The sequence below is a fragment of the Dromiciops gliroides genome, chromosome 2 (genome assembly GCF_019393635.1).
Source record: "Dromiciops gliroides isolate mDroGli1 chromosome 2, mDroGli1.pri, whole genome shotgun sequence".
Taxonomy (NCBI): domain Eukaryota; kingdom Metazoa; phylum Chordata; class Mammalia; order Microbiotheria; family Microbiotheriidae; genus Dromiciops; species Dromiciops gliroides.
The window spans coordinates 56,231,980-57,251,979 of NC_057862.1; the positions used below are offsets into that span (position 1 = coordinate 56,231,980).

At 39.3% G+C, this 1,020,000-nt stretch overlaps 3 protein-coding genes across 25 annotated transcripts in view; 1 reads left to right on the forward strand and 2 right to left on the reverse strand.

Moving 5' to 3' along the window:
* The first annotated feature begins 102,535 nt into the window (after window positions 1–102,535).
* Window positions 102,536–675,436, forward strand: LRMDA (leucine rich melanocyte differentiation associated). Its single transcript, XM_043987518.1, has 4 exons — window positions 102,536–102,804; window positions 120,511–120,628; window positions 443,624–443,708; window positions 673,344–675,436. The coding sequence occupies exons 1-4, from the start codon at window positions 102,743–102,745 to the stop codon at window positions 673,421–673,423; spliced, it is 345 nt and encodes a 114-aa protein (XP_043843453.1). The 5' UTR covers window positions 102,536–102,742; the 3' UTR covers window positions 673,424–675,436.
* A 286,062-nt stretch (window positions 675,437–961,498) lies between these two features.
* The window catches only part of KCNMA1 (potassium calcium-activated channel subfamily M alpha 1), a 929,290-nt gene continuing 870,788 nt past the window's right edge, over window positions 961,499–1,020,000 (reverse strand). For 7 of the 23 annotated variants that reach the window (XM_043983942.1, XM_043983943.1, XM_043983949.1 and 4 more), the window contains 8 exons: window positions 1,005,606–1,005,719; window positions 1,004,800–1,004,883; window positions 1,000,189–1,000,319; window positions 982,442–982,636; window positions 980,602–980,720; window positions 978,816–979,040; window positions 976,417–976,445; window positions 961,499–967,646 (listed from right to left, as the gene is read on the reverse strand). In XM_043983942.1, coding sequence (XP_043839877.1) covers window positions 967,492–967,646; window positions 976,417–976,445; window positions 978,816–979,040; window positions 980,602–980,720; window positions 982,442–982,636; window positions 1,000,189–1,000,319; window positions 1,004,800–1,004,883; window positions 1,005,606–1,005,719 — 1,052 coding nt within the window. In that variant the 3' untranslated portion in view covers window positions 961,499–967,491. Of the gene's footprint in view, window positions 967,647–976,416; window positions 979,041–980,601; window positions 980,721–982,441; window positions 982,637–1,000,188; window positions 1,000,320–1,004,799; window positions 1,004,884–1,005,605; window positions 1,005,720–1,020,000 lie in introns of those variants that run through there. The other 16 variants (XM_043983962.1, XM_043983959.1, XM_043983963.1 and 13 more) reach the window with 5 other exon arrangements.
* On the reverse strand, window positions 1,001,994–1,002,491 carry LOC122740985 (60S ribosomal protein L12-like). The gene has a single exon (XM_043983969.1). It carries the CDS (start codon window positions 1,002,489–1,002,491, stop codon window positions 1,001,994–1,001,996), a length of 498 nt encoding a protein of 165 aa, XP_043839904.1.

Sequence of the window (1,020,000 nt, forward strand, 5' to 3'; positions counted from 1 at the left end):
TGATATGCCAGGCACACAGTAAGTATGTTTCAGAGGTGAGATTTGAATCCAGGATTTTCTGAATCTAAGCCCAGCACTCTATCCACTATACCATGCTTCCCCTTTCCGGAGAGATAGAAAGACTAAATAAGGAATAGTTCTTAACACCAAATGGCTCATGCCCTCCCTGGATCTTGACTGTCTCTATAGTAACTGAAGATCTCATCATCTCTTCTTCCCTGCTCCTTCACCCCCATCGTTCTGAGACTTTTATGTGAAGAGATGGACTGTGGTTCAGCCCTGATTCATGGTATTGATGCAATAAGACAAGCAGGCATTTATCAAGCCCATCCCATGTGCCAAGGACTGTTTTAGACACTGGGAATACAAAGGGATACATGAAGATAATATCTGCCTTCAAGGAGCCCCCATTTTATTGGCAATTGGGGAAGCCTGTCCTTTCTCTACCTCTGGTGCTTATGCAGGTGATTTGCTGTCTGAAGCAGCTCAGCTATTCAAAGTGGACCTTATGTGGTTTTAAGCAACATCAGACTATAGATGTTCCCAAGCTTATGCTTACAGCACACAGATTTGCCATGTTTATTTTGCATTCTCGAAAGGAACTTTAAATCAACTCCAGAATCTTCAGGAATCTTCAGCATCTTCAGAAACATGCTCCAATTTCTTTAAATATTTCAATCTAAAGGGTAGCAAGAAGATCCATGTCATTCCATCTACAATTTAACTACATAAAGGGTTAGAAAGACTTTAGAGGGCTAATGAAGGAATTTACCTAACCACCAAGTAAGAGCATTGTTTCCACTGAAGAGTCTTTTATTGGATACTAAACAACCTATAAAAAACAGCTTTGTAAATTGAGGGCTTCCAACCTCTTCTTTAAGAGCCAACTCAAATGAAGTCTTCCCTGATACTTTTTATTGGCAATTACGTTTCTTCATATAATACTTTGCTAGTACCTTTTAATGCATGTATTACTTCGTATTTTTTAACCTATAAACTCCCAGTGGGCAGGGAGCACGTCCTGTCTAAACTTTGTGTCTTCCTCAGTTCCTAGCATTCTGAATGCAGTAGGTGTTTAATGAAAGTTGATTGAATAGAATTGTTTAATTGCAAATTACAATGCTACTGTTGTGCTGTTTGTTATAGTCAGGGGTATGATGGTAAACAACTAACTCTCCAAAACATACACTCCTTCTGCCAGAGATCTTTCCTGACCCAGACCTCCCAAAGTTAGTGAGATTCCCTCCCTTCTACTCTACATATCTGGTATTTATACGTTTTGGCATGTTGTCTCCCCAATGAGAATTTGATCTCCCTAAGGGTAGGGACTATACTTTTTCCCTTTCTTTGGCTCCCGGACACTTAACACAGTACCTAGAACACAGAAAGCATTTCATAAATGCTTGTTGATAGACTGAAAAGAGATTCAACTTGTTCTGTGTGACCCCGGAGGGGTCGCAGAAACCCATGGTTAGAGGGGAGGGGAGGGTGTCACTCTAGCTCTAGAGAATAGCGGTCCACATAAAAACAAAAACAAAAACTTCCTAACCCCTTTGGCCATCCCAAAGTTTGCCCCAGACTTCCCATTTCTGCAATTCTTTAAAAAGAAGCAGCTGGATGATCACTTCTTGAAAATGTCATAAAAGAAACCCCTGCTTTGGGTATGTTGAATTAGATGAAACTTTACTTTATCCTTGGCACCTAGGTCATGTAGTAGATAGAAATGTCTGGGCCTGGAGTCAGCAAGACTCATCTTCCTGAGTTCAAATCTAGCCTTAGACCCTGAGCAAGTCACTTACCCGTGTTTGCCCCAGTTTCCTCAGCTGCAAATAGAGCTCTAGAAGGAAATGGCAAACCGCTCCAGGAGCTTTGCTAAGAAAACTTCAAATGTAAGTCATGAAGAGCCAGACATGACTGAAATGACTGAACAACACTACTTTATCCTTAGGAAGTGAGGGCTGTAAATAGAATGGGAATCAATATCCCGGTGAAGAGAGGGGTTATAGACATATGAAGAAAGGTGTGTGAAGAAATAACAGGAAACAAGAATAATGGTACAGGTTGCTGCCCTTGGCCAACGTAGCTGCCTAGTTATAATCCTCCAGTCCCAAATCAGAGAGAGCAAGTATCCTTCCAGCCACTTCTGAGCTCATAGAATCATGGAAGTAAGGGGACTCAGTGGATAAAGCACTGGCCCTGGATTCAGGAGGACCTGAGTTCAAAGCTAGCCTCAGACACTTGACTTGTCACCCTGGGCAAGTCACTTAACCCTCATTGCGCTGAAAAAAAAAAAGAATCATGGAAGTACTTGTAAATAACAATATTGTAAATTAATATGATCTTTCATGGATTTTAAAGAGCTTTCATATATCATCTTTTTTTTTGAGCCATACAACTCTGTAAGATTAATATAATCCCTGTTTTATAGATGAAGAAATTAAGACCCAGGGAGGTTCAATTCCTTTCCCAAGGTCATAAGCCTCAAGGATTAGAACCTTCGTCACCCAACTCCCCGTTCTGTATTCTTTCCATTCACTATGTTGCTGTGAGTGATCTATTAACAATCTCTACAATTAGTTCTCCTAGATCTGGTATCCCCTTGGGTTTGGATAAAACCCTAAGAAGAATAGATTCATTTCTTTCTTTCTTTAATGGTAGGGAACAGCAATTGCCCACTTTTTTCAAATCATGGCAGTGAGTCAGTTTGGGGGTACTGTTTTTTTTCATGTAGCTTTGGATAACCAATCCCTCTGAAGCTTTCCTTTCGGTCCCATTTCCCCCCTGGAAGGTCCAGGCTGATTATTTTGCCTTCTCTTAGTTGAGGTGTTAAGGGTTTATTCAGTACTTGTGGATGGATGGCTAATGGACTCAGTTGGGCTGTTTCAATGAAAGTTTCCCACAATCTGATACTAAAGTGGAGGCCTTGAGTGAAGCTTTTATCACTCCTTCACTGGGCTCATCAAGAACTCCCTTTTCCTTTCTGGAAATTGTATTTCATGCAGTGGATTTCTAATCCAAGTGTTACATCAATCAGCAATCTAGTGGAGGCTTGTGGTTTTTCCAGAGCATTTTACAAGCTCGGATGGGGTTTCCTAGTCTGGTCTGGTTCAGTCCTAGACGACTTTGGAAAAATACTCAAACAGCAATTTCCTTGAAATCTCTTAGGCTCTGCTCTTTTATTTGCTATTAGAATTATTGGTTTTCCGAGGCATTATCTTCATAAAGGCATTCTTCTCTGGCTTGTGCTTGACCTGTGGGTGAGATTTGAAATCTGTTTTTTCTCTGGTGTATTATAAAGTTAGGGATCGCAGCATCGAAATGGGAACCTTTGAAATGTGATCTTGTTTGCTAACAATCTCTCTGTTGTTTAAAGAGGTGCTGATTTAGAGGCACACTCTGCATTTAACTTGGGAAAGTGGTTTGCTTCACAAATAGCAAGATTGTCGTGGTTGGTGTGGCAGAGAAAGAAACATGATGTTGGAAAGGACCAAAGGGAGATGGAAGTCAGATGCTAAGGCAGGGGTGGGGGTGGGGGGCGGGAAGCAAGTCAGATCTGTGGCTGGCCTCATCTTCTAGCATATTTCCTGAACTTTGGAAAAGCATGGGACTTTGACATACTGGAATCACAGAAACCCAGGACTAGAGGGTAGGGGAGGGTGTCACTGTAACTAATAGGATATAATAGCTCAGGTCCTTAGCCCCTTTAAAAACATAGGTCTTGTTTTCAAGGTGTGGCCTTCTTTCTGCATCTTTATCTCCACTTCTGCCTGTTATTCTATCTGTTTCTTTTAGTTGAAACCAGTGATTTCATCAATGTGGAGAACTCTGGGTGTGGAAACCCCTTCTTCCCTTTCAAATCAGCAAGTGGTGGGCCAGCTAGGTGGTGCAGTGGATAAAGCACCAGCCCTGAATTCAGAAGAACCTGAGTTCAAATGTGACCTCAGACACTTGACATTTACTAGCTTTGTGATCTTGGGCAAGTCACTTAACCCTCATTGCCCTGCCCCAAATCAGCAAGTAGTCTACCATTTAGAATCTTAGAGAATTGTTTCAGGCACTAAGAAAGATGTCATAGGGGCAAGACTTGAACCCAGATCATCCTTGACTGAAAGGAATGTCCTTTCTTATACCAAGATGCCATCTATGGTCCTCTATTAATGGAAAATAAATGAATTTGAATTCTAGTTTGAGGTTGTCCATCCCTTCCTCCATCTCTCCCCTGACCTCTGTACAAGATTTAGCCATGTTTCTGTTTGTAGGATCAGAAGGAAGAAATTCATCCAAAGATAGAGAATTCACCCAAACAGCAACAACCAAACAATACTCCCCCGACCCCTTCCCTTCTTATAATTATATTATTATCTTAAGTGCTCAGAACTGAAATTAGGGGCAACATCCCTCTCCACACACACTGTAAAATGTTACCTTATAAGTTTTAAGAAGCCCCTCCTCGTTGCAATGACAAAACCATCATAGCTCTCTGTGTATTTTCTTCTTTCTCTTCTTCCTTCTGCCCCCCCTCCCCTGTTATCTCTCTTTTCTTTAAGAAGAGAGTCATTTTGGAGGCAGCCCTGACAGCTCTGTCATTTCACTCACACCTCTAAATTTTTCTTTCTGTTGTCAGTCAGCAGACAGCAGTCTCGGGATTCTGATGGGTCTGAGTGATGTCCAAATAGATGAGAGATTGGAGAGAGGCCTGGAGCATTGCGTCAAAAACAGCCTTGTTCTGTATTTTTTCTTAGAGGAATTGTCAGTAGTTAAGAAAGTTCCTCTACCCCACAATTCCCGAGTCCCCATTTTTACAATTGCAGCCAGAGCAGCTGGGCACACGTGCATTTCCATTGGTCCTTCTCTTTGTCCCTGCAGATCTGGTTCTGCGATCAGAGAAGGAGAAGAAGAATAAAATGAGAATATTTGAAAAAAAAACAACACCAAAAAACAAAAACACTTTGGAAACCTTAAAGTGCTATATAAATGCTAGCTAACAACAATAAGGACAATGATGGTAACAATAAGCCTCCAGCTGGAATGGCATCCTAAGGAAGCTGACCATACCTGGTGGAGGATGGTCCTTTGTTTCAAAGATTCATCCCCCTATTTTCAATTAATTGATTTTTTCCCCTTTCCTTCCATTGTTCTTGAGACTGTGAAGGCGAGACTGGGACTTGGGTCTGTTGAGGAATTGAAAGACTTAGTTTATGAAGAGAAGTGATGGCTATTTATGGCTGGAAGACAGAATATGATAGTGATGTTGTACCCATCCTAGAACAAAAGAGAGATGGGAGAAAAGTTTTGTGCTTTCTATAGAAAGAATGCCCTAAATAGAAAACCTCCAAGTTTCAGGACTATCATGGACTTCAGAGGTCACCTTCTCTCCTCTATGACATCTTTGAGAGCAGGGACTGTCTTTTCCCTTTCTTTGTATCTCCAGAACTTTGAACAGCACCTCACATATAGCAGGCACCTAAAAATGCTTATTGACTGACAACAACTTAAGACAACATCTAGAGTCTCGATAACTATTAACTCTTTCTTGACACTATGTTCTGAAACTAGACACACCTGAAGCTGTTTCTCAGCACTTCTAAACAAAATCAAACTTAGCAAGTGTCCCAGAGAGTTGTCCAAATCTCACAGAGGTAGTGACTTGTCTGTGGTTCTATAGCTATGGTAAAAATCAGGATTTGAATTCAGGTCTTCTTGAACCAACACTATATTCACCATGCCATACTACTCCTCTTCCAATGACACACACACACACATATATTTATGCATATATACATATGTTAAAACACACATACACATATGTATATGTGTATATACCCACATATTTATTTATTTATATGTAAACTCTCAGCGTGGAAACTCCTTGCCCTACGGTAGATGACTCTGGAGATATAAGACCTGGGTTCAAACACTCTTAAACACTCATGTTTACTATCTATGTCCCATTGGGAAACTCATCTAATATCACTGTGTCTCTTTTTCTTCATTTCTAAAATGAGAGAGTTGGTCTAGCTCAAAGGTGTCAACCTTGTGACCTATGGGCCTGGGATCCAGTTCTCTACTTGTGTTTGACATTCTAGGTCTTGACCTCTGAGGTTCCTTCCAGCTCTGGATCTTTGATCTTATGATCCTACGATTTCAGCGACCTAACTTTGACTTAGTAAATTAGTGTTCAAGTACCAAGAAGTTAAATGACATGCCCAAGATCATGCAGCTCATAAGTGTCATATGTGACATTTGACCCCAGGTCATCCTGACTAGAAGCCTAGCAGCACCCATCAGAGGATCATAGCTGAGGGTTGCCTTAAAGGTCATCTCTTTCTGTTCCTACCCCCTCATTTTGTAAATGAAGAAAAATCGACCAACTCAGACCCACCCCATGGCAGGGCTGGAAATGGAATCTAATCCTCTGAGTCCAAATCCAGAGAATTCTTATGTTGTACTGTGTTTCCCCCTTCTCTCTTCCTCCAACCATCACATTATTCTGCCTTTTTGCCATGATAGACATTCATTAAGTATGTGTTTGTTCATTTGGGGAGGTGGGGTTTCAAAGGAATGTCAAGTTTATCTTTAACATGTGGCTTTTTAAAAGGGTCAACAGAACTGTCTTAATGCATGTAGAACTTTCCCTGGACTGAACTTAAGTTGATTTTGTGCTTTTTGGAATGGAACCCAAAGAAAGGAGGAAACAAGGACATAGTAGAAAGAAGAGTGAGCTTGAAGTTTGAAGACCTGAATTCAAGTCTCAACCTTCCCACTTACTAACTCTGTGACCTTGGGCAAGCTGTTTAACTTTGCTAGGGGCAGAATGATGCCTCTGTCAAATGAGGGGGTTGGGCTGGCTGATTGCTTAGGTCCCTTTTGGCCCTAACAATCTGGGATTCTGGAATGCCTGCATACATAGGAACTACCCAGGGATCTGAAATGATTCTCATTCAGTGCCACAGTTACTATTTATATTTGATATTGGAGCCGTCTGGCTCGATGATCCTTTTTTTGAAGAGAGAATTGTGGGAAATATTTTGTTTTCCCTGGGAGCAGGGCTATGTATTTACTTCAAGTTTTATTAAATGAGTTATAAATTTTCCCAGCAATTTACTCATAGCTCAAGAGGTTTAATTTGCATGTGTTGCCTTTTACAATATGCTTTTCGTAATGTTGCAGATGCTTCTTCCCTAGCTTCAGTAAACAACAGGCAGTTGGCCAGGTTTTTGACTGAACATGTGCCAGCCCTTGGAAATATTAGTTAACTCTCTAATGGCTATTGGGAGCCATGTACCCTCTTCCATCCAGAGGCTCCGGAGCTGCTGAACTGGATTTCATGGCAGTAAAAAATTGACTGCAAGCACCAATGTTTGACATGACTCAGTTGCATCTCCATTTTTTTCTTGTTCTTTCTTATGTTCCGTCCCAATTTTGCCTTTTTCTTTCTCTATTTGTCTTCCTCCTTCTCTCCCTCTCTTTCTTTTTTGTTTCCTTCCTTGTCTTTCTTTTTCTTCTCTTAATCTTCTTACTTTTTTCTTTTTCTTCCTTTCTTTCTTTTCTTTTTCCTTCCTTCCTTTTTTCTTTCTTCCCTCCTTCCCTCCCTCCCTTCCTTTTCTTTCTTTCTTTCTTTCTTTCTTTCTTTCTTTCTTTCTTTCTTTCTTTCTTTCTTTCTTTCTTTCTTTCTTTCTTTCTTTCTTTCTTTCTTTCTTTCTTTCTCCTTCTTTCTGTCCTTCTTGTCTTCCTTCCATCTGACCTTCTTGTATTTCTCCTTCTTCCTGCCTTAGTATGGGGGTAGTGTGCAGACTCTTGCCTTGACATTGGCAGCAATGTTGTTTTTTGATATCTCTCATAAAGATTTGGGATGATATTCTGGCAATATTTTCCCCCTAGCCTTTGTACAGTTCTAAAGTCTCTTCTGGGATGAGATGCGGTGACCAAGCATCTATGACAGTATCTCATTTTGGCCATTAAAGATACCACAACCACTAAGAATCAGGTGACCTGGTTTTCATTTTATTGACTACAGAGGAAGTGATCATGTACTCAGGCCAACTCCTGGTGGAGCCAGTGGGACAAGGGGCTCTCTGAGATGAGGTTCTCTGGGTTGCCTTCTGTTAGTAGGATATATACCACTAAGAGAAAGGCTCATATCCTATCAACATTGTGTCAGTAGCAGTATCCTCATATTTTTCATTTACTAGGGAGTGGATTAGAGGACTAAGGTCACACTTGACCTGGGTCAGCTCCAAATAAGATCACATACAGTCAGCCAAAACTTTATTGCCTGCCTTATTTCCCTCTTGGTCGTTCTGCTCCTCTCTCTTGGCAGCCTCTCTCAGTGCTCAGAATTCTTACTCTGGTGGATGGCTCCTTCCTGGCCATCCTCTGTTCCCACCAACTAGGCCAAGGCCTCTTCCTCTATAGTTTTTTTTTTTAACTACATCTATCCCATCAACACTTATCTCTCTAGTGTCTTTTCCCTTCACGGCACAAATCTAACACAAATCTTGGATAATATAGATTAGTGAGTTAATATGTTGCCCCTACAATTTGGTATATTTTCATTTGAATGGGAGAGTTCTGGAGAGAGAACCTTAATTCAAAGAAGTGACTATTAATATTGAAGATTTCAGGCCATGGTTGGCCGGCAGAGAAGATGTGTTAGGGGGAAGAGAGCCTTTTGAATTCCCTTCAAATGGCACCATCTCAGACCTGGAAACTGACCAAAGGTATCGGGAGTTGGCTTTGGCTTTAAGGGTTTAGTAGAAGTGCAGTTATGGATCACCAAGTTCCCTTAAAGAGCAATAAAAACCTCCAACAAAAACCATGCAGCTTTTCCTGTGGTGTTTGTTGCTGCTTTCTTGTGATGCCATGATAGAAAGGGAGCCCAAGGCTGATGCTTTGGGGGGGAAAACCCACCCCAAGAAGTTACATGGTTGCTCAGTGAGTATTCCCAGCTGTTCAGCTTGTCTCTGCCTGACAATGCCATCTCTCAGTCATTTCCACGGTGCCCTCCTTGCACCTTGGAAGGACCTTTGTGGCTTAGAACAATGGATTGCTTCCCATTTTGGACTCAGTTTGGTTGGTTTCTTGGTCTTGTGGGAGTTTTTAAATTTTCATTTTTGTTTCAATGCCCTGTCCAATAGGAAAGCTTACTCTCTTTTATGGAAGCACCCTGCTAAGCACGGATTCAACAGAAGTCTCATCAATGCAGGGAGTCTGGGAAAAATTCATCTTGTACCATTTTCTATGTCTGCGGTGCTAGAGGCCAATGTGTTACTCTTGTGATGTCATAAAGCAACTGATGTCTTACTACATCCTGCGAGAATTATTTCCTCTTTTACTCTTCCTATAAATGGTACCTTATGATCCATTGAATTTCACTTTTCTTTTTTCCCAACATTTCTCATTTTCTGCTTTCTCCCCTTCCTCCCAGACCATTGGGGGACAGGAGAATTGTTGCTTAGCAACCAGTCTGAAACTAGTCAATACTGTTCCAAATATTAACCCTTTGCTAACAGATCTATTCAGTGTAACCCATGTGTCTAAAAATAAATAAAGACTAAGTTGGAGAAATCGATTTATCATGAAGTACTGCAAGTTGGCAGCTCAAGTTAATATTACAATTCCAAAAAGTAGAATACTTATGGACATTTTTGAATGTCAGAGAGTTCCAGAGTTTTCAAGTTCTTGTATTATCTATACATTTAAAAGGTACAAGCTAATTTTCTTTATTTAGAAACTTGCTGTGATTCTTTTATTATTACTCAATGAATAATTATCTAGTCTTAACATGATTTCTCCCACTTAAGTCTACTAGCTCTGACAATTTAAAAATCTTTCCTTTTCTTTTTCCTTCCTTTACTCCTTTTCTTTACTTCCTTTTTTCTTTCTACTCTCCCTCCCTCTCTCCTGCCCTCCCTTCTTTCTTTCTTTCTTTCATTTTTCTTCCTTCCTTCCTTCCTTCCTTCCTTCCTTCCTTCCTTCCTTCCTTCCTTCCTTCCTTCCTTCCTTCCTTCCTTCCTTTCTCCTCCCTCCCTCCATGACCTTTGGGAAATCACTTAAGTTCTAGGTTCATAAGTTTAGAACTAAAAGGGCTCTTACCGGTCATCTATTCCAATCCCCTCATTTTAGAGGAGAAAATTAAAACCCAGAGAATTTCCATGATTTGCCCAAAGTCCCATGTATACAAAATAGCAGAGTTGTGATTTGAGCTGTGGACCTCCCACTCTGGATTCAATACTCTTCTCATTGTGCCCGGCACCTCTGTGCATTTCAGCCTCCTTATCTGTGAGAGGAGGAGTTTGGGCCAGATGATCTCTAAGGGCTCATATAGTTGTAAGTTCTGTCATCCTCTTATTTAAACATAGGCAACATGAGACTGCACCAGAAATTATGAGTGTTACAGTACAAAAAAACATACCTGTTTCTGAGGTCATTGGAGAAGTGTTGGTTTCAGCTTTGTCCATTTAAGGTATCTCCCCAAAGTGTCAAAGGATGTTTGAGCTAGAAATGCATACATTGAACCCCCTTGGTTTATAGAGGAAGAAAATAAAGCCCAGAGAGGAGAAATGACTTGCTTTAGGCCACAATCAAGTAAGCGGAAGAGACCAGACTCAGATTAAAATCCTGATTCTAAGCACAGGATTCTTTCAACTATATCCCAATTCCTAATAACTTGGGATTTTCCCTTGTTGGGGTCCTCTGTTCACCAGGATGACTTCTCAAGTCTCTGACTTAGCAGTAATGCTCTATGTAATTCTTTGGGGTTTGGCTTTAGGAATAGAGATGTTGGGGATCAATGAGCTCTGTTACTGGCCAGCTTTTAATTCCCTTTCACCACTCCCCTCTTCTTGCCCCCACCTCCCCATGCTCACATATATATATGCACACATAGGGTGTAGGGCAGGACAGGGCCTCTGCAAAAAGGCAAAGATGGTAAAGTTTGCCTGACGTTGATGTGATTCTTTAAAATTTATAAAATAGTTTAAATGCACTATCTTATTTTAGCTTCACAACAATCTAGTGAGGAATGCATTACAAATAATATTAACCCAGCTTTATGTGTTAGGATTAGAAAATAAGCTCCATTTTACAGATTTGTGTTAGAATTAGAAAGGTTAGGTGAGTGAAATGAATTTGCCCATAGTTAGATAGTAAATGTCAAACATGGGATTTGAACCCAATCAATCAATCAATAAGCACTTTAGCCAATGTTTTCTCTAAGCCAGCCACTGCACTACATAGTAGAAATACAAAAACAAAAATGAAATTTGCCCTCCCCTCAAGGAGCTTGCATTTCCTCAGACAATGGAGCATCACATATATAAGCATCTATTAAAATATGCCCAACAAGCTCTGCATAATTGGGGAGGAAGGACATTAGCAGCTGGAAAGATCAGAAAGGCCTTATGTAGAAAGTGGTATTTGAGCTGAATTTTTATTTTATTTTATTTTTTAAGTGAGGCAATTGGGGTTAAGTGACTTGCCCAGGGTCACACAGCTAGTAAGTGTTAAGTATCTGAGGCCGGATTTGAACTCAGGTCCTCCTGACTCCAGGGCTGGTGCTCTATCCACTGCGCCACCTAGCTGCCCCTGAGCTGAATTTTTAAAGGAAGTGCTTAAGTCCAGCATTCTCTCCACTTGTTCTGTATATAATTACCTGCCTGCTAACTCTGACTGCGCTTGTGGTGCAATGCCTGACATCCATGGATCCACTTTTATTTTTATTATTTATTTATTTATTTTTGCTGGGCAATGAGGGTTAAGTGACTTGCCCAGGGTGACACAGCTAGTAAGTGTTAAATGCCTGAGGCCAGATTTGAACTCAGGTCCTCCTGGATCCAGGGCCAGTGTTTTATCCACTGCACCACCTAGCTGCCTCCATGGATCCACTTTTACCATGATGACTTTGGTAAGTCCTAGGGGGATCATCAAAAGGGAATTGATGAGCATTTATTAAGCATCTACAAGGTGCCAGACATGGTGTTAGGCTCTGGGGGATATAAAAATAATCCCTACTCTTAATCTTACATTACACTAAGTGATATAATGAATCTCTGTGGCCCATTCTATAATGGGTTGATTAATTGGTTGATATCTGAGGTTGTGTCCTCCTCCTTATACAAAGAGATGTTGTATAAGTTTTCAAAGTGGTTCCCTCTGCCTTTCCCCTTGGCTCTTTTTTTTTTTTTTGGTGGGGAAATGAGGGTTAAGTGACTTGCTCAGGGTCACACAGCTAGTAAATGTCAAGTGTCTGACGTCGGATTTGAACTCAGGTCCTCCTGAATCCAGGGATGGTGCTTTATCCACTGCACCACCTAGCTGCCCCCGCCCCCTGGCTCTTTTTTAATGGAAATATGTCTAGCAAACCCAACAAGAATGGCTGTTTAGGTTGGCATGTCTTCACACTCCAGGCTAGAAGATTTGAATGTTGCTGCTGCCAAAATCATCATTCAAATGCTTCATCACTCACATAGGTGTTTTGCTGTGTATCTCATGCTACAGATCCTGTCTGTTCAGGAGAGGAAGGCCCCATTTGGGGTATATTTGACCAAGGCACCAGGCCTTTGGGAGTTGGTCTAATTAGTTGACTTTTCTGTTGAGGTTTGTTTATGTGTTCCTTTCTTGCTGGATATCAGGAGCTCCAGGTCATCATATCAGGTTCCTTTAAGATGTTGAGATAGGTAGAAGTACTGTCCTTCTGCAACTTGCTACAGATGATCACTGGACAGTTTATCTGGATGGTGGTCTACTCTATCAGGCTTTCTCTGTAATCTTGAATGAGGCTATCAGGTTCAGTTCTTTTCATCCTCTTCCTCTTCCTCTTCTTCCCTCTCTTTTCCCTTTTCCTCCTGCTTCTCCTCCTTCTCCCCTTCTTCCTCCTCTTTCTTCTTTTCCTTCTCCTCTTTTTTATTCCTTTTCCTCATCTTCCTCTTCTTCTCTCACCTTAATCTTCTCCTTTCAATATTGGCTCACAGTTGGCTCAGCTTTCATTTGGCTTTGCTAATGTCTTTTAGAGCTGATGCTTCATTTCCCCCATACATGGTCATAACTCCTAGTAATAACAAATAGTGAACATGATTCCCCAGTTTTGCACTAATTGCTAGCATGGAATCCAAGGCCTGACTTTCCTGTCCTGGTGTGTGAAATTCCTCTCTCCACGTGGTGCTTTTTACCAGTCTCCCCAGTTTCCCACCTATGTCATGCTCCTTCCAAACTCTGTGGAAGTTCTTTGCTAATGTTATTCATTGATGAGAAACCCATGGCCTCCTAAGGGATTCTGTTTGGGACTTTACCTTTTTGCAACTTCCTCCTGATGTTCCTGTTTCTTCCCTTTGGGGTCAAGCAGAAGTCTGATCTCTCCTTTACATGAGAGTCCTATAGATACTTTAAGACAACTATCATATCCCCCACTAAGTCTAGTCTAGGCCAAAAAACTCCGCTTCTTTTAACTAACATACTTCTATTTGTCAATACCCTTCTTCAGTTGTGGTGCCCACAACTGAGCACAGAAGTCTAGATATGGTCCGATCAGGACATAATATAGCAGAGTAGCATCTCACTTGTTTTGAATACTTTGACTCTCTTATATTATAAGATTATATTATCTTTTCTGGTGGCCATGTCACACTGTTGATTCATGTTGAGCTTGCAGTCCATAAAAACCCTTGTATGCCTGTCATCCAACCTGTCTAGTCATGGCATTCTCATATTTTACTCTTGCAGTTGATTATTTGAATCCAGGTTGGACTTGACATTTATTCCTACTAATTTTCATCCTATTAGATATAATTGCAATTTTGAAGTGATCTTTTTGGATATTAATTTTTCCACCCATCGTATTTTCTATCCGTCCTCAACTCATGTTAATTTGTAAATTGGATAAACATCCCATATATACTTTCATTCTAGCCCTTGATAAAATAGGAATCAGTAGAGGATCTAGGCTTTCATTGCTATAGGAAAATGCCCAGAGAAGGACATTTCCTTTACTAAGGTAAGTTAACACCCTCTATCCAACTTACAGCCTTGGTGAGTTGTCTAGTACATGGATAGGCTAAGTGTCTTGCCTAGGGTGACACATATGTATCGATGGCAGGACTTGAACTCCATTCTTTTTGGCTCTGACATCAGCTGTGTATCCTATACTATGCTGTCAGTCATTGATAAAGATGTTAAACATGCAACTTTTACCAGATAAATGAGCATTTTGGAGCTATTGATTACCCTACTGCAGGTTGAGCAGCAGAGTGAATAGAAAGCTAATTTGACAGTTATGAAGACCTGGCTTTAAGTCTTGCATCTAATATACACTGACTGAGCAAGTGACTTAACCTCTCTGCCTCAGAGATCATTCTAAGACTATATATTCTAGAGTAGCTGCTGATCTGAATAGGAAAAGAGAGCTTTGTCACTGGAAATTACCTGTACTGATAAAATCAAGAGTTGTGGTTTTTTTAAACTTACATAAGAGAGACAATAAAATATATTTAAAGTATTTTTTAAACTCTATCTTGGACTGAATACTTTCACATATCCATTTATGGAAAACTTAGCCAATGAGCTTGAAGGCAGAATTGGTGGTCACTTGAGCAATTACTTAAGCTCATCACCATCCCACATGTTCAGAATTCTGTCAGATGGCCTAAAATCGTACCCATTCAAGTCACCCCTTTGAGTTAAGTCAATGTTTACAGGAAGCCCCTGTGAAAATTTGAATATGGAAGCTAATATTTTAAATATATCATTATCCATTAAAATGTATTCATAGACCCAATTGACTCTTATTGCCTAGCACACAATAGATCTGTGAGAGGTGGGGACATAGGACAGGTATGTTTTGACAGAATGGGAATGCTGGGTAGATAAGGGAAGTTGAGGTGTAATAGCAGAGTAGGACCCTGAGTAACTAGGAAGACAGAAGCAAGAGAGCACAGATGGTCAGGAAGGGGTTTTAATAAGGAAAACTGGGCTGTCCAAAGAGTAGGTGCCAGAGGATAGTACGTCTGGTTTCACAGTTTTTCCTAGTGTTAACCCCACTTATCATAATGACATTGAGAAGGAAGGAATATACAAAGCACCCTGTGTGTGACTGATACACTAATGTTCATGACTGGAGGTAAAGCTGCATGTTGTCCAATATGGAGAAGCATGGCCCTGGCCAGGGACTAGATCCAAATCAATGAGTTGGAAGAGGAGGAAGAAGAGAAGGAGGGGGAGGGAGCAGAAGGAGGAAGTGTCAACAGCCCAGGCTGGGCTGAGCTTGCCTGGCAGTGATGATGTCTCCTGCCGAGCAGAGAAGAAATGGTCAAGGATTGTAAAAGCTGGGACTTGCCATTCTTCACCAGGCCTGCCCCCATGCCAGTAGGATAGGCCTGATGGTCCTGCTGTTAGAACAAGCACTGTTGTTAGTCACTGTCCAAGGGTAGAGATTTTTACACGGGGGGACATGAGGAGGGAAGACATCAGTACATCCTTCATTCAGTGTGATTGAACACTCATGGTCCTTACTTGCCTTCCCTCATTGAGGAGGGAGGAAATATAAAATATAGCCATGTTCATTACCCCATGGATTGACCAAATGGCTCTCCCAGGCCAGTCATGGGGGTACATGGACTTCTAACCAATGGACCTTGTTTGTACAGGAAATTGAAGGTGAAATAAACCATTAGCCCACCTCCCTGGAAAGTTAACATGTTGGGAAATTGGCTGCTCCAGTGTTTTCCAAGCCTTATCTTTTTAATCACCATATTTGAGAGGAGGAAGAGAATGAGATGAGCGCATGGACTTTCTCATTCTTCCAGGCAGGTGTGGCCCATATCTATTGGCACAGTAAATAGAGCTTCCTACTTAGAGTCAGAAAGTCCTGAGTTCAGATTCAGCTGCAGACTCTCATTTGTCCAGAATAAATCATTCAATATCTCTGTGCCATGATTTCCTTGTATGTAAATAAGGATAATAGCTTCTACCTCCCAGCATTGTTGTGAGGACAGATTGAAATAATATTTATAAAGAACTTTGCAAACCTGAAAGTACAATTACATAATGTTAGTTGGTGTTGTTGTTGTTGTTGTTAACTGAGGTCTTTCTGCTGGATAGTCATTTTAGTCAAGACATTAGAAAGCCCTTTGTATTAAAAATGTGAAAAGGGTGAGTTGTTATCATTCCAGCATAACTCTCTATGAGACTGGACAGACATGGGGGATCTGGCCCCGTGGATATATGCCTTTATGATTCCCTCAGATGCATTTGGAAAATATTTTGGATAAGTCACTTGGGAGAGCATTGTGTTCCTGTAGGTGTGAAGTGAAAATATAGGCCTGTGGACTCGTCTGTGTTTTTCTGGTAGCAAGTGTTAAACTTGTAACATATAAGCAGGGGAGAAGGAAATATAAGACTAGTAATAATTGGCATTAATAGAGTGCATTAAGGTTTGCAAAGCACTTTACATAAATTCTCCATAGGCTTGCATGAATTGTACTGGCACATCTAGGGAGAGTATTCTCTTAGGCCCTTGCCCTCCCACTTAGGGCAGAGGCCTTGACTCTCTGCAAGCCAATGGTTACTTTGTTGGTCCATCCCATCAACTCTATGAGGTAGGTGCCGTTTTACATATAAGGAAACTGAGGTTCATGGAGGTTAAGTGACTTGCCCAGGATCACAAAACTAGTTCATGGCTGAGGTATTTGAACCCAGGTGCTCTGATTCTAATTCCAGAGCTTTTTACTAAAATGAGGAGATAAGGTGAGGTGATAAGACTGCCCAAGACCATAGAGGTGCCATGTTTGAAGGTCAGGATCTGAAGCCATGGCCTTCTCCCTTCATTGTTTGATCTAATTAGAATCCCAATTCTTTTTTTTTTTTTTTTTGGTGGGGCAATGAGGGTTAAGTGACTTGCTCAGGGTCACACAGCTAGTACATGTCAAGTGTCTGAGGCCAGATTTGAACTCAGGTTCTCCTGAATCTGGGGCCAGTGCTTCATCCACTACACCACCTAGCTGCCCCCTAGAATCCCAATTCTTGAGGGCAGGGACCATCCTGTTTTTCTTTTTATATCCCCAGAACTTGGCATAATGTTTAACACAAAGCAAGGACCTAATAAATGCTTTTTTCAGTCCCCCTTTTCCCCTTGACTCCAAATATATAGTGAAAAAAAGGTCATGAGAAAGAAAAGCAGAGGAGAGATAAGAGGAAGGTTAGAGAGAGGGACAGATGGAAGGTGGGCATAGGGAGGTAAGGAGTAGTAGTGAGGCTGCCACTAATAGCTTCTGGTGCAGCTCTGGTTCTCATCCTGAGGAGATACAATTATTTATGCTGTAACAGGTCCCATGACCTTTTGGACAAGAAAGTCCTGGAGCAGACTGGCTGAGCGACACAATGTTTCAGAACAACTGGGACACCTGTGACCAGCAGCATGATGCTTCTAGGGGAAGAGGCACATTTTAATTAGCAGGGAGGATGATGGGCAATCAATAGGTACATTGTTTCTCAGGGACCCTAAGGATGTTTCCTCTTGCATTAGCCAAATTGGCCTACCAGCTGTTCCCCAAACTCAACATGTCATTCCCACAGGCTATTCACTTCATGGCTGGAGCGAATTCCCTCCTCATTTCTGTCTTTCACATCCCTTATCTTTCTTCAAGGGTCACCTCAGATGTCATCACTTCTGTGTAACCTTTACCAGTCTCCCTAGTTGACAGGGTTCTCTCTGTCCTCAAATATCTCTGGAACATTTTGTCTGTTCATTTTGCTCCCATCTCTCCCTATGGTATTCTGTATCATGCTTATTCATAGGCATGGTATATTCTACCCCTTCCACCAGTTAAATCTAAACTTTTGGAAGCCAGAGACTGTGTGCATTTTTTCCTATGTACCCTGAGCACCTGACATATGTGCTAAGGGCTTCACAAATGCTTGTTGAGTTGAACTGTACAAGAAAAGATGGTAAAAATGGAGCCAGGGAGGGGAAATGTAGATGCAAAAAATGAAAGATTGAGATGAGAGCTTGCCATAAGAAGATAGATTAAATTCCTCTTTTTAAATTATTTTTTCTAATTAACAACCATTTCTGGGGGCATCTAGGTGGAGCAGGGGATAAAGCACCAGCCCTAGATTCAGGAGGACCTGAGTTCAAATCCAGCCTCAGACACTTGACACTTAATAGCTGTGTGACCCTGGGCAAGTCACTTAACCTCATTGTCCTGCAAAAACCAAACAAACAAACAAACAAAAACCAAACATTTCTTTTCCTTCTCTCTTATGTCCTCCCTGCCTTTCAATTGGGAAACAAAATCCTCATGACAAACATACCTAGTTAAGCAAAATGAATCCCTACATCAGCCAGGACTAAAAAAAATGTGCTCCTCATTCTGCATCTTGTCCCCATTCCCTCTATGTCAGCAGTTGGGTAGCAGGTTTTATCATCAGTCCTATGGAATCATGGCATTGATCATAGTTCCCAAGTTGTTCAAATTATTCATTTGCACAATGTTTTGTAATTATATGAATTATTCTCTTGGTTCTGTTCACTTTACTCTCCATCAGTTCACAGGAGGGTTCCTAAATTTCTCTGAAATCATCCCCTTCATTTCTTATGGCACAATAATATTCTATTGAATCTCTATACCATAACTTATTTAGTCATTCCCCAATTAATGGACATTGAATAAATCCCCTAAGACTTTTAGTATCATTTAGAGACTCTGGTATACAGTTGGTTGGTGCCACATTGGTTTACCATCAATCCTTCACGCTCTGGGTATCCTTGGAAGCTGATCAGCCTTGTAGTGGCACTTCAGAGTTATGCTTCTGCAGGGGAATGGCCAAGATGAAGAGAGCATCTGGGAATGATTTCACTGGAGAAATCATTGTAGGAAAAGATTACCTTCCAATGTAGTACGTTTAACCTTACTGGTTATACCCAAACATCACAGGAACATAGGAGCCTCATTTAGGGTCAGCTTCTCCATTTTACAGATCAAAAAGCTGAGGCCCAGAGAATATGAGCTGGACCTGTAAAGGAAATTCTAGGTGAGAGAATTCCCTTTATCAATGTAAATTAAAAACTTAGATGTAACTTATAGTTTTAGAGAGTTGCCAATTGCACTGAAAAATTAAAGTGTTTTTACCCCAGGTTCCCATAGATAGTATGCATCAGAGGCAGAACTTGAAGAAGAAGGGAAGGTATTTATTAAGTATTTATTAAGTGTCTACTGTGTGCTAAGTGCTTTACTTTATCTCATTTGTTTTGTTTTTTTTGTTTTGTTTTGTTTTGTTTTTGTTTTTGTTTTTTTTTTTGTGGGGCAGTGAGGGTTAAGTGACTTGCCTAGGGTCACACAGCTAGTAAGTGTCAAGTCTCTGAGGTCAGATTTGAACTCAGAGCCTCATAAATCTAAGGCCAATGATTTTATCCACTGCGCCACCTAGCTGCCTCCTATTTTATTTCATTTGATCCTCACAACAACCCTGCAAGGTGGATGCTATTAACATTCTTATTTTGCCACTGAGGAAACTGAGGCAAACAGAGGTCAAATGCCTTGCCCATGGTCACACAGTTAGCATCTGAGGATCAAATTTGAACTCGGGTCTTCTTGACTCCAGACCCAGTGCTCTATGCACTATGGCTCCCCCTATACCTCCTTCTACTTGAACTCAGATCTTCTTGACTCTAGGCCCAGTGCTCTATGCACTAAGGTGCCCCCTAGCTACTTCTACTTGAACTCAGGTCTTCCAGGCTTAGAGGCTAGCTCTATAAAAGTTGCCAGCCAGCCTCAGGTGAACTAAATTGTGCTAGACCACCTGGGGCAGTAAGTAGCAGAGGCTGGATTCAAACAATGGGAATGCCTGCTACAGGTATGCTCTCACCAGTGTGTTTGATCCATATTCTTTGCAAACCTGTGATTTCATTAGTTCTTCACAAAACTTCTGTAAGGCATGTGCAGCGATTATCATCCCCATTTCACAGATGAGGAGAGTGAAGCTGAGTGAAGCTAAATGACTCACCCATGCTGCCACAGGCATTCAATGGCAGAGCCAGGATTTGAACCCAAGTTCTTTGTCTCCAAATCCAGCTTTTTTTACTACTACTACTACTACAACATCATCATCTTAATCTTCATCATCACCACCACCATCATCATCGCTAATTATTTCCATTGTAATGGATGAAATACTAATTTAACAGGACTCAAGCAAGTTCAGAAGGCAGAAAGCTACCGAAGGACTATGAGTAAAGTGAACCTTAGAGATCCAGCATTTTATGACTGGAACAATGTAAAGTAACATTTAGTTCACTCATTTCAGTCCTGTCTGACTCTTTGTGACCCCATTTGGGGTTTTCTTGGCAAAGCTACTGGAGTGGTTTTCCATTTCCTTCTCCAGCTCATTTTATAGATTAGGAAACAGGGTTAAGTGACTCGTCCAAGGTCACAAAGCTAGTATGTGTCTAAAGGCCAGATTTTAATTCAGGGAGATGAATCTTTTAGACTCCAGGACCAGTGCTCCATTCTCTGTGCCACCCAGCTGCCCTGTTAGATGACATAGAGATGCTAAAAATGTTTTTAAGGGATTTACATATATTAAATTACAGTTTAATCCTTACACTAATCATAGGAGGTAATTACCAAAGGTATTATTCTATTTATTTTAAGGATGAGGATAATAAGGGTCATGAAATAAGATTTGAACCTAGGTCTTGTCTGACTTCAGATCCAGTGATCATCTTCTCCAAGCCCCTTCATACTTCAGAGCAGGAACCTAACACGATAAGAGAACCTCCCTGCTTTAGTGAGGAGCAAACAAATAAAGCCAGGATGGGAGAAACTGAGCTTTTTAGGAAGGCCAAAAGGATTACCTCCATATACTGAAAAGAAAGCATCAAGAAGGTTACAGGATTCTTGTCAAGTCTTAAGCCCCTATCAGGGAGAAAGGTAGAATATGGATCAGGGGCCACAAGGTGGAGGGAAGTGGGGAAACAAGACTGCATTAGTAGCTGATCTCTTCTACAACCTACTCCTGATCTCACTGGATACTTTATAAATGATCATGAATATTTGTGCCAATGATGGTGAGGGGGAGGAGTTATTATGTACCCATCTTACCCAGAGCCTTGGTGGAGGGACAAGGGCATACTTGAAGAGGAATTCTGACTGGTCAGAACCGCACTGTGATGGACACTTGGCCAAATGATGTCAGCTAAGGAATGCTGAGTGATAATTTCCTTCATTCATTCATTATATGATGCTCCTCAGATTTGAAAAAGAGCACAAGGAGGTACTCAATGGGCAGGGTTGAAGCCTTCATTCAGCATTAGCCCGGGTGAGAATTGCAGGATACTTTCATTAATTGGATTAGGGTTATATGTGTTTCATTTAAAAGCTGCTGTGATCACTAATGGAATGACCTCAGAGTCATTTTCTGTTCTGAAGCAAGAGGCAAAGCTGTTCTTCATCTGGATAAAATATCATCTCTATCCCCTGATGAAGCTTGCCTTTCTTGGAAAAAAAAATTCCCCTATTTTTTATTAATAATACCAGTAGTGACAAGAACTAGGTTGGGATAGCTGGGGTTTTGACTCAAAGATCTGACATCTGAGGGGGTATTCTTCCTTTTGAAACAGCCTTTATTGTCTATCATCCTTGCACCCTGCATTCCTCCACTGGCTCACTACTCTTTGGGTTTAGTGAGGGGAAGGGAGAAAGGAGAATAAACATTTATATCTTGCCTACCATGTTTCAGGCACCATACTAAGTATTTTACGGATATCTCCTTCGATCCTCATGACAATCTTAAGAGGTAGGTGCTGTCATTTCAACCCTTTTACAGATGGAGAAACTGAGGCAGACAGAGATGATATAACTTGCCAAGGCTCTCATAGCTATTAAGTGTTGGAGGCCCAGCTTCCTATCCACTTTGATACCTAGCTGTCTTTTTTTTTTCAGGGCAATGGGGGTTAAGTGACTTGCCCAGGGTCACACAGCTAGTAAGTGTCAAGTGACTGAGGCCGGATTTGAACTCAGGTACTCCTGAATCCAGGACCAGTGCTTTATCTACTGCACCACCTAGCTGCCCCAATACCTAGCTGTCTTAATGGGGGTGGGTGGGAAGCAAGCTTCAAGAGAGAACAAGAGACTGAGGTGATGAGTCTGGGAACCCCCTCTCAGTATGACTGCATCTAGAGTCTTCTGTGCATGCTAACACCCCCCAAAAAAATGACTTCAGAAACACACAGAAAATGGTTTTGCCCCAGGTAAGAAAGAAAAAATTCTATTCAGACTTCTAATATTAGTTGGTGTTTGTGTCATACTTTAAAGTTTGCAAATTACTTTATTATGTACATTATTTTATTTGAACCTCACAATTTGAGGCACTGTATGAGGGAAGTACTTTGTGTCTTATTATTCCCCTTTTATAGTTAAAGAAACTGAGTCTTAGGTTAAATACCTCACTCATCTTCATGTAGCTAGTAATTGTTAGAGGCCAGAATTTTAACTCATATATATTCTTGGCTCCAAGACTAGCACTTTATCACTATGTTGGGCTGCCTTTTTTTAATAAAGAGATGATCCCCAGGCATGTAAGCATGAGCCTTAGTATTAACTTCATTGACTTCTCTAAAGATGTAGAATTTGGCCAAAGATAATTTTATTCTGGAGAAGGAAATGGCAAACCACTCCAGTATCTTTGTCAAGGAAAACCCAGAAGGGGTCATGAAGAGTCGGACACAACTGAAAATGACTAAACAACAAAATTTTATATTCTACACTTCCTTTATCACCATACCTTCCAATATTCCAAACTATGTTATGCATAAAAAGTGACCAGGCCAGGGAGTTTGGGATTTCTTGAAGGGTTCAGCATTCATTCTTTGACTTCTTAAGAGGTCAGCCAGTCTGATCTCCCTGCCCACACACTTACCTCGGCTGCTACTTCCTAACCTTTTTTTTTGGGGGGGGGGATAAAAAGAGAAAGAACTAAGCTCTTCTCTTATCATGCTCCTCCTAGCCCAGTGTTTCCTCAAAGACTCTACATCTGATCATGCTAAAATTTTAGGATGTGAATTCAAGTATTGTACACCTTCTCCAAAGAATGGGAGGTGGAATGAGTGTTTCCTTGGAAAAGCTTTGTAGATTTGAAGGTGTGCAAATATTGGGGCACAGAGAGTGAAACCCCTATTTGTTCTCAGGCCTCCTCTACCTAGTAGAAAGGTAGGCCTATCTTTTTCGCCAGCACTTTGGTGTAATTAGTCAAGCAGCCTTTAGTTTTGATGTGGTGATGCTTGAGGAGGTATCAATTACCCACATTTGTCAAGACTGGAGAGACAAGATGAAATATTTTAGATGAATAATCTGGTCTACTTTAGAAAGGCTTCTGGGGGCTAGAATGGGTTTGGATTTATCAGGGAAAGGTGTCTGTCATCAGAGAGATCCATGGATGAACTTATTTATTATATGGAATCTCTTTTTAATTTCAGAGATTGTTTACCTAAACTGCCGTGTGTCAGATCCCAGGATGGATTTCTGCTTAGCATTTAATTTTAGATACTTGCCATGGCAGACAGTAAAAAATGGGTCCCCAGAATTTGTGGTTTCATTATGAATCTTACCTCTTGGCAGCCCCTGCTAGTAGTTTGTCTTTGAAAGATCCTTGGTACTTGTGAACCCTGCTCTACCATGAAAGAGCTATAGTTTATTTATTGGACTTTGCCCATTTGTGAAAAAGTACAGAAATTATTAATGGTTGAGTATCTATTAATGCATTACTTGGGTGGAGTTCAAATTCTAATATTTATGGTAAACCCCTTTATAGTGAAATGGGCAGAGAATCAGCCTTCCTGCTTCTTGAATTTGGAAGGCTCTGGATGCCACTGGAACAGCTGCCTGTGAAATATGATCTCTGCTTGCTTTATATTTACACCCATAAATAAGAAATAAGTACTTTGGGTTGGAGGAGAAATAATTAAGAATATTTGTGTAGATAATAAAGAGGAAATGGCCCAGGTTGGTGAACTATATGTTTGGGAAATGCCTGAGGATGCTGGGGGCTGCAAACAGTGGAGTTAGGCTATCATAGATGTATAGATCCTTCTTACAATTTAGTATACAGGATAGGAAGCTCTCTCGTATTTATCTTGGCTACATTATGCTGTTGTTGGGTACACTGGGAGGCTAATGAAAAGAAACTTGTGACTGTTTCAGGAAACGGAAATTCTAGTTCCAGCTCAGTGACTAAGGAGGAGGAGTGTTGTTTTAAGCACGTTTCCTGACTTCCCTGGGCTTCAGTTTACTAATCTGTAAAATGGAGATAATTCACAATGTAGTTGTAATATTGGAAGGTATACTGTGCGAAATATAAAATCCAATAGACTATAAACTCCTTACGGGCAGGAAGTGTATTTTTATAGGCTTAGTATTTAGTGCAGTGCCTGGCGCACAACTATCACCTTTTAACAATTGGTTAAGTGGATGAAAATGTGAAATATCATCTCTATACAGGAAGTTTAAAGAAGGGATTTATTTTGGGGAAAGAACTGGAACCACGATGGTCAGTGGAATAATTTTCTACCCAATAAATTGTTTGTTTTATCCCCACTTGTAGTGTTGATAAGGAAAAGAATGATGATCTCACAATGTGGCAGTTCCTAAGTGAAGGGATTCTCACTTTTTCTCAATCTTCACCCTTCTCGTCCTTTCTTCAGTATTTTTTGCAGTTGACCATGCCTCTTTTCTAAGGATTTTCTCCTCTTTTACCTTCCATGATACTACTCATTCTTAGTTCTCCTACCTGTCTGTTGGCTTGTCTGTCTCTTTCATTCGTGTATCACCCTCCTTGAGACTACTCCAAGTGGTTGTTTCTCAAGGCTCTTTTTGGGGTCCTCTCTCCTCCCTTCCATCCTCCTTGTCTGTCTAATATGTTTAAACATTTTTATAATGCTACGGTTTGCCAATACATGGGTGCATCTAGAATTTGAGGAGCCAGAGAGTGGCTCCACTAACAAGTGGAGTTTCAAGAAAGACTTTTGATTGGAGGCAGCATTGAAGGAAGCTAGGGAGAGGTGAAGAGATGACAAGGAAACCAAAGGACAGGCAGGCTTTGTGTCTGTAAAAGACACAGAGTTTGGCTATGAAATACCAAGTGAGCAAGTTTGGCTTAAGCGTAGAGTGGATGAAGATCAGTGATGTCAAATTAACGTTCAAGTGTAGAGCTGGATTTATCTCTCTGGCCATCTGTTGAATCTCTCTCTCTCTGGCCTTTGGCGTGATGATGGTATATGATAGAAAAAAAAAGGATAATGCTGTCATGTAGTACAGAAAAGGTTGGTGAGAGATATGGAAAATATATTTTAATCCCCTGGCAGAGATGAGGTGGGTGGATAGACATAAGAATAAGAGTCACTTGAAAGAGCGTTGGGGAAGGGAGGCACTTTGGAAAGAAAAGCAGGCAGCTGCTAGAAATATTGGGAAGTGGGAACAAATCCTGCTTAGCACATCGGTCTTTATTTGGGGTTCAGTTTTCATCTGGGAACATAAATCTGTGTATTTGATAGCATCCCGCTTTTCATCCCATCTGGATTAGTGTGTAACCTTCCAGGAGTCAAAAGTTCCTCGGGCAAACTCCAAATAACATCGTGCGCAACACTGTATGCGTGAGGTCACTAGGGAAATGTTGAATGATGATGAATAGCAATGTTGTTCATCACTGCAAAGAATTAGTGAGAGAGGTGTGTTATCAGCATAATAAAATGCTCTTGTGTTTAGAAGGCAGTTCCAGTCCCCAATCAGTTTTAAAAATCTGACTGCCTAGTGATTCTATTTCTCAAAAGCTTTCATATTGTCTTTTCCCATGCCACCCAGAAACTGGTAAAAAGGAAGCTGGACTGCCATCTTTAAGGAATTGAATATTTGGATACTAAAATTATTGTTTCTCTCTGATAACAAGACAGGAGTTAATCATTTCTTTAGGCCCAAGTGACATTTGGAAGGAGAATTGACCAATGATGGCAGTGTGATGCTGGACCACTATGGCCAGACTGTGTCTGCACTATTATTTTTTGGCTCTGGGTAGTTTGAAAGAAGATTGATAAGATGGAGAGTGACCAAGGAAGGGCAAGCTTTTTGTGATGGTGCCATATGAAGATGAGTTGAAAGAAATGTGGATTTTTAGCCTGGAGGAGGGAAACCTTTGGGGTGACAAGATAGCTTTCAATGATCAGAAAAGCTTTCATGTTGGAGAGCAGTTATGGAAGAACTAGTAAAAGTTGGTAGTTGCAGAGAAGCCAATTTTGTCTCAATGGAAGAGAAAAAACTTTCTAACAGTTGGAAATGTCTAAAAGTAGAATGGAAGGGCATCTAGGTGGCATAGTGGATAGAGTACCGGCCCTGGATTCAGGAGGACCTGAGTTCAAATCGAGCCTCAGACACTTAACACTTACTAGCTGTGTGACCCTGGGCAAGTTACTTAATCCCAATTGCCTCACTCAAAATAAATAGATAGATAGATAGATAGATAGATAGATAGATAGATAGATAGATAGATAGATAGATAGATAGATAGATAAAAATGAAAAAACAAAAGTAGAATGGGAGGCAGTTAAGGTCCTTTTCACTAGAGGTCTTCAGGTGAAAGCTTAATGTCCATTTGATGGAAATGTGGCAAGGCTTTGGGGTCAGATATGGGTTGGACTAAATTAGGGGTCTTCAAGCTTATTTTTCCTTCTATAAATTCCTTTTAATTAAAAAAATGCCATGAATCTCCAGGAAGATTTAATATACTACTCATAATATTTATTTAGATTTATTCATTCACTGCTTATACTAACTGCAATGATAAATTTTGCCCCCCAAAATGCCAAATTAAAATGTATTTCATAAAATTATGAAATATAAAATTTTATTCTACATATAATTATGAAAACTCTGAATAAAAAATTATAAAACTAATTATAAACTAATTCCAAATATTTTATGTGGGACATGCTATACAAATTAAATTAAACAATCCAGCAAAACCTCATATACTTAATATATTCTACAAGACTTCATATTGAATTTCTTTATTCTATAAATTTTGTTGAAAAATAAAAATAATATTTTAATGAAATAAGACATTTTAATGAAACTTTGAAGATATTTAACATAATATACTAATGATATATAAATTTAATTTTAGTGTTGGACTTTTTTGTTTGAACGAAGATTTGCAATGTTTGGCTCAACACCAGACAAACAGTTTTAAATTCAGTTCAACATTCAGTTTATTTTTGTATTTTGATTTAAAACAAAATAATGTAAAAATGATTGTTCACCCAAATATGTAATTAGAAAATAGTAGAAAAATTTTGCAAGTTTTCTTGCGGCAAGATGGAATTAAAAAAAAAATTTTTATCCACTAACCAGTGATGAAAATCAGTAGGTAGTTAAAATATATTTATTTTTCTTTTAAAAAATATTGTAGGGGACAGCTCAGTGGCGCAGTGGATAGAGCACCGGCCCTGGAGTCAGGATGACCTGACTTCAGATCCGGCCTCAGACACTTAACACTTACTAGCTGTGTGACCCTGGGCAAGTCACTTAAACCCAATTGCCTCAGTAAAAAAAAATAAAACAAAAAACAAACAAACAAAAAATATTGTAGGAGGCAGCTAGGTGGCACAGTGGATAAAGCACTGGCCCTGGATTCAGCAAGACATGAGTTCAAATTTGACCCCAGACACTTGACACTTACAAGCTGTGTGACCCTGGGCAAGTCACTTAAACCTCATTGCCCCCCCCAAAAAAAAAGGAAAAAAAAAAGAAATGACTGGTGAATTTTTTCTATATTTACTTTGAGAGAGCTGGACCATTTTCTTAAGATTTCTTGAAATAGGACATGTAGGCTCATTTTTTGGTCATGTTTAGATAGTCTAATGATTCTTGATTGCTTATAGATATTTTGGAGCAATTTTTGAACTTCTGTTTATGTCATGAACATCCTTGCCACCATAATAGCTCACTATGATATGGTTCTTTTTGTTTGTTTGCTTGCTTGTTTACTCATTCTTCCAACCTACTTCCTGGCTTTGGACCTGATGTTAGGTATGGGCTGTTACACTTCGGAAGAGAATGTCTAGGCTGGTCCTGTTGTTGCTTTCTTGTGTTATTGAGTGTTCTGTTATTCTGGGATCTAAGGGACATACTGGGAGCTTTTAAGCTTTCATTGCAAGCTTTACACTTATCTAGGGCAAAGTCTGATCTCCCCACACACCCATCCTTCAGGTTCTTGACTTGAGTTTGGGTCTATGCAAGCATAGATTACTACTAGACTTTACCCCTACAATCCACCTAGAAAGTTCTGTTGGTTCACAGTGGCAGAAATGTAGGATCTGGGTTTTCTGCTTTGGTTATTCCTCTATTGGTTGGTCTAAATGCTGGAAGTGAGTCCTTGCTTTGCACCTGAAGTCTGAGCCACACCACTCCTGCTTTTGGTTTTTGAATTTCCTCCTTTTTGGTTCTCTGACCACTGCACAATATTAATATGCTTCTCACTCCACTCTGGATTTGTGACCAGGTCCTGGGTTGTGGGCAACAAGGCTGACAATTTGCACCTGCCCCTTTTGCAGTACCCCAGTGTGGGCCAAATGGGTCTAGAACTGCCTTTTACAATGGTGTGCAGCCTCTCCTTAGGTATTGGAATACTCTGCTCGTAGTGTGCTTCTGACCCCATTCTGTTTCCAGAGTCAGTAGATCTCTTGGTCTCTCTCTATATACTTATTTGGGCCAAACAAAGGAAGCATTTTCACTTTTTCTGGATTTCTCCATCAGGATTTGGTCTGTTGCATTTTATAGACCTGTCCATGGAAGGGTGTTTACCTCTATTGCTTCTTTTTATTTCACCATTTGGGCTCCACCTACAATATATTTATTTTTTGAGCTTTATATTAAATGACAAGTGTACTTAAAGTTCAGTTGTATATATTGCTTTATTTAAAAATGTTTATGTGTAATTAATTTTTGTAAGGAAAGAATCTCAAAGAAAGATCTGGCTATAGAATCATAAGAACTCTATTGAACTTCTGACAAGTGTTGATAAACAGTTCATTTGAAAATCTACCAGATAGAAAAATAGTAACATAAGCCAAGGATAAATTTAAATAGGAAAAAATCCTAAATATTACAATGAGGGACAATAAAAGTTCAATTTCTGCAGAACATTTGTGATGATCCATAATGGTCTCAAGATGGCTTGTAAAGCACAACCCCAATGATAATAGTTTTCAGCACCCTAAAATTTCTACTTCAGGAACACAAATGTTCATAACATCTTGCTAACACAATTACAGAGCTGATGAGGCACTATGACAGGGTAACAGAGGGGAATGAGGGAAATAACTTTGGTGTGGTATGCAGAAACAAATAAGGATGTGCACATCTAACCAGTCATTGAGAATCAGTTTTTTTCTCAAATGTTGAACCCATGTGCTGGTTTGGAAACAATTTGATAACCAGTTGAGGAACTCCAAAAGTATGTTGCACTTAGTCAGAAGTGGTCAGAATGTGATATAGTGATTACACAAAGACCAAAATTATTGGGTACATGATCATGATGATTTCAAATATCTATAGAAAACCCCCCTATAATGCTTCAAGAATGTACATCCTTGTTATCACAGAGGAAAAATATTTGTATCATCATTGGATGATTATTTGCTACTTCAATTATTACTAAAGACTTTGTAGCAAGACGCCTTTGGACTGCCCTATAGTTTGTGAACTACTAAGTAGGAACTACTGAACTAAATTAACTCTGAGATCTTTCCTAATTTTGCTTTTCTCTGATTCTACATTTATGATTTTGCATATTATAACCATATGCTTGGGAGACTCAAGGTGATCAAATAAGAAGGAAATACGGATGAGAATTTCTGTCCATTTGTTTTTTGGGTTTTTTTTTGGTGAGATAGTTGGGGTTAAGGGACTTGCCCAGGGTCACACAGCTAATAGTGTCAAGTGTCTGAGGCTGGATTTGAACTCAAGTCCTCCTTAAGCTAGGGCCGGTGCTCTATCACTGCACCACCTACCTACGCCCCCCCCCCCCATTTGTTTTTAAAAAATGTTTTAAGTAGGTCATTTGGAGAAGGTACTGCTATGATGTATTTTATAGAATAGCAGGAGAAGCATTGGATTTAGAGTCTCTGTTTTGTTATTTGTAAACTGTGTGACCTTGCATGGATCTTTTGACATTTCTTGTCCTCTGATTGCCTCCTGTAAAATCTTGGGATGTGGTTTGGCAATAATTTCTAAGTATATTATTACCTGAATATGAAAAATCATGTTATAAAAAATTAGAACAGAATCCCACAAGCTGCCTTGCACATCTATAGATAGATGGTGAATTCCTAAATGTATTAGGTAAAAGAGTGATTACAAAAGACAAAATCAACGATTTTTATTACACGACATTAAAAAGTTTTTGCAAGAACAATGTAAAAGAAAGTTATCAACTAGAGAAATATTTGTATTGGATATCCATGATTTATAGGCAACTAACAGAACAATATGACCAGAAATTGTTCCATGGTAAATAAATGGTCAAAGAATATGAACAGACAATTCACAAAAGAAGAATTGCAAACTGTCAACCAAAATGTGAATGTGCTGAGTCATTAATGAAAGGAAACGTATATCAAATTGACTATGAGGTTTTACCTCACAGGTAGCAAATTAGCAAAGATGACAAAAGTTGGAAATAGTGAATGTTGGGGGAAATGTAGAAAGATGAGCATACTAACCTACTGTTGGCAAAATTGTGAATTATTCTATGTATTCTGGGAAGAAAGTTGGAATTATGGAGAAAAATGCCTAAAATTCCATACCCTTTGTCTCACAGACTCTGCTAAGCATATATTCCTAATGAACTAAATAATAGAGGCTCTATATACCCCCAAATATTTCAGCATGACTTTCTATATTATCACAGAACTGAGAATAGTAGGATCCTTTCAATTGGGGAAAAGCTAAATGATCTTGGTACATGAATGTAATAGAATGCTATAGTTCTATAACAAATTATGATTATGAAGAATACAGGGAAGTTTGGAAAGACAGAGTTGATGCAAAGTAAAGTAAGCAGAAGCAAACACAAACAGTAAACAATGTAGATAATGACTATGACAATGGAAATGGAAAAAATAATAATTGAAGCTGAATGCTGTGAAATTATAATGTCCAAGCTACCCTGAAATTAGAGATATGGTGAAGATACCTCCCTCCTTTCTTTGCATTGCAAAATGAAGGTGATATAAAAACAAAAGACTGATCAATAAAATTGATTTTAGAACTGGTGAGAGGGTTAGACTAGATATTTTTAAAGCCCCTTCTAAGTCTATATTCTATGATCCTCTAAGTCATGTTATATATGTGTGTGGAGATAGGGCTGGGGACTTGTGTTTTCTCTGATTAAGTTACTTTAGTCAAACCCTGAGATTTCCTATATAATAAGCATAAGAGGCATGGTCATGAAAGAAAGAAAATGGGAGAAAAAAATTCAATGGGAAAATAAAGGCAATAGGAAAGTAGATGAGGAAGGAAGTAGAAATAGAAAAAAGAGAAAGGCAAAAGGTTTATATAGTAGAAATTAGCAGAGAGAAGGCTCCCCAACATGGACTTAGGGGGAATTCTAGGCATCATACCTCAAATAAGATAATAAAGCTGGAAACGGCGAGATAAAGGAAACTCTAGTAGACAGAGGATGGGACACCCTCAAACCACTGGGATTTTTACTGAAAATGTGATGCTTGGGGTGGCAGGGACAAGATTGATTTCAATATTAGAATTACTTAGATAAAGTGAATGGAAATTTGTTTACTAAATTCTGAGATGCTAGGATGAAAGGAGTATCTTGTTTGTTTGTTTGTTTTTTTGCTTTTGCAGGGCAATGGGGGTTAAGTGACTTGCCCGGGGCCACACAGCCAGTACGTGTCAAATGTCCAAGGCTGGACCCGAACTCAGGTACTCCTGAATCTAGGGCCGGCGCTCCATCCACTGCGCCACCTAGCTGCCCCTGAAAGGAGTATCTTTTAAAACTTGAGTGAAGTAAGGGTAGAACAAATAAGAGGAGGTCCACCTCCATAGACTGGTAATAAACTTATGGAACTTATTACACCATGAAGTGATACTGGCAGGAAATATAAATGGATTTTAAGAGTGGTTGATAACATTCCTGAATGTCAAAGCCATAGTCATTTTACTGAGCCTCCAGTTCCTCACCTGTCAAATGGCTAAGATAATACTGTCACTACCTAGTTCAAAGGGTTGTTGTAAACATTACATAAATGAGAGTATTTGTACATATTGCTATTGACACTGTTACTGCTTCTGCTCAAGTACATGTTGGGCCAGACTACCTCCAAGGTTCTTTACAACTCTGAAACTGGGGGAGCCTTCATCTTCACCATGTTATGTTTTCTACTTTCTGGTAATTCCTGCTAAAGAGGATGATGCTTCAGGTTCTGAAGTTGTGTCTGTGGCAAAGCCTTTAAATATCTTTCATGTCCACATTATAACACTGTAATAACACTGATCTTGGGCATGAGAGATATCCTAATCCTGGTAGGGGAAACACTGAATGTTGGCATGTTGCTATTGGAAAGTGAAGATGTGGGGGCAGCTAGGTGGTGCAGTAGATAAAGCACCAGCCCTGGATTCAGGAAGACCTAAGTTCAAATCCAGCCTCAGACACTTGACACTTACTAGTTGTGTGACCCTGGGCAAGTCACTTGAGCCTCATTGCCTCACAAAAAAAGCAGAAAGTGAAGATGTTCTACTAAAACTCATCTCCTTAGATTTGACCTATTGTTATGATTCAACCAAGTGTTTGTGAATTCTTATCCTCCAGTGAAATGTTAGCTCTGTCTCTCAAATTCCCTTAATGAAATTCTGAAAAGAAAAAAAAAAGTAAAGTGAAGATTGCCTTTGAATTCTCAACAGCCCTAAAAGTGGAAGAAAGAGGGTGTGTATAGCGGAGGGGAGTGGGAGGGGAAACCAGTGTGTTTGAAACTTGTTCATTGCACAGGACATGTTACACACCCTCTTTCCATACAGGGCAGAAGTTCCTGCTGTGCTTTGCTCCAGTGTAAATAAAACATGACTTCAGGGTAGAGAGTTAGTGGGATGGATCAACCCCATGAGTGTTCATTTCTATATTTTTCAGAAAGTGATTAAATCCCAGTATGACTTATAAAATAGAAACAAGGATGCACAACAGACTGGCCCTAATGTTTTGATTCAGCTATAGTGAGATTTTTGTGTTCATCTGCCAAAGGGGAAATCAATCTTTTTATAATGCTGCTGTTGGGGGACAGGTTCATGGAGTTCTATTAGACTTTGGCTGTATTAGCCTTGCTGAGTTTCAAGGAACTCGAGCTGACATTTCTGCATGTAAGTTCATATAGTGCAATGCCGCATTAAAACAGTGATCTGCCATCATTTCCCATGTCTGCAGTTTTTATTGTTTTTAGGAATGCATAAAGCTAGACTCCCTCATTATTTCATGTGCCCAACAGTAACTAAATAGCAAGACTCTTGGAAGTCACCCTGGACTCCTCTCTCCACCAGCCTTACCCCATGGCTATATATCAGCTCTCACTAGTGAAGTTACACAGTATTATCTTAACATTTAAGTTAACTGTCAAATAAAAATAAAAATTAATAAGGTGGAAAAAAGATGAAGAGCAGGCAGACTCCACTTAAAATTCTTAACAGAGCTGGTAAAAGTGAAATATCTTAGAACAAGTAGTTAATTTGGGGACTATGGATTTGAATGTGAGGATAGATTTTGTTTGGGGAACCTAGCTGACTGAGGGTAAGTGTATAAGACTGGTCTAATTCTGTTCTTTCATGCCCCACACAAACATTTAAAAGTCTCCTTTGGGGGCAGCTAGATGGCGCAGTGGTTAAAGCACCGGCCCTGGATTCAGGAGTACCTGAGTTCAAATCCGGCCTCAGACACTTGACACTTACTAGCTGTGTGACCCTGGGCAAGTCACTTAACCCCAATTGCCTCACTAAAAAAAAAAAAAGTCTCCTTTGCCCTTGTTAAATGTATGTTCCTTGAGTCCAGGGATTATTTTTCTTTTTGTCTTTGGATGCCCAACACCCAGGACAGTGCCTGACACATATTAAACACTTAATAAATGATGTAGAATAGAATTGTCCCAGAAGAATTTTCATATTTCCCTTTAAATGATAGTATATAGGGACCTGCACTGGTATTTAGGGACAGAAGTGATAATTGTGCAGATAATCATGCAGATAATAGTACTTAGCCAAGTAACTTCATGTGAAGATCAAAATTAGAACAAACCTGCCCCACCACCTGGGAAATCCACCCCTTAAAAAAGGCACAAAAGATTGATGAGGGAAAGTTGAAAGTGGACCTGGGAACTAAAATTTATTTGATATCTGCCAAACAATTCTAAAATGCATTTCTTTGGAGTCAAAACCATACCCATATATTGATACTGTGATGGAGACCACTGCTCCCTCCACAGTCAAAGAGACATCCATAATGGTACTAATGTAGGCAGGATATCTGAATAGGAGAAACCTCAGCAAGTTGTGGGGGGAGGGAGGGGCGGGGATGTTGGTGGAAATATTCATATTGTATTTGGGAGTTTCACCCAGAATAGTTTGTACTAAAGAGCTGATGATTGCTTCAAAGAACTCAAGAATGTTTAATAGTGCCTCATAGGAAGACACTCATGAGACTTATTACTACTGACTGAGATTGGTGATTATGGGAATCTCAAAAATGCCTGCATAGTGATGAATGTAGAGTCTCAGGCCAAGTGCCATATCAGAAATATATATTAAGCTTCTTCTGAAAACTTTTCTCATCACAGACTCTATCTTTAGTTGAACAGTGACCTCTTGACAGGTGGGGATCACGTCAAATCTTGCCATAAGATATCAGACACCTGGGACAGGGAAACAAAGACGTACATGCTCTCTCCCAACAATCTCCCTTTCAGCGAGGAAGGGCCACATCAGGGAAGTTTTTCCTTGGAAAATCTATACAATGCTTTGTGTCTTCTCTTCTGCTCAGATACTCATGTGGGTCTTATTCTATATTTACAAACAATCTAAATTTCCTGGGGGCACAAAAATCAAGGAAGTTAATTATATATTTACCATCCTGATAACTGTCCTTCCTCCTTCTTAAAATATTCCTGGTAAAGACATGCATAGAATGCACCTGGTTGTAGGCTAGATACAACAACTCTTCCAAATATCACCTCCTTACTGAATCAGCCTACTACTCAGTTTCACTGCAATCACTGGCCATGGTGCTGACCACCACTCAGAACGTTCTCACTGAGATAGGGAGAAAAATGACCCCAGCTCCCCATGGTAGGTCGAACTAGTTGTGTCCTGCCATCATCTGTACTTAGACGGAGAACTCCATTCACTGTCGCTCTACCTATGAAGCAATCTCCTAAAGGCACTGTGTTTTTTATATAACATTTTGTCCCTTTAGAAATTATCGTGACGCATGTCAGGAGCTTTCACATTGAAAAAAAAAATATGTCACATTAGCTTCCAAGTTTCTGATTGTCTAAATAACGCAGTAACTCAACATACAGCTGTCTGGCATTTTGACAGTACAATAACCCATAATTCTTTCTGCCACTCAACACTTCAAGGTTAGCATTTTGTAGTTTGCTCTCAAGGAGTATTCATTTAAATTTGCAAGAGGCAAAGAGTTGAGTGCTGCCTCATACCTATTCTTTGATTTATTCTTTATTTATTTGCATGATCTATTTTACTTTCTATAACATTTCTCCATATATGTGTATGTATGTTGGAATCTTGCAACTTTGGGGAGCTGGAGTGTTGTGCCTTTTACCATGTTCCCTTCTCCGTGTAGTTTGGGATGAGGATATGAAATCTCTCTGAAGCTCCAGAGAGATCTTCCACCATGGGCAGGTTGAAGCCTGTCTATGATTCCTATTTGCAGCATAATGAAATGAGAAGTGTTCACATTACTAAATAATACACAACTTCTTCCAGAGCAATCACACTGTGTCCCATAGCTGCCTTCACAAAAGGCTTATTTATCTCAGGGGAGAGAACCACCTGCTCTCAGTACTGCCTCTTTGGCTCTACTCTCGAGAGTTCAGTGCTGCTGGGTTAGTCAGGGTTCTCTGCTCCTAGATGGAGTAGACACCTTCTGTGCTGTGGTCTAATTTAAATGGTTGATTCTCATTTGGAAAGGGTTATGAGTTTCAAAGTCTTGGTTTTGGCTTGATTTCTGACTAACCAATTTTTGGGGGAAAATAAACTTCTCAATTTCCTTATCCCTAAATTTGGGATGAACAAATGAATGAAAAAGTTTCAGGCACTTTGCCAAGTGCTGAGAATACAAATTTAACCTTATGAGTTCCTGTCTTCAAGGAGTTTGTATTCTAATAGGGGAATAGGAAAATCGGGCTAGGGAAGAGTATTTTTGATGGAGAAATCTTAGGGCAAGTGGCTGACTCACCCTTTCTCAAACTGGAGGTATAGATATGGTTATTGTTATCAAAGCTACAGTTGGAAGGAGGCATTGGGAGCAGAGATATAACTGCTACCCACTTCTTGGGGCTGCAATTGGGTTAAAATGAAACAATAGATTAGTAAACACATTGGATAGGGATGGAATAGGGAATGGACCTGTAGTTTCATTGGCATAAGAAACTCCAAAGTGAAGAAACTCCCCCTATCAATGCAGGTTGGTAACACCCTCAGAAAATATTGGAAATGAGCCCTAGGGGTTCTGAGAAGCTATATAAGTTACTCATCCCAGGGTCACATAGTATGGGTTAGAGGTGGGACTTGAATCTAGGACATTCTTCATTCAAGGCCAACTCTCAATTCACCATGCCATGGATGCCTTTCACTTTCTGTCTCATAATTAATTACCTTGAAAAATTTATAACGGTCTACACAAATACAGCCCATCATGTTGCCCCAAACAGATTGATTAATACCAAATCCCAACATAATAACCAAACCCCACAATAATGCCACATGATCAGTGGTAACTGTCCTCCATCATATTGTTTTACCAACTTTACTTTTTACAGAATTCATTAATAGCATGAAGTCAAACATGCCTGAATCAAGACATTATTACTTTTTCAACATCTGAGATATTTTATTCTTTTCCCCCCAAAGCTTTGACTTATTTCAGTGAATACCAGTTTGGTTCCATTGGCCATGGGGAGAATACCCTCAGTGGGCTGCAGTTCAAGGGATAGGTCTTTGTTTGGGGAGCCTCCAGAAAATCTCAGGGTTGGATAATATCATTTTAGCCATAAGCAGATCACCCTCAGTATCACCAGGTTATTGCTAGTCTACTTTAGTGACCCAAGGTTAGACTACCACATCATATTACAAAGCACCAGGGATTTCAGGAAGAAGATGTATACTGCACCATTGTAGGAAACATAGGGGGTATTTCAAGGTGAAGTGTATTTATAATAAAAGTGGCTACACAAATAAGTGATGGATCTTGTAATCATGGGAGTCCTCTGTGTGTAAACCCCCTCCATCAGTGCTGATCATGATTCATCTATAACTTAATAGGTAATTAGTAAGTGGCTGTCCAATTGCATAGATGTTAAATGTCTTGCCCGTAGTGTCTAATAAATTTCAGAGGTGTTCCTGAATTGAAGCCTAGGTATTCCTCATTCCAAATCCAGTATTCTATTTACTATACTAAGTCACCATTCAAATGAAAATAACTAGGCCAAACCTGTGATTTCTCTGGCACAGTGAACACTCATGGAAGATGATATCTGCCAATGCACATTGGACCTTCTCTGCAATTGATAGTCTTCACCATTTATTTGGATTATTGAGAGATTTAATGACTTGCCAGGATTATACAGCTAGGGATTGTCAGAGGTAGCATTTGAACCCAAGTCTTCCTGACTCCTGAGGACAGCTCCCTATTTACTGTGCTATTATATCTTCATAAAACAGATGCTTTTATTTTTAAAAAAATTTGAAAAACCCAGTGTGCTTTTCTAACCGACCTTGTACTCATAGGCAAAAAAAACCAACAACAACAAAAACGTTTTGTTTTTAAGCATTGAAGGAATGAGCAAAATCATTCTATCATTACTGAGCTTGAAGACTCCATGAATAATTTTTTTTTTTTTTTTGCGGGGGCATGGGGGTTAAGTGACTTGCCCAGGGTCACACAGCTAGTAAGTGTCAAGTGTCTGAGGCCAGATTTGAACTCAGATACTCTGAAATCCAGGGCTGGTGCTTTATCCATTGCACCACCTAGCTGCACCCGAATTATTATTATTATTATTATTTTTTTTTGTAAGGCAACTGGGGTTAAGTGACTTGCCCAGGGTCACACAGCTAGTAAGTGTTAAGTGTCTGAGGCCAGATTTGAACTCAGGTCCTCCTGAATCCAGGGCCAGTGCTCTATCCACCATGCCACCTAGATGCCCCCCTGAATTATTTTTTTTAAAGAAAAAAAATCTCTCACTTTAAAGGTACATTTAAGTTTTTTAACTGTGGTGCTTTTGATGTCCAACCTGAGGGAGAACTAGCATGACCTGGTTGTGGCCACTGACTATGGGAATCTGAAAAGGCTTTGGATTCTTGTTTATTCCACATGTAAACTATCTAAATAATTTAATTTCCTTGTAGGGAGAAATGAGTATAAAGTCCACAGAGAAGGATGACCTGTGTGTCACCTGCTTTTTCTGAGAATTCAGTTATTTGGCTTGCCAGGTAAATGACTCTCATACTAAGGCAGAGAGTTTGAGATGCTTATGGGTGGGAATCCCAAAGCTCTTCCTTCAAAGGACCCTTCAATTTGGGAAGGCCCAGACTGGGCATGGCTTCCTCTAATTCCAAGAAGGTCAAAGGGATGATGGCAATGATATTTATGATTTACCCCCTCACATGTGCTTTCTGCTGTTGAAAGTACTTTTTCCTGGTGTCCAGAAACTTCCTGGCGTCCGGAAGTCCAGCCTGTTAGTCATCTCAATCAGTGCTCCCAGCCAATTAGCTATTAGCTTGGAGCTGTGTGTGTGGATGGTCCTGCTTCCTTTTTCACAGAGGGCTTCTGGGAGAAGTGGCAGAGGATTGCTCTTTTCATCCGGAACTTTGGTGTGGTGGTGGAATTTCACATGGGCTGCTAATGCTATCCCACATAGATCTAAGGGAAGGTTTTCCATTCTATAAGGGATCTGTTCTCAACCTCTCTGTCTTCACTAACTTCTAATACACTTTAATAAATATTTAAAAGCCCAAACTCTTGCTGAATTTGTCAGTAATTTTAGTCAGCTTCCCCCCAAAACTGGGCAGGGCAGGTTAGGACCCACATTAGATTTTAAACATCACAACACACATATGTCTATAGAAGCATGCACAGTCATCTGATATTCATGGCAAGATAAAGAAATGTTTCCATATCTACTTTCCTCTCATCCATTAATAGCTACAGGTCTATCATCTATCTATTATCTATGGTGTTTCAAAGTAATTCAAGTTTAAAAACCACACTAAAGGGCAGCTAGGTGGTGCAGTGAATAAAGCATCAGCCCTGGATTCAGGAGGACTTGAGTTCAAATCTGACCTCAGACACTTGACACATACTAGTTGTGTGACCCTGGGCAAGTCACTTACTCCTCATTGCTCCGCAAAAGAAAAACAAAACAAAACAAAAAAACAAAAAAGAAAAACAAAACAAACCCAACCAAAAACAAAACAAAGCGAAAACAAAAACCACACTAAGACTTTTGGGACATGTTCTGTATTTGTGTGTTGGTGTGTACAGATCCTCATTATTGCCTTTTCAGATAGTTCTGTAAGCAAACGTTATTTGCTGTGGGTGAGACACCCAGTACTTCACAGCTTCCATGTGTAGATTCCCCAGAGGCTTTGGGGTTGCCCTCTGGACCGAACTTCTATTTAGGGAGTATGAGAATTAAAGTGATATATGAAGGTAGGTATTCCCAATCTGTATCCACAGCTGAGGAGATTTAATGCCCTCTCATCTTTGTGTCCAATTAGGGAGTGATTCTAGCATCTGGGGGCACGGGAGCTGGCAGTAATGATGAGTCCTGACTGCTAATGTACCTGAATGGTATCTCTGACACCCCTGTTCCCTCCCTCTCCCTCTGTAATCTCTGCATGAGCAAAGAACTTCATGTATCTCCCTTTCTCACTTATACTCCTCATACTCCCCCACAATGGGGGTTGAGGAACATGAAACAAGGGAACCAGAGCTGGGATAGTGAGTTCATGACCTTCACCTGCTCCTGGTCCCCCCTGATGTTTTTTCCCCCTTTAAGTGGAGGGCTCTCTTACCCAGTGGGTAATTAGGAAATCCAACCCTGTCCCCTTCTCTGTTCCAGAGATATCAGAAGCATCAAGCAAGACACATGCCCGCGTTGTCCAGGTCTAAAAATATACATCCCTTGCATCTTGAATCCACCACCTCTCTGTCAGGAAGATGTTAGCATAGTTTACTCTATTAAATAAGGAATTCATTCAAGATCATAAGAATAAGAACTCTACTATTTTTTATAATGGAGGCATATATTCAACTAATGGAAGGAGCTGTGATTACATGAACCTGGAAAATCCCCTGTGAGGAAACTCTCTCCACCAATACAGATTGAGATTCCTCTATGACTTAGTAAAACATTCTTTAAATAGTTACCTTAGGGGGGCAGCTAGGTGGCACAGTGGATAAAGCACTGGCCCTGGATTCAGGAGGACCTGAGTTCAAATCTGGCCTCAGACACTTGATACTTATAGCTGTGTGAACCTGGACAAGTCACTTGACTCTCATTGCCCCCCCCCAAAAAAATAGTTTCCTTAGTCCCAGAGAGGTTGAGTGACTTGCCCTTACTCACAAAGATAGTAAGTGGGATCACCTCCTGTGCAGTAGCATTGCTCCATTCTCTGAGGGTGACTACATCTATGGGTGCTCTTTTCCCATAAAACTTCTGGTGCTTCATCCTTTTCATCTGTGGTTGTTGATGACTTTGCCTGTACATCGTGTACATAGTGGGAACCCAGTAAGCCCTTGGAAGTTTGAATATTGAGAGAGAGAGGCTGGTCTACTATATAGAATATAAGACTGGGAGTCATGAGATCTGGCCTCCAGCTGTACCCCCAACCCCAGTTCTGCAGCTATATCACCTTTGGTAAGTTGCTTTATCTCTATGGGCCTTAGTTTCTTTGTCTCTTAAAATTAAAGGATTGAACTGTAAGGTTTATTAGTTATGATGTTGATTGGTTCTTTTAATATTCCATGTTCAAAGCTTTCATGGATTAAGCAGTCCATCTTTCTCCAATCATCCGAGTTTAACAGCCCTGGTGACCTGTCAGACTGATCCTCTTGAGAGGTTCCCTATCATTATAGCAGAATTTGGTATATTATATTAATGGCATTACTGATAGTGCATCAACAATCATTTATTAAGTGCTTACTATGTTCCAGGCACTACTGTAAAACAGTCCTGCTCAAAGTATCATTATGTAGGGTATACCTATACTTTGTAATGCCCTAAGGGGAGATCCTTGAGTTCAGGAGCAGTCTTTTGGTCTTCCTTTGTGTCCTAGCACTTAGCATAGTAACTGGTACATAGTAGGTCTTTAGCTGCCTGCCTGTTTATCATCTCCCCAATGAGACTTTATGCTCCTTGAGGGCAGATAATGGGCCCTTCGTATACTCTTTCATCGCAGTGCCTTGTAGGTAGTAGGTATTCAATCAACAAACATTTATTTGGTGCCTGCTTCATGCTAGGCACTGTGCTACGAGCTATGGCTACAAAGACAAAGGAATCTATTGTCCTTACTGTCAAAGAAGATATACCATATTAAAAAATATTAAGAGAATGAATGGAAAAGTAGTAGGTGGAGCTTCTTTCTGTGAAAATATTAAGATACTATTTTGTTGAGTTTAAAATCCATGGGGGGCAGCTAGGTGGTGCAGTGGATAGAGCACTGGCCTTGGACTCAGGAGGACCTGAGTTCAAATCCGGCCTCAGACACTTAACACTAGCTGTGTGACCCTGGGCAAGTCACTTAACCCCAATTGCCTCACAAAAAAAATTAAAATTAAAATGCATACAAAATTATATTCCCCAGTACTATAGCAAACCCATAGGACCACAGAATGTTAGAGGGACCAGCAGGACCATCTTGACAGATGTGGAAATGGAAGCTCAGTGATCCAATGGCTTAGCTATGGTTGCAATGCATCAGGAGCTGCTTGGAGTGAGGGAGGGAAGGTATTGTGACTATACTCTTGGCACTGGGTTCCCAAACCCAAGTCTTCTGCTGACCTCTGAGAGCCTGTAGTTTGGATGTGACTATGTACTCTTGCCCTATCTTTACCAGTCTTCTAAATGTCCATTGGGGCTCCAAAGGCATACCAAGATACTTTGTTTTGCCAGTCCTTCATCTGAATGTTGGGAATTCATATGACAAAGGTTTACTTCTGCATTGGTGTTTTTATTTCTGTTATACCCGGCTTAAAGAAATAAGCTTCTCAAAGATGGGGTTTGAGGGGTGGATGAGGAAAAGGGGTAGGATTTCAGATCGGGTGCTTCTCCAGTTTTTCCCCCTTTTTTCTTGCTTTCTGCAAGAAGTTGAGATATGTGGTACATAGAACCCTTTTGACTGACTTTTTTTTTAAAGAAGAAAGAACAGCTTATAAAAAAAGGTGAGGCTTCAAATACATCTCCGTGGTGAGATGCCAAGTCCCCCAATCCAGGGATTTCTTCTTGAGCTGGGTTCCAGCAGGAATAGGCTTTGCTTAGGTATTCATTTCAGTGGCATTGACAATACTGACAATATAATTGACCTAAAAAGTTCTGGATTTCCTGTTAATGCACTTTAGAAATGTACATCAACTACAAAAAAAAATCATTTCTATCTACATTTCACTTGATTTCCATTTTCAAGAGAGAGGCTTCATCATTATTATTCTATTTGAATAGCACTGATATCTTGAGAGATGGAAGGAGATTTCTATTGTACGCTAGAGTACTTTATTTCGATATTTTCTTTGTCTGATTATACATGATAAACACACATTAGTGACATTTCGTGCATGTTTGGAAGATAAATGGGATATCTCTTTAAACCATTCCTGACACTTGCTAACCTGTGAGCTTAATGGCATTCTCTCTTTGATTCAATAATTTGTCTGTCAAAAAAAAAGCTTGGCTGACATTCTCCTTGTTGTGGGACTGAAATGGAAAGAAATCTCTTTTCTTGAAGATAATTTTTGAAAATCGAGGGGAACATTTTAGGCTAAAAATGTTTTAGAAAATTATTTTGGTTGTGTGTGTGTGTGTGTGTGCATGCGTGTGTGTGTGTGTGTGTGTGTGTGTGTGTGTGTGTGTGTGTGCGCGCGCGCATGCTTGCTGGGGGAGAGAGGAGGGATGGAAGAATGTAGAGTTCCAACATTATAAGGAGCCCTTACATGTGGCAAGTGATAAAAGGGAGACTATTAGTTGAGACTGAAAGTCCTCTTGAAATAATCAGGGAATGTGTGAAATCTTGCGAACGAAGATCGCTTCTCTTCTGCTGTAGAAGGCTTGTCAGCCTTTGCCAGGCTGTTGTCGAGTTGGTGTTTGTGTGTTGGCCTCTGCGCCTGCGCGGATCTGTGCATCTTCTGCCTCTTCCTGCCTCTGCCTCAGTATGTCTTTCTTGCCACACAGCCTACCTGCTCATTCTATGTTGAGGGGAGGGGAGAGGAGATGCAGAAGGCTCCTACAATCTAGCTGGTGGACCCTTCATTCTATAATTTTGGAATGGAGGAAAAGAAACAAACCACAGAGCTTTCTAGGGGGGCAGGGGGAAGGCTTGATTTGGATGACTCTGAAGGCCACCCCATAGAACATCAGTGACAGAGTTGCTAGGAAGGTTTTTGCCCAGGGTAAGGACCACAAATCTCACCTGGACAAAGTGGGAATAAAACACACCATCAAGAACTCAGATCTGCTGGCTTCTCTCCCAAGTTGATTTCATTTCACTATTAGAATAAGTGGAAACCTAGGATAGTGATGTGAGGTCACTTCTGGGGAAGCTATCAGCCTCCCAAGGGAAATACCACTTTGGGAATATAGGAGAAGAATGCACCTCAGGCCTGATTAGGCATCCTGTTTTAGGTAAGCATTTGTGCTAACTAGGTGCTACATATCGTTTCTACACTACTGATGCATTGCAAATGTTTTTGTTTTCCTTTGCATTTAGTGTTTTGGATCAAAACCTGATCTCACCTTCCTAGTTCTGATTCTGTCCAGAGGGTTCATGTTGAAGGTGTTCCAACAGAATGTGTGAATGTCAGTGTCTTGTCTCACCCTCAGAAGCACTACTGTGTGACCCTAGACCTCGAAACCACTTCCTGCCTCCTGTATTCCAATTCTAGTGCCACCTTGGAACAGGCATCTTCTTCAGGGATGCTGTGATGTTTTAGTTAGATGAGAAGCTTTGCACTGAGATCCTATGAAGCAGGTATTGTTAGATCCGGGAGGGATGTTAGAGGTCATCTCATCCAAACCCTCCTCCAAGCCAGACTGAGGCCTAGAGAAGTGAATGACTTGACAATAGAGCTGAACCCCTCTCACAAGTCCACCTGACGCTGATGGAACTTCATGTGGCTTGTGATTCTCTGTCATGTGGTCATACTCTATCACTAAATGAAGTATGTCTCTGTAGTATAATCTGTGCCCCCTCCCACCTAGCACAGTGGTTGGCACATGGTAGGCACTTAAATGCTTATTTATTGATTGATCAAGAATATCAGAGCCAGGACTTGGTTCCCAGAGTTTTGGTGTTATTTCCAACATGGCACACTTCCCACCCCCACCCCCCCTCCCTTATGCAATATGGATGCTGCTGGTAGGGTCCATGACTCATTCTTTCTCTTCCTTTTTTCCTTTCTTCCTTTCTTCCTTTCTCTCTCTCTCTTTCTGTCTGTATTTCAGTCCTTCTTTCAGTCTGTCTTTCAAGCTATCTTTCAGTATTTCAGTATTTCTTTCAGTCTTTCAGTCTGTCTTCTGTCTTTCTTTCTTCCTTTCTTCCTTCCTCCCTTCCAACTTTTCTTTCCTCCCTCCTTCCTCTCCCCCCCCTCTCTTCTCCTCTCATTCTTTCATTCTTTTTCTCTCTTGTATTCATTTGCTTTTCCTTATTTATGCCAATGCTACTTGTAGGGAATTGAGAGGAGTACCAGCTCTGACCATTGGTCCTTGAGGCCCATTCCTGTTTGGAATGGGGGAAGGTTCAGGGTTCAGTGCCTTTCATATCAAAAACTACAATCCACTGAGTGACCCAAATATGTTTTCCTAGCCTTCCTTCAGGAGACCACCAAAGAAGTAAGATCATTGGTAGTTATCTTTGTTTCTCACAAATGGCCTGGCCTCCCCCTGGGTAAGGCTGCCTGATTGCAAGGCTACTCTGAAAAGTCCCAAGTCCCCTGCTGTCAATGGACTGCAGTTGTGGGGGGGTAGGTGACTTTCCTCATAACTTCCCTAAGACTTCTTAGGGAACCTCTTCTTTTTTTACCTGTCCAAGGCACTTAAGGACATTTTTAGCTGAATGAAAGGGGGAGTGGTGATTCTTTAAAGCACTGAGTTCTTGGTCTGAGGGGAGGGCTATTGAGAGGGACTGGGGGAGAAATGAGGAAGGGAATGGAAGGCTCTGAGTCAGGCTGATTGTCTCCTGGGAACCAACTACAGCAGTGGGCTTTTACCACCCATCATATGGCAGAAATTCTGTAGTGAGGAGGTCTTGGAGGTGGGAGGTCCTATGGGTCTCTGGGTAGTTAGCCACTGTATGGGGCTTAACTGTGATACATGAACAATTCACCTATTTGTTCTTATCCTTTATTTTCTCACTCTTGTTTCATCTATCAAATTAGGGAACACTGAAAGCAGATAATATTTAAGATTTTGATAGATCATAGGGTGGATCGCTGCTTACTATGCTGGATAAGCTCTTGGGAAAGAATGGGACTTTTCTCCTTCTTGTCCATTACCAGTCCCCCTTCTGCCATTCTCCTTTGAGAACCTTGGAACCAGGAGAGATTTAGGTCCAAATACTGCCTTTTATTAGCTGTGTGACCATTGGAGAATCATGTCACTTCACTGACCTTCAGATTCTTTATCTGTAAAATAGCACCACTTAATACTCATACCTATAACCTAGGGCTGTTTTGAGGATTAACTGGGATAATGCAAGGGAAATGCTTTCTAAAGGTTAAGCCCTTGTATAAATAATAGTTGTTATTTATCATTATCATCATCAATCATCTTCTGTGACCATACCATGAGAGTAAGATAGGACAACACTGGAATACAGTTCTTTGCAATCCCTAGGACTGCCCTAAGCCATGGGATAGAGGGGTCATACTAAAAATCTTCTGTTGTGTCCACTGGGTTGAGTTTAGCCCTGCAAGTATTTGAGATAGGAAAAGAGTCTCGCAAATACTGATGTGTAGGTTGAATTGTAATTGCAGAAGGTAAAAGAGAATAAACTAAAATTGTATCAGTAGAATATTTATATGCTAGGCACAAAGAGGGACAGCTAGGTGGCCAAGTAGATAAAGCACTGGCCATGGAGTCAAGAAGATTCATCTTCCTGAGTTTGAATCTGTACTCAGACACTTGCAAGCTGTGTGACCCCAGACAAGTCATTTCTCCCTGTTTTCCTCAGTTTCTTCATCTATAAAATGAGTTGGAGAAGCAAATGGCAGAGCATTCCAGTATCTCTGCCAAGAAAACCCCACATGGGGTCATGAAGAGTCAGACATGACTGACATGACTGACAAACAATAATACTTATCAATATAAGGAAGAAATTCATGTCAGGTTCTTGGTCCAGAAAAATCAGTGCTCAGGATGTTCAGAGGGGGTGAGATCATTGTGTGTTGGTATGGTGAGCAAAAACTTTGGGTCATAGAACTCCAGCGCTAGAAGGGTCCCTAATAGTTATTTAATCCACCCACCTGAACCATAAATACCCTCTTCGACTTTCTGGACAAGTAGTTATCTTTTTAAAAATATATATTTTATATATAGGGGAAGCTAGGTGGTGCAGTGGATAGAGCACCAGCCCTGGAGTCAGGAGTACCTGAGTTCAAATCTGGCCTCAGACACTTAACACTTACTAGCTGTGTGACCCTGGGCAAGTCACTTAACCCCAACTGCCTCACTAAATATATATACATATATAATTTTAAAAAAAACTCAATTTTTAAAAACTTTGTGTTCCAACTTCTTTTCCTCCCTCCCTTCCCACCCCCACCCCCAGGAACTCAAGCAATTCAATATAAGTTATACGTAAGTAGTCATGAAAAACATTCCCACATTAGCTAGGTTTTGAGGGAAAATAGTTAAAAAACAAAACTTCAAATTAAGGAATTGTCAAAGAAAAAAAATTGTTGAATGTGTTTCCATCTGTTTTCAGATACCGTCAGTTCTTTTTTCTCTGTAGATGGGTTGCAATTTTCATAAGTCCTTCAGGGTTATATTGTATTATTGCCTTGCTGAAAATAACCACATGCTTCCCAGCAGATCATCTTACACTATTGCTGTTCTTTTGTATACAGTGCATTTCACTCTGCTTCAGTTCATGTAGGTCTTTCCAGGCTTTTCTGATAGCATTTTGTTTCATCATAACTTTTATATAGTACCTTAAACTTGACAAAGGATTTTCTTCACAACAGCCCAGAAAAGTATGTACCATACATTTTGCCATTTTAGTCAATCATCATAACTATTTCCCTCCATCCTATTCCCTTCCCATGATATTTACTCTATTTTCTATCTTCTTTTACCCTATTCCTCCTCAAAAGTATTTTATTTCTGACTGTCCCCTCTCCTGCTCTGCCCTCCCTTCTTTCATCCTTCCCTCCTTATCCTCTTCCCCTCCTACTTTCCTGCAGGGTTAAATGGATTACTCCTCCCAATTGGTTGTGAATGTTATTCCCTCTTTGAGCCCACTCTGATGAGATTAAGGTTTTTGAGCTAATTCTGTGTTCTAATTTTTGTTTCTTCCTTCCCTCCTGAATCCTCCCTATGAAATCAAGCAATTCAGTATGTCATATGGACAAGTAGTTATCTTGACACTGCCCTAACATGCATAGCTGTGGAACTCTACCTCAGAAGGTTGCTCATTCTTATTGGTTAAAAATTCATGGAGGAGTTGGGATGGGCCTCGAAGGACAGTTTGGATTTTGAATACACTGAATGGTGGAGAACAAGGGAGAAGCCCCGTTCTCCTTAGGCACAGGAGTTGGGAGGCTGGGTTTAGAGTTTCAACTTAGTTCAAAGCTATGTGACCTTGGACAGGTGATGTCACCTGCCTGAGACTGTGTCTCCATTTATAAAATCAGGAGAGTGATACTTGGCCTTCCTGGAGCGTAGGGTAGTTTTGTAACTCAAAGGAAATAACACGTATAAAAGTGCTTGATAAACAATAAAGAGTTATCCAAATAGAAGTTGTTATTCTAGTCAGGGGGAACTCTTACAGTAAAACCTCTAAAAATATCCCTTCTAAGTGAGTGATGAGACCTTATCCTTGCTGATGTATTGTAGATGTCTGAGGCTGCTTCAAGAGCTAGAGGCTTCCTCAGGCCTACCCAGGTGGTGAAGAAGCCCAAATAAACTAACCATTTATTGGAACCACAAAAGGGAAGCTTCAGCAAGAACAGCAAAAAAGGCCTGCCCATAACAAAGCTGAGCTCGGGGGGACCCCTTTCACAGACACATAAATATTTAATAATCATCTGTCTATAACCAACCTGGGAGGGGAAAAAAAATCTTTAAATAGACTGCTAGAAAGGCCAAAACCTGAATTTTAATTGAACTCTGAATTACTTCTATTAGTCGGTGGCTATGACTTTTTCTTAGTGTGGGGTAAATTGTTTTTTTTTTTTTAAGAGGGGTGTGTGAATTATTAGCAGTCCTTTAAAAATAATAATGCTGTGTTTGCTGAAAAATAAGCTAAGATTCCTTTTATCAAAAACTAAATAAAAAGATGTGGCACTTTCAGAGCATGAACAGCACAGAAAAGACATTTCTTCCTTCCTTCCTTCCTTCCTTCCTTCCTTCCTTCCTTCCTTCCTTCCTTCCTTCCTTCCTTCCTTCCTTCCTTCCTTCCTTCCTTTGTTTGTTTATTCATTTATTTATTGTTGGGCAATGAAGATTAAGTGACTTGCCCAGGGTCATACAGCTAGCAAGTGTCAAGTGTCTGAGGCTGGATTTGAACTCAGGTCCTCCTGAATCCAGGGGCAGTGCTTTATCCACTGTGCCACCTAACTGCCCCAATATTTAATTTTAAAAGAGGTTCTTGGTACTCCTTGGTGTGTTGTCTTTCTTAGTTCTTCTGATGTTTGTGTGCTATGTATAAGAATGTTGGATGTTCTCATTCTCTCTGTGTAACGAGTGTCCCAAAAGTCTTAGTTCAGTTGTAAGCTATTAACCATATACATGTGCATACATGTACATACTTGTGCACACATAGATATAGATAGTTACATTCACTATACTGGAAGCACACACCTATGTACACATGAATACAATACATGCATATGAACATGAATACAATCCATATGCCCATGTATATGCATTCATGCATGTAGTGTCCCAGAAGTCTTAGTGCCCTGTAGATAAATTCTATCCATCGTGTATCGTGGTATATTTGATATATTGCATATCTGTGCATGTGCTTGCAATGTCCATGTATGTATACATCCCACACATATATTTATAGCATATTTTTTTTATCCCACTTGGATGCATTGTTTTATTCTGTTGGATGTACAGTTTGTATCTCACGCTCCCGGATCCCAACAGTTGAAGTGCTCAAATTGAACCATTTTGTTCTCTGTAAAATAAACTGAAGGCCATTATGCATGATTTTTCATTCACCAACCTCCAATCTCCCTCTCTCCCACCCCCCCCCTTCCCTCTTCTCTCCATTGCCTCCTCCCTCTGTGCTCTGTCTATGTCTTCCCTCTCTCCCTCCTTCCAGTATAGCCGCACAGGGAGAGCTGTGTCCTCCAGGAGAGCCGTGTTTTCAGTCCAGACATGTCAACTTCAATCTGTGGCAATTTGGTGTGAAATCTGTGGGATGGTGTAGGGTGGCGAGGTCAGTGCCCATCCCCCATAATTGATCTTGCTTATTCATCTGCTTCCCCGGGTAGGTTCCTCTCCCCAGGCTGGCCTTTGTTTGGGTAAATGGTTTGAAGATTTACTGTAGTTCTTCTAGCTGGAGAAGCTCACCCTGCTGCCCAGGCCTCTCTCATCTCAGCCAGGCGAGACATCACTAGGACAGCACACGGAGGCGCTCTGGACAGCAAGGTCTTTTTCTCCCAAATGGAAATCAAGAGGACATCTCCTTGTATAACAATTAAGGCCATTTTCAGACTAATTTACTACAGAACCACTCAGTACAGCCCCCTGGTACTCGAGGATGAAAAATGTTAATTGGTATTAAAGTCTGAAATCTGAAAGAATTTATAGACGTAAGCAAAAGGGACTACCAGGAGGCCCATTCATCTGAATGATGGGTTGCAGTCTTCATTGACACTTTTCAGATGATTTTTTAAAAAAAAAACCCTGATAATGATGAATCTGAATGTAGTAATTTATTCTATTTTGGGTCATTAACCCTTGTGCTGCTTACGGCAGCAAATGACTTCATCTTAAATGATTAGTGTTCTGGACGGTTTGGGTACTCGGAGGTCTCTCAGACTCTCATCTGAAAATCAATTTTTAGTAAGTGGCAAGGATGAGGCATTCCCTCTGGTTTGGAGTTTTCCAAGGGTACATCTGGGACAGCATCCTCCCCCTGAACCCCAACACCTTTTGGCACAATGTGAGTTTTCATAGATGGATCCCTATACAATCTTAAAAAGCAGAAAGAGTGTTTCATTCCTTCTACTTGCTTCAAATTGGTATGGAGCAGTGAGGGGGGTAGGCCTGGCCCGACCAAGGAAGCTCTTTTTGACAAAGCAAAGGAAACTTGTGTCAGAGAGCCTGTTCAGAAAAGAGCCCACTGTGGACTTTATAAAAGGGATTCTTTTTTTTAAAAAAAGGGATTCTTTTAAAACGGGAATGAGGACTGTAGTTTGAGGAAGAAAAAGAAAAGAAAAGAGAGAGCCTTCATCTACTAATCCTGTCCACAGACAGAATAAAATAGTTTGAAACCATTGTTTTCATTTCCATTGACTGAAGGCTGGAAGGGCTTTATTGGGTAAGCTGTTCAATCTGTAGCAATTGAAACACATTTTTTTTTTTTTGGCCTAGTGAACCCTTTCTCTAGTTGACCTTGAAACTGCATTATCTCATCTTTTGGAAGAAAATTCCTATTGCCTCACATTCCAAGGCTGAGGCTGCCTTCTGTCTTGGGGTGTTAGATAAATAAGGGTCATTGCCAGGCACCTCCAACCTAAAAAGAACGAGTGTGTATGCTCGTGGTGAACAGAGAGTGTGGATGTCAGCACTAGTTGGCCTCACCCAAAGAGGCCTGAGTGTGGTGCCTGGTCTGGGGTGCAGGGGAATCTTGCAGATTTCCTGTCATCTCACAAAGTTGTGCCTGCTATGTCCCCTGTACTATTTCTCTAGCTTCCTCATGGTGCCAGCATGTGGTGGTAGTGGTGGGGCCACTGGGGTTTCCAGATCTCTCTGTCCTTTTCCTCTTCAGAAACAACTGAATTAACAGGCCTCTGTGAGAACCTGTTGTCAACACTTACTGCAGAGGAAAACATCTGATACTCTATGGATGAGAATCACGCAATTGACTTCACAGAGCTTATTGTCCATCCCATCCAACCCCTGAATACCTGTCACTGGTTTTAATTACATTAAAGTGGATTCTTACCCCTTACCAAGCGCGTGCATGCACGCATGCACACAAACACAGAAATGTTTCCTCTTCCTAAAAATAAGTCTAAATTCTGAGCATTCTCTCTCTCTCTCCTTCCCCCCCTCCCTCCCTCCACCCTCCAGAGAGAGAGAGAGAGAGAGAGAGAGAGAGAGAGAGAGAGAGAGAGAGAGAGAGAATCCCTTAGCTCCCATTGGTCACATGGTCTGGAGCAGAGGGGACATTTTATTTTCAAGTAAAGAAAAGATGAGTTGACCTGGATTTGATGACATTTCCAAATGCTGGCTAGTTTTGATGGGTTGGCCAGAGTTTAGCTGACTTGGTGTGTTTGGAATGCCCCTATTCCCAACCTAGGTTAGGGGCTGTTAGTGTTTGATCTGGGTCAGTGACCATTAACATCCAATCTGAGTCTGGGACCTTGGATTCAGTAGCAATCAGGCTTTGGTGAATGATTGGCAAAATCATCACCATCCCAAACATGAGAGCAGCTGAGTGTTAACGTCTTGGTGGTCTGAGGCCCCTGGTCAGCTTTTCCATTTGTCTCTCTGTGGTCGTTCTGGCCAGACTGTCCGCCTTTGGATGCTCTTCCTTTTGAGCATCTCCCTGAACGGGCTCAGTAAATATTCCAGTCTGAATATTCAGCTGCAGAGTCATCAGTTCTGACAGACGGCTGCCTCTTCGCCTCCCCCCCCCCCCCTTCAGGCCCCCCTTCCTCACTTCATCTTCCCCCTGTCATAATGCACCCTTTGGCAGAATTTTTCCCGAGAGCTAAATGTGAGTCTCAAAGAGACGCCGTCAAGGTATTTTTCATAATTTTCAAAAGTAATTTCCTCAAACCGCCCCCCCCTCCCCTTTTGCTCTACCATCCACTCTTGGTTATAATTATGTCTTAGCAGCAGACGACCAAAATCAGCTACTCAGCCGATTCCCCTCCTCCACGACCTCTGGCTGTGTTTATGACTTTTACTGTAGGGCCAGGCTGAATGAGTTGGGTCTAATGGAGGGAGGTGGACTAGGGGGAGCCCCTCACTGCTTCTGATTATGTAGGGATCCCGTGAGAGAAATTCTTCTATTAAGAAAGAAAATGAATTAGATATTGGGTTCTGTGCCCCTTTTCTGTCAGTGAGCATTAGGATTTAGAGACTAGACTGTGTCTCTTTCAACTCCCTCATTTTACAGATGAGAAGCTGAGGCATGGAGAGGGAATGTGACCTTCCAAAAGTTATAGAACAACTACTTAGCAGAGCTAGGATTTGAATTCAGGTCTTCTGGCTCTTAAATCTTTTCACCATACTGTGCTGATCCTAAGAGGTTTCCCCTTTGGCACTTTAGATGGGATGAACCAAAATGGAAGTATATGAAGGGTTTTTTTTGTTTGTTTTTTTGTTTAAAGAAGCCAGCATTTATTTCCTCCTATTTCCTCTCTGAAAGTGAAAATTGATCCTGTATATTTAATTCCACCTTGCCATCTCTCCTTTTCTGTCTCTCTGTCTCTCTTTGTGTCTCTGGGTCTATCTCTGTCTGTCTGTCTGTCTCTGTTTCTGTCTCTCTCAGTCTCTCTGTCACTCTGTGTCCCTCTGTCTCTGTATCTGTCTCTCTCTCTTTTTTCTTCCTTCTTATTTCCCTCCCTTCCCGCCTTCTCTTCCTCTTTTTCTTCCCTGCCTTTCTTCTTCTTTCTCCAGAAAGAAAAATTCAGAAAGTTAGAAACGGAGATAAGAGGAGAATGAAGGTTGGCCAGCCTGGGTCCCTTCCCAAAATGGAATCTTTCAGTAAGAACTCACCAATGGGAGGAGGGAGTGGGGCAGGGCAGCAAGATACAGGTATGTTCCAGGGTGAGAAGGGCCCAGAATAGCTGGGGTGAGGGGTAATTAAGGGATGAAGAGTGCCAAGTCCAATTTATTATACCTTCCTTATTAGAATCCTCTTGGTGTGTAGACTAAAAATCTCTCTCCCTTATTTTTAAAAATAAATTTTTGATAGCTTTTATTTTTATATCACCCATATTTTCCAATGTATCTCTCTCCTTCCTCCTCATTCCACAAAGCTATCCCTTATAACTAAGAATTTTTAAAAGCTTGGAAAATAGCTTAGTAAAACTAAGCAATGTATAAAATAGCCTGATATTATATACAATATTCAACATCCATAGTCCTCCACTTCTACAAAGATGGCAGTGTAAGGGAAATTCCTTCTCAGATTTCTTCCTGGGTACTGAGCTTGTTTTTTATAATGTTTCAGCTATAAGTTTCACTTGTAATCTGGATGGTTCTCTCCAATTAATAAGGAATTCTGAATCCAGAGGATTCCATGGGAGAATTTCCCCAGAAACAGAGCCAGGAAAAGGGTCTGGCCACCCTGTCTGCTATCATAGTGGATATAAAGTGAGCAAGCAGAAGAACACTGTGTCTTCCCACTTGAGAGGCTGGCCCTGAAGCTTCTAAGGGGCATAGGTGTTAAGAACAGTATGGACATTTCACATCTTTCATACCTAGTTGGCAAAGGGACCAGACATAGAAAACACTAAAAGTAGGGCTCAGCAGACCTTTCTCATGCCATCTCTACTGCTAATTAGCTTTGAGAAGCCACATAGGTCATCTCATTTGAGCCTCAGTTCCCCTATCTGTCAAAAAGTGGCTAACAACACCTTGAGGCCAGTTAAATGAGATAATTTGTATACAAATATTCTGACAGGGCTTAGAAAATGACCATGTAGCCTTAAGCAATTGCTACTCTTTTTTGAAAATTTCATCTTTTTCCATATTTTCTTTTGCCAAAAGGCAAGGAGACAAGAGGGAAGAGTAAAAGTGAAGGGGCAGCTAGGTGGTGCAGTGGATAAAGCACCAGCCCTGGATTCAAGAAGACCTAAGTTCAAATCTAGCCTCAGACACTTGACACTTACTAGCTGTGTGACCCTGGGCAAGTCACTTAACCCTCATTGCCCTGCCCCACCCCACCCCCCCCAAAATTTAAAAAGAGTAAAAGTAAAAACATGGAGAGAAGGTGGTGAGACAGAAATGGACCTGAGGTGGATATAGACAGTTTGGAGTAGCTTTTACCCTTTCAGAAGGCTCTTGTTCCATTGTTTCAGTCATGTCTTACTCTTTCTGACCCCATGTTAGGATTTTCTTGGCAAATATACTGGAAAGTTTGCCATTTCCTTCTCCTGCTCATCTTACAGATGAGAAAACTGAGGTAAGCAGGGTTAAGAGATTTGCCCACAGTCACATACCTAGTAAGTATCTGAGGTCAGATTTAAATTCAGGAAGATGAGTCTTCTTGACTTCAGGCTGGGAGCTCTGTGCAATATGCTGATACCTAGCTTTTCTCAGAGGGTACAGGATGAAATGAAAACCTTCAAAAAAGGCAAAAAAGTTGGAATTTCAATCTACTTTGTACTACTCTACATCAAGCCTTTGTGGCTCTCTACCAAAAGAGATTCTCCTTTGGACTAGGTGGGGATTTAGCTAAGGAGGTGGTCTGAAACCACATTAACATATGACTGAAAGTCTTTCCTCTGAGAAGCATCTAGCCAATGTCCCTTCCACTTTCATTTCTCACACAGTTGGGATGGCAGAGATAGCTAGGTGTAAGTAAGGTAAAGGCAGCAAGGTGGAAATAAACAGTAGAGTATCTAGGGGGAAAAGTAGCCTTCTTTGGGAGGATCATACACTTAGGATTAGAATGAACCCTAAATACCATTGAGTTTTATCCTTCATTTTACAAATGAGGAAACTGAGTTATGGAGGCAATAAGTGCTTTACCCACTGTCACACAGGTAGAAAAGAGCTGATGTAGAATTCCAGACTCCAAGTATAGTACTCTAGCCACTACTCCACAATTCCTCAGAAGGATTGCTAACGGGTTAGAAGTAGTCTGTGACCTTTCCTGTTTCACTGATAGTTAATTCGTACAAAACATTAGGAGACTTTTACTTTGGAGGGGATATGAGATGAGTGTAGGCAAATGAACCATCTCTCTACTTCCATGTATATTTATGAATATTCTATTAGAAAAATAATTTTAAAATGAATGTCTTTTTTTGATACACCCACATTTCTCAATATGTCCCCCTTCTCCATTCCAAAGAGACATTCCTTAAAAAAGGAAAAGAAAAGAGAAAAAAAAAGTTCAGCAAAACTAAGGCATGCATCAATGAAGTTTGACTTGTTATGTACTCTTCAATACCCATAATTCTCCATGTCTACAAAGAAGGGAGAGAGGTTCCTTCTTATAATCTTTTATTTGGGGCCAACTTTAATATCATGATTATAGATTCAGAGCTTGAAGGGAACTTAGAAAGTATGTAGTTCAATCCATTCATTTTACAGATGAGGAAACTGAGGTACAGGAAGTTGAGTAACTTGGCCAAGGTGACACTATGCAACTTTTTTTTAATGAAGTAAGGAGTTCTACTCGAAGGAATTTTTGTTCTGAAGCTTATTGAACACTGAGTTATTGAAGTCAACTCTTTCTAATTCTGCATTGTCTAGATCATTCCATTGATGTGTTTTTTTCATTTTTCAAACGATATCTAAAAGTTTTAATGTTTATGGCTTTAAAGAATAATTTGAGGTCAGTAAGTGCTATTGCTCCTTGATTCTTACCTTTTGTTATTATTTTCTTTGAGATTCTATATCACCTGTTCTTGAAGTACTTACTATATAGTGCCTGGTATACAGTAGGCATCTTACAAATGCTATTTGGTTTGATTTGACTAAATTTTGTCCAACCAAAGGGATTTTGTTATTTTGTTTAGATCTATAAAGTTTTCCCTTGATAACTTGATTGGAATAGCATTAAATCTATAAATCAGCTTAGGTGGCACCATTGTTTTTATTAAATTGACATGGCCTACTCATGAGCATTAAATATTCCACCGGTTATATCAGTTCTTTATTTCTTTATGAAAATTTTGTAATTATGTCTATACATATCTTCAGCATACCTTGGTAGATTGACTCCCATATCTTTTATTAATTTTATAGTTATTTTAATAGGATTTCCATTCTATTATTTCCTTTGAGATTTTATTTTTACAAGATAGAAATACTCTTGATTTTGCAGTTTTATTTGGTATCCTTCTACTTTCCTGAAGCTATTAATTGCTTCAGTGGTTTTTTTTTTTTTTTTGCTTATTCTCCAGGATCTTCTAGGTAAATACTCCTGTCATTCGTAAATAGGACTAGGTTTGATTCCAATTACATGACTCTGTGCCTTTAATTTTTTATCTTATAATTGCTATTGCTAGAATTTATAGAATTATGTCAAATATCAGTGTGTAAAGAGGGCATCCTTGCTTTGCTCCTAAATATATTTGGAAAGCATCTAGTGTTTTCTAATTGCATATAGTGCTACATAAAGGGGATTTCCCCTTCTTGTTATTTAGCCATACTAGCTCTTTCTTGATGGAGCTTGTGAAGTCCAAGATGGAGATTCCCAGGAAATATGGTATAGAAAGAACACTTTTTTTTTCGTTAGAATCCCTGTGTTTAAATACTGTCATTGCTAACTTGAGAAAGTCAGATAATCTCTCATAGTCTCAGTTTCCTCAGCTGTAATATAATTGGGTTATATTAGATGATCTCCCTAAGGTCCCTTCCATCTCTAGTGACCTATAATCATGCTCTCAACCCCATTTGGTAGGGATCAATCAATTTACAAGCACTTACTAAGTTCTGTGGCCAAGTACCCTGCTAGGTGTTAGGGATACAAAACCAAAATGGAATAATCTCTGCTCTCAAAGAGTTTTACATTCTTTATGAGAAGACAACAACTGCTTAGCATGGTATCTAGTAAATAGGGAGCACTTAATAAATGTTTATTAATTGAATGATTTACTCTCATAAGGATATAATTAATATTTATGAGTAATTGACATACCAATGTATACAAAATAAATTCAAGGTAATTTGTAGGGATAGCTTGTAGCTAAGGGGATTACAGGAGGTGACTTTTGACTTGAGTTTTGAAGAAAACTAGAAATTCTTTTTTTTAAAAAAATTTTTTTAGGGCAATGAGGGTTAAGTGACTTACCCAGGGTCACACAGCTAGTAAGTGTCAAGTGTCTCAGGCTGGATTTGAACTCAGGCCCTTATGAATCCAGGGCTGATGCTTTATCCACTGCACTACCTAGCTGCCCCAAAACTAGGAATTCTTAATGGCAAAAGTAAGTAAAGTTCATCGGGTATTGATAACAACCTGGAGACCAGAGAAAGGCACAGAGATGAGAAATGCATGTTGTATGGGAGGAAGACCAGTTTGGCTGGCTTTTAGAATGTTTGGAGAGGAGGAATGCATGATAATCCTGAATAAGTAGGTAGAGATAAGAGACTCAGAGCTGGGAGTAGAGGTTAACCCTGCCTATTCCCCATAATCTAATTTTCTCTTGTTGTTTGGTCATTTTGGTGGTGTCAGAATCTTCATAACCCATTTGGGGTTTTCTTGGCCCAAGGCACTGGGAGTAGTTTGCCATTTCCTTCTCTGGCTCATTTTACAGATAAGGAAAATGAGGCAAATAGGGTTGAGTGAATTGCCCAATATCACACAGTAAATATCTGAGGCCAGATTTGAATTCAGGAAGATGTGTCTTTCTGACTCCAGGCCTGGTACTCCATCCACTGCATCACCTGTGTGCCCCTAACCCTTTTCTATTTCTACATAAATTAAAAAACCCATGGAGAGGGGGCAGCTAGATGGTGCAGTGGTTAAAGCGTTGGCCCTGGATGCAGGAGTACCTGGGTTCAAATCTGGCCTCGGACACTTAACACTTACTAGCTGTGTGACTGACCCTGGGCAAGTCACTTAACCCCCATTGCCCTGCAAAACAAAAACAAAAACAAACAAACAAACAAAAAAAACCCATGGAGAAGAAGAAAAAGTGTTGAAGGAAAATTCATTTTATTGTATTTGTGAAATTATCTTTGGTTTCCCATTTTTATTTCCACCCCTAAACTCACTTTCCTCAGTTAGATTAAAAAATGATTAGGAAAAACAGTTCTTCCCCTTTTCACCTTTTAAGTTATATTTTAGGTAACTCCTTCATTCCCTTCCCTCAATCCCTCATATCCTCCTACCTAAAGGGAAGGAGAAAAGCAAGATAAGTTGTTCAGAGAAGTACAACTTGTGGGCCTATGCAGCAAGGCAAGATGTGCTTGTTAGTTTGGAGGGGAATACTTCATCATTAAGTGGTCCCCTTTATTACAAGCCACACACCATTTCTTAGCACATAATTGGACTGTCTTACCATACAAGCTGAGGTGTTTGTTTCTGAATATAAGCACTGAACCCTCAACAGGTCAGGAGAGATAGTTTAAAACAAAACAAAAAACAAAAAAAACCAAAAACCCTGTTGTCTGGCTTTGTGTTTGGAATAAAGGAATCACTAATCTACTCAATCTGCCCAAGTCAGATAAAGTGAGGGATGCCTGTGTTTCAGGAATAGAAGGCACTTGTACAAGCAATTTCTTGGAGGAAGGTGGGGGACAGGGAAGAGGAGGAAAAAAAAAAACAGAGGAAAGACTGTTGGAAACCTTTTAATTAGTACTAATTACCTCAGCAGAAAATGTTGGAGGCTTGAAAGGATTTGTGTCAGCAAGTGAAAGATCAAAGATTGCCACTCTCGCATTTTAATCTGTTGGCTATAAAAACGAGCAAGGGGGTAGTGATGGGACCCACGAGAAAGCCTGCCCAGGTGGCTGAAGCCTTAATCCCTTCTTTACTACTGGAGCCTGAGGCCTAGTTCCAATTACATAATAAGATGATTTAATTTGGGGGGCACTTAATTTTAACCCTCCTCCATAAGGCCAAAGTACAGTTATCTCCTGAGGTGAAGGAGTGAAGGGTGGGTGGGCAGGCTGCGGATAAATATTCCTAGTCCCACATCACCCTGGTTCTTCCAAATATCTTTTTTCTCCACCAAGAAAATGAAATTCTAAACTAAATGATTATTGTTGTCCTTGTTATGGATATTATTGAAATGAATTCTCTCAGGGCCCAGTGAGTCCTTCTATCTGCTTGGGACAGGGTAACAAACTTAATGGAGTTCAGTGGGTTGGGTGGAGCTTAGTTGGGGCCATTGGGATAACAGAATCTGGGCTCCTATTTATTGGACCCTCTGACAGTGACTTAAAAGTAGAGTAAGCAGGGAACCAGCGTGGAGAAGGAGAGGAAGAAGGGAGAGCAGTTATATCCCTTTGACTACCAAGCAGCCAATGGTCTGAAAACAACTGCAGGGCAAAACGATTTTAGATTTCTGGTTCTTCATCCTCCCCTTTCTCCTCTTCAAGGCAAATCAAGTCAATTAACATTTTTATTAAAGGCTTACCCTGTGCCAGGCTCTATGCTAAGTGCTGAGAATACAAATAGTAACAAAAATAAACACATTACCAGCTCTCAAAAGACTTACATTCTTTTCCTCTTTCTGCTATTCCTCATTTTCCCTTTGTCAAACACAAACTTGTGTCTTGGGAGGGAAGAGTAGGTTCCTCTTAATACTGCCTTTATATCTGTCTTCTCTGCATAGGGGTGGGGCCACACTCTATAAAAATGTAATTGCCTCTGAGACAGGGATGGGATTGGCTAGTTGTATAGCAACACACAAATTGAAAAATTGGGAAATACTTAAGATTGAGTCACTGGCCTTATTTATTTATTTATTTTGCAGGGCAGTGAGGGTTAAGTGACTTACCCGTGATCACACAGCTAGTAAGTGTCAAGTGTCTGAGACTGGATTTGAACTCAGGTCCTCCTGAATCCAAAGCAAGTGCTTTATCCACTGCGCCACCAAGCTGGTCCCCTACTGCCCTTATTCTTAAGAAAGGGCATACAATTTCAAAAGAAATAAGGACATCATGGAGACAACAGCCTATAGGATAAGTCTACCTGAAACCAGACCCTAGAATGATCCTCTTGAGCTAATTCTTTCTCATCAGGCAGTGTCTAAGGGGCCATTTTTGGACCATTACTATGCCTTCCTTGGCACAGAAAAAGGCACACAAGGCTTTTTCTATGCTCAGTAGTCCTGGAACCTACTCCAGTGCCCTATGGGGACTGTAGAAGATTCAGTAACAACTTCTGCCAGTCTTCCCCACCCCCATTGTGTTTGGACCAAAATTCAAGCCTATCTGTTCTTATGATTGGACAAAGTGGTGGTAGTTGTGGTTGGCAGATTTGGGGTCAATTAGAAGTAGGATGCCACTGAGGTCTTGAGTAAGACCATCTAGCAGTGCCTTGTTTATATATGGGGCATCAATGAAAAACGTATTTTCCATATTATTGAATAGCATATGTTTAAGTATAGACATGCTATAATATATCAATGGCCTCATGAAGTGAGGATTCCCTGGATTAGTCTGGCTTCCCATGTGTTGTTCCCATGGGAAATTGTTGCTCATGTTTTGCCATGGATACTCCATGAAATTTTAAAAGCACAACAGCTTTTTTTTTTTTAATCAACCATTTTTGATGGAAATCTTTCTAAAATGCATCTTGTATTTCTGGTTTGCTTAAACAGTACGCACTGAACATCATTTAACATTTTAAAGTGATAGTAATGGGGGCTAGACCTGAGATTTCATTTATATAGGGAACTCCCAGGTAAGAAAATGCACTCCATGAATGCAGGTCAGCACCTTTTCTTCAAGGGTGTGCCAGAGGTGAAATTTGAACCCAGATCTCCCAACTCTGAAGCCATTGCTCTATCAATGACACTATACTTTCCCTCATTTTTTAAAGACCCAAATCATATCTCTTCTTCCTTCTCAGTGGTTCTTCTTCAGCCCAAAGTGATCTCACTTGCCCATGAATTCCTAGACCATTTATGGTGTTCCATAATTAATCCTGCCCTTCTTTGAGATATCTCTTATATTGACTTGAAGTACAATTTAAATCGTGCATTGTGATTGCACTTTTCACACATTTGTGTCCTGTTTCCCCAGCAAGATTACTCTTGAGATCAGGGTCACTTTTCTAATTCTTTGTCCCCTCTAGCATCTGGAAGAGTGACTTGTATGCAATAGGTACTCAATGACGTTTTGATTTTTAAAAAATAAGACTTTCTTTTAGACTCAGAGCCCTCTTTATGATCCATTTAAATGATGTTAATTTAATCCCTTTAGGGGCTCTTAAGTAAGGGGTTGTTTACTTCTACACTAAATGACTACATCCTTATATGCTTTGCTAGTTCTGTCTGCTTTTTAATTGTTTTTTTTTTCCTGTTCCCTTTCACCACCTTTATATCAAGCTATCAGCTGTCCCCTTTACCTGTTGTTTTTGTGCAGGCTTTTTGGCTCTTTTGATGTGGGCTGGAAGGTCAGATAACGTAGCTTGTTAGAACCACATTTTGATAAAAATTTAAGAAGGCCTCTGGTTTCCTCAATGGACCAGGATGCATGCATGGGCTTTGTAATAGTGCTTTTGTGAGGTAGGAGAATATTTTTACTTCTAGAATTCACAGTTGTATTTTAGAAAGGTATTCTAGGGGGGCAGCTAGGTGGTGCAATGGATAGAGCACCGGCCCTGAAGTCAGGAGTACCTGAGTTCAAATCCGGCCTCAGACACTTAACGCGTACTAGCTGTGTGACCCTGGGCAAGTCACTTAACCCCAATTGCCTCACTTTAAAAAAAAAAAAAAGAAAGGTATTCTAGGACTCTGTCTTCTGAATTAATGGGATGTTATGCTATTTTTACTTTAGGATTTTCTGATCGTTGATTGTTTTGCATGTGGAAAATACTCTGTGTCCAAAAAGTTGCCTTTTGCTCAACCTAGTTAGGAGGGAGCCTTGAAGCAACCTTATGGTTTAATGAGGGAGCACATGTGAAGATGTGCCTGACCACCAAATTCCCAGAAAACGTAGAATTTCTTTCTCAGTACCAACTGTACCAACAATAATCACTGTGGTACTTTTTTTTTTTTTTTTTTTTTGAGATATTTTATTTTTTCCGTTACATGTAAAGATAGTTCTCAACTTTTGTTTATACATGCTTTACAATTTCAGATTTTTCTCCCTCCCTCCCCTCCCTCCCCCCTCCCCTAGACAGCAGGTAATCTGATATAGGTTATATCTATATATATCTATACATGTACATATAGATATATATATATACACACACATATATATATACACATAATAACATTAATCCTATTCCTGCATTAATCCTGTTACAAGAGAAAGAATCAGAGCAGTGATGCAAAACCTCAAAATAGAAAAAAAAAACAACAGCACCCAAAACAAAAGAAATAATATGGTTCAATCAGCATCTATACTCCACAGTTCTTTCTTTCTTTTTTTTTTCTTGGATTTGGAGATCCTCTTCTATCATGAGTTCCCTGGAACTCTTCTGTACCATTGCATTGGTGAGAAGAATATAGTCCATCACAGTAGGTCAACACTCAATGTTGATGATACTGTGTACAATGTTCTTCTGGTTCTGCTCATCTCACTCATCATCAGCTCACGTAAGACCCTCCAGGTTTCTCTGAACTCTTCCTGCTCATCATTTCTTACAGCACAATAGTATTCCATTGTATTCATATACCACAACTTGTCCAGCCATTCCCCAATTGATGGGCACCCCCTCAACTTCCAATTCCTTGCTACCACGTAAAGAGCAGCTATAAATATTTTTGTACATGTGGGTCCCTTTCCCCCTTCCATGATTTCTTTGGGCAAAAGACCTAAAAGTGGGATTGCTGGGTCAAAGGGTATGCACAGCTTTATTGCCCTTTGGGCATAATTCCACATTGCTCTCCAGAATGGTTGGATCAGCTCACAGCTCCACCAACAATGCATTAGTGTTCCAATTTTCCCACAGCCTCTCCAACATTTATTATCTTCCTTTTTTGTCATTTTAGCCAATCTGATAGGTGTCAGGTGGTACCTCAGAGTTGTTTTAATTTGCATCTCTCTAATCATTAGAGATTTAGAGCATTTTTTCATATGGGAATAGATAGCTTTGGTTTCTTCATCAGAAAACTGCCTGTTCATATCCTTTGACCATTTCTCAATTGGGGAATGACTTGGATTCTTATAAATTTGATTTAATTCCCTATATATTTTAGAGATGAGGCCTTTATCAGAAGCACTGGCCTCAAAAATTGTTTCCCAGCTTTCTGCCTCCCTTCTAATTTTGGATGCATTGCTTCTGTTTGTACAAAAATTTTTTAATTTAATATAATCAAAATCATCCACTTTGCATTTTATAATATACTCTATCTCATGTTTGGTCAAAAACTGTTCTCCTTTCCAAAGATCTGATAGGTACACTATTCCTTTCTCTCCTAATTTACCTATGGTATCACCTCTTATGTCTAAATCATGTATCCATTTTGACCTTATTTTAGTATAAGGTGTAAGATGTTGGTCTAAGCCTAATTTCTGCCATACTATCTTCCAGTTTTCCCAGCAGTTTTTGTCAAATACTGAGTTCCTATCCCAGAAGCTGGAGTCATTGGGTTTATCAAACACTACATTACTAGTGTCATTTACTACTGCATTTCCTGAGCCTAGCCTATTCCATTGATCTACCACTCTATTTTTTAGCCAGTACCAGATAGTTTTGATGACTGCCGCTTTATAGTAAAGCTCCAGGTTTGGTACCGCTAACCCACCTTCCTGTGAATTTTTTTTCATTATTTCCCTGGATATTCTTGATTTTTTGTTTTTCCAGATGAATTTTGTTATTATTTTTTCTAGCTGTATAAAATAATTTTTAGGTAGCCTGATTGGTATGGCACTGAATAAGTAAATTAATTTAGGCAGTATTGTCATTTTTACTATATTAGCTCTGCCTATCCATGAGCAATTGATATCTTTCCAATTATTTAGATCTGATTTGATTTGTGTGAAGAGTGTTTGGTAGTTGTGTTCATAGAGTTCCTGGGTTTGTCTTGGCAAGTAGACTCCCAAGTATTTTATATTACCTACCGTTACTTTAAATGGAATTTCTCTTTCTATCTCTTGCTGCTGGACTTTGTTGGTCATGTATAGAAATGCTGATGATTTATGTGGATTTATTTTATATCCTGCTACTTTGCTAAAGTTGTTAATTGTTTCAAGTAATTTTTGACTTGATTCTCGAGGATTCCTTAAGTATACCATCATATCATCTGCAAAGAGTGATAGTTTTGTTTCCTCCTTGCCTATTCTAATTCCTTTAATTCCTTTCTCTTCTCTGATTGCTAAAGCTAACATTTCTAGGACAATATTAAATAATAGGGGTGATAATGGACATCCCTGTTTCACCCCTGATCTTATTGGGAAGGCCTCTAATTTATCTCCATTGCATATAATACTTGCTGATGGCTTTAGGTAGATACTGTTTATTATTCTAAGGAAAGCTCCCCCTATTCCTAAACTCTCTAGTGTTTTTATTAGGAATGGGTGCTGTACTTTGTCAAAAGCTTTCTCTGCATCTATTGAGATAATCATATGATTTTGGTTGGTTTTCTTATTGATGTGGTTGATTATGTTAATAGTTTTCCTAATGTTGAACCAGCCCTGCATTCCTGGTATAAATCCCACCTGGTCGTAGTGTATTATCCTGGTGATCACTTGCTGTAATCTCCTTGCTAATATCTTATTTAAGATTTTAGCATCAATATTCATTAGGGAGATTGGTCTATAATTTTCTTTCTCTGTTTTTGCTTTGCCTGGTTTTGGTATCACCACCATATTTGTGTCATAAAACGAATTTGGTAGAACTCCTTCTTCACCTATTTTTCCAAATAATTTGTATAATATTGGAATTAATTGTTCTTTAAATGTTTGGTAAAATTCACCCGTAAACCCATCTGGCCCTGGGGATTTTTTCTTAGGGAGTTCATTAATAGCTTGTTCAATTTCTTTTTCTAATATGGGTTTATTTAAGGATTTTATTTCCTCTTCAGTTAACCTGGGCAGTTTGTATTTTTGTAAATATTCATCCATTTCATTTAGATTGTCAAATTTATTGGCATACAGTTGGGCAAAATATTTCCTAATTATTGCTTTAATTTCCACTTCATTGGTGGTAACATCACCCTTTTCATTCTTGATACTGGTAATTTGGTTTTCTTCTTTCTTTTTTTTAATCAAATTAACCAGTATTTTATCTATTTTATTGGTTTTTTCATAAAACCAGCTCTTAGTTTTATTGATTAATTCTATAGTTTTTTTGCTTTCAATCTTATTGATTTCTCCTTTAATTTTCAGGATCTCTAATTTAGTGTCTAATTGGGGATTTCTAATTTGTTCTTTTTCTAGCTTTTTAAGTTGCATGCCCAATTCATTAATCTCCTCTTTCTCTTTCTTATTCATGTAAGCATTTAGAGCTATAAATTTTCCCCTAAGCACTGCTTTGGCTGCATCCCATAGATTTTGGTATGTTGTCTCACTATTGTCATTCTCTTGGATAAAGTTATTGATTGTTTCTATGATTTCTTGTTTGGCCCATTCATTCTTTAGAATGAAATTATTTAGTTTCCAATTGATTTTCATTCTACTTTTCCCTGGCTCTTTCTTACATGTAATTTTTATTGCATCATGATCTGAGAAGGATGCATTTACTATTTCTGCCTTTCTACATTTGACTATGATGTTTTTGTGCCCTAATACATGGTCAATTTTTGAAAATGTGCCATGTACTGCTGAGAAAAAGGTATATTCCTTTCTATCCCCATTCAATTTTCTCCAGACATCTATCATGTCTAACTTTTCTAGTAATCTATTCACCTCTTTCACTTCTTTCTTATTTATTTTTTGGCTAGATTTATCTAATTCTGAGAGGGGGAGATTCAGATCCCCCACTAGTATAGTATTACTATCTAATTCCTCTTGTAACTCATTTAACTTCTCCTCTAAGAACTTGGATGCTATACCACTTGGCGCATACATATTCAATATTGATATTACTTCATTATCTATAGTACCTTTAAGTAAGATGTAATTTCCTTCCTTATCTCTTTTAATGAGATCTATTTTTGCCTGCACTTTGTCTGAGATAAGGATTGCTACCCCTGCCTTTTTTACTTTAGCTGAGGCATAATATATTCTGCTCCAGCCTTTTACCTTTACTCTGTGTGTATCTCTCTGCTTCAAATGTGTTTCTTGTAAACAGCATATTGTAGGGTTCTGGTTTTTAATCCACTCTGCAATTCGCTTCCGTTTTATAGCAGAGTTCATCCCATTCACATTCACAGTTATTATTACTGACTGTCTATTCCCCTCCATTCTATTTACCCCCTTTGTACTTTTCCCCCCTTCTTTCACCCTATTCCTCCTCACCGACGTTTTACTTCTTACCCCTGCCTCCCCCGATCTGCCCTCCCTTTTTATCACCCCCCTCTCTTTTCTTTACCCTTTTCTCCCTTGCTTTTGTCCTCCCTTCTCAGTCCCCCCCTTTCCCTTCCCCTTTTGTTTCCCTAAAAGAGTGAGTTAAGTTTCTTTATCCCAATGAACGTATATGTTATTCCCTCTTTGAGTCAAATCTAATGAGAATAGGGTTGAAACCATGTTCCCCCCTCCTTTCTTTCCCTCTATTATAATAGGTTTTTTTCCACCTCTTCATATGATATATTTCATCCCATTCCACCTCCCCTTTCCTCTCCTCCCCATAGACTCCCTTTTTATCCCCTTAATTCTTTTGTATCATCACATCAAAGACAATTTATATTTATACCCTCTATATAAAGTCCTTCTCTCTGCCCAAATACATTTACAGTTCTTAAGAGTTATGAGTATTATCTTCCTGTGTAGGGATATAAACAGTTTAACCTAATAGGGTAACTTTTTTTTTCCCCCTCTGTTTACCTTTTTAAACTTCTCTTGAGTCTTGTATGTTGAGATCAAATTTTCTATTCAGTTCTGGTCTTTTCAACAGGAAAGATTGAAAGTCCCCAATGTCATTAAATGTCCATCTTTTCCCCTGAAAGAAAATACACATTTTTGCTGGGTAATAGATTCTCGGCTGCAATCCAATCTCCTTTGCCTTCCGGAATATCATATTCCAAGCCTTGCGGTCCTTTAATGTTGAAGCTGCCAGGTCCTGAGCAATCCTGACTGTGGCTCCATGATATTTAAATTGCTTCTTTCTGGCTGCTTGGAGTATTTTCTCCTTCACCTGATAATTCTGGAATTTGGCTACAATATTCCTTGGAGTTTTCCTTTTGGGGTCTCTTTCAGGAGGTGATCGATGGATTCTTTCAATGATGATTTTATCCTCTGATTCTATGATATCAGGGCAGTTCTCCTTAATAATTTCCTGGAATATGGTATCTAGATTCTTTTTCTGGTCATGGCTTTCAGGCAGTCCAATGATTCTCAAATTGTCTCTCCTCGATCTGTTTTCCAGATCAGTTGTCTTTCCAATGAGGTATTTCACATTTTCTTCTATTTTTTCATTTTTTTTATTCTGCTTGACTGATTCTTGTTGTCTCATGGATTCCTTTTCTTCCAACTGTCCCACTTTAATTTTTAAGGCATTGTTTTCTTCAGTGAGATTATGCACCTTTTTTTCCATTTGGCTAAGTGAATTTTTTAAGGTATTGTTTTCTTCAGTGAGATTATGTACCTTTTTTTCCGTTTGGCTAAGTGAATTTTTTAAGGTATTGTTTTCTTCAGTGAGATTATGCAGCTTTTTTTCCATTTGGCCAAATGAATTTTTTAAGGCTTTGTTTTCTTCAGCTTCCTTTTCTAAGCTGCTGATTCTTTTTTCATAGTTTTTTTGTTTTGCTTTCATTTCTCTCCCCATTTTTTCTTCTACCTCTTGCAATTGATTTTTAAAATCCTTTTTGAGCTCTTCCAGGAAGGCTTTTTGTTCTTGCGACCAATTCACCTTCCCTTGTGAGGCTTCAGATGTAGACAATTTGAGGCTATTGTCCTCATCTGAGTTTGTGTTGGCTTCTTCCCTATTGATACAGAAGCTCTCAATGGAGAGGGCTCTTTTTTGCTTCTTACTCATTATTGCAGCTTATTTATTTATTCTTTAAGTTGAGGTCTGCTCTGGGGGCACCAGGGTCCCTGTTTTGGGCTTCTTGTGCAGGTGTATAGGTGCTGTGTGACCGGGCTTTTACTCTGAGGCCTTTATGGTGTGTGGAGATCCCCCGTCCTGCACTTCCTGTCTGATTGTGCTCGGCCAGCCAGGCGCCAGACCCCGGCGTCTGATCCCGCCGTTCGTGGCCCTCTCGGCCGGTGCAGGTAAGTTTTTCCACTGTCCTTCTTGGCCACCAGATTTTTGAACCAGGTTCCGGGAGCCTCAGTTGTTCGGCTGTGGCCCGCAGCTCCTGCTGACTTGCCCCGACCCCCTCGGCGCTGGGTTGCTGCCCTGCGCTGGGCCTCCCTTTTGCCCGAGTCAGACCGACCTTTTCCTGAAGTCTTCTAAATTATCTCTGGTTGGAGGACTGTGTCTCTCTGTCTCTTTGCAGGTTCTGTAGTTTCAGAATCCGTCCAGAGGCTTGATTTAATGTTCGTTTTGAGGGAACAGAAGGAGAGCTCAGGCAGCTTGCTGCTTCCTCTCCGCCATCTTGGCTCCGCCCCCCGGTACTTATTTTTGTTACCAAAATAGTCCCAGTATTCCATCATAGAGCTTATCTATTGATTCATTTAGAAGGGCAAACTTCCACATTTGGTTTTCTGAGATTGATTCTTTATCCTTTCTTTTCTCTTTTTAAGTTTTCACATATGTTAGTCTTGCTTTCTGAACTAGATGGAAAGCTCATTGAAGGTAGAGAACCATGTCTTATACTTAAAATCAGGGTATATGAGAGTTAAGCTATCTTCTTTGAATCTCTTATTGTGTTTGTCCAGTAAATATTTGTTGTTTCAATGTTTGAATTGCTGGAAAGTGCCCAGAGAAAGCTACCAGAATAAGAGAGGAGGTCAATACCATGCCATCCAAGGATTAGTTAAAGGCACTGGAGAATTTTAATCTAGAGAAGAAAAGAGTGAGGGGAAGATGCAATCTATGTCTTCCAATATTTGAAGTGTTTTCACATGGAAGAATTGTGCTGCTTGGTCCTGGGAGGCAATACTAGGAACAATGGGGAGACACATATTTGGTTTAGTGTAAGGGGAAAAAAAAACGCCTTATTAGAGGCATAAAGGGAATGAGCTACTTGAGAAAGCAATGTATTCATTCCTCATCAATAGAGATAATTCTTATCATCTCAATCTTCTCATGTGTTATTAATAATAATAAAAATAAACCATAACATTTTTAGGCTTGTCAAGTCCTTCACTTATTATCATCTCATTTAGACCCACAACAACCCTATGGGGAAGATACTAGGGGTATTGTCAGCCCCATTTTACAGATAAATAAAGTGAGGCTCAGAAAGGTTAAATGGTTTTGCCCATTGCCATACAACTGCTAAATGTTGGAGATAGAAGCTGAACCAAGGTCTTCCTGACTTCCCATATGTGTTCTTCTCACTGTCCTTAGGTGGTATGTCTGTGGGTCGGGGCTCTTGTAGGAAGGATGTGTGCTTCAGCTATGATTCGGGCTAGGTGATCTTCTGGGTCTGTTCCAACTCTGAGATTCTGTGATTTCAAGTGTCTACCATTCTCACATTTATTCTAGCCTAGTTTAAGACATCCTGGATTGGCAGGCCTTGTGGTACAAGTCAGAAGTCTTGAGTTCAAATCCCCACTCTGACCCTTACCTGTGAGACCTTAAGCAAGTTTCTTAACATCTCTGGGTCTCATGAGCTAATTGGATTAGATGACCCCTGAGGCCCCTTCCAGCTCTGAATCTCTGATTCTATGACCTCATGACCATCCCCAGTCGCTCCTACTGTGATCATCTCTCACCTTCTGTGTCCACCATACTCCAACTCTACTCCCTATGCTGACTTCCTTTCCTCCTACTTGCCAGCTGTCTTCCCAGCCTGGAGATGCTTCTTTCCTGATTAATGAATCCCTAACCCAGACCCTGATTCCGTGAGATGCCCCAGCAATTCTCACTTCATTCCTATTTTAACTTTCTGGACTTCTTTTGACCTTATCACTTGCAGCCTTGCCCCTGAATGGGTATTGTCCTCTTACCCTTCCAATTTCCTTTTATCTATTATTTTTCCTCATTAGAATGTAAATTCCTTGAGGGAAGGTTTTTTTGCTTGCCTTTATTGTAATCCCAGAATTTAGAACATTCCCTGCATAGAGTAAATGCTTAAATATTCTATTTATCCTCTCTTTTCTTTCTATCCATCTAGGCATCCTCTTTCTTTTCTATCCCCTCTTTTTTCCTTCCTTCCTTCCTTCCTTCATCCCTCCCTCCCTTCTCTCTTTCTTCTCTTTTCCCTTCTTTTTCTTCCTTCCATCTTCCCTTCCTTCTTTCCCTCCCCCTTTTCTCCCTTTCTCCCTCCTTTCCTTCCTTCTTTCCTTCCATCTCTCTTTTCTTCCTTCCTTCCTTCCTTCCTTCCTTCCTTCCTTCCTTCCTTCCTTCCTTCCTTCCTTCCTTCCTTCCTTCCTTCCTTCCTTCCTTCCTTCCTTCCTTCCTTTCTTTCTTTCTTTCTTTCATCTCTCCTATCCTATTCTAGCTGTCTGTCTGTCTGTCTATCTTTCTGTAGCCTATTGTAACCCCTCTGTGTATTTCTCTTCCCTACCTACTCAGGTAAGGAGTGTTGTGGAGGTGGAGAAACAAGAGTACAGATATGTTCTCTGACCTAGTACAGGATTGTTCCCTGCGGGGCAGCTCCCCCTGTTCAGGCCGCTCTGGCTTTCAGTGCAAACAAGCCCCAGTGAGAGCAGAGCCCCAAAGCACTAACAAGAAGCCTACAGCTCACATTCTGCCTGATGTGTCTGCCGGCTGTCACTTTCTTTTCAAGTGACGTTGGAGACGGGCAAAGTCACACAGCCTGTCAATCTCGTCTGCTCCTGTGAAACCAGGAAACTTCCATTACTCTCTTCCTGGAGACTGACAGCCGTGCCTTCTCTCTCTGTCACTGTGAGGTGTTTTTCGAGATCACTATTTCGACCAGCCAGATTTAGCTATAAACTTCTAGAAGCTGAGGAAGAGATCAGACCAAGATGGTTGTGAGGGCAATAAGGTAGGAGAACTAATAATCACAACAAAAAAAGATCATCTCCACTTAACCTACTCTCATCTATAGGAAGAAAACATTAATTATAGGAGCTTGAGATAGTCTAGTAAATAGAATTCAAAGTAGATGGTGAAACCCGAGTATGTTTGAGACACTTAGAGATCATTTTGAGAACTCAGCAAGACTTTCAATTTAATACAATCAACATAAATTAAGCTGCCTTTATTAAGTCAAGGCAGATGCTAGGAGCTAGGAAAAGAAGGATAACAATGAAGCATTTTTTCCCCCTCAAGGATCTTACATTCTTTTGAGAGGATACATATTGTATAAAGGTTACTAAATATCACACACACACACACACACACACACAGTTATACAAAACAGTGTTGAGAGAAAGTACTAATAAATGGGAGATTAGGAAATATCTGGATTAGGAGATGACACCAGATCTTTCCTTTGGAGGAAACTCTGCATTCTAAGAGGCCAAGGTGAGGAAAAGAAGATAAGGTGATGGAAAGAGTAAGAGAAGAAAAAATGTTTTAAATACATAAGGAACCAGGAATTCCAGGGGCAGCTAGTTGGTGCAGTGGATAAAGCACTGGCCCTGGATTCAGGAGGACCTGAGTTCAAATCTGGCCTCAGACACTTGACACATACTAGCTGTGTGACCCTGGGCAAGTCACTTAACCCCCATTGCCCTTCCAAAAAAAAAAAAGAAACAGGAATTCCTTGAATAAACAACATTTCCAAGAGAACATTCCCAGGCCGGGATGGCTCTTACAGAGTTTCTGACCCAAGATTGCTTTACATTTTAGCTGTTTCACTGACCTGGACCTTGACTCTGAAGCCAGCTTAGTTGCTCAGCTTTAGAATAAGGGAGGGAAATATATGGCTATAGAACTTTGCATCTTATTCACTTGAAAGTCTTGGATGAATGTGTAGATATGGTCTTTCAAATATAGGTTGACAGAGGTGAGTGGCATCTTGTATGTAGTAGAAGGAACATTGGCCTGGCAGTCAAGAGACCTGACTTGGTAGGCTCTAGACTCAGGTTTCTTGACTGCTACTATTTGTCTGACTGTGGGAAGTTATTGCCCTTCTGGACTTCGGTTTCTTCACCTGTAAAATGGGAATAATATCATGCTACCCACCTTTCCATGTTGTTGGGATGATCCAATTAGATTTCATTAATTCATTTATGCATATACCATGCATACACACATCTATTTATACACACATGTATAAATATAACAGAATTACATGCATGAAAATATTATATAAGCACACATATTATATATGCATGTATGCTATATTATATATATTCATATAGGTATATCATAAAATGACTATATGTACATACACATATATATAAAACATTGCAATATACACACACAGATGATATGATAGGAGAATGTGAAATTCTCCTTGTGGATTCCTTTAGGAAATATCTCCTGACATATTTTAAAATAGTGCCAAAGGAGGGTTGCCGTCAAACAGCTGCCTAGTAATATCAAAGACAAAATTAAAATATTCTTCTGCCAACACAGGGGATACGGTGTAGATTCATTATTTCATTGGTGTAGGACACGCCCTCAAAATAGGGAACTCCTCATCCAGTACAGCTCTGTGATTTTCAGTCTTAGAGAGTAGACTGGGGTGCTGTGAGGTTGAGTGATTTTCTCAGGGTCACGCAGCCAGTACATGTCAGAGGTGGGTCTTGAACCTAGATATTCCTGGTTCTAATGTTGGTTCTCTAATCCACACCTCTATGCAGTTTCTCTCAATCTCTTTTATTCTCTGTATCTCTGTATCTCTGTTTCTCTGTCTCTCTCCCCCACTCCTCCCCACATCTATATATGTCTACACACATATATACACAGATATGTATGTGTATACATCTCTCTCTCTATTTCTCTGTCTGCCATGTCCCAAAAGTCTTAGTGTATTTTTTTTTGGTGGAGCAATGAGGGTTAAGTGACTTGCCCAAGGTCACACAGCCAGTAAGTGTCAAGTGTCTGAGGCTGGATTTGAACTCAGGTCCTCCTGAATCCAGTGGCCACTGTGCCACCTAGCTGCCCCTCTTAGTGTCCTTTTAAGCTAAAAAACCTTAAAGCTATTAACATTTCAATTGCACTGAGACATTTGGGGATACTTTGCATTTTTGATGGGTACATGGTTTCTTTCCTTTATCATTTGGCTTCATGGGAGACTCTTTTAGTTCTTTCATTCCTTTTGAATTTGGCATTTGAAGATAGATAGATAGATAGATAGATAGATAGATAGATAGATAAAAAGAAAGTTGTTATTTTTTTGACTGCTAAAAAAAAAAGCCTAAAGGGAATTTTGTTTAGGACTTTCTAGTTCCTCATTTCAAGTGCTCTCTTCTGATAGTAGCTTGTGGGTGTCTGGTCCCTGGGTGAGACTCAGGGGTGGGCTGGTTGTGGTGTGGATACAGTTTTTATTTAAAAAAAAATTTTTTTTTTAAGGGCAATGGGGGTTAAGTGACTTGCCCAGGGTCACATAGCTAGTTAAGTGTCAAGTGTCTGAGGCTGGATTTGAACTCAGGTCCTCCTGAATTCAAGGCCAATGCTTTATCCACTGCGCCACCTAGCTGCCCCCAGTGGATACAGTTTTGAAACAACACATCTGCTGGTCAGCACTTTTGATGGTAGCCCCATTGTGTCCTAGGATGCATCCTTAGACACCATGTGACAAAGAAATAGAAGACAAGGTTTTTGTCATCAATGGTCTTATAAGTTTAGTTGGGGAGACACATATACACATGAACCAATGAGAGAACAATAAGAAACGGCATCTCATCGATTCTATTTAGCAAGGATGTTTTTGAGTGCCTACTATGTTCAAGGTTCTATCATAGTAATTACTTAAAGACATTTATGAGGTGAATAGCACTTAGGATCATGGGATCACTGACTTATAGCATTGAAGGACCTTATAAGCCATCTGATCCAACCCTCTCATTAGATAAATGAGTAAGTTGAGGCTCAGGGAGAGGCATGACTTGGCCCAGATCACACAGGCACTGAGGGACAGAGATGAGACTCAAACCCATGACTTCTGTCTCTGGTCTGAGTGTTCTTTCCCTGTGTCATAAAAGTAACCTCTTTCTTTTTGTGTAAATTGAAAGAGTAGGGGATCTACAAGCAATTCTAAGATGTGCTCCCTGGCAGCTCCTATAAGTCTCTTCTAGGGGATACAGATATATAGTAAAGGATAGACTGTGTTGGATATTAAAAGAGAGGCACACAGTTCTAGATGATTTCATAGGACAAAGAGCTCACTGCAACAGAAACCAGCACATGGAGGAGATGCCATCTAAGTTGGTGCTTGAAAGTTCATTAGCATTTAAGTAAAGATGGTGAGGAAGGTATTTTATTTTCATGGAACAGTATAAGCAAAGGCACCAAAGGTAACATAGCATAGGATCCTTTTAAGGAACAGTGAATAGTGTGCTTTTTCTGAAGGACAATGTGTGTGAAGAAGAAAAGGTAGGGCATTTAAATTTGCACCAGAGCATGGAAAATATTGAATGCCAAGTTAGGACATTTCTAAGTTATTCAACAGGCCCATCAGGTGGCCAAATGGATGATTCTATGGGAGATCAATGAGGATCAGATAGCTTTGTGGAAGAGGTGAGATTTTACTTGAGCTTGAGAATGGATACGATTCCTAAAGATGGAAAAGGAAAGGGAACACCAAACCAAATGGGTCATCTGCCCAACCTGGACATTTGGTTGCAGGGTTAGAAATAAAATTTAGTGGCTGGATTTGGGGAGAGGCAGAAAGATGGGACAGAGAAAAGGAGCCTGGGTCAAAGCTGTTCAGAAAGTTAGCTTTGTCAAAAGCTTCAGTCACATTCTTACTTATACGCAACCCCTGGTGATCCCAAGTCATTAATCGAACTGGAGGGCCGTCCTGACCCCAGCTCTCTCCCTTTGAAGTGCGCCGTCCTCTGTAGCATGAGGAAATAATTTGCTGCCTGATTCAATGAGCCATCAGTAGAGCCAGCAGACCTAATGACATGTGAGAATATTAACCTCCTACCACGAAAAGCTGTGAATCTTGAGCGGCAGTCTATAATTCACCCTGTACTCCTGAGCCATACCTCTCTGGCTTCCTCTCTCACTCACTTTCTCACTTACAGAGAGAGAGAGAGAGAGAGAGAGAGAGAGAAGAGAGAGAAGAGAGAGAAGAGAGAGAAGAGAGAGAAGAGAGAGAAGAGAGAGAAGAGAGAGAAGAGAGAGAAGAGAGAGAAGAGAGAGAAGAGAGAGAAGAGAGAGAAGAGAGAGAAGAGAGAGAAGAGAGAGAAGAGAGAGAAGAGAGAAAGAGAGAAGGAAGAGAGGAGAGACTTGCTCATAAAACTTTATTTTCTTTAATAACTCTAGTCTTCCTGAGCTCTTTAGTAATGAGTTTTGTCCTTATTGAAAATTCAAACCCAAGGGGAAAAAAGATAGAAGCAGGAGGGGAAATCTCCATCTTTTATGTAATCATTTCTGTTGAAATAGGGAATAGACTCTGGGTGAAACACCAAGTGGTTGGTTATTTGAATACCTGGCCAATCAGGGCTCTTTTGTAGTTTCATATTTATCAAAGGAAAAAGGACATTTGGAACACTGATAACATGGTTCTTCAAGTCACAGCAAACTAGAGTTGGAAAGGTCTTTAGAGACCTTCTGGGCCATCCTTTTCATTTTATAGGTAACTGGAGCCAAGAAAGTTTCTTGTCCAAGGTCACATGACTTACTATTATTATAGGATTAGGTTTGGGCCTCTTCCTCTTCTCTTCTATGTTAAATAGCTGTTACTGGAAAGAAAACAAATGAGAACATGCCATCTTGTTGACTTGATTGGACTCAAGTGACATACTCTGAATGGTGTTGAGATCACAGAGGACAAGTGGGTTTAGCTGGTCAGGAAATGAGGGAGAGAAGAAAAAATTGAAGGCATATATGGCATGGAAGGTCTGGAGATAAGAATCTCTTGTGTTTTACTGACTAGGGGATCTGGAAGGACACTACTATATCAAGGACCTTCATTGGATTATTTTGTGATTAGTATAAGGGACTATAGCTGTTCATAATAATTTTCAGTCATATCAATACTATCGTCCCCTTTTGACCCTTGCCTTGGGGACACAAGCATTAGCCAGAGGCAAACTAGTGTTTGACCTCTTCTAATTTGAGTACCTTTATTCAACCATGAATGATAGCCCAGAAAAGAGTTTGTTCATTAGCCAGCCATCTTGACCTCTCCAAGGTGCTAGCCTCTCCTCCATCCCACCTTCATTCTTTTTAATATTAAGTTTATTAAAACTATTCACATTGAACTTTTTTCTGGCCAGGGCTTTGCAAGGCCCATTCATTATGACTCCTTATCTTGGCAGGCAATCTGAATGGTAAGTCTGCTGGGCCATTATGCACATATGAAGCCCATCACTTCTCCACCAATGGCTAATTCATCAAACATTTATCTTTTGCCCTCTGAGCAGCATGTCAATTTGCTTGTCACTCCCTAGCTTGGGTTGTTGTGAAAGATGAAAAGGAAGGAAAAAAATAATAAATGCCCCATGCCTTCATTCCCTCCTCCTTCTTCATCCTGTTGTCAAAATCATTAGCTTTCCTTATGCTGGCCTGTGCCTTTTCTTTTCTTGATAAAAAGTGGGGGTTGGGAGCTATGATCCCATCTGAGTTTTAGTCAAATGACAGAATGATTTGGGATCTGGTTAAAATTTGATTCAGTCCAGCAATGCCTTCTGATGAAATATTTCCATGTTCTCCCAAGATCTTAGAATGTTAGAGCTTAAAGGGACCTTAGAAATCAGCAGCTTCAAACCCCTCATTTTACAGATGAAGAAAGTGAGGATCCAACAGAAGAAACACTTTGCCCAAGATGACCTTATTGGTTAATGGCAGCTATAAGACCAAAACACAGTTCTCCTATCCCCTTGTCAAGATGATCCAAATTCTTAGCATTGGTAAACAATGCAAACTAAATGTAAGTTTCTCTTTGGGTTCTATATTTGTACTTCATAGTGTTTAACTGCTTGAAAATGAAATATGAAGGTTTTTATAAAAAGGAATCAATTAGGGGGACAGCTAGGTGGCATAATGGATAAAGCACTGGCCATGGATTCAGAAGGACCTGAGTTCAAATCCAGCCTCAGACACTTGATACTTACTAGCTGTGTGACCCTGGGCAAGTTACCTAACCCTCATTGCCCTGGGAAAAAAGAAAAAGGAATCAATTAGGCCAGCATTGGGCCACATGATGTTTCCATTTCAACAAGGTAGGATTCAGACAAGACACAGTGGGCTATGGAAGGCAGAACAGGGATGAAAAAAATTGTGGCTCTTGAGGTTTGGATAGCAGAGATTCAGGAATGGTTTGGGGAGCAGAAAAATGGTCAAAGAGCACCTCTGGCACCGATCCCATTTCTAAGGTCTTTTACTGTGGGAGATGTAAAACTACCTTGTAGTGTGAGGTACATGACATGTTTTTGTCTTCTTTGGTTGATTGGGGTCTTGAGGAATCAGCTAGCCAGCTCTGTCTATTGGCCTTCCTGGCCCCGGTTTCTCTTCCCAGGTAGCTTCTGGTCTCTTCTACAAGGACTAGCCCTGGGGCAAGGGCTTCATCCACTCACATCTAGACTGTGAGGCCTGGTCACATAAGTAGCTCCTTTTCTTGTAGGGCTATGGTGAATAGATACTGCCCCTTTGGGTTTTTAAAAATCCTTTTTGCATAGAGTGATGACGGGTCACTGTAGATGAGAGACTCTTTTCTTTCAGGTAAATAGTTCACATGGTGGAAAGTAGTGATTTTGGCCCAACATGTGTTTGTCCAGTGACTGCTCAGACTTTTATCTATCCTGCCCCTGCATTCCAACCCAATGATGCATTTGCATGCTCTATAGATGAACTTTTCATCTCCCCTGGGGAAAAACAACCTTTTATATAAAGAAAATCTTCTATCTCCCCTCAGGGGTAGGGGGACCCCATTTTGAATCCTGTACCAAGCAGCTGAATCTTTAGATTATTAAAACAACTACAATAACAACAAGATTCGGGGTAGTCATAAACACCACTCATCCATCCATATATGATATGTGTATATTAAAATGTTATGAATCAAAATAATTCAAAAACCTATTCAAAGCTAAGGTAGAGGATCCTGTCACCTGTTCTTTGTGCCCATATTCATTTGAGTTTTTTCTCCTATGTCTGGCTATGAAGATAGAGGGTAAGGTGACAGTAAGATCACATATGTAAAAGGCTTGACAAACTATAAAGAACTACAAACTATAAAAAATGAGTATGAAATGTCTATATCTGCTACAACTTTCATTCAGGAAAATGTAACCTTCTTGAGGACAGAGATTATTTTGTCTTATTCATATTCCCTATTGGAAAAGTCAAGAGTTGGTATTGAGAAATCGCTCATTGAATTGAATTGCCATGAGGGTACATGGCATGGCTGACATCAATAATAACGATAGGAAGGGATCTGGTTGTCAGTTGGGTAATTCAATTCTGAAAAACTTTATTAAACACCCAGTGTGTGTGAAGCACTGCTAGATGTTAGGGATACAAAGGTGATTGTGAAATAGTCTGCCTTCAAAGGGGCTGACATTTGACTAGATATAAGTTGTCATAAATGTGAACACACTATACTTACTCTGCTTGTGTTCATGTAGTTGTCCCCATGTAGAATTAGAATGCCCTTTCTTCTCAATTGTCTTTTACTAACTTCTTCAATTCTCCCTCTCTTCTGAATTCCTGAAATCCTTTACAATATATACCATACAAGCCCTGTCCTGTGCCCATTGCTGCTCCATTTATTTTTATTTACTTTCCCATTTAGATTATAAACTCATTAAGGGCAGGACTATGTTTATATTTCTCCTGAAGTCCAGGGCCTGTAGTTGGCACTGAAGAAATAATATCAATTGATTACTTTGAGAATTGGTACAGCTGGAATGCCTAGAATGTGCTCTCTTCCCACCTGTCTTCTAGGATATTTGGATCAAGGCTTAGCTGAGGTGTTACCTCCAATGGGAAACTTCTTCCTTGGTCCAGCTCTTAAAATTACTGTATATTTACTGATTTGTCTGTAAATTATTATTGCTTCCTTGAGGGTACAGATTTTTTTTTTTCATTTTGGCCTTGTGTCTTATAGCACCTAGCACAATTCTTTGTATATAGGTGTTTGATAAATGTGTTAATTACATGAAAATAGTGACAGCAGGCAGAAGCTTAAAGTCTGCCTTTTAGGGGGCAGCTAGGTTGCACAGTGGGTAGAGAACTGGCCCTGGATTCAGGAGGAGCTGAGTTCAAATCTGATCTCAGACACATGACACTTACTAGTTGTGTGATCCTGGGCAAGTCACTTAACACTCATTGCCCTGAAAAAAAAAAAAAGTATGCCTTTTTGGGGGGGAGGGGAAAGGTGATGCATAGCTTCTCAATTAGGATGAAAGTTGCTATAGGTCAGGGTCCATGTTTTTTACTTATGTTGACTGTAGTACATTGTGATAAATGCATAAGAGATGCATGGGGAAAACCACTAAGTGGACTGGTTCATCTTAGCATACCCCCATCATCAACACACAGATATAGAGAGACTCATACTCAATTAGTCAAATGTTGATCTCTTTATACTTGAATTATATAGACTGAGCCAGGGAGATCACAAAAAAACCCCCAGAAAGCCCAACTCTACTTTCTGCTGATGTCACTCCCCAGCTTACAAAACTCTAGTGGCTTCCAGTTACTGCTAGCATCCAATAGAAATGCCTCTGTTTGGCATTTAAAGCCCTTTGCAATCTGGCTGTGTTCTACTTTTCAGCCCTATTATATATAGTCTTGCCCTTTCCACATTTTCTGTTCCAACCAAGCTGGGCATCTTGCTGTCTCTCATCTATGGCATTCAAGTTCTTATCTGTGACTGGTGGAAGCCTACTACTATTGGTAGATTGCTTGATTGACTATTTTGAGGAGGAAAGGAAGGGTCAGGGAACAAGTATTCCTTTAGACCCTACTATGTTCTGGTCATTGTGCTAAGTGCTTTACTTCTCATTTACTATCTCATTTGAGGATACTACTGCAACATTGGCATGACCATTTGTTGGTTCTCACTCATACTATATAGCTGGCAAACATTCTTTATGCCACTTCTTGATCACACCTCAATTCAATAAACAAGGGCAAATCATTGTTGAGAATCTCCTCAAGTTTATTTTGACCACCACATGTCTTTCCACTGCCCTTTGTGTCCCTTGAAATTTTGATTCTTCTGAGATTGTGGTATCATATGATTTGGAGGCATAAAGTATGACTGAGAAAATGTTGTTGGCAAAAAGAGAGTTCTGTGGCAGCTCACATCTTAGAATCATTAAAAACATTATGGAATTTCTAAACTTTGATCTAGTTTGAGCTCTTCTTGTACAGTTCAGGCTTAGTTCTTTATCCAAGCAAAGGACTTGCCCAAGATATATATATATATATATATATATATATATATATATATATATATATATATATATATATATATATATATATATATATAGTAGGCCTCCACTAGTCGCAGATGACCATGGATCAGTGAGTCCATACAGGAGTCAACAAAGAATATCTCATGCCTTAATTTTACTTCATGCTCTCTTTTTGATAGCTATATGATCTTCAGACAAGTACCATAAATGTTATATAGCATAGTACATGCTATATAACATGCTATAAATGTTATGGACCTCAGTTTCCTCATGCATAAAATCAAGGGTTTGGACTAGATGGTCGTGTCTAAGATCTCTCCTTTGAAATCTAAGATTTTATCAGTCTCTGAGCATGGCAGTGATGCAGCATTGAGCATTGGATAGAGAACTGGCCTTGGACTTGACCTTCCAGTGTTTACTAGAAGTCAAATCAGTAGAGAATTTTCCACACTAAGTGAAAGTATAAGTCTGGACCGAGAGGAAAAGAAATGAATAAGCATGTAGATCTGATATTCAGTCTGTATAGGCTGAAAGATTTTGGAAAATCTAGGGTTACCATTTTCCATAGGCATAATCTGATCATTTGGAATTCACTCTTAGAATATGTTAACTAAGCCTTCATTAGAGTGGAGAAGCAAGGCTGTGGGAAGGAAAAGCGTTTGATGTGGGGCAGTCACTTCACAGGAATTCTCAGCCACAGCCCCCTTTGGAGTGTAAGAGTGAGAAGACTCTGAGATAAAGTGGAGGTGGCTGTGGTGTCTTTGAGAATTTCTAGAGGCACCTCGTATGAAGATAGGCCATGTCTATGTGAGAAATATGTGCCAGAAGAAGTTTTCAGATTCTGCAATTTCTAGAGGCCTCCCCAAGGGCTACTCTGTTCCCTTCCTGACCACTTTCCTCAGAGAGCCTTTCATATTCAAGGTACTGTGTTATGTGGATGTAGGGAGGGCTACAAAGAGGTATCAGACAAGGTCCTTGCCCTCAGGGAACTTAGCCTTTTACAGGGAAAAAAAAGCAATAGATGAAATAGCTTTAGAAAGTAATATGGGGGGGGCAGCTAGGTGGCGCAGTGGATCAAGCACTGGCCCTGTATTCAGGAGGACCTGAGTTCAAATCTGGACTCAGGCACTTGACACTTACTAGCTGTGTGACCTTGAGCAAGTTACTTAACCCTCGTTGCCCCTCAAAAAGTAAAAAAATAAAGACTATTCATTAAAATAACAAGTCAGGGGGTCAACCGATAAAAATGTACTGAATGCCTGTTGTGTGCAAAGTGCCAGTCCCAGGAAAAGAAAGAGAATATTCAAAGAGCTTGCTGAGGAGTTTACTAGGTATGTATAGTGGTGCCCCAGAGGTTAAATGATCCCGTGCTCTGGTTCTGCTTTATCACTTCCTAGTCATGTGGCCTTGGCCAATCATTTAATTTTTCTGACCTACAGGCATTTCATCTATAAAGTGGGAAGAAGAATGACCTCCCCAGTTGTTTGGCAACCTGGTCATGGTGGAATGAATTCAAATTGGCCTCAGATACTTCCTAGCTGTGTGAACCTGGGAAGGTCACTTAATCTCTGTTTTCCTGTTTCCTCAACCTTAAAATGGGATAACAATAGCACCTACCTCCCAAGGTTGTTGTGAAGATAAATGAGATAGTAACTATAAAATGCTAGGGACAGGGGGCAGCTAGGTGGCGCAGTGGATAGACCACCGGCCCTGGAGTCAGGAGGACCTGAGTTCAAATCTGGCCTCAGACACTTAACACTTACTAGCTGTGTGACCCTAGGCAAGTCACTTAACCCCAATTGCCTCACTAAAAAACAAACAAACAAAATGCTAGGGACAGCGTCTGGCACATACATAGTACATGCTATATAAATGTTAGCTATCATCATAATCACCATCTGTTAGACTTTGGGCAAGCCATTTTAGTCAGTCAACAAGCATTTATTAAACACTGGGGAGAGAAAGAAAGGGGGGGCCATTATCTCTGCCCTCAAGGATCTTAGATTCTAATGAGGGAAATTGGTAAATAACTATGAACCCTTATCAATATATACAGGGTAGAAGGAATGTGATCTCAGAAGTAAGGCATTAGGGCAAAGGGGAACAGGAAAGGCCGAAAAAAGGTGGAATTTTAGCCAGGGAAGCTAAGAGGGGAAGGTGAGGAGGAGCTGCATTCCAGGCATGGGGAATAGATTGAGTAAAGACACCAAGTGTCAGCATTCAGTTTCTTGTCTAGGAACAGCACATAGTCCAGCACAGCTGAATCCTGGAGGACAATTAAGTACCAGAAGCCTGGAACCAGAGGGAGTAGGTACAATGTGAAGGGCTTTAAATGGTAAACAGAGGACCCTATTTGATCATTGGGGTAATAGGAGTCAGTGACATTTATTGAATTAGGGGGTTGACATGCCTGGACCTGTGCTTTAGGAAGATCACTTTGGCAGATGAGGGGAAGATAGAGTGAGAAGTAGGGAGAGACTGAAGGCAGGGAGACCCACCCCCCAGAATTCTATTATTGCAGGAGTCCAAATGAGAGCTGATGGGGGCCTGCCTCAGGGTCGCGGTAGCTATGGAGAGTTCAGAATGGAATGCATACAAGGGAGATTGTTAATCAAGGTAGGAATGACAAGATTTGACAACCGATTGAATATACAGGTTGAGGGTGAGTGAGGAAATGAAGACTTAACCAAGGTGTGTGGGTGACTGGGATGGGCAAGTTAGGAAGATGAGTGGAGGTTGAGTTGAGTTTGAGATATGTATGGGAAATTTGTAGTATCTGTTTTCAAAAGATTTTTAATTCCTAATTTTTCTCCCTCCCTCCCTTCCATCCTCTCTCCCCAAGACAGAAAGGGATCCGATATAGGTTATATATGTACAATCCCATTAAAAATATTTCTGCATTAGTCATGTTGTGAAAGAAGAATCAGAACAATGGGGGAAAACCTGAAAAAAGAAAAAAAATGAGAACAAATATAGGAAAAGCGTGTTTCAATCTGCATCATTTGCAATATCTGAAAAGAAGTTGGTAGTATGGCACTGAAGCTCAAAAAACAAGCTCAGGTCTATATAATACAGTGTGTCCCCAAAGTCTTAGTGCAGTTTAAAGTTTTAATAGTTTTAATTCATTAAAAGAAGCCTTCATGGGGCAGCTAGGTGGCGCAGTGGATAGAGCACTGGCCCTGGAGTCAGGAGGACTTGAGTTCAAATGAGACCTCAGACGCTTGACACTTACTAGCTGTGTGACCCTGGGCAAGTCAGTTAACCCCAATTGCCTCACCAAAAAGAAGGAGGAGGAGGAGGAAGAAGAAGAAGAAGCCGCCTTCATTATAGTGGAGACCAAAGGTTACATGATCAGGATAAAGAACAGTGTTTGATACAGTTACCTTTTATAGGGTTTTAGGCTTTAATAGCTTAAAACTGCACGAAGATTTTTGAGACATACTATATGGATATGGGAATCATTTGTACAGAATTGATGATTGATTCCCAATGGGAATTGGTGAGATCACTGGATGAGATAGTATATCTGGAAAAGGGAAGAAGACCCAGGATGAAGTCTTGACATACATATGACAATTCAGTGAAGGAGACTGAGAAAGAGTGGTCAGACAGGTGGGAGGATAACTGGGAGAGAAACACAACATGAAAATCTTAGACGGAAGAGTATCAGAAAATCTAGAGGGAAGAGTATCAGAAAATCTAGACGGAAGAGTATCAGAAGGTGGTGATCAACAGTGTTCAAGGCTGTAGAGAGGTCAAGAAGGATAAGTACTGAAAAAAACAATTAGATTTGACAACTAAAAGGTAATTGGTAATTCTGGAAAGGACAATTTTAGTAGAATGATGTGCTTCATTTCCTCTATCCATAAAATGGGTATGATAATGCCTGCACTGTCTTCCTTAATGGGGTATTGTGAAAATCAGGGGCCAAATGTATGTAGAGTTAAAAAGCCTATAAACTGTAAAGCCTTAAATGAAAATTGTGAACTGATTTTTTTTATCAATCACATTATTTAAAAAACTCCTTTGTAAACACCATAAAGACATAATAATCATATTTAACTTTTTATAGTATCTACTATGTGCTTTGCACTGTGCTAAGTGCTTTACAATTATGAATTTATTTTCTAAAATTATTTATTTATAATATTCATTTAAAAAAATTTTGAGTTCCAAATTCTCTTCCTCCCTTTATCCCCTCTCCCACCCATTAAAAAGGCTAGAAATATATCAGTTATACATGTGAAATCATGCAAAACATATTCCTATATTGTCATGCTGCAAAAAATAAAAGCAAGAAAAATAAAGTGAAAAAATTATACTTCCATTTGCACTCAGAGTTCATCAATTTTATCTCTTCATTTTTCATCATGAATTCTTTGAAATTGTCTTGGATCAACAGTTATTATTTTATTTTATCCTCACCATGACCCTGGGATGTTGATGCTATCTTCATCTCCATTTTACAGAGGAGGAAACTGAAACAAATAGAGATTAAGGGACTTGCTCAGGTTCACACATCTAATAAGTGCCTGAGGCTAGATTTGAACTAAAATCTTACTGATTTTAGTCTGGTGCTCTATCCCGTGTGCCACCTAAATAAATATAAGATGGGCATTATCTTTAAAGTTTAGCTTGGGAAATAGAACTGACTCCTGTGAAGCGGTGAGGAATGATGAAAAGATGAGCTTTGTTGTTCAAGAAGAGTTTAGAAAGAAGAGTGTGGGCTCCTTCTCCTAATGTTTCTGTGGCCCCCTGGTTTTCTCAAGATTTTTAGTTAGTTTATATATATATATATATATATATATATATATATATACTATATATAAAAACAAAATTTAAAAAAGCTACATATGTATATATAGCTTGTTTTTGTTCTGTTTTGCTGTGTATTTGCTCTTATTTTTAGCAGCATGGATGGACTCATCTCCCTTTAACTTGTTGCTCCAGGTGTTTCAGGAGAGGCCCAAAGCATGTTTCCTTGCCATGCAGCCGCTAGCTGCCCCTTCTTCTTGCCTCCTCCCTGCATATGGCAAACAAACAGAAATGGCGCCAGTTTTTGTTGGCTGACCCTGGGCAAGAGGTCAAATTCTTCCCAGAAAAGACTTTTTAGGAGACAAATTTGTTGTTTCAGAACCAAGGAACCACAAGATCATTGAGTTTCAGCCACTTTTCCCCCCATTTCTCTCTCTCTCTCTCTCTCTCTCTCTCTCTCTCTCTCTCTCTCTCTCTCTCTCTCTCTCTCTCTCTCCCTCTCTCCCTCTCTCTCTCCCTCTCCCTCTCCCTTCCTTCCTTCCTTCCTTCCTTCCTTCCTTCCTTCCTTCCTTCCTTCCTTCCTTCCTTCCTTCCTTCCTTCCTTCCTTCCTTCCTTCCTTCCTTCCTTCCTTCCTTCCTTCCATTCCTAAGGCATCCCACCCTGGCTGGTCTGTTTCTCCAAAGCTCCATGATCCCAGTCAAAGTAGACTCAAGGGAAGGGGGTGGTGGGGTAGGGAGGGTTATAAGACAAGGCCAGCATCAGTTGCTCATCATCTTCCTTCAAACCCTTGCCAAAGGTAGTGCCCATCACAATCCATTCCCCTAGGTTCTCACATACTCTTTATTCTTGTGGAGTTGAAATTTAGAAGGAGAACCAAGTCAGCCCAGCTGATGAGTGGAGGGGGTTGGAGGCAGGCAGGAAAGGGTCCTCTCTCTGCCTCACACTGGAAATGGTCCCCCAGTGCCTGCTCCATGGCTGGCTTGTCTCCTCTCTGCAAGGAAGTCTGTTGTCTGTTTAGTGTCGCTGTTTTTGTAAGCTAATGAGGGCAAAGTGTGAGCCACAGGCAATGATGCTGTGATATTAGCTGTGACAGGGAGCTTGATCATAATTATCTTAACGAGGATAGGGTTAATTACAGTGGAAACTTAAAAGTTCTCTCCATTTGAATCAGCTGGAGCCGAATGCCTTGTGATGTTTTTGTCATTCTGATGTGACTTTAGAAATTGCGGTCGAAGTCTCCTGGCAGCAGTTGGGGCTCCTGTGGGAGCCAAGCTGGAGCTCTGGGACTAGGTAACTGAGATGGTACCTGTGGGTGAGATAATGGGCGGCTCTTGTGTCATTAGAACGCAGAAGAAAGCAACCTGCCAATGTATTTCAGCGGTGTTTATGAGATTTCCAGAGCCCTCTACCTGTCTGACGCTGGGCCTTTCCATTCTGACCAGCACACTTTTATTTCCTGAGGGTGGGAGGACCCCGCTATAGCTGGCCGGACCCCAGCCAGCCACAGTGATGAGTGTGTCTCCCCACCCCCATCCCAGTTGTAGAGTTAGATCTCTCCCCATCACCATTCCAGGAAAGTGGCAGATAGAGAGGTGCCTCCCTCCCCTCATCCTCCACTCCTTGTATTTCTTTCTCACTTTAGATCAAGTAAGAGTAAAATAAACATCAATATTCTCTTGAACCAGCAGGCCAGTTCTTAAATATCATCAATGGGTATATCTCATGTGCATTTTGACATTAAGAAGACTGAATGATAACTGAGAAAATTTGTATGTGTGTTTCTTTATCATCTGTCCCTTAGTTATCTTCAGAGAAATTATATATATGTATATATATATATACATATATACGCACATGTATATCATATAAAATTACATATATTATATGCATGTATATTATATAGAAATTATATATAATGCATACATATGTTTGTAGTGCTACATACACATACAAATATATTATTCCCTGTATACCTGTGTGTGACTATGGTATAACCTTGAAGCATTTTCTTTCCTACACTTCCATTCATTGTCATCCATCTCCATCCCCAAATATCTCATGAAGGGATATTAACCCAAAAGGCAAAAACAGACAAGGGGACCTCCAAGGCATCGTCCTTCCCCTTTCCCTCTTAGGACCCACAGGCTTAAATTTGTTAATTGCCTCTCTGTGCTCCATCCAGGCTGCAACAATCTCATCTTCCCCTCTCTGCCCCGCCATCCCCCTTTCCCCTGCCTGCCTCCTCCTGCCTCCCCTGCCCCCAGTCCCCAGGCTCAGAATTTAGCTGATTAAATCACTAAGCTCGAACTGCGCTGATGACATGAAAACAACAATTAATAAGCAACCCCCCGTGTAACACAGCTCCCTTTTAACTGAGCAGCTAATAACATTACATGGCAAAAAGGCTCCAAACCAGACAGGTGTAAAGGGATTTGAGTCCAATTTTCCCAACCCCTCTCTGAAAGCTCTCCCCACCATTGTGCTCCTCCTGCCTGGGCTCAGGGGAAAGAATGGCTGTTTCACCAGGCAGCTCCCTCTAGTGTTCCCAGGGCTTTGTCCCTCTCCATGCTTTGTCATCTTGCTTTATAGTTCTCTGCAGCACTTTGGGGTCCAGCTTTCATCTCCTGGCCAGTTGCCGATTCTCATGATAAGAGTATTATATTTGCATAACATAACTCAGGGACAATGTGTATTTTGCCGCTGACATTGACCAGAGCCCAACTGATGTTTCTGCACAAAGGACTTATTAGCGTCCCATAAGGCTCAGTGGTGCTGACAGGGAGGTGGCCTGAACTCCCCTTGGCCGGCAGAGGCCTAATGCTGAAAACTGAGCACCAGAGATTATCCCTTATTAACCACTGATGGGAAGAGCCTGCAGGACCTGAGGGAGCCCTGAGGTTGGGTTCACTGGAGGGAGATTGGCCCAGCCTGGTCTGGACTCGCCAGTTCTGATGGATTTGCTGGGCCCTTCCCTTTGGGTCGCTGTGCCAGGAGAAGGAGAGTTGAGGGCTGCAAAGATCTGAAGCCTCCTTGGCTAGCATTTCGGAAGTTTTGCTTTTCCTTTCCAGACCCTGAGAAGGAGTAGGATATGTGTGTAATAAAGCAAATGGGTCAAGCCTTCTTTCCCTCCCTCCTCCCCACCCCATATCCACAAGAAGCAATACAAACTCTGATTGTGGGGAACTTGGAATTAAATGACATAGGGACTGACTCTCGGGGACAGGCTCTGATAGAATTATAGATAATTAGAAGGGAGCTCCAGCATTATCTAGTCTAACACCCTCCTTCTGTGGATGAAGAAAATGAAACACAAAGGTCCCATAAGAAATAAAGTGGCCTTTGCTATTGGTCAAACCTTTCATTTTACAGATGAGGAAACAGGCCAACAGAGGCAGGATTTGAACCTAGGTCTGATAACTCTGAAGTCTGCTCTATTTCCTCATGAACAGTATCCATTTGCAGGCCATATTTGCAAGGCAGCATGGAAGCTGTAAACCCTGGGGACTTTGTGGGGAGTAATTACTACCTGACCACTTGTTTGAAATCTCAGATTCTGGGTTTTGGTAGTGCTTCCAGTCCAGGGTCCTCATCCATGCCTGGGAAAATCCTCTATGCAAAAAGGCACATGTGTGTTCATGTGGGAAAACCTCTTTAGTGTAAGTGGCCTCAGAAAATGAATAAATAGTACAGACTGCATCTGCCTTATTCATCACATTTTATAAAACAGCCAGGAGATACAATGATAATCTTCCCTCTGGTCGGCCTAGTGCATCAGCTGTCTGGCTGTGCAATCTCAGCATATCTCTAGGAGTCTGGTAGGTGAATGAGCTGTGAATATGGGTCTGTGTATAAGCTCCCTAGATCAGGCAGCCTTCTTTGATGAATGTGCAAGTGTGTGTGTGTGTGTGTGTGTGTGTGTGTGTGTGTGTGTGAACATGCAGCAGCATATGCTACCCCCCCATTTAAACCAGTGAAATTAAGAGTTAACTTTCAACTATAATGGATTTTCTGAACTGGTTGATTCATTGCCATAGATCTCTGTTTATTTACAGCATCGAGGCACCTTTTGGGGTTCTAAACTTTATTTTCTGAAAAAAAAGGAGAGATTGAGAGGGAGAGGGAGAGAGAGAGAGAGAGAGAGAGAGAGAGAGAGAGAGAGAGAGAGAGAGATCTGCTTTCTATTAATTGAAACTCCAGCTGACACCAGGAAAGGCCACTCACTTTAAAGAGTTTCACCCCTACCTCCCCTCTTCAATACCCCCCCACTTCCCATTCCCACCCCCAACATCTCAGGCTGGAGGGATTCTGCAATCCTGCAGAGGCCTGGCGTCTAAAGCGAGACACTGGGCCCAAGCAAATGAAGTGATGATTAAAATGAAAACACAACAGAAGGAGAGGCAAAAAGAGGGGAGGGGGATGGGGGTGGGATGGAGAGTGCAAAGAAAGCGAAGGGGAGCCCTCCCTACCATTTCCTATGATTGTACAGAGGGGAACTGCTCTGCAATGATAGCTGAAGTTGTATTTATTATTGTTAGAGGGGTATGATATTTCTGGGCAGGAATGATGGATGACAACTTAAATTTGTGTCCAGGGAATGAAGGTGAACTGTGACAGAGTTATTTATCTTGGGAATGGAGGTTAGGGTCAGGCGAGGCTGGGTGCCTGAAGGCACAAGACATTGACAAATTTATCCTGCAGGCCGTATCTGAAGGCCTTTGTTTGGGATTCTGGCTACTCACTAAGTGACCCTCATTCTTCATGCTGGCAATGCGTGAAGGATGTGGTGAGGTGCCAGAGGGGGCCCCCCCTGCTCCCCCACTCCCTCTACTAATTCTTGTCATTCACTCGCCTGACAGGCACCAAGCCCAAACTATTCCCAGTCCTGAAAGGGAAGGTTAAAATATTTATTTCGGCTCATAATGGCCTCTCTGATTTAGTGGCGGATCATTTTTCCTGGTGCCTTTGTCACTGCAGGTCACTGGAAGGACTGAGCGCATTCACGCGGCTGGAGGAGCTGATCTTGGACAACAACCTTCTTGGAAACGACCTTGCGTTGCCAGGGTTACCCAGGCTCCATACCTTAACGCTCAACAAGAACCAAATATCCTTTGCACTACTGTCTACCCCTCGTCCACCCCCCACCCCCAAAATGCCTTCGAAATGTCAGATGGGTTTTATGTGTCAGCTAAATTAAAGTATGTGAAATACGGGCCACGGGCAGACAAAGCGTTCTGTCTCGGCACTCGGGACACTTCAGAGTAATTTATTATAGGTCATTCATAAATGAAATGCACCATTATATCTTCCTGTTGCTCCATTTTAGTGTGGGGGATCTAAGTTATGGCTGTGGAGAAATCTTTTTAATAGATAAAAATAGAGAAAGAAAATAATGTCACACTGCACAGCTTGGAAGAAGCAGGGATGTTTGCTTAGGGATGTGTTGCAGGGCGACCTCTAGTGGCGCATGCTGGGTAGTGACGCAGAGCAAACTTTTTCATCCCTTTGACTCCTGGGGGCTTTCCCAGAATGAGGAAGGTGGTGGTGGGGGTGTGGGGGGTGGGGGAGGAGACTGGAGAGGTTCTTGACCAAGGAAAGGGACTTCAGAGGAGAAGGAGCCCTTGATGGTGGAGCTCTCCTGTCTCCCTGGGGGTGTCTGTGAGCAGAGATGGTTAAAGCTAACTTTGCTCCATGCCTCATGTTTTCCTGTGAAATGAACGCATTATACCTATTCTCCCAGCCTGGGATGTGGTCTGGAGACCTTAGAGTCTGAGCTCAGATGGAGAGACAGACAGGAAGGCTCAAAATCCACTGCTCCCATGGCCCTGCTTATTATTTATACCCAAAGATCACAGAATGCAGTGGTTTTGAGGTGGGAAAAAAATGAAACAAAATAAAACATAGGGAATATCTAGGCCAATCTCTTCATTTTACAAAGGAGGAAACTGAGGCAGGAGGAAGCCAAGTGGTTTGCCCCAAGGTCACCATGAGTCGCTAGTGGCTCCTAGTCTAATACTACCCCCCCCCCTGCTATTTTGTTTTTTTTTTTTTTTGGTGAGGCAATTGGGGTTAAGTCACTTGCCCAGGGTCACACAGCTAGTAAGTGTTAAGTGGCTGAGGACGGATTTGAACTCAGGTCCTCCTGAATCCAGGGCCAGTGTTCTATCCACTGCACCACCTAGCCCCTCCTGCTATTTTAAACACTTTTTTTAGCCTTTGTTTTTACTTCATTTTATATATATTTAATCTGTAGTTGAGATCATTGTCTACCCTTATACTTTTATCTCCTTAATATGGGTATTATTCCCTGCCCTGACCCAAATTGCAGCCTATCCATACTTTCTCATCCTTTGTATCACTTGCCCATGACCTACAAAAAATGTTCACAAAGGATCTGCCCAGTGTGCAGGAGAGCTGCTTCTAGGTCTTTTAATATTTCATAGATACAAATGCAACAATGTTTGTCTTGTTCCACACTTCCTCTTGGGATAATAGATTCAGAGTTGAAGGATCCTTAGAGTTGATCAAATTCAACTGACTCCTTTTATGAATCAGGAAGAGAGCCTTCAAAGTGGGTAAATGATTTGCCCAAGGCCATAGTGGATATGATGGATTTCAACTCTGGGCCTCTTATTCTGAATCTAGTACTTCTTCCCAAATACCCTTCTTTGATGAAGTTGTTTATGTTCCATTTTGCTTACAAGTCATCAGTGTTTTGTGTCTTCAGCACTTAGCACAATTCGTGGTATAGTAGGTGCTTAATAAATGTTTATTGAATTGAATTGTTGCAGCCATCTTACCATTGCCCTTAGGGTAACTGGAATTTTGATTCATCTGACAATGTGGTATTCCATAATGCACCGCAGGTAAGCTTTTGCCTATGTGGTAATTGAAAGTGCTACACAATCATTTCCCATTCTTCTATTCAAGTATGGAACTAGTTTATTCATTTGAAATGTGCCAGGGGGCTTTCTATTCAGTTGCATGTTATAATTTGGGAAATATTCATGATTCATCCATTTGTTTTTTCCTGTGTGGATTGTTAGACTTATCTCTTTTGTGAATGTCCATGGAACTTATTGAAGTGGTCCTGTAGCATTCCAGTCAGCCCTATCCCACCTGAACCAGGAACATCTCACCATCTCTAAGAAATGGCTCTTCTGTTTGGACTTTGTGTAGGCTATCCTCCATGACACAGGTGGTTACCAGTGATGAGCATATGGTTCCCTGCTTCATGCCTTGTTTGATCCTGAAAATCATAAAATTTTTTAAACAATACAATTGTGGTTGTAACATTTGAGGAATCTTTTATGACCACAGAAGCACACAGGGATACTAATATAGAGCTAGATTCAAGGGACAATTTAGTCCAACCCCTTGTTTTACAGATGAGGAAACTGAGGCTTGAGAAATTTAAAGGACTTACCCAACCTCACATTAGTCATATGAATCAGAGAAATTAGTGCTCCTGAGTTAGTTCACTTTCCTCTGTGCCTTGCTGATCTTACTTGCATGTATGATACTATAATTGGCTCCACCAAGTCAAGCACTTTTTAAGAATCCCATAAACAACAAACATAGTAGGATCTCTATTCTATTCACTCAGCTAAGTGACTAAGAATATATGTTCTTCTATATAGAACAAGAACCCACCTGCTTCCTTTTCATATATTCTTCAAGATTACCCTTCATATACATGTGGCCCTTTCTTATAATAGAAAGGAGAAAAATGTATATGTCTGCTCAGTTCCTTTTTTTGGGGGGGGTATAACATGGACTGTTATTTTCTATGTTTTCAGAATCTTCCCTTTTGTGAAATGTCTTGAACTTGGATCCCCAAGCACCTTTAAAATTGTGTCACCTCAAGCACATATTTCTGTCATGTGTATTTGGACTGACCCAACATATCATCTTGAATCTATTAAATATTGCTCATAATTACCATTTCCTCTTATAATGCATTGGGCATTGGACTATGATAATACATATATGATGGTTACACTGTCATTAATGATGAGAATAGATTGTCATAATAATGGTGACAAATTTAGTCCATATCACATCAATTTGTTATCTCTTCCAGTGTGACACTTTTTGGGAAATTAAGCTAGAAAATCCTTGCACTTGGATTAAAAAATCAAGTTCACAAATACAAGATAGAGGATTCATGGATCAATCAATCAGTAAACAATTCTTAAGTGCCTACTATGTTCTAGGCACTGTGCTAAATACTGCAGTTACAAAAAAGGCCAAAAAAATAGTATCTTCCCTCAAGGAGCTCACAATTTAATAGATGGGTAGATAGCAGTGTGACACAATAGGTAGAAGGCTCTTCTTGGAGTCAGAAATACCTTGGTTTAACACAACCAAGTCTTTGTCACAAAATAGCTGTGTGACTAAAGGTAAATCATATAAGCACACAGTGTCCAAATGGACTGTCCAGGTCTTCTAGTTACAACCGTGTAATTTAAGATTCTAAATGTGAGTTCTAATCTGTTCCCCCAGTTTTGGGGGAAACTGACTAAAGTCACTGATAAAACGAGTTTAGGTTTTTAAGGGTTTATTGAAAGATAGAAAGAGAAAGATTGAGAACAGAATTCCAACAGCCTGGCATTCCTATCTTTCCTCAAATTTCCTGTGAAGTCCTCTGCCACCACCACCACCACCATCAAGTCAGGAACCAAAAAGAGACAGAGCTCTCTACGCAGGCCCTCTTTCCTTCTTCCTGTCCCCTCCCAGAAAATAGGAGGCTCCTCAAGTTGATTGGGTGGTAGCCTTGATAGACAGCATCCATGAGCAAACGTCACTTCCTGACGCCAAGGAAAAGCCACATGGCCTTGCCCTCTGAAGCATTCTCTTCATGGTGTAGCTTTCCTATAGTAAGTCTCCAGTAGGTGGCATCATTCCAATCATTACACAGCCAAGGTATTGATCTGCATTATGGGAGGGTATTTTCATAGCGGGAGTTTCCCTACACCAACAAAATTATAAACTGATGTCAATATATATCCACATGTATATGTTAACATAGGTCTTCTTTAGTATGTCTCCCAGGGCTAACCCTCCAATTTGCACTTGAAGGTTGGATACCCCAGGAGCGATCTACCTAAGGTTCATGGGTACACACTCCTACAACCAAAACTTTTGTACTCACCTTTAATGGTCAGATAGTAGACACAATGAGTTTAATACAAAGGTTCTTACTATACTGGTAAACAAAGAGTAGATATAATACATTTCTCCCATAACGCTAAAACATACTCTACAATAGTTTCAGTGTGAAGAAGATTCATTTATATAGCTTATACTTATAGTAAGATACGAATAAGGAACATACGTCACTAAGGCAACTGATGCTTCTACTACTAAAGGGCCCTATATCCTTTCTCTTTTCATGGTGTCCTCATGGTGACCCACAATGAATTCAGTGCATATTTTGGGTAGGTCACTATGTTATGGGCCTCTGTAATTCTCTATCAAATCCATAGCTGGCTTTTTTTCTCTGATGCAATGAGTCACACCCTTTAAGGCTGTCCCTTGCCTCAACTCATTTCCACTGAGGTCTTTCTGGTATCTACTGTTTCTTTTTTTTCTTTTTTTTTTTTTTTAAAGTGAGGCAATTGGGGTTAAGTGACTTGCCCAGGGTCACACAGCTAGTGTTAAGTGTCTGACGCCGGATTTGAACTCAGGTACTCCTGACTTCAGGGCCGGTGCTCTATCCACTGCACCACCTAGCTGCCCCTGTCTACTGTCTCTTATTGAGTGGATAGCTCTGGCTACAAAGTACCACACCTGATATGGAGGGAAGATGAGGGAAAAGGCAAAAAGTGGTCTCCTCTTAAGAGTTCACGACTTTGCTCCCTTCTTTGCTGCCTTGGGTCACGCTCTTCAGAGTTCTACTCAGCTGACTCCAGAATTGGCAAGCTTGCTTTTCAAGGGTCAAGAGGGGAGTGAACAATATTTGGCCAACCAAAGGCAAGCTGCTATCCTATTCCATCAAGTTTACTCCAATAACTTTTTTACTCCTCCCAAAGGAGATAAAGAATTAAAACCCTTATTTATACTTCTTTACCTTAATACTTCTCTGTCAGTATTATCTATCATTTACTTTCTATGATTGGAGGGGAGGAGGAATCAATTGATCAGAAGGGTCTTGATGAGCTACCCACCCCCATTAATATTGAAGGGAGAGTGAAGGAATTAGAGGAGAAACAGGATGGAAAAAGGAGAGGGAGGGAAAAGAAGAAAGAGAAAGAAAAAAATCATAATAGACACAGAGATTAAACAATTAAAAAGAGATAAAAGAAGATAAAGGTATCCATAGTTGAAGGCAGAGAAAAATTACAAGCAAAAGAAGTTAAGAGGGGAAGAAAGGAGAGGGAAGTTTGAATTAGCCACTTAACTGAGAGGACAGAAAGAATATGGGTAAAGGAGGGGAAGAAATAGACATATAATCAGAAAAAGAAAATAAATCAATGCTTAAAATAAAGTCCCCAAACTAGAGAAAAGTTTGACAAATGGGTAAGAGGGAGGAAAGAAGAACGTGTGGAAATAGGGTTGCATAAAGTATATTAAAGCAAAATTATTATGGGGACAAAGTACTGAATTAAAAGAGAAAGGGGAAAAATAGTATATAAAAGCACTATTCAAGAAAGAAGTGGGAGTGGGGTTCAAACAGAAACCTAATGCTGATTATTTTAATTGTAAAGGGACAGAACAATCCAATAAAATAAAAGAGAGTGGCAGGCTGGATAAGAAAGCAAAACACTGATATCTTTTATTTACAAGAAATACATCTAAAAGAAACAAAATTACATATAATCAAAATTCCAGACTAGAAAAATATTATACTTCATGTAATTTTTTTAAAAAGCAGTAGTTTCAATCATGCTATCAAATAAAGCAAAAAAGTAAAGATTCACAATATCAGTAAAAAAAAAAAGAAATGACAATGAGCCAACATGCATGAAGTGACAGTTATTAAATTAATGAAAGGAAAAGGAAATTAATTATAAAAACATGGTAACACACAGATATTAGGAAATTTTAGTGGACTTCTCTCAGTATTGAACAGCTCTAAGAGAAAGATAAACAAAAGGGAAAAAATGGAGAAATTAGATCTAAAAGATTCATGATTCTTTTTGGATGGGACCGCTAAAGAATCTACATATAATTCAGCACCACATGTCATTTTTACAACAATAAACCACATATTAAGGCATAGAGAAGTTGTAAATATATCTACATGATCTTTCAAAGGTCATTAACAGTGGCTCAGAAATCACATATTAATTTAAGTTTTGTAATTTATTTTAGCGAGGTCACTTAAAATCAAGGAAAGCTAGTCATGTTTTTTTTATCTTATTTATCTTGGCTATCAATGCCCTATTATCCATTTTTTTCTTCCTTGCCTTCCAAAGAAAAATTTCAGAAAATTGTGACTTGAAAAGTATGGTTAATGAGATCACTGAGTTAGAGAAACTGTTTAATAATTTTAAACAGAAGTTCAAAATAAAATAGAAGCAAAATAATGGAATAGCTTTGTCCTCTCTCTTTCATTATATTCCACACACCCCAACAGTGGCTCTATCTTTTCTTCGATGTTTTCCTTTTCCTCAAAATAGCTAAAACAATCATTTTACTGTTCTTAATTTTCTTCATTAGTCTGTTTTCTGAACTTAGAATTTCTGACACTTCATAAAACACTTGTCATTAAAAAAAAAGAATATGCTTATCTGTCTTTGCTTCTATCTTCTGTACATGTCTTCTTAAAATTCCAGTTGTTTGGTGAGTTCTCTATATATTAGTATTGGTTTCTAGATGATCTCCCATTTTCCTTCTCATTGAAATTGTTTTTCTTTATGTCTTCAGAATTTCTTTGTCAATACCATCCATTTCTCCTGGGCTGACATTCTCTATAGAAACATAGTGAATGGGATCCGAAGTACCTTTCTGAATCTTTTAAAATCTACTCCCTTGAAATATAGTGTGCATTTTCCTATCTTCCTGGCATGGAGGAAATTATGAGGCTGAAGTAAAATATGCAATTTAATTTATTAATGGTCAATAGTCAAGTCAACGAGCATTCATCAAGTGCTTACAATGTGCCAGCTACTGTGCAAACTGCTAGGAATACAAAGTCCTACCCTAATGCCTACTGGAGCATGGCAGAAAGATTGGGTGCTCTAAAGCCTTGCCAGAGAGGACATGTTCAGGTTCAACCAACCAAAGGTATAAAAAGATTATGTCCTGTACTAGTGAAGGGAGTGTGTATACCTTATCTATCATAAATAGTATATCCTTCACATATATAAACATGTATAATGTTATTTGGATGTAAATTTCTAACATTTTTCCTCACCTGTCCCCAAGCTCAGTCATTATTTTTGTATGGAAACCTTTCAGTAATGTTATATAGCATAATTTAAACCAACATTTAGCCTTTGAAATTAAAGATTAGAGCTGTACTATCATAATTTTAACTTATCTTTTCGACTGAGGACATGATTGATTTTCTGGTTTTTTTCCCTATGTACTAACAGCCTCATATAAAATAAGTGCTGAAAAGGGACCTTGGAGTTAATTTAATTTCAACGAGTTACCTAGGAGCATTTAGTCTCATTATGTCACATTTCTAGTATCTATATAACAGATAACATAAATGCTTACTTCATTATACAATGTGATTTTAAAAATATTTTTCTGTGTTCTATTGGAAATTCCTCTAGAGTAAGATAGCATACATTTTAGGTTTGTGTTGTAGTAAATGTGACCTGCAATAGGAGACTGGAAAATTTCATTCCATTTGCCACTGTATGACTTATTTTGTGTGATCTTGGGCCAGTTATTTAATTTCTCTGGGCCTCAATTTCCACATTTGTAAAATGGTAATGAAACCCCTCTCCCAGAGGTTGATTTGGTCACAGGATATAATTACAGAAAATATGGCATATAGTGTTAACAAGGGATCAACACTCATCAACTTTCATTGATTGAGTCAAATCAAATAACACTATTGAAGGATCAAAAATTGGCTATGCCCTTCCAGGATTTAAATAGCAAGAACCTGGAGATACTTCAAGGCAGTTCTGGTAGGATCCAATAGTAAAAGAAGAACCTAATCCTTGAGAGCAAATCCCTGGGGATGGGGGGAAGCAAGAGAGAATTCCTTCCCCATTGGCTATGGCATGTAGCTGCAGATTTTCCTGCCCAGGATGAGACACTCTGTCTAACCATGGGAAAATCAGTTTGAGAGAGTTTAAGGCACACTTAAAGGTATAAAGACAACCATTCTCTAGGCACATATCCAGAGAAGTAGTCACTTGAACCTAGAAGCATCTTTGAAGAGAAGAGCCCCTGGCAGCATAGAAAAGAGCCATTCAAACCCTGAAGACAACCAGTCTTGGAAGTTGAGAAGTGAGCTGTGAAGAAGGGCAGATCCTGAGAGCCCAGGTGAAAGACTTGTCCAGGAGATATACCATGCCCAGAACTTTGAGAGGACTTCATGAAGAGAGAAAGGACTTTGAGGCCTGGTGTTAATAGAAGAGTGAATAGCCTTGACCACAGGTATTTGTTACTTTTAAAATAACAATGTGAATAGACACCATGAGTGGCAAGACAAAGAGCAAAGATTCAGGGCCCTTGTTTCATTCCAAGAAAAAAAAAGCAGACTACTTGTCATGTTTACTTCATTTGTTTTTTTTGTTTTGTTTTGTTTTTAGTGAGGCAATTGGGGTTAAGTGACTTGCCCAGGGTCACACAGCTAGTAAGTGTTAAGTGTCTGAGGCCGGATTTGAACTCAGGTACTCCTGACTCCAGGGCCGGTGCTCTATCCAACTTCATTTGTTAACAATGCTAATAGGATTCTTGAAGTAAGCTTGGTGTCTGAACTTCTGTTTAAAATTATTAAGCAGTTTCTCTAGCTCAGTGATCTCATTAACCATACTTTTCAAGTCACAACTTTCTGAAAGGCTACGCCCTAAATCTACATCTGTTCCTATTGACATCATCAATTAAATTTGGTCCAACAGGCATTTATTTATCCCTATTATATGTGAGGCTTTGGAGATAAAAAGACAAAAGTGAATTTAAAAAGTCCTCATTCTCGAGAAGCTAATATCCTACAAGGTAAAATAGCATGTAAACATATAATTGGGGCAGCTAGGTGGTGCAGTGAATAAAGCACCGGCCCTGGATTCAGGAAGACCTGAGTTCATATCTGGCCTCAGACACTTGACTCTTACTAGCTGTGTGACCCTGGGCAAGTCACTTAACCCCCATTGCCCTGCCCCCCCAAAATGAACAAACATATAATTAAATGTGGGGAAAATTGAGGAGAGAACACCAACCTAGAGGGTTCAAGAAAGACCTTCTATATGGCGCAGTGGATAGAACACCGGCCCTGGAGTCAGGAGTACCTGGGTTCAAATCCGGCCTCAGACACTTAACACTTACTAGCTGTGTGACCCTGGGCAAGTCACTTAACCCCAATTGCCTCACTAAAAAAAGAAAGAAAGAAAGAAAGAAAGAAAGAAAGAAAGAAAGAAAGAAAGACCTTCTATAGAGGGTACAGTCTCAGCTGAACCTTGAGCGAATTATGATGCTGGAATAAAATACAGAATTTAATTTATTACAGATTCTAAAATGTGGAAGCGAGGAAGGAGTGCATTCTAGGCATTATGAAGTATCCCATTCTCGGTAGAGAGAGAAGATGGAATACCGAAGTGAGAGAACAGCAAGTAGACCAGTGTATCTCAAATAGAGACCATGTAAAGGGGAGATACATGAGATAAATCTTGAAAAGTGAGCTGCAGTCAGATTGTACAGGGCCTTAAATTCCAAGATGAGCTAATTTTATTTTATCCTATAGGCATAGTGATGATGTTGTTGACTTGGGCTATAGGAATATTAGTTTTGCAGGTGGATGGATGAATCAGAGAAGAGAGAAACTGGAAACCCAGAGTTCATTTGGGAGCTTGCTGCATTGATTAAGGCAGGAAATGATGAAGGCTTGAGCTAGGGTAGTAATTGTGGGAGGTATGAATGGAGAAAAGGGGATGGAGAGAGAATGGATACACACACACACACACACACACACACACACACACACACACACAACCAATTGATCCCTGATTAGATGTTGTGGATAAGGAGATATGGACAGGTGATAAACTCACTGTCTTTCATTCCTTTCTGGCATTGCCTTGGCCATTCTTGCTCATGGGGATGTCAGCTTATGTAAAGTTCAATTTTGAGTTGTATTTTCCTTTTATCATAAAGGCTCTGGAAATAGGTGATGTTGGGAAAAGACAAGTGGATAGTGAAATACCCATTTGTTATTCAGTTGTTTCAGTCATGAGCCCATTGGGTATTGTCTTGGCCAAAGATTCTGGAATGGTTTGCCATTTCCTTCTCCAGATCATTTTACAGATGAGGAAACTGAAGTAAATAGAGATAAGTGACTTGTCCAGGGTCACACAGCTAGTAAGTGCCTGAGGCCAGATTTTAATTCAGATCTTCGTGACTCCTGGCTCTCTATCTACTCTGCCTCCTGGCTGCCCCTTGAAATATACAGCCTATCTCTGAAATAATTAGGGTTTTTTTTTTGACCTTCAGTATACTGTGAAACTTATCTCTGTGATGTACAATAGCAAGGGATGTCACTGAAGGGCCCATGTAGTCATTGTTGGTGGTAATTATTCACTCGCTCTCTTCTTTGCAGTTTTTCTATTTCCTCCCTCTCATTTCTTTCTCCTTTTCATATCTCATGATATTCTGTTCCTTACAGTGTTAGCCATATAAATGCAAATAACATTTATTAAGCTCTTACTATATACTAGGTATTGTGCTAAGTGCTTGGGATACAAAGAAAGTTCTCAATTGATCAAAGATGACTTGATCTCACTAACTCCCTTTTCCTCTCCCTGTTCCTTAACTCTTGTTTATCTTCTGCCTATGCCCTATACCTGCCAGAGGTATCCATGGGTATTTCTTAGGTCCTGTCGAGACCATCAGAACTAAAGAAGCAGCATTTCATTGCATATTCATAAGCCTAATAGAGAATTATTTTGCTTGTGGAAAAAAAAAAGTTTGTGCTGGGAGGTGGTAGTGTCAATGTGATAGAAAAAACAGTCCAACCATGAAAGTTATCATAAAAGAGACTGATCTTTACGTCTCTCTGAGAGTTGAAGAATGGAATACAGGCCTAGAAGAGGGGTGCAGTAGTGAGAGAAGACCCTGGAGGGTAGGGGTTGGGTGTTGTGCCATGTTTTGGTATAAGAAAGGAAGATATATGGCCACAACCAGAGGGAGAAATTATACTCCATAGATGATGGAACTCTGAAGCCAATCCCCACTCACCTTATTCTAGTTATAGCTCTGATATCTAGCTTCCTGGCATCTCCATGGTGAATTCTGGCACTTTCCTTCTGTATATGTTGGTTGAGGTTGGTACAGCAAATTGTGACTTTCTCCTGCCTGGGCTAGGATCCTTAATTCTTTGACACATCACAGATCTGGAGGGGCTGTTGGACCATCTGGCAGAAGTAACGCCTGCCCTGGAATATCTCAGCCTGTTAGGCAATATGGCTTGTCCCAATGAGCTGGTCAGCTTGGAAAAAGATGAAGATGACTATAAGAGATACAGGTAACGTTCTGGGGGCCCTGGGGGGAGTCTTTCTAGAGCTCCTATTGGCTGGTGGGCTATATATAAGATTTCATAATTGCTGTTAAATTGTTAATATTCCCAGTGGGTTTAAGGGCTACCATAGATGAGAACCAGTATCTCTACTTCCTCAAATTGAATTAAACTAAGAAAGATGGGAACCCATTGGAATTTCCTGATAATAAGCTCTTTTTGTATAGACACATGCTGTAGTAGTGTGTACTGTTTTGAGATCAGGAAGAGTAGGGTTCAAATCTCACCAATGATCTTCTCTAGTACTGTGAAATTGGACAAATCCCTTAATCTTCCTCAGCCATAAGCAGCTCCCTTGGACTTATTTACAAAGTCAAAGATGTGTGAACCTGCATTGGTAAGAGTTCCCTTACTCCCACAATAGATCTTTGCTTAGTTCCATCAAATCTTTCTCTGGTTCTATTTTTTAATGATTTTCTAGGCTTATGGTGAGGAAAAATGGTTTTAGGCGAGTTTCTCTGAACTCTAGTAGCAATTCTGGCCCTTACCAAAGAGTTTAGCACTTAATTTCATGTGCCTTTTATTATTCTTTGATTGCTTCATGTGTATTTTTCACAATTTCTCACATGGAATATAGGCCCCCTGAGGGCACTGGCTATGAATACTCCTACTTTTTCTTCCTCCTCTTCCTCTTTCTTCTCTTTATCCCTTCCTCTTCCTTCTGCTCTGTGCATCTGGAACAAAATATGTGATTGTTTGATTGAGTTGCCTTGAAGCCTCCTTCCTTTCCCAATCCGGTAGCTTATAGATAAAAGATAGATTCTCTGAAATTCACCAATTGGGTGACTAAAATACCTCCTTCCTGGTGTTTCTCCAATACAAAGTAACTTAAGGAGGCAGTGGGCGTGAGCTTGTAACCTTGATGGCTCAAAATAGGTAAAAGAGAGAAATAAAGTGAACTTCAAGAGATTCATAGAAACTTTGAGCTAGGAGTTTTAGGGATCATTTAGTCTAATCATCCTCTTTTATAACAGCTTACTTTTATTTTAAAATTTTTGGATACATTTGTTTTATTATTTTACATGACTGTCGTTCTTGGATACCAAAATCCTACCAGACTCCAATGGAATTGAACCTTCTCATATAATAAAGAAAAATGGTTAATAAAATCAAAGACCATGTCTAACAAGCAACATTTTGCTCAAGTAATTACCTGCTTCTCTTCCACTGATAATAATAATAATAATAATAGCTAGCACTTTTATGGTTCTTTAAGGTTTGCAAAGTGCTTTACATGTGTTAATGTTTGACCCTCAAAGCATTAGGTACTATTATTATATCCATTTTGCACATGGGGAAAATAAGGCAGATAGAAGTTAAGTGACTTGCTTAGGGTCACACAACTAATAAATGTCTAAGGGAGGATTTGATCTTCCTGACTGCAAGCCCTGTGCTCTATCTACAACTCTTTCTACCTAGCTGTCCCTAGGAGGAAAGTATCTGTCATGTTCCTTTTTTTCCCCCAGGATTATTATTGCTTTTTTAGTTATTCAGAGTTAGACTTCTTTTTAGTGATTTTTTTTCATTTACGTTGATGTAGTTATGATGTAAATTGTTCTGTTTCTGCTTATTCTATTTTGTGTCAATTTATAAAAGTTTTCTTATTTTTCCCTGAGTTTTTCATATTCATAATTTTACTACACAATATTCTATTATATTAATATGCAATATTTTGTTCAATCACTTCCCAAATGCTGTTGGTCGTTTTGTTTCTACTTCTTGTATCCACAAAAAGTGCTTCAATGGAATTTATATATGTATATATATAACCATATTTTGTTACTTTTGTTTCTACTTCTTATTTCCACAAAAAGTGCTTTGATGGAATATATATATATGTGTGTGTATATATGCATATACATGCATACACACATACACACATGTGTATATGTACACACACATATAATTATTATATTATACATTATATGTATGTATATACACCTAGATACGCATATACACACATACATATAATGTATGTATGCATATATATACATTGCACATGTGGATATATGTATATATACATATAATTTATGTCTCTATAATATATTTGTATTTATATGTGCATTCTTTTTTTTCATCTTTGATCTCCTTGAGATATATGTCAAGTAATGGAATCAGAGAGAAATATTTAGTCACTTTTCTTTTATAATTCCAAGTGATTTTCCTGAACAGTTGGACCAATTCACAGCTCCACCAGCATTGCTTTGGGGTACCTTCCTACAACCCTTCCAACACTATTTCCATTTTTTGTCATTGTTTTCACATTTGCAGAGTGTGAGGCAAAACATCAGAGTTGTTTTAACTTGAATTTCCCTAATTATCAGTAATTTGGATATTTTCCTATAGATGTTAATAATTTGTAATTAAAAACAACTACTCACATCTTTTATGTACTTATCTATTAGTGAATAGCTCTTGATATTAAATATTTGTCTGAATTTCCCAGATGTTGGATATCAAACTTTATGGATGGTATTTGATCCAAATACTTTTTGTCACTTGGCCATCTCTTTTTATTTTGTCTACATGACTTTAATTCATGCAAAAAAATTTTTGGCATCATGATTATATAATGAAAATTGTCAATCTTGCCTGTTATGACCATCCCTATCATTCTTTAATCAAGAATTAACCTATTAATCATAGCTGTGAAAGATACCTATTACCATTCTCTTCTATTATATTATCTTGTAACATTTTGTTTTCATATGATAAATCTGCTTGGAGTTTATTGTGGTATATGGTGTAAGAAGCTGGTATAAATCTAATTTATGCCAATTTGTTTCCCCAGCAGTTCTTGTCAAGTAGGGAATCTTTCCCCCAATAAGTTTATGTTCTTGGCTTTATCAAACACTTGAGGTTCCCTGACTAGGAACAGAATCAAGGACAGGATATCCTTTCTTTTATAAATAAGGAAAGTAAGGCACAGAAAAGTTAGATGACTTGCTTCAGGTCACATGGCTGGTTATTTAAAGAGGCAGCAAGGAGAGAATATTTGAGTCATTTGAATGGAAACTTCAGTATTTATTGTATAGCAATGGGTAAGTCACTTAAGTTTAATGAGTCTTTGTTTCCTTATCTACAAAGTCTTCTTAATAATAATAATCATAGCACCTATTTAATCGGGTGGTCTTTGAGACTCAAATAAAATGATCTATATCATGTGTTTTATAATAATTAGTAAGAAAAGCTATTATTATTACTGAATTACTATCATTACTATTACCACTGGTTGTAAATATAAGATGCAAACCTTTTCAAAAGGGGGGAATATGCATATTTAAGAGTGGCAAAAATCATGAGGAAATAGAACGAGTTATAAGAAGAATGAAGAGAATAAGGAGGATGTTACATTTCTCTTCAAACATTCTTCGGCTCACCTCAGGTCAGTTGACCCTCCACACTTCTCCTAAAGTGATTCACTTTCAGGGCAATTCTCACTCTCCTTCTCAATAAAGTGTTTAGCTTTTAAAATCCATAATAACCTTAGCCCAATCTATCTTTCCATGGCCATTATACATCATTCCCCTTCCCCCATTCTGTGATCCAGTCAAACAAACCTTTATCTATTCCTCATACACAACACTTTATTTCCATTCTTCATGCCTAGAATGCACTTCTTCCTTAATTCTGCCTCATGGAATGCCTCTTTTAAAATTTAAGACATCGGGGGCAGCTAGGTGGCGCAGTGGATAGAGCACCGGCCCTGGAGTCAGGAGTATCTGAGTTCAAATCCGGCCTCAGACACTTAATACTTACTAGCTGTGTGACCCTGGGCAAGTCACTTAACTCCAATTGCCTCACCAAAAAAAAAAAATTTAAGACATCGCTAAAGCATCACCATCTACATTAAGCCTTTCCTAATGCCTGCTGCTCTAGTTGCTAGTGCCCTCCATTTCCAACTAACTTGTGTTTAACTACTTTATATTTATTCTCTTTATATTATTCTGCATATGCTTATGTGCATATTCTGATATGCTTACATATCATTGCTGTTCCTTCCTTTTTCCCCATTTGAAACTCTTTGCAAATAAGGTTGTTTCATTCATTCTATTTTTTAATCCCTGGTGATTAGCACAGTCCATGGAACATAGCAGAAATTTAATAAATTTATCTAATTGATTGGAGCAAAGCACGGATGGGCGATGGGAAGTTCAGGAAGGCTGTGTGTTTACCCACTGATGACCTCTGAGTTACTAGCTCTAGAGTTGGCCTTTTCTTGTTTCTCTTTTCCTAATATCTGAGAAAATGTCAGTCTTTAGTTTGCTCCTATACAAGCTTCTAGCATATCATAATTTGACTTCTGAAACCTGCTTAGGCTTGGAATTTGGGATTTTGCTAGAGAAAAAGGCCTTAAGTTTCTGAAAAGTATTTTCTCAGCCCTTCTCCTACAAAGTGGGAAGTATGCCTGCCACCCAGATTTTACCCAGAGCCCAATTGAGACGCCTCTATGTAAATTTATGTGACATTTTCACTCGAGAATTGCTTAAAAAATGAATGATCTTTCTACAGTTTATTGTTTTTCACTTTAAGTACATTTTCTGACAATATGTCCCCTATTAATCATTTAAGCAATAGTAGAGGTTTTAAAGAAGCTTATTCAGAAGCAAGAGCCCATGGTTCATTTAGTGCTGTCTGAAAAAAAATTCTTATTGATTGACATCCTCTGTGGTTATGTGATGTAATATTTATAATATGTCACCCTGCCATACATCAAAACAAGTATGTCTGTTGTTTTGTTTCCATGGGAGATTTTGATTTCATAGAGGTCAAGCTAGTCTTAGGTCACATTGTGGCAGACCACTGGATTAGAAATGGGAAGTGACTGAATTTATGTCATCTATTGAAAACTGCGAGGAGAAGGCTTTTGGCTTCTCCCTCTCTCACCTTCACTCCCTCACCTTTCCCTCCCCCCTCTCTATCCCCCTCCATCATCATTGAATTTTTTTTTTTTTTGGCCTTGGTGACCTCTATAAGATAGGACAATTAGCGCACCTTTACCAATTGAATATACTTCTGGGCTGTTCAGTGGCAGTCTGCTGTGGGCAGAAGGAAAGACTTCTCATGACTTTCCTACAGGATTTAGTTCATTGTATTTCTTAGCTGGGTATGTGCCATATTATTTGCTGATACTGTTTCTGAGGGCAAGGAGCTATGTGCACACACTGGTGCTATTTTTAGTGTTACTATTAAATGAAAGTGAGTGATTAGGGAAAAAAAAAAAGGTCTGGTGACCTGATGAGAATAAGGCATAAGTGACGTGGAAAGATTAATCATCATGGATTCAGAGGGCCTGGGTTTAAAACCTCTCTTTAATGCTTACTACCTGTGTGATTTTGAATAAGTCACTTAAACTCCTTTGGCTTCTGTTGACTCATATGTAAAATGAGGGAGTTGAACTAGATAGCCTATGAGGCCCCATCCTAGCTTTAGATCTCTGGTCCTTGTCATAGGTAGGATATCAAAAGAAGTTGAGGAAGACACTCCCTTCCCAACCAAGCACATTATGTGGACCCGATTTAAATTTACCCAGCGTCAAATTTTGGGGAGAATGTAACAGAGTTACATAGGCTGGTCAGGTGTAGATGCATTGTGATCTTCCTCAAAATGTCAGAATGATTGAGTATTGCTGGTAAATGGAAGCACAAGTAGACTTAAAAATTTAGAGTTCACTTGGAGAATAGAGTGAAGTGTGGAATAATCAATCATTTAATTTAATAGATATACATAATTTTATTTTAAATTTTGGTTATTACTTTTTTATAGCATTCACTATTTGATATACCCTACTTACCAGCTATATTGGATCCTCCCTTGTAACAAAGAAAAGTAATCATAACCATTTTGACTGGAGCCACTAGGTGGTGCAGTGGATAAAGCACCGGCCCTGGATTCAGGAGGAACTGAGTTCAAATTCAACCTCAGACACTCGAGACCTTACTAGCTGTGTGACCCTGGGCAAGTCACTTAATCCTCATTGCCCTGCAAAAAACCCCAAAACAATCTGACCTGGTGTATATCACCTTGTTCACCTTTAATCTCCCACTTCTCTACAGAGTAGAGAGTTTAACTTTTATCAAATAGTCTCTTAGACCAAGATAGATCACTACAATTAATCAATGATTAAAAGTTGTTTTGGGGGCAGCTAGGTGGCACAGTGGATAGAGCACTGGCTCTGGATTCAGGAGGACCTGAGTTCAAATTTGACCTCAGACACTTAACACTTAGTAGCTGTGTGACCCTGGGCAAGTCACTTAACCCCAATTGCCTCACCAAAGGAGGGGTAAAAAGTTGTTTTGATTTCCAAGGTTGGAAGTATTATGTATATTGTTCTCCTTGTTGAGCTTATTGTCTCTGAATCAGTTCATACAATTTTTTTTTCCATTTTTCTTTGACTTCCCTCATATTTATCCTGTTTTGTGGGGCAATGAGGGTTAAGTGACTTGACCAGGGTCACACAGCTACTAAGTGTCAAGTGTCTGAGGTCAGATTTGAACTCAGGTCCTTCTGAATCCAGGGCCAATGTTTTATCCACTGTGCCACCTAGCTGTCCCCTTTATCTCTTCTTACAGTGAAATATTCCGCTCTATCTCATATCACAAGATGTTCAGGCTTTCCCCAGTTGAATAGCATCCAAAGTTTCTACTCTTTTGTCACCACAAAAAAGATTGCTAAGAATATTCTGATCTATTTGGGACTTTTCTGTCTTTGACCTTCTTCTGGTATATGCCTAGTAGTAGTGCCACTGGGTCAAAAGGAGGGAATAATTCATTACAAAGTCATTGTTTGAAAGGATACAATTAGCTTGAGCTAGATCTCTAATAAACTGGTTGGGGGCATACTCTTAAGTCTAAAACTAATTAATAAAGCTAGTATAGTGAATTTGTATGTCTAGGTGGGTGAGATTTTCTCTCTCCTCCCCTCTTCCTTGTATGTCTTCTATTTCAATTTAAATCAACAAATATTAAATAAATTAACTGTGTGTAAATTAAAGGACTCTGAGATTCAACCTCACCTCCATCAGATTAGCAAAGTTAATAAAAAAGGAAAATGACAAATATTGAAAGGACCATAAGAAAATACACACATTTACACATTTTTGGTCCAGCAATTCTGGAAAGCAATTTGGAATTGTGCCCTAAAAATGACTGAATAGTATATCACCTTTGTTCCAACAATACCACTGCCAGCCTGGTAACTCAAGGAGATCAAATAAAAAGGAAAAGTTCTTATAATACAAAAATATTTCTAGCAGCTTTTTTTGTGGTAGCCAAGAAACAAATGGGTACCCATCAGTTGGGGAATGGGAACAAATTATATTATGTGAATGCAAGGTTATGCTGTAAGAATTGAAGAAAGAGACAATTTCAGAAGTTAAAAAAAATCAGCCTGGAAAGACTTGTATGGATGGATGAAGATTAAAGTGAGAAAAACCAGGAGAACAATTTATATTATAACATCAGTGTTAGAAAAATGATCAAGTTTGAAAGACTTAAAAACTCTGAAAAATGCAATAATCAACCATGATTCCAGAGGACTTCTGATAAAGCATGCTACCTAGAATGAGGCCAACAGTTTTTTTGGACATGAATAATATGGGAATTGGTTTCACTTGACTATAAGTATGTTTATTATAATTTCCCCCTTCATACTCCCTATACCTGAGGAAGAGAGTAAGAGAAAATAATGGAATGCTTGATAATTGAAACAAGTAAAATTTTTAAATTATGTGTCTACTGTGTAAAGTATCCCAGATACCAGAGGTGATAATGAAGTGATATGATTACTGTTATCATGGAGGAAATTTACTTGAGAAATACATGAGAGTTCAAAGAAGGGAATATTGGAGGGAAAAGTTTTTCACTAGTGGAAGATCAGGAAAGGTTTCATGGAGAAGGTAACATTTGAACTGGGCTTTAAAGACTAGGTAGGAATTTAACATATACACATAACAAAATAGAGAGAAGTATGAAGGGATGGCTAAAGACATAAGAAACTGATTGAACAAAGACATGGAGGCTAGAAATGCAAAATGTTTATGGAGGATGGCAACTTTTGTGGGGAACAGAGTTTGTGGAAGGGAATAGTATAAGAAAATACGAGAAAGGGGCAGCTGGGTGGTGCAGTGGATAAAGCACTGGACCTGGAATCAGGAGGACCTGAGTTCAAATCCAACCTCAGACACTTGACACTTACTAGCTTGGGCAAGTCACTTAACCCTTACTGGCCTGGAAAAAACAAAATAAAATAAACTCAGGTTTTAGTAAAAATCAAAACACTTTTGAGGACAGATAAGGTGAAAGAAGATAGAAAATAGAGTAAATATAAAGGGGAGAGAATAGGATGGAGGGTAATACAGTTAGCAATAGTAACTGTGAAAGAAATGATGAGCAGGATGCTATCACAAGGTATTATGAAAAATGCAAATGATCAACAGAGGAAGAACTGATGGTATTTGAATACAGATTGAAGTATAATTTTATTTCGTACTTCTTTCTAAAGTTCTTTTTTCTTGACTAATGTGAAGATGTTTGGCATAACTGCACATTCATGTCTTATATTGAATTGCATGATTCCATAGGGAGAGGTGAGGAGGGAGGGAGGAAGAAAATTTAGAACACAAAGTTTTAAAAAATCAATGTGAAGAAACTATGAGCAGGCATACTTCAGAGAAACTTGGAAGGACTTACATGAACTGATGCTGAATTAGATGAGCAGAATCAGGAGAACATTGTACACAGTATCAACAACATTGTGTGTTGATCAGCTGTGAAAGACTTAACTCTTCTCAGCAATACAATGGTCTACGATGGTTCCAAAGGACTCATGATGGAAAATGCTCTCCAAATCCAGAAAAAAAGAACTGTGGAATCTAGATGCAGATTGAACCATACTATTTCTACTTTTTTTGTTTTCCTTTTTTGAGGTTTTTCCCTTTTGCTCCAATTCTTCTTTCACAGCTTGACTAATGCAGAAATATGTTTAATGTGATTGTACATATAAAACCTATGTCAGATTGTTCGCTGTCTTGGGAAGGGGGGAAGGAGGGGAGGGAGGGAGAAAAATTTGAAACTAGAAATCTTATAAAAACAAATGTTGAAAACTACCTCTACATGTAACTAGAAAATGATAAAATACTTTTATAAAATATTTTTTTAATTAAAAAAATACTGTAAAGCTACAGTGGGGCAAGATCATGCAAAGAGTGCCTTGGATAGCAGGCAGAAAGAAAATGAAAGGAAGGCAGTGGAGGGGAAGGAAGAGTCAAAGATAGATCCTTGGGCATTATCCATCTGATAGGCATGGGAAGGGGACCAAGTGAGAAAAGACAAGGAATGATTCTGGGGACAAGATTAGAGAGGAGTCGACAAATGAGAGAAGGGTAGTAATAGAAGCAATGAGAGTTAACACTGATGGGCTAGGAAATTGGCTAGGAAATGTGAGAGAATGCATCAAAAACCAAGAGAGAAGTGTCTATCAAGGAGAAGGATGAAAGGGAAAGAATGAGCAGTGAGGAAACAGAGCCGTTGAGTGTAGCCTACTTTTCAAGAGGTTTTGCGATGTGAGGAAGAGATAGAGAATCATTAAAGAGTCTAGAGAAATTTTGTTGTTCCATAGCACTGGAATGACAATTATGTTTGAAGGGAGGAAACTGTGGAGAGAGAGGGGAGACAGAGACAGAGACAGAGACGGAGAGAGAAAGGAGAGAAACAGAGACAGGCAGAATGTGTGTGTGTGTGTGTGTGTGTGTGTGTGTGTGTGTGTGTAGGTTTCTGAGAGAAGGGGAATAATAGCTGAAACAAGATCCTTGAGGAGAAAGGAAATGACATGAAGGAGGCAAGGAAGATTAACTAAGAAGAATGGAGAGATATCTTTCTCTGAGACAGGAAGAAAGAAAGGGAGAATGAATGCTGATATTGGAGGATTTTGAGGAGTGAAGGAGGGAGGTTTAGTTAGCTCTCCTGGGATAGCCTCAGTCTCTTCAGAGAAGTTAGAGCCTATATTGTCTGTTGAAGGAGTCAGAATTGCAGGTGTTTATGTGATGGTGGTGGTTGGGGGGGGGGCTTCTATTTACTTTCTTCACTGTGACTTCCAGTCAACTGTTGGCCTCAGTTTCCTCATCCTTCAGATGAGGGGGGTTAACCTACTCAAATCTTTTGCAGATTTAACAACCTATGAATTCTATGATTCTTATTTCCTTGTCTTTACTTCCTTCTTCTTTCTCTCCTCCTCCCTCCCTTTATCTCTCTCCACTTTCCCTTTTCCTTTACTCACTTTTCCTTCTTCTTCCTCTTTCATCCTTTCCCTCCCCTTTCCCTCTCTCATTTTTTCTTCATCCTCCTCTTTCTTCCCCTCCCTTCCTTTTTTTCTCTCTCCCTTCTTTCCTCTCTCTCTTTCTCCCTTCTCTCTCTCTCTTTCTTTCTCTGTCTCTGTCTCTGCTTTATCTCCCTGCCACCCAGTGTGATCCTTGGTTTTCCTTATAATAGTGTTATTTTAAACTCTCTGTCCTTTTGTTGATCGCCAACAGAGAGCAGATCAGGGCTCTGTCCAGTATCTGCAGCCACTCAATCAAAAAGGAATGGGAAAGAACACCCAGACTTCTGGGGTCTGTTTGGGGGCTACCCCCATTTCCCCACCCAGCCAGAGTAGTAAAAGTTGTGGCTTACAGAACCCAGTGTGCATTCTTCAGCTAATCTAAAATCTCAGCTTTGAAGATCAGAAGAAAGCAAAGGTCATGACCCAGAGATCAAAGTAACAGAAGCCAACCCCATAATTGCCAGTTCCTTCTCTTGTCCAGGCTCTGGGTCTGTCCTCTGGGTGTATTTTTTGCATGGAAGACTTCAAACAGTTGTTATGGAACTGCTAGGGAAATCATCTGGTCTTTGCCAGGCAATCATTCATGTAGTTGGTGAGCTCACCTATTCTCATTAAGGTGAGATAATTGTAATCTGTGTCTGCATCTGGAGCTATTCAGGTTGGAGCACTTGTTCATTATTCTTTGGCCCTCCTCTATTTTCTCAAATTCATTTATTTGGGCTGCAGAGGGAAATAGGCATGTGGAGCAACATGCATCCAACTGTATTCTAAACATGTATCATGGACCTGCAGAATCATGCAATTCTTCCCCTGAACAGGACCTCCTTGGAGAATAGCTTATCCAACTGAGTTCCAGAGAAGGGTCAGTCAGGTTATCTCAGTGGCAGAACCAACCTTGAATCCATGTCCTCACTCTCAGTCCTGTGTTCTTAAATCAGAAAGAGGCAGCCCTGGGGGGCAGGGTCAGAGAATCTAAAAACTGCAGAAAGAAGTCCCAGCAAAAATTTTTAACAAAAGCCCTTGTAAGTCAGTTCCCTATTCCCCCTGGGCTTGGAAAATCAGCATCATTGGCCACTTGCCTATGGAGCCCTGGGCCATTGCTGAGGAGAAATCCAAAGGCAGTAGGGGAAGGTTAATGAAACACATCTCATGCTCTCTGGTGTGTTCATCTTTTCCATGACTTTGAAGCATGATGATGTGTGGCCAGTTCCTCAGTGGGTGGGAGCAAAAAGCAACATCATTTCTCTCAGGTCTGTTTTGGAAAATGCTAGAGCATCAGGGCTGGGGCAGTGAAATTAGGATTTGGGGGGTAGGAAGGCCCTCAGTTTTCTCCTAGGTGTCTAATGAACTCCTTCCTATTTCCTTTATTCATCCCCCTCCCTTGCCCATCACTGTATCATGAAGGGAACATTCTAGAGAAACAGTAAAAAAAAGGAGAAAGAGAGAGGAAGGAGGGAGAGGGAGAGGGAGAGGGAGAGGGAGAAGGAGAGGGAGAGAGAGAGAGAGGGAGAGAGAGAGAGAGAGAGAGAGAGAGAGAGAGAGAGAGAGAGAGAGAGAGAGAGAGAGAGAGAGAATTAAAAGCACAAAGGAAAAAAGAAAAACAAAAAGAAATAAATCAGGAAAAGGCAATAGAGGAAAAAAGAAAAAGAGGGGAAAGAAAAGGGAGAGAGATAGAAGAGGGAAAGGAGAAAGAAGAAAAAGAGGAGAGGAGAGGAAAGAAAATGAATAGATTTGCCTCTATTTCCTTCTTTAAGAGGAGAGGAGCACCCAAGAAGCTAGATCCAGGGGCCTTTAAACTCTTTCCTAGAATTCCTGTTCCTCTGCCTCCTCCTCTCTACCCCGGCCAATGGCAGCCTTTTTTTCTGACAACAAAGACCAGGGTCTCCCAAATGTCTGTACCAGAGGACCTAGGGATAAGCTGAGCCTGGGGATAAGCTGAGCCTGCACCCGTCGAAACCCTAAACCCAATGAGAAGACCCTTTCCGGCTCAGATGTGGAAATGTAGATGGATCTCTTTTCATTAAGCCTACCCCAGCTTACCAAGCAGTTTTATAAATCTGGAGCTATCTCAGGGTGTCCCAGGATTTATAGATGGGGGCTCCTGCCATAAAGTGCTTTATGACGGCTGCCTTCTGTGTTATTAGTAGCTGTCTTTTCCTTCAACCACTGCTGTTTGATAATAGTCTTAAAACGCCCAGAATTACTTACCTGCAAGCCACATTCCCGATAGCCCCTGTTGACAGTCTGAATAAGTTTACTGCCCTTTTGTTGTACTTTACCTTCAAAACAAACTGATTGAACCATCAATAGCTCCTGGAAGCTGACAGAGGCATGTCATCTGGGCTCACCCCTGTGATAGCAGGTTATCTGGGAGAGTTAACCTTCGTGCATTGTTAACTGAAATGTTTTATGTACTATGCAACTTTGGGATGGTGCTGTGATAACCCCAGTAACTAAGTCATACATCACACTAAAGAGATTTTGGTGCCACAAATAACCCGGGATTAAATTTACAAGGGTTGAATTGAGATTGTAAAAGCCTTCATCCTGGGGCTTCAGTAATCCCTCCTTGTATTTTTATGGCAAACTGGTCTCACCGACAGGATTGAAGCTTTTGGCTTTTGACACCCTGACACAGCCCAGCACTAAGGAAAACAGATTTCCCAAAGCCAGAGTGGAGAAATTCACATGGGGGAAAGCTCCCTGGCTTGGAACTTGTCCTCAGTGTTGGCAAAGCAGGTTTCAGCCTGAAATGGGATGCTGGGATCTCATGGGAATGCAGGCTTCTCCCCGTCATTTCTATACGTTGTCACAGGTTCTCTTTAGCAGATGGCATCTTCCAACAGGGCCAACAGAATAAACAAAGTTTGCCATTGGCCCTGACTTTCTCCTAACCTCTCACATGTCCTTTTCCATTTTTAACCTCCTTTTCCCAAGGTGTAGAGCTTTTGGAATAGCATCTCCCTCCTCTCTGTACCCCTTTATCCTAGAGCTAGGGTTCTTGACCTGGCATCTGTGGATAAATTTCAGTGGGTGTGTGAACTTGAATAAGGGGGAAATAGCATCTTCATTTTCATTAACTTATAATTGGAATTTAGCATTCCCTTCAAATATTTTAAAATATTCTTCGAAAAAGAGTTCACAGGTTTTACTTGACTGCTTTGAAAAAAGCCTCAAGTCCCCTATTCTAGAAAGAAGTACAGACAGCCCAATAATTCATACTAAAAGTAATTGACTGCATTTGCCTCCTATGTAATTATAAAAGAACACATCTCGACAATGTCTCAAACCAAAGGAATAAATCTCTAATGATGTATGTTTAGGAACTTTGAGGAAGGGGACATTTGTGGATAGGTACCCTTCACATCACACCATCACAATGACTCCCTTCTTAACTGCTGCATATAGGCTTTGGAATTAAGATAATTAAGATTAGGACCTAGGTCTATAGGGACCCTGAGGGATACAGGCCTGGTTCTGTGACCTGAGCAGGGTGACTCACTCTTTCTGGACCTCAGTTCCTCATAAAGGTTTTGGGCTAGATCTTGAAAAATCCCTTCCAGCCTCACATTTCATGAGTGAATGCCAACTAGACATCAGCCATCTTAATTTTAAACTCCCTTAAAAGACATTAAGGAAACACATCCTCTCACCCTTTGTTGCCCTCCACCCCCCCCCTCCGCCCCAACCACCACTATTTTTTTTCTCTCCTTTGATTTCAGGGCTGGGATCCAAAGTCGGCTGATGTGACAATGCTCTCTCTGTCTGTTGTCACCTTGGCTCCTGCCAGCCTTGTGAAGGCATCTTTCATTCCATCATTAAACATTTGGTGATTTTCTAATACTGATGTTTTCTTCGCCTGAATATTCATCTTTTCCCACCCTACACTTAGTGGGTGTCTTTCCTCCCTTTGCCCGTCACTCCTGACATATTGTTTCTGTCTGTACATGTCTTCATTTGAAAGAGTCTGTTGTCATTGGGGCTTTGCTGCTGGTAACAGAAGATGGGACTTTTTTCCTGCCACTGACAGAGACCAGTGGGAGTCATGGGAGATGATGGAAAGGGTAGTTGGGAAATTCGGGCAACACCTCGGGGCTCTGCCTGAGTCTCACTAGGACTGGGCAGTGGGAAAAGGGAGGGGTTTGGAGGAAAAACAGGGAAAGGAGGAGACAGGAAAGGGAAAAGAAAGAGTTTGGAGCGGCATATTTGGCATACGAAGGATGAGGGACTATGCGATGTAGAGGGAATGGCAAAGGGATCGTCGATTTAGAGCAGGAAGGAACCTTAGAGATCTTTAGAGATCAAAAAACTGAGGCCTGGAAATTATATAGCTCACCTTAGGTCACACAGGTAGAAAGGAGCTGGTATTGAATGCAGCTCCTCTGACTCCTAGGCCAGAGCTCCTTCCACTGCATGGCACGAGAATCTTGCTAAGGAAAAGCAGAAAGCCCAAGGAATTTCTGTGCATTTTGACCTTAAAAATAGTTTTGCAGTGAAGGCAAAATACCATGCAAGTTATCTCTTTCAGTGAAAAGTAATCTCTTGCTTTGAGGTTATCTTTCCTTTGGCCTATAGCTCTGAGTCTTCAGTTCAACAAACATTTATTAAATGCCTAAAGCTCATTTCACTGCGTGAGACCACCTGGGCTAGTGAAATGGTTTTATCTTTTCTTTCTTTCTCATTCTTTTTTTCCCTTCCCTTCCCTTCCCTTCCTTTCCTGACAGTTTCTAGTGAGGAACCTCATTCTACCAATACAAATCACCACCTTCTCTGAAGTTCATAAGTTTGGGATTCTTTGGGGTCACTGAGGTTCAATGACTTGCCCAGGGGCTCACATCCAATGTATATCAGAGGGGAAGAATCTGAAACTAGACCTTCCTGGTCTCAAAACCCAGCCACCTCTTTTTAAGGTCTTTTCTAACTGGTTGGAAAGATGACTCCTATAAGTCAAATATACCTATGTGCAGGTACGCTTAGGCCCCCAAAGCAGCTACCATCCTTTTTTTCTTTCTTTTCTTTTTTTTTTTTTTTGCTTATCCTTACTACCTAGATGCAGATACAACTATAGGGGATGAATAGATGCAGTAATATACTGTTGGAGGAGCAATGAATTGGTCCAAACATTCTGGAAAGCAACTGGGAACTATGTGCCCCAAATTACTGACCTGTATGTATGTATGTATGTGTATACACACATACACATTACACACATGTGTGTATGTACACACATATGTTCTTTTCTTCTTTCATTGATTTCTTTTGGGGTACATACCTAATAGAAGTATTGCTAGCTCAAATCTATCACACAACGTGTTGGTAGCTGTTACTTAGCGGAAGACATTTGTACTCCCATCCCACTTGCCATGATGGATGCCAACTAACATCATCTAAGATGGAGAGAATATGGTGTTTTATGGAACAACACTGACTCATAGAACCCACCCTGGAGGTAACCTCCATTCTTTCTTCTCACAATGAGCCAGACCATCTATGCTAGAATCAACACAGGTAATGTATGTTAGCTAACATTCATCATTGTAGACATTCTCTTCACTGATGGAAATTACAGCTACCTTACTCAGCCTTACCGGATCATTTTTGTGGGTTGCTGTAGCCAGAGAATTTCCCCATCTGGTGATGGATATTTGGTGATGAGCCTAATCCAGCTTGTCAATAGACGACATGCATTACTATTGTTCTGTGCCTCTGCCTTTCCACCTTGGAGACATATTGTGTCAGAGAGAAAAGAGAACACTGGGCTTGACCTCAGGAAGCACTCGAGTTTGAACCCCACCTCTGATGATAGCTATGCAATCATCGATAAGTTCATCTCACTGAGTCTCACTTTCTTCATTTGTAAAATTCTTATTCATAATGCCTGCCATGCTGAGCTGTTGTTGAGTTCACATGTGATAATGTGTTTTGAAAATCTTAAAGAGTTACATAAATGTCAACTCTTATCATGATTGGTGTCTGTGGGACCCCTGGGGATAACCTTTGCTGGCCTAGTTTGGAAGAACCCATAACCACTGCTATAACATCCTGAGGTATCTGAGCAGACTTGAGGAGAGGGATTAGCTAAAAAGGACAGGAATAAAAGAGATGACTTATCAATTGAAGTTTGGTTCTTCTAGCATTTAGGTTGTTTTTGTTATTATCAACAAAAATAATAATGATATAGCACTTTGAAGTTTGCAAAGTGCTATCTCATCTGAGCCTCGCACGAACCCTGTGAGGTTGGTGTTTTTATAATCCCAATTTTACAGATGAAGAAATTGAGGCTGAGAGAGCTTGGAATATACGTGCTCTGCAACCTATCCCTGTCCACCCCTGCTTATTGTTCACAGTGTCCCGTTCTGATAGTCTGAATCTACCAGGGGAACTTAGGGCCCCAGGTAAAATGATAGGACTTGACTTTATTAACTTAGCACAAATGACAGCATAGATGAAAGGATAAGATATTGAGAGATGGAAAGGACTTTAGAGTCATGTGTTCCAACCCTCTCCTTTTATAGATATGGAGAAGGAGGACCAGAGAGCTTAAGTAACTTGTCTGGTGTCATATTATCTGGATTTGAACCCAGAACTTCATGTAGTATAGTGGGAAAGGATCACTGGAATTGGAATCAGGAAACCTTTGTTTAAATCCCGATTCTAACTGGCAGGAGTGGTGACAATGGAGAAATCAGTTTCCTTATCTATATAATGGGCATAGTGCTATTAGACTATCCACCTTATGTAGTTGTGGTCAGGGGAAAAAAAGCTTTGTAAATCTTACAGTGCTATATAAATATAAATAGCTACTCTTTCTGTAGCTGGAACCAAGTTGTTCTCTTGTAACAGGATTGATGAGGCCCTTGGAAATGACCATGGATGGAACAGGCTCTTTATCAATGTGTCATGGGGAAGGGTTCTTTTAGTGGGGGAGGAGAGAAGTGGGTTGAGTGGGAGAAGTCTGGGCTGATTTTCCAAAATGGGGTGAAAGCGATGGAAGACCATGTAATGCTTATCCCTCCATGAGGTGCTCAGCTCCCTGTGTGTATGTGTGCACACATATGGGTTTTGTAGTTGTATGTATGTAAAATATAGTTATCTGTGTGTGTGTAAACAGAAGAGTCACATGCCTGTGTGGAGGTAAATGACTACATTTACCCAGCATGTATGTATGAATATGGCCACTTTTCAAGGGAGGTTTCCCCACATGCTAATTGGGCATTTTGTTAACTTTTTTGTGGATGAGGGGAGCACACAAGGAGCAGCCTGGAGAATGGTGGGGCCTGGCCTGGAAATGTTGTCTCACCTGTCCTCCCTGTGTGACTGCTGGTCCTTCCATTCTAGGTGCTTTGTTCTGCACAAGCTGCCTAACCTGAAGTTTCTGGATGCAAAGAAAGTCACAAAATGGGAGCGTGAGGAGGCCCTGGTGAGAGGGAAATTCATGAAAGTAGTGAAGCCCAAGGTAAGTAGGCCCTAGGCCTTCATCTTTGCGGCAGCATTGGTCTCAGAATGGAGCGACTTCTGATTTACTCTGTGCACTGGGCCCTGCACCTTGTGCAGTTGTGGTCCGCAAGGGGTCCTAATCAGCTGGGAGAGAGGTACCCACACTGGGTCAAGAGGCCTACTCTCTTCTCTGACAACCTGGAAGGTGATAGTAGAATACAGGGGAATGTCATTGAAACATTCTTGGCTGTAACATGTCATTGGTAAGTCCATGTTGTACTCAGGCCTAAAAGGAACCCAGCTGACCTCATCCATGTGGCGATCTCAGTTGTAAGGTCCTGCAGGAGCCTGTATTTCTTTCTTCTTCTTTTAAAAAAAATTTTTTTTTAAATTTTTGGTTGGGCAATGAGGGTTAAGTGACTTGCTCAGGGTCACACAGCTAGTAAGTGTCAAGCGTCTGAGACCAGGTTTGAACTCAGGTCCTCCTGACTCCAGGGCCAGTGCTCTATCCACTGTGCCACCTAGCTGCCCCTAAGAGCCTGTATTTCAAACACAACATTGAGCACTCTAGTAGAGTTTCATGTGTTTTTGTCCAAGATGTGCTTTCTTTGGGAATTAGGGGATTTGGGCTCTGGTGAGAAGATTGGGGAGAGAGGTATTGGGCTTCTGCTCTCTCTGGGGTGGTTAGGATTTTACCGGTGCCTCGGGAATGGGACCCTTCTATTCCATTGCCATCAGAGGAGCCAAGAAAATGATTTCCCTCTGTCCAGAGGTTAAGGCGCAGTAGCTTCTCTCGGAGACAGCACGGGAAGAGAAGGCAATTTTTTCTGACAATTTGTCCCCTGGCTTGTATGTGCTACCCACATGTGGCTCTTCAGAGTGTACATGGATGGCATTTATTGACCTTTTCTCTACCAGCTGACTCTGAATGAGACAGAGAAATTTAATGTGGTGTCACTGTAATGACAATACAGATGAGACAGGGGAGAGTTGGCTTTATGTCGAGAATTCAGATATAGGAAGATTTTTAAAAGACAGGATAAATGATGGGGATCTGGCTGTGCTGTAAGTATAATATACTACAGAGTCAGGGGGATGGAGTTGATGACCCCAGTGAATACCATTTCTGCCCTGGTGCTCTGCAGGATGGGACCAGTTGCCTCTAGTTAAGTCTAAATATGTTGAAAGGTTTAGAGAGATAGTGTAAATGCTTGTATAATAATATATAATAATGATGCATAGTGTTAATAAATACTTGTTAATTGACTGATGGATTGAAAGAGCACTGGCCTTGTAGTCAGGAGGACCTGCCTCTGATACTTAGTAGGTATATGATCATGGGCAAGTCACTTAACCTGTCTGAACCTCAGTTTCTTCATCAGTAAAATGAGGAGCAATAAACATGGCTGTGGCCTCACAGGCTTGTTAATTGAGGGCTCGAATGAGATAATATTTGCAAAATGCTTTATAATCCTTGAAATGCTGTGTAAGTGTTATCCATTATCATTTTAGGAATCCAAGTAGTCCAGTTTGTGGTTAATTTTTTTATCCCCCTATTTAAAATTATAATCAAGGGCAGAAAACTTTTTCCTTCGGGTTGTATTTCCTCTTCAGATCAATCAGCCTCAACTTATTTGGGGTTTGGGGGTTTTTATTTCTGCTCAATAAAAACACTAACTGTAAAGGAAATGTACATTAGGGAGTGTGCATGCATGCATGACACTCCCAGATCAATGCGTTGTTATGTATACAATTTGAGTATACACTGTTCATTCAGATCAAATCACTTTATTAATATGAATTTATATTCATATGTATAAAAATATAAAAATGTTCATACTTGTTCTCACCATGACACAGGTTTGACATGTTGTTTACTGGTGCCTTCATTTATTTCAGCTTTTATAATTCCCACCAAATAAAATAATTTCATTCTTAGCCGTTTTTGTGTGTGAAAAGATTCTGGAGACAAGCTGACATCATGAACCTCAGCAAAGAAGTAGGTGAAATACATTGTGTTTCTCTGCCTTTGTAGTCATCCTGGTTTCTTTTTTTTTTTTTTCTTCCTCTCTCTTGCCTTCACTTACACACCCTTTAAAAAAAGGGTAAAGAGATCGATATTCCTCCGGCTCTGAGTTAATGCTGACATGTAAAGATCTTCATCTGGGCTACAAACTTGGGGGGAGCCTGGGAGAGAAGGGAACTGCTCTCTAAAGGATGGCAAGAACTGTGTTTTTTTCTTTTTTGTGGACAAAACAGCTTTTCTAGAAGCTCAAGGATCTCCTGTAAAACAGCTCTTCAGAGTTACCAATTAGCCTCTAATCAGTCACAGAGTTAGCCTGTCTGAATGAGGAGCCCTAACATCCCCCACTAACTGCATATGGCTTGAGCTGCTCATTAATTCTTTAAAGGGGGTGGGGGGCGGGGAGGGAGGAAGAACAACAACCTATAGAGCTGGAGCCTGTTAACCATCCAAGCCCGGACTAAAGATGAGTGTTTTGTAGTTCCTCAGAACTGAGAGTGACCTTAGAGATCATCTCATCTGACCCCACCTGCTTTAGCAGATGTAGAAACTGAAGTTCAGGTAGGAGAAGGGACTTTCTCAAGGCCACACACCTAGCGAGGGTGACAAATCTCACTTTTCCCTCCCTACATTATATGGGATTTTCCCCAGAGAGGTTTCCAAGCTTTTGATTACATATTAGACCTTTTGTTCTCACTTGACCCTACGTCACCTTTCGTTCCTTTAGGTGATGTGTGACATGAGGTGGTACTTTAATTTGGAACAGGAAAAGTCACCTGACGATGCAAACGAATTAGCAAATAGGTGTTCAAAGGAACTGTTGGGGATTGTTTTTGCCTCGTGTCCCTTAAGTACCAGTGTGTGACTGTTCCTGGCTATGAAATAACACATAGAGACATGGGCATTCCTAGAAAATATGCTGCTGGACAGGGCAGCATAGGGTGGGTATAGGGGATCTACCAACATACCCTGGGGCCACCCATTACTATTTGTCTTCTCTTCCTACCAGAGGAAGGAAGGGCTGGGATTGGAGGATTGTGAGCAGTGGCCTGGAGCATGGACAGAGAACTGGCTTCCAGAGAGTCAAGGAGAATTGGTTTCAAGTCTTTCCTTTGACATATACCAGCTGTATAGCCATGAACAAGTTATTTATCCTCAGTGCCTCAGATAACTCTCCAATCCTAGATTGTAACTGGAGATCTGCATCTATGGAGGGGCTTCCATGCTGGGAGTTCTCTACATAGGAGAAATCGTGTGTCTTGATCTCATTCTTCACATCTTCTCTCCCCTCCCTGCAAAGACAGCTGCAGATGGCACAGTGGATAGAGTGCTGGGCTTGGAACAGGAAGGTGTGAGTTCAAATCTAGCCTCAGAAACTGTATGATCCTGAGCAAGTCACTTAATTTCTATTTGCCTCAGTTTCCTCAATTGTTAAATGGTGACACTAATAGCTACTTCACGGGGTTGTTTTGAGGTTCAATGAGATAATATTTACCAAAAAAGTGACTATATAAATGCTTATTCCCTTTTCTTCCTCTTTGCCCCCTTCCCCAAAAAGCAGGTGTGACGTATAATTGTATGTTCACAGAGGTGTGTGTATTCTTGGAGTAGGTTTATAAAAAGAGAGCAATTTCCAGAGAATGTACTGAGCACTCTGGGTAAAGGCCTATTTTTCATAACAAAATCAGAATTTGCAGTTGGCTTCTGTCCCTTCTGAGGCAGAGGAGGTATGTTATGCTTATTCAGCAGAAAGTGCTGATGAATGATCAAAAAGGCTATGATTTGGGGAGCTGTTTTCATTTCATCTGTGACATAAAATATTTGGGAGAATGGAAAATACTTCTCTAATCACAGCCCTCAAACTGGAAGGCTGTGACTGATACTGGACTGCCTGAGCATCCTTGGTCAACTCAAATGCTCCCCCCACCAAAAAAAAAAACCAAAATCCAGGAATTGATCAATTCCCCTGGCTCATAAAGCCTTCATTTGGTATCAATCATGTCCTCATGTTCTTTCTGCTCTCTCTTCCTCTTCTCTTCTTTTGTTCTTAAGATGATGTATTTCTTGCCCACTTCTGATTTTTCTCTCTTTTTTTAAGTTTAAAGTGCCTGGTTCTTTCTGGGCTTTGATTTTCCTCTGGAAAGATTCACACCATTCCTGACAGACCAGGAGCTAATGAGACAATGGACTCTTCCTTTCCTCTGGTCTTAGAGCTAGACGATGGGACAACAGCCTGAAGCCAGCTTCTATCATTGTATTTTAAGGAAAATATTTTCCCTTGTCTAAATATTGCTCATTGTATTACATTCAGTGTTAAGGCAAAGTGGGCAGAGCTGACTGGGATGAGGACTCAGAGTTCTAGACAGACAGCTTCCTCTGTGATCAGATGGTGACCTCAGTCTACTGGTAGAAGAAGAGATCAAAGTGGAGTGGGCGTCCAGGACAGAGCATGCCACCCCTACTGATGGCCCTTCACGTCAGGCCGATGGCTTAAGAATACAACAGTCAGAAATGCTTAATTATGTCCTGGTTTTGTAATTATTCATCTCTGCTTGGGCAAAGAACACGCTTGTCATTTTGGGGGGATACAATTATTTAAACCTGAAAACCCCACTAGTTATGCCATGTATATGAAATTTCTCTACAACCTCTTGAATCTACAGACATTTATAGATGGGGGAGTATATAGCAGGGAGGCTGGGGAAGAATGGCAGGACATAGTGACTCATTCTACAGTAGAGAGTGTGCATGTTTGCCTGTGTGTGCAGACAGGCATATGTGTGTGTGTGTGTGTGTGCTTGAATATGTGTGCAGACTTGTATGTCCTCATGTCCATTGACATTATATCATAAGCAGTAGATTTGCGGAGAACAATTAACTACATTGTGGTGGGAAAGGACATGGCTTTTGGAGTTAGAAGAGATCTGGGTCTAAATGCTGGCTGTAATACATGGCAGTTGTGTGTATTTGGGAAACTCAGTTAATCTTCCTGAAATCTGCTTTCCTCATCTTTAAAATGAAAATGAGGATATTGGTATTACCTATCTTACCATGTTAAGGTGAGGAGAATTGCTTGGTAAATCTTTAAGTACTCTTGATGTGTGGGTTATAACGATTGTTGTTGTTCTGTCATTTCAGTGTTACCCAACTCTTCATGACCGGAATTGGGGTTTTCTTGACAAAGATACTGGAATGGTTTGTCATTTCCTTATCCAGCTCATTTTAAACATAAGGAAACTGAGGCAAACAGTATTAAGTAACTTGCTCAGGGTCACACAGCTAGATAATATCTACGGCTGGGTTGGGACTCATTTTCCTGACTGCGGGCCTATCTCCCTACCAGCCCCAATTTATTACCCAAAATTGCCCCATAATTATTAACCTAGAACTAGAAGAGACTGTGGATATCATCAAGTGTAGTGCCCTCCTTTTATAACTGAGGAAACTGAGTTTCAGAGAGCTGAAATAGGATTTGAACCCAGCTCCTTTGGGTTCTGGGTTCAAACTGGAACAAATTCCAAATTTAGGCTTCTTTCCATTCCACCATGTTCTCGTGTCCCCTCTTTCATATTACTGGACCAACTTTTCATGTACCCACTTAAAAATACAACAATAGGTACAAAATGCAGAACTGGCAGGATTATAGAGGCAGAGGGCTCCAAAAAAAAGAGAATACATGGTGCATAGAGGCCAGAATCTTTAGACTACTGCTACAACAGCAAGAAAACCAGCTGTAGTGAACTGGGAAAGTAAGGACAGAAATATAGGCTAGTATTGGGAACAGAGAGAGCAGAAGAAGTAGTATAAGACATCAAGATCATACAGCTGACAAAAAGACTAAGTTTTCTTCAATAGGTACTTAAGTGCTTTCCCTCAGCCACTCTTTCTATTTTCCAAGTATAGCCCCCGAGTCTTTTCAGAAATCCCTGTCCCCTCTCCAACTTCTTAGCTACCCTCAAAAGCTTGTCATTTTGGGGGGATATTTAAACGTACTGCTCATGAACTACCATCAATGTTTCTTTCCAAAACCAAACCAGATGAATACAAATTCAACACAGAGTAGCTGATGGAAAGCACTAAGTACTTATTGAAGAAAACTTAGTCTCTTTGTCAGCTGTATGATCTTGATCCTGATGTGCTTTGCCTGGACATTTAACAAACTCACACTTTAGCTATTCCTTGTCCTTTCCTTGTTGGATTCTTTGCACAGGCATTATACCCACTCAGTAGACTGCCAAAGAAACAGACTACTCTTTCTGTTTCTGTTTTACCAAGTTTACTGGTTATGATAAACTAGGAAAAATTGGGAATATGGTTATAGAAAAACAGTTGCATTTTATGCCAGATTTAATTTCATGTGGTAAGAATAATAAATCTTATTCATCCTTATGTCTCAACGTTCCATATCTCTTATACAGTACTCTGCACATAGTAGGTGCTTAATAATTTTTCAAATGCAAATAAGTTTATCTTTTTAAAGATCTCTGACAAAATTATGTATCACTCATTATCAGATGATCCTCACATGGCTTTTGAAAAATTCCAGGTGAATACACCTTCATTAAGTCAGCCTATTATATAAAAATCTAGATTTTCAGGGGGGAAAAAAGATTAATTAGGAGTTTATATGGACTCCTTTGACAGTATCTAGTGAAGCCTGTGGACCCCTTCTAGAATAATGTTTTTAAATGCTTAAAATACATAAGATTATGAAAGCAAACAATTATATTGAAATCATTCTCAAAGTATTTTCTCAAAAGTTCATAAGATTATGAAGTTAAGAACTGCTACTTTAAGAAATTAAGTTCTCCTATAAGTCAATTATACATCCTGAATTGGCTGATTAAAGACAATCAGCTGCCATCCTGCTACTCTCCCCAGTGCTACAGAATTTCCAAAAGGGTAGTTTCAGTGGCTAGAGTTGGCCTGAGTAAATAAAGCATGAGAGGAGAGGACAAAACATGATTAGAGGCTAACCCTGTTGAAAACAGTACCAATGATCAACTTGACACAGAAGACAGAAATTCAAATTCAGCCTCTTCCTATTCTGTTAACAAAGTTAAGTAGCCTACATTGGTACAAATCAGCTAGCCATACCCCACCTGTAAGAAGTGATTGACTATAGAAAGTACTTAACACTAAACCAGGAAAACTATAAGTATACACAAAATGGGCTAAAGACATTAATATTTGTATTATACATACTTACTACATCATAACAAAACTAGAAACACATCACATTATTTATAGGCAAGGGCTTCATATTTTTCTTTGTCTAGGGTACTTTTAGCTTCAGGTCACAAAATGACATATTGCTGACCAGTGGATTGGGCAATCATAAAAATAGCTTCAACTCTAACCAAGATTAGATTAAATACAAAATGAAATTGAAAAGGCATTAGCATGTGAAAAGGGAAAAGCTGAAGACCCTGAAGTCACTGAAAGTCTTCACTTAGTGAAAACTCCATAAATTATACCTAATAATGAAGCAGATGACAAAAGCATCGCTGATCTCAAATGATTATGAAAAAAAGATAGGCATGCTTAGATAGGAATTTTGGGGGAAAAAGCCTTCTTTAAGTTGGAAAACATGAATCAAAACTAACAGGCCAGTTACATCAAAACAGAGTAATTTAGAAAAGCTTTAACCAACTAAGAACTATAACCAGCATGTACTTGTAATATATTCTTTCACAATATTTGAAAGTATGATAATGTTCCAGAAGCCAAAATAGGAAAGAATATATACGACAGTTTTGGCCATAGTAAAAAATCATGGGAGGAAATGTGGAGATATCAAGGAATATCCCTAAGTACAGGCATCAAATGCCACTGTAGCAGAAGTGACATGAAAGAGATATTGAACATCTGTAAACACTTCTCATTCATGTGACCAACAAGATATAGGACTAGATATATTTTTCTACTCTTCATTAACTCTTAACTTCCAAAAGTGTAATCACAAGGCCCTCATGTAAAACCATTATATAATATCAATCAACAATCTGTTGAGAAAGAAATGTCAAAAAATGAAAGTTTTTTGTATCTTTGTTTGGGTTAGCAATTCAGGAAAAAAGTCATTACCACTGGAAATTACAGAACGGTTATTCTAAGGAGCTTGGAATGAGTGATTAATATAGAGCATCCAAAGAAATGGTAAAACTGTGCAAAACATCACAGGGGGTGGAAAAATTGAACCTTTCTAAAATACTTAGCTTGATGTGACCTAGTTGCTGAAACTGTACCTCAGATATTCCTTATCATTCACAGACTGACAAAGGACAGTTCACCATAACACAAACATGGGCCTAAAAATATTCTTAAGAATGCAACCACTACACTATGGTGGGTACAGAATATTATTTCAGTACAAACTATTTCCCCAAATCTTTTGGATATTACATTAATCAACAAACCAAAAAACAAACCTCCACCACCACCACCACCAAATAAATGAACTCAAAGACAACCTTTTCTTTAGTAGATGTTGCCGTGCCAGATATTCATGATCTCCAAGATATATGGACTGAAAATATTTCAAAATATAGAGACTGAATAGGATAATTCCAAACCAGGTAGGAACAGGGTAAGGTACTTGTCATCTCCTTTGTCTTGTATACTACTGTAGTTAAACCAAGGAATATTTCAGTGAACCTATGAAGCAAGAGTTGGAAAATTGTAATCCATGAGTCAAATCTGGTTCACCACTTGTTTTTGTATAGCCCATGAGCTAAGAATAACCTAGTTTATGAGCCATACAAAAACAGGTGGCAAACCAGTTTTGGCCTGTGGGCCATAGTTTGCTGACCCCTACTATTGAAGGTGAGCTTGCATTCTAATACTTTTATTCAACTAAAAAAAAATTATTCAACTGCAAATTTAACTACAAAGTGTTATTTTCTCTACCTGTGCAAGAAAAATCTTTTACATGTTAAATACATGTGTACTTGTATATAAATAGAAGGATAGAAAGCTGCCCCAGGATTTCAGTATGAACTTCATTAAATGATTTCATAATTTTGATAAAAGAAAGACAATTAGATAATACTTCATATGTAATATCTACTTTGACCCTCAGAATAACCAAGAGGTAGCATAAGATCCTCTGTTTGAAGCTGGGTAGGAGTGTTTGTGAGTCATTTTCACAATGAAATATGGAATATAAGTAGTGGTATCTTCATTTTATAGATGAAAAGACTAAAGCTTATAAAGAAATTGGCTAGATTCTCATGACTAGGAAATGGCATATCCTTGAATTGAGACCTGTTTTTTCTTACTTGAAGCCCAGCATTTATTTTATCATACCATGCTGGCTTCCATTTGTTTTTATAGCTTGTGAAATTAACAAGCAGGTTGTGAGGTTTCTGTTCAATGATATAGGCCATTCAGTTCATTCAATCGACATATCTTTAGCGCCTACTGTATGAAAGGTACCGTGATGAGATTTGTCCATGTTGATATATTATGAAAAGTCTTTATGAATCTAAAAATGCCAGTTAACTACCTGGATATATGATTTTGTGTAGCTCATGGAAATTGGTATTTTGCTTCATTTTTCAGTTGTTGTAGAGAACTTTGGAGTTGGGCCTATCTATCATGGAATGATGTGAATCATATTCAGAATTTATTCTCAGTCATTTTATGGCTGATATTGAAGGAGAAAGGAGATTTAGATTTCCTTTGACAAATAGAGATTATGTGAATAGTAATGATCCAGGAGGTGAAAAAAAAATCTATATTCCTTTTTCAGCCTCATTGTTGATGTTACATTTCCTTGCACACTTATAAGGGAACATCAATTATTGGGTTTTATTGGCTTTCCTTTTTAGTATCCTATCTAACTATTGCCAATAATACATAGAATTTCATGTTTTAGGAGAAATGCCATCAAAATGTAGCTACTTTTGCTTCCTTCTGTAGCATGTCTTTCTGCCTTGAGAATGGATCACCTAATCAAAATCCAAAATAGAATCAGGCTTTTTTTCTTGAGAGGTTGGGTTCAAGTTTCTCTTGGGGGGTATTAGGGATGTAATGGGATATCAATTCCCATTAGTTCTGTATCTGGGGTGTGCCTGGAGAATCAGCATTACAATTCATTGGAAAAAAATCATGAAGAAGAATGAGATAATATATCTAAAGTACTTTACTTTAAAATTTTCTTCAAATTCCATATAAATGTTAGCTGAACTAAGTAGACTCTATGGTCCCTTTCAGCTCTAAAATTGTTGCCCTACTTGATTTAGCACAATAAATTGTTTTGATAGCAAGGCAGCATGTCTTGTTGGATAGATCCTTGAACTTGAAGTCAAGAAAAGCTGGGTTCATATCCTGCCTCAGACACTTAGTAATTGCATGACCCTAAACAAATCATTGAAGCTCTCTATGCCTCAGTTTTCTCATTTATAAAATGAATAGGTTGGATTTTGATGTCCTCTAAAAGCCTTTCCAGTTTTACATTTATGAGTAAATGGCCCCTATACACATTGATATATTGTCTTGACTTTGTTTGGGCTTGATAAATATTTGTTGTTGATAATGGCAGTGAAGATGATGACGATGACCACAACAGCGATGACAATGATGATAGTGGCCCAAGGTTACCAAATGAAGTGGTAAATGTCCTTCATCTGCCCCAGTTCTGATTTTGTCTCCAAGATAGCAAGTAAACAAAGTAGCTCAGAAAATCCTCCAGGGGGTACTAACATGAGAAAATGGAGGCCCCAAGACTGAGAAGGGATAGGATCTAGTACGGAGGCCCCCAGCTGTCTAGGATATAATCAATGATAATAGCTTCAAAGGAGACATCATCATATCATCATATATCATAAGGAACCCTATTGAACAATTGGTCCCTCAATATATACTTATAGAGCAGATCATGAAGCCCTCTCATTTCAGTAATCTAGTTCTTGAAGAGTCCAGATTAAATAGATTTAATGGTCCTTAACTAGACCATGAAAAGTTTCAAAATAGGTATTCATGTGAGAGTAATGGCTATGATAGGCCCTAATGGCTTCTTGTGGTAGTAACCTTCATATTATCACCATTGGGTTTTCCTGGGTCACTGTAGCAGGGGGTTTGATGGGATTTTAATTTTGTAATTTAAAAAAAATCCTACTTATAGGAAAGGAGATGAACATAAAATCAGTTAGCTTAGGAAATGGAAAGAGAGGAAACCAAGCTGGGATGGTGGTGATATGTAGTTGTATTAAGCAGGGATGAATTTGATTTAAAGCTTTCATTGTGAGGAAATTCAAAACTGATAGAACAACAGGATCTCACACATATGGCTTAGTCTGGCTTCTGGCCATGGAGTGAACTCACTTCCCAGCTAGGGGAGCATTGATGAGTATCGGATGGCATGTAATTAAAAAACATTTACAATTTTTTTCCATCTTGTTGGAGTTTGAGCAAGGTAATTTTGCGTGAGTGACTAGATGGAAAGTATATATTAGAAATAGAAGGGCATCCCCAGCTGAGCCATCCGGGGAATGGAGCCAAAAGGCAAAATACTAACTCACATTTGAAGGGAGACTCATTGGTAGTAACCATATCTCTACCCCTTTAACTGACCTTATTCTATTTATTCATCTTCTGAACAATTTACTGCTTAGTAGGGGCTTTTCCAGAAGAGTAAGACTCATTTTAGAAGCAGTAAGATGGAATGAGTTGATATCAACTGTTCAGAGTCATTGGTTATTTTGGCCCCCTATAAGAGAGAGAAGGTTCAGAATAATGGAGAGTCTAGTGAAATAGCTGTTTCAATAGGTATTCACATGGATTCCACACTATTGGGAACAAATGGTGTGATTCATTGGTCTAATGCAAAATTAAATATTAACACACTAGCATTATTTTGCTATTCAGAAATCATCAGACTAAGGAAGACTAATGAAACGAGGAAGACATTTCTCTCTCTGGTATGTGTGCTTTTGTGGTCCCCTCCCCTAAAACTGAATTCTACTCACGGTATGAAGATAATTGACTTCAGGAAAAAGATAGAAAAAAATCTAAACTCCATAATGACATTTAGTGACATAAAGAGTATTTCTTGATCATTATCATATAGATGGTCTCTGTTGTTCCAAGTTCCCAACGACATGCGTTCAACTGAACTTTTGTTCTTCCTAATTGAGTAGATATGTAGATCTCAGTAAAGGCTGACTAAGGTAAAAATCTTACCCATTTGTCTTAATGCGTTTGGCATGAATATTTGTGCTGCTGGAGCATACATGTACCCAAGCCAAGTTGGGGACTGTTCATCATCTACTCACTGTGTTGGTAGGAGTTAACTTACAAGTTTTCCTAAGAATAAAGATAGGATTGATTGCTATGTGTATATTTATTTATGGTTAAAGTTTATGGATGTGAATATATACATACCTTGATTACATTTTTGGATACTGAGCACATGGTAGCATGTGGTGCTTCCCTTCATCTCAGTGCCAAGAGAAGCTTTACAATGTTTGTAGGATTTTAGTATATAAACACACCTATATTGGTCCAAACATAGAATGTGTCTCTAAAATGAGATCTCTTTAAAAGGAAAATACATATGACTCACAATTTCATATACACATGGCTCACAATATGAATGGGAGCATATGTCTATATTGAAAAATACTTGTTGGAACTCTGAGCTCATCAACATGGGTCTTCCCTCCATGGGAGCAGAATACAACCATCTGTGTCTTCTCAATCTAAGACTTCTGCTTAGCCTACCAGAAATCCTCTAGAAGGGGCCCACTCATTCAATCAATCAATCAGTTGTCAAGCAATTATTAAACACTTGCTGTGTTCCAGACACTAAAATAAGCTAGAGATAGAAAGGCAAAGCAGTCACTATTCTCATAGAGCTTCCATTGTTGTGGGAGATAAAGTATGTACATATATGTTTGTATACGCACACACATACACACATGCAAATGAATACAAACTAGTTTGAGGACTGGAATATACTAGCCACTGGAGGGAACAGGAAAGTATCCATGGAGAAAATGGTAATTGGGTTAGGTTTTGGGCAGTTTGGTGGCATAGTATTTAGAGGTCTGGACCTGGACCTGAATTCAAGTGGTACTTGGGAGAGGAGAGGAAAGAAAATGGAACAAGTATTTGTCAAGTACGTAAGATGTGGGAGGTACCATGCTAAGTAGTTTATAAATATTATCTCATTTGATCCTCAAAACTATTCTAGGAGGTAGGTACTATCTATATCCCCCATTTTAATGTGAAGAACTGAGCCAGGCAGGGGTTTAAGTGACCTACTCAGGATCACACAACTAGTATCTGAGGCTGTCTTTGAACCAGTCTTCCTTTTCCAGGCTCAATGCTCTATCCACTGGTCCAACCCTTAAAGTGCTATGTAAATGTTATTATGATTATGATTATCATTATTGGAAACCAGTCCAAGAAGCAGTGTGAAATCATGTTCTAAGCATGGGTGCCAGCCAGTACTAAGACATGGAAATGGAAGAGGATACATTGTGTATGTGGATCAGTGAGTAGTCCAGCATAGCTAGACTTTAGAGTGCAAGTCATATGTAAGAAGGACTGGAAAGGTAGGAAGGAGATAAATTGTGGAAAGGTTTAAATATCATGCAGAGTCAACTGGTCAGCAAGTATTGATTAAACATTGACTATGTGTAAGGCCTTGTGCTAAGCACTCGGGTTGAAAAGAAATGAATAAAAATATATGGTCCCTGCTATCAAGGAGGTCATGTTCCACTGGACCAGGCAACATACAGACAACCATGTATATCCAAGATGTATACGTTGTAAATGAGAGGTAATCTCAGAGAGGAAAACACCAGATGGAGGATGAGGGGTGGGACACTGGGAAAGGCCTTCTGTGGGCAGTGGGATTTGAACTACATGAAGGAAACCAGGGAATTTGGGAAGCAGAGAAGAGAGGGTTGAGCATCTCAGATTTTGGAGGCAGACGATGCATAGATAGGCATAGGATTGGGGCATGGCCAGTATCATTGAATTGTAGAGTGCATTCAGTGAAGTAAAGAGTAAGAATACTGGAAAAGTAGGAAGGGGCTATGTTATGAAGGATTTTCAGTGCCAAACAAAGGATTTTATATTTGATCCTGATGGTAAGAGGGAGCCTTTGAATTTTTTTTTCAGTAGGGGAATTATATGATCGTACTCAAGGCCTTCCCCTAGATATCAGAGGCAGCTAAGTGGTCTAGTGGATAGAATACTGTCCCTGAAGGAGGGAGGACCTGAGTTCAAATCTCACTTCAGACATTTACTAGCTGTGTGACCTTGGGCAAGTCTCTTAACCCCAGTTGCCTTAAACATCCAGGGTCATCTCCAGCTGTCCTGAGGTATATCTCACCACTGCACCCAGATGGCCCTGGAGGGGAGAATGAAGTTGTTGACCTTGCACAAACCTCCCTCACTTTAATCCAATTCATTGCAAGTCATATCACCCTGATGTCACAGTCCTCTTCAGTAACAAAGGACAAACAACAACAATACAGTTAGAATTGTAGCATGTAGACTTTCTTCTGTTATTATTCCCTCTAGTTCAAAGCTTCTTTATTTTTTTATTTTATTTTTGCAGGGCAATGAGGGTTAAGTGACTTGCCCAGGGTCACATAGCTAGTGTCAAGTGTTTGAAGCCTGATTTGAACTCAGGTCCTCTGGAATGCAGGGCCAGTGCTTTATCCACTGTGCCACCTAGCTTCCCCCTAGTTTAAAGCTTCTTAAACTGTGGGCCACAACCTCATATGGAGTTGTGAAAAATTTGTCACCAGTAAAAGCCTATGTGTACCTATTTTATATACCTATATGCTTAGGGTCACATAAAAAATTCTCTGGCAAAAATGGGTGGTGATTGGAAAAAGTTTAAGAAGCCCTGCTTCTAGTTTGAGTGACTAGCCCACCTCCTTTTATGGCCAGATATCTTATAATGTTATAATTTTATAATCTTGTTGTGTGGCACTGAATGAAGAATGCCTATTGTCCAGAAGAGAGGCTCTTGATAATTTTTTTTGTTCTGTGTATCTCTTTGGCAACCTGGCAAATCCCACGGGCCCCTTTTCAGAATAATGTTTTCAAAAACATAAAATAAGAGGCATTATTGAATATTGAATATTGATTGAATTAATATTGAAACAAAGTTATCAAAATAGATATTTTTAAAAGTGCATGGACTCAGGTTAAGCACCAGAGTATGGTGTTTTGTGCGGATAGCCCAGGAAACTGTTCCATCAACACAAAGCCTTTGGATAGTTGCACACTTCAGATGGACAGTCTGCTGGGCATTGAATAGTAGAAAGAGAACAGGATGGACTGAATTTGGGAAATGGTTTAGTGCTTTCAATGTCATTAATGCAAAAGCAATGCGGAAACACAATTACATCATTCTTTTATATCAAAATTATTCAGGCACTATTATGTGGCTGTGAATCTTTGGGACCATAACCATCAGAGAATCAAAAGTGGGGGTCACCTAGAGGGCATTGGAAAGATTCATGGTGGGTGTAACCAGGCTGCAGCCTATTACCAAGGATAAATATGGTGGAAGATAATCACACACATTAAAATATATTTACTGTAAAACAAAATCATTTGTTTCTCTCAATTAAAATTAGATTTCCTTTTTGTCATCTTCACTCTCTTTCTCTTTGTTTTTTTAGTGGCCCTCTTACCGAGGGTGATTGCAGACCACACACATGTTTTGTTAAGACCTATAGCTATGATGCTATTATAATTCTAAGTACACTCCATGTCTCCTAGAGAACCAGAATGAACTCTCTAGACATAAGGATAGGAAAGGTAAGAAAGAAATAAACTGAGTCAAGATGAATTAGAAAAATGCAGACAAATAACTAGAAATTACTCTTTGGACTAGAGAAGTTGCATTGAATCTTGAGTATATTTAATGATGAGAATCCTTCCTGTGTGGCAGTTACCCAATGCTTGTAGTGTTAATTCCTTCTTATATTGTCTCTTCCGTTTACCACTAATCTTCCCCTTATTGTATTAGCAGAAGGAAGAAAATCCCCATGATGGGAGGTGGAACAGATTCCTAATACCCTTTCCCATTTTTTTTTTCAGGGCAATGAGGGTTAAGTGACTTGCCCAGGGTCACGCAGCTAGTAAATGTCAAGTGTCTGAGTCTGGATTTGATCTCAGGTCCTCCTGAATCCAGGGCCAGTGCTTTATCCACTGTGCCACATAGCTGCCCTCACCCTCTTCTATCTTACTCCTTGCTGGTCTACCCAGAGGTATGGAACAAGCATGGTCTGCTGAGTATAGGCTAAATCTGTGGGATCTGGCTCTTGAGTGTTTACATCCCCTACTTGAGACTAGGTGAGAATTAGTTATCAATCATTTATTCAGTACCTTATATGTGCAAGGCACTGTGATAAGCAATGGAGTTACAAAAAAATGACAAAAATGTTGTCCCTCTTCTCATGAAGCTCTCATTCATTAGACTTTGAGATAGTCAACGTGCAAATAATTATGAACATAGAAAAAATATATAGTGCAAATGAAATGGAATCTCGGGAGATGGGAAAGGCCTTTGCATTTGAGCCAAGTCTTCAAGGAAGCCAGAGAAGGCAGGAGGTAAAGATGAGGAGGAGACCACTGGGGCATTCTAACATGGTGGGAAGCCAATGAAAATGAGATGAACCATCATGTACAAGGAACAGGAAGAAGTCTGGTATTGCTGTATAATAGAATTTGTGGAGTTAGTCAATTAGCATTTATTCAGCCCCTACTCTGCTAGGAACTGTGGAGGGGAATAAGTTATGAGTAGGAAAGATCCTGGTTGTGAAGGGTTTTGAAGGTCAAACAGGATTTTATATTTGATCCCGGAGGAGTAGGGAATCAGTGGGGCAACTCTGCCTGGCTTCCCCACATGTACATCATGTCTTACAATAATTTGTTTATGTCTCACTGACCATGCAAAAAGGGTGACCAGAGAGAGGATCAGGATATGCCAGAGTTAAGAATTTGTAGGCTTGCTCTTAGAACCCTGGAGAAACAATACTACCATTACCTTATTTGCTTTTCAGCTTTGTACGGTGGGGCGTCATACAGTAACAGACAGGGTGCCATCAATGAGGCGAAGATGCTCTGTAATTAGGGCTCCCTTTGATGCTAATTTAACTAAGTTCAATGCCTTTGTCACTGATTGCAATTACACGCAGCCTTTTTACTGAGGACATTTTTAAGACAATTTTATTTTTCATGTGCAGTTTTAAATATGGCAGTAAATTTTGAGCTACATTACCTGAATTAGAACTCATTATTCCTTTTCAGCTAAGGAAACTAATGCTCTCCATCTAGGAGTCAAGGCTATGGTTTTTTTTTCTTTTAAGTAGAGTTAAGCAGAGCTTTTCATTCTCATCTAAGTTGGCTTTTCATGACTGTTTTAGCTGGAGGTTGAAATTCAGAAATCAATCCCGTTATTGTTGATAATTATCATAAAATTTTTGAGGTCCAGAACCTCTCCTGGGCTTTGCTCTCTGTATTCATCTCTCCCAATAACACAAATGGTTCAGGCACAAATAAAATCCTAATGAGTATCTTTTATTTTTTTTCTTTCACTGGAAGATGACAGCCTCCAGTTATTGTTTTAGAACGCTTTATAATCTGAAAACCCCGAATGAGAGATTAGAGGTGTCGCAGTGTTCTAAGGGTCATAGAAGGCTATACCTAGAAGAGACTTTAGAGATCATCTAGTCAAATTCCATTTCACAGATAAGGAAATTGGGACCCACATTAGGGGAAGTGACTTGTCCAAGGTCGTAAAGATAGTCAGTGGCAGACAAGGATTGAAACCCAGATCCCTTGACTCCAAATCCAGTTGACTTTCTATGGTTCAAAGAGGACTGATTTAACCAGTTTTTGTTGTTTTAGGCATATTTGACCTTTTGTGAGGCATCTAAGTTTTGCTGTCAGTTCTGGCAGGCAGACGATAGTCTTGCCATCAGCCCTGGTCTTCTCATCTGAGGTATATTCTTCACAAGGGCTAGCAGAATTTTGATGACGTATGTACAGTACCTTCATGTGTCTGCAGAGACTGTTGTGTGGACAGTGGTCTTCAATTTAGTCCCTTTGTTTGGAATTGTCCTATTTTTTCTTTCTTGTCCAAGACCAGCAACCATCCACCGTTACCATCTACTAATTTTGTCTCTAGAAGAAGCCTGGAAAAACATGGGTCATTATGGTGAGGATTGAGTGCTGTTTCACCCATACTGTGAATCAGAAAAATATCTCACTAACTTTATGGACAAAGGGGAGTGTATGAGAATGGAACAGCCACTGGTGTGGCCAGGGGCATAAATTGAGAAATATATGTCCTTGACTTAGTGAATAAATGAGAGTGGAACAGCCTCAAGCATGGTGGGAACCTGTGGTTCTGATAGGTATTGGTGGGGAAGGTTTCAGAGCTATGATCAATTGGGATAAAGAAAATGTGAGTAGAAAGCTAGCCTATGAGCTCCTTCTTGAAGGTAAAAAATATTAATCTTTCTATAATTCTCCTGACAAACTCTGCCCTCTCCACGCAGGAAATCAAACCCAGAGTCTACTAGTTTCCTTGATTTGACCTTAGATTGAACATGACTTGTCTTGTAGTAAGTGGGGAAAAAAATGGGAATGAAGTTTGGGATTGGAGTTCAGAACTTTGCCCTAATGGAAAATTATCCCATCATCCAAAGGGACTCAGCCTAGAGAGGAAAGGCTGAAATGATTGGGTTGTTTGCAAATTTAAAACTAAACACCACATGCAAAAAATATCCCAAAGAACTAAATGCCACACTAAAGAAATAAGATTTTCTAAAAATCTGTTTCAGTTCAGCTTAATGTAAAAAAAAAAAAGTATAATTTCTGCAGTCATTCTAATTCAGTCATGGGCTGCTTTAGAAAGGATCAAATTACAAATTATGTCTCTTTCTTGTGCTCAGGAAGGACTAGTACCCACTTGCATCTTTCCTCCATGCCAAAAATCCATGCATCAATCTGACCCTTGTGAAATGCATTTACTTAGGTTAAAATAAATATGAGAGAAGTTTTGGATGGAAAAACAAGACATTCTCTGCTCCGCTCCCCATCCTCCCCTTTCCCACCCCATTCCTTTGCACATTATATGACTAAATGTGCAACTTTGTCCACATAACTGCTACAAACAGTTCACTGTGTAGGCCAAATGCTCTCTAATGCAGTAAAATTAAGAAATAATATGCTTTGAAAGTGATTTATGAGTGTGGTTAAACTGCCAGATTTACAAAGAAATAGTTCAGATCTTGGGAAGCCTCAGGAGTCACGTCAAAAATGAATTTGACCATGATTTAAACTGCTACTTTTCTTACATGACATTTAATATGTGTACTTTGGAGGCCCATATGTCTTTAATAAAATAGCATTAAGTTTTAAATATGATATGAATGCAGCCAGTTTCTAAATTCATAACCTTTTCCACAACTCCAAAATGCTAACCAATAAGGGAGTCACACATGCAATAAAATATAAACCTTAGAAAATAGCTTTTTATTAAAATGGTTAGACACTTGGCAGCGGGGTTGCAATGTAATAAATACTTTTAGCTAGCATGGGTTTATCAGTTGTTGTTTACTCTGCAAGCAACTGGGACCGGACAACTAATTATAACCCTGGCCCCAAAAGGCATCTGAATTCCACTCTCCTCAGCTATGTCCTCATTTGGTAGCTTGGGGAGGAAGGACAGGGGAGAGAGAAAACTCCAGAGTCAGGAGATCTGAGTTCTAATCCTACTTCTGCCAGTAACTAGCCTGGTAAACATGTATAAGTCATTTAACGTTTCCCAGGCCTCAGTTTCCTTATGTGTAAAGTGAGAGGGGCATAGATTACAATTTAGTTTCACGACTATGCTTGGGAAACTTGATTTTTAAAAAATCAGGAGATCTCTGTGGACTTTCCTGGCCCTAGTGAATGGACAGGCCCGCTTTTGCCTTGTTCATCTCTCTGGGCTCCTGGAAAGGAGCGAACATGTCAGAAACGATACGAAGACATATGCAGTACTGGTAGGATTTGAGTGGGATTGGTGGCCGACATCAGTTAACATTTCCCAGATATGGGAGTAGGACATGAGAAGCTGCTTTTTTACTGCCTTTTAGGGTGCCATTTTATAGCAAATGTGTGTTAGCCTTGTAAGGAGCACTGTATCACAATAAAAGGTCTTTTAGTGCCTTTTTAGAAAAAAAAGGATCTCTCTGTAGAGTGTTTTTGAAATAGAACTTACTGATCCCTCAGTTTCTCAATTCTTAGAGCCAAACTTTTTTCTTCAGGACCACAAATAAAACCCCTATAAACCCAAGTTGTCACTTGCTATCTCCCCAGACTTACTGACTACTGGACAATCCCACAAATTGGCATAAGAAAGAAATCCTCATTTTCACTGGGATAAATAGAGATTTCTGCTGTGCAGTGGCCTGGCCTGGGGGTATACATGTAAGAGAACTTTAGACCAAGGGGTCAGTTTACAAGAGGTCAGAAAATAGCAGTGGGCTCACAAAGTTGAGGGAAGATCTTGAGGGAGGGGTAGGTTAGAAGGAGAATGCAACATATAAATAATGGGGGCCTTTTCTCCAAAGGGTTTTCCAATACCTAATGGGTTGGCCCGGTTCTGAAAAGAAAGACTATGCATCTTGCTCACCATCTTACAAAGTGTGCATTGAGCTGCTAAATTGTAGTCCTCTGGAATTATGGGTTCCCCAGAGCATCTAGAAAATTATTAACAGCATGTAATCCCGCACAGTGTGAATGCGCCTTTAGTCTGTTAGCCAAATCTTTGCATAATACCAATCATTCTACCTATAAAAGCACAAATATGTTATTGTTCCCAATCAGCAATTTAATGCAGCTATGGGGAGGAGAACAAGAGAAAAGAAGATTACAAGCTAGCTGATCGTGCTTTTATTTCTCTTAAATCTATCCACACTTCTTGGGGGTTGTACTTGTTTAAAGAATGTGCGCAACAGTGAAGTCTGTGTGATTTGGAAAGCAAATCAAACTCAACGTGGATTTTCGGTGTGTGCTGTTTTTAAAGGATTTCATGCATTTATTTTAAATATACATTTCTTCCTGAGAAGGACCAAACCTATAATCTTTTTTCTTGTTTCATTACTTTTGGGGTGGGGGAAGGGGGTGACTTAATTTTGGTATGGAAGGTTCACATTAACATCTGCCACCCTCTCGTGAGGTATTATTCACAGCAGAGCTATTAAGGCTAATTATTTTCTGGTTTTATCAAAGGGGAATATTTGAGCTGACAAAAAATGCATTTATTGGGAAGAAAAATGGCCTGTTTAAATAAGAAAGGGCTCATTACTGGTACTTTTTACTCCCTGTTTTTAGCCTGTGCAGTGGGAGGGGTCTTGTGCCCCACAGAACTCTGTAATGGAGGAGAGATCTGCTCTGACAGAAATATCGGGCATATATGGAAAGAGCTGCCCATTCTCATGTACATGCACCTTTACCTTATGAGCACCTCCCCTTTTCAGTGGCCAAACTCTTGGGTTCATGGGTTCAGAACTGAAAGGAACCCTAGGAGTGATGAAGTCCAATCCCTTCATTTTACAGATGGGGAAACTCACACCTAGAGAAATTAAATGACTTGTCCGGGGTCATGGGCAGTAGAACTAAAATTTACACTCAGGAATTCTGACTTCAAATGCAGTGATCTCTCTACTTCTTAGTTTTGATAGATCTCCATGATTCCAGCCAGTTCAGATGGCCTCTGATTAAAATCTGCAGGAGGGGAAGACAACGTAAAAATTGCAAGCCCGTGGCATGGAAAGAATACTTGGGTAGTTATCAACACCAGATTTCTACTTCTAGCTCTGTCATTCAGTTGCTTAAGATAAATTTATTTTATTTTTTGTTTGTTTGGGTTTTTTGTGGGGCAAAGGGGGTTAAGTGACTTGCCCAGGGTCACACAGCTAGTAAGTGTCAAGTGTCTGAGGCTGGATTTGAACTCAGGTACTCCTGAATCCAGGGCCAGCGCTTTAACCACTGTACCATCTAGCTGCCCTATTTTATTTTTTAATATTTTAAAAATATATTTATATATTGTATATAATATTCAAGAGGCATTTATTAAAGGCTGATTCTGTGCGTAGTCATGCGTTAACTTCCAGGAAAATTAAGGAAGGCAAAAACACTCATTTGTGACTGAATCTCCTTTTCTTCATCTGTGAAATAAAGGAGCTGAACTCTGTGATCACTAAGGATTCTTCTTGCTCCAAAACAATGCTATTTTGACTAGATCTGTAAAGCTCCCTTTGACTCTGAGATTTCTGTGGGCTAATCTTTCTGATTCATTCCCTTGGGTTCACATAAAGTCACCAAGTAGTCTCAGCCTCTACCCTCCAAATCTGGGTCTCTTATTGAACCATCAGCAGTCTCGAGGACACTCTGGCAATATTAAATGAGACCCACGAGCTTATTAGCATGACTTCACCTGGAATTCATATTGGAATTTGTATAGATTTTTTTTTTTGTGGGGCAATGGGGGTTAAGTGACTTGCCCAGGGTCACACAGCTAGTAAGTATTAAGTGTCTGAAGTCGGATTTGAACTCAGGTACTCCTGAATCCAGGGCTGGTGCTCTATCCACTGCACCATCTAGCTGCCCCAGAATTTGTGTATATTTTTGACCTGAGGATTCACTGATTTTCCTTAGACTGATCCGTCCTTTTCTTGGTCCAGTACATCCTCTCCTGGTGCCCATCACAACCTCTCCCTTCTTTTCCAACCTCTGAAGGGTTAACTGTTTGCCACAAAAATAACAATAACTCTGAATTATGCTGCATTTTGTGCTTTTCAAACTGCTACAACTACTTTTATTTTTAGTGAGGCAATTGGGGTTAAGTGACTTGCCCAGGGTCACACAGCTAGTAAGTGTTAAGTGTCTGAGGCCGGATTTGAACTCAGGTACTCCTGACTCCAGGGCTGGTACTCTATCCACTGCACCACCTACAACTACTTTTGATCCTTATAAAACCACTTTAGGTAGATAGCAGAGTTATCCCCATCCATAGAAGAAGAAACTGATGCCATCCGAGGTAGATGCAATGATCTCCCACTATGGGTTAGTTAGTGGTAGAACCCAGGCTTCTTCTCCTTTCTACTTCTTCCCGCATTTAGAAGGAATATTTAGAAGGTCCTGACATTTGCTAAAGGAAACATAGGCTATCACTGGTCTAACCAATCACTAAAAGTAAGCTCGGGGGGCAGGTAGGTGGCGCAGTGGATAGAGCACCGGCCCTGGAGTCAGGAGTACCTGAGTTCAAATCCAGCCTCAGACACTTAACACTTACTAGCTGTGTGACCCTGGGCAAGTCACTTAACCCCAATTGCCTCACCAAAAAAAAAAAAAAGTAAGCTCTGTGGGGGCAAGGGGCTGCTTTGTTTTTTGTCACAGTGCCTGGCACATAGTAGTTGCTTAACGGTTGATTAATGGATCAATGATGGTTCCTACAGAAGAGGTTGCAATAAAGCCAAAGTTGTTCTATGCCTATCTGACTTTTATTCCCTTTGTCTGTATGAAGATCAGCATCATTCATGTGAACTATTTCACAATCAAATGCAGGAGGCCCATCTTACGTCCCCAGGAGTGGAAAGAAAAGCAAGGATGTTTAGTTAGTAGCCAAAGGGTCCCCAACCTGCTGTTTGAGCTCAGTGCTGACTTTACAATTTGAGGCTGAAATTTGTGCTTTCCTCTGAACTGTGTATGACCCCATAAACCTTTCCCCAGACTCCTCTTGGGTTGCGCTGGGAATGATGCTTGTTCTTGGGTCTTTAGTTTGCAGAAGCTCACACATGAAAACCATCAGTTTTGCGCTATGCAGGGCTGGCCCATGCTGCCTCCAAATCAGGCCCCTGGGGGCAAATTGGACCAATGGAGTTGTCAGAGGTGCACCACTGAGCCCTCGCACAATGAGATCCACAAGGATGGAAGTCCTTTCAAGGGAAACATCTTACTTCATTGCTATTCAAAACAAGGTCTCTATCAGGACAGAATTTTGAGATGAGCTGTAGATAGATAGAGACTGTCAAGCCACAAGGCAGAAGAAAACATATCCAGCCATTCTACAGCCCTTCTTTTATAGGACAGTGTTAGATGTCTCTCTTATGGCTAATCATTATTATTATTTTTTTTTTAGTGAGGTAATTGGGGTTGAGTGACTTGCCCAGGGTCACACAGCTAGTAAGTGTTAAGTGTCTGAGGCCAGATTTGAACTCAGGTACTCCACTGTGCCACCTAGCTGCCCCATGGCTAATCATTATTTATGGCATACCCTGGGAAGAAGGAAAAATTATATGTATATATGTATGCATACATATATACATGCCCTAGGAAATTCACTAACTAGCATGATGTGGCTGATGGGACTCTAACTAGTCTTTCTTAGTCTTCTCCAGTAGCTGCTTTTATGAGTGGTTCTGTCATTGTAGCTCCATTGTTTAGGTAGCATCCAGAAAGAGACTATGAACGAGAGGAAATTTGGATCCAGTTGGAATTATGGGGTATGTGACAAGAATTACTTGGGGTAATTTGGATCTCAGGAATTCCACTGTGCTGCAGCTTGCTGAAGTGAGGGTTGCATTGCCAACTCAGGAGTTCTATGGATGAGAGCGTGAAGCTTCAAGATGATGATAGCTGATGAAACACCGACAACAATCAACCCTCTAAAATCTACTAGACCTAGCCTGAACAAAAGTAGGACTGAAAGTACAGGTAAGGTCAGAAACTAGATGTCCTCCCAGCATATCAACCTCAGTTCATCCAAATAGGAGCTTGTGGTCTCCCCCCAAGTTCCTTCTTCGCCTAATTTATGCACGTCTATCAATGGCACTGATATCATGTCATTTTTCTCAGGATTATGGTTTTTGTCTTCCTCTTCTCTTTGCTTTGATCCTTAATTCAACCTGTGATGACTTGATTGTGAATTCCCTCCTCCATGACCACAGCCATTCTTAGGATCATGGGATTATCAACGTATGTAAAAGGAAAGGGACCTCAGAAGACCTCTAAAGTCCTCATCTTTCAGATGAAGAAATTGAGGCCCAGATATGTTAAGTGATTCTTCCAAAGTCCCACAGATGGCAAAGAACAGAGCCAGGATTCAAATCCAAGTCCCCTGACTCTAAATCCAATGCTCTTTCTCCTTTGTTTAGTTTCTAATGTCTATTCACCTAGACTATTTTCCTGGCCTCTTTACTGGTTATTCAGCTTCTAACTGGTCCCTGTCCCAATTCATCTTCCAAACCACTGCCTGAGTAATTTCCTTAACTCATTACTATAATTACATACCTTCCATGGTGAAAAATCTCCAATGGCTCCCCATTGTCTACTGAATAAAACATAACCTTTTTCTGACATTAAAACCTGCTATATTGGACTCCTCCCTACCTGGGCAACCTAGGCTCATTCTTCTCTTAATGCCCTCTCCATTCTACTCAGGCTAGGGACAGAAGTGTCCCCCCAAAACACGGCCTGGCTCAGCGTAAGGGAAATCCTTCCAGCTAGAGTTGCTCAAAAGTGAAATGGAATGCCTTGGAGATAGTGAGTTCCACATCACTGGAGTCTTTCATTTGCTTAGTGATCCCTCTTTGACAGTCTCATAGAGAGCATTCTTGTTCAGATATGGCTTGCACTTCATGATCTCCAGGCTCATAGGATTGTTCGGTTATTGGTTTATAGCTGGAAGAAATTTCAGACATTACCTAGTCCAGACCTCTTAAACACTTTTTTTTTCAATGAACAAAAATCTGTTATCCTTCTCCCACTTTTCTCTCCCCATTAAAAACAATGACAAAAGCAAGAAGCAAAACAAAACCCTTATAAGAAATCTGCCTAGTCAAGCAAAACAAATTCTTGCATTGTCCGTGTAGAAGAACGCACATCTCGTTCTCTACCCTGACTTTTTCACCTCTCTGTTAGCAGGAGGGTAGCTTCTTCATCAGCAGCACTCTGGAATTATGTTAGATCATTTCGTTAGACAGTTCTTAAGTCTTTTCAAAATTGTTTACAAAATATATTGTATTGTTCTTGTACAGATTGTTCTCTAGGTTCTGCTCATTTCACTCTGCATCAGTTCCTACACGTCTTCCCAGGTTTCTTGGAAACTATCCCTGTCATCATTTCATTAATATTATCCCATTACATTCATATACCATAACTTGTTCAGCCATTTCCCATTTGATGAGAACTCTCTTAATTTTGGACACTACAAAAAAAGATCAACTATAAATGTTTTGGTGTGCATGGGTCCATTTTCTCTTTCTTTGATTTCTTTGGCAGTATGGACCTAGTAGTTATGTCAAAGGAGATTCACAATTTAGTAACTTCAGGGGTCATAGTACCAAATTGCTTTCCAGTGCATAGTCCTTTGCTTAAAAGGAGCGATTGTAAACTCTTTGCAAGCAGGGACAGTTTCATTCTTTGTACTTGTGTCTTCACTAATTAGTATTCAGCAGGTAATGGATACTGATTAATTGAGGAAATCAGGAACTTGAGACTCAGAGAAATTGTATTGAGGATCATAGAATCACTATATCATACATAGGTCTTGATTTAGAAGGAGGAAAGAATTTTAGAGATCGTTGATTCCAATCTCCTCATTTTATTGATAAAGAAACTCATATCTCAAGGAGGAAAGTGATTACCCAGGGTCTAATGGCTGGTAGGGTTCAAACCCTGATCTTCCTGATTCCTAATCCAGAGCCCTATCTACTACACCAAAATTTGCCCCCACAGTCACATAGACAGTAAACAATAGAGCCAGGATTCTAACCCATATCCCTTGACTCAAAATCCAAAATAAATTCCCATTTAGACTTTGAGATTCTTCAATCCTCTAGTTCTCAGTTTCTGTGTCTGTAAAGTGAGAGAGTTGGAATAGTTTATAAGGTCTTTCAGGGCTAAATCCTATGATTCTATGAACCCATGACTCAGTTGGAAAGAAATTTTGCAATTTATTTTGAAGCTCAGGAGAGGTCATACCACAAGGCCAATGTCCACATATCAACTTTGTCCCCACATCCGACTCATGTTTTTCGTATAAATCATACTGAGTTTCCCATTATAAACACCTTGTAAAACTCAAAAGGCTTTATGAGTGTTATTAGCTACTGCAATAGTGATTTACTAGCTAATTCAAGCTGAAATGTGGATGAGTGTGCTGAGAGCTTGGTATATCCCATCTGCATAAATAAGAAGCACCAAGTTGGATGTGCACTTCAGAAGTAAATGGAATACCAATTCCCTTACATCTCCAAGCCCCCTATGGCATTTTAGCCTTTGCTCAGGACTTAAATTAGCCTGGTTAGTGACAACAATCACAAGCCCCGTGCCATCATTTTTTAGTCTCCCCACCCTTGAGCAAGGAGCCCTGTTCCAATTATCTGTCTGCTTTCAGCAGAGAAGCTGGAGAAGACTTCCTCATCAGGATTAAAAAGGAGAGGGGGGGGAAGGAAAAGAAGGAGGAGGGGGCACAGCTAGGTGGCTGTGTGACCCTGGGCAAGTCACTTAACCCCCATGGCCCTGCAAAAAAAAAATAAGGAGGAGGAAGAGGAACATAGAGACAGAGAGAGGAGAGACAGAGAGAGAAAAAGACAGAGAGACAGGGAAAGAGAGATTTAACATGAAAATTGTAAAGCCTTTATATACAGATTATTCTACATAAGGTTTTTGTATTAGTCCACAGTATAATATTAACACATACTTTTATATCTATATAAGGAGGGCTATTTTTGCTCATGAGAATGTCCAGCAGAATATAGATGTGGGAATGCGTGTATATACAATCTTAAACTTGTCCTTCATTTAGCAAGTATTTATTGAGTAGCCCACTATGGGCAAGGTCTTTGCTAGATGCATGGGGAGGCATGTAATACAAAGTAAATACATGTATATTTATGTAGTTATCTAGTTTTCTGTTTGGGAGTATTGCGGAATTAATTATAGGCTAATACCCTCTCTTTGCTTGAGTTCAGTAACTTCATTTCGTAGAATCCAGAAGCATAGGAATAATAGCTCTGAAAATCTCTAGCTCCCAATATTTTATCCCAGGAGAGAGACCCACATAAGGCCTCTCCCAGAACTATAACTAGATGTTTTGGTGCCTGGGGCATTCATTCGTTAATTCAAGAAGTATTATTTCCTGTCTACTATATGTGATATACCGTCTAATCAACTTTGTAATCCAGGATGTGAAAATAATACCAGAAATAATTAAGACAAATTCAATTGAGTAGGAGAGGCAATTAGTCACTATAATGGCATATAGATAAGCATTGTTAACAATGAATTTGATCTGGAATTTCCTATTTTAACTAATTTTTCTTATTAAGTGCTCAACTTCCAGTTAGTCACTGGGTACTTGCAATTGCTGAAAAATGCATTTATGCCCTGAAATTCCCTTGGGGCAAAGTTCCAATAGCCTTCTTCTAGTTATGTCTCTGATCTCCCTTCTGCCTCAGGTTAATCTGCATTTTTAGACTTTATGAGTCTTTTAGTTCTTGGCCTTAGCTGAAAATTAAAAATGATTGGTTAATACCCATTGCAAAGATTGGTTCATAGACCCCAAATCCTACAGAATTGAATTTGAATCTGTCTGTCTGTCTGTCTGTCTGTCTCTCTCTCTCTCTCACACACACACACACACACACACACACACACACACTGAATCCTAGAACTTTCCATTTGTGGTTTGTTTTTCATCTAATTTTGGCTCATTTCTCAACAATTTTTTTTACTAAATGCCTTATATAGACAAGGTGCTAGGAGATAAAGAGAAGTAGAAGGTCTCCTTTTCAAGAAGTCACCATCTCCACTTTTTGGGGATCCTAGAGGCAGACAGACAGACAGACACACACACACACACATGAAAGGCTAAGGAATAATATGAAAGTTTTGTGTGATAAATGTCAACTGAGTATCAGGGAGAGTAGGAGTCCAAAGGAGAAATCTCTGTACCCCAGAGTGGTCATGGTAGGCTTCATGGAAGAGATGTTGTTTGACTTATGCTGTACTTACTTCTTCTTAGAAAGAGGGGCTAACGTGAGTCAAGAAGAATGATTTGGGTGCTAGTGAGCCGTAGATAACAAGAATTTCTTAAGTTTAGCCAAATGTTATGAGTGTAATGACCTTAGTTATGTCTAGAAAGGTTTCTACAGCACTAGCTGCACTTAAATAACTAAATGTGCACATTTTCTTCAGTCATAACCTCTCTGGCCTGAATTATTTTGATTAAAGTCAAACCTCATCAGCTGTCTTCATTAAGAACTGGGAAGATGCCAACATTGGTACTGGTAAAGAAGGAAGACTCTGAGTAAGATTATGAGTAGAAGCTTGGTCCTGACCAATATTATTTGATTAATTCGTACTCAATTAACCCAATGATGCAATTGTGGAATTGGAATTTGAAATAAGATTAACTCCTTTTGGATAGGAGAAAAGGACATAGAACAGATATTTTTAAAAACCAGAAGGAATTTACAGATCATTTAGTTAAAGCTTTAAAAAAATACAATGGAAGAAACTCAGAGAGGTTCAGTGATTTGATTAACCTCTCTGAGGTTTAAGTATAAAATTTGATAGTTTAAAAATCAGTTACGCAGGGGGCGGATTCAGGAAGACCTGAGTTCAAATCTGGCCTCAGACACCTGACACTTACTAGCTGTGTGACCCTGGGCAAGTCACTTAATCCCCATTGCCCTGCAAAAAAATTCAATTATACAGCTATAGTATGGATAAAGGGAATAAACAACAATGCATACCAATTCTACCTCCTTAGTATCTCACATTCATTGACTATTTTCCATTTTCTGGTTCAGGCTGTCATTACTTTTTGCCCAGGTTATTGTAACTTAGAAAATAGGCTGTGAAACAGTTCCACCTTGTGTTTTTCCTCCTTCTCTGTCTTTTTCATGGAAGCAGAGGAGAAAATAGAGAAAATTATAATAATAGGAAAATATGGTATATCTCAATGCTGTGGTCCAAAGGTCATGGCAGACAGACAAGCATTGGGCCATTGGGGAAGGTGAAAGGAAGAGAGAAAGGTGGAAAGGAAGATGGCGGGTAATGGGTAGGTAGAGCGAGTTGGCAGATGGTTCAGAGTCATGAAGAAACTTTTCCTTCCCTAAGAGACACAGATCATCTGCCAAGAGAGGATGGTATTGATCTGAGTAGACATGCTAGTTATCTTTGCTGAAGTTTCCAACCCATTCCTCTGGCTGCATGGAGACTTTGCTTAAACAATGCAAATATAGAGAAGTAAATGCAAAGTCAATACAACATAATCTCTGGTGGGAGGGATCTAGCAGCTAGGGAAATCAGAGTGGGCTTAGGTCAAGGCATGGGGGAGAAGGGAGAATCTTGCAAAGACTCTGAAATGGGAGATGGAGTGGCCTGTAAGGGAAAGAGCAAAGAGGCCAGTTGGACCAAAGCAGAGGGCATGAGGTGGGGTAAGGGACAATGAACCTGGAAAAGGAAGTTGAATCAGATTGTGAAGTGCTTTAAATGCCAGAGAGATGAGTTTCTGTTTTATCTTAGAGGCAAGAAGGAGCTACTGGACTTGGTCATGAACAGGGGTGTGACATGGCCAGACTCCTATAGGACTTCTTCTTTGTCTGGCTCCCTTAGCACTCATTATATACCCCTGTGTGTGTGTGTGTGTGTGTGTGTGTGTGTGTGCGCGCGCGCGTGTGTGCATCTCATCTGCCCAACTGGATTATAGCTTCCATCTAAGTCTTAGTTCTCCCTTCTAGGGTGGAGCAGGACAGGTCTAATCACTCTTTAAAGGTAGCATAGGCTGTTAAAGTGGGGGGAATCCTTCCAGGTCATGTATATGTGCCCTTCATCTTAAGCTCAGGGAAGCCCAGCTTAAAGACTTGCTCAAGGTAGTATAGATAGAAATCCAGGGTTCTTTGTACAATATCACTTTGCCTGTTATTTCATTTTTAGATCACATCCCACTAGCCTAAACTGCTCCCTGGAGTAAACTTTTCTAGTACTTTCAGCCAGTCTTCCCATGGAATGGTTTGGAGTCCTCTCACAATCTTGGTTATCTTTCTCTGGTCATATATCAACTTACTAATGTCATTCCTAAAATGTGACCCCCAGACCAGTATACAATATTCCAGATATGGTATAATCAGAGCAGAGTAGCAACCCTTTGAGCATAGAGGCCCCCCCCCCGAGCCTTTCTACTTTCAAATCAACAAGCATTTATTAAATACCTATTATATACAAAATACTGTGCTAAGCATTGTGGATCAGTACAAAGATGAACCCAATTCCTAAGAATAAGGTATTTATAGTCTAATAGAAAAGTAAGCCATGGCCACAAATAACTATGAAAACAACAACAGCAATACCACCACCACCATCACCACCACCACCACCACCAACAACAACAACAGTTAACATTTATGTGGTACTTTAAGTTTTGCATAGTGCTTTACAAATATTGGATCCTCACAGCATCCCTGGGAGATGAGTACTATTATTATCCCAATTTTACAGATGAAAAAACTGAAGCAGGTGGAGGTTAAGTGACTTGTCCACAGTTTCACAACTAGCAAGTATCTGAGGCAAGTATCAGATCTTCTTGACATCTAGGTCCAGCACTCCATCCACTTACCACCTCACTAGAATTTTGAGTAGTTTTCAAGAAGAATGTTCAAGAGTCTTCAAGGTGCTTTCACAAATTTAAAAAGGAAGAGATCATTTTCGGTCAGAGAGGTCAAAGAAGGCTTCCTGGAGGAAGAGGTTCTTCATTTGAACTTTGGGAGAAAATGTATAAAATGATGAAAATGGGGAGAGTGGTCCTTTCTGGCTATTGGACATTTTCCCATATGAAATAATTTGTCCACATGAAAATAAGAGATGGCAAGATGAGACCAAATTGAATAGAATGCATGAAATATAGTAATAAAAGGTAGAGGCCTTTGGTGGAGGACCTTGTAGGTAGGCATAATGGGTCTGGGAAATGGGGAGTCACTGAAGGTTTTTCAGTAGAGTGGAATGATTAGGGGAAAGATTCGGAAGATTGCTTAGGCAGCTGTGGAAAGCATAGAATGGAGAAAGCAAAAATTAGATGCTGAAATTTTCAGGAAGCTATTACTGTAACTTGGGTATCATGCCCTCACCTCTGTCACGAGATTGGTTCCCTGCCATAAAGATTCTTTTTTTTCTTTTTGAATATTTTATTTTTTCCTCAATTACATGTTACAATTATTTTTAACCCATGAATATCCTTAATAAATGATGGTGTCTGATTCATTTTATCCAGACCTATATTTAAAAGCTCTGGGAAACTTCTCTCTTGAGCTCATTTCCAGTGTATTTAGTTTATTCATCTTCTTGAAAACCAAGATTCCCAATGGCATTGAAACATAAAAAAAATTTAATAATAACATATCTGAGCAAGTCAAACAGCAGATAGTCATCATAACCTACATTCCCAGAGAGTATGGTCTCATTTCTCTTTTCCATGGGGAGTTTGGGTCTTCCAGTGAATCACAGAAGCACAGGATCTGAGTTTGGAAGTGACCTCAATGGCTATTGTGACCAAACCCTCCTTAGATCAGAAAAAGTTCTTTCTACTAGAGTGAACCAAACAAGTAGTCTTCCATCCTCTGGTTTGAAAACCTCATTTCCTTCAAACATTCAGAGTTTCTTCTTAAATCTAAGATAAAATGGAAACTCCCCTCTTAGGTCTTTGCAATCTAAGGGTAGCCTACTTTTCCAGGATTATTGCTCATTATTTTTCTTCGTGTGCTCTGTGGCTCATCCAAACTGGCCTCCTTGCTCTTCCCCTTACAGAACAGTCTATCTTGCATTTAAATATCTTTGCAAGGTCCTTCCTACTCTGCACTCCAAGGCTCTATTCTTCTCCTTCACCTCATACAATCCCTAGCTTCCTTCAAAGCTCCTCTCAACTGCCACATGCTACCTAAGCCCATCTTGATTTCCCATGACTAGTTCCCACCCACCAGGAAAGATTTTGTATTGTCTTCTGTGCTAGTTTTGTTTCCCTCTGGTAGAATATAATCTCTTTGAGGACAGAAGCTGCTTTGTTTTTTGTCTTTGCATCTCCAGTGCCTGGGACTATGCCTATGTATTTTAGCCATCTTATAAAAGCTTATTAAATGAATGAATATTGGACCCAGAGGAATGAGAAACTACTGCACATTTCTGCTTAATGTAGGGATGAACTTCCTAAAAATAGTTATCCAGAAGTGGAATGATCTGCCAATTAAAGGCAGTGTCACTAATTCTCCTCCATTATAGGCTGATTGACTACTTGTTGGGTCTTTTCCACCTCTAGGACTTAGCAGTCTTAGTCTTTGCCTTTCTTTTTTCCTCATTGTTTAGCACAGCACCAGGACACAGAAAGTGCTTAATAAATGCTTGATTTATTGACAGGGTCATTGCTGAAATCCAGCTTGCTCAACTTCCAGTTGAGTGTCTTTTTTCCAGAGCATAATGCTAACAACCCCTTGGTGAATTAATGCCCATGTGAATTCACCTCATGGAGCATCAGTGAAACCAGGTACCTTTAACATGCTGAATGTATAGTTTCCAAATTGGGGTTTTTTTTGGGGGGGAAAGGCACATGATATGTTTCAGATGCCATGGGATGCCATGGGGACTAATGTCAATCGTGTTTCAGCATCTGTGTTAATAACCCGGAAAAGGTTGTAAATAGCATGCTAATTAAATCTGTATATTGCCCTAAATGGAGAGGTATTACAATCCTGGTTGATGACAAAGATGTGACATAATGGGACCTGGAGCTGCCAGGCATATGGACAGAAAATCACTAGATTAGATTCAGCCCGGGCAAGTGCATGCTAATACATCTGGGGAAAAATAATCAGAAACACAGCTATATGGGAGGAAGATATTTGGGAAACAGTAAATGCTGAAGGAGACCTAGGGGGATAGTGGACAACAAATTAGATATGGTTTTTCATTGTGTTACACCAACAGAAGAAGCAATTACAAGCTCCGGCTGGATTCCACCACCCTCCCTTTGAACCTCTTCATAACTAAGTATGTCTGTGCCCACAAGCCCTATTCAGTCTTGGGGACTGCCCTGCACATGTTTCATTGTGTCTGTATGTGTGGATTAAAATGTACTTGTGCCTTCCCAAGGTTGGCTGCTGCCTCCTTTTCCCCAAATATCCCTAGTGCCTATAGAGTCAGGGTCCATTTCCACCACTGTGTGAGGAAAATATAATTGCCCACTAGCCTGTGGGGTTCCTGCAGCTGTGTGCAGACCTGCCCTCAGGGTCCTTCTAGCCTGCAGGGGAATGTTTAGCTCCAGGTGTTTTCTTCTCTGGGTAAGCAATAAGCATCTGGTGTCCTTTCACGTTAGGGTCTGTCTCCCTTTCTGCCCCTCCTGTCACCTCACATCACCCCAAGGGCTTCACCTGAAGATAGCCTATAGGCACACAGATGTTTTAGAACAACACAAAACGTCTGTCCTAAGCCAAAATTTCCCCACACAGGGATCTCAAATCACTTAATGTATCAGTGACTTCACTCCCCGCACTGGGAGGGTGAGTTGCTAAACAGAAGGCACAACTTGTGCTAGATCAATGGAGAGAGAGGAAGATTAAATTTCATAATTTAGCCCGAGTATGTTGCTTGCCCAGTGATTATTAAGTATGTTTGGAAGTGGTGGTGGTTAGATAAAGTAGCCTAGTAAATAAGCAAGGAGTCACATATCCCAGGCACATAAAAGCATCTGACCAGCTTAATAAACAAACATTTAGGACAAGAAGTGAAAATATCCAATATGGCAAAGTTGACTTTATTCCATTGCTGAGGGGCTTTGCATAAATCATCTGAAATTCTATTCAGATGGTTTATTAAAAGGTTAGATCTCATATATTTCTATGACTGCCTACATTGAAAGTCCAAGTCAAGATGATGGCATGGCTCCCAAATAGAGTTCTCCAAAATGGTACAGCGAATTGGAGTGTGGGCTCCATACCTTTGAGAAAATACTTTCCCTGATGGGTAATGTCTCAGGAAGAAGGGGGAACTTGAGGCTTCATAATTCCAAATACCACATAGGCGATCACTGTCCCCATAGCAAGAGAGAACTCTTCTCTACTTCTCCATATTCTTCCACCAAGGCTACAAGTTGCCCTTTTGTGATTTCTCTCCACTTTTAAACTTGCCCTTTATGCTCATTTTAACTTGATTTTGCTTGTATCAAAATGTTGAGAAGGCAACTAGTATGTTCTACTTCAGGCCCCTCATCGTCTGTTGGGGCAACCTTGCATATAACACCATGCTGTTGGGAACAAATTAGCAGGATATGTTTGAACCAGGGCCCCCAACCAAAACATTCTATAAAATATCACCCCTTCAACTCACTATGTCTCTTTTCTGTCTCCTTTGGGGATGCCCAAGCTGTTCACAGTCTTCTTAAACAATGGCTTTGTTTCTGGCAGATAAAAATTAGTTATGGGCTGTTAGATGTTATACAGCTTTCTCCAAGAGTAGGTGTCTTTCTTGTTGTTCTTGTCAAAGAAAATCACAAAAAGCCATCACTAAAGAGGCAGAAGTTCTTGGCTTCCCAGGAATTGTGTGAGGCCAGTGGAACAGCATCTCTCTCAGAATCAGGCCCACAGCTCACCTCATTGTTTGCATCACATGTGCAATCCTGGAATGATATTCTGGGTAATTTTTTCCAGACCTGGTATGGATACTGAATACTGTGATAAATGCAATAAACTTCCTTGGATTCTTTCAAACATTTAGTTCAACTGTTTGCCCAGGGTTATAGGAACTCTAGGAGATAAGTACATGAAAAAGTCCTTTCCTTTTCTGTTTTGAGGTGTAGGCTAACAGTGCTAATGCCAATGCCTACGTTCACTGCCATGACTGGCATGTTTCACTGGGGCACACCATCTATAGTGGGCTATGTTTGGTAGCATTTTATGTTGTTTTGGTCTTAAGCTTTCTGTTCTAGCAGCGTCTGAGTTTAGGTAGACAATTGAGAGCAAAAAGGCAATTGTGGGCCTAGGAAATCATTGTATAATTACATGCTGAGGGTTAATGTGAGCACCAGGGCCACCCATGTATGAAAGATGTGTAACCTTAATCAAGGCCATAGATTTAGGACTGCCTGGGAACCATGGCAGTGGTACCATGGTGAAATTTGCAGGGCTTATACTTTTCTTAACTGAGGGTAGACTATATTTGGTATGCCAAGGAGAATCCTGATAAGGCCCTCCAGAGTCCATCTTGTGACTTTCCCATAACAATTTTAACTCTAGAAGGGCACATTGGAAAGAGTACTGACCTAGCAGTCAGAGGTCACAGATTCAAATCCTGCCTCTTGTGCTTACTGTTAATTATATTTTTATTCTGTTCTTGGTGAAGTATCATTGACATAAGGATGACATTAATAGGCATACTGTACCTATCACCAAGTCAACGCCTTGATTAAGTTAACACTTGAGCTATGCTTTTGGAATGGTCTTTAAAAGAGTCCACTCTTTGACCCAGCAATACCACTATTAGGTCTATATGCCAAGGAGATCATAAAAAAGGAAACAGGACCCATATGTTCAAAAATATTTATAGCTGCTCTTTTTGTGGTAGCAAAGAATTGGAAATTGAGGGGATGTCCATCAACTGGGGAATGGCTAAACAAGTTGTGGCATATTAATGTAATGGGATACTATTGTGCTGTAAGAAACAATAAGCAAGTGGATTTCGGAAAATTCTGGAATGACTTACATGAATTGATGCTGAGTGAAATGAGCAGAACCAGTAGAACAGTGTACACGGTATCAATAACACTGTGTGATGATCAACTGTGATAGACTTGGCTCTTCTCAGCAATACAATGATCCAAGATAATTCCAAAGAACTCATAATGAAAAATGCTCTCTCCACATCCAGAAAAAAGAACTGTGGAATCAGGATGCAGATTGAATCATCCTGTTTCTACTTTTTTTGGAGTTTTTTTTTCCTTTTGTTCTGTTTCTTCTTTTACAACATGACTAATGGAGAAATATTTTTGATGTGATTGCATATATATGTATGTATATAGATATAGATACACACACACACACACACACACACACACACACACACACATATATATATCTCCTCTATCAGATCACTTGCTGTCTTGGGGAAGAGGGAGGGAAGGAAGGGAGGGAGAAAAATTTGAAACTATAAATCTTATAAAACACATGTTGAAAACTATCTTTATATGTAACTGTAAAATAATAAAATACTTTTAAAATGAAAAAAAATATAGTAGATATATAAAAAAGAGAGAGTTCAGATATAGGTAGATGAATTGAAGTGGGACTGAGACAGAAAGGGAGAAGCCAGATGGACACACAAAAACCCTAGTTCCCTGTAAGAAAGCCTATGGAGCTATGTTGCCCTTTTAGGGGACAACGTGCCCCATGTTAAAATTCAGACCCAGTGTTGGAAATCTACATAGTCAATGGCTAAGGGTTAAGGAATCCCAAGACCAAGTCAAGAGCTAGAGCATGGAGGAGCTCTTGGATCCCTAGAGAAATTCCTAGACTAAATGGGAGCTGAGGTGAGAAGCAGCAAGGGACAGAGTCATGATATAGAAGAGCAAACCTTTACTTTGTCTTTTATTAGTATCACGAGCTTGTGGACTGTGAGGCCCTGGGAAAAGAAGGTCAATTCTTTGGTGATCTTGAATGTTTTCTTCTCAACCACTGGTTGGAAAGATTGTATGAGTCCCTGGAGAAGAAAATACTCACCAGAGAAGAAAGAATTGTTTTCATTATTTCTGAGATCTTGACTGTTTATGTCCTTTTTTGGGCAAAATAAAGTTCGTCCCATAGTTAATTCATTGTTAGCCTGGGTGCTTGCATGGGAACTAAGGGCTTTTTTACCTTTTATATAGAGATCTCTATATAAACTAAATTCTGATGTTCCAAGGGGAAATCTTAGATGAAGGTCCAAGGCAAAAACAGTTACTTAGCTCTTGCCCTCAAGAAGCATCTCTACTATATGGAAAGAGTATTATACAAATAAACTCAAGTTTAAAGCAGAGCTTTAGTAGGTCATAGATATAAATGGATGACAGCTGCCAGGGGAATGATTTATGAGTGATATTCCAAACTGGAGGAGGCCAGACACAAATCACAACTGCAGACTGTTTTGTACAGGGTATCATAGTATATTTAGCAAATGAGAATGCAAACCACAAGCAAAGACTGAGTGGGTGGGGAGGAAGAACATTCTCTGGCTCTGAACTTGCTGAACCTTCAGGGCTGGGGAATGGAGTATTTGCAGAGGTGGGGGAGAGATGTTCCCTGGCTTGGCCTAGACAAATAAATCACCAGAGTAGACAAATGAAAGACCAATTAGACAGACTGTTTTCTCGGAAAATCATGTCCCAGGCCCCATAAATCATCAAGGAAGAATTCATCTCTCAGCATATGTATTTTGATCTTATTCAGGAGGGGATCTGGATTAGAGCTATGCATGTGGACCCAGGTGACTTTTGGAAGGATGCTGGGGTGCTGACAGCACCAAAACTCTGTTTTGTCCTGAGCATTAGAGTTGCCTCTCTGGGTCAGATCCATGAACCATAGGACCCCTGTCAAACTCAAAGGAACTGAGAGTCCTGTTGTATTCTAGCGTGGTAAAATTTCAAAATGTCCATGGGCATACCATATCTAGAATAGTGTATCCTAGGGTCATTGATCTCCTTAAAATAATTATCAACTTAAAGTTTTAATAAGGAAAGGAAATGACATTGACTTCTCAAATCTTATGCCAACAGAGACCTGTGGCATATCTTCCAAAGCTGAAACTGCTTAAGAAAGAAAAAAAAAAGAAGGAAGGAAGGGAGAGAAGGAAAGAAAGAAAAAAGGAAAGAAAGAAAGAAAGAAAGAAAGAAAGAAAGAAAGAAAGAAAGAAAGAAAGAAAGAAAGAAAGAAAGCCCAGCAACAGACTATGTGTTTTATTATTCAGGTAAATTTGGAAACAGTCATCCCTAGAAGATTTGTCACGAGGTGCTGAATTATTTTAGCCACAGCAACTCATAAAGATGGGTCTACTCAGATGTAAAGAGGCCTAATAGAAGGGAGCACTCATATTTACAGGTTCTTAAATCCTTCATGCATTGAAAAAGTAGAGTTTGTCCAAAGGAGGGCTTCTAGGATGGGGGGGTGGCTCAGAAGACATGTCACATGAAGAACAACTAAAGGATCCAAATACTAAATTTATGATCATGTGGACTACCATTATTTCATCTGGAGAACAGAAGACTTAGGGGAGGGATGATCAAAGTCTTCAAATATTTGAAGACTGTCATTTGGAAGAGGGTTTTGACTGTGTATTGTCACGGATGGAAGAATGAGGACTTGTGCTCAGCAGTGGCAAGGAGAAAAATTCCAACCCAATACAAGGAATACTTTGTAATAATTACAGCTCTCCAGAAATGGGATGGACTGCCTTGTGAAGTAGTAAGTTCACTGCTACAAGAAGAATTCCAGCCAGGGCTGGATGACAGCAATGTTAGGAGTTTTCTAGATGGGATTCCTTCTGTAGGTAGAATGAGACTACCCCTAAGGCCCCTTCTTCCTCTAGCATTCTATGAGTTTCTGGTGAGAGGACACAGGGCAATGTCTCCCCAGCTACCTGTATTTGTAGATTTATTTCTTTGAGTCTTGAAGGTGTTTTTCTATTGAAGAGTTCCTTATGACCATTCAGACACACTTTGAAGATTCACACTATAATTTGAGAAGAAAAAAATCCTGGGGTACAGAGAAGGCCATGAGCTCTAGTAGAGAGGACGAAAGAGAAACTTTACTCAGTTATTTGTTGTTTTCTTCCTTTGTAGGGCTGCTCTTCATTAATATACCCAAACCTTTGAATCTATTCCATATTTTCAGCTTCTGAGTGGAAGGTGAGGGAATTTTAGAAGTTTAGAGTTTAGAAGACTCCCTTTGAGGAGACTGGGTTTCCTTCTTATTTGTCCAAAGCTTGCACATCTCAGAAATTAGGAGATTCTCTCTCATTCTCTGTTCTGAGATTTGGTGAGCCCCTTAGTTGTGTTCCTTTTCTTCCTCCCTCAGAGATTGTTCAGTATCCTAGACTTAGAGGTAAAAGGGCTCATTATCACAGAATACCAGTCACTAATTTAATAGTGGAGAGTGTACAGACTTTGTATCCAGACTTATGGCGCACCGACTTTGATCATATCATACATCTTTGTTCTCCCAGCCTTAACAGCCTGCTTCTTTCTATTATGACAGCTCTCCTGTCCCTGGGACCTTTTTGCTCACTCTCCTTTGGACGTTCTCCAATGGGGTGGGGTGGGGTAGAGAAGGCAGTTTCTTCCCCTATAAAGCATGTTGGGATCCAGGCCTTCTACCAGGATGTGCCAGGATATTAAAACATAAGTTTCTTCAAAAAAAATTAAGTAACATAAAAGTTCCTTGAGAGCAGGGACCGTCTCACTGTGGTCTTTGTGTCTCCAGCACCTAGGACAGTGCCTAGTACATAGCAAGTGTTTGAGAGATGCTTATTGATTCATTAATTGACATTTATAGCATTAGATTAGGGCTGGACTAGATCTTGGTTAGAAGGAATGGATGTTTACACACTTGAGCCCCATGCCAGCTAACTTCTAATAACAGAAGTCGCTTTTACTCATTCTTCTACATGCTGCCTTTGGAAGATGAAAAGAAATAATCCAGGTTAAAATTGACCAGATTTTTCCTCCCTGGAAGTAGAAATTCAGGGGGATATTATATATTGTATTATAATGTATCAGAGATTATTTGGAAACATTAATTGCTCCTGTAGAAAGGAGCACTTAAATTTTATTCAATAAGTGTGATCGAAGCACCTACTGTATAGCAGGCATGTGCTAGTATTGAGAGGCAAAGACAAAAATAAAAGGACTCCCTGCCCTCAGAGATCTTCCATTCTACACAACATTTATTTGAACAGTAAATGAAAATATATACATATTAAATTCAAAGTCATTTCATGAGGAGGGGGTGCAAGCAAACCATCTGAGGAAACAAGGAAGGGCTAATAAAATGACTCGAGTTGAGGATGGAAATGAGCTCAGGATCCTAAGCAATGAAAGTGAAATGGTAGCACATTCTAGGCAGAGTGAAAACCTGGATAAAAACACAGTGGCAGAAGATCAAATGCCTTTAATATAGAAAATATTTTTCAGAAATATCCATATTTAGAACAAAATGAATGAGCAAGTTTAATGAGAAAAGGTTACAGATAGGAGCTGTGTGTATGTATGAAGGAATAGCAATTTCTTTGGGGGCATTGGTGGGGTCATTTATATAACCCATGGCAAAAGTATTTTGGGGTTAGGTTGGCTCCAAGGATGAAATGGTACAGTTGATTTTACACTGGAACTTAATCTGCTCCGTCTGTTCTGTTTAGGGACCATAGCACCGCATGAACTGATTCGACGATTGAAATTCAGTCAGGGAGACGCCAAGATGAGAGCCAGTCTCCCTTACTTTCTCAACTGTGGGCCCACTTCGCTACAGAGACAATTGTCTTTCCAGATGTACAAAATAACTACAGCTTGCCGCCCCATCTTTCATCACCTAAATGAGGACAGTTAATGTTTAAGTGTAGAGAAGAGAGAATATAATGATGGATAAATTATAAGTTTGGGGATATTGAAAGTCGAACTGTGTAAATATGTATTTTAAACCGCAAACAGAATTTTAATGCATCTTTCCCATTAACTCCGCTAACTGAAATTACAGAGTGTAACATGAGCCGACGCCCACAGATTGGTTACGATGTTTTCAGATTTAGAACAGCAAATGATAAATGTCCTTCTCCCAGACAAAGAGAGGATTGACATAGCTTTTTGAATGTAGTCACTGAAAACTTTAGTAATTGAAAATAAACTGAACTCCAGGGGAGGAGTGAGGTCACTGGAAGGAAACCTGTGGAAAATTAGGCCTCCCCACTCAGGCTAAATTCCCTTCTCTCATTCTGGGGAACCACTGTGGCTTCATCTCAACATAACACAGTGACCAGGCCCAAGCAGGGCTCTCCTGGCTTGTTTCTCTGGGGGTGAGGGCTAGTGGCTGGTGTAGGTGAAGCCCTAGCTTGCTTGTGGTTTGGGGTGCTGATGTTTATCTACTATTCTCTACTACATTGGTTCTCAGCCATTCAACAAGTTAAATCTCACTGCTATAGGCTCAGGATGTGCTGCACACCCACCTCCCTTTATCTAGCTATCCAAATCCTTTCTGTCCTTGGATACCTAGCTCAAGTCTTACTTTTTCCATGAAGCCTTTCCTGGCTAGTTTTGCCCCATCAGAAATACATTTATCAAGAGCCTACTATAGGGCAGTCATCAATGATAGCTACCTTCCGTGAGCGCCTGTAAGTAGTTCCTAACCTTATGTGGATGTGTCTTTGGCTTCCTGTGCTAAGGCACTGTGCTAAGTGCCAAGGATACAAAGAAAGGCAAAAAATAAATCCCTTCTCTCAAGGTGCTCATGGTCTAATAATGGGGGAGACAATATAAAAACAGCTATATACAAAAAAGACACATTCTGTGTTCTAGACTTAGTGGGGTCCTTTAGTTATCTCCTCAGCCATTTTGCTTCTTACAAGAAGAATCCTTCATAGTGCTTCTTCATAGTCCCTTACAGCACCTAGTGTGGTCTGGCCTCCGGCTCATTCTTTTTGAAATATGTGTTGAATGTAATTGAATAACCCTATAAGTGAGGTCCAGACATTTCTAGACATATAGGAATCCTAGAACTTGAAAGGAAAATCTGAACATATTGTCAAATGGTTGTGCATTTTCTTCTCAAAAAGTGGTAGAGATGGTGATCCTATGACTTGCTCTGGTTGCTATTCAAGTTAAGGCAATAAGCATTTATTAAGTGCTTTCTGTGTACTAAGCACTCTGCTAAGCACTGGGAATACAAAGACAAGGCAAAAGAAAGAGTTTCTGAACTCAAGGAGCTTATGTGATAATGGGGGGAAAATAATACATAAAAAGATGGGAGGGGGAGGAAAGGAAAAGGTACCTGGGTAGGGGGCATGGTGGAAATAGAAGTGGAGAGTCAGGGGCAAAGCTTCAAGTGCAATGAAGGCATGGTGTTTAATGACTACAAAGGCCCTTCCTTATCCCCAATCAAATTTTCTCCCACTTAAATAGGAATAATCTATGTATATCCATGCCATTCCTCTCTCCCATGTACAATGCATATAGATTTGGGTGCTTCTTGAGCACCCAAATAAATTACTCTACACAGATACATAAACATGATTTTCCTCACTCCATTTCATCGTGTACTTAGGTGTTGGGGATTCCATTATTTCATCTTTTCTTCACAACCTCATCCCTACCTTCACTGCTGACTTCCCTGATCTCTCTAGTTTATCTGTCTTGACTGGTTCAAGCAAGTGTTAGGGTGGGCTGGGGGCAATCCGGGCAGCATACCCAGAATGGTGACATGATTCTTGGGCAAATAGCAAGTCAAAAAGAACATTTCCCTGAAGGTTAAATGTTGACTATAATTAGTAAATGTTTACCTGCTGGTGACTTAATGTCTCCTCTAGTTAATGAATCTTGCTGTAAATTACCTGGGGACTTTTGCCTCCCACCTACTCTCCACCCCTCCACTGAACCTAAGTAGGAAAGAGTGCCAATCCTGAGTTGACTGAATTGAATAGTTCAGTATGAGAGCTAGTGAAGGGTTTATTTAATTCCCCTTCAGTCAGCAGCCATTTGCCCCTCTTCATTCAATTCCTGACCTAAAAAAGTTAGGTTGTTTTGAATTATTATTATTATTGTTGTTGTTGTTGTTTATTACTTTCTCTGCCTCCTACACTCTTCCCAATGAACACAAAAAACGAAAAACAAAATCCTTGGAATAAATATGAAGATAAGCAAATCAAACTCATTTCTTGGCAATGTTGGAGAAATGTGTCTTGTTCAGCATTGTAAGTCTATCAGTCCTCTGTCAAGAGATGGGTAGCCTGCTTTATACAGTTTTTCTGGAATCATGGCTTAGTCATTGCATTGATCAGAGTCCTTAAGTCTTTCAGTGTTTTTCTTTAAAATGTCATTACTAGGGGCAGCTAGATGGCGCAGTGGTTAAAGCACCGGCCCTGGATTCAGGAGTACCTGAGTTCAAATCCGACCTCAGACACTTGACACTTACTAGCTGTGTGACCATGGGCAAGTCACTTAACCCCTATTGCCTAAAAAAAAAAAAAAAAAAAAAAAATGTCATTACTCCAGGGGCAGCTAGGTGGCGTAGTGGATAAAACACCAGCCCTGGGTTCAGGAGGACCTGAGTTCAAATCCAGCCTCAGACACTTGACACAACTAGCTGTGTGACCCTGGGCAAGTCACTTAACCCTCATTGCCCTGAAAAAAAAAAATAAAATGTCTTTGCTACTTAGAAATACAAAGAACCTTCATTTAGAGAACTGAGGTACTGCAGCATTGCTACACTGGGTCAAACTATGGGGATCCATCCAACCTGTTATTTAATCCAATAAGGGAATGAAAGAATGGTCACAGAAGGATATAGTTGCCTTCTGTTTATGCTTTTTCTTTGCTTCAAAACACTTCGGTGTTGTACTACCCTCCCCTTACATAGGTTGGGGCCCTTTAAGATGATGGTGATGATAGTAAAATGATATAAAACTTACTATGGGCCAGACACTATGATAAGTGCTTTATAATTATTTCATTTAATCCTTACAACAACCCCGGGGGAAGTAGGATGCTATTATCACCTCCATTTTACAGATGGGAAAACAGACAAACAGAGGTTAAGTGATTTGCCTAGGGTTCCATAGCCAGGAAGTATCTGAGGCTGGATCTGTACTCAGCTAGGGGGTTTTAAGAGCAATACAATAATGAATAATAAAGATAGACCTCAACCATATCGTGAAGGACTTGAAATGCCCAACAGAGGAATTTGTAGTTTATCCAAGAGGCAATAGAGAGCCACTGAAGATTCTAGGATCACCATCTCTTGAGAAGACCCAGTCACATTTCTCACTTCACTTCCTGCTTGCTTTCTGGTGTGCTCTATATCCACCCCTATCCCACCGCACCGCATCTCCCTCCCAGCTTTCCAGTGCCCATTTGTTTTTTTTTCTTCTGCCTTGTTTTCTTGGTTTTTGTATGCCCAGGGCTTAGCACAGTGCTTGACATGCATTTAATAAACTATCTACCTATCTATCTGCCCTTCTACCCATCTACCCATCTATCTATGCAGGCGTCTGATGTAATCTGACCTGTGCTTTGGCAATACCACTTAACCTCATAGAGGAGAAGGGTTAAATGACTTGCCCAAAGTCATATAGCTATTAAGCAGCAGGGCTGTAATTCAAACACAGACCTTTAGAATATAATCAAGACCATCTTTTGTTATGTCATCAGACTTTCTTCTGTTGTACTGTGTGTGTCCAGTGGAAAAAATCAAGTCAGTCAAGGGAGGAAGAACAGTTGAAAGTATTTGGTGCCTGGTAGCGGCAGGAAAGAAAAGATGTCTATTATTGACATATGGGAATAGTAGTTTGCTGGAGCCTGCTAATGACTGCCTAATTGTTAAATTTTCAGTGTGAACATTTATACCTTGAAAATTAGCAAACACTACAAATCAGGGCTTGATTTATTGCTTGTCTAGACTTAAGAAAGTGATGGGTAAAATGGTAATAATGCAGATTAAATTTTAAAGAATGTCAAGCATACATTTTTCTCCCCTGGAGAGCTTGTTGTTAAACATTTACCAGCATACCCAGTGTGGGAGGGATGATTAGACACAAGAAGAGTTATGAAACCCTAATCTAGTCTAATCTAAGTTCCCAAATATGCACTTCTAGCTTTTCCTCTAATGTGGACTTTGCCATTGACTGGTCATTAATATTGACTGGATATAGAAATGTGTTGCCCCTTATGGATGTTGATGCTATAATTCTAACTACTGCTAGGGATTGACAATATGGTGGAAAAGAATAAGCACTTAATTCAGGAAACCTGGGATCCATGCCCTGGGTCTGTCGGTAACATTTTTATGATCTTGAACAACCAGTTGACCTGCTTGAGTCCCTTAATCTGGCAAATGAGGATGATAGTACTTGCCTTCCCTCCTGCACAAGGTGCTTACAAGGATCAAATGTGACAGTGGTTGTGAGTATAGTTTGAAAAGTATAAATGACAGGCCTCTTCAGGATAGGAGCAGAGCATAATTAGAAGGATCTCAAGACCGTAAGAAAGGAAGAAAGAACCAGTTCATTCTGCAGCAGGCCAATGAGGGTCATGGAATGACTGACTGCACACCTTTCAAAGCTATGGGCTCATCCTAAGCTCACCTCCTCTACCTCAGACAGACCCTTAGCAATAGCTAGAACTGTAGAGGTTTGAACTGTGTGTGTTGGGGCAGGGGGGGGGGATAATACAGGGGATTGAAGCAGATGCACAAAAACCTTCTTTCCAGAGATCACCCAGGTGGTGACAAGGCTGGACAATAGTCCCAGGGACCAATCCTCTCAGCAGGGCCTTAGTTATGCAGCTTAAAAAGAAAAACATGTTGCGTTTATAGGATGAGTTCTTTTTTTGTGCCATGGACTCTAGTGGCTGACAGTCTGGTAGAACATATAGATCCCTTCTCAGAATATTATTAAATGCATAAAATAAAATACAAAGGAAACCAATTATATTACAACACAGTTATCAACCTATTATGAGCAAGGACAAGTTCAGAGATGCCAAGGTAAGGACCTCTGACAGATTTAGAGGAAACCTATGATTTAGCGGACACCTTTTCTTAATTGGTTAATGGAAAAAAAGAAAGTTTTCAAAGAGGATTAACAAACCAGTTATGATGGCTGGTCAGCCTACTAGCCATACCAAAGAAAAACAATTAGCAAGTATATAAATTAAAGGCCTCTATAAACTCTATTTGAACTCAGTTCTTCTGTTTTCATGAGATATCAGGGCCTGCCAATGAATGATGATGTATCTGAATTCCTGCAAGTATATTTGAATGTCAAACATATAGTAATTTGCACTAGGGACCCTGGCTTTATTAATATGGTCACAAAGTAGAATCAAAATCTGAGGTCTTACTTAAGTCGGCCAACAATTATCATCCATAGTAGAATTCTAAATGGAATGCCGATTCAGGCATCGACTAAATGTTCTGTCAGGCAGCAGATATTAACCCATTTGGTTTTCAGCAATGACCTATACATGGGGTGCTCTGCCTTGTTTCTACCCCAAATTCTTCCTCCTGTAGTTTAAGGCTCTTTCCTATGATTGTTGAGTCTTCAGAGGAGCCGGTTACAATCATCCATGTAATAGCCAGTCAGTACTTGATTGGTAATTGATGAGAGTTATTTAGTCTCCCCTCAGCCTTCTCCTGGGGCATGCTGGGCCTGGAAGGCGATACACTACTAACCATCAGCTCATTGTATGAGGTGGAAGGTAAATCAAATGGAAAACACCCTCCCATGTAGTGCATCTTCCAAATGTCCTGGGGTGTATATTACATCTTCCAGAGGCCCCCAGCTTCTCAGTGGGGCTGGGAGGAAGCTGGAACATTGCATATGGAACCACAGAAGGTGCCATTAGGGGAGATGGATCATTGCTGGGCTGGGCCAGCTACAGAAGAGCTCTTGCTGTGTCTGCCCTTTTGCCAGAGTGGGGAGAGGGTCCTCTGAGGCAAGGGCTGCTGATAGTAGAGACTCCATCATGATAAAATATCCCTCCTCAAGTCCCCAAGCAGCCATTTCAGCCTGGACGCAGCAAGAGCTTTTGAGTGCTTATTTCAGTCATAGATCTTTCATGAGAGCCTTGTTCCTTCCTTTATTCTGGGTGCCTTTGTGGGGAAGGGGCCAGGGGAGTGATCAAGCCCATCCTTGCTAATGGATGGGATTGGTTTTGGCTGGAAGGCTTATGCCAGGTGTTGCTCATTAGATCATTTTCTAAAGAAACATATTAACTTACATGGAGAGGGTAGATTTTCTTGGTCTTCTCTCCCAACCAATAATATCCCTTGTGTTAAATAGAGCCAGCATGGCAGGGAAGTTTGGGCTGTGCCCAGGGCTTGGCTCTTTCTCCATCGCAGTTGTGATTGTCGGAGTACCTAAGGCCCCCTAAATACTTATGATGAGGTGTTGGTCACGCCCACTGTCAGGGGAATTTGGCCAGGTGGGAAGGGGATCTTTTCCAGGCTACTTCAAGGCCAGCACTGGTAATGATCAGTGGTTTTCTCTCATGAGCCAAACCTGCCACCTTGGCATGTTGATTGAACTGAACAGAACGGAGTGCATTCTGTGCCCAGAAATAAATAAATAAATGAATGAATCAAACAACATTTTAAGCCAAATGGAAAACATGACCCCCACATCACCTCTTCCTTTAAGCTTACATAGTTCACAAACCCAGAGTCATCTTAGCTGGGTTCCTGCATCGAGAGAGCAGATGTTTGTGGAGGAAAATACGAAAATTGTCTTCAACAGTCCCTAAGTCTGATAACAACAAACCCAGTCAAGCATTCCGTGAGGACCTACTGTGCGTGCCTTACTAAGCATGTTCAGACTCTAATGGAGGAATAGTTCTAAAATATGCCCAAATGCTCTCTTTTCTCCCCTCTCTCCATTTATCTTTCCAAATCCACTCAAGTCCCACATTTCTAATGCAGTCTTTCCTTATCCCACTAGTCCTTGCTGATCTCTTTACCTTTACTGAACTTATCACAGAATCTCAGAGTTAAAGGGACTATTCAATCATAAAATTCTAAGTACCTTAGAGACCCTCAGGTCTGACGGCCTCCTTTTACCTTGGAGGAAACTGAGGTCCAAAGAAATTAAAATACTTGCCCAAGGTAAGTATGATTCTGATTTTAGCCCTCTATCTTTACACTGTGCTTCATCAACATCTCCAAAGCAGCCCATTCCTCTTCTGTTGTTGTTGTCCAGATGTATCTGACTCTTTGTGACCCCTTTCTTGGCAAAGATACTGGCATGGTTTGCCATTTCTTTCTCTAGCTCATTTTACAGATGAGGAAACTGAGGCAAACAGGGTGAAGTGACTTGCTCAGGGTCACACAGCTAGTATCTGGAGCTGGATTTGAACTATCAGAGATGACTCTTCCTGACTCCAGGCCCAGTGCTCTTTTCATTGAGCCACTTAGCTACCCCATTTCACTTTGGGCAGTTCTAATGGACATTTCTCCCCCTTATACCAAGCTTTACTTGACCTGTTGACCCTGATGCTGCCTTCTGAGGCTGAGCAGAATAAATCTAATCTCTCTTCTATGAGTCAGTCTTTCATGTACTTGAAGAGGAGCACACCATCCCTAGATCTTCTTTTCTCCAGGCTAAACACCCCGAATTCCTTCAACAGTCCTTGAGGGTGTGTTTGGTTTTCACTTCTCTCATCATCACTCATTCTCCCTGGATGTGCACCTTTTCATTGTCCATCCCAAGATTATACTGGCTCTGGTATAATTTCTCTGACTAATTTGTTAACTTCTATTTGTTTCACTTCTTTGTACCCCTGGATGTTGTATTTCATGGTGCTGGGCTTTCTTTAGATTTAAAAAAATGTCAGTCGATTGACAAAAACCCTTCTTAAAGGGGAGGGGAAACTTGAATGTGTAAACAACCAGTCACCGGTGAATTGGAGTGGACTGGACTTGAGTTCAAATCTCACCTCATCTTACTTACTGGATTTGTGACCCTTGGCAAGTCATATAGCCTCCCTGGGCCTCAGTTTTCTCATCTGAAAAATGAAAGGTTTGAACTTGATGGATCACATATAGCTCTAAATCTATGACCCTCTCATATGTGACGGTCACACAGCCCCCCAGGTAGGGTGGCCATCCCTAATGACTCTCCTCTAGGTCATTGGTCCCCATTTTTATTTTTCTTTGCCTCCTTTCCTTGTATTCCTTTCAACAACCCCCATTCAACCCCTGTCAGTTTGAGGATCATGAATGTCTTTGCTGTTGGGCACAGAGATTGAATTCAGGCTGCAGGCCCAGGAAGAGATGTTGCCACTTTCTCTTGTTCCATTATGATACCCTGAATGAGTGTTCATTGTCACCTCACCAAGACAGAGAAGGTAGCCAATGGATGGGCTTCTCTTGTATCCCTGATCACTGGATCATCTTGTCCTTTTGCTGAAACCAGAGGTATGACTGCTGATGATATGTGTTGGTGTCCGTGATTCATCTGGAAGAGCTCAAATTGATCCTAGGCTTCATTTTTGATTATTTTGTATGGCATCCCAACAATATAGGCCTCACTTTTATCTCCAGTTTTTCAATTTGAAAAGGAGAACTCTAGGGATGGTATAACTTAGTGGGACAGATGACCCTTTCCAGGTGTGTCCAAACTTATCGATATGACTCTCTGGCGGCACCTACTGACTTTAGAAGAACCAGTTTAAAAGCAACTTTACTCCCTTGGCCTCAGCAAGGCACGGCATCTAGAACCTCAGGCTGGGTGCCACAGAGTTAGAACAGAGAGAGTTCATTTGAAAGTCATGTTTTGAGGCTTCCAGGATAAATGATATGCAGTTGTGCAAACATGTCAAAGTTTGGTAAATTGGATTTGTTTAATGTAAACAACTTTTGACCAAAATAATAACACAGCTTTAGAAAAAGACATTATGCACCCACTTTTGAAGAGTTTGTATAATTTAACACACAAGAAAACTTTACTGTAATTATATGCAGAAGTATACAAAGGATAAATGTTATTTACTTGATCCAACCTCCATAAAATAAACCTCCAAACGTGCTTTAGCTTGCCACATTAATCTGACTTTAAAAATCACTCAGAGAAGTGTATGTGTGTGTGGGGGGGAAGAGGGTTGGACCTCGGCTCTCTTCATCATCATCTTTTCTTAATGTCAGAATTAGTCATTTAAATTAGAACCATGTTGGGCATATAGGTGATGGTAAAAGTACTGCGAGGCACTTAATAGTGGCCACCTGAAGCTGATTAAAGCATTACCTGTCAAACCCAGTATGGCTGAATTTGAAAATCCTTAATATAATTAAGAGAAGCATATTAGGGGAGGTCAAGTGACTTTATTTTTGAATCCACTTCTAATCTGTCGTCAAATGGATGGAAATTGCCAGCCGAGGGAGTTAATGAAAGCTTTGTGGCCAAATGCATGGGAGGCTTGGGGGAGGGAATTAGCCAGGCAAAGAGGAGGAGGCATTTGGAGAGTGAAATGGGGGGTTTAAACCTGGATGCAGCAGGATGGTGGTTTTCTCTTGGGGCAGGGGGCGGGGGTGGAGAATGAAGAAGGCCCTGGCTTTAGTGACAAGCGTTCTAGATGGAAGGGCCGCCTCGTACCACTCTTTTTACTCCTTGGGGGGGGGGTACCAGGATGAATGGCAGAAGGGTCATATCCTCAGCTCCCTCCATATCGATAAGTAAGATCTAGGACCAAGACACCCAGGCCTCCACAGAGCGAAGCCGGCGCCATTCTTTGTCACCTATCACTCAAAGGCCACTGCCCTGATTAGCATCACGGTTCAACTTGCCAATTGTCTTAGTTCCCAGGAGAGAGAGGGGGGTGTTTTAAGGCAGAGGCCAGCCATCTCCCCTCCTACTGACACCAGGGTAATTGTTGGGGCATCCGGCCTCCCCTAGAGGTCATAAGTCATCATCATGTTATATCTGGGACTGGGGCTGGGAGTTGTTTGGGGGTGGGGGGAGGCCAGGAAGGAGGCTGGTGGGCCGGGTTATTTGTTTGGATTTGTCTTCTTTCTGGGTGTGTAGATTACAGGCCCACTAAACCCATCTCTCACTCACTATACAAGGGTGGGTCCAGGCTCCCAGAAACTTCATTGAAGTCTCCATGCCAGAACTCTGCTTTTTGGAGATTAAATTACTTAGTCTTTTTTTTTTCCCTGAGTGTTTAGCCCGAGGGTGCTGTTGACAGAATGCAGTGTTTTTCTTCTCTGCTGGCTGTGTCTCCTCCTAATTTTTTTGCATTGCATTTGTCTACATTAGCAGAGGTATCTGTGTTTGAAAAAGGATTACATTAGTCAAAACGTTGCCACATATGATTTGCCCCCTTCCTTGAAAACTGACATGAGAATAAGCAACGCGTTTAATCTTTCACCCCGGAGGATTTCACCTCCCTAACTCAGGACTTTTCCTTTTCTCCTATTTCTCAGCCTGGGTCGCTTGCAGAATGTTGCTTCTGTGGAGCAAAAGGTTAAATTGTCTTGTTTCCAATATCTTGGATACTCCATGAGAAAGATGAAGTCCCTTCCTGGACTAAATAGCTAAGGGTGTTCCTTAACTGCTTTTGGAGGGGAAATGGAAACAAGGGAATCCTGATTTTCCTTAACCTAAGCATAAAGGCTTAATCCAGATGCATGTGAATGTAATAAGAGAGGACCTTCCAGGAAGAAGCAGGATTCAACCTAAAAGAAAATGACTCCCATTGTTTAGCCATACTTCTAGGACTTAGTTCCCTTCTCCTTTTGTCTTCTATACCAGGGGGCCTTAACCCATTTTTGTAGCTCTGGCAACTTGGTGAAGTCTCTGGATTTCTCACATTGATGGTTTTTTGCATACATCCATAACTAAAAATAAAGATGCATTTTTCCCATTCAAATTCATGGACTACTTGGAATACATCTAGGGTTAAGAACTCCTTGAGATGGCTCTTTGAGATGGCTGTGGTACGGAGGGAAGACCTGGTGTCACCTGGCTTTGCTACTAACAATCTGTAAGACCTGGAGGCAGCTCCGTAGCTTAGTGGGTAGAATGCTGGGTCTGAAGTCAGGAAGAAAGACCTGAGTTCAAATCTAGACTCAAATACTTACTAGCTGTGTGACCCTGGGCAAGGCACTTACCCACTGCTTGCCTTAATCCACTGGAGAAAGAAATGGCAAATCCCTCCTATATTTTTGCCAAGAAAACCCCTTGGACCGTATGGTCTCCTGGGTCACAAAGAGTCAAACATGACTGAGTGAACGATAACAGGGCACTTACTCTAAAAGGAAGGGGGTTGGACCCCAGATAAGCCAGAGGAGACTCCTTCCAGCCCTAAATCTGGTCCCTTTCGATCCAGCTCTTGGCACAGTGTCTGGCACATAGTAGGTATGTCTTATGAATTAATAAACATTTATAAAGTATTTATGAAAGAGGAACGGGGAATCGAAGGAAGGATGTGAGGGGTTAGTAGAGTGATGGGGCAAGGAATTATCAAATAAAAGCCTTGATGAGACCTCACATAGCCCTGCTTGAAATACTCTAAAAGTTGAACACATCTTTTTATGCTGTTTGCACTAACAAGAGTGTGAGAACAGAGAGAAGGGAAATGTCTGGGTGTTTCTTCTTCTGCCTCTTGTCTCCCTCCCTTTGGTCCAATGGTTTGAGTGTACGGAGAGGCCCTTCCCTGTGCCCTTTTGCCCCCTATAAGTGAAAGAGTTACATTTTGAAGTGGTTAGAGGAGACACATTTTTAGCCACCCCTAGATGAGGCGAAGAGATGGCAGCACAGTGAGGCAAGGGCCTTGTCAGATTGCCCTGCTGTTTGCTCCATTCACAAGTTCACAGGTAAAAAGTTAAAAAGTTATCCTAGTCTCCTCTTCCCGGCCATCGTCTGCTTGCTATGGCAACCTTTTCCTGAGGTCCTCTAGTTGTCAAGAACAGGGGTACAAAGTTCACTGAGCTCGGCATTGTGCCCTTCTTTCTTTCTTTCTTTCTTTTTTTTTCCAAGAGGATCAGGGCCGGTTTGCAGCACTATTTAAAGCAAAGATGGCAAATGAAAAGTTCCTCGTTTTAAGTTGGTGCTTACACAAAGCTTCTTTGTGGTTTTTTCGGCCTGTCAGACTTGTCAGGCCTAGTAAGAAAAAGTATATTGTTTCCAGCACTTGGATTCCTTTCTCTCTGACATCTGCCACTCTGTAAAGATGATAAATTCTTGCCTCATTAGCCAAGGGTGTGGGATTACAGGCTGACAACACATTAATCACCAGCTTCTGTGGCAGGCTGACTAGCAATAGGCATTGTTAACAAAACTTTTCTAATATGTCACTCTTCTCTATGACAGCCTGTAATCAATCATTGTGATTGACAGCGCTGATAGATTACACTATTTATACTTTGTGTAATGAAAGATAGTGTTTCCACCTACTGTCATTTCTGGGCTAGTGGTGGAGGATCAGTGAATAGAAACAAACACAACAACAAGGCAAAAAAAAAATCCCAGAAAATCCCCCCAATCTTCCCAACCCGGTCCTTGACTTCCCTGTTCCAAAGTTAAGACAGGCAGTGTCCTGAGCTTCTTGCTTTCTCTCTCTCTCTCTCTTTTTGGATGTGTTGAAATGAGGTGTATATGGTTGAGGGGTAAGCTGGGAGACCAAGGGAGTTTGAAAAAAGCCCCTCAAAGTGGGCACCCTGATGTTATCTTGGTCCAAGGTACACACTGGTCAAGTTTAGACTAGTTGGGGGATCCAGCTGGGTAGCTGGAGAGCTCACTTCTTCCCCTCCTTTCCCTGTGTCTGTGTGTATGGGAGCCCAGCTCCTCCTCAACAGGATGAAAGACGATTTAGATGTTGATAAAATATTTGTTCTTTCCTGGCTCAGAGGGCAAATATTATCCTTGTTTCCCATAATTGTACAGTTCTGCAAAAGTCAACAGCACCTAGAGCAAGTGCAAAAGCAGCACTCCGGGAGAGGAACTGTTTACCTAGGGCCCTTGCCGGGACTTGCTTTCCCCTTTGAAGCTCAGAAAATTGCAAATAGGATAAGGATGAATCAGCTGAGCTGAATATATTTCCTCTCTCTCTCTCTCTCTCTCTCTCTCTCTCTCTCTCTCTCTCTCTCTCTCTCTCTCTTTCTCTCTGTCTCTCTCATGTTGTGGGTATGCCTTTTGATTTTTGTAAGTCCTAGAAAAACTGATAAGAATGCAGGCTATTTTATATTTGCTTGGTTAGCTGTTTAAATAGAATGGTGAAGACATTTTTACATGGGCTTTCCATCACCATAAGATACTTCCCTTTCCAATTCATCATGCCACACTTGTCCCTTTTAGTGATATATACACATATGTGTACGTATATATATACATATGTATTTTACAATTGCTCTAATTTCAGTGGCTATTGATCACTCCTAATGAAATATTCCTTTATAACAGCCTTAATGTGGTTACTGAGGCACTCCATTGATAGAGATCTTTGTTGGAATCTTTAATACATCGGTAGATCTACAGACACTGGACCTGAATGCCATTAACCAACCATGTTTTTATCTCTGTGCCTGGACCAGGGATTCTGCCCCCCTTTTCCTCCAGAAGCCTCTGGCATTGGTCACCATGCCAGCTGGCAAGTGGTGAGCGAACCTGAGCCCTGAGCTTTGGAAGGCAGGCAGTTGGGTGAGGTGGTAGTGGTGGTTGGGGGGTGGTGGTAAAGGAGGGGCCAGCTAAACTTTAATCTCTCTGTGAAGTTGAGTGAGCCCAGGATGATTAATGAGAGAGCAGACCATCTGATTAAGCCCCTCCATGTCACAGGACATGATTAGTAGGTGACAGAGACGGTAACAGTATCCACCCAAGCCCTTGTTTCTTTCACAGCTCAGCCTGTTATATGATTAATGTCCCTAAGGGCTATCTCAGGGTCAGGCTGGGAACCTGTCGGAACAGGTGGAAGTGACAAAACGGACTGAAAGTCCTTTTTTTGGAGGGGGAAGCTTAAGGGGGAGGTGAGGGAGAGAAGGGAGGAGGAGGTAGGGACTCCAGATGGAGCGGAGACCTTTCTCTGCTCTGAGCAGACACAGAGAGCATCATGGGAATGAGGCATAGTAAGTATCAAAAAACTGCAGATGTTTCCCAGTTCCCAGAGATGCCAGGCACTGCCAGCTCAGACTGGTGAATCACACAAGGAAGATGGCACACTGTGCCTCATGGCTCCCAGTCCAGGGCAAGATGAGGGAGCTGTGGTCCTCCCCTGTGTAAAGAGCACACTCTGAATTTTATTCCTTGCTTCAGATACAACTGTGATGATGATGAGTTTCTTTTTCTTGGGGAGGGGGCAGCATATGTGCTTATGTATATAAAGTGCCTCAGCCTGATCATCCCTACTTCACTTAGAACAGAAATTAATATTAAGAAGTTTGGATCTGGAAGACTCCATAGAGAGTGTTTGGTTCAACCTTTCCCTAGTCCCCAGCTTCACTTTACGGACAAAGAAGGACAATTTGACTTATTCAAGGTCACACGGATAGCTGGTAGCAGTATCAGGGCTGGACCCCAATTGAGTCACTTGTACAATCTCACTCTTAGTATGGTCATTTTTTGCCACTATATCATCATTAAGATAAATAAATAAAAAACAAACAAATAACATGTAGACCTTTTGATTAGGTGTGGCTTCTCTGGAAAGGCATCTTATCTCTATTCCAAGAAACAATTTCACAGTTCAGGTCAAAGGTAAATATCTTAATTGAAGCTGGATTTTCCCAAGGGCCCAGGTAGGCCTAGAGATAGCATGAATTGGACCGTTTGTAACAAGGATGCTGCCATGTGTATAATGTCTGTCCAAATAGGTGCCTACCATAACATGCAAGGAATAGCAGTTCTATTTTTCTAGGACAGAAAAAAAGTTCTTTGAGATTCTATCTTCTCATCATCTTCACCAAAATAGAAAACAACAGCACAGAGGTTCTAAGACCCTTTGCTGAAGGTACCTCTTTTCCTAAGACTTAACAGACGGGTAAAAGCATAAAACAATTCTATGTCTCCTGGTACTTAGTAAGTACTTAATAAGTGCTTGATAGAAACAACAATTACAATATACTACAGGGTGAGCCAAAAGTCACTAAGGGGTTTCAATAGTTAATACCACTTTTATTTTTTGTTTTAAATGTACAATACCATAGCATCATATAGAGTATATATAGAAAATGATTTGACATTATGTGTGAAAAATCAAATCTCATAAATGGCAAAAAATAAAGGAAAAATAATTTTCAAAAAGTTATTAAAACATCATGACTTTTGGCCCACCCTGTAGAAACTCATTCTAACACCATTGGCTATAGATTGGAATTTTATCAGTCTGGTTTAGATCTAATTCTAGGGTATTTTGTTCAGGAAATACTCCCCAAAGGTTGCATTATGGTCATCTCTCCTATTGGGAAATTCTATAATATGGGCTCTAGGGCCTTTTCATGGGGAATCAGTGGGGAGGGAGGCCACACCAGCCATATTAGTGTTAGGAAAGTGATTGGGTCAGGCTTAGGTTTGTCTGGAAAGTCTGGTTTCTTTCCATGTACTTAAGAAACCCTTACCCTACTTGCATCCATCAGGCTGACATTGAACTTCTAAACCAGAGCCTTCTGAGATATGGCATCTTTCATCATTAGTGAGGTCCATTCTACCATCCTCCCCTACCACCACCACACTGCCAGAATTAATTGTTGTGGTTTTCTGCCATAGTATGGTTAGAACAATGACTAGGTCAGCTTTTGGGCTGATCAATAGCCCAGCCTCCTGATTCTGACTGATTCTACTTGTGGGATTTTACAATTTTGGGATGGAGAGAAGTGTTTGTGTATGAGGGGTCATTGGTTAGGTAAAAAGTCACCCTACTGTATGGTTTTCCTAGGAGAAAATTAGCAACAGAGGAAACTGGGTTGGTTTCAGTGGGTCACTGGTATCTAATGACGAGGCTCTGCTCAGTGATTTGTCTAGAAGATGATGAGAACAAAGAATAGAGATGACATTGAAATTACATTCAATCTATTTAGTGGTAGATGGTTTGAATAACAGCCCCAGCTCTGCATATTGCTTCTGCACCAATTGGTTGGTGATTGAGTACTTCAAGTGACTCAGTAGGGGCTCACATAGGATTTTATATCCTTCCTATTGCACAAGGTTGCTGTTCTTGCTTTGATACCTCCAAATGACCTTTGGTTTTGTTGGGCTCTTGAGATATTTCTCTCCATGGTTTTTGAGAGCTGAATGGAAGATCTACACAACTGTATAGGAAGCTTACCCCCTACAAGCAAAAAGAAATAGACAGATAGGATTTTATGACCTTCTGCTGGAGGAAGACCCACTCACCAGGATAATGTTTCAAGAGCACTTTACTGTCCAAACAAACCTAGCTTGGTCTTGAAGGGAGCTTGGAAATGGAATGGATCCTCCAAGCTTCATGGAACAATTCTTGCTAAAAGTCCATGAGTTCACTCTTTGGATGAAGTTAAGATCCTTAGACTCAGCTCTTCCATTAACAACTTTAGATGGGGAATTGTTTGGGGAAAGCTAGGCTGCATCTTAGTATGCTGGTTAAGTGCTAAGTCCATAAATATCCTGAGTCTCAAATTCATAGACTTTCCTTTTGTATAAGCTCTTTGTAGTGTGATGGGAAGGGTTGGTGAATGCATGTGGGCATGTGAGCATATGAGCTAATGCAAGGATACCCATACAGGGTCTTAGAAAAAAATGCCATTTGGAGGGCTTAACTCTGAATCCCAGCTCTATCTCTTATTAGCTTCATGACCTTGAAAAGGCTATTGCTTCTTTGGGCTGTGTGTAAAAGGTGGTACTTTATTTGTTTGTTTATCTTGCAGGGCAATGAAGGTTAAGTGACTTACCCAGGGTCACACAGGTACTAAGTGTCAAGTGTCTGAGGCTAGATTTGAACTCAGGTCCTCCTGAATCCAGGGTTGGTGCTTTATCCACTGTGCCACCTAGCTGCCCCCAGAAGGTGGTACTTTAACTGAGGTGGTTTGGTTTTTTTTTGGTGAGGCAATTGGGGTTAAGTTACTTGCCCAGGGTCACACAACTAGTAAGTATTGTGTCTGAGGCTGGATTTGAACTCAGGTCCTCCTGACTCCAGGGCTGGTGCTCTATTTACTGCGCCACCTAGCTGTCCCTTAACTGAATTTTGAAGGCAACAGATGGGCATCTCAGAGGCAAGTTGAGAATGGAACCTTCCAGGGAAGGGACTTAGTCTCTTCAAAGACACGGAAATGAGAAATGGAGCACAGTATCCGAAGAACTTCAAAAAGGCCAATTTGATTGAACTGCGGAAAGTTTGAAGGGGAGAAATGTATGATGCAGCTAAAAAAAGGCAGTTTGAGACTAGGTCATGAAGAACTTCATAAATGCCAAGCAGAGGAATCTGTAGTTCAATCTAGAGGCAATTAGGGATCTTCTGGAGTTTAGTGAGGTGCCGCACAAAAGCAATCCTTTCTTTGCTTTTCAAGATAGGATAATCCTTTGCTCTCTGCATTTAAATATTTGTCATGTTGGAGGAAAACCCATCTGGAAGTGACCACTGAAATCAGGTCAACAAGCATTTATTAAGTACTTATCATGCAGTGGACACTGCTAAGAACTGGGGAGACAAAGAAAGGCAAGAAACACAATCTCAGGTCGCAAGGATCTTCTAGTCTAATGTGCTGACTTAGATCCAAAAAGGGTACTCATTCATTGAATAGCGTTTAAATATTTCCATCATCTAGCCACTCTGTGTAGTGCATTCTGTTGGACATTATGTTAGAACAATTTAGGGCTTGGATATTTCTTCACATAAAAGAAAATACAAGCTATTATTTTAACTTCAGAACGTGTAAAGGAGCGTTCATTTGGGACTCCAGGATTTGCCCTGTGTATCCCTTTCTGCAGGGCAATTGAGAAAATGAAAATCATTTAGTGAGTAGATGAAATTTCCCTGACATTAATAGGGGGGTAGGTCACATGCATTTCTTGTCCCCTCTCACCAGAGCCTGAGGCTGGGAGACTTGTAGATCAAGCCTGACTAGTCAACAGAGTTTAGGGTTATGAGCCTTATTAAGTCTCAAATCGAGTTACCCCAGGGTTTCTTCAGCCTGGATCCATGAGCTTATTTTTTAAAAAATATTTTGATAACTGTATTTCAATATAACTGGTTTCCTTTGTGTTCAAAGTATTTAATTTTATGCCTTTGAAAACATTATTCAAGAAAAAACTCTATTCTATAAGCTTCTCTAGATTGCCAAAAGGGACTCATGACACAAAAAAGGTTAAGGACCCTTGACTTTGCCATTTTCCTTTTCCAAGCTTAGAGACCTTGCAGTAGTATGTGAAAAGTTGTTTTATTTGTGTGTTTGATTCCCCATCATTTATTTCTGGAGCCTCACTGCACACAGGTTTCTGTCTGTGTGTTCGTGTTTAAGAAAAGGACAGGAGAAAAATCGGTTGGTATGACAATTGGTTCTGGGGGGGTGGGGATATGTCCCCCTTTTGCTATTTAGAACTGGAGACAAATGAAAGCATCCCTTGTGCCCCCTTCCTACCCCCCTCCAGCCTCAGTGCCTCCTTTTAGCATTTTTTCCAAAGGGCACAGGCCAATCTGCCCATAATGAGCTTGGAAAGTACGGATGAAGTTCCTGATAATATGACACAAATTTCTTTACTTTTGCTCCTTATTTCATCTTAATTAGTCCCTGTAGAAAGGATTGATTTTTGAGAGGCTTGTAGTGAACATCTGTTGGTATTCCTGGGGTCATTCTTACCCTGTCCTGTGTTTGACATTTCTTGTAAAAGGAGAAGCATTTGTTCATATTGACATTAGCTGCCTCTGTATCTCTCAGTGGTACAGATGGCCTGTGAATAAAGACATCAAGCTAATAGGCAAGATGACAAGTTTCAATAGAGCCTGTGCTCCTCTCGCTTAAATGGCAGGGCAGCATAGATTGTTTCTGCAGTGGAGGTCTGGGGGCTGCTAGCAGCAAAGCATATGGAATCAGTTAAAAATGCAGAGGGATCCTGGGAAATGACTGAAGCCATTAAAAAAAACTCACACCAAGATTACAAAGGCTATTATTATCATTATTATTATTACTATTATTATTGTTGTTGTTATTTTGGTCAGTCCTGTATGTCATTTCTAAAGCTGCAGACCTGGGGCAGGGAGGGGGACCTCATCCCTCCCTAGGGCACCTCTTTCTTCTGATTTGGCTACACAAGTCCCTAGGATGAGTTTGGTTTGTTTTATGAATCGCAAATAGATGCAAAGGAGGTTCGGTCTCCCCTAACCCTAGTCCTAGTTGTCTGTGACAGGGCTTTAATTATGTGACTTTGCACAAGTCACTGAAACTTTTGGGGCCTCAGTTTTTAATTATAAAATTGAGGGAATTGAACTAGGAGATACTTATGAACCTTCCTTAGAGTTGCTGGGGTTATGCCTCTCTAGCGTGGTGTGTTTGGGTTCTTTAATGCCAGTCTTCAAACTCAGGTATGGAACTTCCCCAAATCACCCAGTTATACAACTTCCCAAACACAGTCTCTGTCCATACCTCCTATTTGTCTTGAACTTACTCCACTCAGTTCTGAAGGTTGCCTTATAAATCCATTTAAAAAAAATCAAATAAGTCTATGCTCACCTTATTATAACTGTTCATGGTTTACAAGTTATTATACTGAGATGAATTGAATGTTGGACACTTAGTTCCCTGACATGAAATCTAAGGATAAGCACTAGAACAATCAAGCAATCAACAGGTAATTCTTAAGCACCTACTACATACTAGTGTTGTGCTAGGTGCTGGTGATTCCAATGAATGAAACAATCTCACATTGCAATGAGCTTATCTTCTAATAGAAAAGACAATTACATATGATAAATATACAGTGAATTAGTGCAAATATGTATAAAATATTATATATGAGGTCATTTGGGAAGAAAGATACTTGCAGTTGGGGGAGGGGAAGGTGGATCAAGAAAGGCCTCTTTCAGAAGATGATGCTTGAGTTGCATTTTGAAGGAAGAGAGGGACTCTGGGATAAGAAGGTAAGAAGGGAGCTACAACACTTATCTGAATATTTTTAAAAAGAGCATTGGAATCAGAGGATCATTGGAAGTAAAGAAAGAGGAAGAAACAAGAATACTTTATGGTTTTTCTAATTATTCTTCCCTCATCAGGGAAAGTAGTATTCAGCTGTGAAGTATGTTTTGCCATCCCACCCACATATGGTCTCTATGTTTGCCTGGTGAAGTATGTATGCAGCATTTGATTGGGGGGAGAATCCACTTTGAAAGAGCAGGGACACAAAAGGAAGGGGAGAGAGCAAAAAAAAAAAGATGAGAAGAAGGCAAGAGAAAAGTGAAACAGAGGAAAGGGAGAGAGAGTCAGCTAATTAGCTAGGATAATAGTAAGATTAATGGGATGCAGTAGTTAAGGAGGCAATTAGTTGGCAGAGGTGGTGGTTTACTGTTCTTTACCCACCTCTGTAGGCTTGAGGTTCCATGATAGGGCGTTGAATAATAAGTTTGAGGGGACTAAATTAGGCTTCTGAACAACTGAAGTCAGAAACGATTACCATAGTAATTGGCTGTAATTGGTTTGCTGTGGTTTGTCTGGGGCACTCCACGGGTTGGGGCAGCCTGTGAGGCCATGTCCTGGCCTCACACTTCAAGTTTCCTGTCATCAGCCTGCATTTTCAACAAATTAAAATGCACTCCTCCACCACCACTGCCCAGCGCCTCTGGACTATGGGCTCAGCATACTGGTGTAGCAGGGGATTGTGTGATGGCAGCACAGACTTCTTTTGATCCTTGGGGACCATACTTTTCCTATTGAAGCAGGAGCTCCCTAAGAGTGACTTCTATTTATTCCATTATAGACTCCCCAAAGACAGTGACTGTGTCTCTGGTTTTTTCTCCATCGTACCCCATTTTTAATTTTGTGGTAAAGAGTTCTGGACACAATGAAGACACAAACATTTTGTTAACTCGGCGGCTCTCATTTATTGAGTATCCTTTATTTGCAAGGTCTTATACTGGGGCCTGTGAAGAAGGCAGTATGGCAACTAGAAAGTGGGTTTTTTTGTTTTTTTTTTGTTTGTTTGTTTTTTTTAGTGAGGCAATTGGGGTTAAGTGACTTGCCCAGGGTCACACAGCTAGTAAGTGTTAAGTGTCTGAGGCCAGATTTGAACCCAGGTACTCCTGACTCCAGGGCCGGTGCTCTATCCACTGCGCCACCTAGCTGCCCCTAGAAAGTGTTTTAAACTTGGAATCACAGGATCCGAATTTGAATTACGGTTCTGGAATTTGATACTGTGGGGAAATCTTGGGCAAAAACTTCTCAGAAACTCAGTTTTTCAATCTGTTAAATGAAACATTTGGTTCACATGACCTCTAAGATCCTTTCATCTCTAGAATGATGATCCGTGATTTTCTTGGTGCATGGTTGGTGTTCAGGGAAGCACATTTCAAGGTGTCCTGCCTGAGGAGATGGACAGTTTTGTGAATTGTCATGGGTGAAAAATAATTATATATTAGCGATTATGTGGTGATGAACCTCTCAGACCATAGCTGTCCTCAGAAAGCAGAGCCTCTGTCCATTATCACACCTGGAATGGGAATCTCTCCAGCTTGTCAGGCCCTGCCAGAATTTTTGTTCTGTTGGCCTACTCCTCTACTCCCATATTGTGATGAGGCATCAGAAGAGATCTTTGGTAAAGATAGGATGGGGGACAGTGATGATACACAGGTTGTACTTGTCCTCACATAATTTACTTCTTCTTAAACCTGGAGGGATTGAAGCAGTGATCTCTCCTTTCTTTACTGTAAACTATCCTGGGTTTTTTTGGAAGGGGACCATATTTACAGTTGCTTCTCGCTCTGTATGATGATGAAATATCTGTGACATCGAGTGTTCTGATGTGTCAGGCTCTATCTGGAATCTCTCTACCAAATTAGGTTTCCACATAATTCTTCTGCATCTTCCTTGCCTCTGTGTTTATGCAGAGGGGGCCAAGACCTCCAGAGAGGAGAAACAATTCAGATGATAGAGAGTAACTGTGAATGACGGCTTTATAGATCAAAATGATTGATTTGCAGGAAAAGAGTTTCCTTATATGACAATGGGTTCCTCTCTAGGGCTCAAGTGGGGAGGAGCTTATGATAGCATATTTCAGGGGGAGAGTGGGTTTTCTCAGGTTGGGCTGTTGGCATTTCCTAGCTACTTTGGGTCAGAGGAGGAGGTGGAAGTGTTAGGAGAGACCCCCACACACACACACCGGAAATTAGTTTTTTGATGTCTTCAGAAATGGTAGCATTTGGACCTTATTCTGTTGTTCCCAGGACAACAGTGGCAGCATAAAGAAACAAAGGCAGGGGGATGGATTTTTATTTGGCAGGCGATTGGACTAGACTCACTTATCAGAAGCCAAACTCTACACATAATTGTGTTCAGACTTCTGGGTGAAGCCAGATTGATAACTGCCTGATGCAAATATGTTAATTCTCCTTTATAGAAAGAGACATCTCCTCTTATTTCTTTGTGAATATGTTTATCCCAGAAACAAAAATAGAGCCCAACAAAACTGAGAAACTGAGAGAGCGTTCTACAGGGCCAGGGCAGAGTTCAAAAAGTAGTGGGCTTGGGGGGTTAACTCTTATTGTCAAATTGAATTAATGATTATTAATTGGGTGACAGTAGATGAGTAACTTTCCTCTCTAAATCTCAGTCTTCTCATCTGTGAAATGAAAATAATAAAAAGGAAAGTTTTTTATTTAAATAAACATTAAAGACCTGTATAGATGTGAGTTGTGATGTTAATAATAATGTTGCAAAGTTGTACCCTCATCCTTTCTTTATTTTTTAATTTTTCCAGCATCTTTCTATTTTGTATTGCTCTCTTCTTTCTTGGCCATCCTCCTGGTGACCTCTGCTCTGCTATACATAAGCCTGCTCCATCTTCTCCTTCCATCAAAATGCTCATTCCAATAATAGCCCCTTCTCAGCTACCTGATAGAAAGAAGGCATCTATCCAATAAACTAATTTGGGGAAAAGGAGGGGAAGGATTTGTGGTGGTGTCACATCTTCTTAAATCCTCTTTGCTAAATAGATAGCAGAACTTTAAAAAAATTCAGTCACACACTGTTGAAGGAAGAACCCATATGTGTATGTATGTGTTTTTTTTAAAGAAAGTGAATAAGTTAGTGACCCCTGCTGTGTATCCACCCAATCAGAGGTGACTTCCATGACTAATGTTCCCTCAGAGCCTCCTGTCCCTATATCTGTTAGGAACAGGACTCAGCTTAAGCCTCGGTACACTTGTCCCTCGAAGTACCCCATGGGGCTGCCAGACACTGAGGTCATTTTTATGCCTCTCATCCTGGAGTTCCTGATAAGGCATTTTGCTGAATGTCCTCCAAGCTTATCTTCATCTTTAGCAACTCAGGTGTCTCCTAGAGCTCTCTAGAACCAAGTGATGGTATTGCCAGGGCATATCGGAGAGGACCTATCACCTTACTTCTCAGCGACTTGATGCTCTAGCAAAGGCATTAGCCTCCCAAATGTCACTTGTCTGTCATTTTCCACCTCCCACCTTGTATTACAAAGTCACGTCAAGGTGATTTCTCTCAGTAGCTTGCTAGAATGCTCCCAGCATTCACCTAGTCTGTGAGGCCATGGTGGACCACCTATGAGGGGGGGCAGGGTTCTGCATGTATTTTATGAGGCACATCCTTTGCTTCTTTCTTCACTAGGTACCCATTCCTTTTCCCTCTGTAGGCCGCCATTGAATGTTGGAAGATCAAAAATCTCTTTTGACTCTGCTCTTCCTTTGCTGATCTCAATCTTCACTAGCAATGAATTTGTAGCATCTTAGGTCAAAAGCTCCCAGATCACTTACAAATGTGCTGAATGCTTCTCAGCACATAGTGAATACTTTGCCCCAATGCACATAATTATGTTCTATGATATATAGAGACAGAATCATGCTTAATCCTTCCATTCTGGGCTCTGATCATCTAAAACAGGGCTTCTTAAACTTTTTCCACTCATGACCCTGGTGTATATAGCTATATAAAATAGGTTTACATAACCTTTTACTGTTGCCAAATTTTTCATGAACCCCACATTCAGTTATGTCACCCCATATGGGGTCATGATTCACAGCTTTGATCTAAAACAAGAAATAGCCAGTATCCAAGCTCAGCATTGATAACGGACCTCCTATTAGGAAGTGTCCCACAGCTGGATAACCTAAAACTGATGGCAGCTCCGAGTTTGTGGTTCCTAAGATGAGCTCTTCTGTGTGGCACTGGTGTTCATCAGACCCGGCCATTACCATTCCTTAGACAACACATTTTTAAGTGCCTATGATAGGTCAGGCACTGGGCTAGACACCAGCGATACAAATTTCAAAGTACCTGACCTCAGAGAGCTCATATCCTCCTTGGGAAAGAAAATATATGCTTCCATAAGTATATAAAAAGGTCAGCTAGGTGCCTGGAAGTCAGAAAGTCAGGAAGACTCCTCTTTCTGAGTTCAAATCTGGCCTCAGACACTTACAAGCTATGTGAACCTGAACAAGTCACTTAACCTGTCCTCAGTTCCCTCAAATGTAAAAAGGGTATAACCAGAGCATCTACCTCCTAGGGTTGTTGTGAGGATCAAATGAAATAATATTTACAAAACACAGCACAGTGCTTGAGACACATGGTAAGTACCATAGCAATGCTAGCTATTATTTTATTGTGCTGGCTGTGTGGAAACTGTGGGCAGAGTTTCAGAAGACAGGGCCTATCTTGATTTCAGAGAGGAGAAGGTTGATATATTTTTTTGGCTGTTTAGGAGTTTAGCCCTCCAGAACCTGGCAGGAGCCCTCCTTCCCAGCCTTCTCTCGTGTTACTCTGATTACTCTGTGTTCCAACCAGATTTAGGGCTGGAAGGAGTCTCCTCTGGCTTATCTGGGCCCCTGCTCCCAAAGCTTCCTCCACTGCTGTCCTGTCATTATGCCTTTGCGCATACTGTTCCTGAGTTGGAATCTTGGCTCTGTCCTTTACAAACTGCATGACCTTTGACAAGGCATCTGGCCTCCCCGAGTCTCTGTTTCCTCCTCTGTGAAAGTGGGGCTGGTGACACTTGCCCTCCTTACCTTGTACTTATGAAGTGGAAAGGAGATAGTGTGTGTAATTGGTGCTCAAACGAGACAAAACACTTGATAAACTATAAAGTGCTATATAAATGTTAGCTATTATCATGATGATGGCGAGGATAATTATGTAATACACTACTTGAATGTCAGCCGCTATTAAAATTTAAAGCTTTTTGAAGTACAGAATACCAACAGCCTCTCTGTTCCACTAATGCTCCCAAATGTCTGAGAACAGTGCTACTGGGAGTGAAGGTCTGTCCCTTATCTCTAAGACAGAGGTTCTTGATGCTTTTTGTGTCTTGGACCCTTTGACAATCTGGAGAAACCCAGTGGATTCTACAGAATATTGTTTTTAATGCACAAAATATTCTTAGATAGGATTGCAAATAAAGTGATTACAATACTTAAATTAAAAAAAATAGTTTATGGAACTCAAGTTAAAGACCCCCATTCTAAGGTTTCTCTCTACTTGGAGACAAGGGCAGTTAGGTGGCACAGTGGATAGAGCACTGCCCCTGAAGTTAGGAGGACCTGAGTTCAAATCTCACCTCAGATACTAGCTGTGTGACCCTGGGCAAGTCACTTAACCCCAATTGCCTTAAAAATCTGGGGCCATCTCCAGTTGTCCTGATGTATATCTTGTCACTAGACCCAGATGGCTCTGGAGGAGAGGTTGGTGACTGTGCACAGCCCTCCCTCACTTAAATCTAATTCAATGCAAGTCATGACATCATCCTGATGTCATGGTCCTCTTTGAGAACAAAGGACCAACAACAACTTGGAGACAGGAATGGATGATCTCAGAGGGGTATTGGCCATGGTTAGGAAGAGGTGAGGAGGGCCTGAACAAAAGCAAGGAATGTGGGGATTGAACGGAGCAAACATGCCTGAGACATCACAGGATTGTAATAGGCTGCAGTAACTGCCTGGGTTTTGGGGTGCAAGAGAGAAGAGAATCAAGAAAGGGTGACTGGAAAAATGGGAAATTGATGAAGATCGGGTTTGCAGAGAGGGTGATGAATTCAGTTTTGGATGAGTTGAGTCTGGGGTATCAATGGGATTCTTAGATGGAGCTGTCTAGCCAACAACTGGAAATTCAGGAGTGGAATCCACAAGTCAAACTTGGAGATGGAGATTTGGCAGTTATCTGAATAGTCTCTTGATAATCAAAGTAATGAGAGTGGTCCACACTCCTAATGGAGAGACTATCGAAGGAGAAAAAAGTTGAAGTGGGACCCTTTGGAAACAGGACACCCTCACTTTCTCTCTTCTTTCTTTTTGCCTTTATCTTCTCTATCTTTTCTCTCCTTTTTTCCCCTTTTCTCTTATTTTTTCTTTGCTCTCCTCCTTTCCTCTCCTCCCTCCCCTCTTGTGTCTCCTCCTTTCCACTCTTCCCTCCCCTCTTCTCTTTTCTCCCCTCTTTTCTCCCTTCCCCTCCTCTCTCCCCTCCTTTCTTCTTCCTTCCCCATCATATCCTCTCTTTTCCCACCTTTCCTCTCCCATCTCCTCAATCTTTCCTCCTCTCCTCTCCCCTATTTTCCTCTCCTCTTCCTTTCTCTTCTTCTCTCTAACTCTGCCTAACTCTGATTCTCTCCATCTCTCTGTCTCTGACTCTCCTTCTTTTTTCCTTTCCTCCTCCCTTCCCCCCTTCCCCCCTCATTCTTTCCTCTCCCTCCCTTCCTCTTTCTCTTCCCTTTCCTACTTTACTTCCCCTCCCCAGATATATACAGGTCCCTTCTTTCCTTTTTTCTCCCAAAATATCACAAAGGTCAAAAGTGTTCTCATCCCCTAGTATGGTAACTTAGCAGGCTCGTTCTTTGAATTTGCCTCCTTTCTCCGTCATCTTTTCAGAAAGATGTACTGGAGTCGGTAGATGAAGAATCAACAGGAAGCACTGGGTCCCCTCCTTCCTCCCTCCCATTTTGACACATTCTGCCTTAATATTTTGCTAACAGTCTGGTGTGAGTGTATCATGGTTGAAATTGATGCCACCAGTACACATGAAACTAACACCTTTTCTCAAGCTGCCTCTCTCTGCTCCATACTTATTGCCTTTTAAATGTCAGGGCTATTGAACAAACAGTGGAGTAATGTGTGGTGAAGACAGCTGATGTTATATTTTGGTAAGTTCTTATCAAAATGCCACTGGCAAGGCTATTTGCCCTAGATAAAGGAAATCCCAGGCTTCCTGGCAAAATTCAGTAGTAGCCAGCTTTCCTTAACAAACTCTTCCCAGCATAACAAATTAAAAACCTTTCCTGACTTCAGATTTAGAAATGAGAAGTTTCAGAGGAAAAATACCTTTAGATGCCGAACAGTTCAAGTCACTTCTCTTTCCTGTTGGTATCTACATCATCGGAGCTAAGACCCCTTAAGTTTCCTCCTGGGGTTGATTGCACACGCTCTATCTTGCCATCTGGATTACTGGAAATGCTACTCTTTTGCCTCTGCTTTATTATGAAACAAGCACTGGTGCGGTAACTGAATTTCCCAAAATACCAGAAATACTTTGACCATAGAGAGCAGATCCAAGAACAATTGATAGATCTTGTGGAGGGGCACAGATTGCTTCGATGTAAGGACAGACCTCTTGATCATTAGAGCTATCCATAAGTAAGTGTAATGAACTCTGCCAGGCGGGAGTGGGTTTCTTACCAGTGAAGATCTTCCAGAAAAGGCTGAGTTAACACTAGCTGCCCATGTTGTAGATGCCATTCTTGGGGGATGACAGGCTTTGTTAGGAGATCTTTTGCCTGGTCTTGCCCGGAACTGGGCCATATCCAGGTCATGTGGCCCTCACATGAGACATCACAGGATTTTAATGGCCATGTGCCCCCTGCCCTTTCCTTTCCCTTCCCTTCCCTTCCCTTCCTCTCTTCCTTTCATTTGTCTGTCTCCATCTATTCATCCATCCATTTCTCAATCTTGAGCATATTATTCATCAGACACAGATTAGCATAGAGGCTGAGGTCCTTTCCATCTCTGAGATGCTATGACTTGCTCCCCATAAAAGCTATAGATGATGGCTTCTTTGAGCAAATTCTAAGCAGGTTCTTTTTGATTGTCCCAACACTGTCATTCAACCCCCCTGGTTGCATCAGAGACATTGCAAAGTTTCTGGGATGCCACTGAATGTCATAACAATTGCCACTTAGTTTGTTTCTGTTTGAGTTAAACAGGAAATATTTCTAAGAAATGTTTTAAATTTGAGGACTTTAAAGGGCTGAAGTTAAATGACACTTTGGAATCTGGGCAATTTCTTAGCTTTTCTGTTATCCTTTTTTGTTGTTATTGTGTGTTTTTTTTTCACTTGCTGCCTTCTGTTACAGATGGCAAATAGGGGAATGTTATTTGTTTGTCTTCTCCAGTCCCCCTGTATGAATGTTTAATTGATTGTATTCATTTCATTTAATTCTAGTATCAATTAAATGAAACAGTCTCCATTTAATGTGAGCCTGTTAACTCCTTGTGGCTCAGAGTAGAGGTCTATAGGTGAAAATAACTTACCCTGATGTTGGGCATATGACAATATTGCTGCCCCTTGGGAATTTGAATTTAGTGAATAGGGTGGAAGATCAGAATTAAGAATGAGGTCATTGGTGCCCAAGCATCTCCTTTGGGATTGAGGCTTTGAGGTGATTTCTCCGATTCCTGGCTGTAGAAGGCAGCATGATTTTTGTGGCCTCAGTGAAGGTAATACTACATTTTCTTTAAAAATGAAAAAAGAAAGAAGGAAAGAAGGAAAGGAAGGAAGGAAGGAAGGAAGGAAGGAAGGAAGGAAGGAAGGAAGGAAGGAAGGAAGGAAGGAAGAACGAAAGAATGGAAGGAAGGAAGAAAGGAAGGAAGGAAGAAAGGAAGAAAGAAAAAGAAAGAAAGAAAGAAAGAAAGAAAGAAAGAAAGAAAGAAAGGAAGAAAGAAAGAAAGAAAGAAAGAAAGAAAGAAAGAAAGAAAGAAAGAAGATAGAGAAATGAGTAGGTACTTTACCAATTAAAAATCTGGAATGTTATCTCCAGAGATTTTACATTGGCATTTTCCTTCTTCCTTCTGGGTAATGTAGTAGATGAAGTGAAAAACAGTCAGATATCATACGAAAAGCAGTATGACTTGGTATCAGGAGAGACAAGTTCAAATCCTGCCTCTGACACTCACTAGCTGAGTGAACATGAGCAAATAACTTAATTTCTCTTTCTTCATTCATAAACAGGATCTACCTGTGAAGATTGAATGGAATAATGTAGGTAAACTGATTTTTAAATCTCATGGTGGCTATTGAAATATCAACTGTTGTTGCTTTGATGTGACATATATACAAATACATGGTGATATGAATACAACACATACAGGCATACATAGAATATGTAGGATTATTGGGATATATCACATGTACATATCCATGTATATATACATATAAGTTTATATCATATAGAAAATACATATGTGTAGAACTTCATAGCTAGCTAGCTAGCTAGATGGCAGACTAACTGATAGAGACAGAGAAATAGATAAAGAAATAAGTAGGTGAAAGATCCACTGACATAGGACTTGACCCTATAATTTCATCATTCTAGGGAACCCATCAATGTAGAATCTTACTCTACCAATGTAGGTCTACAAATTATTTGTAGATGCACATACATAAGACTGGGGTTGGGGAGGATAGGGAGAAGTAAGGGGAGAATGAGGGAGAGGGAGCAATGAGGGTGAGAGGAGATATATAGAGAGATGTATTTGGGACTGATGGAATTAATTATCTCAAAGGTTGATAGAAAATGTAACTATAAAGATATTACATTATTACTATTGTTCTTTTTATAATTATTTTATCTTATTTATTTATTTTTTGCCTTTTTTTGTGGGGCAATGGGAAGTTAAGTGACTTGCCCAGGGTCGCACAGCCAGTAAGTGTCAAATGTCTAAGGCCACATTTGAACCCAGGTCCTCCTGAATCCAGGGCTGGTGCTTTATCCACTGCGTCATCTAGCTGCCCCTGTTCTTATTCTTATTTTTATAGTATTTCTGTCTATATTAGCACTTTGAGTGCTTGCTCTAGGTCCTGAATTGGAGTTGCTTTTATAGTTCTGTATCACAATCCCAGGCACATGAGATGGGTTGAAGAAATAAACCACATGCTTTGTTTGGATCTCTTGGTGTAAACTTAAATAGATCTTTCCCATGTTTCTCTTCACTAGTCACTACTAAACAGAGACCTCTCTTAGCATAGAGTGTCTAATTATGCACATATATGTGTAAGAAGGTAAAGTTATAAAGAAACAAAAGCTCAAATTTTGATTACATAATTATGTACTAGACTACCTCCCACCTAAGTCATCTGTACTTGGTCCATTAAAAAAAACCTCAGCTATATCCATTCTCCTGGATGTGGGATCTGATCTCCTAGTTTCAAAGGCACAGATATTGTTGAGTGAAATCTATATATACAATATGTATATATGTGTATATTTGTACGTCTATATATAATACATATGCATATTGTGTGATTCTGTGATGGGTGGAGAGAGAAAAAGGGAGAGGGAGGGAGGGAAGGAGGGAGAGAGAGAGAGAGAGAGAGAGAGAGAGAGAGAGAGAGAGAGAGAGAGAGAGAGAGAGAGAGAGAGAGAGATGGATGGATATATGGATGTATGTGTCTCTCTGGTACTTAATAGTAACATGACTATGAACAAGTCACTCTTAGAAGGTGGGGGGGGGCATGACACTGGCTTTAGAGTGGGAGATTCTGTTTTCACATTCCACATCTCTTGTTTACTACCTGTGAACTTTGATAAGTAATTTAAACTTTCAGTGACTCAGTTTCCCCATCTGAAAAACGAGGATGTTGGACTAGGTGATCTCTGAAGTCCCTTCCTATGCTTTTGGTCTTAGAACCACAGGCAAATCTCCAAAATGTTATACAGATATGATATGCTCCCATTGTGTGGAGAATATCCATACTAGTGAAGCCTGAAGTCCTTCTCTCTCTCTCTCTCTCTCTCTCTCTCTCTCTCTCTCTCTCTCTCTCTCTCTCTCACACACACACACACACACACACATCTAGATAAACCAATAACCCAAATGGATGTTTATCAGAAGCATATTTTTTCTCCTCCCAAATCACTGACCATCTGCAGAAAGAACCCCCTCTTCGAGCCAGACTTATTTATGATGCTGGAAACATTTGCTTGTAAACTTGAAACTTTTACCAGACTCAAGGGGGTACAAAGTGGTACATGCTGTTATTCACAAAAACTCTTTGTTTATTCACACAAACAGTTGAAATCGAACATTCCTCATGAAGTTATTTATATACTTAAGCATGCCCCCCGTGTGGGTGAGGAAGGTCAATGGGGGGCATTTCTGGATCCAGTGTCCCTCCCAAACCATCTGTGTGGCTTATGCAAGTTTCTTTAAAAAATGATAGTTTTGCTTCTTGGTGTTGCTAGGAAACTGTGATAAACATTTATTGAATTTCATTTGCTAAAAAAGAAATAGAGCAGAACTTTGAAAAAATCAATAAAGTGTGTTGGTATGTATATATGTATGTGTATATGTATGTTTGTATATGTGTATGCAAGTTGTTTTATTTGGGGGGGGGTGGAAGGTTGGGAGAGCTGGCAGGGAGAAAGGAATAATTCTCCAATAAGTTGTCAGCTCCCTCCTGACCATAGAAGTTGGCTTCTAGAAGGTAACAGGAAAAACAGACATTTTCACAGGGAGTGATTATAGTTGCATGGGGAGGGAAACGAATGTTTCCACCCTCTCAGGACGGGTCCTTTTTTTTCCCCCTTGTCTGCTGAAGTTCTTTACAGCAGAGCTCACCAGTATTCCACGTGTCTCCTAAGCAGGAACCACAGATGGAAAAAGTGGACCATTTGGTGTAGACGGGGACAATATAGAGCTTGAGGCTGAAGTTCTGTCATCACTGTTCAGTTCAGGGAAGTTAGAGGTGGCTGGAAGATGGATATAGGGGTTTGGGGCTCCAGAGATCAGCATAGAGAGCTTCCAGTCAGAAGAAATTAAAATAGCTTTTTTCTTCTTTGTGCTTAGAAAGTTTAGGGGATTGAAAAAAAAGTTTAGGGGAAGGAATCAGTGGTCTGGATGGTGAGACCTGGATTCAGATCGGACCTCAGAAGCTTACTAGATATGTGACCCTGGGCAAATTGCTTAACCCTGTTTGCCTCAGTTTCCTCATCTGTCAACTGGGATGGAGAAGGAAATGGCAAACTGCTTCAGACTCTTTTCCAAGAAAACCCCAAATGGGTTAAGGAAGAATCAGATATGACTGAAAACAACTAAACAATAACAAACAGCAAGTTATGGTTTATATTGAAGAACTTATTCCAAGAAACTTCCAGTGCACTGAAAACAGAAAGCTTGTACCTCTATGCCTTGGCTAGCACAATGGTGACAAACCACAGAACCTAGAGAAGGCTAGGATACACATTTATGCAGTGTGGGCTGGGTACCAAGCATCCCTTTATAAATTCAAGCCAGGAGTTTTGTGTAGCTAGAATTATATTGCTACTAATAGCTAGCATTTGTATATTGCTTTGAAGTTGGCAAAGCATTTTACAAATATTATGTCATTTAGTCCTCACAACCACCTTGGGAGATAGATGCTATTATTATCCCCATGTTACATATAAGAAAACTGAGGCATTTAGTGGTTACATGACCTGCTCAAGATCACATAGCCAGTAAAGGTCTGAGGACAAATTTGAACTCATTTTTCTGACTCCATGTTCAGTGCTCTGTCCAATGCTCTATCTAGCTACTTCTGAGGCTTATCTGTTGCTATTGAATGTTTTAAAGTCAGTACATGTTTATAAATAAACTACTTGTACTCAATTCTCAGCTTCTTACTATCTTGGGCAAAAGACTGGATAGTGCCAAGGAGAAAGTAAAGTGGCATCTGAGTCACAGGATCTGGGTTCAAATCCTGCTTCTGTGTTATAAGAGGCTTCAGTACTTTACCTTCTTCATCTACAAAATGTGGGAGATGTACTAGGTGAACTCTAAGATTCCTTCTGTCTCTATATGTGTGATTTCATATACCCTAGGGGTCAAGGTGTGGTGGAGCCTGCTCAAATTAGTAAGGCATGCCATTATTCCTCCAAAGGATTTCAATGGATTGAGCCCAGGTAGGCCACATGGACTTCCCAATTCCTTTAAGAGAGAGAGGAGGCTGAGGAGGGAAGAAAAGGACTTTTGATTGCTGTTCAGTGTGATGGAAAAGTCCCCTTCTGTCAGCCTGAACCCACAAAGGGAAGGAAGAATGGACAGGAAGCTCCCCTGTTCACCCATCGTTTGGCCAAGGAAGAGTCCAATGGAGAGAGCCTGTTCAGACTGCTGTTATTTGGAAATTGTTTTAAAATGGCAAGAAAAGTCAAGAGCATAAATTCCAAGAACTCTGCCTCTCCTTCTAATCAAATCAATTTACTTGTTTCTAGTCACATGCTGTTACTAGCCCTACCTACTTTACCAGAGGATAATGTCATACCTTCCATGACACATCAGAAACTCTGCCAGTGAAAGGAGCCAGAGGGGAAGAAAGGATGTCTAATTCCTACCCCAATGCTCCCAATTAAATGGAAACCCCCCTAGTGTTTCCCTAATTCTAGTCCACATGACTCCTTAGGGACCACATCTCTAGATCAATATAATTCTCTCCTATATTTATGATAAGAAATTGCCTCCTCGATGCCATTTGCTGACCATATGTATACTGGTAAGAGGTGAGTGAAGACTATGTTGGATAATCTGTTTTACTTTTTGTTAAGAGATGCCTCTGGGATAGGGAGCAGGGGGATATGTTGGAAAATGAAGGTAATGTAAACATTTTAAAAAGAACAATTCCAATATAAAAAAGTATGGTTTTGATAACAATCCTACCTTTACTATAGATATTAAATACTATAGAAATGAATAGCAGGTACTTAGTACATATATGTTAGATTAAATGCCATAATTGCTTGTCACTTGGCTACAATCTTTACTTTCCTGATGACCTTGTCCATCAGACCATAAGAAGATCAGGGACCTCAAAGGCCGTTTAGTTCAATGTCGTTTTACAGATGAGGAAGAAACTGAGTATCAGTGAGGTTAGGTGAATTGTCCAGAATCACACAGATAATAATCAGGAAAGGTGGGATTTGAACCCTGGTCTTCTGCCCCAAGAGTCAGTGCTCTTTTGCACTGCTCTATGCTGCATCTCCTAATAGTTCCTTGGAATGTCCAGCAGTCATCTTGCCTTCCATGACCTTCTTAATTCCTTGTAGCCCATTTACGCACTCTGAACCCAAGTGACTGGTCCAGCATTTCTCCCTCTGGACTCTACTCCCCTGTGGGAGTTCAAATATTACATTTGTGGACGCAACTTGAGATCCCACATTCTTTTTATCCTTTCCCACCTATTTCTGACAAAAAAAGTAGATATTAAGAGTAAACAACTTTTAATATGGCAGAGTACTCCAAAGATTATAAAATTCCCGATAAGTATAATCCTATCAACATCTATGGTAAAGTTAGGATTACGATTAAGAAATTATGTAGGTTATTTTATTTTATTTTTTAAAATATTTGTTGCCATTTAAAAAATATTGATATCACCTTCATTTCCCAATATATGCCCCACTCCTCCTCCCAGAGACACCTTATAAGAAAAAATGAAACAAAAAAGGGGAGAAAATTCAGCAAAAACAAACAATTCATCAACAAAGCCTGACAGTGATAGAATGTTTTATACCCAAAGCCCCTCACTTCTGCAAAGAAGTGTATCTTTTCTTTGGGCCAGGCTTGGTCATTATAATTTCATATAATTTCATAGCCTACAGTTTCAACTTTGTTGTTCTTTCCGTTTAGATTGTTATAGTCCCTGTACACTTTGATAGCTTAAAACTACCCTAAGACTTATGGTATACTCTTTAGATTTTGTTTCCCTGATTCTACTTGGGTCACTTTGCATCAGTCCATATATCTTCCTATTCTTCTTTCTATTCTTCATTTTCATCATTTCTTATAGCTCAATAATTATCTGTTATAGTGAGGTACCAAAGATGCATACTTCTCGTAAGGAAAGCTATGGCAAATCTAGGCAGCGTTCTAAAAAGCAGAGTTATCACCTTGCCAACAAAGGTCCATATAGTCAAAGCTATGGTTTTTCTAGGAGCAATATATGACTGTGAAAAGTTGCACTATAAGGAACGCTATGAGTGCCACAGAATCAATGCTTTTGAATTGTGGTGCTGAAGAAGACTTTTGAGAGTCCCTTGGACAGTAAGGAGACCAAATCAGTCAATACTTAAAGAAATGAATTCATACTATTCATTGGAAGGTCAAATACTGAAGTTGAAGTTTAAATATTTTGGTCCCCATATAAGAAGATAAGACTCATTGGAAAAGACCCTGATGTTGGGAAAGATTGAAGGCAAAGAGAGGAGGGGATGACTGAAGATGAAATGCATAGATGGTGTCATGGAAACAACCAATGTGAGCTTGGATGGATTTTGAGAGATAGTGGAGGATCAAAGGGCCTGATGTGCTATGGGGTCACAGAAAGTTGGACACAACTCAATGACTTAACACCACTACCAACACAATAGAAAGAATGTTCTTGAATATTCGGAGGGGTAAAAAGCCTGCAATGGGTGGTCCGAGACTGAAGAAGCTCGCACATACCATTGCTGTTAGTGATGAGCTTGCAAGAGTGAGGAACCGAGACAGAAAATTACTAGTTACAGGTTCCTGAATGGGAAACACTCTTCTGTCATGGTTCTGTGGCACAGTTCATGTCTACAGTGTCAATGACATGTGAACCACACTCTTCCCTTTTTAATGAAGTACGGCATCAAAGATGTATTTACTAAGCAGCTACCCTGGGCCTAATTATTAGCCAGAGCCATGGTTTTAGCAGGTGGCCAGGGTAAAGCAGGAGGGCTATGACTATCACTTACTCTGCCTACTTACAACTGTGTCTTGGAACAAAAATAAAACCCTTTGTATCTTGAAATTTTAATTGGGAATAGATAGCTGTCCCTGATAACTTGAAAATGGAGACAATTTTGTTTTCTTTCCAAGTGTGCGTTCATTGGTTTGGGGTTTTTTTTTTTTTGATGGTCTAGTCAAAAGCCACCATGGAGTGGGTCAACTTATACCAGTCTTGGTTTTCTCATATATTAAAGTGTAGTGTTTCCTAGAAACTATTCTCTAATTGCTACTGATGGTTCTAGTGTTACCATCTGAGTCCTGCTGCTGTCCATTCAAGGCTTTGAAATTGACTTTCCCCTTTTTTCTGTTCTTTCTCTCTCATTTTCTTAAGTGCTGTTTAAATCCCCACTGACCATTTACTTCTCCCATCTAAATCAAGATGCCACAGCCTTTTACAGAGAGTCCTTAATGGTCAGGATTTATTCTGATAGGCGGAATGCCCCTTTCACCTCTTTATAATCTACATTGGTATAGGTGGGAGGGACACTTGAGTTAAAGGTCCCAAAGTTATAAAGGCCTAAAGGAAGAGACTGCGTTCTTTGGGGATCTGATTGCTGTGGGGATACTGTTAGCTTGGCCTATGATGCTTGAATTTGAAGAATGAGATATAATTGGAATGAGGCAGTAAGAGGAACTAGCCCGGAATATCAGGAGACTTGAAATCTTGTCCTAACGACCTCTGTGGGCAATTCACTTTTCTCTCTGGGTCCTATTTTCCTCATCTGCAAAAAAGATTCAGAACAAAGAAATAGTCTCTTAGATCTGGTCCCATTTTAAAATTCTGTGGATATAGGATTCCAAATCTGGTCTCTAAAATAATCTCTTCAACTTCTTCTGTAGATCTCAGTGGATTCTCTGTGTTAGGTTCTGGAACTGATCTTGGGATTGAGTGACCTTGGATGTGGAGTCACCAACCCCTCTCAGCCCCCCATGGCAGCACCATAGGAGCTGTTTGATCTGGCACCCTATCAAGTAGAACTCTCCTTTTCATATTGTGTTCATAAGGATCACCCCAAGGCTCTGCAAGATCAAATGATTTTCAGTGTACTTTTACTGTTAAGTATATTTCATCTTCTAGTTATCCTTCCTCTCTGCCAGAGAAATTCCTAGAAAAAGCTTTTACGGACCTTTCCCTCCACTCCTTTGACTCTTACTCATTAAAAAAAAAAGATTCTTAATCTCAAAAATTAATTTAATCATTCATAGTTGCTATAAATAAGCAATTAATATTTAATAACTAAAGTTTAATTTAAAATGAATTAAATAAAAATTAAATTGTTTGATTTTATAATTTAATCATTAATATGTTAATACATTTATTTTTAAATTGCTAAGTAATCACTAACGAACACTTCAATATACAGAAACAAAAACAAAGAGGATGGCAAATATATCTGCAAATTCCTGTTATGTGCAGTTTTTTTTTTTCAGGGCAATGAGGGTTAAGTGACTTGCCCAGGGTCACACAGCTAGTAAGTGTCAAGTATCTGAGGTCAGACTTGAACTCAGGTCCTCCTGAATCCAGGGCTGGTGCTTTATCCACTGTGCCACCTAGCTGCCCCCTATGTGCAGTTTTTTCATGTGAATAACAAAACCATCATGTTTGAGTATTCTCTTGTCTTTCTTTTTAGCATCTCTGTCATTACACACTAACTCATACCTCTTCCAAGAGAAATACCTCCCCCCTTGTAACAAGTATATTCAAGCAAAGCATATCAACACATGGATGATGTCTGAAAAATGTATGTATCATTCTCTACCCCTGGCCAGTCTCTTTTCCACAAAGAGGCCTGAGACATCATTTTCCCCCTCACTTCTTGACCCTGTGCAGCCTACCTTCCAACCCCATCACTAGATTCAACTGTTTTCTCCACCACTCTCTGATTGTTTTCTCTTTGTCTTCATCCTCCTTCACCTCTGTGTAGATTTGGACATTCTTGTCACTTTGGGCCACTGCCTCTCCTAGGATACTCTCTTCTTGCTTGATTTTTGTGATTCGAATGTTTTCTTTCTTCCCCTATTAGATGTTTAATGTTTCTTCTCAATCTCTTCTGCAGAATTACCATCCATTCCCACTCACTAAGGACAGGTATTTCCTGCCATATTCTAATTCCCGATATATATATATATATATATGTGTGTGTGTGTGTGTTCGTGTGTATATATATATGTATGTATGTGTATATATATACACATACACACATATTTGTATATACATATGTATATATAGTGTTTATATTCAAATTACATGTAAAGACAATTTTTAACATTCATTTAAAATTCTTTTTGAATTCCAAATTTTCTCCCTCCCTCCTTCCTGCCCTCCTATCTAAAAGGCTAAGCAATTTGATATAGGTTATATGTAAATATATTTCTATATTCATCATATTGTAATAGAAGAAACAAACCAAAAGGTAAAAAAAAAATGAAAAAAATAAAGTGAGAACAGTACGGTCGGATCTTTATTCAGACTCCATCAGTTCTTTCCCTGAGTGCGGATAGTGTTGTCTAAGGACAACCTTGGTCTTGAGGCCCCCTCTTCTTTCCTTCTTGTGATGGTCTCATCAGCTCCCATGAATTTAATGATCATCTCCATGCAGACAACGGTTAAGTATGTTCAGCTCCTGTCTCCTTCCTAAGCCTTAGTTCTTTCATCACCAGCTGCTTTTCAGAGATCTTCACCGGAATATTCTGTGGCATCTCAAATTTAACATGTCTAAAAAAAAATTACTACTTATCTCCGGGCCTCGGTTTCTTCATCTGTAAAATCAGGGGTTGGACCACATGACTTCTGAGGTCTCTGTTAAGTCAAAAGCTAAGATCTTTCCTTCTAAATCCATTGCTCCTCAGAACTTCCCTATCTCTGGTGAAGGCTCCCCTAACTCTCTCTTTACTCATCATTAATTAACCCTCCATTCACCCTCTGTGTACAATTGTGTGCTGCCTTATCAAGTCTGCTTCCACAGTATCCCTTGCATGTGTATCTCTGGACTCACAGTTACCACCCTTACCACTTTTTCTCTCGCCTGGGGAGTCCATGAACTATTTTTAAAAAATGTTGTCTGTATTTCAATATAATTGGTTTCTTTCATAATTGTATGTATTTTATTTTACATATTTAAAAACATTATTCTGAGCACGGATTGGCAGAAACGTTGTCTTTCATCTGCTTTAGGCTATTGTAACAGTTTCCTGACATTCCTGTTTCCAATCCACTTTCCATCCAGATGCCTAAATAATCTTCCTAAAGCACAGGTTTGACTATGTCATTCCCCTCCTCCAGATGTTATCTTGGCTCCCTATTTCCTCCAAATCCCTCAGCTTGGCATTTAAATAAAATTCTGGTCCCAGCTTATCTCTCCAGCTGCCTTTCACATTACTTCCCTTTGTAACCATACATGTGTCTCACACACACACACACACACACACACACACACACACACAATATATCCTAGTGTAAATGGAGAACTTCTTGTCCTTAAATTTAACATTCCATCTCTGTATTCTGTATCTTTACATAAACTGCCCTGCCTGCCTGGGATGCTCCAATCACTTCTGCCTCTTAGAATCCTAATCTTCCTCCAAATTTATCTCAGGTGGCCCGTCCATTCCACAGGAAGTTTTTGCTGTTGTTAGTCATCTCTCCTTTAAATTATATGAAATTTAGTCTTCTGTGTGTACATTGTATCTTCTCAGTGGAACATCATCTCCTTGAGGGCGGGAACTGCTTTTCATTTTTGTCCTTATCTCCCCCAGAGCCTAACTCAGAACCTTACACATCAGGTATGCTCAGACTTAAGCCATGCTTAATGATTCCATTCTAGTTCTTTGGAAAATGGTGGTTCCTGTATGGTATATATAGTAACTGTTCCTCAGAATATGTAGCTAACCAGAACATACCACTCCTTGACCAGGCCAATCAAAAGAAGAATTTACCGTGACTTGAGAAGGGAGCTCTTGAGTCTACATACATGTGTGAGTTAGGTGGTGATTTGAACAATGAGCCAATGAGTTAGAACAAAGAAGGAAGGTAAAGGTGAAATTTACTGAGTCCTCACCATTGACCCAAATTCTCAGGTTTCACCTTCCACTGGTAGTCACTAAGAATTACTTAGCTTGTATATTGTTTGTCAAAAGGAAAGAAGGTTAGGAAACCAAGTGGACCTGGTTGGCTTTTAGCTTAAAGAGTTGTCATGTGGTATCATTTCATAAGAGAAATGCTGCAAGTTTTTTTTTTTTATTATTTGTTTCTAAAAAGCAGTAAGTGATTTATTTCCTTGTGTGTAGGCAGTACGGTGCCAAACTGAACCTGTTGACAGATAATAGCCTGACAGCCGGGGCCTTTGATGTTAAGCTTCCCTTAGACAGAAAGAAAGTTTCCCAGCACCTCCCTGACAGTTCTGGGTGGTCTGTCTTCCTTCCTCAGCCTTCTCTGCAAACTTTCCGGAGCCCACAGAGCTGGATGCTTCTGGGGGATTGAGGAGGGCTGGGTCAGCAAACACCGGCCTTTCCCTTCACCAGAGGAAATGTGGCTTGAACGTGGCTTAAAACCAACAACCTCTAAATTAAAAAGAATGTTAAATACAGATCAGCTGCTTGGCCTCTGACAGCAGATTTAATTCTTCTCTCCTCTTACCTGATGGAGATGCGCCTTCAGGGCTTGCATCAATTATCTGTCGACATGTGGAAAATGATTGATGAGCTGCCTCAGGCGCTGGAGTACACTTTGTCAACCACTCATAATTTATACATCTTATCTCTGCCAGAACAAAAGACAGGACAGCCGCCTGCTGAAGTTGGGGAAGGGGAGGGGGGGTAGAGAGAGTGAAAGGGAAGAATATCACACACACACACACACACACACACACACACACACACACACACACACACACACACACCAGAGACTGTTGGGGCTGCCTCCTGGCACAGGATGAAGTGGTAAGAGAGAGCTATCTGTGGACTTTACTATGAGGAGAGGCTTTGGGCCATACCATTTGCCCATCCCTTTCAAGGGAGGACCAACCTAGAGGCTCACAGCTTCCATTTCTGCTCAGCATCCATCACCACAGTTGAGACTCTGAGAGACCACGCCCTGTGGGAGCTCAGGAGCTGACCTTTTGTGTGAATCAGCCTCTTTAGATGAAGGAGAAGTTAGCTGTATCCTGACAGAGATGAATCTTGCACAGTGAAGTGAGCAGCAGGGGCTATCTTGAAAAGACACTGATTTGAGGATCAAGCCATACTACTTGCTGGCCCCAGCTGAAACTGGCACATGGGATGAATCAGAGAGAATCAGATTCTGTGGAAACTACCTTAGAGATCTAGTACCTTGCCCCCCTCCCCAAATCCCGCTTTATTTTACACATGAGGAAACCAAGGCCCAGCTAGGGGAAGATATTTGTCCAAGGTTCCATTATGTTTTAGAGCAAGGATTTAAACCCTTTGGAATCCATTGATCCCAGATCAAATGATATAAAAAGGATTGGGGGGCCCAATCATGGAAAAAAAAAAAGAACAGCCCAAGCTTTCTCCCTTAAGTTGAAGTAAGACCTAAGACTTTAGCTTGAGAAAACTCTTGGAGACGGGAAGTTGAGGCCAGTCCCCCTCACTCCACACCTTTGACCACCTGTAGCTTTGATGCTAAATTTTTTAACAGGTACATAATGAAAATCAATTATATGATCTATAAATGATGAAAAGAGAAAAACGTCAGAGTTCCAGCTCTCAAGGACCTTAGGACCTCGTGGAGGATAGAAGACACACACACACACACACAAAGATAATTAACAGAGCAATGGTGTATATAATAAATGTCAAATGTGTAGCACAGATAATAAATGCATGGAATAACATAGTCAGACCTAGGCTTTAGAAAGAGGGAGAAGTCATTTTGGACTGGGGTGGTTGGAGAAAGCCTCCCAGAAGATGTAGTGTTTGAGCTGAACATTGAAGGATTGGTTTAAGTGAGTAGAGAGGAAGAGGGACATTTCAGGAAAGAGAAAGACAAATTTGTGAATAGAAGACAAGGGGGAAGAGACCACGAGGTACACTGGTGAATAGGGGGGAGGCAGCCTGATTAGAACATGCTGGCTCATGGAGCCTCTTTCTCAAGAGGATTAAAGTCATGAATTGGGACTGGATGGTACAAGACCTTGAGTGTCAGGCCGAGTTTTGCCTTTGTCCTCTTGACAATGGGGGATCATCGCAGATTTTTTATATAAGAAGTTAAATGATCAAATGAGCCTGACCAGTTTGGTCCCTGAAAATAATTGAGTATTGTCCCTAAATTAAAGGCATGTACCTGATTCCTTCATCTATTGATTCATTCACCCTTGAACTGGAATATCACTAGGAGCTTCTGCTGGATAGAGACCATATAGGGCCCCTATCATGCCCCTGCCTTTCAAATTAGTGTTGGAAGATGCTTGGTGATTACTTGCCAAATAGCTCTCCAGGCCTGAGGCTGGGAAAGTGCCTGAGGAGGCCAGAGGCTGAATTTTGCTCTCACCCTCCAGCAATTAGCAACCATATACTCATAAGGTACATTGTACAAGGCTTATGGGCAAAACAAAGAATTAGCCCTACCTCTCATTGTTTACAGTCTAGTTGGTTACGAATTTTTTTTTTACCAATATCCTAAGCATTCCTTCTTCCATTTCTTGCCTCACAGTGCACCTGCCCCAACCTGGTTTGTTGTCATCCCCCACCCTCTTCATTGATAAGTTCTAATCTTTTAATGCAGAGTCATCTCAAATCTAATTTTTGCTGTAAAGCACTACTCATCTGCCCATTTTCCATGATTACTTCTTCTCTTAAAATTCCGTAATATTTTTGTTTGATACCTAGACTATGCTTCCCTATATTGTTACTTACACACACACACACACACACACACACACACACACACACACACACACAATGTTCTTTCTCCCAAGTGCATTATTGTGTCCCCAATTCCAAGCTTTACAATACTTAACGTTAGTTTCTGATAATTAAAGAACAAATGTAATTAGCAACACAAACCAGTATAAGTTCCAAATAAATTAATATTGACCTAAGCTTCTTAAACTGTGGGTCACGAGCCCATATGGGGCCATGCAACTGAATATGAGGGTCGCAAAAAATTTGGCAAGTGTAAAAGGTTATTGCCTAGAGTGGGAGCCAAGATGGAGGAGGCTAGACAGTGACTCCTTGGAGCTCTTCCCCAAATCCTTTGAAATAGAATAGCAGATCACACAAAAGGACTGGGTGAGATTACTTTTTAGCCAAAGATAGCTTAGAAGGTAGGCAGGATATGTCTGCTGTGCTGGGCTGGGAGTGGAAAGCAACCCCGAGGTTGTGCCCACCCAGATCCAGCCCCAGGCAGACTGTGCCAGAGAAAGAGACCTCTGGAGCCCCTGAATTGGCTACAGGCCTGGCTTCTTCTGGAACTAAACTCATGGTCTGGTGAGAGGACTGAGTGGTTGGCTGGAGGGAGATTACAAGGGTCTCTGCTGATGCTGAGGGGGAACTTGAGTATTTTAACCCTGCTGGGAACCAGGAAGCAGACTTGAGTAGTGGCGACCAAGGTGGGAGAGGGGTACAGCCTCACTGGAACTATCAACCCAGCAAAAACAAAAATTTTGGTTTCTGGTTGAAGAGCAAGTAGGCCTGGGGTTATTTACAGATCAGAGTACAGGCCAGGTGAGTGAAGAACCTGCCACTCCTTAAATTATACCATCTTGGACTCCTTGAAGCTTGGGACAGCCTGCAAGCAGTGCCCCACTTTAAGAAGGAGTTAAAAGTCAAGAAATAGACAGGCAAGATGAGCACACAGAAAAAGATATGAACCACAGAAAGTTTCTTTAGTGACAAGAAGATTTAGGTGCACCCTCAGAAGAGGATAGCAACATTGGGACTCCTATATCCAAAGCTTCCAAGAAAAAAGATGAATTGGCCTCAGGACATAGAAGGAAAAAATGGAAAGAGAAATGAAAGTGGTGTAGGAAAGTCATGAGAAAAAAGTCAACAGCTTGAAAAACCAAATGGAAAAGCTCTCTGAAGAAAATAATTGCCTAAGAATTAGGATTGAACAAATGGAAGCTAATGGCTTTATGAGAAACCAAGACACAATAAAGCAAACCCAAATGAATAAAAAATAGAGGGCAATGTGAAATCCCCTTGGAAAAACAGCTGACCTGGAAAATAGGTCCAGGAGAGATAATTTGAAAATTATTAGACTACCTGAAAAGCATGATCAAAACAAGAGCTTAGACATCATCTTCCAAGAGATTGTCAGGGAAAATTGCCCTGATATTCTACAAAGAGAAGGTAAGATAGAAATTGAAAGAATCTACTGATCACCTCCTGAAAGAGATCCCAAAAGGAAAACTTCCAGTAATATTATAGCCAAACTCCAGAGCTCCCAGGTCAAGGAGAAAATATTGCAAGCAGCCAGAAAGAAACAATCCAAATACTGTGGAACCACAGTCAGGATAGCACAAGATCTATCAGCTTCTCTGCTAAAGGATCAGAGGGCATGGAATATGATATTCTGGAGGGTAAAGGAATTGGGATTACAACCAAGAATAATCTACCCAGTAAAACTGATTATAATCTTTCAGGGGGAAAATGGGACTTCCATGAAAAAGAGGACTTTTAGGTATTTATGATGAAAAGACCTGAACTGAATAGAATATTTGACTTTCAAATACAAGACCTTAGAGAAGCATAAAAAGGTAAACAGGAAAAAGAAATCATGAGGGATGTTAAAAGGTTAAACTGTTTACATTCCTACATGGCGGGGGTGGGGGGGTGGGCAGCTAGGTGGCACAGTGGATAGAGCACTGGCCCTGGAGTCAGGAGTACCTGAGTTCAAATCCGGCCTCAGACACTTAACACTTACTAGCTGTGTGACCCTGGGCAAGTCACTTAACCCCAATTGCCTCGCTTTAAAAAACAAAAACAAAAACATTCCTACATGGGAAGATGATGCTTCTAACTCATAAGAACTTTCTGAGTATTAGGGCAGATGATACAAATAAATTTAGACAGAGGGCACAGGGGGGAATTGATTATGAAGGGATGATAGGATGATATCTGTAAAATATTTATTTTTTGTTTATCTTTTGTTTTGTTTTGTTTTGTTTTTGTGGGGTGGTCGGGGTTGGGTGGCATGCCTGGGATCATGCAGTAGGTGAGTGTCTTGTGTCTAAGGCCAAATTTAGGCTTGGGTCCTCCTGGGTCCAGGGTGGGTGCTTTGTCCACTGTGTCACCTAGCTGCCCCATGATGACATCTTTAGGGCAAAATTGATGGGTGAGAGGATTGCACTGGGGGTGGGGAAGGGGAGAGATAGAATGGGGTAAAATCCCACATTAAAAAAAGCAGGAAAGGGCTTATAAAATGGGGAATGAGATGGGGGAGAAGTGGAGTAGTAAATGAGCCTTACACTCATCAGAATTCGCTCAAAGATTTTACTCTCATCAGAATTCATTCAAGGAGGGAATAACACACACACTCAATTGAGTGTAGTAATCTATCTAACCTTGCAAGAAAGTAGGAGGGGAAGGGGATAAGAAGGGAGCGGTGAAAGAAGGGAGGGCAGAGTGGGGGAGGGGGCAGTCAGAAGCAAAACACTTTTGAGGAGGGATAGGGTGAAAGAAGATAGAAAATAGAGTAAATAACATGGGGGAGGGAATAGGATGGTGGGAAACAGTTAACAATAATAACTGAAAAAAATTTGAAGCAGAAGCAAGTGTAATGTAAGATGATGATGATTGAGGGATTGAGGGATTGATGATTGTATGAAGATGAGAATTGATTGATGAGGATTGATTGATGATGAAGATTAATTGATTCATGATGATGAGGAGGAGGAGGAGGAGGATGATAAAACATATGGTACTTGCTTTGCTGGGCTATTGTGACGAAAATTCTCTGTCAGGTATTAGGTACTATATAAATATTATCCATTACTGATGTTGCAAGAATCAACGTCATGGGTTTATTGTAAGGAAATCTCTCTTTAAAGTACTTTATAAATGTAGTTTACTATGAAAAGAATGATGAGTAGGATGCTATTAGAAAAACCTTGAAAACATACATGAGTTGATACAACATGAAGTGTTCCGTATACAAAATAGCAGTAATACTGCAAGATGATCTGCTGTGAATTACTTGGTTATTTTCAGCAATGCAATGATCCAAGACAACTCTGAAGGTCTTATAAAAAATCTAGTCCGTCTACAGAGAGAGAACTGATGGTGTCTGAATACAGATCGAAACATGAATTTTTTTGTTATTTCCTTTATCTGAAGTTTTGTTTTTTGTCTTTTTTCTTTCATAATCTGCTTAACCTGGATATGTTTTGCATGACTGCTCATGTATAGCTTTTATTGCATTGCTTGAGTTCTTGGGGGACAGGAGGGAGGAAGAAAGAGAATTTGGAACACAAAGTCTTAAAAAAATTGATGTTAAAATTTGTCTTTACATGTAATTTGGGAAAAAATAATAAAAGGTTATGTATACCTTTATTATATACCTATATTCCTGGGGTCATGTAAAAATTTCTTGGGTGTAAAGGGGTTGCAAGTGGGAAAAGAACTGTATAGACAACCAGGGTCCTTGAAGTCCAGAAAAAAAGGAAAGATTTATTTCATCTATCTGGATAAAAAATATTCACTATCAAGTAGTAGGGGAAAAAAATGTTGGAGGTTGCTAATCCTAATTCTGCTATCAATTTACCTTCTGGGCCTTAGTTTTCTCATAGCAAAATGAGAGTATTGGATTATCCTTCTAACTAAAATTCTGTTATCCTATGACTCTACTTCTTAAAAAAAGTATATGAATTTTTTTACATCCTGTCACTTCCCACTGACATCCCTTCAGTACCACTGTATAATCCTCCCCTATCACAAAGAAGAATGATTATGCAAACAAATGAACACATTAGGCTTACCTGACAATGTATACTTCATTCTGTGCCCATAATTTCACTGTCTTTTGACTAAGAGTAAGTATGTGCCATTACCATTTCTCTAAAATTAATTGCTTAATTATGTCACTCAAAGTTATAATGTCTTTCAACATTTCCCCCCTTTATTAGTCACTGTATGAATCATTTATTGGTTCTTCATATTTCATTTTGCATCAATTCATTAAAAAATCTTATTTCTAAACTTCTCATAACATAATATTCCATTAAGTTGATATGCCACAATTTGATCAGCCATTTCCCAATTGATGGACACTCATTTTTCTTTTTAGTTCTTTGCTACCACAAACACACTTCCAAGTTAAGTTATAAGAGAATGGATAGATTGATGGATGGATGGATGGATGGATAGATGGATGGAGAGAGAGAGAGAGAGAGAGAGAGAGAGAGAGAGAGAGAGAGAGAGGGAGAGGGAGAGGACTTTCATGAAAATACACAATTTAAAAATTGGAAGGGATTTCAATGGCCATGTGGTCTAGCTCATACACAGAAGGAATTACCTTCATAATATACCTGCCAACTGGGCATCCAGCCTCATCTTAAAGACCTGGAGGAAGAGGGAGCCACCAACTGCTGAGATAACTCCTTTTATATTAGGGAGAGAATCATAGAGTAGTGAATAAAGAACTGGCCTCAGAGGCATCATGGGGGTTCCAATCCCACTTTGAATACATTTGGGCCATGAATGTGACCCATTTCAGGTCACTTCATCACCCAGGGCTCCAGGCTACTCTCCACCACTCTGGGTGTCAGAGGAGCTTCCAGCTTGCATTGATAGGGGGAGTTTCCTCCCCCTGGAGTTTTCTATAGCCATGAAATCACAGGTCTGGACCCTATCTCACCTATCCCTAATTATTAAGAAAGGTGATTTTTTTTCATTTGTTTGTTTGTTTTTTGTTTTGTTTCTGTTTTATTTTTCCTGACCTCAAGGCTGAATCCAAACTTCCATTCACAGTTCCTTATTTTGTTCTTTGGATCAAACCGAAGAAGTCTCATCTATCCTTCACATTTTAGTCCTTCAGACACTTGAGGGAAGCCATCATTATCCTCATAATTTCCCCCCCACCCCAATCCATTCTTCTCTTCTCCAGGTTAAATATTCCTTCAACAAATCCTCATACAGCAGTCTCCAGTGCTACCACAGCTTTGTTCATACTGTATTTTACAACTTAGGGCCACTCTTTGCCTCTTCCCTTATCTAAATTGTATCCACAGAGTCTCTGATTTTGAAGGGGGAACCTCAGAGGCCAAGGAGTCGAAGAACCATCTCCCCACTGCAGCCTCAGTGAAAGGTCTATCTGATTGAAGATCTCCAGTAAGAAATAAAGCACAATATCCATCCCAAGATAGAACTTATTCCACTTAGGCAGAGCTGAAAATGTTGGGAAACTTTTCTTTACATTGAACTGAAATGTTTTTCTCTGGCTTCTGATCTATCACACTTAGTATTCTTCTCTCCAAGCAGGAAAAAAAAAGTTGAATCCCTCTTCCATGAGAAGACAACTCTCATAGACCCTCTGTCTTCTCTTGTTCAGGAACTAGAAAAAGGAGAGTCCTTGGTTCAAATCTTATCTTCTAATCATTCCACTTGTGTGACCACGGGGCAGCATGTTACCTCATCTGCAAAATGGGGATACTTAGCTTCTCTCTGTCTCTTTGTCATTCTTCTTTATCCTTTCCCTTCTCTCCCTCCCTCTTTCTCTGCTCTTTTTTTCTCTCATTTCTTTCTATTCTCTCCCCCCTTCTCTTTCCTTTGTCTTCTCTAATCCCCTTCCCTCTTTATTTTCTTTCATTTCTTTCTCTTCTCCTTCTTCTCTTCCTTCTTTCCCTCCATCCCTTCCTCTCCTCATTCCTCTCTATCCTCTCTTTCTCTTCCCCTTCTCCCTCCCTCTCTTTCTTGCTTTTTTCTTCTCTTTCATTTTTCTCTTCATTCTCCTGTCTCTTGTCTCCCATCTTTTCCTTCCATCTCTTTCCTGCCTTCTCTCATTCCTCTCTTCTTTCTTTCCTTTCCTCTCTTTTTCTTTCTTCCTTTCTTCTTTCCCCCACCTTCTTCTTCTTCTTCTTCTTCTTCTTCTTCTTCTTCTTCTTCTTCTTCTTCTTCTTCTTCTTCTCTCCTCCTCTCCTTCTCCTTCTTCTCCTCCTCTTCCTCCTTCTTTTCCCTCCTCCTCCTCCTTCTTTATCTCTCCCTTCCCTTTATTCTCTCACTTCTCTCATATATGATATTTTAGTATTATTAAAGCATATTTTTATGGTGATTTATAAACAACCACCTATAATTAGCCCCCAAGAATATCAAGAATTTCTAGGAGGAAGATGGTGAGCTATGACTTTTTTACTTATTAGCAAGCATCAGAAAGAGAAAAAATGGCCTAAATTATAATCAAAGGTATTTGCAGCAGATTGGAGAAGTGTGATCACAGTACTGAGATCAACCTTTGGAGCCTAAGAAGGGAATGAATCTTGGCCAGCCTGGGCCAGGTCCCAGGAAGGACCTCACCAATGAAAGAAGAATGAAGGGATGTTTCATTGTGACAAGGTTTTAGAAACTGTGGGGAGTTCTAGGGTAAGAGGGTAGTTGAATCTTAGTCGTGAAATTTAGAGATTCAGATGCAAAGCCAAGAGGATAATGAAGCCTATCTGGCCTGGGCCTAACCCCCAAAATGGAGGCCCATAGAATGAACTCACCAAGGCTACCAAGCCAGCTGGCCTCTCAAAAGGCCCTGAATTTCTATGGAAAACATCACATCAAATACAATAGACCCACAGCTGATTCAACATACGTACAAATTTTCCTCCCCAACAAACAATAACTTCCTATTTACTTTATGTATTTATAAACACACACACATACATACAACCACATACTTTGTTCAACCCAGTACTTATTTAAATAGAATAAAATTTATTTTTGTGTGTGTGTGTGGGAAAAGACTTTGGAATCCAGAAAACTCTGAATGTTCCCCTCCTTATGATTTAGATGCAATATGCTTTTGTTTAGTGAGAGATTTCCCAGTATTCTGGGTATAGTTCAGTAAAGTTAAGATCTGACCTCAGACACTGGCCCTGCCCATATCACTTAACCTCTGTTTGCCTCAGTTTCCTTAGCAGTAAAATGGGGATAATATATAGCACTTTACCTTGCAAGGTTGTTCTGAGGATTAAATGAGATAATATTTGTAAAGTGCTTAAGACAGTGCCTGGCACATAGTAGGTACTATATAAATGATTATTCCTTTGTTCTTTCTCTCCCTACCCTGCTTAAGAGAAGCTAATTATAGTAGTAATAGTGAGGTGACATAGTGATGGACTTAACATCAGGATGATATGGGTTCAAATCCTTCCCTAGACTTATAAACCTTGGGCAAGTCAACTGTTCTGAGCCTCAGTTTCCTTACCTGTCAAATGAGAATAATAATAGCACTTGCCTCCCAAATGAGATAGTATATGTAAAGTGCATTACAAAACTTAAATCAGTATATAAATGTCACCTATTAGGAGAAGAAAAAATATGGGGAGTGCAGGCAGGAACTAAATTAAGAAAATGTTTCCATGAAGATTGTAATTTCAAGAAGAATGGCTCATGGGGGTTGTATATTGCCCTCCATGAAACACAGAAATTTTTCACTTTACAATTCCCTGTTTAACCTGGAAGACTTTAATTTGGGATTAAAAAATGATGCCTGAAATGCAAAACCTTGTTCTAATGATGAAGGAGTGCAATTTACAGGCCAATTAGAATGGCATTTGTTTTCATTTTGAGGCAAACCTCCCCCCACCACCCCCCATGCCCTTCAACCCCCAAGTGCCTGCCTTTCACTACTGGGGCAATAGATTACTGAATCCAGGGATGGTTTTCTGGGGTTGAACACTGCCTAGTCCCATATACCATGAGATGGGTGACAGATACCAGCTGAGGCTTCCCGAGAGCTGCCCCTAATCATCTGAGCCATTATTGCGGGCTCCTCACCCGGCGAAGCCTCACCATTTAACTTCTAATTCAATAAAGCATCATTTTTAATTTCGTTATAAATAAACTCTCTCCCTCTTCTCTCGCCACTGCCCAGTCGGGCATCTCTCAATGACGGGTTTGAACCTGACCACAGAAGAACAAATTGTAACTTTAAGTTATCTCTCAGAGTCCTGCTTCCCTTCATGGCCTGGAGACAGGAGGGTTTTGTTTTGTTTTGTTTTGTGTTTTTTTGTTGTTTTGTTTTTGGTCTTGCCTCTGACAGGCTGCTTGTAGATAGAACCGTTTTCCATAAGGAATTGAAAGCATACATCAAATGTATTGTTTTATATGTAAGCCACTTGAGACCAATGAAAGCAGTTGGTGGAGCCCAAATACCATTACAAATAGATTTATTGGTGTATGTTTTCCCACCTTTTTCTAGAAGTTATTACTTTAATCTTAAGAATTTATGTAAGAACGCTTGTAGCTTTTATATGCTTTATGCATTCACTTTAGAGACTTTTTAGCTATTTAGTGGCGAGGTGTTTAAAACAAGTGTTATCAAGGAAATAATTTCAGCTCTATATCATTTTTTTTTATATTCGCTTCTGAATGCTACATATAGAATAGCCAGATGGTAATATAAAAGAGTTATAGCAAATGTCACAGAAACTTATCTTCCCGAGCCCTTTGGTTTGGTGTGTTCATCTCTACCTCCAAACGTCTAGCACAGATAACCATTCAGTGTTCTTTTGTTGCTAGATGAGAGGAGACCTATTACCTTCAACCTGCACTGTTTTAAAGAAATTGCACATTAGGAATCTGGGCATCTAATATGGCTCCTAGTTTCTTCTTGTTCTTGATAAAATAAATCAGTTCAAGAATTTTAATCACCACCCTCTCCTTCCCCAAAACCAAGGTAAGTACAAAGTTAATTGGGAAAATCCCCTCATACCTCCTTTTCCCCCTTCCCCCCAAAGAGAAAAACTCTAAATGGTATGAGATATATCTGATTTGTTAGACTAATATTGTAGCTAAGTCAGGTTTTGCAGAAAATGTATCTACATGTTGTTTTTCTAGCGTTTAACACATTTAATAGATTTCTTAAGGAATGGGCTTCTAGGATAATGGGATAATAGGCCTAGACCTAGAAGGGAATGAGGATGCCCTGTAATCTAGGACCCTCATTTCACAGATGAAGAAACTGAACTGTGGGGAAGGTTGTGACTCCTTTAAGTGAGAAAAGTGGCTAGCACCAGAAGCAGGATTTGAGCCCTGTCCTCTGGGGTCAATGTTCTTTCCATTGTACACACTGCCTTTCAGCAACCCCTTTTTTTAAACCAAGTCCCTCATAATGCTTAGATTTTAAGTATTATTCAGCTTAAATTAGATTTTGCAGCCATACTGCATCTATCAATAATTATAATGTATCTTTGAAGGGACTAGGTTGAAAGCTAGAAAGTTATAGATTATCTGGTTCTCTTAAAAACACATTGTCCCCTTCAAGGGAAAGTTAAAAAAAAAAGGCCCAGATTTTGAATGAGAACAGAAAAATAGAACAAGAAATGTTGATGCCTTCCAGATTGGTGGAATAATTGCTGGGACATAGAAGCCCTGATGCCCAGAAGTGAGTGATGATATCACTAATGTGTGTAAGACACTTTGTTCACTTGATCCTTTTCTTTCTAAGGTTTGGAAGACTCTTGCACTCTCTTCCTCCCTCCCTCCCTCCTTTCTTTTCTTCTCTCCTTCCCTGTCTCCATTCCTTCTTTCTGTCTTTAACATTTCATGGATGCTTAACACAACAAACTAGTGACTGTTCCTCCTTTATCTCTCTTTCTTGTTATATGACTGACCTCCTACCTTCTTGATGTCCTTGTCCTTGTCCTTGTCCTCACAGGTTTGTTTGTTTAAAAAACAAAAAAATTGGCCACTTACTGCATGTAAGCCATTGTTGGTCACACGCTGACAATGGTTTACACCCACCAATCATCTTTCCTTTGCCCTTTGGGGCTCTGGCGATTGGGTTTCTTTTGAGTTCATGGTGTTCTGTGATTTGCAACCACATGGCATCGCTGAAAGGAGACTAGTGTTGAAAAGATGAGCTTTTACAACAGCGAAAAGCTCGGGATCGTGGAAATTACTATACAGATAGCCAAATTCCACTCAGCCCGATTTCCTTCTCGTAGGTGGTTTTAGTCTTAGTTCATTGGACACACATAGTGGCTGTCCAAATCTGATGTATAGATGGGCACACTGGTTGGATTTTGAGGTTTATTCGCGCTCCAAGTTTATGGTCTTATGAATTCAATGAGCTGCCTGGACATTGGTGCATGGAATAATCTGGGCACTATATGTTTTTCATCCACTATGGTTTTTTTTTTCTTCTCTCTAGAAATGATTAAACTGATATCTTTTAAGTGACTATGGATTTAATTAAGGAAACCTAGTAGTGCTCCAAGGACTGATTGCAATGAGCAGCATGCCATCCTCAAATAGGAGTATCTAATACAGCTTCTCTGGAGATTGAGAATTTCTTTGCCATTCATACTTTGCATCTTCTAAGTCTGCTGTTCTAGTCAAAATATTCCCAGTTTCTTCAACCTGTCCTCATGAGGCATGAGCTTGAAGGTCACTTAACTTTTCAGTTTTGGCAAATATCGCATCACCATTTAAATGTAAATGCCTCTGGGATTAAAAAAGACATGGGGGAAGATAGGAGGTGCAGTGGATAAAGCACCAGCTTTGGATTCAGGAGGACCTGAGTTCAAATCTGGCCTCAGACACTTGACACATACTAGCTGTGTGACCCTGGGCAAGTCACTTAACCCTCATTGCCATGCCAAAAAAGAAAGGAAGGCAGGAAGGCAGGAAGGCAGGAAGGCAGGAAGGCAGGAAGGCAGGAAGAAAGAAAGAAAGAAAGAAAGAAAGAAAGAAAGAAAGAAAGAAAGAAAGAAAGAAAGAAAGAAAGAAAGAAAGAAAGAAAGACCTAGCAAGGTGCTTATAAGAACTGGCTCTTTAAAGTTTGCAAAACTTTTTACATGTACTGTCTTGTTTGGAACATACAACAGCTCCACAAGGTTCCGAGGGCTTTATTATCATCATTTCACAGGTGGGGAAAGTGAGGCTTTGAAAGTCCAAGTGATGAGCCCATGGTCACATAGCATCTGTGGTAGGATTTGAATGCAGATCTTCCTGACTCCTTGTCTGATAGTCTCTCTGCTATGTTACACTGTCTGCTTCATTAGGCTCCATACAGATGTTAGCAATGGCAGCTATTTAAAAACCCTGTTGGAACTGATGCTAGAAAAATGGGTTCCCCCACACACACACACAAAAAAAAATAGCCCCAAACTTTAGCTCATTTAGGGCTGGCACTGTTACCCTCTTCTTGTGGAGTTTTCCTGCAGGGCCAAACCAGTTTAATTCACAGAGCTGCCAGGCCAAGTCTATAAAAAAAAAAATGATCCTTTTGGTGCAAAGGTAAGTGGAGGGAGTATGCCAAACAACAACCATCCATCACAAGCCAGCTTCCAACAAAACCAAACACAGAAAGGCCCAAACCCCTTTCTGTCCATCAAGGCACAACCCAGGGCTGTGGTGTCTTTTCTCGTCAGACCCTGAGCTGGGCCTCTCCATAATGTAGCCATTTTCAGGCTTGGACAAGGCCTGTCGAACTGCTTCGACGAGGTCATTTGTGTGGGTGCCTCATCTGCTTTGGTTGACATCCAAACAACTCTTTAAAAAACGTCGTCCCTGGCACGCCTCACAAAGGACGACTGAAGGGTGTTGTTTAAGTTATTTGGGACTTCTCTGTTTTTCCTCTGTCACACAAAAATGTGCCCTTCCCCCCCCATCCCCCTCCTCTCCTGTGGGTTTTTTGCCTCAAACGACCCTGGCACCTTAACATGTCAGAGTGTTAATAAAGCGCTGGGGCCTGTCATAATGCGAGGTTAAATAAAGTCTTCATGAGCTGTCCGTTAAATGGATTTTTTTGTTTGTCACTTGCTGTATTTCTCTCTGGATACAGCTTGTCTCAGTTTGTGGGCAGCCGGGCTCTGGGCCTTTGTCTTTGTTCACTGTTGTGTTTAATTCCTCCCTCATTCATTAATCATCCCTTTGATTATTTATACCAGTGGCAAGTATAGCGAACATACTTAGCGTTTTCCTTTTGTCTCTCTGGCATTCTTTGTGGGGACCAAAGGAAAGCTAATTATTAACTGTAAAATGACATTAAAAACTCTTCGATAAGGGCCCAAATGCCGCATGCATTCGCTGAAATGCATTTTTTTTTCCACCTCTCATTGCTTGCAGCCAAGGGAATGTGGTGGCTTTATATAGTTGTGAGTTCAGAGGAGCAGTGCCGGTGCCCAGATAATTAATGGAGGTGCTGCATTAGAGACCCGCGAGCCTGCCAAGTCCAGACTCCCCGCTCTCACCTCTGGACAGCTTTGTTGGATCCTCTATACCTTATCAGGCGGAAACAGGGATGGCAGTTTCTGAGACAGTCAAAGAAAGCTCTTTTTGCCTTTAAGTTTGTATTTCCCATGATTGGGGACTTCTTTGTTCTCTAGATCTCGTGATTTCCCCCTACCTCCTCCAGTTCCAACTCCAGTTATCATTTAAGACAGGCCTTTAGCTTTCTTGTGGGCAAACTTTGGAATCCATTTCCCTTGCTAGTTACAATTTGTGGAAGGAAATTTTCAAATTAAATGACCAACTTCTCCTTAATTTTACACAGAACTGGGAAGTTCCCCCTTTATCTCTTGGAATACACCCTTATCTTTCATAAGGCCCCACTGGAGTCCTAGATCAGGCTGGGGCATCATGCTATCTCTTTAGAAAGCCTTACATTGTGTTACCTATCATTTCCTGAACTTTTGGACCAAATGACTACTTCCTCCTTACAGGTTTTCTTACATGGTGTGATGGCAAAGAAGTCCATCATTTCTGATGCAAAACGGTGAGAAAATGCCCATGGTTGTCATAGGATGGAGAAAATTCCAGAAGCTAACCTTAGAGCCCTCACCTCCTCTCCATGACCCAGTTACTACACAAATTACTATAGTGATTCTTCCTTCTAACCCAAATGTTGGAGTTAGCCACTGTGGAAAAGGGAGGGGAAGATTTCAAGAATTGCCTAATGTTAAGATGTCTTTGAAGACAAGTAATTTAATATGGACCCCAAATGACAGCGGGTCTTTCTCTCACCCAGCTGTCTTTCACTTCTTCCTTTGGTGTCCTTTCAGCAAGCCTCTGCATCTATATGTGATGCCAGTGGGTGTTGCTTCAGAAGGTACCTAATCCTTTTTACTCCCTCTTCCCTTCTGGAAGGGACATGGCTAAATCTTCCTGAGGCTTCACCTCATTTTGCTCTGTCTCCTCTTCTTTCTGACATTAGAATCTGGAAACTAAGTATACCTCAGTATAACAGCTTGCTTTTAGCCTACAGCAAGGATTCTCTTTAGGTCCATTTCTTCCTTTCCTCTGCTTTTTTTTTTTTTTGAGTTTATGTCAGATGAAAAGTTATTAGCGTAATTATAATAGCTCAGAGCCCCCAGTTAGAAAAATTCCCAATATGTTGCCAGAGGTTTTGTTGTCTCTACTAATTTGAAGTTTTGTGTACCTTTAGCTAACTCCTAGCCTCTTTGTGTTTTAGGCAAAATCATCATATGGAAAATGCTTAGGTAAAATAAAAGAGCAGAGTTCAGTACAGTTTCTGTTATTAGATAGGCAGGGGAAAATGGGGAAAGAGCAGAGCTTTTTTGAAAACTTTCCTCATTCCTGGAAAAGGTGATTACAATTGATACCTAATTTCTCTGTTGTGGGGCACTTGCAGGGCCTAATGGCCCACCTCCATCTTTCTCTTCTTTGCCACAGGGAAGCCCTCCCAGTGTCTCCTTTCCATTTCTCCATTTCCCTTTCTCTTTTCTTGTTTTTTTTTTGTTTTTTTTTTTTTGCCAGTCATTTAGTTAAATTCAATTGGTCAAGTTCTGGGAGAAGCCAGTGGTGCTATCTCCCCACAACTACTCCCACTGCTAAGCTCTTCCTCTGTCCTCTCAATTTGTCTCTATGTCCCTTTAACATTCCTGGGCATGGCTCAGACTTACTGTCTGGGTCAAAGATTGTGATAGTCACAAATGACTCTCAGAGCTCAATAGGAAAGTCTCTACTTTTGAACTAAATATCCCAAGATGTCCATAAGTTCCCAAACCCCTATTACACTAAAAAAGCAAGGAATTCATTATCCCCGATCTCCAGACTTGACCACTATTTCCATGCTAATTCACATAAGGAGGAATCTTACTTTAACTGTTGGTGTATTTCCACTAGATTTCATTTTTTAAAAAAATCTCTACAAAATGATAAGCAAACATGTTCTAAGCCAAGGTTCTTGATTACAGAATTCTAGTAATGATTTTTGTGCTCTCGTCAATTTGGAGAGGATGGTGTCATTTCTGAGGGTTTAATACTACTCTGAACATGCCAAAATAATTTTATAATAATTGACATTGACAGAGAACTTTTTATATGAAAGGTAATATGATCCTAAAACAACCTTCTGAAGAAAGTGCTACAGGTATGGTTCCCAATTATAGACGAGAAAACTGAGTCTTAGAGAAGTTTAGTGCATTGACTAGAGCCATATAACTAGTCAGTGTTAGAGACAGGATTCAAGTAAACATCTTTTCTGACTCTAAGCATTAATTCTTTGTATCCATAAATGCTTCATCATCAGAGAACTGCAAAGCTTTTCATAACTGCTGGGAGTCAGTTCCATTTTGACACAGAGAATGTCACTAATGAATATAGCAGTGAGTACTCCTCCTAGATTGGCAGACGGGGGAGTGCAGAGACTAAGAGACCTACAAGAGATATTTTAATGTAAGATGATTCTAGACCCTAAAATTGAGAGAGATACATATAGAGGTAGACAAAGAGACAGAGAAAGAAGAGAGACATAGACAGACAGACATGGACAGAGAGAGACACAAAGACATTCAGAGAGACAGTGAGAGAGGAGAGAGAGAGGGGGGAGAGAGAGAGAGAGAGAGAGAGAGAGAGAGAGAGAGAGAGAGAGAGAGAGAGAGAGAGAGAGAGAGAAGAAAAGGGGGGAGAGAAAGATACTGTGCTCATTTTGCTGGCACTTAACACATTTGGGCCAAGTGCTATTCATACCTAACAATAGGCTGTATAAAAGAGAATAAGGCTCAATAGTTCTTCTCATTATTCTATAGTAGACACCACTTTTTTCTCTCTCAAACAATTGACTGGAAAGCACAGAGAATACACACACCTCTGTTGTGCTTATTGTTTGATAACTAAAATCATATTTTTGTTCTATAGAGCAAAAACCACTTCAAAAACTCTCTTTAAACATGGTGGCCCTGGCTAAAATGGATCTATGTTTTGCATGATTTCACAAATATAATTGACATCATATTATTTGTCTTCTCAATGGGTGAGGGAAGGGCTGGAGGGAAGAGGAGAATCGGGAATTGAATTTTTAACAAATGAATGTAAAAATAAATAAGTAGATAAATAAATAAAAACAAACATGGTGGCTCTCTTCTGTGCCATTCATTAATTCCTTTCTTCTTGGCTCTCAGAACTCCCAGACCCATTCTCCTACCTGGCTACCCAAGTCAGGCATTTGTTTGCTCTTCCTTCAAGAACCTACCTTAAAGTCAGGAAGATCTGCCTCTGACATATAACTGTCTGTGTGATCCTGAACAAATCAATTAACCTCTCAGTGCTCCATGAAAGACCCTAAGACTATAACGTACAAAGAAGATGCTGCTCTGCGATGGTAGAAGGAGTTTTCTCATGAGAAGTTACTTTAAAAAATGAAATCCCCAGTTTTGTCATATCCCAGTTCTATCCTTGCCTCAATTGGCCTCCTGCCTTTCTGGGTCTTTAGTCTTTGCCAGAGTTCTTTCTAATTAGTTGGATTCCTAGTTATAATGCCTCCTAAACAACCAATCTTGTTGCTACCCGTGTCTCAGTATGACAACTAGAGGTCATGAAACAAGTGGGGTCATCATCAGTTTGGTGTTAACCAAATTATATAAATGTAAGAGAAATGATACCAGATTGTAGTTTTGGGTAATAGGAGATCAGCCTGGAACACTGGGGTGGTGTTGTCGGTCTTTCATTCTTGAAGAGTATCAATGACATCAGCAGGGTGATGTCTTGACTTGCAAGTGAATTGGATTTAAGTGAGGCAGAGCTGTGCAGAGTCATCAGCTTCATGCTCCCCTCCAGAGTCATTCAGAGTCCTGTGGCAAGACCTAGGTCAGTTGATGGCCACAGATACATTGAGAGACCTTGGTCTTTGTAGCACTTTGTGGAAGGCCTTGAATGTTAGGTGCTTAAGGAGGTTGGACGTTATTCAGGAGGAATAGAGAGCCACTTAGGATTTTTGAGCAGAGGAATGACATGATGAGGTCTATACATATTTAGATATTACTTAAACACATCTCTTTCCTCTTCTACATGGAGTTCACCTCATCATCCTACTGATTCCCAGACTCTGAACTCCTCATGGATGTACTAATCCTGCTCCCTCTCAGGCTTCTCTTCATGTGTTGTCTTTTCCTATTAGAATGTAAGCTTCTTGAAGTCAGAGACTGAATTGTATGCTTGTGTTTGTAACTCCAACACTTAACACAGAGCCTGGCCTATGGTAAGCACTGTAAAAATGCTTTATCCATCTATGATCCTGCAAATGATGCAAACAGCAACCCAACCATGTTTGACTCTTGTCCATGACTTTCCATGAGTTTTCCATAGGAAGTCTACTCAATAATCTGGGTGCCTTCCTTGATTTCCCCTTATATCAAGAGAGCTTATGGGCTGGCCATCAGACATTTCTTCCTCTTGCTCTAAGACCAGCCCATCTTCTTTTCAAGAAGAGATTTCCCTGATGATGCCATTTATTCCAGTTCTTCTTTGAAGTCCCCTATTTGTTATATGGCCCTGCCTCTTTGGACCCACCATTGCCCTTTAAGTATTGCTCATCTTTAATTATTCAGGTGACTGTACAGTGACATGATTCATAGTCATAGAATAACACAGCAGGGTAAAGGTGGTGAAAAGATTGGCCTTTGTTTCTGGGGTGAGTCTGAGATTGGTGAGGGTGCTTCAGAACATCCTGAAGGCAATACCACCCATATCCTTCTTCTTGTTTAATTTGGGCTGGACTCATTCCCCATTTATAGTACACGTAGACATAGTTATATACATACACATGCATACATACATACACACATATACATATAATGGATGTATATGTATAGTGGACACCTGTATATGTTCACAAACATGCATGATACATGTATATAGTACAGATGGGCAATGAATGTATGTGCATGCACTGCATGTGTTTAGATGTAGCTATATGCATGTATATGCATATACGTGCATATATGTATTATGCATGCATATATGTATTATGCATGCACACATAATCTGACAATACCTTCTTTCTCATAAATATGTATATATGGGAAATTATATATGATCCACATTTTGTATATGCTATATTACCATAATGAGACATGATTAATAGTTATTTCTATAATTAAGATATCAATTCTATTATAATTTTATTAATTATGTATCATCATAGTAATATAGCATAAATCATATGTATCATATATATAATTTCCCATATACACATATTTATGAGGAAGGTGATATTGTTGTTGATTTTTATTAATTATTATTAATCTGATTATTATTGATTTGTATTGACTTGAGTAATAATTCACTGCATTATTTCCATGCCAATAATTAATATATTATGTGTAATTTTATAAGGATTATGTACATAAATGTTGATGACACCCTCAAGGAGTGTATTAGGTAACAAACACAAATGATATTAGGCAGTAGACTACATGTTCACCATCCCACAATTGGCAAGAAGATATAAAGAAGACAAGGTCCCTACTCTGTTTGTTGTTCGACTATTTAAAAAAGCTTTTAATTCTGACAACAACAACGACGATGATGATGATGGCATTTGTTTGGCATTTTAATGTTTGCAAAGCACTTAAAAAAATATTATTTCATTTTGTCTTCACAAAACCTTGGGAGGTAGTTGCTATGATTAAGTCCATTTTGTGAATGAGAAGACTGAAGCAGATATGTTAAGTGACTTCCCCTGGGTCGCACAGCATATGTATGTATATGGGTGTATCATAAGTGTCTAAGGCTGGATTTGAGCTCAGTTCTTGTGCCACCTGGCTCTGTTCTATAGAGCAAAATGTCTCTTTCATCCAACAAGGTGTCTCCCATGAAAACATAGAATTTACTCAAGATTCATTGAAAAGGGTAACAACAGAAGTAACCCTCTGATCATAAATATCAGTGGAAGCATTAAATAGGGAGATGTGTACTTTCTACGGGTAATGGACACAACAGGGAGAGACTCCAACAAAGGGTCTGTGTTAGGGAGGGATTCCCTCTGGATGGTCAGCTAGTAGCTTGAGGGGAATGAAGCTGGCATTGTTGTAAAGGATGGATGGAGGGGAGAATATGGATGCAGTCCAGAAAGGAAATTGAAGGCCCTCCCTCCTGTCCTCTGGGGTCTTTTGTCTCGCATGAGAGGCACCAATGTAACTATAGGACCTGGCTGGAGAACAACCTGAAAGCTCCTGTCCACAGGTACAAAGATGTAAGGCCTATTTGGAGCACAGAAGGGCTGAGGGGATGGAGAATAAAGGGATGATTAGACCTGGGTGTGGTTCATCAGGGAGAGTTTCCTTTAAAAGGAAAGAGAAAAGCCAATCACTTTCTCCATCTGTGTGCTGGGAAGAAGAATGGAAGTGTAGTCAGGGAAAGACGACATGATTTATACAATGTAAATGGTCCAGCCTGGCAGTCTCTTGCTAATTGAGAGTGTCAGGGCCATTGTCCTTGAGTTGACAGGGCCTTTTAGCTTTTCTTCACCGCTCCCTCTCCCTGGGACAGTGCCAGCCAGCATTTTTGATTAGCCCAGAGGCCCTGGGGGGCATCCTTTGGTCCCTATTAACTTGCAGCAGGCCCATGGGAACTGGTGGGCAATGCAAGACTCTTGTGGGGAAGACTGGGGAAGGTCGTAGATGTGCATTTCCTTCCCTTTCTGTGCAAGAGGACTTATTCCTTTCACTGCATATAATAGTCTCCGCCAGAGGAACAGAGTTAGGTTTTTTTGGCCCCCTTTTTCCAGACCCTTCCTTGTGGGGAGGTTGGGATGGAAAACCCATGAGAGGGCTCCAGAATTAGCCAAGAAGTGGAGGTCAGGGTCAAGCTGAGACTGGCATTGCTATACAGAGGGACAAAGCAGGACCTTTGGCTTCTGAGAGGAGCTCATTGAGCAGCCAAACCTGGTCTGTGGGATGTCATGTGGATGGCCACAGACATGGGGAATAGCCCTTGAAAGCTCGGGGGCCTTTAATCACCCTTCATAGCACAAAGCCTGGCCTGAGTGGACCATTTGATTTATGGTATTGGGAGAAGCTTCCAGGCAGTCAGATTAGGCTCTCAATTATAGAGGCCTACATTGGCATGTGGAATCTCAGCTGGAGACTTGGGCGGAGGGGGGGAAGGGCTGGATAGAGAAGCATACCAAATTAAGAAGAAACAGTGCTAAGGCCTATAGTGATCCAAGGGATGAGGCTAGCAAAGACTGGATCCTTAATCTGGAAAAGAAAAAGCTTAGAGGGGGCAAGATAAAATTCTGTGGGACTTTTTTCATTGAAATTTTTTATTGATAATTTTTGTTTTAATGCATCGCGTATACCCTAACAAACTAACAATGATCCCTCCCCAATCATACACTTCCAAAAGTATTAAGCAAAAAAGTATGAAGGAACCATCTTACTGATAATATTTTAACTTCACATTTTAGTTATCTATTTAGTGTATATTCAAAGAAAATAAGAATAATGACCAAGTTTTACAATACACTCTAAGCCCTGCAAAGCATGTTATAAATATTATCTAATTTTATTCCTCACAACAACCATGGGAGGTAGATGCTCTTATTTTTTTTTTATATATTTTTTTTTAGTGAGGCAATTGGGGTTAAGTGACTTGCCCAGGGTCACACAGCTAGTTAAGTGTTAAGTGTCTGAGGCCGGATTTGAACTCAGGTACTCCTGACTCCAAGGCCGGTGCTCTATCCACTGCACCACCTAGCTGCCCCGGTAGATGCTCTTATAATCCCCATATTTCAGATGTGGAAACTGAGGAAAGGAGCAGTTAAGTGATTTGTCCAGGGTCATACAGTTGGTAAGTGTCTGAAGCCAGATTTGAACTCAGGTCATCCTGATTCTCGGTTTTGTCCACTTTACCACCTACCTAGAAGGGTACATGATTGAACTTGAATAAATTAGTCCTAATGTTGCCCATTTTATTGGGTGTTACATTTATTGCTATTTTGAATTATCTTCATTACTGTAGCTGTAGTTATTGCATGAGAGGGAGTATGGCATAGTAGACAGAGGACCAGTCTTGGACTGAGAAAGACCTGGGTTTGACTATGGCCTTTGACATATACTAATTGTTCAAGCAAGGTTAAACCACTTAACCTTTTAGTGTGTGTAGGCCACCTTCCAAGGCTGAGGCATGGAGGCATTGATGAGGGAGTTTGCATACCAGGAGTATCCCACTGATGAACTCACAGGTCTCCCCTTCTCCCAAATCCTTCCTTGGGTTCTGTTTTCTTCATTCTCCAACACATAACATAGAATTTTCTTCTTTTGTTTTTAGCCTGGACCTGCATTTTCATTCTTGTGGGACACTAATGATGTGGACGTTCTTTTTGCTGAAATGAATCAGCAACTCATGTGTAACTTCCCGAAGATGCAGAGCTAGAATGGACCCTAGAGACTCATCTCCTGTTTTACAGATGAGGAAACTGAGGACCCTCCCCCCCAAAAAAAATTAAATGATTTGCCCCAGGCCATACAAGTAGTGACAGAGGGATGCAGATTTGAATCCAGCCTCTCTGACTCAATTGTATCAAAGGAAGGACTTGAAATTAGGTCTTCCTGATATAAGGGCAGCCCTCTAGCTATGTAGCCTCTCAGGTCTTCCCATATTTCTTGGAAATCTTAATCAACATTCCTTATAGCAATAGGATAATTTTTTGTTGTTGACCTGATTAAAATCTTTAAAACAGTGTGGCCCAGTTGAACAGAGACTTGTTCAAGAAATCATAGAATAACAGAACAAGAGAATCCCCTTGGAACTTTGCTGGGATATATTTAGGACAAATGAACTTAGCACATAAATAAAAGGAAGTCCTACTTCTCACAATAGGCAAGAAACTTATGCAACTCAATATCCCATGAGGTGAGAAGGGTATATGAATGACTCTATAAATAACCTTTTGTTTCCCGCACAAGAAAGAATGTAAACTCTTTGTGGAAAGGTTTTGTGTGTGTGTGTGTGTGTGTGTGTGTGTGTGTGTGTGTGTGTTCTTGCCTTGGTAATTCTAGAGCATAGCACAATACCTGGCATAATAAATGCTTGTTGATTCCTTGATTGGTGCTATACCCCAACCCCCCTTCACTCCTATTAAACTGGTGTCCACATCTCTCCAACTACATTACTGCCTCTGGGTCTTTGCTTATGATGTTTTTCCTGCCTGGAACATTGTACTCACCTTCTTATGATTATCTAAGTTCCTTACCTTGCCTTTTAGGCCAAAGTCATACCTTATTTGAGCAGCAGTGCTTTCATTGACCATTATAACCTATGGTTATGTTTCCCTTCTCTCAATGTCTATCCATGGCCCTTACTGATTATACCACACATCTGTCACTTGGTATAATGTTTCCTATTTTTTCCCCTTTTTATATATTTGTACTTTCTCCCTAAATTGATTATTAGCTCTTAGAAACTCTGTGTTTTATATTTGGAATGCCTAACCCAATTCCTTGGGCATAGTAAGTGCTTGATAGATGATGGAAATAGCCATTGTTGGTTTAGTGAAAAGGATGAGGGATTTGCAGTTGAGACTTGAATCCAAGTCTAGATTTCTCTATTAATTTCTATGGCATTGGATAAGTCATTTAAATGAACCTCAGTTTCCCCACAAGTTAAATGAGGGGCTTGAATGAAATGGCCTCAAAGTCCCAAATCCTGTGATCTAGAGTGCTTCACCTTACCTGAACCACCAAGAGTCAGCTAGTGATATCACAAGAAGATGAATGGATGGTACCCATATCTCATTCCACAAACATTCCACTTCATTCAAGATGGAAGGGAAGAGTGGATTGACTGAGATGCCTCCATAGTGCAAAGCAAGCAAGGGCAGATAAGCAAGCTTTGTTTAACATTGCATTCTTCCTGGTGCATGTTTCCTGTGAAGGATGGTTCTTATATACCCAAAACAGGTATTCTTGAGCAATCAGCCTGAATGAAGGTTTATGTAAAATTCCTTGGGGCTTAAGGGGGAGAGAGACAGAGAGACAGAGAGACAGAGAGACAGAGAGACAGAGAGAGAGAGAGAGAGAGAGAGAGAGAGAGAGAGAGAGAGAGAGAGAGAGAGAGAGAGAGAGAGAGAGAGAGAGAGAGAGAGAGACAGAGAGACAAAGAGAGAGACAGAGAGACAGAAAAAGAGAGCGAGAGAGAATGAGAGAGAACAGCATCATTCTAAACCATGATCACCCCAGACAACAACAACCACAACCCCCCCCCAAAAAAAATAATAAAAGAACAACAGTGGAATAGAGTACTTATGTCCCTGAAGCAGTCTTAAGCAACCTCAGAGGAATAGGAGGTTAATAATTCCAACTTTTATGATGTCCCAAGAAACTGTTGAGATAAGAGAAAAGACTAAAAAAATAAATGAGAGATGGTTAAGATAATGGAGAAAACAGGGAGAAACAAGACACCACTCAAGTGTTTGGCTTGAAAAATATAGCATGCCGAGGAAGATAAATTGGAGGAACATGAAAAGGAAAAAAAAAAAAAGATCTTGTCTCTGCCTCATGGATTTCTCTTTAAGTGAATGAGCAGTAATACAAAAACGAAGACATTCGGTTGAAATCATATGGCTCCTAATGATTGTAGACTTTGGCAGACGCCCCCAGCACTGATCACTAGTTATTTCCTTGATTTGGGATGGTAGAGGGGTAATTCAACAAATCCTTGATCATAAGGGGCTGTGGGTGCTGAGGGTGATGAGGAAATCATCTTCCTCCTTTGCCAGAAATGTAACACAATGGAGGTCCTGAAATAAAACCAGCCTTTACAACTTGGTAAGGCTGTATCCACACTGGCATTTCACATGGTTCAGTGGGAAGGGGATGTGCTAAGGGATACAGTCATGTGTAGTCCTGTAGACCAAACTGGCTAATTGGCTGAATTTTTAACTTTTTATTCAACTAGTTGTCTTGGTAAAATGTAGACATAGTCCAAGTAGATTATAACCAAAAGACCTGAAACAAATTATGACATGGGGGAGGGCCTCTGATCAAGCTGAGTGCCTGCAAGTTCTCTGGAGGTCTTTCCTAATTTCTCTGTTGGGCAAAAAAAAAAAATACAGAAGAAGGAGAACTGAGGAAGTAGAACAGTTGATGCTTCAGAAATTTTAGCTAAATAAAGTACCACTAATATGACTGAATCCTCTAAATAAGGTAGGAAGAAAAGCAGATTCCAGAATATTTTAGGGTGTGTTTATGTGTGTGTGTATACACACATATACATATATGTATACATATACACACATATACATGTATACACACATATATATACATGTATATATACATACATATACCTATACACACATATACATGTATATACACATATATACATGTATATATATATACATACATATACCTATACACACACACACACACACATACCAGAATCATAGAACCATCAACTGATAGAGCTATAGAGAGCCTAAAAAATATGATTTCATACAACTCTGTCAATTTGCAGATGGGGACACTGAGACTCATTAAAGTGAAAGGACTTGCCTATGGTCACATACTAGGATATAATAGCAAGGATATAATTGAAATCCAGGTTTTAATGCTCTTAAATACTGTGTTCTTTTTTGCCATAATTTCATCTTTATCTTCCCCTAATGCTTACAGAGGTACTTCCCTGAACCCCCATTTTTATAGTTAAGAACTTATTTTGGGGGGTATAAGAAAGTGAAAAGACCATGAGTGAGAAGACCTGTGTTCAAATTCTACCTCAGATGTGTTACTACTTCTGTGACTTTAGGCTATCTTCTTCGTCTTGTTTGTTTTTTAAATAACAAACATTTTTATTTGCAGTTTGGGGTTCCAATTTTTATCCCTCTTTTCCTCCTTCCCCTCCCCCTTCCCTGAGGTGATAAGCAATCATATATAGGTTATACATGTATGATTATGTAAAACACTGACATATTAGTCATTTTGTATAAGAAAATTTGAATAAAAGAAAAAAAATGAAAGAAAGTGAGAAATAACATGCTTCAGTCTGTGCTCCATTAATATCAGTTCTTTCTTTGGAGTTGGATAGTATGTTTCATCATTAGTCTTTTGGGATTGTCTTGAATCATTATATTGCTGAGAATAGTTAAGTCATTCACAGTTCTTCATCAACAATATTGCTGTCACTGTGTACAATGTCCTCTTGGTTCTGCTCACTCTACTATACATTGATTCATACAAGTCATTCTAAGTCTTTCTGAAATCATCCTGCTTGTCATTTCTTATAGCACAATAATATTTCTTCATTGTCATCATCATATACCATAGTTTGTTTACTTTAGGCCTTCTTCTGAGACCACAGTTTCTATATCTGAAAAATATGGGGATTGGACTAATGATCTATGAGATGCTTCTATATCTTTGAACCAATGACTTAATGATCCCACTGAGGAAACCTTCTCTACCGATGTAGACTGGCAACCATTCTACAGTTGATAGTCTAAAAGTGTTGTCTGGTTTTCTGAGCGGTGAGTAACTTGCCCAGGGTCATGAAATCAGCATAAATCAGTCTTCCTGAATGGAAGACCAGTTGTGTGTGTCCTTTGGTCCATCCTGCATCTCTTGCACTATGGGGGATGAGGGTCAATTCTTAAAATAGACTTTATCTTGTTCATTTTTTCTTTCAATTTACTTCTGAGGAACCCCAAAGGCTATTCATTTCTGACATTTGTCACATGGACAGTGTTGAGTCGAATGACTAAATATTGGTATCCTTATTAAGGGTATTGTCTGAGCATCCTTGAATCTCATTCGCAATACATCTCATTCTCAGAGTTTCTGTTGATGAGAGCCCAAAAAAGAGGTAATATCAAGATACCATCTGGAATTAGAGAACCCATGTTCCTATGGAAAAAAAAATGATCAAAACCTATTGCATGTATGTGCTTTTAAAAACAATATTTTTTAAAACACACTCATAATTCAGTCATTTGATTTTTTTTTTTTGCAGGGCAATGGGGGTTAAGTGACTTGCCCAGGGTCACACAGCTAGTAAGTGTCAAGTGTCTGAGGCTGGATTTGAACTCAGGTACTCCTGAATTCAGGGCCAGAGCTTTATCCACTGCGCCACCTAGCTGCCCCCTGTCATTTGATTTTTAGTTGCTCTTTTTGAAAGTCCAGAGAAAACCAAAGTACCACTCTTCTCCCCCAAAATCAAAATTCTCATCATGGGAAAATGGAATTAATGCACATAAATCCCCAACTTCCAGAGCCAGTAGTGACATTACTGGGACACAAACGGCAGCTCCATCAGCCTCTCCTTGTAACCATATCAAAGAGAGACAGTTGTAGCTTTGTTCTCAGTATGACCCACTTGGGGTTTGGCTGCCTGTTGATGGATATTATCATTTTTAATGTCAGTAAATAATGTGATGTCAGATAAGTGATCTGTTTCTTTTCAGTGGTGGAGAGCTCATTTATCTTTAGGGAGCTCAAGCGAATTGAGAAATCTGAGCAGGAGAGAGTATTTCCAACTGTGTAAGACTGGAAATATTTTATTAATCCTACTTAACGGTAGTCCCAGACAGACTCAATTCTGCATGTAGGTCTGGTAAATCGATGAATGGATATGCATTTACCATTGACTGGGGTTTAACTGAACAGAAAGTAACAACAAAGTAAACATTTTATTCAATTGGAAGAAAATGATATAAATACACTATTGTCATCTAAGTAGATTGGAAAGTGGCCTTCTTGATCATTCAGGCTTAGACTGATAAAGTGTATAAATCTTATGACCTGGCTCACTATTTGGAGCCATTAGCATGTGATTATAGGGCGCCATAGTGGATAGAGTGCTGGACTAGTGTTTGAATCCTGTCTCAGACACTAGCTCTTTGGCCTTGGGGAAATTATTTAATCTTTCTGAGCCTCATAAGTTCATGGAATCATAGACTTAACTACAGAAGCAACCTCTGAGGGAGAAACTGAGACTCAGAGAGGATGTGTCCTGCCCATAATAATGCAGATAGTTTGAGGAAGGATTTGAAACCAAGTATTCTGACTCCAAATTCAGATTTCTTCCTTGTGTACGGGACAGCCTCAGTTTCTTCATCTGTAAAACCAATGCATATATTAATACCTACCTCATAGGGTTGTTGCGATAATGCAGCATTTATTTTTGCCGTTGAGTTGTGTCAGTTGTGTCTGATTCTTAGTGACCCCATTTGGGGTTTCTTTGCAGAGATACAGGAGTCGTTTGCCATTTCCTTCTCCAGTTTATTTTACAGATGAGGAACTAAGGCAAATAGGGTGAAGTGACTTGCCCAGAATCACATAGCTAGTAAGTATGTAAGATTGAATTTGAACTCAGGAAGTTTTCCCAACTCCAGACCCATTGCTCTATCCACTGCATCAAGTGTGTGTGTGTGTGTGTGTGTGTGTGTGTATTTGTATATATGTAGGTATGTAGGAATGCATATTCATATGTGTTGTTTTAAAATTATCTTTGTTTTAGTTACTGTTTTGCTCCAAATACAGGGTTATAGAAAGTATATCAAAAGGTGATATCTTAAGTGATAATCTGACAAACTGAATCTAATTATATTTGAGTCCAATTCAAGAAGCATTTGCTAAGTACCTCCAGGGTCTTGAAAATAGATGAAATGAAAAGCTGTCACTGTCCCCAAAGAACTTACATTCATAGGCTTTGTGTAAGACACTGTCAGGTGCCCAAAAGACTAAAACTGTAGTCCTATTTGTTTCCATACTTTTGCAGAGATATCTTTGTGAATTTCATAGGGTCTTAGATTTAAATCTGTAAGGGACCTTAGAGATTATCCAGCACATTTTACACATGAGGAAACCTAGACACAGAGAGTAAAGTGACTTGCCCAGGGTCACATAGCTGGCTTCTGGGGTAGGATTTGAACCCAGATCAAACTTTAAATTTAGTACCCTATTCAGTACATCAGAGTGCCTTTGTTAAGCAATGAACTTGGCCTCTCTTATCAAAACCTCCTTTAGGCTGTATACATGTCATGTCAAAGCAACAAGCTGAAATGTGAAAAAAAATATCAATTCATTCTAAGCTCCCTGAGGGCAGGGGGTCATTTCTATTTTTGGCTCTGTATCTCCAGCACTCAGCAAGAGGTCTTGCTTATAGCAAGTGTGCTACTCTTTTGGTTGTTTGGGATACAAGGTACCACACCATTTATCAATGCCTATTAAACGAATACTAAATACTCTTCTCAGTGCTGAGAAAAGATGTGGTGGCAAAGAACTGGAAATTGTGGGCATGCCTGTCATTTGGGGAATGGCTGAGTAAGTTGTGGTATGTGATTGTGATGGAATATGTGCTCTAAGAAATGATGAGTTCAATGATCTTAGAAAAACATGCATAGGCTTGCATTTCTGATAAAATAATGGAATTTGGCAGATGCCACCAGAAAATTGATTTAGAATTGATTGAATTGGATGAGACTGAGAAACTGACTGAGAACCTACTTAAGAATGATTAAATCAAGACCACACCTGGCTAGCCCTGAGTGGGGTGTTGTTCTCAGAGGGCTGTAGACTACAACATCAGCAGGAGATGACCTTCAACCAATCAGCTTGAAGGACCTCCCCTTTCAGGTAGAGAGAGAGGAACTAGGAAGCTGAGGCTGGCTGGCTGAATCTTCCTCTTTTCGTTGAGGAACCGGTGGTGACAGATGGAGAAAAAGGGAGGGAGTCTTTTCATTCAGACTTTGGCTTGGTGGGAGACAGAGAAAAAGGCAGACAGATGAAAAGAGAGGAAAGTAGATAGAAAGTAGATAGACTTCTCTGGTGTTATGGGATCCCATGTGTTGTCTTTACTCTTTAATAAATCCTTAAAAGCCCAAACTCTTTCTGAATTTATCAGTAAATCTTAGCCAGTTTCCCCCAAAAACTTGGGGGGTGGGGCAGGTCAGGACCCACATTAGATTTGAGACATCACACATGAAATAATGAAAAGTGAAATGAGCAGAACCAAGAGAATGTTATATAAAGTAACAACAGTATTGTTTTAAGAACAACTTTGAGTAAGTCATTTTGAGTATTATAAATACCCAAATTCACTACAAAGGACATATGAAGGAAGCTATTTGCATCCAGAGAAAGAAATATATATATATATATATATATATATAATTTTACAGATATACCTATATGTGTGTGTACATATATGTAATATATACATATATGTATTGCCATTTATGTATGTGTGTGTGTGTTTAATGGTAGTTACTTCTAGGGCAGGGAGGGAGAAGGGAAGAAAAAAGGAAAAAATAAAATTACATGATAACTTTATTATATGTTTAAAAGGAATAGCAAGTTGTACATGATGGATTTGCAATTTCATGTACAATCATCTCCCTCCCATTCTATTAGCTTATGGAAATTCTCATTTTATCTCTTTAAGTTCATAATAAAATAAATTTTTTGAAAAGAGAAGACTTGATCCCTGCCTTGAAGAAGCTTACAATTAACTGGGCTGATTTTAGAACACAGGTAGAATGAGTGGTAAGACTAGGGGAATAACCCCCTCATCAGTAAGTTAGAAGAGATGGGATCATGCTAGCCTGGGGAAAGGTTCATTAGGACTGAATGCACAAATGAATCTTATATTCATTTTATCTCACCCCTTCTCCAGCCCTGTGTAGAGAATTTCTCACTGAAGAGCAAATTCTAAGAGTTGGGTACTTACAGTTTAAGTAGACTTTGGCTCATTTTAAGGCCCTACAATCATCCTTAAACTCCTTTTTTTGGGGGGGAGGGGTGACTTCGGTACACTTCCCATTGGACTAAGTGGTGGGTCAGTGGTGGAGAGCAACAAAGATGCTGCATGTTTGTCCAAGGTAAAGCATCCATTATTGATCCAGGATCAGAGAAAACTAGACCCTTTGCTATGATGAAAGAGTAGCCATATCCTACAAAGAAAAGAAAAGTTTATAACGATCCATGGAGTTGTTCTTGAAGGAATGGAGACAGTCCTGTCATTAAATCCTTTTTTCATACCTTTGCAGTTCAATGGGAAAATTGGCTGCTTCTTTGAATACAGAATGTTGGGTTTGCCCTTTAGTTGACTTTTATTTCCCTTTATTCCTCTCTCCTCTTGGTTAAAGAGAAATCAGCTTAGTTTCCTTTTCTCTCAAATCTTCCCTTGAGTGATAAGGACTGTGATAGTGACCTTAACTTTCCTTCTGTGCATGGGAAAGTGGGCAGGTTTGTACCAGCTGCCACGTCTTCCCCCGAGACTCTCCATTCAGAGTTCTTTCAGTATTCCTGTCATTTTGTTCTTTAGGTTTTGTCCGTGTCCCTTTCTTGATGCATGAGTGCTGACTGTGTGCCCAGCAATGTAGGACAAACTGCTGAAAGTTTAGGAAAAGAAGCTGTGTTTTCCTTAGGTTGTTCATGACTTTCGCATATGGAAGGCTGAGGTAAAGTTCATCCTCTGAACATGCCTATGAGAAACATGCATCTCCCTAAACTTGATTCTCATATTCCACAGTATGCACCAGCCTCGTTGAATGTACTGAAGTTTTCTCTAAAATCACAACGGATGGATCATGTCATCCACATGGGAATTCTCTCCAGAGAGGCAGATCACAACCCATTAGTGTCTACTCATTCTATATGACTCTTGTCCACATCTTTTCATAAGTTTACCACAAATTCTTAACCTAATGTGTTGGGGACCTTCTGCCAATATTTGGACAGCAATAGAAGGCACAGGCTTTTTGATGATAAATCTTTTTGATGACATCTCAGGAGACTACTTCTCCTGAGTAATTGCTTGTTTGTAACATTGTGTGGCCTGCTCATGGCCACCACCCTCAGCAAAGTTTCCTATGTTTTTTCTAAACTTTTGTAACCCTAGGTTTATGTGCTGCTTCTGACATATCCTGTGTGACTGTGGGCAAACTAAGAGTGCCTCCAGGCAACTCTCAGATTCCCCCTTGCAGACCTAGTGTCAGTGGAAGGAAAGAATCCCCTACCCTGATGATATCACAAATATGGGCAAAAGCAAGAGCTTAAGACAGACCTCAGAGAGCATCCAGTTCAACCCACTAGTTGATACATGAGCATCCTCCATGACATGTCCATCCTTTTTTGTCTTTTTTAGTAATGCAGCTCTCTGGTGATAGCCCTCCATCCAGTGACAGGGAGCTCATTAGGTATCATCAGAAAGGAGTTCATTAAGGTTCCATTTTTACTCAAAAGTTCCTTCTTCCAATGAACAAAATCCTTTCATCTCTGTTATAGACCTAGGCACACAAAATAACACATATTTGAAGATAGGTATCACATCCTGCTCTTTCCATGATATTTCTACCCCCAAATCTTAGTTTCTTCAGGCTTAACATCCCTAATTTTTTCAGCTATTCCTCAGATGACAAAGTTTTGTGTTTCTTTGCCATCCTGATCTCCTCCTCTGGATGAATGATAGCTTATTAATGTCTTCTCCCCCAAGATGTGATTCCTAGAACTGGAAGAATGCTTTAGTTATGATCTGTGCATGCACAAAGAAGAGTGAGACCATTGTCCCCTTTGTTATCCTATTAATGTAGTACTATATCCCATCATTGACTCATGTTGTACTTATAGGCCTCCAATACCCTCCCTCTTATTTTTTTTTCCACATGGACTATTTTCTGATGGCCCTTCCCCCATCCTGTGTTTATGAAGTTCACTTTTCTAAACCCAAGTTCAGGACTTTACATTTATATCAAGAGCAGTCAAGAGGGCTGGAATTCAAACCTGGTTTCTGACACTTATTAGGTGGGATGTGATCCTAGAAACGGCAACGGCACTTTGTATCTGGGTCTCAGTTATCTCTTAAATGAGAAGTAACAATATCCAAAGCACAGATCTCATAGGATTGTCATAAGGAAAGCACTCTTTAAACATTTTTTTGTCTTGATCTATGATTTTCTTTATCTTTCTTTAACTTGCATACTTAGAGATTGCTTGGGGGCACTGCGTACTTGAGTGACATGCCAGTCTTTCACACAGCTAACATGTGTTAGGGACAGGACTTTAAGCTGATTTGTCCTAACTCCAGGACTGACACCACCACCCCTTTTCCTCTATCCCTCCCATCCTCCTTCCTCTTCTCTACTTTAAAACACTTAGATAGGGGCAGCAAGATGGCGCAGTGGTTAAAGCACTGGCCCTGGATTCAGGAGTACCTGGGTTCGGATCCGGCCTCAGACACTTGACACTTACTAGCTGTGTGACAAGTCACTTAACCCCCATTGCCTGCCAAAAAAACCCAAAACACTTAGATAGTGATAATGTTAATAACTATTCAACCCCTAGGGTTCATCCATTGTTTTAACCCATTGAGATCTTTGGGGACCTTAATTCTGCCCTTTAAAATATTAGCTATGCCTCTCACTTTCAAGTCCTCTGAAAATGTGATAACCATGCCATCAACAGAATATATAATATAGCATAGTACCATATAATAAAGAGTTGGTAGTATCTTTATTCATGTTATTGATAAAAGAATTGGATAACTCAGACTCAAAAACAGATCCTGGATACACATTACTGGAGGCCTCATTGCTTATTAATGATTCGGTCTATATCTCTTTGTCATATCTACAAGAATATCATGAGAGATAATATCTGAAGTCTTGCTGAAATGCAGACATCCAGCAAAGCAAGAGGATTGCGTTGCTGAGCACTCTGATAAGTTGGTGGCTCATGAGTGTGGACATTCTCTCCAATGATGTGAATCGTAACCTATCAAAGCCATCCCATTCTCTGCTAATCTTGTCCGTGTCTTCCCATTGGTCCTCCCCTGAGAGTTCGCCCAGCATATTGAGGAATTTCCTTTAGATATTTTGATATTGGATGGTTAATAATGGAGGATGCAGACTACCCATTGTATGTTCCTTGCTATGTTGTAGACCACCATCCTTTATGTCTTTTTCTTGTTTCCACAAATGCATCGCTCTGATGACAGCCCTCTATTAACCCTGTTGAGATTTGTTCTTAGTGGGTTGGTGCTACCACTGGAGGATCGCTGATTACTTCTTTGATTGCCTCCAACCCATTTGTTTTATAATTTATTTTAGGATAGTTCCAAAGATCAATGTCAAGGTCATTGCTTGCCCTTTTAAAAAGCACTAAGCCCATACCTGCCTATCTCTAGTCTTTCAGCCCCTTTCTTGTTTTCTATAGTTCTTCAAAGATTACTATCAATTTTTCAACAACCACCTCTCCATGGTCTTTCAGTACCCAGATCTAATGGAGAATGTCCTTTTCCTTGGATCTGCAGCTCATAAATCTGAGTAGGTCAATGTCATATGTCTCAGAATATGGTTATATATTTCTTGGGTTTGCTTTATCACATGCTAAGTGTGGGCAACCCAAACCCCAAGCCATGTCATAATATTGATGGTAATGAAGAAGGGGTTATGAAAATACATGTGACATTTTGCTGCTTTCTGGGAGGAATGGTGTTAGGATTCAGGAGTTACCCCAGTCATTTGGGGCCCTTTCCCTTCCCTGGCTCTCATGCAACCATCTGGAACAGAAATATTTGTCACTGGAAAAGGTACAAACTTATCCTATGTTTAATCATAAACCTTAAAGTACTTCTCATGTTTTCTTTCAGCAAAAGTGAGGATGACTCTTAGGAGTTTCCCCTCCTCCTTTGTGGGGCCAAAACCTCCTTAGTTATAAAAATGCCATCAAGATAGGATACAAAGTGGGCAGAAGCCCCTCAGTACAAGGACAAAAACTGTATTTTATTCATTTTGTCTTCAACCTTGAGAAGCTAAAAGAAAGTGACTCTCAGCTGTTGGGGTCTTTCTGCTCTCAAGGATGGGGGAGGATTTATCCCAGGAAACCAAGATGACCCTTTTAGCTACAGGTTGGGGCTACATTTTAGCTTCTGAGGATTTTCCTTAAAGAACTTACCTGAAGCTGTATCCCCACAATTGTGAGACCCAAAATGTAGGGAACAATAAGTTGTAAATCCATTGTAAACAGTTACCAGGAGAACTGGGGTAAGACTTCAGGAATAAGACAGGTATCACACATCAGTGTAAGCAATAGCTCCACAATCCAGGAAGCCAAGTTGGACTACAGGTATCAGGGATGCAGAGGGGACATCTGGGCAACAGGGGTAGGGTGTAAGGTGGAGGAATAAAGGGGTTTTGAGTTTGATCCAGAAAAGCTCTTCAGGCTCATCACTTTTTCTAAGTTTCCTTCTGAAGCAAGAACCAATTCCAACATGGTCAACCCAAATCAAGCAGGCAGAATTTTAGGAAATCACAGGAGCATAACTAGATTATTACTACTACCACTATTAACTACTACTGCTGCTGCTATTGCTACTACTACTATTACTACCACCACTACTGTCACTATCACCATAACTACCACCACCACTACTACTGCTACTACTACTGCTGCTGCTGCTGCTGCTGTTGCTGCTGCTGCTACTACTACTACTACTACTACTACTGCTACTGCTACAACTACTACTACTACTACTGCTACTACTACTACTATTACTGCTGCTGCTGCTACTACTACTACTGCTACTACTACTACTACTGCTACTGCTACTACTACTACTACTACTACTGCTGTTATGACTACTACTACTGCTGCTACTACTACTACTACTGCTACTAGTGCTACTACTACTACTGCTACTACTACTACTGCTACTACTACTACTGCTACTACTGCTACTACTGCTACTACTACTGCTGTTACTACTACTACTACTGCTGCTACTACTACTACTACTGCTACTAGTGCTACTACTACTAATAGTGCTACTACTACTAGTGCTACTACTACTAGTGCTACTACTACTACTACTAGTGCTACTACTACTGCTGCTACTACTACTACTGCTACTACTGCTAGTACTGCTACTACTGCTACTACTGCTACTACTGCTACTGCTACTACTACTACTACTGCTACTACTACTACTACTGCTCCTACTACTACTGCTGCTGCTGCTGCTGCTACTACTACTACTCCTACTGCTACTACTACTACTCTAGCATCCAATTAGTGGCCACATTTGAGTACCACTACTCATATCACTACTACTACTTCCTCTTCCACTATGACTACTACTTCTCCTACTAATAATATTGATATTACTACTACCACTAGCTAACATTTATGTAGAAATTCAAGGTTTTCAAAGAGCATTAAAGAAATTATCTTAGTTTATCATCACAACAACCCTGGGAATTAGGTAATATTATTATCTCCATTTTACAGATGGGGAAACCGAGGCATATAAATGTTAAGTGACTTACCCAAGATCACATGGATAGTAAGTTTCTGAGATTGAATTTGAACTCAAGTCTTCCTAATCCCAGGTCATGCTTTCTATCCATCATATTACCTAACTGCTTCTATGGCGACCTTAGAGATCACTTAATTCAAGCCTTTCATTTTATGGAGGAGAAAACTGAGGCCAAGAAATAGGAGTCACTCTCCCAAGATTAGAGATCTAGTGAATGGCTGAACCCAGATCTTCAGACTCCAAATCCTGAGCCAAACAAACAGACAAAAATTAAGCTCTGGCTTTTATTTTCTTAGGGTTGCAGTGCATGGTCCCCTCAAGTCTTACCTAGGCTGCCCTTACCACCCACTTGAGGGCCACTCATGCCTACACTGAAAGGAGAATCAGTAAGGGCCCGCTCATGAGCTGGATCAGACTGAGGCAGGAATGGAGACCTGGTCTGTAATTGAGAAGCCCAAGGTACTGTCAGCAGGTGACGGCAGGCAGGCTTACCTGAATGACAGGGTGACAGAGAACAGAGACAGGGGGCCCCATCCGGCTGCTCGGTCTGCCAGAGTGATGAGCAGCCTGCGAATTCTCAGCCGGCCTGGGATGAGCCAGAGCTCGGGGATGCCTGCCAGACGGTATGCGGTGTGCTGCAAATTTCTTTCAGCACATCCTATTTTGCCATTCAGAGCCCCTTGCCATTAAGCAGCTCATATCCTGTGGACAGATGATAGATATGTCATATCTCTGAAAAAATTATTTGTCTTCCACAGGTGTATGGGTTTCCTTCTAAGAGAGACAGGTCACATGACACTTTTCAACACTCTTTTCCATTGGAGTTTGGCATCTAGGGCCTATCAAAGGGGAAATCTTTCACATGCAATTATGACAAAAAATAAAGGTGATGAAGTATTGTGTACAAAGAATGGATGGAGATCAAAGGGTCCTAATGAAAACTGATTACAATAAAAGGGTTGCTTCAACTCTGAGAGTTGTGGAAAGACAGCTCAGGGCTCCACTGTGCTCATGGGCACTCTCTCTCTCTCTTTCTCTCTCTCTCTCTCTCTCGTTCTCGCTCTCGCTCTCTTCTTCTCTCTCTCTCGCTCTCTCTCGCTCTGTCTTGCTCTCTCTCGCTCTCTCGCTCTTGCTCTCGGTCTCTCTCTCTCTCTCTCTCTCTCACACACACACACACACACACACACACACAGAGAAAGAATGACTACAGATAAAATCACAGGCATTGCCTCTTTTAAAGTAATAAATTGCCTGGATCGTCTATGCCCTAAGAGGGGATATAGATAGTGGGTAATTGTATCAAAGCAATCCTAAGGGCATCTTCTTCTTCCCCATGATTCACGTCGTACTCTTTTCCTGGAGCAACATCCAATTAGTGGCCACATTTGAGGCAGTTCCTGAGTGTCTGGGTTACGCATGTTTTGAGCTGATCTTCTGATACCATCTTCCAGAGCATAGGACCTGGGCACCTGAAGGCCCATTGTGTTCTAAATTGAACTCGAGGAGGTTGACGGGAAAAAAAATGGTAGCTCATTTAAGTTTAAATATTAGGCTGCTTGTCATGAAGGCCTATGGGCAGAGAGAGAATGGGGTACCCATCTCTAGTACCTTTTTAATTGGAGCAGAATATGTCTGCCTGCTAAATGTATTTCTTTTGCTATATATACCAGATCAAAAAATGATATTCAGGCCAAACTTTTCAAACACTAGAAAGTGGCCCGATCAAGACAATTTCGCTAAAAGCTTAGACTTTCAGCTAAGAATTAATTGTTTTTTTGAATAGCACAGGAAAGCTTTGTTCAAAGGACTATAGATTTAGACCTGGAATGAACCTTAATACATTTAGTAAATAAGAAAACAGAGGTCTGGGAAGTCGATGTAACTTGCCCGAGATCACAGAGCTAGGAAGTCTCAGAGGACGGAGTTTGAATCAAGACCCTGCGACCCTATATAGATTCATTACTATTTCTACCTAACCACACTACCTCTCTTCTCTTCTTTATTTTGGGCTACAGACCTACCCAGCATAAGATGACTTTGTTTGAAATTATTTTTGCAATAGTTATGCTCTATAGCCTAACCATGTATTCCAACATGAATACATTCTAATGATGTATCCTAACCATGCTTGATGGTTAGCTAAAAAACCTAAGATTGTTTAGCCAATCGCCCATTTATAATCACATTCTGAGGGATATAATGTTGTTTCTCCTAACATCATAATTTTATGGGAGTAGTTAATGCGGTTAGCTCTGGCTATCCTTATATTTGTGGTAAAGGCTAGTTCCTATGGAGTAAAAAGTCTGAATTATGGATTATTTAAAATTAATATAGCCATGTTGCTTTCAAGTAGTATATTTGAAGGAGGTCTACTCCCCATTTTCTATAGTAGAAAACCTAAGAGGACTTGCTTTAATAAACAGATAAGTAAGATTTGTAACTACAATGTCAATTGTATATAAACTTTCTGTCTTACCTACTTGAAAATAGACCCCTCCCCTTTAATTAAAGCTAATATTCTCACTGAATCTTCTTTATATTGTGAATTTTTGTAACAGACCCTTACCACCTTTCCCCTTCTCCTTCATCTGTGTATAGGTCAAGCAAAAGCTCATACTGTAGCTCCTTTTCCAATTATTTCCAATTCTAAATTTCTGAGATCCCAGTTTTACTGTAAACCTTCCTTAATAATCTCTAATAGTTCATTATAGAAGGCTTTATTTTCAAGATATAAGCACGCACTTACTTAGTTGTAGCATGGAGATGTTCATGTATATTTTTTTGGTAATTTTGGTGTGTAAAGCCAATAGACTCCATAGGTAAATAGTTTAATGGACCAGAACTTGATGTGTCAATGAACTACACCAAGGGCATAAGCTGGGCCCTTACAGACCTACAATCTCACAGGAGTCTAGGGCCCTATGCCAGGAACTTTATTTAAATAGACATTCACTAATGTCTATAGCAAATAACAAAAGGTAGAGATGGCTTGTCAACAGGCTTGGTCTTACATATAGGCATACTGGATAAAGCCTATGAAGTGTGATTTGAGGGGTGTCAAAAGGCCCTCCAGATGACATATCTCTATTCTCCTACCCTGCCATGACATTTAAAATCCCTATCACTTTTGTCAAGATATTCAGGCAGCTTGATTAGATTAAATTAAAAAAAAAGGTTTTGTACAAATAAAACCAATGTAGACAAGATTAGAAGGAAAGCAAAAACTGAGGGAAATTTTTTATAGACAGTTTTTTGGATAAAGGTTTCATATCTCAAATAAATAGAGAACTTTGACAAATTTATAAGAATATGAGTCATTCCCCAATTGATAAATGCTCAAAAGATAATGAATAGTTTTTCAATGAAGAAATTAAAAGCTATTTATAGTCATATAAAATACTTTAAACTATTATTGATTAGAGAAATGCAAATTAAAATAACTGAGATATCATCTCATACTTTTCAGATTGGCTAAAATGATAGAAGGGGAAATGACAAATAATGAGGGGATGTGGAAAAATTGGGAAACTAAATGAGCAGAACTAAGGGAACATCATAGACAGGAATAGCAGAACCCTTTGAAGAGTAACTGTGAACAACTGAGTTATTCTGAGTATTATAAATACTAAAATCAATCACAAAGGACCTATGAAGGAAAATTCTATCTATCTCCGGAGAAAGACCTGATAAATAGAAGTTTGCAGAGTATGGTTTTAAACATGTGCACACACACACATATATGTACATGCTTGTGACATTGTTGTCTTCAATGTCATTGTTTAAATCAAAGAAGGAAATAGTTTGATTTTACTCTTACCTTGGAACTATAGAGTCTCAGGGCTGGAAGGGACTTTAGAGATTATTTATTCCAATTTCCCCTCCCCTCCTCCAATTTCATAAAGGAGGACACTAAAACTCAGTGACTTTAAAAGAATTGCCCAGGTGAGTGGCCCACATCTGGGATATAGTGTCTAATCTGGGTACCCCAATATACTTGACACATAGTAGGCACTTAATAAATGCTTTATTCATTCCTTCACAGTTTAGAAGGTATATTAGCAAACTAGACCTCATCCAGAGGAAGACAACTGAGATGGTGAAGGATCTGGAAACCCAAACAATCCTCTGAGAAACAACTTGGGCACCTGGTGTTGTTTAATCTGAAGGAGACAAGGGGAGATCTGAAGCGCAGTCACAGGGAAGACAAGGACATGGGCAAACAGTAGAAGGTATGAGGAGATAAGTTTCTGCTTAATAAAAAGGAAAGACTTTTTAATTAGAGGTGGTTGATGAGAGGTTGGGCTGACTTGTCAGGTGGCTTCCTCACTGCACTCGGATCATCTGTGAGATAGTCTTAGAAGTGAGTATTCTACCTTGGGAGGGAAGGCGCAAAGTCCCATCAAATGACCCCAATCTCTTTTTCCTATACTTAGATTTGGATTCTCTGAAAGCTCTTTCATCAGACTTCCTCTGGGCCCATATAAAATAATAGCAAATGTGGAACTGATTCAGAATGACAAGGTGCTTATTGTCAGTCAAAACACACTCTGCTCCCACTTTGCCTACTTCCTCTCGCTATACAGACTGATTTAATTCACTCAAGTCCTCTCCATTCAAAAGAAGGCAGCTAGAAGGGATCATCTCCTATAGCCCTATGGCCAGCAGTTTTACAGGCTACAATGGGCAGGGAGGCCCCTTTTTCTGGGCACTTCTCAGAGCATAAAAATGACCTCAACATTTAGGGGCCATGGAGACCAATAGCAACAATCAACTCCTGAGTTCACTGATGTGAACTCCCTCCCCACCCTCCGTTCCTTGTTGTTGTTCAGTTGTTTCAATTGTGTCTGACTCTTCCTGACCCCATTTAGGGTTTTCTTGGCAAAGATATTAGAGAGGTTTGCCATTTCCTTCTCTGGCTCATTTTACAGATGACAAAACTGAGGCAAACAGGGTTAAGTGACTTGCCCACACAGCTAGTAAGTGAGACTGGATTGGAAATCTTGAAGATGAATCTTCCTCACTCCAGGTCCAGCTCACTATCTACTATGCCACCTAGCTGTCCCTAGCCTCTGTTCACTGGGAAACCATTATCAAAGAAGTGTAGCTGCTTATCGTCAGGTTTTAATAACAGGGCTCATCAGTAACCTTCTCTCTTTAGTCTTGGAAATCACCTATAAGCCCATGGATGTGATGGGGGAGCAAGCCTTGATGAGTACCATTCACCTTCCTAGAATGACATTTTTATTTTTATGATTTTTGTAAAACATTACCATATTAGCCATTTTGTATAAGAAAACTTGAATAAAATTTTAAAAAATGAAAGAAAGTGAAAAATAGCATGCTTCCGTCAGTGTTCCATCAATATTAGTTCTTTCTTTGGAGGAGGATAGTATGTTTCATCAGTAGTCCTTTGAGTTTGTCTTAGATCATTGTATTGTTGAGAACAGTTAAAACTTTCACAGTTCATGATCAAATAATATTGCTGTCTCTGTGCACAATGTCCTCTTACTTCTGTTCTCCTCACTATATGTCAGTTCATACATCTTTCCAAACCTTTCTGAAATCATCCTGCTTGTCATTTCTTATAGCACAATAATATTCCATCACCATCATATACCACAACTTGTTTAGCCATTCCCCAATTGGTGGGCATTCCTTTGATCCTAGAAAGACTTTCAATCGATTTAATCCTTAACTTAGCCTTCAAGGCAACCAGATAATAGTTTTCCTGCATGAAACTGACCTCAACTATACCAGTTCACAGATCACATTAAATCCTTATTGTTCTGACCTCGCATAACACTTTCTTCTATACTGTGGATCTGACCTCCAATACCCTTTCCTCTCTAAGGACATGATTGTTTGGTTCTCTCTATGATTGTTGGGTTGAAGAACAGATGTGTTACCTTGGAGGGATAATATTACTGAGCATTCCTGAGAGGTTCCCCAAGGTCATAGAAGTAGTAAATGGAAGAACTAGGATTTGAACCAAGATTTTTTTTTTTTTTTTTTTTTTTTTTAGCGAGGCAATTGGGGTTAAGTGACTTGCCCAGGGTCATACAGCTAGTAAGTGTTAAGTGTCTGAGGCCGGATTTGAACTCAGGTACTCCTGACTCCAGGGCCGGTGCTCTATCCACTGCGCCACCTAGCTGCCCCCTGAACCCAGATTTTCTGATTTAGAAATCAGGCAAAACAAATCACATACCATTTAAAATTTAAATTTATTTTATTTATTATTATTTTATTTATTTGAGAGCCAGTGTAGCATAGTGATTAGAGAGCAAACTCCAATGTCAAGAAGACCTGGGTTTAGGACCCTCACCCCCAACCCACCCCCTCTATGACTCTGGGCAAATCTTTTAACTTCTCAGGACTCCCCAGGAATTGACAATTAGATAATTGTCTAAGATGATAAATTACAAAGAAGACCTGGATTGGTGTACCTTCTACACCAGTGAAATCATAGGACCAGCCCTATCCCTTGCCCTTGACCACATAGGCCTCCATGTATTTAGTTTTTTTCCTTTTGCTGTGTATATATCTTAGAATATCTGGACTGTAATTTTTCAAAGGCATGAAATCCGTCATGTCTTTCTTTAACTCCAGAGGTGCTTAATAAAGAATATGGGAATGATTCCAGGAATTATAGGCATGGAACTGGAATTGACCTTAGAGGTCATCTGGTCAAACTCTTTTATTTTACACATCAAGAAACCCAAGGATATAAAGTCACTTGTTTAAGGTCACACAGAGCAGCACTAAGATTTGAACTACTACTACTTTCCTCTTTTCCCCCTTTATCCTGACTGAATAAGTCTTAGGTGAGTGAAGTCCCTCAAAAGGGACTAGTTTAAAAAGATCTTGTGTTGGGGGCAGCTGGGTGGCACAGTGAATAAAGCACCAGCCCTAGATTCAGGAGGACCTGAGTTCATATCCAGCCTCAGACACTTGACATTTACTAGCTGTGTGACCCTGGGCAAGTCACTTAACCCTCATTGCCCTGCTCCCCCCTCCTCCCGCCCCCCAAAAAAGATCTTCCTTTCTAGAGGTGCAGTCAAGTCTTAGATGGTAGAGCTATAAGGTTGGGGAATGAATGTTCTTCTCTTATTACCTCTTGGCTCTGAAGGCAGAAAAATACATTAAAAAATATTATATAGATAGAGGAAGTGCTCATTAAGTATTTCTAGTTCACTGGAAGAGATTTAGAAAAGTCAGGAAGTTGAATACAAGAAATAGAAACAGGAAACAAAATCAAAATGGAGGGAAGAGTGCTAATTTTTCTCTGGCAAATGAGTCTGTCCCTGAAATGTGCTATAGTTAGCCTTTTGATAACTTCTTATAAATGTGCAAAAATATACATGTGGTAGGTGTTGACTGGGTATCTTTGTTTTTTAATACCTGAAGTACAAGTGATTGTTGCATTCGAGTTTAGAGACCCTCATTATCTACTTCCACTCTAACAAAGGTCCTGTCTCTAGAAAGCCACAAATTCCTTTATGTAATCTCTCCTTTCTCTCTATCAGAAGCGGATGGCTTCTAATGAGAATGTCAGGGGAGTTAAAGTTTGTTCTTTAAGGGATCACTGCATTTCTGTGTGGGAGCTAAGACTGGGGGTGAAAGGTCATCATCACGGGCATACATGAGTGGTTGGGATATACACTGAAAAAGTTGCCAAGGGTTCTCAGGGATAACACTGTCAAGTTGGGTCAATATTTGGGCTTTGACAATGTCCTGATTAAAAAAAAAAAAGTCAGGGCCCCTATCGGCTTTCTTTTGGAGTGGAGGCAAGTATTTTTATTGTCTCTCTCCTTGAAGAGTCTGACTTTGACCCCTGTAAGTCCCCTCTTATGCTGTTTCCAGTATTAGAGACTGGGGTTGTGGTCTGGGAAGGCCAGTTGTGGTTTTTACCCAGGGTATGTAAACAGCCACCATCCCCTCCCTTTATCACCCCTATTGTTTCTCCAATGAACTATTTTTTTCCTTTCTTTTTTTTTAACTTTCTTTAGTTGATTCTTTTAAGAACATCTTACTTCCCTATTTTCTTTTTTAAAACTTTAGTTTCAGTCAATCAACTTTTATTAAGTACCTACTATAGGCCAAGAACTGTGCTAAGCACCAGGGATACAAAAAGAGACAAAGAATCAAAGAATTTAGTTTTAAATCAAGAATTAATTTTACTTGATTTTATAAAAACCCTACTATTATCTCTTCCTAATGTTTCCTCTTACCTTGAATAAAAGTAAAATTAAGCAAAAACTATGAAAGAGAGGCCATGTTTAAAGAGGTATTGCTCACTCTGCATTGTGAGGTCCTTGTTGCAGAATGCTTCAGTCCTCAATTCAACTCAGTTCTGAGCAACAAACATTAAGTGTCTACTGTGTGCAGGGCACTGCAGGGTACAAGATGATTCATGCCTGCCTTCTAACCCACTGCATCAGAAGTTAAATGATTCACCCAGGGTCATAGAGCTTATATGTGTCAGAAGCCATATTTGAACCCAGATTTTAATGACATAAAGGCCACATCTCTAATCTACCGTGCTATGTGGTTTGGGAAGCAAATGTTATCATGATTACAATTTTGTCATAGCACAAAAATATTGTCTGATGGACTGACCACTCAAATGCCCTTTCTTGCTTAACACTAGTATTTACCCACTCGCACTCACCACTAACATTCCCTAAAATGTGTCGATAGATTGGCTGGGATGGGGATGAGCTCATTCAGTAAGCCCCACCACCTTCTCTGTGTGGATTTGTGGCATTGGCAGTGGGAATGCTGAAGAGCTATTTTGGGTTATTCTCAAGGCACTGGACTTGGAGTTGGGAAGGTCTGGGTTCAAATCCTACCTCACTTATTAGCTGTGTGACCTTGAACAAACTGATCTCTCTGTTCTTCTGTTCTGTAGCAGGTAGACTCAATGGTTTTTAAGGTCTTTTTCTTGTCTAAATCCTGTGTTCCCAGGATCTGTGAATCTCAGGATCCACTCTCATTGTTTCCAGCAGTGGTGCTCATAGATTCATATAAAGTTAAATTTGGAAGGGATTGTAGAAGAAATGTAGTCCAACCTTCATTTGATTGATGAGGAAACTGAGCTGCCTTTCTCCTCACAGGAGCCATATTTTTCTCTATTTTCTTGGTTGGGGACCACTGGCTGTGACAATGGGCCTTTTCGCAACATTCAGGCATGGCACGTTTCCCTTCACCCCCTCCAGAGGCCCTGTTCACACACGCCATAGGATTAAATAGCACCCACATGGACCTGTACTTTAAAATTACAGAAATTGTTGCTGTAATTTGTTCTCAGTGGGAAAAAAGGGCACAGCAGGCTAGCATTAGCTTGATTTTTTCATTGCCCTTTCATCAGAAATAATGTTCATATTTCAAATGTAATGCATCTTGGTTAATGAGATATTTACAATGCAGATTGTCGGGAGTGGAGAGGGGCAGAACTTTACACTGCTTGATAGGGCAAGATTAACTAGCTGCACTCTGACCCAAGCTTCTGAGAGAAAAGACCTTTCTAAATTTCAAAGGCAAAAAGGCATCATTTATTTGCATCTGAATAGTACTTTTCCACTGGATTCTCCTCCACCCTTGGGGGACCCAGGCTTCAAGCTGGAAGGGAAGGTAGGCCAGATTTATAAATGTAGGTTCTAACAATAATAAACAAACAGTGATACAGAAGTAGATTTAAATGTACTATATTTTGTGTTATTCATTTAAACTAGGAATGGAATTATAGCTTCCTGACATTCAGTCAAACATCATTAGGGCTGAAGCTATGGGTCCTCCTGGCTTAGTATATGCCCCAGGAACTCTGAAAAGCCTAGCTGATCCATTCCTTTCCCAAAGAATCATTATTCTTATTTATAGCATCACAGTATCTCAGAGTTAGAAGGGACCTCAGAGACCAGGTACTCCAACCTGTATCTCAGCAAACAAGAATCCTCCCCCTCTAGAGCATCCCCAGTGACCTAGCCCACTTCCTGACCCTGATAACACTTGGAGAATCAAAGGTTGTTGATGTAGCAGTAGGGTTCTTTGGCATGGGAGTTCAAGCTAAAACATATTAGATATGCCAACTGTTCCATTAACAGAAAGTGACATCTTCTCGTTTTTCCTCTAATTTTCCAGGAAGACTTTTTAGCTCCCTAAAGGGAGAAGTCAAGAAATGGCAAGTCTTTGTAAACTGGTGGTATTTGTTAAAAGGATGGACCTACTGGTCTTTCTTTGAACTCAGTGGTCATTCTGATCTGGTTCTAAATCTCTCCATTGGCCTGTCCCAAAGAGTGCCCATTGTAATTCTCAAGATAGAGGTTTCCTGAATACTGCTAAGTGTCTCCATTTCAGCCCCCAAAGTAGGTGTATTAATGACCCAAATAAGGAGCAGTTAATGATGGATGGTCTTCATTTAATTGGCTAAAATTGAATGATGTGCACTTTCTGAATCCCGTTAATTCTAGAGAATAATCTACATATTGGCAAGTTGTCATAGCAGACACTTGCAAATGCTGAATCAAAACTTTTCAGGGCTTGCCAGCAGTAAAAGTCAATGTGTTAAATGCTCTCTGAGGAGTCTGGAGAGGAAACTTTACCTAAGCATAATGCAATCATGGTAAGATAATGGATTAAATGGTCTCCTTTATGATATTGACTTTGTATATCTTGTCTTTTATTTTTTAATAACCTTTCTGATTTCAGTTTGTCTTTTTTTTTTAAATGTAGGGCCTTAAGGGGCAAATGTCAACATGGGCCTTTACCAGTCCTGGGTTTGTTTGGTCTGAAGATGTAGGCCTTCTCTTCACTTCAAATTGAATTTGCTTTCTCTTTTCCCATACATTTTCCTATTGAGTGAACGAGCTCCAATCTCAATAGAATGTAGGCCTTTAGATGACAGAGGCTATTTTGGCTTTGCTTTTCTGTTACTAGTCTCCAGTATATAGTAAGCACCTTATAAATGTTTGTTGAATGAATGAATGAGTGAATGAATGAATGCCCCAGATCTATGTATGGGTACTCCAGTGATCCTGCTGATAGGCTGCCTCTGAGAAAACTTTAATTAGTCATGCTCGATCCCAATGCCAACATGTTCTCGTCCAATGTAGTGGTCCTGGGACTCCAGAGAGTTTGATAGTAATTCAACCAGCCATTCCATTTCTGTAAGACTAAAACTTTGCTCTACACGTTCCAACTCCCATAAGGTAAGGCAGTGTGGTTAACATGAGGCAATCATTTAGGCAGTCTAATACGGTAGATAGAACATTAGACTTGCAATAATCAGGAACAGTCCTATATTAGATACTTTATCACTTTGGACAAGACATGTCTCCTCTCTGTGCCTCAGTTTCCTCATCTGTAAAATGAGAGGATTGGACTTGATGACTCTAAAAGTCCTTTCCAACTCTAAATCTATGATGCCCTGATCCCTAGACCCTGATATGGCTAAGAGTGCATGGTCCAAAAGGGATGCCGTATGTCCAGTCTGCCCATTACCTAATATCTGTTTTACTGTGCAGAGGGTACTGGGCAGTATGACTAATGCTAGAATTATAGAGGAAAGGACAGAAGCTACTCTTGATCTCCAGAAGCTTACCATCTAACAAAGGAAATAAGACTAGCGTGTAATCAGTCACTGATTATAAAAACCATATTCCTTACCACGAGGGAGAGCTTGGGTCAGTACCAAGGGCTACCAAATCAGTAGCTGTCAGGTGGCATTCCAAGTCAGGGAGGACTTAGCCGTGGTCAGAGAAGCCGTGCCAGTCAGACTGAGCACCCTTCAGGCAGCTGTGGTTGTGAACCAGAGAGATACCACCACTCACCTGACTTTGGAGAGGGTGTGGCATAGTGTGGCTAACTCAAGAATGTCCCTTGTTCTCTTCCTATGTGAGAATTCTGCCGTCAGCAAAGTTATCTCAGAACCCAGTGGACCAAGAGGGCCCCATGAGTATCTTAGCTCTGTTCTTTTAAACAGTAGCATAAATAGATTCAATTGAATCCAGTCTCACCCACCTATAAATTTCTTCCAGAACCATGGAAAAGAAAGCCAACTCTGAAAAAATTATCCTCTCTTAAAAAGGAACCAAAAAAGAAAATTCTCAAAAGTCTTCCCTGTAGCTCTCATTAAACACCCACTCTGCTCAGCGCTTTTCTCAGTAACCCTCAAAGAAGAGGCAATCCGCCTGTAGCATAGGGTTGATGCTGCCCCCGGAAGGTCTCCCCCTAGCTCAGGGAGAGGTCTTTCTGCCAGTTTACTGGTGCTCCAGGGCCAAACAGAGTCCTTCTGACTTCTAGGGCCCCCATCTGGCACTTCTCCTGGAGCAACACATTTGATAAATAAATAAAAAATAAACAAACCATCCAGGATCCTGCTATTAACATTCCACACCTCAGGCCATCTTATCCAGCTCAGCTTGGAATGCACAAATGGAAAACAAAACTAAACTGAACCAAAAAAAAAAAATCTTACCAGTTAATAGCTGTATTAAGAAGGTCCGTTTAATCAAACGTTTCATTATCCAAAGTTATTTTTAACAGATGCATATTGTATTAATAAAAATCAGACATAACCCAAGATTAAATGGTGAGTTTTGCTAAGCTGACAATAAGACCCACTTTAATAATGTCATATTAGACAGAAGCTTTTTGGAATTATTGAAGTCCATGGAGATCCTGGATTTTGGCAGACAAATAGTAGCAAGTCATGCTCTATTGTTGAATTCTGTTTTTGAAAAAGAAAGGACTTTGTGCAAACTGTACTTAGAATATTAATTAGAAACACAGCTTTGCTTCTTACCAGCACAAATTTCAAAATATCTGATGGATACCTTGATAAAATTTGAACAAATTGAAATGGCCAAAGTTTGAATGGGCTGCCTCCTGAGGTAGCATGACCCACCTCACCAGAAGTCTTTCAATGTTTGTGGTAGTTTAGATTCATGTTCAAGTACGGTTTGGAGTAGATGATGTTCAAGGCCCCTTCCAGTTCAGAAATTCTGGGAAAATGTGTTTCATCTGTGGAATTTACCTCTGAAGGACTGCTGGACACACAAAATGGGACATATTCTTATGGGCAAAGGAACCCCAAAGTGTTGTGGGATAGTCTGAAAAATCTAGATCAGAAACCCTAGAACATCATGCAGTAGATTCTGTTCTAGACATGCTCCTTTATCCTTCATGGCTCCCTCTCCCCTTTCCAGAATGTTTTGTGTCCAGAGACTTCTATGCTGGGAACTTCCTTCTTCCTAGCCAATGTGGTATGATTATACCACTCCTTTTAAAGCCTCTCTCTTCAGGATTCCAAGGTGCCTTGATGCACAGAATAACAATGGGTTCAGTTCCGGGGACCCACTCTTCAAAGAGAGAAATATCATAATTAACCAAGCCTTAGGTCCACCATGACCTGAAGACCCTAATTTCTAAGGCCCTTGTTCAGGGATATCCCTAACTTGGATTCCATGGACCTCCCCAAAGGATCGGTAGATAGATTTTAGGGGGTTCTATAAATTTTAATAGATAAGAAATTACATCTTATTTTCATTCACCTCTAACTAAAATTTACCATTTCCTTTCATTTTTGAAGTATAAAAAAACCCCACATTATTCTGAGGGGGAGTCCACAGTCCAGCTTCCCAAAGGAGCCCATTCACACACACATACACATGTACACACACACACACACACACACACACACACACACACACAAGGGAAGAATCCCTTATCTGGTGATATTCCTGTTTGTGACCCTTCCCTACCTTCCTTAGAAAGGGTCAGCGGGTGCTCTGGATCTGAGGTTGGGTGCTACCAAATTATACTTCCACTTCTTACTAGTCTCTCCCTCCAAGATCCCAGTCAAGCTTCTCTGAGCACAGCTGAGCCCTCCCTGACTTGGAATTCCACCTGTCAGCTATTGATTTGGTAGCCCTAGGTATTGATCATTGATAGCTCTTCCCATGGTGAGGATTGTGGGTTTTATAATGAGTGACTGATTCCATGCGCTAGTCTTATTTCCTTTGTTACATGGTAAGCTTCTGGAGATCAAGAGTAGCTTCTGTCCTTTACTCTGTAACTCTAGCATTAGTTATACTGCCCAGTACCCTCTGCACAGTAAAACAGATTTTATCTGATGGGCAGACTTGACATTCAGCATCCCCTCTCGTTTCTTCTGCACCATCCTCCCTTAGCCATAACAGGGTCTAGGGTCAGAGCGTCATAGATTTAGAGCCGGAAAGGACCTTTATAGCCATAAAGTCCAATCCTCTCATTTTACAGATGAAGAAACCAAGGCACAGAGAGTAGAAGTGTCTTGGCCAAGGTAATAAAGCTACTGTGTCTAATGTAGTCTTGTTCCTGATTGATTATTCCAAGTCTAAGATTCTATCTATTACATCAGACGGCTTCTCTGGTAGCCTTTGAAATTGTACTTGGAAATTGTAAGAACAAACTATGCTTCTCTGATCAGAGAGGCTCTGGAATGATGTCAGGGTTTTGTGCTTGTAAAATGGCTTAAATCTTCTTCATTTTCATCAGTTCAAAAGAGGAGCACTGAGTTTTATTTATTTGCAGCCTGGGTTTGCAAGAAGATGAGAGTGTCCTTCCTCGGCTTTCTTAGCACCTCTGCTGACTCACTGAAACATTAGGAATGGTTAATGGCTGTTGAGACCCCAGAGTTTTTTTGGCATCAATGAGGACAGTGAAGATAGTCTTGGGTAACTCCCCATTGGGAATGCAAACCTGTCTTTCTGGCTTTCCACAAAACTCCTGTGTTTTGTTTTGTCTTTCCCTTATCTCTGCCAACCTCCTGTTTTCATTCCCTGGGCCAAAGGTCCCAAGGTCTGCAGAAATTCCCTTTGCTTGCTAGGAAGAAATTGATGCATCTTTGCCTAGATTTTGTTCCTGATCTGAGATTGAAATTAGATTGCCTCTTCTCCTGGCTATGATTATGATAACATGCTGTAGTTTAAGAAAACTTATTTAGTGTGCATTTTGTTTCTTGAAGATCTTAGTAATTTGTTTCTGTCCTCCTTCCAAAGTCACATAGCTGAGGGCTGGCTAGGAGCCAGAGATAATGAAGTGCTAGTGGGGTAAACTCCACCTAAAGGAGTGCATGTGTATTATAAATGCTTCCCAGGGAAATGGTGATGTTCTCTCAGGGCCATTTGTCTATAGTTTCTAATGACTAATGAAGGCAAAATTGGCTAGCATTCACAGGATGCCCCAATGGGTGCCCTGCTGCCTGGAGAGAATGCTGAAAGCATCTGAGTTTCACCTAAAATAAAGGGCCAGCACTGTAGATTTAGAATCTGAAGACCTGGATTCAAATCCTGTTCTTTCCACTTACTAGCTATGAGACTTTGAATAAGTCATTTAAGAACACATATCGCACTTCAAGGTTGGTAAAGTCTTTTCTGTGTCCCATCTCACTGCACCATGGTGTAGTGAATGGAAGCTTGGCCTCTGAGTAAGAAAGACCTTGTTTAAATCTGACCTTTGACACATATTATCTATGTGACAATGAACGGATCACTCAGGCAGTGAGGCACAGAGGTAGCTGGTGGCTCAGTGGATAGAGTACTGGGCCTGGAATGGGGAAGACCTGACTTCAAATATTTCTTCAGACACTTCCCAGCTATGTGACCCTGAGCAAATCACTTAATCTCTGCCTGCCTCAGTTTCCACAATTGTAAAATGAAGGTCATAACAGCATCCACCTTCCAGGTTTGTTGTGAGGTTCAAATGAGATACTTGTAAAAGTGCTTAGCATAGGAGCAGCTAGATGGTACAGTGGATAAACCACCGGCCCTGGATTCAGGAGGACCTGAGTTCAAATCTAGCCTCAGATACTTGACACTTACTAGCTGTGTGACCTTGGGCAAGTCACTTAACCCTCATTGCCCCACCAGAAAGAAAGAAAGAAAGAAAGAAAGAAAGAAAGAAAGAAAGAAAGAAAGAAAGAAAGAAAGAAAGAAAGAAAGAAAGAAAGAGGAAGAAAGGAAGAAAGAAAGAAAAGGAAAGTGCTTAGCATAGTGTCTGGCAAATATTAAACATTTAATCAATACTTATTCCCTCCCCACCCCTGTACTTAAACTCTCTGTGCCCCAATGAATCCTCAGAGACAAAAAATTGCAGATGAGTTGCTGAACAATATCTGGGAAGAGAGTTTTTATCCTGGGACTTCCCAGTATATTTTGATGAAATCAAAGCTCTAGACAAAAAACAAAACAAAAGTCCTAAATCGCCATACCCACATCAGTTAAGCAATAGACAGGAAAACAATGGGCTCTGAGCTCAAGTCCTGTCCTGGGGAATTTATAGTCTAGCTCACTTGGGGAGATGAGTACAGGGATAATCTATCACTGTCTCAGGTTGAGGGTGACATTATTTGGAAATGGACTACCCATTTCTGTGTGACCAGTGATTTAAAAAAAAAAAAAAAAGACGGCACAAGAGAGAGACAAGGGGCAATATCTGAATCCAAGGGAAGGAGGGGATTTCATTTTGAGGTTATGCCCTTGAATGACCCAGGATTGAAAGAGAGTCTAAAACTTTTGTCTGAAGACCACAGCTCCCAGAGTGCCAGTGTGATCTGGTCTTGGCTGGCCGCTCCTAAAAGGAAGGGATCCAAACCTAGGCCACTTTCTTTCCTCTCTCTGGGCCTCAGTTTCTCTATCTGAAAAAAAAATGGCTATAGGGAGTTGGGATGAGTTGATTTCCAGCTCTCACATTGTTGGATTCTGTTTCTGTCACCCTGGAACGTGCCTAACCCAGCAGCGCACGGAGGATTTATGATGACAAATATCTTAGCAAACCAGATGTCAAGAGCGAATGGGCTTAAAGGTCACTTAGCCCAACCCTGTCATTTTACAGATGAGGACTTACCCAAAGGATAGGGAGTGGGAAGAGGTGGGTTCAGAACTAGGTCATTGTTTTGAACATGGTTCAGAGATAGAAAAGAAAGAGATAACAATCCCTTTTGCTCTGGAATCTCACTCAAGGTCCAAAGAAATGCAATTCAGGATTTAATGTGTTTCAAGAAAGTTTCATCTTTGCTCCTCTAGATGAATCACAGAACATTTTTTTTTCAAAGAAATCTCTTTCACCTTCCTTTCATTAGAAAGAGCCAATCCTTCTAGCTCCTAAATCAAAGCTCTGTGCCTTGGGGAGCCAGGGGCCTGAATGTGAGTAATTAAAATGGGAAAAGTCCATTTTCTGAAAGGTTTCTGTCGTGGCCAATGGGTTCCAGGTCCAGGAGAATTAAACGTTGTGGCCAGTTGATCGTTCAGGATTTATGTTCCTGAGTCTTCAGCAATTCATCATCTTTGGATTTTCTGGGCCAGTGGCTACTCTCCATATTTTGCCATTAAACAGTGACTGTGGGAGAGAGGTTGAGAATCTAAAGATATTCCATGGAGTTCATTCTTTGAGCAAGAGAATTATTTCAGTCCCAAGTAGAGTTGACTTTGAGTTCCCCTGAGCCTTGGGAACTTTTTATAGTTTGAGAAGTTGGGCAGGGGCCCCCCAAGCTTCCTTTCAGAGACACTCAAAGTGTTGGTGGCAGGGGACAAATACCCATAATGGTTTCCCCTTCTCCATTCCCAGAGGCACCCTTGCTTGTAAGATATTCGGAGGGTGTTAAAAAAAAAAAAAGGAGCTCATCTTGCACCCTGACAACAGGTGACCCCTATTTGGAATTGTCAACAAACATTAATAGGCTTTTTAAAAAACATAAGCTCTAATGTAGGGATTGGCTGCCTAGAGGGAGTGCCTGGGCCAGTTCACAGGCACCGGGCTGCTATTACAGGATGTCAGAAGATGTGGTTAATTGGTCATGATTAGGGCTGTCTGAAAGCCGATTCCCCCAGTTTGGAGAACACATAATTGTTGTGTGTAATCCAAGGCGGCCCCAGCTCTTTCATCTCTGTGAAGAGATCAGAAAAGAGAGATTTAAGGCTTAGCTTGCCCCGAGCCACACATAGCTGGCTTAATTTTCCTTTCCAAGGGAATTTGAAGATCGTTGTTGTGACTAGCTCTCAGTGGCTTATGTGTGAGGTTGAGGTCACCTGCACCCCCCTCTTTTTTTTTTTTTTTTTTTGTTAAATGATTGATTGACCGAAATCAATTATTCTGTCAGGGCTGTAATGGAGGGAAGATGGAGGAAACTGATAAATGGGATGAAAAAAAAAAAAGAAAGCCCAAGTCTTTCTTAGAAATACACTTATGTCTTTTTCAATTTAAATAAATCAGATAGAATACATAGATCTGGTGCGGTATTAGGTGTTTCTCCCCCCAATATCCCTCTACTGCTGCAGGCAGTTTACTTTGGAATCCCAGAACTTTGAAGTGAGACTTGGTTATGGACTATAAGGGCAAGACTTGGGGGACATTTGTTGCCTTCAACCCTTCCCTGCCCACACCTGGGCTCCTGTGATCCAAGATCTGTATGATCTTGGCTAAGTCACTTTATCTAATTTCTAGCCTCAACACTTGCTACCTATGTACAGTGTCTGGAAGATAGTAGGTGCTCAAAAATATTTGTTCATTCATTGATTGATTACTATGAGTCAGGAAGGACTAGCTTCAAGTTCTGCCTTGCTTAACCACTGTGTGACTTGGACAAAATTAGCAAACCCCTTAGGTGAAGGAAAACAGAAATTATAGGCCAGAAGCCCTGACATGGAGCTGGAGGGGGTCATAGATGTCATATAGTCCCACTTCTTCATTGCCAGAGATGGAAACAGAGTCCCATAGATGTTAGGTAACTGGCCACGGTCACACAGCAGAGGTGGACTGAGGAACCTTAAGTGTCCTGACTCAAAATCGAGCATTCTTTTCACTGTACCTTAGGGTCTTATTTATAGAGTTATTGACTCCTCACAGTCTACTTCTAAGGAAGGAGCTCCCTGGGCTGGGGAAATCACAGATCCTTTTCATATTCCAGTATTTGTTGGCTGAAGTAGAAACAGTAGGAATCACACTTTTGATTACACTGGCAGCTCTAATGAATATTAACATATTTAGTCAAGAATTTAGAGCGGGGAAGAGAGCTTAGAGATCACTTAATTCAAACTCTCTCCTTCCCTTTCCATGTTGATAGAAGAGAAAACCAAGGAGGCCTAGTAAAGGTAAATGCCCTATCCCAGACCACACAGTGTGTTGATGACAAAGCCCGGCCCAGAAGCCATGTTTCTCCTCTATTAGGCTAGTGACCTATTTCCCCTCATTGCTGCCCACAATTCATTACTTCTTGCTTCTGTATCACTAGAAATGAATATAGATCTAATCTCTCCACCCCTTAATCCTGCTGACCTTCAAGGGAGTGGGGAAGCTACAGGTGACCTGTTGGTAGTAGAATCACTTTCAAGATGAACAAGTAAATATGGTGAGCACAGTTTCGCATGCAAATTGGATATCAGGTATGTTACCAGCTCATCATGCTGTGAAGACTTGGTTCTCATTTGGTGAATTGCTTCTTGGATTAGGGGTTCACTCTTCAGGAGTACAGTCAGCAGAGACCCAGAAATATTGAGTTTTTTATGGAAGACCTCCAACCACTCAATCTGACCAATTGTGGGTCCATTCTAGGGTCCTGGGACAGCTGTGGAGGCACCATTTTTAAAATAAGTAATCCAATCAGGGCAATCCAACATGCCTTTCTTAAGTACCTACTAAGTTCAAGCCACTATGTGAATTTAGGCACTGTAGATACAATGACAAACAAGTCTGCCTTCAAGAAACTTACCTTTACCTCACCACCAGAATCCTAACAGAATTTTCTCTGATGGTTCAAACAGTAATTTCACAAAACTTTGGCCAATAGTGATATCACATAGTTATCGAAGTGGTTTGCCAATGTGCAACAAAATAAAGAGCTTTGGGAAATTAGTGGAGAGGTACAACATGTAAATGACTAAGTATGTCTGTGATCATCTGCAGAGGGAGAAGACACTAACAGCCAGTGAGAACCCCCTCTTGTAGTAGATGGCACATGAACTCAATCTTGTAGAAAGCCAGAGATTTAAAGAGAAAGAATTGACAGAGGAGGGTGTAACAGATAATCCAGTTAAAGCCACCAAGATCAGGGGATGGAAAGCCAAATTTGTGGAATGGAAAATAGGGTTTTTTTTTCCCCTCTGGAATGAAAATGAAGATGAGTATGGTGAATTAATCCTATAAAGTCAGGGCTATAAGGAACAAACTAAGGACTTAAAAACTTTCTTGAAGTCAATTGAGAGTAGCTGAAGGTAACTTAAGTAAGGGAGCATGCTGTTTTGTCCTTGCTCGTTTCATGAAAATCCCTCCATATTTTAGCTTTTTTTTTTTTTTTGTAAACACATGATTATTGAGCCTGTCACCTTCTGAGTGTCTACAAAAATGCTGAATTTTAAACATCTAGTCATCAAAGCTCATAGCCTGGCATGATGGGTAGCATACTGTCTTTAGAGTTAGAGGACCCGCATTTGAATTCTGGCTCTGTCAATCTACTTGTAGGGATTGTGGACAAGTTCTTTAACTTTCTCCAAGGCTCAGTTTCCACATCTGTGATGAGAGAGGGTTAGATTACATCTCTAAGCTTCCTTCTAGCCCAGAATCCCCTATGAATGGGATGCAGATGGCTTTGATAGTATTCGTTTTATAATGAAGAATAACATCAATTACCACAAATGGGATGTGAGGTCCCATAAAGAAAGGGAATTCTGGAATCTCCTTCCTTGGAGAGAGAAGAACATCTTTTGGCTTAGAGAATTTATGTGCATTCCTGCCCAGAATTAGGGAAGAGATGCCACTCCAGCTAGTCTTATGCGTCTGTGATTTAGTGTAAGTCTCTTAACTTGAACATATCCAAATACTTTTTTTTTGATGGGGGCTGGGGGTGGGGGGGTTAAGATTAAGGAACTTACACTTAGGTAAACATCCCATCATTTTGTGACCTTCGGTACTGGAAAGTATATTTGAAAGCAAATCAAAGACTTTATATAAAACTCCTTTCAAATGCAGGTCATTTCTTAGCGTTTATTGCTGTTCCATATGTCTCATAAAATGTTTTTGCAGAATGCTCATCACCCACATTAGGGCTGGGCTGCATAAATATTTAGTTACAGATAAGACTGTGTTTCTTGAGGCCCTGCATATGTCCCAGTCTTTTTGAGCTGTTCCTACAAAACTGGGGCTTTTAGCAGGATGGAAGAGGATGAAGGAGATGTTGAGTTAAGATAAAAATGTGTAAATGCCATTGTAAGGGATTGGTATTTGGTTAAATTATGTTTTCGCATGAACTCTCTTCCAAAATCTGGGGAGTCCGTGATTTTGGAGATAATATTTGACATTTATATAGTGCTTCCTATATATTCTCGATCTCATTTTTTCCCCCAGTGACACTGTAATAGAAGTGTTTTAACCATCATTCCCATTTTATTGATGGGGAAACAGGACCATTCCCTTTAAGTACTTTCTATTTACTTTGTATATCATATATAAAAACAGCTAGGTGGTTCAGTGAATAGAGTTGTGGAGCTGGAATCAGGAAGACCAAAGTTCAAATTTGGCCTCACACTCACTAGCTCAGTGACCCTGGACAAGTCACTCAACCTCTGCCTCGGTTTCCTCATTTGTAAAATGTGGAAAATAATAGCCTCTACCTCCCAGGGTTGTTGTGAAGATCAAATGAGATAATGTTTATAAATTCCTTTGCAAACCTCAGAGTGCTAAATAAATGTTAGCTATTATCATATTTGTTTGTTTTGGGGTTTTGCAGGGCAATGAGGGTTAAGTGACTTCCCCAGGGTCAAACAGTTAGTGAATGTCAAGTATCTGAGTCCAAATTTGAACTCAGGTCCTCCTGAATCCAGGGCCAGTGCTTTATCCACTGCGCCACCTAGCTGCCCCCAGCTATTATCATATCTGTATTTGCTTATCTATGTACATGCTAGTTTTACTCCAATAAGAAGTAAGTTCCTTAGAAATGGCGACTGCTGTGTCTTTGTATGCAGATAGCCTGTCACATGATAATAAGTGCTCATTGTCTGATTTAATGATGTGGCAAGAATTCTGGACTTGGAATCTCAGGACCTGATTCGAAATCCTAGAAGTTCCGTTTGCTACCAGGGTGACCTTGGGAAAATTCTTTCCCATGCTCCTCTGTACCATGAGATGGTTGAATCTGTAGTCCTGTGATTCTTGAGACCCAAGTTTGGCAAATGACAGAGGCAATATCTGTTCCTCCCTCTCAACTAATTTCACATTCATTCTGTTTTCACTACATGAAAATATATTTAGATTTTCATTTTAAATGAGAATTCAACCTCTCGTTCACATCTCTCTTTAGTATTAGTCCAAGATCTCAGTCAATAAGGATTTATTAAGTATCATGTGCCAACATTTAGTATCAATGGGGATACAAGGGAAAAAATGTAAAACAGTTTCTGCCCTCAAGGGTCATACAATCTATGTGAGTGAAGAAGGGAATGGTGACCACACACATGCATGCACATGTACACAGAACAGATGCAAGATGAAGTAGTGGGAGGAAACTAGCAGTTGGGGTACCCAGCATTTGTTTGAAGACTCCTTAATCTGTTAGCTGGTTAATTTTACATATTGAGAAGGGTGATTCCTAAAGAATCAGTAGCTATATTTTTGTTCTAAATGAACCAAAACAGTATCAAAATTGGTCATCCTTGAGGAAAAGAGAAAAACCAATGATAGCTTCACTGAGACTGTGCTCTGTATCAAGGCATTTTTAAGAGCTGCCTGAATTTTAGGGGTTGGTGGTCCAACCATTTGACATACAGCTGATAACCCCAAAGAGGAAAGCCTTTGAGATCAGTTGAAGGGTGGATGCAGTCCTGACCATACTTTATCTCAAGTTCTTGACAACTGCAAGGTTAAATCTCTTTCTGCTTTAGCCATGGGGATGCACTATCTGGTCACCATGGGTCTGTTCAGACTTACGGGGCTTCGGATTTTGAATGAATGGGGTCAGTCAGGAGGAATGTTTGAGCAAAATGAAAAAGAGTGGGAAAAGCCAGAGTGACAAGAAGGACTTTATCCAACGGCATGAACATTTTGATTTACAAACATGACAATTCTTAGAACTCAGTGAATCAACAAACACTTATTGTCAGCCTACTATGTGCAGGGTATTGTCATAGAAAACAACATACTAAATTAGAACACTGGCTTGGGAAACTGGAGGGCATAGATTCTCTTGTCACTTACCTTTGTGACCTTGAACTAGTAAGACTTCTCTGGGTTTCAGTTTTCTGATCTGTAAGATGATGAGTTAAAAAAATAATATGAATTATGCTTCCTGCCCCAAAAGAGCTTCAATATATAATAATAATAATAATATTGAAAAATTTAGGTTTTGTTCTTTTGTCTTTCTATCTTCAACATAGTGCCTGCTTAATAAATCTTGACTATTAGACTATAAGAATTACTTTGAAATGGAATTTATGCTTAGAGAGGCAAATGTGGCCACATCTACATAAAGCCAAAACATCTGGATGAAGAAATAGAAATTTTTTAATTGGGCAGTTACCCAAAGGATTTGTCTGGATAAACCAAGTAATGAAAGGCCTCTTGACTCTTACTTTGGAGGTGAGTTATACCTCCTTTGAACCTGCATAACACTAAGGTACTCAATTTAGGTGAATAACAAAAGTAGCTCAATGTCAAATATCCATTCATCAGCAAGGAGATCAAATGTCTTGTAGACAAAAGATTGGGTTTTTCACTCTCATACCAGTGGTTGTGTCCCTCTTCTGAAGTCACAGATATAGACTCTTGTAGATGGGAGAGTGTCCACTCACAAATTTGCAGATTTCTTGACCTTGTACAAGTTGAAGTCATAGACTTATTAAAGCAACCACCAAGGAATTTTTCAGTTGTGACTTGGCATAATGTGGGTATCCACAGGTCTTCTGAGGGTGACTGTTCATTTGGCTATCTAATTAGAGTAACATGCCTTTACCTGCACCATGCATCTTAAACAAATCCAAACGGCTCTGGTGTTTGGGAGCCAGGGGACTGGGGAGATCTGTTGAAAAATACAGCCTAAGATAGGTTTTTATCATGGGAGTTTCTGCTTTGCCCATGCCTCTTACCTATTTCCTCAGCCCTGTTCTCCGTAATTCCTGTCAGGAAGAATGTCATAAATTTAGAATCTAGAGCTATAAGTTTGTCATTCATTCCTTGAAATAAAGTCAGGCCACTATTATAAAACAACAGAGGGCTGAATGCATAGAGCAACCAGCATAAGGTTGACTGATTCATCTGGGGCATTTAGGTTTTCAAAATGGAAAAACAAAATAGGGTCTAAAAAGCAAACACAGTAAATTTCAGGAATGTTATTCTGCGAGAGAACAGCTGTTTTAATACTTGCCTGGTAGGGTTGTATGCCTGACCCGTTTCTTTTAGGATAAAATATATCTTCCTTTAAGGTTGTTATTAAAGGCACATGGAGACATTTACTTTGGTCTCCCTGTCAATGGTGTACCACATAAAAAGACTATTTGAATTTGGTTTAAATCCATTATTTGCATGAAAACGATAGTTAATTGTGCCCATGTGATACTAATTAGTGTTTAGCTAAGAGGACCTTGCCATTGGTGGCCTGAGGCTTAAGTTATAAAATTCACCCTGGTGGTAGCCGTTTTCTTTTAAGCAACTGCATAGCACTGTCTGTTTTGCCAACTAGAAAACTGAATTAACAGGAAGTGAAAGATTTAGTGCCTACATAGGCCAGGACTTCTCCATCTGCATCTCCCTGGAAGTAATTATCTAGCATTGGGATACTTCTAGAATGACCCTTTTCTGAGTGAGGTGATTGTAAGCTTTTAGAAGGCAGAGGTTTGCAGAATATCAAGCAATCAGGATTTAGTAGAGTGGAAGATCCACCCAAAGTGTAAGATTTCACCCTTGCCCTCAGATAACTTCTCTTCTCTGACACTGCTAACATTGCTGAAAGCAGGAGGTATTTTTTTAAAAAAATAATACATTTATTTAGAATTTTCCCCAAGTTACATGTAAAAACAAATTTTCACATTGATATTTTAAAACTTTATGTTCCAAATTCTCTTCTTCCCTCCCTCCCCACCTCTCACTAAGAAATCAAGCAATTCAATATAAGTTATACATGTGCAGTCATGCAAAACATTTCCACATTAGTCAGGTTGTGAAAGAAAGCAGACAAAATAACTCTAGAAAGAGGAAGTAACAAATAAAATTATACTTCAATCTGTATTCATATACCATCAATTCTTTCTCTGTTGATGATTTGCATTTTTCATACATTCTTCTGATAGCATCCTGCTCATCATTTCTTTCACATTTACTATTGGTAACTGTATTACCCTCCATCCTATTCCCTCCCCTTAATATTTACTCTATTTTCTATATTCTTTCACCCTATACTTCCTCAAAAGTGTCTTGCTTTTTATTGCCCCCTACCCCAATCTCCCCTCCCTCCTTCACCTCTCTGCTTTTGTTCCCTTCCCCTCCCACTTTCCCGCAGGGCAAGATAAATTGCTATACCCACTTGAGTATATATGTTATTCCCTCTTTAAGCCAATTTTGATAAGAGTAAGACTCACTCACTCCCCCACTTCTTCCCCATCTTCCCCTCCACTCTATAAACTTTTTCTTGTTTCTTTTATGTGAACTACTTTACCCCATTCCACCTCTCCCTTCCCCTTTCTTCCAGTGTTTTCCCCTTACCCCTTAGTTTTATTTTAAAGATGTCATCATGGGGCAGCTAGGTGACACAGTGGACAAAGCACCAGCCCTGGAGCCAGTAGGCCCCAAGCCCATATCCAGCCTCAGACACAAGCCACCCCACCTTGCCTGCCCCACAAAAAAAAGGGGGGATAAACAAAAAATAAATTCTTTACAGATATCATCCTTTCATATTCAATTCACACCTGTGCCCTCTGTCTAAGTATATTCCTTTCAGCTGCCCTAATACTGAGAGTTCTTATGAGTTAGAAGTATCATCTTCCCTTGTAGGAATGTAAACAGTTTAACCTTTTAACATCCCTCATGATTTCTTTTTCCTGTTTACCTTTTTATGCTTCTCTAGGTTCTTGTATTTGAAAGTCAAATTTTCTATTCAGTTCACGTCTTTTCATCATGAATGCCTGAAAGTCCTTTTTTTCATTGAAGTCCCATTTTTCTCCCTGAAAGATTATACACAGTTTTGCTGGGTAGGTGATTCTTGATTGTAATCCCAGTTCCTTCACCCTCTGGAATACTATATTCCATGCCCTCTGATTGTTTAATGTAGAAATTGCTAGATCTTGTGTTATCCTTACTATAACTCGATAATAATTGAGTTGTTTCTTCCTAGCTGCTTGCAATATTTTCTCCTTGACCTGGGAGTTCTTGAATTTAGCTATAATATTCCTGGAAGTTTTCATTTTGGGGTCTCCTTCAGGAGATGACTGGTGGATTCTTTCAATTTCTATTTTACCTTCTGTTTCTAGACTATCAGGGCAATTTTCCCTGACAATTTCTTGGAAGATGCTGTCTAAGCTCTTATTTTGGATATGGTTTTCAGGTAGTCCAATGATTTTCAGAGTATTTCTCCTGATCTATTTTCCAGGTCAGCTGTTTTTTCAGGGAGATATTTCACATTGCCCTTTATTTTTTTTATTCATTTGGATTTGGTTTATTGTGTCTTGATTTCTAATAAAGTCATTAGCATCTATTTGCTCAGTCCTAATCTTAAGCAATACTTTTCTTCAGAGAGCTCTTGTACCTCATTTTCTATTTGGCCAATTTGGCTTTTCAAGCTGTTGCCTTTTTTTTCATGACCCTCCTGCATCACTTTCATTTCTCTCTCCATTTTTTCCTCTACCTCTCCTACTTTGTCTTCAAAGTCCTTTTTGAGCACTTCCATGACCTGAGAACAATTCATATTTTTCTTCTTCTGAGGGTGTATTTTGATCTACCTTGTTATCAAAAAAACTTTTGATGGTGTGAATCTTTTTCTGCCTGCTCATTATCCCAGCATTATTCCAGCTCATTATCCTGGCCCTTAATTCCTTCTTTGTATTTTTGTATTTTTTATTTTCTAGCAATAAACATTTATTTTATTTTTTCCAGTTACATGTAAGGGTAGTTTTCAACATTCATTTTCATAAGATTTAGAGTTCCAAATTTTTCTCCCTCTCTCCCTCCCTTTCTTCCCCTCTCCACAAGATCACAACCAGGTTATATATGTACAATCCACAAGTGTTCTTTTTATCAGTTCTTTCTATAGGGGTGCATAGTAAGCTTCCTCATTAGTTCCTTGGGATTCTCTTGGATCATTGCACTACTGAGAGTAGTTAAGTCATTCACAATTGCTCATTGAACACTACTGCTGTCACTATGCACAATGTCCTCCCAGCTCTGCTCACTTCACTATACATCGATGTTCATTAGTCTTTCCAGGTTTTTCTGGGATCATCCTACTTGTCATTTCCTGTAGCACAAGACCATTCCACTACAATCATATAGCACATCGTCTCACGTCATTCAATTGATGGACATTCCCTTGATTCTCTATTCTTAGCCTCTACCAAGAGTTGCTATAAATATTTTTTGTACAATTGTTCCCCCTTTTCTCTTTTTCATGATTACTGTTGTTAACTATTTCCCTTCCATCCTATTCCCTTCCCCATGATATTTATTCTATTATCCATCTTCTTTCATCCTATCACTCTTCAAAATGGATTTGCATCTGTCTGTCCCCTCCCCTACTCTGCCCTTCCTTCTTTTGCCCCACTCTCTTTATCCCCCTCTCCTCCTATTTTCCTGCAGGGTTAGAGAGATTACTCCACCCAACTGAGTGTTTACATTATTCCCTCCTTGAGCCAATTATAATGAGATTGAGGTCTTTGAGCCAATTCTGATGAGTGTTAGGCTCATTTACTGCCCAGATTAAAAAGATTACTAAACCCAGTTGGGTGTGTCTCTTAGTCCCTCCCTGAGGCAGCTCTGATGAGTTTAAGGTGGTTGAACCTTTTATAATGAGTGTAAAATTAATTTACTGCCCTGATCCTCTCCCATCTCTTCCCTACCTCCATAAGCCTTTTCCTGTTACTTTCATGTAGGATTTCACTTCTGCCCTTCCCCCTCCCCCAGTGAATTCCTTTCACTCCTCAATTTAACCGTAAAGATGTCATCACCTAGCTAAGTGACACAGTGGACAAAGCACCACCCCTGGACCCAGGGGTATCCCAGCCAAAACCTGGCCTCAGACATAAGACGGTCACCCACTGTACAACCCCAGGTATGTCCCCCAGCTCCAATTTTTTGTCGTTCTCTAGGGTCTTGTATTTGAAAGTCAAATTTGCCATTCAGTTCAGGTCTTTTCATCACAAATATCTGAAAGTCTTCTTTTTCATTAAAGTCCCATTTTTTCTGCTGAAAGATTATGCTGAGTTTTGCTGGGTAGGTGATTCTTGGTTGTAATCCCATTTCCTTTGCTGTCTGGAATATCATATTCCATGCCCTCTGGTCCTTTAATGTAGAAGCTACTAGATCTTGTGCTATCCTGACTGCGGCCCTTAATTCCTTCTTAAAGTGGGGCACTGCTTCTAGGATGCACTGTCCCAAGCTTCAGGAGGTCCCAGCTGGTACAATTTAAGGAGAGACTCTTTCTCAGCTCAACTGGCCTGTAAGTAACCACAGGCCTGCTTGCTCTTTAACCTGGAAGCAGAAATCTGATTCTCTGTGGTTGCAAGCTTGGTATGCCTATGCCCTCCCCTACTGGGCCACTGCCACTCCAGTCTGCTTCCTGGGCAACACAACAGTGCTCTGCCTCAGCTCTAGCAGAGACCTCTGCTATCTCCCTGGCCAACCTTTGTACCCCCTTACCAGTCCATGCACCAAGTTACAGAAGTAGCTGCTAACACTGATGATTCTGAAGCTCTGGATGTGTGGCCTGCCTAGGGCTGGATCTGCTCAGTGTGGCTGCACTTCCCTCTCAGCCTAGTACAGCACATCTTCCCTGTTGCCCTTTTAAACTGTCTTTGGCTGGAAAATGATCTTACTCTGTTCTTTTGTGGGTTCTGCTGCTCTAGGAATTGTCTTATGGCATTATTTGGAGGTATGTGGATGTATTGTGGGGAGCTCTGAAAGTTATAGCCTTTTCTCCACCATCTTGTCTCCCCAGGAGCTATTTTTAATTTTAATTCTTTGCCTCTCTTTGTGACCCTAGGGTTTAGCACAGTTCCTAGTACATAGTAGGTGCTTAATAAATATTTATTTTTGTTGTTGTTAGTGGATAACAGACAATACAAAGGTAACTAACAATCAAGGCAGTATATCCTAACTTCCAGATGAGTCAAATAGATATTCTTCTGCATGTTAAAGGTCATTGAGTCAGTCTTTTTCTTGATCTCAAGGGAAAGAAACACGGTCCCCATGAAACAATCTATAGGGTTTGTTGTTAATATTAAAACAAAACAAATCAAAATACTATTGGCAGTACACACAACATTGTTAAAGGACAGAGGTGCTACTTAGTTTCACTGACCACCCAATTTCTTAGCTGTCCATTCTTGTCTCTGACAAGTAAAAACCTAAATGCATTAATTCTAGGAAAGTCAGGCCTTCTCAGGCCTATAGGTTGTGTTGAAATGATAACACTGGTTACAGGTAGCATTAATTTATACTCATGAGGCAAAAGGGGTTTAAACTTTCTTCACATACACCAATATTGGGTAAGCAGACCCCATGTAAAATTTGAATATCCCAGTCATGAGGAGGCTAGAGAAAGATGAAAAAAAAAAAAAAAACATGGTAGAATGGCTCAGGTATCAGACAGCCTCCTCTTTGATCTGAAGGCAAAAAGGTTCAAAAATGTAAGGGAGACAAAATCAAGAAAATGCCATTGGGGTGAACAGGGGAATACAATGTTGACTGGGAAACTCTTTGTGAGAATCAGGCAGAGACATCATCCTTCTACGGGCAGGTCACAGGTCTTATTTGTTCCAGCAACTACAGTGTAGTTGTGGCCCTAGACCAAGCAGCTGAACCCCAGACCATTCACTGTGACAATTTTCTTGCATTCTAAAACATAGCTTCTTAACCTAGGCTCTATAGGCCGTCCCCCACCCCTGCTCCCAAGGAGACTACAGATAGATTTTTCACAGAATTGGGAAAAAACCCAATATCTTTGTTTTCACTTGCTTCTAGATATTTAGCATGCCCTTCAATTATTTAAAAATGTTATTCTGAAAAAGGATTCCTAGGCTTCTCACTGTTATCTAAAGGGTGTGTGAGCCCCACTCTCCACCCCCCAAAGAGGTCTATAACCTGCTCTATAGGCCCCTCACTCTGTTTCTTTTGGGGTAGAGGCCTATGTGCCTTTACTGTTTCCAGGTTCTTTCTGACTGGGGAGCAATCATTGGCACTTTAATGATCTGTTGGTCCAACTGACAGACAGGTACATGCAGAGGTGATTTACTCCAACCTTAGTCGAACAGTTCCAACTGGGTTTGGGAGGTGTGAAGAAAAAGAAGATTTAGGGAGTTTAAAGAGCTCTGTCTTGGCCTAGCTTGGCAGACAGGGTCAAAGAGGGTTAAACAAAAGAATGCTCGCTAAAGCTCTGTGTACTTGACCATCATCCCTGATTTGTTTTCTGTCATTTTCTTGGTAATTACCTAGAAATTTGTTTTGTTTTAACCTGACTGTGTCTCAGGTGGATTGAGGGAAGAAATGTTTTTATTTATACCTAGGCCAGGCTTCTTCCAGTGATGATTTATATGTCTGTCAATCATGGAACACCACAATCTCTGAAGAAGTAAAATTGTGAGAGACCCAGAGGGTGAAGATGAGACACTGGATAGGCATAATTGGGCTTTGTTAAGTTGTATATGCAACAAGGAGCATAAAATAGATTGTCCAGGAGAAGGATGATCATTAAGAAGAGGTGGGCCCTGGGGCGGCTAGGTGGTGCAGTGGATAAAGCACCAGCCCTGGATTCAGGAGGACCTGAGTTCAAATCCAGCCTCAGACACTTGACACTAGCTATGTGACCTTGGGCAAGTCACTTAACCCTCATTGCCCCACAAAACAAAACAAAACAAAACAAAACAAAACAAAACAAAATAAAATAAAAGAGGTGGGCCCAATGTAACAAAAGTAGAAGGATGATGGCCGGACAGCCATTGGTACCCATGTAATAGGACAAAAAGATAGCAGAAAGCTACTAGCATAGTGGATGGAGGATTGATGGAGAGTTACACGGGATGAGAAGGTAAGGAATAGTAACAATGGAGGGAGTATTATAGCAACAACAACAACAACAACAACAATAAAATAGCCAACGTATATAAAGTACCTACTAGCCGCCCCCCAAAGTTCACTCTTAATGACTTCAATTTTCTCTGTAAATTAAGGGCAAAGGCCCTAGCTGCTAGAATGGGGAAGGCTGAGAGGCTTGAGGAGGAAAGAGAAGGTTTGTGAGTGAGATGGTGACTCAATTAGGAAGGAATAAAAGGATTGCTGTGCCACAGTGAGGATCCAGTTGTCAGTTCAGCGGGAAGACTTCTCTAGCCATGTTCAGCAACCCATTAGGAGAAGCAGAAAAGGCACATGGTAGAAAGATCCAGTGCTGAATTTTCAAAAGTTAATTGTACAGAATGAGATGACTTTTGTGAGCTGTGCTCCAGTGATGACATCATCAACCATCCAAATATTAAAGTATATTTCCCAATCCCCCTACCATACCAATCCATAGTTTCACTGAATCACACACAGAATTATAGAATTTGAAAGAGAGAAGGGATCTGGCCATTTAGAACAACACATGCATAAAAGGATTTAAAAAAAAAATCAATTTTATTGATATCTCTTATTTTTATATGACCTACATTTCCCAATGAATCTTACAACCCCTATACCTTCCAAGTGGCCATTCCATATAACAAAGAATAATAAAGAGGGGAAAAAAATGAACCTCATCTTTAGCAAAACAAACCAACAAATTGAAGAAATCTGATATTATCTGCTGTTTTCCACATCTATGCTTTCTTAGGGGAGGTACCTTTTCATATATGCCTTCTTTGGAGCCAAGTTTAATGATTATAGTTTTTCAGTACCTGGTTCCAATTTTTTCCCCCATTTCCATTGTTGTAATCATTGTGTCTTTTGTTTCCCTGGTTCTGCTTATTCTATTGTTAGTCAGTTTATATCTTTCCATATTTCTCTGTATTCATCATACTTATTATTTCTTGGGTTTTTTTTTGGTTTGTTTTTGTTTGTTTGTTTTTTGTGGGATGATGAGAATTAAGTGACTTGCCCAGAGTCACACAGCTAGTAAGTGTCAAGTTTCTGAGGCTGGATTTGAACTCAGGTCCTTCTGAATCCACGGCCAGTATTTTATCTACTGTTCCATCTACCTGCCCCTTATACTTATTATTTCTTACAGTACAGTAAGATTCTGTTATAGTCCTCTATCACAGTTGTTCAGTCATTCCCCATCAATGGATTTCACTTTTTTTTCTGATTCTTTGCTGCTACATCCTGCCTGATTTTTTTCTAAGATCTTTAAAGTCCTGTTCTTGAATGAATGTAAAACTCTTCCCTAGCCAGGCATCTTCTCCTTCCTCTCAGAGGTATATTGGAGATAACTGAGTCTGGGAGCCTTTGAGAATGCCATCCCTCCTACAACTCATATAGAGCCAGCCACTTAGCAGGGCAGAAGCAGCGCCCATCCATCCCACCACCCATCAGGCGCTCAACGGTTTCATTTAATTGCCAGGTTGTACTTACAAATGAAAGGTCCTCTCCCTGCGGAGGTACAGGTGTTAGAGAAACAACAAAAAAACAACATTATTCCCATAATTGAGAGCCCGGGGGGAAAGCCCCCCTAATCACAGAGTTTGAGGAGTGTAATTTGCAGTTGTGTGTTGCTTCCCCCAGACTGTGCATGTGTTTATAAATTATTCTACGTGTTCCTTTTCTCATCCCCTTTATTGTCGAATGTATTTTTTTAAGTGACAGGTTTAATTTTTTTCCCCCTGTGTGTGGATTTCATGGATGATGTAGTTTAATAAATCAAACCAGTTTCTACTATTGTATCAAGACTCCTTAATCAGTTCTTTGAATTAATGCAATCAAATGGTTGAATTCTTACATTCATCTCTATATTTACAGCTCTGCTGAGCTTTTTTATTGATCTGAAAGAGGAATATCTTTATTCACAGACACAATAAGATAAATCTAAATAGGTTATCTAGTAAACAGACTAGGGATTTGGGGTACAATAGGCGAGCCTGAAGAGCAGTAAGTACCAGAGGGATTCTAGTAGTAGGCCTCTTGCTTGTGGACTCAAATCCCCAGAGGTCCACATTTGTTCCCTTTAGGAAGAGGAGGCTTAAGCTGGGGAGTTCTCAGTCTAAAATACAACCATTATTCTGGACATTGTTCTATCATTGTGTTCTCATCTCTTGCCCTCTTGTGTTTGTTCTATGACTCAAAAAATGTTTTGGGTCCACAAGCTACCCCATCAAGTTGGAAACCAGCTCCCTTAAGATTTTGCAAAATCAATGTGATTTCCTGGCCAATGAATCATTTTAATAGGACTGTGTAGCCATATACACTCTCCTCAGTTTGGCATTTAAAAGGTCTCCCAGTCTGACTCCAGTCTACCTTTCCAGATTTATTTCACATTATTTCCCCTTTACCCACTTTCCAAGCCAGACAAAATGGCCCACTGGCTTGCTTTTCTCTGAACTCTGCATTTAATCTCTCCTGTGTTCCGGCCTATTCACAAGCTGCCTAGCTTGATAAAGGTGGGGTGGTCTCCTGCTTCATTCTCACCTCTTAGATGCCTTAGCATCCTTCAAGGCTTAGCTCGGATACCATCTCCTCTAGGAAGCCTTTCTCAGTCCCCCAAATTGTTAGTGTCTTCCCACTCTTTAATCTGTTTATTTTCAGTGTATGTGTCATTACCCTCCCTGGCCACAGAATTCAAGTTCCTTTAGGACAGAAATTGTTTCTCTGTATTGTCTTTGGATCCCCAGTCAGCATCATGTTTCAAACACAGTAGATATTTAAAAAATACTCATTGAAATGAGTTTAATTAAGTTCAGGTGTACTTCACTTTGAGAAGATCTGTTATACTAAAAAAAAAAAAATGAGGAGCTTCAATGTAACTAGTACATTTTTTAAAAGATAATTATTCATATTAAATGATCCACAGAAAAGTTCTTTAGAATAATGTGTTACCCTAGCACATTTCAAATAGGATTCCATTTCCATGGACATTTTCTATTGTATGTTTGAAATAAATGAGGTACGCGTGGATAGTGAAATCATGCAGTTTATTATTACATGGATTCAAATAGGCCACAAGAGAAATGATGCTCCCTGAGACATAACTGCATGAGGTACACTCAAGACTATTGTCAGTTATTTTGTTTAGATGGGCTTTAATGCTGTCCTCTGTTCTTATGTTATAAGAGTAGGAGCTGAGGAGTGTGTGTGTATGTGTGTGTGTGTGTGTGTGTGTATGTATCCATATACTCTCTTACCTCTCTCACCTTTCTCTGTGTGTGTCTATCTCTCTCTCTGTCTTTCTCTTTTTTCTCTCTCTCAATAAAGTGACCTATATAGAGATCTATTAAATACAGATATCTTTTTATCTATATAGATAGACCTGTATAGATCTCTGAATAAAGATAAATATATGGAGATCTCCCTCTCTATATATTATATATATCTATATAATATATTATCTATATCATATATAATATATAATATATATCTATATAATGTTATATATATCTATATAATAACTAGCATTTATATAGTGCTTTAAGTCTTATAAAAGATTCATTTATCTTCACAACAACTTTAACATGTTGTTATTTTAATCCCCATTTTCTAGATGAAGAAACTGAGGCAGATAAGCAATTTGCTCAGGGTCACAATTGTAAGCGTATGAGGCTAGATTTGAACCCAGGCCTTTCTAACTCTAGATGAATAGTGCTCTATCCTATCCACTTCTCACTTTCTCTCTCTCTCTCTCTCTCTCTCTCTCTCTCTCTCTGTGTCTCTCTCTGTCTCTGTCTCTCTGTCTCTCCCTCTTCTTCTTCTCTCTTTCCCTCTCTCTCTTCTCTTTCTCTCTCTTCTCTCTCTCACACACACACCCATGGCATACAAATATGTGTATACATATATACATATATGCATATACACATGCATGAAAATAGGTTTTATGACACAATGTCACATTAGTGGATATAGTGTTGAACTTGGACTCAGGAAGACGTCGATTCAAATCCTTTCTCATTATTTTCTAGCTGTGTGACCATGGGCAAGTCACTTAACTTTCCTAAGTCTTGGTTTCTCTATAAAACAATCACTGTAAAACCTACCTCAAAGCATTGATATGAGACCCAAATGAGATAATATATGTAAAATGCTTCACAGATTTTAAGTGAGATGGGTCAGTTGTTATATGAAACATTATTTTCTGATTCTTTAACAATTTAACAAGCACTACCTGGGGTGTAACTGATTGAGTTCATCATACTAGCCCTTGTCCCTGAAGGTGAAGCACACTAACAGTATTATAAACATATTTTGGTGAGCAATACACACTATTATTTGAAGAATGTGATTCCTCAAAGGAGGGTCTTGGAGCCCCTTTTCAGCTCTTCATCCACAAACTTTATAATTTTCTCAATCCAGGGAAATCTGGTTGTGGCAAATTTGTTATCCAGCTAAGACAATAGATGGACTCAAAGGTAGGGGCACAATGTTTTTGTATCACAGACTACTTTGACAGTGTCTGGTGAGGCCTGTGTACCCCTTCTTAAAATAATCTGTGTTGTCCACATTCATAATTTGAAGGACATGCTCAATTTCACTTAGAAATTAGTGAAAATAAAGATGTAATCCCCTCCGTACAAATTCATAGACCCGCCCCCCCCCTAAAATCTATCCATGGTCTCTGGATCCCAGGTTAAGAACCTGTGGCCTCGGGTATTTTACAGAGAGACACACAGGGATGAAGTCATTTGCCTGGGGTCAGTACAACCAGTGTCAGAGATGAGTCTTGAACCCAGTATGCCCTGACTCTAAGCTCATCACTTTATCTACCACTACTCTACATTGAAGCCTTTGGAGAATAGTTGAATGACTTGCTTGAGGTTCCACAAAGACCTTGGAGATACAGAGCCAAAGCTAGAACCAAGGTTCCTAAATTCCCATTTTCTCCACACACCAGTAATGTAGAAGTTGGCATTTCTCAACCCATATTTCATTTTTAAGATGTATTTGCCTTTGTGGCTTGGGGGAAGGCATTGGTATATGTCATAGACAGATATTGTCACACATTTTCAGTTTCTAGACATGAGGCTCGCCGGAGTAATAAGAACAGGGTGGATAACCTATATTAAATGAATGGGTTGGGGCTTTCCCGAAGCTTCACAGCTTCCAAATCAATTGTTTTATTCTCTTCCAAACTTTCCGAGCTAAGTTATAAGCCCCTGAAAACTAGGAGGGTTCTAATCAGGGAGGTGCTTCCCTTATCCTTCCTTCCTCTCTCCAAACTCATCTGTCAACTCAGTAAACTTGGCCCTTTGCAAAGTTAACGGCTTCTTTCTATGACTGCACCAGGCTTTCTTTCCCACAGGACTGCTTGGCATTAATGAATTGAAAGATTGCTCTTAGTCAGGGGTTTTCTGACTTTTTAATGGTGTGCATGTAACTTCTCCTTGTCAGCTTTCCTTTTTAGAAATGTATACATTTATTTTGAGTTCAGACTGTGGAGTTTTCTGTTTGGGAGAGAATTTTAATGAAGTATTATCAGGGTGTGCTAACGAAAGTGAAGAGGAGGCCTTTGTGCCCAAGGAAAGCTGGCTGGCAATCATGAACTACTTTAGCAAAGTCCCCCCCGAATAAAGGAATGAAGGAAAGCTAAACCTTTCTTTAATGATTTCTGCTTATACCTCCCCCCCACCACACACACCCTCAGCTTTTTTTTTTTCCTGCCATGAAAGTTTGTGTTAAAGATTTTAGCTTATGGAAGGGTAACTGTTAATGATGTGAAAGCTGGAGGAGGGGGGAGGACATCCAATGATAATTCCCAACCAGATGAAAAAGAATATTTCAAGTTTCTGAGACACATGTGACTTCCTTGGATGCAAATAACAGAGAGGAAGATGACAGCTCTACCAACTTCCTGCTTCAGGGAAAAATCACCCGCTTCACAGGAGTTAACGGTACCATGTTCCTGGTGGAGCTCTATCCCCTCACCTAATTGGAAACATATATCTCTCTATTTTCACTTCATGGAGAAAGAGCTGCTCTTTGGTGAACAGTAATCAATGGGGTGATTTACAAATAGCACTAGCCCTCTCTGGCTGCTTAGGAGGGTGAAGCCATAACACAAGTTGACCCTCTAGTGCCAGGTGAGCAGCTGGAGATCAAAGAAGAGATGCAGAAGGCCATGGGGTGTTCTAGAGAATACTTGGTCTCAGGAATTCTAGGCATGTCAAGTCAAGTCACATCTACAAGCATTTATTAAGTGATTACTACGTGCTAAGTGCAGAGTATACAAATACAAGCAAAAAGAAAGCTATTTTTTTGCCTCAAGGGAGCTACAAAGGGTCAGGGAGAAGGTGTCTTTCTGGAGTTGGAGAAGGGGGATGATGGGGAAAGTTCAGAGAATGGAAAATGAAGGTCTGGGGGCAGCTAGGTGGCGCAGTGGATAGAGCACCGGCCCTGGAGTCAGGAGTACCTGAGTTCAAATCCGGCCTCAGACACTTAACACTTACTAGCTGTGTGACCCTGGGCAAGTCACTTAACCCCAATTGCCTCACTAAAAAAAAAAAAGAAGAAGAAGAAGAAAATAAAAAGAAAATGAAGTTCTGGGCCCTTTCTCAAATGGGAGGTTTGGGGAGGAATTCACCAATAGGACAAGGGAGCCATGAGGTGGATGGAGAAGGGAACTATGGATAGCATGGAAAAGATAACTATGGGGTGGATGGAGAAGTGGGGCATAGGTTGGCCTTGGAAAAGTTACTTCCTATTTGGGGATTTCACTTTCTGTATCTGGAAAAGAGAAGGATTGGAATAAATTATAGAATAATAGCTTCAGAGTTGGACAAGACTGTTTAGACCTTAGGAATCATCCAGTACAAAAACTCACTTTTAGATGAGGAAACGAAAGAGGTGAAGGATTTTTCGGAAGGCCATGGAAGAGTTCAGGATTCAAACCCAGGTCCTTTCACTCCAAAGCAAGAATGCTTTTGATTACCTCCCACTTCCTAGTAAGATGACTTCAGACATCCCTTCTGAGACACAAAAATAAAAATGTGGCAGGTTGTTGATAGAGGCTGTTAGGTTCTTACAGACGGAGGGTATTGGCTTTGTCTGTTGTCTCCCTGCCTTTGCAGTGGCTATTGGCCATGCCTTCCTGGAAGGTACTGCTAGGTCTCTTCTGCCTTTATTTTCCTGGGTCTCCCATCCCACCTTTGCAGAAGCCTTTCCTGTTATCCCCAGCTGCTAATGCCTTCCCCTTTTACATCACCTTGCATCTACTCTGCACCTCGAAGGCACTTAGACATCTACCTTTTGTCTCCCTCTCCCTTTTATTTTGCCTTTGTGTGTGTGCACGCGCACACACATGTGCAGCATTCAGCAGAAGGCCTGGCCCAGCAAGTGCTTAACAAATACTTATTGACCGATTGGTTTGTTGACCGAAAAGTCCAATTTCTATGAATCATAGATTTTCGTGGAGCTGATGGGTACTTTAAAGGCGCAGTCCAACTTATTCTTTTTTTAGGTGGAAGAGATTGAAGTCTTTGGATAATAGTTAAATGACTCTCCTGAGGTTCCACAAGTAGGAAATACAGAGCCAGGGCTAGACCCCAGGTTCCTAAATTCTCCATTTTATTGACCTTTCTTTTCTACCACCCAGTGCTTCTTAGAACTTCCTCGTGAAACAAGTTGAAAGGCAGGTGGAAGGATCCCTGGCGGACTGGACAGCCCCTGGAAGCTGGGTGTCTGGACTGTGCAGATAAAGCATGCATTAATGAATGCAATATTCCCTGACTGTCGTGCCTAATGCAGCCTTGTTCTCAGAGCTGTTGTGGAGTTGGATAATTAATGATTTCGGAGTGCTTTTAAAAGTCAAGTCCCCATATAAATGCTAAGCAGCATTTGTAATATTAGACAGCTTTTCTGCACGGCCTTTCCCGGCAGATTCGGAGAGGCTTGTTGGATAGAGGAAAAGTACAAGCCAAGCTAATTTATTTTTATTCATCTCTGTGTCTGCTCATGTCTTGCGTGTGTCCCAAGAAGTCCGTTTCTAGAGACTTCTGGTGCTGAGGAAGGGGTTTATGATCCATTCCCAGATTAAGCTAAGAGATATCAAGCCCCCTGAGGGATGCCCTGCTGCCCAGACTTGACTTTCTGATGGAAGGGCCAGAAATGTGCATAATATCCTAGAGTTTTCTTCTTTTCTTTCTTTCTTTCTTTTTTTTTTTTTACAGGGCAATGGGGGTTAAGTGACTTGCCCAGGGTCACACAGCTAGTAAGTGTCAAGTGTCTGAGGCCGGATTTGAACTCAGGTACTCCTGAATCCAGGGCCAGTGCTTTATCCACTGCGCCACCTAGCCGCCCCCCTTTTCTTCTTTCTTAATAGCATTCATATTCAAGGATGAGAGCAAGAGGCCTTCTCTGAAAGGCCACATTTCTAAAGAGTTTTCACAAGATTTACAAAGTGTTTTCCTCATACCAAACCCATCAGGCAGGTGGTATAAGCATGAATAGTCCCATTTTGCAGATGAGGACATGTCCAAGGTCACCAAGCTGGGAAGTATAAGAGCTAGAATTAGAAACCAGTCTTCCAGCTTCACATGCAGGTGACACCACCTGCCCTAATTAGCTAAAGTGTTATGTGAAAAGTCCTGCTTTGGTTTGTGATACTCCGTTCTCTCCGTATACACACACATACATATATATATACACACATATATACACATACACACATATGTATGTATGTATGTATGTATATCAAGGATTCCTGATCTAAGGCAGTAATGATAATAATATTCATTGGTGTTGATATGCTATAGTGAGTTTTCAAAGCACTTTGCTCATATCAACCTTCAATCAATCAATCTAAAAGCCTTTATTAAGTTCCTACTATGTGCTAGCTACACTGTGTTAAACATTGGGCATACAGAGAAAGGCAAAACCAGTCCCTGTTGTCCCGGAGTATGTATTCTGCTGGGGGACACAGTGGGTAAATAACTAGAGACATATAAGCTACATGGAAGGAAGGAAGGACGGAGGGAGGGAGGGAGGGAGGGAAGGAAGGAAGGAAGGAAGGAAGGAAGGAAGGAAGGAAGGAAGGAAGGAAGGAAGGAAGGAAGGAAGGAAGGAAGGAAGGAAGGAAGGAAGGAAGGAAGGAAGGAAGGAAGGAAGGAGGGAGGGAGGGAGGGAGGGAAGGAGGGAGGGAAGGAGGGAGGGAAGAAAGGAAGGAAGGAAGGGAGGGAGGGAGGGAGGACTTTACAGATATCCTCAAAATGATCCTGTGAGGTAGATACAATTATTGACCCCTTTTGACAGTTGAGGATGCTGAGGCAAACAAGCTGACTTGTCCAGACCCACATAGTAAGGATCTGAGGCCAAATCTGAAATCATATTTTCTTGACTCCAGGCCCAGGCCTCTTTCTGCTGGGTCCCCTAGCTGCCAAAGTAGATGGAAGGGAAGGAAGCCACTCTTTTCTAGCGCAGCCTCAGAGGCACTGGCATCTGGGGGGACCAGCAAGGCCTCCTTCAGAAGCTGGGATTTGAGTGGACACTTAAAGGACACCGAAGAAACTTAGAGGCAGAGGTGAGGAGAAAGTGTATGCAGGGCATTGCCGGTGTACAGGGATGGAGAGGGGTGAGTTTGTGTCTTCTCTGAGGGCCAACAAGGGGGCCAATGTGTCTGCTTCATCAAGTAAGGGGAGGAGATTCAGGTGCAGGGAGACTGGAAGGGTTGAAAGGGGCCAGTTTGTGAAGACCTTTGAAGGCCAAAAGGATTTTCTATTTGATCCTAGGGTAACAGAGGGACAGCTAGGTGACACCATAGTGCATACAGTGACAGGCCAGGAGTCAGGAAGACCTGAGTTCAAATGTGGCCTCAGAAACGTAATAGCAGTGTGACCCTGGGCAAGTCACTTACTCCTGTTTGCCTCAGTTTCCTCATCTGTAAAATAAGCTGGAGAAGGAAACGGCAAACTGCTCCAGCATCTTTGCCAAGAAAATCCCAAATGGGTTCATGAAAAGTCAGAAATGACTTAAACAACTGAACAGAGGTAATCAGAATCCATTGGAGTTTATTGAATATATGTGTTTGGGAGGAGGTACAGATATTTTTATCATTTTTTGATGGAGAAGGAAGCAATCTCAGAGAAATTATGATTTGCTTGTAGCTACATATGACCAAGTGACAGAAGGATTTGAACCTAGATTTTGAATTCCAAGTCCAAAACTCTTTCTACTACACCGTGCTTCTTCTCTGTCCGTGGATAACCCAAGGTCACTTCCAGGGTCTAAGTCTTCAAGAGAACTTAATAAATTTTTCTGGACCCCAAAACAACAACAACAACAACAACAGCTCATATTTATTAATATCTACTGCATACTAGGCACTGTGCTGAGTACTTTACAATTATTACTTGCCCCACCCACACAGGGCCATGTTCCTTATATCATCCTAAGGATCAATGAGAGGAGGAAGCAGACAGACTTGAGCTGAGAGGCAGGTAGCCATTATTATTCCAATTTTACAGATGAGGAAACTGAGGTAATCAGGGATTTTTTTTTTCTCAGGGTCACATGGCTAGTTAACTATCTGAGGTGAGCTTTGAACTCAGGTCTTCCTACTACTGGTGACTGAGGGCAAGTCACTTTCTCTCTTGGCCTCAGTTTCCTCATTTGTCAAATGTAAGACTCAAGTGACCTCTATGGTTCCTTCCTGTTCTAAATCGAGGCTCCTATAAAATTCTAGAAACATTCCGTGGGAAGATCCTGAGGATCAAATGTGAGGAAAGCGGTTTTGTTTTTGCTTTTTCATTTCTTTGTTTTTATTTTATTTATTTCTTTTACAAATCTTAAAAGTGTTATATGAATTCCAATTATTGTTATGGCTACAGGAGAAGAATGACAAAATGTACAGAGAAGGCATGCTTCTTTTATTTATTTATTTTTATTTTAAGTGAGGCAATTGGAGTTAAGTGACTTGCCCAGGGTCACACAGCTAGTAAGTGTTAAGTGTCTGAGGCCAGATTTGAACTCAGGTGCTCCTGACTCCAGGGCCAGTGCTCTATCCACTGCGCTACCTAGCTGCCCCGAAGGCATGTTTCTTTAAGAAGGGGCCTAGATTCTTTCTTTTTTTTTTTTCTCCCAATTTGTTTAATGTGATTGTACATATATAATCTATATCAGATTACTTGCTGTCTTGGGAAGGGTGGGGGGAGGGGAGGGAGAAAAATTTGAAACTAGAAATCTTATAAAAACAATTGTTAAAAACTGTCTCTAAATGTAACTGGAATTAATAATATATTTATATGAAAAAAAAATTTTAAATTAAAAAAAAAAAGAACGGGCCTAGAGGTGGGTATAGTGCAAGAATTCCATGGACATCTTGGACCAGGAGGGTGATGGGAGGTATTGTGTCTCTTTCCAAATAAAGAAGGATATTCTAGGCAGGATTCAATTCTTTAAACAAACTCTGTCACCCACCCCAGGCAATTTTGTTTGATCCAGAGTTCAGTCATGTGAACTAAAGTTTCCCAGACTTTAATGGTTTAAAATGAAAGAGAAATATATATATATATATATATATATATATATATATATATATATATATATATATTTTTTTTTTTTTTTTTTTTTTTTTTTTTTTCCCTGTCTACAAGTTGAAATCCAAATAGTTGCTGGCTAAGATTACTTGGGCACCTCCTCTCACTGCCCTGGGAAATTCAGGTCAAATACTCATTTGGAATAGATAAAGGAAAGAGAGAGTACAGAAAGAATTGAGTGGTTGGGTGAGTTGAGATAGTACTTTAATGGGATTATAAAGTGCAGGGCTTTTTTTTCCTTGGTGGTGAGAGTGGTGATGTTAGGGGTGGTTCATCCAATCTTTCCTGGAGGGCTTATAAAGAGTTTCCTCATTATAATCCTTTCTTTGGGTATTAAATCAACTACAGCAAGACCTTTTACCATTGCCCAATCCCAGCCTTCTTGACTAGTCATGAACCAACTTCTAACTGACATTTAATAGGGTAGGTAACACCCTAAAAATGACAACCTCTGTGCTATTGATTCAACAAAACATCAATCCACAATGACATCCCCACCCCCTTCTGCCAGTGGCTGCTTAAAAAAAATCATAAAGATAATGTTATTTGGAACACCCATGCACCTGTATATATACTCCTGTCTTTGATCCTTAGGATTGTAACCAAGTCAAGTTTTAACAATGCTACCTTCTGGAAGCCATTTTCTGGATCATAGGTTCATATATTTAGAGCTAGAATAGACCTTAGACACCATCTAATTCAACGTCTTATTTAGAAATATAAGGAAAATGAGGCCCAGGAAAGTAAGTAGGGCTCAAGGTTGGTTATTAGCTTAGTCATTTTAGTGGCAGAGCTAGAACTTGTAATGCAGGCCCCTCCTTCCATTATACCACACTATCTTGCCAGCCAGGCTAGGCCAGGCCATGGGCCCTGAGGTCTTTTTTTTTTTTTTTTAGTGAGGCGATTGGGGTTAAGTGACTTGCTCAGGGTCACACAGCTAGTAAGTGTTAAGTGTCTGAGGCCGGATTTGAACTCAGGTATTCCTGACTCCAGGGCCGGTGCTCTATCCACTGCGCCACCTAGCTGCCCCTGGGCCCTGAGGTCTTGCCTCTGATACTCAGAAATCTATGCCAGAGATGTCAAACTCCTAGCCATCTTTTTTGAGAATCCAATTAAAATATAAAATATTTAACAAAATAAGTAAAAAATACAATACAACATTGATAAGGAGCAGCTAGGTGGTGTGGGCCTGAAGTCAGGAACATTCATCTTCCTGAGTTTAAATCTGGCCTCAGACACTTACTAGCTGTGTGACCCTGGAGAAGTCACTTCACCCAATTTGCCTCAGTTTCCTCATCTGTAAAATGAGGATAATAATAGCATGTACCTTTTAGGATTGTTGTGAGGATAAAAGGAGATTAAATGTAAAGCACTTAGCACAGTGTCTGGCACATAGCAAGCACTATACAAACATTAGCTATTATTATTTTTACACTTGTTATATTAAAGAATCCATTTTGCCAGGGTATCAGACCCAGCTGGATTCCAACTATGTTTCTTACTTTTAAATTCAAAACATGTTTTGTTAAAGTCTTTGTTTTCATATCATAGTTATTTTTTAAAAAAATACTCATTCTCCCATTTGTTCCTGGAACTTAACACTTCCAGTAGGATAAAGAGGGGGAAAAATAAATAAATGAAAAATTGAATGAATATGAATATTTTGCTATAGATAAGGTTTTTCTTTTTGTTTTTGACCCTCATTGGGCATTATATTGAATAGTTAAATGTCTAGGTCTGAGGGTATGAACAGTTTACTTGCTTTTCTTGCACAATTACAAATTGTTTAACACAACAGTTTTGTTTGTTTTTTTGGGTTTTTTTTTTGAGGGGCATTGGGGGTTAAGTGACTTGCCCAGGGTCACACAGCTAGTAAGTGTCAAGTGTCTGAGGCCGGATTTGAACTCAGGTACTCCTGAATCCAGGGCCGGTGCTTTATCCACTGCGCCATCTAGCTGCCCCCTAACATAACAGTTTTATCAACTCACAGGTCTACCAACAGTGTATGAGTACAAAGTTGATTGGACCTGACTGGAATCAAGGGAATCTGTCTTTCCTCAGCCCCATCAATATTGACTTTTTTCATTTCTCCAAATTAGAAATGATGAGGTAAACTCTCCAATTTGTTCATTTGTATTTTTCTCATTACTGATTTGCAGCATGTTTTTATACAGTTATTTATTGTTCTCCTTTTGAAAACTATTTCTTCTTATTCTTTGACAAGTAACTAATGGGGGAGCCTTGTTCATTCCCTATTGCATACTTCCATCTCATTGGAGAGAACAAGGCTACCCCATCGGAGGGTTCTGGGCACTATGCCATTTTGTTAATCAAACTGAGGACTGAGGGTAACACTCTGATCCTCCTTGGAAAGACGTACAACATGTTTAATGTCTCCTTCTGCTTCTGAACTCTGGATCTTGGCCCACTGGGTAGAGTTCTCTGCGTAGCAGGGTGGATCGAGTGATGGATTTGAAGAAAAGAAGATACATGTCCAAATTCCTTCCCAGATGCATACTAACTCTACGACCCGAGCTCCCAGCCTCAGTTTCCTTATCTGCAAAATGGGGATAACAGCATCACCTGACTCACAGGGTTATGGTGAAATTTAAATAAGGTAATATATAACAAGTGACTTTTAACTATTATCTATTATTATCATGTCTTGGCATATAGTAGGTGCATAATAAATGTTTATTGATTAATGTCACCTCCATGCTCAAGGGTTTTCAATAGCTTCTCATCACCCCCAAGACAAAAATGGAAGTTTTGTAGCCTGAAACTCCAGAAAGTTGATGACTCCAGCCTACCTTTCCAGCTTTGTGACCCATAATTCCCTTTGGAGGGTGGGTGTCTATAGGTGATACCCTGAACATGACTAGCTTCTTGGTCTATGTTTCAGTTTACTCTTTCCCCAGAATGCTCTCTTATCTTCTTCATATCTGTTTTCCTGTCCTTTAAGGTCTGACCCAAATCTCATTTCCTCTTTTATATGGTCTTCTTTGATTCCCTCAGTGTTCAATGACCTTGCCCTTTGCTAAATTCCTTAGAGCAGTATGTGAGAATCATGATATCTTGAAATTCAATCTTACCTGGGTCCTTCCAGAATGGAGAATCTTTAAAAAAAAAAAAATCCAATGATCAGTGTGGAGAACAAGGAGAACAGTCTGTAATGGTGACTATTTTATTTGTCCAACATCAGCATCTATTCCATGGATAAAAGCTAATGATATCATTCCAGTGCAGTGGAAAAGGCCAAAAATTCATTAAAAAAAAAGTGGAAACACAGCTACAACTGAGTGGGCAGATTTACCACCTCCTATCTGGATTTGAATCTGCCTGCCATCCATGCTGGGTAAAAGACAAGCAGAACTGAGCTCTTGGCTTAATTACACATAATTTGGGTGACAGCTGAAATACAAACCTAAACACTCAATCAGCTCCAGATACACAAAATTAAGCATTTCACACAGTGTCCAACCCCTTCAATCTTTATTAATACCTTAATTATGTTAATTATGCCATGGTTTCAAGCATTGCTACTACAGGAAGGGGGTGAGGGGAAGGCATTCTCTCCTAAGTAATGAAGCTAAGTAGTGAATGCGTGGAATTAAAATTATTAACAGAATGCAAAATAAAGGCAAACCGCAAATACATAATTCAGCAGTTTACCACCCTGTTCACACACGGCCTCCTCTCTGGAATAAATGCAGGTTACAGCAATTTTTTTCCCCATTATTGGAGTATTTCATTCTATCATGGCCTATACTTGTCCTAATACTTTGGAGGTTTGGTGGCTACAGATACAAAAAAGACCCCAGAAGTCTCCTTTCTATAGGGTTCTAGACTTTCATTTCTGCCAAAATCCCCGCCCCCAATCACATACAACCCCCTCCTCCCCAGGGTGGGGAGACAGGGATTGGGAAAAGTCACCGATAGACACACTAGATCAGCAGATCCCAAGTTCTTCATGTTTCATGTAGACATCAAATATCATTGTGGCTCCCTGCACTGAATAGTGTGGGAACACATAGTGGCTTGGGAACAGTGTATTTCACGGCTGGCCTGCTTTTCTATGAGCATCCAATGAGAAAATACATGTAAAGTGTTTTGCAAACTCAAGAGCATTACATAAAAATGTACGGAGCTATTAAAAGTCATGTGTTCTCGGCCCCAAAGTGCAGTAGGTACTGCACTAGACATGGCATCAGGAGACCCTTGTGTTTCAAATCCCCTCTCTGACATTTGCTAGCTTCTAGCTGCACCAAGTCACACATCATCTAACCTCTGAGGAGCAGCTTCCTTATCTTCATAATTGTGACATCATCACCTGTAGCACCTACCAAGCAGGGCTTCTGTGAGGTTCACATGAAACAATACAGCATCAATTAGCAATGGGAGTCACAGATATTTTGGGGTTTTTGTTTTTGTTTTTTGTTTTGTTTTGCTTTTTGGTGAGGCACTTGGGGTTAAGTGACTTTCCCAGGGTCACACAGCTAGTAAGTGTCAAGTGTCTGAGGCCAGATTTGAACTCAAGTCCTCCTGACTCCAGGGCTGGTGCTCTATCCACTGCGCCACCTAGATGCCCCTGAGAGTCACAAATTTTAAAGCCTTCCCTAACACCTCATAATTCCATACCTTTTTCTGTCAACCATGTCCTATTAGTCCTGTCTGTAGCTTGCTTTGTATTTACTTATTTGAATGTCATCTCCCTCATTAGATTGTAAGCTCCTTGAGGGTAGGGACTAACTCTTGCCTCTTTTTGTATCCCTCCTGTTTAGCACAGTGCCTGGCACAGAGTAACCACTTAAAAAATGCTTGATGATCCATTGACTGTTTGTCAGGCCATATTCATTCATGTCTCTGCATCATTACTTCTCTCTAAGCCCCTCCCATTGTTTTTTGGGGTTTTTTTGTGAGGCAATTGGGGTTAAGTGACTTGCCCAGGGTCACACAGCCAGTAAGTGTCAAGTGTCTGAGGCCTGATTTGAACTCAGGTACTCCTGACTCCAGGGCTGGTGCTCTATCCACTGCATCATCTAGCTGCCCCCCTCCTGTTCTTTAAGGCCCAGAGCCAGCCAAGGAATCTTCGCTGACCATTCTAGCCTAGCGTGATATTTTCTTTGAGCAACTCCCTTGCTAATAGTCTGAACCACATAATTTGCACTTGATTATATGTTATCTTGCATGACAAAGTTAGAGTTACATTAGAACTTGAAGGAGTATTGGGAATCATCTAGGCCAGGATTTCTTAATTTTTTTATTGTCGTTGTCCAGGACCCTTTTGGCAGTCTTGGGAAGCTGATGGACTCCTTCCCAGAATAATACTGTAAAAGTTAATAAAATGAAATATACAGGATTAAAAAGGAAGCCAATCATATTGGAATTTAGTTATGAATATATGGGTACATGTGTGTATACATGTGTATATATGTGTACACACACATATAGACATACACATATATACACGTACACAAGCACATACCTACACATACGTACCTACATGTCACAATATGTATCATTCACACACCCTATGTTGTAAGATCCCTTGATCTAGTTTGACTTCTTCACTATTTTAAAACATATATTGACATCTTTTGTTTTTACATCAACTTAATTTCTGAATTATCCCCTTTCCTGGGGCTATACCAGAGTCAGATCATATTGGCTCTCCAGAGTTTATTGTTAAATTTTCAGTTTAAGTACTTAGATCTTGGAAATTGGCAAGGGTTATAAATCAAAGCTTAATTTATTATTTGGTAGATCATCCAGATTTAAGCTAGTGCTGAAGAAAATGTTGATAATTCAGATTAAACTTAAAGTGTCATATATATGTATAAATATGCATATACGCATACATAAACGTGTATTTGTTTATATATACATATGTATATGTGTGCATGCATGCATACATACATACGTACATACATATAAGAGCCTGTTGTTAAAAATTTGCCAGCATACCCCTGCCCCTTCCTTACTAGCAAGTCATCCTGAATAATATTTTTTTTTTTAAGTAAAAGAGCAGGGCAGCTTAGCAAAACAGCCAGTAGATCAACTGAATTTGACAATTTGTGGAATATTCCACACTTAGTCCCCTACTTCTCTAAAAGAAGAAGGAAAAGAGCTACATTTTCCCATCTCCTCTTTAGGGACAAGGTTGATTATTAAAGGGACAGCTAGGTGGGACAATGGATAGAGTGCAGGGCCTGGAGTCAGGAAGACCTGAGTTCAAATGGGGCCTCAGACACTTTCTAGCTGTGTGACCCTGGGCAAGTCACTTCACCCTGTTTGCTTTGCTCATCTGTAAAATGGGGGCACATGGGAGAAGGAAATGGCCAACTACTTCAGTATCTCTTCCAAGAATACCCAAAACGGGGTCACAAAGAGTCAGATATGAGTGAAAAACAACCAAACAACCACCAAAAAAAATCATCAATAAAATTATGTAGGATTTAGTTTCATTAAAAAAAAATCAACTCTCATTTTATACATGAGAAAATGGAAGTACAGAGAGGAAAAGTGACTTCTTATTCTCCAGTAATTTCATGTGGCTTATTCTTTTCTTTCTTTCTTTTTTTTTTTTTTTTGTGCAGGGCAATGAGGGTTAAGTGACTTGCCCAGGGTTACACAGCTAGTGTCAAGTGTCTGAGGCTGGATTTGAACTCAGGTCTTCCTGAATCCAGGGCTGGTGCTTTATCCACTGTACCACCTAGCTGCCCCTTCATCTCATGTGGTTTATTCTTTTGGTTCATTTTTATTTCATGTGGTTCATCGTGCACCTAAACTCCTAGATTCTGAATGGGCAGAATCCCAAATCTTGTGTCTCCTGAAGCATCTTGCAGTGGTCTGGGCATAGATACAGCAGGTTCTTAATAAATACTTGCTAACTTGACACCCAGACACCACAAAGAAAGATACTAAAAGAACATAAAATCAGATTAATCTCTGGCTACATAGAGTACAATCAGTCAAACTGTAGCAATCAGTGAACATGCTGAAGCCTTTTGAATTTAAAGATACTGATATTTCAATAATTCTACCATATATTATTGCATCCATGTGTCTAACATCCTGTGCCAATGTGGACCACATCCGCTCCATGCTTCAGTAGATGGTATTCTTGAGTTTCCATGGCCAGAAAAAAATTCAATACCTGTTCCTCAACCCTCTGATGATCAGCCTAGTAGTCAAGCAAATTAAATTAAAAATAAGCTGAACTAATATTTAAGAAACATTATTATTTAAACGGCATCAGATCAAACCTATAGCTTTATAATTTTAAAAAGCATATATCTCCTGAGCAATCCAGGGAGGGCAGTGAATATGGCATAAAAATACGGCATTTGCCATAGAAAATTATTTCCTATCGAGAGGCAACACAGTATAGAGGATAGCGAGTTGGGCTAAGTAGGCAAGACTGGGTTTCCATCCCATTTCTTCTACATACTGGTCATAAGATCCCAGACAAGTGATCTAACCTCTCAGTATTCTAGATGATTCTCAAACATTGTAAATACAGCTAGGTCCACAGTAGTGTAAGAAACAAATCCCCAGAATTGGTCACATTATTTAAATTTCCATAATTCCATTGGTTTGGAACCAGTTACCATATATTATATAATCCTAACTTTGAGTAGTGCTCATTCAGGTAGAGGGAGTTCCTCAATGGGAATTTTCTATACCAAGGAAATCACAGGTCTGGTTGGGAAAAAGAAGAAAAAAGGGAGGAGAAGGAAGGAAGGAAAGAAATAAGGAAGAAATAAGGGAAGAAGGAAGGAAGGAAGGAAGGAAGGAAGGAAGGAAGGAAGGAAGGAAGGAAGGAAGGAAGGAAGGAAGGAAAGAATAAAGAAGAAAGAAAAGAGACATTATTGCTTAATTTTCTGGAAATCTAAGCCCCAATGTCTTTTCCAGTGAGGTTATTCAGTGGGAACTGGTTATTCCTTCTTTCTTGCTCTAGGATGGAACTTTAAAAAATTTTTCCACTTGTGACCTCTTTTCATCTGAGAAATTTTTATGCAACCCTGGGTATGGGTATAGGTACAGAAAAAATATACATATAACCTTTTACTGGGTGCCCAGTTTTTCACTACTCCACATTCAATTATGTGACCCACAGTTTAAGAAGCTTTGCTCTGGGAAATGGGCTTAATTTTATACCCCCACTCTCCTCCACCCTTCTCCCACTAGTATTCTTTTTTTTTTTTTTTTTTTTAGTGAGGCAGTTGGGGTTAAGTGACTTGCCCAGAGTCACACAGCTAGTAAGTGTTAAGTGTCTGAGGCCGGACTTGAACTCAGGTACTCCTGACTCCAGGGCCGGCGCTCTATTCACTGCGCCACCTAGCTGCCCCCACTAGTATTCTTTAGAGAAAATGCATTTCACCCCCCCCCCCCCCCATCAGCTTTCCTTGAGCCAGAATGCCTTTTCCTCCCGCCAAAGCTGAGGGTTTTTTCTTTTCTTTTCTTTCTTTTTTTTTTTTTTTTAAAGAGCTAACTCTATTTAAGTGGCACACTGACAATGGCAATGGCTGTCGCACCCTACTCCATGGGTGATTTATCACCTCCTTCATTACTGAGGGAAAAACTGTTGAGAGTGATCTGGTGCATAAGATGAGACCAGGGAGCCCATATTTGACCGGACCACATTGTAAATGGAAGAAGTGGCCTTTGTGATTTAGCTGGAGACCTTGGTCATTCCCATTTAATACAATTAGAACATGTATCATTTGAGAAAGAAAAGTAATTATCTCCGTTAGCTGTAGTCTCCTTAAAATTCCAACACATGACATCTAGATTTCTCCTCAATGGCAAAGTTATAGACTTGGTGGTTAATTAAACATCTTTTCTAATCAAATTAGCTTTGATTTCCTAAGTAGAGGTTTCTAACCTGCAAGTGGCTTTGAAGCATTGTTTCTTTCAACCATCACCTATGAAAAGAAAGATAATGTCCCTTCAAAGCCATCCTCTATAACAGGGAATAATTATTCTTTGTTTGACTGCAAATGCACATCCCTGAAATAATATATTCACAAAGTTTCATAAATTATTTCAAGATGTATTAAAGAACATTGGAATTTGTTCTCCTCCCTACAGGAGGCTGCCAAGAATAAGTTTTGTCCTTTAAAATTTGAAACAAATTATGATTCACTTGGGGGACATCAGGAGAGCTTCCCCCAGCTCTAGCTGACAGGGACAATTTGAAATAACCTGTTAAGTGTAATGCTTTAAAATTTAGAGACACACCTAAATGGAGCTGTCTTTTTAATTAAAAGAATAGTCTGGAGATTGACTTTGGAGGTCATGCAGAGTTAGAAAATCCAGTTTATTCCCACTGGATTTGGGAACTAGGTTCTAGTTGCCCAAGGACTGGTTTGCATGAGGGGTGAATGTGTGTGGGGGGGAAGGAAGGAAGGAAGGAAGGAAGAGGAGAGACTAGAGAGGGAAGAAGGAGGAAGGGAGGGAGGAAACAAGCATTCAGATGCCTACTATATGCCAGGCACTATGCCAAACTCTTTTAAAATATTGTCTTATTTGATCCTCACAAACACCCTGAGAGGTAGGTGCTCTTATTATCATCCCCATTTTAATAGTTGAGAAAACTGAGGCAGAAAGTATTTAAGTGACTTGGCCAAGGTCACATAGTGTCTGACATTTGTCTGAATGGGGAAAGACATGCTCCAGTTGAATTTTACCTGTATGGTTTCAGGTGATTAGTCTCTCTGTAGCCAGATGATTTCACCCTGAGTATGTGACGAAGCAGAAGAATGTGATAGAATGGAAATCTTAGGAGTATTGAGTTCTGGGCTATATCACGAATTATTAAAGGGGGGGGAGTCATTTAATTATCTAAACGATACTTTGGCAAATCACTGAATTTATCATTGCTTTTTTCTCATTTGTAAAATAACAGGGTTAAATTAGACAATCTTATAGCATCTCAGAGTTGGAAGAGGCCTCAGAAATCACAGAGCGTAACCCTAGAAATCCTTGCTCCAACATTCCCAACAAGTGGCCAGCCAGCCACTGTGAGAACTCCAGTGCAGGTGAATCCATGCCCTCCGGAAGCATCCCATTCCATTCTTGGATGCCTTCCTGCTGATAAGCTTCAGGTATCTTTTCACTTCATGCTGCTTCCCTGTCCTTGATACCCCACCAAGCAAGGTTTTCCTTATTTATAGCAGAAACCCCCTAAGCTAGATTTAATTGGCAGTTAGATCTTTTCCAACTCTAAAGTTTTATTCCTTCATTACATTTTCCTTCCTCCTTCCCTCCCTCCCTCCCATCCTCTCTTCCTTTACTTTCTCCATCTCTTCTTTCCCTTTTCCCCTTCCTTCCTGCCTACCTGCCTGACTTCCTTCCATAAACATTTAAGCATCTGCTATATGTCAGTCACTGGGTCTAGCTTTGCTGAGACTGCAAAGGCAAAAATCAAACAGTACCTGCCCTCCAAGAGTTGACATTCTACTGGATTCTGTGATTCTTTATTTTAGAGATGACTTCTATCCATCAAGAAGTAATGGAGGTGGGGGGATGGGGGGGATGGCTGTGGAACATAGTTTATTCTATTAGACACTGTTAACGTATTCGTTAATTTTGCTGAAAAAACTTTTTTCCTCCTCTTTCTTTTACAATTTTTGTTACAAGGACCTGCTTTTTGAGGGCAGAATTGGTGGAAGATTTTTTTCAGAAAAGACTGTACTACAAAAAATAAAAGGCATCAATAAATATAAGAATAAAATAAATATTTAAGAATACTTAACAAAGTAATTCCTGTTCACTTTAAATAATGCATGTCATTTCTTTCCTTACTCAATAAAATAAATAGTTTATACAGAATATCCTGGCAGAATAGGTTGTTTCTTGCCAGACTGACATTTAAAAAAATTTTTTTTGGAGGTAGGAAGTGGGGGAGAATCATTTGTTTCCCCAAATGGACTAAAAGCTCCTTGAGGTCAGGGAACTGGATTTCTAATTGCTTTCTTTCACCCAGGGAGTGCTTAGCATAGCCCTTATCCCACAATGGCCCTTGGTCAATTCTTTTTATTTTATTTTATTTTATTTTATTTTTTCTGCGGGGCAATGGGGGTTAAGTGACTTGCCCAGGGTCACACAGCTAGTAAGTGTCAAGTGTCTGAGGCCAGATTTGAACTCAGGTACTCCTGAATCCAGGGCCAGTGCTTTATCCACTGCGCCACCTAGCCGCCCCCCCTTGGTCAATTCTTAACTGAATTATATTGAACTACCTGCTATACCCCCACTTCATCTCCAGAAGAAAAAACATTTTCCTTTCCAGATAATTTTCCAAACTCCCTGTTCCTATTCATCAAGTGCGTGCGAGTACACACACACACACACACACACACACACACACACCCCACCACCACCACCACCACCCCAAAACTACAATCTAGAATAGTATTAGAACCCATTAAAAGTGGTAACTTGTAAGCATTGGGGTTAAAGATGGGATGATGTGATGTGCAGGGCAAGGGGTAAAGATTGGAGTATGTGTGACTGAGTTGTTTAGGATTATAAGGATTTGCTGAGGTGACAGATGAGAGTCCTTTATTAGCACAAGGATCTGAAGTTTGCTGTGAGCTGAGTGTACACAGTCCTTTCATTCATTCATCTATTTATTTGCTTTTGTTTACTGGGGGAAGTAATTGGGTTTGCTCTGAGGGAAAGCAGAGTACAGGTGTGCCACGTTGTTCGTTGTAAATGTGTCCTTATAAATGTGCCCAAAGAAAACCCTATTTTGTGAGAGCTGTCTTTAAACAATACCTGTGGATTAACCCTTTTTCCTTTGGCATCAGGAGTTGAAAATAATACCATTCTATTTTGGTACTTTTTTCTTGGAAAAATTGGCAATATTACTTTGTGACTTGCCTCTGTTTATTCATCTAGGTAAATGGGAATAGAAGATCCACCAAAATTACATATCTAGAATGGGAATCTTGAGGTCAAGTGACTCCTCCAGCTTGGAATTTGGGTTAAATAAAGAGAGCGGTCATGCATAAGCTTACATGCACTTTAGATTTTAGTAAAGCTGATTTCAAAGGTTTTAAGGAGAAAGTAGATAGGCTTCTGTGGCCTAAAATGGTACGGAAGTGAAGCAGGGAGGTATGGGATGTTCTCAAAAGGAAAATTGTGAAGTCACCAAAAAACGCCATTCTGATAAAGAAAAGGGGGAGATGTCTAAAGAGACAGATGGGGATATAGAGTGGACTCATTGATAACTCACTTGCATTTTGTAGCAACAAACAAACAACCCCCACCAATAACATATACTGACGATGGAAGCAAGAAGACGGAGTAGAGGACAACTAAAGAAGGATGGAATAGTTCTCTAAAAATAATTTCAGGAATGCCAAAGCTCACAATGAGAAGAGACTGGCAAAGAATGCTAAGGATAGCAACCACCCCCCCCTCCCCCGGGTAAAAAAATGACTTACATTGGGGAAAATAGGAAAAGTCAAAAGACTCAATGGTACCACTGTCCATGCTGTATGGAACAATAATAACAATGGTGGAGAGAAGGCATAACTAATTAGATCCCCTTTTGCATCCCTCCACCATGCTGGCCCCCTTCTGCCATTGGTGAGTTCCTTTCAAGGCCTCCATTTTGGGAAAGGCTCAGCCTAGTCTTTCTTCATTCCCCTCCTGGCTAAGGACCTTACCCTGCAGGGGTATCTCCCACTCCCTCCATAGTTTCTCAGCTCCCTTTTGTGTGTTGTCTTCTCCTATAGAATATAAGCTCCTTGAGAGCAGAACTGTCTTTTCTTTTGCTTGTAATTGTATCACTAAGCCCTTAACCCAGTGACTGACATGTAGGAAATGCTTAATAAATACTTATTTCCAGCTTTTTACCTATTACCTGGAAAGAGCAGAACAAAAATGACTAAAAGGGAATTTTTACTGAAGATAAAAAGGGTGACAGTAAGGGAGGGCCTAGCTCTCCTCTCCCCTTCCCCCAGGCCAAGATGAACTACATCCTTAATTGCTGAAAAAAAAAATGGTGGATATTATTGTTAAGCCACTGGCAGTGATCTTTGAAGATCATGGTGAATTCGAGAGGCAGCTAGGTGGTACAATGAATAAAATGCTGGGATTGGAATCAGGAAGACCTGAATTTAAATCCAGCCTCAAATACTTACAAGCTGGGTGACCCTGGACAAGTCACTTAATGTCTGTCTGCCTCAGTTTCTTCAGCTGTCAAATAGGGATAATTATAGCACTACCTCACAAGGTTGTTGTGAGAATAAAATGTGATAATAGTTGTCAAGTGCTTAAGACAGTACTTGGCACACAGAAAGTACTTAATAAATGCTCATTCCATTCTAAATGGGGAAGGACAAATTTTTAGGTTTTTGTTTTGTTTTATTTTTTCCCAGTTTAGTTTTCAGGAGAATAGTATCTGCAAACTATATAGGTCATGGATCTTGATTTTGTTTCCGGCAACATCCCAAAATGCATATTAAAGTGAATATCTAGAAAAAGCAATAGTAATCACAAAGCATTCACATAATTGCATCAACAACAGGTCATGTAAAATTACCTCATTATTTCTGCCTGGTTTATTGGACTAGTGGGTAGATCAGGAGAATTCTTTAGATATAGTTTGCCTAGATTTTGGCAATTATTTGACAAAACCTCTTAAGCAATTCTTGTAGATTAGCTGGACAGATGTAGGTTAGAATAATACAGCTATTTTGATTCAGGATGGACTAGATGATTGAACTCACAGAATAGTCATGAATGGTTTGGTATCAAGCTGGAAGGTACCTAGTGAATTGCTCCAGAGATGCGTATTGATACTGGGGTATCAAGCATTTTTAATTAATCTCTTAGACAAAGAGATCATGCTTGTCAAATTTGTAGATGAAATAAAACTAGGCTGTATACTTACAACATTGGAATTCAGGGTCAAGTTTGAAAAAAAAATCTTGACAGGCTAGAAAACTGGATTGAATTTAATGCAGGTAGCACAATGCCTGGCACGTAGTAGGCACTTAATAAATTCTTGTTGATTTAACTTAATGAGATTAGATTTAATTGGGATAAATGCAAAGTTTTACACATGGGTTCTGAAAAATCAACTTTCCAAGTATAAGACGTGGGAGTCATGCGTAGATTGGAATTAATCTTAAAAAAATATCCAGGGGTTTTTGTTGAACTATATATTCAATCAGGCTGTAGTGTGGGATGGCATCTAAAAAAGCCAAAATAGGCTTCAGCTATATTGAGAGCTGTAGTGTCTAGGCACAGAGAGGCAATAGCCCCACCACGCTTCATCCTGGTCAGACCACTTCTAAAATATTGTTCTGGGTACCCATTTTTTAGGAAAAACACTGATAAGATGGAGTCCATCCAGAGGAAAGTAATCATGGCAGTGAAGGGCTTTCAAATCATAACATATAAAGACTGGTTTTGTTAAAGGAACTGGATATTCTTAGCCTGATGAAAAGAAGACTTAGGGGACGAAGAAATAAGCAACAAGCAGAATTGCCACTGGTACTATGCAGAGAATTTTGTTAATCGATATCATTTGGATAGAAAAAATTAAAGACAATCATCAATAAAATGGATTAATTTTTCTTACTTGGCCCCCATAGATTCAGTTTGGAGGACTGGGTCAAAAGTGAAAGAGACCTGTGTAGAGTTAGAAAAAACACTTTAAAAATCCATTTTTTTTCAATTCTGAATTCTTTTCCTCCTACATCCCCTCCTCCACCCATTGGGAAGTCAAGGACAAAACCTTTACAAATGTATATAGTCAAGTGAAAGAAATTACTGCATTAGCTACGTCTGCCCATTCCCCAAAAGGAAGGAAAATATGCTTCAATCTGTACTCAGATTTTGTTAGCTTAGTATCCTCCTGTTGCTCGCTCTCTCTCTCTCTCTCTCTCTCTCTCTCTCTCTCTCTCTGAAGGTGCATAGCATATTTCATCATGAGTCCTTTGGATTTGTGTTGATCAGAGTTTGTAAATCTTTCAAAGTTTGTAAGCTTTTAGAATGTTTCTGTTACTTAGTTCTCCTGGTTTTGCTCCCCTTACTTTGTATTCCTTCATATAAGTCTTTGGAAAAATATTTTTAACAATTAGAATGTCTATGGGATAGCTGCCTTGAGAATAAACTTCCTTCATTGGAGATCTTCAAAGTAGAGGTTGGCTCACCATTTGTAATGTATATTATAAGATGGGATTCCTCTCTAGTTCTGTGTTAGACCCCATGGCTAACTCTGGTTCGGTGATTTGATGACAGGCTTGTTTCAAGGATCAGAGATCAGGGCTGTGGATAGACTGAAAAAATCCAAAGCTCTTCAAGGATGATGGTGATATGACCAACTTGCAACTTCAATGATACACTTTTCAGACTCAATCCTGTGCTCTAGTAAAGAGATCTGTTCTTTGGAGAAAAATAATAAGTGACTTGCTAAAAGAATGAAAATGTAATAATAGAGTCCCTGCTTATCTTAGTGCTAGTACCATAGGAGGACATTTAGTCAATGGAGAGCTAACTGGATGATTGGCCATGTGTTATTATTCTGCCAACCTGTTGAAGTAAAAATTAATGAGGAGTTCTTGGGAAGCAGTGAACATTTTGGAGAAACAATCCTACTCTATTTTGTATGCCTTGGTGACAAGGGCTTGCCATTTTAATCAGTGGGTGATCATGTCACTATAACTTCTCAACTGTCCTCTGTGATCTTGAATTCCTTCACTTTATGCCTCAGTCCTCTGCTTCCTGGGGACTTTGGGGACTGTGACTTGGGGGGTCATGGTCTAAGATGCCACGTGGAAATTAAATGCTAGCCATAGTCATAGCTGTAGAGTTACTCTTCCTTGTGACCTCTTTTGCCTCATTGGAGAAGAGAGAAAAGGGGGAAAATGTGGTGGATGATGTTTGTCATCCTGAATGAATACCCAGTCTTGGTCTTTTCCCAATCAGATAGTAGTTTCTTACTCATTTCCCCACTCCAGCCTTAACTCACTCTTCCTCTTTGCCCATATTTGCCTTGCATTTATGTACAATTTGTCTCCTTGTCAACAAGCACAATAAATTATAAACCTCTGCTCTGGGGTTGGGGCATTTAGCATTTAAAATACATTTAAACAGAACACAATGAGGTTTTTGAACAGAAATAAAAAATGACTTCATAGGGCTCATATTGATCCAAAGCATCAGAAAAGCTTTTTTGGCAAGTGGCAGCTGGGTTCATGATGGCCAGTCAGAATGAATGTACAGTATTCCGTTTGCTCCCCCCCCGCCCCGCTTCTTCTGTTGTTGTTTTATGGGGCATACAAAGTCTTAATATTTAATAGATTCCTTTCTGGGAGACTGTGTTGTATACTGGAAAGAGTACTGGATTTGGAATTAGATGATCTGGCTTCAAATCCTAGGTCTGCCTCTTACTACCTGTATGAACTCAGGCAAATTATTTGACCTCCTAGACCTCAGCTTCCATTTCTCTTCCAGGTCTCAAGCTAGGGTTCTTTGATCCTATGAATGAAATACTTCTAAAGAGCGACTGCAACATCACTGCAGGTACTTAGGACGTCAGCAGAGCTTGCAAAGTTCACAAGACCTCCACATTAATAGACAGTTTTTTGTGCTACTAATGTCCTCCCCCCCGCCCCCATCACCCGATGACCATCACCAAGCTTTGATGTCTTCAAATAACAGGTACTCATGCTACTTGTCCTTTAAGCCTTTCCAGATTAGCAACACTCATATGATTTTGTTCTCCATTGGCATCCCCTTTTGGACTCCACCATGGCTTAACAGCTCACAGTGGAGCAACAGGGTAGGGCGTCAATGGAGTGATGCATTCTTAAAGGTAAAAAGGACCTTAGCCATTTTGTTTTGTTTCCCATACTTTTTGCTTCTAAGAAACATACCATTTGAGATTCCTAATTGAGTATGAAGGGGGAAGAAGGGTCAGAGAGAGAGAGACAGAGAGATAGAGAGACAGAGAAATGGAGAGAGACAAACACACAGAGACACAGAGAGAGACATGGAGAAACAGAGACAGAGAGGCAGAGACAGAGAGACACAGAGAGAGACATGAACATATTTATGAAGCACTAAGTATGTGCCTGACACTGTGCTAAGGACTAGAGATAAAACAAATACAAACAAGACAATTCCTACCCTCAAAGAGCTATATGCTGGTGAGGGAACACATAAAGGAAAGTGAGGAATGGGGACTACACCCAACACAACATAGTGTGGAGATGGCCAGGTAGAAGTCTAAATCTGGGCAAGACAAGGCAAAAAGGTCATCTGTCACAGTCCATGGTGGTTCCAAGGTGGAGTTCAAGATTCCAGTAGGGAAGGGAGGGATGGTGGCTGTGTTGGAGGAAGCATGGAGTAGAGACTCTGACTGATGCTCTAGTAGCTTTCCAGTGTGATGCTACCTCCCCTTGGCTCCGTAGCCTACACATACATTCAGGTCATTAGAAGAGAGAACGCTTATTACTCAGAAATGTGTTTTATGAACCACTTCTGGGTCTCTTATCCACCTATACCAGGTTTCAAACAGAGGAGGGCAAGGGTGATATATCTCTGTGGTTTATTTCTAGGTGGACAGGACATTTCATTTATGATCTCTCTGGGCCTCAGTTTCCTCATCTCAGACATGATAGAGTTGAACTAGATGTTCCCCAAGTTTCCTTCCATCTCTAAATTCTTATGTTCCTCTGAGTCATTCCTTTGGGTTCAGGATTTGTAACTCCAAGAATTTCCTCTAGTGATGCAAAATGAAGGTATAACTTGTAGAATCATAGATTTTTAGAGTTGGAATTGCTCCCATCCTCACCCCCTACTTGAGCAGAACATTCCTGACAATTGATCATTCAGACTCTGCTTAAAGAGCTTTAGAGATAAGAAATCCACTAGCTCCTCAGGGAACCCATTCTCCTTTTTCATAGTTCAAACAGTTAAGAAAATTTTCACTGCATGAAGCCAAAAATTTCTTATCTTCCTTTTTAAGTATTATTTTTAGTTCTGCTCTCTGGGGCCAAGAAAAAAAAATCTAATCGCTCTTCTACCCACCAATTCTTCCAATCCTTGGGCAGTGTCCATGGGTTCCTCTACCTTATCTTCTCTAGTTGTTCATTCCCAGTTCCTTTGACCAGTCTTTATATAACGTGATGTCAAATGTTCTCCTGTTTGATTTCCATCAGATTCAATTGTTTGCAATTGTCATTCCTAAAATATGGCTCAAAGAACAGAATACCAGACAGATATGGTCTGAACAGCTGCACAAACAGAGAATATAGTGTTCTCTCTGTTCTGGATGCTGTGCTTCTCTTAATGCAGCCTAAGATTGAACCCTTTGGTTTTGTTTGTTTTATTGCTGTGTCTCACTCTTGCGACTACATCGTGAATTTGCAGGCTAATAGACTCCTCAGTCTTTTTTACATGAATGAGTGTCTTGTCCCATCTCCTCCTTCTAGCACTTAGACAGCTGACTTTTTTTTTTTAACCCAGTTGTGAGACTTTACATTTACCCCTATTAAAATTTCATCTCATTTTAGTCTATCAGGATTTTCTTGTATCCTGAGTCTACTATAGTCCACAGTGTTAGTGATCCTTTTCAGATTCATGTTCTGAGTTAAAGATGTGTCCATGTTACACCCCTTCTCTAAAAGCCTCAGTGGCTCCCTATTGCCTCGAGGATAACAGTCTTCACTTTGATATTTAAAGCTCTTCATAGTGAGACTCCAGCCTTTCTTACCAGGCTTATACATTATTCCCATTATCCTGCCACCACCCTATCCCCATCTCCTCACACACACAAATAAAAGACCCGTGTATTCTACCTCTTGGGCAAATTGTCTTACTTACTATACAGGATTGTGCCTCCCACCTTTATTAAAGGCTTTTCCCTCTTTACCTTTGTCTTTTAGAAGCCCTAACTCCATTTAAAGCTCAGCATGCATCACTTCTTCCAAAAGGTCTTTCCTGATTTTCCCAATGATTAGTGAGCCCTCCTCCCCCAAACACAATATGTCTGTTTGTGAGCACACATATCTTTTATTTACTCATCTCTGGAGCTATTGTCTTCCTCCAAGAGAATGTAAGCTCTTCAAGGGCAGGAAACTTCTCATTTATCTCTACTAGCTGAGTTTCGTATTTAATAAATACCTGATGGATTGACACCCTGACACTTCTTTCTCTCTCTTTTTTTTCCGGTTGTTTTTGTTTTGTTTGTTTGTTTTTGTGGGGCAATGAGGGTCAAGTGACTTGCCCAGAGTCACACAGCTAATAAGTGTTAAGTGTTTGAGGTCAAATTTGAACTTGGGTCCTCTTGAATCCAGGGCCAGTGTTTTATCTACTGCACCACCTTGCTGTCCCCAACACTTATTTCTTAATTCAAGTCACCACTAACACTGTGAATAGGACAGGGCCTTTATAACTCCACTAGTGATCACCTGCAAAGTTGACTTGAGCATTATTATTCAACAACTTTTGAACCCTCCTAACTGTATAATCCTTATATAGTATTTATTATCTTCTCCACAAGAATGTGGTAAGAGGATTTGTCAGATCCTGTACTGACATCCAAGCATAGTCTGTCCATTCCCCTGACCTACCATGCCAGTGACCCTGGACACAATGAAATGGGTTTTGTATGGTATGTCTTATATTTTCATCAACCCATGTTGGTTCTTAATGTTAACTTCTTCCCTTTCTGTGTAGTAACAGAACATCCTTTTTTCATAATACACTTTAGAACTTTGCCAGGGACTGAAGTTAAGCTTATTGGTCCCTAGTTGGAACAAGCCATCTTTTTCCCCTTTAAAAAAATTGAGACAAACATTCTTCTTTCTTTATCTGCCACACCTCTCTCATTTCCCACAATTTTTCATAGATCATTGACAGTGATTTGGCAATCATATCTGCAATTTTTGTGTGTGCCCTAGAATGCATTATATTAGGGCCTGGTGAGTTAAACTCACTGAGGATAGCTGCCAAGTTACTCTCTTGCAATTTCTTTAGGTACCTGGGGTTTCAGTATCCTTCTGTACATTTTTTTTTTCTCTTTGTCAGTCTGAAGATTACTTGGCCAAGAAGACAAAACAAAGTGGTTGAGTAAAGCAATCTTCATTATTATCCCATATGCCCTGGCCAATAGGCTATCCCTTCTTTTTTTAATTATGATTTATCTTAAAATTATTTTTGAATTATTTACATTTTATTTATAATTTAAAATTTTTCATATATTAAAACAATTTGAGTTTCAAATTCTCTCCCTCTTTAGGCCTTACTCTATCTACCAAGAAGGCAAGTGGTATACCACTTATATGTATGAAATCATGCAAAATATATTTCCATTTAAGCTAAAAACCTTTTCTACTTCATTAGAATTTTTAAACAAAAAAAGCAAGAAAAATAAAGAAAGTTAGAAACTATACTTCAATTTTCACTCAGAGTTCATCAGTTCTCTCTCCAGGGGTAAATAGTATTTTTTCATCATGAGTCCTTCAAAATTGTCTTGGATTATTTTATTGATCAGAGTAAGTCTTTCAAAGTTGATCATCCGTACAATATTGCTGTTACTGATACAATGATCCCCTGGTTCTGCTTATTTCCCTTTACATCAGCTCATATAGGTCTTTATAGATTTTTCTGAACCCATTGCCCCTTGACATTTCTTATAACACAATAGTACTCCATCACAATCACATACCACAACTTGTCCAGCAATTTCCCAAATAATAGCCCTGTCCCTTCTGAATTCTTTCTCTTGCCCCTAACATGTCTTTAAAAGCCCTTTTTAAAAAATAAGCTGAGTCTCATGATAAATGCTGAGCCTTATAATTCCTGACCTTTGTTATAGGATCATGCCACCATTCATATTCATCCTGTTATATGTTATTTCTATCTTCCACATGCCTTTTTTTAAATCTGATTTTGTTGATGAATTCCTCATGTACCAGATAGGATTGCTTTCATATATTTCTCCTTTTCTTCCATTTCAGATTCATTTGTTTTTGAGCTGTCAGCATTTCATTCTTGAAATCTCTGAAGCCTTCTGCACTGATATCCCCTGTAAAATCTAATGGCATGAAATGCTTCTCTTTTCTCTGAACCCTTTGAAATTGGCTCTACCAAAGTCTAGTGTGTCCATTAAACTATGCCAAGTGCTCCCTTTCTTATCTGTCAGAAACTTTTACTCTGGAATTTCTACTTTCTCCCAAGGTTCCTTTCGTTTTTACTTCATTACTTACTTCAACAACTATTGATCAACATTAGATCTAAAATAGTTATTCTCACTTCTCCAGCTCTCTGATAGATGAAATGATTAGCAAGGCAAATCAATAATTTCTAAGCTCCTTCCCTTTTAGAAGGAGTTCCAGCAGATAGATAAATATTTGAAACCCTTCTGTCTTATTTCTTTGCCAACTTTTTATGTTCTCATCATCTTTATTTTTTGTCCTCCTGTCCAAGTAAACCACAATGTGTTCTCAGAAAAAATTAAATGATCCTCATGCAAGTGCCTTTCATCATATTTATCCCCTTTTGTTTATGGATTTTCACTCAGGAATATAAATAAATAAATAAATATATGTGTGTGTGTGTATAAACACACATACATATATACATATGTGGGTGTTTATATGTATATTTTTATATAGAATTGATGTATCTTCTTGATAAACAATTCCCTTTTACCCATCAGTCTATAATCATGTGTCATCAACCCCAAATAAACTATACAGAACATTGATTAAACTTATTGAATGATTAGCTATCATTCCAGAAAATCAGAGCCCTTGCCAAGGGACAAATGCATTATGGCAAAGGAGATAAAAAGAAGTAAAGAACTAGGGTCTGGGGTGCTCCCTGAGGAGCCCCAGTGAAGTACCATGGTAGAGGGCTCTGATGTGACTGAAGAACATGTGGTATGTGGAGAGAGGCAGAAAATGGGGAATAGGGATGGTGTTAGAGGAGTAGTACCATTTGTTAAACAATTTTGGGACAGGTTGTACTACTCTTGTGTTAGAGAGGCAAACACCCTCAGCTGTGGCCTAGTCAATTGTAGATTCTCCTTTATTTATATACATTTTCCTGTTTATCTTGCTTTTGTATAATCTACATGGCCCTAAAGGAATTGAAGGCTTTGACATGGGATCTATTCAAGTTTGATTTGCTCAAGGATAATGTACCCTTCCCCCACTCCCCAAAAAGCTATTTTCAAATGCATGTAATTTTCACCAATCCTAAATTACATATGGAGCAAAGGCATAAAAAATATAGATATATACCTTTATCTTTATGACCCTCCCTGCCGCTGGCATTTCCTTTTGTCTACCCTGAAGTTTTTCATCCTTATGCGTGCCTAGCCATGGACGTCCAGTGGCACTGGCCGCCTAGCTGAGCTGCTTGCCCGGCCCCAAGAGCACTTGTGTTTGGAGCGGAGTTGGCTATTGTAATACTTAGTGAATGGAATTTCATTAGGACCTTATCTGTGTGCAGTGAGGAAAAGAGGTCCTTGTACACAGTGCTTCTAATGGAGTGGAAAATTGCATTTCCCCCTCGCACGAACAGTGCCATTAGTGGGAAAGCAGATTCTTTCTCAGCAGAGCACAGGAAGGCACCTCAGGCAGTGAAGGGCTGACAGCCCAAATGATGGTAGCTCAGAAAGACCCGGAAGATATTAAAATAAAAACAGGTTATGTTGTTCTTTGTGTCCCGTAGCTGTTCTTCCTTACAACGTGAGGAGTGATTGGATTTGAAGCAATGAGAAAAACCACGTTAAGTAAGAAATTGTTTAAATAAAGTTGTTTGAGGTTGAAAGTCTCCCTCAGGCTCCCAGGGAAATGTAGTTAGCTGTATGGCCCTTGTAGGCATCTACTAAGCCGACCATTTCAGAGTTGAGCTGGTTCCCAGGACATTTTAGAAAGAAAGTCTAAGCCCTTCTTTTCAGCAAGGACCACTGGCTTAGCCTTGGCTAGAACCATGCACTGGGGTCCAGTGGATGAAAATTTATCATCTTCTCTTCCCTATTCTCTTTTCCTCTTTATTTTTCCTTCTACTATGTAGTCATCATGTGACATATATAGTTGTCATCAGACACTGGGGAACAAAGGAGGAGACAGTCCCTGCCTTGAAAATACTAATAGGAATATTGTCTTTGTTCAATATAGATCTTTCCTTGGGACAGGTTACATTCTAGTGGGAAAGATGTGATACCAGGCTTACTTGGGGAAGAGGTTCCTAATCTGATTGCAAGACAATGACCTTTTTTAGCACTGAGGGACTGAGCACCTGATGGAAGAAACAGAGCACAAGTGTTTATATTGTATGTGCACATGCATGCATACCACGCGCGTGCACACACACACACACACACACATGAGAAAAGCCACAAAAATCCAAGTGAAGGTGGTTTACAATCTACTGTAATGAAAGGTCCAAATTGGGAAGTAGTGGGTGGGTTGGAGGGACATTTGTCAGGGAGGATTTTAAGCTTTTCATCTAAGAGTTTCTTATATGATTATCACATGTTGTTATTTTTCAACGGGCAGACAAGTTTTCTAGAAAGAGAAGGGGTTTTACTTAAATATATTTTCATTGTAGATCAGATTTTTCTTTGGACAGTATAATCATGATCACTGTCATTTTGACTAAGTACTGGGAACCTACTTTCTACTTAAAATACTCAAATGGATCTGTGATCTCTTCAAATTCAGGTGTTCAAACTATGTAAATCATAGCCCATTCATGCCTTCCCATACTGTGCCACTCTTACTCATGTTCTCCCAAAAGTTCATAACAAAGACTCTATTCAATGTGCTAGAAGCCTTCCTACATTTCTTCTGACATCTTGAGGATACCAGTGGGGCAACCAGACTGTCCACCTGTCATCCTGTACTCTTGCTGTGCCATCAGAGCCCATCTTCTTTTTTTACTCCATAATTTTTCCTTCCTTTTTTTTTTTTTCTGGGCAATGAGGGTTAATTGACTTCCCCAGGGCCACACAGCTAGTATGTGTCAAATTTGAACTAAAGTCCTCCTGAATCCAGAGCCGGTGCTTTATTCACTCTGCCACCTAGCTACCCCCTACTCCATAATTTCTTCATAATATCCTTTATTCCTGTTCTTCAGAGTTCTTTGTTGGATATATGATCCAGCCTTCTCATGCCCATTATGTGCCTCTCCATTTACCAATATTGTCTGATGAGTCAACCAGTTGTGAAACCACCTAACTATGCTATCACCTGGTCTAGATTTCTTCATCTCATTCATGAGCATATAATGAAAGACTTAGTTATTTCAAGTACAGAATGACTTTATCCATTACTTTTCCTCAATTTATTTGTCTTCTAACCCTGTAAACACATTAAATAAGTTTGTGGTCATCATCTCTTCTTTCTCTACTTGCATATGAATCATGCTGTCAATGACATATTCTAAGATTTTACCTGGACTTGCCCCCTTGTGGGAGGGACTCAGCCAAATCTCTTTAGAAACTGGAGCATTGATCTAGGAATAGTCTTTTGGCCCTGCATCTGTTCTTTATGATATCTTGAAGATTACTGCCAGCAATACCACTGACAACATTTTTTACTACCATATGATGTAGTTTGTCAGGCCTGCTCACTTGAGCTCTTTAAAGGGATCTTTGTATTCTCTTATCATGACCCTGGGCAAGTAAGTCATTTCCTCTCTGTGTGCCTCTGTTTTCTCAGGCATCAAATGAGGAGAATAATAGCACCTACCTGCCAGGGTTGTTGTAAGGATCAAATGAAATAATATTCATAAAAGAGTTAGCACAATGCTTCACACATAGTAGGTATTTAATCTTTCCTTCTTTCTTTCCATCCTCCTTCCCTTTCTTCATTCCTTCACTTCCTCATCCCTTCTTTCCTTCCTTCTTTCCTTCTTTCCTTCCTTCCTTCCTTCCTTCCTTCCTTCCTTCCTTCCTTCCTTCCTTCCTTCCTTCCTTCCTTCCTTCCTTCCTTCCTTCCTTCCTTCCTTCCTTCCTTCAGTTTTAGTTCATTGAGAACCAGTTTTGTTCCATTATCCCCAGTCCAAACAGGCAGCTATGTGGCAGAGTAGAGTGCTAGGATCAGAAAGATCTGAATTCAAATTTGGTTTCATACAGTAAATGGTTATATGACCCTGGGCAAGGCACTTAACCTCTGCCTGCCTCAGTTTCTTCAACTGTCAAATGAGGATAATAATAGTATCCATAATAGGGCCATTATAAGAATCAAATGAGATAATTTTTGTAAAGTGTGTAGCACAGTAGTTGGCACATCATGGACACTTAATGGATGCCTATTTTCTTTCTTTCTGAAGATAATTGTTCTTAGTAGAGAAAAAAAGCAAAAGAGGAAGTGAACAATTTTTTTTTCTTTCTTATCCATTATCATCATCCCATTGTTTTTCAAGTAGTAGTTCTGTTTGCAGATGTGCATAAAATGGAGACCAGGCATGCCAAAACATCTCATGATGTATGCATGCCTATGATGTTATCCGTCTTTTGATCTTCTTGTTGCCCCCAACATAGCTAAACAATCTAATATTTGTTACCCTTAGTACTCATTATTCATAGCTTTTCAAACTTGTTCATTATTAAACCATTCTAGACCATTCCATTCTTTTGTATTCCTCCTTGGCTTCCTGAACTTGGTTCTACATCTTGTAGAAAAATGAATATGGAACCAAAGAAAGGACCTCAAAAATTTAACGTCTTTGATGTAGGTACTTCCTCCTACCTTGCAAACCACAACTTAAACATTTGTCATCATTCTGTGCAACTATTATCTACATCATCATATAAATTGTCAATAAAGGATCCATCCAATGTGCTAGATGTCTTCTTCGTCCCTGTCATATCATATAAAGCTAGCGTTAGCAAAGCACTTGGACTCTCTGTTAGCCCCCATTCTCACTGAAAGATTGACTCCCCTTTCCTCATTCTACATTTCCTGAGTGATATCATCTATGCCAATTCTTGAGTAGTTGAGATAAAACAAGTGCCTCAAGAAGCCTAGAGAATAATAGAGGAATCAGATACCAACACTGATAGCTCAAATATACCATATTATTACATGAGAAATCTATTAGATAGCTATAAAGCACAGTTATGAGGGAGTTCTGAAGGGAAAGGCCATTGCTGAAAGGCTAGGGGGAAAGAAACAGATAATAAAGACTCTAATTCCTGGCATTTATATGCTGCTTTAAGGTATACAGAATACTTGACACATATTATCTCACTGGAAGCTCTCAGCAGCCCACCCAGGCAGGTACTAGGGATATCATTGTTCCCATTTGGTAGATTCACTCATTTACTTATTCAATTTGTATTTGTGAAGTTCCTACTATGTCAGAAACAGTCTAGGAGCTGGGGACATAGAGACAAGAATGAAGACAATTTCTGATCTCAGGGAACCTACATTCTATTGGGGTGGGAGGAGACTACATGAACAACCTTTATATAAAATCTATACCAAATCTATATAAAATTTGTACCAAATATACAAATACAAAAATAAGCTCTCTATATGTACACAAGTATATAAAATATATAAAACATATGCAAAGTGTTTTCAGGGAGGACTTCAATAAACTGGAGAAGAGGATCAGGATAGATGTTGACTATCACGTAGCCTTCCCGCTGAACATTGAAGGAAATCAGGGATTTTACAAGGCAGAGATGAGAGTGCATTCTAGGTATGAGGGATAATAAATAAACTGAGGATAAGAGTTTAACTGATTTGCCCATAGGAACAGATACAGATAGTGTCAAAGGAATGATTTTAACCTATATTTTTTCCTCCTAATTTCGAGTCCACTGTTCTTTCCATTATACTTGCTGCTTTTCAACAGGGAAGCCTTCACAGTGAAGGAAGTTTCAGTAAGTAGGCTTTTAAGGATAGTAAGAATTCAACAGGCCATGGTAGATGCTATGGAGGATATTAAGAAACCTAAAACACAAATCCTGGTCTCAGGAAATTTCCATTGGGCAGAGAAGACATTTATACATCCAAAAAAAAAAAAAAACCAACTTCTAAAAAAGACAGTATTTGGGGCAGCTAGGTGGCTCAGTGGATAGAGCACCGGCCCTGGAGTCAGGAGGACCTGAGTTCAAATTTGGCCTCAGACACTTAACACTCACTAGCTGTGTGACCCTGGGCAAGTCACTTAACCCCAATTGCCTCACTTAAAAAACAAAAAAAAGACAGTATTTGATAAGTATCAAATGAATACACACACACATATTCTAGAAGTTCATTTGAGGGAGATGTTGAGGTTGATTAAAAAAAAAAGGAAAAATTTCATCGATGTGAAGTGTTCTCACTTGAACTCTGAAAGACAGGAAGGATTCAGATGTAGTGGGGGAAATGAAAATTTTCTGTTACTATAGGAGCAGTCACAGAGCCAGGGTGAGGTTATATAAGACCTTGTCAGGAAATAAGTAAATTACCATTAAAGAAATGTTGGAAAGACAAGTGGTGGCCAGTTTGTTTAAAGTCTTGAATGCCTTTGGGAAAAATCAGCATGTCTCTTCTTTGAACAGGTAGCCCTGGAAGACATTGAATCCAAAGTCGAGAAGTCTAAAGGGGTAGAATTCTAAACATTACCTTAGAAAATTCAACAATCTCAACTAGAACCAAGGACTTTCTTTGGTAGACCAGTAAGCTACATCATCTTTGACTTCTATCCATTCTTCAAGGACCAAGTTAAGTTTCCTAAATTTACATTCTCCATGCATTCCTTTCTTCCACTCCCTCCTCTGAAACCTATCAGTCCTTCAAAGCCCAAGCCAAATTCCATCTCTGAAGGCAAATATCTTTTACTAAGCAAAGTTAAGAAGGAAGACTTAATTCCTTACAAACAGACCCAAGTGTTTTCTATTTACTTCCACACAGACCTAAAGCTTATATCAGAAAATAAGCTATTCAGCTGTTTTGAATCAAATCTTAAGTACAACATCCTTTATATCCGAGATAATTTTGTGTATGTGTATGTAAATCCTAGAAAAGGATATTTATTTGGGCATACAAATACATAGAAGATAATTTCACCCAATCTATATTAAAAAAATAAAAAGCTAAGTAGAGATCTGGAAAAAATAAGTAAACACAATTAATTAGATAAGCTATTTATCCTTGGTTTAAATTAGAGAAATTACTAAGAAAAGCTATGTGAATCTCAATTAAAATAACCCAGTCTGATGTTATTTTTCACTATTAGAAGGGCAAAAAAAATGTGTAGAGTAAAATAAATATATATTTTGGATGACACCATCTTAGCTTTTCCAAGTATTCTTTTCTAAATATGTTCTTTATCTGAGCTGTCTTGCAATACTTTTAATATAATTAAAAGCACATAATGACTGCCAGACTTGTCAATTTCAACAACAAAGTGCTGAAATTTGCAGTGAAACTGAGAGATCCATCTCCCACACATTGTAATGAATAGGTTCATAAAAGGAAAATAGTTTAATTACATTTTAGTTCATGGATTGTTAATAGGCTGGAGTATCTAAATTGAATAATGTGATTCTGGTAATAATTATGTGTAAATGAACTTGTTTAAATGATATTTTACAGCTTCTTTATAAAATTACAGCTAGAGGCAATCCAGTGATAGACAGACAAAGGCCATGCAAAAATTATCATAAACTATTAGCTTGTTTGCAAAGGGTTTTATGTTAATCTTTTAGTACTTAAAGCAATCTGCAATTAACATATCACGGGGAGCTGCCTGGGAGCAAAGGCATGCAAATTGAAGTGCTCAGATAAAAAGCCATTCACATAAAAAAAAAAAAATCAAAGGAAGGGTGGCAGAGTACTCAAAGGGTGCTGGTTTTATATTTGAGATTAAGGAGGTGTAATGATTGTGTTATCTAACTCTGGTTGTAATTAAAGCTTTTCTCCTGCAGACATCACAATAGCTACAGCATTGATTTCGCTGTTTTAATTGTGAAAGTCATTTTATTTCGGGGCAGAAGATATGAATAGCCGGAATCAAAGGGCTCCGAGATTGCTTTGTTGATAGTGCTTGTTCAACAGCTGCCTCCTTGCTTGATACACGAATGTGGAGAATGGGGAAAGGGATGCAGGAGGTACCCTGTAGTCTCATTCTCCTGTGGTTTTCTTCCCTTTCATGGAAAAGGCATAGGATCTGTGGCCTGATTGTCAACAAACAGCCTTTTCAGACCTCGCTGCTGTTTTCCTCCCCAACTCTGTAGAACAAAAGAAGTTACAAAAGGCCTTGAACTAACTTTTACTACTGAGCCTTCTAAGCGGCAGAAGTTTATGCAAAGTAATAAAACCATCCTTTGCTTTCAAAGCTACCACATGTCTAATGGAGAACAAAAGTCTCCAAGCTGGGCTGCTGCTCTTATGATCTGTAAATGGCCTTCTGACAGAAACAGTATACTGGGGGGAGATTGGATTATTTGCATTAAGGACATAGCCTAAGAATCTCACATAGCTGCGGATTAGGGGCTTTCCTATCAATTTCTATATACAAATTGTAGGGAGAAAAATGGAGTGAGAAGGACCACATTGAGTCTAAGGACAAAGAGTCTTTGGCATCTTCCAGGAGTATATCTGGGAGAAGGAAGGGGAAAGAACACAGAGGGGTGGGGCCTTCCCCTTTCCTTTCCCCTTCTCCCTTTCCGCTTCTCTCCTTCCCATTCCCCTTCCTTTTCCCTTTTTCCTTCCCCTTTCACTCCACCTTCCCAATTCCCTCCCCATCCTTTAAGATAAATACACCTTGCCTCTTCAGGAGTCTCTATCCCAAATAAGGCAAGATTGACACACTCATAAGAAACACAAAGAAATCACCTATCCTGAGGTCAGAAGAGAACTTTAGAGCAAGAACCAAGGAAGGACAGAATGAAAGATGCTCTGGTTACTTATGGGGTTTTTCAGGGGTTGAAAGATCATGCAGTCCAATTGATTCTTTATTTGATAAGGAAGTTGAGGTCCCCAAAGGTAAAACATGAAATTTTGGATATGCTTTGGAAGCAAAGGATAGTTCTATTATTCTGCATAAACTTCTGCTACCTAGAAGGTTCAATAAGAAAGGGGTTGGGCTAGATGACTTCCAAGAGCCTTACTGGGTCTTCATCCACGATCCTGTGAACCTCCTTGGTTACCGTGAGTAAGTCATTTTATCTCTCTGAGCTTCCATTTTGCCACCTGTAAAATGAAAAGCTTGGACTGTGAGGTGGTCTTTATTATCCATACGCCCAGTTCTTTTAAGGGATGTATTGAAAAGTCTCTAAATCCAATTTTGGCTGATACATATATTGAAACAACAATTCACCAATTGTTAAAAATAGTTGTTTTCTAAACCTTCAGTCAACTGCAGCTATTATGGAAGAATCTCTCAAGGTTTATGGGAAGAAAGGAAGGCAGGAGGGAAAGAAGGAATAAGGGGAAAGTGAAGAAAAGAAGGAAGGAAGAAAGGAAAGAAAAAAAGAAATAAAAAGAAATAAAGGAAATAAGGGAAGAGAAAGAAGAGAAAGAAGTGAAAGAAGGAAGGAAAAGAAAGGAAGAGAGGAAGGAAAGAAAGGATGAACAAAAGAAAGGACAGAAGGAAAGAAAGAAAGGATGAACAAAAGAAAGGACAGAAGGAAAGAAAGAAAAAGAGAGCTGTAGACAGAACTTCATGGAAAGCTGCTTTTTGGAGTTTCGATGTGATTCATCCTTGTAAAATCCCACTTTTTTTTTTTTTTTTTAGTGAGGCATTTGGGGTTAAGTGACTTGCCCAGGGTCACACAGCTAGTAAGTGTTAAGTGTCTGAGGCCGGATTTGAACTCAGATACTCCTGACTCCAGGGCCGATGCTCTATCCACTGCACCACCTAGCTGCCCCTAAAAATCCCACTTTTAAAAGGTCTTATAAAAAAATTCAAATTCAGGTATCTGTGTGTCTAAAGTTAACACAGTATGAGGGTAAAGATAAATATGGAATAATATCATAGAATTAAGACTGGGCATCATAATATGATTGTATGGATAGTGGATTTAGAGCAGTAAGGGACATGTGAGATGTTCTAGTATAAGCCCCTCATATAAATGAGTAAACTGAAGCCCAGTGAGGTGATGCCTTTCCCCAAACTCTGCTACTAATAGGTGCTGATTCCACATGTAGTTCTTGGTCAGTGCAGTGCCTCTCCAAATAGAATGACACCTCAGAGTCCTCTGAACTCTCATCTTCCTAAGAATGCATCTTCTTTCAAAATTGCAGCTTCCAAATGTGCCCCATTAATGTCAGGGAATGCTCTCTTTCTCTTCTAGCTTAGGTAAAATTCTACTTGACTTTGAATCCTCATTTGAGAAGAAATCATTTTTAGCCACAAGGAACTTCCATTCTAATAAGAAAGACAAACTCATCAACAGAGAAAATCTTTTAAATCAGCATCTCAGTAAATGGAATAGAAAATGAGGAATGGAAACTAGGAAAGAACAGAAGAGTTGAGGAAATCATGATAGACATTCAGTAGTTGAGTCACATAATCTTATAGTTGGAAAGAATATCAAGGATTAGCTAATATACGCCATACATAATGAAGAATCTGTTCTACAAAATTCTCAGCCAGGGGTGATTCAGCCTCCCATTGAATATCTCTAATGGTAGAGAATTCACTACTTCCTAAGGAATCCATTCCACTTTTAAACAGTTCCTGTTGTCAGGAGTTTTTGTTGTTGTTGTTATTTTTTTGTATATTTATTTGTTTTCATTACATGGAACCAAAATTCACTTTTTCGAAACTTCCAACTGTTATTTTACTTGGATCCTAGGGCCAGCCTAAACAGGCATAATGCCTCTTAAACATGACACTTTTCTTGAGTTTCAGTTAGCAGCCCCAATAGTCTCTATAGATCATTCTCTCTGGAAGAGAAAATAAAAGCTGACTAGTTATGGCTTCTCTCTATCATCCATTTTCATTTTTCCCAGACTAATGGTCTCATCCTTTTTTGAATCTTCTTTTTGGTCTACACATTGTAAAAGTTAAAGTGGTGTGTGTGTGTGTGTGTGTGTGTGTGTGTGTGTGTGTGTGTGTGTGTGTATGTGTGCATAAGGGTAGTGGTGGTAGTGGTATTTTAAATATTACTCTCTAGCCTTAGCTAATTCTGAATTTAAATTGTCCCACCACATCAAAGGACTATATCACTATTTTGAATACCTTTCTAGATACATGGTTTTTCCCCATTTTAAGATCATAGTATTGGAGCAGCTAGATGGCGCAGTGGATAAAGCACTGGCCCTGGAGTCAGGAGGACCTGAGTTCAAAACCGGCCTCAGACCCTTAACACTTGGTAGCTGTGTGACCCTGGGCAAGTCACTTGACTCCAATTGCCTCACCAAAAAAAAAAAAAAATCATAGTATTGCCAGCTTGTTCTGATCTATCTCACTGTCCCAGATTGGGGCCTATTACATTTCCCCCCAAAGGCACTGGGGTTACATGGAGGGATTTGTTATTGGTGTCTCTAGTCTACTGCTATGAGCTTAAACTCCCCTTCCTCTACTGCTGTGAGGTGACAGTGACTAGTGCCCCGGTTCCATCTAGTAATTTAATATCAATTAGTTTTTACAAAGGGATGTTTAATTCAAAGATATAAATAAGGATAAAACTAAAATCCTCCCCCCCCAATACCTTGGGGATACACTTTTGCCTATCTCACTTTGGTCTTTGGTGGAAGTGGACTCACTAGCACAATTTCTACTTAACATCAGACACTCCAAATTTATGTCCAGATGTAGCATTTCTGACAGATAAGTCACTGTCTCAGCTACCACTGGTCTACATCCTGAAGATAACTGCTTTCTCTTCTGGGTACTTGTACTAAACTGGTTACAAAAACTGGAAACTAGAATGCTCTAACAGCAGAATGTATAGACTCTCCTACTTGACCTTTTGAGATTCACAGGGTTGGAGGTTCCGATTCCTTCATCTTCAATGAAAAAAGAAAAATGCAGAGGCTTAAGACTATGGCTCACTTTGAAGAACAATATGGCCTCAGAGGGGAAAATGTCCCCAATGTCTTTCTCCTTAGAGCATCATCTCTCACTAGATACCATGGAGAGAATCAGAGCACCAGACAGAAGCCAAAGAGAAAGAGTAAGCCTGACTCAGACCTTTTTGAATGATCCCACACCCATTCAAATTCTTATTTACCATGTGCTTAGCCAATCACAACCAGCTACAGAATGTCCATGCATGCTCCAATATCTCTCTGAGGTCATCATTGTCATTGTCTTCTTCTTCTTCCTCCTCCACCTCTTCTTCTTCTACCTCTTCTTTCTTCTTCTTTTTGTTGTTCTTCTTCCCTTTCCCCTCCTCCTTCTCTTTCTCCTCCTTTTCCTTCTCCTTCTTCTGCATATCACCAGACTCACAGAACAAAGCCCTTTAGCTTTTCCCATGTGAGGGACTTGTATCATCCAGCCAAGTTCTATGCATAGGCCAGTCTGTCTTCACAAGTATGCCCTGCTTGATGAATTCTTCAGGTAGCCAAATTGGCATCTTCTGTCAGCTCTCCCTTTTCTTCCTCATAGGGATCACTTAATTTTGTCATGTCAAAAGTTCATTACTGAGAACAGTCTATTGTTCATGAGCTAACTTCCTCTAACACATTTTAGGCCCTGGAAACCTACTTATCTCTTTTTTCAAAACTTTGAAGTCAGGTCTCCTAAAATCCAGGATGTGTGTCAGGACTTGAGCTATCTCTTCCTTTTCATCATGAGTTCTGAAATGAAGTGGTCGCTTTATCTGTGGGTTCCTGTCATTTCTACTTTGGCAAGCAATTTCACCTGGTTAAGGAGAATTGGGTCTAATATAACCATTTCTCTTATTTCTTCCCATTCCTTTTGAAGAATAAAATCGTCATCAAGACAAGTCAATATTATCTAAGTGGCTTTGTTTTGGACAGAGAGTAGAAAGAAGAGAAGAAAGGAAAGGGTGAGGTTCCATTCTAATAACTTAGACATAACAGTACCTACTATCTGCCAACCACTGTGAAAATGCTAGGAATTCAAAGAAAAATAAACAAACAAATAAATAAAATAAATAAAATCCCTGCCCTCAAGGAGCTCATAGTTTGGGGGAGACAACATGTAAACAACCATGTGAAAACAATAAATCTCTCTCTCTCTCTCTCTCTCTCCCCCCCCCCATGAACACACACACACACACACACACACACGTATATGATAACTCAGAAAGAATCAACACATGGAAGGAACTAGAATTCAGGGGGATCACAAAAGGCTTCCTGTGGAAAGTAGGATTTTAGCTGGGACTTGATGGAAACCAGGAGGCAGAAATGTGAAGAGGGTTAGAACATTCCATGCATGGGAAACAACCAGCGAAAATGCTAGGAATCAGGAGATGGAGCATCTTGTTTAAGTAACAGCAGAGAGATCAGTATCACTGGATTGCTGAGTATGTGGAGGAATGGAAAGGTGTAAGGAGACTAGAAACAAGCAGACATTATTAGCAGATAGCTGGATAGTTGGACATCTCCCCCACCCCTTACAATATTATGTCTTAGTGATAGCTTTGTATTCTGCTTCCAGAACACATTAATTTCTTCTTTCTGAAGAGTGGGTCTATAGCATGCTTTCACTGCAATATTGCTTCTATTTCCTTATTAATCCTTACTCAAATGATGCTTTATATCATACTTCTCTCCTCTGCTAAGTTCATGGATTTTCTCCTGGGGGAAGGAGGACTTATTGTCACAAATATTTTTCCCAGAACTATTTAAGATGTCAATGCTGCAGAGTTAGTAGGCTAGGCTTCTCAGAATAGGATAATGGTATCATATATTAAGAGGTGGAATTTGAATAAATATTCTCAATTATTGCTCATCATAACTATTAATGATTTATTCAGAGTCTTCTTCCATAAATAAGTTTTAAGTACCCAACAAAAATCAAGTAACTGTTGCTACCACTCCTGAGTGCATGTGATGTCCATTCTCTTCTGGTCACTTACAAAAAAAAAAAGAAGAAGAAGAAGACCAAAAGATGATTCTGCATTTTAATATGGTAGAATTTTAGGCCCCAAACCAGCCCACTTAAACTTATACAGATTTTCCTCTTTTTCTTTTTCAGAAAAGATCTGAATTTAGTTGAGGAAAGTACTCTGATATACTAACAGAAAGAACATGGGATGTGTAGTCATATTAGAATCCTAGCTGTTAGGTACTATGTATCAGTTGTGAATCATAATTCTTTCATCTTTAAAGTAAGGGGAAAGGGGCAGTTAGGTGGCATAGTGGATAAAGCCCCGGCCCTGGATTCAGGAGGACCTGAGTTCAAATCTAGCTTCAGGCACTTGACACTTACTAGCTGTGTGACTCTGGGCAAGTCACTTAACCCTCGTTGCCCTGCCAAAAACAAACAAACAAAAGAAGCATTAAAGTAAGGGGAAGACATAGCATTAAGGAAAGACCATGGTACCTTCTGGTTCCAAATCCTATGACCCAATATGACCAACTAATATAAGTGGGATAGATGAGAGAGATTACTAAACATAAGGTACAAACAGGGAGAATCTGAAGAACAGATAAAACAACTAGACATTCAGTTATTTTGAATGCAAGATTTAGATTGCATGGTCTCAAGTTTCCTTCCAGCTCTGATGTTCTGTGAGTCAATCAATGTTACTATTGTAACACTAAGTGGTAAGTTCAAATGCTAGATGAGAGACACAAGTGGTATGTTTACCTATATTCTGTGGGACCTCCCATATAAGCATATAAACACCTACTTACTCTGGGTTGGCTCACTTATTCCAATCTGATCTCACATTAGCACGTCTAGGTTCTTCTATGGGTTCCAGAAAAGGACTGCCACCAAGTGACTCAATTTTTCTCAGAGTACTAGGGGGTAAACCTGTTAAGGTGAAATAGATTTCTTCTTTTTCTAGTTACCACTCTTAAGCACCCACTGATACTTTTCTATTTGTTCAAATATCTACTCACAAAATGACACTTATAGATCTTAAACCTAAACATTTCCTTAACAAAAAAGTAAAAGAAATAATAATAATAATAATAATAACACAACACAGCTACTCACTTATTAAAGCATGTGCATGAATAATGAGATATAATCCATATATAAACCTGTGCCATTCTCTCTTATTTGTATGATTTTTCTTATGTTTTAGTTTTATCCTCTTTAGTTGTGAAACACTTACATGCAAACAGTCTGTTGAATCCTAGTGTCCTGGAGCAGTTGTGGTTTTCAGCATGGTCTCCATCTCATTTCGTGTCCTTGACACTATTTCTTGGTACACATATTTTCTAGTTTTTAACAAAAAAATCTTTCTCCACCACCTTTAAATCAATAGACTCTTTACCTATAAATGGGGTATATCCTATATCTTTATAAAGTGATGAGTTTTTATATTTATTTCACAGTTCATTTTCTATCCCAAACTACTCAAATCCTACCTGAAAGCTATGTTTCTTCTTCTTCTTCTTCTTCTTCTTCTTCTTCTTCTTCTTCTTCTTCTTCTTCTTCTTCTTCTTCTTCTTCTTCTTCTTCTTCTTCTTCTTCTTCTTCTTCTTCTTCTTCTTCTTCTTCTTCTTCTTCTTCTTCTTCTTCTTCTTCTTTTTGGTTTGTTTTTTGCAAGGGGCAACGGGGGTTAAGTGACTTGCCCAGGGTCACACAGCTAGTTAAGTGTCAAGTGTCTGAGGCCGGATTTGAACTCCTGACTTCAGGGCTGTTGCTCTATCCACTGTGTCACCTACCTGCCCTGAAAGCTATGTTTCTTAATAAGCACACACTTTGGCAGTTTTTACTAAACCAGTTATTTTTTTATTCCTTCCAGGCATCAAAATTTGGAGATGTAAGGAGGCAACATCTTACATCTTTTAACAGGTTATATAACTCTTTCCTTTTATATGAAGTTTTCCCCCATCTTTTTTTTTAAAGTAAGCTGTTAAGCCAGCAAGCAAAATTTATTTAAGTGTTTACTATGTGCCAGGCACTAATTAGAGCTAGGGATACAAGGACCGAGAAGGATATGATTCCTACTCACAAGAAGCTTACATTTAATGGGCAGATACCAAGGACAAGTATAAGCACCTACAGAATGAAATCAAAGATAACAAATGCAAATAAATGCAAAGTAGTTTGAGAGAGATAGCACTAGCAATCAGTGGGGGCATTGATTCATAATTGTTACATGAAGATAATACTGCTTCCATTGAATCCTGAGGGAAAGGATTTTATGATGCAAAGGTGAGGAGGACACACATTCGTGATATGGGACATATCTACTGCAAAGGCACAAAGACAGGGGGGAGTATCATGTCTGAGGGGTAGAAAGAAGACCAGTTTGGGTGGATCATAGAATCTAGAAAAGAGAGTAACATAGGAGACAGTCAGAAAAAGGGATTAGAAACAGATTGTAAAGGAGTTTAGAAGCTAAAGAGAAGAGTTTATATTTTATCCTAGAGGCAATAAGAAGTCAAAAAAGATTAAATATGGGAGTCTCATGATCAGGTCTGCATGGGAGGAAAATCACTTTGGTGCTTTGTGGATGATAGACTGGAGTGGGGAGAGACTTGAGGCAAGGTGTTCTATTAGATATTGCAGTGATCTAAACAAGATATGATGAGGGCCTGACAGAGGTAGTGGTTGCAAGTATAGAGAGAAAGAGTTTGATGCAAGAGATGTTGTAGAGGTAGAAATGATGTGATTTACCAATTGACTGGATAGCTGTGGTTGAGGGAAATGGAGATGTTGGGTATAATGCAGAAATTACAAACCTGAGACATTGGATGGATGTCAGTGCCCTTTGACATAAATAGGGAAGTTTGACAAAGGGGTCGGAGGAAAGGGGCAGATAATGAGTTCTGTGGGGGACATATTGAGTTTGAAATGTCTCTGGAATATCCAGTTAAAAGTTTTGAGTAGACAAATAGTAAAGAAGAATTAAAGGCAGGTAGATGTTACAGTGCATAGAGTGCCAGGCCTGGAGTCAAGAAGATTCATCTTCTTGAGTTCAAATCTGGCCTCAGATACTTACTGACTGTGTGATCCTGGGCAAGTCACATAACCCTGTTTGCTTCAGTTTCCTCATATGTAAAATGAGCTAGAGAAGGAAATGGCAAACCACTCCAGTATCTCTGCAAAGAAAACCCAAATGGATACAATGCAACAACAAATGCAGAATTAAATCTCAATGTAGAGAATAGACCTGGCTATGTAGATCTGTGAGTTATTGTCGCAGAGGTGATAATTAAACCCAAGGGAGCTGATTTTTTCCAGCAAAAGAGAAAGTATAGAGGAAAAAGGATGACTAGGACAAAGTCTTGTTGAACATCTACTATTAGGTGGCATGATATGGACCACAAACTAGCAAAGGAGATAGAAGAGAGGCTATTCAGGAGAAGATGATGGTCAGCAGTTTCAAATCCATCAGATGAGCTGAGGATGAGGACTGAAAAAATGACATCAGATTTGGCAAGTGCTGAGTGATTTGTAACTTTGGAGACAGCATTTTGTCTGCTTATGAGGTTAGAAGACAGATTGTGAAGTATTGAGAAGTGAGTAAGAGGAGAGCAAATGGTAGTAATGAGGGCATACAACTCTAGAAGTTTGAGAAGGGAAGGAGAAATATAGGGTATTATCTTTAGGGATTAATAGAGTATAGCGAGGTGTTTTTTTAATATTCACTGGAATATTAGTTTTACTTAACTATTTTGTTATATAAAAGACCTTTTATGACATGGGAGTAACTTGTAAATATTTGTGATTACATGTTATGCAACTCTTTAAAAAAAAGAAGCAGACTGCCTCTGAATTGTACATTAATGAAAACCAAGGACAGGACAAAAGGATAAGATAAGTAAATAAAGTAGTTACATGGTGGGACAAAGGATATGAATGTTAGAAAGGTAAGTTTGTGCCAGGCTCTGAATAGCAGCAAAATTTTTACATTTCTTAATTTTCATATGTCCACAAAATAAAAAATACTTTCAACCCTCTCTAACATAATCAAGCCCCCAACTCAGCAAATGTTTTAGAAACAGATTTGTGCCCATTTTCTTTCTTGTAGCTTTAAATTGGTAGTAGAACCGACTCCAAGATATTTGATTTTTCATTCTTCTTTAGGAATTCAAAGATACTGCATATTACTGACCTAGGAGATCTTAATGGCTCCTTAAAACTGACATACTGGGGCAGCTAGGTGGCACAGTGGATAGAGCACCAGCCCTGGAGTCAGGAGGACCTGAGTTCAAATCTGGCCTCAGACACTTTACACACTTACTAGCTGTGTGACCCTGGGCAAGTCACTTAACCTCAATTGCCTCACCAAAAACAAATAAACAAACAAACAAAAAAACCTGATACATTGCTGCCAGTCAACTGAGTCAACTTGGGATTGATAGGGAGTCTTTCCACCTGCAGGGAAAGCAGAGCCACCTAGATACCACCTCTATAGCAGGTCCTGTAGCAGGAGGAAGCTGCAGGAGCTGGAGAGATTACAGCCAGGCTGGATGGGGAGCCGCCGGCACCCAAGTCTCTATCACCCCAAACAGAATATAGTGCGGTTTTAAGAAAAAATACTCATTTTTAAGGACATAGGAGACTTGGGAGTGTTTGAAGTCCATGGGGAAAGAATTAGCAGATAGGGAGAGGTTATAGAGAGACAGAGACGCAGAAACAGTGACACAGAGATCGAGAGAAGACAGAGAAAGAGACAGAAATAGAGAAACAGACACAGAGAGACAGAGACAGAATTACTGATGTCACAGTTTGCTAGAGAAGATTGGATCAAGGGTATATGTCGGACTCTTGTGATGCATAGTTAGTTTTTTGTGGAGCACATTTTGACCCGTGTTATACTGATGTCTATGTAACAGCAAATTGTTTTCTCTGTACAGAGTTTCTACATATTTGGATGTTTTATGTGAGTGACTGAGTTCCTTTTTTTCTTTCCAAATGTTTCCTCTTGGGGCAGCTAGGTGGCACAGTGGATAAAGCACCGGCCCTGGAGTCAGGAGTACCTGAGTTCAAATCCGGCCTCAGACACTTAACATTTACTAGCTGTGTGACCCTGGGCAAGTCACTTAACCCCAATTGCTTCACTAAAAAAAAAAAAAAGGAAAAATGTTTCCTCTTTCCACCCAGATATTTGGGGCATTTGGGGTTAGAGATCGAGAGATGACAAAATCTTACCCACTTGGGCCAAGTTGAATAGGGAGTGGGTAACATCGCCCTGCATACTTAGCAGGAAGGACCAGATGGCCCAGATGGGGCAAAAAACATCTTACTTAAAGCTATTTGGCATTAGGCAGCAGGCCAGGGCTGTGCAGCAGGGAGAGCACCACCCTAGGAGCGCCCATCCTAATTTCTGAACTAACCAGCTGAGCAGATATCTGGCAGAAACTCAGACTTATGCTCTCATTTATAATAGCCCCAGTCTCCAGAGCCAACTGTTTATTTATCAATTGTTAATTGAGTTGATGTTTACTCATGATTGCGAGCAGATGATTAATTTATTGCAGAGTTCGAGGAGTCAGATAGTGAGGAAACCATTATAAAGAGAGATTATAATAGAGTTCTCTGCACTTGTGAGCCTGGTAATAAAAGATTGACTAATATAATTAGATGGGGCTTGGTAACAAATACTATTACATTATGTCTGAATCTTATTTAAATGTATTGGCCTTTTATCTTAAACTTATTAGTGGGTGGCTATAGGTTAAGTTGAAACCTGCTGCAGTCTTTTACATCTGCCCAGAGGGGAGGGGTAGTATGCAAATGAGCTGACTCCCTTATAATGGCTGGGGCAAGGGCAGCAGTTGGTGCAGTGAATAGGATGCTGAACCTGAGGTTGGGAAGAACCGAAATTCAAATGCCACCGAGGTTTAATAAGTGCTTATGGAATGAAATTTACTTTCCTTAACATTGGCTCGCTTTCCATGCCTCCGTTTTTTCATCACTATCATACAGCTAATACTTATCTTACCTATATATTGATATTGAAAGGTTTGAATGAGGTAAAAAGTTATGTTTTGAAAATTTTATTTTTAACTTATGGAATAAAACAAGCATTTCCATAAGACAGTACAGTAGAAAAAGATAAGTGTACATTAAACTGCAAATCTACTATGCATACTTGCTATTCTTTTCAAATATACAACAAAATTAACATGTCAATTTCTTTTTTTTTCCTTCCCTCCCCCTGACCACATCCTAGAGATGGCTACCATTGGGCATAAATTGGTGTGTGTATGTGTGTGTGTGTTTGTATGTGTGTGACACACAGATACACACACACTTATTTATGTCTAATGGTACGTATATATATATATATATATATGTAAATTTTCCTGTATATACTTCTATTTATCAGTTCTTTCTCTGGATGCAGATAGCATCTCTCTTCATATGTCCTTGATGGTTAATTTACATATTTGTGAAAGTCAATTGTTATACAGACTTAATGAAAGAGAGTTTTGGATTTGGAGTCAGGAAGACCTCGATTTGATTTACTAGATGGGGAAATCTCTCAACATCTCTAAGGTTTAAAAATAATTAATAATAATAAAAAAATAATAAATTCAAATTTACTTCTTCCTCATTCTAAGTACTGAGGTCTGCTACCTAACCTAAGTAGCTGAGCAGCAGTTACCTGGCTGGGACTCACTTATGATCTGTAAAATGGGGTCGATAATACCTGTAGTGGGGGCAGCTAGGTGGCGCAGTGGATAGAGCACCAGCCCTGGAGTCAGGAGGACCTGAGTTCAAATGTGGCCTCAGACACTTAACACTTACTAGCTGTGTGACCGTAGGCAAGTCACTTAACCCCAATTGCCTCACTAAAAAAAAAAACACAAAAAAAATAATAATACCTGTAGTGGGAAACATTGTGGCATAGTTGATTGAAAGCTGACCTCAATTTCAAGCCGACATTGATTCATGGCCTACTTCTGACACATACCAGTGATATGACAATGGGGTTCATTTCCCAGTAGCCCCAAGCAACTCTCAAAAACTACAGATTACAAAACAGATTTTTGATTAATTAGCATTGGTGGAGAGAGTTGTGGGACTAAGGATTCTCCTCATTGAAATCATAGATGAGGACCAAGGGCTTCTAGGACAAGGGTGTTTGCCTGGGGTCCACTGAGATATTTTAAAGGGTCCATGATATTAATAGGAAAATATGCATTATTATACTCACCAACCTTTGTAATACGGTACGGTTTTATTTTATGCATTTAAAAACCATTTATTCTGAGAAGGGTACCCTATTGCCAAAGGACTCCATAACATGCAAACAAGTTATGAAGCCCTGAGCACTTCTTGTTCACAAGTGAGGATCAAATGAGGTTATCTATAGTGAGGATTTTGCAAAGCTTACAAAACTGTATTCTCTTCAATTCTAGGACAGCAGCAATATGGGGAATGAAAAAGGCACTGGGTTAGGAGTCAGACAACTCTAAGTCCTGAGTTTGTTACTGATTTGCTGGGTGACTATGGGCTAACGACTCTTGTCTGTGAGAAAAAAGTATGCCAGGATAGCTGCACCACATAGAGTTTGTGGGAAAGACTAATATTTGAGAAGACTGGAAAGAGAGTAAGGGGCCAGGTGATAAACATCTTTGAAAGCTCAGTAGAGGAGTTGATGGGGAGCCACTGGAGCTTATCAAATAGCTGATATAGTCAGACCTTCAATCTCTTGGCTAGATGTGTTCATTGGAATGAGGTCTTTCTCCATGGATGGCTAGGTGGTATCATAGTGCATAGAGCACTGGGCCTGGAGTCAGGAAGACTCATTTTCCTGAGTTCAAATCTGAACTTCGACACTTACTACCTGTTTGACCACAGGCAAGTCACTTCACCCTGTTTACCTCAGCTTACTCATCTGTAAAATGAGCTGGAAGAGGAAATGGCAAACCATTCCAGTATCTTTGCCAAGTCCACTCCCACCCCCCAAAACAAAACAAAACAAAAACAAGGACAAATCTCCCTGTGACTTGTGTCAAGGAGACTGGTTGGAGGTCTTTGCCAGAGTCTCTAGGTGAGAGGTGATAAGGGCCTTAACAGGGTGGTGGCTGTGGGAATAGAGAGGGAGGTATGTGAGAAATATGGGGAAAGAAACCACAGGACTTGACAACAGATTGGATATATGGGATGAGAGAAACTGAAGAATTGAGGATTATGCCAATGTCTCAAATAAAGGGATGCTAGTATCCTCAATAGTAATAATGAAGTTTTTGAAAGTGTGGGCTTTGGGGGAAAAGACAATGGACTCTTATTTGGATGAGTTTGAGATGCCTATGAGACATACAGTTTAAAATGACCAATGGGCCATTTTGAAGCAGGACCAGGAACAGGGAAGGTAGTAAGGGGAGTGATTGTTCCTAGGTCATTTGTTCACCCTAGGGCTCCCCCATTAACTTGATCTCAATTCTGTTTCATCTCTTTGACTGGCACAAATGTCTACAAAGCAATAGCCTTCCCTGAAGGAAGCGACACCTCCTCAGCTGCTCTTCATTCACACCAGCAGAGCAGAGGAGAAAGCCTGGTACACAGCTGCTGTTTTTAAAGCAGTTGGGCAAATGGCCATGTAGATATTAAAAATAAAAAAATAATAATTCATTGAACAAAGCTATATACAGCTGATATCCATATTGGAGCTGCTGTGTGGTTGGCCCAGCTGATGCCTAATTGTCTTCCCATGAGGAGGGATGAGACATTCTTAGCCATCGAGGAAGAACAGTACACATACACTCTACAGGGATAAAGAATATATTTTGTTTGGGACTGAAGCAATAAGCCAACAGAAATGGCAATTATTACTAGACCTCTTTCATTCTTTGACCTCAGGCAAACAAGGTTAAAACCAATTACATCCTATCAAAAGTACTCCCACTGAGTCTATAGTGAAGACCTGGAGCAGGGGCATGATTAGTATTTGTATTCTGTATCCAAGAAACTGAATTTTTCACAGTATGGATAAGAATAAGAAAATGTGAAAACATAGATAGCACCACCCTGGATCAGGGTTCCTTTGGCACGGTGTTCCGTATCTGTTAGAAAACCTGGGGCCAGGTTGTTAGAAGACCTTATAGCAAATAGCCTCTGATGGAAGAAAAGCTGGGAAGATAAGGCAGGCAGCTTAAATGGGAGGCTGAGTCTATCATGTGGATGATACCACGTTCAGTTAAGGTTGTGGAGCCCCAATGCCAAATCTTTCTCTCCCTCTTTAAAATGACAATGAATGGTCCTACCCATATTGAAGGAGAGAATAAAACAAGATTTTAAAGAAAAAAGAATGGGAAAGCCTGGCTGAAGTTGGCCAACCTTTGCCAAAATTATGAAGTAGGTGAGATTTTCCCCCACAATCTCAAACTATCCTGAAGACATGTAAAGTTCCCAGAAAATTTTCGTCTTCTTATGGAGGCCAGCAATACTGGGGTGGGGTGGGGGGCAGGGGGGAAGGGATAATTATGAGGTTAGAAGAGAAAGACCCTCCTGGGGAAAGAGAGGGAGTTGGTCCCAGAGAGTGAAACAAAGGCCATTCTAGATCAAGCTGAGGGTGTTCATGCTACCATATTCAATGAAGGCAAAATAAGATACAAGAAATGGAGATTGACTAAATATAGTACTCACAGAGGACTTTTGGAGGGGCCGAGGAAAGATATTAAACTCACAGAGCTGCTGACACAATTACCCCCAAAACAACAATAAAACAAGCCCTAGAGTAGCAAAATCCACAAAAAGATGGGCTGAGATTATTTTCCAGATTAAAGGGAGGCATATCGGGCTATGAGCAGAGTCCAACCCCACAACTGTGCTGACACAGATGCCAGACACTCTGTGCAAGAGGAACATACGAGCCTCCAAATCAGCTGTAGCACCAGCTTCTTCTGGAACTAAGCTTACAGTTGGGTAAGAGGGCTAAATGGCTGACCAGGGGGAAAGTGCAGGGGTGTCTGCCAGGACCTAAGGAGAAATTTGGCTATCCCACCCCAGCAGGCAACCATGAAGAAATCCTGAACAGTGGGAGGCCCAGGTTGGGGAGGGGCACAGGCTTGTAGAAGCTAAGAACCACCACAGCACTCTGCTGGCTGGTTAACTAGCAAGTTGACTTGAGGTTATCTTCAGACCAGAGAACAGGCCAGGCAAGAGAAAAACCTGCCTTCCCTCAAACCAAAAGACCTGGGACCCTCTGAAGCTTGGGACAGTGTAGCTTGGAAGTAGGGCCCCACTATAAGAGGGAGTTAAAAGTCAAGTAAAATACAGCAAGAGGAGCAAGCAAAGAAAAATTAGAAGAATATAATGTTTCTTTAGCAAGAAGGAAGATCAAGGTACACCCTCAGAAGAGGATAGCAACCTCAGGGCCCCTACATCCAAAGCTTCTAAGAAAAATATGAATTGGTCTTAGACCATGGAAGCACTCAAAAGGGACATTGAAGAGAAAGTAGGAGAGATAGAAGGAAGATTTAGAGAGGTGGAGGAAAGCATGGAAAAAGAAATGAGAGCAATGCAGGAGAGTCATGAGAAAAAAGTCGACAGCTTGAAGAGCCAAATGGAAAAGGAGATAAAAAAGCTCTGTGAAGAAAATTATTGCCTAAGAACTAAGATTGAACAAATGGAAGCTAGTGACTTTATGAGAAACCAAGACAAAGTAACACAAATCCAGATGAATAATAAAATAGAAGGCAGTATGAAATATCTCCTTGGAAAAACAGCTTACCTGTAAAATAGATCCAGGAGAGATAATTTGAAAGTCATTGGACCACCTGAAAACCATGACCAAAATAAGAGTTTAGACGGCATCTTCCAAGAGATTGTCAGGGAAAATTGCCCTGATATTCTAGAAGCAGAAGGCAAAACAGAAATTGAAAGAATCCACTGATCATCTCCTGAAAGAGATCCCAAAAGGAAAACCTTCAGGAATTCCAAAGTTCCCAAATTCTAGAGTTCCCAGGTCAGTGAAAAATTATTGCAAGAAGGGAGTCAAGATGGCAGAGGGGAGGCTGTGACTCCCACAAGCTCCAGATAAACCTGTCCACTTACTCCCAAATAATTCCATAAAAAAAAGAAAATATTACAAGCAGCTAGGAAAAAGCAATTCAAATACTGTGGAGCTACAATAAGGATAAAACAAGATTTAGCAGCATCTACATTAAAGGACCAGAGGGCATGGAATATGATATTCCAGAAGGCAAAGGGACTGGGTCTACAGCCAAGAACCATGTACCCAGCAAAAGTGAGTATAATCTTTCAAAGGAAAAATGGGATTTCAATGAAAAAGAGGACTTTCAGGCATTTGTGGTGAAAAAACCTGAAATGAATAGAAAATTTAACTTTCAAATACAAGACCCTGGAGAAGCATAAAAAGGTAAACAGGAAAAAGAAATCATGAGGGATATTAAAAGATTAAACTGTTTACATTCCTACATGGGAAGATAATACTTTTAACTCATAAGAATATTCTCAATAAGGAATACACAGAGAACACAGGTCTGAACTGAATATCTGCACAGCACTTAATTTTTGTTCATCTTTGTTCTTTAGGGGGCAAACAGAGTGGGGTATCATGTCTGGGGCTGGATTTGGGCTCAGGGCCTCCTGGGTTCAGGGCAGGTGCCACCTAGCTAACCTGTGATGACATCTTTAAAATTGGGTTGAGAGGTAGAAGGAATAGACTGGAAGAGGGGCAAGGGGAGAGGTGTATTGGGGAGAGGTAGTTCACATGAAGGAAATAAGACAAAAGCTTATGGAGGGGAGGGGAAGAGGGGGAAGGAGTGGGGGAGTGAGTGAACCTTACTATCATCAGAATTGGCTCAAAGAGGGAATAACATACATACTCAAGTGGGTATACTAATATATTTTTACCCTGAGGAAGAGTGGGAGGGGAGGGAGATAAAGGTGGGGAGAAGAGGGGAAAGAGGAAAGGGCAGATTGGGGGGAGAATAGTAAAAAGCCAAAGCAAAACACTTTCAAGGAAGGTGAAGACATTCTGCATAACTGCATAAGGATGACATATTGAATTGCTTGACTTCATAGGGAGGGATGAAGAGGGAGAGAAGAAGAAAAATTTAGAACACAGAATTAGCTCAAGACATTAATCTTATCATAGTGAGCTCAAAGAGGGAATAATATTCACACCCAATTGAGAGGAGTAATCTATTTAACCCTACAGGAAAGTAGGAGGGTAAGAGGATAAGGAGGGAAGGGTGAAAGAAAGGAGGACGGAGTGGGAGAGGGGACAGTCAGAAGTAAAACACTTGTGAGGAGGAATAGGGTAAAAGAAGATATAAAATAGAGTAAATATCATGCGAAGGGAATAGGATGGAGGGAAATAGTTATGATGATTGACTATAATGGAAAAATGTATGGTACCTACTTACTTTGCTGGACTATTGTGAAGAAAATTCTTTGTCAAGTTTAAGGTACTATATAAAGGTTATGATGATCAGGATGCTATCAGAAAAGCCTGGAAAGACCTACATGAACTGAAGCAGAGTGAAATGTACTGTATACAAAATAATAGCAATAACATAAATTGATCTGCTGGGAAGGACATGGTTATTTTCAGCAAGGCAGTGATCCAATATAACCCTGAAGGACAGGAAAATTGCAATCCATCTACAGAGAAAGAACTGATGATATCTGAAAACTGAAACAGATTTTTTTTCTTTGACAATTCCTTAATCTGAAGTTTTGTTTTTTAACTATTTTCTCTCACAACCTAGCTAATCTGGGGATGTTTTCTATGACGGCTCATGTATAACTTATATTTAATTACTTTAACTCTTGGGAGTGGAGGTGGGAAGGGAGGGAGGAAGAGAAACTGGAAGACAAAGTTTTAAAAAATTGATATCAAAATTTGTTTTTACGTATATTTTAGAAAATAAAATCCTAAAAAAATTAAAAAATAACATATATCAGTTTGAAAATAAATAGATAGATAGATAGATAGATAGATAGATAGATAGATAGATAGATAGATAGATAAATGTAGTACTCATAGTAAAAAAAAGAAAAAAGAAATGGAGATTTTAGCAGTGGTTCCAAAACCTGGGAAGATAGGATGAAAGTGATGCTGTCTAGCAGAGTTAGAAGGTCAGTGGTTTCTTCTCCTATTGTAGCATTCTTTTAGAGTGACACTGCTAAGTCCAGCCCCTCTGAGCTGCTATCTGACCAAATGATGACAAGGAAGATGGTGGTGTTGGTAATGATCATGATGATGAAAACAATGATGATAATTTTTATACTGCTTTAATATTTAAAATGACAAAAGCTAAGTATGGGGCAATGGTATGTATGATACTAATTTTGTAGGAAAGTCCAAGAAGCTTATCTGTTTTGTTGTGTGAGCCAATGGTAGTACCTTTGGAAGACTTAAATATGTGGGGGGTGAAGGACACTGGGGTTGTGCACAGATTTATGGTCCAGAAATAAGCCAACACAAACAATACTTATTCCTAGACCTCTTTAGATCTTTGAATTCAGTCACAGAAGGCCATAGTAATGTTTGTTCTTCCTAAATCTTGGTGTTTCTGTACGAGCTAGGCTAGAGACTTGACAGTTGTCATATAGATATAGATATGTATGCATGCATGTTTTATGTATGTGTATATGCATATACATGTATGCAATACATATATGCATGTATAAGTATATGGGTACATACATGTACCGTACATATATATGTGACTTTATATCTATGAAGTAAATAGATTTTATATTTAAATTGTTATAATATATGCACATACATATATGTATATGTAAAGAGTTTTTGACTTTAAGAAAGTGAGGCTAAGAGAAAAGCCCCCAAACTGTGATTTATTTGTGTTCTTCTTGATAGTACTGTGCTCCTCATTCTTTCACAATACTGTACTCATTCAATTTTACTTAGGATGCAGTCCATGATGATGATAAAGACTTTAAACACATGTACATACAGCTGTGGCCTTTGCCCCCCCCCCCATCAAGGAAGAAAACAACTTAATGTCATAGACTTCTTTGGGCCTAAAAAATACTTTAGAAAGGAGTGACCTGGATTTGAATTCAGTTTCTAAAATTTTCTAATCAAATAATCATCAGCCAGTCATTTAACCACTTTGACCTTCAGTTTCCTCATCTGTAAAATGCAGAGAATAATTCTAGTGTCTAATTAATGGGGTTGCTGTGAAATAATGCATGTAAAATGCTTTTACAAACCTTAAAGCACTGTGTAAATATCAGCTGTTATCAGTCCTTTTATTGAGGAGGAAACTTGTATAAAGGGCATCCATCTCCAGCCAGCCAGCCAGCCATATACCCACCTACCCAGCTGTCTGTCCATCCATCCATCTGTTCATCCATCTGTCTGTCTGTCTCTCTATTTATCTACCTATCTACCTATCCATTCCTCCGCCTCCCTCAACTCCACTCCCATACCTGTACTGTTTAGGTATTTTTATTCCCAGGACAATACACTCAATGGTAAGCAGTGTTGATTCTCCTTTAAGATAAGGATAATATTGTGTGTGGGTGTATGTGTTAAAGATAGCTCATCAAGATGAAGAATAGTTTTGGATGGAGAAAAGCACTGTGAAATTCCCAAATCCAGTGCTGTCATTCTCTTTCTTCCTATTCAATACTGGATCTGTCTTTGGGAAGCAAATGGTACAGTGGAAAGAGCATTGGATTTAAAGACAGGGGGATTGGGTTCAAATCATAGCTCTTCTCCTTAGTACCTATATGAGCTTAGGCAAATCACATCCCTTCACCTTCTCAGTTTCTTCATCTATAAAATGGGAGAGCATTATGCTCTACCTATGGTCCTCTTTACTACGACCATGACCCATGTGTAGTGCATCTCCCACTGGTCTAACTCCCCATTCTTTTTTGTTTGTTTGTTTGTTTGTTTTTTTGCAGGGCAATGAGGGTTAAGTGACTTGTCCAGGGTCACACAGCTAGTATTAAGTGTCTGAGGCCTAATTTGAACTCAGGTCCTCCTGAATCCAAGGCTGGTTCTTTTTGTTTGTTTGTTTGGTTTTTTGTGAGGCAATTGGGGTTAAGTGACTTGCCCAGGGTCACACAGCTAGTAAGCGTCAAGTGTCTGAGGCCAGGTTTGAACTCAGGTCCTCCTGGCTCCAGGGCCAGTGCTCCATCTACTGTGCCACCTAGCTGCCCCTCCACTGGTCTAACTCAATCACCTAGTCACTGATGTTCATGAGATCATAGCTTTCAAGTTAGAAGGGACCTTAAAAGCTTCTTATCCCCTCATTTCACAGGTGAAAGAATGCAGGGCTCAGGTAGGTTAAGATACTTGTTGAAGGTCACACAGGCAGTGAGTATCCAAGGTGGGATTTGAATGCAGGTTCTTTGAATCCATAGCTACTGTTGTTTACAGTCTACCAGCTTTTGAAGGAAAGGAGATGAGAGAGAGAGAGAGAGAGAGAGAGAGAGAGAGAGAGAGAGAGAGAGAGAGAGAGAGAGAGAGAGAGAGAGAGAGAGAGAGAATGTGAGAGAATTGGAAGAGGGAAGAGTGAGAGGTTCTTTGAGTTAGAGATTGTCTTTTGGATGGGAGCTAATAGCTATAGGCACCATGTCAGACTCCAGCCACAACCACCAACGTGAAAATCCAAACTGGTAGTGTTAGATACAAAATATTAATGTGCTCAAAGTTTTCAAGTGTTTTTTTTTAAATAACTAAACTGATTTGTCTAGAGAAACACTTCCCACCAATGATATTCACATACAATATGTTTCCTGTTCCAATATTCTTCCAAGACATATTAGATCAGCTGTACAAGAATCAACCCCCAACAATCTGTCTGGCCCACCTCCTCCCACCCCCATACCCCTTTCCCAGTTTGGGCCTTCAGATTTTCCTGATGTTTTAACTTATCATCCACTTGAATTCTCTTGGACCCCATTAACTTTCTTTCAGTCTCTTGTCCTGCGAATCTATACTACATTAGTCATGTTCCTGTGAACAAATTTTACAGGATTCTTGACCCATATGGTAGAGACAAATGTTACTAAATTAAGCTTATTTTTAAAATGAAATAATTTTGGGAGGCTGATTACAAAATATTTCTATTTTAACTGACATGATAGAGGGAAAACACCCACATATATCTTTGCCAAGAGGTTGAAAAGATTTGTTTTTGGGGGGAGTATTATATTTGCCAAATGTTTATTAGAATTGGGGAAAGTGGAAATGGACAGTGTGTGTGAACCACTGTCCCTGTTCCTTGGGCTCACATGGCAGTGAATGAAGGGGAAGAAATCCTCCCTTGGGATAAATTTGTGGTCCAAGATTAGCTTGGCTTTTCTTCTTAAAGATCTTGTGGACCATTAGAATTACTCTTCCCAAAGAAGCCTAAGCAAATTTTATACCTCTGACTTCAGGCTGGGAGACACTCTGTTGAGAAGACTAAGCCAACAATTTTTGGTACCTTCATTCCTCTTAAATGCAAAAAGTGTAATTTATATCTCTTGGAACTCTTTCAAATTAGGTTCCACAAGTATTTATTAGGCATCTATCGTATACCAAGATGTAAAGATAAAAATTAAATCAGTGTTTTTAAGGAACTTATATTCTTCTATGGGTTAGTAACATGTATGCAGATAAATAAATATAAAACTTTAAGAAATAGAATAGAGATAAAAATATAATAAATATGTATATATGAATATCCAAGGGGAAAAGAGTTGTCCAACTGGATTGGAGTGTGCAGATATAGAAAAATGTTGTGAAAGATAAGACTTGAAAAGAAAGGGAATTCCAGGTTGGCGAGGGCCAGAATGCGAAGCAGAGGAGTTTGAATTTTGCACTTAGTAGGGTGACAGGAAGAAAACCACTGAAGATTTGTGTAAATGTGTGTGTGTGCACATATATACATACATATTTATATCTATATCTAAATCTATATCTATCTCTATCTCTACCTCTACCTCTACCTCTATCTATAGATTTAGATATAGATATAGTAACGATTGGAATGATGCCACCTGCTGGGGAGTTACTGTAGGAAAGCTCCGCCATGAGGAGAAGGCATCTGAGGGCAAGCCATGCGGTCAGTTCCTTGGCGTCAGGAAGTAATGTTTACTCGTCAATACTGTCTATCAAAGCTACCAACCAATTAGTTTGGAGCTGTGTGTGGGGCATGTTCCCAGTTTCACAGGAGGCTTCTGGGAGGAAGGAGGAACAGTTGGGTCCTTTTTGTTTCTGACTTTACCATGACTGGTCAGATGATGGGGTCTCTTAGAAATAGTTAAATTTTTACCTTTCTCTCTGATCCTAATGCTTTTTAATAAATACTTAAACACGGGGGCCGCTAGATGGCGCAGTGGATAAAGTGCCAGCCCTGGATTCAGGAGTACCTGAGTTCAAATCTGACCTCAGACACTTGACACTTAACTAGCTGTGTGACTCGGGGCAAGTCACTTAATCCCCATTGCCCTGCAAAAAAAAAAAAAAAAGAGATCCAAGGTAGTATCATGGAAAGAGCACTTGGATTTTGGTTAATAAATACTTAAACACTTAAATACTCTTTCTAAAGCTTATAATTTATTGGCAACCACTCATTAGATTTTAGATAGTATAGCTAGAATTTTAGCCCCCTTATAATATATACGTACACACACATATATACAGATTAATATAATATGATATAATATATAATATATCATACACATGTATATATATACATATGTATATTCACACATATATTCCTCTCATGTATATGTATGTACTTATACCTACACACATATACATACACATACATACACACATATACATATGCACATATATACATACACATATATATGGGGGTAGAGAGAGACACAGAAAGAGAGAGAGAGAGAGAGAGAGAGAGAGAGAGAGAGAGAGAGAGAGAGAGAGAGAGAGAGAGAGAGAGAGAAAATGAATTAACCTGGGAGATAGATAGAGGTCTTGGGAAGGAGATGACAATTGAGCACACCCCTGAATGGAGATAAGGATTCCAAAGTGGTGTGTAAGGGGGGGTATGTGGGGAGGTGAGGAGTGTGACCTGTGCAAACCCACAATGGTGGATGTCGGAACTTCTTGTACGTAGAGCAACAGATAAGCTATGTGGTTGGAATAGAATGTATAAGTTAGAATAATGTGAAACCAATTCTGAAAAATGGGCTAGAACCAGAACGTGAAATACTTCAAAAGTCTTCCACCCACTGTAGAATAATTTCCTGGTTAGAACAGAAGGGACTTTTTTATTCCCCAAATGCTTTCTCTTCCTGTCTGGTTCCAGGTGACTGAGTCCTTCCCCTCCGGCTTTACAAGAGGGACTCTAAGAAGCTGATGTATTCCTTGGGTGTCAGGCAGCTGTTCAAGGTGTTATTAAGTGGATGCTCAGTGAGGCTGACTTGGAGGGCCAGAGGTTTGCAGGGGAACCTTCACTGGGATTAGGAAAGTTGCCCATCAATTTCACCCACCCTGTCAGATGAATCTCCCTTGAAGAGCTCTGCCTCCCTCCCCCAGGAGATGAGAAGAATGTGTGTCTTTGGATGGGGAGCATGTGCAGAGGTGCCAATAGTTTTCAAGATGACACTAGCTGTAATATACTATCTTATACATACCACATACCTCACAATCACTCCATGGGCGAGAGAAAAAAAAAGAAAGAACATGCTTATATTATCAAAAGTTGATGGGAAAATGCTGTCTGGCACCAACACTTCAGGGAGTCAGAAGAATTGTGTTTCTTAGACCTCCCAATAGATAGTCAGATTCCTTTTTCTTCCTTGAAATTTATGAGCGTTTATAAAGAAGGGCATCATTTTATTGGTGGTGGGAGGGCTATTGTCGGTCAGATTCTTTCCCTTAAAAATCTGGGGAGGCAGTTTTTAAAACTTAACAGAAAAAGAAATATTCATAAATCACCCTCTATTTTTATGATAAACTTGCTTTCTCTTCTGATTTTTTTTTTTTCCCAGTGACTCATTTAGCTGACTCTGGGCCCAATCAGTAGAACTTCCTAGGTGATAGTTTACTCCTCCATAAAATGGGTTTAATCATAAATCATATCTATAAGACTGGGGTTATATTTAACTTTCCTCTCTCACCTCCTATTTTTAATCCTTTGCTAGGTCCTTTTAATTCTGCTCCCCAAACATCTCTTCCCTTTATCCTCTTCAACCTATGCCAAGGTAGTATAGTGTAAAGATGGCTAGACTTGCAGTCCTGAAGACCTTAGTTCAAATCCTACTTCTTATATTTACTATCTTATGGCCCTGAACAGACTACTTAATCCCTCTCTGACTCAGTTTCCTCACCTGTAAAATGTGGATAATAAGAGCACCTATCTCTCAGGATTGTTGTAAGGATCAAATGAGATCATCTATTTAAAGCACTTTGTAAACATTATATAAATAAATATTAGTTGTTGCTGGTAGTATTACTTCCCCCTTCCAGTATTATTATTAGTAGTAATACAATAGTATTACCATGCTCCTTGGGCTGTCACCCTTGCCTCCTAACGTCTCTGTTAGCCCATCTTTCAAGAAATCACCTAAACGATGTTCATATTTCATTCTGTTCATGTACACAATCTCCAGCACACGAACCTTCAGTGGCTCTCTCCCTGTCACCCTACTTAGTCCAAATTCAAACTCCTCTGCTTGGCACCCTGGCCCTCAGGCAACTTGGAATTCCCTTTCTTTTCAAGTCTTACCTTTCACAGCACTTCTCTACATTTGCACACTCTCTTCCCCTTGGATAGGCACTGTGCTCCCCTTCCTGCATGCCTTTGCCTCCATTGTTTCCTGGGATACAGAGCTGTGACTGAGGAGGGGTTAATGGACCTTTGCCTTGAGACAGTACTTTAGAGAACAGTGACAATATTTATATTTTCCTGAGATTGCGTATGTATGTACTAATTATTGTTGTTAAGTGCTATGCTCAAGTATATATACTAATTAGTATATTATACTAATATACAAAGATATAGAGATACTTTATATATGTATACATATATAAGTAGTATATATGCATATGTGACACGTAATTTTTCTTCATTGTATATATACTAGATATACATATATAATGTACATATTATATATACATATACTATCTGTGTATATACTATGTATACTAATTATTGTATGTAATATATGTAATAATTAGTTAAAAGAAGACATTCTCAGAAGGTGCTTAGGGACAGTCTCATCCAGGTGAGCTCTTCTTCAAGAAACCAAAGTTACATTTCATGCCAATTCCCCTAAAAGGAAGAATTCTTAATTAAGGTCATTCTGGAATGTTCTTCCTCTCCTTTTTGTTCTAAGGAATATCGTTACCGCTTTTTTATAAGCCACTTCGAATACAACCTCCCCCATGAATTTTGATTTTCCACCCTACCTTAGGTAATGACCTTATCATTTCAATGTCAAACAGAAATGTGTTGGCTTTTTTTCTGTTTAATTGATCATATATGATCATCTGGTATCAGATTTGTGATTTTGTCAGTGGCATAGATGGTAAGCTGTGGGAGAACAAGGATTACATCTCGTTTAATCATTGTATACCTATCTACCCCCGTATGCTATAGACAGAAGGCACTCAACTTGGCTGAATGGATGAATAAATGAAATGAACACCAGAAGAAAGGGCTATAGTTCTGTGACCTAAGACAAAGTCCTCCTCTTGAAACACTAATGAATTAATTACAACATTAATATTAGAAATAGGCCATCTCTACATACTTAGGCTTTTTTTGTTGAGGGGGAAGGGAAAGGGTTAATTTTTTACAGTTTCTGCTGAGATGTTTAAAAATAAAACCCCACAACTACTTGAAAATGGGTTTCTCTCCCATCAAAAGGAATTCCTTTTGATTGATTTCATTAGGCATTTGCTGCCTGGAATAACACTAAGAATCTGGGTCCTGTGTCGTTAAAATTAGTGGCCTCCTTTTCCTGATGGCTGTTTCTGGGTGGCCTTGATGCAGACCCAGCAAGGGACTTGCTTCTGATATTCATGTCAACCAGACTGCTGGGAAGAAAATGTCACCCTGACCGGCTGGTGGAGTTTGGCACCGCCAACTGACCAAGGAAATGAAAGTCTTCCTCTAAAAGGTTCCCTTTGTAGATATGTGGCTGGGATTAATTAAACAATCAAACTGCTATGCCCAGTTAAAATTTGGAGTATAACATGCAGTTTCTAAATGCGATTAAGCTTTTATTAACTTAAGTGCTTGGGAAATAGGGGTTCTGGTAGACTTATTTTTATGGATAAATGAGAGACAACCCCAAATCCCTGTTTGATCCAATTCTTATTCATGAAAAACATTTTATTTAAGTTTTTGTCCAAATAACTGATGAAGGAGAACATGGTTAAATATTTCTCTGATGATTAAGTATCTTATAGTGCCTTAGGGTCAACATTCTGAGCATGATTTGTCATTTTATAGCAATATAGATATCAAAGATAGCACCTCCTTCAATATTGAAGAAAGGCAGACTCATTAGCTTGGCACTTAAGGCCCTCAACAAACCTTTCAACTCTTATCTCCTGCATGTGCATCCTGCATTCCAGGGAAACCGGACTCCTTGTAATTCCCTGATCATGTCTTCCTCCTGCCCTTTCTTGGTTCCTTGTCTTTGTACACAGTATCTCTCTTGTCTCTAACAGCCCAGCCTTTTCAAGGCTCAGCTCAAATGCTGACTTCTCCATGAAGCTTTTTCTGGTCCATTCCCACCTCCAAACCCCTCTTCTTCAAGCCAAATCTGTTCGTTACCTCCTCTGCTTTCTGGAATCTTTCATCCCTATTTGGGTCATTCCTATGTATTTTTTGTAACTTCTAAGTACTCATGTATTTGGCTTTTGTTCCCCTCCTAGATTCTAATCTCCTCCAGGGGAGGGACAATTTCTTGTTTTATCTTTGTTATCCCAGTACCTAGCACAGTTTGTTGTACATACGTCCATTTTGGGCTCTACCCAACATGCTGGAGGATTTCTTGGAGATTTTCCCCCCTCCTTCCTTCCTTCCTTCCTTCCTTCCTTCCTTCCTTCCTTCCTTCCTTCCTTCCTTCCTTCCTTCCTTCCTTCCTTTCTTTCTTTCTTTCTTTCTTTCTTTCTTTCTTTCTTTCTTTCTTTCTTTCTTTCTTTGTGGGGCAATGAAGGTTAGGTGACTTGCCCAGGGTCACACAGCTAGTAAGTGTCAAGTGACTGAGGCCAGATTTGAACTCAGGTCATTCTGAATCCAGGGCTGGTGCTTTATCCACTGTTCCACCTAGCTGCCCCCATCTCTTTTCTTTCAAAAAATATAAATATCACATGAGAGTATTCACATGATTCCATGGTTTAGTTTGTCCATGCTGGGCCTGAGTAGGCTGCACCATACTAATAATGAGGAATTTTGTAAAATAAGTGGTATAAATGATTCCATCTGAGAAATGAGTAGCCAGAAGAAAAGATGGGCTGGTGTTGTTATCAAGAGCAAGGTGCCACAAGTGAGCAGCCTGCTAGATGGTCCAATGGATAGAGTCCCAGGCCTGGAGTCAGGACTTCTGATATTTCCCAGCTCTGTGACACTGAGTGGATCATTTACCCACCATCTACCTCAGTTTCCTCAGTTGCAAGATGGAGATAACAATAATACCTACTTCCCAGGGTTATTGTGAAGATCAAATGACACAATATTTATAAAGCACTTTGTACAGTGCATCAATAGATGCTTCTTTCCTTCCCTGTCCTGTGAAGTCAGGAAACAATGATGAAGGCCCCCCCCCCCCCCCATTACTTTTGGCATACTCCTTGTGGAAAACTTTTAAGAGGACCTAATTAAAAGTAGCACAGGAAGTATAGACATGGGAAGTTTGAGTTCTACATAATTGGTGGCAATACCCATGTGGATTATATCATTGATCCACCATAGCATTCCCCATAGGAGGCACTTTATAAATGTTTGTTGAATTGAATGGAATGTGTAGGAGGCTGAGATAAATATGTCCTCACACCAGGGGATCTTCTACAGAATGAGTGTTAATATTATTGACCACCACATTGGTAAGTTCTTGTTAGAAGCTTGTTTTGCTTTCATTCAGACTTTTCTTTCTGAAATCAGAGGAAAAACTAACATCTTTTAGTCATCAATGGCTTCTGGAAAGTTGGTCTTATGCTAATTGAGGTTCTACTGTCTGTGACCAAGGGAGATACCTTTGTATTTTTAAGCATGGGATCTCATGAAATATGAAAGACAATTTCTAGGCTAACCTTGAAGTACAATATCAGCACAAATTTGGAAACTTGGAACATTCAAAAGGGAAGGAAATGGCAATTCTCGGTCCTAAGTATTGCTCATGTCTCTTTTTGAGGGCTCAAGTTTAAGGCTACAGAGGTAGAACTGAAGTGATATCTTCCCCTCTTGTGAAAGAACATTAAAGAGACTTTCACATTTGCTTTCTTCTCAGATCACTATTTATTCTTATTTTATTTTATTTTATTTAGTTATTTATTTATTTTGCTGTGCTCCCTTTTTCTCTGCACCTGAAAGAGCATTAAGGGTGAAAAATAGAGACCTGTTTCCTGTTCCTAACCAGAGACCATGGATGGTTGTCAATGTTGAGCACCAACTTTGTGGGATTTATGCCTGGGACCCGTCAAAGTAGAATTATCATGGTAAACTCTCTCTCTCTCATCAATCAGAGGGGTATTGGGGATGGCAAGGGCAGGAATTTTTCAAATTTCTCTAATGTGCATATTTAGTTTTGTGCCTGGGGGAGGACAAGCTCCTTTGAAGAGTCTTTGTAGATTTCTTTTACATCTGATGGCAGCTCACAGAAATATTTCATCTTTCCCAAAAGGCCATTCTCATTGGCCTACAAAAGAGAGGGGAGGATTAAGGAGGGGGATGTGTGAGGAACCCCAGCCCACTGTGGAAAATACCAAGTCCTTTTTAGAGGATGCTCCATGTGAGCCCAGTGTCTGAGATCAGAAACATTTCTGTCCCTTTAAGGCTATCTTTTCTTCCTTCAGGATCACATGAACAGTTAGCAAACAAACAGATAAACAACAACAATAACAACAACAAAAGCTGACATTTCTATCATGCAGATGTTTGTATTCCTCTTCTGTCCTAGGGAACTGTTTCCCACATTTGTCAAAGCAAAAGTTGAAGGAGTATGGATAAGGGAAATAGGTCACCCATTCATTCCTCTCTGTCAGAGGTTCACTCTGTCATGATAACATTTAAGGAGTATATTTATCTATCTTGCTACTGGAGGTTAAAGTAAGGGTAAAAAAGAAGGACAGAAATCATGCTAAAAAGTTTACAAATTCTGCTGTGAGCTCTGTAAACAGAGTCCTGGCTCGGATGGAATGTGTAAAATCCTACAGCATCGATGGGGACTCAGTTCTCTACCACTACAAATCCATTCCTATAAACAGAGGGAACTCTGGCTGCAGACATTGGGTCTGTTTTGGCTTAAAGTCTGAGGACTGAGTTGCTTTCAAACTGAATTCTTAGGTGTCACTTCCCATAACTTATGGCAGAAGATTACAAAGCTACTGATATAACATATTAGTTTGATGGACAGAATTATACCCCCAATGCTTCCTGCTCTCCCCGATGACGCACACTGACTTAGTGTGCTGTGACAGCTGCCTTGATTTACCACCAGACTGGGAGGCCAACCGGGAGAGGGAGCGTTCACATGGACTCTGGGGCTGATACTGGCCCACAGCCTAGTTTATAAAGCTGCCCTGTAATTCACCACAAATGTGTCACCATTAAAAGGGAAAAAAGGATTGCAGATAATAAATACTCTTTAATTTATTAGCTCACAACAAAGAGATCAGAGCCAGTTGTGATGGGATTGTTTGACATAATATTGTCAAGAAAAAAAAAAAAACAGTGAAGTTGACCAAAGAGGTAAATTACACATTCAAGCAGATGCATCAAGTCTTTGGCTCGTCATGGACCCGGCTAAACAAAACACCAAACAGAGGAGAGAACTGGCAAAGAGCAGAGTCATTTATCTCTGAAAGAGACATATTCAAGAGCAAGTGAAATAAGACATAGTTCTTTGGGTTTGGTCAGGGGCCAGGTTCTAACTGTTATAAATTAAATGTTTTGTGTATCGGATTTGGCAAGTGGTGCAGCCTTCACCATCTTCAGCATGGAGAGGTATTAGAGATTTCTGACTTGCTGGAAACGGCCTCTTTGGGCAGCAGTGGCATGCCTACGCTCAATTTGATATCCCCCGAGTACAAAACAGACCTTTAATTGCTGCTAATATTAGACTGGCTATAATGTATGAGCCCTTGTAAAAGCAGTGAATTTCCTTCTCCTGCAAATTACTTGAATTTCCCCTGGGTTTGTCTTCCTGGAGAGGTTTTTGAAGACGACCTCATCACAAAATGTCTCATGTCGTCACCAGCCATGTTAGAATTTTTGAGTTGGATGGGACCTCAGATGTCATGCTACCCCATAAACAAACCCCTTCAGCAACATTCCTGGAAGAAGGCCATCCAGTTATTGCTTAAATCTTCCAAGTGATGGGCAGCTCACTACTTTTGGAGAAAGCCTGTTCCATTGTTGGGACATCTGTATTTGTTAGAAAGTTTCTTTTTAGATTTATACCAAACCTGTTTGCTGGAAACTTCCATTCTATGAAGCAATACAAAATAAATCAATTCCCTCTTCCCCATGACAGACCTTTAAATATTTCAAGACCAAGATCATGTTCTCTTGTACTCTTCTTCTTTCCAGACTAAACATCTCCCTCTCCTTCTACCGTTCCTCATATGGCATGGTTTCTAGACCCCTCACCATTTGGGTTGCCCTCTTCTGGAAGCAGACCTGTTTTTCACTTTAAAATATGCTGCAGAAAATTGAAAACAAGGCTCCATCCAGCTGTAGTCTAACCAGCAAGGAGAGCAATAATGCTTTTCCATCCTTTGATTTAAATGCTGTACTTGTATTGTTGTTCTCCATGGAATCTCCAAGATTTTTATCATCTGATTTTTATCAGCTGTGCCACACTAAAATTTCCTGTGGGGCTTACCCCTCAACTCATTTGAAATATAAAATCACTTGCAAGTGAGGTTAACTCCACCCTTGTTGTTGTGCAATTCAATTTTTGAACCTTCTTATGGGACTTTGTATTTGCCACTGCCACCTCTCTTTCCTCTTGATGATTTTGGCCAATTGTAACCAGCCTATCAAATCCTCTGTGTATCATGAGTATTCCTCCTCACACAGTCATTGTCCCTCCCAGTTCTGCATTATCTACATCTTTAGAAAAAAGCAAGCCTTTTCTGTCTTCATTGGAATCATTGACCATATGGTTGAAAAGTACAAGAGTATCTTGAGATACCTCCCAGATTAACACCCATCTCTTAATGCTCTGGACCTTTGCTGGGACTGTAAATCTACCCTGTGGTCCTTGATCAAACTTATGTTTCTTCATGTTGTTTACAAGGATATCATGAGACTCTTCATAACACAATTTTTAGTGCAGTAGTAACATAACTAGGTGATGTAATGTCTTGGTTCAGTTGACCAATCAAAAAGATCTTATTAAGTTACCTACTCTATAGCAGGCTCTGTTTTGGGCACCAAGGATTCACATACCAAGAATGAAACAATTCTAGTTCTCGAGGGTAGTTCTCATTCTCATTTCCTAACTCTTCCTTCTTTGTATTTTTTGTTGGTTTGTCATCCTGTTCCTAATCTTTGAAGGTGGATGGGTTTTCTCCATGACTTTTCACTTGGTCCCTTTTAATTCTCTCTCTCTCTCTCTCTCTCTCTCTCTCTCTCTCTTTCTCTCTCTCTCTCTCTCTCTCTCTCTCTCTCTCTCTCAATTCTTTTTCTTTGGCAATCTCATTGAATCCCCTGGTTTCAACCACAGTTGAGTGGAGAGAAAACTAGACCTTGAGAAGGAAGACCTGAGTTCAAATCTAGCTTCAGACACTTACTAGGTATGTGACAACTCTGGGAAAGTCACTAGACTTCTTCATTTGTAAAATGGGGATAATAATAGCACCCATCTCCCCGGCTTGTTGTGAAGACTAAATGAGATATTTGCAAAGCTCTTGGCAATCTTTCAAATGCTATATAAATGGTAGCTGTTGTTATTATAATTTCATTCCATTGATTCTCGAGTCTATGTTTCTGACTTTGACCTCTCTCCCACCTTCAGCAGTATATCTCTAACTGTCCACAGGATATTTTTGTTTGGATTAGTTCTCTTGAACCTTGAACTCAACATACTCAATAATACCAACTTTTTCTTCTATTTTGATGATTTTTTGCAGTATCTCTACCAGTTTTCCATGTTCAGAACTTTGGAGTTATCTTTTGACCCTTCACCTTCCCTATCTCATCCATCTTGTATCCATCCTCTTCTTTCTACTTTAACTGCCACCCCCTAATAGAGACCCTCATTTTTACATACCTAGATTCTTTGAGGTCTTAACAGGTCTCCTAGCCTTTAATCTGCACAAGTCTGGTCATGTTACTACTGCATTAAAAACCATTTGGTGTTAACACAGTCTCTTCTTGCTGGCATTCAGTATACCCTATCCAGTCTATTGATACCCTCCCTATCATGCCTCATGTAACTTGCCTCTATGTATGTTCTGCTTTTGTGCGTATGGGGGATCAAGCTACTTGTCATCCTGGATACACGTCCTGAAGTGTTTCACTTCTCTGACTTTCCCCATGCTGTTTCCATAGCTCAGATGGTTAAATTTCTAGCTATCCCTGAAAGCCAAATTCAGATGCCATCTTCTTCAAGATGCCTTCCCTGATGCCCTAACATGGTAATTACTTTTGCCCCCCTTAGACCTCTTTCTTTGTGTTTTAGCACTTTGTATCTCTCCTTATGCCCTTATTGAATATTATTCTGTACTATAGTTATTAGTATAGGCCTCATACCTCATACCCTAATAGAGGTACTAGATTATAAATTCCATTGAAGGCACTGATTGTGTCTTATCTAAAATGTATATCTAGCCCAACACCTAGCACGGTGTTCTGAGCTTAAATATGTATTGATTCAATGAATTGGTTAAAATCAAGATATGCTCAGCCTTTATAATTCACATGATATAAAAAGTGAGCAACCATTTTATATACACATAACAACAACTACAGCTAACATTTATATAGCACCTACTATGTGCCAATCACTGTGCTAAGTGCTTTACAATTATTATTTCATTTGATCCTCACAACAATCCTGGGGGGTAGGAGCTATTATTCTCCCCATTTTATAAAAGAAAATTAAGGCAAAGAAAGGTTAACATAACAAAGTCACACAGTTAGTAAGTATTTGAGGTCAGATGTGAACTTAGGTCTTCTTGACTCCAGGCCCCATGCTGTCTCCACTGTACCAATTGCTGCCTTGTGCCTGTGCCTGCATAAATGTGGTGACTTTTAGGTAATTGGTTCTTAGTGTACACATGTCGGCTTCTTGGAATCACTACTTTATTCAAATGCTCACAAGCCATGTATTTATTCCTTTCTGGAATTTTGCTAGGGATCAATGCCCACTTTTTGTTGGTGGTGGTGGTGTTCCATCATTTCAGTCATGTCTGACTCTTCATGACCCCATTTGGGATTTTCGTGGTAAAGATGCCAGAGTGGTTTGCCATTCCTTTCTCTAGCTCATTTGACAAATGAGGAAACTGAGGCAAACAGGGTTAAATGACTTGTCCCGGCTCACATAGCTAACAAGTATCTGAGACTGGATTTGAACTCAGGGAGATGAGTCTTCCTGACTCTAAGACCTGACTCCACACTATGGTGCCACCTAACTGCCCAGGTGCCAGAGTTACTAATCTTTATTTTGTGGGATCTACTTTAAAACACAAAGAAATGAACTGAAATAACACTGAGTTGTGGTCTGTCTTCTAGTCCTTCCATTTTCATTATTTTTCAAAGATTACTAACAATATTTCTATGATCTGATCTGTACAGGTTTGTTTAAGTACCTGTAAAAAAAACAAAACAGGTGCCTTGATGTTCCCTGGCTTTCTTGGCAACCATATTAGCCTCATCTTCTCCCCTTTGCAGTGTTTTCCACACTCTTCTCCATTTGAACTTCATTCTTAATAGAGAAAGTGAAAGCAAAACAGGCATAAATTCCCCAGTCTTCTCTTAAGGTTCTTCCTTTACCAACAAGGAGACTATTAATTCCTTGTGTTGATTGTTGTTGATGCTATCCTTGCTCTGGGTATAACTAAGGAGGCTCCTCTGGCTGACTTTCCCATTGTTCTCCAGTTCTCAGGTCCTTCTGCATTTCAGCTTCTTTTGATGCTGTTCTTAAAGATTCATAACACACAAAACCAAAAACAAACAGACAAAAAGATTTGTGACACACCTGAATTCCATTTTATTCAAATCAATAAACATTTTAGTGTATCCTCTGCCAGTGGCTTGGTTCCAGGGTTCTGGGGGCACAGAGATAAATACAATACAACACTCTTTCTTGTTTTCAAGGAGCTAACTTTTTACTGGGAGGATTCATTATGAATTCGGGTAAGCCACTATAGCATAACCCAGATGTGGTCATGGGCCCTTTTCAGTTCTGAACATTTCTTTTAAATATTGACATTAATGGAGAGCTCCTTAGACTGTCACATTAGCTTTTCTAAATTGATCAAATGAGCAAGCAACTGTAAGAAATGATGAGCAGGAAGAGTTCAGAGAAACCTGGAGGGTCTTACGTGAGCTGATGATGAGTGAGATGAGCAGAACCAGAAGAACATTGTACACAGTATCATCAACATTGAGTGTTGACCTACTGTGATGGACTATATTCTTCTCACCAATGCAATGGTACAGAAGAGTTCCAGGGAACTCATGATAGAAGAGGATCTCCAAATCCAAGAAAAAAAAGAAAGAAAGAACTGTGGAGTATAGATGCTGATTGAACCATATTATTTCTTTTGTTTTGGGTGCTGTTGTTTTTTTTTTTTTTCTATTTTGAGGTTTTGCATCACTGCTCTGATTCTTTCTCTTGTAACAGGATTAATGCAGAAATAGGATTAATGTTATTATGTGTATATATATGTGTGTGTATATATATATCTATATGTATATGTATAGATATATATAGATATAACCTATATCAGATTACCTGCTGTCTAGGGGAGGGGGGAGGGAGGGGAGGGAGGGAAGGAGAAAAATCTGAAATTGTAAAGCATGTATAAACAAAAGTTGAGAACTATCTTTACATGTAACGGAAAAAATAAAATATCTCAAAAAAAAAACAAAAACAAAAACAAAACATTAAATGGAACAAAGTTAAAAAAAAAATGAGCAAGCAACAAGCATTTATTGTCTACTATGTGCTAAGCTAAATCCTGAGGATTTAACCAAAAGAATATCTCTCTCTGTGTCATCTATATATCTATCTAGGTAGATATTGACAAATCTAGATAAAGATATACACATATGCATACGCATACGTATACATACAGAATAAATACAAAGGGAATAAATACAAATAAATGGAAATATAGGTTAGTTTGGGAGGGGGTTGTATCAGAGCAGGTAGGGGTATCAAGGAATGTTTCACAAATATAACAAAAATGGAAAGTATTGGTTGTTGGAGGGTTTGTGAGAAAGCTGGGATGCTAATCCACTGTTAGTGGAGTTGTGGAAAGATCCAACCATTCTGAAGAGCAAAGGGCTATAGAATTGTGCATACCTTTTGATCTGTAAAAAAAAAAAATAACAACTATAACTGCTAATCTGAAAAACTTATAACTGTGTTAGCATCTGAAAATGTACAATTAGCTGAAAAATTATAACTATAAGCTGGCTGGAAAATTATAACTGGCTGTAAGTCCTGCCATAGTCACTATTCAATGTAAAAATTATTTTAACTGGTCCCTAACCTGTGAACTCCTGGCTGGCTGGCTGTGGGGCTATTAGCTACCTATCTGCCTGGGGGTTTAAAAATTCTCCCAGCTTCATTAAGTTCCGTATGGGGACCCAACCTGTGAGGGCCTGCCCCTTCCCCCACTGCCTCTCCCAGACTACAAGAAAAAAGATTTAAAAACTTTCAATTAAAGCAAAAGGGTTTATTTATGAGAATAAACTTAAAGATAAGGATAAAGCAAGAAATACGACCTGTGAATTTCTGCCAACGAACTTTCTACTTTCCCTCCTGCCACCGCCTGTACCTACAACCCCCGCGTCTCCTTGCTCAGTCCTCTTACTGACCCCCTTTCTCAGTCTTCACTATGTTCCACTCTGTAGCATCTCTGTAGCCTTTCCCCAGCATCTCTACCTTCTCACTAGCTCTCCTCCACTTTCACTGTCAGCCCTGCTGTGCTTCACTACATCTCGTTGTCTCCCCTACTAACTGAAAGCCCCCCCTCCAGGTGCTGCTTCCAATTCCGCATAAAAAACCCTTTCTTTCACGGGAAACATGGGCCGGCCAATGCCCACACACCCAAGCTAATTCGTTGGCCACGCCCAAGGCCGGCTGGGCAAAGGAAGCTCTGGTATCTCTGAGGCTCTTCATGCTCATCCCCACTGAGAGGAGGATGGGTACTCGTGGCTTACATGTCTGGGGCGGTTTCAAGGAAAGCAGTTGCGCTAGGGGAGAGGTGGCCTGTTTGAGGCCAATTTTAACCGCCTACAGATCCAACAATTCTATTACTAGGTTTATATCCCAAAGACATCCCCCCCCAAAAGAGAAAAAAAATACCTATTTGTACAAAAATATTTATAGCAGCTCTTTTTGTGGTGGTTAAGAATTGGAAATCAAAGGAATATCCATCAATTGGGGAATGGCTAAACAAACTGTGGTATATGATGGTGATGGAATATTATTGTACTATAAGAAATGACAAGCAGGATGACTTTGGAAAAGCTTGGAAAGATATTATATATTGGGGAGTGAGTAGAACACTATACACAGGGACAGCAATATTGTTTGAAAAAGAACTGTGAGTGACTTGACTATTCTCAACAATACAGTGATCTTAGATAATTTCAAAGGACTATTGGTGAAACATACTATCCACCTCCAAAGAATGAACGGATACTGATGCAACAGACTGAAGCATGCTGTTTTTCACATTCTTATATATTTTTTATGATTAAATTTGCTTGTACAAAGTGACAAGTATGGTGATGTTTTATATGATCATACATGTATGGCCCATATCAGATTGTTTGATGCCTCAGGGAGGGGAAAAGGGGGGGATTATTCTCTAATACTATTCTAATGTATTATGGAAATGTTTCATTTAAGTTCAGAATAAAATAAATACTTAAAAAAAGACATGTTTCAGGCAGAAGGTGGTGACTGAACAACATCTTAAAGGAAGAGAAGGATTCTATGAGGAAGAAATACATTTCAGGAATAGGTTAGAGGAAATGCAAAAATCCGTCATACTGTTGAATTCTTCTATCTAATCCGTTCCATTTGGCAGACAAGTCCATCCCATTCAAGTTCATAGCTATAATGTTGTATTTCCTCTACCTTCTTCTCTTGTACTTTTTTCCTCTCTTTGCCTTCATCCCATTCCTTATAAAAAAAAAGAATAAGATAATGGGAAAAGGAGTTTGCTCACCACCTGCCATCAATAAATGATGTTTCCATTCTGCTTCCCTCTTTTCTTATTGACCCACCCTAGATTATAGGTCTTTACTTCATTCTCTCTCTTCCTCCCTTCCTGATATCTTTCCTTTTATAGTCTGTCCTCTAATGTTCAGGTTTTTTTCTTTTATCTATTTCTTTTTCTGTCCTTATTCTTAAACTCTTCACCTCCTCTCTCCCTCTCATCACATACTTCATTGTTCAGTTTAATATATCTCTATACTATATCTGTGTGTGTGTTTGTGAATGTGAATGTTTATGTTTGCTCAATCTTCCTTTGTCTGGTCAAGACTAAAGTGAGGTTTGTCCATTGCCTATTCCCTCCCCCTCCTCCATAATTGTATATATTTTATATAATTCACCTTTACAATATAAGAAAATTAGTTCCCTTCCAATTCTTGCTATTCCCCTCCCCCAGTATAGTAGTACCCTATCCCTCCTGTTTTCTTCTCCTCAGACCATCAAACAGGACAAAATTGCCTCTAGTCCCTTTGATTATTTTTAACGTTCTCTCTAAGTCTTAAAGATATTAGGGTTTTGTTAATAAGATACTTGTTTATTCTCTACCTATTAATATGTAAACAACCTTCATTTGTTTTCTTTCAACTAATCAAATATGTTTTATGCTCCTCTTGGTTTTCCTTTCCAAAGTGTCTACTCGATTCTGACCCATTTTTATCAGCAATGTTTGGAAATCCTCCATTTCATTAAAGATCATCCATTTATCTCTTGCAAGGTGATACACAGTTTTGTGGGATAGGTTATTTTTGGTGGTAAGCCTTTAGGAATGCCCTATTCCAAGCTGTCCTCTCTGTTAAGTGGGAGCTACTAAGTCTCTGTATGATCCCGACTATGACATTTCAGTACTTGAACTCTTTATTTTTGTCTACTTGTAGCATTTTTTTCTTTAACCTTGAAGCTTTGTTGACTATGACATTCCTGAGAATTGTATTTGGGAATTTCTTTTGGGGTAGAACTAGTAGATTCTTTTAGTTCTCACTTTGTTCTCTCATTTTAAGAGCTTTGGTCAATGTTCATTTATTATTTCTTGAAGTTTTTATTTATTTATTGGTCATGATTTTCAGGTAGCTCAATGATTCATTCATTATCTCTCCTTGATATGTTTAATAAATCAGTTATTTTGGATAATATGTACCTTATGTTTTATTCTGTTTTCTCAATTTTTGTTTTGTTTTGTTTTAATATTTCTCATTGCCTCAGCATCATTTTGTTTGGTTCTTTTTATTTTTCAGAGAGTTATGTTTTTCAATAAGGTTCACTACTGCCTATTTTAATAGATTAATTATTGTTGTTATTCTCTGCTCCATACTTATTCCATTTTGTTTCTCTAGTTGCATTTTTTCCCCAGGTACTCATGTAGTCCCTGTGGCGAGGATGCTATTTTCTCTGAGATTTCTGTTTGTGCTTTTTGGAAAGTTTCTACTTTCCTTTGAGTTTATCTTTTTGGACTTCTCTCAGTCCAAGGTACTTCTTCATTATATTTAGTGCTTTCTTCTGTTTACTTATATCTCCAAACACATTTTCTCAATTATAGTCTTGTGCTTAGTTTAAACTCAGCTCCCATACGCTATGATGGTGTACATAGGCCCTTCTTGATCCTGAGTTTGGTGACTCAGACTAGGCCTTGGTTTTTGTAGGAAAGGCCAAGGCTGCCTAGTTGTTGCTGGTTTGGGCATGGCTTCCTAGATGCTGTTCTGACCTTGTGCCTTACTGGAAGTAGTTCTCCTGGGTCATCCAATTACAGGCATTGCTTTGGCTCCATGTCCTGCTATGGTATTTATTTTTGGTGAGGCAATTGGGGTTAAGTGACTTGCCCAGGGTCACACAGCTAATAAGTGTTAAGTGTCTGAGTCCAGATTTGAACTCAGATCTGCTATGGTATTTAGATGCTTATACTTTGCCTTCTTCACCCTAACTTGTCTCTACCATGCACTTCCACAAAATTCTTGGAGTGTTTGTGCAGGTAGTCTTAGTCTGGGTAAACAAGTTTATAGTTGATTTTTTTTTTGTTTTTCTTGCTGATGCATTTTTATAGCTTTACAGGGGTGTTTGTGAGAAATTAGGGCTCCTTTAAATCCTAAGAAGCTGCCATCTACTCACAACTCTCAGTCCAGTACAAATGGATAGTAATAAGAGATGAAGAATTGTGCATGAGGAGGAAGACAGACAAGGCCAATTTAGTTGGATCACAGATAGAAAGAGATGGATGTCCAAAGAGACTAGATAGATTAGTTCGGGCCACATTGTGAAAGGCTTTATGAAGCTAAACAGAAGAAGTTATATTTGATGCTGGAGACAACAGGGATTAGGAGACCAGCTCCACTGAGTGATTTTCAGACTGGCATGGTCAGACCTGCACTTAAGGAAAATTTGGGTAGTAGTGTATTAGATAGAATAAACTGGTGTAGGACTTGAAACAAGGAGATCAATTAGGAGGTCACTTAGGTAAGAAGTAAGGCCAAAATGAAAGTGGTAGAGAGAGAAAGGGTTGGATATGGGGGGTATTGTTGATGTAGAAATGGCAAGATTTGTAGTGAGAAGTTAAAGGTAACAATGAGGTTGTATATGAGGGAGAGTGGAAGAGAGGGATTACTTCTGGCAAAAATAGGATGTGTTAGAAGAGCTGAGTTTGGGAGGAGGAAGATGAGGCATTCTGTTCCTGGCACAGTGAGTTTGAGATGTCTCTGAGACATCCAGCTTGAAATACTCAATTGGGAATTGATGTAGTACTGAAGCTCAGGGGAGAGACTGAGGCTGGATATAGGGATCTAAGAGTCATCTACATTAAGATGATAATTAAATTTAGTGGATCCTGATAAGAAACCATGTTTTATAGCAATTAAACGATTGTGGGTAATAGTTTAAGCTGAGTGTTGTTAGAAATGCCTCCTTCTTCCCTTTCTTTACAGTTTGCATAGTTAATTTGAATATAATTTTAATTCTAATATAAATTACAAACATAATTTTAATATAAATTAAAAATATAACTTCAATTGTAATATAAGTTATAAATTTCTTACTTTAAGTATAAATTATAAATATTATTTTAATTTAGGAATGTAAATTTCCTAGCTATTTAGTGGATGGATTGGAGAGGAGAGGAAAATGGAGAAAGCAGGCTATTACAATAGCAAGCCAGAATTTTATCATATGCTACATTTTTCACAAAACAGGACTGTAAAAAGTCAAGACAATCAAATTCCTTAATACTATATCTTTTCACTGTGCTACCTTTATGTTCCCTGTTAAGAAAATATCATCTGATGGCTCCATTTGCCTGGGTGGACTGTTGAATAATACCATTGATTGTCTCTCTCCAATATGTTCCCATCTTAAAGTTCATGGATTCCCATACAGTAGCATACCTCCTTTACATAAGGTGCAATTTTCCCTCTGCTTTTATTAAATCTGTTTCTTTTTAATAAGGTATGCTTTTATATTAACACATGCTGGTGATGAATCCTCCATGTCTTAGAGCCATCTATAAAATTATTTTAATCTCATTTTCTTTTAGAAAGGTATAACATTTTATAGTGTGGTGTGCTTTCCAAGCCTTTGATGAATCCCCATAACCCTATTAACAGTAGGATAAAGTCCAAACTTCTTAGCTTGGTATGTGGGGCCCTCTTTAATCCTGACTTATTTTTTTTTTTAGTGCGATCAACACCCACCCTGATTGCCAGCCAAGTAGGCCTAGTTCTTGCCCCTTGTCCACACCCTGCTCTTCCATAATACTATACTTTTATTTACACTGTTTCTAACATCTGGAATCAACTGTCCTTTCAGTCTACAGCCCCATTACTCTCTTCTCAAACTAGTACTTCCTTGTGAGGTCACTTCTAGTTTATATTATATATATCATATATGCACATAGTTATTTGCATGTTATCTCCCCCGTTAGAATGTGACCTCCTCGGGGCAGCTAGGTGGCGCAGTGGATAAAGCACTGGCCCTGGATTCAGGAGTACCTGAGTTCAAATCCAGCCTCAGACACTTGACACTTACTAGCTGTGTGACCCTGGGCAAGTTGCATAACCCCCATTGCCCTGCAAGAGAGAGAGAGAGAGAGAGAGAGAGAGAGAGAGAGAGAGAGAAGGTGAGCTCCTTGAGGGTAGGGAACTCTGTTTTTGCCTTTCTTTGTAAACACTGTACTTAGCACAGTGCCTGGTGTTTAGTGCTGGTGATGGTGTTCAGTTGATATAAATATCTATATAGTAATATAGATGGGGTATATATATATATATATATATATATATGTGTGTGTGTGTGTGTGTGTGTGTGTGTGTATGTATATGATATATGTGGATATGTGTATGTCGATAGTGTGGTAAAAAAAAAAATGAAAGTTTTTTAACAGTCAGTTAGGATAACTGAAAGACGCCAGTTTTTTGAAGGACCACCCTTTCGGGGAGGAGACCAATGGCATGAGCTACGCACACCAGTGCGCCTGCTGCGCATGTCAGACTGCCTGCTATGCACTCGACTTCTGGGGTGCGAGCTGAAAAGGCAAGGAGAGAACGGAAGTGGAGCTTTTTCCTGCTCTGCTGGTCTCCTGACTGCGCTGCACAGACGGTCTCTCTCTCTCTCCAAAGGTGGCTTTCGGTTTTGGTGAGTTTTTATAAGGAATATAGACTAAGCTTAGACTTAAGACGATTTGTATTGTGTTTCTACTTTCCTATCCTTCTAATCAACATTACCTTGTGACTACCATAACAATAAAAGGTCTATCTAGAAAGCCAAAAGCTTCTTCCATTTACTAGTCTGGGAGATAAATTAAGGGAAAGGTTAAGTAGGGGAGATTAATGATCTAATATCCAATTTTAAATCTCACAATAGGTATGTGTGTATATGTGTATGTGTGTATAGATAAATAGTGATAGATAGTGATATAATATGTATATATGTTGATTTATATATAATCATATAGATATATACATAGTAATATAGATAGGGATGTGTATATATATAATGATATAGATATCTATATTACTATCTGTGTGTATGTATGTGTGTATCTATATACACTTGTATATATACATACACACCCCTATCTATATTACTATATAGATATCTATATCATTATATATCTATATCACTATATATACATATAATTATATCACTATATGTCTATCTATCCATACACACAAACACAAATCTCTTTCTATCTATCATCTATACACACACACACACACACACATATACATACTTATACACTACTTTCTTGACCAGATGGTTATGAAGTTAAAATGAGAAAAAGTATATAAGGTACTATGGAAACTAGTGAGTGTAGCTGCCATTAAAATAATATAACCACACAGCACACTATTCATCCAGCCATTCAGTCAGCAAGTTCTCATTGAGGGCCTGGCAGTGCCCTGCTCCAAATTTTACAACAGATAGTCTAGCTTGTAAGCACATAATTCAGAAACACTGAAATTCAAAGGAACATGGAGTGCAGAACTCCCCGATCTCTGCTGGAGATGCCCGTTCCAATACCAAATAGCCAGAAAGTTCAGGTTCACATCCATTCTAATCTGTTTTGTTTTGTTTTACTTTCCTTCCTTTATTAGTCAGCCCCAAACCACCACTCCCAGAGCCCATGAAAACCTAGGATCATTTCACATTACACACGTCAAGAAAAGTAAATATATCCAGAAACAGGATGTTTAAAAAAAAATTACATTAGGACAGGGTACAGTATGTCCCAGACCACGTGACACCCCCCACCCCATGCATGGAACAGATGAAGAAATGGATATTGCATGTAAAGACAGACATGAGGCAACAGAGATATAAATCATCCTGAAATAAACAAGTCCCAACAATGGATACATTGTGCTGAATGGAATGAGGCACATAAAACGATTGATTCGGAAGTATAGGAAACTGAATAAAACATAACAGAATGTCATGTATCGAATCCAATGAAATATACATTACAGATTGAGGGATATTGAATTTACTGCGATACAACTGACTAGATATAAAGCGGACTGACTTCAAATGAATTAAAGATGTAGTAGAGTGGGGTGTACAGTGCAATCAAATCATGTTAATATAAATCTGTTTTGTCACATGATCAGTTTCATTGTGTCACATGACCCAGATGGAGTCAGAGCTCTTTTGGATCTTAGAAGAAATGCTGAAACTTTGCCCAAGTATGATTGCCTTCTCTTTGAGGCAATGTGGCATAATGGAAAAAGAGGAGAACAGGAGGCAGAGGAGCTGGGTTCAAATCCTGGCCTTCCTGCTTACTAGCTGTGTAATCTTGGACCAGTCTTTAAACCCCTGTTAACAGGAGTGTCTTGGTAAATGTTTAACAACAGGCTCTCTGGAAAACACATCATATAAAAACAGACATATACACACATATGAATATATGTATGTACATACGTATGCACATTATATATGTACACACATATATACACATACAAAAATCCCCATGACATGCTTTTAATCTGAATCTGCTTTATTGACATTTTCTTCATCATTTTCTTAAGCTTGGACAGTCAACAAAATATTTGTAGTGTTTTCTCACACTGAACAGTTAACAATCAACTCTCCTGAGCATGTCTGAGTTGGCTCCAGGACACCCCTACTTATTATTTTCCTTTTCCTCATCCATAAAATGAAAGACTTGGACCAGATGACCTATAAGGTCCCTTGGAGATAAATCCATCATCCTGTGATCACACAGAAGCATCCCGCCCTGTGACTCATGAAATCCAACCTATCTCAGGCAGGAAGGACCCATTGTAGTGGCTGGGCTCCAGACACAGACAGACCTCAATGCATCTTGTGTTTGTTATTGATGCTCTTCAGTCACCTCATCAACAAGGGACATTTTACTGGCTTGTGTCGATGTGGCAGCTCACTTGTTATCCGATTTAACCGAGATAAATGTACTGCTGTCCTTTGGTTTCTTTGTCCTTTTTAAAAAAAAAATCCTCACAGAAGAATGGGAAGGGGGAGATCTCATTTTAATGGCTGTTTTTTTGTGGGGAAAGAAAAGATACAGGAGTTTTAGGTGAACACAATCTTAACATGAGCCAATGGCCACTAAAACATGAATAGCCTTAGGAGGCATTAATAGAAATAGAGTATCAGTCACACAGGAAGAGATCAGTACTCTGCACAAAGTAGGCCACATCTGACATATTTTTAATGGGGCAAACTTGAATGCATCCAAAGGGGGGCAGTCAGAATGGAGAAAGGATTTGAAAGCATAGTCTGTGAGGAGCAGTGAAGAGAACCAGGAGTGATTATCCTGAAGAACAGAAGACTTCAGGGGTTCATGGATTGCTATCTTTAAATATCAGAATAGCTGTCTTATGGAAGAGAGAATAGGCATATTCTTTGGCGGTCCACTGGGAATAATTGTAATCACTGGCTAGATGTTACAAAATGAGGGTGGATCTCCAAGTCTCAAAGGCCTTCAAGAACAAAAAAAACTATATAACTGAGTTTTCCCAGTAGATTTGGGGATATTCATGTTTTCTTTTATTTATTTGTTTACAAGTCATACGATAGTATCTAAATAAAATAATAGAACATTGAGATGTGGATTGGGTATTTGGGTTTTTTTTCATTTGTTTTGTTTTGGTCTTTTTAGCTCTATGTTGTCCCTCCACCCCCTTTAAAACATGAACTACCTGAAGTGGTAACCATCCCCAAGTTCAGTTGGTAGGTGTATAGAGTGTCTTCCTCAATTGAAGGTAAGTTCCTTGAGGACAGAGATAACTTTATTTTTCTCTCATATCCCTGGTTCCCAGCAAGCTCTGGCCCATTATAGCCCTTAATGAAGGATTGTTGACTGATAGATTGGTTGTGATTTCACCAATCTTACCATTATGTACTTCCCTAGTGGCAGGGCATCCTCCTGGGGCAGCACAAACCATGAGCCCAGACTAGCAAAGGTACCTGTGATGTTCCTACCCACTCACTTGGACCCTATCCTCCTACCCAACAAGAGCTAGGTGCTGGTGAGACAAAGACCAGAAACATGTAGTCCTTGCCCTCATAAAGCTCCCATTTTTCTTATGTATGTACCCATTTTATTGACACCTTAGTGTTGAGCCAGGAAAATGGGTAGGCAAGGTAGGAAGATGCACCAGGCCAAACACTCAGCATCCTTTCCATCTCTCTTTTTACCAATGTACATTTAGGAAAAAAATCATTCTTCATTGCATAAGGTGTTTTTTTTATGATAGATGAAGTTGAATGTGTTATAGTGAAGGGCCACAGCCTCTCGTAGGAGCTGACATATTCAGCATATTCTTTTCTTTTCTTTTTTGCTGGGCAGTGAGGGTTAAGTGACTTTCCCAGCATCACACAGCTAATAAGTGTCAAGTGTTTGAGACTGGATTTGAACTCAGGTCCTCCTGAATCCAGGGCCAGTGTTTATCCACGGTGCCACCCAGCTATCCCCAAGCATATTATTTAATAGCAAAGATCTACAATTGGCAAATAAGATTCTGTGTTCAAATCCTGCTTGACCTTAGTGGTTCAGAAGAATCACTCTTGGGGTTTTTTGTAAACTCATTATTTCAGAGGGTATGGGCAAGCATTCTTTTCAAGGATGGCTTTTCAATTTTGGCCTATTCATCATATCATGTTAGAGTGGGAAAGAGTTTATTAAATATATATATGTATATATATATATATATACATACACACATACATATATACACACATGCGCACACATATGTATGTGTATATATACACATATATATGTATGTGTGTATTGTGTGTGTGTGTGCGCGTGCATGCTTCTATTTATCAGTGGAGGTAGATAACATCTTCCTTCATAGGTCCTTTGTAGTTGTTTCGATTATTTATCATACTCAAAATAATTTAATTGTTCGCATTTATTCTTTGAACAATATTTCTGTTACTGTATACAGTGTTCTTTTGGTTCTATTATGATAACTAACTACAATAATCATAACAACTCATGTTTATACAATGCCTAAAGATTTGCAAAACATTTATGTAAAATGTATTTATATAATGTATATAACATTATCTCATTTGGTCATTTTATTTTTTACTTTCATCCTGTGAAGTAGGTGCTGTTATTAGCCCCTCTTTATAGATGAGGAAACTGAGGTTTAGAGCTAATTAAGTGACCTGGTCAGGGTGACCACTAATAGATATCTAAGGTGGGATCTGAACTCAGGACTTCTTAATCTGAAATCCAGCATTTTGGCTACTAGGACATGGTGCCTTGGGTGGTGGAACCCAAATGCTATATGGAAAAGGAGACTTTGAAAAATTGGGAGAACAAATTCAGCCCCTTATGTAGAAGTTAACAGTGATGGCTGATTTTTGGAGTTGCAGAAGAAACAAGACCTGCTCCATTGGTCACTTTTTAAATGCATCTTTGCCATTTTATGCAAGTTATTCAGTTAGACTAACTGTGTTGTTTTAGCCATTTCCACAGAGGTGCACACTCATTGTACTGTCATGGTCACCATTAGCCTTCCTGATAGAAGTCTAACTTCCTGCAAAAAGTAAAGGTACCAGGATCCATTTTAAGCATTCTACCCATGTTAATTCCAATGTCAGGTAATATCCATATCACCTTAAATGACTTTCTGCTTGTGGTTTTTGGTTTGTTTTGTTCATCCTTTTCTTGAGATTTTTATTGACATCTTTTGTGATAATATCACCCTTTCCCAAGATTATTCCTCCCTGCCTCTCCTGCCAGTTGAGTCTTCTCATGTATCAAAGAATGGAAAAGAATGAAAAAAGGAGCAGGTTGGAAAAACTAACCAATATATCGACTTTGTCTGAGAGTATTAGCAATATTTTCTTTACCCAGAGTCCCTTGACTCCACACTGAAGGGAGGGAGGTAAAGTTTTAAAAATCATCTCAAGAGCAGAGTTTGGTCTTTATAATCATACGATGTTGAGTTTGGTTCTTTATTCTTTGAGTTTGCATTGTAATACCCATACACATTGTTTCCCTCATTCTTCCTACTTCATTCTGTGTCAGTTCATAAGAATTGCCTCAGGTTCTTGTGGATTCTTCATATTTGTTATTATTTTAAGAAATTTCCGTATTCCATTTTATTCACGTACCGCATTTTGTTTGTCCATTCTCTGAGTGATAAGCATCTACTTTGTATCTAGTTCTTTGATGCTACAAAAAGTGCCACTATGCATATTTTGATGAGATATGTATGTGTGTGTGTGTTTGTGTGTGTGTTAAGTGTGATTGTTGTGGTAGTGGTAGCTATTCAGTCGTGTCTGACTCTATGTGACCCTATAGACTTTTATCCGTGTAATTTTCTTGGCAAAAATACTGGATGGTCTGCCATTTCCTTCTCCAGTGTGTTTCCATTTTACAGATGAGGAACTGAGATAAAAAAAGGGTAAAGTGACTTACACAGGGTCACACAGCTAGTAATTGTCTGAGGCTAAATTTAAATTCAGATCTTCCCCTTGCCAAGCCTGGTGCTCTATTGTACCACCTAGCTGCCTGTGTGTATGTACACATGTATGCATATACACACATGTGTATACACATATGTGTATATATGTATGCACACATGACTCTTTTTTCCTATTTTTGACCTCATGATAGGGTATATGTCTAGTGATTGGGATGTCTGCATCAAAGGCTATATATACTTTAGTTACTCTTTTTAGTATAATTCCACAATCCGTTCTAGGATGATTGGACCAATTCAAAGCTACATCACCTATTTACTAATGTAACTATATGCCAGGATCTCCCTCAAAACTAATCAATTGTCTCCATCTTTTATCATCACTTGCAATTTGATAACAATGAGGCAAAACCCCAGAGTTGTTTCGATCTATATTTATTTTATTATTAGTGTTTTAGAGCAATTTTATATGAGACTATTAATAGTTTGAGATTCTTCTTTTGAGTTTTTTTGCATATTTTGACTAGTTATCAATGAGGGAATAACTCTCAGTCATATATATTTGTATTTTTCCCCTACATATCTCAGCTATCATATCCTTATGAGATACGTTTGGATGACATTTTTTCCCAAAGGTTTTCATTCCTCTGCTAGCTATGCTTGGTTTGTACAAAAGCGTTTCAACTTCGTACAATCAAAATTATCTGTTTTATGTTTTGTGATCTCCTCTCTCCTTTGGTTAAGAATTCTTCCATTGTCATGGTTCTGCAAAACACATGATCTTGTTTTCTTCTCATTTGTTATGGTGCAATCTACTGTAGTTAGGTCATATATTTATTTTCAGCTGGATTTTTTTGTGGGGCAATGAGGGTTAAATGACTTGCCCAGAGTCACACATCAGCTAATTTTTATTTTTCTAATTTTTCATAATTTGCTTGTTTTTACAAATTTTTCTCCTGTATGCTTGATCCATAGACTCAGATAGATATATATGCATATATGTATATGTATGTATACATGCATACATGTATCTATGTATGAGTGTTTAAATTTATATGTGAATATATAACAAAACAAGCATGGTAATATATATGAGTGCATATGTATATATTTCTATCTCATTATAATTATTTTTGACTTTGAAAAAATGGTTCAACATTGCTCTAAAGATTTGTTGTCAACATGGTGACTTCCACCAATACACACATAGGCACATGTGTTTGTGTGCACATGTGTGCATAAACACACATGTGCATACCATGTGTGCACATGTCCATATATACATGCACATATTGTTGCATAGGCACACACATATACACACATATATTTGGAGGAAGAAAGAGAGGAGAGAGAGACAGAGATTATTATAATCTTGAGATGTTGAGTCTCATTCATCCTGGAAGTGACTTTTCTAAGGGCTTAGCTTATTCGCGGCATAGCTGAACCTCAAAACCAACTCTGCTGTCTCCAAGTTCAGTGTTCTTTCTATCACACCATAGAAAAGCCTTATAAAAGCCAGCACTCTGGGATAGCAGAACTCTCCTTGGGATAGGTCCAGTTATCCTGAATTCTGAATTATTTCTGGTTGTGGCATTACAAGACTCTAGTGTGGTTAGTTGATGATTTGAAATGATGTTATAATCCCACACGTGGCAGGATCCTACAGGTGATTACACCCAACATCCTGTCTCTAAGCAGGCATTTACCCATGAATACTAATAGATGAGAAGGGCCTTGGTTTTTTATTGTTGTTGTTTTAACTCAGTGAAGTCCAGCAAAAGAATTCTACAAGTTTCTTAAATATTTCCAGAGTTTTCTAGTCTGATTGGACACTGGATAATGGGGGATTACCCCTAGAGTATTGTCTGCCACTTATATTTGCAGGGTGTTGGGGGATGGGATGCCTTTATAAAAATATCAGAATGTGTCAAGTTCCATACTGACGAGGCAGCAGAAGAGGAAAGATCAAGGAAGAGAAATACAGCTTGATATGTTGGAAACCTCAGCACTAGACTAAGAGCTGAGTTTTGACTTTGCCACTAATGAGCTGTGTGACCTTGAATAGTCACTTGTCTTTGAGCCTCAATTTTCTCATCCTTAAAATTATGAGATTGGGCTAGAAGATACCCAGACACTTTATTAGCTCAAACATTTTGGGTTCCATGATCTTGCATATCCTGGAGTGATAAAGTCTGTGCCAGCTGTCTGGCAAGTAGGGTTGCATAGGGAAGAAGCCTCTTCACCAACTTTGTCATTCCTCCCTTCCTTTTGCTCCTGCCATCTTGCTCCCATTAGGTTAAATCAAACTCAGTTGGATGTAACTTTAATGATTTCATTTTTAAAAGGGAGCACCAGCAGGTCCACAACAAGGACATCATTTTCCTTCATCTGGAGCTGTGGACACCTTGACTGTGTCCATTTCCAGTGGCGATAACAATGGCTGTAAATCAGGGGGAAATGCCACGCTCCTTCGAACTGCTGAAATGAGCTTCTGAGTGTTCTGCTTACAGAGATGTCAACCTGGCAGAGAGTAAATCAGCAGTGTCTTTAAACCTGACCTGTATCAGGCAGATCTCTGACTCTGTGGGATGGGGCTTGGTTAATTTCACTCCCTTTTCGCTTCCCTTCACTTTCAACCCCCCTCCCCCACTTCTCATCTGACCGTTATCTTAGGTTGATGGTGCATCTCCCTTCCCTTCTCTCACTATGTTCAGTAAGTTTATTGGCCCACTAGGTTTTATTGCTCACTGCTGGAACTAGACCTTGTCACAAAGATGGTTATATGAATATGTAGTTACTCTTGACTTTAGAGGGGCCTTGGATTTACATTTTTGCATTCTGAAGCTGGGAATATAAATGACTAATGAAACACTGGGCTACCAGATAGTTATATGTATAGACATATGTATGTGTGTGTATATATGCATACACACATGTATATATAAACACACAGTGCTTGTATGTATATTCCTATTTGTGCATATATATGGCATTTATATGAATATTCCTACATAAATGGAATTCTATATATGGAATCTACCTATCTATATGAATTCCTACATGTATGATATTTATATGTATATTCCTAGATAGAGAGGTAGAGAGATAAGATAGATAGATAGATAGATAGATAGATAGATAGAAAGAAAGAAAGAAAGAAAGAAAGAAAGAAAGAAAGAAAGAAAGAAAGAAAGAAAGAAAGAAAGAGAAAGAAAGAAAGAAAGGGGGCAGCTAGGTTGTTCAGCAGATAAAGCACTGGCCCAGGATTCAGGAGGACCCGAGTTCAAATCTATCCTCAGACACTTGACACTTACTAGCTGTGTGACCCTGGGCAAGTCTCTCAACCCTCATTGCCTTGCAAAAAAGAAAGAAAGAAAGAAAGAAAGAAAGAAAGAAAGAAAGAAAGAAAGAAAGAAAGAAAGAAAGAAAGAAAGAAAGAAAGAAAGAAAGAAAGAAAGAAAAAAATGTAAATTTTCTATCCATAGGATATTTACATTTCTTCTCTTTGTATATACACATATATGTGTGTATATATATATATATATTTATATTTATATTTATACACACACAGGCATATAGACACACCACACACATATACACACATACAAACACAAACATAAATGCATCAAATTTACATTTTCCCCTTTCTTATTATGGGATTTGGCTGGTCCAGAGGCCATGGATAATATGGCAGTAGCTTTGATAATGGCACAAAGCAACCCTCAAAGGAGAGAGTGTTCTTGTACATGGGTATGCAGACATACATAGCAGATCATTGTGACACAACTTCCACACAGATTCAAGCCTCTCCTCCCTCAGCCTCCCCCCTACATTTCCTTGGCCCTTTTCCTGTTTGACTTTTATGAGATCCAATAAATTTTACATAGTTCGGTTTGTTCCATCCACCAACTTTATACTGTTTGAATTAAGGGTGTCCTCTGTCTCTTTCATGGAAACTTCACTTACTCTATCCAGATTATTCATAAAGACTGCTAATGGACATGCAGGGAAGGAAGCGGAAACAGGCATGTGTGGAGGATATGAGGTTGCTGATCCATATACCCTGAAAGACACAACCTAAGTTTTGGGCGCACCAGGGATGAGTAACATCTCTTTGTCACAGAGAAGCATCCAACAGAAGTGAGCTTTTTATGTAGATGGCTGACGACATGAGATGATAAAGAAGACATTAATCCACCAATCCAAACTTTCAAGGACAGCATCAGGCCAGATTAGTCTAATCCAATATGCATTTATTAAACACTGCTGTATGCAAGTCCTTGTGCTAGGTGTTAGGGATACAAAGATTAAAAAATAAATTCCCTCCCTTCAAGGAGTTTATACCCAACTGGGGCATTATAGTGTGTAATTTTTTAAATGACATATGCTAATATTTTGAATAGAGATTAGATACTTATAATTAAGGGGTTTAGGAAATGCTTCCTGTAGGAAATGTTATATCAGCTGTACTTTGAAGGAAGCTAAGGATTTTAAAAGGTAGAAGGTGAGGAGGGAGTGGATATAAGGTATAAGGCCCAAACTATACAAAGTCATGGAGATGGGAAATGGAGTTTACAGTTTGGTGAAACAAGACTAATTTGACTGAAATATAGAATAGAGGGGATAATGTTCCTAAGTCTGGATATGCCCTTGTGAACTCTTTATAGACTATTTCAGTGACCTCCTAATTGATTTCCTTGCATTAGTTCTTCAGACTATTATCCTATTTCTTTCCTTCTTTTCTTTGCCAAATTCCTTGTTGTTGTTGAGTTGTTTCAGTTGTGTCTATCTCTCAATGACCCCATTTGTGTTTTTCTTGGAAAAGATACTGTAGAGCTTTTCTATTTTCTTCTCCAGCTAATTTTACAGATGAGCAAACTGAGGCAAACAGGGTTGAATCACCTGTCCAGTGTCATGCACATAGTAAGTGTCTGTAACCAGATTTAAACTCATGAAGATGAATCTTCCTGGTTCCAAGACTAGTGATCTATGTACTGTGCCATCTAGCTGCCCATAAACTCCTAAGAGGGCGAAAAAACCCAACTTCATATAACTGATGTCTCTGTTACTTCTGCTCTCACTCACTTGTCAACCTTTTGTAATCTGGTTTTTGACTCATTTCATGACTCAGATTGCTCTCTCCAGAGTTACCAACAATCTTTTAACAACCAAAATCTGATGGTCTTTTCCTCATATTGCATTCCTCTTGACCTGTTTGCTGCATTTTCCAAAAAAAACCCCAAAAACCCAAACCCCAAAACAACAACAACAACAACAAAAACTGTCTCCTCTCTTTTGGCCTTTTTTGTGTGTGTGCGTGACATTCTTTCGTTGTTTCCTTATTTGTTGGACCATTTCTTCTCCATCTTCTTTTCTGGCTCATTATTTAGAACACACTTCTTGACTAAGTATTCTTCAAAGTCCCGTCCTTGGCTCTCTTCTCTTTCCACACTTTCCCTCTTGGCAACCACATCAGTTCCCATGGATTTAATTACCATCTCTTTGTAGATGACTCACAGATCTACATACCTGCCGGAGTCCAGTCTAGCCCCCACACATACCCTCTCCTCTTTGACTGCCAGTTTCATATTAGTAACTGCCAATTGGATATTTCAAATTAAATGACCTAGAGACATCTCAAACTTACTTTGTCCAAAAGAGTACTTATAATATTTTCTAAAACTCCACTCCTCTTTTAATCTTCCCTATTTTTCTGTTGAACTGGATCTCCTTTCTTCTCCTCTCCCAGGTTTATAACCTCCTCATTATCCTTGATTCCTTTTTGTCACTCAAACCACATGTTAAATCACTTGATAAATCTTGACATTTTTACCTCTATATCTTCAGCTCTAGCCTCTTCTTTCTACTCATGATTTCCACCTTAATTCAGTACACGATCACCTTTTTCCTAGTTGCTTGCAATGGTGTCCTCATTGTTTTCCTTGCTTCAGATCTCTACCAATTCCAATTCCTCCCCCCTCCCAGCTGCTGGTTTTCCTAAAGCCCAGATCTGATTATATTATTCTCCTATCCCATATGTCAGTCACTCATAGTCAGTTATTTATCACAGACTGTGCCAGGTGTGGCACAGAAGATAGAGTGCTGGGCCTAGAATCAAGGAAGACCTGAATTCAAATCCAGCCTCAGACACTTACCAGCTCTATGACCATAGGTAAGTCATTTAACTCTCTTTGCTTCAGTTCCTCATCTGTAAAATGAGCTGGAGAAGGAAATGGCAAACAACTCTAGTATCTCTGCCCAGAACACCCCAAATGAGGTCATAAAAAGTCAGACATGACTGAAATAACTGAATAATAACAATAACATATACCATACATTGTGCTATGACCTGAGGATACGAAGAAGCCAAAATGACTTACCACTTCAGGTAGTTAATGTTTTAATGGGGGTGGAGGGACAACATGTGAAAATGCTAGATACACATGAGATATATATTACCAATACTAGTAACTAGCATTTATATAGTGCCTACTGTGTTCCAGGCACTATAGATGGAAGGTAATCTCAGATAGGAAGGTACTAGCATCCGAGGAGACTGGAAAGGCCTGTGGGAAGGGAAGCTTGAGCTGATTCTTGAAGGAAGCCAGAGGTGAGGAGGGAGAATATTCCACATATGTAGAAGAGCCAGTACAAGGATGTGTAGATGGGAGAAAGATGATGTGTGAGGAAAATCAGGGAAGCCAGTGTAGCTGAATCACAGAGTTCATGGCAGGGATTACAATGCAAGAATACTGGAAAGGTAGGAAGGGGCCAGGTTCTTAAGAGCTTCAAATGCCGCCCACCCTCCAAAGACTTTATATTTGATCCTGGAGGAAGTAGGGAGACATCTGAGTTTATTGAGTGGTGACATGGTCAGACATACACCATAGAAAAATCACTTTCACAGATGAGTGGATTGTGGGTTATAGTAGATGACGGTTGAGGCAGGGAGACCACTTAAATGGCTATTGTAATAGTCCACATGAGAGATGATGAGGACCTGATCTAGGGTCATATCTGTGTGTGTTGAAAGGGGGCACATAGAGGGAATGCTGGGAAGGTAGAAATAATCAGATTTGGCATCCACTTTTATGTGTGGGGAGAGTAAGAGTGAGAAATCAAGTAGGAAACTATACTTGGTTCTTTACTGACTCTGGGATAAAATACGAATTCCTATCCTTGTCTTCTAAGGCCCATCCTAAGATGACTCTAGCTGACTTCTATAGTGATTAGTCAGAAGTATTTTTAAGACTCCTCTGTTTCATATGTAAAAACCTTGACTATCAGGGGCAGCTAGGTGGTGCAGTGGATAAAGCACCGGTCCTGGATTCAGGAGGACCAGAGTTCAAATTTGGCCCCAGACACTTGACACTTGCTAGCTGTGTGACTCTGGGCAAGTCCCACCAAAAAAACAAAAACAAAACCAAAAAAACCTTGACTATCTTGCTCCAACCTATCTTAGAAGCCTCATCATTTATTACTTCTCTTACCATACTTGATTTCAGCCAGATTAGTGAGATACAGTTATCTCACATAAATGTTATATACACCCTCTTCATCTAAACCACATAGATGCCCTCACTTTCTTTAAGATGCATCTCAAGTACCATTTTTTTTTAACATGAAGCCTTTCCTGATCCTCCCTAGTTGCTCATGTCCTTCCCTAATGACCCTGTTTTAATGCCTGTGTATTTTGGGGATAATTATTCTACTTTGTTTTTATTCTATATAATACTCACATGTATCTGTTAGCTCTTCTGGTAAAACAATGTAATCTCCTTGGGAGTAAAGATTGTTTCATTTATGTTTGTTTGTGTACCCAGCACCAACAATGCATGGCACACATTAGGTGATGAATAAATGTTCATTAATTGATTGCTTTAGAGTTAAGCTAGACTCAGTTTGTGAAGGGCCTTAGATGACAAAGTGAGGACTTTTTATTTTTCCTTAGGGCATCTGGGGTCTATTGATGTCTTGAGTTCGGGGGTAATAGAGTAAGATTTGTGTCAGTTGGAAATAAACATTGTGCCAGTATTTTCAATGTTAGAGGTTATTGTTAGTGGGGTTTTTTCCCAGTGAACTCTATTATCTGAAGCCTGGTTTTTCTTTTTTTCTTTTTTGGTCCTATTTTCTTCTTGGGATTGGTCTTTCCAAGGGAGGTTTGGTAGATCAAATGATACATTCTCCATGATACAATATGATATGTGTGTTGCTGTCTGTTTTGTTCTTTTCCAACTTGGGAACAGCATTAAAATGAGGGAAGAGGAAGTCTGCATATGTAAGCTATTGAAGAAGGGGGGCAGGGTGAAGCCTAAAAGCCCTCATGAAATCAATGCCATAACACATCCTGTTACATCTCCTTTGGAAAAGTTGGGGGTTGTCAGAGTTATTGACTCCATGATATAAACTTAATAGTTGCATGACTTCATAGAGCAATTAGGTTGGCCTGTTTAATCATTGGTATGGCCACCATCAATAATCATGATAATTAGCTTTATTGATTTGATAAGTGCAGTTGAAATATCGCAAAGAATAGCTTTCTCTCCCTCCCCTCCTCCTCCACTGTTTCCCAATGTTGAACCCTAGAGATAGCCAGAGGAAGGCTATGGTGACCTCATGCTCTAGAGGAACAACTCAATAGCAGGTTTTTATGTAATGAAGAGTTCATATGCTGTAAAAAGAAATTTCTAAGTGACTTCATTAAAGCTTTGTCTACACTATCAATAAAGTGGGCAGTTAAGGGCAAAGGTTAAAGGGAGTGTGGGAGGTACCATGCTGGGGATCAGCACACTCAGATTCTCTAACTTCAAATCTAGTCTTCTTTCATCTCTACCAAACTAGGTCTATCTCATTATCTGTGAGGCTTTATAAGAGATGTGAAATGAGAGACTAACTCATGGCCTGCCCTCCAGCTCCATGTTCTAATTCAGGAAATAGGCACTTTTCAATCAATTGTTTATTTCCTGTGTTTATTGCTAGGAAGTAGTCATGGAGCTCAAAGACAAGACCCTCTTCTGTGTGTTCCAGGTCTGAATAAATGATTGCAACTTTATTCATGAGCAGGAGTATCTGGAGAGTCTCATCACCTTCAGGGAATTCCTGTTGTATTTGCACTTGATGCAACACATCTCTCAAGACCCTGGTAAACACCATTGCTGAACATATGTCTCTCTATTTTATGAGTTCCTTGATGTTGATATTCACAGGATTGTTGAAAAAAAAAGTTAGCTTTGTAGTTGCATCTAGCAAAGAAACTTGTAGGATTTTAACATATTCATGAGAGATACCTTGTTTGAGGAGAAGCCCCAAGGCTGTGTTCTGCTCCACCAAGTCAAATGCTTTTTTGTCATCAGCCAAAAATAAACATAGTGGGATCTTATTTTCCAAACACGACTCAATGGGAAGATGTGGTCTGCTGGAGAAAATTGTCTGCCAAAGGCTGCCTATTGCCTTTTCATGTTTTCATCAAGGATAACCTCAAAGCATATACATGCCATTGTCATAAAGATATTAGAGAGATGAGAAAGAAGGAATATGGGTGGGTAGCTGCTGGTGCTTTCTTTGACACTTTTTTTGTAATAGTACTATTATTCACAATCTTTCCCATTTTTAAGATGTCTTCTTTGAGATAAATTGAAAATTGATTCCTGAGTGCTTTTAAAATTGTGTCTTCTTCATCATGATTTTTTATGTGTAATTTCTGTCAGGTTCAGACACTCTTTCTGACTTCATCTTCTTAAATGTCATTTTCTCTTTCTCACATTGTATAGTATAGGTGGTTGTATCTAATTATGGTGGCTATACTATCATCAATGATAAGTTAAGTCAAATCAATAAACATTTATTAAGCACCTACTATATACCTCGTCCCATACTAGATGCTGGGAATACACCCCTCCCCTAAATATATATATATTTTTCCTGTGCTCAAGAGATTCACAGTCTCATGATAGAGACAACATGCAAATGACTATGTAAAAATAAGAAATTTGCACAATAAGCACAGAGGGAAGGAATCAGAATTAAGGGTAAGAACAACAGCATTAAGAATAAGGTTACCAGAGGCAACTATGTGGCGCAGTGGATAAAGCACCAGCTCTGGATTGAAGAGAACCTGAGTTCAAATCCAGCCTCAGACACTTGACAATTACTCGCTGTGCGATGATCCTGGGCAAGTCACTTAACCCTCATTGCCCCTCAAAACAAAAACACAAACAAATAAATAAGTGAATGAATGAATGAATGAATGAATGAATGAATCACTCAATCAATCAATAAGGTTACCAGAGGAAAAATACTGGCAAACAAAACTGTCACATCTCAAAACTAGTTGTTATCCTTCCATTTTCATCTATAAAAGTTTAAAAAAATGAACTGATTTAGCTGGGTCTTTTGGCAAGCTTTCTGCTGGCTTTGACCCCTTCTCCACTGTATTTTCTTCTTACTTCTAATAGTAGTCCATCATCCTCTACAATAATGTTTTACAAATGAGCTCATACCATAAAGCAGTGTAACCCTTAGCTACCATAGATCTCAGCTTGGCAAGGACATCAAGCATTTGCTACATAAGGCAGTTTCTGGGATCCTTTAGCCTCTTCGTTGTAGTGACTCCTTTATATAATTTAAACTATAAGAAACTATGATAATAAATATCCATTTTTAAACATCTATTTAGAGTAAATGTCTTGGTTAAATAGTATGAGTTGCAGATGGTCAGAGGATCATAGTTTTATAGTTATGAGCGACCTCAAAAACCACCTATTCCATCTCCCTTAATTTATATATAAAGAAACTAAGGGTAGTAGTGACTTATAAGGTCACACTTAGAAGGCCTACCAAATCTTTTCAGTATACCACACTCCTCATTGTTGTGATTCTATTCAGTGTCTGATTCTTCTTTTTATCCTTTCTTTTAATTTGGCCTAAATTTTGTCCTTTGAGATATAGTTAATTCTATTCTTTCAAGTGTTGCTTTGTCATTTCCACCTCTAGATCTTTCTGACTTTCTTTTGGAAGAAAGTTTTCTTGATTCATAGGGGTGAACTTTCTCTGATATGTGTAGGCCTTTGGCTCTGTCATTTCCTAATTCTGAGCTGTAAATGGCAAGATATTTTTCACAATCCTCCCCAAGCCCATAGTCATATTGGAGTTCCCAAGCATACATGTTGACTTAATTTGGATCTCATTGGGTTCTTCATGGAATCTTTCTACTTCTTTATCCTCTGTGACTTATGGTAGTTCAGAAGTTACCTATTATTGCCATTTGTCTTTGTGCTTCTCTTATCAAGAGCCCTATGAAATGGCATGACAGTATTCCATGAAATAATGTTTCTTGTTGGCAAATGAGATAATATTCGTATAACACCTAATACAGTACTGTGCACATAGTCGATGCCTAATACATGTTTCTTACTTCCCTTTGTTCCCTTCCTTTTGAGTTCCTGAATGCAACAAACTCTGCCAGCCTCCATATTTATCTCTTTGAGGAACACCTATGAACCATCTTTTCACTTGCCTACAACGCATTTCTGTCCTCTGACTTCATTTTTGGCAAGAGTGCTAGTATGGACGTATCACAGTTATTCCAATAATGTAGCAACTTATCATTTGGATGAAGATTAATATTTGCAGGTAGTTTAAAAACAATGGTTCTTTTGGGGGGGCGGGGCAATGAGGGTTAAGTGACTTGCTCAGGATAACACAGCGAGTAAGTGGAAAGTGTCTGAGGCCAGATTTGAACTCAGGTTTTCCTGAATCCAGGGCCAGTGCTTTATCCACTGTGCTACCTAGCTGCCCCAAAACAATGATTCTTAAGAACCTCTGTTCCTTTTCTGCTGTACCTTCTCCCTACTGGGCTTTGAAAGAAGTCACTTTGGCCTAGGGGTATTCATAGACTATCATCTCCAAAAGATCTGTCACCTTATGATGAGCTTTCTTGTGATGAACTTTTTTTGTTGTTGTTGTTCTTGTCTAGGCTGGTTCCTGGGCAGCTGGTCCAATGTTACCAGCACTATTCTTGAGGTCCTTTCTAATTGGTAGGATCTGACAGAATGTGTACATTGGCAAGCCTTGAGGTTCAACCCACCGACACCCCCCCACTCCCACACATACACACACAAGTGCCACACTGAATTTATTACTCAAGCAACTCCCCCCATTTATAAAATGGGGGTAACAGTGCTGGTAGCATTTAACTCTCAGCTCTATTTCATGGGGAGTGCTTTGTCTACCTTCATGTTCTATGTAAATGTGGGTTATTGTCAGGAAAAGATTAAAAAAAAACTAGAACCAAATAATTCTTAGTTTTTGTTAGAACTGCGTTCTTATTTTAGCTCCCAGGATATAAGAGATTGGATTCAATTTTTAAAAAATGAAACAAACAACCCCCCCATGCCCCCAAAAAAACAACAATTCTCCAAAAATAAATTAGACTTTTTTTGAGTAGAGTAGTTTTTTTTATTGAATCTGATACGATTTCAGTAGCAATGAAGCAGAGTTTCTATGTGTATAATTGAATTAATATTAGTTTTTAGATTTTCTGGTAAGGCATCATAAATTGATATATTTGCTATTCCCAGAAAAATAGTGTAGGTGTAGTAAGGGGTCATAATCAGAGTAATTTGGGTCTAAGGCAAAGCCTTTGATTTTTTTGGATTGGTATTTGTCCTATCCTTTACCATATTCATATCTTTATTTCTGCTATTTCTGTGCTGGAGTTGGGCTCCCCCTTCCAGGTTTTGTCTAATAAAAAAACTCTTCTCCCTTTAAGGTATAGCTTATTGGCTATGTCGTTCATGGAATCTCCACGCTGAATGTGATCTCTCCCTTTACCATTTTATCATAGAAGCTTGTTTGGATCTCTCATTTTCTAATGATCACATACTGCCTTGAATTATAGTTATTTGTGTCCCTCCTTAGTGAGATTTAAGGAAACATAGGAAAGGATCACAAAGAAAAAAGAGGGTGTGTTACTTGTTTTTGAAAGAAGTACTTATATTGAAAGGTCACAGGTATATTGCAATGCCATCAAAAATGTCCATTCTATATCCCCTGTTGAGGCTGTAAGTACTTATCTCATTTCATGTTTATATAACCTAGGACTTACCAGGGTACTCTGTATAAGGAAGTACTGTCTCTAGTGGCATAAAGCATCACAGAGGTCCAGCAACACTAATTATCTACTGCACATTATTAAATTATATTGTTTAAATAACAAATAATCAATTGTTCACAGAACACAAGATTACTGATTTTTTTTTTAATTTGGCGAGTCTGTTTGGAATGATTATTGCTTCAAATGCAATGGAGCTGAATGCCAATTTGTGTTGCCTCTGCTTGAAATCTCCTATAACTGTTTAGAGATATGTATAGAATATGAATTAAATATAAAAAATGAAAATTTTAACTTTAAATTTGGTCTGGATACATAAATTCCTTTGGTGTAGTAGAAATGACACTAGATATGTAGTAAAAAACCTGGGTTCACATTCTACCCATAAGACCTTGGCAAACCATTTAGCCTCCCTGGGACTCAGTTTCCTTATCTGTAAAATGACTTTGTTGGATAATGGCCTCTGAGGTTCCTTCAAGCTCTAAATCTATGATCTTATCACCCACCTTCTAGCTCTGGATCCCCCTACTAACTAGCTACTTGACATTAGTTATGTCATTTTACATCTTTTTTTTGTTTGTAAAATGAGATTAATGCTACTTATGTTACCTACCACACAGTATTATGTACATCTTACATCCCCAATTTCTTGATAATAGGAATAATGCTTTGTAAATGTTAATACCCTGTATAGATATGAGCTATTACTACCACTGTTGCTCAGAAGTTCATTGGACAAAGATATTTCCATGGTTGCATCTGTTAGAGAATTTTGTATGATATAACATGTACTTTGGAAACTGTTCAAGAAGAGCCTTTATGTTGGATTTTTGTTCCACTGAGGCAAATGATTTTTTTAAATGAACAATAACAAAACATAATTTGGTTTTATATTTTCTTTACCTCTTAATCAGTGTTATGACTAGAAGATGTGTTCTGTTGTAGTCAAAAATTAGTCTTTCATGTTTTCATCAAGGATTCCCTTTATGAGTGTATAGACCATATATATATGTGTGTGTGTGTGTGTGTGTGTGTGTGTGTGTGTACACACACACATATTTATTTCATAGAGGTGAGGAACCAGACCCATTGACTCTAGTTAATGATGTCTTCTCAGTTCATTTCTCTTGATGAAAGTTCTATCCATAGTCTTTTTCATTCTTTGGGAATTTTTTTTCTTTTTTTGAGAGATCTTGAAAATTAGTACCTGAGTGTCTTTAAAATTGTGTTGCTTTTAGTGTGGATTCTTTCCTTTCATACTTGATTAGATATCACACTCTTCACAACTTTGTTCAGTACCGTACAATAAAGAGGGTAAACAAGGAGGAGATTGCTGACTAAGGTATAAGCTATCTTGGAGAATACCCCGCACAAATTCCAAAAAGATTTTCTTTCAATAATAAGGTTCACTGGATAGTGCCCTTAATGAATGACATTTTGTTGTTTACATTGAATATCCTTAATGAGTTCCAGCGCTGTTTGAAAGATTAAGCTTGACAGTCACACAAAAAAAGCTAAGTGGACGAAAAAGGTATATTGCCCAGATTATAGCATGTAATTGGATGTGCAGTTTTTATTTCATCCATTTACCTCATTCTGCTATGTATCTTTTATAGGAATTGTTCTTTTTTTTGTGGGGCATTGAGGGTTAAGTGACTTGCCCAGAGTCACACAGCTAGTAAGTGTCAAGTGTCTGAGTCTGGAGTTGAACTCAGGTCCTCCTGAATCCAGGGCTGGTGATTTATTCACTGCATCACCTAGCTGCCCCCTATAGGAATTGTTCTTAAAGTATAGACATGTCTAGCCTTCTGTGACAAGAGGCAATTTTCATCATTGTTAATTAAAATTAGGTTTAAGTTCCATGTTGTTTCCTTCAAAAGTAGCACATTTTCCTTCTTATTCTGATTTTTAAAAGTATTTTGAAAACTGGTAAGATATGGAAGGTGAGGTTCATGTCTGAGCTTGCAAGAGAGATGTCTGTTAGTTCTATGTAGGCAGTTAATGTGTTTTTCTTTATATCTCACCCCAAACCTAACACAATGCTTTGCAGAGAACTAAATTTGAGGGAGAACATTGACAAATAGGAATGCCTCCTATTAGGCACATATTAAGTAGGTCCTTAATGAATGATTGAGGAGTGAATGAATGAATTACTGAATTTCCAAAGTGAATACTAAGTTAAATATTAGATCTAATCTAGAATTTTTTAAGCACTTGATTTTGGCCGATCAAAGAAAAATGATGGGGATGAATTTATTCGATTGTTTGCCTTGATTTTGGGGAAACCTGAACCAGGTCTACCTGAACTTTTATGTGCATGTCTTGTCTCTCCAACCAGATTATCAGCATTTTGAGGGCGAGGATCATTTCTCACACTTCTTTGTGTCCTTGGGAACTTATATATCGCAGTGTTTGTGAGGATGGTGAGGATAGGGAAGGACGCTATGCTACCTGTCCCTTGCTTCTTGAGCTGTGACAGGAATGAGAAAACTATGTAGAGTCCTTGAAACCCTGGAATGGAATAAGGAACTGGTCGAATCCGTAATGCCATGTGCCATGAATCATTAGCTGCTGCATTCACTACCAGCTAACATATCTCTTTATGCTCCCTCTTCACATACCAATATCTCACACCTCTGGAGAACTACCCCCTTCTCTTGGCTTTTCCTCAGACCCAAGAAGGTGGGACTCCCTTTGCTCCTCAGGGAGCTATGATTAAAAGAAGAATTATAAAGGGCCCTCCCACCAGGCCTGTTTCCATGCAGATCTGTTTTATGTATCAAATAACCCATGGCAGAACCTCTGTCAGTCCACCCTGGGTCAGAGTCCTAAATCCTTCTCTGCTGGCATTGCTGGAAATTCATGAAAAGGCATGGAATCACAGAAGAGAAAAAATCATCCTGATTCCTAGGGTAGGGAAGGAGGGGTTGGGGCTATTGCAGGCCTTGGCCCATTATTGTCTTCTGCCTTGGTAATGAACCTATCACTAGCACAGGAATTGAATGCAATGTTTTTTTCCAGGAGCCATCCAGCCCCCTGGTAGGCTGGCTGCCCATATAAATATACCCTTCCTGGGGATAGATTTGCATTTTTTGGTTGAAGAAATGCATCTCTATGGCAAAGATGCCTCTGTAATTATATAAAGTTTATTTCTGTCCCCAGATGTCAGCAATCAAATTCCACATAAATATATTTTGTGTAAATCTGTCAGCAGCTGGTCTCCATTCAGGTTTCTTGAGATATTAGCCTGTCTTTGAGTTTATGACAAAGTTAAAAATTATTCATTAAACTGACCTGCAGTATATTCACTAACTGGAAAATTGCCTTGCAGTTCTATTTGGTTTGTAGATGTGATCACAAGTAAATTTTTAACTTAATTAATTGGCCGTTTCTGTTGACAAGAAATTTATGTGGTAATAATTTGCTCGAAATAGATGCCGACTGTAGGAAATGAGATATCCATCATAGGCTTGTGTTCCACCAGCTGCACAGTGGCTATTATGAGAGTATTTCAGCCTGCGTCGACCCCAGTGTTTGTGCAGTCAAGATTATATATACCCACGATCCATTGCCTGCCTGAGAGGCGCTGGTGGAGGTCTATGATAACAAAGACTTGGTGATTTATGACTTGCTGTGAAAGCAGAGCTTGATGAGATTAAACAATTTCATAGCACAAGTGTTTCTCAAGACCTGATTTGTAGTTGCAAGCTGATGGTAAATCACATTTATATATCTGCAAGCGTGCTCAGCAGAGGACTGCAATTACAGTTTAAGACAGCTACTTTTTATTTAATTTTTATCCCGGTTTTGTCTCTTTTATATCCCCTTCGTCGGCAAACCATTCACCTTCACAAGTCCTTTCCTGGTTAGGAGGCCAAAGATTGAAGTCAATGATGTTCCTCCTGGAAGAAAGGCAAGGGGGAGGGGGCTTTCTGAATGACTCCGACTGGTTCAAACTGGCTTTTGACTGGTGGGAGTTCTTTGTTTGGTCTCATGGTCAAAGGGAAGTCCATTTCTTATTTTCTTTCTGCTCACACACTGACACTTGAACTTCTTGGTGTTAGAGATGGAGGAAGAAGGGCCCACGGCAGAGTGATAGATGTGTGCAAAATCACTGGTTCTAAAGTGTTAAAGGGGATTTGGACAAAACCAAGGGGGTGGGGGTGGGGTGTGGCTTCAAGGTCACCTAAGGTTAGGTTACCTAGCCCTGTTCAAGGGAACAGGGCTGAGGCCAGGCACCTTAGGGTAGTAGAATATTACTGGGTCAGGTCTCTGCCACATATGAGCTGTGCCCTTGCCTAGAATACACTCTCTTGTTACTCCCATGCCAAAGAGGATTTTTTGTCTTTTAAGACACAGCTCAAGAATTATCTGCTGCATTGTCTTTCCTGATCCCCCAGCAGCTAGATTCCCTCTCAGACTACCTTTATCTAACTACTCTTTATATATATTTGTACTTTATGTATATTTATGTACTTCATGTTTATGCTATGTGTATGTGAACTTATTTCCCCCTTTAAGATGGAAGCATCCTTCAAGTAAGAAATGTTTCATTCTTTGTCCTTGTATCTCTGGCACTGAGCCCAATGCCCAGAAAATAGCCAGCCCTTAATAAGTGCTTGTGTAATGACTAATTCTTGATCGATTAATTTGACCCTGAACATTTGAACTTTGGTGACCTCAGTTTCCTCATATGTAAATGGAAGAAGATAGATCAGACAATCTTTAAGGTTCTTTTTAACTATAAATCCTATGCCGGTGAGGCAGTCTTCTGAGGTAGAAAGTGTGCTGAGCTTGAGTCTTGTATGGATGGAGTTTGAGTATCACCTCTGATGACATTAGCTGTGACTTTGGGCAAGTCACTTAAATCTTCTGAGTCTCAGTTTCCTTAGGAATAAAGAGAAGATGATAACACTTGGCTTAAATTGGGTAGTGTATCTAAAATGCTTTACAAATCTTCATTTGTGCACTTATGTATGCAATCTATTTTGTCATCAAGGATGCAAAACAAGAGACCAAGAGCCAGATGGTACCTTAGAGGTCATCTAGTCCAATGTCTCCATTTTACAGATGAGAGCTGAGGATCAGAGATTCGTCAAGGCTAGCATTTGAAATCAGATCTCTTGATTCCAGGTTCAACACACTGTTATTCCAGGTTCAGTACTGTTATTATCAATATTATTATTTCATTCATTTAATCTCCCTTGATGGAGTTCATGTAAAAATGACCGAAGACAAGTCACATTCCTGCTGTTATTCCTCCATTTAATTTTAATTTTAATTTTCTCATATTATATTCAGTGGAGGTCAGATAGAAACAATCCTTGGACAAGTTTCTATTCTATTCTAAGTGCTTTTATTTAGCAGACAACTAGCACAGGTAGGAAAAAAAACTGATAGCCTTTTGTAGTTAAATAAAAATATTGTTATATAAGCTTTTAATCTGTTAACTCACTGCAAATATTTTTGGGATACCTCCAGTAACAGATAGGATGATGGGGTTGATACATATTTTATTCCATTCTGACATGGTTTTGAGTTCTTCTGTTTGGTCTCTATATTTTGGGAGTTTTTCATTCCATATCATTTAGATGTTATGAGTATTGGATATGACAAAATCTATTTTATGGGTCAATGTTTTACCCAGGTGATGGTGGACAAGAGTTTTATTTGTGATGAAGGCCTGATTCTAGTGCCATTTATTTGTGGAATTTTGCAAGATACTTTGAGATTGGCATTTGTAGTATAGGGTTTTGTTGTCTATTTATTTGTTTGGTTTTTTGTTGTTGTTGTTGTTGTTGTTTTGACAGGGCAATGGGGGTTAAGTGACTTGCCCAGGGTCACACAGCTAGTAAGTTTCAAGTATCTGAGGCCGGATTTGAACTCAGGTCCTCTTGAATCCAGGGCCAGTGCTTTAACCACTGAGCCATCTAGCTGCCCCCCTTTTTTGTCTATTTATAAAATACAGTGAATTTCTGGCATATATAATTCTGACCACTTGATTATGTCTTCTTAGGTTTTTGGTAGGTAATATGTAATAAGAATAACTCAATTATCATATAATTGTGCTATATTATAGTCATTATGTTATAATATTAAATAAGTATTTTATCATTTTTACAATTATTAAAAAGGTAACTTGGTATAGTAACTTGAGGACCAAATTTGTAATCACAAAGAAATTAGTTCAGGTCACATCTCAACCACATCCTAGCTCTGTGACCAGAGATACATCAGTAAACTTATCAGTGTTCTAGGTAACATTCTAAATCTGAGTTACAGATACATTTCTCATCTGTATCCACCGAGGGAGTTTTGACACTGGGAGACCTCTAAATTAAGGAAGTCACAGTTTGGTCCAAAATAAGTACATATGTGGAAAGCTAGCTGGTGCAGTGGAAAGTATGCAGGCCCTGGAATCAAGAAGACTCATCTTGGGGGTAGTTAGGTGGCACAATGGATAGAGCATTGGCCCTGGATTCAGGAGGACCTGAGTTCAAATGCGGCCTCAGGAGGAGGAGGAGGAGGAGGAGGAAGAAGAAGAAAAAGAAGAAGAAGAAGAAGAAGAAGAAGAAGAAGAAGAAGAAGAAGAAGAAGAAGAAGAAGAAGAAGAAACTCATCTTACTAGTTCAAATCTGGCCTCATATACTTATGAAGTGTGTGACCCATGGCAAGTCACTTAACCCTGTTTGCCTCAGTTTCCAGATCTGTAAAATGAGCCAGAGAAGGAAGTATTTTTGTCAAGAAAACCCCAAATGTGATCATGAAAAGTTGAACATGACTGAAAATGGCTGAATAACAATAATAATAAAGTACATATGCACACTCCTACATATAGACATATATACATACTGTATTTATTCATCTAGTTCAAGGTAAAAATTTCAAAATAATCAGAAAGAGGGGGCAGCTGGGTGGCACAGTGGATAAAGTACCGGCCCTGGATTCAGGAGGACTTGAGTTCAAATCTGGCCTCAGACACTTGACACTTACTAGCTGTGTGACTCTAGGTAAGTCACTTAACCCTCATTGTCCCTTAAAAAAAATAATCAGAAAGAAAAAGGTTAACCACCTAATCCAGGCTGTGTCTGTAACCCACAGTTTCAACATGTTGCTTTATCTGTCTGTTGTGGTGTCAGGTTTTAGATGGGCTATCTCCACCCTGTTGTTTGAGACCATTACTCTGGAACATCAACAACAACAACAAAAAGAACAAGGTTATGAGTCATAATTCTAGAACTGGGGTTTATAAGCCTTTCTGTGTCACAGACCCTTTTGGCAATATCTGGTGAAGCCTAGGGACTTCTCAGAGTATTTTAAAATAATACTATAAATAATTTTTTAGAGGCAATCAGGTTAAGTGACTTGCCCAGGATCACACAGCTTGTAAGTGTCTGAGACTGGATTTGAACCCAGGTCCTTTCTGACTCTAGGGCCCGTATGCCACCTTACTGCCCCTGCTTTTAGATTAATTAAAGAAAATACTAAGTTAGTTAAAATAAAGATGTAATATTTTTCCCCTCCAAGTTTATAGATCTCCACAGATTCCTTGAGGTCTGTAGACCTCAGGTTCCTCTATAATCCTGCTTCTGAAGGAGATGGAGGCTGGTGGATCATTAGAATTTAGGAGCCCTGATCTGCAGTTGGGATAAATCCTATCAGGTGTATCCACTAAATCTGGCACCATTGTGGTGAGCTCCTGTGAGCTGGTGAGCCACCAGGCTGCCCTTTAAGAATGGGCAAACTGGTCTAACTTGGAAAAACAGACCAGGTCAAAGCTCCCATCCTTGTCAGTATTGGTTTCAAACTCATGAGTGGTCATTGCCCCCTTCAGCCTGGCAAGATGGGAAAACATAGTCTCTATTTAAAAAGGGAACCCTGCTTTAAAGGTAATTGGACCGTACAGATCATGGAGACCAATACAACCTTCCTCTTTGTATCCAAAGTCTAAATCTGATAAGCAAGACAGGAACGATGTGGATGCTTTCAATGGGAGCCAGGAAAACTGAACCAAAGAACTGTTCCTTCTTGCATTAAACGGGCCATGTCTTAGAAGTAGGGAACTTCCTAAGAAACATAATAGGTGTTTCAGTCCTTGTTGTTCCCTGCCTCCCACATTCTCAAAGTTCATGTCTGCCCACCAGCCCATAAGTAAATTCTCAGTTATTACCTGGGGTAAAGTCTTAACTTTGGATATAAGGATCAATGATGCTGTTATTTCATTGTGAGTTGGTTTTTCATTTTCTAATTCCTTTTGTATAGCTCAGAATAGTTATCTCTCCAGGACAAAGGTCTCCTCCATTCCTTGCAATTTTTTAAAACTTTTTTGTTGTTGATGTTGAATTTATTTATTTTTTAGTTTTTTACTATCATACATATATTTCTCCTCTCAGCATTCAGTTCCCTTAACTGCCCAGCCTGTTCCTTGTGACATCATATGGTCTTTTGGTGGCAAGGAGGAGCACCCAGGCCCATAGGTGATGCCTTCAAAGTCAGAAAAAAGTCCTATGACAAGTTCTAGTCAGCTATATGAAAGGAAATGATTAGTCAAACTTCACAAATAATGTGGGAGCTTGGTGTAGTTCATTGAAGACTGGTCTTGGAACTGAAAGACCTGGGTTCAAGTTTGGTCTCTGACACATACTCTTTGTGTGACCCTGGGAGTCACCCTACTTCTTAATACCCCAAATTACTGACCTAAATGGAGATGGGTATGAGGGTATGGATTGGAGCAGAGGGGGGCCAAGGAATTCCCCAACAGTGGGAATTCTCTACACCAATGAAATAAATCACCAGTCCAGACCAAAAGAAAAAGAAAACCATACAAAACCAAAGCACGTTAATGGGTTGCCAATTAATCAAGAGAGGGACCTGATGAGGAAACTACAATGCAGACCATTGCTTTCTCTACTATCTATGGAGAGTTACCTGGGGACAGTGAGAGATTGTGATTTGTCCCAAAGTCTCTTAGTACCTGTCAGAGACAAGACCCCAGGACTTTGATTTGGAGACTATCTCTTTATCTATATGCTGTGCTGCCTCATATCCCAACAACAGTAATGCTAATGACTGGCACTTATACAATATGGTACTTTAAGGTTTACAGGGAGCTTTACAAATTTGATCTCATTTTATCCACAAAACAAGCCTGAGAGAGGAGCTTTTATTGTCCCCATTTTGCAGATAAGGAAACTGAAGCCGACAGAAGTTAAATGACTTATCCAAAGTGAAACATATAAAGTGTCCAAGGCTAGATTTGAACTCAGGTCTTCCTAAATCCAGGCCCAGTGCTCCATCTACTATTATAGGCATTTATGGTGCTAAACACTACAAAGAAAAGCACTGTTATTATCTACAGTAGCAAGAGGAAAGATTTAGAGGACTCTCTGACCCCCAAGGCCACAAGGGTCCGTGGCTCCATGCCCTGTGTTGTCTCAGCCCTTTACCTGATGAAGATACATTAAGTATTCTTGAATACCTGTAGAGCAAGATGAAATTTTATTCTCTCTGCAGGTCTTCTAGCCAGAGGCCTTGTAGCTAAGGCCCTCCCCCCAGAGCATGGATGTTAAAATAACCCATGAAGCCTTTTATGAGAGGGTGGGTTGATCTAGCATCCTTGGCCCAGATTCCAGGGACCTGGCGTGAAGATCTTGAGAAAGCCGAGGGCTTCGTTTCTCCCTCTGGGGTACTAGTGTATTAGCCTCCCAATAAAAGTTAATTGAATTTAATTTTATGTTTTAAGTGTGATGCATTTTAAAGTTCTCCCCAGTGTTAGAGTCCCTCTTGAAAAGGCAGTAAATTCATATTATTAAACTACCCAATGTAATTCAGCTCAAATAAGCATATTCGGCAATCTTTATTCTGGATATGTGGGACCGACCCTGCATTGAGACTAAATCATTTTAACCCAGACAAAGTCTGTTTTGAGTTAATTGGAGGAACAATGTCGATGTACAGTAGGTCACTTGGAGCATTTTATTCTCTTTCTGGCCCCAATTCAAAGAGCGACCACAGCATACATTTTCTCATGCTAATACTTCCACCATTTTATAAACATCAATATTCAATACCGTAATGGAGGGGGGAGAAGACAGAGGGGACTTTTCCACTCTAAGCTGCTCATTAGTAACACTGTCCAAGTAATATCATGATAATTTCAAAACAGAGGATTTTTCAGCACAAGCCTTAAAAGGATGTGTACATTCTATGGTGTGATGGATCTGTGACCTCATTGATGTGTGTGCTTCCTCCCACAGTGCAGATTTCAGCTCATCCATGACTGCTTATCCTGTGCAACTTCTGTCAATTTCCCCCCTCAATTCCTTACAGGGACACACCCAACAACTTCCTTTAGACCTCTTGACATTGTAAGGAACCAATGGAACTTCTTGGTTATCCCTGGGTCTCGGGGATTTATTTTTTTTCTGTTCAAACATCTCAGCTGACATCCTTGACAATATGTCTCCTGCACAATTTTTGGTTGGTTCTCCAGCCTACTAATGTTCCTGTACCACTGTGGACTCTCTATTATTCTTTGGGGTGACCCTCAACCTTAATTCCTTGGAGAATTTGCCAAGGCTCATCAATGAGATCCAAAATCACTCAAAAGAGTTTAGTCTGGTTATCCACACAGCAAAAAACAATTGAATGAAGACTTTTCTGTAATACTAGGATATATAATTCGATGGCTGACCCATACAACTGGTCTACTAGTGTAGATATTAGTCATTCAACCAAAAAGTACCTACTATGTGCTAGGCACTGTGCTAGATGCTGGGGATTAAGATACAAAAATTAAATAATCCCTATGACCAAGGTGTTTATGTTCAATCAAGGGAAACAACATGTAAGCCTAAGTGTTAGTTGGGTTAGAATCACCTTACTCCTCCTTCCCTTCCTTTTCCCCTCACCTGTCCTTCCCTCTTTCTCTTCCTTCCTTCCTTTTCTTGAAAGGTGCCCCAGATTGGTTCTTCTATCTCTTACATCCCTGAGTCTGTCCTTCTCTGATTTGCCCTGACTATTATTGTTGTTTACTTATTTAGATTACCTTATATAAACTTATTTCTGCCTGTGTACTTCCCTAATACAATGAAATTACATTCCTTGAGGTCTGTATCTTTGCAATGGCTATTTTGTTTTTAGTTGTTTTTGTTTGTTTGTGTGTTTGTGTGTGTTTTTTTGACTTTGTCTCCCCAGTGTCTAGATGGTGCCTTATTTTTTAAGCATTTCATGTGAGTGTATGTTGTCCTCAGTGGACTTGGCTCATAATCAATGTGGTTTTTTTAAATTGGATTGAACTGGATCTCAGGCATCCAAGTTAACACATCAGGGAATAATAGGTATGCCATAGTCGTTCTTGTCTCATGTTCCTTTGTCACCTCTACAAATCCAAACTCAATGCACTTTTTCCAGATCGAGGTCTATGTGTTTCTTGAGGCCTTCTTTGACACCTCCAACCCTTAATGATCTTCCTCTCCTCTGAACTCATAAAACACTTACATTCTGTACCACAGAGTTTAATGCAGTGAACTCAAATCAAATCAACAAGCCCTTCTTAAATGTCCACTGTGTGCTAGGCACTTGGCTGAGCATTGGAAGTACAGATACAAACAGAAAGACAGATAGCCCCTTCCCTTAGAGAGATTATATTCTAATGGGGGAAACAACACATAAAAGGGAGATGTAAGGAAGGCAGGGAGGGGCAAAGGTGCCTACTATGGATGCATGGTGGAGAAAGTCTTAAGGAGATGAGTCAGGATTTCAGCCTGGAGAAGAATGAAGACATGGTTAGTCTGGATCTTTTCCTTAAAATAAGGAACATTTTATGAGGAATGAGTCAATCAGAGGAAGAAGCTGCAGGGGTGGAGGACACTTCCAATATGAGAAGTAGTCCAGGGATGGAGTGAGCTTCCAGGATAAAGAGGTTTCTATGCCATGGTAGGCAAAGTCCTGTAGAGATGAGTCAGGAGTTCAGCCTGGAGAAGAATGAAGACTGATATCATATTTTGCATTATTCACTATTGTTTCATGTAATTTGTCTGATCTTTGCAAAAAAATTATGAAGATGCAAAGGTAAATTACAAAGTTGCATGGGAAAATGGGATTCCCTTCCCAAGGAATATGACTTGAGGTGCCCAGGTTTTAGAGATATTGCAGAGTCTTTTCCTAAATGACCAGGATATGGCCCAATATGTTTTCAGGGTCCTTTGACCCTAACCGTATGCATTCTGTTGTGACAGAAGGGAATGGTATGAAAATGTCACCTTAGTCACTAAAGAAAAACAACAACAACAAAGCTTGGGGTGTTAGGTTGTCACCATCAGAGTGCTACTGTTGTTATTTGTGTGGAGACCTTTGGGCAGATGGCCACCATGGCTGTGAAAATAATGGATATACCCAAAGGGATATGCATCAACCAATAAAGAAACAATTATTAAGTGCTAGGCATTGTGCTAAGCACCGGAGATACAAAAGTGGAAAAAGACACTGACTTCATGGTTTTTTATTCCAGACTAGGCCTAACCTAGGTCTGTCTAGAGATTGAGGTTGGAGGGTTAGAATGCAATCAGGCATTCTTTGGTCATAGAATGCACATAAAAACAGCCAGGGAATATAGTGGTGAATTGAGTATGGCAACAGTAGTGCAAAACAAGCTCCTACAATTTTTTTTTTTGGAGGGGCAATGAGGGTTAAGTGACTTGCCCAGGGTCACACAGCTAGTCAGTATCAAGTGTCTGAGTCCAAATCTGGACTCAAGTCCTTCTCAATCTAGGGCCAGTGCTTCATCCACTGCGCCACCTAACTGCCCTACTCCTAGTACATTTTACATTCTTTTGAGAAAGCTACCATGAATGAATATAAATATATACAAAATATATACTAGGTAATAGGGGTATGAACAGAAGGCACCATCCTCTGGGTAATACAGGCTGAAGATTAGTAAAAACTTCATGAATAAGGTGAGTTCTAAATTACCTTTTGAAAAAAACTAGGGATTCTTATAGGCAGAGTGGAGAAAAGAATGTATTCCAAGCACAAGGGACAACGTTACAGAGAAGGAAGAGAGTCAAGTATGAAGAACATTGGATTGTAGGGTGCATGATGGGGAATAATGTTTAACAAGGTTTGAAAAATAGGTTGGAGTCAGATCATGAAAGGAATTAAATGCCAAATAAAAATAACTAGAACTTTATGTTTGATTCTAATGGCAATGGGGAGCCACTGGAGTTTGAAGAGAGAAGGAATATGGTTAGACCTGTGCTTTAAGGAAAATCACTTTGGCAGCAGAGTAGAGGATAGATTGGGGGAAAGAGAGACTTGTGGCAAGGGAAGCAATGAGGTGGGTAGGGCGGGGTTGCAGTGGTCTGTGTGACAGGTAACAAGGTTTGCAACTAAATAGGTGACCCCAAAAAGGAAGAGATGTGGGAGTAGAGCCAGTAAGACACTGTTAACAGATTGAATAAGTATGACATTATGACATGAGATGCACTCTGCTCGTTACCTGGGTTATCTTTCCTGGGGGGGGGGAATATTACACTAAAAACCACTCAATGTACACCAAAGAAAAGGCGACCATAGATGCACACCATTGTGAATTTGCTATATCACTCCAGCTTTGCTACTTTTCTTCTCTCTTGCAATCCCCTTTCTTTGACAACAGAATCATGGACTGAGTTTTAGGCTGAATCGCCACTGATGGCCTGTACTACTGGAGAGTTATTGACTAATTGCATCTACCTCTGAAATAAACCAAAGGTAGTGCTTCCAGGTCCTGCAGATATACCTGCCTCTCCCTACTCTGATGGCCCAGCCTTCCTTATTAGACTTACAACAATGGATGGAACTGCTAGGATCCGATTATTTTCTCTGTGTTTATAGGGGGAAAGGTATTGCACACTGGCCAAGCACCAAGTGGGGTTTTCATTTGGTCCCCTGACTGGGAAGCCCTGGTTTTTAGCCCATCACGGGTGCTCATTAAACATTACCTACAATATCAACATTAATTTGTTTCTAAGGAGGAAAGAAAACTCCCTGTTAAAAACAGGCTATTCTCTAAGGTCTATAAATAAGGTAGCAAAGAAGCCGATCTCCTTTGCAGAAACACCAGATACAACCAGGCGAGCCAGACCTAGTATGAACTTTAATTCCATTTGAATCTCCTTGCTGAAGTGGAATAAATGGTTTGGGATTAGTTTTGCATTGAAAAGGTGAGGGGAAAAAAAAAAACTCAGAAAAAACATTCCCTGAATCAGAGCCTGTCCAAAGTGCTCACACCTGATTTCATTCCCAGCTCATTTATTTACACAGAAATCACTGGCAAGCTTTTAAAAGACAAGCCAGCCTGTCTGCCTAAGAGACTTTATGGGAGTGAGTGTCATTGACATTTAGGGAGAAGATGTGGCTCTCACTTAAGAATCAGAGATTGGAGATAACATTCCAAGGCTAGGCTTTTCAAAAGGGTTTTTCAACTCTTTTTTTTTTTTTTTTTTGGTCCTTAGGGTATCTAAGGGTCTCAGCTGAATAGGCCTAAAGTGAACTTGTGAATCTCTAATGATTCAGATGGTAAGAACTAATCATCCAGGAGGTTTGGTGTTGTTTTAGTTCCTATCCTAGGGAATATCCATCAATAGTCCCATGGATATATCCATGTATATCCATGGACCTGGAGTCCATGGATAGATTTCAGAGGATCTGTGAACCTGGATGGGAAAAAAATACATCTTTATTTTCACTATAACTGGTTTCTTTTGTAATCCTATTTATTTTATTGTATATATTTGAAATAATTAAAAAAAACACCTTGTAATTGCCTATCATGCCTCTCTTCAGTCTCCTTTTCTCCTACTTTCTCCTCTCTGGTTCCATCAACTCTTCCAGCCTGGTTGTCCTTTTCTGATAAGTTCCCCAACTTGTCAATACCCTTTCTAATGGCTCCAGGGACTCCTTTGTCCTGGCTCCTCTGTCTCCATTAATGTTGCTTAAGATTGCATGAATTTTCTTACCTGCTGTGTCATGCCGATGATTCATTTTGAGGTTTGTCTCCATTAAGACCTTCAGGAACTTTAATTAAACTTAAATCTGAGGTTCTGTGAAATGTTTGTTTTTAACAGGAGTGATTGTCTTGGCACATCTCCCCCATCTTCTATAAGTATAAGAATTTACACTTATCTACATTAAATTTCATCTTTCTCTAATTTGCTCATTGTCCTAACCTGTCAAAATCTTTTTGAATCCTAATTCTTACAGCCAGTCTACTATCTATCCCTCCCAGCTTCATGTCACTTGTCAATTTGATAAGTATGCCATCTACATATGGGTTCATCAAAGTCATTGATAAAAATACTGAACAGAATAGGATCCAGTATAGATCTCAGGAGATCACTGATAGATGCCTTTCTTTATTTTGACATCCATTCAGTAGTATAGAGGAACTCTCAGTGTGGGAGCCCCTCGCATTGAGATAGATCAGCAGCTTCTCTTTAATTTACAGTTTTAGGGTCCTGGAGCACTGAGAGGTAAAGTCATGTAGCCAGCAGGTGTCAGAGGTGGGGATCAGCACCCAGCTCTTCTGATTGCAAGGTCATCACTCCACACTGGCTTTTATTATATCTTGGTGTTGGGCAAAACACTTATGTGAAGCAAAGCTATAAAGGAATTGTGTGTGCACGTGCTGGTGCATGGCAAACAAGCATGGATTACTGTATTGTTTGTAAAAGGAAATTTCTTTCTGCCTTTAAAATTTTTGAATTGGTCCAATGAAAGATGGGCTTTGGGGGGATTTCAAGGTTGGTTTCAACATCTTGGATGCTTTTTTGCTGCCTTCCTTTCTGTCTGGACCCACTTCAGACCTACTGTAAAAATGAAAGAAAACTTTGTTTTTCACTCATGGAGCTGCTGATCAGTGTCAGTACAAAATGAGTCCAAAGTTTTGCCCTACTGCCTACCCCCACCTCAGAAGGGACGTACAGTATTCACAGTATCTGATTCTGTCTTGCCTTTTTTTCTCCCACCTCCTTTCCCCATCTTTCTCTTGTTGGGTTTCAGAATAAATAACACATTTACTTCATCTTTAACTTTAGATAATCAGAGTCACAGACACCTGGGATCTTTCTGATGAGCAATGTACATTTTATACACATGGTGTCATAATAATTTAGAATGTCATCTTAATCTATTTATGATCATCTAATGACTGAAATGTTTTACCATTGTGGGGGGATATTTTATAACTGAAGTTTTAATGGGTGAATCACTAACACCTGGCAGTCTGGAATGCTTTTCTTTACCCCCAGTTAGGCATTTCAATGCATTTCTGGAAGGCCCAAGGGGTGGGATGTGACATATAAGCTTTTAAAAGGAAGAAAATTAGTGCTTGATACCATAATGATCAGTCGAGTGAACGTTTGCATACTCACTATTAATACCATTAAATGGAAAAGCTTGATTAAGACCCCTGATAGGGTGCTCTCCCCCTTCAAATGCCCTTTCCATGTGAAAGCAGGAAGGGGGTTGTTACATTTGTGCCCATTCGTCAGAGAAGCTTGAACTCTGGAAATATTCTTTTTCCTATTTTTTTAACCTTTAACTTTTCGTGGTTTTATTTTATTTTATTTTTCTGTTTTCTTAGAGTCAGTGTCTTTATTGAGTGCCTAATCTGTGCCTAGGCCAGAACCAATGATTGGAAGATTCAAGAAAAGTACATAAAACATGTTCCCTGACTGTGAGCAGCATATTGTCAAGTTGGGGAGACAAGACATACACACTTGAAACAATCAATAACCAAAACAAGACAGTTTATAATTAAGTTTATAATAGGTACTCAATAAACTGTGGGTTGTTGATGAAGTTACTGCTAATGCTGATAGATAGAGTGCCACATTGTGGGGCCAGCAGAGATCTGAAAAATGGAGTTGCCCAATGAGGGCCAAGGGAAGATGGGCCTGTGTAATGATTGGCTGGTCCTCCCAGTACCAATGCCTGCATAAAATGCCATTGAATCAAACTGATACCTTCACAATAGATATGAGTAGTATTGCATATTTCTTGCCCTGGTGATCACTGCCTTTGCCCATATTTTTAGCTGGGAATATAATGGCAAGTCTGTGTATATTTATTTCCAATGAAGATTGACTACACTGATGAAATAATGATAGGCCTTCCTTCCATTTTTATCAGATAATGGGGTCTCTGGTGACAAGTCCCCACAGTATCACTTTACAGAGTGCCTAATGCACACGCTTACTCTGCCACTGCTTTCTGGAGAGTGTGAGTAGGTGTTTCTCACCCACTCACACTCTGTGTTCTACATGAAGGGCACTAAGGAGCCCAGTGTTTTAGTGGTGGACATCACTGCAAAATTATAAATTAAACAATTTTTAAAAATAAGAGCACATGCTCTTTATTATGGAAGAGCATTGCCATCCTAACAGAACTAATGGCACCCCAGGATGGGCATCAGAGAGTGGTGTTTTTAATGGAATAATTCAGATTAACTTGGTTTGGCAAAAATGCAAAAGGAAAAATGCTGGATGGGTTCTGTGAGGAGGAGAGGTGCAATTCAAACTGTTCTTAAGGTTTATCAGTAATTTATATAATCCTACAATGAAAATTAACTGTGAAGTTGCATCTTCTCTCTTTCCTTGTGGGCTTCCATTTTCTGGACTTTCCTTCCCTTACACACCAAAGCATCATGGGAGAAGTTCAAATGATCCATTTTAAAAAATTCTTGTCGTTTGACATTTCTTGGATACCAAGGTGTAGCAATTGTCTTGTGCCTCTTTCTGAATCTCCAGGGCTTAGCACAGTACCTGGCATGTAGTAGGTGCTTAATAAGTGTTTATTGATTAACTGAAGGATTGACTGTATATCATCTGTCTCAAACTTACAGTGTGACTACCTCATCTCCTTGTCTGGCCATACATGACATGGATGCACAAGTCAGGTGTTGTCATTTCTGGTAATACACTACTACCTACTTATTTCTACAATGCATCTTTCCATTGCTCCTTGTGTCACCTGCAATTTTGATCCCTTGGAAGTCATGGTATTCTATGATTGGCTGCTATATAGACCCAATGGGAGAGTATTAGATGAGTTTGGTGAAAATGATAAATAATAAATAAATGATGTGTCTTTTCCCAAACGTGATCTAGCCTTCTCTCCTCCTCTTACTCATTTCTAGGCCTCACACTGTATACCTGCAGCACCTTTCCCTTATATTTTGGGTGTGGTGGCTAGAGTATTGGACCTGAAGTCAAGAAGACCTGAGTTCTAGAACTAGATCCATATTATATAGCAGCTCTGCCACCACAGACAAGCCTAAGTTTTCTCATCTGTAAAGAAGAGGATAATGTCTGTTGCATCTACACCAAGGGTTTTTTGGAAGCTTTAGCTGCCACCAGACTAGACAGTGTAGAATATCTCATTTGGCTATCCACCCCGGTCATCTGTTTACCATCCTACCAACATCCTGTCAATCTGTACCACACAACCTGACTTCTATCTTCATGATTTGTGAATTAAAAGCAAATTGATTCTACCGTGTTTCTGGAAAAGGGTTTGTCAATCAGTTCTCCCATGAGCCTATTCTACATCTCTGTAACTTCTTAGAACAAAACAACTTTTCTTATCTACCACTTTCCTTTGTGTTTTAATCCTCTATATTAGAATATAAACTCCTTAGGTGCAGCTAGGTGGCACAGTGGATAAAGTGCCAGCCCTGGATTTGGGAGGACCTAAGTTCAAATCCAGCCTCAGATACTTGACACTTACTAGCTGTGTGACCCAGGGCAAGTCTCTCAGCCCTCATTGCCCTGCAAAAAACAAAAACAAAAACAAAAATAATATAAATTCCTCGAAAGTAGGGACTGTATTTCTTTTATATTTGTGAATGTCAAATACCCAGGACTAGGCATAATGCCTGGATATTAAGCATTTGATATCTTCCTTCCTTTCATTTATTTATTCATTAATACAACATTGTGCATGTAAATTGTCATATAAATGTCATTTATTATTCTATTTTTTTGTCAGTGGGATTCAGATAAAAATGGTTTGGGGTAAGTGGTTAATTATTGTTCAGTCATGTCAGATTCTTTGTGACTCCATTTGGGATTTTCTTGGCAAAGATACTGGAGTGGTTTAACATTTCTTTCTCCGCTGTGTCCTCATTTTACAGATGAAGAAACTGAGGCAAACAGGGTTAAGTGACTTGCCCAGGATCATATAGCTGGTAAATGTCTGAGGCCAGATTTGAACTCAGGAAGATGGGTCTTCCTGACTCTTTGCACTGTGCTCTATCCACTGCACCATCTAGCTGCCTATTTCTGCTATTATTCTTTTCTATTTTAGAGGCTAAGGACTATTACATGTTGGGGGGGAGGAACCTGTTTTTGTATTAGGATATCAATATATCCTCTGTAATCTTGCTGAAAGCATCTTTGTTACAATTCTAGTAACAGGCAGGGATACCAAGATTATAAGCACTTCATTCTGTTCCCATGAGATTTTGATATTTTGTATTAGGTCTATATATTTTGAAAGCTTTTCATTTCATGTATCTTAGAAATCATCATCCCCACCATTATTATTAATTTATGCAATGATGGATTAACTAATAGTGCAACTGCATAGTGTAACTAAGGGACATATCACTTATCCAACTGTTTTCTTCCTGTGAGGATTACCAAGCCAACCTCTTTAAGGAGGGTTTTTGTTTTTTTTAACACTAGCCCTGTTGCCCTGCTAGCTGCAGTCAGCACAATGCTGTCTGTAAAGGAACAATGAGAAAGCTTCAGCCTTTATAGCAGTCCTTATTCCTGTTTGCTCTTTGGGCATCCTCCATGATGGTAGGAAGCACCTTTGGTAAGCCTGTGTCTCCCTGCTGCTTTATACCTTGGTTGATATTGATAAGTAATGAATGAAAAAGGCTTCATCAAACATTTTCTATGTGCAAAGCTCTAGGGATACAGACACAAAGACCAGTCAGTCCCTGCCCTCAAGGAGATTATATTCCAGTAAGGGCAGACAGCTGGGTAGTACAGTAGATAGAGTGTAGAGCCTGGAGTTCAAATCTGACCTCAGATACTAACCAGCTGTGTGACCCTGGGTAAGCCACTTAACCACATTTTCCTCAGTTTCCTCATCTGTAAAATGAACTCGAGAAGGAAATGAAAAACTGCTCCAGTATCTTTGCTAAGAAAAAAACAAGGTCACAAATTGTTGGATAGGACTGAACAACAACCACCACAGGGGAAGACAAGGAGCGAGCAGGGAAAGATGTGGCCAGAGTGCAGTCAGCATAATCTGGAGTTGGTTGGGAAGCTGCCTGACATAAAAGCCTACCCCTTAGGGGCCAGGGACTGGTTTTTGAGTTCTAGCAGGAGGTGGAGAAAGGCAGGAGTACAGGTATCATGGTTTGGAGAGCACACAGGATCGTTGAACAAAGTAATCTCCAGGTTCTTATTTATCAAGGAATCTTATGATATTCACATTCTCATGGTAAACATCTTTTTTTGAAAAGGAGTCTTGAACAAAAATACCTTTTATTTATAATTATTGTTTGAGGACTGAGAAAATGCAAAATGGAACATAGAATTAGGCATCAGGGTATAATTTCCTAGTTGAAATAAGCCATTCACTTAAATTTAATTTAGAGAGGATTCTTCTTTGGTTATGGCTTAGACTATTCTAGAAAACAGAAATCAAGGGAACAACCAGGTCATCCCTTCCCACTGGTATCTTATCGTATTACCCCATATTAGAGGCTGGCAACAACACGGTATATGCGAACAAGCACAAGAACAGAAGTCAGTTCTAAGATCTAGTTCCTAACTCTAGGGCTATCACTCATTGTTTGGCCTTTGGAAAATTATTTCACCTGTCTTGGTTTCTATCTGTAAAATAATCCTTGCCCTACTTACTTCTCAGGGATCTGGTGAAAATCGGTTGAAATGATGCATGTGAAAAGTAGAAGGTACCCTACAAATACCTCGAAGCAGGTGTTAACATTTCAAAACTCAGTTTCACAGGTACCACACAATGGTAAGAGTCTGGACCAAGTGTTGTTGGTCCTCTATTTGCTCATCCCTCTAACCCTGACTCCCAAGGGTGCATAAAGAGATCATTCAAAATCCAGACCTTTGGGAAGGTGACAACAGTCTTCTGGGATGTTCCCTGTGTAGGTCAACTACTGCTCTCTAGGTTACAACAGGAATACCACCTCTAATTTCTGCAGACGTTGAAACTGTGACATTCTCAGGTTCCCTTATCTCTAAGAGATATTGTTCCAGCTGAGGTTTGAAAAATATACGAGTGACCTTCAGCATCTCAAGTTTATCTCCAAGAAGGGACTGCAGACCCCTAATTTGTTTCGTGGCTGCCTGATCTGGGACACAGGAATATGGTGTCTTGATCACATGTGTCTTTATTTAATGAGATGTTTTCCATTTATTGCTTTTTCTCATATGATGTGATGCCCCCTCTCCTTCAAGCGGAGTGGCTCACTTGGGTGTTCTTCTGGTCATTATTTTGAATGTTTCTGCTCTTTGAGTTTTTCCAAGTAAATACCACTTTATTCCATTCTTCCCCCATCATAAGAGGGAAAATATCTAATGGAAATATTAATGTAAGGTATCTAGAGACCTGTTGTGCAGATGTTATCTTGTGAATTCTCAAGGACCCCCATGAAAAAGAAAATCCAACCTCATTGCCTAGAGTCTCATGTGACAAGTGGCTAAGGGTGTCCTTATTTTTGTTTTGTTTTTCTTTCCTTTTCTCTTCCAGACGTTTAGGATGAGGTGGAAGCGGAAGGGGAAAGAGTAAGGGAAGGGTGGTGGAGACAGGGAATAAGTCTTTATGTAATGTCTACTGCCATATGGGCAATGTGCTAAGCACTTTTACAAAAATGTTCTCATTTGATCCTCACAACAGCCAGGTAAGGTAGGTGCTGTTATTATCCCTACTTTACATTTGAAGAAACTGAGGTAAAAGGTGGACTAGTGACTTGCCCAGGGTCACACAATAAATAAATGTCTGAGCCTGGAATTGAATTCAGGTTTTCTTGACTCCCCACCTAGCACTTTATACTTACTGTGCCAGCTAGCTGCCTCAGTTTTCATTACTTTATCCCTTAGTGATGTCTGAACATTACAGAAATCCAGTTTTAGGTTCTTCACTAGTTGTTACAGACCTAATACACATACTATTCCTGGACTAACACCATCTGCACCATTTTTTTCTAAATCCTGATATGTCTATAGCCCACCTCTCCCCAAGGTGCTTCCAAAGGTCAAACTCTTTCTTCTTCAGTCTTAGCTATTTCGTAAGTCTTTTAATCTAGTTCTGGAAATTATTCCTTGTCACTTTCCTGTTGAAGCCTCACTGAAGCTCAGGTGGGAAGCTAGCATGTGCCCAAGCACAGCCAACAGTGGGAAGCCAACTGGGATGATGGGAATTCAGGAAATAAGGTGAAAATGTCTGATCAAAGGGAGGAGGCAAAAGTGGAAATGAAATACAGGTCAAGTGGCATGCCAAGAAGCAGACCAAACTGATAAAACAAACAAACAGGAAAAATCAGAATAGAATATCCAAGAGTCAAATTTAGAGAGAAGTAGGAAATGCATGGAACTAGAAATCTAAGTCTCATGAAGGAGTTCATGAGTCATTCCATTCTGTACTGGGTTGTGGCAGCCATGTCCAAACCACTGTCTAAAATGAAACAACCCATGGGATATTGGAGTCCTAACATTTCCCATTCACCATTTTTAATGACCTGAATGAAGATATATAAATGATTTCCAACAATAGGAGACTGGTTAAACTATGATATATTAATGTAATGGAATTCTATAATGAAATTAAGGCCAACAAGCATAAAGAATACAAATTAGTCTGTAAGCATCTTACTGGAATAAAGCAAACCAAAATATAAGCAGAACCTGACAAATAAAGTCCATACTAGCTACAACCACAGAAAAGGAAAAGTTAATGAAAATGAATGGACATTTTTTTGGGACTGGATCTGTCTATGTTGGTCAGACTGGAGATGCAGTGACCACTCATGGGCCTGATCCCACTATCATTGGTCAGAGGAGCTTTCGCCTTTTCTGTTTCTGACCTGGATCAGTTTGTCTCTCACTAGGCAGCCTGGTGACCTCCCCATTCCCAGGTGTTCACCATATTGGTGCTGGATTGAGTTTAGACATCTGATTGGTTAAGCTCACTACAATTAAGAACTTCTGAACTCAAGCAATCTATTAGCCTTAACTTCCTCTGTTACAGGTGTGTACCAATCAATATGCCTAGCTGGAAAAAGAATCTTGAAGAAGCCATGGAGTAACTTTAAATTATTGTTGTATTTAACACCTTAGAATTAATTTAAATATGAATGGCTACTAAATAAATTTAGTTAGCTTTATATATGCTTTTGGTTTTAATAAAATATTGATTTTTAAAATATATATATATATATTTAAAGATATTGAATAAATGATGTATTTATAGATGATAGAAATCTTTGAAGAATAGTTAATTATTTAATAGATAGGGGGCAGCTAGGTGGCACAGTGGATAAAGCACCAGCCCTGGAGTCAGGAGTACCTGAGTTCAAATCTGGCCTCAGACACTTGACGCTTACCAGCTGTGTGACCCTGGGGAAGTCACTTAACCCCCATTGCCCTGCAAAAAAAAAAAATTATTTAATAGATAAATTCAACATTCAGAATAACCACAACAGATTGAAACTCTGGGCCAAAACCAGCAAGATAAAGTATGATAGGAAAAAACCCCCAATGTTCCCCCCGCCCCCCAAAACTCCCTGTATTTCAGATCAAATATTAATTGGTACAAGCACAAGATAAGGGAGACAGAGCTTGGCAGCAATTTGTGTTAAAAAGATCTGAGGTTAATACCAAGCTCAATGAATCAACAGTGTGATACAGCATGTAAAAAAAAAAATGCTGCTATAGACTTAGGCTTCCTTAATGAAAGTATAATGGAAAGGAATAGTCCCAGTCTAGGCTGTACTGGTCAGATTGTATCTGCAGCATTGTGTTCTGCTTGAGCTGCCCCATTTTCGGTACACTGACATGCTAGAGTGCGTCAGAGGTAGCTAGTCAGGATGGCGACAGGTTTGGAAATCGTGTCATGTGAGGAGGAGTTCAAGGAATTGAGGAGGTTTTGAAGCTGAAGAAGAGGAGGTATATGATAGCTGTCTTCAAATATTTAAAGAGCTGTCACATGCAAGAGGGAAGGAGGCTTGTTCTGGGTTGCCCCAGAGGGTGCGAGTAGAAATGATGGTTTGAAGATAAAGAGAGGCAGATTTCAGCTCAATGTAAGGGAGGGCTTTCTGTCGGTTATAAACTCTCCAACTGTGAAAGGGGATATTATGGAAACTAGCAAATTCCCACCATTGGAGGGTGGATGACTCAGACTGGTTGATCATCTCTCATATAGGAATTCCTCCAATCAGTGGGAGGTAGGAATAAATGAATTAATTAAATATTGAGCATCTACTCTATTCTAGGCACTATAGGGGAAATAAGGGCATTCCTCATTCTCATGGAGTTTATATCATAGTAGGGTAGACAAATAAATACAATGCCATGATATATAACTGAGAACTTTGATATAAAATGTCTGTGAAGAAAAGGCATTAATTGTGGGGGAGTGGAGGAAGAGTTTCTTTCATCTTAAGGGGAAGTAGGAAAGGTGTATGTGTGGGACTTTCTGTCCCTAAAATTTTATAATTCTTCAAATTCATAGTTTTCTGAATTGAAGGATCTATTTAAACAGGCTGGGTTCTCTCATCCCATGTAATTGCACCGAATTCCACTTTAAATAAATTGCTAATCATCTCCTTTGAATATATTCTTAGCCATTGGTCAGCCAAAGTTGTTACTTTTTATTTTTTGGGTGAGGCAATTGGGGTTAAGTAACTTGCCCAGGGTCACACAGCCAGTAAGTGTCAAGTGTCTGAGGCTGGATTTGAACTCAGGTCCTCCTGAATCCAGGGCCAGTGCTCTATCCACTGCGCCACCTAGCTGCCCCCAAAGTCATTACTTTTTAAGACATCAGTTTCATGTTAATGAATACATGTTTCATGGACCTTTGTATTTATTTTAAAGTGACACATCTCTTTGGACTTACATGTTGGGAAGTGTGGGTATTGCCCAAGTTTCTGCTTGGGGCTGTCTTCTCTCCTTCTGTACTTTCTCCCTTGGTGCTCTCATGGATTGACTAATCTCTTTATAAATTAGTTCCAAATCTACATAACCAGCACCAATCTTGAACTCTAGTACTGCATCTCCAGATGTCTATGGGAAATGGATATTCCAATAGCATCTTTGATTCAACATGTCAAAAACCAAACACATCTTCCAAACTTCCCTATCTCGGTGGATAGTACCACCCAGGTACTCATGTTGTTACTGCAAACTGACCCTTTCATTTCTATTACCCTTCCCATCACTTGCCAAGTCTTGTCATTAAGACCTCCACATCACCTCTTACATCTTTCTTTTTCTCTTTCCTTTCATCACAGCCCTTCTAGCTCAGTCTCTCATCTTCTCCCACCTGGACTATCACAATAGCCTTTTCATTGGTCTCCCTGCTTTACAAACCCTTACCTCCCTTCACCAAATTATCCTTTACACAGATATAAAAATAATTTTCCTAAGGCACAGGAAAAACTATGTTACTCCCCCATTAAAAAACCTTTGGTAGCTTTCCTTTGCCTCTAAGATCAAATACAAGCTCCACAGCCTGCCTCCTCAATCTTATTTATCTATATCTACGTCTATATCTACATCAATATCTATATTTATATCTATATCTATATCTATACATTTCTATCACATATATTCAGCTATATATGTGTGTATATGTGTATATATGTGTGTGTATATATATGTATATATATATATATATATATATATATATATATATACACATACACACATACGGATGTGTGTGTGTGTGTGTGTATGTATGTATGTATTCAGCCAGACTGGTGTACTGGCTGTTCCCTGAATTTAGCATCTTTCCATGCACATTTGCACAATCCATCTCCTACATGGAGATTATACTCCTTTTCTCACTTCCAAGCCTTTTAGAATCCTTATCTTCTTTAGTGCTCAACTCAGGCTTCCCCTTTCCCAGATTTGATTGGTCTTTTCCACCTTTGATATTCTTAGAGCTTTCTAATGGTCCTTTACTGCCTTCATGTCCAATCCTATCTCATGCCCCTTATCTCCTGGTCCCTTAGGGCAGGGGCAGTTAGGTTGTTTCCCAGGATTTAGCTCAATGATTTGCATATTGTGAGCATTCAAAAAATAAATATTATACAGCATGCTTTTGGAATTTATTTTTCACAAGAGAGAATGGATTTGCATTGATAAAAACACAAACTTTGTCCCTGCTTCTCATGTGACCCGTGGCAGTCATTTGCAAGTAGCTTCTTGATGGGGTCATTCTTTGTTCATCCCGTGCTTTCCCCTTCTTTGCTCCTAATATTCTTCATGGCTGCTTTTGTTCCATCTCCACCCACCTGCCTGATACATTCTGCTGATCCTCCAGGATCTAGTTTATCTTTGACCTCTTCCATAAAATCTCTGACTATTGTTAGTCCATCCTAATCTCCTTTGAATTCCTGTCTCATGTTTGTGGTTAGTTATTTTATAGAGTTTGGCCCTTAATTGCCGTTTTGTTATTTAATACATGCTATTTTTACTTCTTTGGTTAGGTTGGGAAATCCTTGAAGGTTAGAACCATGGCTTATTTTCCTTGTGTAAGCCCATGTATGCCTCCATAGTGTTGGCATAGTGAGATAAATTTGATGCATCTATTGTGGTATAAGATTCAGAGGGCATTAGATTAGGTATCAAAAGATCTGGGTTTGAATTCTAGCCCTTTAGGGAAATCGCTCTAAATCTCAGGCCTTCAGACTACACATCAGTAAAAAGGGTTGGATTAGATGTTCTCTAAAGACCCTTCCTGCTTTAAGAGCCCCAAAACTATATTCATTGAACACTTGTGTTGTGTTCCCTGGTAGACACTGTGATTTTGTTAGGAATCCTGTGATCTTCAAACAGATGAAACTGGTCCTCAAGTAGAAAATATCCTAACTTGGCCTGGGTTTAAAAATGCCATAAGCAAGCGGGTTAATCAGCCTGGCAAAATTGATTTCGTTATCTGCTAGCCTGATGTACCAATGGACAATTTTACTCGGTAGAAATGGCATGCTTCAAGGTGCTTTTTGTCTCTTCTCCTGACTCAAGATAAGAGGGTCCTGGAGAGACCAACCCCAGTTTGTCATGCCAAGCCAAGCCAAGGACATGCCCCACCCCCCACTCATGTGGTTGCATGCATAAGAGGCTGAGGAAGCCACACCTGCTTCCATGTCATTGTTCTGTTCTGCATAGGTGTGATCCACCCTTCTGAAATTGCTCTCTCTTGGCCAGACAGTCAAAGGGTTAAATATGACTCCTCTACCCAGTCCAACTGTTTCATGTTTTAATGGCTTAATGTGTTAATAACCATACAGCTGTTGTTTTTCAGTCTCGTCCTTTATTGAATTAGCCACCATTTAGTTGGCTCAGTTCAAATTGTAAACAAATTATTTTTGCATATGGATCAATGGAAATTTAATAAAGTTTATTAAAACTGTATATTGGACCTAAGTGTGCTGTTTTCTATCATGGATATAACCCAAGCTCATTAGACTGACAAATATTAACTGAATCTTAGGAGAAAAATACCCCTGGCCTTTTAGAGGTATTATTACTTTTTTAGTGGACAACAGTCATTTTGAGAGCATCACCAAGTATTGTGTTTTTTTTCTGGATTATTAATGTTTTTCCTTCTAGATATCTCCAGAAATTATGTATCTCCCATGCATTACTTTTACTGTTTTCCCAGATATCTTGGGCCTATACTCATGACAATCCCAGTCTAGGTTAAAATAAATGTTATCTTAATCTCAACTGATTGACAAGTTCCTAAAATAACCACATTTTGAAAGTGCACACTCTGATAGTAAATCAGAAATGACCCTTTCTTTAGAAGTACTCTGGAAGGAAAGAGAGGGTTTCAGAATGTGGCTCTTTGGAGTCCTGTCTTTGGCAGAAAGATAATGAGGGCTCACACCTCTGCAGAGCTTTCCAGTTCATCAAGAACTTTTCTGACAATAAACCTGGGAAGCAGATAACACAAAAAAAAGGAAGAAAGAAGGAAAGAAGGAAAGAAGGAAAGAAGGAAGGAAGGAAGGAAGGAAAGAAAGAAAGAAAGAAAGAAAGAAAGAAAGAAAGAAAGAAAGAAAGAAAGAAAGAAAGAAAGAAAGAGAAAGAAAGAAAGAGAAAGAAAGAAAGAAAGAAAGAGAGAAAGAAAGAAAGAGAAAGAAAGAAAGAAAGAAAGAAAAGAAAAAAAAGAAAGTATAAACCCCATTTTACAGATGAGGATACTGAGGCTGAGAGGTGGAGTTACTTGTCCGGGTGTATACAACCAGATTTCTAATGTTATCTGGATGAATGGACTCTGTCACCAGGACACTAATATGGTGTTTGGTGAATGGGTTCCATATTTTCCTATTGCCATGATATGCCTTTTTCAGGGCCTTCCTTCCTCCCTCCACCCCACACCTTGCCTCTAGAGGACAGACTGCCCCCTTCACGGTACAGTTTCACCTGAAGTCTGGCTGTCTTCTCTGTATTGCCTCTGACAGCCATCAGCCCACTTCCATTTTGTCCCAGATGAAAAGTTTTATGGCTCTTCATATAGTGACCCAGTGTCAGACCTAGGCCTTCCAACTCCGGTGCCCTTTAGACTAGTTATATGTTGTCTCATGATGGTGATTGAGCCATTTGAATAGGATATTGATAACAGAGCACACACAGAGGGTAGAGTTTGGAAAAACAGACTAGATGGTGAGTCAAAAAATAGGCATATTGACTTTTTAGCCTAGATCAGCAGCGTGATTTTAGAGGGACAGACTTCTTTTTTTATAGTGGAAAAGAGGAACGGTGTGTCCTCTCATTGTCTTCCTTGTCACTGGGAAGATGAGTGGGTCAAGTAGACATTCATTCATTCATTCATTCATTCATTCAACATTAATAAAGCACCAGGAACTAGAGAATGGATGGAGGACACAGTGTATATGAAAATCCCACTCCCTACCAGTGAAGGTTCTTGTACCACCAGCACTAACAGGAATAAAGCAGTTCAGTTCAGCCAGGGCCGGACCCTTTGTGTAGGTAGTGGTTGGTCATTTCCATGAGTCTTCCAGGAAAGTGAAATCCTACATATGGGCAGCTGGTTAGAACTGGAGCTGCTGTGACTCCTGAAAGTTATAACAAATGGAACTCATTATCACCCCCATCCCCTTTACCTTTGTGCTACTTGAGGCAGAAAATGAATTTTTTTCCCCCCTGGTTTGTTTTTGAATCTTTCATCCACAGAGAATAGGGATTTGCCCATGGCTATCATAGTGCTTTTCAAGGCCTCTTGGCATGCCGCAAATGTTTACTTACCCAGGTACAAATAGGTAAAAGCACATAGTTAAAACTCCCAGCTGCAAGGTCATTTACCTTTTTAAAATTCAGCGGCATGTGCTGCCTGCAGTCGAGGGCTTGCTGGTATGAGCCATTAACTGCCTGTTGTATGTAACCTCTCCTTGTCTTACATGCAGCTGCGCGAGCCACTGGGACCAGGCGGTTAGCCCGCCATGCATGCCATCGTGAGCAACAAGAGCAGTTTAACTTGTGATCAGTGATCATATGATCCGGTTACAGGGTGCAAGCTCAGTCAAGTAGAACTGGTAAATCATTAAAAATGCGCTGGCCTCTGTTGTTAACTCTGCCTGCTGAGCAAAACATCATGCTAACGCGTCTGCTCCCCTACCCGTATGCACTCACACCCCTGGGCAGCCAGGAACTAAGACCGGTAGTGGATTGGAAAAAGCAGCTATTTTTTAAAATTTTATCCACTTGGCATGAGCTCACCAATCCTCTCCCACAAAGCATGGGCCAGAGCAAAGATGAAAACCTGCAATACCTTTCCATGTTCTCTAGTTAATTAATTAGTTAGTTAGTTAATTAATTGGCGAATTCATATAGTTTCTTTTTTTTTCCCCCGGGGCAATGGGGGTTAAGTGACTTGCCCAGGGTCATATAGCTAGTAAGTGTCAAGTGTCTGAGGCCTGCATTTGAACTCAAGTCCTCCTGAATCCAGGGCTGGTGCTTTATCCACTGCGCCACCTAGCTGCCCGAATTCATATAGTTTCTGAAAGCCCATCCAACCATTGCCATTTTTTTCTTTTTTAAAAAAAATCCTAGCCAGTCAATGCAGGGCAAGGTTGAACTTCAGGGTCATTTTAATTTGCATAGCTCTTGCTATTAGTGATATGGAGCAACCCTCCCATGTTCTTAAGGCCCAGATGGATCCCTGCCTCCCACAGGAAGCTTTCTTTGGCAAATTGGTTCTTTTCAACTTATACATGCCTGGTGACCTTGCCTTCCTGTCAGGCCCTTCTTGTGTGGTTTGTAGCTACTGGTCTTCAGCATTCCAGTTGTCTATATAAGACACGGGTTGGCTACTAGGTTGTAATCTTCAGGGTTGCAATTGTCTATGAAAAATATGACATAGGTTGGCCACTATATTGGTGAAAAATATAAGACACAAATTAACCACTATGTTGGCATGACCCATGATTAGACCAAGTCAGTTTTTCAAAGATCCAGGCAAAAAACTCCAGAATTATAGAGAAAAAGGCAAAATAACAGCTCAGAAACTAGAAATACAACACTTAATAAAACACATTTGACACTTAAAACCATTGGTACTCATACCTACGAGAGAATATGCTCATTGTCAGCTTGAGCCTCTATTCCAGACTTTTAAAACAATTTGGTGACACATCACTTAACCATTTAATAACAGGCTGCCTCATAATATTTTCAAATTGTTCTATTTGTCTTTTCAGGAACAGGGACTACATAATGTCATTTAGTGCCTTATGCAGTATTGAGAACACAGCAGATATTCAGTAAATACTTTTTTTGACTAACTAGAAATTCTGCTACAAATTCAGGAGTGGTGGGTGGTCAGGCTCAAGAATCAGTGTTGCACCAATCAGAGAGGGTGGCTGAGCTTTCAGGGAATGGAAGTAGCAGCTGCTGGCAGCAGCCCTAAGGAGAGTACCAGCCTCTTTCCCGCTATAAGGCTATATCAAAACAGCTTAAAAAACAGAAATATCTCAGGCCTCTAGGCTGAGTTCTCTTTCTTTTTTAAAATTTAAATTAATTTTTTTTTTTTTGGTGTGTGTGAGGCAAATGGGGTTATGTGACTTGCCCAGGGTCACACAGCTAGTACACATCATCAAGTGTCTGAGGCTGGATTTGAACTCAGGTCCTCCTGACACCAGGACTGGTGCTCTACCCACTGCGCCACCTAGCTGCCCCAAGGCTGAGTTCTCTAACCAGACTTTTATATTGTTCCTATAGGATTTAGTATGTTGAAAGGAGGAAGAACTAGTATTGTATATATATACCATATACTATATACACACATGCATAGTACTATATATGCTTTAGAAATCAATAGAAGGGGCAACTAGGTGGAGCAGTGGATAAAGTACTGGCCCTGGATTCAGGAGTACCTGAGTTCAAATCCGGACTCAGATACTTGACCTGTACTAGCTGTGTGACCCGGGGCAAGTCACTTAACTCACATTGCCCAGCAAAAAAAAAAAAAAATCAATAGAAAACAACTTCATTATATATATATATATATATATATATATATATATATATATATATATATATATATATATATGTATGTATGTGTGTAATGTGTCTGTCTGTGTGTATCTTGAAGGGGGAGGCAGCATGTGTGTATGTTTTCTTGAGGAAAGCTTCATGCATCAGCTTCTACTTGACTTCTTAGCCAAGAATATAACACAAAGTTGGGCATGGATGCCTTTTTTTTTTTTTTTTTTTTTTTTTTAGTGAGGCAATGGGGGTTAAGTGACTTGCCCAGGGTCACACAGCTAGTAAGTGTCAAGTGTCTGAGGCTGGATTTGAACTCAGGTCCTCCTGACTCCAGGGCTGGTGCTCTATCCACTGCGCCATCTAGCTGCCCCAATGGATGCCTTTTTATCCTTTATTCCTTATTCTTTCCAGGTTGCCTCTGTCAGAGTTCATGACCCATTATCATGCACTTCCCTCATAAACGCCTGGTTTTTTAAGAATATCTTTTCCATGCAATGCCATGGGAGGTGATGCAGTGTGGTAGAAGCTCTGAACTTGGCCTCAGAAGGCCAGAATTTTGGTCCCAACTTTATTGTTTATTAGCTGTGTGACCTTGGACAAGTTTTCTTCCCCCCCCCTCCACTTCTGAGCCTCAGTTTTCCTGTCTATAAAATGGAGGTCATCACAGTTTACCATCTACCTTGAAGGCCACGAGGAAGACACACTGCCCACTGAACAGCAGCGATACAGAGCTATTAATCGGCATTGTATACAGAGCGTGTGTAAATTTGTACTCAGCTGGAATGTTGAAGTCCATATGGTAGGCTTTTCTGTGGGCATCAGAGTCGCTATCACGGTGCCTGGCGCGGAGGAGACACTCGGTGAATGTTTATTGAATGAGTGAGCAAGCGAATGAATGATCAGATAGGGTTTTCCACTAGCTGACTAAGTGCTACTTGCCAAGGCCTAAAAATAATGACTTGGGATAGGCAGGGGTTTCTGGATGCCACAGGGAAGAGATGTTCACAATTTATTCAAGTGTCTGTTTAGTCTGAGATGTGAGAACGTGCCATTTGAATGCCTTGGGCTCTTCCACTTGAGCAGCCTTCACAGGTGCCCCCTGTTTGCCCTCAAGAGGGTATTCCTAGGAGTAAGAGGTCCCTCCTATCACAGAAGGACCTTGGTGGGGGTGAGGTAAGTGGGGTGAGTCTGTGCTGTGAACCATTTTTCATTTCTGTTTATTCAGCGGCAGCTATACGCCTTCAAAGTGACTGGTTATGAGGCTTCCTACAATTATGCATAGATCTATCAAGGACAGGAGGTTCCATTAAAACACTCTTTAGGGCCCTCAGCTAGGTATCCCAACAACTAGGTTCTAGAATTACTATGGAAGTGGGAAGAACTCGGTGAACTGGTCATGGCCTTGTCCCAAATCTTTTCTTCCTTCCTCCCTTTCCAAGAATCCTACTTGGCTAGTTATAGGAATGAATTAGCTCTTCCTCTAGGAGGGCAGTTTCTTGGCACTATGAAAATTTGAATACAGGATGCAGTCAGTGAACATATGTTAAATCTCTGGATGTAGGCCCTTCACTCTCTTTCTCTTGGTCTCATGTCTGCCATCAACTAGAATGGAAACTGTGAACTCTATTTCTTTTTTTCTCATAAAGGATGGTAAGAAAATAAACTCATAATCTTGTGCTTATAGGCCATAGAATAGCAGAAAATTTATAGACTTAAGAACACAAAGGAATTATTTAAATGACTAAGAGATGCTACAGAAAATCAGAGAATTATAGTGCCTTAAAACTGGAAGGAGGGCCATGGAAGTTATCTAAATGGTTGTTGACTGCTTTCTATGGTGCAGAAACGGAGACTCAGCCAAGTTTCATGACTTGCCCAAGATCATGCATCTAGTGAGTGGGAGGGCCAAGATTGAAACTAGACTCTATATCTCTTTGTGCCTCATCCAGTGTTCTCTTCATACTATTTGAAAGGGAAGGCAAACTCAAGTGTTCATGAGAAAAGGATATCATTCATTGTTTATGGAAACTTTTACTTATTGGTTGCAGGAAAAGAATGGCAAAGTTTATAGAAAAGAATTGGTAGGATCAGTGACCATAAGGCCTATATATCTCTATGAGTGCTTAACTTACCCCATCAGTGCTTGGGAACCCAGCAAAGATGACTTACTACTCCCTCTCGTACGCTTCCATGACTACCCAAAGTGCAGGAAGAGGATTGTTCTGCTGGTGTTAGCTACAGAAGAGAGCCATTTACCAAGTTCTGCTTTCTGTTCCAGAATTAAAATTTAGACCCCTACTGATATGCAGCTTTTCAGAGGAAAGGTGTCTTAAAAATTCAAAGCACCATTATCATTATTTCTGACAGTGTGATGGAGCAGGGAGATAATTAGAAAAGGAGCCAGAAGAATTGGATTCAAGTTCATAGCTGTAACTACTGTGGGGTGAATGGGGCTTTGTCCCAGGACTCTGACATCTTGGGTGGGGGGCACAATTTCTTAAAGGGCTATGCTTTATGCTATTCTTCATTGTGCTTTTTATCAGTAGTCCTCCAGAGAATATGTTGTACAATCATCCCTGGTTGCTATTGTCAGGGAGCCTCCTCTCCTCTTAATCCCTAGAGGGATGCTTTTGTTCTACATTAGCTTAGCTATACCCATTGGAACCCCCAACAGTACACAGTACCCATACCCCATTAGCTGAATTTGACCCAGAAATAATTCTGGCCTATGAGGGTTTTCCTAGTTTTGGTTCTGTCACTAACAGTTTAGCCTTGTATAAATAAGGCATGTCTTTTTTCTGGCTCTCAGTTTCCACATTTGTAAAATAAAAACCTCCCAATTTACTTCATGCGGTTATTGTGAGGAATAAATAAAATGCTTTTGGAAGAGCTTTGACTAGAATATATTATGCCAGTATAATCCATTATAAGGAGGAACAGGCCACCAAAGGCTTTCCTCTTGTTAAAACAGAGAGGAGGTAATTTATCTACATGAATTCAAAGTTCATACATATATTTGATTGGAAGTAGTCCTAAAGTTTATTTTTTCAAGCCATAATACAAAGTTTATTAAGTTTCTAGACTTCATTATCCTGGTCAATGAAATTGGCATACTTTTTCTTAACCCTGTCCTATACAATTACAACAGAAGGAGAATGAGCTTGGGCTACACTTTGGAACCACTATGACATTTTTACATACGTGGGAGAGGAATCATTTGGAACCCAAAGCCGTCAAGAGGAATAATTAGGAGCCACCGAATGGCTCCTGGTAATATGACAGCAGCTTCTAAAGCATCCTGGAGGACTTCAACAAGCACAGGCTGCCTTGACCTATATCTTTAATAATACAGATCATTGCCCTTGTATTGAAGCTAGAGGGTAGGACCAAGTGCTAGCTTCATCATGCTTTAGGAGAGATTGCCAAAGTTTACAAATTCCCCACACAATGGGCTATTGCTTTGATTATCAAACCAGCTCAGCTCCATGAATTCCAGGCTGTTTACCATGGGGTAAAGAGAAAACACGACTCATCTTCTTATGCAACCTCACTGGGTATACACAGACACACACTTACACACATGCGTGCACACACAGAAATGCATAGATGCATACATGCATGTATATTTGTGACTATATTTATATACATATATGTGTGCATATATTTATTATGTAAGACCCAACTTAGAGAAATGGCAATGTTAACAGTGAAAATAACCTTTTGTTTAATTAGAAAATAAGAGCTATATGGGACAATAAAAATGGTTACTGCTGCCCTCTGTCATTGTTTAATAAATATGATTGTGCTGGAGATAATGGTAAGTGTTATTTATTTGGGCAATAGCACACACTCAGTAATTGTTCATGTTGTTGATAGTTATCCTGAATGGAAAGTGGATGAGTTTCACAATTTACTTTCTTTAATCAGAAAGAGAGAGGAGGGAGGGAGAGAGAGAAGATAAAGAGGATGAGGAGGAGGAAGAAGAGAAAGGAGGAGGAGGAGGAAGAGGAGAAAAGGAGGAGGAGGAGGAGAAAGAGGATGAGGAAGGGAAAGGGGAAGGGGAGGAGGAAAGGAGAGGAGTGGAGAGGAGAGGAGAGGAGAGGAAAGGAAAGGAGAGGATAAGAGAGGAGAGGAGAGGAGAGGATAAGAGAGGAGAGGAGAGGAGAGGAGAGGAGAGGAGAGGAGAGGAGAGGAGAGGAGAGGAGAGGAGAGGAGAGGAGAGGAGAGGAGAGGAGAGGAGAGGAGAGGAGAGGAGAGGAGAGGAGAGGATAGGAGAGGAGAGGAGAGGAGAGGAGAGGATAAGAGAGGAGAGGAGAGGAGAGGAGAGGAGAGGAGAGGAGAGGAGAGGAGAGGAGAGGAGAGGAGAGGAGAGGAGAGGAGAGGAGAGGAGAGGAGAGGAGAGGAGAGGAGAGGAGAGGAGAGGAGAGGAGAGGAGAGGAGAGGGGTACGGTGGGGGAGGATACACAAGGCAAATTGTTTGTCTCTTCACTAGCCTGCCTTAATGTAGTAAGCAAAGATTTCCAGACCTGGCAGAGACTCCAGTGGTCATCTAGTTCACTCTGCACAATCCCTTTTACATCGTTTTGGTGACAGGTGGCGGAGTGAATGCTGTACTTAGCATCAGGAAGACCTGAGTTCTGATCATGGTGTAAATACTTCCTAACTTTATGAGTCAGGACAAGGCCTTTCACCAATATGAGTCTGTTTCTTCCTCTATGAGAAGGAAATAAAGATGACAAAGCACAATCTTACGTGATTTTCCTCCCAAGTTTATTACAAAGAATTTGTTCTTTGTAAGTCTTCAAACACCATAAAAACACACATTGTTGTCATCTGTTTAAATGCTTGTGATGCAGAATAAGGTCTAGCTGGTAGATTTGGGGATGGGTAGAATCATATTTAGTTAGGCTTGCTTATTCCTTTAGCAACTCGGGACTCTGTGGATGCCTCCCCCATCCCCCATGAAACTTCACCCCTTCCCCACCACTGTAATACCCTAACTCATAGAAGTCATTCTACAAGAGGTTGTAAGTAGTGAGAGAAGCAAAGTTCTCAACCTTAGAGCCTTTTTGGAAGAATCGGAGGGAATTCTCCTTTTGTGATTTGAGGAGAATCAGTGTACAGTAGAAAGCAGTCTGGACCTCTCAGAATCTCAGTTCTGACACCTTCCTGGAGGATCTTGGTGGGAAGATATTAGGAAGCCCACCCCCCCTTTTTACTGGCACTAGCATAAGTTAAATTTAGTTAAGTTTTTTTTTAATTTAGTATTAAAGTATTACACTTCATACTGGTAGCCAGTCTACATATGTTTTAGGTCCTTGGCATGGGAGAGTCATTTGTATTTCTTTCTGATATAGATGCTAAGTTGCCTGCTTTGTACTGTTTTCTAGTTGTGGTGGTGGTGATGGTGGTGTGGGAAATGCTGGATGAATTGACTTTCCTTAAAGCTACTTGCCACCCTAGAGCTGTTATCTTCTACCCATCCAGGCACCCTCAATGACTTCCTCAGAGGGTTAGCAACAGTGCTCCCATGGACCAATTTATTTCTCTCTCTCTCTTTTTTTTTTTTTTTTTTTTGCGGGGCAATGGGGGTTAAGCGACTTGCCCAGGGTTACACAGCTAGTAAGTGTCAAGTGTCTGAGACTGGATTTGAACTCAGGTCCTCCTGAATCCGGGGCGGTGCTTTATCCACTGCGCCACCTAGCCGCTCCCCAATTTATTTCTCCAAGTGACCAAACAGATAGATCCTTCCGCCATTTCCCCCACCCTGCCCCTGGAAGAAAAAAAAAATGTAGACAGTGTGTGAAGAGGAAAAACACAACGCAACAAAACCCCTTTTCTTTGCACAATTCATTTTAAGCTCCAGAAATCCCTGAAAATCCCCAATCTCCCTTTGCAGACTGGTTCCCACTCTCTAACTTTCCTCATCTCCCTCTGAAAGAAAGAAAAAAAAAAAGCTCTTCTTTAAGGGACTGATAAGTTGTAGGCTGATGCTTAGCAACAACATTCCTAGGCCTTAAGTAGCTGCAAGCCCCTCTCTGAACCCTTTGATGTGACTGTCAGGCCAGATTTATTTGGTTTAGCACATTGTCTACTTGTCCAGATGTATCAGGAGATAAAAAGGAGTTATGTTTACACTCTCTCCCCTTCTCTCTCTTTTTTTTGGGGGGGGAGGGAGGGGCGGTGGAGAAGGAGAGAGATGTAATTAAATCGTGTTTTTGATGAGTCTTAGGGAGCTACAGTGGAAGAAAACAGGATTGGGCTGGAGTAAAAGGGAGAGCCCGCTTGGCAGACTAGACACCTGACTGTGTTGGAAAATAAAGTAGAAATCTGTCGCCACTGTCCATGAAGTTGGAGGCAGGGCTGATCCAGTTTTGCTCCAGCCACAGAGTTTCTCTTTTTCTTTTTTTTCTTTTCTTTTCTTTTCTTTTCTTTGATTTTTTCTTTTCTTTTCTTTCTTTCTTTTTCTTTTCTTTTTTTGTTTTTGTGTGTGTCTGTCCTCTCCTTTCCTATAGATCAGGGATCCTTAGCTTCCTCCCCATATCCTGGGCCCCTTTGGCCATCTGGTGAAGCCTCAGAATGTTTCTAAAGGCATAACATATGTAGGATTTCAAAGGAAGTTATATCAAAATACAATGATCAGAATTATTATTAATAATAATTATAATAATAAAAACCAAATTCCTGGACCCTGGGTTAAGAATACCTGCTAAAGAAGTCCACCCAGGTAGAAGGGAGATAACCCTTTAAATGATCAATCTTTAAGTCTCCCTAGACACATCTGCAATAGACATTTCCCCTGCCCATGTGCACTTCAGGGAACACAGAGTGCCATGGATTAAAAAAAATATATATTTTATGACTATTATAATTTGCCATGTGGAACTCGAGACGGTGGTAGGTAGTTGTCAATCTGAAGCTAATAAAATCATTGAACCTCAGTGATCGTGAATAAACAGATCTCCCTGGAGCTAAGGGAGCAAGGAAGGGCGAAACCCATAGCTGTTGATCTCACTTGTGTATTTCTTCTCATGCTTGAGCCTTTCTTAATGCCATCCGGAGACCCCCCCCCACCCCAGATGAATGACCTGCCCTCCAAGGTGACAAGCAGGAATCTTACATTTAGGGCAACTACAGACCTGCCCAGACGCTAAAAATCTCTGGCTGGCTGGCTAGCTTTCATCAGCTGCTAAGAAAAAAAAAATCATTCTATTTGCATCTTAAATAGATTGCACGGCAGCACCCCCTTCTGCTGACAAGGCTGTGTGACAAGAAGCCTTCAGGATAGTTCTGTTTTCTCCCCACATGCCCGGGCCAGAAGACTTCTCAAAAGCCAGTCACGGGGCTGTTCCAGGCCCTTTGCTTCTGTCTGTTACCCAGGCACAAGTACAATCGTAGAATGAATGCCGAACGTTAGTCTTCCCTGGGTAAAGCCAGGTCTTACTTCCTGAGAGTGTAGTTTCCCCATTTGTCAGGCAAAAGAAAAGAAATCGTGCACTGAAGAACTATGGATAAAGTTAGGGCTGACAAACCCCCATATTCGAGCTCTCCCACTCAGCCTGAATATTTCCATCTTGCAAACATACACTAGCCAGATCCCAGTTTCCCAACTTGTAGTCATCTTGGAAACTCTGGGTTCTTTTTATGTGTTCCCCATTTGTGGACCAGCCCGAAGGACAGGAAGGCTATTGATTTTCCTTTGTTCCTAAAATAACTTTGGATGCCACCCCTCTTTTTTTTTTATTTAATGACTTTAACTTATTACTGTGAAGTCCCTGTGTTTCTAAGAATAAAGTACAGGGTGCCTGTAATTTATAGGTAGGCGGGGAATCAATGGAGAAAGCATGTTTGGGTTTCTGTGTCTGTGTTTGCCTTTCAGCCCTCAGGAATCCTGCGTTTTGTGTGTGTGTGTGTGTGTGTGTGTGTGTGTGTGTGTGTGTGTGTGTGTAGGGGTGGGGGCAGTAGGGTCAGAAGGATTTGTTGAGCCAGCTAAATGTAAATGTTCAGGGAATAAGCACTGGCTTGGAATTTGAGACTTATGGGAATGCCAGTTCAGCCACCTAAATAGGGGTGGATCCTTGGGCCAAGCCATTTCCCTCAGTTTCTTCATTTGTAAAGTGAAAAGGTTGAATGAAATTGCCTCTTCAAGTGCCAACATTCTCTGTTCTACCTTCAGAAGATGGAGACCTGCAGATGAGATGGGAGAAGGGGAGGGTCAATAGATGTCCCTGGAAATTGGGAGAATGGAGTTAGCCTTGTGCTCAGGATGGTTGGGGGGGCTCACCACCATCATGAACAACTGTCTCTTCAAACAGATGTAACTAGTAGACAGTACTACTTGCTTATCAATTCTTGAAGAGGGCCAAAGCCAACTTTGTGAAGTTGCTTCCTCCTTGACAAACTGCAGTCTGGATTCCCAAGTGATTTTCCAATGCCTTCATGACTAGAAGTTCTTGGTAGTTCTGTCCTACCCATCTCCTAAGCAATTTTCATATTTTAGAGTCAACCAAGATCCTTATATAACCCGAACTTCCTTTACCATCCCAGTTTGCTTTTTGGTGATCACTCTCCACCTTATCAATGCCCTTCCCCAAAACCTAATCCTTAGACTGAACACAACATTCCAAATGTGATCTGACCAGGTAGAATAATAGAAGCTAGCGATCATAAAGTTCCTACTGTGTGATGGGCACTGTGCTAAGTGGTTTACAAATTATTGTCTCATTTCATCCTCACAACAACCTTAGGAGTTGGAGGGGGCAGCTATTACTATCCCCATTTTACATATTTGGAAACTGAGGCACACAGAAGTGAAGGAACTTGTCCAGGGGTCACCCAGTTATTAAATACCTGAGGTCCGATTTGAATTCAGGTCTTCCTTACTCCAGGTTGAGCAGTTCTGTTCACTATGGTGCCGCCTAGAAGCATCTACTAACATTTCCAAATACTGGCCATGAACATCTTTAATATAGCCTAAGACTGTCTTGGTGGCACAGTAGATAGAGTGCCAGACCTGAAGTCAAGAATACTCATATTCCTGAGTTCAAATCGGGCCTCAGATGCTTACTCAGTTGTATGACTGTGGGTAAATCACTTTACCCTGTTTGCCTCAGTTTTCTCATCTGTAAAATCATCTGGAGGAGGAAATAGCAAACCACTCTAATATCTTTGAAAAGAAAGCCCCAAATGGATTACAGAGATTCAGACATGACTCAGCAACAAAGTTGCCTTAGCTTTTTTTGGCTACCATGTCACTTTGATGACTTTAAGCTTTCAATCAATTCAATTTTCTGGGAAAATGCTGTCTAAATCCCCTGATTTTATATTCCTGAAGTCTATTTTTTTTTTAGCCCAAATTTAAGACTCAACTAATACTTTCAATTAAATTTCATCTTATTAGATATGGCCCAGTGGTCTAGCCTATTAAAGAAATCTGGGGATCCTGAATCTATTGTGAAGCATAAAAGCTCTCACTTTTAGTTTTGTTTCATTTGTAAACCTGATAAACATGTTAGAATGACTAGGGATCTATGGAGTTGTGTCACTAATTTATAAGTCATGTTAGCTGTTATCCATGAGCCACCTAGCTGCCCTTGGCCCTGTTAGAAGGAAGGAAAACATGTTTAAACTCAGTAAAAACCAAACCAAACCAAACCAAAACATAGCCCAATGGAAATATGAGAGTCCTAACCCTGTCTCACCCTGGAATCCTAATCCTGATGTGTGCTTCAAGGGTCTTTCTTCAAATCCCACTTCTGACACTTACTCCCTATATGCTCTTGGGGTAAATCATTTCACTTCTTGGATGGGGGGAGAGTAGGCAGTTTCCTCAGCTATAGAATAACATAGTTAAGCTACATGATAACAGCTAATATTTATATGCATTTACAGAATATTTTACATATATTATGTTTTTTCAAGGCAGTTTGGATTAAGTGACTTGCTCAGGGTCACACAGCTAGTAAGTGTTAAGCGTCTGAGTCTGGATTTGAACTCAGGTCCTCCTGAATCCGGGGCCAGTGCTCTATCCACTGTACCACCTAGCTGTCCCCATATATTATCTTATTTGAGCCTTCCAACAACAACTCCTTGAAATTAGTGATATTATCATTTCCATTTTAGAGATGAGGAAACTGGGGCTTAGAAAAGTTCAGTGATTTGTCCTAGGTCACATGGCTAATAAGTGCCTGAGGCAGGGTTTGAAGTGGCTCTTTTTGCCTCCAAAAAAACCAAAACAAAAACCACATCTCCAAGGGTCAGTCTCTTCTAGCTTGATTTTTATGATCCCATACCCATTAATTGCTATCAGGATAATTTACTTGCCCAGGAAGACAATATGCAGGGATGCTAGCTGTCCATCTCCTCCATTTTCATACAGGCCTGAAAGTCCTAGAGAAAAACAAAGTATCTCAATGAGAAATAGCGACATCTCATCTCTGTGTCATTGGTGGGGAATGAGGCTTTCTGTATAGGTGAATTTTCCATAACTCAGATAGCATCTTATTGATAGGATCTTATAATTTAGTGAGTAAAAACTATGTTTTGGAGAGGGACTGTTGTATAGTGGATAGAAACTAGTCTTAGATTCAGAAAGACCTGGATTCAAATCCCACCACAGATACTTAATTGTTGTGAAACTCCAAGTGAGTCACTTAACTTCACTGTGCCTCAGTTTCCTCACTTGTAAAAGGAGGTGGTTGGATCTGATGACCTCCAAGGTCCCTTCTGGCCCTAAACCTGTGGTCCTAAGATACCTCCAAATGATGGATCACCTGCCTAGTCCTTGTGACTCAGCTCCACATCTTCACATGTGTCACAATGCCTGAGACATAATGCTTAATCAGTGTTTATCCACTGACAGACATCTGAAAAAAAAAAATACTCAGGAACATTACTCAAGTTTTCCTGACTTGTGCACCCATGAGTTCTCCCTCTCACCATATAACTTACCTTGACTCTTTTTCAATTCTAGGTTTCTTTGATGACATCCTTTGCATGTTTCTTCTTTTTTTTTTTTGGAGGCAATTGGGGTTAAGTGACTTGCCCAGGGTCTCACAGCTAGTAAGTGTTAAGTGTCTGAGGTCAAATTTGAACTCAGGTCCTCCTGACTCCAGGGCCAGTGCTCTATTCACTGCACCACCTAGCTGCCCTTGCATGTTTCTTCTTCTTAGAAATCCCATACTTGTGAAGTATCTGTCACTGGCTTATGCTGATTGTACAACTTTCCATTGTCTGTAAAAGAGAAAGAGAGGAAGGAAGGAAGGAAGGAAGGAAGGAAGGAAGGAAGGAAGGAAGGAAGGAAGGAAGGAAGGAAGGAAGGAAGGAAGGAAGGAAGGAAGGAAGGAAGGAAGGAAGGAAGGAAGGAAAGAAAAACAGGGAAGAAAGAAATAAAGAAGGGAAAGGGAAGGGAAGGAAGGGAGAGAGAGAGAGAGAGAGAGAGAGAGAGAGAGAGAGAGAGAGAGAGAGAGGAAGAAAAAAGTCCTGCCCTTAAGGACTTTATATTCTACTAGAGAGATAGGTAAATACAAAGAAATATCAGGAGGAAAGGATTATTTTAAAAAAGGATGAGTTGAGAAGGCATAGTAAAGGACTAGGAAGAGGTGGTCACACTTGAGCTGAGCCTTGGAGAAATTAAGGACTCTAAGAGGTGATGTCGAAGAGGAGTATATCCTAGAATGAGGAAGTAACCACCTGAGCAAGTGTCAGGAAGCCTGATATACAATGTGATGAGCAGGGAATGTGCCACTTTGTCTGGAACAGAGAGTGCTTGACAGGGAAGAGTGAAATAAGTCTGGAAAGGTAGGTGTAGAAACCAGTCTGTGGAGAGCTTCTGAGGCTGGACACCCTTGGTTGTTCATGCATGGGGCCTTCTTCTTCCATCTAGAATGTAAGCCCCTGGAGGGCAGGGCCTATGTCTTATGCCCTTTTATATTCCCTAAAGCAAAAAGCCCAGTATTAATCCCAGAGGAGGTGCTCTCTGGGGCGATGTTTATTGTGCATGACTATGGTAGTAAAAATTACACATTTCTCTGCCTTACAGAAAAAAAAAAAATTAAATTGTGTTAGCAGCTTTTCCTTAGTGGCCCAGGGCCAGTTGGCATTAAGAGCCCCTTTTAATGTGTTGTGCAGGAATACAGTCCTGAGTCTGTTTTCCCTCTTTTATATAGTTTTTCTATATCCTCCCTTAATGTCAACCTGTCAGCTGTCGCTTTTGCTGTGACTAAGCCTACCTATGATATTCCCCCCAACCCCTTCCCTCTTGCCTTTTGTAGTTTGTTGGTTTTATTATGTGAGGACTGGGAAACTGTATAACCAAACTTCTTAAGAAATGTATGTTAGACAAGAATCAAGGATTTGAGTAAGGGCCTAAGGAGTAAAATAACAATAATAACAGTAAAAAGAGCCGATATTTGTATGGTGTTTTATAGCTCACAAAATACTTCCCATAGATGACCTCATTTATGGTTTAGAACAACATTGGGAGGTAGTTTTATATATTAAAAAAAACAAATCCAAGTATTACAGATAAGGAAACTGAGGCTTGGAGACAGGAAGAGGCTGACCCAAGGATACACAGCTCATAAGTAAAAGAGCCTGTATTCTAATCCTGGCCTTTGACTTCCAATCCAATGCTCTTTCCACTGTCCTATAATTACTTACATGTGGAGATGGCTTCAGCAAAGACTTTGTCACAGGTATGGGGGAGGGGTGATTTCATAGGGGCTCAAAGGCCTTTTCTGCTATCTTTCAGAATGAGGGATATCCTGAAGAGTTGAGGTGGCCAAGGTGTCTGGATCTATGGGATATGAGTATATCCCAGCTTGCTCCTGCTACCAATTAACAGGTTATATAGTTTTAAGGCTGTTGGTCTTATTCATGAAGGGTTGGATTCCATTGACCATTCAGTTTCATTACCAAGAAGTCAGGATTCAGAATGAGGGCAACAAGGCATATGATTCAGAGGGGATGAGATCGTTTGGAATGGCTAGGCGATAAGGTCTAGGAGTAGGGTTTAAGAATAGACGCAACAGAGCTTGATAAAGGAGTCAGGAGGGATACAGAGGTGAATAATAATGGAACCCTGGAATCCAATGGCTGAAATAAAGTGATTCAGTCTATCACTGACCTTCTCACCCTCTATCCCCCACCTCTAAACCATCACAAGCAAATAAGGAACTTTTCTATTGGCAAGGATCCTCAATGAAGGAGATTCCTTAGCCTCCCCTCATAACATAGTCCAGAACTGAATAATCCCTACAGGTCTAGAGTTCTTCCCTACATCTAACTTAAATCCAATTGTAAACCCATTTCCTCTTGCTCTATTCTTGGTGTGGATAGAAAACAGCTGTTCGCCATCCAGTGTATAAAACAGCATAAACTTCATATACATGAATGCCGGTACTCAGAGACCTTTCAACCTTTCGAAGGTATAAAAAAAATGTTTTCCAGTGTTTTGTTAGGTTGAAAATTAATTTAAGGTCTCTAAGACTAGTTTTACCCTATTGGGGCATTATTTAAATGTGTGTATTTGTCACCCAGTGATCTGAGGCTGATATTGTAGAACTTTCATTTTGATTGAATGTTCAGGTTTTGTCCTAGAGAGCCTCCAGAATATTCTTATGAAATCTGACCTGGGGAGGAGTTTTCCAGAAAGTGGATTCTTTGATTCAGAAGTAAAAATTCTGCCTGGCTGCTCCCCTCCCCCAGCCCCACCCCCACTTTCTTAGGTTAGAATGAGTCATCTACTTCCATGGACTAGGAGCATGGTAGGTTCCTGTTTATTTACATGTTGTCTCCCCCATTACTATGTAAGCCTCCTGAAGACAGGGGCCTATTTTTGTGTTTTTTGCCTTTCTTTGTAACAGTTTAACAAGGTGGCTGGCACACAGTAAACCCATAATAAATACTTGTTGAATTGATTGGTTACTGTTTCCTAAGCACAGGGAGGGGCAGTAGGTTTTCCACCTGCCCCCTTCTCCTCCTTCAACCAAGTTCCAATGTCAATTCTGAGTGAGATCATCCTCTCTGAAGTCACTTTTGCTGGATCTCCCAGATAATGGAGTTGCTTCTTTCTCACTTCTTTCCCCGCCCTGCTCCAAGTCTTCAAAGAATTTATTTAGAGCCAAGCACCCATCTTGTGTGTGACACCGCCTCCCCCTCCCTCCTTCCCTCTCTCTCTCTCTCTCTCTCACACCACATACACAACACACACACACACACACACACACACACACGCACACACATCCTTTTCTCCTGTGTCCCCAGCTTTCTTCCGCCTGTTTCCTTTAGAAACTCATCAGGGAAACCTTTCCTCCATTTCAATGCAGGGGGCTAAATGTCATTTGTGGCGGATCTGGCCTCCGGTGGTCTATGGGCGGTGAAGTTTGCGAGGTCTTGGGAAGAGGGGGAAAGCCACTGCCTCACTTCTTCCCCTCCCTAGGTGTTATAGATGAACAAATCAATCCAGACTTCCAGGAGGCGGCTGTGGCTTTTGTGATTATGTTTGTGTAAAATCTTGGGGTCTTTGATCAAAGAAAGGCATTTCAGGCTGGGCCTTAATCCTCACTGCCTTAAGGTGTTTAAATGGGTTTAAAAAAAGTTGATAACAACTGGGATTTAAATTTGCCTTCACCCTGCTTTTGTTTCCAAAGGGCTTCTATTATTCCTCAGCTTCTGCTCCTTTTTTTTTCCCCCAAGCAAGATGGATCATTGAGTAAACCAAAAAGGGGGGAGGATATGGAAGGAAATGGGTGGAGACTTGGAATTAATCTTCTGAGGGGGGAAAAAATGTTTGATCAGCGGGTAGGAGAGGATGAAAACCTCTGATGTTGACAGTGGGCCACTTTCTGACTAGCGTGTGATTGGCACCTTTGAAGCTCCACTGGGGGAGCCGGTGTCCGGTCGGCCGGGGCTTCCTCTGTCTGTGGGTGGTAGTGTTAATAATGTGGCAACTGGCAAGATTAATTGTGGACAAGCAGCGGGATTACGAGGAGCGCTCCTCAGGTCTAAAAGGAATGGTTGGTGGAAGGCCTCTGATCTGTCAGCCTTGGAGGAAATTAGTCAGGGCAGACTGGAGCAAGCTTTAGGAGGAAAAAAAGGCATTTAGGATATTAAAGGAAAATTCGAAGAGGATATTGGAATAGGTCGAAAGGGGAAGGAGCAATGATTTCGAAAAGCAATAAGGCCCCTGTTCCAGAAGATCACTTAGAGGAACTTGTGTACATGTCTTCTTGCAGGGGAATTGTGGATCTTTTATAATACTTGGGTCCAGGTAGCTTACTAGGTGGCTGGGTTGGTTGGAGGGACATGGGTGATAGGGGGTGGGAATACTGGTCTGCCATCCACAAACATCCACTGACCACCCTCTCCCCCATAGGGAGGGAAGGCTCGTGGTTTGGTTTGGTTTTGTTCTTAATTGTGAGGAGATAGTTTACTAATGCCCTCTGTGTATTAACTTTCCATTATATATTTTCCTTCTCCCCCTTTTGGTACAAGTGGGGATTTTGCCAATAAATTCTGCGTCACCATTAAAGAGACCATTCATCACCCTTACTAATGTGATTGATCAAGATACGACACGGTACCCTGAAAATGAGATCATTTTGATAAATCATGGATGACATAAAAAGACTTTATTCCTTTTAAGTGCAATTTAGACAGTAATTTTTTTCCTCATTTATGATTCATGGGAGAAACATGGATAAAATTCCCTTGCACAGTTACACCTTATCTTCAGCAATAACTCAAAACTGCTTTTAGATGAAAATTCAGGGTCTTGTTCACCAAAGCTGAATGCCAGCTCATTATTTTCAGGCGTTCAGTAGTCCAAAAATAATGTCCGTGCATTAGGCGATATTCACGAAAAAGTTGGAATTGGCCAGGCCTCAGGCACATCAATTACACTCAATCAGCCTTAATAAGGAAGAAATATCAGATGTCCTTTTGCATTTTTTTTGAATCAGTAATGCTCAGTCTTCACCTTCCCAATTTAGAATGATTTGGAAACGAAACTGCTGGTAACAAAAATTATGGGGAATTCAGCTGCTTTTACATGACTCTTTTCTCCTGTTGCATGAAGCTCAAAGCCCGGTCGGCTTTTCCATATACTGCTTGCTTTCTTTTAGTTTCTTTCTTCTTCCTTTCACAAATGAAACCATCATTTTGCTAGGTATGAGGGTTATTTTTTCCCCCTCGATTGTTTGTTGTTAAGCTGCTATAACTGCAACGTTGGGCCTTCCTTCCCAAAGCTGTCACAATAATTTGGAATGCTATATTCATAAACTCCAATAGAAACATAACTTGAAAATGTGCCTTCTGGTAAGATCCATCAAGTTTAAGGTCACAGTTTTGGTTAAAAGGGAGACACTGATGCTATTCATTAGTCTAAAAAATGCCTGGAAAATGGCTTATTTTCTGTTAATACTGAAATAAACTCTGGATAAATGTTTGGTCATGCTAGCATGCATCTTTTAAAGAAAAAAACATACAAAGATCCCCCTACCCCCACCCCCGCCCCCTCCACTTTTTTTTTTCTTTTAATTTGGAGTTTTGGTTCACTCTTGAACCTGGGAATCAAGAAGACTGGCTGGATTGAGAGTCCTATCAGAAGTTTACTCTCCTTCAGGAGATGGGAACATTTAAAGTAAGAATCAGTTGTCTAAAAATAATAGAATAACTTGTTTCCTTTAAACACTGATGCCTTTGAATTAAGACTTCGTGAAAAAGTAGTTTGTGGTCCTCTGCTCCAAGGAAACTTTGGTGACATCAGAATTCTGCATTTTTTTTTCCTGAATTAACTCAAGAAAGTATAATTTGATGCATGCATACACACATCCAGTTCTCTCTCTCTCTCTCTCTGTCTTTTGGTGTTATCCAACACAGTCTTTTTGTGTATTTTTTAATCACTTTGGCACCCTCAGAAAATCAAAAGTCAAGGCTCAAATTTAAATTAAATTCCTACAGATTTTAGTTTCTTAGGTGGAAAGGAATGAAGAGTGGTTTAAGAATGCAAGAATATTCAGGCAGTGCTTGCCTCATTAAGGTTTCCATTTTACATTTACAGGCTTTCTATTTTTACTAAAAAAAAAAGTCTGTAAATTAAAAAAAAATTTGCATGAATCTCATTTTTTAAAACTTCCCCACTTCCAGAAACACTCAGCAAAATCTCCCAAGAATGCAAGTTTAGAACATAAATATTTTAAGGCCCATAAAATTGGCAGTGAATGTTCCTCCCTCCCCCATAGCCTGCTCATTTCATTCTCATTTACCACCCTGATTAGATTTTCAAAAGCCGATTTTAACATAATGCTCAGTTATTTCACATTGGGGTGAGCAGGCCACCTCATTAGGCTTAGGGAGGCCTGGTCACTTGTGATCACTGTAAACATCTTGTATTTATTCCTAATTAAAATAGCTTCCCTAATTTGTGTTTCAAGTTAACAATACAAATAATAAGCCCAGGAAAGTAAAGACCCTTAAAAGTTAGGCAGAAGGCTGGCCTGCCCACTTTGAATACAGCATTAGAAAGCCATGGAACACAGTTCTGTCCTGCCACCTGTTGGCTCTCCCGACACATAGCAGGGTACTGGTGTCCCTCCCAGAAGGGCTGTAACCTTCGCTGACCCCTGCCCAATTTACCATCCAGCAAGGGAAAGGAGGCCCTCTCCAAGGTTTGCTCTCACACTCCCAGCCACTTGTTCCATTCTTCAGGCCCTATAAGAAATCAGATCATCAATTTGATCATGTTTCCTCTGCTAATGCTAAAAATTTATGTCTAAACACATTAAGAGACAGCAAAAGTCTTTCCCTCCCCTTCTCCTGGATTATTTCAGAATTTCTTGGCATGTGGAAACCGGAGAAGACTTGTCCTCAGTATATTACATGTGACAATGTCTGTGTGTATCTCAGGAATCTGAGGCATGATGGATAAACTGTCAGGTTTGAAGGATGATGTTTTCTCCATATTTCCATTATGAACCAGGCTGTCATCTGCTAATAAATTTCTTGCATGGGTATCAGTTTTTTCTTTTTTTTTAAAGTGGTGGCTCTGATGTATTGGGGACTAGCAGTGACAGCAGATCAAGTCTGGCCTGACAACACTGACTTCCACCTGATTTTAGAAAAATTCCCCAAGGTCACATCCGGCCCCCGAGTCTTTAATAAAAGACCCTAAAAAAGAATCACACAATCTCCAAATTAAACAAGACCTTGGAAGACTTCCAGTTCAACTTGACCCTGAGTAGGAATCCTTTCTACAGTATTCCCAACAAGTGGTCATTTGGTCTTTGCTTAAATATCTCTCATAACAGTTGGTTTTGGGGCAGGGAAAACACTGAACTTGGAATAAGTAAGACCTAGTTTCACACATCCCTGTGACACTTGGTAGCTATGTGACCATGGGTAAGTCACAAAACATTTGAGCCTCAGTTTTCTCATCTGCAAAATGGGAGGGGGGGGAACCTCATAAAACACCTCCCTCAAAATATAGGAGCCAAAAGAAGAAAGTGTATTTACCCTACAGGGCTGCTGAAAGGATCAAATGAGATAATGAATATCAAGAGTTTCTTAATTTAAATGACTGCATAATTGTCAGTTATGATCATTACTCCCCAAGGTAACCCATTCCATCTTTTTTTTTTTGGACACTTAGAAATGAAGTAAATTACTTTTATTCCAGAATGCCTAGCTCAATATTCCCTTAGGAATTTCTCATAGCCTCTCCATTCCAGCCCAAATGGCAGACTTGTTCCTCCCTGTGCATCATCTTTTCTCCATGCTTGGAATGTATTCCCTTCTTACCTCTGTCTCTTGGCATCTGTAGGTCCCATCAAAGCTCAGCTTGGATGCTGACCCCTATAGGAAGCCTTCCTTTATCCTCCCTCCCCACCCAAATTGCATTTTTCCCTACTTATTTATGTACTTGTGATGTTTCTCCATTAAACTCCTTGATGTCAGGGATGACTTCATTCATTCCTAGTACTCAGCACAGTGCTTTGAACTTAGCAGATGTATAATAAACACTTGTTGAATTGAATAAAATGGGCTGCCTTGCAGTAAGGACTGTTCCTTTTTTGGACAGAACCACAAATCTGGCAAAGATATGACATAAAAAACTACTTAGTAAAGATGGCATGGATTAGAGTTGGGGTTAGGGTAAGGGTACAGACAAATCTGTAATTAAGATCAGGCTATAGCAATAGATTGGGAATGTCACTATTTAGACTTCAGAAGAGCAATCAGTGTGGCACCTGGTACTGTTATGGGTTCAATGTAGCAACTTGCATCTTTGGCTCCTTTATTTGGTCACTGAACAAATATTCATCGAGTAGATGTTGCATGCAAAGCACTCTGTTGGGCATTGTGAGATTTATAAAGAAGTCAAAGAATTTATAGTTTAACAATGGAGACTTGATATGAACAGAATAGTAATGAAAAGGCTTAGTAAGAGCCTGAAATACTAGTAGAGGTAATATAAAGCAGTTGTGTAAATAGGGACTTATATGATTCAGTGGATACAATGCCAGGGCCTGGAGTCAGGAAGACCTGAGTTCAAATCTAGTCTCAGACATTTACTAGTTGTGTGACCCAAGTCAAATCACAATTCAGTTTGCCTCAGTTTCCTCACTGGTAAAATTAGGATATTTTTCATACCTACATGGTCTTATTGGAAAATGAAGGAAAAAGAACAAGAACCTCCCAGGGTTATTGTGAGGATTCAATGGGATAATATTTGTAAAGCACTTTGCAAACTTAAAGTGCTATATAAACATTAGCTGTTATTACTATTATTAATATTATTGATAAATATAAATGCATGTTATTTTTAATGAACAACATAGGTGAAAGAAGCTAGCTAAGTAGCACTTAGTGTATTATGTATATTAAGATGAAATAGTCATTGAGGAAATCCAGAAATCAGAGAGGAGGGACCACTGACCAACAATCAAAGGAGGATGAAACAGCAATGTTATCAGAATGTACTACAGACCTCTTGTATAGAACACAAAAACAGAGGAGTTATTTGGTCAATAGATCATTTGCCCATCATGGAGGCATAGTTTAGTAGTGTTGTAGGACATGAATTTGTACTGGACTTTTCTCCTTACCTAAAGAAGAATGGCTAACAAGTTGTACATTGGCCTTAATGAAAATCTCATCCTTTGTAGATAAGTTTTGGGGATAACAAGAAAGACGAAGAATAGTCCCTGACCTCAAGGAACTAATGAACTTTGTTAGCTTCAATTCCTGGCAAAATTCTGCACTGTGTTATTAGATGAATAGAGATTGATAGAGGGGTCCATGGCACGCACCAAAAAAAGCTTAAGAACCTCTGTCCCCAATACAGCGAGAAAAGGGCTCTGTGATCCCAAAGAGCCATTGTGACATCATCAAGAACAGGTTATCCCAGACTAGCCTCTTCTCCTTTGTTGACAGGATTATTATACTTGTAGATCAGAAGAATGCTACAGAAATGTTGGCAAAAGATTTGAAAATAACTTTCTAGCTGTTCTTGTGAAAAAAAAAAAAGATGGCAACTCATGACTAAATGATAATACAGTTAGGTGGATTCAGATGGGTCCATCAGTGAATCACCATTAATGGTCTTTGTCAAGTTCCTAGAGGAATGGTCCAGGGACATGGACTTTGGCCTATTTGTATTCTGTTATATTGAACAACTATCAGTTACCTGAAGGGCTTATTTATCAAATTTGCAAATGAAATAAATCTGGGAGGGGATAGCTAACACTTTGGATGGCAGAGCAAGGTTTCCAAAATACCCTGACAGGCCATAACACCTTGCTGAATCTTTTAAGAGGAAATCAAATAAGGATAACTATAACATCTTCTGCAAATAGACAAAGTAGCTATAATTTCCTTAGGAGGGGAATTCTTATAGAACAAATTCACTCCACTAGACAGATTGCTGTTAATTTGTGATTTAGTAGAGAACACCTATGAAATTGCCTCAGGAACATTCAAGTTAACCTCCTATTCTTAGGACTCAGATTAAGTATTACCTCTTCTGGGAGCAGCTAGGTGGTACAGTGGAAAGAGCACTGACCCTGGATTCAGGAGGACCTGAGTTCAAATTTGGCCTCAGACACTTGACACTTACTAGCTGTGTGACCCTGGGCAAGTCACTTAACTCTCATTGCCGGCCCCCCCCCCCGAAAAGTATACCTCTTCTAGAAACCTTTCCAGCTCCCAGAAGCTGCCTAGTACCTGCTATTTTGAGGTTACCTTCCCATTACTCTCTATTGAACTTGTACACTCTGATTTAAATATGCTGTTTGCCCCATTAGAATGTAAGCTCCCTGAAGGCAGGCACTGTTTTTGCTTCTTCTTTGTATTCCCAGCTTTAGGACACTGTCTGACACATAGGAAGCATTTTCATAAGTGCTTGCTGATTGATTAAGGAGGCTTACTTAAGGTCTCACAGCCAGTAAGAGTCAGAGATGATATTTGAAAAAAGTCCATGTCCATCATTCTATGCAACTCACCATATTGCCTTTAAAAATTCTTACAATTGGATTCAAATAATTAGCTTCCCAAGTACAATGTGGGAGAGGCATAGCTAGGCAACAATTTGTCTGAACAAAAAATATTTAGGCCTTTTAGTTGACTGAAAACTCAATATGAGTCAACAGTGTGATGAAGCAGCCATGAATGGTAATATCATCTTAGTACGCAGGAAAAGAGATGTTGAACATGAATAAAGAAGTAAAATTCCTTGGTGAATTGTGCTGTTCACATCTGGAATGTGACATTCACTTTCGGACCTCATATTTTAGGAAGGACATTGGTAAGAGTGAAGAGTATCCAGTCAAGATGGTGAGAGAGTATCACATGAAGGTTATTCACCAAAAGTTGGGAGTGTTTATCCGGGAAAATAGAAGACTTCGATGATATATGGTAGTTATCTTCAGGAATTTTAAGCACTGCCACGTGGGAGAGGGATTAAAATTGTTCTGTTTGGGCCAAGAAATAGGAGCAATGGATGGGTTTCCAGAAAGGCAAATTTATGTTCTTATAAGGAACAACTTCCTAGTAATACCAGAGCTCTCCAAAATTAGAAAAAGCTGTTTCAGGTGGTAGTGAGTTCCCTTTCAGTGGAATTCTTCAAGCCAAGGCTAGATGCCCACTTGTTGGGTATGTTGTACATTGGACTATGGATTAGGTATACTGAAGACATGATGACCTCTGAGGTCCCTTGCTACTCCAAGATTCTGTACATTCAGGGAAAAGAAAAAAGTGTGTAGCATCCCCTATACAACTCCATCCTTAGAGGTTCAACAGAAATTTAGAGGCAGGAGGAGAGCTCACTGTGAGTTGAGGTGTTTAGGAAAGGACCCATGGAAGAGATGGGACGTAAGTTAGACCTTGAAGTATATATAGGATTTGTGCAAAAAGAGAGGAGGGAGAAGAGCACATTATAGGTACTTTAATGGAGGGGCTATATGTATTTGACTTGTTTCCACATTCTCTGAATCACTTATATTTACACTCTCCTATGCTCTCACTCACCCAAGTGTTCATTCTAGTTTCTAGCATCTAATCAGTGGTCAGGACTCACGATGCTATCCTACCATGATTATCCCACTATCTAGCATCATTTCCCCTTGACTAGACCTCCACAGTACTCTTCAGGCCCCATAGTTGACATATACTCCACCCCCCATGGTTTTTCTAAATCATGGATGAGTCTTTATTGTCCATGCTGTTAAGTCTTAGTTGCAGGTACTTCAAGGGTGCCATTTGTAAATCTTTCTTTTTGCCTGCTTCCCACTGACTCCTTTCTTCCTGCCCTGATGGACTTCCTTTTCCTTCCCATTGACTGATATTCCCTGCTGCCTTTTCTCATGCTCATATTTCCTCATCAATGGGTCAGGATCGCCCTCTGAATCACTTTCCAGGTCTACCAAAGAACATTGCTCCAATCCCTATTCTCATCTTATGGCTCTAGAGGTGGGCACTATTTCACAAAAGTTATCTCAAGCAGCTAAATTCTTCCACCAAATGGTTGTTTGCTTGATATTTATTTTTTGTATTGGAAAATCTTGATACATGCATATTTGTATATGTATTTTCCTCCCTCATATATTTCTTGTCTTATTAACTCAGTTCGTAGTATAACTGGCCCATAATCAATGAGTTTTTTTGTCCTTTTAACTTTATTTGGGAGGCATCATAATGCAGTAGAAAGAGAACTGACTCTGGTGTTAGAAGAACCAGGACTGAATCCCAGCTATCATTTACACCCTGGGTCACCATGGAAATACTACTTCCTCTCTCTAGTTTTAAGTTTCTTCCTCTGTAAAATGAAGTTGTTGAGCTATTTCAGAGGTGCTAAACACTAGACTTTTGGGTCACTCCTGAGTGAAGTCCAAACCAGATTAAAGTGTTAATTTTGAAATAGTTAACAAAAGAAATAAAAATCTAATTGTTGTTGTTCAGTCCTAGCTGATTCTTCATGACCCCATGGACCACAGCACATAAATGGTCCATGGGGTTTTCTTGGCAGAGATACTGGAATAGTTTGCCATTGCCTTCTCCAGTGGATTAAGGCAAATAGAGGATAAGTGACTTGTCCAGAGTCACACAGTAAGTATCTGAGGCCAGATTTGAACTCAGGTCTTCCTGACTCCAGGCCCAGTGCTCTATCCACTACACCATCTAGCTTCCTTGAAAAGCATTCAGTAAAACGCAGATAATATTCCATTTTAAAATGAAGTCTATATGCAGCCCTTAGGGATCCTTACATATGGATAAGTAGTCCCCTTTTCTATTTGAATTTGATACCACTGGGCTAGATAACCTCAAGGATCATTTCCATCTCTAAATTTATGATCTTGTGACATCAAGGAGGCCTTTTGTGATAGGTATTATAAAGCATCATTTCAATGCAATTCAGTATGTCTTTTGTTGTTGTTGTTTTTGTGAGGCAATTGGGTTTAAGTGACTTGCCAAGGGTCACATAGCTAGTAAGTGTCAAATGTCTGAGGTCAGATTTGAACTCAGGTCCTCCTGACTCCAGGGCCAGTGCTCTATCCACTGCACCACCTAGCTGCCCATTCAGTAAGTCTTTTAAAAGTAGTTTCTATATACAAGGTATTGTGCTAGTCCCTGGGGATGCAAAAACAAAAATAAAACAATCCTTGCTCTTAAGGAGCTTATATTCTACTGTTGTGTGTGTGTGTGCGTGTGTGCGCACATGTGCACATGCATGGATGAGTGTGCTTATTTTCTTAGAAATTACTTGATAATAAATTACATTTCTTTTCAAATATTGGAAGAAGTACAACACAACTGGGAACTTCTGCTCTGTGTCAGGGCATTGTTTCTATTGAATGCTGATTTAATTGTATGGGCTTGTGAAAATATGTGGCGCAGTCTACATCTACATCAAAGATAGACAATGAACAAATTGATTGATCATGGCCATGTTTATACCTCTATTGACAAAGGTAATAATTTATTTGTTTTAGGTCAATATTCTATCATGATGGAGAGCAACTTGGTATTGTGAACAAAAAGAAATGGGGTTAGGAGTCAGACTTGGGTTTTTTATTCTCTCTGCCCATGGCCATGTCACTTACTTCTCTAAGTCTCAATGGAGAATAATGCCTAAAAATGGATATACCGATGCTTGTACTAAATGTCTCATAAAGTTGTGAGGAATGTGCTTTGTGGATCTTTTTTGTTATTGGCAAAACAAAATCAGTCGACCAATAAATACCAAATGAAGACTTACTAGGTAAAAAGTAAAGAGCTAGAAAATGGGAGGGGAAGGGGAAGGGTGAAAATGAACATTGGCCATGATTCCAGTCTTCTAGGAGCTTGGACAAAGGAGTCAATACAAACTTAGAGATTACTCAATAAGGGCTAAGTTAAGAGTCAGGGTTATTGTTGTAGTTCAGCAGCCGAACTCTCCAATTGGGTGGTCATGGAAACTTCGTGGGAGAGGTTGAATTTCTTAACATATAGTCAATTTCTTTAGCAATTTTTTTTCCTATCAAAGCACTAGGCTCAGTCAAAATCTCCTTTCTGATACATGCAGTCTATGTAGAGGATGACAATCAATCCACAAGCTTTTATTAAGTGTCTCCTATGTGCTGGGGACAGAAAGACAAAACAATCATTGCACTCAGGGACCTTATATTCTAAGGAATGAGTCAACTTGTACACATATAGGTGTGTGTATATATATATATATATATATATATATATATATATATATACACATATAGGTGTGTGTATATATATATATGTGTGTGTGTGTGTGTATTATATATATACATACATACATACATATATATACACACACACACACATATATATATACACACACACACACACATATATATATATATATATACAATTGTGGTTAAGCGTCTTGCCCAGGGACACACAGCTAGTAGGTGTTAAGTGTCTGAGGCTGGATTTGAACTCAGGTCCTCCTGACTCCAGGGCCAGTGCTTTATCCACTGCGCCACCTAGCTGCCCCCCAATTATTCTTCAGGAGAAATGTGGGTCTTCTTTAGAATGCTTTATGACTCAATCTCCAGGAATGTATTGATGAAAAGCAGAAACTATCTGTACTTAAGACACATGAGTGACATTCCCTATTTTGGTACCACTTCATGTCACATATGATAGAAAGGGGACCAGCCACCTCACCCCATCCAAACATGGTTCTTAGATGCCTGATAGTGGTATGGAGGGGAACTGAGGATCTCTAAGCTGTAGTACAGGCAGAATTGATCAAACTGAAAAGATTTGGAGCACAACCCTACCAGGAGACTTTAGCTTCTCTCCCAGGACCAGCCTAGCAAACTTCACAAATTTTTTCACTAGAAATTTGGCCACCTAGTCAATAGTTCTTTCACCATGGTTATCCATAAAACAGATAAAAACACAAAATGATCCTTAGTCTATTGACCATCAAACATTGATCAAAAACTTCCTATGTGTCAGATACTGTCCTAGGCACTCAGAATACAAAGTAAACAATGAAAAAAAAATCCATGTCCTGAAACAATTTACATCCTATTGGAAGAAACAATATGTACACATATAAGTATAGGCAAAATGAACATTAGGCAATGTTGGAAGGAAGGCACTAGCAGCTGATAGGGGAGGTGGAGGGAAGAGGGAAATCAGGAAAACTGAGCTAAACTAAACTTTGAAGGAAACTAGGAATTCTAAGAAGCAGAATTGAGGGAGTGCATTCCAGGCATGGGTGACAGTCAGTGCAAAGACTCAGAGATAGTATCATGTGTGATGAACAGTAAGAAATCAGTTTGGCTTGACCATAAATTGATCAATCAGTCAACAAGTGTTGATTAAAACCATACTATGAGTCAAACAATGTGCTAATCTCTGAAATTTCAAAGAAAAGCAAAAACCTCAAGGACCTTGTATGATAATGGGTAAGACAATGATAAAGTTGAAGGATTGTACCATAGTGAGGAAGGCTCTACTGGCTTAGAAGGTCCTGTTGAAGGTAACACTAGAACTGAATCTTGGAAGAAGTAAAAGAAATCATAAGGAGAAGGTGAGAAAAGAAAGCCATCCAAGCATGGTGAAAAGCCAATTCAAAGATATCATTGGATAGAGGGCATATAGAGGGACTGGAAAGGTAGAAAGGGACCAGGTTATGAAGAGCCTTAAATCCCCCAAAAAAACTTTCTTTTAGATACTGGAGGTAACAGGGACACACTGCAATTCTTTGAGTAGGAGAATGCCATGGTCTCCTATGTGGTATTTTTCTGTTTTTTTATAGTGCTAGTGGCAGAATAATAAAAAGAGAGTAAAGAGAACAAAAGATGACACAGACCTGAGACCATTGGCAACCTACTAATATTAATTTTCACTACTGAAACTTTAAATGATAGATCTCTAACAACTAGTGAGTTGATTCATTACTAGAGGAATTGAATCATCTCCATATCAATGCTCTCAATATGAGTGAAATAAAAAAAAAAACATTAACAAGCTGAAGCTAAATGGAAAGATGACTTACCAGTTCTACTTGGAGAGGTTACTAAAGGAATTGGCAAAGCTGTTTATAGCATGCTAACACTAGAACAAGAAAGAACAATTCATGCTACCCTTGGTCATCTCACTTCATAGTACTTATGTTGAGTGTAACCAAGAAGACTACCATGAAGATGATCTGTTAGAGGGGATGAAGCCAACAAATGCCAAATATGCCAAACTTAACAAGATTTTCAAAACCAAGTCAGCCCAGAGTAGGATCATATTTAGTGACTGTTATGTTAGTGATAGTGTCAGGGTGGGTAGGAGGGGAGAAATTTTATGGGGTACAGTGGTTAGAGTTCTGTGCCTGTAGTCAGGAAGAATTGAATTAAAATGTGGCCCTAGGCAAATCATTTAGCACTGTTTGCCTCAATTTTCTTATCTGTAAAATGAGCTGGAGATGTAAATGGCAAACCACTCCAGTGTCTTTCCCAAGAAAACCCCAAATGAGGTCATGAAAAGTCAGACACAACTGAAACGACTGAACAGCAAAATATTTTGGAAATTAACGTAGCTTGGGATTAAGAAAAAAAAAAGTGGTCAACGACTCATAGAATATTTGACTTTGTGCATATGTAACAAGAAGGGAACTAGAGAGCCCCAGACATGGCTAGAACTAAATTGAACTACAGCTTCACAGACAGGAAGCAACTGCTTGTGGAGTCATTTCAAACTCAGCTGTCTGTGCACATTCTGATCATTGACTTACTAGAGCAATGGAGAAAATCAATATCAAATTAGAATAAAGGATAGAGAAGAGGAGTCACCATGTGCAATTCCAAAATCCATCCCTTGAAGCAAGCTGTTGATGCTGAAAAGTGGGAAATAATAAAAGTACAGCCGTTGACCTGATTATCACTATTTCCTAGATAAGTTTAATTGATATAAAACAGTTGTCATGAGGGAAGGCCAAGAGAGTCCAGAAACTATGTCAGCCAGCAAATGTTTCATGTCCTTGTCAAGGACATAGACACAGCAGCCCAGGATACCACCACTTCAGAGTAAAGGCCCTTTGTTTTTTGTTTGTTTGTTTTGGTGAGGCAACTGGGATTGTGACTTGCCCAGGGTCACACAGCTAGTAAGTGTTAAGTGTCTGAGACTGGATTTGAACTCAGGTCCTCCTGACTCCAGGGCTGCTGCTCTATCCACTGCGCCACCTAGCTGCCCTGTAAAGGCCCTTTGTAAAACATTACTAAAAGGTGTGAGGAAATAGGAGCGGTATTGCTTCACAAACCAACATAGGGGAAAACAAGCCTGCAGAAAGGTTGACATGAGGACCAACCAAACCAGATTATACTATGAAAATTTTTAGAAGGACCTGGAAGAAGGTGAGCAAACAATTTCAAAATGGAACCAATTTGGCAAGTATTTCTACAGCTGTCTTTTATCATTATTGTTGATAGTGGAAACACAGGCAAAGTTGAGCTCTTTAGATCTCTATGCCTAACATGTTTGCTCTATGAGGAAGCAGGAATGGACTTAAAAAGATGAAGCTGAGAAAAGAGGTGGGACCTGACAAAACAAATACAGGGGAAAAAAAATCAGTGCATGAAGTGATACAATTAGCATCATCTTTATGACCATAGTAAGTATATATAAGGACATTTAGTCTTGGTGAAAATATGAGAAAAGAATAAGGATGCTATCATGGATTCTTTTTCTCTAGAACACATAGGTCACTGAGTGAATATGATTCTATTTTGTTAATTGTTTATTGAGTTTTCAAACAGTATTTTGACTCAGTAGAATATAAACCATCTTCAGGCAAGTGTTAGGATCACATAAGAATCTCTGATGACCTGGGCAGCTAGGTGGCACAGCAGATAAGGCACCGGCCCTGAATTCAGGAGGACCTGAGTTCAAATATGACCTCAGACACTTGATACTTATTAGCTGTGTGACCCTGGGTAAGTCACTTAACCCTCATCGCCCTGCCCCCCCCCCAAATCTTTGATAAATGCTCCTGAAGGGAGATTTTTTCACCCATGATCTTGTGATTGACCCCACTCTTTAATCCATACTCCATACAACTGACAAATTAAAATTCCTAAAACACTAATTTGACTACATATCCTCTTCTCTGATTAAAAATGATCAACCATTTCCTATTGCTTTTAGGATAAAATATAAAATCCTCAACCTGGCATTTAAAGTTTTTAGCAATCTGGGTCCCCACTGACCTTTCCCATTCTTATTTAATTTTGGTCTTCTTCATATACTCTTTATTCTAGTCAAATTGACCTATCAGCACCTGCCTAATACCAACATTTCATCTCAGTTGCAAAGGCTAGGAATCAGAACCCTCATATCTAGACTGTTGTCATCTCTTAGAATCCCTAGCTTCCCTCAAGCCTAGGTGCCACCTCCTGGGAGAAGCCCTTCTTGCTTAAAGTAGCTTGTATTCACTTGTCAATGCATATGTTGGGCCTTTTTTCCCTGTACCCCAAGCTGTAAGGGAGAGCATATTATGAGCAGAGACAATTTAAGCTCTGTCTTCAGCCTTAAACATACGTTCTATTGATTTATCATTGTCATGTGAGGTACGAAAAGAGGGAGAAACACACTCACCAAAGGTGTTTGGCACTGTTATGGGGAACATTGATGACTTAGGTGATGTGATTACCACCTTCTTTAGCGTTATAGTAGGTATATGCATCAAGAATATCCAACCTTGATGAAAATGAGAAAAGAATCAACGGGCTGTTATGAATGCTTTTTCAACAGAAGATCACAGCATTTGGAGTGTGAACATCCTCAAAGAAAAAGGGAGTCACTTCTCAGAGGGCCAGGCTCTACAGACCCTCCATTATTTTGGGATAAGTGGACCATTGAAATGACTTAGCCTAACAGTCAGTATAAGGAAAGATTTGTGAATAAAGACTGTATATTGGTCAGCTCAGTTAGTCCATCTATATACATATAAGTATCATATATACATGTAGGTCATATGTAAACGTCACATATATGTCTTATATACATACATGTGCAGATCATATATAAATGTCACATATATGTATTGTATATCATATATATGTGTGTGTGTGTCTGTGTGTTTGTATATTGATAGTGTAACGATTGGAATGATGCCACTTGCTGGAGACTTACTGTAGAAAAGCTCCGCCATGAGGTGAAGGTCTCTGAGGGCAGACCATGTTTTTTCTTTGGCGTCAGGAAGTGATGATTGCTTGTGGGAGGAGGAAGGGGGAGCCTGGTGCTCTGACTCGCGCTCTTTCCTGTGGACTCTGGTGGAAAGCGGAGCTGGGAATGCTCTCTCCCTTTAATAGATAGATGAATGTAGGCCTTTCTCTCTCTCTTTACCAAATTCTTATTCTCCTTAATTAATACTTAAAAGTCTAACTCTTGCTAAAGCTTATAATTTATTGGCAACCACTCATTAGATATTTTAGACAGACTAGCTAGAATTTTAGCCCCTTTATAATAAATTAACTCAATGAGAAAATATATGTATTATCACACACACACACACAAACTCAATGAGCTGACCAGTATACATTATTTATATATGTTATATACATACATACACATTGTATTTAGAGATGGATATATGTATATATATATAAAACATACATAAAGAATATATGTGTGTGTGTACATATATATGTATGATTTTTGTTTTGTTTTGTTTTGAAGTCTCAGTCCCTTGTACAGTCAATATATAATGTTATTGAATTGATTTGCCAACATTGATAGACTGGGCCCAGACTACTTCCTCAGTAGACAATTCCCAAGGATCCCTGCCCAGTTACAGCCAGACAACTGGGCCACTGGGTATGCTTAGAATGATATCTTTGATGAAGTAGGAAGAAATGGGGGTAAAGGAGATAGAATGTGCTAGGAATTTCTCAGGAAGAGAGAAAACATTATCGGTTGGAGGAATCAAGGAAGCCCAAATGAAAGGTCATTTTATCTGAGCTGAGCCTTGGAGGAAATTAAGCAAATTGAAAGGCAGAGATTCATATTCAAAGGGCCTGGATTTTGCACTCAGCCATGACTTCCTACCTATGTGATTTGGGGCAAGGCAAAATTGTTCTGGGCTTGTTTACTTATCTTTAGAATGAGGAAGTAGGAATAGGTGACTTGTAGGTCCTTTCAGTCCTAAATCTAGGGTTCTATGGTTTTATGATCATAAGATGAGGGGGTACGTTAAAATCATGGGACTAGATGATGAGAATGAATGAAGGCAAAAGATGGCATGTCGAGTTTGGAGAAGAGCTAGTCGTCTAATTTGACTGGAGTGTTGGGTCTATGAAGGAGGGTAAGATGAAATAAGGTTGGAGAAGTAGGATGGAGCCAGCTTCCCTGCCAAGGCGAAGAGTTGGTATCTTATCTTAGTGGCAATCAGAGGTCTCAAGGTTTTCCAGTAGAAGAGGGACATGGTTAGAGCGTTGCTTTAGGAAGTTGATTAGCTAGAACATGGTTGAGTCAATCACTTAATCTCCATGTAAAAGGGGGAGATTGATAATGGTATTATCTACCTCATAGGGCTGGTGTGAAGTTTAACTATGACAATCTATGTGAAATATATTATAACCTGCAAGGTATCAGCTGTTATTAATAAAAATTATATTGAAAAAGCTCACAAGATTATCTCCCATTCACACTGTATGTATCATGCATATACATAGCTTTTCACATGTTGTATTTCTCCATTAGAATATCATCTCCTTAAGGGCAGGAATTGTGTTTTTGCTACTCCTCCCCCCTCCTCCCCAATACTTAACAGTTCCAGCACACAGTAAATGCTTAATAAGTGTATGGTGATTAATAAGTGTATGGTGAAATGGCTGACAAAGACTTATTTTGGTAAGAGGCCAGCCCAAGACTTTCTCATCTGTACCTTGGCTCATAGTATTTCATTGGCACTCACCTGGCAGTGGCTGGGCTAAGAGACATTTGCACAATTGTTCTAACTCTGTATTCATTTGCGTGACATTGGTTTGTAAGCAGACATTGAGCTGAAAAATAATTAAAACAGATGCTGGGCACAGAGTGACAACTGTAAAGTAGCAGCAAAATGGAAATCAATCTCCTCCCTTTCTAGCTTTGTCTCCAATTGGAAACAGAGCCAAATAACTTCTTAACTCTCGTCATTGAAACTCTTGTGTTTTGCCCAGTCAGTGGTATGTGACAAAAGGTGGAGTTTTACCTAGAAGAAAAGCTGTTATCAGCCCAAATACAGAATAAAAGTACCAAGAAATAAACAGTGAACCAAGCTATTGATTTTTATCGGAGTCTCAGCAGTTTCATCATGGAACATGGTAGAAACCTTGAGAGAAAATAGAAGGAAGCCATTTTGGGAGCTGTTGGGAAAAAAAAAAAAATTTTAATCATATAGGTGATCAAGATCTGGATCAACGGAGCAGGTTATACATGTCTTTTGAGTCATTGTAGTGGGGATATTAGAGAAAGCGGGCTTCCAGGGAGCCTGTCTGTCATGAGATTTGGGTGGCAGCAGCAGCATCATAGTTCTGGACGTCTATTACATAGAGATCATGGGAAAGTCTTTAAGGCCAGACTGGCAGGTAAATGAGGAAATATTATAGGGATAGGTAGGTAGGTGGGAAAGAATTTATTAGGTATTTACTATGTGCCGGACACTATGCTAAGTGCACAGTAAAAAGAAATACATGCCTTATCCTTAACTTACATTCTAATGGAGAAAGAACACAGAAAAAGGCAGTGGTCTTTGTGTAGCTCAGCCTCACTTAAATCCAATTTAAGTGCAAGTCAAGACATTACCCTCATGATGTCATTGGTCCTTTTCAAGATTGAAGGATGAACAACATACCATACCAAAAGAGGCTGGGGAGAAGGGAGGGGAGGATGGTGGTGAGGAAGGGACTCACCAATAGGAGAAAGTGGATAGCATGGTGGAGGGATATTCCAGGGTGAAAGGCCCAAGGCATGGAAGGAAATTCTTTGGGGGAGAAAAGAATTGAGTGATGGTGTTGAAGTCTGGAGAGAGCCAGAAGTGTGACCAGAAGGGGAATGCATGATCTTTGACTTTTAATCATACTGTTGATTGGAACATTCCTTCTTAATCTCATAAATAAGGAGACTGGAACATAGTTCTGGAAAGATAAACCTTTTACAAAAGGAAAAGAATAAGTTAGATATGAGGAAGGTGAGTGGGGTGGGGAGAAGCATTGTCAAGTAAGAAGATATAATCAGCTGAGGAAATCCAAGAACCAGAGGGGAAAAAGCATGGTGAATAACAAGTGAAGATTAAGCAATACAGAAACAGGAGTGGTAACACCTTCAGAGTAAACTACAGACTTCCTAAACAGAGAGAGGAGAGAAACAAGTGTTTGAGCAACAAATCTCAAGTCTGATGGGGAGACATAATATAATGGTTACTGGGGTAATGCAATTAAGTGACCATCTTTTGAAGTGTTACTTTTGCACGGAATAGAGTAGCTCATGATTCCTTGACTTTCCTTAGTGATAATTTCATCCTTCAAAAGGTGAGGAACTAAAATAGGGAAACTATTTTTAACTGATTCTCATCAACATGGAGAACCGGATTGCTGGGTTAAAAATGATGGGACTCTTGGAGGGAAGTCACCTCTCTATCTTAGAATTTGTGGTAGAGTAGATGAAAGCCAAGAGTAGTTTAACAGGTAGTCTAGATTTGTAGGTAGTAGATTTCAAAGACAAAACATAGAAAGTTCCACAAGTACAATCAGCCTAGGAGGAATGGAAACACTGAAGAATAAAATTCTGAAGACTCAAAAAGAATAACATTCTAAAGACACAAAAAGAAATAATTTTGAAAAGGAGGAAAAAAGAGACTTGTCTAAAGTGGCATGGATACACCAAAGACACATGAACCAATTGAGGTTTAAAAAAAAAAGAATATGACCAGAAAGTGGAAGCAGGGAGTTAATGGACAATGAATACAAAGGCATGGCACAATCTTATAAAAACTTATAATAAACAGAATGAATGAATTAATGGATGAGTGAATGGATGAATGGGTGGATGGATAAAATGATGAATGCATGAATGAATGAATGAATAGATGAATGGATAGATGAATACATGAATGAATGGATGAATGAATGAATGGATGAATGAATGAATGGAGGGATGAATGACTGGATGGATAAATGAATGAATAAATGAATGAATGAATGGAAAGGCATTTATAAAGTACCTTGTGCCACATCATTGTCCTAATCACTGGAAATACAGGTACAAAAGTGAGACAGTCCCTGCCTCCATGGAACTTATATGCCTAGCCCACAGTAGGGGCTTAATAAATGTTTGCTGAATTGAATTAAATTATAAAAGTGGCAACATATATAGAAGACTACTGGACAAGGATTGTTTTAGGTAGTTGCAGAGATTGTGAGGAAGGTGGGGGAAAGAGATTAAAGAGCTTTACATATACAGGCAGCAGGGCAGGTGATAAGAAAATAAAGGAAATGGATTATGAAGCCTGGCTGGAACTAGTGTGAGATTACTGGGTCATGTGATACACATAGAATCAGAACATGGTTGACTTCAGGATGGGGGTTTCAGAGTTGAAATGGTTAAGCTGAAGAAAATAGAAAATGTTATTTGTAGCTCTATTGAGGGAAGAGTGAAAGGTCAAAGAAAGGAAACTATTGTGTATAGTGAATGGTATATAGCAGAGTTATTCAACTCACATTTGACTCCCTACATCTGCTCCTGAGAATGACCTTTGGCTTGGAAAGAACAGAAGGAATAAAAAGTTTAATATGGAGTCTGTACTAATAATAAGTAAAGGTAAGAAGACAACTCTCCTAGACAAGCTCATCATGAGGCATAAATGAACTGACTTTCTAGATACTCAGAAAACTGGTGGACATGAATGCTGATCCACTCACAAATCTTTGAAAGACCAAGGATAAAGGGATACTTAGGCAAATATTTTCCTGTTTTTCCAAATTGATAAGAAGATAGAAATGATAGGTCAGTGAACTTGATTGTGATTTTGTGGTTTTTTGGTAAAATTATAGAACATATCAAAGGGAGAATTACTGAAACTTCTAACACACACACACACACACACACACACACACACGTCATTAAAAGCCATTATAGCCTTTTCAAGAACAAGCCATGCCATTTCACTTTTCCAGCAGACAAATTAGACTGGTAGCCCGGAGGAATGCTAAGGTTCACCTAGGTTTTTAATGTTATATTTGACAACATCTTCATATTATTTTTATGGAAAAGTTGGAGAGGTGTGAACTAGTCCCCTACATTTGTAACTAGGTATCATCCTTTATTTCTTATGCTTCCTCACCTTATGCTTGTAGTCAGTTGCCAAGTGTTGCTGTTTCCACTTTGGTGACATTTCTTGATTCTGATCAACTCTTCTCTATTCACATAGCCACTCCCTTAGTTCAGGTCCTCATTCTTTCTCATCTATGTTATTTCAGAGGCCTCCTGATTGGTCTTCCTTATTAAAATCTCCCTCTAATCTGGTCTACTCTCCACAAAAATGACTTTTCTTTTCTTTAATTAGAGACCTGACTGTGATGCTTCTATCCTCAACAACACTAGTGTGTCTTTTTTTTTGGTAAGGCAATTGGGGTTAAGTGACTTGCCCAGGGTCACACAGCTAGTAAGTGTTAAGTGTCTGAGACCAGATTTGAACTCAGGTCCTCCTGACTCCAGGGCTGGTGCTTTATCCACTGCACCACCTAGCTGCCCCTACACTAATGTGCCTTTTTTTTTTTTTTTTGCAGGGCAACGGGGGTTAAGTGACTTGCCCAGGGTCACACAGCTAGTAAGTGTCAAGTGTCTGAGGCCGGATTTGAACTCAGGTACTCCTGAATCCAGGGCCGGTGCTTTATCCACACTAGTGTGTCTTAACAAACAATGATGCCAGGCCAAGTCTAATAAGAAAAAAATGAATAAGAATAAATATAAAGTCACACCTCCAAGATGGGAGAATTTTTTCTTTACAACAGAGGTATAAAAACTCTGTCTTATCCATGTTAAAATGTAATTGGGGGGTAGCTAGGTGGCACAGTGGATAGAGCACTGGCCCTGGATTCAGTAGTACCTGAGTTCAAATCCAGCATCAGACACTTAACAGTTACTAGCTGTGTGACCCTGGACAAGTCACTTAACCCCAGTTGCCCTGCAAAAAAAAAATAATTAAAAAAATGTAATTGGGAAATATTTAACAAAATAAATAAAAATACAATAGGATATAGTGTTAATAGATGGTTTTCTAAGTCTTTATGTGGTCTGTAGGGATCCCTTATATATGGGTTAGTTGCTCCATTTCTATTTGAATTTGACACTACTACTCCCCAGGAATTCATCTGAAAAATATTTAGGAGGTTTAGCAGACTGTGAGTGCAACATGAGTCAGCATGGGAGGCAGTGTGGTACATTGGGAAAAGCCTGAAATTGGAGTCATAGGACTAGATTTAGATTCTGTCTTTCCCCTTTACTATCTCTGTGACTTTGGAAAATGATTTAGCCTCTCTGAGCCCCAGATTGTTCATCTATAAAATCCATGGCATGGATTAGATAATTTCTGAGGTACTTTCTGCCTCTAGGTCTCTGACTCTGTGGAGCTTCTCTATGACTAGTAAGATATGGAGACCAAGTGAAATCAATGTGATCTTGTGTTGCATTAAAAGAGTCACAGTTAGAAGAAACAAAGAAATGAAAGCCTTTCTGTTCTTAGCTCCAGTCAGGCCACAAATGGCATATTATGGTTCAGTTCAGAATGCCACATGTTAGAAAGGACATTGATAAATTTTGTGGTGTCCAGCAGAAAAAGACCAAGATGGCAAAAGGCCTTGTGAGAAATGATTGAACCAATCTGTGTTCACATATTCATAGGATATTCAAGCTGAAAGAGATAGAGGCTCCCTTTCCATGTCTTGTTGAAAGCATATAAGTCAAGGATCCCCAGTGTCAGAATTGAAACCTATGGTTTTTCTAACTGGGCCTAATCTTTTACTTATATTTGATTCCCAGCATCTAGGTAATCTCATTGGAAGGCCTAACTTGCCTCCTACAGTTTATTCTCTATCCCAAAAGGAATAAAGAAAAATAAAAAAAGATGTGATAATTAAAATTTTTGAAACACCAAGCTTTGGGGGCAGCTAGGTGGCACAGTGGATAACGTACCAGCCCTGGATTCAGGAGGACTTGAATTCAAATCCAGCCTCAGATACTTGACACTTATTAGCTGTGTGACCTTGGGCAAGTCATTGCCCCGCAAAAACAAAAACCTCTAGCTTCTAAGCAATGAATGTTTTAGAACTGCATGTTATTTATTCCTATGTATACTGATATGATGTGATTTACCATGTCATAATATAATATAACAATATAACACAATGTAATATGTTCTAATATGTGATATGTATGTGTTTTTCTAAATATAAAATTATAGACTATTTCCTGGTCTGTACCAGCAGAAAAATATTCCCCATGGGGAGTTCTCCATCCCAATAAAATCATGTCTGGACATGCCAACCCCACCCCAACCAATGATTATTTTAATGTAATTTTCAGTCTCATTGGTGTCCAGTCTGGATCCATTTCTAGAAAAGGTAGGGAGTTATCAATCTAGGTGCTTCGGATGATCCATACAGATGGAAGAGATGATTGTGTTGGGTAATTGTGTAATATCACCCTTTGCTTTGTCCTTTAGGCCTCCGGAGATGATGTTCCTGAGTCTTCTCAAACGCCATATACACCTCTGCCTCCTGGTTCCCGGTCACTGACCAGTCACCGAGGTAGGAACTCTAGCTTTTGATCTCTTTGCACAGCCTGAAGGGCAAGGCCATAAACTTTGTCTCTCGCTTCTCCATGCTCATTACTGCTTCTTTGGCACTTCAGAATGAACATTATGCTTTGCAAGCAGTTGATGAGAAAACCATACCTGTCAAGCTTACAGATTTCAACTCATATTAAACAGGATTTAGTGTCAGTCTATAGGGAAAGCAAATAAATCCATGGTATAATATTGTTTCATATTTTTTTTTCTTTAAATAAAGAGATTACGGTTCTTAAGTGTTGCTAAGTAGATCATTATATCCAGCACTGGTGATTATTGAGGGAGATTGGGAAACTGGTTCATATTTGTTAAGATAAGCATTGTTTAGGAGTTTCAACCATTGAAATCTATAATTTCAAGAGTCCTGCTCCACATCACTATAGAAAGGAATTCTGTTCTGCTTTATTGACATTTAAGACTGCATTCCATGTGTGCCTGTATTGCTTTGGACGCTTGTTCTGACTTTCAAAATGGCACCCACCTGTAAAAGCCTTGCATTCTTGCTGCTGACCCCTGGAGCCCTTCTTTGGAAAAGGGGTAGGAATCAGTCCAAAGTCCAGCTCCAAAGCACCTTGCTTCCTAAACTGGCTTCATGGAGTGAGAAATTCTGCAGCTCAGATCCGGGGGAGGAAGTGGGAGGATGTGCAATGTGCAGGGCTGATGCGTTTATCCCATTTCTCCTTGTGATGGCAAACGCTCCTCTAAATGGAGCCTGTTAAATGAAAATAAGCTTTCAAAGGCTTAGTCCAGATTTAAATTGAGGATGCAGCACACCCTAAACGGCATTTCCTAAAACAGGAAACATCTCCGGTGATCTCCGGGGACCCTAGGAAGCCAGGTCTTGGGCCTTTCCCACTCCGTCATCCCAGCTGTATTTTCAGCTGGGGGGCGGGGGATGGGCTGGCAGGGGGTGAGAAGAGACTGTGCAGGCTGTAAGCAAGGAGTTAGGCTGGCCCTCAAAGAGACCTTACTGGTGTTAGCCAAGTGACATGTTTATATTCTTAAGGAAGTAATTGAGGAAGCTTTCCAGAAATCCAGGTGTCTGTGAATGAGGCTAGGCCTAACCTGCTGGACAGTTTCATTTCAACCTGAAGTGACGGAAGTGTGTGTGGGGGGGCGGTGTAGGGAATAGGTTATACCTTCGTGGTATGTGGAACCTTGATTCTCATAATAGATGTGTCCATGAAGAGTGTGTTTAAAGGAGACTTTTACGAATCTATAGACATGAAGGAAGCTAACTGTAGTGTGAGCTGTTTAACACAACCTGAGGTGTATCCTTTTGTAAAGTAGGCAATCCTTAGTTTTATTGTTTAGTTCCCAGGATCAAAGAGCTGGATCTAGAAGGGATGTGAGGAAGTATAGCGTCCAACCTTCTCATTTTACTCTCAGGGAAACTGAGCCCAGGGTGGTGAAGTGATTTGCCCCCAAAGTCACAAAGATAGAAAGTGTGAGAGGCAGGATTTGAACCGCAAATTTCCGATTCTACAGTTAATTTTTTTCCCCTTCTTGCTGCCATTTCCTCATGAACCTCTATTTTCCTATGATGTTTTGATAAAGCCATGTGATATTTCTATATAATTAGGTTTGGGACATTAAGAGAGTGAGACCAGAGGGGGTTGGCCCTGAATATCATCCCTGTTGGTTGGTCATGGTACCTGATATTTCTGCTGTTTGAGTTACTTGGCAGGGGGGGGGGGTGGGGGGGCGGGGGGGGCGGGGGGGGGGGGCGGAGGTGTTAAGGATGACCCTGGTTAAAATTCAAATATCACTTACTACCTTCTATGTACAAGGCATCATGTGAAATGCTAGGATACAAGGATGGCAAAAACAAGACTTGCCCTGCCCTCAAGGTGCTTCTGTATCAGTGAGTCAAAGGAACATCCAGGCACATAAGAACATAGAGATAAGTCGGATAGAGCATCATTTGAAGGGGAAGAGAATGAGGATTTCACAGAGTAGGAGGTACCTGAGCTGAGTTTTAAAGGAAGTCAAGGGTATCAGATGTCGGGGGGGGGGGGGGGGGGGCGGGGGGGGGGGGGAGAGCACCTTCCAGGCAAATGAATAGAAAGGCAAGAGAGATGGTCAAGTTTGAAGAACTGCTAGGTGTTTTAGAGGTGGAGCCAAGATGGTGGAGAGAAGCTAGGAAGTTGCCTGAGCTCTCCCGAGTGTCCCTCAAAAACAATATTAAATCAAGCCCCTAAACGGATTCTGGAACTAAAGACAGAGAGACACAATCTTCTTACTTGAGATAATTTAGAAGACTTCAGGAAAGGAACTGCTAGTAATTCAGTGCAGAATTCAGTATAGAAGGAAGTAACATGCCATAAGCCTGGAAAGGTAAGTAAGAGTCAGAGTGTGGAGACCCCCTGTCATAGTTTATTCTAGAGGCATCAATCACCTTCTAGAAATTTTTTGATCCAGGAAATGATACATACAAACCTGTGGCTTAGAAAGATGATATTGGCTCTGGTGTGTTTAAGATGCTGTTCTAGTAGTCTGGGTCAAAGTGATAGCTGCCCAAAGGTGACTGGGAAGTATGGCGCTGATAGATGGGAAAACCAGGAAATGCATTGGAGGAAGGGGTACAGTTGAATTGAGTTTTGAAGAGAGCTGGGAAGTTCCAAGAGTCAGAAAGAAGGAAGGAAAGTATTCCAGGCATGGGGAGATGGATCATCACCTAAGAAGGACAACAAGTGGGCCTGTTTGACTAGAATATGGAGGGCCCAAAGGGGAGTCACATGTAATAAACCTGGAAACATCAGATAAAGACAGAATGTAAAGGGCTTTAAATGCCAAACACAGGAGTTTGTATCTTATCTGGGAGGCAATAGGCAACCACTGAAGCTTGTTGGGAATGGGGGTGACATAATCAAACCTGAGTTTTAGGAATATCTACAGAGATATTCTGGAATTGGATAGAGAATAAATTAGAGGGTGAAAGAGACTAGATACATGGAGACCAGTAAGGTGGTTACTGAAACAATCAAGGCAATAGGTAATAAAGGCCTGAACTAAGATGGTGTCTATGTGATTGGAGACAAGGGGATGCATATTAGGAATGTCTTGACATCAGAATTGATAAGACTTGGCAATTGATCACGTATGAAGGATGAGTGAGAAGGAAGTCAAGTATGATCCCCAGTTTGAAAACCTAGTCAGTGGAAGAATGGTGATTCTCTCAACAAAGATAAGGAAGTTAGGAAGGGGACTTAGGGGAAAATTAGGGGGGGGGGAGCCAGATGAGATTCCTTTTGGCTATGTTGAGTTAGAGATACTTATGGGACATCCAGGTAGAGATATTCAGTATGCAATTAAAGATAGGGATCTAACACTCAAGGGAGATGATGGCTGGATAGATTTGGAATTCATCTACATAGAGATTGTCACTGATTGTAGTTGAACTCAAGGTGGCTGATGAGAATACGAAAGAGGATTGGGCTAGGATAGAGCTCTGGGGCTTACCCATGCATCATGGACAGTATAGAGATGGATAGTCCTGCAAAGGTCACTGAGAAGCATCAGTCCCAGGTAGAAAGAGAATCATAAGAGGGAAGTGTCATGAATACAAACCCAAGGAGAGGTGAATATGCAGAAGAAGGGCTAGCTAAGAGGATGAAACATAGCAGAGAGGTGGAGAACAGTGAGAGCTGAGAAAAGCACATTGGATTTAGCAATTAAGAAATCACTGGTAAAAAGAGAGCAAGCAGGGGGCAACTAGGTGGTGCTGTAGTGGATAAAGCACCAGCCCTGGATTCAGGAGGACCTGAGTTCAAATCTGACCTCAGACACTTGACATGTACTAGCTGTATGACCCTGGGCAAGTCACTTAACCCTCATTGCTGAGAGAGAGAGAGCGCACAATAATATTGTAAAGAAGAAGGAGGAGGAGGGGGAGGAGAGAAAGAGGGCCATTGAAGCATTTTTAAAATTCACAGAGGCAAATAGAACAAAGATCAGAAGGAAAGACAGCTTTGAAAATAATGTTTTGAATTTTTAATTTACTTGAAAGGAAAAGAAAAATGTACATAATAGAGATTTTTTTTTTATAACTTTATATATAAGCCTTATAATTTGTTCTACTTTGTTTGTTATGATGCTTATTTTATTTGGGGTTTGTTACATTCAGAATTTTTTAAAAAATCATTTAAAAGCAGGCACTGATGACCTTGGAGAGAACATTTCCAATCAATCAAGTGGTGGGAATGGAAGCCAGATTGTAAGAGTTTGGGAAGTGAGTGGGAGGTGAGAGCTTGGTACTTATGCATGTATCAAGCTTTTTCTCAGAGTTTGGCTTTGAGAGAGAAGAGAAAGATAAGAAGATGACTTGAGGGGATGATAAGGTCAAATAATAGGGTTTTTTGGTTATTGTTTTTGGAAGGGGGAAATCTGGCTATGCTTGTAGAGTTGGGAATTATCTGCATTGAGATGAGAGCTGAAACTTGAGGAGCTGATTAGATGACCAAAGGGGTGAAGGATATAGAGAAAAGATTAATCATAGAATCTTAGAATCTTTGGATAAGAGCTGCAAGGGACATCCTGGGCTATCTCAGGTCACTGGACAGAACCTTGAAGGACACCTAAATTTACAGGGTGGGAGATAGATAATGAACTAGCAAATCAGCCTAAAAATTATATTAAATAGGAGAACTGAGCTAAGAAGGGAAGGAATATACAGCAGTATGGGCTAGTCAGTTTATCAAAAGATTCATAGAGGGTGGAAGATGAGGATTTAAAAAAAAAAGATTAAATTGAGCAGTTATTGGTAACCTTTGGTGTTTTGGGTTTTTTTGGTGGGGCAATGAGGGTTAAGTGACTTGCCCAGGGTCACACAGCTAGTAAGTCTCAAGTGTCTGAGGCCAGATTTGAACTCAGGTCCTTCTGAATCCAGGACCAGTGCTTTATCCACTGCTCCATATTGGAGATAGTGGGTCTGTGCTTTCATTGGTAGAGGAAATCTTCAACTAAGGCAATCCTTTCTACCCAAGCAGATCAGCACCTCCTCTGAAACATAGAGTTGCAAACTTTGAGAGAACATTTTCAGTTGAGCAACGGGATAGGAAGCCAGATTTCAAAGGGTTAAGAAGTAAGCAATTGGTGAGGAAGAAGAGCAGTCTTTCTAGGATTTTGAAAATGAAAAAGAGGGAAAGATTAAACATAGCTGAGATCTAGACACCTCTGTAGGTTAGATGCATATAGATGGGAGAGACTAAAGATGAAGCCAAGAGAGGTCTTGGCCAAGGGCAGAGGAGAGGCCATGACATAAAAGAAGAACACGTCCATGGTTGTTCTTTGTACAGTGCAGTTTGAGTCTGTGCTATTACTGATTTGTTTATCACATGAATGTGAAGGCGTCAGTCACTTTTCTGTCAGAAAAAAAATGTTCCTTGAGGGGAGGGACCATGGGACAAGTATATTTTGATGAGGTTGGCCAAGCTCCTTTGGAGAGCCCTGCTTGGCACAATCAGGCCCTTTGAAGTTGCCGATGTCAAGAGAGACGGGGAATAGGAAGGGGAATAGAAGGTACACAAATTAAAGCAAGAGAATCCCCAGTGGAGCTGGATGATTTCTCAGTTTTGCTTAGGGCCTGCTTAGATGAAGTGGCTTCTGGTCAAGAGCCAGCAATTTACAACAACAAAGAAAAAAACAAACTTGCATCATGAAATAAAGGCTGGTTCTTCCATAGTTTCATAGAGGTCAACTATTCCAATAATGCCTCCCACTCCCATCTCATGAAGAAACCGAGAGCAGAGTTTAAGTGACTTGTCTAAGGTCCCACAGGGCACCTTTCAAACTTGCAGAACTCACCCTGCCAAGCTATTTTCCAGGCTTATGAAAGCTGGCAGGTTGAGCCCCACAGAAGGTCTGTTTAGTATCTGGTTCCCAACTTCTTACAAGGAAGGAAGAGGGCCATAGCAGATATGCACTGACTTATTGTTAAAGGGGAACCTTACCAAGGCATATCCTATGGTACAGTAGTTGTCTCATTTCTCCTTGGTCTTTATGTATATAAATCACTTTTGAGGTACTTAATGTCAGCTTTCTCCAAGTTTGTGCCAGATTTCCATCTTGTTTTCACTCCATTGTGGGTATGCCTGCCACCCTTCCTTATATCTAACTGTTACCTCACCTTGGTGTTCTTCGTACCCAACCTGAGCTTCATGCCCTCACATAAAATGATGGTCAGCACTTTTGATTATGGTACCAGTTCTCAAATTCTTATTCTATGCATAGGGCCTGATAATATGTTTGTCTGTGAGCCTTTGGTATTGGTGGGATACTATACATGGTGGCAAATTGGGTTCATTTTCCCTAGGAAGTAGGCTCCCCAGTATCCCATTAGCATGAATAACAGGTATTTGGTGAGAATTTTTTTGGTCCCCAGGTTGGAACCACTTAATGCCAACTCTCTTTGACACTTAAATTAATAAAAACGATTTCAAATTGCTTAGTGTATGAATCATGCAGCCTCTGATGTGTCAGATATTGATGCCAATGTTGAGGCCTCTTATACAAGTTTATCTGCTAACAAAGTAGAACTTTATGGGGAGAGTACATCATGAAAGAGCAAATGCCAATTAACAAAAGTAGGCTAAGTATTATCCATCATACTGATAATATCAACATTTCATCAAGTAAGTCCCATTTATAGCATCTGATAGTTGGCACGAAAAATTTTGCCTGGAGACAGTATTTACAAATGAATTGATTCATCTTATTCCCAATGCTTTCCAACACATTAAAAAATCTACCCAACATGCTAGATGGGAGAAGCTGTTTTTTTAACGTTGCATTTGACCACTAATCTTTCCCAGGGCATGGTCCTTTGTCTCATTGAGATGGACAGATAAAACTCTCTAGTTTGAAGAAAACTGGAAAGAGAGTTAGGAAATCAGGATTCTAGTATAGTACTGTCATTTATTCTCTATGAACTATGAAAGTCATTAAAAAAATCTTTGTGACTCAGTTTCCCTATCTTTAGGGAACATGAAGATAAATAGCTCTGCTTTATAGGAATCTTAATACTTAACATTTAAATTTTTCAGGTTAAACATGCTATATACTCTTTTCCCTTTTGGATATTTAAAAATACTATAGAGAACAAAGTTCCAAAGCCTGAAATATTTTGGATTAAGTCCTGCCTCTTAACACGTACTCTCTCTGAAACTTAGGCAAGTCACTTAGCCTCTGGTTACCCTAGACAATTCACTAAGACTATAAGAGGCCAAGAAGTTGCTGGCCTGCATTCGTACAGAGAGTTTCCTGATCTTGGAATTCTATGTGAAATCATAGGTTCAGTCCCCATTGCCCATAGTCCATGGATCTGTGATCTCATGGATATTGTTACTCCCTCCACCAGTACACGTCACATCTATCTATGCCTTCAGATCAAGTGTGAGTTATCCTTACACATTCGAAAGTCCATCAGTGAAAAATTTCCACCCAGCATGCTGAGTGCCTTCCCATGATTCTTTGGATACTTTTTTTGGAAAGAAGGCTAACTCTCAGATTGTTAGTCCATTAGCCCTCACTGTAGCAACAAGACTGACCGGGCTACTTTCCAGGTTAATAATGCTTTTGTTGGTTAGAAACACATACAAGTTCTTGGTAATATGCTGCAACCTGCTTACACCCACCTTTGGGTCACCTGTAATAGAGATTCTTCTGCAATCCTTGTGTTTGCTGATTAGAAGCCAGTTGGGGAGTATTCCTGTTAAGCATAAAAGAGAGGGCTTCCATAGAAGTGAGAAGCTTGAGGATGATTTAAAGTTCTGTTCAGTTTTGCTAATGTGGTTCAGATAGATTACTGATATTGTGTGAATCTGGGCCCAGTTATTGTCCACCAGGTTCAGGCTTTATGTACTGGTGAACTCACCAGTTCACCCAATTAGCTTAATCCCAGAATCCAGGGGCTATGCAAAATCCATCACTTTATCCAGTGGGGATGAGTTAGCCAGCATCTTTTTAATTATTGTGGATCTCATTGAGAAGTCCTAACGAGAACTTCTCCTCTATATGGTTCTGTGCATGGAAACCTGTATGTATTCTGCTCATGTCAAGCATATTGTTGACACACATACCCAAGAAAGTCAACAATAGAAAGATTCCATATACACCAAATATTAGTATGAGAACTTTTTGTAATGGCAAAGAACTGGAAGCAGTGTAGGTCCCCATCAGTTGGTGAATGGCTAAACAAATCGTGGTACATGAATATAATAAAATAATATTGCTCCATAAGAAACAAAGACTATGAAATATTCAGAAAAGAATAAGAAGACATACGAACTATATGAGCAGTATAATAAACATAACCAAGAAAATAATATTTTAATGGCTATAACAATGTGAAAAACAAAAATAGACTAAAATTGAACACTGTGCATATATAATGACCAAGCTTGGTTCTAGAAAAGAAATGAGGGGATGTATCTTCCCTTCCTTCCTTCCTTGTGGAAGTCAGTAACTGTGGTTATAGAATATTGTATAAGCTGTCAGACCCTGTTAATCTGTTGCTGAACTATTTCTCTCCCCTTTTCTCATCCTTCTTATTAGGGTTAGCTTCCTCAATCAGGGAGGGGGAAGTGACATTCTAAAATTAATGTAATACACAATCAAAAAGCATCAATAAAGTAATATAAAATTTAAATGATAGAATATACTTGTTACATGAATAACCCATTCTCGTAAAGATGAAAAAGCAGGCATATGTGTCGGTAGTTATTGATGCCCTCTTTATCATTTTGTTCAGGGGTTAAAAATCCAGTCCATGATCTTTTCTATTCATTTGGAATCTCTCCTCTTTGAGACATCTTGAAAATGAATTCCTGAGTGCTTTTAAAATTGTGTTGCTTCCAGCACAGATTACTTCTGTATCTGTTTGGTCAGGTCCCACCACTTTTCCTGACTTCATCTTCTTAGGTGCCAGTGCCACTTTCTTACATAGTCTATCGAGCACTGATGGGTTCGGACCAGAGATGGTAGCTGAGCCATTGTTGGTGATGAGAAGGGTTTACCATGTAAAAGGGGGCACATCCTTTCCATCTCATATCCCACAATCCATTTTTAAATACTAGGACAAATGGCTCTTGCCCATTGATATTGGTTCAGTGGCAGAATTGCCATAGGGAAACACAATACTCTTGCTCTAATAGTTATGATTATCATTGCTTATAGATTATAGGCAAGATAATCCCTTTATCTGAAACATAACTACTTCTGGTGTAAAATCCCCAAATTGGTGAAGAGCTTGTAAGATTAGCACAGAGTTTTAGAGGAAGTAATATATTTTGTATACCCAATTGAATTTCCAGGATGGGTTTAAGAAATGCTAAAGAAAATGTGGATATTCAAGTTGGAATTTGGCCTTGACCCTGGCTTTATAGCCACACTAATAATTCTGGCAAAAATGAATAATTCCCAGTAGGTTAAAGCCAGATATGTAAAGACATACATGCTTAAACTTCACTTTCAGATCTCATGTCTATTGTCAGAAAAGTTGTATATTCCAAAAAGAACTAGAGACAGGAAAAAGTAACAAATACTGTAAACTCTGGGATTCTCTTTCAAGGCAGACTAAGAGAGCTGGGATAGATTCCAGGTTATTTCTCTGTGAAGCACATTTTTGCCCTTCTGCCATCTTTGGGCCAACTGAAAGGTACAAGGAAGAGCCCTGAGATGCCAGCATAACTTCACCCCCTTTTGCCTCCATTTGCTTCTGAAACCTGAACAAGATTATTACATAAAAGAAGGAAGAGTCATGTTCTGCTTGCCTTCGAGTGAATGGGTGAAAGTTACCATGAGGCTAGTGGTTGGTTGTTGTCCTCTGTTCTTGAAGAGAACCAAAATGGCATCACTATGTTAGAGTCGAGTTACAGTGTGTCCGACTGTGACTGATCAGACCAATACCAGCTCCGAATGCTCTACCAAAGGTCAGGCACAAACAGTCCATTTGAACATTTGGCATGGATTCTCTAAGTAAAGGCTAACTGTAAACAAAGCTCTCTAATAATTAGAAGTATCCTTGTGTGCAGTGGGCTGCTTCAGGAGATCTTTTATCAAAGGCCTCATAATCATTTGTTAACCTAGGGATTCTTGTTCAAATGTGAGTTAGATGAGATTGCTTCTAAGATCCCTTCCAACTGAAAAAAAGTCATGTTTATTGCCCATCCCCAATGGAAAGTCTGATCTCACACACACACACACACACACACCTATTCACATATAAATGCACATGTGTATACATGTATATATTTATGTGCGTACATGTATATGTGCATATGTCTTTACATAGGTGTATATACACATACATGCATGTGTGCATGTACACATGCATGTACATATACACATGCACACATCCATCCATCCATATACAAACACACACAGATTATTTAAATGGGAGAAATGGAAGAAAAGACCCAACTTTTGGCCAGCTTTAGCTAGGCTAAAAAGAGGGTCAGTATACTTTATAATATGGTTTACGGAAAGTGTGCTTTTCAAATGTTCCCCCTCTCTCCCCCTGGCTGGGTATGGCATTTCTCTGATAGTTGGTTTTTCCATCTAATCCATTCCAAATGTCTCCAGCTCTTCCTGGGGAGAAGGGACCTCCCAATGAACTCAACCTGTCACCAAGTTTACTGAGTGTTTTATGCAAATCTCAGATAGGAATATGATGAGCATCTTTGTGGGGAGGTTATCTAAAATAGGTATCCCAGAGTGACAGAGTGTGACTAAACCTTCCATCCTGCAATTGTGCTACAAGCCTCCTTATCATCTCACTTCTTTTTTTCAAAGTATCTCCACTTGGATGTCCCATAAGCATCTCAAACTCAATCTGTCTGAAATAGGAGTTACCTTTCTCACCCCTCCAAGCACAACCCTCTTCCATACACACACATATACATCCATATTGGATTTATCTCTGTACATGCTTTCTCCCCAGTCATTTCCTTGAGAGAAGGGGTTATTCTATGTGTATCAGGATTTTATTATTAACTAGCACCTAAAGAAGTGGTCATCAAAGAAAGGGGCCTTGGCTTCCAGCAGGATGGGTATGGAATGAGCACAAGGGGTAGACACGTTATCACAGAATAGGAAGCTGGGTTGAATTCTTCTTACAAGAGACAATTGAAAATTTTGCATCTACCATGACCCATCTATCTCTTTCACTCATTACAGCTCAATGTTCCCCTACTCTGGCCCCTCCCTCTACTGTGTAATCTCCCATCCATTTTCCTTTTGCCCTAGTGTGGGCCCTCAGTAAACTAACGTTCACTGGGGCACCTGCATTAACACCCTCTCTACCTCTAGGAAGCCCACACTCTAACTCCTGAGGTCACCTCGTGGCTCTTCTAGCTATGCATTGACTGGCTCTGTTCTCTAGGTTATCAGCCAGTAAGACTCCATCTCACCGTTTTTCTTTTTCTGGTGGATAAAACAAGTCATATAGAATGAAAAGGTGTGGATGTCTTTCAGTCTGTATCACAGACATCATTTCATGTTTCTGTTGAGGGCAGCCCCATTCTCTTTCAGTCATCCAGGTTCACAACTGTGGTGTCAGACTTGATTCTCCCTCATCTTAACGCTATAACTGAATGGTTGCCAAATCTTGTCACTTCCACATCTTCAACATTTCTACATTCTGAACATTTGTCCCCTTCTTTCTACTCACATAGCCATCATCCAGGTCTCATCATTTCTTGCCAATACTATTGCAGTAACTTTCTAATTGGTCTTACTGACCCATCTTCCCATTTGCCAAGCCATTTTCTTCACAGTAAACAAAATAATTTTTTCCAAAGCATAAGCCTAACTATCTCACTTTTTAACTCAATAACAGCAGTGGCTATATAGCTATTGATTTTAGGATAAAATATCACATAATTTTCATACAATGCTTTTTAAATGTCTAATTTTGTGTATTATATAATCGATATAATTAAACTTATAACCAACCCATGAATAAGAAAATATGCACAATAAATAAATAGCATGGTTGGACTGACCTATGAGGACCAATCTTTGAAGTGTGTGCAGCCATTCCCTACCTGGTTTTAGTCTGGGTGACCATAGGATTGACTCAGGCGTTTATAGCTTGTGCTATTGAAAAGTCTTCTCATTGGCTGCAGACCTGGAAAACCGGTAGCCCCAGGACATACAGAGTTGGAACTGAGTGATTATACAAAAGAAGTGACCCAACCCTTCATCACTCTCTTTTCTTGTGGGCTCTTTGAGGAAGCAAAATGATTTGGCACTGGTTAAGTATGGAAGGGACAGGCAGTAGTAGTTCATTATAGTCTCAGTGGTGAGTTTATAGACACCTCTTTTTCTTCAAAATTGAGTTCTGTATTCTGAGGACATGGTCAGGCAGCAACCCCATGAGGATTTCAAGGTCTCAAGAGATTTCAGGATGACTGAAGGCATTTTCCCTTTAACCAGAACCCAAGTAAAAGTTAGGAGAGAAAGAATGCCCACAGCAGGAGAGAAGAAGTTGGCTAAATGAAGAAGTAGTCTGACACAGCAGAAGAATACCAGGTCCAGTTATGAGAGTCATCTACCATAGCCCAGTGTGAACTCATGAATGTTCACAAAGAGGGGGAAAATAAAGAACTTCCACACACCTGGGTCCAGAGATTCCATTTTGCCTCAAGTGTTCTCTATCCTGATTCCTCATTGCCTTTGTTTTATTTTTTGTTTTTTTTGTTTGTTTGCTTGTTTTTTTTTATTTTTGGTGAGGCAATTGGGGTTAAGTGACTTGCCCAGGGTCACACAGCTAGTAAGTGGTAAGTGTCTGAGGCTGGATTTGAACTCAGGTCCTTCTGACTCCAGGGCCGGTACTCTATCCACTGTGCCACCTAGCTGCCCCACCTTTGTATTTTCAACACTAATACTTACTCCCCACCCCGTGGCCTCTCTGTATTTGTGGAAGAGTATGTGCAAGGTTATATGGAAAGAGGGAGATACTTGAACTACTTGTAGATAATTACTTTCAGTAAGAAGATATCCCTGGATTACTTCATGTTGGAGACTTGTCACTGTGTCATTATCATATATTTAGCAGTTGGACTTTAAGTTCAAAAAGAAAATGAAGAAAAACAAGTGGAAGAAACCTGCTTCTGTGAAAACTTGCTCAGAGAAAGGTAATCACCCAACCTCTATTATCATTGGCAATTTTCTCTGTTATTGTTATTGACATAGTTGTTAGGTGTTCATCTCATTCTCCAGCCCTGGCATAGTCTATTTATGTTGGAAATTGATTGCTGGGAATGTCACAGAGTAATTTACATAGCAACTTATCATAATTAGTTATCGTTTGCAGTTTCCCTAATGTGAGCTGCCTTTTATGCTCAGCAATTGTTTTCTCCCCTGTATATCCACATAAAGCAGCTGCATGTGCTCCAATCCCCCCTCCAAACTCCTCACAGCAAAATGTGCAACTGTTTATTTTTTTTTGTCATTCAGTTAACCTGTGAAATCACAAAAGGTTTTTAACTGAAGTTATAAATAGAATATTTTCTTGAATTCATTTAATCAGTTAGAATTAAATGAATAAGGGGAAAATTAAATGTACTCCAAGTCCATTACCTCTCTATCTGGAGGTAGGTGGAGATGGATAACATGTTTCAACATTAGTCTTCTAGGATTGTGGTTGGTTGCCAAGATCATCAGTGTTCCTAAGTGCTTCAAAGTTGTTTGTTGTGACAGTGTTGTTACTGTACAGATTGGTTTTCTGGTTCTGTTCACTTCACTTTGCATCAGTTTATACAAGTCTTCCTAGGTTTCTCTGAAACTGCCTCTTTCATCTGAATCAGATTTCCAAGAATTATCTTCCTAACACATTAACAATGGGGCTGTGGAAATCACATCATTTTGGACTATTCAATTCAATAACCATTAATGGAGAGCCTACCATGGTGCTAGGCCCTGAGGATATGAAGACATAATCAAAACAATACCTGCTCTCAAAATATTTACATTCTGTAGGTAGAAAACAATATGTACACAGATAAGAATAATACATGGGTATGTCATGAACCCTTTGGAAATCTCATGAAGCCTATGGACCCCTTCTCAGAATAATTTTTAAATGAATAAAATATAGTCTTTTAATAAAGGAAACCAATTATATTGAAATGTAAATATTTTTTAAAAGTTCACAGACTCCATGTCACAAACCTGCTAGTTACAAAAATATATACAGAAGAAATATGCATTTATACATTTACATATATGTATGCATATATATAAATATACATAAATATAGTAATTTTTAGGGTAGGAATTAGTTCTAGCATGTACACAAGATAAAAAAAACACACTCAGAGAAGTTAGAGTTGTTTATTTAGGTGATCTTAGTGGTGCATCTTCAAGCACTTTGCTAGACATCTGTCCCTTGACCCAACATGCCCATTTAGGAAGTTTAAATGATCAGTCTATTCTCTTGTCATCCAATTGGCCAAATAGGACTAGAGAGCATTGATTTGATCAATTATTTAATCCTTGGCTATTGACCTGTTCAGTCATATAGACTCTGTCTAAGACATGCTTCTGTGTCCAGGAGAATCCCTCTGTCCCTTTCCATCTTTCACTTGGGGGATATTATAGCTACTCTGACAGGGAAACCAAACTCATACAAGTTTTCCCAGGACTAACTCATGGGTTCATTAGAATTCTTTTGGGGTGGAGGTGATGGTACATAAGCAGAGGTATCAGATGCCATTTCATACCATTAATGTCTGACTAGAGTTTGGATAGGGGTGAGGGTGGAGTCTTGCTGGCAGAGAGTTCATCCAAATGACCAGTGGATCCACAAAGCTAAGTAAATGCTTACTTATAGCTCTTCCTTTCTTGACTTCTTCCCATAGCATCCAAGTGACTGCTTTTGACTGTGTCAGGGGTAAAATGTGGTGGTTTCTTACACATAGCTATTATTAGTCTGTTCTAATTATGTAAAAAATGATTTCCTCTGATGACATTTTCTCCTGAACCCATTACTTTAGTTTTCTTTTTTTTTTCATAAAGCTTCTCCCCCACCCCAACCCCCACCACCCTATGCTTAAAATTGTGGTGAAATTCTAAGATGCTGAGAGATGTTGAAGTTCCCTTTATTTAATAGAGGTGACTAGTGATTTGACAGGAGTGGTTGACAGGTTTATTTTATCTGTGTGGCAGTGGGAGTCTATTTTCAGTGTGTGCAAAAGTATAAGGACTTTACTAAGTACTGAATAAATTTTACTTTGCTTTGATTCCAGGCCCAGCTCAAATGTTTTAAAAACTCTACTCTGGGTCATCAAATTCATCTCCCTGCTACTTTGCAGGGTCAATAGCTTCAGTTGGTGCTGAGCAGAGTTGGTTGGATTGGAATGGAGGGTGCTGTAGATTAAAAGTTCCACGTATATATAGATAGATGTGTGTGTGCGTGTGCTGTCTGGAGGGGGGTGGCAGTGATGGAAGAGCCAGCCAAGTGGAAGCTGAAGACGGATGAATCTGTTAGACTATTACCCAGACTGGCATGGGCTTCAGCCAAGAAGTCTCCTTAAGCAACCTTCTTTAAGCCTCAGAAATCTGCAGGGGACCATTTTTCCTCTCCTTTTCTCCAATGATGATTTTTCATTTTCAGTCTTTGGAACTATTTCATTGCCAATTTCTGAGTAAGTGATCTTTGTAGATCTGGGGCTGGGGGCGGGGAGTGCTTGGGCGGCGAGGGGTGGGGGGGAAGGTTATATATTTGGTGGCTTTGGGCCAGAGCAGAGCAAACCCCACTAAATGGAATTTCTTTGCCCGAATGTAAAGATGGCACTAAGAGGACTTTTTTATTTTTAAAATTTTTTGTTCAGAGAGTGAGGGTTGGGGGAGGGAAGTTCAACAGCTAACCTGGGTTCCCACAGGGAACAAGGAGTCAGAAATATGTCCCATGGGGCGGCTAGGTGGCACAGTGGATAAAGCACTGGCCCTGGATTTAGGAGTACCTGAGTTCAAATCCAGCCTCAGACACATAACACTTACTAGCTGTGTGACCCTGGGCAAGTCACTTAACCCCAATTGCCTCACTTAAAAAAAAAAAAAAAGAAATATGTCCCATGAGTTTTCAAGCTCCTTGAGGGCAGGAGCTATTTTTGCCTTTCTTTATATAAGCAGAGCTTAGCACATAGTAGGTGATTAATAAATGCTTGTTGACTTGAGTTGTAAATGGAAGTGACAATGCAGGGGAAGACTTTTGCAAAGGGGTGGAATAATAGTAGAACATGGGATTGTGGACAGAGCATGCTAGAGTAAGTATCATGAGAACTGGATTCTTGCTTCATGTTTCTCACTAACAAAATGTGTCACCTTGAGCAAGGTCTGTTCTGTGCCTCAGTTTTCTCACTTGTAGAATGGGGCAATTTCTAAGGTCACTTCTAGCTCTAATATTCTATAGTATTGAAATATTCCAAAGTGGGGACTCTGTCCTTATTGAACTGTTAGCAACTTGAGGGTCAGGATCATTTAATGCTCTCTTGCTTACCTCTTCATGCCTGCCTGAAAGATACCTGTTCCCGTAAGCTTCTTCACTGGGTTGCGATTGTGTTGACTTAGCTGTTTGAGAAGTCACATTGGGCAGAGGATGTCAGAGAATCAATATCTATTTATTAAGTTCTGGCAATCTTCAGAGTACTATGTCAGTCACAGTAAGGGATTCCAAATTACAAAAGATAGTGTTTGTCCTCAAGAACTTCCAGTCTAGTATTTTATTCATTTGTTCTTAACATAACCTAATTTCGCATTAGCATTCTTTGGACTGCCTTAGCCCATTGTTTTCACATACTGAGCTTTTAGGAAGGGTACAAAGAGCACAGAAGTGTTAAAGAAGTTGATGTATATAGTACAGAGGTAAGATTGGTCTGATTAGCATGGGATATTTATGTTGATGAGTAGAAATATGGTGATTGTGGTGAGAGAAATAAGGATGTATTGGCAAAATGGTGCTAGATTACGGAGATCTTGAAAACTAGGCAGACAAAGAAGAATTTACATTTAATATAATATAAAATATGGAGTTATTGACATTTTTGAATAGTAGTGGGAATGTGGTTTAAGGAGGCTATCTTGGCAGTGACATTCAAGATGGATTATAGTAGGAAAATTCTAGAATCAGTGAAAAACTAGTTCTAATGTGATGAGACCCTAAATCTAGGGTCATGTCAGTAATAGTAGTAGTTACTGAGAGAACAACAGAAACCCTGTCACATGTGTGAGGCAAATAAGATCATCCCCATTTTGTAGAAACAAAAACTCAAACTACCCATGGTCATATGGCTAGTAAATAGCAAGGTAAGACCCCAACCTCAGCCTGTTTTCTAAAGTGCCTTCCCAGTAGTGCATACCATATGGAAGTCACTGTGTTGGACACTGGGGAAAATTAAAAAAAAAAAACTTTAAAGTCCCTGCCCTCAAGGAAGTTACATTTCATTGGGAATGCAGGTGGAAATAGAAACAAAGGTACAGATGTGAGGGTTATTTCAAAGGCAAAGCCAGCAGCTTGATAATAGATTACACGTAGGTGATACTGTTACATAATGAAATCTAATTAAGGAGCATTTCGGAAGCCCTCCATGTTGTGTGGGAAACTGTAGTTCTTTCCCTATCTCATCTCCTGACCACTTTCCCCCAGGACCATCTTTTTCCCCTGCTATTCACTATGCAGGATGCAATCTAGCCTACAAAAATGGAACACTGGGAGAGTTAATGAAGTGGAATTTGAGGCACCAAGGATGTAGCTATGATGAACTGTCAAAACAACAGTGAAAATGTACAGTCGATGCTGCCTCTTGCTCCAGAATGAGCTCCAATTTCTTGAACTAATAAAGGCTTGGTCGTTCTGTTGTGTTTCAAAAATGCTGGTGTTTGGGAGGAGATCAGCTTGAGAGCAAAGGGTTCTCTGCTGGGCTCAGCCCCAGAGAACTCCTGCATTAAGTTTTTGATCCAATCTCAACCAACTCATTTTGTTTCTTTCCCTTCCTCTTGCAGAAACCCTCACTCTGCACCCTACCTCTCACCCCCACTTTTTCCCTTCCTCATGTAGTGGTTTTACAACCTCATTGGAACAAATAAACAAACATCTGGAATCATGTGGTACATTTAATTAAAAAGTTTGTGTTTGGCCAGAAATGGTAAAATCATGAAAAATGGCCTGTCTGCAAGCGAGGGAAGGCCAAGGGATGACGTTGTTGGCTACAAATGGCCATGCAAGGGATTGAAATTCATCGAGGTGAACACCTGCCACAGGCTGCTGGCCTCCAGGTTTCCCATTTCCAGCCATTAATATTTACTGCTCAGATTTTTTTTATCCATCCTAATGAAATTTCAATTGAGACTGTTGGGAGGGAGCTGTTACTTTTTCAATAACATCAACTTTTCTGGCTTGCATGTAATCTCTCTAAAGGGTGTGGGTTTGGGTGAGGGGAACTGCAAAGAGTTAGTGCTAAGTTGGAGCATTTCTCATCCTGCAGAGTTACCTTAATTTATGCATCCTTTTCTTGGCCCAAACTTTGTAGAATACCAACTGCTTCTGGGTCAGGACTGATTCTCTTCCTATTACTATAATCAATTAATAACTATTGATCACTTCAGCATGTCCATGACTGTGGTAGGTACTGTGTAGGGGCAACTAAGAAATCTACAGTGTGTTCCAAGCCCTAAAGGAGCTTATATTTTAGTTGGGGAGTCAAGACAAACTCATATGATATAAAGAATAAGTGGTATATTACATGTTATTGTCAAAGAGAGCTGTTCTCTAAACTCAGGGAGCTCTTTGAAAGGAGAGATTCCTTTGGACTGGTGAAGGTAGGGACTTTGAACCAACAATAAAAGAAGGATGCCCAAGAATTAGACATGGCATATGACTTATAAACGAAGAATCAAGTTGCTCTTACGAAGAATGTCCAAGCTGAATCAGAGTGACATAGAGATAATCTTTTAGATAGTGGAATGCTAGTGGATAGATGGATGGATAGACAGGGGATAGTTTCTAGAGCAAATAAAAACCTTAGAGAGAGGCTGGGTGTTATTACTTGCTAGTCAACCTCTGGGCATCATCCTAGGTCTGTCTTTGGAACCTGAAATGGTCTGATTATGCAATCATTTCACACGGTCTTATAGCAGAGATCAGGTATTTATAATACAAAATTGCCATTAACTTTAGAAAAGAAATTTTTTATAGTCATGAGACTTGGGTTCGAGTCTAAATTCACAGGTATTTACAGTATGATCCTTACATTTTCCAAGTCTTCATTTCAATGTGTAAAATTAGGGTAGGGATTCAATCTTATAGGGTTTGTTAAATTTGACATATATAAAAGTAATCTGATATTATCGTGATGCCAATTAGTTTTAACTTACAGGCTAAACTTTGCGTGAAATACAAACAAATCTGTTGCATTATTTGCTTCTAAAAGTTCTAAGAATATAAAAAAATCTATTACAGAGATGAAAACAGTAGCATTTACCTCCTTTGATATTTTTAGTTTATGACATGTTATTAAGACCTTATATATGGTTTTCCAGAGAAGAAGGTACCAACACTGTAATAAGAGAGATTAGGTTAGATGTAAAGAAGTAATTGTTAGGATTATTGGACAATAGTATGGATGATCCTTGAAGGTACTTTAGTCACAGGAGAAAAGAGCAACACCCATCCATTTGGGATAGTTAAGTAGTCTTACATGGAAGCTGGGGACTGACTTAGATGACCTCAAAAGCTTTTTGCCAGTCCTGTGTTTCCATATGACATGCTCTAAATCCGATTTTACTGTGTCCAGAGAAGTATAGTAGACCTGGAGATATAAAGACACAAATGAAACAATGACTTCCTTCATAGAGCTTACATTCTAATAGGCAAAGAGAGGCTCCTGTAGGTAAATACATCACAAGGAATATTGAGAAGGAAGAGAGTACCTAGCAACTGGGTGGGGCTCAAGGAAAGCTTGACAGAGGAGGTGAACCTGAGTAGAATCCTGAGGGATGGTAAGAATTCTGGGAGCAGGAGATGGGGAAAAGAGAACATCCTGGGCATGGGGGGATGGGCTGTGAGATGGAATGTTGAAATCAGAAGAAAACAAATGGTCCTGTTTGATTAGAATGTAGAGTATGTGAAGGGCAATCGTATGAAAGCAGGCTGGAAAGGTAGGTGGCAGGCAGACTACAGTCCTAGGGCCTCAAATGTCAAGCTGAAGGTTTTGTGTTGAATCCTAGAAGCAGTGAATGGCCGAAGCCTCCAGAAGAGTTTTGAGCAGAGTAATGAAATGGTCAAACCTGTGCCTTAGGATAATAATGTTGGCAACTGCACGTGGGATGTACTGGAGAGGGGAAAGCTGTGGGACATGGACAATTACCTTCAAAAGGCTATTGGAATATCCCGGGTACAATGTGATGAAGATTTGAACTAGAGTATGAACGTGTGAGTTGAGAAAAGGGAATAATGTGAGAGACGTTGACATGGATATTGACTATGATATGAGAGGTGTCAATATGGACACTGACTGAATATAGGGGGTGAGGGAGAAGGAAGAATCAAAGATAACTGCAATTATGGATTAGGATGACAGGGAAAGTAATGGTACCTTGAAAGAGGGAAGATTGAAGAAAGAATAGTTGTTTTTGTTGTGGTGGTGGTGGTGCTTTTGGGGGGGGAGGTAGGGGAGATGATGACATCCATTGTGTATGTGTGCATACATATATATGTATACATACATATGTATACACACGTGTATATACATGCATGCACATAGTCTGATGCCCATCAGAAATTGGATTGTGTATTATCTAGTATAGTGGAAAGGATCCTAGACTGAGAATATGTTGAATATTCTGATAATCTTTTTCTGTCACTGCCACTCACTAAACATGAGTGTGGCCAAGCTACTTCCCTTTCTTCAATTTGCTACCCACAAAATGAGGAGATTTGATGAGGTGACCTGTAAGTTGCCTTCAGACAATGATTTGCTCTACGTCCAACTTATTGAGCCAAAAGGATATGTCCAAGATCAGATGCTAGGCTGTTGGTGCTTATCTTCATGGTTCCTGAACCTTCCCTTTGATTATATATCTGTTTCTTTAAACACTCTCTGAAAAAGCATTAACATGGGGAAAAGGGTTTTTAAAATGTACAATGACTTGGAATTTTCCATTTTAGCTTCCTTAGTTAGAGGGGTCAAAGTTCAGCCCTCAGGGATACTCATGCAAGCTCTGTACACTGTTCCAGAGCAAATGTTTCTCAACTGGATGATGGGAGGAAGTGGGGATCCAAGAAAAGAATGCAATGTTAATTCCCAAACTCTGAATGCCTGTAGGTCCTGATTTTAAATTGTTCTCCATCTTCTCCTCACCACTCCCCTCATCACCCCCTTGGATTTAAAAAAAGAAGAAGAAAGAAAGAAGGAAAAGAAAGAAATATCCTGTGTCATTAGGACAGACATCTGTGTGAGAGCTATAAAACAGTTCTGTCCCGTGTGGGTTAGCTCTTTATCCCTTTATTTATCTTGCTGTAGCTCATAAATTTCTCCCAAATCAAAAAGAGTCACAGAGGGTAAGATGTCGTGCATTTTCTTTGTTCTTCATTAAAGAAACCCACACAAACTATCCTCCCCCACACATTCTTCCTTCAAGAGAGGGCTTTTCCTCTCCCTTTCCACTTTTCCCTTTTTTGACATCTCCTGCTCTCCCTCCCTTCCCACACCACCTCCCTGTAATTGTGCTCTAACACAGGGCTTGAAACCAAATAGAAACAACAAAAAAGGGTTTCCCTAATGTTTTCTGGGCAGTGAACACTTCTACATCTAGGTCATAAAACTTTGTTCCTTAGCACCTGTTTCACGTGAGACTTGGTGCTGGTTAGTAGTGCGTGCTCCCCCTTCCCCCTTTGCTATCGACCAGTTAATAGGGAAGGATGCTCCCTGAATATACCAAGGACCTTCTCTGCAAGTTTAGATTTAGAAATCTCAGGCTGGTGAATTTAGGACAGTGTACAATTGCTCCTATCCAGCATCAGGACATTTTTTTCTTCCCATCCATTTCTTTCCCTTCCCTTCCCACCTTCCCTCTTCCCTACCTTTCCCTCAACCCAACAAAGGATAGGACCTTGCCCTCCAGAAATTATAATTCCTCTCTAACTAGGCACAGGTTGCAACTCAGAAATATTCTTAGAAAGGAGTATCTAGATCCAATATTCATCAGTGGCTGCCAATCCTTGATAAATAGAATCTTGCGGCTTCTGAAAAAAGAGAATATGGGTTCAAAAGGCCAATTCCGCTGCTTGGTACCTTTAGTATCTGTGTGGCCTTGGTAAAGTCACTTAATGCTTATGGGTTTCACTTTCCATATCTTTAAAATGAGGGGGTTGGACCTCTGAGGTCCTTTCCAGCTTTACATCTATGCCCTTATAGCCTGGCAAAGAAGCTGGGCTTTCCTGCAAGCACAAAGGCCTGGTTCTTGCCAACCCCCACCAGACCACAGCTGACTCCCATCTGTGAGTCAAGGGAGCAGAGAGGTGAGTGGGAGATGTCCACAGCTGTTCCTCATCCAGAAAATCAGATGGTAGGACTGGTTTAAAAGCCTGGAAGGTACGCTTTGCTGGCTGAACGTGACAAATCATGGAAACTTTTCACTCATACGAAGACCTTTCCTTTGACCTGCCCATTCTCTGGTCTTGCTGACCCTCACGTTGGCCTTGGACTGTTGATTCTGCCTGTTCCCTCAGATCTAATTCATTGCTGCTGACTACTTGACCAGGATATATTGCCTCTGGCCCTTTCTGGAATCTGTGTTTGACAACCTGGTAATTGATTCTCTCCACTATTTGTTTGACCCCTCTCTTTGCCTCTGGCCCTTGTCAGCCTCTTTGATACCGTCCACTGTATATACAACATGTGACTTGCTCTTCTCAAAATTAGACCATCACTGATGCCCTTTCTTTTCTGCTTTGTCCTGGGATAATGGCACCATATCCTATGAAAGAGTCCTGGCTATCCCAGGCTTCCACATTACTTCTTGTCCCCTTCTTGGGAGCTCAGCATCTCCCATGAATCAGCACCTGAGATAGAGAATACAGGAAGAAACACATATTCTTCAAGAATAGGGCAGAGCCTGGTTACCAGATGCTGTAGAGCAGAGATCTTTGAAGAATGAATCTAAACATGAACTTTCCTAGTATTACCTTTATCAGAAACTGGGTAGCAAGGGACAGGGTTGCTGATAGCCAACATCCAAAGCATCTTATGCTTGTTCTTAGAATTGGCCTAGGGGCAGCTAGGTGGCGCAGTGGATAAAGCACTGGCCCTGGATTCAGAAGGACCTTAGTTCAAATCCAGCCTCAGACACTTGACACACTAGCTGTGTGACCCTAGGAAAGTCACTTAACCCTCATTGTCCAGCAAAAAGAAAAAAAAAAAGAATTGGCCTAGTATTGTTCCCAGAAGGAAAGTCACTTTTTCTGTAACTCTAGGCCTGAGGCATAAGGCTTAAGTATGGATTGAGTGTGTGTGCATATATATACGCACATGCATGTACACAAATACCTATAGACACAAACATATATGTGTATGTGTAACCTCTGCAGCAGGATGGGACTCTGCTGTGGTTTGTGACAGCCTCGGGTTCTTGTCATTTGGCAGGATTCAGAAATAGGCTATTCTGAGAAGTCAAATATTCTGGTTACTGTAGAACTACCAAACATACATCGCTTGCCAATTTTCAAAGACATTTCATACAGTTAGTTTCATTAAACAGGAAAACCACACTGAATATAATTTAATCTGCTCCTTGGTGATTCAAGAAGGCACTTTTGGATTTCAGAATGCCGCAGGGTTCCCATTATGAACATCAATTATCATCCTACTAGTGAAGCATGGAAACGCTGGTTAATAGAAGCTTTCCAGTTGATAGAGTATAGGAGATGAGACAGTTTCCTATGTTTGGTGACCTTTGTGAGTGATAAATACGAAGATGAACCAATGAGAGTTCCCATCAGGCTGACTGGGGATAGGATGGATTCAAGTGGAGAAACCTCCCAGTCAAAGGCCTATATCAATAGGGGCAGGACTTTGGTCTGCTGCACCCATGGCCCTGCAGACTGAGTCTTTTGGTTACAGATTATAAATGTCTCTTAGAGAACACACAAGATGGCTCCTCCGTGTCTAGTAAACTTCAACAAACACCTGAGAGATACCACTGTGTGACTGCATAAAATGGAAATAAAGAATGGCAAATAACCCATTGACTATGCACTTTCTCACCTGCTGAGAGCAAAATGCAATCCAGTGCAATTTTAGTACTTACATGCCCCTGGGGAAAATAGACCCCTAAAATCATGGAGTGCAGCATTGGAAAAATTCACTAAATATGGGCTATGCTTGGTGTTATAAAACCTGCGGAACCTCAGGCTTTCTGCTGGAGTAAAGCCGACTCTGGTAAATTGGCTTTGTTATACTACTCACCTACCCTAATGATAATGGGTCCCACATAATTTAGAAAAAAAAATAAACCTAATAAGAAAAGTCTTTAATAAATATTAAGGCCATCTTATTGGTGTAGCCGTTGGCATAAAGATTCTAATTAACAAAATGATCTCTTTAAACATGTGAAACAGTCTGTAAATTGTAGGGAATAAAGAAGGCAGGGAAAAAAATCAAAACAAACTCCAATAACATGTACAATATATGATACTTTGCTCATTTGTTTAAATCAGGTTAAGCTGATCTCCCACGTGGCATTACGTGTTTAGTCCTTTAAAAATTATGTAGCTGGGGGCAGCTAGGTGGCACAGTGGATAAAGCACTGGCCCTGGATTCAGAAGGACCTGAGTTCAAATCCAGCCTCAGACACTTGACACTTACTAGCTGTGTGACCATGGGCAAGTCACTTAACCCTCATTGCCTCGCAGCAAAAAATAAAAAAAAATAAAAAAAATAAAAAATAAAAAAATTATGTAGTTGTGTTGGACCATGTCCATGCATGTGAAGATATATAATGAGATAATACCCTGATAAGATTCTAAGCTTCTTGAGGTCAGGACTAGTTTTATCTCATTTTTCTATCCCCAAGGCACCATACATAGTAGAGGCTTAAGGCACTTAAGTAGATCTTTTCTGGGGGGAGTGAGGGAGGGAATTTAGCAGAAATTACACAATAATTACACCGGTAACCAATTATTTAGTGCCTACAAGGTACTGGCCTCATTTCATACACAGAGTTATTAAAAAGAAAAGATTTCTGCCTAAAGAGGCTGACATTAAAATTGGTGATCGAGGATACGTATGTAACAGAATTAAAAGAAAATAGAAGTTATTGTAGGATACTGGATTAAAAGCCAGCAAGGACCTAACAATTCCATTTAGTTCCTTATTAGGAAATTACCATCCGGAAGGTGATATGCAAGGTACTAGATTATGAATGTCTAAGCATGTATGTTCTATGACTCATGCACACACCTATGCACGTATATTTTTCTGTTGATATTAATATAAAGCTGCTTCTCTGAGTGTTCAGAAGCCAAGACTTGCCTTGATAAAATGGGAATGTAAATGTTGGAGACCAAACTGTTGTCAACATTGGCTGCATCAAGGATAATTTGATTTTTTTTTTTTTGGTAAGGCAATTGGGGTTAAGTGACTTGCCCAGGGTCACACAGCTAGTAAGTGTCAAGTGTCTGAGGCCAGATTTGAACTCAGGTCCCTCTGACTCCAGGGCCAGTGCTCTATCCATTGTGACACCTAGCTGCCCCGATAATTTGATTTTTTACCATGTCATTGTTGTAAATTACAGAGTTTGAGAATTTGTATGGCAGTAGTATTTAAATCAGAAGGCTTGTAACAGTCAATTACATAAGCATTTATTGAGCACCTAACCTGTTCTAGACACTATCATAGCTGGTGGGAATACAAAGAAAAATGATAATAATCCCTGCCCTCAAGGGGTTTAGTTTTTACTGAGGAGAATTTATCATAGATAAATAAATACAAAATACATACAATGTTAATACAAAGTAATTTTGAGAAGGGGAAGAAAACACTTTCAACTGGGGAAGAGAAGAAAAGGGAGGGCCTCAGGAAAGGGTTGGAACTCCAGGTGAATCTTGAAAGAGGGCCTATGAGCTTTACCACTGCTTGGTTTATGTCCCAAAGATAGCCAAAAAAGATAAAATGTACAAAAATATTTACAGAAGATTCTTTTTTTTTTGTAGTGGCTAAGAATTGGACATCAAAGGAATGTTTATCAATTGGGGAATGGCTAAATAAGCTGTGGTATATGATTGTGATGGAATATTATTTCATTCTAAGAAATGACAAGCAGGAAGATTTCAGTACCGCCTGGGAAGACTTGTATAAACTTATGTATAGGGAAGTGAGCAGAACCAAGAGAACATTGTACCCAGTGATAGTAATATTGAACTGTGAATGACTTAACTATTCTCAGCAATACAGTGATCCAAGACAATCCCAAAGGACTATTGATGGGACAGCTAGGTGGTGCAGTGGATAGAGCACTGGCCCTGGATTCAGGATGACCTGAGTCCAAATCCGGCCTTAGACACTTCACACTTACTAGCTGTGTGACCCTGGGCAAGTCACTTAACCCTAATTGCCTCACCAAAATAAAAAAGGACTATTGATGAAGCCAACCATCTACCTCCAGAGAAAGAACTGATATTCATTGAACACAGACTGAAGCATGCTATTTTAATTTTCTTTCATTTTTATTAGAGTATTGTTATATGAAATAACTAATATAGAAATGTTTTACATAAATTCACATGTATAACCTATATCTGATTGCTTATCCCCTCAGGGAGAGGTGAAGGGAGGGAAAGAGAAAATTTGGAACTCAAAAGTTTAAATAAAAATGTTTATTAAAAAACAAAAGAGGGGCAGCTAGGTGGCGCAGTGGATAGAGCACTGACCCTGGAGTCAGGAGGACCTGAGTTCAAAGCCAGCCTCAGACACTTAACACTTACTAGCTGTGTGACCTTGGGCAAGTCACTTAACCCCAATTGCCTCACCAAAAAAACAAAATTAAAAAAACAAAAACAAAATTAAAAAAACAAAAACAAAAAAAAAACCCAAAAGAGAGCAGGCCTATGGATCTCAAGAGATAGAATGAAGAGGAGGGCATTCCAGGCTATCAAATAGCCCGTACACAGAGGTTAGAGGTGGAATGGCTTACACAGGGCACTGGAAGTAGGCCTGAGGCAGCTAGGTGGTACCATAGTGCATAGAGTACTGGCCCTGGAGTCAGGAAGACCTGAGTTCAAATTAAATCTCAAACACTTGCTGGCTATGTGACTCTGAGGAGGTCATCTTCATCTCCTAATATGTAAAGTGGGGATAATAATAGCTCCTGCCTTTCCTGGGTTGTGGTAAGGATAAACTGAGACTACATTTAAAGTGCTTCAGAAACATTGAAGCACTATATAAATAGTAGCAATTATATTAGATCTGGATCCTGAGATTTCACTAAGGATTAGTCTCAGAAAAGACAGATTTTTACTCTTTTTAAGTGAGTCTGGTTGTAATATTTAATTGTTGTTTTATGTTGTGTTTGGAGGCAATATGACATAGCTGGGCTTGGAATCAGAAACATTCTGGTTCAGATTTAATCTTTAACTCTTATTTATGACCATCAGCAAGTAACAGTAACTAGTGTGCTTCATATACCTTCCTCGATTTGTTTGCTAAGTCATAGACTGGTGAAGATCTGATTTGGTCCAGGGAAGTTCCCCCATAATCAGTAATTCACAGATTTTTCCCATATTACCATGCATCAGGTTTAGTTTTGCAAGCTTCTTCAAATTCTTTTTGGATGTAAGAAAAAATGCCAGAAGGAATGAATAGAAAAGAATTAAAAAAGGAATGAAAGGAATGAAAAAAAGGAATAAAAAAAAAGGAATGAGAGTGAAAAGAGACAGTGATCGGGAAATTTCAGTTCCCTACCTTAAGGAAGATGCCCACATTTATATGAAGTAGAGCTGACTCCAGGCAAGATTCTACCTGTCACTCAACAAATGATCCCACATTTGCCCTTACATTGTCCCAGTTATCTAGGGATTTGTGGGGATAGCTGGAACACTATGTACTCGTTTTTTGGAGTCGAGATGATGACTACATTATTTTTTATTTCTTGAACATCACTTTGGGATGTCATGATTACAAGTCTTAGAAGAAGACAGAGTTGCTGTCCAATCTGAGTATTAATGGAAGCTTAAGTTGAAACCACCAAGTTAATTTTCCCTTATGGCTGAAGTGGAAACTGAATCCAAGCCACAGCACAACCCAGCCCCTAAATCTCTATTAAAAAACACCTTGGGTAGTCTGGTACAGCTTTATTTAAAGTCAGTGGAGAATTATAAAGTCAAGAGTGAAAAATGGCGCAACAAGAAAGAATAATAAAAAAATACTAGATCAGTTAAACGCAGTCAAAGGCAATTTAGTGTATTCTGACACTGGCCCTTATTGATGCAAAGAATGTGATGTGTCGGGTAGATGCAAAATGTAGGAGGCAGCCTCACTATTTGACTCAGAGGTGGCAGCATACATTTAGGAGGGGTGTTTATTCAGTCTTAATTATAGCAGAAATTGGGGGGGGGATCCAGACTCCCCTAACTCTCTATTCTGACAACTAGTTGTGCTCTCTGTCCATGTTTAGTTAGACCTTATTTTGCTTTTTCCCCTTTTCAGGAAGATAAACTCAGATATGAAAGTTGTAGGACCAGAACCTAGGCTGAAGGCAGAGGTACCACACCCCTCCCTCAAACAACTCCTTTGTGATGTGCTGAGCTCTCCGTGAAGCCCTCTCTTGTTCCCTCATTGGACTTTTCATACTCAGGTTTTCTTCCATTCCCCTATGAATACCTACTGGCTCCAAACCTCTTAATCCCATCTTAACCAGTCTGTATATCCCAAGGCTAGTAAATATGATGAACTAATATCCACTAAGTCCTTATGGATTAGTTTATCATATTAGCTACTCTTTGGAGTGGGGGAGTATAGACTGTATGAGACTGAAGGCATATAAGTTACTTCTCCCAAATAATATAGTTTGGGGTTTGGCTTAATTTTTTTAAGAACTCTGGACACAAAGTGATTTATCCCTAAAGAATTCGTCATCTTGTGATAGGAATTTCAGCTACTGTGAGGCCACAATAGGGAAATAGATTTGGGTGGGAAGGCTTTTTGTGACCAAACAAGACATGTAGAGTATAAACTCTTTGGAGGCAGAGACTACTTACCTTTTACTGTTGTATCCAGAGCTTCAGAACTGTGTTTGGCACTGAGTAGGTGCTGAATTGCATTGAGTTTTAGCCTTAAGAAAGAAGTGCAGGAGGGAAGCCACTCACCTCAATGAGCCCTGAATTGGATCCACATTCAGAAGTCTAAGCCAGGGAGCCAAATCCTTCTGAGTCACACCCATATTTAAATCCATGCCCTGAACATGATCCTTTATTTAAAAGATTAATTTCCAGAAAATTGGGGCTTAAATGGAAATAAGTTCTGTTGGAGTACTTTGGCCTTCACCAGATTTTCCCCAAAGGGTGGAGGTGAGTGATGAATGGTGGAAAATCCGAAGGAAGTAAGAGAAGATCTAGCTTTGAGTGTGTGTGTGTGTGTGTGTGTGTGTGTGTGTGTGTGTGTGTGTGTGTGTGTGAAGGTGAAGTGGGGAATTATTCATCTCACAGACAATAAACTCCCCCTGGCTCTTTTTAAAAAAATTTTAATGACCAGAAATAGTCCAGCCATATGCTGTCCTCTTGCCCTTCTGTGAGTCACAGGTTGGATTTTTTGTTGCCCTTTTTTTGTTTTGGATAGATCAGGCAAGCATCTTATCCTTCTTTAAGAAGGCTTCTTGCTGCCTAAGAAGGGACCAAGACACAGTTTCAGATTGGTTGAGGGTCAACCCAGATGATTTAACTGAGGTAGGCAGTACATGAAACAAACTCTTCCTGATGGTCAGGTATCCTCAGATGCTGATATATTGGGGGTTCACTACAGTGGGCTGCTGATAGGCTATGTTTAAATAAATAAAGAAAATCCAGAGAGTAGAGTTGGAGTGGGGGTGGAGTTGGGGGCAAGAGCAAAAGTTGAGTAAAAAACTTGAGAGCTGAGCATTAATTGAAGTCCTTTACTTGAATTAATATTTTTATTTTGAAACTCATTTAAAAGAAAAAGTCTCGGGTCCTGAATTTGATTATCTCTTCTGCCATTGCTCTCCAGAACAAGGCCCTTTCCAGGTGTCCACCATTCCATGTTCCCTCCAACTGTGCTGATTTATGGAGCTGGGGATGTTTCCTGGTTTTTTCCAAATTCTGTTCCATTGCTTAGTAATAAAAGGGACATGTGATTTCTGGCTTTGTGCAGATCCTTCATTTTAACAGCCCTTAATACCAAAGACTTTTTCAATTAGTCTATGGCCTGATCTCTGTGATCTGGAGGTTAACAATGCATATCTGGGTTTGGGAGTATCAAAGTTAATATTTTAGGGTGTTGCTCATCTCTTTCTTCCTTTGACTAGAGTGAAAACTGCCCCCAAAAGGCCCACAGTCCTACAGGAGGCCCTGTCCTTACATTCAATCTCTCGGGGCAAAAAGTGTTTAAATAACATTTGCAAAACCTTGCTACAGGTGTGAAAGCCCCACACATATGGCTGGGTGTACAATGTCAGGAGCCTTTTCAAATCTGGGAGGGCTCAGTCTCCACTGGCAATGTAAACTGACACTGAAGGTTTATAAGACGCCTGGAGTGTCAAAGAGGAGTCTCGAGTAATGGATCAGGTGAGGACCCCACTGGGCCTAACCTGTTGGACTGAAAGGTAAGTCGGATCCCAGCTGATAAGCTGATCCCTTAGCTCCCTTTGGGAGTTTTCTCAAGTGGCAGAAAGAAATGTGTCACAGGTAAGTAATTGGAAATCAATAGTGGGCCTATCTTTTGGTTACTTTTATCCCTGATAAAACCAACATGCTTTGCCCAGGGCGTCTGGGAACTCCCAGGTAAAATCAGTTCAGCCATCATTGAAATGGAACCCTTCAGTGTTGAGAGAAAGCAGCTGCTTGTTTTCACACTGCTTCCCCGGTTACACTTCTAATCAGCATTGTAAGGCCACTGGCCTTTTCTTTCTCTGGGATTTGCCAAAGGGCATGGAGATGGCTCTGCAGGGGGATGGTGAGATGGAGTGACAAAGCCAGAATCCTCAGATCATGAGGAGATCTGAAATAGAAGCTGGCCTTATTATCTTGCACCCACAATTCAGCTGGATTCAGCAGTTGCATAGTGAACACCCCTTGGGTGCCCAGCACTGTGCTAGGGGACGTTATTGAGGTTCCAGAAGTCGTGTAAGTGTGGCCTCTTTTCTTGAAGAGCTTGTGTCTCATGGGGCAGAGGGTACAAGAACCATGGGGGTAGCTGATGAGGCTACCCTTGAAGGATATTAAATAAGTACCAAGTGGTATTGACAGGTGCTATCATAGAAGGCTTGGTGATTCTTAACCTGGGGTCTACAGACCTCAGACTATACATAGTTTTCAAGGAGACTCTAAATTCAAGGGGGAAAATACATCTTTATTTTTACTAACCTTTGGTTTTCTTTGTAATCAAGTATATTTTATTTTATGTATTTAAAAACTATTATGAGAGAGAAAAAAAAAGAGAGGGAGGAGAGATCCAGACAGACAGTCATATTGGAAGAGGTCAGAATAAAATACTAAATACTACAGTCCTAGAAAATCTCCTCAGGGAGATTTCCAAACTACATTGGTCAGATTTCTGAAAGAAGTTATAAGTTGTGAGATGATGTTCTACAGAAATGGAAATTGATTAGGCAGAAATTGTTCATATTCCCCCCCGCCCTTGTAAAATTGGTTCAGAGTTCTTTAGTTGACTCTTTGTGCTCCTTTTCATATTCATTCCTCTTTCATCCTTCCAAGATTTAGTTGCAAAGTAGCCCAAATTAGTATGATGTCCTGGAGTGGAGCAGAGATGGAAAAGAGTTAGAAGTAGAGGTTCCCTTACTTATTTGATGTAAGAGTATAAAGAAATGGCAGGAGGTTTAAGTAAATGACTATATTTCAGGAAGCAATGTTGTATAATAGCTAAGTCCTAGATTTGATTCCTGGCTAGAAAACGTATTGACCTAGTGAAGGTAACTTCTCAGACCCTCAATTCCTTCATATGCAAAATGATAATGTTGGGCTGTCCCCTCTGTCCCAGCTAGCGCTAACATTGGATTTAGAGTGAGAAAGTTGTTGTTCTTGTTGTTGACTTGTTTCTGTTGTGTCCATCTCTCTGTAACCTCATTTAGGGTTTTCTTGGTAAAGATGCTGGAATGATTTGCCATTTCCTTCTCGAGCTCATTTTTAAAGATGAAGAAACTGAGGCAAACAAGGTCAAGTGACTTATGAGTCATATATCTAGTGAGTGCCCAAGACTGAATTTGAACTCAGGTTATTCTGACTCCAATGACAGAGCTCTATTCACTGAACCACCTAGCTGCCCTAAAGAGATAGGAAGACCTGATTTCAAATCCTTCTTCATACAGCTACTATAGTGTAGTCAAGGAGGACTTCCTGGTGTGAGGGTTGCTGAGCTCTTTTAAAAGTGGTTCATTCATGTTTGGTGTCCAAGTGGTTACCCAAATCTGACCTTTGGCTCCAAGAAGCATTAGAGCAGTTACACTCTAGTAAAACTGTCTTGGCAGATGGGGTAAACCAGTTTGAGGGTAACTGAAAGGCCTCAAACACATTGGTGTGCAAGGGGAGATGTCTACCCTAAGTACATGAAGACTTCCCCTGATGGAATGGACAGATGAGAACAATTTGTGCCAATGGCTATGAAGGAGGTTGAACCAGGTGCTTTGGAGTGCTTAGAGCTTGGTTAGACATTGGAGATGCCAAAGTCATCCAGTTCATCCTAGGTCGTCACCAATTACCTTGACTTTTGTCTTGCTGCTCATCTTCAATGACTGGAATAAAGAGTGAAGCTGATGACTTTGTGCAACTCTATCTCACTTAAATCCATTTCAAGTGCAAATCATCACCCCTGATGTCATTGATCCTCTTTGAAAAGGTACGAATGTGAGGTACTAGGCAAATCACTTAAATTCACTGATCCTCAGTTTCCCCATCTTTAAAACAGGGAAATAATAACACTTACCTCAGATGATCAAATGAAGTATGCAAAGTGCTTTGCAAACATTATGATCCTATATACATGTCAGCTTTTGTTATCATTTTGTAATGATGTGGAAGGAAACCATGGGGTTGAAAAATAAATGGACTCAATATGCCTTTTTGGGGTAAGAAAGGCAAATGGAAACCAAATGTTCTGCTCCTACACTTGCTGAAGGAATGTTATAGTGCCCTTCTCTTGGAGACAGGAAGGAGTAAAACTGTTATCTTCATAGCCTTTCTAACTTAAATTGTCTCTAAGTTAAGGAGCCAAAGCTCAGTTTTGTGTACTTGAGAAATGATCTGTCCGTTTTGATAATTTGTGTTGAGTGTAATAAGTAGTAGGCTGATGGGGGCAGAAAAGGGCTGGGGGAGGACTGTGAGGTAATGCTGGTTATGAGCTAATTTCAGTATTTTAGAGACCACTTAGACTAGCTTCCAACAGTTTTGAATTTAATTCAAACTTCTTTACCCTGTAAATGGAGCCCATATTCTCTGAAGATCAAACTATACTATGAGGTTGGTTTTCAGTGATGCCTTTGACATATGTTTTAGAAACAAATCTAGGAGCTTTTCCCATCATTAGCCAGTGACACATTCTGATGCTTAGTTTTAAAGTTGGCTCTACCATCGATAGCACTGGCCAAACCAGCAGAAGACTATTCTAGTCTTTTCTTATGGGTTGGTATGGCTCCAAAATTTAACCACAAATTGTCAGGATACTAGTAATCATCCTTTTAAAATGGAAGCCTACCTGGGAAAGCTGGTGATTGGAAGGCAGATATGATTTTTTTTTTACACTATCATACTTAAAACTCTTCTAGAATGATATCTGCCAGAGTTTGCAATCTGCCACCATAGCCTTGGAGAACCCAGAATCACCTCCATGTATTGATGAAAGATTGGAGTAAGATTTTATGGAAGCAGTCTTACTGACTGTGAAATGGGGGGAAAGCCCCCATTTTTAAGAGGAGAGTGAGCTTTGGCAACTTGATGAGAGTAGTGAAGAAGGGTGCTACTTTAGTGCAAAGGGCTATGGGATTAAGAAGTACAGCTTAATGACCACCTGACTCATTTTATGTGAACAAATGACTTCCAAAGGTAGAAAGTCTCTGATTTTTAAGAAGTCAGCATATAGAATTGCCATGTAGTTGGAAATGAAAAAAAATGAATAATTATTTTGTTACCATAATAAAAATCATTAAGAATTAAACCCACTAGCTCTGACTTAAGGCTCTGTTGATCATTTCCTAGGTTCTGTGGCAAAGAGTACTCATTCTCCCAGGAAATTTCAAACTGAGTTTTGGGCGTTTATTTTTTCATGATTATTTTTTAAGGTTTCAAGGTTTCTTACCAAGACCTTATCAAGAGACTAGCTCATAGAACAGGAGAATTATAAGGAACTTAGAGCTCATCTAATTCAACATCCTAATTATAAAAGTGAAAAAACCGCACAAAAACAACAACCTGAGGCCCGGAGAAGATAGATGAGTGACTTATCTGAGGCCATGTACTTAACTAGCAAGTGCCAGACCTGAAACTAGAATCCAGCTCTCCTGATTTTGTGCCCATTGCTTGCCTTAGCAACCTTTGCAGGCCTATCACTAACATATCTGCTTTCTTGAGGCTAGATTGATTTCAGGTGGAAGGCAGAGAATCTGTCCTGCTGCTTTTGGCAGGTTGGAAGGCATGCTGAGAGAGGAGATTTGAATTCTTTATTGATTCGTTCCCCTTTTTCATAATTCACAGATTCTTCTACATTTATGGATGAAAGTCCTAGGAGAACATTTTCAAAATATGTCTGAGTGCAAGCTTGCATGTGCTAAGTGCCCATGTGTATAAGTGTGCAGATATCTTTCTGTTCTTGGGTATTCCATTTCCTTGTCTGTAGGCATTTTGAGAATAATGATTTGTGCATGTTTTTCATCATTTTTGTGTTTTTAAAATGGAAGTGACAACTTTTAAAATGATATTCTGGAATTGTCTTCCCATGGTAAGACAATTCCATTCATTCAGCAGCCAAAGGTCACTTTCAGGCCAAACAGGTCTGAGCTCATGAATTTCCATGCATTGAGGGCAAGAAGAGTATTATAATGGTAAGGAATCAACCTGAAACAAACAAAAGGAATTGGATCTCATAGAAGAGTAAATGATATCATATCAACCAAAGAATTGTATAAGCAAAAATGATAGGTCAGTCATGTGATGAAAACAAGGTTTATACAATGGATTGAGCACCTGAATGTGATCAACATCAAGAGAAAGTGAGGCTGTGCCCCAGCACTTTGAACCAATAGGAAGAGCCCTTGTGTAGACATATAGGACAAAAATTGTATGGATGAGCCAAATGGATGGATTTTACTCTTCATCAGTGAAGGACGTACCCACATTGATGAAATTACAGAACCCCTGGAGAAGTGAGTATTTGAGTAATAAGGGACTATAAATCCTGGGGCCTAGTGAAGTCATGAAGAGCTCTGCACTGAACTCAGCTTGTTGCGTCAAACAGTGGACAACAACAATCGAGCCTGAGAGGCAAACCAGAGTGGAGTTTACCTGCCATCTCCCAGTGGAAAGACAATAAAGGAAACTTTGTACAGCATGTTTTTTTGTTTTTGCTTTTTTTTTTTTTTTAGTGAGTCAGTTGGGGTTAAGTGACTTGCCCAGGGTCACACAGCTAGTAAGTGTTAAATGTCTGAGGCCAGATTTGAACTCAGGTACTCCTGACTCCAGGGCCGGTGCTCTATGCGCCACCTAGCTGCCCCATACAGCATGTTTTTTAAGAAGCCTCCAAAATGAATCTCCTCTTTGTATACCCCATTGAGTTGTAGAGGTGCTTATGGGCCAGAGAGTAGTTGTCTCTTACAACCCTACTAAGCCTTCAAGGCTTAAAGTATAGCCCATTGACAGGATGTGTCTACTATCTGAGCACCAGCATAGCTGAGGATGAAGATGCTTATCACAAGAATAAATAATAAATTTTGATAGTTATAATAAAGTTAACAAAATAAATAAAATAAAGATAAGAAAGTTATTAGAATAACTTAAAGTAGTATTTATGGTTAGGAATTGCACCTATGACTTCATTGATATTGAGGACTTTCAGGAGAAACTCTCACTACCAACATAGGTCAGCATTTTCTTTCAACTCATAGTCTTAAGGAATTGCCCAAGAATACTATTAAGTGTCCCCCAGTGCAGCACAGCTGGTACCTGTAAGGCACAAGACAAGACTGCATATCTTTCTGGCTACAAAGTCCCATTTGTTTCCACTACTCCATGTTGCCTTTCCATCAGAACATTAAAGATCAGGAAAGCAAGTTTCCTGAAGTAAGCTAAAAGTTAGCAGCTTATTCAAAGCCTCCTGGGAAGAACGTTTTATTCTCTAAGGAAGAGCTGGTTATTTTGATTTAAAACAAAGGAAAACAAGACAATCGTAAGAAGAAAGAAGATGAGCTTATCATTGAGATGCCCTAAAAGCATCAGGAATTTGACCTTATCTTTAATGTTTAACACACGCACACACATACACACATGCACACACACATACACACAAATGCGCGCATGCACATAAATCCAAGGGATTTTCCTTTTGTGCCTAGAGCACCAGAGCCATGTTTATTAACAGTTGCAATGGGCAAAGTTTTACCATCTAATATCCTAGGCTCTGGAGCCTGAAGAGAGCCAGACTATGATGTCAGGTTTGTGAAACTGGAATTAAACCCCTGGGGTTTGTCTCCTAGGAATCTGCTCGGAGCATCTGGGTAGAAACCCAGCACTCACAGCTGTATTACTATGTGGAGAAATGGAAGGAAGGAAGTAATGAGAATGCTTAGAGATTGCTAGGACCTTGGTAGTCTTGTTTCTGGCCCCAGAGGGAGAGCCACCAGCAGACTACAATAGGTATTTCCACCATGACGTTAGGGTCATAATCCACTGTTGAGTCAGGTTACATTTGTGTAATGCTGAATATTTGGAGCAGACCAGAGTTTATTAACCATTTTTGTGTCATGGAACCCTCTGGCAGATTGGTGAAACCCATGGAAGCCTTCTCAGATTAATGCTCTTAAATGCATAAAATTTGTCCTGGATCTAGTCTCCATGATTTTGTAGCTTCATCCAGCAGGGTTCAATGACTTGAGAATAGGAGTAGAGAAAGTGGATGATGGCAGTAACCTGGGACTGAGGATTAACAGGATGTTGAAAAAGGAAGGAAAAGAGGTCAGGGCATTCATAGGTGTAAGATAGTGATGATCCAGGCCGAAGGGAAGAAAGTGAGGCCACAATGGAGTAGCCGACTCAGGGATTGCAATGAGTACATAGAATAGGTTTACGAATAGGTGAAGTAGAAGGACAAGAGATTATACTTGGAGAGATAAGCATTTCAGAGTTCAGGATCTTAGAGGTGGGACAGCTTGGGGTAATGGCAAGGCACACCCTTATAGTTGGATGAGACAAAATGGAGACAAAAATCATGAGAGCTGAACAATTGGGAAATAGATTTTCCAAAGAGGCATTAACATGAATATTGGATTTGCCATGGATGTAAGTGTGAGTGAGCCAAAAGAGAACTGTGAATGGGATACTGATCAGAGAGACAGGGGTGGGGGGCAGCGCGGCGGAAGAGAAATTCACCAGGTCACATTTATTTATTTATTCACCCACCCAATTATTTATTTATTTGTCTGTTTGCTTATTTATTTATTTATTAATTCCTTCGTTCCTTCATTCACTAATTTATTTATTTATTTATCTATTTATTTATTTGTTTGTTTTGCAGGGCAATGAGGGTTAAGTGACTTGCCCAAGGTCACACAGCTAGTAAGTGCCTAGCGTCTGAGGCTGGATTTGAACTCAGGTCCTGGTGCTTAATCCACTGCACCACATAGCTGCCCCCTCTTCACCAAGTTATAGCAGCAAGATTCTGAATAAAGTGATAGCATTGGATGGTATGAACTTTGAAGAAGAAGTTGCCAATCTTTTCTTCTGTAAAGTTGGTTGAGAGTTGATAATGACACACTGCTGGGGTTTTGATGAACTGAAAGTTGGGGAGGGATGAACTTGGTACAATGCATAGAGAGTAAGCTTGCTGAGGGTTGGGACCACTTAATTTTTGACTCTGTACTCCTGGTGCCTAGCATATTGTTGTCACATATTAGACACACAATTAATACTTATTGAATGGTTGATAAATCAAATGGAATATTGTCTAGGTAAGGCACATATGAATGCGATGCCTCATTGGAAGCCTTTGGATCCTAAACTCTAAACTTTTCTGGGGAAATACTATGGCAAGGGTAGAGATAGTAGAGAAAGGGAGATATCATAGGTACACCCTGGACTTTGCAGTTTGCCTCTGGCTAGCCCTGGATAAAGAGTCATCCTTTGGTAGTAGGCTAGTTTGTGATGGACCTGACAAACAGCCTTTGTCAAGTTCCTGGCTTCGATTGTTCCATCTTGTCTCCTCTTTTGCAGTCTGTATAATTACTTTAGACAGAAGAGGCTGTGGCACCAGGGATAGATGCACTTTCTTTCCTTTACCTCCAGTGTGCTCTGGTGGCAGCTAAAATTTTCATACTGAGAAAATGTCCCAATGAGCTCACCATAAACTTAATGAGGGAGATAAAGAAATATGTTCAAGGAACTCACAGGATTTAAAGTTGATGAGGTTATGACTATTATATGTTTAGTTAAATTGTTGACACCATCAGGATGTTGCTTAGGAAATATACTAGCCATTTTCTCCTTGTATCGGTGATAATGATTCCTTAGTGTGCTATTCTTGGTTGACAAAATATTGCTGAAAGTTAAACACAGAAAGAAAGAGAGACATAAGAAATACTTATATTATCTCCACTCTTCAGGGGACATTCATTCTCTCTCCTTCTAGGTACATGATTTGGAATAGGGCTTCCCCGCAATGGAACATGAGTCTGGTTAGAGAAGACTCCTGGGTTCGAAGGCAGGACCTGGTAAGGAGACGGTGGTCTCAAAACTGTTCTCCCTGCTTCCAGTCTGCCCCCATACACCCGATCTACCATTTCAGGGTGATTTTTTTTCTACGTGCCTTTATCATATCATAGAAAGATTACCAAACTTGGAATCATAGGGCCTATGTTCCAATCTTGGTTTTGCCATTTACCACTTATGTCACCTTGGACAAGTCACAATCTCTCTGAGCCTTATTTTACTCATGAGTAAAATGAAAGGGATTGGTAGAGTGGAAAGGGCATAGATTCTGGAGTTTGAGTTCAAATCCTACCTCTGATTCTTGTTATTAGTGTGCTCTTTGGTAAATTACTTAATGTCATTGGGCTTCAGTTTTTTCACAAATAGAATGAGGGGGTAGGACTAGATGACTTTTGATGTGCCTTCCAGTTCTAAATCTGTGAACATATGATGAGATCATCTCAAGGTTCCCTTCTAATTGTTGGTCTATCATCTTATGTCATTCTGTTCCTCAAATTCCTCCTTACGTGGCTTTTCATTGCCCATAGAATCAAGTCCAAATCTCATAGTCTAGAGAATCCAAGATATATTGTTACCTAGACCCATCTTACCTTTCCAAGTTGATTTTCTGTGCTGCCTACATTCCAACTAAATAAGATTATTCAAAATTGTGTTCTAAACAGGTACATTTTTTTTCTTCGTCCACTAGTTCATGTTATGCTCTTAGTCTAGAATATCTTCTTCCCCACAACCACCAATAAAAATACTAGGTCCATATCCTACTAATGGGGTCCTTTTGGAGTCTGTTCTCATGATGGACTATTGTGGGGAGGATGGGATTTAAACCATCTGCTCACCCTCTAATGGATTAACTCTTGTGACCATCCCATAACTCCCTGTGTGGATTCATGACTACCACTTTGGAGACTACCCATTTTGTGAATTGTTAGATACCAGAATAGTTGACTAAGAGAGACTGAGGAATATTCTTGTGCAGCTTGTTTGTCAGTTGTGGTATTTCATATAGTTCTTGAAGTCATAATATATGTCACTGGCACTAACTCCACTATGTATCCCCTTCTCACAAGGAGGAGGAGATGAGTATGAAGTAACAGCCTAGTCACCCAACAGATATATAAGGGGGCTTGGAATAACTCTGCCTTCCCTAGCATAAAAGGTCATTTGAGTATAGCAAGTTGTCAAAAGGCTATTTGCTAGTGCTCAGGAAACTCGATTGCTTTGTCTCCTGATGATTTGACTTTGACCTTGATTTAATCTCTTCTGTTATGATTTACAGCTCAATTCTTTTTTTTTTCTATGTTAAATATAATTTATCAAGATTAAATAAGGTAACATATATAAAGCATTTTGCACACCTTAAACACTTTATAAATACTAGTTGTTATTATTTTTGTTGTTTTGATCTTTCTGATACGATTCTATCAATTCATAATCTTATCATCCCTTATAAGTCTATTGCTTCTACCCCAGGATATTTTCATTCCTCTAGTTCATGGACCTCAGTATTGTATACATCAAAGCTTCTGCCTATGCTCTTTAATACTCTGGATTTATAGTTCCTTCCATGACATACATCCCTAGCCAGATTTTTCACAATGGAACCTAATGCTTGCTACCATCATGGAGGACAACTGATTGCTCCTTATCACCAATAATTACCTTAGTCTCACTGCTGAGCTAAATTATGTGAGAAAGGATAATCAATGCAGACATTTATCCACTCACCCGATATACATTGTATAAGGTCCTGAAGATACAAAACATGAAAAATAAACAATTTGCACTCTCAAAGGTCTGATCATACAGTTAGGAGAAAGAATTTCTTGAAACAATTACAATTTTTGTAAATTTCTATACTTCATGACTAATTATGTAGGAGGAATTATACATTGTGTTGTGGAGGAGTCACTTCTAACAGAGATGATAAAAGGAAGACATAGCATTTGAGTCTTGAAGGAATGCATTCTTGACACGTAGAAGCACAGATAAAAATATAGGGAGACATCAAATAGTAACAAGGTTCAACTTGATTCTTGGGCTATTTTTGATATTCATAATCATGTAAGTATGACTCGAGCCCACATCCAATGGTTTCTTTGCCAATAGAATAGGCAGGAATGATAATTAGAACGAAGTTGTAAAATAAATAAGGAAACATTTAGGAACACTTACCATCTATTTGAACCATCAGCAGCTGTTGAAATTTCTTTTTATTTTGTGGAATTTCTATCACTCTTTTGTGAGATTGCCCAGGTTAGTATGCCTGGGGACTGATCAACATGTATAGGCCTGCTCCTTGGATAAAAACCTGCCATTCAGGAAAGTGAGGTTAAATGACTTGCCCAATGTTGCACAGCTAGAAAGGGTCTGAGAATGGATTTGATTACAGTTTTCCTGATTCAAGGCCCCCACCTCTGTCTCTTGTACCACCAGATCTTAGAGGGCTTTGAATGCTAGATAAAAGAGTTTACATTTTATCTGGAATGCAGTTTCAAGACACTGTAGAATTCCAGGCAGAGCATGAGTGTTTAGATCTGTGCATTAGGAAGATTAATGTAGCATCTGTGTAAAGGATAGATTTGATATGGGAGAGAGTGGTAGCAGAGAAACCACTTAGGAGCCTGTTAGAGCAGGCTAAGGGAGAAGTAATAACGTTGACTTCCATGATGGAGTCAATGGAAGTGGAGAAAAGAGTACATGTGTTAGAGATAATGCAAAGGTAGGATTATCAGGATTTGGCAGCTAATTGATTCGAGGTAGATGGTGAGGAAGGTGAATCTTTCAGTGTGACTTAAAAATTACCTAACTCTTGGTGCCTTCAAGAGGTACTTATGAAGGGCAGGTTTTAGAAGGGATAACATAAGTCCAATGTTAGTGGAGTTGTGAATTGATCCAACCATTCTGGAGAACAATTTGGAATTATGTCCAAAGGGCTATAAAACAGTGCATATCCTTTGACCCAGCAAAACCACTGCTAGGTTTATATCCCAAAGACATCTCAAAAAAGAGAAAAAGACCTATTTGTATAAAAAAGTTTCTAGCAGCTCTTTTTGTAGTGGCTAAGAATTGCAAATCAATGGAATGCCCATCAGTTGGGTAATGGCTAAACAAACTGTGGTATATGATGAGATGGAATATTAATGTGCTATAAGAAATGACAAGCAGGATGATTTTAGCATGGCCTAGGAAGGCTTATATGAACTGATGTAAAGTGAAGTGAACACAACCAGGAGAACATTGTGCACAGTGACAGCAATATTGTTTGATGAAGAACTGTGAATGACTTAACTATTCCCAGCAATAACAATGATCCAAGACAATCCCAAAAGACTAATGATAAAGCATATTAACCACTTCCAGAGAAAGAACTGATATAGTTTGAACACAGACTGAAGCATGCTATTTTCCACTTTCTTTCATTTTTTCTTTTACTTGTTTTCTTATACAAAATGACTAATATGGTAATGTTTTACATATTTGCATATGTATAACCTATATCTGATTGCTTACTGCCTTTGGGAGCAAGGAGGGGAGTTAGAGTTTGGAACTCAAAATTTTAAATCAAAATGTTTATTATTATTTTTAAAAAAGAAGAAGGGATAGCATAGGTCTAGAGTTTGAAGGAACTTTACAGGTTGTCTAAGACAATCCCTTCATTTTATAGATGAAGTAGACATGAAGGGATTTGTCCAAAAGTGTACAGGTACTAAATAGTAGGGTGAAATAATGAGTTCTTTTTGGGAACAATTGAATTGGAGTAAAAATTAAATCTCAAAGGGAGCTTATAAATCTTTAGAAGCTGAGGAAACCGAGGCCCAGAGAGGTACAATGCCTTTCTTCATATTGGCAGAACAGTGTTTGGCACAGTAGCAACTAGGAAACCATCCAGAAGTCTTTCAGGTACCCCATAGCTCTTTTCACACCCATGGCAGACTTGGAAATGAATGTAAGGAAATAAGCAAAACAGAATAATCATGGCTACTATATTCTGTGGTCATGAGGAACATCAACCAATGTCTCTGAGAGAGGGCAGAACAATATCCTGGAAAGAGCATTGGCCTGAGAAATAAGATGCCTGGGCTCTTTCATTACCTAGTGTGATCCTAGAGAGATCACTTAACACAGTGTCACAGAATTATGAAATGGGAAGGGAACTCGACTGACATTTAATCCAACTCATACTCCCAAAATATATCTACTACCATCTCCCTGATAAGTAGTTATTTATCCTTTGCTTGAGGGCCTAAAATGAGAGGGAAGCCACCAATGGAGACTACTGCCATTCCACTTTTGGACAGCTCAAATTATTGTCTTCCCCCCTCCCCTTAGTAAGCCTGAACATATGCCTGCTTCTACCCATTCCTCCCTGTGGGACTAGATGCTAAGAGTTCTAGGATCACCATATCATAGGGTCATCGATTTAGAGATGGAAAGGATGGTAGAGGTCATCTTGTTCAACCTCCTCGTTTTACAGGTGAGGAAAATCTAATCTTCCTATGTGGCAGCACTTCAGACACTTGAAGAGAGCTATCATATTGCCCCTGAGTTTTTATTCTACAGGCTACAGTTGTTTCAGCCAATTCTCTGCACTTCAATCCAATTCACATTCCATTCATAACATTGCTCCATGGTATCACTGATCTTTGAAAATGAAGGACAAACAACAACAACAACAACAACAACAACAACAACAACAAGTTTACAGTAATAGCAATAGTAACTGTAACAGTAATCAGCAACAACAGCAGCAACACCATATGGCATATAGGCTCAGGGTCCTTTTTCATCTTCTTGAATTCAAATCTGGCCTTAGATACTTACTAGCTGTGTGACCCTGGCCAAATCATTCAACTTTCTTTGCCTCAGTTTCCTCATCTGTAAAATGAGCTGGAGAAGAAAATGGCAAACCACTGCAGTATCTTTGCCAAGAAAACTCCATATGCACAAATCTAGTCACATAGAGTCAGACCGCTAAAATAACAGAACAACAGCAACCACATAATGGGTCTGCTTTCAGAAAGCATTTATGAGACCTGAATAAGAAAATATCTGTAAAAGTACTTTGAACACTGTAAGCACTAGGTAGTTAATAAGCAGAAGGCATGTTGCATTTGGAATCATGGGCTTGGGGTTCAAATCACAGATTTGCCATTTCACTTCATAGGCTTGTTTCCTCATTGGTAAAATGAGGGAATAGTGCTGGATGCCACGTAAGTTTCTTTCTAGCTCTGAATTTATGATCCCAAGATATTTATCAGTGATGATATCATCCTTGTTACCATTGTTGTGAGTTGCCTTAGACAAATGATTGATGATCTAGTGAACGACCTATAAGTGATTGTTTCTCTATGCTTAGCTAGTCTGGACCTGGGGCAGCCAACTCAGTCCCTCACCAGGGCTATTTATTATTGGATGCCATTGTTTTACTAAGGCTGAGACAATTAGGGCATTGAATTGCCACCACTCAGCAGTCAACAGTTGTTTACGCAGGAAATTTTCCTCATTAAAAGGAGCCCTGGGAACACTGGTCCCTCAGGAGGGGTGGAAAAGAGAGAAAGAAACATTCCATTAGTCTTTTTCAATAGGACAGCCCAGGGTTCTGAATTTGACATGACTAGTTGAGAACATAACCTGTGAAGAAACAGAAGACTGAGTGTTTAAAAGCTAATCCAATGAAAGTCGGAGAACTTGCTCTCTTGTAGAATAGGGCAAGAGTGGGGATTTTCCATCCCAGCCCTGATACTGAATGTGGCACTTCTGGGCAGGGATTAGGCCATCCCTCATCTCTCATCCAAACTTCTAGGCTCTGCTGCTCATGGGCTTTGCCCAACATAACAAGCAGGAGATGTTGCATTACATGTTTGATTGATGAGGTATTGAGTATGATTTTGAAATAAAGAAAAAAACACACACAGGATTCTGGAGCTTGCAGAACTGTGGGAAATGGAGCCAGGAATGTACCTATAATTTAGGGTAAAGAGCAATAATGAGGGCCCATAAAAATAAATAACCATGATGTTAAATAGACTGTAGCTCATTTGCACCTTGAGGCTTTTCTTAGATTTGGTGCCAGTTTTTTTAAAAAAAGTAGTAATAGGCCCTGTGCTTTATGCCAAAAGAATTTCTTGTGTACAAGATTTTATTTGTTTTAGAGCAAAGAGTCCTCCCTTCCCCAAAATTAAGACTAACCCCCCACATCCCCAAACCAACCCAAGTAGTCATAAAGAGGTAGCCCCAGCTTGGAGCGGTGCTTTAAATCCAGACTGCCCGGGGTCATAATGTTTTATGCTGCTTCTGATGCTTCTGATTTTATTTCAGGTCTGATGCTGCTCTCCGAAAACCCTTCCTAAGCAGTTGTAATTATTGCAGGTTTATTCACTAAGAAATCATTTTTTACCCACATTAGAAAACTGGATATGGGTGTCTTCTAGACTGTCTCCTTCAGATTCAAAATAGTGGCTGCTCATTGCTCAGCCTTTTCTCTGAGGAAGATGGTCCAATGAACTGGTCAGCCAATTACTCAACGCCTGTTGTTCATATTTACAAAGGGAGAGATAAGACAGTTCTACACTCACAGAACTCTAAGGGAGGAAAGAATGGGTGAACTTTTATTCTGATCCAAACACATTTTACTTTTCCTCCATACATGCAACTTTTCCTTCCCCTCCTCACATCCCCTTTTCCTGCAAGGACTCATCTTGCTTTTGTTTGCTTGTGATTGCTTATAAATATCTCTAAAAGTGTCACTTTCTCATTTCTCCCCTATTTCTCTGCAGCTGTTCAAGAAATAGAAACTGACCTCTTTGCAGAGAAGGGTGCCTGTATTGGAATGCACTGGTCAATATGGCCCAAATGAGAATGGAAAGAAATTTCTGTGTATTGAGAAAGCAGTCTGCTAGCTAGCAGTTCCTTACTTTTGTGATCAACACATGCATCTACCCCCAGAATGAAACCCACTAGAAGGAAAGATAGTGGAACTCAGTCTTTTGGGGGTGGAACTCAGTCTTTTGGAAATCTGTAGTAGGATAGAAAAGCAGAGAGTTATCAGAAGAAACAGTTCACTTTTAAGCAGGAAGGCTGCTTATTCTACTTTTATGAAATCAGAGCCAATAAGACTAATAATTTTAAATGTCACTACATGTATCCTGAACTTCTATAGGCTAGGTCAATATCAGTCCCTGTGCTTGGACCAGTCTTCAAAGATGAGCAATATTCTATAAGGGTATTCTATGGGTTCCCTTTTTCTAATCACTTCTCGATCTATCACTTCCAATTTTTTCACCATCTACTCAGTTTCTCTCTTTAAATTCTTACCAGTATCTGGGTTATCATATGACAATATCAAAATTCATTCATCCTATAAGTATTTATTAAGTACTTGCTGTGTGTTAAACACTGTCCTGCGTGCAACAAATACAGGGACAAAAGCATAACAATTCTTGCCCTCAGTGGGACTCCATTTTATTGGAGAAAACAACATAGATACCTATAAATAAATACAAAGGACTATTTAAAGTACTTTTGCATGGGAGGAGAAGAGGAAGTGTGGAAGGTGGTATGGACTGAGTAGTGTCAGGAAAGGGAGGTGATGTTTGAACTGAGCCTCCAAGCCAGGTACTCTGAAATGTGGAGGTGAAGAGAAGGCAGAGTCTAAGCATGGCTGGGATAGCCTATGCAAGAGCAAAGGTGTGGGAGAGAGAATATAATTCACAGAGAATAATGAGTAGGCCAGTTTCGTTGAAACATAGAGTTCATGAAGGGTCATAGTATGTAATCTGCCTAGAAAGGTAGATTGGAGCTGGACTGAGAAGGGCTTTAAATGTTAAAAATGAAAATGTGTATATAATCCTAGAGGCAATAGGGAGCAACTGGAGTTTATTGGATAGGGGAGTGACACAGTCATGCTAGTGCTTTGGGAATATCAATTTAACAGCTATGTGGAGGATGGATTGGAGAGGTGAGTTGCTTGAGTCCAAGAGACCCATTAGGAGTCTAGTTTTCTTGTAGTAGTCCAGGAAAGACGTGATTGACATGTACCCATGAAAACAAGAGGGTGATGGCTCATACGTGTGAATGCAGAGGAGATGGGTGCAAAATCTATTGGGGAGGTAGAATTGGCAAGACTTTGAGGGGGTGAGGGAAAGAGAAGGGTTGAGGAGGACTCCTAGAGTGTGAATGTAGCTAACTGAAAGGATAGCAGATCCCTTGACAGAAACAAGAAAATTGTGAATAGGAATAGATTTAGAGAGGGGAAATATCATGAGTTCTGTTTGGGACACTGAATTTGAGATGGTAACAGGTAGATTTCATGAACTTCTCCAGTGTGTCCAGGAACCAAATCAAAATTCCATCACCAGGTATCACCTGTCATTCACCTTGATGGAAAGTGATTCATAGATATAAATATAAATATTCATAAATATAGTGATTTCTAGGTATTATTTACTTGGATAGCTTAATAGACCGATGGCCTTGTGAATATTCCTTCCACTAGTGTAAAGCACATCCATCTATACCCTCCCATCCTATGTGATTCTTATCCTTGTCTTTCTATAAATCTCTCATTGAAGATGCTATCTAACCATATTGTCTAGGTAGCAATGCGACACTTGGATTGTCTTTCTCACTTTTGCAACATGATCAGCCCACCTCCTTTGTTGGTCACCAGTGTCTTTTGTTATGTATATTCCATATCTTCTCACAGGCAAATCATCCTTGGTAATTGCTGGTTATTAATGCTAATAAAGAAAAAGTAGTAATGTTGATAATACCCAAGTCACTTATATTTCCTTTTGGAATACATTCTATTTGGTTTATTTAAAGTTCAGCAGATTTGCCTCCTAATTCTCATTGGCTTGGACTAATTGGGATTTTTTTCTGAGTCCATCCCAATGGATAGTGGTGGAAGAAGTCTCAGAAGCTAAAATGGATTTGAAAATTCACCAAAAATAATCAGTTATGACATCTACCTACTCATGTTACTTTTCTCAAGTTTATATTCAAGTGAAAGATAGTCACATCTCGCAGACAGTGTGGCATAATAGATCCAGTCATGGATTGAGAGTCAGAGGACATGAATTACAAGTCCAGCTCAGCTTATTCCTAGTTCTGTAATCTTTGAGAGTTTGGTGAGCCTCAGTTTCCTCAACTGTAAAGTGAGGGAGGTAGAAGTTGATATTTAAGGTCCCTTCCAGCTTCAAGTCCTAAGATTCCTACAATCCAGTCTCACCGAAAATTGGCAGGCCTTGAGCATGAATGAGTCTCCACTCCTGGAAAGGGCTGAGGCTCCTTAAAAGACTCTCAGTGGCAGGGATGTAGCTGTAATGCATATTTTAAAATTTAATGCCAATGCGTCTTAACCACCTGGTCTGAAGTTAGCAAATTAGCTAGTTAATGTGCAGTTGAGTTATGATTTGAGAGTGGATTTAACAACAAACCTCAATGATTTTCCACCTTCTACAGCAACCCAAAGACAATTTACAAATCACTTGCTTGCCATTGGATTGCAAAAGAAGTTGAACACAGACTTGCTGTCTGTTCTCTCTAAATTTATGAAAAAGAAAATGCCAAAAGGGAATTTAGAAAGTAAAAGATTCATAGTAAAATGTCGTTAATGCAGAGATGTGCTGTGGTCAGCCACGTTCCCTATCCTTCAAATTCTTAAAGCAAACAAGAAATTTATCCTCTTCCACTGGGACATTAAACTAAACGACTTTTAGTCATTTATCTGTGGAGTTGATGCTTGCCACAGTAATTCATCAAACATTTTTTTGGGAGTGAATCTGGCCATGCCTTTGTGGCCTCTGCCTTTGAAACTTAAAACGTTCCTTTGTCCCCTGGGGAAAGTGTGACTTTCGCTCCATACGCCTGCACATCTGGAAGGAATGTTCCTGCCTCTACCCTTCTGTATGGATGGAGAGCCATAATTTCACCTTGGTGAATTATATTTTTGTGCCCTAAAAAACTGAGAATTCTTTGTGTGTGTGTGTGTGTGTGTGTGTGTGTGTGTGTGTGTGTAGGAGAAGAAATATCAACAGGGTTTATGTTGTTTCTAAGAACCCTCCTCTGTATTAAAGTTTACTGAGGAAAAGAGGCAATTACTGTTCTGGGCTGACCTTTGGAGGGTAAGAGCTGCTATATTAGCAACTATGAAAAATTAGCCAATAGACTAAGCAACCTTTAAATATACAATCTAGAAAGTTTTTCTGGAAAATTTGGCCTTGAATGAAATTCGCCATCTTCCAGTTCAGAGACAAATGGACCATTGACTCTGAATAGGCAGTTCTTCTAGTCCCTGTATGACAGATGTACCCCCTTGCCCTTCTGTTACCTAGTTCCTGGCAAGCCCTCAACGCTTTGCTGTCATACTCTTCTGAGTTCAAGGTTACAGGCTCAGAATATTTATGGATCTGTGGGATTAGGGTCACTGGATAGCAAGCAATAGAGGACTTTTCTTGTTGAACTATCTTTCAAGGCCCTCCTGGATGTCACCTGACCTCTTTCCTACTTTATTTTCCAATACTTCTCAACACATAAACTTTTTCAAGACACAGACTTCCTCACATTCCCACAAATATGCAGGCTGGCAAGTCTTCAGCAATTAATAGCTGATCAGTCAAGCATGCCAGAAGTCATTTATGATATCTAATAGGGTTTGGGTACTAAGCAAGGTGCTCGTATTAGCCAGTTGCCTGAGTTGTTGAACGAACTGAAATAATTTACTTTTTCATAGGTTTCATGGGTGTTCATCTTAATTCTGTACTATATTATTGGCTTCTTGGGGATAGGAGTCATATTGTTTTTTTTTTCCTTTTCAATTTATCCACTCTCCCACGATGATCTGGCAAGTGCTGAACACAGAATAGGTCCCCATTACAGTATAGATTTATAGAATATAAATTCTCTGGGAATAGGGATTGTTTCATTTTTTTATACTTGTTTTGCCAGCAGCTAGCATGATGTCTGGTGTTTAGTAGGTACTTAATAAATATTTGTTGATTGATTAATAAATATTCATTGGCTAATAAATAAATACTCATGATATAGACAAAGCCATTTTATTGAAGTAGTCTGGTACCCTGAAGGATAGACAAGAGGTAGCATATACCAGGAAGGTTATACCGCCATCACCATGTTGACTACCTTTGCTATTTGGACCGTGATGAAAATAGCCATGGACCCCAAGATTCTTGGGAATAGTAGTCTCCCCCAAACCACTAGACCTACCTCTAGTTCTGAAGCCATTGTTGAATGGAGAAATCAGTGTGAAGAAGGGGAACATCTTCCTCATTACCACCAGCAACAACAGCTGAACAGCTTTCACCAACTGCTAATTTTTCAAGATATAGATGAGGAAAAAGAACCCTGGGAGTGGCATAACTTCCCCAGAGTACTTGTCATGTTTTCATCTTAGTCCACACAGCCAGATAAAGCACTGGGATTCCTACAAGGTTGAATAAAAGTGAGAAGCCTTCATGAGAATTCTGATCAAATATAAAGACAGCTTATAGTCAAATGTGCTGAAAGGCTCAATACCAGTGGCAAAGATATCACTCATCCACTTGTGCCAGTGAGTGTTGTCCAGTATATGATTGGGCTGGAAATCCCAAGACTTAACTCTTCAATATTGGGATATCCAGGAATCTGTCAGCACATAGGAGGATGTGGGGAATGTGCTCCCAGTTGCCTGAGGAGAGGAGCTTAATTCTCAGATTTATGGTTTGCCTTTACCTGAACCTTTTATTTTTCTGTTACTTCTCATGCTGTGATTGAGTGACCATATTTCAGCTGGTGCTTGGTAGACATTCTAGAAAGATACTAACAGATCTGTTAGCCAATCTTCCCAGTAATACTCAAAGTGATCTCTATTGAGTACATAATTACAAAGTAAGATGAGAGAAACCCCTAAAATTTATGACATTTTCAATCCAAGTGTTGGCAGGGTGGGAATGGGGTTCACTCACTGCAGTGACGGCCAGATGGAATTGATTTGGGGCAGAGGAAAATGGCCTGCATTTGGAGTCAGAAGGACATGGATTTGAATTCTGACTGCTACTTTCTACCTAAGTAACCTTAATGAAAACACTTGACCTCTCTGGGTTCTTCATCTGTAAAATAAAGGCAAAGGGATAAATGATGTCTAAGGTTGCTTCCAGCTTCTGTATTCTTAGGGCCTGGTGTCTTTTTAGAACTGCATTCCATTTAATTCCCAAGTTTCCAAATCCTTCTAGAGTGTAAGGGGCTGTGTGGAAATGATCTTTAAAATATATATATTTTTTCTGATTCTTAAAATTCAGGGATAAACCAACCAGAAGGGAAATTGTTGTTGCTATTCAGTCATTTCAGTCATGTCCAAGTCTGCCTCATCCAATTTGGGGTGGATTGGTTTGCCATTTCCTTCTCTAGCTCATGTTACAAATGAGGAAACTGAGGCAAACAGCGTTAAGGGACTTTCCCAGGGTCACACAGCTAATAAGTGACTTAGGTCGGATTTAAACTCAGGAAGATGAGTGATTTTTACTCTAGGATCTGCATTCTATCTGCAGTCCTCCATAGATGCCCTGAAGGGAAATTAGAACTGAAAACAATTTTTATTGCCCTTGTACCTTCATACATGCTATTCCCCTCCATTAATGCCCTCTCCCTGCTGAAAGCCTACCAGTGCTTTAAAGATGAATTCAAAATCTGCTCCCACTTTCTTGACTGCTTGTGTCTGAAGGAATTACTCTATCTCTTGAAACCCAATAGCATTTATTTCTTGTCATCAACCCTTTTTCGGTCAGGCCTTCTATTGTTATAATTTTTCATGTGGTCACGTATGATGATTCCAGTGATGAGTGACATGTAGGTGCTTTAAAATTCACAAAGCATTTTATATACATTATCTCATTCGATCTTCCCAACAACTCTGTGAAGTACAATAGTTGTTGTTATTGCTGTTTTATGGAGGATATACTGAGACTCAAGAGAGTTAAATGATTCACTCATGTTACCAGAAAGAGTTAGTGTGAAACAGAGGATTATCACCTCACTAACTAGACTGAAACTAGTTGGAAGAGAGAGAACATGCCTTGATTTGTTCCTGATACAGCAACTAGTATGGTTCTCTCTTGATAGTACAGTTACTCAGGAAATATTTGATGGTGATTGATTAATTGTTAGGGTGCCCACAAATGACTGTTAGGTTCTGTTTCTGTGGCTTATTCTTACTCCAGTCAATGTGTAGCAATATAACTTACATCTTCAGGTGACATAAAAAATCAGGATTGTAGAAGAGTAGGCCATTACCCCCTGGGTAATACATACTGCTCTGATTCAATGACTTGGGCTAGTCACCTGGAAATGAATTTTCACTTATAGGAACTGACATTATTAGTAGAAAGTATATCAGAAGGGCTACTGGTGCCACTCCCTCATATCCAGGAAGATTAAAATAATCCAAATTCCTCTATTTCCTGTTCTGGAAAGATGTCTAAAAAGCCAACTGTTGACCTGGCCAGGCGGTTCTTTTTACATGTGGGGCATCATGAACTCCTTTGCCAGTCTGGGGAAGTCTATGTTACTTTACTCAAAATAATGTTTTAAGTGTATAATCAATAAATCAATTGATAAAAATTTATTAAGGGCCTACTATGTGCTAGGTGCTATAATAAGTACATCAAATACAAATGATTACAAAGGAAACCAATGATGTTGAAATGTTTATTAAAAATTTAAAAATTATTTAACCCTAGATTAAGAACCCTTATCAAGATATAATATTTCTAAGCAATTTCTAGTCTTTACCAAAAATTATAATGAACAAAATGACCAGATTTCCATGTTTCCTGTGGTTGCATTTAGTTTAACATCTTCCAGTTTTGTTCATCCCTTATTCACACTTGGAAATAGAACCATCAATATGTTTGGTTTTGAAGATAGTTGGATATTACAAGCCATGTCTAGGATCCAGAAAGCAATGAATATCATTCTAGGAAATGTGGCTGCCTATAGATTTCACTTAGTGGTCCTCCTCTGAGTAGAGGAAAATGTTCTCAAAGTTTGTGGGGTGGTGTATCTTATTAATTTGTATACTTAAAACTTGAGAATTTTTGCAATGACATAAGTGGGTTTGGACGCTCAGGACAGGAATTGGCAAATAGGTTAAATTTAATGCTTGTTAAAATATTTTCCCGGGGCAGCTAGATGGTGCAGTGGATAGAGCACCAGCCCTGGAGTCAGGAGTACCTGAGTTCAAATCTGGCCTCAGACACTTAACACTTACTAGCTGTGTGACCCTGGGCAAGTCACTTAACCCCAATTGCCTCACTAAAAAAAAAAAAAAATTTCCAATTCTGTTCATGAATACTCTGATGAAAGGTTAACTTCTTTCTACCCAGGGGAGCAGAATTCTAGAAAGCACCATTATCTCTATGAAAAAAGTTTTAGGAATCAGAAGTCAATGAAAATTTGAGTTTGTTTCATGAACAAAAGAGGGAAAAGTTTCCCATCATATTTTCATTATTGTAACTTTTCCCCCTTGTATACAGTAGATATATCTATATGTGTTAGTCATCACCTAGGGATTCCTTGTTATTCTTTGGTATTACTTTTGCAAAGTTGAGGAATTGGGCTTGGCATTCAGCTGCTGGCCAATATCCCATTTCTCTCCCTTACCCCAATGATGGAAGTCCAGAAAGTGTTGCAAGTTTGAATGCTCCATTTCTTCTTCATCTAGTAGCCCAGTAAACCTTGGTCTGCCATCTCATTTACACATGGGCTGATATGTCAAGTGTGAAAGTTTAGGGGAATTCAGCTCGCATAAGGGATTTATCATCCAAAGAAAACAATTCTGCCTTTGCTATCATGCACATCTTTGGTAAAGTATGAACTGGCAACCATGAAGAAAGATGGGAAGTTCTATCCAAAACTATACTAGAAAGAGACATTGGAGAGCACTGGATGTGTCTCTGGATAGGAGGAAGCCAGGGAAAGCCAGCAGGCTAAGGAAGGAGTGCTGGTTTCCTGCAGCAGCCACTGCCTCCCAATTAAGGTGGATGTTGGCTCCTAAGAGTGCAGTTAGCTTCAGACAGAAGGAAGGACTGTGGTCAGGCTGCATATTTGGCCCCCTCTTTATCATGAAAACCTACAATTTTACCCAAAGCTGGTGAGGAGTTTCTGCCAATGGCCAGAAGGGGTTTCAATCCTGCTGCCCAGAGGATAAGTAAAGATATCCTAGTGTGTATTTTATTGGCAATCCTGATAACATTTTCTCCATTGGTGGTTTATATGTAATAGAGACCAAACTGCAATTTTCTGACCTGCCAGGATCCATTACTGCTGATAAATATAGTTTATGCTTGACAGAATCCACACGTAGGGTGGAAAACCATGCAAATTAAACTAAGGGTTAGACTAATTTTTGGTAGTGAAAATTATTCTCCCTTGGTGACCTTATTCAACATGAAATAAAACAACCAGAAAGCTGTTTGTGCAGACCACTCTTCTTTCATTTAATCAAAATAATATAAGAGTTTGGAACAGCTGGGCTACTGATTCTCATAGCTCACGTCTTTCATGGGGCCTAATCTTTTCTGGTCACAAGAAGCTTATCAAGTTAATAGATTTCAGGCTAGGAGATAACTGTTCTTCATCCATTTGGAGATCTATGCAAATCCTCTCTCTTTCTCTGTAGATTTATCGAGAGCCTGCCACCCCAGGAACTGGGTGCTTTGGCAGGCATATTTAATACCGTTGCCCGCTGTCTAGGCTAGGGACAACATTTGCAGCTCTAAATGGTGTCGTATCTATGATAGTCTGAGGAGCAGAGTGGCTGCATAGCCAGTGGCGTAGGGGGTCCCATAATCTAAGAGTATTGATGGGAATTCATTGTACAGTTTCAATTGACTGCTTGGAGAGTTCAAATGGCTTTTCTGATGGCAAGAGGCATTAGTATATTCTTTTGACATAGCCTCTTTCTCAGATAGGCTCTTGCCTGGTCTTTCTTTATTTCTTCTACAACCTCAGTGGGAAGAAGAATAGGAATCAACAATGTTAATAATCTGCATTTATTGAGGGAGAATCTTAAAGTATCTAGAGGCAAGATAATTGGCTTCTCCAAGTGCAGAGGTTCTCAAGCTCTCTTGTTTCTAAAGAGTAGAGGGAGGTGGAGAGTCATCTAGAAAGAAATTAAAAAACAAAACTATCACCTCATTTACTTTTCTGTCTTACTCTATTCAAAGATGTAATGAGAATAAAGAAATAATAATGGTAGTAGTAGTGGATAAAGCACCAGCCCTGGATTCAGGAGGACCTGAGTTAAAATCCAGGCTCAGACACTTGACACTTACTAGCTGTGTGACCCTGGGCAAACCACTTAGCCCTCATTGCCCTGCAAATAATAATAATAAATAATGGTAGTAGTAATATAATTTATATAGTACTTTATAAATATTGTCTCATTTTATCCACTCAGCAATAAGAAACTTAGTATCTTCATCTTGCAGATGAAGAAACTGAGACCAAGAGAGGTTAGAGGCTGTGACTTGTCCAGGGTCACTCACTTAGTGAGTGTCTGAAGCCAGATTTGAACTCAGGTCTTTTTGACTCCAAGTTGGACACTCTATGTGCTCTACCACCTAGCTGCAGTACTGTTTTCCATTTACTACCAAGGAAGTGTTCTTTGTTCTTTTAAAATATGAAATTATTCATAGAAAAACAAGTATAGTCTTAGGTTATAAAGAGGAATGCCACAAGAAACTAGCTGGAGAAATCTAGATTATAAGGCATTAATGAGACCATAGGATTTAGAGCCAGAAGTAGCCTTTTTAACTGACAGGGAAACTAAGGCCCATTGAGGTAAAGTAATTTGGGATTATACAAGGATGTAGAGTTGTAAGGAACCATAGAGCCCATCTTGTCTCACCTCTTTTCATAGACGATCACACTGAGGCCCAGAGAGATACAGTAACTTCAATTTACCTTACTCAGACCTTGAACAAACCTTGAGATGACTTAGACCAACCCACCATTTTGCAAAAGAGGTCACCAAAACCCAGAGTAGTTGTGACTTGTCCAAGTGTATACAACTAGCCAATAGCTAAATGAGGATTTGGATCTGGGTTTCCTAATATCTACTAACATCTACTTCCTAACATCTATTCTCCCCTTCCATGTTTCAGGCTTTTTTCTTTATAGAAATTATGTACCTAGTGATTTCTATCCCTGGATATATTTTACCAATTAGCAAAAGGATTATTTCAATGAACATCCAGAGAATTTTAGCCAAACCTGCATAAATTTCAGTTCTGACCCTTTCCATAATAGAAGGTTAAGAAACTTGACTTGTTTCAAGCCATAATGACAGAAAATTTCTCAGTTCCTTTGTCCATAAACACCTGTGTTGTTTCTAATCAGCCCCCTGAAGCAAGCCTGTCCCAGTGACCAAGCAGGTGTTAAGAAAGCATTGCTCTCAAAAGTATGTTGAAAGTATAGGGTCTTTTTTTTTTTTAAGAAGGGCGGGTATCAGTGTAAACATTGATCTCCTGTCTCTTTGTGTTCCACTAATTGCCAGGAAGAAAAGCCTCCTCCTGTTTGGGTGAGAGTGTGCCCAGGCATGTGGTAATCACTGGAACAGTGTAATGGCTTAATCTCCCTGAGGAGTTCCCCCATTGTCATTTCCTGAGAGATGTTAGGCATTTACCCACATGGCGAACACCATGAAATTCAAATCAAACAATGAAAGAGATGTGATTCATTTCTTTTATGCCTTCTTCTGGGCTTAATTCCCAGAACCAGAGCAAATTTAAGAAGAGAAGCCCGTTTACGCCATGTGACCCGGCTCCATTTGTTCTTACACTCTCCACTTAAGCATAGCTCATCATCCTGACCTCTGGTTGACTTTGAAATGAGGGAGAAAATATATACACGTATCCAATAATAAATAAAGCATTGTAGAAGAGTAACTATGAGAAGCAAGCTGGGGCAGCTGAGTCTGGTACCAAGCACAACCAAACTGCATGAATCAAATCATCTCGTCTTTCCAGTTGGTGATCCGCTCCAAACCCTTCAAAGTTACTACCCAATTATGTTACCCCACCATATCTTTGGCTGGCTCCCATAATTGCCTCATGATTGCTGCTTTTTCATATAATGTGTTTCTTTCCATTCATGGCCTGACTGTCTGCCTGAACCTCCCCTATAGTCTGTTTAGCAGAAAGATGCAATCATTGCCCCCTCTGCCTCTACTGTCTTAGTCATCAGGATATGTGTGAGGGCTGCTCATCCTAGTGGGATTATAGATTCCCTCTAATGTCACAAACACCATCACCTATTAACACTGACAGTGGTATCTGATGAATATATTGGATTCCATTCTCCAAAGTACATGAAATGTCCATTAGGTGAATTAGATTTGGTTTTTGTCGTCCATGTCCCCACATTATATTGTCTTTCCACTGTGACTTTAAATTGCATCCACAAAATGTTTAATGTTCTGACTTAATCCAAAGCTTCCAACAAGAACCTTCAAAGCATTCCATCTTTCCTTTCAGACAGGTACTTTGTGTGTGTGTGTGTGTGTGTGTGGGAGGGGGGCAGTGAGGGTTAAGTGACTTGCCCAGGGTCATACAGCTAGGAAGTGTCAAGTGTCTGAGGCTGGATTTGAACTCAGGTCCTCCTGAATTCAGGGCCAGTGCTTTATCCACTGTGCCACCTAGCTTCCCTAGACAGGTACTTTCTAAGAATATATTAGAAACCATCTAAGTCACAGGAATTTTAAAAATGAAGATTTGTATTCCATCAAAAAAAGGTTCCATCAAAGCCAACCCATGTCCCCACCCAAAGAATCCCCTTTACAACATGCCTGAAAAGCTATCATTGAGCCCTTGTTCTACAGTGAGCCCACCATATTTGTGGTAGCCTATTTGATTTGTGGATAGTTCTAATTCTTAGGACATTTCTGAACATCTGTATTAACAGTAGAGAGAAAGGGAAGGCCAATGATTTGAGTATGCAACTAAACAAATTTTTTAAAAAAGTTAAAAATTAGCAAATCTCCAAATAAGAAATTCCCATAAGAAAATACAAAAGTAGCAATTTTGCTAACAAAAGATGTGCTGAATAATTTTTAAAAGACTATTGAGCTGATAAAATAGAGCTGTTTTTAAAAGTCTAATCAAAGTGATAAACTATGAACATTTGATGATGACCTGTGTTCCTCATGTGAAGTGACTTCAAAGGATGTGATAATCATAGAATCATGGGTTCTTAGATTCCTGAAAATTTTGCCCTAATCTTAGTGTTCAACCTGTCTAACGATTTTAAGAAGAAAAAGACCCTTGAGGTGAGCAACTGGTTCAAGGCAACACAGTGAGTTAGCAGCAGAGCTAAGACCAGATCTTATGTCCCTTGGCCTTGGATTTTGCCACTGTGCCATGAAATGATTAGTTGTTGTCCTTTGTTCCTGACGAGGATCAAAACGACATCATTATATTAGAATCAAGGCACAGTGTGTCCATCCGTGGCTGATCAGACCAATGTGGAAGACTCCGCCACAGGTCTGGCACAGTTCATATGAACATGAAATTGTTTTGATTTCAAGACCGATCATTAAATATCGATATGGTGGAATGACATGCCATACTGCATGTAAGGGAGAGAGATGTAGAAAAACAATGTTTCTTAACATCTAGTATGACCAACAAATACTAGACACTAAGAAGAGAAAAATTAAAGAATTGCCTTTCCTCCAACTGACAGTCATAGAGTACCAGCAACTGGCCACCCCTAACCCGCTATAATATATGAATTATTTATACCAGGAATTGGGGTATGACCACAAACTATCATTCTTCAAATGATATTGACATCTCGATCTTCTTTCTTGTGGCTTGCCTTCAGAACATTCCCATCAGCATCCCTGCTTTTCTTTTAGTCATTTGTGAGACTTAGATAAGGGAAAAAAATCTTCTTCCAGTAAATAGGATGGGGCCCCAAGGTTCAGATTATAGTCACATCCATGAAATACCAGGGCAACTAGACATTCTGCCCATACCAGCCCACCATGCTCAGTTTTGCTTCTATGGCATGATATAAGCCTGGAATCCTTTTTTTTTTTGAAGAAAGAGCAGACAAGGAAGAAGTAGTCAATGAAACTTCATCAAGATCTCATTCCAGAGAGTAAAAATACAAGAGAAAAACCCTTACTTTGGGGAAAACAAAACCAAACAAAAACAAGGACATAGCTCTTCTCTGTCTTTTCTTTTCCCTTGGGGAAAATATTGGCACCCAAATATTCAGCAGTAGGGAGACATTTGGAAAGCAGCATTGCCAAAGGATCCAGGGTAATCAGGAAGCATAAATCAGATATGAGTGCAAGGAGCCATATGGTGGGGGGTGGGGGGGGAGGAGAAAAGGGATGACACAGTTCTTTCAGCTGAAGCCATGGAAGGGTGTTCTCCCACACAGCCAAGTGAAGCATCCCTTCAACCCCACTGCACACCCCCACTGAAGATGCTGGAGGGACAGCTGGAACACCGTATTCATTTTGAAGCACTTCTGAACCGGCAAGATGTCAGCGACCTGGAGTAGGTTCAGGAGAAAACAACAGAAGTGATTAAAGAGCTGGAGAGATTGATGATCCAGTGGGTGTTTTCCATCTCTTGACTAGGACTAGGACTTGTGAGGAAATATTAAAAGAGCTAAATTTGTGTTGCTTGGCCAAATGCAGACGAAAGAGGTATGCATGTGATAACCATCTACAATTGGGTTGCCAACAGTCAATAAATTAATGTCCAAAAAAAAATTGACTGTCAGTATAGATAAAAAAGGTTCCATTGAAAATAGTTACCCTAAATTTATTTCCACTAACTTTCCAGACAGCTTGAGTAATTCCAGGCTCATATCCGTTCAGGCCTCCACAGGTTTTTAAAGGACCTCCATTGTTCCTTGAAAACACTCCAATTTGGTATGAGGAAACTGCCCTTGCATTTAGAATGTCCTTCCTTTTTCCTCTCTGCCCCTTTCCCTGCCCTTTTAAATAAAGAAGGCATGGGTAGAGTTCCTTCACCAGGATGATAATGCATTTATGTTGCAAAGTTCTGCTCTATGGGAGTTCCCCTTCTCCAGGTTGGATGGAAAACCATTTTATAAAACCATTAGAGGTGGGAACTCTGTCTTTCCCATGAGTCACCAGAAAATGACCCAGCAATCCAATGAATAGGCTAGGGTGTTAGTGCAAAAGCAATGTGAAGTAGACCAAACACTTTTGTAAGCTGTCACAAGGTCTCGGGCAGTTTCCCAGGATACTTTGAGCCAGCCAGGCCCTGCTTTTATTGGCCGCCCTCTCTGTGGCTGGGATCCTTCATATTGCGCTGGGTGGTGGCTGGGCCATGTGGAGCCATGTGTCCCATTGGAGGCGGTAAGGGGGAGGAGGATGGTGAGAATCAGGCGGCCGCCTCTCTTCCTTGATTTTGGCATCACTTATCCATCTTTAATTTCCCAATGTGGTAAAAAAATAAAAAATAAAAATATGAAATAAAGGCGGCAAAGTGACCACCCCGTAATTTGCTCCCAAGTCTTGGCTGGCCATGAAAGTTTACCTTTCCAAAAACACACTGCATAATTTATTTTACGATTCCCTCCTGGCATCTGTAGGGGCTAACCTCGGGTTCAGGGACTTTGCCTTTGCTTCCTGGTGCTAGTGGTTACAGTATGTCCTTTCTAGGCAGTGAAGGCAGGCCCAGGAAAATAGAACCCTGAAAGACACATGGATTAATCATTCAGAGTGGGCTTGTAGCTACCTTTCTCCCTTGGTACACAGACCAAAAGATAGGCTACAGGAACATCCCATAAGTAACAGGGGGGTGGGGCGTGGAAGGGGATGGGGTGGGCCAATGCATCTGAAGGTTCTCAGATAGGTGGAGAATGAGGCATTTAAAATTATACTTATCTAGAACTTTGAACTATGGGGGGAAATATATATTTTTAAAATAACATCACCACTCCTATAGACGGAAATTATGATGAGTTCAATCTTTATTACAATCAGGTTTTCTCTAAATATATTATGCCCCTCAGGTCAAAAATGATTTACTTCTCTATTTTGGGACATCTGAGTTTTATTCTGCTGTTGCCAGGGTGTTCTCAGCTGTGCCAGAACTGAGCAGGTCTGTGGTTCCTTTGTAACATCAAAACGGAGACATTTATCATTGAGATTTATCATGGGACAGCCTGCCAGATGGTTTGCGTATTTTAAAGGTGAACTGTTTAGGTCTTGATTAGTTCATGTGGTCTTTCTGCTAAAGACAGCTCTATCAGCTGCTTCAGAGGAGGGACTGGGTGGGGGGAGGGAGGCTGTGTGTGGGGAAGTCTCCATTTTTTTTCCCTTTCGTCTTCTTCACATTCTCGTAATGTAGATAATATTAATGCAATGGCAGATGTGGCATCGATTGTCATTTCAGAAAGAAAACCAAGCCATAACCAGTTCCACTGATTGCTTTCTAATTATAATGTGACCTCCTGTTGCTTTGCATAGAGACGGTATTCATTTCAGCATGCCACTGTAAAACTTGCCGAGGAAACGACCCTCAAAGGGGCAATTGTGAGATTCAAGCTTGGAATTTTTTTGCTCATACCAAAAGACCTTTCTTTTGCCAAGCCTCTGCTGATTGGGCCAGAAAGAATGCATTTGATTATATAGACGAAACTTATTGGGAACAGAGCTTTTGTGCTTTGAAATTCTTTCCCTTCAAATTACATTCAGGCCCTAAATCAACATCAATTATGATATGGATTGGCAATGGGAAGGGAGCATACTGGCATGGGAATGGATTGCACTTTTGGTCTGGCTTCTTCGGATAACTTCAGTTGGGAAGGTTTCATGATTGAAGAGTTCTCAAGGAGCTTTCAACTGTTTCATCCTTCCAATGAGATGCAGAATCCTAAGATACAAACATACCCTTTTCTTAGAAATTTTGGGCCTGCCTCCCTCCCTCTCTCTCTCTCTCTCTCTCTCTCTCTCTCTCTCTCTCTCTCTCTCTCTCTCTCTCTCTCTCTCTCTCTCCCTCCCTCCCTCCCTCCCTCCCTCTCTCTCTCTCCTCCCAACCTATTCTGATAAACAGCTGAACACTCTGCCTTCTGGAGTACTGATTTTGGATTAAGGAGGTTATTGGCAAGTGGCAGGATTCTGAAGAAGGGTGACTAGGGTGATGAGGAAAATGGAAAAGATATCATATGATGATCAGAAGATAAAACTAGGGGTCTTTATTTGGGGAGAACAGAAGAGAAGAGGAGGGGGCATGATAGTTGTCTTCCATTCCCTTACCAGCATGCTCCCTTCCCATTGCCAATCCATTACATAGTTGATGTTGATTTAGGGCCTTAATGTCATTTGAAGGGTTGTCATGCTAAAGAAAGGCTAGACTTGTTCCATTTACAAGAGGATGGTGTACCAATGGATGGACACTTTGGGGATGCCAATATAAATATGATTATCAGAAGATGTTTCCTATCAACTTGAGCTGTCCAATGGTGAAATGGATTGCCTTAGGAGGTATGGATTCTTTGTCACTGGAGGTCTCTAAAAACAGGATATGATCACTTGTGGAGATGTAGAGAATATTTATTGTTCTTCTGGTAGAGGATTAAATTCAATGCTCTCTGAAATTCCTGACATATCGGAGATTCTCTGATCCTACTTTTTTTTAAAGTAATAAACATCTATATTCATTGTTCTTCTGGTAGAGGATTAAATTCAATGCTCTCTGAGATTCTTGAGAAATCTGAGATTCTTTGATCCTACTTTTTTTTAAAGTAATAAACATTTTTATTTATAGTTTTTGGTTACAATTTTTATCCCTCCTTCCATTCCTCCCCTTCCCCCTCCCTGAGGTGGTAAGCAATCAGATATGGGTTGTACATGTATGATTATGTAAAGCATGACCATATTAGTCCTTTTGTATAAGAAAACTTGAATAAAAGAAAATAAATGAAACAAAGTGAAAAATAGCATGCTTCAGTCTGTTCCATCAATATCAGTTCTTTCTTTGGAGGTGGAGAGTATGCTTCAATAGTCCTTTGGGATTGTCCTAGATCATTGTATTGTTGAGAATAGTTAAGTCATTCATAGCTCTCCATCAAACAATATTGCTGTCTCTGTGCACAATGTTCTCTTGGTTCAATCCTACTTTTGTTGTTGTTCAGTTGTGTCCTACTCTTCATGACTTCATTTGGGGTTTTCTTGGCTGTGATACTAGAGTGATTTGTCATTTCCTTCTCTGACTCATTTTACAGATGAGGAAACTGAGGAAAACAGAGTTAAGTGATTTCCCCAGGGTCACACAGCTAGTAAATATCTGAGGCCAGAGGACTCTTCCTGATTCCAAGCCTAGTGCTGTATCTATAAAGAAACTGAGCGTTAAGTGACTTCCACAGGGCCACACAGCTAGTAAGTATCTGAGGCTGAATTTGAACTCATGAATATGAATCTTCCTGACTTAAGGCTTGGCACTCTATCTACTCTATCACCTAGCTGCTCCCTACTCTGATCCTACTATATTTGTTCTTTTTTTGGTTAAAAATGACTTGGGAAGAGGCAGCTGAGTGGTATAGTGGAAAAATCAGTGAATTCAGAGTAAAAAAGTACCTGGATTCAGTACTGGTTCTACTACTGAATTAATTATGTGACTTTGGGCAAGATGCTTCACCTCGAGACTTACGTTTCTATCTATAAAAATGGGGGAAATAATACTTTACCTCAGAGACTCACCATAGAGTTTGTCAGATAACATATAATATAAGATGCCTTAAAAATCATTACACATTCTATAATGGAGAGGCAACAAGTATAGGGTTTGGACCTCAATTTCAGTCCCATTAGTCAATTAGAATTTATTAAGCACTTCCTATGGGCCAAGCACATGGAATATAGAGGAAGACAAAAGAGAACCCCTACCATTGAGGAAATCATTATCTAATGGTTTTCTCAGTTCTGCTGCTGATCATCTCTGTTACCTTGGGCAAATACCTTAGATTCTTTGTACTTCACTTTCCTCATTCATAAAAAGGGGAAGGATGGATACTGTTATATATTTTTAAGTGCCCTTCTAGCTCTAAATCTTTAGAAAAATTTTAACATGTAATTGGGGTTAAGTGACTTGCTCAGAATCACAAAGCTAGTATGTCTGTGGCTGGATTTGAAATCAAGTCCTCCTGACTCCAGGGTTGGTGATCTATCATCAGTTATGTATCTTAAGATCCTATTATCTGCTGATAGAGCAGATAGAACACATCACTTGAAGTCATAAAGGCTAGAGTTAAAATCCTGTCTCATTCACTTATTGGCTGTGTGACCTTAGGTAAGTCATTTACCATCTCTCACCCTCAATTTTCTCAGCTAAAAAATGGGTATATTATCATTATGGTGCTATTATTATTTTTGTTTTGGGGCAATGAGGATTAAACACAGTTAGTAAGTGTCAAGTGTCTGAGGTCGGATTTGAACTCAGGTCCTCCTGAATCCAGGGCCAGTGCTTTATTCACTTCGCCACCTAACTGCCCCCATCATGGTGCTATTATTACAACATCCACCTCAAGAGGTTCTTGTGAGAATCAAATTATATCTAGAGCCATATATACACGTACTTTGCATACTTATAATGAAGTTTTATACATATACAAACAGATATATATATAATATAGCATAATATAACTTGCTAACCTTAAACCAAAATATAGATGCTAGCTATTTATTACTATTATTAATTATTATAATCCTATTGAATGACCAGCGAGTGCTTCTATTTCCTATTGTTCATTCATTTCATCTAAGGTGCGATTATTTTTCACCTTTATAAAGAGCATTATTCTGAATAAACATGTTATGACCTGGGGAAAAATATGCATCAATATTAGTGGTATAAATTAAAATTGGCAAGTTCCCTGTCAATAGAGTTTATCTAACAAAGGATGGATGACTATTCATTGGGTAAGTTATAGAAGGAATTCTTGGTCTTGTTTGGATTAAACTAGAGGCCCCTTCTCTGTATAAAATTCTGCAATTCTCTGCAAGTATTTGTCCCTCAGTAAAGTTTTGAAAAACCCTGTCTACTTCCCATCTCCCTTATATTCTGCTAGACCTTTTCAGCTCAAAGAAACACCATCTCTGTGCACCCTGGTGGACAGCTGAGCACACTCCACTCAGTTTGAAGAGATCTATACCTTCATGCACTTGACATTTTACTTTCTGCTCAGAATACTTAAATCTCTAGACCAGATTTAACTCTGCTAGCATCTGGCTCTATCTGAGTTTGCAATATGAAAGCAACCAAAGGATCTCTAAACTTTTCTCTGCCATCACTGCTGTCTGTGGTCACAGTCACCCACCAGCAGCAGGTCTGCATGACACTGGAATGGACAGTATGCAAATTTAGGAAAAATGTATTGTCCTTTCCCTGCCCACCCAGTTGCTACCTCTTGCTTTCCTTGTGGGACCCATATTAAATAGAAATCCCTTTTTCATATAGCTGAGGAGAAAGAGATATGCATTTCAAGTTGAGAAACCTAGTTTCACATCCTAACTTTGACATTCACCAGGAAAGCCACCTGACTTCTCTGTTGTTTTGTTTTGTTTTTTTGTTTTTTGGGGGGTTTTTTGCAGGCAATGGGGGTTAAGTGATTTGCCCAGGGTCACACAGCTAGTAAGTGTCAAATGTCTGAGGCCGGATTTGAACTCAGGTACTCCTAAATTCAGGGCCGGTGCTTTAACCACTGCGCCATCTAGCTGCCCCCACCTGACTTCTCTGAATCTCAATCTCCTCAGGTATAATATAGGGATAGTAACAATCACATGTTCTACCTCATAGGGTTTTCAGAAGGAAAGTGCTTTCTAAACCATAAAGCCTATAAAAATAATCCAGGGGTTTTTCCCTACATGAATTTGGGTCTGGTAACAAATTTCCTGTATTTAAATATTTCTTAATCTGTAGGCTGTTGCTTTAAGGTTTTTAGATTCTGACTGAACAGGTAAATTAAGTCACTTCCTTACATTAGCTTGTTAATGCTAAAATTATCAAAGCTTCAAAGGCAACCACTGTTCAGCACATAATAAGTTAGAATTGTTGATAATTATATTGTTGAAGAGTTTCAGCTTGCTGTCAGCCAAGTAATTAAAGGGGTGGGACTGGGGTTATCTTCTATACACCATCATGGCTTTGCCAGCAAGAACTTGGATCGAATGGTGGCAGAAAAGTTGCCTCTTTTAGTCTCATGGTACAAGGAAGGGGTTAATTAAATCTCTGTGGTGGGGCTCTCATTTCCCTCCCCCAAAGTCTCAGTGTCCCCCATGTCTCAGTTTCGGATCTAGCTCTGTGACTCTGTCATCATCTTTTGACTCCCTGGGACAGTCATTCTTTGAACTGGCCTCTGCTCCCTGACTCAAGTCTCCATGCTCTCACAGAAGGAAGATGTCTTCTTGGGGCTGAGATGAGGATGATTTCTTCCACACTGCACCCCCCCACCAGCATCTTCTGTGAAAAGTAGCTGGTCTGAAAAGAAAAAAGAAAAAAAAAATGAAGAAAAGAAAAGGAGGGAAAGGAAATGGAAAACTAATGATTCAAGAAATCACATAGCACAAGATAATTCTATTTTGAAATCACAGCAGTAGCACCCAGAGGCGGATGCTCCCCAAATTACTAACGAAAATCCTTTGATGTATCCAGTTTTAAGAAAGCCCACAGCACTTTTTTATTATTATTATGAGTGCCTCACGTATTCTGGAAGGAGCACTTAACAGCTATGTAAAAATGTGAGTTCTATGTGGCATGGAGGCTCCTCTGTGCTTTAAAATATCCCTGATTTCTTTGGGAGTGGCATACTGTCCCCAGATTTAGGTCATGACTTCTATACACCTTAGGTGGTATTCATAATCTACTTGCTCTGGCCCCGACCCCCCCCAAAAAGCCATCACTCATTGGACAAGCTTTTGGTGCTGAGTTTATCCCAAATTATGAAGGTGGATCTTTGGATTATAGGCACACAATCCATTCTTTGGCCAAATTTCAAAGCCTTTCTAGCTTGGTACAACCTGCTATAGCTTGTCCTCTGCTGGCATAGCATTTGAAGAACCCAATGCCACTTTCACATCATGATGGAGTGGAATACAACCGTAGGGGAGGGATCTGTGAGGTTAAAAAGAACCAACCCCACCCCAAGCCAAGCAAACAAACCAAGCCAAATTCACTCACTATTTCTGTTCAGTTTTAACCTGGTTTCCAATCCTCAGGGCTGATGACATATAGGCTGATCACCCAATTACTATCCCTTAGGGACACCTTCTAGAGGGGATTTCTTTCTTTCTTTCTTTCTTTCTTTTTTTTTAAGCAAGGCAATTGGGGTTAAGTGACTTGCCCAGGGTCACACAGCTAGTAAGTGTTAAGTGTCTGAGGTCGGATTTGAACTCAGGTCCTCCTGATTCCAGGGCCGGTGCTCTATCCACTGCGCCATCTAGCTGCCCCTGGGGATTTCTTTTTTATGACAGTTGTAGGGATATCTACTACTGTTTATGTCAGTTAATTGTACTGGGTCAGAAGGAAGCACCCATAATCTCCACATGACACTTTCTATAGGCATTTTGTGTCTTTGGGCTGCCACTTATGAATTTGTAGAAGTATCATCCCTACTAGCAAGGTTCATCCAGGCCTAGCTTTCCAGGGTCTTCTCCCCCCCACCGGGGGCTATGTAAAATTTGAAGATACTTGATTTTAGGATTATTGACTTTGAGACAAAGAAAACTCCTACTGGGGAACAGATTTTTTTTTCTTGTGTCTTATAGTGAAACCAAAGCTGAAGTGTACATCATGGTCAAAGTATGGCCTCTGAATACAGTCCGCAAATAGGAGGTTTGGTAGAATAGGGTGGGGAGACTGCAGTCAGAGGAAAATCAAAGTTATCAGTGACAAAGACAGTGCGAGGCGACTTTTAAATGGAAAAAAGCAAGCAGCAACATCATTTTAACTCAAAGGGACAACTCGCCTCAGTTCAAAGACTTGATTGGCTAATCAGTTTTGACAAGCAATGTCACTTCAAGATGACTCACAGGAGTGAACTGCAGAGGTCAGATCTCACAGCTGATTCTAAGATCCTGTAATTTTATCTAGTAATAGATTGATGTTAACCAGGAAAAACAACACATTGTTCATATGTTCAACATACACATACAAACAGTGTCTCAGAATCACATATCTATGTGGTCATCTTTGGCATGTGACATTTCTAGCTTTGCAAAACTAGTCATTTAATTAGATGAACAGAACATCCACACGCATCTCCCTCATCACCCCTTCTAATTTTCCTTTTTTATCTGACTTGATTAATGGTAGAATCCACTCTATGACAAAACAACAGCAAGGGTTAGAAGAGCCAATTTGCATTTGTAGATATGTTTCTTATTTAAAAACTGGAAAAGTGCTGAGCTTGTGGGTTAGGCAAATGTGGATGCCATTTTGGAGATGGAGATACATGATTCCATATATCCTCTGGTGTTAACTTGACATGCTGAAAGGGAACAGACTTGTATTTATGCTTTAATACATTTTTTTACTGCTAGTTCTATGAAGTGAGAGGGAGGAGTAAAGGTGTGTGGCTTAGTTCACAATATACCACCAAGATCTGCTGAAGGGGGCCAATGTAGATTGCTCATCTATCTAGGGCTAGATAAGGACAGGTGTAAATATAATGATGGAATTTTTGGAAAGCTGTTCGATCTCTTTACACCATGAGTTATCTGGGGAGGGGATATAGAGGTGATGACTCATCTGGCTTTCTTTAACAGAAATATATGTTAAGTACAGTCAGTTGACTTCCACTGTGCTTGGAGTACTACTTTGGTTCCCTAAATTTACATAGCACCTTTCCTCCCAAAGGGTCAAAGAACTGTCACAACTATTCATCTCTCTTAATCTTTGAACATCTCTGTGGATGTGAGGACAATTTTTGGGCAATATCTGTCATTTTCTGATTTTCTTCTCCAGCTGGAAAAATGAGTACCACTTCCTCACCATTCTACATGTATTCCCCTCAAAGCTGTGTGCTTGGGGAAAACCTTCATCTAAATGTCGTTGTGTAGCAGGGAGAGGTAGTGATGATTATTGGATACATAGAAGTCATATCAGTAATGGATTTACATTATCCCCATTGTAAAGGATGGATACCTGAGGCCCAGGAAAATTGAATAGCTTGCCCAATATCTGTGTTTGATGGGGCCAGAAGTAGAGACTCAGACTAGCAGTGTGAAGCTTCCTAGGAAATGATCATTCAAGAACTTAATATTGCTTATCCATCGTTCTTCATAACTCCATGGATCTGTGGGATTCCCGGGAATACCAACATTGACCAGACCACGTATTGCAAATTATCCCATAGGTTTCTGGTTCATGTTTCTCATAGACGTTATGTAGAGCATCTAGAACATGCTAACAACCTTTTTCTAGGTCATTTTCTATTTCATGGGTACCAGTTCCACAAGCACCCTGGGATGGTCATCTGTTTGTTATCCCTTGTTCCCATGTGCAGCTGTCCTTTTACTATCATACATCCCCTTGGTTATTTTCTTTAGAAACTAATTGTTCCCATTTTGCATCTCTCTTTGCATCACCCCAATGTCATGGTCCTCTTAGAGAATGAAAGGCAAACACCATCACCACCACCACCACCACCACCAACAACAACAACAACAATGAGTTGTACCTGTGTTGCTTGTTGGCACAAACTTTGTTGAGTAATCATACATATTGAAGATGTATTTCTTTATTCATCACTTGTAAATAGCTGAGTGAAAGGTCTCCCTTCATACCCAGCCAACTAAACATCACTTGAGGGACATTTAAAAGATATCTGCTGCCATATTAAAATCATTCCTCTATGACAACTCAGAACCCTTTTAGAATGCAAATGTTTTTACCTTAGAGAGAAAATATTTCTAGATACAGAGAAGATAAAATTCAGGAGTAATGAGATTATGGGGAGCCAAGAGGTTGAGGGGGTAGAAAAGTTCTGGATCATGGAAAATAATCTTTCCTGAGAAGGATGGAGTGGGGTGGGAAAGCATCACTGTGGGAAGCATGATGGTACTTACTGGCTTGTTGAGTTGGCAATGAATCAGTGGTGTGGCCTAGAGACATATTTACTGCCTAAATGTGATACTTGACTTCTTGGAGTACCCTTAGAACTGCAGTTTTTATAAATAGTGTTTTAAGTATCTGAGATGAAATGCTCCATCCATGTGCTTATTGAAATAGAAATTATGTATATCAACATGTCTTCACAGGATAGATTTCAGTCTTTTTAGACACTGAGAAGGGAACATTTTATTCATCTAGTCGTTATTTAGCCTGAAAGATCAGCTGGGAAAGATATACCCAACATGACTCTAAGTCATGATGAATGTTTCCTTTTTCTGCTACCTTTCTTCCTTCCACATTTTTCTTCTCAATGAATCTTCTTCCTCTGCCACATCCATTCAACAAACATTAAACACCTCTTCTGTGCAAGGCACTGGGGTGGATGTTGGGATTACAAAGATAAAAACCAAAATCATCTCTGCCTTAGTTAGCCTGCATTTGACAATACTTAACTTTAAAGATAAATGAATCCCTGTCCTCAAGGATCTTACAATCTAATGAAACTTACATTCTAATTTTGAATCTTCCCATCAATTCTGTGATAGAGGTTAGAAATGTTTTATTATCCCCATTTGACAAATGAGAAAACTGAGGTTGAATGAGCTTAATTGAATGGTCTAAGCCCATATAAGTATTAAATGATAGATCTAGGAAAAGAATTATTGTGTGTATCACTTGCTAGACTGTGAGCTCCATCTAAGCCCTGACTGTCTTACATCACCTTTGTAACAAATGTAATGCTCTGGATTAGATAGGATTGTGAGGAAAGCAGCTTGAAAATCTTAATGCACTATATAAATATGACTTATTCTTATTATTGACATAATAAGTTAGATTTTAATTTTTATTTAATTTATTAATTTAATTTTAATTTGACTCCTAGTCCAGCACTCTTTTCACTTTATTAGATGCTATATCAATGAATCAAGTAGCATTTAAGCCCCCACTATATGACAGGCAGAGAACTAGCCATTGGGATAGATAAAAATAAAATAGTCTTTGCTTGACCAGGTGGTGCAGTGAAGAAATACCGGTCTTGGAGTCAGGAAGACCTGAGTGCTAATCTGGCCTCAGACATTTACTAGCTGTGTGACCCTGGCCATGCCACTCAACTTCTGTTTTACCAAGTTTCCTCTAATATGAAATGGAGAAGATAATAATAGCACTTGCCTTCCAGGGTTGTTGTAAGGATCCAGTGAGATAATATATGTAAAGTTCTTAGCACAGTACTTGGTATATAGTAGATACTTAATAAATGCTTATTTCCTTCTTTCTCAAGAAATTCTATTGGAGAAACAATATGTAATAACAATAATAATAATAACAATAACAACGACAAGAGTAATAATTTGTATCATCACATAATAAATTTAAAATATGATATAGCATAATACAGCATGATATGGTATAGTATAATATAATATAAAATAGCATAATGTAATATGGTAAAATATATGATGTGACACATACAATGTGCCATGACATACTATATTATTCTACAGTTATACTATACTATGCCATGCTATGTCATATCCTGTTATAACTTATCATGCTATATCATACTATATGATAACATGCCATGCCATACCAAACTATGTGAAGAGGGATGATGAAAGGCCTCTTAGAGGAAGTGGCATTTGAACTGATATGTGGAAAGAGCTAGGGAGTCTAAGAGAGAGGATGGAGGAATCCTTTGTAGACATGAGAGGTGGCAGTCTGTGCAAAGGCAGAGAAATAGGGAGTACTGTGTCATGCATAAAGAAAAGCAAATACGCTAATTTGGCTCCAATGTGCACATGAAAGAGAGTAATATGCCACGAAACTGGAAAGGCTGGAGTCAGATTGTGAAAGGTTTTCAAGGCTAAACAAAGAAGTATGAATTAGAGCCTAGAGGCAATAGGGAGCCACTAGAAGTTTTAGAAGAGGAGTGACATGTCAGCCCTGTGCTTTCAGAATATCACCTTGGCAGTTACGTGGAAGACAAAATTAGAGAGGAAGGAGATTTGAAGTGCTCCTCTAGGCTACTGGCTACTACTTCCTGCTGCTTCAAAGGCGTCCCCACAATCCAAGCTCATTCATCTTTACTTCCCATTTGCAGTCCTTGGACATTTCTGCCATATTTTCAGTGTTTATAGCAGGTAAAAGGATGATTTAATGGACAATATAGAATAGCAGGATCTTGGAATTTAATACAATTGTCCTCTTCCAAAAGATATTTTAATAGCACAAAGTAGGAATAGGAAGGATATTATGCATAAAGCTCCAAATTAGTTTTACTAATTCCCAGAGCTGTAACATCTGTCAGAACCTAAAATCTTACTTAAAGCATAGCGCCAGGTCTATGTGGCTGATTAATGAATACAACATAGTTAGAATGATTACACACAAAATAATTATGTTGCCTAGAAACAAGGATTGTAAAGGTTCACCCAGAGTCAACTAGATAAAGGCTGAGGACCTTTATTGTTTACATTAGGCATTGGCAGAAATACGCTAATTGTAGAACAAACTCACCTGACCAAGCAGTTTAAGAGAAACAGAACAAATAGGAGTGTCCTATTAAAGGCAAGGAAAACTTGCTATTTAAAACAACAGCAACAACCACCACCCCTCTTCAAGAGCTCTTGATGACAGGGTCTTCAGTCCCCTCCAAACAAGCACCTTATATAAATGAAGCAAATAGCAACCAGAGACATCAAAAATGAAGAATCTCCATTTCAAGAGGTATAGAAGGCAAGCAGACGGCTCCAGGAGTGTGCAGAGATGCTCCTATTTTTGTATATCTCCCAGTGCCAAGGAACAACTATGTGCATAGAGAATGAACTTTCATACTTCCGAGATTTTCATAGAGAATTGGATAATTTTCAAAAGAATGGAAGACGTCCTTCAAAGGAGAAATAGGTAAATGAGCTCATAGATACAGGAGGGGATATAAATTTGTCATGTATCAGTGAGAAAAGAGGAAGGAGAAACAACCATTGGAGGAAGGTTATTGGTTTTGAGGCTTTTTACCCAAATGGTAGACACTGAATAGGAAGCAGGTTCCTATGCTGCATGGAATATTGGTGAGGATACATTAAGTAATACAATGACAAAGATACTCTAGCTTTAATTATGGAATGATGCAAATAATTGTAGTGTTTGGAAACTCTCTGTTTCTAGATAGGAGTAAGGATACAACCTTGTTGTGTGTTGGTCTGAAATCAACAGTTGAGGAGGTATACTGTTTCCCCCTTGTGACTTTATCTAGGTACTTATGGAGAGAATTGTCAAAACTGATGCCAAATACCTATTTTTTGTAATTCAGATGAGAACAAATTATGTTACCATTTGGAACCTAGGAAAAACTAGGGATGATGAACTCCTTGGCAAGAAACTGAAAACCTTATAGGCACCTTGGTGATGTTTCATCATTGTTACTGATTGAAGGTAGGAGCTTTGGAAGAGAAAGATAAGTATGGGAAGTTAAATAACTAGTTAAGAAATAGTGTTGGAGGGGCAGCTAGGTGGCATAGAGGATAGAGAACCGGCCCTGGAGTCAGGAGTACCTGAGTTCAAATCCGGCCTCAGACACTTAACACTTACTAGCTGTGTGACCCTGGGCAAGTCACTTAACCCCAATTGCCTCACAAAAAAAAAAAAAAGAAAGAAATAGTGTTGGAAAATGGTGTTTGATTATCTGGAAAAGGGCTTGAGATGCATGTCCTTGGTCACAGATGAAGTACATCTAACAAGGGATAGGAAGAATATATTTCAAGTGAGACTTGTAGATCTGATCCTAATACTGGAACAAGAAAAAATTAAGAATTCTGGATGCTATATTTTAAGAAGAACACTGATAATTGGGGAGTGACAATTATGATGGGCAATGTAGAACCAGATTACATAAAACTGAGCAGAGAAAGTAATATTAAACAAGGAGATCTCTGTATATATTTCTTTCTTTTTTATTTTTATTTTATGCAGGGCAATGAGGGTTCAGTGGCTTGTTCAGGGTCCCACAGCTACTAAGTGTCAAGTGTCTGAGGATGGATTTGAACCCAGGTCCTCCTGAATCCAGGGCTGGTGCTTTATCCACTGCACCATCTAGCTGCCCCCCCCCCATATTTTGCTTTCTTAATAGAAAAACAAAACACAACAAAACTAGGATGCACTATCTTCTAGTATTTGAAAGGGATGACTCTACTTTAATCAGTTATAAAAATATAAGTTGGAAGAGATGTAGGTTGGATAATAATTCATATGAAAATCACCCCAGGAGTTATAGTGAGGCAGAGGGTCAACAAGCTTTTATTGTGTACCTACTACATGCCAGGCACTATGTAATGGCTGGAGATACAAAGAAAAGGGTGGGGGTGGGGGGGCAACAGACTTACATGAAACAAACAAAGCAAAGCAAAATCAGTCACTGCCCTCAAAGATCTCACATTCTAATGGGGAAGACAACGTGCAAGTAACTATGTACAAACAACCTATGGACAGGATAAATCAGGGGTAATCTTAGAAGTAAAGCAACAAGATTAAGGAGGACTGGAAAAGCTTTCCTAAAGACTTTAGTGAGAACTTGAAGGGAGAAAGGAAAGCTAGGAGTGGGAGGTGAGGAGGGAGAGTATTATTACAGGGATGCAGATTTCCTCTTAAACTTAGAAAAATCTTGCTAATAATTAGGCCATCCAAAAACAGAATGGGGAATAAGTTCTTCATCAAGGGAGATCTTCAAGAAGAGGTTGGATGGCTACTTCTTGGGGATATTGTAGAGGAAATTGCTTTTACAAGCAAAGGTAGGGGCAGCTAGGCGACTCAGTGGATAAAGCACCGGACCTGGATTCAGGAGGACCTGAGTTCAAATCCAGCCTCAGACACTTGACACTTACTAGCTGTGTGACCCTGGGCAAGTCACTTAACCCTCATTGCCCTACAAAAAAAATACAAGCACAGGTAGATGGTCTCTGAGGTCCCCTCTGCCTCTTGTGATTCTAGTCCATTATCTTATAGCAATATTTGAGGAGTATATTATCCCAGCCAATAATGGTTCCTAGTTTTATAGACCAGCAGGTTATAAGATTCTATGTACATTTCATCAACCATGTTTATTTTCATAGAATCAGGTGTATTAATGTAATCATGCTGATTTGGCTTCCAAAAGACATATTAATTATTTATAACTATCTATGTATCGCAACAGTACAAAATGGAGGTATATAAAACAGAAATGAATGGGCCTCCATGGCTAGAAAGCTTGCCAGCTCCCTGATTCAAACCTTAGTCTTGTGATCTAACCACCAGATGAGGATTCCTTGCCATAGCCCTTCCTTCTCCATACTCTGCTTAGGACAGGCCACTTTGGAGGAAGAACAAATGTAACCCGGGCATAACTTTGCAGCAGAGTTACAACATGTGCCCTGATGGAAACCAGATGGAAGCTCTGGGCTTTGCGTGGTGAGAAATACACTGTGGAAATGAAGAATGTTTGTAGAGACTTCCCCAAGCTCAGAGCACAAGTGAGATGCATCCTGGCTTCCACTTGACATGGTTTAGAGGCATGATTTCACTCTAGAGTCTCTCAGAATTCTGAATCTTTCCAAATTCCAACTGGTGAAGAGGATTGCACTGGGCTGGAGGCAGAGAATAAGAGAAGCTATCTCATTTTATCTTGGATCCACAGGCCAATTGCGGAGGTAGAGTCTGATCCTGTGAACTATAAACAGTACAAGCCCATGTTTGGATGGGAGCTGGCAAAGTTGTTTTATCCCTACTTCTGTCTTTATGGAGCATTTCACCTAAGCCAAGGGAGGCAGATGTCAGCGCGCTTTATTAGGTGGTATAGTGATGGATAGAGTACTGGACTTAGAGTCAGGAATCCCTGAGTTCAAATATAGCTTTTAACATTAACTGTTAGTGTTAAGGCAACTAATTTCTCCTAGCTCCAGTTTCCTTATCTGTAAAAATAGGGAAAATAATAGGACCTACTTCATAGAGTTCTTTGGTGAGAATTAAATAAGAGTATATCTATAAATATACATGTAATTTTATGTATATACTTTATAAATTTTAAAATTATATATATGAAACATACATATAAATGTGTGTATATATGAATATATATAACTATCCCATGACAGCTAATTGTATTATTATTTCCACAACCCCTTTAATTTATTCTCATGGGCCCTGGAGATAATTTCTTTGCTCTTCAGTGGAATATTTTCTGTGGAACCCTGACTTTAGTTATGAAAACAAGAGTCCATGCTATTTGTCCTTGAGGAGCCATTCTGTCATCCCTCAGGCATTTTCTCAGGTTTCCTATCACTTCACATCTGTTTTCTTGCCTTCCCTTCCCCCTAACCCCACTTTTCAGTCCTAGACTGCTTCAGTTGGGACAACTTTGCCATAAGGCTGAATCTTTATATACAATGACTACCTACCTGAACTCATGCTTCAATGAGTCTCACTCAATTATTCCTTTCCTATATTCCAGGGAATTCTAAAGGGAAGTAGAAGAAAATAAGCATTTATTAAGTGCTTACTATGTACTTCACAAATATGATCTCATGTGAGCCCCCTGCTGCCATTGTTCAAACTCCATTCTCCATCCTCCAATGACCTCTTTCTTATTCTCATCCTTCTCAACCCTGCCCCACACCAAAGCTGCCCACCTCTTCCCCTTTGTTCTTTGCAATGTCTGCTCCATAATTAATGAACTAGTTTTCATCTTAGATCTTCTCCTTTTTCACTTTCTCCTCTCACTGATAATCCTTTCCCAGTTCTCCTTGACTTTAGTGACTTCCTTCTGAGACTACCCCAAATTTATCCTACTTTATCGTGTTTGTACATTGTTGTTTGTATATTGTCTCCCCTGTTAGATTGTGAGCTCTTTGAGGGTAGGGACTGCTATTTCCTTCTTTCTTTATATTCCCAGCACTTAGTGTAGTGCCTGCTACATAGTATATAATAATCAGTGCTTGTTGTTGACTTAACTGTGGTCTAAGAGGGAAAATAGGATGAGTAACATATCCATATACTTTGTGAACAAACAATACCAGACCTGTACTCAAAGACTTTCCATCTTGGGAGAATATGTAATAGTCTCTCCTATGTTCCCCTAATCCAAAAGATCACCTTTCCCTTTTTCCTTCCCCCTCTTCTCGGGTCAGCTTCACACTGTGATGAGGCATTACAGTAGTAATGTCATGGACGAGACACAAGAAAGTTATAGAATAGAGCAGCTAACACTTTAATGATATCTAGCCAATGGGAGCTCCATTCTTCTTCTTCTTTTTTTTTTTTTTTTTTTTTTTTTAGTGAGGCAATTGGGGTTAAGTGACTTGCCCAGGGTCACACAGCTAGTAAGTGTCAAGTGTCTGAGGCCGGATTTGAACTCAGGTACTCCTGACTCCAGGGCTGGTGCCCTATCCACTGCGCCACCTAGCTGCCCCTCCATTCTTCTTAGTATGTGCAATGGGGTTCTATTTATTTCAGGCCCCTATACAAATGTCAGTTACTATTTCTTCTCTTTTTGCCATATGAAGAAGAGTAGCCTTTTAATTAGCTGCTGAGCCAAAATTGAGAATGTTCACAAAAGGAACCAACTGCATATCTGGTCCCTACTATTTTCTAGTTGCATTGGGGTTGTTGTTGTTCATCCTTTGTTCTTGAAGAGGACCAATGACATCAGGAGGATAATGTCTTGACTTGCAAGTGCATTGGACAGTGGAGACAAAGGAATACTGCGAGACTCAGGGTGGACTGCCATCCTGTGGTCTGGGAGTGCTTCAGTCTACTGGTGGCTCTTTTTCTCTTGTGTCTGTACTTTCCTACTCTTATGGGAAGGAGTGTAGGAACAGTTCGTGATTTTGTGGGGTTGGAAAGTTTAGAAAAGCAAGCCAATGGAAGTCTTGGAACCGGAGTTCATGCTGAATTTTGTAGACAGCCAAGCCTGGTGAGGAGTCTGGTCCAGCTTGACCAAGCATAGAAATGGATCAGAGATAGCCAAGAGAGAATGGCAACTCATCCATCATAAGGGAACTTGGTGGGAATAATGCTAGAAGCTACTTTACATCTGGGCCCACTCTCCCCAGAGACCAAGGTGGTATGGGGGAACAGTGTGACCCTGGATATTGGGGAGAAATGTTTCTACTTCTCAGAAAATGCCCACTTTGTAAAAGTTCACAGTTGTCAACTGGTAAAATGAAATTAAGGAGATGATCACTGGCAGTTAAAATTGGGGAACACATACGAGGCTACAGATCTGAGATAAAAGCATTAGAAATATATTCTCCGGGGCAGCTAGGTGGCGCAGTGGATAGAGAACCGGCCCTGGAGTCAGGAGTACCTGAGTTCAAATCTGGCCTCAGACACTTAACACTTACTAGCTGTGTGACCCTGGGCAAGTCACTTAACCCCAATTGCCTCACTAAAAAAAAAAAAAAAAAAAAAAAAGAAATATATTCTCCAACCTCGCAGGGGTACATCTAGAAGGGAAGATGTAGCCAACCTCCCTCTGGGTACCTGATCTGTTAATATGAGGACTAGAAAGATAAGATCAGATGCTCATGATACCAGTATTAGGTGTAAAATGAATGGCAAATAAAGTTAAATGTGGGTATAGACACATGCAGAAGAGAACTCAATGTTAGAAGAGACCCCAGAGACCATCTATTCCAAACCTTACCTAAACCAATATCTCCCTTACCACCTAATCAATCATCTTCCAGCATCTGTTGATGAGTTGGATGGAACCCACTCTTAATACAGCCCATTCATTCATTTGTGTACTCCTATAAGTAATCAGCTTAAACCACTCATGTGACATATATCATATACTGCTTAGTATTTAAGGTTGTTCTTGTATGTTTTTATGTGTGTGTGTGTGTGTGTGTGTGTGTTATGTTTTATTCTCCTTACTTTATTGTAAGCTAATTGGAGATAGGAATCATGTTTTTTTTTTTTTTTTTACCACCTCCCCCTGTCCAATGTCTAGTTTGGTATCCTGTACATAGTATAGCAAGCAGACTTTCAGATGATGATGATGATAAGTATTTACATAGACCTATAAGTTTTGCAAGACTTTAAAATATTATATCATTTGACCTTTACAACAAGCCTAGGAGGTATTATTATCTCCTTTTTCTACAGATGAGATAAGTGAGGCAGAGATTAAATGACAACTAGCATGTATCAGAGGCAGGATTTTAACAAAAAATGTATGTTAATTATTGAATGAATAAGTGAACATATAAGGTATCTTCTGACTTTATTTGAATTTTGCAAAGCACCTACTATGTTCTAGGTCCCAGGAATCCAAAACCAAAAATTAAGCCATCCCTTCCCTCAAAGAGCGATGCATTCCCTGGATGGTGTGCCACATGAACACAGATAAGAGAATGCAAAATAGCTTAAAGTGGGAGGCCTAACATCTGGGAAGCTCACGTAGTTCTTCCTGGAAAGAGGGGCTTCTGAAGTGAGCTTTGAAGGAAGGGTGGATTTCATTTCGAATAGAAAGCAAGGAGGAGGAGGAAGTGCATTCCAGACCCAGTGGGAGGGCAGGAGTGTGGCTTATTTAAAAAGCACATGGGTGGGAAATGGAATGCTGTGTTCATGAAATTATCTGGTAAAAGGACTTGGCTGAAAATTAGAGGCCATAAAAGGAACTAAGATGAAATAAGCCTGGGAGGGCAAATGGGAGTGAGATTTAAGAGGCCTTTGGAGACATACTGAGGAGTTGGCATTTTATCCAAGAGGTACTAGGGTCTCCAAGCGTGGAGGGCATATGGTCAGTCCAGGGCCTTAGGAAGACCATTCCATCATCAGTGAGGAGGATGAATTGGAAAAAGGAGAGATCAGAAGCAGGAAGATCTGTTGGCAATGTAGTCCAGGTGAGAGGTGGTGAGGGCGAGAGATGGGGTAGTGTCAGTGGGAGGGACAGAAGTGAGTGACGTTGCAGTGGCAGAATTGTTGAGACTTGGCAACTGATTGGCTGTTGTTGGTGGGGGAAGGGATTCTAGAATTCCCAGTGGGTCCCCCATCAAGGGTCTGACACCCTCCCTGTCACCTGGTTCTGCAGGAAGCTGAGGCTGCTGGGTTTTTGGCAGCAAGAATGATCTTTGATTTATGAGCGATGGTCATGGAACCTCTGGTGGCTGTTGCTCCAGCATCTGTACCCAGGCTTCCTCCTGGCATTGTTTTTGGAGAGCAGCCGGACTCCGGGCCTTCAGGCTGGCTTCTAGTTGGAGGTGCCTTTGTCTCTGCTTAGAGCCAAAATCCAAAAGAAACATTGCCTTCATTAATGCTGGGTCCAGTCTCCATGACCTCTTCCCTTTGCACTTTAAAGAATCCTGGAGAACCATTCCATCTCCCCAAACTGTTTGCCTTCATGCATTTGAAATAATCTTCCTCTGAAATATGTTCTGCTATTTGTGTTACCAAAGAATTTGAAACAAAGTGAGCTACCATCAGCGACACTTCCCATTCTAGCATATTCCCTTAATTTTAGTTCAACATTTAGAAATAATTTACTTAGTATTAACCATCTAACTCTTGTCAAGTGGGAAGAGCGCTGCTGCTCTTACATCAAGAGAGATATGGGTTTGGAACCTATGTGACACTTACTAGCTCAGTTACCATGGGCAAAACATTTCATTTTTCTGAACTTCAGTTTTCTTATCTATAAAATGGGGTGAAGTATCTTGTAGTGCTTTCCTCACAAGGTAGGGACAACGCTTAAATGAGATAATGTATACAAAGCAATTCATCAGTCTTAAAGCTCTGTACACCAGTCACTGTTGTTAATTCAATCCTTGAATGTGTTTGAGGCGTCATATTTACATATTTTTGGGGAAGGAGGTAATTTAATGAAATGGCCATGTGATACGGTGTATTCCAGTTTCCTGTGTTGGTCATATCACCACCACCACCCCCTTCGTGGTGTATTTTACTTGAAAACTATGACCTCTTGAACAAACCTTAGAACTCCCCAGTATTTTAGCACAGTGATATCTGAGCCTGAAGATACTTAACAATGTTGGTTGTGGTGGAGTGTGCATGGTCTTACCCTTCATCAAAGTTCTAGCATTATTGGGGAAGCAAGGATTCCATATAAGAGACTGTCAGAGATTAATACAAGTTTTCTAATAATTTGATTATATACAACAAATCCCAGACATAAAAACATATGTTCTAGAAGGGCATTAATGGGGAGAGACACTGACTTTGAGTTATTGGGGAAAGCTCCTAGGAGGATAAGGGCATTGAGGGCTTTGAAGGATAAGAAGGACTGTACTAACAGAGATAAAGGAGAATTCTTTTCATTTTTCTCTATCTTCCACCAAACTCAGAAATAACTGATGGTTGAGGCTTAGTTGTGTGATATTACCTGGGTTTAAAACAAGAAGTGCTTTGAGAATGGGGATAGATTGGTGGCTTTGGCCCCCACACTGCCAACAACTTACTGGCAATGAGAGAGATGTCCCCAAGTTGGTCTCGGGCATTTTATTCCTGTGAACACACACAACAAACCCATCTATATTTTTTAGAGGGAAAGTTGGCAAAAGGTTGAAATTAGGGCCTTTGACCCCTCCCCTCAGTCACCTCTGATCCAAAGTCACAAATTTTCCTTGCCTGAAAATCTCAATGTTATCACAATGTTGTAGCTATTTGTAGAAACCTCATTCCTTATATGTGTTCTGGATTCCCAGAGTCCCTAAGTATCTGGAGTTTGGAAATACTAAGTTACCGCATCAATAGAAGGAAGGCATGTAATAAGGATTCATATTGTACCCACTATGTGCTGGGGATTGTGCAAAGTGTTTTACAAATATTAGCTCATTTGATCCTCACATCAACACTGCAGAGTAGGTGATGTAATTATCCCTATTTTAAAGTTGAGAAAACAGAGGCAAACAGAAGTTAAGTAATTTGCCCAGAATGTCACAGTGTCTGAGGTAAAATTTGAACTCAGGTCTTCCTGACCCCAGGTCAAGTGTGCTACCTAGCTGCCATGGGAGTTACTTTCTTTGGAGTCTGAAAGATTTTTCTGATTATCTAAGCTAACTGTAGCTTCCTTTGAAATCTGGAGTGGGGCAGGGATGATTCCCCATTACCAGAGTGACCAGTCTCTGTCCCAGTGACCTCTGCAGTGGTGCTCTTTGGATCTGGAGCTCTGTGCACCACCTCAAAATACTCATCTCTACTCTGCCACTGCTAGGAAGCCCTTGGGGATGCACCTCAATTTCATCATCTAAAAAATGGCACTAATATATTATCTACCTCCTAGAGTTGTCATGAGGATCAAATAAAATGATATTTGTAAGGTACTTTGCAAACCTTAAAGCCCTAAGAAAATGCTAGGATTTTTGTTGTTATCCTTTTCAGATCTAGATTTCTGGGAGTACGTAATGAAAACAGTGGCTAGACAGACTTGCCCATATGTTTGAGGCCAGTCACTTTATCCCTGGGTGGACATCGATTTCTTAATCTGCAAAATGCAAGGATTGGGTTTGCTGATCTCTAAGGGACTTTCCTTCCCAGCTCTAAGTTGTGTTAGTACTTCTGGAGAATTTTCTTCCCCTAACCACTATCCCTCCCCCCCCCCACCCTAAAAAGAGAAAAGATGGGCATGGTATCCAATGAACATTATCATCACCATATTTGCTTACATTCCAGTCACAGCAGAGTGCTCCTCCCAAGCCATATGCCTTCCACACTTTGTCAACTTGCCCATCCTTCATTGTGCATCGCATCTTAGCACACCACATGTTCCCTCATGTGTAAGATTCACTGACCTATTCTCCATGAAAACCAATACCATGACACATTACATTGGCTTCTTCTTGGTGGGTCTGAGGACCTGCTTTTATCCACCCCATCTCCACCCCTCCCACCTCCATTTGAGTTTTGTGAAGATACACCACATATGTCGGATGGAAATAGGCCTGAAGGGGGTTTTCCTGTACCCTTCGATTCTGGACCCCCTTTATAATCAGCATTGGGCTGTAAAACTTGATTCACCCAGACTGGCCAAGATAAGGGCCATCCAATTCTAGAATTTAGAGCTAGAAAGAGCCATTGGAGTTATCTCATCTAATCCTGTTATTTTATTGGTGAGGAAACAGAGGCCTAGAGAAACAGAGAGAATTGCTCAAGGTCAAATAGAGAATTTATCGAGCCAGGGTTTAAGCCTAGATCCTCAAACTTTAAATTTGGTCTTCTATCCGACCCGACTGAGTCAGACGGTTAATGACATGATAGATGATATTGTTACTTTCTTTCTTCTCCTCTCCCTTGAAGAGTGACCACCACAAGGGATGACTCCCCCACCACAGCCCCAAATACAAACCCTGTTGATTTGGGGGAGCTCTAGAATTGAAATGCCCAGACTGGTCATTTGGAGACCTTGGTTTGAATTCCAATAATCTCCTCTTGGGCATGACAAGAGTTTCTTTTCCAGGTTACTCACAAAACTGTGAGTCTGATCTTTTCTTAGTTCCCAGTGGAGACATTGCCACTAGCTGATCCAGAGATGCCATTTAGGGCACTGATGGGAAGATGGGAAACTCACCTGGACTCTTCCAAGGCTTGGAGGTACTTCATCAGTTAAAGGAGTTAGGGAGAAGGCTGGAGCTGAGCCCTTTTCTCTCATGCCCAACTGAAATAGACCGCCTGACATCATTATGCTTCTTCACATTGCTTTCAAACATCTTTGGCACTTAATTTAAGTTGTCTGATAAACTGACTGAGATGTGTTCTTACCTAGTTGGGGTTGGGTGGTCTCACTTAAAATAATGATGCGAAGGATGAGGAGGAAGATAAAGATGAGGACGAAGATGTTAGTTATAATGATAATAATAGCAGAATCTTAGAATTTTAAGGAACCCTAGAAACCACTGTGTCCAACCGATACCTAAGCATAGTTCACCTCTACAACTCAAAGAGCTGGAAGAGAGCTCAGAGTCCATTTAGAACAATCCACACCTGATCAATGATTCCCTCTATAGTATCTCCAGCAAATAGCCATCCAACCTTTCCTTAAAAACTGTAATTGTAATTGTAAAATCTAATTGTAAAGGAAGGTATGGATTGTTCATGGTCATGATTTTCTTCCTTCCTGTTAGGCCATGGAGTCCTACAAAAAGATTGAGATTAGGGTTTGTGTTTCTTTTTGTTTAGTTAATTTCGAAGAGCACTAGAAATGACACAGCCTTCTTTGTTTTTGTTAGTCTTTTTGGAAAGCATCTGAGTCTGAGCTTTGGACTGCCATCTTCACCTGACTAGTATTTAAAACAAAACAAAAATAAAAACAAACAAACAAAAAATCTCGACAGCTCGCAGAAAGTTCTCTAAGCCAGCACACATGGGCAGGGCCCCATGCCCAGATGCTGGTGTGTGACCATACTTAGAAAATGTGCTTTTGGCTACCTGGTCCCTGATTAACCGCATGGAGGCAGAAGAATGTACGAATCCACCCAAGTTTGTTTTTCAGACCTACTATACCTACACATGTGGGGGCTGTGAGCCCCCAGGAGCTTGTCTGGCAGGTTTCCCTCAGTACCTCTCCCTGGCAGGCTTTGCAGAGGAGCTGTTCTGCCTGGTTTCAGGATAAGACACATGTCTTGTGGTTGGAGGAGGCATAAGGCAAGCGAGATGATGTGTGAGCATTCCAGAAATGCATCAGAACGCCAGCATATGTCTGGTGGTGAAAGCTAAAGTAACTGCCTTAGAAACAGACCCTTCTCCAAGGGCTCCAAGTCCTGGCCAGATCTCTGCCAGGGAGGTTAGAAGGAACCACGCACGCTGGAGCAAGACCACTTGCTCTCCACCAGTGTGGGGTAAGACTTGTAGCCTTCTTATTTGACCTATTTATCCCACACCCCCCACCTTTTTTTGTCTTTTCTCTCTTGAATCTTCTCCAGTCTCTATTTTCCTTTGTAAGAAAAAGGAATTGAAACCTTGTCTAAATAGGATACACAGTTCTACTTCCCATCTACCTGGAGAAACAATCCTTCTATATCCTCAAAACCGGGATCCCATCAAACCTAAGGGAACCATAAGTCAGGAAATATAGGAAAAGAAGGTGAGCTGGCCATCTAGCCTGGATTAGGGATAACAGATGCATAGCCATAGGATGCTGCTAGAACCTTTGAAATGTGAAAAATAAGTAAGTCGGCCTTTGGAAGGTTTGTGTGTGTGTCATGGTCTCTGGTGAAGCCTAAGGGGCACAGTCTCAAAATGATGTGTTCAGATGCATAAAATAATAATACAGATCAACCAATTATATTGAAATATATATATATATATGTATGTATGTATAATGTTCACAAACTTCAAGCTAAGATTGTCCTTAGCTATCTACCTATAATCTACAATCTACCTATAGGCAGGCATACAGTACTTTGGTTATCTCTTCTGTGCATGATCAGAGGGAGATTATTGCCAACAATCACACCAGGTGAAAAGGTATGGCTAGGTGGCAATCTGTACCAAGGAAGGGGTTCACTGAAGCTAACACAGATTCATTAATTGATTACAGCTGATCCTTTCTCCATTCTGGACCTTCAGAGAACATTCCTGGGGAGAGCTAAGCAAATTACCTCTTGAGCTCCCTGGGATCATACATGCTCACTGTTGTTCCCATCTTCTCCCCACTCCCTTTCCATTTCCTGCTAAGAGAGCTGTTATCGTACTGACAGCACTGTTCTCCCTGGGAAGGGTATGTCACTAAAATGTCCTGTTGTTCTGCTCAGTATCCCTTCGACTTCCTAGACCAGAACATCCTTTGCCGGCTACTCTCCCCTGTATGTTTTGTTTTTCCATATTAGAATATAAACTTCTGGATGGACCTGGTTGTGCCTGTTTATAGTACCTGCTGCTGGGGAGGCTGAGGCTGGTAGATAGCTACACTCAGGCTAAAAGTCAATCAGATGTCCGCACAGAGTCCAACACCAATGAGTTGAGACCCCTGGAGTGGGGAGACACCAGGGTGTCTAAGAAGAGGGAAACTGAACAGGACAAAGCTTCTATAATCAACAGTAATGGTATCAGGGACCACTGTACTTCCAGCCTGAATGAGATAAAGAGACCCAGTGTGGGAAGGAGGGAGGGAGGAAGGAAGGAAGGAATGAAAGAAGGAAAATAAAGAAACAAAGGAAGGAAGAAGAAAAAGAAAGGGAAAAGAAAAAAAGCAAAAATTAATAAGCTTTTTGAAGGCATGGACTTTCTCATGTTTACTTTTGTACCTCCTGCATTTAGCACTGTATTTGGTACAAATGCTTATCCATCCATCCATCCATCTATCCATCCATCCATTTATCAATTCACCCTATTGCTTGCCTTTCAAGCTCCTCTACATCCTGACCCAAACCTTCCTTTCCAACCTTATCTTACATTATTCACCATGTACTGTACTCTATGCTTCAGCTAATCTGTTTATTCAGTGTCTCCCATACTTATGTCAGGATGTCCTGCCTTCATGCTTTTACTCACGTGATTCTCTACATATGTTATGCTAGACCCAATAAAATTCCTCCTCTTTCTCTTTGAAGCTTTCCTCTGATTCTTTCTCCTGGAATTTTAACTAATATTCATATAATTCATTCAAGTTTATAGAACTCTTTTCATGCAATGACCTGGGGAGAAAAGCTACTGCGCCTTGTTTCTAGGAAGCTTAGAATTTACAAATTGAGGAACAAAAAGTATGAGGTTAAATGACTTTTCCGCATCTGCACCTGCAACATGAAAGGTTTTGACGTAGGTGATCGGCAAGGTCATTTTCAGCTCTCCGTCTATGATTCTATGCATCTTGCCATCAGTCAGTTAGTATCAGAGCTTGGATATGAATGGTCTTCTTTAGTTTTATTTTCACTGATATCTTTGCTCTTAAATTACTTCAGTTTCTCAATATATCTTTATCCCCTTCCCCTATCCAGAGAACTACCAGTTACATTAAAAAATAATAAAATAGAAAAGTTGGGGAGAGGCGGGAGGAAACAGGCTAGTCAGCAAAACTAACCATCACATTATCCAAGTAGAGCATTACAGAGCTCCACACCCATAATCTTTCACCTCTATCCAGTGAATATCTCTTTGTCTCTTGGGAGGTTTACTTCCTCAGACTTTGCAAAGTACTTGAACCTTACTTTAGAGTGAATGAATAAGGGGCAGCTAGATGGCGCAGTGGATAGAGCACCAGCCCTGGAGTCAGGAGTACCTGAGTTCAAATCTGGCCTCAGACACTTAACACTTACTAGCTGTGTGACCCTGGGCAAGTCACTTAACCCCAATTGCCTCACAAAAAAAAAAAAAAAAAAAAGAGTGAATGAATAGGGACAGCTAGGTGGTGCAGTGGATTCAGGAGGATTTGAGTTCAAATTCGGCCTTAACTAGCTGTGTGACCATGGGCAAGTCACTTAACCCTCATTGGCCCACCAAAAAAAAAAAAGTGAATGAATTAGGGGCAGCTAGGTGGAGCACTGAATAAAGCACTGACCCTGTATTTAGGAGTCCCTAAATTCAAATCTGGCCTCAGACACTTCATGTTTACTAGCTGTGTGACTCTCATTGCCACACACAAAAAAAGGGGGGGGGTAATGAATGAACACTAGACATTTACAAGCACTTTATGCTAGCAGTGTGCTAAGCTCTGGGGATACACAGAAGAAGACAGTGGCTACTCTTAAAAAAAAAAAACAACTTTCAGTCTAATAGTGGGAGATGCCATGTGGCAATGGTAGCTGGGGAGGAGGAGGGTACTTTGATTTTGCATAAGGATAGAGAATGGAATAATAACCCATTTACAAAGAGACAATAGTCATGTTGATTTTATCTGATTATGTTCATATCATGATCTATCTAATACTTTATATTTCTGTATTAAAATTATTTCTGTATGCTCTTCAGATCCATTATTAGATGTTTAGTTATATAAGGACATGGCCTATGCCGCATCTTTCTCTCTTTCCCAGGGCCTACTATGGTGATAGGACTTGAAAAGGACCTTAGAGGTCATATCTCATCCTTTTACTGGTGTACAAAGCAAGGCCTAAAGAGATGATCTGATTTGTCCAAAGCCCTAGTGGTATTAGATAGAAGAGTCAGTATAAAAGGTGCATAATGAATGGTAATTGGAATCATTCTGCCAATTTCACAGACACACAACTCTCCCCTTTCTCTCTCATGCACACACACACACTCACACTCACTCTTAGACACACACTCACTGTCTCACACACACACATTCACACTCACTCTCACACATACACTCACACTCTCACACACACTCACACTCTCTCTCACACACTCACACTCACTCCCACGCTCTAGGCCCTGATCAGAGGGATCCACCCACGATTCTTTCTCACTGAACTATCCCTTTCATTGTCTAGGCAGGTCCAATAAGGAAAATAGAGGGGACTAAATAGGTACAGCCTCTGAAAAGCAGGGGCATTATTTTTTCAGGAACCCATGATGTCATGGACTTAGCTCACCTTTAGTGCAACCAAGCAAATAATATGTACTGAGCTCTCTATCATGTACCATTATAATTAGCTCTGTCAGGTCTTAGCCCCACAACCCTCATGCAGATAATATGATAATATGTCTTCATAACCAAGTGACCTTACATGCACAATATTTCTCCCCTTATGAAGATTGCATGTCAATAAAGTAATTGAGTCTCAGAGGCTGCAGCAAGGGAAGATTTAGATGATTGGACTTGCAAGGCAGTGATGTATGACCATTATTATTCTTCTTGTCAGGGAGCAGCGGACGAGCGAGGATGGTCAGAAGATGACAGGGACGAAGGGCTGTGTTTCATTAAAAAAAATATTGCTGTTAATCACCACTCTATTCTTTTCAAAGTCACTGTGGAAAGAAACTCCTTTTTCATTTGAGCCCAAGATGAAACCTCAAGATGGGCACACAAATCCGATTTCTTGCCTCGGCCTCTGCATGCATCGTCTTTCTTCCCTCATTAGGAGACTGAATTAGGATGGTAATTAATAGAGCAAAAACGTGTGCCTGTGTAGGGGCCACTAGATTCCTTCCTTTATGCCCGCTTCAATTCCAACTTGCATAAATGCTTCCTATGGAAATAGAAGGACGCTCACCCGCCTATTTGTGCCGATGGAAGCAGGCTCGTGAGCACTATAAAAAGAAAGGAAATGTGAAAGAACCAAATCAGATTAAACTATTTTTACTTAAACTAATTTGTTTGGACAGTTTTAACACTTGAAACATTTATATTTCCATACTTTATCCAAGCAAACATGCTGTTTCTGTAGCTGTAAATTTATCTTATGATATCATAACAGCTGGAAACTCAGAGCCTGGCAAGATTTTGTTTCATATTTAAACAGCTTGAAAAATATGTCTGAAACGGTGTGTATTTCTCTCTATTGCTGTTTTATTGTGTGTGTGTGTTTCATTTTGCCCTTTGCAGTATATCTTCCAGCATATATAATAGTAATGGGATGTATATTAATGTTTCTCTGTTAATTACTGGTCCCCTCCCCTCAACCTTCCCTTCTCAGAATGTCAGGAATAGGCTATGGTTTCAGGGAAGCGAGAAGACAATTTGGGTGGAGGGGAGTGGAAATTCCTAATCGAAAAAGCATCTCTTGTGAAGAAGTGGTTTCTGAAGTCTTTAAATCTTCGCACCTAAGTAATTGACTGAGATCTAGCAGCCTTGGAGGAGAAAAGGCTGATGGTATCACTTTTAGCCATAGTATTAAGTTTATGATTTATGTTGTAAAATTAGCAGCTGCATCCTCTCATTACTGGTGCTGAGCGATTTCTTCAGGGCAAGCAGAAAAAGGAAGGAGTAAGGAAGTGAGAGCAGGCTGGGGTGCTTCTGTTTCCTCCCAAGTAGGCACAGATAGTGCTTTGAGGAAGTATCTTTCTACTTTGTAAAAGGAGAGACCAGATGTGAACAAAACAACTCAGAGAAGTCTTAACATGCAGAGGAAATATTAATCAAAGTGTGTGATCCGAAGGTCACATCTTTAACAGAGTCTTGACAGTCACACAATGGGCTGAAAGGTGCAGAAAATACAAGATCTGTCTTTGCTTACTCTTTGTAGACTAATAAAAAAAATACAATTTGATTCAATAGAGTAATATTCAGAACATGCCGCCTCAGAGGCTTTAAGATGCACTTGTCAATTTTATAAGAGTCCTTGATGGATGAAATAACAGAAATGGCTGTTCTTCTGATTATTAATAGCAAGTGAGGGATAAAATGAGTGTAAATATTCAATTCATTTAGTGAGTGTCTATTAAATATAAAGGGGCCATAGACCTAGTGCTGGAAGTGACCTCAGAGGACAACTAGTTCAACCTCCTTATTATGCATTTGAGGATATAGAGGCCTGAGGTGGTTAGAATGCCTTGCCAAGTGTAACATAGGTGTTAAGTCCCAGGACAGGTATTTGAACCCATATTCTCTTGATTCCAGAATTAGCACTCATTCCATTGGACCATGTGGTTTCCCTTGGGAGCTAAGTGGCAGTCTATAGAGCTCTGGACTTAACTCTGGGAAGACCTGAGTTCAAATCTCGTCTCAAACATTTACTAGTTATATGATCCTGAGGAGCCACATAACCTAGCTGGGACTCAGTTTCCTCTGTTGTAAAATGGGATGTCAATAACATCTACCTCAGAGGGTTGTTATGAGAATAAAATATTGGAGCCTTAAAGTGCTATGTAAATCCTAGGTATAATTAATATTAAAGAAGGAGGAAGAAGATGAAGAGGAAGAAGAGAAGGAAAAGGAGATGGAAAAGGAGGAAACAGATGAAGAGGCATCCCATTAGGTGCTGGAAAATAACATCAAAAATAAAGACAGACCCTACCCTTACATTTTACTGGCTGTATGCTCCTGGAAGGTGTCTGTCATAGTCATACTGAATGTTTACCACTGGGTCCAAATGGACTTTCTATTTGCAGATGTTACTGGGCTGGTTGTATCAATATCTAGAACATATCAAGGCCTCATAAATGACATTCACAGTTACTCAAAATAGCTGGCCAGGAAAAATCCAGTGGATGAAGAATGCCTATTGTCTAGACCAGCAGTTCCTAAACTTTTTGGTCTCAGGACCCTTTTACATCCTTAAAAATCACTGACTACTCCTCAAAGAGCTTTTGTTTATGTGAGTTTTACAGCTAATATTGATCATATGAGAAATTAAAACAGCATAGTATCATTAATAAATAGCTTTGATTTTACGGACCCCCTGAAAGAGTCTTGACAACCACCAAGGGTACATAGGCCACACCTTGAGAATAAGTGGTGTAGACTACAGCAGAGACTTGTAGGGACAGATCAGAGTGATGTTTTAGCAATTTCACATACTTTGGAACGTCACTGTAATGTGCCATCAACTGCCCCCAGAACTGAATAAGAAGAGGAGAATGACTGTGCATTATATTTGGGAAATTACCCAGTGCTTTCAGTGATCATTTGCTTCTCCCAGAAATAAAAAATAAAAAAATAAAATTCACTTTCTTTTTTTCAAACATCAGTAGGGAATAAGAATGTTTAGCCTGGAGAAGGGACAATTTAGAGGGACAGAAGAGCTGTCTCCTGGGACACATCTGAAGGGACATCATATATAAAGAAGATGGACTAGAGGGGTTCTCTCTGGACTTAAAGGACAGACATCATGACAATGGGTGTAATCTGTAAAGAGGTCAGTGCAGACTTGATATCAAGAAAAGAAAAGTCCTAACAGAATTATTTGGAAGTATATTGGGCTGCCCTGAGAATTCGTGGGTGACTCCTCAGTGAAAGTCTTGTAGCAAAGGCTGAATGAGCATTTGGGGGTGTGTTCTAGAGCTGGAGGGGACCACAGAGGCCATCTTGTCCTGCCACATCGCATACACACACACACACACACACACACACACACACACACACACACACACACATTTCCCCTCATTACATTGTAAGCTCTGGTAGGATAGGGAAAGAATAGTTCTAGAATAGTTCTTGGCATCTAATATTTGTCTCACTTAATTGATGTGAGAATAGGTCCTGTGAAATTATATATATATATATATTTAATTTAAGCGAGGCAATTGGGGTTAAGTGACTTGCCCAGGGTCACACAGCTAGTAAGTGTTAAGTGTCTGAGGCTGGATTTGAACTCAGGTACTCCTGACTCCTGGGCCGGTGCTCTATCCATTGCACCACCTAGCCGCCCCCCTGTGAAATAATATTAATGATAATAACCTCCATTTCTTTAGCCCCTTTCTTCAATAGCTTTGGGAATCAGGAAGTGGAAGCATTACTATTTTACAGGTAAGAATATTTAGGTTCTGTACTGTGTTATAGAGTGGATAGATCACTACCTTTTTAATCAGAGTTCTTGGGTTCAGATCCCACTCCTGCCACTTAGTGCTTATGAAATATTTGGCAAATCACTTAACCTCTCTGGGTCTCAGTTTCTTCATTGGTAAAATTAAAGGGTTAAGATATCCAGGTGACAGGCCTGGAGTCAGGAAAACTCATCTTCTTCAGGTCAAAGCTGGCTTCAAATATTTACTAGCTGTGTGACCCTGGGCAAGTCAATTTACCCTGTTGGCCTCAGTTTCATCATCTGTAAAATGAGCTGGAGGGGCAGCTAGGTGGCACAGTGGATAGAGCACTGGCCCTGGAGTCAGGAGTAGCTGAGTTCAAACCCGGCCTCAGACACTTAACACTCACTAGCTGTGTCACCCTGGGCAAGTCACTTAACCCCAATTGCATCACTAAAAAAAAAAAAAAAAATGAGCCGTAGAAGGAAATGACAAACCACTCCAGGATCTTTTCCAAAAAACAAAACAAAACAACAAAAAAGGGGTCATGAAGAGTCAGACAAGACTGAAATGACTGAACAACACAACCAAAAAGGAAGGGGTCAGACTAATTGGCTTTTAAGCACTCATGTAGCTCTGAATCTATAACCTGAGCCTCCTTTGAAAGGGACACTTTCCTGGTCTTTAGGTGCCAGAGCCCAAATTCATACTCAGGTTTTCTCATTTTGAATGCAGGGTTCTTATGGAGCAACCACTTTGTACAGAGTATTATGCTAGACTGTGGGTTATCAGTAACCTCAGGAAAAGGTAATTTCCCTAGAACTGTAGTAAAAACAAAATAAAATGAAGCAATTTTTCTGCTGGGCTTAGAGGAAGAAATGGGAGGGGGAGGAATCAGTGGGGAGTAGGGGTGGGTGGGAGGCAAGAGGCAGGTGGAAAGCCCAAATTAAATTGGAGAAGGGGCAAGTGAAAGGCCCAGTGTATTTTTCCACCTCTCTTTAGGTTGAGAGGGAAGATTGATCTCTTCCAGTCAAATGGAGTTCTGACATGAATGATCTGGGTGCTCCATCAATGTGACACTAGGCTTTCCACTAACAGTCATTGGTGGTGATGGGCAGACCCTGCACAGAGCAGCTCAGGCAGCTGTGGGCTGAGCCTCAGCCTTCACGTTTCTTTGTTTCTCTCCCAACTCTCTGTTTTCTGTCTCAGTGTCACATCCAATCATTGTTGGGCAAGTGTTAAAGTATCAGGCTTCAGTATCCACATTGAAATGAATTTCACAATGGCAGCCGAAAACATGGAACAGACCACTTATGGGGCAAGGAAGCAGCTAAGGAGCAGGGTTAGTGGTGTCCATGGGGAGGGCTGGCAGAATGTTCCCTGAACAATCAGGTGGAGCAGTGCTTGTCTCAGGGTATGTTACAGATGGGCTCCAGAGATTCGTATTGATGTTTGTCACCTGGTGGCTACCCAGCTGTTGACTTGGGCAAAGAGCAAACCTCTCTCTATCTGGTAATCAGTACCACTCTGAAGAACAGTCTGGGAAATAGAAATAAGTTATTCCTTATTGAAATTACCAACCCAGATAGGGATCATGATGCTATTTTGTGGGGGGTTTTTTTTGGTTTTTTTTGGTGAGGAGGCCTGGACTAGTTGGTATGATTTCTCTAGTAAATGGGATCACCCTCCTCATCACCACAGCTTACATTTATAGAGATTACTACATGGATGCCTGTTACATTTATCATTTCATTTTGATCCTTGCAACAGCCATGGGAGGTAGGTACTGTCATTATTCCCATTTTGCTAATGGGAATAAACTGAGGCAGAGATGAAGAGACTTGTCCAGGGTCACAAAGCTAGTCAGTTATCTGAGGTTGGATTTGATCTCAGGTCTTTCTGATTCCAGGCCCGATTCTCTAATTTGCTTTGCCACCTAACTAGCTCTATATAGGAACTAGTTGGCATCTGCCTTCAAATCAAATTGTTGTTTTCTGATTATGATGAATGCCTTTAAATCATTATTCTTGGGTTTACATCAAGCTACATTTTTCTTTCTTATCTATTTTTTGGAGGTGGGAGAGGTGATTTGGAGTTGTATTATCAATGTGGGGAATTCCCAATTTGGAAACTCTCTTAATTGATCTAAATTTGGAATGGGAATGAAATTTACATTCCTAGTAATATTCCTGTGATGTAAAGAGGTTACGTGATTTGTCTGTCCAGGGTCACACAAACTGTATCTGTCAGAGGCAGGAGTTCCTATGCCCAAAGCCAGCCTTCTCCTTACTATTTGAAAATGAGATAACATGTAGAAATCCCTTAGCATACTTTAAAGTGCTAAATAAGTTAAATATAAATATAATCAATTGTGGTTATTATTATTATTACTGTTATTAATAATGTGCTGCCTCTATGTAGCACAATATTTAGAGTGGTAGACCTGGAGGCAAGGAAGACCCGAGTTCAAATCCACCCTTGGACATTTACTAGCTGGGAAAGACACTTAACTTCTGTCTTGCCTTAGTTTCTTTATCTGTAAAATGGAAAATAATAACTCCCACCTCTGAGGCTCATTGTGAGGATCAAATGAGATCACACTTCTAAAGCCCTTAGCATACCTTAAGGGGCTTTATAAAATCTAGCTATTATTATGAGTGCTTGTGTAGTGAATCAATAAACATCTCAAAGCACCAGTGTGCCAAGCATTATGCCAAGTGCTGTATAGAATCTGAGAAGCAGACATGTGTACATGTGTACTTGGCAATGTAATGATGATGTCTTTCCTCTAATATAGTCACCAGATTAGAGTGTGTAGTTCTTCCTTAATAAACTTGTTATCATCTGACCCCTCCATCACTGAGTGATTTTCTTTTAATTTAAACCCCATGAAAACTAAGGAGAGTAAATGGTGTCAGGAGTCTTATTAACAACTGTCAAGATCTTCTCAGTTCCTTTTCTTTTTCCTTATGCTTCCAAAGTGAATACTCCTCATCTTCCAAAGCAGCAGAGAGCTAATCAAAGTGGGCAGCCAGCAGTGCCCTGGTGAAGAAGCTGTTAGTTGTATGTGGGTTTTGTCACCATTTTAGACAGGCTGTCTTTTCTAGTTGTTAGAATTGGAAGAAATCAGGGACTTCACATTCTTGCTCCATCTTCTTCAAGGAAAAAATGTGGGGGAAAGAGAGTGAGAGGTATGGGAGCAAAGAGGCTTGTTTGCTGTTAGGATGTAATAGTCTTGATGGTTGTCCTACATCCTCATCCTTAGACTTCTTCCCCGGACCAGGATAGTCTAGTTTTTCCTTCCCTGATCTGTTCTCTTTCCTCTTTCCGACTGATAAACATTCATTCAGTTCCAAAGAGTTTCCTGTCTTGAAATGTCCCCTGATATATGGTGGTTGACTACTCCAAGCGTGATAAGGGGGCAGAAGGCCCAGACAGGTTGACTTTAATTCTATTTGATATCTGATTTCTCCCAGGCCTTCATGCTAGTTCCTGAGGCCTGTCTCTATTTCTAGTACTGCTGAACCCAGTGATTCTGGGCATTCAATTTCTTTTTGAATTAGGGTAGATCCTGCCTTGCCCTTTGCTTCCCTGTGAGAGGGGATCTTGTAGTATCAAAAAAACTCAGCTGAGGCCAGAACCCAGCCTGGGACAAACACAGTGGTGGCTTAAAATGTTTATGGGGTTGGATAACTGGTTTAGAGCCCCTGTAGTAATCTTTCCAACACTTATTTAGCTCTGTGATTTCCCAAGATGGGTCAGGACATTGATATGGAAATTCAAAAATTAAGGCCTGGGGTATCATTGCATTATTTGAAAAAAGGAATTTCCCCCTGAGGGAGGGTAGGTCAAGGAAACTTCAACAGTATTTTTTAAACAGACATGGGAGACATTGATTTACCTTGTCTTTGATATCTGGCACCTCTGAGACCCAGGTTTTTCTACCAGAATCATGATGCTTTTAAAATGCACTCTAGGATTAACCAAAATCCGATTTCTTTCCCACAGTATTTGTTTTTAGAAGGGTCAGAGGTCATTTTAACTATGTTGCCTGTGAGATCCCTGAATCACCTGGGTAAAGGGACTTCAGAGATAAACTAATACAAATCATACCTGAAGGAGGCCTATCCAATACCTACCTCTATACCTTCCAAAATACCTCAATCCTAAAAACATAACAGAACAGAAAAAGCCTAAAAACTTTCCCCTTTGATCCTGCCATCCCCTCAGGCTATTGTCTTATATCTCTTCTTACCTTTGCTTGCAAATTATTACAAATTTATTATTATTATTATTATTAGTCATTAATAATCTATGCTCATTACCTCCACTCACTCAACCAATCAGCATTCCTACCCCACCACACTGCTGATACCGTTCTCTCCAACGTCACCTTTAACATTTTGTCAAATCTGATGGCCTTTTCTCAGCCCTCACTATCCTTGATCTTGATGTAGTATTTTGACACTGCTGGCCACCCCTTCCTTCTTAATATTCTTTCTTCTCTTGGCTTGTGTAACTGGTCTCTCTTTGTTCTTTCCTGGTGAGATCACTCTTTCTTGGTCTTCATTATCCATTTGTCTCCCTATTGACCCTCTCCCACCCCCACCCCCACCAAGGCTCTGGGTTCAGTTCAGTTCTTTTTTCACCTTTCATGACTTCATTTAATGGTCACTTCTATGCAGATGACTTCCAAATATCCAAATGGGCACTCCCAGTTTCTCCTCTAAACTGCTTAATTTAGCACCATTTCCCTAATGGGCATTGTCATATCTCCTGGCAGTTCTGCCATGTTTGAAGTCTCATGAATATCTTTGACTTTTCCTTCTGTCTCACCTTAGCTTTTCAGGGGTCCCATAAAACTCTAAGATTAGAAGCTGCAGACCAAATGCCCATCTACATTGGTAAAACTCGTTCTTTATCAAGAATTCCTTAAACCAATGAAATCATGATTCAGGTTTTATATATACATATATTCTGGTTTAATATAGAAGTGTGTATATATATATATATATATATATATACACACACACACATACATCTATACATAAGTATATAGAAATATATACATTTGCATACACAGATACATGTACATATATGTATATATGCTTGGTATACATATTTTATATATACTTATATATGAATATATATGTGTATATATACTTATATATCTATTTATATATCTATATACACACATGTATATATAAGTATATAAACCCATGTGTGTATATTTTATATATTATATTTTAATATATTTATGTATACTATATATAGAGTATGCATATATATACATACATATACATGTATATATATATGTTTGTATGTGTGTATGTGACACATACATAGATCCAGAATTACAAAACAGGCCAATTAGTAAGTAATTGTTTGTATAACTGAAGGATTCAGTGTCCATTTAAATAGTTGTCTCCCTCAGAGCATTTCAATGCGATGGTATTTAATCTTTTAACTCACTTGAAACTGGTACAATCAAATCTCTCATTTGCTCAGGGTGCACAACTCCTGCTTGGCAAATTATGGCTTAATGGTGGACTTCTACTTATGAGTTTTGCTGATTCCCAGGTTCCACACCAACCTGGGAGTCACAGTCCAGTAAAAGTCCTCCCTTTACCTTGCTCAAGTGGAGCTTAGAAATAGTTGTTGTTCTTTCAGTTTCTGAATGCACATGACACAATTGAGATGCCCTCCAAGTTCATGTCCAGCCCTAATATTATTTGCATCTATATACATGGAGTACAGCTAATGATATTCTATGAAGACTTTGTGGAAGGCACAACATGGAAGGCACATGAATCTGGTCATACCTCTAGGGGGGTAGTGTAGTAGTCATAATCTGTTTCTTGGGAGGTAATGGGCAATGTTTAGACAAAATAGAGAATGAAAAGACTGAAAAGGGAATACTAAAGATTCTGAAAAAAGAACATAGTTTCTTAGGATCAAGGATTTTACTTTCTCTCAAATGAGGCTAAAAACTGTAACGGAAGTCTAATGACCAAGTCAATGGCTTATTAAAATGAATCCCTCTCAGTTCATAACATTGACTGGGTTCATTGTCACATCCTCTATCAAATATTGTTTGGTAATCTTGTATTTATTTGATAAACATTCTAGGTATAAATGAAATTACAGCCTTCTTGCCAGTAACCCTGGCAATCCATCCTAGACTATTACTCATGATTCCCCAAGGAAGATTATCTACTGCTGTCCCTTCCATAATAGGAATACACTTTGGGGTTAATCTCTCTATTGGGTCTTAAGATAACTAAAAGCAGTTTTTAACCGGTACTTGAATTTATAGCCATTTTAAAAATACCTGTCCCTCAATCCTATTATTTAAATGTTTACACAAAATATTAATATTTTGTTTGCTTTTTTACCAAGTTTCCCTCTCTAGCATTTGGAGGACAGGAATCTCAGAACACAATTACTGTGTTCTTCTGTTTGTACATCTCTCTTATATTCCCACTTCTCTCTGCCCACTACTTCCTGGGGATTTCTTGACCCTCTACATGGCAAAGGATGAGAAGACATTCTCACTTGGTAGGAGAGGTGATTGCAAACTTGAGGTCATTTTTTTCAGCTTTAGTTTTCTACAGAAAGGTGCAAAACCAATAAGCCCATAGGGAGATTTTCTGTGTGATTAAAAGATCAAAGGTCCCTCACATAACCTAAAGAACATGGATACTTTCTAATCAAAATGTACCCAGGGCAGAAGTTATGATATCTCCTTTCCTAGGTATCTCTCAAATAAGTCCATGTATGTATGCACACATGGATACTCTTGGAATAGTGGCATGAGTACAGTTCTGTCTTACAGCAGGAGAAACACTAAAAGTATCTGATTCTTCTAGAGTAAATATCTGGTAGAACTGGATGATAATGGCAACCTTCTCACCTATTATCACATTGACCTTTAAAGAAAAGTTGTTAAAGGAAAGTAATCCTCAGTTCAAAAATAGAGGACTTTTTTTGGAGGCGCTAGATGTGTGACAATATTGTGACGAGAACAGGAGACTTGGAATAATCAATCCAGGATTTACATCAAGAGTCCATATTATCTTACTTGGGTGGCCTTGGACATGTCATTTAACCTAATTAAGCCTCAGTTTCTTCATATGTAAGATAAGGTAATCTTATTTGAATTATCTACCTGATGGAAAAAAAATATTAGATCTAGCATCAAAAGAACTAGGTGGGAATCCTGATTCTGCTACTTAGCACCTTATAATCTTGGACAAGTCATTGCATAGTCTTCACTTTCCTTGTCTATAAATAGAATGGGTATGTAAGGGCCATCTGATCTTTCCTTATAATCATGCTTCATAGTTTTATTGCTAGGGGATGGCTTTGTAGGCTAAAAGATTGCAGCAATGTGAATGATTATTATTAACTATAAAGGAAACATAATTATTGTGCATTGATTATCTGGTCTACCTCTATGCCTTCTTATATATGGGAAAAGATTTCTCTAAAATTCAATCTATTTATTTTAGCCAGTGTCCAAGATTCTCCATTGTACCCCCAAATAACCTATCTTTCTAATCCTTGTAAGGAATTAATCATGATTTGGGGTTTCTATGCCCCTATCTTTGGCTAGAGTTGGAGTCCCTGGCGTGCGCCCGTGTGTGCTGACCTCACGCCAGCCACCTGCACGCCTGCATGGGCCTGGCCACATTTTACTGTAGGGAAGCCCTGCCATGACAAGAAGCCTAGTGAGGGCAAGTCAGATGGTCTTCAGAATCTGGAAGAGGCTGGCTTGCATTTGTAGAGCAGCCTGTTAGTTCTGTCAATCAAGGCTGCTAGCCAATTAGCTTGGGGCTATGTATGTGGATGGCCCTGTTTCCTGTGGGATAGGGGGGCTTCTGGGAAAGAGAAGGGAGGACAGCTGGCACTTTGGTGCTCGAGAGAGAGAGGGAGTGAGATACTGGTGTGGCAGACCTGTGGTCCGGACCAGGGAGCGCCTTGCAGCTGGTTCTCTTTGACTGATCCTTGGTGGTGGTGAGTTTGCGGGTTGTTTTTTTTCCTTCCCCAATTCCATTCTTTATTGTCCCTAGTTTCCTTAACTTCACTTGTGTTTTAAATTTGTTCCCCTTAATAAACCCTGTTTTGTTTATTGAGAAGAGGCTTTTAATCTCCTTTCCTGCCCCAATATTATGGTGAGCTACCCAATTGACTCTCCCCATACTAATTTTGGCCCTTGCATCCTATATATCCAAAACTCTAGAACATGAGATTCCTCCCTCTCCTCCCCACCCTCAAAACTCTAGACAGAGTATATTGGTCTTTTGACCAGGCAAAATTGGTAGAAGTTACAAAGAATCAAAGTACGGAAAAATTTTCCAAATAATTATGGTTATCCCAAAGTGGAGTGGACTGATTAAGGAAGAAGTTTCTCTTATGTGGGGGAATTCAAGCAAAGCATGGATGATTATTTGGTGGGTATATTGTACAAAGGATTTTCATTGAGGTGTGGGTTTGATTTGATTACTTCTGTGGATCCTTCTTGTTCTGATATTGCATGATTCTATAAAGGAGTCAATTCCCTTTCTCCTTCTCTCTCACCTCTTCTTAAACATAGGTGGCTTCTTCTCCTTTACCTAGCTGTATGTTTGCATGGAATTATATTTGTAATACTATAGCTAATTGGCCATTGGAAGTATTATATAGATGAACCTTTATGTCTTATTTCTATGATCAATAATCCATGCTATTGGAAAGTCTCCATTGGATAAAATAATAATTACAATAATAGCCAGTACTTTTATAGTGCTTTAAGGTTTGTAGAGGCTTTAACAAATATTATTTCATTTAATCCTCACAACAGCTGTGGGAGATAGGGACTATTATTAGCTCCATTTTTACAGAAAAGGAAACTAAGGCAAACAGAGGTTAAATGACTTGCTCAGGGTTTCACAATATTTGAATCAGGATTGAAACTCAAGTTCTTGATTCCAAGTCCAGAGCTCTATCCACCATACCACCTAGCTGCCCCCTCTACTTCTTTCTGAGCTTCCTTTTTAAAGTGAAGATTATACAATAAAAAATTTAGGCCTTCGAGGCTCTCTGGTCCATATAATAAAACTAGTCAACAACTAATAAGTGACTTGATCAAGGTAACACAATGAGTAAATATCAGAGGTGGATTTGGACCCAGATCCTCTTACCCCCAATCCATAGCTTTTTCCACTGTACCACTTGACTTTTCCACAGTGGTAGTCAAAGAACCAAATGGAAGAGAAAAAGTAAAGGAATAGAGATAGTGCTTTGCCTGTCCTGAAAGAAGCTGGATTGTCTTGGGTTTGCTGATGTTTCCATTTCAGTGGTACTAGTCCATCATCCCAAAATAATAATGAGTGTTGTCAGCCTTTGATTTTGGCTAACATATAATTTCTGTGTCATATGCTGCTGTTAATGTGAGCTCTTTCCCCTTCTTGTGGTTCTTACAAAGGCGAGTGAACAGGAAGGTGCTACAGTAGAACTTGTTGAGATGGTGTCTAGTTCTCTGATATTGACAGTGCTAACTAGAATAAATTAACTGCTCATTGGAGTGAAGAGCAAATTGGTGAGGAAAAGGCTCGATGTCTGTGTGTTTGTGAATGATGACAGAGGAGGAAGGGCTCAGCCCTCTAAGTTGAAATGAGGAAGACAGTGATGATGGTCATCACTATGGATTTTGTGTTACAGGATCAGATACCCCACAGGGGAGAATTTTTTGTAGCTTCCTCCATCACTAACCCTCAATGGAATTTTATGCTGAAACACCATGTAGCCAACATGATACAAATGGATGTACTTCCAGGTCTGATTCTTGGGAATTAGAGGTGCTGAGTGTCTGGTGACAAGGGACTAGTTTGAGAACAGACGCCTTATATACATGTACGTGAATCAGCTGCATTCAGCAGAAGGAAAGCCATCCCCATGGTGCTCAGCTCACAGACAATCAGAGTTTCCAGGAACAAACAGGGACATTTCTAAATCTGTCTTAGATATTCACTCACTTTGGCCGTGGGATGGTGACAAATATTCAATACAGTTGAGTGACCTTCTCTAGGTCAGAGCGGGCTCCATTCTGATTGAGTTTAGAACAATAATAAATCTGGTTGAGCCTTCAATTTGTCAGATTGGACAACACTCAGGCAAAATTGAATCCTGAGCTAGAGTCATGGGGTCTTCTCTTTCCTTTTTTTTCCCCCCTGTGGAGACTTCAGCTCCCTAAGCTTCCTTATTCCCACTCTTAAAAACTGCTGTTTACTCTTCAAAAGTAACTCTAAAGGACTGGTGCATAGTTTCCTTGTAGGGTAGAAGATTGAACCAAGTAGAAATGGGTCTTCTTCCCTTTCCTGTCATCATAATAGAGGTACACAATTTTAAAGCTAAAAGTAAACAGATATCATCTTATCTATAACCCTTATTTACAGATGAGGAAAATGAAGCCCAAAGAGACCAAATGACCTAAAGAGAACATGACAGTTAATTATTTGCTTCCAGAACTAGAGTCTAGGTATCCAATTCAGTGTTTTCTCCAGTCTCGTATAATACCATGCATCCTCATATATCCTGCTTCACTCCTTTGAATTCCTGGTATTTCTTTTACCAAAGTTCATATTTCAGGGGAAAACAACAAATGAGATTGGGAGTCGGGAAATATAGATGTGTCCCTCCTCTGGTGACTTATGGCATCATCCAGCCCTTGGCACTTATACTCTCAAGACTATATTATGCTTGTCTGTAAAGTGGTGATAATTATCTCTGCCCTTACTTATTGAATAGTGTTGTTGTGAGGATCCAAAGAGATAATATATATTAAAGCACTCTAAACTGTATATCACAATGCATACAGGAAGATATTATTTAACCAGAATCCTTCCCTAAAAGAGGACCCATCACAGCAAGAGTTTCATTCCAAAGTTCTTCAAGGATAATTCAGGAAATGTCTTTGCTTGGTTGGGCATGAGTCTGAATGAGTAATGGATTTGGACCAAGGTTTTACTCTAACTCCTGGACTTTTAACCTGTGTTGACTTCAGTTTCTTTATCTATAAAATGAAGAGTTTGGACTAAATGATCCCTGAAGCCCTTTCTAGATCTATAAACCCAAGATTCTATGAAAATATCAAAATCAATGGCTTTTGTTACTGGTACTTTGTATTGGCCATAGTTGGATTAACAATGCATAATTGATACTTTTTATACGACTTAATATTTAATATTCCAAGGACCTTTGGTTTCATTAGTCTAGTATTGTAATATAGATTACAACCTTCTAGAGGGTTTCTGGGGCAATCATCATCATCATCCATCATCACCATCAACTTTCCTGGGGCCAATCTGGTAATGAAGGATCCTAAATTTAGGTCAGTCTATAGACTACAGGTCATCAGGCCCACATAGAAAGCTTTTTCACTTTGGTAAGACCTGCCAACCCTTGTGGTCTATTGGCCTAAAAACCAGCCTGACCTCTGTACTTCAGTAAGGCATCTAAGTAAGAAGTTAATAGAATTAATAATTAATAAGATCAATAAATAGTGTGAGAAATGAGGTTGGAAATTATAAATACCGGAGTTTGGTTGTTTTGACTTTGTATGCAGAAAAATTATTAGGTCTACATCAGAGCAGCTGTCTTATGGCATTATTAACTCTGGGCTCATTTATTTTCCTGCTAGATTTAAGGTACATGATTATATTACTTCCTATGTGATGTTCATCATGGCATGGAGGTTACCCTGGGTTGTTGAAGGCTCCGCCAATGGAGCAAAAGCAATGGCAGATTCTGCCAAGTTGGAAAGGTTTTTGAATATAGGCCCAGAGATGGATTGTATATCTATCATTTGAACACCAGTTAGGAGAGGCTCAGCACCAGATTGGCTGCAGGTGATGAATTTTTCAGCCTCTACGACTGTCTACTAAGTTGTATGGGAGTTGCACACTGTGTTGCTATATTTGAGGAGGGGTGTCCATGCCAACAAAGTCATGGATCATTGAAGCATGAAAATGTAGCTTGCTCAGATTGTCTTTTGGTGTTTTCTCCTTCTTGGCATGCTGAACTCCTCAAAGGAAATTTCTGAGTTTAATTATTTGGGACAGCACTGATGTTTGTGACGGCCAATGAGGTTGAGATAGACAAGCTCTTCTTATAGCATGGAGGATGGGGAGATTACCCAGCTGAGTATCATTTTAGGTTGTGGCAGAAGGAGATTAGTTCCAATTTATCACCATTCACATTTTCCTCTTTTCCCCCAGTTTTCCGAGTGGCATGGAAATGATATTTGTGAATCCCAGGGGCCTCTCACATTGGTGTCAGTTTTCAGATCTTCCCAGATACATCTAAATGTGGACATAAAATGTAATAGGAAGAAATTGAAAAAATATCTGTTTCTTGATTCTTTATTACCGTGGAGTTAAGAAAGCTATTTCTCATGCTGTTTCATAAATCTGAATCAGAATGTAAATGTTAATGTACACTGAGATGGGTTTGGAATTCTTCTTCACATGCAGATTTTAAAAATAAAATTCATCAATCCTCTGAGAGTTAATAGGTATATGTTGCATATTATAGGTATGCATATATATATATACATGTACTTTATATGCACATATAGTCTATTTATAAAATTGAGTGTAAGTGAACTATAAGAATGTTTAGTCATCATAAAACCCATGTGTACTCTGTATTTGAATTCAAATTTGATTTAGAAAATGTAAATATGTGAGTGCAATTTATATTTAGTCTCCTTCTCCATTAACATTTGTGTCTAAATTAAATTTGGGTCGTGACAAAGAAAACTTTATCTACTTATCTCTTACTTTAACTCTGACATAAAAGTACCCAGATAATCCAGACTCTGAAAGGAATCTGAGAGCCTCCGAGAAGCTGCTATTGTTAGGAATGTGCATTTAAAAGATGGCCACGGATGGGCGGCCTTTAAATGCATCCCAAGACCACTAGGCAGGTGAGCATGCAGAGAGATCTGCTACAAGGTGTGTCAATACAACAGCTCAGCTTGTTCTCCAATTATGCTATTAATTTTACTAATTAGAGCCAATTACACAATCATTGTTTGCCTGAGCCGTTGGTTACTAGGCATGAGATGCATAGCTGTTCATTCCCAATAATTAATCTGTGCCCTTGGGATCTCAGCAATTCAAAAAACACCAAATGATGCACAGGTGATGATGAAAAGATGATGGAAGCAGGTAAATGGTCTGATATAGTCCCAGGAAAGGAGAGCAAGAACAAGAGACAGAGAGGCTCGTAAATTTCCAAAGGAGACAGAAAATGCAGTCCTTCATGTTACTGAATTCCAGTGTAAACTGCAGAGCTAAAATCATTGTGATTCTTTGAAAGCTCTCAATATTAGGATCTTTGGGCACAAAGGCTAATGAGGCTCTGATAAATTGCACAGGTCTTAGGAATGCTCATTATTTCACACCGGTAGAGTCATAAACTCCTGGAATTCCCTGGCCTTGCCTTCTGCGTTGATACTAACAAAAGATAGACCATGCTGGCTCCCATTCATTGGTCGTAGTACTGGGAGAAGAGACTTGGGGGGGCGGAGTGGGATTTGTTTTGCTTCAAACTGTCTTAGAAAAAACTGTACAGGACAGCTGCTGACTGTCCTTATGTCTTATGTGTTAGGACTAAAGGATATTCACTGATTAAGATCCATGCTTGGTGGGGGGGGAGGGTTACCAAATTCATCTATCAGATTACATCTGTTATAAATGGTAATCATTTATTAGTTTATATTTACAAAGTACTTTTCTGAAAACAACCATGTGAGGTGAGTAGTTGGAAATATTGTAATATTAAGTTACCTGAGGGCAGGGCTATTTTGCTTACTTGTATTTCTATCCCCTTCTCTTAGCATAGTGCCTGACATATATTGAGTACTTACTGCCTGCTTAATTTAGCTATTTTTTGCCAGCATTTTACATAGGAAGAAACTGAGACTTAATGAGATTAAGAGATTTTCCCATAATAAGTTAGATAGGAAGTGCTGGGACTCAAACCCATCTTTTGAGCACAGATTAGGTCTAACTGACTTAATTGTAAGCTGAATTGAGTCCTTATTACTTAATTATACATTTTGGCAGCAAAAATATTAACTTCCTGAATTCCTTCTTAATAATTCTATAGGAATGATATTTAAATATATCTTTGCAAGATCATTGCCATAATCATCACACATAGGAAAGTTGGGGCTTTCTTCCTTTTTTCCCCCCTTCCTTCCTTCCTTCCTTCCTTCCTTCCTTCCTTCCTTCCTTCCTTCCTTCCTTCCTTCCTTCCTTCCTTCCTTCCTTCCTTCCTTCCTTCCTTCCTTCCTTCCTTCCTCCCTTCCCTCCCTCCCTCTCTGTCTCTGTCTCTGTCTCTGTCTCTTTCTCTCTTCTTTTTCCTTAAGTGCTGGTGTGAAAACTTCTTCCATCAAGGCAGACAGATCTTCAACTGGTCTATAGCAGGTATGCAAGCATTCCTGATGGTCACTATTAGCTTTAATCAAGTGAAAGGTGTTATTTAAATATATAATTAGTGTATAAATATAGTTTGGGCTATAGGTGTACTCATTAATTGGTTAATTGCTCATTTCTGTTAAGGCTATTCATTGATATTCAGAATATAACCATAATATTTCCTTAAAAACAAAACAATATAGTTTTTTTTTAAAATAGCCAATCAGCTATTTTCCAGCATTCTAAACCAATGAATCAGTTCAGTACAATCCCAGGAGCATTGATTGTGGGCCTTATTTCTACAGCACTGTACACAGTATACAGAAATGCATAGTATAAGGAACAGATAAAACTGCTGCTCAAAGAGCTCACAGTCTAATAGGAGAGAAAGGCCATACACTGAGATAATTAAATAACATTACAATATACTTATGGTCTAAAGGTGCTAAACAGAGTAGTAGAAACCTGAGTCATGGAAATTCAGAGTGGAGATGTCAGTGTTAGTCAACTAGACTGATAAAAGGCTTTAGGAATAAGTAACACCTCAGATGCTAGGTGGTACCATAGTGCATAAAGCCTGGGGCATGGAATCAAGAAGACTCATTTCCTGAGTTCAAATCTGGCCTTAGACACTAACTAGCAGTATGACCCTGGGCAAATCCCTTAACCCTGTTTACCTTAGTTTCCTTATCTATAAAATGAGCTGGAGAAGGAAATGGCAAGCCACCCCAGTATCTTTGCCAAGTAAACACAAAAAAGGGGTCACAAAGAGTTGGACATGATTGAATAGCGACAACAACCACAAATATCTTCTCAAATTTATTGATGGAACCTATGATCTGGGGATAAACTGACAGGGGGTAAACTACTTAACAATATGTGAAAATAGAAATTAGAGAATTAATAGGTAATTTAACCCAAAGTAGGGTTAGTTTTCTGCTCTATCTTGTAAAGACTAGATTTAAAATATTAAGAAGTTAAGAAATCTCTGAGTTTCCTCATTTCAACTGAATCATCACCAGACCTATATGGGACCCTGGTTACATCTCTTAACTTTTCCACTTAGCATGATAAAATGGAGAAAACACTGCTTTTGGAGTCTGTGGCCCTGAGTTTGAAAGCTAGCTCTGCTTCTTAGTCTTTGGGTAAGCCACTTAACCTTTCAAATCCCCAATTTCCCTACATATAAAATGTTGGGGTTAGACTAGATGACCTCTGAAGTTCCTTTTAGCTCTAAATCTATAACCCCTGGCATTTTCCAAGTCCCAGCTCAAGCCTTACTTTCCTCAAGAAGTCTTTCCTAGTTCTCTTTAGACTTAATTCATTCCCTCTGAAACTACTCAACTTATCCCATATCTATCTTGTTTGTCTCCCTAATTAGTTCCTTGAAAGTAGGGACTATTTTGCTTTTTGTTTGTTTTGCCTTTCTTTGTATCTCCAGCATTTATCATGGTGCCTGGAACATTGTAGGCACTTAATAAATGCTAGTTGATCGTATGGTTATGATAGATGGTTGCTAGATAGTTTTTGTCTTTAAGCTGTAGTTTGGTAGAGGAGAAAGAGTACTGGACTTGGAATCTGAAAGAGCACTGGGTCTGAAACCTTCATCAAAACTTTCACTTATTGGGTGAACATAAGCAAGACTTTAAACTCTTTAAGTCTCACTTTTCCTATCTCTAAATGGAGATAAGAAGATTTAAATAACCTTACTCGGTTATTGTGAAGATCATTTGAAATAAAATCTATGAAACTTCACAAACCTTGAAGCATGTTGTATATTTCTGCTGCTGTAGTTATCATTCTGTGTATCCCCAACATACACAAATGCATTATTACATGAGTTTAGATGTTATGTAGATGTTTTCCCATTTGACCACAACTATCTATAGCTACACATTATAAAGTTTGACATATAATAGTGATAGTCTATTATAGTAGTATTAATGACTTATCTCTGATTAAAGAAGCAGAGAGGATAATTTATATCCATCATCCTATTTGAAGTTCTCAAATTCATAAAAATTCCAAGTATATTTATTCCTGTGTAGTGCATATGAGCTCCAAAGACTTCCTTTTATCATGTGACTATGACAATAAATCTAACAAAAAAAAATCTCCATTGACAGTAAGGTATTATTTATAGCACTGCCAAACTGTGCTACTCACAAGTGGTTGGTCTCATAATCAAACCCACCTTGAAATCTTTAGCACTTAGCATGGATTCTACCTTCTTAGACTCTCTTCCCTTCAAATTTTTTTCCTTCAATGTAGTTCTTCCTTATTTACTAAGAAGGACACTATGCTCACTTCCAATGGCATTGTCATTCTTGTTGAAGAATACCTCTCTCATTCTTTGTCCTGTCTACTAAACCTGTTTTCTAAGAGGAGTGCAGTCAGTAAACATTTATCAAGTACTTACTCTGTTCAAGACACTATACTAAGCTCTGGGAGTACAAAAAGAGGCAAAAGACAATCCTTACCTTCAAGGAACTCACAGCCCAGTGAGAGAGACAACAAGCAAACAAATATGTATAAACAAATTATATACAGGATAAATGTTTTTGTTTGTCCTAGGAAATGGTTCAAAGAGGCAAAGGATTGGGAAAGTCTTCTTGTACAATTTTTCCTTTACAATTTAAGAGATGCCTTTTATTGGTCATTACTCATGGGGTATCGGCTTGGATAAAAGACACACAGGGTAAGAGGCATGATGGGAGGGAGTATGTATCCAAGGTTCAAGTCACATTTATGGTGATTAGATTTAAGGATGTAATGATAGGATAACTGGGCTCCATTTCAAACTCTGGCTCTCCCACATGCAACAAATAATTATCACAATGCCTTATACCCCTGCCCTCCATTCATCATTTAAACAGCATGAGATTCCTCCCTACCCTTTCAACCTTTTAGGAAACTTCCAATTTTGATTAGAGAAAACACTACAACTTCTATGGCCTCTGTCTAACTTAACTGAAATTCCCCACATTTCCAAAGATTTCTTCCTCCATCTTATTGTCTGAGCTAGAAAATTTTCTAGGCTGCAACCCAAGCATAATCCTAGAACTTGTTTTTTCTATTTTATGCATAACTATTTTCGTTTTCCTTGTCTGAATGCTATTCAGAATTTGAATTGTTAATTATCATTGTTTCAAATGTAAAATGTTTGTGTAGTATGGATGCCCACATATACATACAAATGTAAAAACCTTCATTCCTAACATTTATTGGATATTCTATTTTTGCTTGGTCACTTGCCTGATCTTTACATAGTACTCCTTTGGGTCAGGGATTACATCCACATAAAATTCATATAATTTATTATTTTTCACAGTATCTAACATATCCTTATGGTATATTAGCAACTCTCCCCCTCAAACATACATTATTTCATATAATTTTTCTATATTCATATCTTTGCCTTATGATATTCCATTGCATTCATGTATAGCAATGTGTTCAGCTGTTCTCTAATGGATGAATAGTTGTTTTCTGACTGTGATTAAAGCTACCATGGACATTTTTATCCACATAAGGCATTTCTTCCTTCCTATAACATCCTTAGGCTATAGTTCTGGTAGTAGAATCATTGAATCAAAAGCTATGAATGGCTTTAAAATTATCACATTGTTTTCCAAAAATATCATACCAATTCCTTCTTTGTGTTGGCTTTTGGTTTGTTGATTTGTTCATTTTCTAATTTATTTAACTGTAAACAACTCATTAATTTTCTTTTTTTTTTCTCTCTTATTCACATTAACTGGAGGTAGGTAGTAATGCAAATTTGCCTCTGAGGAGAGAGCTAGATTTTGAGTTGGAAGGGTGGGGTTCAAATTCCAGCTTTATCATTTTTTATGTATGTACTACCTTTAGCAAATTGTTTAACTTCTCTGGAGTCTCAGTTCCTCATCTATAAAATGAAAAGGTTGAACAAGATGACCTTTCGGGCAGTTCTTTCCAGCTCTAAATCTTTTGATCCTATTGCTGTATATGTTGCATTTATATTTTGTTAATCTTTAATATAATCTATTTTATTTCTTTTCTTTGTTCTTTAATCCAAGCATTTTTCAACAAATCATTTTTTAAGGTTCTATCTAGAACTATATCATTTGATTATGGATACACACTCCCTCCCATCATGCTTCTCATCCCGTGTGTCTTTTATCCAAGTTTCAGAAGCTAGCTGAAGCATGGCTAAATTTAGGCCATCTTCTCATCTTAGATCTATGTGTAACTTTAGGCATGAAATGTGTTTCCTATTGGCAATATATGTGTTAACATCATTTAATTGCACATCTTAAAACATTTTGTTTTGGTTTACCTAAGGACATAGATAGACTTGAGGATTAAAAAAATAAAAAGAGGGACTAGTGGAGGGATGGGAGTGAATAACAAAAGCTTTAATTGAATGTGGATAATTCAAATAAAGAAAAAGAAAGGGAAATAGCTCCTAATACTGGATGGCAATCAACATAATAGAGTGAATCTTTTAAGCCAAAAAGTTAGGTTTTCATAAGATATTGGTGTGAAATATAGCAATTTTATTGTGAATGCACTTGGAGACTTGTCAGTCAGTCAGTATGGCTATCTTAAGTGCCTATAATGTACCAAGCACAATGCTAAACCCTGGGGATGCAAGAATGGCAAAAAGCCAGTCCCAGTTCTCAAGGAACTCATAGTCGAATGGGGGGAGGCAACATGAAAACAATTTTCTATAAATGAACTATATATAGAATAAATTGGAGATAAAACAATAGGGAGAAGATGTTAGAATTAATAGGGGTCAGGAAAGAGATTTTTGTAGAAGACGGAATTTTAGCTGGGGCTTAAAGGAAGTCAGGAAAGCTGGGAGGCAGAGTATTCTATGCACCGAGGACAGCTAAGCAAAATGCCTGCAGTCTGGAGATGAATGTCTTATTTGAGGAACTGCAAGGAGGTCTGTGGATGGTGCAGTGGGGGATGGGAGCAGGAGGAGTCAAGTATAAGAAGGTAGGAGATATAGGAAGGAAACATAGGAGGGAGTCAGGTTGTGAAGGGTTTGAATGCCACACAGAAGATTTTATATTTGTTGTAAAAAGGAATCACTAGAATTGATGGAATAAAGAGGTGATATTGTCAGATATGAACTTTAGGAAGGTTAAAATGAACTAGGGTGGAGAGAATTGAGGCAGGACAATCAACCAGCAAGTACTGCAATAATTCAGGCATGAGGTGATGAAGACCTGCACTAGGGTGGTAGCAGCGTCAGGGGAAAGAAAGGAGCCCAAAGGAAAGGTGTTAAGAAGGTAAAAATCAGCAGAGCTTGGCAACAAATGTGGGTGTGTTTTAAAATTAAGAAAAAACTTGATGATGTTTTATTTTTTTCTAAAAAAATAATTAAATGGTAGCAGATGACATAAACTAACAAGTATCACCTGAGATGTAAAAGAACTAAATTTTCTACAATAAGAAAAAAGTTATGGAATTGATTGGAGATAATAGTTTCTCTATGAGTGTCTTCCCAACCTCTTTCCTTGTTCTCATTCTTTGTTTTTGTTTGTCTGTTGAAGTCTTCTCAGCTTGATAAGACCTGTCACAGTGTAAGCTCTGATGGCATATTCTTTGGGAACCCAAAGTCATCTTCTGATGATGGTGATAAAATATAGATTGAAGACTCTCATGGAAAAACTAAAGTAATATCACCATTATTTTTAGAGGGGAAGGAAAGGCAGGAAACACGTATTTGTTGTGCCTAAGTGCCAAACCCAGTGCTAAGCACTTGACAAATATTTGATCCTCATAGCAATCACAGGAAGTATGTGCTATTATTATCACCATTTTACATTTGAGGAAAATAATGCAGACAAAGTTAACTGACTCGTTCAGGATCATATCTCCACTAAGTGTCTGAGGTCAAATTTGAACTCAAGTCTTCCTGACTTCAGGTCCAGTTCTTTATACACTGTGCCCCCTACCTGTCTCTTATGGTATAGAGGAAAACAGTGTTACACTTGAAATCACTAGAGGCCCAAGTTCAAATTTGACTTCCCAAATTCAATGCCCTTCTTTGCCTTTTGAAAAATAAGACTTAACAGTTTTGATCTGACAATATCACCTCTTTATGCCATCAAAAAAATTATGATAGTTGATTTTCCATGTGTCTCATTCTAATTTATGTTGTCATTTTTTATTTTTATAAGGAAATAGGATGAAATTTGAATAGTTGTGTTTTTGATATGTGATATCTTTCTTTTGGCTCTTCCTGGTAGAATCAACTTTTTATCATAGTAGTCTTAAATCTCCATAGTAATTTGTTTGAATTAATTGAATTTTTGGCTTTATTTTTTCTCTCTGTGTCTGTGGAGCCTCTTGTTGGCATTTTGTTCTTCATTTTCAAATTTTCAGAAAATTTTTTCTGTTACTTTCTGATATGTGGTAATTGTATTAATTTCTTAATTTTCTTTACCATTTTTGGGGGAAGCCCAATTCAATATTCTTGATTTGTCTTTTAGATCTTTCACTTTTGTCTGCATTGCTTCCAAATTTCTAGGTTATCATGTTTTCTTGACCATTTTATCCTCTGGTCTAATAACTTGACTTTTCCTCAGTTCCATCATTAGGTTTCTATTCTTTATGGAGTTATTCATTAGTTATGCAAAGATTCATTAAATGCCTACTATGTGAAAGAGACTACACTAGGTTTGGAGACACTAAGTCAAAAAAGAAAATAATCCCTGCCATGAAACAGTTTATGTTCCATTGAGGGGAAACAATGTGTGCAAGAGAATTAAATACAAAATACATATAAAGAAGATGCAAAGATACAAAGTAATTTTTGGGAAAAGTCACTGGCAACTGGGGGTACAGGAAAGGCTTTCTTTGGATTGGTATATTCAGAATGGTCTAAGTAAATATTTAACAACCAGTTTTCCAAACATATAAAACACTTTGAAGTTTCATCTGTATTTGTTAACATTTTACCCATCACTTTATTTATTTATTCATTCATTTATTTTGTTGGGCAATGAGGGTTAAGTGACTTGCCCAGGGTCACACAGCTAGTAAGTATCAAATGTCTGAGGCCAGATTTGAACTCATGTCCTCCTGACTCCAGGGATGGTGCTTTATCTACTATACCACTTAGCTGCCCCCCATCACGTTCTTTTTTTTGTTTGTTTAGAATTTTATTTTCCAATTTTCATGTAAAAACAAATTTTGACATCAATTTTTAAAAACTTTGTCTTTCAACTTCTCTTCTGCCCTCCATTCCCACCCCCCTTCTCCCAAGAACTCAAGAAATTCAATATAAGTTAGACATGAGTAGTCATGGAAAATATCTCCACTTTAGCCAGGTTGTGAGAGAAAACAGACAAAAACAAAACTTCAGATTAAGGAACTATCAAAACAAAACAACAACCAAAAATATGCTTCAATCGGTTTTCAGATACCATCAGTTCTTTCTCTTTAGATGGATTGCAATTTTCATAAGTCCTTCTGAATTATATTGGATCATTGCATTGCTGAAAATAACCATGTGCTTCCCAGCACATCATCTTACATCATTGCTGTTCTTTTGTATACAGTACATTTCACTCAGCTTTAGCTCATGTAGGTCTTTCTAGGTTTTTCTGATAGCATTCTATTCATCATAACCTTTATTTAATGCCTTAAACTTGACAAAGAATTTTCTTAACAATAGCATAGCAAAGTAAATAGGCGCCATACATTTTGCCATTATAATCAATCATCATAACTATTTCCCTCCATCTTATTTCCTTCCCATTATATTTATTCTATTTTCTAACTTCTTTTACCCTATTCTTCCTCAAAAGTGTTTTGCTTCTCACTTTCACCTCCCTGGGTCTGCCCTCTCTTCTTTCACCCCTCTCTCCTTATCCTCTTCCCCTCCTACTTTCCTGCAGGGTTAGATAGATTACTCCTCCCAACTGGGTGTGTATGTTATTCCTTCCTTGAACCAACTCTGATGAGATTAAGGGCTTTGAGCTAATTATGTGTTCTAAATTTTCTTCCTCCCTCCTCAACCCTCCCTATGAAATCAAGCAATTCAATATGTCATACATTTACAGAATACATATACAGAATATCTTCACCTTCCTTGAAAGTGTTACCTTCTTATGCTTCTCTAGGGTCTTGTATTTGAGTCAAATTTTCCATTCAGTTCAGGTCTTTTCCTCACAAATACCTAAAAGTCCTCTTTTTCATTGAAGTCCCATTTTTTCCTCTGAAAGATTATACACAGTTTTGCTGGGTATGTGATTCTTGTCAGTAGTCCCAGTTCCTTTGCCCTCTGGAATATCATATTCCATTCCCTCTATTCCTTTAATGTAGATGCTGCTAGATCTTGTTTTATCCTTACTGTAGCTCCACATTATTTGAATTCCTTTTTTTTCTAGCTGTTTGCAATATTTTCTCCTTGACCTGGGAGTTCTGGAATTGGGCTATAATATTCCTGGAGGTTTTCCTTTTGGGATCTCTTTCAGGAGGTAATGGGTGGATTCTTTCAATTTCTATTTTATCTTCTGCTTCTAGAATATCAGTACATTTTTCCCTGACAATTTTTTTTCCTGACAATTTCTTGGAAAATGACGTCTAAACTCTTATTTTATTCATGGTTTTCAGGTAGTCCAATATTTTCAAATGATCTTTCCTGGATCTGTTTTCCAAGTCAGCTGTTTTTCCAAGGAGATATTTCATATTTCCCTCTAATTTTTTATTCATTTGGATTTGCTTTACTGTGTCTTGGTTTCTCATAACGTCACTATCTTCCATTTGTTCAATCCTAATTCTTAGGCAATAATTTTCTTCAGAGAGCTTTTTTATCTCCTTTTCCATTTGGCTTTCCAAGCTGTTGAATTTTTTCTCATGACTCTCCTGCATAGTTCTAATTTCTCTTTCCATTCTTTCCTCTACCTTTCTAAATATTCCTTCTATTTCTCCTACTTTCTCTTCAAAGTCCCTTTTGAGTCCTTCCATGGCCTGAGACCAATTCAGATTTTTCTTGGAAGCCTTGGATGTAGGATCCCTGATGTTGCTATTCTTTTCTAAGGGTGCACCTTGATCTTCCTTGTTGTTAAAGAAACTTTCCATAGATCTCAGCTTTCTTTGCTTGCTCATCTTGCCATCTTTTACTTGACTTTCAAGTCCCTCTTAGAGTGGGACCCTACTTCCAAGCTACATTGTCCCAAGCTTCAGAGGGTCCCAGGTGTTTTGGTTTGAGGGAGGGCAGGTTTTTCGCTTGCCTGGCCTCTTCTCTGGTCCAAAGATAACCTCAAGCAAACTTGCTAATTAACTAGCCAGTAGAAGTTTGTGTGCTGTGGTTCTTAGCTCCAATGAGCCTGAGCCCCTCCCCTGCCTGGGTCTCCTGCTGCTCAAGATTTCTTCCTGTTTCCCTGCTGGAGTAGGATAGCTGAATTCCTCCTTAGGTCCCACAGACACCCCTGTATTTTCCACCCCACCCCCACCCCGGGACAGGTATTCAGCCCTCTCACCCAACTGTAAGTTTAGTTTAGAAGACTCCAGTGTTGCAGCTGATTCAGAGGCTTGGGGGTTTCTCTGGAGCAGCCTGCCTGGGGGCTGTGTTGGCACAATCACGGTCTTGGACTCTTTTTGCAGCCCAGTACACCCCCTACCCCAAGCTGTCTTTAGCTGGAAAAATAATTTCTGTCTGTATTCACCCTGCCCCATCACTTTCTTAAGTCTATATAATTATCAAAATAAATCAAGTCCTAATTTGTAGCAATTGCTGATTTCCCAGGCATAAACAGTAATACTGAAAAAAAAAATGACAATTGACTCCTGTTTAAGTTAGCTACAAGTACAGCATGGATATATATCTAAAGTGCTGATATTCATCATCATTTTCTCCTGAAATTCTTTAGCTGCCCCATTTTCCTTTTTTCTTCTTTTTTTTTCTGTTGGCCAATTCCATCCATTTAAATCCTTCAGTTTATTTTACTTTTATGCCATATTTTTTTAACTTTTTGTGTCTTTTTCTAATGTTAACATTGTTCCATTAATTTTTTTTCTTCTGGAGTAGCTGTAGTTTTTTAATTTTAGAATAGATATTCCTTGTTTCAGGACTCTTTTTTGGTTAATTTCTTGAAAAGATTTTTTAAAAGATGGCCTTTTGAAGATTTCTGGCAGTTTTGTTTCATTTAAGGGTTTTTGTTTTTATTTTTATTATTTAGAGAGAAATGTTGACTAAGTACTCTCCCTTGTCCCTTCTTACTCTACCATCTTGCCAGAAGTACCAATCTCCTCATTGTATAGATGAGGTAAATGAGGCTTAAAATATGCCCAAGGTCCTACAGCAGGTTAGCGACAAAGTCAGAACTATAACCCATTTCTCCTTACTGTAATCCAATATTCTTTCCATTACACCATACCATTTCATGGAATCATAACCCCTCATGGATATGTGCCTTAGGTCATATTGGTGACCTGATAAATATCCCCTATTCCAAGCAAGACCCTGAATGTATGCCAGTGTACAGCTCTAAGCTTAATAGTTAAATATTTGTTCAGCTCAATGTTCTCTTGAGTTCAAATTTGGATTTCACTTCCCCTTACAAAGCCAATGTGTAGGATGTCTGTGACACTTCCTGGGCAATGACCTTCCCTGGATCCTCAGCCAACACCTTTGAGTGATGTGCTGAGTGAGGCTTGTGCTTTTATCTGGAATTTGTGGCTGCAGTTTGGTACTTTGCTGGCCGGCTGAAGCTAGTTAGTTGTCTGGGCTGGCAGGCAGACAGTCCATGAAGCAGGTAATGGCGGGATTGCTGATGGAGAAAAACTAAGGGAACTTAACTGATGAGACCCTCTTTAATATCACTTCTCTAGCTGTCAGGTCCATGGAAGGTAGAACTTAAAGTGTTGCTGTGTGCATTTATGTTCCAGTCACAATTTAACCTCTCCTAGACACGGTTGGTAAACCTGCACACACATAGGAAATCCCTCCTCATAACCTAGACAGGAGCTGGCATTGGGCCATTGGGATAAACTTGGACATTGTAAACACCCTTTTCATCTTTATGCTATTGTCTCTGAAGATGCTTTTTGAGAAAACATCACAATTTTATCTACTAAGTGCTTGGAAATGGTAAATTAGCTAATTTATTACTATGCTTTGTGTTTATATTGGTTTCTTATCTTGGTTTTTCTTTCATTAAGTGTCTTTCTAATTAAACCCTGGTTGTTAATAATTTGTTAAAAAAAAAAAGAGCAGGTGAACTTTGAGATGAACACAGCTTTGGAAAATGCTGTATAAATCTCATCACTGAATGAGAGGAAACATTCTCAGAGCCTTTTACCCAAGTCTGTTTGTGGGTTGAAGTCAGTTAATCAGTAAATATTTATTAAGTACCTTCTGCTCACAAGTCACTTTGTTAAGCCCTGGGGATACAAAGAAAGGTAAGAGACAGTCCTTGTTCTCAAGGAGCTCACAGTCTAATGGGAGAGACAATATGAAAACAACTATGTACAAATGGGCTCTAAACAGGATAAATTGGAAATAATCAACAGAGGAAAGGCATTGGAATTAAGGGCATCAAGAAAGGCTTCCTGCAAATGCTGAGATTTTAGAAATCAGACAGGAGGGAGAAAGACACACTAGGGGCCAGATAACTGGATCTTTTGTCTTTCACTTTGTTGTAAGAAAGGTCAAATGAAAGGAAGCCATCAGGAATGAAAGTCCTTTTTGCTGTAATTCACCAGTCACTGTGATCAAAGAAAGGATGGACCATAGACACCATAGGCTCTTGGTCAGTGTCCAGGGAAGCCCTTTTATGGGCCCAGTGATTTGTTCCACTCTTCTGTGGGTAGAGCATTTACTCTCCCCTTTTCTCCTATTGAGAAAAATAAGCGGCATTTATGGAAGGGGGAGTCCAGGAAGGAGTTTTGCTCCTTTGTCAGTTTGCCTTCATCTAATCTGAGCCTGATAGAAAGCCTCTGCTGTCTCAGAAGGCGATTACTTTCATCCTCTTCATCTCAGTGCTTCTCCTGAGCTCTGCTGGGGAAATTAGTACAAAGTGCCAACTCAGAACAAAGCTGGAATGATGTGGTCCTGGGTTGTAAATGGGGTTCACACAAGCTAAGGTATATTTGAGAAATGATAATGGGGCTGCTCTGAGTTCCCTTTGGATAGGTAGGGAGAGAAGACATGGGGTAGGCTAAGAATAAGGCAGAGGAATACAGAATTTGAGAAACATTTCTTAAAGTGCACAAAGAACCACTTTGCAAAGTGAATTCACTTGGGATACCAGCTAAGATATCAATTTATTCTGTGTCTTTTAATTCTTCCCAGGGAATAGCTATAGTCAAATCTGCTATAACCCTATCACACACCCCCATCCCCTAAGATAATAAAAGCCCTTTCAAGGTAGGGAAAATTTATTTTTGTTTGCCAGTATCACTAAATCAAAGTGTTGGGGAGAATGGTTTAAGAAACAAGGAGGATTGGGGCAGCTAGGTGGCGCAGTGGATAGAGCACCAGCCCTGGAGTCAGGAGGACCTGAGTTCAAACACAGCCTCAGACACTTAACACTTACTAGCTGTGTGACCCTGGACAAGTCACTTAACCCCCGTTGCCCCCCCCTCCCAAAAAAACCAAACTAAGAAACAAGGAGGATGCCAGGGAGATCAGTAGGCAAAATAGGGAAGGGAGAGTGTTCTAGATATTGAGGGACAGCCAGAGAAAATGCCTGGAACTAAGAGATCTTGCTTGTGGAACAGACAGAAGGCCAATGTCATTGGATCTAACAGTATGTGGTGGGAGTAAGGTGCAAGAAAACTAGGAAGATAAAAGGGGCTTAGGTTAGAAAGGGGTCTTGGATGCAAACAGAGGATTTTGTATTTGCTCCTAGAGGCAATAGGAAGCCAGTGGAGTTTGAGTAGTGGGGTCACATGATCAGACCTGTATGTTAGGAAAATCACTTTGGTGGCTGAATGAAAGATGGATTGCAGTGGAGGAAGCCTTGAGGCAGGCAAATCTCCCAGCAGCTATTGCAATCATCCAAGGGTGGGGTGATGAGGGCTTGTACCATGGTGGTAGCAGTGTCAGAGGGGAGAAGGAGGTGAATTCAAGAGATGTTGCAAAAGTGAAGTAGACCATCCACAGCAAGAGATTGGATATGGAGCATGGTGAGAGAGTGAAGATTCCAGGATGATTCTGAGGCTGTGAGCCTGAGGGACTGGGAGGATGGTGTTGCCCTACACAGTAATACAGATGGTAGGAGGAGGTGGGAAGGTCTGAGGGAAAGATAATGAGTTCTATTTGGGCCACGTTAAGTTTAAGATGTCGACAGGACATCCAATCATAGACATCTGAAAGGCAGTTGGAGATGAAAGATTGGGAGTCAGCAGAGAGGTTGGAGCAGGAAAGATAGATCTGAGATTCAACAGTATGGATGTGTTATATCCATGTGTGGGGACCAGTTTTTTAATTGGGGCGTGCTAGCTAAGCGGCTCACCGCAATATTGGGGCAAGGAAGGAGACCGGCAGCCTCCTTCAAAACAGAACAAGATTTATTTTAACAAGAACAAACTTAAAAAAACACACACACACACAAACAGGATCAGTAGGATCAAGGGAAAGGAAATAAAATGGGGAAAGGGAAATTATAATACCTGAAAAAATACCACCGCCCAGAAATCAGCTGAAAATACGCAGCAGAACGCCTGTCACTTTCCAGCTTCCACCTACAATACCCAATTCTCCTCCCCCAAACCTAGAAACACCCCACACAGCCCCAGCCAATGGGATGGCCGCTCTGACAGTCACATAACTGCCCTCACTAGGCTTCCAATCATTATCATTTTGCCAGGCTTATGTAGGCATTGGCGCGTGGTGATGACGTGAGGTGCCAGAGCCCTGGCAGTGGCTACAACCAGTGGGTAGAGCACCATGCAGTTTGCGGAGCCCCCCAGGCCAGTGCGCTCAAGGCATAAAAACCTCAAATAACAATTAATTCTTTACACATGGAAGCTGATGAGATCACCAAGTGAAGTAATATGAGGGGGAAGAGAAGAGAGGCCAGGACATAACCCTGAGGGACACCTATGGTTAGGGGGCATGATCTCGAAAAAGAATCCAGCAAGAGGGACAGAAATGGAATGGCCCAATATGTAGGAACAGAACCAGGAGAGAACAGAGTCTGGAAAACTTAGAAGAGAGTATTGAGGAGGAAAGGGAGATCAATAGCATCAAAGGCTGAAGAGAGAACAAGGAGAATAAGGATTGAGAAAATCACAAAAAACAAAACAAAAAAACTTAGGATCTCAGGGTAGGAAGAGACCTTAAACGGCCATTCAGTCTGAATCCTGGGAACACCAGGGACACCTATGAAGGTTGAATGATCATGTATATCACCTATGAGAGTAAACGTGGTAAGCCCAGGGCTCATGGAAATTCATTTAGGATTCCCAGGTGGGGTAGTGGTTTGAGTGGTGGATCTGGGAGTCTGGAAAACCCAAGTCTGAACCCTGCTTCAGACATTTACCAGATGTGTGACCTAGGGAAGTCACTTATATGTTCTCAGGTTTAGCATCTTCATCTGAAAATGAGATAGGAAGAAGCACTTAGCTCAGAGGATTGTTGTGAAGATCAGATGAGATGCCACATGGAGATGCCAATACTTTGCAGAGTTTACTCATTCTTAATATTAACAATAATAATAAATATTCACTGAGCACTGACTATTAATGTCCTGTTCTAAGTGCTAAGGGGGACACTAAAGTAAGTAAGGCATAACCCCTGCCTTCAAGGAGAATGTAAGAGATCACAGGCAGCTGGGAATAGCACAATGAATAGACCACTGCCTCTGGAGTCAGGAAGACCTAAGTTAAAATGCAGCCACAGATACTTATTAGCTCTGTGACCCTTGGCAAGTCTGCCTCAGTTCCCTCATCTACAAAATGGGGGAGAAAATAGCATCTACCTCCTAGTGTTGTTATGAGGATCAAATGAGATAAACGTTTAAGTGTTTTATAAATCTTGTGTGTGTGTGTGTGTGTTTTGTTGTTGTTGTTGTTTTGCGGGGTAGTGGGGGTTAAGTGACTTGCCCAGGATCACACAGCTAGTAAGTGTCAAGTGTCTGAGAACAGATTTGAACTCAGGTCCTCCTGAATCCAGGGCTGGTGCTTTATCCACTGCGCCACCTAGCTGCCCCCATAAATCTCAAAGCATCAAATCAATGTTAGCTATCATCATCATTATTATCTAGTAAGGGAGAAAGGAAAACAAAAATAAAGACTTTGGACCCGTGATTTCATTTATACAGGGAAGTCCTGGGTGAGAAAATTCCCTTAATTAATGTAAGTTGACACTTTCTCTACCACATAGTCTTAGGGAGTTGTCTAGAGCACTCAGTGCTTATAGTGACTTAGCCAGGGTCAAATACCTGAAGTCAATACACACCAGAGCTGGGACTTGAAACCGGGTCTTCCTGGTCTCAAAAACAACTCTCTATCCACTGGCCCACACAGCCTCTGCAAGCAAGACGACAACGATATGTGGCCAATACCACTGGAGGGGTAGAAGCGCAGGAACTGAAGCTTCTGAAGACTCCAGGAGTACCTGGCCTCACTAGGGCATTAAGGGTTCGAGGCAGGAGAATCCTGGCCAGGATCTTGTCAGGGGAATAGAGCCGAAAGAAGGAACCTTAGTCATAGTCATATTCTACTTTGGCACCTTTGTCCTTGAAGATGGTGGCATCATTGAGTCATTTCAGGATATGGAACTAATGCTTATCTGTTTAGAAGGTAGCCTCTAAGCAGCATCTAAGGGCTTAAAATCCCAGGTCCCAGTCCTTTTAGCTTTCTTTATACTTCTGAGTCATCTCAGAAGGCTGTCTGTCTTTGACCCTGCAGATATGGGTTGGCGGCTCAGTTTATTTGCCTATTGCCTAAACTCAGGACACATGGAGAGCAGTAAACTCTTCATTTGCCAGAGTTAATCACAGCCACACTATAGCTTACATTACTCTAACTGCCCATTGGGAAAGGTCTGAGAATATAGATGGGATTTGCTCTCCAGCCAGAAGTTCGGCAAAGCAGAGTTTCGAGACCCCACAGAGGAAATGAGATTGAATCAGGGGCCCTCCCTGGACAATATCTTATTCCAGTGGTCTGCCAAGATTTAAATCAAGGACCTGCTAGCATTGACCTCCATTCCAAAGGATAAATTGATGGCAGATTGAAACTGGGAGAAACTGCAGTGTTTTATAGAAGCAGGAACTTCAGGGCCAGACCAGATGGATCTATTCACGTCTAATAAGGGAAAGGGAACCCCTGGTATTGGGGCAGACTCCACCAAAGGAGCATCGAACTAGATTGTCAGCCTGGGTCCTGTAACCCTATACCCACTTCCCTTTTATTACACATACTCACTGGGGGAGAAGCATCCTCTATATACTATAAGGTTTATAAATTATACTCCCCACAAAATAAAAGATTTAGTGCTTATGTCATAGGCATGACTTCTTCACTTATCAAATGCATCACATTTCCTCTGTACTCAAAGGATCCCACAGAAAAGAAAGGAATCTTTTTCAAAGATAGTGAGGAAGGAATCTTGTTTGGTATGGCCAGAGATGAGGGTCAGTCAACAGTGTTGGACGAGTAAGCACCTGTAATTCCTATTTATTCTAAGTACTTTTTTGGGGTCAGAGGGAACAGAAGAGGCATCTTTCCATTAATTATTTCTTCATATTACTATACATTGTCTAAGAAGTGGTGTTAATCAGGGTTGATATTTTTGCTTTAATTCAGTTCTCATTTTTCAGTCAATGATGCCTTTAAATAGGGCAAGTTAGAGCTGTTGTAATGGAAACCAGGATTGTAATCTCATCTTCATCCTTGCTTCTGATTTAGCATTTATTTTGACCTTTTCTTTGATTTGTTTGCACAGACAGCTAATTCAGAAATGACTCTTATGTCAGTTATTCCAATTTCCTCATTAAGGTATTTCTTTCTTTTTACTGTGGGTGAATGATATTAATTGATGCTCGTTATGTCTATCCAGGACCTTAAGGAAACACTTTCAGTGATGCCAAGATGCTGCTAAATGTAATTCAGTTTTCTAAGACAAGTGGATAGAATGCCAGCCTTTGGGTCAGGAAAAAATGGACTCGAATCCTGCCTCTAACACATACTAAGTTTGGGATTTGGAAGAAGTCATTTAGCCTCTCTCTATACACCCTCAAAACTCTCTATTATGACAGGAGGTGCTGGCCTGATTTGATGGAGGGAATTTTACAATAGAACTTTGATTTGTAAATGGCTATGAATCTTGGAACACTTCAGCCTCCAAATTGTAAAAAAAAAAAAAAAAATGGGGGTTGATCCAAAAGTTAATGGAAATACACCTGATGGGCATAAGTAGGCCAAACTATTGTGATTGTGTGTATGTATATGTGTGTGTGTGTGTGTGTGTGTGTGTGTAAAGAGACATACAATATATTACTCAGGAAGTGTGAGATTGGAAAATGAGGTAGGCAATTCTTGTTGGAAGAGTGAGGAAGGGGGCAGCTAGGTGGCATAGTGGATAGAGCACCGGCCCTGGAGTCAGGAGGACCTGAGTTCAAATCTAGCCTCAGATACTTAACACTAGCTGTGTGACCCTGGGCAAGTCACTTAACTCCAATTGCCTCACCAAAAAAGCAAAACGAAAACAAAAAAGAGTGAGGAAGGAAGGAAACAAGCATTTATTAAACACCAACTATGTGTCAGGCACTATGCTAAGCACTTTATAAATATCATTTCATTTGCTCCTTGCAATCACCTTGGGATGTTGGTGCTATCCTGACCTTTATTTGCAGTCAAGGAAGCTGAAGCAGACAGAGGTTGGTTGAATGACTAGTCCAGGGCACAGAGCTAGTAAGTGGCTGAGATTTGATTTGAATTTTGGTTTTCCTGACTCCAGGTTCAGTGCTCAGTGGCTGCCTAGCCATGAGGATCAAAGAGGGGCAGCTTGCTGCTTTAGTAACCATGAAATGTTCAAAGTCTTAGAGGAAAACCTTCAATGCTTCATTTATGAAGGGTTTATGGAAAGATATGGACAAGAATCATGTAGGATAAGAAGGTGGGGATGGTGGCAGCTAGGTGGCACAGTGGATTGAGCACCAGCCCTGCATTCAGGAGGGCCTGAGTTCCAATCTGGCCTCAGACACTTGACACTTACTAGCTGTGTGACCCTGGGCAAGTCACTTAACCCCAATTGCCTCAAAAAACAAGGTGGGGATGGGTTGCTATATGCAGCACTGGAGAGAATAACTTCATTGCTAAGCTCACAGATCAGCTGACCTATACTTGGCTCATATCTATCACCACTTTTACTACCAGAGTATGCCTTGCTCCTGTAGCCAACATTGGCCTACACAGTAGGAAATTCTGTAGTCACCAAATTGGGAAGTTCTTCTGAACATGACTTTCCCTCCAGGTTCTCTATGGCCACACCCCACAATAGTTACTCTGGATTTTTTTTGAGAGACTAAATCTGTCCCTCCTAGGTCTAGGAGCTCAAGCTTGCCTCAGTGTGAGCACCATGTGGGTTTCCTTGACGGGGAGGGACAAGAGGGACTCTCTGTTTGAGGGTCTGAAAAGAAGTCTAGGAAAGTCCTAGGAATCCTAGTGGTTTGGGGTGCTTTCTCCCCAGTTGGGGTGCTGTAACATACACATCTTTCTCTTAATGTATACTCTCAAGCTTTTCAGCAGTAGAACATCTGTTTTATTTTGGGGGAGCTATGATAAGCATCTGCTCACAGGGACAATCTGAATGAAACCAGAACACATTTGTTTGCAGTGTTATGAATTATCTCATCTTACATTGTTTATGAATAAATCATACAGGATGGATAGCACCAGTAACCACAGTACCGAGTTTGAGACTTGGTTTTAAATACAAATTTATGTCTTTGTGATTTTTCCTGTAGACACTCAAAAATTTATGTTTTAAATAGTCAATATCATGGTTATCCACAGAGACTTAGCACTGGGGTGCATGGACACCAGAAACTCCTTTATTAAGTCAGGACTCAACTGGATATTCCTAATGGTTTTCAAGATCTAACAGTTTCTGCCTACCAATCCATGAAGATTGAGGAAAAGCAAATCCCCAAATCATCTTGGTGATCAATTCCAGAGTCCTATCCAAAGAAAGTCCTGCTTGGGGAATACTTTTGAAATGGCAACTTTGGGCCATCAACAGCAGTGGAGAGGTAACTGAACACAGAACAAAACCCAACTTTCAAATTTCTCAGCCTTCTCTGAGACAAAATAAGCCACAGGATCATTAGCCCATTAGACTGTGAGTTTCTTGGAGACGAGGATGATCTTGTACCTTTCTTTATATATCCAGTGCTTAGCACAGTGCAGGAGCTTAATAAATGCTTGCTGATGGACTGACTAGCCAAGGCTGACTAAGCAAGATGAAAGCATTATGGAATCTCTAGTTCTTTAAAGATGTTTGGTGACTCATGAGGAGTCTTAGGGAAGAGTTATGGGATAAAACATTGTCACTGCTAAAGTAGCTGTTTGCATTCTCCTTTTCTTCCAGTGTTTGGGATACTTCACATTAGTCAGATAAAAATGACATTGAGACTGGCTATAAGAACATATATTTAGAGCTGGAGGGGACCTTAATGGCAATACCCTCATTGTAAAATATGTAGAATATGATTGTAAAATATGTAGAAACTGAGGCAAAGGGAGCTGAAGTGTAGAGATCATAAGGTTAGAAACCCAGAGCTAAGCGAGATCTTAGAAGCCATATGTTCTAACACCTTCATTCTTCAGATGAACAAACTAGTGGCCAGGGATGGTCATGGAGTTTTTCTGAAGTTATATAAGTAGTGTCAGAGTTGGTATTTGAACTCGGGTCCTCTGACCCTAGAGGCAGAGAAAGAAGGGGGGGGGGAAGGAAGGAAGGAAGGAAGGAAGGAAGGAAGGAAGGAAGGAAGGAAGGAAGGAAGGAAGGAAGGAAGGAAGGAAGGAAGGAAGGAAGGAAGGAAGGAAGGAAGGAAGGAAGGGAGGGAAGAAGGAATGGAGAGAGGAAGGAAGGAAAGGAAGAAAAGAAGGGGAAGAAGAAGAAGAAAGAGAAAGGAAGGGAGGGAGGAAAGAAGGAAGGAAAGAAAGACAGCCTGAAACAATGAATAGACATTTGGGTGAAGGGGAGGAGGACCCTTAAACCCTCTAGGGTAAGGTAGGAAAGACCCAAATGAATTTCCATGACACTTTGGTCTATTTTCTCCCAAGTTCAGGCAGGGCTTGCTGTGACTCAGCTTTGCTCTCATTTTTCTCTGTATCTTTTTCCTTGGACCAGGTATGTTCTATTTCTCATTTTTTTTGCCCAATGAGTGAGTGGATTTTTCTTGAAATCTCTTAGTTGGTCTGTTATCTTCCAGCTTCTTGTTTAACCCAAAGACCAAGAGGAGCAAATTCTGAAGTTTCACAGTAACAGGGGTAAGGCAGGGATGGAGGGATGTTACTAAGGGAAGTAGAATAAGGATGTGGAGAGAGGGTCAGCCTGGCTGAAGTTTCTGCCATCTGTTTTCCTTGATAAAGAATTCAAGCAGGGTATTTGTGTTTACCAGGGTTGTGTAATGCTGAGTCCTGGATGGTATAGTGGATAGAACCTTGGGCCTGGTGTCAGGAAGGCCTGGGTTCAAATCAGGCCCAGAGGATAGAACACTGGCCCTGGATTCAGGAGGACCTGAGTTCAAATGTGGCCTTAGAGACTTGATATTTACTAGCTGTGTGACCCTGGGCAAGTCACTTAACCCCCATTGCCCTGAAAAACAAACAAACAAAACAAACAACAAATCAGGCCCAGACACTTCCCAGCTGTGTGACCCTGGGCAAGGCACTTGACCTCCATCTGTCTGTTCCCTCATCTGTAAAATGGGAGATAATAAGAGCACCTGCTTTACAGAATTCTTGTGACAGTCAAATACAATAATATTTGTATAGCACTTAGCACAGTGCCTGTCCAATAGTAGGCACAAAAGAAATCTATGTTTCTTTCCTGATGTGGAGAATGACCACAGTGAACATTGTAAAAGAAGCTTTTTGGGGGAGCTTCTCTTCTGTTTCACCAAGGTGTAGTTTAGATGTGTTATGTGGTCCCTTACTAAGGATACTTGCTGGGAACCTGCATGCACTGGGGACTGAACCCCTACTGTTCCCCAAAATAGCATCTGGGATTTTGGGGGGGCCAATGACATTCATGGAAAATAAAAATGTAGAATCTTCTACCTGATGGACCTGAGAAAAATTGGGCCCCTTCTCTCCCCCCGCACCGCCGTCCCCTCTGAGCGCCATAATCTACACAAAGAATCCTTTTTTAGAGAATCCTTGACAAATAGCCATCCACCCACCACTTAAATACTCAGTAGGACAGGGAGAATCAATTGGGATGTGGATGAGGAGACAGCAAGCAGATTTCCATGTTCAATGTGGTGTTTATTAGACCACAAATCTCAATATCTAGATTTGTGTTTGCATTGAATTCCTGGCTCTTTTCAAATGCTACCTCCCGCCAGAAGTCTTTCCTCATTTCCCCAGTAGTTAATGCCACCCCAGGATATTACTTTGTATTTATTTTCCATATCTTTTATATTAACTTATTAGTGCTCATGTTAATAACCACAGCAGGATATAATTTCCCTGAGGATACAAACTAATATTCACTTTGTCCTTGTATTTCCAGTGCCTGGCAGATAGAGTAGGAGTTCAGTCATCAAGTAGTAGGTCAGTCACCAAGCATTTATTAAGCCTCCACTGTATGTCAGGCATTGTGTATAGTGTTGGGCTATAACGAAAGGAAAAAAGAGACCCCTGTCTCAAGGAGCTCACATTCTAATAAGGGTAAACAACATACAAACAGCTACATGCAAATAAAATACCTATAGTGTCATTGGGAAGCAATAGTTACTTGGTAAATGGCATTGAAACATGACCCCTTTCACATCTTTTTTTTTAATTTTTTACTGGATTCCACCAGTGATTTCCCTAACATTTTTATTTAATCAAGCAGAAATGTCCTGCAGTTGAACATACCTCAGTACATCATCCCTCTGAGAAGTTATTTTATAGGGGCCAAAGAGTACGCTCCACAAATTCAGCCTTTGCCACCACAGCACTTGGAAGTAGCAGAGGCTGGGTCCTGGAATTTAACTCCACAGCTGCAAAAGCAATTATAGATTTGTATATAAGAAGCACCAAGAGGAGGGGAAAGAAAAGACCCTTTCTCAGGGATGTTACTCAGAAATGTACTGAAAGAATTTATTCTTGGTCCAGGAAAAGGGATGACACTTTTTTAAAAAAATCCTGTTACTTGGGATACCTTCTTCATCTTTATATGATAACTGTAAAAGCAGGGGAGCTGGTGACAAAAAGGAGGCAGTATGGTGCAATGAAGAGTACAGGATTTGGAATCAGAAGATGCAGATTTGAATCCAGGCTCCTCCACTTACTGGCTTGGTTAGGAAAAAAACATTTTTCTTCTCCAGGCCTCAGTTTCCCCATCTGTTAAATGAAGGTGTTGAACTAGATGGCATCTTAACTGCTTTCCATCTCTGAATCTGGTCCCGTCAAGGAAGCAGGTCTCGGAAGACAGGTAGGTTTTAATGACTGGATCTCTAATAGATGACAGGTGGAGGCCTACGTGGGAATTTTTGAGATCACCAGGCTCTCAAAAGAAATCGCCGACCATCCATCTACAGCTTGGACTTTCTCTCTTTGCATTGGCATGGGATTATTATTTCTTGTTCCTAAGGGCTCCCATAGTCTTTCTATTTCCATTGGTTCTACCTTGCTTCTTCCCTGAAACCTGGGACTATACTGTGGGAGTTTGGGGAGACAAAGCCTGAGTGAGATGCGGAGTTTAAAAAAAATTATCCCTGCTTTTAATTTGTGTGTGTGTGTGTGTGTGTGACTGTCAAGAAGGCCATGTTGAAATTTATCAAACAGAAGTGGATTTATTTATTGGAGAAAACTGTAGTTGTGTCTACAAGCATACTTGGTGTTGGGCAGTGATTTGGATATCTGAGGGGAAAAAAAGGCAGTGTCAAATCAGGTCAGCAAGCATTTATTGAAAACCTACTATATGTCAGGCATTGTGCTGATTGCTGGAGAACCAGAGAGAGGCAAAAACAGTTCCTGCCCTCAAGGAGCTCATAGTCAAGTTGGGGAGATAACAGGAACACTATTATAGATAAACAAGAGAGGAGGTGTCCAAAAAGTGTTAGTGCCGTTTTAAACTTTTATACCTTAAAACTGTGCTAAGGCCTTGGGATACCATACATAAATTTATTTATTTCCATAATAAATAAATAAAAGTTTTGAGTTCCAAGTTTTATGCCTCCTCTCCTCCTTTCCCTCCCTCCCTCCCTGAGGTGGAAAGCAGTCAGATTTAGGTTATACCATACATATATTTATAAGGAGAGATAGAGACAGAGATACATACACACATATATGATATATATATGATATAGATAGATAGACAGATAGACAGATAGATAGATAGATAGATAGATAGATAGATAGATAGATAGATAGATAGATAGATAGATAGAAAGAAAGAAAGAAAGAAAGAAAGAAAGATAGATAGATAGATAGATAGATAGATAGAAAGATAGATAGAAAGATAGAAAGAAAGAAAGATAGATATGTGGCTGGGGGCACCACAGTGCACAGAATGGCAGGCGTGGAGTTAGGAAGACTTAGCTTCCTGAGTTCAAATCTGGCCTCAGACACTTACTAGTTGTTTGACCCAGGGTGAAAGCACTGAATCCTATTTGTCTCAGTTTCCTTATCTGTAAAATGAGCTGGAGAAGGAAATGGCAAACCACTCCAGTATCTTTGCAGAAAAAAACAACCGAACAAACCCCAAATGGCATCATGAAGAGTCAGACAGAACTTAAACAACTGAACAACAACATATACATTTACATATATACTATATAGGCACATAGATAGCTATAGATATACATAAACCCATAGCTATACGCATAGGGATACATATATATGTATGTGTGTATATATATATATATATATATATACACACACACACACATATACATATAGATGTATATATCTCTGTATAGGACAAACTGGAGTTATTCTCAGAGGGGAAGCACTAGCATTAAGGGAGACTGGGGAAACTGTTGTGTAATAGAATATTAGACTTTCTTTGCCCAATTTCATCGTCTGTAAAATGAAGGTGTTTGACTAGACAGCCACTAAGGTTGCTTTCAGCTCCAAATCTATGATGCTCTGAAGGAAAATTGTCAGTTTCACTGAGACGTCTCTGTTCCAATGGTCATGTCCTCAACACGTCCATGACGTGTTTAGAGCTGGTCTCCAACAAGAACAGATTACTGAGATTTTTTTTTCCATTTCATTTTCTCTGGCATAGTCCCATTCCAAACCGGCCCTTGTAATGAAAATGCTGCACCAGCAACAGAGAGGTTAAAGAGTTTTAGAGGCACCCTAGATCTGAAAGAGGCTTAGGGCAATTCTGTATGGGTGCCTGATGCCTCAACTGGTTGACCTCTGGAGGGCCTTTGCAGTCCAAGGATTCTCTCATCTGATATTATTCCACCATGGTCTGGGAAGAAGGGGCACATGTGGACAGTGTGTTGTTTTAGTTGGGGCCAACTGGGAAGCGGCTGCCTCAAAATGGGACTTCTTTCCTAAGCCAAAGAGAAATTCATGGTTTTCTCAGCCATTTCACTTGGACTTGTCGCTTGTTTTTGTTCACACCCCAAGTGCTTTCCAAAAACGCTGCTGTTTAATTAAAATGGTTGGCCAAGGGTGTACTGTGTATGTTTGCAGTATAAGGGCCAGGGGAGGGGAGCCTACTGCCCTCACCCAAACAAGGGCATGCTGTTGAGTTTTAGGTTGGATTCTGACTGTTCAAATAAATCTCAGATCCCAAGACCGGGTATCGGATATTTAATACTGTTTTCATTTCCAATACAAATCAATCTTGGAAGAACCCACTCTTGTTTTTTAGTTACATGTAAACATTGAAATGAATATAAAACAGTTTATTGATAGTCTATACACAGAGCAGCTTATTGATACATCTTGTCAAATTCAGGAATATTCATCCTTCTAATAGTTCTATTGATTTAGCCATCATAGAATGAGAGGTGAGGCACAGAACCAACATACACATTGCTGCTACTACCATATGGTCCCCTTGTTCTTTGAATGCTGGGGAGGATGACCATGGGGGCATAGCTCTTGGACAAGAACTATATTAGGTCCTATAAGCTTAGACAGACCCATGCCTTTAAGGAATCAACCTCCCAACCCAACAACCCATCAGTCACATACAATTGGTAATACCATTTAAGATCTCACAGATGACTGCACAGCTTAATCACTCATGCAACTTGTTAGAAGGACCTGGAAAACTGCTATGGTAAAAACTAATGCGATAGCTTTGGTTCCAGAATTTATTTTTCTCCCTCTTTCCTTCTCCCCTCCTTCCACTCTCCCCTCCTTCCTCCCTTCCTTCCCTCCCTCTATTCTTTCCTTCCTCTTTCCTCTCTCCTTCCCTCCTTTCTTCTTGCTTTCCTCTATTCCTGGGTCTTGTGCTCTCTCTCTCTCTCTCTCTCTCTCTCTCTCTCTCTCTCTCTCTCTCTCTCTCTCTCTCTCTCCTTCTCCTTCCCTCTCTCCTTTTCTTCTTCCCCACTTCTGGACAACACCACACTAAACTTTCTAAGTGTAGACAAAAATCTTCAGTTTGTAAGCATCATCCTTAAGAGGAAAGTAAACTTTCTTCAATCCCTAGCCTTGTCTAAGTTTTTTTTTATTTGAAGCTCAATTCAGACTGTGCAATTTGAGTTTAAAGACAAAAATCGCATTTAAAACCTATACCCAAATGTGAAGGTTTTCCCAGCATCCTCCCAAGCCAAGGAGAGCTTAGCCAGACTGTGCTGTACGTTCCTGATGTCTTTGGGTAAACAGATTGGGATTTGCTATGATTCCACAAACTAAAATATCCCTCCTCTCACTGCCCGTCTCCGCCTGCTAATTGCATGAAGCTTAACAGACCCTCTAAACACAACACCAAATAAGGGCTGGCTGACAATCAAAGATCTTCTGGCCAAACAACTTCCAATTTTCCAAAGTGACTGCAGTGTTCCTGCAGACATTTATTAATGGATGGAAACGGAGAAGTTGGCCATACTGGGGGTAATGTCTTCTAATCTGATATCCCATTTGTAGTGTTTATTATTTTTCAACTGTATTAAAAAGGTCCCTCCTCCCTCCTCCTCCTCCCCTCCCTAAGAAGAGTTTTTCTGCCCCCAGGGACAGGGGAAGGAGGTAGGACCATGGACCTCATGGACGAAGCAGCAATAGAAGCACAGAATGTTAATAAACCCCGGATTTTGCCCTCGGTACTGTATTGCTCTGCCCCTAAATACAAAACCTAATTAGAGCACCCAGAGAAGCGTTAAATGGATTTCATGCTGTTTAATAAATGCTCTATGTGTTTTTGTGCTGCTGCAAAATGCATTTTTTGGGGGGGAAGGGAAAGATAGGGTACAGGGGATATAGGTACAATGCCAGTTTTGCATTTGGGGCCATATTTCTAATGAAAATCGTTCTAGCTGCATTGGGTTCCTCCACCACCCACATTTCCCTATCCTTAGGACATATCTGTTGCCTATACTTTTTCTCCTTAGCTTACCTTCCAAAGATTTCTTAGTAGTTCAATCAACTCTCAATTATCCACACACTGGAGGCAATTTGGACAGTGAGTTAGTCATGTGTACTGAGCACCCACTGTGTAATAGGCATAGTGCTAGGTCCAAAGGAAATAGGAAACATGGGAGTTTCCAGCCTGATTAGAGAGACATAACATGATTTCTGATTTTCCTGTTAGATCGCATCCAGATTTATCAGCTTGGCATTCAAGGCTTCTTGTAAACTGGCTCCACTTTTCCCACCATATCCCAACCTCAAACTTCTACTCAGGCAAATCTCTTTGCTACCCTCCCTTTTACCCCCAAAACACCGTACTAATTCCCAGTTCTACATTATACTGTTACCATTTTCTGGAATGCTTTCCCAATATTTTCCCCTCACAGTCCAAACTCCTCCATAAAGCTTTCCTTGCAAAGTCTAACCTACTTTATTGTCTCTAGTTTATCCATTTTAATTCAACCTATAATTTGTACTATATACTTTTTGAGATCCAGACTTATAACCTCATTGGTATAGGGTATTACTGCTAAAGTAGCAAATCAGCAACTTTTCTACGTTGTGTAGACTTAAAAGATCTGCTTGAGGTCACTGAGAGATTAGGGGTAAATGATTTGCCTAGAATCATATAGGCAGGTAGATTGGACAGTGGATAGAGTGCTAGACTTGGAATCAGGAAAATCCAAGTTCAAATCCTGCCTCAGATTCTTACTGTGTAACTCTGGGCACCTCACTGCCTCACCTTCCTCATCTTTGAAATGGGAATAATAACAGGGTTTTCCTCTCAGGGTTGTTGTGAAGATTAAATGAGATCATACTTAATAAGCACTTTGCTTATCTTAAAGTACTATATAGATGCTGCTGCTGATTATAATGATGAAGAAGAAGCTAGTATATGTCAGAGGTAAGCTAATTCTGAGGCCAACCATCCTCTATTTATTACTAGAACAAGTTACCTCCACCAATCAAGAGCATCATTCTATATTGTCTTGTATTTGCCTCTAACAATTACTTGTGTTTTGTCTCCCCGACAAAATTATGAGCTTCATGAGGCTAGAATCACATCCATTATACTTTGGGGGCAGGGGGTGGTGCTCTACATTATCCAGAAAAGTTATGATCATATTATTCATTATGATTCAACAGTATGTGTATGTGTATGTAGGGGGAAAGTGGAGAGAGGGAAAGGAAGGAAGGAAGGAAGGAAGGAAGGAAGGAAGGAAGGAAGGAAGGAAGGAAGGAAGGAAGGAAGGAAGGAAGGAAGGAAGGAAGGAAGGAAGGAAGGAAGAAAAAGAAAGAAAAGGAGAAAGGGAGAAATAAGAGAAAGAAAAGAAAGAAAAAGAAAAGGAGAAAGGGAGAAATAAGAGAAAGAGCGAGAAGGAGAGAGAGGAAGGAAGGAAGGAAAGAAAGAAAGAAAAGGAAAGAAAGAAGGAAAAGAAGGAAAGAAAGAACACATATCACATCTTAGGCTGAATTAACATATCCTAGGTTCAGCTCAAGTGCTACCCTCTATGTGAAGCCTTTCTTAAACACTCTAGCTGTAAGGACCTTCCTCCTTCCCAAATAATCTTTTATGCCCTTTTTATATACTTATATTTGCATACATATCCTCTAGCTCAAAACTTCTTAAACTGTGGGTTGTGACCCTATATGAGGTCACATAACTGAATGTGGGGGTCATGAAAAATTTGGCAGTAAATGTTTGATTTATATACCTGTTTTATATACCTATATACTGAGGGTGACGTAAAAATTTCTCAGGTGAAAATTGGTTGAGCATGGGAAAAGTTTAAGAAGCCTTGCTCTTGCTATATTGTAAGCTCCTTAAGTGGATGAAATAATTTCTGTCTTTGTACAATATTTTGGGGGCTGCTAGGTGGCGTTGCAGTGGATAGAGCAGCGGGCCTGGAATCAGGAAAACTCATCTTTTTTAGTTGAAATCCAGCCTTGGACACTTAGAAGCTGTGTGACTCTGGACAAGTCACTTAATTTTGTTTGCCTCAGTTGCCTCATCTCTAAAATGAGCTGGAAAAGAAATAGCAAACCACTCCAGCATCTTTGCCAAGAAAACCCCAAAAGGTGTCACTAAGAGTCTGAAAAGACTGAACAACAGGCACAAGGAACTGTGCCTGTCCCTATAGGATTGCCTTAAGAAGTCTTTCAATCAGTTCACTTTTATTAAACACCTACTAGGAGGCAAGCCCTATGCTAAAACCTGATACAAAGAAAGGCAAAAGACAGTCCCTGCCCTCAAAGAGCATTAGACTGTAAGTCTAATGGAACCAAATGAGGGAACTAAATCAGGTGATCTCTAAGGTAGCTTCCAGCTCTAATCCCTCACTGGAAGTGCTCAAACAGATACTGGATCACTCCTTGTACAGGCTGTCTGCTATTTAAGAGGGACTCACTCAGCTACTCATTGCAGCTGGTAGCCTGTGAGCCCTTTTCAGGTCAGAGATACAAGGCATTTTATAAATGCCCATTCACAGATATTTCCTCTCACTTTGATTTTGAATAGCATCTAAAATCTGGGTGCCCATCACAGCTCTGCCACTTTTTAGCCCTCTGACTTTGGACCAGTCCCTTCATTTCCCTGGATCTCACCACCTTCTCATCTGTAAAATAAGAAGGTTGGGTCCCCCAAGGTCCCCTTCCAGCTCTAAATGTATGATTCTTTCCAGAGCGGTGGAGAACAGGAACAGAGAAGCCTCATAAAAAAATGTTAGATATAGATTCTTATCTGGGCTCCATCTCACTTCCCTCCAGGCTGCATTTGAAAACCATTTGAATCTCTCAGTAATGCGTCTTATGAAAAGCCTGGCAGAACATCCGCCAACGTTGAAAGAGCCCTGATTGAAGCTGTGGCGACAATGAAGAAGTGATATTGATTTCAACATGCTTTTTGAGAACCAGGGAAGATGTAACGGAGACTTAGGCCCACATTGGGGTGTGTCTTCAATATAGTGAGGCTATGCACAGACATATATGTATGTGCATGTATATATACACATTTATCTCTCTATATATACACATATACACACATATTTATTACACACACACACATATATATATGTATATATATATATATATACATATATATATATATATATATATACACACACACACACACTGTGTAGCAGCTGATTAAGAAGCCTCTCACTTCTACAACTTCTCTTTCTTTCTCTCTGGCCTTTCCCTTTCCTATCTTTTCTCTTTCTCCTTCTCTTCCTTTTTCATCTCTCCTTCCCTCCCTCCTTTCTCCTTCTCTCTGTTTTTCTGCCTCTGTCTCTCTGTCTCTTTTTCTATTTCTCTTTATAGCTTTTTCTATTTTTATTTTATTTTTATCTTTTTATATTTCACTTTATATCTTTTTTCTCTTTATTTGTCTCTCTGTGTGTCTCTTTGTCTCTGTCTCTCATCACCTCTAACCTAAATTATTGCAACAGCATTCTAACTACCATGCCTCCCATTTTTTTTTGGTGAGGCAATTGCGGTTAAGTGACTGTCCCAGGGCACACAGCTAGTAAATGTCAAGTGTCTGAGGTCAGATTTGAACTCAGGTCCTCTTGACTCCAGGGCTGCTGCTTTATCCACTGCACCACCTAGCTGCCCCTATGCCCCCCATTTTTAATCCATTCTCCAAACAACTGTAGGACTGATACTCTTAAAATGCAGGGCACTCCCTGCTCAGGATGCTCCAGTAGCTTCCTATTGCCCCCAGGATTAAGATAAAACACTCACTCTGCCATTGAAAGGTTCTAGCCTATCTTTCCAAACTTATTTGATGTCACTTGACTTCACACATTCTGTATTCCAGCCAAACTGAGCTGCTTGCTATTTCCTATAAATAGCATTCCACCTTCCACCTCCACACCTTTTCAAAGGCTGTCCACCATGCCTACATTACTCTCCCTTTTCACCTCTAGTTTCCTCCAGAGCTCAACTCAGGGCTAATTCCTAGACAAGGCTTTTCCTCAACCCCAACCTCAAACTCTTCCCAAATTAATATTCCACTTCCCCTCAATTTGTTAGTGTTGGTCCAGGCAGGACTATGCCAAATCATGAAAGTCAGTTGTGAGACATTCAACAAGATATTTACCCCCTTAAAAATTAACAAATGCTACAAATTAAGGTGATTTATGGTTTTGTTGATGATCTAGCTTTAAGAAAGTTATAGCGAAAATATTAATCATGTGGATTAAATTGATGTGTCAGGAATATTTTTTTCAGAAAGCTTGCTAAACATTTACCAGCCCATGACTGACTGACCCATGATCATAATATGCATGAGAGGGAATGGGGCAGCTAGGTAGCACAGTGGATAAAGCACCGGCCCTGGATTAAGGAGGACCTGAGTTCAAATCTGGCCTCGGACACTTGACACTTACTAGCTGTGTGACCCTGGGCAAGTCACTTAACCTTCATTGCCCCTCCTCCCCCCAAAAAAGGATATAAAAGATATGAGAGCGACTGTTAAATGGACAATGGGGACTTTGGAAGGTTTCAGGAATGCTTCTTTTGCTTCTTGATTGATACATTTTCCACCAGTTCCAAAGCTGTGGATTTTGATGTGCCACTGTAAAATACACACACACACACACACACACACACACACACACACACATTGTATCTTACAATCATATAAGAAGCTTCCCTTCCCTCTTCTCCATCATCCTTTTGACAAGCGTGTGCTAATCATCTACAGTGTTTGAGGCATTGGGGATAGAATAGAGGATAGAGGATTCCACTGATTTCCAGAACTTCCAGGTGAAGAAACTCTTTTTGCTAATAGAGATTGGCACTTTCTTTTCAATTTATAGCCTCAGACATTAGCTTAGAGCACTAAGAGGTTAGATCACTTGTCCAGGGTCATACAACCAGTAGACAGCCATTAGGTAGGAGCTGAACCTAGATCTTCCTGTCTTCAGGTTCCATCCACTGTGCCATAGTGCTAGTCTTGCAATGAGGTGCCAAAGACAAAAATTAAATAGCCTCTTACCCAAAAGATCCTACATTCTACATGAATGCAAAGACATTGTTAATGTGTGCAAAATAAAGATGTATGAACTTTTTATTCCACGGAGGAGGAAGGAGGGAAGAAAAGCAACATCTGGGAAGGGCCAGAAAAGAGACACCAGAAGAACTCCATGTTCTGAGCCTTTCAGGAAGCTAGAGATTGCAAGAGGCAGAGGGAATCTAGGGGTGCACCCCTTAATTGGGGAAATACATTGCAGGGATTTCCACCATGCCCCATTTTTTTCAGCTATCAGATGGGTCTCCCTTATCATTGATTCAATTCAGTAGACATTTAATAAGGAACTACTCTGCGCAAGACATTCTTAACTTTCTAGGTGTTGTGGTAGATAGATTACTGGACTTAGATTCAGGAAAACCTGAGTTCAAATCATGCCTCAGACACCGAGTAACTATGTGACCCTGGGCAAGTTATTTAACCTTTGCCTGCCTCCATCTTCTCATATGTAAAGTGGAGATAATAATCATACCTGCCTCAAAGAGTTGTGAGAATCCAACATGATAAGATAAAGCATTTTCTAACCTTTCCTGTGCTACATAAACTTCATCATTATTATTATCGTCATCCTCTTCATCATTCTGAAGGATGAACCCCAATAAAGCTGAGCTCAACTGGAGTCACATTTCCAGATTAAATTTTTTCCTATTCTGATAACATCTCATAAGTTCCTGGATGTCGAAGGGCATTTCATTTGCCTTGGTGCAATACCAAATGGTTCACAAGATGGTCTTGAGGTCAAGTGCCAACCTGCTTTCTTTTAGGAGATATTCTCCACCTTTTGACATTCCTGGATATTTTCAGGGCTATGATTTTTAAAGTATAACATCTTCCTAGTGCATGTGTTGGGTCCATCCCTGTAGGGGAAGGTAAATCAATGTGTCCTGGAGGATTCTCCTCAAACCCCTAAGAAAAGCTGCTGTTCAGTCACCACTACTCAACTGAGTCCTGGAGAAAGTCCTGGCCTGAGAGTCAGATGGCCCATATGTATTCTATTCTCTGGCCAATAATGAGCAAACTGCTATTTAAGCCTTGGATTTTCCATTGGAAAATTGGTCAGAACACTTCCTGCTTCCAGAAGAATGGGTGAAACATAAAATGAGAGCCCAGTCAAAGAAACTTGGAGATTATTCTTTTAATATCACATTGTTTTTGTTTGTCCATTTTTGAAGAGGACCACGGGGGGCGGGGGGGTAGCTAGGTGGTGCAGTGGATAAAGCACTGGCCTTGGATTCAGGAGGACCTTAGTTCAAATCCAGCCTCAGACACTTGACACTAGCTGTGTGACCCTGGGCAAGTCACTTAACCCTCATTGCTCTCAAAAAAAAAAAAAAAAAGAAGAGAACCACTGGGTGATGGCTTGACTTGTGCACAAACTCCATTTAAGTGGGAATGAGTTGCATAAAGTCATCAGCCTCACTCTGTCTTCCAGAGTCAGTGAAGACCAGTGGCAAGACAAAAATCAGGGTGATTGGCAATAGCCCAGGATGCAGTGGATGATCTTGGCATCTTGGCTGTCTGACCAAGTTCTAAGCACTCCAGAGTGCCTGCTTCAGCTGCGTTCGTGGCCTTTGGAACAAGTCGTTCTCCTCTGCTGACTCCACCAGGGGGAGGCCTTCATATGCTTGGGATAGAAATCCCCCTAATTCACCAATGGGTTTGAGGCCTGTTGGTTACCCTCACCCTGGTTTAGCCCATCTCCTGAGACAGTTATACTGGGGTGTGGCTGCTCCACATGCTATAGCCTATTGGGGCCACAGGTGAGAGTTGGGTGACAGGTGGACATCACACGTGGATAAGCAGCTCTGAAAAGGGCTCAGGAAGCCCTCACAGCAGAAGCATAAATCCTCCATTAAAAACCCTAACCACTTCAGTGATATTACACAAACCCAGAATAACTGTGGCATCATTACCACTTACCACCTTCCTTTTCCCTGGTTTCTTTCTTTTTTTTGTGGGGCAATGGGGGTTAAGTGACTTGCCCAGGGTCACACAGCTAGTAAGTGTCTGAGGCCGGATTTGAACTCAGGTACTCCTGAATCCAGGGCCGGTGCTTTATCCACTGCGCCACCTAGCCACCCCCTTTCCTGGTTTCTTGACTGTTAATCTGCTCCAGTTTTTACCAGGGTGGGGAGGCCCAAATAAAGACCAAAATTATCTGGAAATGACTTACTGGCTTTCAACATCAAGACTCCCAAACTGTTCAATAGTTTGGAAACTCTTAGAAACAGTTGAGGCCTAGCCTGGCTCTTTGTGATGCAAGGAAGCCTATTGAGGTATCTGCCTGCCTCTCTCATCCATCCTCTGTAGGCTGCCCTGAACTCCTGAAGCATGTAAAAAGCAATGGGAAGGCGGGACTCATTGAGCCCAGTAGCTTTACCAATATTGCATAATTAAAGAAAACACCTGTGTGGCCACTAAATCACCTCCCACTGTTCCCAACTACAGATGCTGTGCTCAATGATCCTGAGAGTGCCTCCTTCCCTCCACCCAACTGAGCCAGTGTACAGAGCTCCAACAGATAAAGGCAGAGAGGTATTAGTTCAAGCCTTCTTAAGAGGCCTCCTAAGATTGATTTGTCACTGGCCCAGTTGGGTTTTTGGTACATGTGCGTAGAGTGTTTTCCAATGATAGGGAATGCTGGATGTTGTAGTCTAGAAGTCCTGGGTTTGAATCCTCTGTCAGACACTCAAGAATTATGTGACCCTGGGCAAGTCACAATGTCCCCAGGCCTCTGTGAAATGAGGAGTTTGGACTGAATGACCTCTTAGGACCCTTCCATCTCCAAATCTATGATCCTTTGAGAGCTTGATGAGTTGGAAGGCTGTGCTGAGTGGATGGTGAAAATATCATACAGCAATTCTGTCTACCCACGTATGCTGATGAATGAGCAGAAGCAAGGCTTCAGGGGTCTGGAGTCTATCACCATCACTGCTCCCCCAGCTTAGAGGATAAAGCAGAGCAGATACTAGAGCCCCCAAATCCCCAAACCCCAACCTGGGTATCCTGATCTATGACCAGAAATCCTGAGAGGAAAACAACCATCCTGAATGAATGAGATACAAAGGGAGACCTTTGGATTTTTGTGGATGAGTGGGAAGCAGAGATTATAATAAATCAAACCGAAAAGTCTAGAAGACTGTTCTGGAGGGGCACCTTCCTGAGGCCAGGCTTTTTGTTTGCTACAGTGACCTCTGGAGACTCATGCCTGCTGGGTGCTGGACGGACAGTTCCACCCCTTTACACATACACACACACACACACACACACACACACACGCACACACGCACACACGCACACAAGCAGGTGTATTGTTTTATGAATCACAGTGATGACAGCTTGGCTTTCATAAAATACCCATTGCCAGAAAGAGAAACACCACTCTGTCCCAGATCTTTAGTTGTTCTTGAACATATAGACCAAAGAGAACTGAAAAAGAGGACTGTTGGCTACTAAATGACAAATAATGGCTTAGAATTGCACTTCTTCCCTCCCTTCTTTGCAAAAATGGGGGGTTTATTGGTGTGGAATATTGCATATATACCATCAGACAGTTAATATTTTAGTATTTTTGCTCAAATACCTTTTTCCTGCCTTTTAAAAAAATTCCTTGTAATGCAGCATGGCTTGCTTGGTGGGGGTAGGGGAGGGATATTTTGGGAAATGAAGATGGTGTAAAAACAAGAGACAGAATAAACGTTTTTAGAAGGGTAGGGCTTCATGGTAAGAAGAAAAGCATAATGAGGTCTTTATTATTGATGGTCTGAAGTTCTAGCATGGAGTTGTGAGTTTTAATTGCCTTTCAGGAGTGAGTGTGTAGAGCCGGTGACTTTGTTTATGGGTTATGGAATGATGATAGGTAGCATGGTATGCTAGATGGTACACTAGACTTGGAATTCAGTAACACCTGGATTCAGATCCCACTTCATTCATCTACTAGCTGTGTAACCATATGCAAATTGTAAACTGAGGGGAGTAGTTTCAGTCACCTCTTCAATCTTCTCTAGCTCTCAACCTATGCTACTCTAAGAACCAAGGAACTGCTGCGATGAGATTTTTCTATCGCCAAAATCCACGGGAGAGGTGGTCACACATTGATTTCCAGTTACCTCCTTTCCCCCCCAATCTTAATAGTATTTTGGGTGGCAGCTTGGTGGTGCAGTAGATAAGGCACTGGCCCTGGATTCAGGAGGACCTGAGTTCAAATCCTGTCTCAGACACTTGACACTTACTAGCTGTGTGACCCTGGGCAAGTCACTTAACCCTCATTGACCTGTCCCCCCACAAAAGTATTTTTCAGTTATATATAAGCATAGCTTTCAACATTTGTTTTTATAAGATTTTGAGTTCCAAATTTTTCTTCCTCCCTCCCTTCCCTCCCCCCTCCTAAAGATGGCAAGCAATCTGATGTAGGTTATATATGTACAATCAGATTAAACATATTTCCACATAAGTCATGTTATGAAAGAAGAATCAGAACAAAAGGGAAAAAAACCTCAAAAAATAACAAAAAAGTAAAAATAGTATGGTTCAATTTCCATTCAGATTCCATAGTTCTTTTTCTGGATGTGGAGAGCATTTTCCATCATGAGTCCTTTGGAGATGTCTTGGATCATTGCATTGCTGAGAAGAGCTAAGGCTATCACAGTTCATCATCACACAATGTTGTTGCTACTGTGTACAATGTTCTCCTGGTTCTGCTCACTTCCCTCAGCATCAGTCAATTGAAATCTTTCCAGGTTTTTCTGAAATTTGCCTGCTCATCATTTCTTTTTTTTCTTTTTCTTTTTTCTTTTTTTTTTTTTTTTTTTTTTGCTGGGCAATGGGGGTTAAGTGACTTGCCCAGGGTCACACAGCTAGTAAATGTCAAGTGTCTGAGTCCAGATTTGAACTCAGGTACTCCTGAATCCAGGGCCAGTGCTTTATCCACTGCACTACCTATCCACCCCCTGCTCATCATTTCTTACAGCAAAATAGTATTCCATTACATTCATATACCACAATTTGTTCAGCCATTCCCCAATTGATGGGCATCCACTCAATTTCCAATTCTTTGCCTCCACAAAGAGAGCTGCTAGAAATATTTTTGTACATGTGGGCCCTTTTCCATTTTTTATTATCTCTTTGGGATATAGATGTAGTAGTGTTATTGATGGGTTAAAGGATTCCAGTTAACTCCTTAACAAGATTGGTTGATGACCTCCCAGGAACCAAAACAGGGAGGAGTCCCCATGCCTGAGAGGTATGGCACTAACCTATTAGGACAGAGGTACCCACAGTGACTTTGGGAAAGGCTTCAAAGACAAACTTTGTCTACTTTCCAGTTCTGCCTTGGGCTTGCCTTGGATGTGCTAGTGTTAATCATCTTGGTTGTCCTGGCTACTTGCCCCATGTATTAGATTATCCTACCCCCTGAATGGTATTATTTCTTCCTGATCCTTTTCTTTTGGCTACTTTGGCCATTGTTATCAACCTCCACTGGATGAAATACACAGGACTATAGAGGGCAGCATTATTCATCCTAAAGCTCTAGTGATTTAGCTTTTATTGACTGATAAAAATTGCTTAGAACCTTAGACATGCTCCTTTTTTATTGTTTTTATTGTTTGTTTTTGCAGGGCAATGAGGGTTAAGTGACTTGCCCAGGGTCACACAGCTAGTTAAGTGTCAAATGTCTGAGGCTGGATTTGAACTCAGGTCCTCCTGAATCCAAGGCCAGTGCTTTATCCACTGCACCACCTAGCTGCCCCCATGCTCCTTTTTAAAACAATGAAAAACACTAAAATGGGATGTCTTTGTGTTCCTCTTCATGTGAGGGCATGGATGGGTGGCCCTTCCACATAGCCAATGCTGTCATAGTGATTATGGAATGACAGCCTCATCCAAATGTCCCTGGAATGCAAGACCACAGAGTTTACTATCCAGTCCAAACATTACCTGAAGCAGGAATCTAACTGCTCACCATCTCCAAAGGGTGACCATTTTCTTAAATAGTTTTGTCAATGAGGAACTCATTGCCTAACAAGGACAACCATTAAACTTTTGGATAGCTTGAAATATTAGGCTGTTTTTCCCAAGCTCTAGCCTAAACTTTTTTCTCTTTAACCTCCATTTATTGTTCCTTATCCTGCCATCTAGCAAACAGAATAACCACATGATATGATTTCAAATACTCAAAAATAATAACTATATTCCTCTTAAGTCTTCCCTTCTCTCCAGGCTTTTCTCCTCTTCACAGTTAAGGAACTCATGTTGCTGCTCCGTCATTTTTTCAGTCTTGTCTGACTCTTCATGACCCTATTGGGGATTTTCTTGACAAAGACACTGGAGTGGTTTACCGTTTCCTTCTCCAGCTAATTTTACAGATGAGGAAACTGAGGCAAGCAGAGTTAAATGATTTGCCCAGGGTCACACAGCTGGTAAATACCTGAGATCAGTTTTGAACTCAGGAAGATGAATCTTCCTGATTCCAGGCCTGACGCTCTCATCACTGCACCATCCAGCTACCTGACAGAACCCCTCATAGCTCATGGTCTTGATTCTCTTTCTCTCCCTGTTTGCACTTCTTTGGATGTACTTTAGTTGATTAATTTCCTTACTAAAATGTGGTATCCAAAAATGTCATATGTACTCTGACCAAGGCAGTTACAAAAATGCAGAATTCCCTCAAAGTCTTGGTTCTTAGAGCACTGAGAGTTTTTGGACATCCTGTAGAATCTCTGGATACTACTCTTAAGGAGGTCTAAGTTCACACATCATAATGCCATCTCATGTAGTGTTTGGCTTCCAAATCATCCTGTTGACTCATGCTATATATTTGTATAATTGATTCCGCTAGTAAGACTTTAGATTTATCCATTTAAAATTTTAATCTTATTAGATTTAGGCCTTAACTCATAACTGTTGAAAGATTTTTGGATCTTGATGGTCATCCAGGACATTAAGCATTCACTACAGCCACCACCACTATTTTCTCCCAACTTTGCATCATTTGTAAATGGGATAAACATACAACCAATGTTTTCATCGAAATCATTGATAAAAAATTCTGAATAGGTTAGGGCAAAGGAAAAATCCCTGGTGGCACACCACTAGAGGCTTCCTCCTCATCTGACATTGATCCATGACTACTCTTTAGGTCCAGCCTTTCAACCAGTTCTGAATCTACCTTAATATAATTTCACTCACATTCTTTTCTTTTATGTTCAGGGATAAGCATGAAAGATTGCTGAATGCCTCTGTGAAATCCCTGTATGCTTTATCTCCAGCATTCTGCTGCTCTGCCAATCTAGTAACCTTATCAAAAGAGAAAATGAGATTAGTCTGGCATGACCTGTTCCTGATGAAGCTTTGCTGGTTTTGAAGGATCACTGTTTCCCTTTCTAATTGTTGACAAACCATCCCTTTAGACTTAACATAAAACTTAATGATCTCCTGAGGTTCATCCTAGCCTGAGAATGCCAGTTAATTATTTTTTCACATGCAAGTTACATGTTGTTGTTGTTTGTATTTGTTTGAAGATGTTTCATAGATGTTTGTTTTAATCTTGGATAAGCTTTCCTTCCTCCATCCCCTCATCTCTCAGCTGCTCTTAATCAGTATCTTTTCCCTTTGTATGCTTAGTGAACACACAGAAAAAACAAACAGTATTTGTAATCAGCCTGACCAAAAGGTAAATCTTCATTCTCCAAATGACAAAATTCATGCTAAAGTTAAATGTAAATGTTTTCAGGGGAGTTACTACTTTTTAAAAATTAGCTGAACTATTTCCTTGGTTCCACCACATTTGGACTCCAATGTTACAGTCCCAGAAGTACTATGTGAAGAAATAGAAATGACAGGAAAGAAAACAAAGATGGAAATCGCAGCTGGGCTGGACCAAGTACACAAAGAGGAGGTCTGCGCTGGAGGTGACACAATTTTGAGGGTGTTGAGAGATTGGTTCTCAAGATAGCTGAAAGGGGAACTGAAGTCCAGCCAAAATGATTTCTGAACTCTTCCTCCTACACAATTCTGAATCACCTATCTCTGTCTTAGCATTGACTTCATCCCTGGAGTACAGTCCCTCCTCATCTCTACCCTAGAGTTACTCTAGTTTTTCAAAGCTTTACTCAAATATTATATCTCTGTAAAGCCCTTCCTGAAACCTTTCCAGCTGCAAGTGCATTTCTCCTACAACTACAATTATCTATCTTGTATCTATTTTTCATATACTTAGTGAAGCCAGTATAGCATAGAGGATAGAGAGCTATCCTTCATGCCAAGATATGAGTTCAAATCCTCTCTCTTATATGTGCTGGCTCTATGGCCCTGGGCAAGAATTTGACCTCTAGGTAGTATAGCTAGTTTTCTAAGACTATAAATGACAGAGAAAGTGCAAATTTGTGCTGGTAGAGGGAGTGTCTTCATCTGGGAGTTTACTATGCCTATGACATCACAGATCTACTACCTATCTCTAACTCTATGCATATTCCTATACAAGCAAATTTCTAACATTTACTTCATCCCATTCCATACTCACTTTCCAGCCTTCCAGCTAAACACTATATTGCCTATGCTCTGGGATGACCTCACCCTGAAGGTGACTCAAAGATTGGCAAGTCCTTACCTGCAGCCCCCATGTTGGATAAAAGGTCCACCCTTTCTGGTCACTCCCCAGTATCAGCTAACCTTCTACAGATGATGAAATAACTTCTCAGTGATTAACATATTCTCATCTATTATATTACTCCTGTCTCATTGATCCTGAACTCCAGGTTATATTGTACAAACCATTTTCTCCATCCCCCACTGACTGCTCCCTTGTTCCCATCTCCCACCCCAACATCCCACTCAAGAACTATTCAACACTTCCATTGTGTTCTATGAAATTCTTGCTCCATACATAATTAACTTGCTTTTATCTTAAGCCTTTTCTTTTTTCCCCCATCTTCTGGCTCTCAGTAACCCAGCTCCCCCCAGGTGAGGCAGCATCCCTGGTCACTCTTCCTTAATTGCAGTTGCACTTATATTCATACCTCAGACCAGTTGTGTTCAGAGAGTTGGAATACTCCTTGCAGCTGATTGCTATTTCCAGATTCTCCCTCTACCACCATCAGTCACCTCTCCTCCACAGAGGCTCATTGAATTCCTATTTATCACCAAATCAAGATTCTGGTAATTGTTATCTGTCAACCTCGAGGGCATTTTCCTACCTTCTATGTTGAGTTCAAAATTTGGCTCATATTCTTTTCTCTACTTCCAAATTTCTGTCTTCATCTTATAGGGTTTCAATTTACATATTGATACTCCCATCGATGCCCTATTTTTCCAGTTCCTCAACTGACTTATTTTCAGGACCTACTCCTCCAGCCAACCTTGCTACACACAGAGAGGTGGTCAAACACTTGATCTTGCCATAATGTAAAAGTATCCCACTTCAATCTTCAAGAACTTTGAAATTCCTTTATTTGATCATAGTCTTTTGTCATTCCATCTTTCCTTTTGACATATACCATTGTTCTTCATCATCACTGTGACCTTTCATCTGTCACTGTGACCTCTGAATCCCCTTTTCCCCCGAGACTATCACCCCTACACTGGTTGTACTCTCTTCCATTCTCCATCATAGCCGCTTGAGGCACCAAGTCAACTCTATACTCTTTTTTTTCCTCTTGAATTCTTCAACCTATTATTTTATCATCAATTTGTCCCTGCCAAGCCCCAGGCTTACATTACTCACACAATCCATTCCTTCTGCTTCTCTTCACATACTGGTAAAGGTTGGAAAAATAATGAAATCATATCAACTGGGTCCATTACAAATTGATGTCATATTATCTCAACTTTGACTTCACTGTTACAAATCAATTCTTTTATATCTCCCTAATCAATTCAGTATTACACTGACCAGAGTAGCTTTTTCTAGTGTTTTCGACTTGTTCTGTACTTTCCATAACGTTCCATCCCCCTTCTACTTCAGCTGAGAAATTTACTTCATATGTTACTAAGGAAAATTGAGGCCATTTGCCAAGAGCTCCCTCTTCTTCTCTCTTTCTTATCTCATATCACTCAGATGCCATCCTGAACTATAGCCTTCTTCACATTTGTCTGATGTGAAGAAGTGGCCCTTCTCCTTGTCAAGGCAAACCCCTCTATATGTATAAGTATTCTCCAGCAGATTTTCCCCCTCCACAATTCTTTTTAAAATTTTTTCCCTTCATAATTCTTAATCTTTCGCTTATTTTTCAATCACCCTCATCTATTGGCTGCTTCTTTGTTATCTATCAACATGGCCATGTTTTCCTTAGCTTCAAAAACAAACAAAATTTCACCTGATCCAACTATCCCCACTAGCTATTATCCTAAACCTCTCTTCCCTTCCATGACTAGATTTCTTGAGAGGGCCATTTACAATCAGTATCTCCACTTCCTTTCCCCTTTCTCACTTCTTACCTCTCTGCAATCTGACTCTGACCTCACCGTTCAACCAAAATTGCCCCCTCTGAAGTCACCACTGATCCCTCATTCACCCAATCTAATGTTTTTCTTAATTCTCATTCTTCTTGACTTCTCTACAGCCTTTGACACTGATTACCCTCTTCTCTTTGGTATTTTTTTCTCAAAGGTTTTGCAACTCTGCTCCTTCCTTGTGGTTCTCTTACCTGTCACATTGCTCTTTCTCAGGATCCTTTGTTGTACTTTCTTCCAGGTCACTTCTAACTGTGGGCTTATCCCAAGGCTCTGACTTTCTTCTCTTCTCCCTCTATTATATTTTTCCTGGGTAATCTTATCAGCTCCCATGGATCCAATGATTTCTATGTAAATGATTCTGGTATCTGCTTATCTAGTACAACTTCTCCCCTGACCCCCAATTTCTAATCTCTAACTACCATCTCACACTAGATGTTGAATACTCATCTTAAATTCAGCATATCCAAATATCAACTCATTCGCTTCCTTTCCCCAGACCTCCCCTCTTCCCGACTTCCCTTCTTACTCTTACTGTGGAGGGTACAACATGCTCCCAGTCACCCAGGCTTGTAACCTAACGTCAATCTTATCTACTTACTTCAAGTCCTCTCAGTTCTACCTTTAGACTCTGATTGCCTTATGTCTGGACTACTGCAAAAGCCTTCTGGTTGGTCTCCCTGCCTCAGTTTCTCCTTAAGAAAAGGAAATATATTTCTCTTTCTTCATATGCCTAGCACTTAGCGGAGTACTTGCAATAGAGAGATGCTTAATAAATGCTTGTTGACTTGACAAGTAACTTTAGAGGGGAAGTTATTTTTGTTACCACCCTGTTAAATTTAATCCACATTAAAAAAAGTTACATAGCAACAGTGCATGGTTCTAATCTTTATAGTGTTAACCTGTAGAAATTAAGATCGGAAAATCTGCTCCTTTCACTCCAAATGGGATGTAAACCAGATACACTCTTAAGGAGAGGGAAGAATATTTCCCTTCAAATAGACAGCTAATCCCTCTGCCTTGGTAGAGGGAGGGCTCAGGTCTCAGGTTCTCAACACTTAGTTTGAGGGACTTTTCTAGATAAGAAGATTTCCATAGTTTAATGATAGTAAATGCTGAGAATTATGAGCTCTTCTTGCTTAGAAAATAGAAGGCAACAGCTTACCCTTCTTGCAAAACTTGAATATGGGGAAATCAATTTAATTTAGGGACACTTGATATGGCAAAAGATTTAAACATGGAATCCGGTAAAATAATTTCAAAATGAAAACAATTCTCCACCCCCTTTCATGTTAAGGGAGCATGCATATGGCCAGACTCCTCCTATAATGGGAAGCATCAGGGGACAGTGCAAAGGACCCTTTTTTGGTATCAATCAGTGCATCTGAGTTTGATTCCTGATTCCACCACTTTTTTGTCTGAATGATTTGGGGCGAGTCACTAAATTGTTTTTACTTTAGTTTCTTCATCTGTAATGTTAGGGTGGTAGACAAAATGATTTCCAAGGTCCCTTCTAGGTCTAAATGTATAATACTCCCTGGGCCTTAGCTTCTTCACATGTAATATGAAGAGGTTGGATGACATGACCGCCAAGATCCTTTCTCATTCTAAATAAGATCCTATATAGCTGGCTTCACCAAAGAATGCTTTTCATGCCATGACATTTTTAGCTTTATTATTATTGTTATCACTATTGTTTTCTTCTTTCTGTTATAAATATTAGCAGTAGCAGCAGCAAGAAAGGATTTCCCCAAATATACCTGTTCTGCTTGGTGCTCAGCATTAAACCAAAGATCAGCCAGCCTTTGTGTCATTGTTTAGAGAGCAGAGCCTCATGGGAGACTGGTTCATTGAGCCCCAGAGGACAGCTCTATAAATCTGTGAGGGCTGCTGGATTTTTCGATTCCATCTTTAGATTTGGAAATTTGGCCTTTATAATTAAAAATCCATATCATAAAATATTCGACCCTGACAATTTTATTTTTCTCCAAGGATGCCATGATTTTCTGCGACACATATGCTCCCTCCTTGTTGGGGGTGGAGAAATCTGTTCTGTTGGGAGCTGGGTGGCTGAGGCTTAACTTGACAGAAAAGCGATGGGTTTGGAGGTTAGCCCTGGTATGGGCTCTGGCGATATCACCCTGATATCAGAGGCAGGCTCAGCCTTCCCTATTTCCCAGAAGAGAATCCCAAGGGAGCTTGTAGCCCTTTTTGCTGGGCTCCTGGTGATGGAGATATGTTGGGTTTTATAAGACTAAATAAATTGATAAATTCAGCTGATTCAGAGCGTTTACATAATCTTTCCGATGTCAACAGTCATTTAAATTATCCTAACTTTATACTGAATCTCCAAAATCCAATTACCAGCTAATAATAATTGTCAGTTTTACTTTAAACCTTTAATGATAGGTCACAAGGGATGTTGTAACAGCAGGATTAAATCGCTGTAGACTGTAGTTGTGCCCAGCCTTAAATTACTCGCCTCTTATCTCTGGCGAACAGAGCCCCTATATGTTTTGTCACCATTTTTGCTAAATAGAATAAATGTCACCAAAATTAATTTCATCTCCCTTAAATTAGCTTCTTAGTGTGATTTCTCACTTCAGTCAAAATTTATTTCTCCAGGAATTTAATTTCCTTCTTCATCTGTTTTATTTGAGAGCGAGGGAGACTGTTCGGGAACAAATGTCTTTTAATCATTGGGTGGCAAGTTTGGAGGCTAGCTTTTCATTAATAATTGCTGACCCTTCCAGAGGAGGGTCGGGTGGCCTGTTCTAATTTATTTAGGCCTTTCTGGGTGGGAAAACAGGGCAAGCTCTGGCTGGTTGGCCAAAGCACTATCAGCATGGTCGGAAGGAAAGTCAGGGAGCTTGTCCTTGTAAGGAAAGATACAGTTTAAACATGTGGCGGCAGTGTTTTTTTTTTTCCCCTAAGTGATAGATGATCTTAATGGGGAGGTTGATAATTAAACAGTTTAGCTTTCCTTACTAGGTTTTAATCATTTTATGATATATACCTCTCATAGAGACCATCCTTTAAGTTGAGCATTTGGTCATAAAAACTGTAGGGATTTAAAAATTATATTTAATCTCAAAGAATCGAGAAAGGAGGTGTCCTGGAATTAGAACTTCTAAAGTGCATGTGGGGAAAGGCCTATAACAAATAGTTGTGGGCTGTTGGACAGGAAATTACCAAGAGTTGCTTAAGGCAGGATATTATAATGGAAAGAAATTTGGCTCAGGTGGGCAAAAAACCTGGGTTCTAGTGCCAGCTCTACAACTAACTAGATGTGTGTCTGGGCATTTCAATTTCCTTTCTGCTCCTGAAGCAACAAAATCCTTATCTATAAAATTAGGGTATTAAGCTAAATCCAACTTCCTTTCCAATTCTAAAATTCCATAATTCTTCAGTTCTAATCCAGTCTAATCCAACACACATTTATTACATTTATGCTATGGGTTTAATAATTTTGTCAAACTCCTGCCATATATCCTGAAATTGGACCAGAGCAGAACCGCCCTTCTCATGAGGGGGCTTTTTTGTATCAAAAGTATAATTTGTTAAAGGGTATAAGCTGATGGTATGTTCTTCCTGGATGAAAGGCTTTGTCTGCTGTGTAAATTTGTAAATTTGTTCCCCAGCTGGTTCATGCTGGGTTTGGTATAGGGACGAAAAAAGGAGGAAAATAAAAACAGTCCCTGTCCTCAATGAGCTTATATTCTGCTAGAAAGATAGAAAATGTAAAGAACTAAGTATATATCAGACACTTCAAAAGGAGATGGGAAAGAGAAGGAGGAGGGAGGAGGGAGAGAAGAGGGAGGGAGGAAGAGAAAGACAGAGATAGAGACAGAGACAGAAAGAGAGACAGAGAGAAGCAAAGATTCAAAGAGAAAGAGAAAGATAGAAATGAACCGAAACAGGAACACAGACAGTTGGAGACAGACCAACAGAGAGAAATGGACAGAGATAGATGGACAGAAATGATACACAGAGAGACAGACTTGGATATTGGAGGGGATGTGGGAAAGTTGGGATGCTAAACCACTGTTGGTGGAGTTGGGAAAAGAGACCACTCTGGAGAGCAATTTGGAACTATGCCCAAAGGGCTATAGAACTTTGCATACCCTTTGATCCAGCAATACCACTGCTAGGTTTATATCCCAAAGACATCCCAAAAAAGAGAAAAAGGCCTATTTGTACAAAAATATTTATAATAGTTCTTTTTGTGGTGGCTAAGAACTGAAAATCAAAGGAATGCCCATCAATTGGGGAATGGCTAAACAAATTGTGTTATATGATGGTGATGGAATATTGTTGTGCTGTAATAAATGACAAGCAGAATGACTTCAGAAAGGTCTGGAAAGACTTATATGAAATGATGTATAGTGAAGTGAGCGTAGCCAAGAGAACATTGTGCACAGAAATGGCAATATTGTTTGATGAAGAACTGTGAATGACTTGACTATTCTCAACAATTCAATGATCCAAGAACATCCCAAAGGACTATTGATGAAACATACTATACACCTCCAAAGAAAGAACTCATATTGATGGAACAGACTGAAGCATGCTATTTTTTACTTTGAGTTTTTTTCTTTGAATCAAGTTTTCTTATACAAAATGATATAACCATACATGTATAAATCATATTTGATTGCTTGTTGCCTCAGGGAGGGAGAAGAGGAGGCAGGGAAGGAGGGATAAAAATTGGAACCCAAAACTATAAATAAAAATGTTTATTACATTAATAAAATGAAATAAAATAATGCCTCTGAGGTAGTCCCTCATAACAAAGACATTTTGGTAAAAAGAAAAAGAGAAAAAAAAACAGAAAAAGGCAGAGAAACTGAACAATATACAAAAAAATATGTATGTTAATATCCCATACCCATGGACTTCCCACCCCTCCAAAGGAATAGGATAGGGTATTTTCTCATATTTCTTCTTGGGGTTATGCTTGTTTTTTGTAACTTTCCCTATTCACATTTAGGTTTTTTTTTCAGTTTTTTTTTTAATTGTGGTTGATCTTTACATTATATTGTAGTAGTCAAAATATATAGTCTTTTCTTGGCTCTACCTACTTCAGTTACATCAGTTCATAGAAGTTTTGCATGCTTCTCTCTATTTATTATATTCCTCATTTCTTAAAGAATGGTGATATTCCATTACAATCAAGTATCACAATTTATTTAACCATTCCCTAGTGTATGGGCATCTACTTTGTTTCCAGTTCTTTACTGTTATAACTATTTTGATGTATATGGAGCCTGTCTCCCTATCCCTAATCTCTTTGAAGTATTCACCTAGCAAGAGAATTTCTGGAGTTAGCCACTTTATTTGCATAATTACAAATTGCCTTCCACAAAGGTTGTATTGATTCACAACTCATCTTTCCAGAATCCATTCAACATTGACCGTTCTCTTTTTTGTCATCTTTACCTCATTTGTTCATTGTTTAAAGGATAAAGGCAACTTCTGATAAGGACTCAGAGACTGTAGCTACCCCAGGATGAATTGACTAATGTGGAGCCAAGCCATTGGTTCCTCCCCAACATTGATTTCCAAAGTTTATTTTACAACATTTGCTTTTCTTATCACCCTCCCCACACCCCCTATGCTTTACAAAACAACCTTTAAAAATAAAATTTTAGCCAGTTGACATGTTATTGGAATAAAATTAAAAATTATTTTATAACAACACTAATAAATATAAACAAAATATAGAATAAAATGTAACCAAAATAATTTAGCATATGGGTATTTAATGATAATGTCACAATTTTTCATATTTATAACCAGCACAATTTATTAAATATGATAATAATGTGACAGTTGACATGAGCTGGATATATCTTTTTTTTTGCTGCTACATAAATAATAAGAAGACGGGCCCTGCTGTTACTGCCTATAGAAAAGCAGGCTCTCAATTATTTAATAAGATATAAAGTACAGTGTGTATTTTGGCCACCACATAGTACTGCATAGGCCACAGACCAAGGGACTTTATCAGAGTATGCATATGCTTGGCTTCTCAGTGGTGTCTCCTTAGTACGAGGAGTATTCAGGCTATAAACCCTTAACATTCTGTCTACCCCCAGCTACCATGACAGCTAGTACAGCACGTGGTAGCTTCGGAACTGAACCTGAATTCAAGAGAGATCTCAGGGTATGTCATGGAATATGCTTCAAAATTACCAAAATCAGGAAGTTTTCATCAACGTTCATATGTACCTACCTTATGTTTGGAAAACCTCTTACTCTTGACCTATTAACTTTATTTGTAGTCTTAAATGACTTGCTCTTTATAAGTCTATATGTTTTATTTAGATACCTTAAAGAAAATAACTACAAATAGAACAGCTAGATAGCAAAGCTGTAATGAGCCACCTTTACTTAATCAGCTTCCATCCTCTTTGCCTCCTTTTAGCCAGTAAACGGGAGAAAAGACTAATGGAAGAGATCACATGTTCAGAACTAACCCACATCACTTTGGAGAATAAATAGAAAAAAACAGAAAGAAATGCTGGATTTGGGCAATGGCTGCCATCCTTGTTTGGTCATGGCTGGAGTGTTTTGGTAGATGCTCTTAATCTGTTAATCCTGGCTCAGATTTTGCCTTATATTACTGGCTTGTCTTACATTCTCAAAGTGTTGCCTTGACTTTGCTCTGGTGCTCTGTTATAATTTCCACATCTCTCTAGGATCTATCCCATATCATCCTTCATGGTATCCTACACAGGCTGTAGCCATGGCGGCTTGGCAGCCATGGCAGAAATGCAAGAATCAAATCACTCTATGTTATCAATTCCAGTGAACAAGCTCCTAGCCTCAGAAACCACTTTACGCTGTGCTGGATGGGAGGAATGGTCTGGAATTATGGTCTGGAAGATTTTCAAGGGCATAGAGTTAGACCAAATTACCATATGTGTCCATAGCTAATGTGTTCCTTCTCTATTAATAGCTAGAAATTCTGTGTCTATGTCTTTAAAAATCAAATGCGAATTAGTTTGTTTATGATGAAAATGATTAATAAGCAGTTCTCTTCACTTTCCTGTATTTATTCTTTTGTTTTTCACATAATAGTATTTAATTTTTCCCATTTATATGTAAAGATAATTTTCAACATTCATTTTGTAAGATTTTGAGCTCCAAATTTTCCTCCCTCCCTCCCTTCCCTATTCCCTCCTTGCAATCTGATATAAGTTGTATATGTACCATCATGTTAAACATATTTCCACATTAGTCATATTTTGAAACAAAAATCAGAACAAAAGGGAAAACCATGAGAAAGAAAAAAAACAAAAAAAATTGAAAACAGTATAACTCAATCTTCATTCAGAGCCCCTCAGTTCTTTCTCTGGATGTGGAGGGCATTTTCCATCATAACTCTTTTGGAATTGCCTTGGATCATTGTATTTCTGAGAAGAGCTAAGCCTCCCATAGGTAATCATCACATAATGCTACTGTTACTGTGTATAATGTTCTCCTGGTTTTTCTCACTTCATCAGTTCATGTAACTCCACATTTTTCTGAAATCTGCCTGCTCATCATTTCTTATAGCACAATAGTATTTCATTACATTCGTATACCAGAACTTGTTCAGCCATTCCCCAATTGATGGGCATCTACTCAATTTCCAATTCTCTATCACCATAAAAAGAGATGTTATAAATATTTTTGTACATGTACATTTTATGATCTCTTTGGGATACAATATACCTAGTAAAGATATTGCTGGGTCAAAAGGTGTGCAATTTTAAAGCCCTTTGGGCATAGTTCCAAATTGCTTTCCAGAATGGTTGACTTAGTTCCCAACTTCACCAACTCTTAAGTGTCACAGTTTTCCCACATTCCCTCCAATGTTTATCATTTTCCTTTTGTGTCATATTAGTCAATCTTTTAGGTGTGAGGTGGTATGTCAGAGTTGTTTTAATTTGTATTTGTCAAATCAATGATGATTTAGATGATTTAGAACATTTTTTTATATGACTATAAATAGCTTTAAGTTTTTCATCTGAAAACTGCCTGTTCATATCCTTTGACCATTTCTCAATTGGGGAATGACTTGTATTCTTATAAATTTGATTCAGTTCTCTAAGTGTTGGAGAAATGAGACATTTATTAGAGACATTGGCTGTAAAAAATTGTTTCCAAGATTTATGTTTTCCTTCTAATCTTGGTTGCATTGGTTTTGTTTGTGCAAAACCTTTTTAATTTAATGTAATCAAAAGGATTCATTTTGCATTTCATAATGTTCCCTATTTCTAGTTTGGTCATAAATTCTTCCTCTGTCCATAGATCTGACAGGTAAACTATTCCTTCCTTGGCTAATTTGTCATGGTATCATCCTTTATGTCTAAATCATGTACCCATTTTGACCTTATTTTGGTATATGGTGTGAGATACTTTCTTATATTTTATTTGCAGGATAGAAATTTGTTTTAATTTCCATTGATGCCTTTTTATTTTATATGACCTTTATTTCACCTCTCTGACACCAAATAAGTCAACTTTCTAATGAAGACTAAAAAGAGAAGAATAAAGGTCAGGAAAATCAAAGAACACATCAAGCAAGTCTGACAATATATAGTATTCTAGATTCCACACTATTAGTCTCCAAATTCTAGAAAGAAAGGAAGGAACTATATTTTTTCAACTCCTTTTCAGGGCCAAGGTTCTTGGTTGTTTCATTATGGAGCATTCAGTTTTGTGTCTTATCCATCCTATTTAAATCATTGTCATCATGTATATTGTTTTCTTGTGATAGTTCACTCTATATCAGCTCATATCAGTTTTCCCATGCTTCTTCATATTCACCATCACTTATGGTAATTTCCCATTATACATTTTCATCAGAATAACCCTAGCCATTCTACATTCAAAGGGCATTTGTTTTGTTTTGTTTTTTCAATTGCTTCCTATCATAAAAAAAATGACTGCTATGACTTTTTCAGGGAGAATATTGAATATTTGGAATAAATTGGAATTTCTAACTTTGACCTCCTTGGGAGAGATATCTAGAAATGGAACTTTTGGATTTGAGGATATGGTTATTTTAGTCAGCTTTTTGTTGTTGTTATATAATTCCACATTGAAGGTGGTTTCTTTTAAATGGGAAACATAAGAATGTTTTGGGTAAATTCATTGTTCATATCTCTATTTCATAAACCCTGGCATTTTATCTTTTGGGATCAGAGTATGAATTTAGGAATCTTACACTGATTTATTTAGAATACTCAGGTTTTCAAAAATTCCCACTAAATACACAAGTGTAAAAAGGAAATTTTTCTAGCAAAATAAATTTGATTCATCATTATTATTTATTATCATTAAGAAAATGGTAATTTCTTCTTTTAACTCTAATATCCTTTGCAATATTTTGACATGAGATGCTGACACATTTTGACGGGTTTTATAGTAATATTGACGTAACCTATTCTCTGCCCCAGTATCATCACATGAGTCTACAAAGAGGCTTCATCTTAGTGGATTGCTTGTTGAAAAGGTTATTATACTGGTTATAACCCTAAACCATATTTGATGATACACATGATTGTTTATGAAATATTCAGTTTGTCCAAAATGCAACAGAGCCCTAATTTTAAAAAGGTCATGGAGACCTACACTTTGTCCTGATTTTAATTAAGTTACATCTGTGCATAGTTCAATGATAATTCCCCACATTATGTCACTTTGGGTTTTAAAAATCCATTAATTATATTAAAAAGTTCTCTTGATGTGGTACTGCCATCTATGAGTTTTCAAAGTAACAAATTGTTCCTGATCTCAACTATAGCAGTACGTCTACATAATAATCAAATGAGCATGTTTAATTATTTGTGTTGCCTCCTCTATTTGCAAGGCAAAATAAGATTTTAATTTATCAGCTAACTGACTAAAAAAAGTCTTAAGACATATGGGAAATTATTCTTTGCACCATATTATCTGCAAGAACAGCCATTCAGAACTGCTTTGCATTTGATTCACCAAACATAATTTTGACCATATCAGTAGCTATGTAATTCTGTAAACAACCTGTGATTCAAACAGTTATTTTTTTTCACAAACATAGCCTTTTTAAATGTTTCCCTGTTTATTAAAAACATTTCCTTTTTTCTGAAAAAAAAATTATTGTCTTGCTAACATATTCAACATGTATAGATACAAATTTTAATTTCCATACATGAGGTTTCATGCTATCTGTGACTAAAGAATCCATACAGGGTGTAGCTAGGTGGTGCTGTGGATTAAGCACTGGCCCTGGATTCGAAAGGACCTGAGTTCAAATCCGGCCTCTGACACTTGATACTAACTAGCTATGTGACCCTGGGCAAGTCACGTAACCTTCATTGCCCCGCAAAAAAAAAAATAGTAATAATAATCCATACAAAGAAAACACCATTGCCTTTCCTCTTTATCAATAATAGTATTTTTGAATTCCAATGATAAGTATCCTGGATTGTATTTTCTGGGTTTGAGCCTTTTGTTTTGTGTTTCTGTATTTCCACAATTTAACCTGTCTCTATTGTTATGGCTTATATGGGTTTCAGCTGTTCCAGTGGATTGTTCTCTTCAAACCAGTTATGTATTGGTCTATCACAAAGGGATATTATTTGATTTTTTTAATTGGAAAAAATAAGCAATTTAAAAATTAAGTTTAAAGTTAATCATTAAAAATTTCAAACAATCATATATAATAACCATTCTTAAGATATTTCTATTTTTTTAAGTTGTGGGGTTGTTTAAAAAAAATCATTTTGTTACATTGTAGTTGCCAAAATGAATAACTTTGAGAAATACAGCATTTATTGTGGATACCTTTGACTTCCACACAAGCATTGTTTAACTACATATTTACACACGCCTATGAAGCGTGCAGCACATGGCCAAAACTCATGTGTTTCAAGAGTGTGTGCCAACTGATAGTGACGATGCATCACCAGTGTTTATACACTGACTCAAATTTGACCTTGTTCACAAATACCACATTAAATCATTTTTGTTCCAGTTTCATTGTCAGTTGTAGTGAATTTATACTATTTATCTCACTTTTGTTTAATTTGGACATAATTTTCATTAAAAAGTATATTTACAGGGGCAGCTAGGTGGCACAGTGGATAAAGCACCAGCCCTGGATTCAAGAGGACTTGAGTTCAAATCCAGCCTCAGACACTTGACACTTACTGGTTGTGTGACTCTGGGCAAGTCACTTAACCCTCATTGCCCTGCAAAAAACAAAAAACAAAACCAAAAACCAAAAACCAAAAACCAAAAAACCAACAACAACAATAACAATAACAAAACCCCAAACAAACAAAAAAGTGTATTTACATTACAGTTATACTCAAAAATATGAAATAATTATGGTCATTGTTTTGTCCCTTGCCCCCCACTTCTACATGTCCCACACTTTGTCATACTATGTCTTGGGGGTGGGTTTTAGTGCCTGAGATTGCCCCCAAGATGGTGTGGTTGATTAGGACTCTTTGTGAGCCCAGAACTTGGGGGCTCTGAACTACAGACTACATGTGGTAGAGTTGTTATATTCTTGTTGTCATGTATTACTAAGCAGATTTTCTATTGTGTATCTGGGGATCAGGCAGGATTGAAGAAAGGAGGCAAAGAATAATGGGAAAAGAAATGAGGCCCATCATAAGGAAAACTAGGCTGAATATTCTTCCCCGAAAAAAAGATTTCTGGTTCAGGAAGGGAGCTTTTCTTAAGGAAAAAATTCTGATGAAAGGCCCTTGGACATTTGAACACTGAGTTGCCTAGGCTTGTGATACTTTTCTAGCTATGAAAAACTTTGTTCAAGTACCAGTTCCACACCACAATCTCCAATGAAGGGCTCAGAGGGTGGAAAAAGTTCTTCTCAAATTCATCCTATGAATCAGTTCTCAAAGCTGTTTCTGGGTCATGTTGTGCTCCAAAACAGTTCACCCCTCACTCCTAAGACCAGTCTATTCCTTTCCTTCTTTTCTCTTGCTTTTAATTAAAACCTCACAGTGTTGAAAGAGAGAAAACATGGGATAGTTTGAGTTTCTAATGATGTTCCATGAGCCATAAATAATCATTATAACATTGACAACATTAAATGATTCCTTCCAAGTTCTAATTATATTTGGTTTAAGATACAGTCTCAGCTCCATTGTGTGGGGCATTTTTTAAATGAAAAAAAAATTGGTGAGACCATAAGCACATATCAAATCTAATGTAGAAAATGTTCTGGCCTGGATCTTGGACCACAACAACATTTGTTAAAGAAAGGGCAGTTATTAGTGTGGTAAATAGTGCTCTTGGGATCATCCCAGGGCCATAGTTTCTTTTTGGCTCTTCAGTTGAACCATTTCATTTCTCTCTTCATTTTCATGAACCACAAGTTTATTATACAGTCTGGCTATCTACAGTCATAAGCAATAGGTTTAGAGGGTCCTTCGAAATACTTTGTCCAACTCCCTTATTTTACAAATCTGTTAACTAATAGAAAATAAGAGACTTGACCAAAGTCCTACTGTGGGTGGCAACAGCTAGAACTCAGTTTGGAAAACTCAGTGATTGGAAAACTTAGGTTTCTCAGCCCTAGATGCAATGCTTTCCAAAGGAAATAATAATGACCACTGTTTATATAAAGCATTTACATTTTGCAAAGCATTTGACATACCTATTGTCATTTGTGAGGTAGGTGTTATTATCATCACTATTTTAAAGGTGAGGAAACTCAGGCTGAGAGGGGTTAAGTAACTGCCCAGAGTCACATAGCTAAATACGATTCAGGATTTGAACCCAGGTCATTTTGCTGAATGCCAGTGTTCTTATACACTATATCATTTTACCTTTCAGCTGCTTTTATTCTCTACATTAGAAGAAACAGTTGGTTTACATAATTCTTTAAAAAAAACCACTGAATTGACTTTTTCATTTGGGGAATGGACAACTTATTGAAGAAATTCTAATCTGGCATAGGTTTCTCCAAAAGTCAGCCTCATGTCTCTCCCTTAGGCCCCATTATAAAAGAGTATCTCAACATGTAAAAAATTCAGAGGTGGCACTCTATCCATGAACTGAGAGATTCTGAGGTAAGAACTGATGAGCATGATGGTCAGAGATGGCTTCCTGGAAAAAGTCTTTTTAGAGAAATATTTTGAAGGGGACTTTAAAGAAGCATTTATGAAGAGAACAGTGGCAGAGTATTCTGGATATGTGGCTATGTACAAATCACTCTCCCATCAGAGGTAGAGCAAGTCACCCATCAGCAATGCTAGATGAGAATGGAGAACATAGATGGATAAAGGAGAAGCCTTCCTGTTTTGTCACTGTTTTCTTCTAGAAACTTGCTGTTGAGAACCGCCCACTTCAATAGGTAAAAGATCCTCATGACTTAAGAGAACCTGCCAAGCGGTCCCTTTCCTTAGTTACATCCAAATATGGTAACAGGTGACCTGAATCAATGGGTCACCTCCTTCTTCTTTTGGATCATTTTAGTCTCTGTGTTTCCTTCTTTCAGAAATAGCTCCAGCCTTGCTACCTATTTTGGAGAGATGGTACTTCTGTTCTGTGCCTTGACATTGAATACTGAGGCTCACAACCCAGGGTCTGGAGTGAACACTATTCTCTACTGGGCTTATGGATAAGCTGCCTCGGCACTTTTTAAAAAGAAACAAGGGGCTGGGTTTCTTCCACCCATCTTTAGGGAGTTATAAACCTCTTGCTACTTTGGAACCGTGAATGATTTATTTATAAGCTGGATGTATAGAGCTTGAAATGATTCACTCTTCAATTCTTTTTGTTTGGGGGAGGTGGGATTTCTCTGCAACATCACACATGCATCAGGAGCAATGAAATCTGGTTCAATTGATTTCTTTTTCCTCTCTAATCTCTGACTTCTTGGGGATAACTCAATATTTTTAGGAAGGGCAAGAATGAAGAAATGAATTCTTTCCTAAATTGTCATTCTCATTCTCTCTCTTCTCTTCTCTTCTCTTCTCTTCTCTTCTCTTCTCTTCTCTTCTCTTCTCTTCTCTTCTCTTCTCTTCTCTTCTCTTCTCTTCTCTTCTCTTCTCTTCCCTTCCCTTCCCTTCCCTTCCCTTCCCTTCCCTTCCCTTCCCTTCCCTTCCCTTCCCTTCCCTTCCCTTCCCTTCCCTTCCCTTCCCTTCCCTTCCCTTCCCTTCCCTTCCCTTCCCTTCCCTTCCCTTCCCTTCCCTTCCCTTCCCTTCCCTTCCCTTCCCTTCCCTTCCCTTCCCTTCCCTTCCCTTCCCTTCCCTTCCCTTCCCTTCCCTTCCCTTCCCTTCCCTTCCCTTTCCCCCCCTCTGTCTCTGTGTGTCTCTCTCTGTCTCTGTCTCCCTCCCTCTCTCTCTGTCTCTCTCTCTCTGTCTCTCTCTGTCTCTCTCTGTCTCTCTCTGTCTCTCTCTCTCTGTCTCTCTCTGTCTCTCTCTGTCTCTCTCTCTCTCTCTGTCTCTCTCTCTCTCTCTCTCTCTCTCTCTCTCTCTCTGTCTCTCTCTCTCTGTCTCTCTCTCTCTCTCTCTCTGTCTCTCTCTCTCTCTCTCATTACTGTAGGACCTGATCTTGTAGGCTCAGTGTAAGAAGGGGCTGGTTTCTGTCATCTCCTTTCTCTCCTGCCTCCCCCTGCCCTCTATCATTGTCAAGTCTTTTCTTCTCCAGGTTAAACAATTCTTTTAACCAATACTAACAATACAAGACCTTCAGCCCCTTTCTTGCCCTGTTTGTTTTCCTCTGGGAATGTAAAAACACAGCAATGAATGTTCTATAATATTGTAACCAGAACTGAATCCAATAGTTCAGATGTAGCCTGGCCAAGGCAGAGTTCAGGGAGGGTAGCTCTACCCTCCTTTTGGACACTAGAATAGAAACTTCTTGTAGTCAGGGCTTGTTTCACTTTTGTCTCTGTATCCTGCAACACAGCAGGTGCTTCTTTGTTGAATTGAATTAACTGGAGAGGATACATAATGGAGGCCTTGTTTCTAAAAAGTAGTCAGACTGCTCTCCAGCCTGGCTCACTAATGGGTCACTCTCTGTTGTTCATTCCCCCATTTTGGAGTCTTTGGTGGCCTTCCCATGGACAGGCTCCTAAGTCTAATAAGGGGCAGGATGGTTTAGTGAGAATTATACTTGAATGGGATCATCTGATACTAGTTCAGAACCTGACATTAACTCACAGTGTGTATTACTTGGGCAAGTCACTTAATATGTATAGGCTTCAATTATCTTTTTTATTAAAAAAATCCCAGAAGTTTGGGTAAGATCCCTAAGGTACTTTACAGTTTTGACATCCAATAAGTCTGTGGTCTAAAGTAAAACCAAGAGTCTTCAAGAAATATTTATTAATCTTCCAGGCCTAGGAAGGATTATATATTCGATAGCCCACTCTCAACCCTTACTCCCCACCCTCATACACAAACATAAACACAAAATTTTTTAAAACTTAGGAGGACAAAATATAATATGTTGTTCTTTCTTTCTAGAAGTTGAATAAGAAGATGAAAATTTGAAAAAAATAAAACAATTAGAAAACAATTCAAAATAGCATATGATCAAGCAGCAATGCAATTGTTTCAGACTATTTGGAAAAGGGACAGGTCAGTGTGGGCTAAAATATTCTTGTTAGGGACTGCTAGGAGAAAAAAAAAAAAAGAACATTTGGGCTAGTTCCTGAAAAAAAGGCTCAGATATGGAGAAGATGAGAGAAGGACTTTAGGGTATACAAAGCCCCATAGCCCTTTGGATGTAGTTCCAAATTGCTCTCCAGAATGGTTGGGTAAATTCACAATTCCACCAACAATGCATTAGTGTTCCTCTTTTTCCACATGAGAAAAGGACTTTAGAAGGGATAATAGAGATACTAGTTCCTGAATGGTCAGGCTGGCTGATTGTGCAATCAGTCATCACCCAGAATGTCTGCTACCACACAGGTGACCCTACACAAAAGAGGAAAGCATGACACTGTAGCTCGTTTGCAGACTATGATGTGGAAAAGGGATTAACCTTGTTTTGATCAGCCCCAGAGAGTGGAACAGGAAAACAAGCTGTATCTTTGTAGCCTTTTTCATATGGAGAAATTTATTGATGAAAAGGGAAGGAAAAGCACTTTTGTGTAAAGGAAAATATTTATATTAATTGTCAAACCATGTAAGACTTTGCCAGTGTTATAGATGAACATTTTGATATCTAAGAAAAGTAGGAAAAGATATTTATTTCCATATAACCTGGCAATATGTGCTGCCAGTTTATATAAAAATAAATAGAGCAGCTAGGTAGTACAGTGAATAGAGTATTAGACCTGGAGTCACAAGGACCTAAGTTCAAATCCAGCCTCAAACAGTTCCTAGCTGTGTGACACTGGTCAAGTCACTTAACCTCAGACTTCCTGATTTTCTTCAACTGTAAAATAAAAATCATAATAGTACTTACCCTGAAGGGTTATTGTGAAGCTTAGACAAGATAATATCTGTAAAGTGCTTAGCACAGTGCTTGGCCCATGAGTAAGTGCTTGATAAAGGCCTGTTCCCTTCTCCCTTCTCCCCAGTACGTACATGAAGAAACATTGCTTTCAGATGGAATCTGAATAGTAGGGAAGAAAATAAACTGTGATTTAAATATAAAGACTTACATCTCCTGTGGAATACTGTAGAATGATATCTCATTTGTGTGGAAAGAGTTTGAGGTTATAAAAAGGCAGAGAAAGATCTTTTAGTTATTGAATATTCAAGAAATATTAGGGTAAAGAAATGATTTCAAAGACAGCAAAGAGATATTGGACCATGTCGAAGCTTTCACTGATGCAGAGGATTATGGTACTATGTCTCATTTGCATGTAATTTTTATGACTAAAGAGAGTAAGACTAAAAAATTAGAAATCACGTAAACATTCAAATACTAAAGTATGGGGTTTTTTGTGTTTGTTTGGTTTGTTTGTTTGTTTGTTTGTTTTTTAGTGAGGCAATTGGGGTTAAGTGACTTGCCCAGGGTCACACAGCTAGTAAGTGTTAAGTGTCTGAGGTCGGATTTGAACTCAGGTACTCCTGACTCCAGGGCCGGTGCTCTATCCACTGCACCACCTAGCTGCCCCTAAAGTATGTTTTTAAAAAGACTAGATTTGATAGAAGAAATTTAGATACTGTGAACTTTTTAAGTGAAAAATGAATCATGTTTTAAGTGAAAAAATTAACCACTGAGAATCAGGAGGTTTTCATTTATCAAGGAAACAATCAATAACCTTTCATTAAGCACGTACTATATGCCGTTAAAGAAGATAGGCATTTGTTATATGGGGTGGAGCAGGGAGACAGAAAAACTACTTTGTCAGAGTCTATGACATTTAGAAGTAGGTGACAGAAAACTTCCCCTAAGTGATTATTGATGCAGAGAAAACTGACTTAATTGGCCAAAAGCTTCCCCGAAGCTAGTACCTTAGAGAACCACCTCGAGTTGGTACTTCTCTCATGAAGCTTCTCACAAGTGCATGATATTTTCTGCTGTCCCTCCATCCTAAGAAGGAAAAGTGGAGGGGGCTTTCTAGCTGATTTGATATCCTGGTGAGTATGATTAGCTTTGTTTTCCTAGCTTAAAAAGTTAATCTGAGCTGTGTTGCTATGATTTCCATTCTGACTAGACCACATGGCATCCAAATAAGATTTAGGTTTTCTATTGTCATATGTTCCTCTATCACATTCTTGTGATGCATGCTTATTTTTCACCATAAAGATTGAAAGAATTAGAATGCAGATTTATGATATATTTATTATTTAGACATTGACTTTACTACACGAGTATCTATCTTTGTTTTTTTAAAGTAAATTATCTTTAAAATCTAAATGTAATGGTTATGAGTAGCTAGTTGAGTGAACATTGTGCACTGTATGAGTATATTACATTTTGAGGAGCTGGTTGTGTTAATAAAAAACACACTGGATGGAGGTTCAAGAGCCAGTTGTGAATAAAGTGAGTGTGTTTCCCCTGAACAGGGTTACCCCCATTGTCCTGAGAGAGTTTAAGTGTGACTGGGTGGTGGTGGTCTCCTTCTGGGATTTTAGAACTGCCAGGTTGGTGACTGATTGTAGTGAGTGACCAACCTAGAGAGTAATGTGATATAGGTATTCACATACATGTATATGTGCATACATGTATGTGTATCATATAGGTATACACATAAAAACAAATATACATTTGTATGCATGTATATAAATGCTTTCATACATATATGTATTGTGTGCAGGTATCCATGTACTCATACATGGCATGTTATATTGCACTTTGTATATGCATTGTGTATCCATGCATGTATTATTGTTTATCCTTCATTCTCAAAGAGGATCATGACATCAGGGTGATGTCATGACTTGCAATGAATTGGATGTGTAAGGTCACCAACCTCAATCTCTCCTCCAGAGCCACCTGGGTCCAGTGGTAAGATATATTTGAGGACAAGTGAAGATGGCCCTGAATCTTTAAGGCAATTGGGATTAAGTGACTTGCCTGGGTTCACATAGCTAGTAAGTTTCTGAGGTAAGATTTGAACTCAGATCCTCTTAACTACACGGCTAGTGATCTATCCACTGTGCCACCTAACTGCCCTTCATGCATGTATATATGCATCATGCATACATGTACAGGCATATGTGCATATATGTTTTGGAGAGAGATAACATCAAAGATACATACATATATATTTATAGGTAAAAGGATATGCATATTAATATCTAGTTTATGCTTATGGATACTCCATGAAGTAAAGTTCCCACTACATTAGGGGGGGCTATGAATGTATTATATATGCATATGAATGTATATTATACATTTATGAATTATATAAATGATGGCATTTCTGATGTTACATAGCGAAGTAGATTTAAGCTTGATATAAAGAAAAGTTGCTTCATATTCTGAGCTTGTTGTCCAAAAGTGGAATGCACTACCTTGGTAGTAGTGGGCTCTTTAATGGTGACCTCCAAGGAAAGGCTTGGTGATCATTCATCAGAGACACACTATTCAGAGACCATTTGAACTAATAGCTGATGGGATTTCTTTCTTCCCTTAGATTATTTGACACTACATTTCCATTTTTTCTACCTGTGAACAGATGTCAGCCCTCTGAAACATTTCTTCTCACCCTCTTCATTCTCCTAGTTTTGGGGCTTCTGGATTCCCAGGAAAGGATAAGAAAAGCTTGCAGAATGGCTTTCTCATGGGGAAGACTGTTGACTTTATTTGAAGGCCTAGTCAACCACATTAAGAATTCATCACTCAAGACCACTGCCTCTGGTCTCTCTTGGTCTCTGATGTTGTCTAATGTCTTTGCTTCCTTGTTTTCTCTGGCTTCTCCACTGGGGTTTTCCACCCACTGGTATTTCTTCTGCCTGCACATTCATATAAGTAACTTCATCCTTCCTCTACTCCGTTTCTTCTTTGGTTGGGGCATTTTTCCATTGTGGTTCCTTGACTAGTCATTCCATTTTGGTCCTTGTTGATGGCAGAACTGCTGACTTAAAGGGAAACCATCATTAGTTTCCTCTCTGTTGGTTCTTGAAAATCCATGAATGTCATTTACTGTCATATTCTCCCTAATAATTTCCTTCATGGGTGACATTAAGGGTGGAGTACATTCAAACAAGAAATTCTCTTAATTTTTTTATCATAGATTTTGCTAAGCCCTACTTTCCTTCCTTTGGCCTCTGTTTCACTACCATCAAAATGGACATAATTCCATGAGGATACAAATATATATTTTATCATATTATATTTTATCATATATTATTTAAATAAATAAATATATATATAACATACTCTATATCTTCATGGAGCTTCATGGTGCTAGGGTGATAATAATAATGAACACTTGCATAGCACTTTAGAATTTATAAGACACTTTAAAAATATTATCCCATTTTCTTCTTAAAAAAACCCTAGGAGGTAGGTGCTATTATTATCTCCATTTTATAGAAGAGGAAACTGAGTCAGGAAGAGGTAGGTGAGACATGCATAAATAACTAGAACTTAGGGAAGAATATGATAAATGCCATATAGTGGTTTAAAATAGTAATTCCCCACAGGGAGGTTGCAAAGGATCTGAAAATCTATGTGTAAATTAATAGAAAAGTAAATAGACCTTCAGTAAACCAGATAAGTGATATGTCAAACATATCATTATTTTAGATTATTTTTTGGAGGGAGGGGAAGGGTCTAGATCTGTGATTTCATTGCTGTGAGAAAAATCCTGAGTGGAAACTGCTTCCATTAATGCAGATCATTGAACCCTCTGTAACTTGTTGTCTTGGAGAGTTGTTTGGGTTACTGAGAGATTAAATGCCTTGCTCATGGTCTCAAAGTCAGTATGTATCATACACAGGATTTAAACACAGACCTTCCTGATTCCAAGACTACCCCTTTATTCACTATGCTCCACTTCCTCTCAATAGATATGTACCATTATTCAGATGCATGTAGATGCCATTCTGATCCATAAAACATAAATTGATTGAAGAGTCATCTGGGATTTTTGGTGAGCTTTTAATTATTATTTATCTTCTCAATCAACAGAGACTAATGGGAAATTGCTATTGTATGGGGCTAGAAATTTTTTGATGTCAAAAACATTGGGATTCACTGGCTTTGAGAACTCAGTACTATAGAAATTTTTGTATCTGTTGACCTGGGTGCTGAATTCTCACATTTTCTCATTTATTTTTTTATATATTATAATGTAAGCACCTTTAAATTGTGGACTATCTTGTTTGCTTATATTTGTATTCCTTTTGATTAGCTCGGTGTCTGGCACAAAATACTCAATTAATGCTTTATCTGTCTATACAGTTAAGCAGCTAGGTGGTGAAGTGGATGGAGTACCAAGCCTGGAGTCAGGAAGATCAGAGTTCAAATTTGGCCTCAGACACTTACTAGCTATGTGGCCCTGGCCAAGTCACAACCCTGTTTGCTTCAGTTTCTTCATTCATAAAATGAGCTGGAAAAGGAAATGGCAAACCACTCCAGTACCTTTTCTAAGAAAACAAATGGGGTCATGAAGAGTCAGAAATGAGTGAACAAGAACAAATCAGTACCTTTATGTATGTATGTATACATTTGTCTATCATCTCTCTATCTCTCATCTATCTATCTATCTATCTATCTATCTATCTATCTATCTATCTATCTATCTATCTATCTATCTATCTATCTATCTAATTTTCCTGTTCTCCTTGAAGGATGAACACATTTACAAAATCCCTAGAATGACACCTTTCTTTTTGAAAACACACAATGAAACATGTAGTCCATTTCACCTTTGAGAATGCCAGTTTTGTTTGTGGCCAAGGAATATAAACTACAACCATCTTTCTTTCTAGGTCATTTGTAAATGATTTCCATGTCCCTGACACACCCTTCTCCAGCATCCCGTCTCCAACACATATATATGTCTTGATGATAGTGCCCTTGGGATTATGGTTTAGGAACTTGTCAGAGAAGCTAGATACTACAGCCATTTGGATTAAAAGTCAAAGGGTTTGAGGGATTCTGGACATAACTTGCTAGGTATAGCAATTAGAGAGAGAGAGCTGGTTTGGCCGTATAATAGGAAGAAAGAAACTTTGATATTATAATGGTGACTTTTAAATTGTTATGTTGAGAAGCTATCACATTTATTCTTGAAATTTGTGGGTATTTTTCCTGGCTCCCAAGGCCCAGAGCAGCTTCATTATGACCAGTCCCAGAGATGTGTGGATTATATCTTGAAGAGTGATTTTTTGAAAGAAAATAAATCAGTATTTAATAACCAGAAATGTATAAGTAGCCTTGAAATTTGTCTCCTCTCCTTTCATCTGGTTTCCTGACATCCCCTTATCAGAATACATTACCAAGGCACATTTTTTATGTTCTACTTTCCTCCTGGGTCTGCCTAATATATTTCAGGAAAACAGCAGGAATGGAAAATTGTCCACTGCCTCACTGGTCCCGGGTGTAGGAGTACTTACACATATACAACATTGATGGTACCTCAAGAGTCCTAACAAGGTTTGGCAATCTAAATTGGTAGAGGGTGGGGCATCTATAACCTCTCCCTGAACTTCCATTTTCCCTGTGGGACTCCTTAACACCATCTTGGAAAATTTTTGCCATCATCAGAAAAGTGAAAGTCCCATTTTTTTGCCTCTGCAACTATCCTTCCAAAGTGTTCACTGCACCTCAACAGAGTCTCTGAAATACGATTTTGGTGGGGTAAAATGGCAGGTGATTAGATATATATATATATTCCTTCATTCCTTCCATTCTTATTTTCACTTTTTTAACTCAATGAGAAATAAATTGAGCTTCAGACTCCTATCTTTAGCTCACCCCAAGTAGTTGTATTTATGGTTGCCAGAGCTAAGCTCTTAATGTCTTCTTAATTGGAATCGTGTGGGGAAATAGAGGCAGCTCTCAGGCTGACACTATTTTTGAGTTAAAATCTGGCATCCCCACACAACTGACAAGGCTGACAATCGCAGCAGCAATCACCTCATCAAATCTCTCCATTGTGTCTCTCCTGGTTTTTGGCATCCTTCCTGCCTAAATTTTTATCAGATGCGCCCTTTTCCTTGGCAAGTGCCTTGAATGCTTCCTTGTTGTTTATCTTTGCACTGTTGCCCTTTGCCCCTAAATGTTGTTTCTCACTTGGACAAGTAGAGAAAATGCAGAATAAATTAGTTGAGAATGAAAATTCAAAGGGTGGTTGCTTGATGCTTCTTCCCCCTCCTTCCCTCCTGCTACTCCAAATACCAGTGGATCCTTTTGAAGAGACCACTGGATGGACACTTTTAACATTGGCTGGACAGCTTTGCCATTTCTGATCGGACAGCCCATGAATACTATTTGTGATGATGGGGCCAGGTTAATTTATGCCACTGAATTCATGCCAACATTGTTTCTCTTGGCCTCTCTTCATTTCCAGTCATCAAGTACTACAGGTTGTAAACAGCAAAGAATAAACCTCAGAGGGTTAATGGTTGATCCCAAATAAATCAGATATCTGAATGCATCTCAGTGTTAGCAGAACTTGCTGGCTCTCTCAGAACCTTTCTTTCCTACTTCATCATTTCCACTTTCAATTTAATCCCATTCCCAGTGATGTGAGTATTTGAAGACCTATAGAGGAACATTGAATGGATGTCTCACTTTCAGGTAGAGAGCTATCCAGCCTTTAGACTGGAAAATTGCTCCCCTCTGTCTACACAATAAAATCCAGGCTCCTTTCCCAGCTATTTACTGCCCTGCATGATCTAGCCAGAGGCAACCTTTGTTCTCTCTCCCCTACTAATCACCTACATGAACCACAGATTCCAGCCAAATTGGTTTCTTCATTGTTTCTCCAAATACTCCTTGTGCTTACTGACCTCACGACCTTTGTTGATCCTCTTTCTCCAACCTGGACTACCATATGTACTCCTTTTCACTTATCAAAATCTTACTCATGTTTTAAGGCCCATTCTTACCCTGAAATCTTCATTTGCCATTCTAATAAAGTGTCTCTACTCTAAGATGCTCTGATGTGACTCTTGGGAGGAGATATTCAGAGACGTAGAATCACATTGTTGGAAAGGGCCTCAAAAGCTGTCCAGTTCAAGCCAGACAAGAGACATAATCACCTTTCCACTGTCTCCTAAGAAAGCCAGTGCCATTTTTTGGATAGTTTAATTGGTAGGAAGTTCTTCCTGACATCAAAGATAAATCTGTTTCCTTACAGCTTCTACCCACTGGTCCTCCTTCTGTCCTCTGGGAACTAAACAAGTCTTATCCCTCTTTGACATGACCGTCCTCCAGATACCTAGGGCCAGCTGTTATGTTTCTAACAGTCTTCTTTTCTCAGGTTAAACAATGTCTTTTCCATAATAGAATAATGTGAACTAAACATCCTCCTGTGCTAAGATACGATGATCATGGCACAATACAGTGGGACTGTGACTTCCCTCATTCTAAACACAATGACTGAGAACAAGGGAGTTGTTACATTGATGAGTTGATGATTATTTGAAGTAACTATTTTGCTTTTCTTAACTCCACTGGTGACTCATATTCAGCTCGTAGCCCACAAATGTTCCCCTTTCCCCAGATCCTTTAAACACCCACCAGTTATTTCAGATATAGATACTACCTACAGATACTTTGATACAGATACTACATACCTGGTGATCTGAACTCATTGAGTTCCACTAGGTAGGCTCTTCTACTATCTCCTCACCAAGGCTGGGTTTCAGTTTCCTCTTACCCAGTTTTGTTCTCTTCTGATGTCTGAAAATGTTAACCTTGATAAAGAAAAAAAATGTAAAATTAAAAATTAAAATAAATAAAAATAAAATGTGTTGAATAACTCACCCTTTTCCCAATTACATGTTTTTATCATCCCATATGACCTGAGCAGCAGTTCTAGTCTTCCTTGAGTGTTCGTCTTATGTCACCATAGCTGAAATGCCCTTTTTTCTTGTCCTAGGCTTTCACCGGAAGCCTTAGCTCAATCCCATATTTTGTCCTCCAAGCACCGCTCATACTTATTTGTACCATTCTTTTGTAATTGTCCTCAGTTATCTAGTATTGGTTCTAAGACAGGAAAAGAGAAAGAAACTCTCGTTTTGAAAAACCCAAATTGTTCAGTGAGCTCATTTTGCATTCACGTTGTTCTATTTAGATATCACTTTCTTCTTTATTTTTCATTGGGGATGTTTGTGTTTGTGTCTTGAGAATCTGTTCTTGATAATTTCCCAGTTGTTCTTGTACTGAATTCTTCTATAAAATAGGCAATAGGTTGCTTACAACCCTTTCTCTGAACTCTTCAAAATTAGTCCTCCTTAAATCTAGGGTGCCTGGATTTTCTCTCCTTCTCTCTCACAAATTCCAAAATGGAGCATTCCCTCCCCAACATGATTCTCATTATTTCAGTAATCGGAACTTCTGTGTTTCTTGGAAATATTTGTAGTTGCCCATATTGCTTCCCCCACCTTAAGAAGAGCAAAATTATCATTGTGACATGGTAAGAAAGCATTAGCTGATCTGCTTTTGGCAGAGAGAGACTTCTAGCAAATATTTAGATAAGTGAAGTGTCTTCACTAAACCACACTATCTCTATCATAGTATTAGTTCTTACTTTTAATTTGATACCTTATATTGATATTAATTTTAAAATGTCATACATTTCAAATTAGGTTTTAAGATGCTTAAGAATAGAGATCATATACAGTTACCACTTTGTAGTAAGTGCCTTGCATGAAATCAGCATTCAATAAATACTCAATGACTAATTAATCATGATCTATTTTCATTGATGAACAATATCTTCCCAGTAACTGAGGCTTGAAACATCAGGGTCAATTTTGACTCTTCTTTCTTACTCCCCAAATTCAAGCCATTTGCCAAATCCTATTGATTATTTCTTTGAAGTAGTTTTCACATCGATTCCTCCATTCAACACCATACGACTATGGTTTGAAGTCTTATCACTATTGTAATAGCATAATGTACTTTTGTGATAGCCTTCTTTAATTTTTTTAAATTTGCATTTATATAATCTTATATCTATAGTTCAGTTATATTCTTTTGGGGGGGATGGGGCACTGAGAATTAAGTGACTTGCCCAGGGTCACACAGCTAGTAAGTGTCAAGTGTCTGAGGCAGGATTTGAACTTAGGTCCTTCTGAATCCAGGGCCAGTGCTTTATCCACTTTGCCACACCTAGCTGCCCCATAGTTCAGTTATATTTTTACCTACATACCCTTAGTCTCTGAAACCATACCTCTCCCTCACTTCTTCAGTGAGTCCTCTCTTACAACAGAGAATTAAAAATAAAAACAGAGCAATTCAGTAAAACAAATCAATATTACCTGAATCTGATACTATGTACAATATTCCTCCATACCTGAAAAGAAGGAGGGCAGATATAATTTTTCTTCACTTCTTTAGAGCCAAAATTGGTCATTATCATTATACAACATTCAGTTTCTTCTTTTGTCCTTTCCATTTTTATTTCTTTGGTTTTCATATATGTTGTTTTCCTAGTCTATTTACTGTGTTCATCTAAGTCTTTCCATGCTTTTCTGAATTCTTCATATTTATAATTTCTTAAGGTAAACCAATATTCCGTAACATTTATATACCACAATTTGTTTAGCCCTCTCCTTAATATCTAGGTATCTAACTTTTTCCTATCAGGTTTTTGCAAACTGAAAATATGCTGCTATGAATATTTTGGAATATGTGGGGACTTGCTTTCTGTCTTTGACCTCCTGGAAATATTTTTCTGAGTAGTGATATCTCTGGGTCAAAGGTTATAATAGCCTTCTATCAATAATCTCTCTTGTCTTCAATTCATCCTTCATGCTTTAGAATAAATTGTTTTGCAAATACACTGTTCTCAGTACTCTTATACTCAGAAAACCTTCAATGGCTCCCAATTTCCTATTACAAAAACTCAGACTTCTTGTTACAGCATTCAAGGCCTTCTGTGATCTGGTTCTAATATTTTCCTTCATGTCCTCTGTGTTCAAGCCAAATGATAACTCAGTACTATTTTAATCATGTCACTTCCATTCAACAATCTTTGATAGCTCACTATTGCCTACATCATATGTCCTGATCTCTTAAGTAAGGTCCTTCATGTTCTAGCACCAAACTAGCTCCATCTGGGATCTTCCATGTTCTGTTCTATCCTTGCATCTCACTGTTAGCCTTCCCTATTCTCTCTAGTTGCAACTCCTGCTGTTCTTTCTAAGTGGTATGGGTATAATAGGTCTGCTTTCCAGCATCTAGGTGAAGTAACAACATTTAACTTGGCTACTTTAGGTCATGATATGTTTCTAAAGTCACCATCAAAACCAACTTAAGAAGATTACTCAGAGGAAGAAGGAGAAGGGGAGATCACAGGATATCAGAACTAGAAGCCTCCTTAAAGGTCCTCTAGTGCCACCCATTTAATTTAGAGTTAGGGAAACTGAGGCAGGTGACTAGACCAAGATCACACAGATTAACAGGGTCAGAACTTGGAACAGAACCCAGGCCTCTCAATTCTTCATCTGTCCTTTTTTGCTTTTGCTACTCTAAATCTTATGTATTAATAAGGGAAAAGATACCAGGTTCACCACACACACACACACACACACACACACACAGTCCCCAGCTTATTAAAAATATATTTTGGAATGGTGAGGTAATCTCCATAAAAACTTAGGTTCAAAGGGAATGCCTAATTTCGGGAAATTGGACAAAATGCATTCCTTCCCTGATGATTTGTGGAATCCCTGCTTGGAGGAAAAAATATGACAGCAGTGATTTGGCTGGAAGTAGGTTAAACAATTGCACAAACAGGCCTGTTCTTGGTACTGCTCATTTATTGCACTGTGGCGTGATCAGCACCCAGGTCACTGCCAGTGCAAGGCAGACAGGCTTAAGCCACGATGAGTGATACTGAAGGGAGACAAGCAGCAACCAGGCTGTCTGGACTGTCTCAAGCTTAGACCCCAAGCTGAGATCCAGGCTTGCCAGAGCCCAGCTCTGGAGCGGAGCTCTGCTCACGGAGAAACACCCAGAGCAGCCCCAGGCCAGGTCGCCTTAAAAGAGGTATTAGTGGCTGTGGAACCACCTGGGGGTCCCAGATGCTCTGACGGTTATGAGCTTTGGAAGCAAATGTTTCTCATTTTGTTCCTTCCTTTGTTGGCCAGAGGCTGGTTGTGTTGGCCGGTGCTGAAACCATTTACTTTTCATTCACAGAGGGATGTGGGGCAAGGGGGAGTGAGATGTCTTCAGCCTGGCAGCTCTTTGCTGATGGAAGATGCATACCAGTCGTATCTGAGGGGTTGAACTTGTGGCTGTGAGCCTGTCACTGCCCTCCTTGTCGGCTTCCATTAGCTTCCTAGCCTGTGTTTAGTCAAGAATCAGCAGCCTGAGCTGAGGGTACTGGGAGTGGGGCGAATCCATGGGAAAATGGGGAGGAGAAAGTCTCAGTCCAATACTTATCATTTAAAAAGAAGCTAACTTGGAGATGTAAAGGAAACCCTGCATCCTTGAGGTCAAGATGGACTTGGCCCACGATGACCTGCTGAGTGGGTTTGTAAATGCAATTAAAAAGTAGGGCTGGATGGACTTTTATTTCAGCCTGAGGCTTATAGATGTGCTTGAGGCAAGTTATATAATAATGCCAAGTCATTTCTTGTAAGGGAAATTATCTTGGATGGCGTTTAGTTTTGTCGAAGCCATTCAGCACCAAGAGATAATTATGTGGAAAGAATGCTAAGACCCAGACTGAGTTTGGCAGGAGTCTGAGAATTTGGGATGAGATCCAGTGACATTATTTGTATCTGCTGACCTTGGGGACAGATGATAAGCACCTACATCCATCTTTGTTGTTTTGATACAGAGCTGTTCATCTCAAATGAAATTGTAAGGGAATAATGTATTTATGGTTTTAATTCCAATGCCTTCACTCTGTTCATTATTTCCTATAGCTTGTATATAGCTTGCTTTGTATATATGGGTCTGGTATGCGTGTTGTCTCCCCCATTAGATTGTAAACTTCTCAAGGGCATGGACAGTCTTTTGCCTCTTTTTGTATCTCTGAGCTTAGCACAATGCCTGGCACATAGTAGACACTTAAATGTTTATTGATTGGTTGGGAAGAGGAAGAAGAGAAGAATTTACCTTACTTTCCAGTGCTATATACACTGTACTTTGGTTTCCTCAGGGGTTAAACTAGTTGAATTCCAAAATCTCTTCCTGTTCAAAATCCATGTTTCTTTCTGACTTAGGAAAGAATGGTCATGACTTTCATCATGGAAGCCCATCCTTCCCTCTCACTTTTGTCTATTGTAGTGAAAAGAATATTGGTTCTGGAGGCATGAAAGACTTGAATTCAAAATTTGATTCTGTTGCTACTGTGTGAAATTGGGCAGGTCATTTTCCTTCCCTAAGCCTTAGTTTCACTGTGTGTAAAATTAGGATATCCGACTAAAGGACAGCTAAGGCCATTCAAACTCTTGATATCTGATACCAGCCATGCCCAATGCCAACTTTTCACCTGAATGGGTGGATCCCATCTAGTTCTTTTGGAGATGTAGATAAAGGGCTAGACTTGTAATCCAGACCCAATTGAACCTTTGAATCCTGTCTGCCTCAAACATGTACTACCTTATAAGTATAGATAAGACACAACCTCTCTCTGCCTTCATCTGTAAAATGGGGTTAATTATATCACCTGTCTCACAGGGTTGTGATGATCAGATGTATGTACAGCTCTTTGAAACCCTGTAAAGTGTTATATAAATATTATTGTTATTATTATTTAGACTTTAATAGCTAGCTGCAGACAAAAGGGTAGCAATTTAGGTCAGGCTCCTAACACTACTTAGATAAAATTTTCTACTGATGGCAAATTATTTTTTGTCAAGAATTGTGATTTTATTAACCCAAGAAATTTCTTGTACTGATACAGATTAACCATTCTGAAATTTATAGTTTTAGCAAGACTCCTAAGGCCCTGAGAGTTGAAGGGACTTGCCCAGGGCCACATACAACTAATTGTTCTAGAGGCAGGATTTGAACCCAGGTCACTTACACTCCACTCTTACTGAATTACTTGAATAATAGTAAGTCTTCACTAGGAATCTCCATTCACGATCATTTTTTTTTTTTTTGGTAAGGAGCATCTAGGCCTTGTTGCATTTGTTTGTTGTTCAGTCATTTTCAGTCATGTCCGACTCTTCATGACCCTATTTGGGGTTTTCTTACTAAAGATGCTGGAGTGGTTTGCATTTACTTCTCCAGTGAAGGTGATTGTTGCCTAGCTTACCTCAAATGCACCTGCATTTAGCTTTCCTTGATTATTCTAGTAAAGAGCCATCTCCCTTGTTGCTTTGGACTTCTAAACCATTTCCTGCACAATTTAGCCCTTGACCATTGGATATTTATTTTTTGCCATTGTTCTGCATGTTGTAGAATTGTAATCTCGTAGACCATTAGTGATGGGAGCAACCTTAGCTAATTTAGACACACACACACACACACACACACACACACACACACACTCTAAAGATGAGGAAATGGAGGACTAAGAAAAGGAAGTACATAACAATCATGGGCAGGTAGGTGGTGTAGTGGATAGAGTGCTGGTCCTAGAGTCAGGAAGACCTGAGTTCAAATCTGACCTCAGACACTTACTAGTTGCGTGACTCTGGGCAAGTCACTTAATCCTATTTGACTCAGTTTCCTCATCTGTAAAGTGAACTGGAGAAGGAAATGGAAAACCACTCCAGTATCTTTGACAAGAAGACCATAAAGAGGGTCACGAAGAGTTGGATATGACCAATATGACTGAACAATAGCAGCAGCAGCAGCAAGAATACCATAGCTATCTGGTGGGTGTAGAGCTGGTGCCAAGTCAGTTCTCCATATTCTCAGTACAATGCCCTTTTTACTCTACCCTTCTGTCTTCATAAATAGATTATAACTTCCTGGAAGGGCAGAGGTCTTCTAGTGGCTAATTCACAACTGAGAGAAGACTGACATGTGATGGCATTGTTTCAATCAACAGGTATTCCTGGAGCCTTATAGGAAGAGCCTTCTGGGGAATGTGGGAGGAAAAAAAAAGTTCATCCTGTCTCTAAAGTACAGAATATTTAAAGCTAGGGGGAAGCTTTGTTCAGACAAACCTTTCCCTAATGCTGGAAATCAACTGGTCTACACCCCTCATTTTACAGTTGAGGAAACTGGGGCCAGAGAGGTCAAGTAATACATCCTTTTTTATTGACCCTGATGACAGTACCAAGAGTTGGTATTTGAATCCAGACCCTGACTCTAAATCCAAGGCCATATGTCCACAGCACACTGTTCGGTCTGTGTGGCATCATAGCACAGTGGAAATACCCTTCAATTTGGAACCAGAGGATCTAGATTCAAATCCTAGATCTGCTGCTTACCGTGTGACCTTGGTCAAGTCGTGTGAACTGTTTTGGCCTTAGTTTCCTCATATGTAAAATGAAGAGAGTAGGTCCCTCCCAGCTTTTGATCACTGCTGACAAACTCCGGGGCTTTATCCAGTTTTTCTTTTGTGGAAGTGGCATTCTTTCTTTTTGACACTTAGAGAACATGGAGCTTCAGTCAAGGGGAGCTCCTATTATCTGGAGGCATTTCTTGGGGACCATATTCATCCCTCTGCACACATGCCTGAAGAGGAGAAGCTGTATTTGCTGACACCAAAGGTTCAGGGCCCCATCCAGAGGAGACCAGATGGAGTGCTCTGCAGAGGGCTCCTCTTCATGGTGGCCCATGGCTAGCCTGGGTAGTGATATTAGAAAGGAGCCATTTACCTCCCCTTCCTTCTCTTGTTTCTGGTTCTCCTCTGCTCAGTGCAACCCCTGACTCATACATGGTATCTTTGATTGTGCAAAAGACCAAGCAGAGCATAGTGACTCTCCCTGGGCATCTGCAGTTTGGCTCTCCCAGGTTTCTGCCATAGATTATTTTTTGGAGAGGGTAAAGGGGGTGGGAGTGATGAGATTTTTGATAGAGTGACTATTAGAGTCAGAGAAACCAAGGTGCTTGGGGTGTTTGTGAGCAGGGGAGATGGTGGGGGTGGGGGGGTCTTAGGGGATGGCGATCATAGTGTCCTGGCTCTCTAGCCTTTAATTATTCATCCCTCCAAAGAAAGTTATCCCTTGTGTGCTTTATTCTTAGTTTCTCCCCACTACCACCCCTCCTCCCTTTTCTCTCCAAGGGGGTAAAATGCCTGCGCATGTGGAGGTTGTTTCTTTGTTATCCTCTCTCCTTTGACTCTTCCAATCTGGGTTTTGTGTTGTGCCAGGGGTCAGTAGGGTGCATAGACGAGCCAGATGGCTTACCTCTTCCCTCAGGAAACAGGGTCCGCTATTGAGCTGGGCACCTTCCCAGATCAAGGCAGGACGAGAATCTGCAGGCCCCAAAAAAGAAGTTGGTTCCAATGGCCCCCTCCCCCTGTTCCCACACTGGGCCTCCATTGCCACCATGAAGCCAGCCCCAGACCCCTCTGGGCAATGGGCTTTTCTACTTCACTGCTGCTTGCCTTGTTTCCTGCCAGTGACTGCATCTTAGGAGATATTAGAAGGGTGGGATAGAAAGGGGGTTGTGGGGGGGGGCAACCCATTTTATTTATGGCCTTTGCTCAGACACAAGTTTCAGTTATTTTAATCTGACTGAAATAAGAAACCATAATCCATGGATGAAAAGCCAGTGGACAAACTCGGTTAAATCTCTAGCACCCTGAGGATGTATTTTTTTTCTTTTCTTTCTTTTTTTTTTTTTTGCCCATTTCTGGTTTTTAATGTTCTTTTTTTCTTTTTTTCTTCTGCTGCCCGTTTTCCACCAACTTTAACTTTTGAAAAGCCAAGCAGTTTAACTGGTCAGGCCTGGGGACCTTATTTGTATGCAGCAGAAATTTCAGGGTCTGTTCTCAGCCTGGGCCGAGTGAAAAATGGCCTGCATTTTCTTGATAGCCCATGTGGTTGTAAAGAATAAATGGCTAATGAATTACAGATGAACATTGACGCAAATTAATCTTCCCGCTGTCCCTGGGTTATATGGCAGCCATTTAAAAGTTTAATCAATACGCTAAAGTTGAAAACATGCAGGCACTGCAGTTGTTTGGACGTAATAAACATCAGAGGGAAACGGGAGGTTTGCACCCGGTCCATGTATCATAATGACAGGTATTTATGTTTAATGGACTAAATATTTTTTATTGGAAGGGAGCAAATGTCAGCTTAACTTGGTGAGCCCCGCATTCAACTTTCCTTTGAGGTCGGTGAGAGACGGCTGGCTTGTCATCGGGAATAAAATGTTAAAAACACACACACACACACACACACACACACACACACACACACACACACACATAGTCACACTCACACACTCACAAAACCAACAATGGAGACAAAGCGAGAATCAGGGGCCTTTTAGAGGATGCGAAGGGGGCTTTCATGTTCTACAGCTATTCATTAAATCAAATGTAAACTCTGATATTTCTAATGCTGCAGTAAAAGGTTTTACTAGGAGAGGCTTTAATGGTTATTAGGGAAAGCAAGTGCCCAGGTTTGCCAGATACTCTGTTCAGGAAAGCCTTTTTTGTTTTTAAAACTCTTTACCAGACCGTGTTTACTGGAGACTTGTAATTAGTCTATTTTGGTTTGAGAAGGGGTGAAACATTGCCAGTTGCTTTCAATCCTAGGATGGCATAGATCTTTCCTTTTGAACAGTGTCTGAGGTTGCCTTAAGAAAAAAACTATGCATGTTTTTCTCCTGAATATTTATATCTTTATTACATTTCTATTTTTTTTTTTTTGCACGGGGCACTGAGGGTTAAATGACTTGCCCAGGGTCACACAGCTAGTAAGTGTCAAGTGTATGAGGCTGATTTGAACTCAGGTCCACCTGTATCCAGGGCTGGTGCTTTATCCACTGTGCCACCTAGCTGCCCCAATTGCATGTCAGCTTAAGAGAATCTGAGTAGCTTTATTGTGAGGCCAAGATTGCCATCTTGCCTGAAGGTGAAGGGACTTTCCCAACAGTGGTGCCATCTCACCAAAAATAAATATGTTGAGATTAAATACCTTGATAGAAACAAACAAAACAATCTCTACTCTGCCAGATCTTCTCTACTTTCTCATTCTTATTTTCTTCCCCTCCTATTTCCTTTGCCTTCCCTTCCCTTATGTTTTCTTCCCATGCTTTGCCTTCCCTTCCCTTTCCTTCCTTCCTTTTCTTTCTTTGTCTCCATTTTCTCTCTTTTTCTCTTGGTGATACCATCACATAGGATTTAAAGATGGTATCACCCTCTCCAACATCCAAGGAGAACCTAAGAGAGAGAGAGATTTTGTGATGGCAAATAGAGAAGAGATAGGGAAAGTGGAATTATTTTAGGTGCTGAGCACTTGGAGAGCTTTACCATTGATATATAAAGACTCATTTTGAATTGTAACACTTATCACACATCCTGAATACATACTGGGTACTCTGTGATTTGTTAGATGGGGAAGGATAGATGAATTGAGGCAAATATGTTGTCCAGTAGTGACAGATGTGTAATGATTGGAATGACGTCACCTACTGGAGATTTACTATAGGAAAGCTCCACCATGAGGAGAATGCCTCAGAGGGCAAGGCCATGCGGCTTTTCCTTTGCATCAGGAAGTGATGTTTGCTCATGGGTACTGTCTATCAAGGCTACAAGCCAATCAACTTGAGGAGCCTCCTATTTTCTGGGAGGGGACAGGAAGGAGGAAGGAGGGCCTGCATGGAGAGCTCTGGGTCTTTTGGTTTCCTGACTTGGTGGTGATGGCAGGAAAAGAGAGAGAGGAGCTGAGGAAAGATAGGATTGCAAGGTTGTAAGAATTCTGTTCTCAATCTTTCTCTTTCTATGTTTCAATAAACCCTTAAAAATCTAAACTCATTTTATCAGTGATTTTAGTCAGTTTCCCCCAAAACTGGGGGAACAGATTAGAACCCACATTTAGAATTTTAAATTTCACAGATGAGATTAACTAGAGGACTGGTCATCCCAAATCTATGATTCTTATTACCTCACACTAGGACTGGCCACAATCTAGAACATGTATTAACGGAATAAGGCCATTAGATTTAGAAGCACCTCTGGTCCTGAATCCAAAGACATGGTACCAAGGAAGTTACTGAACCTATGGAATTCATTGGGGGTTGTTATGGCAATACAGAATCACATGACTTACAGAGAATTCCTGAACAAGAATGCTTTCCATGTTTCTGAGAAATGGTCAGCCAGCCATTGCCTGAAGCCTTTTTGAGGGGGCAACCCATGTCTCCATCTATAACCCAATCCACTTTTAGATGGTTCAAGTTGTTAGGAAGTTTTCCATTATGTCAAGTCTGTTTTCCTTTCAACACATCTACCCATTGCTCCTACTTCTGCCCCTGGAAATCAAGCAAAGCAAGTTTAGCTCATTTTCTACTTGAATACAAATTTTCTGTCCTTCCTAATTCTTCTTTTCTCTAGGTACTTTCTCAAAGTTCCTTCAATTGATTATCATGTAGCACAGGTTAGTCTGTAAGTCCATTAGCATTTCTTATATACCTCCTATGTGCCAGAAACTGTGTACTGGGGATACAAAGAAAAGTGAAAGGCATAAGATAGTCCCTTCCCTCAAGGGAGCTCACAGTCTAATGTGGAACATGATGTGCAAACAACTATATACAAATAAGATATACACAGGATATATTGGAGATAATCAACAGAGGGAAGGCATTAGCATTAAGGAGGATTGGGGAAATCTTGGCATGTTTCTATCTTTAATATCTTTTTTTCTTGTATAATTGTGATTGTGGCATTTCTAGAAATATGCTAAATAACAGTGATGAAAAAGGACATCCTTGCTTTACTCCTGTCTTTATTGAGAAATTTTCTAGTGTTTTCGCAATGTGTATAATACAAATTTGGGGTTCTAGAGATATATGTTTCAACATAAAAAGATTCTACTAGGCCTCGCATTTGTAGGGTTTTAAATATAAATAAATGTTGGGCTTTGTCAAAGGCTTTTTCTGTATCTGTTGATATTATAATATGGTTTTGGATGTTTTGTGTGGTTAATTAATGGCTTTCTTAATGTTGAACAATTCTTAAATCTATGGAATAAATTCAGATTTATTATAGGGAATTTTTTTCCTTCTACATAGCTGTTATCCTTTGGACAATATTTTATTTAAAAGTTTTGAATAAATAGTCTTTGGTGTTAGTCTGTAGTTCTCTTTCTTTGCCTTATTCTTTCCTAGTTTAAGCATTAGGAATAGAGTTCTATTGTAAAAATGAACATGGTAGAATACCTTTTGTAGTATAGAAATCAACTATTCTTTAAGGATTTCATAGAATTATTATATAAATACACCAGGTTTTCTCCTTCTTCCCTAACAAGTTCTTTTATAGCTACTTCAATTTTCTTTTCTGAATTTGAATTAGGATCTCTGTTTTGTTAGCTTGGCCATGTTACACCCTTTTGTAATATATATATATTTTTTTTTCTCTACTTCTTTTGAATTTTCATTTTTTTAAATTTTAAAGCTATGTTAAACTTAAATGAAAAATGAGAAAAGAAAAAAAAACCATTGCCATGCACATAGCAGAACATGAGAGGATTCAATATAAAATAATACATTTTCATTTCAAGAAGACCTGTATGTTAAATACTACACATTGTTTTCAAAGCTGCCCAGATTTTCTTTGCTTCTTTGTAGGTTTTCTTTTGTTCTCTGCTGTGCAGTTTTTACTTTATTTTGCCCTCCCCAAAGAAGGTTATAATTAAGTGGGCATGTACACACACATGTACACACATACACACATATGTATTGCACATGCACACACAATACGCATACTTATACAGTACATGTACCTGTGTATTGTGTCCATGCATGAATCATATGTACACATACATGAATACATACATATATATACATGCACACACCACACTATGCTTAGTTCAACTTCTCCTCTGTTTCTCTGAAGAAGATAGAATCTTTTTCCATAAGTCTGTCTTTTGTATGTTTTTCTAAATCAACCAGCTCATCATTTCCTACACCACAGAAAAAATCCAACCTAATCATACCCTATCTGAAAGATTATCTATGAAAGTGAAAGTTTTCTCCCAATTTTCTGCATTCCTTTTCTTCTTGACTATATGTTTTATTTATACAAGAAAATGTTAACTCAAAATAATTGAAATTATCCATTTTATTTTATCCATTTTATTCTTCAACAGTGCTGTCATCTTATAATATAGTTTAAGGTCTGATACTTCTGGATCTACTTCCTTTATGTCTTTTTCCCCTGGTTTCTCTGAAAATCCTGACCCTTTGTTCTTCCAAATGAAATTTTCTATAATGTTTTTCTAACTTAGTAAGATATTTTTAGTAATTTAATTGGGATGTCATTGAATAAATAGATTAGGTAATATTGATATTTTAAAAATTATATTGGTTTTACCTACCCATGAACAATAAATATTACTTCAGTTATTTGGATCTAATTTTATTTGTATAAAATGATTTTATGCTTATGTTTATGTTTATGTTTATGTTCATACAGTTCCTGTGTCTGTTTTGGCAGGTACACGCTCAAGCATTTTATACAATCTGGTTATCTTAAACAATCTCAAACAGTCTTGAATAATAATATATTGCTGACAATAGTGTAGTTTCTCTATTTTTCTCTTTTGATCAAATGTATTTTAATGTAAATTTTAAGATCATGATTACTACCCCTAGATTTTTACATAATAAATGTAAATATTACATAAATAAATGTAAAATGCCTTTATTTTATCTTTGTGTATATTCTATTTATAGTGTTTCCTGAAAACCACATATTGTTGAATTCAAAATTTTAATCTGCTATCCACTTCTGTTTTATGCATAAATTCATCCTATTCACAGGCTAAGCTACAATTACGTGTTGTGTATTTTCCTCCTTCCTGTTTTTACTCACTATTCTTCTTACCCTATTTGCCCTATCCCTCCTCACTCCTCTGCTTCACTTCTATGATCAACCCTGCCCTCCTATTCTTTAACCTACCACCCATCCAAAAGTCCCTTCCTTATCTTCTCATCCTGTCCTATCCCCTTATCCTCATTTCTTTTTTAATTTAGAAGACTTGTATGCACTTCTAGATAAATATGTTGTTCCCTCTTTAACCCATTCCCAGTGAAAGTAAGGTTCCAACACTACCTGCCCTCTCCTCTACCAGCTTCATCTATACCATTTTTTCCTTTTATGCCATATTTGTATATATTCCTTTTTATCTCTCCCTACACAGTTTTTTTTTTTAGAATTATCCAATCATACTAAGCTCAGCCCAAGCCTTTCTTTCAGATTACCCAAATAATGATAGTCAGAAGAGTACTGTTAATATTTTCATGTATAAGAAGTAAACAATTTGACCTTATTGAGTCCTTTATAATTGGTATTCAATGTTTACCTTATATTTCTTCTTAATGTTATATGTTGAATTTTCCCTCAAGTTCTGGGGTTTTCTAGCATATAATTTCTGATGATTATTTTTATTTCTTCTCTATGGTTATTTCACCTTCTTTGTTTTATTTTGCTAATTTCATTACCCTCACTTTTATTTTAATCAAATTGGCTGAAGGTTTATCTATTTTTTAGTCTTTTTAAGAAACCAGGTTTTAATTTTATTCTTCTATTTTGTTAATATATATTCTTGGGAATTTGATGACTGCTTATAGTTTCATCTCAGAAATTTTAGTTTGTTGTATCATCATCATTGTCTTTTATACCATGATTAGTTGCTTCTATAATTTATGCAGGATGATGTTAGGAAGAGTACTTTTAGGTCTGTGGCTTTTGTTTGTGTTTTCTATGTTGATTACTATTTTTATAGTTTAATGCTTTATAAAAATATGCTTAGTATTTCTGTATTTTTCTACATTTTAAAATAATTTGTGTCTTATTGCATGGTTCATTTTTATAAAGGTGCTTTGTGGTGTTGAGAGCTATCTATATTATTTAATATTCACATCCAGAGAAGACAATAATTGTGTTGGTTCTAAATTATCCAATGATTTGTTTAGCTTAATATTTTTATATGTGCTTATGTTTTTATTGGTTTTATCCAGTTCGGAGAGAGGAATATTGAAGTTTACTATCATTATCTTCTCATTACTATATCTTTTGCAGTTCAGTTAACTTTTTCTTTATGAATCCAAATGCTAAACCATTCAGTGCGTATACATTTCGTATTGATATTAGTTATGGTATATTTAAATATAGTATAATTTAATTATATGTCTCTTGATATTATAAACTTTTTCTTTTAATTTATACAATAACATGACGACAAATCCTACATTTTTGTACCTATCTTATGCTTAGTAAATTTTGTTTGAGCCTTTGGTTTTCATTCTGTCTTTACTTTTTATGTACTAGAGGTTGTAGGGCTTTCTTTTCTTATTCATTCTTTTACTGTCATCATAATAGATTGCTGAGTCCATTCAGATTTAAGGTTTTGACCATTAGACTTGGGTTTTTTCTCTTCTTATTTAGCATTTTTGGAGGCGCTACTTTTTGTTTAGTCATTTTCACTCATGTCTGATTTTTTGTGAACCCTTTTGTTTTTTGTTTTTAGCAAAGATACTAAAGTGGCTTGCCATTTCTTTCTCCAGCTCATTTTACAGATGAGAAAGCTGAGGCAAACAGGGTTAAGTGACTTGCCCAAGGTCACACAGCTAGTAAATGGCTGGGTCCAGATTTGAACTCAGCTCTTCCTGACTTTAGGCCTGTAACTCTATCTACTTGAAAACCTAAACTGGCTTTTAAATCACTACTTTGCCACTACCATTAGTTTTGCCTAAACAGCTTTGACGCAGCTCTATTTCTACTTTCTCCTCCACTCACATTTGCCTTCTCTTTCCCTTCTTTGGAGGTTTTATTTAAATTATTGCTTAGGTTTTCTTGTTTGGTTCTCACTTTTTTTTATACTTTCTCTATACCAGTAAGTTAAATGGTTAGTTTTAAATCTTCTTTATCCTCCTCCCTTCCAAATTTATTTTGTTTGTTAATTTTCTTTTTATTCCATGTTTTTCTAAGAAGTTTTTCCTTCAATTTGTTTTCTACATTGATTTTCTTACCTTTCAGGGTATGAAAAATTGTTAACCTTTGGTTTTTAGATTATCGTCTTATTTATTCTTTGTTTAATCTTTCTTCTCAGAGTTATAAATTCTGATATGCCTTTTTGACCTTCATCTTTTAGCCAGTTTCTAGTTATTATCTTTTTAGATCTTACCCCATCATCTCTTTTTTTCCATTTATGCCTCATCCTAGAATTGACATTTCATGAAGGAAACAGAACCATCAGCACCAAAAAAATTCTATAATGGAGTATTCCAAGAATCCATCCTTGGCCATATGCTATTTAATATTTCTCATCTATCAATGACAGAGGCATAGCGTGCATGCTTATTGGATGTGCAGATAATATTCACCTATAAGAGACGGCTAATACATTGTATGATAGACTTGGGACCCCCAAAAGATATGGATGGGCTAGAATGTTGCACTGAATTTCATTAATTAAAATTTATTAGGTAAAATGTAAAGTCTTACATGTGGTTACAAAAAGAAATCAATGTCTCCAGTAAAATATAAGGTGGCATGGCCATAAAACATTTCATGTGAAAAAATTCTCTATATTTTAGTAGACTGCAAACTAAATATGATATGGAAGTCAAAAAAGCTAATTAAATCTATCAAAAAATGTATAGTATATTGGAGGGGAATAGTCATTCTCTACCCTAATCAGAAAAATCATGACAATTTTGTTTACTTATGCATCATAATATTTTGGTAAGATATTATAATTGATTTCAAGTATTTTGGTGGCTGTCATATGGAAAAATCAAACTTATTTGGTCCAGAAGACAAAACTATAAGATTTGGGTAGAAGTTGAAGAGAGGCAAATTTATTTTCAAAATAATGAAAAACTTCCAAGAGACTAGGACTTTCCAAAATTGCAATGGGTTGCTGAGTAACCAACTAGATCTCAGGAAGTCTGGGAAATTGGGAGCATCTCCACATCCCTTAATTATGTCATTGCCCTAGGCTTTGGTTTAATGCTTGGTCATTGCTACTTCTCCTATGCCATTTACCAAACAATCATCAGTTTTAATTCTTCCCAAAGGCTGACCAGGTTTGTACCATGGTTCTATACTTTGACATTGTTTGTTTCCCTGAGAAAGGGTCTTCAGTCTGTCTATCCCTCCTCCTTCTACTTCTTTGATGACAGTGGCAGAGTGAACACAAGGAGAAGGGTTTACTAAGAATTATACTGTGCTTAAACTGCCTAAAAATGTTAATTTATATATGAGATCTTTGTCTAATTACTTATGAGTACACTTACTACTGATGGAAGCGAATCACCAATCTAGATACTCCTACTATAGATGAAGCAAGAAGACAAAAGACAGAACATAATAAATGGATGGCTCACAGATATTCCTTGAAAAGGCAAATAATTTATTTCCTGAGACATTTGGTCATCTTACATTGAAGTTTTCATGATTAGCATTTACAAAAACCAAAAACATACTAAAATAATTATAGTTTATATGCCAAGTGTTTTGCAAAGAATGAAAAGGTAGAGAAACTTTAGAGATATTTTTAAGCCCCTCCAAATTGTACCAACATATACTTTCATACTTGGAGACCTTGATGCAAAAGTAAAGAAAGCAAAGAAAAATGTTGAAATATATATTTCAGGAACAAGGGAGGCAAGAGACCCAGAAACTTATACATTATAAATACTCTTTTTAGAAAAAAGGAATCTGAAAGCATTGGATATTGCAAGCATTGAATATAGTTTTGCTTACAAGAAATAACTTGTTATTGACGTAGGAGTTACCAGTTGTCTGTGTCAGACAACTGCCTTTTAAAAATAAATATCAAAATTAATACAGAGCTAGAAAAAAAGTTAGTTAAGAAAAATATATGGTATGAAATTAAAACTTTCCCCAGACCCCCCCCCCAAAAAAAAAAGTTATTGACACTTAAGAGTAGGAAAATGGCTGGAGAGACATCAATACAAACTATTATAATTTCATACAGAAGCTTACATAATACAAATTCATTACAAATTAAAAGACCAAAAGAGGTCAAATGAACTTCAAAATTACCTCAGTCATCTAACATTTGACTTATATGCCACGTAAAGAGATATCTCAGCTAAAGGTGGTGCCAGTCTGAGGAAAAATAATTTGTAAACTTTTACATAGATAAATGGTGGAAGATTATGAATATGTGAGCCTTACAGAATAGCAAAATACAACAGAAGAGAAGACATTCGTAGTAATATATCATTGATAGTGATTTAGCATATTTTTATATATCTGCCAATAGCTTGTGTTTCCTTGAGAACTGCCTCTTCTTATTTCTTTGAACATTTATCTATTGGGAAATGGCTTGTTTTCTTAAATATTTGAATCAGTTCCTTTTATATCTTGGAAATCCAACCTTTGTCTGAGAAACTTGCTATTGTTTTTGCCTATGTAACTGTTTCCTCTCAAATTTTAATTATATTATTTTTCTTACATAATACTTTATAATTTTAGTGATAAAAATTGGCCATTAAATTTCAATGATCCCCTCTGTTCTTGAGAGTTTTCTAAATATCTTCACTATCACAAACAGTGAAAACACCACATTTTGAATCTAACATCACAGTCTCATGTATGTCTAGAGGAAATATAAATGGAATTAAAGAGTACCAAATAGGAAAGCAGCCAGATTGTATGAAATATGCACAGAGGAGGTCTGTTCTGGTGGTGACACCATTTTGTAAGCATTGAAAGAAAGATTCTCAAGGTATCTGGAAGAGAAGATACCTAATGCATGGGGGGGGGGCGGAAATCATGGATCTTGTTACTACCACTGTATCTAAAACAAAACAAAACATTGATGAATATCAACCCATAACTCCTGCTTTCCCATCCACATACATTTTTTTCTTAGAATAACATACATCCATAAGGGACACATCTTAAATGAAGTTATTAGAAGGGAAAAATGCAGGTTTTCAGGGGTATATTTGACAATGGACTGCGTCTTTATCATGACATAATTGACTGAAAATGAAGTAATATTATAATATACCATTATGCTTATTAGTTATTAATTATAAAAAATTGATTTGGTGGAACAAAATATTACCTTATAGGGACTTCTCTGACAACCTATCTCCCATATACATGTCAAAATAATCCAAGATTTCTTGAAAGATATAACAACAAAGATAATATAATTCAGGGGCAGCTAGATGGCACAGTGGATAGAGCACCGGCCCTGGAGTCAGGAGTACCTGAGTTCAAATCCGGCCTCAGACACTTAACACTTATTAGCTGTGTGACCCTAGGCAAGTCACTTAACCCCAATTGCCTCACAAAAAAAAAAAAAGATAATATAATTCAGTGACCATTAATATCGTTATGTCTCCAAGTGTTCACTATGGTCATGGAGAAGATACAGTAAAAAGTTCAAGTTGAATAGAAAGGTCCTCTGGATACTTATAGTTTCAGATGATTCTGTAATGATTGCATCAAGTCCCAAAGCATTACATAACATCCTAAGTTGAGATGCATAATCACTCAAAACAGTTTGACCTTACTACTTACACCTGCAAAACCAAGTGATGAAAAATGTCTATTGACAAAATCATGATGTGCACTTGGAGGAAAAACCAATAACTCAGTTCTTGGGGTGGGGGGCAAGGGAGGGAGGAAGAGAAGTTGGAACACAAAGTTTTAAATAATTGATGTCAAAATTTGTTTTTACATGTAATTTGGAAAATAAAATTCTAAATATAAAAAAGAAAAACCCCAATAACTCCCATTCATAAGTGCGTGTATATGCATGTATGGGTATATATGTATATATTTATGAATATGTTTATATGTGCATATGTAATATATATATAAATCTATCTAGATCCAGATAGATAGATAAATAATCTTAGACAAACATTTGAAATTCACAGTAAGCTTGGCCCACAGTTGAACAAGAGGTTTAAAGTTTGTTGGATTGTCATGGGTAAATCCCAAATTTCTTTGCATGACTCCAACCTTCTCCATGAAAAAGGCTCACCTTTTTAATAACAATATTCTTAGAGTAATGTTTGGCTGATTTGTGGACCACTATAGTGTCTAAAAAAGTCGAAGTTGAGGCTCACCCATAGAGCAGTAAAGAGGTAAATGGTCGGAATGACTAGGATGTGACACATTGCAAACAAGGAGTTATGAAGGACATGTAGTATAAAAGATATCATAAAATTAATGTATGATCAAAAAAGAGGAAGGGCTGGTCATATGACAAGATTGAGGGACAAATACAGACTGCCTGTATTTTCCACTGGCATCCTTGGAATGTCAAAAGAACTTAAGGATGGCCCCTAGGATAGTCTTCATGGGAGCACATGGAAAGGAGTCACTTTAAATGGGCAGCAAGCTGTGCCACCCACACGAATAAAGTCACAGTTACATTTCAGCATTAAAGTAATGGCTCAGTTTATATAGTGCTTTACAGTATACAATACACTTTTCTCACAATAACTGCATTGGCTAAATACTGCAGGTACTGACATTCCCATTTAACAAATGAGGGAAATGAGGCTTAGAGAGATATTATGATTTGCTCCTGTCAGATTTAATGAGTGGAGATTGTGGGACTTCTCACTCCTATGTTGGTATTCTTCCCCATACCACTACACTGCCTCTGAAAGGTTTTAGGCATGATTTGCTATAGAGGTGGGCCCTGGGAAAACAGGGACATCTTTGAAGTATTTTTGTGGGATGGAGTGGGGTGGAAGCAGGAAATGAGGCACCCAAAAGTGAGAGAGAAGAGAATAAAAAGGGAAATGAGAACACCAAGACAAGCTTCATTAACTTCCAAATTGTTTAGAGTTGACCTTGGTTCTGGGGTCCAGAATCAATTAATCAATCAACAGGCATTTATTAAACATGTGTCAGGCACTGCACTAAGCCCGGGGATAATAAACAAATAAATGAATGAATATATATATATATTTATGAATGAATAAGTGGATAGATAACTACATAAATACTTAAATGAGCAAATGAATAATAAATGAATACATTTCAAAAATAAATAAAAGATCAGTCCCTGCCTTCCAGAAGCATATATTCTGTTGGGGGAAACAAATAGACATAAAAATATAATACAAGGTAAATAATACAAGGTATTTTGGGGGGAGGAGGCACCAGGAGCTGGTTGAATTAGGAAAGGTTTCATGTGGGGGCTGGCCTTTGCACTTGAAGAGATCTAGGGATTCTAGAAGAAGAAAGGACATTCTAGTTAGGGAAGTGGAGGTGGCGGAAAGGGCAGCCTATGTAAAGGCACCCAAGGGTAAGAGATAGAATGCAGTTAGAAGGAGTAGCCAGGTAGATGGACAGGTTTGCTGGAATGAAAAGGAGAATATTGCATAATAAGTCTGCAAAGGAACTAAATTGTGGAAGTTTTAAAATGCCAAATGGAACCAATAGGGAGCTCCCTGGAGCTCTTTGAGCAGGGGAATCACACCTGGGTGTTAGGTTTTGGAAGCTGTGTGGCAGATAGTATGAAAGACTTGAGACAGTGAAATCAGTAAGGAGAGCATTGCAGAAGTCCCAGGAAAGAAGATGCTGAGATGGCTCTTGGTAATCACGACCAGTCTTTAAATAACGGTAGCAGATATTTAATAAATGTCTACTGAACTGAACCAAGTCAAATCTGAAAATTCTGGTGTTGGAAGATCAGATCTTAAAGCTTGTCCTATTCAACATCCTCTTTTTACAAATAAGAATACAGAGACCAAGAAGGCTTATTAGATTGGAAACTCCATGAGAGCTTAGGCCAACTTGTCACATAATCTTTGTGTTGCTCCCTCTCTCCAGAGTGATAAAGGATAGCCTTCCTATTGGAGTCACTTAATAAATATGTATCGAGTTTGAATTTGTAAGATTTAAGAGCCTTGCTCTCAGCCACACAGCCATAACAAATGTTGTGGACAAGGTCCAAATGGCAGCCAGTCTTACTTCCTTCTGGTTCCAGGACACTTTGCACCAAAATGAACCGCCATATCCTTTTTTTTTTTTCCTGGAATTGGATGGTGCCAGCACGTAATAAAATCTGATTCTCATCTTTCCCAAAGAATCTGGTGGAAGCCAAATAGACACCTTCCTATGGTTCTCCAATTCTCTCTACTATGATCCTCAGGAAAACAGACTCTCAGAATTGGAAAGGAAAGCAGGGGATTATCTAGCCCAACCTGGATCTTTACCATAAGCCCCTAACCACCTACTATAGCAGCCCATTCCCATTAGTTTTGTGTTTTGTGTTTGGCAATTGGGGTTAAGTGACTTGTCCAGGGTCACACAGCTAGTAAGTGTCAAGTGTCTGAGGCCAGATTTGAACTCAGGTCCTCCTGAATCCAGGGCTAGTGCTTTATCCACTATACCACCTAGCTGCACCCACCCATTCGCATTACTTTTGACTGCCTTTTAGGAAATTTTCTCTTACACCAAGTCTGAATCCAGGTTTCCTGAGACTTGTACTCACTGCTCTCAGTTTTGCCCCTTGGGACAAACATAGATTTAAAACTGGCATACCTCTCCTTGATACTTTCTTCCTCCAGACTAAGTATCCCAAATTCATAGAATCCAAATATAGAAAAGACCTTGAAAATAATCTAATTTACTCACTTCATTTTATAGGTGAGGAAACTAAGATATTTTCTTTTAGCTAATCTTCCTATATTTCAGAGTCTACAGTCCCTTCAGCATTGGGTCTGTTCTCTGGAAGGAAGCGTTTTACCTTGTAAATATCCCTTATAAAATGGGGTACCTAAAATTGGATTTGTTATTCAAAATAAAGTCTAAGCAGGACAGAATACAGTATTCTCATTACCTGCTGTTTCTTGTTCATCGTGCCCGTAATCTGGAAAGAGGTTATCTTAATTGTTTTGTCTGGATTGTTACACTCTCGGACCTATAACTTGGACAGGAAAATTAGGACTTTTACCAAGGGTGCTGACATCTCAGGGGAAGACTTTGTTCACAAGGAAGACTGTTGACCAATATCCCCAGGCTTCTCAGTCCTCTGGTCCTCCAGAAGCCTGTTCTACATAGTGTTACGGGACTCCTCTGTGTGATTCTCTGCCACCTCCCTTCAACCCAAAGTACTGTCAGTGGGGTGCCCCTTTCTTGGAGCCTGACTTTCCCCTGACCCTGTAGTAGTGTGTTTATAATATGATATTTTATATTTAAGTCATATAACCATTTGGCGCTTATTGTGTTATATAGTATGTGGTCTTTGTCTATACCTAATTTTATGCTATGCTACTTTCTAGTTTTCCCATCAGTTTATATTAAATAGTGAGTTCCCTTTGTTTTTTATTGAATATTATGCAACTGGGTTTATTTCCTTCTGAATGTTGTGTACATAATCTGTTCCATTGATCAGCCTCTCTCTCTTTTTAAACAGGACCAAATTGTTGTGATAATTCCTGCATTTTAGTGGTTTGATATCTGATCCAGGTAGACCTCATTCATTTCTATTTTTTTCCTGATTACCCTTAAGATTATTGAACAAAATTTTTCTTCATATGAATTTCATTATTATTTCTGGATCCATAAAATAAAATATTCTTTGGCTACTTTGGTTGTTAAGATACAGAATGAGTACATTTAATTCATTCAGATAGTATTATCACTTTTTTTTTTTTGATGTGACAAAGGCTCTTTATTTTCTTCTCATGAGAAGGAGGCACCCTAGTGTTCAGCTAGTGGGTGTCATATTATCACTTTTATTATATTGGCTCATTCTACTTCATCTCTACCTCCTGGGTTCCCCAGCTTCCCTCTTATCCCAGCTGAAATCCCACCTTGTATAAGAAGTTTTTCCCAGTTTCCCTTAATGCTACTTCTTCCTTCTGTTGATTATCTCCCTCCAATTTATCCCATATATATCTTGTTTCTACAATGTTGTTTGCATGCTGTCTCCCCCATTAGACTGTGAGCTACTTGAGAATGAGGACTGTCTTTTTTTTTCTTTGTATTCCCAGTGTTCAGTATAGTGTCTGGCACTTAGTAGGCATTTAATAAAAGCTTATTGGCTGACTAATAATTTCTCGGAAAACAGGACGATTGTGCAGACAGACTATACTTTATCCCATCTCTGACACACACAGTTTGGACTGTCCTCAGTACCATTGATTGATCCTTCTACCCCTCTCTGTGCCATCCCAACCCTTCCCTCAACTGTTTTGCTTCAGGATAAAGACTTAAGTTTTAACTCTACATATTCCTGATACAAATTGAATTTTCAAGCCACTAAAACCCAGGACCTTTACTGCACAGACTGTCATCTGGTCATGTTTTACTCTTCTGGTACTTGTGAGGTTGATCTTTTGAACCTAAGTATAAGACTTTACATTTATTCCTATTAAATTTCTTATTCTAAGATTTGTTACAATGTTCTGGCCTATTGAGGTCTTTTGAGAACCTGCCTCTTTTATCTAATTTGTTTGCTGTCCCTGACAGTTTCATGTCATCTGCAAATCTGATAAGCCATGCATCATCTAAATCATTGATAAAAAATGGTGAAAAACACAGGTTCAAGGACAGTTCTCTAGGGAACTCCATTAGAGACTCTCCTCCAGCTCAAAATAATCCATTAATGACTACTCTTTGTTTCCAGTGATTTAATTAGTTCCAAATCTTCCAACTGTACTTATCATCCAGTCCAAGTCTCTCCATCTTGTTCACAAGGATAGCATAAGAAGCATTGTCAAGCACTTTGCTGAAATCCAGGGATAGAATATTTATGGCATTCCCCTGATCCTACCAGTTAAGTAACCCTGTCAAGAAAGGAAATGAGATTAGTCTGGCATGACCTGTTCTTAATGAAGCCCTGCTAGCACTTAGTTTGCTCTGCTTCCCTTTCTAAATGCTTGCAAACAATCCCTTTAGCAATATAGTCTAATTTTGTGGAGGATTGAAGACTAGACAACTGGCTTTTATTTTGAAGACTCTATACTCTTGCTTTTTTGACCAACATTTGCCCAACTCCAGGGCTTTAGAATCTTTCTTATTTCTACCATTTATTAAAGATTGCTCACTATAGTCCAGCAGTCACATCTACAGTATCCACTGTTGTTTGTTCTCTGGAATGAAATTCTTATGGACCTGGTCACTTGGGCCCAACAAAGGCAACTAAGTCTCACTTAATCTTGGTTACCCTGCTTTTTTAACCCTATTAAACATTGTTATTCTTTTTTTTTTTTTTTTGGTGAGGCAATTGGGGTTAAGTGACTTGCCCAGGGTCACACAGCTAGTAAGTGTTAAGTGTCTGAGGCTCGATTTGAACTCAGGTACTCCTGACTCCAGGGCCGGTGTTTATCCACTGTGCCACCTAGCTGCCCTGTTATTCTATCTTTACTGGTCTGATGATCTATTTGGCAGAAAAACAAAAGCAAGACAAGAACTGGATAGTTCCAGATTCTCTCCATGAGTATCATCCCAACCATGATGGCCAGTTCTCCCCCTCCTATTTCATTTTTCTTTACTCAGACATAGTTAATACACAAAATGAAAACATCATTTTCTTCTATCCCAGTCATTTTGAGTGGCAGGATGCCATAGTGGTCAGGATCCTAAATGTGGAGTCAGGAGATCTGAGTTCAGATTCAGCCATATACACTTAGAAATTTTGTGATTATGGACAAGTCACTTAAATGGAAGTTGTAATACTTCCTTTCTCTAAGAGCTGTTGTATGGGAAGCACTTTAGAAGCCTTCATATGCTCTATAAGTTTAAGCACTTATTGGGAATCACTAGCTTCATCTCATCTCAAGATTCGGTACTCTTAGAACCATTCTTAATGGACTTTGATTGTCATATATTTATCCTCCATTACCTGCTCTGGCTTCTATTATCAGGAAAGGCAGTATAACAGGGAATACACTATTGGATTTGAAACCAGGAGGCCTGTGTTAAAATCCTGCTCCCCCCCAATGCTTATTAGCTTTGTAACCATGTGTAAATCACTTATATTCTTTAAGTCTCAGTTTTCTTACCTAAGAAATGGAGAAAATACTGCCTCCCAGGCTCAAATGCAAGAATATATATATATATATATATATATCAATTTATCTGCAAAATTTAGGCATTATATAAGTCAGTTATGTAAGTCAATAATAATAATTTATTATTAACATATTTTAAAAATTAAGTCATTTGATGAATTACATGTGTCTAAAGAGAAATTGTTCTCTTTAGATAGTTAACCCCTTTATTATTTATTGGAATAATTTGTATTTGTATATTCAGAATACTCATCGAAAGCCTGGCATTCTTGATGGCCTGACTTCCCTTATGAATTTTGTGCCTTGGAATCCTATCCTTTTCTCAGAATACTTCAATTTCTCTCTTTCCAAGTCTAGGGAAAATGCTAGGCGACATCTGGCTTCTCCATCCTTCCTTACCACAAATTCTAAGGTTTAACTTTCAATTCCCTCCAAGGTCCTCATCATTTCTACTTCTACAACCAATTCCTCCTTATTTTAAATATTTGTGTCTGGGATAGTTGTTCCCTTTGTCAGTTCTTTCACCTTTTGAATAATTAAATTATCCATGCTGTAAATCAAGAATTTTGAATGGTGTCCCACTGTATTGATCTTCACCCAAATGGTCCTGGCCTTTCCTTCCCAGAAATCAGGATAAATTTATCCCCTCACTCTATTCTTTTCATCAATGGTGTTTCTGATTTCCAATTTTTAAAATATTTTACTCCACAGGTGTAAAAATTTTGAGCACATATACACAACATGTACATTATAGAACTTACAGAAAAATGAAAACTAAAAACGGGATGAGAAAAAGATGAGATAATGTTTGATTTACATTGCCACCAGAATTTGTTGAGTAGGAGAATGATATGACCAGAAAAGGAAAAGTTGAGGCAGGGAGATCCATGGAGGGACTCTTTTAATAGTCCTTGTGACAAGTCTGAACTAAGGTTGTATCTATATGAGTGATGTAGATGGGAATAATGGGAAAAATCTTGAAGTCTAAACCAGTGTGGAAGGGGGAAAGTTGGGAATTTGTACAATAGGGAGAATAAGCTGAGTAAGGAAGTGTTAGAGGATAAGGGCAGGTGTGGTTTTGTTAGAGAAAAGCTAGCATAATTGATTATCATGAGAAGTGTGGGATGTGAATCTACTCTCCCATTAGTTCATGGTCCCACTTTAGTTTAAGAAAATATTTGGTTTCAGAAAATGACCGGGAAGGCCTTTTTTATATTGGTGCAGGGGTTCAGTGGACTCCAATCCCATGAGCACAGCGTAATAGAGTTGATTCCATAAGCATGATTAAGAGTATACACACCTTTGCTCATGACCCAAGGTAGCAAAAGGGATAAATATAATGTGACTACTACCATGTGGGCTGTATACTCATATTTCCTTCCAGACCTAAATAACCTTTAACCAGTCTGTCTGAATTCCATGAACACATGAGTTCCTAGACACAGTTCAGGTACTTAAACTCAGCTATTCCCAGCAGGAGATGAAAGCATCCCCCATCTGCTTTTCCATTCGAGTCTTCTCAGAGGATTGAAGTGCAGTCATTGGGGAACTTGGGAACTAGGAATGGCTCCAGTTGCTACTGCATTTCCACTCGCTAGTCTTTCCCCAACAGAGACCTCTGGCCCTATCTTCTTGGCACAGTTGGTTCATTCACAATAGGACTATGATCCAGCCTTGTGGTATGTTCATCACTTTTGGAATCATGAAATAGAGTCAAGGGCCGACCACACATGAGGAAAAATCCCTTTGTCACTGACCCTTTCCTCCATTCCTTTGAACCATCACTTTTTGAATATTTGCCAACCATTATTTCCGTGACATTTGACACATTCTAGTTCATTTCAGTTTTGTGGGTTGGGGTCAACTTGCTTCACATAGTTTATCATATGTCAACTGAGCATTGACATGATTCTGTTACATAGACATCTGAGAATATGGGCTTTATAACTGGAAGCCTTCCTGGGTACTACCTTTTGTAAAATACTGGTCTTTATAAAAACAAATTATATTCTTCTGTATTGTACCTGATATTCCCTCTGGTATCTGGCTTGGCAGAGTCACCTGGGCAATTTCCCACCTGTCACTCCATTTTCAGATTAGAGCCTTCTTGAATAGATTTGTGAGCCCAAGCCCCTTGTTAGATGCACTCCATTCCTGGCAAAAAGCCCATCATTACTATATTTTAAAGTTATTTTCCAGAGATCCAAATCCTTTTCTCTACACACTATCTTAACCAGCTCTCCACTTCCCAAATTTTGCTGAAGCCCTACCATTTGGCAGCAAAGATAACAGCACAAGTGCCTTTTGGGTAATCAAGTTCTTACCCAGGTCTATTTGATCTATAGCAATGTTCACCAGATTACTTCTGGAAGTTCTAGTTGCCCCACTTGTGGAGGGCTCATTGTTCTTCTGGGCTTGTAGAAACCATTAAGAAAAACGGACATGCTCAAACCAAGCCCTGAAAGACTTTATTTATTCACCTCGGTCAATCAGTTGTATTTACACAAATGGTGCTGAATAGGGGATTTTCATAGTTGTAGATGTGGGGAGCGACATATTCGACGCTTAAAAGACTTAAGTTTTCATTGTCTTGGTTGGATTCTTTCCACTGACCCAAATCATCCCTCTCCCTTTGAACCAGGAAGACCTGAATGTTGAATATCTACCAGCTGTTGGCACCTGGGCAATTCATTATCATCACTTTGAGCAGCAGTTTCTTCATCTGAAAAATGGGGATAATAAGAGCAATAGCTCTTAGCTCACACAGTTGTAAGGGTCAAATGATTTCAAGGATATGAAATACTTTACAAAACTTTAAGCACCATATAAATGTCAGGTTGTTGTTATGGTTTTTAATTAGTAACCATAATAAATAACCCCAGTATTGTTGATACTTGTTATTAATCATATATTGTGACCATTATTATTAAAACTTATCAATGTTTTTATATTTTAACTTAATATTGTCATTATTCATAGTAATAACAGTAACAATTTGACATTAATAACTGTAAGAACTTGACATTAATATATCACTTTGAAGTCTCCAAGGTATTTTATGTAAATTATCATCTATTTCCTATTTAGTAATAATCATTATTATTATTATTATACAGATCTGCTCTTTCATCAGGCTAGGGATCTCTGAGTATGGAAACCCCCTCTAGATAGGTATCTGTTCTGCAGTTTACAGCCTAAAAGGTTTTCTTGAGGCTCTGAAAAATTATCACTTAGCCTGCATCTTTCAGTCAGTGTCAGAGACAAAAAGTTAAACTCAGGGTTTCCTCACCCCATACTCAGACCTTTGTCCAGTAGACCACACTGCCTCTCACCATTTTTATTGTCATATTTTTGTTAACGAGAGTCTTCATGAGTCACTGTGGCCAAGAGCATTCATCCTCTTGTGACTTAGCTTTGGATGACAGGCTCTCCAAACTAAGTTAGACTATGCCGTAAACAATTGACATCCCATCTCCTTCACAATCTGTACTCAAAATCATTGTGGCCTAGGTATGACCCATCAGAGATTGTGCTTACCCTGGCATAACTTTCAAGAACCCATCTGCTCCACAGGTAATCTTTCTGAGTAGGATGTTGATAAAGGATCACTGGACACAGCCTGATTCATCTGGGTATGAGGAAAGAGCTTTATCCTTAGCTCTACTTGATTTGAAATCCTGAGAAATGTGACTAATATGGAGACAAGGGAAGATGGGTTAAAAATGGTATCATGGTGGGGGAACTCACCTGTTTGGCAGGCAATCAAGAATCAAGTTACTTTGGGTTCTGATTTGGTATAATGATTTTTGTGAGACACACATACACAAACACACAAAAGGGACTTTTCTTGAGCATTACTGTACAGATGTAACTCTCCTGTCTGCCAAGTCATCCTACATTTTTATTTTGATGAAGAGATAGCAATAGAGGGAGAGAGCTCTTCATCACAAAGCTTGGTGGGGGGAAAAAAAGGAAAGAAAGAATCCCAAGACATTGTCATGTATTGCTGGTTATTTTCGGTGGTTAAAAGAATTATTTGAAAACAAAGGAGCCTTTCACAAAGCCTCTAAAATACAAAAGATTTAATAACATTTACATCTGTGTATCAGCCATGTCTGTAATGCAAGTCATGAATAACACATAAACCAGAGCATAGAAAGAACAGAAGTGCTCGCACATCATTTAAAACCCGCCCCACCCCAGCGTCAGTGGAATCAAATGCACAGCAGGAACAGTTCCAGTTGATACACACACAATATAGACATTGAAAATGGAAACATATTAATTATGTTCCTTCAGGTTCTGAGAGGAATGGAATTCAGGAAACCTGGCCCAACTTTGCTCCCATTCAAAGTCAAGAAGACAAAACAAAACAAAACAAAACAAAGGATAAAAGTATGTGGAGCTGGGAGGTTGGCTTGTAAGGGGGTGGTTTTGTTTTAGAAATGGTGGACTGAGCTTGAGTGCACGTTGGCCTTGTTTTATTTATTTGCTTGATTCTGCATTTGTGGCTTGCCCCTGACTGACTGCGAGGCATGGAATGGAAACAAAACCAAAGGAAGGAAAGCTGGCTAGGAAAGATGGATCGTCGGTCCAAATGAACAACTTGCAAAACAGGAATTAATTATGGAATTGGGCTGTGTCTATGTGTCTATGCATCTTCATCTGTAAGACTCCAGGTGGTCTGTGCTGAAACATACCTTGCCAGGAGAGAGGCTGGGTCTTCCTGGATATCCCCTTGGGTACCATACAGCAAAGAATGACCAAGTTTATGAGGGTATCTCCTTTACATACTCAGGACCTTGTTGCTGACTGTCTACTACCAATCAATCTATCAATCAATCAATCAATCAGCTAACAACATTTATTAAGCACCCTCTATATTTCAGGTACTATGCTAGGATTAGAGATACAAAGGCAATAATGAAGCCATTTTAATTGGGAAGATAACAGTAATCCTCAATTTTCCTAGGCCTAAACCTGTATCTGTGCCTTCCTATATCAGTCCTTCCTAGCCCAGCGCATTTTTTTTCTCTTAAGGATTGGCAAGGCACTTCAACTTTGCCATGAGACAGCCAAAGGTTCTTGGGGCAAGAATGGAAAAGCAAGAATGGAAGGAAGAGCAGATGTCTGAGAATTCTGTTGTGGATGTTCCCACTTATCTAGTCCCACATTTTTGATTGTGGTTCCTATGTGCTTGTTCACTTGTGACTTTCCCCTCAGAATTAGGAGGATACACACATACATTATATGTGCACATATGTATATATTATATGTTTATATATTTAATGTTACTTATTACTCATGTTCTGTTGTTGCTTTTCTTCTGTCCTTTATGATCTCCAAAGACTTCCTGTCATTCAAAATCAATGTACTTGAGTCCTCAGAGATTTCAGAATGACTCCTATAGGTGCCATGGGGTTACTTCCTCCCTTCCTTATCCTAAGTCTCCTATTTTTAATGACATTTCAGTCATCACAGCAACAAGAGGTTAATAGTGTTCCCTCTTTATGCATTGTAAATGCTTGGTTCCAAAGGATAGTGTTTCAGGGAAAGTTGAATATAATTGCTAAATAATATAGTCACTCTATCTTATTTCAAATGAGTAGCACTTTCGTTGTCCCAATGCTACCACACACACACACACACACACACACACACACACACACACACACACACACATACAGGCTTGGGCAAGTGGATGCCCCAACCAGACCATAAGAGTTTGCACACTTCAGCATTTGGGTTTCAAATGTTATACCATATCCAGCACTTCTTACACACCGTAGTTTATGTATAATAGATGACCCGCATTTACAGAGATGGGTGGTATACAGATGTAAATGTTATTATTGCTTTTATATTTTATGTTCTTGCTGAAAGATCATTTTGTCTTTGAATAATACCCCTCTTCCAATTTTTTTTGGTGGGGGGAGAGGTTATCTTTTAAAGAGAATATGAAATGGATATTGTACATCATATATTTCTTAAAAGTAATTTGGAATTTTAGGGTATGGGATTGGTGCTGACTGATACACTGCCTGGATGAGATATATCCCCTGGAAAATAACAGCACCAGGCTCGTGGCTGCATCTGTCTAACCTCATAATTCACTTTCACATTGGATTATGGATGCCTGCGTTCAGTGAGTCTATCTTCCCTTTAGGTATTATTTCAGCCCTTTGAGATAATAAGGAAAGTTTAATTGCGTTGTTAATTGATTTTTTGCACAACATTATTACCTTGATTGATTGCGGAGTTGATGAAAATGTTAGACACAGGCAGTGCAAAGGCTCAGCCCAGTAAGGAGGGAGAGCCTTGTGGAGAATAGATAACCTTGGTGTTAAGAGCTATATCCTTCAGATATGTCTTCCCTTGACATATTGATGGCCCTTGAAAAGGGGAAAGCTGATTGTATGCAGAATGCAATCATTAAAGCCACTTCAGCTGGCTGTTGATTAATTTGTTTTTTCCTGAAGGATCTAGTTATAGAGAAGGCCTCACTAGTATCAACAGCAGCCATTTTATATGCCTCCGATAATTCTTAACCCTCTAAGTGAAGAAAGAAAAATAGGTTGGAGTGGTTTCGACAAGAAAATGATTGGAGGCTGCACTGGGACTCAGGCTCTGGCATATCACCAGTTGGCCTCATCCTTGGAAATGCTCTCTTTTCTTGTCCAAAAGGGTTATTTTTCCAGAATGCCAACTTTGGCCCCAATATGCCAATAGTAGGAATATTTTCAGGACTTCTGAGAGGCTAAGACCTCAGCACAAATCTAAACAATGAAGTTCTGGTGCCTAGACCTATTTCCCTGGTTTCTGAATAATATTATGGATTAATGCTATTTGATTCTTTGTCTGATAACTATCATTCCTTATGTAACCCAGGAGGTCCTAGGTTTACAGGGAATCAATGGGGGTCCTCCTATTCCATACCCCAAATCATCCCAATAACTCTTCTTGACTGACTCATGAAGGAAGTCCCAAGGATGAAGGAGAAGGAAGAAACATTGTCAGATAAAGGAGATGCGGGACTCGTAGACACATAATCACACTGTCCTAACCTGCCACACCTATGGTCCTGCCAAAATATGCAGGACTTACCCTCTAACCTTTCACACATCAGCTGGTAAGCTTTCTCTTTTTTGCTTCTTATCCAAAATCTCCCACTTCATCTGGGCCATCTCCAGTCATGCTGATATGTATCTTTCCACTGGACCGAGATGGCTCTGAAGGAAAGAGTGAGGCTGGTGACTTTGTACAGCTATCCCTCAATAAATCCAATTCACTGCAAATCATGACATCACCTCCCAATATCATGGTCCTCTTGGAGAAAGAAAGACAAACAACAACAACAATCCTTTTCATAACTACCTTTGGAGTTCACTTAAATAAGCCAAATTCCACCCACATAAAAATGGCTGCAGAAGGCAACATGTAATTGGCTTCACAGGTCCCAGACCACCTTGGGCATGACCCTGTAGCTTTTCTTGAAGATTAGATCTCTAGTGAGGTACATCCTTTGGGGAGGATTTGGCCCAAAGTCTTGGATACTGTTCACTCTTCAAGTCACCTCTTCATTTATAAAGCAAATTCATAAAATATATGCAGGCTCCCCGCCCCCCTGCCTCTCTCTCTCTCATACTCTAGCCCTAGGATCTGAGCTTCTCTTGAGTCTCAGCTCTCAATTAATGCCATAATGTGATTTTGACCAAGTAGCAGGTTACAACTTCCTGCTTGACTCCAGTGATGTCCTGGCCAGTTGCTGGTAATTTGTGCTCCTAAACAGGGCATCAACTTGTTGGGGCCAGATGTCTTCTATTAGACCAAAGGATCATGTTGGTGGGTGGGCTCTATTTTAATGGGGAGGGGAGGGTTTGGAGTGGTAACTCACAGCAGAGTGAATGCTCCAAAATAATAATAATAATAATAATAATAATAATAATAATAATAATAATAATAATAATAATAAATCCAAGCCAGCAAAATAAAAGGAACATTTGTAGTCAGCAAAACAATAAATCCCCATTACTATTAATACCCAGACTATCATCACTGATAATTTTGATCTAGACCATCCTAGACCCTATGACCTGATCTAGACCCTAATCCAGACCATCACTGTGATCTAGATGGTCAGAGAATTGCACCACTGTCTAGATATTATAGGTGAGACTCAGATGTCCTTATTAAGCTTTAATGAGCCCGACCCTAACAAAAACTACTTGGAATAGACATTTCTGCTTGTTACTTTGGTAACAACATAGGGGTTCCTTGAAGATTTTGTTGAAAATTCTGATATACTTTCTGATATACTTATAATTCTACCTTTTTTATTAATGTATATATTTTTAAAAGATTTTGGGAAAAGGAAGTTAAAAATGAAGACACAGTACAAACATTTTGGCTACTGCACAATGGAATTTGTTATTATCCCAGAATAAGGCAACATGTGTGTGTGTGTATGTGTTTGTATGTGTATGTTGATGGGTGTGTGTGTACTGCAGCCTTCTCTCAATTGGGTCATATATCAATGATCCTTTTGTTTTCCCTTTGGTGAAAGCAACTTAAATAGGGTGTCTTGGAATTAGGAAAGATTACAGTAATCTCAGTATAGGAAAGGTTTGTTTGGATTCTAATGAAGTGCATCTGGAGGTCCACAACCAGTGGGCCCCAAAAAAGAGATGGTCCCTCTACCTCATCCATAGTGGGTATGTAATATGACAAGCCCCTTATTTTTTGTCTTGTTTTGTTTTAGTGGGCCTGCTTAATCTTATTCGAGAGGCTCTCTTTTGCAGTTTAAAAAATAAAATAAAAAGGCAACTTGTCTTTATCTTCAATGACTCTCTTGAGAGGGTTAGCCCTCCTGAACTAGACAGAACTCTGGATGTTTCTCCTCCTTTTGATCTAAACTCTCTAAGAAGCCATAGTTCTGAAACCCAAAAGCACATTTCACTGGTGAGCTGAAGGATCCGCGCCCCCCCACCAGCCGTTTGTACTTTTCATTGGAGGGGGAGGCCCAAAGCCTTCCTGGGTAATATTTTTTCCCCCTGAATGTTTTCTTTCTGTCTCATAAATCAAGCCTTGTTTCTTAGATTCCATTCCAGTAAATCCAAAGTACGTATCACTCTTTCCTCCTTCTGCTAATGTAATCTATTCATCCCTAAAATGAGTGAAACACAAAGGTTTTCCGTTCATTTCTTCATGCAAATTCTTTTTAGCTATCAGCAGTTTGTGGTGGAGGGGTGGGGGGCTATCAAACCTCTGTTAACCAGCGCTCAGGTGATCAAAATTCATCAGAATTGCTTTTCTGAAAACAGCACCTCACAAAAAGGCTAACGATTTCAATTCGTTAAACAAGGAATTTCCAGGCTATGTGAGGCCGTCTTAAGAAGCCTAGGACTTGTTTTGCACTCCTCCATTGCCACATCTTTCTCAATGGTACATTCAACATGAGGTTTCACACAGAACATCCCATCTCCAGTCTTCACATCTTTGTACAAGTTGCCCCCATTCCCAAAACGTCCTTTCTCTTTATCTCTGTCTCTTCAAATCCTAATTTCCTTCAAAACTCCCCTCTAGGGTGACCTCCTCCATGAACTCTTAACCATTTTTCCTCCAAAAGCTCCCCACTAAAAGAAAAGCTTGGGCTTGTGGTGTAAATATTTTAGACATGTAGGGCTGCTGGGAGCGTGGTGCTGCAGTGGATGGAGTGCTAGACCTGGAGTCAAGAAGACTCAGCATCTTCATGAGTTCAAATCTGGCCTCAGACACTTACTAACTTTGTGACCACGGGCAAGTCACTTGACCCTATTTTCCTCAGTTTCCCCATTTGTAAAATGAGGTGGATAAGGAAATGCAAACCACTCATCTCTGCATGGAGAGTCAGACACAACTAAATCGATGACTTAATTGAACATGTTATCTCCCTTGATAAAATACAAGTCTTAAGGTCAAGGACTTATTCCCTTTATGGTTTTGTATCCCTAATACCTGGAACAGAACCTGGTGCATAATTCATTTGTTTTATTTGTGTCCAACTCTACTTGATGCCAATGGGAGTTTTCTTGGTAAAGACCCTAGAAGGGTTTGCCATTTCCTTCTCAGCTCAGATGAGGACTCTGAGGCAAACAGAATTAAGTGACTTGCCCAGAATCAAACAGCTAGTAAGTGTCAGAGACAAGATTTAAACTCAGGTCCTCATGACTCGAGGCCCTGTATGCTATCGAGTACACTACCTTGCTGTGGTATTTCATTTTAAATGCTTATGGATTGATATTGCCCTATGTAGCTATGGGGGGGCCAAAAGTCATGAATATTTAATAATTCCTTTTTTTGTTTTTAATTTATAATACCATGGCATCATATACAGGAAATGAATGTACATTACGTGTGAAAAGTCAAATCTCATAAATGGGGGAAAATAATGAAAAATAATTTTCAGAAAGTTATTAAAACCTCACACCCCTTCCTGACTTTTGGCCCACCCTATACATCTCTATTTCTTTCTCCATCTCAGACCTTGAGAAAACTACAGTTCAGAAGTTCAAACCTCAGGTCTTCAAGATCTTGAGTTATCAACAAAAGATTCAATTATTGTTACTCTATTATATTTGCTAAGCAGGAAAGTGATAATGTATAATCTTTAATGAAATTTAATAGTTAAAAGAGCTTCTAGATAATACTGAATTAATTTTTAAAATTCCTTTAATCATAATTTCCTTCATTTCACTTCTATCTATATACCCCAAGTATTGTGGTCCATTGAGGTCTTACTCTTTTAGAAATATATAATAAGGGGTCAGCTAGGTGGCACAGTGGATAGCGTACTGGCACTGGATTCAGGAGGACCTGAGTTCAAATCTGGCCTCAGACACTTGACACTTACTAGCTGTGTGACCCTGGGCAATTCACTTAACCCTCATTGCTCTGCCAAAAAGAAAAAGAAAAAGAAAAAGAAAAAAGAAATATATAATTAAATTGAAAAGATAGAGGGATATTATGCATGGGTATGTGTATATGCATGCATGTTTGTATGTATGTGTGTATAAAAATCACCTATGGTACCCATGGGCAAAAATATTAAGAAATTTTTGGATGGAGCATAGCCAGGGTCAGACATGAAATCCCCAGGCCAACCAATAATTCCAAATACAAAAAGTGCCTTGTCATTTAATTCTATATTTCTTCTTCCCTAATAAAAACAAAATTGTCTAAATTAAAATGATGCTTTAGAAACAAATTCCTGTATTTTACTTCATTCCTTGAAAAAGAAAAGTTTCAAATCTTTGGATGCTCTTTGACCAGTCTCCCTCATTGTAATCATTTCCCATGAGATCATGTTATATAAAATGCTTTTATTTAAACCTGTGTTGAAGTGTCAGGTGTTGCTGCTGCTGCTATTGTCATCATTTTCATTGTTATCATTAACATCATCCTCATTGTTTAGGTGTAGAGGAGAACTCCCAATATGGAACTGCATGTTTAACTTCTAGTCTTATAGAGTTCTCGAGAATTAATCGTGGTTAAGTGACATGCTCATTGTCCATGGATAAATGGCTAGTATGCACAAGAAGATGTACATGAATCAAAATCTTCCTGACTCCCAGGTTAGCCCTCTACCCAATGTGTTACACTGCTGCTGCTGCTTCTTCCTCTTCTTCTTCCTCTTCTTCTTCTTCTTCTTCTTCTTCTTCTTCTTCTTCTTCTTCTTCTTCTTCTTCTTCTTCTTCTTCCTTCTCCTTCTCCTTCTTCTCCTCCTTTTCCTTCTCCTTCTCCTCCTCCTTCTCCTTCTCCTTCTTCTTCTTCTTTCTTCTTATAATTAATGATAATAATAATCTGATTTTTAATGGAGTTCAAATTGAAATGCTCCTGGGACAGGTCTTTATTTTTGTATTATTTTTTTTTTAATATTCTGTTGGCTTTTGTATAGGCTGATAAAATAACAATTGCTTACAATTGAAAAAATGTATATATTAGACAGTAAATTAATCTTTTGCATCACCATCCTCTTCATTATCATTGCTTTTGTGTCTGACCATGAAAATAAGCCCTGACCGAAGTGTACTGTGTCCAAAAGCAAGCTGGCCATGGCATAAATGAAAATTGGACGATAGACTTTAGAAAAGGCCGTAACTTCCCCATTGTTTCTCCTTCCAGTTTCCTTTGTGCTAACTTGGCTAGAGAATCTTTGGTATCTGGAGTTGGAGGTGGGTGGTAACACCGCCGATCTGAGCTAGAGGCAGCTGGTTGTATAGAAAAACCTTCACAATGGTGAGCAGAAAGAGGCAGCAGTGGAGGGGTAAGGGGACAGCACTGGTTCTCTTTGTGAGGCTAGGGCCAGTGTTCTCTTGGCTGGTCATCTATGCCCTTGGCCATCAAATGATGGTAGGAAGCTCTGTGCTGATAGATGATGACAGGTTTTTCTCTGGCATTCCATGGTAAGGCCTGCAAATTTAATTCCTCTTCCTGCCTCCCAAGAAATCCCAGGAAATCCCAGGATCCACATTTGCAGATGATTTTGCACAAATTTTAACTATCTATAAACATTGTGCAACAGGTTCCTGATTTCAAGCATAAGAGATTGATGTATTAGCGTAGTCAATAGCAAAGGGATTTATTCAATGCTTGAAATTAGGAGCAGAAAAATCCAAAGTAGGGAACGTCTTGTACACTTGTTCCCAACAAAGCTTCAGCACCATTTGTGCAAACGTGACACATTGATCATTACAGAACCAATAATTGGTGACCAAGACTACCAGTATGCCTTTAATTGCCATCTCTAAATACTCATTGCTGCTTTAAAAAAAAGAAAAGAAAAAAAAGGAAGAAAAAAGAAAAAGGAAAAACTCCTCTAGCTTCTTAGCTAAATTCATGCTGCTCTCTAGTGGTCGTGCTCTTGACTGCAGACCGAATAAAGAAGATAAAATTGAATGGTGTAGAGTTGAGGGAAGTTGATTTTTTCCCTTTCTTTTTTTCTTTCTCTCCCCCTCCCCAGCTAATAGAATCATAAATTGCTTAAAAACAAAGAAAAAAAATGAAGTCATACCAGTCGGAACGTTGTCCGCTGTGATTGACAGCCAGGCTCTTGTGACATCCATCAGAGATAGGGAGTGAAGGGTACTTAACAAGTCTCACCTGATTTGCATCTGATCTTTGCATGTACTTTGGAATACAGCCCATCTCAAATCCATTAGGCCCTACTTAGAATACATGAGTAGAAGAGATGGGAAACCCACTCTTCCCCCAAATATGACTGGAAAAATCCCCAATTTCTCCTTTAGAGAATGGTGGGTTGGTGTTAACATACATATACCTAGATGCATATGTGCACACGCACATCTATATATATACAAACATACAAGCAAACATACTTTTTAGGGCATCTGTGTGTATATATATGTATGTACGTATATATTCATATATATGCAGTATCATATATATATATGATGTGTATCTATATCTATATCTATTTACTTTGGGGGTTACTCTTTAAGGTATATATATGTGGACATTCCTTGTAGCTTTAAGTCTAAATAATCCATAACAAAAAAAATAAATATTACTCTTTGTTCAAAAGACAGTCTATGGGTCCAAACCAAAACTGATATTACTGGCGTTAGTTAAGGAGGAGAGAGGGAGAAAGCAGCCATCCTCTTCTCTTTTGTAACTGTTCTCCTCTTTCCTTATTTTTCCCCTCTGCCCTAAACATAACATAGCCCTCCCTCCCCCCAAAAAAAGCCTATGACATCTGAGGAAGAGAATATTGACTGTTCCCTTCCCGAGCTCCTATAATGGAAACGTTACCTTCTAGCTAACTTCTAATCTGTCAGCTTAATAGCTCTTTAATGTGTAAAGGGTTTTAAATATATGTCAGTCAGGCCTGTATAAAACCATATCATTTGTGGCCCGAAAGAATGGAGCTGACTCTCTAGGCTAGCACAATGTGGCCCCTCCTTAAAATCACTGGATTTTTTCCATGGGCCTAGACCAGCCTTTCAGTTTTTCACTAACATATTAGGTGAGGGGAAAACTTACCTTGCATTTTTCCCCTCTGCCTACTTTCTTGTGTCTTTCTTCCTTCTACAAATGACAAGCTTCATCTCCTGCTGCACTGAGAGCCCAGCAGTGCATTTTCCACAGGCTGTAGTTTATCACACATCAACTTGTCTGCTTGCTCACACTGAACATTTGTGTAAGCCTTCCCCAGCCTGGGATGCTAACTTCACATCTTTGTATTCCTATCACCTTCACTACAGATTTTTCCAACATCCTTTCTCCGCTGAAGGCTTTCTTTTCCTCTGTCTCTCTTTCTCACAACCAGCCTGGTGAGACTTGACATGCCCCAGTATGTGTCGGAGTAGAGCATATTTCTCTGTTCTCTTCCAGTGGGGATGTTTATACACCTACCAGACCCCACTGGAAGGGCCTGTACACATCATTTCACCTCTAGAGGCCCACTGGAATCTGGAGGTTTACTATCCTGCAAGGGAAAAAAGATGGGGTCTGATGCCTTTTTCTGTCTATTGTCTCAGCTTTCTCTGATGTCAGCAGCTTTGAGACAAGTTTTAGGAACTCTAACAGCCATTTTGATAACCTGAACCATATTTTTTTTAATGACTGTAATTTCTAATAAAGGACAAATGCCAGGCACATGGTGATCCCCTAATATATGCTTGTCATTGCTGCTGAATGAAAGAGTTTGGGAACTCACCTGATTTTCTTGGTTTACTAAGCCATGAGGCAGTAAGCCTGCGAAAAGTTCCCTGGGCCGGCATGGTTTGAGAATCTTCATTTTTGAACAAAACAGAAAAGATCAGAATAGCGATAAACATAATCCCATGGTCAGAGTATCAAAAAGTAATGGTGGTTCTCACCTGGGTGAGGAGAGTTAGAGGAATGAAATTCTGACAAAGTAATTGAGAGCAAAGGTATCTCAGAACATGAATATGGCCACACAGTCACCTCTCTAGTGAGCTAAATTTTGAAAAGTCATGTTCAGAAAAAGGGAGAAAGATCAAGTCACTGAGGATAACTGCAAAAGAGAGGCTAAGATTGCTATGGGCTATGATAAGTATTAGGAAAGCTAAAGTCCAATGCAGGGCTTAAAATAACACACTACAGTGGGAAGCTAGATGGTGCAGTGGATACAGTACCGGCCCTGAAGTCAGGAGGACCTGAGTTCAAATCCGGCCTCAGACACTTAACACTTACTGGCTGTATGACCCTGGGCAAGTCACTTAACCTAACCCCAATTGCCTCACCAAAAAAAAAAAGAAAAGAAAAGATAAGATAAGAAAAGAAAAGAAAAGAAAAGCACACTCTACAAGCAAAGATGACAAGACCATACAAGTGATTTCATTGATAGAAGGATCTTGCTGGTGAGCTAACTCCCTCTATAAATGTTAGTAGGCACCTAATAGCCTTAAAACAGAGGTTCTTAACATGGAGTTGGTGAACTTTTTTAAAAAATTTAATAAAAGATTAAGGGGGCAGCTAGGTGGCACAGTGGATAAAGCACTGGCCCTGGATTCAGGAGGATCTAAGTTCAAAGCCAGCCTCAGACACTTGACACTTATTAGCTGTGTGACCCTGGGCAAGTCACTTAACCCTCATTGACCCGCCAAAAAAAAATTTTAAATAATTAGTTTCTTTTGTAATCCTCTGAATTTTAATTTATACTTTCAAAAGTATTATTCTGATAAGGGGACCATAGACTTCTCCAGATTGTTAGGGGTATGTGGGACACACAGAAGAAGATTAAGGACCACTATCTTGGAGAATTTTTCTAAAGGACTGAAAGACTGAGTGACTTCCCCTGGGTCACACAGCTAATATGAGTAAGAGGGAGGGCTTGAAGTTAGGTCTTCCAGGTTTCCAGGTTAATTTGCTATCCACTATATCACACTGCCTCTCAAGGATGTTTTTTTTTTTTTAATGGCTTTTTAACATGGGTTTAGAGCAAGGAAAACAAGAAAGGGTCAGGTTTGTTTGGGGACAAGTGGTATAATAGAATACAGCACAGTCACGTCTTGCTTCTAGAGCAAAACTGAATAACAACAACAATGATAAAAGGTAATAATAATAATAACGGCTAACATTTCTTTAATGTTTCAAGGTTTGCAAAATGCTTTATAAATATTATCTCATTTTATCCTTTCACCAACCCTGGAAGGTAGGGACTATCATTATTACCACTTTACAGATGAGGAAACTAAAGCAAACAGAGGTTAAATTACTTGCCCAGAATCACACAGCTAGTAATTGTCTGACACTGAATTTGAACTCGGGTCTTCCTAACTATAGGCCCTGAGCTCTATCCACCATACCACCTAGATGTGTCTATCAGGACTCACAGAAGTGGTAGAGATCCTCTGTAATATATGCCGGGAGTGACATTTCATGACTTTGTGAAATTTCCTTTTACCTCTATTGGGATAGAGACTTGTTTAGGTTGTTAGTCAACTCAAAGGAACACTTTACTATTTCTTCCTCATTAGGTTCACTGATAATTACTTTGTCAGATTTCACTCCTAAAAGTCTCCCAATCTTGTTGAGTTACCATCACCTTTTGATACTCAGGCCATGGGATCATGTTTATACCTATTTTGAACTTTTTTGTTTTATTGTTCATAAATAGACAGTTGGGGCAGCCAGGTGGTGCAGTGGATAAAGCATCAGGGCTCGATTGAGGAGGAGCAGAGTTCAAATCCAGCCTCAGATGCTTGACATTTACTAGCTGTGTGATCCTGGGCAAGTCACTTAACCCTCATTGCCCTACAAAAACAAAAACATAAATAGACAGTTAACCTGCACTGGCCAAGGGAACAATTCCCAGACTACAGGCTTATGGCTCAATAAACTAAGGAGAATAGGTGAGTTCCCATCTCCATTTCACAGCCCCTATTTTATTTAGCCAATGGAGGCATCTATCTACTCAGCCACATTCAGTGTGCACTCCTGACACCTTCACCTTTTTGTAGAGAATCCTGGCCTTTTGATACCCTCTGCCTGGAAATGTAACTTATGTAAAATCATTAAAAAGACCATGAGGAAGATTCTTGACATCACCCACATGGATGGACATTGATGGAAGTGGAGAGAGTGGGAGGAGAAGATCTGGCTGCTGGGGAAAGTCATTCCCCATTCGCCGCACATACAGAGGTCCCTTTCCCCTTGTTTGTCTCTCTGGTGAAGACAAACAGAAAGCCTAAAACAGAGATACCAGATGGAGGAAGGGTACCTGATTAGGGAGCAACTCACCTGGGACAGGGGCATAACCATCAAGGGGGAGGGGGTATGCTAAGTTCTGTTGTTTGTTCTTCTAAATTCAGCTTTCTCAGACCAAAGCATGGGTTTTCCACCCTAGTGATACCTCTGAATGACACAGAGAAAGCAAAACCTTTCAGCTCCTCTTTCACTGTCATCTTCTCAATCAAACAAAATAATCTTCAGACAGGAGTGGGCAGAACAAACATGGTTAAAAGGGAATTGAAGCCCAAGATAGGTGAGAAGATAGAGGGTGTCTAGATGTTTTAAATTAGTTCAAATGAGTCTCCTGGCCAGATGAATTATATGCCAGGATACTAAAAGAACTCACAGATATGATTACTGAACTGCTGTCAAAAATTTCTGATGAACTATAGAAAATTGGAAAGGCACCAGAAGGTTGGAGACAGGAAAACATTGCCCAGAATTTCAAAAGGAGGAAAAACATTAGATTTTGAAAAGTATGTACTGGTGAACTTAATCTGGGTCCTTCATGTAATTCTAGAGTATATCACTGAAATGCTTTGCGAATGTTTGATGAAGGGAGGGGGTAGCTACTATTTGTAAGGCGTTGGCATTAGGAATAGAAAATAACAAATGAATCAGCCCTTTTCATCAGGAAGCTTATGCTATACAGGGACATATATAATATGTAAGCAAATAAATATATACATCAGGCAACTAGGTGATATAGTGGAAAGCACCCTGGACCTCATAACAGGATGACCTGGGTTCAAATCTGGCTTTAGATACTTACTAGCAAGGGCAGCTAGGTGGTGTAGTTGATAAAGCGCTGGCCCTGAATTCAGGAGGACCTGAGTTCAAATTCAGCCTCAGACACTTGACATTTACTAACTGTGTGACCTTGGGCAAGTCACTTAACCCTCATTGCCCCCCCCCCCACGCAAAATAGATACTTACTAGCTATGTGTCCCTGAGCAAATCATTTAACATCTCTCTGTCTTGGTTTCTTTATCTGTAAAATTGGGAGAATAGTAGCACTCACCTCCCAGGGTGGTTGTGAGGATAAGATGAGAAAATATTGGTAAGTGCCTTGCTTTTTTATTTTACTTTTAAAATTTGTCTTATTTTTTCATTTATGGAATAAAGCAAGCATTTCCATAAAGCACCATAGATATGGTAGCTATCATAGTTTGGGTAGGGATAGAGCTTGGGGAATCAGGGTAGTTTTTGTAGAGAAGATGGTACCTGAATTGAGCGTTGATTCAAAGAGGTACAGAGGAGAAGGTACATTCCAGTTCTAGGAAATGGACTGTGCACATGCATGGGGGTGGGAGATAAGAGTATCAAGTTCACTGACCAACAGGAGTTCAAGAAGGAAAGTGAGATAAAATTAGATTGGATAGGTTGGTAGGAGCCATCTTGTAGGTGGCCTTAAATGCAAGGGCCAAGAATTTGTGTTTTATCCCATAAGGAATGGTAATGCACTGAAGACTTAGGAGCAGAAGAGTGTCATGGGTCAATCCTGCATCTCAGGAAGATTTTTGGGCATCCTATGTGGATAATATAATTGAGAGTGTCGAAGTTGAAAACTAGGAGACCAATTGGAAGTGATTTTAGTAGTCTTCATGAAAGAAGAGAAAGGGATGAAATAGGGTAGTGGCTATACGTGTGAGCAGACAGGAGTGAAAACGCTTGTCCATACCTTGATTAATGCCATCCTGGAGGGAGGAGTTTCTCGTTACGGTGCAGGCCTCTGTCTTATTAAGTATATTTATTTTGGATGATACCACTGACAGATTATACATCCATCGTCCAAGGATCAATCTAGCTAATTTAGGAGAGATGTCATCAGATTAGCCTTCAGGTTAGGAATAGTTCAGGTATCACCTAAAGACCATCACTCTAGGCCACACTGCTGACTCTCTTTTGTCTTTCTTGGTCTTGCTCTACCATGCTATAGAAAACACTTCACCCTGGAAGCTATCTCCACCCCTAGACCACATATTGAAAATACCTTCTGCCCCAGGACCTCTTCCCCTGGTGCGCTGATTCCTCTCAGAACCTCCATTTTCAGATGGATGCCCAAGCCAACCAGATCATCATTCTTCTCCAGGGTGGAATGTGTTGTCTTCCCTCATTATGTTGAGAGCTTCTTGAGGGCAGAGACTTTCTTTCTGCTTGTATTTATGTTTCTGGTAATTAACACAGATTAAGTAGCACATAGTTAACCCTTAATAAATGCATGGTGACTTGGTCTGCGAAGTTATATATGAGTTTTAATCTCCTTTTTCAATGAAATGATAGACCCTCCTAGTCTTGAAGCATTTTGGATAACGAGATGATACCCTTAGCAAATCTGTAAATGATGTGAATATGGAAAGGAGAGTTAGTCAACTGGTTAACTGCATCAAGATCCAAAAAGATCTTGATGGACTAGAATGATAGGCCTAAGATAGCAAGATGAAATTTATTCATGATAAATGTAAAGGAACACATCAGGGTTCAAAAATAAAATGCACAAGGAGAGGGTAAGAGAATATTATTCAAGGAATAACTATGCAAAGGAAAAAAGACTTCTGCATAGTAGATGACTTCTGTGAAACTCTAGAGGATAGGTATTAAAAACCAATGTGTAGAAATTAGAGAAGCCAGTTTCAGCCTTAGGAAGTCTTAACAATTCTCCCAGACTTAAGACCTATGTCATTTCAGTCCTTACCAATATATATATATGTATATATATATATATTTTTGCAGGGCAATGGAGGTTAAGTGACTTGCCCAGGGTCACACAGCTAGTTTCAAGTGTCTGAGGCCAGATTTGAACTTAGACACTCCTGAATCCAAGGCCGGTGCTTTATCCACTGCCACCTAGATGCCCCAGTCCTTACCAATATTAACAAACAATGGAACCAGACATCAGGCCAAATTCTATCCTGGTTTGCATATTTGGGGTTTTTTTTTATACTTGCCCAAGGTCACACAGCTAGTAAGTGTCAAGTGTCTGAGGCCGGATTTGAACTCAGGAACTCCTGAATCCAGGGCCAGTGCTTTATCCACAGTGCCACCTAGCCGCCCCCTGGTTTGCATATTTGTGACCTGAAGTAATGCATTTAGGCACATTCCAAGGGTTGGAGAGTGTATCTAATCACTTCCCTCTCTTCTCCATGACCAAATGGAACTGGATGAAAGACTCTATCCATACCCATTATGACTCCTCTGTCATTTCACTTGAAATCCACTTCAGGGGGGCAGCTAGGTGGCGCAGTGTATAAAACACCAGCCCTGGATTCAGGAGGACATGAGTTCAAATTCGACCTCAGACACTTGACACTTACTAGCTGTGTGACCCTGGGCAAGTTACTTAACCCTCATTGCCCTGCTTAAAAATAATAATAATTATTATTATTATTATAAAATCCACTTCAGAGCAAGCTTGGGGCTTGGGATAGGTGTATATGAGTAGGATAGGAAGGCTAGGAGTTGAGACTGTGACTTTCTATTGCATTTTTGCCTATACAAGGGAGGCTGTTCTCTAAGACCTTTTTGATTTGTTTTTACATTTATCCTTTGCACTTGAGCATACTCTGTACAAGGACTAGATTTGATTTACAGTCTATGCTCTGATTCATTTCAATTCAATTAGAATGTTGTAATCTTTTTCTCCCTTTAAGGCTCAACTCTGGTCCCAGCTCCTCTTTGAGTCCCTTTGATTGATAATGTAAATAACAACTTTATATTTACTTGATAATTTACTTCATTCCCACATTTCCTTTCCTTCCATTTAAGCTTCCTAAGAGTTACTCTTTGTTGAGCATCCCCAATGCCTAGCACAGTGACTGGCTCACAGTAGGTGCTTAATGTTTGTTGAACTAAATTTAATTGAATATTTTATGGTTATCCATAACACAATAATACAGATCCTCAACCAAACAAGACCTTTTCCAACTTTTTATTGTCTGACTTCCTCACTTCTCTCATCACTATCAATAGATACTTGATATCATTTAGAGGAATTTCTAGACCAGGGGGGTCCTCTGGCTGCCCCATGCCCAAATCTTCTCCTGGCTCAGTGGTGCTTATTAGAACCACAGATACTTCTAGAAAGACAAAAAAAGTTGGGGGGGGGGCGGTAGGAAAAGGCTTAGATTAAAGCACACAAATTGTATTTTCTTTTTATTCACATATTTAAAACCTGGCTCAGAGTCTTCACAAGTTCAACCCCAGACTGGCCAGGGTTGGGAGTAATTTATTAGCCCTCTCTAAACAAACTCTTTGCAGCTGCTCTTCTGGTTTAAACCTTCATAGAATGGAAGTTTCCACTTCTTTCTCCAATGTTTCATTCACCCCTAAATGTTATTTTGACATTCCTGGTGATAATAGAGGAAAGGAAACTTGGTTCCCTGGTCCCTGCAGGTTGGAGGGATGGTGAGAGAAGAAACAGGAGAGCATCTTTTTGAGGTGAGCATGTTAGAGGTCCTTCTTCACAGCCAGTCAATCCAGATCTATCAGCTTTGTAGATAGATCTGACTCTGTTGACTCAATTAGCACCGAGGGATCAGCTCCCCTAGAAACATCTCAAAGGGCAGAGAAGAGAGAGTTCATGTGGCCACTGTATATTTTTTGCCTTTTTCTGTCTGTCACTGTCATATAAATATAAACATGTAGAGGACAAAATTATGGGACCACAAATTTACAGCTAGAAGATGTTAGAGAAAACAAGTCATTGTTTCTTATTCTCTGTAGAGTTTGGCTCACAAATAGCTTTTTCTGGGGTGGGGGGTGGGCAATGAGGGTTAAGTGACTTGCCCAGGGTCACACAGCTAGTGTGTCAAGTGTCTGAGGCTGGATTTGAACTCAATTCCTCCTAAATCCAGGGCAGGTGCTTTATCCACTGTACCACCTAGCTGCCCTCTACAAATAGCTTTTTTTTTTTTTTTTTTTTTTAGTGAGGCAATTGGGGTTAAGTGACTTGCCCAAGGTCACACAGCTAGTGTTAAGTGTCTGAGGCCAGATTTGAACTCAGGTACTCCTGACTCCAGGGCCCGTGCTCTATCCACTGCGCCACCTAGCTGCCCCTACAAATAGCTTTTTAACAAGAAATTTTAGAAAACAGTGATGGTTGAATTCCTAATATTTTAAATTTATAATTTCTCCTTGTTTTATGATTATGTATCTACTAGTTCACCCTATACCAAGTAGTATAAAAATCTTTTGTATGTGATAACATAATAATAATAGCTCCCATTTATATGGTACTTTATAAGGTTTACAAAGTGCTTTGCATGTGTTTTCTCATTTGATCCTCAAAACTCAGTATACATGCCCACCATGTGGGAGCTCTTCTTATCCTCTTTATACAGATGAGAAAATTGAGGCTGAGTGAACTTAAATGGACTTAAATTTGCCCAGGATAACACAGTTTATACGCATATAGATGCCATATTTTCATTCCTTTACAAAATATTAAGAACATCATTTCTCATAGTTCAGAAACTACCGAGATGGCATTTGGTATAGTACATACATTTCTAGGTTTAGTAAAGTCAAGAAAAATTGAGTCCAGATGCTTCCTTGGACACTGGTTAGCTATGTGACCCTGAGGCACGTCATTTATCCTCCCTTACCCTCAGCTAGGAAGCTAGGTGGCATAGGGGATAGAACACTGGACTCAGAACCCATTAATTCAAATCTAGCCTCAGATACTTACTAGCTGTGTGTCCCTGAGCAAGTCATTTAACTCTGTTTGCCTCAGTTTCCTCATCTGTAAAATGAGCTGGAAAAGGAAATGACCCACTCCAATGTTTTTGCCAAGAAAAATCCACAAAGAGTCAGACAGGACTGAGCAATAATGTCCTTAGTTATCACATTTGTAAAATGGGATAATGCCATGAGTACTGACTACTTCACAGGACTGTTTTGAGATGGGACAATGTGAATTAAGGGCTTTTAAAACCTTAAATGATGGGGCAGCTAGGTGACGCAGTGGATAGTGTACCAGCCCTGGAATCAGGAGGACTTGAGTTCACATCTGGCTTCAATCACTTGACACTAGCTATGTGACTCTGGGTAAGTCACTTAACCCCAGTTGCCTCACAGACCAAAACAAAACAAAACAAAAAACAAACAAAAAACCCTTAAATGTCTATACAATTACCAATTACTGTTATTGTTGTTATTATTCTTACTATTACAGTTGACCACATAAAAGTGTGGTCAACTGTAATAGTAATGATAATGGCGATGGTGATAATAATAATACTTGACTAAAAGGAGTAAGGAATATAGGATTCTATATGTGTCCACTTACTGATATATAACTATATCTCAAGGTGCATGAGAGTCTCAAAGGAGACAATGGATGCAAACTTCTACCATCTCCACCATTTATGATCCATTGATACTGTAACTAGTGGAACTTATATGAATAGGTATAGAGGGAATTTCTGAAACCTGAGAGCCATAGGACAGAGGAATGTAATATCAGAGGGAGGTTCTACCTAAAAGCAAAGGAAATCTTCACCTCCCATTCATTTAAACATCTACATCTTGGATTAGCTAAATTCTATGTTTTCCTAAACCCCAAGGAAAGATGGAAGGGATTTTAACTACATTTCCTGGGGTGGGTAGATCACCTAAGAGGCTGCCTGGATCAACCGATATACCCTGGATGACTAGTCTTTCCTTTCTAAATAACTTAAGTCTTAGGACAATTGGGTCTCCCCGAGCCAACCCTCCAGTGATACTGTCACTGCATGGAAAGAGGCTAATTCCTGGCTCCCCACAGGCATCTTCAGGGCTGTAACTTAACCTGCATAATTAGAACACACATTCCAGAGGGGGAAAACATTGAAAAGATAAAGGGCGTCTTTAAAACAGATTCTTCCCAATACAATTTTTTCATAATTATAGTTTTAAGAGCTTATGGTGATGGTGGAGATGGCCACTTAAGAAAAATTAGGAGTCTCATTTGGCAAGAGATGATCCCTCAGGAGACCATACATCGTCATCTTTCAGGGGCCCCGAACAGCCGCCGCACTCTTGACAGCTGTGCATTGCACTGATGTATTATAAGCATGCTTAGCTTATTATGACCAGAGCCAGCTATTTTAATTAAAAACACCACATATGTCATTGAATGTGTTGTATTTCCTCCAGTCCCAAGACATAATAAGTCGAGGAGATACAAACAAATAAATGCATTGCAGATGTGCCTGGAAACCGGCTCCTACTGAGGTACAAGCAGTGGTTTCCCAAATTTGGACCTTTGGCGCACCAGCTTATCTGATGTCCGCCAGAGGGGAATGGGCTGAGTGTTATCTTCACCATTCATGTCAGTTGACATAGCTAGAAACAGAGGGAGATCCTGGAAGATAGGAGAAAGAGGGAATGGAAAACAGTCACCTCCCTTCATTTGCAAGCCAAGCCTGTCATCTGATAAATAACCTTTTGAGAGCTCTGAAATCCCAGAACAACAAACAAGATCAGATCAGGCCCTTTTTTCATTTATTTGTTTGTTTGTTTTTGTTCATTCATTCATTTGTTCTTTTGTTCATTCATTCATTCACTCATTCATTTATTCCTTTTTAAGCACAGGCTCCATTTCTGAAACCATCACATCTCAGCTGAGGAGGCCAGTGGGAATCTAGGTAGAGAAACCAGGGGAGAGGGATTCTCCGAGGAGACAGCACTTGCTTAATTTAAGCAATCGCAAGCTGCCAGAGTTCAAAAATTTCAGCTGACTTTAGCTGTCACTAGCCCGAGCACCTTTCTCCCTAGGCGAGCAGCAGTTGTTCCGCTGCCAGACGGTCCCTGTGCCTATGCTGAGATGCCTGCCCAACAACTGAGCATCTCTCCTCTCAGTATGGGATTTGAGGTGACAGCTCCTCACACTTTAGCGCTCCCATCACCTCAAGTGACGGGGATTCAAGTTGAAATGAGAGGACCCTGCCCCTGTCCTCCGCCCCCCCCCCTGCCCCCACCCCCCAATCCTGCAAACTACAAATTTGGATTGACTGAGGTTCTCCTTAGGCCTTGAGACCCAACCTTCATGACAGAACAGGCCTGCTAGGAACTTTACAACAGCAGCGGGTTTTGTAATGATGTCTGGGGAGGGTTGTTTTGTGGGCTTTTTTTTTTTTTCCAGGAGCAGGAGGAGAATACTCCAAGTGATAGGAAATGATGTCAGCTTTAGTTAGGGCAGTAGACAGCGTTAGAATATACTTGGCATAATATGGCCTCGGTATCTCTGTCAGCATCTCTGTTTTCTGTCACCGTACACAATCCCGGGCCTGTCTGTACTCCTGACAATGTCTTTTCGGATCAGGCATTCGCCAGCTTTGAGACTGGCTCTGCTCACTACCACACAGCCTCCTTTGTTTGAAGTCTGCCCTCGTGTCATTAATGCTCTTGATGTCTATTTAAATCTGACGGTGAATGCAGTATCTGTTTTCCTGTCAAGAGATCATTGACAATATTAATACCTCATGTCCTTGCCTCATTTTCTAAGAGCTGACACCTAGCTGCCGTCTCCTGCATTCATCAAACGGCACTCTCTCCCCGGGATGTCGAAAAGCAGTCTTGCTTCCAGGCCCGAAGAAACAGGGTATACCTCAAAAGGGGCTTTTATCAGAGCCAGCCTAAAAAAGAGGCCTTGGGAATGTGCTTAATAAACATTTCATGCCCTTCCAATTTAGAGACCAGGCAGGAGTAACCTCCTGTCCACATTCCAGGGTGATTCCTCGTTGTATTTGGCATATGATTGCATGAGATCCAAAATGGGAGTTCACACCAGAGATCAGCTTTAGGAAAGTAATCATGTCCCTGCATGCTAAAGTGGAAACAGTGGTCATCAGGGAGGGAGGAAAAGGGAGAAGGAGGAAAGGAGAGAGGGATGGAGAGAGAAGCAGGGAGAAGGAGGGAAAGGGAGGGAGGGAGGGAGAAGGAAAGAAGGAGAGAAGGAGGGAGAAAGAAGACAGGAGAGAGGGAAAGAGAGGAAAAAAGAGGGAGGGAGAGAAAAAAGGAAGGAGAAAGAGAAGGGGGAAAGAAAGGAGAGAAGGAATGAGAGAGGGAGAAAGAAACTGGAAAAGAGAACAAGGGAGAGAAAAATAAGGAAGGGGAGAGGGAGGGAAAAGGAGGGAAGGAGAGGGAAAGAGAAAAAGGAAAAGAAGGAGGGAGGGAAAGGAAAACAAGGAAGGAGAGAAACAGGAGGGAAGAAGGGGGAGAAAGAAGTAGAGAAAAGAAGGAGAGAGAGAGGGAGGGGGGAGAGGGGCAGGCTCACAGGGATATTGTAACTCAGCCATTTGTGGTTTTACTCAAAAGGACAAATGTGTTTTTTATGAAATATGACAACCTTATCCATTTCTTTTCATAAAAATTCATGCCATCCCAATGCTGTACAAAGAAATTAACATCCTGCAGCCCCAGCTTTCTAGGTTCTTGAGAAGCTTATTTGAATCAATTATATTGGAAGGTTCCTGGGTGAATTTTGAAAAGCATCTGAAATTCCTCAGGTCTTGCAGATGCAGGAAACACAAACCCTGTTGCAAGGCAGGATTTGCTCCACAAAACACTGTGCGTGGCAAGAAAGCCCCCTCCATTTATTTTTTTTACAATTTCGAATACAAGTCAGTAAAAATGTTTATTCCATACATTTTATTACAAGTGTGGGCAGGTAGAAGGCTCAAATGGCACATCATCTATTGGTCAATGAGCTTCCTCAATATGAACCATAGTCACAATTGGTCCATGACTGGTCAGTATTAGCTTTGAAGGTAGTTTGTTGTGTTTCAAGGGAGAGGAGACAGAGTTTATGACTGCTAATCAATTATTGACTTTGGGCATCCTAGAAAGTGTGAGATTTATCTGTAGGTTATCTTTAAACATGACATGGAACAAAAGAAGGCATAATAGGGATTATCAGTTTAAAACTGCAATGGAGGCTTTTCCCCTAAAATGTCCTTCCTTATGTCAAAGAATAACATAGCATCCTAATCTTTCTGCCACCACAGCCCCAAAGTGTAAGTCCTCTCCACTCTAGAAGCTAACTTGATATTAATGTAATCCTCACAATGCTACAGAACTTGGCACAGGATGCAAAGTTGCTCTGTCCTACACCTATTGAAAATTCAGAGCCTTGGGTCTGGCTGACATGTAGGAGGCGAGATCATAGGTTCTGAAGTTGAAGGAAAGTGACCCCCAGAAACATTATCCAAGTTTTAGGGAACCTGAAAGGAAAAGCTTCCACCAATTCCTACTCTTCCATTTCATGGCGGAGGTCATCACCTCTGGTGGTGACCATGGGTCCTTGAATCTTCTGTGAGTGGGCCACAGGCTGTAGTAGCTCTTTTCATGTAGGAAAGTTTTGAATTATGGGTATGCTCAGCTCAAAGGAGTCACTGCCTGAGCTGGTCACTGAAGGGTTAATTTTTCATCCATAACAACTATTAAAGACAATCAATGTAGCTAGGCATGGTGGTACAGGCCAGTAACCTGTTGCTGGGGAGGCTAAGGGTTAGGGATCACTTGAGTTAGGGAGCTCTTAGCTGCATTGTGCTAACCCAGTTGTCTGGAACCAAAATGGTGAGCATCCTAGAGTTAAAAGCTTAATTGGGGGTGTATTGGCCCAGGTACAGGTTGAATTGAATTTTTTTGCCAATGAATATTGGGACCATTAGTGGATTGTTGGACTACCAAATAGGGTAATATAGGGAGACTAAGTCTCAAAAAGAAAGTAATCAAGACATAGAGTGGCTTCAATCTGTGTTAGTGGAGGAAAACAAATAGATTCATGATTCCTGAATTAATGTATTATGGGCCAGGAAGCACATAGATGCTAGAGCACATAAGAGAAGAGACCAAAACTCCTGTCAATTTTACATAAGAAATATGCATGTCTTAGTTTTGTTATTTACTCTTTAAAAAAAAAGAAAATGAGACCCAATGAGAGGGAATGAATATAAATTATAAATATTGGGGCATCAAAAATTTAACTTCTCTTAATTCTCACAATTTTTATAGAAGTATTTGTTTTGGTTTGGGGGGGTATTTTTGTAGAGAAGTGGGTTGAAGAGGGAGTTTGGAAAATGAGGGATGAATTGATTTGAAGGTGTTACTAGTGAGTATTTATGGCCTTCCATAATCTCCACATGTAGAAGTACTGCATTCAGAGCCACATAATTTGATGATGGAAACCAAATACTTTCATCACCAGGATGTGGTGACACACCAAGGTGTAACTTGGATATCTGTGGATGTCAACCACCCATGGAATGATTGCATCTTAGACCCTTACTATGATGAGTTACAAAGTGCTGTTCTTGAATATCCTGGGCTTTAAGTTCATCAACCCAAGATTCTCTCAGTTTCTCATCAATTGATAATAAAAATTCAATTCAACTTAATTCGGTAAATATTTATTGAGTGCCTCCTATGTGATAAGCACTGAGGATACAAAACAAAAAAATGCTAAAGACAGTCCTTGCCCTCAAAGAGTAACTGGTATATACTAGGTGTTTAATAAATGTTTGTTTGATTGATGGATAGATATTTTGTACTTGGTATTTCCTTCCAGTACAATGTAAGCTCCTTAAGGGTAGGAACATTTCATTTTTATCTTTGTGAAGGAAGGAAGGAAGGAAGGAAGGAAGGAAGGAAGGAAGCAATCAATAACTATTTCAAGATATTCCTATTTCTTTTAAGTTACATTTCATCAGTAGCATCATCACCAGGTCTGGTCAGGTGGTACAGTGGATAGAGCACAGGCCCTACAATCAGGATGACCTTAATTCAAATCTGGCTTGAGACAGTTTTTAGCTGTGTCACTCTGGGCATGTCACTTAACCTCTGTATGCCTCACATACCTAATCTTAAAACAGGGATAATATAATAGCACCTACCTCCTGGACTTGTTGTGAAGACCACATGAGATAATATTTTTAAAGCTCTTAAGCAAATTGCCTGGCACAAAGATTTTGTGCTTAATAAAGGCTTGTTTCCTTCCTGCTTGCCTTCCCTCTTTTCTCTTTTCTATTTCTGGAATGACTATTATACTAGGCATAAGTGGCATTCTAGATTTCTTCAAGTATTTCAACGACTCTTAAAACAATGCCTGGCACATAGTAGGAGCTTATGAAATGTTTTTTGTTGGATTGATTAGCTGTCACATGGAAATGGGAATAGACTTGTCCTAGTTGGCAATGTGAGGAGAAATGGGTAGAATTAGTAGAAAGACAAGTTTAGGCTTGAGGGAAGGATAATCTTGCTGACAATTGGATCCATTTAAAAAGTACCATGGACTGCCTTGGGAGGTAGTTTGCAATCATTAGAAATCTCCAGGGGAAAAAGTGAATGCCCACTTGTTAAATATGTTATAGAAGGACTTATTTTGTTGTACACTTGTTTATTTTGTTTTTCATTTATGAAATAGAACAAGGATTTCTATAACATAGCATGATAAAAAAAGAAGATTCCACATGAAACTGCTAATCTATTCTGTATAATTTGCTATCCCTTTGTTCAAGTATGGGCTGGCCCAGATGGACTCCAAGGCTACTTCCCACTCTGAGACTCTGTGATCTTATAAAATGGTGTACATGTACAGGGGAGGAGAGTATCCGGATTATGCTGGGAAGTGTTTTAACAAGCAGATCTCCAAAAAACCAAACCAAACCAAAGAAGCATGCTAGAGATGCTTTTATGTTTAATTAGCAACATTTTCTCTATCACTTTTTCAAGCCTAGACCATCAACAAAACAATAAATTGAGCCCCAATTTGTAATGTTGGCTGATTTTGGAGACATAAATGCTCACAATGAAAATTTAATAACCAGAAACCAGGAGCTGACTTGGGCACAAGCCTGAAGAGCATGTTCTCTCTCTCTCTCTCAGCTTACCTGAAAGTCTCCACTAAATCCTCCCTTCCCATCTCCTGGTGGTGTGGTTCAAGGTAACTCAAGGTCCTCAAAGACTATAACTCTAGCCTTGGCAAGTCTTAACCAGGCTGAAAAGGTTTTGAATTATGAGCCTGGTGTCAAACTCTATGTCTGTTTCCTTAGAACCAGCCATCCCCAGGTTTAAAGTGCAGAGTCATGCATCCTACAGCTACAGATGCCTTTAGCTGACATTGGCTAGGTCAGAGAGGGGTCGCAATCTGCACTGGTGGATGGAGGGCTCCCATCAACAAAATAATAGATCCTGGAAGGATTCTGAAGAAGGGTGGAAGTAAGTCTCTATAAATCCGTTGTGAGCATCCAAACCATAGGAGAGGGCAAAGCATTCTTAGGTGTCGTGGGGGCTGCCTGTGTAGTGGCAGCTCTTAGGAAGAGAAGATAGAGTACTTCCTTTCTGTTGCTTAATTCGTTTGCTGCCAGCAGCTTGATGCGAGATCCCATTACGATCCTGCTCCCCGCAGCTCCCTCTCTACCCACTGCAGCACCTCTAATAATGTGTTTCCTTTTATTTGCAGGTGTTCTAGGAAGGTGTCACTATGTTTACTATGGGAAAAACTCCGAGGGCAACAGGTTTATTCGAGATGATCAGCTCTAAGGCTGAGACCAGCCTGCCTGGCCCAATTTCATGAGTATAAGTAACGGGAAGAAAAAGAAAGAAACAAAGAAAAGGAAAAAAAAAAGGAAGAAAAAACCCTTAACTAACCCAAGCATTTGCGCCACCGTCAAGGAAGCCGCCTCGGTCCTCTAGTACCTTCTGCTGACTTTGCCAAGCCTGTCAAGATCATCCTTCTGTCTTAGTCTGAGACATCACATAGAGATTGACATGATTGCCTTTAAGCAGGTCTCATCCACCAGCGTGACAGACAGCTGCAGCCAGGCATCGGGGCTGACAGGATGAACACCATGATAGATTGCCTGGTCCATCCGCAGCTCGCTGGGGAGCAGAGGTCACACCTGGGGCCCCTGCGAGCATGCTCAGTTAGCTTTTGCCAGTCACAGAGACTCTTGTCTTCAGCTTGCCTGTTGAGTGAGGGATGGGTGTGATATCCAGATGGTTTTTACAAAACAAAAATGGTTCTGATAGTGGGGAAGGGCAGGGAGGCCTCGCTCCCCATCTCTGTTTCCATCCTCTCACATTTCACACACACACATACACAGAGAACCCCCCCAGCTCCACCAGCCCCCAAAGCATCTTTATCACGAGCAGAGCTTCAAGGTCTGTAATCCCTCTGAGGAAGGATATTTGCTGTCAGGGATATTTCGTGACTTGTTTCCAAATGATACAAACTCCTGGTTTTAGTAAATATTTTCCCCTACGTTCCCAAATCGAAGCAGTGGGCTCTGGATCAGTAAAGGGCTCTTGCATCCCAGACTTAGACTTTTCTCTCTCCAGATCCAGGACTTACTATGGATATTTTGGAACACAGATTCTTTTCACATTGGTGGCATACCTGTTTCATTTATCATCTATACTTTAAAACTGGTCTCTTTCCATCCTTGGGCTGGTGTATTTCTTGTCTGACATAGTCTTTATGGTCTGGACACAATTGCAAGACTAGGTGTGGCTATCTATACCTGGTTTACCCCTCCTTACGGCATCTGATTTGGGATTTTTTTTTAAGTCACTAAAAAGTAAGAAGTAGAATTATAGGTCAGAAGATTAAAATTTAATTTAAAGGAGAAGAAAATGCCCCCTGCCCAATCCCCTAAGCCTTTCAGAGAAAACAATAGATCCCTTGAATATCATGTCCTTCAGAGGAGATATTGGGAATGGAATCTGTAGTGTTTGAGTTGAGGTAGTATCTTTGAGCATCCATGGTAGTTTTGTAATGATGATACCACCTGGGACAAGTGATCATGAGATGTACATGTGAAATGCCCACTTGAAAGATAATTGAGGAAGTAGTTAATAAAATAGGAAAAATGTCTTAGCTTTTTTTCTTTTTTTTTCTTTCTTTCTTTTTTTTTTTTACTTTAAATTCAAACCAAGTGCTTAGCATTCTGTTATGTGCACAGGCTTCCCAAAGCAAGATTAGCCAGATCTAAAATAGGAACCTTTCAAAGTGCTAGCCCAAAAGAGAATCCTACTGTAGGCTGGTAAATGCCAAGTCTTTCCAATTGGCCAACCCATTTTGATGGGTATGTAAGGCCATGGGCCTTCCATGTCTTTGGGTGAACAATCTGGAACTTACATCTTGAAAAGATGATAGGTTTAAAAGAGTCCCTATCAGAAGGATTTTTTTCACTGGACAGCTAGCCTAAGGAGCAAAGTTTCTTACTAATTAATTAAACAGACAAATTTGCAATGCAGTCCTTAAGGAAAGAAGATTTAGGGGTGTCCTGTTTTTGTTATTTTCCTTCAGGCATAAATAATGGGAGAGAAGGTACCTTTTTCTCTGATCTGAACAATAGCACTAGGGAGTTTGTCAAGTTGGCTGCATTTGAACCTCTTTGCTGAGAAACATCAACACATGTTTTGTCCACAACATATTATGGGCAGCAAGAGTTCTGAGCAGGGGCAGCAAGACTAGTCCAATGTCATATCCAATCTGGCAACACATATATCCTTGTCTTTATAAAAGGCTTTAACCCTGCCTCAAACAATAAAAAAGCACTTGTGAACTGACCACAGAATTTTTCCATCTTTATTTTTCTTACTTGTTTACTTTTCTTAATGTCAGAACCATTTGTATCAAGTTCAGGAATGTCTCCCTCAATGCAAGCTTTAGAGGCGCAAATATTTTCGGAATGAGCTGTGGACCGCATTCATGTCTCTCCCTGTGTGGTGTTTATTTTTTTTTTCCTCCAAAATGGTGTAGTAACTTGAATTAAGATTATCTTAATTATAATTTCTGAAAAGGTCACCCCTCCTCTCCATTCCTCTTCTTGAACAAGGCACAGTAAGCTTGGCTTTTGCTTTCAAAGGGATAATGGTGATGAATTCACAGGCAGTTGCTCATGGCTATGTCAGTTCCCTGAGTATCATTTGCTGGAGGTTGGACCTTAGGCTTCAACCTGACCTGTCAGCAATGATGTTAGATGGTCACATGGTCCCAATGGGGTTTTCCTAATTCTGAATTTTTCAAGTGTTTAGAGAAGCAGTGAGGGTATAAGACTTATGTAATTTCCTCTATACCCCAGTGAATAACTTAGGCAACTCTTCCTTTGGGAAGGGTTCCCCCTCCTTTACCCTAATCTAGACCCCCTGGTTACATGCTATGCTGAACCTTTTCCTCATGAAAAATGATGCCCCCTGGACTCCCTATACCCAAAGATCTTGTCCTGACTTTAGAGACACAAAGAGGCCAGGGACTCAAGTAAGGCAAATTGAGGACTGAGCCTCCCAATGCCTCAGGCAATGTTAGTACAAGTGAGCTCTTTTCTAAGCAACATAATTTTATAGGACAATTTGTTCCTTGAGAAATTATGCTTTGGATTGTAGGAATCTTATTAAAAGTACAACTATTGCAATCACTTACATTTACTCTTACCAGCCTTGTTCATAAAGCCTCCATCTGTGTGTTTCTTTAAATAGATACACATTAGAAGAGATTATCTCTGGATGGGCTATGTCTCTGGGTGCTGTATGTTTTCATATATTCATGTCTACCAAAGAATAAAAGAAAAGCAAACCACAGTTTCTGGATGAAAGCCTTTTTTCCCCCCAGCAGAATTGTATCTCACACATTTTCAAGGGGAAATGTTTCTCTTGATGTTACTAGGAAAAACACTACACTGCCTTTTTCTTCTTTGTTAATATGTAGATCAAAAACTAGAAGTAACAGTAGCTTTTGATCGAAACAATAATGATGCTCATTACTGTCTTCTGACACCAGTAATCTATTATTGGTCCTTTGTCACTGGTTGGGGCTTGAGGTAGGGGGAATCAACATGGTGGAATGGTAAGAAAGCTTAGGGTCTGATCCTGCCTCTACCATTAAATAGCTATAGGACATGGAGCAGCTAGGTGGTGCAGTGGATAGAGCACTGGCCCTGGATTAAGGAGGACCTGAGTTCAAATCCAGCCTCAGACACTTAACAATTACTAGCTGTGTGACCCTAGGCAAGTCACTTAATCCCAATTGCCTCACCAAAAACAAACAAATAAACAAATAGCTAGCTATAGGACCTTGAGCCAAGTAGTTACCCTCTCTCTAGGCCTCAACTGAGATGGTACAGTGGATTGAGTGCCAGGTTTGGAATCAGAAAGATTCATCTTGCTGAGTTCAAATCTAGCCTCAGACACTTACTAGCTATGTGACCCTGGGCAAGTCACTTAACTTCTGTTTTTCTTGGTGTCTTCAATCATAAAATGGGAGTACTAATAAATGTGTGTGTGGGGGGGCTGTTTGTGAGGATCAAATGAGATCATATTTTAAAGTCATTTGCAAACCTCACACTACATAAACAATAGCTATTATATATGTGTGTTTTAAGTAAAAGGAAAAATGATCAGAGCTATGCATTATGAAGATTAATATGGTTAGAGTATATGAGACAAATTGCAGGTGAGGGAAATTAAAAAAGGAGAAAAATTAGGAACTAATGTAATAATGCAAGAGATAATGAGAGCCTGAACCAGAATTGGCATTTGGAATCAAGAGAAAGGATTCAAAGAATATTGTAGGGTGGTGTAGAAAAGATATGTCCTAGCAGCCATTTGGTGAGTACTGAGGAAAAGAAAATTTTCAAAGATGATTTGAGTTTCCCAGACTAAGTAAGTGAGAGCTTGATAATAGATAGTGGAATTATTTAAAGAAATGATCAAGTCATGAATAGGTACCAAGGGAAGATTATAAAATCAGTTTTGGACAGGTTGAGTTTTAGATATGACTGTTATATACAAGGAGAGCTATCCAAGAAACAATTGGAAATTCTGGTTCAGATTTTAAGAGGAATGGAGGATAGAAGAGAGACACACAGAGAGAAAGATACAGATTATAATCAAAACCTCTAGAATAGGGGCAGCTAGGTGGTGCAGTGGATAGAGCACCTGCCCTGGAGGCAGGAGTACCTGAGTTCAAATCCGGCCTCAGACACTTAACACTTACTAGCTGTGTGACCCTAGGCAAGTCACTTAACCCCAATTGCCTCACTAAAAAAAAACAAACAAAAAAACAAAAACCTCTAGAATAGACAAGATTACCAAAAGAAAATCTGGAAAGAGAACCTTGGGAGATGCCAACTTAAAGGGATCAGTTGTCTTTCCCATTAGAATATAAGTTTATATTGAGTATAGATTTTTTTCTTTGTATTTGTATCCCTAGTGCCTTGCACATAGGAGGTACAAGGCTGGTTGATTGAGGAGGTAGAGGAACATTGATGGGGATAAAGAAATGATTAGTAGTAGAAAATGTAAGGAGGTCTAAAATGATAATGGAGTGGAAAGATTATTCTTATTTCTTATTCTTATTATTCTGAACTGGGGAGAAGTTCTCTGGACAGAGTCAATAACTAAACAGTGTTAATTCCCTTTCTCTTAAGTCCATGTTATCCAATGAATGAGGTTATTGTTCTGTTTTTAAAGATGTTCTGGTTTTGAACTTGGCCTTTAAAAAGGTACCAACACTTCAGAGAGTGGTGAGCTCAAGAAACATTTGAGAGAAGAAAAGCTAAATACAGTCTTGGACTTCATTCCCTATTCCCTTAATGGAAAACTGCATAGTCATGTGTTCCTTTTAAGATACCAGATAAAGAGCTCTTAAGTAAAAAGTCATTGTACCTAAATAAAGTTCCTGAATCAAGGGATCAGAATTTAAGAACTACAGAGCACTGAACTGCACAGACTGTTTATGGTCTTGGCTACAAGAACTTCCCATGTTTTGTTAGTCTGGGTTTTGTTTTTGTTTTGTTTTGTTTTTGTCAAGTAAATTTCATCCTATATTTGATGTCCATTGACACGGGAAACATCAGAAGAATGTACGAAGGCATCAAAAAAGCTTGCGGACCCACTCAGAGCAAGACAGCTCCCCTCAAGTCCAGCACTGGAGAGTACATTACGGACAGAGTTAAGCAAATGGAAAGATGGGTAGAACACTTTTCTGAGTTGTACATGGTCAGAAATTCTATCGCAGAATCAGCTTTAAACATCATGGAGTCCTTCCCTGTACTACAGGAGTTGGACAATGTACCCACCCTTGAGGAACTTGAGAATACAATTAGCTCCCTAAGATGTGGAAAAGCTCCGGGTATAGACAGTATCACCGCTGAATTGATCAAATGCTCTAAAAACGTCCTATCAAAGCCCCTGCATGAATTGTTGTGCCTGTGTTGGAAAGAAGGTGAAGTGCCACAGGATATGCGTGATGCCCGTATAGTTACTCTTTTTTTTTTTTTTTTTTTTTAGTGAGGCAATTGGGGTTAAGTGACTTGCCCAGGGTCACATGGCTAGTAAGTGTTAAGTGTCTGAGGCCAGATTTGAACTCAGGTACTCCTGACTCCAGGGCCGGTGCTCTATCCACTGCGCCACCTAGCCGCCCCAGTTACTCTTTATAAGAACAGTGGAGACAGGAGTGACTGTAACAACCACAGAGGAATTTCACTTCTCAGTGTCATTGGGAAAATGTTTTCTAAGGTCATCTTGCTAAGACTGCGTAAACTTGCTGACCGTGTTTACTCCCAATTGCAATGCGGCTTTCAAGCAGGGAGGTCAACTATCGATATGATTTTTTCGCTTCGACAACTGCAAGAAAAGTGCAGAGAACAAAGAAAACCCCTCTTCATTGCCTTCATAGACCTGACCAAAGTGTTTGATGTGGTTAACAGAGAAGGTCTTTTTGAAATTCTCTCGAGAATTGGTTGCCCTCCTAAACTCCATAGCCTCATTTGCTCTTTTCATTGCAACATGCAGGGTGTTGTACAGTTCGAAGGCAACACCTCTGAAGCATTCAGTATAAACAGTGGAGTCAAGCAAGGATGTGTACTTGCTCCCACACTGTTTGGAATTTTCTTCTCCATGCTGTTGTGTCATGCTTTTGGTTCGTGAACTGATGGTATCTATTTGCATGGACGGAGGCCTGTTCAATGTTTCACATTTGAGATCCAAAACCAGAGTGAAAAGTAGCACCTTTAGAGACCAGCTTTTCGCCGATGATGCCACACTTGCCTGTCACTCAGAGCACCTTGATGGATCACTTCTCCCAGGCTTGCACAGACTTTGGCCTAATCATAAATCTTAAAAAGACGAAAGTCATGTGTCAAAGTGCTATGTCGCCTCCATTGATACACATTGGTAGCTACCAGTTGGATATCATAAACCAATTCTTGTATCTTGGCTCTATTGTCAGTGACAATTTGTCACTTGATTCTGAGATCAATCAGAGGATTGGGAAAGCAACTTCAACCATGGCTAAGCTTGCCAAGCATGTCTGGGCAAACAGTAAACTGACAAGATGAACCAAATTTGCTGTCTATACAGCATGCATCCTGAGTACCTTACTGTATGGCAGCGAAACATGGACTATGTATACTAGACAAGAGAAGAAGCTTAACAGCTTCCACATGTGCTGCCTTGGCATATCTTGGTCAGATAGGATCACAAACACAGAAGTGCTCCAACGGGCACAACTTCCAAGCATCTACACGCTATTGAAACAAAGATGGCTGTGCTGGCTTGGTCATGTGCACTGCATTCAAGACGGGTGCATTCCTAAAGACCTACTCTATGGTGAGTTAGCCTCAGGCCAAAGACCTGCTGGACACCCCCAGCTTCGCTACAGAGATGTATGCAAGTGAGATTTGAGGGCTCTGGGAATAGACATCGGGAGCTGGGAGGAAATGGCCAAGGACCACGCCCGATGGAGTTCAGTACTCAGGAGCAGCTTGCATGCAGCTGAGGTGGGCCTTCAAGCTTGGGAGGAAGAAAAACGAATGAGACACAGGAACTGATGGGCAACAGAGAGTGCAGTTTTCCGATGTCTTCTTTGCGTCAGGAGCTGCGGGTCCCGTATTGGACTGCATAGCCACACTGTGGCCTATGGCTCTTCAAGGCGCTGATCCATGGTTATCTGCAACTGGTGGAAGCCTACTGTTAGCCTTAGTGCTTGCAAGTGAGCTGATTCTCTCTGTCTCTCTGGTTCTTTCTATCAGTCTCTGTCTCTATACTCTGTCTCTGTGTCTCTGTCTCCCCCCCACCCCCTTATTCCACATTTTGATATATTTCTAGGAAACACCCTGGCTGACACATAAGTCAAAGTCATTTTAGAGAAGTATCTGTCTGAATACAGACCGAGAACACCCAGAAATGAAGCAAAGAACTATGGGGTACAAAAATAAAAAATTTTTATTTACATGACACTTGACAATTTGTAGAGTATAGTCCTTGCAACAAAACTCAGAGGTAGCTAGGGCAAGTATTAAGCTTAACTTCCATATGAGGAAACTGAAGCTTGCAGAAGTTAAATGATCCATTAATGAAATCCCAGATATAACAAGTGGCAGAGATAGGAGTCAAAAATCATAAGAATGAAAGTAGGAGAAAACTTCAAAAAAGCAGGAGTGATCAATGGTGCCAAATGTAGTAGAGAATGAAGAATAAGAAAAGACTTTGATTTTTGTGATTAGTAGGTTATTTGTGACTACTGACAGGTACTATAAGGGGAGTCATGGGAGGAGAAGCCAAATTGCTTGGTACTAGGGAAGGAAGGAGAGGTGAGGAAATGAAGGTAGTGGGGTGGTGGGCTGAAGGGAGAGAGGCAGAAATAAATTGAGGGGAAAGTATGGTCTAAGGGAAGCATTTTTGCTTTTTCTTTAGGATAAGGTAACCCTTCTTGCCAAGAAAAATACTTTATTAATTGTTTAAAGGCCTTTGCTTCCAACAACATGCACAACACAATGCAATATTAATAACATAGCACTGGCCCTGGATTCAGGAGTACCTGAGTTCAAATCTGGCCTCAGATAATTGACGCTTACTAGTTGTATGACCCTGGGCAAGTCACTTAACCCCAATTGCCTCACAAAAATATATTAATAACATAACAACAATTTCCAGTAAATTAGCACACCCCTTTATTCCCATAAAACTATTTTATTATTTTCTAGTTACATGTAGAGATAGTTTTCAACATTTGTTTTTATAAGATTTCTAGTTTCAAATTTTTCTCCCTCCCTCCCCTCTCCCAAGACAGCATATATAGTTTATATATACAATCACATTAAACATATTTCTGCATTAGTCATGCTGTGAAAGAAGAATCAGAGCAAGGAAGAAAAACTATAACCACAAAAACAATAGAAATAGTATGGTTCAATCTGCATCTAGATTCCATAGTTCTTTTTTTCTGAATTTGGAAAACATTTTCCATCATGAGTTCTTTGGAACTATCTTGGACTATTGCTGAGAAGAGTCAAGTCTATCACAGTTGATCAACACATAATGTTGTTGATACTGTGTACAACGTTCTCCTGGTTCTGTTCATCTCACTCAGCATCAGTTCATGTAAGTCCTTCCAGGTTACTCTGAAATCCACCTGCTCATCGTTTCTTACAGCACAATAGTATTACATTACATTCATATACCACAGCTTGTTCAGCCATTTCCCAATTGATGGGTGTCCCCTCAATTTCCAATTCCTTGCCACCACAAAAAAAATACAGCTATAAATATTTTTGTACATGTGGATCCTTTTCCCTTTTTTATGATCTCTTTGGGGGAAAGACCTAATAGTGGTATTGCTGGGTGAAAGGATATGTACAGCTTTATAGCCCTTTGGACATAATTCTGAATTGCTCTCCAGAATGGTTGGACATAATTCTGAATTGCTCCACCAACAATGCATTAGTGTTCCAGTTTTTATATAGCTTCTCCAACATTTATTATTTTCCTTTTTAGCACACCCCTTTTGATGATACACTATGACTAAACAATAAATACCTGACATAGGATAGAAGAACAGAAGCAGGTATCCCCTGTGGTCCAGGGGAAAGAGCAGTGGCACCTGATTCAGACCTCCTGGGTTCAAACCCTACCTCTGATGCTTGTTCCCTGTGTGACCTTTTATAAATTACTAAACCTCCTCCATCTCAATTTCCTCAATTATAAAGGCTTTCCCTGGATTACCTCTGGGGTCCCTTATAACTCTAGAGATTAATAGATTATCCAAAGATGAGCACTCATAAGCACAACTTGTGAACTTTATGGCATATTCTCTCAAACACAAGAGTCCCTGAAAAACATTGAGGGACACACTAGCCAAATGTTTAGTGAATTCTCCTGGCTAAGGTCAGTCACTGAATTTCAACTTCAGCCAATGGATTAGTCAATTGATTTTTCTTTATTTTTACTTTTTTTTTTTAAGGAAACTTAAGTATATAAAATCCCTTGAATTTCCCCAAATATCTTCTGGTTTCATATCTTTATTGAAAATGATGCCATCATAACCAGATGATGAGGGATACTATGACTCGGACTCCCAGAGTTTATGTTCTAAAGATATTCCAGCTCACAAGGGCAATATGGTATAAAGGCAAATGACCTGGGATAGAACTCAGGAGACCTAGAGTCCAGTCTTTGCTCTTCTACTCATTTGCCATGTTGCCTTTAATGAAGTACTTTATGAGTTTCATGTTCCTTAACTATTAAGTTAGGAGTTTGGATGAACTTTTTCTCTATGGTTCATTTCGCCTCTAGACTGTCTACAGAAGCATATTATGTTTCTTCTTTCTCATTGACTCTTGCCCAGATCATATCAAGTGAGTTCCTCTATTCATTAGCAGAAGGATATATGTCAACAGTTCAGAAAAGATTCATGGTGACTTAGGAGGTAAAACCATCTGAAATTCATTAAGGCCCAAGTCATAATGTGGAATGAACTATAGGAATCCAGGTGGTATGCTAAATTCAAAATATGCAAGATGAATTTGGCAGTGGTGCCCTCTATCACTTTATTAAGTTGATTTTGTAAGAGGAACATTCAGTAGCTATTGATTATCTCTTGGGTATCTTGATATAATTGAGGTAAGTTGCTACCAGATGGACAGTGATGCCTTGGTTATGCCCTATTGGTTTTTCTTATACATCATTAAGTGAGTAAAAGATGTTTTATAATTCATTGGGATTCCCCCCCAGATAAAAATTTATTGGGCAGCTAGGTGACCAAAGGTCAGATGGGTGGCATGGTAGAAATTGTGCCAGACCCAAAATCAGTAAGATCTGAGTTCAAATCCATCCTGACATTTACTAGCTGTGTGAACTTGGAGAAGTCCCTTAATCTAGTTTGCCTCAGTTTCCACATCTGTAAAAATCAGCTGTAGAAGTAAATGCCAAGCTACTCCTGTAGAAAAACAAAAACCAAAACAACAAAAAGTGACAAATAAGATCATTAGAAATCATATAACAAATTTCCTATCGCTAATAATAGAAATACAAATCAAAACATCTGATATTTTACCCACCATCCCATTGGAACAAAAGCAGTCAGATATATTCAGTTTGGGGAAACTTTTGGAAAGAAAGGCATACAAATATACTGTTGGTGATGCTATGGTTTGGTCAATCACTCTGGAATGCAATTTTGAATTACATTTTGAAGAATTGACTAAAATATTCATACCCCTTGACTCAGAGATCCCCCTGTTCAAAACTGTGAACTCAAATACAGGAAAAACAAACAAAAATGAGACCTATAAACACTAAAATATTCAAAATACATTTTGTTTTCCTGTGTGAAAAAAAAAAAACTGATCATGATGTAAAGTCTCTCAATGGGGAAATGGCAAAATGAATTGTGCCACATGAATATAATGGAATATTATAGCACCATAAGTAATTATGAACATGAAAAATTCAAAGAAGCATGGAAAGACTTATGTTAATTGATGCAGAATGAAGTAAGTAGAACCAGGAAGACAATTTGCATGCTTATTGCAAAAATGTAAATGGAAAGAAAACAATTCCTTATCCCTCATTGAAACAGTATATAATTATCAAATTTTATCCCAGAGAAGAAGAAAAAATGAGTCTCCCTTCCTTACTTCCATAGATGGGGAACTATGGATGTGAAATTTTGCATATGCTATCAGACATAATTGATATGTTGGTAAGTTTGTGGAAATGCTTCCTTCCAATGCACACTTCTTTCTTTTTTGTTCTTTCTTATTTGAGTTAGCTCTTTGGGGAAGTGATAAGGGAGGTATATGTATAAAAATGGAGTTATCGATAAAATTTTTACTGGAGCATATGGTTTTACAATTCAAACAGAGAGCCATACTTGTCAACATAGTCACTTTGGGAGACCCTAAGCTATTTTAATGATGGTGTCTTTGTTAAACACATTTATTTTTGTAACCCTCATTTGAGAACTGCCTTTAGGATGACTTTACAAGCCTCACAAGGAAAAAAAATTTTTTTTTGGTTATACTTCAGTTTCAAAAAAGAGGACTTCTTATTACCTGTTTTAATCAACCATCTTGACATGGGACTTCGGATAAATCAGAAGAAGTTTCCTGTGAGAAACAAGACCAAAGAAGACCAGATAACAAGGCAAACATATTTAGGAATCAAGCGACTATTAAAGTTTAGATTGAACAACAAGATATCAGGACAGACACACCTAAGAAATAAGGGGAGATAGGAGGCAGGGCCAAGATGCTGGAGAGAAGTCAGCAAGTTGCCTGAGCTCTCCTTCGGTTCCCTCAAAAAGAACATTAACTCAATCCTCTAAATGGATTCTGAAACTACAGAACCTACAAAAAGACAAAGAGAGACAATCTTCCAACCTGAGATAATTTAGAAGGCTTCAGGAAAGGTAGTTCTCACTCTGGCAAAAGAGAGGCGCAGCACACCTCAGCGCAGTACAGCATGGAGGGAGTTGGGGCAAGTCAACAGGAAGCTCTAGGCCACAGCTGAGCAACTGAGGCTCCTTGACCCAAGCTCAGCAAGCTGGTGGTACAGCAGGCCAGTGGTGAGATCCACCAGCACAAGCTGAGAGGGCAGGCTGCCAGCTAGAAGGCCACCCACAGGAAAGGCGTGACCAGGTCGAGCCATACCAGCACACCAGGAGCACGCACAGGGAGCAAGTCTAGGGTGGTGAGACATCCACAAGCCATAGAGGCCTCAGATTAGAAAGCCAGTGACACGGACCCTATCTTCCAGCACAAGAAGCTTGAAACAGTAACCCTGGTGCCCCAGAAGCAGACCTCAACTTAAAAAAAATAATAATCTGAGGTGAATAGAATACTAGAAAAGTTAGACATGATAGATGTCTGGAGAAAACTGAATGGGGCTTGAAAGGAATACACCTTCTTCTTAGCAGTACATGGTACATTTTCAAAAATTGACCATGTATTAGGCACAAAAACATCATAGTCAAATGTAGAAAGGCAGAAATAGTAAATGCATCCTTCTCATATCATGATGCAATAAAAATTACATGTAAGAAAGAGCCATGGAACAGTAGACTAAAAATCAATTGGAAACTAAATAATTTCATTCTAAAAAATGAATGGGTCAAACAACAAATCATAGAAATAATCAATAACTTTATCCAAGAGAATGACAATAATGAGACAACTATCAAAAATCTATGAGATGCAGCCAAAGCAGTGCTTAGGGGAAAATGTATAGCTCTAACTACATACATGAATAAAAATGAGAAAGAGAAGATCAACGAATTGGGCATGCAACTTAAAAAGCTAGAAAGAGAACAAATTAGAAATCCCGAATTAGATACCAAACTAGAAATCCTGAAAATTAAAGGAGAAATTAATAAAATTGAAAGCAAGAAAACTATAGAATTAATAAAACTAAGAGCTGGTTTTATGAAAAAACCAATAAAATAGATAAAATATTGGTTAATTTGATTTAAAAAAAGAAAGAAGAAAACCAAATTACCAGTATCAAAAATGAAAAGGGTGATCTTACCACCAATGAAGTGGAAATTAAAGCAATAATTAGGAACTATTTTGCCCAACTGTACACCAATAAATTTAACAATCTAAATGAAATGGATAAATATTTACAAAAATACGAACTGCCTGGGTTAACTGAAGAGGAAATAAAATCCTAAAATAAGCCCATATTAGAAAAAGAAATTGAACAAGCCATTAATGAACTCCCTAAGAAAAAATCCCCAGGGCCAGATGGGTTTACAGGTGAACTCTACCAAACATTTAAAGAACAATTAATTCCAATATTATGCAAATTATTTGGAAAAATAGGTGAAGAAGGAGTTCTATCAAATTCATTTTAAGACACAAATATGGTGGTAATACCAAAACCAGGCAGAGCAAAAACAGAGAAAGAAAATTATAGACCAATTTCCCTAATGAATATTGATGGTAAAATCTTAAACAAGATATTAGCAAGGAGATTACAGCAAGTGATCACCAGGATAATACACTATGACCAGGTGAGATTTATACCAAGATTTCAGGGCTGCTTCAACATTAGGAAAACTATCAACATAATTAACACATCAATAAAAAAACCTAACCCAAATCATATGATTATCTCAATAGATGTAGAGAAAGCTTTTGACAAAATATAGCACCAATTCCTTATAAAAACACTAGAGAGCTTAGGAATCAATGGAACTTTCCTTAAACTAGTAAACAGTATCTACCTAAAACCATCAGCAAGCATTATGTGTATTAGAGATAAGTTATAGGCCTTCCCAATAAGATCAGGGGTGAAACAGGGATGTCCATTATCACCTCTATTACTCAATATTGTCCTAGAAATGTTAGCATTAGCAATCAGGGAAGAAAAAGGAATTTAAAGGAATCAGAATAGGCAAGGAGGAAACAAAACTATCACTCTTTGCAGATGATATGATGGTATATTTAGAGAATCAACTCAAAAATTACTTGAAACAACAACTTTAGCAAAGTAGCAAGATATAAAATAAATCCACATAAAATCAGCATTTCTTTAAATTCCATTTAAAGTAATGGTAGATAATATAAAATACTTAGGAGTCTACTTGCCAAGACAAACCCAGGAACTCTATGAACACAATTACCAAACACTTTTCACAGAAATCAAATCATATCTAAATAATTGGAAAGATATCAATTGCTCATGGACAAGCAGAGTTAATATAGTAAAAATGACAATTCAACCTAAATTAATTTACCTATTCAGCGCCATACCAATCAGACTACCTAAAAATTATTTTATAGAGCTAGAAAAATAATAAAATTCATCTGGAAAAACAAAAAGTCAAGAATATCAAGGAAAATAATGAAAAAAATGCACAGGAAGGTGGGTTAGCTGTACCAAATCTGGAGCTTTACTATAAAGTGGCAGTCATCAAAACTATCTGGTACTGGCTAAGAAATAGAGTGGAGGATCAACAGAATAGGCTAGGTACAGGAGGCATAGCAGCAAATGACATTAGTAATGCAGTGTTTGATAAACCCAAAGACTCCAGCTTCTGGGATAGGAATTCAGTATTTGACAAAAACTGCTGGGAAAACTGGAAGATAGTATGGCAGAAATTAGGCATAGACCAATATATTACACCTTATACTAAAATAAGGTCAAAATGGTACATGGTTTAGACAAAAGAGGTGATACCATAGGTAAATTAGGAGATGAAGGAATTTCAGATCTTTGGAAAGGAGAACAGTTCATGACCAAACAAGAGATAGAGAATATTATGAAATGCAAAATGGATGATTTTGATTAGATTAAATTAAAAAGGTTTTGTACAAACAGAAGCAATGCATCCAAAATTAGAAGGGATGCAGAAAGCTGGGAAACAATTTTTATGGCCAGTACTTCTGATAAAGGCCTCATTTCTAAAATATATAGGGAACTAAATCAAATTTATAAGAATCCAAGTCATTCCCCAATTGAGAAATGGTCAAAGGATATGAACAGGCAGTTTTCTGATGAAGAAATCAAAGCTATCTATTCCCATATGAAAAAAATGCTCTAAATCACTCTTTATTAGAGAGTTGCAAATTAAAACAACTCTGAGGTACCACCTGACACCTATCAGATTGGTTAATATGACAAAAAAAGAAAATAATGAATGTTGGAGAAGCTGTGGAAAAATTGGAACACTAATGCATTGTTGGTGGAGCTGTGAACTAATCCAGCCATTCTGGAGAGCAATCTGCAATTATGTCCAAATGGCTATACAGCTGTGCATACATTTTGATCCAGCAATACCCCTTTTGAGTCTTTTCCCCAAAGAGATCATAAGAAAGGGAAAAGGACCCACATGTACAAAAATATTTATAGCTGCTCTTTTTGTGGTGGCAAGGAATTGGAAATTGAGGGGTTGTCCATCAATTGGGGAATGGCTGAACAAGTTGTGGTATATGAATGTAATGGAATTCTATTGTGCTTTAAGAAACAATGAGCAGGAGGAGTTCAGAGAAACCTGGAAGGACTTGCATGAACTGATGATGAGTGAGATGAGCAGAAACAGAAGAACATTGTACACAGTATCATCAACATTGTGTGTTGATCTACTGTGGTGGACTAGACTCTTCTCACCAATGCAATGGTACAGAAGAGTTCGAGGGGACCTATGATGGAAGGGGATCTCCAAATCCAGAAAAAAAAAAAGAACCTTGGAGTAGAGATGCTCATTGAACCATACTATTTATTTTGCTTTTGGTGCTGTTGTTTTTCTATTTTGAGGTTTTCCTCATTGCTCTGATTCTTCTCTTATAACATGACTAATGCAGAAATATGTTTAATGTTATTATGTATATATTTATAACCTATATCAGATTATCTGCTGTCTAGGGGAGGGAGAAAAATCTGAAATTGGAAAGCTTGTATAAACAAATGTTGAGAACTATTTTTACATGTAACTAGAAAAAATGTAATACCTTTATTAGAAAAAATTATCTGCAATATGAATAAAAAACAAAAAAAGAGCTCTTACCATTGAGAGCTTCTGTGTTGACAAGAAAGAGCTAAACACAAACTCAGATGAGGACAATACTCTCAAATTGCCTACATGTGAAGCCTCAAGAGGCAAGATGAATTGGTCTCAAGACCAAAAAGCCTTCTTGGAAGAGCTCAAAAATGATTTAAAAAATCAATTGAGAGAGGTAGAAGAAAAATGGAGGAAGAATTGAAAGCAACACAAGAAAATTATGAAAAAAGAATTAACAGTTTGGAAAAGGAAGCACAAAGACTTACTGAAGAAAACAATTCCTTAAAAAATTCATTTGGCCAAATGGAAAAAGAGGTGCATAATCTGACTGAAGAAAACAATGCTTTAAAAATTCAAATTGGGGGGCAGCTAGGTGGCACAGTGGATAAAGTGCCGGCCCTGGATTCAGGAGTACCTGAGTTCAAATCCGGCCTCAGACACTTGACACTTACTAGCTGTGTGACCCTGGACAAGTCACTTAATCCCCATTGCCCCGCAAAAAAAAAAAAATTCAAATTGGACAGTTGGAAGCTAATGATTCCATGAGACACCAGGAATCGGACAAACAGGAAAGACAACTAACCTGGAAAATAGATCCAGGGGAGACAATTTGAGAATTATTGAACTGCCTGAAAGCCATGATCAGAAAAAGAGTCTAGACATCATATTCCAGGAAATTATCAAGGAGAACTGCCCTGATATTATAGAATCAGAGGATAAAATCATCATTGAAAGAATCCACCAATTACCTCCTGAAAGAGACCCTCAAAGGAAAAATCCAAAGAAGTAAGGGGAGATAAAATTCTATATCAGGAAAGTCAGGTGTAGCTAATACCTGACCTGAGCCAGAAGACAGATAATCCCAAAGGTCAGAACCATCATTTCAAAAAAAAAAATCCCCCTCAATTCTCAGGAATATGACAAGCTTCCAGGCTTTCTCCACCCCAAAAAGGAAATGTCCATTTTCATGTGGACACCACATCTATCCTTTATAAAAGATTGTGCCTTCCTTCTGTTCTGGGAGGAGAATATTTCTAAACCACCTTCTCCCCACGGGTGAAGTCTTTGAATTCTCATTTGGTCTCTTTCTCTAGCACCAAATAAAAGACACCTTTAATTCTAAATGGACTATGTTCATGTGTGAGTGCAATTTTTTGCTGGGGAATACCTAAAGACTCCCACCTCTTCTCCATGACACATCTTACTCATTAGACTTGACTCTTAATAACTTTTGGATGTTTCCAAACATCAAATCCATACCAAGAAGTGGAGTATTATCTATCATTAAATACAATTAAAATAATGGGCCACAAGTGTTTTTTTTAAAAGATAATCTCAGAAGTAGTGTTCAGAAAATCTTTTGAAAAATGGCAACATTAAAAAAAAATTAGAGAAAAATGGCAACATTATTGGGATAAATCTTCCCAAGAGCTACTCTGAAGGACACAATGTTTGTTTGGATACAGAGTTCTGGGAATTTTTTTTAATCATTCATATTGCTTCCTTCTAGTATCTGAGAGAACTTCAGGGCAGTCTACTGGTCAAAAGCACTTCCTCATTGGCCATGACTTCCCTTTGTCATAATTACCGTGTGTCTATATTCACACGCTCATCGATCTGTATACTATAATTGTAGGATAATTCATTCCATCCCCTCAAGCCTACATTATTCTCATCTATTTCATTCAATGCTGAAATAACCAGATTTCACCATGATTTTGATTTTGTTTTCACTGGAAGTTAAATTGTTAACTGTGAGCTGATACTATTTGTGAAGGCTTCCTGATATATTGGCCTCTTCCTAACTTGGCTTTCATTTCCTAGAGGGTTGGGTTTTTTTTAGCTCTTTTCTCCTTAGGACACTATTATCCCTTCTATGAAGCTTGGCAGAAATTGAAAAAGAGAAAAGATTATGGCCACTCACTGTCTCTGTACATCAATAGCATGAATTCCCATGACTATCTTTATTTTAATCAAAGGAAAGTATTTTTTCCCCCACAAAAGAGAGCTATATGTCCATAGACAAGTCACCTTACCTCTTTTGGCCCTCCTTTCCTCATCTGCAAAATAAAGGGGACAGACTATGCAATCACTAAATTCCTTTCTCATTCTGAATCTTATGCTTCCTCTATCTCCCATCTGGCATCTAGATGCCAGGTGTTTATTGATTAATTTGCATTGAATGGTCCCTTAGCAACTATCACTAATGCAAGATTACATACAAAATTGCTTTTGAATAAGAGTCAGCTTATGGTGTATCTTCATTCTTTTAAGATCTTGAAGTCACAAATCCATATTAAAACGAAACTTTTAAAAAGACATTTTAAAAGAGCATGCCATCCCCCCCAACATAAATATAAAGTATTTTTCCCCTATAGAATTAAAGCATACAAATGTCTAGTAATCTACTCCAAATTGTATGATATTATCTTGGATAAGATATTCTACCAAATTAATATACTGCAGGTAAAGTATAAATACTAGTTAATGTCTGCAGCGGAGAAGAAAAAGTCACACATTGATAAGGTAAGTGTTAATCCTTCTGTTTTCAAGACTAAACATTTTGTCATATATTCAAATCTGAAAGTAACTTTAGGGATTACCTAGTCTGACCCTCCCCTCTTAATGAGACCAAGAGAAGGTAATTGACTTAATTACTTAGACAAGCAGAGTCAGAACCATGACTGAAACCTAAGGTTTCCAATTTATTTAAATGTTTTGTCTCTAGTCACTAGTAGCCATGAATAATAGTCATGAATAATCAACATATTTGAATTGCCAAAAGTAGATTTCATTTTTTATATCAAGCAATACTTCTATGAATCAATAACCTTTCAACTGTAATTCTCTGTGACCTTGTGTAGAGCTTTCTTCTGGAAATGCCTAATAACTTATAATAGTGAAGCCTTACTCCCCAATTCAGGACATACATGCCTAGGCATTTAAAAAATTGTTACCTGTCTGTTTCCTGCATGATGAAAAAAAGCCTTTCATCTAACTACTGAGCCAGAACAGAGAGTCCAACAGAAGAACTCAAGCTCTCTTGAATTATACCTGGTTGCCTTCCAGTAAGGAAGTAGAAATGCTCTAATACTAATGTGGGAGAGGTTCTCTTCAACTTTGTCACTATATAGTCTTGAATGCATGGCGTTTTGTTTCTTTTGATCCCCCCTGACTTTAGTTGAAGGAATTTTGGAAAACAGTATTGTGAGCTTCAAAACATCAGAGGAGCTACTCACATATCCTATAGCAAAAGAGCATGGCAGAGATTATAGCTCCTAAACCCAAGCTGGGAAAGGAATTAGAACAACCCTTAGGAATGATGTGCATAATCAGCCCAGTGGTAAATCAACCCAACAGCCAAGATGACATCTTTGTATGTTTATAAAGTACCTCTTCGTTGACTATATTGCAGTTGGATGTGAACTTGCTTTAGCAATGTTTCTAGCACCCAATTTAGATTTGAGTTTACTCTTCCCAGAGACAGAAGTGGTAGAGGAGGGAGTTTGCTTCATTTTGCGGGGCTATGTTTGTACTTCTTGCTATATCTTTACGGAAAATATCATGCGTAAAAGCTAATTGATAAAAATTGCTTATTGATGATAGTGAGGAGGTATCAACCATTGAATGATACTGGTGAGATACTAATTGGCAAAAACAAGTGATATTGAAGCAGCAATCACTGGTGATTGATGTTAGGAAAACACACTGGAACGAAGGTGTTGGCTCAAGTCAATAGCATTAGAAGAATCACCCCATCCCTGACTGGATTATTCCTTGAACATTGAGATCAAGATGCAGCTGAGCTCCAGGAACCCAACCCACCATTGCAAATTGAGTTAGTTTGGGGTGAGTGATCCCTAGAGCCTATATATGTGCTACAGAACACTACCAAATCATGCTTCTTCACAATAAAAGTAGAAGCAAAACTGTGATTCACTAATTTGCTAATTGTTGTTCCCTGCTGTGAACATTAACCTCTGTGTAGTCTTTAGCTATAATAAGTGCATTACTCATTCTTTTATTGTAAATAATGTGATCCACCATGCCTGGCTTGACTTTTGTTTCTTTCCTGTGCCAGATTTTATTAAAAAAAAAAAAAGCTACCCACAGTTTGTAGCTTTTTCCTTCCCCTTTGGTTAAAGCAGTCAGCATTTGGTCAGTCAGCATTCAGCTATCTGTGGCTTCTTTGAATATCTTGGAAAATAGTCTTAATGGTTCTACCTGTCTTTTAATTGAAGAATGTTTGACCTGGCAGTCTTTAAAACCATTCTTTGGCCTCAACAACTTAAATGTGTGCATTGGCCTTTCACTTCCTATTTATAATGCTGTGGGAAGGTTCACTTTTGAAGCTATTTTTCTAATTTCCTCTGGTTTTGCTTTTTTTTTCCCTCCCAAAGAGTTGGTTGTCTTATCTACAAAAAGTGTCAACTATCTGGCATAACACTTCCTTAGCTGAGTGAGATTGCCAAGCAGTAAGGGCTGTCTGGGTTTTACATGGTCAAGTCCAGCAATGGAAATGGATAATCAGAAAGACATCTGTTAGGTTGCTAAGAAGCTTGGCCTCTACCACCACCTTGTGACATTTTGCTGAGGATGATTGAGTGAGTACATTGTGACATGAAAAGTTATTGCATATATTGGCAAGGCCCAGAATAAAACTTAAGATTCACTTGTCTAAGAGTCTGTCAATTTCTCTGGCTCATGCTACTAAGTCATTCCATCTTCAACAGAATAAAGTACATTTGTAAAAGCCAACCCTTGGACCCTTGAGCAGATATTGGGATAGAGATTTAGAAACCTCAAAAGAAGTCTCAAGAGTTCCATCACTTTTAAAGGCCTCATTTTTCAAATATGTGGAGAATGGAGTCAAATTTATAAGAACATGAGTCATTCCTTAATTGATAAATGGTTAAAGGAAATGAACAGGCAGTTTTCAGATGAAGATATCAAAGCTATCTATAGTCATTAAAAATGCTCTAAATTGGGGGCAGCTAGATGGCTCAGTGGATAAAGTACCGGCCCTGGATTCAGGACTCCCTGAGTTCAAATCCGGCCTCAGACACTTGACATTTAACTAGCTGTGTGACCCTGGACAAGTCACTTAACCCTCATTGCCCTGCAAAAAAAATGCTCTAAATCACTATTGCTTACAAAAATCCCAATTAAACAACTCTGAGATGCCAACTCACACCTATAAGATTGACTAATGTGACAGAAAAGGAAAATGACAGATATTTGAGGTGATATGAGGAAAATGAGACACTAACGCACTGTTGGTGGAGCTGTGAACTGGCCTAATCATTCTGGAGAAAGGAATTTGGAACTATGCTCAAAGGGCTATAAAACTGCATAACGTTTGACCCAACTATACCATGACTAACTCTATCCCAAAGATATCAAAGGAAAAAGGAAATGGATCTCTATATACAAAAATTTTATAGCAGTCCTTTTGTGGTGGCAAAGAATTGGAAATTGAGGGGATGACCATTAATTTAGAAATGGCTGAAGAAGTTGTGTTATGTGATTGTGATGAAATATTATTGTGCTATGAGCAATGATAAGCAGGATGGCTTCAGAAAAACTTGGGAAGATTTATATGAACTCATGCAAAGTGAAATGAGTAGAACCAGGAGAATATTGTATATAGTAATAGCAATATTGTACAATGATCAACTCTAAATACTTAGCTATTCTCAGCAACACAATGATTCAAGACAATTTTCAAGGACATATGAAAAAAATACTATTCACCTCCAGAGAAATAACTGATGGAGTCTGAATGCAGATTGAAGCACACTTCCCCCCCAATAAATTTCTTTTTTTATTTATTTTTTTAAAGTATTAAACAATTATATTTATAGTTTTGAGTTCCAATTTTATCCCTTCTTCCCTCTCTCCTCTCCTCCCTTCCCTGAGGTGGCAAGTAATCAGATATGGGCTATACATGTACAATTAGGTAAAACATTACCATATTAGTCATTTGGTACAAGAAAACTTGAATAAAAGAAAAATATTAAAGAAAGTGAAAAATAGCATGCTTCAGTCTGTGTTCCATCAATATCAGTTCTTTCTTTGGAGGTGGATAGTATGTTTCATCAATAGTCCTTTGGGATTGTCTTGGATCATTGTATTGTTGGGAATAGTTATGTCATTCACAGCTCTTCCTCAAACAGTATTGTTGTCACTGTGCTCTTGGTTCTGCTCACTTCACTATATTATTCATATTAGTTTTTCCAGGTCTTTTTGAAATCATCCTGCTTGTCATTTCTTATAGCACAATAATATTCCATTACAATCATATATCACAGCTTGTTCAGTCATTCCCCAGTTGATGGGCATTCATTTGATTTCCAATCCTTAGTCAGGACAAAAAGAGCTACTACAAATATTTTTGTACAAACAGGTCTTTTTGTCTTTTTGAGAATGTCTTTGGGATATAAACCTAGCAGTGGTGTCAAAGGGTATGCCTAGTTCTATAGCCCTTTGAGCTGAGTTCCAAATTGTGAAGCACACATTTAAAACTTTATTTTTGTTCTTGTTGGTATTTTGGGGTCTGTTTTCCTTTGTAACATGGCTAATATGGGAAAAAAGGAAGAAATAAACTGAAATGAAAACCTGAAACATGAGTCACTCTCTCAGTCATGCCTATTATTTCCTTTGTGATGATCACCTCCTCTTGGATACCTCACCATTCTAGTTTCTTTTTTTTTTTTATACTTCCTCCATTGGGCTCTCCTCCTACCCAAACCCATCTTAAGGCCTGTTCTCTTTTTCCTCTATATTATATCACTTGGAAATTTTATCAGAGCTCATGAATTTAATTAGCATGCTAGAGTTTGGAGTACACTACATTAGTTTAACTGGTTCCCCAATTCTCTGCACTTTGTTAGGGTTCTTTGCTCTTTAGCAGCTGCTATTGATAGGGTTTTATTTGAAATTTCTTTACTTAAATGATGCAGGCTTTACATGGGAATAGTGAATCCAAGATTCTTTTTCTCCAATTTTAATAGCAGTAGGAGTTGTCAATAATACCTGAAAAGGTCCCTCCCAAGTGGGCTGCATCCCACTGGTCCACTGAAAATTCTTCATTTTAATTAATGAACATGATTCCTAGATCATTATCTAGCCCTTATTTATCTCCTGAACTCCAGTCCTGCAATACCAACCACCTTTTGGCTATCTTGAACTGGTTATCCTATAGGCATTTCAAACTCAACATTACTAAAACAGAACTCATCTTTTCCCCATGAACCACCAGTCTTCTGAACTTTCTTATTACAGTCAAGGACACTACTGTCCTCCTAAGCATTCAAGGATGGTGTCATCCTTCTCTCTCTCTCTCTCTCTCACTCACTCATTCACTGCATATTTTCAAACAATTGCCATCTTGTAATTTCTACCTTTTAATATCTCTCTTGTCTATCTCCTTCTCTCCATTTACATAGCTACCACAGGCTTCTATTGCCTTTTATTTACAATATTATAAATATCCTCATAACTCATTTTTCTGCCTCAAGTCTTTTCCCACTCCAATCCATTTGTTGGAGTTATTTTCCAAAAGTATAGGTCTAACCATGACACTACCCTATTCAATAAACTCCTGAGGTTTCTTGTTCCCTCTGGAGTAAAATATAAATTTCACAATTTGGCATCTAAGGCTCTTCACCACCTGGCCCCCTCCTACATTTCTAGACAACTGACATTATACTCTGCTCCACACACTATGACCCAGCTATGCTGGCCTACAACTTTTCCTCACACAGAACACTCTGTCTCCCATCACCATAACAGTATTGGGTATCCCCCACGCCTAGAAAGCTCTCTGTCTTCTTAGTTTTTCTGGCCCCCTTCAAGACTAAACTCACATTCCAGGAGGCCAGGGGGCCTATCCCAGTCTCCTCAGCTATAGTAGCTTCCCCTCAGAGATTACCTTACTCTTTCTATACCTTATATGTGCCCAATTCTTTGTGTAACGCAAGCTCCAAAGCCCAATGGTATGAAACTCTCTCCTGGGTGGAGATCAATGGCCTGAACCCACATGAGAGGCAGGGTGGAGATGGAGAGGAAAAGAGGAGGGCTCCAGTCTCTTCAAACTCTTCAATCTCTTCAGGGTTTGCACTCACTTCAAAGACTTCTGGCTTCCAGCTTTAAGAGAGAAGATGAATAATTACAGTCCCACTTCAGGTCACTGAAGGGAGAATAAAACTCTGTGAATAAGATGACAGAAGAGGAACGGGCAGCATTCATCATGCTTCTTTCCCCAACTTGCTACACTAGAGACTTTGGGTAATTTCCCTTTGGGCAAGATCTCAAACTCTTTCTTGCTTGAGCTGAGTTATCTCATTCCCAATGAGCAATCTCCTTCATTCTGTGTTTTTTTTCTGATATATATTCTAATACGCATACTTTCTTTGATTTCTTTCTTGTTATCAACTTGGTTAAATGGGTTTCTCTGTTACCTGGTCTGTGTGTTCATTGTGAAGCTGGTATTTGGTGGGAAGGGAGTCAAGTATTGGATATAAAACTCAAAGTATTCCTTTCTCCATTAATGACAAGTGATCAGAGGTTTATCTTGAACTTTTAGACAACATCCCCTAAACTAATATTTTTTTTAATTTAAAAAAATTTTTATTTAAAGTTTTGAATTCCAAATTCTTCTAAACTTCCCTGCCTTCCTCCTCTACCCCACCTCCCTGAGGCAGTAAGCAATAGGTTATACATATATATTCAATTATGTAAAAAAATTCCGTATTAGTTTTGATTTTTTTTTATAAGAAGAGTCAAATAAAAGAAAAAAATGACAGGAAGAAAGTGAAAAATTGCATGCTTCAGTCTGTGTTCAATCAATATCAGTTATTTCTTTAGAGGTGGGTAGGATGTTTCATCATTAAATCTTTGGGATTGTCTTCAATCAGTGTATTGCTGAGAATAGCTAAGTCATTCACAGTTCTTCATTGAACAATGTTGCTGTTACTGTGTATAATGTTCTCTTGGTTCTGCTCATTTCTAGATGTTTCTGAAATCATCCTGCTTGTCACAATATTCCTTTACAATCATATAACACAGCTTTTTTAGCCATTCCCCAATTGATGGGCATCCCTTTGATTTCCAATTCTTGGCCACCACAAAAAGCTGGTAGAGATATTTTTGTACAAATAGGTACTTTGCCCCCTTTTGTTGGTTGTCTTTGGGATATAAACCTATCAGTGGTCTCGCTGGATGAAAGGATATGCACAGGTTTTTTAACCCTTTGGGCATATAAACTAATATAATTATTTTTTATTTTTTATTTATTTTTTGTGGGGCAATGGGGGTTAAGTGACTTGCCCAAGGTCACACAGCTAGTAAGTGTCAAGTGTCTGAGGCCGGATTTGAGCTCAGGTACTCCTGAATAAAGGGCCGGTGCTTTATCCACTGCACCACCTAGCTGCCCCCTAATATAATTTTTTTTTTAATTTTGTGGGGCAATGGGGGTTCAGTGACTTGCCCAAGGTCACACAGCTAGTAAGTGTCAAGTGTCTGAGGCCAGATTTGAACTCAGGTACTCCTGAATCCAGGGCTGGTGCTTTATCCACTGCGCCATCTAGCTGCCCCCCCAATATAATTTAAAAAAGAAAATAAATATAATTCTAGCTTGGTACTCCCTCTCTCTGAGGAGAGAACAGTGACCAAGTTTCTGGCCCCAACCCCCTGCTGTTTTTTTTTTTTTTTTCCTGGCAGGAAATAAACTCTCCCTTGGAGAAGGATGGGGGAAAGAGGTTAGAGATGCCTATTTGGCCTTCCTTTGGGAAAGTAGGCACTACATTTGCATATTTTTGCTTTCATGAGAATTTGAGCTGCTTGAGGAGAGGAACTGCTCTTTTTTTTTTTTTACAGGCCAATGGGGGTTAAGTGACTTGCCCAGGGTCACACAGCTAGTAAATGTCAAGTGTCTGAGGCCAGATTTGAATTCAGGTACTCCTGAATCCAGGGCCGGTGCTTTATCCACTGCACCACCTAGCTGCCCCGATGCTAACCATTCTTAAAGGCATTTGATGTTGACTTTCTTTGTTGAAATATTCCCTGACTGATTCAGGCAGAAGTTTCCTGTCTTTTCTATGAACTCTTACAATTTATAAAAGAACTCAATCTAAGAAGGAAAAAAATTTGAAGAAAGAAAAGGATCCAAAAGAAAGAGAGAATAGCTAGAACTCTGAAAGACACTAGATCCCTGATAAATGCAACAATAACCTACAATTATGATGGACTAAAGATGAAACATACTATCTACCCCTGCAAGGAGAATAGACTTAAAATGTTGAAAGAGACATTATTGGACATGGTCTATGTGGGAATTTGTTTGGGGGGACTATATATATTTGTAATCAATTTATCATTATGAAGAAAACAAAGTTTGAAGATGTCACTTCCATTATATATGGAGAGAAGGGTGAATTTTTCTGGTACCTACCCTGAGTGTGTGATATTTGAATTTTTGCCAAATGATTGCTACCTGTGCTCATGAGGCAAGTCCTTCCATAGAAGAGAGAACAATGGATATAGCACCGACCCTGGATTTGGGAGGACCTGAGTTCAAATCCAGCCTCAGACACTTGATACTTACTAGCTGTGTGACCCTGGGCAAGTCATTTAACCCTCATTGCCCCACAAAAAAAAAAAAGAAAAGAGGATAAAAAGATTTGAAGATCACTTCTATACACTGTAAATTGTCCAGGAAAAAAATATATTTCTTAAGAAAAACAAAAGAAGAATGAGGGTTTTAAGGTAAAAACAAACAAGAAATAAGAATTTGAAAAGGCAAGGTAAAATCCATATCTCTGTGTGGAAGTTAGAGGATGGGAGAATGTTACACAAAGGAAATAGGAAAGAAGGACCACTAAATACTTGAAGCTAAGAAACATATGTAAAGGGGCAGCTAGGTGGCACAGTGGATAGGTGGCCCTGGATTCAGGAGTTCCTGAGTTCAAATCTGGCCTCAGACACTTGACACTTACTGGCTGTGTGACCCCGGGCAAGTCACTTAACCCCCATTGCCCCGCAAAAAAAAAAAAAAAAAGAAAAGAAAAGAAAAGAAAGAAACATATATCATGGTCTTCCCAAAAGGAGGGAGTTGAATGCTCTGAAAAAGTCTTTGCTTTCCTCCAAAAAATGATGTTTCCTACCCACAGGGATCATCCAGTAAGCATTTGAAGAAGAAATAACAAGTTATGATGCCTCATGATTCCATGCTGAGGTAAGTATTTATTGACTTGATAGCAATAGTAGAATGTTCAATGTTGTCTAGTGATGGATATATAAGAAATATCAAAGAATCTCACAGCACTTCTCAAACCAAATGACTATTACCCAAATTTGATGATTCATCTGTACACAGATACCTTATTGCCTATTTCCAGCAGCACTGCCAATGAGCAAGTTATTCTTTAAAACAAAGAAAAAGAAAAAGGCAACTCAGCAAAACAAACCAATGAATCAAACAAATTTGACAGTCTAACCTAGATTTTTAAAAGACATGTACTAAGAGATAATAAAGGGCAGGTAACAGAAGATGAATACAAAAATGTAGCATGGGCCTATAGGAGGAGTATCACCATGAGCTGAAGCTTCTAATGAGAGTTAAAAAGAAACGATGTTTTTATTTTAACCTATATCAGGAAGGCATGGCACAACAAAAAGCCAGCTTCAAAGCCAGAAATGCTTTGGTTCAAGTCTTACTTGATATTGGCTACAAGACCCTGGACAAATCATTTAAATTTTCAATGCCCTAGTTGCCTAAAAACTTTTGGAACATCTTGTGTGTGTATGTGTGTGTGTGTGTGTGTGTGTGTATATATATATATATATATATATATATATATATATATATATATATATATATATATATATATATACACACACACACACACATATATATGTATATATATATAATATATATATTCAAATATATGTATATGTGTGTATATATAGATATACATATGTACATGCATATATATACACACATAGGTATATGCTCACCCTAGTAATATCTTCTTGTCAGATAGGCTAAACCAAGTTGGGGGTAACTGACAGACCCCCAAACCCATCAATGGATAAAGGGGATGTTTATCATGAATACATGAAGACTTCTCCCATTGTGATGGACAGATGGGAACAATTTGTTCCAGTAGTCATGAATGCAGCTGAAGCCGGTACTGTGGAGTGCATAGAGCTTGTGCCAAGGTTATCTACTGCATCCCAGGCCATTGCTAGTCTTCTTCCTTTTCTTTTTTTTTTTTTTTTTTAGTGAGGCAATTGGGGTTAAGTGACTTGCCCAGGGTCACACAGCTAGTAAGTGTTAAGTGTCTGAGGCCGGATTTGAACTCAGGTACTCCTGACTCCAGGGCCGGTGCTCTATCCACTGCACCATCTAGCTGCCCCCATTGCTAGTCTTCTTGATTTTTGTCTTGCCAAATGACTTTGATGACTCTGGAAGAGAGAGTAAGACTGAAGACTGTAACTGTGCCTCACTTAAATCCAATTCATATGAAAGTAAAGAAATCAACCTTGTGATATCATTGCTTGTCTTTGAAAATGAAGGATCAACAACAACATATATAATATGAATACACATATCTATGTATCTCTATATATACATGTCTGTATATATACACATCTTTTGCATATATATGTGTATATTTATCTATTGATCTATCTAAATACATACTTTATTTTTTGGCAGGGCAACGAGGGTTAAGTGACTTGCCCAGGGTTACACAGCTAGTAAGAGTCAAGTGTCTCAAGCTGGATTTGAACTCAGATACTCCTGAAACCAGGGCCAGTGTTTTATCCACTGCGCCATCTAGCTGCCCCTATCAATCTATCTATAACCTAGACTTCTATCTATAACCTAGACTTTATTAAAATGTTTGATAATCTCCTGTTATTCTTGTGTAAAGATGGGGATATTTGGGATAGATGATCATATATGTTTCAGGGAGATTTGGAATTGGTTGAATGGTTGGACTCTCCTAAGAGTATTCATTATTCATTATTAACTTGGAAGTGTAAGAATCAATTGCAATTTGGGACTCCATCTTTGGCTAAAATTAGAAAGCCTCAGGGTGCCCTACATGGCTCCCTCTACCCCCGGGCACGCAAGCCTTGGGCGTGCCACACCCCGGCTTCCTCTGCCCAGTGGGGATATACATGGAAAACCCCAAGCCCTGGGTGCACCCTGCATAGAAACTCCATGCCCCACTCAGTCTTGGGCACAGCCCCTAGAGGTGCCAACAAATTAGTGTGGGGTGTGTGGGTGGTCGGCCAGAGTTTTCTGAAAGAGAAGGGTTTTTTAAGAGGAGCGGGAGTAGTGAAGGAGGGACTGGAGGAGACAGGGGTAGATGAAAGAGGGTAGATGAGAGGGGAGCTACTGAGTGACAGAGATGGAGGAAGGTAAGGAGATGAGAAGAAGTGCAGGCACTGGTGGCAATGGCCAGCCACAGAGTGAGAGACACACAGGGGGATAGAAAAAGTTAAAGGCGAAGCATCTGAGTCCGTTGGCCGAGGTTATAGGTCATATATCCTGCTTTTCTTTGTCCTTATTTCTAAATTTGTTCCACATCAATAAACCCTGTTTTTTTGCTTTTGTTGAGAGGAGGCTTTTTAATTCGTTTCTTGCTAGTCTGGGAGAAGCAGTTGGGGAGGGGACAGGCCCTTACAGATTGGTTCTACGGGGTTTAATGAACCTGGGGGATCTTTTAAAACCCCCCTTACAGATTGGAAGATCCAGCCTGGAGTTTACAAATTGGTGAGGCAGGTAGGAGCTTACAGAAGGTACTTTTCAGTGGACCACTCAGGGAATCTGTGCCCTTTTTATCCCTTTTAATCAATGATTTAAATATATAGATAACATGTTTATCAAATCTGAAAATGACACAACGTTTGGAGTGAGGACTACCATACTTAATGATAAAAATCATTTCTTATAATGGTCTTGACAAGCTAGAACATTAAGCTGAATAACTTAAATTTAGTGACAATAAAGACTCTTTGGTTCAAAAAATATAAGATGTGAGAGTCATGGCTACATAGCAGTTGGTCAAAAGAAGATTAGAAAATAGAATCTGAGCTAACTGGGTACTAGCATGAGGGCCATGATATGAGAATAGACTGGAAGAAGTAGGGAAGAGGAAGAGAAGATTTCTGGCAAGTCATGGTAGCCATCTTCAAATATTTGAAGGGTAGTCATATGGAAGAGAGATTAGACTCCTGCTTAGTCACAGGGGGCAGAGCTAGAAGCAAGGGAATAAAAGTTGCCTAAGAGAATATTTAGATGACGAAGAAAAACTTTCTAAAGTATAAGAGGTTTCCTTGGGATGAAATGATTCCTACCTTCCTGGAGGTTTTTAAGCAAAATCTAGATGATCACATTTCATTGATGTTCTGGAATTCATGAATAGGTTTTGGTTGGGCTAAACAGATGACCTCTTAGAGTTTTTCTAACCCTAGGATTTCATGACTCAATGAACTGGTCAAAATTTACTGTACTTGTGATGATGATGAAGATGAGGACGAAGATGATGATTGGTCCAAGAGGAATGTCATATCGGCCAGCTTATTGTTTATTCCACTCCTCTGATATTACTTATAGTTTTTATCTACCTAAACTGCTCGCCTATAATATGCCTTGTTTCCCAAGCAAACTTGAAGTTCTGGGCACAGAACATCTCTAATACTCTCTTTTACTTCCATATGGTCTTACAATTAGGTATTTCCTTGGATATTCTTTGACTTGTTCTTTGGCTTACTACCTCCATTGTCTATTACTCTTTGGTTGTCTTGATGCCATGGTCATTTTCCAGTGTTTGTGTAGGCTACCTCCTGTTCTAAAGGTATAATGCATGGGTAGAGTAAACATTGTACAAGAGTGTGGCTCATTACCAAGACAAACTCAAGGGCTTGAGTTCATTAATTGTACAAAATGGTGAAGTGGAAAGAGTACAGGTTTGGAAATTAAAAGAATTGGATTTAAGCCCTTATTATCTGAGTGACCATGAACAGACATTTAATTTCACTAGGCCTCATTTTTTTCATCAGTTAAATGAAAATAATAAAACTTATAGGACCTACCTCCAGAGTTCTTATTAGTAAAGTCCTTGGCAAACCAGTATACAATTATAAGTTTGAATGATTATAATACTAATTATTAATATTGTTTGTATTGTTAATTATGCTCATATGCTGAATTTAATCTTCTTAAAATTGCACTAAGACTTTTGAGATACCTGAAACATGGGATGAATTATCCTTTTTAGAAATGAAAAGTGGTAGAATGACAACGTTTTTGTGTGTGACTCAGAATTCTCAAATGAGAAGCCTATTGTTGGCATATCCTTCCAGATGATGGAGGATTGAGCTCAGTTATACAGAACCAAATACATGGCTCCTTGGGTGAATCTTCAGGACATACCATTACCTCTTTGACATAATGTGGCCAGATTTCAAGCAGTGCAGAGCTTGAGCATGGATCACATGCAGATATACTTCAGTATACCCAGACTAGCCATCAAGTTTTTGATTAAATTCTCTCAGAAAATCAACAGTTGGGCTCACACACAATAAATGCAGAAGGAAAAAGAAGTGAACCTCTTAACTGCTATAGCTAAGGGGTGGCAAACCTTAAAAATTCCTATCTAGATATTTTTCCCGCATAATTTCTCACATACCATGAACATCACAAAAGATGTGTCAGCCTGACAATTGTACACCACTGCTAAGTGCAGTGTGAACCCATCATTTATTTTAATATCTCCTGTTCCTTGAACCAAGTGAAAGTAGAGCCTACAAAATATTCCCAGCTCCACTGCACAGGTCCAACTGTGTACCTGCATCTGAGATTCATCGATGTCAGTATTAATATCCCTTTTAACCCAGTGATACCACTACTAGACTGTACCCCAAAGAGATCAAAGAAAGAAGAAAAGAATCCAGTTATGCAAAATTTGATATAGGAGAGAGTTTTAGAGAAACCTAGGAAGACTTGAACAACCGATACAGATGAAGTTAACAGAAACAGAAAAACAAGTTTATACACAATAACAACAACAACAAGGTAAAGACAAAGAACTTGGAAAGAGGAACTCTGATCAATGCACTGACCAACCACAATTTCAATAAACTCACAACAAAAAATGCTACCTGCCTCCTAACAGAGAGGTGGTAAACTCAGAATACAGATGGAGGAAGCTTTAAAAAAAAAAAAACCAAACAACAACACGACATGACAAATGAGAAGGAATTGGAAAAAAAAGAAGATGAATTTGTGTTAATTGAAAATAAGAATACATTTAAAAACTAACAATTTGTAGAATGAATAAAAGTTACTGTTTTACACAGGAATTCCTCCTTGAGTCATAAATCAGTCAACTAAATAACTGAGTGCCTAATCTTTACCAGGTCTTACTGTCATGATTTTGTGTGTATATGAGTGTATACGCATGTACATATATATACACTCCTACATATATAATATATGTAACATGCATATATATCATATACACATATCTACATGAATACATACTTATTGGCAATGATCCTTATGAGATGCTATGGTTAAGTATACATGTGTATATTTATGGTTAAGTATATATGTGTATATTTATGGTTAAGTATATACATGTATACAAGTATACATATATGCTTGCAATAGTTGTTATGAAATATGTATATATATAATGAAATATTATTATGTACGATGTATTCAATATAAATACACATATGTACAAACATATACACAGTGGCAATAGTCATTATGAAAAGGTATAGCCAAATAGACACATATTTGAAATGCTATTATACATGTATATATGTATGTATATATTATTATTATTATGTATTATGCGTGTTTATCCATACCATCTCATAATGACTATTGCCAGGGGTGTAGAAGGACTGACAATCTGTACCAGTGGATTGAACATGCCCACACTTTTTTTTTTTTTTTAAATCAGGCTCCTTCAAGAACTGGACTACTACCAGTATTATAAGTATATATTGGTTAATTGATATATGCTAAGCACTAGGGCATAAAATAGAAGATATATTCTCTGATTTCAGGGAGCTTATAATCATAAGACCATAGATTTCAATATGTATCTAAGAATATCTAGTCCAATCTCTTCATTTTAGTTGAGGAAACCAAGGCACAAGAAGGTTTAAGTGACTTTTCCCTATTCATGCAAGTAGTATAAATCAATCAGGATTCATTCCCAAGTCCTCCTGACTGTAGTCAGTATTCCTTTCACTCTCTAGGCAAACAGACAAAAAATAACAGAAGTTTGAAGAAAGACCATTGATTATTTTAATTAGTACCAAATGAGTGGTATAATACTCATAGTAACATCACATAAGAATTCATTATTGAAGGGGCAAAAAAAAAAAAGACATTCCCTACCCAGTTTCACAACATCCCCACCTTCAGGAAAGGGAGAGATACCCTCTTTAGAGTCAAATAATTTAAATTTTCTGGGCCTCAGTTTCCTCATTTTAAAATGAAGATATTAGATGGATGGCTCTCTCTGCGGTCCCTTCCAGCCCTAGTTATGATTTACCATTCTATAACTAAGAAGCTATTAAGTATCCCCTTAATTTTTGCCAGTAATTCACTCCCCGATATTCACTGGTATCTACCAGTAAAGTGAAGATTGAATCATTACTGGGATCCTCCTTATATCCACTTTTATCCACTGAGTCTAGGAAAGCAATTTTAATAGCAGAGAAATGCCCCCTGAAGTTTGTGCTTCCTATGTAGAGAACTTTCAAATACAGATCTTAGGACAGTCTATTTAATCTGTTGAGTTGTAGAGTATTCTCCAGAGAAACTGAAGACCCAGATTTTGGATGAGAATTGCCCTTATCATGCCCCAAGCAAATTCCTCTGCTTTGGAATTTCACACTCTGAACTGGGGCGCTGTGACTTGAAGATAGACACCTGGTCATCGAAATAAATATCTGGTCCACATGACTTTGTTTTTATCTTGGTGAAGTTCCTGTTCTTTGCGGACTATTACTCTTGCCGGTGTTAGCAGAGATGAGTAAACTGTTTGGAAAAGATAAACATTGACCCATGCCCTTAGCTCAGAGCTCTTGTCATGGACCCACAACATCCTGACTGTAAGGTTCCCATGACCTCTGCACAGCTTGCAGCACAGGGCAGCTTTCAGAGGGTGATGTCGAGGACCATGCATGCCTCTCACCAGATGACAGGATGTCATGACTGGATCCATCCTTTGTGCCTCAAGACCTCCAGTCATTCTAGTGCAGCTCAATGGACAAAACTCTGCCCATGAAAACGCATACACCTGATAAGAGACAACATAAATATAGACACATAAGGAAGGTCCCCAGATGACCAGACCTAGGTCTCTTTTGCCTCTTTTGGTCTGCTTTCTGTTTTCTGTTAATCTAGCCAACCTCTAGTTTGAAGACTAATATTTGGGTTGGCCATGGGTAGAGTCAGAAGGAGAGTGAGGCTGGTATCCTTGTCAGTTTTCCTTAACTGACCTGTTGCTGTTTTTTCCTCAGATGGGTTGTTTAGTCTTCCTGATTGTGGTAACTCCTCAACTTTCCTTTTTATTCAAGCATGCATTCTTTGTTTTTTTAATTCCCAGACTTTTTATAAATTGGAGATGAAAGATTTATCTCTTGCCTAGAGAATTACAATAAATAGCTTTCTAATTGGTCTTCCTACTTTAAGTTTCTTTCTTTTTTGTTTGTTTGTTTGTTTGTTTTAGTGAGGCAATTGGGGTTAAGTGACTTGCCCAGGGTCACACAGCTAGTAAATGTTAAGTGTCTGAGGCTGGATTTGAACACAAGTACTCCTGACTCCAGGGCCGGTGCTCTATCCACTGCACCACCTAGCCGCCTCCCTACCTTAAGTTTCACCCCACTCCAATCTATCCTCAATTCAGCTACCAAGTGTTTTTTCTTAAGTATTGATCTAACATGTAACCCCCCCCACACACACACACACACTAAACTCGATGCAGTAGGCTCACTGCTGGCATATAGTAGGAGCTTAATAAATACTTATCAACAGCTCCAGAATCAAAAAATAAAGTCTACTGTCTGGAATTACAGCTCCTCACAACCTGGGTCTTCCTTCCTTTCCACATTCTTTGTCTATCTACACTGTGCTACTCACTGTTCCTACACACTTAGCAATCCATGCCTTTGACTCCCCTGTCCCCCATGCCTGGAGGGTTCTCCCTATTACCTTCAGGATCAATCTAAAAAACATCTGTTTTGAAAGTCCTTCATAACCTGAACCCTTCCTAACTTTCTTACATTTTACTGCCCTCCATGCACATTATGACCCAGCTACACTGGCCTCCTAGCTGCTCCTCACACAGGACAACATAGCTCCTTACTCCATGCATATTCATTGGCTCTCCTGAAGCCTGGAACTCCTTCACTCATTTCTGTTCTCTTGACTTCCTCCAAGTCCCAGCTGAAATTCCACCTTTAACAAGAAGTCTTTTCCCACACTCCTTAATGCTAGTGAGTTCCCTTTGTAATTACCTCCTATTTACCCTGTATCATCAATCTTGTATGTACATAGTTGTCTGTATATTGTCTCCCTCATTAGACTGAGGGCTCCTTGAGGACAGGGATTGTTTTTTGTTTTGTTTTATTTCTTTTTTTCTACCTTTTCTTGTGACCCCCAACACTTAGCCATCTTGGCACATTATTGTTCTTCAGTTGTTTTTCTATTCTGTCTAACTCTTCATGACTTATTTGGGGCTTTCTTCACAAAGATACTGGAATGGTTTGCCATTTCCTTCTCCAGCTTATTTTTAAAATGAGGAAACTTGAGGCAACAGAGTTAAGTGACTTCCCCAGGGTCATGTAGCTAGTAAGTGTCTTGAGGCCAAATTTGAAATAAGGAAGATGAGTCTTCCTGATTACAAGCTTAGTGCTCTAGCTGTTGTATCACCTGACACATAGTAGGGTGCTTAATAAAATTTTTGTTGACTGACTCTCCTTCTTTCCTTTCATCCCATAGCTTCCTTGACTTTTTTCAGTAATGAATGTGAATCCTACTGGAGGCCTTTTCTGGATCTTTCCCTTCCCCCAGTTGCTAGTACCATCCTGTCTAAGACTAATTTCCATTTTTTCTTGTATGCATGCACCCAGTTGTTGCCTCTTTCATATTAGTTAAGGAACTATACTTGCTTTTCTTTCTATCTTCATTCCTTAGACCAGTGTCTGGCACAGAAGTTCTTGGGAAATGCTTATTGATTGACAACTGACCTTATGAACCAGAAATGGACTTTATATTTTTAGATACAAATGTTCCATTTGGTGGCTCTTCCCCTTCACCTATGAAAAAAAAATTAAAGACCAAAAAGCCATCACAAGGTTCAACTTCCCTCTTAAGCCCTAGGTTTTATATTGGGTTCCTCTTAATCACCCCCTCCCCCCAAACCATTCTCACTGGCCTGTGATCAGCTGAATAAAAGGTGCAAGACAATTGATAGACACTTCACTCAAAGTATGTATAAGAATCATGATGATGGGGGCAACAATTGTAGTGGAAAAGGTACTAGGCTCGGAGTAAAGAAAACATTCAAATCTGGCCTTTGATGCTTATGAACTCTGTAAGCCTGGGCAGATCACGTAACCTTAATGTAATTAAAGAAACTCTAGTATTTAACTACAAAGCTAAGCATAGGTAGGTTGCTATTTGTAATGGGGAAGTGAGTTCTCATATCAGGAATCCCCTGTGCTGTGGATACCCCATATCTTTGTACAGTTACAGAGAAAATCCTCACTACTAAGAATATTTTGTAGCTAAATGATTGCTAGGAATATATGGGGGTGTGGTAGATAGAGGACTGCATTTGGAGTAAGGAAGACTCATCTTCATGAGTTCAAATACGGCCTCAGACACTTATTAGTTGTGTGACCCTGGGCAAGTCACTTCAATCTGTCTTAGTTTCCTCATCTTTAAAATGAGTTGGAGAAGGAAATGGCAAACCACTCCAATATCTCTGCCAAGAAAGCCCCAAAAGGGGTCATGAAGAATTGAACACGACTAAAATAAATAAACAACAAAAATGATTGTTATTATTGAGCACCATAATTTCTTGTGCTCATAAAGACATTACTTTTAAAAGCATTTTCCATCCAGAATTTCATTTAATTTTATCAACAGTCCTACCTTTTGATATAGATAGAACAGACCTCATTTTTCCTTATTTAACAAATAAGGAAACTGAGGGAAAAGAGGCTTTTCCTTTAAGCTTCTTTCTAGCTATTGCTCCTATAATCCTGTTATTGTATAATCTCAAGGCTACGAAATGGTTTAGTAACTGATTTTGTATAGCACTTTCTCCAGATAATCCATATTAACTAGGATGGGGCAGCTAGGTGGTACAGCGGATAGAACACCTGCCTCAGAAATCACAAGGATAGAGTTCAAATCTGGCCTCAGACACCTTGACACTTACTGTGTGACCCTGGGCAAGTCACATAATCCTGATTGCCTCAAACATCTGGGGCCATCTGATGGATATCTTGCCCCTGGATCCAAATGGCTCTGGAGGAGAGAGTGAGGCTGGTGACTTTGCGCATCACCTCCTGATGTCATGGTCCTCTTCGAGAACAAAGGACAAATGACAACAATAACTAGGATAGCACAAGTATAATTATGCTTATTCTACAGATAAGGAAATGAAGGCTCAAGTATTGGTAGAGAAGAGGATTACATAGTTAGCAAGTAGCAGACCCAGGATGCCAAACTTAGATTTCCAACTACATTCTGTCTTACACAGTGGCTGGTGCATTTGATAGAGTGTAGTTCTTCCAGTCAGAATACTTAGTAGCTGTACTACTTGAAGGAAAGTCACTTAACCTCCTTGTCGAAGCCTCAGTTTTGTCATATGTACAATAAGGATAATCATAGAACCTCCTTCATAGGGTTGTAGTGAAGATCACAACCTTAAAAATTATATTTGCAAACCTTATATATATAAAAAATATTATACAGTTATTTCATAATTCTATAATTATTACTTACATTATAATTTATTATAGTCTATACTAAAATTTTAGGTTATTATATAATCATTATTCTTTAATAATAAATATTATCATATAAAAGACTCCAAATACCCTGATTTTCAGAAGAAACATGGTATAATAAAGGGCACCTTGGGGCTGAGAATGACAAGACTTGGGTTTGAATCTCAACTTTGCCAGTAGGTCTTTTTGAAACTTTGGGAAACTCTTTATCCCATTTCTTCATAGCTAAAATGATGGGGATACAACTAGATAACCTGTAAGGTCTCTTTCACCTTTAGTGCTCTCTCAATTTGTGATTCTAACTATTTCTCTTTTATTTCATCACTCGTGCTGATCTGCTGTGCTCAGCCATAAGGCAACAACTACCTGGTCCTCAAAGGGTTAAAATGCTCCAGGAGTAATCCTTTTCCTTCCTGTTCATCTCTTGAGTAGCTTTGCCAAATCCACCCTGGTGCTGTTTAGCTGACTGTGGCCCTAGATAAATACTCTGCTTTAGTCCATCTTGCTGGGCATGAAATCCCATTTAGACAATGGGAAAGGGTGAAAAGTTCCTTCTGAAGATATAGAATTGCCACTCTTTTCCCCAAAGATGAGATTTTGCATTTTCCATTGCCACAATGGGAAGAATATTGCAGCTTTGACAAACTGGGAACCCTTCCAGACCCAAATGCTTCTTGACCCAACTCCAAGAGAGGCAAACTGAATGGGCATGAGGGCCCTGGGGTCAAATTACACAGTTTAAGTGTGTGAAGCAAGCTTGGCTTTCCATAATCATTCAGACAGAACATAAGGGAAATCCAACCTTTTCAGGTTGCTCTGGGAAAATCAGGGAAAACTGTGGCCCCCATTAGTTAAAGGTAATGGGGGGGTGGGGGGGAAAGGGATGATCAAGAATGATCATTTGCACTCTCTGCAAAGTGGAAAAGTCAGTAAGGATCCAGTTCAACTAAGTAAACATTCATTAAACACCAATTAGGGATATAGGTCTTTAGTTCTCTCCAGGCTGCCCTCTTGGCTTTCCAGGCTTTCTCTACCACAACATAAAACCACTTTTAACTGGAATTCATCCCACCCTTGACCTCTCTCTCTGGTTGTTTGGTTCCTGCTAGAACCTTCATTTTATCTTATTTTTTTCAAGCTTTGTTACTAACAAAGCTCATGGAAATGGAGAGAGGATAGGGAAAAGGGGACTAATATATCCAGAAATAGCTGTGTGAGAACAAAGGGCTTCAATTAAACTTGGAAAGGCAAAGAACCACCACCCTTTGCCATTTTTGTAAAATATGAGGAAAACTAGGTAGGTGATCAATGGATATAAGAAATATGGAGGCCTTCAATCTCATAGTTTTAAATTAAAATGTTCATTTCTAAGCTAATATCATTAAAAACACTCAATGACATTTCACACCTAAAATAACCCATATTTATATAATGCCTTAAGAGTTACCAAGTTTTTGCTTTCCAACAACCCTACAATTATTTATTATAACCCATTTTATAGATAGGAAACTTAAAAGGTTATGTGATTTCCCAGGGTCACAGGGCTTATAAATGGAAAAGTTGAGACTTTAATATACCCTTCTGACTCTAAGATCAGTGGCCATCTCATACCTCGTCAAGAACTTTAGGTAATGTGTGGGCCAAATAATTCCAATTAATGGAAAGAAATAGGAAAAAATTAAGGAGCTTCTGTGTAGATATGTATAGCTGTGTATATCTATCCATGTCATACAGCAGTACATCCCAAAGGTCTAGAGAAACTTGGCATATAGTGGGTTGTGGTCTGTCTGTATGAGAGAAGGGGGCAGTTCTCTATAAGACAATGTGCCCAACTCCCTTACTCCCACGGTGTTTTCAAGCCTAGTTACATTTCTAAATGACAAGGTGGCTTGGCCCAGGTTTTGACATGCAGAGGGGAAACACAGCCTGACAGTTGGAGGAGGCCATAAAAGGGAGACCTAGGCAAGTTCCACCCTGGGCCCAAATGTCATTGCTTGCCTAGTGAGGCTGTGGAGGCATCCTGATGAAAAAGGGAGCAGGCATCTAAAAGTTTTCTGACAGGTGTCACAGGCAGGGCCATTGAGCCTCCAGCTTGATGGAGCCAAGATGACAGGGGTAGAGCCCTCCAAGTTGGCTGCAGGACATTCTTACTTTGGTATGTGTCACTTTTAATCGCTGTCATGCCATGTCTCCAAAACTGGTAACGACAAATGGACACAGCCAGCAGGGAGAGTTGAGAAAAGTTAAAAACATGATCCTCTGTCGAAGTGATATTACAACAGAGTAGGAACATGTGACGGGCTGCCCAAGGTGGGGTTGAGTTGGGGTGAAGTTATGGGAACCGAGAAATAGCAACAGCTGATATTTCTTTCTTGACTTAAGATGCAAGAAGCATTTTTCCAGCTTCAGCTTATTTGAGATTTGTAACAACTTTATGAAGTAGATACATTGCTTCACATTAATGAAGGTACTGTGAAAATTCAGATAGCATTATTTCCATTTGACAAAGGAAGTAACTGAAGGTCTCAAGGTGGCTTGACTGTGACCACACAGCTAGTGTGTGTTGGAAGTGGGATTCTTAGGGTCATAGGTTCATTGATTTAGAGTTGTAAGGACCTAAGCGATCATTTAGTCATTCTTTTATTGATGAAGAAACTGACACACAGAGAAATTAAATGATTTGTAAAGATCACTCAGGTAGTGGACATTGAAACCCACATCTTTTGACTCCACAGTCAAGGTTCTTCCCATTATTTGTCCCCATCTATTTTCCCCAAGAACAATGTATAAACATTAGGAAAACAAGTGGTTTTCTTCATTTTCATTCCATTTATGTATGTCAGAGATTTATTCCTCCCTGCTCCATCAATGTTAGTGGCCGTACCCCTGAAATGGGATAATCTCCCCTGCCTATCTTTCCAGGATCCAAACATTTTGTGAACCTGCTGATCTGATGAGGGCCTGACCAAGATTTATAACATGGGCATGGAGTCAGCTATTTAAATAGTTTTCATGAATATTGCTCTATTTTATTGAAGTATTGCTTCTTTAACAGCTTGCCAAAAGTCTCATGTTTCTGCTAAATAAAAACCCTTTCTCTAAGCCTCTTAGGAAAACCATGGAGCAAATTTTCACCAAGCTTACTTGATGGCAGGACACACTTGGAGAGCTCACCACCAGGCTTGACCTTCATTTGGATTGACCTCAATGGATTATAATAGCTGTGTATATAATGTCTAAACTTGCCAGCCAGATAGATAAAGGAGGTGGTAGAGGGAGAGGATGGATTAATAGTTGCCAACCTGAATGGGATCATAGGTTTCTAGCTGGAAGGGACCTTAGAGGTCAATGAGTTGGATTCTCTCATTTTATAAACAAGGTAAGTGATGCTCAGAGAGGATATGACTTGGCCTGGGTATCCTATGCTAGTAAATAAGGCAGCTTCTCTTTGGATATTAAAAAATAGAATTTCCCTAGCAAAGGATACCTCTCACACACACACAGAGGCATATGTGTGTGCACAAACACACATGTGCACCTTCTTGCTAAGTACCTATATACAATATTTAGCATTAGAGTGCTGTACTCAGAATCAGGAAGATCTGAGTTTGACCCCTGTCTTGGAAACTAGCTGTGTTATCTAGGCAAACCATTTAATGACATTCAGCCTCAGTTTCCTCAGTGGTAAAATGGGGACAACAATAACATCTACTTTGCCAGGTTGTTGTGAAGATCAAGTTTATGTGTGTGTATACATATATATATGTATATATATATATATACTATGTGCGTATATATGTGTGTATATGTGCACATGCATGTGTATATTGCATATACCATGTGTATGTGTGCATATGTGCACATGTATATAAAACTCTGCTTGCCTTGAAAACAAATATAAATATTAGCTATTATTATTTTTTATAAACAGTGACACATGTAAACTATGGAATGATCATAAGCTTTAGAGCATGAAAAGACCTTGGTCTATCTGGATACCTCATTAACCAAGGCCAGAAAAGGGGAGGAGAATTGTATAGTTTCCATTAAGTGAGGTAGAGTAAGACACTAAATTAACTCTTCATATATGCTGCCTGTGAGAGCTAGACTCTTTCTTTGGCCTTTGTGGCTTTAATAGACACTAGATTTGGAGCCATTCTCCAATTAATATATATGTACATATATTATATATATGTGTGTGTGTGTGTGTATATATATATATATATACACATATCTATCTATATCTATATCTATCCATATATGGCAACCCAAGGTATTGGTTCTCAAAATTAATTTAGACCACATGACAAGGAGTTACAAATATCATTAACTTTCTTCCTGCTCTATTTTTTTTTTAATTTTGTAAGGATAAGATTGTTAGCATGATTGGTTTTTGCTTAGTCAGGCATATTTCTCATTTTTTTTTACAAGGCCTCTTTGTATTATTCAATTTAGACAATCACTTTTGAACATCAATGAATCAAAACATATTTATTAAATTCCAACTGTGTGCTAGCACTCTATCCACTCTATCCCACATAGCTACTGAGGAAGAGGATAAGGGCAATATGAGGACAAAAATGACTGCCTTCAAGTTACTTACCTTCCATTTGGGGGAGGGGGCCAAAAATTTCTTCATTATTTGTTCTTCCTCAGTTGTTGTATTTGTTTACCTAGCTTGTATTCTGTTCTGTAGGGTGTTTTCAAAGCAAGCAATTTGTTTATTTCTGGTTTCTTAGTAGGTATGCTACAAATACCTCTTTTTTTAATGAAATGATCATCTTTTTTCATTAAGGATTAGGCTCAGATTCACAGGAAATTTCAGCTTCAGTTGCATCTTGAGTTCTTTTGTGCTTTAAAGCATTACTTCATTCTTTCATGAGGTTTCTGGTCGATGAAGAATAATCTTGTTTTATTCATTTTTTTCTTTTTTACTTAAAAGCCTTTTTCTTTGCTTGAACAATTTGTCATTTGCCATTAGAGTTAAGTTTTACCACCATGTGTCTTGGTATTTGCCACATATGGTTTGTTGTTGTTGCCTGGAAGTGATCAGTGGATTCTTTCTTGTTTGTTTTCTTTCTTGCATTTGTTTGTTTTCTTTCTTGTGTTATTTCTTGCATTACAATGTTCAGAATTATTGACTTGTCATTTACTTCTGGGAAACGTATAATCCTTTAGTAGTCTCTATGGATCCTGTCTTCAAGGTCAATATGTTTTATTTATATGAAAGCCATATATTTTCTTAATGTTATTGCTTTTTTCTTCTCTTCTTCTAGATTGTCCTTCACTTTCATATATTTGCATGCACAATCAATTATCTTCTTTTTTGTTTCTTTGCTGAAACTTGCTACTTTGTATTCAATTTTTTTATTCTGTTAATTATTTCTGCTGTAAAGGCCATACATTCTGCTTCCAAAATTTTATTTTATTTTATTTTTTAAAACCATTCAGGAACATCCTGTTGTCATTTCATGTTCTCTTGAGAATCCATAGGGTCCTCTACCTCATCAAATATTGATTCATTTTCCTTTGTCTTACAATATTTATTCCTAAATGTCTGATCTTTTAGCTAATCTGGAGGCCCTTCTGTAATTAACATAATTCCCTATTGGCTTATCTGCTTATCCTAAAGGTCTTTAACTGCATTTTCTTTCACTTGAGATCTTTGGTAATTTCATATCTACACATGTATACATATACATGTATATATATATATATCCATACACATGTGCAATGTGCATATTTGTTAACATGCATGTATGGGTATGTTATAAATACATATCTTCACATGCATACATATGCATATATATGCATATATGTGTATTGCATTCCCCTATTGATCAATTTCTGACTTCTTTCTTTTCGATGGTGGATTCTGAGGGAGCTGATGGTCAAAGTCATCTCAGCTTCTTCCCACAGTGAACAATTCATACTTTACCAGCCTCAGGCCCTGCCCCAAGTCATTCCTGGAAGACATAACTGGCCCCAGTTGGGTGATAAACTCTCCCTAAGCCTAGTGGAGTATCACACAGTCATATACTTGTCCTACTCTAGTTTCCTCTGATCCTCATTTCTCTGGATGAGCTCTACTGCAGCACAGAGTATTCCTACCCTCTGGTCCTAGCCAGAACAAGCTTCTACCTTTTGATTTTCCATGGTCCTTGGGAGAATAAGGTTAGTAGAATTGAGTTCTGTTGCAAGCCCATGTATTATTGGCTTATGGGTGGTGGGAGGTAGTGTAGTGGGTGCTGAAAATACATGTGGAATATAATTCTCTGCTTTTAGTTCATGGGGTTGTTCACTCAGGATTCTTGGTGTCCCAGACTGTGAAATCAGTGGAAATCATTTCATCTATTGTTTACAATTCCTATTTTGAAGAGATTCGATGGGCCACTAGTACTCCTTCATCTTGTGGGTCACATGACCAGATAAAGATTTTAAAATCAAAATGTATTATACGGATTTGAAATAGAAAGAGTCCTTGGAGATTACCTAGTCCAACCCCTCTTATTTTAAAAATAATGAAACTGAGGTCTAGAAAGGGGAAATGATTTTTTCTGAAGTCACAGAGGTAAATAGCAGAGCTAAGCTCTGAGTATCTGTTGGTTGACTCCAAATCCAGTTTTCTTTCTGCTATTTCATTTCCCTTTGGCCTCTATGACCCCATGACTCTAAAACATTTTATGACATTTGGAAGTTCATACCTCTGATTTTTTTGATGCTTAGTTAATGATCATGATTGTGATTCCTGATGATTTGTAGGAAGAAATATGCTCTTCTTTAAGACATTTTATGACCCAATCTCTAGAAATGTATTAAGTTTCTGCTTCATGTTCCATATGAGATAATAGTGACAAGACACCTTAGCCCACACAAATGTGATTCTCTGATGACTGGTCATGGCATGAAGGTAAACATGGGATTTCCAAAGTTATTTCTTTTCTTTTTTTTTTTTTCCTTTCTAGATGCTAACCATTCTCGTGTAGGTTTTTTTGGTTTTTGTTTTTTGAGGTTTTTTTTGCAGGGAAATGGGGGTTAAGTGACTTGCCCAGGGTCACACAGCTAGTATGTGTAAAGTGTCTGAGGCTGGATTTGAACTCAGGTACTCCTGAATCCAGGGCCGGCGCTTTATCCACTGCACCACCTAGCTGCCCCTCCAAAGTTATTTCAATGAAGCACAGGCAGTCTACAAAATTGGAAGGCTCTGTAACATGATCCTCACAGTATACCTTGGCTCCTTCTCCAGGTCCAGTCTAGCAAAATTCATAAAGGTTCATCACCAGAAGGTTGGCCACAAAGGGGCAAATTCTTTAACTGAGATTAACCATGAAAGAGACAAAACACGAGATGTTTCTCAGTTAATCATCAAATATTTATTAAAGAATTCCTATATGCCAGACACTGACCTAGGTTCTGAATTACAATGACAAAAATGAATCACTTATTGTCTTCAAGGAGTTTCCATATAAGTATACTCTCTCTCTCTCTCTCTTTCTCTCTCCTAGTGGAGTACTATGCAGTCTGTCACCTTTCCAAAGTTCCCTCTGTTTCTCAGGACTCTGGCTGTGTTTTGACAAAACACTGACATACTACCAACCCAGCCAGAAAACTTTCTGCCTTTTGGTTTTCTGAGGCATTGGGAGGGGCAGGAATAGGATGGATTGAGTTCTGTTGCAAGGCTATGGGTTGGCTATTCCAGTGCTTCCACAACATGGTGGCTGGTGGAGCAGTGATGAATGAACACATTGTGGGTTAAGAATTAGCTTTCTTTATTAATAGTCCACCAGATTTTCTACCTTATTATGAGTTCTTTATGTCTTAGACAATGGAAGAAAGCTGAAATAAGTTTATCTCTTGTGCGTGATTCCTACATTGGAAAGATTTAAGAAGTCAGGAGTGGAGCAGCTAGATGGCGCAGTGGACAGAGCAGTGGCCCTGGATTCAGGAGGATCTGAGTTTGAATCTAGCCTCAGACACTTGACACTTACTAGCTGTGTGACACTGGGCAGGTCACTTAACCCTCATTGCCCCACAAAAAAAAAAAAGTCAGGAGGATTGAAGAAAGGGTGTAGTCTTCCACCTTGTTAGTCATACATCCCAGAAGGGTCTTCATCTTTTGTAGGCAGATAAAATATGTAGATATATAAATGGAAACAAAAGGAAACATAAGGCAATTTCAGAGGAAACAACAGGTGGGAGGATCAAGAAATGCTTCAGACACATGGGGTTTACTTCCAGGGGTGGAGCCAAGATGGCAGAGAGAAGCTAGGAACTTTCCTAAGCTTTCCTGTATTTCCCTCAAAAACAGCATTAAATCAGGCCTCTAAACAGATTTTGGAACTACAGAACACACAAAAAGAGAGACAAAATCCTGCTACATGAGACAATTTAGAAGACTTCAGAAAAGGTCTGTCTCACCTGGGTGAAAGGGGAGGGCAGTCAGCTATACTCATCCCAGCTGGCAGCTCACCTCAGCAAAGCTCGGCTCAGTGGGCAGCCCAACACTGTTGCAACTCGACACAGCTGAGAGTGGGGCAGCTGAGAGCAGTAAAAAGCTTGCAACCGTGAACCCTCTGCCCCAGGAGCAGACTTCAACTTGATAAGTTTAAAAATAGCCTACAACATGAGCAAGAAACAAAAAAGGACCCTTACCATTGACAACTTCTATGGTGAAAGGGAAGACCAAAACTCAAACGCAGATGAGTTGGTCAAAACGCCCACAAGTGATGACACAAGAGGGAAGATGATCTTGTCTCAAGACCAAAAAGCCTTCTTTGAAGAGCTCAAAAAGGCTTTTAAAAACCAAATAAGAGATGTAGAAGAAAAAATGGAAAAAGAAATAAGAGAAATGAGAGTTACACTGCAAAAAGAAGCACAAAAAATTACTGAGGAAAACAATTCCTTAAAAAATACAATTGGCCAAATGAGAGAGAAAAAAATTGGCCAAACAGAAAAAGAAGTGCAAAAGCTTACTGTGGAAAATAAGGCCTTAAAAATTAAAATTGAGCAGATGGAAGCTGATATCTCTATGAGACAACAAGAATCTGACAAGCAGAATCAAAAGACTGAAAAAATAGAAGAAAATGTGCAATACCTCACTGGGAAAAACAACTGACCTGGAAAATAGGTCCAGGAGAGATAATCTGAGAATTATTGGACTACCTGAAAGCCATGATCAAGAAAAGAGTCTAGACACCATATTACAGGAAATTATTAAGGAGAAGTGCCCTGAAATTGTAGAATCAGAGGATAAAATCATCATTGAAAGAATCCACCAAACACCTCCTGAAAGAGACCCCAAAAGGAACACTTCAAGGAATATAGTAGCCAAACTCCAGAATTATCAGGTGAAGGAGAAAATACTCCAAGCAGCGAGAAAGAAACCATTTAAATACCATGGAGCCACAGTCAGGATTGCTCAGGACCTGGCAGCTTCAACATTAAAGGATCTCAGGGTTTGGAATATGATATATAGGAAGGCAAAGGAGCTTGGATTACAACCTAGGATCAACTACCCAACAAAACTGATCATTCTCTTTCAGGGGAAAAGATGGACGTTCAATGAACTAAGGGACTTCCAAGGCTTCCTGAGAAAAAGACCAGAAATGAACAGAAAATTTGATCTCCAAATACAAGACTAAGAGGTAAGCAAGGGGGAGAAAAGGGTTGGTTGGTCAATGATGTTAAACTGCTTGCATCCATATGAGGGAGGATAAATACTTTTAACTCTGAGATCTGTATCTCTGTAAAGGTATTGTTTATTAAATCCACATTGGCTTGATGATATAAAGAAACTTAAGAGGCAGAATAAAAGAAGACTGGGGGAGAAGAGGAAGGGAGAGGTCGAATGAGTTTAATTATATCATAGGAAGAGGCACAAAAAGAACCCATTACAACAGAGTGAAAGAAGGAAGGGGTGGGTATTGTTGCAACCTTACTCTCATCAGACTTGGTTCAGGAAGAGAATAAAATACACTTCCATTTGTATAAAGAAACTTATCTTACTCTGTAAGGAAACAAAAGGGGAAGGGAAAAAATGGTGGTATTGATAGAAGGGAGGGAAAAAGTGGGGGGAAAAGGGGCAAGAAAAAGAAGGCCTCTGATAAAAGGGAGGGCAGATTGAGGGAGGCAGTGGTCAGAAGCAAAACACTGGTCAAGTAAAATAGGGAGAAAGAAGGGGAAAAAGAGTACAAAGGGGAAAAGAAGATGGAGGGAAATAAACATATTAATTTTGACTGTGAATATGAATGGGATGAACTCTCCCATAAAACAGAAGTGAAATGCAGAATGGATTAAAAATCAGAATCCTACAGTATGTTGTTTACAAGAAACACATTTGAAGCAGAGAGATATACACAGAGTAAAGGTAAAAGGCTGGAGCAGAATATATTATGCTTCAGCTAAAGTCGCAAAATCAGGGGTAGCAATCCTTATCTCAGACAAAGCAAAGGCAAAAATAGATCTAATTAGAAGAGATAAGGAAGGAAACTAAATCTTGCTAAAAGGTACTATAGATAATGAAGTAATATCAATATTAAACATGTATGCCAGGGGCAGCTAGGTGGCGCAGTAGATAGAACATGGGCCCTGGATTCAGGAATACCTGAGTTCAAATCTGATCTCAGATGCTTGACACTTACTAGCTGTGTGACCCTGGGCAAGTCACTTAACCCCAATTGCCTCACCAAAACAAACATGTATGCGCCCAAGTGGTATAGCATCCAAATTCTTAGAGGAGAAGTTAAATGAGTTACAAGAGGAAAGTAGACAGTAATACGTATACTAGTAGGGGATCTGAATCTTACCCTCTCGGAATTAGATAAATCTAGCCACAAATAAATAAGAAAGAAGTGAAAGAGGTGAATAGAATACTAGAAGAGTTAGACATGATAGATGTCTGGAGAAAATTGAATGAGGATAGAAAGGAATATGCCTTTATCTCAGCAGTACATGGCACATTTTCAAAAACTGACCATGTATTAGGGCACAAAAACATCATAGTCAAATGTAGAAAGGCAGAAATAGTAAAGGCATCCTTCTCAGATCATGATGCAATAAAAATTACATGTAATGAAGAGCCATGGAAAGGTAGACTGAGAATCAATTGGAAACTAAATAATTTCATTCTAAAAAATGAGTGGGTCAAACAACAAATCATAGAAACAATCAATAACTTTATCCAAGAGAATGACAATAACGAGACAACATACCAAAATCTATGGGATACAGCCAAAGCAGTGCTTAGGGGAAAATTTATAGCTCTAACTGCTTACATGTATAAAAAAGAGAAAGAGGAGATCAATGAATTGGTCATGCAACTTAAAAAGCTAGAAAAAGAACAAGTTAAAAATCCCCAATTAAATACTAAACTAGAAATCCTGAAAATTAAAGGAGAAATTAATAAAATTGAAAGCAAGAAAACTATAGAATTAATCAATAAAACTAAGAGCTGGTTTTATTAAAAAAAACAATAAAATAGATAAAATATTGGTTAATTTGATTTAAAAAAAAGAAAGAAGAAAACCAAATTACCAGTATCAAAAATGAAAAGGGTGATCTTACCACCAATGAAGTGGAAATTAAAGCAATAATTAGGAACTATTTTGCCCAACTGTATGCCAATAAATTTAACAATCTAAATGAAATGGATAAATATTTACAAAAATACGAACTGCCTGGGTTAACTGAAGAGGAAATAAAATCCTAAAATAAGCCCATATTAGAAAAAGAAATTGAACAAGCCATTAATGAACTCCCTAAGAAAAAATCCCCAGGGCCAGATGGGTTTACAGGTGAACTCTACCAAACATTTAAAGAACAATTAATTCCAATATTATGCAAATTATTTGGAAAAATAGGTGAAGAAGGAGTTCTATCAAATTCGTTTTAAGACACAAATATGGTGGTAATACCAAAACCAGGCAGAGCAAAAACAGAGAAAGAAAATTATAGACCAATTTCCCTAATGAATATTGATGGTAAAATCTTAAACAAGATATTAGCAAGGAGATTACAGCAAGTGATCACCAGGATAATACACTATGACCAGGTGAGATTTATACCAAGATTTCAGGGCTGCTTCAACATCAGGAAAACTATCAACATAATTAACACATCAATAAAAAAACCTAACCCAAATCATATGATTATCTCAATAGATGTAGAGAAAGCTTTTGACAAAATATAGCACCAATTCCTTATAAAAACACTAGAGAGCTTAGGAATCAATGGAACTTTCCTTAAACTAGTAAACAGTATCTACCTAAAACCATCAGCAAGCATTATGTGTAATGGAGATAAGTTATAGGCCTTCCCAATAAGATCAGGGGTGAAACAGGGATGTCCATTATCACCTCTATTACTCAATATTGTCCTAGAAATGTTAGCATTAGCAATCAGGGAAGAAAAAGGAATTTAAAGGAATCAGAATAGGCAAGGAGGAAACAAAACTATCACTCTTTGCAGATGATATGATGGTATATTTAGAGAATCCTAGAGAATCAACTCAAAAATTACTTGAAACAATTAACAACTTTAGCAAAGTAGCAAGATATAAAATAAATCCACATAAAATCAGCATTTCTTTAAATTCCATTTAAAGTAATGGTAGATAATATAAAATACTTAGGAGTCTACTTGCCAAGACAAACCCAGGAACTCTATGAACACAATTACCAAACACTTTTCACAAAAATCAAATCAGATCTAAATAATTGGAAAGATATCAATTGCTCCTGGATAAGCAGAGTTAATATAGTAAAAATGACAATTCAACCTAAATTAATTTACCTATTCAGCGCCATACCAATCAGACTACCTAAAAATTATTTTATAGAGCTAGAAAAATAATAAAATTCATCTGGAAAAACAAAAAGTCAAGAATATCAAGGGAAATAATGAAAAAAATGCACAGGAAGGTGGGTTAGCTGTACCAAATCTGGAGCTTTACTATAAAGTGGCAGTCATCAAAACTATCTGGTACTGGCTAAGAAATAGAGTGGAGGATCAAGCGAATAGGCTAGGTACAGGAGGCATAGCAGCAAATGACATTAGTAATGCAGTGTTTGATAAACCCAAAGACTCCAGCTTCTGGGATAGGAATTCAGTATTTGACAAAAACTGCTGGGAAAACTGGAAGATAGTATGGCAGAAATTAGGCATAGACCAATATATTACACCTTATACTAAAATAAGGTCAAAATGGTACATGGTTTAGACAAAAGAGGTGATACCATAGGTAAATTAGGAGACGAAGGAATTTCAGATCTTTGGAAAGGAGAACAGTTCATGACCAAACAAGAGATAGAGAATATTATGAAATGCAAAATGGATGATTTTGATTAGATTAAATTAAAAAGGTTTTGTACAAACAGAAGCAATGCATCCAAAATTAGAAGGGATGCAGAAAGCTGGGAAACAATTTTTATGGCCAGTACTTCTGATAAAGGCCTCATTTCTAAAATATATAGGGAATTAAATCAAATTTATAAGAATACAAGTCATTCCCCAATTGAGAAATGGTCAAAGGATATGAATAGGCAGTTTTCTGATAAAGAAATCAAAGCTATCTATTGCCATATGAAAAGATGCTCTAAATCACTATTGATTAGAGAGATGCGAATTAAAACAACTCTGAGGTACCACCTGACACCTATCAGATTGGCTAATATGACAAAAAAGGAAAGTAATAAATGTTGGAGAAGCTGTGGGAAAATTGGAACACTAATGCATTGTTGGTGAAGCTGTGAACTGATCCAACCATTCTGGAGAGCAATCTGCAATTATGCCCAAAGGGCTATAAAGCTGTGCATACCCTTTGAGCCAGCAATACCACTCTTGGGTCTTTCTCCCGAAGAGATCATAAAAAAGGGAAAAGGACTCACATGTACAAAAATATTTATAGCTGCTCTTTTTGTGGTGGCAAGGAATTGGAAATTGAGGGGATGTCCATCAATTGGGGAATGGCTGAACAAGTTGTGGTATATGAATGTAATGGAATTCTATTGTACTGTAAGAAATGATGAGCAGGAGGAGTTCAGAGAAACCTGGAAGGACTTGCATGAACTGATGATGAGTGAGATGAGCAGAACCGGAAGAAAATTATACACAGTATCAACAACATTACGTGTTGATCAACTGTGATAGACTAGATTCTTCTCACCAATCCAATGGTACAAGAAAGTTCCAAAGGACTCATGATGGTAAAGGCTCTCCAAATCCAGAAAAAAATAAAAAGGAACTGTGGAATATGGATGCTGATTAGACCAAACTATTTCTTTTGTTCTTGGGACTGTTGGTTTTCTATTTTGAGGTTTTTCCTCATTGCTCTGATTCTTCTCTTATAACATGACTAATGAAGAAATATGTTTAATGTTATTATGTATGCTTTACAGAATTGCCTGTTCTCTAGGGGAGGGGGGAGGGAGGGAAGGGAGGGAGAAAAATTTGAAATTGGAAATCTTATATAAACAAATGTTGAAAACTATTTACATGTAACTGGAAAATAATAAAATACTTTTCTTTAAATAAAAAAAAGAAAAGAAATGCTTCAACTAGAAGGTAGAACTTGTGCTGAGCTTTGAAGAAATCCAAGGACTTTAAAAGGCTGGGGTGAAAAAGGATTAAATTCTAGCCTTGGAAAAAAACTTGTGAAGACACTAATAAGACAGATGAAATGATGTGTGTGAGAGACACTTTGATAAAACCATAGAAGGAATAAAAGGGGGGCAGCTAGATGGCGCAGTGGTAAAGCAGGGGCCCTGGATTCAGGAGTACCTGAGTTCAAATGCGGCCTCAGACACCTGATACTTACTAGCTGTGTGACCCTAGGCAAGTCACTTAACCCTCATTGCCCTGCAAAAAAAAGAAAAAAAAAGTATTACAGGAGTAAAAGGGAATCATATGGAGCATAAATGGTAGTGTGGAACATGATTAGGCATATTGGCTGGTCATGTGGTGAGAGCAAGGCATGGCCTATGGATAGCCTGTAATGTCTAGAGAAAATGAAGAAAGTCCCTAGAATTTGGGGTGGACCCTCATGGTAAATTTATGGATAACAAAGATAGGAAAACACAGATATATTACAGGCTGTAGCAGCTGGTCCAATTCCCACATTAATACAATAAAAGGTCTATCTGAGCATTTGAATTGATGGTTGTACAAGGATACAGGTTCACTTATTCACAACTCTAGACCTGGTTCCGGTGCCATCATTGACCGATTTGGTGGTAGTGTCTACACTGAGACCTTCTTCAATCTGTATGATTCACATTATAACTTGAACCTTTTGCCAAGTAAATATGTGAAATGGTATTGTTCCACTCAAAAAATATTAGAAATAGGAATGTCAGAAAAAGAGAGAGAGCAGTAGGTACAACTAACTCAGACTCTGGTTTCCATCTCTGAGACACTCACTTTGGTACTCTAATTGAGCCTAGTTAGCTCGACAGCAACAATAACAGCAGTTCATTATTTATCTCCCACACAGGAACCACGGCTGCTGTTTTCCCATCGATGTAGTAGGGATTTATGCACAGAACTCCCATTAGCCTTAATGGGACTTACCGTGCTCTACTAAATCACCAGCTTAGTGACAGAAGAAAAGACCCTAGTAGTATGTTAGTATTTTTAAGAATTTATTTTCTTTTCCTTGAAGACTCCATTGCACCCAAAGTATAGTGCATTGAATGTACATCCAAATCTGTGGGGACAGGGGCAGCTAGGTGGCGCAGTGGATAGAGCACCAGCCCTGGAGTCAGGAGTACCTGAGTTCAAATCCGGCCTCAGACACTTAACACTTACTAGCTGTGTGACCCTGGGCAAGTCACTTAACCCCAATTGCCTCACTAAAAAAAAAAAAAAATCTGTGGGGACTCTAGAAGGTATGAACTGGATTTGGGTAAGAGAGTGGATAAGAGAGTAGCTACATGGTTCAGCAGGTAGGGCATCACATCTGGAATCAGGAAGACCTGAGTTCAAAGACACTTCCTAGCTGGGTGACCCTGGGCAAGTCACTTGAGTTTGTTTGCCTTACTTTCCTCATCTGTAAAAAAAGCTGGAGAAGGAAATGAAAAACCACTTCCGTATCTCTACCCAAAAAAAAACCCCCTAAATTGGGTCATGAGGAGTCAAACATAACTGAACAATAGCTGAAAAACAAGACAGAAGGGAAATTACAAATTTTGTTCCATAGTAGTCCTACCCTCAGGACCTACTGTAAGTATTGGTATGGCTTGTTCAAAACTAGAACTCCAGGGCTGGCTCATAGGCCAGATGGAAATGATTGATGTCAGAGGGAAGATGGTACAAATAGCTTGGAAGGAGAAAGGACACAAAGGAGCAACTCTTAGAAACCAGCTGTGTATAGCCCATTCCCTCTTACTGGGAAGCAGTTGTCTATTATGAGACACAATGTTCATGGTATTTCTACTCTAAGACTTCAACTGGTAGGCTGCAGAGCGAAGAACTGCCTTCAACCTGATTTAGTTACCTTTTGATAGGCAAAGTAGACAGAAAACTGGCCTCAGGGCCAGAGAGACATTGATTCAAGTTCCCCTTCTAACATGTATTGGCTGAATGACAAGTAACTTAACCTCTCAGTAACCTCAGTAACTCTCTAGGATTATAAGTTGCAGACAAGATGCCCAACTGCATTGGCAAATAGTTTCTTCACCTAAAAGTTCCCTAGCAATGAAATCCCATGTCTAGCCCCTACCCCTCATTTTGCCTTGGATAGCAGAACTGAGAATGAGTGGCATGTTGTGGTTTTGAGGTCTAGATTGATAAATAGTATTTATATACTTTTGTATACACACACACACATACAAAACACGCATATAATTTACTTTTGTTATTCTTTAATGTAATGGAAAGGCTGCATGATTTGAATGAATGGGGGTCAGTGAGTAATGCAATAATGCTGGTTCTGGAAAGGGATAGGAGGGACTGCTAGATGGGTGTGGAATTTTTATGAGAGACACTGCATGACGGGCATGTTTATTGACAGAGAAACTAGAATAGAGCAACAATGAATGGAATTCTGAGTGATTAGAAAGTACATGCACATAGTCCTAATAATTAATAGGACAGACAGTGCCATGGTTACCCCAAAATATCTGGACAGAGGCCAGGCTCAACCTCATACTTCTGTTAATGAAAAAGAAGAAGCCTAATGAGAGTATTCAACCTCTTTTCATCAAGTTTCTGAGCACAAATAATAGTTGTAAGGATATTTAGGGCGCAGCTTAGGTGGTGCAATGAATAGAGGGACACATCAGAAGTCAGGAAGAGTCATTTTCCTGAATCCAAATCTGGCCTCAGACACTTGCTAGCTGTGTGACCCTGGACAAGTCACTTAATACTCTTTGCCTCTGTTTCCTTATCTGCAAAATGAGCTATAGAAAAAAAAAATGACAAACTCTTTCAGTATTTTTGCCAAGAAAACCCCAAATTGCGGTCACAAAGAGTCAAACACAACTGAAAACAACTGAGCAACAGCAATAAAAAGAGTTTTGAGCAGTATGCTGTTAAATGCTTAATGATCAGCTCTCCTAAAATGTACAAGTTTTCCAATTTAATCTATACACTTGCTTCAGTCTAGATAATTAACAAAACAACAAACCAATCACTGATATGTAACAGTTTGCCAATTTCCAAAATGTGAATGCACACACTAAAAATTAAACAATCCTAGACAACTCAAGCTGGATCCAGCAGACCCTTGGATATTCCAGGACATATACTCTCTCCCTACCTTGTCATGGTTGGTGTCTCTGCCTTCTCCCCTGAGATCTGTGGGAAGAAAATCCTCAGTTCTTTCATGATGCTCCCCAAGTGACAAGATGGTTCTGTGTGTCCAATGCCTGGGTTGCCACTCCCCCAATTATCAGGTTGGCTGTCTTATGCTATACCAGAAAAAATAAGTATATTTTCTTCTCTTTCACTGCCATTTGTTGTGGCTGTCACTGATCTAGTGACGAGGAGCCTGGAACTTCCCTCAATTCCTTCATTTTCTAGGAGAATTCCGTGTTTTAAATTGAAGTTTAAGTGATGAGGCTAGTGCTTCTGGCCATGTAAGATGCCAATTTCCTCAAGGGGAGAGATTGTGTTTTGTACTTGTTTTGTTTCCATGCCAGAACATACTTAGTCAATAAACATTTATTAAGCACCTACCCAGTGCCATTTACTGGACTAAATCCTGAGGATACAAAGAAAAGAAAAAGACAATCCATGCTTTCAAGGAACTCATGTCCAATGGGGAGGGGAAGTTTGAAATACTTTGAAAATAACTATTTATGGGGCAGCTAGGTGGTATAGTGGATAAAACACCGGCCCTGGATTCAGGAGTACCTGAGTTCAAATCTGGTCTCAGATACTTGATATTTACTAGCTGTGTGACCCTGGGTAAGTCACTTAACCCTCATTGCCCTGCAAACAAACAAATAAAAAAACCAAAAAAACTATTTACAAACTATATATACATACATACAAATGTATATACATATATAAACACACTTTTTTTTTTAGTATAATCAATAGAAAGTTACATACGGGTGGGATAATTTATAAGTGCTTGTTAAAGAAATGAATGAATGAGTAACCCAACTGATTGAGCACTACTAGCAATATGAAGGCTTTATAACTTCCTAGATCTGTCTTGAAGTATCTATGGTTGCAAGTCCATTGTTGGAAACCAATATTTGACCAGTTTTCTTACTCTGGGTTTAGAAAAGACAATAGAGCACACTCTAAAATTGCTGGTGGTTGTTTTTTTTTAAAGAGGAGATCAAATTAAAAAGAGCATTTTGTCAATGTTAATGTAATGTAAGCAATTATTGTCTCAAATGCTTCAGAATAGTGCATAGATTACAGAGTATTTTATGAACTTGTGTCTGAAAAGACAAGCCTACTCCCCAACTTTCTTAAAAGTAGGCATCTTCTATCTACTATCAAAAGATAAATTGGGGGCCAGCTAGGTGGCACAGTGGATAAAGCACTGGCTTTAGATTCAGTAGGACCTGAGTTCAAATCTGGCCTCAGACACTTGACACTTACTAGCTTTGTGACCCTGGGAAAGTCACTTAACCCTCATTGCCCAGCAAAAAAAAAGAAAGATAATTTTCCTTCCAAATATTGGCCATTGTTGTGTTGATCTACTTTATACATAACAGTGATAGGCTGTACTACACACATTAAAAATACATCCATAAATTATCACAAGAAAATAATATGTTGACTGAAGAGAAAAGGGGAATTAATAAAAAGTCCTAAGAGTATAAAGTCCAAATTATTACTTGCAAATTATTGAACAAACCACTTGAAAGCAGTGTCTATTCACATTGACTATAGATTAGCTCAAAACCTTGGACTTAGTTCTGCACTCATGACTAGTTTATGCATTACAAATATATGAATTGGACTTAGGTATAGTGTAAACATTAGACTATTTGTTGTCTTCATGGAAAAAAATCTCTATTTAAAACAAGAACACAATAATATCAAGAACAACTGACATATTGTGTGGCATTTTTCAGGGAGAAGGCTGAAGTCTATTATGGCATTACCAAACCATAAATCCATGACACTATCTCCTAAATCAGACCAAATATGGCTTCCACATTTAAAAAAAATTAAAAAAAATAGTTTATTCATTATAGATGACATCAAGATATATATATATATATATACACATATATACATATATATATATATACATATATACACACACACACCCAAAAAACACAGTTAACAATACCTTCATCTTGTGCAATTTTTCTCTAGTGATATCAAAATACTATATGGATTTGATAAGTGGAAAATTCTTATCAACACTAAGAAGAGATAGAGCCTAAAGGCTCTAATCTTGAAAAAAAAAACATTAAATCAAACCAATGGATTAAGATGATACAGTCAAGAAATATCATAGATAAGACTTTCAAATGAATTACCAGCATCACAAAATAAATTCTAAATTAAAAGAATGTGTTTAAATTAGTGAACACCTATGGAATACCATTTTTTTTTTTTTTTTGCTGGGCAATGGGGGTTAAGTGACTTGCCCAGGGTCACACAGCTAGTAAGTCAAGTGTCTGAGGCCAAATTTGAACTCAGGTACTCCTGAATCCAAGGCCAGTGCTTTATCCACTGTGCCACCTAGCCGCCCTGGAATACCATTTTTAAACTGCACTATGTTAAATAAAACCCACGTGATAATTCTTAAAAATGGAAGATCAATCAGCCTAAAACATCTATAGAAAAATTTACATTACTTGACTAAAAGCAGGGAGAAGATTGATAGACATTTTCAAAGCATTCATTAACTGTTCAAAACCCAATAATTTTTTAACAGGGACATATTTTTCTGAACAAGAGTAAAGGGTGGCAATTGGTATCTGGCATCAGATTTGATGACTATAGCTAAAAGTAATTTACTTCTGCTTGGAGCCTACAAAATATTTAAGAATAAAATCAAAATTATCTCCATGGGTGATATCTACATAAGCTCAGCCAGTAATATCTAAAAGATTTTTTAAAAACATATTTTAATTTTGTTCAGTGATTGAATATTTATTTTTTCTCTATCTTCCATCTCCCCCAACCCATGAAGGAAGAAAGGAAGGAAGGAAGGGAGGGAGGGAGGGAGGGAGGGAAGGAAGGAAGAAGGGAGGGAAGGAAGAGCCCTTGTATTATATAAATACAGTTAAGCAAAAAATAACTTCCATGTTAATAGCATCCAAAAATGTGTTTCTCATTCTGCATATTAGCCCACCCTCTCTCTGTCATGAAGTAAAGAATGTTTTTCATCTGTCTATTGGAATCATGGTTGATTATTTCATTAATCAAAGTTCTTAAGTCATAGAATAGTGCTCTTTAAAAATATTGATATTATAAATTACTTTTTCTGGCTCTGTTCACTAAACTCTAAGTCAGTTCATACAAGTCTTTTCAGGTTTCTCTGAAACCATCTCTGTTTAAATATGTAGCACAGTAATATTCTAATGTATTTGTACACTGTAATTTGTTTAGCCATTCCCAAAATGATGGGCACCACCTTATTTTTCAGATCTTTACCACTGAAAAAACAAACAAACAAGCCTGCTATAACTATTTTTGTCTATGTAAGACCATTTCATCTTTCTTTGAATTCAAGAAGGTTATAGGGCTACTAGTAAAACCACTGTGTCAAAAGCATACACTCTTCAGCAGCTTTGGGGACATGATTCCAAATTGCTTTTAGAATGGGTGGATAGATTTAAAGCACTAATATACCTGTTTTCCCATAGTTCCTCTAACATTTGTCATTTTCTTTCTTTGCCAGTGTTGCCAATCCGATGAATATGAGGTAGAACCTGAGAGTTGCTTTAATTTGTGTTTCTCCAACTATTAGTCATTTAGAGTAATTTTTCATATGGCTATAGATATCTCGGCTTTCTTCCCTTTTCATATCCTTAGACCATTTATCAATTGGGGAATGGCTGTTATTCTTATGGATTTGAATCACTTCCTTATATTTTAGAAACAAGAACTTTATCAGAAAAAAATTATGCAAAGACTTCCTTTTTTTATTTTTACTAATTGTTTCCCGTTTAACCTTAGATGTTTTAGATTTGTTTGTGCAAAACCTTTTTTAATTTCATGTAATCATAGATGATGTGTCAGTATATTTATAAAACCTTTGAGAGTCAACTAAAAATTATTTAACACTAATATTAACTTTAGCAAAGTTGTAGGCCATAAGATAAATCCATACAAATCATTAGCATTTTTGGTAATACTAATAAAATTTAGTAGGAAGAAATTGAAAAAGAAATTCCATTTCAAATAACTATGGAATATTTAAAATAAATAGAAATCCAGCAACCAATATAAAACCAAGAATTATATGAATTCAATTAATAAAAGTTTATAGAAATACAAACCTAAACAAAAAGAGAAATATTAATTGCTTATGGGTAGACTGAGCCAGTATAACAAAAATGACAGTACTACCTAAATTGATTTACCTGTTCAGTGCCATACCAATCCAATTACCAAAGGTTTATTTGATGGAACTAGAAAAAATAATAATGAAATTCACCAGGCAATATAAAAGATCAAGAATTGCAAGAGAAATAATGAAAAAAAAAGTTGGAAGGGTAGGGCCCAGCAGTACTACACATCAATCTAAATGACAAATCAGCAATTCTCAGAACAAGTTGATAATGGTTAAAAAACAAAGAGATCAATGAGTAGAACAAATTATCCTACCACAAACAAAAATTTGTAACCTTGTTTATGATAAACCCACACATTTCCATTTCTTGGGGAAGGTCTTACTGTGGGATTATAAATTTCCAGGAAAACTGGATAGCTATATTGTAGAGATTAGATTTATACTGATTTATTTTCATAACTTATACAAATTATACAAACTTTAGATTTATACCTTATGCAAAGATATTTTTCATTTAGACATGTCATCTAGATTGGAAAGTTCCCGTCATGAAAAAGTTTTATGTATATATTATACATACATATACATATATATCATATATACATACACATAGACATACATATACACAAGCACATGTACATACATATACATATATATTAGAATGTAATCTCCTTGAGGCCAGGGGTCAGCCCACTTTCTGGCAACATAGCAAGAGCTTAATAAATCCTTGGTTTTACAAAAATAGATTAAAAAGTTTAAATATAAGCACAAATAACTCAGAGCCCCCACTGAGGAAAATGTATAACATTCAGACAAAGGACTGGTTGTGCATTGATTCAAATTTTTGGATATTTCCAATTGACTTCTACCTCCTCAAAACTGAGCCAAAATCAGAAGAAAGGAAATCCTCAAGTAAAAAAAGTGAGCCAAGTAATATGGTAGTGTTTGTTATTGGAGAGGTATGACCACTTTGGTGGTTGGCACCATCTGCAATGAAGTATTTCCAACAGGTGAGGTACTGGTATTTCTGATTTGTTCCAGTTTGTCTTACCATCTTCTTCTGGTATCAGCACACACTGAAATGTCATTTGTTCTACCATTCTCTGGGCCAAACTCAAAACCAGGCTAATTTTGAATAGGGCTAGCTTTTGATGCAGGGGCAGCTAGGTTGTGCAGTGAAAAGAGCACTGGGCCTGGAGTGAGGAAGACTCTTCCTGAGTTCAAATATGGCCTTGGACACTTACTAGCTGGGTGATCCTGGGCAAGTCACTTAACCCTGTTTGCCTCAGTTTCCTCATCTGTAAAATGAGAAGAAAATGGCAAACCAGTATCTTTGCCAAGAAAACCCCAAATGTGGTCACAAAGAAACAACAAAGCCTATAATCTTACCACATATATCTTTGATTTTTAGGAACAATGACATCACATTGGCTGGAGTATTAATCTAGAGATATCACAAAGGCCCCATGTGTTGCCATTTCAGGGCTGCCAGACCGTCACAATGATTGTAAAGGTCTCAAGTCACAAAGTCCCCACTATCCATCACCCATCCTACTCTGCCAATGCCTTCCCCCCTACTCCATGGCACAAATGTTTTGGACTTTGATGAATTACTTTTAATGTTCACTCATTCTCCTCACATTTTAAAATGTGGTTCAGATAGAATGGTCCAAGGATATCACTATCCTGAGTCATAATTGATGCTCTCTGGATTAAAATGATGGTAGCCAACATGCCAACTCTTTGTAATTAAAGTGGTATTATTATTGACCACCTTTACATTTCAATTTATCATTAGTAAAGCATTTTTCTCAAAATAACCCTATGTTGAAAGCATCATTATTTGCACTTTATAGATGAGGAAACTGAGGCAGGTTTTAGGCAGGTGACTTGCCCAAGTTCACTCCAATAATTAGTAAAATTGGATTCCAACTGTCATCCCTCAAGTTCTGATCCAGAACTCTGTCCACACTGTACCATGCTGGGAAATAAATGTTCAAGGCTTATAGATAAAATGCATGAATGAGAAAGAGGAGAGTGGGATGTTAGGAAGAATAGACTAATTAGTCCTTGGACTAGAGAACATACTTGGAGGTGAATAATTCTCTGGTCTACCACCTGCGAGTCATGTAAATCTGGGAAAAATCATTTCACCTCTCCAGCCCTTTTTCCTTATATATAAAATGGTTGACTCAGATGATTTTAAATTTCCTTCTTCTCCTAATATTCTATCATTCAGTGATAGAGCTCTCTCCCTATCCTACCCTTCACACATGTCACATGGCCCACCTTTTATAATATAATAAAGGATGAAATGGTTAAATACATCACTGATTTGCCAATAATAGGTGTTGGTGTATAAGTCTAACAGGCCGTCCGACAGCCCTGGGTATTGATTTTTCTGTCTAATGGTTGAGAAAGATGTTATCTTGATTAATTAGAAGTCAAAAATAAATGCATCTTACTTCTATTAGATCTCCTAGCAGTCATGTTGGTGCTGCTTTTTCCCCTGCAGGCACCTCTAACATGTTGAAAACCAAAAAGAACAAGTTTAGAAGAGAGCTGACCACAGCCCCCACCCTCAGCCCACCCTCCTAGTCAAGATAATGTCATTCTACAATTTTTTCTCCCAACCTAATGGGAACTTTATCAGCACAACAGGGGAGCTCTGTCTCTCTCAACTTTTTTCCCCATTTGATGAACTAACTAGGGCCTTTTGGTTCAGAGATTAATAAGAGAAGATTCAGTGGAGTCTTGGAGATTTCTCTAGAACCTTTCTCACACCAGGAACAAATGGCGGCACATGCCATGCCAATCTAATGGATTGGCAAGCAGCTGGAGACTGTGTCATCCCTTTAAACATTCCTGCCTTCCAGGTGACAAAAAGTATGCTGTCCCTGTTATCTGTAAGTCATCTGCCTTGAGAGCTATTTCCAGAAGCAAGATTACAAAATGTCTAAATGGGAGACTATAATTTAATCCCCATCCCTAAGGGTGAAGTCCATTAGCATATTAATCTGCATAATCTTTTTTGTTTTAAGTCAGAAGTACTATTATAAAATAAAATAAAAATCCACAGAGTAAAGAGAAGGAATGATTTGGAATTTTAATCAACTCCAGATCATTTTTTGTTTTTACATTTTCTTCATTGATTTTTAAAATGCTATTACAGATAACACGTTGTAGCTTCTCTTCACGGCAATATTTCAGGAGCTTTGGGATTTCACAGAGCTGTGGATTATCCCTTCACTGATGTTGACCACAATGCTTCCACCTCTTAGTAACTGGCCTGTGTAAGAAAATCACCAGGTCACCAAAGTTCTGACAAAGAACTTCTCTGAATAAAACAAGGCTAGTCCTTATTATCCATCTCTGGGCCCAGACTCAAAGCCTTTCCAACTTGAGAGGACCCTCCATGAGCTAATACTCCGGTGGTGGCACTCTTGAATAGCCTTCAAGAATCCAGAGTCATCTCTATGACAGCATGAAGCATTCAAGTAGGGCTTAAATGGAAGATATTAGAATTCACTGCACTGAAAGTTATTTGTTGTTGTTCAGTTGTGTCTGACTTTGTGACCCCATTTGTGATTTCTTTTTTTTTTTGGTAGAGATACTGGAGGGGTTTGCTATGTCCTTCTCCAGCTAATTTTACAGATGAGGAAACTGAGGTCAACAGGGTTAAGTGACTTGCCCAGGGTCACCCAGCTAGCAAGTGTCTGAGGTCAGATTTGAAGTCAGGTCTTCCTGACTCTATGCCTGGTACTCTATCCACTGCACCACCTAGCTGCCCAATGAAAGCTATGGGAACAAGAAAATTTAGAGTCTATGCTTGGGTGCTTAGGATTCAGAAGTAGGAGTACTTGTAGTGTAGGGAAGGGAAGGGAAGGGGAGGGAAAGGGAGGGAAGGGGAGGGAAAGGGAGGGAAGGGAAGGAAAGGGGAGGGAAGGGAAGGGGAGGGGAGGGAAGGGGAGGAAGAGGAGGGGAGGGGAGGGGAGGGGAGGGAAGGGGAGGGAAGGGAAGGGATCAAAGGCTGCAGATATGTCAAGAAGGATAAGAATTGATTGGGACAATAATAGGAACTGCTTTGTAGAGCAGTATAGCTCAAATGAGATAAGATTTGTAAAGTGCTTTGCAAACCATAGAATTCTATTTAAATACTGGTTGTCATCAACATCATCATTACAATCTCCCGGTGCCCCAGGCCACTCCTTAAGACCATGTTATAAAAACAATAATAACTTTATTAACATGGCATTTCAAAGTTTATAAAACTTGTACAAATATCTCATTTCATTGTGGTAACAACCTTGGTAAGTAGGTGCTATTATTATCCCCATTTTAGAGATGAGGAAACTGAGGCAGGAAGATTTTGAGATTTGTCGAGGCTTAGTGCTGTTAAGTGTTTGGGGCTGGATTTGAACTCGGGTCTTCTTGACTCCAGGTCCATCATTCTGTCCGGTATGCTGCCAGCTGACTGTCGGTAATTTGCATTAATAGAAAGAGTTTTCTCACCAGGAATTCTCCACACCAATAAAATCATAGTTCCAGACATCCTCTGTGTGTGTGTAGAACACATATATGTGTATGTGTATATGTATGTATATGTATGTGTATGTGTATGTGTGTATGTATGTATATTCATACAGCAGCTTGACCTAAATGTGTGTTAGTTCAAATTTCTAGCAATTGGACAAAGGAGTCCCCTCTAATCCTTTGCCATCTAAGTAGTTCATTCATTCTTTGTCACTTGGCATGTCAAATATGAATCTAGGATTTAGGATTGGCAGAACACTGTATTAATCAGAGAACCTGACTTTTAAAGGCTGACTCTGCTATTTCATGTAACATTAGGCAAGTGACTTAAGGCCCCAGAGTCAGTTTTTTTTCACCTGCAAAATGGGGAGGAGGGTTATCATTAAGATCCCTTCCAGTTCTCAATCCTCTGATCCTATAAGGAGAGGGCACTTAAGCTCACCTTTAAATTAAACCAGTCTTCAAAGGTGCTCAGATCTGGTGCTCTTACCAGGACAGAGAGAAAGACTCAGAAATGAGTCCTTGGCCAGCTTATGGGCAGGGAATAAGTGTATTCTCTTTTTTTTTTTTCTTTTTTTTTTCACACCCTTGGAAAACTGTCTCCCTCTTAATCCTCTCTTTTTACTGGGGTCTGCTGACTTTGTGAAAGAATGGCCGGAGAAGGCTGGCCTCCAGCACCATACAATTTATAGGCTGAGAAGGTTTTAAAAGAGCCAATTTTTAAAGCTTCATGCTAAATTTATGTGGGTTTTTCCAAGAAGTTTACCAGGGGGACAAAAGTGTAAAATGCCCACACTTTAGCTATTCAATTATCTTCGTTCTTCTTGCTGGGCAGGTGTTTGGCGACTCAGCTCTAGCAAGCCGTCATCATTCACCGAAAATAAGAATACAGATATCTCCTAAAGAGGACAGAGAATGAATCAGAGCTGCTCAAGGGCACTCCTAATTGGCACGCTTACCATCTATTCAAGTTCTTGCAACATCTTACTCAATATAAAGTGGGCAGTTACCATAGCAACCACAGGCTCTCCCTCCTGTTCCCTGCCAAATGCTAAAGACCCTCGCTTGGAAGAGGAAGCAGACAGAAAGAGGGCAGACAAGAGGCCAAACTTGGGAAGTGGATGGAGCATCAAGGATGTTTTTGGAGCTGGAATCAAGGTTTGACACATATGGATCTTGTGATGCTTCTGTGGATGCATGATGAAAGCAACTCTAAGGTAATACATCAAATTGCATCATACTGGACATAACTCTTCTCTGTTAATGTGAATCCTCCTCTTCCTTTCAAGGCCCATCTCAAGCCACCCCCACCCCCCACCCCACTCCTCTAAGAAGCTTTCCTTGATCAGTGCAGTCCAAAGTAAACTCTTCCTGTTCTTAATATCCAAAGCACCTAAAATCTGAGAGGTACTTATCTTCTCCCATGTTCTTTTGTCAGGTAAAGTCAAGTCAGCAAGCATTTATTAAGTGGCGACGCTGTGCCAGGTTCTGCATTAAGAGCTGGGATACAGGGGGCAGCTAGGTGGTGCAGTGGATTCAGGAGGACCTGAGTTCAAATCCAGCCTCAGACACTTGACACTTACTAGCTGTGTGGCCCTGGGCAAGTCAATTAACCCTCACTGCCCTGCAAAAAACCCCAAACAACCAACCAACCAAACAAACAAACAAAAAACCAAAACAAAAATAAAGAGCTGGGATACAACAAAGACAAGAATAATCTTTGTTTTCAAGAAGGTCACACCTCCATAGGCCTCCCTATCCTCATCTGTAAATGAGTATGTAAGAATAAGAGTACATGACCTCTGGGGTTCCTCCAGCTTCAGATCTATGATGTTATAATCCTGGGTTTATCTATCCTAACTTCCTCAATGAAAATGCAATTTGGGGGCAGCTAGGTGGCGCAGTGCATAGAGCACCGGCCCTGGATTCAGGAGGACCTGAGTTCAAATCCGGCCTCAGACACTTGACACTTACTAGCTCTGTGACCCTGGGCAAGTCACTTAACCCTCATTGCCCCACAAAAACAAAAACAAAAGCGAAAATGCAATTTTAATAATAATCAGAATTGGTTGTGGCTGTGGTGGTGCACGCTTGTAATCCCAGCTCCTAGAGAGACTGAAGCTGGTGAGTTCTGAGCTGCAAAGTGCTTAGCTGTTTGGGTGTCTTTATAAACCTGAAACCAATTGGATGAGCCCTATTGAAGGGGGATGGGCTAAAAGTGAGGGACCAGGCTATCTAAGCAGGGGTGAATCAGACCAGGACAGAAGCAAGTCAAAACTTCCATCATGATCTGACAGGTCCAGAAATCACAATTGTCACCACTGTATGGTCATGCCCAAGGCCTACTGCTGATTAGCTGGAGTGTAGCTTGTGTTGGACTGAACTCTACTCTCACCTTGGTGCAACAGACCCTTCCTAACAACATTCTAAGCTGGAAATGTTGTTCACTCCCTCTTTATGTGGGTTTTGCTGCTCTAGAATTTGTCTTATGTCATTATTTAAAGGTGTTTGGATGGGTTTGGGGGAGAGCTAAGGTGAGCCCCTGCCTTTCCTCCACCATCTTGGCTCCACCTCTGATCAGATGACTTTAGGAACCATTTTTTTTTAAACATTTCTTTGTATTCCCAGTTTTTAAAACAGAGCATTGCACATAGTAGGTACTTAATAAATGCTTGTTGACTGATTTTCCTGATCTTTTCCACCAAACAGTCAAATGATGATGATAACATTATTAATTGTTCATGTATCTATATTGCTACATCATCTACCAGCCGCCCTTGGTGATCATTTGTTTCACAGATCCATTGTGACCATCGTTTAGCTGAATGGCCAAAAGTTCCAGATTTCTTAAAAAGCTTCAAGGATTTGTGATTTTGTTGGTCATCCTCAACTAATACAAATCAAATGGCTTAGTTGAGGGTGTTGGTGAGTTTTTATGTCTCTTTCCCTTCCCTCCTCAAAATCACTCATTTACGTCTAATTATCAGACTTCTAGTGAGAACCTTTCCTCAGCTAGACTGACCTTCATATAGTAAAAGTCAATGAGAACTAATTCAGTCTTTGTTGTTGTTGTTGTTAAACATTTTTATTTAAAGTTTTGAGTTCCAAATTCTATCCCTCCTTTCCTTCCTACCCCACCCCACCTCTCCTTGAGGTGGTAAGCAATCAGATATAGGTTATTTGTATATGCAATTATGTAAAACATTTCCATATTAGTCATTTTGTTTAAGACACAAATAATGAAAGAGGGGCAGCTAGGTGGAGCAGTGGATCTATTGATCACTGGCCCTGGAGTCAGGAGGACCTGAGTTCAAATCTGGCCCCAGACACTTAACACTTACTAGCTGTGTGACCCTAGACAAGTCACTTAACCTCAATTGCCTCACAAAACAAAACAAAAAGACTCAAATGAAAGAAAAAAATTACATGGATTTAGGATGTCAGAAGAAGTTTCTCCTGTGAAAAGCAAAACCAAGGATGGCCAGGTAACAGGATAGACATATCAAGGAATCAAGGGACTATTATATCAGGACAGATACACCTAAGAAGTAAAGGGACATAAAATTCTATAGCAGGAAAGTCACTTAAGTGTGGCTACTAACTGACTGGAGCTAGGAGATAGAGATAACCCCAGAGGTTTGGGACCATCATTCCAAAAAAATCCCCCTCATTCTCAGGAATATGACAAGCATTCAAGCTTTCCCCACCCTACCCCAAAAAGGTGGACACCTATCTATCTTATATAAAAGCTTTTGCCTTCCTTTTGTTCTGGGAGGAGAATGTTTGAGCCCTCCTCCCCAGAGGTGAAGTCTTTGACTTACCCCTCAGTCACTTTTTCTAGTGCCAAATAAAGGACCATTTAAATTCTATTTGAACTGTGTGCAAGAATGTAATTCTTTACTGAGGAATACCTAAGGATGTCCACTACCTTTTCCCCTGTGACAAAATGAAAGAAAGTGAAAAATAATGTGCTTCAGTTTGTGTTCAATCAGTATCAGTTCTTTCTCTGGAGGTGGGTAGTATGCTTCATCATTAGTCCTTTGGGATTGTCTGGGATCATTGTATTGCTAAAAATAGCTACATCATTGACAATTCTTCTTCAAACAATATTGGTATTACTATGTACAAAGTTCTCCTGGTTCTGTTTGCTTCCACTATATAACAGTTCATGTAAGTCTTTCCATGTTTTTCTGAAATCATCCTGCTTGTCATTTCTTATAGCAGAATAATAATCCATTACAATCATATACCACAGCTTATTTAAACATTCCCCAATTGATGGGTATCCCTTTGATTTCCAAATCTTAGCCATCACTAAAAGAGCTGCTTTAAATATTTTTGTATAAATAGGTCCTTTCCTCTTTTTTTGGATGTCTTTAGGTTATAAACCCAGCACTGGTATTGCCAGATCAAAGGGTATGCACAGTTTTATAGCCCTTTAGACATAGTTCCAAATTGCCCTCCAGAATGGTTGGATCAGTTCACAATTCCATCAACAGTAGATTAGCAACTCAGTTTTCTCTTATCCCCTCCAACATCCAACATTTTCCTTTTTTGTAATATTAGCCACTGACTCACAGTCTTTTATTCTCAGAAGGACCTATTTATTGGACCAGGCCCATTTGGTAAACATAGATAGCTAGGTAGATAGATAGATAGATAGATAGATAGATAGATAGATAGATAGATAGATAGATAGATAGATAGATAGAGATATAAATATATATCTGCGATATATAGACAATGAAATATTACACATGTATGTGTATATATGCACACACATATGTATTATGTATGTACATGTGTGTATACACACATATTATATATACGTATCAATGCATACATACAAACACATACATATATACCTATATTATTTCATTATCTGGTTCCTTTAAACATATTATAATTTGCCTTTTTGTCTTTCCTAACTAAAACTTTTTTTTTTTTGCCTTGTCAGCAATCATGATCCCCATTCTATTTCTACTTGGTCTGATTCAGTTGAAGTATAATACATTTTATCCTGATCATCATTTTAATTCTATATTAATCTTTATATTTCAAGTGAGTTTCTTGTATTCCACAGATTGTTGAATTCTATTTAATCCTTCCTTTTGCCCTCTGCTGTTTTATGTAAAAGTTCTTATTAGTAGTATTAATGGTGACGATAGTCATTTGTATTTGTCTTAATCAAATCCAGTTATATTTTTTCCTTTTTCTTCTCTTAAAAGAAACTAGCACCAGGGATCTCTTTATCCTATCCGATCCCAGGCTAGACCCTTTCACTTTCTACCTTATTTTTTTGCAATTATAACCTTTAACCAAAACCAACCATAAGAATCTTTCCTTACCAGAGATAAATAAGAACGTGATTCATGAATCCCCTTCTCCTCTCCCATCTTGTGCCTCCAATCCTGACCTTGATTTGTGGCATTCCAATCTTAAAATATCTTAAGATACATCCCTTTCCCCCTTCCTTCCTTATGGTACTTCTTTTCCTACTGGAGATTAAAGCTGGTCTCTTTTCCCCATTTTCTTACATCTTACTCCCCATCATGTACTTTATGATATAGTGACACTAACCTATTCTTCACACAGGACACTCTATCTCCTCATTCCTGACATTTTTACTGGCTTTCTCCCATGCTAGGAATATAATCCTTCCTTACTTCTGCCTCCTGACTTCCCTGAAATCTGTTAAAATCCTGCCTTCTTCCAGAAGCCTAGCCATATGGCTGGTGCCTTCCCTCCAAATTATCCAGTATATATTTGGTTCCTACATAGTTATTTGCTTGTTGCCTCCCCCATTAGAATAAGAACATCTTGAAAGCCAGGAACTATTTTTTACTTTATTTTTATCCCAGCCACTTAGTAGGCATTCCATAAATGTTTATAGACTTGGCTTTTGTTTCTTCAATTACCCTTAGGCATTGTGGAACTTCCAAGAGACACAGTTTAGTCTCTCCTTTCAATATTTAATCATTTGAATGGTAGCTAGCCTTTTCTAGCTATTTGAAAGTGTTTACCTTTCTTAAGTTTCTTTTATTTGCTATATTTGCATTTCAAAGACTCTGCTCAGGCCTGGTTTTCTCAAAAGGAATCCTTGAAAGTCATCAATGCTTTTAAAAATTCTTTTGCCTTCAATGCACTCTAATCTAAACCCCACTAACTGGCCAAAATGATTCAGATCAGACCATGTCAAACCCCATCCCTCTTCCCTTCTATATAATAAATTCCAATGACTGTATTTCCAGGAACAAAATCCTCTGTTTGGCTTTTAAAGCCCTCTATAACTTGGCACCTCTCAACATTTCCAACCTTCTTATTCTATACTCTACCATACAGTGACATTGGCTTCTTGGTTGGTTCTCCAGCATCACACTCCATCTCTCTAATCTAGCATCTCTGTCTCTCCTTGGGATTCTCTCTCTCCTCACCTCTACCTCATCTGAGGTTTTGTTGTTGTTTTTTATTATCAGGCATGTCTAACTTTTCCATACCCCTTTTGGGAGTTTTCTTGGCAAAGATAGAGTGGTTTGCCATTTCCTTCTCCAGATCATTTTACAGATGTGGAAACTGAGGCAGATAGGGTTAAGTGATTTGTTCAGGTTCACACAGATCCCAAGGTCATACTGATGGTACATGTCTGAAGCAGGTCTTCCTTACTCCAGGCCCAACTCTCTTTTCACTTTCTCACCTAGCTTCCCTCTTTCCAAATTCTCCCTCTCCTATTGATAATTCCTTCCTTTTGATATTACTTTTCATTTCTACTGTATGTGTCTTTTATGTACAATTTTTTTTCACGTTATCTCCCCCTTTAGAGGTGAGCTTCTGTGCTTTTGCCTTTATTTGTATCCTTAGCACTTAGTACAGTGCCTGGCACTTAGTAGGTGCTTAATAAAAACTTATTGACTTAAGTCACACATAGGGATAGTCACTTCCCCTTGGTAATGCAATAGAGAGAAGTCAGGGGGATCCAAGATTAGATCTAAGGACTCCTGATTTCTAGTGAAGGCAGGTAAGTGGAGTGGGGATTGGAGTGCAGATTTGAAGTCAGGAAGCACCTGAAATTCAAATATAGATAGCCTAGACAAATTATTTAACTTCTGTCTACCTCAGTCTCTCTGTCTGTTAAATAAGGATATGTTAAGGGCTAAAATTCTAGCTAGTCTGTCTAAAATATCCAATGAGTGGTGGCCAATAAATTATAAGCTTTAGCAAGAGTTGGACTTTTAAGCATTTATTAAGGAGAATAAGAATTTGGTAAAGAGAGAGAGAAAGGCCTAGATTTCTATCTATTAAAGGGAGAGTGCGTTTCTAGCTCCACTCTCCACCAGAGTCCAAAGGAATGAGAGAAAGACAGAGCGCTAGTCCCTTCCTTCTTCCTCTCACTAGCCAACGTCACTTCCTGATGCCAAAGAAAAGACTCTTGGTCTTGCCCTCAAAGACCTTCGCTTCATGGGTGGAACTCTTCTACAGTAAGTCTCCAGCAGGTGGCGTCATTCCAATCGTTACAGATAAAAATAGCATCTACCTTCCAAGATTCTTCTTATGGGAACAATATTTTTCCACTGAGTTCATATAAGTAACTGCTGCTAAATACACTATCACAATTCAGAAATTAAAAACTAGATTTTATTCCTTTTATGTGTAGGATCAGGATTCAGAAAAAAATAACTCTGAACCCTGATTGAAAATCAGGAATATAAATATAAAGGAAACTTTATAGGGAAAAATTACATCAGCGAGATGGAAAAATAAATTATATTACATATTGTGATATGTATTTTTTTGGCTATAATTTTTTTTTTTTGGCTGGGCAATGAGGGCTAAGTGACTTGCCTAAGGTCACACAGCTAGTAAGTGTCAAGTGTCTGAGACCGGATTTGAACTCAGGTCCTCCTGAATCCAGGGCCAGTGCTTTACCTACTGCACCATCTAGCTGCCCCTATTTTTTTTTTAAAGAGAGAATCATAATCCATAAGGTTGAATAAACTAAGTTAGAACAAATAAGAATAGAGTAAGTTACAGATTTAAACACTGAGTTTGCAAAATCCTGTGCTTAAAATTACAGGGCTATATTTTAAAGAAGTCACAATATTACTTTCAAATATGCTTGTCTTCTAAGCCTAAACAACAACGAAACAACCTATCACTAGGTCCCATCAACCTTTCAGGTTATTATCCTATATCATATAAAACCAAATTTAAAAAAATTTCTTTGGAGCTTTTAATGTCCTTCATAACTTAGCCCTCCTATCTTTCTAGTCTTCTAACACTTTATACCCCCTACCCCCACCCCATCCCCCACCATGTATTCTGTGGCCCAGTGATACTGACTTTCTTGCTGTTCCTCCCACAAAATACTCCATCTTCCAACTGAACATTTTCACTAGCTGTCTTCCATGCCTGGAACTCTCTACCTCCTCATATCTATTTCCTACCTTCCTCTGTAAGAAGCCCTTCCAAGTATTCCTTAATTTTTGTACCTTTCCTCTGGAACTACCTGTATTCTACCTCTACATATGTTGTTTGTACATAGTGGTTTACATCTGTCTACCATTTGAATGCCTTTCTTTATATCCCCACCACTTTCATGGGTGAGATAATGTTTGAGTTTCTATCTGGAGATATACTAGGAATTCTATGGATTTGGCCTTTCTCTTCTGTATCCAATACTTCTGGGCAAGAGTCATTTGCATTTTAACAGTTTTTTCCTCTTTTGCTTTTGTTTAGTAGTTCTAGTTGTATCATTAAGTTGGTGAGTTCTATCCTCTCCATTCTTTTTTCAAGATATCTACAGCTTGGCTAAACTTTTCCAGCTTTTCCTCTAACCCATCCATTCTACTTTTTTCATTAAAAGTTGTAATTTACTGCTTATCACTTCCTTCCATTCTTTGAATAAGCCTTCCAACCACTCCCTGGGTTCTTATGGTGATTCTTTTTTCTTTGCTGAAGTTCTAATTGCAATTATTGCAACATTATTCTTTTCAAGAGACTTCTCCTAGCATTCTCTTAACCTAGCAAAATTGTAATGGGATTCTTTTAGTTTGTTCCATTCCTCAATCTTGGTTGCTTTTTCTGTGGGGATTTCTTTGTGTGAATTTCCCATCTAACTTTTCAGTCTTATTTCATATTATGTCCCTTCACATAAGCGTATTCACAGTCAGACTGAACTATCATCTATCCCCTTTCATTACATTCTATATTTTGACTATGCTTCTGCCCAGGTTGCCTCCAATACTGTAATACAATATGATATAATATAATGTATTAAATATGCCACCCATAGGATGCATGTAGCCCATGACACTCCTAAGTGCAGCTCTAACTAAAATAATATATAATTGGAAAATATTTAACAAAAAAATTAAAATACAGTAAAACATAGATAAAATCACATTTTAAAATAATATGTGGCCTGTAGGTTTCTTATATGTGTATTAGTGGCCCCCATTTTTATTTGAGTTTGACACTACTTCACCTTTGCTTCTTCAAATTCCTAAGTTCCTTCAAAACCTAGCTCAACTGCCACTTACTACATATTCTCCTTATCCTTAATATGGTTAGTAATTTCCACTTCCTGAAATGTCCTCATATTAATTTTTATATAACATCACACACATGTGTGTGTACATATTGCTATTAAAGCTTAAAATTGCACTAAACTTTTGGGATATCCTGTATATATCTGTATCATCTATCAATGGATACAATTTTTACATACATATACATGCAATCCATATATATGCACATATGTAGACATATACTATATCCATACACCTATACATATAGACTTCCTCAGTTTCCTCATCTGTTCAATGAAGATAATAATAGCATCTATCTCACAGGGTTGTTGTAGGATCAAACAAAGTAATATTTATAAAGTGCTTGCATATATGAAGTGCTATATAAATATTATTATAGGCATTTAATACATGTTTGAGTAATTTAATTTCCAATTTATTTGATGCCTTTTTAAGCTGCTAAAATGATGAGGGCAGCCAGGCTTGAACACAAACTCTCAATCTGCTACCTTGCAAGATGTCTTCTCTTCAGGCATTTTCCAAGCACATGACCTTTGTCCCCAATTAGTCACATTCTGCCACCACCAGGAGCAGGCCCTATGCCTTTTCCTCCTTTGGGTTTTCTCTAGAATGTTCCCCATTTGTGGAGTAACCATGTTTCTGGAGAAGTTCCTGATAATTTGGGTGTTTCTGTCTTCTTTGTTTTGTTTTCTTTTGTTTTGCTTTGTTTTGTTTTTTGGTGTGTGTGGAGGGAGGTGGTGTAAAATTGTATGATTTCATTGTCATGGGGAACTCTCTGCATGGAATCTCTTCTTAAAGACACAGATTGGCATTTTACTAAATTACATTGTTAAAAAGTAACCTAAGAAGGTATAGGTCTTGCCAGGGTTTTCCAAATACATTTTCCAAAATTCCTATCTGAATGAAGGCTTAAATATAGGGACATTTCCACCATTAAATCATCAAAAGGTGATCAGGGAAACCCATAGCATTATTTAAAAACACACACACACACACACACACACACACACACACACACACTGTTTAACCCAACCTTCCAAACTATACTTCACTAGCAGAATTTTTCAGAGTTCTTCCCATTGCCTCCAGCCCCTATATGTGCCAAGCAAACACTGTATTTTCCCATATCCCAGCCATCACCTGAGCATGGTTTCTTTCTTTGACTATTAAGAACTCAACTAATTCAGCAGGCTTGCCTCTTTCAGCACCCCGGCTCTGACTGACGGGCCTGGCCCTGTTACATCCAATCCTGAAAATCAGCATCAGGGACTGGCATGCCGTTTGATAACATAAGATGCTTAGGTTTGGGGGGCTCAAGTGAGATGTTTCGAGCTAATAGCCCCGCGAGCAGAGTTTTAGCTGCGATCTGCACCTTGAGATATCGGTTCTGTCTGGCTCAGGAAAAAAGGGAAAAAGAATGAGAGCTTATTTCTAGAAAGGTTTCCGATGAGCAGCATTTGTCATTGAAGGGGAAGATGGGTATAATTAGCTTGTCAGTCTAGTTTGGGCTGAGCAGGCTCTGAGGGAAGAAAGATGGACTGACTGCCTGCAGAACTGACAGGCAGTCGATAGCGCGGCAATTAATGTCATAAATAATTCTCGAACCAATTACATCAAAATGGACTCCGAGCTTTAAAAAGGTACAGAATTCCCTTATTCTTCCTGCTAACAGCAAGAAACAGCTTTCATTTTTCTCGGTAATTACTTCTCATTGTATATAGCCATACAGCGGGGCTTTCTGTCCATATTTAAGCCTTGTCTCTCCAGCCCTCTCCCCCTCACCCACATCCTCTCCTCCTCCTCCTCCTCTTCCTCCTCCTCCTCCCCCCCATGTCCCTCCTCCGCCCACGAACCGCCCCCCCCCCCTTTACCCCAAAGGACAAGGCTATTCCAGTCGATCTTCCCTGCAAGAGCACCGGGGTGAATGTATAATCTTTTAACTTGCCTGTTACGTGATAACTCCTGCTACACCTAAATGATTAAGAGCCAAGTTTTCTCAAATGTCATGGACGCTGACAACAGAGAGCACCAAACAATGGCATTTGGAAATGAAGACATTTGTGAAATAAATGGATTTGTCTTATTATTTTAAAGGTTGCTGTGACTTTGCTTACACTGAATTTATTGATTTTTCTCCCCTCCCTTCCTTTCCCCTTTCCTTTCTTTCCTCCCAGACAGTCATAGGCCCAGAAGCTGGGCCAAACTACTCCCTTTACAGAGCAGCCAGGATTCAATACTGCCCATGTGTGTTAATGGGCATTTTGTTACAAGGAAGATCAGTCCCTTTAGCAAAGTGTTTTGCTTTAAAAGCCATTCTCCTAAGCTGTCTCCTCTTTGGGTATTTCTTTATGCATTACAGTACATATGTAGATAACACAAAGTCTATTATGCCCATAATCGCAACGAGTCACCAGATACCATGGGTACTAATAGTCTTTTTTTTTTCTTTTCCATAAGTCCCATCGGTTGCTTCCTAGACTGCTTAAAAGAAAGGAGGAGATTGTGGGGAAGCAAATTATCATAGTGTTCATTCACAGCTTTTGTTCCACAGCTGACAAACATTTCCAATTCCTCAGCCAGGGTGGCATTTACTCGGGCGGCAAGACTGGAGAAGATGGCTCCTGAAGTTACCACTGTTTCAAAACCAGGAGCAGCTGCTGGTGTCACATGTGGGCTGAGCGCTGGGCTCAGCAGCTTGAAGGCCGGCAGCTGATGGGCCCTCCCTCCTTTTAGCAGTAGGTGTCACTGCAGTGAGTGGTAATTACTGTGGAAAATTTTAGAGGACATGGGATAATTAGGCCAGCTAACAAAGGCATAAACACTGACGTTTACCATATTTAAAACGGGAGATGTTGGCACTTTCCCTTCCTTCCCAGACCACAGAAGTGGCAACCTCATCAGAAAAAAAGAAACAAAAAACAACAAAAAACAAAACGAAAAAACCCACAAATTTTTTGAGGAACAAAGACGCCTTTAGGTGTGACAGAATTTGTGTTTGGTGGTCTCTTCTTTGATTGCTGAGGCCTGGTTATCTCTTGTGGAAGCAGAGCTGTAACTAAGGATTATGGCATCCTAGGCAAATTCAGTGATAGGGAGGGGTGTGGTGCTGATTTTCCATCCACCCACACCACCCTCTCCCTGCTCCCTTCCCATCTAAATTCAAAGGGGAGCAGCTAGGTGGCACAGTGGGTAAAGCACCGGGCCTGCATTCAGGAGGACCTGAGTTCAAATCTGGTCTCAGACACTTGACACTAGCTGTGTGACCCTGGGCAAGTCACTTAACCCTTATTGCCCTGCAAATAAATAACTGAATGAATGAATGAATTCAAGGGAAAGAGATAGAGAGAGTGGGGAGGAAGCAAGAAGGCAAAAATGGAAGGCAAGCCCTGGGAGAGAAATAGAATAATGAGGGACTATGAAAATGGTAGCACAGAATAGGCTGGTAGAGGAGATCACAAGGTGTGGTGCAATTTGGGCAACACTACCTCTACCAACCCCTTCTAGTTGTCGGCACCCTGGGACAAAACCTCCAGTCTCTATCCTCTCTAATTGCTAGGCCAAGAAGTTGACTTCGCTGTCATTTTATTACCAGGCAAAGTCAGATGACATGTGAATTTGAAGCAAAAAGGCATTTAATCAAAGCCCAGAAAGATAAATCATAAGGAACTGAATTAGGTGTCAAGTACTCATGGCATTCATTCTGAAATGGGTGCCAACCTCTCCCACATCCTTTGGGGAAGGAAGCCTTGGCTTCTAACTGGACCCTCAGCTTCTTGAACATAGCAGGAAATGTCCATATTAGCTTGCCCAGTCTACATTTTTAGTATGATGACATTTTTATTTAAACATTATTGAGTATAAAGACAAGACCCCAAATCTCACACCTCCAGGTTCACAGGAGATTGGCAAGCCTAGATAGTATCCAGAGTCACTCCTTTGTTTCTCTAAGACATTTTCTAGAAATGAAATCTGCAATCAGTAAGAAGGTAGGGATGCATTACCTTGGTTCCCCTCCAAAGACCAAGATTGGCATGCCCTACAGCATCACCCACAAAGTAGATGAAAGCCACAGCACACAGAACCTCCATGCTAAAAGAAGAGTTCAGTCACTTCCAGTCAAGACATAATGAAGGACTTGTTGTTCAGTCATGTATGACTCTTCGTGACCTCATTTGGGGTTTCCTTGGCAAAGACACTGGAGCAGTTTGCCATTTCCTTTTCCAGACAATGAAAGAGTAAAGAGAAAATGTTCTGATTTTCAAAAAAAGGGAAGAGAGTTAAACGTTCAAATGACAGGCCACTGAACTTGACTTCAATTCTGGGCAAGATTCTAAAATGTTTTGTTAAAAGGAAGGTTAGTTGGGGGCAGCTAGGTGACACAGTGGATAAAGCACTGGCCTTGGAGTCAGGAGCACCTGATTTCAGATCCAGCCTCAGACACTTGACACTTAATAGCTGTTTGACCCTGGAAAAGTCACTTAACCCTCATTGCCCCACCCAAAAAATTTAAAAGGAAGGTTAATAAATTTGTTTAATGAAGCAGCAATCACAAAAGAACTAGCATGGCTTTATCAAGACCAGGTCACACCAGACCAACCTATGTTCCTTTTTCTATAGTCTGACTAGCCTGTTATAAGGCAAAAGAGATTGTAAGCTCCCTGAGGGCAGGTGCTGTTTAATTTTTATTTTTGTATCCCCAGTAATTAACACAATGCTCTGTATATAGTAGGCACTTTAAAATGCTTGTTAATTGATTGAGTTGACGTATGATTGCCATGTGAAGATGAATTTATTATAGAGCTCAGGTCCACTGTAGGTGCTTAATAAATATTTGTAAATTGATTGATCAGTCAGTTGAAGAAATTGGGAATGTTTTTCCTCGGGGGAAAAACAACAATACCAAAACACCTCAGTGGAAACAAAACAATTTTCTCAAGAGTTTGATGGGTGAGCATATAGAAGAACAACTTAGGGGAAAATGGGCAGTGAGATAGTGCAGTAGACAGAATGCTGGTCCTACAGTCAGAAAGACCTGAGTTCAAATTCTGTCACAGATGCTCATCAAATATGTGACCTTGGGAAAGTCACTTGGCCTCCATTGGTCTCAGTTTTGTCATTTACATAATGGGAATAATAAGAGCACCTACCTCCCAGGATTGTTGTGAAAGTGTAAAACACTCTGCAATAGGCACCATGTAAATATTGAGGAGGAGGAGGAGATGGATGGAAGTTTTAGGCTGATATAGACTATGTAAGAAAGGATTTGAAATGATCCCAAGTAGAGTGGGCTGTACCACCACTAAACACATTCAAGTGATGATTGAATGACCCTTTATTGAGGATGTTGAAGAGGGATTCCTTTTCCTGTTGGCCTAAGGTTATTTCCAGCTATGAGATTTGGGGATGGTGTGAATTTTCCAGTCACTGCCAATTGATTTTTAATACTACCATCCAGAAAAATCTCTTCCCTTTTCTCCCACCAGCCCAGCTCCCACTCTGTGCTCTCCTGACAGAATTGCTGCCTCCTCACATTGCTGTGTCCTCCAGCAGAAAGGGAGATGGCTAATCAGTGTGATTTTGTTGTCTTATGTCTCAACCACCCAGTGTCATCTGGCTGCAGTTCTTTGATCTCTCAAATGCCCCCAAGAACTGTTTTTTTTTTTAATCCAAAAAGGGAAACCAGGTTATGCCAGGAGTAAATAAATGCCAACTCCCAAAGTTTCAAGTTTACTTTAATTCTCCTGAACTATCAAATTCAATTACATTCTAAACTTGGCAGAGGTAACCCACCTGTCCTTACTTGTTAGACCTCCTCTGGCTGCCTTTGACTGATTGAAAGATACATTATTTGGAGGGGGAGCAAAGGGCAAATTTAGCCATCTTTTCTCCTCTTGTGGATTTTCTCTTGATTTCCTCAGGCTAAAGGAATGTGTTTACTCAAGAATTTGAGAATTGAAGCTAAGAACATGGGTCAGTCACTTGCAGGAAAATTGGGGGCAAAGTAGTGGACTGAAGAGAGCTCTTGTCACCAACCAACTTTGTGAGCTCAACCCAGCCATGATCCCTTCCTATAGCTTAGTTTCCTTATTAGTAACTGAGTCCAAAGGAAAGACATCTGGTGGTCTTCTGTGGGCTGAGATGTTACAAATGATGATACAAATGGTATACCATGCATTATTGTAGATATGTAGGACTAGAAAAGGAGATCAGCTTATCACAAGGAACAAATAAGAGACAATAGATGGAGAGCCCAAGTGTTGGCATTTGTCGCCTCAAGGCACCAATGGTTCTATGGTTATTTTACCACATTTGGTGAATACTTTCTAGACAATTTATGAGAAAACATGGACATAGATAACATTGTCCAAAAAACCCCAACAAAAACAGGTAGTAATTGTGACCTGCCCCAGTGGAAGGAGTTCACACATTGATGAAAACAAACCTTAAAATGTTAATATAGTTTCTTAAAATGCATTCTATTGTGGCTAAACAAGTTGTGGTATATGAATGTAATGGAATACTATTGTGCTGTAAGAAACAATAAGCAGAAAGATTTCAGAGGAACCTGGAAGGACTTACATGAACTGATGCTGAGTGAGATGAGCAGAACCAAGAGAACATTGTACACAGTATCAACTATATTGTTTGTTGATCAAATGTGATAGACTTGACTCTTCTCAGCAATACAATGGGCCAAGATAGTTCCAAAGGACTCATGAAGGAAAATACTCTCCAAACCCAGAAAAAAAAGAATTGTGGAATCTAGATGCAGATAGAACCATACTATTTCTACTTTTTTTGTTTTTCTTTTTTGAGGTTTTTCCCTTTTGCTCTGATTCTTCTCTCACAGCATGACTAATGCAGAAATATGTTTAATGTGATTGTACATATATAACCTATATCAGATTGCTTGCTGTCTTGGGGAGGGGGAGGGAGGGGAGGGAAGGAAAAAAATTTGAAACTAGAAATCTTATAAAAACAAATGTTGAAAACTATCTCTAATGTAACTAGAAAATAATAAAATACTTTTAGGATAAAAAAATGCATTCTATTGTCAGAGGAAGGGGGTATCCTACCTTTGACATATGACTGTGTGACCCTGGACTCTATACTTGTCTATGCTCTAGGAAATTCTTTAAGACTATGAAGTGCCCACCTTCATTTATAGGGGGAGTTTCCCATCTGAGCATCTTCAATATATAGGTTAAAATGCAGGTCCCTTCCGTAACTCTTCCCCTATTATTTTCTCAAGATGTGTTTTCACATTCCTTTCCTTGACTTTATATTTTTAATAGTTCTAATCAATTAACTGGCTATTGGCATTTTTAGAATATTTTTCATTTCTATTTTCACAAGCCCTACAAATTCTAAAAACCATCAAAGCAGCTCCAAATTCAGACCTGTGTTTTCTTGAGACAGACATTACAACCCTTCATGCCCTTTTTTTTTCTTTTTTAAAGGATATGGTAATTCATCAGCACAGATAATTCCCAGTATGTCATCTCCCTCCATTGATACAGATTCACAACCTCTCTCTTACTCAGTAGATGAGCCTTAGGAAATTTTTGCCTGAGACTCCAAAAGGCAAATGCGACTTCATCAGAGTGCCCCAGTTCACGAGGGTCAAAAGAAGCATTGGAACCCAGACTTTTCTTCATGACTCTAAGCCTATAAGTGGTTGTCAAATTTGTGGTTGTGAGGTTCTCCGTACTTAGCAAAGACAGTGATCAACATCTATCAAAAGCAGAGCAATCTAGAATTGTGCCCAAAGAGTTATAAAACAGTTTATATACTCTTTGACCCAGCAATATCACTAGTAGGTCTGTTTCCCAAGGCGATGTTCTAAAATATTTATGGCAGGTCTTGGTGGTAGCAAAGAACTAGAAACTGAGGGGATGCCTATCAGTTGAGAAATGGTTAGACAAGTTGTGGTATAAGATCATGATAGAATACTACTGTGCTGTAAGAAATGATGAGCAGGTTGATTAAAAAAAAATATGGAAAGACTTGCATGAAATAATGAAGAGTGAAATGAGCAGAACCAAGAGAATTTTGTTGTATAGTAACCACAATACTGTTCTAATAAAAACTTTGAACAACTAAGTCATTTCTAGTATTATGAATACTCAAATTGGTTACCAAGGGTATGTGAAGAAAATGCTATCTACATCCAGAGCAAAAACTAATAAATAGAAATATGGATAGTATGGTTTTACATATATACACATATTTGTGTCTAATTTGTGTCTACCCTTCTCTAGGGTAGGGTAGGGAGGGAGGGAGAAAAAGTGCACAGCAAAGAATAAAAGAAAACAAAAGGAAGCACAGAAAAGCAGGGTAGCTTTGAAAACAATGTGTAGTACTTATTACATAGTTTTTCAAAAACAAATAAACTGTGAAATGGAAAGTCATGGTTTTATATTGAATCCTTTCTTTATGTGGTGCTGTATACATGGAAATGTGTTGTTGGGTTTTTTTGTCTTTGTATTTAAGTTCAAAATGAATTTTTAAAAAATGGCCCATTGCTGGGCCTACACAAGAAGTTTCTCAGACTTTTTTTTGAGGTGTAAAAGAACTTGAAATAATAATCCAATCCCACCATATTAACTCCCCTCCCCTGGGATATAATTCTATTTTTTTTTTTATTACATCCACTCAACACCAGAGTCTGTATCCCTCTCAGATAGCTCTTCACATCCCTTAGTTACCTCCATATTGTAGTTAGGAAATAGCAGAGGACCTCAGTAGGAGACTACTATATGATTGGCTCATTCAGATATTTTTCTTTAAAAATATAAGCTAAAATAATAACAAATAAGTAAAATAATACAATCCCTAAGCCTATTTTCCATTTAATATCATACATAATGTATTTGCTCCCAAGTCATATGTAAATCACTTTGGAAAACATGTACAAACACATATGCTCACCTATACAGATGTAATCATAGGTCCAGATGAAAACAAAACCTATTTTTGCACATTTGATCTGGCTGTCCAAAGGATATAAAAATGTTAATAAGTTGCTTTGAAAACCATATAACATAGACATACATATATCATTTATATTTATATATGGGCTTGTATTTGAATTCCATAGGTTGGGAACTCCTGGGTCCCCCCAGTTGGAGCAGACTGGCATCAGCAAAAGATTGTGGCAACTATACTTTTCTCAAAGAAGATAGCCCCAAAGGAATGATGAGCCTGACCAGCCAAGAAGACCTTGACCTTGACTTTGTTGTTCAGAAACTATAGAGCCAAGGTGAAGATGAAATTCCTATTCAACTATTATTCTTAACTGTTTCATGTAATGTGACCTTGGGCCAATTATTTTTACCTTGCAGTTTCTTCACTTGTGAAAGCTGATAGGACAAAACAACAACAGCAATAGCACATACATGATAGACCGACAGACAGATGGACGGACGGACAGACAGACAGACAGACAGACAGGCAGATAGATAGATGATAGATAGATAGATAGATAGATAGATAGATAGATAGATAGATAGATAGATAGATAGATAGATAGATAGATAGATAGATAGATGGATGGATGGATGGATACATACATATATAGAGAGAAATAGAGATAGAGAAATAGAGATAGAAATAGAGAAAGTATTTTAAAATTTGCAAAAATACTTTAACACTTTTCAAATACTGTCTCCTTTGATCCTAACAAGACCCCTGAGAGGTAGGTACTATTCCTATCCCCATTTTACAGAGGAGAAAACTGAGGCAAAAAGAGCTTTAAGTGACTTGCTAGGCTTATACAGCTAGGAAACATCTTACTAAGGCTAGATTGGAACTCAGGTGTTACTGACTACAAATGCAAGTGTTCTTATCTACTATGGCACCTAGCTGCTTAAGGTAATTAGGTGATCTCTGAATTTGCCTGTGGCTCTAATGGTCTTTGTTCCATTTCAGAGTTTGGAAAAAGATAGCTACAAACCAAATGAAAAAAGACAGGAGCATTTTGATAAGGCAGAAGATCTAAGTTTTAGGTTGAAGGGTTAAGAACAGGTATTTAATTAGAAGAAAGCAAGAAGAAAGGCAGATAGCACTAAGGAGAGGCTGCCCTTTTTCTTGGCTTTGAGCCATGAGCTGGATTTTGATAACTGATTTTTTAAAAAGTAACATCTTTTTTTTTCTTTTTTTTTTTTTAGTGAGGCAATTGGGATTAAGTGACTTGCCCAGGGTCTCACAGCTAGTAAGTGTTAAGTGTCTAAGGCCGAATTTGAACTCAGGTACTCCTGACTCCAGGGCCGGTGCTCTATCCACTGCACCACCTAGCTGCCCCAACATCTTTTCAAAGAGAGAAACAGGATCATAGATTGGGAGCAGGAAGGGACATCAGAGACTATCTAGTCTAAACCTGTCATTTCAAGATGTGGAAACTGAGACCTAGAAAGCGTTTAATAATTTGCTCAACATCACAAAAGTAGTAAATAGCAGGGACAGGGGGCGGCTAGGTGGTGCAGTGGATAAAGCACCTGTGCTGGATTTAAGAGTACCTGAGTTCAAATCCGGCCTCAGACACTTGATACTTACTGGCTGTGTGACCCCGGGCAAGTCACTTAACCCCCATTGCCCCGCAAAAAAAAAAAAAAAAGTAAGTAGCAGGGACAGCTAAATGGAGTAGTGGGTAGAGCACTGGCCCCTGGAGTCAGGAGGATCTGGATTCAAATTCACCTCAGACACTTAACACTAGCTGTGTGACCCTGGACAAGTCATTTAACCCCAATTGCCTTAAACATCTGAGGCCATCTCCAGTCATCCTGATGTATATCTTGCCACTGGACACAGATGACTCTGGAGAAGAGAGTAAGGTTGGTGACTTTACACAGTCTTCCCTCACTTAAATCCAAATCAGTGCAAATCATGACATCACCCTGTTGTCAAGGTCCTCTTCGAGAATGAAGGACAAACAACAACAAAGTAGTAGAGACAGAGATTTAGACCCAGCTTCTGTGATTCCAGAGTGAATACTCTTCCCATAGCAATATATAATATTGTTTCTCCACTGCCTCACTTAAAAAAAAAAATAGGTTTCTGGAGTGATATATAAACATAATCAGCATTGGGAGGGGAGAGAAAAGGGGGAAAAGAAGTGATCAGGAGGAGTGAAAGAGGAGAGAGAAAAAGATTTCATTCTAAAAGGAAGTCAATAATAATAATATGCTAAACATCATTATTTAGATGATTATTATAAATGGCAAAAACTTGGCATTCACAATTTTTTCCTTTGATTTCCACATACTTTTATGTAGCTAAGTGAATACCACACAAATATACAAAGATGCTCAGTTAGATTAGAATGAAACAATCACAGTGTTTATTCATTTTGAACTATAGAAAATCTCAGAGTTATTTACTTCATTGCTTTTCATCCTCTGCTCCAGGGAACCTTAAATAAAGCAAAATATATTCTGTAAACTAACATACCTTCTATACAGTGAACAAATAATATTTTGAACATATATTCTATGCATCATTTTTCAAATGTATGTAGATACTCTTGAGATTAGTTACAAATACTTTCCCCCTCTCAGAAACTTTTTATTTTATTTTTAAAAATCAATGTCATTGATATCTTTTGATTTGACATCATGTACATTCCCAAAGTATCCTTCTCCTTCCCAGAAACATCTCTTAAAATATAGATTCAATTTTTTAAAAAAATTACTGAATTCACAATAATTTTTTGTTCTCATGTACTTTCTCAATGAATAGTTATAAATACCACTGTGTGGGAGTCTGATAAATTTTCCTGATGTTGAAAAGGGTTCCTCATTCTCAAAAATGGTTGGGAACCATTGTACCTAGCAAGGATCTTCTCTACCAGATCTCTGACAAATGCTTATCTCACCTCCACCTGGTGATCTCTAGTGATCAGGAAGTCACCAAGTCCTGAGACACCATTCATAAATCATAGATCTAGAGTTGGAAAGGACCTTAGAGGCACTCTCTAGTCTGAAGCTTCTTCCACATTTTCTGCTCAAAATCCCTTTTCATCTGAGAAATTTTTATGCAACCCTGGGTATATAGGTGTATAACATAGGCATACATAGCCTTTTATTGTTGCCAAATTGTTTGTGACCCCACATTCAGTAATACGACCCCATACAGATTTGCAACACACAATTTAAGAAGCTAGGTTTTATTCCAAACCCTTTATTTTACAGAGAGGTTAAGGTGACTTACCCAGCATCACACAGGTAGCAAGTAGCAGATCTGGATGTTCAAAGCAGAAATTATATGTATGACAACATAACATAACACAACAACATGGTGTAATACAACATGACACACTCCATACTCTCTACTCTATTCTACTCTACTGTACCCCACGTATGGAACATTTTATTGTGGAGAGCTATACTCAAAGTTAGAAGGAATGGGTTCAAATCATACTTTATATATGTGTGGGGTGTGTGTGTGTGTGTGTGTGTGTGTGTAGTTTATGGGACCCTGGGCCAGTTATTCAAACTCTCAGCACTCTAAGCTTCTTAAACTGTGGGTCCTGACTCCTTGTGAGGTCATGAAACTGAATGTGGGGATTGTGGAAAATTTGACAATGGTAAAGGTTATGTATACCTATATTATATACGTTTATATCTTATAAGAAACCAAGACACAATAAAGCAAATTCAAATGAATTTTTAAAAAGGTCAATATGTATATATACCCAGGGTCATGTAAAAATTTCTTTGGTGAAAAGGGATCTTGAGGAAGCCTTGCTCTAGGCTGCACTGTTAGAGGGAGTTTCCTTTCCAGGGAGTTATCCGTGTGAATGAAATCATGGGTCTAGTTTCTGTCTGTCTGTCTGTCTATCTTTCTATCTACTTGTCTGTCATCCATCTATCCATCCATCCTTCTATCCATCCATCTACCCAGATATCATCTATCATCTCTCTACCTATCATCTATCTATACATATATAATATGCATATATCTATGAAGCTATAAAATACACATGCTACCCTTATTCCTCACCTTTTCTCTTATGTATGTATATACAAACATGTGAATACTTATGCATAGACACGTATGCACTAGAAATGTGATTTATTCCATGTAAGGAACTGTCTGGTGAGAAAACTCACTCCACTAATTATCCTATTTGCGCTACAAGGTAGCCTTTGAGTATTGCCTGTGGTAGCTGGGTATTCATGACTGGCCCATGGTCACTTAGGAAGTGTGAGTCAGAGGGTGTCCATTGCTCACCAGGGCTACCTCTGAGTAAATATATGATGAATCAATTTAGTGTCATAAAAACAGAAATAAGGAGAAATGACTATATTTAATTCATTCCATATAGAAAAAGGTTAAATTGCCAAGTGGCCCCAGAGCAGGGCGATAATCAATGAGCATTTCAAATGGGAAAATAACTGAGAAGACATGCTAAGCCTGAAATAAATTGACTAAGTTGTTGACCTCTGAGTCATTTTTTCACCCTTTTCTCCCCATCTCTGACAGGGGAAACTCTCTTGAAAGACCCAAGGAAAGGTAATCATGGAGATGAAGACCCTTCCCACATAAGGGACTTTGTCTTTAGAGAGCCAAGAGAGTTAATGAATAGCTCCTCATTAGGTTAGGGAGGGTGGGCATTCCCAGACTCTTCCTCTCTTTTTGTTGAATTATCCTGTGAAATGTAGAACTGGAAAGTTTAGACTCCCATTCAGATGAACTCTGAGCCCAACTCTTTTTCATGGGTAACCAATGATAGCATACCTTTTAACTTTAATTACCAGATTCTGTATCTGAAGGTACAATAGACCTAATAGTATTCTACTACAATATCCATGTCCAGGGGGCAGCTAGGTGGCGCAGTTGATAAAGCACCAGTGCTGGATTCAGGAGGACCTGAGTTCAAATCTGGCCTCAGACACTTGACACTTACTAGCTGTGTGACCCTGGGCAGGTCACTTAACCCCCATTGCCCTGCAAAACAAAACAAAAATATCCATGTCCATGTAATCAATATTTTAACAAAAAAGAAAGGACAGAAATTATTTATTCCTCTTGTTTGGGTGAATATTGTAACAACAACAAAAAAAAGTAGACTTCAGTAACAGGTAGAGAGCTGGCATTGGATTCAGTAAGACCTGAGTTCAAGCCCTCCAGATGACCCACACTGGTTGTGTGATTCAAGGCAAGCTACCTTAAGCTCTCACAGTGCCAGACAATTTTCTAAAATGTTTAATTCAAGAACAGGTGTTGATCTGAATTGATAGAGGGAGTTGTTCTCTTGAACTCTCTAGAGAGATATCACTGGTCTGTTTTGTTTGTGTGTTTTTTAAAAGGTAATGATTAAGGGGGCAGCTAGGTGGCACAGTGAATAAAGTACCAGCCCTGGATTCAGGACTCCCTGAGTTCAAATCTGGCCTCAGACACTTGACATTTAACTAGCTGTCTGACCCTGGGCAAGTCACTTAACCCTCATTGCCCTGCAAAAAAAAAAATAAAAATAATGATTAAGAAGAAAGATTGATTGTATATATATATATATATTTTTAAAACACCTTTTCAAGATGAGAAATATGGTGATGAATGTGGCTCAATGCCTCACATGGATAGGAAAGATAGAATTTTGGCAGGATCACAAAGCATGCAGAGTAGGGTAGCTAGGATATTTAAGGCCTTGAGAACCTTCTATATAAAGACTGTTGGAAGGAACTGGATTATCCTGGAAAAAAGAAGGTGCAAAAGAAATTGATAGCTGTCTTTAGATGTTTGGAGGGTTGTCATATGGAAGAGGAATTAGTCTTGTTTGGCTTGGCCTCATAGAGTACAACTAAAAACAGTGGGCAGATATTGCCAAGAAGAAGGGTTGGTTTTTATGAACTAGTCCAAAGTGGGCTGCCATAGGAGGTAAAGGGTATCTCCCCACACCTGGCCCACACCCTGCCACTGCAGGTCTTCAAGCAAAGGTTAGATGATCCCTTTGGGGGGATATTGTAAGAGGAGGTTCTTGTTGAGATGTATGCTGTATTAGATGGTGGCTGAGGTCCCTTAGTAGTCAGATTCTGATATCTGGGGGAACAACAAGTCCTATAATGAGGCAATGTGGGGGAAAAGAATTTTGTTTGCAATGACCCAAGTTCAAATTCTCCTCCTCTCTAGCTGAGTGATGTCAGAAGAGAAACTAAGTGTACCTTAGTTTCCTCATCTGTAAAATAATGGAGTTGGGCAAGATGATCCCTAAGGTTTCTCCCAGTTCTTCATTAGGGTTCCTGTAGATCCTGAGGATGATTCTCTGGAGACTGTAGAGTAAGGAGACAGGGGAAGGACCAATTCTGGGAGCCATTGTATCCACAAGTATTCCAACATGCTTAGGCTCCTGGAGTAGTAAGTAAGGCTAAGAATTCCCTGTGCTTAATACCTGTTATTAAAATGACAGCAATAAAGCCTTTAAAAAAATCAGCTGAGACCCTTATAGATTGTTACAGTCAAGTGTAATAAAAGCTAAATCCATCTCAGATCATATCCATAGATAATTTAACCAGTACTCAACACACACTGTGGAAGGCTGAGCATGCTCTTGGAATTCTGATGGGCTCATTGAATGTTCTGTGCTCAAGATGAGGGGAGAAGGGTGGGGAGAAGGAAGAATTATTTAAATGAGGTTTAAATTGCTTTGTTTCTTTATTCCTCCAAAGGTTTCCTTTGTTATTACATTGCAATATTTTACCATTAACATTTCTCACACCCCATGGTTTTCTTGACATTTCTACAACCATTGAAGGAGAGGAGAAGCCATTAGCCAGAGAATGGGCTTTATAGTTTGGGCAGGTCATTGGTGAACATTATCTGATGTTGCTCTCAGCTGAGTCTGAGACTGAATGGAAGTTAGGGGACTGGAGGTGTCAGAACAAAAAAGACTGATCCTGTGATCTTTACATGTTGAATTTCACTGAGAAAGTTTTGATTAGAAGGAAAATCCATGGGTTAATTAAAGAAAACAACTTTTATTGCATTCATGTCTACTTTTGAGAATAGAAAGATTTTTGGGCTCTTGCTTACCCTCATTATTTATACTAAAGCTCTAGGATGTCTTCATGATGATGTCTTCATGAAAGAGAATTGAGTGAACTCATGAGACAACATAAACAAGAGTTTTCCAATCCCAATTCTGCTACCAAGTAAATTATTGTTCATCCTTCATTTTAGAAGAGGATCAATTACATCATAGGGTAATGTCTTGATTTGTGTGGGAATTGAATTTAAGTGAGTTGGTGTTGCATAGTCATCATTCTCACTCTCTCTTCCAGAGTCATCAAAGTTCAGTGGCAAGACAAAAGTCAAGATGACTGGTGATGTCCCAGGATGCAGCAGATGACCTCGGTATCTTTAATGTCTGGCCAAGCTCTAAGAGCTTCGAGTTTTCATGGCCATTGAAGAAATGGTTCTTATCTGCCTATTTTATCAGGAGAAGTCTTCACATGCTTGAGGTAGACGTACCCCTAATTAACAGAAGGGTTTGAGGCTGGCCTGTCAGTTAACCTTAACCAACTACATAGGTGACCTTGGTACAAATTAGTAATCCAGTTTAGGATTTAGTTTCCTCAACTGTAAAATGAGAGGGAGGTGGGGGGTGGATTAGAGTATCACCATTTTCCCTTGTAGCTTTAACAATTCTACAATTCTTTGATTTCAAATGCATCTTCAACGGTTAATTTATCTGATCCACATTCTTGAAGCACTTCAAAATCTCAATAGCTTGTCTATTTTCTCCAAATTAATACATAGATCAAGACTCATCCATGGCTGATCATCATAAATGACTCTTGTCAATGCTTTCTTTCAAAGTCGCTTGCTCTGGGGGGATGGGAGTAGGGATATAATTGCAATGTCTCAATATACTCAATGCCTTCCTTGCTTTCTTCTGACATCATGAGGATCACAATGGAACCAGAGGGCTGATCATCAGAATATCCCTCAATATCCCTGACCAGCTAATTATTTTGTTTGCTCATCCATCTCTTTGATGACATACTTTATCTTTCCTCTTAATTGCTTGTTTGTGATGTTTCAAAGCCTGATCACATCAACTTCTCCATGACCCTTTGGATGATCTTCAATTTCCATTCTTTCATGTATCATGACTCAGTCACAAACCAATACTAGAAGAATATTGCTTTGAAAATATGGGTTTCTCAGATTGCATCGTGCTCATTCTATCAAACCAGAGAGTATTTCAGAACTTCTGAGGGAAAGTCTATAAAGTATTCTGAAGAGTTTGAGAGTTTGAATTGCATCTCTCTCTCTCTCTCTCTCTCTCTCTCTCTCTCTCTCTCACACACACACACACACACACACACACACACACACACACACACACACACACAACCCAAGGGGAATAAGAACACCTATTGCCCAGACCAGAGATGTCAAATACTCTTCATGGCAAAGGCTGAACCAGATTTAAATGTTATTGGAGGGACAGGTAGGTGGCACAGTGGATAAAGCACTGGCCCTGGATTCAGGAGGACCTAAGTTCAAATCCAGCCTCAGACACTTGACACTTACTTGCTGTGTGACCTTGGGTAAGTCACTTAACCCTCATTGCCCCATTAAAAAAAACAAGTAAACAAAAAAGTGTTCTTGGAAAATATCTTTAAAAATATATAAAACATAATAAAATATAGATAGTATTATATTTTACAACTAGGTCAATATGCAGGCCCAGAAAGATCCTTCTCTATGGATTAGTGGCTTCTATTACTATTTGAATCTGACATCACTCATCCAGACTACTTTATGTATTTGAATAGACAAATAGAGTTCACTCATTAATATATTATATTTTGGTACTGCAAATAGACAATGAGTTGGGCCCAGAGATTAACAAGAGAAAGAGAACAGGCTGGATTGCCTTTGGGAAATTGCAAAATCCTTCTTTTAATGACTCATGACTTCTGCCTTAAAAAAAAACCTCTACTACATATATTAAAATATTAATCTAAGTAAATAATAACATGCATTTTTATAAAGCTAAAGGTTTGCAAGACACTTTCTTCATAATCCTGCAAGAAAAGTAGTAACAGGATTATTCTCAGTTTACAAATGAGGGAATGGAGTGAGGGTATACTAGTACTGTCTAAATTTTTTTTTAAAATGTATTCATGCCATGCTTTTTAGTTTAATGACCATTATTAACATTTTCTCCATAGATTTTTCTAAGTCAAGATCAATAAAACAATAAATTAAGCCCTGAGTTGAGCATTTACCCTTTTCTGAGGCGTTGACACTGAAAATTTAACAATTGACTCTTTTTTTTTTTTTTTTTTTGCAAGGCAATGAGGGTTAAGTGATTTGCTCAGGGTCACACAACTAGTAAGTGTCAAGTGTCTGAGGCCAGATTTGAACCCAGGTACTCCTGAATCCAGGGCCGGTGCTTTATCCACTGCGCCACCTAGCTGCCCCCAACAATTGACTCTTAGCAGTGTGATGAGTAGGCTCCAATATACTCCAAGAACTGAGGCTTAGAGAGTTCAAACAACTTGTCCATGTCCACTGAGCTAAGTCACAAAGTTAAAATGGAAAATAAGACTTGCCCCTGTATCCAGTAGTCTTCCTAGTAAGCAATGCTAGATTGGGTCTTGTTCTACTAAATCCCTGGCTGACATCAATAGATCCCAGTACCAAATGCTCCTCACGAGGGGAGAGAAAAATGAATGTGATATGGAGAAAATATAATATGCTGGAGAATTCTGAGTCCACTTTGGCCAAGAGAAGCCTTTATCTGTGTCTTACATATCGACATACATGCTCTCAGAAGACTAATCATTCCCTCCCTTTTTCTGTAGCTGGACACTTGAAGAAATAGCTACTTGTGGTAGAGGGTTTTTCATCCATTTATCCAAAAAGAAACATTAAGTAAGAAACTGCTACGTCTAAGGCAGCATGCTAGACACCGGGGGAGATAACCAAGATAGTCAAGACATGGTCCCAGTCTACAGAGATCTCCTGATCAATCACAACTAAATTTTATATACAGTTTTATGCTGGTTGCTTTGCATGCATTCTCTTATTTGATAATAAGAGCAGTTTGGATTTATAAAGTACCCTACGAGGTGGAGTCCCTGTGATGTAGGTAGTACAATGATTATTTCCCCTATTGTACATATTCGGAAACTGAAACCCAGTTCATTCATTCATTCATTCATTCATTCATTTATTCATTTATTTATTTAATTATTTCTGTTTGGTTTTTGGTTTTTTTGGGGTTTTTTTGCAGGGTAATGGGGGTTAAGTGACTTGCCCAGGGTCACACAGCCAATAAGTTTCAAGGTTCTGAGGCTGGATTTGAACTCAGGTCCTCCTGAATCCAGGGCCAGCGCTTTATCCACTGCACCACCTAGCTGCCCCCTGAAACCCAGTTTAAATGACAGTGACCTGAAAACAGTCTCATAGCATGTAGGTTCCAGAGCCAGAATACAAACTCATACCACAGAAACATCATGGCAGACTGGAAATAGAGCTGGCCTGAGAGCCAGGAAGTTGTGGTATTGCTAATCCTGCCCCTAGGTACATCTTGGTGGTGTGCCCCTAGAACAGTTATTGAACCTCTCTACATTCTAGAGAACTCTCTCAAAGGAAAAAATTGCAGAGAAGGTGCCAACCTACATTGGGAGAGGAAGCTTCTTTTTTTTTCCCATTAGAGGGAGCTTCTTTATCCAGGAGATATCAGTGAAATCACAGATCTAGTCCCTACACACACACACACACACACACACACACACACATACACACAAGTCATTATGTCCAGGGAAAACTAAAGGAATTTGGACAAAAAAGAGTTAAAAGAGATCTGGAGGCCATTTACCTTATGCTTTAGATAAATGAATCAGTAAAGACAAGTCCTTGAATGATCCTCATTTATCACATGCTCCCTGTGGGCAGAGCAGTATGTGCTTAGTGCCTCGAGGAAGGAAAATATAAAAGGGTGAGTTAGGGTTATTATAGAATCATATTTTAAGTTTCATATGGGAAGCCAGTTTTTTACTGGAAACAGTGGGCAAGTCATTTCCTCTCTCTAGGTCTCAGCTTCCTTCTCTAGAAAATGAAGGGTTTGGGTTAAACGATTTCTGTTTCCTTCCCTTTCTAAAATCCTGAGGATCTATGAAATGTTGGAGCTAGCAGAGACCTTAGCAGTCATATGATCCAACTCATCCTTTTCCAGATGAAACTGAAGTTGACATAAAGTTTAATAGGAATAAATGTAAAGACTTTAATGAATAGATCAATGGCCTTGAAGTCAGGAACACTTGGGTTCAAGGTCCCACCACTGACACCTAACTGGCTGTGTGATTTAACTCAAAATCACTTAAAAAACTTCTCAGTGACCCAGGCAGCTTTCTGAGACAGTAAATTTCAGGAAGGGTACTGATATGCATTGAATTTACTGCACCATAGTGAGTCCAGAGCAACAACAACAACAAATCTTATACTTAGGTTCAATAAAACCAACTTCAGAAGTCCACAATATGGAGGAGGCATGGCTAGATGGTGGTTTGACAAACATCTTTTGGTTTTAGAGAACCACAAGTACAGTATATGATAACTAGAAAACCTAACAGAAGCTTACCTGCATTAAGAGATTCATAAATGGGGGCAGCTAGGTGGCACAGTGGATAAAGCACCAGCCCTAGATTCAGGAGGACCTGAGTTCAAATCCGGCCTGAGACACTTGACACTTACTAGCTGTGTGACTCTGGGCAAGTCACTTAACCCCAATTGCCTCACCAAAAAAAAAAAAAAGGAAAAGAAAAGAAAAAAAGAGATTCACAAATCCCAAGGATGAGGAGATTATAATCATGCTACACTTTGCCTTGGTTCAATCACAGATTGAATATTGTGCTGCAAATATCCACTCGATGGGCAGGGTAGCCTACCCAGCCTACCTAGCTTTATTTCTCATGGAGTACAGATAGGAATGGTCAGCTGTTGCTGAAGAGTGTCAGGGAGGCTGATTTCCCTCTGTAGCTGCTATACTCTGAAATGGATAGGTAGGTCAGCCACTGGGCTCTTCTATCTCTGTTGGATGCATCTCCTTCTTCAATGGTTTGCTACAGTCTTTTTTCCTCTCCTGCATTCAGCTTAGCTGGGTGGTACCCAGAGTATGGACTCTTCTTCATTTGGAATAAAACAAGATTCTTTTTAAGGAGGGCATATGAAATTAGCAAAATCATCTTCTTCCTTTTGTCTCTCTCAGAGACACAAATCTCAAGTCATCTGTCACCAGCAGACAGGAGATAAGTGAGGCCTAACCTATACATGGACTCAAGAGCTCCTTCCCCCAGTCAACACTCCATCTTTCTCTTGGATTTAAATTCAGGTAGTTCTATCTCTCATACAAATTTGGGAATCTTATATCATTAAGTAGATAGGATAAAATTTATGAACTTAGTCTATTCCTTAGAAACAAGGTCATCATCTTTATGTCCTCTTCGTCTACAATTGAGTTATTCTACCTCTGACACATTTTAGGGTGAAGAATATTTTGCATTTTAAGATTTTCCCCTTTATATTTCAAGTCTTCTGTCTTTATTTTAAGTCTTCTGTCTTTTAACACCTGAAGACCTTCAGCTTTTGCTGAGATCTCACTGGGGCACTCCCTCTTAACAGTGCTAAGCATATAGTAGGCATTTAATTCTTATTGATTGATTAAAAATAAATATAACATCTAGTCCCTTGCACTGGTATGAATATACTAGATCTAACCTGGGCACTTAAACCCAGGTATTCACTGAGCACAGAAACAGGCATAACAAAGTTGTATAGAGATGTGTATTCATGTAAAAAAAAGTGTTTTTTTTTTCCTAGGAAAGCCTAAAAGATAGGTGGAAGCACCACTGATTTTAGAGACTGGGGACTTGAATTTGAATTTCAGCTCTGCAGGTCCTTGGACATGTCACTTGACCTTTGAAACCTCTCTTTGATCATCTGTCAAATCTTTCTGGTAATATCATCGATCCCCTTATAATTATACCCCCTACCATATAGAGTTGTGAAGAAAACACCTTGTGAATTCTCTAGAAATGTAAGAGCCTGATAATATCAGCTTAGAGGATTCATACCAGCCAGGGAAGACTGCAGGAGGAGGTAAGTCCTCAGTAGAGTTTAGAGGACACTCATGATAAAAAATGTTTATTCTAAGTTTACATTGCAGAAATAATTTTAACTAAAGTGTAACTTAGCATTTTTTAACCTTTTTTATATTCTATACATAGTTTTAGCCTACTGAGATATTTTTTTTAGATCCTAATTTGGTCATTAAGTATATTATATCAATTCAGCATATTAGTTTATCACCACTCTAAGGGTGTGATGTTAAGTATTTAACAACCAGGTCGCCAATATAATATATATGTAAACATATAACTTTTACATATGACTGATTGATGTTTGTCCTTTGTTCTCAAAGAGGATCATGGCATTGGCGAGGTGATATAATGACTTGCAATGAATTGGATTTAAGTTAGGAAGGTCTGCACAAAGTCACCAGTCACTCTCTCTGTTGGAACATAGACAAGATATACATTAGGACAACTGGAGATGTCCCTGGATGCATGCATGTTTTTATGTTTATATGTATGTATATGTATGTATTATATCTTTGTGTATATATATATATATATATATACACACACACCTGTGCATATATACACCTGCATGCACATACACACCCATATATACACATTTATATTTATACATGTATGTATACATGTACACAGAACACAAGTGTGCATAATGCATGTACACGTGCATTGTGCATATATGCGTGCATGTATGTATATATGTGTATAAGCATACATGTGTAAACTTGTAAATGGTGGGTTTAAGTTTAATTGGCATTATTAGCATTTTCCTCAACACTTCTTTAAATCTAGAAAACAAATTTTTAAAAACCCAATAAATCGAGCCTTGATTTATAGAATATGCCCAATGCTTATACTGAAAATCTTACAATTGCTTCTTATAAGCTGGTTATCCCTTCCAAGTCCATCTCATTAGCAAGGTCTATTGTCTCTGACTTCATCAAGGTGAGTTACATTGCCTTCACTGGCCTTCATCACAGACTCATAGGATCACAGGTCCAGAGCTGAAAAAGACCTCAGAAACCATGCAATCTAACCCCTTATTTTACAGATGAGAAAACATAGGCTTGGAGAAGTTATTTGACTTTGCCCACAATCCCAGAGCCAGGTTTAAGCATAGCTTCAAAACTAGGGATCTTTGTTGTCTGGACCAAAGTTTTCACATATCCTGTCTCAGGACTAGCCCTTTGGGAACATGACTGTCTTCTCTTTCATTGGATCCTCCACAGGACCCAATATACTATAAGATATCAGTATATACAACTGATTGATTGATTGATGTCAAACCCCTGTCTCTTCCAGCACTGCCCTTCTACCTGCATCCTCTGTTCACCCAATAATAAGTTCAGCCAGAGCTCTGTGGAGATTTTTCCCCCTGTTATATATTCTAAGCCTCAGGCCTATTAGACTACAAAGCTAGTTTATTATCTTAAGGGAAGGCCCTGGTTTCATTGGAGTTTACATATCATCTGCTTCCATTCATTAGGTGAAATCCAAGGACCAGCTTACCTTGCCTAAGTTTAGCTGGTATGTATACAAGACCAGAAATATGGAAGAGGAAAACATGTGTTGAATACATCTAGAGTGTCTTAGGTCTCTGAAGGTCACTCACTAAAGTAATATATGGTGCTAGTGTTGGTGGCTGAAGGTCAAGTCATCTTGCTTTTCATAATGCATAAACCTGAAACTCTCCCAGACACCAATCATATGACCTAAACCTTGGAACAAATATTTTACTAAGTAAATCAGTGAGCATGCTGGCATTTCTATTAACCTTCAATGCACTGCTGACAGAAAATGAATAATGATAAATAATAACTCAAGCCTGTAAATCATGCTTAGCATCAGAAGCAAAAAAAAAAAATCACTTGCACAATACCATCTGTTAGGAGGAGAGCTGCAGGACCTTAAGGGGAGAGGCTGGAGCAGGGAATGGAGCAAGGTCCATTGGCTGGGGTAAGGAGTCTTTGGATTCCCCAAGCTGGCCAACAGGATCAACATTGAGCCCCGAGTGGAATACCTTGGTATGTTACTGTACAGGTAGATGAAATGATTGCTTTTCTATTGGAAACAAAGTATTGGTATACAAGTCCATCTGCAAACTCACTTGAAATCAACTCAAAGTCACCTCCCATAGCAGACAAGATTATGGGGATTAAATATATTTCTTATGGGCAGTGGATGCTGGTGCACTGGGCCTGGAGTCAGGAAGACCTGAGTTCAAATCCAGCCTACAACACTTACTAGCTCTGTGACCCTAGCAAATCACTGAACTTTGCGTCAGTTTCCTCATTTTTCATAATGAGCTGGAGGAGGAAATGACCAACCACTTCAGTGACCAAATAGGGTCACATGACCAAAACAACTGAAAAGCAATAGATGCTCTTCTTTTCATTTTATTGTTGTGACTATACTAAAATAGTTAAATGGTACAGTGGAAAGGTAGTGCTGATCTTAGAGTCTGGAAGAATGGAGTTCAAATCCTTCCTCAGGCACTCACTATCTCTGTGACTTTGGACAAATCACTTGACCTCCATTTGCCTTAATTTCCTCATCTGCAAATTGGAATAATCCTCTCAAGATCAAATGAAATAATATCTGTAAATCCTTTAATAACCTCAAAGTGTTACATGTATCACCATCATATTATTATTAATTATTATTATTATTATTATTATAGCATCTACCTCACAGGGTTGTTATAAGGATCAAATGAAATACCATGCGAAGCACTTTGAAAACCTTAATAAAAACTCTATGTAAATGTTGGTACTATTATCTCATTCTTCGCGTTTTAGGATCACAGAATCATATATTTACAAATCAATGAGACCTTAAAGACCATCTCTTCTACCTTCTTCATTGTATAGATCAGGAGGCTGTCCAAACAAGATCAAATGACTAGACTAAAGTCACACAGGCATTGGAGGTGAGATCTGGACCCTCCAGAGTCAATATTCTTTCCACTATGCCATGAGATCCTCATGGAGTTCACTTAGAAGTGATCTAAACATAAGTCAATTTCCGGGGATCATTCCTTCATATATAATATTCAGCAAACTATTATGCAGGTACTTAAAATGACTACTTTTGGTAATTGGACAAGAGTATTAAAATGTAGGCTCCTCTTCTTTAGGAAGTGAAAACATCTTCGGAATAAGTCATTATTGTTGTTGCTGTGTTTCTTGACTTATTCTTCTAGCCTACAAGCAATGCAAGGTCTCAGACTATAATGAATTAATGTCACCAGGCATGTGCCTTAGAAAGAATATTATTTTGGCAGTTGTCTGAAGTACAGATGGGAGAAGACAGGGATTGGAGGTAGGGAGCCCAGTTAAGAGACTATTATAGGGGCAGATAGGTGGCACAGTGGATAGAGCACCAGTCCTGGAGTCAGGAGGACCTGAGTTCAAATCTCGCCTCAGACACTTGACACTTACTAGCTGTGTGACCCTGGACAAATCACTTAACCCCAATTGCGTCACCAAAAAAAAAAAAAAAGAGAGACTATTATAAATTATCAGTGCTTCCCTAATGCATTTTTCCCCCTTACCACCTCAACCCCACATACCCATTATGTTTTTGGCTCATCAGTCACAAATGTTGAGAAGTATCCAAAATGGAGGTCATCTTTCCAGAGGAACTCCCTTGAAGATAATGTTAGGTACACCTTTGGCTCTTTCTGATCCTGGCTGGGCCAAGTTAAGTTTTGGTAGAATAACTATGCTTTGAAGCCAGTGCCCACCTCATAAACATCCAACCCTGAGGCATGAGGCATCCACAGGGGAGCCTCCGAGCCTCTAGCACAGAACAACACATGCAATATATCGTGTCTCAAGGAACAGAAACTCCGACTTGGAACTGATGGGGAGTCTCTGAAAGCAGAGTCCCCATGGACTGACTGTTCCCCTATTTCCTGCTTTTCTATTTCTGTGTGGGGAAACCCTGCAAACATATAGGTGGGTAAATGGAAACAACCATCCAGTTTTTTGAGAATATCATTGCCAGGTTAGTAAATCCTTTTTTTTCTCTCTCTTTCTCTTTCTATCTCTTTTTTCTTCTTGTTAGTAGCATGAAAATTAGCCAGTTGGCTTTGCTCTTATGTGTGTTGGAGCCAAAATGACAGACAAAGGCACCTTCTGTGGCCGACTTTCTCAGAATGATAAAAATCATAATTGTAATTTCCTGCCGCCATGTGCACTTCAAGAGCCAAAGGCACTCCAGTCCTATCTTTATTGAGAGATCAGAGTCAAGGTCACAGTGATCTTTTTCCTCCTTGGAATGCAGAATGATCAAGGAGTGGGATTGGCCTGTGGGAAAGTTGACTTCTCAGGGTGATGGAGTAGATGTTGGAGCTGGGAATCTTACTTCTCCTCTCTCTGAATTTCTATTTCCTCCCACCCCATTGACTCCCCTTCCTTCCCACCACCACAAGGCAGGAGGAACCACCACACCAGCTTGGACTCCCCAATAACACACAGCCAGCAGGAGGGATGTTGCTGATAATAAAGTGTCTGTATTTGGTTCCTATCTAAGTGCAGTGCTTTACGACCAATGGTAAAATGGATTCTCACTATTTTAGTATAGGATCTTAAAAACATCCTAATAATTCCCAAAAAAATTCCATTGTTCCTGAAACCACCCAGGATTGTTTTCATGATGGCAATGGACTAAAAAAATTAAAGGTTGTGTAAACATTATTTCAGTTAGCCACAGAAGCTATACCTGTTTTGTTTTTATCTTTGCTGCATTTTCTACTTGGTCTTAATGGCTCAACAAAGACTTTGGGAATCAGTGTTCCTCTTTGCCACCTTTCCACCTCCTTTTTCTCTTTTCCCTTAGCATCATCATTATTATTTTAGTGCTGGGAGGAGGGCAAGAGGAGAAAGAGATGAAGAAAGAGAAAAAGGAAAGGAAAAGCAGAAAATTAGCATTTTCTCAACTGTATATTTTTGTTATTAATGTTGCAATTTGAAGTAATGAAAGTCAGGAAATGCAGGAGGTTTCAGGTCCTCTTCCTCCTTCCCCCCCACCCCAATATTATACCGTTTGCATTTCAAGGTGAGTTTCATTATGCAGAATGCATGGGGTGGACCAGCTAACAATGCCATAAAACCTTCACTTTTGCATTTCCTGACTTTAATGTTGCATTACTGTAGGTTTTTGCTTTTAATATGCTGTATAAATACAGAATACATATTTGTACGTACAGGCGCCTCTGAGGGAGAATTTTTTTTTTTCCTGCTTTAAATTTAGGTCTTTGAAAACCAAACTCTGCTCTCTGGTGCCTGGTGCCACAGACATTGTTAGAAAGAAGATGGAAGAAAGTAGGGCAGGATAAGTTAGTTACCTAGGAATGCTATTCATTTCTGCCTATATCCATTAGGAAAGGTATAGCCAGTCTCTCTCTCTCTCTCTCTCTCTCTCTCTCTCTCTCTCTCTCTCTCTCTCTCTCTCTCTCTCTCCTGCTTTCTCTGCAATTTGCAGAGGTTTGGGTTGTGGAGACACAAGGCTCCTAGGAAGAGAACAGGAAAGAATCAAGAGAGTATTTGACATTGTTTGTCCCTCCACAGGCCTGTCCCCTTTCTAATGAGTCAGCTCAGCTCACCTGGTGCCTGTCCTGAGGGTGGTTAGGGAAGGTTCTGTAAAGTGGTTGCCTAAATTCTCATAAAGCTAGCACACATTGCTCACCCAGAACTATGAGCTGAATTCTTGGGGAAGCAGGACATATGGGAGAGGCTGAATGTTTTATCTATCTCACAAAAAATGCCAAACTCCCTGGATCTAATTTGGATGGTCCTTGAGTTGGGGGGATAAAGGTCGTCTTTACTGCACAGACCTTTTTTCCGTTCCCTTTTCTTCTTTAAGGATGGGATGCTTACAATCAGCGTGGGGGTGGGTGAGAAGGGAGATCATGCATGGCACATTTCTTTCTCCTGTTTGAGGCTTCCACTCCCCCCCCGGAATCACTAGGTGTCTGTGCCCAGGGCTCTCTCTTCCTACTTGCCCTATTCCAAGGCCTTACAGCTAATAGCTGGGCACTCTCCTAAGCATGTGTCTTATACTTACTTCAAAGTTCCTGAGTATGGAAAAGGAGGCCACACTGGGTGCTTTTCTATGAGAGACTTCCCAAGGAAAACCACAACTAAACAATTGTCCAAGTCACGAGGGAGGGGCAGTCACCAAAATGATGACTAGTGTAGAGGAACTTACCACACTTAATGCACAGGATAGCTGGCAGGCTTCATGGCATGATGGGAAGGACATCAAAAGATCATACCCAATTATTTCCTTCATTGACCTTCCACAAGGAAAGTTCCTATGATTGAAGGAAAGTCCTATGATTGATCTCTTCCACTCATACTGAGAGGATCTCTAGAAAGGTCCTTGTGAGGATGCAAATATATCTTGTCCTTAAAGTTGGCCAATAGAAGTAATAGAAATGACTAAAGAGCAAAAGAAACAAGTTTTGAAGGGAAAACCCTTTGTGTCTCACCAAACCTGCCTACTCATTGACCCTTAGATGGAGTCTATGTTTTCCTGGTTCTCAATTTGTGCTTGTGCTTTTCCAAACCTAATATTTACTTTCTTTCATTTCAAAAAAAAAAAAAATCCTATCTTCTGAGCTTTCAAGGACCAGATCAAATACTTAGCTTAATAACATCTTCCCCCAAACCAGAAGGGAATCTCCCCATCCTCTGAATTCTCAAAGCACCCTCCATCTTTAACACCTTCCTTTTTGCATTATACTTACTTGTACACATGTCTCATCTACTCTGTATGCATCTAGTATGGACCTAGCTCATTAAAAGTGCTGCCTGCATTAGAGTGTGAGCTTCTTAAGATCATGGACTGTCTTTTGCCTTCCTTTGAACCCCCAGTGCTTTGTACAATGCCCCGTGCAAAGCAAATGCTTAATAAACACTGTAGCCTTATATTTCCCTCCCACAAGATTGTAAGTTTCTTGAGGGCAGAGACTGTATTTTACATCTCTCCAGAACTTAGAAAAATGTGTTATATGTAGAAAGCACTCATTAAATGTTGGATAAATGAATAGATGACTTCACAGTTTTGTTCAATTTACTCCCATTATTTCCAAAAGAAGGAAAGAAAGAAGGAAAGAAAGAAAGAAAGAAAGAAAGAAAGAAAGAAAGAAAGAAAGAAAGAAAGAAAGAAAGAAAGAAAGAAAGAAAGAAAGAAAAAAAGAAAGAAAGAAAGAAGGAAGGAAGGAAGGAAGGAAGGAAGGAAGGAAAGAAAGAAAGAAAGAAAGAAAGAAAGAAAGAAAGAAAGAAAGAAAGAAAGAAAGTTTTACTATCAGTTTTTACAGAATTTGGAGAGACCTTGCAAAGATGACTGAAAAAAAAAAAAGAAGTACTTGAAGGATCTTCTGATCTTAATAGTTCCTTTTACTTCTCTTCTCTTTGGAAGAGGCCAGCATTGAAAACATGAGTGAGTGTAGGAACATATGCATAGGCAGAAAGGAAACTGCCTTCCATGCACTGAGGAAAACGAATAGTTAGCTCACACATTAGCATCCAAACTCTACTCCTCTTTCAGAAGAATTATACTTGACCCTGGCAGGGCCATCACTATGGGTGATTTATCCTCTCAGTTGGCTTAGGCCAAGCTTTCCCTCGAGAAGGCCTTGCCAATTAAGCAAAAAATAAGCCAAATTGCCTGTGTTGTGGTGCCTGGTGGTGACTTCTCCCCAAGAGAGACCAATAAATTAATTTTCCCATCTTAGCACTTGCTCTATAACCAGTCCCAAAATGCAGAGATCAGCACTTTATCCTCTTAATCTCTCATCCCCTTTTCATCCCCTTTTTTCCCTTCAAACAAAATTAAATCATTTAACAACAATTTAATAAGCACTAAAAAGTGTAATGAACCAGATAATGAAGAAGAGCTCATATTATTTTCTTTATCTGCTTTGTACCTAATTTATTTTGCATGTTTCCCCAATGCGCCTCTTCCCTATGAATATTTCCAACAGTACTAGGATTTCAAACAAATGTTTCCATTTATTTATACTGAAACCTGGTAAAAATACTGATTTGGAGAGCTGTGTTCTCTGCCAGGAAACAGATGGTTCTCCTGGCCAGACCTCTGGCGACAGAGAGCTCAGAGCTCCTGCCCATCAGAGACCATAAATGTCACCACATGAGCCTTGTTCTTGGGACTTAGCACTTCTCTGGTTCTCATGATTTCCAGGAATCAGGAGCAGTGATGGGGCTTAGGCCTCAGTCAAATTGGGCAACTCACCTACCTGGGGAAGGTTTCCTGGTTTCCTCATTGTTGAGGTTAGGGATAGAGTCTGGTTAAGAAGAAGGTTGCCCATCTCTGGATCCAATCCTTCTTTTAGGTCGTGAGGCCATGTTTAGACTGAATCCCAGAAATGAGAGAAAGTATAATAAGAACTAAAGACAGTGGTCAAAGGTGGTAGTAGTAACTGTCTCCATAAGTTCTTCTCTGGATAGGCCATATCAAGAGTGTTGTATTCAATTCTGGGTGCTAAGTCATGATCAGCGTAGGATGATAGAGGGCCTTGAGTTCATTCCATACAAAGATCTCTAGAAGGGATTAAGAATGTATAATTTGAGGGCAGCTAGGTGGTGCAGTGGATAGAGTACCCACCCTGGAGTCAGGAGGACCTAAGTTCAAATCCAGCCTCAGACACTTGCCACTTACTAGCTGTGTGACCCTGGGCAAGTCACTTAACCCCAATTGCCTCACTAAAAAAAAAAAATAAAAAAAGAATGTATAATTTGAAGAAGACAAGGCTCAGGGGTAGATGCATGGTAACTATCTTCAAATATGCAGATATGGAAGGCAGATTAGACTTGTTCTGCTTGGTCCCAGACGCTAGAATTATAAGTAAGGGTTAGACGTCAAAGAAAGGTCACTGAATCAAGAAGCATTTATAAAGTGCTTACTATATGCCAGGCATTGTGCTAAGTGATAAGGACACAGAGCAAGGCAAAAACATAGTGTCTGCCTTCAAAGAGCTCATATTCTAAGGAGGGAGGATGATATGTGGACAACTGTGTATGAACAAGATATGCATAGAGTTGATGGAATGTAATCTCAAAGGGAAGACACTAGTACTGGGCGGGGGGCGGGGGCAACAGGGAAGTCTTCTGGCAGAAGGTGGGGTTTGAGCTTACTTTTGAAGGAAGACAGACAGCAAGTATTTAATTTGCTGAAAAGAAATAATTCCTAATAATTAGAGCTTCCCAATAGTGGTGGTGGTTGTTGTTAATCCTTTGTTCTTGAAAAAAGCCAATGACGACATGAGGGTGACGTCTTGACTTGCATGTGAGCTGGATTTTAGTGAGGTAGAGCTGGGCAAAGTCATCAGTCTCACTCTCTCCTTAGGCTAGTAGTAGTTTGAACCACATTAGGCACTGTCAAACAAAAGGTAGGTGATATCTCATTGGAGTTGTTATAGAGGGATTTATCATTTAAGTGTTCATTGCCTTGATGGTCTCTGATACCCCCTTCTAGTTTTAGAATTCTATTAATACAGGAGCCACACTGGGCTATTAAAAGTCTGGCCACATGGCTATTCACTGTTCAGTCCTATTCAACTTGACCTTCATTAAGGTCCCTAGCTTGGGAGAGCTAGCCAGTGGGTGATATTTAACTAGTTGTGGCCTGTGGGTTGGGTTTGAAAGGGTTACATAATTGTAAATTGCTTCGTCAGCATCCTGGTACTATAGTTCAAGATTGAATGCTAGATGAAGATTCATTATAGCTCATACTCAACAAATAATCTATTCAAATGAAATATACATTGAATACACTTTGCAAAATTTAAAGTGATATAGAAATATTATGTATAATATATTAGAATATTACAATGTCATGATGTTTATATTAATTTTATTAATTATAAGATATTTAACTTGATATATGTTGATATGGTATATATTATAATAGTATTGTTATTATTATTATTTTTGTTGAGTTTACACAGACAATTTTAAGGAAAGAAGAAGAAAAAATACACAATGACAGTTTCTGTGCTATAGTTCACACAAGTGGTTTATAAGAGAAGCACCAAGCTTTGTGGTTGAGCTAATGACTAATTCCTCTGCCAAGTTCTTTGATGACATTGATAGAATCCATTCTGAAGCTTTTACTGGCTTTTTTTGGAGGCTGGAAAAAAAGCAAAAACCAAACTCTTTGAGAACATATGTGGCATGAAGAAACTCAGGGAGTGGTATCAGGAGAATAAACACCTTTGTAAGTCAAACAGTGCCCATGATGAGGATTTTCCACCTGGTTGGCTTAAAAATATGGGCTTATATTTCATTTTAAAAATGAGGCATTCCCTGAGAGCTCCCTTTCTCCACTCTTGTTCATCTCATGTTAACTAGATGCCTTCTATTTTTCTTTTCATCTTTACCCCATCTCACATGAAGAGGTGGCCCTTTTCCTTGCCAAGTCAAATGCCTTTATGTGCACAAGTGATCTTTATTTCATCCTGTTTTCTTCAACAGATTGCCCACCCAGTCATTCCCATTCTCACTTATCTTCAATCTCTCCCTCCCTGTCTACTGGCTGCTTCTCTACTGCTTACAAACAAATATTTGTCTCCCTCATCCTCAAAAATCTTCACTTCATCCTTCCTTATCTCTCCTCCATTTGGGGTTAAACTCCTTAAGAAGGCCACTTCCAATAGATACCTGGACTTCTTCTCACTCTCTTCTTAACTCTCTACATTTATAGTCTGACATCCTACCTTATCATTCAATTAGAATTTCTCTCTTCAAAGTTAACAGTGATCCCTTACTTGTCTAAATTAATGGCCTTTCCCCAATTTTTATCTTTCTTGACCTCTCTGAAAACTTCAATTCTCTTGATCACTCTCTTTTCCTTGATGGTCTCTTTAGGTTTTCATGACATTGTTCTCTTATGATTCTCCTTCTATCTATCTGCTTCTTCTTAGTCTCCTTTGCTGGATATTCAACCAAGTCATACCCATTAACCATGGGTATTTCCAAATCTCTGTCCTGAGCCCTCTTCTCCCTCTATACTATTTCTTTTTCTTTCTTTTCTTCTTTTTAAAAATTTTTTTTTGCAGGGCAATGAGGGTTAAGTGACTTGCCTAAGGTCACACAGTTAGTAAGTGTCAAGTGTTTGAGACCTGATTGGAACTCAGGTTCTCCTGAATGCAGGGCCAGTGCTCTATCCACTGTACCACCTAGCTGCCCCCAACTATTTCTTTTAGTGATCTCATCAGCTCCCATGGATTCACCTATGGTCTTTATGCAGATGATGCTCAGAGTTATTATTATAGCCCTTACCACTCTTCAGTCTCTCATCTTCAACTGTCCAATGTATAACTTGAACTGGAAGCTTCAGAGACATCTTAAGTTTAATATGCTCAAAGTTAAACTCATTATTTTTATCTCAAACCCTTACCTCTTCCTGTAGTTCCCATTACTATTCTGAATTCCATTATTCTCCTAGTTACCTAGGTTAGAAACCTAGGTGTTATCCTCAACTTCTCACTCTGACTTCCCTATCAAATCAGTTGCCAAATTCTATCTTTTCTACATTTATTACATGCCTTGAATAATCCTTTTTCTTTCCACTGACACTGTTACCATTGATAAAGCTAAAACTCTAGCTTAATTGTCTAAAATATCTAGTGAGTGGTCACCAATAAATTATAAGCTTTAGCAAGAGTTAGGCTTTTAAGCATTTATTAAGGAGAATAAGAATTTGGTGAAGAGAGAAGAAAAGGCCTACATTCATCTATTTATTAAAGGGAGAGCACATTTCTAGCTCTCTTCTCTGCGGGAGTCCTCCGGAAAGTGAGAGAGACAGAGCACCAGGCTCCCCCTTCTTCCTCCCACAGGCAAACGTCCCTTCCTGATGCCAAAGAAAAGATGCATGGTCTTGCCCTCAAAGACCTTCACTTCATGGCAGAGCTTTTCTACAGTAAGTCTCCAGCAGGTGGCATCATTCCAATTGTTACACCATACTGGCATAGGTCCTCATCACCTCATGCCTGCTCGTGAGTCTGGCTGCCACAAATCTTTCCCTATTACAGTCCCTTCTCTACTGAACTGTCAAATTGATCTTCCTAAAGCACAGGTTTGATCACATAATTCCCCATTCAGTTTTCTCCAGAGGTCTATCATATTGAATTTTTCTAAAATTCTATTCACCTCCTTAACTTCTTTCTTACTTATTTTGTGATTAGATTTATCTAGTTCCGAGAGTGGGGAGAGTGATTTCTAAAGGTTGGCATATTTATATAAACATCACAGTTGTAACAGCCCTCCCTCACTTAAATCCAATTCAGTGCAAGTCATGACATCACTCACATGTCATAGTCTTCTTTGAGAATGAAGGACAAACAATAACAACACAGTTGTAAGCACATTAGCTCATTTGGGAAACTCTGCTTCACTTGGGGAAGACTGAGTCCTGACCTGAAGTTACTTGCATTTTTATGTGTTCCTTCTGTACCATCCCAAGGCATATTAATACAAAATCATCATATTCATTTCCAACCTGGCCTATCTTTTTTTTTTATACTGCATAGCATTTGCTTGGGTACAAAGAATATTTTGGTTATGAGAATATTTTATCACATATAGTTTCTTCACTTTAGGTGAGAAAACTGGAGATGCTTCAGAAAGATAGAGCTGGAAATTGGTGGCAAATGTGGCTCTATTTGAGTTATCATTGAAATTTTGGTATAGAGCCAGATTTCTCAGTATTGGTATAGAACTATACTCCCTAGCCCCTCTATCAGACCTAGCGGGAGGACAGGCCTTATTTCTAGAGTAAGGAGATCGAATTCTACTTAATCACCAGGGTTACCTCCAGCTCTTCTATTCTGCACAAACCACCTGAAATCACTGGTCTAAGGTGGTGAAGATGTCGTCAGCTGACAGCTTTCTGGAGAGACTAGTCAAGGGATTAGCAAGGGATAAGGAACCTATGTGTACAAAAGAACTGCACAGCTATTGAACCAATTCAATCCAACAACATCTATTATCCAAGTAATATATCCAATGCCCAAGGATAGAAGCTGGATACATACAAAAATGAACCTATACCTGCCCAGAAGGACCTTATTTTCACTCCATGGAAGAGTGTTTGCCCAGAGGGTAGCGAGGAAGATCTACCATACATCAGTTGAGTAAATATAAGGCAAGTTGAGAAAGGGAAGAATATTCCCAACTTATTCCTCAAGGAATGATGGAGGAAATAGTTCCGGAGGTGAATCTTGACAAAAATTCTCACACACACACACACACACACACACCATACACACACAAAAAGAGACAGAGAGAAAGACAGAAAGAGAGATAGAGAGACATTGAGAGAGACAGAGAGAGAAAAAGAGAGGTAGAGGAGAGAGAGAGAGAGAGAGAGAGAGAGAGAGAGAGAGAGAGAGAGAGAGAGAGACAGAGAGAGAAGGAAGAGAGGAGAAAGGGAGAAAGGAGTCTATTCTAAGCCTGGAGAACGGCTTATGCAAATACAAAGAGGTAGGAGACTCAAGTCCAAGAGCAACTCATTGTCCAGTTTGGTTGGAACATGGGGTGCAAGAAACAAAGAAATGACAAATAAGGCAGTGAAGGGCAATTGAATTCCTGTATTTCTAGCCCAACTCAGACCTATTTTGTTCCTTCCTTTTTTCCTTCTTTTCTGAGTTTTTCTACAGACATCTATTTGGAACCACTGGATATTGAATGAATATCAATCCTTGAGTCTGATGCCTCCTAGGAAAGGGAGGTTCACTCCTTGCCATTCTCCCTCTCCAACACTGATGCTTCCCAGAAAAAACCATTCCATCTCTCTGCCTATGACCACCACACCCAGTGTTCCACATTATCTCTTCATGGACTTGACTATGGCTCTCATGATTTAAGGAGGAATCTACTTGTGCAGGGATGATTAGAGTAGTGTGGCACATTCTCACTTCATATTGCAATGCCAGTGACTAATAGCCAGGAAATTTGTTCCTCAAATAAATAATTGGCCTTCAGCCATTTCCCTCATCTATATAGACATGTAAATGTGATCCATCAGAGTCCCAGAAGCCTCAAGGAGCATCATCGCTAGATCATAATTGATCATATTACATTTGTGTCTGTTCAGGGATGTGATTTACTGTTACACTGTCTAGGGCCAGCCCAGCAGAGCACCCCAGAAAGGACTCTTTCCATGGAGGAGGGCGCTTGAGCTATATTATACACAGGCTGTGGTTTTTAAAATATTAATAATATTGTAAACTAAAGGTTTACTTTATGTGCCATAAATCTGGCTGTCTCTTCTTTCTCTGTGCCCCATAAATATACTTCTCATCAACTTTTAATTATACTGTTTGCATTATTCTGTCCTGAAGAGGAGCGGGTCCCCTAAATCACCACCTTCTAATGTAGACTACAGCATAAGTTTAGTTAATTAAACCATATATTTTATTAGTTCTTGCACTTCCATCTTGTAAAACTATACATTATTATGTTTGGGGGGGCAGCATAAAATAACATCGTGAGCTCTTTTTTATTATTATTCTTTTTATTACACTGGATTTTAAGATGACACCAGAACAAGTCTAATGGGATTCCTGACACTGAGTACTGCTGCCTTGTGGTTTGCTGGTGAACTTCTTTCCAGGAAAAACATGAGAATAGGAGAAGAAAAGGAAAGATACCTTGTGAAAGAAGTAGACCAGTGTGCCTGGTTATAGACATTTTAGAACTAAGCAATCTAGTTCCTTCCTCACATTTATAATTAATGTCTTCGGCCAAAAATATGAGTCCTAGTCTGCAAACGTGGAAACCAATGGTCTTGCCCCTTTCCATTCAAGGAACCCCAAAGACAATGAGCCCTCTCTGGAACTGAGGGTTATGAATCTTGTCGTTGGACCCTCTGAAGAAGGGTTTGATAATATAAGTGTTATTCCTAGATTTCTTATATTTTGTAAGCACTCAATACTCCAGTATTTACTCAACATCATAGTCAAGTCAAGTCAATTGATTAAGTCAAACATTTATTAAGTACCCTCAATATTCTAGGTGCTATATGCTAAGCACCAGGGATATAAGGAAACACTAAAGGCAGCCGCTGCTCTCAAGAAGTTCCCAGTCTAATGGAGAACTTGACTTGTGGACAAAGGGTCAGAAAAGATAATTGAGCAAGCTGATCATTGAGTCTAACAGGCTTATTTTACAAATGAGAATATGAAACGTCTAAGTAGTACCCAAAAAGGAGCATGCTCCTAGAGCAATTAGTCTCAGTTCTACTCATTGGGCATTTAGCAAATATGGCCTCACAGTGTTGGTTATTTTTGATATGTGATGTCCTATCTCCCCAGATAGACTATAGATACACAGACTCAAAGAAGGTTACAGCTAGAAGAAACCCCAAAGATCATGTAATGCATTCCACTAATTCAACAGATCAGGAAACTGAGGCCCAGTTGGCAGTTAAAAGATTTGGCCAACATTCCATGGCAAGTTAGTGGCAGATGTGGACCCAGAATCGTGTGTGTGAGTGTGTGTGTGTGTGTGTGTGTGTGTGTGTGTATGTTGTTATTTCAGTTATTTTTCAGATTTATCAGACTCTGTGACACGATTTTGGATATTCTTTGCAAAGATACTGGAATGTTTTGCTATTTCCTTCTCCTGCTCATTTTAAAGACAAAGAAGCTGAGGCAAACAATGTTAAGTGATTTGACCAGAGTCACACAGCTAGTAAGTGTCTGATGCTAGATTTGAACTTAGGAAGATGAGTCTTCCTGACTCTAGACCTATCACTCTAACCTCTATGCCACCTCACTGATACACACACACACACACGTGTATGTATATTATATATATATGTATATACAAAATGTGTATGTATCTATACATACGTGCATGCAAACATAGAATGTATATAGAACCAAACAGTATGGTTTTTGTTTTTGTTTTTTTTTTTAGTGAGGCAACTGGGGTTAAGTGACTTGCCCAAGGTCACACAGCTAGTAAGTGTTAAGTGTCTTAGGCCGGATTTGAACTCAGGTCCTCCTGACTCCAGGGCTGGTGCTCTATCCACTGCGCCACCTAACTGCCCCCTAAACAGTATGTTTTAAAGTCTAAAACTACGCTAAAACTTTTGGGCCACCTATAGGCACATTATTTATTTCATTTAATTCCATTTGATTGTAAGCTACTTGAGGACAAGGACTGTCTTTTGCCTGTAAAATTATTTTTTTCCCATATTTAACATAGCCCTTGGCAGATAGAAACCACTTAATGTTTGGTGATTGATTGATTTTTATATGAACTTGGTGATTTATGCAGGTAGTACATACTAGGTGGCACCATAGGCAGAACGTTGGGCCTGGAAGATCTGAGTTCAAATTTAGCTTCAGACACTTAGTAGTTATGTGACGCTGGGCAAGTCACTTCACCACTGTTGACCTCAGTTTCCTCAACTGTAAAATGGGAAAATGGTAGCAACTCCCTTCCAGGGTTGTGAGGGTCAAATGAAATAATAATTGTAAACTGCTTTACAGTTTACTTGCTCTGTCTTGAAAGGGGAAGGCCCTGGGTTCGAATGTCATCTCTTCTATTTAGTACCTTGGTGACTTTTGGACACATTGTAAATCACTGATGTTGGGTGAGATGAACTTTTAGGTCTTTTTTTTTTTAACCTTCCAATCTTTGATTCTCTTATCCTCAGCTGCTTTTGTCAAGCTGTAGAGGATGGAACTAGGCTTTAGTATATGATACCTATTTGATGGTTAGAATCATACATACAGCATAGACCCCTGGGCAGGGGAGGGAGAGTAACACAGAACAACAAGGAGACGCTCAAGTTGTGTGATTTTTGTTGTTCTATCTTCAGAGATCCAGGTTATTGGTCCTTAGGACAAGAGGAAGAGTCAGAGGAAGTTTTTCGATATACATAGAGTGTAATGAATTAGGCTAGCACATCTTCTATCAGAGGCAGGATTCTAACCCAGATCTTCCAGACTTCTGGCCCAAACCTTTATCCCCCATGCCTCACTGTTGTTGGGCACTGCATGAGTTTTTTTGTTGTTGTTGTTGTTGTTTTTGGTTTTTTTGGTGAGGCAATTGGGGTTAAGCGACTTGCCCAGGGTCACACAGCTAGTAAGTATTAAGTGTCTGAGACCGGATTTGTACTCAGGTTCTCCTGACTCCAGGGCCAGTGCTTTATCCACTGTGCCACCTAGCTGCCCCTTGTTTTTTTTTTGTTGTTGTTTTGTTTTGTTTTGTTTTTTGTTTTTTTAAAATTTTGTGGGGCAATGGGGGATAAGTGACTTGCCCAGGGTCACACAGCTAGTAAGTGTCAAGTGTCCGAGGCCAGATTTGAACTCAGGTACTCCTGAATCCAGGGCCGGTGCTTTATCCACTGGGCTATCTAGCCGCCCCCTTCAATGGTAATACTCATGCAGTAGGGGGCAGCTAGATAGCCCAGTGGATAAAGCACCGGCCCTGGATTCAGGAGGACCTGAGTTCAAATCTGGCCTCGGACACTTGACACTTACTAGCTGTGTGACCCTGGGCAAGTCACTTATCCCCCATTGCCCCGCAAAAAAACCCAAACAAACAAGCAAACAAACAAAAAACATTGAGGTTCTCCTGTCTCTTGGCCACTTGATGCTTTTGCCCTTCAGGCTGCTTTGGCCCATGCCTCTCTTAACCTCTACCGTCTCCCTGTGTCTAGACTTAACCCTACTCAATTTGCTTCCACCTATCATTCCAAGTCTTTGCGTTAGTTTCTCCCAGCCTTTCTCTCTTAGCAGTTATGGTTTGGCACAACCCAGGGAAGTGAGTCCAAGTAGAGAGGCAAAGGTATGGCTTGGCTGCCAATGCCTGCACAGAAGAAGCCGCCACCCCAGCTTAATGGGCTTGGAAACCTTTGCCAGTCTTATTCCCTCATAAATGGCTCCCAGGGAGCTCTGCCTGCTTCCCCTTCCTCCCTCCACTCCTCTCCTGCTGCCTCCCCCATTCCTTTTCTTTAAAGCAGAGTCTGTCTTGGTTCAAGTTGAAGAAATAGCCTTTGAAGGTAGAGACATTTAAGAACAATAAAATGCATGTTGTTCCCTTAACTGCTGCTCTGGGCTTTTCGCTGACCACTGCCCTAAGGTGGTGATGGGGAGGGGGGATGGATTGGGAGGTGAAGAAGCCCTGGAGTCTACCCTTTAACCCTGCCCGGGGTCTAAGAATGAAGCAGGAGGCCAGACTGAAAACCCTAACAGCCCAGCCTACTTCTTCCAGCAAACAATGTCATTTATTCTTTCTGTTATCATCATGGTCAGCCTAGAGATAATGTGCTGTCTTTGTTTTATGACTTCTGGGTGGGTGGAGGGACGGCTGGAAGTGGACCCCGGGAGGAAGATTTTGTTTCTGTAATGGTTCCCATATGGGTGAGGCTGTGCTCTGATATTCTCCAGGCCCAGGGCACCTAGAGCTTTGATTTTTATTGTATTTTATTGTGTGTGGTTTTTGGTGGGGTCAGAATGTTTGGGTCTCTGATCTCAAACTGACAGTTCACCACAGAATCTAAGCATTACATACTGATGTACATTTTATTAAAATTGTACGCATGTGATCTTCAAGCTCTCCCTGCCCCCCCACAAACACACACACCTCCCATCCCAACCCCCACCTTTGCCTTCCTTTTGACAGGACCACATTCAGTCACAGGTTGAAAAGAATGAAAAGGTTTTGTCTTTACACTGGCAAGCAAGGCCTCACCTCAGCATTTCAGAGTTCTTTGTGATGAGGCTGGAGGGCAGCTGACACCCTGTCCTTTAACTCAAGTCCCTGGGAAGACAGTGTGGAGGGGCCCCGGGACAGGGGCTGGCCCCTCACTCAGCTGCAGACACTCCAAGTCCAACAGTGTGAGTGATGGAGTGTCAGGTTGAACTTGGAATATTCTGGCTCTTGGTGATTTGTGTGTCAAGCTCAATGTTATTTAAATGTAGGCTCTTTCCCTGCTCTGTGGGTATGAAAAGCCAAGAAACTTTCATTGAGATTTATCCCACTGACAAATTGCAATCCTAAAACTCGTTCTGAAAGCAGAAATCCGCCAGGACTAGGTGAGGGTTCCCCCTTGTAGAGTTTGTATAAGTTGGTTCCATGCCCTCTAAACCCTAGAGTCCAGAGATTTAATCAATTGATAAAGGGCAGGAACTTCAGAAAGGAAGGGAAAACACATATGCGCATATTCCCTTGGACCATTAATAGACTTCACACCCCCTCACCCCACCCAGGGCTCAACTGTAAGAGTTATGGATTGAAAAGCACTGGTGTGGGGTGAAGACTCAAAGTGTTCACTATTTGATCTGAGGGGATATGTACATGTTTGGTCAGGGGAGGGGAGTGTTGGTGGAGTGCAAGCACTCGGGCAAGTCCAGATGAAAAGGAAATCAGAATATCCTGCTGGGCCACCAATGATCTGGTTTATTCATTAGGAATTCCATCTCTACACAAGAGGAAGCTTTGAGATAAACCGTCCTAGATGGACCAGCCCTGCTTTGGGATTCCAACTGCAGGGAACCTTTGTTTTCCTTTAGAGGATGCCCTGAATTTTCTTCTCACACATTGTCTCTGATTGATCGTAGGTCCATGTTTCCCTGGATAGTACCATCTTTTGAGTTATACATCATCAGAGTGACTCATTCTGATGATGCATGGCCCCAATACATCATCAGAGCTCCTTGCTTTGCCATTGCACTAATGATATGTTAGTATAATATATCATGAGCCTGAGCTGCAGACCTGATGGATGGCTCGGAGGGTGATGGGACTCCATGGAGAGAGAGAGGTTGAAGAGCAGGTTCAGTCTAGGCACAGAAAGGAAATCAGTCAATCCTGAGCCTAACTGCTTTCTGGGAAACAGTGCCCATACTAAATTAGCACTGTTGGACGAATCTTACAACCTTAAAGAAACATAGACACATGCATTATTCCCAGAAGAGGAATGAATTCAGGACTCACGGTTAAAGGATATTACAGAGGAGAGGAGAGGTGGCACTAGACACATCATGGGGAAGTTAAAGGTTATATATACAGCCATCATTTTGACTCTGGAGAGGATGGCTGAATTAGTTGGGTTGAACTCATGTACCAAGGAGTTGGAACAGCTTAATCTAGGAGGAGAAAGCCGTAAATGCTGATGAGAGTTTGTAAGAACTGGAGTTTGGTTGTCCATGTGGAAAGGATTGTCATTCACAAGCCTCCAGTGGAATCGGCAAGGGTCCCCAATAGGTTTTATACTAGAGCAACCTGTCCTTTGAGTACAGCAGAAGGTGCAGAGAGTGATGGGCTGGAATCCTGCCTTCCTCTCATTATGACAAGAACCTTAACTTGAGCTGCATTTTCCTTATCTGGAAAATGGGCATGATGATGAATACTAACCTCACAATAGTGTTGGGAGCAGCAAGTGCATGGTCATAGCTAACAATTATGACTAGCAATTGCCAGCTCATCTAGGACTTCGATGATACATACCCTTAACTGTTGTTGCAGAGGCCAGGACAGCAATTGATCAGAAGAGTTCACCCAGGCTACTTCTTGCTAACCAGATACTAGTTTCAGACACTTCTATTATGGCAAAGGATTGTAAATAGAATTGTTGTTCAGTGGTTTCAGTCATATCCGATTCTTCATGACCCCACTGGGGGTTTTGCTGGCAAAAATACAGAATTGGTTTGCCATTTCCTTCTCCAGCTCATTTTACAGATGGGAAAACTGAGGCAAACAGGGTTAAGTGGCTTACCCAGGGTCACAGAGCTAATAAGTGTCTGAGATGAGTCTTCCTGACTCCACAACCAGTGCTTTATCCACTGTGCCACCGAGCTACCCACAAATAGTCTTATACCCTCTAAATTTCGGTGCATTGGATCAGAGCCCCAGGTTCCCCATGTTAGTTATAGCTCTAATCAAATAAGAGAGCAAAAGAAAGTATTACGAAAATGGTTTTCTATTATTGCTTAGTTCTAATATAAACTCACAAGTAGATAGTAAAGAAGTAGCATTGGTCAAAGCTCTTTGATTTGGCAAATGATACCTTTTTTACTTTTTTTTTGGAGGAAAAGAATTCTCATTGTAAGAAGTAAGAATTAAAGTGGAAAGCATTTGTGTGTTTGTATATTTGTCTGTCCCACCAGCCTTACCCCACCAATGTGGTTCTGACGTTGTTGGTGTTATAGTAATCCCTTCCACATTGCCAGGGTTCAGGGCACGGTGCCCCACACAATCTGGAAAATCTGTGTAAAATGTTTTGGTCCTCCTTTTATACCTGAGAAGTCTGATTTTTTCTTTTATAGTATGCTTTTTCTAAAATTTGGTTTAATATATACAGTGCCATACATATATTTTATGCATTTCTGAATTTCTAAGCTTTGTGTCATCTTTCTAGCCTGTGCCTATTGTCTGCAGTTTCTGCAAAACTTCCCCAAATTCCCATTTAATTTCTTATGCTGACCTGTGATACTGGGATGGGGAAAGTCATGATGTGGAAGGGATAATTGTACTTACAACTTGACATTTGTTTATGAAGGATATGTGATTTATGAACTGATTTGTTTGAAGAGTATGTGTTTCCCCGTAAGACAAGCACTAAGTAAACAACTTCTGCTCAACAGACACTTAGGACATACCTACTGTGTTCAAAGCATTGTGCAAAATTCTGATAGAGGTACAAAGATTTGAAGGTTCCTTGTCTCTCTGCCCCCTTAGTTCACCTTTGTTGCAAGAGACCCAGGTACCACATTCTCAGTGCTTTCTCCACCTCTAGCAAAAGAAGATAACATGCTTGGGCACTCCAGGTATGTTCTCACTTGGCATGAGCTCTTGGTTTGGCCCTCCCTCTTAAGACAGCATAGGTCTGATGATCTGAGACCATAAGAAGTTAGGGAGACATGTGGTCAATCTGTTAGTGATTTATTATATTAATAAAATAATAATATGCTTACTGCCAAAACTGGTGCAATAACATTTATTTATAAAAACACAGTTTTAGTTAATTTTTTTTTTTTTTGGTGAGGCAGTTGGGGTTAAGTGACTTGCCTAGGGTCACACAGCTAGTAATTGTTAAGTGTCTGAGGCCGAATTTGAACTCAGGTCCTCCTGACTCCAGAGCCAGTGCTCTATCCACTATACCACCTAGCCGCCCCCAGTTTTAGTTATTTTAAAAAACACATGGGGGAGTTGTAAAGTTGAAACAAGCAATTGCCCCCAACCTCCTGAAATTCACATTGTAGGTAGAAGATAAGACACAAACACATATATGCTAGGCTAATACACAAATGCTAATGACTGGAAGGTTTCCCCTCTTCCTCTCAACATTCTAGCTCACACCATAGAACGCCCTCCACATCCATGCTTTGTATGAGCTTCACCTGTGCTTCAGACCCTAGTCTCCATCACCACTAGTCTTGATGTTCACTTCCTACTGTCATGAGAATTTGGCACCATCCTAAGTAATCTAGGCAGACCCCAACCCCCATTACACAACACTAGGCCTTTTCCCATAGCCCTCTCCTCCCACATTGTTAGTGTCCTCACTCTTATTACCAATCATTTACTTCAAATTTGTGGTAATTTTGTATTTACTTATGTGGAATACTGAAGCTGAGAAAGATAAAGTGATTTGCCCCGGTTCATACAACTAGTAAGTATCTAAGGCTGGGTTCCAATGAGTCTTTCTAATAAATCATCTTTGTAATAGAATACATTCTCCTTGAGGACACAGACTATTGTCTTTTGGGGATCTTTGTGCCTCCAGTGCTGAGGGTAGTACATTGCTAGTGGAATGAATGTTTAAAACAATTGTGTACTAGACCTGGAAAGAAACTTCCATTTCCACTCCACGCAGAACATCTTCTAGAATCACATAGAAACAGAAATCTTAAACTGAGGTTCTTGCATTCAATACCCTGATTTTTTACACATGAAGAACAGAGGGTAGGGAATGATGATGGGGTATCTTTGGACCTTGGATTTAATAGCCATGCCACCCAGCAGGGGGTAGACTATAGCTGTGACCTGCTTCCCCTAATCACCCCTTCCCCCACCAGAAAAAAGAGATGACATGAAATGCTTACACTTCCCCTCGAAGCATACTTTACCTCCAAAGTGGACGGCAACATAACACGGCAGACATTTTGTCAATGACTTAGCAGCCTCAACCTTCAGCTTGCCTTCCTTCCTTGCAAGTGGAAATTATTGTCAGTTTCAGAAATTCATTGGTTCCTCCTGAAACAATAAGCACGTTCACTGGCTGACTGCCTAAATGCAATCCATTACTTCTCTGCTGAAGCCTATCTCTGCCCTCAAAACCTAAACTGTGAATGAGAAATTAAGTGAAAATTGCTAAGTGAGGCATCAGGAAGAACAGGGCTGCGCTGGCCTCCCAGTTTGAAGGGCGGGCAATGTCAGGCAAAACCAGGCAAAGGATCTGCCTAGGCTCTTTGATCTGGGATGTCACATAAGATGCTGGTGAGGTGTGCATGCACACAAACTCACACACACACACACACACACACACACACACACACACACACTCACTCACAAAGAACAAAGGGTGGCATGTGGGAAATGTGATTATCCTGTACTTTTGGCTGAATGGATTTTAAATATTGGTTCTTGGCCATTTCTCTGAGTTCTATTTGTTAAGTTTTTATGGAATGTTTGCTTTATGCCTGGTAGTTTGGAAAGGAAGGGGAGAGGGATATGCATATATATATATATATACACATATACATATATACACATGCACACACACACACACACACACACACACACACACACATATATATATATATATATATATATATATATATTTAATGAGATAGGGTCCACACCCTCAAAATACTTGAAGTCTGGTTAGAGGGGTATGATTAACATATGAAACAGAGTACAAGAACAGAAAGTGTTGTAATGAGGTCCATTGGACAGAAAAGTTCTGTAGTTACAGAATCTTCTTCTGCTCCTCTAGTTGGGATGGAGGAAAATAGGACTAGTCAGGAGAGGAGTGAGATAGTCTAGAAGGAAATAGAGCTGAGCCTTCATCCGCAGGATGTCTTTTTCCAAGGGAATAGATCTTGGGAACAGTGACACACGATAAACTTAAAAAAAAAAAAAGAAAAACAATGGTAAGGTTTTACTGAGGTCAGATTGATTTTGATATATGATGAAGAGTCTTTGGAGGACAAAAGGAATCTGTCCCCAAGTCAGTGGATGCCAGGGAGCTATAGAGAGCAAATAGGAAGCCAAGGATCTGTATTCATGTAGCTAGAAAGTAGATTTAAAGCTGAGAATCACCCAATAATACCATTACCAGGTCTATACCCCCAAAACCCAAAAAATAGAAGAAAAGGACTCATATATACAAAAATATTTATAGCAGTTCTTTTTGGTGGTGGCAAGGAATTGGAAAATGTGAGGATACCCATCAATTTGAGAATAGCTCAACAAGTTATGATATTTGAACATGATGAAATTCTATTATATTATGAGAAATGATGAAAGGGATGGTTTTGAAAAAACCCAGGAAAACTTTTTTAAAAAAATAAAAGTATTTTATTATTTTCCAGTTACATGTAAGGATAGTTTTCAACATTTGTTTTCACAGGATTTTTAGTTCCAAATTTTTCTCCCACCCTTCCTTCCCTCCCTCCTCCTCAAGATGGAAAGCAATCTGATTTAGGTTATATATGTGCAACCACATTAAACATATTGTGAAAGAAGAAATCAGAGCACAAGTGAAAAACCTCAAAAAAGAAGGAGAAAAAAAAAACAGCCCAAAAGTAGAAACAGTATGGTTCAATCTGCATTCCTAATCCACAGTTCTTTTTTCTGGAGAACATTTTCTATCATGAGTTATTTGAAAATGTTTTGGATCATTGCACTGCTGAGAAGAGCCAAGTCTATAGCCAACACAATGTTGTTGTTACTGTGTACAATGTTCTCCTGGTTCTGCTCCCCTCAGTCAGCATCATTTCATTTAAATCCTTCCAGGTTTCCCTGAACTCTACCTGCTCATCATTTCTTTCTTTTTTTTTTAAATTTTTTTAATTAATAAAGTATTTTATTTTTTTTCTGTTACATGTAAAGATAGTTCTCAACCTTTGCTTATACAAGCTTTACAATTTCAGATTTTTCTCCCTCCCTCCCCCCTCCCCTAGACAGCAGGCAATCTGATACAGGTTTTATATATATATATATATATATATATATATATATACACACACACATAATAACATTAATCCTATTTCTGCATTAGTCATGTTATAAGAGAAAAAAAAATCAGAGCAATGATGGAAAACTTCAAAACAGAAAAAAAAACAACAGCATCAAAAACAAAAGAAACAGTATGGTTCATTTAGCATCTATACTCCACAGTTCTTTTTTTTTTTTTTCCCCTGGATTTGGAGATCCTCTTCCATCACGAGTTCCCTGGAACTCTTCTGTGCCATTGCATTGGTGAGAAGAATATAGTCCATCACGGTAGATCAACACTCATTGTTGATGTTACTGTGTACAATGTTCTTCTAGTTTTGCTCATCTCACTCATCATCAGCCGACGCAAGACCCTCCAGGCTTCTCCGAACTTCTCCTGCTCATCATTTCTTACATCACAATAGTATTCCATTACATTCATATACCACAACTTGTTTAGCCATTCCCCAATTGATGGGCATTACCTCGATTTCCAATTCTTTGCCACCATAAAGAGAGCTACTATAAATATTTTTGTACATGTGGGTCCTTTTCCCTCTTCTATGATCTTTTTGGGATACAGACCTATCAGTGGTACCACTGGGTCAAAGGGTATGAACAGTCCCATAGCCCTTTGGGCATAGTTCCAAATTGCTCTCCAGAATGGTTGGATCAGTTCACAGCTCCACCAACAATGCATTAGTGTTCCAATTTTTCCACAGCTACTCCAACATTTATTATTTTCCTTTTTTTGTCATATTGGCCAATCTGATAGGTGTGAGGTGCTACCTTAGAGTTGTTTTAATTTGCATTTCTCTAATCAATAGTGATTTAGAGCATTTTTTCATATGGCAATAGATAGCTTTGATTTCATCAGAAAACTGCCTGTTCATTTCCTTTGACCATTTCTCAATTGGGGCCCAGGAAAACTTATATGAACTGAAAGAGTGAAATGGGAAGAATCACAACAATTTACACAGAAACAGAAAATTATCCAGATAATCAACTGTGAAAGACTAAGTAACTCTAATCACTATAATGACCCACCATAATCCCAAGACTCATAATGAAAAAATATTATCCACCTCCAGCTATGAAGGTGGCTGAAGCAGGTGCTGTAGAGTGATTAGGGCTTGGTAAGATATCGAAGATGCCAAGGTCATCCATTGCATCCCAGGCAATTGCCAGTCATCTTGACTTTTGTTCTGTCACTCTGGAAGAGAGTGAGGCTGATAACTTTATGCAATTCTGCCTTACTTAAAATCCAATTCTTGGGTGAATCAAGACATCATTGGGATGTCATTGGTCTTCAAAAACAAAGGGCAAATGGCAACAACAATGTGTCAGGCGCTGTGCTAGGGAAAGGATAGTCATTAACTCCAATTATTCATTAACTGTATGATGCTTGACAAGTCCCTTAATTCCAGTTTTCCTCAGTTTTCTCATCTGCAAAATGGGATTAACCATATCTTTTAAGGTTATCCTGAGGATAAATGAGGTAACATTTGTAAACTGTTTTGCAAACATTTAAGTATCATATGTTAATATGAATGTATGGATAACTTGGATTTGATGATGTTGCCATATTATCTAAGTGGAATCTATGAGACCCTGGATTAATTGGAGCAAAATATCTTTTGACAAAGACTTCAAATTGAAGCTAGACAGTCCCTATTCACTTTCCCCAAGAGAATAAACAAACTTAAATGCCCCTTTGAAATTCCCATTCACTATCTTCTTTCCCCAAGAAAGTAAATAGATCTTATTGTTCTCCAGATCAGCTATCTAGACATCCTTGTCCTTGATAAAACCCTTCCTGTTTCCACATAATCTAACAATAGCATCTGCTTTAAGTTGAGCTGTTAAACTGATTTGTATTGTTTAACTGATTTACATTTATAGTATTTGCTTTGGGTTGATTTGTATCATGCTACATGAAGTCACCTTGTAACCAGTGAGCAAAGAAAACCTCATATACCCTCAGAAAGAGGGAGTCCTTGAGCTCCCTTGTAAGGAGTCTCCAGCATGATCATGTTTAATTCTTCTTGGGACAAAATAAATGGGTATTATGTTTTTCCTGTCTGTCCCTGATCTGGTTTTTCCTGTAGGAGAAACAATCTTCTTCTCAATAATTCTTGGGAACTCAGCATTGATGTGACAAAGACTCTTGGAACTTGGATGTTAATATACCATTTTCTAAGTCAATATGTGGCCCAGAGGTTTAGTGGCCCCTTTCTATTTTGTTTGACACTCTAGCGTATGGAGAAGTTAAGGGATTTGCCTAGAATAGCACGGCCACTGAGTGCCCAACTGTAACTCTCCATCCCGTACCCCAAATTGGCTAGAGATATGACTAAAATGATTTTTTAAGAGAATGAGAATCCAAAGGGAAGAGAGGAAAGAAAGAAGGATAGGCCCCTAATCCTCCTTCTCAAAGGGTGTGGGTGTGCCTGCCAAGGGTTTCTCTAAGTGGACCAGGGATTTTATGGAACTTCCATTTACAATTGTATACTCACACTCTCTTCTCCAGCCCCTCCCATTGAGACTCCTCCAAGCAAAGAGTAGTACTATGCCTAGAACCAAAAACACAGCCTAGGGCAATTGTGTAGAAAATCTAGAGCTTTTCCTAGAATCTAAATCAGACAGAACTGGGGCCAAATGACTCTGGGGATAAGGCCTGAGGAGAGTTTAATCAAGTTTGTTGAGGAAGAGACCATTAGGAAAAATCCCAGCCTTACTCTCCCTACTTTTGTCCAGAAGATCTAGGTTGATTATTTTTAGATATTTCTAGTTTTGCAAGTGAAACAAGGTATAACTATAACGGATAAAGGGCTGTAGCTGCGTTGCCCTGGGCAAGTCATTTAACCTCTGTATGCCTCAGTTTCCTCATCTGTAAAATGGATACAATAACAGGACCTACCTCCCAAGGTTTGTTGTGAGGATCGAATGAAATAATAATTGTAAAGCACTTAGCACAAAGCCTGGAATATAGTAAACATTATATAAAGGTTAGCTTTTATTATTCTTAGCTTGAAGCCAGTGTTTTTTAATTGGTTGCTATTGCTATATATCAGTTTTGACTAAGAATATTTTAATTTGTTAATATCATATCCCAGTAAAGAATTGACCACAAGTCTCCCTAACTTCTCATGGTTGCAAGCCATGCGGTAGAGGAACCTGTGAGGATATGGCAGTTAGTGAGAGCAGGGGAAAAGCCCCAGAAGTCCTATGCTGTTTCTCAGCGAGACAGCATGGGGTGTCAAGGAGACCCAAGAGAGTTCAGAAGACCTCCTAGAGCTATGCTGTCCTAAGAGGGCAAGTAGAGCCAAGACCAGGTGCCTAGACAGAGCCAATGACCTTTTCCAAGAGTTTTCATCCTCTTTTGATAGAGGCAGGTGAAGGAAATTTTCTGTTGTGAATTACTATATATGTTTGGCTTCCCACTCTCCCACCCCTTATAGTACACACATAATGAAATGAATTCTAGAAAATAAGTCCCTTTGGGGAAGTGAGCTTCTTATTTCACCAAAAATAGATCAGGAAGTAAATGAAACTGATTAATTTTTTAAATATTAAATTTTATTTTAAAAAATTAACAAGAGGGGCAGCTAAGGTGGCACCAGCCCTGGATTCAGGAGTACCTGAGTTCAAATCCGGCCTCAGACCCTTGACACATACTAGCTGTGTGGCCCTGGGCAAGTCACTTAACCCCCATTGCCCCACAAAAAAAAACCAAAAAACGGAAAAAAACAAAAAACAAACAAAAAAAATTAACAAGAGAGAAAAAAAATAAAAGAGGAAAAAGCTAATTGGTTAGCATCATTCAATTTCATTGATTGACATAACTTGAGGGCAGTCTACATTAAAATAAACTCTACTGAAGAAGTCAGAGAAAAGAATGTAAAAGACCCTTGCTGAAGGTGCTCAAGGCAAAGTCCATTATCTAGGTGTGGTTTGATCAGTCCTTCACTGAGCTAGACAGAAGATTCCATCTCCATTTCTTTTCTTTCCTTGTGTTTGTCCCAGACTAGATCTGAACTTCCTGGAGTTGGGGGGGGGCAGGGGGGTGGTGGTGAAGAGAAATTACTGAGAAACTGATCTCTGGGTCCCCCAAGAAATCCATTACTAATAATGATAATTTTCTCACTCCAGACAGTCCTAGGTTCATGTGACCCTGGGAAAGTCACTTAACTTTTGAGTGCCCAAAGCAACTCTCTAAGACTTTGTGAGAAAAATATTAATAATGGGGTTTTGGGGGGACCCAGGGATACACACACACACACACACACACACACACACACACACACACACACTCACACACTCTCGCAGCCTAGCTGGTTTCTCAGAGCCAGCCCAAGGTCAAAAGAGTTGGAGATCAGACTGACTCAAACACTCAGACAACAGAGATTAAAACCACACCTAACTGAAAGCCTTTCCCCTCAGAGGGTCTGTCCTCTGGACTCTGACCTCAGCATGTACTTCTTGTTTTAATATGGACCACCCTTAAGTTCAGTAAACCAATAGATTTGAATGATGCTAGCCAATTAGCTTTGAGCAGTGTGTAAGAGCTGCCTGTGCTCCAGACTGCAGGAAGCTTATACTAACTCACTTGCTCTCTTAGCTGGGCCTCTGGAGGATGCAGCCAAGCACCCTCTCTACTATCTAGTTCTAGGTAATGTAGGGCTTCTGAACTTTGGGAGCCACGGGCTCACTCTCTATGGTGCTGGGTATTTTCAGCTTGCCTTAAATGAGGTCAACTCTTTACTAACCTTTAATATGATTAATAAATGCTTAATCCCCAAACTGATAAGTAGCAATATATTAGAAACCCCAGCTAAATTCCCTTTATCTTCGAACAGAGACAGGCACCCTACAATATATTTCAAATGACACAACTTTAAGTTGAAGATATGGTGGTGTCAGGGAAGTAAAGGAATTTCTCAAATATTTCCCTCTAGTGATGAGTAATTAAAAAAAAAAGTAGGGGCAGCTAGATGGCGCAGTGGATAGAGCACCGGCCCTAGAGTCAGGAGTACCTGGGTTCAAATCCGGCCTCAGACACTTAACACTTACTAGCTGTGTGACTCTGGGCAAGTCACTTAACCCCAATTGCCTCACAAAAATACAAATAAAATAAAATAAATTTAAAGAACCTGAATAAAATAAAATTTAAAAAAAAATAAATAAAAAAAATAAAAAAAAAAGTAAAGAGAGATATTATGGTAGGGGACAATCAGAATGCAAATGGAGACTAATCTAGGGGAACACAGGACAAGAGTCAGAGAGTTGCTATCAAAACAACCAGTAGGAAACCCAGGTGTGCCAAGCCCTGAGGCTCCCTGGTAGGGGAAGAATGAGAGCATAAAGGAACCCCAAGTCATTACACATTGTTATTTGCCCATTTTGTTTTTAATATCTGTGTTATATCTCCTAGAGTATAATCTTGAGAGCAGGGATTGTTGTTTATACTCCTTTGTATCCCCTACCATTTTAGGAGAGTCAATGCTTAATAAATATGAATGTGTTTATGGCAATCTATAGTTTAAAAATATTCACCTTTGCATGATCTTTCTTCCTTCCTTCCTTCCTTCCTTCCTTTCTTTCTTTCTTTTTGGCAGGGCAACCAGGTTCACACAGCTAGTAAGTGTCAAGTGTCTGAAGCCAGATTTGAACTCAGGTCCTCCTGAATCCAGGGCCAGTGCTTTAACCACTGCACCACCTAGCTGCCCCTTTTGCATGATTTTTAAGGAAAGGAAAAAAAAAATGAACCTGGAACTCATAGCAAGGTAGAATAAAAAGTAGTTACACTTCTCTCAAACCCTGAGTTCTTCACTTCTGTCCTTTAAAATCCATAGTTCTCTTCAAAGCTTAGCTCTTATGCTGAAGGCCACTAGGTGGCATAATGGATGGGAAGATAAATTCAAATCCTGCTTCACTTGTGAGACCCTGAACAAGTCACTTAACATTTGTCTGCCTCAGCTTTCTCATTTATAAAATAGTGAGTTGTACTCACACTTACCACCTGGGGTTGTTGTAAGGATAAAATGAGATAATATTCATAAAGCACTTTGAGGAGCATTATATAAATATTTACATGTAACCACTTTTGACCTTAGTTTCCTTATCTGTAAAATGAGGAATTGTAATCACAGCTACCTTCCAGGGTTGTTGTTAGGATAACAAGATGCAATATTTGATTGTTTCTTTTTCTATATATTTTATTCCTTCAAATTGCATGTAAAAACAATTTTAAAGGTTTGAGTTCCGAATTCCCTCTCTCTCTTCCTCACTTCTCCTTCCCTTTCTTAAGATGGCAAGCAATTAGATATAGAGTATACATGTGAAGTCAAGCAAAACATATTTCCATATTGGCCGGGTGACAAAAGAAAATGCAGACCCCCCCCCAAAAAAAAAAAAGAAAGAAAGAAAATAATTTTAAAAAAAAGAATGCTTTAGGGCAGCTAGATGACGCAGTGGATAGAGCACCGGCCCTTGAGTCAGGACTACCTGGGTTCAAATCCGGCCTCAGACACTTAACACTTACTAGCCATGTGACCCTGGGCAAGTCACTTAACCCCAATTGCCTCACTAAAAAAAAAAAAAAAAGTTAAAAAAAAATAATGCTTTGATCTACATTCAGACTGCATCAGTTCTTTCTCTAGAGGTGGATAGCATTTTTCATCATAAATCCTTTGGAATTTTATTCCCATTATTGTATTGCTGAGAATAGCTTAGTCATTCACAGTTGATCATCATACAATATTGTTGTTACTGTGTACATGTTCTCCTGGTTCTGTTCTCTTCACTTTGCATCAGTTCATGTCTTTCTAGGTTTTTCTGAAAGCATCCTGCTCATCATTTCTTATATCACAATAGTATTCCATCACAATCATATACAACGACTTAGTCATTCCCCAATTGAAAGATATCCCCTCAATTTCCAATTCTTTGCTGCCACAAAAAGAGCTGCAATAAATATATTTTGCATAAATAGGCTCTTTTCTCCTTTCTTTGATCTCTTTGGGAAACATACCTAGTTCAAAAGTATGAACAGTTTTATATATATGCCCTTGGGACATAGTTCCAAATTGCTTTCTAGAATGGTTGGATCTGTTCACAACTCTAACAACAATGCATTAGCATACCAATTTTTTCATACCCCCTGCAACATTTGTCATTTTCCTTTTCTGCCATATTAGCCAATCTGATAAGTGTGAGGTAGAACCTCAGTTATTTCAATTTGCATTTCTCTAATAAATAAAGAAAAAGCATTTTTTTTGGTGAGACAATTGGGTTAAGTGACTTGCCTAGGGTCACACAGCTAGTAAGTGTTAAGTGTCTGAGGTCACATTTGAACCCAGGTCCTCCTGACTCCAAGGCTAGTGCTCTCTCCACTGTACCACCCAGCTGCCCCGGCAAAGAATTTTTTAAATGGCTATAAATGACTTTGATTTCTTTTTCTGAAAACTGCCCATTCATATCTTTTGACCATTTATCAATTGGGGAATGACTTATAGTCTTATAAATTCTACTCAGTTCTCTATGTATTTAAGAAATGAGGTATTTATCAGAAAAACTTGCTGTAAAATCCCTCACGCTCCCCCCCCCCCCCCCCGTTTTCCACTTTCCTTCTAATCTTGTCTGCATTGGTTTAGTTTTTGCCAAAATTTTTTTTAATTTAATGTAATCAAAATTATCCAATTTTACATTTCATAATACTCATTTGATCATAAATTCTTCCCTTTTTCATATAACTAACAAGTAAATATTCCACATTCCCCTCATTTGCTCATGGTTTCATTCATTATGTCTAAATCATGTCTCCATTTTGATTTTATCTTGGTATACACTGATTCCCCGACCCCCATCTGCCACCCCCAGCTGTTAATATCTTCTCTTCAGGAGGAGATTGCTTTGTAGATAATTTCCTATGGACAATTTGTTTCTTCCCATTAAAATGCAAGTTCCTTAAGGGCCCAAATAGTTCAGTTTTGTTTCTATCTCGAATTCCTGGCACATAGTGGGTGACTAATAAATGCTGGTTGAAAAGAATTATATTGAAATAGAGAGCAGCAAAAATTATCCTGAAACTGACAACAAAGGATTTCAAAGATAAAGTTTGAAGGTTGTTCCCCCACAAAGCTTTTGTGGTGAAAATATATGTATATTTTAAAAGCTTTCTTTTTGCCTACAAATTTAATCAGGACATTTCAAACCTGCAATCTTTTACATGAAAAAAAAATTAAAGACTATTATTAACAATAGGAATATTAATTGATACTCACTCTGAACTCTACTACTGTCTAGCCTTTAGGATGAGCAATTAATTATCATCACTTGTTTTTATTTTAATTAAGCACTTATGCAGCACTTTACATATTTGAAATATTTTACAACCATTAATTTCGGAATTAATGCATAAACATAAATTATACATGTTCAGAAAAGAGAAAGGTCTTTAAGTTAGGAATAAAGGAGAAGTTCTGTTAGGAGAGCTGATCTCTTCAGGGAGAACATTTCTACCCAAGTGTAATAGAAGATTGAAGAGAACATCTCACATGCATTAATGGCAGGAAGTGAATAAATTGCCTAATAACATTCATAACAAGGACTTGGAGGGCGTACTGAGAAATGTGTACATTTAAATTTTATAAACACTTCTGCTGTTTTAGGGCAAATTGCTTTTTAAGAGTCTAATGGGAGAGAAGCATTACATATTCCCAAAGTACACCCCATGTAATGGATGGAACTTCTGAAGTAGATTTTCTTTGTGTCCCTCATTCTTCTTGAGGGGACAGGCAAAGGAGAGTCAAGGATCTGAGAATTCCTTCTGTTAATCATCAACTGGAAGAAGTTAAAGTCCTAGCACTAGAGCATAGGAAGGGGCCTGAAGCATCATTTCCTTGAGGAAAGTCTGCCATCTAAATAGGGCAGGGTTATTGTTTATTGTTGTTTGTCTTTCATTCAGTGACATCAGGAGGTGATATCATGCCTTGCAGTGAATTGTATTTAAGTGAGGGCTGTGCTTAGTCCCCCAAAGGACCCAGGGTTTAAGGGCAGAAGCTGGAGGCTGTAAACTTGGGAGATTGCCTGGCTCATAAGCTTCTAGGTGGGGAGAAGGAGAGGGATTTTGTCAGACAGCTGCTGAAATTGGCCTCTGAGGGCACCTGCTTATGAAAATCCTTTAAGCAGTCACAACCAAACCAATCTTTTTTTTTTTTTTTAAGTTGTTGTGATTGGTTTTCACACGTGGAAAATGTTCCCTTGATTTTATGACAACTTCCCTTGTTCTCTTACCTCCAACCAGAAAAAAAATATATATTGTATGAATAGTATATTTTAAAAATATAATTAATTTTATGTAACTCATGGTGGATAAAAAGAAAACCTCAGAATCCTAAGATTCTCAGACTTAAGTAACCAGGAAGACTTGACTTCAAGTCCTCACTCTAATACATATTGACTGTGTGACCCTAGACAAGTCACTTCATTTTTCAGTGCCCCAAACAACTCACTATAAATAGAGGGAGTTTACTTACCCAGAGCCTCATATCAATGAGAGTAGAGATCGAAACCAAAAATAAATGTATATTAAGAATTAAGTAGGGGCAGCTAGATGGCGCAGTGGATAGAGCACCAGCCCTGGATTCAGGAGTACCTGAATTCAAATCTGGCCTCAGACACTTAACACTTACTAGCTGTGTGACCCTGGGCAAGTCACTTAACCCCAATTGCCCCTCAAAAAAACAAAAAAACAACAAAAAAAAGAATTAAGTATACCCAATGTTGAGGTGCAGAAATATTAATAATTATTTTTGTTTCCAGAGAAATCATCATGAAATATGAGATTTACTGAGTGAGTGACCCCCCCTCCCCCATCGTCCCCCAATGCCTCTCTGTTGACAGTAAGGAAGGAATAAATATCTCAATACCTGTCCTCATGGAAGTGCTAGAGTGGAATATAGCTCTTGGAGGGGAAAGGAAATATCAGCTTGTATCTTCCTTTTTAAACCTTTCTGTTTTTAAAAAATATATAATTTTATTGTTGTACTTTGTTTTAATACCACAGTCAATAGTGCTTAATTACTCTCCCATTAAATCCTTTCTTGGAATAACAAACACACACATATATGGACACCCCCCCCCCAATTTAAACCAATTTGCAAATCCTATCCTGCATCAAGAAGAGTATTTTATCTCTTTGGCTTATTGATTCCATTGAAATTGTTCCAAGAAAGTCTCCAAATATAGATTTTTTTAAAAATCTAGGTTCATCCAAATGTGAGTAAAATGGTACTAGATCCTGTGTAGGCACTCAAGGTAGCAATGCATAGAAATTTCAGACCTCCAAAAATTAAGATGATACTGAAGAATCACAGAAATCCATAAACAGAGAGAAAAAAATAAAATTCTCAGATTGCCCATTATTTTCTCTTTGTAAGGGAATTGAACTTCGGGTTGCCAATAGAGCAACCCTCTGATGTTGCAGTACATTTTTAACCTTCTCAGAAGGTCCTATAGAGATATAGTATCACCCTGAGATCTGACTTACCTCAAGAGGGAAAATATACTTTGAGGTTATCAAATAAGCAGTCACCTTCCCATTGACCTAAACTGATCAAACGTCTCATTTTATAACTTAATATAAATGTTTCAGTCATACCTAATTCTCCATGACCCCATTTGGGGTTTTCTTGGCAAAGATACTGGAGTGGTTTGCCATTTCCTTCTCCAACTCATTTTACAAATGAAGAAACTGAGGCAAACAGGATTAAGTGACTTGCCTAGAGTAAACTAGCAAGTATTTGAGGGATTATGGGTCATGAGAAGTGATTAGGTTGAGGAATAGAATGATTATGGTTTTTGAGAGAGAGTTAATGTGTATGAGGGAAAGAGTTGGGGAGGAGAGAAAACTTGTGAGCCATGTACCAAACTCATTGAGGAAGATAGGCAGTGACCTGAAGGTATATAGATAGCAACTACCAGGATTTTGATTGGTTGGTGGATATAAATAGAATGAACCTCAAAGGGGGAGAAGTTGCTAAGTGATGGAGGTAGAGGGAGAACTTGGAAGTGACAATGGAAAGCAAGGAATATTCAAACTTCATCACCTCAATCAATAAATCAAGGGGAATGAGTCAAGGTATAGTCGGTTCTGGAAAGGATGTCCAGGCAGGCTTTGCCATCTGGGGAATTTACCAAATTGATTTAAGATGCCCCAAGCCAACTGCCCCTTTTTTTTTGTGGGGCAATGAGGGTTAAGTGACTTGCCCAGGGTCACACAGCTAGTAAGTGTCAAGTGTCTAAGGCCAGATTTGAACTCAGGTCCTTCTTTTCACTGTGCCACCTAGCTGCCCCCCCTCAACTCCCTTTTAATAAATTTTCCCCTGATAAGTTTTTCTCAGCAAATTAATAATAGCATACATTGGCACACATTGACCCAAATCTCCAATTTTCAATTCTTCAGGGATTCAGGGAGACTCTAAAACTTGTTGTGTTCAAGACTTTCCCCAAGAGTGTCTGATCTCATTTCTTTTTGGTGTTACATTCTTTGTATTGAATCTATATAATCATAACAAGCTAAGTCTTTGAATCTATGACTGCACTTGGAAGTGATCTTAGAGAGTAGATTCTAATATGGAATGCATGCTCTGAGCTATGTACAAGTGGTAATTTTAATATTTTTGATATTTAATGATTGATATCATTACTCAGATCATGAGTTCTTAACCTGGGTTAAGGGTATGATTACTCTTAGATTTCAGAGGTAGATTTCAGGGGATCTATAAACTTGGATGGGAAAAACAATACATCTCTATTTTTAATAACTTCTAATAGAAACAGCATTTCCTTTGATTATGATAAAAAATACACATTATTCTAAAAATGGTAACATTGACTTCCACAATACCAAAGTCATTCATGATACAAACAAGGTTAAGAACTATTGGTATAGATTAAAGCCAAACAATCAGAGAAAAATTAATCAAAGCTGGTATGTTGCTGTGGCTTTAGTGCCCTCCACCTCTTATTTCATGAGTTTTGTGGTAGGGGAGCAGTCTAGGAGTTGACAGGCTATGTACCTTTTGGGTGTGGAGAGAGAAGCTGTTGGGAAAAAGATTTCTTGTTCATGTATCACAGGAAATAAAATATATAATGTTCAACTAATCAAACTCCCAAAGAAGGAAGCACTTAAGCCAAACAATCAAAAGGCACCACATGGGAGGCAGTGTCAAAATTATATTAGTATATGTGTTTTCTAACAATCTCATCAATATTTATGGTTTCTTTTTCTTTACAGTTTTTAACCATTTGATGGGTTTGAGATCAAACTTGGGGGTTACTTTTGTTTTAATTTTTCTTATTATTAGTGATTTGGAGCAATGGTATAATGAGCAAAGATATGATTGTTTATCATTTACTTTTCTTCTGAAAATGTTTTTGTTCTCATATCCATTATACATAGATAAATATAGATATGTTTATACACATATATATAAATACTGGGCCATAATGCATATATTTATATACTTCCAAATATACATATAGATTCACACAAATATGTGCATGCATAGACATATGTATATATTCATGCATATATATACTTATATATGAATAAATGGTCAAGAATCAATTAATGATAAAATTTATATATATATATATATATAATGAATATATCATTATTTGATTCTGGATTTTTTTTTTCATCCAAAAGATTTTTGTTATTATTTTATTTATTTCTAGAAAATGGTCCCTTAGCAGTTGAATTGTTACAATACTCTCTGTAAATTATTGAAGGTGACATAGTTATTTTTATCATATTGACACTACCTAACCATGAATATTGAATTGCTCTCCAATTATTTGCTTCTATTTTCCTAATGAATAATTTACAGTTACTTTTATCCAATAAGTGTGTCTTAGTGGTTAATTCACAGTTGCTTTATATAATCTGTAGTTATTTTAAATGGAATTTTTCTTTTTCTCACTTATAACATTGTTGTATAGAAATGCTAATGATTTTGTGAATAGATTTTATGTCCTGTCACTTTACACATGCCATTAATGATTTTCTAGCTTATTCTCTGGGGTTTTCTAAGTATATCAATCACCAAACTCAAATACATAAATCCATCTATTAGCTCATCAATTTTGGAGTTCCTTCCAGTGGTGCAAATCATAATCCATCCATGTCTACCAATCCTGTGCAAGTCCTATGCCTGTTGTTCTATAAGTTTATCACAGGGAGTGCACATAATTGTTACAGATCTTTTTGGATTTCTTCTAACATTGCAAGAATAATAGCTGACCATTCTAGTTTTCCACGCATCCTCCTTAATCCTCACTACATGACCAGCCTATCTTCTTTTTTCTTTCAGGCATTTCCTTGATGAAAATTTCCTTTATTTCTGTTCCTCCTCAAAGTTCATAATTGGTTTTATGTCACAGACTATTCTAACCAATCATCTAACTCTCCATTGTCAAGTCATTTGAAAACTCCCATGTCATCTGGAAATAAGTAATTTCCCCCCCTCTTCTTTAATGAATATATCTTCAATTTTTCTCTCACCTTATTGCTATAGCTATCATTTCTAGATCTATGTCAAAGACTCTTTAGCTCCTCAATACTATTTTTCCTATTATGGGATTACTTTTCATTTTGTCTCTATATCTCTAGTGCCTAGAAGAATGCATCACCATCAATTAACAAGCATTTATTAAATGTCCATGCTATGCCAGGTACTGTGCTATCTGCTGAAACACGACTATAATAAATGGAGCAATCCCTATTTGCCAGGAGCAAGCATTTTAATGGAGGAGGCAAAATAATTTTTTTAAAGTTCCTACTATGTGCTGTACACTATGCTAGGTACTGCAGATAGAAAGACAATAACAAAAAATGTACCCTGCATCACATACATGCTTGCTCATTCTTTAAAGTCTCTTCTCCCCATCTTCTCATAAGGAAGCTAACAACACAATTTAGGGGAGAAATGAAAGGAAAAACCATATGGTAAAACATAAGAATTCTTGAATCTCTCATGTATTTGTCTTTAATAGCAAAAACCTGTACTTATGTCCTGAAAGGAGCCAATTCTATAATGATTTCTGCCATCTTCAGTACACAGGTCCTGAAAGGAAACACTTCAATAATGATTTCTGCCATATTAAGTACTCATCTCCTGAAAGGAAACAATTCTGTAGCCATATCTGCCATTTTGATCTGCACATCTTGAAACAGATTTGTTCCCGTTCTATAATGCACATAACAATAGAAATAAAAGGGCATTTTTTCAGCTTGGTGAGAGATTCATAATGTTTAATTTAATGCCAAATTGCCACTCATTTTTAATGAACAGAAAATTCTAACCAGTTCAAGATCTGTTTGAAGTCAAAACTCTTAGTCTGGGAGAAACCTGGAGAAATAGAGGTAGATTTTCTATTTTGGGATCCAAGTCTTCCCCTTAGTAGGATAAAAAGCAAAGTTCTGAGAGGAAATATCAGTCTCCTGACTGATGGATAGCTGGGTAGCAGGATTGTTAGGCCATGGGGTGAACTCAAGGGTCAGATCCTTAAGTATTCTATTCCTACTAGCTCTCTGTGACCTGGGGTACCTTGCCTTTCTACCTCACCTTAGTTTTTCCATCATTAAAATGGGAATAATCCTATAACTCTTACTTACAGGATAAACTAGATATGTGTTTTTAATTTTTTTTTTCCCCAGAGACAGAACCATCAGTCAACAAGTCATTTTGAGGACCCACAAAAGTCAAAAATAGCAGTGTTCTTGGCCCTTGGAATACATACAAGCACAGACCTTGACTTCAAGGAGCTAAGAAGAATAAAAAGCATATAATCAACAGAAATATATACTATAATTACAAGATGTACACTAAAGGAAGGGTGGGTCCAAAATTATGTCAGAGGCTACCCCAGCAGGACAAAAATAAGTAAATTTCCTTGTGTGGTTTGCCTACTCTCAGATCTGCTTGAAATGTCAGCCAAATGCATGCCTCATAAATCTTGTACTTTGTGGTCCAATTTTCCCACTGTCTGGAGTTGGCTACCCCAGATCCAGAGTTCTGATGACCTCCTCCTTTAAATAAAGGAAAAGACAGCATGGTGTCATGAAACTAGAGGAAGAATGGACTATTGTAATAGCCTTCTAATTGGGTTTCCTTTTTCTAGTCTGTCCCGTTTACAATCCAACTTCCATACAGTTGGTAAGATAGCCTTCCTGAGTCTGATCTATGACTTAGAGATGTTTCTTCTCTGCTCAATATCTTTCAATAGATTCCTCAATAGATAAGTGATCAAAGACTAGAATAATTTTCAGAAGAATAAATGCAAATAATAGAGTACTATGAAAAACACCTTCCAAATCACTAAAAATGAAAGAAAAGCTCATTAAAACAACCCTGAAATTTTGATTTATAATTATCAAATTCACAAAGATGGTTAAAAAAAATTTTAATAGTCAATATTGGAATGATGGGGCAAGACAGACACACTACTGTGCTATTGGTGGAGTTGTGAATTGGCCCAACCGTGACAAATTGTAATTAAATGAGAAAAATAATTTAAAAAATCATACCCTGTCACCCAGCAATTTTACTCCTTGGAATGTGCCTAAATGAGGTCAATGACAGAAAGAAAGGTTGAAATGTTCAATGTATCATTCTTTGTTGTAAAAAAAATAGATAAAAAGATACCTGTCAATTGGAAAATGGCTGAACTGGAAAAATAAATGTGCCTCCCATAACCAAAGTGTTCCGACTACCAGTCCTCTATATGTTGTCTCCTCCATTGGAATTTAAGGTCTCTGAGAACAGGGATTAATTTATTTTTTGTATCTATATCCCCAGTATTAAACAGTGCCTTGATTATAGTAAATGCTTAACAAATCCTTTTTTTCATTCATTCCAATCAATGAGAAAAGCCACCTTTTTCTACTTGTCTCCTGCCTCCTTTCTTTGCTCTCACTAACACAAAAAACAAAACAAAACAAAAACCCAAAACACGGGGCAGCTAGATAGCACAGTGGTTAAAGCACTGGCCCTGGATTCAGGAGTACCTGAGTTCAAGTCCGGCCTCAGACACTTGACACTTGCTAGCTGTGTGACCCTGGGCAAGTCACTTAACCCTCATTGCCACGCAAAAAAAAACCAAAAAAAAAACCCAAAACAAAAATTAATCTAACAGGTTTCAAAAGGCATACCTTTTTATTTAGTGAAATCATTTCTCCCAGTTGCCCCATCCCTATAGGATAAGAGATTTCCATCTCTGATGGAAAATAGTACTAGCTATAAATTAGTTTTCAAGAATGGAGGATTTGAACTTAGAACAGATGGGAGCATACTTGCCTAGCAGGGGTGCAGCCTTAGTCTTTCTCATTCCCCAGTCTCCTCTCAGAATTGTGGAGAATTGGGCAGGACTCTAATGTCTGGCTAATGAGAATGATTAAAACCAAGCAATTACTCATACTTGGAGAAAATGTCCAATACAAAATATAGTCTTTATTATCTGTGAGCTTTTCATTAAGGGAGTTTGCAAAAGTAAGAGACCTCCATAATGTATAGAGGGCAAAGTTCCCAAAGTTCCCCTGAATTAAAAAATTTGTCCTTCACCCAAAACGAAAGCAAAACAAAAGAAATCAAACACAAGCCATTGGATTGTAGATTTTTCAATGATTTTCTAAGGGATGATGGGTACTTGTAGTAATTCCCAAAGGACTGGGTTCTTGGCTCTGTTCTGACCAGTAGACCTGCCTTTGAGTCTAAACAAGAAATGTCTTCTTTCTGTACACAAAGCCCTATAGAAGTTTTGATTAACATTGCACCATCTATCTTTAGGGTCAGGGAAGACCCTACTCTAGTTATGACATGTAGTTAATGAATTTACATTGACTAAGCCATATACTACTAAAGGTTTTCCCGCCAAGATTAATATTCAGAAAGATTAGGAAACCTTTTTCTGATATATGACTTTACTTTGAACCAACCATAAGCTGGTATGAGAGTTCAGGTCTTTGTCATGCCCCCTACATGCAGGAAGAGAAAGTATCACTTTGACTATTTCATTGTTGGGTATTTCTGGCTCTCAAAGTCTGTATTCTCCTTATTTTGGCCCATCTGGACTTTGATTCACTGCTTTTCATGACCATCCATAAATTCTGACAAGCTCGTCTATATGGTTCTGGCCTATGCCTTGGATCTGACCTAGAGTACATGTATATACCTTCCCCCTCCACTTCCTCTGCACCATCTCTAAACTGTTCACAATCCTCTAATCCCATCTTGACTACCAGTTTATGGATCCTTCTATTTCCTGTGTTGTGCCTCCAGGCTTTTTTTTTTTTTTCAACTCTTTTTCACTGTATTCAAGGCTCATTGCTGCCCATGTTTCTAGCAGTGACATATGACTTCCACTGTGACCATTAGAAATTTTCTGTGAATTCTTTATTAGGATCCTATTAACTGGCTACCAGTTAAACTGCTGATTGACTAATAGACATGATGGTTGGTTTTCTTGGCATAGCACAGTTATTTCAGGATTAGAAGTTCTGAAAAAGCATTTCCTTTTCCCCAAGTGGATTCCAGTCATTTCCATCAGTTTGATTGGCAGCCATGGCTTTCACCAAAGTGGAATTAAAATGAAACCAAATACTTTGAAAATTTACATTTTCTACCAAGTTACATTTTCAGGTGTAAAGTACCTAAATGGGCCTTATACGTGAACAGAGTTGAAATTTCTTTTGCTATTTCACAAGCTGCTGAATTCTACTTATGGGCTAGACTATTTTTACCTTAGGCCCCAGATTTTGAGTAGTATGGAAAATTAATGGTGTAATGGGGAGTTTGGTGCATGGCTAACCTTCCCTAAGATGGTATTTTCCACCTGGAAAACTTAGGAGACTCTGTTTGACTGGAAAAGGCATAAACACTTTGCTTTGGCTACCATGAGTTTTCCCCCAGTCAGAATTATTAGGTTCTCTAAAACTCCTGACTCAGCAATGGCTGGAGTTTTTGCTACGTTCTCGTTAGAGAGTGAAGGACTTCAGCTATGCAGGCAATGGAAATCAAAACAAAAACCACCTACTTCAAACCACAAGGTAGGCCAATGCAGACTATCCACCTGAAAGAAATCCCATAGCATTTCCACATGATGATGCCATCTTTTGTTTTGTTTTTTGGTTTGTTTTGTGGGGCAATGGGGGTTAAGTGACTTGCCCAGGGTCACACAGCTAGTAAGTGTCAAGTGTCTGAGGCCAGATTTGAACTCAGGTCCTCCTGAATCCAGAGCCGGTGCTTTATCCACTTCGCCACCTAGCTGCCCCCTAGGTGATGTCATCTTAAATGGTCTAGGTATATACCAAACCCTCCTTATACTTGGCCCTCATATTAGTTCCTATCCTAAGCACCAGTGACTGTCCAGCACTGGATAGAGGTTGGGAAAATGGGCTGAACTTGATGAAAAGGAGGTTACCTATGTCTTCAACTCACCCAAGAAAACTTTTGCTTATTTGCTATGTTATTTGTGGGCAAATGACATACAAATAACACAGCAAGAAGCCCATAGGCCTCGTGTTTATGTTTGTAAAAAGTGAAAGGGGATGGAGTAGATTATCCTTAAACCATGTAATGTTGCTTCTCACAAAGAATGGGGAAAAAAAGAAAAAATCCGTAGTCATGGACATTGAGTAGCAGACTGTCTAATAGTGGTAGTTTTCTTTTCGAAGAGCTGGTTATTTTCTCCACAGGTCATCTTAAGGAAAAGAGGATGCTACCAAAATCTCAGAAAGAATGAAAAGTAACAAGGATGATGTACTGGAAAGAGTTGAATTTAAAAGTAGATGATCTAGGTTTAAATTCTTGGGCAAGGTATTTCAATTATTGAGCCTCAGTTTCTTCATCTGTAAAATGGGGGAAGGGTGGCTCCACCAGTTCTAAATCTGTGACCCTCTTTCTTTCCTCCACCCCTTTTGGCTGTGTATCCAGTTATAAGGTGTTATGGTGGAAAGCAGACTAGATTTGAAAACAGAAGACCCAATTTCTTCTTCAGACTCTTTGTGCCACTTTTGGACAAGTTACTTAACTTCTTTGGACCTCAGTTTCTTCACCTGTTAAATGAGGAGTTGTAATATTTTATTTCCAGCTCTAACATTTTAAGGTTCTCTTAAAGTTTAACTCAACTCTGAGGACCTGGAGAGGAAACATAGTGAAGAAAAGTCCAGTTTGAATTCTGGCTCCCATTCCAGGTGAGGAGCAAGAGAGCAAACCCAACTTCTCTTTTAAGGGAAAGGAAAGGCAAAAAAAAAAAAAAATACAGCTTTGCCTTAGCCAAGCAAACTCAGCAAAGCCAAGACAAGCAAGAACCATATTTATGTGTGTGTGTGTGTGTGTGTGTGTGTGTGTGTGTGTGCATGTGTGGCCAAGTCTGGAAGGGGGCCTCATTTCCTGGCGGGTGGCTCAGCATTTCAAAGTTTGTGGCATTAATAATAAAGGGAAGAGAATCACATTTTACTTTTCAGTAAATGACAAACTTTATTAAAGACAAGGAAGGAAATAGATGAATCCTGATTTTTCTCAGTCCCTTATAAGGAGGGCAGCATTAGGGAGCAGTTGTGTCTGACTGGAGTACACTTCACTTCACTGTGGTGTAACTGAAGGGAGTTGAAGTTTTCATTTTTTACGAAAACCACAAACTTCAGCAAGTTTGGGATAGAAAACCTCTGCATACGAAGTCGTGCCAACACAATGTGATTTTAAAAAATAATTATTGATTTCACTCTCAAAATCTGAGCCCTGGGCTTAAACCCAAAGCAAGAGCCTAAAAAAGCAAACTCTGTTAGAAGGAGTATAGCATATTGGAAATAATTTAGGACATGAAGACAGAGAACCAGCATGCTAGCCCCTTCTCAGACAGCACTGGACTAGACTATTCCTCTTTCTATCTATTCCACCCACCCCAACTCACTCCAACTTTACACACGCGTGCACACACATGTATATGCACACATACAACACATATGTACAAATATACACATGTGTGCATACTTATGTACATATACATGCACGCACACACACATACATATATATACTGGTATTTGCATAGAACTATAGAACTTTAAAGGTTGCAAGGCACTTTACAAATAGCATTTTGGTTTATCCTCATAACATCCCTGGGATGGAGATGTCATTATTATCAGATGAGGAAACTAAGATAAGCAGAGGTTAAGTGACTCTACCAGGGTTACACAGCTAGTAAGTGTCTCAGACTGGATTTGAACTCAGGTCTTCTTGGCTCTAGTTCCAGTGTTCTATGCACCACCTAGCTGTGAGTTTTTCTGACAAAGTGACCCTATGAATTTATTTCAACTTGATATCATTCTTCAATAAATTTGGGGTTAGACAAGAAGAATCACACATGATTGCTCTAGGTTCCACAGTGCCTTGGGCTGGGTCTGCATGATGATTTGGCCATAACTATTTTTTTTACCATCTGTGTCTGAGAATCAAATTTTGCTTTCAGGCTTACAGCTTAAAGTATAGGAATAACAGACTCAGGCCAGGGATGGAGTGTACCTAACAAGGAGAGGGAAGATGAGTCAGAATGGCCACTGTGGCTTAACTTTCTCTGTTGATGTTCATCTCATGTCTTTGCCAGAGGGTCTGGCTTTTGTCATTTATACTATAATTTGGGGGGCACCTAGGTGGCACAGTGGATAAAACAACGGCCCTGGATTCAGAAGGACCTGAGTTCAAATCCGACCTCAGACACTTGACATTTAACAAGGTGTGTGACCCTGGGCAAGTCACTTAACCCTTATTGCCTTGCAAAAAAAAAAAAGTCATATATTATAATTTGAAGACAATCAGTAATTGATATTAAAAGAAGAAAATATTGTTGTTATCCCATAGGCAGATTCATAAGACAATCCCCAAACCACTTTAACTTGGTTCCTCTGTGCCTTTTTTAAGGAATATTTTCCCCTTTCCTGTACCTTATTGACTGAAATTTCATAGACTTTATATACAGCCCTCCACAAATAGTGGTCACATGATTTCAAATTCTGATTTATTTCTGTGAGGAGATGGTATCTTTCTTCAGAGGGTAATGCCTTTCAGCTGGTGAATGTAATTCTCTAGGATGTGGGCTAACTTTGACATACAATTGATTCAAATTAGTCTCCATGTACCACTGTGGGATGTGTGTCTACAAAATGCAGATCCAGTGCCATTATCGCCCATGTTTTCTGTCAGTGAACTGTATATTAAGGCCATGTTTCTTGGATTTGGAAATTTGATTGGATCCTTTGGAGTGCACAGGTTCATTCAAGATGGCTCCCCAGGTTGAGTCTCTATAACCTCTTCAGTTAATCCAATGTGGGAATAAAAGGTTTTGCTTTATTTTTGTGCAGTTTTCTTGATGGCTCATTTGCTTATTGTTTAATTGTTTTATATTAGAGTACCATGAACAGAAATGCTGGGCAGCATCACTAGAGATTACTAGGCTTCTTCTTATTTTTTCTTCATCTCTCAGATAAATGTATAGGCACCCGCCAGCCCCTTAAGCACTCCCACCTACCAGCTCCTCTGTGAAATGACAAGGTTTATGGTGACTGTGTGTATTATTTATTGAGTGCCAACAGCACACTCTGCTCAATACAAGACACTAGACAGATTGAGTTCCTGCCTGGGGGTGGCAATTCGTTTTTTGTGGGTTTACAGTGGAGATGTTTTGTGAGTTATTTTTCTCATAACAGGTGGAGACAAATCTTGTCCAGGGTATTCTCCTAGTGTGACACCATCTTGCAAATTTCCCCAAGCAATGAGCCAATTACAAGAGATTTCTATGTGGGAACTTGATTCATTCTCCAAAAGAAAAACAATCCCATTGGGACATTACTCTAGAATATGGAACAGTGGGGAGCTAGATATTTTGTTACATGGCCAAAATATTTATATATTTAGGTTGAGCCCATTAAATTGGAAGAATAGGAGATGAAACATTAAGCTGTTAACATTAAGTTAACAGGATCTATTATTTATTACTATTAGATAAGTGATGGCAATTTGGTTCAAACTCTAAAATCATCTTAACCACTTCCAATTATCACATGAGACTATAAATTTAGAACTGGGGGTGATCCTAGAGGTCGTATAGTCTAACATGTTCATTTTAGAGATGAGAAACAAAGGCCAAGAAAGATTAAATGAGGTCATACAGGTCATAATTGTTAAAGTTGGGATTTGAACTTTGATTCCAAATTCAGTGCAATTTTTACTGTACAATGCTACTTCCCATACATAGCTCATTACCATTTTCAAAGAGCTTTCACAGCCATGATTTCATTTAATGCCCACAAAGCAAGTGTCATTGCCTCCAAATAAAGAGTGCAGTGACCTCCATTTAGGAAACACCCAAGCCATTATATTAATGTTCATTAGATCAGTGGTATCAAAGTCACATAGAAACATAGGTCTAAACCATACCTAAGAATCTCTGCTGGCCTAAGGGTAATATAATATAATGTAATAGCCATATAATAACATATTTATTCTATTGTATTTTAATATATTTTGTTAAATATTTACCAATTATACTTTAATCTGGTTCAGGCCCTATTTGCTCTTCCAGCATGTTTTATATCTCGTCTTTAGATGGCCATGACATTGATCTAGTGGCTATCCAGAGCTGGGAGTTAATGAGAATGGTTAGTATCAGATCATTTTCTTAGTCTGGCACCAATTGGAATCATAGAATATTAGTCTTGGAAGAGACTTTAGTGATGATCTGGTCAAATTTCATCATTAGAGAAATAAAGAAACTAAGGATCAAGGGTGCCATGACTTGCCCAGGGTAACAACTACTTAGTTGAAGGATAGCATATCAAAGTCAGAAGAGTGCTAAACTTAGTATCAGGAAGAACTGGATTCAAATCCTACATCATACACTTACCACCTCTGTGACTCCTTACAAATCACATAACCTCTTGGACTCAGTTCCTTGTCCATAAAAACTGGAATAATAACAATAACTAGGATTGATATAGGACTTTCAGGTTTATAAAATGCTTTATGAATATTATTTTATTTGATCCTCACAACAAACCTGAAAGGTAGGAGCAATTATTAACTCTATTTTATATATGAAGAAACTGAGGCAAACAGGGAAGTGGGAAGGGAAAGAGAACAAATATTTATTAAGTGTCTTCTATGTGCCAGGAACTGTGCTAACCACTTTACAAATATCTTATTTGATCCTTATAACAACCCTTGGAGGTAGGTGCTATTATGTTCTTCACTTTACATTTTAGGAAACTGAGTCAGATAGAGGTGAAGTGACTTGCCCAGGATCACACAGCTAATAAGTGTCTTAGGCTAGGATTGAATTCATGTCTTCATGACTATAGGCCTGGAGCCCTATTAACTGTACCACCTAATGGCCTCATAATAATATATACATTCCATATTATTATTTATACACATATAATAGCTACCTCAATGGGATACCATGAGGTTCATGTGAGATAACGAATTTCAACACTTAGCTAACCTGAAAGCACTAACTAGGTGTTGCCTCTTTGTTAGTAGTGGCAGATAAACCCAGGCCTAGAGCATAAGTCTCTTGACTCAAAAACCTAAGGAAGGCTTCAGAGCCTCAGATTGGCATTGCTGCCTACAGTGGAAGATAAGAATCTTTATAAAGACCAAAGAACTAGCTAAGAATAAAGCATTGACAAATGTCATGGAGCATTATGGACCAGTGAATGAGATAAGGGAATCTCTGTTGGCCAGGGACAGGCTCATTCTAATGAATGTTCAAAAGAACTGACTGAGGCAGCTAGGTGGCGCAGTGGATAAAGCACCGGCCTTGGATTCAGGAGTACCTGAGTGCAAATCTGGCCTCAGACACTTGACACTTACTAGCTCTGTGTCCCTGGGCAAGTCACTTAACCCCCATAGCCCGGCAAACAAAACAAAACAAAACAAAACAAACAAAAAAACCCTGACTGATTTGATTATGAGCATTTTAAACTGAAAAGTTTTAAGGAAGGAAAAAAAAAGTATTTAGATATAGCAATTAAGCCATAGGCCATAGAGGGCATGAAGCACATCATAGGAAGAATAACAGTGAACATGTTTAGTAATTCGAAGAAGACAATGGGAGGAAGAAACCCATAAATAATGGCCAGAAAATGAGTTGGAAGGGTATGGTCCAAAGGGAAAGATAAAGGAAAATAAGAGTCAGAATAGAATTCCACATCCCAAAGTATTGATTAAGAGCCGGAAAGCACTTTGATGTCCAATATCTAGATGGAAATCCAGGAACTTGAAGACATTGGAATGGTGGCAACCATGGATAAAAGAGGATTTAATGACAGCAAAACAGAGGTGGGGTCATAAAGGAGGTATAGATCCTGGGCAGAAGGAAGAAATGGATGATGAGTTCCCTATCCAAATAAAAAAGTTAAAGCAGAGACAGGATATAGCTGTGTTGAAAAGACTTCAAATATTTAGGCACCTCCTATAGGTCTCTTTTTGCTAAAAGATGAAGATGTGGTTTTATGTTTATGTTTGAAAAAGTAGAGGAAGAAACAAGGGGAAATTCTATTCTGGACATTATTCTTTCCAATAAGGAGGGACTGTTTGGTGAAGTAGAAATAACAGGCACTTTGGGATCTAATGCACATGACACTATCAACTTTACCTTTAAGAAGCAGACTATGAGACCTCACCTAGCATGTACTTTTGACTTAATGAGATAGATTTCAAAGAGTTGAGGTAAGATGCTATGGAAAAAGACTAAAAGAGAAGTAAAAATCAAATGGGTGGGAGGTTTTCAAGAATGAAATACTGACGATATAGTCAAAATTGGTTTTTGAAAATTTTTCCCCAGGGGCAGCTAGGTGGCACAGTGGATAAGAGCACCGGCCCTGGATTTAGGAGGACCTGAGTTCAAATCCGACCTCAGACACTTAACAATTACTAGCTGTGTGACCCTGGGAAAGTCACTTAACTATATGGCATAGTGCTTAAGAGTCAGGAAGACTCATCTTTATGATTTCAAACCCTGCTTGCCTCAGTTTCCCCATCTATAAAATGAGCTTGGGAAGGAAATGGCAAACCACTCCAGTATCTCCGCCAAGAAAGCCCCAAGCGGAGTGATGAAGACTCAGACACGAAAGAACAACAACTCATCCATACATCAGAGAGACATGGGCTAGCAAAACAAATTTCTGGGTCCAAAAAAGCATTTCTCTTTCTGCATATTAGTTCATTATCTCTCCGTCTTGTGGTGGAAGCATTCTTCTTCAGTAGTCATTCTTCCCTGGAATCATTGCTAAGAATTTTTATGCCTTTCAAAATTGTACATTTTCACAATATTCTATAGTTGTATAAATTGGTTCTACTCCCTCCACTTTCTATCGATTTCTGCAAGTCCTCTCAGATTACTTTGAAACTATCTCTTCATTTCTTATCGTCTATTAGTATCCCATTACATTTATATGAAATAATTTGTCCAGCCTTTCTTCAATTAACAGGCATGCCCTTATTGTTCCTTTTTTTTGGGGGGGGGTGAGGCAATTGGGGTTAAGTGACTTGCCTAGGGTCACACAGCTATTTAGTGTTAAGTGTCTGAGGCCAGATTTGAACTCAGGTCCTTCTGACTCCAGGGCCAGTGCTCTATCCACTGTGCCACCTAGCTGCCCCCTATTGTTCTTTACCTCCACCAAAAGGCCTACTATAAATATTTTTGTACATCTATAACCTTTTCCTTTTTCTTTGATATCTTTGGTATATAGATCTCATTTTCCCAAGGAATGGTATTAAGGAGGGAGGAAAAATGAGATAGACGTGGCTGCACAGGGAACCATCAATGAAGCAAAATAAATGTAGAAGGACATAGATCACAAAAAAACAGAAAAAAGGAGTTAACTGTAGGGAAATAAACGTGGCAAGATGCTATAAAAATAAAGAATGCCACGACCTATCATGACTTGGAATAAATTCTGCAGCTAACAACAATAACAAAAAGCTTTTTGAACTATGTAGGACTCAAGAAGATCAATCAGTCAATAAGTACTTATTAAGATCCTACTATGTGTCAGGCACTGAAGAAAACAAACCCTACTCACAAGAGACTTACATTCTATTAAGGAAGGCAACCAGTACATATAAAATATATATACAGCATAAATATAAAGTTATAAATATATACAAAGTAGTTAAGTGTAAGCAGTTTGGGAGGGAAGGTACTAGTAGTTGGGCAGATCAGGAAAGGCAGAAGATGGTTAGCTAGAAGAAGAGAGGGGTTCCATTAGGTGCAGGTAAGGAGAGAGTGCATTCCAGGCATGGAGAATGGCCAATGCAAAGATTCAGAGATGGGAAAAGGACTACTAAGTGTGAGAAATAGAGAAGAGTTCAGTTTGGCTTAATCTCTGAGTGCTCGAGGGACAATAGGGCTTGAAAGATTGACTGGGGCCAGATTTTATAGGACTTGAAAAGCTAAACAAAGAAACTTGTATTTTCTCTTAGAGGCAATAGGAAGCCCCTAGCACTGGTGGAGTAGAGGAATCATATGGTCAGACCACATGGAAAACTACTTTGGTAGTATTAGTAAGATGGACTAGAAAAGTGAGAGACTGAAAGGAGAGAGACCAGCAGGGAGTCTGTCACAATAATCTAAGTTAGAAATGATTAAGATGGTAGCCAGATGAGTGGAGTCAGATGCAAGAGATATTGTAAAGTTAGAAAGGGCAAGACTCAGCAACTGATTTGATATATGGGGTGAGGGAGAGTGAAGGGTCCAGGATGGGGCTGAGATTATGAATCTGAGACACTAGCCCAATGGGAGTGCCTTTGACAGAAATAGAGAAGTTTGGAAGAGGAGAGGGGAGGATTTAGAGTAAAAGATAATCAGTTTGGTTTTAGATGTGTTGAGTTTAAAGATCTCTCTGGGATATCTGGTTTGAAATGTCCAATGGGCAAGCACAATTGATGATGGGAGGTTGAAGCTCAGGGGAGATATTCCTGCTCATGTTGGATGAGAAGATGACAGGGGATGATGGAGAGAAGGCCAGATTACTACATTCAAATCTTGCCTCCGTTTTGTAGACTGAGGAGGAGTTTTCAGAATGAGGACAGGAAATAACATTATGTTGGAACTGAATAACAAAGTCAGGGCAAAAAAAGGTGAGAGCACACTTGATTGCCTATAGCACTTTTAAGTTTCCTGGCCTAGGCAAACTATATCCCACAGCACTGAAAGAACTTGCATATATTCCTGATATACACACGCACACACACACATATATATATAATATGATAATTATATTTAATATATTCTTTGCATATTAATATAACATAATTATATAATGTAATGCATATAAGATATAGTTATATATTATACATAATTAGATAACTTACATATGTCCCTGTTTTTTTTTAAAAAGATATTAAAGAACTTGCATATGTCCCTGATTTTTTTTAAAGTGTGTCTGAGGCAGGAGAAATTAGCTACCTCAAACTCTAGGTCAGTAAGCCTTCATTTGATTGCTGCTAAAAGTCTAGAATGGACTATTAAACTGGTAATTTGTGAGCATTTTGAAAAGGGAGGACATGACCAAGAAGAGCTAGCATTGGTTCATTAGGAAGAAGTTAGGCTATACAAAACACATTTAATTTTTGACAAGTTTACTAGACCAAAACATTGGGGAAATGCTGGGCATAAATATCTGGTTTTCAGTAAGATAGTAGACAAAGTTTCCAAGGCTATCCTTATGGACACCATTAAAGACACATTACATGGATAACTATATCATTGATTTCAATTTAGAAATTGTTGACTCCCCAGAACTCAATTGCAGTGTCATTCTGGAGACATGCCCCAGAGGAGTTCCTCAGGGTTCTCAGCCTGTTTCCCTTTCTTGTTCAATATTTTCCTTAATGACTCAGATGCAGATATAGATAATGTTTCTCAAGGTTTGGGCTTTCATGAAGGCAGGTGGGTTGATTTACACCCTGAGTGACAGCAAATGATTTTGACTATCTGGAATTTGGGGGCTGAAACTAAGAGGATGAAATATAATTAGGAATAAATGCAAAGTCCTTTACATTGGTTAAAAAAACAAAAACCTTTATGAGTACAGAATGGGAGGAATATGGCTAGAAAGAATTTCATGTTAAAGAAATCTAGGGGTTTTAGTAAACTTTCAGTTCCATAGTGGTTAGAAGAAGAATTAGATGTGTTTTGCTTGGTCCCGGAGGGCAAAATTAAGAGCAACAGTAGAAAGAAGTCAGAGGGAGGTCGATTGTGTTTCAAAATAAGGAAAAACAGCTAATACTTTAGAGCTATGCAAAAATGGAATGAGCCACTTCAAGGCAGAAATGTTTTCACCATCACTGAAGGTTTTAAACGGAAAGGTGGTCAGGGAACTTGTAGAGAAGATTCAGTATTTGGGTAAAGAGCTAGATTATAAGACCTAAGAGATCTCTTAATTTATAATTCTGTTTCTTTCTAGTACACTGCACTAGCACAAGAGGTGGTGAATTCTCCTTCCTTGGAGGTCTTCAGGCATTGTGCTAAGCACTTTATAAACATCATCTCATTTGGTCTTCACAGAAACCCAGAGATGTAGATGCTATCATTATCCCCTTTTTACAATGGAGGAAACTGAGGCAGACAGAGGTTAAGTAACTTGAGCAGGGTCACATGGCTAGTAATTGACGTAGGCTAGAGTTGAACTTGGGTCTTCTCGACTCCAGGCCCAGCAACTCTATCTACTAAGCCACCCTAGCTTTCTCCATCCAGAGGCTAGATAACCACTTATCCAGGTTTGCCTCAGTTTCCTCATCTGTAAAATGAGCTGGGGAAGGAAATGGAAAACCCCTCCAGTGTCTTTGCCAAGAAACCCCAAATGAGATCATGAAGAGTGAGACGCAACCGAAAAATGACTGAACAATAGTAACTATATTCAAATATATTTATCGTGATTTTTAAAAACATAATTTTACATTCACTGTTTCCTTTATATTTAGTTTTTCCCTTTTTTCCCTCACAGTGTGATAATAGTCTGTTCTCAGGTTTTGTACAACCCAAACTAGGGGGGAAGTATGCTATGTCTTATATATTTGTAGAAATGCAATAGTTCCTTGTGGCTGCTTTTGGCTTAGACCCTTTCATTTACCTTAGACTTTTCTTTCTCAACCCCTCTTTAATTGATCTGAAAGATCCTACTTCATCTTATATGTAGAGCTAGATAGGCTTCTAGCTCTTTGGTGCCCTCAGACACTATTGGATATCTATGCCTATCTAAGGGTGAACATTTCCCTGGTAGCTGGTCTCACCCCTTGTTAGCTAACACAATATCATCAGTAATTTGGGCATTTGTGAGAGGCTTGGAAAATGACCCTCCTCGCTCCATGAGGCTTCGGGTAGAGTATCCTATAGCTTCTAAGCACTCATGAGAAAGTGAAGAAATGTGTGTAGCTCTGAAATACAAGTCTTTAAAACTCTTCCTGGAATGACTAGAATGGATGCCTTTGAAAAAGGGGTTGACCGGAGATTATTTAATTAAACGAGGCTTTGCCAGAGGGGAGAACAGTATTATCCATGACCTAACTTTACAAGGTTTTTTTGGGTGATCAAAAATGACCTTCTAGAAGTGGGTACAGTTATAGCAGAAGAAAATGTTAGACATGACAGGATTCTCAAAACATAAATGTATGAATTGGAAGGAATCCTAGAACACAGACCATCAAGGTCCTTATAACAGAAGATATGAGAGCTGGATGGGGTATTTTGGTGACCATAGAATGCTGGAGTTGCAAAGGTCCTTAGATTATAGAATTTTATCTCAAAGCAAGCAATGGCAAACAAAACACCTATTTAATGATGTCTTGTGGGTCGTTGTTGGGTTTGTTTGATTTTTTTTTTGGTTTGATTTTTTTGATGACAATCATTTCCAGGTATGTCCCTTCTTCCCCTTATCCCAAGGGAGCCTTTTATTATGATTAAGAAAAACAAAATATAACAAAACCAACTAACACATAAAGCATGTGCAATATCTTACACCCTTAGGCCTTCATCTCTCCAGGGAAAAGAGTGAGATACATTCTACATCTCTTCTCCAAGATTAGTCATTATTATAATGACACAGTAATTAGTTTTTTAAAAAAATGAAACTGTTGAAAAATTGAATTGTTTAAAAAATGGAATGTTGAAGCTGGAAAGAGGCAACGTTCAACTTTATCTAGCTCAATCCTTTCATTTTTACACTGAGTCACTGAGGCTCATAGAGATGATCTGATTTTCCAAAGGTGATATGACTCATTATTTCTCATGTTTTCTGAGAACAGAACCCAGGTCTCTCGCTCCCAGTCCAGGATATAAAGCTGGTTATAATCCAGACATTCCCGAGATATTTCAGAGAAGGAGGATAGAAATACCTTAAGTATTTTTTTTTTCCAGTAATGTTTTGGGGACAAGACTCTTTAGTAGACCTTTGGGCTAGTTAACAATGCAGCCTTCCTTCGAATAACTCTTAGCAAAAGCCAACAGCTTTTCCCAATTGCATCTAGCACTTTAAAATTTAATGTGAAAATGTGGAAGCCCAAGCCAGTGCCTTGTAAATCATGTCATTGGCTTTCTAATGTGTCATTTCTTGAGCCTAAGAAAGTAGTGGCTTTTCCTGTCCTTTTGCTCTAGATGCTACTTAATCAAATAGTAAAACAGCGCCTGCCTTTGAGGATGGAGTAAATCATTTTCCCTTGCTGTCCATGGTCTACTGGACATTCCCCAAACAGGCTCTGTCCCTGCCTCTATCTTTGCTCATATTGTTCCCTTGATTTGAAATGGCCTCTGCCCCCTACAAAGTCCCACCACCATTTAATTCCTAGGTCACATGCCACTTCCTCTATGAAGCCTCTTGGTTTCACTCCTTTCTGAAGTGATTTCTCCCTCCACTAAAGTCCTATGCTTACTTGCCAATACTATTGATGGTTTACTTACCACATGTTACCAGATGTTATGTTACAGTAGGATTTTTTGGTACTGATTTTTTTTTTTGGGGGTGAGGCAATTGGGGTTAAGTGACTTGCCCAAAGTCACACAGCTAGTAAGTGTTAAGTGTCTGAGGCTGGATTTGAACTCAGGTCCTCCTGAATCCAGGGCCGGTGCTCTATCCACTGCGCCACCTAGCTACCCCTTTGGTACGGATTTAATCTTTTCAGCAAGAAGGAAATTAGTTGGCTTGTGGAGGTCAGGGACATGTCATGTGTATATGTGCACATTTGTATGCCTGCACATATATGCCCAATAACTGCATGTTGATTGACCATATATCTACCTCAGTGTCTTGTACAACACCTGGTATAGTATAATAATAACTGTAACAAGTAATATTTACATAGCAATTTAAGGTTTACCAAGAGCTTTAGTAACATTTTGTGTGTTTTTAGACCTGTGTGTATGGAAAGCTCCCACCTTCCATTATACTTGTCTGTAACACATTCTTTGATAGTTACCTAAGACAGTGAAAGACTGTCTCATCTGCCATCACGAAGAGTATGTTTTGTGTTTTTTTTCAGACACAAGATCTCAACCCTTCTTCCTGACTCCATGGTTGGCCATTTATCTGCTGTAACAGATTGCTTTTCAACATTGAGTCAGTGTTGACTAGTGATTAGAAGTACTGATTATAAGAACTCAGTTTTGTTTTAGTTTATTTAGAATTTAGAAAAAAAATAGGTCATAGGTCACTCATCTAGTTAGAATTTATTGATAAATAGATTTTTTAAAGGATAACAAGGGAAACAATTGCTAGCCCTCTGTTTAATAGATAAGGAAACAGAAAGCAGCTAGGTGGTGCAGTGGATAAAACACTGGCCCTGGATTCAGGAGGACCTGAGTTCAAATCTTGCCTCAGACACTTGACACTTAATAGTTGTGTGACCCTGGGTAAGTCATTTAACTGTCATTGCCCTGCTAAAATAAAATAAAATAGATAAGGAAACAGGCTCAGAAAGTAAAGCAACTTGCCCAAGGCTGTCTAGGTAGTAAGCAGCATTCAAACTTAAGTCTTCTGTTTCCAGATCCAGAGGCATATCAACATAACTCAAAGGAGAATGCTGTTCATAAATATTATACCAATGTAATCTTTCCAGATGGCTCCCTTGTTTCCCTCTTTCTAATCTGGGACAATGGTGCAGTATACCTTAAGATCAACCAAGACCTAGGCAACTTTGCAACATTGTAGACTGATATGAAGGGCTCTTGAGCACAGATTTATCCTCAAGAGGAGGAAGGGGACTGATGTTCTTTACAAATTTACAGACCTGTGGTAAGGAAATCCTAGCTGCTGTTGAAGCTACCAGGCAGTAGTAAGTCAGATAAGAATGAATGAATGAATGTGGCTTAGGAATCTTCCTTCCTTCCTTCCTTCCTTCCTTCCTTCCTTCCTTCCTTCCTTCCTTCCTTCCTTCCTTCCTTCCTTCCTTCCTTCCTTCCTTCCCTCCTTCCTTCCCTCCTTCCCTCCCTCCCTCCCTCCCTCCCTCCCTCCCTCCTTCCTTCCCTCCTTCCTTCCTTCCTTCCCTCCTTCCTTCCTTCCTTCCTTCCCTCCTTCCTTCCCTCCTTCCCTCCCTCCCTCCCTCCCTCCCTCCCTCCCTCCTTCCCTCCTTCCTTCCTTCCTTCCTTCCTTCCTTCCTTCCTTCCTTCCTTCCTTCCTTCCTTCCTTCCTTCCTTCCTTCCTTCCTTCCTTCCTTCCTTCCTTCCCTCCTTCCCTCCTTCCTTCCTTCCTTCCTTCCTTCCTTCCTTCCTTCCTTCCTTCCTTCCTTCCTTCCTTCCTTCCTTCCTTCCTTCCTTCCCTCCTTCCTTCCTGTACTTCCTCCTTTTGTCACTTAAATGAATTCACTTACAAATTAAGACATCATCCTCTTGATGTCATTGGTCCTCTTCAAGAACAAAGGATCATCATCAACAACGACAACTTGTATGATCATGGGTAAATGATCTCTGGGCCTCAGTTTCCTCACCTGTAAAATAAAGTCATCAGTCTAGATGGTCTTTGAGGTCCCTTCTAGCTTGATTTTGAGAAAGCTCTGACTTAATCAGTGTAAGGACGTCTGCCATGGGGTTGGGTTTCCAGGTGTCTTTAAACATAGATACCCTGAATAGGAGGCAGAGGACACAGAATGGAAGGAAAGACTTTAATTATTCAGATGCCTCCTACTTCCTCATATTTGGTCTCTGTGTGGGATTCTTTCTCCCTTGCTTCTCTTTCCCCCCCCCCCCATGATGGCTTCTCTATCTGTTTTAAAGGTTTTACTGAGGCTTTTGGTTTTAGATCTCAGTAATTTTCAGATATTCCTCCCTCCCCTAGAATTTAACTTTCTCTTATAACAAAGAAAAACAATAAAGCGAAACAAAACAAAACAAAACAAAACAAAACAACCCCAACCCATGCCTGGTGCCTGGTAGTGTATGATAATAATACTAATAGTTAGCATTTATATTGTCTTGCAAAGTACAGCACACATATTATGTCAACCCTCAACCCTGGGAGGAAGGTACTATTTTTATTTTCTCTGTTTTCCAAATGAGGAAAATGTGGCAAACAATGACTTGCCTGGGGTCACACAGCTAATAAGTGTCTGAAGACAGATTTGAGCTCAGGTTTTCCTGACTCCTAAGTCCAGCATTTTTATCCATTGAACTACCTAGCTATTTGATTCTGCCTTAGCAGACTCCGATGAAGGGAGAAAGGAATATTTTATTATCTATCCTCTGAGATAGTTCTTGGCTTTTCAATTGCTCAGCCAGGCTCCCTTGTATATAGGGTGGGCCAAAAGTCACAATGTTTTAATAACTTTTTGAAAATTATTTTTCTTTATTTTTGCCATTTACAAGATTTGATTTTTCACACATAATGCAAATTTATTTACTATATATACTGTATATGATGGCATGGTATTGTAAATTAAAAACAAAAAATAAAAGAGTTATTAAATATCAAAATCATTTCATGACTTTGGGCCCAACCTATAGTTTTCATTTGTTTTACGTTGGCATAATTCTCATTTGGCTTATTTTGTTCTTCCTCTGCAGAAGGCTTGGGTTTGAATGCTGCCTCTGCTCCTGATGACCTAAGGCAGCTGTGTGCAAGCTGCTTCATTTTTCCAGGTATCTGTTTCCTTTATATAAAAGCAAGAAATTAGACTAGCCTGATTTCTAAGTTCCCTTTCAGCTCCAAATTCTATGATCCTTCTGTCTGAGTTGATCAGTAATGCGGGGTGATAACCTGCAAAGAAACACGTTGTACGCAAAAAGACATTCTTCCATCAAAAGAAGGGAAAACCATCCTTATTTAAAAGCAGAGAGCAGGATTTGATTAAAACGTTGAGGCATATATAGCTTCATGTAATCAAAACCTGATAATACAGTCTTTAAGGAAATGGTATTACCTTTCCCCACAAAAGTCCCATGCAGAGGTATTTAGTTGTACCATTTATAGCAGGACGATGTTCCATAGAATTGTTACATATGTTACATAAAGTTGCCTGACTAAATGATTCTTAATCGGTTATCTTAGGGTGAAACAAACCAATTGGGAATTCTTAGAGAATTGCCACCTGTCTCCTTAGGGGAGTTAGCACAGTGCCTGTGGTCTACTTGGGTCCAAAAGGAACTACAGTTAATGTATGGGAATTACAGAGTGTCAGGCTTGGACTTAGTATAAAGAACTTCCTAATAATTAGAACTATCCAGAAATTATTTGAGTCTTGTAAGGTAATGTGTTTCCAATCACTAAAGGTGTTCAAGTACAGGTTGGATGATTAGATATGTTGTAGAAGGGATTAATGTTTTTGGTTGGGACTAGATGACTTGAAAGGTTCATTCCAAATTCAATTGGAACGCTTCCAACTGAAAAATTATTCAATTAGGTTAGGAAGATATAAAATTAATCTAAATATTTCACCATAGAATAATTCCCTCAATCAAATAAGAGAATATATTACAGCACTTTGTAAGACTTAAAATACCATATAAATGCTAGGTATTTATCTCATCACCATCACCGTTACCATCATCATTATTATAATCTCTTACATGCAGGCATATCCTGGAGCCAGCTCTTAGCAATTTGTCTGATTGTTAAATTTTCATTGTAAGCATTTACACCTCAGAAGTCTATAAACATGACAAATCTGGGCTTGATGTATGGTTTCGTTGATTGTTTAGACTTAGAAAAGTGATGTCCTGGTGGTGTTTCAGTCATGTCTGACTCTCTGTGACCCCCATTTGAAGTTTTCTTGGTAAAGACACTGGAGTGGTTTGCCATTTCCTTCCCCAGGTTCTTTTATAAGTGAGGAAATTGAGGCAAACAGGATTAAGTGACTTGCCCAGGGTCACACAGCGAGTAAGTGTCAAGTGTCTGAGGTCGGATTTGAAATCAGGTCCTCCTGACTCCAGGGCCGGTGCTCTATCTACTGAGTCACCTAGCTGCCCCCTAAACTCAGGTCTTTCTGATTCCACACTTTATTGCTTCACTTAGCTGCCCATGAAAGTAATGGGGGAAAATGTTCATGCAGACTAAACTTAAAAGTGTATCTACATATGTCTTTTGGAGTGCTGATTGTTAAACATTTACCAGCACATTCCTGCCTAGATGCATCTTTTTTTCTCTCCCCCTATCTTCTGATTTCATCTGTAAAGGGAATGCCCTGGTGTGGGAATTCCCTCCACCACTGCAGATTTGTAGCTCCTCTGTGAGTTATAATCTCAGTGAGCTCTCTGGGGCCACTGAGAGGTTTAGAAATTCACTCATGGGCACAGAGATAATATGGATCAGAGAAGTTTTGAATCCAGATCTGACTTCAAGTCTGGTCCTTCATCTACTAAACCCTGTTGCCCCTCATTGACTCTTATATGATCAAAACAAAACAAAACAAAAAATGTAACATAGGCAGGGTACGTGTTATCTTTCCCATCCTACAGCTGAGAGGAAAAAAGGCTTGGAAAAAGGTCAAGTGACTTGCCCAGCGTCACACAGTTTATAAATCACAGCTTTTTTAGAGTCAGTTCTATTGACTTGTCCACCCAGATTTAAAAATTCAAAATGACCATCCCAGGTTACCGGGAATTAGCTATTTCTTTGCCTGAATCTTATATGGCCCATCGATGACCACCTGGCTCTGACCATTTTCCTCTGGCAGTGTCAGTCCCCTCTCCTACATTCATTTTTGGGACCCCTTGGCTGAGGATACATATTTGGAACTAAGGGAGGAAAGAGGAGAGATGGGAGGAGACTCCCTACGCCACAGTGCACCAAGCCCAGACTACAGAGAATAAACCCTCTCTTCCTGCCTTGGGGTCCTTTAATTCTGTTAATCGCTCTAGGTAAAGATTAGCTGCTGTTGTCAATTTAATTCAACTTCAAACAAAGCAACAAGGTCACAATTTTTTTCTCCTCTCTATCTCTAACACTCTTTTTTGTTTTTCTTTCTTTTTTTTCCCCCAGCCAGCAGGATTGAGTTGTCATGTAGTTCTAATAGGCAGCACAGGGAATCATTAGTCCACCTCAACTCCCTGACTGATGGGCATTTCGCTTCAATCATCTGACTGAGCACTAGTGGCCCCGTGCTATTGACAGAATGTCAGCGCTGAGAGAAGATGCCTTAATCGGCCCAGACACTCACTGCATTGATTTGACAAGTTGCTGTAATGACCTTCTTGTTTTTCTGAAGGATCGCTGTTTACTCGGGGAGGTGCTTCTGACTACATGGACGGCATTGTCATGGAAACTATCATTGGGCTGGGGGATGGCCTGTGACATTGATAGGAGACACTGAGTCTTTCAATGAACTGGTCCACTCCAATAATAGTTATCACAGCCTATTAATCAAATCCGACCTGCATAGTCATCAGGAATTAAGGACCAACTGAGCCAGGTCTCCCTTACAATTCCCTTTGCTTCCAAAAGCACTGCATCCTGGCTTCCGGGCCAGCATGTGTCTGCCTTCACGGAGCGGAGGGCAATAGGCAGATTCCTGTCTCCCCTCCCCTACAAAACATAATTGAAAGTTGCTTCTATTAATTTTCCTTGTAAAAAGTCTGTCTTGTCCCTGTGTTCATTGGTCTTAGAGTGAAATAGAGATTCCGAGAGAGAGAGAGAGAGAGAGAGAGAGAGAGAGAGAGAGAGAGAGAGAGAGAGAGAGTTATTTTTGCCCTCTCTCCAGGAAAGAATGAAATTCTGTGTGGAAAAAAGAGGGCAGAAAGTTAGATAAGCTCTCTTAGGAGGTGTCTATATGGAATCACTCTGTAAATAGTGATGTGGAAGGATATGAGGTGAACCTTGGAATATGTGCCTGCTCTCTTCTTGGAAGATAGGCTCATGATTTAGAGCTGAAAGGGACTTCAGACATCAGAGTCCAATCACCTCATTTTATAATTAAGGAAACCTAGGTTCAGGGAAAGAGAGCGACCAGCAATTATTTTCAGAGGCAGGATTTGAACCCAGGTCCACTGGCACCAGAACCTAGGGGTATAACCATTTTACTACTCTGCCATCCTCCTCTAGTAGGTTTTGAATAGAGCCCTGATCTGCCAATCACATTGATGTAATATTTGTTGAGCATTCGCAGTGAAACAAGAGTGGTAACAGGTGTACAGAAGGTACCTTCACTCATTACACTATTAATGATGACCCATTTTTCTTCCTGAGACCAGGCTTATGAGAATATGGGTGGACCAAGCCATCACTTACATGGTGAGATTTGAAAGATACCCTGTGGGAAACTTTGACCCAACCATCAATCCCACCACTTGTCTTTTTTCCTCACAACCTACCACTAGAGATTCATCCTTTTAGGTCTTGAAGGTTTTATCCTCCAACAAAGGACACCTCTTATAATGGAAATGGGCCAAGGAAGATGAAGCTTTATCCTCCAAAAACTATGGTGGTTATCTGACAATTAGATGTTTGAGTTTGACAAACATTTATTGATTACTACTACCTATGAGTAATGTTAGAAACAAATCAAAATCAAAATAATGTTGCTTGTTCTCAGGGAGTTTATATTCAATTACATGAGTAAGTAAGCATAATGTAATTTGTAGGAGGAGAGAACAACTACCAGAAGAGATACAGCATCTGAAAAGAAATTTGAAAGAAGCAAACAATTGTAAAAATCAAATCTGAGGAGTAAGTACATTTTCAACCCTCTGTATCACACCTGTATCAAGAAGCAGATATGAAAGATGGGATGCTATGCTTGGGGAGCAGCAAGGAGGTCAGGTTGACTGGGATATTGAATGTATGATAGTAAATAATGGGGACATAATCTGGAAATATAGGAAGGACCTATACTCTAAAAGGTATCTGATGTTAACCGCAACAGTTTGTATAGTATCCTAGGCTCAATAGGGACTGAAATTTTTCAGCAGGGAAGTTATGTGGTTAGATCTGTGCTTTGGAAAGATGATTTTGGAAGATGGAGTGGAGAAAGAAGAGACAGAAAACAGATGCTCTTCTCATTTGTGACCCTGGCAGAAGACCAGTTGGGGTACCATTGCAAAAGTTAAAGGGAGAGGGGGCAGCTAGGTGGCACAGTGGATAGAGCACTGGCCCTGGAGTCAGGAGGATCTGAGTTCAAATCCGACTTCAGACACTTAACACTTACTAGCTGTGTGACCTGGGCAAGTCACTTAACCCCAGTTGCCTCACACACAAAAAAAAAGTTAAAGGGAGAGGTGATGGTGGTCTAAACTAAGGAATTAGCTATATGAGCGAAAAGAAGAAACTAAATAGGAGAGATATTATAGAAGAAGAATGTACAAGTCTTGGCATCAGATTGGATATGGGGTGTGAGAGAGGTGAGAGTCTTCATTGAATAAAGCACCAGCCCTGGATTCAGGAGGATCTGAGTTCAAATTTGGCCTCAGACAGTTGACACTTACTATATATGTGACCTTGGGCAAGTCACTTAACCATCATTGTCCTGCAAAAAGAGAGAGAGAGAGAGAGAGAGAGAGAGAGAGAGAGAGAGAGAGAGAGAGAGAGAGAGAGAAAGAGGTGAGAGTCAAAGATGATTCCAATGTTTGAATTTGGTGACTGGAAAGACAGTGGTAAATCCAGTAGAAATAAAGTTCTGTATCAGTTGACCATAGGAGAAAAGGTTGGGAGAGGAGGAAATCTGTCACTAGGAAGGGGTAGAGAAGCATGGAAAGGTGAGGTGAGAAAGGTATTAAAAGTAAAATTGACCACATTCACCATTTTATTAAGAATGACCCAAGGGGACTCAGTGGTTTTAAAAGATAGTGGTTTAAAAGATATTAGATAGCCTAGAAAATTTTTGAGTTCATTTCTTTGTTTATTGTGGGGCAATGAGGGTTAAGTGACTTGCCCAGGGTCACACAGATAGTAAGTGTCAAGTGTCTGAGTCCAGATTTGAACTCAGATCCTCCTGAATCCAGGGCCAATGCTTTATCCACTGTGCCACCTAACCACCCCTAAAAGTTTTGCGTTTATTGTAAGGTTAAGTTCCTTCAGAAGTTTAACAAGGAGAAAAAGGAAGAATTCTTAGCAGATGATGCCATTACTGTTCACTTTTCTTTATATATATATATATATATTAATTGTAAGCTCCTTGAAGAATTTATTTATTATATTGAGACTATTTTTGCCTCTTTTTGTATTCCCAGCCCTTAGCCCAGTGACTGGCATATAGTACGTGCTTAATAAATAATTGCTGATCTATTGAATTAAAACAATGGGGAGAATCTGATTGATAGCTCTAGGGTTTTGTGTGTGTTTTAGTTATTGTGGAAGATCTCAAAGAGTATATCAGCATCAACCAGTAGATATTGTATTTTGTTTCTCTAGGCAGAGCAACGGGTGAAAGTTGAAAAGAGGTAAATTTACATTTGGAATAAGGAGAACATTCCTAATAATTAGAGCTATGCAATAGTGGAATGGGTTGTTTAGGGAAGCAATTGGTTTCCTCACCCTAAAGGTCCTAAAGACTAGACAACAACTTCTCAGTCATGTCATGGAGGGGAATTCTTGTTCAGGTATGGGTTAGACTAAACAGGCTCTGAGATCCCTTCTATCCCTGACACTCTGCGATTATTAACCTGGCAGACCTTGCAACAAGTTGCTATCATTATGCCATTCTACTCCTGCCCCCTTGCCTAGTATATTTGCTGGGATTCCTTCCTTGTGGAGCAGAGATTTTCCTTCCAGCATTAGGCAGGGACTCCCCTCTTGGCTTCTCTCTTGCAGTGGTTTCAAGCTTTTGAAGAAATGAAATCATGGAATGATGGAGAGATCACTGAAATGAGAATCAGAAGGCTTGGCTTTCAGTTCTGGCTGTGGCACTAACTAGCTTATGTGATCTTGGACAAATCATTTCACCAAGGCACAGAACCAAGGTATTGAAAGGAATTTTAGAGGTAATCTAGTTTGACCTCTAACTCAATAGAAATTCCCACAACAGCCCTTGACAAGAGGTCACTGATGCTCTTCTGAAAGACCAAACCTACAGTGTTAGGAAATTCACTACCCCCAAAGCAGCTCATTCTGCTTTGGGATGGCCCAATGGTAAGGCAGCTTTCTCTTTTTTTATATCTAGCCAAAATCTTTCTCTCTACCATATGACTTCACGGCTCTTCATTCTTCATTCTTCCTTGAGTGCACAAGTCCCGATCCCTCTTTGATGTGATTGCCCTTCAAATACATTGATATGGCTATTGTGTCAATTCAATTAAACAATTCAAAAACATTTATTAAGTTCCAGATGTATGCAAGATAGTCTTAACATGTTGGGGATACAGACAAAAACAATAGTCCCTTGCTGGTCATGATGTTAACTAGCATTTGTTAAGTGCCCACTATATGCTAGGCACTGTGCTAAACACTTAGGATATTAAGAAAAGTGAAAGACAGTTCTTCCTCTCATGGAGCTCATAGTCTACGGGTCAGATATAACATGCACACAGATAAATTGTTCTTGTTCTTGTTCTTGTTCAGTCTTTTTAGTAAGGTCTGACTCTTTGTGACCTCATGTGGAGTTTTCTTGGCAGAGATACTAGAGAGCTTTGCCATTTCCTGCTCCAGCTTATTTTACAGATGAAGAAACTGAGGCAAACAGGGTTAAGTGACTTGCCCAGGGTCACACAGATAGTAAGTGTTTGAGGTTGGATTTGAACTCAGGAAGATGAGTCTTTCAGATTCTAGACTCAGCACTCTATTCCCTGTACATCTAGCAACCCTAAGTGAATATAGTAATTTAAGTAATTAATTTGAATTATATAGTAATACAAAATAATTTCAAATGAGAGACTTGAGAACTCAAGGGATCAGGAAGGGCCCAGAGTAGGAAGTGGTACTATATGCTATGTGACAGTAGCTAGATTAAGAAGTAGATGTAAGGCCATCCATGGGCAACTGTTTATGCAAAGACGCAATGGCTGGAGATGGAAGGTCTTACATAGGGAATATTCTTCCTTAAATATTCTCTCCTCCAGGCTAAATATCTCCAGTTTGTTCAACTGATGCTTGTATGGCCTGCTCTCCAGTCCCCACATCATCCTTGATTTGAGCCTTTTTTTTTTTTTTAATGTCTTAAAACCCATTGTCAGCCTGGTAAGGCCCAGGGACCCACCCATCCTTCTTTCCCCTCACACTGTACTTGGCATAATGTCTTTAAATACATAAAATACCCAGGATCACAAAGGAAAACATTTATATTGAAAAACAGTTTATACATGCACATGTATATGCATATACATACATATGTGTATATACAAATATTAAAATAGGGGCAGCTAGGTGGCGCAGTGGATAGAGCACCAGCCCTGGAGTCAGGAGTAACTGAGTTCAAATCCGGCCTCAGACACTTAACACTTACTAGCTGTGTGACCCTGGGCAAGTCACTTAACCCCAATTGCTTCACTAAAACCCCCCCCCCCAAACCCCCAAAACAAAAAAAAAACAAATATAAAATATATAGATATGCCTATCTATTTATCTGTTCATTCATTCATTTATTTGCCCATTTATTTATTTAGTTTTATTTGTTTGTTCTTTTATTTATTTATTTAAGTTCCAAAGCCCCAGGTTAAGAACTCCAGTCCTGAACAGGTTCCAGTCTGTCAATGTCCTTTCCTAAACGTGGTACCCAGAGTCACATAATACTCTCCATGTTTAGTGATCATTGCAGAGAAGAACAGGGCCATTGCCTCCTTTGTCTCAATATTATTCCTCTCTTAAGGCAGCCTGAACTAAAATGAGTCTTTTCTTTTTTCGCTACCACTACACTGTTGACATATTAAGGTTGTAGTTCACCAACACCCTTAGATGTTTTTTCCCATGTGTAATGATGTAGTCATGTTTCCTCCATTCTGAATTTGTAAACTTTGTTTTAACTTCAAATGTAGGTCTTTGCAGTTTAGCAGTACTGAATTTCAACTTAGATTAAGTCCAACTTTGTAGCCTGTCCAGACTTCTTTGGATCACTACTGTCTTTCAATGTGCTACCTAACCCTTGTTGTCTTGACTTTTGTACCTTTGATAAGGTTGTCATCTATATCTTCTCCCACATCATTGATAAAAAATATTAGACAGGCTAAGACCAAAGTCAAATCCCTACAGTACTCTGCTAGGGACCTCCTGTTAGGGTGGAATTTATCGTTTTTTTTGAGAATCATTGTGTTCCCCTTTTAAATGCTCTGAAACCAACATTCGAATGATAGGTACTAGAAGTTTTTTTTTTAAGAAATTCAAGTCAAACTCATTAGTCTATAATTTACAAACTCTGTGATCTCCCTTACCCCCCTTTAAAAAAAAGTTGGGACAACATCTGTTCATTTCCTATCATCCACTCTTTTCTTATTTATTCTTCATGATCTTACAAGGACCAGGAATAGTGGCTTAATAATCACTAATGCAATTAAAAAAAAATTTTGAGATTTAGCTTGTTCAAGCATGTGACTTCAATTCTTGGAAGGGAAAAGAAAGGTGAAAGTAATAAGCACTTATATACCACTGATTATGGGCCAGGCAGTATTTTAAACATTTTTTATAAATATTATTTCATTTGATAATATTTGCTTTGGGTTATATTGAATAATATCATTTTATAGCTTCTGAATAATATTGCTTCAAATGCAGCTAAGTACTCTTTTGCCATCACCTCACAGATATTTGTGTCAATTATCTGTTAACTCTTTCTGTTTTTTCCTCTCTAGTTCAGAGATTCTTTTCATGACAGTGAAAAAGAAGCAAAATGTAAGTTAGAAGACTTATGTCTTCTCTGTATCATCTATTATTACTGTCCTATCCTTTTTTGATCTTCCTCTTGTTTACAATATAAGTTTTATAAGCCATCTTTATTTTTTCCATAACATTCATTGCAAACCTCAGCTCCTTTTTTTTTTTTTTTTTTTTTTTTTGCAGGGCGATGGGGGTTAAATGACTTGCCCAGGGTCACACAGCGTCTGAGGCCAGATTTGAACTCAGGTACTCCTGAATCCAGGGCCAGTGCTTTATCCATTGCACCACCTAGCTGCCCCAACCTCAGCTCCTTTTAAGCTTTAGCACTATTGGCACTCTTCTTATTCCAAAAGTTTAGGATTAAGATTTTATTAATATTCATTTTTTTAAAAATTTCTTTCACTTTCCAATAACACTCCCATCCTGATCCTATGGAAGTCTCCCTTACAACAAAGAAATATCACTAAGTAAAACAAAGCAGTAGATTGGCCACAACTGATAATATATACCCCATTTCACACCTGTAGCCCACCACTTCTTCACAAAGAAGAAAAGCATACTTCACAAATCATCAGTTATGATTCATTATAGCTCTGATCAGAGCTCTGAAGTCTTTTGATGTTGCTTTGGTTATACTATTGTTGTCATTATATAAATCGTTCCCTGGATTCTCTTTACTTTGGTTTTCATGAGTCCAGGTTTTACTAAATTCTTCTATTCATCATATCTCAGAACACAATAATATTCCACAACATTCATTCACCAGAATCAATTCGCAAATTGTTGGGCATTTGCTCATTTTTTTATTTCCATAAAAATGCTATTATAATATTTTTGTACGTATGAAGAATTATCTTCTCTATTTGAACTCCTTGGGGGGAGGGGGAGCATATGCCCTGTAATAAAAAAAAATCACTGTTTAAAAGAGAATATGCAATTTAATGACTTATCTAGAATAATCCCAAATTAATTTCCAGAAGTTGGACTAATTAACAGCTCCCCTAATAGTACATTAGGGTCCCTGTCTTCCTACCACCCTTCCAGTGTCTACTAATTTTTCATTCTCTTATCTTTGCCAATCTTATACATATGAGATAAATCCTCACAGTAGTTGTAATGAGCATTTATCTTTTTTCGTTGACATTTGTAGCATTTTTTAATGGTTGTTGGTAGCTTACATTTATTCTTTTAATGGACTGGTCATATCCTTTACTCCTTATCTACTGGAATATGATTTGCTCTCTATATACCTGATACATGTATAAGAACATACATATGCCTATATGCACAAATGTTACGTATGTGTGTATATAACCACATACACATACATTTAAACTTGTATGTACACACATATAATAATGCAGCATAATGCATCTACACACATATACACATGTAAACATATGTACACTATAATACATATGTGTATAAGTGCATGCAAATGTATACATACACACAAAGCATGTGCATATATATGTGTTCTTAACCTGTAAATTAAGGAAACAATCAATATAGGAGAAATAAGGTCTTTAATTAGGGCAGAGGAACTATAGCTTCTGATATCACAAAGCAAGAAGCTAGGAATACCCAAAGATGGGAACTGAGGACAGGGTTTTTATGGGGTAACAGAACAAAGGGAACCAAAAGTCTGTTCAGTCATGTATAGAAAGTACTAACTACTTAGTGTAAATGAACCTTTAACAAAAGAAGCCATAGAACTGCTCCTGAGTTAAGTATAGATGCTCCTTAACTCTAAATAGAGTAGAGTAAGGTGGGGATCATTTTGCTCATTTGATCAAGAGTCTGGAATTGACAAAGACTGGTGAGCCCCAGGCAATTCACCTGCCTGGGTAGGGGGACTGGGTGGGGAATCAATTAGTTCTCAGTAAATTTGTAGTTATCAATGTATATGTATATACATGGTTATAATATACATGCATACACACATGCATATATACAAAACATATGCATACATGCATGCATATACCTCTAGGGCTTTATCAGAGAGATATTTTCCATAATGATGCTTTTTCTCATTGGACAGTTTCTCTTTTGACTCCAGTTGGATTGATTTTGTTCCCACAATAGCTTTTGAATTTTTTGTAACAAAACATGTCCTGATGCTATTCTTATAGGACTTTGCTACTCTTGAATTCACCCTTTCAAAATTATCCTTCATCCATTTTTATCTCTTTAGAGAGTGTGATCCCCTTTCTCCCTCATTGGAATCATTCATATCTTCATCTTCAGTATTTCATTCTTGAAAATTCCTTCCCCTGGAGAATTTTAGACCATCCCTCTGGGACTCAGTTTTCCTCATTAGGGGAACCAGGAGGTTGTCTCCATTGACTATTGACCTGGGACATGGTTTGAGCTACAGTTTCCCTTGAAGGAAACTGGAGAAAAGAAAGCAAGGTACCACCCACCTTTCCCTAGCATTCAACAAATTCAGTGGATATGGATTATTTACTTTATGATCCTTGCCATTCTAGGGACATGGGGTACAAACACAAAATCAAATGAACAGTCCCTAATAATAAGGAGCTTATATTCTACTAGGTTGACAGGGGGATAGTTAATTAATAAACATTTATTAAATGCTAACTATATGCTAGGCATTATGTTAATTACTAGGCTACAATAGAGGCAAAAGACAGTAAGTAAATGCAATTAGGTGGCACAGTGGATAGAACACCAGGCCTGGAGTCAGGAGGACTCATGCTTCCTGAGTTCAAATCTGGCCTCAGACACTTCCTAGTTATATGACCCTAAGCAAGTCAATTAACCCTTTTCCCCTCAGTTTCCTCATATGGAAAGTGAGCTGGAAAAGGAAATAGCAAACCACTTTTGCTAGGAAAATCCCAAATGCAGAAACGAAGAGTCAGACACAATGGAAAATGACTGAACATCAACAAAATGCAAGAGGAGAGAAGGACAAAGGAGAATTCCAGACAAAATGTTCTGGAAATATTTGAGGAGAGGAAGAACATTCTATGTTGGAGTAATCAAGGAAGAGTTTATGGAGAACAAAACACCAGAGCTGAACTTTGACTGAAGAAAAGGATCTGAAAAGTAAGATGTGCAGCCACTATATTCCAGTCACTGAGGAGAACCTGTGGGAATAAAAATAATGCATAGATAACATTTAGATAGATCTTTAATATTTATAATTACAATATTTAGAGGCAATTAGGTGCTATAATATGTGGATAGCATGCTGAACCTAGAGTCAGGAGGGACTGAATTAAAATCTAGAGTCAGATGCTTACTATGTGACTCTAGGCAAGTCACTTAACTTTTGCCTACCTCATGTTCCTCATCTATAAAATGGGAATAATAATAATGGCCCCCCCCCAAAAAAAACCCAAAATAATAATAATGGCCCCTACCTTCCAGAACAGTTATGAATATTTGCTTTGCTATACTATGCAAATGCTATTGTCATTGTTGTTATTATTATTATTTACAAAGCACCTTATAATAATGATCCTCACAATATCCTTTGAATAGGTTCTGTGTTTTTAATCTCCATTTTACAGATGAGAAAAACTGAGGCTTAGCTGAAGTGGCTTGCCAACGATCACACAGGAATGCCCAGAACGGGGAGATTGTCTAATTTGAGGCTAGAATGTAGGGCTCATTCAGGGCAATCAAGCAATGAACAGAAATATGCATATTTCCAAAAAGTGGGAGTGGGGAGAGTCATAGGAACCTATTCACCTATGACCTATCCATTTCTCTCATCTATAGTGAACACTTTCTTCACAGCATCCCCCTGAATGGACCTAAGAATGGGAGAACAGTTATACACAAGCCATCAGAATCAGTTCTGTCCTCTGCCTTTAATTGTTTGATTATTAACATCCCATATTTATAAATATTTTCATGGAGAAGACACATACATATTTCATATACTCCATGAGATGAGCTTTCTACGCAGGTTGTCAGAAGCAAGAGACAGGAGTGTTCGCTCCCTTCGACTAGATCATATGAGACTCTGCTAAATAAATATGAAGATGACGAGCAGTGAGTCACTGTAAAATTGCTAATAGATTGTACGGTGTCGGCAGTGCCCATATCATGTTACCGGCCGACTCAAATTAAAGAGTGAGGGAAAGTGGGATTTGTGTGTCATTTTAAATTGAAACACGCTTCAGTGTGCTACTTGAGTATAATAAAAGAATACCTATATGCCATTGTAAGTCGATGGAGTAATGTATTAAGCCAAAATAAATAGGGCAGTCAGCTGAAACAGCTGAACTAATGATTTCCAAATCAGTGACTGATGAGCTGTGGGCCTGACAAACACCTGATCAGGGCCCTGGTGGAAACAGCCAGCCCTCCCCTCTGGTTCCCCTTAGTCTCATATCTGATGCCTGAACAGGATCTTCCAAAAACAAAATCTATGAAAAAAGACTCCCCATCTTGTGTTTGATGGAGAAGCAGGGTCAAATACTGATGGTGATGATGATGAAGATAGCTGGCATTTACACAATGTTCTAAGGTTTGCAAAGTGCTTTACATATGAGGCTCCTTATTCCCATTTCCCTGGGAAGGAATGAGGAAACTGAGGCTGACTCAGTGATTTGCTTAGGCACACAGGACAAGAAGGGCAAACCCATATCTTTCAGACTCCAAATCCAGGGCTCTCTCCATTGTATCATGAATTACATGGCAGTGAAGTCATTTATTCAAGCACCCATCCATTCAAGTAATTCATTCCATAAATATTCATTCATTCAGTAATCATTTATTAAGTACCCATTGTGTGTATAGTAGCCTGCTTAGATACTCAGAGGTTCAAACATAATTAACTCACTGCTCTATACTCCTACGGTATGGCCTTACAGCTAAGTTGTTATTGTTCAGTCATTTAGACTCTTTGTAACCCCATTTGGAGTATTCTTGGCAAAGATACTGGAGTGGTTTGCCATTTCCTTCTCCAGCTCATTTTTTTTTTTTGTCTCAGGCAAGTTAAGCTTCTTAAAGACCAACTGCATCTCCCATTGGATCCAGTTGTTCTGATCTATATCTTGCTTATGGACCCAGATAGCTCTGGAGGAGAGAGTGAGGTTGATGGCTTTTCACAGCCCTGCCTCATGTAAATCGAATTTACTGCAAGTCATGATATCACCTCCCAATATCATGGTCCTCTTCAAAAACAAAGGACAAACAAACAACTGATGAGGAAACTCAAGCAAATAGGGTGAAGTGACTTGCCCAGGGTCTCATAGCTAGTAAGTGTCTGAGGCCAAATTTGAACTCAGAAAGTTCAAAACTCAGACCTTACAGTTAATGAAGACTAACATGTGTGTAAAAGTACCATAACTATAGAATAAGCAAAGTGCAAAATAAAGTATTGTAAGAATATAAAAGAAGTAATCAGTACTATGAAAGGTCTGAGGATGGAAGTATCATTTCTGGCTGAGAAGATAAAGGGAGATTGCATGAAAAAAATGAAATTTTAATTGAATGTATGGTCTCCCCATGGGTGAACTTGCTTTTGCTAGGCCAAAGGCCCAGGTCCTTTAATTTAGGGATATTATCTTCTATCATTATACAGAATAACAAGTTCATTGACTAGAGGACTTAGCGGAACAAGGGGTCAATTATCATTGAGGAGTAAATGGGCAAGGACCAAAAACTGAATGTATATTCCTAGCTGGGAACTGTGGGACAGCAATTTAGGAAGTCAAGAACCAAAAGGACAGGTTTAACAGGTATGATCGAAGGTCAAACAAGTACTGGAGGGATGAAGTACCCCAAATGAACACAAGTGCATCCAAGTGGAGATATTTTTCTATTTGACTTGATGCAAGGCTAGCCTGAAGAATAACTAGGAAGTGGATAGTCTTTCTTTGGACTACTTGCCCCAATTACTCTGTTAGTACTCTCGGAAGAAGTGAAGGAATGCATATATCTATTAAGCATCTGTTATATTCCAGAAATCCCCCAACTAACCCCAAACATGTGAAGACATCCCTGGCAGGAATGGGTAGATGAGAACAATTTGTTACAATGGCCATGAAGGCATGAGGCAGATGCTGTGGAGCACTTAGAGCTTAGTCAGACATCCAAGATGGCAAGGTCAACCACTGCATCTCAGGCCATGGCCAGTCATCTTGACCTTTGTCCTTCCCCTGGATTTTGATAACTCTGGAAAATAGAGTGAGGCCAATGACTTTAAGCATCTATTCCTCACTTAAATCCAATTCATAAGCAAATCAAACATTACCCATCACATGGTGATGTCATTGTCCCTCTTCGAAAACAAAGAAGATGGACAGCAACTATATATCACTCACTCTTCCTGGACAAGTAATCAATGCCATCAGACCACTCAGAAGTTCCTCCATGCCATTGCCTTCTGGGTTGTCTTCTCTTCATTCACTGTAGTTTTCTCTTCCCTCTAATCAAAATTTGCCTTGCTGTGTCCCATTTGTTGAGAGTCCTGATCTCTGTTATCTGGTAGTTAGCTAATCAGATTAACTAATCTCCACATAGTCTTTGCTGATTCTAAAAGTTTAAATTGTTACCTATCTTACATAAAATATTTGCATATTGACAGGGGTTTTCTGGACACAGTGGTGTAGCCTAAAGACATGACAATGATGGTCAATAAACATGACAGGCCAGCAAATAAGATCTTTTAAATTTTTTTTTTGTTGTTGTTTTTCATGTCCAATTCATCATAACTTCATTGGAGTTTTCTTAGTAAATATAGTGATGTTGTTTGCCATTTCCTTCTTTAGTGGATTAAAGCAAGCAGAAGTTAAGGGTCGCACAGCTGGAGTGTCTGAGGTCAGATTTTAACTCAAGTCTTGCTGACTCCAGGCCTAGAGTTCTATGCACTGTCTCACCTACCTGCCATTTTGATGTTAGTAGAGCCTTTTGGTAGCCTTCATATCAAACCACATTATAAGCCATTCATTTTCCCTACTGATATTAGTTAAATAATTTTATTAGCCTGTACCTGTTTTATCTACGAAGCTTTCTTTTATTTGTGTCTCTAGAGGCTAGCATAGTGTCTGGCCCATTGTTGATGGATTGATTCTCACCTCATCCAATGAAGAGATTCTGAATTTTACCAAGCCTAGGACAAAAACAGGAAGTGAAGGCACGAGGGTCAATAGATTCAGAAATGTTCAACTGCTCTCTCTGTCTAATAACATTCCCCAAGCCATACCATTCCCTGTAAAGTAGCCTGTTCCAGTGCACTGCATTTGCGTTAGGCTTGGGGGAGGGAAGTTTCTGTAGAATAAGCAGAGTGACCAGTTAATGCTGGAAATAGTACAACTTTATTAGGCTCATGTTTTAACTCAAACAAAACAAGGTATTGGGAGTCAGGGCTTAGAAGGAAGATGCAAAAATGCAATCATCGCAAAGAAGAAGTTGGATCCCGGTCTTCTGAAGGGACGGAACCCAATTGTGACTCAGCCAATTCATCAAGTGAAATGATCCTTGCACTTGAGTCAGAGGAAGCAGATCAATGACCTTATGAAAGGGGCCTTCCTAACCTCACTCAAACCCAGGTTACACCTTGCTCTTGTCACTACTTCCAGTTTTGTCCTGGGAGGCCCTGAGTAGGTCACATACAACAAGGGAACTCCAGGATGCAGGTGAGGGCAAGAAGCTTTCTAGGAGAGGGCAGGGGCTCTGACACTCCGATTGATTTTCTATCTCATGGCACAGAAAGAAGCTGCCAGTAATCAGTCAAAAACTTGAACATTTTCAAGTTGGCAGATTCCAGATAATTAAAGGGGTAAGGTGACAGTGTCACAATAAATCCAGCACAGGAGAAACAGTAGTAAATGACTATAGTAATCTATTGTTTGATAAACCCAAAGACTCCAGCTTCTGGGATAAGAATTCGCTATTTGAGAAAAACTGCTGGGAAAACTGGAAGATAGAATGGCAGAAATGAGGCATAGACAAACATCTTACACCATACAAGTACGTGCTAAAAATGGGTATATGATTTAGACATAAAGGGTGATACCATACTGATTGGGGAATGGCTGAACAAGTTGTGGTATATGAATGTAATGGAATACTATTGTGCTGTAAGAAATGATGAGTAGGCAGATTTCAGAAGAATCTGGAAAGACTTAAGTGCTGAGTAAAGTGAGTAGAACCAGGAGAACATGGTACACAGGAACAGCAACATTGTGTGATGATCAAGTATGATAGACTTAGGTCTTCTCAGCAATATAATGATCCAAGACAATTCCAAAGGACTCACGATGAAAAATGCTCTCCACATCCAGAAAAGGAACTGTGGAATCTGAATGTAGATTGAACTATACTATTTTGACTTTTGTTTTGTCTTGTTTTTTCCTTTTTAGAGGTTTTTCTCTTTTGTTCTAATTCTCCTTTCACAACATGACTAATGTGGAAATATGTTTAATATGTAATTGTACTTATATAAAATATAACAGGTTGCTTACCATCTTGGGAAAGGGGGAGGGAGAAAAATTTGGAACTCAAAATCTTATAAAAACTAATACTGAAAACTATTTTTACATGTAACTGGAAAAATGCTATTAAGATAAGAAAAAAAGGAAATTCAGGGTCCCACAAACAGAATTCTTTTAGGATTCTCTGGTTAAGGATCTTAGAGATCATCTAGTCGATCCTTCTCATTTTATTGGGTAGAGGAAGAAATGAGGAGTAGAGATATTAAAAGGGCATGGGAGAAAGACTTTCTGATGTACCAAGGGTTTAGGCAGATCTGCCCCCCCCCAAAAAAAAATAGTTGGTTCTTAACACTGACTTATGGGATTCAATGAGAATGTTAGTCCTCCCCATCATCTTTCAACACAGTTCTTTGAGTATTTTAGTGCCTGGAGTGCAGAAGTATTTTCCACACTATAAATGGTGTTTATGAATCTGAGATAGTTGATGAAAGTTGGGCATGTTTCTCTCTTTTTCTGTCTTTCTATACCCTCCCACCCCAACACCCAACTACCACCAGCTTCCTCATCGCTCTCCAGCTCTCCTCTCTAGCATATTTTTTTTTTTTTTTAGTGAGGCAATTGGGGTTAAGTGACTTGCCTAGGGTCACACAGCTAGTAAGTGTTAAGTGTCTGAGGCCGGATTTGAACTCAGGTACTCCTGACTCCAGGGCCGGTGCTCTATCCACTGTGCCATCTAGCTGCCCCTCTAGCATATTTTTGTAACAATCACAGCCTACTTTTTCCAAAGGTCTCAAATGCCTCCATCCAAATAGACTAAGGATACTCAGGACTCTATGCGTCTCTTCCCAAAGTCCCCAATATTGTGGTCCAACACTGCATAATGGAGAAGCAGCTGGGGAAAAGAACAAGTTAATGAAAATATGGCTCATCAAAGCTGTGCCTCCAACCCCTTTAAACCTACAAATTTATTTCATTATGGCTCTTTCTTCTGCATGGATCTTGTCACACCATGGCACCCACAATGATGGAAGGAGGGGCAGCCCTGGTGAAGCTCTGGGTATTATTAGGCACATGTGTGAATTTTAAAGCTTGGCTGACAAAAAGATACTCTGACATTGAACATAAAGTAAGACAAACTACAACCAGTCTGGTTGTTGCCTTGCATCTGAATGAATCTGGGAGCCTGGAAGGATGATTGCTGCTACAGTCAAAGTAGCCAGAGCTTCTGGACTGTGGGCAATTTGTGACTGGTACAGACAGAGCTGGTGACTGACTGAGGGTTAAACATAAATCACTGATTCCCCCTCCCCCTCTCCCCTCTCCCACTCTAGTGCTACTTCTGTCCTTCCCTGCCACAGGTTGACAGTGTCTGCTGGGGACCAGAATGGAGGTGATTCTTCATTCCAGGTATCTTCATCAGGATGAAAAGACATGAACTGGTATGGTTCCCAATTTTGTTTCTGTACTTAAAAAAAATAAAACAGTATGAACTGACAAAAAAAGTTGCCTTTAAAGATGACTAAATTCTACCTTTGTACAAAGAGGTATTATGTGGGTGTGTGCATGAATGCATGTGTACGTGTGTGAGAGAGAGGGAGAGGGAGAGAGAGAGAGAGAGAGAGAGAGAGAGAGAGAGAGAGAGAGAGAGAGAGAGAGAGAGAGAGAGAGAATCTCAAAACATGTTCCAGGACTGGAGTGGGGATTGGAGCTGGGGAAAAACGTGGCCACATTCCTAGGTCTCAGCTATGTGTTACCCCACCCCCACCCCGATAAGAAGCAAAAGGAAAAAAAAAAGTACACAGATGATAGCTTGAAGTCTAATCTAAATTTGTTTTTTCTCACTTTCTCCCCAGTCAAACAAATGATTTCTGAATTGGGCTAGAGAGAAGGAAAAGGGCATTGTCTTGCTTTCTAGCTCCCAGTGGCCTTCATTTCATTGTGCTCACGCTTTTCCTCTCCATGTCACTGAAAACGTTATTTATCGACCCGGCCAATGCTGGCAGTAAATAGAGGCAGTGCTGTTTTACATCGCTGATGAGAACGTGTGCTCCATAACTCATCAAGCCCAATCTGAGTCCACATCAGTCCCCTTTTCCTTTTCCCCTTCTGTATCTCATTACAGAAACTGGAATTAATACACATGGACAGGAGAGAAACGAGTTCAGCCAGTTTTATGGCCTTCATTGGGAAGGTTCACATGTTTGGCAGCTCCTTAAGAAAAATTGACAGTGAGGGTGAGTCCTGCTGTATTCACACCTTTATCAATACCCATCAGTCACTGCACTGACTAAAGACGATTGCATTCTGTTGCTTGAGTCAGGAATTGGGAATGTGCCAAAGAGTAAAATATGGTACTCTCCTTCACTTGCCAACACATTGACAACACTATCCATCTGGAAGGCCTATGATTAGTCTATGGCAGGTTTAGATCAACAATCCATCAATAGGCATTTATTGAACACCAACAGTATGCCCAGCCTTGTAGTAAATTCTCAGGGCAAAAAGAACAAAATTTCTGCCTTCAGAGAGTATACACTCTATTTGGAGAAATGAGAAAGATAGAAACAGAAAACCCGAGTTCAAATTCTGGTGGTGTGCAATCTTGGGCAAATCATGCCTTCTTGGGATCTCAATTTTCTTATCTGTGGGATTGGACTGGATGACCTCTAAGGTGTCTTGCAAGCCTAGATCTACGACCCTATGATGATTTAAGTTTCCTTCTAATATATTTTCCACCTTTAAATCTATAATCTTCTGAACAGTATAACTGATAGCTACATAGATAGATGATAAATAGATATACAATATACATCTCTATAGATATATGTGACATGTGATATATATGCTCATAGACGTGTATCTATAACTAAAATCTGTGTGCTAAATTCTGTATCTATAAGGTTTCAGAAGAGGCAGAACTCAACGAGGGTTGTCATTGTGTCAAAATACAGGTGGACGTAGATATTGACCTTCCTTCTAATTTTTTCTAACCCATTATGGATCCTTAATGTTCTGAATAATGACTAGATACAGGAGATTAGTTAAGTGACTTCACCTAGCTGGTTTCCTCATCTGAAACATGAACATCTTTAAAATGCTTTCCAGTTTTAAGTTGTTGTTTTGTTTTTTTTTTGATGATGATATTGGGATACTTTTCTCTTCCACTTTCCTCTCTCAGTTCAGTGACTGGGGAGAAGAATGGTGTTACCTTATATGGCTAGTTGGTGAAGCTGGTTACTGGGAAAGATCTTAAAGAATAAAGAAATGAAAATTGGCCAGGGATGTGGGAGTACCAGCAATTGCCCAGACTGATTTTGTTCTCGTCCTCCATGGAAGAAATAACACTGAAATATTGGACAACTCTAGAAATTCTTATTTTCCTTTAATGAGAAGTTGTTGGGGTAGGTGCCCATGCTATAGAGTTAGGGATTGTCACGCTGAATTGAAATCGAAATAATGCCACTTCTTTCTACTCTAGAATTATAGACCTAGAACTGAAAGGAATCTCAGAGGTCATCTTTTTTCTTTTTATTATTTCAATTTTATTTTATTATCAGTTCCAAATTCTCTTCTTCCTACCTAATCCTTCTATATTAGAAAGAAAGAAAAGAAAATATGATTCAATCTTCCCTCGGAGTCCATCAGTTCTTTATCTGGAGGTGGATAGCATGTTTCATTATGAGTCCTCTGGATTTGTGATTAATCATGGTGTTGATCAGAATTCTTAAGCCTTTCAAACTTGTTTATCTTTTCAATATCATCATCATTGTGTAAATTGTTCTCCTGGTTCTGTTCACTTTATTGATTCTGCTTACTTAGCTGTATTCATTCATTCAAGTCTTCCCCAGTTTTTCTGAAACCATCTTTATATCAGAACTTCTTCAGTCTTGTCCCCCATTGATGGGTATCCTTTCAGTTTCCTATTCCTTGTTACCCTGAAAAGAGCTGCTATAAGTATACTTAAACATGTAAAAGACCATCTATTTCTTTTTTTTTTTTAAGTGAGGCAATTGGGGTTAAGTGACTTGCCCAGGGTCACACAGCTAGTAAGTGTTAAGTGTCTGAGGCCAGATTTGAACTCAGGTCCTCCTGACTCCAGGGCCCGTGCTCTATCCACTGTACCACCTAGCTGCCCCAAAGACCATCTATTTCAACCTCCTTGATTTTAAAGAGAAAGAAAATGAAGCCAAGAGAAGTGAAAGTGAAATCACTTTCCTAATGTCACCAGGTAGGAGATGGCAGTGTTTGAACTTAGTTCTCATGACAAGTTCAGCATTCTTTCCCCTGAACCAGGCTGCCTTTTGCTACTAAATAACCTATTTTACTAGGTGACCAGTATGGAAGAGATTTTAAGGAAGAGGACTTCTGAAATCCCTCCTACCTCTAAATTTGTAACATTTGTCAAAAGAACCGTTGATACCAGGGTTTCACTTTCATGTTAACCTGATGGAAGAAGAAACAGGGGGCTTATTCTACTAGGATTCAGGAAGAACCAATAACGTCCTAAAGTAGCTCCACTTTCCATTTCATGAGAAGATTAATTTAATGCTTTGGGGCTTTTTAAGGGATGAGGCACAGTAAAAGAAAGTAAAAGGAATCAAAACAATCCACCTGATGCTTAGAAATACTTTCTGAGAAGAAACCTCTCTCCTTTCTTTGCTTAATGGGGTGAAATGAGTTTATTGCCTTTTTGGAATTTTGAGCTCAACTATCCTTACCTGGATGAAGAATTCATACCCGTCCATGATAGACAGATATGAGAAAGCAAGCCACACGCAGACTCTTTGTTGTTTTCCAGGGGAAATTACACACTTACCATCTTAAGAAGTAGTGGCTGTTTGTTTCTTCACCATTTTATAGTTTCTGCCTTTGCTAAAAGCACTTCTAATTTCTCACATTTGAAAGTAGATTGCAAATGAAGCTTAATACTGACTGTTTTGTACCAAGAAAATCTAATGCCCTTTTCTTCCCCCTAATGAATGCCAAACTCATCATAGAGTCAAGGCTCATGAATAATGTATACCATCCAATTAAGTACAAATGCTGCTTCAATTCTTCTAACTGGTATCTGATGCCAACTCTCTGGCCTTAGCACTGCCACTGAGGCTGGGGGCAGGAAAAGAGATTTGGGATTTGGGGCTTTTTTCAAGTGTGGGTTTTTTTTTTTTTTGACAGCTAAGCCTACAACCTGTAGCATTTGCTCAATGGTGCTTTGGGAACTAAAACTTCTCATCCTTGTGTCACTAGAGAACAGAAGAATTGTTCAAATTATAAATAGAATTATTTTTTAATTTCTAAATCTCCAAATCTGAGAACTACCATGCCAGTGATAGCAAGTTAATTTACTGGAAGAACTCCTTCCTGGCGATCCTATCAATAGAAAGGTGTCTGTCTTTCTTCTGTTGTCTTCCTATCATGGTGTCCGTGTTAACCAACTGGCCCTAGCAGGGCCATACTAGCATGTTGAGTCATGAGTATCTGGAACCAAAGTTGGTTGTAGTTTCTGTTTGTCTAGAAAGCAGTTATCAGTGATAACAACTTCATGATAATAAGGCTGGGTACCTATCGACAAAAGATATTGATAAGGGATGTCAAAATATTCATGGATTGGCCTTTAAATAAGGAAGACCTGGGGTTGTTGAACTCTGATACATATTGGCCTTGTGACCTTTCACGGAATCATTTAAATTCTCAGAGACTGAAGCAATCTCTAAGTGGACATAAACACATGCCAATCTGTGCTTGTAGTAAACATTCTTAACCAGAAGTTTCCTAAATTGATAAAACCAAGGATCCAGTTTTTAAAAGTGGTTTCCAATTGTGACATTTAGTTAGGTAAAAGATGCAGTGTGGCATGATCGAAAACCTAGAGGACTAGTTTTGTAGTCAGGAAGCCCTGGCTGGGTTCAAGATCCTGCTTGATACTCACTGCCTTCAGATACCTTTCTAAGACTATTAGTCACAGAGGAATTGCTGTCGCGAAAAGCATTCCCACTTTAAGAGTTCACTATCCTTATGGAATTGTAGGACTAGGCCAAAAGAAAGGAAAAAAAAAGGAAAGGAAAGTTATGGCAAATGTTCTAAGATAAACCAGGAGTTTCTGTGAGTTATATTCTCATAAAATAATTTTTTATTGATAACTTTCATTTTTATATCACCCACATTTCTCAGTATAATCTTTCCCCTACTCTTTTCCAGAATGTTTTCCTTTATAACAAAGAATAAAAAAAGGGGGGATAAAAGTTCAGCAAAATTAAACATCTCATTAAAAATTTCTATCTTTTTTTTAATGTTTCACTCACAAGGTCTTCCTCTTCTGCAAAGAAAATACTCCTTCCATATCTCTTCTTTGGAGCCAAGCTTGGTTTATATAATTTCACAGCATGCATTTTCAATTTTAAAAAATTGTTGTTTTTTCCACATTCAGGAGTATAGTCATTATATTTTTTCTAGTTCTTTTTATTTAATTTTGCATCAGTTCGAATATCTTCCCATTTTTTTTTTGGTATTTATCTTATTCATTTCTTATAGTATAGCAATATTCAATTACATTCATGAAGCACATATTGTTTAGCCATTTCCCGGTCAATCGGCATCTACTTTATTTCTGGTTCTTACAAAAAGTAGTGCTATATGTTTTTCAGTACATATGTGACCTTTCTTTTTTATGTTCCTGTAAGAAGCATATATAATCAAATGAAACAAATTTCTACATTGTGTGTGTCCAAAATACGTCTCAATCTGCATTCTGATTCCATTGCCATAGTAAGGAAATGGGTAGCATGTTTCAGAATGAGTCCTCTGCAATCAACATTGGTCTTGGCACTGATCTGAGTTTCAAAGTCTTTGAAGGTTTGTCTTTACAATACTTTTGTCATTGTATAAGTTGTTCTGGTTCTGCTTATTAAACTGCATTGTTTTGCATGACTGATAATTTCTTTATCACTTCTTACAGCACAATAGCATCATCCTATTCATATGCCATAATTTGTTCAGTCATTCTCCAATTGATAGGAATTCCCCCAGTTTCCAATTCTTTACCATAGCAAAAATAACTGCTACTAATATTATTGTACATACAAGTCTTTCTCCTTTTTTATTTTTTATTTTTGGATCTCTTTGGGGTATAGACCATTTGGTGGTATCACTAAGTAAAAGAGTATGAACATTTTAATAACTTTTGGAGTATGATTCCAAATTGCTTTTCAGAATGGCTGGACCAATTCTTAGCTCCACCAGAAGGGTGTCAATGTGCCTATTTTCATAGCCCCTCCAGCACTTGTCTTTTTCCTTTTTTTGTAATTTTTTTTCCAATCTTAGGGTGAGAGGTAGAAGCTCAGAGTTGTTTTTACTTGCATTTCTCTAATTATGAGTGATTTGTATCTTTTATCCTTCACATAGCTATGGATAGCTTGAATTTCTTCCTCATAAAAATTGCCTGATCATATTATGTGATCATTTATAAATTAGTTCACAGCATCAATAAAAATGTTTCATTGGCCCTGTCTTTCAACAATCTCTCAATAGTGAATATTCTCATTTTTGTCATCTTAGTCTTCAGAGTTGTTTTGATTTTGATTTTTCTAATTTTTGATTATTTGAAGCATTCTTTAATATAGTCTTAATAGTTTGCAACATTTTTTATTTACTCTCCAATTAATTTTAATCTGTTTTCAAAGGCCCTTTATTAAATGTGATTTTATTACATTATGATCAGTAAAAGATACATTTGATATTCTGCTATTCTGCAGTTATTTGTGAGGTTTTTATAACCTAATGAATAGTTAATTTTTGTGAAAGTGCCATGCATAGCTGAGTTATAGGAATATTAATTTCTATTCTTATCCAATATTCTCCAATGGTCTATCATATTTAACTTTTCTAAAATTCTATATAGGTCCTTTCTTTTTTTCATTTTTTGTTAGATTTATTTAAGTTTGAGAAGGACAAATTGAGGTCTCCTACTATTGTAACATTTTATTTCTCCCTGTGACATTCAACTTTTCCTTTAAGAGTTTAAATTATATGCCATTTGATAAATATATTTAGCATAGTTATTAATTTCTTGTCTATGGTATCTTTCAACAAAATGAAGATTCCCTATTTATCTCCTTTCAATTGAATCTATTTTTGTTGTTTTGTTTAAGATCATGATTGATAACCCTCTTTTTTTTTCCACTTTAGCTGAAGCATAATAAATTCTGCTCCTGTCTCACTTTAATTCTGTGTGCAGCTCTCTGTTTCAAATGTGTTTCTCTAATTTTGAGAACTGTTTGGTTATATAAATTGACCACTTATCTATTGGGGAATGGCATTGGTTTCATATATTTCTTTTAATTGTCTCTATGTCTTGACTAACCGACCCTTAGAGGTATTTGCTATTTTTTTCCCCAGTTGGCTACTTCTCTTATATCCTCATTGCATTAAATTTGTTTGTGCTTGTCATTATCATGTAATTTAAGTTATCTACTTTATCTTTTATAATCACTTTTACCGCTCGTTTGGTTAAGAACTCATCCCATAGCCTTAGTTGTGAAACTACTGGATCTAGATCTCTTTTAATTTTTATTTTAATTTTTAAATCACATGACCTTTAGTTTTCAAATCATGCATCTATTTTGAGTTTATTGTTATGTATGGTGTGAAATGTTTATCTGATCCTAATTTCTGCCAAACTTGTTTCTGGTTTCTGCCAGTAATTCTTCTCAAAAAAGGGGTTTTTTTTCTTAAGCATTTTATGTTTTAGGGTTTATCATACCCTGGGGGGGGGCTCAGAAATTCCAGTGATTCTAGATAATGATATTTTTTTCAAAATCTCCTCTTATAATATGTGATGAGCTTTCATTGCAGATGCAGGTTTAGCACCAGAATAAATGGTGGTTCAGACTAATTCAAATATTTCAAGATTATTCTCACCTTTTCCTCTGAGGCCATATCAGTTCAATTGCATAAGTGAAAATTTATTGAAAGTGGTTTGATGCTCAGCTTTTCTCAATTGGCAGTAATGGAGTTTAAATTTATGGCAGGCTGATGAATTTCAGATATGAGAACCATTACCTTAAAACAACATTAAGAACAAATATATAACTCAGATTGCTGAACCACATGTGAGGATTGTTTGAAGGAGGAAAGAAGAGAAAAGGATAAGGCTTTCTGATATTTGTGAATTTAATCCCTTACTATAGTTATAGAGCTAACCCAAGGTATAAAAACATAACACATTATAGAAATGACTCTGGAAATGGGCAGTTTATAAATGCATTCTAACAAAAGAAAGTGAGTTGATACTACGCACATTGGATTTATCTTTCTATCTTTTGAGGGTAGCTTAGGGAACCTTGGGGTCAGCCTTAGATGCTTTGGAGTTTATAAAGATGACTGAGTGAAAGAACCTTTCCTACTAAGGCATCAATTGTCTGGTATTGAACATTGAACAACTGGAACTTATTTGTATTTTTATTAATATTTCCTGTCTTATTTCCCTACTGCACAACCTTAAAGACAACTTTCCCTAGGGCAACACCTATGTCTTCATATCATATCATCACGTCTTGTCATAGAATTATAAATTTTGTATTGGAAGGTAACCTAGAGATGTTCTAGTTCAATCCTCTCATTTTCTAGATGAGGAAACAGGCCCATATGAGCTAGGTGACTTACCCAAGGTCATACTCTGTAAGCTACAGAGCCAAGATTCAAACCTAGATCCTCTGGTTGCAAATACATCATTTTTCCCCATTTTACCACATTGCCTGTGCTTTGTACCCTTTACATTCCTTAACCTTGTGTAATCCCACAGTAAACAGTTATTGAAAATTATCACAGAACAGGGGACAGTTTGAGGGAATAAAAGGAATCCTCGTCTTGAAGTCAAACAACCTAATACCTAGTCCTAGCTCTTTTTCAAGAATATTGTCCTTACGGTCAAAAGATCTGGGTTTTGAATTCTGGCTACATGACTTTGAGCAAGCAACTTAAACATTCCAGTCCATTTCTCCGCATTAAACAGATAAGGATTCTGAGACCCCTAAATGATTAACATTCTTACCTAGGATCACACCAATAGCTAGAAGAAGAGCATGATCTAGAACCCAAGAAAACTGGCTTCCTCTTCCAGAGGTGTTTCTATTGCCCTTCCAAGCTCTTCTAGAAATAGTCATTATGGCATTTCCTAAAGCAGGACAGGTTATACGCCCTTGATACTCTTTTAATTTTTCTTCAAACTCATAAAACATCATTAGAGTGCCTTTTAATTTTTTTTTGAAAAGCAGGAAATCGTAAGATTGATAAATAGTTTAATGTGAACCTGATGGCTTGATTAATTAATCACCAAGCTGAGGAACCACTACAATTCATGTGTCAATTCCAACTCTTTTCGGGAAATGATTTGAATCAATTGCTAATGAAATTGAGAAATTTAGGAGCCGCTTGCTGACTTCCAAATGACAGGACTCATATTTAACTCAAGAAATGTGACAGTTAATGACAACATAAAAAGTACCATGAATTATTTTTCCAGATCATGTGAAAATTACAGCATCTTCCTATTGAAACAGCTCATGGCTCATCAGCATGAAAATAAACAGCCTTAATCACATACTTAAGGATCTATGATGCTGTTAAAAACCCAACTTCTTTCTGAAATCAACAAAGATCATAATCTTTCTGAATAATTGTATTATTTCATAACCTCTTGCTTAGCACAGTGATAGATGTATCTATGTTTGCTCTTACCGTTGTAACCCAGTGTTTTAAAAAAAGTGGTGCTACTTTTAGATCTAATGACTTCAAAGCCTTAAAATAGGTAGAGATTAATTTTTCTTCTCTGCTTTAATTCAAGAGCTTCCCCTCCCAATGTTATTTATGTTTTGAGAATAGGTGCTTTTTGCATTTGTTGCCATAACTTTTCATTTTCAGCCTGACTTTTAAAATTAATTTAAAGCTTCATCTCAATAGAACAAGACAGTTATTGTGTGTTAATGAAATATCAATGGAAAGTGCACTAATCAATATTTAATCTAATTAAGGTGTATACAAGACAATATTGCTGTGTAATTAACTCAGAGCTGATAAGTAATGCATACATATTTAAATTTTTATTAATAGATTTGTTAGGAATTTTTAGATCATGCTGTTTTATGGGTTTACATAAGGGATATCAAATTAAAATGTTTGTCAAGATGAGACTAAAGCAACTATTAAATGCTACTCTTAATCATCCTAAGAGTTTTCAAGGTTCCTCTGCCTTTCTCATGCTTTCTCATGCTCAAAGAATGAGAAAATATTTTGATACAAATGTGATTCTGCAAGAAAAGCATTCCTGGAATGCTTTAATATCATGCTATCTTTAAAATCTTTTCTAAGCTATAGTATCAGGCGATAAAAATACATTGTATAGGAAGCAAAGCAAAGCAAACTTTGAAATAACCTGGAATCTTTGGTGAGAATGCTATAGAAAGTCAAGTGGACAAATGGGAGATGTTTGATTTTGCCAGAATATGAAATTCTAGTCATCAGTACAGATTGCAATCAGTCTATGACTTGGAAAGTTCTAGGGGGTCCTAGGGTAAAAAAAAATGAGAAAAATGACTTTTCCAATCAGAACTGGCATCCAGGGCTTTTGGATACAAAGTCTAACACATTATCCAAATGAATTTTTAAAAGTCACCATTTTTTTTAGCAACTCTTTATTTTCCAGATTCCAGTTGTAAGCAGATGTGATGACATGATGATTTTGGTTGCACTACTTATCCCTGAATCCTGCTACAGCTCAAAGGAAGGAAGGAAGGAAGGAAAGAAGGGAGGGAGGAAGGAAGGAAGGAATGAATGAAAGAAGGGAGGGAGGGAGGGAGGAAGGTAGGAGAGAAATAGGAAAGGAAGGAAGAAAGAAACAAAGAGAAGTACAGAAGGAAAGGGAGAGAAAAAATAAAGAGAAAAGAAACTGTTCAGGCAGCTCAATTCACTTGAATTTTCATTTCCCTTCAAACAGTCTCTTTGTTCTGACTCCATTGCATCTCTTCAATGTGAAAAAGGATCCCAGGAGTTATTAGGACAATTGATTGCTATCTTCCCCCTACCCCCCACCCTTAGTGTGTATATATTACATAAATGATGGCAGATCTATGTTTTTATCTCTGTGAATAAGGAGATGGGGGATAACTCATATGTCATGATTTCTCCTGTCTTTTCTCATGAGTGACGATAAAACAGAGTTTAGCCATCATATATTACATATATATTATATATACTTTTCCTCCCTCTCTTGAGAAGGGCTAGAAATGCACACAATGGCAGTTATGGAAGATGAGTGCCCTGGAAGGGACAGGATGCAAATTTCCCTAATAGTCCTAAACTTTTAATTACTTCTGTGTGATTGGGTTATTAAGGAAGCACTTAATGTGTGCTTGGCAAGCTAACAAGTCTTGCTGGAAATGCTTTGGTCCACCTCTAGAAATTCTGGTCTAGTTGTCCTCTAGTTCACCACTTTTTTTTCTTTTTCCAGCTATAAACCCTGAAAAAGTTGTCCACATTGTCTGCCTCTAGTTCCCCTCTCCCTGATTCCTCAACCCTTTTCAGTCTAGCTTCTGGTCTTGCCCTTCAACGAGAATTGCTCTCTCCAAGTTGCCAGTACTCTGTCAAATCTGGTAGTGATTCTCAATCCTCATCCTTCTCTGACTATTTGAAGCATTTAACATTATTGATTGCTCTCTCCTCTTAGATACTTCCTTTTTCTCCTGTGTTTTTGTGGTAATGGTTCTCTCTTTATTCATCTCCTACCTATTTGACCTTCCTCAGTCTTCATATTATGTCCTATAATGTGAGTGTACCCCAAGGTTCCTTCCTGGGCCCAACCTCATTTCTCAGCACATCATCAGCTTCCATTGGTTTAATTATCACTGCTATGCAATTCAGTCCCAAATCTATATCCCACTCTCTCCTCTAAGCTTTAGTCCCCCACCAGCGGTTGTTGACTGGTCATTTCAAATGGAATGTCCCAGAAACATCTTCAACTAACTATGTCAAAAACTGAGCCCATTATCTAGTTCTCCCCCTAACTCCTCCCATCTTCTAAGTTTCCTTATTTGTGTCAAAGGGGCTACTCTCCTTTCAGTATCTCAGGGTTCTAATCTCAGCATTCTCTGCGTTTCCTCATTCTCCCTCACCTGACATATCCATTAGTTGCTAAACCTTGCTAAATCTATCTGACACTTGTATCATTGTACAACTCTCAACTCACATAGTTACCATCACATCTGTGTAGATTGTGGCAACAGGGTTAGGATTGGTCTCTCTGCCTCAAGTCCTTCCACAGTGCGGTCCATTCTACAGAATGTTTCCAAAGCAATTGTCCAGAAGTCCAGATCTGACCATGAGTCTCTTATTCATTCATTCCAGTGACTCTCTATTGCTTCTAGGATAAGGCTCTTAAAGGCCTTCTCAACCTGGCTCCAATCTATCTTAGCAGCCTCATCTGATATTTATTTCCCCTCTCTTACACTCTTCAACCTGGCCAGACTAGATTTCTCTGTATTCTTCACACATGAATCCAATCTCCCATCTCCTTGCCTTTGCATTAGCCATCCTCAATGCCTGGAATGTACTCTTTTCTCACCATTCACCCACAGATTTCCTTTCTTCCTTTAAGATGAAGCTCAGGCTTCAGCATCTCCTATAGGAAGTCTTTCCTGATCCCTTCAGTCACTGGTGTTCTGCCTCCCAAGTTAACTTGTATCTAACTACTTGTCATATATTTGTATTTATTTATTATATACATATAACCTCTATACATTTATATATCTTTCCATTAGAATGCATGACCCTTTATTTGTTTCTTAATTTCCTTTTTTAATCATAAAAGTATTTGATTATTTTCCATTTACATGTAAAGATAGTTTTCAACATTTGTTTTCATAAGATTTTTAGTTCCAAATTTTTCTCCCTCCTTCCCTTTCCTCCCCCTTCCCCAAGACAAAAAGTGATCTGATATAGGTTATATATGTACAATCACATTAAACATATTTCTACATTAGCCATGCTGTGAAAGAAGAATCAGAACCAAAAGGGAAAAACCTCAAAAAAGAAAAAAAAAACAAAAGTAGAAACAATATGGTTCAATCTACATTCAGAACCCACCGTTCTTTTTTTCTGGATATGGAGAATATTTTCCATCATGAGTCCTTTAGAGTTTTCTTGGATCATTGTGTTGCTGAGAAGAGTTAAGTCTATCACAGTTGATCATCACACAATGTTTCTGTACTGTGTACAATGTTCTCCAGGTTCTGCTCACTTGACTCAACATCAGTTCATGTAAGTCTTTCCAGGTTTTTCTGAAATCTGCCTGCTCATCATTTCTTACAGAACAATAGTATCACATTACATTCATATACTACAATTTGTTCAGCCATTCCCCAATTTATGGGCATTCCCTCAGTTTCCAATGCTTTGCCACCACAAAGAGAGCTGAATGCATGACCCGTGAAAGTAAGGGCTGTTTCATTTTTTTTTTTTTTTGGACTTGTATAACTCCAGTGCCTGACACCAAATAGTCATTTAATAAACATTTGTTGATTGATTGATTGATTGGGAAAAACCAAAAACATCAGCATAGGTTTCCTTAACCCTCCTCCCCACCACACACACACACATGCGCGCGCGCGCGCACACACATGCACACACAACACACACAACACACTACCATCAGCAAAAAGAAAAAATGTGGCTATGAGGATATTGGGCCAAATGGGCTGCTGGGTTTCTTTAGGCACATTCTTTTAGATCCCACTGGCTTTAATTTATTTATTTTAAAGTGAGGCAATTGGGGTTAAGTGACTTGCCCAAGGTCACACAGCTAGTAAATGTTAAGTGTCTGAGGCTGGATTTGAACTCAGGTCCTCCTAAATTCAGGGCCGGTGCTCTATCCACTGCGCCACCTAGCTGCCCCAATTTTTTAAAAATTTATTTATTTTTAAGTGAAATCCCACTGGTTTTAATTTCAGAGTTGGAAGGAACTTCAGTATCTATTTACCAATAACCCCCACTCCCCCACCCCTCCCATCCTCAGCCAAAGAACTTTCTGGTTAGTTGTTCCCTCTTAAGTGGTCATGTAGACTCTGCATTTAAAGACCTCCGGTAAGGACAAATTTCTTACCTTCTAATATATCCCATTCTACTTTTGCCCACAGGTTTCCAAGGATCTGACTGAAAGCCTACACTCCAGAGAGGCAGGCATCACAAGCCTACCCCCGAGAACAAGCAAGGGGACCAGATTTTCACTGGCAGGAAGGTGTCTTGACATAGACAAGTTTTACCAAAAGTGATCGAGAGCCTTCCCCAATTGCCCCACCTCCTCTGCTTGAAAAAGCCAAAATGGACTGGACTTGGCATTGGGAAGACATGAGTTCAAATCGTCCCTCAGATCTTTACTAGCTGTGTGACCATGGCCAAATCAATTAGCCACCTCAGTTCCTTCTGTTGTAAAATGGGGATAATAATGAACTTATCAGGGCAGCTAGATGGCGCAGTGGATAAAACACTGGCCCTGGATTCAGGAGGACCTGAGTTCAAATCTGGCCTCAGACACTTGACTTGTACTAACTGTGTGACCTTGGGCAAGTCACTTAACCCCAATTTGCCTCACCAAAAAAGAAAAAAAAATAATGAACTTATCTCCCAAGGTTGTTGTGAAGATAAAATAATATTTGTAAAACACTTTACAAATCTTAAAGCAGTATACAAATGCTTGTTGTTTGTACTATTATTTTTATTGTTTCAGACCTGAAATTTCAAAGACTTTTTTGGGGGGTGGGGCAAGGAGGGTTGAGTGACTTGCCCAGGGTCATACAGCTAGGTAATTGTTAAGTGTCTGAGGCTGGATTTGAACTCAGGTCCTCCTGAATCCAGGGCAGGTGCTTTATCCACTATGCTACCTAGCTGTTCCCAGTTTCAAAGCTTCTTGATGGATCAAACAGCAGCAAATCTTTACACCTAAGTGAAAAGAAAAGAAAAAAGAGAGGGGAAGAGTGGGGAAGAGAGAAAGACCAAATCAAAGCCAGGACACAGTTTATCCAGAATTGAACCAATATCCTCATTGCTACAACGTTCTCTCTTAATCATTGTACCCCAATTGTATCGCAAACAATATCCAGGGTCTCCCCAAAATCTGAGTGCAGTGCTTTGATGTCAATTAAAGCTTTGAGTTTTAGACTATTAAAGCTTAAAACTGAAATAAGACTTTTGGAAGCCCCTATATAGGAGAATACTGATAAACTGATTTGAAGGATCTGAACATATTAAGTGGGGAGACAAGACCCCAGGGTAGATGTGACGAGTTTCTTCAAGTATTTAAAGGTCTGTCATCTGGAAAAGGTAGAAGTCTTGTTCTGGTTAGCCCCAGGGGCAGAACAAGGAGCAATGAGGAAAATTAGGAAATTTAGGCTTGATGTCAGAGGGAAAAAATATAACTTAACAGTAGAACCGCCCCAAAGTGGAGCAAGTTGTCTTGAGAGGTCATGTGTATTCCCCCTTATTGAAGGTGTTCAGGCAGAAACTGTATGATGGCTTGCTTGGTAAGTTACAGTAGAGTTTCTTTTCATGAACTGGTTGGACTGGAAGGTAACTGAGGTCCCTTTCAACTGTAAATTCTGAGTTCTGAAGGAGATATTTAAAAAATAATCTTCTTTAGTAAGGGCTTAGATTACTCTTTGCTGCAGAAGTAAGAGATGATTAGATTATGCCGAATATTTTCACTTCTCATAAAATTTCATTTGAAACTATTCAAGGAGCTGCCTGGAAGATATTTGGTTGTTAATACATAATCATGTTCTCCAAAATATTATGACTTTTTTGATCTTGTGTTTTTGTTACAATTCTAGTAAATCCATAGTTTATTATTATTGGTAATAATAATAAAAAATGGTTATTTAAAAAAACAAACATTTTAACCTCCCGTCTGAGAATTTATGGGTAGCTAGTTGGTGTAGGGGATAGAGTGCCAGACCTGGAGTCAGGAAGACTCATCTTCCTGAATTCAAATCCAGCCTCAGACACTTACTAGTTGGGTAAGCCTGGGCAAGTCACATAACCCTGTTTGCCTTAGTTTCCTCATCTGTAAAATGAACTGGAGAAGAAAATGGCAAATCACTCTAGTATCTCTGCCAAGAAAATTCCAAATGACGTCACAGAGAGTTGTCCATGACTGAAAAATGACTTAACAATAACTGAGAATTTATACCAGTGTTTTGATTTGAAAAGCTTCTCATAACAGTCCCTTTGCAGAAGTCAGGAATAGAATCTTTCCTTCAGTTTACTTTGCAGTCACCTCTTTCTAGGGCTCTAGAAATAATGCATTAGGATAGGTCATTCAGTCTATTTTGCATCACCACTTTAAGAAGTCCAAAGTTGATTAGTGACCAACAACCAAGACTCCATGCTCGCAGAGAGGGAATTTAGAGCATGGGAAAACAAAACAAAAACTGTCATTCAGTAAAATCTCTAATCCTGGCTTGCTCTCAAGTACCTGTGGCTCACCCTTATCTCACTCCTTGCATCTGTTTCTACTTCCATGAAAGTTTTGAGTCCTATTTCCTCTTTTTTTTGGTAGGATGAATGTTCTCCAAAACAACACACACACACACACACACACACACACACACACACACACACACACGGAGAGACACACCATTTGGACATTGAATTTCCTGCAGCTTTGCTTCTGTCTCCTGCTAACTCTGAAACTTACACCCACTTTTCTTCAATATATCAAAGCCATTCCAACTGTCAACAGACCTAGCTGCTAGCTATTGCCTAATGTAGACTACTCTCTCAAAAATCACAAGTTCAAATCTCGATGATTTGGGTAATATTTTTAGGTTTCCAAAGTGGTTTTTTTGGGGTGGGGGCAATGAGGGTTAAGTGACTTGCCCAGGGTCACATAGCTAGTAAGTGTCAAGTGTCTGAGGTCAAATTAGAACTCAGGTTCTCCTGAATCTAGGGCTGGTGCTTTATCCACTGTGCCACCTAGCTGCCCTTCTGAAGTATTCTTTTCAATATATTATACTACCTCTTCCTAGAAACTCTGATGTAGCCTTTTTGAATTTACCTTTAAGTCTATTAAATCATATTTTATTCAGTTCTGTATTCATGCAGACCCAGATTCAATGCAGGGGAAATTATAGCTCAAAAAAGGGGATTCAGGCTTTTTTCATTCACTCTCTGGCTCATTAGCCCCACCACAGAATAGAACTCCAGGGAAAATATTTCTAACAATCTAAAGTGTGTCTCATTTCTAGGTACTCCCAGAAAAAGGAACAAATATTGTCCTTTCTAGAAAAGGTGCTCAGTATGAAAAGTAGATATTAGCTATAGGACAGCTATTTATTTTCTCTATAACAGAAGAACAACAAAAAACACAAGACCCATAAGCATACATTTACAAAGACTTTAAACATTAAAAAGTAATTCCTAATTTCTGTTAATCTCTTCCAGAGGTAATAATTCCCTGTGGGACATCTAGGATAAATGGACAGATATTTCACACTTACCTCTAATCTGTGCTTTTCAAGTAATTCACAAATTCTAAATTTTTAGGCCAGTTAGCAATGGCTTTGGCATCTTAACTGCATATTGTGGAGACATCAATTGCTTCTTTAAAAACTTATGTTAAAAAAAATAAAATTTTTAAAAAGACCTATTAGTTAAGTAGATCTTGGCTTAGTTGTCAATCACCTCTGACACAAAAGCACCATCACAGTGACCAATAAGGCCTTGCTGTGTCATGGCAAAGTACAAGTCCCTCAGAGATAAATCAGAACATTTCTCTTACCACTCAACTACATTGTGTATGCTCAGCTTACTGAAAGATGCCCCAGGCTAGCATATGAGTCAGGGGCCTCTGATCACCCCTATTACATTAACATTTCCCATTTTAAGACACAGCATTACTTCCAAAGTTTTGCCTCATTTCTTATAGCTAAGTCTGGATTTCTTATAACTAAGTAATGATATTCATGTCTTTAGGAATATTGATGGGCATTCATTTATCTAAGATGATAGATAGTATTCTGTTACTAGTTTTCTACTGAAATGAGGACTGAACTTGACTGCTTTATGGAAGACTCTCCAACTCCTTGATTAGTTGACAATGAAATATATATTCTGTTAAGAGCAGTGAGATTTTTTTTTTCCAAGCTGACTGTGGCCATAGCATTAGGATCATAGAGCTAGAAGAAACTTCAGAAGTCAACCAGTTCAATGCCTTCATCTTTACAAATGAGGTTTGTGAGGTTGACTTACCCAAAGTCACACAGGCATCAAATAAAGTAGTTGGAAAATTAGGTCTTCTAAATTCAAATCTAGCATGCTTTCCTATGTACCATGTAATTAGAGAGTCAACATGGAGGAAGAACAGCATAGGGCAGGAGAGGACCTCAACACTTGTAAAAGGTTCAGCTATGGGGGGCAGCTAGGTGGGTGCAGTGGATAAAGCACTGGCCCTGGATTCAGAAGGATCTAAGTTCAAATCCGGATTCAGACACTTGACACTAACTGTGTGACCCTGGACAAGTCACTTAACCCTCATTGCCCCACCAAAAAAAAAAAAAAGATTCAGCTATAAAATGCCTTTGCATCTGTCCCCTCATTTTCACTTAGCACTACCATCCTAGTTCATTATCTTTCTCTTAGACTATTTTAATAGCAGCCTAGCTGATATCCCTGTTCCCAGACTTCAATCCATTCTGCATTTCCCCCTTTTAACACCTTTGTCTATGAAACAAAATAGAAATTATTTAAGTTGGCATTGAAGGTCTTCCCTAATATGGTTTCAACCTAACTTTCTAGCTTGATTTCAGACACTTCCCTTTCATGCATGTGATGCTTCAGCCAAACGGGAACGTAACAAACCAAAACTATGAATCCTATTCATATTAGGTTTTGTCCTCTTCTACATTCATTCTTTTCTTCCTTTCTTTCTTTCTTTCTTTCTTTCTTTCTTTCTTTCTTTCTTTCTTTCTTTCTTTCTTTCTTTCTTTCTTTCTTTCTTTCTTTCTTTCTTTCTTTTTTTTTTGGCAGGGCAATGAGGGTTAAGTGACTTGCCTACGGTCACATAGCTAATAACTGTCAAGTGCCTTATGTGGGATTTGAACTCATGTCCTCCTGAATCTAGAGCCAGTGCTTTATCCACTGTGCCACCTAGCTGTCCCCTACCTTCATTCTTTTGCTCAGGTCACATCTCTCCCTATAATGTCTTCCTTTAAAAAATCCATAGGATGGAACACTTTCTTTCCACAAAATAAGAATGAAATGATTTAAGTCATTCATTCTTTTAAAAGTCCTAGCTCGGGCTCTAGGTCCCCCTTGAAGAATTCCCACATCTCCCCAGCTGGAAGGAATCAATCCCTCCCTCTATTTCTTATTGACTACTCCTATGCAGAGAGAGACAGAGAGACAAAAACAGAGATAGTGATAGAGAGAGACAAATAGAAACAAAGACAGACAAATATATTGTGATGTTCAAAATCTTAATTGTGGTCGCCAAATGAATTTCTGCTCTAATAATTTTATTGATTGAGTAAATGATCAAAAGAGTTGAGACCATTGTTCTAGTACAAGAATAACAACTAGAATAAGATAATATAGGTCCTTCCAAATACCAGAATTCTGAATCTGTCTATAACCATCCCTAGAGATATATTTCAATTAAAAACAACAAAAGAGGGGCAGCTAGGTGGCGCAGTGGATAGAGCACCGGCCCTGGAGTCAGGAGTACCTGAATTCAAATCCGGCCTCAGACACTTAATACTTAACTAGCTGTGTGACCCTGGGCAAGTCACTTAACCCTAATTGCCTCACTAAAAAAATAAATAAATAAATAAATAATTAAAAAAAAAAAAGACTAGTTCCTGAGGAGGCATTAAAATATTTGTTTTTCCTTAAGTGAATCATGGTTCAATCTTCCTGGAAATTATTTTGAAACCATATCAATAAAGTTCCAAAATTATGCCTATCCTTTGATGCAGTGATACCACTTCTAGACAAATACCCCTTAAAGATATGAAAGATGAAGGGAAAAGATCCATCCATACAAAAAGATTGATAATCTTATTTTATGTTGTAGAAAGAATTTGAAATAAAACAGGTGCCTATCAATTGTAGTATGTAAATGTAATGGAATATTATTGTAGTATATAAGGTGATGGATATAATAGATTTAGAGAAATCTGAAAAGACTGGAAAGAACTGATGCAGAGTGAAATAGCAGACTTAGAGGAACAATTTACACAATGACCACAGTAATATAGAGGAAAGAGCATTTGAAAGACAACTGAACAATGATCAAGGAAATGACTAATCAGGGCTTCAGAAGACTGATGATGAAAAATGCTTCTCATCTCACCTCATCAGAGAAGTGATGGCCTGCAAGGGCAGAATGAAAAGTTCATTTTTAGACATAGCCAATGTGTTGATTTATATGCTTGATGGTGCTTATTTATTACAAGAGAAAGCTTGCAAATGTGTGGGGGTCAGAGAGGGAGTGGGGAAGTATTCTGGAGTTGGTGATTAGTTATGTGTTAGTTATGTGTTCCCAGTTGAAAAAGATCTGGGTCTCCAGGCAAAATATGTTCCTTGCTTTTAACATGTCCTAAGTTCTTGAAGGGGACTATTCTGAACTGGCAGAGGAAAATTAATCCACAATCATTTTCATAATAGAAAAAAAATAGTCTTTCACTACAGGGTGCTTGCAAAGAGAAGATTATGTATTATTTGAGGACAAGAAATAGTGTAGGGAAAATCATATTTTGCTATAAAATACATCACCTTAAACCCTTTGCCTTTTTGTCTGCTTTGGGAATTAAACTGCATAGAAATTGAAGTAACCTGCTAATTTCACAAGTTAAATCAACTGCAGGGATGCATCCCAGAAAATGCTCCAAATCTGACTCTCCTTTCCTCATTGAAAACGATGACATGAAAGTCTTTGATAACTCATTGCACTAGAGCCCCATTACTGTCAGCAATCACCGTTCTGCTGTTATATTAGAGCTCGTTACCTTTCTGCACAAAAGTGCTTTGAAATTTACATTTGCTATAAAGGATTCAAGTCCATCACTATTAATTTTCTTCTCCAAATTACATTTAATTATCACCCCTTTCTACCTTGGCCATATCTTTGTCTCAGTGTGGATTTAAGGAAACATTGCCCACCACATGAATCTTTGATTAAAAAAAAAAAACGTGAACCTTTCCTCACCCATGCTTCTGTCTTCAGGTAGATAACCAACGTGGATATGTGGAAATGAAAGATTGAGCTGACTTTACATTTCCTAAATTCATATGACATCTGGAGTCTCTTAGCGGAAAAGGCAAATTCTTCCAGCTTTCGCCTATGGGCAATTAGGCTAGATATTCCATTTTAAGATTAAAAGAAACTTTGGAAATCTATTCATGATTGATTGTTTAACAGGTCATATGCTACATCTAAAGAAGCCTCTTGAAGATCCCTTTCTGGGACTTTCATTTGTCTTTCTTTTTCTTATTTCGTCCCTTCTGTGCCATTTGGCAGTTCTAATAAACTCATCAAAAAAGAGAGGGAGAGTTGGGGGAAGCAAGGTAGTGGAATAGATAAAGCATCAGCCTTGCATTCAGGAGGACTTGAGTTCAAATCTGACCTCATACACTTGACACTTAGTAGCTATGAGACCCTGGGCAAGCCACTTAACCCTCATTGCTGAGAGAGAGAGAGAGAGAGAGAGAGAGAAGAAGAAGAAGCAGAATCCAGAAATTGTAGTTTATTATCTAAGAATGCTTTCTCTTCAATTTTCTTTGTTTCCTTGCTCTAAACTAGCTAGATGGATGGATGGATGGATGGATGAATGGATGCATGAAAGGAAAGATCCTCTTCCTTCTTGACCTCTCTGCAGTCTTTGGCACTGTTGATCTCTTAAACTTGATATCTCTTCTCTCTAGTTTCTCATGATGTTAGGTTTTCCTGGTTCCCCTCCTACCTGTCTGAGCCCTGATTCTGTCTTCTTTACTGGATCCTGATCTAGGTTGTGCCCATTAACCTTAGGGGTCCCCTAAAGCTCTTCCTTGGGTTCTCTTCTCTTCTCTCTCTATACTTGGCAATCTGGTTAGCTCTCATGGATTTAATGAGCAACTCTATGCAGATGATTCTTAGATCTATTTATCCAAACCTTTTATTTATATTTATCCTAACCTTTTTCCTAACCACCAGTCTCAAATAATCAATTGCCTATTTGATATCTTAAATGGAATGTCCCACAGTCATCTTGAACGTAACATGCCCAAAACTGAACTAATTACCTCTCCCTTCCCCAATTCCTCCCCCTTTTAAAAAATTCCCTGTTACTGTGGTACCACCATGCACCATTCACTCAGCCTAGCAACCTAGATTCAACTCCTCATTTTCCACCCCACCCAAATCAGTTGCCAAGTATTGTAGATTTTAATATCACAATGTTTTTCACAGACTTTATAATCTTGTATTTTATTTTACGCATTTAAAATATTATTTTGAGAAGAGGTTCATAGGTTACAGCAACTGCCAAAAGCATGCATGGCACAAAAAGGTTAAAAACTCTCTGCTTGGGGCTGCTAAGTGGTGCAGTAGATAAAGCACCAGCCCTGGATTCAGGAAGACCTGAGTTCAAATCCGACCTCATACACTTGACACTTAGTAGCTGTGAGACCCTGGGCATGTCACTTAACCCTCACTGCACCAAAGAAAACAAACAAACAAAAAACTCTGCTCTAGCTTTTCCAGATCTTACTTGATTCTGGCTTTACTGTTTGGTAAATTAGCAATTGTTCCCACAATTGTATCATTTGCAACTTTGATTTATCCAAGACACTGATAAACAATGTCAAATAGCACAGAGCCAAACACAGGCTACCCCATGGAAGAGATCATGCCACACTAAAATGAACCAAGTATTGCCTTGTATCTAATTCTGAATCTATGTAACTACATATTATTATCTAAACCTTAGTTCACCATGACAATGGTATGAGATGCTTAGTATCTAGTATCTACCGTTCTTTTAGGTGCTTTGTAAATCCATTCCTCAATGTCTTTATAACTGTGTAAGCTTCCAACATGGATAGCTTCTAAATATACTTGATCCAGCCTGGTTGTTCTTTCTTTTGTTCTTTTTTCTCTTCAGCAGTGTTTCTACTTCCTCTTTAATACCTCAGGGCCCTTGATTTTAGGGTTCAATTTCATTTTCCAAGGAAAATGGTCCTATTATATTTGACAGATAAAAAGTTATTTATTTCTTTTTACAAATCTTTTCTATTTTTCTTCTGCTTATATTTCTCTTTCCATTTTTATCTTTGAATGTCCTTGGGATAACTTTGTTTAATTGGATAACATATGAAATTTCCTTTCAAAAATAGATTATTTATGTACTTTGTCTTTACATCCCTTTTCTAATCCCAGAAATCCATCCCTTATAACAAATCATTTTGTTTAAAAAAAGAGGACAAAGAAAAATATAAGCAAAACCAATGAATACATTCCCCAAATCTGGCATTATATGCAATATTCCACACTTGTGGACTCCCCATCTTTGCAAAGGAGTTGGGGGAGGTACTTTCTTATATCTCTTCTTTGGGGCCAGTTTCTTTGTAATTTCACATTAAATTCTAGTTTCTGTCCATTTATATATTTGTAATTATTTTGTATACTGTTTTATTGGCTCTTCTTACTTTACTTTGCATCAATCCATGTAAGTCTTTCTATGTTTGTCTGTATTAATCATATTAATAATTTTACATATCACAATAATATTCTTCAACATTCATGTACTGCCACTTGTCTAACCATTCCCCAATCAATAAGTATCTACTTAGTTTCCAAGTATTTTCTATGACAAAAAAAATCCCATGCCGCTGTAAATATTTTGGTGTCTATAGAGACTTTTTAAAAAAATCAATGGCTCACTTATGGTATATTCTTAACAATAGAATTTCTAAATTAAGGGTTGTGGTCATTTTAGCTACTGTATTTGCATATTTTCCAAATTGCTTTGCAGAATGATTGTTCTAGTTCACACCTCCACCAGCAATGCATTATTGTTCCTGTCTTTCCCCAAATCCTCTCACATTGACTAACAACATCTTTTGTAATCTTTTCCAGTTTTCTGGGTGCCAGGTAAAACTTTAAGGCTGTTCTGATTTGCATTTTTTCTTATTAATATTGAGCTTTCTTTTATATAATTGTTAAGAGCTAGCAATTCTTTCTTTGAAAACTGTGTAGATGAGCTTTTACAACTTATCTATTGGGGAACGGCTTTTGGTTTTTATATTTCCACTAGGTGTCTGTATATATTGGATACCAAACCCTTATCTGAATAATTAGTTCCAGATTTGTTTCCAGATGACCACTTCCCTATTTATCCTAGATGAAATAATTTTGCATATGCAGAAGCTTTTCAATTAAAATGGTCTATTTTATATTTTTTTACTTTTTTTATCTCCCCCTTTTATTTTTTTAAAGAGTAAATCTCATATCAATAACTGAAAAGTATATGAACTGCTTCACTTCTAATGTTTTTGTGGCATGATCTTTAATATTCAAGTCACATCTATCTTGAATGTCTTATATAATATCAAGTAGGTTGTTGGCCTAAGGCTGACTTCTGCAGGCTACTTTTCTGGTGATGGAGATATAATTGTAAATCTGTGAATACTACAGTCTCCAAGGGAAAAAATACCCATCCTCAAAGGGCAATGGAGAAGAGTATGGTGGGCACCAATAGGTTCCAGCATGTTATAAATTACAATTTATGTACAGCAAATGTTATGTAAGATGCCACCATAGAGACACCAGACAAGAAAAAGAGGTAGACAAATCATAGAGTGAGAGTCCAAATAACAGATGGACAGCTCATATGCTGCATTAGTACTCATGAAATGCATAGTGATCCAAGGGAAGGCTCCTAGAACATTGTGGGAGCATGGGGGATACCTCTGCTTATGGTCTGTATAATGTGCTTCAAAATTTGGAGGTCTCAGGATATCTAAGCTAAATCATATACTTACTTAGGCCTTGGACAGAGTTATTGGCACACAAGATTGATCCAGAAGTGATCAGTGACTCTTTGCTTGAAATGATAGATTGTATATTTCTTGCTTGTCTTGCATCCAATCTCCAGGCAACAGCTGGTTTCCATATTCTCTTATGTCTATGCATATCCTGTTCTGCAATTAACTTCTATATTTGATTATATCTATATCTATAAATGTCTTCTACATAATTAGTTATATACCCTGGATATGGTTAGCTTCCATACTCCATTATGTCTTTTTTTATATCTTCTTATTTTGTACAATCTAGTGATTTATGTATGTGCCCATCTGCTGTCAAGAACAAAGAAAAGAAGATGATAACCCCTCAGATGACCTAAGGATCTAGCGTAGAGATGTACAATACTAACATGGCATTAGGAAAAGTGCATGCGATTAAGAATTTTGGGATCCCTTGGTCAAAAAGTGATAATACCCTTGTGACACCTTTTCCTCTATCAATCAAGAAACATTCATTAAGGGTTGACCATGGACAGCTACTGTGTTAAGTCCTGGGGATATAAAAAGAGTCAAAAGACAGACCCTGCCCTCAAAGAGCTTATAATCTATTGCACCTATAATGATACTATCTGGTGTGATAGTGTGAAGTAGACAACCTCATTTCTAACCTTTGAATTGAGAAGTTGCTGACTTTCCTAGTTATCTGGACAAGCTTGTTTACAGCCCAGGGCCATGCCTTTTGAAGTCTGGGGGGTTGTGCATCTCCTTTCTTGATCGGCCTTAAATCCTTTCCCTACTACCTTTGTAAAGTGTTTAGACTCTTGTGATGAATATATCCAATACTTCGTTTTCCCCAAACCTCTAAAAGAACCTGGTCTCCTGACCCAACACTCCTCAATGAGAGGACTTCCAGAGTACGTGTAGAAGAGTCACATGGGATGAGGAGTGATGTGTTGTCATGCGCACCACTGGAAGGAATCCTCAGTGATAAGATCACAGGCCCCTTGAAATCAATGAACAATGGTATAATAAGTGTCATGTGGTTTAGCTAGCTTGTTTCTCTTCATGATCAGTTTATTTGAGTGTGTGCCTTTTAAAAACGTTGGCCTAATAAACATAAGACAGAATTAAAGTTCTTGATATCCAATATAGTGAAACAAGATCCCTGGGCTATGTCATTACCATGACTAGGAGGACAGAGTTCTTTCTAGGCCAGTTCACTTAAAATCAATCCGTGCAAAGACAACGTACCAAAAGCCAATTTGTCTAATGGAACATTTGCCTAAAAACCATATTATGAATACATCTTTAACAAATTACAGCATTTCATACGGGATAGGGGAAATTTTAGTTCCTTTTAAATAGCATGACTTTCTTTTGTTAGATTTTAACTCTCAATAACTGTTTACTCATACCTTCTGATCATTTATTCTATGAGAGATTGGCTCTTTGTCATATATTTGTGGCAATTCCCTAAATAGCTTGATTATCAGAGATATTCCATGCAGTTACAAGAAGAAAAAAACCTAATCTTGCTATTGGTGAACACAAAGGGGGAAAATCACTGGAGGAAAGACAAAGGATTTTCACGAGTACTTTGTAAAGTACTTCATAAATATTGTTGTTAAGCAAATTGGTACATACCCAAAGGTCATTCCTGTTAGTGAGAACAATAAGGATGAGCAAATAAAATGGGGAAATAGGAATGATATCTAAGATCCTTTTAACTTCAAAATTCTGTATCCTGAAGGTATATCAAATTCTTTGCGCTTTATTTTTCACAACATCAAAGAGAGCAGAGGCAAGGAGAGAGAGAGAGACAGACTGAGAGAGGAGGAAGGTAGACAATGACAGAGACAGAGAAGGAGGGAGAGAGGGAAAAGAGTGGAGAGACAGAGAGAGAGACAGAGACAGAGACACACACACAAATTACCAAATGACATAAAGATGATTTAGGAAGCTTGATCCTTAGGACTGATGGGTAGTGCCATACCAAGGAAGGACAATGCATGGGAGTATGGGGCCAACATATTGGTCAGCAGCTGGCAATTCGGGGTATAATTCCAAAAGGCAGGATGTGACTCTGAAGCAAACTTGGAAACCAGATCAGTGCATGAGAAAAAGGAGAAGTGAGACATAAAGAATTAAATGTAGGAAAAACTCTCCCAAACCAATGCCCAGGATATCTATCCAGAGCTATGGCTGAGAAATTTTGACCCTGAGGCAAGCACCACAAACCATGCCTGTGAAGTATGAAAAGTCTCCTTTTGTCATGGGGTGCCCCAGAAGTTCTCTGGGGCACATCAAGGAATCTTCTCCTTGAGAAACTAAACCAGAAGACAGATAAGCCTAGAGAGATAAGGGGAACCAGTTTGGACTGAGCTAGCTTTGGGACCTCCACCCTTCATGCTGGTCTCCCTTACACCTGGGGAGATAAGTTTGGGTGAGGCTGTGGCCTTTGTGTCCTGAAGAGAGAGATGGCTTGAGAGATCGGTAGCCACTCCTCACCCAACTCCTTTAGCCACCACCAGTGGGGGATGGTCCTCCCTCACTAAAGGAACCTTCCACGTGAAGATGGTCACACCCCCATCAGTCCTCAATAAAAGTACCTGCCAGTCTCCTGCTTGAGGAGATTGGTACCTCAGAGCCATGTGCTTTGTGCCTACCTCCCCATGAGAAGTCCAAGGATATTTTTCATGGTTTCCCTTCCCCCCTTCCCTTCCCTTGTCCCTAAATAAACTACATTCTTATTTTAACTGCTTTTGTGTGCAAGAGGGTGTAATTCTTTAAAGAGGAATTCCTAAGAACCCCTACCCCTAATCCTACCCCATACCCCATTTTCCCCCATAACACTTTGATGGGCTGAGGGGCCACTGTCTCATGAGATGTAGATAGAGACATACAACAAAAGGGCTCCTACCATGGATGCTGATGTGTAAAGGTGGTTGGGGAAACATGGATGAACAGTCAAGGTACCATAGGGTATCATACTCTTTTACTTCACTATTCTTGCTAGCTTGGCGGCACCATGGTATATAGAGGGCTAGCTTTGGACTCTACAAGACCTAGATTCAAGCCTTTTTTATTGTTGTTCATTCATTTCAGTCATGTCTGGCACTTTGTGGGTCCATTTGGAGTTTTCTTGGCAGAGATACTGGAGTGGTTTGCCATTTCCTTTTCCAGCTCATTTTACAGATGAGGAAACTGAGGCAAATAGGGTTAAGTGACTTGCCCAGGGTGACAAACCACTAGTAAGTGTCTGAGGTCAGATTTGAATCCAGGAAGATGAACCTTTCTGACTCTAGGACCAATGCTTTATCTCCACTGTACCACCTAGCTGCCCTTATCTAACATATTCTCACTATATGACAATGAACAAGTTATGTATTCTCTCAGTTTCCCTGGACATCTAAGATTGTCTGAGCAGTATCAGTAAAATGCAGGTTCTAAACCTAAGGTGTCTGAACTATTTCCTCCCCAAAAGTATTCTGATAATTACTTTCATTGCTTTCCTTTGTAATCCCATATATTTTATTTTATGCATTTAAAACATTATTCTGAGCAGGGGTTATAATCTTCACCAGACTGCCAAAGTGGTATGTGACACAACAGTGTTTAAGAACCCCTACAGAAGAGGGAGTTTCTACTCTGTCAAAAGAGAAAATATTCTTTAGCAATGAAATTGCAGACCTAGGTGTGTGTGTGTGTGTGTGTGTGTGTGTGTGTGTGTGTGTGTGTGTTTGCCCTTAAATGTTTCTATGCTACTGAAGGACTGGAATTGTTAGGAGCTTCTCAATTTGGAATCTTCTAAAATCAGCATCCTGGGGCAAAGCCAATAACCCCAGAAGAAGAGTAATCCAAGGAAGTCTGTCTGCTGATAGGCAACTCATAGGAGTTGTCAGGAAAATAGATACCATTGGGGAAGTCTGGGAGCTGATACTAGGAATGTACCCATGAGGATACTGTTGATCAGGGGTCAAAAATCTGGGCACATAAGGAGAGAAAGGACAGAGGAAGTCATCAGGAAACAAGCCAGGGGCCCATTTACTAGAGAACTGGGATTTCAAGGGCAGGGATAACTAGAAAACAGTAAACCCTGAAAAAGATGTGGGTTTGTGTGTGTGTGTGAATTTCAAGTGTAACCCATGTAAACTGTGAAGATTCTAATCATAATTTATACTCTCACAGATGAATCATGTTCCCAGAACTAGGCTAATTACACCTTCTCAGGGTGGCCAAGACTGGCGTGGAGGCTGGAGATCATACCACAAGAGAGTCTCGGGGGAAATGGGAAATAGGGGTCTTTAAAGAATTACACCCTCTCACACACAAAGCCAATTTGAATAAAATAATCTTTTGTTTAGGTGCTAATGAAAGGAAACCAAGAGAGAAGTCCGTGGACTTTTCTCCTGAGGAGACAGGTCAGAGACTTTGTTCTCTGAGATACCTATCTCCCTGAACAGGAGAAAGGCAAAAGCTTTTATAGAGGAGGGATGGTGGAGAGACAGAGGGGGTGATCGTCTGACTGTGGAAAGTTCCCTTTGGGGGTGGGGGGAAGCTGGAATGAGGGAAAGTGGTCCTGACTTCTGGAGTTCTCAGTCCCCTTGGCGCCACTCAGGCGGCTGCCATGCCTAATGGGCTTTTCTCTTTTCCTTGAAGGTGTCTTTCAGTTTATCTGGCCAGTTTAAACTTTAATCCTAATCCTATAACAAGAGGATCAGGTGAAGGAACTAGGGGAAACACTACTTAAAAAGGGGAGTTGTGATTCCCAGAGTTAACTAGTTTTTGAAAGCAAGCATATTAAAAGAGGATGTGCAGTATGATGGATAGAGTTGCCCTTGAAGTCTGAAAGACCTGGGTTCAAGTCTCTCCACTGACAAATACTGACTGGGGGACTCTACAAATCATTTAACCAGTGTAGCACTGCAGGTGACTTTCTAAGATTATAAACTGCAGAGCAGGGAACAACCTGCGTTGAGTGAGTAAATACATAAACAAACAAAACCGACAATAGCAACAACAACAACAACAACAACAACAATAATAATAATAATAATAATAATAATAATAATAATAATAATAATAATAACTAGAATTTACTGGGCAGCTAAATCATGCAGTGGATAATTCCCAGAGCTTGAAATCAGTAAGACATGAGTTCAAATCTGGTCTCAGACACTTAATACTGTATGACCCTGGGCAAGTCACTTAATTCTGTTTGCCACAGTTTTCACAAGCTGGAGAAGGAAATGGCAAACCACTCCAGTATCTTTGCCAAGAAAACTCCAATGGGGTCACAGAGTTGACTAAAAAAATGACTGAACAATAACAAATAGCTAACATTTATATAATACCTACTATGTTCCATGCACTATGCTAACCCTTTTACAAATATCATCTCCTTTTATGCTTACAACAACCTTGGGAGGTAGGTGCTATTGTAATTTCTATTTTGCAGATGAGAAAAATGAGGCAAACAGAGATTAAATAATATGTCCAGGCTCACACAGTTAATAAGTATCCAAGGCTAGAACTGAACTCAGGTCTTCTGGATTCCAGGCTCTGCACTCTATCCCCTTAGCTGCCCCTAGTGAGTACCTTAGCAGGTGCTCCCAATACTGATGAACTTAGAGCTCTGGTAAAAATTAAAAGCAAATTACATTGACCTTTAACTTAGAAAAGAGAATAATTGAAAGGCATATGATAGTAGTCTTCAAGTATCCGAAGTGCTGTCCCATTGAAGAGGGTTGAGATTTACCCTTCTTGGCCCCGAGGGGAAAATGAGGAGAGTTGTAGGTTGAATTTGCAAAGAGACTGATTTAGGCCTGAATGAAGGAAAACTTTCAGATCTTCCAAATGTCCTGAAACAAAAAAAGACTGCCTTGGAAGATAATGCCTTTTCCATCCCTAGAGACGTTTTGAGCAGAGGCTGAATGATAACTTTTTGGGTTCCTATAGAGGAGATACCTATTTCTGTAAGGGTTAGATTCAGTGGGCTTTTGAGGTCCCTTCAGCCCTGAAATGCTGACATAGATCGGGCACATGGTAAGAGTGTTTTGGTACTGAGTTGGTGATCTACTAGTTTAGAGCTTTTCATATTCCCCTTCCCAGGGTCAAAATTTGTCTCTGTCTATTGGGTGGTGCCAAACTTGTCTGTCTATTAATTCGTTAAATGAAGTGGTTTCAACTGTCCATATTAAGGAGCTAATACTAAGTGACATTTAAATAGGATTTGGGTTTTGCAAAGCAATTTGTGGACATTTTTTTTTCCTTTGAACCTTGCTACAATACTTTAAGGTAGAAAATATAGGTATTATTACCTCTATTTTATTAATGAGGAAACAGCCTCAGGGATTGAGGCGTATGGTCATAATTACACAGCTAGCAAAAGCCGAGTCAAGATTCAACCTTAGTCTTTCCTGAGTCCACATTCAGTATTTTTTCTCTCTTATTACACAGGCAGCCAGTTAAACTATTTGTTCTTAAATGGCTGCTAATATTTTTGCTTCAAGATTTTACAGTCTCCCCTCCTAACCATAACAACTCACTTTTCAATGGCACTCTTAAGTTTCCCAAAGAGCCTTCCTTATTTAACCACCAGAGGGCCCCGCTGGACATTAGCGTGATCCTGCTTAACATTAAGGACAAAGCATGGGCAGCCCATACTCAGCCAGAGGGTTTTTGTACTCAACTGACACCATAGGGTGTTCAGAAGGGAACATCAAATAATATTTGTACAGCACTTAACATGTTGTTCATTTATTTTTCAGTCATGCCCAACTCTTCATGGTTTTATCTTGGCAAAGATACTGGAATGGTTTGCCATTTTATTTTACAGATGAAGAAACAGGCAAAATGGATTAAGTGACTTTCCCAGGTCACATATCTAGTAAATATTCATCACTTGCAAATTCCCTATTATTAAAGAGTATATTAAGGAATATTATCCCCATATAATATATAATATAATAATTTCTTATGATGCAATGATAGGCAATAATAATATATAACACAACAGTAATATTAATTGTATAAATAATAATATTATTAAGAGATCTATTAAGTAATATTCTTATATTAAGGAATCACAAGTCTAGTTCTTATCCTTATCATATATGCATGATATAATGGAATTATGACACATGTAGCATCACATCATATATCTATATGCACACAGGTATTCACATATACATACACATATGCATACACACATGTACACAAAACATATACATATATGTATATATCTGTGTGTCTATATCTTTATATAGCTATCTCTTTGTATATCTATATAGATATAAATATAGGTATAGGTATAGATTTATTCATTATTACAGAGAAAAGGGATTAAAACCAAAACAAATTTTATTTGGGCTGTAGACTAATGGCTTCTCCCAGATCTGGGCTGATTAGCCTATGGGTATAGCCCCAGACCCAGGAGCTCCTAGACACAATTCAGCTGCTTAGATTCAGTCACTTCCACAGAGAGCTTCAAGGAACATTTCCCCCTCACCCCACCCCTGACAGAGCTTTGTTTTACCTGTTCGTCACTAGCAGATAGAGTGGACTTGAGAGGTGGTTAGACACAGACTATCCTATAGCTTCCATTCCTCCCTTTCCATCTTGAACCCTGTTGCTGCCACCCTTCTGCCATCCTTTATCTTGTTGCCTAGTATCATTTCCAGTGTGTTCGGCATATTTGCCCTCTTTGCTCTTTGGTTCTGTTCATCTTTGCAATGTAGCTCGGTTCTCACCTCCGCCCTGGAAGCTTTATGGATGGGACTGGTCAGAGGGACTGGATCCCAGATCATCTTGACTCCAAGTCCAGCAGTACGTCCCCATGTCCCACTGTTGCCTCTCTAGATAAGGAAATTGAGGCTAAGTGATTCGTCCCAGATCACACAACCAGACTTGAGATCAGATTCTATTTCTGACCTTTCTTAGCTGTGTGACAATTGTTAGGTCACTTGGATACTCTGATCCTCAATTTCTAACCAGTAAAATGGGGGTGATATGGACTACCTGTATGCAGCACCTATCTCAAAATGTGATTATGAAGTTCATTGAGATGATAGCTTTGTAGAGACAAAAAAAAAAAGGGATCCCCCTCCCTTCACCAAGTAAGTTGTAAATTTTCTCAATCAGATTTTCTTCTGGGGAAGGTGGGGTGGATGGACACCTGTCTGGTAATTCATCTAAGCCATCCCTCTTTGGGGAGAGAAAGAGAGATGGATCTTTAGACACAAAGCTGATGGGGAAAAAAAATTAATGCTGAATAAGTCTTTTGAAATAGAGCAGCTTCATTCACCCCTGCCTTCCCTGAAAGGGGGATTAATTTCTCTGAGAATGATAAATCCCATTCTTCCCTGAGATTTATTTTTCAAAGAGCAAATGATGCTTTGCCTTGCCTTGTCTTGGAAAGTTCCAGAGGAGGCTTCCCCTCTGCCTCCTAAAAGCCCCTTGCTCCCCTCCCCCCCGCACATACCCCAGAGGCTGGGGCCCCGAAAATTGAAGGCCGGCGGGTGAAACAGAACAAGTTAATTTGTAATCTTAGGGGAAAATGATGGCTGCTTGGTGCCTGTCATGGAGTACGCGGCCAGCTTAAACAGCTGATTACTTAGAATCGATCTGCATCAGTTCCACCTGCATGCACCCACCAGGAACCACTTTATTGTAAATCAATCACTCTGAAAACATCTCACAAAGGGGCCAGTCCTCACTAACAAGCCGTCAATTTAGGCTGCCGCTTGGCAGCTCCCAGCAAATGAGGAGCGAGCGCCCGGCAACGTTTATTCAAAAATGATCTCTTTGGGTTATTTCTAGGCGGGGTTGTTGTTATTGTCACTGTTGGTTTTGGGGGAGGGAGAGGGGTGCCACCTGGAATGCCCAAAATTGGGCCAGGGACCTGACCCCAAATGGAAGTGTTCCTGTGTGTCTTGAGGAAGAGAGACCCAAGGTTGGGACTCAGCCATGGATGGGATAGATGGCCTTCATTACCCAAAGTCAGCATTAACAGTAACTCAGAGACTTTATGTCCTGCCCTTATGCCCCATGGGTCTCAAGATCGATCTAGAGACTGTGAGAAGTTCTCCTTATTCCCTGACAAGATGGATAGCTAAATTTTGACTGGATAGAAGGGGAATCTTATAGTGGATACCGGTAAAGCACAGTGCTTCCTTTTCCCCCAAGAGATGTAAATAGAAGACTAGCTCCCCCAAACCCTTCCCTAAGATATTTCCAACTCCTGTGAATGAAGCTAGAAGAAAAACTGCTCTTGGTTGGTCTATTTCTTTGTTTTCTTTCTCAGTGGCCTGTCTGGGCATCCCACCAAGTGGACATGACATATGGGGTGGGGCAGGAGGGAGAAGTCTGGTGTTTCCATGTTAGAGGTATTGGTTGGAACCCCCCTGCTAAGGCATATTTGATTTCAAGGGCCATCTTTAACAATGTGAGATTGCAGGGTACAAGGCAGACATGGGTTACCTCATGCAGCAAGGCTGTGATGCTAATATGCTGACAGATTATTGCAATGTCAGCACCACAGGGTTTGAGGCTAATGGCACTATGATTATTCCCTTATAAGACTTTGCATCAGAAAGCAAAACTATGGGATTTGTTAAACTGGTAGGAAAAAGTAAGGCTAGCAGGAGAAGGAAAGGCACTAGGATGCCTATGTTCCAAACCACCAAATAAACTCTCCTGCCCATTAAAGTCATCACTGTGTGTGGAAGGAGTGGGGGTAAGGATGGCAGTGGGGTGGCTCTTATAGAGGCAGACAGACTGTCCCGAAGGAGAGTTACTCTAACGAAGCAGCCCAAGATAATGTGGTTACAAGGACTGAGGGATTTATTGGAACTTGGCAGAGTCAAATTTTAGCAGGATTTCAGAAGACTGTGTTTTTTGTTTTCCTGACATAAAGGAGGGAGTTAAGAGGTGGCTACATTCAAGTCGTGATTGCTATTGCCTTGTTACGTGACCTTGGGCAAGTAACAACTTATTTGGGCTTCAGTTTTCTCATCTGTAAAATGAGAGGCTTGGAGTAGGTGACCCCGGCAGCCTCTTGTTGTAAGCTTCTACAGGTATAATAAGTGAGATATTTAATGGGTTTGATCACTGTGTGCCCTTGGGGAAAGAATGATAATCATGATTCTGATGCTGCTGCTGCTAATAATGATTAGGAGTAGTAGCAGAGTGCCTTAAGGTTTAAAAGCACTTTAGAAGGGGCAGCTAGGTGGTGCAGTGGATAGAGCACTGGCCCTGGATTCAGGAGGGCCTGAGTTCAAATTCGGCCTCAGACACTTGACACTTACTAGCTGTGTTACCCTGGGCAAGTCACTTAACCCCAATTGCCTCTCTCTCTCTCTCACACACACACACACACACACACACACACACACACACACACACACACACACACACACACTCACACACACAAGAAAGTTTTGGGGGTGGCTAGGTGGCGCAGTGGATAAAGCACCGGCCCTGGATTCAGGAGTACCTGAGTTCAAATCTGGCCTCAGACACTTGACACTTACTAGCTGTGTGACCCTGGGTAAGTCACTTAACCCCCATTGCCCCACAAAAAAACAAAAAACAAAACAAAAAAAGCACTTTAGAGATGTTTTCCCATTCAATCCTCACAATAACCCTGAGAGGTTGTTGTTTTTCAGTCTTCGTGACCCCATTTGGGGTTTTCTTGGCAAAGAGACTGGAGTGGTTTGCCTTTTCCTTCTCCAGCCCATTTTACAGATGAGCAAAGTGAGACAAACCAGGTTAAATGATTTGTCCAATGTCACACAGTGATTAAGTGTCTGAGGCCAGATTTGAACTCAAGATGAGTCTTCCTGACTCCAAGCCTGGTGCTCTTGTACTGTACCACTTGGAGATAGGTGTTTTTAAGTGTCTGAGACTGGATATGAGCCTCACTTTTCTCTTTTGACTAGGTCATCTCTAAGAAGACTTTGAGTTTCTTTATTGACTCATACTGTTCATATATATATATGTTTGTTCTGTATATATGTTTAGATCATATGTTTATATATATGCTTGTCCTTCATTCTTATTTTTTAATTTATTTTAATTTAATTTAATTTTTGGTGGGGCAATGAGTGTTAAGTGACTTACCCAGGGTCACACAGCTAGTAAGTGTCAAGTGTCTGAGGCCGAATTTGAACTCAGGTCCTCCTGAATCCAGGGCTAGTACTTTATCCACTGTGCCACCTAGCTGTCCCTGTCCTTCATCCTTTTTTTTTTTTTTGGTGAGGCAATTGGGGTTAAGTGACTTGCCCAGGGTCACACAGCTATAAGGTATAAGTGTCAAGTGTCTGAGGCCGGATTTGAACTCAGGTCCTCCTGAATCCAGGGCTGGTGCTTTATCCACTGTGCCACCTAGCTGCCTCCCCTCCTGTCCTTCATTCTTGAAGAGGACCATGACATGGGGGTGAAAAGTCACCAGTCAATCTTTCCTCCACAGCCATTTGGGTCCAATGGCAAGATATACATAAGGATGACTGGAGATGACCTTGGATATTTAAGGCAATTGGGGTTAAGTGATGTGCCCAGGGTCAAACAGCTAGTAAATGTCTGAGGTGAGATTTGAACTTGGGTCCTTCTGACTCAAAGGCCAGTGCTTTATCCGCTGTGCCACCCAGCTGCCCCATATTGTTCGTTACTGCATCAGCAAACTCAACACAGAGGCACAATTTGGTGAAGGGGAGTGGCTTGATATAAGGTAAGTGGAAACCAGATCATAGAGACCTTTACATACCAGACTACAGAATTTTAATTTTGTCTTTGTGGTCATGAGGAGCCACTGAGGATTTTAGATCAGCGGAGTGACAAGGTCAGACTAGACATTAATTTTGACAACTATGAATTTGAGTTAGACAGGAATAGAAGTAGGTAGGACCATTTAGAGGGCTGTTGAAATAGTTTGGACCATGAATGGACAATGAGAGCTTGAATTAGTAGGGGCAGTGTAAGTAAAGAGAAGAGAGATGGGAGAAATGTAGGGATAGATTCTACAAGATTTGAGAATGTAGGCAAGGTCCCTCCTGACTCCAAGTTCATTATCTCTTCTTTTTATTTGCTGTTCCCCATTCCTGCAATGCTTTTCCTTCTGGAATCTGATTCTTTAACACTGATTTCCTCTCAGGGTCCCTTCTCAATCCTCCTCCCTCCACAGGTGCTATTGCTGTTCCCTCTAAGGTTCCCCAACTTTAGTTAAATCCAATTCACACTCAAGTCTCTAAGTCATCATGATGTCATTGGTCCTCTTTAATAACAAAGGACCACCACCAACAAGAACAACTTTCTCGCCACCTTGTAAGCATCAATTTGCATATCTTATCTTCTCCATTAGAATATAAGGTACTTATGGGCAGGGAATCTTGTAGCTTTTTCTTTTTATCCCCAACACTTAGCATAGTGCCCAGAACACAGTAAGTTTAGTAAATGGTTAGTGATTATTGATACTTGAAAATGAGTCGGACCCCGCCCCCCCCCTTTTTTTGGCTGGGCAGTGAGGGTTAAATGACTTGCCCAGGGTCACACAGCTAGTAAGTGTCAGAGGTCACATTTGAACTCAGGTCCTCCTGAATCCAGGGTTGGTGCTTTATCCACTGCTCCATCTAGCTGCCCCCAGGACCCTTTTCTTCCAAAAAAAAAAAAATTCCATTCTTTTTTATATCACAATCTATTACCAAAATACTATTCTCCATTGAATTTCTAACAGAAAATAGCAGTTAAGGGAAACTATCCAACACTGCAACTGCATCTGATTCACTTCATGCAACATTCTGCACCCATAGTTCCCCATGTTTCCATAGAGAGAAGGGAATTCTGTTTCCTTATCTGTTCTCCTGGACTGAAATTGATCATTAGAATCAGAATGTAGCTGCCTTTCAGTGTTGTTTTCACGTGTATTACCTTACTCATTTCAATATCTTCTCTCCTTTTTCCTTATTTCACTGTACATCAGTTCATACAAATTTTCTCATGCTTCTCTGAATTTCTCATTTCTTCCATTATTTCCATTCTCTCCACATGACCCACCTGGTGCAGTCCTTCCCCCATCCGTGGGCACCCACTTTATGTTGAGTTATTTTGCTACCACCAAAAGTGCTGCGGGTAAATATCTTGCTATAGATGAGTCCTTTCTTTATGCCCAGACTCATTTCCCAACCTGAACACTTAAAAACTAAAATGGGTACAAATCAAAAAGTGGGAGAACTGGAAGGCAGCCTTTATAAGTTGTCACCAAACTGTTCTGCAAGTTATCTCCCAGGCATGGGATCATGCCATCTCCAGTCCATTTATTTTTGTTTGGGGCAGGCAATCTATCCTCATCTCTCTCTGCCTTAGAGAATCCCTCTTTTCTTTCAAGACTGTGGTTCAGTGAATAGAGCAGTGGGTCTGGAATCAGGAAGACCTGCTTCCAGTCCTACTTCAGACACTTCCTGGTTGTGTGATCCTGGATGAGTCACTTCTGTCTGCTCATCTGCAAAATGAGTGCCAACTTTCTGGGGTTGTTATGAGGAAGAAATGAGACAATAATTGTAAATTTTTTAGTGCAGTGCCTGGTATATAATAGACATTAAATGCTTACACCCTCCTCCCCTATCTTCCTTCATCCCCTTCACTGACATTGCTGGTTTTTTTCCCCCCTCTGATAAATCTGTCCACAATTCTTTATCTAGAACTTCCCTTGGGCCCCATCCTATTGCATCTTGCATTGTCCTAATGCATGTGAATGGTATAGCCTCCTAGAAGTGCCATGGTTTTATCTTCCCATGTTATGTGCCTTTGCCTTGTGTATACATCATATGTTTTCTATAATTGTCTATGGAACTGAATTGAATTGATCTATTCAGTAAAAGAAGTAACTGAGGGCCCAAGAGATTGGATGACTTGTTTAAGGCAAGGTAATATCAAATAAATAAATAAACAAACAAACAAATAAATAAATAAACAAGTAAGGAGGCAAGCAAAAATGAATGAATGAATGAATAACCAAATAAATAAATAATCAGATGAATAAATGAATGGATGAATAAATAAATAATGAAGGATCATTGCTTATACCACAATACTTATTTTCCTTCAAGGTTCAGCTCAAGTACCCTCTCCTCCAGGAAGTCTTCCTTGATTTCCCCCTCATTATCACCAGTTATTCCTTCTCACCCTTTCCTCATTACCTTTTATTTTGTTTTCTCTTTTGTGTTTTCTTTGATTTTGCCTTTCTTTATATTCCTAGTGTTTTGCATGGCATATGTGACAGAATAAGAGCTTAACAAATGCTTGTTGATTGATTATCCATTTACACACTGGATCCTTCCATTAAAAGGATACAAGTCCCCCACTCCTCAAGGATAGGGCCTTTCTCATTTCATCTTTGTAACCCTAATACCTAGCACCTAGTAGGCACTTGGGAAAAATTAAATTGCTCTTGTGCCTCCCCCGTGAGTATTCTTTCTCAACAAGGCAATACGAGTGTGCTTGTCTCTCACTTTCTCACCAGAAGCTGAACACACACACACACACACACACACACACACACACACACACACACACACACACACACATACACATGCACACAGACACAGTCAACACACACATACACATATATACATGCATGTATGAATGCATACACATCAAATATTTCTCACTACCTCTGTTTGCATTTCAGGATATCTGCTTCAAGCAAAATCCAAACAGTCCCACTCTCCATTCTAATGGCCATTTGCTTCTCAACCAGTCCTCTTGCTTAGCCTGAGGTTGTTATTAATTCCAACCCTCTCTGTGTTCTCACACTTGGCTGTGTAGGAAACAGGCCCTGGAGAAAGAGTAAGAGTAAGTGGGGGAGGAGAGAGGAAATCTAAGGGAAAACAATTCCTAGTGACATTGTGACTTTTGGCAGTGGCCTGAAGGAACATGAGCTATCTTGGGGTGCTGATTTCTCTACCTTTCCAGTTCAGGAACCAGACATTTATATATTGTGTTACAGAAATGCATTCTTCCTAAAGGAATATCTTATTTTCCTCTTGACAAAAATGTCATTTCATTCCTTCCATTTTGTCAACTGATTTTTAAGGGACGAAGTAGAGATTCTACCTGAGGCCTGTGGTGTTGCCCTTCCCAGAGTGGAATTTAAAAACAAAATGCATATGGGAAAATGCTTTAAATATGACTTTAATTTTTTTTTTTTTGCTCAAGAATCGCCAATCACCCAGCATGGTAATTGATTTGGAAACATAACCCTGGTCCCAAACACAAAGTCATGGCTCTCCAGAAGATAGCTAATCCTGTTAATTGTAAAATGTATTGATTTGGCTAGGGAGGATCACAGAAGGATCAATCTGTGTCATCAAGAAGAAACTGGCCAGGAGGTTTTGACAATAACAGGCAGTGAGGGACTCAGGAAAACCCATGACACTCACTTGGGAGCCTCAGGGTTATAGAGCAGCTATTCAGACCAACAGAAATCTCTAAGTTGCAAATAAGAAAAATGTAATGAACAGGGGGTGGGGATGCAGGGTGTGGCAATACTGAGGAAACAACCTTTCTATACTTTGAATACTTGCTAGACTATAAACACACACAGAATGCATACATACATACACAAAATGATCTATATCTATCTATATTGATGATACATATCTACAATGATATATATATTCTATATGATATATCTATATATTACATATGCATATAATAATAGTTGCAAATTCATAGCACCTACTATGTGTTAGGAACTGTGCTAAGTGTTTTAGAAATATTATTTCATCTGATCCTCACAACAACGCTGGGAGGTAGATTCTATTATTGTTCCCATTATCCAATCGAGGAAACTGAGGCACAGAAAGCTTAATTGACTCGCTCATGGTTGTGAAGCTAATAAATGTCTGAGGTTAGATTTCACCTCAGGTCTTCTTGACTCCAAGCCTAATACTCTATGCACTATGGTGCCCCAAATTTTGTGTGTGTTTATGTGTGTGTGGATACATGTGTGTTTATGTCTATGTATATGTGTGTCTACTGGACCCAGAGAGTTCTGGAGGAGAGAGTGAGGCTGTTGTCTTTGTACAGTCCTGCCTCACTTAAATCCAATTCATCACAAATCATGACATCACTTCCCGATGTCATGGTCCTCTTTGAGAATGAAGGACAAACAATAATATATGTATATGTGTGGGCATATATATATACACATACACATGCATATATGCAAGCACACATACACACGTGTATATATGGACACACATGTATATGCATACATAGACACATTTATATACCTATGTGTGCATGTAAGAGGGGTTGATTACTTAGGGGAGACCCCAATCCATTTGCCTGTTTAATGAGTTTTCCAGTTGTTGCGATGAATTTAGAGGCATCAGGCTTCAGAGATTTCTGAAGAGCACCTTTTCATATCTCCTTCTATCTTCACTACAACCCTGGGAGGTTGGTGCTATTATTACCCCCCCCCCTTTTACATTTGAGGAAACTGAGGCAAACAGGGTTAAATGACTTATCCTGAGTCACACAGCTAGTGTCTGAGGCCAGTTTGAACTTGGGTCTTCCTGTTTCCAGGTTTAATGGTCCATCCACTGTGCTACCCAGCTGTCTCTGTCATGAAAATCGACAACTCCTGATTGGTTTCCATTGACTGCAAGATGATTGGCTGACTTGATCACATGAAGACAGTCTGATTTGACTTCATTCGGACTCCTCCCACTTACCCCCCATTTTTGTTTTTTGGTTGTTAAGGTGTTTCTTAGTCAGAAAGCAGAACAGAGTGAGTCAGAGGCAATTGGATTCTGAACCCAGGCTCCTCTCCCAAGAACTGGCAATAAATAGGTCTCTTGGGGAAGAATACATGGGAGCTAACTGTACTTACCCACAGATGTCTGAGCAAAGGCTAGAGTTCCTGAGAGTAGACCTTTCCAACCTAAGAAATATCAATAGACAAACTTGGATATATTTCTTGTATAGGACAAAGCAGGGGCAGATATGTGTGATCAGCTGATAATAACACCTAATAAGGGAGTATATGGGCTGTTGCTCTTAAACAGCAGCATCTTTTGTAGATTTTTATTTCCCAGACAATGTGCCCTACAAATCTTACCTTTAAGCCAGAGAAGGAAGATAGGGGAACTTTAGTTTTGGAAGATAGCTGGTGGGTAATCTTGAGTTCTTATATGAGCTTCATTCATGTTGTTCATACAATAGTTTTTTTTTATTGTTTCTTTTTGTTGTTTTGGTTTTTTGTTTTGTTTTGTTTTGCGTGGGGAAATGGGGGTTAAGTGACTTGCCCAGGGTCACACAGCTAGTAAGTGTCAAGTGTCTGATGCCGGATTTGAATTCAGGTACTCCTGAATCCAGGGCCGGTGCTTTATCCACTGCACCACCTAGATGCCCCAAGAGTTTTTTTTTTTTTAATTATATATTTTATTTTTAATATTATTTTCTATCTCTTGACTCAGTATGAATTTCCTTCCAACCACAGTGGAAAGAGTATAATATTTTTCTCATACAAATAATGATATTACTTGTTTTTAGATAAGATGCTTTTGAGCATTTTAAGGGATACCCCTTTTAAAATATACATTTTTATTATTTTACCATAAATAAATGCTAGATTTTACCAATGAGTTTTTTCTGCATCTTTTGAAATAACAATGTGATTTTAATTATTTTTGTCATTAATGATTAATTAAACTAATGTTTTCTGAAAGTTGATCCATCCCTTCATCTCTGATATAAATCCAACTTGGTCCTAATGAACTTTTAAAAATAGTCTTTTGGTAGATACTTACTAGATATAGGACCCTAGGAAAGTGACTTAATCTCTGCTTCAGTTTCCTCATTTATACAAAGGGGACAATAGCAGCACCTCCCAGGGGTGTTGTGAGGATAAAATGAGATAATTTTTTTTTAATGTACTTTGCAAACCTTAAAATACTATATTAATTCTAACTATTATTATTTATTTAAATACTCATTTTAAGATTAGGATTGATATCAATTAATGATATTAGTTGAAACTTCTCTTTCTCTACTTTATTCCCTCCTGGTTTGAGTATCTGGCCAAGTTTGACTCAGGAAAGGAGTTTGGTACTATTCCTTCTTGTTTTTTAATAATAATAAAAAAATAATTTATGTTTCAAAGGGGTTCATTTCTCTTTAAATGCTTAATAGTAGTTCATGTATGTCTTTCTCAACTACTCTTTATTAAGAGTATTATTATTTCGAGGGGCGGAGCCAAGATGGCGGAGAGGAAGCAGCAAGCTGCCTGAGCTCTCCTTCTGTTCCCTGAAAACGAACATTAAATCAAGCCTCTGGACGGATTCTGAAACTACAGAACCTGCAAAGAGACAGAGAGACACAGTCCTCCAACCAGAGATAATTTAGAAGACTTCAGGAAAAGGTCGGTCTGACTCCGGCAAAAGGGAGGCCCAGCGCAGGGCAGCAACTCAGCGCCGAGGGGGTCGGGGCAAGTCAGCAGGAGCTGCGGGCCACAGCCGAACAACTGAGGCTCCCGGAACCTGGTTCAAAAATCTGGTGGCCAAGAAGGACAGTGGAAAAACTTACCTGCACCGGCCGGGAGGGACACGAACGGCGGGATCAGACGCTGGGGTCTGGCGCCTGGCTGGCCGAGCACAATCATACAGGAAGTGCAAGGCGGGGCATCTCCACACACCATAAAGGCCTCAGAGTAAAAGCCCGGTCACACAGCACCTATACACCTGCACAAGAAGCCCAAAACAGGGACCCTGGTGCCCCCAGAGCAGACCTCAACTTAAAGAATAAATAAATAAGCTGCAATAATGAGTAAGAAGCAAAAAAGAGCCCTCTCCATTGAGAGCTTCTGTATCAATAGGGAAGAAGCCAACACAAACTCAGATGAGGACAATAGCCTCAAATTGTCTACATCTGAAGCCTCACAAGGGAAGGTGAATTGGTCGCAAGAACAAAAAGCCTTCCTGGAAGAGCTCAAAAAGGATTTTAAAAATCAATTGCAAGAGGTAGAAGAAAAAATGGGGAGATAAATGAAAGCAAAACAAAAAAACTATGAAAAAAGAATCAGCAGCTTGGAAAAAGAAGCTGAAGAAAACAAAGCCTTAAAAAATTCATTTGGCCAAATGGAAAAAAAGCTGCATAATCTCACTGAAGAAAACAATACCTTAAAAAATTCACTTAGCCAAATGGAAAAAAAGGTGCATAATCTCACTGAAGAAAACAGTACCTTAAAAAATTCACTTAGCCAAATGGAAAAAAAGGTGCATAATCTCACTGAAGAAAACAATGCCTTAAAATTAAAGTGGGACAGTTGGAAGATAAGGAATCCATGAGACACCAAGAATCAGTCAAGCAGAATAAAAAAATGAAAAAATAGAAGAAAATGTGAAATACCTCATTGAAAGACAACTGATCTGGAAAACAGATCGAGGAGAGACAATTTGAGAATCATTGGACTGCCTGAAAGCCATGACCAGAAAAAGAATCTAGATACCATATTCCAGGAAATTATTAAGGAGAACTGCCCTGATATCATAGAATCAGAGGATAAAATCATCATTGAAAGAATCCATCGATCACCTCCTGAAAGAGACCCCAAAAGGAAAACTCCAAGGAATATTGTAGCCAAATTCCAGAATTATCAGGTGAAGGAGAAAATACTCCAAGCAGCCAGAAAGAAGCAATTTAAATATCATGGAGCCACAGTCAGGATTGCTCAGGACCTGGCAGCTTCAACATTAAAGGACCGCAAGGCTTGGAATATGATATTCCGGAAGGCAAAGGAGATTGGATTGCAGCCGAGAATCTATTACCTAGCAAAAATGTGCATTTTCTTTCAGGGGAAAAGATGGACATTTAATGACATTGGGGACTTTCAATCTTTCCTGGTGAAAAGACCAGAACTGAATAGAAAATTTGATCTCAACATACAAGACTCAAGAGAAGTTTAAAAAGGTAAACAGAGGGGGAAAAAAAAAGTTACCCTATTAGGTTAAACTGTTTATATCCCTACACAGGAAGATAATACTCATAACTCTTAAGAACTGTAAATGTATTTGGGCAGAGAGAAGGACTTTATATAGAGGGTATAAATATAAATTGTCTTTGATGTGATTATACAAAAGAATTAAGGGGATAAAAAGGGAGTCTATGGGGAGGAGAGGAAAGGGGAGGTGGAATGGGATGAATTATATCATATGAAGAGGTGGAAAAAAACCTATTATAATAGAGGGAAAGAAAGGAGGGGGGAACATGGTTTCAACCCTATTCTCATTAGATTTGACTCAAAGAGGGAATAACATATACGTTCATTGGGATAAAGAAACTTAACTCATTCTTTAGGGAAACAAAAGGGGAAGGGAAAGGGGGGACTGATAGAAGGGAGGACAAAAGCAAGGGAGAAAAGGGTAAAGAAAAGAGAGGGGGGTGATAAAAAGGGAGGGCAGATTGGGGGAGGCAGGGGTAAGAAGTAAAACGTCGGTGAGGAGGAATAGGGTGAAAGAAGGGGGGAAAAGTACAAAGGGGGTAAATAGAATGGAGGGGAATAGACAGTCAGTAATAATAACTGCGAATGTGAATGGGATGAACTCTGCTATAAAACAGAAGCGAATTGCAGAGTGGATTAAAAACCAGAACCCTACAATATGCTATTTACAAGAAACACATTTGAAGCAGAGAGATACACACAGAGTAAAGGTAAAAGGCTGGAGCAGAATATATTATGCCTCAGCTAAAGTAAAAAAGGCAGGGGTAGCAATCCTTATCTCAGACAAAGTGCAGGCAAAAATAGATCTCATTAAAAGAGATAAGGAAGGAAATTACATCTTACTTAAAGGTACTATAGATAATGAAGTAATATCAATATTGAATATGTATGTGCCAAGTGGTATAGCATCCAAGTTCTTAGAGGAGAAGTTAAATGAGTTACAAGAGGAATTAGATAGTAATACTATGCTAGTGGGGGATCTGAATCTCCCCCTCTCAGAATTAGATAAATCTAGCCAAAAAATAAATAAGAAAGAAGTGAAAGAGGTGAATAGATTACTAGAAAAGTTAGACATGATAGATGTCTGGAGAAAATTGAATGGGGATAGAAAGGAATATACCTTTTTCTCAGCAGTACATGGCACATTTTCAAAAATTGACCATGTATTAGGGCACAAAAACATCATAGTCAAATGTAGAAAGGCAGAGATAGTAAATGCATCCTTCTCAGATCATGATGCAATAAAAATTACATGTAAGAAAGAGCCAGGGAAAAGTAGAATGAAAATCAATTGGAAACTAAATAATTTCATTCTAAAGAATGAATGGGCCAAACAAGAAATCATAGAAACAATCAATAATTTTATCCAAGAGAATGACAATAATGAGACAACATACCAAAATCTATGGGATGCAGCCAAAGCAGTGCTTAGGGGAAAATTTATAGCTCTAAATGCTTACATGAATAAGAAAGAGAAAGAGGAGATTAATGAATTGGGCATGCAACTTAAAAAGCTAGAAAAAGAACAAATTAGAAATCCCCAATTAGACACTAAATTAGAGATCCTGAAAATTAAAGGGGAAATCAATAAGATTGAAAGCAAAAAAACTATAGAATTAATCAATAAACCTAAGAGCTGGTTTTATGAAAAAACCAATAAAATAGATAAAATATTGGTTAATTTGATTAAAAAAAAGAAAGAAGAAAACCAAATTACCAGTATCAAAAATGAAAAGGGTGATGTTACCACCAATGAAGTGGAAATTAAAGCAATAATTAGGAAATATTTTGCCCAACTGTATGCCAATAAATTTGACAATCTAAATGAAATGGATGAATATTTACAAAAATACAAACTGCCCAGGTTAACTGAAGAGGAAATAAAATCCTTAAATAAACCCATATTAGAAAAAGAAATTGAACAAGCTATTAATGAACTCCCTAAGAAAAAATCCCCAGGGCCAGATGGGTTTACGGGTGAATTTTACCAAACATTTAAAGAACAATTAATTCCAATATTATACAAATTATTTGGAAAAATAGGTGAAGAAGGAGTTCTACCAAATTCGTTTTATGACACAAATATGATGGTGATACCAAAACCAGGCAAAGCAAAAACAGAGAAAGAAAATTATAGACCAATTTCCCTAATGAATATTGATGCTAAAATCTTAAATAAGATATTAGCAAGGAGATTACAGCAAGTGATCACCAGGATAATACACTATGACCAGGTGGGATTTATACCAGGAATGCAGGGCTGGTTCAACATTAGGAAAACTATTAACATAATCAACCACATCAATAAGAAAACCAACCAAAATCATATGATTATCTCAATAGATGCAGAGAAAGCTTTTGACAAAGTACAGCACCCATTCCTAATAAAAACACTAGAGAGTTTAGGAATAGGGGGAGCTTTCCTTAGAATAATAAACAGTATCTACCTAAAGCCATCAGCAAGTATTATATGCAATGGAGATAAATTAGAGGCCTTCCCAATAAGATCAGGGGTGAAACAGGGATGTCCATTATCACCCCTATTATTTAATATTGTTCTAGAAATGTTAGCTTTAGCAATCAGAGAAGAGAAAGGAATTAAAGGAATTAGAATAGGCAAGGAGGAAACAAAACTATCACTCTTTGCAGATGATATGATGGTATACTTAAGGAATCCTCGAGAATCAAGTAAAAAATTACTTGAAACAATTAACAACTTTAGCAAAGTAGCAGGATATAAAATAAATCCACATAAATCATCAGCATTTCTATACATGACCAACAAAGTCCAGCAGCAAGAGATACAAAGAGAAATTCCATTTAAAGTAACGGTAGGTAATATAAAATACTTGGGAGTCTACTTGCCAAGACAAACCCAGGAACTCTATGAACACAACTACCAAACACTCTTCACACAAATCAAATCAGATCTAAATAATTGGAAAGATATCAATTGCTCATGGATAGGCAGAGCTAATATAGTAAAAATGACAATACTGCCTAAATTAATTTACTTATTCAGTGCCATACCAATCAGGCTACCTAAAAATTATTTTATACAACTAGAAAAAATAATAACAAAATTCATCTGGAAAAACAAAAAATCAAGAATATCAAGGGAAATAATGAAAAAAAATTCACAGGAAGGTGGGTTAGCGGTACCAAACCTGGAGCTTTACTATAAAGCGGCAGTCATCAAAACTATCTGGTACTGGCTAAAAAATAGAGTGGTAGATCAATGGAATAGGCTAGGCTCAGGAAATGCAGTAGTAAATGACACTAGTAATGTAGTGTTTGATAAACCCAAAGACTCCAGCTTCTGGGATAGGAACTCAGTATTTGACAAAAACTGCTGGGAAAACTGGAAGATAGTATGGCAGAAATTAGGCTTAGACCAACATCTTACACCTTACACTAAAATAAGGTCAAAATGGATACATGATTTAGATATAAGAGGTGATACCATAGGTAAATTAGGAGAGAAAGGAATAGTGTACCTATCAGATCTTTGGAAAGGAGAACAGTTTTTGACCAAACATGAGATAGAGTATATTATAAAATGCAAAGTGGATGATTTTGATTATATTAAATTAAAAATTTTTTGTACAAACAGAAGCAATGCATCCAAAATTGGAAGGGAGGCAGAAAGCTGGGAAACAATTTTTGAGGCCAGTACTTCTGATAAAGGCCTCATCTCTAAAATATATAGGGAATTAAATCAAATTTATAAGAATCCAAGTCATTCCCCAATTGAGAAATGGTCAAAGGATATGAACAGGCAGTTTTCTGATGAAGAAACCAAAGCTATCTATTCCCATATGAAAAAATGCTCTAAATCTCTAATGATTAGAGAGATGCAAATTAAAACAACTCTGAGGTACCACCTGACACCTATCAGATTGGCTAAAATGACAGAAAAGGAAGATAATAAATGTTGGAGAGGCTGTGGGAAAATTGGAACACTAATGCATTGTTGGTGGAGCTGTGAGCTGATCCAACCATTCTGGAGAGCAATTTGGAATTATGCCCAAAGGGTGATAAAGCTGTGCATACCCTTTGACCCAGCAATCCCACTTTTAGGTCTTTTGCCCAAAGAAATCATGGAAGGGGGAAAGGGACCCACATGTACAAAAATATTTATAGCTGCTCTTTACGTGGTAGCAAGGAATTGGAAGTTGAGGGGGTGCCCATCAATTGGGGAATGGCTGGACAAGTTGTGGTATATGAATACAATGGAATACTATTGTGCTGTAAGAAATGATGAGCAGGAAGAGTTCAGAGAAACCTGGAGGGTCTTACGTGAGCTGATGATGAGTGAGATGAGCAGAACCAGAAGAACATTGTACACAGTATCATCAACATTGAGTGTTGACCTACTGTGATGGACTATATTCTTCTCACCAATGCAATGGTACAGAAGAGTTCCAGGGAACTCATGATAGAAGAGGATCTCCAAATCCAAGAAAAAAAAAAGAAAGAAAGAACTGTGGAGTATAGATGCTGATTGAACCATATTATTTCTTTTGTTTTGGGTGCTGTTGTTTTTTTTTTTCTATTTTGAGGTTTTGCATCACTGCTCTGATTCTTTCTCTTGTAACAGGATTAATGCAGAAATAGGATTAATGTTATTATGTGCATATATATGTGTGTGTATATATATATCTATATGTATATGTATAGAGATATATAGATATAACCTATATCAGATTACCTGCTGTCTAGGGGAGGGGGGAGGAAGGGGAGGGAGGGAGAAAAATCTGAAATTGTAAAGCATGTATAAACAAAAGTTGAGAACTATCTTTACATGTAACGGAAAAAATAAAATATCTCATAAAAAAAAGAGTATTATTATTTCATGTTGACTTAATTTGTACATTTTGTAGTTTACACAAATTCTTTCATGTCAATTACAATCTCACTTTTTGCCTCATTAGGTAAGAATGATTGATGTTTCTCTTTACTCTTTATTAATTTTGAGTACATCATTATAATTTTAAATTTTATACATTCGGTTTAATTAATGGTATCACTTTTATTATGCTAACATAACTTCAAAAATAATACTCTTTTCTACATTAGCTGAATAGTCCAATTGTCCTATGGCTTTTAATTTTATTTTTCATATGATTTCCAAAATTTCTTCATTTGTACTCATTTGGGAGTTTTTAATTTATTTATTTTCTAGCTTTTGATAGCATGTTCAATTTATTATGTTTTTTTTCTTTTTTGTTTATGTAAGTTTTTAGAAATATACTACCCTCCCCCCAGCCCCAGGGACTGTACCTCAAATATATCATTGTTCCCTTTTAATGTAATTATGTATTATTTATAGGATTTGTTCTTTGATCTAGTCATTATTTAGGATATTTTTACTTACTCCATTTAGGTTTGTATCTTTTGCTTATGCTTCCTTTATTGATTACTATTTATTGTGTTATGATCTGTATAGCATGCACATTTTTCCCTTTTTCATTTATTTGCATTCTCTTTGACTTAATATATAATGAATTTATGGAGAAGTACTATATGATGCTCAAAAATTGGTATATAACATTCCTATTCCGTAATTACCAATCACAAATCTAGTTTCCTCCAATAATCTCTTTATGCCTAAAATGTCATTATTATTCATCTTTTCTTAAATTTATTAATCTCTGAAAAGAAAATGCTAAATTCATTTATAAGTATTTTCCTACTATAAGGCTCTTTTTGTATTTTAGTTGACTTTTCTTTAGGTGCTTGAAAATTATTCAATTTGTTGCATATATATGTAATAATGATTTAATTTCATTTTCCATGTTTCCTTTGAAAATATGCTTCACTATTTGTCTGCCTAGATAGTATGTATTTTAATGTTCCTTTATGCAGTGCATGAAGGTAACTCTTGCTTTCTTAGAATCACTACTAATAACACATTTAATTTCAGTCTCTTGTTTATTATTTTTATTTAAATAGTGTTATATTTTAATTTTATATCACATTAATCTCAGAATATATCCTTCCTTTCCTATCTAGTAAATTACCAATGTAACATTTTTTTTGAGAAAGAGAGAGAGAGAGAGAAGGAGGGAGGGAGGGAGGGAGGGGGAGATAGAGAGAGAGAGAGAGTGAGCAAGTGAGCAGTTGAGCCAAATTAACCAACATATCAACCAGGGATTTGACAGCATATTACAGTGTTCTGTACCCATGTTCTTCCATTTCTACAAAGAAGGGAATGAGATACTCTCTTATCTCTTCTCTTTGGCCACACTTGACCAATTCCAATCTCCAGACTAGAGTCTGGAATCTAAAATATATTTTTAGAATCTAAAGAAGTATTTTGTTTACATGTCTACCTTCTTAGGACTTCTTAGATAAGTCAGTCAGTCAAGAGATGTGTATCACACATTTATTATATGCCAGGCATTGTGTTGAGTGCTGAGAATACAAAGAAAGACAAAAGCATCCTCTATGTTCAAGGAACTTACATTCTAATATAAATAACAACCTATGGGCAACATAGATGCAAGGGAAAGTATTAGCACTTGGGGAGGGGGGGGAGACCAGGAAAAGTTTTTTTCTTGAAGGTGGGCTTTGAGCTATTATGGAAAAAAGGAAGAGACTAGAGTGAGGGACTGGAGGATTTAGGGAATGGGTGACAGCCAGTGCAAATGCCCAGGGTGTTACATCTTAACAACATTCAAATATTGTATTGGCCATTTGTCTTTGTGGAAGCTTAGACTACTGGTTAGTTTAGCTTCATTGTTCCATGGACTGGTTGATTTAGTTTTGGACTTGGAATCAAGGAGTAATTGAGTTTTCATCTTTCTTCAGAAATGTATTTGTTTCATGACCTTGGGCAACTCACTTAAATTCTCTCCTCTACAGTTTCCTCTCTATAAAATGGAATAATTGTTTCACATGAATATTATGTAGATCAGAAGAGAGAAAGAAGATGATCAGAAGAAAGGAGAATGTAGCTTCAAGTCTACTTCTCAACAATGATTAAGTCTACTTCTTGGCTTTAATGACCCTGGGAGCTAATAACTTTCTCTCCACTGATTCAGTTTATAATGGATCCAAACCTTTCTCTCCTCAGGATTTCTTGAACACATTCTTTCATAGACCCTCCACATAGAACTTCCCTTCATTTAGAAAGAGAATCAGCTAATACTATGGACAGGTAAAAAAGGTGAGGTGTTGTTGAGCAATTTTAGCACCAATATTTTGCTTTGTTTTTTTTCAAATGCAAACCTGATTAGAGGTGACAATTAGGCATTATAGGGATGGTGTTGACAACAAAGAGCCATTCTAGGAAGTGCCTTAATGGTACAAGTGATGGGAATATAAGGATGCCAACCTCCTAGACTACAGCTGGTATGGATTAATGCGGGGAGCCACCAAAATCCTGGATGCAAGAAAGTAAAAGAGACTATGAATGTAAAAATGCCTTCACCCTACAGAGCCATTTTCAGCTAATTATAAGCTATCTATAAATTTAATTCATACTTATATATGTAATTATACATGTAATTATATTCAAATAATTCCTCCAGGTCCATTCCATACCCCATCTCAAAAATTATCACTTTGCTTCTGCACAAATTTCTGACCTATCTCAAAGAACTTTTGGTGGCTCCCAAATGCCTCTAGGATTGATTACAAAATCCTCTGTTTATTTATAGTCTTCTGCAATATGTCTCCAATTGATTTTTTTCCAGTATGATTGCACATTACTCTCCCTTGTACATTCTGTATCCTGAACAAACTGACCTACTTGGTCTTCCTTCTACAGGACATACAATTTCTCACCTCCCTGCCTTTGCCCAGGCTGTATCCCATGCTTTTCCTCCTCACCTCTGCCTTTCAGAATTCCCATCTCTTTTACTCCTACAAAGAGGATCTTCCAAATTTCTTCATTGGTTAATTTCCTCCTCTCTACTTCCCCACTACTCCCACTCACACATTTCAATTGGAAAAATTATTTTGTATATTCAATGAATTTATTGTTTTTGTATACACATTGAATCCTCTCATATCTCCAAGAACAAGGCTCCTTGGAGGCATGACTACCTTGTTTGTTTTTACTTTGTAGCTGATTGTCTAGCATAATATTGAATATTTGCCTATTGTCTACATAGTGCCTAGCTCCATGCAGGTATATAATAATTGCTCAATAAATACTTGTTGTTTGATTTTCAGGTACTTAATAATTGTTTGTGGAATGTTATTAAATTGACCATGCTTTAGCTGACTGTTAAAAAAAATACTTGTTTTAAACACTAATTTGCTCATAGATGTTGTAGAAATCCTATGAATGTGTGGATGAATGAATGAAACCCAACTACATTATTTGGGACTCTTCAATGTTGAAAACTGAAAAGGGAGTTGGTCTGGATATTAGCCTATAGTTCAATGAGAAATCCTTTACAGATAATGTAACTCCCATGTGAATATTGTGGTCCTTTCTAGGATCTGGGCTGGCCTCTGGGCCTTTCTTTGCTTCTCCTCCTTAGTCACTTTTCTCTTTGTTAGCAAAGTACCCCAGTGTGTGCCTGTGTCTCTGTCTGTGTGTCTGTGTGTCTGTGTATGACTGTGTGTCTGTGTGTGTGTGAGTTTGGAGCTTTTTCTCTGAATAGTCTAGTTGACATGAGGGCTGTGGGAAGGCTTCCTTTTTTCTTTTCATTGTTGTTGTTTTTTTATTTGTTTTGTGGTTATTTTTGCCATTACTTTGTCCTCCCATGCGATTGAATAGGTTATGTGGTCCTCCAAAGTGTACATACTTGTATACACACAAATACACACACACTGACACATGTGCACTCACAGAAGAGTCAATGGCTGAAAGCCCTATTGAATCATAATCAGGTTAGAAGGGATAGCAGAGGGGAAGTTTAAAGCACTGAAGGGACCAGGATCTTGCTCCGACTCCCTGGTGGTTGAGAGGGATAGAGGATAAATGTGGCCTTTTGATTTCTGGGCCACTGAAAACAGGCATGTGTGTATTCAGAGAGAGGGATTAGCCATTCCTGGGGCTACTGTTGGTTAACACATGGAAATGTCGTGCAACTTGTCTCTGCTGGAGGCTTGAGGGGCCTTGGAAGGGGATAATTGGGGAGGAGAAGGAGGTTGGGGAGGAATAATTTGGTGGTGAGGTTTTGAAAAGGGGCTAGGAGAGCAAAGCCAGAGGCGCTTTGGAGCCTGGCTGGGCTCTTGGACATCTGAGGGAAGAATGGATGGATTGGGCTTTGATCATTTATCAGTCCCTGATGCCCAAAGCTGCTTCTCATCCTTTGTTGCTACCAGTGGGTGTCACACTGGACACCAGAGTAGGGGCAGCGGAATAAGAAGGAAAAGGGGGGAGGGGAAGCAGGGGACAGTGAAAGGGAGGGATATCTTTTTCCCTTGCCAATATATATGCACAGGTCCATCAAAAAAGGTGGCAGGCTTCAGGGCTGGGAAAGATACAGAATATGATAAAGCAGGGTAGCAGGCATGTGTGATTGAACAGACCAATGAAGAGATAACATTTGAAAGCTTTACAGCTTGGAAAGCTGTTAGCAAGCTGGTGTCCTCTTCATCATGTTTAATTTTACTTTTACTACCCTTCATTTGCTCTGACGGGTTGATGTTGCCATGGTGCAGTTGGAATTCTCATAAAAGTGCTGTTACCCTTTCAAGATGGCCATTTTTTTCTAGGGTTTATACCACATTTTATAGTTATGTCAGAAGGTTTACTTGGTTTATGAATTCTCCCAGCTCTGAGATTGCTCTCAAAAACTCGGGGTTGCATTCAGCTCTTGCTGTTTCCTTTGCAATTTTGAAACAACAGAAAAAACAGTCTGTTGTATCTGGACAGAATCAAGAAAGTCATTCCTGTGTCTTTGGAAAAGGAGGTGGACCCAGACAGAGGAAGCAGTCTCTGAGTCTCCTTGTAGAGGATGGTCACTTCTTTGCCCAATCCACTGTATGTTAGGACTGAAGCTGGCAAGAATTATGCCTTGTGCACAAAAAAGAGCATAATAAATAAAAGACTTCTGATCAGCTGTGAAATATGATGATGAATATGTAAGCTTATGAGTGAATGATTCAATCATTTCCTATATAATAGTTCATGCCTGGTGGACTTCTTTGCATAAAGTAAAATTATTCTCAGGGAGTTCTCCTAAGAGAATCCTATGTTTGTTCAATACTATTTATGAGTAAGTGCGCATGTCTGTGTGTGGTGATGTTTTAATCTTCATCAAGAATTACTTTCCATGTAACACCAGTGTGCTCCCTCCCCGTGACCTCTGTCAATGGGTCATAGGCTAAGGAACTCAAGGGGTCTCAATCCAAACCTCCCAAACCCCAATTTCAAAAGTATCTAGTGGATCCTGACAATGCTAGGATAAAATGTCTGACTCTATAGTAAATCAAAAGACACTTACTTAAAACAGAATATAATCATGCAGAAATATGTTTAATGCAATTGTACATACATAACCTCTATAAGATTGCTTTTCATCTTGGGGAGGGGGGAGGGAAGGGAGGGTGGGAGAAAAATTTGGAACTAAAAATCCTATGAAAACAAAGCTTGAACATTATCTTTACATGTAACTGGAAAAGAATAAAATACTTTAAAAAACCCTAAAATTAAAAACAAAAAACACAAACAAAACAAAAAACAGAATGAAAGAGAAAGAGAAATTAAATCAATCAGCAAGTACCCTCCACCAGTCATTTCCCAAGAGTACAATCTCCCCTGTATCCCTTACCATTCTCCACAAGACCTGCATCACAATTTTTAAACTGAGTATCCTGAAAGAATTCTTCTCTAGTCAGTGGATGTGTAAGGCTGATGCTATAACTTGTTGAGGTCATGCATAGGTTTCCGGAGGATATCCTTCACAAAGATGATATAGAATCTATGTCCCACAAACTCACTCCTTTTCAGCTATTTAAACTTTCAGTGGCTCTCTATTGCCTACTGAATACAATCCAAATCCTTTAGCCTTGCTAGCATTCAAGGCTCTATACCAAGGATTCTTAACCTTATTTGTACAGACCCTTTCAATCTAAGATTAAGACCCCCTGATTTATAGTTCATTCCAAATTTTTTAGCCTTCCCTAAACCTTCTTTCTAATCATGTATTCTATGTTGATGTCAAACTGGACATCATCTTGTGATCTCTCCTGCCCTTTCCTGATTTTGTACCTTTGCTTCTGCCAGCTCTCTTACCTAGAATAAAATAACCCTTCCCATCCCCAGTTGTTGAAACTTTTTCATTCCTTCAAGATGTAGCTCAGGTGTCATGTCTTCCAGGAAGTCTCTCTTCCCTCCCAATTCCTCCCAGAGGGAAGTGATATCTCACCCATCAACTTTCTCAGCTGCTCTTCTGTGCATGTCGCTTCCTATTTTGTTGTTTCCATACCTATATCATCTACCTCTACTACATTATGTTTTGATTTTTTTTTTTGGCAGGGCAATGGGGGTTAAGTGACCTGCCCAGGGTCACACAGCTAGTAAGTGTCAAGTGTCTGAGGCCAGATTTGAACTCAGGTCCTCCTGAATCCAGGGCCAATGCTTTATCCACTGCACCACCTAGCTGCCCCCCCCCTACTACATTATGAACTCCTTGATGGCACCAACTTTTTCTTATGCCATTTTTGTATTCCCTGAACTTCATGTAGGACATTTCAAAAGATAGGTACTTAATAAAATGTTAAATGGTCCAAAAAACATCCAAATAATGCCATAGGAATAAAATGTTGAATGAATTTCTTAATCCACAGCCATTTATTGAGATATTATAGGAAAAGCGCTTTATATACAGTGTAAATTAAGAGCTATAGATAGTGATTTGCTGGTAAATGTTTAACACCCAACTCATAGGGGGGAAATATGCATTCATGCACTTGACAAATTTTTAGTTTAATTCGCATTTTTAGCATTTTCTCCATATCATTTTCTTAAGACTATACTATCACCAAAAATAAATAAATAAATAAATGAAGCCATGATTTGTAGCACTTGTTGATTTCTCAGGTGTAAATGCTCACACAGAAAATTTAATAATCAAGTATCAAAGTTTGGCAGGCATACACCGGCCCCCCCCCCTCATTGGGAGTGAATTTGTGGTTCGAGAGAATCAGAGAAGGCAATCAGAAAAAATTGCATTTGACCTAAGACTTAATTGACCACACTGCATATGCTCAGGCATGGCCTAGATATGTTAGGAACAGGAAGATACCCAGGCTGTCCCAAAAGATTTTGGGTAATAAACTACATTAAGCCCTTGGGGACACCCTTTATAAAACATGGTCTTAGGTACTAGGAACTTAGGCAGCTAGGAAGTCATTCTAATAGTTGGCAACAACCTTAATTGGTGTTTCTTTAATCATCTTTCCTTTGACAATAAGCACATATTATAAACTAAGCTTCCTCTTCTTAATATAGTATGACCAAATTAAGTCAGAGCCAGAGGGGAACTTGGAGATCATCCAGTCAGTCAGTCAAGGAGTGGCCAGTAGACATTTATTAAGTACCTCCTGTGTGTGAGGCACTATGATAAGCAATAGGGATACAAAGAAAGATGAAAACACAGTCCCTGCATCCAATGAGCTCACTTTTAACAAATCCAATGGAAATATATTTATTGAAGTCCTTTTGTGGGCCATCACCGTGTCAGGTGCTGGGAATTTAAACACCAAAAAGAAACATTAAAAACATCAAAGATTCTCAGCTGCCCTTTCCTTGCTGCTGGGTTCTGGTTGTGAACTGAGGCTTAGAGAGTATATAACTTGGCTAAGATCACCAGTCAGTGGCAGACCTGGAACTAGACTGACATACTTCAGGCTGCCTCTGAGAAACATTAAAAATGAGGATGATCTGAGAGTTTTTATTGGAGATTCTCCCCTTTTCATTGCAATTGTTAGGAAAAATGATTGGTGGAGGCAGAAGTTAGGGTAGGAAACACCTTTTGACTGCTCTAAATGAATCTGGACTGGCTTTTTCAGGCAACAGCTAAGAAGTATACAATTGTGCAAGGCAGAGAAGGGGCTGTCTTAATCTCTTTTGATTCATTTTTAGCCTTGTTTTCCCACCCTACTCTCCTTATGAATTGCTTCCTTTATGCCAAGATCCTTGATTTGGAGAGCTCCTGAAGATTAAAGGAGTCTTTGGGTGACTGTGTTGCTGTGGCGTATTCTGTGTCATTATGGTTGTTTCAATATTTTCTGAGTTTAAAGGTCTTGGAATGACTGTTACCCCAACCCTGAGATGTGCACTTCTTAACTTATGGTTTCTAAGCTGTCCAACATGGGGACTCCATGCATATAAAGTACTAGTAGACCAGCTGATCTTGCTTTCAACCCCTTTCCTTCCTCCTTTAATGTTTGATGAGAGAGAACTCCCCTTGCCCTTCACCAAAGCAGCATCTTCTCAATTGACTGCTTCCATGGAGCAACTGAAAAGCTTGGCTGCATCCATTCAATCCCCCTTCAGAATGTATCAACACCCAAGTAGAAGAGAGGAAGGAAACACTGTCCCTAGTGGCCAGAAGAGAAACTGTAACTTGGGACCCTGATTTGCTCAGTGTAGAGTTTAATTGACTTATCTACAGAAAATTTCTCTTTTTTCCTACAGGAAAAGCAGAAAAGGAACTTTATAAAAAGAGGTGGGCTTGGAGCTAAGGTCTGTCTCAGCCGTGTCTGTCTAATTTCCCATCTCTATTTAGTTTTAACCAAGCGGCAGCTAAATGCTCTTATAATTGTGTTTGGCCTGGGAGAAGGCTAGTATTTATTTTGGGTTCCTTGTTCCAAGTCCCTTTCTTAATTGCCTTTTCATTCAAGCAGAAGACGTATAGTGGAAACAAATGCACTGTTGAAAACCAATTCATTGTATCAGTCACTAGGCCTCATAACCAAGCACCTTAATAAGACCAAGCTCTGTACCTCCTGACGGGCCAAGATGGATTGTGTTCCCAGTCCATTATTTCAACAAGGGTATCTGACTTATGGCAAATCTATCTGAAACAGCATTGTAGAACTGTATTTTATCTTTAAGAAATGTATTTTATAAAAGTAAGATATTTACTTCTGTTGCAGTAAGGAATTTAAGCAGAAAAATTTCTCTCTAATGTTTGTTGAATCATACGAGAATGATGAGGTGGAACAGGGCGATACATCAACCAACTAACTTGAAAAACTCAGTTGTATTTTTATTCTGGGAAGGAAGGCTGAGCTAAGAGTGCCCAATGGTATTGCATGAAATACTTTCTTTCTTTTTCCAAGCCATGCATATCGCCCAAGAATTCACAGGGGTAGCATCTCTATTCTCGATTACTTAAGTTTGCACAAGCATACAATCAATTCTTCTTTCCTTTACTCCCTCTTTAGTGCTTGTAAAAGGTGTGGAGATTTGTAATTCCAGAAGAAAGCATCCCTTGTTTAGAACAGGAAACCTGTAGGATAACAGAATGGGAAGGGATCTTAGGGGTCATTGAGTCTGACTCTTTGATTTTACTGATGAGGACCCTGCCTGAGATCCTTTAGTGAGTATGGAGTGTTTCTCCTGAGCCAGGGAATGACAGAGTGCTAAGGGATGGAAGCTCTCATTCCCATTACACTTCATGCAGGATTCAAAGAGAATAACAAATACCAAAGGTGTAAATTTTAAATTTTATTGAAAAGCTTCCCATGTGATTGGGAATTCACTTTAATACTATGGAATCATAGACTCAAAACTGTAAATGACCTTAGAAGTCATCTCATCTTTCATGTCATCCATTAGGATGCAAGACCTTTGAAGGAAAGTACTTTTATTTTTTAATTTATTTTTTTATAATTGTATGCCTTTCTTGAATCTATCAGTACCTAATACATAAGGGGCAGCTAGGTGGTGCAGTGGATAGAGCACTTGCCCTGCAGTCAAGAGGATTTGAGTTCAAATCTCACCTCAGACACTTATTAGCTGTGTGACACTGGGCAAGTCACTTAACCCTCATTGCTCTGCAAAAATAAAACAAAAAAGTTATACAAAAAAAGAATTAGTAGGCTCTGAAAATGGCAAGAACTAAATAACATAATGAGAAATGAAACTGATTATATTTTAATAGATAGGAAATTTCTTGTTATTGATTTGGGAGTATTTACAGTCTTAGCTGCCTATGTAAACCATAAGTTTGTTAGAACAAAGATCAAAACTAAACATCATTAAAATAAAGAAGAAAATATTTAAAATGTATTATGTGCAATTAAAATTCTCTTTCTCCACCTATTTTAAATAAGTTATTGATGATAAAAAGTGGGATTTGAATGGATAAATGAAGATAAACCAAATACAATAATTTCATAAAACAGTGCAATTGATATAAATCATTAGAAGGAGACCAAGAGAACATTAAAAATTACCTTACTCAGCAAACATTTGACTTGTCAGGCCAAGAGATATAACATCTAAAGGCAAGAGTGGTTTATAATATAACCTCATTTGAAATAATCCCATGGATCACTCTGATGGAAAATTATAAGCAGAATCACTTCATAAAATACAGAGGGGTAGAGGGTAAAATTAGTTTAAAGAAAACTTAGTGAGGGACCCAACTACACAAAGTCATCTAGTTAGTATTTAAAGGATGAAAATAGGCTGATAAATAAGGAAGAAAAATGGAAAAATTGCAAAAATTTTATTTAAAAAACTTATTTCGCTATTAAAGATAGCGGAGTATTAGTTTGATTCTGAAATCATAATTGGATGTTCTTATAGAGTAGGAGAAATGGAATTTAAGAGAATAAGGATGGAAGAAAGAAACTAGATTACCCTAAGTATACATAGAGTAAGTAGATGGCAGCTAGGAGACACAATGAATAGAGTTTTGGCCTTGGAATCATTAAGGCCTGAGTTCAACTTGTGTCACTATGTGACCCTGGGAAAAGTAAAATATCCTCTCTGTGCTTTGGATTCCTAGTCCATAAAATGAATGAGTGGGATTCAGTGGCCTCTAACATCCCTTCTAGTGCTAAGTCTATGATCCCATAAGATCCGTGTTAGAAGTGACACAATTGTGAGGACATGGAGGGATCAGTTCAAAAGTTATCTGAAGGAGAAGATGAGAATGGAAAAGGAATATTAAGGTCAACAACAAATACTCTGTTTGTCTTCTTTATCATCAATCAACAAGCATTTATTAAGCCACTACTCTGTTCCCAGGCACTGGGAATGAAAAGAAAAAGTCAAAATGGTCTTTGCCCTCAAGAAGCTTACATTCTTTCCTTTGTTTATATAATTTTTAGGAGAATAAACAAACAAACAACTAAATAAATAAATGACTGAATGAATAAATGAACAAACAAATAAGTTGAAAAATAATTATGCACATATATACATCTATGTAAATTTATATACATACAAGCATATATACATATATGCTTGTATACATATATGCTTATATACATATGTACATATATATACATATGTATACATATATGCTTATATACATATATTAGAGAGAGAGAGAGAGAAAGGAGAGAGAGAAAGGGGGAATAACCATTTAAAATAGTTATATTTTATTTTTGCATTCATTTCTAAAACTTTTGAATTCCCTGTTTTCTCCCTCTCTCCCAAAACCTTCCCCACCCATTGATAGAGTGAGCAATATTATATAAATTATCCATGTCAAGTCATGCAAAACATTTCCATATTAGCCATGTCACCAAAAAGGGCAGAAAAATAAAGTAGAAGAAAAAAAAAACTATGCTTCAATCTGCACCCAGAGTCCATCAGCTCTGAGAGAAAACGTCCTTAAATAAAACAATTTGATGGTATAGTAGCTGTAGCACTGGACTCAGGAAGACCTGAATTTGAATTTTGCTTTGGTAATTTACTAGTCATGTGACCTTGGGCATATTATTTAATTTCTCTAAATCTCATTTTCTCATTATGTAAAATGGGGAATATAATAATAGTAGCTATTTTGCAGTATTATTTTGAGGAACAAATATAAAGAACTTTATAAACTTTAAAGAGCTATATAAATGTTATTTATTATTATCTTTTATTAGTAAGAAAGAGTCAGGCTTTCACAAGCAACATTTCCTGGTAGGACACATCTTTACCACTCCATAATTTACTTAACAAAGTGAAAAAATATATAATTCCTATATTTCATTATTTTAAAAAAATTGATTCAATAATGCAATTGCTACCCTAATAGCTCTTTCCCAACATTTAGCCTGTCCATATATCAACATTAATAACGGTTCCACGATAGATGTAATAACAGTTATAACCTTACTCTAAGACCCTTTGATCATTAATATACAAGGCACAAATAGGGAGACATATGTTCACTGAAGGTGTTTGCTACTGTCTTGGAGGAGATATGGTGTAGAATCCAAGTTGAAGAATGGTTCCTTATGGATGGTGATGTCCTCCAGATGCTCAAACTGTTTGTGAATGACAGAGGCCTGGTTGTATTGTGGCTCCTGGAAGAGATCAATAATCACTCCAAAGAGTTTGGCTTGGTAATCCCCCCAAGAAAAACAAGTCAATAAAGAATTCCTGCTGTGCAGATTGTGATATGCAGTTGGGTGGACAGTCTATAGGGCTTGTCCATCAGTGTATAAAATAATTTGTTTCTGAGACTCATATCACCAAAGGTCCCAGTATACTTAGGGGTATTCCTTATTTCTCTAGATCATAAGCTTCATCCAGTAAATTGAGGCAAATATATGTGAAACTCATAGTTCATTTATTCCAGAATTCTCATGTCTTACTGAGTAGAATGTAAGAGTATTGTATGTTTCATATTACTAGCAAAGTAGTAGGAGAAATAATTTGAGAAAGTATTTAATTGGTACATAATTGCACAAATAAATTATAGGTAAATAGAATTATGAAATCCACCCTTCTTCAGTTTTAAAAAAAAGAGTACAATATATGATAGAATCATCAGCTAGAGTTGCCTTCTCTTGTTATTTCCTGGAGAACTCTCCGTATTGAGGAAAAGAAAAGCTTTGATCCCAGTAGCATCTGCCTTGTGCCACAGCTGGAAAATGTCTAATATCTGAGTCCTTGTAGCTTCATCTCCTGAGAGCCAACTGTGTCTCACTTTCTCTCAATTTCTCTTTCCATAGATTAGTTTGGGCTTTCTATTGATACCTTTGCTCTGCCTGACATCCATTCTTCCTAAGACCTAAAGATTTGCTGCTGCTTGGTTGTCTTTACTATATTACATCCTCACAGCTGGCTTAAGGCTGAAGCTATAGCATCTGCTGCTCTTAATCTTTTTGGAAATCATATCCCACTTTGCTGGGAAAGCTCTTCATATTTTCCAGCTTCTGTAGTTCTCTGGAATGGTCAACTTCTGAAGCTGTGGCTTTCACAGTTACTGCTCTCTAGGCCAATATGCATTGGGACTAGTCAACACATTATTACTTCTGTGTTTACCCACAGACTCCTCCTGACCCCCTTTCACATTTAAAGTGACACTCAGGGTACTGGAAGTCTTACAGATTTGCTATTCTCAACTGGGAGGTGCCTAGTCCCACCTTTTAACTGATTTAGGGTGAGTTCCATTTACCTCTATCCCATCCCAAGATGGAGGCTTTGTTCTTCTCACATAATCAATACCTCCCATTGTATGTCCTTTTCCCCTCAATATATTTTTCAATTGCATGTAAACATAGTTTTCGACATTCATTTTTATTGTTTTAATATTAATAAGCATTTTTATTTAAAGTTATGAGTTACAAATTCTACTCCTCTTCCTCTCTTTCCCCTTCCCCCTCCTTGAAGTGGTAAGCAATCAGATATAGGTTATAAATGTGCAATCATGTAAAACATTACCATATTAGTAATTTTGTATAAGAAAACTTGAATAAAAAAATTAAAGAAAGTGAAAAATAGCATGTTTCAGTCTATGTTCAATCAATATCAATTCTTCCTTTGGAGGTGGATAGTAAAACATTCATTTTTATAAGATTTTGAGTTCCAAATGTTTCTCTCCTTTCCTCCCTCTCCTCTTCCCTTCCTCCCCTCCCTCCTTCCTGAGACATTAAGCAATCTGATATATGTTGAATATATGTATTTTTTTGAGGCTGAAAATCAACATTTACTATCCCCTTTTCTTGTTTTTCCAACTTCTGTCATCATCACCATCACTACTTTTAATATAACACTCTAAGGTTTACAAAAAAAGCATTTTACTTATTTATTTTCTTAATCTCAGTTGTGTGAGATTAAAATTGGATATTAGATCATAAATCTTCCCTATTTAACCTTTCCCTTAATTTATCTCCCAGACTAGTAAATGGAAGAAGCTTCTGGTTTTCTAGATAGAGCCTTTATTATATGGTAGTCACAAGGTGATGTTGATTAGAAGGATAGGAAAGTAGAAATACAATACAAATCGTCTTAAGTCTAGGCTTAGTCTATATTCTGTATAAAACTCACCAAAACCCAAGGCCACTTTTGGGGAGAGAGACCGAGTCAAGCATGTGATGTTAACCGAGAGCCGGGCCGAGTCAAACTCCAGTCCGCGTCTGTCTGTGCAGCACAGCCAGGAGACCAGCAGAGCAGGAAAAAGCTCCCACTTCCGTTCTCTCCTTGCCTTTTAAGCTCGCACCCCGGAAGTCAGAAGTCGAGTGCTCAGCAGGCAATGCTGTTGGTCTCCTCCCCAAAAGGGTGGTCCTAAAAAAAACCAATAACTGGCGTCTCTCCATTATCTAACCGACTGTTAAAACTTTTTACCACATTCCCCCCTTTTGTTCCTCAAGAAACAAAATATTTCCTTGACGGAACAGTAAAAAGAATATAATAACTATTGCTAACTAATAATATGTGAACAACAATGTAGAAAAGGAAGAGAGGAAAGTTTTGTCCAGAGGGGCGATTTTTTTTTTTTCCTCATGAAGTGACGCTTTGACATTAGTCTTGCAAAGGGAGAGCCTCTGCAGAGAGTACATGTTACAGATAGTGTATATTATAACAGAAAGGAGATAGTAAAAAAACTAACAAAACATATAAAGTCTCTGAGTTCTCTTGTCTTCTTGAAGTGGTAAGATGTCATCAGGAGGAAACTGGATTCTGGTCTGGAAAACTGGATTCTGGACTCTGGTCTGGAAAGCTGGATTCTCTTCTTTAACTGTTTGAATTGTTGTATTTTTACTAAACCTTAGCATAGCATTATCAATGATCAAATTAATAAATTCCATTACATTCCCTCCTTTATATCCTTAGACTTCTAATAGAGGGTTGAGGTAGTTATGCAATCTGTAACACTTTTTACCGTTGTCTCAGTAAATGCCTGGGGATTTAGGATAATTGATTAATATCTGGAAGCGATATTTGATAATCAGCACCAGTTCATGGAAATTGCCTTCAAATTCCAGTCAGCTGCAAGAAGACACTGGGAATGCTAGAAAGGGCAGAGCAAAAATTGGTGGCCCTTGTTGAAAACTTACGATCATGGGAAAGCTTGTGTCCATCACATATTGATGTGGTATTCTATGGTATCTAGCCACCATTTGCTCTAATTTTGAGCACAAAGGTCAAGTCCACCAAATAAAGGGAGAATGAAAAGTTTGTCAAAAAGGCAAGAGAAAATAAACTAGTTCTCTCCTTTTTCACTATCCCTGTCCCTACACACACACACACACACACACACACACACACACACACACACACACACACACACACACACGCATGCACACCACCTACTACCAGCCCTCTGATGAGCAGCCCTTTGCCCAAGCTCTATAGAAACAGAGATTGAATGTGGTACAGCAGAAATAACACCAACAATATCAACAATGAATATGAAGTTGGAAAACTTTGGATCAAATACCAGCTCTACCACTGACTGCTGTTGTGATCTTGGGCAACTTGCTGAATCTCTCTGAGACTTTATCAAGTGAGGGGCTTAAGCTAGAAGAACTCAAAGATCCTTTCCAGCTATAACTCAATAATGCTAGATTCCCAGTCATATATTGAGACAAGTGAGATAATATATCTGAAGTGCTTTTCAGACCTCAAAGTGCTATATCAACAATAATGATGGCCTATTGCTGAGATATTTTAGAGCCAATTTCAGTTCAGGTATGGATTAGACTGGGGCTTGGAAGGAAGGGAACAACTATTTATTTATTAAGCTCCTACTATGATCCAGGCACTAGGTTAAATCATTTACAAATATCATTTTATTTGATCTTCACAACAGGTCTGTGAAGTAGAGGCTGTTTTATCCCTACTTTACAATTGAGGAAACTGTGGCAGAAAAAGTTAAGTGACTTGTCTAGAGTCACACAGCTAGTAAGAGTCTGAGATTGGTTTTGAACTTAGGTCTTCCTGACTCCAAGTCAGTGCTCTATCCACTGCTATTGTTTTTGTTGTTTGTCCTTCATTCTTGAAGACTATGACATAGTGGTGATGTCATAACTTCTAGTGAATTGGATTTAAGTGAAGGAGGACTCTCTCCTCCAGTCATCTGGGTCCAGTGGCAAGATATACACTGAGGTGACTGGAGATGACCCTGAATGTTTTTAAGACAATTGGGGGTAAGTGATTTGTCCAGGGTCACACAGCTAGTAAGTGTCAGGGACAGCTAAGTGACACAGCGGATAGAGCACTGGCCCTGACATTGGGAGGACCTGAATTCTATCCACTGTACCACCTAGGTGACTGAGTGGCCTCTTAACCATTCAACTCAAATATTCTGCCACTCTGTGAGTACTTGATTATGTGGTTATAATATTTTTTTTAAATTCCACTGACATCTGCTGTCTGCGTCCTTCAGCAGAAGAAATACTCAATAATTGTTCAGAAGCTCATTAAGTACCCTCATCTCTTCCTAAATCATTCTATTTAGTATTAAAGCAATTGGACAAGGTTAATATTATCACAGAAGCTTGTCAGTGATCCTGTAAAGTGAAGGGGGTGGCCTGGAATAATGAATTCTCCACCTTGTTGCTTTGTACTTCCTTCCAAAGAGAACCAAATGACATCACAGGGTGATGACCTGCCAATGAATTGGATTTAATCAAGGCAGAGTTTCACAAAATTGTCAGCCTCACTCTCTCTTCCAGAGTCATAGAAGTCCAGTGTCAAAAGTCAGGATGACTGGGCAGCTAGGTGGCACAGTGGATAAAGCACTGGCCTTGGATTCAGAAGGACCTGAGTTCAAATCCAGCCTTAGATGCTTGACACTAAACTAGCTGTGTGACCCTGGGCAAGTCACTTAACCCTCATTGCCCTGTCAAAAAAAAAAAAGTCAGGATGAGTGGTGCTGGCCCAGGGTGCAGTGGATAACCTTGGCATCTTCCATGTCTGATCAAGCTCTAAGTGCTACACTGAGCCTGCTTCAGTCACATTCATGGCCATTGGAACTAAGCATTCTCATGGTGGGTTGGTGGGGGTGTCTTCACATGCTTGGAGTAGACATCCCCCTAATTCACTGATAGGTTTGAGGTCCACTGGTTACCTTTGACCTGGTTTAGGCAAGAAGGTTTTACTGGGCTATGGCTGCTATGCATGCTACAGCGGCTTGGAGCCACAGGTAAGAGTTGGGTAAATCAGGTGGATGCCAAAGGAGGATCGGCGGCCCTGAAAAGGACTCAGCAAGCCTTCACACCAGAGGTGTGTCCTCCCTGAACACCCCAATCACCCAATGCATTTTTTCTGGCTTCCACAAAAAAAATTTTCCATATATTCTTTAGGAGGGTACCATGGGGGGGGGGGGGGGGGGGGGGAGGTCCTGGCACTAACCACCAAAATAAAGCTATCATATAAAGACAGACAAAGGTAGCAAGAACAATAATCAATTTGGTTAAGAAACTCATCAAGTAGATTAAGATATTCCCTGAATTGTGACCCCACCCCCTCCACCCCGAACATTTTCATGGAATTAATGAAAAGTGCCAAGATGTGTTGTACTTAACCTTATAAATGAGTTGTTTTAAAAATGAACAAAATCATTTCCAAAGATAGAAAGACAAAAGGATCTGAGTGGTCTGATGCTCATAGGCTTAGCTTGCTTTCGAAAGGAAAGATGGATTTTTTTTGGGGGGGAGGGTTGGGGGGGCTGCAGGTATAGGATGGTGCATGTATTTGTCAGGAGGTTTTCCTTAACTGTTTTACTTTATTATGAGGGAAGGCTCACTCCATTCTCATGGGAGGGGGTGCCAGAAATGACTGGTATAAAACAAAAAGTATCAACAGAACTGGTGAGAAAAATGGAAGGAAGGAAGGAAGGATGGAAGGAAGGAATGAAGGAAAGGAGGGAGGGAGGAAGGAATGAAGGAAATGGGGGAAGGGATAAAGGAAGGAAGGGAGGAAAGAAGGAAGAAAGAAAGGAACAAAGGAAGGAATGAAAGAAAGGAGGGAGGAAGGAATGAGGGAAAGGAGGGGGGAGGAAAGGAGGGAAGGAGGGAGGAATGAAGAAAAGGGGGGGAAGGGATAAAGGAAGGAAGGAAGAAAGGAAGGAAGGAAGGAATGAAAGAAAGGAGGGAGGGAGGAAGGAATGAGGGAAAGGAGTAGGGAGGAAGGAAGGAAGGCAGGGAAGGAGGGAGGGAAAGAAAGGAGGGAGGAAGGAAAGCAGGAAGTAAAGGAGGGAGGAAGAAAGGAGGGAGGGAGAGAGGGAAGGAGGGGTTACTGGGCTTGTCTTGCCCATTTTGAAATTTGCATGATCACTCTATTTCTTCTTTCTGCAATGTTCCCCACTTCACTATTAACTGCCTCTTACAGCGACTTGCATGGCTGGCAGATTTGAAAAAGGCTGAGGGTGGGGTGGGGGAAGGGAAGGGTAGAGAGAAAAAGTTAAGTGCTTGCTCCCCCAGAAGGACTTTTCCTTGTTGTCAGCATTCTCATTCTAAATCATTTCAGTCACTCACAATGCAAAACCCTCTAAGGAGCAGCCATCAGAGGCCAGGGCTCCCCTCCAGTTATTAACTCAGAAAGACTGTACTTCAGAAAGCAGTCTCCCCCACCTTGCCCCCCAACCTTCACGGAGGTCTTTCCTGGCAATCTCTTCATCTCCATAAATTGTCAGTAAGATAGTTTAAGAGCATTTTGTCATCAGTTCTGGCTCTCTCTGCTGTAACTCAAAGGTGCGAGCTTGGGAATGTGGTTAGAGAGAAGAAACTCCCTCAGATTTCAGTCATTCTGCCTCCAAGTTCCTCATAATTCAAACATCATGGAGCCTTCCGCATCTATTGGCAGCTGGATAGCCAGAAAAGGGGCATGAGGCTCTATTGCTCCGGGCTGCTCAGTGACTGGAGGGGCTCTGGGCGGGGTATATCCCTGGAGAAGGCCCTATTACCCCTCCCTTCCCACCTACCTGAGGCCTTCTTGCTCAGGGGTGTGTCTTTCAAACCTAACTGTTGCTTGCAGCAGCCTACCTGTCAGAGCCCCTGCTTTTGTCTTGAAGCCAGGATCTTTGGTTGTTTCTTGGCGAAAGCTAATTGTGCCCACCTGACTTGTAGCCCACTCCTGACCCCAAGGCCCATCTCCCCCTACCTCCTATCATAACACCTAGTGTGACTGTCCCTTCTTAAAACATCTCCTGTCCAGTGGAACTGAGTCGAAAGAAGCAAAGCTTAGAAAGGTTTGAGAGAGTCACCTTTGTTCTTTCTCCTTCCTTTTCAAAGAGGACCCATCACATCATGGGGTGATGTCTTGACTCCTGTGGGAATTAGATTTAAGTGAGGTAGAATGGCACAAAGTCATCAGCTTCACGCTGTCTTCCAAAGTCATCAAAATTTAGTGTTGAGACAAAAGCCAAGAAGACTGGTGATGGCCCTGGATGCAGTCGATGACTGATGCCTTCAGCATATGACTAAGCTCTAAAGATCCACAGTGCCTGCTTCAGCCACCTTAATGGCCATTGGAACAAATAGTTCTTATCTACCCCACCCCACCCCCGTAACTCACCAGCTGGTTTGAGGCACATACAGATTAAGTGACTTGCCCAGGGTCACACAGCTAGTAAACCTGTGAGGTCAGGTTTGAACTCAGGTGTTCCCACTGCTGGTCCATCACTCTGTGCACTATGGCACCACCTAGTGGATTAAATGAGGAGCTACCAGAAGACACACCCCAGGTGAGATCTTCCCCAGCCAGCTTTTTGCTTCCCCTATCCTCATGCCCCATAACCTCCTGTCCCAGCAGTTTTTGTTTGAGAGCCCATTTTGTTCAGGCACAACCATTGCTCACATGCTGCTCTGAAAGAAACTTCTCTAAAGAAGTGGCTTGATTCTCCTTTAGTGTTCAAATGAAAAAGACAAAAGGGGAAAGGGTCAGATCCAATAGGTATGAAAAAGGATGCTTCCAAAGGAGGTCACAGTTCTCCCATCAGAGTTTCAGAACATCTCCGCTTTGGTTTCCATGTCAACCGGACATAGGTCACAGGACTACAGATTTAGAGCTGGGAGAGTTATCATCTGTGCAGTGGTCACAGGGGTATATTGTATCTGTATATACTGGGAAGCTCCTGCACCTCCTCTTTAAACTGACCTTAATTTGCTCTAAAGCAGGGGTGGGCAGCTTTTCAAATGTGGAGTGCTAAGGTTGCAGTCACTTCCCTTCCACCATCAGGAGAGGATGGGAGGGATGTGGGTGTTGACCATGCAGTGATGAGAGGTAGGAACAGTAGAAGGAGCACCAGTCCCCTGAGTGTGAGTTTCGGCATGGATGTCAGAGATTGTCAAGCCCTCTTGTCTATATCACAATCATTATTACAGCTACTATTTTTATTATAATTAAATGATTAATTGTTTAAATTATTAAAATATGACAATGATTATTATTGTTGGCAAATTCAAGGTAATGCTATGAGGCTCAAAAAGGATTTTGCAAAGAACCCTGGAAATCACAAAGTACTGTATAAAAGTGTGAACTATTGTTATTAATTTATTGATTGATTATTCAGAAGCCTCCTAAGAGCAAGTTAATTTTCTTGTTTGACATTTTTCAATGGGACTCTGAAGCACCTTCTAAAACATGAACACCCCCCCCACACACACACATGCACATACTACCCCGGCCTGCTTTGCTGGTGAGTTCATTCTCCAATCTTCGGGTGCCCCAGGAAGGAGCATGCTGGCTTTGCAAGAGCTTAGCAAGTTGTTCTAGGCCCAGAAAAGCTATGATGTGCCAGAGAATGATAAGCTCTCCTGGGAAATCTCCCTAGGTTTGATGATGGCACCATGATTAGTCCTTGTCCTTTTGGTGGGATGGGCAATGTGGCAATGTCATCTCCCAGCCTCTTGGAGGGAATAATATATGATTTGGATATGACTCTGCTATTGACATGTAGGTATTTCTGTTTTAACAATTTTTAAAGAAAGAAGTAGGAGGTTACAGTATCAGGTACTTTATAATCCCAGAAAGAGACAGCTGTAGGCAGCAGATGAATGCATATTACCTTGCAAGTTAGATCACTAACCCTGTCTCAGGCACTTAAGACAGGGCGATGTACCCTATCATACTCAGTGAATACTCAGTGATGGAGGAAATATTCAAATGATAGTAATTCAAAAGAATAAATCACTGAATTTAATTTCCTTTTCAAAAAAATAGTGGGTCAATGTATTTTCATGAGTTTGTAAGTAGGAAAGAAATAAAGAGGGAAGGGGGGAAGAAGGGAAGGAAAGATAGAAGGAAAGAAGAAAGGAAAGAAGGGAGGGAAAATGAAGGGAAAGGGAAAGAAGAGAGGAAGGAAGGAGGGGAGGAGGAAGGGAAGGAAGGAAGAGGAGAAAGGAAGGGAAGGAGGGAGGAAGAAAGGAAGGATAGAAGGAAGGAAGCAAGGAAGCAAGGAAGAAAAGAAAGAAAGGAGAAGGAAGGAAAAAAGGAAGAAGAGAAAGGAAGGATGGATGGGAGGGAGGGATAGAGGGAGGGAGAGGGAGAGAGAGAGAGAGAGAGAGAGAGAGAGAGAGAGAGAGAGAGAGAGAGAGAGAGAGAGAGAGAGAGAGAGGTTACAGGACCCAAATATGATAGAAATTAAGAGTCTGAGGAAAAGATCGAGAAGTGCCATGCTCTTGATGGAAACTAACAAGAATCCCTGTAAATGGAGGAGATTAACTACCCATGGCTGCATTCCCAGCCAATAATCGACCTAGAAGATATCTTTCAAAGATGCTTGTGATAAGACAAGGGCATTTCCTAAGCTGAAGCAAGGCCCCTAAGAAGCCTTCAAAAATACCTTCAGGAAGACATCAATTTACAATTTAACTAATGCAAGATAAGCTGGGATCCTAGACCTTGTAACCAGGGCTGTCCATCACCTAGAAATGCTTTCTTGGCAGGAGCTTTTTGCAACTGATAAGGCATATTGAAAACAAGAAGTCTGGGGAATCTGAGCTGGTCAGTGTGTCTCCAGCACTGCCCAAGCAGAGGGTGCTCAGATCTAAAGAACAATCCTGGCTGTGCACACAGGGAGCCCTGGAATTGAGGTGAGTACACCCAGCCCCATTCTATTGGAGGTAGTTATGCACCTGACAGCATCCACTTCCTTTTTCTGATACTCTCTAAAGCCACCTTCTGACAGTGACCTGGTTTTGAATCCCAGCCCTGGTACTAGGTCAACTGCTACTCCACAGTTACTATAATTGTGGAACCTTGGACGGGTCTCTTCGGTTCTGGGAACCTCAGTTTCCATATCGGTAAAATCAGGGTACTGGGTTAGTTCATAGGATTTAAAGCTAGAAGGGACCTTAGAGGTCATCCATCCCACTTTCCTCATTTAGCAGAAAAAGAAACTGAGGCCAGAGAGGATAAATTATTTCCCCAAGGAAATAGTTAATAAGCAGAAGAGCTAGGGTTTTAACTGATGTCCCCAGACTCTAAATTCAGTGCTCTTTCCACTAAATCATCTCATTTCACACCTGCTTGACATGGAAGGGATGGCCAAAGAAATCAAAGGAAGAATTCCTCTTTGTTTGGCATGAGAACTAGTTAATTAAAATGGAAACTTTAGAGATTAGGTATAGCTATAGTTATACACATATCCTCTAATGTTGTGTGCATATGTACATATGCTATAAAATGGATACATATATATGTACATGTGTGTGATTTATATATAAATGTATCTATAGCTACATCTATTGATATGGATAGATATAGCTATGATTAGATATAACTGTCTAGTTATAACCTTGGAGCGTAATCCATTTACATGTGGTCTCCCCCATTACTCTGTAAATTCCTTGAGGGCAGGGACTGTCTTTTGCCTCTTTCTGAAGCACCAGTGCTTCAGGACAATGCCTGGCATGCAGTAGGTACTTAATAAATGTTTATTGATTGATTGATCCTAGTAAGTAAGTCATCTAAACTCTCTCAGCCTCGGTTTCCTCTTCTATAAAACGGGGCTAATAATAGCACATCCGTCAAAAGTAATCACATGTAAAACATTTTGCAAACCTTTACATATGATACAGTTGCTTTTGTTTTGTTGTTTTAGCCATTTTTCAGTCATGTCCAGCTTTCCATGATCCCATTTGGGTTTTCTTGGCAAAGATACTGGAGTGGTTTGCCTTTCCCTTCTCTGGCTTATTTTACAGATGAACAAACTGAGGCAAACAGGGTTAAGCCCAGGACCACGCAGCTAGAAAGTGTATGAGGTTAGATTTGAATTCAGATCTTCCTGACTCCAGGCCTGGCACTCTATCCATTGTACCATCTATCCGTCCTGATATAAATGAATTACTTCAATAATACGATCATTTTGCAATCTCTTCATTATGCCCAACATGAAACCTTTTCATTGCCCTTTAGATATGATTGCAAGTCATGGCAAGGATACACGGTTCATACTTTGAGATGCTTTTAGGAAATCTTTCAAAGAAAATAAAATAACAATAACAGAAATGGTCTATTTCCTGATATTTTTAACCAAGTCCTTCCTCTATTGACAAAAATTAATGAAATCAGAAATGTTAAAACTAGCTGACATAAAGTATTATTCATCTTGCACAAGTGGGACTTTTACAAGATTAAATGAAAATAATTGTGCTTAAAGGTAAGTGACGCTATGGGTGAAAATTAAGGATACTTTAGAACCACACAAAGTTCAAATCCATTCAGTTTCTGCTCTATGACTAGCACCAAATTGGGAGCTTTTAGGATATATTAGAAGTATCAAATGATCTATGTTCCTGAAGATATTTCAACATTCTCGAGTTAAACAACCAAGGAACGTTGACAATTCTATGCATATGGCACCTAGGAAGACCCCTTTCTGATTCCAGAGGGAAGATTGTGCTGGATAAAGCTGGCTGGCTCTGAAATGTCATTTTTCCTGCCTGGTGAAATAAGTGCATGCTGCATATAAAACATGCTCAATAGTGCTATTGATGGATAAATCATGAAAGATGCTCACTAGAAAGGCAAATATTGACATCCTGTAAGATATAACTTCATATGTGCAGTACAACTATTGATTACAGTGTGGTGATATGCTGAAAAGTACCTGTACAAATCATAGGGTAGTTGGTTGTGTGAGAAGGACTGAAAGGGGAAAGCATGCTGGGAAAGCTGACAAGAAGTAGGCATTCAGTGAAACAGAGACCCTCTTTAATGTTGTGAATTTCCAACTCCTGGCAGGTAGTATGGTGGGTAGAGGATAGGATGTGGAGTGACAGGAAGACCTGAATTTGAGTCCTATCTCAACACTCACTTACTGTGTGACCCTGGACAATCTCTCTCTGCCTCACTTTCCTTATAAAATGGGGATAATATTAGGACTGAGCTCACAGGGTTATTGTGAGACTCAAATGAGGTAAGATTTGTAAAATGCTTTGCAAACCTTAAATTTCTATATGAATATTAGTCATTATTATAACTATTACTGAGCATTTGTGTTCAGTTGATCTTGGCAACGTAAAACCTTATATGCCTCGGTCTTATGCTGCCGACAATTTCTTAACTCCTTGAATATCAGTTTCCTCACCCATAAAATGGAGATAATATTTCTTGTACTACCCATGTAGGATCTTAGGGACATAGAAGCTGGAACTAGGTTATTCAATTCAATTGTTTCATTTAAATATTCATATATGTGTAATATACACACGTGTGCCTATATGTTTTTATCACCTTCATTTCCAAATGTTATCTTCCCCCCCACCCATAGTTCAGAGTTTTTGTTTGTTTTTCCATTTATATTCTCTGTAGTCATTGTGCAAATTATTTTCCTCATTTTGCATCAGTTAATGAAATTGTTCTTCTTTTTTGAATTCTTCAGTCATTGTTTCTTATGGTGTAATACTATTCCATTTCAAGAACGTTCTGTAATTTTTAACCCCTCCTATTTTTCAGATGGAGAAATGAAAGCCCAGAAAACAGCAATGATTTTCAAAAGGTCATACAGATTTCATCAAGGATTAGAATTTAAGTCTAGGTCCTCAGATTCCAAATTAAATGTCCATATTGGGGCAGCTAGGTGGCGCAGTGGATAGAGCACCAACCCTGGAGTCAGGAGGACCTGAATTCAAATCTGGCCTCAGACATTTGACACTTACTAGCTGTGTAACCCTGGACAAGTCACTTAACCCCAATTGCCTCACCAAAAAAAAAAAAAAAACCAAACCAAAATAATTTTTAAAATGTCCATATCATAGGAGTAGCTATTTTGGTTTCTGACATAAATTAATGTAGACCAACAGATAGTTTCCTATTACTGACCAAGGGTAAACAACACTAGACTTTGGGGTGAGGAAACCCTCTACTAACTGTCTGACCCAAGGCAGCTCTTTTTCCTTCTCTTGGTCTCAGTTTCTTCATCTACAAAATGAAGGCATCAAATGGGGGTGATCAGTAAGCTCCCTAGCACTTAGCTATATGATTCTTATTTATATTTCTCATTGAAGTTAAAAGCAAGACTGTAGTTATCATTCATTTGAGGAAAGGTTTTTTGATTTTTTTTGTTGTTTTTTACAGATAATTTCAATTCTCGAAGGTAGGACCCAGGCCAGAAATATTTGGTATTTGCTGTCTCTTTGGGATCCTTGTAAACTGACTGGCCAGTCCATAGGATCAAAGGTTCTTCTCCTGGGGTTCACAAATTAAAAAAAAATTGATAACTATATTTAGGTAGCATTTATCTCCTTGGTAATCCTATTTAATTTATTTTATGCATTTGTAAACATTTTCTGAAAAGGAGTCCGTAGGCTTCAACAGACTGGCAAAGGGGTCTATGATACAAGAAGCTTAAGAATCTCTACTCTAGATCATTAAGTCTAAACTTAATAATAACAGTGAGAGGAGGCAGCTAGGTGGCACAGTGGATAAAGCACTGGCCCTGAAGTCAGGAGGACCTGAGTTCAAATCTGACCTCAGACACTTGACACTTTCTATGTGACCACGGGCAAGTCACTTAACCCTCATTGCCCCACAAAAATAAATAAATAAAAATTTTTTAAAAATTAATAACAGTGGGAAATTAACCTAGCAGATGAAGGTTTACAAATCCTTTTACCTACACTTTCTCCATTTATCCTCATAAAATAATATAGGTATTCTCATCTGTTAAGGGCTAAAATTCTAGCTAAACTGTCTAAAATATCTAATGAGTGGTCACCAATAAATTATAAGCTTCAGCAAGAGTTAGGCTTTTAAGCATTTATTAAGGAGAATAAGAATTTGGTAAAGAGAAAGAAAGGCCTACATTCATCTATCTATTAAAGGGAGAGCACGTTTCTAGCTCAGCTCTCTGCCAGAGTCCCCAGGAAAGAGCGTGAGACAGAGCAGCAGGCTCCCCCTTCTTCCTCCTACTAGCAAACGTCACTTCCTGACGCCAAAGAAGACTCCTAGTCTTGCCCTCAAAGACCTTCACTTCATGGGGAGCTTTTCTACAGTAAGTCTCCAGCAGGTGGCGTCATTCCAATAGTTACATATCTCCATTTCACAGATCAGGAGACTGAGATTCAAAAATCTTAAGTAACTTGCCTATGTTCAAGTAAAAGGAAGAATCTGTGACACAAAGATTTGAACCCAGTCTTTCTGACTCCAACCAAAGCATTCTTCAATTATTGTTCACTGTTTTTTTGTTTTTTTGTTTTGTTTTTTTGTGTTTGGGTTTTTTTGGGGGGGGTGATGAGGGTTAAGTGACTTGCCCAGGGTCACACAGCTAGTAAGTGTCAAGTGTCTGAGGCCGGATTTGAACTCAGGTCCCCCTGAATCCAGGGTCAGTGCTTTATCCACTGCACCACCTAGCTGCCCCCATTGTTCACTGTTTTGAGATGCTTCCTCTGAGGGACAGGGACTATAGTGACAAAAACTCAGAGGAAGAAGGGAAGGAGGTTTGGATTTGGGTCCCAGTTTTGTCCCTAAATTGTAATCTTGGACCAGTTATTGAGTCTGTTTCTTCCTTGTGAAATGAGATCATCAAAGTTGCCTTGAAGTATTTTTTTCTCTTTCTTTCTTTCTTTCTTTCTTTCTTTCTTTCTTTCTTTCTTTCTTTCTTTCTTTCTTTCTTTCTTTCTTTCTTTCTTTCTTTCTTTCTTTCTTTCTTTCTTTCTTTCTTTAGTAAGGCAATTGGGGTTAGGTGACTTGCCCAGGGTCACACAGCTAGTAAGTATTAAGTTTCTGAGGCTGGATTTGAACTCAGGTCCTCCTGACTCCAGGGCCAGTGCCCTATCCACTGTGTCACCTAGCTGCCCCGAAGTATTTTTGTGAGGAACAAAGGGTAGAATAGGTCATAGATCTATAGCCAAAAAGGAGCTCAGTGGCCACCTACTACCTCATTTGACAGGTGGGAAACAGGTGAGGACAAGAGACATTGAGTGACTTGCCCAAGGCCACAGAGATAGTGAATCCTAGAAGGGAACTTTGAACCCAGGTCCTCTGACTCCCAAGATCAGTGCTCTTACCACTGTACCATGATGCCTTCCATATTGAAATATATATAAAATGCTTTTAAAAACTCTGTTCTAATATGCGGAAAGTGGCTTTTTCCCCCCTTTTCTCCCATTTGTTTTCTGGGACAAGAGATGTGAAAGAGATGGTTTGAAGTCTTCCTCATCTTTCCATCCTGGAATACAGAATATTCACAGGAAAAGGGCAGGGACAGCATAGTGTGGGCATGAACCAGGGTATGACTTCCCCCTCCTGAGCCAAGATCAGGACTGGCTCTGCCTCAGATCTGCCCAGGCAGCAGGAATGCATATGCAGACATTAGTGGTATCCAAGAGCATCGCTCCACTTTCCTCATTCTCCATCCCCCAGTCCCATGGCGCACAGACATTTCCCAGGGTGCACTGGAGGATAGGAGCATGTTTGGAGGAAAGGGAAGGGGTGGCAAAGGAATTTAATAGCAGGACAGCCAGGTGATTTTGAAGCAGCTCGAGTATCTGCCACACAAACAAGTGACACAGCTCGAAATGATAGCCATGAAAACGCAAGTATGTTACAAATCACTCGGCTATGGAGGCTGGGGAACCGCAGCTCCGCCATGCTGATGTATGGACTGCTGGACTTTCTTAATGTGGTTTCCCTGCAAACCTTTCATAAAATTTATGACTGGGCTGACCTCTGCCACTGAGCTCTTCTCCAGAATCCTCCCTTCCCTTTTCCAGCCAAGCAGACCCCAGTCTATAAGGTATCACTAAGCAATGTTATGCACAATATTACCTGATAAAAGGAGGGAGTGGGGCATGGACCCTGTCCCACAGACACAGGACAATCAGAGAGGCAGAAAAACTGGCCAGTGAGCTGTCTGGGACCCTATTGCTCCTATCCCTCATTTAGGCTCAGTCAATTAATCAGTAAGTATTTTATTAAGTAGATAGGCATTGGGGATAGAAACACAACAGTCTCTGCCTTCTAAGAGCTTACAATCTACCTGAAAAAGACAATGGTTACAGCTTCCCCAGGAAACATTCTTCATCTTTTTGGTGTCTCTTTGGCATTATTGGATGAAACCTATGTACCTCTTCTGAGAATAATTAAATATATAAAATAAAATACATAGGATAACAAAAAAGAGAGAGATTATATTGATTGTTTATGTAGGGCAATGAGGGTTAAGTGACTTGCCCAGGGTCACACAACTAGTAAGTGTCAAGTGTCTGAGGCTGGATTTGAACTCAGGTTTTCCTGAATCCAGGGCTAGTGCTTTATCCACTGTGCCACCTAGCTGCCCCAAAAGAGATTATATTGAAAGGAAGTGATGAAAATATTTTAAAACTTTAATTTAAAAATCCCTAGCCTTAGAGATTTGCCTGAAGGTTCTGAGAAATTAGATGACTGGCCCAGGGTCACACAACCAGTAATATCTGAGGACATATCCTTTTTCTTTTTTTTTCCTCCAACTTTTTCTTGATTTTGAGGGTCTCTATCTACAATACTGAGTACCTTCAGGTTGTCCCTTCAATATTATTTTATTATATATTATATATTATTATATGTTATACATAATATACAATATATTATAGATATATATTATACACATCTAATTTATATATTATTATGTGTTATACATGATATACAATATATTATAGATATATATTATGTATTATACACATCTAATATATTTTATGTGTGATAGATATTATTTGTAACATCTATTATATTATTGTCCCTTTTTTACCCGTGAGGAAACTGTAACCCAGAAAATTTAAGTGATTTGCCCAAAGAACTTCTTTTCTTTTCTTTTTTTTTTTTGACATGGCAGTGGGGGTTAAGTGACTTGCCCAGGGTCACACAGCTAGTAAGTGTCAAGTGTCTGAGGCCGGATTTGAACTCAGGTTCTCCTGAATCTAGGACCAGTGCTTTATCCACTGCGCCACCTAGCTGCCCCCTGCCCAAAGAACTTCTGTTTCCAAGGTCCATCAAGGTTGCCTCAGAGACCACCATTCCAATGGTCAATCTCATTTTCGTTGCCTAGATCAGGCTGTGTGAACTAATGTTTTCCACACCAGATTCTGCCAAACTGCTCAAAGCCCTCATCTCTACATGCTATGCTGTGCTAATTGTGTGCCCTCAGTGTCTACTCTTTGCATCCCTGCATCTCTCACATTACCTACTCCATTAAGTTCATTACCCTCTCTCTGTGGCTTTGTGTGTTAAGGTAGCCTAGCCCAAATAAGTCTCACATCCAGCAGGTAATAAAGGGTCCCAGGAGGCTTGGTTGTCTTATGGTCTAGTCTATTCTTCAGTACAGCTTCCTCTCCTTTTCATTTGTCACTGTGAAGGCTTCTCTATCTTTTTTCCAAGTGGCAGAGTCAGGAATCACTAGTTATCCATTGCAGCAGGAGGGTGTTACAGATGTCTCCTCTGCTTGAGCTGTGGTATTGGGGTTCTGCATGGAGTATACTCCTGGGACTCAAGAAGATACAATTAATGAATACCACATAATAATCTCAGACAACTGTGACATTGGGACTTTTCAAAGCACTGTCTTCTATCTCATTTTAGTCTTATGTTATCCTCATGAGGTGGGTAGGACAGAAATGCTAGATAGCAAAGAATTTTAGACCTGCAGCAGATATTCATTTTTCTCTTAATGAGAGTAATAATAATACCTACCATTTATATAGTGCTTCAAGGTTTGCAAAGCACTTCACATATGTTATCTCATTTGATCCACACAACAACCTTGTAAGGGAGGGGCTACAATATTATTCCCATTTTAAACAGAAAAAAAACCAAACAAAACTGGAGTGAAGAAACATTGATTTGCCCAGGGTCCCACAGCTAAATAAGTATATGAGGAAGGATTTGAACTCAGGTCTTCTTGAGCCTAAGTTCAGTACTCTATCCACTCTACCTCTTAGCTGCCCATTATTTCAGTGCTTATTCAACAAAGAAGCCACTTCCTCCATGAAGCCCTCCCTTTTTGCTCCAGATCATCTCTTTATTGTCATATTTTCTTTTTTGTCATATTTTCTAAGAATAATTCTGCTATAACTTTCCTTTGCTTTTTTCACAAATTAAACTGTGCAGCATACTCTTCTATTTACAATTACAGCAAATATGCAAAATGCAAACTTCCTAAAGCCAAGAACTGAGTTGGTTTTCCATCTTTATATCTCCAAAACTTAACACAGGGTCTTGCACACAGTAGAGAATTAATAAACGATCTTGTCTAATTCAATAATCGAGTCCAACAATCCTTATTTTATAGATAAGGAAACTGATACCTCAAACTTTAATCAATGTAGTGACCGACCACGATTCTAAAGGACACATTATGAAGCATGAAGCATGTTATCCGCCCCCTACTAGAGAGATAATGGATTCAGGGTGCAGATCTAGACATATGCTTTTTGAACATGTCCATTGTGGGAATTGGAGACAGCTAGGTGACGTCATAGTGCGCAGAACACTGGGTCTGGAGTCAGGAAGACTCATCTTCCTGAGTTCAAATCTGGCCTCAGTAACTTACTAGCTGTGTGATAGTGGGCTAGTCGATTAACTTTGCCTCAATTTCCTCATCTGTAAAATGAGCTGGAGAAGAAAATGGCAAACCACTCCACGGAAACCCCAAATGGGGTCATGAAAAGTCAAACACAACTAAAAAATGATTGAATAAGTGAGAATTAGTATTGCTTGGTTATACATACATATGTATGGTGTGTGTTTTTTTTAACAGGTGCAAGTGGGAGAGAAACTAGATTTTTGTTTATTGAAAAGTAAGACCATTTTTAAAAAAAATTGGAAACTGATTTGCAATGGTGTTTATATTTACTGCCCTATAACTATAAACATTTTCCCATTACTCAGGGACTGATTAATAAGAAAAAAATCCACATTTTTTGGAGAACCTACTATGGTGGCAAGCTAACTGTTCTCAAACAATGAGTTGCTGGAGTACATAAAAAAGAGGTAGTGTGGTGGGAGGAAAAACTGTGGCAGAGGGGTCTACTGAAACAGCTAATAACAATAACAATGCCTACAGCTGCAAAACAAAGATAGCCTAGCATCTTTTTTTTTTTTAAGTGAGGCAATTGGGGTTAAGTGACTTGCCCAGGGTCACACAGCTAGTAAGTGTTAAGTGTCTGAGGCTGGATTTGAACTCAGGTCCTCCTGACTCCAGGGCCGGTGCTCTATCCACTGTGCCACCTAGCTGCCCAGTAGCATCTTTATTTTATGGATAAAGAAACTGAGGCCCAGAGAGGGTGAGCCCAAGGTCTCATGGATCACTAGCTTAGCAAGGTTCAAATGAGAAGATCTTGCCTATGTTAGAATTGTAATGAAGCTCAAATAAAGTAGATAAATTACGTGAAAATTCTTCAAAAATGGAAAGCACGTTGTGATGAAAGGTGATAGTAAAATCTTAAAAGAAATGTAAGGTGGGTATCTGCTCTCAGGGAGCTTACAGACTGGTTGAGAGACAAAGTAAGCGTGCATTAAACGATTACAGATCATTGGAGTGCTGAGTACATGTATAGACCTGTCCCCCAGGAGTTCAGAAATGGGAGGGATCAGGATAGGAGTGAGGGTGCCCTCCTGAAAAGATCTAACAAAGAAGAAGTCTTTGAGTTGTCTTGTGGAGAGAAAGGAGAAAGAAAGATCTGAATTAATATCTGGATGAACTAACCCAGTCTGGATCCAGGTAGGTGTATGAATGGGCTAAAAGGAAATTTGGGATTTCCTCGAGGTTACATTTCCCCCTCTTCATCCTCCCTGTCTCCTCTAAGACCACGGATAAGCTAGAGCTGGCTCTCTGGGACCTTGCCCATCCCGATGTGTCCTGTGCAGGTCTGACAGCAGTGGGGCTTCGAGCTCCCCGGCAATCCTTCCATGCTCCAGGTAATAGAGTGCAATATAGAGCAAGCAATTTACAGTATAATGAATTTGTTTTATTCTACTTCTGTCTGGACTATATGGCCCCTGCCTGCCTCTCTGTTGTTTTATTTACTCCACGGCTATTCTCATTGTGGGAGTTATTCCCTTTAGCATGCTCACTTTAAGGTCATTCTAAGGACAGGATGTTGCGTTGGTCGAGATGAGTTGTGAACAAGTGTGCTCGGCAGCGATCCTTTCCTTTCCCGTGGTCTTTCTGAAATCTGGAACATAAAGAAAAATGCCACACGGCTCAAGATTTAGGCCCGGAATTCAGATTTTGAGGTCGGTGTCATTCAGATGAATGCCCCTGAGTAAGGCACAACAGAGTAGTTACTGAGAAAGATAAGGTGATTCAGTGGAGTGCCTGGGTAGGCTGTAACTCAAAGAGGGAGAGACATTTCTTGTAACCACTAAAATGTGTAAGGGCAAAGCCTATGTTCTGTATATTGCTTCTTCCCCACAATGGCATTTTGGGTCCTTTGTTTCCCGAAAAATCCATCTCCTTTGCCAACTGGCGCTGAGGGCATTGCAAATTAGTCAGCATGCTATACTGGTACTGTTAACACTTGTGGCAGGACATTCATACAGGTGTAATAGTAATCGCAATTGCTCTAAATATTTGTAGAGGGGAGAGCAAATGGATCTCACCCTCCAAGCAACACACATGATTAATAGAAATGGGAACAGTAGCACTCCAAGAAAAGAGCTCTCCATCCTTCTTAACCCAACAATATGAATGTAGCTGGGCTAAATGCCTTCATTTATATGTGAATACACTAAAGATTAGCCTTTAATTATTTCTGGCATGTGCCCTTTCAATTCAGAGCCAGCAAGTCACAGTGGGCAAAGGGTAATACATCTTAACAGGTTACAACGTCCCTGAGGACTGGTTGATTGACATCCATTTTTTTTCTTTTCATCTGATTGACACTGTGGCAGGTGGGAAGTGATGGCAGAACCCCATTGTCATATGTCAAAGGCCTTAAATCAAGGCTAATACGGCCTCGGTGATATACTTTGAAATTTTTTCTTGGCTCCTGGATTCTAGGGCACAGTTGTCTTAAGACTAAGGTATGTTGGAAAGAGAGAGGCATCGTTTGAGTCCCTTGGAGAAAAGAACTTGGGAAAAGTCTTCCTCCAACTTAGAGAATATCTTCTTTTGGCAAGGGGAAGCAGAGGGTTATTGAACAACCTCCTCGTGAACTCCATCTGGTCAAAGAATCTTTGCCAACAATGGATGCTTATTTCTGCAGGAAGCCTTTGCCAATAGCCCTAGAGGGTGAGTTCTCCTCAACAACATCACTGTCTATGTGTGCTTGATGGGCAGTCCAAAGTTTGGGCACTAAGGCTCATTCTGAACAACCACCTGGGTCAATGGTCACTTTCAGAGACATTTGGCTGCTAGAACGACACACTATGAGAATGAAGAAGGACTCTGTGCCAGGTGGTCAGTGCCTTCTAAGAGGACCCCGGAGGAAAGACTTGCCAATCTTTTACCCCTCCAACCATACCATAATATCCCAAGTACAGTCATTCCTGTTTTCATTTAGACTGAGAGGGACAGGTGGACTTGCTGCTTCCGGCATCAGATTGTTGGCTGGGGTGCTGGGTGGTTCAGAGCCAAGAGCTTGACGTGATTTGCACATGGCTGACCCCTCAGTGACTTCAAGGGAATGGAGACCCTGGCCTTTCCTACAATCTATAAATTGCCGAGGCCAGATCCATGCGTCTAGAAAAATATCACTACATGATGATGGTCATGGTGGTCTCTTGGGGATGAGCACATTGCTTCCCTTCACTATGCAATGTGGCAGACACATGGTTCTAAGTGGAAACATCCTTATTGGTGAGTGTGGAAATGAAGTCCCTTTCTCTTTGGCCCCAAGACTTCTAAGATGAGGCAAATGGCTATTCCTAGTCCCAAATGATCCTGCGATGTTCCTCCAAAGGCAGCGTGGTAGAATAGACCTCTAGACTTGGAGTCATAAAGATCTGGGTTTAAACCCTATCTCAAATGCCTACTACCTATCCTCTTCATGCCCCAGTTTTCCCATCCATAAAACGAGAAGGTCGGACTGCTTAAACTCCTTTCTAGCTCAAAATCTTTTCTCCAGGGATGCTTATATCACTCCTCCCACCTGAAAGAAAACACTCTCCTACAAATAACCAAGTTGGCATTCTGCATGGTGTCTCCCATCTGGCAAAGCCAGAGAGATGGTTACTCTCTTTAATCTCTTATTGGATTTATTCAATTTCCTCAAATGTCAGCTTTGCCTAAATATGAATAAATCTGCAAGTCAGCCCTATCTTCCTTTCTCCCACCTATGCATCAAAACGCTCGTGCCAGGCCCCTGCACATGCCTTGTTTCTCTGTGAGAGTTTTTTCCCCCTCGCCCTAGAAATCATTTGACTTCTCTGTGTTGCATTAGACCACTGTCATTAACGACAAGGGTGTCATTTGGATGTGATCTGTGAGGCAGTGGGAGCTTTGAAGTTGAAAGATAGAACAGACACAGATAAATTGTGCTCTGAGTAGGCTGCTATTCCACCATTATTGCCAGCAATTATTTCACCGAGTGACACATCTGATAAAAAGTCAGCCGCCTTCCTCCAGGAAGCATCTTGGGGAGCTACAAGCCAGGCTACCTCTGTCGGATTTCTTTTTTTTTCAGCTGACAAAAGCTCGTTAGTTCTTGGGCTGGAGCATCCTGGCTCCCATTCCTCTGTTGTTTCCTGTCGGTATTTCATGGCAGAGTTTTCAGATGTCAGCTACATTGTATCGAATTCAGCTAAGATGCTCACCTTTCCTGTGATGAGTTGGATTGTTCTCTTTCGGATGGGGATGGGTGGGGTAGGTCCTTTCAGTGATTCCTTCTTCTTTTGTTCTCTTTCAAGGATCTTTATGAACAGCCTGTTTTTCATTATTGGCTTCAGCTATTGAAATTAGACACTGTCTCATGGTCTTTCTTGGGGCCAAAACAGATAGAAGCATAAGAATAAATACATGTGTCAATGACATCCCCCTTTGCATAGGAAATATGTTTGTTGATAGGTTCATTTCTTTTTTCCAAGGGTAATTGTTTAAGTAAGGATGCATTAGAGGTCTCAGGATGAGAAAGTTTAGATTGAGCTTGGTTCCCTGGTGGGAAATACGATATTGGGGAAATTCAAGTGCACCTTAAATGAAAGAGAGCCCATGATGATAGTGATCATGACAAGCATAAAGTCTTACTTAAAGATGACTTTGAGAATACAATCCGTTGGCATTGGATCTTCTGCCAAATGATGTCAATAAAATGTCACATGGGTTTAAGGTTTCTGAAGCAATTTACAAATGTGGGTAGAAGTGTGAGAATCTGTACTATTGTGTGTTAAGACCTGAGGCTAGCATTAGTCATATTATTGAATTAATTTTAATGTCAGGAAGAGAAACATAAATTGTCATTTAATCTGTGAAGAGTTTAAAACTGTTTTCTTAACAAATTATGTCTCAATCCCTTTTCTGTTTGAGGAAATGGAGCCTTGGAGAGATTTGCTTTTCCCAGGGAGTTTGCTAAATCTTAAAATGGATTTCTGATAATAAATTAGGTGATACCTGAGCCGAGAGACCCAAGATAGGGCTGTGCAGTTTGTTTTAGAATTTAGAGTTGAGAAAAGTCAAGAATAGTTTACAAGCATGGAAATTAATTCACAAAAAGAAAAAAAGAGTTTCAAGAATTCTAAGATAAGGTTAAAAGTGATAAGTGTTTTTATACTTCCTGGTTGTTATTGTCACATCTAATTCTTTGTAATCCCATTTTGAGGTTTTCTTGGCAAAGATATTGGAGTGGTTTGCCCTTTCCTTCTCTAGCTCATTTTACAGATGAGGAAACTGAGGCAAACAGGGTTAAGCGATTTGATCAGGCTCACACAGCTAGTAGGTGTCTGAGGCTGGATTTGAATTCATGAAGATGAGTATTCCTGATTCCAAACCTCTGCTCTAACCACTGTACCACCTAACTGCCACAGACTGCCTTATAAGACTTGGCTAAGGAGAAGAAAGTTTCTTCTAGGAATACTAATCAAAGGTACCTAGAGCCTCTGACTTTGAGGGCTGAAGAAAGATTTATAATAATTGGTCTTAAATATCAGCTGAGGACACTTATAAAAATCATTGCAAGGAAGATTAATATTTTTTTTTTTTTGGTGAGGCAATTGGGGTTGTGACTTGCCCAGGGTCACACAGCTAGTAAGTGTTAAGTGTCTGAGGCCGGATTTGAACTCAGATCCTCCTGAATCCAGGGCCTGTGCTCTATCCACTGCGCCACCTAGCTGCCCCAAGGAAGATTAATATTAATCACAACATCTGTAGAAGATTAGAGGCATGAGTTTCAGATGACTATGAAGATAGTTCCTCATTTAATCTGATATATATATATATATACATACATATATATGATATATCTGTGTATCTGTATGTGTATATGTGTGTGTGTTTGTATTCACACACACACACACACACACACACACACACACACACACACACACATGCTGTAGACTTAGGCTTAGTCCCCAGAACAAAGCAACTAATTTCCCCACCTAGGGCTTTTAAGGTAGCACTGGAGGATTTGGGGGTGTTTGTTTAGTTCAAGAGCCCTCCCAAGTGTTCTTTCCTCTCATGTTTATCATTTGATATAAATTAACCAGAGTTGTATAGCTTTTCAAAATGGGTATTTATGATGGTAATATAGTTCGTATAAACCCCCCCCCCCCCAAAGTCTGTGAAAATACTATCCTATAGGTACATACAAGAAACAGCAAGGCCAGTTTCTCTGGATTGTAAAGTGCTTGAAGGAGCTATAACCACACCACCCTGAGAAGACATATTTTAGGTTTACCCTGAAAATAGCTGGGGTTTGGTGACCAGCTGGAGCAGAGAGCAGGGCTGGCCAGAGAAGTGGTTGAGAATAATGACTACAGAAGGTCAGTTCTAAAAAAGAATAAAAGGCATAAAGACATAAATATATATATATATATATACATATACATATATATATATATAAATATATAAAGACATATAGTATAAAGACAACAGCAACCTTGCAGCATCAGAAGCATCAATTGCCTCTCCATGAATGTGCTCTGGTCTCATCTATTCCTACATGGAAAATCTTCATGTAGTTGCCCTTGCCATATGTGATACCCATATAGAGATGTTACACACAAAATTCCTCTGAAGGTTCACTGATGCACCTGTGTCTGTGTTATTAATGGAAGTTTGAGCTCAAGGTTTATGGAGTGATTATTCTATTAGTACTTTCTTTACACTTGCTATTTAATTCATTATTTTTAACTTGCTAAGTATTCTGTGGCTATCTAATCATAGCAAAATACATTGTTGTTGGCATGCACTATGGTTTGAAAATCATTATGACCCACAAAATATCTAGAACCTGATGTAGCCAACAAGAAACCCAGAGGAGGAGTACCTGTGAGTGCTATATTAGTACTAGGTGCAAGGAACTACATTAAGCACTGAGAATATAAAATGAAAAAATAGTCTCTTGTTCTCAAGGAACATTTTGAAGATGAACCCCAAACTTATATAACTATTTAATGCTACACAAATAAATGATACAAATCATTGCACATCATTACTGCCTTAGTCATTATCTTGAAAATATTGAGTATTTTGGTTTTTCTAATTTTATTTTATTTTTAAATTAGAAATCTTTTATTTCTTCTTCCCCCAAATTCAAAAGAAAAAAAAGAAACACAAAGCTCCTATGACAAATATTGCTAGGCAAGGAAAAGAAATTTGCGCATTTACCATGTCCAAAAGTAGAGATTGTGGTGGTTATAACCATGGTGGCTATGAGGGTGGAGGACTCTTGGACTATGGAGGCTTTAGAGAATATGTCATTGGTGGTGGTAGTTGAGGATGATTCCTCAGCAGAAAGGATAGTAATGGAGGGCAGTAGTGAGCTGGGGTGGAAATTCCAAGTCCCACATGAGAAAATATGAATTTTTCTTAGAGGAATAAGTCACTAGATAGAGTAGGAGGAGGACCTGGATGCTCAAATATGGGTGGGGGGGATAACTGTGGAGAGGAATACAGAAGTAGATGAAATCATGGTTTGTCATTACATTGATTATAATTCTCACACTTTGCAAAGTTATTTATTAGTGTATAATTTGTTTTCCTGGTTCTGCTCACTTCATTCTGAATCAGTTCATATAAGTCCTTTAAGGCTTAGATGATCCCTTTTATCATTTCTTATAGCACAATAGTATTCCGTTATAGGGAAACATCTGAATATTCAAGAAGATAAATAATATTGGGGAGATTTATTCTTCTACTCTTTTGGTAGAGCTTAGAAAGACTGAACAAGTCCAATATCTTCAAAAGGAGGCTATCCATTTTACTATACTTATTTTGCCCTCTGACACATGCTAGCTGTGTACAACTGGGCAAGTCACTTAACCTCCCAATGTTCTAAGAATCTCTCTCAGACAATAAATTGAAGAGACAGTGCCCCCTTGTATTGGTAGAGACTATACTAATTGAGAAGTTCCCTATGTCAGTGAAGTCACATATCCAGTCCTATCCCTATTCCTATTATAAAACATGACATAACATGACATAATATGACATGACAAGACATAACATAAAGCATTACATAAAATGTCAATTATCTTTGCAAAAACATAGAATACGATAGGCACTACAGGATTGGAGTAAGACCAATGTCCTGATTTTCAAAAATGAAAAACAGAATATATTTTGAAAACATAGACCAATAAATTCCATATCAATACCTGGTAAAGAGGATAGTTCAAAAACATTTAGAAAAGGAAGCACTGATTTGAAAGATCTTGGATGATTTGATTAAGAGAAAATGTTGCTGGATCATCTTGTTTCCTTCTTTCCTTCCTTCCTTCCTTCCTTCCTTCCTTCCTTCCTTCCTTCCTTCCTTCCTTCCTTCCTTCCTTCCTTCCTTCCTTCCTTCCTTCCTTCCTTCCTTCCTTCCTTCCTCCCTCCCTCCCTCCCTCTTTCTTTCTTTCTTTTTTCTTTCTTTCTTTCTTTCTTTCTTTCTTTCTTTCTTTCTTTCTTTCTTTCTTTCTTTCTTTCTTTCTTTCTTTCTTTCTTTCTTTCTTTCTTTCTTTCTTTCTTTCTTTCCAGGGTTAGTTACTAAATGAGGGAAATGTTGGATATTTAATTCACCTATAACAAAGTATTTGGTAAAATCTTTCATTAGTAGATTCCCTATAGAGAATTTATGAGGGCATATTGATGATAGTCAGATATTATGAGAAAATGGAGATGGGTTAAGATCTTCACTTTTGTAAGGAAGGGACTGCACGTATAAGTTCACAGTACAGTTGAAGTATAATGTAACGAAATGATGCTCTTTGTGTTTAGGCATACATCTCCTCTTTGTCTCTTTTGTTTCTGCTTCTGTTTTTCTGGGGTCACCTGATGTTTCCTCCAATCAATAACATTCTGAGCTAATTTGAAATGAATTTACCTAAAAGAATTATAATATATTCTCCTGAGGTTGCTATGTTCCAGCACTTGGAAAATAGGCAGGATGAAGAAAAAGCATGAAAACAAGAACTATATCTCAAAAGTGTTAATTAGTAGGTTGATTATAACTTGGAGGAATTATTATTAACAACTTATATGAAATCATGGAATCCATTTTTATTAAACTGGCACAAGGCATTGGCAAAGTGCTCAGTAACAAAATCAGAATCTTAGAAATTTTGATAGCTCATAATAATGGTTTTAACCAAAGAGATCAAATTAAACTAGTAAAATTGAATGGGTATAAACACAAAGTCCTTTCAGAAAGATAAAATCAATTGAACAAATATAGGATGGGGAAAACTTGTTTGATATCTGGTCATTGTCACAATTTTTTTTCATTGTCGCTATTGTATAAGTTATCTTCTTGGTTGCTCTTCATCACTTCGTACATTTTTTTTTCAAGTTTCTACGAAATCACTGTATTTTTTTTTAGGACACATACTGTTACATCATGTTCACATACTGTATTTAGTTAAGCCATTCACAACTGATGAGTAATGACTTTGTTTTCAGTTTTTTAATACCACAAAATAGAAATATTCTCAAATATATGTTAACATTTTTCTCTGTCTTAATTCTCCTTTGAGGCATATGCGTAATAATGATATAGCTAGGTAAAAGAGTATCAAAGTTTAGTAACTTTTCTCATATAATTCAAAATTATTTTCTAGAATGATTGGGAAAATGTACAGCTTTATCAACTGCACATTGCTATTCTCACCATCCTACTACCCTTCAGTTACCAATTTCTTCCTTTACTATTCTTCTCTAACTCATTACCCATCCTAATCACCACAGGAGCTATTCCAAAACTTTTCTTCTTTCTTAAAATTGTCCATGTCTCTTTTACCCTTTAAAAACCCTCATCTAATCTACCTATCCCTACTAGGTACCATCCTATATATTTCTTCCCTTTCATGGCTAAACTCCTTGTGAAACACATCTATGTGTATAATTAATACTTCCACTTTCTCTTCTATCAGTATTTTCTAAACTTTTTTGTAGTCTGGCTTCCAAACACCATTCAACAGAAACAGCTTTCTCCAAAGTTACCAATTCTGTCTTAATTTCTAGACCAAAAGGCTTCTTTTTGAACCTTATCACTCTTCACCTTTCTTTAGCATTTGACACTGTTGATGTCTTCCTTCTTATAGATACTCTCTCCTCCCTGAGTTTTTGTGACCACTCTCTCTCTCTCACTTGGTTAACATCCTGACTGTCTGAGCATTTCTTCTCAGTGTTCTTTGCTGGATCATCATCCATATCACATGCCCTAATTGTGGTTGTCCATCAAGGCTCTGTCTTCAACCCTATTCTCTCCCTTTTTTTAAATCTCTGCTCTCTTTCTTGGTTATCTCATCAGCACTCATGGTTTCAATTATCTTCTCTCTGCAGATGATTTGCAGATATACTTACCTAGCCCTAGTCTCTCTTGTGTGCCTCTCTCCAGTCTCTCATCATCAAGTGTCTGTTGGACATTTCAAAATGGATGGCATTTCTAACTCAGCATGTGAAAAGCAAAGCACATTATCTTTCCCCAAGAATTACTCCCCTTTTCTGAACTCCCTTATTACTGGTATGGCACCTTTATCCTTACAGTCACCCAGATTCACAAAGTTAATCAAATACTGATTCCCTTATCTAACTCACCCCACATATCCAATCAAGTGCTAAATTTTGTAATTTCTTTCTCTGCAACAACTCTTACAAATGGTCCCTTCCTTCTCTTCACTCACACAGCCAGCACCTTAGTTCAGGTCTTCATCATCAATTCCATAGATTATTAAAGTAATTTTCTAGTTGTTCTCCCTGCTTCAAGTTTCTCCCCACTGTAATCTATCCTTCTTACAATTAACAAAGTGCTTTTGTGTAAGTCATGATCTGAAAATGTTACCCCTCCTCCCCCAACACACATAATAAAACTAGCTCCCTATTCCTTTCAGGATCAAATGTAAATACCCTCATTTGGTTTAAAAAAATTTCATAATTGGGTTCCTTCTACTTTTTAAAAATATTCTTCAAATATATTCCCTTTTGTGCACTCTAGCACTCCATCTTCCATTTCCTTCCCTTCCACTCTTTGTTCCCAATGCCTTGAACACTTTTCCTCTCAACTTTCATCTCTTAGAAAACAGAAGTAACTTCTTATTCTCACAGCAGCTAGTCTGTTCTCTCTAAGGTTGTTTGCCATTGCTTTTTATTAATTTTATATTATTTAACCACCTTTTCCCTATTAATTCTTTCTTTAAATTTTCTTATTGATTACTATTTTATTATAATGTGTTATCTAAAATATTTGTTTAATGTTTCTGCTTTTTCTTTATTTTTATAAGCTTTTCATGACATAACTCATGTTTAGTTTTTGTAAGGCAAAGTTGAAAATATATATAGTCCTTACAATTCCCATTCAGTAATCATCAAAGTTCTGTTTAATTGCTCTTTTCCCCTCTAACCTCAAATACAGATCCTTAAATTCTTTCTTATTCAGCTTTCTTTGAGATTTGTCTAGGTCCAAAAGTTGTACACTGAGCTCAACAATTCCTGTTTCACTGTGTAGATCTCATAATTCTGTTACTTTTCATTTATATATGTATATACTATGTCATTTGGTTAATACGAATTTAATATTTATTATTTTTTCTATAGTGTCTTTAAGCATGTCTTTTTTTTTTTGCAGGGCAATGAGGGTTAAGTGACTTGCCCAGGGTCACACAGCTAGTAAGTGTCAAGTGTCTGAGGCTGGATTTGAACTCAGGTCTTCCTGAATCCAAGGCCAGTGCTTTATCCACTGTGCCACCTAGCTGCCCCCTGAGCATATCTTTTTGCTTACATCTTTGAACTATATTTATTTTTACTCTTACCTTGTCTGATCATGATTGTTACTCCTGTTTTTTGGTTAAAACTAAGGAATAATAGATTATATTCTTCCCCCTTATTTTATCTTTACATCAGTTAATCAGCGAATCGACAAGTCTTTGTTAAGTGCCTTCTATGGAATAAACACTGTGCTAGCCACTGGAGATAGGAGTACAAAGAATGAAACAATTACAACCAGCAATGGGGAGACAAGTACTTACAAAATATCTGTCTCTCTATCTCTATCTGTCTCTCTATCTCTATCTGTCTCTCTATCTCTATCTATTTATGTATCATCTGTCTGTCTTATCTATATGTCTGTCTATCTGTCCATCCATATCCATCCATCCATCTATCTATCTATCTATCTATCTATCTATCTATCTATCTATCTATCTATCTATCTATCATCTATCTATCTATCTATCTATCTATCTATCTATCTATCTATCTATCTATCTATCTATCTATCTATCTATATGTAAGTGTGTGTATTACATTTTAAAAGCAATAAGAACCCATTGAAGATTTTGTTTTAGCAAGGCCTGATCAGACTTGTGCATTAGGAAAAATATTTTGAAAATTGTGCAGAAAAGATGGGAAAGGGAAGAGTCTAGAAGAAGGGATAGTATTGCATTACCTAGGTGTGAGGTCTGGACTATACATATATAATACATATATACATGTATATGCATAAATATTATATACACACATGTGTATATACACACATGCATATATCATATGTGTATATATGTGTACATACACACCTATATATACATATACATACACATATACATATATAGGTATCATAAATGTAAAGTTAATAAATAGAATATGCACAAAGGAGATAAATATAAGATAGTTTCTGAGGAATGGCACTAGCACTTGGTAAATAAAGAAAGGCTTCAGGCAGAAGGTGGTGTTTGACATCTTTAAGGAAAAGGGGAACTCTCTAAGATGGACATAGGAAGGAGAATATTCTAAACATATGGGGGTAGCCAATGCAAACACATTCATATTAGAGATGAAGAATTGTGTATGAGCAACATAGAAATGGAAAATTTAGATGGATTATAGAATGTGAGGATGAGGTGAGGAAGGGAGTAGTATACAAGAAATTATTGGATTTTGTTTCTTATGCATTCAGCATCCCTGTTCTGTTTTATGGGCAAGTTCATCCCATTCACATTCATGGTTATGATTTTTATGTTTGTTTTTCTCCATCATTGTCTATTATAATGTTTCCTTTATTTGCCACCCATACTCCTTGTTAAATGGAAAAGATTAAAAAAGGGAATGAAATTAGCAACATTGTAGAATATATTATTTCTTACAATTGATAGCTTATGCCTTCTATTTGCACTTTGCCCTCTGGTTCTAATAGTCCTAGAATTTATTCCATGATTTCTTGAAATATAGTGTCCATTTTTTTTTGTTTGTTCCATGTTTTTTGGGGGAGGTGGGGGGTGGAAGAAGGTAGGAAATCTAGTGATTATTAAATTCTCCTCACCCTGTTTTAAAATTTTCTTTCTTTCTTTCTTTCTTTCTTTCTTTCTTTCTTTCTTTCTTTCTTTCTTTCTTTCTTTCCTTCCTTCCTTCCTTCCTTCCTTCCTTCCTTCCTTCCTTCCTTCCTTCCTTCCTTCCTTCCTTCCTTCCTTCCTTCCTTCCTTCCTTCCTTCCTTCTTTCCTTTCCTTCTTTCTTTCACAAATGTTGAAGAAGATGAATTATAGGCCAGAACCCAGTTGAACTCTCCCAACATTCCCCCCCAAACAAATCTAAAATAATCCCTCAAATCAAATTTTGGAATGGCAGAGCTAACAACAGGTAAGAAGGAATTTTCTCAGTCTAAGACAATTTGGAGGTACACCAGAGAACTTGGTGACACTGGGGTGGGTATAGTCAGGAGTGTGGCAGGAACACCAGCAGTGGGCCTTGGAGGTGGCCCTAACAGCAGCAGCAGTAGCCACAGCAGTAGCAGCAGCTTCAGGAGCTATCTGCTCAGAGACATTAAGGGGATTGGACAACTGGTCACAAGAGATTACAGGGAACCCTTTGCTAGCACTGGATGCAGCTGGTATTGATGGGCAACTCTATTAACCTTAAGCACCTCAGAGTCACAGTTTTAGTATGAAGAGAGAAATTTGTGATCCAGTGCCAAGAGGAGCACTAGTACTTGTGGCTTCGGGGTAGCAGGAGCACTTCTTGGCTAAAGATCAGAGCATGCACCAGGAGAACAGTGACCATACCTCTCCCATTACATCATTCCCTTGGAAGCACCAAAATCTTGCAAAACCCCAAGAATTACCTCTTAAAGTTGCAGTATGAAAAAGCCTGAAGCTTGGCACAGTGCCTCCACAGCCCAAGGCAAGCAGAGCCCAAATTAACATAAAGTTCAAAGTGAAGAAATAGTCTGGAAAAATGGTCAAATAATACCAACAACAACAACAACAAAAAAGAACTTGACCACAGAAAGCTACTGTAGTGGCAAGAGAGACCAAGTTATAAACTTAGAAGAATAGAAAACAACTATAAGGAAAAAATGCTAATTGGACCCAAGGCCAACAAGAATTCCTAGAAGAGCTAAAAAAAGAGATGAGTGGTAAAGGCAAAATTGGGGATGGAAAGTGAGAGTAGGATGCAACAAATATGTAAAGAGAATTATAGCCTGGCAAAAGAAGCACAAGAAATGATGAAGAAAACATTACCTTAAAAGTAGAATTGGCCTAATAGTAAAGGAGGCACAAAAATTCACTGGAGAAAAGAACTTCTTTAAAAGCCGAACTGACCAAATGGAAAAAGGTAAAAAAAGTTCACTAGAGAAGATAATTAAAAAAAAACTATAATTAGGAAGTAATAACTCCATGAGACTTCAAGAGACAATAAAAGAAAGTCAAAGGAATGGGAAAATAGGAAAAAATGTGAAACATCTTGTTGAAAAAATAACTGACCTGAAAAATAGATTCAGGAGAGATAATTTAAGAATTATTGGACTAGTTGAAAGCCATGATCAAAGAAAGAGCCTAGACATCATCTTTCAAACCAAAACATGCTATTTTCACTTTTTTTCTTTCTTGTGGTTTTCCCCCTTTTATTCTGATTCTTCCTTCACAACATGACTAATGTGGAAATTTGTTTAACATGATTGTATTTGTATAACCTAAAAGAGAACTCTTCATAATGAAAGGACATGGATATGAGTTGATTATGTTGGGAAGATCTCCAAAAAAAGAATATAAGGTTGGGGGCCAGCTAGATGGTGCAGTGGCTTAAGCACTGGCCCTGGAGTCAGGAGCACCTGAGTTCAAATACGGCCTCAAACACTTGACACTTACTAGATGTGTGACCCTGGGCAAGTCACTTAACCCCCTTTGACTGCAAAAAAAAAAAGAATATAAGGGTGAGAAAGAGGGATTCATTGGGTGAAGGGGGAGAGGAGTTAGAATGGGGCAAATTTTCTCTCATAAAGAAGGTACATAAGGAAACCTTTTCAGTGGAGGGGAAAATGGGAGGTGAACAATGCTTGAATCTCACCCTTATTGAAATTGGTTAAAAGAGGGACAATTCAATTGACAGTTCAATTGGGGATAGAGACACACTTGTGACAGAAGAAGACACACAGAGTTCGAATAAAAGGCTGGAGCAGAGTCTATTATGCTTCCTCTTGAAGTGAAGAGGGAAGGCGTGACACTTATGGTTTCAGACAAAGCAAAAGCAAAATTAGATCTGATTGAAAGAGATAATAAGGGAAATTACATTTTGCTAAAAGGTACCATAGATAATGAAGTAATATTAAGAAATTGCAACATGTTTCTCTAATAAGGGTCTCATTTCTCCAATAAATAGGGAACTGAGTCAAATCCATACAAGTAAGAGTTATTCCTCAATTTATAAATGGTCAAAGGACATGGACGGACAGTTTTTAGAAGAAGATAACAAAGTTATCTATAGTCACATAAAAATGCTCTAAATCATTATTAATTAGGGAAAGACAATTTAAAACAACTCTGAGTACCACCTCATACCTATTAGATGTGATGTTTAAAATCTATATTGTGGTCGCCAAAATTAGAAGCTTTAGCACCAGTCTTTGGGCACTAAGCATTTATTAAAGCATACCAGGTATTCACATGGAGTTCAGAAAGTTAAGAAAAGGCCTATCTTGCCTAGAGTTCCAGCATGGTCTGGTTCTTCCTCAAGTCCTCTGCCGCAAGCCTGCTTCAATCACGAACTCACTAGCAAACTGATTTTGGAAGCTTTTTATAGGTCTGAAACAGAGGTGGTCCTTACACACTGCTTCAAGCTGATTGGTTGGTATCATCCAAATCCATTGGTTTTGAAGGTGTTCTCAATTTGAGTTCACAGTCTAGCTTCTGAGAACAATACCTTCTTAAGGGCTAGCCAGGTGTGATTACAATCTAGTTAACTTTGAAGTAGACTAATCAGCAGTCAATCTATCTCACTTGATACAATCAGTTTAGATTAATCTCCAGGTGGGTCTTTGAGTATCTGCTAAATCCCATTATTTCATCACATAGCAATGAAAAATACTGGAAGGGATGGAGGAAAATTGGTACATTAATGAACTGTTGGTGGAATAGTGAACTGATAAAAAAAATTCTGGAAAACAATCAGGAACTATACCCAAAGGACTATAAAACTTTGATCCAGCAATACTACTACTAGGTCTATATCCCAAAGAGAACAGAGAAAAAGGAAAAGGACCTATATGTACAAAAATATTTCTAGCAGTTCTTTTTGTAATGGCAAAGAATTGGGAATTGATGGGATGTTCCTTAATTGGGGAATGGTTGAACAAGTGAGATATACTTGTGATGTGATGAAGTGCTATTGTGCTATAAGAAATGACAAAGTGGGCGATTTCAGAAAACAAATAAACATGAAAAGACCTCTATGAACTAATGCAAAATGAAGTGAGAAGAATTGAGAGATCATTGTGTATAGTAATAGCAATATGGTGATATTAGATGATCAACAGTAAAAGACTTGGCTATTTTGATGAATAGAGTGATCCAAGATAATTCCCAAGAACTCATGATGAAAACTGCTACCTCCTTTAGATAAAAAACTGATGAATTCTATGGCAAATCAAAGTATAATTTTCTAGCCTTTTTTTTTTTTTGCTTTTTTGTGATATGGCTAATACAGAAATGAATTTTGCATAATTCATATGTACAATTGATATCATATTGATCCCAAATATGCCTTCTCAGTGGGTGGGGGAGGGATGGGAGGAGAGAAAGAATCTGGACCCCCAAATTTAAAATGACAAATGTTAAAAATAAATAGATAATGAATATATTAAAAATAAATGAACAAATATTAACTTTTTATCCATCCCCTTCTACCCTTCAAATTGAAAAAGAAGAAAAATAAAACTTTCACATAAATGCCTATTCAAGCAAAATTGACCAGATGTAAAATTTTCATTCTGCATCTTCTGCTCATCATGTCTTTCTTCTCTCGCAGCTGGTAAGTAGTATTTTTGATTATTGGTTCTCCAGAGCCATAGTTGGTCATTCCATTCATTAATAATAGCTATTATTTTTCTGAGTTGTATGTCTTTATGATGTTGTAGTAATTGTATAAATTAGTCTCCTGGTTCTGCTCACTTCACTTTGCATCAGTTCACACAAGTTCACTGAAACATCCATATTATAATTTCTCTCAATAGAATGATATTCCATTTCATTCATAGACAATATTTTGATAAGTTATTCCCCCATTGATAGTCACCCCATTAACTTCCAGTTCTTTTTCACCATATAAAGAGCTGCTATAAATAGTTTTATATATAGGGGTCCTCTTTCTTTGATTTCATTAGGATATAGGCCAAGTAGTGGTATTGCTGAGTCAAAAGAAAGATGCCATGTGCCTTTCCTCACTTTATTTCTGGGTCAGTTATTTACGGAAATTATTGCATGTTTTCTTTCAATTTTTATTGTAATCCAATTTTTCTTGTTGTATCTTTGAATTTTTGAAGTCTATTTTCCTCCATTTGGTTTCTAAGTATAGACCCTTCTAACTTCTGTTCCAAGATACTTGTTCTACTTCCAGGTTTTTCCCCCAAAATGCTAATTTCCTTCTTAACCTTCTTCATTGTTTTCAGCATGACTTCCATCAATCCTTGAAGTCCTTGTGAACAAGTCATTCTCCTTTCTGGTACTTTACTTGTAATTATTGTCCAATTATTTTTTCTACTAGAGCTATAGTTCTTTTATCCAGTGATGTCAAACTAAAAAAAAAAAAATGGATGCCTCACCCTGCAAATTAACATAGAAAACCACAAAGTAGCATTTTCTATGTTGTATTGTATTTTTATTTATTTTGTTAAATACATTTCCTAATTATATTTTTTAGTTTACATTTGTTTATTATCAGAACATTTTGAACATCAAACATTGCATCAAAATGTGAGCCATTTACCCCAAGATAATGCAGTCTCTTTACCAAACCCAAAGTATCTTATTGATGCTCAGATTCATTTTAGACTACTTAAAAATAAATAAGCCATTAGTATCTTTGCTGTCCAATAATCAAATACTTCATCATAATCTCAACTTAATTAATCAAAAACACTGAAAAGCCCCCTCTTTTCATACACCTTGAAAACAAACCAATCATCATAGTCTTCTTCTTGTTTCTAAGAAAATTAAGTTTTAAACCAGTTTCACCCAACAAAGCAGAACTGAGCACAGGAAACTCAAGCTTCACAGCACAAAGTATATCACTTCAAATCCACTAATATTTCTTGAATAGTTACACTTTTCCCATCTTTCAATAAGAGAAGGAACTTGCTTTATAAGCTATTTGGGTTTTTTGTTTGTTTGTTTTTTAAAAATTCTTAAGTGCACCTTTCCTATAGGACTCTTCAGGGGCCCTCCTAATTACATTTTTTTTTTTTGAGTGAGGCAATTGTGGTTAAGTGACTTGCCCAGGGTCACAGAGCTAGTAAGTGTCAAGTGTCTGAGGCCAGATTTGAACTCAGGTCATCCTGAATCCAGGGCCTGAATCCACTGTGCTGCCCCTAGCTGCCCCACTCCTAATTACATTTTAATCTGGTTCAGTTGCATTATAGAATTTTGCCAGTGTTTGTGGGCAGAGATTTTGACACCTCTGCTCTTCACCCATATTATTTCTTTATCATATTAAGGATTTTCATATATTTGCTCATTTCTTAATAATGTCTCCCTATGATTAGGCTGAGATAACAACAACAACAAAAATAATCTCTGCTGGCAAAGATCTCCTTCCCCTACCCCACTCTTTGTTATTTCTTCTGAACTTCTTTTGGCTCTGTAGTTGATAAAATTACCATCATGCCAGGTCTTCAGTTCAGAGTCCTATGTGGAAAATTAAAGCTGAATGTAGCCATGTGGACTTCTTGGTCCTCAGCCTAGAATAGGGCAGTCAGCAAACCTAACAGTAACTATTGGGACCTTAACCCTGGGCTATGGCCTGGGTTTACAGATCTTGAGCAAAATGAGCTCAGATTTCTGAGTCCTTCCCCTTCATCTCAGTCACCAAAGAAGCAGACTAGCTTAGTTCTGAGATCTTGTCTACAGGCTTCTCCTATCAGCACTGGCAAAGAGTAGAGTCTGCACTGGGGAGGGTCTAATCATGTGGTCATGCCCAGGTGTGAGGTCTGAGATTAGGTGGTAGCCATGTGAGTGGAGAATAGCAGAGAGATATGAGGTGTGAAATTGGAATTGATAAGACCTTGCTACTGATTGGTAATTGGAGGGGTGGGAGTGGGGAAGATGGAAAGAGAGAGGGGGAAAAGTCAAAGATGAGTGATCTTGGATAACTAGAAGGGTTATAGTTGCCTCAACATAATTTGGGAAAGATGGCAAGATGAAAGGTCCCAATGAAAACCTATCTTATTCTAAAACAGGGGTTATTTATCTTTTTGAGTATGTCACGGCCCTTTTAGCAGGCAGTATGATGCATCCCCTTCTCAGAATCACATTTTGAAAATTTTGAATAAAATTTCAAATAAAATGCATAGAATCACAAAGGAAGCTGATGACACTGAAATAGTTATCAAACTTTAAAAAAAACCAAAAAACCAAAACAGGTTCATGGATTTCCAGGTTACACCCATATCAAAAACAAAAAGAAACTGGAACGGAAGAAACAAATGAAGATTAATGAAAAGAAATCCGCATTAAGTAATCCTCAAAGGAAAAAGAGAAAGTAACAATAGAGAAAGAAGGGAACATATGAACTACTACGAACCCTTCATTTTACATATGAGGTTAAATGACTTATCTAAGGTCATATATGTAGTATGTGATAAAGCCAGGATTTGAACTCATATCCTCTGACTCCCAATCCAGCAGCCTTTTTTTGCATGTGTGTATGGGGCAATGAGGGTCAAGTGACTTTCCCAAGGTCACACAGCTAGTTAGTGTCAAGTCTCTGACACTGGATTTGAATTCAGGTCCTCCTGAATCCAGGGCTAGTGCTTTATCCACCTAGCTGCCCCTGATCCAGCACTCTTTCCAGTGCAATCCCATTGCTCCTCATGGTCATTTCAGTGTAAAGAACTTCCTAACAATTCTAGTTCTCCACCTATGGAGTATAATTTCTTTTTTTAAATGTTATTTTTTTTTGCATCTCCATATTCTCTACTAAATTATTAGTAATTTAGATCACTTTCCATGTAACTATTGGTAGAATTAATTTCTTCCTCTGAAAACTGCTTATTAATATCATTTGCCCATTTATCAACTGAGGAATGATTTATTTTTATAAATTTGACTCAATTTTTTATATATTTTATATTATGAGACTTTTTTTTTGCAGGGCAATGGGAATTAAGTGACTCACCCAGGGTCACACAGCTAGTACGTGTTATGTCTAATGACGGATTTGAACTCAGGTCCTCCTTAATCCAGGGCTGGTGCTTTATCCACTGTGCAACCTAGCTGCCCCTATAAGACCATTTTCAGAGAAAATAGCTACAAAGCTCCCCCCCCCATCCCTGGGCCCAGTTTCCTTCCTTTCTTCTAATTTTATCTATATTGGTTTTGTTTGTGAAAAATCTTTAAAAATTTTATGTAATCAAAGTGATCCATTTTACCTCCTGTAAAACTTTCTTTTTTTTCTCAACAAACAAACATTTATTTTATTTTCCATTTACATGTAAGGGTAGTTTTCAACATTCATTTTCATAAGATTTAGAGTTCCAAATTTTTCTCCCTCCCTCCCTTTCCTCCCCCCTCCACAAGACTGCAATCAGGTTATATACGTACAATCCACAAGTGTTCTTTTTATCAGTTCTTTCTATAGCAGTGCATAGTAAGCTTCCTCATTAGTTCCTTGGGATTGTCCTGGATCATTGTACTGCTGAGAGTAGCTAAGTCATTCACAATTACTCATTGAACAATACTGCTGTCACAATGTCCTCTCAGCTCTGCCCTGTGAAACTTTCTACCTCTTGTTTGGTCATGAACTCTTCCCCCATCCATAGATCCGACAGCTAATTTCTTTCATACTTTGTGGAACATAATTTCATCCAATCTATGGAATCATCTAATTTGAAAGGTAGTAGGCTTACCACTACTGGAAGTAATGAAAGAGAAGTAGTGAAAGAGAACAAGAATGTTATAAAGGGGATTCTTTCACTGATGGGAAGTTTTTCTTCTACTACTCCAAACAAGCTAACTAGCTAGCTGGCATTCAACATATACTTTATGGTTTACAGAGTACTTTATACATATAATCTCATTTGATTCTCACAAGAACCCTGTGTGAGAGCTGGTATTTATGATGCCTACATAATAGTTGAAATGATTTGTCCAGAGTCACATAGCTAGTAAGTGTCTGAGAAAGGATTTGAACCTATGCCTTCCAGATTATGAGTTCACTACAATCCACTCCACCATATTGCCTCACAAGACAAGATGGCCTTCAATTTCCTAAGTGCACATATGAGCCAGTTTGTTGTATGCCCTTTACAATCATGCATAGAAACTGGCACTGCCTTTTTATCACCTTAAACTTTAAACTGAAATATACAAACATCACCAAGATGTATGCATTTTATTGACATGTCCTATACATCAAATGCTACAAAAATGGAATTTCACAAAAGAGATGTCTGAAGTATGAGCTGAAATAGCAATGAAGACCACAGTAGATGAAGTCCCCTTCAAAATTAAGTGTATAGTCAATTCTCCATTATTTGTACTAATGGAGGGGAGCTGAGGTGTGAAGAATAAGAAATGACAGCAGATATTGCTATTCCTACTGCTGATAAAAATCATTTCTATTTGGCTTTTGAATGAAAGAATAGGGCCACATGGTGAAACTGGTACTAATCTCCTCAATTCTTCCATTCAATCTTATTTCTTGCTTAACTCTTCCTTGTATCTTGTCCATGATGAGGAAAAAAGGAAATATTTTGTGAGTCACATTGACGTAGTGAACTACATAGGCAGAACTGCCCTTCACTCAAACATTTCCTAAATGGGATGTAGCTAAGTTTTAGGAATCAAAAGATTTTCCTACTGGTATACACGTTGAGTGGACCATAGAAGTAAGGACAGTGGAACATAGCAAGAGCAAGAATTGGAGTCGATTGGTGACAAGCATTGGTAGCAGGCAGCTAGGGTGGTACAGTGTATAGGACCACAGGCTTAGAGTCAGGAAGATCTGAATTCAAAACCAAACTCAGATACCAGATATGTGAACTTGGGTAAGTCACTTAACTCCTCAGTTCATCTTTTATAAAATGGGGACACACTGGATAAGGAAATGGCAAACTACTCCAGTATCTTTGCCAGGAAAACCCCATGGGCATTGTCAATCAGGTCACATAGAGATGTACACAACTAAACAGCAATAACTATAAACATTAGTAGTGACTGATGGAGAAAACAAATGTCAATAAATGGAATGCCAAGATGTCAAGCAGAGCTGTATAACTAGAGGGGGGAGGCTGGGGATTTGATTCAGGGTGTTGAAATTAAGAGGGTGATGACAATATTTGTAACCCCTTTAGAAGGCAGAAACAATTTAGCTTGATACTTAATGAGCACAAATGATTAGTTAAGATTACCAGATGACTGGATTATCTCCATTGATTGAGGTGATCATTGAGTGTTACCAAAGATATAATGTATATGCATCTTGTTCTTACTGGTTGTTGCTTCCTCTCAGAAGGCAGAATTAAGCCTGTGGTATCATAGCTACTCTAACTAATGCCATCTCTGGTGAGTTCCTCTCCACCTGGTTCTTCTTCTTTTTTTTTGTTTTTTGCAAGGCAATGAGAGTTAAGAGACTTGCCCAGGGTCACACAGCTAGTAAGTGTCAAGTGTCTGAGGCCGGATTTGAACTCAGGTCTTCCTGAATCCAGGGCCAGTGCTCTATCCACTGTGCACCTAGCTGCCCCCTGCCCCCCCACCCCGGTTCTTCTTTAGTCATTCCTTGAAAGGTGTTGCCCTAGGATTAGTGTCTTTTCCCTCATGGGGCACTGTGCTCCAAAACTCTAGGTCTATCCCTAAGGTATTTTCCTTTACTTCCCATTCAACTTATTTTCAGTCAATCAATCAATATTTATTAAACTATGTGTCAGGCACCGTGTTTTAAATTATTTCAAACTGAACTCTGATCTCAAATTCTGAGCTTTTGGTAAAGGTGAGGACATGTTTGGAAAAGTCCACTATCCTTTTTGCAGCAAAAGTTATTTAATAATACATCATTTGCTGAATGAATTTCTTTATTAACAACAGATGGAGAATTAAAAATGAATACCACACCAAGGGCAACAAAGATGCACATGGCAAGTGTGAGAAGGAAGCAGCATATGCCCATTGTGGAACTTCAGGGAAAAAAGGGAATAATAGCGGTAAACAGGGAAATGTATACTAGGAAGAGATGTGTTGGTCATGAAGGTGAAGGAGGACAAGTGGACAATCAGACTGCTCCGTTATTCTCCTTACACTGTTGCATGAAAATTAGAAGAGCTTCACTTTGGGAAAACTCATGATGTTATCACTCTACCAGGAAGTTTCCACTAATACAGAACATAAATACCTCCACGGGTTCATTAGTAAAGGGAATTTGTGGTGGTGGTGGTGGTGGTGGTGATGATATAATAGCTAGAATTTCTGCAGCTCTTTAAGATTTATAAAGTACTTTTCATTTGATTTTCACAACCAACTCTATGAAGTAGGTGCTCGATTTTATATATTAGAAAATTGAGGCATGAAGGGATTAAGTGCCTAGGGTATGCATAGCTAGCAGTAAGACAAGATTTGAACTTAGAACTTCCTGACTCCAAGTTGAATGCTTTATCTAATATGCTACCTAGATGCCACAACTTATGAATTTTTATGATTAAAAATTATTATCACTTGATGGCCAACTTTCTGGCCATCTGTTTTTTCTAAACATATAACCCATTACTGGACCCATACACAACATTTTTTGAGCTTGATAGGACCTGTTACCACTTGTGTATCCTAAGACTAGTCTTTGTGAAAACTCAACATCACCATTATGTCAAAGTGAGATAAGAGGGGGGCAGCTAGGTGGCACAGTGGATAAAGCACTGGCCCTGGATTCAGGAGGACCTGAGTTCAAATCCGACCTCAGACACTTGACACTTAATAGCTGTGTGACCCTGGGCAAGTCACTTAACCCTCATTGCCCCACAAAAAACAACAAAAAACCCCAACAAAACAAAAACAAAACAAAATGAGATAAGAGAAAATAGTACCTTATTACAGAGACTGATAGTAACCTGTTCCACCTGAAGGCACTTGGGGCACATGGGTAGAAAATAGCAATGAGAGAAGGCCTTGCATGCACCCTTTGGTGGGCTTCAAGGATAAGAAGGTGAAAAAGGAGCCCTGCCTCTCCCTACCAACCACTGTTTAATGCTTCTTGCATATGGCAAAATTAAGTCAGCATGTACAACTGGAAGCCTGTACATGTTTTTTTGGGGGACCGTACCTTTGATATATTTTTTTAGCAGAAAGAATTCCTTCTGCAAATGCAGATCAGCAATTATTCTGCAACTTGAGTTGCCTAGGGCACTGAGAAGGTAAATCAATGATATGCCCACTAGCACACAGTCAATGTTTGTAAGATTCTGGGCTTGAATTTACATCTCCCTGATTCCAAACTTGGCTTAGTAGTCATTACACCATGCTGACTCTCTTGTAATAAATTTAAACACTTGCCCCTTCACTTCCTCTTCCTGACTTCTTTCAGGGATCTGCTTAAATTTCATCCTCTGCAAGAGGCCTTTCCTTCATCTCCACCTATAGTAAGAATTTAATAAATACATGTTAAATACTCACCTGTTTACTGACTGGTAAAGGATACTTAAAGGGATCATTCTCTTTTAGAAAGAGGTCATTGAAATAGACTGCTAAAATAGGAAAGAAGCCTACTGTCTGCCATCAATAGACCTCCACTTAGGAAGGTAGACTAGCCCAGTTGGAATACTGGGAACCATGATAGAGCTAAGACTCCAGGTTAAACTGTCACTAGTTGCCATAGTGTCACTAATGTTCTATGGAGTCTACACTCTGGGATTTCTGGGTATCATTTGGTTGTAATGATGTGAATGCCTTCTCTACTCTCAGCACTAGACAGCATTGTTCAATGTAGGGAACACTGGATTTGGAATCATAAGATGGGGTTCAGTCTTGGCTCTCCTATTTCCTACATGTGTGTTCTCAAAAAAGTGATTTAACATCTCTTAGTCTCAATTTCTTCATCTTTAAAATGTGATTGCCTAGACTAGGGCTTCTCAACCTTTTGTTTATGAACTTGATTGCAATAGTATTTTGATAACTATATTTCAATAAAATTTTCATTCTTTGTGAACCTATATATTCTATTTTTGAAATATTATTCTGAGTATTCCATAAGCTTCAGACACAAGACTACTGAATTGGTTCATCTCTCTCTCTCTCTCACACACACACACACACACACACATGAAGATTAAAAACACTCAGACTAGACAATATTTAAAGTCTCTTCCAGTTCTATGATTTTGGAAATCAATGTATCTTTTAATCTGGGAAAATCAGGAACCTGGAATTGGAAGATTTCTGTTTTCTGAGCCTCAAGTGAACAACAGGGATAATGTGTGATAATATATGTAAAGATCTTTGCAAACCTTTCAAGTGCTATAGAAATATCACCACCACCACCACCACTACCACTACCAGCATTCCTCCTCCTCCTCCTCCTTCTCCTTCTTTTTCCTCCTCCTCCTCCTACTAGTCCCACTACTGCAGCAGAAGCAGCATAATATAGTATATAGAGAGTTAGCTTCAGAGCTAAGATCTGAGTTAAAGTCTGGCTTCTAATACTGACTGTACTTATTGATTATGTGACTTTAGGAATCTCACTTAATATATTGGCATCCCAGTTGACTCTCTAAGACAGTAAATTGCAGAGGTAGTCCTGTTTCCTCTACTAGGAGTTCCCCTTATCATTGAAATACCATACTTATGATGATAATTATCATAAGCATTATTTATTCCATAAGGTTATTGTGAGAAAAGTCTTAAGTAAACTTTGAAGTGAGTTATTGCTACCATCACCATCACCACCACTATCACCACTGCCCAACCTTCTCCTTTCTTCCCATCATATGAAGTTCATGCAAGTTCCTCAAAGCCACATGGAGATCCAAATCAATGATACCTACTTTTCAATTTCTCTAGACATGGGATGTGAGTAAATTATTTGCTTCCAGGAGCTCCATTTTCCTACATGGAGGCTGGCTCAATTAGCATTTAACCCATTGCTGATTCCATATTTACATTCTAATGTCTATGATGCTTTATTTCCTTACCTCACTGTCTATTCTGCTACCCTCAACCCTTCTCCCAGGCAGAATATATCTTAAGTAACGTTGCAAAGCAGTTAACATTGATTTTGGTGAATGGTCTACTTTGATTTCTGCTATGGGGAAATTTTAGTCCAAATTCACATATATTGTTTTTTCAACAAATGGAGAAATATGTAGCACATTCATCATGCTGGGTATGCAGAGAGTGCTATTTTATAACAAACTGTCTCATCTCTTTTATTTGCTTTCTCTGTCACTGTCAATCCTTCCTTAATACTTCATCCTTTATGCAGATCCTTTCTGCAGAGCAGAGTTTGGCAGTTGAGTTTGCCTAACTAATAGAGACCATATGCTCTGCAATTACATTCCCCAACAAAATTCTGATCTGTTAGCAAATATCGAAGAAGGCAAGTCGAGAAGCAAGAAAGCAATGTGGGGGCCCTTTGAAGAAGAGAGGACAGCTGGATTGGCCTTTTGATTGTTTAACTGGACAGAGGTTAGAATCTGAGAAATACTGGAGCAGTGGAAGAATGAGAAGAAAAAAGAAACTGCTTTGTTTTCCTCTCAAGGGCAACGAATCCTTAGCTGTTGGATTTGAGCATTGCTGGTTTATAAGAATGGTCAAACCACCCAACTGGCTTGTTGCTTATCTATAACCCTAGAGCATATGGCTGGTTCTCTTCAGCATATCACAAAATAGATCATGTGTGGCATCATTTGCTTTCACCGGATGTCCCAAAGCCCCGATGATCCTTTCATATAGATTAGGAACTTCTTCACACTTAGTTTAGTTTTTGCTTGCTTGATTCAATCAAGATATTTGAGTTTTCTTAATTTACATTAGTGGGGCTGAAAACGAACACTTTATATGTTCATGTTGCTTCGCTGAACATTCTGTAAACTTTTTGAGGTGCAGGGATGATTTTGATTTTAAGTGAGTAATCTTCATTCCTAAGAAGGTACTTTATAAATGTTTTCTGTTTACCACATGCCATCATTTAATATCTCTGATACTCAGTTTCTTCATCTGTAAAGTCAGAATTGTAATAGTCCAAATGTTACAAAGTTCTGAGTGTAAAATGAGGAAATATATGTAATGTACTCTTTATACCTTAAAGCATTAACTATTATGAATACTATTATGAATACTTACCCCAAAGGGTCCTCATGCGGCTCAAGTGAGAATGTATGCAAAGTATTTTGCAAATATTAATGTCTATATGAAAGTTATTTATCAGATAAATCAACAAGCATTTATTAAATACCTACTAAATGTCAGGTACTGTGCTAGGCACTAAGGATACAAAGACAATAGACTCCTTGCCTCATTATTAATTGGTCATGACTGATTAATTAATTATTAATCAATCATAACTTAGGACCACCTTAACACCCAAATATGCTGCTTAATTCTATTACCCCACACCATTTTCACCACATACCTGGGTCATTTCTACCACCATGACTGGGCATGAGAGCTAGAAATAAAATGAATGTAAGCCAAAGGCAAGATTTTGAATTAATATTGAAACACAGTACCACAACAATGCCTTCTGATATTCACAGCTCTTGGGAGGCAAATATTTCATCATCATTTCTAGGAATTCATGCTTATGGAAGTCAATAATCACTGCATCATCCTTTAAAAAAATTACTGGCCATATATGGGTAATTCCAGATATATAGACCAACTGACCATCAGATGGAAAAAGAACTCTGCTATATAGAGGCAGTGTGGTATAATGCAGGGCTTCTTAAACTTTTTCCCCTTGTGACCCCTTTTTACCCCCCCAAATTTTACACAACCTCAGGTATATAGGTATATAAAATAGGTATACATAACTTACTATTGCCAATTTTTGCCACCCCCTACATTCAGTTATGTGATCCCCTATGGAGTCACGACCCACAGTTTAAGAAGCTTTGATATAATGTATAGTATCTTGAAATGGGAACCAGGAAAACCAAGGTTTAAATCTTGTCTTTGACAACTATAAGTCATATGACTTCTCTGAATCTCAGTTTTCCCATCTGTAAAATGAAGATAATAATAGTGTTATGAGATAGCATATGTAAAGTGCTCTGACAATTTAAAAACACTGTATAAATATTATTAGGTGTGTGCAGTAATGGTCACATGGACTAGAAGGAAGTTAAGTGGATGAATGTTCTGAGATCATTGAGGACAAAACATCTTATGTTTTCCAAGACATATGAAAGGAAAGTCCATCCATCCATCCATCCATCCATCCATCCATCCATCCATCCATCCATCCATCCATCCATCCACCCATCCATCCAACTGAAGTTGCTCTTGCAGCTTTCTTTATGGGGCATAATAAAGGGCACTCTCACTTTCCTTCCCTCTCAGTGTGACTCGATGTCCCTGGTTACTAAAGTGCCAGATGCTGGACAAGACCTCACCATAACACAGCAATCATTTCTGCCACAGTTACTGGATGGAGCTAGGTCAATGCCCCTTAACTCCTTTATTTCCCTACTCACCATCTAGGAACATTCTAGACCAAAATACCTCTTCCTGGCCACCACTTCTCTCTGTATGTTGATTTCGTTATTTAGAATATCATCTTCTTGAGCAGAGGGACTCTCTTGGCTTGTAGGTTTTTATTCTCAACATCAACCCAATACATGGAAATGTTTAATAAATATTAATTAATTAATTAATTAATTCATTCATTCATTCATCCTTTCTCCAGAGCCTTGCTTTCATTCCAGTGTCTGGAGGAAAGTTGAATTTAAGAGATTTTCCCACTTTACCAGTAACTTCAAGCCAGAGTTTAGAAGCCCAGGAACCTTGACTAAAGGGTCTTACTGAGTTTCCTTCACCCCCAACCTAAACAAACAAACAAACAAACTTCCCCTAAGGGTTACAGAGAGACAGGAAGCACACCTTGTTTTAGAACACAAATACATAAATTTTAATCTGAGAAAAATACAAAATGAAACCATGTACAAGTTATGTACAAACCCTTTTTACAAGACAATATATTTATCACTGGATATTACAGATGACAACGTTGGGGAGATCACTTCTGAACACCAGCATTTGCTCTCTCAAACCAATCCTTATGAAAAAAAGATTAAAGGGGGAGGGGAAGACCCAAAATAGATCAAATAAAAGATTAATGAATGGTTCACACTTTTTTTTTTCTTGATGAACTCACAAATTGAACTCTAAGTACGAGCAGTTTATGGAGGACTTTGGGGATGTATCTGCAAGGGATCTGGGTGGTGGGAAGCAGGCCAGAAATTTTAAAGGAAGATATGATCACACATCATGGGAACTGGAGATTTTTAATTAGCAGTTTCCATGCAGATCTCAGTTTATGTTTGAGATGTTGCAGTGGCTTGTCACATGTGTCTCAAGCAATGCCCAGCGGAAAGGAAGAAAGGAAGGAAGGAACGTGAAAAGAGTTGGCTGGACTGGACTTCCGGCTCTGATTTTATTTCTGAGTCTGAGGTGAATTAGAAGACAGGTCCTCCACAAAGCTTTTTTGGCAGGGGTCCCTTAACTGATTATAGCTTTCTCACATCTGACAATGAAATTCAATATTAGTGAAGTATGGAGGCACTTGGCCTGGCCTGGCCTCTCAGTCTGTGTTAGTGCTGTGTGTACATTCTAGTGGAGTCCTCAGACTAGAAGATGCTGGGGGCTTGGCAATGCTCACCTAATCAGACACAGAGTTTACACTAAGGAATTTGAGTTCTAACTCTGAACCTAACCACCAAAGCTGTGCTGTTCACAAAGAATGGAAGGGGAGAGTGATCAGTCTACAGTACAGGCCAGCAATTAACCAAACAAAGCCTTTTATTTAGTATGTAGTTTGTAATGCAGACCCAGTTTTCATCCGACAAAATAAGCCTGCCTCCTTCATGTACAGAAAAGCCAACAATAATTCATAATATTTACCCTTATGAAATCTAACCAAGGTCAGGAAGCCTTTTAAAAAAAGCAACATTTGATAAATTGAACAGGTGCTGAATAAACAGCTTTCATTCTGGGGCCCCTTACGAGGTAAGAGGCAATGTACCATTGAAAGTCCACACTAATCATCCAACACATTAAAAAAAAAAGACTGGGGCAGCTGGGTGGCCCAGTGGATAGAGCACCAGCCCTGGATTCAGGAGGACCTGAGTTCAAATCTGGCCTCCGACACTTAACACTTACTAGCTGTGTGACCCTGGGCCAGTCACTTAACCCCCATTGCCTCACACACACAAAAAATGACTTAGGATCCACATTAAATTTCACCTTATTATATTCAGACCAACATTCTAGCCTGTCACAGGTGGGGATGTCTTGTCTCTGTCATCCAATGTGGGGGTTTGGGTGAACTGCAAACTCAATGTGAGTTGCTAGTGTGAAATGGCAGTCAAGTCAACAAGCATTTATTAAATGCTTATTTTGTGCCCATCGCTGTGCTAAACAAACAAACAAAAAAAGCAAAAGTAATCTTGGGTTTTGCAAAGAGAGGTATAAGCCTCCAGGAATAAGAAGGTAATAGGTCCCAATGTACTCTGCCCTAGTCAGACAACATCCGGAATGTTGTGTACAATAAGGACATTGGTAAACTGGAAAGTATCTGGGAGAGGACAACCAGAGCAGTGAAGGGATTAAAGAACTTATCAGAAGAGAATCAATTGAAGAAATTGGGGGTGTTTAGCTTAAAGAAGATTTGTCTGACGGGGGTTGGAAGTAGTGTATGATAACTGCCTTCAAGCAGCTAAAGAGCTGGCACATGGAAGACTTATTCTGTTGGACCCTGCAGGTAAGAATAAGAAGCAGTAGGTGAAAGTTGAAAAGTGGTGATCTTAGGCTTGATTTAAAGAAATACATCCCAATGATTAGAGCAATACAAACTGGAATGGGCTGCCTCCAGAGGTAGTAGGCACCCTCCTCACTGGAGGTCTTCAACAGAGGCTGAACACCCAGTGACTTATTGGGAATGTTGGATGTGGGATCACTGTCCAGGTATGGGTTAGACTAGAGGGTCTCTGAGGTCCCTTGTGATTATGGAGGTATGACCTAGGAATTCCATCTGGCCCTATTTTACCCATTTACTCAGATATCCTAATTGTTTATAAAAGATACGTGGTGTTCCAGTGAGATGAGTTTCTCCTTCCCTCAACCACTAAATCAAATGACTTTTTGCTCTCATTTCCGATTTTCCCCACTGTAATATTTGACATTCTTCTTAAGAACTTCCCTTCTCTTGGTGTCCATAGACATTCACTACCTTAGTCATTCTGCTTCTTTAGCTATTCCTTCTCTTTATCCTTCACTTGCTTCTCTCCCTTTTTCTCAATCTTCTTGCCCCATATGGCTCATCCAAAGTCCCCAAAAGTTCAGTCTCTGACCACCACCCCCATGCTTCTTCTTGGATATTTTCATTTCTAAATATTTCACCTAAACATGGGATTTCAAGAATTGTTGTCATGGGGCTCTCTCTCAAGTTGTCATTTCTAGTCCAACCCTGTCTCCTAAGCTCTTGGTTCATATCTGAGACTGCCTACTACATGTTTCCAACTGGATGTTTCATTGTTCCTTCAGTCATTATGTTTCTTTTCTTCCTTCCTTCCTTCCTTCCTTCCTTCCTTCCTTCCTTCCTTCCTTCCTTCCTTCCTTCCTTCCTTCCTTCCTTCCTTCCTTCCTTCCTTTCTTTCTTTCTTTCCTTTTTTTTTGTGGGGCAATGAGGGTTAGATGACTTGCCCAGGGTCACACAGCTAGTAAGTGTCAAGTGTCTGAGGCTGGATTTGAACTCAGGTCCTCCTGAATCCAGGGCTGGTGCTTTATCCACCACGCCACCTGGCTTCCCCTGTCATTATGTTTCACATCAAGCACAGCATCTTTCCCCACAAAATGGCTCCCCTTCCTCACTTCTTATTTCTGTCAATAGATCCTCCTCTATCCTTCATGATTCAGTCAAAATCTCAGTTCTCCTATGAAGTTTTTCTTGACCATTCCAAGCCGGACTGGCTTCTCCTTTCCTACCTCCATGCCTCTGCTCACCTCTTCTCCCTGCCTGAAATGTTTTCCTTTTTTATGCTTACCTAAGCCCTGTTCTACTTTCAAGGTATAGTTCAAGGCTCACATGCACAATTAAGCCAACTCTGATCATCCTATCATGTAATGAATCCCTTCCTTTGAATTCCTGTCACTTAGTAATGAGCATGTGCTGTTTTGTATGTTTACTTACCCTTTTCATATTTATATTTTGCTTTCCCAACTATCTTTGATGAGATTGTATCATATTTGTGGTCTCTCTCTTTAATCCCTAGCATAGTTCTAGCTCATAAAATGTGACACATACATAGCTTTTGATGACAGTAATTGATGTCATTCTTTCAGGTCAATTTTGGGATAATTGAGAGACTAAGGGATTAACTACTGAGAGCTGCCAGCATGTATTGCTATTGTTTTTGCCTAGTTAAAAACCCATGTCTTAGAGAGTTACCTAAACCACTGAGGTGCTAAGGGACTTACCTAGGGCCACTTTATCAGTATATGTCAGAATTGGGACTTGAACTCAGGTCTTCTTGACTTTGAAGCCAACTTTGTTTCTGCTATGCCCCTCTACCTATCACCTATCTTCAGGTTATATACATTTTTATAAAGTCCTCTAAAATCTCTTAATTACTCTCTCTTCTGCAAGAAGTAGAGTGGAGAGAGCTGGTATTAGAAACAAGAAGACCAGTGGTCAAGTCCTATTTCTGACATATCCTAGCTGTGACCCTGGATATGATGACCTCTGGAGGCTCTTAGGCAACAATCTGAGATTAAAAGTTGCATAGAAGGTGGTGACATACATTGGCATTTCCTCAACTGGAAGATCTGTGTGGCAAGATGTCTAGTGTTATCCCACTTTTCCTTCTGCAGAATTAAGCTCTATGAGGTTCTTTTTATCCCTGCAAAGCAAATGGAAGTCAATTGGCCAATTTTCTCTGGTGGTATGAAATGTATCTCTATGAAGCCTTATTTGGGGGAGGGAAGAGAAAGGGGAAGGGGGAAGAGGGTGGGACTTATGGAGAGCTTTCCACCAGGCCCAAGAGGAATTCTACTCGTAGTTGGGCAGGTCTTGATTTAGGAAAGCCAAGTACAAATAAGGAAAGTTTTATTAAAGAGCCACAGGTATGTCAATCTTGTTACCACTCAGCAAGCTTTGAGCTGGTGATAGGAAAGAAGTTGGGATGAAAGGAGAATGTTCCTCGCACCCATGCATTTCAGGCATGGGGAGGTATGATAAATGGGAAAGGCCATACCCTTTTCCTCTCAGTCTTTTATTTTGTTTGTTCTTTCCCTTCTTCCCTTTTCTAATCATCCTTAGCTCTACTAATGGAAAGGCTAGTTGAAACATAAGTTTCAAGATGCAATGAACAAATGGATAGAGGCGACAAAATGCCAATGAGATAAACTAGAAGAAAGACTGAGAAAATAGAGAAATTGGGATTGACTGACTCTGGATGCTCCAAACTTTTCATGGAAGCACACATTATGAGGAAGGTACTGATGGGCCCTCACTCTCTGAGCCCCTCCCTATATATTGGACAGTCAGGGGGAAGAGTAAGGGGGAAGTAGTGTCATGTTGAGGCTGAATCTTGTCCAAGGGCACCATCTTTCCCCTTACCTGTGTGGATAGAGAAAAAACCCTGTGACACAAGAACAGAACAAAATTTGATGAATGGCATCCAGAGGAATTTGGCTTTGAACTTTGGCACTTTCTCAAGGTTTAAGAGACAAAGAGAAATTTGCACAAATGAACCCTGATGACTGTCTCTGGGGCAGGAAATGCAAAGTCTCTCTGCTCCTTAGCATCAGTTTGCTATTGCTTAAGGGATTAGCAAGAGGAACAGCTGGGTATAATAGAATTATATTCCTAACTTATAAATATGCAGCCAAAAGATCATATTTAGAGCTGGGAGGGACCTCAAAGCCCATATCAGTCAAACCCTTTATTTTATATTTCTCAGGAGGGAAACTGAGGCCCAAGTTTTTTAATTGGTCAGTCATGGGATGTCAGCCATGCCCATCTCCACTCAACTTTCCTGTTTGAAGTACACATAAACATCATAGTAAAAGATGGAGTTCCCTTGTTCTTTTCTTAAAGTGGGGAAAAAACCTAAAACAGAAAGAGAGAGACAGACACAGAGAGAAAGAGAGACAGAGATAGAGGCAGAGAGACAGACAGATACAGAGAGACAGAAAGAGAAAGACAGAGACACACAGAGAGATAGAGACAGAGAAACAGAGAGACAAAGAAAGACAGAGAGAGAGACAAAGAGAGAGAGAGAGAGAGAGAGAGAGAGAGAGAGAGAGACAAAGAGAGAGAGAGAGAGAGATTTTACCATGAATTTTAAGGATTCTGCTACAATGAAGCTAGCTATTCCCTACAAAATGTAGCCTCTTAATATGGTCATTTCTTAACCTATATTTACAACTTAGTTATTTTTCAAGAAACCTTTAGATTGGTCTTGGACGCATAGAAATCATTGGTTTTTGTTTGTTTTTGGAATCAAACTGTTTGACAAGTTGAAATAACAAGTTTTCCAAAGGATGATCAGGTTATAATTCTGCCTTATAAACATTCTATTATTACATCACATCAGAACCATCAACCCAAGGTTATGGGGCAAGGAGAATGACCTTTTACGACCTTAAATCTTAGCCTGTTAGGTCAGTGCAAGAGAAAAGGGAGGTTTCAAAGGAAGATGCTGGGAGACAGAAAGCAGAGATCCCAATAAATAACAACAATGAAGAAAAGACCCTCCCATGGCAAGCCTGTGGGCCTCTTATAGGCTCTCTCAAAAATTCACTTTGTCTCCAACAAGGTTGACTTATATATAGATCCCTCATTCTATTTCAACTTCAGAGAAGTCAGTGGAAGTAGGAGTTGCTGCCTGCTGGACATTCCTCTGGTCCAAGAACAGCCTCTTCTCTCATATTGCCTGAAGGAACTTGAACCACTGAGTATTTGTACTATCTCCCTTCTAAGAAAATTTCTGCCTTTAGGCTGTGGCCCAGAGCAATCTAGTAATGAAGGCAAGGTACCATGCTGCAGATTAATTATTTCTCTATTCTTATAGACAAATGAGAGCTCTAACAACTTGGGATTTGAGAGGAGATCTGGGCCCCAAGTCCCAGATACTTTGCTTTGCTCATTTGTGCAACAGAAAGGGCAGATTCATGTGCCCCTGACAAGGAAGGAGGAATGACCTTTTGCATTTCCATTTTCTTGGTGAGGAAGGAAGGAGGCAGGAAAGGAAGGGAAAAGACTCTGCTGCTGGGTGCCTTAAGATGGATATTATAGCTGAAGATTATATCCTCGGCTTGCCCATGATGAGCAAATAGATTTGACCAAGTTGAAGATAAACACTAAATAACAACCATAATGTTTCCAGAGCCAGTTTTGTTTGACCAAGGAGGAAGAGTGCTCTGCAATTCATGGAAGAAGAAGGAATGTGAGATAAAAGTAATAGACTAAAGGTGTCTCTGATTCAAACAAAACCAGGATGTAGAAGGCTGCCCGCTTTTAAAAGAAATGGCCAGTTACAGCCACTTGTGTTTAATCTTCACCCTTTCTTTTCTTTTGATAATCATGAAAACGGGTTAGACCTGGATAAAACTGCGGACATTGTTTCTGTCTGTGGAATAGGCTCTATAGTGATTATAGGTAATTTTTCAACAATCCAATTGGATATACATGATATTCACAATTTTTAAAATATATTACTAATTCTACATAATGTAAACGACTAGGTAACCACAGTCCAAGAATCACTCGAAGAAAAAGCTGACTAGGTGGCAGAATGGTCACATTTGGACTGTAGTCAGTCGACAAACATTGAAGTTGATAGAGTTTGGTTTAGCGGTTGTAGTACATAGTAGACATCTATTCTGGTGGAGAATCCTATTAGACTCATTGTTATTTTGTTGAGATGAATCACTGCCACTCTAGGGTTTCCCTTGGCATTGGCTAGCTCTACGGCAAAGGGAAAGCCCTCCAAGTTGATGGAATAGATACCATGAGCTGTCGAGGGTGGTCTTTGTTTTCTCCAGGGTCCCAGTGTTTTTTGTGTGTGTTTGTATGTGTTGGTTTTTTTGCTCTGTTTTGTGAGCTGTTCTTTGTGGTGCTATTGTTATTGTGTTGATTTTTTTTAAAGCACAAAACATTCAATAGCTTGTCCATTCCTGTTCCAGAAACCTTGCTTGGTTGTATCAAAAATGGATAATTTTGAAGTTGAAAGACTTGCTAAAAACTGTTTGGAACATTAAATGCTTAGATGGTTGTGCACCACACATACTGTGGTGCAGCTAGGAAACAAAAACATCACAATTATGTCTGATGGTTAGAAAAAGCTGTTGACCACACTTTGAAATTACTGTTGCTTTCATTGCTGGCAGCTTTGAAAGGCCCCTCCTAAGCTCTTCTGTTAAATACATTCATTGCTTTCATGTTTTTCTTCTGCGTATATTGTCATAGCAATTATGGGCATGATATCCCAGCAACAAATGGAAAACCTGGAAATTATAACACATGGGAAAGTTGTCTCCTTGTTAATGGGAATTAACTGGCATTCAAACAAGAGTCCATTTAAATGAATGAGTGAGTTAATAATATCCTACTGTGATTTGAAACTATTCAGTGGCATTTACACACACACTGGCTAAAAGCTCTCAAGCCTGGTGAAAAAAAGAAAAAGAATAAATGAAAGAAAGAAAGAAAGAAGAAATGGAGGCACTTCCATAATTGAACTCATTCACTCGGCAAATTCTCATTGGAACTGTGACCTGTTGGGTCGGGCAGAATGCAGCTATTGGCCAAACAGATAAGCCAATGAGAAGTGCTCCTCAAACATCTTGCCCATGCATCCCTTACCTCTACAACATTCAGAAACTCCTAACACCGAATATCACTTAGGGCCCTACTGGGACCAGAGATTTCCTGATGTGTCCAGAGGAGCCTTAAGAAAATTTTCACTTTAAATAAATGAACAAAGGCAAAGAAATACAAATGGAAAGCTACAGCTACAAAAATATGACTTTCCACTTTGAAAATAAATATGTTTCCATTTATTAAGAGCTGGTGTTGATGCTGATCAAAATATACATCCTGCAGAAATTAAGCAGAAACTAAAGGAACTTATATTTTGTTTTCTTTTTTTTTCCTGGATTACTAAAATACAAGTATACATTGTTGGACCTCTTTTTTTAATGATTTGTCTTTCTGAAGTACAATTCATTTGCTGTGGTGACCATCATTCTCCTCAAAGACAGAGAGGGAAAGGAGACACAAGTTTCTTAAGGAGTCTGGCCACTTACCCAGTTTGGCTTTTTTTTTTTTTTAAGGGACTTTACTTGACAATGGAGAAAAAGAAAATGAAAAAAAATATTTTTTCTAATAAATAAAAATAATTTTAAATGCTAGAGGCTATACATGACTATCTTTAGTATGTTCATTTATAAATGAAATCTTTTTTTCCCCCAAAGTACATGGAAGCAATATTGAAGGCAGACAAAAAAGAGAGAGATCTGTCTACTTTATTTTGTTTTCTCTCAGAATTCTTGCTTCTCCTAACTTTTCCACCAGTGATTCAGCATGTAAGAGGAAAAAAAGTCACATCACCATTTATGAAGTTTGTCAGGCTTTAAAAAAAATTAGTTCTGGTCTCCTGGGAGTCAACATTCATCTTCAACTTCTCTGATTGGTGGAATCAAGCTGCTTGTAGATTTATATTGGTTGATCTGGTTAGCCATATGGGTGCTCATGGGCTTGATTTGAATGTTTCTGGGGTAGGCATTATCCGATTCATCTGTAAACCATTTCTTTTCTGCTAAAGGGCAAAATGGGTAGAGAAAGAAGGAGGGAAAATGAGAAGTTTAATTAGTCCTGTGGCAAAGCAGTCAGAAAGTTCATTGAAAAAAAAAGGCAATCGATAGAGTTTGATGCTGAGTAATTACTAAGAAATACAGAGCTGGGGATAAAGAACCTTGGGACCTTGAACACATCTGTGATGAGACTGTCGCCAGTAGTTAGAGAAAAGAGGCAACACAGTCTTAGAAAATCTGGTATGTTGGCCAACTAGAATGGGGGAAGACGTGATTGAATTCTCTAGGCATTTTCTCTGGAGTTTGAAGGCCTAGGAGGTTCTGATAGGGCCAAGCTGGATATGGGATATAAGTTATCACTGAATGTGTCCAGTTCTGAAGAATGGACTATGAGTTCATGGATTTGAGTTGGAGTGTTGATAGAAAACAGCCATGCATCATTGAGTAAACTAGGAGCCTTTTTCTCAGGCATTCAATGTGTTCTCTTGCCTTCACATTTGATTTCTATGCTTAATATTATATCTGCCCAGGGCCACTACTTTGTTTCATCTGTGGTCAGGTTTTGTTTTAAAGAAAATGCTTTGTTTTTGCTGACTGTCTGTGTTTGCTGACCAGAGGTAGAATTCGAGATAGGGGACAATGTTACCAGAACAAGATAATATTGAAATGGCTTATAAGGCAGTAAAATGGAAGTAAACAAAATCTTAGTGGAGATGGCTCCTGAGAAGCAATTGAGAAAAAAATGTTAACAACTCAATATGAATCATGGCTTTTGTAAAGAGTTTAAAGGATCAGGTGATTTGGAGAGTTAAGTAAGAATGCCATAAAATGTCTGGCAATATGACCATGTTCTTCGGTGAATTCAGGGCAAATCTGTACCTTAATTTTTCAAAATCAATTAATTTTTTTACTTTGATTTATTTATTTGTTTGTTTGTTTTTAGCACAACAGAGCCACAACCAGAATAGAACTAATGGGACTTTGTCCCAGGGAGTCAAATATGGAGGGCAATGAAAGCACATGCAGTCCTTTAGAAGCTAGAAATAACAAATCAGATAAAATAAGAAAACGACCCAAACAAGGAATCTAGGGTGAACTCCTTCCCCTCTTACTACACACCCCCTCCCCAAAGTGAAGGCATGCTTCATGCCGCTCATCCCAGGCATAATTTATGGCTCTAATTTGTGGTACTTGCTCCAGGTGCAAAAATACCTAGTTATGTCTCTGTATCTGAGGGATGAACCATATATGTGGATGTGAAGGTGGTGGTGAAATAGCATTTGGTGCCATTTTTTAATATTTAATCCTTCATTATCTGATGAGATAGTTTTTATAAAGGCCTTAGCACAATGCCTGGTATATAGTAGGTGCATAATAAATCCATCCTTCCTTCCTCCGTCCCTCCCTCCCTTCTTTCTTTCCTTCCTTCCCTCCCTTCCATTTTTCTTTCTCCTTCCTTCCTTCCCTCTTTCCTTCCTTTCTTCCTTCTGCCAACAAAATCAAATGATCCTACATTTAGAACTAAACCTTAGAGGCAATCAAATCCAACTCCCTCAATATACAGAGGAGGAAACTGAGGCATAGCAAAGTTAAGTGACTAGTTTAAAAGCAAATAATTCTTTGTACTGAGATGGGTTTATCACTATCATGCCATACTCCTCTGGCTTAAAAATCTACCTTTAGAAATATAACAACCTTCCAAATCTTCATTTATGTCCTCTGGGACATTTCCTTTAAAAATATTAGAATGATTTTTTTTGGCTTTAATTATTTGGCTTGTTGGTGTGTATGAGTGTGTGTGTGGTTAATTATAAATTAATAACTAAAATTCAATCCTAAAATATTTTGAAACCTGGAGATCCCCAACACAGCAGTGCTTTTCTGCTGGTGGTGAAGTAGTTGGAACCCCTTAATACACCTTGGCTCAAGGTGGGGATTATTTGGTCAAAGCCACACCTTGCCTTTGTTCAGCCCCCTTAGTCCCCCTCAAATCAACTTGCCCCTGCTGCTTTCAATCTTTCTCCTCCTGCACCCCACCCCCTACCCCACTCTCCTGCTCTGGCTCTCTCACCTATTATAATTAAGTTCACTTTGATGTGAACAGATTGGAAGATAGGAATTCATAATGTTACATCCTGCACAGTGAAACTAACTGATTAAGTGCTTTAAATTATTCTCCCTGACAGAATGATAAAGTTACAATCTGTTCTGAGATGATCTACAGCTTGCCAGACTCCTACAGCTTCTTTCTACATTCATTTATCTTTTTGTCAAGCAGAGGGTTGTTTTTTTTTTTTTTTAAAGCTTCAATTCCATAGATCTTTTAAAGTCATCAGCACATCTGAATTATTAATGAGGCTTTGGAGGCAAGGCTCCTGATGGGCTGGTTTAAAAAAAGGTTGTATAAAAATCTGGGACTGTGTACACATCAAAATAATTTCAGCTCCATTTAAAAAACCATTTAGTTCAAGTGTGACATAGATGAACCATTATGCATTTGTGGAAACCAATTTTTTTGTGATCTACGATTAAGCTAACCTTTCAGAGAGGTGTAAAGTGCGATGGTTATCATGTTTTAAAAGCATTGCCGGATCACCTAAACAATTTCAAACTAAGACTTTTTCCAACGGCTTGTGCAGATGATGGTTTTGAAGGGAGTTAAGCACCGGGCTGTGTTAGCCCAGCTTGGGCAAGCTTTGATTTGGGCTCCACTGGGACCCAGCTCATTTTCTGTGAGTCTTTAGTACAAGGTTAGGTATTTCCAGGCTGGAGGTGAGAGGGAACTCTGCTGATGTAAACCATTAGGTCTTTTTTGGCAAAGGGCCTGAGACAGCTGCAATTTGCTGAAATTTTTATAACTGCTATGGAGAATAATTGTTCAAAATTTAGTCTTTACAGTTCAATTCACATTGGCATTTTGACCTTTCGCAAGCACAGAGAATATCAATTTCCTTCTGCCTTCCATAATCAAGGTAGAGTGCCCTTGCCCATTCTCACTTCTTTCTCTCTTTTTCAATTTCTTATTATACCCATCAAAGCCCCCGACCCCAACCCAAAAGTCAAGGTTAGATTTGTGTCCTTCCTGGGAGTTAAGGAAGCTTTTGTTCTCACCAAGCAATGCCAGCTTATCCATTAAAGCTATCTGGTTAGGACCTTTGGGAACATGGAGCAGATGAGAAGTGCAAATATATAAGTAGATAGAACATGGTTGTTTGATTTCATTTAATGAATGCAAATAGAAATTATACAAAAATTTAGATCCTAAATTGATATGAAACAAGGGGACACACATCAACTATTCCTGTTGTTGCTGATGTCGTTCCAACTCCAGTGCACCATGGTTAAAGCTGGGCCAATTCTGTAAATGTCGCCCCTGCCTGTACTTTAGGATGGATGTGTCCATTTATAATCTATTATATTCCTTGAGTTGTTTCTATAGCAAACTCCCTGATCATTTTGCTGAAGTGGCTGGTGGCAAATTTCAGCAATACAAATCTCTCCATGGAAGTTATTTCAAGTGTAGCAGTCATGAGGGAGAAGTAAATTTGGTCTATTAGTTCTTTTCCACAGATGAAGAAACAGAGGCAGTGGGGTGTTGGAAGAAGTTGCCTCTAGAGATGGAATGCAAAGAAAGAAGGCCTAGCCGCTTGTTTGGCATTCCTTGTGACTATATAGCAGCTTTTCAAGACTCTTTGGATTTAGGCACTCACACCATATATCACTGGCCAAAAATGCTGGCTGGCCTAGTATCTCAGGATGGTGTGTACACTGGCTTGTCAAGGTAAAAAAAAAATCCTGGTGAGCTCCTGGTTACAGAGTCACAGAATTGTGGAGCTGAAAGAAATATTAGTCATTCTCGACTTCCATTTTTTAGAGGAGAAAACTGTGGCTCAGAAAAGGGGTCTGACTTGCTTGAGGTGACAGGGGCATCTCCAGGCACGGAGCTGGGAGGCCTTAAACGTGATTCCCAGTCCCTGATTCCCAGTCCAATCTGCTTTCTATGAAACCCAAGATGCCTTGAACATAATCATTTGTTTTCTACTGTTCCTCATGATAGGTTTGGCATTACAGGGTTTTGTGATTCTTCCCTTATCAAAGGTGACCCATGTTGCATCACCAGTAGTAGATTCACATAAAAGGACAGTGATAAAGTTTCTTGAAGGTGAGAGATGAAACACCATCCAGCTGGTAGGGTCTACAATTTTGTATGAGATACCTAAATGGGAAAAGGAGGAAAGCCTGGTCTCTCATGATTCCACTCTGACAGTTTTCTCCAGCTACCCATTCTGGGAATGTTCTTACCACCAGATCAATATAAGAAAGAATGTAATATTTGAGAGAAGTCCATGTGTGTTGACTACCCTTCCACACCCAATGGAAGTAACAGAGATGAAAGAAGATAGTTCTAAGGGTTCTGGTAACTGATTAAAAAAAATAGAGAAGAGACCCTGGCTGACATCTGGATGAGGCATCTGCCAAGGCCAGACATTCTGATTCTGATATAGGAGCAATGATGAGTGAAAAGGCAAAAAGCTAATGCAGACCACCAAGGTGGCAATTCTGAATAAGGAAATGCCCTGGGTGCTGAGAGGGAAGAATGGTTTCATTCGCTGAGCTGGACCCAAGGACCCAGATGAGCAAGAGAGCAAGAATTTAGTTTGTTTGGTTTTGTTTGTTGGTTTGTTTTTGTTTTTCCGAACAGACTGTGTGGCAGAGGGAAGATGAGAGAATTACTGGTATGAAAGACTAAAAAAGGAGTTTGTCAAAGTGGAGTTCAACCAGATTTTCTACTCTACATGGAAAATCCTCCAGGTTGCATTGTCTGAAAGCTCAAAGCCGCATAACCTTGCTGGTGTAGGGATTAATTCAAAGAATCAGAGTACTGGACAGAGTTGGAAGCTTCTTCCAGAAGAGGAAACAGGAGGGGATCTTGAGAAGACTGGACTCATGCCCCCTTCCACTCCCCTCTATGCCTCTGAATCTGAGGTTTCTCTCCCATGAAGAGCCCAATGCCAGGAGGATAAGAGGTCATTGGCACAAAGAAGATATCACTTAGGTCTCCCACTATCATTTTGCTGTCTTTCTATGCCTCCCTTTCCCACAGGTTGACTATTTGGCAACTGACACAAGATCCCAGGTCAATGAACATTTATTTAGCATCTGTTATGCAAGATACTACACTAGGTGCTGAAGATACAAGGGTGAAAGATACCACGTGCTCAAGGGGCTTAAGATCTAATGGTGGGGGTAGGCAGAGTGAGGGTGCAGAGGCAGAGCACATGATGTACACAAATACCTACGTAGAATGGGATAAGGGCAAAGAATGCCGAAACAAAGCTCTGTGAGAATATTTCGACATGGTTGGAATAGGAAATGTGGATCCCTTGATGTATCTATCAAGCTGAGTCCCCAAGCTAGCTTGGCCAAATCTGGACTCCAGTTGTTTCTGCTAGAAGTTAGAGGACCAGCTCTGTGGTAGAGGTAATTGGGTCTGTTTGCTAGTTCTGCAGGTTCTGACAGCACTGTGCAATTTAGTCTTTTCACAGTAACTCCTCTCAAGAGAAGAGAACAGAAAAAGGGGGAGAAAAAAAAAAGATGCAGCAAAGGCTTCTGGAGTAATTGGACCTGTTTCTCCCACACCACAAGCTGAAGCTCAGAGATAAAATATTTGAAAGGAAAGATTTCCTTTGGATAGAAACAACAATTGAGAAAAACAGAGTGATAACAATGAGCTCCTGCCTTTTAAAGGCAAAACCATGCTGTTGAAAACCTTGCTCTTCTTACACGGAGTCTCACGAGTTTTTTTGTCTTCTTCTGTCTCCTTTCTTCACTGTGATTGCCTACAAAGCCCTCCTCTTCTATAGAGCAGGGAATCAATTTGCACATAAGTTGGACTATTTTCATTATCTGGAACTTCTTTGATTGCTTCCAGGGCAGGTTTTCAATATGAAGAATATTTTATTTGAAGGGTTGGGGGGTGGGGAAGGCTTAAGCCATGATTAGGTCCACAATACAGCCTGCCTTGCCTATTTATAGCATCAACATTGTGTCCTTCTGCTATTTCTTCTCTTTGGGGCCTCCAAGCAAGGCTGCATGGTGGATAGATTTTTGTTTGTGTTTTTGGGGGGTATCGTTGAAGACTCCAGTGAATTTTCCTCAGACAGGAAGCAGGAACCCTTCCCTGTGACCCATTCCACAAAGAAATCTGAGTTAAGTGCTACTTTTTCTTAAGGCTTTGAGAAAGAAGTGAGTGGCTATATAATTGACTGAGACACCATTTTTCTCTATTACTTGTCTTAGGAAAGGCCTGTAGTTTTTGTCCTGCCTTCTCTCCCTCTAGAGGTAAATTGTTAGAGAAATGTGACAGACTGCTAGCATTGTCTGTAGTAGAACTCTTCTTACAGCTGCAGAGTAAGCAAAAGGTTCCCTTCTACACATCTGGGCTCCTTCCAGACTCAGCTCAAGTCACCTTCTAACACGAGGCCTTTCCCGATCCCCTCCCCACCAGGAGCCTGTGTTACTCCATCAAATTACCTTCTACTGTATCTATTGTAAGTACCTGTTGTTTCTCCCAATAAGCTGTTTGAGGGCAGGGACTTTCACTTTTGACTCTGTGTCCTCAGCACTCAGTTCTGTGCTTGGCACATAGTGAGTACTTAATAAATGTTTGCCAGGTAATTGATCTAAGGTGGTTGGTTCCCTTCCTCCTCCAAAAAGGCACAGTTAATCCATCCCTGCCTCATTTTAGAATACACACACCAGGGTGAAAGGTGGAACTATACATGCACAGTGGCAGCTAAGGGACTGATGGAAAACCTCAACACATGGACATTCTTTTGAAAGTAAATCTAATGGGCTAATTTTAAATAATAATAATAATTATTATTATTATACTTGTTAATGACATTTGAACTTTCAGGGTGATAAATCTTTATTTTATTTTATTTTTATTTTTTGGCAAAGCCCCTGGTTTTGCACAAATATTGATTTTTTATTTTTAAATCTAAGGAACTTTCCTCTTAGATACCTAGATTTGGCCACTGGGGAATATAGGTAATCCCTAAATCTCATCTCAGACAAGAGTTTCACAACTTCATCCCCATCACTAAAAAACTAATGATTTAAATCAAGTCCTTAGCATTTTAGGATGAACAAGATTTCTTACAGTATCTTGTATCACATCAAATTATTTGATGGCTTCTTTTCAAAGTCAAAGCAAATAGGACTGAATGAATAGAAAATGTCTTCTATCTTAGGCTAGAGGAAGTGATTAAGTGAGTTTCTAATATGTCCCCCTTGTAAAGGTACTGTTTTCTTTCAAAATAACACTGAGGCTCTTTGTTCTTATATCCTTACTTGATTTTTTTTGTATGTATTTTTGTTGTTGTTGTTTTGTTTTTGAAATGAGTGTGAGAAGGTACAAGGTATGTGCTCTCCTTTCTCTGAGTAGAGAGATACATCCCACACTGAGAAATGTACAAATTCTACTAGGAGGAAGGGAGCAAAGAGTGGTGGAGAGGACTTTATTGGCACTCCGAAGGCATTCTTGGCTCCAATTATATCACTGATTTAGTAGAGCTCCTTAGTAAATAAAATAGTGCTTAATTTATGTTTGTTGAATTGAATTCCCTTCCGTCAGCAACACTGAACACACTATTATACAAATAGAGTCAACTCTCAATTATCTGTGTTAATGGAGAACAGGGTTAGCTCACAAGTTTAATGAAATGTACAGATAATCCCCAAATCCCATCTCAGAGGAGAGTTCTCACTTCATCCCCATCAAATCATATTAGACATACTAACAAGGAGCCACATTGTTGTTGTTTTGAAATTGAATTAATTTCCCCTTTGTGTGCACCCAGCCTCTGATCAGCATTCATTGTGGGAAGCAACACATTGAAAAGACAGGAGAGAAGTGTATATTTAATGCCCAAACCAAATAACCAGGGTCTAAATAATTGAGAGTGGACCAAATATTATACATCTAGTCAAATAACTTCTAAATTGAGGGCATAGCAAACTAACACGCGTGTGAACATTCCTATTGGTCATTCAAAATCGTTCCTCCTACTTCCAAATAGTTTTTTTTTTTAAATAAAGGAAGAAAAAAGTTAACAGAAAAGCAGGTTTGCCAGATGGAAAAGCTGCACATGTTTTCCAAAAAAAGGTTTATCAACTGGCATCATGACTTGATTCAGTAGCTATTGCCAAGATAAACAGAGAGATGTTCAAAGATGTGGACAAACTGATGATGGAGAAGATGGGATGGTGGGGAGAGGACCAAATGAGAGGGAAATGACTTTGGACTTTGAGCAAGGTATCAGGTGGGACAGTGAGGACACATGCAGATTAAAGGCAAGCTGAAGAGAGGTGAATCACTCCCCCCCCCAAAGAAAAACAAAAACCCAAGAATAACAACCAAAACATCCGGGTGGGGAAGGGAAGGAGAAGGCTGAGAGGTGGGGGGGTGGAAATCTAGCAGCAGCAGCAGTTCAGCCTTATTGCTCTTGGCCACTTGGGAGATGAGGGGTGAGGGAAGGGACAGAGGAAGTTGGAGTGTGTGTGTGTGGGGTGGGGGAGGAAGCAAAGAGAAATAAAACCACAAAAAAAAAACCCGATAAAATAAAGCAATAACAGAATAAAGTTTGTAACTCCTTTTTTTGTTTGTTTGTTGTTGATTTTTTTTTAATTCCACAAGTTTTCACAAGGACAGCGTTATAGAAGAAAACCCACAGCAGAGGCTAGGGCATGCAGAACCATTAATGATCATACCTTGGCCCATTCTATTCATCCTTGTTGCACTTTAGAGAGAGAAGTAAGCTCTGTAAGTTTTACAATGCTTTTAAACTGTCATATTTCCTGTTGAGCACTTTAACTGGCACATCCTTGTAGTTATAAATGTTCTGAGGGCGTAACTTTATAACCTCCTTTGCAAAGGATGCATGAAAATTTTTTTCATGATCCAGAACTAGTGTATATAGAGTTATATATAGTTATAGATAATATTATATATATCTCAATATATATTTGGACAAAAATAATTGGAGAATACCTTCCACTCACAGGGTTTCTAACCCATCTTAATATATATTTATATATATATATATGTATATATATAAGCAGGTGATTACTCTCCCCCACCCCCACCCATGATTGTTATGAACCCTGTGCTGCCCCTATACCCTGGTGTTGTTAGGGCTCTTGGGAGGTGCCTGCAGGCAAAGCCTCTCTGGGTTTGTCAGTAAAAGTGCTTGTCCATTCACACAGCAAGCAAATCGCCAAAAGATATATAGATATATAGATATACATATATATATGTATATATATATATATATATACCATGCTTAGGAGAGTAGGGGATCAAAAACCTATGCTCTGAAATAAGAATCATAAATCTCTTCCAAGCTGGTACAGCTGTGGCATTTTTCTCATGCCCATTCCCCAAGTCCCCCACCCCCACCCCTACTCCCCAGACCCATCTAAGAGAATTGGAAAAAAAAAACAATCCCCAAACCAACCAAAACATGCTTTCCTATTCACCGTGCCAGTCTCTTCCCACTAGCTGTCCAATCTCAAAAGGTGCCACAGTTTGGCTGTAGTGGGATAGGCTGATTATGAGGAAGTATTTCTGTAACTGGCATGTGAATAGCCTGCCTGAAGACCACTGACTTCTGCATTTTGGGGAGAGGAAAGGCAGTTTACAAGTCTTTTCTCTAACTACTATATAAAAGAGGATGCACCAAAAGTTTTTGGCCCACTGTTTCCCTCCTTGACTATTGTCTGCAGGTGGTGGGTTTTTGTTTTTATTGTTGTTGTTTTTTTCCCCTTCTTCTTTCACTTGGCTAATGAAAGTCTTTCTGGACAAGCCAAGGCATAAAGAGGATTTCTGCTCCTTTAAAAAGAAACCTAGTCCAGGACTTTTTAACCCCTTCAATTCTCTTGGACAGCTGAGGACAATGTTGCCGGCAACCATGATTTCTTAAGGGTACAGCTGCCTTTGGTCTTCGTGGGCTCCGCCTCGATTGCACACTCTGATTTACTTTTGTACATTGCGACCTAGAAAAATATTATCTGTTTCTTGTTTTATCTTCCTTGGCTGTCTCATTGTATCAGACCCACACAGTGCCAGGGATCAGGGCCTACACAAATCAACCAAGTTGGGGGGAGGGTGAAAATCCCTTGAGGATATGTGGAAAAATACTTGCTCTTTTCTGAGCATTATTTATTCTGTACATAAGGTGAGTGATTCACCTTTGAAAAGATGTAAAAGTCCCAGGAAGGCAGTTTTTAATGACTTACATCTGATATTTATGATACATATGGCTTTTCATCCCAAATGTCAAAAGGAAAAAGAAAAAAAAAACAGTTTTCTATGTGGCAGTACTGTACACAGAGACAGACCAACAATTCAATATGCAATTAGACCCCCTTTGGCTTAAATTAAATGACTAGAATTTGCTGTCTCCAGAATTGGAATACTGTTACTGTTTCTTTTTTAAAAAGTGGGATAGAAATACTTTTCAAAAGAAGATCATGAATCAGAAAGGCCTTTAAAAAGGAATCCCTGATGTTAGTTTGCTAGACATAGGTGTTTAATAATAATCCAAACAGAGGGTAGGCCTCTCAAATACTTCTCAACGTTTTATCTCAGAGAGTAGAGATAATCACTAGTTCTCCCCCTTTTGTTTGCTTGTTTTGAATAAATGTACTAACTTCTTGTGAGTATTTTAAAAAATACCCCAAAGCCCCCTGATGCATCAGCACTTCCACATTCTAGAATTTTTTCCATATAGCTCTGCCTTTGCTAAGGAGTGTTCACACTGAATAGCCTCTCTCCACTAATCTGTAGAATCATTTCTGCAGTGAGTTATTTATGTTTTTAGCATGCCTATGATTTTTTTTCCCCTAGACTCATAAATAACTTTTGGTCCGTCTGTCTGCTTAGTTGCTGTTGTGCTTAAGGGTTTTATGGTGGTAAAATAAAAATGACAGTCACATGCACACTATCATACATATGCAAAATGTGTGTATAAAAAGGGGGAGAAAATTGGAAGGGGGAGGACAAGGAAAGTTACTGTTGGGAACACCAACTGGGGGGAATGAGTGGCAGATACAATTTCACACACGGTGGGAGTGGATCTACATATTAAAGTCTTTCCTCCTGCACATACTTCTGTTTGTCCCGAGAGTCCCTGGACTTGGGGCGGTTCTGCCGATTTGCCGTGGAGGGGATGGAGTGAACAGAAGAACTTTTCTTGCTTGAGGACTGGGAGGAGTGAGAAGAGTGAGAGAGGCTGGCCCTGGACTGTCCAGCATTGTGGTCAAACTGCATCAAACAAAAGATCAGGTCGGTGGGCACAAGCTCAAACTCATATGGAGGGTTGGTGATGACGTATCTGGAAAAGAAAGAAAAAGGGGCACTTCAAGGAGACAAGAATTGTAAGGAATATCTGATACTCTTTATCTAATCTTTGAAGAGGTAGAACCCTTAGGAGATCTCCTTTAAGACTACCTCCCATCTACTTTATATTCATCTCTATGTATGGATGTGTCCCCATTAGAATGTAAGCTTCAGGAGGCTAAGAACTGGTTTTTTTTTTCCCTTTCTTTTCTTAATTTCCAGCTCCAAGCATATTCCCTAGAAGGGTTTTTTTTTTCCAATCCATTAATTAATGGCTTCAAGAAATCATCTCATCTAGTCATCTGTTTCCATGAAAGCTAATTTTCCAACCCTTTGATGTTCTGATTGTCCTAAACAGGCTCCCTCACATGTTTCAGATATTTGGTTCCCGCACAGAGCCAAAATATGGAAGATGGGAAAATGACCTGTTAATTGTATGCTCTGGCTCAATTCTTCCTTAAGCACGGTCCTAGACCATGTGCTTTCTAAGTTCTTTCCCCCTGTAGTTAGTGACATAAAACCCATCTTTCTGTCTCTGCCCTGTGTTTTTATAGTTCCACCAGTATAAAAACCTTAGCTTGATTCTGATCAAGGACAGTATTTGCTATTTTAAAGTCAGGTGGCCTGGATTGCATCTTTTATTCCCAGCTCTACCACCAATCCCCAGATAGCCCCACTCCCTCACTACTGAACGCATGACAAAGGATCTACTTCTGTCTGCATTATGGTCACACCCTTAAACTAAACCTCACTGGGGATTCTTGAAGATCAAGGAGTATATAACCCAGGATCCTGTCTCCTGAGTCTCTTTTGGTACAACAGAAAGAATTTAGAGGTCAGACAACCTGACCTTGAAATCTCACCTCTGCCACTTAGTACCTATGAAACTTTGGCCAAATGACTTCACCTTTCTGGCCTCAGTTTCCCTCTCCTACATAAAATGAAGCAGTAACATTAGAACTCTAAATTCCCTTTCAGCATCAAATCTATCATCTTATGATCTTTTAATATAGTAGAAAAGACACGATACAATGCCAAATATCCAAATAACCGCATTCTTCAGCTTTTTTTTTTTTTTAAGTACATATGGGATGGCTCTCTGGGAAGGGAAAAGGGAGAGATATGGGAGGAAATTAGGCTATGTAAAAGCAAAAGATACACATAAAAATGTATTTAATAAGCAGGTGCTTGGTCTATAAATACATGAAACATATGAATATTTGGGGTTATGCAAACACAGTGAGACATAGCTGGTGAGATGTAGGGTACATTTTTATAGATATGTACATGTACCAATATTTCCTATTTTGGCTCATAGGATGTGATGAGCATTCTCTTTGATGCTTTTTCCTTATCCTGATACCTTAACCTTAGATAATTAACTAAGAGAGACACCACCAATTTGACTAGGGGTGGGTGGGTGTTGGATCTCTGGAGAGGAGAACCATTTTTTTTTTTCTACTGAAGACATGAGCCTTGCCTGTGGCTCTCTCCCTTTGCCATTTGAGTGGGCACCTAGTGCTCCACGCCTGGGAGCAGCGGCAGAAAGCACTCACCGTTTGGTGCATTGGCTCGGTGTGCTGAGATGGGCATCTCTCAGCCGGTAAATTCCAAAGCAGAGCATATTGTAGGTCTTCAGGGCTTTACAGAATAGATCGCCATAACAACCACCATCCTAGGAGATAACAAATGAAAAGAATAGACATATATGCATACATATATATGTATATGTTGTATACATATACATCAATATGCAATTTGTATTTGTCTGAGAATAGAGATGAGGAAAGAATATTAAAGAATCCCTTCAGGGATGAGGGTACGACTCTTCAGATGGATTATCTGTGCCAGTAGTAGAGGCACAAAGCAGTCACCTGGTTAACACTTTGTAGTTGGCTGTGACAATCTCCTGGAATAGGTAATGATGGGCACAAGCTGGGACGTTCCCCAGCAACTTCACCTGAGCAGGCCTGGCTGAACTTGGGAGAAGAGCAAGCGAATCTGATTTTAATTGGAAGCAGAAAGCTTTGGGGAATGAGAGCTTTCACTCAGGAAAAGAGGAGAAATATGGTCCCTTTGAAAGAGTGATTAAACTTTGCTCTGGCTCTCAAGGACCCAGTGGGCTGTGCTTTGCTTGATTTGACGGTGTTGTCAAAACTTGCCCTAGTGATAATTAAAACCCCAGTAAGGAGGAGAGACGCCACCAAGCATGAGGGTGACACTCACTTGCAGGTAAGGACTGTGTGAAAAGCACAATTTGCAGACCTCGGCGATGGCGGGGAGAGGGTGGGAGGGAGTGTGTTTCCCAAGAGCCAAGGTCTGAATTCTGAATTACTGGCAATCACAGCTCTGATCATTTCACAATTGCCTTCCACCTGACTGGGACAGCGAACACAACCATCACTTGGCCAACATGGGACATGAAAGCAAATGCAATTGTTATGAAACTGCATTGTGAATTCAGTGGATCCTTATAGGCAGCTACATGACCTCCCGTAGCTGGTGCTAATCCAGTGGTTTAACCAGGGGAAAACAAATGCCTGCCCAGTCCAGTATTTTATCCTACTACCAATATCACCATTTGCATATGGAATCACATAAGGGAAATGGTTTATGGCACCAGATATTTGTTTGAGATAGAAATTACACACTGTAGAAAGAGAGTAGGCTGGAATGAACCTCTGAGGACCTGGGTTTGTGTCCTGGCCCCTCCATTTCTAGTTTTGGGGCATTGGACAGAACCTTTTATGTCTTTAAGGCTCAGCTTCCTCATTTTTATATGAAGGCTAATGCTACTTATGCTCCCTTTCTGGGAAAGTTGTTGGATGGATAAACTGAGATAATGCACAGAGCTTGGTGAATACCAGTGCAAAAAGGTCTCAAAGAACATGGGTTCAAATCCTACCTCTTCCAAGATCTGTACTGCCTTGGGAAATGTCATTTTGCCCATTCTTGGCCCGAGTTTCCTCATTTGTAGTCTAGATGGTCTCTGTGGTCTCTTCCAATTCTAGTTCTGTGGTCTTAAACTCCTAAGGGCTCTCTAAATGGCAGCTGAAATGTTTAGACCAGCACCTGGGACTTTTTCATAGGTACCTTGGTCTTTATCAATACTGACCCAAGCAAGGTCTTGCCTGGTCAGAGGAAAGTTAGCTGAGACCAGCTAAGAAGCAGGAGATGAACAATAGAATCATTCAATGGAACTTTCAGGAGAATTGCCGATCAGGAGCCACCCATCTCATAGAAAAAACGTCCTGAATAGATCATTGATCAGATGGGGGGGGGGTGTAGATAGAGGGAGTAGGGAGAGAAAATGAAATACTTGATTTCTTATTGTTTCATTAAAAACTGATGGCAAAACGGGCATTGTCAAACAGGGGAAGGGGCTCAGAAACTTACCCCTAAATCTGCAAAAGGCCCATCCAGCAGGGCTAACTGTGCGACCCGACATCGATCCCTGTTGGCCAATGTCTGGGGGGTGCTGTAGCCACCTCGTAAGGCATTTTCCTCAGCAATCAGGGCCTCCAGCTCTGGAGTCGCTCCTCCCGTGACCAGCGTCCGGATCAGGGTAAGGATATTGTCATTGAAGTATGTCTAGGGATATGAAAGAAACTCTCCTTAAGCAAAAAACACCATTAAAGTCACAACAGCAGACATTCAAATTACAACTTTTCTGGGTTTCTCCTGTTCAAAGTTCTGGCCTGTCTCTTCAAATAATTTTATGTTGGAAGTGAAAAGACAGCAGCCTCCAATTACTCTATTCCCTTCTATCCCATTAGGCTTCAACACTAGAGTCTTCCTTTTAAAGACCCATTCAGGCAGATTTTTATTAAAGAACTAAAATTTGAATGATTTATGTTTCCCATAATTGGTGTTAGTGGCAAGACAAGGACTGCCTCCATTTCTTATCCTTTCATGGCTAACAAGGAGCTTAAGGAAATGGAATTATAAAACTCAGGCTCTAAAGGGAAGCTTTACTTGGGCTCTGACGGCACTATTTACCCCAGCTTTGAGGCTGAGAAAGACCGGACTAGTTGCAGTGACGGGCCACCAATGCACCAGAGAGAGAATGGCTTGTATATTCCACTGATGTTGGGATGTGTCACTGGGCCAGGCCTCTGGGAGCCATCCTGAGGCCATGTGGTAAACAATTTAGGACATGTTCTGCTAATGTTCAGACATAGACGTGTGTATCAATTTAAATACCCTGAATCTGTGCCAGATAAATTTATGATGAGCTGGGATCCTGCTGTTTCCTTTTAAAACCTCTAGGGTCTAGGCTAAGTGTGGCTTATTAAGAAAGGCTTCCTCTCCACTGACGCTTTGCCAAAATCCATAAAATCACCAGTCTGGGAGGAAAACAATGGACATTTAAAAATTAATTTCATGCCAAATGAGTGCCTTTCAAGCTTGGTTAAAGTGACACAGTCCAGTGTGAAAGGAGCCCAAAGAAGTATCTGAAATCAAATAGATTAAACTATCTCTTGCGTTGATAAGATATTTATAACCGAATGTCAGGGCTTGATTGGACTTTGGAGAAAATCAAACATAACCCTGTAATTTTATAAGTGAAGAAATCAAGGCCCAATATTTGAAGTGAAGTTACTTGATATGTCACCAGGCTAATTACTGGTTTGATTTTTGTTTGTTTGTTTTTGTTTTGTTTTGGCAGGGCAATGAGGGTTAAGTGACTTGCCCAGGGGGTTCACATAGCTAGTAAGTGTCAAGTGTCTGAGGTCGGATTTGAACTCAGGTCCTTCTGAATCCAGCGCTGGTGCTTTATCCACTGAGCCACCTAGTTGCCCCAATGCTAATTACTGTTAAGACTCAGGATTCGAATCCATTTCTCCTGACCCCCAGTTTCAGGATTCTTTCCATATCACACTGCCTGCTTGTAACTGGCTGGGGATAATTGGGGGAGAAGAAAAGATTAAAGAAAGATTTTTTTCAGAAGGGGCAATGACAACACTGATTAAAAAAAAAAATATTTGAGAGGACATTCCTCAGTCTCATTGCTTGGGCAAAGATGGTAGGAGACCAGAATTGGTGCAAGGGTTCTAGTCTCATCTCTGTCAAAATCACTTTTGTGACCATCAACAAATCTCTGAACATATCTGCACCCCAGTTGCTTCTTGTGATGACTGTTAAGGCCTCCTGTTTAGTATAAAAATTCTATGGCTCCATGATCTTCCTTTAAAGTTAACTGCAAAATAGTTTTTCTTGTCAAAATAGAAGATTCATTTTTGTCCCATCTTTAGGACTTGACCTCAACAGTTTTTTTCCTTTCTCAGTGTTGAAATATATTACTGTGAAATGGTCTCATCTTTTCAGTTGATTAGTCAACAATCTGTATCAGGTGCCTACTGTGTGCTCAGTTCTATGCTGGAGTAAGTAGTGAAATGACCTGGTTATGAAATCATGTGCTGCTCATTGTCACAGAAAACAATACCTTTAAAATTGTTTATCAAAAGGCAAGATTTCTGAGTGAGTCACTCCAAAGTGGCGTGACCGAATCTTATGCTGCTCATGTCTTTTGACAGTGACACATACTTTATATCCCAGGCTGGTCCTGTAACTCAATTCTATCTCTTCAACTGTGTTTCTTTAGCTGGAGCAGCATTGCCATAGGTAGTGCATGTTGGATTTTGAAAAGGCAACATGGTGTGGGCAGTGAAAAAGGCATTGACCCCAAATTCAGGAGGCTTGGTTTCAAGTCTTACCTTTGTTTGTTACAGTGTGACCTTGCATGAGTCCCCTTGATCTCTCTGAGCTTATGTGGCCTCCTTTACAAAATGGTTGTAACAGTGCCTCCCCAACCCTTCTTCAGAGCTACTGTGATGAAAGTGATCTATATGTATGTGTATGTGTATGTTTGCCGATGTGTATGTATACATGTTTATCTATGTGTATGTGTATGTATATATGTAAATTTATAACTCTTCTGAGCTATGCAAATCTGTCATAATTAAAAATAATACTGTATACTTGTATACATAACATCTCTTTTCTGCTATTGGTTCCCAAATAATCAAGTACAAAGCAACCCTTGCAACGACTCGTGCATGAGGAATGCAATTTGAGTTGTTAGGTCTCTTTTTGGGTGATGACGAAACTGTATGGAAATGGTCTAGTATGCTTAGAGCAATACATAAATGCTAAAAGTTGGAACTTAGAGCATGCTAGGACATGCATGTTGATATATAAGGTGTTCCACTCTTCACAATTTCATCCTGATATATACAACAGGATCCTAGTATAACTATACTACCATGCTAGTACAAGCATGGGTTAGGTGCTTAATTGTATTTCCTGATCTGCTTACTGATGCCCCAAGAGAGCTGCCCAGAGAAAACGATTCAGATAATAATTAGAAAAGCTCAGAGTCTCTTTGTGGGTGATGACAAAGCTGTAAGGAATGGTCCGGTCTATCTAGAGCAACACATAAATGATAAAAGTTGGAGTGTAATACACATGCTAGGACATGTATGTTGATAGCTGGTGTGTCCCTCTCCTCACAACCTTATCACTATCTATGCAACAGGATGCTAGTACAAGCATGGGTTAGGCACCTAATTGCATTCTCTGCTTTGCTTACTGCTGCCCCAAGGGAGCTACCCAGAGAAAATAATTCAAACTATTTTTAGAAAAGCTCAGAATGTGCATGCACACAAAGAAACAGATGATTCTCAACTTAGAGACAGCTAATTGGTATAGTACATAGTCCAGAAGATTTGAATTTGAATCCTGACTCAACTACTTACTAGTTGTGTGACCCTAGGCAAGTCTTGTAATCTTTCTCTGTCTTAGTTCCCTCTTCTGTTACATGGATATCATAAGAGCACCTACCTCATAGGGTCGTTATGAGAATCAAATGAGACTATGTATAAAGAGATATACATACATATACATATGGATATATACACATATATCACTTTACAAACCTTAAAATATAAACACCAGCTATTATTATTATTCTTATTTTTTGTGTGTGTGTTAGGCAATTGGGGTTAAGTGACTTGCCCAGGGTCATACAGCTAATAAGTGTTAAGTGTCTGAGGCCGGATTTGAACTCAGGTCCTCCTGACTCCAGGGCCAGTGCTCTATCCACTGCTCCACCTAGCTGCCCCCTATTGTTATTAATGAGATAATTATTAAGATAATATTTTTAAGTGGTTGACACAGTGCCTGGCACACAGGTACTAAATAAATGCTTATTCCCTTCCCTTCTCTTCCTTCCCATCTCTTATTATCAGCATCTCTATTCATTCAAGGTGACATGAAATATCGAGAAGACTTCTTCTTTGCTTCTCCTTCTCCTTCTCCTTCTCCTTCTCCTTCTCCTTCTCCTTCTCCTTCTCCTTCTCCTTCTCCTTCTCCTTCTCCTTCTCCTTCTCCTTCTCCTTCTCCTTCTCCTTCTCCTTCTCCTTCTCTTTCTCCTTCTGGACAATGAGGATTAAGTGACTTGCCCATGGGGCAGCTAGGTGGCACAGTGGATAAAGCACTGGTCCTGGATTCAGGAGTACCTGATTTCAAATCCAGCCTCAGACACTTGACACTTACTATCTGTGTGACCCTGGGCAAGTCACTTAACCCCCATGGCCCTGAAAAACAAAAAAACAAAAAACAAAACAAAACAAAAAAGTGACTTGCCCAGGGTCACACAGCTAGTAAGTGTCAAGTGTCTGAGGCAAGATTTGAACTCAGATCCTCTGGAATCCAGAGTCAGTGCTTTATCCACTGATCCACGTAGCTGCCCCAAGAAGTCTTCTTTAGTATGGCCATTCCAGATTTATTTCCTTTTTTGACAGGGTTACCAACCTGGCAGATCAGGGGAATGCAGTGGATATGGTTTGCCTAGATTATAAGCAAAACAACTGATAAAATCTCCTGTGTTATTCTTATGGAAAATGTGGAAAAATATAGGCTCAGCGATGCCAGTACAATTTTCCCAGATAGCTATTATTCATTGAATGAAGAAAAATCATGAAGGTTTCAGAAGAAGAGGTCTCCAGGTGCCCCAGAGTTCTATGTTTGACCCCTGTGCTGCTTCAGTTTTGTCATCAATGTCTAGGATAAAGTCATAAAAGGACATGCTTCTCCAGTTTCCAAATTTTATACCACTGGAGAGATAACAGATGTATCTCATGCCACTGTTAGGATTCACAAATATTCCAAGAGGCCAAAGCATTGGGATAAATTAAATAACATGAACTCTAATAAGGAAAAATGCTTGAGTTTAAAATTTTCCAGAGGGGGGAAGCATGAATAGACAGCAATTTTTCTGAAAAAGATCTGGAGATCTGAGTGGACTGAAAGCTTGATAAGAGGTAGCTAATGAAGCCCATCCAATCTTAGGCTCTATTAAGCGAACACAGAATCATAGATTTAGAGCAAGAAATTAACTTAGAAGGAAACTAAGGTGTAAAGAGGGAAAGGTATTTGCCCAGTGCTTTATACCTGATGCTGTCCTTGTTGCTGCTATCAGCAGGCATTCCATTTGGGGGAGAGTTGCTCTGTACAGACTCACAAATGAGTCTGAACATTTTCCAAACCGCTCTCTACATAGTTGCTAAATTGATATTTCTAAACCACAGGGCTGACTAGTCTGTCACTCCCCTGCTCAAGAAGTTTCAATAACTCCTTGCTCCCTGTCTGTTTCTGTGACAAGATACAAATATCACTGACATTTAAAGTTCTTCACAAACTGGCCGCAATCGATCTTTCCCCACTGATTTCATAGATCTCCTTCTCATGCACTTGGGGGTTACAATATCCCACCCCACCTGCCCTATTTGGCATTTCCCATAAAAGACATTCCATCTTCTTACTCCCTGATTTTGCCCAGTCGGTCTTTTATATATGAGCTAATGAAATGTTCTCTCTCCTCATCTCTGCCTTTTGAATCCACTAGCTACCTTCAAGGCTTAGCTCAAGGGCTTTCTCTTGTAAAAGGCCTTCCCTGACATGTCCCTCTGAGTTATTAGTTTCTCCCCTGAATAAAATTACTTAAAAAAAAAAAAACTTGGCATAGTTGTCAAATTAATTGGCTCAGTAGATTGGGCAACTAGGTGGTGCAGTGGATAGAACACTCGGTCTGGAATCAGGAAAACCTGAGTTCAAATCTAGCTGTGTGACCCTGGACAAGTCACTTAATCCTTTATGTCTCAGTTTCTCATCTGTAAAATGAGCTGGAGAAGGAAATGAAAAACCACTCTAGTATCTCTGTCAAGAAAATCCCAAATGGAGGAAGAGTTGGGTATAACTGAAATGACTCAACAATAAAGATTGAACACTAGATTTGGAATCAGAACCTACTAAATGTGTGACCTGGAGTAAGTTATTTAACCTCAATTACCCTCTGTTTTCTCATCTATAAAATGGGGATATTAATATCTCCTACCTCACAGAGTTATTGTGCAGCTCAAATCAGATAACATATATGTAAAGTGCTTTGCCAGTTTTAAAATGCTTTATAATTGATACCTATTATTATTAGGATTATTATTTCTATACAAATTACTCTCCCAATAGACTGTCAACACGTTGTGGGCAAGGATTCTTTCATTTTTGTCTTCCCATCTCCGTCATATGGTGAAAAGGACTAGATTGAAGATTTCACTTATTGGGGATAAGGCACTTTAAGATGAAGAAACGTGGGGCAGCTAGGTGGCGCAGTGGATAGAGCACCGGCCCTGGAGTCAGGAGTACCTGGGTTCAAATCCTGCCTCAGACACTTAACACTTACTAGCTGTGTGACCCTGGGCAAGTCACTTGACCCCAATTGCCTCACTAAAAAAAAAAAAAAAAAGATGAAGAAACGCTCTCTACCAATGAAGTCAGCACCTCCTCTGGAACAAAGAGTTTTAGAGAGTTGCATAGAACCCTGAGACATTAACTTACTTGCCCATAGTCAACCAGCCTGTAATATGTCAGAGACAGGACCTGAATCCATGTCTGTCTGGCTCATGGGACAGTTCTTTATTATTATACCATGTTGCCTCTGGCACACAGTAGGCACTTAATAATTTTTTTGTTTGTTTGTTTTGTTTTGTTTTTTGAGGGGGGATAATCAGGATTAGGTAACTTGCCCAGGGTAACACAGCTAATAAGTATCTGAGGCTACATTTGAACTCAGGTCCTCCTGACTCCAGAGTTGGTGCTCTATCCACTGTACCACTTGCTGGCCCCTTAATAATTACTTATTTAATTCAATACAGACTGAGCCCCCATGGGATGTACTTTTTGGTATCTGGTCCTCATGACACCACCTATAATTTTTTTGAGGGGGACAGGGCTATAAGGATTAAGTGACTTGCCCAGGGTCACACAGATAGTAAGTGTCAAATGTCTGAGACCAGATTTGAACTCATGTCCTCCTGAATCGAGGGCTGGTGCTTTATCCACTGAGCCACCTAGCTGCCCCACCTGTAAATTATTTACAGGAAATTTATAAAATAATTTGTAGAACTTTGCCTCGAGCACCACAGATAGCATAATATAACTTAGTTGGGACCTTGTCTGTTGCCCGTGAGGGCAAAGGTATAGTGGAATGAATAATGCTATTGATTAGCTGGGTGACCTTGGGCAGATAAGAACCTCTCTGGGCTGATTTCCTCATCTGTTAAAGGAGAATCTTAGATTTGATCATTTTGAAGGCCCTGGTATTTGCTCTTTCTGTGATTTCTGAAAGAAGACAGAGCACTGAACAGTGAAAAGAACACCAACCACTGTCTAAATGACAAGCAAATTCTAATCGGGATATTTGAGCCCGCAGTGCCATCTAGCCCAGTTTCTGAAGACTGAGGCAGCTCTGGTTGGGTGTAAATGTTTGGGGCTGTTCTCTAGTGTGCTAGAGCATTCTTTTTTTTTCTAAGTATAATTATCAGAGCTTATGTTTCATAGTTAATGCTGTCAAGCCTTTTAAACTAATTGGTCTTTTATAGAAAATTTAACTGAAAATTAACACATCTTTTAATAACATTGCTTTAACTTTAATGGCACTTTGCCTTGCGTTTATAATTGCTCTAAAATTGTCATTTTCCATGTCATAGCTGCCATTTTTATATTTGCCAGTTTTCATGGTGTAGGTTTTTATTTTTAGTAATTTTTTTTTTCCTTATGAGGAGAGAGAACCATTTGCTATTTTCCATCTACTTTGGGCCACATTTGATTCAGCATGAGGTGGGGTGGGGGTGGGGAGTAGGGGAAGACCATGGGATTAGAAGCTGGGAGACCTGGGTTTAAGTCTATGCTCTAATATGTCATAGGAATATGAGTAGATAACTATGTAACCTTTACAAACCTCAATTTCCTTTATCTGTAAAACAGTGGTAGTAATAGTCATATTTTATACTTCATGGGGCTGAGGATCATAGAATCATTTCTAGAGAGGTCTAACCTCTTCATTTCACATAATAGGAAAGTGAGGCAAAGAGAGGTTGAATAAATTGTCCAGAATCACACAGGGGATAATTGATGATGGTGGTGGTGGTGGTGGTGATGGTGATGATCAAAGAAGATAGCTAGCATTTACACAAGTACTTCAAGGTTTACAAAGAATTTGACATATGTTATATCATTATATTCACGGCACCTCCACGAGGTGGGTACCCCACTTTGGTCAAATCTCTATTTTGCAGATAAGGAACCTGAGGGAATAAGTGACTTGTTCAGAATAACACCGTAAATGTCCGAGACAAGATAAATACAGTGAACCCATGTTCTGTGACTACAGAACCAGTATTCTCTCCATTGGACTATGCTCATTGTGAAAAGTGCTTGGCAAACTATGTACTATATAAATGTGAGTTTTTTATTTTAAATTATGAGACTAGGGTCCTGCATTCTAAATTGAGTGGACACTCCTATTCCATAAATGAAACTCCTTCCTACCAAGATCAACATCTCTGCCACTAAGCCAGTAGCCACAAGGGTGACTTGGGATTTCTCTTGCCTGACAGCATGACTTACCTTGAATTGCAGAGAACTTTTCCTGATAACTGTACTTATTCCTCTCTGCCTCCTCCTCAAATTATCATATATATGCTCACTGATCCATTCATCAATCAATAAGTATTTATTAAGTGTCTATTATATGCCAAGCACTAGGGACAAACATACCGTGAATGAAAGGTTCCCAATTATTTGCTTACATGGTGTATCCTCCAATTCCCACTGTGTTTGAAAAATCCTTGAAAGGAGAACCTCCCCCCCCCACATTTAATAAATATTTATTGGATTGGATTAGATTCGATTGGATTGGGTTGGGCTAGTTTGCATTGGATTAGATGGGGTTAGATTGCATTGGATTGGGTTGGGTTGGACTGGATGGAGCCTACATGCAAACAGACCTAAGGACTAACAATTGTTACAACATGAAGCTCCTGCAGAGAAGAATCTATTGAAAAGAATAGCTCAAAGAATAGTTAACAGTTCAACATCAGTGTGGCAACCAGTCTCCAGTGGAGTATCTCAAAGATCTGAATTTGGCAATGTGCTATTTGACATTCTTATCAATGGATAAAAGCAAAGATGGCATACTCATCAAATTTTCCAACAACACAAAACCAGGAGGGATAGATATTGTTGTTTGTACTTCATTTTTGAAGAGGACCATGACATTGGGGTGATGTCATGATGATTTGCAATTTATTGGATTTAAGTGAGGGTGGGCTATACAAGATCACCAACTTCACTCTCTCCTCCAGAACCATCTGGGTCCAGTGGCAAGCTGTAGATCAGGACAACTAGAGATGACCCTAGATGTTTAAAGCAATTGGAGTAAGATGACTTGCCCAGGGTCACACAGCTAGTGAATGTCTGAGGTAAGATTTTGTACTCAGGTCCTCCTGACTCTAGAGCTAGTGTTCTATCCATTGAGCCACCTAGCTGCCCCATAGCTAACATGATACATAAGTAACATGCTGTATAGCAGAGTAACGATTCCCAAAGATCTTGACAAGTGAGAGCAATGGGATGAATTTACTAAAAGGAAATTCAATTAGGATAGAGCTAAAGTCATCTATAACAGTTGGGGGGGCTGTTAATGGACTGAAAGCTCATTGTGAGTCACCAGGGCTATGTGGCAGCCAAAATAATTAATATGACCTTGGGTTACACTAAGAGTGGAATAGCTGGGGGCAGCTAGGTGGCACATTGGATAGAGCACTGGCCCTGGAGTCAGGAGGACCTGAGTTCAAATCCAGCCTCAGACACTTGACACGAGCTGTGTGACCCTGGGCAAGTCACTTAACCCTCAGTGCCCCAGGGAAAAAAAAAGAGTGGTATAGCTTTCAGAAATAAGGAGGTAATCATCTCGCTGAGTCAACCCTTGTCAGACCATTCTTGGAGTACTGCTTTTAGTTCTGGGCACTGCAGTATGAGAAGGGCATTGATCAGCTGGAGAGTATTCAGAGGATAGGCAAGATAGTGAAGAACCCTGAATCCTTGTCACGTGAGGGGAGACTAAGGAACTGAGGATGTTCAGGCTGGAAGAAGAAAGTTTCAGGGGAGTTCCGATAGCTATGTTCCAGTATTTGAAAGGATGTCTCAGAAGGGGAAGATGTATGCTCTATGTTCTGGTTGCCCCAGTAGGGCAGAACCAAGAATGAGCAAGAATTTCAAATTGATACTCTGTCAGGAAAAGCTTCCAAATAATTAAAACTATTCAAAAGGGGACCCAGGTTCCCTTAAAAGGGGATGGGTTTCCCTTTTTGAGAGATCTTCAAGCAGGGACTAGATGATCACTTGTTGGGTGTGTGACATTGGGGATTCCTTTTGTGTAGAAGCTATGCTCTTAGATGCCTACTGAGATTACTTTTAACCCTAAAATTCTATGACAATGTCTGGATGGGATAATCCAAAGTCCAATGACCCCGTGACTTATTCCATGCAAATGATAAACTTGGCCAATAGACAGACTTTGCTATGCTCTTGGGGGAACCCTGGTTTGGTGGTATTTTTCCCTGAATATATTATTTTGATAATCATACTTTCAGGTAAGTTTTTGTTTCTTCTGTTTCTTTCCCTTTTTACCCTCCCTTATATATCCACTAATTGCTCATTACTTTAAGGTTCCTCTCCCTCTCCACCCCCCACAAAAATCCAATCTTTTGTAGGGAAAAAAGCAACAAATAATAATAATCCTTTGTATTTTCTACATATTATGGCTTTTGTTTCAAAAGCACTTTTACCTCTGAGTTTCCAATTTATCCTACTCACATCCCTAGGAGTTTGAGGGGGGGATGCTTAATACCATTCCCATTTTATAGTTGGAAGACTGAGGCTTAAAGAACTAAAATAATTCTTGATTAACTAGCAGAATGGGAACTAGAACTAAATTCAGGGCTAGTTCTCCTTCCACAAGACTATCTGACCCTGTCCAAGGTCAAGCCAGTATGGTAATGATTCTAAGAAGGTAACATGATAGGATGCATGGGAAATACTCTTTGATTAAAATATGAATTCAATGGACAGTGCCTGCTTTGCTCCAGGCAGGAGAGAGATGGGGAAACTGCCTTTTGAGTAATTGGAAAGACTTGCATGAAGTGATGTAGAGTGAAGTAAACAGAACCAGGACAACGACTTATACAATAAGAACATTGTAAAAAATGAACAAAATGGAAAGATTTAAGAACTGATTAGTATAATAGCTGTTGTTTGTTTGCCCTTCCTTCTTGAAGAGTACCATGACATTGGGGTGATGTCATAACTTGCACTGAAATGGATTTAAGTGAGGCATGGCTGTGCAAGGTCACTAACCTCACTCTCTCCTCCAGAGCCATCTGAGTCCAGTGGCAAGATATATATCAGGATGACTGGAGATAACCAACTATTATAATAAAGGAGGATTGGGGATGAAGCATGCTAGCCACCTCTTAAGAGAGAGGTGACAGATTCAAGATGCAGAATGAGGCAGACATTTTTGCACAAGGTCAATGTAGGGATTTGTTTGTTTGTTTTGTTTGAGTATGCATATTTATTACAAAGGGTTTTTTTAACTTTCCTATTTTATTGGCATGTGAGAGGAGAGGCAAAGATTTGGGAAGGAAAGAAAATAAATTATTGATAACTGAAAAATACAATTTTATTTAAAATTTTGAATAGTTTGTTATGCTATGATGAGTATGCCTTAAAACATTTTTAATGGTTCTTAAATGTCTAGAAAATGAGATAACCATGGTTCTTCCATAAAGGGAAACTTCCCTTTCCAATGTACCATATTCTAGAGATTGGGCCAATCTATATCTCTTTATTGTTGTTGTTTGTTTGTTTGTTTGTTGAGAAAGGGGCAGGGTTCCAGTTTAATCCAACTGTAAAAATGAACTTCATTAAATACATGAATACACCCATCCACACATGCACATATTCATAAACTCCAACTCATTAGTGTTAATGTCTAGGAGTATTAACTATAAATGCTGTTTGTTTCTTCCCTGAACAATGTGTGGTCTTGCTCATTCCAGTTGAGCTATTAATGTCCAAATTGCTACATATCTCTGCCTAGGAGAGGACCAGAGCACATAACAAGTGAACTCTCCACGGTATAGTTTGTTTTAAAAAATATATTAAAGGTTTAAATGGCATGAAGATTTTTGGGACATCTCATATGGGCTCTGTGTCTTCTGAACCTCAATTTTTATAGATTCCTTTGAAGGCCAAAAATGTTGATTCTCTTTTTACCCTCAGGACAAAAACACACATTAATTAATTAATGAGGATGTTCCTTTTTATATTACTTCACTGAATTGGAGCATCTGACAGTAGATTCAATATGATGATGATAATTATAAAGTTAATATGTTATCCCGTGTTAAACATTATATCATATATAAAAACTTTTTATCCTTAAAGTACTTTCAAGTGTACAAGGTTCATGATGATGTTCTACAACCCAGTGAGGAAAATTCAATAATGCTAATTATCCCCATTTCACAAAACAGGAAACTAAGGCTTAAACATTATAGGGTAACAGAATCATAGAAAACTTATAAGTTCTCAAAAGGGAACTTATAGATCACCTAGTGCAAATCCCTCGTTTTACTGTGGAGAAAACTGGGTAATGCCTCATTTTATTGTGGAGAAAACTGGGTCTCAGAGAGATGAAGGTTAAGTTACTTGCCGAAGATAACTGTTTGAAAGTGCTAGGGTTTGAATTTGAACCTGACGTTCTTGTTCTCTTTCTTTCTTCCTTCCTTCCTTCCTTCCTTTCCTTTCCTTTCCTTTCCTTTTCTTTCTTTTCTTCCCTCCTTCCTTCCTTCCTTCCTTCCTTCCTTCCTTCCTTCCTTCCTTCCTTCCTTCCTTCCTTCCTTTCTTTTTTTTCTTTATTGTTTTCTTTTTTTTTTTTTTTTGCAGGGCAATGAGAGTTAAGTGACTTGCCCATGGTCACACAGCTAGTAAGTGTTAAGTGTCTGAGGCTGGATTTGAACTCAGGTCCTCGTGAATCTAGGGCTGGTGTTTTATCCACTGTGCCACCTAGATGCCCCCTGCCATTCTTTCTTTCATACTTTCAGGCATCATTGTAGACGTGGGGAAGTAGCTTGATATAGTGGACATGGTTTGAGTACAAATCCCACATAAGGCATGATTGTAGGCAAATACCTTAACCTCTTGGAATCTCAGTTTCTACATCTATAAAAAGGGGATAATAGTACCTGTTACCTTGAATGGTTGTTTTGAGGTTCTTAGATTCCAAATTACTATAAAAATGTTAGTTATTAACTGGAGACATGGTATCAAGCCATTGATTTTGCAAAAGAATATTGTTGCTTTCTTTTTTTTTTTGCCACTACAATGAGGGAACCAGGACTTATTATTTGGGTCAACAATTTGTTGATAATTGAGCTTCAGATATCAAATTATGGCCAGTGACAAATGGGATCTTGGCACATTGGAGGATATTGCCAGTCCTGGATGAAGGAAGGTTCCCTTTTGCCTGCCCCGCCCCGCCCCCCCCCCCCGAGCCCACCCCCATCTTGGTTATGAAAAAAGTCAGAGCTTATGTAAGAAAGAATCTTTTCTTTATTTTTGGTGAGGCAATTAGGGTTAAGTGACTTGCTCAGGGTCACACAGCTAGTAAGTGTTAAGTATCTGAGGCTGGATTTGAACTCAGGCCCTCCTGACTCTAGGGCCAGTGCTCTATCCACTGCACCACCTAGCTGCCCCAAAGGATCCTGACAGATGACATTTGGAAATACTGGATGGTAGACTCCAAGGGCAGGCCCTGCTCTTTCAACCAGATGTATGGATGAACTATGGGTCAATATTACTTTGAGGACCAGCAATACACTTCAGCTACAGCATGCTGCCATGTTGTCTGGCTCCAATGATCAATTACTATAAGCCTCCTCACACCTGCCCTGTGAACAGAACCCTGATTTCAACTTGAAGAATGTATTTCCAAATTGTGATGCTCTACTCAGAGCTATCTAGGCATAAATGTAATTATTCTCTCCCTCATGAGGTATTTGTGCTGTTGATTTGTACAGCACCATGACACGGCATCCGTAGAATTCCTATCTGTTACTCTGGGAATGGCTGTGATGAATAGGAAGATTATTCCTTCCACAAATGAGGCAGTGAGCAGCAGGAGTTGAATTATGAGGGACAATATTCTGTGAGTGTTTAGACACCTGATTAAATGGCAGTTTGGAGAAGAGGGTGAGAAAAAAAGGAGATCACCACATCTAAATAGAATTGTGTTTCAGCATTGTTTGTTAAAGGCTGCCTAAACTGGAATATGTTCTCTCTCCCGTTCCCATTGTGTGGAAGGCTCTCACTCATGTTGTATAATTCCCTTCAATTTCTTTCTTAGCTGTTTTTAATTATAACTGCTCTTCTCAATACTCGACTAAGCCCGGGTCTTATCATAAAGAAAAGGAAGAAGGGGGAATAAAGACTAACAATCCAAAAAAAATGAATTGACTAATTTATAGTTGGAGTGGTTTTTTTTTTTCTGTTGTGTTGTTTTTGTTTTGTATTTTTTTAAATCTAGCTATTCATTGAACCACACACAATTCTGAAACCTCATTTGGGAACTTCTGTACTCTAGATAATGAGAACCTAGCCTAAAATAATATCCAAATAGTATTTTGATAGATAATAAACAAGCTAGTTATCAGTGGGCAAATCAAGTTGGACCTATTTCCATTACACTTATTCATGTTCTTTTTCCAAAGAGTCTCTTGAAGGATTTTGGCTCCCTTTTCTTTTAGGCCAGAAGGAAGAAATGGGGCTTTCAACATATCATATCTATAAATGCCTTCCAACTCAGGACAGAGAAAATGTGCAGGATTGGATAGGGCACTGGACTTGGAGTCAGGAAGACCTGGATTCCCAATCTCACCTCAAACAACAGCTGTGTAATTTTTGGCAATTCACTTAAACTTTTGTGCCTCAGTTTCCTCCTCTGTAAAATGAGGGGTTTGGATTTTATGGCCTCTAACACCCATTCCAGCTCTGAATTTAGGATCCTATACTAGGAGTTCTTAGTTTGGGGTCCATGTTGTTGTATATTTCTGTGTATTTATGTATGTATGTATGAAGATAACTAATAAGTCAATATAACTGATTTGCTTTATAATCTTATGTATTTTATCTTATGATTTATTTAAAAACGTTATTCTGAGAATGGATCCATAGGTTGCCAAAAAAACCCCAAAACTTTAAGAACTCCTGTTATATGGAGTACTCTCTCATAGGGTAGAGAAGGTACTGACCTGTATCATTATAAGGAGTTTTTTCATCCAGGAGTTTCCTATGCCAATGAAATTATGGGTTCATGCCCTATCTCTATCACAGGGCACATTTTAAATATATGTGCAGGGGGCAGCTAGGTGGCACATTGGATAGAGCACTGGGTCTGGATTCAGGAGGACCTGAGTTCAAATCTGGCCTCAGATAGTTGACACTTACGGGCCGTGTGACCTTGGGCAAGTCACTTACCCCTCATTGTCCAGCCAAAAAAAAAGATGGATATAGGTGTATCATCTTCATGTAAGTACCAATACATTGACCTATGATATTGATTATCGCATTTGTTTTATTCTCCCCCAAAGTCTCTGGCCATGCATGTTTAGAAAAAAGAAATGTCCAGTCATATGGTTCAATTTGGAAAATGATTTGTAGCCTCACTCCCTCTGATGATGAAGAGAGTGATGTGGTTGGAACCCTTATATACCTATTATTATTATTACACATAGTACCATCATACACATGCCCATGAACCTCTGTATAAGAAGTTGGAGAGTGTTGTTACTGAACATCTGAATTCCATCTTTGGGACAGAGAAATTTGAAAAAAAATCTGAAGGAGAATACCTACTTATGGGCAATGTCTCCTTTTATAATTTTCCTTTTTCATTTTAATGGTGTGGTTCGAAGCTCTGAAGGAAAGTCGCCTATAAACATTTTAATTTTCCTGTAACATAAATGGTTTTCTGAAATCTTTCTAATTAGGATCAGAGGTAAAATGAGATTTCTAAAGGAATGAATTGCAGAAATAATTTTTAAACCAGAGGTACAGTATACTAGGCCTATTTAATGGGGCTTATCTTGAACTGTTTCTACAGACTCCCTTATTAATTATGGCCTTTTCAGGTATGCGTGAACTAGGCCCAGTGAGCTCTCTGCCTTTGTTCTTGGAAGAGATCCCATTGCAAGCCAGCCAAGCAGGATGCAGAGTTGTTGAATAGACTGAAAGGAAGTCTGGGAGAAGAAACACTAACAAACCATCACCTTTGAGTCCTCTAGTGGGAGAAGTTGCAGTTACAAACTTCACTCTTTGGAAAATCAAGGCACAATAATAGTATAGTGGACTGAGTGTTGGATATGAAGTCAAGAAGACACAAGTTCAAATCCTGCTGTAAACACTTAGTAGCTAAACATTAATTAATTATGTCTGGGATTCAGTTTCTTCATCTGTAAAATGAGAGAGTTGGACTTAATGATTTCTAAGAAACCCTTCAACTCTAATCCTATGATCTTTTATCTTATGGAAAATCTAGGTAGAATGAACAAAAAATGAAAAGTGTGAACTGTTTTGTTTTAAATTGTATGTTTAAAATCGAACATGATTTTAAACAGTTTTGGTTTACAGAGAGGTCCCTCTGTGACTATTTTGATGAATCAATGAGAATTAATTGTAATTAGTTTATATTTGCAAATGGATATTTCAACGGTCCTTGACAACAACAATAACATGCTCTCTTAGGTAGGTTAAACATTTTCCCCTCACAGTGTGCAATTTATACTATTAATTTCTTAAATAACCTTTCTCCTTTTTTCTTCTTTTCTTTCTTCTTTTCATTTTCTTTCTTTTTATTTATTTATCCATCCATCTATTCATCAATCTATTTATTTATTCATTCATTCATTTGTCCATTTGTTTATCTATCTATTCATTTATTTATTTTCAATTTATTGTCACATTGAATAAATCCTTCTACTGTCATATCTTTGAATATACCTGGGATTAGTGAAGTGATATGAAGAAGGGAGTTCCTTACCTACCTATTAATGTGTGTTCTTATCACAGCTATTGCAAAGATAAACTTTGGTTCATCTTGTGCTCCATTTCTTACAAATTATGAATTAATGATGACCCAAACTAAAATTTTAATGTGTAACAAACCTATTTTTTTTTCATTCTAAGGAAAGGATTCATAATAACCTTAGTCTGTTTCGACATCCTTTCCTTGTTTAATAAAAAGGGTAAATATGAGTTTTCAAGCTATCTGTATTCTGACCAAATTGAAATCTTTGTTCTTCCATCCTTAAGTAAGAAAGCAAATACCTTGATTTGGAATGTGTTGTGATGTGCTAAAAGAAATAAACCAGTTAAAAGCATCATGGGCTTTAAATTAGAAGGAGCTTCTAAGGTCATCTTGTACTCCAGCTCCCCCTTTTTACAGGTAAGAATTTGACCCCCATTGAATTTAAATGACTGCATCAAATAGGTAGTGACAGTCCCAGGATCTGAATTCTCTTACTCTAATTCCCAATCTAGTGTTCTTTCCACCAAATCATCACTGTTCCACTCTTCAGTCTCCTGACAGTTTCAGATTCCCTTTTGCCCTTTCAGAATCCCTATCCTTTTATTTCTCCACCCCCCACACAAGACAGAAGAAGGGACAGAATTTTCTCACTTACCGCACTCATGAGTGAGTCCAGGACACTAACAGCAAATGCCGTCCCACATGCAAATGGCTGTGTGAGATATAGCTCCGTATCTGGGTCATCGTCATCATCTTGGTCCAAAAACTGAACATTAGTATCATTCACTAGAAAAGTCATAAAACATAAATTAGTGACCCTTGTCCAGCCTTGCAAGTTCAACTGAATACAGGAATAAATGAAGCCTGGCATCATAATGGCAGAGAGGCAACAAGCAGTCTCTTGGATGGCACTGGAAATGAAGTTAAAATGGAGGGGAAAATATGGATCCTGGAGTGGCAAGGGTAGAAGTGAGGGAAAAAGGGGAAATAATAGCACATTGCAACACGAGGTAAGCCCCTTGGCTGATATCATAGGGACTCAAAGAGAGGGGATAATTTCCTCTAAGACGACTAGGATCAATGGCAAAAAGCAAGGTACTCTTGTAGGGATAACTAGGAGCCATTATCTTTGGCCTGATTGAACTCTTGCTCAGATAGATAGTGGCTTTCAGTACAGAGAAATGAACTGGGATCTCTCACTACTATCAAATGTGAAGATGTGGGACCCCAGTGGTGAAAAGTTAAGAGTACATTATGCAAGAAGATTAATTTGATGTATCATTAGTTGCCACAGTGGCTTTAGTCCTGCCTTCCCTTGACTCTAATACTCTTCTCGTAGAAGATATTCATCCATCATCAAGCTGCTATTAAACACCTACTGTGCATCAGGTAATGTGTAATGTGTTAGGTACTGGAGATATGAAGGCAAAAAAGAAAGAGCTTCTGCCCTCAAGGAGTTTGCATTTTACTAGGCATTTGTTAAAAGCTTGCTGATAGTGATATTATCCATTGCAGAGCAAAAATTAAGGTAGGTAACATCATTAGCAAATGTTATGTTGCGCATCAAAAAGGAAATATGCAGCTACATGGGAGTGATCCGAGCTCTCTTTCCATCTTCCCAAATGACTTACTCTCTTATATAATTCTCTTTAAATAAAACAATGCCACCTTTTATGTGGCCAGTAAAGACTCCGCAGGCCTGAAAGTGAAGACTGACAGATCATATCATAGAGATGTTTTTAACTTAGTAAAAATTAAATGACAAATTGATTTCAATTCCCAATATGACTTAGGCAATTAGCATTTTGTGTGTGTATGTATGTGTGTATTATATATGTATAGATATACATAGATGTATGTTTGTGTGTGTATATACACACATATACAAACATATATAATAAAAATTGGGGTATGTACAATGCCACTGATTCCTGGACTAATTATTGTTTTTTTTCAGAAGTGAGTTGATGAAGGTTCTTGATCCCTTCCTAACCTCACTAGCAGTAAGCCTTCTTCTTGGGATTTTTTTTTATCTCTCCATTACTATAGCTGGTAAAAAGAAAACTCTATGAAAAACTATCAGTACCTTACCTTGAGTCTTTTTGGTTTGTCAAAGAAAAAAGATAAAAGAGGTAGGGAAGACAAGAGCATAGAGTCAACTTTTAAAGATCCTATTCTGTTTTTCTACAGTAAGATGCAGAGAAGTACAATATTCACTACCAGATCCTTTCAACTTCATTCCATCTCCACTCTTTCTTGATCCCCATCATTAGTCTAGTAGCTGCCATATTGTTTCTATCTTAAATTTTCTACAATTTTCCATTTGGTCTGCCATTCTGAGTATTCTGACTTCTTATTCCTTTCATTGGGCATTAAGACCCCTAGTTTCACAAAAAGGCCCCAGGGCTGATTTTTTTTTTTGTCAAATGTTAATTTATTGGAATAGTCTTCCTTTGTAGCTTAACTTGCTGGGTATTCCACAGTACCACTATTGATATCATCAATAACGTCATGAGGATGGTTGCCATCAATGTTGCAGCCCACAGACTGGACTGTTCCAAGGATCTCTTTAATGGTTTCAGAGAGCTCTATTGCCAAGGATCGGTGCTTCATCTGTCGAGCAATGTCGATGATCTCATTGAGACTGATGTTTCCATTGTGTTTAATGTTTTTCTGCTTCTTTCTGTCCCTAGGAGGTTCCTTTAGGGCTTTGATGATCAAGGCTGAAGCAGAAGGCACAACCTCAATCTGGGCCTGTCTGTTCTGAATGGTAAATTTCACTGTGATCCTTAGCCCTTTCCAGTCACCAGTTGCCTTGGCAATGTCATCACCAAACTTTTTGGGAGACAAACCCAAGGGACCAATTTTGGGGGCCAGAGTGGATGTGGCACCAACTTCACCACCAGTGCACCTTAAAAACACGACTTTAATATCGTTAGGGTCAAACTTGGGCAGCATGACGGCAACGAAGGTGGAGGCTCAGCCTGGACGCTGTGGGGTGGCTGTTGGTGTCGGATGAACCCGGATTCGGGACGACCGAAAGAAGTTGCACCTTCACCACCACGAGCTAGGAGCCAAAAGCAGGGCTGATTTTTAGTGAACCTTTATCCTCTCTTCACCTCAATCCACTTGACCTAGGATATGTGATAGGCCATTGCTGGTTTTTGCTAATGACACTGACTCACATTGGAAATGCATAAATAACCCAATGATAGATGGACAGAGCTGTAACTAACACATAGTAGGCAACTGATAAATAATTAATTAGTTTTGGAACAATGATTTCATGATGAGAAGGTAGAAGGGAGATTAAACAATAATTTTCAAATGCATAAAGCATAATGACATAAAAATAGTAGCCGTTTTCTCTCCCTTCCTACTGAGGATGGTGGAAGTGATAAGGGCACTTGGCATGTAGTCAGGAGACCGAGGTTCAAATCCTGCCTGTCACTTAACAACTCAGGAATCTTTTTGTTTGTTTGTTTGTTTGCAGGGTGATAGGGGTTAAGTGAATTGCCCAGGGTCACACAGCTAGTAAGTGTCAAGTGTCTGAAGCTGGATTTGAACTCAGGTCCTGCTGAATTCAAGGCCAGTGCTTTATCCACTGTACCACCTACATGCCTCACAACTCAGGGATCTTTCACAGATCACTTACTCTCTCTGAAGCTCAGTTTTGTCATCTGTTAAATGGGGATGAGGATATGTGGGTTACCTATTTCTCAGGGTTTCCATGAGAATTGAAAGAGATAATGGCCGTGGAAGCACTTTGTAAACTGTTAAGATTTCTGTATACCTTACAGAAATGTCAGGTATCATTATGGCTAAAACAAGGAGAAATGGACTTCAACTCCAGTACATGAGATGTTGCAGATATAAAGAGTAATTACTGATCATGAAGATAAGAAACACTGTTACAGGTTGAGAGAGGTATAATCATTTTGAGCAAGATCTTTAGAGACAGGCTAGTGGGCCCCTTCCTCACCTGGGGGTCTTTCTTCGAGGACAGGGGCTTAGACCACAAGGCCTCTTGAAGCTTATAGCCCCAAGATTATGTGACAAATGATTCAAAGACCAAAGATCTCAGGAAAATGCAGTCAATATTAGACGACATCTATCCCACCGTTGCAGACACAGAACAGAGATACTTTACTTTTGACCTGAGAGAGTTTTGTTCTGATAAATAGTCACATCTACAATAATGCAGTGCTGAATGGCTGACAATTTATTCCTCGGCTTCTGGACATCTTACAAGCAAGATTACTGTGTTAAAAGCTCTCTTGTTCTGAAATATATTGGGGGGGGGCAAGAAAATGGATTGTGAGTTTCATTTGCTATTTGAAGGAGGTGCTTTCCCCAGCACTTTTACTGACTCCATCTGTCTGCTAGGTAAGACCAATCCTTATTCTGACACCTCCTGTTACTCATATAGGCCCATAGTGTCATTGACCAAGTCATGGGGAATCATAGATGAACTTGACAAATTTAATTGTGGCTTCATACTTTTATCTTCCTGAAGAGACTCTATTCTGAATTTTCCAGAAAGGTCTCTAGACCAGATGGGGTCTGAGTATTGGGGCAGTGCTCTGCCACATGGTGTCTGGCTAATCTACCATTTTCAAACCCTCTCATAATTTGGTTTCGGGAATAAGGTGTCTCCCCAGAGCTCGACTGCCTTGATAACCTCCAAACCCAGGCTTTTTAGGAGGCCTCGTGAAAGAGTTGAATAAATACAGAATAAAGGAAAATAAACAGCTGGAGGGAAGGCACAATCTTAGGTTTTGTATTTTGAAATTTTTATATTTCTTCTTTGACTTCCTATGAGAGCTGTGAAGATATGTCAGTCAAGCTGACAGAGGGCTGGAAGAAGAAAATAAAAGAGGAAAAAAAAGGGGGGGGGCGTTTAGAGGTGAGAGGAGAAGCGAGGGCCAGGAGATGTGCTAGTTTTAAAAAAAGAAAAAAGAAAAAAAAAAGGTCCAGGCCAAAGAAAATGAATTGGTGTGAAGATGCTATGGAAACAGCTGCCAGGTCAGTCGGGTGTGATCAAAGGTTTACAGATGCTGGGTGGGGGGAGAAAAAAGAAAATCATTAAGAAAGGCCAGAGCGAGACAGTTGATTCCAACCAGAGCCGCAAATAAAACACATTCAAAGCAGCGCCATGAGGGTAGCCTCTCTGTTACAGCCAGAGAAAGAAGGAATAAGCTGATGAGGGCCAGAGCACCAAAGAGAGAACAAAGACACCGACGAGGAGGCAAACGGTACTTCTTACCCAGTTCGGTTATCATGAGAATGTGCGTCCCACTGTTTTTTTCCTGATTGATTGAAACCAAAGGCAGAAGTTTGCCAGGCTTCGCTAATAGGGTATAACAATTTAGGGTGGGGGAAGAGAGGGAAAAGAAAGTACAGAGACAGAAAAAAGGGAGGGAGTCAGAGAGATAAAGTACTAAAGGAGAAGGACAAAGGACCCCCAGTTGTATTTGCAATGGGGGTTCGGGTGTGGGGAAAGGAGGTGCTTAATTAAAATGCTAAAGTCCATTGGGCCAGAGAGGCATGAAATACATACAGCCTTTGCTTTCGCAGAGGGATTAAACTAAAGTCCGTTGTCCTTAGAAAAAAATAAACCTGATTTTCCAACTCACCCAATTGCTCTAACTGTATGATCTTAAATTTCATACAGAGCTGGGAGAAGTTACCTCATTGCTTCATATCTGAGACCCAGAGGAGATGCTCCCTTGTGTCTGAGGCTAGCTTAGTAAACCATTATAGATAATGGGATAGAATTCGTCACTAAAATACTCCTCTGCTTTATTTTGAGGAGGAGATCCCAATAGGAAGCAGGAATCCAGCCCTTATGGAAAATGAAAGGTTTTTTTTTTTCAGCCTTCCACCACTTCCCCCAGTCCCAACATGTCACACATCATGTAGCTTTCTCATGTATTAACTATATATAGACTAACTGTCTTTATTCACATTGGTCTGTTTTCCGAAAAGAGAGAAGACATGGAAGTGGGCCTATCTCCCCCTTCTCCATATGAAGGAAGAAGAGGAAAACAGATTGTAAATTCACCTCCTTACCTAACTCAGTGATGATGGGGATGTTGACCCCAGTTGTGATGGATGGCTGACGTAACATTCCATGAACTGGACTGTTGTCTGGAGATGACCTGTCCATTCCTGGTGGTGTAAACCCTGCAAGAAAGGAGAAAGGGGGGAATTAGGAAGAATTAGAACATGAGAGGTTAAATATAAAGTACAGTAAAAACCTAAGTAAGGTAACTAATGACTCAATATTAATTGGAGTGACAAAAAGTAAGCACATCTAGAGTCTCCTCTAAGGAATATATATATATATATATATATATATATATATATATATATTTTTTTTTTAAGGATAAAGAAAGACACAAACAATCTTGATTGATTTCTGATACAATTCTGGACACAACTGACTTCTGATATGGCTTCATAGACAGCTGCTATGAAACCAATTGATTACCCTAAATCAATTGGTGTAATTTTTGGGAAATACTACCAAAAAGTTCTAGTGTTGATTAAAATAAAAGAAACATTTCCCTAGCATGTGAAATATATAAGCTAAAAGAATCCTAGAGTCAGAAAAGATGTCATGAATCTCTTCTACAAAATCCCAAGAAGTGGCCATCTAGGTTCTGCTTACAGACTTCCAGCAATGTAAAGCTCGTTACGTCATGAAGGAATCTATTCCAGTTTTCTTTCTTTCCTTTTTTTTTTCTTTTTGGTGAGGCAACTGGGGTTAAGTGACTTGCTGAGGGTCACACAGCTAGTAAGTGTTGAGTGTCTGATGCCGGATTTGAACTCAGGTTCTCCTGATTCCAGGGCCAGTGCTCTATCCACTGAACCACCTAGCTGCCCCAAGAGTCTATTCCAGTTTTGGACAGTTCTAACCATCAGGGAAGTTTTCCTCATCCAATATTGTAGCTGAAAATTGCTTTCCTAGAATTTCTACCAACTCATCCTTTGGGATCAAGGAAATTACAATAACTCTTCTACATGGCAATCCTTCATATATTTGAAGTCGGTTATATTTCCCCCAATCTGCCTCATCTCCAGGCTAGCTATCTTCAGTTCTTTCAACCAATGCATATATAATACAATTTCAAATCCCCTTATCATTCTAACTGGACTCATATGAACCTTCTCAAATTTGTCAAAAATGCTTCTTAAAATATGGTATTTGCACTCCAGATCATGGAAGAACACATTTCTCTTGTTCCATAGACTACCTAAGATTTCATTTGCTTTTTGGCTACTAGGTTGCAATGCTCTTCAAATTGGTTTGACATTGCACCCAGACCCCTGAGTCATTTATATATGAATGGTTTCCTGGCCAAATCCTGTAAGTATACTGTAATTTCAAATTTATCTTGTGCTCCATTATGATGATCTGATCTTTATCTGTTCTCTTAAGCAGAAAACCTTTTCTCATCTACAATTAGTGAATGTTTCCCCCTCCCTTTCTTCTATGGTAATTTCCATTTATGTAGGATGATTGACTTTCTAAAAAGACTCTTAAAAAGATAATCTATTCCACCCTCCTCACAGTAGAGATGAGAAAAGTTTGGTAAAGAGTGGTGATGTGACTTTCCCCAAAGTGACATAGTTGGTGATGTCAGAAGCCCACAATGCCCTGCCGTGATAGGGTATTAGAAAAACTATAATTGGTGTTCGGGTCTCTTGATTCTCAGGCCAATGACTAGTCTTTGTTTGAAAACCAAGATCAAGATAATATGTTTATATTTATTAAGTGTAGAGGCAGGGTGACACAGTGGATTGAGGTATGTCCTTGGAATCAGAAAAAAACCCCCAAACTTTTGTTGGCTTGTGTCTCACTGTCATATGCATGCTGGGTTACCATGGAAGTCCCTTTACTTCTCAATGTCCTAGGCAATTTTATATAAGACTCTAAGATACAAAGGAATGATTTCTTCACTAGGCATTACATGTAGGAGTAAAATAACAGGCAAGAAACACATTTGTCAATTAATAATTAAAACAAATATTATCAAAGCTTTACTTTGCTAGTATGTTAGCCTTTTGAAACTTTTTTGGATCCTAATGTTGCCATCCAAGATGATTTTTGGGTATTAGAATGCCAACTGAAATAATACCATTTATGAGCTATTGTTGAATCATCAAGTAAAATCATTAACTATAAATCCATTTTTGACATTGGCACTCTACTTACATTTCAAAAATTAACTTTCAGTTAATTGTTCCATTCTTCTCCTTCCACCTATCTCCCCCTTTATTCCCTCCATTTACTCACTTCTTTCCCTCTCTCCATTCTTGGCCTCCATGTTCCTTCTCCCTTTCCTTCCTTTTCCTCTTCCTCTCATCCATTCATTATTTCTTTGCTTTACTTTCTTTGTACTTCTTTATTTTATTCCCTTCTTTTCTTTCTCTTCACCCTTTTTTCCATTCTCTCCTTCCCCCCATACTTTCTTCCTTCTCCCTCTCCCTATTGTCTTTCTTCTTCCATTTAAAAATATCATGTTGACTACTCTGGAAGGTTTGAGGTAGGGAATGACAATCAGTTTTGCTACCCAATTCTACAGTGAACTCTTAAACTTACACAGTGATCTTGTCCAGTGAGTTTCTGGGCATAACCAATTTGAAAAGTAGCTAGTTTGATTTCTGCTTTTTTGATTCCTTGGAAGTTGGGGCTATGGGTCACAATAATTAACACTGAATATACATGTTTTCATAAATATAAGTCAGGGTTATGTGAAGTATATGTATACATATGAGAAAATCTTTAAGCTACTAGGAAAGCTGAATGGCCATCTCATGTGACTGATAATTTCTTAGAGTAAGTAATAAGCAAGGCAGGAACAATTTTTCCTCAGCTGAAATTAATTTTACAGAGGGCAGCATATGGTAAATGTTACTGTTAGCTTAATTCAGCAAGTGCTGATTTGCTCCCATTCACACAAGAGGGCAGGTATGATGACAGGGTCTGCATTAACTTTGTGTGTCTCCCCACCTATCTCTGTAGCAGATTGCCGCATAAAAGAACTGATGAACTAAGATGCCTGGGAATGAGAGGTCACTTGCTATTTTCCCAAGTGCCCAGGACAAAGAACTAAAACACCTACAGCATGAGCTGCCTCCAGATAAATCAACTTCAAATATACCCAGAAGGTTATTTTATCATCAGCTCCCTGTTTTTGCCAAATTGTCTTTCCAAGGTGACATAATGAGATAAAGATGAGGTTGGCATTTTAGATATCTGGAGTTTTATGGAAATCATAGTCTCCCAGGGCTAGAACAGATCACAGAGACTGAGTCCAACCTCTTCATGTTCTAAATGAAGAAACTGAGGCTAGAGAAAATAATTTCCAGGAATGTAGTATTGCATTTTGTGCTTGTAGTACAAAAGGCATTAACTGAGATCCTTAATAGGGATAATAATAATAATTATTATTATAATAATAACAATAACACAAGAGCAGCTAGGTAGCACAGTGGGTAAAGCACTGGCCCTGGATTCAGGAGGACCTGAGTTCCAACTTGGCCTCACACACTAGACACTTACTAGTTGTGTGACCTTGGACAAATCACTTAACCCTTATTGCCCTGCAAAAAAATAAAATTAAAAAATAATAACAATAATACCAATAAAATACTAATATTTAATTAACAATTTAAAGTTGATGATGCTCCGTGCCCAGGTTCGCACAACTAATAAGTATTATTTGTACTCAGGCTTTCCAAATCCAAATCTATCATTCTATCCCCTACACTGGAAAATGGAAAGATCTTACTTTTTTCTTCCTCTGGGGTATAACTTTCTTTCATACTTTCAGAGAGGAAACCCCCAACAATTCCTTGGCTTTACTTAATTTTCTCTTCTTGATTGTGCCTCGTTTCAATATTTGACTTAATGTATTTTGAACACAATGAGTTCTCTTTTTGAAAGGCAGTATGGCATCTCTGTTGAGGAAGCGAGGGAGAGCTGCAGTGTCCATCCTTCTAGACTCCAGGCAAACGTGTTTTCAGCCAACTGTATAACCCAGAACATGGATTTCAAATACTTTCTGGAAAGGTGAAGGGAAAACTGAACTGTTTTCATCAAAAGTTTCATTCAAAGGCATGAAAAACTCCCAGTGACAGCCATGCGGATTCAGTGAATATGACGTTTTTGAATTTCTTCAACTTGACAAGTAAACACCTTAAATCGGTAATGCTATATGCATAATACATGGCCTGTATTTTGACAGCCATCATGGAATGCTGACTGGAGAAAATACAGGTTTGTACATCAAGGAATAGCATCCATAAAGCAGGGAGAAATTCAGGTCACAGGATATTAGGAAAACTGTATTTCATTACAGAACCTGGAACAAGTGAAGGCAATGCTTTTATTTTATCTTATTTAAAGACTCCATTTTCAGCTGTGAAAAGACTCAATTCTTTTGCATGAAACGTTTATTTGGAAATGACATGCCCAACTCCTAGGCTGACTTCATTTTGTTTTCATTTCATTTTGTTTTTTTCATTTTCATTTTTCATTTCATTTCCCTTCATTCCACTAGCGCTCACAACTGTCAAATTGGCAGGTGGCCCATTGCAGGCCTTTCTCTTCTCGGCATCACCTCAAGGATGGGAGTAGGAAGGTGGTACACTTACTTGGCTTGAAATATCCATCAATATTTCTATATTGCTGTGATCTCACTATCATGGAAACTTCTTCTCCCAGTTATTAGCATGCCCCATGTACCTATTCATTTTGGGTGATCCTTGCATAAACCCTCCACAGATGATCCATCAAACATTAAAAAAACAAAAACCTTCTCCAATATCTTATTACTTTTCAGGAGGCATGTGTACAATACCCTATATGTAAACCCTTACTTTGGGTATATGACCAATGTACCTTCTTTTCCAATTCTGTGTAGCTGATGAAGGCTTTGATTATCACTCCTTCCTCAAAAGTCACCTCTAGTAATAGTCTGAAATCTTGTCATTGCCTTTTCTATTATTTGTGGTTTGCCATTATTCTACAAGTCACCTCCAGAGAGCATTACCAGGAGAAGACAGGCTTTCTGGGTGGGATGGAACCTGGGAAATGACTAAAACCTCTACAAAATTCCCTAAATCCATTCTAGTGCGTTCTTCTCTTACTCATTTCTGAACCGAATTTATTGTCCAGCTACAGTGCTGGACCAATTGTCTTGGCTGCTATCCAACCACATGTCATAATCTGGGCAATATGAATTCTTCAGTCAATTTTCTGTCTGTTTCTCTCTTCCTGTGTGGTCTCTTATTGTGATCTCTTGCACAGCAATGTATTTCCTTGAAGAGTAATGTAATGATTGCACTATCATTTACAACTATGAACAACAGGAGGGAAGAATGAGGAATTGTCCCATTTGGATTGTATTTCCTAAAACAGCCTTTATGATAGTGGTGAACACTTCTTCATACCTTATTTGATATTGATGATGAAATGATCATGGAACATAATTACCTCTGTGGTTCTATGTTCTCAGGATTCTTGTATTGGCTTTTCATATGCCTTTGATGGAGGGAGAGCCTTTAAGGCTGTTTTTTAGTCCATGGAGTCAAATGTGTGTGTGTGTGTGTGTGTGTGTGTGTGTGTGTGTGTGTGTGTGTGTATGAGTGTTTTATTACCAATGGACAATAATCACAGAAAGGTAGTATATTTTCTACATCTCTCAGTAAAATGTTTGGATGTGAAAACATAGTCTGCTACAGAAAATTATTTGAAAAAGCCCGTTTATTCCTTTCTCATAACTTTTTTCAAGGATACCCTACCTACATCCAGAGATCATTTTTATTAAAAAAAACTCTAGAGAAGAGAAAGTAGACATATCAATTGGTAGTTGCTGAAGGCTTGTTCTAGCAATAGTGTCATCTTTAATCTTTTCTATTCTTTTGGAATATGGTCCTCTGAGTTATCTTGAAAACCAGAACGCCTTTAAAATGATTCTTCCTCTACTATGAATTTCCTCTGAATGTATTTGGTCAAGTCAAACAATTGTTACTCAATTCAATTTTTTTGTAGTGTTGTTTCCACTTTCATATGTATGTATGTATATATATATATGTGTGTGTATATGCACATACATATATGAATATATATTGTATATATATTATATGTCACTTCTAGTACTGAAGTGTTGGCATCTCAATGTAGCAGTTCTTGCTTTTTGAAATAAAATTTCTTAATATTTTTTAAAATCTTGAATTAAAAGTCTTAATAATGACTCTAGTGAAAAAACCATTGGATTTGGAGTCAGAAGACCTATTGGATAACTTTACCTCTCTGAGTTTCTGTTTTTCTGTCTGGAAAATGGGGATAACAATATGTGTTCTATCTACTCATTAAGGTTTTATGTGCATTAAACAAAATAACATAAGTAGAAATACAATGAAATGGTAAGATCATAGAATGTGGGTAGTTATTTTTATAATTACAATGTCTACTTAATCCTCACTTCCCTCCCTCCAGACAAAAACAGATTTACTCTTAGAAAGGGAGTAGGATTTCATTTTAATCCCTACTGTTTGGGAGGCAATGAACTTTCAGAGATAACACCTTTCCCGTAGGTGTCCTAATGTGGGAAAATTAAAGTCAGAGATAGGAGGTCTGTGCCACATTCTTAATTTCTATTCTTAAAATTGTATTTTTTTTTGGGGGGGGGAAAGCTGAAGTGGTGCCATTTGACCTCATTTATACTATTTGTTACTGTAGAAGTTGGCAAAAAAGTAAATCTAAATTTTGGCTTGGTCACTGAATGCCTTGGGCTTTCCATGTATGTTTTCAAAGGTGAATAAAAACCTTTTTTGACCTTTAATCCTTGCCATTGAAAGACAACATTCTATCTCAGTGAGCCTATACTGCAGGCCCAGGAGTCTATCCTCCAGGGATCTTAATCAACATACAGTGAATTAATAAAACAGGGAAACAAGATTTTCATTAGTTAGACTAATACATTGACAATTAATTCTAGGAACAACCACTGATTTACCTAGGAGAGATGATGAATGAATGAGAGAGAGAGAGAGAGAGAGAGAGAGAGAGAGGAAGGAAGAGAGGAGAAAGGGGTCCATTCTAAGCCTGGAGAATGGCTTATGCAAATGCATGTAATTCTCCCTCTCTTCAAATATGATGCAATTCCCATTTACATTTCATTAGGAGATAAATGTTGGAGAAGATGTGGGGAAATTGGAACACTGCTGCTTTTTTTGGTGGAGTTGTGAGCTAACCAAACAATTCTGGAGAGCAATTAGGAACTATGTCTAAAGGGCTATAAAACTGTACATACCCTTTGACCCAGAAATGCCACTATTAGGTCTGTATCTAAAAGAGATCATAAAAAAGGGGGAAAGGACCCACATGTACAAAAATATTCATAGCAGCTCTTTTTGTGATGGCAAAGAATTGGAAATTGAGGGGATGCCCATCAACTGTAGAATGACCGAAAAAGTTGTGGTATATGAATGGGATGGAATACGATTGTGCTATAATAAATGATGAGCAGGTAGATTTCAGAAAAAAACTGGAAAGAAATACATGAACTGATGCTGAGTGAAGTGAGCAGAACCAGGAGAACATTGTACATAGTAATAGAAACACTGTGCAATGAGCATCTGTGAAAGATTTAGTTCTTCTCAGCAATACAATGATCCAAGACACTTCCAAAAGACTTAAGATAGAAAATGCTCTCCACATCCAGAAAAAGAACTATGGAGCATGAATGCAGATTGATGCATACTATTTTCACATTTTTGTGTGTTTTTTCCCTTTTATTCTGATTCTTCTTTCGCAACATGACTAATGTGAAAATATGTTTGACATGGTTGTACGTATATAACGTATATCAGATTGTTTCTTGTTTTTTTTTTTCAGGGGGGAAGGGAGTGGGAAGAAAAATTTGGAACTCAAATTCTTAAAGAGTAAATGTTGAAAACTATGTTTATATGTAATTGAAAAACTACAATGAATAAAATAAAACAAATCACATGAAGAGTAAGAGCCTCCCATCATGGAATCAAGGCTCCATAGAAGCCTCACTAGCCTTTCTTTTAAGCCTAATAATTAGGTGGGATGACAGTGAGATCATGAGAATAACCAATCTTAAAAGTGATCTTCAAAGACCAGCTCTTCTCCCCTGAAGCTCCAGGCAGGCTTAAATTCTACATCCTATACGGTTGGGACATTGCCATTCACCCTCTTAAGCTGCTTGTTTACATTATGTCTCCACTAAACCTGCCCTTCCTTATTTCTGGTGCCACCATATTAAATTTCCAGAACCTATTGAGTCTACCACCAAAAATACCTCAATTCCCATGAAAGCAGGTGGTTATACTTCTTTTTTTTTTTTTTTTTTTTTTTTTTTTTTTTTTTTTTTTAGTGAGGCAATTAGGGTTAAGTGACTTGCCCAGGGTCACACAGCTAGTAAGTGTTAAGTGTCTGAGGTCGGATTTGAACTCAGGTACTCCTGACTCCAGGGCCGGTGCTCTATCCACTGCGCCACCTAGCTGCCCCAGGTGGTTATACTTCTTATGAAAAGTATTCCTATTCTTAAAGGTCTTTCTCCATCACTTGCTTTTCAGAAACTTTTCATCCCTCTTTTATCTGTTTCCATTACTTTCCTCTGGATTCCTTTCCACTATCAGTAGCCATAATTGAATACACTCTGTGCTGAGCACATCCAATCCCAGGGATTTGGAGTGCCAATAAAAAGGCCTAGTTCGTATCAGTAGCTAGCTGAGGCTCTCTCTTCCAAGTAGGGTGATTGTTCTGAAGACTGGGCTGAGTCTCTGTCAGGCAGGGCACTTGTGTTAATCATTCAAACTAGCCCTTTAGGAAGAATTGCAAAAGGAGTCATTTCAAGTCAATAGCCATCAAACAAACACTTGGGATTTTCCTCCTGAGAAGGATGAGCATAGATATCACATCTAACTGAATAATGGGCTTCAATCAAATATTAATTAATTCAGAAAACATGTTTTAAATATCTACTGAATACAAAGCATCTATGTAAGGCACTAGGGATAATGGAAAGGAAAGAGAAGTCATGACTTTGCACATGAAAAGATCCTACTTTCATTAAGGGGATAACTTTTTTTTTTGTGAGGCAATTGGGGTTAAGTGACTTGCTCAGAGTCACACAGCTAGTAAGTGTTAAGTGTCTGAGGTAGGATTTGAACTCAGGTCCTCCTGAATCCAGGACTGATGCTTTATCTACTACACCACCTAGCTGCCCCAAGGAGACAATTTTTATCCACAAGGAATAATACCAGGGTTACTTATAAGCAACTACATGACAGTTTGGGACTGAACACATTTCTAAAATGCTCAAGATAGTAAAAGTGAATCAAATATTGTCCTATATTGGGGTTATTCAGGGATGACATTATGAAGAATATTTTCAAGGCATAGGAAATGGTGGGGAGTAGATAGAACACATTTTACATAGTCATTGAATTTAAATCATTTAAATGTGTAAAGAGCTAATGAATCCTGGACAATCTGACTCAGACTAGCAAATCCCAAGTGGCTCCTACCTCCATCTACAACTTTTCATCATTGCTCTGGCTACTTTTGGGTTTAGTTGCTATTATGAAATTACTTGTTTCCCCCATTACTTCCCTCTATTAGCTCTTTCAAAAGATAGAAACTAGGCATTAAACCCAGGGATACTTTCCCTTCCCACCCTTCTTTATGGGGACTGTAAAGGCGGGGACCAAAGTTGGCCGATGTTCTACTAGATTCTGGAAGGCAAGTAATCTTCATTTCCAAATTTGTAAATGGAACATATTTGTATTTTTTGGGGGGGGAGATGGGGCAATGAAGGTTAAGTGACTTGCCCAGGGTCACACAACTAGTAAGTGTCAAGTGTCTGAGACTGGATTTGAACTCATGTCCTCCTGAATCTAGGTCTGGTGCATTATCTACTGTGCCACCTAGCTGCCCCCTAACATATTTTCACTTTATATTTAAGTGAATTAAACTTAACTGGCCTTGGAGTGTGTACTTTAGAAAAATTTGTGACCACTTGTGAATATCTCTCCACAAAAGGATTGGGAAGTTTTGGTTGAGTAAAAAAAAAATACATCAGAGTAACTATCTTGAATTAAAAAATGATAGTACACTTTAGGTGAACAGAATAGCATACTGAGTAATTTCAGATTGTAGGATTCTTGGGTTTTAGAAAGGGCTCTGGATCATCTAATCAAACTTGTTATCCTCTGCATGAATTGCTTCTACAATGTCCTTGACAAATAGTTATCCAAATTGTACTCAGTTGTAGTATAAGATGTTCAGTACTAGAAATGGTACCACATATCCCATTTTTGGACAACTCAAATTGGTGTACAGGTACTACTTTAAATCAAAACTTGCATCACTGACTCTAACTTCTACCATTTGGTCCCAGTTCTCCCCTCTTGAGCATTACAAAATAAGGTTTCTTCTTCATAATAGCCCTTAAAATATCTTAAGATGTTTGTAACTTCTCCAGAATACATATTTCTAGCTCATTCAATCATTTCTCATATGACATGTGAATCCCTCTCCAATCCTAATCCCTACCTCTAGGGGCAGGTCTGAAACAAGGTGCATGTAAGAGTATACTACAATGCTGGGTGAGATTAGTACAAATATTTTTTTTTTCTGGCATGAAAAAAACAGGACTGAACTGAGCAGTGAAATGAGTTGTAAGATCTGAGAATATGGACAAGTAGTAAGTAAAAGAGAAAGGGTACTGACTCTGGACTCTGAGGATCCAGATTCAAACACTGCCCCTGATGCAACAATGTATGTGAATTTGGAAGTCACTTAATTTCCTTGGGCCACAATTTCCTCATCTATCAAATGAACTAGGTGGCCACAAAGATCTTTTTCAGCTCTAAGTCTATATGCCCCATAGGAATCAGGGGCCACACATGGTATGTCAGAAATTGTGGTTGTACAATTCAACCTCTCTCCCTAAAGATTCTCTTAAGGCAGCCCAAATTCTGTTCTTACATGCCAGGGTGGTTCATGCCAGGTTCTCTGTGGCATCCCCTAAGAGATCTAAACCAGTGAGGTCATAATCTTGGGTATATTTGGAGAAGCCAGGAGGTTAAGGTAGCTTCGAACGCCAAGGTTCAAGAAGATTGGAGAACCTTCACCTAACTGAAGGTAGGAGATAGTATATGAACTTGTTGTCTAAGGCCAAAACTGTCTGCATACTTGGTATCTTTGAAATTTAGTTTTATTTTCCGGCTGTACTTCCTATTCACACCATTAGATCCTATTTCCACTCTTTTGCTGACCTGTCCTTTCTGTGGTTAGAGCAGCTAGGCAGTGCAGTGGATAGAGCACTGCGTTTGGAATCAGGAAGACTCATCGTCCTGAGTTCAAATCTGGCCTCAGACACTTCCTAGCTGTATGACCCTGGGCAAATCCCTTAACCCTGTTGGCCTCAGTTTCCTCACCTGCAAAATGATTTGGAGAAGAAAACAGCAAAGCTCTCCAGTATCTTTGCCAAGGAAACCCCAAATGGGGTCAGAATGAGTTGGACATGACTAAAAATGTACTGAACAAAAACTTAATTTTACTGATGAGGAACTGAGGCCAGAGAGGCTGACTTGTCCAAAGCCACACAGATAGGAAGCATCAGAGGAAGAATTTGAGTACAGGGTCCCTGAAATTAGAACCATGTTCTTTCTACTGTAACACACTGCCTCTGTCTGGCCCCAGAGGTCAAATCAGGAACAAAGGGTAGAACTGACAACAGAGAAAACCAAATTTTTGTCTACGAGTTAGAAACAACATGCTAATAAGTAGAGCTGTACAAAACTGAAAAAGGACTTCCTTGAGAAATGGCAAGTTCTCCCTCATTAGATATATAGCCAAAGATTAGATAACTACTTGGGTATATTATCATTATTAGGGCATATTAGGTTAAATAGTTCTTGAGGTCCCTGATAGCACTAAGACATCTGTGGTTCTGGGAGATGCAATCTCACCCTAGATGGTACTAAGGAATAATCTTTCCCTTTCATCTGGATATTTCTTAATACTGGGGGGGGGGGTCATTTAGTCCAAATTCCAAATTTTATAGTTGAGGACATTAAGCTCAAAGAAAGGATACCTTTGGCCCAAGATTGCAGAGATAGAGAATTAGAATATGAATCTGGGATGAATCAGTCGATAAGCATTTATTAAGTCTCTTTCATATTCTAAGTTCCCTCCAAATGCAGTGCAGTGCCCTTCTCCCCTCACTGCCCTTTGCATGATGGCTACTTTGTTCCCATCTCCTATTGGTCTTCTCCCCTCTTCTTTTTTCCCAAACTAGGCAGTCAACCAGGGTTGGATTGGCCATACCATTTTATTGCTTTCACCTTTAAACAATAGTAGGGAACAGCAGAACAGGGACCCATTGTAGTTAGGCTTAACACACTTTGTGCAGCACCAATGCACAGTTTAGTACATATAATAAATGCTTTATTACATTGCTTTTCCTTGGGGGAAATACAAAGTACTTTCTAAATCTTCCCTGGTGATATCTCCCAATGAGGGAGAGAAAGGAAATTTCTTATCCATCACCTCCTATGGCAGAGATGGAGAAATGAAGACAAGAGCTTCTCTCTCTTTCTCTCTCCACTCACTACCTCTTCCATAGATTTAACATAAAGGAATTGGTTCAAATGTAAGTCCAAATTAGCTTTTATTGTGTGCATATAAATGATGGTTAGAAATCCATATGCTATGTTAAACTTGGTAAATAAATTAGACCAAATCATCTCTGCTTGCTGAGACAGGTATTCAATATGTCGTTGTAAAAGGAAAAGATCAGAGTTAAAAATGATCTAGAAAGGCATGTTAAAAATCAAGAGAAACATCCCCTATTACATCATTCAAGAGATAAATTAAATCTCCCATGAGTTCCAAAAAGAAAAAAAAAACAAAAAAATCCCCAAGTCAAATGTCAGAGCAAGTGAAGATCAATAAAAATATTTTGATAAGTAAATGCAACAATGCTATTTAACACATGATTGGCAACTGCTGAAACATAAATTATACAAATTTCCCATAGCTGCTTATGGGAAAATTATGCAGATTAGAACTTGATTAGGCTTATATCATGAGACTCAATTTGGACTTTTAATCTATTAAGCTCCAATAAATGAGGCATCTGAATAGCTCCCCTGAGCAACTACAGTAATAACCACAGCAGTCATTTCTGCAATATGTATTCCAACAAATTCCTCAGCACATGAAGGAAAGAAAATTCCATGTCTAGGAGCACAATTGCTTTTTAACTTGTGGAAAAAATCCATGAACACAGGGCTGATTTGGGAAATAGATTTTCATAAATGGCTGAAAAAGAAATCCAACAAAAGGAAAACCTCTGTTTAACCTCATAATATTTTTTCACAGCGGCTCTCCATGGCTTCCCACGAAGTTGGAGTCACCAAGTCAGGAGGGCTGGGCAGCTGACCTATGTTTGCTCAATAAAAAAATGATTATTTAGCAAGAACGTGGCTTTTCTGAAAAGTGCACTGCCCAAAGGCCTTCCTACTTTGTTAGTCTCCACTTAAAAACCCAAGGCAGGGTACGGCCATGGATTGTGCTGGAGGTCAGTGTCAGGGGGAGGTGGAGGGAAAATTCCCAGGCTCATTCAACCCACAAGTCTGTCTGGCTTGGGCCAAATAACCAGGGCATATTGCAATGGAGATGGGCATGACCATAGAATGATAAATATCTCCCACATGGGCCTAGAGACATGAGGATCAGAGTCCGTCACACAGATCCCTTCTGGCCACAGAGAACATCCCTTTCATATGGTACCTTTTCAAACAACTCTCTCAGATCTGAACTATATCACTGGGCCTTATCCCAGCTCCAGGTAAAATACTTCAAATGCTCAATCTTCAGTGAAAAGAATGTTTATTGAATGCACATGAGTTAATCTTCATTCTTTGGATGCTATAGAAAATCTTTTTTTTTCTTTTTTCTAACTTCTCCAGGACAGGGTAAAGGCCTGAGCTATAATTCTGATCCTTATTTCCCATTCACAAATGTGTTACATTGATATATTCAAGTATAGTATTTTTCTGGAGTCTCTGCCTTTGATGAATGTCCCAAGGGAGAGAGCCCTGTAGCCTGCTTAAGGCACCTTTCACTTGTTAGAGTTTGGATTTTTGGGACAGGGAAACAAGACACAAAATACCTCCTGTGCATTGGATTGCAAACTGCTATATGGGGAGAGGAATCTGACCTGCTTAGATCTGCACCCATATGAAAACACATATTGATATCGTCATTATTTGTACTGTTTCTCCAACCTGGGGCAGGCTTACCAAAGCATGTCCTGAGCAATCATCATACAAAGTGCCCTCAAATCAACTTATTGGGACAAAGGCAGTGGGGTAAGATATCCTGGCACACAGTAAGGCTGATGTGCTACAA

Bases quoted from the DNA above. Each gene is read 5' to 3' on its own strand.
- LRMDA (XM_043987518.1), top strand. From the start codon at position 102,743: ATGGCTTGTCCCAATGAGCTGGTCAGCTTGGAAAAAGATGAAGATGAC. The intron at 102,805-120,510 runs GTAACGTTCTGG...CTTCCATTCTAG, and splicing joins GATGACTATAAGAGATACAG to GTGCTTTGTTCTGCACAAGC. The intron at 120,629-443,623 runs GTAAGTAGGCCC...TTTGTCCTTTAG, and splicing joins TGAAAGTAGTGAAGCCCAAG to GCCTCCGGAGATGATGTTCC.
- LOC122740985 (XM_043983969.1), bottom strand. From the start codon at position 1,002,491: ATGCTGCCCAAGTTTGACCCTAACGATATTAAAGTCGTGTTTTTAAGG.